Raw genomic sequence first — 1,008,368 nt, forward strand, 5'->3', positions numbered from 1 at the left:
GGCTACAGAGACTTCTACTTGTGATGAAGGCATATTTGAGAACTACAGGGTTTATTTTTTTTCTGTGAGGTACTTCTGCTTTTCTGCATAAGAAATATTATTTGGAGTTGCTGCTGTTGTAATCTGAAGCTTTTTCTTGTCAGTAAAAGATGAAAGCAAAACCAGAAGGTCCAGTGAATATAATGTGTGTCTGTTTTTAGTGCCAGCTCTAATATGCAACCTCATTACTGAAACAATGTGTCCCCACGATACAGCATTATTTATTTTGTGGATTGTGCAACCAGTTTGGGGGCCATTTAAAACTCTGTTTCTGTTGGCCCTTCTGGTCATAGCTGTACAAGAGTTCCAAAACATTAGGTTGTCCTTGGAGATTTTTAAGTACGTGGGCATACAGTATTTTGTAGACAAGGAAAGACGCGGCATTCTACCTTGGGCATAACTCCATACTAACACAGCCACTTGCCTCCTCACTCACAGCTTGTTTGTATCCAGTCAACTGAAATAGATGCATTTTTTTCTTCTACTGGAGATAAAGAAAATGCCTAGAGGCATATATATGTGTGTGTGTATATATATGTATATATGAAGACATAACCAATAATGGTAACAGCAGGGTCCAGAAATCTAGCACTGCAGATATTCAAGATTCAGCCTTGTTCTGGTCTCATTTTATCAGGATGATGACCTAACTATCTTTGTCCATCTTATTGCTTCAAGAAAGTGTTTCTGCTCTCTCTCATAATAAAGCTTTTTTTTTAATTAAAATTTAAGATTAAGTGATAACCCTGCTCTGCATAGAAGAATGTGCCAGAAACCTCCATGTTCTTTTTCAACCTGAATTAATCTGTGGTTCTGACTCATACTGTTATTATTAAAACATTTGTATTGAAACTTTCTCTCTGTATGAGCAAAGTACTCCTAAACCTAGAATCTCAACACACAAAAGAAAAGATGTTTTGAGGAACCCTATTATTCAAGTATCTACAGAATTAACATTCTGGAAAGTTTAAAGAAAAAGAAAAAACATAGATGATCTGTTTTTAATGTGGGGATGAGGGAAAGAGGAAAGGAAAAACTGAAATTGTTTGCTTTCTGCAGCTTAAGGCTGTAAAAAAAAAAAACCAAAACCACCCACCCACCATTTTTATCTTCTGGACTTGCATAATATTCTATGTTAAACCTCTGTTCTAAAGATGTTCAGCTTCAGGGGCCTTATCTGACATGATAAACAGATGTTAGTACAAGTGTTTCTCCCTCTTTGAAGGTGAATCTGTGCTGAGGTGGACAGGTGGGCTGAACAGCCACCAGACATTAGAATTGTTTCCTGTGAAAATATTCTTGTCACTTTAGTGTTCAATATTACTAGAAAACAGTGTTTTTCAGTTCTGGGAGAAGAACGTATTTGGAGTTTTGCCATTATTTCACCAGCTGATGACTTATCTGCAGATTAATAAGTGGAAGGCACTAGAGAACTATGAGGAAAACTGGAATGTTTGTTTTACCTACAAAACTTACAGACCTGCTGCATAAAAAATTCTGTATCGTAACATGGGAGTGAGCTAAAACCCCAGTTTATGCAGGATTGAGCAACATGGTCACCACAGATGTGGTTTTGCAATCCTGACGCTCCCACCTGCTACAATGGCATGTTGACCAGCATTTTACAGAAAGTCTTCTGGACTTTATACAAACAGGCCACACGCTGAACTCATGAGGCTGGCAAGTATTTTTTTTAAAGTTTTAACAACCTTACAAAACACAGTACTGCTGTGTCAGAGAAAATACACTGTTGTAACTCAATTTTGTGCCAGTTCCTCCACCTGCTTCTGAGTTCACAGATGTTGCCTAGACAATGTGGAGGACACTAACAAAAATGCAGCACTGGATCCTGTGAGAGATTGCTGCTATATTTTATAACTGTTAAGGAAGGGAGTGAAAGAGGGCAAGGATCATGGTAAGTATCTCCCTTTGTAGGGTTATTTCTGATTTGCCTAGATCGGATTTCAGGGACCAAGGGGACTTCAACTTGCCAGACGTCAACTGGAATTACCACACGGCTGACATGAGCAGGCCCAGGAGGTTCCTAAAGCACCTCAGTGATAACTTCTTGGTGCAGGTGCTAAGGGAGCCAAGTAGGAAAGGTGCCCTCCTAGACCTGTTGCTGGAGAATGTCTTTTGGGGACGTGGCAATTGGCGGCCATCTTGGTCATAATGACCATGAAGCGGTTGAGTTTAAAATTTTTGGTGACAGGAAGAAAACTGCCACCATAACTTCAGCTCTGGATATGGGGAGAGCAGACTTCAGGCTGCTCAGGGAACCAGTTAGCAAGGTTCCCTGTGAAACCGCTTTTGAAGGCATCTATCAGTGCTGGTCAGTCTTTAAGCACTGCCTCCTAAAAGCAGAGGATAAGGCAATTCCAAAATAGCGGAAGTCAAGCAGGTGGGGCAGAAGGCCAGCTTGGCTGACCAAGGATCTTTTGGAGCTTAGGCATAAAAAGAAAGTGTATGGCTGCTGGAAGCAGGGTCAGGCAACATGGAAGGAATACAGGGACGTTGTTCATGTTTGTAGGGAGAAAATTCGTGTAGCCAAAGCCCAATTACAGTTGAAGCTGGCCAGGTCTGTGGGACACAATAAAAAGTTTTGTTTTTTTTTTTAAATATGTGAATAGAAAAAAGGAGGACCAGAGAAAACATAGGTGCGCTACTTGATGGGGATGGTCACCTCACAGACAAGGACACAGGCAAAGCAGAGATGTTTAATGCCTTCTTTGCCTCTGTTTTCAACGCTGATGATGGGCTTTGGGACCCTGGGTGCCCTGAGCTGGAGGACCGTGATGGTGGGAATTATAAACTCCCAAATGACCCTACATGTGTGTGGGATTTGTTGCTCCACCTGGATCCATAAAAGTCCACGGGTCCAGATGGGATTCATCCCAGGGTGCTTAGAGAGCTGGCTGACATCACTGCGCAACCTATTATTTTTCAATGATCTTGGGAATCTGGAAAGGTCCCAGTTGACTGGAAGCTGGCAAAGGTTGTACCAATTTTCAAGAAGGACAAGAAAGAGGACCCTGGCAACTACAGGCCTGTCAGTCTCACATCAGTGCCTGGTAAAATTATGGAGAAGATTATCCTTTAAGTTATTGAAGCGCACCTGGGGAACAATGCAGTCATTGGTCCCAGCCAACATGGGTTCACAAGGACCTGCTTGACTAACATGATTTCCTTTTTTGATAAGATCTCCCATCTAGTCGATCAAGGGAAACCAGCTGATGTGATCTTTTTGGATTTCAGTAAAGCTTTTGAAACAGCTTCCCACAGGATCCTACTGGACAAAATGTCCAGCATACAGTTAAAAACATCACACGATGGGTGAACAATTGGCTGATGGGTGGGCTCAAAGGGTTGTGGTAAATGGGTCCACATCAGGCTGACGGCCGGTCACTAGTGGGGTCCCCCAAGGCTCCATTTTAGGACCAGTTCTCTTCAATGTTTTTATAAACCATTTGGATGTAAGACTAGAAAGTGTTTTGAGCAAATTTGCTGATGATACTAAACTGGGAGGAGTTGTTGACTCTGTTGAGGGTGGAAAGGCCTTGCAGAGAGATCTGGACAGATTGGAGTGCTGGGCAATCACCAACCACATGAAGTTTAACAAGAGCAAGTGCTGGGTCCTGTGCCTGGGACAGGGCAACCCTGGCTATGCATACAGACTGGGTGACGAGACGCTGGAGAACAGCCCCACAGAGAGGAATCTGGGGGTTTTGGTTGATAGCAAGCTGAATATGAGCCAACAGTGTGCTCTGGCTGCCAGGAGGGCCAACCGTACCCTGTGGTGCATCAAGCACGGCATTGCTAGTCAGTCAAGGGAGGTGACTGTCCTGCTCTACTCTGCGCTGGTGCAGCCTCACGTCGAGTACCGTGTGCAGTTCTGGGCACCACAGTACAAAAAGAATGTGAAACTATTGCGGAGCGTCCAGAGAAGGGCTACAAAGATGGCGAAGGGCCTAGAGGGGAAGATGTATGAGGAGCGGCTGAGGTCACTAGGCCTGTTCAGCTTGGAAAAGAGAAGGCTGAGGGGAGACCTCATCACGGTCTACAACTTCCTCATGAGGGTGAGTGGAGGAGCAGGCACCGACCTATTCTTTTTAGTGACCAGTGATAGGACCTGAGGGAATGGTGTCAAGCTGCGACAAGGGAGGTTCAGGCTGGATATCAGAAGATGTTCTTCACTGATGGTGGTCACGCACTGGAACAGGCTCCCCATGAATGTAGTCACGGCACCAAGCCTGTCGGAGTTTAAGAAGCGTTTGGACTGTGCTCTTAGTCGCATGACCTGAATTTTTGGGTAGACCTATATGGTGCCAGGAGTTGGACTCGATGACTCTTATGGGTGTCTTCCAACTTGTCATATTCTATGATCCTATGATTTTGTGCATCATCTGTCCACAGGATCAACTGACATAAAGTTGCCCTGAAATAAGGATCATAGAGGCAGCAGCTGAATTATCAAGGAAATAATTTGAGAGTGAAATAAGGCGCAGTTTATTTGCACAACTACAGCAGGTAATGGCATGGAAAATTCCTGGAGCTCAGGTGAGGCATGGGAAATGTCCCCCACGCAGGCAGGTTCTCCTAACAGTGTTGGCTGATCACAGACGGACACCTGGCCGCGTTCACGCCGGTACCGGGGCACAGCTCGCAGCAACCCACGGCCGGCTGCTCTAAGGTGCTGCAGGTACCCGCAGGCCTCCCCCTGCGCCTGAGGCGGGCTCACAAGACCGATCCCCTCTGACGGAGCCGCCCGCCGCCACACGGCGCCTGAGCCGCGCCAGCGAGGCTCCTCCCCGCCGCTCCTCCCCGCTCTCGCGAGAGCGCCGCGGGCGGTCCCGGCTCTGCCGCGAGTGGCCGCGCCGCGGCTCTCCGGGCCGTGGCTCTCCGGGCCGTGGCATGGCGGCGCCAGGGTGCGAGGAGGCGCGGGCGGGTGGCCTGGCGCCGGGGGCTGGCCCCTCGCCCAGCGGCGTGGCGCGGCGGCGGGGCCGGACGTTGCTGGTGCGGCACCTGCCCGCCGAGCTGACGGCGGCGGAGAAGGAGGAGCTGCTGCGGCACTTCGGGGCGGCGGCCGTGCGCGTCCTGGCTGACCACGGGCGGCTGGTGAGGGCGAGGGGCCCCGGGGTTGGGGGCGGCCAGGGAGGAGCGGGGGGAGCCCCGGGGCCGCGGAGTCTGGGCTTTGAAGCGAGGCCTGCGTCGCTGCTCTGGTTTTTGCCCTGTGAGGGTAAAGGCGGCGGGCAGGCGGTTACGCGGCTGTGTCCCTTCAGCTCTTCTTTGGTGTTTTTATTTGCCACACTGCAGCAGTGTAGGTGTATTTATCAAGCCAGGCTGTTTGCTAGGACCCTGGTACGCTCGCCAGATGAGCGATCTCTGCGGCTCCCATCCCTGCCACGCTTCCGTTTGTAGGGTATTAAAAATACTGACCTTATTATGATGATTTTCCTGATACGTGCTATTACAACAGTGTTAACGTTCATATTTTCTTTATACTGACTCTTGTATTGGCAAGATGAACAAATGTGTTTAAAACAGATGTAAGTTTAAGCTGAACTTAAGGTTTGATCTAATATGGAAAGTGAAAGTTTGTTTTATACTTAAAAAGCAAGGGAAAGCATTAGGTGGAAACTATCCAGAGCACAACAATAGTTACGACTTCAGTAGCAGGAAAAGCAATGCTTCTAGGAGTTGCTTTGATGAAAGTAATTTATTAAGAGCTGCTGAAATAAACTTCCTCTTTTGAAAAGAAGATAAAACATCTTAAATTGTAAGCGAGTAGATACTGATAAAGATGACTTTTGCTCACTAGAGCAACAGCAACAAAAATACTATTTTTTCCTAAAAAAATGCTATAAATTAGTTAAAAAATATAAAAAATGCTATAAATTATAAAAATACTCCTACAAATTTATAGCATGACCTAAAAAATACTATTTTCTGGTATTTTTCAGACTGTGGGGTCCCCGTCTTAATTTTTAAACACAGAAAGTGCCTGTCCTACATTCTTAGCAAAGCATTCCCTAGTTCTTTGCAGCACAGTGGACCTGGATATCTAGTAACTGGAAGTTTTCTAACCTTTTTGATTTGAATTCAATATGACACTTTTTTTGTTTGCTTTCCAGAAACACACTGCTTTTGCTACATTTCCCAGTGAAAATGCTGCTGTAAAGGTTTGTATAGAGTTTGTTATTAAATGTTTTAGAAAAGTACTTTTTTGAATTACCAGTTCTGTTGCACAGTGTTGTACATATGATCTAGTACTCAGTCTCAGGAAAAAAGATGCAGAGTAATGTCAAGTATTAGAATTGTATTTCAGCAGATGCCCAAAGGATTTGCAAAAATGAACACTCAAATAGAGTCATGGGAAAGATGGGTTGGAAGGGGCTTCTGAAAGTCATCTTTTGGGTCCAACCCATCACTTACAGCAAGGCAAACTTAAATGAGTTGATGTTGATGGTACCTTATCCAGGCTGCATGTGTGTTTTTATATTAACTATAAAACAAACATAAGTTGCTTGTGTTCTGCACACTCATATGTGTGAGAAAATTCAGACATAGTTAATGTACGCAATTCAAGATTGCCTTGAATGCCAAGCTTCAATAAGAAAAAGAAAAGCAATGCGTTCATGGAGGATATGTAGGCAAAAAAGGTAATACTGATAATGCCTTTTAAATATGACTGGTAAACAGCCCATGTCCTGAATTTTTCCCTCCTATATTCTAGGTAGTTTTTTTTAGGTCATGCTATAAATTAGTATTGAAAAAAGGTACAAAAGACTATGAGGTGAACAACAGTGAATTTAGGTTGCTTTGTGTCAGTTGTTAGCAGCCTATCAGGACTTGCAGAAGGCTAGAGCTTCACAGTGTAAAGAACAGTTAGGTATCTTGATTTTCAAATTCCCAGGTATTACTGGTGGACTACAGCATGTGTGTAGTTCATGAGAGAGGGATTTGTTTCTTGAAATGGTAGAGATTTACTAGACTGTAATAAGTTGTTAAGGCTGCAGTCTCACTACTGTGTTCAGATGGCCTAAGTGTTCTAGCTGTGCAGTGTCATCTTTCTCTGTTCTGCTGGCAAGAAAGAGGCTGCCAAAAGCAGCACTGTGAAGGTGGGAACTACGTGTCTCTACCACTACCTGTGTCTCTAGTAAGACAGGCTTAGCTTTAAAGCAGTTAGGAGTCTGTCCTATGGCTGGGTTGCCAACCAAAGGAAGAATGGTTATGCTTTGAAACAATTCTGACATTTTTCCTTCTCGTTTTCTTTTTTCCATTATAATTACTTGAAGGCTTTGTCAAGACTGCATCAGCTGAAACTTTTAGGTCACACTTTAGTGGTTGAATTCGCAAAGGAACAAGACAGCGCGCAGGTTCTTTGCCAGCCTTTACCCTCAGAGAAATGCAAAAGGTATGTGGATAATAATTCAGTTTCTATGTTTGTGGTCAAGGAAAGGAAGTTCTGTATTCATAACATCTTCATAGTACTGTTAAGTCAAAGGATAAACCGTAGCCTTTTAAAAATGTTATAGAGAGGTTCAGAGCTATTCCTCCCATTAGTATTGTTTCATTCAGTATCATTATGTAATAATTCCCATCCTTATTCTTATAGATTGGTGTCTTTCACCAGTACCTGGTCCTGTGAGTTTTCATTCACAGAGCAAGACTCCCGTCTGCATAAGCTGACCTCTGTGATACACAGGTTCCCTGTGTTTAAAAGAGCCTCTTATACGTCTTTCTTTGTGTCAGGATTATAGTTTTATTTTATTATTAAACAGTACATACAGTGTTTTCCTCTTGTTTCTTTCTAATCTAATCGAGGGTTAGGCAGAATTGACACCTGCAGGTATGATTGTATAAGGCTATACTATTGTAGCCATTGGCTTCTCAGTTGGGTTGCATGTATCTAGCTCAAAGCATGAGCAGAGCAAACATAAAACTGTCTCAGACTCTCTTCAGATATTTAAAGAATATGTAAATAAATAATAATAATAAAAACCCAACAATGAATCCCAATGCTAGTGTGACTGAGTACTGCAATAGTATACAGGTAAACCTGAAAGCCTAACCATGCAATTTATTTATTTTTAATTAAGTACTTGACAAGCAATTGAAATCCAAACTATTTAAGTGATAGTGATAAAAGCTATGTGATTATGCCTAGTTAAGATCAACTTTGGGGTTTTGAAAGTTACTCAATCCACTCTAAATATAAACAAGTCAATAATTTAGTATTTTTGATCTTATAGTCTCTGAACGGAGAGTAACATTATCTTTTTTTCTTGTGAGTAGATTTAAGTGAGAAGTGTTTAAACATAGAAGACTCACTTAAATCTGCGTGGGTATTTGTTCTTGTGGGCCTTAAAAGTCTGGCTACCATAGTTGATCTGGTAACGCTGTTGATAAAAAAAAAAATACTGCACTAATCTGTTTCTTGTGTTTTTGAATTTTTGAAATGAAACATTCATATTTTATGGAAGGCAGTTAACTTTTGTCCTGTTTTAGTTAACGTTAAATTATTTTTTTAGTTCAGAAGAGCTGGTGAAAGAGGAAGAGAAGAAAGAACCAAACTGTCTTAAAATAGACAATGGAATTGCACCCAGCCATGGGTTTGTACTTTCTTTACTTTTCTGTTATGGTTTATGTTGAAATAAATGTTAAACACAGTTGAACAAGAGACTGTAGTAGTCTTGTTTTATAGTACGCTGCTGTTTTACATGCAGAGATGTAGGAATTTTCATAAAGATGAAATTCATAGATTGTCAGGTTTAGAACCCTCACAGTTGAGTAGTGACAGGTGCTTTGAGACATGAAGCTCTGGATTACATAAAAACCTGCTAGCGCAGTTTGTCTCTTTCTCAGGAGGAGTTTAAGGGGTGGCTGGGCTGTCCAAATGTTAATAGCAGAATGCTTTTGACTTTTTTTTTTTTGACACTTTGCGTTCTTTGTTTTTGCATACATGAAGAGTAAATTTGTTTGTGGGCTGGTAAATCCAGCACTTGGAACTTTGGGTTTACAGTGTTTGAAGATGTTGATTGTTTCCTGTGCTTGTTAGGCTTCGTCCATGTGTTGATAGATTTATTTTACCCAAGCCCAGTAAGTCTGTCATGCGTTAGGGGACTGACTACTCCTTGATGGTAAAGATTTAATGTAAGTGGCCCAACCAGCCAAAATGATATGTATCACTGTTCTAGGGGAAATGGTAATATTTTGGTGACGTTTCAGGTGTAATGAATAGTTAAATCTCGAGTTAATTACTAATTGTTATCAGTTATTTTGTGGTACTGGAGGTAAGATTCTTTGTTTTTATTCTTTTTCCTCAGTCTCACCTTTCCCATCAATTCTTGCCTCAAGTATCTGTATCCACCACCTTCAAGTACAATTCTAGCAAATATAGCAAATGCCTTGGCAAGTGTGCCCAAATTTTATGTCCAGGTAAGTAAAAACAGGCAAAAAAAAAAGTATGAAAACAAAAACATCTCGTTTTCCCCTTCTTAATTATCCACAGAAATAGTTTTTGTCGTGGTAAATGCAAGTTGGTTTCTTGTGATAGTGTTAACCAGTTTTAATTCTTTGCCATGTTGAGATAGTAAGTTACTTCAGATCAATGAAGTCTTAATTCACTGACACTAAAGACTTAACTGGATGTGATCATCCTAATTAGATTTGACTTGAGCACTTCTAATTTCAAACTGAGAAGAGGATTTACGTACTACTTTGATAAGCCTTTTTAGGCCGTTGCTTGCATTTATTATTAGTGTTGCACCTCAAGTTCAGGTTTTCTTATTTTTTAGTAAGATATGTAGTTGTGCTCTTAGTAAAACTATGCTGATTTACACCTACCAGAAGCTATCAGCTGTGATATCTAGCAAGGAATTCATATTTAATTCCCTAATGAAAATATTACTTATCTTGAATTATTTCAGGTACTTCATCTTATGAATAAAATGAATCTTCCTCCACCTTTCGGACCAATTACTGCTCGCCCTCCCATGGTAACTTGTTTAATACACATTTTAAGTAGTGTAAAAAGGCTTCATAGTATAAAATGTAAGCATCATGGGAAGAGATCTAAAGTTCAAACTTCTAAAAGTTGAAGTGTCTAGCAAATATCAAATACGGCTGCATTTCATTGGGTAAGCTGGGTATGTCAGTCTTCTAAATAAACCTTTTTAGTTATACTCAAATACACATGTATGACAGTAGTACTGGAGTATTTCAAATCACCGAGTTTAAAGACAGGGAGGTAGTAGCATCATATTAAAGATGCATTGCTAGAAAATTGCTAGCCTATTGCCTTAAAAAGATAGTTACATTCTTTTATCTGTGTGTTTCTTAGCAGTTCTAATTAGATTTGGATTGTTAATGAGATTGTACAGAGCTTTTTGATTGATTTGCTGTCTCTGGGATGTTTTTTGAAAGAGGTGGGGTAAGGGCAACTGGCAGAGGCTTAGAGGGAGCTGTTCCTGTAGAACTCTAAAGGGAAATAAAACTACTGTCTCTGTGGTTTTGGTTCTCCTAAACTACCCTGATAGTGTAGTTTAACTGATTGTCAGTAGAAGATTGAGCAAGTGAGGACTTAATGTAGTCGTTGGTGTTACTGCCTTTGGGTATCATGAAGCTGTGCTTCACTAGATTTTGTGGTTTGTCTTAACAGAACAGCTTGTTCTTAATAACAAAGGTATGGATCTGGCTTGTATAGAAAACTAAAAATTATCAAATTAATTCATACTGATGTTTCAGAGGGAAAAAAAAAACACAACTTTGCCTGGTATTGGGCTGGGTTAAGCTCTGTGAATTTAGCAGTCATGCAAAAATGAGTAGTAAGGTGAGAAGTCAGTCCTTAGAATATGTAGCACAGTTTCTAAAGGGTGCACAGTATTTTAAGGCTTATATACAACAGTGCTTTATGGAATTGATGGTACATAAAAGTAGTTGTTAACTGTAGTATGATTGTTGAAGGTGGGACTGGAGGTGATTTTGTACATAGACAATTTGTTACAATATGAGGTTTCCGTAATCTTAATGGGAAAACAGATTCCTTTCTATTTCTATGAGCAGTGAGAATTTCATGAAATGCTGTAACTTTCATAGTTGGTGGAAACAAAGTTCAGTGCAGAACCTGAGGTGGTTTGGGAAGTTAAGGCTCCTTGTGTATGCTTTGGCCATACTCCTCTCAGAAAAGTCCTTCTAAACAAGTGCAAAATAAAAACCCATGGATGTCATTTCTACTTTTATGTTTAACTCTTCAAATTAAAATTATAAAAATATTCACTGTTGCATCTCAGAGAGCAGCAAGCTTTTTTTCTTTATAGTGTGGAAGTTTTCATTACTAAAGTAGTTTATCAAAATACTGTCTAGGTCCCTGCAAATGTACTTTAAAAAGTTGTTTCTAGCCATCTTGTAATTTACTGCTTTGATCCTTTTTATTATGCACAAGGAAAACAAGATAGTCACTTTTTTAAATAAAAATTTTGCCTAAAGATTTTTTCCTTTCTCCCCATATTTAGTATGAAGAGTATTTACCAGTGCCTGTGCCACCTCCCCCAATCCCACCTCTGCCTCCTGAAGAGCCTCCTCTGCCTGAAGAGGAAGAAGAGCAAGTATCTAGTGAGGATGAATCAGAATATGAAAGTGATAACGAGGAGGAAAAAGAGAGGTGTGCGTTTTAGTCATTTGCAGGCTTTTGTGTGTTTTTTTTAAGTGGTGTTTTTACTTGTATAGATCTCAGTTCTGCCAGTGGTGAAATCTGTGAACATTCTCAAGGAAGCTCCAGAGCAACTTGAAAACAGGAGGACAATGCTGTTCTGAACCACAGTAAGACAAAACATGGTCATGTGGTGTACAAATTACCATGTTTCTTTGTACAAATAAGAAAAACAAAACTCATCATGAAGAGAGAATGCAAGTATAAGGAAGTAATAATTGATTTGCTTTCTAGTTTCTTCAGTTCTACGCATTTTTAGTGAGTTAACTACTCAGCTTCAATTGTTTGTGCACTCTTGACTTCCAAAATGTTCTTTGTATATCAGTGTGTATTGCTATAAGTAATAATAATGTGTGTGCTCAGGATTCTCTTACAGCTTTAGAGCTGAATTGGTGTAAATCAGAACTGTTTTTTAAGTTTTGTAGTAATAGTAAATGAAGAAACAATCTTCTTTTCCTGCCATTTAAACTGACGTGAAAAGTAAATGAGGAAGTAACTAGCTATATGCAGAAAATACATGCAATTGGAAAAAACAGAAGGTCCTGTTATGTGAAAATAGCATTATAACAAAGGTTCAGCTTGGAGTTTTTTTGTATTTTTACTGCTTTGATGTCCAACATAAATGTATACTTTGGGAAGAAAGGGATGTCACTGAATTTGATTGTTCCCTTATGTGATACTCCTTTACTCCAGGTATATCAAATTACTGTTTGTTATAGTTTTAGTGTGGTTTAGATCTTAAAGCAGCTTGACATATAACTTGTGTTCTGAAAAGTTGCATTTCCAGGGTTTTAAGGAAGGGAGAGGGGTTATATATGTGCATACACATTCTCAAACCATGCTTCTTTTTTTTCTTTTAATTTATCATAGAATGACCAAATTGATGGAATTAGCAACCCTTCAGCCTAAAAGACCAATAAACACAAAGAGGCGTGGTGTTAGAAAAAAGCAAAGAATTAAAGATCTACTCAATGTTCCAGTGTGTGCTCCCCACAGGTTTGTATTATTTCTGCGGTGCTTCCTCTTTTTAAGAAAACTATTCTTACTAAATGTTTTTCTCTGCATTCTGTTTGCTTTAGTGTTGTTTTGATAAAAGTGTTCTTCACTGGTATGTAATTAGTCCAAACTGTCATGTAGTTTGAACTAAAGTCTGCTCAACAACTTCAGTGTGTAATGCTTGCCTAGTTGAAGCTCTTTATCCTGCTATCAAACTAACAAGAATCCCTTTTTCATTTAAAAAAAAAAAAAAGTCATATCACAGCATTGACAGAAGTGATCTGGATTTATTGCCTGGGGTAACTCTCTTAAAAAATAACAAAAACTGCTTTGGCCTAAGTCATTTTCATTTTTGAAATTGCAATACTCTGAAACAGTAGATACTGGTGAAGTATTTCTATCCAGTGATGATCTATTGAGAATGCATTTTTTCTCAACAGCCTTCCTCTTCCTCCTTGTGCTTTGGTATATTTTTGAAAAAATTGGTATATTTTTACACTACGTGAGAGCAGCAGCCATGACAGTTATTTTTCTTATTGAGGTTCCATACAGCTTTTTGGGAAGTGTCTGCATATATTGTAATGTGGTATGTTTTTTTAATGTTGTTGTTGTTTTCAGTGCTAGTCAAACCTAATGTATTTGCAGTGTTTTAATTAAATTGAATTGTATTAAATGAAATTTATGAAATGAAGAACTTGTTTTTTTTGTGGTAAACAATAGGATGAACTCTGTCTGGAATAAATCTTATTGATTATGCATTTGTCAGTCACTGAATCTTTAATTAATGGTTTTTGTTTTAAACAGTAATTTGCACCCTACGCTGTCACCTTCAGATGTCTTTGAGCAGCCACAGCATGTAGGTCATAAAAAAATTGAGTTCCATATTACTACTGACATCCCATCTGTTCTTCAGATAAACTCGGGAAGAGAAGAAAAAAGTGGTAAGAGTGTATACTTCAAATTTATTTAATATTAACTTGATGTGGTTTCAGTGAAAAAGCTGTTAGGAAAAGAAAAAAAAACTGTTTTCCAGAGAAAGCTGTTAGAAGTTCACCATGTTTATTTATGGTGAACTGCTCTTTTATAAAAATTTAGGTTACTTTTAGCAAATATGGTACAAATGCATTCACACTATTATATAGTGTAATTGAATAGATCAAGCTAATTTTAGATTTTCCTTTTCCAGCTCTTAGACTAGTATACATGTGTTTGCCAGCTTCTTCTCTGTGACACAGTGATAATCTGCTATAACGTTTTTGGGCCTTGCTAACAGTGAGGTGTGATGGTTTCTGGAAGGGTTGTGGTCAGTCTGTTTTTCAGTATTTTACAATAATATACATTTTTTTTTTTTAATGAAAATTAAGTAAACCGTTCATACAGGCTTGAACAGTGGGCCTACTTTTAATTTAACTGGCATGTGCTGCAGCTCTTCTTGGTAATACAGTTGATTTCATTGAACTATATAGATCAAACATATTTGTCAAGCCAGGAAATAAGACACCTTTCCTTAAGGATGTGTTCGTATTTAGTTACAAAGTCAACTATGTTCAAATGTTACTAAAAGGAATATACTTTTTTTTGTTTGCTGTTGTTCCTCTTGTGAATAGTTACACGAGCCACTTGTTTAATGTGTTCAAATTATAGACTTTTGTGCTGCTACGGAAGAAATCAATAACACAGGATTTGGAAGGATTTTCCCAGCTCCTAGCTCAAATGATAAAATGGAAACTGAAGAAGAAGATGAGGAAATACCATCAGAGTTTATTTCTAGAAGGGAACTAGAGAAAAACAGGCTTTCTAGAGAAGGTACAATGATGAGAATAAATTATTTAATAGTAGCTCTTTTGCTTTGTTGTAATAAAAAGTTTTAAGTATTTCTTCTTTTAGTTTATTGCATGCAATTTAAAAATTTGTTTTATACTGAGCAAAAATATATAATAATTACATGACCTAAAATATTTAGACTGTCTTTCTGTCTTCTTCAAGAAATGGAAAAATTTTCTGTCTTCAAAAACTATGAGCCAGGTGATCCAAATTGCAGAATATATGTGAAGAATTTAGCTAAACAAGTTCAAGAAAAGGTTGGTAAACAACAAAATTTGAATATTTATCAAAAAGGCTTTTTAGCAGCTTTCTTCTTATGCCTGTCCTTTAATTGCAGGATCTTAAGTTCATTTTTGGAAGATACGTTGACTTCCAGTCAGAACTGGAACGAAATATGTAAGTGACTTTGATACTTGGTTAAAAGTAAACCTTTTACATTAAGTTTATAATATTGGTGAAAATTATTATTTGAAAACTGGTCATTTTTACTTTTTTTCTACTCTTTCTGCTTCTGTGTTTTTATGGGGGAAAAATGATTCTCATCTGAAAATCTTCATCAGAAGTACAGAAATAAAAAATATTTTTTGCACGATTTCTGAAGACCTCTTTATTTTGCCTTTATATTTTGCTTACTAAATTTACTGTTTATTGGCTGAGCAATGCAGAATGAATACAGCACAGATAATAGTGTGTATGTGGTCAATTTGCATACCTTGTATTTACTGCAGTTGCACACTAACTTACAATCCTGCAACCTAATGCCACTAAATAGTTTCTCCCAGGCAAAATACCGATGGTCTCCAATGACTTAATTCCTGCATGTAGGCACTGCTTCTATTTTTGCCATTCCTACTTTAAGCATGAGCGTTATATCTGTACTGTGAAATATCAAAGTGTGTTTAAACACAAGTATATCCTAATTCTCAATTTTGCCTCTAGGTTTGATATACGTTTGATGAAAGAAGGCCGTATGAAGGGACAGGCTTTCATTGGACTTCCTAATGAAAAAGCAGCTGCTAAAGCTTTAAAAGAAGCAAACGGATATGTCTTATTCGAAAAACCCATGGTGGTTGTATCTTTTTCTTCAAATATTTACGTTATATTCTCTGGAATTTCTGTCAGTCTTTAGTTTTGCCTTTATAGAGGGTTCTGCTTTGTTAGAAATCTATGGCAAGAGAAGATACCTTAAGAAAACCAGACAGCATAACCTACCGTACTATTGTTAATTTTATTATAACTTATATATAGACACCCCTTCTGAAATAGGAAAGTAAGTGTGCTTTATGTAAGACTTAAATTGACTTTTCTGCTCTTTGATCCTGCAAACACAATCAAAAAGATAATTTAGCTTGTATAACCATTGCATTTAAATTAGGTAGGTTTTTCGACTTGTTTAAGCATACATTCGCAGAATTGGGAGGTCAAGTGTGTTTTGTTTTTTTTTTTTAGTATAATGTTCAAACTCCTTTTGTCAAGGATTTACATTCACAAATATGTATTCTATTTCAATTATAATGTAAAACCAAGAATATTTAGGAATGCCTGTGTTAGAGTCAGTGCTCTTTATTTAGATTTCTTCTCCAGCTGGAACTGTTAGTTACTTTGCAGGCAACTATTAGTTACCTTTTTTGATTGGATTGTCTTTTTTTTTTTTTGTCTTGAAGTATTAAATCTTTCCTGTCCCTTTTTTTTACCTTAAGTGTTTTAAGTCCTAATCTTTGACTAGTATACACTATTTTTACCATATTTAATGCCATAGTAGAACCGAATCACAGAAAAACAAAAGGATGGTTTTTAAACTACCCTTTGCTGAAGTTATGCTCCCATTTTGCTCCTTGATTGACTCCTCTGTTTATCATTGGAACGTGTGGTCCTTAACAGAATCTCAGCAATTTGCTCGTTCAGCTAGACCAAAGCAGGATTCCAATGAAGGGAAAAGAAAAAAATAGAACGCTGCAGAAGGTATGGATTCTCTGCCTAAAAAAAAAAAAAATAGAAAAAAGTTGTGGTGGTGGTGGTGTTTTGTTTATTTATTTATTTATTTAATGTCTGCTTTGGGAATAGTAATGGTGAAATAGAAATATTCCGTACAAATTTTCTTTTCTTAAATGTGTTCTACTAGAAAAACAGGCTGCAGGATGCATAGTTGTTTTAAGATAAAAGTGTTGCTTTATCAAATTCTGTTTAGAATCCCGGAGATTTGCCAATTCCATAATCTTGAGATCCTAGGGTGGTTGTCAGTTTTTCTGATCCTTAATCAGGGGGCTCGGGACCTGGGGAGAAAAAGTTTTAGAATCTGACCACTTACCTTACAGTAATATTCTGAGGTTTTGCCTTTGGAAAGGGTTGCTCCTTCGCCCCCTCCCAGACGCACACACACACACGTTGTAAAGGACCTTTGGTAACTTTGGAAAATGAGATCTTAGTAATTTTGCAGCATCCTTCAAGCTTGTCTCATTTGGGAGAGGACAGTTCCTTACAGAGTGCACAGGTGCTGATTTTTGGCATTTCTGTCTAAATAGATGAGAAAGTAACTTCTAGTAGAAAGCAATTGCTTTATTTCCTACCATACAACTTCATTTCTGCTTACTCTTAAGTATTTTCTTTATACTAGAGTAACTCAAGCAAAATCAGCTGTAATTTAACTGTGAGGATTTTCATGGCCCCAAAAATTTTAGTGAACGGTCAAATTAGCATTTGAAGTAATGGCTGGAAGACAGAAGCACTCTGTGCTCAGCCTGCACTCTTTGATAGCACCACTAGCTCAAATTTAAAGGGCGTTTATCTGAATTACATATAGTTTGGCATCGCTCTGGTTATCTATCCCTATATCTTAATACAGTTGAACTTGAAGCTCAGGTTGAGTGCTTCTGAAACATTTTGCTTACTCAAGCATATTTTTTAATCTGGATGTTTTGATTATTATTTTGGAAGAAAAGTGAAGTTTGAAAGCAAAGATGTAAACAACTGATTTTTATTTTTTAAAAACTGTTTTGATTCCCTGGTACTATTGTTATGAGGGTACTATTCCTATTCATAACAGCTACTTCAGTTGTAGGTTTCTTGTTCTGTGAGTTGTCTAAAATGTTTCATCAGATTCCAGTAGAGCTTTTTTACCTCATTTCTAAAGTGCTGTTAGGTCTTACCAGTTCCTATTCTGAGTTACTGGTTTGTGGTTTGCAAAATCTGTATCTTTTATCAAATTAAAGATGACTTTAATTTTACAGGCATTCTTTTGTATTTGTTGTTGAAAGTAGGCAAATGAGCTGTGACTAAATTATTCTGCATTATATTTTCTCTAGTGTGTGATAAGAATAATATTAAGGTTTCTTTAAATGCAAAAAAAAAAAAAAAAAGTATTTTAGCTAGTGGAAAGCCTTAGAAGTAAAGTCTGAATGGTTTTATTTAAGGCATTCCATACCTTTCCAGGCAGTTTACTCTGTTAAATTTGATTCTGACTTGACTAAATGTGCTAAATAATACTTGAATTGCTTACAGAAAATAAACAGGTGCTTACTTGGTTATTAATCATGTTGATGATCAACTCTAGATTTTTTTAGAATGAGCGTACATTTATGCAAGACTTACTTGTACATCTGAAAGTCTAGATCGGTTACCTTACTGTCACTGATTTAATATATCGTGGATAGGACTTCTTCCTTGCCTTGCCCATTTATACGTAAAGATCAGAGTGCACCACAGACTAATGCAGATCCCTTGGAATCCTAAAGGTTTAAGCACAGATTATTTCATTTGCTTCCATGCTAATGATGAGGCTGAACCTTATTTATACACAAATGTGTTCTCCTGTCCCTGCTGAAATACTTTGATGGATGCTGCTGATTTGTGATGCAAAATTCCGTGATAAAATTTGAGTCTGTAAGCAAGAAGGACATAAGAATCTCACTTAAAAAATACACATGTATAAATAAATTTATGCAAACATCTGGGAGATGTCAAATTTGATCTGTCCTGCATCTCAGTATCTGTTTTTCTTTTTTTTTGTAAGACTAAATTATCATAAGTTTAAACTTTGATTATATTTGAACAGGAAGAAACTGATTAACTCATGAAATTTATTGCAAATACTTTATTATTTTGCAAATACTTTGTTATTTTCTCTATAAAGTTTTTTTTCACTTGTAGGGAAAATACATATGGTTTGTAAAAATACTGTGACTCATTGCTAACTGAAATGTCTTTTTCAAATGGACTGACAAAACCTTCCTTCAGTTGGTATTAGGGGTGGTTGTGTTTTCTGTAGCTAAAATACAGCTTATTGGGATAAGGGTTATATAGAAGAAACCGATGTTGAGAGGTCACCAGCTTCTTTGTAGAGAAGTGACCTGAAAGCCTGCATTGAATGGAAACATGATTGGGTTTTGGACCTGATGGAAAAAGTGAGTCTGTAAAACTGAAAGACTTGAAGGAGAATTAATGAGACAGAACGGTCTGGTATTGTCCTAGTGGTTATCAAAAGATGTGCTTACTTTTGAATATAGAGTTCGTGTTGGTGGACTCATCAGCACTCATTAAATATCATAAGGGATCAAAAGCATATTTTATTAAACGAGGCGTTTTTGTTTATGATAGGTAGCATAAACTTGTGTGTGCAATACTGAGAATCAAGTAAAATTAAACAACATTCTGCTGTTCTTCTTTAGAAACATTCCTGCGTAAATACTGCAATAATACTGTCATGCAGAGTGTATCCTTTCTTGTTGTATCCTTTTTTGTGCAATGTTTCCCATAGCACTCAACTACCTCTTTAAGTTTTCACCTAGAGTAGGTGTGGGGAGGAGTTTATACATTTTAGAATTTGAACTAATCTGGCAATTTTAAAAGTAAAGGGCACTTTTTCGGGGGGGGAAAAATCAGAGTCGTCTCTGTTGGGTGAATAGATGCAATGAAGCTTCATAATCTTAAAAGGTGGTCTCCACCTTTTGCTTCAAAGGTTAGACAACTTAATTTGTGATACAATTCCTTAGTTTGTATGGGCTCGGAGTGTTACATTGATGTGTGTGGAGCTGTGCTGAGCTCACATTGAGGATGTCTTGCTTTTCTTTAAATAAATATTGTATGTCACAAAGCCATTCTTACTGTTATTAAAGGGTAGGCAAGTGTCTTAGACCATTTGATTTCTGTTGTCTTGGTATATGAGAAACTGTCTATTGATTTTAGTTTGTACTTTTTCTTTTTTGAGTAGAGGACAAAATCTAATAGTATCTCATAATGAAGTAATAGAGTTTGGCATTGAAATAGTAATCACTACTACTTCGTTTTTATTTTTTCTATGCACTGAGGTAGTGTATAGAACTTAAATTCTATATGAGTTATATAGCACACTGACTTATTTTTCTTGTGGATTTCGTATTATGTTATTGTTTAATTTACTGTAATATAAAATTAATACAGCCTGTATCTATTAAGTCAGATTTTTTTCAGATAACAATTTTAGAATATTAAGCATCTTTCAATTTAGTTGTCAAAAGAAAGCATATCACTACTATTATCTGGTTGTTCATACTTCTAACATGCCTTTGTGATGTTCCAGGTCCTTTTTGTGTTCCATCTCTTTCAAGTATTACCAAGCTTGGCGAAGAAGCAGTGTAATCAGCGGGACTCTGAACTGTGCGTAGTGCATTTCTAAAGTATTTAATGCAGAGTATAAATTTTCTCATCTTAAAGATTCCAAATGTGTTGAAACTGTCATGAGACTTATCCAGTAAATGTATGTACGTTTGCTTTCGAAATCTCTAATAAATTATTTCCTTTCTCTTAATTTTGCATTTGTTTGTGGGGTTTGGGAATGGGAAGAAGGAAGACTTTTTTTTTTGAAAAGGTAAAGAATCCAATTGTAATTAATTGTACAACTTGTTCTAGATGATTCACAATGTGTTCATAGGCATGAGGGCGAATGTTCTCTTTGTAAAGTCTGATGTTCAGTTGTTGGTGGTTCAGGGCATAAAAGGTAAGTACATCTCAGGCTGATCTCATTTTAGTGTAAACCTTATCAAACTGGACTGGTGCACTGGCATGAATTCATTCTGTGTAACTAGCTATTTTGATTTTTCCTTAATAATTCATTGTTTATTCACATTTTGAAAGATGCTACTAGTGCGACTGAAGTCGTTGAAACAAGCACAACAGTTCAAACACTGTTAAACCAGCATAGGTGCCCTGATGAGCCATGTTTATAATAAAAATCAATGTTGTGAAGGGCACAAAGTAAGATTTGCTGCATACTGAGAAGGCTAGTGCAGCTTTCCAAAATCACATGGGAAACGTTGCAATGACACTCGTCAAGAAGGTCCATTAGATTTAAAGATAAAATTATTCTATAAAATATGGATTCACAACTGATGGTGTGATAACGTGCTAGTGTAAAGATGTTTTGTCTTATCCCAGTTGCAGACAGCCTAAATTGATTGCTGGACCAAAAATTATTTTATCATAGCTGTTTTTCTGTATGATCTCGATTAACAGATACTCAAAAATGCCTTTACTTGAATTCTTCTCAGCTTATTGCTGCATTCCTGTGTGGTGGCTATACGTGTTTGTTAGTTTCTTACCTGTTTTTGGAGTAGTAGGCCAGGAAAAATAAAACTACTTCTCTATATGTGAGTGTCACAGGACAACAGCGTTCTTTGCATGTTGGATGATAGAATGTCAACAGCCTGTTTCATGGATTTTATAACTACACCTACTGATTATCTGTGTAGTTAAACCTGAGTGGCATGCAAGCAATCTACGCAAGAGAAAGAGGGAAATGCTACTTGCTGTGTAGGCAAGGCACAATATTGGTACCAATTAATCTTATCTGTTGATGAACCACAGGTGGGAAAGCTGGTGACCTCTTACATTCTCTGTCATGTCAGATGTGTTCTTTGCCAGGCGCTACCCCTGGCCAGCCACCAAGAGTTGACCCCAGTTGGCATTGGGGCATGCTCTAGGATTGCAGCTCCCTGCCCGTGGGATGATGTGAGGTGTGTCAGTCACATCAGTGCCGCAGAACAAAGCGAGGCACGTTTCAGATGCTTCATAAATCTGATACTCTTGATGTCCTCCTGAGGAGGCTGCTGTTTGGATTGTCACGGGGCTGAGCTCAGGTCCCTTGGTGTAAGCGGGTTATGTGAGCGTGCTCTGCCAGCACTGGGGAGCGTTTGCCACGTCTGAGACCTTCAGCAGGGTTTACGCTGTTAAGAGGAGAGAAAAAAGGGGCTTCAAATAAAATAAAAGTTGATTTTTCTGTGGCCTTCCCCTCACAAACAAAGCTAAGCAGGGTTCCTGGGGGCATTACGCCATTAAGTACTGGCACGGGCGAGGCCTCGCAGGGGCGGTGCGGCCCGAAGCCTCCGTGCGGTTTCCTTCACGGTGAGGTCGGCGGGGCCCGGCCTGGTGGGCGGTGCCGAGCCGTGCCGAGCCGAGCCGAGCCGTGCCGAGCCGAGCCGTGCTGGGGGGAGCGCCACCGGCCCGGTCCCGGCCGCGGCCCCTGCGTGTGCTCCGGGGCCGGCTCCAGGAGCTCCAGTGAAGCCCAAAACGCGCCGTTTTTTCACAGCACGAAGCAAACCCCGCGCCACACGGCCCAGGAATAAATAAGCAGTTACGGCGGAATACTTAGTGAGAGGCTGCGCGGAGCAGAGCTTCTGGCTGGAGGCGAGAGGAGGACAGCCTGGAAGCCCACGCTTGGTATCGATAGGATATTCTAAAAATGCTGAACAAACTGTGCTTAGGCTGTGGACATTAGTGTTCATACCAATCTGTAATTCATGTAAGTGTAACATTGCAATAGCTTTTGTAATGTTTTCATAGGCTTGTTTTAAGCTGTATAAAAATTGTGGCTGCTCTTGGACTGTAATTCTGTAAGAAATTTTAGATACTGATAAATTATAATTTTGGATTGTGTCATATGAGTTTTTTTTATTAAATACATGACTCCAGGCATGAAAGAAGGCATGAAAGATAGTGATTAATTTAGTAATGCATGCTCTTTTGCCGCCTTTTTTTTTTTTCCTTGTAAGAAAAAAATACTATTATTAGCACTTGTGGTATTTTGTAAATACCAGCAGAGTTTTGTACCACTGACTTTTAACCCGATAGAAAACAAGTTGGCAGGCCACGGTAGAGTTGTTCAGGAGCAACAGTCCCCTCCCATTTTCTCCGACTTGCGTCAGGTGCATCTCTGCCTGGCTCTCTCTTCCTCCCAAGGGGAATGCAGACCTCTTCCTTTTTTTTTTTTTTTTCCTTCCACATTTCAAAAGCGTTTTGAGGCTAGAACCTTCAGAGTCTGATGGGGCTTTCAACACCTCCATTCCCATGTCGTTGCTTGTCTTGACACCAGAACTAACCCTAAACCTTATTCCAAAGAAACCAGATGCTATATTCAGTCTCCTCCTCAAGCACTAGGCCCTGGGCTATTTGGGTCAAAATACATTCCTACTGCTCTGTGTAATTTAGTTGTTGCTTTCTCAATTTTATTATTTACTTTAAGAAAACAAGGACGTGGATCTGCTTCTGTACCAGTAAAATTCTATGGCTATCATTGATTATAACATAAGCACACAACAGGAAAACGTTGCATTAAACATTCAGTGGTTCAGGTTTGGGGTTGTTATGGTCGCTTCTGTATTTGAGGAATCCTCAAGGTTTGTGTTTGTGTTTGAATGGTGGACATCATGTCTATCATGACCTCCAAAATACCTGAATTTTCTTGGCAATTCTTGATAAGGAACATACGACTTTTCAAAGTCCTTTTCTAAATATGCACAAGTCATAGTAATGGGAGTGTGAAAAAAAGATGCCTTGCAAGGATAAATAGCAACAGAGTATTATACATTAAAATGAAAAATGAAACATCAATTTCAGTCTATATAAACCACTCAATACTTTGGTATTTGTGATTAGTTTCGTTTTTATACTAATAAAAATGCTACTTTGCACACTAGAGATAGCCTATATTAAACATCTGATTTTTATTTTAGAAAAATTAAGTTATCATTAGTACATGAAATTGATGTGGCTTAGATAAAACTAATTCTCAAACAAAATGATAATCAAGTGAAGTTAAATAAATACGATGCCAGAGATTAACATTTAAAAGTAAATGCCTGTTTTGTAACGTGTACTTTACCCTCTTGCAGGAGAAGAGATAAGCAGTAAGAAGAGCACAACTGATCACAGAGCACACCATGGGTATCTGTTTTCTTCTGTTAATTGTAGGGGTTTGCTGGGCACAGTACAACCCCAACACTCAGGCTGGGAGGACATCTATTGTACATCTCTTTGAATGGCGCTGGGCCGATATTGCTCTTGAGTGTGAACGCTATTTAGGTCCTAATGGATTTGGAGGAGTTCAGGTATGTCTGTTCCTATCAGTAGGTAGTAAAATTGCTTCATAGATGGTAATTTGTTTTTCAAATGAAAACGTTCAATTTACCAAAGGACAGGTACTGCAAAAGAAAAATAGAAATTGGTAGTGCAAGTAGTAAATGCTGGCAAATATATTCCTCAGCCATCATCATGTTAGAGTGAATTTATTTCATCACTCCAAAGCACGTTTTGCTCTATATGCTATTATGTTTAAATGAATTAGAGTTGCTTATCACTGGCTAAATCTTTTTTTTTTCTATACTGCTGTGAATAACCTAAACTTATCAGCTTGATATTTAAATCAAGAGAAGTGCTTAAGAACTAGATAAACATAAAATTAAACTATGACTAAGAAAAATGAGCTCTCAAGAAAAGTACCAAAGTGCTGAAGATTTCAAATAAATAAACTAAAAGGCTACTAATTCTGTTCACCCAAGCTGGCAAGCTTCTCTCTGCATGTCAGAGTGTCCGAGTATGCCATTAAAAGACCCAGCTTTGCATCATTTCAGACTCTTTGATCTGTGAGGCATGCAGTCCAAAAGATGATTACGAAATTATGTCCATGGACATAATTTTTATAGTATGCTTCTAACTGCTGAACATCTGCGCCTAAGTCTTTTAATTGCAGGTCACTACCGTTTAAGAACAGGATACTGGGGGTCTGTATGGGTTAGGTATTGTGAGTTGCTTCCATTAAAGGGACCTTATTTTATATTTTCATGTTCTTTTTCTAACAATACTGAGCAAACATAAATAAACCCTTATTGGTATCCTGTTACCAAGAGACACTATCTTATTCACAGATCTCACCTCCAAATGAAAATGTTATTGTTGCTGACCCCTGGCAACCGTGGTGGGAAAGATACCAGCCAGTCAGCTACAAGCTCTGCACACGATCTGGAAATGAAACTGAATTTAGAGACATGGTGACCAGATGCAACAGTGTTGGAGTAAGTGCTTAGAAAACCTTGTGGTGTTTGTAGCGCTAGGATATAGACATCAGCTAATTTAGAAGGGAAGACAAGGTAGCATTGGAGTAAAGATGTTTTTCTTCTATCTGTCGAGTTGTGTGTTGTACCACAACTGCCATATGTTAATAAAAAGAAGTATCTTAAATGAAATGTTGGGGGAAGCAAGCAAGCAGAAATAGGATGATATGGCAGGAGGTAAGAGAAAGAGAACATTATTCAGTTAGTAGCGCTATGGAAAGTAACCTTCTTCAACTGAAATGTGAGCATTATTCTCTAGGTACATATTTATGTGGATGCGGTAATCAACCATATGTGCGGAGGTAGTGCTGGTGCTGGCAACCATTCTACTTGTGGAAGCTATTTCAATGCAAAGACTGAAGACTTTCCAGCTGTGCCATATTCTGCCTGGGACTTTAATGATGGTAAATGTAAATCTGAAAGTGGAGACATAGAGAATTACCATGATGCATCTCAGGTAAACCTAAAACTATAAACGCATTTTTTTATGTCCATCTGTTTCAGGGCTGTTATTTCTTTGCTCCCCTTTACTGTCAGACATTATATAGAAAATAAAACTCATGGAAAACTATCCTAATTGATAATAGAGGTTAGCGTTACTATCATGAATTCCACTTCTTTATCTAGAGCAAAGGGATAGCTCTACTTGAGCTAATGGCTCACCTTTAGATTTAAGTAATGTGCTTAGGTATTTTATAAGGACAGTTTTAAAGATCATTAAATCTATTTAGGGATTCTTATTTGTGTTTTCTATGCTTTAAAAAAATATGGATTATTACTTACCCCTTGCTATAATTTGGAAGCTTTCTTTGGTCTCAGTTTCAGAAGAGAGACATTAGTATTTACTAAAGAAAAACAGTAAGGCTAAAATATCAAAAACCAACGTTCTTTTCAGAGATTTCCCTTGCTACCTTGTGTACCTCCCTTGACCTCCTTGTGTGCAGATAAGGGGAGTCTGTGTGTTCCTCTGTATCTGATTATATGGTCAGGACTTTAAAACTACTACAGAACTGAAATTATTTTATAAAGATAAATACCTGTTTTGCTTGAGCAATGTCTTACGCCTTTCAAATGTATTTAATCTTGCCTTAACCTAAGTTTAGGGGAGAGGAGTTTTAGGGAAATGGCAGAGGAGGGGGAGACATAAATGTCTCTGGAATCTTGAGCAGCTCTAAAGAGTCATCTCTATTGCAGGTTCTTTAGTACAGGTTGCAACATAGGCTGATGTACCTTGCTGTTTCCACGCAGATGTGTGCATAGCCGTGGAAACCCAACATAAGATTTATTAAACATATATTGAGTATACTGAAACACTTTTCTAAAATACTCTTTTTGTGAAAATCCATGACCATCATTTTGTATTTACAAGAAACTAAGGTAAAAAAAGAGACAGAAGATAAGAGTTTAATGTTTAGTAAGACTATAAAACTCGATATATTTTAAAGATTTTGAAATATCATTTCCAGAAATCTTACCTGCATCACAAAAGAAATAAGTGTACTTGAAATAATAATAAATCTGCACGTTAATACACTGGACTAAAAGTAACGTATGATATTTTTGCCTTATACTTGCATTAAAAAGCTGATTATAGATTTAATATATGGCTCTCTGGTACATTCCTTCATCACTTGCATCTGTGTATGCTGGGCAAACGTCCGCTTTGTAATGCTCCTTCTATGTAGAGGACTGTCCATGATGTCAGTCTGGATGACTGTCCAAGGTGTAAGATATGCATGGTGAATGATGAACAGTGAAGGTTTCCTTTTGTCATTGTAACACAGAGAAATTCAACGAAACATGCAGAACATTAGATTTGGGTTGCGAGGTGAAAAATGTTTCATTTCGGAATTTTAATATAGGTCCGAAACTGCCGTTTGGTTAATCTTCTTGATCTGGCCCTGGAGAAGGACTATGTGCGCTCCAAAGTTGCGGAGTACCTGAACTACCTCATTGATATTGGCGTAGCAGGGTTCCGGATTGATGCTGCCAAGCATATGTGGCCAGAGGATGTGAAGGCAATTTTAGACAAGCTGAAAGATCTAAATACTAAGTGGTTTTCTCCAGGAGCTAAGCCTTTCATTTATCAGGAGGTAATCTCTTTTCTTAATTGTAGTTTGCATACATATTTTTTTGCAGACAGAGTGTAGACTCAGTCCTGCACCTAAAGCAGTGCTTTGCTTGAGCTGGGCCTTAGCAACTTTCAATCTTGATCTATAGAAAGCGATGTCAAGATTTAATAACCATAATTTGAAATATTTAATCTGCCTGCAGAAGGTCATTGACATGAAAAGTGCCTCAATTGTTTTGCACCTTCTGGAGCTAATTAACCTGGAAATCTTATTGAGATGTAATTTACTACATTGAATTAAATATAAAAATTCTGACAATCTCAAAAAGATAAGATTTCAGTCTCAGAATTTTAAATTATGAGTACATAAATTGCAACAGAGTATTATAAATGGTGATTACATCTGAAATGGCAACTGATTGCATAATGGTCTGAAACTGTTTTCCCATGGCAGAGACAGTGTTAATTTCAAATTCCCAATTTGTGTATGATATTTGAGAAAGAAACCCGAGTAAGAAAACCAAAAAACAGATTCCGGTCAGCAAAAGCTAAAGTTTCCAGATACATTATATTAAAAATGTGTTACGAAAAGATCTAAGGCAAATAGATAGTTGTCCTTTACCTACATCATTAAAACAAGTAATGAGGTTGTCCATGTGCTAGAAGCAGAGGTACAGGTGCTTACATTTTCGATAAAGCTCTTACTACCCAAGCTATAATTATGCAGTAGTAATCAGACACAGTAAATAGATTGAGGATGGAGATAGAAAAAAAGGTAAGAGTGAGGTAGAGATAAAATGAACAAAATAGCAATCAATGCAATTTAAAAAAAAAAATAAAATATATAATATCCTCAGCAAAAGTAGCAACTCTTCCTTGACCCTTTCTGTTCTAATTGTAAGGAATGTTCATTAATGTACTAGGTAATTGACTTGGGCGGCGAGCCGATCACAGGCAGTCAGTATTTTGGAAATGGCCGAGTGACCGAATTCAAATACGGTGCAAAACTGGGGACAGTGATCCGCAAGTGGAATGGAGAAAAGATGTCCTACTTAAAGTAAGGGTGACCATCCTGCAGCTTGCCTAGGATACGCTGGATGTGCAGCTTGGCGGGGTAGATTCAACTCTTTGTGTTTTTGGCCAGGAACTGGGGAGAAGGCTGGGGCTTTGTGCCTTCTGACAGAGCCCTGGTCTTTGTGGATAACCATGACAACCAGCGGGGGCACGGGGCTGGTGGAGCTTCCATTCTAACCTTCTGGGACGCCAGGTAAGGAATGCTGGGCTGTCTGGGTGATGCCTCTTCCTCTTGCTGATTTGTTTGTCTGTTTGTTCCCCGGCACGCTTTCTCTTGCCACGTCTCATTATGCTTTTGGCCCATCAGGCTTTATAAAATGGCCGTTGGTTTCATGTTGGCTCATCCGTATGGGTTCACACGTGTGATGTCAAGTTATCGTTGGACAAGAAATTTTGTAAATGGGCAGGTAAGTTTGTAACGCTGAAGATTCACGTTTGCTGAACTTCTCAAGTGATTTCTCTGTCCCGTGTTGGATTGGGTGGGTGGAAATTAGATGCGTCATCCTTCCCGCTTTTTGCTCTGCGTTTTCCAGTAAGGACTTTCAAATGTCTCTTTTCAATAAAAGGATGCCAACGACTGGATCGGACCACCTAGCAACTCGGATGGATCAACAAAGTCTGTTACAATCAATGCGGACACCACCTGTGGCAACAGCTGGGTTTGTGAACATCGCTGGCGGCAAATAAAGTAGGAGACTCTGGAGCAAAACGCAGTAAAAGCAGTGACTTTTGCATCATGAGCCTCTTGGCTGTGGAGCTCTTGCAACTCCAGTGACAGCCATTCCTTGCATTTTCAGGAACATGGTTATCTTCCGTAACGTGGTAGATGGCCAGCCTTTCTCAAACTGGTGGGACAACGGCAGCAATCAAGTAGCTTTTGGCCGTGGCAATAAAGGCTTCATCGTCTTTAATAACGACGACTGGTAAGTCGGTGGGAGAGACCGTATCCGCGAGGAGAAGCATAGCTCCCCAACCGGAACACTGAAAGGGCTCAGGTGTTGGGAAGGGGGATGTCCTTGAGCTAGAGCACAGTCAGGTGAATAGGGATTATCGAAAGCAAGGCTAAGGTGTCTGAGTGGAGTGTCTGAAGATGTACAGATTGTCCGTTAGCATCTTGAGCGTCCCATTCCTGCGGTCTCCCTCACGTATCATGTCATCTCCAGTACACCCACATATGAGTTCACATTAGAAGAGGCTGAGGCTGTGGACAGAGCAGTGCCCAAGGACGTAAGCCGTAGGAGCTGAAGTTTTGGTAGTTCTCAGGAGAGGAGGCACTCTCTCACTTCCCTCATCCAAACTTGCCAATCCAATCCAAGCCAGTTCAACCCTAATGGATTGAACGATCATCACAATTAGGATTACCTTTAGCAGCATGTGTCCTGTTGTGAAGCTCTTTTATGCTTTGATTTTGTCCTGTCCTTTTCTTCCAATGAGAACAACTCCTACAGCCTGAGCTAGATTCGCGCAGTGGCACCCCAGTTCTGGAGGGCCAAAAGAGAGCGCAGGGAGAGAAGCAGGGTCAGGCTCAGAACTCCCTTGCATTACATTGCCCTTTCAAGTCATGCAATAGCATCAGCTTCAGAATTCCTTTACCCAGTTTGAAATACCTGTTTTGAAATCAACTGAGAAGCAGCGTTCACTGATTTTCATACAGGTACATGAACACCAATTTGCAAACTGGTCTGCCTGCTGGTTCCTACTGTGATGTTATTTCTGGACAAAAGGAGGGCAACGCATGTACTGGAAAGCAGGTGTATGTTTCCGGGGATGGAATGGCTAACTTCCAGATCAGTAACAGCGACGAAGATCCATTTGTTGCAATTCACGTTGACGCCAAGTTATAACTTCAATCAGAATTTGTTTCTCTCCTGTCGGTCTGTACGTATGCTGTTTCCCCCATTTGCGATTCCCTGGTGTTCAAGAATGAGTGATTCTCCATACCCAGTGAATAATAAACGGCAATCAAACTGAAGAGTGATGTCTTTTCTCCTAACGAACGGGATCGTAGTAGCATTATCACGTCATAACCAGGGGCAATACCATTGGTAGCTCTTAAGGCTACCAAGAGAGCACTGCATTTCCCAGATCACAGAAACACAGAAGAAAATAAAAAATAAGACAAAAGAAGCCAGCACCTGAGGAAGTTAAAATGCTCTATTTCCAAGGCTGATAGGTGCACGCATAGCCGTAACCTGGAGCAGGCACATTGTGGCGGGCAGCTGCAAGCAGTGCCTCTGCTTGCTGGCAGTAGGTCCCTTCTCTGGGGCAAAGCCAACGTGGAGCCCAGGTCAGCAGATGAAGCTGGGCTGTGCCAATCCATTACTCCAGCCTTTGACATCATTCAAGCCAGTGAGTGGCGTGGTTCACACTCAGTTTATGTCGTTTAGCAAACAAAAGCTCAGTTCTCCCACCGTTATCCCCTGTGGCTTGCTGCAAACTATTATCCATGCTGGCTGTTCCAAAGGTAAATGTGGAATGCAAGTCTTTCTCAGGCACACTCAACTTGGAATTTGTGAACCAGTCTGAAGGCACAAATCATACTTGTATGTGTTTATATAATATTTAATTCCAGTGGTAAGTGTAGAGCTGGTCTTCAATTTCTACATCACATAAAATAAATGCTACAGTCCAACATGAGGGCAAATTTGGTTTCAGACATGATCACAAGCAAAGAGATATCCATCTGACAGATGATGGATGCCAAGTTGGGGGGATGTGTCTATCTGCCAGAGGGTAGGAAGGCCCTGCAGCAGGACCTGGACAGGTTGGCTTGACGGGCAGAGGCCAATGGGATAACGTTCAACATGGCTAAGTGCTGGGTCCTGCACTTTGGCCACAACAACCCCATGCAGCGCCACAGGCTTGGGGCCGAGTGGCTGGAAAGCTGTGCAGAGGAAGAGGATCTGGGGGTGTTGGTCAATGCTCACCTGAACATGAGCCAGCGGTGTGCCCAGGTGGCCCAGAAGGCCAACGGCATCCTGTCTTGTATCAGGAATAGTGTAACCAGCAGGACCAGGGAGGTGATCGCTCCCTGTACTCTGCTCTGGCAAGGCCGCACCTCGAGTACTGTGTTCAGTTTTGGGCCCCTTAGTACAAGAAGGACATCGAGGCCCTGGACCTCGTCCAGAGAAGGGCTACAAAGTTGGTGAAGTGTCTGGAACACAAGTCTTATGAGGAGTGGCTGAGAGAACTGGGGTTGTTTAGTCTGGAGAAGAGGACGTTCAGGGCAGGCCTTACTGCTCTCTAAAACGACCCGAGAGGAAGGTGTGGGGAGCTGGGGGCCGGCCTCCTCTCGCACATTACCAGCGACAAGAGGGAATGACTTCAAGTTGCACAAGGGGTGGTTCAGGTTGGAAATTAGGAGAAATTTCTTCTCAGAAAGAGTAGTCAGGCACTGGAATGGGTTTCCAGGGAAGTGGTGGAGTCACCGTCCCTGGGGGTGTTCAAGAAAAGATTGGAAACACCGAGTTTGTGAGTGTTAGACCTGAATGTCAACATGGGCCGGAACCAAAACTAAACAACAATCAACCAACCAAAACAAACAAACAAAAAAACTGTACAACAACGTAATGCAGCATGGAGACAAGCATACGCTGTGCTCCAGTCTCTGTCCGGATATCCATTGCAAACCTGTCTTTTGCCCCTGGGATCAGGCCAGGGAGCACTCCTGCCCCTTTGAAAGAGGCTGGCTCCCCATTCCACTTGCTGCTTGACTGCCGGGAGCCTGTTGCTTGCAGTGAGGGATAGCACAAGGCAACACAGAAGGCAGTGAAAGATTTTGGTCAAGCCACATCTGCACAGACAGCGAATGACTTAGCGTTGTTTGCTTGGAAGAAAACAGTTGTCTTACTCATAAGATATGTCATGAGCAAATTATTGATGGTCACCATTTCCAGAGAACACTTCCTAGCAAATGGATAAGCTTAATTAAGAGTGCTCTTTTGCAACACTCGTTTTGATCAGAATAGCCTTGGGATAGCTTGCAGTTTCCGCGCTCTAAATTAGAGATCTCTGTCTGAGATGGTTTTCTTCTGCTGTTCTTTTGTTGTTCTTTTTTTTATGTGTTTTTTCTTTTCTTTTTTCTTTTTTTTTTTTCCCTCTGATCAGCTCCAAAACCGTGAAGGTTATAGACTGATTTTAAAGTGCACCTTGTCAATAAACGGAGCTTTAAACTTTGCACTGTGGTGGAGAGAGGAGATCTGCTGGCTGTAAAAATTTAAGGAAGGCTGAGTACCTCCATTTTTTAGTGTCCTGATCAAGGATGAAGTGACACAAACTTGTCCTTACATGCCAAGCCTCTTCAGTGTTGTGTCACAAGAAGAAAGAGATCTCAGTGGAAGGGAATCTGAGACGGAGCAGAGCTACTTCAACACGGAGACAATATTATGCTATGCTTTAGCTACCATCAAGAGCACTAAGCGATGCTTGGCTATGCGCAGAATCACACAGAATCATCTAGGCTGGAAGAGACCTCCAAGATCACCTAGTCCAACCTCTGACCTAACACTAACAAGTCCTCCACTAAACCATATCACTAAGCTCTACATCTAAATGTCTTTTAAAGACGTCCAGGGATGGTGACTCAACCACTTCCCTGGGCAGCCCGTTCCAATGCCTAACAACCCTTTCAGTAAAGAAGTTCTTCCTAACATCCAACCTAAACCTCCCTTGGTGCAACTTTAACCCATTCCCCCTCGTCCTGTCACCAGGCACGTGGGAGAATAGACCAACCCCCACCTTGCTACAGCCTCCTTTAAGGTACCTGTAGAGAGCGATAAGGTCGCCCCTGAGCCTCCTCTTCTCCAAGCTGAACAACCCCATCTCCCTCAGCTGCTCCTCACAAGACTTGTTCTCCAGACCCCTCAGCAGCTTCGTTGCCTTTCTCTGGACTCGCTCGAGCACCTCGATGTCCTTCTTGTAGCGAGGGGCCCAAAACTGAACACAGTACTCGAGGTGCGGCCTCACCAGAGCCGAGTACAGGGGGACAATCACTTCCCTACACCTGCTGGCCACACTGCTTCTTATGCAAGCCAGGATGCTGTTGGCCTTCTTGGCCACCCGAGCACACTGCTGGCTCATATTCAGCCAACTATCAACCAGTACTCCCAGGTCCTTCTCTGCCAGGCAGCTTTCCAACCACTCATCTCCCAGCCTGTAGTGCTGCTTGGGGTTCTTGTGCCCCAGGTGCAGGACCCGGCACTTGGCCTTGTTGAGCTTCATACAGCTAGCCTCAGCCCATTGGTCCAGCCTATCCAGATCCTCCTGCAGAGACTTCCTACCCTTGAGCAGATTGACACACGCACCTAACTTGGTGTCGTCTGCAGACTTACTGAGGGTGCACTCGATCTCCTCATCCAGATCATCGATAAAGATATTAAAGGGAACTGGCCCCAGTACTGAGCCCTGGGAGACTCCACTAGTAACCGGCCTCAAACTGGATTTAACTCTATTCACCACAACTCTTTGGGCCCGGCTACCCAGCCAGTTTCTAACCCAACGAAGCATACGCCAGTCCAAGCCAAGAACAGCCAGTTTCTTGGGGAGAATGCTGTGGGAAACGGTGTCAAAAGCCTTACTGAAGTCAAGGTAGACCACATCCACAGCCTTTCCCTCATCCACCCAGCATGTCACTTTGTCATAGGAGATCAGGTTAGTCAAGCGGGACCTGCCTTTCATAAAACCATGCTAACAGGGCCTGATCACCTGGTGGCCCTGCAAGGTGATGCAGCTCACTTCACACTTACAGGTGGAACAGCAAGCATGAATGTTAATATGCAGCAAGCCACAGGGGATAACGGTGGGAGAACTGAGCTTTTGTTTGCTAAACGACATAAACTGAGTGTGAACCACGCCACTCACTGGCTTGAATGATGTCAAAGGCTGGAGTAATGGATTGGCACAGCCCAGCTTCATCTGCTGACCTGGGCTCCACGTTGGCTTTGCCCCAGAGAAGGGACCTACTGCCAGCAAGCAGAGGCACTGCTTGCAGCTGCCCGCCACAATGTGCCTGCTCCAGGTTACGGCTATGCGTGCACCTATCAGCCTTGGAAATAGAGCATTTTAACTTCCTCAGGTGCTGGCTTCTTTTGTCTTATTTTTTATTTTCTTCTGTGTTTCTGTGATCTGGGAAATGCAGTGCTCTCTTGGTAGCCTTAAGAGCTACCAATGGTATTGCCCCTGGTTATGACGTGATAATGCTACTACGATCCCGTTCGTTAGGAGAAAAGACATCACTCTTCAGTTTGATTGCCGTTTATTATTCACTGGGTATGGAGAATCACTCATTCTTGAACACCAGGGAATCGCAAATGGGGGAAACAGCATACGTACAGACCGACAGGAGAGAAACAAATTCTGATTGAAGTTATAACTTGGCATTAACGTGAATTGCAACAAATGGATCTTCGTCGCTGTTACTGATCTGGAAGTTAGCCATTCCATCCCCGGAAACATACACCTGCTTTCCAGTACATTTGTTGCCCTCCTTTTGTCCAGAAATAACATCACAGTAGGTACCAGCAGGCAGACCAGTTTGCAAATTGGTGTTCATGTACCTGTGTGAAAATCAGTGAACGCTGCTTCTCCATTGATTTCAAAACAGGTATTTCAAACTGGGTAAAGGAATTCTGAAGCTGATGCTATTGCATGACTTGGAAGGGCAATGTAATGCAAGGGAGTTCTGAGCCTGACCCTGCTTCTTTCCCTGCGCTCTCTTTTGGCCCTCCAGAACTGGGGTGCCACTGCGCGAACCTAGCTCAGGCTGTAGGAGTTGTTCTCATTGGAAGAAAAGGACTGGATAAAATCAAAGCATAAAAGAGCTTCACAACAGGACACGTGCTGCTAAAGGTAATCCTAATTGTGATGATCGTTCAATCCATTAGGGTTGAACTGGCTTGGACTGGCTTGGATTGGATTGGCAAGTTTGGATGAGGGAAATGAGAGAGTGCCTCCTCTCCTGAGAACTACCAAAACTTCAGCTCCTACACCTTACGTCCTTGGGCACTGCTCTGTCCACAGCCTCAGCCTCTTCTAATGTGAACTCATATGTGGGTGTACTGGAGATGACATGATACGTGAGGGAGACCGCAGGAATGGGACGCTCAAGATGCTAACGGACAATCTGTACATCTTCAGACACTCCACTCAGACACCTTAGCCTTGCTTTCGATAGTCTCTATTCACCTGACTGTGCTCTAGCTCAAGGACATCCCCCTTCCCAACACCTGAGCCCTTTCAGTGTTCTGGTTGGGGAGCTATGCTTCTCCTCGCGGATACGGTCTCTCCCACCGACTTACCAGTCGTCGTTATTAAAGACAATGAAGCCTTTATTGCCACGGCCAAAGGCTACTTGATTGCTGCCGTTGTCCCACCAGTTTGAGAAAGGCTGGCCGTCTACCACGTTACGGAAGATAACCATGTTCCTGAAAATGCAAGGAATGGCTGTCACTGGAGTTGCAAGAGCTCCACAGCCAAGAGGCTCATGATGCAAAAGTCACTGCTTTTACTGCGTTTTGCTCCAGAGTCTCCTACTTTATTTGCCGCCAGCGATGTTCACAAACCCAGCCGTTGCCACAGGTGGTGTCCGCATTGATTGTAACAGACTTTGTTGATCCATCCGAGTTGCTAGGTGGTCCGATCCAGTCGTTGGCATCCTTTTATTGAAAAGAGACATTTGAAAGTTCTTACTGGAAAACGCAGAGCAAAAAGCGGGAAGGATGGCGCATCTAATTTCCACCCACCCGATCCAACACAAGACAGAGAAATCACTTGAGAAGTTTAGCAAACGTGAATCTTCAGCGTTACAAACTTACCTGCCCGTTTACAAAATTTCTTGTCCAACGATAACTTGACATCACACGTGTGAACCCATACGGATGAGCCAACATGAAACCAACGGCCATTTTATAAAGCCTGATGGGCCAAAAGCATAATGAGACGTGGCAAGAGAAAGCGTGCCGGGGAACAAACAGACAAACAAATCAGCAAGAGGAAGAGGCATCACCCAGACAACCCAGCATTCCTTACCTGGCGTCCCAGAAGGTTAGAATGGAAGCTCCACCAGCCCCGTGCCCCCGCTGGTTGTCATGGTTATCCACAAAGACCAGGGCTCTGTCAGAAGGCACAAAGCCCCAGCCTTCTCCCCAGTTCCTGGCCAAAAACACAAAGACTTGAATCTACCCCGCCAAGCTGCACATCCAGCGTATCCTAGGCAAGCTGCAGGATGGTCACCCTTACTTTAAGTAGGACATCTTTTCTCCATTCCACTTGCGGATCACTGTCCCCAGTTTTGCACCGTATTTGAATTCGGTCACTCGGCCATTTCCAAAATACTGACTGCCTGTGATCGGCTCGCCGCCCAAGTCAATTACCTAGTACAGGAAGCAGAAGGTAATCAAAAAATCTGCAGCATACCGCCGGCAACATCACCTCATGCTTTAGATCGAGAGAAATTCAATGGCTAGCACATTCATTTCTGCCAGGCAGATCAACCAAAAGTTGGTACAATACATGATATAACCATGTGGAAAGATGGGGCTGTAGAGTTGCCCTAAGTTGCCGCCTACCACCTCCTGGTGAGTTGACCATTAGAAATCCCGACATAGATTTCAAGGCGTCTTGCATTTCTGAAGGGCAGGTATCACTCGCCCACTGGACTGCAGAGCTCAGCCTTTCCTGGTGTGTAGGAACAGGCCCATGGCATCACTGCCACCTCTCAGGAGGAGGAAGGTAAAAAGGACACAAACACAAACTTAGTCAGAAAGAGAGGCAGAAAGGAAAATCATGGCGATTACCTCTTGGTAAATGAACGGTTTTGTTCCTGAAGGAAACCATTGAGTATTCAGAGTGTTCAGCTTGTCCAGAAATGCTTTGATGTCCCCAGGCCACATATGCTTGGCAGCATCAATCCGGAAGCCTGCTACACCAATACTAATGAGGTGATTCATGTACTCTGCAACTTTTGAGCGTACATAGTCCTTGTCCAGGGCCAGATCAAGAAGACCAGTCAAGCGGCAGTCACGGACCTGTGTAAGGAAAATGAGCAAGGTAAAGGAAAAGGTTAAAGGAGAACGGAAAAGGGAAAGCAAAAGCAGAACCAAAAGAGAAAGGAGAAAGAAAAAGACAAAAGAAAGGGAAGAGAAAGGAAAAAAAAAGAAAAAGAATATGAAAAACAAAAAGAGAAAGAAAAAAAAAAAGGAAAAGGAAAAAGAAAAAAAGAAAAAAAGGCCAAAGGAGAAAGGAAAAGCAAAAGCGAAAGCAAAAAGAAAAGGAAGGGGAAAGGAAAAGGAAAAGGACAAAGAAACAGAAAAGGAGAAAGGAGGAGGAGGAAGGTAATGAAGAGCACTGTGGTCTCACTCCATGCAGCAGCTTATAAAGCAACAGTCAGTAAAATATCACCTCCACATCTTGATGTCATTAGCGTTCATTGTGGGAATAGGCACTGAGTATCATTGCAAAGCAGATGAAGGCTGAGCTGTGACCTTGCGAAAGAACTGCCACACATTCCATGTACAAAAAGACTACCGCGTGCAGCCAGGGTAGCATTTTGCACTGCTGCCAGTTTTGCAGGCGGCACCTTACCAGGCTCAGCTGAGTTTACCAGCCGTAAGGAAGAGCTCACTGGTGCAGCTGAGTGCTTTGGGCTCCATCAGTTCAGGCGCACACTCTTGCGCATGCCCACATGAAACGTGTGGGGCAGGTTTGTGATTTCTCAGTGCCTACAATACTGTGCACCACAAGTACCTTCCCTGAAGAGAAGCCTATGACGCTCACCACTGTATTCACTGGTCAGGTGGCGAAGCGCTGAATCTGTGGTAAACTACTCCGTTTGTGTGGCCTTACGGTAATCTTTACACAACAGGTTAAAAAAGAATTCACAGTTTTCCCATAGAAATTTACCTGGTACATGTCTCCATAATTCTGGATTTCTCCATTTGAGGTGTGACATTTGCCATCATTGAAATCCCAGCCAGAATACGGCACTTCTGGAAAACTTTCGCTCCCAGCATTGAAATAGCTTCCACAGGTTGAGTGGGTTCCTGAGCCACCCGCAGCCCCACACATGTGGTTGACAACAGCATCCACATAAATATAAACCTGGAAAAGTAGTGATTGCACTTCAGTATGCTTTGTAGCACTGGGAAGCGACAGTCAGAGCTTTATCGCATCACTGTTAATTCGACCTTTTTCCCCTTTCACTTTCATTTTCCCCTTTCACATTCTCCATTTATGCCTCCTTTGAGGACAGGAGCAGTGACTTCCTTCAGCTGCAACCGCACTGCTCGCTGTATCAGTTACATGTTTTAAAGGCACTTACTCCAACGTTGTTGCATCTGGTCACCATGTCCCTGAATTCATTTTCGTTTCCTGATCGAGTGCAGATCTTGTAGCTGATGGGCTGGTATCTTTCCCACCAGGGTCTGTTTGGATTAGTAATGACGATATTTTCATTTGGAGGAGAAACCTGCAGGTGAGATGGTGGACCTCAGTAAGAAATCAGTAGTTTTTATTTCAAGTTCTATGTGCAAAATGTGCACCAAGATTAGTCCTGGATTTCCATGAGAGACAGGCTTTGAGCCAGACCCGGTCTCTCTCGCTCTCTCTCCCTCCCTGCAGCACAAGCTTGGGTCAGCGAGATGTCAGTCTTGTAGACTGGTGACAAGGAAGTTAGATTTTGTTCCCATGGGCTGCTCACGTCCAGCCTGGGCCTGCTGTCCAAGGACACGCGCATGGCAGGGCTGAAGCCACAGGAACTACTTTTGTCTGGAATAGAGACATCCTTTGGACAGCCAAAACTCCACGCTGAGACACTTGCCTCGGTAAAAAGGGAAGAGGAAAACTTAGCCTTCCAAGGGAAGCCCATCAGGGGAAAGCATGCACCTTAGCAGCTGGTCTGCTGGAGAGACACTCTACCCAGGCCGGCAGGATCTCTGGTTGCGCCTAACAGCATTTACTACTTCCATCCCCACGTTCCACACCAAAGTTACTCGGAGCTGGCTGTCTCCGATTCTGGTCTTCTGCGGTTCATTACTCAAATGCTACAAAGCAGTTTTACTACCTACGGGCAGGAAACAACGTACCTGAACTCCTCCAAATCCATTAGGAGCTAAGTAGCGTTCACACTCAAGAGCAATATCGGCCCAGCGCCATTCAAAGAGATGTACAATAGATGTCCTCCCAGCCTTAGTGTTGGGGTTGTACTGCGCCCCGCAAAGCCCTACGGCCGCGAGGAGAAGGAGAACTTGCATGGTGCCTTCAGCATAAGGCTGTGGTCTCTCCACTGGCCATTTATACTCCTGCAAGATGACTAAGTTCCTATTGCAGCTGACAGATTTCTCAGAGATAAACTCTATCAGTTATTGTTTGGCTAGCGAGCTGGGTATCACTCTTCCATTTTGTTTTTTTCCCAAATTTCCCCACAGCTGAAGATAAAATACCTTTTGATAATGTTTATGCCTTATCATAAATCAAGCAGTCTGTGCGCAGCGCACCCAAATTTGGGACTTTATTCTTTCCAGTCATATAAACAAAGATAATGTATCAGAAGTTAGCCCAGGCGTGACACGTGGACCCTCAAGGGGAGCTCTGGAACGTAAAAGGAAAGGAAAGGAATTAAAAGACAAGTGGAACTCTAATAGCTCTCAGAGAACGAATGAATGCATCAGCATTCAGAGGCATCTAGCGCTCACGATTAATCCCAGCTCACACCTGGCTACCACACCAGCCACTCTCAGTCAATAGCAGATGCATCACACAGCACGTTGTGAGACTTGAACAGCTGAATCACTTACCATTAGCTTAAGACAAGCCTAGAGGGAATGGTGTTTTAAAATTTGACCTCAGATGCATTGGGTTGATCTTGCCACTAATGACAAACAATCAGTTTGTTCTCACTATCCTCTTAATCACAATTTGTAATCACCTCACTGGTTGCATGTTGTTGAAGAGTAGACAAGGTCATGTGTGGAGCTGGTGCATATTTTTTGGTAGAATGATTTGAGTCCTTTTACTTACGATGTTAGAATCCTTTTTCCCTCTTGCTCCCATTTAGAAATATTTGTCTTCTACTGTGCCAGTACTGAAGGTACAAACCAATGAAGCAAAGTTCCCACGAATCAATGTGCCATTGCTATTAGTTAAAATAAAGGCAATATACTAATTCATTTTTTGTAGTGGAAAACGACCTCTAGTAAGGTCTATGACACGAAAATGAACAGGTGGGCAAATAGGACGTGCTTTTGCATTTCATCCTTGAACACAAATTCTGGGAAAGACAAGAATGTATCTGACGCATATGGAATGTCATGGCTAGTTTAGAAAGAACATACTCGAGGCAGTTCAGGTACAAAGTGTAATGACATTTTCTCTTGGAGTGGGTATGCCTGTTTGTGGACTTCTTGCTTTTCTCACGGTTATTCACTAAGTGTCAGGGATTTTCTGGTTTTTGAATTCTCACAGAGTGTTGTTTTATCATGGGCCTGACTCCAGCTTATTCATGGAGTATTGTACTAAGAACTTGATGTTATATATTAGTTCCAAATGAGATCCTCATATCATGTCACAAGCAAAAGCTGGAAGGTTTTTGAAAGTGGAAAGTGCAGGAAAAGCCAGCAGAGGCTTAGGCAACAGATCCATTTGGCTTTCCAATTCAGTTTTATGACAGACATCAAAAATCCATCTGCACTATCTCTTTACATCTAATTTTGCATTTCTCTCCTTGACTCAGATAAATCAGTGGTCATTTAAAGGAAGGTGAAAGCCTATGGAGGCGCTCCACAGGAAAGTACTTGAAACTCATCACTTTAACTCAGGTAGAGCAACAGTTACTCTGCATGATTGTGTGATGAAAAACTGTAATATTTGCTAGCAGGCACTGTGAAATAACACTAAAAGAACATAAGGCCAATTTCCAATTACCAGTGTGATTCAGCTGTTCAATTCTTACAACGTGTTGCGCTCAGCTGCACCAGTGAGCTCTTCCTTATGGCTGGTAAACTCAGCTGAGCCTGATAAGGTGCCCCCTGTAAAACTGGCAGCAGTGCAAGATGCTACCCTGGCTGCACGCGGTAGTCATTTTGTACATGGAATGTGTGGCAGTTCTTTCACAAGGTCACAGCTCAGCCTTCATCTGCTTTGCAACAATACTCAGTGCCAATTCCCACACTGAACTCTGATGACATCAAGATGTGGAGGTGATATTTTATTGACAGCTGCTTTATAAGCTGCTGCATGGAGTGAGACCACAGTGCTATTCATTACTTTCTCCTTCCTTCTTCTTCCTTCTTCATTCCTCCTTCCTCCTTCTCCTTCCTCCTTTTCCTTTTCCTTTTCCTTTTCCTTTTCCTTTTCCTTTTCTTTTTCCTTTTCCTTTTCCTTTTCCTTTTCCTTTTCCTTTTCCTTTTCCTTTTCCTTTTCCTTTTCCTTTTCCTTTTCCTTTTCCTTTTCCTTTTCCTTTTCCTTTTCCTTTTCCTTTTCCTTTTCCTTTTCCTTTCTTTTTCCTTTCTCCATTTCCTTTACCTTGCTCCTTTTTCCTTACACAGGTCTGCGAATATCGCTTAAGTGGTCTTCTTGATCTAGCCCTGGACAAAGACTATGTACGCTCAAAAGTTGCAGAGTACATGAATCACCTCATTAGTATTGGTGTAGCAGGCTTCCGGATTGATGCTGCCAAGCATATGTGGCCTGAGGACATCAAAGCATTTCTGGACAAGCTGAACACTCTGAATACTCAATGGTTTCCTTCAGGAACAAAACCGTTCATTTACCAAGAGGTAATCGCCATGATTTTCCTTTCTGCCTCTCTTTCTGACTAAGTTTGTGTTTGTGTCCTTTTTACCTTCCTCCTCCTGAGAGGTGGCAGTGATGCCATGGGCCTGTTCCTACACACCAGGAAAGGCTGAGCTCTGCAGTCCAGTGGGCGAGTGATAACTGCCCTTCAGAAATGCAAGACGCCTTGAAATCTATGTCGGGATTTCTAATGGTCAACTCACCAGGAGGTGGTAGGCGGCAACTTAGGGCAACTCTACAGCCCCATCTTTCCACATGGTTATATCATGTATTGTACCAACTTTTGGTTGATCTGCCTGGCAGAAATGAGTGTCCTGGGCAATGCATTTCTCTCGATCTAAAGCATGAGGTGATGTTGCCGGCGGTATGCTGCAGATTTTTTGTCTCTGTGGGACCGGAACAGATGATTACCTTCTGCTTCCTGTACTAGGTAATTGACTTGGGGCGGCGAGCCGATCACAGGCAGTCAGTACTTTGGAAATGGCCAAGTGACCGAATTCAAATACGGTGCAAAACTGGGGACAGTGATCCGCAAGTGGAATGGAGAAAAGATGTCCTACTTAAAGTAAGGGTGACCATCCTGCAGCTTGCCTAGGATACGCTGGATGTGCAGCTTGGCGGGGTAGATTCAAGTCTTTGTGTTTTTGGCCAGGAACTGGGGAGAAGGCTGGGGCTTTGTGCCTTCTGACAGAGCCCTGGTCTTTGTGGATAACCATGACAACCAGCGGGGGCATGGGGCTGGTGGAGCTTCCATTCTAACCTTCTGGGACGCCAGGTAAGGAATGCTGGGCTGTCTGGGTGATGCCTCTTCCTCTTGCTGATTTGTTTGTCTGTTTGTTCCCCGGCACGCTTTCTCTTGCCACGTCTCATTATGCTTTTGGCCCATCAGGCTTTATAAAATGGCCGTTGGTTTCATGTTGGCTCATCCGTATGGGTTCACACGTGTGATGTCACGTTATCGTTGGACAAGAAATTTTGTAAACGGGCAGGTAAGTTTGTAACGCTGAAGATTCACGTTTGCTGAACTTCTCAAGTGATTTCTCTGTCCCGTGTTGGATCGCGTGGGTGGAAATTAGATGCATCATCCTTCCCGCTTTTTGCTCTGTGTTTTCCAGTAAGAACTTTCAAATGTCTCTTTTCAATAAAAGGATGCCAACGACTGGATCGGACCACCTAGCAACTCGGATGGATCAACAAAGTCTGTTACAATCAATGCGGACACCACCTGTGGCAATGGCTGGGTTTGTGAACATCGCTGGCGGCAAATAAAGTAGGAGACTCTGGAGCAAAACGCAGTAAAAGCAGTGACTTTTGCATCATGAGCCTCTTGGCTGTGGAGCTCTTGCAACTCCAGTGACAGCCATTCCTTGCATTTTCAGGAACATGGTTATCTTCCGTAACGTGGTAGACGGCCAGCCTTTCTCAAACTGGTGGGACAACGGCAGCAATCAAGTAGCTTTTGGCCGTGGCAATAAAGGCTTCATCGTCTTTAATAACGACGACTGGTAAGTCGGTGGGAGAGACCGTATCCCTGAGGAGAAGCATAGCTCCCCAACCGGAACACTGAAAGGGCTCAGGTGTTGGCAAGGGGGATGTCCTTGAGCTAGAGCACAGTCAGGTGAATAGAGATTATCGAAAGCAAGGCTAAGGTGTCTGAGTGGAGTGTCTGAAGATGTACAGATTGTCCGTTAGCATCTTGAGCGTCCCATTCCTGCGGTCTCCCTCACGTATCATGTCATCTCCAGTACACCCACGTATGAGTTCACATTAGAAGAGGCTGAGGCTGTGGACAGAGCAGTGCCCAAGGACGTAAGCCGTAGGAGCTGAAGTTTTGGTAGTTCTCAGGAGAGGAGGCACTCTCTCATTTCCCTCATCCAAACTTGCCAATCCAATCCAAGCCAGTCCAAGCCAGTTCAACCCTAATGGATTGAACGATCATCACAATTAGGATTACCTTTAGCAGCATGTGTCCTGTTGTGAAGCTCTTTTATGCTTTGATTTTGTCCTGTCCTTTTCTTCCAATGAAAACAACTCCTACAGCCTGAGCTAGATTCGCGCAGTGGCACCCCAGTTCTGGAGGGCCAGTTATCCCCAGTGGCTTGCTGCAAACTATTATCCATGCTGGGTGTTCCAAAGGTAAATGTGGAATGCATGTCTTTCTCAGGCATACTCAACTTGGAATTTGTGAACCAGTCTGAAGGCACAAATCATATTTGTATGTGTTTATATATAATATTTAATTCCAGTAGTACGTGCAGTGCTGAGGCCGAGTCTTCAATTTGTACATCACATAAAATAAATGCTACAGTCCAACATGAGGGCAAATTTGGTTTCAGACATGATCACAAGCAAAGACATATCCATCTGACAGATGATGGATGCCAAGTTGGGGGGATGTGTCTATTTGCCAGAGGGTAGGAAGGCCCTGCAGCAGGACCTGGACAGGTTGGCTTGACGGGCAGAGGCCAATGGGATAACGTTCAACATGGCTAAGTGCTGGGTCCTGCACTTTGGCCACAACAACCCCATGCAGCGCCACAGGCTTGGGGCCGAGTGGCTGGAAAGCTGTGCAGAGGAAGAGGATCTGGGGGTGTTGGTCAATGCTCACCTGAACATGAGCCAGCGGTGTGCCCAGGTGGCCCAGAAGGCCGACGGCATCCTGTCTTGTATCAGGAATAGTGTAACCAGCAGGACCAGGGAGGTGATCGCTCCCTGTACTCTGCTCTGGCAAGGCCACATCTTGAGTACTGTGTTCAGTTTTGGGCCCCTTAGTACAAGAAGGACATCTGCATGCCTTTGTTGCCTGTTATTTATGGACACCTCAGGAGGATGTATGTCATTTCAATCATTTTCCACAAAAGCTGTGGTGGTTAGAACTTGCAGTCTTTATGGCTAGAATTTTACATTTGGGGTTAGGTAATGTCTGTCTCATAGTTAGGAGAGAAACACCCAGTTTGTGAGTGTTAGACCTGAATGTCAACATGGACCAGAACCAAAACTAAACAACAATCAACCAACCAACCAAACCCAAAATCAACCAACCAAAACAAACAAACAAAAAAACTTTACAACAACGTAATGCAGCATGGAGACAAGCATACGCTGTGCTCCAGTCTCTGTCCGGATATCCATTGCAAACCTGTCTTTTGCCCCTGGGATCAGGCCAGGGAGCACTCCTGCCCCTTTGAAAGAGGCTGGCTCCCCATTCCACTTGCTGCTTGACTGCCGGGAGCCTGTTGCTTGCAGTGAGGGATAGCACAAGGCAACACAGAAGGCAGTGAAAGATTTTGGTCAAGCCACATCTGCACAGACAGCGAATGACTTAGCGTTGTTTGCTTGGAAGAAAACAGTTGTCTTACTCATGAGATATGTCATGAACAAATTATTGATGGTCACCATTTCCAGAGAACACTTCCTAGCAAATGGATAAGCTTAATTAAGAGTGCTCTTTTGCAACACTCGTTTTGATCAGAATAGCCTTGGGATAGCTTGCAGTTTCCGCGCTCTAAATTAGAGATCTCTGTCTGAGATGGTTTTCTTCTGCTGTTCTTTTGTTGTTGTTCTTTTTTTATGTGTTTTTTCTTTTCTTTTTTCTTTTTTTTTTTTTTTTTTCCATCTGATCAGCTCCAAAACCGTGAAGGTTATAGACTGATTTTAAAGTGCACCTTGTCAATAAACGGAGCTTTAAACTTTGCACTGTGGTAGAGCACTAAGCGATGCTTGGCTATGCGCAGAATCACACAGAATCACACAGAATCATCTAGGCTGGAAGAGACCTCCAAGATCACCTAGTCCAACCTCTGACCTAACACTAACAAGTCCTCCACTAAACCATATCACTAAGCTCTACATCTAAACGTCTTTTAAAGACCTCCAGGGATGGTGACTCAACCACTTCCCTGGGCAGCCCATTCCAATGCCTAACAACCCTTTCAGTAAAGAAGTTCTTCCTAACATCCAACCTAAACCTCCCTTGGTGCAACTTTAGCCCATTCCCCCTCATCCTGTCACCAGGCACGTGGGAGAACAGACCAACCCCCACCTCTCTACAGCCTCCTTTAAGGTACCTATAGAGAGCGATAAGGTCGCCCCTGAGCCTCCTCTTCTCCAAGCTGAACAACCCCATCTCCCTCAGCTGCTCCTCACAAGACTTGTTCTCCAGACCCCTCAGCAGCTTCGTTGCCTTTCTCTGGACTCGCTCGAGCACCTCGATGTCCTTCTTGTAGCGAGGGGCCCAAAACTGAACACAGTACTCGAGGTGCGGCCTCACCAGAGCCGAGTACAGGGGGGCAATCACTTCCCTACACCTGCTGGCCACACTGCTTCTTATGCAAGCCAGGATGCTGTTGGCCTTCTTGGCCCCCCAAGCACACTTCTGCCTCATATTAAGCTGACTATCAACCAGTACTCCCAGGTCCTTCTCTGCCAGGCAGCTTTCCAACCACTCATCTCCCAGCCTGTAGTGCTGCTTGGGGTTCTTGTGCCCCAGGTGCAGGACCCGGCACTTGGCCTTGTTGAGCTTCATACAGCTAGCCTCAGCCCATTGGTCCAGCCTATCCAGATCCTCCTGCAGAGACTTCCTACCCTTGAGCAGATTGACACACGCACCTAACTTGGTGTCGTCTGCAGACTTACTGAGGGTGCACTCGATCTCCTCATCCAGATCATCGATAAAGATATTAAAGAGGACTGGCCCCAGTACTGAGCCCTGGGAGACTCCACTAGTAACCGGCCTCAAACTGGATTTAACTCTATTCACCACAACTCTTTGGGCCCGGCTACCCAGCCAGTTTCTAACCCAACGAAGCATACGCCAGTCCAAGCCAAGAACAGCCAGTTTCTTGGGGAGAATGCTGTGGGAAACGGTGTCAAAAGCCTTACTGAAGTCAAGGTAGACCACATCCACAGCCTTTCCCTCATCCACCCAGCATGTCACTTTGTCATAGGAGATCAGGTTAGTCAAGCGGGACCTGCCTTTCATAAAACCATGCTAACAGGGCCTGATCACCTGGTGACCCTGCAAGGTGATGCAGCTCACTTCACATTTACAGGTGGAATAGCAAGCATGAATGTTAATTCGCAGCAAGCCACTGGGGATAACGGTGGGAGAATTGAGCTTTTGTTTGCTAAACGACATAAACTGAGTGTGAACCACGCCACTCACTGGCTTGAATGATGTCAAAGGCTGGAGTAATGGATTGGCACAGCCCAGCTTCATCTGCTGACCTGGGCTCCACGTTGGCTTTGCCCCAGAGAAGGGACCTACTGCCAGCAAGCAGAGGCACTGCTTGCAGCTGCCTGCCACAATGTGCCTGCTCCAGGTTATGGCTATGCGTGCACCTATCAGCCTTGGAAATAGAGCATTTTAACTTCCTCAGGTGCTGGCTTCTTTTGTCTTATTTTTTATTTTCTTCTGTGTTTCTGTGATCTGGGAAATGCAGTGCTCTCTTGGTAGCCTTAAGAGCTACCAATGGTATTGCCCCTGGTTATGACGTGATAATGCTACTACGATCCCGTTCGTTAGCAGAAAAGACATCACTCTTCAGTTTGATTGCCGTTTATTATTCACTGGGTATGGAGAATCACTCATTCTTGAACACCAGGGAATCGCAAATGGGGGAAACAGCATACATACAGACCGACAGGAGAGAAACAAATTCTGATTGAAGTTATAACTTGGCATCAACGTGAATTGCAACAAATGGATCTTCGTCGCTGTTACTGATCTGGAAGTTAGCCATTCCATCCCCGGAAACATACACCTGCTTTCCAGTACATGCGTTGCCCTCCTTTTGTCCAGAAATAACATCACAGTAGGTACCAGCAGGCAGACCAGTTTGCAAATTGGTGTTCATGTACCTGTGTGAAAATCAGTGAACGCTGCTTCTCCGTTGATTTCAAAACAGGTATTTCAAACTGGGTAAAGGAATTCTGAAGCTGATGCTATTGCATGACTTGGAAGGGCAATGTAATGCAAGGGAGTTCTGAGCCTGACCCTGCTTCTCTCCCTGCGCTCTCTTTTGGCCCTCCAGAACTGGGGTGCCACTGCGCGAATCTAGCTCAGGCTGTAGGAGTTGTTTTCATTGGAAGAAAAGGACAGGACAAAATCAAAGCATAAAAGAGCTTCACAACAGGACACATGCTGCTAAAGGTAATCCTAATTGTGATGATCGTTCAATCCATTAGGGTTGAACTGGCTTGGACTGGCTTGGATTGGATTGGCAAGTTTGGATGAGGGAAATGAGAGAGTGCCTCCTCTCCTGAGAACTACCAAAACTTCAGCTCCTACGGCTTACGTCCTTGGGCACTGCTCTGTCCACAGCCTCAGCCTCTTCTAATGTGAACTCATACGTGGGTGTACTGGAGATGACATGATATGTGAGGGAGACCGCAGGAATGGGACGCTCAAGATGCTAACGGACAATCTGTACATCTTCAGACACTCCACTCAGACACCTTAGCCTTGCTTTCGATAGTCTCTATTCACCTGACTGTGCTCTAGCTCAAGGACATCCCCCTTCCCAACACCTGAGCCCTTTCAGTGTTCCGGTTGGGGAGCTATGCTTCTCCTCAGGGATACGGTCTCTCCCACCGACTTACCAGTCGTCGTTATTAAAGACGATGAAGCCTTTATTGCCACGGCCAAAAGCTACTTGATTGCTGTCGTTGTCCCACCAGTTTGAGAAAGGCTGGCCGTCTACCACGTTACGGAAGATAACCATGTTCCTGAAAATGCAAGGAATGGCTGTCACTGGAGTTGCAAGAGCTCCACAGCCAAGAGGCTCATGATGCAAAAGTCACTGCTTTTACTGCGTTTTGCTCCAGAGTCTCCTACTTTATTTGCCGCCAGCGATGTTCACAAACCCAGTCGTTGCCACAGGTGGTGTCCGCATTGATTGTAACAGACTTTGTTGATCCATCCGAGTTGCTAGGTGGTCCGATCCAGTCGTTGGCATCCTTTTATTGAAAAGAGACATTTGAAAGTTCTTACTGGAAAACGCAGAGCAAAAAGCGGGAAGGATGACGCATCTAATTTCCACCCACCCAATCCAACACGTGACAGAGAAATCACTTGAGAAGTTTAGCAAACGTGAATCTTCAGCGTTACAAACTTACCTGCCCGTTTACAAAATTTCTTGTCCAACGATAACTTGACATCACACGTGTGAACCCATACGGATGAGCCAACATGAAACCAACGGCCATTTTATAAAGCCTGATGGGCCAAAAGCATAATGAGACGTGGCAAGAGAAAGCGTGCCGGGGAACAAACAGACAAACAAATCAGCAAGAGGAAGAGGCATCACCCAGACAGCCCAGCATTCCTTACCTGGCGTCCCAGAAGGTTAGAATGGAAGCTCCACCAGCCCCATGCCCCCGCTGGTTGTCATGGTTATCCACAAAGACCAGGGCTCTGTCAGAAGGCACAAAGCCCCAGCCTTCTCCCCAGTTCCTGGCCAAAAACACAAAGACTTGAATCTACCCCGCCAAGCTGCACATCCAGCGTATCCTAGGCAAGCTGCAGGATGGTCACCCTTACTTTAAGTAGGACATCTTTTCTCCATTCCACTTGCGGATCACTGTCCCCAGTTTTGCACCGTATTTGAATTCGGTCACTCGGCCATTATCAAAGTACTGACTGCCTGTGATCGGCTCGCCGCCCAAGTCAATTACCTAGTACAGGAAGCAGAAGGTAATCATCTGTTCCGGTCCCACAGAGACAAAAAATCTGCAGCATACCGCCGGCAACATCACCTCATGCTTTAGATCGAGAGAAATGCATTGCCCAGGACACTCATTTCTGCCAGGCAGATCAACCAAAAGTTGGTACAATACATGATATAACCATGTGGAAAGATGGGGCTGTAGAGTTGCCCTAAGTTGCCGCCTACCACCTCCTGGTGAGTTGACCATTAGAAATCCCGACATAGATTTCAAGGCGTCTTGCATTTCTGAAGGGCAGTTACCACTCGCGCACTGGACTGCAGAGCTCAGCCTTTCCTGGTGTGTAGGAACAGGCCCATGGCATCACTGCCACCTCTCAGGAGGAGGAAGGTAAAAAGGACACAAACACAAACTTAGTCAGAAAGAGAGGCAGAAAGGAAAATCATGGCGATTACCTCTTGGTAAATGAACGGTTTTGTTCCTGAAGGAAACCATTGAGTATTCAGAGTGTTCAGCTTGTCCAGAAATGCTTTGATGTCCTCAGGCCACATATGCTTGGCAGCATCAATCCGGAAGCCTGCTACACCAATACTAATGAGGTGATTCATGTACTCTGCAACTTTTGAGCGTACATAGTCCTTGTCCAGGGCCAGATCAAGAAGACCACTCAAGCGGCAGTCACGAACCTGTGAAAGGAAAAAGGAGCAAGGTAAAGGAAACGGAGAAAGGAAAAACGTAAAGGAAAATGAAAAGTAGATAGGAAAGAGTCAAAGTATGAGGGACAAATGAAAAGGAAAAGAATGAAAGAAATGGGAAAGGAGAAAGGAGAAAAGAGAAATGAGAAGGGAGAAAGACAAAAGGAGAAGGGATAAAGGAACAAGGAGGAAGAAGAAGGTATTGGATAGCACTGTGGTCTCACTCCATGCAGCAGCTTATAAAGCAGCAGTCAGTAAAATATCACCTCCCATTCTTGATGTCATCAGTGTTCAGGATGGGAATCTGCACAACGTATCATTGCAAAGCATTTGAAGGCTGAGCTGTGACCTTGCGAAAGAACTGCCACACATTCCATGTACAAAAAGACTACCGCGTGCAGCCAAGGTAGCATCTTGTACTGCTGCGAGTTTTGCAGGCGGCACCTTATCAGGCTCAGCTGAGTTTACCAGCCGTAAGGAAGAGCTCACTGGTGCAGCTGAGTGCCTTGGGCCCCATCAGTTCAGGCGCACACTCCTGCGCATGCCCACATGAAACATGTGGGGCAGGTTTGTGATTTCTCAGTGCCTACAATACTGTGCACCACAAGTACCTTCCCTGAAGAGAAGCCTATGACGCTCACCACTGTATTCACTGGTCAGGTGGCGAAGCGCTGAATCTGTGGTAAACTACTCCCTTTGTGTGGCCTTACGGTAATCTTTACACAACAGGTTAAAAAAGAATTCACAGTTTTCCCATAAAAATTTACCTGGTACATGTCTCCATAATTCTGGATTTCTCCATTTGAGGTGTGACATTTGCCATCATTGAAATCCCAGCTAGAGTACGGCACTTCTGGAAAACTTTCGCTCCCAGCATCGAAATAGCTTCCACAGGTTGAGTGGGTTCCTGAGCCACCCGCAGCCCCACACATGTGGTTGACAACAGCATCCACATAAATATAAACCTGGAAAAGTAGTGATTGCACTTCAGTATGCTTTGTAGCACTGGGAAGCGACAGTCAGAGCTTTACCGCATCACTGTTAATTCGACCTTTTTCCCCTTTCACTTTCATTTTCCCCTTTCACTTCATTCTCCATTTATGCCTCCTTTGAGGACAGGAGCAGTGACTTGCCTCAGCTGCAACCGCACTGCTCGCTGTATCAGTTACATGTTTTAAAGGCACTTACTCCAACGTTGTTGCATCTGGTCACCATGTCCCTGAATTCATTTTCGTTTCCTGATCGAGTGCAGATCTTGTAGCTGATGGGCTGGTATCTTTCCCACCAGGGTCTGTTTGGGTTAGTAACGACAATATTTTCATTTGGAGGAGAAACCTGCAGGTGAGATGGTGGACCTCAGTAAGAAATCAGTAGTTTTTATTTCAAGTTCTATGTGCAAAATGTGCACCAAGATTAGTCCTGGATTTCCATGAGAGACAGGCTTTGAGCCAGACCCGGTCTCTCTCGCTCTCTCTCCCTCCCTGCAGCACAAGCTTGGGTCAGCGAGATGTCAGTCTTGTAGACTGGTGACAAGGAAGTTCGCTTTTGTTCCCATGGGCTGCCCACGTCCAGCCTGGGCCTGGTGTCCAAGGACACGCGCATGGCAGGGCTGAAGCCACAGGAACTACTTTTGTCTGGAATAGAGACATCCTTTGGAAAGCCAAAACTCCACGCTGAGACACTTGCCTCGGTAAAAAGGGAAGAGGAAAACTTAGCCTTCCAAGGGAAGCCCATCAGGGGAAAGCATGCACCTTTGCAGCTGGTCTGCTGGAGAGACACTCTACCCAGGCCGGCAGGATCTCTGGTTGCGCCTAACAGCATTTACTACTTCCATCCCCACGTTCCACACCAAAGTTACTCGGAGCTGGCTGTCTCCGATTCTGGTCTTCTGCGGTTCATTACTCAAATGCTACAAAGCAGTTTTACTACCTACGGGCAGGAAACAACGTACCTGAACTCCTCCAAATCCATTAGGAGCTAAGTAGCGTTCACACTCAAGAGCAATATCGGCCCAGCGCCATTCAAAGAGATGTACAATAGATGTCCTCCCAGCCTTAGTGTTGGGGTTGTACTGTGCCCCGCAAAGCCCTACGGCCGCGAGGAGAAGGAGAACTTGCATGGTGCCTTCAGCATAAGGCTGTGGTCTCTCCACTGGCCATTTATACTCCTGCAAGGTGACTAAGTTCCTATTGCAGCTGACAGATTTCTCAGAGATAAACTCTATCAGTTATTGTTTGGCTAGCGAGCTGGGTATCACTCTTCCGTTTTGTTTTTTCCTGAATTGCCCCACAGCTGAAGATGAACTACCTTTTCATAATGTTTATGCCTTATCATAAACCAAGCAGTCTGTGCGCAGCGCACCCAAATTTGGGACTTTATTCTTTCCAGTCATATAAACAAAGATAATGCATCAGAAGTTAGCCCAGGCGTGACACGTGGACCCTCAAGTGGAGCTCTGGAACGTAAAAGGAAAGGAAAGGAATTAAAAGACAAGTGGAACTCTAATAGCTCTCAGAGAACGAATGAATGCATCAGCATTCAGAGGCATCTAGCGCTCACGATTAATCCCAGCTCACACCTGGCTACCACACCAGCCACTCTCAGTCAATAGCAGATGCATCACACAGCACGTTGTGAGACTTGAACAGCTGAATCACCCTGGTAATTGGAAATTGGCCTTATGTTTTTTTAGTGTTATTTCACAGTGCCTGCTAGCAGATATTACAGTTTTTCATCACACAATCATGCAGAGTAACTGTTGCTCTACCTGAGTTAAAGTGATGGGTTTCAAGTACTTTCCTGTGGAGCGCCTCCATAGGCTTTCACCTTCCTTTAAATGACCACTGATTTATCTGAGTCAAGGAGAGAAATGCAAAATTAGATGTAAAGAGATAGTGCAGATGGATTTTTGATGTCTGTCATAAAACTGAATTGGAAAGCCAAATGGATCTGTTGCCTAAGCCTCTGCTGGCTTTTCCTGCACTTTCCACTTTCAAAAACCTTCCAGCTTTTGCTTGTGACATGATATGAGGATCTCATTTGGAACTAATATATAACATCAAGTTCTTAGTACAACACTCCATGAGTAAGCTGGAGTCAGGCCCATGATAAAACAACACTCTGTGAGAATTCAAAAACCAGAAAATCCCTGACACTTAGTGAATAACCGTGAGAAAAGCAAGAAGTCCACAAACAGGCATACCCACTCCAAGAGAAAATGTCATTACACTTTGTACCTGAACTGCCTCGAGTATGTTCTTTCTAAACTAGCCATGACATTCCATATGCGTCAGATACATTCTTGTCTTTCCCAGAATTTGTGTTCAAGGATGAAATGCAAAAGCACGTCCCATTTGCCCACCTGTTCATTTTCATGTCATAGACCTTACTAGAGGTCTTTTTCCACTACAAAAAATGAATTAGTATATTGCCTTTATTTTAACTAATAGCAATGGCACATTGATTGGTGGGAATCTTTGCTTCATTGGTTTGTACCTTCAGTACACAGGCACAGTAGAAGACAAATATTTCTAAATGGGAGCAAGAGGGAAAAAGGATTCTAACATCGTAAGTAAAAGGACTCAATTCATTCTACCAAAAAATATGCACCAGCTCCACACATGACCTTGTCTACTCTTCAACAACAAGCAACCAGTGAGGTGATTACAAATTGTGATTAAGAGGATAGTGAGAACAAACTGATTGTTTGTCATTAGTGGCAAGATCAACCCAATGCATCTGAGGTCAAATTTTAAAACACCATTCCCTCTAGGCTTGTCTTAAGCTAATGGTAAGTGATTCAGCTGTTCAAGTCTCACAACGTGCTGTGTGATGCATCTGCTATTGACTGAGAGTGGCTGGTGTGGTAGCCAGGTGTGAGCTGGGATTAATCGTGAGCGCTAGATGCCTCTGAATGCTGATGCATTCATTCGTTCTCTGAGAGCTATTAGAGTTCCACTTGTCTTTTAATTCCTTTCCTTTCCTTTTACGTTCCAGAGCTCCCCTTGAGGGTCCACGTGTCACGCCTGGGCTAACTTCTGATACATTATCTTTGTTTATATGACTGGAAAGAATAAAGTCCCAAATTTGGGTGCGCTGCGCACAGACTGCTTGATTTATGATAAGGCATAAACATTATGAAAAGGTATTTCATCTTCAGCTGTGGGGCAATTTGGGAAAAAACAAAACGGAAGAGTGATACCCAGCTCGCTAGCCAAACAATAACTGATAGAGTTTATCTCTGAGAAATCTGTCAGCTGCAATAGGAACTTAGTCATCTTGCAGGAGTATAAATGGCCAGTGGAGAGACCACAGCCTTATGCTGAAGGCACCATGCAAGTTCTCCTTCTCCTCGCGGCCGTAGGGCTTTGCGGGGCGCAGTACAACCCCAACACTAAGGCTGGGAGGACATCTATTGTACATCTCTTTGAATGGCGCTGGGCCGATATTGCTCTTGAGTGTGAACGCTACTTAGCTCCTAATGGATTTGGAGGAGTTCAGGTACGTTGTTTCCTGCCCGTAGGTAGTAAAAACTGCTTTGTAGCATTTGAGTAATGAACCGCAGAAGGCCAGAATCGGAGACAGCCAGCTCCGAGTAACTTTGGTGTGGAACGTGGGGATGGAAGTAGTAAATGCTGTTAGGTGCAACCAGAGATCCTGCCGGCCTGGGTAGAGTGTCTCTCCAGCAGACCAGCTGCAAAGGTGCATGCTTTCCCCTGATGGGCTTCCCTTGGAAGGCTAAGTTTTCCTCTTCCCTTTTTACCGAGGCAAGTGTCTCAGCGTGGAGTTTTGGCTGTCCAAAGGATGTCTCTATTCCAGACAAAAGTAGTTCCTGTGGCTTCAGCCCTGCCATGCGCGTGTCCTTGGACAGCAGGCCCAGGCTGGACGTGAGCAGCCCATGGGAACAAAATCTAACTTCCTTGTCACCAGTCTACAAGACTGACATCTCGCTGACCCAAGCTTGTGCTGCAGGGAGGGAGAGAGAGCGCGAGAGACCGGGTCTGGCTCAAAGCCTGTCTCTCATGGAAATCCAGGACTAATCTTGGTGCACATTTTGCACATAGAACTTGAAATAAAAACTACTGATTTCTTACTGAGGTCCACCATCTCACCTGCAGGTTTCTCCTCCAAATGAAAATATTGTCGTTACTAACCCAAACAGACCCTGGTGGGAAAGATACCAGCCCATCAGCTACAAGATCTGCACTCGATCAGGAAACGAAAATGAATTCAGGGACATGGTGACCAGATGCAACAACGTTGGAGTAAGTGCCTTTAAAACATGTAACTGATACAGCGAGCAGTGTGGTTGCAGCTGAAGGAAGTCACTGCTCCTGTCCTCAAAGGAGGCATAAATGGAGAATGTGAAAGGGGAAAATGAAAGTGAAAGGGGAAAAAGGTCGAATTAACAGTGATGCGATAAAGCTCTGACTGTCGCTTCCCAGTGCTACAAAGCATACTGAAGTGCAATCACTACTTTTCCAGGTTTATATTTATGTGGATGCTGTTGTCAACCACATGTGTGGGGCTGCGGGTGGCTCAGGAACCCATTCTACCTGTGGAAGTTATTTCGATGCTGGGAGCGAAAGTTTTCCAGAAGTGCCGTACTCTAGCTGGGATTTCAATGATGGCAAATGTCACACCTCAAATGGAGAAATCCAGAATTATGGAGACATGTACCAGGTAAATTTCTATGGGAAAACTGTGAATTCTTTTTTAACCTGTTGTGTAAAGATTACCGTAAGGCCACACAAACGGAGTAGTTTACCACAGATTCAGCGCTTCGCCACCTGACCAGTGAATACAGTGGTGAGCGTCATAGGCTTCTCTTCAGGGAAGGTACTTGTGGTGCACAGTATTGTAGGCACTGAGAAATCACAAACCTGCCCCACACGTTTCATGTGGGCATGCGCAAGAGTGTGCGCCTGAACTGATGGAGCCCAAAGCACTCAGCTGCACCAGTGAGCTCTTCCTTACGGCTGGTAAACTCAGCTGAGCCTGATAAGGTGCCGCCTGCAAAACTCGCAGCAGTACAAGATGCTACCCTGGCTGCACGCGGTAGTCTTTTTGTACATGGAATGTGTGGCAGTTCTTTCGCAAGGTCACAGCTCAGCCTTCAAATGCTTTGCAACGATACTCAGTGCCTATTCCCACACTGAACGCTGATGACATCAAGATGGGGAGGTGATATATTATTCAGAGCTGCTCTGTAAGCTGCTGCATGGAGTGAGACCACAGTGCTATCCAATACCTTCTTCTTTCTCCTTTCTCCTTTCCCATTTGTCCCTTTCCTTTCTCCTTTTGTCTTTTCCCTTTCTGTTTTCTCCTTTCTCCTTTCTCCTTTTTCCTTTCCCATTTTTTTCATCCTTTTTCAGTTCCTTATTTCCATTTCCTTTGTCCTTTGTCCTTCATCCTTTGTATAATTTCTTTGTCCTTTTCTTTTTCCTTTGTTTGCTCCTTTTACCTTTGTCCTTTGTCCTTCTTCTTTACCTTGCTCCTTTGTCCTTTCTCCTTTTCGTTTACCTTACACGTTTCTCCTTACACAGGTCCGTGACTGCCGCTTGAGTGGTCTTCTTGATCTGGCCCTGGACAAGGACTATGTACGCTCAAAAGTTGCAGAGTACATGAATCACCTCATTAGTATTGGTGTAGCAGGCTTCCGGATTGATGCTGCCAAGCATATGTGGCCTGGGGACATCAAAGCATTTCTGGACAAGCTGAACACTCTGAATACTCAATGGTTTCCTTCAGGAACAAAACCGTTCATTTACCAAGAGGTAATCGCCATGATTTTCCTTTCTGCCTCTCTTTCTGACTAAGTTTGTGTTTGTGTCCTTTTTACCTTCCTCCTCCTGAGAGGTGGCAGTGATGCCATGGGCCTGTTCCTACACACCAGGAAAGGCTGAGCTCTGCAGTCCAGTGGGCGAGTGATAACTGCCCTTCAGAAATGCAAGACGCCTTGAAATCTATGTCGGGATTTCTAATGGTCAACTCACCAGGAGGTGGTAGGCGGCAACTTAGGGCAACTCTACAGCCCCATCTTTCCACATGGTTATATCATGTATTGTACCAACTTTTGGTTGATCTGCCTGGCAGAAATGAGTGTCCTGGGCAATGCATTTCTCTCGATCTAAAGCATGAGGTGATGTTGCCGGCGGTATGCTGCAGATTTTTTGTCTCTGTGGGACTGGAACAGATGATTACCTTCTGCTTCCTGTACTAGGTAATTGACTTGGGCGGCGAGCCGATCACAGGCAGTCAGTACTTTGATAATGGCCGAGTGACCGAATTCAAATACGGTGCAAAACTGGGGACAGTGATCCGCAAGTGGAATGGAGAAAAGATGTCCTACTTAAAGTAAGGGTGACCATCCTGCAGCTTGCCTAGGATACGCTGGATGTGCAGCTTGGCGGGGTAGATTCAAGTCTTTGTGTTTTTGGCCAGGAACTGGGGAGAAGGCTGGGGCTTTGTGCCTTCTGACAGAGCCCTGGTCTTTGTGGATAACCATGACAACCAGCGGGGGCACGGGGCTGGTGGAGCTTCCATTCTAACCTTCTGGGACGCCAGGTAAGGAATGCTGGGCTGTCTGGGTGATGCCTCTTCCTCTTGCTGATTTGTTTGTCTGTTTGTTCCCCGGCACGCTTTCTCTTGCCACATCTCATTATGCTTTTGGCCCATCAGGCTTTATAAAATGGCCGTTGGTTTCATGTTGGCTCATCCGTATGGGTTCACACGTGTGATGTCAAGTTATCGTTGGACAAGAAATTTTGTAAACGGGCAGGTAAGTTTGTAACGCTGAAGATTCACGTTTGCTAAACTTCTCAAGTGATTTCTCTGTCACGTGTTGGATTGGGTGGGTGGAAATTAGATGCGTCATCCTTCCCGCTTTTTGCTCTGCGTTTTCCAGTAAGAACTTTCAAATGTCTCTTTTCAATAAAAGGATGCCAACGACTGGATCGGACCACCTAGCAACTCGGATGGATCAACAAAGTCTGTTACAATCAATGCGGACACCACCTGTGGCAACGACTGGGTTTGTGAACATCGCTGGCGGCAAATAAAGTAGGAGACTCTGGAGCAAAACGCAGTAAAAGCAGTGACTTTTGCATCATGAGCCTCTTGGCTGTGGAGCTCTTGCAACTCCAGTGACAGCCATTCCTTGCATTTTCAGGAACATGGTTATCTTCCGTAATGTGGTAGACGGCCAGCCTTTCTCAAACTGGTGGGACAACGACAGCAATCAAGTAGCTTTTGGCCGTGGCAATAAAGGCTTCATCGTCTTTAATAACGACGACTGGTAAGTCGGTGGGAGAGACCGTATCCGCGAGGAGAAGCATAGCTCCCCAACCGGAACACTGAAAGGGCTCAGGTGTTGGGAAGGGGGATGTCCTTGAGCTAGAGCACAGTCAGGTGAATAGAGACTATCGAAAGCAAGGCTAAGGTGTCTGAGTGGAGTGTCTGAAGATGTACAGATTGTCCGTTAGCATCTTGAGCGTCCCATTCCTGCGGTCTCCCTCACATATCATGTCATCTCCAGTACACCCACGTATGAGTTCACATTAGAAGAGGCTGAGGCTGTGGACAGAGCAGTGCCCAAGGACGTAAGCCGTAGGAGCTGAAGTTTTGGTAGTTCTCAGGAGAGGAGGCACTCTCTCATTTCCCTCATCCAAACTTGCCAATCCAATCCAAGCCAGTCCAAGCCAGTTCAACCCTAATGGATTGAACGATCATCACAATTAGGATTACCTTTAGCAGCATGTGTCCTGTTGTGAAGCTCTTTTATGCTTTGATTTTGTCCTGTCCTTTTCTTCCAATGAAAACAACTCCTACAGCCTGAGCTAGATTCGCGCAGTGGCACCCCAGTTCTGGAGGGCCAAAAGAGAGCGCAGGGAGAGAAGCAGGGTCAGGCTCAGAACTCCCTTGCATTACATTGCCCTTCCAAGTCATGCAATAGCATCAGCTTCAGAATTCCTTTACCCAGTTTGAAATACCTGTTTTGAAATCAACGGAGAAGCAGCGTTCACTGATTTTCACACAGGTACATGAATACCAATTTGCAAACTGGTCTGCCTGCTGGTACCTACTGTGATGTTATTTCTGGACAAAAGGAGGGCAACGCATGTACTGGAAAGCAGGTGTATGTTTCCGGGGATGGAATGGCTAACTTCCAGATCAGTAACAGCGACGAAGATCCATTTGTTGCAATTCACGTTGATGCCAAGTTATAACTTCAATCAGAATTTGTTTCTCTCCTGTCGGTCTGTATGTATGCTGTTTCCCCCATTTGCGATTCCCTGGTGTTCAAGAATGAGTGATTCTCCATACCCAGTGAATAATAAACGGCAATCAAACTGAAGAGTGATGTCTTTTCTGCTAACGAACGGGATCGTAGTAGCATTATCACGTCATAACCAGGGGCAATACCACTGGTAGCTCTTAAGGCTACCAAGAGAGCACTGCATTTCCCAGATCACAGAAACACAGAAGAAAATAAAAAATAAGACAAAAGAAGCCAGCACCTGAGGAAGTTAAAATGCTCTATTTCCAAGGCTGATAGGTGCACGCATAGCCATAACCTGGAGCAGGCACATTGTGGCAGGCAGCTGCAAGCAGTGCCTCTGCTTGCTGGCAGTAGGTCCCTTCTCTGGGGCAAAGCCAACGTGGAGCCCAGGTCAGCAGATGAAGCTGGGCTGTGCCAATCCATTACTCCAGCCTTTGACATCATTCAAGCCAGTGAGTGGCGTGGTTCACACTCAGTTTATGTCGTTTAGCAAACAAAAGCTCAATTCTCCCACCGTTATCCCCAGTGGCTTGCTGCGAATTAACATTCATGCTTGCTATTCCACCTGTAAATGTGAAGTGAGCTGCATCACCTTGCAGGGTCACCAGGTGATCAGGCCCTGTTAGCATGGTTTTATGAAAGGCAGGTCCCGCTTGACTAACCTGATCTCCTATGACAAAGTGACATGCTGGGTGGATGAGGGAAAGGCTGTGGATGTGGTCTACCTTGACTTCAGTAAGGCTTTTGACACCGTTTCCCACAGCATTCTCCCCAAGAAACTGGCTGTTCTTGGCTTGGACTGGCGTATGCTTCGTTGGGTTAGAAACTGGCTGGGTAGCCGGGCCCAAAGAGTTGTGGTGAATAGAGTTAAATCCAGTTTGAGGCCGGTTACTAGTGGAGTCTCCCAGGGCTCAGTACTGGGGCCAGTCCTCTTTAATATCTTTATCGATGATCTGGATGAGGAGATCGAGTGCACCCTCAGTAAGTCTGCAGACGACACCAAGTTAGGTGCGTGTGTCAATCTGCTCAAGGGTAGGAAGTCTCTGCAGGAGGATCTGGATAGGCTGGACCAATGGGCTGAGGCTAGCTGTATGAAGCTCAACAAGGCCAAGTGCCGGGTCCTGCACCTGGGGCACAAGAACCCCAAGCAGCACTACAGGCTGGGAGATGAGTGGTTGGAAAGCTGCCTGGCAGAGAAGGACCTGGGAGTACTGGTTGATAGTCAGCTTAATATGAGGCAGAAGTGTGCTTGGGGGGCCAAGAAGGCCAACAGCATCCTGGCTTGCATAAGAAGCAGTGTGGCCAGCAGGTGTAGGGAAGTGATTGCCCCCCTGTACTCGGCTCTGGTGAGGCCGCACCTCGAGTACTGTGTTCAGTTTTGGGCCCCTCGCTACAAGAAGGACATCGAGGTGCTCGAGCGAGTCCAGAGAAAGGCAACGAAGCTGCTGAGGGGTCTGGAGAACAAGTCTTGTGAGGAGCAGCTGAGGGAGATGGGGTTGTTCAGCTTGGAGAAGAGGAGGCTCAGGGGCGACCTTATCGCTCTCTATAGGTACCTTAAAGGAGGCTGTAGAGAGGTGGGGGTTGGTCTGTTCTCCCACGTGCCTGGTGACAGGATGAGGGGGAATGGGCTAAAGTTGCACCAAGGGAGGTTTAGGTTGGATGTTAGGAAGAACTTCTTTACTGAAAGGGTTGTTAGGCATTGGAATGGGCTGCCCAGGGAAGTGGTTGAGTCACCATCCCTGGAGGTCTTTAAAAGACGTTTAGATGTAGAGCTTAGTGATATGGTTTAGTGGAGGACTTGTTAGTGTTAGGTCAGAGGTTGGACTAGGTGATCTTGGAGGTCTCTTCCAGCCTAGATGATTCTGTGTGATTCTGTGTGATTCTGCGCATAGCCAAGCATCGCTTAGTGCTCTACCACAGTGCAAAGTTTAAAGCTCCGTTTATTGACAAGGTGCACTTTAAAATCAGTCTATAACCTTCACGGTTTTGGAGCTGATCAGATGGAAAAAAAAAAAAAAAAAGAAAAAAGAAAAGAAAAAACACATAAAAAAAGAACAACAACAAAAGAACAGCAGAAGAAAACCATCTCAGACAGAGATCTCTAATTTAGAGCGCGGAAACTGCAAGCTATCCCAAGGCTATTCTGATCAAAACGAGTGTTGCAAAAGAGCACTCTTAATTAAGCTTATCCATTTGCTAGGAAGTGTTCTCTGGAAATGGTGACCATCAATAATTTGTTCATGACATATCTCATGAGTAAGACAACTGTTTTCTTCCAAGCAAACAACGCTAAGTCATTCGCTGTCTGTGCAGATGTGGCTTGACCAAAATCTTTCACTGCCTTCTGTGTTGCCTTGTGCTATCCCTCACTGCAAGCAACAGGCTCCCGGCAGTCAAGCAGCAAGTGGAATGGGGAGCCAGCCTCTTTCAAAGGGGCAGGAGTGCTCCCTGGCCTGATCCCAGGGGCAAAAGACAGGTTTGCAATGGATATCCGGACAGAGACTGGAGCACAGCGTATGCTTGTCTCCATGCTGCATTACGTTGTTGTAAAGTTTTTTTGTTTGTTTGTTTTGGTTGGTTGATTTTGGGTTTGGTTGGTTGGTTGATTGTTGTTTAGTTTTGGTTCTGGTCCATGTTGACATTCAGGTCTAACACTCACAAACTGGGTGTTTCTCTCCTAACTATGAGACAGACATTACCTAACCCCAAATGTAAAATTCTAGCCATAAAGACTGCAAGTTCTAACCACCACAGCTTTTGTGGAAAATGATTGAAATGACATACATCCTCCTGAGGTGTCCATAAATAACAGGCAACAAAGGCATGCAGATGTCCTTCTTGTACTAAGGGGCCCAAAACTGAACACAGTACTCAAGATGTGGCCTTGCCAGAGCAGAGTACAGGGAGCGATCACCTCCCTGGTCCTGCTGGTTACACTATTCCTGATACAAGACAGGATGCCGTCGGCCTTCTGGGCCACCTGGGCACACCGCTGGCTCATGTTCAGGTGAGCATTGACCAACACCCCCAGATCCTCTTCCTCTGCACAGCTTTCCAGCCACTCGGCCCCAAGCCTGTGGCGCTGCATGGGGTTGTTGTGGCCAAAGTGCAGGACCCAGCACTTAGCCATGTTGAACGTTATCCCATTGGCCTCTGCCCGTCAAGCCAACCTGTCCAGGTCCTGCTGCAGGGCCTTCCTACCCTCTGGCAGATAGACACATCCCCCCAACTTGGCATCCATCATCTGTCAGATGGATATGTCTTTGCTTGTGATCATGTCTGAAACCAAATTTGCCCTCATGTTGGACTGTAGCATTTATTTTATGTGATGTAGAAATTGAAGACCAGCTCTACACTTACCACTGGAATTAAATATTATATAAACACATACAAATATGATTTGTGCCTTCAGACTGGTTCACAAATTCCAAGTTGAGTATGCCTGAGAAAGACATGCATTCCACATTTACCTTTGGAACAGCCAGCATGGATAATAGTTTGCAGCAAAACTTAATGATACCACTTCATATAAATCAGAAGAAATAATAATGAAGAAAACAGTGCTAACTAATTCTGAAAAAGTTGAAGATCCTTCAAAAGCAGTGAACAGTTTGTCCGGCAGATTTTGAATTCACTTAAGAAGACAGTGACAAGATTTATTTTCTTTGATGTGGTATATAGTTCTACAATGAAAAAGACAGCTAAGGCTGACTCTTCAATTGCTACATCACATAAAACAAATGCTGCACTCAAATATCATGGAAATTTGGATTCAGGAATGATCACAGGCGTCTCTGTATTCTGCATGCCTTTGTTGCCTGTTATTTATGGACACCTCAGGCGGATGTATGTCATTTCAATCATTTTCCACAAAAGCTATGGTGGTTAGAGCTTGCAGTCTTTATGGCCTCACTTTTACATTTCTGGTTATGAACTGTTTGTCTAATAGCTAGCATAGAATCATGCAGTTTGTGAGTGATAGGCTTCAAGTCAACATGGGCCTGAAGCAAAACTAAAAAAAAAACAAGCAACAAACAAAACAACAGAAATTAAAAAATAATAAAAAAAAATAAATAAAGAGGTGGAACAGCCTGTGGAACAGCCAGCACGGCCGTTAGTTTGCAGCAAGCCACTGGGGATAATGGTGGGAGAACTGAGCTTTTGTTTGCTAAAGGACATAAACTGAGTGTGAACCATGCCACTCACTGGCTTGAATGATGTCAAAGGCTGGAGTAATGGATTGGCACAGCCCAGCTTCATCTGCTGACCTGGGCTCCACGTTGGCTTTGCCCCAGAGAAGGGATCTACTGCCAGCAAGCAGAGGCACTGCTTGCAGCTGCCCGCCACAATGTGCCTGCTCCAGGTTACGGCTATGCATGCCCCTATCAGCCTTGGAAATAGAGCATTTTAACTTCCTCAGGTGCTGGCTTCTATTGTCTTATTTTTTATTTTCTTCTGTGTTTCTGTGATCTGGGAAATGCAGTGCTCTCTTGGTAGCCTTAAGAGCTACCAATGGTATTGCCCCTGGTTATGATGTGATAATGCTACTACGATCCCGTTCGTTAGGAGAAAAGACATCACTCTTCAGTTTGATTGCCGTTTATTATTCACTGGGTATGGAGAATCACTCATTCTTGAACACCAGGGAATCGCAAATGGGGGAAACAGCATACGTACAGACCAACAGGAGAGAAACAAATTCTGATTGAAGTTATAACTTGGCGTCAACGTGAATTGCAACAAATGGATCTTCGTCGCTGTTACTGATCTGGAAGTTAGCCATTCCATCCCCGGAAACATACACCTGCTTTCCAGTACATGCGTTGCCCTCCTTTTGTCCAGAAATAACATCACAGTAGGTACCAGCAGGCAGACCAGTTTGCAAATTGGTGTTCATGTACCTGTATGAAAATCAGTGAACGCTGCTTCTCCGTTGATTTCAAAACAGGTATTTCAAACTGGGTAAAGGAATTCTGAAGCTGATGCTATTGCATGACTTGAAAGGGCAATGTAATGCAAGGGAGTTCTGAGCCTGACCCTGCTTCTCTCCCTGCGCTCTCTTTTGGCCCTCCAGAACTGGGGTGCCACTGCGCGAATCTAGCTCAGGCTGTAGGAGTTGTTTTCATTGGAAGAAAAGGACAGGACAAAATCAAAGCATAAAAGAGCTTCACAACAGGACACATGCTGCTAAAGGTAATCCTAATTGTGATGATCGTTCAATCCATTAGGGTTGAACTGGCTTGGACTGGCTTGGATTGGATTGGCAAGTTTGGATGAGGGAAATGAGAGAGTGCCTCCTCTCCTGAGAACTACCAAAACTTCAGCTCCTACGGCTTACGTCCTTGGGCACTGCTCTGTCCACAGCCTCAGCCTCTTCTAATGTGAACTCATATGTGGGTGTACTGGAGATGACATGATATGTGAGGGAGACCGCAGGAATGGGACGCTCAAGATGCTAACGGACAATCTGTACATCTTCAGACACTCCACTCAGACACCTTAGCCTTGCTTTCGATAGTCTCTATTCACCTGACTGTGCTCTAGCTCAAGGACATCCCCCTTCCCAACACCTGAGCCCTTTCAGTGTTCCAGTTGGGGAGCTATGCTTCTCCTCGCGGATACGGTCTCTCCCACCGACTTACCAGTCGTCGTTATTAAAGACGATGAAGCCTTTATTGCCACGGCCAAAAGCTACTTGATTGCTGTCGTTGTCCCACCAGTTTGAGAAAGGCTGGCCGTCTACCACGTTACGGAAGATAACCATGTTCCTGAAAATGCAAGGAATGGCTGTCACTGGAGTTGCAAGAGCTCCACAGCCAAGAGGCTCATGATGCAAAAGTCACTGCTTTTACTGCGTTTTGCTCCAGAGTCTCCTACTTTATTTGCCGCCAGCGATGTTCACAAACCCAGTCGTTGCCACAGGTGGTGTCCGCATTGATTGTAACAGACTTTGTTGATCCATCCGAGTTGCTAGGTGGTCCGATCCAGTCGTTGGCATCCTTTTATTGAAAAGAGACATTTGAAAGTTCTTACTGGAAAACGCAGAGCAAAAAGCGGGAAGGATGACGCATCTAATTTCCACCCACCCAATCCAACACGTGACAGAGAAATCACTTGAGAAGTTTAGCAAACGTGAATCTTCAGCGTTACAAACTTACCTGCCCGTTTACAAAATTTCTTGTCCAACGATAACTTGACATCACACGTGTGAACCCATACGGATGAGCCAACATGAAACCAACGGCCATTTTATAAAGCCTGATGGGCCAAAAGCATAATGAGACGTGGCAAGAGAAAGCGTGCCGGGGAACAAACAGACAAACAAATCAGCAAGAGGAAGAGGCATCACCCAGACAGCCCAGCATTCCTTACCTGGCGTCCCAGAAGGTTAGAATGGAAGCTCCACCAGCCCCGTGCCCCCGCTGGTTGTCATGGTTATCCACAAAGACCAGGGCTCTGTCAGAAGGCACAAAGCCCCAGCCTTCTCCCCAGTTCCTGGCCAAAAACACAAAGACTTGAATCTACCCCGCCAAGCTGCACATCCAGCGTATCCTAGGCAAGCTGCAGGATGGTCACCCTTACTTTAAGTAGGACATCTTTTCTCCATTCCACTTGCGGATCACTGTCCCCAGTTTTGCACCGTATTTGAATTCGGTCACTCGGCCATTATCAAAGTACTGACTGCCTGTGATCGGCTCGCCGCCCAAGTCAATTACCTAGTACAGGAAGCAGAAGGTAATCATCTGTTCCGGTCCCACAGAGACAAAAAATCTGCAGCATACCGCCGGCAACATCACCTCATGCTTTAGATCGAGAGAAATGCATTGCCCAGGACACTCATTTCTGCCAGGCAGATCAACCAAAAGTTGGTACAATACATGATATAACCATGTGGAAAGATGGGGCTGTAGAGTTGCCCTAAGTTGCCGCCTACCACCTCCTGGTGAGTTGACCATTAGAAATCCCGACATAGATTTCAAGGCGTCTTGCATTTCTGAAGGGCAGTTACCACTCGCGCACTGGACTGCAGAGCTCAGCCTTTCCTGGTGTGTAGGAACAGGCCCATGGCATCACTGCCACCTCTCAGGAGGAGGAAGGTAAAAAGGACACAAACACAAACTTAGTCAGAAAGAGAGGCAGAAAGGAAAATCATGGCGATTACCTCTTGGTAAATGAACGGTTTTGTTCCTGAAGGAAACCATTGAGTATTCAGAGTGTTCAGCTTGTCCAGAAATGCTTTGATGTCCTCAGGCCACATATGCTTGGCAGCATCAATCCGGAAGCCTGCTACACCAATACTAATGAGGTGATTCATGTACTCTGCAACTTTTGAGCGTACATAGTCCTTGTCCAGGGCCAGATCAAGAAGACCACTCAAGCGGCAGTCACGAACCTGTGAAAGGAAAAAGGAGCAAGGTAAAGGAAACGGAGAAAGGAAAAACGTAAAGGAAAATGAAAAGTAGATAGGAAAGAGTCAAAGTATGAGGGACAAATGAAAAGGAAAAGAATGAAAGAAATGGGAAAGGAGAAAGGAGAAAAGAGAAATGAGAAGGGAGAAAGACAAAAGGAGAAGGGATAAAGGAACAAGGAGGAAGAAGAAGGTATTGGATAGCACTGTGGTCTCACTCCATGCAGCAGCTTATAAAGCAGCAGTCAGTAAAATATCACCTCCCATTCTTGATGTCATCAGTGTTCAGGATGGGAATCTGCACAACGTATCATTGCAAAGCATTTGAAGGCTGAGCTGTGACCTTGCGAAAGAACTGCCACACATTCCATGTACAAAAAGACTACCGCGTGCAGCCAAGGTAGCATCTTGTACTGCTGCGAGTTTTGCAGGCGGCACCTTATCAGGCTCAGCTGAGTTTACCAGCCGTAAGGAAGAGCTCACTGGTGCAGCTGAGTGCCTTGGGCCCCATCACTTCAGGCGCACACTCCTGCGCATGCCCACATGAAACATGTGGGGCAGGTTTGTGATTTCTCAGTGCCTACAATACTGTGCACCACAAGTACCTTCCCTGAAGAGAAGCCTATGACGCTCACCACTGTATTCACTGGTCAGGTGGCGAAGCGCTGAATCTGTGGTAAACTACTCCCTTTGTGTGGCCTTACGGTAATCTTTACACAACAGGTTAAAAAAGAATTCACAGTTTTCCCATAAAAATTTACCTGGTACATGTCTCCATAATTCTGGATTTCTCCATTTGAGGTGTGACATTTGCCATCATTGAAATCCCAGCTAGAGTACGGCACTTCTGGAAAACTTTCGCTCCCAGCATCGAAATAGCTTCCACAGGTTGAGTGGGTTCCTGAGCCACCCGCAGCCCCACACATGTGGTTGACAACAGCATCCACATAAATATAAACCTGGAAAAGTAGTGATTGCACTTCAGTATGCTTTGTAGCACTGGGAAGCGACAGTCAGAGCTTTACCGCATCACTGTTAATTCGACCTTTTTCCCCTTTCACTTTCATTTTCCCCTTTCACTTCATTCTCCATTTATGCCTCCTTTGAGGACAGGAGCAGTGACTTGCCTCAGCTGCAACCGCACTGCTCGCTGTATCAGTTACATGTTTTAAAGGCACTTACTCCAACGTTGTTGCATCTGGTCACCATGTCCCTGAATTCATTTTCGTTTCCTGATCGAGTGCAGATCTTGTAGCTGATGGGCTGGTATCTTTCCCACCAGGGTCTGTTTGGGTTAGTAACGACAATATTTTCATTTGGAGGAGAAACCTGCAGGTGAGATGGTGGACCTCAGTAAGAAATCAGTAGTTTTTATTTCAAGTTCTATGTGCAAAATGTGCACCAAGATTAGTCCTGGATTTCCATGAGAGACAGGCTTTGAGCCAGACCCGGTCTCTCTCGCTCTCTCTCCCTCCCTGCAGCACAAGCTTGGGTCAGCGAGATGTCAGTCTTGTAGACTGGTGACAAGGAAGTTCGCTTTTGTTCCCATGGGCTGCCCACGTCCAGCCTGGGCCTGGTGTCCAAGGACACGCGCATGGCAGGGCTGAAGCCACAGGAACTACTTTTGTCTGGAATAGAGACATCCTTTGGAAAGCCAAAACTCCACGCTGAGACACTTGCCTCGGTAAAAAGGGAAGAGGAAAACTTAGCCTTCCAAGGGAAGCCCATCAGGGGAAAGCATGCACCTTTGCAGCTGGTCTGCTGGAGAGACACTCTACCCAGGCCGGCAGGATCTCTGGTTGCGCCTAACAGCATTTACTACTTCCATCCCCACGTTCCACACCAAAGTTACTCGGAGCTGGCTGTCTCCGATTCTGGTCTTCTGCGGTTCATTACTCAAATGCTACAAAGCAGTTTTACTACCTACGGGCAGGAAACAACGTACCTGAACTCCTCCAAATCCATTAGGAGCTAAGTAGCGTTCACACTCAAGAGCAATATCGGCCCAGCGCCATTCAAAGAGATGTACAATAGATGTCCTCCCAGCCTTAGTGTTGGGGTTGTACTGTGCCCCGCAAAGCCCTACGGCCGCGAGGAGAAGGAGAACTTGCATGGTGCCTTCAGCATAAGGCTGTGGTCTCTCCACTGGCCATTTATACTCCTGCAAGGTGACTAAGTTCCTATTGCAGCTGACAGATTTCTCAGAGATAAACTCTATCAGTTATTGTTTGGCTAGCGAGCTGGGTATCACTCTTCCGTTTTGTTTTTTCCTGAATTGCCCCACAGCTGAAGATGAACTACCTTTTCATAATGTTTATGCCTTATCATAAACCAAGCAGTCTGTGCGCAGCGCACCCAAATTTGGGACTTTATTCTTTCCAGTCATATAAACAAAGATAATGCATCAGAAGTTAGCCCAGGCGTGACACGTGGACCCTCAAGTGGAGCTCTGGAACGTAAAAGGAAAGGAAAGGAATTAAAAGACAAGTGGAACTCTAATAGCTCTCAGAGAACGAATGAATGCATCAGCATTCAGAGGCATCTAGCGCTCACGATTAATCCCAGCTCACACCTGGCTACCACACCAGCCACTCTCAGTCAATAGCAGATGCATCACACAGCACGTTGTGAGACTTGAACAGCTGAATCACCCTGGTAATTGGAAATTGGCCTTATGTTTTTTTAGTGTTATTTCACAGTGCCTGCTAGCAGATATTACAGTTTTTCATCACACAATCATGCAGAGTAACTGTTGCTCTACCTGAGTTAAAGTGATGGGTTTCAAGTACTTTCCTGTGGAGCGCCTCCATAGGCTTTCACCTTCCTTTAAATGACCACTGATTTATCTGAGTCAAGGAGAGAAATGCAAAATTAGATGTAAAGAGATAGTGCAGATGGATTTTTGATGTCTGTCATAAAACTGAATTGGAAAGCCAAATGGATCTGTTGCCTAAGCCTCTGCTGGCTTTTCCTGCACTTTCCACTTTCAAAAACCTTCCAGCTTTTGCTTGTGACATGATATGAGGATCTCATTTGGAACTAATATATAACATCAAGTTCTTAGTACAACACTCCATGAGTAAGCTGGAGTCAGGCCCATGATAAAACAACACTCTGTGAGAATTCAAAAACCAGAAAATCCCTGACACTTAGTGAATAACCGTGAGAAAAGCAAGAAGTCCACAAACAGGCATACCCACTCCAAGAGAAAATGTCATTACACTTTGTACCTGAACTGCCTCGAGTATGTTCTTTCTAAACTAGCCATGACATTCCATATGCGTCAGATACATTCTTGTCTTTCCCAGAATTTGTGTTCAAGGATGAAATGCAAAAGCACGTCCCATTTGCCCACCTGTTCATTTTCATGTCATAGACCTTACTAGAGGTCTTTTTCCACTACAAAAAATGAATTAGTATATTGCCTTTATTTTAACTAATAGCAATGGCACATTGATTGGTGGGAATCTTTGCTTCATTGGTTTGTACCTTCAGTACACAGGCACAGTAGAAGACAAATATTTCTAAATGGGAGCAAGAGGGAAAAAGGATTCTAACATCGTAAGTAAAAGGACTCAATTCATTCTACCAAAAAATATGCACCAGCTCCACACATGACCTTGTCTACTCTTCAACAACAAGCAACCAGTGAGGTGATTACAAATTGTGATTAAGAGGATAGTGAGAACAAACTGATTGTTTGTCATTAGTGGCAAGATCAACCCAATGCATCTGAGGTCAAATTTTAAAACACCATTCCCTCTAGGCTTGTCTTAAGCTAATGGTAAGTGATTCAGCTGTTCAAGTCTCACAACGTGCTGTGTGATGCATCTGCTATTGACTGAGAGTGGCTGGTGTGGTAGCCAGGTGTGAGCTGGGATTAATCGTGAGCGCTAGATGCCTCTGAATGCTGATGCATTCATTCGTTCTCTGAGAGCTATTAGAGTTCCACTTGTCTTTTAATTCCTTTCCTTTCCTTTTACGTTCCAGAGCTCCCCTTGAGGGTCCACGTGTCACGCCTGGGCTAACTTCTGATACATTATCTTTGTTTATATGACTGGAAAGAATAAAGTCCCAAATTTGGGTGCGCTGCGCACAGACTGCTTGATTTATGATAAGGCATAAACATTATGAAAAGGTATTTCATCTTCAGCTGTGGGGCAATTTGGGAAAAAACAAAACGGAAGAGTGATACCCAGCTCGCTAGCCAAACAATAACTGATAGAGTTTATCTCTGAGAAATCTGTCAGCTGCAATAGGAACTTAGTCATCTTGCAGGAGTATAAATGGCCAGTGGAGAGACCACAGCCTTATGCTGAAGGCACCATGCAAGTTCTCCTTCTCCTCGCGGCCGTAGGGCTTTGCGGGGCGCAGTACAACCCCAACACTAAGGCTGGGAGGACATCTATTGTACATCTCTTTGAATGGCGCTGGGCCGATATTGCTCTTGAGTGTGAACGCTACTTAGCTCCTAATGGATTTGGAGGAGTTCAGGTACGTTGTTTCCTGCCCGTAGGTAGTAAAAACTGCTTTGTAGCATTTGAGTAATGAACCGCAGAAGGCCAGAATCGGAGACAGCCAGCTCCGAGTAACTTTGGTGTGGAACGTGGGGATGGAAGTAGTAAATGCTGTTAGGTGCAACCAGAGATCCTGCCGGCCTGGGTAGAGTGTCTCTCCAGCAGACCAGCTGCAAAGGTGCATGCTTTCCCCTGATGGGCTTCCCTTGGAAGGCTAAGTTTTCCTCTTCCCTTTTTACCGAGGCAAGTGTCTCAGCGTGGAGTTTTGGCTGTCCAAAGGATGTCTCTATTCCAGACAAAAGTAGTTCCTGTGGCTTCAGCCCTGCCATGCGCGTGTCCTTGGACAGCAGGCCCAGGCTGGACGTGAGCAGCCCATGGGAACAAAATCTAACTTCCTTGTCACCAGTCTACAAGACTGACATCTCGCTGACCCAAGCTTGTGCTGCAGGGAGGGAGAGAGAGCGCGAGAGACCGGGTCTGGCTCAAAGCCTGTCTCTCATGGAAATCCAGGACTAATCTTGGTGCACATTTTGCACATAGAACTTGAAATAAAAACTACTGATTTCTTACTGAGGTCCACCATCTCACCTGCAGGTTTCTCCTCCAAATGAAAATATTGTCGTTACTAACCCAAACAGACCCTGGTGGGAAAGATACCAGCCCATCAGCTACAAGATCTGCACTCGATCAGGAAACGAAAATGAATTCAGGGACATGGTGACCAGATGCAACAACGTTGGAGTAAGTGCCTTTAAAACATGTAACTGATACAGCGAGCAGTGTGGTTGCAGCTGAAGGAAGTCACTGCTCCTGTCCTCAAAGGAGGCATAAATGGAGAATGTGAAAGGGGAAAATGAAAGTGAAAGGGGAAAAAGGTCGAATTAACAGTGATGCGATAAAGCTCTGACTGTCGCTTCCCAGTGCTACAAAGCATACTGAAGTGCAATCACTACTTTTCCAGGTTTATATTTATGTGGATGCTGTTGTCAACCACATGTGTGGGGCTGCGGGTGGCTCAGGAACCCATTCTACCTGTGGAAGTTATTTCGATGCTGGGAGCGAAAGTTTTCCAGAAGTGCCGTACTCTAGCTGGGATTTCAATGATGGCAAATGTCACACCTCAAATGGAGAAATCCAGAATTATGGAGACATGTACCAGGTAAATTTCTATGGGAAAACTGTGAATTCTTTTTTAACCTGTTGTGTAAAGATTACCGTAAGGCCACACAAACGGAGTAGTTTACCACAGATTCAGCGCTTCGCCACCTGACCAGTGAATACAGTGGTGAGCGTCATAGGCTTCTCTTCAGGGAAGGTACTTGTGGTGCACAGTATTGTAGGCACTGAGAAATCACAAACCTGCCCCACACGTTTCATGTGGGCATGCGCAAGAGTGTGCGCCTGAACTGATGGAGCCCAAAGCACTCAGCTGCACCAGTGAGCTCTTCCTTACGGCTGGTAAACTCAGCTGAGCCTGATAAGGTGCCGCCTGCAAAACTCGCAGCAGTACAAGATGCTACCCTGGCTGCACGCGGTAGTCTTTTTGTACATGGAATGTGTGGCAGTTCTTTCGCAAGGTCACAGCTCAGCCTTCAAATGCTTTGCAACGATACTCAGTGCCTATTCCCACACTGAACGCTGATGACATCAAGATGGGGAGGTGATATATTATTCAGAGCTGCTCTGTAAGCTGCTGCATGGAGTGAGACCACAGTGCTATCCAATACCTTCTTCTTTCTCCTTTCTCCTTTCCCATTTGTCCCTTTCCTTTCTCCTTTTGTCTTTTCCCTTTCTGTTTTCTCCTTTCTCCTTTCTCCTTTTTCCTTTCCCATTTTTTTCATCCTTTTTCAGTTCCTTATTTCCATTTCCTTTGTCCTTTGTCCTTCATCCTTTGTATAATTTCTTTGTCCTTTTCTTTTTCCTTTGTTTGCTCCTTTTACCTTTGTCCTTTGTCCTTCTTCTTTACCTTGCTCCTTTGTCCTTTCTCCTTTTCGTTTACCTTACACGTTTCTCCTTACACAGGTCCGTGACTGCCGCTTGAGTGGTCTTCTTGATCTGGCCCTGGACAAGGACTATGTACGCTCAAAAGTTGCAGAGTACATGAATCACCTCATTAGTATTGGTGTAGCAGGCTTCCGGATTGATGCTGCCAAGCATATGTGGCCTGGGGACATCAAAGCATTTCTGGACAAGCTGAACACTCTGAATACTCAATGGTTTCCTTCAGGAACAAAACCGTTCATTTACCAAGAGGTAATCGCCATGATTTTCCTTTCTGCCTCTCTTTCTGACTAAGTTTGTGTTTGTGTCCTTTTTACCTTCCTCCTCCTGAGAGGTGGCAGTGATGCCATGGGCCTGTTCCTACACACCAGGAAAGGCTGAGCTCTGCAGTCCAGTGGGCGAGTGATAACTGCCCTTCAGAAATGCAAGACGCCTTGAAATCTATGTCGGGATTTCTAATGGTCAACTCACCAGGAGGTGGTAGGCGGCAACTTAGGGCAACTCTACAGCCCCATCTTTCCACATGGTTATATCATGTATTGTACCAACTTTTGGTTGATCTGCCTGGCAGAAATGAGTGTCCTGGGCAATGCATTTCTCTCGATCTAAAGCATGAGGTGATGTTGCCGGCGGTATGCTGCAGATTTTTTGTCTCTGTGGGACTGGAACAGATGATTACCTTCTGCTTCCTGTACTAGGTAATTGACTTGGGCGGCGAGCCGATCACAGGCAGTCAGTACTTTGATAATGGCCGAGTGACCGAATTCAAATACGGTGCAAAACTGGGGACAGTGATCCGCAAGTGGAATGGAGAAAAGATGTCCTACTTAAAGTAAGGGTGACCATCCTGCAGCTTGCCTAGGATACGCTGGATGTGCAGCTTGGCGGGGTAGATTCAAGTCTTTGTGTTTTTGGCCAGGAACTGGGGAGAAGGCTGGGGCTTTGTGCCTTCTGACAGAGCCCTGGTCTTTGTGGATAACCATGACAACCAGCGGGGGCACGGGGCTGGTGGAGCTTCCATTCTAACCTTCTGGGACGCCAGGTAAGGAATGCTGGGCTGTCTGGGTGATGCCTCTTCCTCTTGCTGATTTGTTTGTCTGTTTGTTCCCCGGCACGCTTTCTCTTGCCACATCTCATTATGCTTTTGGCCCATCAGGCTTTATAAAATGGCCGTTGGTTTCATGTTGGCTCATCCGTATGGGTTCACACGTGTGATGTCAAGTTATCGTTGGACAAGAAATTTTGTAAACGGGCAGGTAAGTTTGTAACGCTGAAGATTCACGTTTGCTAAACTTCTCAAGTGATTTCTCTGTCACGTGTTGGATTGGGTGGGTGGAAATTAGATGCGTCATCCTTCCCGCTTTTTGCTCTGCGTTTTCCAGTAAGAACTTTCAAATGTCTCTTTTCAATAAAAGGATGCCAACGACTGGATCGGACCACCTAGCAACTCGGATGGATCAACAAAGTCTGTTACAATCAATGCGGACACCACCTGTGGCAACGACTGGGTTTGTGAACATCGCTGGCGGCAAATAAAGTAGGAGACTCTGGAGCAAAACGCAGTAAAAGCAGTGACTTTTGCATCATGAGCCTCTTGGCTGTGGAGCTCTTGCAACTCCAGTGACAGCCATTCCTTGCATTTTCAGGAACATGGTTATCTTCCGTAATGTGGTAGACGGCCAGCCTTTCTCAAACTGGTGGGACAACGACAGCAATCAAGTAGCTTTTGGCCGTGGCAATAAAGGCTTCATCGTCTTTAATAACGACGACTGGTAAGTCGGTGGGAGAGACCGTATCCGCGAGGAGAAGCATAGCTCCCCAACCGGAACACTGAAAGGGCTCAGGTGTTGGGAAGGGGGATGTCCTTGAGCTAGAGCACAGTCAGGTGAATAGAGACTATCGAAAGCAAGGCTAAGGTGTCTGAGTGGAGTGTCTGAAGATGTACAGATTGTCCGTTAGCATCTTGAGCGTCCCATTCCTGCGGTCTCCCTCACATATCATGTCATCTCCAGTACACCCACGTATGAGTTCACATTAGAAGAGGCTGAGGCTGTGGACAGAGCAGTGCCCAAGGACGTAAGCCGTAGGAGCTGAAGTTTTGGTAGTTCTCAGGAGAGGAGGCACTCTCTCATTTCCCTCATCCAAACTTGCCAATCCAATCCAAGCCAGTCCAAGCCAGTTCAACCCTAATGGATTGAACGATCATCACAATTAGGATTACCTTTAGCAGCATGTGTCCTGTTGTGAAGCTCTTTTATGCTTTGATTTTGTCCTGTCCTTTTCTTCCAATGAAAACAACTCCTACAGCCTGAGCTAGATTCGCGCAGTGGCACCCCAGTTCTGGAGGGCCAAAAGAGAGCGCAGGGAGAGAAGCAGGGTCAGGCTCAGAACTCCCTTGCATTACATTGCCCTTCCAAGTCATGCAATAGCATCAGCTTCAGAATTCCTTTACCCAGTTTGAAATACCTGTTTTGAAATCAACGGAGAAGCAGCGTTCACTGATTTTCACACAGGTACATGAATACCAATTTGCAAACTGGTCTGCCTGCTGGTACCTACTGTGATGTTATTTCTGGACAAAAGGAGGGCAACGCATGTACTGGAAAGCAGGTGTATGTTTCCGGGGATGGAATGGCTAACTTCCAGATCAGTAACAGCGACGAAGATCCATTTGTTGCAATTCACGTTGATGCCAAGTTATAACTTCAATCAGAATTTGTTTCTCTCCTGTCGGTCTGTATGTATGCTGTTTCCCCCATTTGCGATTCCCTGGTGTTCAAGAATGAGTGATTCTCCATACCCAGTGAATAATAAACGGCAATCAAACTGAAGAGTGATGTCTTTTCTGCTAACGAACGGGATCGTAGTAGCATTATCACGTCATAACCAGGGGCAATACCACTGGTAGCTCTTAAGGCTACCAAGAGAGCACTGCATTTCCCAGATCACAGAAACACAGAAGAAAATAAAAAATAAGACAAAAGAAGCCAGCACCTGAGGAAGTTAAAATGCTCTATTTCCAAGGCTGATAGGTGCACGCATAGCCATAACCTGGAGCAGGCACATTGTGGCAGGCAGCTGCAAGCAGTGCCTCTGCTTGCTGGCAGTAGGTCCCTTCTCTGGGGCAAAGCCAACGTGGAGCCCAGGTCAGCAGATGAAGCTGGGCTGTGCCAATCCATTACTCCAGCCTTTGACATCATTCAAGCCAGTGAGTGGCGTGGTTCACACTCAGTTTATGTCGTTTAGCAAACAAAAGCTCAATTCTCCCACCGTTATCCCCAGTGGCTTGCTGCGAATTAACATTCATGCTTGCTATTCCACCTGTAAATGTGAAGTGAGCTGCATCACCTTGCAGGGTCACCAGGTGATCAGGCCCTGTTAGCATGGTTTTATGAAAGGCAGGTCCCGCTTGACTAACCTGATCTCCTATGACAAAGTGACATGCTGGGTGGATGAGGGAAAGGCTGTGGATGTGGTCTACCTTGACTTCAGTAAGGCTTTTGACACCGTTTCCCACAGCATTCTCCCCAAGAAACTGGCTGTTCTTGGCTTGGACTGGCGTATGCTTCGTTGGGTTAGAAACTGGCTGGGTAGCCGGGCCCAAAGAGTTGTGGTGAATAGAGTTAAATCCAGTTTGAGGCCGGTTACTAGTGGAGTCTCCCAGGGCTCAGTACTGGGGCCAGTCCTCTTTAATATCTTTATCGATGATCTGGATGAGGAGATCGAGTGCACCCTCAGTAAGTCTGCAGACGACACCAAGTTAGGTGCGTGTGTCAATCTGCTCAAGGGTAGGAAGTCTCTGCAGGAGGATCTGGATAGGCTGGACCAATGGGCTGAGGCTAGCTGTATGAAGCTCAACAAGGCCAAGTGCCGGGTCCTGCACCTGGGGCACAAGAACCCCAAGCAGCACTACAGGCTGGGAGATGAGTGGTTGGAAAGCTGCCTGGCAGAGAAGGACCTGGGAGTACTGGTTGATAGTCAGCTTAATATGAGGCAGAAGTGTGCTTGGGGGGCCAAGAAGGCCAACAGCATCCTGGCTTGCATAAGAAGCAGTGTGGCCAGCAGGTGTAGGGAAGTGATTGCCCCCCTGTACTCGGCTCTGGTGAGGCCGCACCTCGAGTACTGTGTTCAGTTTTGGGCCCCTCGCTACAAGAAGGACATCGAGGTGCTCGAGCGAGTCCAGAGAAAGGCAACGAAGCTGCTGAGGGGTCTGGAGAACAAGTCTTGTGAGGAGCAGCTGAGGGAGATGGGGTTGTTCAGCTTGGAGAAGAGGAGGCTCAGGGGCGACCTTATCGCTCTCTATAGGTACCTTAAAGGAGGCTGTAGAGAGGTGGGGGTTGGTCTGTTCTCCCACGTGCCTGGTGACAGGATGAGGGGGAATGGGCTAAAGTTGCACCAAGGGAGGTTTAGGTTGGATGTTAGGAAGAACTTCTTTACTGAAAGGGTTGTTAGGCATTGGAATGGGCTGCCCAGGGAAGTGGTTGAGTCACCATCCCTGGAGGTCTTTAAAAGACGTTTAGATGTAGAGCTTAGTGATATGGTTTAGTGGAGGACTTGTTAGTGTTAGGTCAGAGGTTGGACTAGGTGATCTTGGAGGTCTCTTCCAGCCTAGATGATTCTGTGTGATTCTGTGTGATTCTGCGCATAGCCAAGCATCGCTTAGTGCTCTACCACAGTGCAAAGTTTAAAGCTCCGTTTATTGACAAGGTGCACTTTAAAATCAGTCTATAACCTTCACGGTTTTGGAGCTGATCAGATGGAAAAAAAAAAAAAAAAAGAAAAAAGAAAAGAAAAAACACATAAAAAAAGAACAACAACAAAAGAACAGCAGAAGAAAACCATCTCAGACAGAGATCTCTAATTTAGAGCGCGGAAACTGCAAGCTATCCCAAGGCTATTCTGATCAAAACGAGTGTTGCAAAAGAGCACTCTTAATTAAGCTTATCCATTTGCTAGGAAGTGTTCTCTGGAAATGGTGACCATCAATAATTTGTTCATGACATATCTCATGAGTAAGACAACTGTTTTCTTCCAAGCAAACAACGCTAAGTCATTCGCTGTCTGTGCAGATGTGGCTTGACCAAAATCTTTCACTGCCTTCTGTGTTGCCTTGTGCTATCCCTCACTGCAAGCAACAGGCTCCCGGCAGTCAAGCAGCAAGTGGAATGGGGAGCCAGCCTCTTTCAAAGGGGCAGGAGTGCTCCCTGGCCTGATCCCAGGGGCAAAAGACAGGTTTGCAATGGATATCCGGACAGAGACTGGAGCACAGCGTATGCTTGTCTCCATGCTGCATTACGTTGTTGTAAAGTTTTTTTGTTTGTTTGTTTTGGTTGGTTGATTTTGGGTTTGGTTGGTTGGTTGATTGTTGTTTAGTTTTGGTTCTGGTCCATGTTGACATTCAGGTCTAACACTCACAAACTGGGTGTTTCTCTCCTAACTATGAGACAGACATTACCTAACCCCAAATGTAAAATTCTAGCCATAAAGACTGCAAGTTCTAACCACCACAGCTTTTGTGGAAAATGATTGAAATGACATACATCCTCCTGAGGTGTCCATAAATAACAGGCAACAAAGGCATGCAGATGTCCTTCTTGTACTAAGGGGCCCAAAACTGAACACAGTACTCAAGATGTGGCCTTGCCAGAGCAGAGTACAGGGAGCGATCACCTCCCTGGTCCTGCTGGTTACACTATTCCTGATACAAGACAGGATGCCGTCGGCCTTCTGGGCCACCTGGGCACACCGCTGGCTCATGTTCAGGTGAGCATTGACCAACACCCCCAGATCCTCTTCCTCTGCACAGCTTTCCAGCCACTCGGCCCCAAGCCTGTGGCGCTGCATGGGGTTGTTGTGGCCAAAGTGCAGGACCCAGCACTTAGCCATGTTGAACGTTATCCCATTGGCCTCTGCCCGTCAAGCCAACCTGTCCAGGTCCTGCTGCAGGGCCTTCCTACCCTCTGGCAGATAGACACATCCCCCCAACTTGGCATCCATCATCTGTCAGATGGATATGTCTTTGCTTGTGATCATGTCTGAAACCAAATTTGCCCTCATGTTGGACTGTAGCATTTATTTTATGTGATGTAGAAATTGAAGACCAGCTCTACACTTACCACTGGAATTAAATATTATATAAACACATACAAATATGATTTGTGCCTTCAGACTGGTTCACAAATTCCAAGTTGAGTATGCCTGAGAAAGACATGCATTCCACATTTACCTTTGGAACAGCCAGCATGGATAATAGTTTGCAGCAAAACTTAATGATACCACTTCATATAAATCAGAAGAAATAATAATGAAGAAAACAGTGCTAACTAATTCTGAAAAAGTTGAAGATCCTTCAAAAGCAGTGAACAGTTTGTCCGGCAGATTTTGAATTCACTTAAGAAGACAGTGACAAGATTTATTTTCTTTGATGTGGTATATAGTTCTACAATGAAAAAGACAGCTAAGGCTGACTCTTCAATTGCTACATCACATAAAACAAATGCTGCACTCAAATATCATGGAAATTTGGATTCAGGAATGATCACAGGCGTCTCTGTATTCTGCATGCCTTTGTTGCCTGTTATTTATGGACACCTCAGGCGGATGTATGTCATTTCAATCATTTTCCACAAAAGCTATGGTGGTTAGAGCTTGCAGTCTTTATGGCCTCACTTTTACATTTCTGGTTATGAACTGTTTGTCTAATAGCTAGCATAGAATCATGCAGTTTGTGAGTGATAGGCTTCAAGTCAACATGGGCCTGAAGCAAAACTAAAAAAAAAACAAGCAACAAACAAAACAACAGAAATTAAAAAATAATAAAAAAAAATAAATAAAGAGGTGGAACAGCCTGTGGAACAGCCAGCACGGCCGTTAGTTTGCAGCAAGCCACTGGGGATAATGGTGGGAGAACTGAGCTTTTGTTTGCTAAAGGACATAAACTGAGTGTGAACCATGCCACTCACTGGCTTGAATGATGTCAAAGGCTGGAGTAATGGATTGGCACAGCCCAGCTTCATCTGCTGACCTGGGCTCCACGTTGGCTTTGCCCCAGAGAAGGGATCTACTGCCAGCAAGCAGAGGCACTGCTTGCAGCTGCCCGCCACAATGTGCCTGCTCCAGGTTACGGCTATGCATGCCCCTATCAGCCTTGGAAATAGAGCATTTTAACTTCCTCAGGTGCTGGCTTCTATTGTCTTATTTTTTATTTTCTTCTGTGTTTCTGTGATCTGGGAAATGCAGTGCTCTCTTGGTAGCCTTAAGAGCTACCAATGGTATTGCCCCTGGTTATGATGTGATAATGCTACTACGATCCCGTTCGTTAGGAGAAAAGACATCACTCTTCAGTTTGATTGCCGTTTATTATTCACTGGGTATGGAGAATCACTCATTCTTGAACACCAGGGAATCGCAAATGGGGGAAACAGCATACGTACAGACCAACAGGAGAGAAACAAATTCTGATTGAAGTTATAACTTGGCGTCAACGTGAATTGCAACAAATGGATCTTCGTCGCTGTTACTGATCTGGAAGTTAGCCATTCCATCCCCGGAAACATACACCTGCTTTCCAGTACATGCGTTGCCCTCCTTTTGTCCAGAAATAACATCACAGTAGGTACCAGCAGGCAGACCAGTTTGCAAATTGGTGTTCATGTACCTGTATGAAAATCAGTGAACGCTGCTTCTCCGTTGATTTCAAAACAGGTATTTCAAACTGGGTAAAGGAATTCTGAAGCTGATGCTATTGCATGACTTGAAAGGGCAATGTAATGCAAGGGAGTTCTGAGCCTGACCCTGCTTCTCTCCCTGCGCTCTCTTTTGGCCCTCCAGAACTGGGGTGCCACTGCGCGAATCTAGCTCAGGCTGTAGGAGTTGTTTTCATTGGAAGAAAAGGACAGGACAAAATCAAAGCATAAAAGAGCTTCACAACAGGACACATGCTGCTAAAGGTAATCCTAATTGTGATGATCGTTCAATCCATTAGGGTTGAACTGGCTTGGACTGGCTTGGATTGGATTGGCAAGTTTGGATGAGGGAAATGAGAGAGTGCCTCCTCTCCTGAGAACTACCAAAACTTCAGCTCCTACGGCTTACGTCCTTGGGCACTGCTCTGTCCACAGCCTCAGCCTCTTCTAATGTGAACTCATATGTGGGTGTACTGGAGATGACATGATATGTGAGGGAGACCGCAGGAATGGGACGCTCAAGATGCTAACGGACAATCTGTACATCTTCAGACACTCCACTCAGACACCTTAGCCTTGCTTTCGATAGTCTCTATTCACCTGACTGTGCTCTAGCTCAAGGACATCCCCCTTCCCAACACCTGAGCCCTTTCAGTGTTCCAGTTGGGGAGCTATGCTTCTCCTCGCGGATACGGTCTCTCCCACCGACTTACCAGTCGTCGTTATTAAAGACGATGAAGCCTTTATTGCCACGGCCAAAAGCTACTTGATTGCTGTCGTTGTCCCACCAGTTTGAGAAAGGCTGGCCGTCTACCACGTTACGGAAGATAACCATGTTCCTGAAAATGCAAGGAATGGCTGTCACTGGAGTTGCAAGAGCTCCACAGCCAAGAGGCTCATGATGCAAAAGTCACTGCTTTTACTGCGTTTTGCTCCAGAGTCTCCTACTTTATTTGCCGCCAGCGATGTTCACAAACCCAGTCGTTGCCACAGGTGGTGTCCGCATTGATTGTAACAGACTTTGTTGATCCATCCGAGTTGCTAGGTGGTCCGATCCAGTCGTTGGCATCCTTTTATTGAAAAGAGACATTTGAAAGTTCTTACTGGAAAACGCAGAGCAAAAAGCGGGAAGGATGACGCATCTAATTTCCACCCACCCAATCCAACACGTGACAGAGAAATCACTTGAGAAGTTTAGCAAACGTGAATCTTCAGCGTTACAAACTTACCTGCCCGTTTACAAAATTTCTTGTCCAACGATAACTTGACATCACACGTGTGAACCCATACGGATGAGCCAACATGAAACCAACGGCCATTTTATAAAGCCTGATGGGCCAAAAGCATAATGAGACGTGGCAAGAGAAAGCGTGCCGGGGAACAAACAGACAAACAAATCAGCAAGAGGAAGAGGCATCACCCAGACAGCCCAGCATTCCTTACCTGGCGTCCCAGAAGGTTAGAATGGAAGCTCCACCAGCCCCGTGCCCCCGCTGGTTGTCATGGTTATCCACAAAGACCAGGGCTCTGTCAGAAGGCACAAAGCCCCAGCCTTCTCCCCAGTTCCTGGCCAAAAACACAAAGACTTGAATCTACCCCGCCAAGCTGCACATCCAGCGTATCCTAGGCAAGCTGCAGGATGGTCACCCTTACTTTAAGTAGGACATCTTTTCTCCATTCCACTTGCGGATCACTGTCCCCAGTTTTGCACCGTATTTGAATTCGGTCACTCGGCCATTATCAAAGTACTGACTGCCTGTGATCGGCTCGCCGCCCAAGTCAATTACCTAGTACAGGAAGCAGAAGGTAATCATCTGTTCCGGTCCCACAGAGACAAAAAATCTGCAGCATACCGCCGGCAACATCACCTCATGCTTTAGATCGAGAGAAATGCATTGCCCAGGACACTCATTTCTGCCAGGCAGATCAACCAAAAGTTGGTACAATACATGATATAACCATGTGGAAAGATGGGGCTGTAGAGTTGCCCTAAGTTGCCGCCTACCACCTCCTGGTGAGTTGACCATTAGAAATCCCGACATAGATTTCAAGGCGTCTTGCATTTCTGAAGGGCAGTTACCACTCGCGCACTGGACTGCAGAGCTCAGCCTTTCCTGGTGTGTAGGAACAGGCCCATGGCATCACTGCCACCTCTCAGGAGGAGGAAGGTAAAAAGGACACAAACACAAACTTAGTCAGAAAGAGAGGCAGAAAGGAAAATCATGGCGATTACCTCTTGGTAAATGAACGGTTTTGTTCCTGAAGGAAACCATTGAGTATTCAGAGTGTTCAGCTTGTCCAGAAATGCTTTGATGTCCTCAGGCCACATATGCTTGGCAGCATCAATCCGGAAGCCTGCTACACCAATACTAATGAGGTGATTCATGTACTCTGCAACTTTTGAGCGTACATAGTCCTTGTCCAGGGCCAGATCAAGAAGACCACTCAAGCGGCAGTCACGAACCTGTGAAAGGAAAAAGGAGCAAGGTAAAGGAAACGGAGAAAGGAAAAACGTAAAGGAAAATGAAAAGTAGATAGGAAAGAGTCAAAGTATGAGGGACAAATGAAAAGGAAAAGAATGAAAGAAATGGGAAAGGAGAAAGGAGAAAAGAGAAATGAGAAGGGAGAAAGACAAAAGGAGAAGGGATAAAGGAACAAGGAGGAAGAAGAAGGTATTGGATAGCACTGTGGTCTCACTCCATGCAGCAGCTTATAAAGCAGCAGTCAGTAAAATATCACCTCCCATTCTTGATGTCATCAGTGTTCAGGATGGGAATCTGCACAACGTATCATTGCAAAGCATTTGAAGGCTGAGCTGTGACCTTGCGAAAGAACTGCCACACATTCCATGTACAAAAAGACTACCGCGTGCAGCCAAGGTAGCATCTTGTACTGCTGCGAGTTTTGCAGGCGGCACCTTATCAGGCTCAGCTGAGTTTACCAGCCGTAAGGAAGAGCTCACTGGTGCAGCTGAGTGCCTTGGGCCCCATCACTTCAGGCGCACACTCCTGCGCATGCCCACATGAAACATGTGGGGCAGGTTTGTGATTTCTCAGTGCCTACAATACTGTGCACCACAAGTACCTTCCCTGAAGAGAAGCCTATGACGCTCACCACTGTATTCACTGGTCAGGTGGCGAAGCGCTGAATCTGTGGTAAACTACTCCCTTTGTGTGGCCTTACGGTAATCTTTACACAACAGGTTAAAAAAGAATTCACAGTTTTCCCATAAAAATTTACCTGGTACATGTCTCCATAATTCTGGATTTCTCCATTTGAGGTGTGACATTTGCCATCATTGAAATCCCAGCTAGAGTACGGCACTTCTGGAAAACTTTCGCTCCCAGCATCGAAATAGCTTCCACAGGTTGAGTGGGTTCCTGAGCCACCCGCAGCCCCACACATGTGGTTGACAACAGCATCCACATAAATATAAACCTGGAAAAGTAGTGATTGCACTTCAGTATGCTTTGTAGCACTGGGAAGCGACAGTCAGAGCTTTACCGCATCACTGTTAATTCGACCTTTTTCCCCTTTCACTTTCATTTTCCCCTTTCACTTCATTCTCCATTTATGCCTCCTTTGAGGACAGGAGCAGTGACTTGCCTCAGCTGCAACCGCACTGCTCGCTGTATCAGTTACATGTTTTAAAGGCACTTACTCCAACGTTGTTGCATCTGGTCACCATGTCCCTGAATTCATTTTCGTTTCCTGATCGAGTGCAGATCTTGTAGCTGATGGGCTGGTATCTTTCCCACCAGGGTCTGTTTGGGTTAGTAACGACAATATTTTCATTTGGAGGAGAAACCTGCAGGTGAGATGGTGGACCTCAGTAAGAAATCAGTAGTTTTTATTTCAAGTTCTATGTGCAAAATGTGCACCAAGATTAGTCCTGGATTTCCATGAGAGACAGGCTTTGAGCCAGACCCGGTCTCTCTCGCTCTCTCTCCCTCCCTGCAGCACAAGCTTGGGTCAGCGAGATGTCAGTCTTGTAGACTGGTGACAAGGAAGTTCGCTTTTGTTCCCATGGGCTGCCCACGTCCAGCCTGGGCCTGGTGTCCAAGGACACGCGCATGGCAGGGCTGAAGCCACAGGAACTACTTTTGTCTGGAATAGAGACATCCTTTGGAAAGCCAAAACTCCACGCTGAGACACTTGCCTCGGTAAAAAGGGAAGAGGAAAACTTAGCCTTCCAAGGGAAGCCCATCAGGGGAAAGCATGCACCTTTGCAGCTGGTCTGCTGGAGAGACACTCTACCCAGGCCGGCAGGATCTCTGGTTGCGCCTAACAGCATTTACTACTTCCATCCCCACGTTCCACACCAAAGTTACTCGGAGCTGGCTGTCTCCGATTCTGGTCTTCTGCGGTTCATTACTCAAATGCTACAAAGCAGTTTTACTACCTACGGGCAGGAAACAACGTACCTGAACTCCTCCAAATCCATTAGGAGCTAAGTAGCGTTCACACTCAAGAGCAATATCGGCCCAGCGCCATTCAAAGAGATGTACAATAGATGTCCTCCCAGCCTTAGTGTTGGGGTTGTACTGTGCCCCGCAAAGCCCTACGGCCGCGAGGAGAAGGAGAACTTGCATGGTGCCTTCAGCATAAGGCTGTGGTCTCTCCACTGGCCATTTATACTCCTGCAAGGTGACTAAGTTCCTATTGCAGCTGACAGATTTCTCAGAGATAAACTCTATCAGTTATTGTTTGGCTAGCGAGCTGGGTATCACTCTTCCGTTTTGTTTTTTCCTGAATTGCCCCACAGCTGAAGATGAACTACCTTTTCATAATGTTTATGCCTTATCATAAACCAAGCAGTCTGTGCGCAGCGCACCCAAATTTGGGACTTTATTCTTTCCAGTCATATAAACAAAGATAATGCATCAGAAGTTAGCCCAGGCGTGACACGTGGACCCTCAAGTGGAGCTCTGGAACGTAAAAGGAAAGGAAAGGAATTAAAAGACAAGTGGAACTCTAATAGCTCTCAGAGAACGAATGAATGCATCAGCATTCAGAGGCATCTAGCGCTCACGATTAATCCCAGCTCACACCTGGCTACCACACCAGCCACTCTCAGTCAATAGCAGATGCATCACACAGCACGTTGTGAGACTTGAACAGCTGAATCACCCTGGTAATTGGAAATTGGCCTTATGTTTTTTTAGTGTTATTTCACAGTGCCTGCTAGCAGATATTACAGTTTTTCATCACACAATCATGCAGAGTAACTGTTGCTCTACCTGAGTTAAAGTGATGGGTTTCAAGTACTTTCCTGTGGAGCGCCTCCATAGGCTTTCACCTTCCTTTAAATGACCACTGATTTATCTGAGTCAAGGAGAGAAATGCAAAATTAGATGTAAAGAGATAGTGCAGATGGATTTTTGATGTCTGTCATAAAACTGAATTGGAAAGCCAAATGGATCTGTTGCCTAAGCCTCTGCTGGCTTTTCCTGCACTTTCCACTTTCAAAAACCTTCCAGCTTTTGCTTGTGACATGATATGAGGATCTCATTTGGAACTAATATATAACATCAAGTTCTTAGTACAACACTCCATGAGTAAGCTGGAGTCAGGCCCATGATAAAACAACACTCTGTGAGAATTCAAAAACCAGAAAATCCCTGACACTTAGTGAATAACCGTGAGAAAAGCAAGAAGTCCACAAACAGGCATACCCACTCCAAGAGAAAATGTCATTACACTTTGTACCTGAACTGCCTCGAGTATGTTCTTTCTAAACTAGCCATGACATTCCATATGCGTCAGATACATTCTTGTCTTTCCCAGAATTTGTGTTCAAGGATGAAATGCAAAAGCACGTCCCATTTGCCCACCTGTTCATTTTCATGTCATAGACCTTACTAGAGGTCTTTTTCCACTACAAAAAATGAATTAGTATATTGCCTTTATTTTAACTAATAGCAATGGCACATTGATTGGTGGGAATCTTTGCTTCATTGGTTTGTACCTTCAGTACACAGGCACAGTAGAAGACAAATATTTCTAAATGGGAGCAAGAGGGAAAAAGGATTCTAACATCGTAAGTAAAAGGACTCAATTCATTCTACCAAAAAATATGCACCAGCTCCACACATGACCTTGTCTACTCTTCAACAACAAGCAACCAGTGAGGTGATTACAAATTGTGATTAAGAGGATAGTGAGAACAAACTGATTGTTTGTCATTAGTGGCAAGATCAACCCAATGCATCTGAGGTCAAATTTTAAAACACCATTCCCTCTAGGCTTGTCTTAAGCTAATGGTAAGTGATTCAGCTGTTCAAGTCTCACAACGTGCTGTGTGATGCATCTGCTATTGACTGAGAGTGGCTGGTGTGGTAGCCAGGTGTGAGCTGGGATTAATCGTGAGCGCTAGATGCCTCTGAATGCTGATGCATTCATTCGTTCTCTGAGAGCTATTAGAGTTCCACTTGTCTTTTAATTCCTTTCCTTTCCTTTTACGTTCCAGAGCTCCCCTTGAGGGTCCACGTGTCACGCCTGGGCTAACTTCTGATACATTATCTTTGTTTATATGACTGGAAAGAATAAAGTCCCAAATTTGGGTGCGCTGCGCACAGACTGCTTGATTTATGATAAGGCATAAACATTATGAAAAGGTATTTCATCTTCAGCTGTGGGGCAATTCGGGAAAAAACAAAACGGAAGAGTGATACCCAGCTCGCTAGCCAAACAATAACTGATAGAGTTTATCTCTGAGAAATCTGTCAGCTGCAATAGGAACTGAGTGTGCGCCTGAATTGATGGAGCCCAAAGCACTCAGCTGTACCAGTGAGCTCTTCCTTACGGCTGGTAAACTCAGCTGAGCCTGGTAAGGTGCCCCCTGCAAAACTGGCAGCAGTGCAAGATGCTACCCTGGCTGCACGCGGTAGTCTTTTTGTACATGGAATGTGTGGCAGTTCTTTCGCAAGGTCACAGCTCAGCCTTCAAATGCTTTGCAACAATACTCAGTGCCTATTCCCACACTGAACGCTGATGACATCAAGATGGGGAGGTGATATTTTATTCAGAGCTGCTCTGTAAGCTGCTGCATGGAGTGAGACCACAGTGCTATCCAATACCTTCTTCTTTCTCTTTTCTCCTTTCCCATTTGTCCCTTTCCTTTCTCCTTTTGTCTTTCTCCTTTCTGTTTTCTCCTTTCTCCATTCTCCTTTTTCCTTTCCCATTTTTTTCATCCTTTTTCTGTTCCTTATTTCCTTTTCCTTTGTCCTTTGTCCTTCATCCTTTGTATAATATCTTTGTCCTTTTCTTTTTCCTTTGTTTGCTCCTTTTACCTTTGTCCTTTGTCCTTCTTTACCTTGCTCCTTTGTCCTTTCTCCTTTTCCTTTACCTTACACGTTTCTCCTTACACAGGTCCGTGACTGCCGCTTGAGTGGTCTTCTTGATCTGGCCCTGGACAAGGACTATGTACGCTCAAAAGTTGCAGAGTACATGAATCACCTCATTAGTATTGGTGTAGCAGGCTTCCGGATTGATGCTGCCAAGCATATGTGGCCTGGGGACATCAAAGCATTTCTGGACAAGCTGAACACTCTGAATACTCAATGGTTTCCTTCAGGAACAAAACCGTTCATTTACCAAGAGGTAATCGCCATGATTTTCCTTTCTGCCTCTCTTTCTGACTAAGTTTGTGTTTGTGTCCTTTTTACCTTCCTCCTCCTGAGAGGTGGCAGTGATGCCATGGGCCTGTTCCTACACACCAGGAAAGGCTGAGCTCTGCAGTCCAGTGGGCGAGTGATAACTGCCCTTCAGAAATGCAAGACGCCTTGAAATCTATGTCGGGATTTCTAATGGTCAACTCACCAGGAGGTGGTAGGCGGCAACTTAGGGCAACTCTACAGCCCCATCTTTCCACATGGTTATATCATGTATTGTACCAACTTTTGGTTGATCTGCCTGGCAGAAATGAGTGTCCTGGGCAATGCATTTCTCTCGATCTAAAGCATGAGGTGATGTTGCCGGCGGTATGCTGCAGATTTTTTGTCTCTGTGGGACCGGAACAGATGATTACCTTCTGCTTCCTGTACTAGGTAATTGACTTGGGCGGCGAGCCAATCACAGGCAGTCAGTACTTTGGAAATGGCCGAGTGACCGAATTCAAATACGGAGCAAAACTGGGGACAGTGATCCGCAAGTGGAATGGAGAAAAGATGTCCTACTTAAAGTAAGGGTGACCATCCTGCAGCTTGCCTAGGATACGCTGGATGTGCAGCTTGGCGGGGTAGATTCAAGTCTTTGTGTTTTTGGCCAGGAACTGGGGAGAAGGCTGGGGCTTTGTGCCTTCTGACAGAGCCCTGGTCTTTGTGGATAACCATGACAACCAGCGGGGGCACGGGGCTGGTGGAGCTTCCATTCTAACCTTCTGGGACGCCAGGTAAGGAATGCTGGGCTGTCTGGGTGATGCCTCTTCCTCTTGCTGATTTGTTTGTCTGTTTGTTCCCCGGCACGCTTTCTCTTGCCACGTCTCATTATGCTTTTGGCCCATCAGGCTTTATAAAATGGCCGTTGGTTTCATGTTGGCTCATCCGTATGGGTTCACACGTGTGATGTCAAGTTATCGTTGGACAAGAAATTTTGTAAACGGGCAGGTAAGTTTGTAACGCTGAAGATTCACGTTTGCTAAACTTCTCAAGTGATTTCTCTGTCACGTGTTGGATCGGGTGGGTGGAAATTAGATGCGTCATCCTTCCCGCTTTTTGCTCTGCGTTTTCCAGTAAGAACTTTCAAATGTCTCTTTTCAATAAAAGGATGCCAACGACTGGATCGGACCACCTAGCAACTCGGATGGATCAACAAAGTCTGTTACAATCAATGCGGACACCACCTGTGGCAACGACTGGGTTTGTGAACATCGCTGGTGGCAAATAAAGTAGGAGACTCTGGAGCAAAACGCAGTAAAAGCAGTGACTTTTGCATCATGAGCCTCTTGGCTGTGGAGCTCTTGCAACTCCAGTGACAGCCATTCCTTGCATTTTCAGGAACATGGTTATCTTCCGTAACGTGGTAGACGGCCAGCCTTTCTCAAACTGGTGGGACAACGGCAGCAATCAAGTAGCTTTTGGCTGTGGCAATAAAGGCTTCATCGTCTTTAATAACGACGACTGGTAAGTCGGTGGGAGAGACCGTATCCGCGAGGAGAAGCATAGCTCCCCAACCGGAACACTGAAAGGGCTCAGGTGTTGGGAAGGGGGATGTCCTTGAGCTAGAGCACAGTCAGGTGAATAGAGACTATCGAAAGCAAGGCTAAGGTGTCTGAGTGGAGTGTCTGAAGATGTACAGATTGTCTGTTAGCATGTTGAGCGTCCCATTCCTGCGGTCTCCCTCACGTATCATGTCATCTCCAGTACACCCACATATGAGTTCACATTAGAAGAGGCTGAGGCTGTGGACAGAGCAGTGCCCAAGGACGTAAGCCGTAGGAGCTGAAGTTTTGGTAGTTCTCAGGAGAGGAGGCACTCTCTCATTTCCCTCATCCAAACTTGCCAATCCAATCCAAGCCAGTCCAAGCCAGTTCAACCCTAATGGATTGAACAATCATCACAATTAGGATTACCTTTAGCAGCACGTGTCCTGTTGTGAAGCTCTTTTATGCTTTGATTTTGTCCTGTCCTTTTCTTCCAATGAGAACAACTCCTACAGCCTGAGCTAGATTCGCGCAGTGGCACCCCAGTTCTGGAGGGCCAAAAGAGAGCGCAGGGAGAGAAGCAGGGTCAGGCTCAGAACTCCCTTGCATTACATTGCCCTTTCAAGTCATGCAATAGCATCAGCTTCAGAATTCCTTTACCCAGTTTGAAATACCTGTTTTGAAATCAACGGAGAAGCAGCGTTCACTGATTTTCATACAGGTACATGAACACCAATTTGCAAACTGGTCTGCCTGCTGGTACCTACTGTGATGTTATTTCTGGACAAAAGGAGGGCAACGCATGTACTGGAAAGCAGGTGTATGTTTCCGGGGATGGAATGGCTAACTTCCAGATCAGTAACAGTGACGAAGATCCATTTGTTGCAATTCACGTTGACGCCAAGTTATAACTTCAATCAGAATTTGTTTCTCTCCTGTTGGTCTGTACGTATGCTGTTTCCCCCATTTGCGATTCCCTGGTGTTCAAGAATGAGTGATTCTCCATACCCAGTGAATAATAAACGGCAATCAAACTGAAGAGTGATGTCTTTTCTCCTAACGAACGGGATCGTAGTAGCATTATCACATCATAACCAGGGGCAATACCATTGGTAGCTCTTAAGGCTACCGAAAGAGCACTGCATTTCCCAGATCACAGAAACACAGAAGAAAATAAAAAATAAGACAATAGAAGCCAGCACCTGAGGAAGTTAAAATGCTCTATTTCCAAGGCTGATAGGGGCATGCATAGCCGTAACCTGGAGCAGGCACATTGTGGCGGGCAGCTGCAAGCAGTGCCTCTGCTTGCTGGCAGTAGGTCCCTTCTCTGGGGCAAAGCCAACGTGGAGCCCAGGTCAGCAGATGAAGCTGGGCTGTGCCAATCCATTACTCCAGCCTTTGACATCATTCAAGCCAGTGAGTGGCATGGTTCACACTCAGTTTATGTCGTTTAGCAAACAAAAGCTCAGTTCTCCCACCGTTATCCCCAGTGGCTTGCTGCAAATTAACATTCATGCTTGCTATTCCACCTGTAAATGTGAAGTGAGCTGCATCCCCTTGCAGGGCCACCAGGTGATCAGGCCCTGTTAGCATGGTTTTATGAAAGGCAGGTCCCGCTTGACTAACCTGATCTCCTATGACAAAGTGACATGCTGGGTGGATGAGGGAAAGGCTGTGGATGTGGTCTACCTTGACTTCAGTAAGGCTTTTGACACTGTTTCCCACAGCATTCTCCCCAAGAAACTGGCTGTTCTTGGCTTGGACTGGCGTATGCTTCGTTGGGTTAGAAACTGGCTGGGTAGCCGGGCCCAAAGAGTTGTGGTGAATAGAGTTAAATCCAGTTTGAGGCCGGTTACTAGTGGAGTCTCCCAGGGCTCAGTACTGGGGCCAGTTCTCTTTAATATCTTTATCGATGATCTGGATGAGGAGATCGAGTGCACCCTCAGTAAGTTTGCAGACGACACCAAGTTAGGTGCGTGTGTCGATCTGCTCGAGGGAAGGAAGGCTCTGCATGAGGATCTGGATAGGCTGGACCGATGGGCGGAGGCCAGCTGTATGAAGTTCAACAAGGCCAAGTGCCGGGTCCTGCACCTGGGGCACAAGAACCCCAAGCAGCACTACAGGCTGGGAGATGAGTGGTTGGAAAGCTGCCTGGCAGAGAAGGACCTGGGAGATCCAAATTTTCCATGATTTTTGTGTGCAGCATTTATTTTATGTGATGTAGCAATTGAAGAGTGAGCCTTAGCTGTCTGTTTCATTGTAGAACTATACACAACGTCAAAGAAAATATAGCTTGTCACTGTCTTCTTAAATTAATTCAAAAGTTGGTGGCTAAGCTGTTCACTGCTTTTGAAGGATCAGGCCTGCATCCAGGGTTTGTTTTTGTTCCTTTTGTTTCAAGCTTTTTTTGGTACATATTTGCCTCCTAAAACCATGCAAAGAAGGTGAAAAAAGCAAGCATCTTCCAGAACAACAACAGGTCTTTGAGATGAGTGAGGAAACCCAGAGGTACTGTCAAGTTTATTGCTGATCTTCAGAATTAGTTAGTGCTGTTTTCTTCATTATTATTTCTTCTGCTTTATATGCAGTGGTATCATTAAGGCCTTATTTTTGTATGACAGTAATGATTAAAATTTTAAGTCATTTTATAAGAATTTATGAAGTTAAAAGTAAGGTATTTTCCCGAGCACATCAGGACATCTAATCAATTTGCTGAAGTGTAATATTTCAGAATTTTGTAGGCATTATGCAATAGTTTATTTTCTGTCACAAACAAAGCAGTGCTCACTTTCCTTGTTCAACAGTCAGTTTAATTGAGTAATGGCAAAACCTCTTATAGACTGATACTCTAAAGTTTTGTTGCAATATTGCCCGTCTCAAGCCTTGGAGAACAACAGCTCAAACCCTACACATTCTTAGATTAATTATTTTTAATGTAGCAGGTTGTAGGTAACTTGACTACTAGCAGAGATAAATATTCTTAACTTTTTACATAGTATGAGATTGTCAGACTGGTTTAAGATTGAATGGAAGAAAGATCGTGGATAGTAATCGGTTATTTTTCCTTGGTATATATAAGATTTCTCTCTCAGAGGAGTTTAAGTATTTCTGTTACACAATTTCCTTTTCAGTTCCTTCACTGCAGAAGAATACTTACATGTCCAAGGAACTGCTCAGTTGACTTCTGTGGGGAAGAAGGTGAATCTGTCCATCTCCACATATTAGAAATTGCATAATACCATATCTGAGAAATCTGGCCTTCTTTTCCTCCTTTGCCTCTGCTTGGCTCTTTGAACTGCCCTGTGTTCTATTTGTCTGGTGCAAAAGATTTTTTTTCTACTATACTTCTCCACACCTTTGCCACAGCCTTGTTTTTCCTGCTCTTCTGCCCTATCCATCATGTGCTGAATACCGCTTCACTCCTAGTCAGCTCTTCCCATGTCCTTCAGAAAGCTCAGAGGAACTGTGGCTATGTGTTAGGTTCAGGCAGCCACGAAGAGGGGGTGCTCTTTACATATTTTACTCAATTCATTAATTGCTCTTGTGTTGAATTCGGTCATAAAGAAATACATGTCCTTTGCTTTCTAAATATTGTTGCGAAGAAGTGTTTTAATTGTAGTGGGTGTTATGGGATGGGAAAGGCAGTAGAATGTTGTCAATCCTGTAAGTATAAAACACTTATTGTTCACTTAAAATTCTGGCAATTAAAACATAGAAAAAGAACAAAAAAAGGAAGCATAGCAATAAATGTCATTTCCCTGTTGTGTCCCTTTGTTTAGGCCACATGGTTTCTGAATATGTGTAGACAAAGCTCCCTGCACTGTATTGAGCAGAACAGAATGTTTTACTAGTGGTAACTAGTGAACCAGGTAAGTTATAAATTGGACATATTTTAGTGTTATCAGTAGATTATGAGAGGAAGATAAAGTATAGAAATATCCTCAGAAAAGCAGTTTCTTAATCTCATTAGAACCTTACATGAAATGTTGAGCCTAGAGCTATAAAGCCTATGCTGCTATAAATTATCTCTTGCATTTCCTAATCTGCTCACAAAAGTATTATGTTCTCAGTGAATATTTATAGTATTTCTGTTTATGCAGACTAAAACAATAGTAATCAGATTGAAGACTTCAGCATCTGCAAGCATTCACTTTAGAACAGGGAAAAATAATTCACTACTGAGCTGTGTAACTTTTCCAAACTACAGCTTTCTAGGAATGTTGGCTAAATATATTTTCAACTAAGTCAGTTTTAATAAATCACTGTCAATTCCCATATTTTATCTGACTATTAGGGAAAGCTAGGTGAAATATTCGAAGTGGCTCAAAGACAATGTGGTATAATTTGACACCCATGGCAATGTTTATACAAAAACAAAACCCAATATAATTTATTCTATGATTCTGTACATGCATAATAAGTTTATACTTCTTTTTTTTTATATTTATTTCTTACTATTGTTCTATCTTTATGTGTAGCTTTCCACAGATATAAAAGTGATCAAAATTTAATGGAAGTGATGTGCCATAGAGCAAAGTGAATGGCAACACTGTATGTGAACCTGACCAAGAATACATAAAAGTTAAACATATAGTCATATTTATGAGGCAACCACTTTCACAATCACCCAACCACAAAAGAGAAATGGGGGGTCTGATACATCACAATATTATTATATATTTGGCGTTTTGGTGTTTTTAAGCCACAGAGTTAAAATTATGTTTTTGTGAAATAAGGTGAAATAACCAGTGTATTTAGGAAAATCATGACCTTCTAGCTGTTTTTCTATGAGTGGACCAGAAGGTTAAAATTACTGAATTATTCTTGGCAATTTATTTTCCCATCTCAATGCAACAGCATAATTGGAAACTTCTGTTCAGCCTTACATGCTTCTGTGTCAGCTTATTTCTCTGAACCACTGTTATTTTTCTAGCAGAAGAAAGCTCTGTAAAGGGAAACTAGCAGTCTGTTGTCTCAATAAAGCCTGTGAAAATCTTATTTAATTTAGCATTTTGTTTTAAAGGGAAATAAATGAAAACTCAAAACACTACCTTTTAAATTGCTGATCAAGTGTATGGTTCCTTTATATGCAATTAGTATATTTAACTGTCTTAGTCTACCACTCTCACTGCACAACATTTTCTGAACAACATACAGATATTGCCTTTGTAAATGTTTTCATGCTATAGCAATTTTCACTTTGCCTTAATGTTAAATCAGAATGGTGTAAGAAGGAATGAAGTAGAAAGTAGAAATAACATTACTAAATATGTTGCCCTTCAGATGACATTTAATACAAAGGCCTTCATCATAAATAGTCTGGTGACAGTTTGAGATAGTGGTGAATTATCTCCAGTCAACCAAAGTGAAAGTGCTTGGGTTTTCACCCAGTTGTCACACCAGTTTCTCTGGGATAAATAGCCAGAACATTTCATGTATGATGCAGAAGCTGACTTACACCCTTTAAAAGAGGAGTAAAACATGACAGAGTCTATGACGCTTTTGAGTTAAAAAAATATTTGTCAGAAAAAGAAATTCCATTGTCCTCCTTAGTCCTAAACTAAGAACTGCATTGCGTTAACCATCCACCAAGACTGAGAAGTAGCCACTTTAACTAACTGCATTATACTTCCTTACTATCCCAAGAATTTTTATTTATTTATCTATCTATCTATTTATTTATTTCAGAAACAAAGAATGGGTGACATCATGTGCAATGCTACACGTATCTTATTTTTCATTCCAGTTGGGAAGAAAACCTTTGGAAGCTTTGCAATTTCTGTCTGTCTGTAATTGACAAATGGTAATAACTGGATGCTAATTTCGGCAATGTTCTGAATGTTTTGTGGAATATAAAATCAATCAGAAGACCCATGAAAAAAAGTTAACCTTAAGAATTTGGGCAAGATGACTACAGGGAACTCATTATGTTTACAATGATGAACATTCATATAGTAGACTAATTTATGTTGGTATTATTCCCTTGTAGTGTGTGAGGGAGGCAATCAGTAAAATTTTGATTCATCATCTTGACATATTACAGTACTTTGAGTAGTATATTTTAAGTATCAGAATTCGTCTGTGTTTAAAATGAACTATATGTTAAACCATTATTGTTCAAAGTCTTCTGTTTTTGAAAATTTGTGAACATATCTGTGTCTTGGGAATTGTGAAGATTAAGCTCAAGTAATTGCCGCCTGAGCTCATAGGCTAAAATCACTTGCAGAATAGCTACTGACCAAATTTAGGTAATTTAAATCCTAATCAAGTTGAATCTCACCAACCATAATGTTTTGCAACAACAAAAAGATGATGACAAGAACTTTGAGCTAGCCAGATTGAGTGCAGAAAGAGAGGAAGAGTTCCTTTTTTCCCACTTACTTCCCAGACCAAGCACTAAACCCAAACTAAACAGAAAAATACTCTTGAATAGCCTCAGTTAACCAAAAACAAACAAACAAACAAAAACACTCATACTCTCATATCTCATAGTCATTTGTTAAGAGTCATGGAGTCACAATACACTGTTAAAAGTACAACAGATGCAACTGCAACATTGGTCTGCGCGCCTAGTAATGCTTCTCACAGGGCGATAAAATTTGCAAGAACAGCATTTTCCTAAACTGAAGTTTCTTGAAAATGAAGTAGATTCACAAATATATATCCATACCTCTCTAAGGACATCTGAATACCTCTGTTGTCTTTTACTTTCCCACTTTTCAGCATTTGTAACATCCATTTTGATTGTATTTAGACATATATAATTTGCATAATCTGGTAGACAATGGCAGGGCAATATCTTACTGTGGAGCTGCAGACAGATAATAGAAGGATTAACAATACGTCAGATCCTTCCTGTTAAAATGGCATAGGCCCTAGGATGGAAAAATTGCAATAGAGGGAATGTGGATTTACATAAGCTAACCTCACTGCAACTCAAACTATTTCCCCTGACAGATAATGGATTAGAGCAGTAGCCAAGGCAATAAAAGCTAATAGCACATAAGGAAAGAATTTTAGCTTTCTCAGTCTGGGTTCAGTGCACATTTCTGCCTTTGCATAAATACTCCTTAAATCTGCCCTTTGCTAGACAGTGTAGTTAAAGGCAGACAGCTGGTATGCACAGTGGTGATAGTGACACAATAGAGTAGTCAGTGGTGAATAGACAGCACGGCAGAACAATTAGATAGCTAGTAAGACAGAATGAATACTGATGTTGATAAATGGGTGATATGACAAGACAAACACAAATAACAGACAACAAGACAGAACACAGAGACTAGGCAAACTCCTTCTGGATAATTTAGCTAGGGAGCCAAACTATATATTCACAGGTAGTAATTGTAGATGGTTGAAATAACAAAGAGACAGGACGAAGGCAAGTGGATCAGCAAGTGCTGTGTTCATGTATACCAGATGGGACTTTGATGCTGTACATGAGAAAAGAACTTATGTCTTAGAACAACTATGACAGAATTGTTATGATGCTTTAACCTGTAGCAAATTGTCTATACACTCTATGAGAATAAAAGTAATAATCTTGTCAGCAAAAATAGACTGCCACATTGTACTGTCAGGATTGTACGCTATGTAAGAGGAGTAGGATGTTAAAACTCTTGATAGGAGACTTCAGATGATACAAGACAGAAGGAGATGTGGCAGGAAAACTTGAGCTTTAGATTTGAACCTAGTTTTCCACATTTTAGAATCCATTTCAGTCTCTGTGTCTACAAATTTATTTATTTTTTTATTTGCCAGCTTTAATATATCATGATTGCCACATTCAACCCCTGTCTCAATACTGCAGATTAAGCAGTGCCCTCCAGATAAGTGCTCTGTTGCTTGCTATCTGCCAAGGCAAGTGAAGTTTATGTGGCAGTTCTGCAAATGTAGCCCCTATATATGCAAAACCAGAAGTCACAATAGCTGTAATAAATACCACTTTTCTGATTTTCTACATTGTGGGAATAGAGACTCTTGCCTTCTAACCTCTCTTCATGAGGAAAGCCAAGTATTGTTCCTGACATTCCATTGTAGCACTGTGTGAACATCATAAACTTACTGCACAACTTTTCCACGAGACTGGAGAAGGTTTGTCTCAACAAGTCTGCAGCTTATTTTCAAAGCAAATTGGAGAAGTGATGTAACTTCACTGCACAGGGCTGTGTTTTTCTAAAAGAAGAAACCATCACATCATCTAGCCCTGAATTACTACTACTATCTTCCCATTTGTCATGAATGCAAAACAATTTTTCTTTGCATGTCCGCTGACTTCAGAAAAATGTTCAATGTTTAGTGTCACAGGTAGCTTCCTGATCATTCAATCTTCACACTCAAATGTTGTATTCCGTTTATTCCACACCTTTTTAACAGTAAGCTAAAATTCACACTTTTATATTACAGTTTATTACTCTTTAATCACCTTAAATAATGCCTTGTCTTTCCCTGACATTTCCTCTCGGTAGCTGAGAAATTAGTATTATGCTGAATGTCAGTGTATGTCAGTGCTGCATAGATTAATTAAAATTAAGTCTAATGTCACAAAATGAAAGCCACTTTCATTTTTTCCCTTCTTCATTTTTATCTAGGTAGACACAAAAATCTGGTAAAGGATTTTTTTCTGATCCTGCATGAATTAGTAGTTGTTCTGCCCTTGCGTTATCTGATACTTATACTAACTTTGTTAGTTAACCTGTAGTGATCATAGGTATAACCTTGTTTCAATGCATTTGTCTACCCTGAAAAGATTAGAAAGCAAGTAGTCTGGCTAATGCAAAATCAAGTAGAATATAAGAATATACATATATAATATATAAGAATATACATATATATAATATATATATGTATATACATACACATTATATATATGCATATACAAGTAATGCATGTTTATATGTATGTATTTTCATTCATTTTGCCTACAGGACATCCCTTAGGTAGTTAAATGGAAATTATATGAAATATATAAAGTTCCCATTATGTTCTATTTCTGTCATAAGTGTTAAGAGATCTGAATCAGCAAGTAAGGGTTATTTCAGGGATAATCAATGGTCCAGCCTCTTACCTTTGCATCAAGAATTTTTATGAAGCAGAAATTGGTATGAAAAAAAAAAAAAAAAGAGGCACTGAGACCACAACGATCAGGTATAGCCTTTCTGTGGTGTATGTGGTGTATGAGTATTTCCCTTAAAATGTGTGACATTATGACTTTTATGTTCATATTGAGCTATAGTCTCAACTTTTGAGATGCCTGTATGATCTTGCACGTAGATTGACTTTTAATTCACTCTTATCCTGACAAACAGTGCAGGAGAAATGCTTGCTCTGCTTCATCCTGATGCCTTGCTGATCTGACTCCGGAAAGCTTTTGTTTCCTGTTCATGTCTGATACCAGTAACCAGTAACATTGCAGGTATAGACTTTGTTTCTACATGGCTACTCAAAATATTTACAGTTGTGGGAAGCAACTTCAGGTTTGGAAGGAAGAAAAAGAGAATGAAAGATGATTTTTCTCACCTTCTATATACTCTGTTGGTGGACTATAAGCATCTGATAATGAAGGTATGGTATCACTATGGTATCATGAGCCTAGCCATGGGCCACAGACCATGCTGCAGGATGTTTTGGAATTCAGGATTTGCAGCAGGAGACAACATCACTGCTGTAGCTCAGAGCAGCACGGTGGCTCATGCTGGTGTGCAGCCTGGAGCCAGGGAGTTGCCTTGGGAGTGCTTATTATGCCGATACTGTGGCTGGGCAATAACATGTGGGGTCCACGTGGAAGAGTCTCATAAAGAAAGCATGAGAGTTGACAGGTCTGTTTGGTATCTGATTACAAGGCAGTCACTTACTGAATGACATCATTAATTACAATAATAGTTGCCTTAAACTGAGCTCAATTTAAGGCTAAGAGAGGAATAAGGCCACGTCTATTTATATCTGCATTTATACACCTCATCCCTTCCTTCTCCTCCTAAGATAAAAACATCTGAAAATATGAACAAATTTATTGTCACAGCAACTTGTGCTGGAAAAGGATTTGTGTTATGGAAAAGTAAGAGGCAAGAACAGCCTGGATCTGCCTGGCCATCAGCCTGCACAATTAAGGACTTGGTCAGAACAGACTCAGGCAGGAATAAGGCAGTGTTGTGGAAGCCTTAGAATAGCTCCATAACACCCAGAAAATTATCACTGGTACAGGAGCCATGGGTGTTTCTATAGGACAGTCCTATACTCCTGATGTGAAACAGGAAGACGCACTGGGCTGAAAAGTGTTTCAGCTGCCCCATGAAGCCAGAGCCCCAGCATTACTCATCAAGGAAACTGCTCTTTATTTCATTTAGGCACAGCATCAGCCTTACTGCTGACTAGTCTCTCTTTCTTTGGCTGAACTTTGGATAGTTAGCGGCACAGTTTCAACAGAAGATAGAGGACACCCTTCCATTCTCTCCCATATAATCTGCAGCCTAGTAGAGCAAATACAGGAGCAGAGCACCAAAGCCCCCCGAGACTGAAATTAGGCCTTAAGCCTAACCTGTTCCCATCCACTAATTTCTCAGAAAGGGTTGCTAATCATTCATCTCATGTACCAAAGGCATGTAGCAACTCTGCTAGTAGTACATCCCGTGATCTGAAGAGGACCTCTGACTTGAATGAGTCCAAGATCAAGATGATATCATAAATAATGCAAAATAGCCTCAATAGCATGATATTAGCTATATCAATTACAATAGAATGTAGTTTATTTTTAGGGAATAATTCAGTAAGTTGAACACAATGGTGGATAGAGCTGCAGTCTAAATGCCCAAGACAACAATGAAAAATAAACGTCAACTCAATATCAAGAAATTCATCTTATGAGAATGAGACAATTATTTTGTCACAATGGTCTATTCTCATGTTTTTATTGCTTTTTGACTACTCAATTAACTATATACACAGCCTAGTGTTCTTTTTCCTACTTTCTTAACAATGCTTCAAACCACTGTGCTTTTCTATGCTTTAACGGTTGTGCAATAAAATGAATATTTTAAAGCTATATTTAGTAGATCTAATGAAAAAAAATACATGAAAAATATACAGCTTAAATCTTCTGTAATTGAAAAGCTGTCCCTGATTGAAAATAAAGATATTTTATTGGCATCTCTGCTTACCAGAAGCCTGAAAATTAATAAAATTTATATTTTATAATTATTTCTTATAAATGCACTAGTTGAAGATTTTTGTCTCAAGGCAATTCCTAGGAAACACTACTCAGTTTATCTGTGAGCAAAGTGGCCACCAGTTAGTGTTTACAGACTCATGGTAACATTGTTCAGCTGTTCAAAAAACATTTGCGCTGCTAATTGCGATTGCTTTAGAGTTTTAAGTATGTACTGCCGTAGAGAACCTTTGCAACACCTATTCAGTGTATTGCTCGATACATTTTTGAAACATAATAGGCACTTCTACCCTAAAAAACAAGCAAACAAACAAAAAGACATCCTTGTGTCTTGTCATTAGAAAACTATTTTGCTTACAACTATGTTTAATTACTACCATAATGACAGTAATAACATGAAATTAAATCTGCATAAGATTTCTAATCTACAGTATCTCAAATGTCAACTGAATTTTCTAAGTGCTACAATATACAGTGCTACAGATCTGGGGCCCCCAGCACAAGAAGGAGGACATGGACTCATTTGAGCAAGTCCACAGGAGGCCACGAGGATGATGAGAGGGCTGGGGCACCCCTCTTTTTTAAGATGATAGGCTGAGAAAGCTGGGGATGTTCAGCCCAGAGAAGAGAAGGCTCAGGGGAGACCTTTCAGCGGCCTTCCAGTACCTAAAGGGGGCTACAGGAAAGGTGGAGAGGGACTATTTGTCAGGTGGTGTAGGGATAGGCCAAGAAGTAATTGCTTTAAATTAAAACAGCGTAGATTTAGATTAGACATTAGGAAGAAATTCTTCACTCTGAGGTTGGTGAGGCACTGGAACAGGTTGCCCAGAAAGGTTGTGCATGCCCCATCACTGGAAGTGTTCAAGACCAGGCTGGATGGGGCTTTAAGCAACTTGGTCTAGTGGGGAGCGTCCCTACCCATGGCAGGGGGGTTGGAACTTGATCTTTAAGGTCCCTTCCAATATAAACCATTCAATGGTTCTAGGATTCTATGAAAAAAAAAATACTCTTTATGTTTATGATGTCTTTATCTTGTTTTTAGCTCAGATTCATACCACCCAGCTCCATGAATGTGTGGATCAGCAAAGCAGAAGACTCCCCAAACTTTTCATGTGTAGGCATGAATATGTTTTCTAAAGTGAATATCTAGAGATTCTAGTGAAGCTGTTCATGGTGCCATTGACGTCATGGTCTCGATTTTGTTATATTAAATCATTCTGCTATTTACTTGATAATCCATACGCAATAGAACGGAGACAGAGTGTATAAAACCACAATTCTGCCACTAATTGTGAATGTATTTAAAATGTGCAAAATAAATACATTCGTACCATAGCTGCTGATGTCTAATATATTACATATACAAACATATACACAAATCAAGTGTTGTATCTATATTTATAATATAGATGGGATCATCTGTATGTTCACAAAGTGCTGCATTTCTACTGAATGTAGCAGAGTTATTAGCTTTGCTGAGAATCCCATTGAATTGAAATAAATAACTTAGGTTCTTTGAGTTCAATTTTTATGCTCAACAAACTGTCACGGAGGAAGTGGTTTTGCATGGTTAATAACAGCTTCAAGACATTTGCAGTTCTCTGAATGCATTCAATTATACTTAACATCAACCTTCAAAATTATTCACCATTACCTGGACAATTTTAGTGCAGAGGAAGAGTGGTTTGTTCAGAGTTAGTATGCTTATAACACAAATTTTAACAACTGCTATATTCATACAAGCCATTCTGTATGTTGTAAAAATTGTGTCAGATATATATTAAATGCCATAGGCCTCTTTTTTCCCAGTGGTTTCCAGGTGAGCAGTTAACTAAAGTAACTCAGCAAGAGGCTGAGGACAGGATGAGGCCTCAGGAAAACCCCTGTAGCTGCGAGTCTGGACCGCAGGAAGGCAAAACAAAGACAGAGCTCACTGACCTCATACATGAGAAACTACCCTTGTCACTTAGCCATAGCTCTGAGTCTCCAGAAAATTTAAGAGAAAGACAGATACTTAGAATATTACCTGAATAAAAACATCTAGGGTTTCTCTCTTCCTCTCCTTTGGAAGAGATAGATGGTCTCTCATTGTCTGCTTCTCACCATAGACTCTGGTCTGAAAAAGCTCCAGAGTTGTGCGTATTTGGCTTTACTAGATTAATCTTATGCATGTAATGCCCCTACAACATTACTGATGACAGTCAGTCAATATCTATATTTATAGTCTTTGAAAATGTGGAGGCCTGAACTTCTTTAAAGCTAAACAGAGTGTGAGTTTGAGGGTATTTCCCTTACAGGGACCCTACTGGGTGCCTGTGGTGAGGTGCTGTCTGTGAGGCCTCCACAGCAGCCCTGCCACAGGGCAGAGACAGCAGCCAAGCTGGTGGCAAATCTGTGAAATTGTTTAAGGCAAAGGGAAAAAAAATGCTGGCCAGGCAGTAAGGAGTGAGGAAAAAAGTGTGAGAAACAGCCCTGTGACCACCAAGGTCAGAGAAGGAGGGGAAGAGGAGGTGCTGGAGCAGAGATTCCCCGGCAGCCCATGGAGAAGGCCAAGCTGGAGCAGCCATGCACACAGGCCTTCTGGCAGCCTGGGGAGGACACCATGGCAGACAGGGTGGGTATTTCCTGAAGGTCACGCCCTGCCTCACCTGTGTCCCAGCCATGCCATGTCCCTGTACCTCGATGAGCACAACACATCAGTACCCTGATGGCCGCCTCACCAAGGTCCTGCCTAGCCATAGCAGGCCCTGGCCCGCCTTGCCTGGGCCCAAGCGGCCTCGCCATGACGCCGCTCTCCCTGCGCCTGACAAAGCTCATCCTGTGTGTGGGCCTGGTGACTGTGCTGTGGTGAGGGGTGCTGCAGCAGATATACAGTAAAGTCACAGGAGAGAAAAGAAATTTGCTTTCATTGTGAGGAAATATCATATTTTAGTTGCCTCTACTAATAAACAGACTAAGTTTGCATGCAGTGGATTTTTTATTTCAAATCATCCCTATGAGAGAGGGAGTTAGGAGAATACAATAATTTACTAACTTTTTAGAAAAGAATTTACTAACTTTTTAGAGAAGGGGGGACTGAGAGAGGGAGTTAGGGGAATCTTATCAAGTAGAGATAGAGTGCTGACAGCATGAAACTAGGATGCTACTTAGTGTCTTTACTAACTATGGTGCTTGTGCAAATTAATTAAAGCAAGAAGCCTTGGGCCCCTTTACCAAGGTCAGTCTCTTAATAAGAGTGTGAGCCTATCTTTAGAAACTGGTCCTGCGGATGGACAAGATCCAAGAAGCAACTGAGTCTGCACAGAGACAAGAGGTCAGCTAGCGGTGACGAGGAAGAGTCATCAATCTTCATCCCCACGACCCCCAAAGACCACCACCAGAATACACTGCGCAAGTGCAGATGGGAGGAGTTTATAGATGGGAGGAGTTTATGGAAATAACTCCTTGGAACTAATTTTAATATGAAGCGGGGACAGGTTATGAATATGTATAGGTGTATTGTGAGACTTCATGCATATGTAACTCTTTGCTGCATATAACCATGGCAAGTTGCCGCGTCAGGTGCGCACGATTTTGGAGGGGCTACCCACCCCCCCGCCCCCGTGCTGCCCAGCACTGAATAAACATACCTACTTTACAATCTTACTGACTGGGGAGTCCGTTTTCCACACATCACCTATTCCTTGAATGCAATCCTATGATTGTTCAATTAAATAATCTTTCAAAAAGATCACACGTAATTCAGAGATAAGGCCAGATTGCTATGTCTTTCTTGGAAAAAAACGTGATGTGTCAGTGAGGTTAATGAGCCTCTAAGAAAAAAAAAAAAGGGGGGAGACTGCCTACCTAAGAGCAATCTTACATAGATGTGCTGATGTCCCTAATTAAAGGAGCTGGATCACGATCATTAGGATAATACAAGTACTAATTATAGTTTAATCTAAATTGTACTGTACTGGAAAATAACTACTAATTGGTATTAAGAAAGATTGATGAAGTCATGTAATTTTTGCTGATAGTACTATACGTAGAGAACAGATAATGACATAGTTCTACTGAGTTGCAAATATGCACCTAGTATAAAGGCTGCCTTTTGTTAATATATTGTTATCTGCAGCCTTAATTAGAGGAAACTTCAGGTCTTGAAGTCAAAACATTGCAAGGCCTTGCAGCAGACTGCAGGCCCTGGTTCAGCTGGCCTGAGCTGCAGTAACGTGCATCTTTGAGGTTCCTGCTACTGCAGCTGCTCCAGCAGTCTGAGCCGGGGGCGGGTGGGGGGGGGGGGTGTCAGTCCCTGTGATTACTAGCTCTGGCTGTCTTCTTCCTATGAGAAACTGGTACTTTATTGAAGACTTTGTGGTCCTGCGAAGCTTCCACCCTCTTGATAAAACTAATGCAATAGAAAACTGCAAGGCCAGCAATGGCAAAGCAAGCAACATAGAAGCCCATTAACTAACTCCAATGATATGATAATCTCCTCTTCTCTTCGCTTCGCTTCTCTTCTCTTCTCCCTCCCTCTTTTTTTAAGCATTGAAGTCATGTAAAGCTTCTAACACCTGCCTCTTATTTTCCCTCATTTTGGCAGGGAAGGAAACAAACAAAAAAAGTTAAAAAACTTGGCAGAATATATGTTATTATTCTGTAGTAAAACAAAACATTACAAAACTCAGTTTCTCATATCAAACACTAAACTTTCAAACTGTTATTGTATCACATTTTATATTTACGCAGCGATAGAATCTTTCCGTGTTATTATATATGTACCCAGAAATACGAGGAAAATACAGACACAACAGGTTCATTGCAGGCTTTAGCATCACCTGGAGGAGAGCTTGTATATTTTAATTTCTGTGTCACTGGCTTTTAGAAGCGTCTAAAGATTCTAAAGTATAATTATACAAAAGGACTGTTTTAAGCAGTACACCTAATTGCATGCCTTTTATTTACCAACAGAGTATACATGTTTTAATCATCATTCTGTCTCCAGCTGCTAATTTTGACTCAGTGAGTATGTACCTGCTTCAGGTCACTAATCGCACTTACAGATGGATACCATTAAAACTTTGTTTATGTTAAGTGAAAACAAGGTGCACAAGACGAGTGATCTTTTGATTTAGTTTTTAGAACAAGATCTTTGCTGATGACAGAGCAGATGGTCAACTTTCTTGAAAAAGAGAATGAAAATAACTAGATAGATTTTGGCAGATGTTCCCTACATTCATGCATAGACAAACATAATCCTCCTCTTTTATCTCCTAAATCTGGATTCTAGGTGTAAAGAACGTGCTATATCACGTGTAGTCTATTTTGAAAACTGAACCATGATAGCTCTTCATTTTCTGGTATCACTACAGTGAAAGAATGATGTCCCTTGTTTTTTGCTACAGATCTATCAGAGGATAAAATAATTTTAAAATCTCAATTTATTTTCATAACTTTGCTTTATAGTTTCATCATTTTTACAGATAAACATTTTCTTACCCATAAAAAATACTATTTTCAAAATAGGCTGTTCAATTTAGGAGTAAAAATAGGAACTATTTAGCACAGGTCCTCTCTAGCAGTGTTCACTGCTCAAGCACCAAAAACTTGATGGCAGCATGTGTGTATATACATATATATATATAAAGGTATATATGCATAATAACAGCCCTGAAGCTCATTTGTAAATACAGATTCTGTTTGTGTTTAGCTTACTTCCATTAGAAGGCTACTCATCTTTAGACTTTCCAGACTGTAGATGATACTTCCAGAAGCTTATCGTTATGTATTTATCATAAGGAAACTTATAACAGAATACTTCAATTTGGAACAATTTGACAAAAAATCAACCTGGTGAGAGTAAAGTCACTATCAGTATGATGTAGAACAGCCTGGGAACCTACCCCTTACTCACCACTATAGGGCAGCACGCAACACAGACTCTTAGTGTACGAGGTCTTTGAATAGCAATAAAAAACATTCAGAATAGACTTTTAGAGCACAATGTTATGAAGTGTATAGATGTCAAATATACTTATCTCTTTACATGCGATACTGTAAATCAAGGATTGTCTCATTTCTGAGGTTATGGCTTTTTTTCATGAGAAGGTATTCATCGAAGGTCTTTTCCAACCTAGATGATTCTATGATTCTATGATCAAAAGCAAAATATTTCTCAGACATATATAGCCTTGATAAGCTTTAATAGGAAGAAAATTCGTCAGGAATTTTTGGTCTGTCAAGAAAAGCTCTTTGTCAATAAAACTTCCTCCCTGACCATGTGGCACGTCCTTGGGCTTAGCATGAAACTGTACTGAAAGAAAAACAGGAAGTTAATGAGTTCATGTACTGAATACAGTGTTCGATGTTGATGAGATTTTAACATGTACAGATTTCTTCAGGACCTCAGACTCAGAATAGTGATAGCAACTGATTTTATACCAAGTAGAACACTTCCAGGATGAATAGAAAAGAGCAAAGCCCCAGGGAAACCAATGCTTGTTTACAAGTTCTTCAGATGTGGAAAGCCCTGGTGCTAGGCTGGATAGGTGCCACTCTCTAGGGGTCACCAGAAGAATATGAGCTTGTCTGGTATGAGACTTACTATTCTCTGTTAAAAAAAAAAAAAAAAACACTAAAAATAATAAAATAAAATATAAAATAAAATAAACTGAGCAGAAAATATGCAACTTGGCATTTTTCATAGAAAGAAATAAAAGAAATAAACCTGCCCATCTCTAAAGCTGTGCCAGAAGTCATGACCTCTCTCTTTCAGTGGGACTGAGTAACATCAGGTGCTCAACAACTCACCTGATGAGGCAGAGCTCTCTAGTTATCTGACAAATGACTTGTGCAGTGAAAAGGCTTGATTTGTCACTGAAGGTGACAAAGTCATTGTATCTTCAGTCTTCTGGACTGAGAGGCTTGTTGCATTCAATATCTGAAGTACCGAGCAGTCCTATCCATTGCCAAATGGGCTGCACACCTTGCACTCTGACAGGACATCCTCTAAGTCTAATATGTTATTAACAAGTGAGTCAAAGCAAGATCCCATTACACTAGCAATGTGTAAACACAGAAAACTGACAATAAACATTTTGGATTTCTTCTACCTTGAATTCAGTACATTTTTCTGAGCCTTTATTATTAATCTCTGAAATAAAAGTATTCTTAAGACAGTTCAGATCTATTTAGACTGTGGGCGATCCCTTTCTTTCAGGGCAAGGTGATAAAAATCATGTTGTTGAAAGATTGATAAAATAGTTGTTAACGTTCAGATACAGGCTTTATTTTATTTTATTTTACTTTATTTTACTATTTTACTTTATTTTACTTTATTTTATTTTACTTTATTTTACTTTAATTTTATTGTTCTATGCACATTTTGCAAGAGTACAATACCAGTTCCACTTTATGTACCGTGGCATTTCGGGAATTCTTGGCAACACAATAAAGAAAAAAATGGCTGCAGAAAGAAACAGATTGATGAAACTTGTCAGAACCACAAGATGGCAATACTGTTTTAAATATAAAGCTTACAGAACTAAAACAATAGTGTTATGACCATTCATAACAGATAGAATGCATAACGCTTTTTTACAACTACAGTGCAATATGGGTGTTTTCAAGGAAGATAATCACAAGTTAGTGGTGTCCACAGGCTTTGTTTTGATTCTCTTTTAACAAGTACTGTAGAACAGGTTCTTGTTCAATATCTTGGCTCAAACTCCAGTGGAACTGTGCTGCTGGATTTCAACACAAAACCTATAAAAGATAAGAATGAACAAACTGCAATCGGTGAACATATTGCACACTCATTTTCTCTTTCATGTCCCCAGTTGTGGGAGATGAGAAGTTTGAGGCCGTTAAATAGTGTCTGGCAGCTATTTTTGTTGATCAGCTCTCACGTTAATAATTACGGCCACTTTCCGGCAGCAGAAAGAGAGCAGATGCAGGAAGCTGCTGCAGCATTGCTTCATCAATATAAAATGTGTGGCATACAAAAGGTGCCAGTCAGAGCAAGCACATCAAAGAATCCTATATAGGGTACACATTGTATTCTCATTTCTAGGGCACTGCCTAGCTATGTTATTAATTACTTAATGATATTATCTGTTGGGATAAAAAAATAAAAAATAAAAAAGAGAAGAATTACACCAAAACAAATTACTTATGCAGCAGCAGCTCATAAAAGGTAGGTGGTGAGCCTTACCAGTAATGAGTGAGAGCTAAATGGTCCCATAGCCAGGCAAAAAGATTTTCCAAAAATATATGAGCTCATTGAGAAATGCACATAAATACACATATGCATGATCACACAGCACTAAAAGGAATGTTGGAAAAATTATCAGGAAACTCAATTCCATGAAGATACATACTGATGAAAAGAAAATCTAGTCTTGTCTGCGCACTGTATAATGGCCAGAGGAGTCCTACACACACGCACGCCTCTGAAATTATGAGGAAAATCCCTTTTAGCAGGCAAGCACTTCACTGTTTACGTCCCCGTCTCATACAGGACTTTGCTGGTGGGATGGCAGCTGCAGGCTGCAGAAATGATTTGCATGCTAAAGGTCTGTCATGGAACTGTAAGAAGTTTGTGTTAGTTTACCAACTGCCATGACAAATTCAGTATATCTATTTACACTCACAGATGCAAATAACTACACAAATTGCTAGTTCAGAACCTCTTTCAAAATACTTTTTTCAGTAACATGAATACAGTGATTCTGTCTACGAAGAGAAATGTTATTATATTTAACCACGGGGTATATCTTTTTCCTTGATACATACATACTATAGCATGTAACTCCCATAAACTCTAAAGGGGTATAGACTTCAGAAACAATGAAGTAGAACATACCCTGAGAAAAAAGAAAACAGTGTCTTTGGATGCTTATGAACAGCTACTGTTTATATTAATGTAAGAATGCAGTTCTTAGCTCCACATACGGCCATTTCTACTGGAACTGAGATGCTGAGCCCAGTTCTCATGGAAAAGTCTTACAGAATTTCTAGGAAATAGTAACTCCTAAGAAAATGTTTTAAACCAAACTATTTCAAACCAAAAACTTATTAGACAATGAGATACCTACTGTATAATACATAAGTAATTTAAAAATAACCAACAGCAAGTATCTATTTCTATAGGTCTCATCAATCTCATATCCTGAATTGCACAGTCTCTTGCAACTGGAAATCTTTTCAACGTGTTGACATAAAGTGGCAGATGGATCCACGGTTTCTACCCGCTGCTCACCTAAACATTTAGGCATTATGGATGTACAGCTCAGGCATGACTTTTAGGCTAGATTGTTATGAGTGGTTATCATCAGCAGATATTAACATCTACTCTCTATGACAGCAAAAACTTCACATTGACCTCAATGTAACTTCTCTGTCTCAATTCGAGTTTTCCTGAGAAAGAAGTAACATTTCCCCACTGAAGTATTAGAAATAGATTTTTCTCCTAAATGTCTATAATTTAGGTTAGGCATTCTCACATAACTGCAAGTTTGCTTGTCATATGGGGACTTCTACCTTTACAGCTGATTAGGCAAAGAGCATCTTAGCTACTTTCCAACTCAGATTTTCAATTTGTATTCAATGAAATACAACGAAGGTTATGTATGCAGTCAGCTGAAAACATCAAGCCCTTAGTATCAAGTACATGGAAAACTGTATGGCCTTTGTACTTAAAAACAACATTTCATGATTTACCTTAATAAGCCATAACTGCTACAGGTCAGCATGTAAAAAAGTCCAATGACTAAGGGGAGATTTGGAAGCTCAGAACAGGAAAGAATTTACCAGATACTTTGCAGTATTTTCTTCTGCAAAGACTATGGGCCAGACTGTGTATAGTAGTCTTCAAAAATCACAAGTAAACACACTAAAACAATATAGTAATGTGTGATACTATTTTGTAATTCTGCACTGTGACATTATCCAGCTCTCCTAAAGATCAGAACCTCTTTGCTGCAATTTTGGTAGCATATCAGTGTGGGAAGAAAGCATGAATAAATAACAAAGTGACCTGTAGACTAATATGCTCCCAAGTTCCAAAGTATATTCAAGTATATATTTTAAGATGGCATGCCATTAAAATAAAAATTTAATAAACAGAAGCAACAAAAAGCAACATACTTCATTTCACATTAAATGCATCTAGGTGACTTGTCACTCTGCCATACCTTATCAGAGGATGACATAGGGAACATGCCACAGGACCAAAAGACAACAGCTGTGCTGTAAATTGCCTTGACTGTGAGCACTGGATCTGCTGTTCCAGCGAAGAAGCATGGCCCATTTTGCCTAATGTTCTGCCTTTGAAAGTGGACAGCTTCTATAGAAAGTGCAAGAAAAAGACGTAAGGGAAAATTCTGGGATGACTGCTTTAGATGCGATTGATTGCTTACTTAGCTCAAAGAGTGGCTCATTTATGCCTCCAAGCATGAGGTTTTCTTGCCTTTTCATTCTTTAGCCTCCTTTAAATATAACACAGATGATTCCTTCCCAATATATTCAGGTTAAAGACTCCTTCCTACAGCAAAAACTCTCTCTTACAGTTTTTATTTGCCATTTAAAAGCAACAGTGCTGTCACAGAGATGAGAAGCATGTATTGTTTTTTTTTTTTGTTTGTTTGTTTTGTTTTTTGAGAGGTGGCTGAAGACACACGACCTTGACGAAGACGGTCTGCAGAGAGTGGATGGAGACCAGGAGAAGAATCAGATTGTCTTTGTTTCTGAATGTCTTTCATCCTCTGGAGGTCCCAACACACTGTCTGAAAAACTACTGAAAGTGGAATTGGTTAGTTTTCGCTTTTTGCCCATAGTTAGCCTACAAAGTAATTAATGCAGAAAAGCCCAGCATACTACAGTATCATATCTTTATGCTTACTTTGCAGTCACTTCCTCTGTAGACAAGCCCTTACTATCCAAAACTAATACTGCTAACACACTGAAGGCTTGTGAAATCAACCAACTAGCAACAAGAATCTAAGCTGTTCACAGTAAGTGGTTTTACAGCTGAAATATTATCTGTTAAATCATGCCTTCTGAACATGTTTCTATAGATTTATTCACCCTAATCATTTTAGCAACATATGGCTGAACTCATCTACATTTCTACGGTTCTCTTGTAGAATTTTTTTTTTCAGCTTTTTATGAGACTGCAAGAAGTCTGCAAGTTGTCAAACTCTTTCCTCTGCTACTCAAGTCTATGTTCTGCTTTTCAAAGATTATTCAGTTTTTGAAAGTTTTTCTAGCAAAAGAAAGGCAGCCCTGTGCACAATATAGTCAAACATGCTCTTCTGGCTGCTTTCAACACAGCTGGTGTGGTTACCATTCCCCTCAGAATTAAACCATCCCCTTCCAATGCTTGTATCAATGCCCTGTTAGTCACTCTCTATTTAACTTTGCTGGCATTGCCGTATTTGGAATCTCTCTCCAGCCTATATGCTTCTGCTGCAGAGTATTTAAAACAGTTTTAACACAAGTGTTTTAATTTCTACCTCCCTCCCCTTGGCATCACCCCCCAAATCAGAATGATACAAACTACTAGAATTAGAAAAAGGAAGAATAAATGATAATGACCAGCGAGATGCAGTGAACTGTTCTGCATCCATTGGATAGCACATCTAACTTTAACCTACAAAAATAAAACATATAGATGAGAACAGTTTTCAGTTTTTATTCTTCTTCCTCATCATTCCTGTTCCTCCCGTATTACCCGAACTAAATCCATTCTGGGGATAAAGTCCCCTATAGGGGACTCCATTACAATTTTGCCTCTCATTTGGCATTATGCTTGTGTATCTTTCTCTGGTTCTCTTGCTCTCCTTTTCAGAAAACTGGGAGTCCAACTGTGTAAGAAATGCATTTTTGAAACTCCCAGTAAAGATATAAAAATAAGCAAAAAGGGGTTCAGGCAAAGCTCTAACATCAGCAAGCTTGATGAAAGCGAAAATAGTCTGAGTTGTCATTTTTATTAAAAATTCAGTAGACAGTTATCTTGTAATTTGAACACCTTTGCAAGATAAATTATTTAGTAAGCAAACATTCTAATTTTACGAAAGAAAACAAAGCATTATAAATTTAGTTTCTCAACATGTTATTGAAGTACTGACCAGAAGAGTAAAAGACAGATGGATAAAGTGAGCAGATTTCCCAGCTCTTTGAACACCTAGTACTTACACTGAACAGCCCTACAAAGAGAAGACAGCTTCAAAAGTGTAATGCACATTTGCAAAATGCGTAGTCCAGAGAACACTTCTGACAAAGCTCTCTAGGGGCTATTTTTGTGTTTATAAGCTTTCAGCTGAATTTCTAAGTCAGAAGAGTGGAATATTACATTTAACATAAAGGTTCTCAAGAGCATGGACGCTTAAGCTCAGTCTTAACGATTGCTCCTAGAAACCGTGTGGAAATGGAGAAACCTGCTATGGTGGCTTTACCACCCAGTTTAATAAAACAAAAATTTCATTGCTTCAGATTTATGCTAGGGGAAATAGATTAAAATCTATTTGGAAAATTTAAAGCATCAAAGAGATCTGATATTAAAGCCCTCTTCCTCTTCATTTTTTAAAAGAAAAATGTTATCTCTTTTCAGGAGTTTTAGTTTAGAAATTCACATTAATCATATATTACTGCTTTGTTCCTGTTCTGTGTCAGATGATCTCTCTAAACCCTTCCTGCTTTTGTTAAATATGAACAGAGGAATCCTTACGTCAGATTTATACAATGCTTTTTGGTAATATTTGCTTTACTAGAAGAAAGGGGAGGAAGAAGACAATCCATATGAATAAGAAAGCTATTCTCTTTCTTATTCTTTTCCTAAGGCTCGGGCCTACAGCTTTATAAATAGTGGAGAAGATACAGAGTGCCAGTATAGTATTGTCTCCCACAGAAAACAGATTATTGAGAATATTTCATTTACGGAATGGCAATGTAATATACTTGCATTTGTCTGTAGTCTCATGCATAGAAAGCATGAGAAAATGCTGCTTACATCATCAAAACAAACTCTCATAAAAATTTTATAAGCCAGCAAAGCACAGATGGCTGAAGGCATATGTTAGATCACTATTATAGTTTTATTTGCGTAGGAGGACTTTTTCACCTCAGGTCCTGAAAAGTTTCTCTTAGAACTCCAAATGAGCATGCAAAACAAACTGTGTAGCATCTCTCTCTATAAAAGCACTTTCAGCTGCATGTAAGTACATGCCATCTAAAAATGAGATTGGTAGTGCTGTAGAATAACAAAAACATCCATTATTAATACCTGCTTCTTCTAGTTTCTTCTGTAGTATACTCCTGTTTCAAAGGCCAAACTACAAATCACTGGAGTCAGATTATATTTAAAAAAATAAATAAATAATAGGTTAGCGTGGCATTAGATAAGGACCATTTGTTTTAAAGATTCTTCAGCTTTACTAAAAAAATTAAATCTGTGAGTGAGTTTTTAACTGCTGTTTCACAGCGGGGGGAAAAATATTGAAAAACAAGCTCTTGCTTTACCATTTAGAATTGTTCTTGCACCTTAGCTGTTCTTATGGATTTGCTTGTGCAATTTGTGTTAAACTACAAAAATGTTAAGCCAACCGCTATTTTGTCAGCAAACAATATATGATTTATGTCGTAAATCATAAGAGGAGAAAAAGCTTTAAGCCTGTTCACAAACCAGTCAGGATTCAGGATAAATCAAATTGCAAAATATTACTTTAGGTGCCAAAACTGATCCCCTAAATCTGGGTTTTCATATCTAGATTTAACCAGTAAGTTTCAAATCACTGTTTAAAATTTCTAGGTGGCCTGAATTTAGAGAAAACGTGATTTTCTGTTTGGCTCTTTTGGTCTTCAGGGCTCTCACGTCTGACTCACATGTTGACACATATTTGCATCATACTGGTAGTCCATTGAAAACCTCTGAAATACTACTTCAGCCACGGGTCTTCTTGGGATACAGCTGAGACACACTGCAGTTCCTCACTGTTCCCATGCAACAGTCAACATCGATACACTTTGGATAAAACCTTGTAAAGGACTTTGTTTTTTTTTTAACCAATCTTTAAAGATCCTTAAAACTTCATCTTTTTAGTCTATATGAAATTTCTTCAAGTATTTTACTTCACAAAGTGCTACTAAAAAAAAAAAAGCCAACAAAACACACGCACACACACACACACAAACCAACAAAGCAGAGAAACAGTGGACCCCAAGTACATTACTATTTCTGCTGCTTCTCAGGTTAACAGTATAGGGGTACTTTCAAGGCATAATAATAATAATAAAATCTAACCAGTGCTGAAGCTTTCAGGTATTAATACTAGAAACACCACTTAAACATAGGGCTTGGAAAGCCCAGGTAGTCTGTGACTGCTTTACGCATGTACACATGCATGCACAGACACACTGCATGAAACCAATTGTCCTCTGAAGGATACTAATCACACTAAGTAGTCGCTGTTCTGCCTTTCACAGCTGTAGCAGCTGGAATTTGTCCTTCTGACTAGCATACAGAGCTATGCACACTAACACCTACCACATAGGTTAATGTTTCCTCTAACCTGACAAATTAACAGGTCAAATAAAAAATGTTTTAGATACTGACAATGCCTGAAAATAAGATGTGATTCAAGCAAAGTCACAATTCCTTTTCAGTTCTGAATTGAGATCATTCCCATACCCTGTGCTTATGGGTGTGTGTGGGGGGTGAGTGTGGGAGGGAGCCCCATGGCCATAGTATGGAAAGTGGAGAAGGAGGAGGATGGCAGAGTAGCTTAAGAAGAGTTCCTGTCATATAAATGCTCTATCTTTCCTTTCTGTTATTGACACTAATATGTCTAATGTTCTCCAAAACTCTGAAGATCACTGAAGCCCATCAGACTCTATACAGTGTGTGTGTGTGTGGTAAGGGGGAGGCATGGGGTGTGCTTGTTCGTTCTTTCAACAGCATCTTTCTTTCCAGTGATGCTCAAGACATCATCCTGCTCTGGTAACAGATGTCATGGGCATTTGAACATAGATCATCTTATCTTTAACATAAAAGTAAATGACAAAACCCCAAAAGAAATATCATCATTGCCCTGCCTGCCCACCAACTCCCAGAAACCAGAAAAACAGGACAAATTTCATACCCTGCACAGTCAGCAATTAACACGGTCCTGTGATAAACAATTTCATGTCAGTTTTTATTTCATTTTTTCCTCAAGACGCAGTACACAAGTCTCTGTGGGAAGGACAGTCTGGTGATAAATCGTGTAATACGCTGAATGAATACTCTAATGCATATACTACAGAAAGACCGAACATTTCCTACTATTGCAAATATCGCAAAATCTGGCAAGATGCAAAAAGTCATGTTTCAAAAACATTTGGAAGAAAGACCACAAGGTCTAAATGGCCAAAATATTTCCCACCAGGGCACATCCTTGCAGACTTAAAATCTTCTGCCCCCAGCTTGCTAAAAGCAGTGTTAATGCAACCCCCAGTTGGGACTGAAAAGATAACACACACATATGCCTCTCCTTACTCACTGCAATCGGCCATTAGCTGGTATTTCCATCAGACTCCTTAAATGAAAAATTATAAAGAACTCAGCAAAAATACTCCCTAGATCTTTGCAGATAATATACCCTTACCAGAAATCCATTCTTCTCACTTTAGTGCCAAGCGTCCTAGAAATCTGTTTTGCAGTTCAGCACCGTACTGCCTACAGACTCCCACTGCACAAAGTACTGTTCTGGTAATGTTGCCATCTTGTCTTACCTCCTCTTTCTTTATAAGGACAAGACAAAATATTTCTTGATATTCCTCATTTGTTTACAGAGCTGGAAGTTGCGCGTTTGTTTTCACGCACAACGTTAAGTGTTGAGCATAGTCTGCAAATAGCTTAAGCCTTATGCTAATGTATGGTATAACTGGGTAAGATTAGAACAAGGTGGCTAACGGTATAATTATTCACAAGTGTTTGTGAATGAATTTTCTTTACCTTAAGTTTGCAGTCATTCTGTCCTTGTTTCTAACTGACAGTTGGCTGATGCCCTTTCCTGGTACTTGTGCAGATAGCCCATTTCAGTGCTGTAAACTGAAATTTGTGGATGATCGCCTAATGAGTGAGTGCATGGGAAAAAAAAAACCACAACAAAAACAAACAGACAAACAAAAAAACACACAAACCACTCTTTGGCAGCTCACAGCTAAACAAAACAACATGAACTGCAGATCACACCAAAGATAAAACAATTTTAAAAGCTATTTGGATAATACATTTGAATATTGAATAAATCTGAGAAAAATTGCTATTTCTATATGAATATTTTTTGAGCAGAAATAGGCTGCATGAATTGAACAAAACGTTATTCATGAATTATCTGCTCACAAAGAAAAGGAAAGGAACTTCGTCTTCAAGCTTATCATAGGTAACTTACTGCATTTATGCATTTTCCCTAGCATCTGTCTTCTCTGAGACATCTAACTAGAATCAGATCAACACACAAAAATATGTAAAGCTGTTCTTATGCTTAAATTACTATCCTAGTAAAATGACATTCATTTTAAACTGATAATGGAAACAGAAAACTCAAAGACAAACACATTTTAAGACATGGATAGTTTTTAGCTTAATATTTAGCTGTCAGTTTGGATGACAGCCAACAGAACTCTGGCCTTTTTGGTCCTGACTTTTTACAGATAGAGGTAATTAAAACAAATGAATTAGACTAACCTACTAACAAACATAAGTAAAGCATTCTGATGACTTTTTTTTTTTTTGATAAAGGAAACAATATGCAGTACATATATTGAAAAGGAATTTAAGAAATAGTACAAAATCCATATATTTAAATAATTCCCTGAAATTTTACCTGTATGCCCAAAGCATTATTCTCCTTAATTACCATGGCTTCAGAACAGTATGAATCAATACTGTAGCGATCACCTCTACTCAGTAACTAGGTCACAAACTCATTTACTATTCCAGTAAAGAATTTGCATGGCAGACATTTTCATTCATCTATTATTTCTGTTGCATGGAAAGCACATGAAATTCCTGCTTGCATCATCAGATACAACATCTGAACTCTGATGTACTGAAATGCAGCCTGAAACAAATGAAGGAATTACAAGCTAAGATCACTTGGTGTTCAATGCACTGGTTGATGTTGTCCCCTATAGGATACGTATCAAGTATGACAAGCAAAGTAAATCAGAAGTTTCCAATTTACAAAATAATCTCTTTATGGATTTTGGGGGTAGTCTAGATTATTTGGTTTCCTTATAAATTATCATCTGTGGCAAAGGATGAAATGATTTGTCTTCCTAACTTGCGTAATTATTATTATTATTGCTAAAGTAGCAGGAGCACTACCTGATAGAATGGCAGTTCTGAGAAAAAAAAAAAAAAAGTCTGTGCTCAAAACACCAAATTTGCTCAAAACACCAAATATGGCCTCAAATGAACCTGCTTCAGCTTGTTAACTTGAAAGGGATTCTTTTATCTGGTTGTATAACAGCTGAAAAAAAAATAAATACCAGCAACAGTGAAGTTAGTAATGATATCTAGATACCTAACATATTTCAAAATACAAAGATAAATTTAGATAGTACGATTTTCTAAACTGTATCTAAACAATGCATCTTAGCCATCTCCCAAAAAGTCAGGTGTACTACTTCAGTCTTTTAGATATTTGGTCTTAGATAGTGCCAATACTTTTTACACTGAAAATCCTTTCCTAGTTACTGGGGCCTAGTTTTTAATATCCAGCTTTTAAATAAACCTTGACCTCTAGTAATTTAATAAGTTTAATTAATTTTAAAAATTCCATTGCAAAATCAGTTTGAGAATATGGTTATGTTCACAAGCAGAAAGTTACAGTTGAAACAGTATGTATATATATTCTGCTAGGGAATTTATGCTTTCAGAGACTTTTTTGTTCCAAAATTGAGTTAAAACCACAAAATGAATTGTGAAAAAGTTACAAAGATTTTAATAAAAGGCAAGTTTCTCTGTTAGTAACATTTTACATTGTAATATATTTTTCAAAATATGTATTTCTTTCCCAAGACTTAAATAGATCAGAAGCTTTTCTTTTTGCATTTTCATTCTGAAATACATGAAATATTTCATTTCCTAACACGTCCAATGTTCTTCCCTATATCATTGATATGATCTGTAAAAAAACCTATGCATCTAGACTATGTACCTAAAAACCTCTATCATTAAAAAAATTATGCCAGGCTTCAAATAAATATACCTTAAGAAATGCATAGAAATTACTCTTACCTTTTCTTCTCCATATAGCCACTGTCTTCCAGAGTTCAGCAAGTTTCTCTATTCTCTTTTGATGGGCTGGAATGTTTCTGGCAGGACTAATACTTTTATGCATATATTCTTCATGAATCTAAGGTACATTTTCAGATATAGGTAAATTAATTTTCTACCAAATATGTTTTCTGTATGCAGAAAGCTCTGAAAACCACACACTTACAACACCTGGGTTACATCAGATCCAAATTCTTTCAGAACAGAAATGAAAATCCATGGCTATGTTAGGAATCTAGCTTAACAGGGTATTTGTTGAGTCTAAAACATCCACTGCACTGGTCAGCTACCTGCAAGAGTTTGAAATAATTAAATTTGTCATATTGCAGAAAACTTTCACTGAGCAAATCCCAACTTGCAAAGATAAAAATCTCTGTCTTATCACTTTCTGCTAGTAGAAATTTGTCAATTTCCTAGCCTACAGATATGTGAAAATGAAAAAAAAAAAAAAAAAAAGGAAAACTTTTGGACCTAAGTGACTTCATCAGCATCTCATTTGCCAATCAGCTACTGAGTGCCCTTTCCCAGATGGTGCTCTTGGATTCTCAGTTTTAACTCAGCCTTCTTAGATGTTGTTTAATATATTTGTTGTATCAAATTCAGACTTAGCGAAAGTCAATACTTCTCTCTTTACTTCCCATGTCTTCAGTAGGAATACATGTAGGATAACCAAATTTCAGCTGGGACAATACCTGCAGATGTTATGTTCTGTGTCAACTTGCGAAAACATTACAAACTTTTCCAACAGCTCTTTATTTTTTAGTGGCTTGTTGATGTTTTTGTCTTCTGGAAATGCCATAAAAAAGATTTATCATTAAGAGACATAAAAGAAAATATAAACCTTATATTAGCTGCAATGTTTCAGTTTTAGATATTTCCAGAAAACAAAAATCTAAGGCATAAATTCTAAACAATGAAAGACATATTTGTCTACTTATCCAGTGACACCCAGCATAGTTACAATGAACTTACGATACACAATCAAAATTATTTATATATTTTTCAGTGAATAATACCATATAATGGATAAATGTGAACATTGTACCGTTTATTTCAGATAATTCATTGCCAAGAAGAGTCAGAATCTTACAACTGGTATACTGAGTGTTGATTCTTCACCAAGCTATTGTTAGAAGGTGTAAAATGAGTGCGCCTATATGTGCACACATAGGATGTATCAACACACATTGCCTCATGCGGAGAAAGTGCTTACCTTTCAGATGTTGCTTAGCTTCATCTCTCTGCTCAGCTTCCTTCCTCCACTGTCCTTTTCTCTCCTCTTCCAAGTTAATGTGGCAATTTTATTTGAAGCATGACTGAAAAAAAAAAAGTAAGACTGATTACTATTAGGAAGTTTCCATGAACCAAATTAAACTTTTAATAACGCCTTCATTAACAAGAAGTGTTTGATTCACTCTGGGTCCTTCCCCAGAACAATCAACTCCTTGTAGGAAGATGGGACCTCAGATGAGTATGTGGAAGGACAGTGCAGCAGAGTTGGCCGAAATTTTCTGGGAAGTACTATGATTGTGTGTTTTTTCCCATGGTGGTTCTTACAGGTGGAAACTGACTCCAAAACAAAACAAGAGCACATTAACTCTTTCAAAATCTTATAACACAGTAGCTTGTCATAATAATTCTTTAATTTTCAAGATTTTCTGAAATACTATGAGGTTTTGTACATTAGTATCTTTTATGCTACCATATCTGTAAGATTTCAGTTTCTTAAAATGTGGAAGCTATACAAAGAACTGTAAGGAAAATGATCTGAAGAAATGCAAAGATGCAATGAGTGAGTAGAGGTGAGTAGAGTGTCTACATATGTTAAAAAAATGTAAGAAATGGATTGCAAAAAAAGGAAAAATTATTTTATTTCAAAGCTGAGAAGAGTGTATTTGAGCTATCCAATTACATTTGAAGAGGTAAAAGTGCAATTGGGGCACATGATTAAATAGTAAAAACGTACTTAAAGTGAAAAACAGGCAGTTTTAGAAAAGTATGTACCCTTCTGGGAGGCAGGAAGAGTTGGAAAGGCAGAGAAAAAAAGTTAATAGTAATGCATAACGAAAAATGATTTTACAAAGTTAAGATGTTGAATGTTTTAAGTTAGCTTTAAAAGGCTGATCAAAAGTGTCTACAATGGAGATAAATGCTTTCTCTTTAACTAGCAGCCAACTTGAAAGAGACAGTGAGGACTGAGAGACAAAGGATAAGAAACTACAGATTTATTACAACCAATGTTTTGCTTCTGATTTTGAGTTAGAAGTAAAAATAAAATGTACCAGGAACCATATTTCTTCATGTGATAAAGCTGAAATTTGGAAAGGTTTCAGGTAGATGTATGTATCTGTGCATTTCAGTTAAGATACATAAGAAGAGAAAGACAATTCACTATGCTTTGTATACTCTTGAATTCACATGGACTACTTTTCAAAATATATAGTTTAAAAATATATTATTGTGTTGCTTAAAACTATTTAATTCTCTTTTCTCAGTTCTTTATTCTCAAGGTCATTTAGACTCACAGACACATATTCTGCTGCTTAAAGCTAATTTACTTTTGTTGATTATTCAGCAGTAGAAATCATGTACTTCTCCCAGTGGCATCATCACCATGAATTAATAGCACTGTTCACTGTTATTTTTATTGGAAAAATTGACTTTCAACTATTATGTCTCAGCTAGAGCAATCATACGATATCTTAGGTTATCTTATTCATGCCATATACTAAAAATAACTTGAGTGCTAACCTTAATTGGATGAATATTGTAGGATATAATAAGAGAATACAATGAAACACTATTTCTTTAGATATTTTCCAATATGGGTTTAATTAAACTCACTTTTTTAGTTGTTGTTAACTCTGATTAAGTTGTATGATTCAGTCTTAAGAAAATCTGAAGAGGAGACATTTCTCTGTCCTAGAGGCCCAATTCTGCATTCATTATTTGACACTTCTCTGGTATTCTACCAGAATTTTCAGTGTGTAGGCACAGACGGACCAGGCATTGTAAAGAACAGATAAAGACAAAACAATTTGCCTTTTCTGGGGATGCGGTAACAAGGACTAAGAACATAATGACTGTTGGAGCACAAACCAAGGCACAGCATAGGAATGGGGATGCTGGTGCTCTTGCTGCCATCAGCATATGCTCCCAGTGGTGCCTGGACCTGTCCCTGGCTCTGTCCTGCCTGCAGCCCTGGGGCAGCCCCCGCACGCCTGCTTGGCCCCAGGGCTGGCCTGCCTCAGTGTGCATCAGTGGGACAGAGCTGCCTGGACACACGTGGCCCTGGCCTCTGGGGTCAGGATGGCAAGGGTTCAACCTGACTTTTTCTCGGCTTTCATTAACTGCTGCCTAAAGGGACAAGGAAGATTATTTAGGAGGAAAACAGTGCTATAAAGGAAGTCACACCAGCCCATACGTTTATTTGTGGCACTTAAAAGGGTGGATGGGTCTGATTTCTACCCTCTGCACAGGACAAATTTGCCCTGATGACCCCTTGCCCATTAGTGGTAATGGCTTCTTTCTTGATGTCTCCTGTAGCAAAGTATTCTCGGTTCCTTGCCTCTTGCAAGAGTAACCATGACAAAAGCCAGACTAATGCAATCAACAACCAGGAAAGAAGCAAAACAAGGCAGCTTTCCTTTTCAGCAAAATAAAAACTAGCATTCATTTTTCACCTTACTCTTGGTCTCTTCTTTTTATAAAGCGATCACAAGTTTAAACACAGAGGAAAATTGCTCACAAATCCAATAAAATTTGGAATCTGCAGCTACCAGCAATACCGGGGGATTTCCACCCAATATATTTGCCAACAAATCAATAACAAGAGTAAATCCTTCTGCACTGAGGAAAATCAAATACTCACTAACAGGTACTATCACCTAAATTAATATAATCCCCCAAGTGCTCTGTATGTGTCAAAGTTAATACCAAAGGAAGCTTATGCTTCACATGTGATAAGTTGAAGGATATTTCTTAATAATGGCTTAAATAAAAGGAAATTATGTGGAGATTTTGAATTAAATGATCCTGAACTGACTTGGCTCCACTGAAGCCTCCTCCTTCTGGAGATGTTCTGTTTTCTTATCCCAGAGAACACACTGGTCCACCAGGACTGTTATGCTAAGCCTGAAATCAATTCACAATGCTTTTAATTTGGAGGCTGTCCAAAAAAAGCGATTTTTTTCTTTTGTCAGGATGTTTATCCGATGTTTACTTGTGATTAAAAGGATACCTTTATACACCTTGAATGGTCCATTCAGGATCTTTGACATTCTGCCATTGGTTTCTTTTGACTAGTCTCTGATAGGCAGTAACTGTGTCAAATACTGCTAGTGCGATGTTCTGAGGTGCCCTCATTTTCCTTGCCACCAACTAACCGAGGTGTCTGGCTTTGGTTCTGTCCTGGTTTCAGTTAGGACAGAGTTAATTTTCCTCCTACTAGCTGGTAGGGTGCTATGTTTTCTGATAACATGCTGATGTTTTAATTGTTGCAGAGCAGTGCTTACACCAGGCCAAGGACTTCTCAGCTTCTCGCTCTGTCCTGCCAGCGAGCAGGCTGGGGGTGCAGCAGGAGCTGGGAGGGGACAGACCCAGGACAGCTGACCCAAACTGGCCAAAGGGGTATTCCATACCATCTGGGGTCATGCTAAACAATATATAGGGGTGGCTGGCCGGGGTGGGGGGGCCGGCTGCTCGGGAATAGGCTGGGCATCGGTCAGCGGGTGGTGAGCAATTGCGTTGTGCATCACTTGTTTCGTACACATTATTATTAGTAATACTATTATTATTATTATTATTATATTCCTGTCTTAATAAACTGTCTTTATCTCAACTCACCGGCTTCACTTTCCTGTTTCTCTCCTCCATCCCAGAGAGGGAGGGGGGAGGGTAAGCGAACGGCTGTGTGGTGTTTAGCTGCCAGCCAGATTAAACCACAACAGTTTCTTATGGGTCACTCCTCAGACTCTTAAGTATTCATCAGCTGGTGACTCAAATAAAGAGTGGATCAGTCATGGAATATTCCACAGTAGGAAAACCAAACAAAAATCACTGAGTTTTCATCCTGAAGGAAAAAAAAGAAAAAGGTAACAGAGATCCTCCCTTCTCCGGGTCCTGCCCATCTTCCAGGGCAATGGAGCCCACAGAAAGGCAGCCAAACAAAGGCAGACGCACTGAGAGGCAAATCAGCTGGCTGGCCAGCTGCAGGAGAATTTACCTGCTCTGGGGTTGCAGGTTTACCTGGAGTGTGGTTTCCTATGAGCTGTCCTGCTATGGAGCAGCCCCAAGGGCTTTGTGGAAAGCTCAGGCCCGTAAGAGCAGACATGGAATAGTGTGGCAGGCCAAATGGCAGGACAGAGAGCACATTTAAAGTAGAAAATTAGTAAACTAAACATGCTTCTAAAGATGTTCTGAGGAAGTGGCATATATCAATGTCAAAACACACCAGTGAAAGCCTTTCTAGACAACTCTGCTTTACAATCTTCTCATGTAAGGTGAAAGTCACTTTTTTTTTTTCCTCAAATAGGAAACATTTATTGATGAAAGTGTTCTAAGTATTGCAAACAAATAATCAGGCCTTCTGATTTCCAGTTTGACTTCTTTCCCTTGAGACTTGAGCTTTATAAAGATCTTAAAAAAGAAAAAATAATGGTTGAATAAAATACTACTAGTAAACACCTCATTGCACCTCCCTTCTGATAAATCATGTAACATGATAAAGCCTTGGATTTCTTTCCCTCTGCAATATCTCCCTGAAAACCCAAGTTTTCCTGTCCCTACTTCCTACAACAGAGCATCGAAGGGAGGCCTTTTAGTATCACCCATGGTTGAATCTATGATTTCTGTATTTTGGGAACATGTTGCTCAGGACAGGGTGACACGTCCTCCAGGTCAACCAGGCTGAATTCAGAAGCCTACCAGAGAACATTCAGGATTTTGCAGAGGCATGTGAAAAACTGGCTGTGCGCTAGCTGATTTAATAAGCTAAGTGGTAGAAAGCAATGAAACATGAGACATTGCAGTTTGCCAGAAGAAGTAGCATTCTCTTCCTAATTAGGTGTTATTGTTATGATGGTAATGAGAAAAATCAGTGTTTTTTGTAATTAGCAGAAGGGAATTTGAGATGCCAGACTGATGAGTCACAAGTTCAAAGAGTGGGTGTTTGACAGATATTTGCAATATATAGCAATAACAAGCTGCCTTTCACAAAATGCTTCAAACCTTAATAATACCACTCTAAATTCATATAGGGTGGATGTGTTTACTGAGCAGTGCATTAACGATTTGAAAGGTATTTCTCAGATGAAGTAAGGAAAGCGGGTATGGAAAAGGGCTGCTCCTTTTCAGTAACATCTTTCAAAGACAGAAAAAGTGAATTCTGGTTGCAGAATACAAGACAAGTAAGATGAGGCTTTATATGTACATCAGTGAGAACAAGTAGTTTGAGACAGAAAATCTGCTATTTAAAGAAGACCAAAAAAGGATCACACTAAACTCAGCATGTTTATATGTCGGTCTCTAGCACCACAATGGAGAGAGAAAGAAAAATGGCTAGATAAGAAATGAAGACTTTGCATCTGATTTCAATTCTCCTTAGAGCATACATTCATCAACAAGCTTCATACTAACCCTGATTTACACTGCTCTTCATATTGTCAAAAACCTAATGCCTAGGTAATTGATAAAAGGCTACTAAAGAAATGCATGGAAAACCTTAATACGGGCCTATTAGCACTTCTGTGTGAAGTACATTGCAGTGTTCATACTAATTACTTTATGCAATTAACCCAAAGAAATCCTTTCAATTTATTTTATGGCCTGGTCCTGCAAGAGTTATCTATACGCCTGGTTTAAAAAATATGAGCAGTCTCCTTTGCATCATTAGGATTCACATACATAAAATTAGCCATGTGAGTAATTTTTTCTTCTTTGTAGGCTAGGCTTTTGCAGAACTAATGAGACACCAGATGTCTGGATGGCACTGAACTTTAGAAGATGAATAAAGAGTAATCGTGGAAATTATCATCTGGTAAATCACATTACAATTCCTAGGAAAATAATGGGAGTTTTTTTTTTTTAAAAAAAAAAAAAAAAAGGAAAATGAGCAAAAAAAAAAAAAAAGGAAAATGAGCACCTGACAGCAGAAACATGAGCAAAAAACAGCAAAGAGTGAAATTATGACCCTGCATATACATGGTGGAACACAGGGTGACTACAGTGGGGGGCTGCAAATTTATAAGAACGAACAATTTTGGATCATGTACCCAGTGTTAGCAGACATCAGATACAATACCTCAGAAATCATACTTGAAAAATTAATCTCATCTGGGTTGGAAATGAGCACTGTCTCATGGATTTAAAATTGGCTGACAAGCTATAAATGAAGGGTAATGATAGATGGTGAGATATTGAGATATTGAGCTTAGGGAAAAAAAAAAAAAAAAGCAATGCAAATGTTTAAGCACCAGAACATTTTGAATGATGAGAAACATTTATGAGAATTATGTAATGTAACTGAACATTGACCAAGGGTGGCATGGTAACTATCACCATGCTGGGAGAACTTAGGAGAGTGGGCTGAGAGAATAATGGGATATAGATATTAAAAACTAGAAATACTGGGTTATTAGAAAAGCAAATATGCATGAAGAAAAGTGTCCTAACTAGGAACAACTTTAAATTACGAATAGTATCGTGGAAGAAAACTTGCATGATCAATAGAGTAGTTTAAAAAAAAAATGATGCCAAGAAACTATATAGACCAAATTCGTATTTGCTGGGGCAATCCTAAGCATGAATCCAGGCTGAGTGGCAAATAGACTGAGAGCATCCCTGGTGAGAAGGATCTGGGGGCACTGGTCGATGAGAAGCTGAACATGAGCTGACAATGTGCACTTGCAGCCCAGAAAGCCAACCGTATCCTGGGCTGCATCCAAAGAAGCGTGACCAACAGGGTGAGGGAGGTGATTTTCCCCTTTGCTCTTGTGAGACACCACCTGGAGTGCTGTGTTCAGCTGTGGGGCCCCCGGCACTAGAAGGACATGGACCTGTTAGAGCGAGTCCAGAGGAGGCCATGAAGATGATCAGAGGGCTTGAGCATCTCTTCTATGAAGACAGGCTGAGGGAGTTGGGATTGTTCAGCCCAGAGAAGAGAAGGCTCTGGGGAGACCTTACAGCAGCCTTCCAGTACATAAAGGGGGCTGCAGGAAAGGTGGGGAAGGACTCTCTGTCAGGGGGTGGAGTGATAGGACCAGGGGGAATGGCTTTAAACTAAAACAGTGTAGATTTAGATATGAGGAAAAAATTATTTACTTTGAGGGTCATGAAGCAATGGAGCAGGTTGCCCAGAGAAGTTGTGGATGACCCATCCCTGGAGATGTTCAAGGCCAGGCTAGATGGGTCTGTGAGCAACCTGGTCTACTGGGGGGTGTCCCTGCCCATGGCAGGGGGGTTGGAACCAGATGGTCTTTAAGGTCCCTTCCAATCCAAACTGTTCTATGATTCTAAATCTCTTCTAAAGATGGGGAAGCTGAGACAGAGAAGCTTCATTTCCTGATATGGCATGGTATGACCACACTAATGCTACACACACAGAAAGAGACTAGGCATTAAATTTATCTCTATTCTAGAATTAGTAGTTCTTCTACTTCAGCTCTGCTACTGGCTGTTACTACTACGTGAGTAAGTGAAGAAATTAAGCTTTGTGCAGTCTACTGGCCATGTATACCCATGTGGTCATCCACCATTTTCTATCTTTCCATAGAAAAAACTGTAGTGCAAAGGAGCCCTCTGTACCCACAAAGGACAGCAGCAGGATTTAACTCAGGAAAGCAGATCAAACAGAAAATGAGCATGCATTGATTAGCCATGTCATCACATAATAAGTGCATTGACCCTTTCACTTATTCCTTAATCCACATTGATAAATAATTGCCCTTCACACCCTGTCTTCCGGTCATCATATTATTGTGTTGCCAGCTTAAAAAACACTAGTGCTGAAATAAGAAATTACTATTATTAAAGATCACATTTGATGCATACTCCATCGACGTATTCTGCTGTGTTGCAAACAAGTGCAGTAAGATAACTTCAGTTACGATCTAGCAGGGCCTTCATAACCTAAGGACTTTCCCAAACATAGCAGGTAGCTGTGATTCAAGCTTACAAGTGCTGTCAAGGTGATGGTATCTAGGAGTCACAACTACTTTTACAATTTAAAAATCTGTGGTAAAAACAAATCAATAAACTGACTGAAGCTACTTCTCAGAAAGAAGAAAGAAAGGAAGAAAGAAAAAGTACAAAGGTGAAGATTTCACAAGGTAGATTAGTAACAACTACAAAGCAGCCTATAGCTATTTTTTATCCTCAGCTGCACTTCCTGAATTCTGCTAGGTAATACTAAAGCACCCTTTATTGATTCTCACATTTTTTTTATTCCACAATAATAAGAAAAAAATCACTCAGACTTGAAATCAGAACAACAGGATCACAGGTTACAATTCCCCTCTAATACTAAATAGATTATTTTTTCTTACTACATTTCAAAAAATAAACAATTCCAATATCTAATCAGTCAGAAAAGTTACAAAAAGACAACAGTAGATTCAAAGAATTACTCTAAATGGCCAAATGTCAAATTTGGTATATCTAGCATGAAAGCTGGACGTTTTGTGTTGTTTCTGTTTGTTTGTTTTTCACACTGTATGTGCATAACTTGAAAGTCTATGTTATTATTATTATCTGGTATTTTAGCTTTAAGAGTATACTAATATTGCCAGAAGACTCATTTTTCAGGTTCTGAATCCAAATGCAAAGAGATCTAAATAACAAACATACCCCAAAAGCCTTCAAATTTTGTCTGCTTCCAGAAGGCTAGGTGTTTTACTGGAGAGAAAGAAAATCACATTTCCCATTATCCATGTATTCTTAAAACTTTCACAGCTGCACTCATTTTCAGAGAGGAAATTGGACTGTTTTTCCTCTTAAAGTCATGTATAAACACCAGCCACTCCTGAGAAGCTTTTATTCACCAACAGTTTGTACAAGCAATGCAAGTGCAATGGCCTCAAGTTGATCGTGAAACAGACCAGTCTCCAAATACACGTTATTTACTCTATTGCTGCTGTGCTACTTGACTGGGCACAACACTGGCCAGGGCTGGATGGTGTTTTCTTACCAGAGGGACACAGCCTGTGTGGGAATTCTTTGCTCTTCAGAGCCATCAGTGCCACTGACACCTCCTGTGAGTCAGAAGGAGCCAGCCCAGGTTTTGAAATGGCTGTGCAAAACCCTCATACCAACCACAGATTTTCTTATCTGAGAAACACCATGCAACACAGAAAGGCAGGTTTTCTGCCAGCTGTGAGCTGTACCTTCACCACAGCTCACTAATGAAGTATTTTTTCCTCGCAGTTTCATCCATCCTAACGCATTGTTATTATGTATTTTACATTCGTTCCTCCTATTCTTCTCTCCTTGCTGTTCTGCTCCTTCCCCTTTTTTAATGAATTTCTTTCAGTCACTCAATTAGTCTGCTACTTTGCATAAAGTCAGAAAGGCATACTTCAGTAAGTCAGCCCCACACAGATGTCCATGTTGTACACTTGGATTTTGCAAGAAGCTCTTCTGCAAGCCTTCTGAATTTGAGAAAAATTACTCTGACAGCACTATCCTGTTGTGCAAATCAATCACCTGTTGTCTTTGGAGCCTGCCTGGACTTTTGGGATTCCAAAGACAGAGACCTTGACTTATATTTACAGGGGCTACCCTGAGACCAAGGCAGATTGAGCAGCCACCAGTGTGCCATGTACCAGATCCCAGCGTGATGTGCAATAATGACCTGTCAGGGAAGCAGCCTGTGTACCACCACACTGTGAAATATCCTGGGGGACTTTCTTCATGAACTCAGAATGCCTTCAGGCAAGAATGAAGTCACACATCATTTAAATATTGTTTCATGTTTTCCTTTTAGGCTGCCTAATCCTTTTCTTTAGTCTGTTCTAATCTGTATTTCTGAAAATTATCAAAATAAAAAGAAAGCCATGAAAAGACCATTCCAACCTTGTGAGGAAAGGGCTGTATCTTAGAGGTTTCAGATTTGTTCACACACACACACACATCCCTTTTATCTCACTAGGGGTTTGAAAACGCAGCCAGAAAAAAAATGGTTTTTTGCTAACTACTATCTGATCATTTTAAACAGGAATTGATTTATTTGTTTTCTTATCTTCACAATTTGGCAGCCATTTCCAAGAAAGAAGTGTGTGTTGATGCGGGACTCAGTAGCAGCTTGCAAATAGTCCTGGAGAAGAAAGAAAATTTAATTCCATACCCATAGTGTAATAGGATGCTGCAAAACACAAGGACAGTGAAACCTACACTGGAGGTAACAATAAACCCTGAGTCCTTTACTTGCCAATGCCTTTGTTTGCTGATTTTATTTTTAATTTAAGCAAACACAGTAGCTTTGCCAGTTTAGTGCCCCCTGCCAACAACTGCTCCAGCACAATCGCAGTAGCATCCACACAGGGCTGGGTCTGCCCTGCCACTGTGTGAAGCCTGGGACTTGAAGAACTCTGAAGCCATGTGAAATCTTAGTTTGCTGAGATTATGTGATTTGTCAGGGTCACACAAGAAGGGGCAAAAGAGGTTTCCTTACTTATGATGAGATTTAGGAAGTACAGGTTAGAGCCTGCTCCTACTTAGAAATTGTTTGTGGTCACAGTAGGAAGGGATTTTCATTTTCTAAACACGATTGTAACTTATTTCATTGTAAAGCATTCTCCAGAATTAACTTTTTTTCCGTGCACCCCTAGCCCCCATTAAAAAGGAGGGCTTAAGTATACTCAGAGAAGGATCATAAATAGCTTAGAAAATCTCTCTGCCTATGAAAGTGCCATGAATGACTCATAAAGGCATGAGTCAGATGGAAAAAACATAGTTCGGGTATCTGTATAGGCCTGCATGCAGGGCCTAAAATTGTTTTAATTTCCATGAAATATAAAATAGAAGTGTAGGCATGCACTTCATTTTCTCAGCAAGCTCTCAGTGATAACAGCAATTCATAAGCTTTGTCACTTGGAGCTATACGTTGTTCCACTGACTTGAGAGCTAAAAAACCAGTGTCATAGACAAGAGCCACCTCTACCACAAAACTTTCCACTCTTTTTTCTTTCTATCATTAGAGAGAGTGCATCATTAAAAAGCTGAATTGCTAGCCTTTCTACAGAGCTGAAAAATAATGGTTACACAGGGAATCACTACTTAAGGGGAAAAAATCAAGTTACTTTGATCCAAAAATTCTGCATCTGTTTCTTGAAATGGGCTCAATGTGCCAGAAATATACAGCTTATCTAAATAAATATATTTTATTGAATAGCACAGCATAAGATCTACATATCTTGTTGAAATACTCAGTGAGTCATTCCTGCCTTGCAAGTGCATTATTACATACCCTCATCCTAAACACAACTGTAGAGAGATTTTTGCCACAGTTCACATATATCAAGAACAGCAGATGTAACAGCCTCCTTTCAGTAGCATACATTCTTTCCTGTATCTGAATCATCTCTTAGGTATATAAATGAAGATAGGATTATTTATTTCTTTGCTGGAGTAGCAGGTGAACGAACAACAACAAAAAGCCAAGAAAACAACCCAGTCAGTCTGCAGATAAAGCATGATCATTAACCAGGCTTTGTGTCTAAATAAAGAGCTGCAGAGAAATGGCCTGATTTGAGAATGCAGTGGAAAGAAAGGAATGCATGGAGTGATTTATTTTTTTTTTTATATAGCATCTTAATCCATTGATTCACTGTTAAATTTAAGTGTTGATAAGGGCTCCTCACTATTCCTGTGTATTCACATAATCAAGTGAAAGAAAGACTGTGAAGGGGGTAAAAACAGCTCAGTTCCAAACTGTATTCAGTAAAGGTGCCCTTATTCATGTATTATACACATGGGCATTTAATATGCAGTTTGCAGCTATTTAAAACCTTGTTAATGCTTCATGGAAAAAAAATTGAACCAGTCTACCGAGATTTCACCTATACAGCATGTCATTTTTCCCTTTTCTATTTTAAAACTAGTGGCATCTGCACTAATGATGAATTGTTGTCACTAAAGAGTTTATCCAATTTTTCTCAGATGCCTGACTGAAGTTACAGCCCTCACTGACACCTCTCTGTATGTTGTGATGATACAAACTGTGTCGTGTTTTCAGAGAGCGCTTCCATGTTTCTGGAAGTGTGGAAAATGTCCTGCTCTCTCAGGCTGAGTAGTGTGATTGTCAAGAATTTTAGTTTTGGACCACTATAAAACTGACAAATTTAAGTCCTTCAGATTTATATCAGTGATGTATTCACATCGTGTGTCTAAAATGAGCAACCAAATCAATCACTCACCTGCTCTTCCCTGTCCTCTTTAATCAGAAAGTTTTTTTTTTCTTTCCTCTTGCTTGTTGTAATCTACATTGCATCAAATTTCTGGTAACAAGAATACTCAGACCTGATTTGTTTACTACTGCTGCAGTAAGAAATGCATACAGATACACAGCTTAATTTATCTGAAGCATTTTCCAGGCAACAGATATTTGCTTATTGATTTTGTTTGGCAAGGTGATTAAAGCATTCACAAGTATATATCAACAAATTTCTAATCTATTTAAGATTATAAATGTCGTACCCCTTTTCAGGGAACTGCTCATCGACAGAAATAAAAACAATGGGTAATATTTAAAGCATCACAGAATTGAAGAGTACCAGGGGAACAAACTGAAATGGCTCTCATCCAGTGGCATGGACAAACTGTACCTGAGTTCTGACATGACAGAACTCTGTCTCGTCAGCATATGAATTGTGTTAATATCACAAATCCTCTGCCTCTTGGACTACCTGGGGGTACTATAATATCCACAAAAAATAAGACACTATGACCTCTATTCAATTATACGTCAGATATTCACTATTTGTTTGAGGTGCAGCAGTCTCCTGGGTTCAGGGTCTTACTCATCTCCACTTGCACCCTGCTAAAGTGTCTTAAAATATACCTGCATTTAAAATTTGTCTTGGCCCTTGCACAGGCTTTTCCTTTTAGGATAGCAATTTGAATTCAGTACAGGTCAGCAGAAAGGAGCTGAAATTAACCTCCTAAACAGAAGGAGAGGGTCACAGGTCTCTCTACGGCTGTTCCTGTCACAAGACCAGTAGCAATTAACAGACTCACGGGGCATCTCAACAGAAAGATTAGAAAGTGAATAAAAGGGTGACTGAGTATTTGTCATCTTAGGAAGACTCATTCCGATAACCTAAAAAAAATTTGTTAACACTACAACTTACATAGTTGCCAAATAAATACCTGATGCATGCATATATGAAATATTACTGGAAATGGGGACAGGTATTGCTTAGGGGAATCTGCTGTTTAGATGACAATCACAGATAACTTTACTACTTCAGCACAAAGAAGTTACTATATGTAGAACTTACCCATTTCACTGTTATTGTTGAAACATGATATGATAAATCTAAGGCATTTCACTATCTGGTTTGCAAAACTTTCTGAAGGACTACAATAAAATGTATTTCACATATTAACATGTATACATATTAAACACTCCTACATAGTCCGTCATTATTGTAGTCACAGTGCTACATTTTATTGGCTTTATTCTACAGCAATGAAGCCACTGAAAACTATTCATTCAGCAGAACTGAGGAGAGAATCATCTTCAGCTACAGACGTTGATTTTCTTTTCTTCCCCCAGAATAAGGTAATATGAGATAGCTTTTTTATATTTTATTATTTATTTATTTATTTTAATGGAAATGTTTTACAGAGTTAGGGGAAAATAACAGGGCCTGACTGAACCTTTGCTGTAACGCAGACACCATGGTTACTATAAACATGACAAAGCTGGTATGTAGCTCATGAACTTTACCATTTCAGTCACCTATGGACACAGCTCACATGCTAGAACATAGGCAATACCACACTGGAATACGGTTCAGCACCTCAGCTCAGATAACTGTGTCCTTGAGCCTATAAAGAAATTGTTAATCATATAGTATTAGATGTTTCTAATAACACAACTAAATGTAAAAGCTAAATTCTGCTTTTATTTAGTGTAAACATGAGAAGTAATAAACCAAGTTTTCAGTTCCGATATTTCTTAATTTGAAGTTCCATTTTTCTTTCAGCGAAATGGTATAGGACTATAAACAAAACATATGGTTGGTCTTTTTGCTTCTGTCACAAAAATGACTTCTGTTAATTATCAGTATTTTTGGCAGGCTCAGCAAAAAAAGTCCAGGAAGATATTTTCAAGAGCCATCAGGTTTTCACACTAAATGAATTTTAGACTGTAATCAGCACACATGGCTTGCCCCGAAAATATTTATTTTTTTTCCCACCCAAACTGCACATATTTTCATTGAATTAAATGGCACAGAGTGCAGCTGAGTTAGAATCATAAATACCACAAATGTACATGACATGGGGCTATGTGATAGTTACAACATGCAATGGGAAGCCAAGGTGGTGGGTCCCATTCCTGATTTAATCACTTAACTCTCTCATGTATTTGAAGAAGTAGTTGATCAGCACTTTATCTCAGTCTCACCATGTATAATCTGGGTATAATAGTAATACTCACACAAAATCTTTTGAAATCTTCCTGTTAAAGATGCTAAGCAATGTAACTACATTTAAAAACCTTTAATTTTCTTCTTGCTGTGCGCAGTTCGGTGCATTTCTAAAATAGCTGCATGTCAGCAGCCGCAGTTGAATTTTTCCAGGACAAGGGACCTACACACACTGTGTGTATCAAGTGAGAGAATGAACACTTTTTGTGCAGAGCCTGCTTTTGAGTCAGTATAACTAGGCATTGTCAACGGCTCTGAGGAAAGGTTTCTGGTGCCAGGCGAAGCTGGACCTTACGTGTGAGCAAACTGGGCTGAGGTCTGTATTAAAACTGCAAGATTTCCTGGTCCTGTGTGAATGACTTGCAGGAAGTTTGGCCTCTGCTCTGAGAAGCAATCTGGAGGAGAAGCCAAAGCACAGCTTGCTCTACAACCATGATTATCACTGTAACTGTGACATACCATGCTTGGAAGTGTTAGTCTGGGGTAGAAATGGTAAACACAGTCTGTCTTGTAAAGTACATACCGTTCTTGTCATGATGACAGGAGTGAATCTGTATTTGCAGGCCATTATTACCACGCTCAAAACTGAAGTCTCAGTTCATCAAAATAAAGTACACTAAGTTTTCTCACATCACAGAAAAGTTTGTTCAATCTTTGGAGTGACTTCTTTATTAAGAAATCAACTCCTATCACCCATTCATCTGTCAAGCCAACCTCTTATGCTAACTGCAAGATTTTCAGACAAACAGCTTCATTCTCTTTGGCCCATCATCCAACCAAAAATCTCCTGAAGGAACAGCTGCACAACCACCCGACAGCTCCAGAGGTTCCCCTTCAATCACTTTTATCATGATACCCAAAGAGTAGGAGGTAATATCACAGTGCTGATACTGCTGTTTAGTATGCAGTCATGTAGTCTCTGTGCACCTTTGTTCCCCTCTGTCTTGCTATCCATGTGCTGCTTTTTGTCTTCTACCCAGATTGTAAGATTTCTAAGGCATTAACTGAGAGCTAGGCAGTGCCTGTATCTCCTGGGTGCTATAATGCATGAATAATAATTATACTAACACTATCTGTTCAAGAGAAAAAGCGGGACCAGCAGTCAGAGACCCATGTAGTCAGATGAGCAAATATAGGGATACTTTAAAATGACACTGAAGTTCTGCCAGGGCAATGTTAGTGAAGTCAGAGGACTCGGGAAATTTAATGCAACTCTACTGAGTAAGACAGAAGGAAATCAGAGAATAAGACTTTGAACTGGAAACTGGGAATCTTTTTTCTCAGCTTGGCCATTTCAAGTAGAGTATTGAGAAATGGCAAAGGCAGACATCACTACTAATCCACAGGTGTTTGTGTGAAACATCACCATAATTTTAATTTGGCTGAATTGCAAAGAGAAATCAAAATACTGAAGTGAAAAGTTTGACATCGCATTATTATTTTATGTTATTGGTGACATAAAGCTACTGGGATATAAAATATCAGCTGTTTCCACTAACAGTAATCCACGAGGAGAGGAGAGCTCATCAGCAAGGTTCAAACTGAAGGACTGTCACTTAAGTTTGCATTTATTATCCCTTTTTTTATCGTGATTTTTGAGATTCTAATACTGTGAAATTTAGATATAGATAACAGATTTACAATCAAGTATTTGAAAGATGTGAGGAGAGATATATAAAATGAAAAACATTAATCTGAGTGATTTAAATTTTGAACTTTGTTTTTCCTAGGAGAAGTTCTAGAGGTTTAACCAAGAAAACTGAGGTGAAAATCAACAGAGAAAGAAAAAGAGAGACCAATCCAGAGGCTCAGTCATGGTGGCAGTGCCACAGCCTAAAAACCAGCCTTACAAATCCAGTAACCAGATTAATTCTGGGCATTTTGCTGGGATGTGAGATGAATGTTTCTAATCATCCATCTGCTGTGGCGTATTTCACCATTTAACCCTGACCAACTTCAAGAGACAGAGAATTGATTTGGTCATTTAGTTAACTGAAATGCTTAAACAAAAGTTTCTGCTCACATTGGGAGTAAGTCTTTCATGAAAAGCTTTGTCCGTCTTGAAAGAGAGCTCACAAAGCAAGTGAGACGTGATGGTGGCCATTAGAGAGTGGGAGGATGAATGCGAATTGCTGCTTGTGAAGTGCTGCTTTGCCTGTCTCAGGAGAGCAGCTGCCAAGCACACTCGAGAAAGAAATCTGAAATCAGACATCTGTATGTGCACTGCATCCACCATGTTTGCGCTGAGGAGAGAGAACCACATGAAGCAAGACAGCAAAGGTGAAATCCAGCAAGACATCCTACTTTATTGCCATGGCAACCCCACCTTGATGAAAAGTAGAAAAACAATAAAACATCTTTAGGAAAAAAATCAGTTGTATCTACCAAGGGAATTGAGGAAGATGCGCTTTAAGGAAGAGCATGACATTTCCACCATTTGGTGACTCTTTGAAACGAAGGTATGGCTGCAGCTTTTGCAAGCTGCAGAGTTAGAACATATTGTACTTGATAAATTATTTAGTTTGTTTAGCAGCTGAATTCTGAATTATAAGTGAAAGCTGTAGTTACAGTTTAGAATCTTTAATGTTGCTGTAGCCAAACAGAATATTATTGTTATGATATTCCTTGATGTCTTCTGACATCTGTCATCCTTTAGCACTTGAATCACCTTTCCTGCATTAGACTTTCCAGGACGGATGAATGTGGATGCACATGTGTCTTACGCAAGCATATGTTTGAGTCCGTATGTGTGCTCTTACAAAGAGTTTTAGGCATATATGCCTGCTGTATCTGAATTTGTTATTGATTTTCATGTGAATTGAAACAGATTACGTACAGGACACATATGGACCCCACTGAGGTCAGGGAGCCCAGCAATGAAGCATCTGCTGGTAAATGAACCAACAACTTTTGCACCACAGTAACGATAAGGAACCAATATGTAACAAAAGAGTACTCTGTGCAAGCTGCCAAAGGTGTAGAGCTAAGGCAGGTGGGAAAGGATTGTACAAGGCAGTTTTTCTGCACAGCTCCTGTGGGAGTTGAAACTGCTCTCACACTCTCATTCCACTCCCTCTCTCCAGAAGGCTCCTGAAATGTAGCAGCAGCCGCCCTGGTACAGCCTGCCTCTGCCTGTGGTGGAGCTTTCTTGTACAGCAGGGGGCTTACTGGCACAGGGAGGTGCACTATACCTCCCCCAGCCTTAGGGAATCTGATTTAGTACACTTGTGTTTGCCAAGCATAATCCTTTAATTTTCATTTGTTATTTGCAAACATTGTTTTTTGTAACTAATTTGCATGGGCAATGAATATTCTAGTTCTGTACAGTAATGAGAAAAGCAATAAGACTATCTTACCAAAGGGCACTTTTAAAACTAGATATATTACTTTCTGTTTTAAACAGCATATATCTGATATGGCTGTTACTGTTAGCATTAACTGTAGCTAAGCCATTACCGTGGCATCTGGATATCTTATTTCAGGTTATAATTCCCGTGTACAAGGTGGTAGGTATATCAAACAACAGAAAAATAATTTATTTTACAATGAGATATGAAGGTGAGAACTGACTGCAGATCACTTGATCCCCAGACCAGAACTTTACATGACCACCTTCCCCTCTCTCCATGTACGTAACTTGGCAGAGAGATCAGCCTTCCTCAGCTCTGCCTGTTCACACCACAAAGACACCCCGTGCACTTTCTCCCTTGCTCTTCAGCACCTGCCCAGGTGTGGCTGCCCCAAGGAGGAGAGAGCAGCCCAGGAGCAGCCCAGCAGGACAGGTCTGCCCCACCACATGAAACATGGATCTCTGCACTGACACTATGCACCAGCAAAAGGCAGATGTTCAAAAACGAGATTTAACATACAGTCCTATAGGCAGTCCCGCAGAAGCGGTCTGGCAGGTGTGAGAACACATTTTTGAATGCAACGCTGAATCACAGAAGAGAATCACAGAGTCATACAGAAAAAGACCTTCAAGATCACCAATTCTAACCATCAATCCGACCTACCATGTCCCATCAATAAACCATGTCTCCCTTAGTGCCACGTTCACAAGTCTCGTAAACACCTCCAGGGATGGGGACTCTACCACCTCCCCAGACAGCCCGTTCCAGTGCTTGACCACCCTCCCCATAAAAAAATACTTCCTCATGTCCAATCTAAACCTACCCAGGAGCAACTTGAGACCATTTCCTTGTGTCCTGTCACTTGTCACCTGAGAAAAGAAGTTGACACAACACATCACTGCAAACTCCATTCAGGTAGTTGTAGAGAACAATGAGGTTTCCCCCAGTCTCCTCTTCTCCAGACTAAACCCCACTCCCTCGGCCACTTCCCATGTGTTTTGCTTTCTAGTCCCTTTGCCAGCTTGGTAGCTAGTCTCTGCACTTTTTTTTTCCCCCTCCCCTAAAACTCTAAAGGGAAACTATGGCCTTTAGTCTTTACCACATTCATCAGGAACCACATCAGAATTTAACACAATACCACATTATTGCATGATGTAAAATGGAGTTATGATCACAAGAATTTGTAATAACTCAGCAGCTGGTGTGTGCCACCCTATGCTGTGAAAAGCACATACAGATTTCCTTTGAAATAACAGCAGTTCAGAAATATGCTTGCTTAGAAAAATTGCAGAGATGACATGCTCCCTGGTATCAAAGAAAAGAACATTTGGGCTTTATCAGAAACAGGTCATTCATGTGGGAAGGAAACATGTGCATTGTGGCCGAGGTCATGGAGACCTTGGAAAATTCACCAAGAAAATACAGCACAAACTAAAGATTCCATCGAACACAATTAATAACAGCTCAAACTTCCTTCACTGAGGATATAGCAGGAATAGCTGTCTCCTTGCAGTGTGTGCATCGTTCCTACTAATATTAATGAGATATGGCTTCCTGTACTTTCCATCAATATTAATGAGAGATGCACGTGCCACTAATGTTAATGGGGAATATACATGCGTGTAACTCCCATTAATGATCATTAGATATCCACAGGAGAACCCTCATTAATGCTAATGAGTGTTGCACGTATCTGTAATTCCCACCAGTATTAACCAGAGATCTATGTGCATGTATTGCCCATTAGTGTTAATGAGAGATACACATGCGTGTGGCTGAAACTGTCATTAATGTTAATGCGATGTGTGCAGGAACTGACAAAAGAAGATACTTTATCTTGATAACTGAAACTTGCCCTTTGTGTTTGGGTTCCAGTTCATCTTTAGAAAATGCATTGCTTTCCATTAATAATCTAGTTTGGGTATTGCTGTGGCCATGCATCTAAATACTCTGCAAAATTAAGACAAACTGCAGAGATCCATTTTTCAGATGATGTGAAGTCTCTATATCACAGATGAAAGCACAGCAATTTGCATGTTTATGTCAGGGTCAGTATGTAGAGTAGGTGAATACATGTTTTACTTCTATGGGATTTGATCAAAATTGTATTTCTTAATTGCACTAAATGTCACCTAAGGCTGTACTCTGATAGGTGATTAGGTAGCTGTGATCTACCTCGAACTTAGGTCCTGACAGCTACATTCTCACTGGAGTTTCTCCAGGGACCGGTGAAGTTTGTGGCAACTTCTGTTACAGTTGTCATCCCTAATCAATTAGAGACTGCATGTGGAGGGTGATGAGTGGACTTGAGTTGTATCCTTCAGTGAAATGAGTCGGTGGAACTTGCGAACTGGAAATGTGATGCATTGGCATTGTCCTTTGCTGTTTCCGAGGGACGGTGCCATTTCCCAAGCCTGCCTATTTATGGAAAAATTGTCTGTGCAGATACTGAATTTTGATGCATATATTTCACATTACACAAAAAACGATAGATAGTCAGACAGTAATAACAGAAGACCTCAAAGTGTTAAAGTTAAGAACAATGTTGAAAAAAATAAGTTTCCACTATATTCCTTCTTAAAAATTTAACAGGGCACATCACACCAAGCCTTAGGAAATCTCAGAGCTTCTTGCCTATAACAACAGTCTTATTCTCTACTGACAAGTGACTGGTACAGTCACTTTTGCCTTACAAAACAAGTATAACAAAACAGCAAGGTAGAATATCACACCTACTTTGCACCATATACATGGATTCTTAAGGAAACACCTAGGGAAGGCGTGGGTGTGTGGGAATAAGCATCTATTGTCCTTTTAATTCCCATCTGTTCTGAGACTGAAGTTACGTGTTAAGACTAGAAGACAACTGGTCAGAAAAAGAAAACTTAACAACTCAATAAGCCATATGTTTGTAAGAAAAACAAATCTGCACCACTACGTTGCTTTATGCTTAGAAAAAAATAAGGAAAACTGAAATGTGATGGCATTGTCTGTATCAGAGAGGGTTCATCTGCACAGTACAGTCATGACAATGGTATATTCTATCTGGTCTAAGAAATTCTTGCTCCTCAATTTACACCTCCCCAGCCATTTATTCCCTGGCTCACACTACAGCTCTTGGTGGTACCAGCATAGTATAGAACTGTGCTTTGAATTAGATAACTGAAGCAAGCTGTTTTAGAGGAAGCTCACAGAACTAGAGTGTTCTGCTGGGTTTATTGCTTTCCTTTTTATTGGATCTTTTGGATGATCCAATTACCAAGGAGAGCTGTATTGACATAACTGAAACTTGCTAAAGACTACTGTGCAAGGGTGGGAACAAGCATTTTGAGAAAGGTGTCTACCGCAAGAGAAAATATCTCACCAACCTGCATTCTCAGGTCCACCAATGAAAATCATACACAACTTCTGGAGATAGCAAAAACACAGCATTCTCTGGGTTTCCAAGGCCTAAGGCCACACATTGGAATATAACTTAAACCAGCAACACCCCATGGCTTCTTTTTCCTGTTAATCACTTTTTGTAGATGCCCCCATCTCGTTATACAAGCTACACCCGATCTGATTTATTCCTACCAAACAGAAAGCAAGGGGTTCCGAGTCAGATGAGCAAAATGAAAACGAAGCAATCCCAAACCTAAACAAAATAACCACAAAGTGAGTTCCTGGAACAGCATGCACTCCAATCTAGGAATAAGGAATTTAATTTGGCACTGGGCTTCATGTTAACAGTAGACTAAGAACTAACAAAAGTCTATCACAAAAACATGACTTAAGGCTCAATTTTCCTTTCTAAGCATGTAACCTTTGTTTACATATTTGCAGCTGTGGGGCTTAGCAGCATAATCAAGTGCTCCCAATTTTAATTAAGGGAGTAAAATTTGCATATGCAAACTCCCCTCTTACTGGTGTTAATGCCTCAGCAATGCCAGCAGCATTGAAAGAACTAAGAAAACAAGAAAAGGCAAAAATCAAAAAAAAAAGAAAAAAGAAAACAAACCCCAGTAACTAATCAACTTTGTTTAACCAACATAAGGGAAAGAACAGAGAGAACAATACAAAATATTTCCAGTGATACAGCCAACATGCACTGAGATTCTGGTCCAGCCTTTAAGTGTTTCCCTGGCTAATGCAGGATCCTAGTCCTGTCAGAGCATTTGAGGTAAATGACTCAAACTCAGGTTTTGTCACTGTGTGGGAAAGCCAGGCACAGGTGAAAAGCCTTGTAGTCTTGAGTAACAGCTGTTGGTAGAAGTACTTCTCTCCCACACCCTGTAGATGCTCAGGGCTTCAGAAGTAAACCTTTGCACCTTGGACATTATTAAAATGTTCCAGCTTGCTGCTCCAGCTTTGCTTTTGGGTCACTAGAAGCATGCAAATCCTCAACGGGGAGTCCTGACAAGAACTGGGCAAAGCTGAATATCTATCTTAAAAAGACATCAAATCCTGTGTGTTTAAGATAACATCACTGAGACATTCACAGATAAACCAGCAAACCAAAATATTCAAACATGCATTTAGAGACTACTGGAGATTGGAGGAAATTGTGTTTGTTTCACATTAGTTTAACTGTAGGTTCCTCTAGGAAAATTTGGACAGTGGCAATTCCCAACTGCTCATCTCCAGAAACTCCTCTTTTTTAAAGAGAGAGACAGGAGCATGGCACAACATAATACTGCTTGGAGCAATCTTACTTTCCATTCAGGCACCTGAGTGGTTTGGGAAAGCAGTCCTTAGAGCACAGAAAAGAGCACGCCATGGAGATCAGTATATCCGTATTAACATTGGAGCTGCAACATACTACAAAATACTGTACAACGTAACAGGTACCAGAGGGGCCACTATGGTCTGTTGAGTGAAATACACCCTTTTAGAATAGTTCCAATATATATTTACATGATAGACCAGAAATACAGAGCTGATCTACTGAATAAACACTGCAGTAAGCTTCAGAGCTGTTACGGTCTATTGAGTAAATAATAAAAAGTTTTAGAATGGTCCAAGCATATATTTTCATAATATGAAAGAATTGCTTCTGAGGAAACTATTTTGTCAATTCCCAGGCATGTCCATGAGTGATTTCCTTTCTTTTCCTTTTTGTTTCACCATTTAGATTATTGCATATGCCACTTGCATAATGATGTACAGTTCTTTCCAGTCCCTGGACACAAATCATAACAATCCTGTTGCAAATTCACCCCATACTAAAGCTGTTTAGCCACTGTAGTTTAAGGCAACAGCCTCAGTGACTATTTTAACAGAAGCTGAAAATGGGGAAAATCAAAAGTAGTGATGAGATACGCAAAGATATTTTCTAGCAAATTGGTAAGAGTTGAAATAGTGTCTCTCTGCCTACTGTAGACTATAGCCTTCCCTTTATTTTCTGTTCTATTTTTCAACTTTAGCCTTCTTTCCTAAACTAATAATGGAGGGAAACCTTTTCATAACACTGCATTTGATGACAAAGAGAAAAAAAAACTTGATCTATGGACATTGTTAGACTTGGTCATAACTTTATTTCATCCTGTGACTTGAAAGGGCTTACACAGAATAAAACTAATCATCAGTCTGTGAAATACACCTACTCTGTGAAATACAATAAATTAAGACCATACAAAAAATTGATTCCTACTGGCAGTTAACAAGAAATTTGTTGTCTAATTATCCAGGGTCCAACTAGTCATAATTGACATTCTGACAGCCTAGGAACAGCTAAGTTAATAGGGCTACATTTTGTTCTCAAATCTCTAAATCACGAGGTACTCATCTAGATTATACAACTACAAATGTGAGTAGAATATTTGCATGTGAAATGCTTTTATGGCCTGTCCCAAGAGCTCTGCTTCATCAAGGAGGTACCCCGATTCTTTTTTGGTCCCACAAAAAGTGGTTAGGTGGCTCCTCCGCACTGAGGAAACCGAGGACCTTGCTCACCAGGGAGGCAGATAAGAGCTCCAGCACCTGCGGTACAGAGCAGTAGAGAGACCTTTCCAGCTCCACCTTCAGTCTAATGTGAAATAGGAAGGAAGTATAGAAGCCATATTAGAGAGTATGTTATTTTGAAAAGAAACTGCAAAGAAAAACAATATGCGGTGCACTATTCTTCTTGAAGGTAGAGAATTGAAAGTATGTGAAGAGTTACGGCAGTTTAACATAAAGATCCAAGACAATGAGTTTCAGAAAGTAAAGAGGTACTGTTTTGGCTATCCATGTCAGCCAGAGTCCCCTTCTGTTAGTGGAGAAGGCCAGAAAAGCATCTCCAGAAAGAGGCTCACCTGACCTTGTCTTGGAACTCCACCAAACAGGCTATTTACACAGCTGTGTATGAAGCATGGGTACTTACGAAACCAGTTTAAAACAGACGCTTTCATTTTTAGACAGTATAAGTCTGATAAGATTAGTTCTGCATGTGATTTCAGCAGCTGAAGTTTTGAGAAACATATCAAATGTAGGGTACAAGGTACACAGACAAACAACAATTTTGCTGTTGAGGTTAGAACCGAAGATTAACATCATAGGGTTTCATTCAGCTTTTTTGATGCCTTTCAGCTAAGGATAAGAAGCAAATCCAAAGTTTTTTATAGTGCAGAATAACTGACTGTGTGAAAAGAAAAATCACAGAAACACTTGTTTTTTTTACGGAACTTTTATGGAAACTCCGAACTTTTATGGAAATTCTGTGAATTCAGAAGAAGAATGAACTTTGAATGATTTTAAATTTACAATGTGTATTTCAAGCAGCTCTAGCAAGATGGCTTCTAGCAGTTACCAGATCCATTGCACAGAGTGTTTTCTCATATGGAAGACAGTACTTCTTGTATCAAAAGAAATAATAATTTTGAAAAGAATGCTCAGATAATTTCTTAGATCAGCTAGTGCTTTCATGGTGACTTTAGATTTTTATTTTTAATCAGAAGTGAGTTATCAGTATCTCTAGGGTTTCTTCATGTGGGAGAAAGGGTAAATTCTCTTTGGTTCCATGGTAAAATAAAACAATCCAAGGTGTTTACCAGCTGTATAGTGAGGCTGTAAATTATTAATGAGCATCTGTGGGCTTTTCATTTTAGTACCCTGCTACAAAGAATACAATGATTTGCAACATTTACTAATGTGATTACCTTTCTAACAGAGAAGACTGTGTTTCTTTCCTATGAAAAGAATATATGATTTGTCAGGTGAGAGAAGATCAACATTCTTACAGAATAAGGCACGTACTCATACACTCATATATTACAGCTAAGCAAATGGATTAAGGCTGAGATGATAAAGTGGTAGCAATTCCATCTATGTGCCAAGTCCATCAAGCCAGTGTTTCTCAACCCTAAAAATCGAATTAGTCCTTCTACAGACGGCAGCTAAATTTAGCAGAACTCCTGCTTTGCTCTTGACTTAACCACGGTCCAAGGAGACTTACTGAATTCAAATGAAAATATCTACTTGGGCCCATCTGTGCTTGAAACTGGGTTTTCAAGGCTCTGACAAGGAAGAAGTAATAACAAGGCAACTTGCTGAAGAGAGCGACATGCTCGCACACAATCCCTAAGCTCTGATGCCTTCCACAGGGCAAAACCAGAAAGAAGGAACATCACACACCCTGGGCTGTTTTGGAATGATCAGACCCATAACCGGATGGTGTGACATGGTATTTGGTGCATATCTGTGTGTGGGGCAACGCACATTCTCACTCACCTGTTCCAAGCTACAGAAATGCCAAGTGAGAATTAGCACTGCCAGCAGGCTCGTCAGTGCCATGATCCAAAGCAATCTGGTGCTATGCTGGTGGGCTGCTCCTACCCTCAGCCAGTGCCACTGAACTCAGCCACGCTGGACTGAAGCACCCAAGCATGTAGGAAAATATACCTCATCATCTTTATCTGGCAACTTACATATTTAAAAAAAACAGTTCAGTATTTCACACTCATTTGTCACCTGGCTAAACACCACTTGATTTGGAAGAAACTAAATCAGACCTCTTAAGCAGAACATATGCCAATACTACCTTGATTAACTAACAGTCATTACTATACACTGTCATCAGTTTCCACGGAGATAGACCCAGTAAAGCAGCTATCCCTATTCAGCATGTCCCAATTAAGTAGAGTATACAGTAATAATATTCTACATTTATATACGCCATTCATCTCAAGCACTTTAGAGATTATACAGTGCTCAGATACCACTGTGACAAGTGTATTATAAGTGCCCCCGTGTAGCCACACTGAGCTATAGCAGCTTTTCAAGTGCATGGGAGCAGTCAATTGGTATGCTGGTATCTGAGCTACCATAGATGAAGAAACAACGCTGCAGTGTCCCTGATACAAACCCATAACATTATTTAAAAAAAAAAAAAAAAAAAGTTCTTGAGCCTCAGAATCTCCCTTGGATAGAAAGACATTTAGCTTTAGATCTAATCAGAATAAATCCATGTAATATAATGCACAGAGCTCAATCAATTTAATTTGAGAAAACAGTCAAGACACCTATTCCTATACATAAATCCACAGATCCTGAAGATTAAATATTGCAAAATCTGTTGTTTGGACTGCTAAGCTCTCTTTTCCAGTGACTGAATGATGAATTATTGTTGGATGCACTTTCCTCCCTTCAACAGCTAAATTCACTTTTATTTCCTCCTTCCATATTAGATAGTATTTCTGACTAACCACCCACTTCTACAACCCTTCATTTTTTGTTATAATTGTCCATTTTATAAATGCAGATAATATTTAATTTCCAGACATATTTTCTAAATGACAGTGGGAATGAAAATGAAGTATTGAACTTAGCTATTGCCTTTCTCTACTATGGTTTTGTACAATACTTTATAGACATGGCATATACAGCATCTTGTTTAACCCAGCTGTAACATATATACATATCCCCCTTTACTTCTTAAAGCTCCTCCCTCAAAGTTCACTTGGGATTGTACTCACACTTTAAGCTCTTGAAGTGCCAGTGGTTTAAGAACAGGCCCTGCTACTTACTGTGAATAACCCTTTCCATCTGCCCTATTAGGCAAATCTTACCATCAACTAAGAGAATTTAAACTATTTGTTTAGGCGGTCCTGTTGTCAGTTGGATGAGGATTGAGGATTTTATTTCCCTGAAAGAAAGCTAGGTGGTTTTTGTTTGTTTGTTTTGTTTGTTTTTAATGTCAAGGATGCTGACCAGTCTCTTTGCAGACCTACTGCTTTCTTTTGGAGATGTCAGTTTTCAGTTCTTCTGAACTTCTGCTCTGTTTTGCACATCCTATGAAAATACTATTGGTAACGTGCCATATTTTAAAATGCTTTTACAGAGAGAAAGTAGTTCATTCAGGTCATGTGTCCTATTCACATTCTCTTGTTACTTAAAGAAGATGAAGAGGTTTTGCTCAAATCTCTTAAAATAAAAATACTACTTTTGATAAGAACTAAGTTCAGAAAGCTGTTTAAGCCCCTGCTTAGCCCTGGCACATGCTTACCATTTGTTGCACGGGGACTTAATTCACTCTCACTTAATGTGTCATTCTGGAATAGAGACATTTCTCAGAATCGAAGTTGAAGTACTGCGAAGTTTAGCCTCCGAGGTGAATGTTTTGGAAGGTTAATAGCCTGTGGAAATAGAGGAGCCCTATGTTATGTTTAGTACTCACTTTGGCTGAAAGATGAAATAGACTCACTTCACCCAGCCGCTAAAATGCAGCCACCTGTGGGGAGTAATGTGCCAGCTCTTTAGTGCAACAGTGCAAAACCATTTAAGAGGGAAGTGAAGCGTTATGCCTCAGTCCAAAGGGAGTGTTTGCCATTGTTGTCACTGAACAGCACGACATTTTTCTCTGGGTGGAAGGCACTGTCTGTGTAATGCTGTATTTCAAAAGGATTTGGGTTTGGATACACAGGAAATGGGACCGTGTCATCAGTTAATCAATAACTCAGCTCGATGGACTGGTCTCCCTACTTAGCACTCGAAGAAACCAGCAGAGGCAAGAACGTGGACGCAGTGAATGTTACTTAATGTGAGTGTCTACCTAGAAGTGTTAATTATATTTATCAATTTTATCACTGAACCCATAAAGAGAGTCTCAAATATTTGGTACAACCAAATAGCTTTAGCAATTTTGCTACATACTGAGATCAAAGTTTAATTACTATAACAGGAGCTTGCTTCTTTTCTGGCAGAATTTACTCTCTCTCTGTAATTAAGTGAATATCTCCTATAAGTTCAGGTTTAACTTTGATCTGAATTTCAACCAAGCCAAATATATTCACTTTACAATTCACCTTTATCCTGCCAGGGTAGAATTGGAAAGACAAGGTGAAAGTCTGGGGAAAGATCTGCAAAAGACAATGCAACAAAAAGTAAACTGCAGCAGACCAACAAGCATCATTCTAATTCTCCGAGATGATTTATTTAAGGACACCTTACATTTTATAGGTTTAATGTATTAACTGTAGTATTTTTCTCCCCTTGGCTTTCCTTTCCTTAAGTGCAAGGAATTTAATTTCCCCAAATTCACATTGCTACCCATGCCTGCCCTCGCCCTCCCAACACGCAGAAGAGAAAGCACTACCTTGGTTTTTAAACCTGTAAAAATACAGATTTGTAAGATTCTGGGTTGGTCAAATCTCCTTAAATGCTTTGACAAACTTTGGCCTGAAGGTGGCAACATTGAATAATATTCTGAGGAAAAGAACCTTCGCATACAGATACCTTTAATTAAAGGTTTATATTTTTAAGCAATTTATCCTTCTCCCCCATTAGTTTTTGGCACTGTTGAGAGAGAAAGAAGATGGGGTATTGTACATTTGTTTCAAATAATCTTAAGTGCACATTATACACAATTATTTGCAAATTAAAAATAAAGCAAACAAACATATAATTTATGCATAAGGCAACCCTTCATCCCTTCAATTTAAAAAGAATTTTTAAAAATGTATGCTGCATGTTCCTTTTCATGGTATCACTATAAACAGATGCTTCTAACTCTGAATCAAAATTAGTGCAGGTTCCTTCAAACTGGACTTTGCCTTCATGCTAAGTTATTTCACCTACGCTCAGTAAATATTGTGCTTTAGGAGGTGATGCATTAACCAGACAATAGGAGGTGCCATTTGGGCAGTGCATTGCACAGTGGCACCAGCTAGGTGCCCTGCAGACCACGTGAAGCACTGTGGCTTTGGTTGACTCAAGACTGGCAGCTCAACAGTGAAGGAGCTTGGCCCAGAATGTTTTGTGGAGAACAAAAGGACAGAAGGATTTTAAATATTATTTCTAAGTTCTTCTTTAAAAAAAAAAAAAACTTTTTTTTTTCTTAAAAAGAAAAAGTTCTACAAGTTGGTATTATTAACAAGATTAAGATACTTCTTCATTCTCCTTAAACTCTCATTTGTCATTTTTCACCAATTTCCACAGTACCCAGTGACTTTGACTTCTGTAAAATTTAGTGTTTTCTGATATCCCACTGATTACTGTCCTTTTGGCTACATGAAAAAAAGGTATTATACATGGAATTGAAATATCTTACATAGTCCTCACTAGTAAGGCTACATCAGCACCGCTGTGAACATTCCCTAGTGGTAAATAGCGGTAGCTTAAAAAAGAGACCTAACTAGGGCAGCCAGCAAACAACAAAAAATAAATCCTCAAAGTTCAGAAGACAGTAACTATTGTATTAAGAGTGGTTAGGAAAGAAAACCGACTGCTGAATTTGCCCTGTCTAGAGAAAAGATGACATGATAACAGGCTTTGAGTACTTAAGAGGAATTAATAAAAAGAAGTTGGAGGCTGCTGTGGGAGGACTGTTGGCAGCATATGGAAAGCAGGTAGAAGTACAGTAATAGCTCAAAATTACTGAAGGGGAAAATGTAGACTAAATAGTATAAAATGAGTGAACAGGGAAGTAATATGGCAGAGGGTCACTGATTTCAATGCAAATGTTCATCCCTGAGGATCATGTTTGCAGAGGTAGATTACTCCAGATTTTTATATATATATATATTTATTATTTTTTTCATAAGTCTAATACATATGGGTCAGATCACTCCTCCTTGTGGCAATAACTCGAGGAGGAGAGTTTTACACAGAGAACCCTGCTGCCAGGGGACTGCCTGGTGCAAAGCAAGCCAGGAGCTTGGATGCTTACACCCTGCTTGTTCTCACTCCTTTGTAACAGCCTCCAGGTTTTACACAGGCTTTTCCAGCCTGAAAGAGCACAAGAACCCCTTGCTAATGATGGCTCCTATTGGCTCTAGAGACGAGCTGATGTAAATAAAGCATAAAAAAGAACTGCTAGATGGAGTACCATTAGTTCAGCTGGAAAAAGTGCCATTGATGAATCAATGACCTATAAAAACAACTAATTGCCATCATTTCTGACAGAAGGTTAGATTTTGACTGTGTATCCATCTCTGAACAAAACAGAACAGTAAATTATTACCCATTCAAACCAGCAAAAAGACCCTTGAGGAGGGACGAAGAGGAACATAAGACTTTTCCTGCCTCTTCTTATCCCCCCACCTGCTTACCTAATAGAACGCATAAGCAGGCAAATTCTCTGATATTGTTGTACCTCTGGAAAAGAGATGGAAACCAGCCCCCTCGGGATATAAAAGGGGTTCCTCCTACGTGACACCACAGTTGCAGTCTTAGTCTTAAAGATTAGCCATCTTTCTGGTGGGGTTTCATATGCTTTTTGAGGACAAGTTCTAAACTCCTTTTTAATGCATCTGCTCTGTGCTTTTCCATGCACTTAGTCATTAAAGTAGACTTACTACCTTTAGCATTTCTATTAAAACTACATATTCAGAAAAAGAACAGGGGCTGAGTGAGTCACTGACAAGAAAGCACAGGTATCACAGAGGGAAAAGATGATGGTTATTTCCAGGTACATTGTGTTGGAAATTGAATAGACTGGGTGAATAATCGCCGAAGTTGTAATACAAACCACAGCATTACAAGGTGACAAGACAGAAGAGAAAAACTAACATGATCCCAACCCTATATATTCAGTTCAGACTCCATGTTCTGACAAAAAATCATATCAAAAATGATAGAAAGAGTGCCAGTACATTTTGATACCTGATCATTCACTGAAGCTACCATGACTAAATGTTCATGCACAATGGTGTATGCAGCCTACTTCTGCAAGACCACCATAGCTAGGAAAGGTTTCCGGATTGCAGCTGTGGGGACAAATCAAGCGCATGAGTAAACAGGATAGTCTCAGTACAAAAATCTCATAACAACACAAGTTAAAATGAATTAAGCAGTTAAAACACATGACTGAAAATAACATATAATAGATAAACAAAACTAAACCACTATGGAAAGCTTTGTTTCAAACAGAAAGGTTGTTATCAGTGTTAAAGCCAACACAGCCTTTGGGCCTTCTCAGAACTGCTGTGATTTCATTTTGCAGGCCTAGATCTGAAAAACAAAGCAGCTAGGTACACACCTCAGATACACTGCGTTTATGCTTGGCACACTGGAGAATAGAGGCAGTTTGTGCTAGGCTCCCTCATCCCAGAGCTGGCATATGAATGGACCAGTCCCAGGCACGCTACTGTGCAGTCACAGGGATCATACCTCATGCCAACCCTCAGGGAATCACTGAGCACATTATCTCCAGTGCTCTCTTGTTTTCCAGATGGTCTGGTCTTTCCCTAAGGCAACTGTAAAGGCACCCTCTGGTTCATGAAGGATGGACCTACATAGGTATCACTGCTGGGCGCGGACTTTCCCTGTTGTGGCTATCCACTGGAACAGTCTGAAGATCACTTGATAGATAGGACTTGCTAGAGCATGACAGGGCTTTATGGTGCCATATACATGGCCCATTCCATTTGCCAGGATAGTCTTTGCAAGGTTCACAGTCCCAAAAACCCAGTGCCTCAAGCTAGAATACCTCATCAAGGTAAAGCACCTTTTAATGTATGAAAGATTTTAAAGAGCATACTTTAATAATAAATTTTAATTGAGTCAAATGCTCTGATTATTTGTGCTTTAATTATTATGCCTCTCCTTTCTTACTCTCCTGAATTGTGGCTATTTTATTTGCAATAAGGACTCTTTTGATGAAGCTGAATTAAAGCCTGGGAAACTTAATTTTGCACAGAATAAAATATTTAATGTGTTAGTTCGTATTCCGATGTGCTAGACCAAAAGTTCTCACATGTAACAAAAAGAAGACTCATTCAATCAGCAAGAACCAACCAGGTCCAACACTGGCTGCAATGATCTATGATTTTGCTGGCATCTCTTTTACTGAGGAGAATCCTAGTGAAATCACTTTGCAATGTACCTTTGGGATAGGAGCTTCATCTGCTTCATGAGATGTATTTCTAAAGCACTTGTAGCTAAAACATGGATGTTTTTGTGGGAGTTTTAAAGCCTACACAAAGAAAATGATTTGCTTGTGGGTTCTCTTGACAGTTAGTCCTGGGCCCTGGAAATAATTTTTTTTTTTTAAGTGGTGGGTCATCTCAGTTATCTGTGATGGAACTTATTGTACCATTTGCAGCACTGCCTCTGAATACATTTTCTGTGTTTCCTTCTTTTTTCCTTTCCTAAAAGAACCCACTGTAGGAAAGCAGAAAAAAATAAAATTCAGCTTGAAGAAACCTTTAATAAAATGAAGGAACACTATGGCAGAAGCAGCAGGTCATTCTGTAAGATTCATTTACTAATTTTTAATGTATGTCACAGCAGGATAGTATGAGTCTAATTGGATTTGAAAGCAGTGTGATTCTCCTGTAATAAAAGGCATATTTGCCAGGGCAGCTACAGGAAAAATTATTCCTACTGGGTCTTAGATTTAGGGGACAGCAGAATGAAAGAATGAATACACACAGTTCTAGTAAATACCCTTCTATATGACTGGAATGCCACGCAACTTCAAATCACAGCTCCAAAAAAAACAGGATTTATATTAAGTTTAAGTTGTCTCCTACCAACAACCTCATATTGATAGAATACCTGGGGGGAAGCTTTAAGGGAGATTAGCAAAATAATCCTTTCATGCTGGGAGTTGCATTTCTCCACTTAAATGGCCATTGGTAGCAACAAAAATGCCTGCGAAACTGACAGCAAAAGCAGATATCAATAGAATTCAGAATCTGAGTGTTTCCTGGAGTCAGCTTAAATTGTCTATTAATAGAGAGCTATCTCACACATACTTCCATCTTTCACAATCTTTCGGTGAAAAAGTATGATCTATATTATATCAATATTTTTAATGAAGTCGCACCAACAAAGAAAACATCATATTAATTTTACCTGCTTTTTTTTTTTTTTTGTCTTGTGAAAAATGATCTGATGGTTAGCATTAAAGTTCTTCATTTACTTCTTGTTTAATACCTTTTCAAAACACGCAAAGGAATTGTGCAAGCACTGTCTAAATCTTGTGAAGAACATAAAGGCTTTCTCACTACACTTAAAAAGCTGAACTTTTCTTCAGCCCCACCTGCAATGACAGATCAAGGAGATTTTTGTTGTTAAAAAAGACTGCCTCCAGATACATTTGCTTCTCTAACGGACAACGTATGGATAAGAGTTGAGCAGAACTGCTATGGTTAAGTATGCAAACAGAAATAATTCGACCTGGCAACCCTGCTGAACAGAAATATACATTTTGTTTAAAAGATACCATACACAACTAGCTTCAAATGAAAAACACTGGCTTGAGTTTTGTTTTTTTTTTTTCTCTATTTTGTTATTCCTTCAGAATAATACAGGAATAACTCCATTTTCCTACCTGATATTCCACCATTTTATTTCTGGTTTAGGATCCTACTTAGGGCACAAAGTCTCATGAATAAAGCAAATAATATTTGAGGTAGCCATAGGCAATATGGCTACCTCAAAACAAACAAACAAACAAACAAAAACATATTTTTTTTATAATCCTTGCTATAAAATTAGCCACAGAGCAAAGAAGGCAAAACACTGCATCACCTAGGATGAAATGCAGCACCACTCTGGATGGACCTGAGTCTTTGTGGGAAGTAATATAAAAAGACCTTGGGGACCCTGAGAGTGTGCCAACAGTCCTGATGTGCTCTGGTGTACTGAGGCTTCATCAGGTGAAACTGAGGGAAGAAAATCTTGTCTCATTTCCTTCCTGTACAGGAGATTTTAATTCTAGGCTAAAGGGCTGCACCACAGAGTTTCTACTGCCAACGAGAAGAAAATATTACTTTGCCAGTTAAGTGTAAGTCTTGAGATGCCCACAAGAATACATTTTCCAAGTAAAGAATGATCATTTGTTGGAAGTTTGTGCATTACTTTTGCACAGGTCCACTTCACTGTGTAAGATGCAACACAGTGGGAAAGCAGGCCAATTTCCTCTCTTTTTCAAATCAAAAGAGAGAGAGAAAAAAGAGCAGTAATAGCAGACCAGGGACCTGACTATGATCTAACTCTAATTCTGTATCCTGAGGTAAGTTACTTCACTGCAGCATACTTTCATTCAGGTCAATATATGAATGGAATCCGGCCAAATGGATTTGCATCAGTATAAGCCTTTGCAATTGCTATGAAAAACAGTCCCTGAGTTTCAAAGCAGTTAAACTCACACTTCATCATAGAGTTTGAGAAGGGAGGAAGATCCTGTCTCCTATGCCCCTATATGATACAAGTAAATCAATTTGCAACTGTTTTTTCCCTCCATGATGGAGACTTGTACTTACTGAAAAAAGACCCCGATGAGCAACACCACCCATTTAGAGATAAGGGAAACGAGGAATGTAGGTTCTGAGACCCAGATCCCCCGGAGTTATTCATATATATCATCGCCTAAATAGAAGTCTAGGCCTATGTTCAGAATGACACGAGACACTGGTGATGGCACTAGAAATTGCAGTCAGAGCACTGTGCTTTAACCCGACAGGCAGCTAAGCACCACACAGCTGTTTGCTCATGCCTCCCCCTCAAGTGCGATGGGGGGAGAGAATCGGGAAAAAAAAAAAGGTAGAACTTGTGAGTTGAGATGATGACAGTTTAATAGGACAGAGAAAAAGATAGAATATTATTATTTGTTATTATTATTATATCATATAACGTATATATATTATCATATCTCACCATCTATATTATTATAACTCTGTAAGCACTACTCTGCAACAACTAAAACGTCACTGTGCTATCAGCATTATTTTTCTCCTAAATCCAAAATACAGCACATACCAGCCTCTATGAAGGAAATTAATTATATCCCAGCTGAAACCATGACATTGATCTCGAAAGGTCCATGCAGTTTGCTCCTCACCTACAAGACAGTTTGTCATTTCCCCTGCATTTTCAATGATGACAGAAATTTTCTAGATAAGTATCGTGAAGATGTAAACTACCTTCTAAAAATATATGTAGCTGAAAAAATCCTACAAACACAAGTTTGTAAATTTCAGAATAACTAGTATTTTAGAAAACGGGAGAGGATCAAGAGACTGATAGGAACATATTACAGTCAGAACCACACCAAAGGCACAAAATTGCTATGCTGAACTTCAGCACTGAAGATAATGAGACAATATTTCAATCCCACATACCAAGTGTGATTTTTCAATTATCTGCAAATAAAAAGTTGTACAGAAGCATCCACAAAAAAAAAAATCAGAGAAAAGTTTGATCTTATTTGCCTTTTATTTCAAAAATGTCCACTTGATGTGTTTCTATGAACATTTTGTAAAGAATAGATCTGTATAGAACACTTTGTTTTTGAAACTTAAATTTAAGCAAAGAATCCTATTTTTTACAATTTGTACTAAGTCGTCTTACTTATTTCTGCTACCTTTTTCCTCCTAACATTACATAGTGATAAGAGATATTATCTAGTTTAAGCTTTCCACCGATTTAGCAATTTTACTGCTACAGTAGTTATTCGCAATTAAAGTTGCATAGCCTGGGAAATCGTGTTCTTTATATACAAAAAAAAATGCTTTATCAAAGCATTTGCTGTACATAAGGTTGAAGAGACATCTTTGCCACCTAAGAAACACAGAATAGATTAGCGAGGAGATTCAGAAAATTAAGAAAATGTAGGTGAAAATGTAGTACAGCATTAAAATGAGAGTCTTCAGACTCACGCAGAAGATTAAAAGATTATCATAGAATCATAACGGTTGGAAAAGACCTCCAAGACATGGTCCAAACATCCCCCTACCACCACCACCACCCACTAAACCATGTCCCTAAGCACCATGTCCAATCTTTCCTTCCCCGGAGACAGTGACTCCACCACCTCCCTGAACAACAAGATAGATTACTTCTATCTTGCAAGTGTTGGAAATGAAGGACCCAGGTAACCCAGACATCACTAACACTATTTAACTTTCTGATATATAACTATTCTAAAGTTAAGTTATTAAGGGATTCTTCTATTAAAAGCCTTATTGTAACCAGTGTAATACTTGTTTTGACATTTTCTCTGCACACCTTATTAATATTGCCCTTCATGTTTCCCATTTTCTTAACAACACTTTCAGTAACATTAAATACCTAGAAGTTCAGCTAAACAGTTTGCTTAAACAATTTGTTGAATGAAGTAACAAACCAATGAGCACAACTCTGTAAAGCTACAGCTAAACAGACAGAAGACCACTTGTAAGTTTCTGTGTGTTGGTAAGGAAATATCCTGAAAAACAATGTTTTTACCTATTTACTTCATGCCTTTCAAGGAAATAGTGTATCTACATCAACAGGAAAATGCTTTTCTCAGCACACTTTACATCCACTATGTGCATTGGTAGCACAGCTGATCAGTATGAACCTGTAGCATAGACAACATTTACAGCCTAGTAACAGAGTTCAAATGCAGGCTGTAGCATCCATGTTATCTATCTCTTCCAGAATGTTAGCTAAAACCTCTTCAAAGCCAGGGAGTAAGGAAAGGGTAACAAAGAAACTGGGAAATAAATAAAGCCTTTAAAAGTGATTTTTGCATTTTGAAGATTTCAGAGACAGTTAACGACTTTAAAATAGAACAAAAACATGAAGTCACTGCACACATTGCATACAAGCTACAGACCATCATCCAATGTGGTACTGACTGCCTTCAGCTGCAGAAGGAGGTGAGAGAGTGCAATACTGAGCAAGTGATATTTAATAGCTTGTTGGATTTGGGCTTTAAAAATTGACTCCCAGTTTTGGCTTGTCAAAGTAGATGATCTAGTTGTTTTTATTAAGCAAGGAAGTAGTTGTATAGAAGGCTTGAGGGTCAGTGAGATAACTTGCTTCTGCAAATTACATAAAGATGGGGTGTGACCCTGAAAGCATCTGTAATTCAATTTCTGAGTAGTTTCACTAACAAGTATAGCAACATCTTCTCCATCTTTCCACTTTTCAAGGACTAGTAAAGCTTAAACATTTACTCTGAACTTCCAGGTCACCTAATTCAATTCTCATAAAAGAAGCATGAAGAGCACCTAGGTATCATAAAGATGCCAATCACTAAAGTTGACTTGCATGTAAATGCTTCTTTTTTTTTTTTTTTTTTTTTTCCCCAGCACAAGGTAATAGGATTTGATTATCATAATGAGATTTACAAGGAATTGTTCCTGTCATAACTTGGGGTGGAAAAGCTGTGAAGTCTTTTTAACCTAATTTTTCATCATGCAGATTCATATAATGCAATAGTCAAAACTAATTTTCTTGCAAAATGGAAGAGAAAGAAGACTCTACTTTGTTATAACTCATGCATTAAGGTAACAGGCATTCTAGAAATAGCTAGCACATTATTTCTTCCTACGTTAGTGTGAGAAATGGAAAGACTGAATGCATGCCACTGAGTATGTGCATATGCATCTGTTTTCCACTGAATACATGCCTGGTGGTTCATATTAAAAATGCTAAGATGCATAGTCAGAAAATGACCTTTTTTTTTTTTTTTCTTCTTCTTCAGTAAGAAGAATCAATGAGTTCACCGAAGTTGCTTTATACTCATACGGACAAAATTGACCCTTATGCAAGTCTTCTTAATTCTGAAGTTCCCCTGGTAGGGAGAAACTAAATGCTAGTGATTTCCACTGATTTAAATTTCACTTAATTGGTCTGAAGGACAAAATCACAGTACTGCCTTCATCCCTCACTTTCTCTTCAAGTGCACCCTGAAAGTAACTCCAAAATACTTTTAATAGGCTGAGTTATGTGTTCTGCAGGACAATAATCTTCATCGATCAAAACTGGAAGAAAATACAGAATTATACCCTGCCATTGAAACTGTCTTGCTTCCAACTGCCAAAATACATAATGAGGGTTATCTCAAATGCCTCACTTAAAAGGGCAGAGCATGACAAGAGAGGCAGATCTGAAAGGTCCAAGAAGAGACTGGAACAAGGAACCTACATTGAAAATGTAAGCTACATAAAATCTAACACATGATAATATGCTCTGTGCCTACAATGCTGCTGAACTGAAAAGTGAAAATGAACTTTAAAAGATGCTCAGTGCAATTTAACTTGGAAACAACAAGCCATGGATAACTATTGTGAAGGACTCAGACAGAAAGGGCATGAGCTCTTTCGCAACTGAAGATGGAACAAGTGATTTTTGCTGCTCCCTGGACATCTAAAAGCAGGTGAATATCCACTAAGACACTTTGATTGTGAGCTTCATTAAGAAAATGGTATGCTGTTTGTTCAGACAGTCTTTCCATTAAAGGCACAAATAACTTTTTCATTATATACCCAGTTGTTTTATTTCATAGCTATCACATGCCTGAATTCTTGTACATACATCTTATCAGTGATCCAAAGAAAATCAGATTTTAACACCAGTGTTCAATGGTGTTTCATTGGAATCTTAAATAATAGGTATCCTTAACATCCTCAAAATATCATTTCCCATTAGCAGCAGGAAGTAGTGGTTCTGGAGTTATACCAAAGATCTGTCCCAGAGACATTTTCAGACAGGTAGCAAAATATTTGCTTTTTTAAATCCTTTCCAAGAAGTTGCAGAAAGTCAAGTACCATCAGGATTGTGGAGAACAACAGTGTGCTCTCACTGAAAATTTGTCAGGAATAAAATTCTTTTATTTTGATCTCTAGAACAAAATTTTAGGAACTTTTAGAATGTAGAAAGATGTATTTCCTAATTTTGACATTTTACATAAGCTCTTCGGCTACCATTGCAATTTCTAGGAGTTAAAAATCCAAGTCTATTTTTCCCAATAGCTAATCTAAGCTAACTGAATATCTTTTGTTCAACTTTATTCAGAGAGGAACAGTTGAAATATTTATGTGGAAAAAATTAATGTATTAAAATATGATGTTTGTATAAATTCTTCTATAAAGTACTATAAAATGTCTCCGTTTCCTAGTCTTAAGGGTACCCAGTCTTTCCATTCATCTTAAGGGTGAAAAAAATAAAATCTTTTCTCTTCTACATAGCGTCCATAACCCCCTTCATTGCAGTGAAACTTGTGCTCAATTAGTGTTGTCTCATAAACATTTATTACTAGATATGGTACGTTGTGGAAGATATTAGAGGGATTACTCTATGCCCTAAGCAGTATGTCTGGTAATACATATTACTGAATTTGCAAAATAAAACTATAGTTAGTATTCCTCAATGGAAATGATCACATATTCTTCACTGAAAGACTATTTTTTTTTTTGTGTGTGTAAGAAAGTTACTCACCTGAAACTGGCATCCCTTCAGGGCAGCAGCAGCATATTGTCACAGGTGATGCTACAGAAGTGCTAACTGCAGAAGCAGAAATGCTGAGAGGCTCTTGCTCATTGCATTAACACAGATTCCTCAACAGCAGAACTGAAACTAGAACTCTAAGCAAAAGGGAACTACAGGTGGTTCCCAACTCCAAAAAGAGTTGGATGCAGGATAAAAATTTTACCAAATTATTATTTTGATCTGGACGCTAGATTTCAGGTTTAATGTGTTTAAACGAAAAATGAAAGATTTTTTTTTTTTTAAATAAAAATATAATGACACAGTTCTTCCAGAATAGGAACCAAAATAATGCTAGGCAATACAAGCCTGACCTAATGCCCAAGGGCTGTGACAACGCATGAGGAGAAGCACTGATAACCCTCTCTGGTAAACATACATCTAACCCTGACGAAGTACCTTTAATAAGGAATTCACCCCCACGCTGAGGAAGACATTGCTTTCCAGATCTTAGTAAATTTATGTCCATTTGTTATCATATTTTTCAATACAGAGTTTAATACACCTAGAAAGCACTGACATGTGGCCAGACAGCATTTATTCTTTCACCATAAGGCACAGAACAATCTATATATACTGGGGGCAAGCTTGCAAGTTACTTTGGTAAAGGGTCTTTTGCCAAAAACCGTAGCTGCAGTTAATCAGAAAATATTAATAAACGTGGCCTAACTCGACTAAATAACAACTGAAAATGTAGGCAATTTAATTCATAATACTAGTGTGGAGAATTTCCCCTTTTGTGCCATAACCCAGTGTATAAGATGTCTGTGCACTACAGGTTTTCTAGTGTACTAGGATTTCAGAAACCCCTTTGCCCCATTATGTAAAATTCAAAAAATTCACTAGATTTAAGTAAAAAAAAAAAGAGAAAAGGCATGTCTGAGCCTCTTGGCAAGACAGTCACAAATGGTTAAAAAAATAATCTAAAGAAAACCTAGAAGTTCATTAAGGAAGATTTATTCTTCCTTTCACGCACAGATGACCCCCTAAATCTGTACTTCTTCCCTGTCTTACCTTGCAAAGTGATGTTAAGTGTTACAACAATTAAATCTGTATTCACCACCAGCAATACTGTAAAAAATTACTTGGAAAAAAAAAAAAAAAAAGAAGAGAAAAGAGAAAAGGGAAAAGGGAAAAGAGAAAAGAGAGAAAAGAGACAGCATTGTGAACTTGGGTAGATCACTTATATGCTTTTATTAACTGTGGTGTTACTGTGATCCATCTTTCCAGCCTCCTAATTTATAAGTGCCATAACTTACTACCAAATATAAATCACCTCCACATTTCCTAGATCTGTTCTGTATTTTCTCTCTCTGTCTTGTAGTCACACATAAATATCTCCATATTCATAATAAGAGAGAGACAGTACTATTGCTACAGTTTTCAGTGTCTTTTTTCAAATAGGTTTGAAGTATCTCACACAATGTTATCCACTGAACTCAATAAAAGATGACTATACTAATATAAAATTGTCTTGGATAAGGTTTCAAAATCTGAATTTAAACACAAACCAACAAACAAGCACTATTCCACAATACACAGCTTCAGTGTATCAGGAGTAATTTCTCTTTTACTGGAGGATACTCAGAATCAAAAAGAACTTTTCTGTATTAAACACCTGTTTTATTTGAAAGGGTTGCATTTGTTCTGTGATTAGTACTGAATTGCAGAGCAGGAAAAAATAAAGAACAAAGGTGGATACATTTTCAGAAGCCACGACAGCTTTAATAGAAACTTCTCAAAATTGCCCACACACGTCCTGGTCCTAACAACTGGGGCAGCAAGAGGTCTTGAATTAAATTTCCCTTTAATGTAGCCTTGTAATACAGCTTCTTTCATTCAGTCCTGACTAGCCCCTGAATCACGTGTTCCTCAAAGGCCACAGGGGAAATGAAGGGAGGACATTCCTCTCCTCCTTCCCAAACAGATAGTGGCAGGACCTTCGTAGGTGACAGAAATACCAGACACACAGATAATGCTGGGATGTTACACAAGTTAAGCAGAATGAGAAAAAAAAATAAAAATCTGCTCTCCCTTTTAGCTAGAGTCATCTCAAGAGCTTCTTGTAACAAGAGAAGACACAACATTTTCAGATGGAAATGTGATTTTCAAGTTGACAGTGCAACTCTAATTAGATGGGAGTCCAAGGAAAGAACATATCACTGGGAAATAAATAGGCTATAAAAGAAGAAAACCACCAATGTGGATAACCATGGAAATTAAGGGAGAGAACAGGAAAGAGCAAAGGCCATATGAGACATCTATTACAAAACATCAAGGTCAATACTACAAGTGGAGGCACAGAGAGGTAAATTGATAGAGATTACAGAAATGATCAAGGAAGCAAAGATCAAACATGAAGGAAATTGGCATTCTTACTCATGTGCATTCTGCCCTGACCACAAAAATGGAATTTTTTGTGTGTTAAAAATATTGTATCTGAAAAAAATTACATTGAAATATATCATAGCATTTAGTGAATGAATCAAAACTAAAATGAAGGCAGCTACAGAAAGCAATTTAAAAATATTTTAAATAAAGTTACAAACTCTTTGCTTCTTTTTTAAAAGCTATGTCCTAGATTTGCATTAAGAAAATCATTTTAGAAACACCTAACCGTGAGCAAGCAATTCTCCAAGTACAACTCCATATCTGAATATTTCTGTCATCTTTGCACAAAAGCAAATTTCTGGAAAAAAATATTTTGGAGCCAGGCATCATGATGCAGCTGGAGTGAGAGATTCCGTGGCTGCCAGTGGGCACCTGGACACCCCATGCGGACAGGCTCGGGGACAGCCCAACAGGCAAACCAGTGTTTACTGTCAGAGCTGCATTGCATGGTATTATCCCACAATAGCTTCTGACAAGATGCTCAGTGTAACTCTGTTAGTTTACTTTTGTTTTGTTCTGATTGCTTAACTAACTTTTTTGTTGCATCTTATTTTCTGTTTCTTTGACTTAACTAAGCCCAATGCAAGGAGCCTCCAGTCAGATCGTGAATAAAGGACGTGTACAAAAGACATTTACTATTCTGAACAGCTTGTACTTTGTGTCTCAGATAGGCAGGCATGTTTGTACACCATGTTCAATATATGTAACATTAACCTTCCACTTATTAACTCAGCCATTATAACAACAGTTTAGTAGTAATAACACATTGTATAAACAACAAACACAGACACACAGATACACACATGCACACTTGAATAAGATATTTTTTGACTCACTGTTTGAATGATGTCTGTGAATTTTTAGCATTTTTTTTCCCTCAATTTAAGACCTCTCTGTCTTTTTCTTTCTCTTTTCAGACTTCCAGCTTCTCCTTTTGTGTTTCAAATTGCAGTCACAGTTTTCCGGTTATTTGACCCTACAATTTAACAAGAGTTCCTGTTTGAGATAAAAATGGAACACACTAAAACTGATGACAAGTTCTGAGTCAGCCCATCTTTTTTTCCCCCTCTATCCTAAGGAGACAGTTTCATAAGAATAGCCATATCCCTATTTCTATGATTATAACAATCATTTTCTAAGGAGAATAATATTATCATATCTACAATTCACCATTTGTTGGAAACTTAAAATAAAGAAAAGCAAGTAAAAGTAATTAAAGAACATCTATTTTTAAGTCCAGACAAGTAAAAAGTCTACTCTTATAAGATTTCTATACTCAAGCTTCAGTTGCACTTGAATCCACGTGTTAGATTCTGTTAGGTTTTAGAAACAGAGCTTCTGCCTATACCTGTGTGGTCAGGTGGGAAACACAAAGCCCACTGATTTGCAGGGAGGACCACTGCGTGCTCTGACCGCTAGGATTAATGACTAAAAGAGCAGAACAATTGTTACCTGCCTTGTCCACGAACATCACAACTTAATTTGTTCACCAGTTCCACAAAAAGCTTCATAATTGTCAATTGCAGGCTTGAGGCACTATTTCTCTTTTTTGAGCAGAAACAACATCATGCCAGCTTCTTTAGTCCTCCCTACTTTCATACACTGACTACTCCCTCGTTGGAGTGCTGGCTGGAGGCATCCCTCCCTGAGCTGCCTGCCCGTGCAAGGGGTACCTCTCTCTGCCTCGGAGCCTGGCCAAGTTACAAGTCACCCAAACACTAGGCACTACAACAAGCGGCTTAAAACTTTGGTGGAACTAGCCCAAAGGTTGTCTTTCATCTCTCATTGTCTTTTGATGTATTTTTAATAACATCGTAATGCTTTTAATATATTTATATTATTCTTACAGTTATACTGAGAATATTCCACTCACTGCCAGGCACCAGAAGACACTGCCAAACACAGCAGAAAAGGGAACCAGTGTGCTTGACTTTTGAGGAAGAATATTTAGAAGAATAATACGTATTCACAGGAAATTAACTAAGCAGAAACTAAGTGGGACCATGAAAACACCCTACAAATACTTGAAGGGAATAAACACTGCATCAGGAAAAGACCTATTTATTATAAATAGTAAAGTAATGTGAACATTGGAATAATATCTGGACACTGAGTTCTATTAGCTTGTGGAGTCAGCTCCTGTATAAACATTAAAGCATCAACAATAAAGCATAATTTTAGGAAGGTAGTCTGAGTGATTATAACAGATAAACACTCAGACATTAAATAATTTTTGAGGTTTTGAATCAAGTGTCTTTGTGTCTTTTCCAAGACTAAGTTTATATTGGTCGAAGAAAAATATTTTCCATCATTTTTTTTTCTTTTTCTATTTAAATGTGAAGAACCATATGGCCATTTTGAAATATGCTGGCCAATATTTTCTCATGCAATAAAAATGCTGTTCAGCTATAGGAAACAGTACATTACTTTTAGTTCCCTTGAACCTGTCTCACTTCACCAGGAAGCATTCAGACAATGCCAGAATGGAGTACAAGTATGGAGGCCTTTGCACAGAAGGGTCAGTGAACAGTAATAACAGAATAAGCCTTTCAAATTTGCTTGCAAAATTTTTTGTTACTGGCTTTGAAGGAGAACAGTGTCTGTTTTCTACACTATAGTGTCAGACATTCATACAAAACAAATCTTCGCCCATTCCTACAGGGTAGCCAGAAGAGAGCAGTAAATCAGCACATCTCTTGCCTGGTGTGGTTAGGGCCTCTCCAGGGCAGCGTACTCTGTGGAATATTCTTCCCAGCAGCATATCCCATGGCTGCTGTGAGACGGAGAACCGTGAGATAATCTACTCCTAACAAACTTTCCCAGCCTCATGTTAAGGTTTGGTCCAGATCTATGATTAACATAATCTTTTGAGGGTATATTTACTATTATTTTTATGGTTTAGCCAGCTATTTTGAAATAGATGAGATAGCCAAAGTTATAAATGAGGTTGACAGAGCCACAAAACATCAAGGACCAAAATATGTTGCCAGTTAGAACTTTCACAAATCCTTTAAATCTGTGTTTACCAGCTCAGTTTTCCATACATTCTCTTCCTTGTCTCCTGGAGTGACTAAAGAGCAAATTGTCTTTTTTTTTCAAACCCAAAATTTCATGAATATTTTTTATTCATGAAATAAATTTGATATATACAAACCAAGTTTACATAACAATAAACTGAGTGTGGAAAAGATGCATATTCAGCACGCCCTTATATCGAATCACATTGCTTTACATGCAGCAAATGTTCTGATTTTATTGTGTTTAATATCTTAGTGTATCCAGCATGCTTAGGGGCTCTATAGCACAAAAAGAAAGTCCCTGTTGCAAAGAAATTGTCTTTTATTTGCAGGCATATTTGTATAAATACTGCAAATAAAAGCCAATGTTACTTATTTTAAAGTTGTGTCTCAACATGCTTTTATTTTTTATTTTTTTAAATTAAAAAACAATTAAACTTGTTTCTTATATTTTCAGTGTGGACCATGTGGCAATGACTGTATAAAATAACTGCAGTTCAGCTTAAATTTATGTAAGATTTTTGGCTTGTTAATAGAATGCATATTTTGATTTTGTAAAATCTTAGAAAAAAGAATTATTATTCATCCTCTTTCTAATATTTTCTAATTGCTATAATTATTCTACATAATTAAGACACATGAAAAAGCATGTTCTTTACAAGTATATAATCCTTTTCACTGTAAACAGAAAACATAACAGTAACTGCAATAACTATAATACTTTATGGTGAACCTCACTTGTTTTTCCACTGAACCCCTTTTTAATGAATCCTGAAATGACAATGTCTGCCATATAAACTGAAAATACTCCACAGAACAAAAGCATAGAAAGTATTCCTTTTGCCTTATTATATCCTCTTAGTACAGCTTCAGGGTTGCAAATACGTCACATTTCAGATTGCCTTATCCAACACAACAGATTTTACCTTCTGCTTTCCTTAAGGTATTTTACATTTTTTCCTTATTTTAACTCTGTTGTCTTTAGAAAGGATTTAAGAGTCTAACATTATCTTCCATTCCCTTTAATTAACATGTCAAATTATAAGTGAGGGTACCTCCTTAATCAGAAAATTTAGTACCTTCTGAATTTTGCTACTCGCTGCAAAGTTGCTCTATTTATAATAATGACCTGAGCTATTGACATAGCACAAAACATTTCCCACAGCCATAAATAGGGTCACTTAAACAAATTTCACACATGTGGAACTGCAATGAGTTCAATGATATTGTTCCAAGTTTACATGAGCGTAATACAGGAAAGAAAACTAAGGTCCAACAACACCACTTTCTAAAGCAATAGTAGAACAACTGTTGCTAACAGAAGTAGTTAAGCTGTTGAGGCAGGATACCCAAAATGAGCAATTTTAAAAACAATTTGGGGGATTATTTTAGTAAATGTACAAAATTCACCTGCCTGGTGCTCAAATAAAAGTCCTGGCAGGAAATGTAAGCTTTGTCTTCAACCTACATCCAGTTGTATAATTCTCCTGTTAACTCTTGGTTAACATTATGGTGTCTTAGAAGATTAATACCAGCCCTTTACAATGTTTCCATGCTTTTTGTTTTACAGATGAGCCATTTTTCTTGTCCTTCTGCTTTTCTTTTCTCTTCAGTTCTCTCATCTCCTTGCAATTTCTCTCACCATCTTGATCCTCTCTTCTTTATCAGATTCTGCCCACTAATGTTTCTCTCTCCTCTTTCATCCCCCCTTCCTCTTCCTTCCCTCAGCCTCCCCTTACTTCTTTATTCCATTCTCCCCTCCTTTGTTTTTCTGTCCGTGTCCAGTTATCATCAGTGTAATGAGGAGCTTTACATCCAGAGGCCACTCGTTGGGCATCCATAGCATTGCAATGGGAACGCAGGTGTTTGCAGGAACTGATGGAAGGGGAATACGAGCAATGACTGTCTTTAATATTGAAGCAAAATTACTGACTTTGTTTGTTTGTTTCCTCTTCTAGAACAGAAACACTGTCAATTATGAATACGAAAAGGGGTTCAGGACATCAGAGAAGATGGAGCAGGAGAAAGAAAATCCATTTCAGAACTGAGTTGGAAGGAAAGGAAGGAAACAAATGTTGTGCCCTAATGAATGTGGCAAGCTGTAAAAAATAAATACCGAACACAGACATGAGTCACTCCCTGAGCAGTAGCAAAAGGCCATATATTTTTTCACCATTTTATGGCTAAAAAGAATGCCATAATGACTGGACAGGATCTTCACTGAAACTAATAGCAAAGCCATTATAATGATTTCAGGATACCTAATACTTTGCATTCATTTCTTAAGTGCATGTAAGTCCTTTTTGGTCAGGAGTCACATATGGAGGACACAAACCATAAACTAAGTTTGTAAAAATGACTAATTGTGTAATTTTATGCATACAAAATAAAAGGAAATATTTCAACTGTCATCCGTTCCAACAGGGAAAAATGTGGAGCAAAAAGCTATTGAGAGGGAGAACAATTTATACAGAAACAAAGATAACACGTTTTTGCAGATTGGGACTCCCCATTATACACTTTCTGTGATTTTAGTTTGTTTCTATAAGCAGTTTCACGGACTGTTACAAAATGTTGCTACTAATGCTGTCATGAAATGAGATGTCTCTTGTGCTTATATTGTTTGTGTGTGTGTTATTTTAAGCAGGCATTCATGAAGTAACTTGCATTAAATTACCCAGACGTAATATTTTGCAAACAGCCAATGAAAATTATGATGAGTGTTCCTAATTAGCTGATCATCAAGCTATAATCATTTCAGGATAAATTAAGCTATGGATGTTATAGAAAAGTAATGAAGTGTTAGTGCCAGGGATTTTCTGTTGCTGGTTGCCTTTTTTTTTTTTTTTTTTTTTTTTTTAATGTGGTGCAGTCAGACGAGAAGGGCAGAAGAGATTTGGTTTGCCCTTAACCTCTGCTCACTTACAAATACAAATATCCCAAAGCTCAGAACAAAAATTCTGGTTTAAACCGAACATTTCATTTCTAAATAGGTTTCGCAGTAGTGAAGAATCATTTGTCCTTGTCAGCTTTGACCCCACTTGTCTTCATCAGGTTACTTTTTGAAAGAAGATTTCTATGATTACTTTCAACAAAAAAATGATGTACTGATTTAAATGGCCCTGAATGGCATTCTCAGAAGTTACACTGCTATCTTGAAAAAAGACTAATGAAGTAAGACCATCTCCCCTTCCATGACACTTCAGTGACTGACAACATATTATTAAAATTCATATGATACTCTGTGATGCAATTAAACTTAAGGTAGATTAATAGCCCTAACGGGGAAAAAAAAAAAAAGATTCATAATTATCTATCCAAATACTGCCTCCTTGCATGCATAACTTAAATATATATATATATACTGCAAAAACCACTAGCCAATACAAAAGGAACTAAAAATGCAAAAATTAGAATGTATTGAAAACTTCACTATATTGGAGATCTTTAAATCGATTGTAAAAGGAGCAGTGCTCAAAAGCATAATAAAATGTGGATATTCGAATAATCCTTCTTGTGTATTGATACCTGGGGCAACCTAAGAAGACCTTGCTTATATGGATTCTACTTGTCTGTGTTCTGTTTGTACATGAACCGTGGCAATTGGCAATTTCAGTTTGTTTCGCAGACATGTCCCTCAAAGCCTTGCTTAAGATTTTAGCTCTAGAGTAATTATGCTTTATAACACATTTGGGCCCTCAAGTTTGAATGAGGTCGGTATGACAGATTAGTGCATGCTGGACTCATTTCACAAATGCATTGGACTTTTTCCACTCTGGCATAATGCGTAGAAAATTTCCAGTGAGGATGAGTTCAGAATTTTAAGAGACTGCAATTAATCTTTTGTCACTCTTTTCTTAAATGCGGATCTAACATGTCTACCTTCCATCCTAATTCCAAGACTGGCTTTAACAGTCTAATTTGTCATGTAAAACAGCTGTTTCTGGATCTTCTGTTACACCAAAGTAAAGAAACTGAGGTGGGTATGCATTTTGAGACAGGCAATATTGACTTATAATAAATTGCAATCTGTTTTTTTTTAAAAATTATTTTATTTTAAAATTATTTTAATAGTATTTTATTATTTTATTTTAATATGGGTCTAAAGAGATGAAGCCAGAGTAGAAGAGTCATTGTAAAAGTTCTTTTACATACTACCCTTCCTGCCTCCTCTCTCTGGCTTTCTGAATACTGATGAATCTGCAGAGCCATATAACAATGAGAGTGTCATGTATGAAACTCAGCTTTACTTTGCTGCTCTCTTAGCTGCAGGTTCAAGTTTCTTCTGGCTAGTTTGAACAGATAACTTCGTTGCAATGTTAAATTTGTCTTATTAATTTACCTACTAATTTTAAAAGATCTTGTAAGAAAGCTAAATAGAAACAGACCACTGATCATTTTAAAATATATATATAACATGTAGGATTACAGCAATAGTAAGAGACACATCATATATCAGAACTTTCACCAACTAACCCTCATTAAAATCCCCCTGAAGAAACAAGAGTATTATCACCATTTCAGGCAGCAGTTAATCATCACCGAGTCCTTTTGGAACTCCACTGGACACACAATGATGGGAAGCAGGAGCATGAGAAGAGGAGCTGGGCCAGAAGCTGGACAGCATCCCTGCCTGAGTTTTGTAGAAGTCAGAGGGAAATGCTACAGGACACACCTTGAAGACTATGAGAATTCTGGTAGCTCAGCATACTTTGTTTTAGCTCTGACCAGCAACCAGGGAGAGCACGTCCATATCTAAATTTCACTCTAAGCTCCATTAGAAATAAACAAACAAACAACCAAAAAAAAAAAACACCCCAAAACAAAACGGCTTCTTCAATGCTTGCTCTGCTTGTTAAAATAAAACTGCCTGTGGATGCACAGAACACTCAGGGATCCAGCATGTAAGCATCATTTTTTCTCAGGGGCAAGTTATCACAGATAACGTGTTTTCAGAAACCCAGTTTGAGCTATCTTGGACATTGTTGAGAAATATGAGACAGCTGCAGCCTCTACTACTTCAAATAAAACCGTGACACTCAACGGCTCTAAAAATTCAGCTCCTCAGAGTTTCAAATAGGACAGCTAGAAAAAGAGGCTCATTGTGTTACAACTCAGTGGTATGACTTTTTTAGTTTTTTAATTTTTTTTCCTTTTGGCTTCTATTGAGCTTTAATTATGATAAAATATGTAATATAAAAATCAGTAATTTCTACCTATAGATAAGAGTTTTAAATAAAATATGAAATGCTGAAATTAAATGAACTGTATGCACATAGACTTGTTTGTCATTTTTAAATGTTTTATTCGTTTTACCATCAGTAGTCCCACTGAGTAGAAATCAAGTTTTTCAGCTGATATACTGATATGTTCTGTTGCCTACTGCACACCTCATCTGAAAACTGGAAAAATCCAACTAAGAATTAGCAATGGTCCAACCTCTATCAGCTTAACGCTGATAACTATCCAAAAGTATAATTCCTTATCCAAACTGACTAAATGTATCGGAAGCCTTAACACAGAAAACTCTACTCTTTGAATGGCAGGATTTTTTTATTTTTTTATTTATTTATTTATTTTAGCAGACTGATTTTCCTTACTGTCCTAGTTTGGTTTCAGTGAATGAGTCAAATTGTCCATCCTGGGCCCCAGACCTGGTTTAGTCATGTACAAACAGTGCAAAGTACTTGAACACTGTAACATCAGAACAAAAGTGCTTTCTGGACATTTTATGCATGTCTAATATGTCACAGATACAAGGCAGAAAAGAGCTTCACTTCAAAAACAACTTCTTCATAATGATTATACTGATGGAGAAGGATCTATTTTTAATTTTTTTTTCCATAGAAGGGTTTCCATAGGAGAAAAATAATTGATCTGAATTACTGTATTTGCAAAAACTTGGATGCTTAAGTCAATTGTATATTTGAAATATTTTCTGCTCTTACAGCAGATTAAATTGATGTAATTTTTAATTAATTAATTACATTATTTATTGACAAAACAGCCTCCACATAAGGCATTTTCTGGAGAGATTCAACAATCTTAGTAGACAACAGTTTATCAGATCTTCAGGAATAACTCTGCTGGACTCTCTGAAAAATTCTCCTGTACTTGTGCAGCCTCTCAGATTATTTAATAACAATGACACTTCATTTAGCCCAGGTTAAGGTGCTAAAATTAAGATGCTCTAGTACTTAATATTAAGGTAGACAAGATCACAAAGATCACCAAAAATGACTTGGATCAGATCCTAATCTTATTAAATTAGCCAAAACTTGCATTTTATGACAACTTCGCATTTTATGACAACTTCACATTTTACACCAACTGCAAGGGGCAGAGGATGGGCAGAGAGGGGCAAGGACCTAGTACTATACTGACTGATGAAAAGTTAACAAATCAAACGTTTGTGTCATGTTGCTGAGACGCTGTATAAGGTAGTAGAAATCCTGAAACCAGATGTACCACATCACTGTCTATTACTGCATGTTAAATATAATTTCCTAGTTTGAGCTCTGGTGTTGAAATCACACTACAAGGAATATTTTTACAGAAAGGAAGCAATCTTATGATTTAGTAAAACCCTTGCTGATCTATTTTTCTCTTTACATACTGAATTAACTATTTTCATTGCCCTAACAAAAATCAGCAAGAAAAAATATTGTTAGATTTTCTTAAATTAATCTCTGACAATTTCAGGAAAGATTGGGTAGGAAATGGTGAACAGTGACAGTTTTAAAATGCCTGTAATCCATTCCTTCCTCTTCCCAAAGTTCACCTGGACTTCTACTTGTTTAGTTACTTTTTATTCCAAAAAGTAGCCATTTATTTGAGATTTAATCTCCCGTCTAACATGTAAAATCCTGAGCTGGTGCTGGCCACAGGTCATCCTGCCCTCCTGTTCCACTGCTTTCACACACAACTGATTGGGACTCCACAGCCTCTGACTCCACCTCAGACACCATGAGCACTGAAGAGTTAACAAAATCAATAGGACTGAGTTAACCACTATCATTCTGGAAAAAGACTCCATGTTTCCACACTCGGCTTTATTTATCGGGTATTTTTCTTGGATAATATTTATATCCACTGCAGCTGGCAGAGCTCAAACCTGTCAGAGCCTTGACTACACCTCAGACCTCTCCATGCAAGAAATCAATATAACTGATTCATGAAAAGCATCGTTCATCAAACCTAGCCCTCACACACATACAACACCGCAGCTGACAAAATAACTTTGTTGTCTTATCCATTAGCTAACTGCCTCTTGCGTTATTCACCAGTACCTACCATTTTCATATGTTTTGACCAGTAACAAGATATTCTGAAGGGATCCATTTGAATGCCTTAGCTATAAAAATCATTTTGTGCTATGAATATATAGCTTAATTCTGGCAAAGAACAAGGCTATAAACAATAGCTTCAACTAATTTGAGTGAACAATACAACATAAGTAAAAATTAAAATCCGATGAAAAGAAACAGTAGCGTGCATGCACAAAGGTAATAAAAACCTAAAATAATTTCACGTTCAGTTAGTTATATTAGTCTTTGACCATTAAAATGTTAACATGATGATAATCAATCTTAAATCAATTATTGTGCAATTGCTGAGTCAATAGGAGTATAGTTAAATATTGATAAGCACCTAAAAGCTCTATCAGGACATATTGACAACTTGAGAGATGAATGCAGGCCTGTGCAAAAGGAAAGCTTGACTTGCATTGCTTTGATGGAAAGCAGGACAAGGTTGAGTTTACATTCTTATTACCACTGTTAGACATGCCGATCGATACAGGCTGCCTCTGCCCTGTCAGCATGGAGCAGTGAAGACACGTAGGTGTTATTTCCAGTCTTTTCATCTGTACAACTGTGTGGAGATGGCCAGCTAATACCCTGTGCAGCAAAGGGCAAAGGACTTAAAAATCCAAAGATTTAAAAATAAATTAAATAAATAAAAATTATAAAATGATGGCAGGGAAAAATACTTATGGCCAGATGGGATACTGCTGTTTCTACTTAGCATTCTCCAGTGGTTGCAAAGGTAGTCACAGTAGCCTGCAGCCACACTCACTGGAGTGGCTATGCTTATAAATTATGAATTAAGAGTCCTTTTATTTTGATAGATATGAGCAAAATAGCTCCAAGGTTTTACACCATCTCCACAATTACATAAAGTCAAGCCACATTTTAATTATACCCAGCTTGGTTTTGTGACGATGCTTATCAAAGGAGTCACCAGTTTTGTTCCATGAAAGTGGAACAGTCACCCCTCTGCTGTTCTTCAACTTACAAAACTTAGTTTCTACAATACTGAGGTATTTGTGTTCCAGTTCACTTAATGAAGTCATTATGGTGAAGCAAATATCCTTTATTATTCCTTCTGTACCTACATGCGGATGAATAACTGTCTAGATACTAGTATTCTTTGAATGAAACATGCTCAATTTTATCTGTAGCCAGAAGCAAAGTACACAGCCACAGAGAACTGAACTATTTGTTGTTGGATTTGGGTCAGATACGATACATTATTATAGTAAGCTACAGGTAGCACTAGCTGTTAAGGTTATGTCAGGAATGTCATTGTAACTTCCAGTTTCTTTCATGCAGATAACTTTCTGAAACATTCTCCCTCTCTAGCGATATTTTCCTACTTTGTGTCAGCCCAAAGGCAAATTGTTTTTAGCAAGCTTCAGCCAAAACCATGCAGCCATTTCACCTAACAGGAAGATTAAGTTTCACCTTGTCATAACACCCCTAGTAAATATGAAGGCCCAGTTCTGTTCCCGCAGCACCTGCTGAATGGATCTTTCAGGCTAGCCCTCCCAGATCATGCCGCACCTGGCCTCTCGTGGCTGGCACTCGCCGACACACACACTGCAGGAGGACCGGCTTCCTCTGCCTGCAGCGGACAAGGCGGTGCCCTCAAGGAGTCAGTCGTAGACACAGAACTTGAAGAGCTGGGAAGTCGCTTTGCAGAGCTCGGTTCAGGCGTTTCTGACAAGAAACCTCCTGTGACTCTGGTAATATCTCCTTAATATTTTAAATATTTTAAACTGTGCTTCTGGAAACTTGCCCTGGAGTCCTGACCCACCCTGTGGATCTTGCCAGCTGAGGAGGGGCCTTCCTAAAGCCGGGTCCCTAGCAGCCCCCAGCCCTCACCGGGGCATCACGACTGCCCAAGACCAACTGCATTTCTGGGGCTTCAACTTCCCTTTTGCCTCGGAAGCCTCAAATGCTCCCACCCATTCACCTCAGAGGCATGCAACAGCACCGCTCATGGCTTTCCTTGGTGACATGTAACACCACCACCTAACAGCAGATAGAAGGATGAACAGCCCTCTTTGACCACAGCTCTTCAGCTCACTGAGGCTTACACAACCTTTGAGAAGATGTGCAATGAAGGAAAAAACTTAACTGAGAACACACTGCTGTGGAAAATGAAATCCAAAAGTATGCTGCTCACTGTTTAGCAAAATATGTCCTAATTTATAACCTGTTTATCTTGTTGAACTTGCTTCTGATAGGGGGGGAAAATAAATAAATAAAAGCCCGTTTTTACAGTTCTATTTCCATCATTAATTTTTTTGTGGAAGCCTCAACAATGAGAAAGCCCAATTTTGTTTGGAAGGTTGGCAGTTCTGGAACGGGAACAACAGACATCCTCAGTAGGATGGAGTGATGAGCAGGCTGAGGCCAACAGGTAGCACACCATTTTAAAGACAGGGGAATTGCTTTTTGAGGCTCTTAAATTCATATGGCTACTCCGTTGCAACGCAAACTGCGAAGTGGCTACCTAATTTCAAGAATACAAATTGTAGATTGATGCAGACAGCGTGCTGCAAATCTGACAGGCAGAGCAAGCAAACGCTCATGACTGAGGAGTACCATTTTGGTTTATCTGTACAGAACGGTGAAAGACATACATATGCACAACTAAGACTCCCATATCTTATTTACATTCAGGATACAAATGGGATTATTTTCTATCTGGGATAGGTTCTCTGTCTGCAACTGCTGCCACTGATGAAAAAGTCACTGTAATGGGGAAGAATGTTACAATTTCTAATGCACAGATTTTTTTTTATATGTCAAGGACTTTTTATAACTCCATTTAAAAACCTCAACCTCTGTTAGGATACAAATCATTCTTAGAAACTATGTTTGGACATCAGCATGTTATATGATAGTTTATTATGTTGTAAGAACCATTTAAGAGAGACACTCAAATAATAAATTATAAATTAATATCTCTGCTAATGAAATCTCCAGTTTAAAGGAAAACTAACAAACAAACAAGCAATGAAAAGCTCTTTAGTGGATGAAACAGATAGGAAATCAATAGGCCCCAAAGTTCCCACTTTTCGTTCTATAACAACAAAGTTCGGGTGTCCAAGAAAGTAAAACCTAACCATGCTGTCCTTACCTAGACAATCCAGTAATTAGTAAGTAAAGACATATTGTGCCTTTAAAATCAGGTTGAATTCAACCTCTCACAGGGATAAAGGTTATATTTACAGGTCAAAGGAAAGGTTTAAGTGACCTTAAGTGTGAAGATCACAAATCATAAAGCCTGAGGGCAAGACATGGGGCAGGGGTGTCCTCTTCCCCACTGCAGTCTTTGTACTCTGGGCCTGATGGTGGTGCATGGGATACAAGGGGATGAAACACCCATACTCAGTCAGGCCTCTTCCATGTCTGTAATTTCCCAGCTGACTTCTTACAACTGGAGCCAGAGAGTGAGCCCACACTGCATCAGCGTGGGGATGACAGGTTCAGGCTCAAGTCTCCAGTTGATGTGAGATTCCCCAAAGTAGGTGTCAATGTCACCCACCATAGCACATTTTTTCTTTTGAAGACCATGGGAAGATTATGAAATCTCTGATGCATACCTTTTCAAAATGTAGGGATTAAACTGAAACATCAGCTGATGCTGCTTTATGTCTATCTAAACAGGGAGAATACCTGAGAAATTTTACTAGTGACAGATAACACATTAGAAACTCATAATATTTAAACACCCGTGAAACAAAGTCTGACATCAAAATAACTTCCACTCCCAGCCTCTCATAAAATCAATTTGACAAAGAATTTTCAATGTTGGTCTCAAACAAAAAGTGTGAAGCACCCCACAGCCATTTCTATTTCCCTATATATACTTTGACTAGGAAGGTTATGGATGCACATCTCAAAGGTAGTTGATACTTTCAAAAATCAAAAACAACAACAAACTACAGTACAGAGTTTCTGGCATTATTTAAACAGCAAACTGATTAACTACTAGTAGAGCACTGTTTATTTCAGCCAGCATACTTAATGTGCATTTAAATAGAATATATAATAAATAGAATATATATTATATTTTATTATATATTTGTATATTTTATTATATATTCTATAAATAGAATATATAATTAAAAAAACTGACAACCAAAAAGGACATATGAAACTTCTAAGTTCAAAAATTCCTAACCACTGAGTAGATCACCTTCAAATCTGACTTTGTCTCTCACTCCTCATTACCATAAGCTTCACGTATTGAACAAGAAAGTGTTTTTTTTAATGTAAGTTTTAATACATTTTTACTATTAAAATATGCCATATGTAATGTGGGATATGCAGCTTAGCCACATTACATTTAGAACAGCCTAACCTTCTAAAATATTCTGATTTTTGAGTGCTTGATATTACAGTGCTAGCACTGCATTAATGTAGCATTTTGAAGCCCATACTGTTTGTATTTATTATTAAATTTCTAGAAGCGGGTCTGTACTCCTTTAGAAGTGTGAAGAAGTATTCTATATATATCCCAATACTCCTGCTAGGCCTTTGCTTTTCAAAGACTGACTGCAAAACCAAAAGAGGCGTGATGCTTCTTTACAAGCCTGACAGGGAGTCTGTTCAATATTTATGACCTTCAGATGTAAAAATGCTCTTCATCAGCTCCTGTTTTGCATTCTATTCAGCTAAAGTCACACCACAGGTCAGCTAAAAAAGACTATCACTTGTGCTAGATAAATGAGCAGCTATCAGTATATAGGAAAGACTAAGTACCACAGCAGTCTAGGTGGATAAGGTATAGGATTTGATTTTACAGGAACAAAGTCTTTTGAAACTGACTAATATGAAGTGATTTCACTTATTTTGTTTTTCTTTGTTTGTACTGACAGTCCTTTGCACAAAATATCTACTATAGTACAGAAGAGACAATGTATTTCAGCTGTGTAATTTTTGATGACAATAATAGTTGTGAGTTTTAGTGTTGCATTCAAGACTACATCTTGGTCCATGCATCAGACACTTATGCTTCCTTTTGCTGGTGACCCTACTTCAGTAGGCCTCTGCACACATACCTCCAAAATTTGTGCATAACACTTTTTAGATGAAAACACCAAACCTGCTGTTGTCCCAGCTGCCCTGCTGCAGGTTGGGAAGCATGGCACAGCTGGGGTAGACACTGGTAACGAAGGCCTGTGGACATGTTACCTTTTCGCAGGCATGGTGCTAAACCTCATGGGATCCACTTTCTGTTGGAACAATCTTTAATGTACTACACTGGTCTGAATCCCTAGCAGGCAAAATCATAGAAAGGTCCACTCCTGAAGCAACCCAAGGTTTATAAAGATGACTTCTGGCTATTTTCCTTAATAGCACACTAATTATGTAGAAAGTGTTAACAAAGTTTTCTGCTCTTAATCAAGTAACACTTTAAGAAGCCTTTGCAAAATGGAATTTTTTGCCTGCCTATTTTGTTTGAAATTGCCTTTGCTATCTGCCCAGAAAATTAATACACGAAAGATTGGCATCACTGGGTCAGCTTTCCAGTGGTATGAAAGCTGCCCAATGCTATTCCAACTGCAAAGAGGCAGCGTAGAGTGGCTGAACACTTTAAAGCAGCTCTGGCAGAAGTGAAGAATCAGTCTCATGTTTTTTCAGCAACATTCTTAATTATATGAACGTCCGGACAAAGAAGTATAAAAAACAAAATGTGGAAATACTTTCCAGTCCATAAGAAGGCAGGAGATACTGGTCTCCACAGGTTCTGCTCAGCAAGTTTAAAAAGGTGATCCTTCTATTTTCAGTTAAATGGAACTATTTCCCACAGAGTTAGGAGATAAATTACTGTATGCATTAATTATAGAGAATGCTGGGGCCTCTCAAGAAATACATGCTTAAATACTGGGTCTGAGTGCTGGGTCTAAGTGGATGCTACCATCTTTTTTTTTTTTTTTGCCACATATATATTAGCTAATAGCACTCCTAAGGATTTCAGATCCATTCCTGAGTCTTCTCAAATCACAGGTCAAGTGAGTGGAATGATTTTACAGTTTAAGAGCCGGCCATAGGGAAATCAATGCAGCCCTTTTTCAGCACGGAACATTTGTCATAAGTTTTTTGCTAACAGTGAACAGCTCCAGTGTACATGTGCAGATTCATACAGACAAAAAGAGAGGACAGCAGAGCTCAAAATGCAGTACTATGCTAGGAAATATTTTAAATGTCCCAGGAAAACCCTGGGTTAGCAAATCTCTCTGTTAATTGAAAATGAAAATTCAGATTATTACCTCATCATCACTCTAGTTATTTTTTTTAACAAGATAAATCTGCACCAGGTCTCAGCAGAAAATGAAGTATCTGACATCTTTTTATTCATCACACATTTTTTCACAAGGCATATTCAATCATTTATTTCAAGCCTTAATCATTTAAGGCTATAAAATTGATTCAAAATAGAGGTCAGTGTACAGGTATATTCTGACTTCTCCCATGGAATGCTAATGCATTTAGCTGTACGGAATTTTCCATGGTAGATTTTGACTTGACTTTGAGCAAAGGCTAAACACAGCATTCCTGACCAAGCTAATACTAGGCATCCACAGGTAAATCACAGCCCCAGTGCATAGCTGAGGTTTGAGCTCAGAAGCTTAAAGAAAAGTTCGCTTCAGGAGGTTTATTTAGTACCAGCCAGCATAAACAGCAGTTGTTGTTTAAAATCTGCCATGGCAGTATCAGCTTTGTAGACTGAAAAAGCCCTAAGCAAAAAAAGGTTTCTAAAGGAGCCTCTGTTTATTTTCTCTAATAGCATGCTAATTATGCTGAAAATTGGTATGCTGAATGTCTCGGTGCACTCTATATTTCTCTCTCTAAAAAGCACTGTATTTCTTTCACTTCACACACACACACACACACACACACACACACATTTGCTTCTGATAAGCTTGGGGCAGTAATAAACATATCTCATCTATGGCTAACCACCCTGCACCCGTTAAACTAGTTTGGTTGCATGTTAGACTAGGCAAATCCCATTTGGTATCATGCTAGCTCTTTCCCATGTATATATATACATATATATAATATTATTTCCCATATAATATATATATATATGTTGATATGCAAGTCAGGTGACTCTACAGTACATTAGCTCCTTCATTTAAATATAGATGTTAGAATTGCTTTTCCCTGCTTTGTCTCTTTTGTCCCTCAAGACTGCTTCAGCTAGTACCTTGGGAGTTCCACAACAAGTTTTCTTTTCTTTCTTGACCTTGATACCTGTGATTTCCCTTAAATTATTCTGTGACCTGTTCTTTCCTTACCTTGGAATATCCTCATAATCCTTTTTTGTTAGTTTTAATACTACTAAACATCTAGCTACACTAAAGCATTTTGGAAGTCAGCAGCAAAAGTGCATTAAACATTCAATATTTTCCATATCATCCATTATTTGCTGCCTCTTAAGTAACAGATATATATTTCCCCAAGTCTTTCCCCTGCTTCTAGTGAAATTATTCTCTTTGATTCACGGTCAATATATTACAGCTGAGAACATTTAGACAACAGCAATCCTGAAAGAACTGTACTTTCATCTTTGAAACTTTGCTTGATTTGCAAGCATTAGATAAGATTACCTAACTTACTTTAAGAGCAGACTAAAAAATGTAGACTAAACTGTAGAAGTCCGAATGGCTGAAGCTAAGATACCAGACCCTAGGACTACTCTCAAATCTTGTAAACAAGCAGTCATTTCCATGGAGTTGTGCGCAGTTGTGTAAACAATGATTTTACTTCAGTTTATCCTCTTACTACTCTAGGTTGTGGCTTTTCCCTAGGGACATCAGTTTGCTGTAACTGGACTTTGTATAGTAGTAAGCATGTTTTCAGTGTCATTATTCATTTTCCAGCACTGTATTGCTGTTCCCCTCTTCTTTTAGCAATGACCCATAACATTACACAAACAAGAAAATTTTATCTATGACAGTGACAAAAAGACTTTACATCAAACCAGGCAATAGTAGTCAGAACAAGGACATGTACGCTACTCACGAAGGCCTTGACAAGAAGCACAGAGCCAGATTGTTTGCACTGACTTTTACCTGCTTACATTTTCACGCTTTAGCATGGCAGTTATGTATGATATGTATACTAATGCACGGTCTTTGGGAAATAAAAGTGGTCAACAACACAACTGTATTTCCTTAAGTAAGCACGCTTGGTTACGATTTTTCCTCATATGCTTATTTTTGAAAGGTAATTTCTACCTGGTTTTACTACCTTTACACAAAGAAAATGAATGACATCATGAATGACTCTGATTTTCAATGCAGACAGAAATCACCTGCATCATTTTTAGTAGGTAAGAACAGCAGCTGATAGAGAGAGGTGTTTTTGAAGCATATGCTTACACCTGCTTTATGTATTTTAATGTAGCAGTACTGGCCTGGGGAGAAGGAGAAAAGAAATTCAAACATACATACAGTAGAGATTGTTCAGAATTCTTCTTGTATATATATACGTACACACGAGGAAAGATATACAGATATCTGCAATTAGCCATCATTGCTTTCATATTCAGTAGTACAGATACATTAGTGATTATCCTAGGACAAATGGAAAGAGACTTTGGCTCCAGATTGCTAAAACACATAGAAAGGAAAAGAAAAAAATTGGCTATGCTTATTGCTTTTTTTAGAAAGTAACCTAACGGGATAGAAACCAGGAATTACAGTACTATGCTTGACTTACCTTTTTTAGTCTAACTAGTTTGTAATAAACATTTAGGCAAGACAGAAACAGTTCCCTTTGCCTCTCAGTTCACTTTGAACTCACTAGACTAGTTGTACACCACCATGCTAACATGAAAAGAGACATCATCTGGTGCAAGTACACAGAGCACACACTTGTCAGTGTTTATGATTGCAGAAGTTAAGCTGCTTTCAAGTCACATTCCAAAATGTTGAAAGTGTGCATCTTTTGATAGTCTGCCATTAGTGTATAGATATATAACCAGTATGGCTACAGCACATCATAAAATTTTATTTCCTGTAGATTTGTCTGCCACAGAACATTTACTTGCTGTCAAAAAGGTAAAAAATATGCTAACAGCCCCGGGTTTCCTCTACACACACTGAAATTGCTGAAACCATCCCCATGGCTACTGTTTTTCCCTTCTTGCAAAATCTGATGTACACTGCTTTTGAGGTGTGGGGAAAAATCTATCTTTGGAACTGGATTATTTTCATATTGGTATCTGGGGAACAGCAACTTCTGGAGGTATGATTTAATTTGGGCTCCTCGGTGACACTCAGGCAAGAGCCCGCCACATGGCACTTCACGTCCTGATTTTATTGCAAAAAATCTTCACAGGAGTGACGTTTCTGCAGTTTGTTAGATCCGTGGATTGTTCCAGCAGATAGGAGTGTAGAGTGGGACCACTGCCAGCTCAGTTGTTTCACTGCTTCCAAATGTACAGGTGCTAAAAAGTCTCTCTGGTGCCATCTCACATAGCAAGTGTTTTCCCTTCTGTGCCTTTGTTGCAGGGCTCTTGGTACAACACCAGAACTCTGCAAAGAAGTGGGTGAGCAGCAGCTTCAGCTGCCAAGAGGTAAAGTTAGAGCCTGATCCTGTGCCACCAGTGCTTGTTTCGACAGGGAAAAAGCAGTTCCTGATGCCTGCAGGAGCTTCGATGAAGTTCCCCAGTATCATCAAGTTAGCTAAAGGCTTTTTATGGCCATTTTGTTAATAACAGACTCTCTCCTACATTTGGGTTTTCCCTCCTAATGTGAAAAAGCACAGGTATGATCCCATATCACCGTGAACAAGCACAAGTCTGTTGATTTACTGCTTTTACTCTGACCGCACCCTGGAGAAGATAAAACAACTCATTTTGCCCTCACCTTCAGGCAGCCAAACTCAGGCTTGCGGCTGGGCACGACCCCTGCACTCAGCACACATTTAGCCAGCCTGCGTCAGCCTGGGGTAGGCTGGGGGCTTTCCAGCACCCGGGGCAGAGCCGCTCTTGCCTGACTCCAGGTGCTGTCAGGAGCCTGAGGAAATTCTTCCTAATGGTCACCAGCTCCGCTGGGCACACATAAACCCAGACCTGAACCAACTGCTGAGTGCTGGGCCGAGTGGAGGTGGCCCTGGGAGCTGCTGAGACCTCGTGCCCAGAAGGCCATGCCAGCCAAGTCACTTCAGCTTGACAATGTTCCCTTTTTCTGTCAATGTTTCACAGGCCCCAAACTCCTTTTCTTACATATTCCAGGTAAATATAAATGTTCATTTTTAATATCTAGGTATATTAAAAAAAACACAAACACACACACAAAATTCAACAGAGAAAGTTACTGTAGGATACATCCAGCCATATGCTGCCCACTTATAAGCTATCAGAAGGGTGACAGTGACATAACCTTGTCACACTAAGAATGGAAGATGCCCACAGCTTTCCAAAGCATGGTCCTGAGGCTAAACGTTCTGACAGGAAAGTCTCACCTGGAGCTCTATTTTAATCCACAAGTAAAAGACAGCAGTTAATGGAGTTATATGCATAAAGAAGAAACATTTTTAAATACTTACAGCTGTAGTACAACAGACTCAGCACAGGTTTAGGACAGTAGAGACGTGGTGCTGTTCTGACCCATGCCATTGCCTTGCTGCGGGCTCTTGGGTGAGGCATCGCCCGCTGGCGGTTTGTTTCCTCTCCCTCTCCCAGTCCCAACCAAGCTGCAGTCTGTGTGGGGCACGATATACCTTCGGTACGATGTTGCACAATACCTAGGATGACTCCCCCCATAGGATCTCTAAGTGCATCTGTAAAAAATGCCTAAAATATCTTTCTCCCCCTCATCCTCTCTGGTATTTTTTCCTCATAGGAAAAGCATTTGTTCCACGTGAAGACACTAAGCTTGGTAAGCATGCCTGTCCCTCAGAGCACCACTTCGGGACCTCTGCTCTCACCCACCTGGCTCGGCAGATTGCTGAACCTTTAACAGCAACAGCTTTTTTCCACTCTGTGTGGCATAAAATTCTTGGGAGAAGACCACCCCACAACATTTAGTGCTTGCCAGTGGGGGCCAAAATCTCAATGCTAAATTTTCCTTCTATCCCATACCACACAGCAAACGAGGCCTGACAGGAAAAGGTTTTACTTCTCTAGATGTTGTCACACATACAGAGGAAATCCCCAGTTCCAAAAAGCCTCAACAGACTAAGATCTCAAAATACTTCCTAACTGAAAAATCAGGAATAACTGCTTGGAAAATTTATACGGATTTTGTTGATTGTTTCAAAATAGTGCCTAATATTCAGCATTTAAAATGTTAATAGTGCCATTAGTTTATATTTTTCAATGAAAGGTACTCTAAAATTAAACCTCTTCATACAGTTTCATTTAGAAAATAACAGAATTAGATATATATATAAACGATTAAAAATAACTTCTTATAACAATTCCAAGTAGATTGTTATCTGAAGAAAAAGGATGAGTTGTAGTGAATTGGCAGCTTCTGGCATTTTTTTTTTCTAAAATATTCCAAAACAATTATAATCCAGTAATAGCAGTAACAATTCTGAACTCCATTTGTGTGTCTTTACTTTCTCCCACATCTGTGAATGCTCCCAAGATTATAGAAAGAACAGAAAGCCAATTTTCAGCATTTGAAAAAAAATGCATGTTGTGGAGATAACGGTGCATTCTCGTGCGTACGCATACAAATACCCCCCTGCCACACACACACTGTCTGAACACACAGGAACACAGTTGATTAAAAAAAATCATCCAACCAATAATTTTTAAATGAAATATGAAGAGTCTGAAATACACATTACCACAAGACTTCGATTGGAAGAGTTTTCCCCAGTATGAATTAAAATGTTCATATCTCAGTCCTGTTAGTGCTTGGAACAACTCGATTCTACCTCAAAGCTTGTTGCATTTCCCACTAAACAACTATAAATACTGAGTGCTAATGGGGGCTGAGGGTCTGAGTCAGGCTCACTTTGGCAAAAATGTGAAAATCGAGTTATTTCATTTTTTTCTGAAGAGCCCAGGCATGTTTCCCCACGGAAGCTGGCAAGGGCTTTCCAAGGAGCTCTCAATGCCTGCAGGCTTCAAACTGGAGCAAAGCTTGGGCCATAGCAGTTCTCTTTGGACTACTATTTCAGCAAAAAGCTGAGCTTTGCATCAGAATAATGTTGGTACAAACACAGCAGTGATTTGAGCCTTGTGTGTTATTTGTTGCATTATTTTATTTACAATAGCTTTAGATGTCTTCTATCAATACCGCACAATATCCACATTCAGTTTGGTGCTCTCCTCATTGTAAGTACAATAGCATGTACCTAATTCCTGCTATAACGTCTGGTTTAAACTCAGACCTCGCAAAGCTGCATTTGAGCTGAAACCAATCTCTGTATCTGGGGGTTTGCTGCTAGTCAAAATATTTCTATTTTTATTGTCATTGTATCTTTTTACAAATTCCCAAGTACACACAGAATAAATACCTCTAACTCCCTGTAGAGGTTTTGAGTACAATAGACATTTATGACAAGTAAATTGCTGAGGAAACATTTACAATGCATATAATTTTCATGTTAAATCAGACCTTCAAAATAGATTTTTTTTTTCTTTAAGAGTTTCACAATTTTTACAGCAAAAGCTTGAGGAAAGAGTGTTTCCCTTCTGAGAAATAAAGCAATAAGGTAATTGCAGGGCTGCAGTGAACCATTTGGCAAAAGCTGCTCACCATCTTTGAGATTATCCCTATGGTAGATATTACTTTTTCTCATAAACCTTAAAGCAGCCATTAAATGAATAATAAGGAATAAGCCTGGAAAAATACCTGTATTTTGCCATGAAGCCAAAAGAATATTGGTATGTTACTGCTTTATTCTCAGGAGCTAATGGAAAGACAGAATAAGAGATTAACTGAAAAAGAAAATGATCAGATCATGTTCAGTGTGAATACAAGATGAGTCTTAACCTGAACAGCAAAGAAGAACGGCAGACACTTTTAGGGAATCAATCTATTGCATTTTTTAATAATGTGATATCCTCTCATTTTTCTAGCTGGCAAGTTATGAGTCCAAAGAAAAGAAAAATTCAAAGATAGGAATAGCAGAATCATCTAACTGCATTGGTACTTCTCAAGTATTTCCCCCTGAGTTTTCATTTGATGCAAGACCAGACGGCTAGAAATCTGGATGACCATGGGCAACAGCGAGCAGGCAGAAGTACTGTCTAAATTACACAATAATGGGAGCTGCATTTCATGAAGTAGGAAATTAAAAATAAACAAACAGTTATTAGCACTGGAAAGTGTGGATTTCACACTTTCCAGCAGCGTGTAACATGTGCTGCTAGCTCCAGGAATTTGTGAGATCATACTATATAAAGTAACTGGTTGCTCTTTCCAGGCCAAAGCAGGGCAGCGAAATTTATGAGCAGACAAGCCAGAAATGCTGTCAGCACCTACCCTGTTTTTAGCCACTCTGCTGTAATATGGTAATCATAAATATTAAGATATGTATCAAATACAGATGCAAAATATTTAAGATGCCTATTCTACGGAGTTCAAATGTTTCACTGACACATGTGTTGACACACCTGAAGGCTGGAGGTAGAGCTACAGAGATCATGAATATTTATGAACACCTGCTTTTTATTATGAGAAGTGAATCCCATCACATCTTTAATTTGGATTTGCAACCCCAGTGACATTTCTAAATATGACATTGAACACACTTTCCTAAGAAATCTTTTTATAAAATAAGACTTCTGAAATATTAATCAATATATAGCCACCCCAGCTAAGAAAATAAGTATAGATCTAAATCAGTCTTTAGTGTAATAAACTCATAACTGAATTTAGCTTTCTATGTGAAGTAGCAGCTCTGGTGTCACAAAGATTGAATGATAACTCTGATCTTCACTGTGGGTTATGTGGCAAAATGGACTGACTTTTCAAAGCCTTTGAGCTGCAAGCAGTTCCATGAAACAGTTTACTCAATGCTGTGTGTTACTGAAGGCTCACTGATGAAAACACCAAAAGATTTCTCCTTCCCCATGTTCAACAGCCTGATCATAAACCACATTTCATAAATCACATTTCTGACATGCCAATGCAAGGAATTTTTTTGGCTGGTTCAGACTGTAATTTGTGCAGTGCTGTAGGATTTCTTTGAATTACTTTGTGTGCATTTGAACCACCATATTTTAATCTCAGGATTTCATACAGCGGTTATGTTGGCTCTGTGGCTGTTGCCAGCTCTCCACCAATTTTATAAATCCAGTAAATTATAGTCGTAGTTTGTGTTTCAGTCTAGGCTTGAAAACATACTATATGAAATGGGAATATGTTGTAAAGCAGGACATGGATTTACATGGCACCTGGTCTTAATCACACATTATGGTAAGTATGGGCTACTGTGAGCTACAGTTACATTTCAGAGAGCTCTCAACAGTAGCTTTGTTAGTTAGCAATGTTTTGCACTTATTTCTTAAAGTAACGTGCAAAAAAACAGTAGAAGGAAATAACTAGTGGGATTTCTAGTGGAACTGTAGAACACCAGCCTAGCCTGTGACTGCATTCACAACCTCATTAACCATTTCAAGTAGTCACATTGGCAAGAAAATTGTATGCTTTTGCACTGAGTACATAATAGCAGACATGAGCAAAGGTGCCTCTGCACATCTTGTCTTATGTGAAAAAGAAATTACTGTTGAAGTTTGGGAAGCTATTTTCAAATAAAAATGAAATTCTGCTGCTGAGGAGTCCTGTAACGACTACGTTTGCATGAATAAATGACAATGTTTATACACTGTAGTAATATGTAGAGCTTGACTCCCATCCCTCTGGATCATCATAATAATGTGATGTTACTCTTCCTGAAGATGCCAGAAAGCAGTATTTTCAAGAAAGTCAGAACAGCTAAGATTCACTACCAGTCTAATCCAGAATTAATGTGCCATAACTGTGTATAATATACAGAAGAAAAGCAACAGAATATCATTATAATGCAACAAAAGCTAATTTATGGAGTCTGTACCTAAATAACTGCTAGGATACTGGCAAGGTTTAGGTCCTTATGAATTCAAGGTTGTTTAAAAGCATAAAGGCTTTACTGACACACTATTATTTTATGCACCTGCATTGCTTATGTAATGTAGCAGTATGTTTGCAGTGTCACATTATGAGCAGCCTCATCACCCGCAAGCTAAGAAACTTTTTCAGTTTGAAACTAATCCTGCTCAAGAGAAGAAACAGTGAGAACACTTTCTTGAACAGCTGCCCATCTCTTGGGCAGCAGAGGGCTGCTTCAAAGCACCATTTGCCCCTTGACCTACAAAGCTCCTTGCCCCCCTACAAAGTTCAGCAAGCTTGAGAAGGGACTGTCCAGGTGGGGATCAGAATTGCTGTCGGATAACCTCTCTGTGCAGCACCCTCCCTCAGGGCAATAGCCCTGGGAAGGTGTGCTAATCGTGTCCATATTCCTGCTCTGCATCCAAGATATTCCCAAGGGCAAATCTAGCTCAAATTGCAGATGAAGTGTTTTCATTACACAATGGCTTTGCCATACCAGATAAAGATGTATCTTCAGCAAATATCCTACAAAGTCCACCCCTGATAAACAGCCTGGCTCCTTGCTCATGTCTGGCATTTCCTTCTGGATCCTCAGTACTTGATGATTTCAGAATCTGTGCCTCTTTCTCTCATTGGAAACCACCAACACACGTGAAAAGGAAACAATAAAAAAGGAAATGACATAAAGTAAGCCTTTCAGACATGACTGCAAACTTCTGGATATTTTTTCTGTTGATTTAGCTTTTCCTGAAGGTACGCAGTCTCCTACTTTCTGATTTACCATTGGCAAGTGGAACAAATAGAGCTCTAACAGCAGAGAGACAACTTTGAGTCCTCACTTCAAATTATACAAAATACTCTCTGATTTTGCTTCATAAAGACATTAATAGGAAGCTTGCATTGATTTCAAAGAGAATAAACTACAGTTAAGAATGAGGTTAAATTAGTAGCAAAAAAAAAATCATTTTATCTAGGACCCACAAAAAGTGAAGAGAGTATACAAATACTCTAATACAAATATCCAGAAATGGATAGGACGGTATAGGACTCAGACATGGACAAAAATGACACTTGATTCCTTCAAAAAACAGCAAGTAATGGTTCTGTGTATTGTCTTCACAAAAATCATCAGTTATCTCTAAATTTGTCTGGAGATTTTAAACGGTAAACACAGAGGTTTCTGCCTATGTGTTGACCCAGATGACTCAGATTTCCTCCGGGATTTTCTTCAAGGGACAGACTCTCCCTAACAGTCTCTGCTTAGGTTAGCAAGAGACCATTGCATCAGTGAGAAAGGTGAAAAGGCTGTAGAGTGTGTGCTTTGAGACTTTCAGAAAAAAAATACTGAAAAATAGTAACAACAGTCATAAAATGAATGCAAACTAACCCATTATTTCTGTATATTATACGTCTTAATATATTCAAAGTAGATATCCAAGCCATATTGTTTGCACTCATCAGGTTAAAAAAAAAAGTAGGATTTTTATCCTTCTTTAGATGGGATTTGTCTAACATTTCTGGATAAGCTCTGGGACAAACAGAAAGCAGAACTGTCATATTCTGATTATCATTCTTCCTTACATGCTTGGGGAGGGCGAAGACCACTATTTCCCACAACTACTGCAAAATTCTTAATGTACTAGAGATTTTAGAGCATATAAACAAGAATTAAAAATTCTATCTTTCTTAAAACACTGAACCTTTCTTTTATTAGTGCTTATTCCACAGATGGGCATGGTTTATTTTTGTGTTCTGAATTCTAGCTTGGTTTCCACAGTACAAAATTACAAATTCAGATCTGAATTTATAAATCTGCTTTGTTTTATCATCCCACTCCACTTTCAAAAATGGGAAAGCCCTTTCTTAAAATCCATATGCATGATTTTTTTACTTTCAGACAATCCTTTCTTTTTCTTTCCCTCCTTTTATTACAGTTCTTAAACCAGAAAATGTCCAAGTAATTAAATCTTTGCCAAAGTTTGTCTCTGCTATCCATCTTCCAATTAAGAGCAAACTCATGTTTCAGGTGAGTACCCTTTTACAGTGTAACTCCCATTACACACAGGGTCACTTATTCAGTGGAAAGTTGCTACAGGAGAATTGAGCTGGGTAGCCACAATACGTTTTTTCTCTCAGAAACCGGAGCAGCTCTCTCTGGTTATTATGATCTTCGTTGCTTGCCTGCTGCTTCCTAATCTTTCAGTCCCTGTGCTTGGACTCACTTACAATAAACCATTTTAATTAAAGCTCTCTATCTCAGTATTAGGTCAAAAAGAAAGATTCAAGAGGTGATGAAGGTTGTCTAAAAATACATTCATTTCATTATATTACTGGAATATGGGCTGTGAATCTATGCTAAATCCAGCTTTTACATAGCAACACTTAACTTGTCAATCCAAATCGCTTTTACACTGTAGTTAGTTTTATCTTTTTGTACAGAACAGCTTCTCCTGGTCCTACTTTGTATATTTATTTGTTTACTGTTATGCATTGAAGTATTGAAAAAATTAGTTTTTCAGAGAAAATAGTTCTGAATTCTTTAGAATATTTATCTCCTGTCTATTTGAAAGGTGTAATTCTGTAACTGTAACTTCCAGTTGTAACTTCAGATCTGATTCACTTCACATCAGCTTCATGTAATAGACTTATTTTAACTGTTCTGAGCAAAATTTTGAACAACAGGTATGCAACAAGACTCCACTACTTTAAATAATGGTCAGATGCACAAAAAATGGGAGGAAAAATATCTGTCTTGTGTTAGGTCATCATGAGTATTAGAAAGCTTTACTGCCTTATATCATTAGCAAATATCTGTGACAACTCTTCATAAAGGTGAGAAAGCCAATACTTTGCAATGTTTCAAGTAGACAATGACCTCTCAACCTATGTAGGCAAAGCAGTGACCATAATGCAGTTAGAAATAATCCAAGAATAATGTGGTTAGATTACAAAAAAATGTTATTGGGGAGTGGAGTAGCTGGCAGTAGCATATCCAGCTGTAATCTCTGCATGAAGATGGCATCACTTTGCAGCCCAGTTGTCAAGGGCAGATGTTCTGATAAGCACATTTCAATTAATCAACATGATCTTCCAGTGAGCCCAAGCAAGAAAGCTTTTCTGTCTTATTTTTTTTTGTACAAAGAAGCATACTTCTGCACTAACAAGTATTGCCGAATTAGTGTTATCTAGCTAAGAAAGGATTTGCTGTTAATAGTCTGTGGAGAATGCTGAGATGACTTGAAACAATGCAAGTCCTTTTGAATAAACACATTTCCAAAAGAAAAAAAACTACTGACAGAAAAGACCTTGGATAGATTTTTTTTTTTTTAGATGGGGAAAGAAATAAATATTTTAATGAAGAAAAATATATATTAAAAAGCTTTGCAAGAGTGCGCAAAATGCATTTGAATAATCTGCAAAGGCTATTAATTGGACTGAAAAAAGTCTATTTCTAGATTTCCTTTTTTTTTTTTTTTTTTTTCTGCCACCTCTCCGTATTGGGCACAGAAAGGCCCACTAATGTCCTTGCTTTTTCAGCCCAACTAGCACAATCTGAGTAAACCCAGCCAGGAAGCAAACAAACAAACAAACAAAACCATTTCATTTAAGCGAAGAGTTACAATCTGAGCTCTATTCTTGTGTCAAACATCACATAAGAAATATTCACAGCAATTTCTTGCCATCAAATGATAAATCATTAAATCCCTAAAGGCAGAAAAACAGTATACTAATATCCAAGACTTTATTAATCAATTTATTTAAGGGGACACAGTAAAGAGATAATCTGTATACCAGCTAAATCTGGAAATCTGTGCCAAACTCATAGGCATCTGGTACTGAAACACAAAGGATGAAAGATTGTTGCAGTTTTAATTTGCTTACTACTGGTGTTCTTCCATTTGCTACAGAAATACAGAAACATCTCTTTGGGAAACTTCTTGTATCCACAGGAGAACTCATACACACACGACCTTGTAACATATCCAGACTGACTTCCACAATTCAAAATTTTCAGTATTTTTGAGTGAACATTTGCATGCTGAGTGTCTGTGAGCAAACGACCATTTCTTTTCAGGATACTTCATCAACATGAACAAATCTTTACTGGACTAGGTAACACATCTGAACTCAAAATTACTCTTCCTGAATGGCTCTTTATAGCAAGGTTCAGTGACTAGACTTCCAAAGTTGCTCAATGTAATTCTGAGAGGGAAAAAAAAAAAAAAAAAAAAGCTTCGATTCAGGTACTTCGAATGGAAGGGACTGGTAGTTCAATCACTACGCTTACAGAAGGGGAACTGGTTTATGATCTGCACCATCCCTGCTGCCTTCACTGGGACTGCAACATTATGAATTATTCTGCTAGTGCATAGTTTTTATTGCATACCTAGTCCTGGCAGTGATCAGTATAGAGGTGATAATAATATAAAGGCTTTAAGTAAAGGCTTAAATCGTGAGTTTCAACTGAATCTGAATGGGATATGTTTAAAAGATTTTCACCTACAATAATCCTTTCATGGTGAAATTATGAGAGCAAAAGAGGTGATGAGACAAGACTGAAAGAAGCAGATGTTGAAAAGATGAACAGTCAATACTAAAGCAATCTTCCAGGATAAAGCAGCTGATGGATACAGCCCATAGCTTGCCAATGACGGCTTGGCTAACAGCACTGCTCTGTGAGAAAACCAGCTGATCTCTTTTCTTTATGACATTATTTACAGCCCCTCTCAAGCTTTATTTCTTACTTTGAAGGAATTCTTGACAGAACACAATCAAAAGCTTATTTCTGACAAAGCTTCCATGAGAGTTTGTGCCTAGGCATACCAGGAGGCGCCTCTGCCTATTTATCTGCATGTTAGCCAACAGAATACTTTTCAAACCTGGCTTTGTGTTACCAGTTGTCGGTACAGATTGAGTTTTGGAGAAAAAAACTACTGGGAGAGAGCAGGCAGACATTCAGAAAGCCCGCTTTTTTTTTTTTCTTCTTTTTTTTTTTTTTTTTCTCCCATGATTTGGTTTCTTTGCACTGTCTGAACACTGTAAAGCAAACTGTCCACAACAGTCAGACAGAGGATTGTCCTAATGTGTGAAAGTACTGTACTCTACAAAGCTGTTAGATCTCTCCTACATGAGCAATGCTTCCTCTTTCTGCAGCAAAGGAAAAAAAAAAAAAAGGCAAAAAAACTTTTCGCACAGCAGCTAGATGTGAGGTCTGCTTTGATACTAGAAAGTATACATGGCAGCAACACCACTGTGATCTTTGCAGCTCTGACTTTGTAATCTCTGCTCTTGTATTCTGCTTGGAAAAACAATGCTTTTTCAGACTGAGTCCATTTTGGCTGCATTGGAACCATAGTCTTAACCTTAATATGAATAGCACTGCTGCTTCAGAGTTTTTAGACATTCTTCTTCATCCCCAGAGCAGGATATGTTAGCTGTCATCTGCAATACTGGGCTCTTATTTCACTTAAACGTTTCCAAGAGCTGAATTTGTGACTTATGTAACTGTGATTGCTAAATCAGTGAAGTATTTCTTAACCTTCAGCTGATTCCCTCATGTTTATTTTGATAATGCTGTTGTTTATCATTTAATCCCTATTCTTAATAAGGTGGAGTCTTCTCTTAGTCCTTTGGTAGGTCATTTTGTCTCTTAACATATTGGTAGTACTGAGATTTCATGGCCAACTTAATGACAAAGAATATTATATTGTACCGTACTGCAGCATTACAGACTAGCAGGATGCCTTCTGATGTGTGAATGATCAAATGCTTACTTTAAAAGGAGCCGGAGATGGCCATCTGCAGTCATAGATATTTCCATATGCTTAGGATACGCATGTGTCCTGTGTTGCAGAGAATCAGGTGTTATTGTCTTTCTACCACTTGGCATTACAAAAAATGTATATTTCTGTGAATGATGACTGACTACAACAATTCTGGCATTGACAGAAAATGCTGCTATTGTAAGATATGCAAAATACAGCTTCCAGCAGAGACCAGCACAGCATGGTTCTTAAAAGCCTGGCCAGAAAGACTCTCCAGTTTTTCAACAGAACCTCTCTTTACTGAGCACTGTGGTTTCAGCACAACTGCACAAACCCAGACTTTAATAAGTCACAAAGACAATACCAATTTGAAGATACTTCAACAGCTACATTTTCTTTCTTTGTTGTTGTGGTAGACCCACTGGGATCACTGAAAGCATTCAGAGTCTGAACTTTCACACATTCTGCACAAACACCAAAAAAGTATAAAACACAATCTGCCTTTTACAAATAGATCATAGCCACAAGATAGATGCTGACAGTTGAATAAATTTTCTCCAGTGCATGACTACAGGCAATCCTATAGAAATAGCATCTTCCTTGTTTTCAATGGTTCAAATAAGCACACTGCACATGGGAAATTGATCAATGATGCAGCCTGGTTTTGCTTCACTGAATTTAATAAGTTACAATTGTAAAATTAATTCCTAAAAAAAAACCCTCTTTGTGTTTTGTAACCTCAATGTTCAATCACTTGCCAGCTGATCATTGTCCGTCTCCAGAAAACATCTCTGAGCCATTCATGTCTTGAACTTGATGACATGTTGAAGATGCCTGACCTCAGCAGAGGGATATTTCAGATAGCGCTGTGTGTTAGTTTATTGACTGAAAGAAGCAGATGAGAATCAATGATAAAAATGTCTCTGATAGCAAATGGACAAGAATCTGATCTGCTTCCTATTGAATTTAATGTCCTTTTTCAGTGATTTTAAATGGACAGCAACTTACACACACCAAAACCCCTGACAGTAAAAAGCAGGAGAGCCATCACATTTACCATTCACCAATGGCACACAGCTATACTCCTCTCAAAAAAAACCACTGTGATTAATGAAATATACTGAGTGGAAAGATACTTTCCAATTTTCCTGGACACCAACCAGCAGTGTTTAAAAAATACATATTTAAAGCAATGATGTTTGGTATCATGCTCTACCAGCCCATCCCTTTTACACTTTTCTTTCATTGCTGGCATTAATTTAGAGTTGTATTTTCAGCTTCAAGTAATCCATTTGTGTGCATGCTCAACATCAGCCAGTCACCATTTTTTCTTTAATCTTTTACTGTTTGCATCTTGAATGATTTGGATGACTGGGCAGTTAATCCACATTTTTACTTCATGTATATCAGCTCTTCCTGCTTTAAAAATAGCTTTTTACACTACGTTAAAATGTGATACATTATTCTGATAAACCATTATGTTCTCAGCAATTCAGCTTTACAGAAATACTTTTGTCTTCCTTAATATCCTTGATATTGTAATTCCATTTCTGAGAAGCATAAGTGCATATAAAGATACCTTACTTTTTCAGCATAACATGCAGGGAATACATCTTTAATATCTCAACTAAGTCTCACAAGTTGCCTGCAAAACTCTCCATGTATCTCAGAGAGACATTCCCCTTCCTATCAGAATACAACATACTCACCCCTCAGATAAGACTGTTCTTTTGAAGCAGAAATGCCTCTTTTACATTTGACTTCTCTCTCTTTCAGGTTTACATGCCCCTTGGAGGCAAGCTAGCAAATTACACAGGAAAATTTATGTGATAAGTCAGTCATTTCTTATGCAAATATTATGTTCTGCTTCAGGGTGTATCTGTAAGCTGCATCAGATATTTACCTCAGTTTTTGAAAGTATTTCTTCTAGAGCAAAATGCTATGTCTCGTAGAAAGGAAATTATAGTGAAGTTTGTGAAGAAACAATCTGCAGGCATTTTAAAAGGCATTATTGCTATAATTGGTGAAGAATACTCAATAAGATTTTGCTGCCTAGCAGTTGTCTACCTATTTACAATTCCTATTGGATCACTGAAAATTACAGGGATGAAAGAAACCAAGGAAGTTTGCTCCTCAGATTACATTACTTCTACCTGGTGACAATATATTTGTTTAACCCTTTCTGACTCTGTTCACATTTACTTTCCCGTCAACAGTCTCTGGTCTTCATGGTGTGAAGCAGAAGAAATTAATTCACTATCTCCTATCACTATTTCTTACTACTGCTTTTGTATTTCGTCCAATTAGCAATTGGCATATTTCCTTGACTACATGTGACGACTTGAGAAACATATTCAAAATGACTTGATTATTTTAATTGATTGAATATACTCATAATTAATGCTCAGATGTCAATGTTAGCTCTTACAAAATTTAAATGGCCTGCTTCTGAGTTCCTAAAGTTAAATGTTCCGAGCCAATTTCAGATATACTGTGCTAAATCTGCCCCACAGAGCATTAAAAAGGTCTTGAGAGCACTGTTCTAAAGGGTGCAAAAGCAAGCCCTAGCTATATGGGCTTCCTTCTTGGGAAAGTAACACATCTGAATTAAGTGGGGGATACAGAAGAAACTTTTTTAGATGTTGAAGTTCCATTATGCAGCTGTTCTGATGCAGCCATTACCATGACTGAAAATTCCAGGGATTTTTGGCTTCAAGGCAAAAATTCAAGGTTACTCTAACAGGTTTCTCTGTATTTGATAATACCTATTTTCTGCTAAGGACAAATTAGTTTAGAAATTCTTCTGCCTTGCACTGCAATTATTTTTTTCATCAGTTAGAGCAACTACCAATTTACCACACTTTGTGACCTGCATTAGCTTGGTTTAGAAGCCAATCTAACTGTAATAAGCCTTTCTGAGCAGGAAGAGCCTCAGCGTTCACTATTCAGGAGATGGAGAGAGACGATACCATCAACATTCCTTATCAGATATAAATGCACGCTGTTCTGACTCAATTCTCTGAGAGCTATGAATGGATTAGTTCCCCATAACATTTCATCTGAAAATTCTGTAAAACAAATAATGTATTGTCTCCATGAAAAAATATATATTCATTTTAGTTTCTAGTTTTCATCTGTTTTCATTATCGGTATTTCATTAAGTATGTCATATTTGACAATAACTGCACATAAATATATATATGACAGTGATGATGCCAATACTGTATATCTGAAGATAACACAAAAGCAAAGAAATGGTGAGCTACATACATAATTGCATTTGCAAAAGATAACCATTACTAACAGTTTCTTACAGAAGTCAAGAAATTAGAAATATTTATTAAGAAATAAAGCTTACCCCCCTCTTTCTGAGCAATATTGTTTACTGCATTATCTAATACAGAAATTAAATTTGACATTCCATGAAATGTTTTAGATGTACTGTCAGATTGCAAGCTAGAGTTCCCCCCCCCAAGGTTCATCAGTAAAATACCATGAATTTCATGGTTAAAACACTGAGCAGCCAAATGATGTATTTCTGTATCTACAGCATTTTTACTAAAAAAATAAATTACAATTCTGCCTTTGTGAAAACTAGACAACACCTATTTGTCTGGAGATTGACTTTGGGATAAATATCCCTAGGAACCAAGAACTCAACACTTCTATTACAAGTGCAAAACACAGTTCTTTTATCTTCCTCTCTCTAGCACAAATACAGATCTCACATGTAAAAAATAACAACAGAGAACCATACCAAAGGAAAATACTTCACTGCAAGTCTAAGGAGAAGATTAAAAAAAAACAAACAAAAAAAACAAGTAAACTGTGATAGATTTGGTTACTTCATATACTAATGGGTGATGCCCAGATTCTGAGGTAATAAGCAGATTACAAAAATTCATACTGAACAGAATGGTCTAATTCATATGCGAAGCATTGTGCCCAAAGTGTGGGCACAATGAGGTGTTCCCTGGAGGGATATAATATAGTGGTGATGTGAGTAACTGAATAAAAGAAGAAAAAACATTTAAAATAATCATCTAGAAGTCAGAAAAACTGACACTTCACACTGGAAGAAGCTACAGACAAGGTGGTAGAAAAGACCCATTTTGGACAGCTGAAAGTATCAAAGAAGTTCAGTCTGAACCAGAATATCCCAGGGGAGTCAAGATATGTCACAAGGTATATTAAGATATATGTGAAGTATATCAAGGAATTGAGCAGTAAGGAAGAAATATCCTATATTTTCTTCAGATTATGAAAACGAGCATAATTTTGGAGATTGTGGATAGAACCTTATTTTTTTCCCAGGAGAGGGCCACTTCAGTTGTTGTTCACTTTTTTATGGGTCTATACGTGTCAAGAAAAATACACTCAAAGCTTAAAAACATAGAAGATATGTTTTACAACCTACGCAATGTTTGGTAGGAAAGGTCCTGACAATGGTAGCTGCACTCAGATGCAAGGAGGCTCACCTAGCTGATGAGGTGATATGAGAAAGGCCTGTCACTGCATGGACACCTTGGTATTGAGGACCTAGTGTGTTTGCCTTGGCCATACCAGCTAAAGGTACAGACTGTACCTTCAAATGGCTGCAAAACCACAGGATGAAAAGAGCAGCTGAGCTAAACTGTACCCTTTCGCCAGAATGTTAATAAAGAGCCATTATTCCAGGCTAGCCACATTTCTCCTGAGAAAATTAGCGTACCAATACTTATCACATATATGAGAAATGCATACAAAAGCAGCATAGGTTATAATTAGTTTAGCTTTTGAAATAAAAAACGCCATAAATTAAAACACATGGGAGCATTTTGACTGTTTTCCTCTATACTGTACCTACCTGTGTTTCTGTTTTCAACTGTGACAAAGAGCTATATTCAAACATCTCCTTTAAATGTGGGAAATACTGCAGGTAAGGGGAATGGGTCAAGGTGCCTATTTCCAGATCAGTCTAACCACCAAAAGACACTCATGTAGTTTTTTCATATACAGGCTATACACCACTTCTATAAAAGATCCAGATCTTTAATTAAAAGAACAGTGCAGAAATAAAAGATCAAGAGTCATAAATTAAAGGCACAATATAAACCTTCTTAATTTCAAGTATTTGAAAATTACAATGAGCTCAGATCCAGTTCTTATGGAATTGCTCATGCTAACACATTGAAGAAAATTATTGTGTAGCTAGTATCCTAGGTAAAAGCGATCTCAAAATCAGTAGGATCTTCCCTTAAACTATGTTGTGGCTTCTACTACTTAAGGATAGGAAGATTACACAACCTGCTTTTATTTTGAGTAGCTTTTGTAAACATTAAATCTAAAGGACTCAGTCTACAGAGTCCTACAGTTTGAAAAGCTCTGGGCTGATAAAAATGCTATGGACAATATTACAGACTCCTTGCTACAGAAGATGTCACAGATGAAGAAAGAAGAGTAAACATTTTCTCCTGAGCTAGCTTTGCGTGCATACAGGAAAAGGCAAGGCCAGCCCTGGTCTTAGAGCAGCAGCTAACGTGACCTAAGCTATATCACCATATCACAAGTAGAGATGTGATACTATCTCTAAACTCTCACTTGCCCTAATAATGTCCATGGCTGTCTGGAAGTGGATTCTTTCTTCCTCTGAACAAGAACACAGTACATGAAAACCTCCTTTACTGCAGAAGTGGTATCAACCAGTCCTCAGTTTAGTTCATTCCCAGAATCAAATAAAACCTGATGTTTACGGAAACCTTTCATTCAGACAGATACTTCTACTTGGTAAAAAGCAGAAGTCTGATCTGGATTACCTGTATCATTCTTCAGGCAGTGCCACACAAGCCTGACAATACAAAAGCTGCTGCATAAACTTGCATCTACCTGATTTCAGGATGGACCTTTTTGCTCTAAATGTGTTTCTATTTGGAAGCATAGTACCTGGAAGATTCAAAAAAATTTTTTTTGACTGATGAGACCAAGATGTACTTCTGTCAGAAACTCTCCTGTACACACCCAAGCAATAGCATCTACAAATAGCAGTTAATACATTTTTGGAAGGTTGAAGATTGAAAAAATGTCAAGACATGCAAGAGTTCTCTCAACATTTACTTATATTTATTATAAGTCCCCCTAAAGTTCTCAACATGCACGGGCTGAAAGAAAAAGAACTAGCTAAAGTACCTTAAATAAATTCCTACAGGACATCTCACAGTTGTCTTGTTTTTGTAAGTGTCAAACAAGTTCTTCATTTGTGAGTAAAATGAAATGTGCAGACATGGTCATATATCATTAGAAAGCAGCAAAAAACTGGTAGAGTTATATGATAAATTAAAAAAAAATTATACAAACAATTCAAAGTGAAAAGGGGCCAATTTTTTTTGAAAAAGAATTGTTATTTCATAAATCTAACACAGTAAACCATTCCTCTATCAAAGGGTTAATATCAATATTCATTTCAACACATTTACTAATATTAAAATATTTATATCTTCTTTGCTGCTAAGACTATATTTGCAATCAGATTTGACTGAAGAATATACAGAGTGGTGAGTCTATAAAGGACATTTCATTTCAGGTAAAGAACAAGTTGACATCAGGTGTTTCCAAGACATAATATCTTCAGTTACATTTGGATGGGTTTCATTTAAGTGGTTTATAAAAGAACCACCTCTTATCTGCTGAAAATTAAACTAACAGACAATGTTAATTTTTACAGAACTGAAGATTATAAAGAAATGAAGCACTTGGGGAAAACCATACAGAAGAAAGATACCTAATGGCTTCCTCAGGGAAAGTCTATTATTTTTTGAATATATATATATATATATAAATTTTTTTTCAGCTCTTTCAAGCCACAGATACAGTGATACAAGCCTTTTACACAGCTGGAATTTCAGCATTAGACCATTAGAACTGATGAGATATTTTAACTACTGGTCTGAAGACAACCCTTTTGGGCTTATACATAAAATTTTCACATCTTAGGATTCTTCCTAAACATGACAGACAGATAGTAATGAGAATTATCTGTTTTCATGTTAACTGATTTAGTCAAATAAATTAATGATGCCATAACACGCAAACAGTGAATTGTCTGGGCAGATCCCTTTCTTAATTGTCTGTATAACAGTGAACAAAATGGAGCTTAACTTTTCATAGCAAATGTTGGCATTCATTCTATTAATGATTCTATATGTATTTTAGGTTATTTACAACTGTGTGACAGCATAGATAAGGGAAAACAATTTTTTTTTTTTAATTTAACTTTTTAATAGAATACTTTTTGAATTCTAAACTGTAACCACAGGCAGCTGCACAAGTTGCTACTTTTTTGAAGCTACAACTGTTTTCCTCTCTTCCTTACTTTTATCACAGGTAGGAATCTCCTGACTATCCAGAGCATTATCTTCAAATACCATCTTTCTGATATCTTTCAGGAATGGAGCATAGACTACTTCATAGCAATGATGAGATGAATGCTTAAAAGTGGGTGCTTAAGGCACCCAAACAAGAGGGAGAGCAATTGCTACTGATATTCAGAAAAAGATATGTACACAGATGACTAATGTTTCTTTCATTCATATGAATAGTTCCAGATTCTCACCATTATTTGCAGATCCCTCTATTGCTAGAGCAGCGATATACCACAACTGACACCCTTCTCCCTCCTCCTACCTGCTCTGTGCCTCACTGCCAGAACTGACAGCTCAATCAATCCACATCACTGGATGGCTCAGTCTTCATGTTTTACTCTTTACTTTTTCTTCTAATATCACACAAAGAAAACGGGAAGTACGGTGATTTCCTTTTTTTGTAACGTGGAAGCAAGTCCAGCAAAACCTAGCTTGAGACTGGAAATTTCCCTTACAGCAGGCTATGCAGTGCAATTATGCTGTCTTTCAGGCACAGCACACTTAACTGAGGCTCACACACATTGAACTAGCCTAGCCTAAAGCTATAAAGCATTCATACACCATTAAGTCTTTTTAGTTCTCTCTATCTATCAAAAACTTTTGATATCACTGAATTTCAATCAGTTCAGGGTAAGAATTACTATTTGCAAAGCTACTGATGATTGCTTTTCTTCATCACCACTGTATCTGAAACAATCATTTATAAAATAAAACGAGAAAAAAAAAAAAAACAATTTCTTGCATAAAAATATGAGGGTTACAAAAAACTGGTTTCCTCAAGGAGAAAAAAAAAAAAACAAACTCTGAAGGTTACAGCTCTGAAGGTTGTTTTACACTGCCTCTTCTTTTCAAATGTGATAATGTCCTTTTATAAGCACCCCAGTAAGAGTTTACAACCTTCTCCCAGGGATTGTAAATCCACTGCTTTTCTCCTCTAAATTTCTAACAGATACCATTGTTTCCTCAAATTGCACACAAGGGGGTTGAAAGAATCAAGATTATTCTCAAGTACATCAAATTCAGTTTCAAGGGCCTTTATGACACACAAAACTGTATCAAGGGATGCTTAATAGGCATAACAAATTCAATCCTGAAAGGTGAGAGAGCACTGCACTAGCAGATAAGCAATGTTAACTGCAACTACAATGGAAAACAACTGAAACAAAGATGTGTTGCCCAGGCAGTCACTGCTTAATAACCACTCATTAATATTAATGCAACAGATAATAGTTCTTTTTATTTAGGCCTCTTTAGGTAAAACATTGACTTGAGCTGAATGTCTTCTAGCAGCAGCAGAGCAGAGATGCTGTCTGACAGGACAGGCTGTTCGCTTGCTGACCCCCCTGCACAGACACCAGAACTGCAAAAACTGTTCCATTCAGCAGAGGGAATGGGATGGATCTGGGAGTAGGAGAACCCCTTCTGGAATAAATCAAGAAGTGGGAAAACCTTGAAGAACCTCTACACCAGAACATTAAGCTTCGTACTGGAACCTATAAGAAGATAATTTTTGAAACAAATCCAGCTAGTCACTACTTAACAGCATCTTGACTTTCAACTACAATTTAAGAGTAAGATAGAGAATTACATTTAGGACTGTTTAATCTGTTCAGACACATATACTTTAACTGGATTTTAGACTATTTCACACTGTCAAATGTTACTTGAGAACTAAAACTCAGCTAGAAACACTGGAATGTGAGGCCTTTTATGTAACATATTTCTAGTTTTACACATAAAAATGTACATTTCGAGTAAATTTTCTTCCTCGTTAGAAAAAAACAATAATAAAAAAAATTACTTGTTGCCCAGAGGAAAGCAGAAGAGAGCAGGCATCACTTTAGCATCTCATTGAAAGCAAACAGCAGGGAGATGTGCAAGAAGGCGAGTAGTGTGCTGTATCTACTTAGGCACACTGTGTCAATAGCCCCATTGTGTGGACACTACAGTGTGCGCAGACAAAGAAAATCTGGTGCTAGTTCAATCAAAAGTGATAAAAACAACTCTTGATAGTTTGATTAAAACCATCACCATCAACAACAGAGTGGAATCATAATATCAGTACCTAGGAAATATAAAATAAACTTCACTGCAACAAGACTAGGAAAGGACCTGTAACCTTTGACCTAATCCGCTATGCTGTTAGATACCACAGCTTCCTCTCCAATCCAGTCTGAATTCAGTTTTTCAGATTTCAACACAGTATTTCAGGTAAGAACTTAACAGTGCTTTGAACACTGACAGCATTGGTTCCATACATCCACTAGAAACGGATTGTCTGACAGACAATAAAGTCACAGTGAGCTTATTCATGGTCTTGGCACATTGATAGCTCCAGTCATCTGTGATGCCTAGATATACATTCAGATAGTCTATCCATCAACAAATTATGAATCTCCAGTTTGTAGAACTCTTTGTTGTACAGCTGAAGAGCTTGATTAAACCTTAAATATCTTTTTTTTAAGAAGTGCTATTAAACTTCATTGTATTTCTAAAATTTCACTAAACAAAATAATTTATTTTTTCATATGCAATGTCCTAATCAGGCATTTCAACTTTTTTTATTTATTTATCCCCTCCCTGGGAATTTCATCACCAAATATTATTTTTCACTTCTTTGGAGCACTACAACACAGATGCTTATGGAACTCCTCCAGTTTGCTAACTTCTATTCACCATATGCATCTCGTCATATGCTCTTGAAGCAGTTCTTCAGTTACATTATATTCCTCTGTCTGGTCCTCATTTCAGTCCATCTACTTTCCCAGGTGACAGCATATCAAAAGCTTCACTGAACTACAGAAGTGTTTCTTTCAAGCTTTTGTTGCCTGAGTACATTCCAGGCTAGCAAAAAACTTTGCTACATAGAAGCTGCTCCTCAAAGAAAGAGAAGGCACTGAAGATGAAGATGTGCTGTAAGGCACACACAACTTCAATCTTGTTTTCAATGAGAACTGAAAAATGAGAAGATAAAGATGTTTCCTACTTTTTCCTACACATTATTTTATATTCCTCATTACTTGCAATTAAAGATTAGACTGGGAGGAAATGGGCTCTGCACTAGCTTTGCACTAACTGTTGCATTTGCATTTATGCATGCAATAATAAGGAAGAACCAAGGGAAAACAATGGTTGGTTTTGAATGACTAAGGATCCTCATGGACCAAGGTAACTAGTACTGTCATTACAGCTGCTTCATCCTGGCACTTCTTCCTACAACTTTTTGTAGCTTCAGTTCTGTGTGGCTTCCTGCCACTTATATCTGTCTTTTATTTCTTCTGGCATGTTTGTAACTGTAGAAAGTACACGTGGGAAACCGAAGTTGTCTGGCAAAAGCTCTATCAATATTGTCTTATATTTCTGACTGAAGAACTGAATAAAAATAACCTAAAATAATTTTGTCTTCCTCCTGTAGGAACATTTGTACAGTGACTAAATGTATTTCTTTGTGGTTTAGCTACCTGAGTACAACCAACAACTCCAAATAGTATGCATATGCAAAAGCACTTCCTGTTACTATTCTGGAAGGGAATATTAGTGAGCCTTGCACTGGTTACTTTCAACTGTTCTAAATCAGTAGTGATGAATATCATGGGTAAAAAAAATAGAATAAAAAATCTGTTAATCTGATATCGTACTGTAAAATGAGGTCTGATTGTTTTCTGTCATAAGAAAGGATAAATAATTTAAAGCAGGAAGCCTTTTAAAATTCACTAACCAATCTTTGTGTTCAAATTCCAAGTAGTTGGCTTTTACTTGAGTGGTCAAATTGCATTATATAATTTTATTACCTTTCAAATGTACGTATCTATTTGTTCGCTAGACTCACCCAGAGTATGAGTTCCGGAAGTGTGTGTACTTCTCTCTCACACATGAATCTACCTGGAGGATGATGAACAGCTGACTTCATACCAAGTGTGAAGATGCCACATGACCATGTAAGTCTAGTAAATCTCTACCTTTTATGCAAAAGATAACTTTTGTGAAAGAAAAGATGATTTTCACTGATGAGATTTAAAGCTTTGGAAACTACAAATAATTGACTGAAGATCTCAAAGCTTATCTCTTGTTTAAAGACTGCCAATGTGTTGGTTATGACACAATAGTGCCTGATACAAGGATTAAATGTATCCATCTTGAAGCAGTTTGGAAAGGATAGCAAAATATGAAATTGAGAGTTCTAGAGTTCATAATGAAGTACAAACAATGTACTAATAAGCATGAAGTCTGCCTCACCTCAGACATTACCTGCCTTTTTGTATCCTGGAAAAGAATTTAGATTTGTCACCTTATTTTCTTTAATTGGAAAAATAAAATATAACTTACTTATAGAAGAAACAAAATATGAAGAAATAAATACATCAAGTTGTTAATATTCTTAAAACCAGAATGTTACTTACTTATAAAATCAATGGCACAGATTACGGAATTTTTACTACTACTGTACTGCAACAGAGGACACAGCAGTTGGATGAATAAAGCTCTAAGTTTAAGCACTGCAAAAAATAATGTGACTATCCCAGCCCAAGTTCCAGCCTCTAAGACTACACTGGTGGGTGTCTGCAGTGCTGAATCAACATGGGTCAGTAAGGCCTGAACTGCTTTTGAAATCAGGCCAGTGGCTCTACAGTTGGCATTTAAATTTAGATAATAAATTCTGGGTACCCTAGCTTGAAATGTTGGCAGTGCATTTTTTTCAGTCTGGTGGACTCTTAACACTGAGAAAACACATCTCACTCCTCCTCCTGTGCTCTCTAGTTCACAAATGCCTCTCTATTTGTATGTTCTCTCTCTCTCTCTCTCTTTTAGGTCTCTTCAGTTCTTACCTCACTTATTATTCAGCTGCTCATTCTCATTTTTTCTTCTCTTTCGTCTCCTTAGTTCCTTATCCGCTTATTATTCAGTTGCTTATTTCAAAGCATTTTGCAGTCTCTGCTAGTCTGCTCACATTTTCTCAGTGTTGAGCAGTCACATCAGGAAACCTTTTCTCCTCATGGCTCAAACTTATCAAAATACCTGCTTAGTTTTCAAGTGCTTGACTTCTTCCAATTTATATTCCAACAATGAACAGAAAATTTTGGATTTCTTCCCTGGAGTATGATTTGTGGCACTATTTATATACTAGAAGAACTAAGATGTTGAAGCCAAAACTTCTGGCCTCTGTTTATGAGCCCATTGCCTGTCATTCAAAGTGCCAGTCTGCACAGGATAGCATAACATCGTAATGGCTGTACAGTTGTAAACTGTAATAAACTGTTCTTTCGCCCCCTCCTGTTGTCTGAGAACGGAAATGGGATGGAACCTTGGTTAGCATCTGGCAAAGGTCATTCATTTCTGTTAATTCATCACCTGATACCAGCAGTTCCTAAACTGAGACATCCTCTTTAGAGGACAGCCTGAAAAACATGCTAGGTGTGGTGGATCCACTCCAAAAATATACCCGCATAAACCCTGTGGATAGAATGGGTGGTCTGTGAGCAACAACATGCCCTGAGATTCTCAGATCACTTTCCAACTATTTTTGTTACCTGACAAACACACCCTTTTCAGCAGAGTGACAGGCCAGGTTGTGTGCGTGTCAGTACAGAACTGGAGCTGTTAGTGCACTCAGAAAATCAGGAGACACCATGCATTATAAAGATGCACAGTAAAGTCAACTCCATTTGAATCCACTGCTCTAGGTTTTCCTTTATATTTACTGTCTTACCCCTGTGGCAAATTAACAGCATGGCTAGTACAGGTATGTTGTGCTTTGTAATATAGCTTATTACTGTGCAACAAAACTAAGCTAGTTTTATGGTAAATATGACTAATTAAAAATTAGCTTTGCCCTTTCAGAATATCTGTGAACATCCTTACTGGATAGATAAAACCTAATAATGTTTGTATCATACAGACTTCTGACCTAATTCAGGACAGATCTGTCTCCACAGTGTTACGTTATGTGGTCTATGTATACCCTCAGTCTCCCTATGGCTGGAAGAGCCAGTCTATGGAATAACATTTAGCAGTAACCTATTTCACATGGGTAATGCATCGAAGATTGAATTATTCAGCATCAATGTAAAGCTTTGAGGTCTTAAAAAAATCTTTCCATACCACCAGAGTAGAGAAATTCAAAGAAAAGCACATAATGTAATTTTCTAAGCACACTCAGTTATGATGTCATTTTATAAGCCTATATAGCTTTCCGTCTTTTGGAGAAAAGAGAGAAGTAATTTTCTCTGCGTATATACATTCATTCTTTTTTAAACAAGAATAATACAATCTTAGATGTCATGTATCAGAAGCCAATCAACTAAAGATATGGTGATTAGGATTATATAGAGCAAAGAACACACGTTACATAGTACACCTCTATACCTCACATCCTTAAAAGGGATCATTTACACAGGTGGTCTTTGAGCTGAAATACTTAGGTATTGGATAAAGGGGATATACTCAGCCAGATATTCTGAAAGCATAAGCTAGCTAGCCATTCTTTCCAAGGCTATTATTAGATTTTCAGCACTTTCTGTAGCAGCCTGCTGCTTCACTACCAGCTGGTTATCAGTTTCAAAGCTCTCCCAGATTCTTTCTGGAGTTTCTTTGGACCTCCCTCCGGAACGATTCCATTTTCTTTGGAGTTAAGGGACATCAAAAGATTAGATTGCGTCAGATTTTTAAAAGCTAGCTTTATTCATCTCAGAGAAAAAGCAGAATAAAAAGCTTTGTCTGACCATTCCAGCCTTCTGAAAAACCTTTTTGAAAATGTTGCTAAAGAAATACTACCCAAGCCTGATCATGACCTTGTTCTATATTTATCTCTAAACGTATTTTGAAGACATACAGAAATCTGGAATTAGGATATGAAGTCCCCAAATCAGAGAAATCAAACTGAGAGGAATTTCATTGTAGGGTAAGTAGTGACCCTATGTTGTGTGCTTTTAATTAACTCGGGGAAAAAAATTCTCTTTATCTGAACTAGTAGTTTCACTCCAACCTGATGTCTAACAGATTTATTAACTGTACTAGTGCTTATATAGAAACAACTTCTTTATGAACAGGTCTCATAAAGATGAAACAGGATGGAAAGTTCCCAGGCACAGAGCTGAACACTATGTAAATTTCCGGCTGGATGCAAAGTATTATAGCACAAGTAAATTGCAGCAGTGTAGACCAGTATGTTGAACACAGGTATAGGATTTGAGAGAGAGAGGTTCTTTGCTTTGCCGTATGTCTGCTTGGGAATAACATTCCGTGTGGAATACTTGTTTTGGATCTCCTCTAGGTGCAAGGCCAGAAGAATCACAGCAAGACAACAACAGCATGAAACAAGGCAGAGGATACCGGCACAGAGGCCCTGGAAAAAGACTGCTACAACAGTTTATTTCAAAGGTTACAGCACTGGGGAGTGGAAGGCATGTTACAGACTAGAAAACAAGCGTAACAAAAGATAGGATTCTTCTTTTTTTTTTTTTTCAGTTAGGCTTAACTGTTCTTTGTGTTCCTCATCACATCAAGCACTGCACTATGTTACTCATACATATTTAGGAGGTGATATGTTATAAATTTATTTGCCTAAAGTATAACCATGGACAAGATTTCTCTGGTTCCAATGGCTTGTATCAGACTTAAAGAGAAAGTAAAAGTGTTCCATTTAATTTACTCAGATAATTTTTGTACCTGTCCTTAAAATTTAGTAAGAACATAATAACCTAATTTGCATCGAGATAATTTCATTAGTTACTGGTGTTGTTTTCTTACATATTTAATATCATATTTACCAAAATTTGGAATAACAACAGTAAAAATGGCTACATGTCATCACTTTTTTGAATCATGAGAGAACTATACCTTAAATTGCATTATTGGCTACGCACCATAAACACCTAATGCAGCATTCTCACTTTAAATGTTCAGATCTCTAAAGAGACATTTTTGCATTTCCACAGGTATAAAGAAGTCATTAGTTGTTCACACTCTATGAGATCCCCTCAGTGCAATGGATTTATTTGGGCATCCCCTGTTACTGCTAAGTGGCAGAATACACATAAATTGTGCATTAACGAGAAAATAAAAATCCACAAACCCTTTCTATTTAAACATCTTAAGTATGCACAAGATTCAAAGCATGAATATATGCTTAATTTTAAATAACCATTATTTTACCTCCTCCAAGTTTCTCTGTTTCTAATTATAAGTATGCATTTAAAAATACAGGTACAGGAACATCTGCCATTCCAAATTCTCTGTTCTTTGCATTGTCACCCCTTGATAACAATTTTTAGCATAAAGCAGTTTTTGTTTCAGAAAAAGTTTTGTTTTGTTACAGAAAGGGGGTTGACTTATAAATAGCTTATCTGGTATAAGCTCCTAAGTGAAAACTAAGCAATACAAATCCATCGTGATTCTTCTGAATGCCATGAATTCAGTGAGTGAGTAAGGTCACAATCTGGCCTCCACACTTGCATTTCATTAGTAACTCTTCAAATTAATGTTATGCATGTAAAACTGAATAAACAGAAAACACTAGTGAAGGGTGACATCCCTTATATCTCTCTTTAGCACAGTGATTCTGTCCAGTGTTGTCAATTTAACACTCCCCAGTTCACATGCTGCTGCTGAACAGAAAAGTACATAATTCCTGAAGAAGAGTTTAAATTTTTATAATCTGACATGATATGTAAATACAGTCAAGGAAGACAATCTATTCCCTAAGTCACTTTCCCTAACAATAAATACTGAGCAAGAGAAAGCTGTGCTCCAATTAAATTTGTGAGAAACTGGGATTACTAATAATTACACTTTGGCTCTGACACTAGCTCCTTTTTTTTTTTTTTTTTTTTTAACCTGGTGTAAGTCACCCAATGTCACTGCTCATTTCTTACTTGGAAAAAAAAAAGGTATCAATTTTGGGTCATTATTTTATAAAAATTAACTGATATCTGCTCATAGCTATCACAAATATATGCATCATTCCCTCCTTAGTATTGAAATATACTAATATACTAATAATTGTACAAGTTAACTAAATATATTAAAGAAAAGTTCTCAAAATTAGGTCACAATTTGTCTAGATCAAACACCAAATAAACTCATTCTGTGAAGAAGAAGAGCTGCAAGTTGTAAAACCAACACCATACAGCTACCAATGCAGATTAGTACAGCATTCTTCTTTGTACCAAATTATAACTGGTTTATTCTACAATGTTGTGATTTGCTGCTAACACAGTTTTTCTAGCACAATTAAATACCATTTTTAGTACTCTTGCTGGTGACACACCTCAGTGGTATCCCACAGCTAAGTCTTCTTACAGTATCATCACATAACATCACACACTTTTTTTAATGAAAAGGAGTAAAATTAATGATGATAAAATTCTAATTATTATGTGCAATACATCAAAGAAAAAAAGTAATGTTACATGGTCCCAGAGTCCCCTATCCTCTGACATTCTAATATCCTAATATCTTCGTGACAACTATCAAGAACTTCCCAAACACCAGTCAGCTTGGAGGTGTTTTAAACAGTGACAGGAGACAGACTGGCAGAAAAAAGGCAGGCATAAACATTGCTCCTTGCCCTCAAGTGAATGGCCAAAGCGAACCTGCTCTCACACTTGCACAGTTTTTACTACTAATAAATAACTACACCTGCTCCTGCCTCCTCAGGATCGTAAGAGCTTGCTATGTGAAATCAAAATGCAGAACTGCCGTATGTGGCAAACCTGCTGCTCTGTTTCCAACAGTGGGCAGCAGCAGATTCCTACATAGGACTCAAGAAGTGGGATTAGCGTGTACTTAAAGCGTAGACAGATGGTAATTCTATTTAGCACGACCATTTTAATGCAATCTGAAGAGATGCATGCCGTCCTGTACTGTAACAATACAGAGAGGCTCACGCAGAACACTTCCTCATTCTACACACTCTGCAACTGAAAAGGATATTCGGTGTGCATGTAAAGGGTTCTCTCAGGAAAGGAAAAGCAACAACAAGTACAAACAGACATTTGAGAACTCATATCTGTCCCAGCAGGGTATGCTAATCTAATCTAGCCATACTTCTAAGAATCAGGTGATGTAAAAATACATTTCAATTTTGTCATGGACAAATTAAAAAATCTATTTTAAATCTTTCAACCCTTAAGTTCTTATTAAATCCACTTTCATGACAAAGAAGTCCTAGTTGTATTACATGAAAACAAAGGCAAGAAACTTAGGCTTCCTCAAACTTCAACGTTTGAAAAAGTGAAAATGGAGCAATAAGAGATACATGCAAGAATGCTCAAGAAGCAGCTCACACCATCTGATTTAATTGGGTTATAGAATTAAGTCGTGCCAAGAAAGAATTTCAAGCTTTGCAGTCATTTTAACAGCTATGGATAGATAGTTTAAAGGCCATCAAAGTGGAAGCTCATGATAAAATGAGTCATAGAAGTGAAGCTGCCAAAAAATGTGAAGGGCATACATAATAAGCATCAACTAAAACTGCTTGGCTATTTGGTATGTGCTGTATGATTGATCGTTGAATGCACCACTCTAAAAATGCAGAACAGAAAGGATAAATAAAGAAGTAAAATCCTCTCAAAAGCTTTTGTTCCACTGAAGCTAATTGTTACAAAAACGACATGATGCTCTGCTTTGTTCTCTCCATTACAGGGGGGGATTGCCTGATAGTTTATCCTATTTAATTGATTTTTTTCTTATGTATCTTAGGATAATGTTTTAATTTGATGAGCTTGAAAGGGAAAGTGAGGTTAATGGCCTACCAAAATATAATGGAGACACTAATAAATATTTTAGATGGGGTTGGTTAAGGAACTAGTAACATGAAATATATGGCCTGTATTTAGCACCTGTATGATGAAATATGTAACTGCAAAGGCTTCTCTCACTGACTTCAAAAACAGCATAACCTTGACTCACCATGAGAGAGTGCCACAGTGTAGGGATCCTTCTGTACAGCCTTGTGATACCTTCAAGGTGCAAAGTTTCTTTGCTTCATATTTTGTCCATGTTCATCTTTTTTTTTTAAGAAAATATAGGAGTGAAGTGTATTTGGCTGTGATCAATGTGGGACTTTCAAATTCAGTCATATTTCTTCAGCTAGCCCCGTGTCTGGCTCAGCTGACAGCAGTGGGGAAATGAAGGCTCTGACTATAGCCAGTGCATGGTGGGCTTCATGATAAATCTCTTCTCACAGCTTACCAATAGTAAGCACACACACATGCAATATACAAATGAGAAATATTTGAAATAATGTATTTATACAATAGGTGGAATTTTAATCTGCTCAAGTTACCTACAAAAATTTCTAGTGCAAGGACACTGCAAGAGACCTGGTTTAAAACCAATGCTGTGCAGAGTCCTGGAAACTTTAACCATCTGGGTTGGAAAATGCAGGCATCCAGCCCTGCCTCAGTTTTCCTCTCTTCTGGAAACAACCCAGAGTCCAAGGAGAAACTTATTTTTTTCTTTGACCTAGCCATTTTCTTTAAATATATCAAAATGAGATCTCACTCTGCCAGACAGCAAAAACTGCAAAATTCTGTCTTTATGCAACGTGCCTTTTGGTTCTCAAGAACAAATGGGGTTAACTGTTTCCAGGTTAAAACAGTGCTGGTAATACTTAATTGTAGCACAGTCAGTACAGTCAGTAACAATTGTGAGGATGTATTTATTTAACTCATGAGGATAAGCTAACCTTGCTACCAAAAGGGGTGAGAAGGGAAAGCCGTGTTCAATAAAACTGCCCGGAGTGGTGCTCAGGGATTCACATGAGGAGATTCACAAGGAAACAGCTGTTTGCCATCATCCCACAGCACATGAGGGCAAAGAGAAAGGAAAGAGCAGCAATGAAATCATACGCAGTCACATCATCTAGCTGCAGGAGGGGATGTCAGGCAGCAGCCAGCACCAGACAGGAGATGGCCCAGGGGCTGACAGATGAGGTGTCAGCGCAGGAGCAGCAATGAGACCACATTACTGATGGCTTGGTGACAGATAAGACAGCACTGGTGGGATGAGCACGATGACCATCCTTGCTTGGACAGCTCTGATTTGCAGATATGAAGGCCAGAGCTACCAAGAAGCTGCCTTGCTAGAGGACTGGGCACTTGCAGGTCCTCAAGCTGGGACCTGTGCAAGCATGTTCAGCAGACTGCAGCTGCTACTAGGGTCCTGGCCAGGAAAGAGCCACCACTGATTCCAACAGCATCTGCAGCCAGGGCCAGGCCTCACCCCAGAACATGGTCATGGGCAAGTGCTCCTCATGAGGCAGAGGCACTTCTGGATGCACATGGCACAGAGATACATCAGTCCCCTGCACACCCTAAATAGGCTTCCTCTTCTCCCTGCACACCAGCGCTTGCTGTAGCGCCCGCAGCAACTTAGCATTCGTGATTTACAGATAGTTTGCACAACAGAGAAGCTGCTCCCTTAACCACCACTTCTTACTTGTCTGTAAGTGAGGTAAGTTGCAAAGTCATTTTGGCCATCATTTCCCAGAACACCCAAGCACACCTTCAGCTTGGAAGGCATGAAGAACTCCAGCAAATCCAACCAGCTGCTCCAGCACTGTGCTGGCCACGCTCACAGTCTTTCAAGAAGGGTGCAACCAAAATGTAACATGCTCAGAGGGTCTAAAAGAGCACTGCACGCAGAGCACTGTATGGCTCAAGTGCTGCCGTTTGTAATATTTTACTGCATGTCTCCTTTTGTGTAGTAAATTACACAAGTAAAACCTTAGTGTTTGGAGGCATCACATGTAGACAATCAGGAAAAATGTCTCTATTATTCATAGGCAAAGAACACCACCCTGTTATGAACAATGGATTTCCAAATCACTGTAGCTCATATAATTTTATTTGAACTGTTAATGTAAATAAAGAGTGGAGGAAGAAAGGTATTTTGAAAAATAAAATGAATGGATCAACCACAAGGCCACAGCAACTCAGTTATTTCCCTTGATAGTTGGTGAGTTCAATGCAATTTAGATTATATTCAATAAGTAAAACTTTGGCTTGTGGTATTAATGGTCTCATAATAGCTTCCTGTGGGATATATATTACTTCCACTCTTGTTAAAAGTTCCTTTGATAACTTATTCATCACTTTGCCTTTTAAGAGTTACAACGCATTTCTTAATACATTTAGTATGTAAGTCCTTCTGGAAAAAGGTTTTTGACCTTAGGTAATTTGAACTCTCATGATTTATTTTGCCAAAACTAGAGAGGGTAACTTCAAGTGAACTGTTCAAAAAAATCTAGGAAAATACGATGGAAGAAATAAAAAGCTACCTCTGACAGAGACTATAGTCTCAGAATAATTTGGCACTCACTGATAGAATATTCTAACTTAGCTACAAGTAGGGTATAAAAATAGAGTGTGTAGATAAAGAATGCCAATAATAAGAAGATACTGAAGTAATAGAGGTAAGATGAACGCAAACGACAACACTGCAATACTCAGCATTACTGAGCATTTTACAATCAGTTATATATTTGCTTTATATTTAGTAATTTTGACATACAATTCTTTTCAGGAAATGTATGGTTTAAAAAAAATTTGCTGTCACTTCTTGCAACATTACTCAGAGAAAATGAGGGCTAGTGGAAAAGACGTCAAGATTGATTATGAAAATAAGAAACAAGCTTAAATTTACACACCACTTAACACATTTTGTACCCTAATATATCAATCTTTAAAATGGTTATAATTTTATCTATGCCATGTCACTTTGAAAATGCCTCCAAGGGCATGCACATAAATAAAACAAAAGCTCTTTAAAAACCAGGAAGACAGAGAAGGAGAGACATCAAGACAACCTGAATCCCCAAAGCACAGAGGTTCATAGATAAGATTGTGTTTTGCACTTCACAAAATGAAGGAGTGAATAAAATCAGATACTTGACGGATAAGTAAGTAAAATTTAATTTAAAGGAAAACAGAAAGAACATCCACTTTTGGGCTTCCTCTTTGAGGGATACTCATACAGAACAAACTTGAAGAAAGATGTTTGCTTCACAGCAGCTAGCTGGGAACAACATCTTTCCTACATGAAACATGAGACAGCCTACGTCCCCTACCACTCAACATGTTATTTCATATGAAAGAAAACTGTTACTTATAACAGAAAAGCTGTTACAACAGAAATGTGAATAGTGACATAGGTTACCTAGTCATAATTTTAGTGCATGTTTCAAAAAGTAACCCCCAGATATATCAAATCTCTTGAACAAGAGGAACAAAACCTTACCTAAAAAGAAAAAAAAAAAAAGAAAAAGAAAAAAGGATAAGAACTATCCACTGTATTACCATCATTTCTTTCTGCATGCCAAGATGATACTTTAAATCTTATTCACACTGCACACAACTAGTCATGGAGAGGGCAATACATAGCTGCATACCTAGGTTTTAGGAAAAAGCTCAGGGCAGCTTCTTGAAAGCACTGGCAACACCTCTGTCCTTAACATCTACCTTTCCCAGGGCTCTCTCTATGCGCTAAAATGGAGCACGAACGAACTGAACGAATAAAGCTTCTAGGAAGACCTCTGGCTTTGAGTAACCTGGTCTAGTGAGAGGTAACCCTGTCCATGGCAGAGAGACTGGAATTAGATGATCTTTAAGGCCTGTTATATATAACCCAAACCACTCTATGGTTCCATGATAAGACAAATACATAGAGCAAGCCCCTTGGATATCCCAAATGAAACAAAATCCAAATGGATAAGATCACCATCAAACTCCTGCTGTTATCAGCAATCATCTTCCAAAAACATGTTTGAATCTGCAGTCACACAGGTGACCTGGGCCCTAGGCAGGTAGGAGAAATAACCCCTGCTGCCTCTGCCGCAGAGGGCCTCGACGTAGAAATTTACTCCTAATTCACAGATAAATCTTGGGGGGCTCCTGTATTTAACAGAAGCCTCTTTCTTGTGAACAAGAATCACCTGCTGTAAATAAACTTATTTTACTTCAGTTTTCAAACATAGCATACACTACTTTTTTTCTATGAAGCCAGATGATACATTTAAATTCAGATATGTTGAAATATAAATAAAATGAGCGTGCCACAGGAACCAATGCAGAACACATCCGAAAGCTGACCTGGCAGTATCTGATGGTACTATCATTGCTTTCCACAATTAAGTGTTAAAGTACAAGATGTCTGAGTCTTGCAGACAGTGCCATAAAACTGGAGGGGGAGGGTGGAGGGGTGGAAGGAAGGCAGGCTTAAGCTCTGAAACTCTCCTTGAATATATTATCTTCCATGGACATTTTCTCTTTCTCACTCATCGAAAAAATACAAGCCTGTAACATAGGTTGGCTTGTAATAGGATTGCAAACATTATCTGATTAAACATCCATAGGGTTTGATGTCTGCAGCTAGAATTCCACTGCTCTAAAAACTAAAATTTCAGAACTTTGCTGTTCAAAGCATGGAAGGAAAGGATGGAAGAAAAAAAGATCCATAACCTAAATGCTTCGTATGTTACAGAAATACAGGCTTTCAACATCGTTGAATTTATTGGTTCCACTGAAGAGCATTTCCATGCATTTTTGTCTACATTCGATCCTGAAGGCAATGGACATCTTTAGGGATCTATACTTTGCAAATCTTTATCCCTGCTATAGTGCATAATCTGTTCATTTAATAGCTGAGAAAATCAATAATCTATTTTGCTCTACTGATCCATTAACAGCTTTGATATCTTACCAAATACAACCACGTAATATGGCATTTCTAGCTTTTTGACTCATTCTGACAAATATATCTAAAGATAGCCTATGAAAAATAACAGTTAATTACCAAACCTCATTCGATCTATGAGTTTGAGGCTGCATGAAATTACCATTTTGTGTATGGTTTATAGGAATGCTGTTATAGAACTGAACAGTGTGTGTCACAGGGTGTTTCATGTGCTGTTTATAGGAAGGATTAAGTCTACTTTTCCATCACATTAGAACATTAGACATTACCTTAAACGAGGATATAGAGAGGTGGGGATCAGTCTCTTCTCCCAAGCACTAAGTGATAAGACAGGAGGAAATGGCCTTAAGTTCCACCAGGGGAGGTTTAGGTTGGATATTAGGAAAAATTTCTTCACTGAAAGCATTGTCAACTATTGGAACAGGCTGCCCAGGGAAGTAATTGAGTCACCGTGCGTGGAGGTCTTCAAAAATTGTGTTGATGTAGTGCTTAGAGAAATGGTTTAATGGTGGACTTGTCAGTGCTAGGTTAAAGGTTGGACCAGATGATCTTGGAGGGCTTTTCCAACATAAGTGATTCTATGATTAGAAAATATTGTTCGTATGACATACAGACTTCTAAATCCCAGTAATTGATGTCACTGCATGAGTATCTAGAAACATACATTCCCAGCTCTGAACCCAGCATACATGGCTAAAAGGACTTTTCAGTACCATTCAGTGCAAATGCCTACTATAGCATATCATTTTATATAATCTCCCTCATAAGCACTAGTCTTTGCACTCCAGAAACTCTCAGATCTCCAGAAAGCATTTATTCATACCATGTGCGTGCTTATATACAATTATAAATATATATTTTTATATACGTAAAGATGTATAATGAATTGAACTTGCAACAGTGCTGATTTTGCACCCTTTTTTTTTCTCCTGAAGTAATTTCTTCTCCCTGCACTTACTTGATTGCTAGACAGGGATCTACTCCTAGCTCTTACTTTGTTGGAATATTCCTAAAAGGATTCCACCAAAAGGCAGATATTGCACAGATATGAACGTGGAGGCTGAAGTTTCTCTCCTCTCCTTGGTGGCAAAATTCACATGGTGGGAAAAGGTGCAGTCTCTTAAATCCAGACCAAGCAGTAGCAGAACTACTCAGCACACTCCACACCACAATCCCAGCAATGGTGCTCCTGCCACAAGGTACTATGCTGTTATTTGAGCAAACCCTCAAGGGATGATTTTTAACCATTTCATCTCTTTCCTTTCCAGAGTCCAAAAGGGGTTGTCAAGACCCTCAGCTGCATCCATCTTAAAACATTTCTGCTTCAGGTATTCCAACATCTTTCAAATTGTTTAACTAGAGCAGTGCATGGTATTGCAGATGAGATTTGACTTTACCTCAGCTGAAAAGTTCAGCTGTGAAAAACAGCTGCATCTTGCAACTGGCCTCTAGCCAATATCTAACTAATTAATGCTGCAAGGCCCTTCTGCTCCTCTGCCCCCCTCAGCTGAAGAGTTTGTCTTATTGATGAAATTACTGGTCTTTGCTTTTTAAATGCAAAACATTGCACTTTGTACATTATAGCTCTTTTGTTACATTCCGGGCCTAAGGAATTGTGTCATCAATATATTTTATAAGGACACCATCACTTCATTTTGTTTAGACCAAGCTATACGTAGTTGCAAGACCAAACTCCTATCACATTTTTTTTGGTGGTAGATATATTTTTTTAATCTTTGCAAATATTACACAACTTCCTAAGTAGAGGGTATCATCCCAATTCAGCCACTGAAAGGAAAGCTATGCCTTGTCTTCTGAGACACTGACACTCACTCCAACAGCCTTCAGCAACACATGACAGGGAGGAGAGATTTGATGTTTGAGTGTGCTTTTCCCTGACTCTGGAGGCCAAATGCAGAAAGATAATGCTACTGGATTCAGTCTCTCTCTTTTTTTTTTTTTTTTTTTTATTTCATAAAGAGACACTGGCTCATAGTCTGGAAATGGAAGCTTCAGAATTTGTGAGGTGGGATTAATTCTCTTTGACCAAGAAAAAATATCTCACAACACTTCAATATTGTTGTTCATGCAAATTTAAAAGCCCTTGAAAATATGACTCTTCAACTGAATATGACTTTTCAACTGCTCCATACTGCTAATACGTAAACAACACTCAACAAGTGTTAGAGTTTTTAACTCTTCTTCATAAGAGTGTGCAGATAATTTCACCATCTTAAAAAGATGCAGCAGACATTTTTCAACTGGCATTACAGTTTTTGTTTTTATACATTACAGATACTGGACCCCTTATGTTATAGCAGAACAAATGCATACCTAATTTACATGAGTATGAAGAAGTGTGCCCAGGAAGACTCTGGCAATGCAGCCTGCAGGGAAACTTCCTCCAGTTCCTTCCTTCCTCTGCTTGCTGTGTGCATGCTTATGAACAACAGGCACTACACTTTCTTGATGTAATTACAATAGTGTTGCTACTGTATTGAATTTGGTGATACTACATTAAATCACAAGGTGTAGTCAAGGAGCAGAAAGGGGGAGTGTCCACTACGGGGCATAACAGGATTCAGCACGTACCAGCTTCCCACAGTCACTGTTAAACACAGTGTAGATACTGTTCATCTGAAATCTCTCTAAAGGAATGGAAATTTGGCACCCTAACTCCATTTTATTCTGATGACTGTCTGACTTTCTTGGAGATTGGTTTTTAACATAAGAAGTTTTACTTATTCTCATTAAAATATTCAGAAAAAAATGTATGTCCTGAGAAAAAGCTGCTCATGAGCTGTAGAGGTAAATTTGTTTCTCCTTTCACTGATCTCCCATCTTTGTCTTCTGGAACAACTAGAACAGCAACTAACAGTTCCTCAGGTCATTTCAAATCTGTTTTACTTTGCCTGTCTGCTCATCTGCTCCTCTTCTCCCTATCATTCCAGGTAACTCTATAGTGGCTGTTACTTACTGGACTTTAAATTTACTTTTAATACCTCTAACACTTTTTTTTCCCCCCAAACTTACCACTTTCATCATCTATGCCTGTCTTAAGAAGGTGGTAAAGGGAAAAAGCTTCTGATCCATTATTTACCTTAAGTGGGAACATACGCAGTATCTGGAAAGACTTCAAGATATCACACTAATAAAAGTGAAGATTGAAGAGTAAGGGCTGATCTGATGCCCGCTGAAGCAAGGACACTCATTGTCCTCAGTGTACATTAGATCAAGTTTTACATGATTGACAATATTTTAGCAGTACTGAAGCTTAAAATTCATTACCTTTGAATGAAAGTGTGTGGCTTCACAGTCACTTTATGCCATAAAACCTTGGGGACATTTTGAGTCTGGTCACAAAATCTTAAGAAGGTCTGAGAATCCTAACACATTTTCTGTCAGAACTTGTGTGTTGCAGCAAACATAGAAAGGTTTCTGAGACACCAAGGAACCCACACATTACTTATGACTGAATGCTATACAGACCCGAAGTCCCTTATTAATCCTTTCAATAAAAAAAAAAGCAAATATTTTAGTTTATAGCACCTGATTAGTGACCAGAACTCTAGCTTTATATTTAACAAAATATAAAATATATTTGGATTTTAATTCAGTAATTGTAGCACTGACCTGAAATTTGAAAGAAAGCTGATGTTTGCTAATCAAAACCTACCTTTGTACACCTGTTTAGACATTCTTTTCTTCTGTAGCAACTTCCTACAGTATGAAAATGAAAATTTATTCTATTACAGACACATCTAAATGTAAAACTTTTTTCTTCCACTATTTTTTCTTCTGAAAAAACTTTTAGCCTTGCTCTTCCGGAACAAGAAGCTCAAAACCCACAGACAGTTAATTATCTACTGGGATTCTGTCTTGGTTGAGAGGAAAATCATCACCATTCTGAAAATTAGATTAAACCAGTTTCTCCACTTAAAGCTTATAACCTAATGCCATCTTAACCACAAGAGATTAATTCTTAAGTTACACACCAAAGTTTCCACACTTATACCATGAGATTGGTTTTACTGAAGTCTACCACAAATAGTATTCACATGAAGAAATCCTTGTCATTTGTCTGTAATTTAATGCTCTAAAAAGTTCAGGGTTTCTTTTATGTTTCTGGTAACCAGCCACTTATTTATTCAGAAGAATGTATAACCCAGCTGTATAAAGACAAAGACAAAAGTTATCTGGGAAGAGTGAAGATGACGAATCAGAGCATTGTTGTTTTCCTGAATGCAGCAGGAATGAAAGCCTCCTTCTAAAGAGTTATTTTAATATGATAAGAACTCCTTTCTTTTACTTTAATCCCTTGATATACTGCCCTAAAAAATGCTACTCAGCCACAGATGCTTTAAGCAATGTACTTTTCAGCATACTTAATCATTTATCAAAGCTGAGCGTAACTGTCAGGCGTGCTCAGTATTGAACCAAAGGTCCTCTGCTTTGCTGCCAGACCTGTAGCTCTTTAGACAATACGTATAACTGCAACATCTGCTTTTCTTTCTCTCTCTCTCTTTTTTTTTTTTTTTTTCCCCTCCATAACTATTCTGCTTTTTACAGAAAACAAGAATATTCTTCATTTACATGTGCCTGGTAATGCAAAAATGAAATAAAAATCTAGCAATGTATCAAAACCAATGATGGCAAGTTCTTCCCATCATTTTCAGAACTCTCACAAGACTAAAGAGACAATAGAGCCTAACACTATGGCTAAAAGAGACACGTGTTCGTTTTTTTCTGCAGATTTTGGAACTATTTAAGCACTGTACATAGCTAAACTAAATAACAGAACTAGCTGGACAAACTGAAAAATGATGGAATACTTGCAAGAAGTTCAGTTTTCAAAAGTTATTTGGAAACTCTTGGATCAAGCAAAATTTTGATGCAGTAACAAACACGTTTGTTGTCAGTTATTACACAGCAATATTTCCCTCAGCAACTTTATTTATGCAGATAGCGTCACTGGTATTTGATCAGTAGGACAACATAATCAAAAGCAATGTGACATTCTTAAGGTCACACATAGGGCCTGTTACTGCATGACTTGAGTGTCCAGAGAGAATGGTGTAGAGATGCTAAAGCCAGGAAGGAGTAACTCTGCCTTTTGAGCTGTACGTATCTTCTTAGCCAGTCGGGCATGGTTGCAATGCAGGGGATTTGTTGTCTAACAACGGGACTGAGAGAGCTACTGGAGAGCTACTGGAGAGCTACTCCTAATCCAAGTCCTTGGCTGCAGGACATTGAATCCAGTCCTCACACCCAGTGACTGTCTTTTCCCTGCCCTTCCCATGACGGACAAGCACTCCATCAGGAGAGACATTTCAGTACACAGCTGAACTGCAAGTCTTCCCCCACTTCAGTGCTCCAGCACATCTGCTACACACCCAGCAGCTCTTAGCCATGGAATAATTTCAAAGGTCACAATTCAGGAATTGTGTACCCATAATACTTACACAGTAACACACAAAGAATTGGAGATAAGTGACATGCGTAAGAGGTAAGCTAGCAAAATTCAGAAATTTGAGCAATCAGACATCTTTAGCTTAGCTAGGTGCTGGCAGCTGTAAAGAACTAGGTAGCAATGTTTGATTTGAAGCACGAATTTAGTTCTCTTACTGCCATAAGATTTTTGTGATATCACAGAAGAGACCAGCATTTCACTCCAAGTGCTGAAATCCAATATTTGAATGCATTGATGTATTTATTTCAAAGAAGTTACTATGAGAATGATACAGCCTAATTAAATTTGAAATGAAAGAGCCACGAGATCTTAAAAACTTATTGATGAGTATACTAAAGGATACTAAGGATACTAAAGTGCTGACATATACTCTGTGATTCTCCTTCTTTTATTTGGAAAATTATTAGCATAAAAAAAGATCTTCAGCTTTTATTAATTCATCTGATCTACATTCTTATTCCTTACAGGAAATGAAAATTCTTTAATTAAGACATTATAATCATCTGGACTCAGATTATTTGGGCTAAGAATCAGTAGCACCAAGCAGAGAACTGGAAGGCTTAAGTATCAGGAGCTTCTGTGGAAGCAATGGAAGGAGAATAAAATCACATAATTAAAGATACGCCTCCAAAATAAGGAAACATCAAGCATTATCTATAAGGGAAATGTACATAAGTTTGCTGGGTGGCAAATCTTAATGAAGCTCCAGATGAGGCCCACTGTTTGCTAATGACCCTAAAGTGTCTGTTGTCATCTTAGTCCACATTAAAAGGCTCACAAGTGTCTAGCAGGATATTTCCTATTCAAAACTAGTAATGCATTTAAAATGTTTCCTTCACTCTGTAATCTCCATTTTAGACAAAGTTTCTAAGAAAAAAGCCACTTTAAAGAAGTTATCATAAAGCATTTTGTCAGTGCAGAGACAATGTGGTAGGAACCAGTAGCAACAAGGAAGCTTCCCCACCTCACTCCTAATAAATTAATCAAAAAATAAGGAAGAAAAGCAAACTATCCAACTACTTTTTCGCTTCCCTTGAAATAATCGCAGTGCTGTAACTAATTCTAAAGTAATAGGAGTGAAGACTTCAAAAAGCTCACTAATATAATTGTATCACATGAAATCTAGCAATATTTTTATCTTTGAATCAGCACATTCAATGTTTCATGGACTTTCTTAAATGAATATCCACAAATAATGGCTGAGATTTCTTTTTGTCTGTGTGAAAAACAAAACTATCAGTTGGCACATATTAGTTAACTTTTTCTAATATTAATGCAGCCCTGCTAATTTGAGATTTTTTCTCATGTCCTGGTGAAATTAATTTTTATATTTTTATTTCACAAAAAAAAATGAAGTTACTATTAATGTCAATATTTGTTGGAAAGATTAATTTGACAGATCTAGCAAGCAGGTCGGTACTGCTAGTAATAGTCTAAAAATAATAATCATATGACCACTGCAGGTGATGAGGATACAAGAAAGAGTTATATGCAAAGATACTCAAGAACTCTGTGTTAGAGTTGTTTTGTTAACCATCAGCTTGCAGCTGCACAATTCACACAGCATATTCAAATATCTCCCGATATAAACACAGGGGAAATAACACAGGAAATTATTCCTCTGTAAGTTTCACCATCTCACATCCATCCCAAAGCTGAAGAACGGTTAAAAGAAAAAATAAAAAAAAATGCCAGCACCAATTGTGCCCCAAGGCAGGCTATTTCCCTGAGAAGGGTTACATTTGCCAGAAACCATTTTAGAAAAGCTGACTAGAATAAGAGACCACATGAGATGGGTCCAGAGTGACTCCAAGCTCACAACATGATAGCATGCTTAAGAAAGTCAAGTGATACATTTTCCCTTCGCTGTTTTATGATCTAGGGTGGTGCATGCAGGAGGCGGAGACCATTGTTATGATTATATTGCACTTTAAGAAAGCTGAGCAGCCAATAAGTTAGTCTTCAGGCAACATGCCCAAATTCATTAATTTAGTGATAGGTACTGGGCATTCTTAGAAATTAATCACCACTAGTGTGATACGGTGCTTAGTCCTGAAATGCAATTTGAACAACATTCTAATTACAAACAGATGAAGGACATCTTCCTCTCTTCCCCTGATGTGTTATACTGAGAGGAATTGGGTTGGGGGCTCCTCCTTCCCCTGCTGCCCTTGCAGGGGGTAACAAGGAGGGTGCCCCCCTCTCATCACAGGCACTCCAGGGCAAACTAGTGAGATCGGACCACCACAGGTTACACGCTTCCTACTCTGTTTTGTTTTTAGCATTAAATCTTCCATTGAATATATATATATATTTATTTTTTTCCTGAGATGTGTTGAATAACATCTGCAGTCTTCTCCAAGTCATCTTCACCTGCTTCCCCCCTACAGTTTTTTGTTTTCCCACTTCACATTCTAGGATCTTAACTACATTCTATTCCCTCCTAATACAGCTTACTTAGTTTTAAGAGTTTATGATATTGGTAAAACAGACCAACTCATTGGATTCCTTATAATGCTCTAAGCAGAATATTCAGATACCTTGAGGCATGTGTACTTTAAAAGTTAACTGCTAATCAACTAAAGCTCAGTAAAAACAGACTATGTAAGTCATAAAGCCTCCAAACCAGTCCTTTTAAGAGAACTTACTGAATGACAGATAACCTCTATTCGGTTATACTTGATACAGTTCACTTGAAGTTTCATGCTTTTGTTTATCTCTCAAGTTGAGTTACTGAGTATCTTAGACCTTCTCATCATTATATCTCCAAGGCTCTTGAAATCATCATCAGATAAACTGTCAGCTTTCAATAACTGGATTACTGACTTGAAGGGCACTGACCTGGATTCTGCCTCAGTCAGCAAAAGTACAAGGCAGACATCTACACCATTCTCAAAAGCAATTTTTTCCCCTCCCAAGTAGAATTTATTTTTCTTCCACACTTTAACTGTTATTTCAATGATCTCAAAATTGGTTTTGATCCTTATGTGCATATTTACCACTCTGAAATAGTTTTATGACTGGCTACATATGAATTCTTCACAATTTCATGTTGTGGGCTTTTTATTGCTAATATGTTGTGGGAATAGGATCAGACGTAACTTTTAAATTTCCAGACCTCACGATAAAATAAATTCTAAAAATAGATGTCCCACCTCACTCCTTCCTCTACGACTGCTGAATAAACTCAAGGGGTGCATTTTGAAAGATTTTTGGTCACCTATAAATTCATATCAGGTCTGTCAGTGAGGAGTACCTGAGAAAATTAGCATCTGAAAGCAACTGTGATTTTCTTTATAATTTCTCAAGACTATAAAATGAGCAGATAATGTGTAAGTAGTTTCTATTCTCACATGTTAATGCCTAACTTTATGCTTCTTCATGAGGCTATAAAACACACATTAAAGCAAGAAACAAAGCACCAGTGTATATTGTCAGGAACCTGTCAGCCATTCTGCAATTTTCTGCGTGCTGCTGCTTCCAGCTTGGTTCCTCTGAGCCCTTTTTTTTGTTTTCTCTGAAGGGTCTTTCTAATGCAATTTCTTGAAAGTAGAATAAGAAAAAGCCCTTATCTTTATAACACACCTACTTTAATCTCTTTGATGCATGGTAATCCAATATGCATGTAACCTGGGGCTGATTTCAAAAAAAGATCTGCAAATGATAAGAACAATGTAATTCAGCATGACAATTTCAAGAAGGCATTTGCAAGGCTAGTTACTAGAAGGGTGGAAACTATTCTTTCATCTTGGTATTGATAGGATGGCTCAAGCTGATTAGATACAGATTGAGTAATTCTACTTTAGTGGATCAACAGTTTCACTGTAGCTACCTTTAATTTTTCATAGCCACGTTTGTGAGTGCTTAAAAAGGTAGGCAGTAATAATGTGTTACATCAATTCAGTGACTCTATTTCCATGCACAGGTATGCATGTGGTACATAATGTATGGCTACTAAAAATTCCCTTAGAGCAAGAGATATCAAGAAGCCTGTTAATGGCAACAGCAGTGTTGCTTTTATAGAAAAAATAACTATTTCAAAGAATATCCAGGGAATTAAATGTCAACAAGAAGAGCATTAGAACAGTACTGCTCTCTCTGTATTGCTTCATTCTTAGTTACACACTGACTACTTTGCCATTGCATGAACAAGAGCACAAGTGCTAAACTAGCCTTGCTGCAAGAGCCAAACAGTCGACATTCAAGCACGTGCTGTTCTATCACCAAAGAATTGAGTGAAGAACCAGTTAAGTAATAACTGTATAAGACCTGAAATCTATACAAAGAGGAAGCAGACTGAGAAGTGCAGGACTTATGCCATTTGGGGAGAATCTTGAGAAGGTTTCAAAATCTGGCTTTGAAAAGATAAGTCATATCAATCACTATTAGAATTGTCGTATTGGTGATAAAACGAGGGGCCTTTCAAGACATCTGAGGATTTATGAGGAGATCAGGAAGGAATCTTTTTCCCCACAGTTCCGGCAGTCATGCACAACCAGTTACAGAGCTATTCTGTTGTTCACACAAAATGTGAAGCATTAATCAAAAGTGTGAGATGAGGCGTTTGCAGTGATAAACAGACTTGGCCAGAAAGCAATTCTGAAATTTTGAAAGAAGGGTAATTCTGAAAGTGATCTCTTCAGGATATTTTGACTTTTTAATTAGTTTTACAGAAATATGTGGTGATTCTTCCCAAGCAAGAGTGCAATGAAAACAGATGAAAGAAAGATTTGGGAGCTGAGAATTGGGAATTATAAGAATTAACAAAAACCTAAGTGAATCTAAAGCAGACAATGTCAGATTCCTTCACTGAACACCAAGCTGTCTTACTCCAGGTGTACAAAACATCTGTAAAATGATAGATAATCTAGGGTGAGCTCAACCACCACTCCAGTTTTAACTAGGATAAATAAGCATAAAAACTTGGACTGCAAATGTTGAAGTTGCTTACATTTGAGAGGTGTTTTGTTTTGTTTTGTTTTTAATTTCTCAGTAGCTTTAAAAGTTAATACATTTTACCCTCACAAATGCTCAAACTTGGAGACAAACATTCATATTTTAGACCTTCTACAGGTGCTAAACAAGGGAAGTCTGCCTCTAAGTAGTCTTGTGTGGTTAAACTGCAAGACTCCACTCCCACCTGAAAAAAGGTTCTGTGAAGGTCTGACTGCAGAACAAAATCTCATTTTCAGCTCACAGTTTAACAACCAACCTCCCCAAGACAGATGTAATATTTCTATTTGGCTTTTCTACCTAATGTCACTAAAATATCAGAAATTAACCATTTCCTTGCTTATCTAACTAGAGTGAGAAAAGGACACGTTTAAAATAAATTAGTACCTCAAACACATACTAGCGCAGATACCTACAAGGTTGAGAAAAATGTCAAAAAATCTATACCATAATCCTTTGTTTAGTATGGGATTTGATGCTGTAATTTTCATAGAAATATTTAAAAATACTACATTAAAAACCAAACCAAACACTTTATTTATTTTCCCTTCAGGTGCTACTGTAAAGGACTATCTTTCTTGGAAATTTAGTTACCATCTAATTCCTGAAGAAGCATTATGAGACTGGGGATGGAAAAATCTATGCCCCAACAGTGTGCAAAATAACAGACACAGCCGGAATAAAGTAATTTGTGTTTGCTTGCTTTCACTCCTCACCTAGTGGCAAACCATTGTATGCTTAGCAACACTGATAGCTTGCACTGCTTGCAGGAGCCATAGTGGGACACTGCCTATTCATTACCTACAGTTCCCATACTTCAGTAGCATATAGCAAATAAGATCTTTTGTAAAGAACACAGTCTGGTTGGCAGGAATGACTGAGCAGCTTCCCCCCCAGACTTCAATGTGGACATGCAGATATTTCTTCTCCTCTTGGCTGAGAAGTAGAATAAGAAAAATTAGAGCACGGCAATAACTTAACAAGCAACCTGTCATTTGGACAAACAGTGGTATCAAAGCAAGTTAGGAGGAGGAGACAGTGGTTTAAAACGAAACCATAGAGGAAGCATGTCCAAAACGGTAGAAAGGGAGCAACCTGACAGACTGAGTGTGACTGTCAGACATTGCAGCTGCCTTTGTATCTGTGCAGCCTTGCAAAGCATCCTGTGGAGGAATGGCAGGGACACAGGACTACTTGGCAGGGAGAACGACCAGGTGCTCCTTTTAGTCTTGCACTCTGTACTTCCCCATTTATTTTTCAGCAGGAAGATTAAGACACCCATATCTTGGTAGTCCTAACCCCCAACTGGCTTGCAGGGTTCAGGCAGGCTAAAATAACAAGTGTTATCTCTGGACTGTAATTCTTAAAGACACTATAACTAGGGTAATGCAAGTTTTTTCTTTATTGCAAGCACAGTAAAAGAAGTCTATTTCATTTGGCGAGGTGACGGGGATATGGGAGGGCTGACATTGCCAGCACTGGCTGCCACCTAGGCATGGTGTATTTGTGGGGTAGGGTACCACAACACTGATCAGCAGACAACTCGCAGCTTGTTGCCCTGTAGATAAGGTGGAGTTTTGCAGGGGCAATGAGATAAAGTAGCATGTTCAAATAAATTATTAAGCAAAGAAATGCGTTAAAAGAGATTTGAGGAAGGCAGGGGCTGTTCCAAGGACTCTTGGTGGGAGGAAAAATCAGAAGGGGGTAGAATATCTGCTGGTCCAGGTACTTCTCTCCAGATGGTGCTCCTTCCTGTCATGACCTTCTACCCCTCCCCCCCCCCCCACACCATTAACTCAGGTGTTGTACATCCTTCATGGGTGTCCCCCATCCTCGTGCACTCCTGTCCTCCCACCTCCTCACTGCCAGCTGCACACTGCCAAACGATGCTGGGCTAAACAGATCCTTTTCTGATCCAGCATGACCACCCTCCTCGAGCCCATCACCCCCCCAGGCTGCCAGCAATACTTGTACTGCTTAACCTGAGCTAGCCCCACTGCTGAGCAGCAGGAACATCTGAAGGCAGCCAGAGGCGTTCTTGATTTGGGGGCAGGGATGAAAGGAGGACAAATCTAGACAGGCTGTGCTTGGGCATGCTTTAGCCAGAGCAGCAGCCGTTGGAGAAAGAGGATGATAATGTGGTGCTTTAGAGGCCAGGGCAGGCTGCTCAGCTTCCCTCTTGGTTCCCTCCTGTATCACAACCATCCATAGCCCTGTGTCTTATGCATTGCTGTTCTCCTGTAGAGCGCCCGTGTTTTCTGAACACAATTTGAGTGTTAGACAGTTGAAAGAGGTGAGAAAGTTGTCACAGCTGCCAAGGCAGAGGGAAGGGAAAGGCAAAGGGCAAATCCCAGTGCTGAGTCCTGCTTCCTTTAGGAAGAAAGAAAGTGGAGGCAGAGAGAATAGCGTTTCTGTCAGTTACAAGTATTTACAGTCTTGAACAGGGATTTAAATGACAAAACCATCAAAGTACAGAAGCATCAGCAAATCCTATAGCTCCCTGGACTCCAGAAAGCAGCTGGTTCAGACCTTCAACCATCAATTGCTTTTTGTTTTCCCCAAAGACACTGCATTTAAAACACTGTCTCTTCATGCTTTCACTTCTGAAGACCGGTTACAGAAAGTTCACCACGGGTGAAGTATGTGCCAGGAAGAACCCACCTTGATCTTGATGCTCTACGTTGATATTGAGAGAGATTTTTGGGGTGGAGAGAAGATTAAGAACATGAAGAATTCTTAAAAGTTTTGCACTAGTACCAAAACGTGCTGTCTCCCTCTAAAACACAGGTATGGCTTGTGCAGCAGAATTACTTTAAGTTTAATGGCACAGCAATGTTCAAGCTGTCTTTAATGATATCAGCCTACAATAGCAGCAATAGACAACATTTTGCAATAGATAGCATACGTTTTCTCCTGTGCGCTATTAACCTTAGTGTCCTAACAAGAATAAAGAAAACATACTCAACAACCTCCTTGCACCAGGAGTAACACTAGAATTTAGAAGATGATTGCCTGTGTTTGTGTATGGAAGGGATTCAAAGATTCTTACCCTGATGGTAATTTATTTTGAATTAAGTTAATTTTTCCCCAAGCAGAAATTTGAAGCTGTCACAAAAATAATACACTTCTGTAAGTACTATAAGTAGAAACAAAATCTAACTTTCCTTATTCATTTAGATGTACAACAAAGGCCTAGCCATAGCTATACATGTGATTGAAATGCTTAAGAACATTTACATGCTTATTTAACTGCAACCTGAAAGGGTGGCTTCAACTTCCAGCTCAGAAAAATGATATATTGCATTGCATTGCATACTTCTTCCTGAAAGGTTTTCCTGGGTGTTTGTATGATCAGAACGATTTTTGTAACAAGTGCTGGCTGATTTAAAAAAAAAACAAAACACACAACAGATGTACAGAATTTGACATTAACTGCAGTTTAGAGATTCAACTGAAGAGATGAATGTGTGGTCTGGTTCAGAGTGGTCCCAGGCACATACTGTAACCCGTGCAATAAACAGGAATGAGCCCTTCACTTGTACAACTCTAGTTTCATTATTTTACTATTTTAATAATCAGGGACAGTTCTGGGGAAAGTTGGAGTAAGAAAGAGCAGATATAAACATTTTCAGACAACTTTAGGTTATGCCCAGGTATATACAAGAGAGGTATATATAAAATTTTAATGAAAATAGCATTAATTACTGAAGGAATAGCTGAATTACCAAGGGAGAATGAGCATGAAGAGCCTGTTTTCAGATGGTCTAGCTGGGGTAAATTACTCCCTAGAGAACGATATTGTAGTCGCAAAATCAGAACATTACCGATGTTAACATATGACAAAGGACAAATGAAGGTCTAGTTAACAATGTAATAGCTTCTTTTCAGAACAGCACAGATCAGACATTTAGTCAAATCCCCTTGTTGCTGAGAACCTTCATGAAGATTAAGTAAAAGAAGAAATAGTTCAAAACTGTTTCTATAATAATTATGTACAGTATATATAATAATATACAGTATTAACTTAAATGATATTTTAAAAGTAACTCAATAACCAGGGAGAATGAATAGGCAACGTCTGTATTCTATCCTGTCTATCTTTGCCAACTCAAGCAGTTGCATCATTGCTGTTGATTACGGGAAGAATCTGATTTTTGTACTTGTGAAAAGACACATCTGACAGAAGAAAAGGTTAGCACACAACCAAGACCTATGGTAAATACTAGTGTATCTGTATTAGAGAAGTGTTGACCTGACTCCTATGGCAATGAAAATTGTATGGCCGCACTGCCAGTTTCAGAGTTTTTAGCTCAGTAACTGAGAAACTCTGCTGTTTAATTCCATCAAAATCCAATGGACACAGGGTGGGGAACAACACAATTCTCAAAGATAATCAAGATCCTAAAAGTTTCATGAAAAATGGCGGCTAAACAGAAAAAAAAAAAAATCACCCTCAAATTAGCACTCCAGTGGACGGGAAAGCTTGTTGCAGCTACCAACAGACCAATCTACACCCTGGGAATGGCATATCTAGCACACAGGTAAGTCCAGACTAGCAATGCTAGGTCCTTTTCCTAGGAGAAAACATGGTTATTTATAGGTATAAGAGTTTAAGAATAAAGGATAGGTATCAGATGGAAAACTAGATTAATTATTGAACAGAAGAAAACTTGCCTGAAAACCATGTCCCTTGATTAGTGGTACACTGTAGAGTAATTGAGAATCCAATTCATACACTGTAAAACATAGCAAAAATACATGTTTTACATTTAAATAGTGGGGAAAACTAGCTGAAAGAATCATGAAACCCACAGCTTCATGTAAAAATGCATTGTAGACATACATTATTCAAGCTCCACGTTGCTGTGGCAAATCCTCCATGTAAAGATCATCTAATACTCCAGTCATAGCCCATAAACAGCTTTTAGACCAAAACACTTTCTCTGCTAATGTTGCCAGAAATTTTACCTGTGCTGGTTCTGAACTAGTACTCTAAAAGCTAAATTGGATTTGATTTGTTCCGTACCTTGGGTATCTTTAGTTCCCTTCATCTCAGCAAGTTTCTAGACTCTCCCTATCCAACACTTAGGTTCACTATTTTTCTGACACCACAGACTTCAATTTAGCAGCTACTCTCAGCCCCAGTCCAATTTCTATATTCTTTCTGCATTGAAACCTGTCAGCTACATCCTCCTTTTGTCTTGCCACTTCATACTGACAGCAGAAAAACAAGCTTCCTACTCTCAGATCAAGGCCAGCATGGCTGAAACCAGCTTAGTCTTGCAGTTGTTCAGAGAGTCATATTCAGTCCCTAGCTGCTGTATATCAGCCACGCACAGATCTTTAGCTGCAAAGCCTCAGCAAAGCTTGGTTGAGCAGAGAGGAACTGCAAAGCTTACCTTTGGCAAAATGTAGTGGTTTTTTTGTTTGTTTGTTTGTTTTTGTACAGAAAAGGTCACAGATGCATCCTGACAAAACATACTCAACACCAACCTAAAGTGTAAGTACCCCAGAAGAAAACAACAACAACAAAAAAGCTTTCATCAGAATCATCATTGTGAAAGAGCAGTTAAACACATCCTGGACTCAGTCTCCTTGTATTGTTCTCTAAGAGTTTTCCAAAATAATTCCTTTTAGTGTATGCTCTGTAATACTCATGTCTGTGATCAGATTTGAAAGATTCTATCTGTAAAAGCATGTTTGTAAGACACCTGCATTAGAGAAAGGTTTATCTCAGTGCTCAAATGGCATGTTAGCAAGAAGTTACGTGATCTCTTGTAGCTTCATGTCTGCACTGAACATGAAATTTCACTGACAAGAAGAAACGTTTCAGGGAAGCCAAATATTTAAGACCCTTTTCATTTTTAAAGGAAACTTTTTGCAACAATGAAGGATCATCCCTTTTTGTCCAAAAACATGCTGTATAGGCTTAAATCTGAAAAACACTCCTTGGCTCCCTTTCAAAGGTGTACTGTTGGTGGAGACATGAGAAAGTCCAAGGCAGTATCGGATAGCTCCATTGGTAGAGTATACTGGCATAGAAACAGCTTCAAAAATACTGTGACGGTCACTTGTATAGATATCTCTTCATAACTATTGTAACAGAAACACCTTCTTTGCTTTCTGATGACCTGTTCTAAATATGATAGAAAAAAAATATTCTTTTCATATATATATTCATTGGGGGATATACAATTCTATACTCTTAAACATTACTATATTGCATGCTCAAAAAATGTCTAGGGAGGCCTATATATTTACTTGTGAGCTTGTATGCAATTTGGATATATCTGCCTTGGAAGAATGCTTCTCCCCTCCCTCCCCCCCTTTTTTTTTTTTCCTCTGTTAAAGTATTTACAGTAGAAATGGACCTTTCCAATGGCTTTTACGCTTGAACACAGTTGCAGTCAGAATTGGGAATTAAGGCATCACGTTCTCATGATGCATTCAAGGTCACGTTCTCTGTACCCTTGCCTGCTCTACGCAGTCAGAGCAATAAAACAAGTAACGCTTTCACAGTGAAGTGCAGATCTCATTTCTCCTGTGCATCAGGACAGTAAGAAACCTTGCATGGTATATAAATACCAAGATTTTGGCAATATAATTAACTTCAAGTTTTGCAATTTTATTTAGTTGTCATGGCTCAGCTGGGATACACTGTTGTTGAGTTCTGTGCAATTTGAGATGACAGAATACAAGGCAGATCATGTTACTATTAGGCAAATGGAGATTTTAAGCAATGCAATCACTGATAACAAGTGGCTTACACAGGCACTAAATGCTGTAATACTAAACAGCAGACTATTTGAAGAATGACATAGCTTAACACAAAGAGAATAAACACTATTTATGGCCTAATATTTTTCATGCAAACTAGGACTGTTCTGCGAGATGCTATTTCCTAGAAAATAAAATGTTCATTCAAGGTTACATATGCTCAGTTGTGTGTGCATGTGTACATAAATACACAAGCATGACTGCATGTATCCAGACTAATGAAGCTACCTATGATTTCAAGTTATGTTTTGCTCCTTTAATGTAAGATTGCAATAAAAGACAGTGACAGATAAGGTGATGATGAGAGCTTCACAGACAGTAGTGATATGTTTCCTCTTTCCTCCGCCAAATAAAGCTATGTAGCATATTAGCTATTCTGAAGAAAACTATTCATGTCAGCATACAGTGGCAATTTTGGGAACGTCTTTAATAAGCACTGTCTTGTCATGCTGTATGTATATATATTCTGTCTCCAGGATCATTTTGTACTGGACTAGCTGCTATTTTTTCATTGTATCTTGAAATAAACTAGCACAAAACTAAGGTATACTTCTGGTAAAAAGAACAGTCTAACACTTTATAGTACAAAACTTAACTGCCAGACAGAGCCAAGACAAGTGCTAAAGTATTTATGCAATACAAAGAGTAAATATTAAAACAGAGAAAACAGCTTGAGGAATAGATTGGAGGGTACTTTGTAGAGTATGCTGTCAGAAGGGGTTGCAGACAGTTTCTTTGAAGCTAATGTACTCAAATTTCCTGGGGCTCGTGCAGCCTAAGGCTGGAGCATCATGTGAATGAGACATATTTCTGTCTAATCCTGCTGAAGACAGATAAGTCTGCCAATTGAACCTGTGCAGGCCTGACAGCCAACGGCACCAGCTTTGTAATAGCAAAAGACTGATGCTGAAACACCACAAATGGAACAGCACTCTTTGACAGCAAGAAACCAACATGTTTGACAAGAAATTGGAGGCAAGATCTTTTCCAGTCAAACAAGATGTCTGTTCATAGAAAGCATCAAATCTACCTTGCTAGAAAAGTTCAAGATTCATTTTATTACTGATGTTTTGTGCTTCTTCCTTTCAGAGGTATGTTAAAGTTTAAAGAAACATAAGTGACAGTTCTATATTCCTCAAGCTTCTCAATAAGGCAACGTCCTCTTTCATTTCTCCCTCAACAGGGAGCATTAAATACAAATCTGAGTTGTAGTTGACAAAAAAACCCTTTAATGTGTTTTATGAAATTCAATATACTTACTGTTGTCAGAGTTATCTTTCATGCTTTTTTTATTCATCAGTGTTTGCAATTAATTTAGATAGCTTCCGTTTTTCTTCACTTTTATACTCTTAATATATAACCACTCCTTTCCTACCTTTCCTCCAAAGCTCTGCATTAATGGATAGGTTTGAAATTCTAGGCTATCTAAGCAAAAGACAAAGCTCCTATCAACTTCTGTCGATACTTCATTGCAAACAAAAGATAGGGTCACCAGTGGCCAGACAGTTTGAAGGGGGGCTTTGGATGTCAGGGTGAAGTTTACTTGAAGGCAAATGAATACATTTACTTGTAGATGATTGCTTGGTGGGATGTAAAAAAAAACAAATTGTCTTGAAAGCAGAGGAAGAGAAAAAAAGGAAAGGAGTAAGGCTACTTCACAGAAGGAATGCTTAGTAATTAAAACTAAGCAAGGTTTGTCACCAAAACTGAAGATGCCTGCATATCCATTGGCTTATAAAACAGATATGGCATGGCTAGCTACAACAGATTTTAATTAAGTGCCCAAGAGGTCCTTCTAGTGCTATTCTAAGATTCTCAAAAGTAGCAAACTGACAGAAATCTATTAACTCTCAGAAATTTCACGTACCTCCGAAAAACGTAAGTCATGAAATTGAGAAAAAAATACACAAACTCGATAGGAATTAAAAATCAGCTGAACTACACTGAAAGAATTTAGAATTCATATATCCTGCTCTCTTTTGTTCCCAAGTTTCAGAACACTGTACTGAGTTCTGTTTTTTGAGGATCATTTCAGAAATTACCAGGAAACATCTATGTTCATATTCTTAGGACCATTCTACATGGATTTATATCCAATAATCCAAATAAGCAGCATCTCCTCATGATTGAGGAGTAGTCAGGAGTCACGTTCTATAACGATAAAATCCCCCAAAGCAGCCAATTTTAATTTAAACCTATCTTAAATATACTATATTGTTTGCTTCTTTGAAATATGCAAAATTGGACTACGCTTTAAATAGTAATTGTATTCCAGAACTGTTTGACAGAAGAAGAAATATGATGCTGATCTAATACATTAAAAATAGGATGAGGGAAAGTCAGTAGAATGGAAATGTGTTAATAAATGCAATTGTACCAGAAATAATTTGGTATTATCTTACTACTTCATACTTCAAGACTCATTTACAGAAGAACTTGAGAAATAAGCACTAAAAATTCAACTCTAAGCTGAATCTCACTATTTGCCACTAGCACTCATGTTTGCAGTTAGTAAAATCTACGATAGAGCTGGATCTCCAGAAAATACCTATATTTTCAGAGGACCAAAAATGATAATGGAAATATGAGAACAGATTTATTTTTTTACACTTTCTGTTACATATAAAATATGTATATTGCTGAAATATGGCTAACGTAATGCCTAATGCTCAAAACACATCAGAACAGGACAATTGAAAGAAATGTTTCACTGAAAATATATTTTTGCAATCTTAGATATCCTATTAAATATTAGAGGTTGTTCAAATGCCATTTATTAGGAGTCCAACTAATAGAGCTTGGTATCCAGATCATGCCATTCCCTGCCCAAGTTCTGCTCTCTCGCCTAACTCAAGAACTACAGCTGAGTTACATGCACAGAAAAAAAAAAAAAAAAAGCAGTTGCCATTACAAACAGTATCAAATAATCCATCTAGTGCTGTGTACCATCTCCAGCAGGGACCAGGGAGCTTTGCTTCATAAGACATATAATGCTTTTGTGGACAAACTTAACCAGTGACAGGTGACGTTTCTTCCTGACTACAGTCTTAAGTACTATGGGCCAACAGATAAAATGCATCCAAAAAAATTCTGTTTTGAAAGACCTCATAATGCCCTTGCCCTTATTCACTCTTATTATAGGATAGGGGCTTACAATAACATATAAAACCTTTGGGTATAATAAGGACCATGGATTGCATAGAAATATGGGAAAGCCAGCCTGATGTTGAAAATTACTATCTGTCAGGTTAGTTGCCTCCTTGCATAACATTTACCAAGGCAAATTGGATAGGCATTGTTCATAACATATACAGCCCAGAAATGAGAATTTACAATTTCCCCAAAGGCAATCACCTTTTGCTAAAGAAATAGCATACTTACATGGAATTTTCTGAGGACGACTAGCTATGGTATGTATGCAAGGGAAAGCGAAGTGAAAGTGACGGTAAGAAGAAGGCAGCAGGCCACACAGCACAGGTACTTTTCTGAGGACAAACTAGACAAGATAACAGGATGGAACAGGTACTAGGTACTAAAAAAATATGAATACAAAGGAAAAGAAATCAGAACACATTCACTTTGTATCACACTAATTAGTTTTGAAAGCAAAAAGCTCACTAAGAGTGCAATAAATTACAGTGCACAAGACCCTGGATTTAATTAGAATTACCTTGTATAGGTCACAGTTTTTTATTTAACGATTAAGTACTTCAATTTAATATCATTGTGCTGTTTACCAAGTCAAAAACCACTGAAGTGTGATTATACGAAGCTGTTTGTAATGTTGTTTAGTAGCAATTCTTATCTCTTTCTTCTCCCTGTAACAAATTCTTGGCTTTTAACTGGTTATAAAATACAATTACCTATTTGAATTAGAACTAGGGGGATTTATATTGCCATAGCCATTGATGTGATCTTTAATGAGCTACATTTTGTACTTGGCTAAGCAGTATTCTAGAAAAAAAATGCTTAAATGACTGAACTGATCTGGTTTCCTATATTTTTAAAAGCCTTATTATGGCCAATGAAGTTTTCACATATAACCTCTCTAATATCTTCTGCTTACTGTTCTCAAATAATTCTGGTGAATTTTGCATGGATTATTATGAAAAATTCATAGCTGTGAACACCAGTTTCTCATGGTAAGTTACAAACAAAAATCCATATTTAAAGTTTGTATACAAAGTCAAGCTCATTCACATCTTAATTTGAAAAAAATATGGAGGCACATCACTTTTACACATACCCATGGCTATATTTTAGAGAGCATTCTCAGCATACTACAGCAGATAACTTTGCGTTATAACTACTATGCTACAGACTTTCAAAAATAGTTCATCCTCTCTTGGTGGTGGATTTTTGTTTTTGTTTAAGAGGAGAATTAAAAAATTAAATACTGCAAGTCATAAGGAGAACAGTACCAGGCTAGTAATTCACTGTCTTCACCTTTTGGCAGGACTGTACTGTACCTGAGGTTTCAGATAATTACCAGAGCTGTAGATAATAGCCTGCATTAAATCTGTTTTGACTAGAGACATACAAAGCCAACATTCCATTGGAATTTTCATCCACTGAATATAGTGTGTGATTTCACAATATGTGCTCAAAATACAAATAGTTATTGAGGACGTGATACGAATGAGGAGTGATGGGGTATGTTGTAACAATAAAATATAACTTTGTTGAAGGAAATGCCACAAAATAAATTTGGAATACAAGTGGACAGTCTGCTTGTTAATGAAATGAAATCCATTTCCTAAGGACTGGTGTTGATTTTGCTGATCTCCTAAATATTGAGCACAGAGCCAGGCTTAGGGATGCATAATTAGGTGCATTTTATTATCTGCATTTCATAAAATAGTTCCGCAAAAACCCAAGTTGGGGTCTATAAGTCAAAAAAAATGAAATAAGATCTGAAAAGAGAAATCAAAAGAGCACCCAAGATGTCCTTACTGTTTTTTGAACACCAAGTGAATTTTTCTCCCTATCCATACCCTTTTTAAATTGAAAAAGGAAATATTTCATATGGTCACTTGTTTTAATATTTTCCACATTGATTCTCTTACTATGCATTTAATCTAAGATTCTTCTTTTATGTTTCTTCTTGCCTACTCTCTTAACTCTTTTTCCTTTGACTCCCTTTTCTAAAGGAAAGTTATAAGAACAAAGTGATCAAACTCTTTCTGCAAGTGATTATGCTCTGTATTTCCACTGTTGTTTCCTTTTCTGTTTCCTTTTGTTTTATTCTTAATTCTACTTTGGTGTCTATTCTATGAGAGAATCCTTCTATATTATTGTTTTTTCCTTACCAGTTCAAGTTTTTTAGCTTCTTACCACCACTGTTGCTTCATGTACGCAAACATTCAAGGTTTCTCTCCCCTACATGCCCCCCCAAAGGCAAGCCACAGAGCTCCCTCACCCATTCCCCATGCTTCCCACCACCAGAGCTGAGGGTGACAACTGGGGGTCCAAGAGCTGTTCTATAAACTACTCCTGCACAGGAAGGCAACAGCAGATGCTATTTTCTCCTCTCCAGAGGTTACTGTAACACAAACTACCGAGGAATACAGGTGTATTCCTCCTTTCCCTTGAAGAGAATTCATTATCAAGGAAAAGTCAGGTAGGAATGCCAAAGCTGGTCTTCCCACCCTCTAAATGAGAAAGCAAAGCACTTGTTAAGAGAGTAACTGTAAGGTGTCCAAATCTTCCACAATATGACTTCTACTTGTGCTGACTGGCTGGAAGAGGATTTTGGTACCTCTCTAGAAATGAGTTCATTATTACAACAGAGGAAGAAACAACATTAGAATGAAGAACATTCCAAACATCTATCCTTCAAGAGCTACTGATTTCCTGAGCCAATTAAAAATAAAAAAATAAAAAAGGGAATGAGGTTTCTCCAAGAGCTACTTGCGAATTAACATTCTTTACAAGAATTAAACTGCAGTTGCAAAAATATCTCGCTGAAACAGCCCTCTGTTTTAGTTGAGCTTCTTCTGAAATACGAAGCTACAGAAAGAAGCCCTTCTAAAGTTATTTTTTTTTAAATCAAAAATTATTATTTCTTTCATTAAGACAAAGAATCAGAGTAGGGGTTTGCCATGAAAAGTTTTTTTTGTGGGTTTTCTGTTAAGTTACGATACAGCTGCTTAATGCAGAAGCACATGTAGTAAGTACCCTAAGGTGCGCTCTAGAGACAGACTGCATCCCTGCAGTGAGAGACAAACTCTCAGCACAGGATTCCAGCCTGGAGACAAGCTGCCAGGCCTGCAGTGTCTAAAATATTTTCCAAATGTCTGATTAAATTTTCCTTATGTTCCTCTGGAAAATCCAAGTCTGAATGGTAATTCTCCTCATCTAATTAAACACCCTCTTAGGAAACGTTTTAGAGGGAACAAAATATTCAATTCCACAGTTCAAGAACATGGAAAACTTTGCTTTAGATTAAGCTGCTGGGTTCTCCAAAAATATGCACAAGTATAGGACTTAAGGACAACGATACTAATAAGTTTGTCTGCAGAAACATGCAATTTGTCAAAATTATCTATATCCAGTTTGAGAAGAACTAATTAATATTTTTCATACACATCCCTTTGTCACAATACCATGTCTATTTTAAGAGTGAATTCACAAAGTTACATTTTTGTTTGGTGAATCCATCCAATTTATGCCAAGATGGTAAAATGCAAACTTAATTTTCCTTACAAGAAATGAAGAAAACCTGTTCAGCAAGGTGGTAACAAAATATCAAGTATCTAATGACTATAATCAAATAAAGAAAACCTGCAACTCTCTTGCATTCTCGCATTTCACCAGAATGAACTCAGTACCATTCTAAGTAGAGTTGATGCATGGAAGAAGGAAAGCCCCTGAGGCTTTCTCCTTGGGTATGAGATGCAGGTTTATTTCTATCCATCAGCAATTCTGTGGAGATTGATGCTTCAGAACTCTGTCCTTATCAAAACTAATATATAAATTTCTGCAACAAAGACTTTGTTTCAACAAATCAGCATTTCTGAGAAAAAAACATTGAACTTTAAGAAATTCTTCAGTAGCTTTATTAGTTCTGGTGACTGCCTTTTCCTTCCCAGTTGTAGCTATATGAACTTAAAAAACTCGTAAATGCTAACTTTTGAATCATAATACAGAACAGAAGTGACTGGCCACACAGCAGCAGACAGTTGTTTTTCAGCGCTGTGCTAGAAAACATCTAGTAGCAGATGCTAAGGGAATGATTGTAAAATGTATAAAATGATCCCAGCCTAAAATACCTTTCTAGCTTCCAATAAGCAATGTAGGGCCTATAAAGTTGGAGGTTATAATTAGACCACAGCATTATTAGCTACCCATCCTATAACCATTTGTCACATTCTGTTTTTGAATCCATTTATACTTTTTTTTTTTTTTTTTTAACCTTTGCGACACAGTATTAGCTCCACCACTGGAGCCCTGACTTCCACAACAACAACATGCCTTGGAAGACTGTCACAAACCACAGTGAAATAGCAAACGTTAAGATCAGAAAATGTCTTTTGTTAGAAATACACAGTTCTGTCCACATTCCATCAAAAATACTAGAGAGAGAAAAGGTCAGTGACTCCTGTCTTTAAGAAGCAGCCAAGTTATTAAGTACTGAGAAAAATGTCCTTTGACGACACAGAATAGGGTGGTTTGCACCCTATGCAATTATGAACTCTTCCCCTGCATTCTGTTCCAGGCTTTTACCCTCAGCATAATAAGAACACCCATTTGAGGACACTCCCATTATTTAGTACATGCATAGGAGAAAATCTGATAAAACACCACAGAGATACCCCACCTAAGCAGGGATACTTTTAAGAAAAACAATTTACAAACCAATTTTCTAGAGTTATACTACTAGGTTACTTTGTATTCTTCGTAAAGATTAATATACTGAATATGGTTTTTGAACAGACTTTCTGTACAAAGCCATGATTTATTTCATCTCTTCTAATTTGAACCTTGACATTTAGGATCGGCCCGTACTTGCCTTGGTCTTCAAGGAAGAGAGCTCACTAGGTAACTTCGAAAGCAATTTTGTAGCAAGCCTTACAAGAACTATCTGCTTTATTTCTGCATTTATATAATGCTATTTTAGTTATGCAGTGTGGTCCATCCTTTATCTTTAAGTGGCTTGGGAGAGCTGCATAGAAGGCTGTTAACTACCTGAATCCATATACCAGTATATGTAACATAGCACTCTAAAAATATTCATCTGGACAACAGCCCTTTGACAATATTCTTTTAATCTTCTCAAGATTATTTTTGGTAAATAAAATAGTGGTATGGTAAAAAAAAAAAAAAAAAAAGAGTAACATATCAAGATTATATGAAACATGCAAGAGTTTCAAAACTATTGACCCCATCCTTTTCTTCTAGGGTGTGATTTGTTCTTCCTTACTGTAATCAATGTTGGATCAATGCAGTTTTATCCCCAAGCTTACATCATCATTATAACTCACCTTTGTTTCAGTTCACATAAATGTCCTCCAAAGATCAGTGGGAAAAAAAAAAAGAAAAATCTTTAATAAAAAGGAAACTGATATACTGCATCAACAGAAAAAAAAAACGCAGAATACTGGGAAAATCAATAGGTTTACAGACAGATGGCAGAGAGGAAGGAAGAGAGCAAAAATAACCAATGCCATGCAAATCAGAAAAGATTTAATGATTTGTTTTGAATCATCTAAGCCATTTATATTGCATTGAAGAGAGAAAAAACAACAAATTTTTGTAGCATCATTTTTGAAATCAGTACTGGAATTTCAGTCTGAATTACATCCTTACGTAGAGGTAAATATGTGTATATGTTGCATATCTATGTGTAAGACAATGTACTGCTGAAGAAACTCAATACATGTAAAATTCAGATTATTTCATTCCCCTTCTCTAAGATTTATCTGATGGTGACAGGTTAGCAGGCTTCTAGGTAACATATCAGAACTATAAAGCGTACCTTTTCACAACAGAAAGGGATCAGCTTCTTACTATGTTCTCTTCATTATAGACCCATTTACGATATTTGCATGCACCCTTCATTGTAACAAAAGACCGTGCTTGCTGTGAGCAAATGACAGCAAGTTTCTCATTCTAAAACTCAAATGTGGCTTGATACAGTTTTCTTAGGAAAACAAACAAACAAACAACAGCAACAAAAAAGACACCTGCAGACAAATGAGAAAATATTGCATTGATTGAATCCTCTAATGAATGAGTCAAGAGCTAAGCCAAAAATATTTAGACTAAGATAAATTGTCCTACGTAACCCATTTCTCAGCTGAAGTTCTAGGCACTGTTTTTAGTCCTGCAGTTGTCCAATGATGACTGTTAATAATCCAGAACCACCATTACTATCTGCTTATCTTTCCCTGAAATACTTAGATATTCAAAATGGTTGATATAACTATAACACTATAACACCAAATATACACATTGGAATCTGTATTAGGAGACAGCTTTTATTCCAGTATCATTAGAATTGCTATTACTTATCTATTATTTCAGGCTCCATTGTACAGATTATTTATTTCTATCAAGATAATTAATTGGGATATTACTTTGGTGTTTCATAGTGATTATTTCCTGATATGTTTTGTATATTCTCCATTCTGTTCTAAACACTGAAACACTTTGAACATTGTCAGTTGAACAAGAAAAAGAGGGTTGACATATTAAAGTTTCTCATGTACCTAGTAGTAGCTATTGAAAGACAAGTGATTTTTTTTAAGCATTTGACCAACTCAGCTTCTTATTTTCATTTGAGCTATTTGCAAACATTTATTTATTTATTTTTGCAAGCACTTATAACAACTCCAGAAATTTGTTTCTGTCATGATTCTGACAAGTCACCTGAAAGCATACAAAAGCCATCCTTGCGTATCTGTATAAGCAATACAAAATACAAACACATAAAGAGAGAGACTCTTTTCGGCTTTATTACCCCCTGAAAATCAGCTCAGCTAACGCAGCTGAATCATTCTCAAACACCATGGCTTGTGGCACACTGTGGGGGTCTGCAGAGTGCTATCATGCTGGCTTGCTTCACATCCACCTGCTAAGCAGCATTAATATACAGCTAGCTAAACAACCTCTTCTCCTGGAAAGTGTTAGAGGCTGGCATCATAAGTGTCTTTGATCTATAGGCAATCACAGACCTTGAAGTTGTCACGTAGTTAGTATGCTCATCATTCAGGCTAAATAAAAAGTCTGAAACAAAACAAGCTTCTTTATGAAGTGAGATAACAAAAACAATAGACACTACCATTAAAGATACTGAGCTGCATGGCAACAACAGGGCAAGAACTAACGAGGAGAGAAAAGTAGCACTTCCCAAGTGATTAATTCTACACGCAGGAGTGGGCACACAGAGAGGTTGGAACTGAAAATATCAGGGGGAAAAACAGGAACCCAAGGAGAAAACTCCAAACGTGAGAACAAATCAAAAGCATGAACCTGAAGAGAAACAAAATCCTGCCTGATGAGTGCTGTGTTGAATGGAAACTACACCAAGAAAGTTATCCACTGTATTCAAGAAGACAGAATTACGTACACATACTTGATAAAGAAACAAAATACCTGACAAATACTTCCCCCCCCCCCAGTGGCACCCATTCATAGCTATGGTCAGATACTGGTTGTCTCAGAGATTCCCAAACCTGCTTTACTCAAGCGCTGGCAATAGCCAGCCATGCGTGGTGCTGGGGCAAGAGGTGTAGGTGCTCACCATACATCTGCTGGTGGTAGCTATAGGTACCGGCCCTATAACAGATGATGGGTATACAGATCAGGTATGCTTCTCTACCCCTTCCACCCATGCATTCCAAACACACATCCTTCCTCCCTCCCTAACAGAGGACCATTACCCAGCAACACCTGACTTTAACAATGTGACCCTCAAATGCTTTTTGTTGCATTTTCCTCCTAGCATATGATTTACCTCCATCTCAGTGCTCCTACTTTGGGATCAATTCTAATCCAGGTGTGCCCTGCCCTGGTTATGAAGTACCTACAGGCCTTTGCTCTGTGCACAGCTTCTGATAGGAATGAGAAGCTAGCTCCTGATTGTCTGCAGTAGTCATGGCATACAAAAACAGAAAAGCACATTTCAACTTCCCTACCTGCTGCCTAAAAGTTATCAAATGCTAACAGCATGAAAATTGTACCAGGTTTATTTCAAATTCCTTATATTTTTCAGCCGGTTGTGAATAACAAAGCATGCATACAATATTAGTTGCACATGAATCAGTATAAGGTCCTTTCCTCCTCATATTCAGGCACAGTGGCACTTTCAACACCACCTTCACTCGAGTACAGGTTGTTTATTCTGCATTAGTCATAATCAGATAAACTGCTTAGGTTTCCCTTTAATAGGCTTCTCATAGAAATCAATTTTCTAAATATCTTTTTCTGGCTGTGGGCTGCTCAGATGCAATTACAGTTTAGCTCCTAAATTTATTTCTGTGAATTTAGTAAGGTTCTGATTTTGAAATGAATCTTATTTAGGGATTAGATAGCTTGATGATTTTGATATTTAAAGCCAAATTACATACAACTTATACATGCCTATGCTGAAGCTTTTCTTGCAACTTTCTGGAACCGAGCACTTCAACAGAAGTGAAGCACATCTAGCAGGTCTTCCACTCTGGAATTTGTTGCTTACCAACTGAAAACCTGTATGACTTTATGATACTCAAGAAGAACGGCACTTGAGCAAGTGCAGCTAACTCACATTATTTCACTTCTTCAGCAAGGAAATGTATTGCAAAACAAAGAAGTTACAACTCAACAGACAATACCACAGATCTGCAACTAGACTCATTTATAGAAAGAGTAACAGAAGTTCATTATAGTTTACTGACTCTTATATAAAAGCGGTATTCCAAAGTTTTATTCTAAGTAGCAGAATTCGAAAGCTTTCCATCATTGTGACTGCAGTATTTCAGTACTTTGTGAAATCTTCACAAAGACATCTACAGAGATTAATCCTGTTAGAATCCTTGAGGGATTTGTTTGTTTTAAACTCTTATTTTCAGGTATTCTACCACCCCCTTACCAAGGGAACAGAGAATATGGAATAGACAGTTCGGCTAATACCAGTATAGAACATAGGAGACGGTGGTCAATCAGTGAGGCTGTGAGTCAATCCTACTTCTCTGTAACAAAGTACCACCTGAAAAATAAAATATTGCAGTGTAAACTGAAAAGGAAAAAAGCAGCTTTTAAATTGCTTCCTACTTTCTCTAACTTATCATAACACTTGCTGAAAATGATTTGGATGGATATCAAAAAATAACGAAGAATTACAATAGGATCCAATCTGCCACAAAAGCTCTACTCCCACTAGCAATAACATAGTTATTATGCCTCTTGTAATAATCTTTACAAACATGGCTGCGTGTCAGTGGATCAAGTAGATTTATGCTTTTTTTAATTTTGTTTTTTCCTGTGAAATGGCCATTATGACAAGAGTAGCACTTGGATAAAAGAACTAAGCATCTTTATCCGAAGGCAGCAGAGGAATCTGAATAGACTATGGCATACTTGTATAAGTAATCACAAGTAAATTACTAATACGGTTGCACATCTGAGGGTTGGTGAAGAAATACATGCTGAGGAAATGGTTTCTTACCAGTGTGTGTAAGCAACAAGATAGAAAACAAATTTTTTGGACAGCTGAAAGATTTCAAAACATATATTATGAACCAACTTGAAAAAAACAACCTATAAAACTGGGGAAAAAGTCCTAACCTTGGTGCCATCACGTACTACATTGGATGTACATCCACTTTCTGGGGCAGTTAAGATTTTAATTGGATAGAAATAAACAAAATACAGTATTTAGAATGATGGAAAGCAAAGAAATATATACATTTTGTACAATTGGAATATATCCTGCTGTTGACTAAATTAAAAAAGTAACTTGGAAAAATGGGAATGGCTTTATTGATTTATTTTTTTCTTATGGAGAAAAGAGAATGTATAAGAGAATTATAAAAATAATTGTTTTTCACATGACTTTTTGCTATAGTTATGTTATTCCTGCTGTAGTTACATTATATCTAATACTTAAAATGCCCCTTGGGTTTAATCTAAGGCTTACTGAATGTTATTAGATCATCTCTCTTCAATTAATGTTTCTTTCCATACATTATAAGTAGCCTCAATTCTGTCAGCTGCCAAAGAGCTCAGTCATACAGGTTTCGTTTGTGGAATCTATGAGCCAGAAAGCATTATATCTAAACTACAAAAACAAGTGCCCTGAGTAAATATGATACAAGGAGACCAGCTGTGTTATATCTCTAGGTTTTTGCCAAGTATAATTCAAAATCTTATGTGGTTTTAAGCACGTGCTTTACCAATTATATGCAAACAGTGTATCTGACTACTATCTGTTTTGGCATACCCACAGCTCAGTGGAGTTTGAAGCTGAGAACAAGCTAGCAACCTAACCCCCACTTGGGAGGCAGAATTCATTCTGAAGCCTGCAAATATTTGCTATGAGCTACAGCAAGTGACATTAAACAATCTCCAATATACGAAGACTGAAGAAATGTATGAAAGAGACTTATGGAAGGCAGTCACCACAAAATGTATTATTTGATAGTACTGGAGACATGTTCTCCATGATGTGACATGGACAAACTCACTGGTGCATGAGTCTGAGTTTCTTTACTATTTCCTAGATCTCTATCTATGCAGTGCAAGCATGAATGCAACAGAAACGTTTCAAGGCAGTGACCTCAAACGTTTGTGAGAGGAGTGTCTTATTTCAGTACTGCCAGAACACCCTCACCCAAATCCGAGCATTTTCTTTGGTCTCTAATAAAGCAGCCGATAACTAATCAGCATTATTTCTGGAGAAAAAAATGCCATTTATTTTGAGGTTGATTATGAGCAGAAATGCTGCTGGATCGTTATCAGTGACCACACTGAAGAGTCAAAAGGCAGAATCATAGACTGTTAGAGCAAAGCAGGTAAGTCTGCACACATGGGAAAATAAGGGCACCTAAGCTTCAGCTGATGGAAGGAATTGCCAAACAAGGATTGCAGAAGATAAACTTGATATTGAGAGCTATGATCAAAGATCATCAGAGAATCATCACCAGTGAGAAAACTGAAAAGAAATATTAGAAAAAAATCCTAAAAAAACTAACATTGAAAAACTAAAAATCAAGATCAGCCAGAAAGGTATAATGGCAAGCAAGACCAACCACGTAGGAAAAAACCAAAAACACACTACAGCAACAACAAAAAAAACAGCAACTAGAATTTGGGACAGGGTCACACAACAGAAATTCTGCTTGTTGGTACATACTACTCACAACTGTGCTATGCTTATGAATAAAATACTGACTACCACACAGTACCATTAAGCAGCATTATCACAAAGGACAACAAAACAACTTGGAGGGTACTTCATACAGAGGTTGTTCCTTTATTATTCCTTCTTTCCTAGTTTCTTCAACATGCTGAGTTCCAGATTAGGTGAAGATTCCCATGTTGCTACGTCAGTGTTCTGCCATGCAACGTGGACTTTAAGGCAAGAGGAACTGCCTTAAAGACAAGGCTGCATAAAGATACAAGATATAAGACCCTTAATCAGTAGCATTTCATTACAATCTCTGCAGGCCCCTCATCTGTATGTGATGCTATTACCTCTGCTCTCTCTCACACACACACAAAATAAAAATAATTAAAAAAAAAATGAGACACTCATGAAGTAAATCATCTGCTTTCTCTGACAGTTACCCACCTGTGTCCTCCCACAGCAGCACACAGCTCAAACTCCACACTGAACAGGAAAGCACAGAAAGAGGAGGACATGGGAATGCCAGGTTGTTGTTCTGACTAGAGAAGGACTGGTTAAGCGGCACAGTCTAAAATAACTAGATGAGATACAAAGGAAAACAATAGTAAGCAAGATAACTGGGTCAGACAGAAAAATCAGGTTGAACAGTATGCCAGGGAGTGGTCCCATGCTACCGTGGAAATGCAAGAGTGACCATCTAACCACCTGTGGCACCACCTGAAATTTTAATCTTTCAGAGACATTCACAAAACTAGTAGTAAAGACATACATTTTGTCACTTAGTTGCTGATGCTGAGCACGTCTGCATTGTATTATTCTCTGCTGGTTTGTATTCAAACAGCCTATGTAAGTAGCTATGAATCCTACTTAAATATGCAAAGCAAATGAAGTACAGTGTAGACAGAAGTGTACGAATGAATGCATGAGTTTATTTCTGAAATTCCAGAGTATGGCATATACTTGTTCTATGAAGTTATGTTGACCATTTTTATAGGTGTGTGTACATATATATACACACACACGAGTTATATCCCACTTGATCTGCTTTTTCAACAGAAAACATTTTTATTCAGCCATTTAATGTGTCTTAGTTAACAGTTTCAGCTACAGGACCTGCAAATATAAGTAATTCCTGGAAAGGCTAAATGTTAGTTTTGATAATATAATCACATTTTTAATGCTTCCTCACATATTTCAGAAAGTATAGCAAAGGGATAGCATAGCGTGCCACCATCAATAAGTGTGCTGGCAAAAGGTTCCTTCCTCCCCTAGAAAATTTATTTTCTCATGGAAAATTAAACAAGCCTCCTCCCATGCTCCGAAGCACCATCACAAACAGCCACCCTTTAGTCAGACTTCTTTGCTGAAAAATCTCAGAAGCATTTTTGTGTAAATGATGCATTTTATTCAATTAGTATTTCATAATTCAACTAGTAAAAAAAAAAAAAAAAAAAGTAGTTAATTCCTTAATCATATTCTTGTTAGAGTTGCTTTTAAATGACCATTTTACACTTCTGAGTATCACTAAACACTACGGCAGTTGCACAGGTACTAAACAATCTACCCTGTTCCATTGATCAAAATTCAAATCAACATCACCTAACTGAGGAAGAGCATCAGACTTTGTCATAAGCAGATGCATTCCCCACTGGATTTTATGCATTAGAAAGAAATGGCAGAGAAGGTTCCAAGTAGACACAGAGGCACAGTGAGCACTGTGCTGAAACAGTCTCCAGAAATCAACAGGAATTTCTGCAATTCTGCCATGAGTGATCAACAGGTATCTTATTTAGTTGTTCCTAAGAATCCATCTGGATTCCGGTTTCAAATAAAAATTCCTATATTCCAGTAAATAAGTTTAATATTAAATGTATTTTGATATTTGGTTCTTTCCCCTAAGAATGAGATCTTGTACAAGTGGCTTTAAGAGCAATAACAGTAAGTTCGCTTTTGAGTTGCTTTGAACTTTCTGCTTTCAAATAATGAGGAGTCTGCTGCACTCCAACCCACTAACTTAGCTGTAATTATGCCACTGAAATTAAAGATTCCATTTACAAGCTTTTGGTTATGCAGAGTCTTCCATTGTTCTGATGTCTGCACTTTCCTAGAGCACCTCTTGCAGTTGTGGCTTTGACAGTACACGTGACAGGCTGCTCTGCTCTACACTCCATAGCATGTGGAGTGTGATGGATGGTGCTATGCTTTCTGCATAGGTTAAACATGACAACAGGTGGAACAAAGAACTGATGACCACTCCCAAGGAACCACAGGAAGCAGAACAAACTTTTGGCCTCTGAAAGGACAGTAACTACCAGTTGTGCAACAGCATTTTGGACCACTGTGATGTGTTGACAAACATTTAATTGGTTTCAGATATGTGTCACCTGGCTTATAAGATATCATGGTTATCTTCAGACACTGCAGGCCGCGAGAGGATAGAAGGACAAGGTGAACCTGTGTTTGCCCTCTCATTATATTCTGCAAACCACTGTGCTTTAATTTGCTTTAGAGACTACTTAGACAATATTCACATCTTATATCTCTGTCCTCTTAGACTACATAGGAAAATGTTTTCCAACTACTTAAAAACCAAACCAAATTCTTTTTCAGAATGCTAATTTAAAGTTGTCAAAAACATGTTCAAAGCCATTCTTTTCCTCTCTGATCTATAAGAACTTGATAGCTACTTGCTTCATTGGAAAATTAATTTCTAACAGTTATCTGTGCTGTCTGAAAATGTGGATACATTTGTTTAAATGCAGTATTAGTGAAGAATTAACACTGCAATACTGAGTTTATAAAGTGAAAGATGGTAAAGATTAGATAGGCAACAGCAAACTCATTAAACTAAGTGCACCTAAAAAATAAATGCCCTGCCTTAATAAAAATTATAGGAATATCATTAGAGCTTTTGAAGTTTTCTTTAAGTTTTCTTTGGACAAAACTTAATTTTCCACATGGTAGGTATTTCAACTAGATAATCAATAAGCTAATCTAAAATTTTGTACACATTGACTACCATTGAAATTAGTCAGCAAGCTGCAAGAGCTACATTATCTTTCAGCTTACAGTTTATTCCAATTAAGAATATATAAACCTCATTATGCTTCTGTTCAACAATTAAGTCATAAGAATTGTACTAAAAGAAACCCTGCCCATTTAATTTATTCATTATTTCATGTTCTTGTCTCATTGTTTAATCATCCTGAAAAATAATACAACATGTACCACAAATCAGTTCAGTGAAATGATACACATGCTATAGGTGTATATCAAATAACTTGATATGGCATTAACTAGTCTAAGAGCCCAAAAAATAATTTAACATGCTGAAGGAGAATAGCTGTAATATCAAATAGCATTTGCTACATGCACATCCATTTTCTTGGCAATATTTTGTTATATAAGTTATTGGGGAAAAAAAGTAATTTACAGTTCCACAGAACACTCTTGAAAAACTCTAAGAAGGATAAATACAGTCTGAAGAGGTATTCTGAAGTGTTAAACACTTCCAGTTTCTATGTTTTATAAAGAATGAGCTAAAATAGATTGCTTATTTCAAATAGTAATTTGGATGCTTACTACAAACTTTTGTTTCAATTTTTCTGACTCTAATTGTGCTTAAAAATAATTTTAGTAACGGAAATGCTTTGCTCAAGGTAGTCCTTGCTTTTAACAACCATTAAAAAAAAAAAAAAGCTTTAATCACAGAAGGTCAATAACTACTGTAGAAACACTGTCTTAGGGGGCATAAGTCTTCTAGGTTTTAACTGTTTTCCACTATTTCCACAGCGTCACAGCAAAGCATACACCAAGAAAAATACAACTACAGAAACTGATGTTAAAAGTTTTTATACTACTAGACTATTAGTTGTGACCAATTTCTGCTCTTTTTTTTTTTTTTTTTTTAAATAGAAAGCATAGGCAAGAAACAGATGGGAGAAAACAGACATGTCTGGGTGAACAGTCATATTAATTATAAAGAGTGCCACACAGTGCAGGGACAGAGCGATCAATCTGTACACTACGGTTTAGGAGGACTTCAGGAATATGGAGATTTTGGCATCTCCTTGGAGACCATATACTTCAGAAGTCTAGGCACTATTTCCGGTGTATGATACACTGCATTTGATTTCAGGCAACTTTGCAGGAAGAACAGCAGAAATTCACATTTATTGCAAAAATCATTCTCGAAGTTCTGTCGAAGTGGAAGTTTAGATGCTCCTGCAATACACTCTGCTTCCTGCCTCTTTACAAGACAGCATGGACAGAGCTCATCCAGAGAGCTGGGTAATACTAGGTAACAAGTTTGTTGCAATAAGGAAGATGCAGACTGACAAGTCTGCTATTTCCAAACACTGTTTTTATTCTTTGCCCTACTACTGCATAGGCACACATAGACATAGACACAGTTCAGTCTCAAACTTCCTGTGAGCATTCATGTTGGAATGACTTTAAACAGATTAGGATCAGGTTAAAGGTAGCTCATTCAGGATCTATCTGCAATGCAAAACAAGTTCAGCTGAACCTATTCAGGTAGTTCTTTGATTTGCTTTCCCTAGTACGTATCAACAAACACTGAGATGTCATTAATGCTGGCACATCTAACCAATATTTGTTACAGAGCCCCATTTCCCAACCAGACAGCTCTGCATTTCCTGTGGTCACCTAATTAATGGGTATCTATTAGACCCATCTGCAAATCTTACCAGGTAATACTTTCACAAGACTAAATTGAGCTTGCCACAGCAGAAATGATGCAGTACCTTGGGGTACAATTAGCTATATAGAGACATACTTTATCCTAAGCCTTAGGCGCAATCAATAATGAGTTTCTTTTCTAAGATGTTATGGGGTTATAAGCACAAGATGATAGGCTTAAATTACTTAAGTTTTGATGACCTTTTTCTATTTGGATCCTAACTCTCAGCAAATATGGAGTTAGACCAAGTTTTATTACGCAATAAAATACCCTACCAATTCTAAAATTAAAAAGTTTAACAGCCTAAAACATAAAGCAGTATCTTGTCTGTGTAAAAATTTAATAGCTACAATATTAATAAAACAATGAGGACCAATGAATGTATTCTGTCCTTCATTTCCCTGTACACACAGGACAGCACATCCCAATTGACTGACAAGACTTGGAGCTCCAGCTCCAGCCCAGTTGGCAGTGAAAGACTTTGCAAACCCACCGAAGGCACCGAGCCCTTTGTGCGACCTCACTACAAGTACCCAAGCAATGAGATTGCCACATACTCTACTTAAAAGTTAATTGTCACAGCTCTTCCCACAGAGGATTTTTCTTCGTTACTTTAAGAGCTTTATATTGAAGGAAAGAAAAAGAAGCAACCTATTAGCGTATTTTTATTTCATCAGCATTTCTCCCAAATGCTTTTAGGAATGCTCCCTAGACCAAAAATTTGTTTCTATAAATGCAATTCACTTCACCTATCTGTACCTACTTAAGTGTAAGCATGTAATATAGGCTAGCATTTTTGGCTCTCACAACAGCACATACACAGAAGAAAGCACATCCACAAACAACAGTTAACCTCACCTGTCCTAGCAGCTAACACATTGGATGTCAATTGCCCACAGAAAGATTCTAGACAGCTCTCAGACTAAATAAGTGTAGTCATCTAAAAGTCAGCAGAATAGATAAGACAACAGATCCAACCTTCCAGGTCTCTCCCCCAGCTGCACTTTCCCACAACCCATAGGGTCATTTCCAACTCTCCAACTACCTTTTACTTTCCTAGAAACATGCATTCAAATGGAGCATGGAAATTTTTAATAGAAGGGAATCTAACTGCACTGGTGTGCCAGCCAAACTGTTCTTCATCCTTTTAGCACTGAAGAGGTCACAAGCAAATTGTTCTTATATTTAAAACAATTTTGTTGCAACCATAAAGAAATAACATTGGAATATACAATTTATTATCCCAATGCATTAGAAGCCAAACTATTTTAAGTAAAAGCCCAAAGGTGATTCTCTTGCAAGACTATAGCGAGGGGAAAAAAAGCCCACAAAGAAAACTAATTCCAAATCTAATTTCAAAATTTACAATGTACATGCCCTTTCCAAGGTTACACAGCCATACACATGAAATCAGGGAATACAGCCTAAAGCACCATAAGAAAAATGATTGGTATGTGCAGTAAGTAAATATGCTATGAAACCAATTAGCAAATGCGTGTTATGATGCATTAGGATGCATGCAGTGTAAGAAGCAGACAAAGCTGCTAGACCTCTACAGCTGTATCTGGCTGTATTACGGTGTTATTAGCCATGGCCTCCCAGCTGCAAGAGCTTGCTTACTGTGTTTCCACTATAAAGGAAAAAACCAAGGGCTCCAATGACAGGAGGAATTAGGACCAACACAGACTTGAAAGAAATAGCAAATATGTTTGGAGCTGGGAGACAACTCCAAAGAGAGAATAACTTACACAACTGTAGGTGATATACAATTATATATTTAGTACTTCAGGAAATTTCATTCAGTTTTGTGAACCCTTATCTAGAGCTACAGACTGAGAAATATTTAGTATTGCAAATCCCTGGTCCACCCCTAAATGGGTAAATGTACGTTGGTTTACTTTTATATCCTCACTCATGTTTTAGAGCATATTAAAGTGTTCCTCCACGTTCACAAATCATTTGAGTTTCAAATCTTTCATTTTTGTTATGTTGGGGTTGTATAGGGTAAAGACAACTTTTTACTGGATACTTCAATTGCCAAAGTTGACACAGAAAAATTAATTTTGCCTTCTAATTCAGACTCTAGTAAACCCCTAAGAATTTCCCCCAACAGAGAAGGATCCTGGGTAACATACAATACTGGTTTTACTACCTTTGCAGTTATGATTATCCTTCCATGGGCCCTAGAAAAATCCCCTTTCCAAGTGGACTCCTCAGAATACAGGCAGCTGAGCATAAAATTGAGCAGCCTAGAGGTTCCTCTAATGAGGGTGAGGGATCCGTCTTGACCACTCCTATCCCCAGAATTAAAGGAACTTGATTCTGCTGCTGGCATATATTTAACTTCACTTTGCCACTGCTAGGACTGAAGGCTACATGAGGTGGTTTTATAGAGCACTTTTTAGGTAGGCTCAGAACACTGCAGTATTTATTATCAGCTGTAACACAAACCTTATGAAGCAGAGTTGATTCAGTGACGGTCATAATTCAGATTTTTTTCTTCTCTGTTGTGGCATTATTTTTTGTTTACTGAGATGTGCAGGGTAATTTCTTATACTTCCCCCGCTAAACAGCAATGATACCACAGAACTTAGTCCTCAGACTATATGAGATTTTCATTAAATAGCATTTCAGCTGAAGTTATAAACAAAATTATTTCATATACATTGGAGGATGGAAGGATTCCATACTGAAGTTATTTTATTGGTGTGTGCTTCTTTCAATATGTAAAAGTTGTCTACATAGTCTCATTGTTCCCATTTCATTTTAAAGTCACCAAAACAATTTAATTTCAGTATCTTAGTAGGGAAGAAAAATATAGGAACTTGAGATATGTTTTAGTATCTTGAACGTTTCCGTAAATACTCTCTCTGATAATAGATTATGGGATAAATTAAATATTCACAGTTCTACACAGACCAAAAACATTGTAAGAGCAGTTTATTCCCTTGGTTAATATCTAGGTGGCAGATACTAACTTAGGAGATGATCTTCAGGATTTATTTGCCAATCATAAAATCTAGCTTGTCAGTGTTAATATGGTTATGCTATGTGTACACAGTACTTGGAAGAAAATTTATACCATTCATTACCTACAACACTGTGCTTTTAAAGCTTAGTAGTTTGTAGAGTGCAGCAAAAAACACCAGCATTGTGGAAGCAAGAGATAAATGTGTATGGGCAAGGAAAAAAAGATGCTTTGAGACTAGTGTATAAGAATGAGAGCCGGGACACCTGGGTTCCCTTCCCAGGCTCCCTTTATCTTATGTGACCTTGAAAAAAGGATGTCACCTCTTCAATTGTCAGAAGTTAAAAATGAGCCTAATTCACATTCAAGTGAAAATACCTCTGAGCCTCAGTCTGAAGAAACCTGAAGTGTCAGCAAGGCAGTTCTATTACACAGGTCTTGGTGCAACTTCAAGCCCTTACCAAAGAGCTCAGAGGTCTGTCCTTGCCTGAGGGCACCTGACACCACTTCACATGCTCTTCCTGAAAGGCAGCTTCACTCTTCCTGCTGCTTTGCCAAGAAGTGGGACAAAACAGACTTGGATTAGCTGCAATCAGATGCACCAGCAAGAAAATCCCTTCAGTGGTGCTTTCTGCTGGTCAAGTCTGCACTTCCTTACACCATTAGAGTCATACAGAGGGTTTTGCACATGGACCTTCATTCTCACCTATGCCTAACATACTGAGCTACTTGCTCAGTTTGTGCAATGACAGTCATGAAAAGCCAGAGACACCCAGGAAACAACGCATGGTGACCGAGAACAGCTTCCATTACATGGAAGATTGAATCATCTGTGGTGTTGTAACACTTGGAAACTCAAAAGAAATAGTCTCTTCTGTATAGGACAAGCATTTAGACAAGGCCTAAGCACTCGTTTCCTGGGTTATTTTAATAAGTCATGAATTATAAGATATGTTGTGCTTTTGACACCCAAAATTTATCAAGTGTTTAGGTACAAGTGTTGTAAACATTGTAAAGGCTTTGTAAACTTTGCCTTTCTTGACCGATATCTAATTGGAAAAATCAATAGGTCCGGAAATGTGTACGAATTAGCAGGTGGGGACAATCAGATACTCTTTCTGCCCATGAAGGGCAGTCAGAGAGATGTGGCTTCAAGTCTGGGGTCATTGCATCCAGCTGGCTTCCTGCAGGCAGAATCGGGGCACAACGAGCTCAACAGAGTTGTTGCTTCAATCATCACATGGTGCTTGCTGAGAACAGTGGGGACCCACAGTGCAATGACTAATCCCTGCGAAAGGCTAAGCCTGGAGTGACTCAACCAGCTTTTGAGATTAAGACATTGGTATTCTTTTAAAAAAAAAAGTGCTTCTGAATTTAGCTTTTTATTTAGTGAGGTCAGTCAACTTTTGCTCAGCTGAAGGAGAGCAAAAACTCTTATCTTTGATTTTAAATCAGACAGTTTCAGAGCATTGCAGTAGATCACATCTGTCAACATTTGAAAGCTACCATACAGGGAAAAAAACAGGGATAGACCTTTCATTGAAATACTCCATTGAACTCTATTGAAATGCATTAGTCTAAGATCTTTTGTACTAGGAGAGCTTTCTGGGGCACAGAGCAGAAACATGGGTTTCTTTCTTTCTTTTTTTTTTTCTTTTTTAATGCAACAAAAGCAAAATGCTTTCTAAAGAGAAGCAGTTGATGGATATAGTTAATATTTCTAATACTATGCTTTAACCAAGATAGTCCTTGTGAATAATCTATTCACTCATCTTTATGATAAATTCGAAAGTAGCTTTGATGCAGTGCTTTTATAATTGGTAGATGTTACGCTTTTAAGGTCAGAATTGAAGAGTATAACCACCTAGTCTGATTACTTATATAACTGGCTAAAGATTTTCAGGCAGTGTTTTTCTTTATATGTAATGGAAATCTAATTAGCTTAATAATATCATTAATACCTTTAACAAGACAAAGACAACAATAGACTCCTATAACTATTTCCAGCCAAACATTTCATTTCAGTCTGCAACATTTCCTGAACATTTTACAGATGTTTGGCATCCAATAATAGCCGAGGTAGATGTAGTCCAAAAAGAAAGCAAAAAGTCGTTTGTAGCTTGCAATACACTTAGTACTTACCTCTCGGTATCCTAACAGGCATCTATTTACATTCAGACAGATGAGCATATACAATTAAGAATACAACTTGGAAGGTGGTGCTGCTAAATTCAAATATGACCTGAGGACTTACCCTCTATCCAGATGTGGTATCTGGGTCTGGTATACACCTGTCTTTCAGCAACTGTTTAACACGGTGCTTCTCTACTGTCTGGTCATTCCATCCATCAAGAATCACTGCATGGACATTTATTGCTATTCCTATTTCTCATTTTTCACGTTGTCAGTTTACTACAAATGCCATTTCCAGCACTTTGTTGCCTCCAAGAGTCCCTCTTGGGTCACAGTAGGACAGAGAACCTAGTACCTGGGAGGAATCTTTAAAACTTGAAAATAGCGAAAGAATGATCTAAATGTTTGTAAATATTAGTGTATACTAACCAACAGACAAATTATCTAGGGACTGAGTTGAATCACTTTCCTAGGAGTCTCCCTCCAGAGTTTCACATTGTAAAGACTGGTGCAGCCTGTTGAGCAATCCAAATGGTGGCAGGCTCTAAAACAGAAAATGTCCTAAAGAATGAGGCTGTAGCAGTCCTCACAGTGCAGAAAACACTGCTGGTGTTAAGCTACTATATCAGATGCAATCTTAAATGAGGGAAATTTCAAAGGAAGCTGGCACATAAAAATAATGCTGTTCTTCACTGTTAACCAAGTGCTCTCCCAGCAAAGTGATATAAAAAGCTTCCTCCAGAAATGTAAAGGAGCAACAACTGAACTTACCCTATTCGCACACATTACTAGATATAAAGCTTGAAGGAAATGGCACTTGCAACACAAAGTGAACCCAACACTTAGGCTCTTAGGCTCATGGTAGCTGTATTTTTTGGGAAGGAAGGAGGTGGGGTGGGGGCCAACAAAGGAATAGCAAACATGCTAGCCAGCGAAGCTATTAGGAAGTGGGATGATGTGGTTACATTCTATAAGTGATTGCAAAAGAGCTCTGAATAAGTCTTCCAGGGGATTTATATATATATTATATATATATGTACACACATACCTCAGCTGCCACAGCAGTTGGTATGATAGCTTACCTTTTACGGCATTATGCCTGCTGTGGCTCAGCCTAAAAAGTATTCAAGCTTATCTTTTCTTCAAAGATGATTTTTATACCATGGCTTAGAATCTTAAATAAAATGCTCTATTCACTTGAGACTTTGCATGCAAGTATACCTTCTGTGGAGGCTCTTGCATGCCACAGCTGACATTGAAACTTTTACATTTAGTCAGTGAGAAGTAAAACTTAATAAATATATACACACACCTGATGGTGATATAACAAGGTTCCATGCTGCTCACTGCCCAGAAGAAACATTTCAGGCATATAAACAAGCTGATATTTAAAGCCACTTCCAAACAACATTAATGGCATGTTATTGAAAAACATCCCAAAATGACATTGTCCTTCATGCAGTGTCCTTTTTGCAGCCCAGTAAAACAAAAAAAAAACAACTGCCAGTAAAGCTTTTAACAACACATATGCTCAGACTGTGCTCGTTTGTTAGATCCGGCTATTGATGCAACAGGTCACAATGCAATTTAGAAGCAATTAAAAGGTAATGAATGTGCTGAACTGAAACCTCTGCCTGGGAGGCTTTTTCTGTGTACAGGGGAAAGCAGATAGATTTGTGTCCTTCAGTAATTTCTGCTGGTGAAACGACAAAGCAAAATGCTTCTGAAATGGGCCTCAGATGTCTGAAGGACAGCCTGCTTCTGTGAATGCAAGCACTGCTGAAGTGCTGTGGTACACCAGCTTGAACTTCTATACAGAATCAAAGAAACTTCTTAAACTAGTAACTACCAAGTATTCTCTCCCCATAGAAAGTTTTTTTGGGAAACAGAAACCCGACACTATCCTTTGGATACAGTAGGATTAGTTTCCTATTTAACAAGGTAGAAATTAGCTGTATAGTTAATGACAGCGTATGTCACACACTGATTAAAACAATTACATTTTATTTAGCCACAGGTCTTCAGAGTAGTTTATTCACATTTGAAATATTTACTTGAAATCACATTTCATGGTTATGCTTTCATTAAAATCATTAGGCCATGTTCCTCAGAGCACTTTGTTGATAAGCCATATTGGGCCAATTAAGTGCAGAAACAGTGTACTTGTCTCACTGAACCTTTTAATTTGGGCACGTACATTTCTTACTTGTTTAGTCTTTTGAACGCTGTTACTGGAATTGATGGATTAGCTGGCTTTAAACCTATTCAGGCCAAGCCAAGAGACGTAGCAAGAAGTCAGTGTTTTGAGTGTCAAAACTCAGTTTTCTAGGGAAACAGTGAAAACTATATTCTTATTACTTTTAAATATATTAATACACATGAGCATGTACATTTTTAAAACTACAGCAGCTGTATATATTACTAAATTTAAAATAGCTATTTTCAAACTTATAAGTACTCTGTATACACAGAGAAATATCTACCTAGATAACAATGAGTCAGAAAGACTATGCTTGTGTTTAATACCACACACATTTGCATGCACATTTATTTTCACATACCTGAGTTTCCTGCCTCATCTCACGCTAATTTCTGCCTATGAACAACTAAAGAACATGAGAATCTGTGAAAGGGCACCTACTTTTACAGAACATACAAGCAGTTTATCCTCAGGTGAGCCAGAGACTATTGTAGCTATGTTTTGAATTATTGATATTTGAAAAAACTTTTGCATAGACCTAATCAGAACATTATGATATACACTATCATTTGCAAATGGTTCACAAACCCAGTTAGATTTCTTGCAGCATATTAAGCACTTGTAAAATAATTTAGGAAAAACAGCTTCAGACAGCTGAAGCCATGTTCATTTTGCTGTTTATAACACAAAATCTCAAAGACCAGGGTGCAGGTCCCAGGCTACAGGCATGACAGCAGCGGTACCATCAGTGCCAACAGTGCTAGGGTCTGCTGAAACCTTGCTGTGCCTCCCTGGCCTCAGTGGGGCTCAGCCAAGGGAGGGGACGGGTGACCATACCTCTAGCATAAGCAGCTGCTACCAGTGACCAGCTCTTCTAGCCAGAGGTATCTTTGTGTATTAATAGTGACAATTCTGGACTAGGGTTTGTCAGAGACCAGTAACAAGCAATAAAGTTATGCTGAAATATACTCCATGCTTATGCTTAAGATAAAAAGGCTCACAAATCAGCTATTTTATTTATGAACGCAGACATTTTTAAAATATTACAAGATGACAGCCTGCAAAGCTAATAATCGCTTACCTGTTTGGAGATAAAATTAAAAACTAACTGTTCTTACTTCAAATAGAATGTCAAATGACTAGAGTTCAAAGCCTATTGGTTTGGGGGCAAATGGGTGAAAAGATGGCGTATTCTTCATGCAGGAATATTTTCTGTGCTTTCAAAGGTCAAGAATGCACAAAAATTCTTTCAGTTGCATGCATTTCGTCAATTTTAAGCTAAGATATAAAACATTTACATTTAATCTTCCATTGAATACAGTATTGACACTTCAATGAGACGGTTATAAGAGAATATTTAATAGTCCATAATAAATTGAGACTTACTATGCTAGTTTTGTGTGCCCATAACATAGTCTTATCAATAAAATTAATTCTACTATTCAGTCCTGATATTTACTAAGGGATTCAGTTAAACTCCTTATCCAAAATATATTTTATACCACACACATGCAAAAAAATTCTTTATGAGCCAAGAAACATTGAGGTACCCTCATAAAAAACAGCTTGAAAAGTAATTGACTGAAGCTTCTTCCAAGTTAACATATTTTTCTGATATTAATAAAGATGGCAGGATCAGGCTTAAAGACGAAAAAATCTGTACCAAACTATTGTCATTCAGGGCTGTGGATTCTGTTTAAACTGCTATTTCCAGTATTTCCAAGGCTAGGATGAAAAAAACAGAAATCTTAAAATGCCTGGGGGTGGCTTCCCAGCTTGCATTTTGTGAGACTGTGAATTATTTCACATGACAGAGGATAACTGCACATAACCCCATTTAATGTGATATGGCACTTTTTTTTTTTTTTTAAGCAATTTATTTCAGCTGCTCATAGAAACACAGTGAAATCCTATTAAAGAAAGTATATCAGGGCTACCTGTTGTAGATGGTTTACAAATATAGGTATCCTGGCTCCACAATAAAGGTTAGCTCTGTTACTTGGTAATACTGAACAGTCAGCACAGCAGCCACCAGCTCTCTAGGACAAATTTTCGTGAGAACACAGCCTGTCTCAAAGTAAATTGCTATTTTGACAGGATATACTGTTATGTTTACAACAGAAGAGAAAAACAGAGAAGCCGGGAATAAAAGAGAGTGACAGTGACCGACTTCAGAGACGCATTTCCTGAACATGCATCCTGAATATGATAGAGCAACCATACTGTACCTCAAACATGCATACAACAGCTACACAATCTGACCAGTGTCAGGGATCAAGCATGAACTTCATCCTTCCAGTGCAGCAATCAAGACACTACAATACTCTGCATTTGCCTGATGTGCTTAGAAAAGTACTCTGCCAGAAATGGAAACAAGCAAAGTAACTGGCTAAAAATGACTGAAAAGCCTCCAACAAACTTCTGCTCACAGGTTCTACAGCAGTGACCTAACCTTGGCATAGGTTAAGTAGGTACTAGTAAGACTTTCCAAATATAAAATGAAACTGCTGAAGCAGCTCAAACTGGGGAGAGGGAACAAATGAATCAGCTGAGCCTGGAGCTGGGAAGTCGGTCAGCATGGTCAAGCAAGCTGCCAAGTTCTGCTGCGCAGTAGTGTCCATTCCTAACCTCACTAACTGACTAACAGCGCACATCTGCATCTTTGCACGCACCTCTTCCGAGTCCTGCTTTAAATCTTGAGTAGTTGGCTCACAAGTTGATTTTTTTTCTTTTTTCTTTCTTTCTTTTTTTCTTTCTTTTTTTTTTTTTTTTAAATGAAAATTGAAAATACACCACTCAACAACTCTGGAAATCAACCTGCTGATTTCTGTGGCTGCACACTGATGCGGACACGCAGTTACAAGCCTTCCAGTTTGTCTGCACTGGGCTGACCGAATTCCTGAACTGTGCAACTCCCCAGTCCCTGCTCTGTGCCCACTGTTGCTTATCCCAAGCAACAAAGGGTACTACCGTGCAAATAAGCCTAAAGGATATAAATACTTGAAGATTCCTAGGTTAGGCTATTTAGCTCCAATTTCTGTCTTGAAAAGTTTCCTTATTGTATTTGACAGAGAGTAACGATCTGGAAATGTCATTTAAGAAGTGTCACAAGTTTGGGGAGCAAACTTAACCACATCCAATTCTGTCATCCTGGCATGACACTTATTGTCAGAGCAGGCCCATTTCATATGCATTTCAATAACACATCTGTAGACTGAATCAGAATAAGTTCCTGAAAATGACCCTGGAGGCAACAGTAGCGGTAGCAATAAAAAGATGTAGACCTTTATAAATGGAAATAACAGAAGGAATAATTAGCATAGTGATCTTGTTAACTTCAGAGCACGCTAACCTCTTTCTTTAAGAGTGCAAAGAATAATTGGATTTTTACAAACCTATAGGTGCAATAAAAATAGCTCTAATTTACAAAAAGGCAAAAAGCAGGTTCTTGAAGTTTTATGAGACTCCAGTATTAAAGCTGCATAATGTGCCTCTCTTGCTGCAGACATTCAAAAGCAATCCCTTTTTCATCTGTGCCTCTGTGTATCTTACAGGTCTGATCTGAAAGCCACTGAAGTAATGAGTCTTTCCATGAGCTTCAGTAGGCTTTGAATCAGATCGCGTATTATCATTTCACAAAGCAAAATGGAGCAGTTATTCAGGACAAAGAGTAACAAATGAATGATCAAGCTACATGGAAGAGCCAAAGAGATAAATGTACAATTCTACAAACAAATATTCTATAATTTTGTGCTACCAATGAAATCACATTGGGTGAATTCTCTCTCATGTGAAAGCATTCTGCATTTTTTTTATATTTTTTTATATTTTTTTTAGAAGACAGCCATGGCCCTACTTCTAAGCTGCATATAATTCAGAGATCCTACCTGAAGAGTTAAATGTAAGGGCTAAATTAAACATGGAGTTGTGCACTTTACCTCTGATTCAATAGGGTACTTAAAATGCACTTACTCTAAGTGCATTGACTTATGTTTGAAGTTAAGAGCATGTATAACATGCTGGATCAGCAGTTGGTAATCCATTTTAATGGGGCCTCACAGATACCTTCTCCTCCCTCTGAAATGCCAGCCTCTCTTTGTACCATTCCCAAACCCTCATTTGGTCAACCTCCCTCTTCTCCCATGTCTGCAAATAGAGAAGTTAGAGATACGTGGATCTTTCTCCTGGTCTCTCCTTCCCCATACACAGCTTTCACACTTCTTCCTGTACCCTCTAGGGCCTCACCCTCCCCTTGCCTTGGTGTTCCTTGTTAGCCACATGCCTCTCGCTGCCTGGGGACGAGTGTGTTTGATCAGAGTTCAGGAGCTCCGAATTTCTCCAGTTTCACACTGACAAGGAACATTGACCCAAATGTTATGGACTTGTCTCAGCAATTATTTCAGTCAATTTACTAGACCTGAAAGAGCATAAAACTTCTAAAAGATGAAAGCAAAGTCATTATCTGAACATAACCTGGAGTTACCCAAAGAAGATTCTGTATTTCCACTGGGTATGAAGAATGCTGAAATCACAAGTAATAAGCTTTTTCCCACAGCCCCACATCTAGCAAGGTCCAGGATACAAGTAACTGGTGAAGAAACAATATATAAATCTAACGAGGCAAAAGACAATAGCATTTCAAGGTGTCTAGTCAAGCAAACCCTTGACATTAAGTTAATGGTTCCAAGAAAACCTGAGCAACTCAGAATGAAAAGGCAAAGACCAAACATTTTAATGAATAAAAACTGAGACCAAGAGAAAGAGCATTAGAGACAGGAAAGTGGTGATTAAATGTAGTGCAAACTAAGAAGAAAGATGAGTGTCATAAAAAGAGAAGGGGAAAGCTTCCACAGATAGGAGTGTAGTCAAAAGGGAACAGACTGAGTGAAGATGCCATAGGGAAGGTGTGACAGACTATCGGCTCCCTGATTAGCATTCTCATTGTGCTGTTGCCTTCTCCAATATTACATTCATACACCCTGATCAGCTCCCAGCAAGCATACCACTTATTTGTAAAGAACTGGAAAGAAAAATACCCCCCTCATCTTTCTTCTCAATAGTGCAATTTCAGTGAAGTAGCCTTTATCAGGACGGGGAGGCTCCCTTTGAGTAGTGAATGTCTGAAAACAACGTATCGCAAGCAACTAGGGCTAGAAACAGCTGTTTGATAGCACTAAAACCAAGTAAGTCTCTTCAAGACAGATGACTGGGTAACAAAATTCTACAACTGGTCAACATGCAAAGATACAAAGAATGACTCCTTCAGTTTTAAATGTTTTTACCCTCAATTTAGCTGCCTTTCCTCACATAGCTGCATTTAAAGGCACAAGGTAGCATAGTTTTTCAGATAAAAATGTGCAAATCAAAGTTAAGAAATGTTTGTTTCTTATTATTTTTAAAACAGTGGCATTTCTATGAAACACAGTGTTCAAAGTTATGCTGGTATACTTTAGTAGTACATTAATTGCCATATATTTAGGATGACCTGCATACCACTCCAGCAGCTTTACATAAGGAGTGAAATTTATTTTCTATGCTTGCCAAAATTCAGAAAAGCATTTTGCTAAGGTCAAACTTAAGGATTTACTTAAAGGTAAAAATGTAAATGCTTTCTTGAACTGGGACCCCAATACCCTCAACATGCTGTATCCCTTTCATGACTCAACAGTTCACATCTCCTCTTCTGATTTATTGTAACAGCATTAACAATAACAAATGAAGTTTTTCTGTGCTTGAGATATAAGACCAAAAGCAGTTTCTGTGCTGATATTTGATCCTGCTTCCAAAATAAATCTATACAAGATAAACTTCTTTTTCAGGCTTTTTATCTGTTTAATAAGGGTCACCATTTCCTGCTTCAGCAGTGTACATCAAACTGTACAATTCTTCAGAGAGGATTATTTCTAGCACATTACTTCTTAGAGCATGACTACTCTGTAATATCCCTTAACAATCAATTAAGCCTGAAACAAAGTCTGATATACAGTTAAATGCTTCAAATCTTTCCTCAAATCCTCCGAGTGAACAAGTACCTTAAAACTAGTTTATAGGCTGAGGACATTTGAAAAGCCATGGAAATGGTAATACTAAAATAGTTTAAGAAAATCTTCAGGCTAATGCTAACTTAAGCAGTATTGTTCTTCTAGCATTCCTATTTTTGTTCATTAAATGAATTAATAAAAATCATAGAAGCATTCAATATAACTTATATTAAGCTATTCTTAAAGCATACCTTTCATGCAAGGCTCAAGAATAATAATAAAAAAAAGCACCAGAATTTTGCATTCCTATTATATGACCCTAACATAAGGAGAAAAATTAAAAGTAGCAATGGATTGGAAAAGTCCGTAACAACCTAAGGCCTTGATGAAGACACTGAATACATGATTAGTTTTTTGTTTGTTTTTTTTTTTTCTTTTCATGTAAACAGCCCTCTTGACTTCTAGAGGGACTTTTCAGGGTGTGAAGATTTTCACATACATATATTTTCAGACAGAAGCTTGAATTCTCAGTGCCTTTCAAAATACCTGCACCCACACACCATGCAAACAGAACAGGAATTTCACTACATACCCTGCAGCTGCATGCATTCCCCATGGACTTTAACAAGTATGAATTCTGAGAGTTCAAAAGAAAAACTCTGAAATACTGTGGATATACGTAGCAGGCATTCCAACAATGTTTTGGTGTGCAGTAAAAATTCAAGACAAGGTGCATCACCTGCAGATGGCAGTATCTTATCACATTGTCCTAATGGGAAATGAATTCCCTGGGTTTTTATGCTTGATAGTGAAGAGATTTGGGGAGGGCCAGGGGAACCAAAAGCCTTATTTATAACACAGGAAAGCCAAACTTTAGAATCTTTCAAAGTTTGCTTGTTAGCAGAAAAATGTGCATTTTTTGTTGTTGTTTTTCATTTTTAAATTATATATATACACACACATACATGTCTAAATTTCTGCATTTCTGTGTCATTATGTTGTTTAACCTGATTACTCATTCTTGCAACAGGGGCACCATACCTGGCTATTCGGTCTGCAAGCAACAGCAAGCATCATGAGCAAATTATTTGCCAGCAATATAAGCTTTACTGTACACTTGGTTTTCCTTGAAAAAAATGTTCTGATGTTTAGGGGTGATAATAAAGCTGTTTCCTAGAAGACAGAGATTCATGTTAGGACATGCTGAATGCACACAAAAATTTTGTACAGCTGGTGAGCAGTATACTTTAACTCAATCTCCTTTGCAAGCGGGTTGAGATCCACAGATATAAGGTGCACACACTGAAGAGGGAAAGGTCAGAAATCTTAATTTTATATACAATTTTTAAGCACTTCCATAACTAAACACATAACAAGCTTCAGTTGCATTGAACTTTAAGCTACACTCTGAAATTTGACCCCCTAGCAGTATGAACTCCTTCAAACTCAGACTACCACAAATTCCGCCAAACTTGTTCATTTTGAAGCATTCAGGTGCTCCATTTCAAAGTATTTAACTGCTTTGCATAAATTATGAATTCAAGGGCAGGTATACAATCTGTTTGTATAAATAATATTAAAACATCCCACAAAATACTATACGAAGACCTATAAAATAGTTTGTAATTGCAAAATTCTGCAATCAGCTGAATTGCAAGCAACATGAAAAAAGTCAATGTGCTGAACTACGATGAGAAGAAACATCTTTTCAAAAAGTGTTACCCCTTCAAGAGAGAAGCTCCTCCCTCAAATAAGTGAAGAATGATAGTTGTATAAAACAAGTCAAGAACTATCACAATACACTTGTCACACTGATGGAAAGAAAATGCGTGTTAGAAGCAGCTCTAGTAATGCAAAACCTTCATAAAGAGAAAGCCAGGAACACAAAAGCTACTCAAAATTTTACACCTCCTTTCACCAGTAACACCTCCAGTTTGACACAGTTTGCACAACAAGGGAACATCAGAGCAATCTCTAATGAGAAAGACTTTTAGAAGAATCAGTAAGCATCTAGTTCTTTCACCACAAAATCAGAGAGCAGAAAATGAAATAAAGATGTAAGGTGTTTCCATGAGTTCTCTAAAACAGGTGATCATGTTTTGTGCAAAACGTACTCTTGAAGGAGATAGAAGCATATGCCTGCTATGAGATTTTGCAGAGTACCTTTGTAATTCTATTTCCATTATTTTTATAAAATGAGACACTAAGCCCACGTTAGATTCAGTAGCTCACTTTCAGTTCTTCACTTTCAACTCAAAGCCTTAAATTAGCCGCTTTTACCCTATTTTTAAGGGTAATTCAGGATTTTTCTTTTGCCTCTTTCCACTATTACTTTCCAAGCTTCCTAATAAATATATTCAGTTAAATTACTCTGCCTTGGCAATTTCCTTTTTTTTTTTTTTCCTTCAAGTAATACTTATTACTATTAGATGATGGATACATTTGAGAAACTTCTTTTGCTCTGTCCTAACTTATCCTTAGGGCAGGCAGCTATGTCCCCTAATTTTCCTCCCTCTAGAACTGCCTATAGCTGCATTTTAAAGAGCAACACTGGGCATTATAACATTTCTTACTTCAGATCTGGTAATGTTTGGGACATATCAGGTAGCTGGCAAGCAGATACAACTCTCATTTCAATAGTGACTTGTCTTCTAGGAAAAGATACCTCCTAAACTGAGTTAGCCAACTTGAAGAAAAATCCTTTGATAGAAAAGGTGGCATAGTTTTCACAAAATCAAGCTGTCAAAGGCAATGGTAAAAGCAGGAAGTTAACTTGACCAGCAGGTAGGATAAGTCAGTATTGTACAATGCAAGAAGATGTATTTTACAAGACCTCTGCCTTATCCAATGCAGTGCTTGAAATTCTTGTTAGAAAGGAGGCAAGAGTATTGGAGGGCTGACTCACAACTGAACTATGTGAATGCAGTTACAGGTAAGAGCATCTCCATGGCTCAGACTATTAATTTTAGTCTGAGAAAGAAACACAGTGGGTATCTATGTTCAGCAGATACTTTTCCTCGTGTTTCTGCTGTCCATAGCATAGTGCTAATGTTATCCATTCATTTCACAGAGGTTGCATAAACGCAGAAAGATTTCTGAAACTTTCATGACTGCTGTGCAGTAAAGAAGGTTGAGGGCACACAGTGTACAGTTAGTGTGAGAAAATGTAGCAGACTTGCTACCTCTAAGCATTTCTCAGTATCCCACTGAATAAGGCAGACATGCTGAAGATTAATGGCTAACTGCAGTTAGAGACCACGCCACAGCACAACAACAAATGTGTCTGCAACTCATTCTTTTTATTCTTAAAATGCAAGCCTTAATTCTTGCATTTCCCAACTTTTGGTTGCTTGAACTTGCTATTTAAGTGTTTTTCTAACCATTTTGTTTATAAAGTCTATAAAGTCTCTGTTGTGTTACAATGGTATGCCATACTGTTAATTGTATAGTAAATAAAGCTGACCACGTTGCCATCTCTAAAAAGCCACCCACACCAGCTCTTTCTTTTGTTATTAAAAGGAAATAAGACCATTTACCAAAATGACACTGCATTAGTTACCTGCCTTAGGCTTTTCATTATAGTTGACTTAATAGAGTGCTTACCACTGCACCAACTCCTGTTACTGCACAACACACACCACCGTAACGCTAAATTACTGAGCTTTATCATTCAAAAGGAAACAACAAGATCATCTGAGCACCCAATTTTGTGGATTTTCTCTTCTTGTTTGCTATAACCAGGACAACATTACATACCAGTCTTACTGGAACAGTTTGGAAGTATAATACACCTGTGCAATCTATATATGCATGTCTCCATCTAGTGGAGTCCCAGTGTGTAACTGGTCTCCTGAAGGGCTTCACTTGAAGTGATACAGATAGATAGATACTTTAATGCTGCAAATCCCCGTTAATTCCTCTCGAGTCTCTGCTGTCCAGTTAACAGAGGCAAGAGCATGGGAAATGGACTCCTCTGCCATGTGGCAAGCACTGCTTGCAGTGGCACCAGCCTCCACCTGCAGCAGGGTTTTTCCTGCAGACCCACATCCATGCTCCCTGATGCATTTCATTACTCAGATTCCAGCTTGGCAGCTGGGGGCCTTGCTAGAAGGTAGCTGAGGGTTGGGGAGAAGGTACCAGTGGAACCTGTACTAGCTATAGGTTGTGGGTCTTACAACAGCGAGTCTGGAGGCATGGCAAGAGTGCAGTATGTGTGCTACCTGAGCACGGGCAATCTGCAGGCACAGAAGTAGCTCTAAGGAGAACAGAGTAAATGACATCTGCTCTGAAGCACACACCCATATATGTAATGATGCCTATAAGCATGCAGGTCTCTTGTTATTACATAATTTATATGTGAAGCATATGTGTATGTATAGATTTTATACATACATTAATTGTATAAATAGAATATATTTATCACACACCTAAACATACTTGGGAGAAAAAGCACTTTCCAAGAGATAAGCAAGATTTAAAAAAGTATGAGATTAGTTTTTAAATTAAACCTGAAACATTGCCTAACACTGACCACCGTGGCCAAACTAATTTGAGCTTCTCCAAGCCTTTAATTTGTTACACAGATAGCTCAAATAGTTACTAGATTAGTTCCTTCTGTTTATCCTGTTCATTCATGCACTTTCTAATTTAGCCCATTTCTAGATCTTCTTGTAATTATGAATAAACACACCATTACTGACCACCAAATAATGCTTCAATTTCTCTCCTTGTCTCTAACTGCAGTCCCATAAGTTGCCAATAAGCTCTTGAGAACTGCTAAATGATTGCCTCTAGGAGGAATCCAGTACCTTTTAAAGTGAAGTCCACAGCTTGCACTTATTATTACTTTTGCTGAGAACCTTGCACACATTTCCTAATACATGGGGATGTTTTGAAAGATTTCTTTATTGCTGTTCTTGAAAGTTACATGACTGGCACTTCTGCTCAACCAGTACAAGCTGTGCATCAGAATCCATAGTACCTCACTTGTGCAATCACAGTTGCAGATAAATTACATTTAATGTAATAGTTTAGATTATGAAAAAAATCTCTCAACAGTAATTTGAAAAGAACCAGAATTGATTAAAAATGGATCTATACACAGAATATTTTTGTAAAGTCACATCCAGCTTAGTCAACTGCTGTGAGTGAGTACACCAGCAACTTGGAAGTACTAATGGCAGGAGCATTTATTAAACCATGCCCCTCTCCAGGGCTAGTGTTAACAGCTTTGAGTTCTATCCTTGAATTTTAAGCTTCCATAGTTACTATTAGAAGAAAAATGTGTTAAGGAGGTGTGTGGGGGTTGGTGTGTGTGTGTGTTGGGGGGAGAGGTACCTCAGCTCACTGTTTTTCTAGGAATTTTGTACAAATAGAATTAACAACAACTGTTTAACTGGAAACCTCAAAGTAAGATGGCCTGATGGCTCAGGTCTGCCTCCCTCTTCACTATGTACTCTAAGATGCACTCTGCATCAACAACACTTAGCTTCACTATGAAAGGGTTCACAGGTGTAAGTCACCTGTAAAAACTCTCCCCCAAACACACTTTTTTAAAGGCTCAACTGCCTTCCAGTTTATCACCTTGAATTGTACTTATTGTGGAACTACACAAGCATCTATACTAGCATAACTGAACCAGCCAGAGGACAGGAGTGGGACTGCTTTCTCAGTGGCTGGTAGCACCCTGATGTGTGGGCAGTCAGGTCCCTTTCCCAGTGGAGTCACCAAGCTACCACCCTTGAGGGCATTAGGGCCTGCCAAATACTCACAACTGTTGAAGCATCCCCTGGCTCTGGTATCATCTTGTCTCCACAGCCACAGCCATCTCACATGATTACACTCACTAACTGATCAACCCCTGTTTTTAAAACCAATTTGATTCCGTAGGTTCCCATTGCACCTACTGGAAAGCTGCTGGAGAACCTCTTAATTAAGTTACTTCTCAGCCAAACATTCCAGAACACCAATTTGTTTAAATTCAAATAGCTTTCTTCCTTCCCAGCACAGAAAAACAAAAGCTGAAAGAGCAATCATTTACTACAAGTACATCAGAGGTCTAACAGTTACACATTTTTAGGCTCTCTTCCATGACAAGACCCCATTCATAGTACTAGACCTTCTCTTTATCTGTTCCCATTTTAACTCATCTTCTGAAACAATTCTGGGTAAGTAGAATTGCAGACAGCCTTTTTGAGGAGAGTCACTACAGTACTTGGCACAATAGCATTAATATTTCCTTTTCTCAGTTGAGAAAAAAAACAAAAACAAAAACATCTTTTGATGCATCCTGAAGGATCACATTTATCTCTCTTATGGCTCTGTCTCATTAGTGCCTCAGAGTCATTTACAAAGTCCTCCCCTCCCTCAGTTGCTTCTAGATGATGAGCTTCACACTTAGAGCAGAAATCCCTATTGTTACTTTCAAAGGGCATGAATTTGCATTTTATACAACTGAATTACAATCTCATAGCTATTATTACAGTACTCAAGTTCATCTAGTTGTTCTTTTATAGTATTTTCATCCATCTTCGCACTGGGACACATCTACATAAGCAATACTCACCTCACTTTCCACTCAGGGGAAGGCACTGATAACTAAATTGTTCAGTCTGCAGCTAGTCCAATAAATCTTTAATTCCTTTATGAAAATGGAAGAATTAGAACAGTAGAGAGGCACAATCAGAATTTTAGGACTTGGATAGCCTTTTAAAAAAAGAAAAAACCACACAGCTAAACAAATAGTCCTATACAGAAATTACAAAGTATTAATTAGTGTTCTTTTCTGAAAGAAATGGAAAAATGTGACTTCAACTTTTAAAAGTTAACTTAAAATTAAGTGGTTGGTTGGTACGAAATTTTGCACAAATTTAGTTTTTCTACCTTCTGGACTTCAAAAGTTTGTTTTTAACAAAATGCAATGCAAGAACAACAACAACAGAATAGCTTGAAAGCTTTAAGTTTGTGTTTTGGCTTTAAAGAAATTTATGCCGCTGTCTCATTTTTCTAGGGAGACAGACCTCAAAAGTAAGCAGTACAACAGGAAATTTTTCTTCAACAGAACTAGGCATTAGAATATGTTTCACTGTTAATCCTATCATATATTTATATTTTATTTATATTTCCTATTTTCAAGCTGCATGGATGAAGTTTAATATATCCTACCTGTCTCCAAGATTCAGTTTCTGAAGGTGTCAGAAATAACAGTTCCCAGCAGAAATAGGTGACTTGTTGATTGGGAAGAATTGCATCCAAGATTTTCTAGAGGGGAAACAAGGTGAATTGAGCCTACGGGTACCCCATCTTTTCTTAGCTACTTTATAACTTGGCTGAATTTTCATAGAATATAGGACTGGAAAAGACCCACTGCTTTACAGTTGAATCCTTTGCAATTGTGGATAATCCTGAAATAGGTGCCTATTTCAGAGGGCTCTGCAGAACACCTGGGCATGCAGGACACCCTATAGTCTGATAGTAATGCATCATGGACACGTGCTGCAGCACAACTGCCATGGTGAGTAGCCCCCCAGGCTATTGCTCTAACGTGGAGGGCTGTTCTTTGCCCTGGGGAGCCCTCTGACAGCAGAGAGGGCCAGGCAGCTTCCCCGCAGGGGAACAGACTCAAGGGACAGAAAAGGACCATGCACCTAAAACACAGCAAAAAAGTACTGGAAAGGGTCCCTGTATTCTGGGCATCAGCAGAGGAAGTAAACACCCTACCAATTAATGATACAATTTCATTAGCAAGAGCACTCAATTTAAAGGGGTGGCAATGTTAGTATGATCCAATGCTAATATTTAAATAAAAATTGTTTCAGAAACTGAATTTAAGAAAGATCTCAGGGCCAACATTCAAAAGAAACAAAGGAACGCACCTCTATTGCTCTGTTGTGGAGATAATGGAGGAATTAAGTGGGAAAGAAACTGAAAGGTCAGTGTGGTGGTAGAAAATGATGGCTGGAAAATTAGAACAAAGAATGATTCAGCAGAGAATAATGGTGGTGGGCATCAAGGACCTCCATGCACCAGCCAGCTCCAACGAGCCTAGCCTTCAACAGTACAGCCACTGGAGGTAAAGTAGCGGACTCCAATCTATTTTAAACTGAAGTGGAATATATTCAACCAGAAAACAGCACATTTCATTGAGATCTTCTGCACTTGTAATTAATAGCTACTAAATACATTGACACCAAAATGTAAGTTTTTACCCTTTCTCAGGGAGTGTGCTCTATTCCTGCCATGCCTCTAGCCACACCAGGCACAGCTGTTGAAAACAGTACCACCAGCTGAATCTTCTAATTTCAGCCTGCAACTCTTAATCTGTGTATTTCACCATCAAATACAGAACCAGCCTGGCTCTCTATTCAGCCATGCTGGGATAACACTACTTGCCACCAGTTTTCCGTTGCATCTTCCCTAAGGTGCAAAGAACACGTTAGAATTTGTCTTTCCTACCAGCATACCACGGGTTGCTGAGGGACTAACAGCCAGAAGGTGACTAGCTCTCAGAGTAGGCCATTTCTGTGCTGTAAGGCTGCCCCGCAGAAGTACAGCTGCCCTGCGGAAGATTCGCTTTTAAAAAAATGAACATGTGCACATTGCTGTCATATATTAACAGCATAACAAGGAGGAATAATATCCACTTCAGATTTTTTAATATATTAAATAAATCCAGCTACTTCCTCTTCAGAGAGGAGCGCTTAGGCCTGTAGGCCTATTTAACACCTGGTTAAACACTGCTTAACCTCACTGTGCTGGCCAACTACTTCTCATATAAGCTGAATTTTGGCTAATAATATCCCAATTAAACAGCAGTCATTGTCATTCACTATCATTAGGCTAAATTGGTTTCCTGGGAGATGTCCCAGTAAACCGGCTATCCTGGTTAAACGCTTATCAGTTAAGATACACTACACAGAAAAGGAGTTGTGAAAGAAGAAATCCAATCATGTCTAACCTACCTATGCAACTGTTTTCCAAGAAATCATAAGATCATATGCACCTCAGCACAGAAACTCTGGATATTAGTTTTCAAATATATATATATATATATACTTGAAATATATATGTGTATACACACACTCTACAAGGCAGTAAGCAGCAGCCATGTAAATCCTCTTTCTTTCTAAACCCAATATAATATATAACAAAAGTCTTACATAATGTATGGCTTGCGAGGGGGAAAAAAACATGCTGTAGGAACAAAAAATAAGAAGTAGGTCTAAAGTATTCTGTGGGAACAGGCTCAAAAGGCTAGTTTAGGATGATGTGTTTAATATTAACTACAGAGAAAAATGCTTTGAAGAGTACCTCATGGAAGTCCAAATCTTCATTTCCAAATCTAGCATTTAAAAAAGTACCTATCCAGAGCTGCCCTAAGTTGTGCACCTAGGGTGAGAGACCGCTCATTTAAACTTTAGCCATTTAAAAGTGAGAGGTTTAACCCAACCCAGTTGTTTTCTTTGTTGTCTATAAAGGCACTCGTGGTCTCAAATTCATTGTCTATGATAGGAAGAATAAACAAACTTCTTCCGTTAGTGATTTCTCTCTAATTCTCATAATGTGCCCATCCACGTTAGGTAAAACACTCGTTTCCTACTATTAAACATCACCAAAGCTGCCCTGAAGGTCTGGCAAAACCAAATACATGCCTCTTGGACCGTAGTCGTCTGCTTTCAAAATAAAGAAATACCATTCTGAGATGGGCAAGTCCAATCGTCCACCTGTACTTAGCATGTGGTAAGGAACGTAAGCTTATATGGAAGACCTACATATGTACCTCACAATATCTTGGACAGGAGAATAGGCTGGAAAGTAAAACATCTTCCACTTGATCATGTCAAATAGGTACAATATTGTAAGACACCGTCCTATCTCAGGATAGCATGAAGAGATACCCGAGCAAACCATAATTAATACCAGAAGATATAACTGTGTTAGACTGTTGTCTTGCTCACGCCCATTTCAAGTTAACATATTATGCTCTTGAAAGGCTGAGGAAAACCTAGCAGAATAGGTGAGCCTTCGTAGGACAAGAGAACCATGCTGTTGTCTGCTTTCCACTGGGTGCAGTTCTAGTCTACACCATGGCTTGTGTTTCAAGTCAAAAACCAAACAGCCAGCTCAGCATGAACGCAATCTGAAACCCTAAGAACGTCAAACCATATGTTCCTTGCATGCATCTCTTGGAGCAGCTCATTTAACTGAAGCAAAGACTAATACACATGCAGTTTCTCACTGCTGTAAAAATTCAGCTAAGCATAAGATATATCAATATCTCATTAATCTTATATTGATACCTTAACCAATATCAAGGGCTGGGTGGCCTGCAATCAGTCACACAAGGCAATTCAGCCCCACCCCCCTCAGCCTCTTTTTTGTGTTCAGGCTGCCTTAAAGACCCGAAAGGATTTCCCGTCTGCACAGTTAAGTGATATTTCTGAAGGTTTCTTCAACAACCAGGAATAACGAGACAGTTTTTTTTGTTGTTGTTGTTTTTGTTTTAATACTAAAGTAAAACTAAGATTTAAAAACAATTCAGTGTACCTAGTGGTTGGAGGTTGTCTGGTCTAAGCCTTGAATTGGTTTCAGGACAGCTTCCAAACCTTTCAGGGCTGCAAAAGCCTGCTCTTCTAATTAAACCTCTAATCAAGCTTACATAGTCATTTTTTCTTTAGTGACAAGAGTCAATGAGTAATGCTATGTTTTCAAGTGCTGACTGTGTGGAAATTAGGAAAAAAAGAAAAAGCAATGCTCTGAAAGGGAAAATTAGGAGAAGCTGTGAGCTTTGTTTGAAAACCTCTGCCAAAGAGGAAAAGCATGATTTTTAAAGGCTGCTGCTGAAGTAAATGTGTGAATGCATGGTTGGCTTTCTCTCTTTAGATTATGTAAAAACATGGACAGTAATACACAGCAGGGACTCAAAAAACCTGAATGAACTGAGTTTAAGAAATTTGATGCTTCCATACAGCATAGCATTCACACCACTGCTTTATTCTGTTTCTACCTGCTTGCAGATACAAAGACCAAAAAGATATGCTCAAACATATAGGCTCAGCTGAACATTTCCACAACTGAATTGCCACTATAAGCTTTAATAACATTACTTAGTATCTTCTTTTGTGCAAGAACACAACAGTCAGCAGTAGGTACATCAAGATTGTTAATTACAGTCCTCAGAGTTCCACAGTCTTAGAATCAATTTACAGTTCATGAAGTTGTGTCACCCCCCCAAAAAAACAAACAAACAAACAAACAAAAAAAAACCTTAAATCCTGTCATTTGTCAATTGATAAAAAAGATTCCACTTTTTGGATGTATCCAGGTCCTACTTTCAAGCTGTACTCTGCTGTCAGGAATCTTAGGAATTTCTGTAAAAGGAAGTGGCTTATTTATTTATTTTTTTCCACAGAAAGTACCCACTAGAACATTTTACAGCAAGCCCCTAACATTAGGACTCCTGTAAACATATTATATGCAGATTTAGCCAAGTGTGTTAAAATAACAATTTAACTGTTTACCTGTAGGTATTTTGATAGGTTTTTCCAGAAAGTAGTTCTTGCACAAGGCTTGAAGTCTGCATCCTCAGTACTCTTCCCTGTCTGCAAGGATCCATCTCTTCTATTTCAGGTGAGACTGTGACCCTTCGTACTTAAAGGCCATGCCAGAAAGTATCAAGTTACCCTCCAGAGAGCTGCCCTATTTGTTCCCTCCTAGTGAAGCAAGTGCATGGCCCAGCAACATTACTTTGATGGCTGCATCATTCTTTTGCCATCCTATAAAACACTAAGAGGCTGTTAATGTGCAGGTTTGAATGTGTGGCTGATGCTTCCTTTTGGTTGTGTCTTGGAGCAAACCAGTGCACAAGCAATACAAAAACTTGGGTGAGAGCAGCTATTTTAAGTTGCCATGTATCACTTGCATTTTCCATTTCCTTTGCTAAGATGCAAATCACCTTAGAGGCTTTCCTCCTAGCTATTTAAGCTCATCTTAAAAAACAGCACTGCTGGATCTCCACTCTCCAAGCCACATTTTCTCACAGCTCCTTGGAAGCAGCTGGAGTGCTCACCTAAATACTTGCTGTCCTAGTCCAGGGCTCTAGAAGAGTGGCAAACTGGCCCAGTTTTTGTGGGTAGTCAGCTGGCCTTGTTCAGGAGAGGATCAGAGTAAGACCCTTTGTCAGAATATGTGAGAGCATGGACACAGCAGCTGGAGGCACACTAGACAGGAAAAACCTCTTATTTAGTTTTGGCTGCTTTGAGTCCATGCACTTCTGGCTAAATTGGTAGTTCTTTCCTCTTCAAGCTACAAGTGCTGGGGCTTGCTCAGTTGCTCAACAACATTTAGCAGCACTCTGGATTGGAGAGCAAACGGACTTACTCTGCTGTTCCAAATGTCCAGTCACCAGCAGAAACAAAAGCATTTTCCTGGTTCAAGTCTAAATGCCAAATGGCGTTTTCAAAAAAGTTCTTATTGTTGATCGCAGGAGTAAAATACATCCAAAGAAATTATGGAGTCAGGCCACCTATTAGCCAATGTAAATCTTTTTTGAGTCCATGAAGGAAGAGAAAGTGAAATGAAAATCATTTTTCTTATATGACTCAAGATAATTTCCCTTATTCTCATGGTTTATATTTCTACATATCTTTTGAAAGAGGGGGAATGCTTGATGATCTTTTTATTCATATTCATGGCTAATTAATTTGGATTGAAGGCATCACTTTCATCATTCTCACTGTTATCCGATCCCCTGAAGTGTATTAGGACTTGCTGTCCTTGCTTTGTTTCTCCTCCTTTTGCTCCCTGTGTTACGCTGTATTGTCTTTACCGTGCATATCTCACTGCCCTCTGGACAAGCATTACAGACCTCTATCTTCACTCTGCTCCACACCTTTTGATGACCACATCTTTGAACCAATTGTGTAACCAAGATGTTATTTCTTGAGATGAGGAAAATTTGTCTTAAATATTTTAGCCAACTGAATGACAGCTCAAACTCTAGCACCAAAATCACTGAGTGCCCACATGCATATGATAAAACATACCAAATTCTTTTCACCACCTAACCAAAGATTAAAATAGAAAATGGCAAAGTCTACTCCCCTGAAAGCCTACCTGGAACTTCCATTTTTACCTTTCAGTTACTTTTAAGGAGCCTAATCCTCAGTTATTGGACACCACCAAGTGTATGGAAGTTTTGATAGTGAAAAAAATAATTATTCTGAAGAAAACTGCATTTGATATGTACTACATATTAGTAGAAGAAAAAATGCTAATGCTCCCACAATTTCTTGTTGCTCAACAACTCACCATCCCAGCCAGTCATTTTCTGAAATACATCTCCAGAGAAAGGCATAGGTTACACAGTTATAAACATAAACAGTTGGAAAAAAAAAAAAGAAAAAGAAAAAAAAAGGTTTTCCTATTAAGTGGCTATATTCTTCTGTTGGATAGAATTTTCTTTTATACCAATCCCACATCCAGTTATTAACTATTCTTCCCACCCATAGGTTTGGAAAATTAAGTCATGCTACCATTGGAACTGTTACTGGTGAAAAACCTCTTTTAAGTGATAGGAGTTTATTACGATTACCCCAAATTTATGAGCTTAGGCTGTAATATCCGTTGCCTGTATGCATGGTAATGGATAAGCTTGAAATCTACACCTGCAATGCATAACTAGAGTGCAGTTCAGCACAACTGTAACATGAAACGTAGTGCAAGATCAGGCCCAGTTTTTTAAATAGATGATTAAATCGTGGTTTTTGTTTGCTCTCTCCACCTTCCTGAAAGCCCCTGTTCCATTGTAGCCCTAGCTGTAGAAAAAGCATTCCATTTGCATTGCACATCTGGGGAAAGGGCACCAAAACAAACAAACAAACAAAAAAACCAACAAAACAGGATGTTACAGGATGCTCTTAGTATGGATTACCTACGAGAAAACAGAAGTTTCATTCTGCTGCAGCCCAGTAGCACCTCACAGTGCTTTCCCTTACCCAATCCTTCTATCTGTCTGAACATTATTATTTATGCCAGTGACATATCTTAATTACTTGCTTCACAAAGATGTCTGTACTGAACAGTAATAGTATTGATTTGCAGAGGTTTATTTCAACAGTGCTATACATTAGAAGTGTATTAATGAGCACTGCTATCTCCCTATTTGTTACATTCTGTTGGTATCTGTCTAATAATTTGTGCACATTGAACATCCTATCAACATCAGAGAAGCACAGCAAACTGCTCATGCAAATTTATGTACGGACTTCTGTCTTATGTATCATCAGCAATAACTGCATAATAGATAAATGTCTGAATTTTTAAACTCATTGGAATATTTTTAATGTGAAGTGACCTTTGGTATCGATTGAAGTTCCTTCTGGTGCTAGCTTTAAAAATAACTGAAAGGATTAATGAGTTCATGTAGATTTTATGCCAAGGTAGGTATTCCTGGTTGAACAGATCTTTTCAGGCCAACAATACAATTAAAACAAATTATGGTAATCCACAGAAAATAAAAGACTGGTTTAGGATTTTTTTTTCTTTTTCTGATATGGATATGTTTTATAAGGATAGCAAGAATAAGATAGATGTTGCAGGAAAAGACGTCAGGTTAAGACAAAGCAATATGCAAGTACCAAATCCACTACAGAAATTCAGGGCAATACCAATGTACAGAAGATAATCATAAGTTCTATTCACTGTCTTAACTGCATATCTCAGCCTCATGTCACTGGGAATGAGCACTTCTTTTGTATTTTTTTTTTTTTTTAAAGAAAACGCTGACAGCAACCACCCATTTTGCTCTCATTGCACTTTTAAATTATCAAATACTGCATTTGCACATGACAGAAGTGAGCATTTTAAACCTGTTTGCTGCTTAACGTTTGCACACACATTAAGAAAAAAGGGTCACATTCCCATTTTAGCACTGATACCTGTTTTATAATTTCATTTCACTTTCACCACCTTTTCCTTTCCTCCTCCACCGAGAACAGATTGTACATTCTTATTCTACATTCCATGTGAAGTTAATACAGGCAGAATATGTGACACTTCCATGACATTTTACTACCTTTTTTCCTTAGGCAAAGTTCATCCCTGTGCAAAGGGTCAACATAAGGCTTGTTCAGCTGCTACTAATAAGAAACTTGAGTGTTCAGTCTTTATGACATTGCTCTGCACAAAAAGAACTTCAGACAAAGCAAATATTATATAGACAATTTAAATTACCTTGGCTCTAACAAGCTCAGATACACTATTATTTTACCTACGGCTTTATAGTATACACATCAGCTGAGTTGTGATAATTATCTAGGTGCACAGTTTAAATCCGCAGCAAAAATAGGGCAATAAAAAGTTATCTTGAATTCATTCACCAGATAAACATTTAAGTTGCTGGTTTAAATATACAAAGCATCATGAACAAAATTTCATCAAATCTCAGGACAGCCATTTACCCCAGAGAAAGATGTTGCAATGGGCTTTTAAAACACAAATAAACATGGTGGCCCTGTGGAATCATTTAAGCAGATTTCTTGTTCTGTGTTTATTTCACTGGTGACACAGGTAAGCCAAAAAACACCCTTGAATAGATAGGTTGCATTTAATTTCATTCAGGACACACAGCAAAAAATGTTAAGACAAACAGTACAGGAATCTGGTAGGGAAGGTGTGATTTTCCAGCTTCATTACCTAAGTAAAAATGAGAGCTCTTAGGAAAGGATTCTTTGGAAGGGAAATGTGTGCAGTATTAACTTTTACAGCAGCAGCAGCCAGAGCTTGAAATAGACATTTTAGATGCTTTAAGTGTAGACAGCAATTTATAAATCATGATTAGTGTTTCATGTGAACTGGTACGGGAAGAAAAAAAATGGGAAAAAAGCTATGTTTCTTGGACAACGAGAAACTAAACACTCCCCCCTCACTCCACGTTAGTTTTTCGCAGCTTGAAATAACATGGAACATTTCTGAGTCCTAAACACCCATTGTGAATGCTGACAACATACTTCTACATGCCCATTAAGATCCAAATTCATCCCAGATATAGCTGCAGAGTTGCGCCAGAGGTAAATGTGACCTATGCCCAATCACAGGAGTCCTGTAACAGGCGTTACATTGAGAATAATAGGATTGTCACTGTTCACTTGTACTAAAGCAGCAAAAAGTCTCTGCAAGTCAAATAGATGTTAACATAGTAAAAACATTGTCTTGTGCTCAGTAAGAGCAAAGTGGCAGTGTATGCTATTAGACCTTAATGCTACATAATGCTCAAGAATTCCAGGGGGAAACATGAGGTTTACATCAGCGTAACATATCTTGCTAAAGAGAAGGTTTAACCAGCTAAAAGAAAGTAAAAGATGATCCTATTTCACACTAATAGGATGTGATTTTCATTTCCCATTGAGAGGGTCTAATACAATACTGAGCTCATATTGCATTAAGTAACATTTCACCTTATAGTACTCATAATACAAAAGCATTCTTTTCTCTCATCCCTTCAGCACATCTGAAGAGTACCCTGCATTATGCTTAGATTAAGAACATATACTGTTGGCCATATTCTTCATGAATGCCTCATTTATACTACCATTTGTCCCCCCCCAAAACCATATCTGCAATATTAGACATATGCCAATTATACAGATAAATAGAACCACTTGAAACACAACATTCTTCCACTCAGTGGTTCAAATATGAAACCATTTCTTCTTCTAGACCCATATGAAGAAGAAATCTGAGTTTTAGCAGACTGCTACCTAAAAACTATGTGTTATTTGACACAGATTAGCTTCTCGTGGCCTAAGATGCTACCATTACATTCACTTTACTTCTATTGTGGCAGTAGTACAGGATCTTGATTAGGATCCTTCTTTCTGAAAAATCAACAAATATCCCTCAAACACTATCCTCCAGAAGGAGATGCCACGCAGAATATACAGATGCAATGAAAAGGGTGCGAAGCAACAACAGGGTACCAGATGGAGGTGTGACTGGAGCAATCTAAAGCCTTAGGGTACTTCTACACACATTCAATCACACATGTTACTATTAGGCTCCTCAGACTGCAGCTGTTGAATAACACTGACTAATACCTGGGATTTCATGTACTGGAAAGTTGTGTCTGCAGAAATACAGGAATGCTCAACATTTTTGTTTTGTCTTTGTTTTAAAGAACAAGGCTTTGATCTTTTCCCTTGAAAATATAATTTTTTTGAGCTGTCATCCTTTTTACCTTCCTATACCATTTTTTCTTTAGCACATATAATAATCCCAAAGCTACCGATACATGCCAGAACACAACATCCATGTTCTCTTCTCAGAATACTGTTCATGCCAATGTAGACAGGGTCTGTGTTTATAGTAAATAAAAGTAAATATACTGTTATAAGAATTCCCCATTAAAATAGTCTCAAATTTTAGAATCAGATTTCTATCACAAATTTATTGTGTGCTATGTATGTTCTCTGTCAGCATAAACCTGTTAAGAAAGCATTAAACCAGCCTAACCTCTGGCTACTTCGACAGAAGTATCCTCATGTTCAAATACCTCATTTGGATGAAATGGGTACTAGCGGGTGATCCTGTGACAACAGACATGGAAGCACACCTTGTATTTCCAGTGCTTTCTAGTTCAATGGCATAGGGGATTTTAACATCAAAGTAGCATTCCCTTGCAAGATATTTTTTCATTTTTTACATTTGAGATTTTCTCAAAGGTATTTTTGATCTATCAGAATATTTTGCTTTGTTTTTCTATAGAACAGTGAAAGTAATTTAAAGCAAATGAGAGCTTAACAGTGCTTTGGCTAAACAAAGGTTTGAAACTGAAACATGAAAAGATTTTGACATTCATATTGTGATCTCCACCATTTAAAAGAAGCAGGTTCCAATGTAAACTAGAATGGGAGGCTTGCCAAAAAGGAAGCAGCATTGGGAGCATCATCTGAAGATGTATGTAACATCTACGCAGAGCACAAACTACTTTGTCTTTCACACTTTGCAACTTAAATATTCCTTTACAATGAGAACTGATGGTAGCAAATATGTACCTTGCTTCTCTATGCAGCAAGGTTAAAATGGCAACCTGCCCTTTGTCAATCCATTTACAGTCAATATCATTTTTCATTTTGCATCTTAGCTGCCAGGAAAGAAGCTAATAAGCTAATTCTCACTTTTTTTTCTTTTTCTTTTTTTTCTTTATTTTTTATTTTTCCCATAAATCAAAGTTCTTGCAAGAAAGAAAAAAAAAAAGTCCTGCTGTCCTGCTAAATACGAGGTAATATCACAGCAAGAACTAGTCAGAAAAAAAAATGTAGTCACATTAGAAAAAATCAAATCAAGTTTATACTTCAGGATTTTAGTCTACATTAACCTTGTTTCTTCTTTTAGCACAATTATTCCAAAATGAAAACAGAAAGAAGACGCATCTGGGCAATAATTCATTTCAACAGTGTTTATTACAGCTTTTATAAAAATCAAAGGACTTTGTTATCTCTTCAATAACAAACAATTAGGCTAACAGAATCACATTAACTGTGGAGCTTAATTAGGAACGTACCATCAACTACTGCATAAGCTATTTATGCAATTTGTTTTCCTGTTGTACTCTGTGCAAAAAAAAAAAAAAATGTTTCTACTAATACAAAACAAAAATACACATCCCTTGGGCTCCAGAAACTTGTTTATGCATCCTGGTAGCCCCGTGGTAGCCCAACTCAGATATGCTTATGGTGACTAGTTTTAGTGGTAAAATGTTTCAAAAATGCTGCAAGCTTCAGAGAATAGTCATCTCTGTCCAGCCACTGGACAAGGGACAGAAGATAGTGTGAAAAAGAGAATACCTATTAATACAAATTATTCATCCCTCAACATTTTGTAAGGTGTCTGAACAATAACGTGGGAACAAGAAAAAAATAAAAAAAGCAAAGGAGGGCATTATAAAGAGAACAAAAGACTTCCACTCTTTTTTTTTTTTTTAAGTACTTCAATTAAAGTGTGACCGAAAGTGTCTAAGTAGTAAATTCTCCACAGGCATTCCTATAAAACTGGCACAGGGTTCTTATGGTAGTCATTATTAGAGCACAAGACTATCCAATACACAAATACTATATGACACTTCCTGGTTTTCATCATCTTTTTTGCCTACAAGTATATTTTTTTCCAAGAACGCAAGATGACTACTATTAGATTTATTTTTCTTATGCAATATGGTGCTCTACCTAAAGTGCTGAATTGTACCTGACGAGCTGAATCAAGATGAATTATATACTTAGTGTTTCAATATTTGAAGTATTAAAATGTTGTTTAACAAATAAATCTTTGTCTAAATGTTACCATAGTTCCCTTTGCTGGCATCTCAGTGTGTCTGACATGCACAATAAAGCTAATGAGTTTAGCAGCATCCTTGAACAGAATCTATAAACACTCACCTGCCAAATAGTACAAAATAGAAGGGATAATCATTTCTCATAAGAGACCATAAAATAGAAAAATGAATTCCAAGTCCAAGTGGATGCAACTCAACATTGGGATGATATTGCTTGTTCATGATGAGACCGGTCTTACTCTCATAAAGGTTTTCTTTCTGTTTATTTATTTTTCTTCACGTACCTGATGTTGGAAGTAGAAAAGGCTGCCTATCAGGACTGACTTAACTGAGTTTTGAAGTGCCATTCTCAAGATAAGGTGTTTTCAGTACAGAGTAGGGAGGAAAAAAGGTCTTGTGTCTGAGGATGCATTCAGACCTCTGCATGCTTGTATACTCGCTGTTCAGCAACACGTGAGTGAGACACCCAGAACAAGCAACTAAGCCCCATCTCCTGACAATTTATTCCTTGATACTTGCTGTTAAAGAAAATACCCTTCCCTTGCAGGGCATATGGAGAGAAAATCCTTGACAAGAACATCAGAAGGTGTCCTCAACTAGCAGTGGGCAAAGGGAGGGAGTCAGATGAGGGGCCAAGACAGCAGTGCAAACAAAGGGGGCAGACACCCAGGAGGGACAGGCCAGGGACAGGGGGAGTCTCCCTGCTGCCACAGTTGCTGCCCCATACGCTCCTGGCCCACTCCCACGCCACCAGGGATTCCATGCTGGCAGGTAAAGCAGAGCTGCTCTCCTGCTGGGCTGCAGGTTTCTCATCCAAAGCACAGATTCTGCATTTTAGAGTAGAGCTGTGTGCCGACACCCTGCTAACTTTCTTAGCCTGCCGTTAGTTCAAAGTGGTAACGCCTCAGATCAAACGTATAAAACAGAGCAACACAAGTCTAGAGCTTAAACTATTTAAAATAGTTTACCTGTAAAAGACATCTATACCTTCTGTATTTTGCTTTTATTTTTCTTCACATTACTCAGGAAAAAATGTCTGCTCAGAGCACCTTGGTGAATTTTACAGCTTTTTATTTATTTATTTCAACACTCTGTGTTGCCATCACAGGTCAAAAGGTAAAGTTTCCTTGCTGTAACTTATCTTTTTGTGAAATAAATCAGTACCTATGTGGATGTGAAAACTGGGAAATATGCTGCCAAAAGAGGCTAGAACAGCACATAGCTCTAGCTGGATGTGGGAAGGAAATCTGTTAACAACTTCAGATTTCATCAGCCCATGAAAGAACACAAGTCTCACAAATTTGCACATACAGTTACATACATAAACACACAATTGCAAACTTCTTCCTGGCAAATGTAAGACCTTTAATGATAACACGATGAGGAGTTAGAATGCAGTTCTAGTGCTTAGAACCACAAAATGAAGTTCTAACCATGAGGTTTAATTAGATGAAAACCATACAAGGCAAGCTTGCATTTCTCGAGCTACCAACTGACTCCCTCAGCGTTGTAAACATGAGCACTTGCCATGTGAAATCTGTATGGCTGCACTGATAATTATGATCCATTTTGCTTCTTACACAATTTTTACCAGATACAGATTCCTACATGATAATTATTGAAAATAACTCTAAGTAAGACACTGAGAAAGCTATATTATTAATGTTACAATAGTTTAGTAAACTCAGGTGACAAAAAAGCAATGAATATATGGATGACAACTTTGTGCATTTTAAGTGATGCTTTTACCAATAAAAAAAGAATCACTCTTCCTTTCTACGCAGTTTAATTAAGAAAGACTTTTGAAATTAAGTCTAACATAAAAACAACTGAGATACACATGTGTAGATGAACCAGCTGCCTATGGAATAAATGTGCATCTTTACTCCAGAAAAACTGGGTAATCCATTATAACAGCAAGGAGAGAAGCTAAGATCTTTTCTTTAAAGGAGGAAATGGAAGAGGTTCAAAATACTTTAAAACACAAGTATTTTGTTTTGTACGCATACAGAAATGTATACAAAGCAGGTTTTTGTTTCAAAAATGTATAGTCTCAGTAATATAAACAACTTGAAGAATGAATCAAATATTAGAATCACATTTAAGAAGTACTGCACAGAAAAGCATGACTTAAGTTACCCACTTAGGAGTGCTCAAATAAGTCTGTCGATGCATTTTTATTTTTGTTAAAGCTGATGGCACATCGAAGCAAATTAAATATTGAGGGTTTGATAATCACGTTATTGTTTCCTAATCCAAGTATTTGATGGAAGTCACTACCTGAAATTTAATTAATAAAACCCTACTCCTTAATTAACCTGAGTTCTTAAACATTTAAAGAATTGCGTAAGCACCTTGTAAAAACTGGGACTGAATAATATAGAATATGTATGATTGACAACTGAAGAAAAAGCGGAGAAAAAAATAAGACCAACACAACACTGACTGAAACAAGCATATCACAGGATAGGAATAAGTAAATGAACAAACACAACACCAGGAAAACAGAGATACACCAATTCTGTGAATAAGTATCCAGAGACTAAAAAGGATCACAGCATGAACACTAGTCAACAATTTGCAAAAATGCATATATTTCAAGGGAGATACAGCAACAGGAATAGATTGTTTGTAAGAAGAAATGAGAAATCAATCTTTTGCTCCATTATGACTATGAGCATTGTGCTGCTTCCATGCTTAGGCCAGATGCACCCACCACACCTCCATCAGTCTGGACAGGTGCTGCTAGACACTCACGTGGCTGAAAGCAGCAGCACCACACAGGTACATCAATAAAATCACACCGGGCATGGCAGTTGGACTAAATTCCTAGAAGGAATGTAGGGGGCTTTCTTAAGCCCTTGTGAGGTGCCATGACAACAGAAGCAGCAGCAGCACCTGTCTTCATACTGAGGCAGCAGAGGAAGGTCGTACATGAAGTCAGAGGGACTCTTCACGCCTCTTCCAAAGAAATACCGCATCTCACTTCTGGATAATCCCAGGTAAAGCTCTAAGCTTTATCTTTCACTAATCAGAAACCCTGCCACATATCTCCTTCCAGAACATGTAGGGAGAACTTACTAAGGCTAGTTAATTTTCTTAGCAGACATGTATTGAGAACAGTTTTACCTAGAGGCTCTCTCATTTTTCTCAAAAGCGCTTCCCACAGCCCCTCACTTCCTTAGCAAGAAGCCAGCAACCTGCTTTGAGTGAATTTCCAAACTTGGTGACCTTCTGGAAAACTAAATGTTGTTTCCCATCTATTTAATATCCTTGCCATCTGAAACCTCCTTCTACTCCAACTCTTTTCTGTCCGTAAAATCTTCTTAGATTGTTATCTGTCTACACTTGAGAAGATAAAATACAGCTATAATAGCATTTTTTTCCTTTTGCAGACAGCCTACAAAAGCTAAAGAGCTATTTTGCCAGGTCCCCAGTAAAGAAAGAGATACTGCCAAAAAAAAAAAAAATCCTTTTTTGGCAGTATACCTGTACCTTGCCTAGGATTTCTGTTGGCCTAGAAAATTAACTAGGTATATAAGGAGGATTTTTTTAGCCTGACTGAAGCAGGTACACTGGGAAAGCTTTAAAGTACAGTACCCCAGCTGCACCATTTAATTAACATGAAGTGGCACAATAATGCTGTTAATTATGAGTTATATTGTCATCTGTTCCAATGCTCAAAATATTTACCAACAGCATAATGTTGCTACCTCAGAAACTAAACCTCAAGTATTTCAGTATGAGCTATATTTGTTCCTTTATAAAGTCTGAATGTCAGATGGACTGAAACTGAATACCAGAAAGATTTCACCTCAGATTCCTTTTAGTCCACTCACAGGAAGATGACAGGTAAGGGCTCTGAATGAAGAGCCTACACATTCAGGTATCATACCTGGCACATTGCCAAGTAGAAAGGCAAAAGACAAGTTATCTAAGCTGCAATATCACTGTCACATGCTCTTTGTTGCTGTGCCAGAGATGTTTTAAAGGGAGATTTGGCTTTTTGAACACCTTTAATAGGCTTCCTCAGAGTTTTAATTAGTAAGAGATCCAAGCAGTAGCTGACAGCTGGCAGAATCTCCTGTCGTGAGTTAAACTCAACCTAATTAAGATTCTGGAAGGAAAACATATTCCTTCCAACACCCTTAATCAGTCAGGCTTGGTTGGAAATGCAATATGGAACCTTTTGCCTTGACGACAGCATAACCTTGGAAGTATGGCACTTCCAAGCAATAATAATGGAGTGATTTCCTCATATGGAAATTTACTAAATCTCCTACTATATCTTTGAAATGTATTCTCCCCCTTCCCCTTAACAAATGTTAATACAATTCTGGATTATTTGTCATACTTAAGATTTGGCATTTTATGACTGAGACATTTTGTGCTACTGGGGTCATGGACAGTGACATATAAGTTGCTCTTAAGAGGTGACAACATTCCTCCCCCCCTCTCCTTCACACTTACAAGGCTATCTAGCTACTTACGGTGCAAGGGGAAATGCAACGAGAACATTCAGGTTGAGCCAGCTATACATGGGCAAAGGGAGATCTGTCTTAATTACAAGACGAAGGCTGTAAGCTCTGGTTCGGTTGCCAGCATGAACCTCCAGGAGTCTGTTGTCTCTGCGTTCTGCTCTACTGCCTGGAGAGAACTGGTTCTCAGAGCAGAAAAATTCTGCCAAACTTTGCCTCTGAAGCAGTATAGACATAACTAGTTCAAACTTTGTCCTTCTGCAAGCTTAATCCAAACTTCTAGGCAACTACCAAATGACTATCTGCTGGTCTGAGACAGTCTTCCCTTTTTTTTTTTTTTCCTTTACTGTTGGCCATCTTTATTTATTTATACTCAAGATGCATTTTAGTTGTGAGCTCCAGCCTCGGTTTCTCCTTTACACTTACCTAAAATCATTACTGCTTACAACCGGTTCCCAAGATGACCTACTCCTGCCGTGACAGACTGCAGACAGCTGAAGATGTCTGCTGAATACTGTCTAGAAAAAAAAAAAAAACACAAACAACAACAACAACAAAAAAACCAGCACAGACAGAATCACAGAATCATCTAGATTGGAAGAGACCTCCAAGATCATTTAGTCCAAACTCCGACCCAACACTAACAAGTCCTCACCATTGCCTAAAGTAACAGCTGCATTGAGTTTGGTGCATAGAGGATTGATTCAACTCCCAGCAAGCGTAAGCAGCACAGATGTGAAGATAGATTTGAATAAAAACTCAATCAGAATTACACTTAAAGCCTCTGCTGCATTTTTTTCCCCTTCTACTGCCATTTTCTACCATGTACTCACACCTCAACGACTTAACGCTTGTATTTACTTTCTACTCATTCTACACATGGCCTGGTTCTCCACTGCAGTATACAACATACAATCATTTATCTCTCTGCAAATGCGATAAGATTGCAGCCATTCTAGTGTCTTCATATTTTATAGTCCTTTTAGACAGTTGTAAATGACTGCAGAAGGTACATAGCAGTCAGGAATCAGGCCTACAGTACTTAGAGTGATTACAATGAATATTACAATAATCCCCCTCTTTGTAAGACAAAATCCTACAAAACGTGTATACACTGAGGTTAAAGCCTCTTGGAGCAGCTGTTAAGATGCTGCTTAGACTACTCAATTACACTATTAAACTGGCAGCAACCTCACAGGTGATTTGATTATCTGTACAGAAGTTGTGCAGTACAAAGAATAAGAAGAGAATGACTGTAATAGACCTAAGGCAGCCCAGCCGGTACAGGCTGCAACCACTCTGAAAGAACCTGCAGCAGAAAACTTGTTTTTACATGTAAATGACAAATATAATTGTAGTAGATAACATCCCAGACCTACCAGGTAATTCATGAGAGACACAGGGAGCCCTTATAAAAAGTGCTGGGAGCAAGTGTTCCATATGTTGTCATTTAGTACTATGATGAAACCAGTGACAAAACTACCACTGAAATACACAACAGTATTATAAATATTAATACTTCAAATTGGTTCAATCTTATTTATCTTTAGATAAAGCTTTCATACCTCCCCTAGCAAAGACTAAGAACGAGCTGCATTGTACGGATGATATATTGCTCTTCAGGTACTCAGATGTCTGGCTACAAGGGTCATGGCCAGGAAAGCTGCATTTCCTTTAAGCTACCATATTCTATAGACAAGCAGTCTCCTTGTTTTTATACTTTCAGCATTACATGTCCCCTTTCTTAAGTCAGCTAATTTTACTTCTGCCTTTTTCACTTCAGCTCAATATCCAAGTTACAGTCCCAAATCCAATGCAGTTAACATCTTATTTTTTTGCTTTTCCACCACTGCATTTTCCTCCGCAAATAAACACCACATAATTTATTTCCATTACCAGGACACCTTCCTTGACTTAAGCTGCTGTGGCATTCACACTGACTACATAGTTACAGCACTTCTACTTCCATCCCAGCCTCTCCACTGGAGGCGATGACTGTCCTCCCAGCTTCAGCCCCTTTCCTTCCCCTTCTGCCCAGAGATTGCTCCAGTTTCCTCTGAGCAGTATCGCCTGCCAGTTTGAGCTTTCCACCACTGTTGTCCACTTAGTGTTCAAACACTTCATTTTTCAAGGACTTTTCCTGAACCTCTGGAAAATATCCTTACTAGTATATGCATCTTCTTTTAGAATTAACTAAAAGACCCAAACTTAAAAAGATGATTTAGCAAATACAAGAGGACACGTGTAAAAATGGAACAGTTATTGGACAGTTTCCTAATTAAAATCTATTTTTATACCTGTACAGCCTCATGGACTTAAACGTTATCCTTGACTTAAGAGCAAGTAAGCAAGGTCCACAGTACTAATTAATATAACACCTCTTTTCTAGAGGATACCACCTAAGGAAAAAAAAAAATGGTTAGAGACTAACAAATGGAAAAAAATAGCTAAGCTTCTATCCATGAATTTAAGCATCTTAGCCTGGAAAGTCCAATTTTATATGAATTTGAGTTCCATAACATGACTTTAACTACATTCCATGTCTCCCAATTAATATATCCTGTTCATATATCTCTTCCATCTGCTCCAGACAGAGAAAAGCTACTCCTTTTCTCATCTTCCTCCAGACTCTCCTGAGATGCTAGCATCCAAAGCTCTGCAAACTAGCAGCCAACACCAACGTTATGGTCAGAAGGCTTTTAGCTATTTTCAGAAGTCACCAAGTCACAAAATAAACTGCAATGATGCCAACATTCCCCTTGCGCAACCCAGGACCAGAGCTGCTCAGAGAAGCAGCTCCATCAACCCAAGGCCAAGCGTCACCAACCTCTCCAACCCTTCTCCTCCCCAAGCAGCCGTAGTGTGGTCATTTGTGCAGCTACCCTGGCACTAAGCTAGGGGCTGGCTTGACTGAAAGAGGAACCCAGCTGAGGCAGGAGTGTTTTGTAACCCAGTTGATTTCCATGCCCAGCTCCCCAGAAAGCCACCTGTGCAGCTAAAGAGTTAAGGAAGGCACGGAGCAACTCCATACCAGTAGATGTTTTTGTCCAAATTTATGCCCTATCTTTGACTCATTCTTAGATAAAGTTCTGCAGAAAGAGGCACAAAATGAAGATACATGCGTATTCACTATCTGGGGAAAGAGCAATAGAAACAAAGCAATACATCAGAGCAATGAAGGATGGTGGATATCCACAGCCTGATGCCGGCAGACTCGTGAGGAACCACAAGGCAACTCAGAAAATGTCATTCCTCTGGACATCAACTTAATACAGACCAACAAAGTTCCACAAGGCAAAACAAATGCAAGCCTCTGCACCCATTCCCCCTCAGTGAGGTTGTTTCTCCACTAGCTTCAAGCCTCAAGCCACCTTTCAGTAACGGAAATAAGGCAAAAGATAACATCATGAACACAATACTTTTAAAGGGTTATCAAACCAGTCAGGGACCTGCTTACTGTGGAGGTTCACCACCCAGCCTCTGAGTTACCATGCAAGAGGCACCTGGGAGCTGGGCTGTGGCATGAGGAAGGGTGAGCAGACACCCTAGGTGGCACTGTCAGGGCAGGGACCTCACCAACGGGCCACAAACCACGTACCTGCAGGACTAGCAGTAGCAAGAGTCTCCCTTGAAGCTCAGCAGTCCTCACACTGGATCAGGTCCCAGAATAACCTTAGAAACTTGGAGGAAAGTCCAGGAGACAGCCCTAGAGAGAGGCCACCTGCAGCCCGACCAGGAAAGGTAAGAGGGCCCCAGCCTGAGGTGGGCCCGTGCAGGCCCTAACAACCGTGCCCAGGCCCACCTCACCCTCACAAAACACAGCTTATTTCCGAGGTACAGCCGCACCTGTTACAAACTGCAGCCCCTGATTTCAAGAACATTTCAAAGTACAAAATTTTGCATTAACCCTGACTCCCTAGCATTCTCAACCAAGGAGCTTGTTTTTACCTTGCAGCTTTGCTTTTATTTATAGTTTAAAAAAAAAAAAAAGTCAGAACTTGGGTACCCTTTAAAGTAAACCCTAATCTAAGTCCAAAATTCTCACTGAACACCTTACTTACAAATTGCATGTTCTGAATTAACTTTCTGTACCACTACGGCTGAAGCAACTTTGCTGTGGTGGGGTAAGCAGGCCTCCCTTCTGCCCTGCTGAGCACAACAGGGATGCTAATGGGAACAGAAGCATATATGGATGAGTTTAACTTTGGTTCACAAACAAGTCAGCAGCCTGCTCAAAAGTACCCAGAGTTTTTCCATCATGTGAATCAAGAAACAAAAGAATACAGTAATTAAGAGCAAGATGTTAAGGCGATGTAAAGTACTTTAGCTCGACTTCAGTGGTGCGATGCCAATTTGGATTAGCCACGATTTAGCTCAGTGAATATTTGGTTGATGTCAACAGTTTTACATTCATATTTATATTAACTAGAAGATTGGACTTGCAATATTTAGGAATGTGATGTGAAACAAATCAAAGACAAATACGAGTCTAAAGTAAACCATTTTCTAATTTAAACTGCTCTAGTGTAGAAAATATTTCATTTTTTGAACAGTACCAAAATTTTTCTCTCCTCTGTAGATTCTGGTATGCTGAACTACAATATAATTTACTCTAAATAACTTGGTATCCTGCCAGAAAAGGTGGACAAAACCCATTGCATTAGAGGTCTCTCTGCCCTGTTACATCTGTTCTGTTTCCCTGAAACAGAATGAAAGGTGAATATATGGAGTTAAATTTTTCCTCAACCGTGAGGCAATCAGTGTATTCCTTGGAGTATGAAATTTGATTACACTTATTATCTTAGCTTGCATAGCTCTGACTGTCCTTTGTGCATATAAAATATTTCAATCTTGTTAGAGATCCTGTGCAGCATTTGACTCAATAGCTTTCTCGGGCATGAATCCTACAGGTGGGTCATGCTACCTGAAAGTCCAGTGACCTGAATGGCAAAACATCAGATTTCATCAAGAAGAGTTTACACCACAGGTCAAGGTGGAAGCACATGATAAAGGGACAATCAGGGGAAGCTTCAACTGTCATTGTTAATGCAGCACCTGTTCTAGAAGTAAAATACATTTATACTCTAACCTCAGTGGCTGTCAATGCCAGTTCTTTCAGTGACACTAATTTTAACCTCAGAAGTTGACAAATGATTTTATACTTGGCAGGAAGAGTGAAACAGTTAATGGAACCTAACTGAATAAGAAATCACAAAATACCTGGGATGAAGAACAAGTTTTTAATTGCTTATTTCTCTCCCACCCTAGTGTCTTGTCTGTGATAGATGATGTGACAGAAGAATCCTCTCTAAATTCTAAATAAATTAGGATTAGCAGAAGTGCCACTACATTTATCTTTTTCAGTAATAGTTCTTTGTTTCTTTTTGGTGTCATCCTTTGGTTTTCTAGTTTATGGCATTATTCAGTTCAAGGGCTGAGATAAAATGGCCAGAAGATTAATAGATTGGAAGGAAGGAGTGAAGGCCAAGTGCTTTGACAACAAGCAGATTAAGTACATTAAGCAGACATATTATCATCAAAATATGTCTTCTCAAAACCAAAATTTGCTAAATCAGCCAGTGCAAAAAGATGGTGTTTCTGAACATAGCATAGTTTGCTTTCATGTAATTGACACTGGAACATGCAATAATAAGGATTTTTTTTTTATTTTTTTCCCACAAAGAGCCTTAGTTGCTCATTAAAAAGGTGAGTGATAACAAAGTAAATCAGTTAAGCAGTAGCAAAGGGAACCATACCTGCTTAATACTTTTGAAAAATGATATATACACTATTTGTTTTTGCAAGGTGTTCCTGCAAAATAAAACCTTAGTGTTATGACAGCAGTTGGCCTGCAATATATAAATGCCATACATAAGACTATAGGCCAGACTTATCTGAGTAGTGCTGGTAAATACTCTCTAGGACAAAACACAATGTACTGAGTCACTGAACCACGTATTACAGGAAGGTTTCATTGTTCACTACCCAGTTAAGCCATGTTCACCATGTTTGAGAATACAGCACTGACTCAGATGGCATTGTAATTGTAAGCTCATTTATTCGGCAAATACATTGAATGCTTTAACTTTTATTTGCTGTTACACTACAAGAACACCTCAAATATAGGAATAATTATTTATCAAAAAGCATGCTGCCAAGGTTGAGAGAAATTAATTTGGAAACAAGTGGCATATTAATGAGTATGTTTCCTTTTCTGTTTGTATGCCTTCAACACAATCTCAATAAGTACTTTCGATGAAATAATTGACTTGGTCATTCAATCTGAACGTGTATTTCAAAGTTATTAAACTTGGACACATGTCCACAGAATTTTTATATTGAAAGCTCAATTAAAACTGAAATACAAAATCAGTCTTCTAGTCATAATAGGTCATGCTGGCTCATGACAGTAAGAACATAACAATGTGCACATCATATGCTGAAAAACTCACCTTGTTATTCTTAAATTTTTCTTTCTCGTTTGAATAATTGCCATTTCAGCTATCCATTTTTTTGGGTCAATTTCTGAACACCTGCTGTATTAGCAACAGTAATTTCATAAAAGCTGCAAACCTCTGTGTATGCGTATACATATGTGTATGAACATATTAATAATAAACACACAGGTGACTTGAAACATGCCAGTAAATTGGTAAGTAGTTGCAGGTAGTTTTGGTTACCTCTTTTTTTTTTGCTTACCCCTATCTTTCCTGCAATCTTTGAGAACCCTAATCAAGGTTTCTTGGAAAAATTGTGCTCAGTACTTTGGCCTAGCAACAGATTTGAAGACAAAAGATCTGAAGATTGAAGCACTACAAAAAAGCTCTGAACACACCCATACATATACATGTTAATATAAATAATGGCTGTTAATTGTGCCAATTTGTAAATTCACACAAGGCCTTGATTATATCTAAATATCAGACAATGTAGATTCTAAATTCAAGGTAAAATACTTTAAGTTTCAGCTATTTATTTTTAATGTTAAGTCTAATCTTGTATGTGTCTCCTAGAGCATACGAATTTGACAACATATTACTGATGAATCTTTTTAGTTGACTTGTCATAGGTTCTAGGCTACAACATTTGAATGTGGGATATTGAGAGTGAATACATTTGGTTCAAAACTTTATAAATATTCTTTTAAAATTTTTGTGAAAAACAAGCTAATACTGATAAGGTGGCTTCGACAGCTGAAGGATTATGAAATCAGAAGATGATTTTAACATCTAAACCAGAATCAAATGCTGTATGATTTCTCTTCATGAATTTATGTTTGCTACAAAAGAAAGAGATTTTCTCATGGACTTTGAGAAAACCTGAATAATTTTAATAAACTTCCTGAGGAGAAAAATAAACATAAAAAAAAAAAAAATAAAAATCCCCCTCTATTTTGCAGATGCAAAGCCCTTGATTTCATTTACATAAACTCCTATAAGATATGGTGAATTTTTATGAATATAAAAGATCCACAGAAATAAAATATATTGTCATGGTGACCAAGATCTATAACTCAAGTTTATAATCCCTGAAATATTTATGGTCTAGTTAGACAGATGAGGATTCATGGCAGTAAATGTAACTTGTCATAGCTGAAGAAGTGATAAATTGTCAGAACTAACAGATAAAGCAAAATACTTCAGGTCCTATTAATTCTCGGATTTCATTTTAAGCATCAATAATTTCCATGTCTAAAGCATAAATGCAATTAATTAAACCATAATTAACTAATGTTCTCTGTGATCACTCAAGATCAGCTCACCTCAGGCAGATTGTGTTCTGCCCCTAATTCTAAACTGTAAAGAAAAGAATGGGAACTTTCAAACTGGGTGGCTCTGGACATGCAGTGCTCTTTGGAGCAGACATCCTTTTAAGTGGGTAAATACAGAGGTGGAATTTGGAGTACAGCGAATACACCTATTTGAGTCACTCTTCATCAGCACTGCTGATTTACCTAGTGGTTGCAACTGCCTGTTTTCACAGCCCAGTCCTGTAGCTACATTTCAATTAACACCTTAAAAAAAACTAATTTTACTGAGACCTTTGGCCTCATATACGGAGATTATATTCATTCTACAATAGGGAAATTCTTTTACTATATCCACCAACTGAAAGACAAAATATCTGAAATATTGAACAAGGAGCAGAAATAATCCAAACCTATTAAGTAGTTCAAACAATTGGATTATTATTCTCCACTGCTTTCCTCTCTATGTAGCCACCCAGCAGTGGATTATCCAAACAAAACAATTTAACAGTTTTCCCGATGCTATTGTGGGTTTAAAAATATCAAAATAATCCTGGTAAACAAGGCTATGGTAAATAAACATGTGTTCCACTTTATTTTTAAGCATTCATGATCTGTTCTACTGTGTGATAAATTCTAATAAAGAAATACATAAATTAGGTGGAAAATGCAAAGTTACTCTAAAATGAGTTGTTTTGTGCTAGTTTTAAGACTATGCTAAGGGTATACTGATGATATTTTCTAATATAGATGTAGGAGTTTACATGTTAATCTTGAAATTCTCAGAAGTAGCCAACTGTTCTGGGAACATAATTTTCCTTGCAATTTGTTTTCCTTAGCCAATTTGTATAGTTGTACATAGATACTCATATAACTTGAAAACATACGGTTTCTCTCTTTTGTATAATTTGAGTGGAAAACATGTTTCTTTTGGATTTATATTATTCGTTTTCAACAGAAGTAACCCTTATCTGAAAAGATGTCTGACTAGGCATCACCTGCCCAGGGATACCACTGTTTTCAACTGCTAATACAGAAGAAAGCAGAAGCTTAGTTTAGGAAAACAGTGAGCTCCAGTGATGAGGTCTGTAATGGCAGTGACCCCAAGAAACAGGTCTTGACTCCAAACAAGATCCCACAGGCATGTTTGAAGACAAGCAGTTACTGTGATTGCTAGGCAGGGGGAATTCAGGATCTGTGGCAGGATTTGGGGTATGTTGTTTGCAGATATTGTTGAGTACCCTGCTTATTTTTAAATCCATATTTAAATTTTATTTTAAATATTACTATTACAATGAACATTTAACACCATGGAGTAATATTCATAAATTTACATACTGAAAAAAGTGTATATTCAGAGGTATCTTTTCCCAACTAGTTTTTAAATTGTGTTCATTACAGAAACGTCCTGTAACAATCTCTGTGAATTGCAAACTTGTTAATATAACAATTTTTCTGACTCACTATAAGGCCAGTGTTACAAACCAATTTTTGTATGTGACAGCAAATTGGATTTTTTTGGAAAATTCAAAGCAATAATATTCACATTACACACATGCACATATTTTTCCCCTTATTTTATCACTGCCAGGAAGATCTCATCTATTCAGGATCAAATCTCTTTCCTATTTAACACAAACACAGTAATTCGAACTTTACTCTTGAAAAATGTGAAAAAATAGGCACTAAAGTGGTCATTCAATTGTGTAACTTTTAACCAGGGAACTGGTATCAGTTCAATACAGTCAAATGCAGTAAAATTGCTTTTCCTTCCATCAACTCTGAATTTGGCTATTTGACTTCAAAGGGACTTTTTATAAAAGTTAAGGTGCCACTGGCACATGGGGTTGGAGGCACCAATCAGAAATATTACCGTAGAGTAAAAAAAGGCTGAAATGGTTGAGGCCTGGAGTGGAGGAGATATAGGATACATTCCTATCTCTGACACTAATTTACTTTCAGGCACTGGGCACATCACTTAAGGTCTCATGTTTCAATCGTCATCAATGAAAAGAAAGTGAAACTTTCTTTCTACCCTTACAGATCAGATGGCCATCTCTCACCTTCAAGTACAATTTCTTACCTTATGAATTTACGTTTGCATGTGTACATACACAAGGGTAGACACGTAGTCTGATTTTTTGTGTGGTCCTTTGGGGACTCAGGAGTTGGACTTGATCCTTGTGGGTCCATTCCAACTCGGTTATTCTATGATTCATTTTAAAATACATATATAAATGCTTATATAGACATGTAAACATATAGGTAATCTCCACATGAAATGCCACCTGTGGCGTGGATTCTAAGCCCTAACATTTTACAAAACAGACAATAAATAATCACAGAATTTAACTATCCCTGTGCAGGACCAAAGGGATATGGAAACAGGAGTCTGGCAGAGTGTATGGGAAAACACCTGCACTTGCATGGGTATCTATTTTTGTATGCCTACACATACCTATGATTAATCTGAATTCCAGGGAAAAAGGGAATGAAACAAAACCTGACAACACATGGATAGCTTAACACTTCTGATTTTGAAAAGGGCAGGTGAACAAATCTCTTTCACTGTTGGTGTTTCAATACAAAGACATGCAACATATGAAGCAACATAATTTACTTTGACACACCATCATTATTTGTTAAGATAAATTAATAAACAGCACCTTTGGGTGCAGCCAATTCATTCAGTTCCTGTCGCAGTTGATTACAATATCTGAGCTGTAATAAAACTGAGAGTGCATTAATCTATGATAGTTTCCTTTGTTTACCTAATGCAGAACAATTACTGCTTATTCATTCCACCGATCACAATTTTCTCATAAACAGTGAGCATTTCTACCTCTTGCTTACAGTGTTGAAATGAAAAGGGTCATTACTCACATTTTATTATTGCCCAGAGCTCTTAGTTACTGTGAAATAGAGGAGTTGTGGTGATTTAAATATGTAATGTATAGTCTAACTAATCACATTTGTTTGAAAGATCTATGATTAGCAATATTAAAACAAAATCACAATGTCTGAACATTCTATAAATTTAATCTTAGAATGTTCTACCCTCCAAAGTAATGATATTCCAATAACGTATGTATACAGCAGACAACTTCTCATCAGTTTGAGTATTATAAATAAGAGTAGCATTTGTGAGTCATCAATATTCCACTCCAGTAGCATTGCCCTTTGCAAAATGTGCTCAGGTCATCCTAATTTAATTTCTCACTTTTTGTGTGCTGTGAAAATAAAAATACTTCAAGTTGATCTTTTAAACTGTCTTTGATTACCATCCTCCAGTGCGATATTTCAGATTTCTTTTCCAATTGCTACTGTACATTATTACCCAGTATCCCTCCTTTTCTCTCATTTTACTGCTACTACATTTTGGTTTTGGTGCAGGAATACTCTCCTGTAGTAGACATATAATTACGTTAACCAGCACCTTCCACAGGGACCGACATTGTCTTTGCTTTATCCTATCTAATCTTCATTACAGGGGCACGATTCTCTTTTCTGTGGTTACTTCACATCATTTTAGCAACTTCAAGAATAGACTGTTTTTATACTTTGCCATCATTATTTGCTATGAAAGAGATGCAAATGCTTACTGCATATGGAAATCAAGTCCATAGGGTTAATTTAAGCCCCAGCAGAATTTAGCATCAATATAGCCATTGACTTCAATCAAACAAAAATTTCATTTTCTCTCCATTATTTATGCTTAAGATCCTTATTGTGTCTGCTGAACTTTTCCCTGCTTATACGGTCTTCACTATAATAGAGATCAGTGGTGTGAACGCAAGATTGGCTGGCAGGAATCCCTTAGTTCTATTACTGGTACTGATGTTCCCACTGTGTCTTTTGATAAGTTAATGAAGTTTAATTTAGTAGGAGCTGTGGGTGCTAAACATACTGCAAATCTGACCATTTTTCATAGGGAGCCCAATTATGGTTTAACTCACCTAACGTCAGGTGGTTACATCCCCTGCACCACTTAGAAATTCCAAGCAGTAGGCTCACAGTTGTACTATCAGGATTAATCTGTTAATGCAAAACAATTTGGTAAGCATCACTATCCTACAGAACCACTTACACATAAACCTTATCTCAGACCTTCTGTGGAGCCTCTGAAGCCATAATAGGTGACAAGAACAAAGATTTTTGATCAGGCAGGCAGTTGCCTTCTCTACACTTTTGAGTCTGATTATGAATAAACCATAATAAAAAAATAAAATAAAAATAATAATAATAATAAAAACTATTTTGATGAATATTTATTGGAAGCATATCAAATCATTTCAACTATCTAAACACTCTTACGGCTTTTAATTGCACAATAAGAATGTCTTGTACTCATTAATAGATTTTATCTGCAGATTACCTCTGTGATTCTTCTCTGAAGCCAAAAAGGCAAGGAACTAGGTTTGGGAAGATAAAACAATCTTGTAGCTGTTGCCCAGGCAGCCTTCAGCACATGATGAAGAGGGAGCCAGTGGTACCCTTATGAGCAGCTCTCCTGCATGTCACACACCTAGGCCAGCTCAAAAGCCTTGCATGCTCACCCTCTGTAAAAAAGACAGCATGTCCTTTTGGTGTGCTAGTGTGGTACAATACCACTGGTGGGAGCCTCAGATATAAGGAAGGATTGAACAGATGTTCCTTTTATGTATCTTCGCTAGAAAGTCAATATTTCATGGCACTGGTACTCAGACCACTCCTCTTACATTTAATTAAGAAATGCTGAAACGTGGGGAGTGATAGAAAGGTCCCGGTCCCAAGCCCAGTGAAGTCAATGGAATGACACCCAGTAAGATGGGCTTTGCATTAGGTGCTAAGTGCCACATGGCATATAGACTGTCTACACAATCACTATAATTTCAGAAAATAACAGTCACTTTGAAGACTACAGAGCTTCCTGTGTTTAAAATGAAAAAAAAAAAAAAAAAGAAAAATTTTGCTTCTAAGTCTGTTTAAGCTTCTTAACTGTATCAAAAGGAAGGAAAATGAAACTCAGAAGAGAAAAAAAGAGGCAGTCAAAAGATTTTTGAAAGAATTAAAAGATTTTGAAAGAATTAGTAAGGGATGATATGAAGGAGTGCAATAAAGCTACAAAGTTTGAAGTTTTATCTGCTCTCTGCCATTAGGTGCAATGATTATTTCCTGCTATCTGACATTGGGAAGAGATGCTTTGAGGGAAGAAAAGGCATTTTTGTAATCCTAACCATAACTCTTATTGTTATTATTAAACCTTCGCACAAGGGAAATCCGATTAGGTCTTTGAAAAGCAAAGACTATATTAAAGAGGGATTTCACTTTGCAAAAGTACAGCCTGTAAACATGAGTGACAAAAGGTAAGTAATAGAGTAAAATACAAACCAACACTGAAAAAAATATCTCATGCCATTATTCTAATTATTGCTCTCCTGGATGTAAATTGCAAGCAACTTTTAGAAGTTTTGTATGAATGTCCCAAACACACTGTCCAGTCCCAAACACACCGTTGTCAAAATCTGCAGATGGGGCTGGGCCAAGGCTGTTAATTCTATTAACAAACTCTCTCCTAATATTCAGGTAGTTAACTGTTATCTATGAATAAATGTATAAGAAATACATACAGGAAATATATTCCTATGAATCTTTTGTAGAAACAACAATAAAAGAAGGAATGCTTCTCACCAAACATAAAATGCCGGTGTCATGCCAAAGGAAGAGGAGAGGAACAGAGGCCAAACAGAAACACACAGGTCAAGATTTGGCAGGTGTGAATTGTATGGGGCAAATTTTTCAAGCTACCTTAAGTTTCATACCAAGAGGAGCTAGATTTTCAGTATTTGTCTTGACAAAAAAATTAGTCTTATAATTGAACTACAGTAAAATCTTCATTATGAAATATTATCATTCAACTATCATTAGCAGGTAAATTTATAGATTAAGTATCACTGACGTTTGAAATGGTTCTGCTAATGTTTGCACTACAAAGTATCTCAAAATAACTGTATGCAATAACTGTTAGTATTCAGAGTTTCAAAAGAAATCTCCACATGATTACGGCTAGTATTTTACTGGGAACAATTGTAAAACCAGTAATTGTATATATTTTGTATCAAGCATTGTTCTCTCCAGTACTGCTGAGAAACTGTCAGTTCCATGTTCCCTAGAATGTAATCTCGATCAAAAGATACAATAATAACATTGATTTCAAATCCAGTCGTTAGTTTTCCAATGAACTCCTAACATAGCAGCTGCTAATTTTCCTCCATGAAGCATATTTTGACCATGATCTTTTTTTTTTTTTTTTTTGTGGCTGCATCTTATGGTTATTTTTTTATTATTATTGGAAAGAACACATCTTACAGCTTCTTTCCTTCTTGTTTTCATCTAATATTTTGTATCTATTGACCTTAATAGCAGCCTTTTCCCCTTCATTTATTTAATGCTGCATTTATTTAACCTTAGCTTGAGAGAAAGAAATGCTTTTACAATCCAGACAAGAAGTCTGAATAAATTGGTACAGCAAGTGTAAAGTCCACAGGGTAATCTGTAAGTGTAGATTATGCTTTCTATTATAAAATACAACTATGAAGTACTTATACATAAAAGCTGTACTAAATTTTAACAGTACTACACAGTTGCAAATCTATATTTTAAAGTGCTGGGATGTTTTCTGCTACCAAATAAATTTTTATCTGTGAAATAGAAATACTGCTTTAGAAGCCTATAAATATGGGCTTTCCTTGCCTTGGAAGGTTATGAGATTTATCTTAATATGAATTGTATGTTAGCAGCAATGACATACTGTAACTTACCACGATTAGGTGAAGTTTGCAATATGCCAAAAAACTGCTTCCTTGTATTACATGAGTCCTCTTTGTGGGAAGATAATAATAATAATATACATATACGTATTATATATAACATATCAGAAAAAAAGAAACCTACAACATTCTAATTTTTTCCAGCACTTCAAAATAAATGTGCCCCATTCCATATTTCAGGGTGGTCCATACTATTTATGGGAAGGGGTATATGTAGCAAATGTTGTTTAAACTATTATTCACAGAGAATGCACAGGAACTTCATTTTTTTTTCATACTTATTTCACTCTTCTATCGTTGTTAAAAATGGTCTGTACGCTCAATAACATTTCTCATCCAGCAACCTCTATATGTATGTTGTAAAGATGAATGGATGAGGTGCTTAGAGTTAATGATCTGTATCATATTGCATCCATTTAGCTAAAGATATATAATCCTACACAGTTTTGTTTATATTGACTCTTACTCAATAACTACATCTTCAAAAGGCCATCATGCTATCCTGACAGGTTAGAAGATGAAAATAAATAAGACAATATACTCAACTTTCTGTTTTTTAGATAAACTCTAGAGAATATTTGATAGTTTTACTTCTTACATTTTATAGTGATTATAGAGTTATGTATTGCCAAATTACAGTCACATTGCCTTTCATCATTTCAACTTTATTTCTGCTTTGGAAACATTTGTAGTTCATATGTTTTTGCTAGCATAAACATATATTCTGTATCTGAGTGTGCACGTGTATGTATATTCTGAATAAACACATCTTATTTCAATTACTTCTATGCATTCCTATAAGATGCAACCTTTCTTGTCCATGGAATGAGAATCACCTCAAAGCAACGGCTATCACTGACAGATGAAGTAATTTTAAATAAAATAACTATAAAAAGTCTTAGATAGTATTAGGTATAGCCTTTGGACCATGAATGAGTTAACATGTTTCCTGAGCTTAGTGGTGTTCTCTGTTCTTGCTTATTGCTAGCTTTTGGGACTATCCTGTTATGTCTGAAGTCAACTGAGGAAAAGTTACTGATAACTCAAGTTCCTTAATTTTTCAACTAGGCTGGATCAACAAAACTTGACTGGATATACTACATTTAGATCAAATTAAAAATAATGCTAGAAAGTGGGGAGTGATTTTCATTTTCTGACTTGCCTATTTTTTAATTTATCTTTATCATCTGCAAAATAATCTCTAATCTCTACTTCACTAATCTTAATTAGATATTTTAAGGGCAGAGATACCTTTCTAGTGTAATCAATGTCAGGTTTAAATATAAGCTATCTATTAAAACTAATGGACCTGTTCTCCGCAACCTATGGTAAAATATTTAAATTTCTCACATAACAACTTTCAGGTGCTGAGATGCGAACACCAACATACCTCAAGGCAGTGTAGAACAAACTGACAGCAGAATCCTAAATATACATTTATGGCTCAGCTGTGCTCTCAGTAGCATCAATACCAGCACCCTTAGTGTAATGACAGGCAGAAATCTTAGTAAAATGTTGAGTTAGAAGATGCCTTGATATGTACGATACAATGCAGAAGAGAGGTATTTATGGATTTTTTTTAGTGAAAAATTGTATTATACCAGTGAATTACAATTTTTTTTAGGGAATCCACAAGCACACGAAGGACAAACTTGTTGATCTAATCTAAAGGGATTTTGAAAAGCTGTTTTATCAATGTTGACCACTGAAGATTTAAGAGCAAGTAAATTCTAGGGTGAGAGGAGAAATCCACAAATTAGTATCTAAGTGATAACAAAAGATCACTTTCCATACCATGTGGGAGGGTGTTAGCAAGGGATATCTACAAATATGTTTAAGAGAATCGGTTTCCTTCAACATATTTATTAATGATTCAGGAAGGGCCTAAGCAGTTGAACGATAAAGTTTGCTGATAGGAAACTTTATTGAGGGCACTAAAGACAATATGTGCAAAGAGCTACAAAGCATCTTATATAATAGAGTGACTGAAAGATAAAGTGGCAGATAAAATTCAGCTTTCATAAATCCAAAGATACATCCAAAGCCAAAATATTAATTGGTCACAGTCAACACAGGTTCATGACGGGAAAGTCCTGTTTAATGTAATTAATTTCCTTTATGACAAGGTTACCCACCTAGTTGACCAAGGGAAGCCATTTGATATAATCTTTACGGATTCCGCAAAGCTTTTGATACTGTTTCTCACAGTATCATGATGGACAAGATGTCCAGTACACAGATAGATTAAATACATAGTACAGTGGGTGAACAACTGGCTGATGGGTTGAACTCAAAGGGTTATTATAAATGGGGTTACGTCATGCTGGCAGCAAGTCATTAGTGAGGTTCCCAGAACTCCATGTTAGGGCCAGTTCTCTTTAATATTTTTACAAATGATTTGCATGTAGGACTTAAATGTACACTAAATAAGTTTTCAAATATCACTAAATTAGAAGGAGCTGTTGACTCCCTGGAGGGTACAGAGGCCTTCCTTGCAGAGAGATCTGGACAGATTGGAGCGCTGGGCAATCACCAACCACATAAAAATTGACAAAAGCAAGTGCTGGATGCTGCTTCTGGGACAGGCCAACCCTGGATGTTTGTACAGGCTGGGGGATGAGAGGCTGGAGAGTAGCCTCACAGAAAGGGATCTGGGGGTTCTGGCCGATGGCAGGTTGAACATGAGCCAGCAGTGTGCCCTGGCAGCCGGGAGGGCCAACTGTATCCTGGGGTGCATCAATCATGGCACTGCTAGACAGTCAAGGGAAGCGACTGTCCTGCTCTGCTCTGGTGCGGCCTCACCTTGAGTATTGTGTGCAGTTCTGGAAACCACAATATAAGAAGGACACAAAACTATTAGAGAGGGTCCAAAAGAGGGTAACAAAATGGTGAAAGGTCCAGAGGAGTGGCTGAGGTCACTTGGATTGTTCAGCTTAGAGAAGACTGAGGGGAGGCCTCAACGGCAGCCTGCAGCTTCCTCATGGGGGGAGCAGAGGGGCAGGCACAGATCTCTTCTTTCTATGAGATAAGACCTGAGGGAATGGCATGGAGCTGCATCAGGGAAGGTTCAGGCTGGATATTAGGAAAAGGTTTTTCACTGAGCGGGTGGTTAGGGACTGGAACAGGCTCCCCAAGAAAATGGTCACAGCCCCCACACCTTCTGGAATTCAAGAAGCATTTGGACAACGCTGTCAGACAGATGGTTTGATTTTGGGGTGGTTCTGTGTGGAGCTAGGAGTTGGACTCCTTGATCCTTGTGGATCCCTTCAAACTTGGGATATCCTATGAGTCTGTCATTCTAAAAAATGTACATAGAGGAAAAAGAATTTTAATCATATGCGTAGACTGATGTCTTCTAAATTAGCCAGTACTCAAAAGAAATCTCAATGTTATCGTGAGTAGCTAATGAAAGGGTTAGCTCAAAAAGGGCAAGACGATAAGAATTACTAGAAAAGAAAAAAAGTTTTTTGCTGAAAGAGTTTGGAAATGAAGAGAACACAGAACACTTCCAATGTGTATTTTGATAGAAGACAACCTGAGAAGGATATATCAATTCCTGAAACAAACAAAAGCCTTTGGACTGAAAGAAGTTTGCTCTGCTAGTGATAGGATCCACCCTACTGGCAAAGGAGACTTAGAAAAGGCAGCAGATAAAAGAGTGGCAAGGTCATTGAAAAGAGGGAATATGCACCTCTGCATGTAGTAGATCATGATTCAGCAGACTGTCAGCAGTCAACGAGTCTCATTATGGAGCCTTACTGCCAGATTACTAAGTGAAAGAATTGATACTGCCTTCTTTAAGCCCATATAGAAATGGTGGAGTGGAATCAACCCTAGGTGCTGAGAGTAATAGTTTGCCTCTACTTTCTGTTCTCTTCTACTTAAACAACAAATACAAATTCTGAATCTAAGTTAACAAATGAGCCTCCATGAGTCAAAATACTGTGCATTCTGCTATGCGACTTTCCCATGGAAGATTCCCTCTGTGTCATGTTTTCTGCTTGGCAATCTTTTTTCTTTTCTTTCCTACTCACAATTGCACAACTGTGCAAAACTCCAGTTCCTGATATTCACTTTCTTTTCTATTTTCACCAATTTCCACTTTCTTTCTGTTTTCTCATCTCCCACTTTTTCGTGCATTGGTGAAGAACCTGAGTCATCAGAAGTATCAGAGGCTATAGATATTCTGCACAAAACAGCATTACTTACTTTTTTGAATATTATGAGACTCACATGCATTGGTAAAGTTGAGCTATGTCAGAAAAGGAAACACCTGGACCCACAAAAAAAGGATAGAAAGAGACGAGTGAAAACAATAGTAAAGGAGCAGATTGCTAGCAATACTTATCTTTTCCCTGCAAAGAGGCTCTAGCACGAAACATCAGGTGCTTTTTATAATAGAAGTGGAAGCTTTGTGGAATGTTAACCCAACAACAAAGCAAATTTCACTGTGCATAGGCTCCTTATCATCCCTTTTCTGCACTGAAATGGTAGACTTTCAAGAAAGAATTATCAGTTTGATTTCCCTTTCATTCATACTTCAGTCCAGCAATACATGCAAGCTCTATATCATAGAATGGCTTGTGTTGGAAGGAACCTTAAAGATCATCTAGTTCCAACCCACCCTGCCATGGACAGGGACACCTCCCACCAGACCAGGTTGCCCAAAGCCCCGTCCAGCCTGGCGTTGAACACTACCAGGGATGGGGAATCCACAGCTTCTCTGGGAAGCCTGTTACAGTGCCTATATACAGTTTTAGACAGCTGACAGCTCCCCTCCCCCTCCCCCTTTTTTTTTGTTAACAGGAATTAAGCATTTACAAATTTTATGTGTACTTTCATTCATGAGAATGATATTTCATTTGTCTGGTTCCATTCTGAAGACAAGTCAGCTATCTGGAACTGAAATGCAAAATCACCATCCTTAAAAGGAAAATGGGGATACTGTAACCTTTTGGCTTTTGTCAGTTCTTTAAATCCTTTTTTTTTTCCAATGATGCTTTGTGATTTTGATCACAAATTTTGCTGTGTTTAGTGATGGACTGCATCATGTTAGACATTATGCTTTAGGCTTTTATTACATAACAGTTGTTCCACCCAAAGAGCAGCACAATTCTTGAGCAATGCTACACTGAAATATTTATGCTACAGCAGAATAAATTCTGCTTGGTTATATATTCTGCTAAAAAATAATGTGTGTCATGTTCAATTATGTTTGTCATTTTAAAAATATTACATATTTTTTTTGATTTGATACATTTTTTTTTGGCTGGACTTTAGAGTTTGATTTAAATCCCAGCGAGTGAATGTAGGGCAACAAAGAGATAAGGAGAGGGCGAGGCTTGCGCTGTCAGGAGCTTGGACTGTGACTTTGTTTTCTAGTAATTAGCCCTGGAGCAGTGGCTGAATATTACGTTAGAACTTCTGTCTGTTCACAGTGATATCAATCTAGAAAACAGCTGACAAGCAGCAAAGAGGAAAAACAGCTAAAATGAGAAAAATCTATATGCTGATTTCTGAGCTTATACACATAGAGCCATTAGCAATTCATATTGAAAATTTTATCATGCACAGACATCCTTAATATTACTTACATATGTTACAGATGAAGAAGAAAGAAATTTAATTTGCCCACAGCAGAAGGAGATGTCAGAAGTATAAATATATATATATTTTTTTTTTTACTTAAAATTTTGGTATAAAATGAAATGAAATATTTATGTATGTATATCTATGTTACCTCTACTTTTTTTGAATAAATATTATGCCAAGGAATATATCAATATTGCAGATTCTAGTCTATACCAGTCTATCGCTGCAACTGCTGGCTAATTTTATTTGAATGCTACTGTATCATCAGACTATGGCTCAATTACAGTTATATACATAAATATAGCTGTTGCCTGGCATTTAGAACACTCTCGCCTTATGTTCATCGACTTTTTGCTGTCAACTACTACTCTATGTCCTTGCAGCTCCCCCCCCGAATTATTATAGTCAACATCACCAATGGCTTTCTGCTGCTTCTATTTCTAATTTTAGCTTCAACTTTAACATTTTGTTGCTTTTCACTCATCTACATCAACTGAATAGAAGTCATAAGGCTTCTTCCTGCAAAGTCCTCTGGAATTAACCTTTCCGCCCTCCACAAACTAACATATACACCCCTTCTCCTCTCAAACCGGAATCGTTATCTCCTCATCTGTGGTCATGACATCTGCAACCTCATCCTTTAAAGCCTACTCTAAACACTATTCTGAAGATCATAAACTTGCTTGCTTACTGAACTAGATAACACAGTTTATATCCTCCTCAATCTTTGTTTACCACTGCATGAAATAAATGTTTCTGGTCCTTATTACAATGCCTCTCAAAGCTGATCTCCTTGCAGCTTATCGTGTTTTTTTTCTAGAGAATTCTGAATGTAGTGATACTAAAGATGCATGATCTGTGGCTTTCATGTTCTCTAAGAAGATATCTTCAATATCCTGTTGTACCTAATAGTTAATAGCTTTACAAAGGAGGAGTCTTTATTCACTTCATCTTTTTTTTTTTTTTATGTCACTCCACAAAACTTACCTGTTCCATAATACCAACAGAAATCTGATTCACCAATGAGAGAATTATGACTGCTGCTACTGGATAGCCAAGAACTGAACACATCCAGTTTCCACCATTAAGATGACTTTCTATCCCAGCTGGCTTCTCATCTATCTCAGTAGATTTTATGCCAGATTTTAGCTTGCAAATCAATGCAGAGATGTCATTTATAATGTATGTATACAACACATAACACTACCTGGTATGCGCCCTGGCTGGCTTTCAGTTATAGTGTAACTATCTATATTGTTGGTAGGATTTGTTTTGCTTTTTCATAGCCTAGATAGATGAGAGCTCTGTATATGAAAAAAATGTTATTTTTCTATTTTTAAATTTCATAAGTACTTCTTCTTATCATTTAGCTAGTAATTATTATCAACATAAATAACTACAGAAAACTTTTTTTTTCATTTACTACAGTTCCCTAGCAATTTTCCTTTTAGACAGACACCAAGGACGGAGGACCAAGCCCACTCACAGGTGTTATGGTATAAATCCAGAATTACTTTTTATTTTTATTTTGCTACCCAGAGATACCATCCCCATAAAATATAAAGAGGACATGAGAAAAAGAAACAAACAAACAAACAAAGGCAGAAGAGAATGTAAAAGTATTGAACAAATACATACTGATGATGGAATTAGAGGCAAGAATTACCTCTTGATCTGCCATACTGAGAAGTCTCTGATGGATGGGTAAAGATGTTCTTTTCCATTGAATCCCAGAGAAAGACAGAAGTTTGTCTACTGGCTAAATACAGAAGGCTAAGTGCAGGGCTAGGAAGCTGATTCAAAACCTAAGACTAATTTAGATTTCCTGAAATAACCATTATGATCAGAGGAGTACTCTCATTTTATATATTCGCCTAAATAACACTTATAAGAAAGTTAGCAATAATTTTAAAACTTTTCTTGTTAGGAGGGGATATTATGCTTGATCCTGGGGAATGGTACTTGAATGCCAAAGAGAGGGGTATCATTACAAAAAGCTAAATAGATGGATTGATAAAGAAAAGCTGAATAAGCAAAAAGGAAAATGCCTTAAAGATTAGGGGAGTGCTCTAGAGGAAAAATTTGAAAACAATTAAAGAAGATTAAAAATTACAGAAGGAAACAGCCTGGAGGAAAACATAACTGCTATAACAGATTGACTAAAAGACATGAAAGAGGAAGGGAAAAGAAATCAGAGAAAAAGAAAAATACATATAGAAACAATGAGCTTGTTATAGCTCTCTTGTTTTATGGAAGGTTTAGCTTTATTCCACAGTTTGCCGTCTCTCATTTTTATGTTGGATTTAGCCAATTTCAATAAAACATGAGACTGTTTTTCTGGCCCCTGACCAGAGGCAGCTGTGGCATTGGTACTTGTGCCCCTGCAAACAGAAAGTGCTGGTATATTGAGGTTGTGAGCACTGCTCCTTCCTAGGTACCAACATTTCCCTGCCTATAGAGGTGACTGCTGGGAGGCTTCACCATTTTAACCATCAGCTCTTAGGTAGAAACCTGTAATTGTGGAAATTGCCATGCTGTCTTTGATTTACAGCAATTTTCTCATATTTTTTTTTCTTCTATGTTCCCCCCTCCCTCTCCCCACACACTCTAAACAGGGAGATAGAACAGGTAGTGCTGGAGTTACCTCAATAAAAGAGGAAGGTGCAAACATGCTGATTCTTAATTATGCTAAACTTTTTCATAGCCTCCTAGAACATATGCCAACTCCTGTCAGGGTGGCGCAGAAGAAGCTTATACCTGTCAACAGTTTCCAGGATCTTCTGTCAGTCACAGAAGGTATAATGGGCTTCCCCAGGAAGTAAATGGATATACTCAGGCTTCGTTTCCTCACTTTAGAAGTAGACAGTAAAGGAAACATGTAATTTCAGAAGTCTCTAAAACATGTTCTATTTTTTTTTATATTGGCAGCTACGTTGCTTTGGAGAAAATAACTTCTATCAGAACCGCTTGGTTCTGATAGAAAACTTTTACCTGTAAATGAGTTTATACCTGACTTCACTATTTTTAAATGTATATGCCTCTAAGGTAGAAGACGTAAAATCTTAAATTATTATTAAAACCTGTAGCCAAAGGGAAAAAAAAATTAGTATTGGACTTCAGCACTGGAACTTTAACCTATCAGAATTACATCAGGCTCAGGTTTTCACACTGGCAAGTGACATGCTACAGCATGCTGAATGGAATTCTTTATCTAACAGTGACACCTGAGAGTGATAAATTACAAAATAATTTTCAAGTCCAACTACGGAAAAAAACTGTCTCCACTTGGGTTAGTCACAGTTCACAAGTAGGAGCAATTTTGCAATTTTAAACTTTCAGTGACATCCTCTTTTAATTTATTTTTTTTTAACCTGTCTCCTAGAGTTTTTTGTACTATATTGTTGCTAGAAGACTTACACTTTAAATGTCAAAGGCTATCAGGAATGAAAATGTTCCTGTGGGAAGGTGAATCAGCTCATGTATTAATCACTAGAGAAAGTATGACATAAGGAAAACCTTCATATATAAAGAAAACTAAATCTATGGCTATCGATAAAATAAATGCTGAGTTCCAATGTTTACTTTAAGTTGTAGCAGTACATAACAGGACTGATCATACAAGCAAAGACAAGAGCAGGAAGAAAATCTTTAGATGGGCTATTAAAAGCAAACAACAAGGTTAATAAGGCAGACTGACTTTAACTAATGACAACAAAAAATAGTGATAATTAATAAGCCAACCAGGTATCATCATACAGGGTGAAATTAAGATTTTTTTTAAATATAAGGAATATTGTTCTTACAACTTCCATTGCTTGTTTGTTGTTTAAATGGTTTAATATGCTAAAAAGACACTCACTGTTTCTCAAGGATGGGTGTAGCTGTGAAGAGAGGCTCTTAAGGAAGAATATTCAAGTTAAAAGGTACAATGTCACTGAAGTATTGTGGTAGTACTAGAGTACTAAGTATAGTTTCTAGAATTGATTAAATTTTTTTTTCCCATCATTAGCCAAAATTTACTGTTCTTCAGTTCAGCACAAACTGAAGTAGACCAATAACTATTCACACAGTTTTCACAAATGGCTAGTTTCACTTTTTTTTTCCTTTTTTTCCTCCAGAATGATGCATGATAAAGCCTGTTTTCCATAAAATTCAAATTGATTTCACATAATTTTCCCTTTGTCCTAATTTCTTTACAGGTTAATTCCCCCTTCTAGTAGTCATAACACATAATATCTAGATGGCTATGTATTGACGTGACTCATTGTAAGCATTGCACAGTACCAGTAGTTTCAGTTGTTAGTGCCCTCAACTATCTGATTTACTTTTGCTGAAGGTCCCACCACTCAAAAAAAATATCCCTGCCCTTTAGCCACCAATGCTTACACCTTTAGTTTATTAGCTTAAAAGTACAACTAAAAAAGTTTTGCAATAATGTTTAGGGCCGCACTGCAGCAGCTAGCATGGAAACAAGTATTTATTTCTGCCGGTTTTGCTACAGGGGATACAAGAGGATAAGGACAGACTGGTGAAGGCTGTACTTTTTCTAGCTGCTCCAACCAGATATACCAGAGCTTGTTTGCTAGAGCCATTAGTTATATGAGTGACCTCCCTATCCTGATTCATTTTATTCCAGTAATTCATCCCTTCTTCCACATTCTGTGTGTTTTGCATCCTTTGCACATGTTATAATACATTGGTGGACCAATTGTACAATACACTTTAGGATGGAAACAAAGTATCACCACTTCTTCGTTTGTTATCTCATTTTTACCTGGTCTTTTTTTTAAAAAAAAAAAAAAAATTATCTGAAAAGAAGGGAAGGAAAGCACTCTTTGGAGAATATCCTGTATATGACAATGCTTAAGCCAAGTACTGCAGCTTTTGCTGTCAAAAACAATTACATGTTGTAACAGAGTAAATGAGGTCAGAAATCTGGCTGCATTCTTCAGTGCCTAGATAATCCCTTCATGGAAAACTAGCCATGAAACACATTGACACACATTAGTTGGGATAAATACTATGTTTTGCAATCACACGGACAAGCACAAGGATTTGCAGTCTCAGATGAACATAACAGCATCAGAGAAGTCATTTGTGTATAAAACTTACAAGCATTCTGTAAGGCATCTGATAGCTTCTCTCCTTAACATTACAGAGGCTTAAAAAGCTGGTATACATTTTACATCCTTGCAGCACAGAAAGCAGCAGCATTCTGATTTTTAGGACTGCAAAATATTGCAGACTGTAGCACTGTAGAACCAGTCATTGGGTTCACAACGAGTTCAAGCTTTCAACCTTCAAGAGTTTTGGCCCGACATATTGTACGGGGCTGGTTACACACCTTCTGTTGATCTAACAGAAACACACAGTTAAGTGTTGGCTTTAAAATAAAGAGCAAAAATAAATAAATTTCTGGTTGATACAAGGTTTAGGTGTGACCCTGACCTCAAAAACCCCTTCCAAGCTGATTAAACATCAATTAATTCAGTGTTTGCTAAAATATTGTACTTATGGCAGGTATGAAAGTACGTAACTGGACTATTCCCAAGGCTTATATATTATGCAAGCAGCACACAACAATGATTATAAATCTCCTCTAGATGCAACAGCTAAAGATCCTCCTGGCTGCCCATTATTTGGAGGAAGGAGAAGGAAGAAAGGAAATTTTAGTCAGCAAACTTAGCTGTGGCCTGACAAATTACCTCATCCATTGCCACTAATGTAGGCTAACCAAGCTGAATTAATTTCTTTGCCACCGTGATCTCTTTTTCTAGTCCAGAGATCAAGGTCATATTACATCAGCAGAACACCGACCAGATGTGTATTACTCTTCATGAAACAACCTAATTTTTATTCTTGAGGCAGTAGCCACTAGTGGCCTATTAGCAATTATATACCATAAGGTCTTTCATACATTTCTGTTATTCACAGCTCCTACAAACTGCCTTTGCACAATGCAGTAATACGTACAGCTTAAGCAACTGACCTCTAAAGAATATTAAATAGCTGTGTGGCAGCTAAAAAGCAATTATCTCTGTGACTATTTAGATATACCTAAGTAATTTTTTACTATTTATGGTGCTGTTAATGATCCCTCTTGTTGCTTGGATATACCAAATCATGGCTAATCTATGCCCACTGCTCTGTGTTACAAATGCAAATGTGTTTGTGTTGATATAAATACTAGACAAAATGAAATTAATACCTTATTATTTTCAAGCTTATACATGCAAAGCTACTTGGAGCTGGCATTTTCTTTTCTATTATCTAATTACAAAGCCTTGAGGGATATGACAAGTGAGCTAAGTATTTGAGAAAATGGGATATACATGCTCCTAGGTTAGTCATGATTTTACCTGGCTGCAACAGCAAAGCTCACTAAGCCTACAACACTCGGATTAACAATTACTAGAGAGCACAGCAAGAACAATAAACATCTAACTACAAATGGAAAAACGACCCAGGAGACCACTGTAAATGCCATGTAACTGAACCTGTGTAGGAAACAAAGTTATTTTATGCATGTTAACAGAATAACCATGAAAGTGAAATCAATGTGCCACCACTGTGCTCCTTTTGCTGTCTCCATACCCAGCAGGACCTAACTTTGCTACCACACTGACAGAAGTGGGAAAATGAGTCCTACTTCTTAAGAACCCTCCTGTCCTTAATGTTAACATGCAATTTCTGTGATACTTTACTGGAAGTTAGTGGATCTCATTTTCTTTAAAAATTTTTAAGCATGCCTCAGGACAAAATTCCATCGAAGTAATAAAGATAATCCCATGTAGTATGAAGGTGAGAAGGACAAAAAGGAATGATGCCATTTCATATGATCAGCTACCAAAGGTAGGATCATAGAAAAGGATGTGCGTATTTAGTTTACAAAATTTTACCCAGGTTAAGAATGGTGAAATGCAGCAAATATGTAGTTTTGCTGTAATTCTGTTATTAATGATTCCTCCCAGCTTATTGATTGCAGCCCAAAACTTCCCTGAACTGAGATAAAAAGGAATAAAATTGTTCAATGTTCTGCATTCCACTATACATATATTTACCTAACTTACCAGGCAAATATTTCAACAACCTGTGCAGTACGTAGAGCTATGTATGATTCTATTTCAATTTCTTCCAAACTTCAGAAATTAGCACTAAAACTTTCTAGCTCCTAAGCAAGTTACTTCCACAATAATAGAACTTTAAAACCCTGTGGAAGGATATGTTCGAAATTGCCTGTTCAAAGAAATTTATGATTTTATTATAGCTGCATATTGACTATTCCTACAATAACCTGAAGGCAGAACCAAACAGTTTATTTATTCAAACTGCAAATGAAATTGGGCAAGAAAAGTAATTAGCAAGCAACAAAAAATAATGGAAAAGCACCATAAAAGCAGTTGTGAATTTATGTGGGTTGTCAGATAGTTAGAAAAATAACAGCTTACATTTAAAAAGATCAACTTTTAACATACAGCACACAGTATATACCATGAAGTTGATTATCAAAAAGCCCAGAAACTCTGCATGTAGCCCAATCTCTTTTCCTGCTTGTGAATGGTAATGTTAACTCAGGAATAAAAGGTGCTCCTACAGTGACACATGGGGGATAGACTCAGCACAGATGTTATTTTTTCTAAAAGAAACTAATTTTCAGAAGTAAGGATTCTGCAGAAGGTCCTTCGCTTTATCTGTTTTATATTGATAGGCTCCATTTCTTGTCCACGAAAAAGGCAGCTACTTGGAGCTACGCTATATTCTGTGGGCTAGGATCTGCTCCATTTTTCTCACCTCTCTTCTCTCCTCTTATGACTAACCCGTAGTTGCAACCCTGTGCTACCTTGGGCACAGTCATGTGTTGCACCCAGGAAGTTCAGCTGATTCCCATTTACTTTCTTAACTTTCAGGTCCTGTATCATTTCCTAACTTCTAATATCGTAGGAAGAACTTCAATCTCCTAACTAGAAAACAAAAAGTCTGAGTTCCATTTCACATTGTAATGTTGCTTCTATTCCACACCCATTTAATCCAATACGCTTCCTACTGTCAATCCTCTACCTCAACTGTTCAACCCTTTTATTCTAGTTTTTAAATCTGACCATTGCAGTTAGCAATTCACATGTGTTTGACGTATCTAATTTCCATCTCCTTTTGCCTCACGCAATGTTGCATTCAACAACTTGCCATAGTCAAAAGAAAACACTATGTATATATGGAACCAAGAATTTACTGTTAATCCAATATTTTTTATTTCTCTCTGTTTGTTTCATTTTAACAGCCTAAGAGTCAAAACTATTTAACTAATACGGAAAACTCTCATTCATAAAACAGGTAAAACAGCTTTATGAAATCTTCCTAGTATCTACACCCTTCTCTGGTGCTACGCTTGCCCCCCGGTGTTCCCTGGGTCCTGCAGGAGGCCGGCCTGCCGGGGCAGAGGTGGGGAAAGGCCTTCACCCACGTAGCTGCACAGGGCCCTGCCCGCTCCCATCTGCTGGGGCCCAGGGCTGTGCATGGTGGCTCCCAGCCATGGGCTGCGATGCCCCTACCCCCAGGGCCGCCAGCCCCTTCTCATGCCGGGCAGTCACCGAGCTGAAGCTGCATCTGGGGAGCCCACAGGCACGAGGCTGCTGGACATGGGGAAACCAGGCCCAGGCAGTGCAGGCCTGCACCAGCCCAGCCAGCTCCCAGGCCCCTGCTCTGCCAGAGTAAAAGAAGGCCCGGTATGCACCAGGAGTGGCAAAAATCACATTTCTGAACCATGCTAGGACCTTCTCAAATGACATTCTGCTTTATTAGGACTGTTTCATTTTCCCTGGCCTCACAAAGTTACTCATTTATGGCTTTACCCATGCTTCTCTCTACCCCCCAAGAAACAATCCCATCTTTCTAAATATTTTCCAACTGTTTAATGTAGCTATGAATTCTGCAATGTTGAAGGTAAAAGCAGAAAGAAACAGCTGGATTATCACTTTGGCAGTTCCTTTTTGCACGGTCACTTTGCTCTCACTGTGCAAAGAGAGTAAGTGATGGCTATTACTATTTTAATGAATAAGCCCCCAGTGAGCATATAATCACTATTCCAAAAATAAAAGGGTAAATTCTTTTGCTTATTTTGGATATTTATATTCTTTTTAACTGAATGCTCTTTTATATTCTACCATATTTTACTAGAAGGGCACATATTTATTTTTTAAAAACCGAAGCAGAATGTTCCCTAATAACATAAAATCCAAACCACAAACCCCATGCTTTTATAAATTGTAAAGTTGGACTTGTGGATCTTTCTGTCTTTGATTGTCATGAACTATACTATAGCAACCAGATGTGAATCAATGCTCACTCCTTGAAAATTTGTAATCAAGAAAAGAGAATGGAAAGAAAGATCAAAAAACGTTTGATATTATTGTATGACATCAGTAGTTGCAGTTCAGTGACTTGTCATCTGTCCATACTACCCTCTCTCCCAGAAAAAAAATGGGAGGAATCAACCTAAATATTTTACCTCAATAAGCTATTTCCATTAAAACAAAAACAAACAAACAAATGAAAAAAAAAAAAGACAAAGCTGGAAGCAGAGCAAAAATAACACACAGTGTATAGAAAACTGCAACATTCTTCCTGAGGGAAAAATAGCAGTAGCTCTTTTAAGCACATGCTTTTGCATCACAAAGTGCTCTTAGAGGAAGCAGAAAGGAAATGAATCACTGCCTTTCACTTGAAACTAAGCCAGAAGATGTGGACCAGAGAACATTTGATTCTCCCCAAACACTGATCAGCATTCAAATTACAGGACAGCACTAGATGGAGTCTGACATAATCTTCCTTGAAACGGGTACAGTATGGAAACTAGTTTCACTGTGCAGATACTGGTCCAAGTTACTTGCAGATGTAGACAAGATCAGTAATGTTCTTGCTCCCTGCCTGCATAGTTTGGGAATTCTCTTTCTATGTTTTAGGAAATTATTCAATTTATTTTGAACAGTGATACAACAAAGTTTTTATCTGTCATGTTTTATTTAGAATCAAGTTTAATATGGGCATGCTGGTAAAGACAAGTGTAACTCTCAAGAAACCAGCCCCAAATTCTCTGCAATTCAGTTATTTCCTAAGATAATAACCCATGGATTGAAAAAGTGCATCAAAAAGCAATAGCAAGCAGGCTCATGGCATATGGTTACAGGCGGCTGTGTGTAGCCTCTGAATGTTTGTCCTGGCCTCACCTCTTCCCAACAGACAAGAAAGTCAGTTGCTTATTTCTGTCCTTTGCAGGGAAAGCTCAAAGGCCCTGGCCCTGGCGCTTTTGCTACTGGGTGAGATTCAGTTCCTGCTTAAGTGAATGCTAAAATTCTTATCAATGTCAATACAGACATGATTTCACCCAACAATTTCATCATAATACTTCAGCTAGCGATTCTGAAAAAGGACCGTATGCTGGTGCTGCAGCTCCATTAGTGAATTACAGCCATCAAAATTGTTTGTAAAAACTATTATTAAAATTATTAAAGTGATTTATTAAAACTCTGTTGCTATGTTTCTTAGAATACTGATTTAGAGAGGCAATACTCCTAATAAGAAGGTGAAACAAGATTGGGGTACATAAAGACATACCTGCTCTGGATGCATTGAGTCTCAAAACACCCACAGCCCTGACAGAGCATCTCTGTGCATAGAAATGATTTACCTTTGACAGACTTTAATCAAGAATAATACCCAAGCTCTAGCAAGAAAAGCAGGCAGGTACCAGATTACCCTCTAATTAAACAGATGAGGTCAAATACTTAAAATTAATTAATACCTTAAACCCTTGGGTTTAATCTCCAGACAGGGACTCTATAAGGGAATCACTAGATACATAAATTAACTTTCAAAAGAACAACATCAGTGTATAGCAGTTCATTTGCTTTACAACATTACTTCCAGAAATTCATATTTAGCACCCATATACATATTGGCACACATTACACTGATTTGTAATTAAAAGATGATTATTAAGGTTACAGTGCTAAACTGTGAGAAATTAGGCACATTAAAGCTGAGAATGAGACCTTGCTCAGCTTCATTGCACAAACGTATTATGAATCGGTTTTCAGCAACAAGAACAAGGCAAACCTGCCACTTGTAACATCTCCCTTTCACTGTTGACTTACAGTCTTCACTTTCTCCTTCTCCCCAGCTCCCCATTCCCTGCCAATCCAATATTGCAGTCTGCTCTCTGGGCAAATGAAATCCCACTCTATCCTACAGCTCTCCTTCTCACAGACATCAAGCCTTGTTGCCACAGTAATTGTATCATACAAGTTCTTCCTCTGGTATCTGGAAACTGACACCATCATCATACGGTACCGAGGAAAGTAAATCCCTGTGTTCACGGATCTGGAGGTTCAGACCTCCATAAGTAAAGGGTCTAATGGGAAGGAAAGTCCTTCTCAAAGCTGGAACATGCTCAATGCAGACAATATTCAAGGAACTCAGTTTCCAAATCTGATTATTCCTCCTAGTCTGAGAGAACTCACATATTTTCAAACACTCCAAGCCTGGCAAAATCCAGATATTCTTTTAGAGAAATGGTGAAAGGCACATATCACAGGCACACAGGATGAATTTTAAGTCTCCATATTTAGGACTCCTCAAAGAATACTTCGCCAAAATGCCTTAAGAAGGTTAACGTGATAGCTTTACTTGTTTCCTTATAAATAAATAAATAAATAAACGAGTCTACCAACAAATGTCCCTACCAATAACAACAGTTTGGCATACTGTGCTGTCTCAGATAATGGCTCCATTCTGACATCTTAATAAGACACAGAACTGCCATCCCACCTGTATTACACTTAGGAAATTTTTCTTAAATTACATGATTTACTATCTGTTTTACATTTCCACAGAACCTCAATGGGTTGCAATACAGCTTATTACCAACATTCTGTTCAGTTTAGTAACAGAAACACTAATATCTGCCAAAGAGACTCATGCAAAGACTCAGCAGAGTGCAGCAAAAGCATCCTCTTTCAAAATGAATGCAAGCAAATTAACCACCCTTTCCTGTTTAATTCTACTCGAGTTCAACTGGGGAGAAATAAATGCATGAGAACACATTAAATGAAGTTACCACTGACGGAATTTCACTACTAGATTTTTCTTTTATAAGCAGAGAAGAAAAAAACTCAGCAGAGGAATGAAATCAATAATGCTGGGGACACCTTCTGCCCAAGCACTTAACTTTAAAGGTACCTTGTTTGTGTGTATAGATGTATATGTATATAAATATATATATATTGTTATTATTTTGCAATATTAGTGTTTCCTATTCACAGATGAAATTTATTCATTTTCTAAGGTATAGGAATTTATGTGCTTCACTCATGAAAATAAACACTATCAGCATGCACGTCCTTATCAATTCAAAAAGTAAATGGATATTTATCTAGCAGTACAGAGATGCTCTGATTGGAAGAACAGCAAGAACTTTTCAGTCAGCTTTTTTTCATCCACAGTAAAGTGTTTATTTTCATTGTCCTTTGTATGACCACCAGAAGGCATTTACTGCTGATTTTCTGTTACTTAATAACATTTAATTTTAAATTTTGCTTTTTTTTTTTTTTTTTTTTTTATATGGGCCAATACCTGAAGTGGTCAGTCAAGAGGTAGGTGCTGTCTCTGGCTGAGTATGCAGGGCAGTAAAGAAATTCATAGTCAAACCAACCTGAGATGACTTAAGAACAAACTTACTTTAAATAAACTAGCTTCAGATCAGTTTATTTTAATTGTAATGAATAAACTTGTCTAGTTTTGCTGACACACAGATTTACTTCAAGAGGCAAAAGGTTTTTACAACAAGGTTCAAGAGAGGACTTAAGTTCAGAAATATTTAAAATATGAAAACATTAACCTGCAGCCTGAGTTAGGAGTAAATTCCAGCATCACTACTCTGATTTAGCATTCTGAATCAGGCTGATAAAAACATTAAGGAGGCTCCAACTGGTAATAATGAATGCAATCAAGCTATCTCAGAGAATTATGTTTCTGAATAAATGCCAATTACATGATTAGAACATCATGGTGAACTTACTTATTTAATGTCAGTGTCACTACTTTATTATGAATACAACTAAGTTTTCATTATTTTTTATGTAACTGCTACACATACTTTATAGACAGTATGCCACTATCAAATTAAGAATCAAATAATTGCCTTGGGATAAGATACTTAAATTATAACATCTCATTTTGCTTAAAAAACTTTATATATTTGAACACTATTTTAAATATTTCGTAATGTGCAGTCTCAATAGAATATAATTTGCAAATACTGCAGTGCTTGCTTTGTTAGGCAATTAGAAAAGATTTCTAAGGGCTTCAGTTTTCTATTGCTGAGCTTGTGTGGCTTTCAAATGCAGACTGGTGGCATTGTATCCAATCAATCAATGCATCCTGACACAGTGGCCTAACAGTTTGTTTTGTTGGCAACCAGAGCTCTCAATCTGAGATCACTAATATTCAAGTGCATTTGACTGCAACAAGCTATCACAGGTATAACTTCATAATGTTTCTAAACGTGCAGTATTTTGGCATTGTCCTGTTCAGGTTTTCTCTTGCATAACTCTCAAAATACACTACAAAAGAGATTAGCCTCCTAGGGAAAAAAAAAAAATGTGGATGTTCTACTGTATTTTATTTTATTCACATTGATAAAAAAAAATAATGCTCAAGAAAGCTACTGGAAATTTTCTAAACTTCCTCTGAATGAAAGACTCAGCTAAAGAGAAATGGAATGATTAAATAGAAAGCGTTTATCTAAAAGCAGGGGATAGAACTATTTCAGTTCCTCCCTAAAAATAACAAAATTCCTTTATTAGAAAAAAATGAGAGGCAACTCTTTAAAAAGTCTACAGTTTAAATGTCAGCAGCCACCAGGGATGCCTTCAGAGAGCATGGTGCCTGAAGCAGTCTAGACAGCAATGACCCACGGGTCAGCAAATGGTAAGTATTTTAAGCAGGGATATTTGTTAAATTCAAAGCATTTGAATTTTACTTCACTTCCAAGTAAAAATGGTAATAGAAATACATCCTTTCATGTCACTTAGGTAGGAAATATATCTAGACATCTCTCTTTTATTTAATCAGGGGAATCCATAGGCTCAGGACTCTGCCACCTGCTGTCTGAAAAGAAGTCAGAAGCAGGATCTAGAGAGACAGAACTGAGGAAAATTTTGGAGATAAGACCAAACAAAACTTTCCATTATTTCATGTTTGACTAGCTCCTGCAGAAAAATCTACCTGTGCCAAATGGCACAAAAACATTTTGAAGCTGTGGAGTCCTTACCTGAGGGAATCATCATAGAACACAATTTCAAATAATATGATATTGCCTGTGCAAGCTGAGATGCAAATATTAAAACTATTTCTCCAAATAACATACAATGGGGACTTCAAGGTTTGAAGGCTTTTTAAAGAAAGCTTGTATTATGATTATTATCTGATTATTAGGCCATCCAAGTCGGAACAATATCAACAACAGAGCATAAAGGAACAATATTATGCCATGGGAGCAGTGTGAATGAATGACTGACTGCATAATATTCCCTTAAAACAGTTCTTTATAGCTAGTTCTCTACTGTACAGACAAAAACAGTACAAAATTAAACAAACAAGAAACTACCATTTGTCATGACTGACAGGAGTTTGGAGTACCCAGATGCTAAAGCAAACCATTACTGGATAAAAGATGCTGGCTACATTTCAATGTTCCAGTATTCTGGAGAGTACTTAAACAAATATATATGTTAAATGCCTATCTATTCTTAAAAGTATTTACCTAAAGTGCTCCTAAGACTAAACTAACCCATGGCAAATTAAGACAAAAATATCATTAAGCACTCATTTGTTGAAATAAATTAAGAAGAGCACATTTTGATACTGTTTCCTCAAACCATTCACAAACACAATCCCAAATATGCTTTATTTTTCTTGAAGTTTAGTGGAAGAATTGTCATTACTTTCTTAGAACACACATCATTGGAAACAACCAAGTTGTTTTCTTATACTGAGATTTTGTCTTGCAAATAGAAGTATTGCTCCATATTCCTGCCAATACATTCACTGGGGGCAAATTCCTCATTGAACCCTCATTCGCTAAGAGAAAATGCACTGAAATGCTTTTGTTTTCTATCACTGCAACAAAGAGAAAGAATCATAACAATCTTTTGAAATATGTTGTTGTTATGAAATGTTGTAAGAAACAGTGCTTGACTCAGTTTAAACAGACTAATTTGCACTTTTAAGAACCTGACAAAATAGAGTGTAATGTATAAAGAGGACAAAAGGGAAGCACCTGTCCATATATTTGTCTCATGGTAAGAAACAACTTATCTTAGGAGGTTCTGAAACATAGTACGCCACATGAACCAGTGGAGAATAAAGATGAATACTATCTGCAAGATGACTTAACATTTATTAAAAGACCTGTCTTTTTATTTTTTATATACTCTTAGTTATTAGTGCACGATGTGTTAGAGAGTAACATCATCCCTTCAAGCAGTAGATAATCAGGTAAAATAATGAGTTCATTTTCAGATTCTATAGGAAACCTTCCTAGAAAGTATGTCTAATAATTTTCTGGCATACCAGAACTCTAGGGAATAGATAGACTTTATTGCTTGCCTGTGGTCATTTCACCTGGTCAGGATTATCGAATTTAATACCTTGTCACATGGCAGGGTTGACCTTCAGTGGTTACTCAGTCACAATTAAGGCTGCCTTTGCTCGCAAATACATTAAAGTGAAATGCAAAATGCAGCACCTGTTATTTGCATTTAAACTCTTTTGGGAAGTAAGAAGAAACCTCTAACAAAAAATATTCCTGGATGCTAATGTGTTTATACAGTTAGGAGTTCATACAGTTATAAACAAACACAGCATACTTGTAAAAAAAAAAAAAAAAAAGTCAAGTTTAAAGGTATGAAAATATTGAACAGTGAGAAAATATTAAAATATATTGAAATAATTTTCAGAGAGAAAAAGAAAGTCATTAAGGTAGAATTAAAATCAGTGGGAAAAGAATAGCCTGAATAAAATAGATTTAATCATAAGGTTGATTGAGATGTCCGTGAAAGTTGATAATGAGTGGCAATAAGATTTATAAGTAAATTAGGTATCATAAAAAGGTGTTAATTTTTAATGAGATGAGCTCTCATTAGAGACTGAAAAGAAATCCAGACTTTTAAAATTTTACATTTCATTTATGAAGGTTTCAGAATTTGGTCTGTACCTGTGTCACTTTTATAAAACTTTTTTCTTTTTTTTTTCTTTTTTTTTTTTTTTTTTTGTAATTTCAAGGAGGTCTGCAGGCTCTGTAAGTTTTCAAAATAGTCAACAAAAGATAAGGCATTCCCTCTTGACTTCTGTTAATCACTGATGCCTGCATGAAGAGAATTTTACTTCTTAAAGATGTAGATACTTATTTCTGGATAATTTATTTGGACAGTAAAAGTTTTCAGACATGTACAACAATGCCGCTATTTTGCTGACCCAGATTCACAAGGAATTTGAGCATTTTTAAAAGCAAACAACCAAAAAAAGTGTTCACTGCTCCGTGTCTGAAAGGCATCTCTTTCAAGAGGGTATTCAATGTTGCGAAATGCAAATCTACTGTATACACCTTCCTGATGCCTAGACTCAGGCCTCTGAGTCTGTGAGGAATAGGAATTTAAGTACAATCTTGTTGGCACCATTTCTTTATTACAGAAGAGTGTCCTGTGCCAGGCAATGGTCTGCAAGCTGCTTCAAAAATGCTGCATCATCCATCACAGAGCTGGAAACTGTCATTTCCAGTACTATTAACCTACCACCACAGTTGGTGCTCGTACCTACCAAAAGAGTCTGAATCTCTCCTTCTGCATCCAGAACTATGGCAAATAAGAGTACACATGCTCAATAAAGTTGCTATAGCTGAAGAAGTTAAGATGGAGCTGAGCTTCAGTAAACAACTGTAAGCACGTTTTCCTGTTCCCAGCTTTTTTTACTTAATCCTTCAATTCTTAATGCACACATACAGTCAGTTATTGTGGCTCAGCCAAAGTGACATAACTGGATGTGGATGAGAAACAGTAACTCCTCCTAGTCATTTTTAGGAAATATGTCAAATATAAAAACAAAAAAAAAAAGCTATAGCTTCCTATTCTGGAAGCTGAAGACCTCATCAACAAAACATTAGTTCCCATTATGCATCCTCCAACAAACAAGTAAGAAATATACAAGAAAATCAGAAGCAGAACAAACACAACCCAAGGAATAAAAGAGATCATTGACAAAAAAAAAAATCCTGTTACATACTCTCAAATGTAGATAAGGCAATAATCATTATTATAGTGAGAAAAGAGCAAGAACATAAAATCTTGGTGGTCAGAATATGACTGTGCTGAAAGTGGGTGGCCAAAGACTAGCACTATGCATAGAAGGTGTCATAACACAACATTCGTCTGCTTCCCCCCCGACCCTAGAGCTGGACAGGCAAACAGCAGTTATCAGTGTGTATCAGTACTCACAGCAGTGCAGAATGATACATGAGAAATGATGCCTTTGGAATCCATTTGTAGCTCACCTCCTCAGTAGGGATTGAGAAGGGCCTGGACAGAGCTTTCTTCACATATTGCAGCAGGAAATAGACTGCAGGAGGAAAAAACAGAAAACATTATGTTAACATTCTGAAGAGAGATGCATAATGGGATTTACAATGTAGATAATTCATGTAACATGTAATATATATATGTAAATATACATGCTAAATCAGATAGAAAAATAACATTTGCCAATTAACTTGGGCCTATTCCTGCAACATCTGTAGTACTGTTACGGACTTGGCTTTGAAGTCACAGCATAGGTAGTGAGAATATCAATAGATCTCAGCACCCTGCACAATGGTATATCCAGCTTATTTTTCTGCAAAGATAAAAGATATTGTAAAGCAGTAACAAAACCTAGAAAAAGTTTTAAAGAGACATATTGTGAAAACACTTTATTATTATTATTCATTAAAAAAATCTTCACCATTTAAATTGGATTTAAGAAACAAATGACTGTCTTTACCAAACTGCTGACTCTCTTTTCTGATATTAACATGCTATGCTGTTTCTCTACCTATTGCAGTGCCAATACCAGTGTCTGTATTCTGGTGTTAAATGAAGACATTTCCTCAAAAAAGTAGTATCTGTGGTTATTATTATTACCAGATTAACCTAAAGCATTGCACAATTGGTTTACAGGCCTAGTTACTATTATTAGTAGACATAAAGGTATCCTGTTCAAATGTTCCATCAAATTCTACTAAAACTACTTGTTAAATTACATGCAAATGTGCATGCAGGTTTGCATGGCTGAAAATAACATGTCTGTCTTGAAGCATGCAGGTATCAGGTTTTTCCTTAAGCATATGGCCAACTGGGTGCATCCGAAACACTAGTCAAAACAGAAATACCTGGATATATGTAGCATATTAAATGTATTAAATCTTTGTAATGTGTCTATGTTAATTAAGTGTAACACTAGCCATAGATATATTGTATTCTCTGGTAGTCCTTCACAGAGGAACCACTGCAACATAATCTCCCATATGCAATAGATTTCATATCAATTTTCTTTCTTTATTTCATTTTTTTTTCCCTGATTTTTCTATATACTAAGGCATACACCAACCTCAAACAGGAAAAAATTATATTCTTAGAGTCAACCAAAGTAAAGCACAACAAACACAGTTTTATTTTTAGATTTAGAAGGGAGGTTGATATAGAGTGCACAGAAAAATATTTTCATTTTATGAATAAAATCTATGAAGGTAAATTTTACATTTTAAAACTAAGCCATCTGACTCTTAGTCTGCACGAGGCACAAATGTGCACTAGGACTATGATGAGAACAAACGCCGAACAGCAAAGGTGACCTTTATCACAGCCCTTCAAAATTCCATCACAGAAGAGCACTAGATCAAAGAGCAAAATCTAAGTCATGCCAAGTATGGCTGTTCTGTTTTCTCTCGTACTTCTACAGTAAATAGCATTGGCCTCTATATATTCATCTTATTGATCTTTTAATGATATGCACAGAAAAGTAATTCCCAAATGTTCACTCTGTCACTGTGACTAATCATTTTCTTCCTTCTCTAGATTTTACACCTTGAGGAGACAGTTGCATCAATGATGCTTTCCATTAAACTGCACCACAGATGTCGAGGTACATATTAATGGCTGGATAAACTTTATAAGTAGTAATAATTCCATTTAAATAGTAAATAAAAACAATAATCAATAAGAATCTAGAAATAGAGTATAAATTTACCTATTTTAAGTAATCTCCTGCAGCCATATACATTGCAATACTGACTTCTTAGTCTCATTTTTTTTCTTAAGTTCTTGAATGAATTTTTTTTATGCCTTCATTCTTATGGGTCATTTTAATGATCATGCAAATGTAGCTGTAAAACTGGATCTATAAGGAAACTGTCAGCTTTTCACAGTATGAAAAGCTGTAGCTTTTTTTGGATGTTGTGCTTCAGTAAAAAGTTAGGTGAAATGAAATTTGAAGTATGGTGTACTTCCTTAAAAGTAAACTATGTGGGAGGCTGTCTGAAAAGTAGCATGTTTCCAGATTATTGGAATATGCTCAGTTTTATTCTAGGATACTGAAAGAATTGGCCAAAGCAATTTCTGAGTTGTTTATAGTTATCTCTGAGGACTTGCAAAGTTGCCAGAAGATGGAAAGTGGGTGAACAAAGCGCCTATATTAAAAAAGACAGAGAAGGAGAAAAAAAAAAAAAAAAAAGAGAAATTATGGGCCAGAAAGCTAACTTCAGTTCTCCTAAAATTTCTGCAATAAATTATCCACCTATTTGTAACCATTTAGAAAATAGCCCAAAAAAAAAAAAAAAAAGACATACATATAAGTCTGTAAACACCTAAGAATTCAAACCAAATTTAATTTCCTTCTGCAACATGGTAGTGGAGCTTCTACATTTAAAAGACAGGAAATGAACCTTCTTACATCCTGATTTTATGAAAGTTTTGACAGCATCTCACTTGACATTAGCACAAACACTTTATGAGCACACTGGTAAAACAGGTAAAACAGCAAAAAATCAGGTACAAAAATTGGCTGAATAACCATTCTCTGAAACGAGTTTCTCATAGTTTGTTAACCAAAGACAAAGGAGGCTGACCTGGCAGAAATTCACCTGACTTTGGATTTGTCCAGCATTTTCATTAATAATAATAATAATGACTTAGACAAGAGTGTTCTTGCCAGAGCTGAGGATGGCATGAAATTGAGAAGGATTGCAGGTATGCAGTAGAATTCCAAATTATCTTTACAAACTGAAGATTTGTGTAAATTGGGGAAAAAAAAAAAAAAAAGAATAAGTGTGAAATATAATATATGAAGAGGAACATCAGCTGCACTAACCCAAGATGAGGAGTGACTATTTAGACCACTTCTCCTAAAAAAAAAAAAAAAAAAAAAAAAGAGAGGAATTGGAATTGATCACATGCTGATATGAATGAAAAAAAAAGCCATAAACATCATGTTGTTTAGACATAATCCAATGAATGTCTAAAAGCAGAACAGCTGAGAGACATGAATCAGTGCTTTTCTGGTCTCAAAAACATCTCTCAGTCTAGTATGAGCACAGCCCTTCAAGAAAGAAGCCTAGGCAGAAAGATGAGAATACAAATGACTGAAGAAGTAGAAAACACAACATATAAATAATAGTAAAAGAAGTAGGAACCCTGAAAGTTAAGGGTGGGAGAGGGAATGGCAATCCCAAGCCTTAGAACTTTTTTTCCCTTCCTATGTACTGTCTTTTGCACTGGAGCTCAATCATGGGTTTCCTGTGCACCTAGGTCAGTCTCTCCTGAATATCATGGAATGATCCTGATGGGTCATTCTTGCATTTGGCAGAGCTTGTCCTTAAAGACCTGCCTGCTTTTGTAAGCTCCTTAACCTTTCAGAGGTGCCTCTCATGAGATCCCACTTACTAATTCCCTGAGTAAGCCAAAGCCTGCCTGCCTGAAGTGCAGGGTCTGTACTAAGGATCTTGAGCTCCACTATTTCATGATAACTGTAACCAAGGTCACAACCAATTATTACAGCCAGTTCTCCCTAGAATAGCTATAACTGACCCTGCCTCAGAACGAAGTGAAGAATCAAGTGACCTCTCATATTTTCTGAGTTTCTGTGAGTCGGGAGTGGAGTACATGAATACATCAGGAGTATTTGAAGGCTCTTCCTATGATCACAGAAGCCTTGATTGTGGCATGTAGGCATGAACAACAGATTTATGTTGGCATTCTGTGAGGGAGCATTCTACCTGAATGACAGTGTTGTTTGCATGATCTCAAACCTGCAGCATCTGTATGCTGCTGTTCTGTTTTGAGTTATGAAGCTCAAACACTAAGAGCAACTTGCTAACCTCTGTTGCCAAGTACGGAGAGCTCAGCTTGGGTATCTGTAAGATATTCATCTTTTCCCTTTTTTTAAAGGGAACCGTGAGGTTCTACTTCAATCACATGTAGGCTAACAAAGAAATGAGAAAGTTCTTGTTTCTGATATGCCTTATAACGTCTGTACCTAGCCCAAAGAAGTACCTGATATAACTTAGTAGCAATATCTTAAATAAATAAAAAGTAAATGTTCTCTTTACTGTTATAACTCACTGTACAGGAGTCCTTAAAGTGTTTGTAAGGAGAAACAAGGACAGCAATGGTGAGTACTCATGAAATTCTCATTCACACTTTCAAGACCTAATAGCATATGCTAAAATCTTAGCTAAAAATGAAAGCTAAGCATATGCTAAAATCTAGGAGATAGGTAAAGAGTACTTTAATACTTTTGTAACGGATAATTTGATATTTTCTGGATTATATTATTCACAACTCTTTCGTTAAAAAAAAAAAATTACAGACAATCTTCTGTTCTCTGTCAGTCACTGCCAAATTAAAAGCTTGTTCGTATAGAAACTACTTTGATCTACAGCGGCACCCAAAATATAATGAACGACATTCCTCAAACTTCAGAAATAAAATTACAGAGGTAGATAAAATACAGAAAAGAGCATCTGAACATAGAGATGCATTATGATCACTTATTGAGGGAACACATGTATTTTCCAGCAGAATACTGATAGTACTCAAAGAACAGCAATCATATTAATTCTAGAAATAACTTCTGAAGCAAACTGAGGAAAAAGAAAAAAAAAAGGCATGTCAATAATTGGAATATTGTATTCACTGGGTCGAATTTTCACCAGTCGTGACAAGGCTATTACAACTATGACCTTGCTGGGTAAGTGGCATGGTACACTTTGCATACACCAATTATGAGAAACAACTTTATCAGAGATATTTAGAAACTGACACTAATGCAAATAATTATGAGAAAGTAATCAACTTTATTCTCTAAGATCTGGAATTTTTATTTTATTTGCAGAGCTACTGAAAGTGTAGCATGTAATTGGATTGTCCAATGGTGATTTCCTGAATGTACTAAGACATAGATACCCCTATTCTATGTAGTACTTATTTTTGTAACTTCTGTCAGCTTATTGTTAGATGCAACATGGTCCCCAACTAAATTTAACTCCAGGCTTGAATATGGACCCATGGCATTGTGTTCATGCCTATATTGTCAACATATTTTCTCCAGTATGCAAATAGAAGGGTAAACTTGCAGCAGCACAGGACAACTGTACTCCATAGTTTTCACAGCACAGCGCTTCCATCTCTACCATCATGTGAGTGCCTTTTCAGTCAAGTTTTTAATTAATGCATTTTTATTCTTCAACACTACTTGGCAGGGCAAGTGCTCAAGTCCCGTGAATGAGATTACCACAAGCAACTATTTTGAGCTTGTAAGAAAGGCCTAGTCTTTAAGACTGCTCCAACATGCCTAGTACATTTAACCGCCAGTCACTTCTTAAGGTTCTCATTGCAAGTATTACTGCTTACTATGAAAGATCTAGCACACTTTAAGGAGTCAAAATGTGTCACATATTTATGTTTGTGCTCTCAGGTCTAGTTAAGCTACAGTAATACAAATGATAATAATTAAAATGACATTAAATGCTTTAAAGGCTGCTCTTATTTAACAAATAACTAACATCATTTAAGTTTCGCTGTCTACAATCCCAAGACCAGATTCAGTGTAGAATTCTGAAAAATGTGTCACTGGCTTCTCTGTGTAGACAGAAACCTAGTGGCAACTGAAATACGTAATAAAAAGTAGTATCAGTTCTGTTTCAGGAGAAAAAATCACACCTGGAAAGAAAAATAACACCAGGGTTTGATGGTAGGAGTGTGATATAAAGGTATTGAAACACCATTCAAGTTCTTATTCATCAGGGCTTTTAGACTTCACAGTCTACAAATAACTAATATTCCCATCAGCAATCTTCCTGGGGTTAGTACCTTAAGAACTACAATAGAGTTATGTTTTTCAGTGAGAATTTGACACCAGAAATTGTGAAACTAAGGACAAAAGGTACCAAGAGGTATAAATGACCTTTTATCTCTGATTAGAAAGCTTAAAGAAAACTTTTCAGGTCCTAGAAGATGTTTCCTTTAGCTCCATGTAGTTTTTTCTGTAGTTTTAATTGGCTAGTTTCCTTGTGTACACACCACTGTGGTTCACTCATTAACTGGTTCACTAAAATTAACTAAAGACTAATAGAATATTTAAATATATCCTGTCATTACCCTGCACCCACATATTGAAGTTGAATAGCAAAAAGCATTTGGCTTCTTGCAGGATCATTTAAAGACCTCCAGAAAAGGATGTTATTTTAACCTACATTATTCCCTACTTTAACGTGGCCTTCCAGTCCACATGTTCCATATTTAAAATATACCACTAATCAAATAACTTATCCATGCTAAAAATAATTACAAGATCTATTTATATATAACAAAATTGAGCTTCTCTTCTTTTTAGTTTGAGAACTATAACATGGAAAATGCTTATTTTTTATTTAAAATAAAGTAAATAAAGGTGCGTGTGCACACACAAATCCCTGTTTCTTAAAATCTTTACCTCAAGGATGTGACAATTATCAAAGAATAACATGGGAAAGGGGTCCCTATTATTTGAATAGCTTTGTATTTCCAATCTTTCCATTTTTTAATTTTACCTTCATTTATTTATTTTTATGTAACATTGGCTTAGAACATCCAGGCTAACACTGTGTTCACAGAGAAAATTAGAAAATTAGAATATTATCTAATGGTCTCTTTCCCTTTAATTACCAGATAGATAATTATAATTCTAGTTTAGATCCCTTCATGTAATAATTTTCATTTCCATCTCAATAGAAATGAGCAAGGACAGTTTGTAGAGACTGGAATATATAGAATTTTATAAATCATGAATCAATTTCTAGATTACAGTTTCCTTTGACTTAGGCATATCAAAGGGCAATCTGTTCCTTAATGAAAACAATGAAAGAATGTTATATCAATAGAAAATCTATTTTTGGCATTATATACAATTTATATTAGGGGAAAAAATATCCCAAATGTTTTGCTAAGGATTCTGCTGAAAGGATTAAACAAAACAACAACACCAGTAGTTTGTGGAAAGCAGAAGACTAAGATTCATACCTGTTTGCTTATTAGGTCTTTAGCTGAAGAGATGCTGGTGAAGCTGTAAAAGGTTCTTGTCTAAACTTTATCTTGCCTTTGAGTTCTATTTCCAATTCTTCAAATAAAAGGCACTGAACACTTTTCTGGGAACACCGACATCCCATCACAACTATTAGGCGGGTTAGAAACTGCTAGACTTGCCAAAAAATTGTCTTCCATAGGGGAAAAACCTTTCCTCTCAGGAACAGCAAATCTCTTCATTTGGAATACAGGAAATACCCAAGCCATAAACCTGGCACAAAATAAACTGTGTTAGATGTATGCCCATCTGAAAGCATCAGAAATGAAAGCGCATTAAAAGGTAAGTAGATATATAAAAATCCAGTTCAGTCATATCATCTTTAGGAATATCTCTGTGTGTACAGCATCTTTAAAATCAGAACAGCTTCAATTTCTACACCTCATGCATGTGGTCTTGCAACATCAGAATCTGATCTTCAGGATCAGAATGACAACTGGTCAGGCTGTGGAACAGTGTGCAGAAAGGGATCGGTACATTACATTAAGTAGCATGTACAATATAAGAATACGTATATTTCTCATCTCAAAAACATTTTGAGATGGGAAAACATATCCCTGTTGCATACTCAGCTGTAACTCAGTCTGATCTCTCATTCACAATCAGTTCTAATATAGAACAAAAACTAAGACATTTTGAGCCTACAACTGTGTTTCAGCAAAAATACACTGAAAATCCAGGGCATGTTCTTCCCTGAAAAACAAAGCAAAACAAACAAACAAAAATCACAGGATTTTATTTTCCTTGAGGCCAGGAATTCCTCTTTTTATTTCACAATTTACATCTCCTTAGTAAGTTGTTTGGAAAATTGACTAGCTGAGCATAAAGGAAAGGGGATTTCATGCACTTCCAAAGATATAATTCAGCCTGAAAAGAGCGTTTTTCTAAGCAAACAATGGAAGCCACATTGAAAGTAGGGCATGATTTTTTTATGAATCAAACTGAATGATACCAATGTAACTGTGCAACTGTTCTTCACTCTTTCAGATGCTGTGCTTTTACTTCAGTGTTTTGGCCTTCTTTTTCACCATGTGAAACAAATGTAAGAATTATTTCCCTGATGGATGGTATCATGCATAGATTCAAAGCAACTGCCACTGACATTTTATAAGTGCAGTCTGGAAAAACGTGGTACTGACTCCAGAAGGAATGCAATAGAAAAACCCTCTACTAGTGCCCTGCGCTGAAATTCGTTGTAATCCTGGAAGCACCCAGCCCAAGGAAAGGTAGATGTAATGCACCAGCACATCTAAATAGCAATGTTTTATACCCAGTTTTCTTTTTTATAAAATAATCGCATATTGTGCAGGACATCAGTTGCATCACTCACCATGAGCTGATCAGGCCTACAGAAATCACACAATGGTGAAGACTGGTAGTTTGACATAGGATTTTGTTAACAGTATATCCCCTAAACATATGCTCCAAAGCAATGAGAACTCGATAATTTATTTTTTCATTTCCCAATGTCCTGTTAATTTTTTCAGTCTGTTCAATAATAGATAAACAGTGGAAACTATGAAAGCAGACCGTGTCTTTAACTCCTGCCTGCTTATTCACTATGTTTAGAAATCACAGGAAATTGTATTTATCTCTTCCCTATGAGCCATTATTCCCGATGTCGAAGCTATCTGCTGCAAGTACAAGACTAACATGTGTATCTGTCAACAAAATGGGTCACCTCTATACTCTTCTATATTTTCTTTAGTTGAAATCAATAAAGAAGAAATCAGAAACATCGGACACTGGAGGGCAGGAATGATGAAGTGCTTAACATTGCTCCCTGATGTCTGTATTCCTAGACACATGGCAGGTTCACAACTATCATCACTTTTCACATTTTACCTGCTTCTGCATCCAATAGCCCTTCTAACTATTTTTCATGCTAAGACTTTATCTTAGTCATGAGGTTATGAACAATACTGCTAAAACAGATTATTAGTTTAATTTTTAATGTTTTGCATAACCTTAATATGCAAATATCATAGCTTCTGATTATACCTCCCTGGACACATCAAACACACGAATTACACTGCAAGGAAAAAAAAAACTGTAAGCAAAGCAGTGTTAATGCTATTGTAACTAACGTGCACCATTTTCATTAACAGATAAATGAAGGATGGATTATAATTACTTCACTGTGAAAATAAGGATTGTAAATATTTTCTGTTTTTCTAATCATGTAAGAGACAATCCTTTATGACCTAGAAGAACAGCCAAGTTTGGTCTTTCAGCATTAACATCATATAACATATAGGGGAATGAAATATAAATCAGTAGGAATGCAAAGTAGACAAAGCAGTAGTAAAATCACAAAAACAGTAAAGGAGACAAATTTTCCCCTGCCAGAATGCATCTCCCAAATATGCCTTGACTGCAAGGTCATCAACTTCAGATATAACCTTGAAGTATTATTCATTGGTATTGATATCACTAGAGATGATTAACCTGCTAACTGATTATGACACCTAGTAAGGCATAGAGGTAAATTTCAAATTTACTAGGTGACTAAAATAGAATATTTATGGATGCTGTTCAAAAACACAGTAGAAAACCGTATACATCAAGATGCTTCACTAAAATGAGAACAGTAGAATGTATATACAGAGCACTTTCAGGCTTACTATTAATTTTGTCCTATTTTTACCATAGTAGAAAACCCTCAAGAAAGTAACAGGATAGTCCTGGCAGAGAGGTACATTCAAATTATATGCAAATTTGATATCTCTCAGGGCTCAGGATCAAAATCTCACGTTCAATCAATAACTCCAAAATCTGGACCTGGATTTCAAAATAGTCAAAATATCGGAGGGGTTTAGCAGTATGCATTTTGACTTAGAGTCATCTCAATCCAGATTGAAAACCTGGGGAACAACACATGATGTTTAAAGTGTGTGGTCTGGCGCATACAGAGCTGTGAGGTGTTGTGACTTGCTGTACACAACTTACAACACCTGGTCGTATTTTGAAACGGCCATCAGTATGGCAACGTCCATGTATACAGGATCATAACTCAAGGCAGGATTAGGTGTCAAAGTCAAAAAAAATCATGGTAATTTCAAAAGAGCTATAAGATATTCTACAAATTTCTGACAAAGTCAAAGCACAGCAAAATGAGTATGTGTATTCTTGCTACTGTTGTGAGGCAAGTTCAACCCCCCTTTAGTGAATGTGACAGCAATCATCAAACACAATTAGCGTTACATAATTATGTAAATAGCAAATAAACTTCTTAAAAGCAGGAAACAACAAAAAGCTGTTACACTGGCAGCACTGTTTAAAACACAACAACAAAAGCAGAAGGTGTCACAGCAGCAATTGATCACATTGGACTCTGGCTCTGTAACATAGGGCCACCTACATAGGACCTATGCACAGATTTCTAGATATTTTTCTCTACGAGTGAAAGAAAACAAAATTGACCACAAAAAAAAAGTCACAAGTGTACACGTAAAATGTCTTTTTCTTAATCTCTTTTTACCATGAAAGCTAGGTACTGGCACTACTACATCGGGAGTGACGGTCACTACCACATTGTAGTTTCTCCTCCTCAGAAGAAAGATTTTCATTGTTGTTTGAAAGGGACAGATTTTAAAATATTCCATGCAATGCACATGCAGCTTAGTGAACTCCCCTGCTCATGTTCTTTTCTTGAGAGAAGGGGTTATAATCAAGGAGCTAAAAAGACATAAATGACAACAGACAAGTCTCAAATTTTCAGTACAAAAAAAGTCAGAATGATGGTGACTGTCAAGCCTCTGCTTGTCTTCTGATGGCCCCCATCCATTTTCCTGAAGAATCTGAGAAAACCAAAACTCCTTCTATTAATGTCTTCAAATTGGACAATATAATAAACTCTACCTGAATAGACTGTGCTATGAACCTTCTAGAGCATATTTGGGTGGATTCTTATGCAAATTCTGACCTACATTTTTAGATATTTGTAAAATCTTGGCAAAAGAGTATAATCATCATCTCATGGAGATCCAGTGTTCTTTGTGTAAGAAATCTCTAAAGTAGAGTGTAAAATTTACCTGGTTCCCAATGATTTATAACGAAGGGTTGAGGTCCTAATTTCATACTGTTATTAATAGCTTAGCTGAAGGAGGAAGATTTAAATATCATCAAAAGAAGATTTTTGGCAAATAATTTAAGGAATGTCTGCTATTTGCTAATAGGCATTAAAACAATTAAATTAATGGTGGTAAATTAGTCATTCCATGCAATTTAAGGTCAGCCTGTGATATGTTTGTTTAAATTTAAATTTAACAAATTTCATAGCGAGGTGTTTGATAACCCATGCCTGTGAACATTCAAGAGGCATTTAGATAATGCCCTCAATAAGATGCTTTAAATTTTGGTTAGCCCTGAAGTAGTCAGGCAGTTGGACTCAATCTTTGTAGGTCTCTTCCAATTGAACTAATCTATTTTATTCTATTCTAAACTCTGTGCTTGTAGTTCTACATGACAGAATCTTAACCTTTTACAGACTCCAGGCAGTCCTTAAAAAAATGATTTAACCAAAAGTATTGAGCAAATACTTCTTTCATTAGGCACTGGTAATTGCATTTTCTTACTTTCATATATACTTGCTGTACATGAATTCTCCTGTTTTATATCCTAAGCAGTTTACAGGAAGTTAAAAACGGTATTTTGTACGGCTTACATTTTCTTTAATTTTGTATACTTTTTTCATTTTTCTTGGTATCTGGTGAGGTGTCCGGAAACAAAATGTTGCAAGTTTGATGTTCGTATAATTAGTACATCATGTACATCATCGTTGCTAGTCTCAACAGTAGAGATGCACTTGAGAGTTGTGATAAGTTTGGGCTGGTGTTGTTTTGCTTCCCTAACAAAACAGTGAAAATACGTCTTACCGCTATGGTCATTGCAGTGTATACATTATTCCAGAAAACTTGATATGATGAACTTTCAAATTCTTTTTTGGGGTAAAGACTGTCGGAACTTTCAGTTAAAGATTTTGACCCACTTACACGCCCCCACCTAACCTTATTCTCCAGCTCACTAATTACCATGGGAAAAGCATTCACAACATCCATCAACCCTTCTCCATAATAATAACAACAATAACAACAATAATTATTAGTATTTATAAAGAAGTATTGCTTAAGTTGGTTTCTTAGCAATAGCTATACCTACACAGCATGGTGGAGCACAGGAGAGCACTGTTGGTCTCCCTCTGGACATGCTACTCTGACTCACATTATAGTGTGAAAGAGCCCAGATACACAGCCATAGCTTTGAATCTGAGCTCTCAGTCCCATTTCTCTCACTTTTTTGAGGTGTCTTGTGTTTTTGAGTGTTTTTATACTTCCCGTTTAGCTTCATTGAAAAAATAATATTCTCATTAAATTTTCATATATGAGTTGGCATTATTGGAGAGATGTACCAGAAAAAAAAATGTGAAAAAATCGATAGCAATGGTAGGGTTACATTTTGAAAGATTCTTTAACATATCCTTATTGGTGGTATTCAACACCAATTGCCAGGGGAACAAAATAGAAATAAATGCTTCTGAACCATAGAGAGAACAAAGGGTAGACTTTTAAAAGTATTCAATACTTTAAAATTGTATTTAGTCTAGTGGGATTTTTCAACACTGAAACATATAATTCCCAGTTGTCCAAATGTATTTGAAAATCCTTCCAGGGGTCCAGAACTAAATACTTGGATGGCTTTAATAGCTCAGTCTCAAAACTACAAAATTCAGCATACTGGAAGAAAAAAAATGATTAGAAACATATTGCGGTGCACTTTTCATCTGACAAGAAAAGTGGTTAAAATATCTCAAAAAGATGCAGATGTCAAACATTAATCATAACCAATACATACTGCTATGGTCCAGTAACTGTTGGTACTTAATTTCAACAAAATCACAATCCTCTCTCAACCTTTTCTATGTGGCTGTGTAAACATGACAGCAACTTTAAATCTTGTTGACAGTGACTTCCATACCTGTCAGTGGGCAGTCAGCTGCAGTTCAAACAGTGCTGCAGAGAAAAGCACTTCCTAATTCCCACCCTGAGCAAAAAACTCAACAATGTACTTTGGGACACGGTTGAATGCTAAGTCAAAAATGTCACTGCTTTACAAGCAATTAATCAATTAAAAGTTATGGCTATGAAGCAGTGAACAAAGGTTAATTAGAACAAGAAAATCAACTGCATTTTGAAGCAGGACAGAGTACTTTTTCAGCTACCTTCAAAGATAATTAAATCAAATGTAAAAATCACAAGTTTAAGCAAGGAATATCTTCAGCAGTAATCCCAGATTATCACAACAGTTAGAAATATAATAGACAAAGAAGTACTTGCATATATGTTATCCATACTTGCCTACATACATAAAAATTATTACCTCAAAGCCCTGTTAACAAACTGAATTTCAACCATGATCTTCATTGTCATTACACTAGGCGGATTAATCTGAGAAGTCTGAAAAGAGTCAAAAAAGTAGAAATAAATGCTGCATAGATTCATCAGTGATCCTATCAAGTTCTGTTCCTTGAATTATTTTGAATACCTTACACTGTTTCACTGAGTACAATCACAGTTTTATTATTTCTTAGATTTTGTATTTTCCCTTTAATAAAATTCTGTTGATTCTAGTCATTCCAAATAACAACACACACAATAATGGGTATGAACGGAAGGACTAGAAGGACTTCTGTATTTCAAAAAACACAGAACTTTCCCTGTAGGCAGAGAAGATTTTGTGATATAAGATTTCATTAAAATTTTTGACTGTCTTTTAAAATGCTCTAAACAGTACATTTCTTTTTTAAGCATGAATTCTCTTTCCAAATGCTTTGTTTTATTTTTATATTTTTAATATTTATCCATGTGAATATTAAGAAAGATCAAACTGAAGTTGTACTGGGTCTGTTTGTCTTTTACTATCTCAACTGTGCTGCATTTTAATATTTGTCCATCCCCACAGATCAATTTTAGCCACTGCAAGCATAAATGCCTACAGGCTTCTCTTTTAGAGAAGTTCTGTTGAAAAATTTGGCATATTTCTAATTATATTTCAATCCTATGGAGAGAATCCCTGTATTGTAACTGCAGACTGGCATTACTGTCTGGGGTTTCTTGAACTAAATAAAGAAAGCATTAGCAATTTGATTAGTAGAACCTGATTGCTTTCCCTGAATATTACAGTATGTTAAATGAGAAGCTGCATAAAACAAATAAATGAAGCAGGTGCATGTCAGATTCTCATTTGGAAGACTGCCAGCTGATCAACTCCACCAAGGTTTTATTATCTAACCAGAAACACATTTTGTTGATGCTTAGATTTTTCCCTCAAGAATAACTTCTGCCAACACTGGCAACAGCTCAATGAACAAAATGCTGTAACTACTGAAGATTCAGGTGAATGCTCTGTAGCAAACATTGTACCAACAGGCTCTTACCCCTCTGTTTGTGCATATAGACACACGCAGACTAGTATGCAAATATATCGCAATCTTTATGCCAACTTGAAAGCCACAAAAAATGACAGATGTCAAAAAGAGGGACCATGTTTTTCCATGGCCTTTGCGATACACATTAAAACAATGATTGAACAGACAATCTTATACTCAGTAATTTGGTAAGCATATTTTCCAGCTGGATAGCTTCCTTTGGACCCTAGTAAACAGCTGGAGGGGATGCATAAAGTATTTGGTAATATTTTCTACTTGGCTTTTCTTCTCCTTTCAACAAACTTCTAAATGGCTTGCAATGGTGTACCATGACCGTAATCTCTCACATTTATGCCCAGTGAGTCATTTGCAAGAATGTCAGACAAACTGACCTTCCACACAACCATTCCATGACAAGAATGTTAACATTTTTAATTGCCATTTTAATGCTGTCTCTAGCTTTTGTAGAGCATATGTTGCAGTATTGCCTAAGTCTACACTCGCACTGAATTTCAGCCCTTGAGCAGTGCTATGTCCCCCCCATTCGTTATACGTGAAGATGCAGATCATGCTGCTAACTCAGATGTTCAAGAATTTGCTGTCTTAACAGTTGCTGTGGATTTACAGGGGCATATTTTTTAAGCACCAAAGTTCCTAGCTTCAAGAATACTTAAGTCAGTTCAGATGCTAATGCATTCCTTCCACTTGCTTTATAAAACTTTTAAACATATTTATTGCTCTTCATCCAACTCATAGTTAGCACTTGTAGCACCTAATAGTACCATTCCCTTGTGGAAAGATTCTATGAATACTGCTTAAGCATATTAACTTTGGATAGTTTTTAATATATATCATTAAGAGGAAAATTCCCCAAAACACATTCATGGCAGAAGCCTAAACTGTGCTGTGATTCAACAAGGTACATGCACTTTTGCAAACTATACGTCAAACCTGATAGTTGAACCCATGTGTTTGTTGTTGTTGTTTGTTTTTGTTTTGTTTTGAAGATTGCCTAAAAAGTTTATAAAAGGAAATCCATATGTTTTCAGAGAAATGAAAAATGCTTAGCCCTAAGCATTTTTTTATTGTAGGGGTAATAGTCATAGAAAATAATAGAAAACATAGTTGGAAGAGACTTCAAGCAATCCTCTACTCTCAGACTCTATCACAAGACAGGATTAAAAATATCTAACCTGTTTTTGAAAGATGATTGTATATCTTGTTCATAAAAGCTCCTAGCGATGGAGATTTTGCTGAATTCTATGCAACTTATACTAGACAGTATCTCCCACTGTCCTTACCTTTGGGAAGTTTTTATTAAATGCTTTATATAAACCTCACATTCTACAACAGAAGTACAACTGTCCTTGGGGTGGGTAGAAGTTTCTTGCCTTTATCTTCACAGCTTCTTTTAAGCTTTGAAGACCTATCATGTCTCAAAGTCCCCCCTTCTCTATTCTTAACACTCACAATAATCTTCAATTTATTTTTTTTTTTGCAAGTTATATTTTCCAGACTTTGGATCCTTCCTTCTGTATGTCACTTGATTCTCTGCAGTTGGTGCCTACATTTCTTGAAGTATATGTCCAAAAGTGGCAAAAGGCCTCTCCAACAGAGGCCTCATTAGTGCTGAGTGGAGCAGATGGATTACTTCCTATTTCTGAATAAACTACTGCTTTCTTATCAGGATGAGGACGCCTGTTTGCACAAAGCCAGAACATAACTGATTCATGTTCAGTTTGTGACTCACAAAGGGGAATTTGTAAACCTCCAGATTTATGACAGCAATACTGCTACCTAGCAGGTCATTCTCTTTTATACATTATTTTTTTCCCCTGAGAGTAATACTTTGAATTGTCCTTAATCAACTGTAGCTTTTCATATTAGAGCATTTCTTCAATTTGTCAAGAATGCTTTGCATTGTAATTCTGTCCTACAAAGTGCTTGGGTTCCCCTGCCATTCTGGTACTGTCTGAAAATTCAGTAAGCAATTCTCTATGCCTTCAAAGATGTTAATAATAATATTGAGCACTTAAAATATCTGTGTGATGCAAATTGTTTATATATATATATTATTTTTTTTTTTTCCACAAAGGCTATAATCGAAAGGAAGAGTTCTGATCAAATTCAGTCAGGTTTAAGAAGATACTTCACATATTCAGTAAGAATGACTTACTTTCAGGGTAGTAATAAAAATGATGAGACAAGTTCATCCTAAACTCTAAATTTGTGTGATGGTATTTTGATGTTTCCTTATTGATGCAATTATTATGTGAGAAAAAATCTAAAGGTATGGCAAATCACATAGTACTGTTTGAAAATGCCATCACAGTGAGCTATGTAAGACCTAATTCAGGTTCTGGTTCATCCATCTGAGAATAAATGTCTTCTATCATGCACCATATTTCTTCCTCCAACTTTTATTACGTAAACTGCCTTAGACACAGTGCTAATCCCAAATCCCACCTATAACAATAGATTAGGGAATTACACAGCCAATTAGCTCCTATACACAGCACGATCTGATTCTTCCTCTATGCAATTAACTAATACAGTCCATTACAAAGATACATTAACATTATTCAGGAATTTTAAAAAAGTCATCATAAGCTACTCTGATTAAAATTCTTAAAAACTAACATTTTCAAAGGCTTGGAAATTAATACAATATTGTATCTGTATATAATCATAGCTTTTAAACACAAAAACCTACTTGTGAGGAGCTCTTCAAAGATAATATTCCAAAAAGGTCCACAATCTTACTGACAGCATATGGAATGAAATGAAATGAAATAAAATAAGAACATAAGACCAGCTGTGCTGGGTCAGAACAAAGCTCCATATAGCCTATATTCGTTTTCTGACAGTAGCCAAAAATGGATTATCAGGACAGGAAAGTATGTAGTGATATTTTGTTCAAATTATTTAATCCTTTAGCAATACAGTTCTCAGGAAAATCTTGAGGCAGAGGTTGTGTCTTTTTGTCTCTCAACAGATTTTCCTCTATGAACTTGACTATCACCATCTCTTTCTATAACGATACTCTAAAGAACAAAATACAAAGCACTCACATTTAAGTATTTATTCTGCCTCACATTCCAATTGTATCTCAAGCTGAACCATTTCCTACATCCTTTGGATTCCAGTCACAAGAATAGAAAGATGGAAAGACAAAAAAGTAAATGAATTAGATTCCCAGAAATATCTTTCTTCACTTTTATGCCACCTCTATCTAGCAAAATAAAAGACACACTATCTTAAAAATCTGACAACAGAAGTTCCAAAGGGTTTTAGACAAAATCCATGTCCTAGAGATGGTATACTCTTACTCCTTAGGCCAGGCCCTTTTCTGAGTATGCATGTAAGGGCCAGCTGCATCATTTTCTTCACTGAGATCTGATTGTATACTCTGTAAGAAAGAAACACTGTGAATTGCATTTGGATGAAACTGATATTAGCAATGGAAGAGTGGTTCGTCTTATCTATCACCTGGCTCCATAGGACTGCTCTTTTCCATACAGCGTGTCCTCCTGTCATTTGCCACTACAGTCTTAACTGATGGGACAACTCAAACATCTGCAAATAGTGACAGGAGAACATAACCTATTTTAACATAACCTTACCAGAAGGTGCTTTTTTTTTTCTTTTCTTTTTTTTTCTGGTTTGCAGAATTCCATTTTCGCATTTGTGTACTGATGATCCTCACTGCCAACTATGTCACAGCTCTACAAGCAGTCTGTTTAAATCAAGAGTCACCATCAGAAATGCAAGCAACGGTGCCATACCAAAGACATCCCTGAGAAGGGAGACTTACTTTTGAGCTTGTTTATATGAGGTTTACTCTGGGCTGAGGGAAGAAATCCTATCACTTCCTCACTTCTAAAGCACTAAATTAATAAGAGAAGCTGTTACAGAGACAATATCCTGGGATGTCCCTCTGAAAGCTGCCCTAGAAAACTAATCCCAGCAGCCTGAACTGCTGAAACAGCAGAGTCAGATAGCAGAGACGTGACTTTGTCGCGTCATTTGCTATCTGGCAGTCTTTTTAAAAATACAAGAAATGCAGTCAATACTGGCTGCTAACATTTTCACAAGGTAACAGTGCTGTAGCACCTTTACATAGAAAGTATTTGCCCTGCATCCTCTCACCCCTCTATGCGTGTTGAAAGGAGTCACCTGAACATTCTGCACTTGAGACCAAGCAAGATGCTTTCATTTTACAATGAAGCCTAATTTAAAGAATATGATGGCACAAATTAAACCTTCAAAAAGAAGGGATAGAGAGGTAGACGCATGCAGCAAGTATATAACTCAAGGTGAGCCTCACCTGGTGTATGCTTCCTAGTAGAAAAAAGTGAAATAAAAGCCCTGTATTTTTTCACGTTACAGATTCATCAGTTATTGGAGTTGTGGCTCTAACCAGGTTCAGCACACAACACACAGACAGGTCTCCCCTCAAAAAAAACAGACAGCACGCTCTTGCCATTCAAGAGCTCCTCATGGATGCAGGTACCACATCTGCAAAACCAGTGGTCTGCCAGCATTTTTATATATATTTTTTTTTTCATCAGACGAAAGATAAGATGAGGCAGGACATAGAGAGAGAACTCATGAGGAAGTTAGGAAAAGATCTGTAACAAAGGATAACTAGCTGTGGGTCTCGGATTTCCCTGTTATAATCTTCATATGACTTCAGGGCCGTGACCACACCTGAGAATTACATTCCTCATTTTTCTGCACTCAGAAGAGGGAAAGAAAACATAGGGAAAGAAAATCTCTACTATACATTAGAATTATTATAAAATGACTTTAAAAAGCTTAACACTATATCAGGACAGATAATTGCTAAGAGGTTTTCTGAAACCAGACTTCTCAAACTTCTGGGAAGAAAAATCCTACTGAGAGCTAATTTCATTTGGTTTAAGAAATACAGGTTGGTAGTTCTGGAACAGAAGATTTCATTTTTTTCCCACAGTCTCCAGCCACCATACACCAATTACATTTTGCAGTATTGGTTTTGATGCTACTCAGCACAGGAACACTGTTTTTCTAGGAAAGTCCTGAGCATAAGATACTCAAAGAATCAGAAGCACAAACATTGAGGACTCTGAGGAGTGACTCCCTACCTAATTTTGATTTGAAGAGAAGGTATGTAAGGTTCAGCTCAGTTTGTTTAAAATAACTCTCTTGGGTCAAGACAAAGACTAGCAAATCTTCTCATGCTCTAAAATAGTTGAATAGAAAGGGGTCTTTAAAAAATACACAAACAAACAAACAAATATTTTTACTTGGTGGAATATACAGAAGCATTTAGAAAAAAAATAAAAATCTCCTACCAGTACAGTACACCGAATCAACTCAAGCTGTCTAAAGAACATTAATGGTGAGTGCAGCTCCCTACTGACCCAGGACATTAGCACACCCTCCGCTCAATGGAGATGTATTTGGGCAAAGCCTAGTAGACCTACGAGGTATTATATAGATGAGATATTCTAAACTCCTGAATAATGAAATATGTTACAGTGAAATACAGTTGATGTCACAAGAGCTGTACCCATTTGTCCAAATGACACACCATTTCTTTTCCTGATGTTACAACTGACTGAATAAGAAAACTGCCAACATAAAATAGTAAACCATTCAGTAGGATATCTAAACTAAAGGGCGGTCTGTATCACATGCTATTGCATTTTACACATTCAAAGAGAATACAAAAAAAAAAAAACAAAAGTCAACTCATTATACAAGCAAGATACTGTTACTGAGTAACATCTGTGTGCTGCCACAAATTTGACTGCTTCCAAATGCTTAAGGCAATGGAAGTGAACACTAAGGGTGACTGCAAACCATATGATGCATCATAGTAAACTACTATGGAATGACATGCTATTGCAATCAGAGTAGCAGGTAATGTGGATATGAAGTGCATACTGAAACACAAGTCACATGCTTTTGATGTGACTCCTGACAGGCCAGGCTAAGCAAAACCAATATATAATTCTGACCTTCCTGAAATCTAAAGGATCCATGATTCATTTCCAACAAAAAACATTACTGTTTGGCTTAAGGACACACAAACTTTTACATGGACAAAAATTAAAAGAATAATTTAAAGGATAAAAAAATCAAAGAGCTAAGAGACAAAAGTGGAAAAAGCATACAAAAATGAGATAAACTCTAGTTATCTATTACAAAAATACAGTAATGATTAAAAAAAGTCTTTTCACTGACATTTTCCTTTAATATTCGTCCTAACAGTTTCCTGATTATGGCTCTACATTAGTATGTTAATACATGGGTTGCAACTTTGTAATGGCTGTTGTACTTTATCTGTGTTTCAGTGTTATTTCAAACATTTTTTATGCAAATGAAAAGTAAACATTTTCCACGTGGCTCTGAGGGGCAATGAAATCAAGCCAGCCCTGATACGCACCACAAGTCATTGACTGCAAGCAGGCTTGAGTCTTCAGAAGTTGGCCTGGTTTTCAGATGCCGAACTAGAATTAGGCACCATCTCCTCCCGCCACCCCCCCTCCCCCCCCGTTCACTCCCTTCCATCCTCCCAAAACAGAAGAAAGCATAACCTGCATTTTTCAGTTGTTCCATGTGGTGTATGTCACATTGACTTTGTCACCTGAAACATCGGATTCTGTTAGAACATTGGTTTTGTGCTGTCTCTTAAAGGATACTTCTGTCTGCTGAATTAAAAACATATTTGCCTACATGAAGAAGAGCAAAACTCGGGCAGCCCAGCATCTCCTCTTACCTTTTCTATTTGCAATAGTGACCATATAGACAAAAACTATTTTGCATAACCAAACTCATTATGCTTAGGAAGGAAGGAACCAGGTAGGCTCCATTTCATTTAAAGATTTCAAATTCAGGCACTTAGAAAGGGTGTTTTGCAAATATGGCTTATTGCCTTATTTCCACAGTGCATTCATGATGCATGGTTTCATTCGGGATTTTAACCAGAGCCTGAGAAGAGTAGGCAAAAGTGTGTTGTAGTGAGCTAAGACAAGAGATCTATTGAAGGCAACCTTTAAGCATACATTTATTAGGTAATAAAAATTTCAGTGGAGGGGAAAAAAATCTTTATATAGATTACAAGAAAATCCATTACCCAGGAAACAAACAGGTTTATGAAGATGAGGAGGACTACTATGATAATCATGGGAGAAGAGCTTGCCAATACAGATAACTGGCAAACAGGACAGAGTGGTTATGTTCTTACATGAATTGAACAGGAAAGATGTTCCTAAGCTTTATAAATCAGCTGAAGTAGATTGGAAATGGGATAAAATTCTAAACGTGGGGCTGCCTACTCTTTATCTTGCAAAGTAGATATATTAACCCATGAATCCAAAGAGAGCAATACAAATCTCTGACTGCTCTGTAGTTCTCATTTTCTCTGAGATGCTAAGATATTTTCACATATGAGGGAGTTGCACATAAAAACTGTGAGCACCATAAATGTAAGAGCCTGGCCAGGTTGCAGACTTAGTTTATTTAATCCATGAGCAAAGAAATGACAAGCCACACTCCTCCTCCTCCTTTAGCTGGACCATAGGCAAGGCAGAATGAAAGTAGTCACGTGTACAACTGAGAGAATGAAAAGGTAATAGGGCATTCACTGTATTAGAGACAGACATCCCTATCCTAAAAAATTAAAATCTGATATACATTTTAACATCAAACTGAAATCTCCCAAGTCACTCCTGTCCCAGTTCTCACAGATGCTACATCATGTAAGCCATTTCATAAGCTTCTGTAAGCTTTTCTTAAAATAGAGAACTCTGCCATGTTTGTTTATCTAGATGTTAAAACTTCTAAGTTACATAAATCCTGCCATGATTACTTATTTGCCCTGTGCAATCTTGGGAATGAGAGATGTTAATTGCAGTGACTGAGACAAGCAGTGCAGCTATTTTAAAAACTACATTCCACAGACTGGGCTGTGCCACAGAAAATTGCTTGATGATAAAATAACTGGATAAATATATATACAAACACGTTATCATGATTCTAGCCTACAATTTTGGAAACTCGAGTTAGTGGCTTTCCAACAAATATCTGCTTACTTAGAATAGATTCCCTTCTACAGTTTGGAGAGAGGTGGCTTGTGAGGTCCAAATGGTTGGGAAATGCCAGTGACTATGAACGTACAGACATCTTTTAAACATTCCCCAAATATTCCTTTTCTGTGTATTCAAACATAAAACTCTCCGTCTCAGGGATGTCAATACTTAGAAGACTAGACTTGAAGTACAGACAAGAACTCTGGCCTATGATATGGGCAAAACTGCTGCTTTTATGTTGCTGTGAATGCCCTGGGTGCACTTGGACCAGAGCATCCAATTCTGCATTGAAAGAAAATCCTCCAGCCTCGGGATGAATCCTGCCGGCATCTTCAGAAGAAAATCTCTGGTACATCTCATGGTTTCAAATGTTTTTCAGGACACACTGTTCACAGGTGATTGGTCTCTGACCTTCAGTTGGCTCATCTATTTTATACAGATTATGCAACACTGGTAAAAGCCATCTCTGCAGTGTCACCAGGTCATTCAGAGACTGGTCAAACCATCATATGGATATTTCGTGGAAGATCCTGGGAACATTCTTGAATTCAAGACCTATTAGGACTCTGAACGATCCTGGTATCATTCTAGAAAGTGTAGGCATTATCACTGAATAGCCAGGATTTCCACAGTGAACATGAGGGTCCCTCACCATGCTGACTGTATGTGAAAATCAGAAGTCTAACCTCTCTCAAGAAAAATTGCTTTTCTTAATAGGTGGAAAAACATATTATGCTACAGATATCATGACAAAGTCCCTTCAGATAATTTATACAGGCACATTCTATGTACTTTCTTGATACAGATTCAATGTATTGTTTCATATGGTTCCAGATACAAGCAACTATGCACAGATACTTACTATCTCAAAGACAAATATGTTCTCATCTTTAGACATATGATACCTGCATTACTTCATGATCTTCTCATTCCAAATTCATGCTACTATACTGAAATATTTCCTTTCAGAATTTCAATAAGGTACTCATAGTAGCCATTATCTGTTTCATCACAAGACACACCCCAGAATATTTCAGCCTACTATTTTCTGGTGTACCCACAACAAATTATAAAAGTGGCAACTAAAATTCTAGAAATATTAAATATATGTCTGTTTCTGTGGTTCAGACCTAAATTTGTCTGTAACAATATTGACATGTAATCAGTGAATTACTAAGACTGCTACCTTTACACTAATAAGTAGCTCTGAAGACTGCAGCTGAAGAACTCACATGCTGAAAATTAAACTCAGTACAAATGAAGTTTGTCCCAAAATTTTGAGTGAGAGTAACCAGAAGATCTTTAAAGTATGACAAACTACATGCAAAATTAACATTTCATATTGTATCAGCTTTTCATAACTTATTGATTTATTTGAAACTTTTAAGTCTAAGACAATAACAATATCAGGTCAACTGCTAGAATGAAAACCAGGGACCAGGGTACAGCAGAGCAAGATTAACATACCCACAAATGAATAACAGGGGAAGGCTCTTGGCAAAGCTATTCATGCAAAATGTTTCAGGCTCTATGACCAAAGTTTTCTCATTAGAAAAGAAGGAAATAAAGAGTGTCCTAAGAATTAATTGGCCCTACCAGAATCCCATAGTTCATCCTTTTCTTGTGTTCCTTGCTTCACTTGTGCACAGATGACTTCATGCTCTGGCTGAGAACCAAGCAAAAGAGGTACGTTCCCTTCTTCAATTTTCACTCATTGTACCACACTCACATTGGCGTACACTTGAAGGAGGATCTGAATAGCCAAATGCAATAGGATCTAACTTTCTGACACTGAACCTTATCCGTGTTGTGCATCCATCCCTAACAAAGAAGCCAAGAAAACATCCTTAATTTCCAAAGAGAACTGGCTTTTGTAAATATATTTTCCTTGTGATGTCTAGCGTGCATGTTTATGACCAAATACATGTTACTATTAATTTCCATATTTAAGTTGTTCCCCATCTTCTTATAGAAGAGTATGCTTTTGTTGCTTAGAGCAAAAACCATAAAAATATATAATGCTTTTTTAAGTGAAGAGTGGTAGTGGCACACTGGAAATCAATTACCAGATACAAACCATCCAGGAAGCAGACGCTAGGCAGAATGTACAATTATAGAAGTAGCGAGGTCAACAACTTTTCCTGAATAGGAATGTGCAACCCCAAGCATTTTGAAATCATTCTGAAGCAATAATGCCATTTAACAATTGAGACAAACTCACCCAGCCCAACCAGACTGGGTTGATAACGTCAACAATGAAAAGAAGCAAATTCGGAGCTGCTACACCAAGAATTCAAAACCTTTAGTCTTTTCTACCAATACTATCAGCAAGTCTATGAATATTAGATAAAAAATTCTATTTTGCAAATATAAATTGACCCTTCCTAAGCATGAACTTACTACAAACAACATACCCAAATGTAAAGAAAGAATAACATACATAAACACATTGTTTGCATTTTTATATAACTCCATATAGCAATAAAAAGGAAAAAGCACATCATCTACTGAAACTGAATGTCCACCTTCCATCTATTCATATTGGTTCTTATTCTCCATTGTGGGAACTCCATCGTGTTTTATAAAGAGGCATCATACCTCTGGAGTTTTTATGATTAGTAATGGGTTTGCTTATAGGAGGCAGGACAGAGAAATGAAAAGCAAGGAGCAGGGACTAAATCTGTGTTAGAAGATCTGCTCCTCTGTGAGACATTCTTTTCTTAGGCTTTGGTCAGTACAGATATGGTAGTTTGTTGCCAAAACCCTGAGCATACTATGAGTGCTTCTTTCCAGACTTTTGTTACAGCGTAGTTCTGCCAAGCATGCAAAATAAAAACACAACAGCAACAACAAAAACCTATAAGAACAATACAAATCAGACAATACCCTCTAGGTTTCTTTTTGTTTCTATGCATAACAAGAAACTTTTGGTTTCTGAGAATATATGGAATTCTTTCTTTTTTTTGTTTCTACCCAACATATTTATACAGAAATATATTCATCATAACACCAGAAAACTGATGTACTTTTACAATCATGTTCTAGCATTCAAAAACATCTAAATTCAGCAACATTAGTGAGAACAGGAGACTTGCAAACACCTTCACACCTGGAAGTTTTGATTAAAATCACTGTCCCTCCGGAAGGTACAGAAGGTTTAGCTGACTCAATTAATAGTTTATTCAAATGGGAAAAAAGTAAGTCAAAGAACAAGTCTGACAAGGTTGTTTTTCTAATTTCTAATCATTCAGTTAAAAAAAGGAGGTACAGAGGATCAGATCTGCTAGCCCAGACAAGAACAATTCAGCATTTTAACTGTGTAATATAACTCCTGCACAGCAAATCAATCTTTGCAGAAATTTGTTAAGTTTTATTATATTTAATTCTATGTATGTATGTATCTAAACTTTTGTAACTAATGAAACAAAGCACAAAGTAATTCCTTAAGTCCATCTTAATTTTCTTTCAAATTCTAATAAAAAGGTAATTACAGAAGACTTTCACCAACAGCAAACTGCAGAACTGCAGAAAATTAAAACACATACATAAAGGCAGAATTGCTTAAGGAGATTAAAAACAGAAGTAGTGCAGTCTTTTATGCAAGGAAAAAAAAAGGAAAAAAAAAAAGCTGTGTCATTTAAATATAACAATCAATTGTAAATTTATGTATCTGGGAGGTTTTAACCAATGAAAACCAAAAATTGCTACAGAAAAGGAATGGTTTAAGACAAAGGTCAAACACACTGTTAAAAATCAAACAAATACAACATTACTGCTGTAAAACATGATTGGATTTGTTGATTTGAACAAGTCCTCCTTAAACAGCTTTATATATAAAGCTGCTTTTAATAGACAATTAGCAGACAATTGTGCACTCAAAAATTAATACAAGCTTCTGTATGTAAGACAAATGCGTGAATGCTGTAACACAATATTTAAACTTTAATTCCCCAAAGCAAGACAATGACGTGAAGATTGAATGCATTATGTTGAAAGTACTGATGCATACAACAGAGATTTATAATACTCTTGAACTGTATGAAAACAGTTATTTCCTCAAAGAGCAGAACTAACCCTTTATTTTCTTTCAAGTGAAAATCCCACCTTATAAAATCAGAGCATCTTCAACTCCATAGACAGCATATTTGAGCTCACGGATACACTCTCATACCACTTAGCAGCAACTTATTTTTAATCTTTGCTATAAAGACAATTTTTAAAACAAAAATTAGTGCCTTAATTTAGATTACTAAATGAAGCCAAACATAGCAATAGCTAGATTTTTAAGGTGCTGAGTACTCAAAAGAAGAGATTAAGATGGAAGAAGCTGGGCTGACCTGCACAGGTCAGACACCTGCATGTTCCTACTACTTTGTCACAGAGCCCTCTCACCATGAGAGCAGTCCACACACATACAGAGGCACATTGCAGCTTGATAATGACAGAAGAAGCGTTAAGCAGCATCTCCTGTGCTGCTTTGTGCGGTGACTCCCAATTCATCACCCACTTGCTTCAGCAGCTGTAGAGCAAGGTGAGCTCAGCTGTTGGAAACCAGCAAGCTCCACAGCATCAGCGGCTGCTTGCGGTGCCGGCAGGTGCCACTCGCACCGAAAGGCTGCGGTGCGGCAGGGGGGAGCCCGCCGCCCCCGGGAGCTGCCCCTGCGCTGGGGAAGGATTTAGCCCTGACCCTCTTCGCACCTTCACTGACCTTGCACACACCGATGACAACAATCAGCAGATTAAAACTGTCAGACGCCCTGCTTCTATCCTCCAAAGATACTCGGTCTAAGTATAATTCATGGTCAATGTTTATACAAGAAGCATTGACAAATCTCAGTAATTATTAGATCAGTAGCTAGACATAGGATATAAAAGACTCTATGCATTTAAACAGCGCCCTGACATCACAGCGATTAGGTTAGCGATTCATGTCAGTTTAGGCTTTTAGAAGATTCCCACAACACATCAGAAGTGAGGGGGTGTTGTTTTTTGTTTCTTTATTTTAAAATAAAATCTTTTCATGTAAAAATGCTTTCACCTACCAGAATTGCTGCTGGATTTTACCTTTTTTTTTTTTTTTGGTTGAAGACTGAACATGTGCTGTACACTGTGCAGAAAAAAACTTTGAGTTTAATCAAGAAAACTAATATTTTGAAGACATTATTTAATTCTGTGAATTTTTTGAATTTCTAGTACATGACAGCAGAACCAAGCAATACTCATTCTTTCCATGAACCTCTAAGAAAAAACAAAACAAACAAACAAAAACAAACATGCTATATCCATTGTTTCTGATGATTTTAGCAAGACAAAAGTGGCTTAAGTCTTGATTCTCTGTTTCAAATACGTGGGTGTATGTTGCTGAACATCTTGTAAAAACAGCTACTAACCACGAACACAATGTAATTATGCCCACAAACAATTTTAAAAGACATATAAGAAAGCACATTCAAAGGCCCACTAGACAAACTCCACCATTTTGCAATTCACTACAAGAACCCAAGAAACCTTCCAACTCTGATGACAAAGATAACCCAAACTGATATATATTTGCATTTAAATTTAACAAAGTTGTTTGCTAGGTATGTGGCTGTCATGTAGACATATTCATTTCAGCTCCAAGCTCATGCAAGACAGACTGACAAAGCTCAGAAGGCTGCCAAATTTTGTGCAGATTGTGAACACTATCACCAGAATTGACGGTTTTAATTAGAATAGTACAAAATACAACCACTATTAAAAAGTTGAAATCACCAACATTTTCTAAAGATTTTTAGGGTATTCAACAGGATCATAGAATGGTTTGGGTTGGAAGTGGCCTTAAAGCCCATCTAATTCCAACCCCCTGCCATGGACAGGGGTTGTGTCCCTACCCCTCCCACCAGACCAGGTTGCTCACAGCCCCGTCCAACCTGGCCTTGAACACTTCCAGGGATGGGACATTAACAGCTTCTCTGGGCAGCCTGTGCCAGCGTCTAACCATTCATACTTGATATTGCCTGGCTTTTGTATCCCTATACACAAAGATGGCACAAGCTCCATCTGTATGTTCTGCCCAAGTTTCCTGCTGCTAAAGCACTTTAACTCCCCAAACAGACTTAAGACAGTGTAAAGCAGGAAACCACACAGTAGGTGCCTCTGGTTGTGCTCTGAGCTGCAATGCAGTAGCTCCTTGCAAACACACAGGAGGGCGTATACCAACCCTTTGGAGCAAGTCTGCCAGGTCAGGTCGTAAAGCTTGTTTTGGAGAGGTAGCAATGGAGTCAGCTTTCACTTGTATTCAGACAGCAGGCAGCACCAAGCAGCAAGCCAAGATCTTTCTACAATTCTCCACTCAAAGAAAGGCTCGGAAGAGTTTATTCTTTGTCTCCCTCTCTCTGCTTCCCTAAGAGATCCATTCCCTATTGAGGACCCTCTCCTTCATTCTGTGTGCAACAGCTTCCCTTTGGGCAAAGAGGCAGCATGAGGTGTTCTGCAGCAATGCTTTCACCTCATGTTGCCTAAATGCAATGATGTGAGAACTATGCTGGTCTAACAGCAGCCTGTCAATTAAAATGGCTGTATCATTCTCCTTTCTTCTATCTCCTGCTCCTGGCTGTGTATTCCTGCCCCCTTCCCTGTGCTGACACTCATTTTACCTCTCTTCGTGTCAGTGAGCACGCAGAAAACCACTTGACAGGTTAGTGAACTAAATGGACTCAACAAGAGGCCTGATGTGCGCCAGAAATGGTGCAAAGGAGAGGATGTGTATGGGAGGAGGGGATACACCCTGAGGCTGAAAGCCTCTCTGGTTAGTCAAGCACCCAACAGGGACTAGTGCTATTTAAAATCCATTGAGGTTATGCATTAAAGTGCAAAGATTTAAATCTAAATGGTATTGCTTTGAATCACACACTCATTTCAGAGCTAACGGAACCTGCTTTTGGTTTATTTTTGCACTCGTTTATGACTTCAGGTTAGGCTGCAGACTTGCTTCTCACTTTACGCAGCTTTCCATTTTTTTTACACGGAATTACTTGGAGTAACTGAGAGCTACTTCCGATCTGTCCCTGCAAAAGCCACAGAAGAACAGGATGCCTTGAGTGCTTCATGGCAGTAACTATGCTTCACAAATGGGTTTAAATACAATCAATATAAAGAACTGCAGATCCTCACTGGAGCTTTTCCTTAGCTCTACAGAATTTGTACTTTACAAACATTAATTGAACTAGAAAAATTATATAAGTTTAATATAGGCTGCTTCTCCACTGACTAATTTTGTGAAGTAATTTATGTCTGCTCCAAATGGGTTCAGAATACTACCGTCCTCATGGGGTACTGATTTATGAAGTGTTAGCACACAGGTGAATATATGTACTGCAAGAAGTTGCAGATTCAGACCCTTTCTTTCCCTTTGCTACTATTCAATTATGAGTGAAGTGGAGGCAAAGAGTTTAAATAAACCTAGTCAAGTATACATTGCCAAAGAGCCCTAGGGAATTCAAGAACTTAGTAAAACTTTCCCTGTACTTGGGCTTTGTTACTTTTTAAATTTGAGTACATCCCAAATCATGTAACCTTGTAGACACTCATTTTAACTCTACTCTTTTCATTATTAGATCATTTCCTTTCAATATTGCAATTTTGCCTTTTTTTTTTTTTCCTTCCTACGAAGGAAATGCTTGCTAACACCCTTCTGAAGCCACGTTCACAGTCTAGGGTTATGCTATCACCCTTAGTGTAAGCAATATTTCCCTTTCTTGTTTTTCACCCTTGAATGGATAACATAGCTTAGAATAGAATTCGGTAAGAAATAAAGCTGTTAAACAGACTAAAGACAACTTTTGGATTGCTTAGTTACTGTTAGTCTCCAAATTAATGAAACTGCTGCCTTATCCTTTTGAAATAATAGGATATGCACCAGTGCTCTGCTATGCTAATAAGCAAATTTTACAGTCATTTGTCCTATAAATAACCAGTAATGGATATTTCAAACTTTCAGTAAGATCTTCATATATATCAAAATAATCCAATGTGAAAACCTTTAAAAGAGAACATTTTTTAATAAAAAATAAATAAAAAATTGAACATGACAACACAGGCAATATGATTGCATGCTTTATTCTTGCAAGATAAAAGGTTTGCAATTTAGATGATTTGTCTTTAAAATGTTATGGTGAAAAATAAACCTAAATCACATTTTCTTTTAAAGGAATAAATTAATTGTTACCATCAGTATAAAAAATTGTATCAATCAATCCAGATTCTCTATTCCATGGCATTATCTAGGATATAAAGCTGTTTTCATGTTAGCTTGTGATTTTATATTCCAACAAATGCTATTTGGGAAATAAGATTGAAAGATGAAGCATGGAAGAAAATGACATTTTGCGTACCATCTAATTACTAATTATCTGCCAGTGGAACTAATCAAATTGTATAAATTTAGACTGCAGATTCATCAGCCAATTACCTTAGTGAACATGCTATGCCCGTCATCAATGATTCAACCAACAGTCCAAGTATTAAACAACTTACTATGGATATTACAGGTTTCTATTTTATTCAGGCAAACACATCCCTAAGCACAATAATTAAAAGCTGCTGTAAATTATAATATTACTAAAATATTACTATTGTTGTAAACATATTTTAAAAAGTCTCCAGTATTAACCTTGTTACTTAAGCTACATAAGAGGAGCGATTTACAATACTGAATTAAAGCAAATTGAAATTGATATACTATATTCTACAAAATCACACTTTTCATAACCTATACTTACTATGCGGTTGTGCATCAAGTGATGAAATACAACTAGAAACTGGCTTCTAAGTAACTATTCAGGCATTCATTTAGGTACTTAATTTAGATTAAGAAGAAATGATTTGGAAATCCAGTATATTGGCTCTTATCTGTGCATTATTTTTTCTTATATATGAAAAGTCTTGATTAAAGGTAATTACATTTTCACACAACAAAAACTTTAACTAACTCTTCAGAAATTCACTTGAAGAAAAAAAAAATCTGTTAGCAAATGTCCTTCAGAAATAAATCTTAAAAGAAGAAAATTAATGCATTTTCTTTCTATTCATAAAACTACTCAATTATATAAATATATGTAATATATACAATATAATACTTCTTTTGCTGAAAAAGCCACTAACTGAATTACATGTGGATAACTCACAAATTTCTTATTTTATATGGTATCAGGTAGTATACTAAAAGATATATTGGCTTGTGTTTAGTCTTTATTTTAAACAATTTTTTATGTGCCCAGAATTCATTTGAAGATTACTGCTTCCTTAACAGCTTGTTACACCCAAACTGTTTGCTACAAGCATCTTAATCAGGCAGTGGTCATCCAGTTCCCAAATGCACCTGGAAATAACAGTATCTCCAGTAAGCAAGAAAACCTCTATTAAAGCTTAGTCTAATTTTCCCAAAATAAGGAATACGACCAAGGTATCATATTAAAAACAAACAAACAAACAAAAGCAACAAAAAAAAGTTTTTCCATGGAAAGGCTCACATCAATAACTAACTTCTTCTTTCTTCTTTTATGAAAAAAATATACATTGCTTCTGGTAACAAGTGGTTATCAGAAGCGGTTGTAGATGTGCCTGCCTAGCACACAGTATTGCTCCTGAACTGAAGGTTTCAGACAACCTGTGTTTTCCATACAGCTTAGAGAGAAGGCTTGATGCTGCTAAGACATCAGACAAAATTAACTTGTCTTTCTCTTTACCCGAAAGAAGAACTGAGCTATTGGCCCTGCAGTCTGAATGGGAATGGCATACACATTAAAAGTGAGCTTAGGGAATTCCTTTTCTATTATTACCATGAACATAATATCTCCACATCTCTCTTCTGACAATATTGTCAGTAATAGTTTGTCTAGCTATAATTCCCCCTTTGGGAGCCAAGTACACAAAGAAGACGGCTTTACAATTTAATTAAAGGCAACAACAGAGAAAATATAATAAAGTGAGTTTAAGATTTCACGAGAGTCAGACACAAAGGTAGAGATTATTGAGCATCTCATTGATAATGCACTGAAACAGTTTTATACATTTTGGACACAAAATACTCTAGAGCAGCATTCCCAGAGGTTCATGCTGAAATGCTAAGCTTGGAGGCCATGCGGGTGTCTTCACACTTTTGTACTGTATATATAGAGGAAAAGGAGACAAACATAATGCCTTTACATCTAAAAAGGTGCATAACATTCGTTCTGTTGGTAGATAAGCATTAGTGATATGACAAAAACTTAATATATAAGAAGTTTCAAGAACTTATATCTGCTGAGGATTTTTGAATTTTGGCTGCAATGCCAGGCAAAAGACAAGATTTTTGGTGATAACGAGAGGTGCTTGGTCTTTAACATTTATACGCTTTCTGCTTAACTACAGCTGAGGGACACAAGGATATGCCTACTGTTCTTTTAAAAATAACTCAGGAAACCATTTTTCTGAGACAGGTCCAATCTCTAAGAGCAAGGCTCAGCAACAATACACAAAAAGAGAGAACAGACTTTAAGGATAATCGACAATTTAGGCTAAGGCATTTTACAGGTGAAGGTAGCTCTGTCCTGAAACACAGTTATCACAGTAAAGACATTTTAAATAAAACAAATGAGTGCAGGGTAGAGGAGAGGCTGTACTGTGGGCTTTCTGAAAGGTAAGCAGGTGGTGTGCTCATTTCCCAGGCAGTTACCTTTCCTAGTTCCTCGTCCACACAGGTACAGACCCAACAGCCACAACTTGATTGAGAACTCTAGCACAATAAATTTAATCTGTAAAGGGTTGGCTGATTTTCAGTTATTCCTCTTCTATCTCCTGATGATCTATTGCTACCTTTGAGCCAAATCTTTATATAAATCTGTTGGTCTTGGAGACAAAAATAAATTGTAACAACAACAAACAAACACAAAAGCAAAGCAAAGCAAAGCAAAACAAAACTCTTTTTTTTTCTCCTTTTAGAGGGAAGAAGTTCAAAGTCTCCTTCCAATGTGGATGATCTTACTATACAGCTCTTCCCGACAGGTGAGTGAAGACTCAGAGTGGGGCCCTCCACTTCCTGTGGTTAAGAACCAGTTCCCTGGGCTGCTGGAGGCTTGTTTCTGCTCTACTGTTTACCAGATGCTTTTGTGAGAAGCCCCTCTGACACACTTGCTGCCATTGCTGAGCTACATGGTGCTGCACGGGAGGTAGCAAACAGGACACAGGACTGCCCAGTCCCAAACCCCGACAGCAAACCCAGTCCTAAACTTGACTGTGTGGATTTGGAGGCATACATCCATGGGATTTGCAGAGCCAATATTTGGAGGCAAGACATCCATTTCAAGACTGAGCATTTCTACAACAGCTATGTTTTACACTGTTAATAGCAAAATGACAAACAAAGCTACTGTATTTCCCTGCCTTTTATTTCTCATTACAGGTTGCTGCCTTTTTTCTGTATAAGATGCACTCTCACACCAAAAAGTTCGTCAGACATTACCTCAATCACTACCACTATGCCACTGATCACCATGATAACAACTTTAGAGGAAAGCAGCTTCAGGATATAAATTGTGCCTTCCTTTCTGATTTATTTTTTTTTATAATCTGTGGGAATTGTCTGAGATTCCATAAATACGGTAATTAATTAAAAATTATATTATTATATAATTATTTGCCAAATTCAGTATTTTTCACACACCTGTTCTCTTCCAGCTGTGAGATGCAGCAGTTGGCAGCAAATGAAAGTAGAGAAAGGCAAAAAGCCCTCCTGAGTAATAGGAAGAATGTCCATTAGATAAAGGGAAAAAACAAGATGACAAAGGGGAAATAACAGACTAGAAAGTTCAAAAATCCAAATTAGTGTTAACGGTTCAATTTATCTTGCATAATATTACAGTAATTGGATTGTGTCTATCATGCTGCTGTTGTGACACAGTTGGTTTGCTCTCTTTGTTCCTGACAGCTTCCCACAGAGACCACTGTTAGACGGAGATCACTTTTTCAAACTCCAGCATCTCTCTTCTCCTTGCTACCACAGCTGAAACACATACAGGAGGCTACACTTGCAACAACATTCAGAAGTCATATATATCTGTGTGACTTGGATTGCTGCTCTTCACAACAAGACAGCAACATTATGTATACAAGATGAAGACGTTCTCATATACTAATACTTTAAGACTAACTTAATGTGGCTTTTAAGAATATCAATGCAAATTTCCTTTCTTCGTCATTCAGTCATCAGTACTGAAAGGTAAAGGAGTAATTTTCGTCAGCCACAGAAGACTGAATATAGGTCATGGTGAGTTCAAAGACAAATAATTTAAGAATCAGAGCCTCAGTGGAATGCATCAGAGGTAACACCAAGTAAATCACTGTGTCAGTATGACTGATTAAATATTAGCAAAGAATGTGAATTGATCTTAAAAGAGAAAAAAATAAGTTTTGTATTTTATTATGCTATAAATATCTTTCCTGCTGTGCTACCATTACATTTTCCTTTTTATTGTATTGACCTATGATAAAAATAAAATGCTTGCCTCAATAAGGTTAAGCAAATTTTAATTTAAAATCCATAAAGGTGAATCTCAAGTAGAAACAATGCACAGCTAGCCAACATTGTGTAATACTAATTCAAAATACTATAGTCTTTTCACATAAATGGAACAGAATAAACCCTGCAATACATCCTAAATATCAAAAATAAGCACTGAATTTCATGTGATTTATGTTCAGGCAAAATGGTCATATTTCAAGTGTAACACTGCAATCCCCCTCTATCTCATTGTCTCGATATTATGGTTCAATGAAACAAAAAAGTTATTAAGGACAAACTGGATATAGCAACTAGGAAATGTTGATAAACAATTAAAAAAAAAATCTTCCCTGAACACAGATGATGCATAAAAATGTGGTTGATATTTCTGGGTTGTTGTATATTTTTCAAAATTATAAGAAATCCCTTATGGGTTTTAAACCTCAGTAAGGAGGGTCTTTTAATGTTCCTACTTCAAATTGTAAACATATTTGGTTTTATTAGAAACATCATCTTCTGATAGTGGGGGAAAAGAGAAAGCATTCCAAGTTATAACTAAAAGAACATGACGAGTCACTGAAGAAACTGATTAAAGGGAGAAACTGCAATGACAAATATTCAAAACTTCTTTCAGAATTTCTTCTGATATTTGCAAAATAAGATTTTTTTAAACACTGCAGTTGCATGTAAAAGATGTAGACACCTTCTATATTTTCAGAATTTTAAAGGCATATCTTAGATGATTAGGGTTGAAAGCCCAGACCTGCAGTTAGTATGGGGCCCAAAGGGGGCTAAGGATGGTCCCCACTGAGCAATGTTTGGTCTAGGGAAGAGCAGTGGTGCCTTGCCTAAAACTCTTGCCTAAAACTCAGACTGGGGTTTGAGCAAAGCCAGTGCCAGCACTGCAGTGAGTCTCCATTTCAGAGTCTCCAGATTTCTTACCATGTATATGCAGTACCCATCCTGGAACAGACTTGTTCAAACCAATGACTGTATGTTAGGATACTGCAAACATTACTTCACAAGAAGTAGCAGAAAAAGGAAGGCAACACAGCTGCAAAGCATCAAAGTCTGTGGAGAATATTCCAGAAATGATTTCAGATATGTTTCAGATATACTGGGAATGCCGTTGCAGAAGAGAGGGCAAGAGTAAGAAAAAGAATGGTGGATGTCAGACAAACAAACAAACAAACAAACAATGAATGGGACTAATCGACATGTCTGTACAAATAAAAGGACATGTCTGCACCACTAGAGAGCAGAGTGGTTTGCACTCATATCAGAGATGTGAAGGAAGGGAGAGAGGAAAAATAGTGAGAGTAGTAAATGGAGATAGGACTGTTATCAACAAGGTAAAGGAAGAGCAATTCCAGAAGATATTACTGGGACACATTCAGACAATTATTACAGTGATTCAGAGTAGAATGCTTTTCCTCATCTTGCACAATTGATCATAGTAAAAATCCCCCCTCCCCCCCCCCCCCCTTTTTTTTTTCTTGAAAGAAGAGACAGGTTGGCTATTTATAAATGATGAGCTGTCCCCTATAAACAAATTGCTTTTTCTTATACAAGCATCTTCATTACCTAGCTAAACAAATAAGTCAAGAGAGATATTATCAGAAAACACCCTTTGTGAATTTCAATAGCTTAGAAAATAAGATATTTAGACAGGCTCCTCCTACAAAAGAGATACTTAAAGATCCACAAATAGCAACCTCATCAGCTATAGAAAGGAGCAGCTTTATTGTCCAAATAAGCATAAACAAGGACTCCTTTCATTCAGCAGCACTGGAGCTGGTAAAGGCATCAAAATTCCTCTCACTCTATGGCCATCTCATGAGGTTTCTCCAGCCTCAGGGCTGCAGAAACTAACTCTGTGCCTGAAGGTAGTGATGCACATTAAAAACATGAGATGAACAGTAAGAGAAATGGAAAGCTTACCTAAGATGCTATTAAAACTATTCTGTAACTCTGCAACTCTGTTATTGGTTTATTTATACGAGCTGACCTGACTGGTTACAGCAAGTCAAATACCCTCTGGACATTCATCAATATGCTCAAGCTGAACTATTAACCTGAGTTATTTGACAATCTCTTGACAAACCAAACTTCTAAAGTTTGTCCAATATACAGTGTTATAGCAATAATTGATCCACAAATTTCACTAAAACTTCACTCAGCGTCAACATACAGACACACTGTGAACACTTGTGGAAAGGCAAGATTACTGCAATGCTAGCTTTTATATTTTCCAATGATTGTACAACACATCGCTATCAGTGAGATAAATCTGAGTGACATTTAGAATCAGATATACAATCAAATTTGATTTTCATGTAAATTATGTTTACCTTTCTCAGTACGTGGTACTTAAAGAAGTAGTTCTAATAAGTACTGAGGTACTTCTAAGTAGCATTTTTCACATACTGCTGACTTAGGTCACATACAAAGACTATGTAGTCCTTGAAATATTTATATTACACTTAAATAAATCATATAACACTGACCTTGGAATGGTATAAAACTCATGTAATCTCTTCTATCAAGTAAAAGATACATTTAGCGATAATATTTGCATAGCGATTATTTCTTTTTGGATAACTATGTATCCTGAGATCTAGGTTTAATTGTACACATTACTTAACTAGCTCCCATAAATGGTATGCAGATATCCTTCTATTTATACTCTTATGTTTATTTCCTCTGTGCTGTGCTTAATCTCTGCTTCGTGTTTTTCTTCTAACTATCCTTTAAAACATAGCAATGCCTGATAGCTTTGTGTCCTGGCAAAAAACAAAACAAAACCAGACAAACAAAAGCCCAAACCACACACATACACACACACACCAATCCTAAATGTATACAAAGGAATATTTTTATTTAACCATAAAATGATGCCAGAAGCCCAACAGGGACTGAACACCATGTTGGAACAAAAATAGTCCAGAGATACACTTTCAAAGTTGAGCACCTGCTGTAAAATAACCATCTGTGTTTAACTGTAATTTAATTATAGGTTCATTCCTTTTGTGTACACTGGAAGAATCTCATAGGTCTTCCCCAGTTGGTCTGCAATCAACTTCTGGCATTTTGCAAAAGCAACAGACATGTTCTCTTAATAACACCTGCTAACTTGTTTCATTCCTGTTTCAGTAAAGGGCTTTGGGGATTTTACAATGGTGTTGTGGCAAAAATAAAAGGCAAAATAAAAATTACTATTAAATCTGAGCTTTAAAAAAGCATTAATTAATCACCTGCCCTAGGAAGCCAATATTATTGGTTATCAGATATACCATTTCCCTCTCCACAAAAGTAACTGATGAACCACACAGCTGAAGATCTTTTATTATTATTTTTGAAGGGAAAAAAAAGAATCTGTATTCTCCAAAGATCTCCAAGCTACCACAGCAAAGGCAATCTATATTAATTGAAAACTGTAGAGTTCTGAACAATACCTCAAAGCAAATTGAAGTACATAGACATTAACACTTGCTGAAACTAATCCTCTCTACTAGAGTTTTATTAGAATTAGATTAAAAAAAAAGAAAAAAAGACTGACTTCTCATGGGCAGAGACCCCAAATTTAATTTTGGGGTGATTACTGTTTAACTGTGACCAAGTCATTAGGCCAAATTATGCAAATATTAATGCCCAAAGTTAACTACCTAATAGAAGAAGCTTGATTTCAGAAGATTTTTTTTTTTAAGTCTATTTAATTGACTTTTAAATAATTAATTATAAGATAATGGATTGAAATGTTTTCAGTTTTCAGTGTATCCCTATATATCATGTAAAACACAAATAAATTGTTACCTAAGTCCCATTGATAAAACTTGGTGGTAAGCAGTGCTGAAGCCCCTTAGAAGTCTTGTAATAGCCTAGTATTACAAAGCAGTAACCTCAGGGACGTGTGGAATCACACCTGTGTTCTTGGACTCATACATGGCCAAATCACAGTATTTAAACAAGTTTCCCTGAAAGTTCAGCCACTAGCTGCCCCATTACCAAGCAGTTACATCGACAGAGAATGGAATAGATAGGACTAATGGTGCGGGTTCACATTTTCTGTGAACAATAGCTCACAAATCAGGATTAGCATGGTACAGAAAACTCTATTCTGCCTAAGAGGTATTCTATAAACACACAAGCAATAGAGATCAGTGAGCCTGGAGCTGGGAATGCCATTTTTGTAATTTTTATGTTTATGCATTGTATGATGTGTCAACATGTCTGCTGGTGCAAGGTGGTGAGTGATTGACTTTGCTTGTTTTTTGTTTGTTTGTTTGTTTTTGTTGTTTGTTTTTTTCTTCCCCTTCACTTATGAGCTTGTCTTTACCTTGTCCATATTCACCCTGCTGATCCTCCCTCCTATCCTTCTGGGGGGTGGAGGTCAGTGAGTGACAGGGAGGGTGCTTAGCTGTTGGCTGGGGTCAAACCACCACAGAGCTTCTGTATTTGTACCTTGCAGTTGTCCAAGTGATTGCCAGCTCAGTGCAACAAAGCATTTTTCTATACATCTTCTGGAAGAGGAATATTTTGAAGAGAAACTTAGAAAAGAGAATGCTGTCTTGGCAAAACTTACGAACAGTTTTGATGTATGCAGCAGCATCTAAGACAAGCCTAAGGCAAGTGCAAGAGAGCAGTGCACAAAAACAAAAGGAACAGGAGTACCATTTGCCAAAGCTCAAAACAAAAAAAGTTGGAGTGAAAAACAGCGGCTCTAAAGCAGATGAAGGGAAGGGTACTTAGAGTACCAGCAGCATTGTCATCTCTTTTGTGCCTGATTTTTATGCATCTGTCTGAAGAGACCAAAATACTTACCACTTCGAGAAAGATTACTGACAACCAGACCGTGGCATGCACCTCTCAACAAACTCTCTCTGAATATGGACGCTGACTTGCAACTGCGCTGCAGTACCAAAGCTTCCCTCATGTTCTGTGGTATCTCTACCACAGATTAGGACAAATTCTTAAATCCAGGACACAGAGTTTAAAAACAGAGAAAGAAAATTATTTCAAATGTGCAAGAAGTGATGCTGCCCATAGAAAGAAGGGTCTGGTCCCTCCTGTTGAGAACCAGAAGATATGGCATTTGAGACACTCATGCTCTGAAAGTACTGAGAGGACAAAGACTCATTAAACACGGAGAGGAGATCGATGGCACCCAGCTTCAAGGGCTGCCATACATGCTTGCCAGTTCTGCTAACAGATGTAGGACTATAAGAACCAAAGAGCTGCAATTCTAGAAATGGTTGCAGGTTGTGTGGTCAGGGTCAAGGGAGGACAAGCTTAGGTGGTGGAAGAAAGAAGAAAACACTAAAGTGGGGTAGATATGGGTACAGGGTCACTGACTCCATTCATGTAGGGAGGAGCAATGTAGTAGAGAAAGGGAGGATTCGGTTTTTGGTCATCTGAAATGTGGTTTCTGGGTTGGCTAGTCTTTGCACAGACTCTCATTTAACCGGTCTGTATTTTATCTTCTAAGTTGTTAGTTCAGTATTCAGAATGTACTAAACTGAAATCAGAATCCCACCCACAGAGAAAACACAGGAAATGAAAGGGATCTCTTGGATCACCAATTTCATTCCCATGTTATCACAGGCAGCTGCTTTCATCACTCCAAAAAAGAGCCATTTCATTTTTGCTGCATGTGTTAATAGCATGTACAGCAAGCCTAGCAAGCAGAATCACAGGGTGGGAAAAGTCTGGACATTCAGAACTGTCAAGGGATGTGTCATATTAGACATTTTACAGGTTGGAACATGAGTAAAATATATCTGACAGCCTTGCTGGCTGCTGATGACACCTCTGGCATTTACTACTTTCTGCAAGGCTATAAGCTCCCAAGGGACCATTAGAATAAACAGAAAATCTTTTTCTGAAAGAACCCTGAAGACACAGAGGAGGAGTTTGAAGGTTTGTTGTTGTTGTTTTAAAACTTCTAACCACACTTTTCTTCCCCCCTCTGGATTGTCTGACAACATAATTAGGGGGTTTTGTTTGTTTCCCCCTCATTGTCCTCCTAAAATGTATCATCCAAAAATGGACTGCAGCAAAGACCATGAATATAACTGAACTACCTGAAAACTATAGAAGGTGTTCACAGCTTCAAATTTCATTTATTTCTCCCATTATTTTGTTCATCCAACTCCTTGACTTAAAGATGTCTGTGGCGAGTTCTGCCTTTCCCATTAGCATAATTGACAAATACAGATCTACTCAAAATATTTTTTAAAACAGTCTGATCTCTTGCTCTGGTAACAAAGCTTCTTTAGCACCAAATAAAAGCAAGGAACTGGCAAGAGAAAAAGAAATGATTACATTGCTCTGAGAAGTAGTAAGCACCCCACCAAAAGCCTGCTGCAGTCTCTGAGCCCATGAAAGATGTGTCAATACATTATAGACAATAAAGGATTGGCCCTGAGCTGTGTTGGAATACTAGTCTAAGTGTATTAACACTCTTGTCACACTTCTATTCATTATTGTGCCATTATTATGTTTACACTTTCTACTTCTTTTTGCGGAAAGGAAAACCAAAATGTCACTAGAACTTCTGAAAAGTCATGTCAGCATTATGATAAGAGGAATTGGGTACTAAAAATGTGCAAAGTACAGTCTTCAAAATTATCTGGGGAGACATCTACCAGATATTTGTAAGGTGTAATCAAGATGAAGGAAGTACTGAGAACCCCAAACCCATCACTCTTAAATCAAGTGAGCAAGGTTCTATCATGCAGCATTGAAGGATTACTTCACTTTGGCCAGTTCTTTGCCTATAAGCATATACTCACAAATATAACCAAGGTAAGAGCATTATTATCAATTCTATTTGCTCTATTTCATATCACCTTTCTCTCTTCAGAAGAAAGGAACAGTCCAATGTAATAATTGTTACAGCAGAGTAGATAAATAGATATCCTAGCTTGTCATTTCTAGGTGGAATCCTGCTCAAAACTGTGTTGTCAGTAACAGGCCCTACTGATATTTTAGGTTACAGTCAAATTCTGCCATATGACATGCTACAAGTTCCCACCGAAAAAGGGAAACCAGAATGCCACATGGAGGGTTTCAATTCTGGTCTGTTTAAAACAGACTTGCAAAAGCCAATATCCAGACTGAATGCATATAAAAGCTCGTGGGGGAAAGTACATTATGTTATATACTGTTCAAAAGTTTATACCACTCAGAAAATCTGCATATTTTTTTTTTTAATACTATTGATACCTAAAAATAATTTGGGGAATTCTGTGAGTGCCTCAGAAATACTGCTAGGAAACTGATTACACTTTTTTCTGTAATGTGTAAAGAGATGTGAAATAAGAATTAATGTTTGGAGCAATGGATTTTTCAGATATACGTGACTAATGGTGATGTACGTAGTAGTACTTTGCCAGAGAAAAAAAGAAATGAGCTTGAGTGACTGTTAAGCTTATCGGTGAAAAAAGGTACCAGTGTTAAAACATAAATTATGTGATAAAACTGAGTGTAAAATTACAGAATGTGATAACAGTACACAAGAATTTCTTTAGTACTTCAGAATAGTATAAAAATATTGCATATAGATTTGTGATAATTGTGAGGTATGCATGAAAGAATAAAGATTTATTGCTGCTTAGGAAAGCATTACAAATCCCTCAGCCAAACATTTCAGTTACCTGGCAGTAGTTTATATATTTTCATTTTAAATTATAAAATATATACAGAGAAAGGCATCAGAAATTTGGCTTCTGATTGGCTTTGCATTTGACTGGCACATTTATATGGGCCACATATAAATGGAAGTTGAGTTGTGGGAGAACTCCACTCTTCTTGTGGAAGAACCACAACTCAACTGTGGGGAAAAGGAAAACAAAAACAAAAATTTCTCTGACTGTAATAGATGTGCTGTTTTCTGATAACTTATTTCTTCTCTAAACTTCAACTCCATTTAAATCCATCCATTTAAATTTATTTTTAACCACCACCATATACCATCTTTTACCATTTTACTTGCTGGAATGTCTTGAAGTTTTAATTTAATTCAAAACCCAATATATGCATGCAGTGGCTTTGCCACTTGCAGTAACCACCATCTGAGCCAAGAGTGGGATATAGCGGAGAAGAAAAAGCCAAAACCTGCCCTAAAGCATTAAATACAACACCATGTAGCTGTAGCTGATTGGCACTGAAGGGGATATGAACACACAACAATTTGCAACACCCATCTGTGCAGAGGCCTGAGGAGGATCTCAATTCCCTCCATTCTTTATTTTAAAAACCTGTTCATATGCGAGAGCCATCACTAGTGTGCCATGGCATCCTCTCACTCCCAGAGAAGCGTGCACACAGGGAACAGGTTGGTAGAAGCGACACTTGAAGTCATGATTTCAGCCTGCCAGCGTATGGCTCAAACCGGCAGAATCCTGTGTGTCCCCTGTAGGTCTAAGCAGCACTTCTAGAGGCAACAGAACTGGGTACGGCTTTTACTCTGGGTGATTTCAGAAGAGCTATTGAAAACTGAATGTTTATTGTTTATATCATACCGACATTCATTATACTGGTGTTCTCACAGGGTTTTCCTGCTACAGGGTTTTCCCCAGAATGTCTACTGGCAGAGATCTCTGATCTGTCATTTTCCCTCTAGACAGGGAATAGTCTAAAGTTGCCTGCAGAAAGCAATTTTACTTATTATATACCTATAGAAGTTCAATCTTATATGTAATCATCAGGTATTCAAATTTCACAATGAATTTCCCCACTGTAAACAATATTAATCTCTGTTTTAATGCTAGTTCCTGTTTAATTATGTGTGGCTTAAAATAACTTCTGAAACCACTTTCTGTTTATAAAAACATAGTGTTGCATACCACTACACTCCAAGCGGAACACTTGCATCAGTTTTCACTAATTATTCATGGCTTGCTTACCCAGTGACTTCCAGCAGATACTTCAAAAACAGCTACAGAAAATCATTGAATCAAATCACTGGATGAAACTGCATATAATTGTTACACGCTCTGTCCTAACAGTTCCTAATCTGCTCTTCATCACAGATCAGAAAGGATATGAGAAGGATGAGGTATCATATCTAGGTTCTTCACTATATGAAGAACGGGAGAATTTAAATAGATCACAAAGCTTAGCTGTTAAAGAATGAAAGAATACTTCAAATGCATAGATCTGTCCTTTGACTGTCTTTCACTTTCATATCATTTCATTCTAAATTATAAATTCATTATAATCTTAAGCTACATTTTTTCTCATTCATCACTGCAGCATCTCCTGCTTCTTCACTATTCTTTGTGTCACATGAAACATTTGTTTTTCTCATCTTAGTCTTTGCTGCTCATTTTCTGTTACATTAGTCAGGGCCTTTCCGTACATTTTCCCAGTTGTAAAGTCAAGAGTCAATACCAACTAAAATTTACTTATACCTAAATTGTGCAGAGAAGAACCCATAAACTCCTTAAGAAATGTGATTCACATGCCATATGTGCAATCCCACCTACAGCTAGAGAGGTTCCTCCTCGAATGGTAGCAGACATGGGGAGTGTGCCAGGCAAGGTAAATGGGGATAAGACCCTAATGAAAGGAACAAGCACCTTGACTAAGACTCCTGCACTTTACAAGACAAACAAAGAAAATAACTAACAGACAAAAAACAACAACAAAGAAACAAGCAGATGAATGTGACGTTGCATAAGGACATTTCTCCCTTTTTATTTTCCTTTTTTTTTTTTTTTTTTCCCCTCCAACAGATGTGTATGAACAGCTCCAGAGTTGTTTGGTAGCAATTCCATACTCATAAGCTGCTGTACATATGATACATTTAGTCCAGCTGCTAGACTAAGTAGAAAACAGGTGTTTTATTGTGGGTAAGCCTGACTGAATGATCTAGTAAAGAAGTTTTAAAGCATAATTAAAGATTTAACATACTTTCACCTTAGCATTCTTCTCTGAATAATCACCATTTCTAAAAAAAGAAAACCTGAACAAAAAACCTTGCAAGAGTTTATGAAAGGTGTAATTGCAGCAACATTATCTGCAAACCAGGAAAAATGATGTGCAACTCTTGACAGTTTTACTGTATTAGTACCATTTTTTTTATTTTTATTATTTTTTTCTCCCAGCTGAGCAATGCAGGACTGAGCTATGGATCCGCAGGTCTGAAACCTGCTGCTGATCCAAGGTGGCGCTTGCAGAAAGAGCCACAAACTTACAAAATTGGGTACTCACACTTTAGGAAACGCCACACCAATGGCTGCCCCTGCAGTCTTCCTTTGTGTCCGATTGCTCACACTTTCCCATCCAGTCTCTAAATTATACAATTCCATACCTTATATTCCACAGACGTGTGTATTTCACACTGTGACTCAGGTCATATCTTACAGCAGGCTAATTTTGTTCTGAAGATATTACAAGCCTCTCTCTATTACAGAATATGGTGAAAGATCAGTTAAAGGTCTGCTACTACAGGTTAAAGGAAAAGCATAAAATCAGTGTCCAAATGACAGTAGGGAGCAATTCCACAGGAGTAAGAAATCTGGAGAACATCAAAGAAGGAGCCAGGAAAACACCCATTGCTCCTCGGAGGTGTCTAAAAATTTTTCTTCCCTACTCCTTAGGTTCCTCCTCAGGAGGATTTTTTCTCAGCTGAGAGAAAAAGATCTCAAATAGGGCCAAGATAAGGTGCAGGTGAAAATGCATTCACATCTTCAAAAATTACACAGAAAATACGAAAGTGAAATTATACTCTCAGGCTTACAGCACCTCAGTAGAGCCCTGGAAAACATAATTACACAATTTTACATAGCAGAGATGATACTTACAACCATTTTCCCTAGCTAATTACTAATTACTGTCTCCTCAATTTCTGGATGCCCAGCAAACGCTACCTGGGCTACATGTGCAGTCATTCTAGATGCAGCACTGAACTTCATAATGTAATTTTTAATTTTTCTGTCAATTGAAGGGCTAGAGGTCTCTTTAGCTGTAATAAAATATTGCTCGTAATCACTTCCTCCTCCTTCCTTATCAACTCCCTGAAAGGAAATTTCTTTGTAAACCTCTTAAATGTTCAGTCATTTGTAATTCTCTCTTTTTGCCTTTAAGAAAGAACTTTGTTTTCTGCTGCTTACAATATTCCCTTAATTTCCTTACAGCCAGGATTGATTAAACACATAATAACTAAACCTTCTCTCAAAAGGCAATTTGCAATGGCTATGCTACCATGCATTTTGGATTATATTTTAAAATAACTGTTTCCTCAAGGGTATTACCTAACCTCTAACACCACTAAACATTTAAAGGTTTGCATTTAAGAATCCAATTTCATATAAAAAATAACTCTGTTTATTACAACCCAGCCTTTAAATTTCAGTCAAAACTGCTGAAACTCTGCCTTTTACATATATTCCTAACTCTCTGATCCTTGATCCTGAAGTTATTTCATCCGTGGCTTTGATAAAACTATCATATTGAATAAGCATGAATCTGACCTCCCAAAGTCTTTTTTTTTTTTTTAAGATTATTCTTAAGCTATTTCAACAGATTTTTTTCAGGCTCTTCACTGACTACAGATGGAATTCTCATTAATGTCAACTATTCACATACCTTCCATAGATATACTCTGTCACTTATTGCACATTACTCTCACTTCCAATGACAGCCTTAGTTTAATTAGTTTTATTTACATTTCACCTGAATGCTCAAACTTATTTTTACATTGAAAAACAGATTTTAAAAGCTGACAAAATAGAAGGAAAATAAATAAATCTCTGTAACCACACAGATGACTAAGTAACTTATGTCAAGATTTTAAAAATACATATTTTTATTATGTGTAATATTGTAACACATTATGAATGTATTATTGAATTGTTTGGCATTTTCACAATTTTTGGTGAATTTTAATTACTACAGCAATTAAGAAGAACCTAGGAAGTACTTATAATGAGCTGAAGTCATATGCTCCAGTGTCACCCTGGAGTTTTAAGGCACCTGCCATATGTTCTCTTTAATAATTGCTACTTTTGCCTTCTGAATACAGTAAGAGAATTTACCAACTTGAAGAAGCTTCTGAGATATATGCACTTGTGACTGGAAAGGTGGAAAGAATGTCAAAATGTTCTCTCAGTCTTAAGCAGTCTGAGTTAATACCTAAGGACAAGGCCTTAAATTGACACATTTCCATGAAAAAGAAGACACCAGATGAAAAATCATCCCTTTTAAAATGTATATGAAAAATTATGAAAATTACTCTGAGTTTAGCAGTCACTGGGACTGCCAGGTAAAGTCTAAGTTGAACTCCACCTATAATGCATTTCTGCGTATTTTAATTTTCTTTATAACATTAGTTTGTTTATAGCCATTTTCATTATTAACATTTTCCAAGTCCCACAGTATTAATTCATTAAATAGTAGTTTGCTATGCTTGTCAGCTTCATGTCCCTATACATTATATAATATATATGATATATATATGATATTATATATCATATATAGTGCAATACATTATATAGTGAAATTTTTTCCTTTAGTGAGCAGAATCTCTACTAATTTTATATTGATGTTTAAAATCTCAAGCTCTAACAAGTGAATGGAGAAATACAATTTACAAACTAGACCTTTAAAAAAAGAATCACATTTTATATATGTTGAAATGCTTCAATTAAAAAAAAAAAAGTCAATAAGTTGCAAATAAATGGAAATCTATCATGGTTATTAGGAAAGTAGCTGAAGACTAAAAACTATTCTATGCAAGTCATATCCAGCACATGAAAGAAATATATGGTTTTATTTAATTAAATATGTAATTTATTACGTGCCATCATCAAAAACTAAAGTCTTAGAGAAATTAGTTCAAAAGTAATTGCTAATATAGCAATTTATTTTTAATTTGCTTCTCAGTGAATGTGGCAAACAACGTTTTTAATTGATCGTATCTTAATATTTTGGAATTGAAAATAGCATCAATTATTCATTTAGAGCCACAATGAAACATTTCAGCAAAACTACATGCATTTTCTTATGCTCATAGTGGGTGAAATCTAGATTGTACCAAAGTAAATGGAAAGTTTGCTATTCACCTTGGTGGAGCTGCAATCTCATGCTAACAGTTAACAAAAAAAGACATCAGTCATAAGATATTAAAAAATAGAAGTCAAATTCATGACTATTTTTTCTCATCAGAGGCCTCATCACAGATTCCAGTTAAAAAAATAAAATAAAATAAAATAAAATAAAATAAAATAAAATAAAATAAAATAAAATAAAATAGGCCTAAATGATTTTAAATCTTGCTCTTCTTCAGGAGCTTCCCTAAGTAAAGAACATTCAGTGTGCATTAGTAGCATTGGAAAAACAGCAGGCTCAGTTGTCCTTTTTAAGTACAAAACAGGGGTTAGCAACAGATCACCCATGGATCTATATACCTAATCTACATTTTTATGTACACCTATTTATCTTTGTGTCTCTCTATGCATACATACATGAAGGCAACAACAAAAGAAAAGTTTGTATTTCTTTGTAGAAAGTTTAAAGCTTTCATCAATTAAAATTGCCTTCTGAAAATATTTGAATATTAAATAGGACATTTCCTGCAAAGCACAGGTGCCTCTATCCCACCCAAGCCAAAACCTCACAGAAACTGCATTTCTAACATCTTCATATTGTGATGTGTTGTAAAATATTCTTTTAGCTTGATGTCATGAAAGACAGTCTAATTCCCAAGGCTTTGACACCTGCACTCTTAGCAAACCTTTGCCCAATGTTTTTATTAACTCAATTTAATGGAACCTTTTTTATGGTGACCTTAAGAATTTAATAACTCCTCAATGCAAGGACAATACCACCTGCAGGCTCCTCTGGGATTAAACTGTGGTAGTTCAATATGTCTGCAGGAACACATAAAAGAAAAGCAGGAAAAAAAATCCAGGAACTACACAAATCAGTCACTCATTGCCGAGGCTGGGTATTATGCCAGGTTATGATGCCTGCTCCAGGACATGTGACATAAAACTCTGCATCTGATATATGCTGGAGCCTACTTATTGCTGCTTAATACCATTAATCGGGCTTTGATCATGTCAGATATGCTAGCAATTTTCAATTCCAGAGTGTCTTCGTTTCTGACAGACACTCTGCATATCTTACAGATACGATCAATACTTTATTAGTCAACAACCTGACAAGAGGCACATAAATTAATCCTTTTCTGTCAACCCAGCAGTTTGTACTCTAGCAAAACCTCACCCTTGCAGTATGCACAAGACTTACCTTAATCCAATTAGGGTAAAAATGAACTTTTTTTTTCCTATGGCACTCTCCATCTATGTTAATTCAAACCTCTGAAGACAGCTGCTCTGCGGAAATAATTTTAAGCTTGACCTTTTATGGGTAAGGTTAAAATCAGTATAGATACAGATATATGCAAGGAAAGTCAATGAGTTCTCTCTCTCACTTCTCCTTTAACCTCCACTAGTACCGGAAAAATAATGCCAAATAGCACAGCTGATTTCAAAGTGACAGGGATACATTTATTATAGCTGCATAAAGGACTCTGTCAGTTTAGCTTTACACTTAGTACAGCATGTACCTTTGTTTTGCTGAGGGGTAAATTAATAATATGGAGTGACAGCCCTGTCTGTAGTATTGTAGAATTTGACAAGCAAAGGACGTTGACAGCCTACAATATGCAAAACAATTCATTTCTATTCTTTGCGATAGTTATCTGATACAACGACAACTGTTAAGGAAACAAGACTTGATTGGTAACATTATTTCTCCAGTAGAAAATGGAGGCCAGAGAAAAGGATTAAAGTGCATTTGAACCTTTTTCTGTGACAACATAGATGGGAGCAGAATCAAAACCCTGTGGTAATTACTCAACGTATGCTGGGGTGCCTTTAAGAAGGTAGTACTTAATGATTTCTTTCTCTTACTTGGACCTTCTCATGAGAGTAAGATTAACCTAACACACATATGGACCACAAATACCTTTCTTTCACCTACACTTACTTCCTCCACATCTCCTCTGTCCATACCTAACTTCCCTGGGCTATTTCCACGTAGCTAAACCCCACTCTATCCTTTGCCTAGACAGGGGAAGGAGGGCACCTAGAAGATGGTTGCACCTAGAGCCTTGCACTCTTGTTGCAGGGATCCTCTGCTGCTCACTCAGCTCCAGCTCTTGACTGAAGCCAGGAACAAGAAGACAGAAGAATGACTGCCGCAAACCGCAGCAACAGCCTTCTCCAGGGAATGCCTGTGGATATTCGGTTTGGGCCACTTCTCTTTATTGTACCATCGCACAGCTAAATGAAACTGAGAGCCTTGGCTTTGCACAGTTCCAGACCGCTCCCAGCTGTGTGCAGGACTGCTTGTGTAGGTGCTGTGATGAGGAGCAGACATGTAACCAGGCTGCCCTGTACGCTCTGGCCCTGTGCAGATTAGGGGGGGTATTCATACAAAAGGCTAGTGTATGATAATGTTACCTAATAGCTAAGGAAATAAGACCTGAAACTTTTAATATGTGAAGTGCAACCAGTATTAGCTTCTTTTGCAGTCTGGATTGTATACATACATTATCCTAGGAATGGATAGAAGACCCCCATCAAAAAAAAAAAAAAAAGAAAAAGAAGGTCTGAAATCTTTACAAGGCAAAGAAGATGAAGCAAAGATAGTATTTCTACATCTAGGAAGTGGATGACTTTTAACGTCATTTATGAGGCACTGCAATAGATACTGTAATCATCTTAAAATTAGTCCAACAGATTTCTGAACTGCAACTTTTAGCCTTAGTCACATTGAATTTTAGGATCTAAGCCTTATTTAAACCTTCAGCCATTTTATTCAGACTAAAACTTTAATCCTCATGTTTATTCCACTTTGTTTATTTATTTAGTCATTACTATCTGAAACAAGCAGCTACATTAAATCAGGAAATCCTTATTTTCCAGCATAATAAGAAAGGATCTAAGAATTTTCCCAAAGTATCAAAAAGTAAAAATCTCAACTCTGAAAAAGACTGAGGAAATAAGTCAGTAAGCTGAAAGTTTAAACATTTCTGAGGAGTTACGGATGCACAACATATATTACTTATGTGCCATCACAGTATCTTACTAGATGCAGTTCCAAACCCTTAAAACCTGTCATAGCATGCTTGTGCTGTGAGAGGATAAGTATAGGCATTCTGGGTTTGAGCAGAATATTTCTTCAGCTAGTAAGTCTTTAGCCTTTCTTCATTAAAGGTATATCAACAAGCATAACTATGTCAAATGCTGTCTCAAAGCACCTTCTATAAATGAAGGTGTGTCAAATTCAGTTCTCAAAATCTACGTGGAAATGACTAACATCCCGCTGGCACTAAGTGTCACACCATGAAGGACAGGAAGAACAGAAGAGATGAGATGAAAAGACATCTCTTTAAAGAAACATTTCCTAAAGGTAAAATTTTCTCTCTCTTTGTACTGTACTTCTCCCTAGTCCCAATAAACTTTTTGTCAAGTTGCTCTCAAATATATATATATATATAAGAAAAAAGGCAAGTTTATTGTCAAAATATAATTCTAATTATGCTCAGTGCTAAAAAGTTTGGCCATATACAGAAAAGGTATAAGTTATAAGAAGCAAGATTATTGTTTGAGGATGCTGTAGGCTGCTTTAAAGGTGAAAAAAGGCAGCATAACCAAAAGCTTGAATCAGAACTGAACAGAAGAAACGAGTCATTTGACTCCCTGTTTAAATGCCCAAACAGTTTTCACAAATACTTTCCAATGAGCACACTATAACCAGCATATAGAAGTTTGTGTTTCATTTCACAAATTCTTTGCACTGTAATAGAAAACTTAATCATACTCTATCCTCCTCCAAACGGGGTGCACATTCAGAGTCAAATTTTTGAATGCAGAGTCAATTTTTTAAATGTGTTGTTTCACATTTATGTGAGACCAGTTTAAATATTCCCCTCTTATATTAAGTATAACCCTTCTGACCTGTCTTGTAGGTGGCTGAGATTCTCCTCCTTCCCAAGACAACTTCCTTCCATTGTCATATGCAAGCTTTGTGAATGGATGGGATGTCTGAGTCAATCTGCCCAGTGATAAATTCTGGAGAAAAAAAAATAAATATATATATAGAATTTTTATTTCTTTGTGGTGCACTCATAGGAAGAAATGGTTAATTTAGAGGCAATGTTTATCCTTTCTGAAAACTGAAGAAGTCCCTGTTGCTTTCCATTCAGCCCAATCACCACATTCATTACCTTTTTTCCTTCTGCTGCAACACACAGCAAAGGAGTAGCACTTTCCTGAGATGAGAGATTGCCATGCAGTGCCCTTAGTACGAGGAGAACTGGAACGTCTTCAGGTAACTGAGGCACCTGAGAGATCCAACAGTGGTTGGGTTTCAACTGGACACTTATGGAGGCTAGATATTGACAACTACATTAAGGTTCCTAATTCATCTGAACTGAACTGCTGTAGCTTCTAAAGAACACACAAACATCAGCACAAGACGTGGAAAGTAAAACAAGCTCATTCTCCTGAAGCTGCCATATCTGAAGTGAGAGATTCTATTTTTACAACTTTTCAGGGGGTAGACGGTATGAACCCTGAAAGTAGCAGAAGAAAGCACTTAATGAGTGAAACATCGGCATAAGACGACTCTTATTATTGCAGTAGTTTCCTGTTTATTGTATGAAGAAAGGCCTTGACTGTAATTCTTTATTACGTTCATATGACAGAGGAACTTAATTTCTCAGCACCAAAATACTGTGCTGTTTCATAGCAGGAAACTCACTGAAATATTTGTTCCAGTGCCAAAGAAAAGTGGTGGGGTTTTTTGTTTTCTTTTTTTTTTTTTTCCCTATAAGATACCTTCCTCTTTCTATCATTTAGTGTTCCTCTGCCTAGATTTGAGAGTGTTTTTTAACTGGCATTTGACACTTTGAGAAATACTATCATACACTGAGAATCTCAAGTACTTTAACATCAAGAGAAAGTTTCAATAACATATAAACTAAAATACCCTGCAAATGAATTGTACCAATCATAGGGAATTAAATACATTGGCGGCAAACAGTAGTCATTAAATATATTTCAGATACTGGCTATTTCTGAACTAATAAATGGAATGACAAGGGAGACCTCTTGGTAATACATCACTAAATGTATTGCAGCAAATAGTTTCATAGTTGTATTTTTTAAAACACTATTTACAATGGTAGAATTATTGCATTTCTTAAAGATTTCAGCAGTCTTAGGTGTCACACAAGGGTACTTTTTCTATATTTTATTTGAAAAGCTTAGGCATTCCAAATCTTAGAAAAGGACAGGCCATAGTTACTCTTTTACACTTGAGAGCTACTAAATGCATCTCTTTACAGATGAAAAAGAAGTAAAGCAGAACCATGTCTACATCTCCTTGGAGATAGCCTGGCACAATAGACCAGGTCTCAGAAAGGGCAGCTAACATGTTATTGCAGTCTTCAAAACAAAACAATGATTTATTTGTTTATTTATTTATTTTTAACATTATAAGCTTTGTCTTAGGTTTTCATCAAGAATAAAAAAAAATTAAAAACTTAACCTTTTTTCCCTAATGACATCTTGAACTTTTACTGGAAATTTCTGATTTTGCATTGTGCCCAGTTAAAAAGAGAAACATGCAGAAATATGTTTAACATTTTATTTCATTTCTGTTCGTAGCTTCTATAACAAGGTTACTGGAAGAAGCATTCTAAGCCTATGCCTCTGACATACAATAATGAAGTATTTTGTTTGTATGCCACTTGAACCTGAGAAACTATAGAAGAAAAACCACAGTTCAGACAACTCATCTCTCCTTTCTTATTTGTAGCTTCGTCTGATTAAATGTTCATGAAACTTCTGACTCCTCCAGTAGATAGGCACCAGATAGGTGTCAAGATTAGGTAAATTTTCCTAAGATCAGCATGCTGACTTTTACAGAGACTGATAAACATGTTCAAGAGGGATGACAGTCTTAATTCCTCTTTTCTTTTACCCCATTGCAAAGAAGCACTGTTTGAGCTGTTCTCCTTTATCCTCTTTGCTTCTGTTCTTTAAAAGTAGACTAATAGAAAAAATATATTGAAGAAGAAAGTAAACCAAAAAATTGTAAAGGAGGGGGAGGCATAGGAAAGAAAATTAACAACCACTGGGCCCAATAAAAATGAATTATTTAACGTGGAAAAGCTTAGTTCATTTCTCAACACCTACCTTTAAAAATAAATTGTTATGGCCCATCAGTCTTCTAGCCTACTTCGAAAAGGCTGACTATTGTGAGTAAAACATTCCAAACTTATTTCACCACCAAGTAACTCTATTAATAATCAAAAATACTTGCACCAGTGAACTTATAGTTGCAATAGACTTAGGAGTCTACAAAGTGAAAATATGCAATTTATTGGTTAATAATAAATATATTTTATCAGGCCATTTTTGTTTATACAATTTCAGTTACCCAGGCAAGGGATAAACAAAAACATGCTGGTTTGCAAAGCTCACCAAAGCCCATTCGTCACACTGAAAGCAACACTCAGACACCAGATAAAGTGTGCTCCTTCACATTGTATAAAGAACAAAAAAGCCCCAAACCTGCATGCTGATATCTGTCCCTCTTTTGCAGTTTAACTAAATAAAATATTAAGAAATAAGTAAGTAAAACCTGGTAGCTTTGAAAAAAAAAAAAAAAAAAAAACAATATCAAGTAATTTAGCAACAAGCAATTAAACCACCTTTCAGTCTTATTAAAAACCCTAAAGGTTTTCCCTACCGTACTCAGTAATGGTATTAAAAAATCTTCAGGGAAAGAAAAAAAAAAAAAAAAAAGGGAGCAAGAACAATCTTTTCCTTTCGGGATTTACAACTGAGAGCATACTCTGTACATTACTTCACAATGCACCTGCCAGGTGTCAGAGCCCTAGAAAGGTGACGGGGTCTTGCCTTTCTCAACTTTGAAGTTTTTCTCTAACAAGTCTCAACAAAGGCTCTGGATGCAGCCATGTCACTGAAAGAGAGCTCCCTCTCTTTCATTCTGTTTTCAAAAACTATTCCCCCTTTAAAATGATAACCTGAAACGTGCTTGGTACATTAGAAATTGCTAGGCTTTGTACTAGAATATTCTGTAACAAAAAACAGTTTGGTGTTGGTACACTGAGGCAGAGCTTGCAGCACAGGACTATTCACATACAGAGACAAGAAACAGTTCTGTAATGACTCAGGACTCTCATAAATGAATCTGAGCCTGTGAACTGTTGTGGTTCACTTGGGATCTAGTTTTGACCCCAAGCCAAAACTTTAAAATAACTCTTGCTCAGTGTGGGTTCAAGTTTCTGCTTATGAATGAGCACTGTCTTAGTCCCTGCCTGTAAATGGCAGACAAAATTCTGTCCATATTCACCCAGAGTGGGGTAGAAAATAAACACTGAATATTGAGTTGTTATACAGGAGTCTATGAGTGTTGAAAGCCCAAACTGGGTTTGAAGAGTGGAGGGCTCTACCTCACCTAACTTCTGAGAGCTGTGCTGACCATTTACTAACAGTTGACAGGAAAACTATCTACCTCTGTTAGAACTCTAACTCTGAATAACATGAATCATCTGTGGGGGAAAATAAAGCAAAATTTGTTGGGTTGTATGAACCCTACCTTGCTCACCTAAATACAGCTGAGATTTTGGGACCGCAGCACTTAGATACATCAAGACAGTAATGTACGGTTTGAACAGAGGATTCCTCCCACCCCAACCCAGGAATCTGTAACTCTGAATCCCATAGTTATCAGGATTCTTAAAAATGAAAATCAAGTGACAAACTAACAATAAATATTGTAAATTTAAGCCAAAAACAAACAAACAAGCCACTTGGTAGACACTCATTGTAAATAAGTGAAAGAAGATTTAGAATGAGCCAGAATGGGGGACGAAGAAAGAAGCAGCACTGGTCTTCTCAATCTGTACTGAGAGTTTAAGTCCCAAAAGGGCATAAAACCGGCAAGATCGAATCATTTTTCTCTTTCCCTTGCACTCATTCTTTCCTTTCTAGTGCAGAGGTTTATACTTTATCCTCTACTGAGGCTAACAAAATTTCAGTTTCTGGGTACTTCTAATGAATTTAACATGACATCATCACACCAGAACTCCAGTATTTTCTGCTGTGGTATGCACTTTTCCCAGGAGGTATTCTCAAGGATAGGTCAAAACCACAAGATTTCATCAAGTTCTCTCAGCAGAAATGTCAGCATATTATTACTGACCAAGAAAATTTATAGCTAAATAAATATCTCAAGGGTAATTTTTTGTTCTATTAACCAAGAGAATATTATTTCCAACAAGAAGGCTGATATGACAGAATATAGTTACAGAATTACAAAGTGAATGATATGAAGACTGAAAGATGTTCAAAAAAGTGACCCAACTATCAGTATTCTTGACATGCCAGAGAAAACTCCAGAGCTAGCATATGATACATAAACATGTTTTAAAAAAACATATTTCATATGGCTCATATTTTTATGTACAATGGTAAGCCAATTAGCATTGAATAAAATGAGGAATACGTTTATTACTTTCATCTATTCCTTCCTAGGAAGGATATCATATTTTCAATGAAAAAGGAAGAAATCTACCCAGTTTAGAGCATTCTGCAACAAGCTGTGAACAGGAAGACGTCTCTTAGGAAAGAAAAGTAAGAAATATTTTATGATAGAAGTCATATAATATGTAAGCTTATATTGCTTCTTTACACGTGTACAACATGCTAATATACATCTTTCAGAAAAAAAAGTTGAATATTGTTATACTTATATGACAAGCTTATCATAAAGTTTTCCCACACTGTTTTACATACCCCATTGATACACAAGAAAACTAGTATTCCTTTGATCATGTTACTTGTCATCTGTCTCTTTAACTGAGACCTGTGCAATGACAGCTCAAACATGACAACCCAATTTCTCAGATGCTTCTACAAAGACTGCAGCAAAAGAGCAACACAAGAAAAGAGGAATCATTGTGCAAAAATCTGAACCCAGATTTTAGGCTTCAAATGAGCGGAGAAGCTGGAAGGCACATCTGAAGGACTGCTGAAAGTAGCTTCTAAGTGTGATCAGGTTGCTCAAGGCCTTGCCCAGGCAAGTTTTGCAAATCTCCAAGGATGGAGATTCCACATTCTCTCTGGGCAAGCTGTTCCAGTGTGTGAAATAATTGGTTTCTTGTCTCATACTTCAAAGAAGCGTTCTAATTTCCAACTATTTTCCTTTATTTATAATTATGTATTTGATTTTTTTTCCAGCACTAATGAAAAAAGGAAATGAAAGAGATGCTGATAACTGTAATCATGACACTATAGATGTGTAAATCTCTTAAGAATAAAGCAGACATCAGAAAACCTGAGTTTATTAACTTAATTTCAACATCCTGTTACTGCAGTGCCCTATATCATTCTTTACCATGCTATTTACTTGTAGATGTCAGATAATATGCTGAATAGAATACAGTTAATGGTTTGACAGATAGATGCTGGAAAGAAACAGATAGCTGACTGCAAAGATTAAAAACAATAACAACAACAGCAAACTACCATTATCTGAAATTTTATCTGATAAAGAGTTCAGCATCATAATAATTTATCTGACACTGACCTGTACATGTACAAGTCTACTAGGAGATACTAATCACAAGAATATGGTCAGCACACAACTTTAAATGTTCCATCTATAATCACATGCCCAGTATGCTGAATCAGTTTCTATTTTATACTTGGGGTTTTCTTAGAACCTACTTTCCCTCAGTGCATTCTTTTTTTCAACTCAGAAAACATAAGGACACTAAAGAAATGGGACAGTGTTTTAAGACCCTAGAAAAGGGGCAGTGCCGAAGGCAGGAGGCTGACAGTGATGCAGTTACTTCGGAAATACAGCAAGTCCCTCATCTCCTGCAGAGCAAAGTATCTTTAAGAGGATGCGGCTATATTTATCTGCTGGTTGCTACAGAGAAGTATAAGAAAATGGCCTTGTCTTATTCCCTTAGGAGACACTTGCATAGGAAAATCAGTAACTCAGTAGCCCTTAAAATTAAAGGAAGACAGCTAAGTATCATCCTTCATTTTCTGAAAGTGAGAAAATATCTAATTTTTTTTCCTGAGTTGTCCAAAACTATTCACCATTTCCTATACTTTCTTTAGGTTTTGCTTCATTTGCTTTTGGTTTCATTTTATTTTTGAAATGGTAGGTTTTTCAATGAATGTGTAGGAGAAGGTAAAATAATGCCAGCCTTGATCAGACTAGCAAAGCATCTATCCTAATATCAAATATTTCAGAATGTATGTTCCGATATACTGCTCCTTTAAGCAATTCCAGATTACATCTTTACGCCATCAGATGCTGCAACGTAACAGCTTCCTGATATCCCCTACATTAGAGATGTTCATCTTTGCTCTTTTCACAGCCATCTCTCATGCTTAGCTGTGTAACTCTCTCTCACCATCATGTCATAGCACTTTTTTTTTTTTTACATGTTCACCTTTACTTAGCTTTTAACAGCTTCTGTGTTGAGATTTGTAATGCTATTTGACGGCCAAAAACTGCATAAAGATTCTCAGTATTTTCCCTTGTCTCTTCCTCAACAATTTAATATTTGTACTTTATATATTTGTACTTTAATATTTGTAGTAGGCTTTAGATAATACTTTGACAATAACTCTTTCACATTTGGCCATGGGTCACAAACATTTGCACAGAACTGCTTTTAAACCAGAAAGGGCTTTCCAGAATGGAGGAATGGCTGTAGGGTTGGATTTCCTGGTTTTCTGGAAAAGTTCTATGTTTGGAGTGTTGCAAACCAGTTGTTTCTCCCTCTCCTTGCCCTCCTCCACGCCTAAGATGAAATAAGAGTACACATCTTCATTCTCTAGTGATTGTAGCAGAATTGTTGTCTCCATGTTTGCTAAATGGTTCAGTGCTGTGGCTTTCTTTGGACAGTAAATGAACAATTATACCTTTAAAGCTAGTAGATACATAAAATGTACCTTGATTTTTCTTACTATAAAACATCAGGTGTAGAATTACCCAAGGGGAGAGTGGCTAAGAAACTGTTGCTTTCTTCCCTTCTCCCTTCTGTGTTAGCTTGCACAGATTAAAAGCCAAGTGACCACACTGTATGTCTGGAAACTGAAATAATGTGCAGGTCTGCTTCTAGCCTCCCCAATTACTGTTGAATTTTCAGTCAAGAACCATGACTGATTTTGTAACTCAAACATCATTTTATTTTCTTTAGTTATTATTAAACTGTGGTTATTTATTTCTATTTTTATTTATTTTTTGCTATTTGCAAGCCATTTTTCAGTAAAATCAAAAGAACAAACTAAATATATTGCAGGTAATCCAGTACAAAAAAGCACAACATCAATTTAATGAGAACTCTGTTATTCATTTGGCAAATGAGACAGTGGAGTGGCACTGACATATGTAGAACAGGGACTAGTTGGAGATTAAAATACATTGATTAATGAGTGGCAAAGAGCAGCTTAATGCAACTCGCTGATAAAACTGTCACTGATCTTGCTCTCTATCTGGGATTCCAAGAGAAAATGATGGGAAAGCCATTCTGTGCCATTAATGACAACTGAGTAAAATGTGCCAATGAGAGCTAATAATACACCTGCATGACACAGACCATTAAGCAGCCAGTTACAACAGTCTCAAATAACACAAACAAATGAAAATGACATTTATGGTCAAACCCTTGTCTTATTAAGCTGTTAAATGCTTTTCAAAATAATTAATACGACCTGGAACTGATCGTTCAAAAATTTAAACAACTGCCCTGTCTGCTTTCTCCTAGTTAATAATTATTTCAGCCAGCACTGATAAGATGTGAAACAATGAGAAGCAGAACAGTATGGAAGGAAATGCTTTCTGCAGTAATTCAGAAAATCTGAAAGTCTGCAGAAACAAACAGAAAGGACTTCCACCATCATGAAAAGCTGCTGCCAGAACACTCTTCTAGGTATGTAAATAAAGTATGTTTTGATGTTAAAAGCAAAAATGAATAGCACCAGAAACTATAGGAATGAGAAATATAAGCAGCATCCTATTTATCCTTTCTTTTCCAACTGCACGGGAAAGGTGCAAGAATATTTTCTGATCTCCTGAATGTGATTTTAAAAAAATAATATTGGAAATAACAAATATGTCATAGCTGTTCCTTCTGCATATGAGGAGCTGTTGCGAGACCTAGCTAAAAGGATTTGGATACCACTCCCATGGTACTGGTCATCTTTCCTGTATCTTTACGAGGATCTGCACTGCATTCAGCTTCAGATCACAAGGAAGAAAAAGACAACGCATTCTCGAACAACTCCTTGAAGGCATGTGAAGACTACTTATATATGCAAAACCAAATGAGAGCTGTTTGCACTGAATGTATTATGTCCTCACATATTATGTCTTCTAAAACCTCTCAGACGGAGAGTGTTGACAGGACCACAGATGGACAGCAAACCCTCCTTGAGGTTATGGTCCTCCTTCTGTCTCCTGAAGGCTGCACTGTCAGCATCCTTGGGCCCATGCAAAGGAGGACACTGTTCTCATTCCTCTATGAAGTGAAAGATTATCTGATCCTGCTGCTCTCGTTCTAGAGTTGGGAAAATCAGGTTAATTACTCTAGCTAGCTAAATATCAGAATCAAGATGCCTGGAGATCAGCATCCAGAGAAAAGAAGGTAACACACAGCTGACACAACCATGATGTGGATCTAATAATACTTGGACCCAGGGTGGGGGTGAGGGGCTCACAGAGGGTCACAAACAATTATTGAGAACCAAAGCTAATCAATACTTTCAAAAAAGGCAAACCCTTGATCGAAATAAATTATGTTCTCTCGAGCATCTTAAAGATCACTGCAATTACTATGTTTAATCTCTCCCAAAATATGTTTTAGGTTTCTTTTTGCATAACTCTGTTCATACCAATTAATATTCAGAATCTTCTTCCAGCAAACAAGATTTATACATAAATCTTATACATACATAAATGTATGGGTAACTAAATGCCCAATTTAAATAGTTCCAACACAGCAATTTAGTACCATAGTTTTTCAAACATTGTGTTAAAAACGTTTCTTAGTCATCTTTGTTGTGAGAAATAATGATAAAACATTTTTATTAGAGAAGCCTAGACTTTATTTCAAGCCAAATCAGTTCAGACACTGTAATGAAATCTTATTCCACTAAGTAAAAGGATAAATTTATGAGCGTTTAAAATGCACTTTACTGGTTACTTTTTCATTAGGAAAAAAAGTGTTAAAATCGTAACTACAGATTTCTGCATTAATTTCCAAATAAGAGTCTTATTTTTCATTGAAACCATCTAGGTTGGTGAATATCTTGATTCTAAGACAGAGTCCAGACGTTTTGGCTATAGTGGTGCAAATAAAGTGTAACTCCACTCATTTGAAAGAAGCTGTACTACAATGAAGCAAGCAAGTAGAGGACAAAGCTTGTGCACAATTCCTAAAAACAACGAGATACAATTCAAATCTATTTTACTGTGCAGATTGCTACACAACATAATCTACTATCTTCCCACTTTTCCCATTTACAAGCCTATTAAAGTAACCTGTTAAGTGAGAGGTACTTTAATTGACTTTTCTTGTTTTCTTCTATTGCAATGTCATCTACTTGGTTTAGTTCAAGTGCATCTTTATCATTCTACCCAAATTCAGTTGCCTTCCTCTTTTCCCTTGGCTTAAATCTTTTTTTTTTTTTCCTTTTTTTTCTTTTTTAGCCTTTGTCAGTCTGGTTGTAGAGTCTCTTGGGCAAAGACCAGCTGTTAATATGCACAGCATCTCCCTCTCTGTAATCAGTAGTTCTGAAAGGTTGTTACTAATGTTCTCAGAGGACTACTACAAATCATGAATAAGTAGGAAGCCTCCACCATTTCAGGAAAGCTCTGCAGCTTGGATATTAGATCACCTCTTTTTATTTTCTGCTCTTTGCACATCAATTCATACACTAGTGACAAAATTATACCTTGGTCGTGTATTTGCCATTTAACCCAAAATGATGATGTTGAACTGTCCTCCCATTTGACTCAAATGGGCCTGCCTTTTTTCTTAATGTTGTGCCCAAATCACTACATTCTGCAACAAAAAGTAAAACCATCTCACTTACCTACTTGTTCCCTTCAGGGACACATCTCATTAAAAACCCTTCTGGTGCAATATACTCTTTCACAATCCCTCCAAGCAGATGTAAAAACAATCTGATACCATAGCTTTTGCACTGTCTCGGAAATCAGTACCAGGATTCCTAATATTATTTAAAGCATATCTTCATGGGAGCAAATCCCTTTAATGTGCCAAGTATTTTATGAATTATTAATTAGCCCATTATGCTTTTGTCTGCAATGGGAACATAAAACAAGAAAAAAGTACAGTGAAATGTGAAACTTCAAGTGGTTCTGCCTGGCAAGCCAAAAGTTAAGAACTGCATTCATTTTTACAATAAAAGCTCTCAATTTACCAACATATTTAGTTATAGTTTTACCTGAATCATTAAAGAGTATATGAGTATACATGTACATATATACATCTATGGGGGTTCAAAAGTTTATGGTACGACAGCAATGTGTAGACCGGAGAGCGGACTCAAATGGGAAGAAAACAAAGATGATAGACACATTTGGATAAAGCAGAACCATAGTGTCTAAAAATCTCTGCACAATGTTATGAATGGCTTACCGCAATGATCTATTAAATCTGTGTTATCTAATGAAATATAGCACTTATCTGAACATTTTATCATAAGCTTGTATTGGTTAAAAGGGTTTGGCTAAACGTCTAATATTGCTGATGGTATTCCCACAACATATTTCACTTTACAGATTTGCAGAGATAATAGCATGGATAAATTTTAGGTATTTCAGACTTTGGAAAGCACACATTGAGAAGGAAAAGACAGATTATTAAACAGAAAAGGCCAGGAGGGTAACTCAGTTTATAATAGAAATAGTGAGAGTAGGAAATAATTGTGCCATAATTAAAGAAAATAAAACATGTCATCATATTTCTAGGTGGAAAGAGCTGGAAACCAATCACATTTGGCATTAATAGTTCCAGTGCTCTTGTGCAGTATAAATCTAACAAACTAGAAATAAAGGCTATACTTTTAGAAGGAAAACATTTAGATGTTCACACTGAGACTTTGCAAGTCTTTACGTCGCTTCAACCTTCTCATCAGTTTTTAAAATTTAAATAGAGTTTTAATACTCATAAAAATGCATTTATAAGCAGTTCAGTGTTCACCGGATTATATTTGTTTATAAGGTCTACCCATTATGTTTCTATACAACTGAGAAAAATCACCATCCCTGTCCTTGGTGGCAATGAATAAAATGTACTGTAAGAACAGAATATATTTTGTACACTTAATAACCTGTCATTATCAGTGAACTGTTCAACCAATTAAAAAGGTCTTTTAAAAACTGTCAGCAAAAACAAACACTTGTTCACCCAGCTATATTTTGGTTCCACTGGAATTCTAAACACAGTTTGAATTGCAAATGTATCAAGAAGGCCAAGACCAAAATCACATTTGATTAAATCTAAACACATTGTGAAGCGGATGTTCTTCACGTGACCAGGTTCTTGGCTTATCTGTTCTGCATCTTGAGACTCTTACTCAGGTTTATTTTGGACAAAACTTCAGCTAGCATCAGTGAAATATTAGGAAATGCTAGATTAGCCTAGTATTTAGTCCCTCTCAGAATGCAAAAAAAGTAAGCAATTCAGAAAAAAACATTGAGGACAGCATATTTATCAATGGCAGATTACAATTTTAGAAATGGTATTGTTGTCTAAATGCTACTGAAATGTGTGGTCTTAATGAGTTTATATAAAGATGTTTTTATACTCATATGCACTGCTATTTAAATATTTCTAAAAAACCCAGAGCAGAAAAGTGATTGATAGCAATGTAATCATGGTAAACTATACTTTAGTGTTATTAACTTCCTATACTAATTTACTAGTTACACTAGGACTGATTCAATTTGATTTGAGGCCTAACAGTTGAACAGTTAATGAACATTGCCTTATGTCTTTGGCCTAGTGTCAGCTTTGGCATGAAAAAGCACATTAAAATGTGCTTTTCACTTTTTTTTTTTTTGTATATAGTAAATATAAATAATTCACTCTCTGTGTCACATAGCTCAGTCTGTATTATATGGATGCCCATAACTGCATAAAAATGAGTTAAGTTACATATTTTTATAAGAACTACCAGAAATTTCGTCTGCTTATATCATGCAGTGTAACAGCCTATTTCAACTTTTCCAACTAATTCCAAACTGAAGAAAAAAAAACCACACATTTAAACTCTGATGTCTCTCACTTTTAGTTACCTATAGAACCACAAGTCCATTTTTCTTGTCCGAGCTCACATAGATGCAAAGCTTCTGTAACAGAGTAAGAGGGCACCTTGTGTCTTCAAAAGCAAGGCAGCAAAAAAGGTAAGTACGAATGAAAGATGACCTCATAATTAAAAATTTGGAACAAAAATGGAATCATTCTTCTGTGCTGAGCTTGGCCACAAATCTCCACTATAATTCTAAAACAATCAATTAAGGTCCAAATTTTATCATTGTCCATTAAAACGTTACCTCACCCCTTGTGCAACAATACTTGAGCCTTAAATAAAAGACTTCTGTAGGTGAAAATGCAAAAGAGTGCAATTTGCTCTCTCTTCAACTCAGATTGGAATAGAATCATTACCTGAATAACAGGCTTGCCTGTCTTGCCCGTTTAGATGATGATAGGATAATCTGTTAATATTTGCATGTGTGATACTCACTACAACAAAATTCCAGTCTCTGGTGAAAGAATGCACAGCCTCTTGCAATAGATATCAAAATAATAGTAAGGGTTTGTGGTGAAAAATTTTCAAATACGGAAAATACAACATAAAAACCTACACAAACAATTCCTAGCCATCCTGCCTAAACATAACATTTCCACTTCTAATCAACTCTATTGCCCAGCCCAAGTACAGGATATATAGAGTTTCGAATCAGTGTAAATCAATGATTATATTCAGTAGTTTTCATACAGAAATGTACTTGTTAACAAAGACAATATTATTTGTAAAATATTAGGTTGAACTGATTTTACCAAGACCCCAGTGATCACCGTTTCCTGGACATAGGTGTACAGGGAACATTTAGGATCTTCTTTATTTGCAGCAGGAAATGAGTACTGAAAATCTTTGACTTTCTAGTGCGACTTTTTACTTAAGCAAACCAAGAGAGCCTCTTTCCTAGAAAGGAGAGGTATTTGCTCATATGTACAAATATGTTTACTTCTTTAAAGTACTCCCCAAATACTAAGCATTACTCTTAATTTGCAAAATTAAAAGCTGGGTACATGGCAATATTTCCCAAGCAGATGGTACAGCACTTGGAGATTCATTTCCCCCTATACAGTAAAATGCACGTACCAGTATGATAAGAGTCAATACATCTCAAAAAATAATATGAAGGGTACCATTACCTGAAAATGTCCAATTGTGCCATAACTTGAAGAAGTATTTTGTTACAAATCTCTTCCTGACTCATAAGCTCTCATCGAGCTGATCACCTGTTGCATAGGAAACCTCCACGCATTTGAGCTACTGCCTCAAGCTACCCCCTTTCTCATCTCATGACTTTCTTCTCATTTCTCATGACTTTCTGAAAGTGCCTAGAAATTGTCCTACACAGTACTCAGTTACATGAGCTACTTTGGTTCTGTAATTCCAGTTATGCCATAGCCTAGCCTACGCACAGTCCCATGTATGCTGTCCATTTAATCCTCATCTTATCTGCAGGTTTTGGTCTCCAAACTCCTAATTTAAAGCACTCACTAATCAATTGTAGTTTTTCTGCTAACTAAATTTCACAGTAGTTTTTTATTCCTTTAGCATATGAAAGTGATGTGGTCCCAAAGTAATAGGTATCTCTGTATGCTTCTCAAAGCTGGTGAAGCAGTGGTTGTTGTTTTCCAAAAGACAGCATCAGAAGCATGCAAACCTGGCTCAGCAAATTGTTTTTTCATTTGCACATGAAATGTGCTCAGAAATATTCTGTTTTTCTTAGTTCCGCATCAGTAGTTTTCTTTACAGAGCGTGCTTGACAGGAATTTTACTTTGGGAATTCTGGTACTTTTAGTGTCTGCATAATTACTTACAGATAAAATTCAACATTATTATTTTCATTTTAATATTTGTTTTTGATATTCCAACAATAAAGCATGTAGCATTTAACTTTAATCTTCATTGAATAGACAGCCAGGCTGGATAGGTTTGAATAGGAACTTTTTCCTGTTCGACCAACACCCCCCTGCTCCTTCCCCTACCTCCTCCAGCACCAAGATGTTTTTCTGATGAGGAATTTTAAAACCTTTAGTCTGAAGTCAAAAGAAGGTCATCATGCTTAAAACACTAAGGAGGAAATTTCTGACATTATTAGTTTCCAAGAAGCCCATAATAGAGAACTAAACAGCTTGCGCAGAATGATACGCTGTAAGGATGACATAACCTAGGCCAAGTTAAATATAGAAGCAAGTTATTTCTTCTCTTAAGCACCAAACAAGGGAAAATCACCACTTAATCATTGGCTATTTACCTTAAAATCATGGCTCAGCAGGGAGAGTCACAACTTTTCTACTATAAATGTAACTTTGGAACAGAACGGGCATGAGTTGTCTCCTCCTCTCCCTATAATGTTGGAATAAATAAATACTTACTGAATTTTTATAAATTTACCAAAAAAAAATAAATTCCTCAAGGAAATAGACTAAATAAAACAAAAACAAAACAAAGATTTTTGAGCAATTTGATAAAAAGATTTCCTTTACATTTCTCATGAAATAGATCTCACAGCTGAAAAAAAAAAAAAAACACCAAACTTTTGCCATCTAGTCCACTTGCTCTATCCCATGCATTAAAGAATTTCTGTATATCTCTATCCTTACTTGAGGACTACATAGCTATTACTTACATATTTTGTATGTATTTGCACTTATTAGGTCAACATATACCTTATACTTAGCAATTTTTGTCATTCTAAAACCATAATCACATGCTGCTGTCAAGTGCATCTTATGATCTGTTTTCTCACTACGCAGCCTTTGCACACACACATAGGTCACAGAACATTAGGGACTGCTCCTGCTTGGCAGGGTTGGGGAGAGAGCATGCAACAAATGCAGAAGAGTCCTAAGCAGGTGACAGCAGGCATGGTTACATTCACATAGATTTTCAAGTAGCTCTGTAAAAATTAAGTAAGTGGAGTTTAAAACATTCCCAGCTGCTTCTGTGTAGGTGTGGCAGCATTTCTTATTTCAAAACAAGGGTTCAACATTTATTGCTGTTTTTTTTTTTTTTTAATGAGGCACCGGATTTTCAAAAGAAGTGAGAATGCCAAAATGTTATAGTCAAAACCCCAAAAGATTTCAACTTATAAATCCTGCCACAACACATCAACATTGTTGCCTTGATTGTGTCCATATTCCCCTAGTGGGGGAATCCAGTACTTTTTAAAGGATGCAACCAACTAAGATGAAGCTACGAAGTGACTGTGAAACAGGAACAAATAAAATTAAATACACTGCTTTTCAGATCAGTTTTTGAGCTTTTTTACAGGAATGTATTAGAAATTAATCAACCAGAGCTAATTCCAGGTTTGTGTTAAGATAAAGATTTTCACTTGTGTTCAGAGCACATATGCTCAGCCGCAACCATAAAAATCCTCTGAGATCCATAGCTCTGTTCCTCTACATACACGTAGGCAGAATCAGTCTGCTAAAGAGAAGAGTTAGGAATTCAAAAAGTCCTCAAACCACTTTGCTATCCACCAGCCTTTTTATACAAGAAGTACTAGGATGCAATGTCATCAATAACCTACCTTCTATTTCATGTACTGAGAATACTATCAACTTTAATTTGCTATCACTTGAATTCTAAGATCTTTATTCCATGGAATTCAATGAGAATTGCTTTAACATGATCTATTACTGATGAAGGCTTATGTAATAACCCAAACAATTGCTGATAAGCAATTATGCTTTAGAAAAAACTGTCTTTATCTACTCCAGTGCCCCAAAACATAACAAAAATTTCATTTTAAAACAACTAATCAAGAGCTGAGACTGGGAATGGACTATTAGGTCCTGAGTAGCAAAGACAGAAAAGGAAGTCCATGAGTCACAGCAGTAATTCCTAAAAAGAAGTAAACAAGAAAACTGCCTTTTTTTTTTTTTATTTTCATTAATTTTGATATTTATTGACTTGAAAAGCTACAAAGACTGGTGAAACTGAGCACATAAATACCTTAATGCCTGCATCTCCATCTCCCACCGGAGTACTGCCTTGAAACACCACTGTTTTTCCCCAAGTCAAGAGTAGACAACTGCAAATTATGACTATAAAGAAATTTGGCTTTGATGATTAGATCAAGACCAAAACAAGACTAAGAATTATTATGAGAATTCACAAAAAGAACAAATGAACAAAATATCCTGGTATTTCAACATAGGGCCTTATTTTTCCAGACAATTATCTATCCTATAGGGATTAATAAACTAGGATTTAATTAGCATAAGTAACTTGAGCATAAAGTGATGACAACATATTAAATGATATTTTATATTTCTGTAAAATTTCCCTTTATGAATTCAAGATCCAGGCATATTTTCATGAAGCAGTTTTAGACCTCCAGATTGTTCATCACGCATTATCCACCAGGAAACTCTCTTTTCTAGTTAATGAAAATGTGTCAGCTTATTGGCTTTCAAGCATAATACGAAGATCATGTTTTTCTTAAGGTATAACTGAAATGTGTGGGAGAAATACGTAGCTTAGTTTAGTTGGAAACTGCTCATTGGGTCCTAACTTGATTTTAAGAACCTAACAGTACCCCAAGTTTGCAAAAATCTACAATATACATCTATGAAAATTCAAACCAAATTTCTGAAGTAGAACTTTTATGAGAACATTATGACTACACTTTCAATCACATAACTCCACCTTCATTGCTCCTTCCATTACTTCAGAATTTAAATCTGCATTTAGAATTTTAAAGTGGATGGAGATGCACACAGTATAGAAACCTATACTTGATGACTGAGCCAAACTCTAAGGAGAATTTGAATTCTCAGAGTACCCAAAGAATTATTTATTTATTTAGGATAATAAAATATATCAGTTAGAAATAACAATGTAATTAGTGTAGAAGGGGAAAAAAGCTGAATACTATAGGAACTGTATTGAATAGTATTATAATTTATGGAACTGATGGATGAAATCATACTTATTTTTAAAACTAAACCAGAGAGCAGTAAGAATTACAAAACAGAGTAAGTTAAATTCATTCAGCTTTCTAAAGAACCCTAAAACCTCGTTTCCTTTTTCTTTTCTTCTTAAGAAAAGCTGTGCAAACAAAAAGTTACATTGAAAGTCTGCAGTTTGGTCTTTCCAAGTTTTGAAATCTTGCATAGAGATTAAAAATCACTTTTGTTCTGAAGGACTTACAAAACTTCTTTTCATCAGAGTAATCAGCCCATAGCATAGTTGTAACTTTTAGTATCTCTGCTTCTGTAGCTTTGAAATGATCTAGAGATAGATCATAAAAGGACTGTTGAATACCATTCAAGAACTGTTAAAAGCAAGGCTTCTCATCTTTCAGAGAAAACAAGCACTTGGAAAAAATATCATGGATATAACCAAGTATTAGGCAACCTTCACACGTTATTGCTTATCAGTTGGAAGTCATCACCTCTCACGAATACATAGTAACTCTTAGTCTAATGCTAATAAGATACGAAATGTGCCAAATTAAAATTCTTTAGAACATTTTTTCCAAAGCACATCTGCATATCTCAGATGACCATGTCTCAAATGACTATCAGAAAAATCTTGGAGTGAGCTAACCTCGCTTTTCTCTATATCCAACCAGGTATTCAACAGACATTGAACAAGGAAAAGCTTCCAATGTTCTACTTATTTTCTATATACCCTCATTAAAAAAGAAAAAAAAAATTCCCAGGAACACCAGAAAAAAAAAAAAGGATAAAAAAGTATCAGACAGCTGCAAATAAATTTTCTTGAACACGAAACAGTCATTGACAATAATAAATGTCTTCCCTGAAAACAAACAGTGGCCAGAAATGTACAGAGAATGTTTGATTAATTCACCCATTCATGGAAGGCTAGAATATGCTAAATGAACACCTATTTGAGAATGATATAGCAATAAGCTGCATTGAAAAAAAAAAAAAAAAAAAAGTATTTCTATTCCTGTGGCACTTTTTCTTCAAAAACCGTGTATGATTTGTTTCTCCTTTTTCAGTTCACAGACAGATGTCAAATATTTTTAACTTTTATTGATCTTCATCCAAAATGACTGAGTTTAAATAAAGGTCAACTAAAAAAAAAAAATCAATGAAATGAAACAAGCATTGGCACCCAAGGAATAACAAAGAGAAACACTGACTGATGAAATTTGAAAAATTAGCATCTCACTAGATTTATTTTGATTTCTAATCAATTTACTAACAATACTAAGGAATTTTAATATAATTTACAGAGAAACATTATTCAGTGTAGGTTTCAGAGAGATGACTAGACTGATTTTACAAAACCATCTTTCCAATAGAAATGAAAAATATTCCTAACTTGCACTTTAAAACCACTATTCGTACGGACCTTTAATAATCCTTCATGAAATACAAATGACATTTTTATGTAAGGATAAGAGAGCATATTTTTAAAATTAATTTCTAAAGTTACTATATAATACTATTATAAAAGTAAATTTAATATGCTTGAGTACTTGGAGAGAAAAACAACATTTGGGTTTTAGACTGTTAACAAGCCTCTTGCTCCATCAGCTCTTATTTGCAAGTCTTACATGAATCAAAACAATCAGATTTCCAAAAAAGTGATGGGATCACACTTCCTGAAATTTGACTTAATGTTCTGAGCATCTCCTACACCTTTGATAAACTCTGGAAAGAGCTTTTACAAATTGATAATTTCAATTTAATGCCAGCCTAAGAACTGTCACACTAAATTTACATTACATTTGTGGGTATGCTGTTGCAGCTGTAGCATACCAAACACCAATGTTGCAAACACTGCAGGATCAAGTTCCTTCAGGACAGTCAGAAAATACTATGCCTCTCCAAATCCATCACATTTGCAAGCATAGTTTTCTTATCTTTCTCAGTTTGAACCAGACTTAATGTTGACACCAACACACCTTTTCAAAATCAATACTATTAGTTCTAATTGTGCTGCCACAGGATCAGTCTCAGATTACTATTTCTAAGAAGTGTCCATCTTACCGCTATAAAACAACTAATACATATATGCTCTATAGTACAAATTTATTCTTTTTGTACCGTGAATTCAGGTAGGACAGAGTTGATAAGCACCAGATATAATAAAAGATTCTGATAAAACAATGGATTAAATTTCCATACGTAGCTAGAATCCAGGCCCCTGAACATGGTGCCAAGGCTCCCAGTGGAGACTGATGGAAGGGTATGGCAGAATTCTCTTTTGACTGCTGAGTTACCTTACCATTGTGTATGGTTGGATAATCACCAGATAAAGACGGGGTGAGCTGAACCATCATTTATCAGCAGTCCTAGCTATCAGGGGAGGTCCCAGTCGACTGGCAGCTAGTAAACGTGACAAGAAGGGCCGGAGGGTAGACCCGGAGAACTATAGGCCTGTTAGTCTGACCTCCGTGCCAGGGAAGCTCATGGAGCAGATTATCTTGAGTGTCATCATGCAGCACTTGCAGGGTACCAAGGCGATCAGGCCCAGTCAGCATGGGTTTATGAAAGGCAGGTCCTGCTTGGCTAACCTGATCTCCTTCTATGACAAAGTGACACGCTTAGTGGATGATGGAAAGGCTGTGGATGTGGTCTACCTTGACCTCAGTAAGGCTTTTGACACCATTTCCCACAACATTCTCCTCGAGAAACTGGCTGCTCGTGGCTTGGACTGGCATACACTTCGTTGGGTTAAAAACTGGCTTGATAGCCGGGCCCAAAGAGTTGTGGTGAATGGAGTCAAATCTGGTTGGAGGCTGGTTACTGGTGGAGTCCCCCAGGGCTCAGTACTGGGGCCAGTCCTCTTTAATGTCTTTATCGATGACCTGGATGAGGGGATCGAGTGCACCCTCAGTAAGTTTGCAGATGACACCAAGTTAGGTGCGTGTGTCGATCTGCTCGAGGGAAGGAAGGCTCTGCAGGAGGATCTGGATAGGCTGGAGCGATGGGCTGAGGTCAACTGCATGAAGTTCAACAAGGCCAAGTGCCGGGTCCTGCACCTGGGGCGCAACAACCCCAAGCAGCGCTACAGGCTGGGAGATGAGTGGTTGGAAAGCTGCCTGGCAGAGAAGGACCTGGGAGTACTGGTTGATAGGCAGCTGAATATGAGCCAGCAGTGTGCTCAGGTGGCCAAGAAGGCCAACAGCATCCTGGCTTGCATAAGAAGCAGTGTGGCCAGCAGGTCTAGGGAAGTGATTGTCCCCCTGTACTCGGCTCTGGTGAGGCCGCACCTCGAGTATGTGTTCAGTTTTGAGCCCCTCGCTACAAGAAGGACATTGAGGTGCTCGAGCGAGTCCAGAGAAGGGCAACGAAGCTGGTGAGGGGTCTGGAGAACAAGTCTTATGAGGAGCGGCTGAGGGAGCTGGGGTTGTTCAGCCTGGAGAAGAGGAGGCTCAGGGGCGACCTTATCGCTCTCTATAGGTACCTTAAAGGAGGCTGTAGCAAGGTGGGGGTTGGTCTGTTCTCCTACGTGCCTGGTGACAGGACGAGGGGGAATGGGCTAAAGTCGCCCCAGGGGAGGTTTAGGTTGGATATTAGGAAGAACTTCTTTACTGAAAGGGTTGTTAGGCATTGGAATGGGCTGCCCAGGGAAGTGGTTGAGTCACCATCCCTGGAGGTCTTTAAGAGACGTTTAGATGTAGAGCTTAGTGATATGGTTTAGTATAGGACTTGTTTGTGTTAGGTCAGAGGTTGGACTAGGTGATCTTGGAGGTCTCTTCCAACCTAGACCATTCCGTGATTCTGTGAACCATCCCACCTCTGAAGTATGAGGTAATGCCTGTCAACATTAGCTCTGCAAGCCTATGTTTCCTCAAAAAAAAATGTTCCTTTTGAAAGATGGAAGGAAGAACCATTTCAGCTGACAGTATAACTATTAAGTTAAAACACCCATAGAGGAAATAGCAGAACCAGGAATCACTTCCTCTGTTTTTCTAAGATACAAAAGCAAATATTCTCCCATTTTCTAGTATATTTGCATGAGTGTGACTCAAAGTTATTCTGTTGAACCCAAAACCAAGATGACAAGCCAATATAAAACCATATTCATATACTGAAATACATTCAATTTGACATGCAGGGTTAGTTTGTTCTTGTAGTTTTGCTTGGGTGATTATAGAAAAATAGGAGAAAGACTCAATACATGTATGCCTTTTTTCTCCACAAATCCTCTGCCATAGCAAGTGTGAAAAATATCTATTGAATCTCTCCTGCATTAGCCACAAAACATATTGAATCTCCTTTGCAGGTGAGTGGTCCTAAAGGACCACATCCAAATGGAGCATGTTATAGTCAGTTCCTTAATATTGCATCAGAGTTAAGCCTGGTTTTAAGGGATGCTAGTTTTGGTTTCTCACTGGCACAGGTTCTCACACTCAGACTGTTAGACTGGACAATTTCTCTGTCATTATCTACGTGTCCTCCCTAAAGCCAACGTCAACCTTTCTCTCCAACCCAGTACAAGACTGGTGTGGCCCAGTAGGTATGACTTTTTCTGTTGCCAGTGGAAGGCCATAGGTTTGCTTTGCCCTGGCAGAGCAGGGCCCCAGGAGCTCCCTGGGCTGGCGTTGGCTGGAGCTGCTCAGTGCTGGTTCTGTGGTTTCACCTGGCACGGCTCAGCTGGCCACGGTGCGACCACGCTGCTGGCACCTGCAGGAGCTGCCCTGGCAGCCACATTAAAGCTGTTTACATAGCTGGCAATTGCAAACTGCATTGCTTACCAAGTATTTGGGAATATGGAATTAAATTGTCACTCGAATGATTGACCTATGATTTTACCTTTAATTGAATACACCCTAATTTCCTTCATGTGAACTTAAAATACAGCTTACTTCCAAATGACTCAAAAGCCCTGTTCTGTTAATTAAGAGCTACGGACCAACACGATCTATTAACTGAGGACTGGACAATTAGCTTTACGTTATTATAGGAACGGAACCGTGTTAAATGAGCAAGAAGAGTATGTACTTTGTGGTGCCTTGACACACCAATCTATTTCAGTGATCCTGGTGTAATAGCGCTTGCAGAGAATTTACTGTAGATTTATGTTGGTGTTAATTAAGATCAGAATTTGGACTTTCAGGTTTAATCTACTTTGTTTTGTATACATATTTCATTATAACTGAGCAAAAAACTATTATTCAAATATTTCTATTATATAGCAGTGATTAAAATGCTTGGCGTTTAGTTACAGATTTTAGTATGTTGCATTCTGCTGAAAATATTAAATGATGATTTTATATTTTATTCATGCTCACACTTGAGAAAAACTGTATGTCCAAAAAAGAGAAGGACAGTTTAGAGAGGGGCAATTTCTCACTCTAATTTAGCCTGGGTACTTGGTTTCATTTCCCTGAGCCTGATCCTATGCCTACTAACACAAACTGATCATCCTTGAAAGTAGAACTAATGAGATCTTTTCTATGTTTAAAAACGTTACACAAATATTTCACTTTTTTTTTTTCCTTCCCCTTGGAAGCTAAAAATCAAATTGTTGTCATGACTGCTAAGTGAATTGAAGCTTAGATAACAAAATAAAGTTTTAGCTACCTAAGATTTAGTGTTTTAAAAGCAATTTTGGCACGTTAGAATTTGAATTAGTGAATTGCAATATCTAGTTTTTAAAATCATATCTTATTAATGTTGTTGTAGAATTTTTCTGCTACCACTAAGATCTTTCTGGTATAGGATAAATTCAAATTCACTTTCCAGCTACAGTCCATCAATCTGAAAAAGCCAGGATATTTATGAAAGTAGCCCATCATCTGAGAAAGCATAGGCATGGCATGTTTCATTTCAAACTACTGCAAGGTTCTATCAAGTATTCCTGACTTAAAATATAGTGGCTTAAATAAAGATAAGGATAGCATAAACAATTCTTCTATCCATTTGCAGCCTCTAAGAAATGTAGTTGTTACTTCCTGGACAGATCTTTAGCTGGTTTTTATCGTAACTACTGAGTACATCACAAAAATCAGGACCTTGGTCCTGCCTACATCTAATATCACAGTCTGGGGAGACTGCTCAGAGGCGCACAGTGGCAGCACTGCAACTCAGTATTCCTAGCAGGTACCAGCTCCCAGATTCTCAGTTGTCGACAAAGAAAGAAGAAAGGATAACCAGTACCCAAGATTAAACTAAACACCACTACTGGCAACACACACAAACCAGCAGATCTTGAAAAATTATGAGATCCAGCATCTTCAAGCCCTATCTTTCTTAAAGATGCGTTGCTGCCTTGGATGTGCACTTACTATTGTCTCTTCCCACAATATCACCTTAGTACAGAGCACTTCTCTGGGCCCATCGCCTCTGCTGGCGGTGCCCTGCCACGCACTGCCAAACAGCAGGAGTTTCCTCCCAGCTAGTGGGTGACTGAGGGAATTGTTAGTGCTTAGGAAAGGTTATGCCTCCAATTCTTTTGGTCCGTACTCTGTTCTCTACAGCACTTTCTCAGACTATTCTGTACCATGAAATGCTGAGCAGCATAAAAAGTATCCTAAACAGTACATAATCATTCTTGCAGTGTTGTATTGCTGAACTGAGCAGAGTCCAAACAGTCTGTGCACATTAGTCAAGCAATGTTGCTGAAACTGGAAAAAAGGGATTTTATTTCTTCTTAGAAAAATATGTGTGGACAGCTCAGAAAGTTAACTCGCAGTACAGATACAGTTAGAAATGACACCACCACAAGTATTCACATTTGCCTGTACAGGGAAAAGGTTTAGACTAAACTCATTCAGTTGTAAACGTGGAAACTCTCTTTTCTGTCAGGATACTAGTAGAGCCAAGTATATGTTATTTCCAAAAGCTCCAAGCACAAATAAGGTCCCTTGACTTAGAATGATCCTTTTTTACACGATGTGGCAGACAAAGGTCCTGCCTCTTTTGCAAGTCACACCCTTGCAGGTATTGCAGTGAACAGTCATTGCCCATTCATCACCTGGTCATTAGCATGACCTATCAGAAAGACTTGGCACCTGTGAATCATCTCTTAATTAAGAATCATTTCTTCATTTTCTTTAATGTATCTCTTGCAGTCAGCAATCAGCCCCAAAATAGACACCTTCTCTCAATCCTGTTTTCCAATATGACAGTGTTGCTGTTAATTTCCCTTTTCTCTCTCAATCTGCCTTCAAGAACTCCCTGCTGCTTTCCCTCATAAGCACGTACATTTTTCATCAATAGCTGACTCGCATGCTTGTTTTCTCAGTCTCCGGACCACACAGGTCAGCCTCAGTTCAACTCTGACACCTTCTGTTCTGTACAAAACTCATTAGAATGCTCAGCTAACTTTGACATAAGTGCGCATATCCTTGCACACCCAATAGCAAATGAAAAGGATCAAAATGCCCCTCCTCATTCCTAACGATACAATGGTCAGTGTATTTCCCAATCTTCTAATTAGTGCTACTGAGGTTTCAGAAACATGTAGCAGCACAGACAGTCCAAGGAGTCATTTGTTGTTTGTCATCCCTGCCACAGCACAGTATTTCTTTGTGCCAGTCCAATGGTTTGTGCTCCACACTGCAAAACTGGAGACTTAAAGGGTTTTCAACAGCCCCTTTTTTCTGTCCAGTGTTTTTTGTGTGGTTGGTTGGTTGTTGTTTAATTTCAAAACCATAGCTGTTCCTTGCCCCTCTTCTCAGTATGGTTCCACAGCCGATGGGGTATCACAGAGATGTGAACAAGCAGAGAGAAACAGGGGAAGGACAGAAAGGAAGATGCTCAGTTCCGTGTTGCTGCCCAGTGTTTCCAGCTACAGCCCAGGGCATGAGCAGCATGCAGCCAACCTTGACTATAGGAACAAGACATTATACTTCACACACAGAATATTAAAAAAAAGCCATCTGGATATTGGCTTATACATTTTAGGGTACTTCTGATGTTTTAAAGTATACCAGGTGGTAAAAGGCCTACCAAGGTCATGCCTGCAGAACAGCAACTTCCCACCACACATCCCTAACACTCAGTTACGGTCCTCCCTCACCAGCTGAGGACTTCCACACCCTAGGAAACTCTTGGGACAATGGATCAGTTTTGAGACCCTACTCATGCATTAACTGACAAGGTTACATAGCACAATATGAAATTAAAGTCCATCTGCACATCTCTATCAAAGCCAAGAGGACTCCTGTGTCACAAGTGATTATTTAAATGCCTCAACTCTAACAGGTGAAGCACTGTGAACGTGATTTCCCCTTTAAAATCAGGCTTGTTTTGCATATTAACTGAAGTGGTAAAAATCAAATAGAAAACCAAAAACTAACAAAATAATACTGGACTCAAAACTTAAAACTATTGTAAATAAATGGGGGGGGGGGGGGGGGGGGGGTTGCTTTATTTTGTTTTTCCCAAGGAGATGAAAAGGAAAATTAAATCTAGGCAAATGTGACCAGCTTCCAACAACAACAACAAAAATATATTGTTCCCTCTTCTGTTACTGTGTATTAAGGATATGTATGACTTTATGGAATTACTCCAGCAAGCTGTGAATGATGATGCATGAAATGAAAAATCCCAGTCCAGTGCACAGAAAGAATACAGAGAACAGTAGGCTGTCAACAATACAGCTTGTAGAGCTGGATGGTTATACACCACATCTTTGTTGAATGCAACTATTTTGAATTCAGTGACAAGGCACATGTAAATAGAGGAGCACCTCCAGGTACCTCCTGGACAAATAGATTCCAATTCTGCAAGACAGCACTGAATAATTACCAAAAAAAAAAAAAAAAGGAAAGAAAGTTTTGAATTAATCTAATTGAGTAATATTTTCTGTTTCAGTTGCAGGCAGTTCTACATACAGTCAATTGGAAGCTTTCCAAAATGATGTATGGCATTTTTCCATTATAATATTGATCAGAACAAAATATGTATTTATCACCTATATTCCACACATCTCTATTTCACTCATCTATTTGATTGGAAGAACAGGCAAATTCCAGATGGAGACAAATGAATCAACTCTCTTTGCAAACCTCCAGCCACTGACTACAGTCTCTTACATGATACAAAGACCAATATTGTACAAAAATTCAGTTCATAAAGAAGATTAAAATAGAACATGTTACAGACAAACTAAAAATAAATAAATAAATCTTTGGATGAACTATGGGAACAGAAGCTTCAAATCCCAAGAAACTACCACACATTCACTCCTGCAAGTCAAATTTTCAAGAAAATTATATATGACTAAACACTTGCAAAAAACAAGACAGGTTGTTTTGCATGCGTTCAATTAAACCAAAAAGACAAACAAAGAGAAATCCACCAATGCCTACAGAAGATGACAGACTGCAAAGCAAAGACACCAAACAAGGCACAACAGATTTGTCTTCCCTTTGACTTCTTTGATGTACAATGTATTCTAGAGTTACAGCTGATTCCCTGCTACCATGGGAATTCATGCCTTCTGTACAGCTGGTCTGTATGTAAGCTACTGAGAAGGATAACATGAAGACTCTGTATATCCATGCTATAGGTACATCTGAGAGCGCTGGAGTTTGAATCTCCATGTGTTTACGTGCAGGTTTACAGGAACCTTTTCCTACACACAGGAAAGCTCAGACTACACACTGTTTCCCTTTAGAAGGAAAATCAACTCTCTTGCATGCGAGCATTCACAAATAAGACAGTCTTCCGTAAGTCTTGAAACAATATAAGCTAAGTACAATCATAGACACTATGAAGGTGCAATGCACACAAATGTTACTACAGATCCAGCTCTCTTGCATACAGGAGCATAAAGCTAATCAGTAGCACATTCAGCGAACAAACCTCTGCTGGTAACATGTAACAAGACACAGATAAATAGCACTGCTTGAAATGCCAGGCAGATCATTTTCACTAAAACAAATGTTTCCCATTATTTCCATGCAGTATGCAAAAAAACATTTGAAGTAGTTTCATAAATAAATAAATAAATAAATAGAATTCTTAGCCTACATTAGAAGAAGAGCACAGATAAGAGTAATGAAAAAGGGGTCTAACTTCTAAAATTGTTTGTTTCTTTATTATGTATAATAAACACTTTTTGAAATTGCCACACCATTTTTGCTGTGCTTGCAGATCAGATAATGTATCATCACTCAGGTAATTTGCTAGCAAAGTTCAAAGACACAAGACTCAGTTTCTACTAGTCTGGTTTGAACTTTGTGCAATGAAGAAAAAAACAGAAACAAATGAACAACAAAAAACCCAAGCATCTCATTATCAGTTACAGGTCCCATTTAAGACAAAACCTGGATGAAAAACAAGCCCAAAGTCATTGAAAAGCCACATATTTAATCAAACAAGTTCTGGGCTGGAATCTAAGAATATTGTTAAGCAGAATTTTTGTTACCTAAAATGCATCAGTATGTTACTCGTAAATAAATCTTACTATATCAAATCTGATCCCATTAAAAATATTTATATAGTATTTTAATAATGCCCCTTTCTTTCTTGGTTAAGATTGATGAGGAAGTACTGTATGATGGTTATGAATATTACTCTGCATCTCCCTTCAGGCTGCTTTGATATTATCCACTAGTCTGTTTTGACAGACCTGTTGAAGATGTTAGAATAGGACCTGAAGTTGAAACACTTGATGCTTTTTTTTTTTCCTTCAAAAAGCTGCAACAGAGGCAGCTTTTGCTAAAAGTCTTACCAAAAGAGAGAAATGGATACCGCCTACAAATTTTTCTAGTCACTTAGATTTCAATTAAGTATTATATTACTAAACACATACAAGATAAGCACAGGAGAGAAATACATGGTTTCCTACTCTCCCATTCACTCTACTGGGACTTAAAGAGACCTATCTAGGGCCAAAGTGAACAAGACTTGAAGTACATGCTTAAAACATTTTGTGCACTTGGTAGAATGACCTTTTATAAAAATGTAGAAATACAAGTGACAACAGTCTACTGCTCCTTCCACCAACTCCTCCACCCTTGAGAGAGGATTATGTTTGATTTCAGCTTAGCATTGAGAAAGTAAAAGGGCAAGTCTTGGATACCCATTCAATGTGTAATTAGTATTAGAAAATTTAATTGAAGCAGGGTAACTGAAGCATTAAAAAACTGCTAGCAAAGATTTATTATTTTTTTAATCACTTCACCAAAAGTAACTGTAATTCATAATTTAGGCCTTAGTTGATACTTATTTCTGCATAACGATTCAAATGTGTTCTCTGAAAGCACTCTCTCTGAAGAAGTTATACTTAATTGCTTTCTTTCCCAAACTAGCATTGCCTGGTGCCACTGACACAGACTGGGTTAGACTGATCATTTATCCAAGCCATGTAGCAGAGAAAGTAAAGCTACAAACTATAACCAAGCTGAATGGCCAATCCTGCCTACAATTTTATTAAAACATCATGATGAAAGTTGCATGAATTCCCTCCCTTCAATATTGAGAAGTCTTATGTTCAGCAAAGAAATGCAATTCTCCTGAGTAAAGTTTACAGAAAAAAAAGCAAATGTGGTACATGGAGGCTAGGATTTTCCTCTAGCATGCTGTAGTCCAGCAAAAAATCAATCCAGAGCTTCAACTTTGATCTGTTTTTGTTGCATCTTCCAACTTTCTAATCCATCACAGAAAAGTATTATTTGTGTTTTTTTGTTTTGTTTTGAGCTTAATGTGGTTCATATTATATAAGTTTTCACTAGTGAGCTTTTAGAGAGTTTTAGTGTTAGTACCTTTAATTGTAATTTGTGAAATTTCAGAGTTACTGACAGAAAGCCATTTTTCATCTTAACAGAATCCTCAGGATTTTGGTTAATTTTTTTATCAATCAATATAGTTTTTTCGTATTTTATATTCAACATATAAAATTGAAAAAAAAGAAATACTGTTCCAACAGTCTTGCAAGAGAATACAATTTTAGTAAACCTAAACATTAAAATGGAAAATCGTGTGAGAGAGTAAAATTTTACAATTTTCATAGCTATTTATTTTTCAAGAAGGAAAAGGTACCAACTAGAAAGTTTAGAAATACCATATATGAAAAGTTTTAATTTAATACTTTTAAACTAATACAGCATTTATACTGCAATAGAAATGTGCCACCAAAAAAAAAAAAGACTTAAATGAACAAATAAATATAGGTAAAATATGTCTAGCAATGAGAAATCAGCAAGTCTGATTTCAAGTACTCTCCCAGATCTGGATGTTAGCCAAATACCAAACTGAATGGTGCGCTACCTTTCATAATGCTCCTCCTGACATAGCCTGGCATGTATAAACATTTTTTTCTAAGAAGCTTCATTTCTAAAAGATGCATGGATAGCTGAGATTTCTGATATTTTGACATTGTTAATACATAGGTAATCGCTATGATAAAACCCTAAAGACATCAAAGAATTTAGAGCAGCATAACTTGAAGACCTAGCAGGCTTGCCTTTCCAAAGAGAAATCCTGGGCATGGTAAAGTCAGCATGACAAGCATCCAGAAGATCTGAATTTCACCCTTACTGCTTGAAAGTTTTGCAATACTGAGCATCCAAAGCATGATATTTTTTATTTTCAAAATTAAATCAGTCACTACAATCAATTTAAGAAAAACATAGGTTTTTGTTGTTGTTGTTTGTTTGTTTGGATTTGTTATTTTTCACGACACTTATCTTCGGACTTTTTCCAGACTTTTACTGAGACACCAGTCTTTCCACTGTCTTGTTACAGTTGTGGATCAAGTCTTCTGAGACCTAAGTATTATTGTAGTGCAACTAAAATGCATGACCTATGAATACCATAATATCACCAAAATATGTAGGAACTGTTTAGAGTAACTCTGCAATACCTAACAAGTGATACAAATTCATTTTCAGCATAAAAGAATTCAGAACACAACTGCAGCTCTCAGAAGTTAAGATGTTAAACAGAAGTGGAGTGCAGAAAATATTCTGGAAATATTTATCACTATCTCTAAGGTAAAGAGAATAGGACAGTGAAATTAAGTCATAAGAACAGGTCACAGCCAATAGATTGAGAAGAATTCTACAAGAGGGAGTCAAATGGAAAGATCAAGCTGTTGTTTAGTAAACACAGAATAACCAACGAGGGAAATATATTAAATTTGAAATGTCACCATTTTCAGTGTCTGAATCACCTCCCAATCCCACAAATACAATCTCCTCAAAAAGGCTAAATAAATTAGAAATCTGAACTAATAAAATCTTCTATGGTATATTGATGTATTCATTTATTTTCACCTAACTGAAAATTTTGAACCACAGTTTACCACAGATAAACTGAATGATGCTGAACATCACAGAATATTCAGAGATGATTATTCAAGTTTCTAAAGGATGCTTTTTAACTTCTAAGGTAGATTCCATATAGATCTCTTAAATTGTAGACAGGTTAGAAGTGTACCAACTGAGCATATTTCCCAGACCACTACAAATTTCATACTTGAACTATATATAACTAGCATCAATACAAAGTCTTATTTTGTATTATTGACATTTGGTGTGCATAAGCATCGAAAAAATGCCCAGTTTAACATAGTTTCCTTTTTAGATATTTATTCTTCCACGTCTCAGCAAGCTGTATATCCACTGTTGGCTCTCTTAATAGCAGTGGCTGGATTACACCCTGCAGGTTTATCATCTCCATCTATCATTTGTTCTCCCAGGAAACAAAATACTATATTGTCGCACTGATACAAGAAAGAATCATACCTCCGTGTCAGTTTACAGCTTGTCTTTGAAGGCAACACCACATTAACAAGTCAACAACACTCAGCACATGTACAACTGTAAATGAGAAAAACAACTGTTAGTGTGCAGCCTTTTTCCTACAGAAAGGGATCTTTCAGCTTTTAACTTCCCACTCAGCAGAGATAATAAGACCTTAAAATAACTCTACTAAAGCTATCTACAAAAGCAGTTCCTGACCAGCTTCAGGAGTCATTTTAGTACAAGAAAGGATAAATTATTTGAAAGAGAACTAGTCTGCCTCATTCCAAAACAATGCACAAGAAATAACAAGTTGTCATTATGGGTGTATATACATTGAAACGCATAAATTTCTCTGTAAGTTCCCCTTTGCCCAATTTGAACTTTCATATGTTACACAAAAAGATTGACAAAAATATAATAAAAATAAAAAACACAAGTTGCTTATTTTGGAAATAAAGTTTGAAGAAGAAGAAAATCTTGCACCAAACCTCAGTAGATGAGATGAGTAGCCTCAGGTGAGATGGCTACCTGTTATTAGTAATTAACCTAACAGTGTATATTGTTGCATAACATAATGTACACACACACACAGAATGATTAATCTCTATGCACATCCCTATATATTTTAACTTTAAACCCAACATTTCATTAAGCATAGAAGACAGTGAGAATGATCGTTCCAAAGTCTTAGAAAAACAAAGGCAAAGGTTGACCAAACACTATCACTGAACTGTCAGTGCCAGGCTTGGATATGTCCACAGATCTCACTGAGGAGCTGGTCAGCTACACACTGCACTACCATGCACAGAAGAGAGCAAAGCAGCACAGAATTTACCTTGTTCTCATCCAGACGAGAAACATTTGATAACTGATGGAAAAATTACAGACGATCAACCACAACTTAGTAGTTTTACAGTCAGAAGGGCAGGTTTATGCTGTATTCATAAAAGGTCTGGCATGCCCTGGCTCCAGCTCAAGTTATGCAAATCCCGGAAGATGGATCTGCAGAGGTTTTGTGCAAATTTCACTGGAATTCAAGTTTGTGTAATTCCAAGCTCTGCTCACTGAGCTCTGTTTTCTGCTTGTTGGAACTGGCTGAGTGGTTCATAGCAAAGAATTTCTTCACAGGCATGGTTACTTAATTTCCTTGGGTACTTAGAATTTATACATAAATTTTTACCATAGGCACACATGTTTACTTATATACCACATACATGCATGCAAAGGCAAAACTGTGAGCATTTAATATTGTCAATATTTACAGGAACCCAGGTAATTCACAGGAAACTAGGTTTTTTTTTTTGCTACTGATGAAAAAGGCATGCCAAAGTTTGTGCTCCAAGCATTGATCTTCTTAGAATTACTGCCATGAACACTTGCATACAGGAATTTAAAATACCAGAATTCTGTCAACCATGCGACTGAAAAAATAGATTTCCATCAACAGCTGAACTTAATTTTTACATTGATTTCAGCTACATAACATGACATAATATTCACACTGCTTTAGCTAACATATCTATTCACACTTGTGGTCAATCCAGTGACACTGTCAGTCCACACAAACCAGCTGTGACTGAGCTGCACCATGTCCAAAACCTTCCCAACCTACTGGCAATGGGGTAACTTGTAAATTGCAAGCCCAAGAGCCCTTGCAACAGGTGGCAAAATTCGCTCCCTTGGTAGCCTGATGTGCTAATTCCAATTTCAGACAAGTCTGGGGAGAAAATCACTGAGTAGCATCCATGTTGAAAGTATTCCCTCCAGCAAGAAGTTGGTGTTACCGTCTGTGATGAAAACACAGGTGAAGCCATAGGGATGAGTAAAGTTGAGAACAAAGAGTAGACAGAAAAGTTTTTGGTTTGGGTTTTCTGGTTTTGCTTTCTGTGTTTAAACAGGACTATTAACTCTAATATGTCTGATGCTTCGATCTTCCTTTTGCTCTTCCCTGAACAAACAATAAAAATGCACTTCCTTAGAAGAACGTACTCTCACTGGAGCTAGAGTATATTTTGTCCCTTTTGGGCCTTGGCTGAGGAGCAGAAGTTTGTGAGCTGACATCTTAACAGTGCAACTTCACACTAAATAAACTACTTGTCAAAAGAATGCTGAAAATTAATGCAGCAGGTAACCAATAAACTTGGGAAATGCTTCAGCTGGAGATTAAATATGCCAGTTGCAACTCCCTGTGAGCCACTGGCAGAATATTTGAGCCCTGCGAAGTTTTGAAGTCAGCAGGAAACAGGAATCCACCTAGCACATACACAGCACATTACCCTGACTATTAGCACAACAGCAGGGATAAAAAGAACAACAAAACACTCAAAATCTGCCTCAGTGTCCCTCCAGCAGGTTGACTACTACATTAGGTTACTACCCATTTTGGAGTAGTGCTTGTACAAAAGAGACTTGATCTGTAGCTCCCAGGGCCACAGATATGTATTTGTTTTGAAGCAATGGCTGAAAATAAAGATCCTTAGAATCTTACTTTGATAGTTCTAGTGTCTGCTCTTTTTGCTGTTGTAGTGGGTTTTTTTTGTTTGTTTTTGTGTTTGTTTGTTTGTTTGTTTTTCCCCACCTTCCAGGGCATTTTAGAGTGGTTGTGTTCCTGCAAAATGTTTGAGATTTGCAAAGTGTTAGGAAAAAAAAAATCTTCAACTTGCACAATATTTTTAGTTCCACAACAATAGTTCCAACGATAATATTGAACTATATGTTCCATAACATGTTTGAGTATAGCAACTTAATTAAGAAACTAATCTTGCTTCAGTCATTCAGATATGTACTAAAACTGGAACGACAAATCATCTAACCAGGAATGAATAGCTGGAGAAGAAAAAAAAAAAAAAGAAGAGCCGTTTTACATATAAAAGACATCCCAGGCAACAGGGGCAATTCTCTGTAGAACATAGTGACTGTTGGCAATTTCACCTAGAATGGTTCTTTGAACATCAGTCCACAATGTGATTGTAATATAGGATTTTCTAGTTAATATGGTTCATTTTTTCCTCCTTAATTCTTCCATAGGTATGTTTCCAACTGACTTTTAGATAGAATCTGACTGCCTCAAGGGAGAGTTTTCTCACTTACACAGCTCTTCATTTCTGCCATATTTTTAGCTTTTCTGTAAAGATTATGTCTGCAAATATCATGTCCTTTATACTGCACAATGAACAACTTCTGAAAGGAAAATGGCGAAATGGAAACATATTTCATACAGATCCAAATTTAACAAGGTATTTTAGGGAAAGAAGTCTTTATTTATTTATTTATTTATTTATTTTTAAGGAATACTCAATTTACAATTTTTCTTTGGGAATACAGGGAAAACAGCAAAAGGCTATCCTGGCAACTTCAAATTACATCATAGTTAGGGCAAGAAGAGTTCTTCAAGAATCCAGGAACGTTCCCTACCCTTTGATTACGAAACCTCATTATGCTATAGTAGGAAAATGAATTTATATTAGGAGGCTGTAATAGTCTGAGAGCCATGGAATTTGGTTCAGTTAATGATGGCCTTTATAAAGACATAAAACCAAGTTCCACTAAATAAAGAGTCTGGAATTGTGATCCAAGGTGAAAACAATATGGTCTTACAACAAGATTTGCATGTAAATCTCATTATAAAACCCACTAGTATTAATTATCTTTTTTGTTGTTGTTGTTAATTTTATTTTCCTTTTTAACATAAATACTGCAAACAGTCTTCAAAAATTAACTGCAGTCAAGATACGAAGCATTTTTCACTTGTAAAGATTCTCAGCTATTAATTCTGTTTATTTTTATTTGTTTGCATAGAAATGCTACCTCAAACTGATTTTAGCAGAGTTTAAGTTAAAACGTATTAGAAAAAAAAAAAAAGACTACAGAAAATTTGTGTATTTGCCTATATAAAAAAGTATTACGTTTTATCATTGTTTTGAATCAACATTAATGAAAGGCAGGATATTTGACAGAGAAATTCTACTCTATTATAAACACTGCTCCAAATTTTTAACAACTCTTTGCAGATCTTGGTAGCTATATGCACTGTATATTTTGTTTTCAATGGACTAGTATTTGTGTTTCATTGACATAGCTGAAAAGGTCTTTCCTTTATTTCCCTTTAAACTGTCAATGTAGTCCACACACTTGATCTGAAAAAAAGTCTCTATTTTACCCTGAGCAAGAAGCTGCTGGGACAGAATACATAGACAGGAAGGCAGGAAGTTTTGAAAAGGTTTTCCTTTTCAAAGGAAAACTATCAAACACATACTGAAATGACATTTCACCAAAAGACACTAAAAATTGTTTTCAACTAGTATCAATTTGTTTAAACACATCACCAGAATGCAGGTTTAAAGTTACAGTTATGTAGTACAAGTGCTCACAAGAAACATTTTCAATTCCTTGTGTTTCTGGCTAAGTTACATGTCACATCCATTTACAAAATGTAAGTCTTCCATCTTGTCACACAAAGCAGGACAGAATGACCTTTTAAAATCAGCTTTCCCAAAACAAAAAGAACATAGCAGTGACCTTGCATTATTTAACCTATTTTGCCATTCACTGGATAAAAATTAGCACTCCAGGGTATCAATTCTGAGAGTCTAAAGTGCTAATGCTTGCCATTGCCAATCGAGAAAAAGGAACTCCTTATAGTCTACCTTCATTAGGAAATCCTAACAGATCTTCTGTTTCTGAAATAAGACACATTAATTCCTGCAGAGGTACATACAGTATTTCACAAAATAGCCTCACAAGGATGCATAGTACATAATACAAAGAAGGTCCATCAACTTAAAACAAAATTCATTCACAGTAAATTTTTGTGTGTCTGATCACTAGAGAGTGCACATTTTTTTTCCTTTTGCTACATAAAAGGATGAGGGAACTTTGACCTGCTGCTATTCAAATCATTCCATGTTTCCTAAAGCATCCAGACATCACAGCAAGAGTAAAGAAATTTCATACAGTATCCCAAGATTAAGAATGAGAGGGATTTTCAAAACCAAAGATTTCTAATGCATGTTCTGTTTTCCAGTTTCACAACTGTGAGCCTGTGCAGCTGAAAAGAGCAAAACTGGCGCACTACATCACAAAAAGGCACCCTGCTCTCCAACAGCCACTGAAAACACAAACGTTACACATTCCTTGAAAGAGACTTCCTGCTAGATGTGGGAGAGGGGAGGGAAAAAAAGAGTTTTAGTAAATATGTAACAATTTCACATCTTTGAGATTTCAGTTATTCCCTTCAGGTTGAATGAAACCATTGAACAGATCCAGAAATTATCAGGAAGCAACAGAGACATGCACCGCATCACAACTGCAATCCCCTACTCTCCCTCAGAAACAAAACCAAAACCCAATACGCAAAGCTTATCCTACTCAGAGCTTTCTAAACAAAAGGAAGTGCATCAGAGAGACCACAGGGTTCAGTATGGGCCCACAGCCATTTTCATATGCATGTGGCTCAGCAGCTGTGCTTAGTGCTAAGTGACCATCACCCTGTGATATTCTAGCTGCAGGCATACATTTAATGACCGCTACTAATACAGTATACAACAGTACTACCTTTAAATGGTCTTTTTTTTTTTCACTGTAACAAAATGACTCCGCTCTTTCTCATGACACTATCAATTAATACATTTCAAGTGAAATTACAGATTTTAAAGTATCATTGATTTAATACAAGCTGAAATACAATCCACATCTCATGTATCAAAAATGACATATAAGAACAGCAACAGTGCCATACAATAAGCAATGAATGGATATTAACTATTTTCAGCTGAGAACAGACTCAACCTTCCTCTAAAAGAATACTAGGAGGTGCTCCTTCCGGTTAATAAACCATATATTAACTGAACAATACTAGCAGCCAAGTAATTCATGTTACCAACTTGATGGCATCCCTTAAAGCAGACAAACTAATATTCCAGCTACCTCTAAGCACAGCAGTACCAACCAACAGTAGTAACAACAGCTATTCAGGTTCCCACAGTGTTTGTATCACTGTGGAGTTTTATCACCTTTTCCCATTATTCTCGGGAATAGCAACTATTAGGACCAAACTCCAAAACAGATTAATACGCTGAGATATTAATCAACAGCAGTAAGAGTGTAGATCATGTCAACTTCCTGCTTAATTGAAAAAAGTTTTTTAAAATTTCTTACATAAGATATCTATGTATGAATGGTGAGAGGAAGAAAATGTAGAAACTCAAAGAAAAATGAAGAGTAAGGTAATTAAACATAAAAGGAAAAGCAATTGCCATGCTTACTTTTAAAAGTGCTTGTTTTTTTTACTTTTTTTCCCCTTATACTTTAGAAAATTATTCTAAAATGCCTGAATTAAATTAAAAAAACCCTTATATTTCAATAAATTTGAGGATTGGGGATTTAAAATTCATTAGTTTAAACTGGAAAGATATTAAAGTTTAACTGGAAAGATATTTTTTTTCTTACCACTGACATAAATGTCATGGCATAAACACTGACATCCATTCTTATCATGCCATAAATTCATGCTGTCCTCATATAAGAATAAGGCTACATTTATAATTTCATTTTCTGTTGGGGCTTTTTTTTATTTTTTAATCCATTTTTAACCGAGTGGTACCTGTTTCTATTCTAGAAAGTCCATAAGACTTTGGTTTGGTTCAAGACAATAAAGAAACACAGCAGTTGGCATTATTTTAATTAAACTTTAAGATGTGGATTTAGGTCAGGAAATAAATGTTTCAGTTAATCTTACAGTGATACCAATTAAGTTTGCTGGTATTCTACCTTTTCGGTGTGATTAATCCACACTATATCAGGTGGCAGAGTAAGTTGCAATAAAAGCAATGTCAGAATTAAAAGTACAAATTGAAATGCTTCTTGCTAATCTATTTACTTGAATACAAAATCAAATAATCTCTATGAACATCAGAAAAAAATGCACATACAACAGTAAGTACAACTCCAGTTTTAATGATGTCACTTCTTTCTTCTAACTCAAAAAAAAAAAAAAAGAAATTAATTGGCTTAAATTCAAGCATCTCTAAATGAATTAAAAACCTCACAGCAGTCAAAATTTTGTAAAATTGTTCAAAAGTCCATGGAACAAAAAGTTAAATAGAATACTAAGTAGGATAAGATGTAATGAAGCCTGTTGACTTTTTTGAGCTAGAGCACATTGCATTGTTCTTTCACTGAATATGTAGATTCCCTAAGGAACTGAGTGTCTGGTCAAAGAGACTGATTTGATCAACTACTATAGAAAACCATGAGCTGCACTCACAGTTGTTTCACTTCCCAAATTCCATCTCATGGAACATATATTTGAATGGAACACTTGGCAGAAATCTTCCAAGAGTATCCCATAATAGAATCATAGAATATCCCAAGTTGGAAGGGACCCACGAGGATCACTGAGTCCAAAACCTGGCTCCACACTGGACCACCCAAAATATCAGACCATGTGCCTGACAGCACTGTCCAAATGCTTCTTGAATTCCATCAGGCTTGGAGCCATGACCTCCCCTGGGGAGCCTGTTCCAGTGCCCAAACACCCTCTTGGTGAAGAAACTTCTGATATCCAGTCTGAACTTACCCTGATACAGCTTCATGCCATTCCCTTAGGTGCTGCAGAGACAGGTGTTCTCTTTTTGCGTCTCTGAAATACCTATTCAGCAGTGCTGTAAAATACTAAACAGCAAATGGGTTTCCTTTTAGTAAATGGTCATTTAGAGTTTACTCTAGTCTTTTACATATGTGGACTTCAAAGTTCCCTTGAACTGCAGAACAGAGAAGAAAAAACTTATCAGTGGTGGTGTGATTTCATGCTAAGATGATGCCCCTGATCCTATAAGCAAGAACATCCACTCCCCACTTACCTCATTGCATGAGAAGAGATAATTTTTCCAGAAAGTTAACGAATATGAATAAAATCCACTTTCCATCCATTAATACCATTCACAGCTGCCTCACATTACTAAATTAATGTTTACACAGAATCAAAATCTGTTGTGATTAAATACCCTTGGCATTCATGCTCTACTTTAAGCTAGAAATATTTCCATTGGATAATAAACGCACTGGCACAGTGTGTAAAGAAAACTGAAATGGGGGCAGGATGGGGGAATTGGGAACAAACATAATAATTTCAACATCATCTTTTAACAGAATGGATTTTGAAACTAAACGGGTGACTTTTAAGTTGTCCTAGTGTTACTGTGAGTATTTGCATAATATCAGGTGGACGCTTTCTAGGGATGCAGAAAAACCTCCTTGACCTTTAGCAAAATTTTAAATTCTGCAGACATGCTCACTCTGTAGTGTTCTATGGCTCATATGATACTTAAGCAGATATAACTGAAAAGGCATAATTTTATCTGCTGAATTTAATTTGAGCCTCTAGTACTATAAACAGGAAAAAATCCTGATCCAGTATTATTTAATATGAGTAAATCTCAGGTTTATTTAGACATACTTAGGAGGCTTAGCATTGTTATTAGTAGTCTAAAAACTAATTTCCAATACCAATTTACTTTAACACCCAGGAGCCTTGCAGTCTGCAGTGCATTTATTCCTGCAGCTAACTCTCATTAAAGTTACTGCCCCTTTGAAAGCACACACTCAAAGAGAGTTAAAAATGCACACACAAATGATCCCCTTCACAATATATCACCTTCAACAGATTGAAAAACTCTGGAACAAGTTTTGCAAGAAAAAAGAATTAAAAACTGGTTGAAACTGGAAAACAAGATCTAACACAGCATGATTTTGCCAGATATGGATCACACTTGTCTAACCTGATAGCTTTTCTTCAATAGATTTTCAATATAACATAAGTGAAGTACAAAGAAAAGCTTATCTAACAGGATTTCAGATCAGCATTACAGATGGTGTCACATTAGAGGTAGTAGTAAAGACAGAAAATGAGGATTAGCAGCAGAATTTAAAACATGTAAGAAATTAAGGACTATAAAGGAGATAGAAAATGACAGCAGTGAAAGGGAACACACCGAGTAAGAGACAGGGATTTCAAAACTCTTCGAGGATTATTCTTGTGAAGTATTTTATTTAGTACTCTCATCAATGATGTGGACATAAATAGGAGCAAGCAAATGACACAGTACCTTTAATAAACAGGAAGATGAAGTTATCAGTCAGAGAGATGGAAATCTTTAAGACAGCAGTAGAAGCAGCAAAATTCAGTAGTATAAAAGGCAGGTCATTTATCTGACTAACTTGGAATTCACATATGGAAAGCATCTGAAGAAATGATGTAGAGGAAAGAAAAGTTGATACTGAAAGACTGTGACCTATCAAAGTGGTATAGCTGCAAGAGAACCTAATATGACCCTAAGATACGTCAAGCAAGAAAAATGAAAAAATTGTAAAAGGCATTCTCTGGATCCATGTTCATCATGTTCATTGACTGTCTTGAGGAAAGAGTTATTTAAACCAGAATTGGTAAAGAAAAGGACTGAGAGATTGAACAGGAAAACAAAAGAGCTGACAAGGTTTTGTTTTGTTTTCCTTGTGGGGATGGAGAGGGTAAGCAGGGGGACAGGATGTTTTTTAAACCAATCTAGAAGTACTACAACTAGAGCCAAAGGATACACTATTCTAAAGAGTTTTGATGCTAAAGGTCTGTGTTGACAAAATAAATAAACACACAGGTATGAGCTGTTTATGAGTAAATTTAGGCTAGAAATAAGAAAAATCCTAACCATTAAAACAAAGATGTCTTCCACATTTTTCCTGACCGCTTTGAACATAAAACTCATTAAATTAATGAAAGGAATTACGTGAGGTGGAATTTGCAGGATTAGGGGACTAAGCTTGATGACGTAAAAGGTTCCTTCCAGTTCCACATATCCATCACCTTATAACACATCAGGTGAAACTAACAACTCCTTTTTACTCCTAGAAACCAGAAGCAGCATATATAACGGATTTACATTTAAAACCTGTCTTCTGGAATAGAGGTCAATCATTCTGAGGTCCAAAAGAGTGACCTCAGGGGAAAAACTTGCAATGACACATATGTAAAACACTGTTCAGACACAACCCTTTTGAATCAGTTCCATATTTTCAGCGTATCAGTTCCTCATTATTTTGAGACTATTTGTAGACAACTATGTCAAGAAATAGTCATGGCAAATGCAAAATATAACTTTTCCTGATGAGTGGCTGACCTAAAACTACATTGTCTTTAACATACTGAGCATTCCTTGTTCACAACTCATTATCTACAATATATTCCAAAATGTCAAGTAAATGCAGTAAAAACAATGAATTAGTGGTCTTGCCCTACACAAAGGAAGATGCTGGAGATAGATTTGCAACACTGTGTATAAATATTATCACTTAGCAGTAATCCCTGGAGTATAAATTAATGCTTTTAAAATGGATATGTCACCTGTTTATTTAAGGGAAAAATAGATACCAAAAAGAAATTATCTTCTCCCATCCTTGTTTCCTACCACTATTTCATTCTTTAAATCTTAGCCTTCTCTTCTGCTATTTACACGTCCTGTTTTTTATAGCTCTCTTTCTTCTATTCCACTTTGCCTTTATGCATGCAGTGTTGGACAGCATGAGGAAGCCCTTAGCCCCCTGAAAGCTCTTCCCCTTCTACTGGTACTTATCTAGACCCACTGTAGTGTTACTTCTGCTGTTACCATATACACAAACACATATATACATCACTTCAGTCACTAATAAGTTGCCCTCTCTTGGTTTTGTGACGATTGCAGACCTTGCAGCTCTCTGCAATGTAACAGTTTCCATCAGAATTTCTAAAACCATTATAGGCAGGCCCACCTTCTCTCACCATCATGAAGCCCCAGTTCTTTCTTAACAAACATTTGGCCTTTCAGCTGATGGACTTCAGGGATACATTGTGATGCTTATGTCTATGACAACTTTTCTCTAAAAATGTAGAGGGAGAAAGTGTCAACAACCTCTTAATGATCAGTGTAGCCACTTACCCTTTGTATTGAACGAAATAGGATGGAAAGGGAAAGAGAATTTGAGAAAGTCCGCACTTACTTCCACGGCCTCATTCTTTGTATCATTGCCAGGAAAAAAGCCAGGGGTTTTCTCTCTCTTACTCTATTCTGGATCAAGTCACAAAGCTCCTCATTTACCCAAGTCACCTATTCTGATGTGTTACCACAGATCTTTGCCTTCCAACTCTTCTGAGGCCCTTTGAAGAGTCCCTCTCTGCAATACAGAGTTCTCCTAAAGTATGTGTGGCTGGTAAGGCCTGCTTTATATAGGAGATAAAATGAATTAAAATTCTGAGGGCTGCTATGCCACTTGCATTTGTTTCAGCCTGTGCTCATGCTATGCTCCAAAGAAACTGATAAAAGCAAAAGAGCAGGTACATTCTGTACCGTTATTCTGTCAAAACTGCATTAGAGATGAGAAATAAATCTCAAGGTGCATTACCTTGCTAAGCATGAAAAGAAAATCACCTCTTTCCAAAGTCCAGTTACTCTCTCATTTCTAAAGCTGTCTTATATTGTAGAATTGCCCAATTTTTAAGTCATCAGTGCAAGAAACTTTAGTTTTGAGTTGGAAAGAGATTTTTTTTTTGTACCCACCCCCACCCCCCATGAGCATTACACACAGTGCACACAGTGTAGTATCCCATGACTTGCCGGGGATTTGGATTTTAGGAGTTTATGAAATCTGACCAGCAATCTGTTAAAACATATCAGCAAAACAAAACAACAATCAAGAAAAAGAAAACACAACAACACTCTTATTCCATATAAGAATGAGCCAACTACAGGAAGGCTCATTTGGAAGTATGTCAGGGAATCCTCGTACTACCTCTGTTCTTCAGAACAAAACAGCTAGAAAGTAGCAAGAAAATGACAGGCAGACCATGAAGACACAGTCAACCAAGGATCAGGCATTTTTCAGAAGCACAGTAAAAATTATACTATTAGTATTTTCTGACTCTTTTCTGTCAGTTTAAAATACATTATCAACATACTGCTAGTGAACAGTACACCACTTTAGCAAGGAAGAACAGGTACTTAGAGATCAAGAAGCCACCTCTTTAATGCAGATCTGTACATTGCATTCATCAGATGAAACCAATGTGCCTTGTAGAGGGCAAAGAACCACCACCACCTTTGTTTTGTTGTAAATAGCTTGTATACAAAATGCACCCCAAGCTATGTATTTCAGAGGAGTGAAAGAGAGGCAGAAGTGCTTTTTCACTCCCCCTGCCCGCCCCCCCCACATTCTCCATTTTCACTTCTCTCGGTCTCACATGTTTTCTAACATCTCTTGCATCCTACAAATTTCACCCACACATCCATTGGTATTACTGTGTTACAGGACTACACATTTCAATTGTGGTCAATGACATCAGTATAAGATCAGCATAACGAAGATTATGCTTTGTTACCTCAGCAGTTCCTGGCAAGCTCTGTTCCTAACTTCAGCTAGTACAAAAGCACAGGGATCTTATTTCAGAAACATCAGTGGCAGGAATACCAGTGGCAGCATATGATAGAGAGAGGAAAAGCACAAAACCCATCTATGCAGCTTTGCATTTCAGCCCTCATTGATGCTCATGTTCCAGATACACATCAAAATCCTAACTGATTTTAAGCAGTATCTTAACTACTAAAACTGATTTAGTAAACAAAAAAACTTAAAATCATTTACTGTGATTTAAATTGCTAAAATGACTTCTATTGGCTTTCCAAGAGCATTTGATGTAAAAGCTCCCTGAGAAATGAAAAGTGCTGAGACTTTAATTTGGAAATTTTGCTTCTCTTGGGCTGCCAGGCACTACCCTCAATTTCAGCTGCTGGCAATAAACAACCTCAATGTGAGAGCTATTAAGAGACAATCATTCAGAATAAGTCTCATGGGTGACAGAGACTTTGTTGCCAAGATTCACTTTATAACTGAACAGACATATATGGAGAAAATACAACTCAGCCACATGGAATAATAAGACAGAAATAAAATCATTGATAACAAAACCTAATGTTCTGTTTTACGTGTGTGTGATTTTATTGTATGTCATGACTTTTGCAAGTAACCTATTAGAGACTTTATTATAACATGAAGACATGTTACTGAAACTAAATATCATTCCCAAACAGTTTTAAGCCCTACTCTCACATTGTTTTAACATGAAAATCACAGAATCATAGAATAGAAGGGGTCTTTCCACCACCACTTCCCATCCCCAATCTTTTCGTTCCTGTTTCTTGTCTAAAAATCCGAAGAAATTTTATAACATAAAAATTAAACTGATTTAGATATAGTAATAATCTAATGCTTTTTATCTTGTACATATGCAGAAATACTAGAAGTCAAACACTTTTAAGCCATCCCCCCTACTCCCTTCAATACTCCCACAACAACTCTTTAAAACTGTGCTGCTGATTTTCAGAGTAATGCTGTGGCTCTTTCATGGAATAGCCCGAGGCTGCAAATGCTCCAAGTCCTCAAACATTATCCTTCAAAGTTTTTAGAAGTTTCTCAATTCTTTGTTTAGCCATCACACGGATTCTCACACACAAGTTTCGCATAACCAAGCATTTGAAAGAATTAACAATCCATCTGCCTTTATAAATAATTCATTACCGAAAATACAACATCTATCATGCTGATTCTATTTCATTGTTAAGCTAGAGGTGTGCATTCTGTTAGTGGGCATTGAAGGCCAGTTTCTCAATGAGTGCACAAACATTACTTGATTGACTTCAATAAAGACATTTAACACTGAATTTATCCCCATTTCAGTATAATTGTAGGCAAAACCAATTAAAAAAATTAGGAGGGTTCCACCTGATTAAGTTCTTGCACTTTCATTTGAATGACTCGAGATGAATAAGAAAAGTAATAGAAGTTTAAAGAAAGTCAGGAAACAGGTGCTTTTGAATCTAGGCATTACTGGCTATTAAGAGCAAATCAGGTATCATCTGTATTCTAGCAATGGCTTTCTGTCTGTACAAACAAAATTTTATTTGGATAGAGTAGTTCTTATTTCTCTAAATTCACAGCAAAATATAATGTTCGACTTTCAGAAAGAATTAATTATATGGCAAATCAACTGCTGATGAGAACAACACTTTTCAAAATAAATGTTTGATTTTCAGAGTGTTCATGCTCTGAAAGCATAATTAGGGAACAGACATTAAATACTTAGATTTAGAGATCTGCTGTGAAAGCAAGCTTGATTTGTAGCTGGACAAAGAAAAAAAAATACCAAAAAGGGCCTCACATGTAGAATTAAGTGAGCAAATAGAAAAGCTGCATTTTTATTTTATTTTGTTTTTCCTTCTATTGCATATTCTGTTTCCGAATTATGTATGGGTCATTGTGCCACTGTGGTGGACTGATTCTGGTGTCTGGTGGTCTGCACCAACAGAAAATTCCCCAGCTTCAATACGTTTAAAGCCAGAATACCATTAGTGATGCAGGTTTGGAGAAGGACCTGTAATACTGAAGATTAACAAGCACTTCTGATGTTGCTCCTACATTTCTATATAGCGGAAGAATTAAACTTAAAATATGGATCCATTTTACGACAGCCATTCAGAACTCTCATGGTATCAGTAAAACCCTAAAGAATTACATCAGTTCCAGGCTCCTGCTCCAAAAACCTGCCAAGAACAAAGAACAACTGTGACAGACACAAATATTATGGTTTTCCCCCCTACAAGGGGATGAGGATAAAATGTTTTTAATTGGGTGCATTCCCTTCTCTTAAAAAGGTTTGAAGACACACAATAGAAGAAAGAAAAGATGTCAGTAAAATTTCTCCCATTGTGCTTTGAATGCAGCCAGACGTAACTGGCCAGAGACAGCAGCTGAAGGACAGGCTTGTGCAGAACTGTGTGACACCGTCCAGGCGCTCTGCCTGAGACATCTGATTCTGGTCCTGAAGGAGATCCACTGAGCATCCATAGCACTTACAGTAAGTGGCTGTCTCTAGTCCTAAGTGTCCTGTCTGTAAACTTACCCATGGAATGTATGTTTGCAATTGCCTCTTTATTCTACAACCACCACCTTTTCATGTAAATTAACTTTCCACAATCAAAGCCCTACTCAGCGAAATTAAAGACATGAGAAATGCGTCTCATTAGATGAACAATAAACAGGACAGATTCTTATCTCAGTTATTCTGGAATAATTCAGCAATAATTTCCCTAACTTTCATGATATTAGTGTCATTCATTAGTTTCTCATGGATGTACTCCAGCATAAACAGGATCAGAATCAGGGTCATTCCAGTTTATGACATGCCTTGTACAGGGCTGAAGTAACAATGCTTATTCAATCTCTGTGACTTGAAACTAAATTTTAAGATACCTATATACCTACTACAGTACTGCTCAGATTTGTAGGACTGGGAAAGAAATTTATTTTTCAAAGATGTTCATCTTGAGCAGAAGGAATGTTTTAGTTTTCACAATACTTAAGCTTTCAGTTGTGATTAAGTAGACTAGCATGAAAACTAAATGAAAATTTGAGGAATTTTACTTACTTGAGTTTAATAACGTAATAATTTAAGATCAGATAATTATTTTCACATTAAAAAACAAACAACAACAACAAACAGCCAATCTTTTGGATTAGACTACCTTCCCTTTTAAAAATTAAGGAAAAAGCACTCCAACTTGTGATTGCTTTAATGTATTACTCCACCATATAGAATGAAACTAGCTTTTCAGACCAAAGATGACATTAAAAAAGCAAAGTTATCAAGCCATATCAGTAACTTATCTCAATTTCTAAATATTTGGGCCCTTTGTCATTCTTCTGTGCTTGCAGCTGAACATAAAGACTATAAAGTCTTTTTTTCTTTTTCTGCTTTACTATTTTGGAGAAAACTTATTTATATTGCTAAGTGTTTGGATAATCACTGTGATTGTCATTATATGATAGAGTCCAGGAGTTATGCAATAATCATAGCACTGATTCAAGAAAAATCAACACTGAAAGAAAGAAAACATTCCTAGTGCCATGGGATGAAAGAAAAATTTGAAAATATTGTGAGAGGCAGAGCTTGTAAATATAAACAAGTTGAAGAAATATACACATATAAAATTACACATATACATGTACTTAAATAAATCATTACGGGGGAGGTGGGGTGGGGTGGAGGGGACACTACAGAGATGGACATATAGAAATGTGCATCTGAATTCATAACATAACTTACCTGAATTGGTAAGAGCGGGCACCTGAATGCTAGCATTTTACCTATCAACCATCAGTGTACTGTAAGTAGGAGACAAAATTGTTGAGCATAATCTTTTCCAATGAAGAGCTTAAGATCTAGCAGCACCATATTTACAGGCATGAACCAGAACTTCTTGAATAAAGAACATTAATGTCCTGTTCGATTTAGTATTGGTAGTTGAACATTTTTAATAAGAAAACCTGTCTATTTAGCAGTGGTACTTAATAGCTAATTTTTTCTAAAATTTTTATTCAAATCTCAATATCTTAACTACTGCTAATAATAATTTCAATAGGTCTAATTAATTTTTAGACCTATTATTATCTAATAATTAAAGAACAAAAAGTAATTTAAAACATGCAATGTAACAAAGCTTGACACATACAGCTGAACACTTTGAAATGAAACAAAATAGCTAACACCTATATAAAACCTCAGACTCAACTCTCCCTAGATCTTCCAATAGATATTTGTTTGTCCAGGGGATTAAATAATTTTATGAAGTAATTTTATGACCCCAATCTTTGACTGTTTTCCATAACCTTTTACTGTTACCATCCCTGCACTTCACTTTCCTCATGGATGGAACAGCTGTTTAGAATTTAGATACATCAAGTTTTGATGAGAACAATTCGTCTTAATTTTTGGTCAATTACACACAGTGAAAGTCACGATCTCCAGCATTTGAATATACTGACCTGGCAATATGAAAGTAATCAGAAGATGACAAAGGGAAAGCTCATCTATTCCATAAACATGGTACTAAAAGACAGGTAAATTACAGATTTTCATGTGCCATCCACTCTGGCCTTTATCACCGTGTGCTCAGAACGCATTTGCAAACTGTCCCATGGGAGGAACTGTAGGTACTTAATATTGGCCAAATACAGGTCAAGCAGGAGACAGTCTTTAAGCAAGTTCCTCAACTACCTCCATTAGCAGGATCTTCTCCCAGTAAAAGCCCCTGGGCAAAGCAGTTTGCATGCATAGGTCAAACCTTTCTCAACTGTTTGGAGTGAGTGTGGCTTCTAATCTGCATACAGCCTCTTGTCTTGTGAGAGTCCATCACGGCTAAGTGCTGCATGATGCCCTACACAGAAACAAAAGTTCATGCTGCCAATCTAAGTCACTGCCACAGTAAGGACATATTTTTCTTATAAAAGCAAAGGAAAAAGAAAAAGCACACTACACTCGAATAACCTCTATTTGTAGGCATTGTCATAGTTTTAGTTAAACCAAAATCACCCATTAGCAGTAGCACAGAGTACTTACTCAACACAAACCACGCAGCAGTTTTAACCAGTCTCCCTGGCCCATCAACTTACAGTTCACAAATCCTGATCTTTTGCCGCATATTTCTGCTTGTCTACTTGTACGTCTGGAAGCTATTTCTTGATCTTTCTAACTGACCAATATCAAAGCTGTGGCTTGATTTGTTGTTGTAGATGCTATATTTAAAGAAAATTCTCATATCCTTATTACTGCAGATAAGAAAATGGGAAACAGTCCTTCTGAGAGCCTCTGTCAGGTTTCATACTCATCACAAGCCAGCTGGTGCTTAAAATTAATTACAATTGGTTACCTTGGCAACACTAAATCATGCTTGAAGGTTTCAATATCATTTATCCTTACAAGTTTCCACAGCAATTTCAGTTGCAAGGGTAAAAGACTGGGGACCAAAGTTCAGCCAAAAAATTAAATCTGAACTGCCACTGCATCAGCACCCCTTTCTCTCTCTACCTTGCGTAAGAGCATTCATAGCTTGTTGCATTGTCCTTTAAAAACATTTGAACTTTGGATACCAACCCTTAAAAGGCTATTCAGCAAATGCCTGCTGTTCCCATTAGACACCTACTGTTCAAGTCATAGATTCTTAGATCTCTGCTAAATTGATATTGATTTTATATGTTCAATTAAAAGCATACGATGACTGGGTTGAAAGGAAAGACAGAGGAGCTTGTATGTTATTTTTAAGTAAGGTAGAAAACAACAAAGCTACTTTCAAATACATCAGTCTCTCCTGAGCAGTCAAAATTTCCCCAGTGATTTAGGATAAAAAAGCATCAGGAGAACACTTAGTCTTACTCAGTTCCTTACATTTGGAATAGAACCTTCATTTTAACAGTAAGATGGGCTTTTCAGTATATAGATTTTCCTGAAGAGTGAGGGGTGGAAGGTTATAAGCTCTGTACCTAAGTGCTTGGACATTCCCTTTCCTACCTTAGTAGCTTTGAACGATTTTTAAGTTAAAGCTGGTAATTCCTCTGCAACTGCCAAATTTGTGGCTTTTCTACTTGCTACAGAACCAGTTTCAGACTCTCCTCTTCCAAATTCCACGTTGTAAAAATGTCTAATAGTTATTTGTTCATGACTGTTATTAACGTAAAGAGATGTCTGTTTTCAATTAACTATTTATGTCCCTGTAAAACACAAGTTGATACAGTCACCTCACTTAATTGGGTTATATAATTCCCGTACCATGAAATTTGCCCCCTTAGCTGAACTACAAGAAAACAGCAGCCTTTTCTGGGTAGAAAACTTTTTTCTCCTACAGCCAAGGCACTGCTAATGTCCCAACCCTACAAATGCTTTTTGCACGGTTGCTACTTGCTTTACACCTTTTGTCACAAGAGGAATTACACTAGATTAACATGCCCTCTTTCCTTACAGGTCTACGTGACAAGACTGGGAAACATAGCTCAGAGTTTGAGCAAGTCATGAGTCTTGAAGGTTCAGATACCGTGCAGGAGAGCACATGGCTAAGGCTCAAAGTAAGAAGAAAATCAGTGGCTAAAGCTGTCAATAACAGACCTGTCAAGTCTCACTTATTTGTTTCCTTGTCATTACCTCCTCCACACTGCCACCTGCTAAAGGATTTGCAGTGAAATACCTAGTCTTCGCTTCCTGATCCATATGCTAACATCCATGCTGGACACTAAGAGTGGGAGATATTATATTTGTGTTCTGCAGAGAAAGCACCTTAGCAGGGCCTCATATGCTCTGAAAAAAAAGTAGGGACTCTCCACCAAAACATCTAAATCTGCTGTATGGCCCAACACAAATGCACATTCTCATTTTATAATTCACACTGTAAATAACCTACCCAGACGCCCTCATAATAATGAGATCCAATATGCAGATGGATGCAGGCACTGACACTCCAGAAAACTGAGAGAGAATTTCACTAAGTCGCTCCCCTAACAATTTTAGGGTCTATAGTGAGGATAGAAGAAAGTAAATTGACAACTTCTGAGCTGAAGAATACAATGACTTCCATCAGGAAAAATACCAGCATAAAGTAGCGTAAAATAATGTCTGTTTAGAAGGTGAAGGATGAGGTGTAGTTAACCCTACCCTCAACAGAAGCATACATACAGGCAGAGTTCTGGAATCTATCACAAAAGCAAGTAAAAGGCATTTCTTGCAAGCTGCTATTTAAAACACATCCCCTCTTTCATTGTAAGATGTGAAAAATATGCTCTTTTGCATTTTTTCAGATCCACAGAAAATTGGAACCATAGAGACCATGAAGTCTGTATTAGACCAAAATGTAGACACAACACACTAAGTTCCTCTTTCTTTTAACATATTACATATGTTTTACCATATTACATGTTACATATGTTTTCAGGTATGTCACAACTAATATCATGATACTTAAAATCAAACTCTTTGAATATACAAATATATATATATATATATATATATGCACGTTGAAGTATAGCTGCAGGCTAACTGAACACTGACCTTTCCCTGCTCTTATGGTGCTGCTTTCACTGGCACAAAACATATAGAAAGAAGTAGCCTGATCAACACCAAGTTGTGAGAACATGTCAAACACAGGGATAGAAAGGCCTCTATTGTCCGGCAGGCAGAGAAAGAGATGGAACTAAAGGGCATATAATTAACACACAACATTCCCCCTGAACAGGGATGAAAACACAGGAGCACCAGCAGGTGAAGTAGATGCACCTTTACTTGAAGTTATTAATTCATACAGCAGCATGTTACTGCTTCATTAACTCCACAGATCTGGGGCTGACATGCACAGCCCTGCTTTGCCCTTTGGATGCTACTGCACTCCAATGCAGTCTTTCATTACAATTAATATTAATTAAGGACTAATCAACAAGAATAATGACTAAAGAACCGAATCACTATCATAATACACGATACTTATGATAGTGAAAGTTTCTGGGGTAGTCACAGTCTATCAGAGTCTGTGGAACTTTTTTAGCTCAGTTCAAATGGAAGCCTTTAGCTAAAAATTATTTAAAGCTCACTTTTCCTCATTTCATTTTGCCCCCACACATCTTTCCTTGGCTACACACAGCTTTCAAGAAACATTTTGAATTTTACCCTTACAACACTTGCACCACTGCATTGCTCACAAATAGAAAGAAAGAAAGAAACAGTGTTTAAAACCTGATCAATTTTTCATACGGTTCTTATGTATCTCATAATCCACCAGCTATACTATTTCAGTTAGAGATTTCTTTAGATGAGAACCACCAATCAAGTTGAAATGTCCACTAAGGTGGACGACATCTTTAAATTTCTCTCTGCTAACAAATTATTAAAATTGCAGCTTGGGCTCAGATCTTCTGTGTGACAGGCTAATATAGTACCTCCACTGGTTTACCTGGCTCTCTGTTTATTTGTTCTTAATCTTAGGCTGCATGTATGGGTATCTGCCCTCTGTGCACATTGCTCATCAGATAACTCCAGTTGCTATGGTGATTGCTTAAAAAAAAAAAAAAAAAAGCTGAATTGTGGAGGAGATGAATAAATGACCGATATCTAAAATGGGAAAATGGTACTTAAGTTTCAAGTTCTGATGGGACTGTTTGTGAAGGAGTGTATTCTCATTTATGAAAAAGGCAGCTCTTTTCTTCTATTAATTCTTCCAGATTAGTACCTATGTTGGAAGGGATTATAAAAAAGGGTCAAGGTGAAACAGTGGGGAAGAAAAATCTTTAATATTAATTCTGTACTTACCTAAGCATGTTTTTTTTGTTCCAGGATTTATCAAAGTGGGACAAAATTACTCTCATGTAGCAAAAAGCGATACAAATCACAAGGAAATTAAATAAGATGCCCAAGGCCAAAAAGGGTCATTGCTTCCTGATACCTGAACTCAATCACTCTACATTACTGTTTCAGATAAAGATTTAATATATTAAACTCCTTAACTTGACAAAAAGGTGCATGTACACAGACACACTTCAGTATATTAGGTAATGAATATTTATACACTCACACAATTTACAAAGGAAGTACAGAATCAAAATCCAATATCTGATCAAATCCAGCATTTAAGGCTTTACAATCCCTCAGTTTAAAGCTTAAATTGTCACAGAGATGTTTCCCTCAGTGAAACTAAAGAATACAACCTGCACTGGAATACTTAGATTACCTAGATAGTGCTTCATCAACTGCCATGCCTCTTTGTATCTCCATCTGCCCTACTACTGCCTAGGAGGTAGATGATTACAATCCTCTGATAACCTCTTAGGAAGAATTTAGAGTCCCACAGTGTTCAAAATAAATTAGTGAAACTTCAGAACAGCACGTTTCTACTCCATGAAAGAGGAAAAAGAAGCTTAAGTTGGGACTAAGCCCAAGGTCACCAACATAAAAGGCAGCATCAGCAACCCCTCAGGGAATCCTGTGGCTTCAAAGAGTTTCCAACAGTTAAAACAATCACTTAAAAGCTTATGACTCAAGCTAGCTGGCTTGCCGCAAGTCGAATAATTAATGTGTTATTAAAATCAACCACAGAAATAGATATCAGGAGCAGCATCTACTTCTAATATTCTATTATTTTTTTACACAAACATTCACTGTTGCTACATGAACTTAGAGGCGCACATATCATTAGATGTGTATGATGTTACTTCAGTGAATTATGTGAGGACAACAGACACATTTGAAGACAGCTCCACGGGCACGTATGGGAATCTAATGCCTAAGCAAAACTTCATTACTGGCATCATTCCTATCTAGTTCTGTTTAGCAGAGGAGGTAACTGCCTCTCACACTAGCACTTTATACATTGCCTGTCATAGCTTTAATTTTGGTGGATTTAGTCACCGTGCTAATATTCTTTTCATTTTAAGAGGTTCATCCACTGAGATGCATCAATGCTGGCAGCATGTGATAAACACTCCACTGACTGAAAGTTGTACCAAAAGTTCAAAACACTTAACTTGTATGCTTCAAAACAGCTGGAGTTTTTAGTAAAATTTTATTCCTTATTCACAAATTTATTGGAAAGTGTTTGCTTTTCAGCAGAAGGTGAACTTGCAATAGCTTTCACTACACCATTCTGTTTCTTTAATTAGTGTTGGGTTCTTGGTCTCTCTAGATACATAGCCTTTGTTCTGATTCCCAATTGAAAGAACAGGTTGTAAGCTATATAATACATAAATTATCTGACAAATAGCCATCATCTTCTCATTTTTATAAGGATAACACAGTACGGATTTAACCAGGGCATTCATACAAAATTATGCTATTCATGAGAATATTCAAACACAAAAATGTTCTCACATACTAAGAAACACCAGGGAGATACCTCTTTCAGCTAACCAAAGGGCAATCTAAACTTTAATGAAATGGAAGAGTCTAATCTGAAAAATATTTAGACAAAGTTTCTGTTGAACTGTGCAATTATTGTCACTGTCCTCATTATTTATTTTTAAAATCTAGCAAAAAAAGCATGGGTTAACTACTTTATCTGATAGGAAGAAATAACTCTTATTTTCTTTCTCTGGTTTCAAAAGGCAGAAACAGGGCAGCAGTGCAGGCAGAAGAAAGAAAAACTATTTGGCAAGAGGCAGGTGATTGTAAAGCCCATTACAATTCAGAGAACAGAAACTGCTTCAGCTACATTTTAAGTAGATGCCTTCAGGTACCTTGTGTAATTTATGGATAGCTGCAGGTCTAGAAGCATCTATGACAGCCACAGAATTCCATTCCTCTAATGAAGTTAACTGAAGGTATTTAAAAATGTCATTTCTTAATCTAAAACTGAATAAAAGCCATAATTTCTCTTATGGGTATTTACACATTTGAGATGAAGTGACTGCACAATAGGAATCCTAAAAGTAATTACTTCCCATACATTTATATTCCAGCTCAAAGAGCTAGTACCTGCTGGTTTCCTTTCCTATAGAGAATTACTTGAAGGTTTTTGCATTCTCTCCTAGGGGTGAAATACAATAGGAATCTACAGAGAACATCAATTTTCTTCACTTTTGTAATGTTTACAACTTCCCTGTAGTATTTATCAAGAAATATACAACTCCCCATAGTTAGAGCTGTGCAGGCTAACAGTAGGCATTCATGGGGTTGACGGAACTATTGATCATACAAACATTAAAATTATGTCTCCTGTAGTAAACGCCAATAAAACAGAGGTACATTAATCAGGAAATCAATATGCTTGTCAATAGAAAGGCTGACTTTGACAATGTAATGCAGCAGGCAGACCTACTGATGGTGGACCAAAACACAAGTAACCCAGGTAGTGACCTTTCTGTTTGACTTCTGGCTGTGATGAAATACTGAATGAATAACCGGAACATACAGAATGAAAGGAGGGAGTAAAGGAGTTGGCTGTTTAAATCATTCTGTAGAAACAAACTTTAAATTATTGCTACAGTGACCTTTAGTTGTTCACTTTAAAACAAACAAAACAACCTCAACAAACCATCAACCCACTCTCCTCAAATCATAATAATTAAAAACACCCTAAATAATAATAATTAAAAACACCCTTAAAAAAAAGTAACAGCAAAAACCAACACTGAAACTCCAACCTTCGGGTTTATGTTTTTTATTAAGTCTAATGGACAGTAACAGTAGAATAGACTTCTAAAATTATTTGATGCTTTGAGGAAAAAAAAATCCAAATCATTCGTATTATTTTCCCTTAAAACATTAATGTTATCCTTTTATGAAACAGGTTCATTATTCATGCCTTCAAAGACTTAAGTAACTCTTTTAGGTATAAGCTGTACTTCAGGTGTGATCTGTCTACTAGATTTGTAATAAAGAAACACATTCTCCTGGATAAGAACAGCATATTATTTTGTCATCTTCTTTGTATGGGTTAACTGAAACTACCTATTTGAATCCCCAAGGACAAAGTTAGACCTTAACAGATGCTACAGCTTATCTGAGCCCTCCACTCTGAATATTTATGTTCAGACTCAGCACTAGGCTGCAAGCTTTGGGACAATTCAGTCTTTTTTTTTTTTTTCATTTGTTAAAGAACACCAACTTACTGACCAAACACTTAAAAATATATGTGAAAAGCAGAATTCTAAATGAGTTAATTGAGAAAGCTATTTTCTGAGTTGTACCTAAATACTTTACACAATATTTGATGAAAATACACATTAATTTGTATTCATTATTTAATATGTATTAACAATATATATTAAACAGGAAAAAAAAAGACAACAGGCAGCAGGTTATAAAGGCTAATTTTATAATTTAAAAAAATCAAAAATATTTTTGGTATTTGAGCTGATGTTGCAAATGTAACTATAAAATAAAAAACATGCAAAAACAATTTTACATGGTTCAAACTTTTTTTTTTTTTTTTTTTAGAATTTCAGAATATTTGTTTGAGAGGATAGTTGTGACTTACAGGAAATGTTTTGAAACACTGTAATTCTCTATGACATAAGAAAAACAATTCCACCTGTTAAAACAAAATATTTGTGATAAATACAGAGATACAGACCTTTCTTGTTTTAAGCAGTGGCTCTGGCTATCTCCTAAATCTGTTTTATATGTAAATCTTCTAACCATTTTCACAAAATGAGCAGTCATAAAAGATTTCTGACATCCTGTAACTCTCATTTCACTTCCATATCTCAACTAATATGTTATAAACCAATACACTTTTCAAGCATGCCTCATGCCAAAACAGAAAAAGCTATTCTTGGAGCCAGACACAATATTTTTAGTCTCATGAAATTTACTCCAAAAACAAAGATGACAAAAATCTCTCTCTCCATCACCATCTTGAGAATAAAAAGCTGTGGATTCATTTTAGGATTACTTTTATATGTATCTTGAAATAAAAATTGATCTGACACTATCCAAAATATACAGGAATTCTACAACATAAACCTGCATGTTGTTAATAAATGATATATGGTGGTGAAGTTTAAATTCTTAAAATAATAGTGCAACTTCTTTAAATGTTGTTCTCCTAAAATAACTTCTGAAACGAAGTAAATTTTCTCTTCTCCTCAATTACAAAAACAAACAAAAAAACACAGTTTTGTCTCTTTGTCTCTCACAACTCTCATTTTCTTTCTTTTCCTATTTTTTTTATTTTTTTTATTATTTTTTTTTACTGTTACTGCTCTGGTGCTAAAACATTAACAAAGCCATACCTGGCACAAGCCTAGGCAGCTATTTTTAGGGCAATTTTGTTTGAGTATTTATGAGCTTATATAAAACATCCTTAAGTATCAGAATTCTGATGCTTGTACCTTGTGATGCTCCATGTTCTTTTAGAGTGAAATCTGGAAAGGATTCAGACAACCCCCCTCAAATAACTCCAAAGTCAAATGCTTGATTCAGACATAAACAATGACTTTGTAAAAGAAAAAGTTCGGAACATTTGCTCATCTAGGTGCAAACAGACATCATCACAAAAGAGATTGACCTTGTAGCCTGATCTCATTTGTTGCTTATGCTGGTTATTATCCTAGTGTTGCTGGAATAGAAAAACATTCCATGGCACTAGAAACAGATCTCTTAACAAAGATTAATGTTAACTACTGTGATAACCTCTCTCCTATTTTATTTACATTTTTGTGCTGGTATGTGGGATCATGAAGCCAAGCAGTTTCTATCCACTCCAGTGTTTTATTGTTAGACAATCTCCACCACTTTTACTTTTGGTCAACTCCCTTCATTTTCAAAATAATTCCACTCATGCCTGAAAAATGTTAATTTTTGTTGAAGATATTTATGGAGCAGCAGTCACCATGCAAGCTAAGTGCTATAAATTTATTTTTATACTTACCACATTATTTCCCTCTCAGACACATATACTGACCCAGTTACAGTGCAAAATTAATATATACTATATATAAAGTATATATAAAGTATATAAATATACTTAATAACTGAAAATAGTTCTAGTTTTGGAAACCAAGTTAGAGAGACTTATGTTGGAGAACTAAGGTTATTAGCTTTTTTCCCATGACAGGTAATTTAAGTGCATTTATCACTCACCTCTCACCATAGAAAAAATGCAACACAATCTACTTCAGCAGGAAGGCAACTAGAATGTAACCAGTTTATCAGAGCTTCAATATGTTTGGTGCATGATAGCAGTAGACTCTAAAACCTGCTGGCAAACTGGAAAACTTTGAAGAAGCTTGCCTTCATCCAAGTCTCTCACAGTGTCCTTACAGCTTGCTATAAGCACTTTTTCTTTAGAAAAATTTGTGTTCACTAAAACTGCTAGTCACAGAAGTCCCTGTACAAAACGCATGAAGCCATAATGATCTTAAGCTTTTGCCACATGAGCTTAACTAAAATTAATTTCTTTGATTTGGCTATCCAAAATCATTTGCATTGCTCTTCATAGGAGCAGTACAGAGCAAAATGTAGAACTTCAGATGGAACCTATGACTGTAACATTTAACTGAAGAGATTGTTTTATAAATTAACTAGGGTTACCACAGTTGATTCCCTCTTAAAAGTTACATACAAAAATATTAGGTATGCCTTTGTTACTAACAACAGTGGATAATTGTACATCATAAGAAAAATAAACCACTCAGAACAACATTCCAGCAAATTTGAGGTTAATGTCAAAATACATACAAAAATGCAAAAATGACATCCTCCCAGCGTAATTGCATATTTAGGAAAGTTTGCCAAGAACATTAATTAAATTGCATGGAAACACATCAGATAGCAGAAAATGAATCTAAATAAGAGAAAATGGTCAGAGAGGTCAGTTTTCCAGGGCTAAAAAGGAAAATACCTGAGGCGATTTAGGAAGGAGAGAATCGTCTTACGTGAAGTTGTGAAGACGACAGATATTTATGAGGGGATGAGGAAACACTTTAGATTACAGGTTCTGGAAAGGATATATGGCCAAGAAAAGAAAGCCAGGTAACTACACAATTTGAAGATCAATTTTTGTTTTCATTTTGTGCTACTCAAGCAAGTTCACAAAGAGGAAGAGGAGAAACAGAATTTCATCCCAGGCCATCAAAATATAAATTTCCTTCTTGTCCCAATTATCATCTTCCCTTCTTTCACTTCTTAGTTATAACTAGCCATTAAAAAATCTGACAAACTGATTTAATGATAACATACATAAATTAATATAACATATTACTGAAATTGGATTATGATGTATCAATAAAAATGTCTTAATATATATATATATAATTTACCTGGTATTTTTATTTTTTGAGCATTTGCTCTGAATAGGAGACAACAAACTGCCACTTACAGCTATGCTTCCTTTAAAGGAGCACAACAAAATGTATTTGCTCAAAAAACAGAAGTCTTTGAAAATTAGAACTGTAAAGTAACTAGGATTTTTCCACATTCAAATTTTAAGGTATCTGTAAGCTTCTTATTCAGACATATTTTTGCACCAACATAATCATATTAACTAGAAAACACATGAAAATGAATGTTAACTTCCAGCTATTTCTGATCTCTCATTCAAAAAGGTGCCAGCTCCACAGTCATAATACCAGCTGCAAAGCAGTAGCAATTTGTAGATACTATCCAAAGAGAAACAAAAATGTTTTGGAAACATTCAGAAGTCCCCTACTACAAATTAGACTTTGTCATATCACACGCTCACTGACAGGTAAATCTAGTAATTACCTGTAGAGCATCTAAAGACTGAAGAATGAAATCTTAAATGTCAAAATTGTTATTTTTATCTATTTCTCCAAATAACTGTAAACCTATCAGTGTACACCACAAAAATATTCAAGCTGCTTTAATAACTAGCTGTCAACTGTAGTTACTGTGTCTGTCCTCTCACTAATAACAGAAAGATCTGGGGCATTCCATTCAAATTCATGTGTAGTTGTTTTTTTTTTCTTTCAGTGACAGTTAGAATTGATTCATGAAAAGTAATCAGTTTTTTTTTTATTTGTTTTCTTTTTGTTTTTACTTGAATGTCATTGAGTATTTAGGCTGAAATTTACAAGTGTATGCCTTCTCACAGTATTTGCATGAAAACGTGTCCTGAACAGGAAAAATATTATGCAAATATATAAAAATATTATCCCTATTTTTAACTCCACTAGAAGACAGGGGCTTTACTAGAAAGTGAGTCATTTAGAGGCTAACTTAAAACTTAGAGATGACAGTGACACACACATGGATCTTAACTGAGATAGATCTGCTATGCTTGGCACTGTAGAAATACATAGAAAAGACCTGCTGGATGAGGGAGGGAAATTATCTCAAATTTTCATTTTGTATATATATTAAAAAAAAAATAAATTAAAGGAAATATCAGGGGACACAAAGACCACCAGGCTGGCAGAGAACAATACTAATCAGGGTATTCTTCCTACAGCAATGCAAGATTCCTAGGGCCTTAGAAATGAATGAGAAAAAAAAGAAAAAAAAACTTTCATGGCACATACGAATCATGAGTTTCTTCAGGGTATTATTGGACTGATGAAACTGTTTGTGTGGATTGTCTTATTTATTGCAGCACACATGGCTACTGATAGGACTTTAGTGCCCTTCTGTATGAATCCTGTTAAGGTTTTTGCTAGGAGAATAGGTTAAAAAAAAAAAGAGTTGCTATTGCTACTCTTGCTATTTTCCATTGTAAGATTCTCCAAAAATATAATTTTGCAAAGAGAAATTGATGCAAAAGGTGAAGGGAAGTGACTGATCCACTGTCACAGAATCACAGAATTGTCTAGGTTGGAAGAGACCTCCAAGATCACCTAGTCCAACCTCTGACCTAACACTAACAAGTCCTCCACTAAACCATATCACTAAGTTCAACATCTAAACGTCTCTTAAAGACCTCCAGGGATGGTGACTCAACCACTTCCCTGGGCAGCCCATTCCAATGCCTAACAACCCTTTCAGTAAAGAGGTTCTTCCTAGTATCCAACCTAAACCTCCCCCGGCGCAACTTTAGCCCATTCCCCCTCGTCCTGTCACCAGGCACGTGGGAGAATAGACCAACCCCCACCTCGCTACAGCCTCCTTTAAGGTACCTGTAGAGAGAGTTAAGGTCACCCCTGAGCCTCCTCTTCTCCAGGCTGAACAATCCCAGCTCCCTCAGCCGCTCCTCACAAGACTTGTTCTCCAGACCCCTCACCAGCTTCGTTGCCCTTCTCTGGACTCGCTCGAGCACCTCGATGTCCTTCTTGTAGCGAGGGGCCCAAAACTGAACACAGTACTCGAGGTGCGGCCTCACCAGAGACGAGTACAGGGGGACAATCACCTCCTTAGACCTGCTGGCCACACTGCTTCTTATGCAAGCCAGGATGCTGTTGGCCTTCTTGGCCACCTGGGCACACTGCTGGCTCATATTCAGCCGACTATCAACCAGTACTCCCAGGTCCTTCTCTGCCAGGCAGCTTTCCAACCACTCATCTCCCAGCCTGTAGCGCTGCTTGGGGTTGTTACGCCCCAGGTGCAGGACCCGGCACTTGGCCTTGTTGAACTTCATGCAGTTGACCTCAGCCCATCGGTCCAGCCTATCCAGATCCTCCTGCAGAGCCTTCCTTCCCTCGAGCAGATCGACACACGCACCTAACTTGGTGTCATCTGCAAACTTACTGAGGGTGCACTCAATCCCCTCATCCAGATCATCAATAAAGATATTAAAGAGGACTGGCCCCAGTAGTGAGCCCTGGGGGACTCCACCAGTAACCGGCCTCCAACTGGATTTGGCTCCATTCACCACAACTCTTTGGGCCCGGCCATCCAGCCAGTTTTCAACCCAATGAAGCGTATGCCAGTCCAAGCCACGAGCAGCCAGTTTCTTGAGGAGAATGTTGTGGGAAATGGTGTCAAAAGCCTTACTGAGGTCAAGGTAGACCACATCCACAGCCTTTCCATCATCCACTAAGCGTGTCACTTTGTCATAGAAGGAGATCAGTTTCGTCAAGCAGGACCTGCCTTTCATAAACCCATGCTGACTGGGCCTGATCGCCTGGTTGCCCTGCAAGTGCCACGTGATGACACTCAAGATAATCTGCTCCATGAGCTTCCCTGGCACGGAGGTCAAACTAACAGGCCTATAGTTCCCCGGGTCTACCCTCCGGCCCTTCTTGTAGATGGGCATCACTTTTGCTAGCTGCCAGTCAACTGGGACCTCCCCCGATAGCCAGGACTGCTGATAAATGATGGAAAGCGGCTTGGCCAGCTCCTCCGCCAGTTCGCTCAGTACCCTCAGGTGGATCCCATCCGGCCCCATCGACTTGCGTACATCCAAGTGTCGTAGAAGGTCGCCAACCCTTTCCTCAAGGATAGCGAGGGCCACATCCTGCTCCCCATCCCCTTCCACCAGCTCAGGGTACTGGGTATCCAGAGAACAACTGGTTTTGCCGCTAAAGACTGAGACAAAGAAGGCATTAAACACCTCAGCCTTTTCCTCACCTTTTGTAACTAAGTTTCCCCCCACATCCAGTAAAGGATGGAGATTCTCCTTAGTCCTCCTTTTTGTGTTGATGTATTTGTAAAAACGTTTTTTGTTATTTTTAACGGCAGTAACCAGATTGAGCTCCAGATGAGCTTTGGCCTTTCTAATTTTGTCCCTGCACAGCCTCGCAACACCCTTATAGTCCTCCTGAGTGGCCCACTCTCTTTTCCAAAGATTATAGACCCTCTTTTTTCTCCTAAGCTTGAGCCACAACTCTCTGTTCAGCCAGGCCGGTCTAGTTCCGCGTCGGCTCGTCTTTGGGCACATGGGGACAGACCGCTCCTGAGCCATTAAGATTTCCTTCTTGAAGAGTGCCCAGCCTTCCTGGACTCCTCTGCCCTTCAGAACCACCTCCCAAGGGACTCTGCCAACCAGTGTCCTGAACAGCTCAAAGTCAGCCCTCCGGAAATCCAAGACAGCGGTTTTACTGGTCCCCTTCCTGACTTCGCCAAGAATAGAGAGTCATACCACATTGGAGGCTCTGCCGGACAGGTGCAATGTGTATTTTGGAAAACACTTGGCTTTCATTGCACACCATAAGATATTATTTAAACAAAGAATCTCATCATCATAAAGAATGTTTTTGGAGTTATCTTGACTAAAGCTATTTTGCACTAAAACTAATCTTTTCCAAAATGTCTCGAATTCCTTACATAACAGATAAGAGCTGAGCTCTACAACTCATACCTCTTCATAAACTGAACTGAAATCTTATTTTCAGAAATATGGATTGAAGGCAAATGCAAGGCCTATGCATGATCATTCCAGTTTTATTTGCTGCCCTGAATCTTTAAGCTTCCGCTAAATATCTTTAAGAGAAGTGAGAAAACTAGAAATGAAAGAAATTTTATTCTCTCTCTAGTGATGAAAGAAAACATAACACCAAGATGTTGTTAAAAAAAAAAAAAAGAACAGATATTGGCTCAAACAGAATCTAAAGTGAATGGAATTTAATCAATTTCATATACTGAAAATAAACACTCTTTGGCTGATTAGAGAGCAAAGCAGTTATCTGCAAATGACTACCTTAATTTATGCTGAATTTTGCCTCATTGCCATTCTGCACTTTATCCGTATCCTGAGAGGAAAAAAGAAAACAAAAGTGGCAAATAGAAGATAAAAGAGATCAGAAAGAAGAAAAAGTGTCATTTCTTTATGTCCTCTCTTTAATACAGAGAGGCTTTTCTCCCCAGCTTTTTTTTCAAAACCACAGAACTTATTTTGCAGAATTAGCTGAAATAAAGCTGCTGAAATACGACTGGTCAAAGAGGGCTTATTTGGTTAAAAGCTTGAAAATCCTCTATGATAACCAGCCAGTTTCATAACTTGCATATATTTTCATCAATGTAGTAATCAAAAATCAAATTTCTGTTCAAATTGCATTCCCTCAAAAACCAGGAACAAGTCCTACTCTTTTTGTACACTAATACCTTGGCAGTGAAAAATTTTACCATTTTTATTAGTAATGTCCTTACACTTTGGACCTAAGTTCCTGTAAGTTCAGCTCCAAATTAACTGAACATTCAGATGTGAAATTCAGATTTAATTCCTTGTGCACCTGGTCTTCAATGATATTTACCCAAATACTACCTGACCCTTTTTTCTCCCACAGCTACATTCACCTGATGATTCAAATAGAGAAACTAGGTGAATCTGTGAATATATCTGCAGAGATTAGGTTCATGAATGCTTGCACTTTCACATCAAAATATATTAACATATTTTATGAACAATGAAAAACTGGGAATAATGTACAATGGCTGTTTATTTTAAATGGTCACAGAATTTGATAACATTTAAAATATTATGTAGTCCCTCGTGATTCCTGTAGTCATATTGATATGTTAAATTACATACACTAAGTACACTAACAAAAGGTTCTTTTAAAAGAAGAAAAAAAAAAGGAAAGAAATCAGTAAGTGTCACTAAACTACCACGTCTATTAAGATGAGGTGTAAAAATGATAGGTTGGGATGGGTTGATAGGTTCATGAGACAGATGAAGTCTATTTTTAAAAGAGGTAAAGGACCTTATCTACATTTTAAAGCAAAAATAGTATCAATTGCATACATACATTTCAGAAAGATCCCCATATAATGTAAATTAAACATAAAACATAACAAGTATATCGGTATCCCTGAAATCAGAAAAACATATATTGACAAATAATATACTCCAATATTGTCTGCATATATATACCCTATTCAAAGCTGTTCTGTTTGTTCAAATATGAGAATAAAATATTGTGGAACTCTATGAAGAAGAATGGATATAAGAAATGAATTTCATCAATCACTACCATTTTGCTCTGCAGACAGCAAGGTGAAAGGAAACTGAGAATTCCTGTAAACTCTGCTAAAAACAGCTTTCTCCAGATGTTTTTCCAAAAGAATAATTCTCATCATTACAAAAATGATTTGTATCTAATGCAGATATGGTAAACCTCCCAGTCAAACACAAAAAGTTGCTTATTAGAGAGTCAACAAAAATGGGTATTTAGGCCACGCAGAGTACTCTTACTAAGAAACAAATGAAGTTACAGGGAAGAGTCCCTGAACAGCTTTCCAAGCAAATTAAAATAAGTTACATTCAGGATCAAAGACTCAGTTTGCAAAGGTATCTAGTTTTTTTTCTTGGTTACTTTATATGACCAGTATCTGGTCATATATTTTATTATGATAGGTAGGAAGATGAATCCAAATTTCATCTATGATTTTGTATGAAATCAGAAAGTGAAAGTATTAAAAGAATCAATACTTCTTATCACTGAGATAGAAATATGGCAGTACCTGGTTTCTCAGTTTTCCCAGAAGAATGGCAGTCAGAACAACACAGTAATCCCCAGGAACCCTGGCTTGAAATCTATTAATCTCTATTCTACAGAGGTTATTTCTGAAGTAAAATGAAAGATGATCTCAGCACTAAGTTTTCTTCTTTGATGACTGGGATAGTGCAAGGCCTAGCAGAATTTAACCTAAAATCAAGCATCGCCTCCTGTAATCATATCCTTCTAATTCACACTCATTTAAAAGCTTATGCAGAGAGTTTTAAGTTTCAAGTTGGAAATGAAACACTACTTTCTGGCCTATCATACTGCAGAACACCCAACAACCACATTGGTCTACACACTCCTAACAGTAAGCCAACCTATATCCTACCAAAGCCACCATACCCTTGATAAAGATTGGCAGATTAGATAACTGATTGACAACTTCACTCTTCTGTTTCTCAGAAAACTACTGTATGGTTCTTCTGATAACTTTATTCTCATACTTGTATTACTTACTAACAAACCAGTGATAAACACATGCATTTGGAATTAGACAATGTTCTCCTCTTCCATTTTAATGCCAGACAAATGAGAGCATAGGTTTCAGTTCCTAATGAGAGGACAAAGGGACAGTTGGTTACTGTGAATATTTTCTGTAAAAAGGTCACTGGCACCCCGTTTTCCTAAGCTGTGTTTATCTTCTAGTTATTACATTCCTGAAAAACACATGAGGTATTGACAAAGGGCTTTACTTCTGACATCCTGCAGAATTGTTCCAGAAGCCTTTTTACATACACAGTCTATAATAAGTCACAATCTAAAGCTTATAGTTTCCTTATTAATTCTTTCCAGACTTTTCAATAAAAAACTCACTAAACTTGTATCTTACTCTTTCAAACACAGAGACAAACGATGTTGGCCAGCTTTATATTGCATCTTCTGGCAGTACTTTGTAGGACAGTGTTAGTAAGAGTTTTGCATCTGTTAACATTGTTCTCACCGACAAAGAGGACCTGGTGGGGAATGTGAAATTCAAGGGCAGCCTTGGCAACAGTGACCATGAAATGGTGGAATTCAAGATCCTTAGTGCAGTGAGGAGGGCGCACCAGCAAGCTCACTTTCCTGGACTTCAGGAGAGCAGACTTTGGCCTCTTCAGGTATCTGCTTCGTAGAGTACAATGGGATAAAGCCATGGAAGCAAGAGGAGCCCAAGAAAGCTGGTTAGTACTCAAGGATCACCTCCTCCAAGCTCAAGAGAGATGCATCCCAACAGAGAGGAAACCAGGCAAAAATGCAAGGAGGCCTGAATGGATGAACAAGGAGCCCCTGGACAAACTCAAACACAAAAAGGAAGCCTACAGAGGGTGGAAGCAAGGACAGGTAGCCTGGAAGGAATACAGAGAAATTGTCTGAGCTTCCAGGGATCAGGTTAGAAAGGCTAAGCTCCCCCCCGGTTGATACACTGGAGGGAAGGAAAGCCATCCATAAGGACCTTGACAGGCTTGAAATTTGGGCCCATGCAAACCTCACGAAGTTCAACAAGGCTAAGTGCAAGGTCCTGTCTCTGGGCTGGGGCAATCCCAAGCACAAATACAGAGAATTTCGGGTGGGATCAACTTATTTGATCAGTTGATCATTTCTGTGATAACATGCTTGCAAAAAAGCTACCCACAGATGCAGTTATCAATGAAAGACCTACTTTTCTGAGTATTTTTTGGTGATCCAGGTATCAAATTAGCAACACTGTTGCAGATTTAATGTTGCTGTTGCCAACGATTTTATAACTGCATTTTAAAAGGGCAATTATTCCACAGCTGTTGATTGATACTAAACTAACACCATCTTTGTGCAGTTTAAATACCGCAAGTGCTGCACCTGTTTCCAATTGCATTATTAATGGCACTGTCTATTACAGTTATCTTTTCATTTGCGTTAGTACAACTTAAGAAGGGAATTCCTTCTTAATGGTATTTTTATCTTTTACTTTTTAACTTTTGTATTTCATCTTTTAAATTGCATTCTTCTAAATTATTTTACTTCATATATTATGAATTCAAAGTATTACAATAAAAGACACTCTTGCTTGTGTATATTATTTGCCTTCCTTCTCCAACATGTATCTTCTCAACACTTTACAGGCCCTCTACACTCAGAAACAGGTTATTAGCAACAGACACCTCTACAGATAACAGATCCTGTTAAAGTGCAGTAGTTTTGGTGTGTGTTTTTTTTATTATTTGTTTTGTTTTTTTCATTGCATACCACAGAATTATGCACCAGGACAGATTGGACAGAACATAGTTGGCTTGAATTATAACTACAAATAGTAAAATCCACATTAAAGAATTAGCTCAGATTATTAGAACAGACACAGAACAGGAGAGCAACCAAACGCTTCCTGTCTACCACTGTAAGGTACAACTGCACAGTGAATGGTATTTTGTTTTCCTTTCAAGTCAGCAATTCTCATTAACAGAAAAGATATAGGATAGGGCAGGCAGTGATTTAAGATGGTAAGACTACTATGGTGGTTTTGCATAACCATGATTTATTGACTCTTCTGTTCTTTTTCAGATTCCAATTGTTATTGTTTTATAGATACCAAAAGGATCACACAGATGCTGTGGGATTATTATTTTTTTAGGGAAAGGGAAAGGGAAAAAGGGAAAGGGAAAAAGGGAAAGGGAAAAAGGGAAAGGGAAAAAGGGAAAGGGAAAAAGGGAAAGGGAAAAAGAGAGAGAGGGAGGGAGAGGGAGGGAGGGAGGGAGGGAGGGAGGGAGAGGGAGGAGGGAGGGGGAGAGGGAGAGAGGGAGAGAAAAAAAGGAAAAAGAAAAAAAGAAAAGAAAAAAAGAAAAAAGGAAGAAAGGAAGAAAGGGAAAAAGGGAAAAAGGGAAAAAGGCAAAAAGGAAAAAAGGGAAAAAAAGGGAAAAAAAGGGAAAAAAAGGGAAAAAAGGGAAAAAAGGGAAAAAAGGGAAAAAAGGGAAAAAAGGGAAAAAAAGGGAAAAAAAGGGAAAAAAAGGGAAAAAAAGGGAAAAAAGGGAAAAAAAGGGAAAAAAAGGGGAAAAAAAGGGGAAAAAAAGGGGAAAAAAAGGGAAAAAAAAGGGAAAAAAAAGGGAAAAAAAAGGGAAAAAGGGAAAAGAAAAAGCCTCATCACTCCCCAGCAATATAAAATTAAAAAAAATATAATAATCAGTGGAAAAAGACTTGAATGAATTGTGAAGTTGCTGTCACAGAAAATGGAATGCCTCAAGTAAGAATAGTCATCAAGGTAGAAATTCTTTAACAGTTTGTGTTAGTTTATAGTTTATAGAAATATATTAAAGAGATGTCTCATTTCTTATGCATTTCATTCAGATTACTACTTCGGTGCAAAATGATATTGCCTGTGTTCCATAGTCTTAACAATTATAGATGTTTCAGCATTATCAAAGCAGTAACGTTATACTTATTAACTTACGTAGAATTTAATGAAATTAAGGCGCTCTGTAAGTTTGATTAAATAATGGTAGTACAACTAATTAAATACATTTTTATCTATTAACAAGTGACTCAAATCATTACATTAATTTCTCGTAATATTCCAAAATGTTACCTAATCAAGCCTGTAGGTACGACTAATTTGCTCAAACAAATAGCATTGTACATACCCCCCATTTAACTTAATATGTTAATTAAGTTGTTCTTATTATCTTAATCTTCAACTATGAAAATGGATATGTCAATCTCCCAGTTGTTCAAGTAAAATCCCTATAATCTTGTGACTTTGCCTCTTAATAGCTAGGTATATTTAAAACCTCCAGAGTAGCCAAGTTAATTCCGCTGTATAATAGTCACTGTTGTAAAATTTGACTTTTACTGCATTCCAATTCTCAGAACCAATTAGCACACTTTATGACTCTATTTGGAACAACTCCAAGTTTACAACCATATCACTGTACTTCATTATTACTTTATTTAAACAGTCTGACTTAGACCCTTGCTACTGTAAGGTGGTCTGCTATCAAGTTCTGGAAATATTGCATATATTAAACAGATGTCAACACTACAGATTTTTAATTAGCTGCTCTCACTTTGTAACATTTACTCAAGCTCCTGAGTACTGGAACCATTTGGTGCCAGAGAGATATGATGTCCTTCAAATTGAACAAGAGGGGCAAAGTGGTCATGGGAATGAAAACAATAAAAGGTCACAGTCAAGTCTGAATGTGGAATAGCTACAAGACACTTCAGGTAATAGCTTGACAGTGTAAATGTGGCACACAATAGAAAAGTCTAAGAAAGTCCTCTAGGGTTTGCTCTTGGTTTTCAAGCACTCAGAAACACTGAGATTTTGGTAAGTACCTTGATCTTGTGACTTGCAATCTGCTACTGCGGCAAATAAATAAATAAATAGAATGCTTTTATCAAGGTCCAAGGAAATAGAAGAGCAGATTAAACATGCAGTGAAAGAGTACTGCATGTCACCTACCCAACACACCATTGTTTTTCATAGTGTTTCCTCACATGAATGCTAAAGAGAAGAGAAAGACAGGTAATCCAGAGGCTAAGATGTGTTGCCATTTATTTAGAGGATACTTTACCATAACTTTACTATTTGCTGCTCTGGTTTAGCTAGCAGCCAGAAACCCTGTGGGATGGGTATCCACCTGACAACTTTCTGAACTCACATAAAGCCTTCCTGACTACTTCATGAATCTCTTCCTACTTTCAACTTTCTGAAAGGGTTCAGCATCACTGGTAAAACAACTCGGGGACTCAGCAAGACGCCTCTGATAAACAAATAACATTGTTCTATGTTTTGGCTTTGGTAGTGCAAAAAAAAAAGCTCTCAAGTATAGCTTCTGTTGCAATATTTAAGAGTAGTTTATTATAATTTCTAGGAAATGAAGTGCTAAATTTGCCCCTTGTAAAAAAAAAAAAATAATTCTCTTCAGCTACATCAACATGAAAGATACAAAATATTGCATCAAGAAGTTGAAAAGAAACATTTCGTTTTTTTTCCATATTTTTCCCTACCAACTGTACAACTCAGTTGCATTTTGAGGAGAAAATACACTGACATCCAGAAAGGATCCAAAGGTAGAAAAATCGCACTTCTCTAACAGAAAAGCTTATGGGTAACTAAGGGAAATTAAGCTAGATATTTTTGTGTAGTGAGATAAATGTTTGGATAATGAATGAGAAAGGTACTAGAAGCCTGATTCTTGACCCATTGTTAAGAAAGCCAAGAAGAAAACATTTGTGAGCTGGGGATTATACTGTCAAAATTATATATTTTATTTATAAATAGATTGGGTACTATTTCCTGTTGACTGTCAGAAATGGCTATGCGTGTGTGTGTGTGGGGGGGGGGGGTGTCATTTTTTGTTTGTTTCCATTTTTTTTTTGCTGTTGTTGGTTTTGATTTCACTGTGGAGGACTTTACTTCCAGACACTATTAGAATCCACAGAAAATACCAAACATATCTTCCATCTCCACAGAGTACCTGCTAACAACAATCCCTGATTTTGTTTCATGATTTCTTCTCTTCCTTAGTAAAACAAAAGTAACAGCAACAATAACAGACTATTATTTAACTTCCAGCAGTCTAACTATCATCTTAGTTAAGGAGGAATGAGTTGTCACCTTACTGATCCCAAATCCCAAGAGATAGGAAAAAACAATGATCTGCAAAGCAGGAACATCCCACATAAACTAAGATCCCCCTTCTTCCTGTAGTCTCATACTTTGAAGCAGCCAAAAATGGAAAGGACCCTACTGAAGAGTCTACAACCTTTTAAAGACCGAGTGCTGTAGGCAGCATGTAAGCTTAACAAAAGTCCCAACTCCTCATAACGGCCATGTGTTCTTTAAGGCACCATTCAGCCCCAGAGTTAGAAGGGTATGTGCTGTATCCTTCTGCAGGATACAGAAAGATACATGCTGTATCAACTGTGCAGCACCTGAATGAGAATCCATCTACTCTGACCACTAAACAAGAGCCGTAAGAAAGGTCAGAACTGAAGAGAGGACAGGCAATAGCATCACTGAAAAGAGGCTATATCCTGGTGGCCTCCTAAAAGCAAGTGCCAGGATGAAAACAGCTGCCTCCTCTAAGGTGATTAGTTCCTTTCCCTGAAGAGGAAGAAAACTGTAGCTGAGAAGATAAATGAACTCACAACAGGTAAATTTCACCTGTATAAGGGTCTGTGAAGTTCATAAATGTGAATTTTCATGTGGATAACATATGGATTTTCAAATTATCTCTGCCCTCACTCCCTTTTTTTTTTCACATAAAAATTCAAGACCATGTAAATTCTGCTTCAGGTTTCATTTTGAAAGGCCTGCACAGTCCTACTGAATATATTTCAAAGAACTAGTACAATACTGCTAAGCTTTTAAACACATCATGATCCTCAAAATCTAAAACTTCACACTTTTTTTTAAATCTATTTTCTAAACTAAATAAATCTAACATGAATGTGCCAGGTTCTTGCATGCTTCTTTTTGCCTCCTACTTCCTCCTAACAAGTAAATTTCCAACTAAGGAATACATTTTCATCAAACCTGAATATTACTGAAGTTTTCAAGAGAATATAAAAAAATATGTATCAAAAAATCAAAAAGTTTTCAGAGCTTCCTTCTCACCTTTGACACACACTTTAAATGCATCAGTTCCAAACTAACTTTGTACCTTGGGAGTTTAATGCATTAGAAGTCCAAATTCATAGATCTGTGTAAGAAGGAGAAAAAAAAAATTAGGTCAACTGAGATTTTTTGGCTGAAAAGTACGTAATGTAAAATTGGCAAGACACCCACGGGGAAAGCTATGTGGAGATTCAGGAAGTTGGCCAGCACAGGAAAGTATGTGTACTTCCTAGAGATGGCAAAAGGGTCAGGTAGCATATAAAGTGGGTATAAAAAAGATCAAACGGTAAAAAGCAATTAACCCCTTGGCACTGGGAACTGGGATTTCCTGACACCAACTGCTAATGCTGGTCTTAAGGGGTTATAGGATCAAATAATAATAAGCCAAGTCCTGAAATAAAAGCTATCATTTCAGGTAGTGAGGGAAGGCATTTCAAGAACATTCTGGGATGCCAGACTAGTATGGTACAAGGGGAAGAGCACAGAGGAGAAATACTCTGAAAGATAAATGGTAAAAATAGTTTTCCAGATTTGGACTCAAACAGATTTCTTTCAACCAATCTTTTCTTCTAACTTGAACACACTGTTTTGCCCTATATCTGTGACGTGTCTTCATTCAGCTCCTCTCTGATACAGAGAGAAATTTACCTTCTATTTTCTGAGCAAGTTCTCTCTCATTTTGTAACCAATTTCTGAACGGTTTCCATATTAGCTGTACGTGGTTTACTTAATTGCCTTAAACATTACGCTTCTCTTACTTTCCTTCCACACAGAAGGTAAAAGAAAGAAAAAGAAAAAAGTTAAGTGACAACACAGTTCCTTAACATCAACAGAAACACTGGATAGCCTATCTCAGAATTGACACAATTGCAAGAGCCATAAGCCTACGCTTATGGTAGAGGGGTTGTTTCTTTGTTTTCAAAAAGGCCATCTGTTCCAGGACATCTCAGTATCTACACTTATTCATTCATAGTCTATTGTTTACTTATTTGCTAATTTATAGCTCTAAATGACTGGAAAATAATAGAAAATTTGTATAGAGTAATTACTGTTTTTTCATACTGGATGATCATTTATAATATGGAAACTCTTTATGAATATCTTTCGGATAAAGCTGACAGTTTTTCTGTAGTCCAAACTAAACACCCAGAATCTGTCATATAAATGCTCATATTATCACGTGCCTTCAACTGGTGTAAATATTCCTAGCCCTTTCTGAAATTAATGAAACTTCATTAATTTCCAGTAGTTGAAAATCCAACATGGTTTGATTCAAAAACATTTATCAGTATAAATTCATCTCTTACCACATTGAAAACATAAGGAAAAAAACTTTCATACAAACCTCGGTTTGATTTTTTTTTCAGAACGGTTTAGGTAACTACAGGACACACGATCAATTTAAATCTGACATATAATCTGCCTAGAAACAGTATGACAAACTTAGTATGTCCATTCATATGTCACTGTATTGGTGATAAGATGATAAAAAGGGCTCTGGTTTGGCATTATGCACGGCAGCAATGATCTTATGCTTACATTGAGGTTCACATATGCAGACCATAACAATTTATTAGAATTGAATATCTGAAACTTTGACAAGAGATAATCATAGGATCACCCAAACAGCCTTGTCCCCACCACTGTTTCTTAAGGTCAAAAAGGATTTCAGCAGACCCATCTCTTCTCAATAGTTGACATGTATCAATTTAAAATACTTAGCAGCTAGAAGCACCTGAAGGTGGCTGCAGTGGGATTCCTGCGATATGCACACAATATTCTTATATTTACTATAGCTTCATTCCTTCCTTTTCCACTCATCCATGCATTACTCCACCTCTCCAAAATTTAAGGATTACAGAATTGTTCTCCTTTCAAAGCACACAGAGACGAAGACAAGCCCTGGGTAAGGAAAATTCATGCTAATGACATCCTCCAGACCCTCATAATATCTTGCAGTGACTTATATACCTTACCTTTTGTAAAGGAACATATAAAATAAATAATAGGAAGAAAATTAGGGCTGAGCTGGGGAAGTCTATCTCTCTGTATAGGACAACATAAATTATGCTTAAAATAATTCCTGGCAGATGTTTGCATAGCCTACTTTAAATAACCTCTTCCTAGGACAGGTGTTCCACCACAAAACAGTCTACTGTTAAAGTGTCCTGACCCAGCTTCTACACTGAAATACTCCTTACAGCAATCTGAAAGCAGTTCCTACTTTTCCAATGCACCCTGAATATGAAGAAAAAAAATATTTCCTTCCTCTTTCAGAAACTTATTAAAGAAAATGTTCTTACTAGGTTTTGTTTCAAATATCATTTTCCAACTCATGGTCATGCAGCTGACCGTTTGCAAGTATAGCAAACATCATATTTAAATCACATAACTCCCTCAAGTCATCGAATATATTTGGGAATTCTAGCCTACTGAGTGACTGTAGTCCTTCCCAATCTCATATTATCTGCATATGGAATAAAACAAAGAAACTGCTTATCATATTAAGAACGTTAAGTCAGACCAGACTTAAAAGCACAACATCTAGAAGACCTGCATGGAAGGAATATTAATCCCATTGTTTTCTCCACTCAGGTTAAGTCATCCAAATAGTCAGTGTTCAAATAACAATGAATCATTTTTAACTTATTATGGTTTGTTGAAACCGATACTCTGTCACTACAAAACAGCAGTTCTTTATCTAACCTATGTTGCAGAGGTAGCAAGCCACATTTTTTTTTATCCTTATTGAAAGCTAACATGCAATCTTTTATCCCATTGAGGATAACCTGTGCCAAAAACTTGCAGAGGCTCATTTAGCAATTTTGCTTTTGATATCAGAGGTAATTAGCTAGATCTGTCAGAGAAAATCTCCTACCTGACATTTGAGGACATGCAGAAAATTATGAGAAACAAGCTTGGAATTTTAAAAAATACATTAGCAGAAGAAACACCAGTATCAAACAAGGAAGCTAACTTGAGGTATCAATACAACATTTTAAAGTAAATACTTAGAAGACTCAATCTGCAGAATCAAGACAAGCAAACAACCCCCTGATGCTATCTTGAAATTGATTTGCCAAATGAACAGATACTATTTCATTCCAGTGCATAGAAGAAATAGGACTAGTAATGTGATTTTGAAAGCAATAGATAACATTTTCATGAACTGAAGAAGTTCCACTTTGAGAGAAGTGAATTTTTCCCAGTTATTCCCATTTAAAACCTATTTTATGACCTGATTGCTCCTCTAATTACACTTTGGGAATTCAGAGCTGTTTCTTCTTCTGCCAGCACTGTTCTTCAACTTAGTTCTTTTCCCTCCCTAATATATTTACATAAAGTAATCACATCCCTTCTTAACCTTTGCCTTTCAGGACTAAATAAGCCAAGCTCCCTTATTCCCTGTCCTTTCCCCCATATAGTCTGCAGCTACTCTATTTCCAATTAATCTTTCTTAGACATGATTGACCAGAATAGTTAACAGTAATCCAGATTACTTCTCACAAAGGCCTTTATTAAGAAGATGGATACTTCAGGTAAAGATACGTAGTGGTTCTCTAACATATTGATCCTGAAACGGATCCCTGAGGAACAACACTTGTCCCCAGTTTCCTGTCCCAAAGGAAGTACTGAACTAGCATTTTTACATTTTTTTGAAGCACTTTAGGAAAAGATTCTCTCAGTGCAACATGATATCCAATTCGTTACTGTACTCCAGAAAGGTGTTTTTTTTTCCCCCATACTTCTATAATGAACTCTAAAATAAATTGTTTGATAAAAACAAACAAACAAATGTGCTTGATAAAATATTAAAGAGTATCAGGATTATTATCAGGATTCTGCCACTCTTCACAGTATTTGTTCTCCAAACCATATTTGATAAGTTAAGAGAGTTAGAAAAACCTGACTTCCAAGGGCCTGAGAATATAGTCTGATTCCTTTCAATAAAATACCAAGTTAAGCCATACAGAATCATAGAATGGCTTGGGTTGGAAAGGACCTCAAAGATTTTCCAGCCCCCTGCCATGGGCAGGGACACGAATAAGCTTCCACCTTTGGGCTGCCTCCAATTAACCCATCTGTTCTGAATTTCTAACACCTTCCAAGGAAGCAAGGGAAGATGACAAAAGGAGATCATGCAGTAAAGGATCAAATAAAGCTTAAAATATGTAAAGACTGATTTTACAAATCTGTAGAACTTATCTGAAGCTCCTCCAACGCTTCCGCTAAGACTAATTTCTTTAATATTTATGTTTTTCAGTTGTATTATGTAACCACACTGATATTATTACATAATACAAAACATATTTTCAGTGAATATTTTAGTCTCTGACTACTTTGCAGTAGTTAATTATATCAACAAAACCCTGATCCCATTAATTAAAAAGAAGGTACGTGTTCTTCAACTGTTCCCTTAGGAGTACACTGTGACCAGCATGATATTGATCTTAAACTCCATGGACCAAAAGTTCCTGAACATACATACAAAGTGAACATAAAGCTGCTATATCATTCCTGACATGAAGCATTTTGGATGCAAGTTTGTCAGGATGGTCATTTTTTCTGTTTTCAGTTTTTTGAGCCAATGGATTTGTACTTGAAAACTGTAGCTTCGGTGCCAGCAGTACCCACTAGACATTTAACAATAAAAAGACAAGCTGGGATGAACTTTTTCCTCCAAGTTTTGTTCTCTGTATCTTCGCTTTTCTCTCATCTGATTACCCTTAGGAGTTTAGTCATTATAACAGTATCATATTTACATTTCAACAGCCATTTCCTTCTCTTCCTTCAGAATTATCGCAACAGCTATTGGAGCATTCATGTTACCATTGAGCAAGCAAGGTTTCTTCCCTTTAGAAGGTATTACTTCGAAGTCAAAGCTGCCTGGCATTAGCAGCAGACTAATAACATTTATGAAACTCATCACATCTCAGCTAAGGGGCAACAATCTCCACCTGTATGGTGGTGACTGCATAAAAGGGCTGATCCAAATTCTCAGTTCAGCATGAACATGTGCTTGCAGAAAATATTTTTAAAAAATGGAAGGGGGTACAGACATGATTGTCTTTCCATGCTTAGTCTTTCATTGACTTTTTCACCCTTTAAAAATTCTTACAGAAATAGAGGATTGTCCGGCTGAAGTTCTCATTCTTATAGTCTGCTATACCCATGATCTCCCCTTACTTTCAGCTTCACTCCCCACAACACCTGAAACTATTCACATCCAATCATTCTCTTCTCTAGCATATTTAATATATACATCATATGCTGAAGTGATTCCTACTGTGTATATTAAAGCACATATATTCCAAGCAACATGATGAAATGATGAATTGAGAAAAAAAAAAAACTAAATTCAGTCACACACAAATTCAATGGCATGATGACTGAGTTGTTCCTGTCATTTAGACTGCAAGGCTAATTTTTGCTTGATAAATTACTTTTTCTTTAAATTTTCTCTGCTTTTGAAATGATTTCTGCAAACTATCAGAGGGCACTGATGCTACCAGATTAGGAGATTTGTAATCCTAATTACTTCTACCATAGTTAGAAACAAGGCCTTCTCAAAAGAATGTTTCAAACAGAAGTGCTCTGAACTATCCTTCAAAGGAGGGCCCTCTTCCTTCCCCAACAAGTATGGCCATAGATACTTAAGACAGGTACTCCAAGTGGAAGATATATATGCCATCAACTGATACTTCTGAAAGACTTATTCTTCATAATTTACAGCTAAAAATAAGTGGGGTAAGACCTCATTACAAGGTTAAGCAACAGCAGTCCACAAATGGTTATGAGATCTTGGCTGGGCAGAAAAAAAATCTTTGAAAAGATAAACACAGAAAAGCAACAGCTAAGCTAAGTCAGAGCTTGCTTTCTTACAACCTGGCTTTAAAAAAAATAAAAAATAATAATAATTCCTAATAACTGATTTTGTTATTGCTAGTTAACAAACAAGATGGACTGAGAAAGACTTAGAAAGGTCCCAGCTTTAGAAACGAAGTCCATTCCTCAATCAGTGAAAGTATTTACCACTGTGAATCGCTCATGTCTGTGTTTTTTTTTTTTTTTTTTTTTTGGGGGGTGGGGGGATTGGTTGTTTTTTACATATAGTGTATGCATTTTTTTCATCAGTGATAAGTTCTATATTCTGAAATATTTCTCTTTCCCTGCCAAGAGAACTTAATTCCCTGTCTTTTAGCAGTCTACAACTCCTTCATCAGCTCAGAGTTGTGGATAACTGGAAGTCAAGCTGTCCTTGCAGAATATTTGTAATGTGTAATCTGAAATATGTAATCATAAAATAAGGAAAATATATTACCAGTTTCTAATGTGAGGTTGATGGATTATCAATTCTTAAATTTTATAGTAGAATGAATAAATCTAATTGAACAATATAATTTGGCAGAGATCAGTTAGGAAACATTGTATGAATATACATTACATTATTCTAATTTTATATAATTTTTTTTCCAAATTATGTTGGAATTTCTACAGAGAATTCAGAAGAGAGCATCTATACGTATCTGTTTCAAAATATATTCTGATTATATACATATTCTGTAAAGAGGATTTCACCCCCCCTATAGTTATCTCAATGCAAAATGACAGTTACAATTATAGAGAAATTACAGCAGGATACTGTCTGAAAACCAGCCAAATGCTTGTTTAAAACTGTTCGAATGCTTTGTAACTATGGTATCTTTCAGCTGGGGCTTTTTCAATCACACAGAACAATGGCTCATATAAATGTAAAACAGGTGTGAGAAACAGGCAGCATGGTTTCCCCAGTCTAACGCTATTAACCATCTGACCCAATATTGGCAGGATGCATCTCAGAAACATCACCACTCTCTCTGACAGAGCCCAAGGACCAGAGAATGTATTATGAAAGATAAAAAAACAAAACAGGAGGTATATAATAAAGTCCTCCATGCTCCTAGGGAAAGAAATCTATTGCACTAAAACTTTTAAAGCTTTTTTTTCCCCATGTTTTAAGCAGCCTGCTTTTTACATAAAGGAACTAGGAGGACAAAGTACTCACACACACACACACACACACAAACTTAAAAAGCTGTTTGAAAAGCTTTACAATTTCTACAGAGAGGCTTCCTACAGCCCTTTCAGAAGGCAAAGAGTACTTTTAAGTGACAAATTTTTATTCTTTTCAACTAGTAGATAAAATCCAGGTCTGATGGAGAACACCCCCTGCATGCACTAGGTTTGCAAAGGAAGTTAAGATAAATTTATCTCACTGATACCATCTTTAAGTAATGGACAGGAAAATATGTCACACAATCTTATCACAATAAAACAAAGCCTGCAGACTGAGGACAGCATCAGACAGAAATATACTTTAGGGATGATCGTTAACACAAATTAGTTCAATAACACAGTACTCATGCAAGCTTCTTACACATGAAAAAAGACTTATTCAGATACTCATAAGGTCAATGGGATTAGAAACTGAAAAATTATCAGTTTCCTTTACTGCTCCCCACAAGAACGACGAAACAGCTTGAGAGAGTATCGTTTTGTAATATACCCATATTTGCAGCTGGAGAAAGCAAACCAAAAAAAAAAAAACAATGAAAAATTATTGCATGAAGTATTTGGGGAAAAACAGTAACCTGATCTCTGCCACTGATACGCGTTTGATTTAACACAATTGTGAGGCAGAGCAGGAAATCACAGAAGGTGACAGATTAAGAGGTTTTTAATTGGTTTAAAATTCAATAATATTTTCCTAAGAAACCAAAAATAGATTTCATCTGCTAGTCCCAGTGGCAATTATCCAAATTTGAAATCAAAGATTATTAACATATGAAAATACATCATGTCAATGAATAACTGTGCTGCTTAAAATATTATTTCCAGCCTGTATTTCCACCTTATGTAAAGCAAGTTACCCACTATCTGATTAATCTTTAAGACCCAATTCTAGTTTTAGCTCTAAGAAAGACATTTCTGAAGACATTTTCTTAAGGTAAGTATGAAGTATGACATTAATCTAACAAGACATGGAATTATTATAGGCATGCTGGAAATTAAACTCAATTTCCAAATGTATCAAAAATGCATGCAGGTTAAAACTTTCACAAAGTTCACCTTGGAGAAGGCTCAGAATCAGTTACTCAGCTGATCTGGGAATATGAAATAAATCTCTGGTCAATTAACAGAATCCTTTCCTGTAAAATCTAGATATAAGCAACATATTCTAGATAGAATATTAAATGCAAACACTTCTCTCTTAAAACATAGGTATCACTTTTATAGAAGCACTTAGTTGCGTAAGATCTTACAGAATCAAGAATGGCCAAGGTTGGAAGGGACCTCTGGAGATCATCTAGTCCAACCTCCCTGCCAAGCAGAGTCACCTAGAGCACGTTGCACAGGATAGCATCCAGGAGGGTTTGGGATATCTCTAGAGAAGGAGATTCCACAGCCTTCCTGGGCAACCTGTTCCAGTGCTCTGTCACCTGCTCAGTAAAGATTTTTTTCCTCATATTTTGATGGAACTTCCCGTGTTTCAGTTTGTGCCTATTACTTCTCGTCCTGTTTCTGGGCACCAACAAAAAGACTCTGTTCCCATGGTCTTGACACTCTCACCTAAGATTTTTATGTACATTGATAAGATCCCCTCCCAGCCTTCTCTTCTCTAGGCTAAACAGGCCCAGCTCTCTCAGCCTTTCCTCAAAAGACATATGCTTCAGTCCCCTAATCATCTTCATAGCCCTCTGCTGGACTCTTTCCAGGAGCTCCATGTCTCTCTTGGTGGTGTCTCTCTTGGATGTCTTTCTTAATATTCTTACTGTTATTTAGAGTCATTGAGAATGAATCCTACACATTAAAGTGGAAAGTATCATCAAAGAATTTATTTTGATCCATAATAAGCATATACAACAAAGAATTGGGAAGGTGATGGGAATCATCCTTCACACAACAATTTGTTTGTTTTTGTTACTCTGTCTCTAGCCTGGATCAGTTTGGGGAATTCTTAAATCTTGTAAATAGCAGTTCATCATCCATGTAGTAGTAAATTTATTCTGCTTTCATGGAGGATCATGCAATAGCAGCTGTCACTACATGAAAATTGCATTACTATGCAACAAACCATCCTATAAAGTGCCCACTAGCTAAAGTTCACTCAGCCTTTAGAATGAGGATGAGTGACCTGGCTTGTTTGGAAACTTGTATGAACAGACTTCAGACCTTGCTGAATGAAGTGTCTTTCAAATTTAGCAAAACCAAATGCAACAACAACGAAACCCTCGTAGATTTTAAATCTCATCTTTCCAGAATGTTCTCATCTATATGATACCACGAGAGAACAAAGTGACTGACAATCTTAAAAAGAAAAAAACAAAAAACAAACAACAACAACAAAAACACCAGAAATACTATCAGTGTTAGCGTGTGCACAGTCTTGTATGTTAACAAAATGTTTTGTATCTGTGTAGGTATAACATACTCAACAGTGTATCAAAAGGAAAAAATCTCATAATGAGTACTTTGTTGGGTCTGTATTTATTTTAACGGTTATTAAGCATAACAGTGGATGCTAAAACTAAACTTTACATACCCAGAAAAATAACTGACTTTTCCATCCATTTCGCTAGGAATAGATGTAGGCACATGTCCACACATACACAATTCCATGGAAAATGGTGATCTCAAGTATGATGTGTATTGAATTAAGAGACGTAAGTTTCCAATTCCCCATCCTGTACTTAAATATACTGTTTTCTTTACTGGGAAGCCACTTTCAAAATTGAATATAGAATCCTTGAATAGTGCTTGCTTTCATGCAGCTCTTCAAAACCTTCTATCTCAATGGCAAGTGAACCACTCTGAGAAAGTATTTTCAGGAAGTGGTATCAAGTGGGCCAAAATACCCATTGACCCAGAAAAGAAGAAAATGTTTTCATTTCAAGAAAACAAGGAAACAGTCACTTCAAACGACGTTATTTATATTCTCCAATAGTCTTAGAGTGAATAGGATTCAGCTAATCTGTAAAACCCTCACACCATTATAATTTAGGCTATGAAACAGCTTCATTGTCAGATGAAGAATCTGCAATACCAGAGCAGCACTGTATTTGCAGCTTTTATACAACAGTCAAGAGTTTTCTGAAATGCACTCAGGAATGTAACCTCCACAAAAATTCTCAAGGTAAAGACATTGATTATATTCTTTGTACAGATCACAACATGGAAACACTTCCAGAAAGTGAATGATAGAAATTAAAAAACAATATATTTAAGAATATCTTTATAATTCTGTAGTATAAGAGATTATTCGATTTAGTACAACTTAAAAGACTTAGGTAGGACAGAAAATCAAGGCCTGGTCAATAATTTACATTCTACATTACCAAAATGCAATAAAAAAATTTAATGGCTCAAAACAAGCAAACAAACAAATAAAAATCCAACACTCTCCCTTACCATTAATCAGCAGAACTGAAAAGCCATTATACACAAATGGAAAGAGACATCATCTTTCTCGCAGACAAGTGTGCTATTAAAAAAATTTATTTTTATTTTTTATAAATTGACCCCATCCCTTATGTCATATTTCATAAATCTATATTAGAGACCACAAGTACTTACTGACAGATAATCTTGTAACTTAATCCTTCCTCCACTCCTCAGAGGAGTATTGAACATATTGCTATGTTAACATGTTAACAGATTCAAATGTTTTCTAATTTCCAACCTAGGTATGAATACTTGAAAGTAAATTTCTTCACCATTATACTGCAAACTAGACTTCTTGCTAAACACACAGACACAAAAACCCTTTACTCCTTCCTACCTCTTACTACTAATCTATTTACAGAAAGCAATCATATTAGCATGCAAACACTTCTTCCACCCTAAATAAGCCAGATGTTCAACTATTCTCATAAAATCCCTTTCCTTTAATATGCTGAACTTCTACCTGCTTCACCTGCCCAGTTATTTCAATTGGAACAAGTCTTCTTGAACACAGATAATCAGGCCGTACAGAACATCCCAGTAAAGGTCTCACAGTCATTGCACAATTAAATAAATACATCTGCCACTTTACTAAAATTGACTGATGTGACAGAAACACATACTTGCATTGTTTGATTTTTTTTGGTGTGTTTGTTTTTGTTTGTTTGTTTGTCTCCTCCTGAGTAATCACAAACATCTTTGCTTAACAGTGGATGAGATTTTGCAGCACTACTTTGGCATGGAAGGCAACCCAGTCAGAGAATATGCATGCCATATTTCACAGCCAGACACCTGGATGGAATCAAAAATGCATCAGTAATGCTGTGTCAAGTGCACGCTATAAATGAGAAGCATATAAGATGATTGGTACAAAGAATATTTGATCTGCAAGGATATACAGAAAATCTCAAATGCAAACACAGGTAATAAAAAATGCACAGACCAAAACAAGGCTTTGAATTCTTCACACTAGCATGCACTACAACCTGTGAGCATCTGGCCCATGCACAGAATACTCTGGGTAAACATAGACATTTCCTACCAAATTTTTTGTCTTCTTTTGTTACAATAACATTCTGAAATCTTCAGCTCCAATACTGATCTAAAGGAGCTCCAATGGGACATAAAATTATTTTAAAATCCTACAATATTTCACCACACCATTTGTTTTTAAAGAATAATGCCATGATGTTTCTTTTAGTTTTGTTGGATGCTAGAAAAACCTTGTATATTTGGTTACAGAGTGAGGCACCTACTTTCAATGATGGAAATGATATACAGGTGTTTTTTTATTATTATTATTATTTAGAAAGACAAAATACAGTCTAAAACAATTCTGGAATAAAAGAAAATATAAGAACATTAAATGTATGAAATTTTTATTGGCATTCACAACATATCCATCTCACATCAGCATGCACTCTACATTTTGTATTCTCTCTCCATTTGTGTTTACTCTAAGTATTTATTATATGTAGTCAAGGCTTATCAGTCCATATAGTTGAGGCACATTTGTTACTGCTGTCATATTGATATCTGAAGAAATGGCACCATTACTACCTGGGATATGTTTAGCAAGAAGCAATACTAAATAAGTAGAACTGAGATTCTCATTGCTATTCCGGTATGAGAAATGATTGCTCCAATATACTGGCCAGCTCTCAACTGGAAAAAAGAAAAAGTGATGGCATAGACAAAGTGTTTCAGAAAAAGATGTATGATTTCTGTGAGCAGCACTGTGTGCTGAGAGTGAATGACATATGAAAAGAAATATTTAAAACTTATACACGGGACTGGAGCAATCCAATTTAACAACTTAAAATACATCACAAAATACATTCACTCCCTCTATTCACAAAACAGCCACAGTGCTTTAAGTTGTGTTATCTCAGCATTATTACAGCTGTATTGTGGTTAAACCACAGAACCAGCACAAGCTGTAAAATGGAGTAACAACGTCAAAGTACAGCAAATACTTACTTGTGCAACACCACAGGATGCAGCTTTTCAGCGTGCATTCTCCTGGTATTTAAGAGCACCAGTTGTTCTATGCTGGAACTGTTTGACAAAACTGAAGAGAATTCACCATCAAATTCTCCACAAATTAGACAGCAATTTCAACTTTCCATACAACTCTCAATATTACTTTAATACTAAAACAGTGATATCTCACACACTGTCTTCTGACACACTCTAATGAAAATTTTAGATCTAATTAAAACACAGAAATCAGTCCTTGCTTAAAATGGTAACAATGCTAACACTGACTCTGAAGTAACCCAGAAAAGGCTCAGCAATACAATTAAGGGGGGTGGGGAACAAGAGAAAAAGGCAAGCCCAGGTAGCACCAAGGCTCGCTTTACCCTTTTATGCAAAGCACATAATTTCAGCGTAAGCTGTTGAGGAAACCAAGAATTCCAGCTTTGTACTCACAGTTGCTTTCCCAACTTACAACTCACACTGTATTTCTCACCATTGTTTGCTCTTACATGCTGCATTAGTGCTAATATGGCATAGACCTATCTCAAGTCTAAGGATGACAATCAATATATTTTGGAATACTCATTCATAATGTAACATAAAACTTGAAACTGACTCTCTTTCTTCACAAGTCAGAACATATACACAACAAGTGAAAGCACATTGAGAAGTGTTTTTTTTTTCTTTTATTAAAATACCAATACAGTTTTAGAAATAACTGAAATGAACCATACTGAATATATATAATCTAAGGCTCTTGGAGGCTTAAATCTAAATTTATAAAAACAAGTTATTTGGCTGCGTGGCTTTAAAATATTATTTCCAATAGGCATCCACAATACATATTCAGACTAAAGCTTTGCAATGGATATCATCTGCATTTCCAATTTAAGACAACTCACTTACAAGGAACTAAAAAACAGAATCTGTAGCTACTAGTAAGCATTTATTCTTCTTCAATAATAAATGAAAGGAAAATACTAATCAACACATTTGATTGATGTAGATAAAGCTTAACATAGCAGAGAGAGAGCGTTAATTTAGAAAGCACAACTTGCACATAATCTATCTTCTGGTCAAATGTGCCTCCCTCAGAAGTTCTTAAAAACACTTGTTTGTTGTTGGTTTTTTAAAGCTTTGTATCACTATATGTAACATTATAAATTACATTACCTAGCTGTGGAAATGATGTATAGAAAAAATATTGTAATTGTCTGCTTTTAGTGTTGATAAAGAAATAAAGGGATGAAGTTGTGGTCAAAACATTATCTAAATGGAGGATATGACATATGATAGCCATAAGTGATTTTTGTGCCCGTTGTGGTTTGACCTTGGCAAAGCAGCAATAAATATTTATTTAAAAAAAACTAAATCTTTCATCCTATCAAAGGAATAAGAAGGTTCTTGTGCATTGTCCAAAGAAATTTTCCTCAGTAGGGTGACAGAAAGATTTGTGTAAGTAGGAATTCTAAGGTGAAATCATTGGTCACTGTAAATTTTTAAACTTCAATGAGACTTTTATCACATGTATGTCTTACAGCTGTATTTTTAGTAAGGTAATTTCTTTGTTTTGGCCTTCAGAATTTAAACAAACACAGAAGTAGTCCCATCAAGTGTAGTGGGAGGGTGTGCAAAGGACATAGCTAGGGCATAGAAGAGTATTACTGTACTCTGGTACCAGAATTCAAAGCTGCCATATATAGATTTTTTGTCTCTTGCTTGTGTTATTATGGAGATACCACTGGCATGTATCTTAAATAACATAATGATGGAAGTCAACACTAACTCAAACATGGGTTTGCATATAAAAGCCATGCCAAGCACAAATGAAAGCTGATTCTGTGCCCATGTACACAGTATGACATAACGTGATTCAGAGTTCTCTTCAAATTTGAAGACAGAGGGACTGGACAAAAATATCTACCTAGACCACTCTTGGCCCCCTTTCTCCTGGCCCTCGTTCCTATTTTTCAGCCATGCTTAAAAGTTCCTAGAAAAAAAATAAGTATGTTTTTAACTTACACCAAAAAGACATCCCTAATTTATTTCAACTATTTTAATATTTCTTTTCTTTATAATTTCTTCTAAAATATCTAGTCAGTGAACTTGTGAATGATCCTTAACATCACTTTTTATTTCATGAGCAAAAAGAAAATCGTCAGTTGTTTCAGTTTCCTGTTCTCTTGACTAGTTACATGTCCTCTTTGAACATGTCAGAGCATTCATTCACTTTTTTTCCACTTTTGTCTGGAACTCCTGACAGCACTTACAATAAAAAATGTTATTATTAATACCTTGAGATGTACCAATGCTTTGCGTGTAGATGGTATAAAAGGAAGAGGGAGATTAGACCAGAATCATAATATTGCTAGTGGAAATTCCATCTCAAGGAGTCATCCTGTAATTCATCTTCCTCCCATCTCATATAGGTATTATTTGAAAAATACTGTTAGGCTAATTTCTGAGCAATATACACCATGGTTTCTTCTGTAAATCATTTTGATGGAATTTATTCACAGAAATGCTACTTTCCTCTGAACAAGTGAAGTGTTTTTTTTATATTTTTAAGAGATTAAATTACTGAAGAAAAATAATGCAAATCAAAGCAAATAAACTATTACATTTTAAGTCAGGTATACAGATTAATGTACAAGTTTAATGCAATATATTTGGAAAAATGTTTGCAACATAAGGCTCCATAGGGGCCCACAAGAGCTTTAGTCAAGCTGTCAAGTCTAATCCAATATCTACTATTTACAGACAACTCCTGTTCAGACAAACTGCTGAGTCCATATTTGGGTCCAAATTTTGCTTTTGAGTTATCTATAATCTAGATTGATATCTGTCTGTAGGGAAAATACAGATGCTTTATAGTTTTTCTTAAGTCAGGAGCTATTGACCATTATACAGCCCACAGCATATGAATTCAGAATTTTCATTGCATATATTTTCTTCACAACATAACACTCTAACAATGGTTCACTAAAAATGACTTGAGTTTACCCTCTTCATATTCTGTCCACATCTCTTCCATCTTTGACTAACACAGATTTATAAAACAACATAAAAATATAGGTTTCATTTTAAAGAAGATATATACCCCCGCTGAAGAAAATATTCCAGGAAATATATTTAGTTTCTGGTGTGTTTGTTTGTTTGTTGCCTTTTTTTGTTGTTGTTTTCATTTTCTGTACTTGTTTAGGTAACATCTACTTAATTTTTTAGGAGCAGAATTTGAAAACAGAATTACCTACATACATTTCTTTATGTGCTCAATACTTTCTGTATAAAAAGGTGCATCTCAAAAGTCCTAATTCATCAAATAGATTTTAAAATCCGATCAAATCAAACACTAAGCAGTTTGACTCATTAGGGCCATATAGCAGTACATGAAATGCTTAAAAATGAAGGAAAAGATGAGGGCAGTGACAGGACAATATTATTCTTGTACACATATGTATATATGAAACAGAAAAGAAAATGCTTTATGCAATGTTTCCAAATAGCATCCTCTGCAGATTAGCCAAACTGACTGATAAAACAAAAACAACCCAAAAGGCTGTTTTTTCAGAAGTGATTTTTTTTATTTCAGATTGGAAGAAAACATGTTTTAAATACATATTTTAGTCTTCAAAACATACTTATGCTATTGTGATCTAGGGGAAAAAAAAGTCTGCCTAAGAGAAAAAGAAAATGTGGTAGTCAGGTGTAAAAATGATACTGAAAATAGTGTTTTAAAAAGCAGTATTCTTTGTTCTCTTCCATGGGTTACCAGAAAACTCACTAAGATCAATGGTAGTTCTTCAGAGGGGCCTAGGATGTTTACAGGTGATGGCAATTTAAGCAGCTTGATAAAGGTAACAGCAGGGAACGATACCCGGAACCACTCAGCTGCAACATATTATCTACAAAAAATGTGCCTTTAATATACAGTAAAGGATTAATATCAGTATCTTACAACGTAGTGCAAATAAGAATATTAATGCCAATGTAAATGCAGTTTCAGAAATTTCTGACATTTGGAAAACAACTGCTTGACACTTGGACCCCCAGGTCAGTTTTATAATTTTTAAGAGGTGCCCAGAGCTGATATGTGGTTTCTTACAATGTATTTGCTATCGTGAAGCAAAGATTAAAAGAATTTTTGCAGAAAGTACAGTTGAAATAAGCGTCAAAATACTCTTGTGCTGCAGAATCCAAATGGGTCACATGTGAATTACCTGCTTTAAAACAAAATCACACAGTAATGATCTATAATTTGCAAGGAAGGACATTACGACAAGCAATCAGGTATATTCTGCAAGAGCAGCCCTTGACCTTTGGGCTCTTCCATCACTTACCAGATGGGCTGGGGCTCCACATTGGAGCGATAGCGCTGGAATTGGGCTAGTAGTGAAGAAAAGGTCAGAGTGATTACAGGAAGATATATGCGTGATTGACCCATATTAGCAGAAAGCACTCATAACTAACAGAATAACGCTCTTCAGCACCCAGCAGGAGCACAAGCAAAAAATAAATCAGTTTTTTCAGTGGTTTCTCTTTTTATCCTTTTTCTCTAAAGGCTACACAAAACAATCACATTTGAAATTAGATGACTTTTAATTATAATAGTTTGTTTTACCGACATAGATATACTCTCTCACTTGGCTGAATATTTTTAGAACTTTTCATTCATTATTTTATTACTATTGTTCCCTTAAGATTGTCATATTGAATTCTAGTCTCTGAAGTAATGAATATTGTAATTAAATCTTGGTTAAAGGTAGTTCACGGCCAAATGCTGCTCATTTCTTCCAAGCATCTGGTTTCCAATTCAACTTCTAGTTTGCTGGCTTTGATGATTCTCTGACCCTGATAAAGGAACTTTTTAATAGAGCTCTTAGAAGCTATTTACATGAGAATATAAGTGGAGAATAGAACTTAAAAACACTAGTCAGGTATTAAAGTTCTCATGGCTTTTACCACAGAGCCATTTTATTTCACACATCATACTTTCCTCTCCTTCAGGATAATCGCAAGGGTACAGAAGCGAAAACAGGTGGAGTTAACTAAAAAGAATCTGTTTATTGCCCCCAAAGGGACCACAAATTGCATTAACAGTTCGATCGTGTCCTTCCTAATCCCATGGAACTCAGTGGCAGTTCTATGTAAAGCACAAGTGAGCCCTACCTACTATATATTCATGAAGTTAGAATGTGAATACCTAAATTTAGTGACAGCTTTTTATGGAGATGCTGAGGAACAATAACTTTGTTGTATTGTATATTGTAACCTGAACTTATGTCACACTATGACTAACTCTTTCAAGTGCCATGCCATTTAATTCTTTGTTTTACATCTTGGTCAAAAACACATCAGAACAACAGCAGAAGGAACTAGAAGGGACACGGATTGTTCTGTAACACAGGGGTGCAAGGGGGCAAGAGCAGATCTCTAGTCAGACACAGAGAGGAACAGGCCTATGAGAGCTTTGTTGTAGGCGAGCGTGGAGAACCAGTGACGTCAAGTAAATGGAGCATGTGACTAGAGGAATTTGAGATGAATGAATGAAGAGAGGAGCTGCAGGAAAGGAGGATATAATGAGGTTCATAAAAAATGAAAGAGCAGATGAGATAGACTTACTGTGTTGGGGGACACAGGCTAAGCAAACAGGCCAAGGTAACTGTCCTCATATCAAATGTAGTCCTTTCCAAAGCCTGGACAGAACTCATAGTTTCATCTTTCCCCTGTCAGAAAAGCTCCACAGAAAATTGGACAAAGACTTGAATATCCCACCCTGTTTTGCCAGGAGCCTAATCAGAGGGACACAGTATAATCTACTTCTCTACTGTGGCAGAACTGATCGTTGAGGCTGGAGACAATGACACAACAAACTCTAAACAGGCCCTAACTGTCTTAAATGTAACAGTCAACATTATTGGATACTTCTGACTTTTGTAGCTCCTGATTTATAAGGTATGGTTATCACCAGCTTCTTGAATGAAAGAGGGACTGGAAAAATGCATCAAAATTAACAAAAAACTTAATCTTTCTATCGATGAACACTTCAAAAATTAATTCTGTCCTGACAGTAAAGCTTGAGTAAATAAACTCAGAGCATATATAGATCAGTAAGACAGAAGCTAATCAGTGTCATGTTGTAAGTGAGCAACTCTTTGGACTAAGCAAAACAGCAATGTAAGGAAAAAAATAGTATCAGACCATAGCCTGACAGGTGAGGTTGTAAACTCTCCGTAACTGAAAATATCTAAGAAAAGGCTAGACCATTTTATTTATTTATTTATTAAGAATACACAGTAAAGTTGATTTAATTTTGGGGGCCAAGGCAGAAATTAGAGGAGATATTCCTATGATTTTATTACTCAAGACTGTACATACAAATAGGTTGAAATACACGATCAGTCTTCTGTCTTTTGCTACCTTCTGAGTGATCAACATCATTAGAAAAAATTTATGTCCCACATTTATTCTTTAATTGGAACGCATCATTATTTAGGAAACAGAAACTAGTAAGTTGACAGTCACCCTGCTTACACAGAGACAAATATAGATGAATATTTTAAAAATACTGTTTCCCCCAAGCAATTTTAAAATGCAACCTGCATATTTAGGTAGAATATTTGCTGTCTTACCAACAAGAAAATAGCATGTAAGATATAGCACGCACAGAGCAAAGTCTCCCAAGGTTAAGCAAAACATTTGCAAACAATAAGGCCTTACATGTTTCAATAAATGCAACTGTAAACTTTTAGAATAAAACATTATGTAGTCCTGCCAAAATCTCAGATAAAAATACTACGGACATTAATCTTCATATTAAAAATACCTTTCAAGTAACAATAAGAATACCAACAATACCCTCTCTTGTTTTCCCAGACTATACATTGATTTTTCTCTCACTGGCCACTGCCTTATTCATGCCTTGCAAAGAATGACATGGCACTGTAATATTACCAATGTAAGGCTTATCTTTCTCTAATGAAAGCATATCTCCAAAGGTGAACAAATCAACAGGTTAAATCATCATGTTCTGTTTTCCAGCTAAAAGTATATATATATTTCCATCCTTTCTTAAACAGCAAAACACTGCAACAACCTAAAACAAACATTAGACAAGTAATGGAAAACAAGGCCTTCCACCTGCATGTTCCTTCCTACTGCTGAGAGCACTTACAGAAACAGAGCCCGAAACCAACAGAAACATACCCGGAACTTAAATACAACTTTCCTATACAATGAAAGGCTTACAATGTACACTGTTCCTTACAAGTAAAGCTACTCCAAAATGAAATGGAATTGCCTCCTATGCACTGATGTTTGCAGTGCTGTCAGAAAGAATCTGAGGTATTTGTTTGGTTTTGCTTTATGTGAATCAGCCTTTTGAAATGCATTTTAAAGGTGTATGTTTTGCTTAACACAAGTGTCGTGTAAATACAAACTAAACAGATGGACTTCACTCATTCTTTTCTCAGCATCAACTTTGCTATTCTCGTCTTCATAAGACTTCTGAATTGTCTTTGGAACAATGATATGGAGAAGTATGAGTTATATAAATTATACCATTAAAAACAAACAAACAAACAAAAAGCAGTTTTTAGAGAAGATATTCAACCAGGAGTTTTGTGTTTCAAACACATTAAGGTGCAGAAGTTGTGGTTTCCAGCCTTGGAGATGTTACAGCACTCCAAGGTGTCAATGGGACACTTGCTACAAGCCCACAGATACTTACTTACATAATAGGATTAGCTAAATAGCAAATCAAGCTGTGTGCATCTGGCATGTGGCACTGTACCAACACTTCTGTTGTGTTTCATTACAGGCAGAGGTATCTACCTTGTGTATAGACATTATACCTTTTCAATACTTCCTTGGTACTCTTTTCTCTTACAAGCATATTGATCTTTGTAATAACTTCAGTATTTTGCTAGGGACTAGAGAGAGTAAGCGACTAAAAGTAGAGCTCTATGGAGATATAAATAGCCAGTATTATTTGAAAGAAAACATGTAACTAAATATTATGGAAAAGTCTATAGCAGCTGATGGCTTGTAGCAGTTTTTGGCAAAGGTCAGAACCAACTATAGGCAATGAAATACATGTAAATTTTTGAAGAGATTTACTATATGGATAGAATAAAGGCAGAAGTATGTAGGACCTTAATCAATATGCACAACTAATGCAAGGAATCATTTCATTTCTACGTTTTACTTATTTGTCTTCTTGAGATTATAAATTAAAATTTTATGTTGCCTAACATGTCCAAACATTTTAAATAAAAGATCCCGAGTCACAGTGAAGTAAGCAAATACTACCCTTATAGGCTTAATATATATCCACTACCATACAAGTAAATGAACAAACCTTGGATTGCTCAGATTTATTTGATTTTGGTCACAGAGTAGATACAGCACCAACTTCTAGGGTATATGTCATATGGTCATATTTAAAAACTCTTGAGAAAGAAAATTAATCCGCTGTAGCTACAAATAATTATAAACCCAGACTACTACCTTTTTTTTTTTTTTTTTCTTTTCCAAACTCCAGAAGGGGTAGAAGTTTTCACCCTAATTTTGCATTGGTGCACTCACACTTTCAGATTAAACAGTTTACTAAGAGATCAGAATAGGAAGATGAAAGATTCCCTTGTTTCATTCACGATTTTCTTTTTGAACTCTTTCCAATAGAACCCAAATGATTTTCATGTCTTCTTGACAAAAGTATGACTTCCTTACATATCATATATGAATTTCTGTATAACAGTATAAAGGAGAATTTCCTTTGATAGCAAGGATGAAATTAAATTGGAACACTAAAACTACACAGAAATATGGAAGTTGGGTGAACTGTTGACTTTTGAGTCCATGCCCCAATTCAAAACATCTAGCCTTAGCCCAAATTACAGTGACAAGGTAAATATATATCACACGTATTATAAGGACCTGAAGCAGTTATGCTTTCAAAGAACATTAAGAAAAATATGGTGCCTCCTGATACAACTTTTGGCTGTCTTTTTTAAAGAATAATGAGAAAAACTCTATCCAGTCCTAGACCAAGTGAATATTCAATTAGCTTGACAGCTGAACAATGATATAATTATGAAATCAGCCAACCTGTAAAAGCTCACAGCCCCTTCCATGCAATAAACAAAAGAAATGATTTTTAGTTCAGTGCGTAAAACGTTCTTAACAGCATCATAAGAAAGTGACCTCATAAACCAAATAATCATAAAAATGACACTCAGAAAAAATCTTACTATATCTCTGATTTTTTTCCATGTTTCTTTTAACACTTGAACACAATCTATTCCATCGGTTCCATCTTAGGGAGGGGCAGTTTCTTTTATCTTCTTGTTTTACACATAAAATATAAAATGCTCAAGAATGCTGAGAATGACATCCTGACTGTTTTTTCTAATGTTCTTACGCATTGTCTCTCACAAGACTAAATTCAACACAAAGGATGGTCGCTTCTCTCCCTCATTGATAATTAGACTCCACTTAGCTATTCAGAGCTTCAAAATACTTTTTTGTCCTCCCTTAGTATTTTATATAGCAGAATTATTGCAAATAGCAATGTAAATGCAAAAATATGAACAAGATTTGAGGCATTCAAAACCAAAACAGCAGTATAAAGGTAATTTAGAAAAAAGTCTATTTGAAATGACAGCAGGTGTTGTCATTTGATCTACAAGCCTCTTGTAGATCAATATGACCTAAACCAAATATACCCTAAGTTCCCTAAACACCTGGGGGATATTTCCCAGGTGTTTACAAAAACAGAAGTTTCTCCAAAGTTTTTTAAGTGCTGGAACCCAGACTCCACCACTGCCTTAAAACGCATTAAAGTATCAACATTTTTTCCCTGATGATACAGTATTCTGTTATACTCCCTTCCTGCCTTCACCAAGATCAGGAAAAAAATGCTTGGGGAAGTGGATGTATCCATTAGACAGGAAATTAGAGCAAAAGGGAGAGCGTGAAAAAGAAATTGAATACACAGTTAATTCAAGTCAGTGAGATTTTGGTGGTGGAACAGATGAGCTGCTGGAAGATAGTCACACTGGGTAGAGCCAAGCCTGAAAGATTTTATGCATTGTGCCCATGGAAGCATGTACACATAAAGCATTGTACCTATGGAAATCTCTCTTGAATCAGAAAAATGCTGAGTTAACTGATTCTCTGAGAAGTAACACAACCCTTTCCACCTGGCTGAAACAATAGGCAAGGGAAACCTTAAACAAAAATGATCACACTCAGTTTCAATTCCCACTTCGTTTCATACCTCAGGATTGCTTGACCAACATGCTTTATGCTTCTTTCCTGTGTTTTTTTGTTGTTGGTGGTGGTGGTGTTTTTTTTTATTCTAGATCTTCATGCTGAGGAACAGCAATGTTTATTTCCTTTGAGACTCCTGTAGGAGAAAAAGTAGAGGAATTAAAATTTATTTCCTATTCTTACTCTTATTTTTTTGGTTTTATTATTTACAAACAAGTTTGATTCTAGACAAGTTTGATTCTTTCTTCACACAAAATTTTTTAATTTTTTTTTAATAAGAGTTGAAGTTTTTTATGCAAACATGCTTACAAATGTATGTTTCATTATATTCTTCCACTGAGAAATGGTACATTCAAGAAAAGAAGAATGTTTATAAATTTTCAGTTACAGGAGACATGTATGGAACAAGAAAAAATACATAACTTGTCAAACTGGAATTTGGCCACGATTTTTCCCAAAAACATATGTGCAATGGGAAGAGGAGAACATTCTACATTGCAAGTGGTCAGTTTTAGTTTGGCAATTCACATAAGCCATGCTCCTTTTAAAACGGATGGTGAAGACATCATATTTTCTAAGATTTAAAAATGCAAAAGTATATCTTCCATGAGATCATTCTTATTTGGATTTTGAAACCTGCACATGTACGTATGTATGTAAAATTTTTGAATTTGTTCTTCCATGGAAATAGTAGGGAAATCACACTGGGGAGTTTGATTCATATTTCAATTTGCTGTCAGCCTTTGCAGAATGATACAATGCCTTATTCTGTGAACTCCATCTTCATTATAATATCACACTTGGGAGTCAAATGTTTTAATCATTACTGAGAATGTAGCAATTCAACTGGTCATAATGAGATTAATAAAGCAAGAAGGTCCTTCAGATAGAACCTTATGTCATGTTAGGCCTTATTAGAAGAAGAAAGTATTAAGCCAATACGTAATATATTCTGGAGGGATCATCAATAACTGTCATATGGTTGTTCATTAATTGTGATCCACTCCTTTGAAAAACTTTTCTTCTAGAAAAACAGAGCCCAGTTTTAGGATGCTGTAAATTCACACTACCCTACAGCAAATTTCAGGATGACAAAAATTTCAGGAAGGTTCCTGTAATTAAGGTGTTTGGTGCTGGGCAGGGAGGGTGAATGAAGTTGGCCACTCTTGACCTAATGGCATAATATGCTTTGCAGGTCTGCAGACAGGTAACATATTCCTCTGCTAACACTGATTCCTGAAGCTATAAGCCCAGCTTTCTCTTCTGCTGAGAAGAATGCTATCTTTACATTAATTCATCCTCTAGAAAACATTTTCTGTGTGCCAGGGTCCTGCTTAGCATATTTATCACGCAATCACAAGCCCAGGAGTAAAAATATGCTTCAGTCTGACAAATTTATAGCTACCTGGCAATATGCTCAACTTTAACGTAGCCTCTAGAATTAAAATTGCAGCTGAGCAAATCTCTTAACAAACCAACCTCTCTCCTATCCCACATTCTGACTAACTCCATGATTTGCAACAATTTTTACCTTTGCAGTTAGAGAGCAGCAGGTGGTGCCATGGGTCTGGCCACAAATGCCTGACTGACAGGGCATGGCGAGGTCCACCTGCTCCCTCAGCACAGAGAAGCCAGAGGTGGTGGCCAGCTCCGGCCATGAGCCCAGCCCAGGAGGCAGTACCACGGTGATAAGGCAGGTCCAAGGCCAAGCCAGGAATTCAGCCTGCAGGTCAGGCTTGGGCTGTGGTGCAGTGACTGCTGTGCAAGTCCACAGAGATGAGGCAGGACCGAGGCCAAGTTGGGAAGCCATCCTGAGGCTGGGTCCGGCCCCAGGCCTGGCTGAGCTGGAGAGCATTGCGTGTCTGGCACGCCTCAGGCAGGTGCTGGGCGCAAACATGGCTGCTGGCCGTGAGGCAGAGGGAGCGGGGAGCGCCCAGGTGGGAGAATCATGGCTATTAAGGCCTAGTGGTGCTCGCAGGGCTCTGAGGTGTGCGTCCTAAAGAAAAATACAGAGGAGAGGAGAGAGTTGGAAGAAAACTCTTACATAATAATGAAGTTTATGAAGGGAGACTGAAATGAAAATCTCAATTTAGTCTTATCAGTCCAAGTCAACTGTATGACAGAACTTTCCAGAACACCTGCCAGCCAGAGAGGTACCAAATTACAAGGTAATTTAGAAAAACACACCTACTTGGAAAAGACTAATTTTTAAGCATGTGTTTTTAAATAACACTCTGAAATTTATTTTTCATAAATATGACTACAGTCTTCGTCACATTTGAACACAAATCCATTTAGCAGCACAAAAATTATGAGACTTGATTCCCCTAATAGCACAGACCTAAAAACATCCATGTATTCTTCAAACAGTAAATCAATTCTTGCTTTGACCTTGTGAATCGCTTAGTTTTCTTTTGAGTCTAAATTTTGATGCTCAATGAAAAGTAGTAGATGTTTCCACTGTAAGCTGTCACCATCACCTTTTAAATGGTTAAAAGGTGTATGCAACATATTTCTTCTAAGGAACGGGATGTTCAGGGAAGAGACAGAACTGCTACCTGAGGAAGGACACCAAGGGATAAATGTGGCCAGTTCTTAACAAGATTAGTCAGAAACTATACAGAAGTGTCTGTCCACAGTAGCACAGAATAGCAATTAAGCGTATAATGTGTACCTTGCATGTCATTAAAGTATCAGGCACTTCTGTTAAGAGCATTCTGTAAGCCCTAAGAACCCCTATGTGCATATTTAACTCATCTGGGAATTGTATATCTAAGTAGTTACTTAAAGTTAATCCCCCATAAGCCAGAATGGCAAAACATTCAATTTCAAGACCTAGGGAAAGTTTTTAATGTACACACAGGCTAAAGAATGACTTGGGTTACACTCTGCTGTCCTAACAGAACCTTTCCCCTTCTAAACATGCAAGGTAAGTATGTTCACCCTGCTAGTCTAGGCTGCTAGTGTTTCCTGTAAGTTTAAGCCAATATTTAGAGAAGAATGAAAAATGAATTATATCAAGGGGTATCTACAATACTGGACTGTTAGAACTAGAGCTTTTGCAGAACTGCCTAAAGAGGACATGAAAGGGCAGGGAAGGATAGGAGATCCCTTCCCTGTGAAGACAAGTCTTGGCTACAACTTAGGTTTGTCTTTATTTATTTTACTCTTTCTGCTTCCTTTTCACTGGGCTGAGGGCTGGCATGCATCAACCCCCAGGGCCGTGATGCACCAAGAACCCAGGGGCTGCCAGCCTTTTCCCAGCCCTAGAACTTGCAGAGCTGAAGTTACAAACAGGGAGGCCATGGGCACGATGCTGCCGGACACATAGAAACCAGCCCCAAACAGCTCAGGCCCACGCCAGCCCAGACAGCTCCCAGGGCCTTGCTCTCCCAGGACAATGCAAAGCAATGGCCTTCCACTAACAATGGCAGAAAAGCTGAGCTGATGAAAATCTCCCTTTTCATATTCAATAAACCACAGAATATCACTCAGGAGTGCAACAACGATGTTGCAAACTCTACTATACTCAAGGACCCTGGATTGGAAACAAGCAACACTATCTTCCCAGCATGCTTGCTTTTACCTGCCTTGTCTTGCCTCATGACAACCTGCAGAGGTCTATGTGTGGCTCACATTACTTTATCAACATGTATGGCCCTTACCTCACCTGGCAAGTGATTGATTTTTACAGCCAATGCAATTTTCACAATCAACAAAAATACTATGATTATAGAAAAAACTACAGGTTGTGAAGTTAATATAAAAATTCCTGCAGCTGTTGCAAACCACACTGTTACTGCTAAGGGTGCAGAACATTTTACAGGGTTAATTTCTGAGTTTCAAAGTTAGTTCTAACAGGACAGGGATAGAGTTACTTACACTGTGAGAGCAGTACATATTGATCTATTTAAAAACCACTTTTTTCCCCCCTTCTTTGTGATACCATTTTCATCTTCTGCTCATTTCTCAAAATTATCCCTGCTTATTGGACTCATTCTGCTAGTTCTAATAAAGGCATGGTTGGTACAGCTACCCAATCTACATTTACTTTAACCAAGCAGTTAATGTCAGTATTTGTGAGATCCTGTGTGTTCAGACACTGCAACACTTTTGGCTGCACATTTCAACATCTTTCTCCTTGATCTACTCCTCCACATTTTATTTTGATAGTGACCTGAGTAGCAATGAGCACTAAAGGTTTTGCTTTAAAAACTCCTAATGTTTTATTAACAGGATCATAAGGGCTTGTATCTTTATACTCTTCTGAGAAGTTGTCATTTGGGTCAAAGCATCCACCGTGAGGCTCAGCCCCTTGATAGGAGGATGCTTTAGAAAGGGCTGTGATGGTGCCTTGCTTTGCTCCTGTTGCTGCTTTGAACCCTTCAACTTCACCCTTACAAACTCAATTGTCTGCATCTTCTCTTTCTAGGTATTTCCTGCATCAATACTTAGATTCTCATTACTTTACATAAAAGCCTGCCCAAATTAAGAAAGAAAGAAAAAAAATTTAAAGGTGATCAGAGAGAGTTTCCCCAGAGGCTTCCCCAAATACCAAAGCCAAACCAGTGCAGGTTCTAACTCCTCTACAGAGCAGGAGATGGATTTTAAACCTTCAAGCATTATTGGTCCCTCTAAAAATTTGAACTTGTAAGAAGTTAGAGGGGATGGACATTTGTTATGTTTTAACCAGCTGGGCAGCCGAGCTCCACCACAACCACTCTCTCACTCCCCCTCCTCAAAGGGAAAGAGGGAGAAAATACAATGAAAAGGGCTCAAGGGTTGAGATAAGGATAGGGGGATCACTCAACAATTATTGTCACAGGCAAAACAGACTCAGCATAGAGAGATAAGTATTCCCCTCGCACGCTGCAAGGGATTCTTTGAAGGGGCTTTTCTGTAAGCAAAACTGAAAAGGGACCAAAAGCAATGCATGCTGTACAACTGCAGTTACCTAAATATATGTAGAAATAATAAAAAAAAAAAAAGTAGCATTTGTCTAATTTGAGTATATTTCAGCCATTCTCTCCTGTATTCTCATACCACACCTTGGCAGCCTCACTCTGTCAGCAAGATTTCTCTGAGAGATAGGATCCACTGGCACTATTGTAATAAAAATGCAAAAAACTATGACTCATGATGTTCTGGGTATGACTACAGAACTCCTTTCCTACTTTGTTTGCCATGATCCTGTTTAAGTCACTAAAATAAAATGAACAAAGTGTGGTGCACTTAACTAACAACTTACATATGTTACTCTTGCAAAATTTTCATGCTATTATTCTGACAAGCAAAAGAAAAGTAGATCAAAAGCAGAAATACATTTTAACAGATTCACCTGATATATGATTCTGTAAATACCATTAATTTGCTAGTCTAGTAAGCATTTGGACTTGCATAAGTATAGTAAAAAAAATGTTTTTCATATCCTATTTCTTGGGATAAAATAATATTTTAACAATTCTACATTCAGTTTTGAATATGGAAAATATCTGTAGTGAACAAAGTATGTTGAACAAAGATGTCTGGGGAAAGACCATGTTGATTCTTTCATATGCAAAAAATGAGTATTATTAAGGAAAAACTGCTACTAGCATATGCAATTATTGCATACCTACCATAACATGAATACATTTAGGTTTTATTAACAAGGGTAAAGTAATATAATTTGATGCTTATACTTCAACTTCTTATGTTAATATGTTGTCATATGTTAATATGTTAGCAACAAAATTTAAAAGGACTTTAAAATATGCTAAATTTGGAGTTTGAGCACATAAGGAAAACTGTACACTTAAATTAAATTTACTCCATTTTACCAACAGAGTTTATTGGCTCTAGTAATATTGCCAGTAAAGCACATGCTTATGATAACCAGAACTTTATCTTCTGCTTAATCATTAGTACATGAGTATTAACATGTCAACATACTACATTTAAGTATTTCTAAGAACCTAAATTGCACCTAAAATAACATAAAAATTATCTTGAGATTGTAGCATATTTAGTATTATTCTGATCTTTGAAACAATAATATTCTGTTAAATTTTAAACATTATAGCTGAAACAAGCAAAAACAAACAATTGCCACTTATCTGTATATTATCACCAGGCAAAGTATGATTACAGGTACCTCTGAACCAAAGTTTCAGTCAGGTTTCTGACAAAGTAAATTCCATGACGCTAACATCCCAGGGTGATAAGATATTGTATTTATAGGAGTTTTATCTGCCTTTAATTAATAAGTGATTGAATGGCTATCTGGAGTTAGAAATATTTTCAGTACTAAACTTCCCTGTTGTCAATAAAAAATGACTATAGGTCAATAATTTTCCCTGAACAGTTTTTAGGATAGCATTTTTCTTTCCTCATATTCAAAAACTACTGAACTCAACTTCTTCATTATATTAATTCTAGTGAGCCAGATTCTCAGCAGATGTTAAGATAGTCTGGACCTGTTCAAATTAAGGCAAGAATCAGGTAGCAAATCTCTGAATCAAGTATATGTAAAATTCTGGACCAGCACAGCCAATGCAGGATTCATGTTTTAGAGTCTAGGTTGTTCCAGAAATGTAAATGCTCCTGTGATTCAAAGTCAATGAGCTGAGTCCAAATAATTACAAAACAAGCTATGACCAAAAACCTAGCTCTGATGCATGTCTACATCACACGATGGAAAAAAAAAAAAGTTTAACTGAGCTGCTGCCAGTCACAATACACATGCATCAACATGCCAAAATGCCCATTCTAATATAGCTACACTGTTCTAGGATCTAGGTTTGTCTCCAAATATAGTGTCTGTGCTGTGCCATTTACAGACCTGTGCTTGCATGATATTTTGTCCTACAGCCAGAGCAGAGGTTTGGTGATTGCCGCAAGCAGTTATGACACAACAAAAGTCAGTGTCATATTAATCCTTATAAGTCCTATTATGGAATGCAAGTAATTACTAGTTTCCAGGCATTGTTATTAACTGGTATTGATTTGGAATTGCAGCCTTTTATTTTTTTTATCCCCTATTTAAACATCATCCAAGAAACACTGATTTTGAGAAAACACCTGAGTCAGAAGAACAGGCAGTTCTATTAAAGAGATTCTATTCTCCTTTTTGATTTTTCCCCTTTTCATATCTCCTCTCTTATATGAAATTCATCTGTCAAAAAAATAAAACCAAACCCACCACCTATAAATTTCGTCAATGATCTGCATTTCCCACAGGCAGTTCTGACACTTTTCTAGGCAACACCATACCTTAACACACAATTTTCACTAGAATATCATTCACATCAGTATAACAAAGAGATTTTTTTAGATTAATTTTTCCCTGAATCATATGTCATAATCAGGGAAAATAATTTAAAAAAGATATTAGGAGGACTTAAAAGTTTCCTCTTTGTACCTATGAGAAATCTTTCTCCCAAGGTTTCCTGTTATATTTTATTACATAAATTACTTTATTATAAATTATGTTTTATTTGAAAAATATTGTATTTATATTATTATAATATAATTTATAATGTATTTTAAGAACTATTAAATAACTTTTATCAGTACAGGTTTCAGATTTGGACACAAATTCTAAAGGGAATGACAACTGTCTGCCTAAATCCTTTCCTTTCCTTTCCTTTCCTTTCCTTTCCTTTCCTTTCCTTTCCTTTCCTTTCCACTGAATCTGTACCTATTCAGTCTGAATTAGTTTACCGAGACGTAGTCCACTGAACCACTGAATCCAGCGGGGGCTGCAAGACTGTTCTATTCGGTTACTTCTGAAAACTAATTTTCGGCTGAGTTACACCTACATGGGATTTTATTTCAATAAAAGGTCAGCTCCTGGACTTCAGCAGACAAAGAGGAATTTGGGAAGTAGAAGCATGGTCAAAGTCCACCTTAAATTAGACGCTTCAATACAAACTGGTATGGGAATCTGGATTTGTTTCAGAGATGAGTGATTAAGTTTGTGTTCATAGAAATTACAATGAACATACACAGTCCAGAAGCCATCTGCTGGGAGAGTCTCATAAAAGATTAAAAAATTGAGTACACTGGAAAAAATCCTATGGGAATATCTTGCACAATTGGAAGCATAATACATTCACAAGTGTGCAAAGCAACATGCAAAATGGAAAAAAAAAAAAAAGGAAGGTATGATCTCTCTCTTAAATCCTTTCAGTTTTTTTTTTTTTTAATGCATTTGTCAGTTTGCATTGTTCTGTTTTGTAAAGAACCAGCACTTTTACTTATCAGATGAACTAATTGGTTTGTTTTGTAATCAGTAGAAACCAGAAGTGTAAGACCAAAACAAACCTTAGTAATCATCTAGGATTCCTCTTTATCAAGGTGTGTAAATCTGTCCCATTTCATTGGCCAAATAAATTTCAGCACCACCATTCCTCAAGTAGTGTTTTGTCAGCTCTTTATTGTAATCAGACTATGCTCAAAATATTTTATCAGAACTGGAGAAATCTAAGATGTATGTAAAATAAACAATCATAAAGAAACAAACATGTTCCAGAAATGGTCAAGTAAATTGAATATTTTCAAGAAAAAAAAATGATTATTAGTTTACAAAGTGAAATAACTGTTTTGCATTCACAAGAATGCTTGAACTTGAGAAAATACAGGCACTTTTGTACAAACTGGTTTACAGTAGCCCTCTATACATTTCAAACAGAATACCTTTTATGAAACTTTGCTTGCATTATTGCTTCTACTCCAAATGGAGTAGAATAACTATTTGAATTATTTTGATTAACTATGCTTCTGACTGACGTATACTTCCTTCAAGGCAGAAGATCATCTTGTTTCGTCAAAAGTGTTTATAAGTAACATAGTCAGACCATAAAAATAATGAAATTCTGCTAAGCTTTGCATGCTGCTGACCAGCTAAATAATACTCTTCCTTTTGTTATTTCAGAAGAACAGCTTTAAAATACAGGGTTGTTAGATAAAGAAATCTTAAATACCCAAAACCCTTCTTCAAAATTTTGTGAACTACAGAATACAGTTTACTTTGTCTGAAAAATACACATTTTGAATGATGGATGACATCAAGGAGCTTTTCAAAGCATCGCTCAAAGACTATGTCAGTCTGTAGAAATGGAAGTAGACCAAATTGTTTAACTTAGGTTCTAGTCAGGCTATCAGGTCAAGCTTTCTCTTGTTAGGTGCTGTAGGATGGTTACTAAGCAAGTCAGTTAAGAGTTCTGACCTCTGAAACAAATTTCCAAGGTTTATTCTTACTCTGTATTAGGCATGAGGGACAATTTTAATTAAAAACAAACAGAAAAAAAAACAAAACCAGAGACTGAATAGCCTCAAGATCTTCAGCACACACTGAGCCAAAAAGCTGGCCTAGGCTATCAAAGATATGCGGTTCTAGCTCCTACGCTGCCTTGCTTCAAAGTAGTTGAGATATACCTGCACAAGCTTCCCACAGATAGCAAAGCAGGCATACCCCGATAAAACCAAGCCTACACATCCATAACAATAGAAAATCTGAGAGCATGAATACTGTCTGTGGAATCACATTTCAACTATGGTTAAAAAAAATGATATGGTTCAAGACTTTGCTCTAATCTCTATTAATTTCCAATAGAAATTTGTGTGCTAGCTCAGCTAATCCAGCCTTTATTAGAGATCTTTCCCTGGGCCACCCTTTTGCTAAAGGAGCTGTTTGGAATCTGTTGCTGCAGAACCTACCAGGCAATGTACTGTGCTACTAAGTGTACCATACCACCTCCCTGTGAAAACGCATCTGGGCCTCATAGTAGTGCACCCTTTTCTGGAGAATCCTTCTGCCCTCAGGCCCTGCCAGTTTCTCACTGTCTTTCTAATCTTGTATCATTTTGCTGCTGCTCCTTGAGGTACTTCCAGAACAAGATGATTTTTCATCAGAAGATCCAGATTAAAAACAGTGAGGTTCTCCCATAAGAGCATTTGTATTTAGCAATACTACGGGATTTGCTCATATACTCTATATTCCAGCCAGTAAGGCATTTTGATCCAAAAACTCAAAAAGCCTAGGTTCACCCTTGACTGTATTTTGAAACACAGAACAAGTAGAAAGTAATAGATAACAAGAGCCAAACGTAATGAAGCCTGAGGAAAAAAAAAAAAAATCAACCATATTAGAGTTTTGCAGTTTGGCATGACAGGTAAGTATTTCTTTTCTTCAAAGATCCCAGTAAATCACAACAATGGTGCTGATGGCATGGTATAATTGTCTCAGATATGCTGCAGTGAGTGTTATTTATGGTTGTTTATAAAATACGCTGTCAGAATGGCAGACTGCCTAGGACCTTAGCATTATTTATGGATTCTCCTCTCTTCACATGCCCTTTGGTGCATCAAATTAAAAACAAAAAACCAAAAAGTTTAAACTCTATGGTCTTGAAACAATAATACTTTTTTTTTCAGAAAACAAGATTATATTACATGTCTTATTCTTATGCTATTCTGTGAATGCCTATTATGAGAAATATTTGAAGGTTTAGCAAAACATTACCCAATTTCTCCCTCAAAGCCCAAATCCTGCATTGAATGATGACACCATTTTTTTTTTTATGCCATTAGAATTATACTTAAGTCAGAAATCTGGACTTCTGTTTGGAGCTTTCACAGATGCCTATGGAAATACATCAGACTGTTCCTACACGATTTTAAAAAATATGGTCTTAAATACCCAAATCCTGTAAGAAAACATCTATCTAAAATGTTTTTAGGTGTCATTTTCTTCTTATGTAAAGCAAATATACTGTTTGCTAAATATGCCTATGAATCTTGTAAGAGAAAACTTTCCGCAAGCAGAATTTTCAAGTTCATTAAACACCAACCACACATTAGCTTCTTAAATTGTGTTCTTCAAGCAGTGCCCTTTAGCAACAGAACATGGACTGTATAGATGACGTGCAAGATAGGTAGAGCAGTTTAGTTTGAGGTGCTAAGTAGTAGACACAAACATCCAGACGAGACTGGCATAGATCATTATTTTTTAAATGTTCTGACCCTAAGAGAACTACAGTAATGCCAGCCACTTGAATCAAAATCTAAACAGTGGTAAAGCAAGCAAGCTGATTTATTCATACATCTTTTCAAACATTTTTGAGGCTTTGTAGATTCCACATATTGCTTAACAAGGTGCAGTTTGTCAACAGGCAGGTATAATAAATAAAAGAATGAAGAATACAGTTACTTTATTTATTGCGATCCAAGCAGATAGGCACAGGGATCCATAATGTTATACCTTTAGTCACCAAGTATTGAAACATGATATGAAATGTGAAACTACATGACATGACAATGTAATTTTCTAATTTTTGTCACATAAGTGCTTATTCTGAGAAAATAAAAAATAGAGTACAGGTCGCATTCACGTTTAACCCTCAAGATCCTAAAAATAAACACATCTAATAAGGAGGTTTCTCATCCAAAAGCACCTGTCCTTCTCTTAGGAAACCAAACTAAATCACAAGCTGCAGTTGCTCAAGTTTGTTTTCAAACTTCTTCCTGGTTCACAAAAGAAATGAAGATTAATGAATTAAGACTCCAATAATGATTCCAGTGTGCTAGATCCCATTAGCCACTGATGATACCTTTTTATCATACCCGTCCTTACCTAAGACTGTTACTTGCAATCTTTTGATAATTTTCAGACAGCCTGAGCTTCAGGAATAGTTTCAAAACCCCCAGACAACTCCAAGTTTCTCTTTTATGTGCAGTATTGGAGGAGGGAGCTCACAGGTAAGATGCTTAATTTTCTTACGCCATTGAATCCAGTTGGAGTCATACATCTTCCTATATATATGCCTTGTATCTTAACATTAACTAAACTGCTTCAATACATTGTCCTGCCAAAATTATTAAAGAGAAACTGACAGATGTCAGACAACATCTGACAGATGAAAGATTACCTTCACACATCCCTATGTGTCTTTATCCAAACAAAGAAGAATGCCACACAAGGAAGGCTAGAAAGTATGATTTTATTCATGGGAAAAAATAAAGATTTTAAATCCAAAAGTTTTCACAGAAAACTTCATTTTTTTAAATGAAAAGAATCAATATGATTTGCATCAAAAGCATCTACATTATTTAAATATGAACTAAAAAAAAAAAAAGTTCCAATGCTTTCATTTCATTCTTTATTTGCAGTTTGAAATTTCTCAGTTTAGCTGGAAAAGTGAATTACATAGCTGCAATGTGATCTTACTGAAACATCTTGGCCTTTGGCAGTTTACCAAGAGTATTTCCCAAAATGTAATGAACTGCTTGCTGAGTTTCTGCACTTGGTTTTAATTTTACTATTTCTAGCTGTTTTTTCAAATACTACACGGTGAACATACATATGCTTTAACTGTTTCCTACCATAAAATTAACTGGTCCCAGAATTCTCAAGTTGAGCTAACAAGACAGACAACTATGTACAGGGCAAACCACTACTTTCCAGAAACTTTGCTGTCTTCAGATTTACTAGTTTACATCATAAAGGATCAAGTACTCCCAGGATGTTAGACAGAAATTCAAAGCATAGGTTTTGTTACAGAACAAAACACCTGTAACTTCAATGAGTAATGAGTAGTTTCTACTTGAAATTGAAAGGAGCTCATCACCTAAAGTTTCTGTCCTGTTGCTATAGAAGTTGCAGGTATATTGAGCATACAAGTCTCTGCAGAACAAGATGTTTCCTCATCATGGGACTGTACAAATGAATTCCCTCCAAAAGAGAATCTAGATTAAGCAAGTCGTTAACTATATAAAATTGATCAAGTTTTTGTTACAGACTGCAGCAAAACCATGGCATACATTATTAAGAAATCTCCGTATCACAGTCACATTAAACTCAGTGTTTTTGCAGCTGGCACTGCCAGATGTTATCCTCTTTGCATCATTTCTTGATGATCACCAAAAGGTACATGGAGAGGAAGGGAGGGAAGGGCAAGCACCAAACAATACAACCTGGGAAAGGCAAATCCTTAGGAGTAACCCTGAGTAGTTCATTACTGCTTGTAGGAACAGTAGAAGATTATAAATTCTAACAACCCATCAGATCTCCTTAACACCATCCCCTTTAACAGCCTACTAGGAGAACTGACATTTAAAATGATTGAGTTAGATCAAAAGGCTCAAAGATCACTCAACGCACATCACTTAAGCTCAAGCTACAGAAATCAGATGCTGACACCAGTAGTCATCTAAAAATTCAGATCCAAAGTGTGCCGGTCTATACAAGAAATGCAAAAAATAGGATACTGACAAACGTACAAACATTTCTGACTTTTCTTTAAACATAGACTATATATTTACAGATTACAAAAGAAGAATCAAGCATATTAATTAATCAAGCAATCCTACCATTTATTTACTGAAGGGTCATACTGCATGAGGTCCAGTTGTGAAAGGACAGACTTTTAAAGATGCAGTCACTTCAGTCACTGTTCTTTGAAGCCTCTGCTCTCATAATAAGAGCAATGAGAAAGTCCAGTAAAATGTTACTTTTGCATTCTGCACAGTGGTCTTTGCAAAGGCTTTTCTAAAGAGAATTGAAAAAACAAGAAATTCCAACCTAAGAATTAAAGGCTTGTATGGAGGTACAGGTGGAGAACTGACAGCAGACAAAAGTAAAATTCAGTATTTTTATATGAATAGGAATCTATGATCTTGAAATTAGAAAGAAAAATTTCCACATGGGGAGCAAATAAGAAAGAAAAAATAAATCAAATTCTCAAATTTCAAAATCTTTGAAAAAGATTTGCCTTTGGGATGGCAAAAACGATTTCTTCATTTCAGAAATCAAATTCTCCATTCATTAAACCATTAGGAAGTAGGGTAGAGTTGAATTCAAAGGAGAAGTCTATACAGCATATCTCATCCACCTTGACAGTGATTAGTGAAGCAGCTAGAGCTAACTACAGCATTGTTAGCTAAGCCCACGCAGAAAGAAGACACACACAGCAGCGGGAAAAAAGCAAACAACCAGTTCTACTGTTGGTTTTGTGATTCAATCAAGAACATGCAATACTTTGCAATCAATCTGAACTTTAGGGAATTGTATAGTCTCACCCAGATGAGAGATATTTTTTATGAAAAAAAGAATCATGCCATTCTAGCTTGTTGTGTAAGATTCAGAAATTGTCCAGTGTCTTTGCCTAACCCCCCGTCCTCTCTATGCACTGATTGTACACCATCTAGTAATCATGTGGGTTTTTTGCTCCTGGCTTGCTTTCAAGTGCAACGACAGATGCCATGAGCTTCCTATTAGCACAATACAGACAGTAGCAGCACTAGTAAATCAAAATGATGGATTACTCCAGGAAATGAGCCGATTCTGATTGCAGCATTGGGCTACATAGAATGGTGAAGACTCTTGCATGCTTATGGGAGCATATCCCAGTGTCTTCATTCTTCCTTTGAAAAAGAACTGTATATATAAATACACACCCACACTACGTATATACATTCACACATATATACATATGGGTATTATATATTTGGGAAGCATGGTAATGAATTAGATGTTTTTTATTAGTACTTTGCACTGTTATTCTGTGCACTGTTCTAACTGCAGCAGGCTTCTGCCTTTGTATATAGCTGTAAAACTGTTGGTTTAAGTTAGTTTAATCCACAGGCAGTGAAAAATGCCATGGAATATTTAATATTATATGAAATGAACATCAAAGTGCAAAATGAGCACTTTACGGGCAAAACAGTGATACTTATACATATTCTGTTGAAGTATGGTTTATGTACACAATTTTAAAGTGGACAAAATTACAGAATCCTTCAGAAAGAGATATCTTATTTCTCAGTAATGGTTTAATCAGTGTTGACTTTCAGAGATACAAGGTCATACAGCAATTGTGAATTGTTTTTAAGTGCCAAGAAACCTAGAGAAAAAAAATCTTTGCAGCATTTTAGCAAATACAGCTTGAACGTGTATTCTGTTTAGAAAGCTGTATCCATTTTTTTCAATTTCCTTCTAAACTTCCTAATTTGAAGTTAAAATAGATATTTACAGAAGTATCTTCCAACCTTCTCATGCCAGATTTTCCTTTCCTTTAAAAAAATATGCAGGGATGATGGTGATATCGTGTGTAAATAAGTAACACATAGCAAGGAAAGTAAAAATAGAACTACCTGAAAGTTGGTGTTTTCTCATTCTCTCTCACAAAGCACATGAACAGTATCGTCAGACTGGAGTAAATATCAGCTTAATACAGAGTAGAGGAAATATTTCACTGGATTAATCAATGACACTGTATTTTAGCTAGAACAAAGGAATAGTTTAACAGCCTGATGAAAAAGGTAAAAGACTCCCAATGAAGTCAATGGATTTTAGATGGCTATCTCAAATGAAGAAATCAAAGAAGGAAAAAATACTTTCCTCTTTTTTCATAATAATTCACTTAGAGTTTGAACCAGCACATCAGAGAATGACAAACCACAGGAAAGATTTTCATCACCTACCTTAGATTTTTGTCATCTAACTCATGATTATGTTAGACAATATGGTCAATGAAGACACAACAATGACAGAACAGAAGAACAACATGGGAAGTATACATCCCTGTCTCTGGCAAAGAGGAAGACTCTGGGACAAGTCTTTATTATCTCTTGTGATAATAGTAGGATTTTGTGAGAGCTATTTCCACAGAAACTGTTCTTATTTTCTTCGCAGGTTTTGGCAAGCACCTGCTTCTCACTCTGCCCTTTTTGAGACTAGACATGCTCTGAAATCAATAGTTATAGCAACACAACACAAGAATAACATAGTATACCACAGATAAGAAGTGCCACTAGATACTCCTGCTTACAAGGACAGAAGATAGAGTACTTGAGCCTAGAATGTATATCAAAATTGAATTTGATCAGAATCTCACCTGAGATAAACAACTTAAAAGGCTTTAAAAGACAACACTGTCTTTCATTAATCATAAAAGGAATATATAAGTGTTAAATTAACTGTAAAATAATATTTTTTTCTTCAATACCATGCCAATTTCACATGAGATGGGAAACAGTAAGAAATCATACGCAACTATGTGAGGTCCAACTCCCCCCCCAACCCCCCCAATATTATGAAGAAATCAAACTAACAAAAAATTAAGCCTAATTTCCCAATGTATACGTCCTGCATTGTTTCTTTCATTTGTAAATGAAATGATGCAGACTGAACCACTTAACAGAATGGAAAGGTGCTGATGCCAACCTACACTGTACATTAGTATGGGTGGTACAAAGAGCCTACTGAGTTGCAAAACAGAATCCTCTGTTTCTTCTGAGGAAAGGTTATACTATATTAAAATCATGACTTTTGTGATTAATGCTCTAGTTTCCATAGAAAAACATGGATCCACTCATCTTCAGTGCATCTTAAAATGCTTTTATACTGGTATCTCCTACGATGCAGATATCTTTAAGATCAAAACAAAATATAGCATAATTTAAATCAGATCCCACTGTGTACAAGATGGAGCCTTACACTGAAGGTGGCACGAACTGTTTCTAAACTATCCAAACTTACTGACTAAATCATAAACCCCTTAATGAAGTGCAGGACTTAGAGGAACTCATCCTGCATGGTTCCTTCACTTCAGAAACATGTTCCTTGAATGCCAGCTTAAAGAGGCCTTTTTTGAACAGTTTCAACAGCAACCGATTTTAAAAAGTTAACCTGGAATGTGAGCCAGGCGCTTTATTTTCTTCATCTATTTTCTCCACAGTAGTAGATCCAGTTCTTCACTGACTCATGCTTTCCACTATATTTACACGTAAAGAAACTGCATGTACTGCATATCACTAAACCAGAAAAAAGATAAGGAGCTCCAAAATTGCCCAATCATAAGCGCCATTACAAAGTACCAAAACATGGTGGTTTGAACCCTACTGTATAGCTGTTTTGCCTGTCAGTTAGACAACAAAGAAAGACTTAAATGGGAACCGCATGTGGTTCACAAAGATGCCTATCAACTGCAAGAAGTTGAGTTCCAAAATGCGGGTTTTCTTTGTTTGTTTGATTGGTTGGGATTTTTTTCATCTATTAAAGACTTGCTGGCCCACAGATTTCAAAGGATGAAATAGAAAACCTTTTCACCTTTAACAAGAATGAAATTTCCTGTCACACTAAGAACAGTTATGAAAATTAGATATTGTTGAAAGCAGCCAGTACTTTCCATCATGAAACCACATTAGAGTAAACCTCACCATCAAAAAGGGAATAATTGAGATTTCAGCATTATACAATGAAAACGCTTTTGGGTGAAAAGAGTGCAATTTTGATCCTAATAGTCTGATTCTTTTTTTGTTCCAATAGCAGATTTTTCTTCATACTAAACAATTAAAAATATTAGCTACTTACAATGAGTCAGTCCAACTTATACCTTGTATCAATGCCATGTAACTAATTAGAAAAAACAACCGTAATATATCTTAACAACAGAAGCTGTTAATTCCTCTATTTTGAAGATATTTCTTTCAAATAATATATTTATCTGTCTCTTCATGTTTATAAAATGGTTTTGTAAATACAGTTTTCAAAATGAAAACTTTTGGTCCGATTTTTAAAGATACGCAAACTTTGTAAAAATTGATTGGTTTAGAAACATCATGAATCCTACTAACTTGACATAGCACTCCAGTGCACTTGTATTATATCAGTTCACTGATTCCCAAAATACGTGGGCCATAATGTAAACACACTAACAAGCTGCTGAAGACTGAAGTGCCACAAACTCCTGTAAGTTTTCTTCAGGTTTCTGATAATAAACATGGAAGGAATTTTATCAAGGGAAGACGACATATGAGATACTTTAAACCCAGTTAAAACTTCTGTTTTAGAAATCAAGTCTTCTTGATGTAGGAGAGTTTTAACAGTTCTATTGACATAGTCTTATAGGAATGCTTACCTAGAAATTACCTTACAGCACAAGGAAAGGTTTGTTTACTTACATTTAATGGTACCCAAGAGAAAAATTTCACAAGGAAAAATCCACTATCCTAGAAGACTCCAATTGTTATCATGGCAGATTATAACATTCTAGCTGTAACTACCAGTTAGAAAGAAAAAAAAATATATCTTACTGATATATTAAGAGAAAACCTTACTCTATCGACAAATCTGGGAGGTTTGATGTTACACAAGACACTTTTTAAACTGTCTTGGAGGTGAATTTTAGACAGTTTCTTTCCTTACAGACAGTGAGGACAGATGGCTTAAATCTGCATCATTTCATTGAGTTATTGAAAAAAGTGAAAATTTATTCAAAGGATCCAGATTTGTGTCTTCCTTTTCCTGTAAAATATAAGTGAGAGGAATGGAAATATGCTCAAGAGATAATTTGAGTTAGATTTAATTGCAAACTGGAATATTCCAGAAAGAAAACAGCTCTGAGAATTCCTATAGGATCTGCATATCATTTTACTTTTCATAAACCTCAGATAAGCACCAAAAGAAAATCTTAACTCATGAGATATGGCCACACTTGAGGGTGGGTTTGAATGGGGGGTGTGGAGGGAAGGGAATGTTTAAAGAAAGGTTCTAGAATTTCTCCAATCTTCAGAAAGACTAAAAAGCAGTTGAACTGCTAACAAACTTCAGAGTCAGCTGAACGTTCATCCACATGAGAGCTCCCATGACAATGAACTTGATCCAGCTAAATCCATGGTAATACCCAAGGAAACTTATTTCCTTTCCTTCCGAAAGGACAGATGTTATGATAAAGACAGAGTGCTTGTATAAATATGCCCCTGCAAAGATTGGTCTTCCTCATTATGATAGCATAGCTTCACTAGATGCTCCTTGCTTCACACTGGTCTTGTGTCTGGAGAAAGAGAGGACAATGCCACCACTAGTCATCCATTCTGTTTGGACAACAGACAGCTTCTGCAAACTAAACCCTTTTCTTACCCCAGAGACAAGAAGAACAATAGTACACAACATTTTCCCAAATAAATTACTTCTAACACAAAAGGAGCACAGCATGGAAGAATAAACCTTTTACCTCTCCTACTCCTTCAGGTGACTAGCTATTCTAGGAGACTACAAAAAGGTACAAACAGAAGTTCACTGGACTTTATTAACTGTATACTGTAACATCATTGTTATATTTTGCAGATTTCCTCAGGAATGTAAATAGTAGAATATTCTTTCAAGTTTTTTCCAAATAGGAGTATAAATGGCAATATGATCCTCTAGCACGGTCTTTTGCACAATATAGGTCCCACCATACCCATGAATTAACTTCGGTGATATATCATCTTCTGAAAAAAAAAAAATGCAATTTTAATTCTAAAATCACCAGTGGTAGGAAAAATAATAGTAATAATAAATAAATAAATAAACACAGAGCATTGCCTAGCAATTTCTGTGATGGCTAATCACCCTCCATAAAAATGTCAATTTGAAGTAAAGCAAAAAATGTTTAACACTAAATCCCAAGCTTTTTTATTTTTGTGTGTGCCCAGCTGCTAAGATTTTGATATATTTTCTTTGGGATTACTTACATACTCTTGAAGTTGATTCTTACTCTTTCTGATGACACACATAGTGGAATCCTTTTTTAAGTTTCACCATGAGGCCTGTTTTCCATCACTGTCATGGCTTTATGAACCCGTCTCAATTTATTGGTATCTTTTTGGAGTTCTTGACTCCAAAACTGGACACATTATTCTATTTTGATTATAAAAGTGACAAATGCAGTGGAAATAACATCTCTAATTTAAATTTTCTGTTTCAACACCTGAAAATAGTATTATCTTTTGGCCATAACATCACCCCAGCAGTATATGTTCAGCTGACTACTGATCAGCACCATTATAATTTTGTATTCATTAGTCATCATTGCCTCATTGCCCCACATACCTCTGTCACTGCATCATCACTTCTACTGTTTTTTTATGTTTTCTTCCTGATCACTGGAAACACGTTCCAAACAACAGTCTAAAAACCTACTTCTAACCCAAGTAGTAGTAAAGCTACTAACTTACTTATGAATTCACTTTGCAATTTAAGGTGCACAGTATGACTCAGCATCTTCCTGCTTTCTCAACCATAATCTTAAAAAGTGCTTATAGGAATCTATCACAAATATCAATGGCTTTATTAGCCAATCTAAATCACATTAAAAATTAGATCTTGCCAAGCTGGCTTGACATATCTTCCATAAAGCCTTGTTGGGAGTCATTAATTATACTTCCTTCTTTCAGTTCTTTATTATTAAAGCTTTTTCTCAATCATTTGAGTATTTTGCATGGACTGGAGTAAAAACTCTGAAATTGAATCATTGTTATTTACTTTTGATCTCTTAAAATATTTTTTTTTTCTGAAAAAAAAAAAAAAGGCAAACGAAGTCAACTTTTAAGGTCTTTGGAGATACTCTTTAGAAAGAAATCTTTGAAAATTAGGCGGTATTTTTGAATGCCTTTCCATTTTTTCTGTTGTCATGTTCATCTAGATATTTGCCATAAAATGCCTTTATGTATCCTTTCTACACATATTTTCATTCCATTTATTGTTAACTGCATCATCAGACAATCATAAGTGCGATAAAGATGTTTAACTTAATACATTCTCTGCTGACTTTTAGTAATTGCACACATCTATTGCATTTAAATATAATAGATTAGTTACACTTTTTCAAGTGCATTAATTTGATGCAATGACATTATTTGACTGTAGCCATTTAAACAAAGTCTTCCAGCCATAAATATTTTCTTTATGTTCTTTTATTTCCCATCTGGCTTTCTGCAATTCTTAACTGTTACTTTGTGTTTTCTCCATCTATTTCTGTAGTTTTCCTTTTGCTAAGGTTAATTTTGTATATGTTATAGAGTTGCATCTAACTTCTCTCTAAAATAGAACTGCTTGTAATCATAACTAAGAGGGGGTTCTTCCATCTTTAATATGATATTATGCTTTTCTATATCAATCATTGAATATCTTACACAACTCCCATTTTTTAAATCTATTTCCTTCATTTAATTTTGTCTTTTAATTAATTTGATCACATTTCTTTTAAGTGAGCAGAATTGCATTGAACTCCTAGAGAGCTGCGAGTGAGTCTTCATTTTCACTATGGATGAAGTTCAAATTAACATTTTTTGATTAACAATATTCAGCATGCAATTGAGTCAGGAATCGCCTTCTAGGATTTCAAAATTACTTTCAAATGATTTGAATGTAGGTTCTAGCAGGGAAACAATATAAAAATTTCCATGATCTCCACAGTGAAGTACATTTCTCTCTTGCTACATATAAACAAGCTTTTACAGAACTGTCATTCTGTTCTTGAGTCTGATCATTATAAAGCAGACACCCACTGTTACCATTTTGCGCTTTAGCTCTTGCAAGATTTATCCATTATCACTGGAAGCCTCCCAAGCTATTAGTAATTCAAATGGCTAAAACTGTAGTTTGCATAAAGCATCATTCTTTTCCCCTTCTGCCACTTAAGTCTTCCCCAATATGCTAGATATTGTACCTAGAGTCATGCCACAGGCCTTCAGTGTTACCATAGCGGTATTATATTTGTTAGTTTTCCTATTCAGTTATTGAGCCACTTTTACAATATCTTCTAAATATAGCCTCGCATGACAATGACATAATAGCTTTACATTACCATGAAACTATGTTTAGTTCACAACTTCATGGCCCTCACCGCTCGCTCTATACTTGTTTATAAGAAAAAAAAGAAAACGTCAGAATCATTGGGATGGGCTTGAAAATTCTACTTTGTGAGCCTACTGCAACATTGCTTTCTATATCTTTCTATTTTGCTAAAAGTATGCAGCCCTCCCACTGAGATTTAATTTACATCCCTTGTCCTTCTGCCCCCAGAAAGTATTTCCCAGACCACTGATAAAGTCACCTCTTCTGAATGCATGATTAGACTGGAGATGAGCTTAACTATATTGGACATAATTTTTCTTTTAATAAGCTTTGATTTTATGCAACTGAATATCTTTACTCTTGGGAATAATTTCTTTGTTAGACCTTTATGCATATTTGTTTATTGTAAGGATTTGATTCAGTCTTAGATTTTTTTTTCCCTTGAACAATTTTGCATACTATATTTTGGAATCTTCTCATGTCAGTGGGAATACTTTATGGAACAGAATTTTTTAGGTGCTTAAAAAAAAGGAAAAAAGAAAACAGAGCATCTTCTCCCAACACAACTACAGCTTTTCCAACTTGTATCTGGAAGCTATTCCTCTCCAAAGAGCTTCCAGATGTCATTTTCCAAACATGCTAGTAACACACAGAAATTAAAATAAATAAATAAAAGTCACAGATCACTATTGATTTATAACACATTTATTGATGAATGTGTAGTAAAGCTTTCTAATAGCTTTCTGCCAGTCACTTTCAAGCACAACTTTCTCATTACGTGTTTGCTGAAACTATATGATGGAGTTCTGCTGGTGACATTTGAGTGATAGTGACTTTGATTTCAAAGGAAATGTTTCAGGTTCATTTCATTACCTTTGAAAAGTAAAAGCAAATTTGCCTTATAAAAAGCAATTACTTCTTAGCTGACCAGTGCAAAATAGCAATATAAAAAAAGATTTCTCATTCCACTATTCAAATCCTAAACTAGCAAACTAGTGTTTGATTTTACTTTAAACCAATTTTACCTTGTTTGAATTGCAAAACCATTTAATCTTCATAAAGTAGGTTATTATAATGGAGATCATATTTTATTGGTACAGTACACCAGCTCAGGACAAACAGTTTTTTGTTTTGTTTTGTTTTGTTTTTTTAAGGAAGGAGTGCTTCAAATTGGAAGAATACCTGTACTCTTTAGGTATGTAACAGTTAAAAACTTTTTACAAATACCTACAATAAAAATATTCAAACTAAAATAAAAAATACATATATTTATGCTGTATACATCACATGCAAAACAACACATCAGATGTTATGTAAAATACAAGCTCTTACTTGGTTAACTCTTCTCTTTCCACAACAATCTTTGTAAGAATATCCATAATAAATAGAACATGAATATTTGACTTTTATTTTTCTTGATTGGTTTCTACAATGAACTATATAAATTCTTCTTTTGTTCCCAGACTTCCTAGCCATATTTCACAAATATTTATATGGCAATGGAGCTATAACATTTAAAGCAGGTTCAAGGTAAAATGCTATAACTACAACCATTTCAGTTAAATATAGTATGATTAATTTTCTTATATTCTATGTTTAAACATAAATGGAGAATATTGTATTTTCTAGTACTTATTAGTTGTTTTTATCAAGGCAATTAGTGAATTTCCTGGGAGTTGTCAACATGAGTTTACTGAGCATCATCATAGTATTCCACAGCAACTTCTATTTTAAAGCCACTTTGGAAAATAAATAGATCAATATGCAATTATAAGCATCAGCAACAGGCGTATCATTCAGCAAGAGTCTAAGCAATTATTTAGAGTAATGGAAAGAAAAATCACAAGAACTTGCCTTATTTTCTGATCATATTTTTAAAAGTGACTGAAATAAAATCCCTACTTATCTCTGTAATACAGCATGTCTAGATGTATAAATTATAGGTAAGAAACACAATTCCAGAGCTTTTTAAGGTCCTCTGATCTAAATAACCTAAAATCAAAATGCATAAAGTGAAAACAAAATGAAGTGGAGAAACCGTGAAATCAATGGTAATGTAAAGTAGAAATCCAAGTAAAAGCTTTAGAAATGCAGTAACATGAGATATCTTGAGCTAAAAGCAGAGCACTTATTCTCTGCATTTTAATGTGAGATGTATACAGATGCACGTTAGCAACTGGAAGAATCTTTACTATGATTTTAAAATGTAGTTCCAACATACATGCTACCTTTAAAAGTAACACAGAATATTTAGCTTTGACTTTTGAAAGAAACGGGCATTTAAATTAAGCAAACATTCCATTGTTAAAGACTGTACAAAGTTGGAGATTAAGCACTTGTGGAAAAGGTTAAGAAGAGTCCATATTTAAGTGCAAAGAATGAAAATATTTGAGACAGCCCTCTGAACTGCATAAAGCCTCAGTCTCCTGTACACATCAGGCATACAGAGAGGCCATATTAGGGTTAAGATGATGATCTGATGACAGATATGGTTAGGTATTATCTTAAACTTTAAATGATGCAATTCGTCTTTGCTACTAGGCTGCAGTAATTTCCTGGCCATAGAAAAATGTTCTTATTAAGAAAAGTTCAGATTATTTTAACATAACCCAATTTATCTTTTCCCTTGCATATATATGCAAACTTAAACGATTTGGGGACAAATAGAACTACTTACTTTAGAAGGCAAATAGATCTTTTTTTTTTTTCCAGGAGAAGGAGAAAACAAATGTTTTTACTGTTTTGTTCCTCATAAGACCCAAATTCATTTTTTCTTTTTCTTTTTTTTCAACTCTAAAGAAAAAGCATATTTCTGAATAAAGTTCTATTAGAAAAAAAAAAAAGAGAGATGACAACATTGATGACACCAGTTCCCTTAAGTTACAATATGCAATATGTATATCCCTTATATGTGTATATATATCCCTTAAGTTACAATATGCAATATGAAACATGAAATTGCAATTGAAGTCCTTTGCAATTGAATTCTCTGAAGTAATAGAGCAAGAATGATAAAATTCATCCAGATTTGTCTGGATCCAAGAGCAAGCAAGCAGACCTAAGTTTGAGGAGGAAGAAATTGTCAATGCTATGTTCTTCTAGTAAAGGACTTGTAGTAAAGGACTTCTGAAAAATTACCATAGCTCATGTACATAAAATCACCACAAAAAATTACATTGAATTGACAAAAGGTGTGTAACTCATTTGTACGTACTATATCCTAAACTTAGTTGAAATAGAAAATTTGAATTTTAGGTTAGAAAGTGAAAGGAAAAACATATTTCACCAATATTTTGTAAACAAAGACAACTTTTGAATGTCAGCTAATAAATTGGCAGTGCACATTCCAGATTCTGAAGTAAAAGCATCAGCAAGAGTGCAATATAAAAAGTTTTAAAATCTTTGAATTTAAAACAGCATTACAAGTCAACAAATTAGTTTCTTTGCTACAGAGATGCAGACAATCCACTTCCACTGAATGATATATATTACAGAGTCAAGCAGAGATGAAGTAAGACTGTCCCTGAACCAAGACACATGTCAAATGAAATTGTACATCATCTTTGTGAAGACAAAAGACAAATTATGATTTTCAGGTATAAACATTTAACAAGGGGAACCAGATATTTCTGAAAGAGTGCTGTGTAAATGTTGTGGTTTAACCCGGCTGGCAGCTAAACACCACACAGCCGTTCGCTCACCCTCCCCCCTCCCTCTCTGGGATGGGGGGAGAGAAACGGGAAAGTGAAGCCTGTGAGTTGAGATAAAGACGGTTTATTAAGACAGGAAAATAATAATAACAATAATAATAATAATAGTGATAATGGTAATAGTATTAACAATAATAATGTGTAAGAAAACAAGTGATGCACAATGCAATTGCTCACCACCCGCTGACCGATGCCCAGCCTATTCCCGAGCAGCCGGCCCCCCCACCCCGGCCAGCCACCCCTATATATTGTTTAGCATGACGTCAGATGGTATGGAATACCCCTTTGGCCAGTTTGGGTCAGCTGTCCTGGGTCTGTCCCCTCCCAGCTCCTGCTGCACCCCCAGCCTGCTCGCTGGCAGGACAGAGCAAGAAGCCGAAAAGTCCTTGGCCTGGTGTAAACACTGCTCTGCAACAATTAAAACATCAGCATGTTATCAGCGCTCTTCTCATCCTAATCCAAAACATAGCACCCTACCAGCTACTATGAGCTACTTAACTCTGTCCTAACTGGAACCAGGACAGATATCCACCCCTTATTCCATACCATTTATGTCATGCTCAGGTTACACTCTGTCCAATACATTCTAATTAATCACCATTTTCATCTATGATATATAGCAATCATGGTAGTGATGACATACATTATTATATAATAATTAACATACTACAATTCAACTCATGGGCTATTCTCACCCAGTATCAAATCCCCTTGAGGTACACACCGGACCTCCCCATTCTTTTGCATTACCCACCAAGTGCATCCAGGTCCCTGAGCAAAAGCAATTCCACGAATAGGTTTGCCTTTTCCTGAGGCAGGAGTAGCCCAGACTGTTTTACCCAGCATGTTTCTTACGTGCACTACAGGAACTTTATCCCCTTCTACAGTGCGTAACAGGTTTGATTGGGCAGGTCCAGCTCGGTTGGCAGATCCCCTGGTATTGACTAACCAGGTGGCCTTTGCCAAATGTGTATCCCAATTTTTGAATGTCCCAGCACCCATTGCTTTCAGTGTAGTCTTCAACAGTCCATTGTATCGTTCAACTTTTCCAGAGGCTGGTGCATGATAGGGGATGTGATACACCCACTCAATACCATGTTCTTTGGCCCAAGTGTCTATAAGGTTGTTTCGGAAATGAGTCCCGTTGTCTGACTCAATTCTCTCTGGGGTGCCATGTCGCCATAAGACTTGCTTTTCAAGGCCCAGGATAGTGTTCCGGGCGGTGGCATGGGGCACAGGATATGTTTCCAGCCATCCGGTGGTTGCTTCCACCATTGTAAGTACGTGGCGCTTGCCGTTGCGGGTTTGAGGGAGTGTGATGTAATCAATCTGCCAGGCCTCTCCATATTTATATTTCAGCCATCGTCCTCCATACCAAAGAGGTTTTGACCGTTTGGCTTGCTTGATTGCAGCACATGTTTCACAGTCATGAATAACCTGTGCTATAGTGTCCATGGTCAGGTCCACCCCTCGATCACGAGCCCATCTGTAGGTTGCATCTCTACCTTGATGGCCTGAGGTGTCATGGGCCCATCGGGCTATAAATAATTCACCTTTATGTTGCCAGTCCAGGTCCACCTGAGCCACTTCAATCTTAGCAGCCTGATCCACCTGCTGGTTGTTTTGGTGTTCTTCAGTAGCCCGATTCTTGGGCACATGAGCATCTACATGGCGTACCTTTACAACCAGGTTCTCTACCCGGGCAGCAATATCTTGCCACAATGCCGCAGCCCAGATGGGCTTGCCCCTGCGCTGCCAGTTGTTCTGCTTCCATTGCTGTAACCACCCCCACAGGGCATTTGCTACCATCCATGAATCAGTATAGAGATAGAGAACTGGCCACTTTTCTCGTTCAGCAATATCTAAAGCCAGCTGAATGGCTTTTACTTCTGCAAACTGACTCGATTCACCTTCTCCCTCCGCAGCTTCTGCAACTCGTCGTGTAGGACTCCATACAGCAGCTTTCCATCTCCGATGCTTTCCCACAATACGACAGGACCCGTCAGTGAACAAGGCATATTTCTTCTCATTTTCCGGTAGCTTGTTGTACAGGGGGGCTTCTTCAGCACGAACCACCTCCTCCTCTGGTGATATCCCAAAGTATTTGCCTTCTGGCCAGTCCATAATCACCTCCAAGATTCCTGGGCGACTGGGGTTTCCTATTCGAGCCCGCTGAGTAATCAGTGCAACCCACTTGCTCCATGTAGCATCAGTTGCATGATGCGTAGAGGGGACCCTTCCTTTGAACATCCAGCCTAGTACCGGCAGTCGGGGTGCCAGGAGGAGCTGCGCTTCAGTACCGACCACTTCCGAAGCAGATCGAACTCCTTCATATGCTGCCAATATCTCCTTTTCAGTTGGAGTATAGCGGGCTTCAGATCCTCTGTATCCCCGACTCCAAAACCCCAGGGGTCGACCTCGAGTTTCCCCAGGTTCTTTCTGCCAGAGGCTCCAGGTGGGACCATTCTCTCCGGCTGCGGTGTAGAGCACATTCTTTACATCTGGTCCTGTTCGGACTGGCCCGAGGGCTACTGCATGAACTATTTCCTGCTTAATTTGTTCAAAGGCTTGTCGTTGCTCAGGGCCCCATTCAAAAGCATTCTTCTTACGGGTTACTTGGTAGAGCGGGTTTACAATCAGACTGTAATTTGGAATATGCATTCTCCAAAACCCCACGACACCTAGGAAAGTTTGTGTTTCTTTTTTGCTAGTTGGTGGAGACATAGCTGTTATTTTGTTGATCACATCCATTGGGATTTGACGGCGTCCATCTTGCCATTTTATTCCTAAAAACTGGATCTCTCGTGCAGGTCCTTTAACTTTATTCTGTTTTATGGCAAAACCGGCCTTCAGAAGGATTTGGACTATTTTCTTCCCTTTCTCGAAAACTTCTTCTGCAGTGTCACCCCACACAATGATGTCATCGATGTACTGCAGGTGTTCAGGAGCTTCCCCCTGCTCCAGCGCAGACTGGATCAGTCCATGGCAAATGGTAGGGCTGTGTTTCCACCCCTGGGGCAGCCGATTCCAAGTATATTGGACTCCCCTCCAAGTGAAAGCAAACTGTGGCCTGCACTGTGCTGCTAGAGGGATGGAGAAAAATGCATTAGCGATATCAATTGTGGCATACCACTTGGCTGCCTTTGATTCCAGTTCATACTGGAGTTCTAGCATGTCCGGCACTGCAGCACTCAGTGGTGGCGTGACTTCGTTCAGGCCACGATAGTCCACTGTTAGTCTCCACTCACCATTAGACTTTCGCACTGGCCATATGGGACTATTAAAAGGTGAATGAGTCTTGCTGATCACTCCTTGGCTCTCCAGTTGACGAATTAGCTTATGGATGGGACTCAGGGAGTCTCGGTTGGTGCGATATTGCCGCCGGTGCACAGTTGTGGTAGCGATCGGCACTTGCTGTTCTTCAACCCTCAGCAACCCCACAACAGAAGGGTCCTCTGAGAGACCAGGCAAGGTAGACAACTGTTTAATGTCCTCTGTCTCCAAAGCAGCTATGCCAAAAGCCCAGCGGAACCCTTTTGGGTCCTTGAAATATCCTCTTCTAAGATAGTCTATGCCAAGGATGCACGGAGCATCTGGGCCAGTCACAATACGGTGCTTTTGCCACTCATTACCGGTTAGACTCACTTCAGCCTCCAATACAGTTAACTGCTGGGATCCCCCCGTCACACCATAAATACAGATGGGCTCTGGCCCTTTATAGCTTGATGGCATTAGAGTACATTGTGCACCGGTGTCTACCAAAGCCTTATACTTCTGTGCGTCTGACGTGCCAGGCCATCGAATCCACACAGTCCAATAAACTCGATTGTCCCTTTCCTCCCCCTGGCTGGAGGCAGGGCCCCTCTAGTCCTGGTCAGAATCTTCATTTCTGTGTTTAAAGGACTGCCTGCTGGAAGTTGGAGCAGCAAACCTTTCAGAGAACTCCTTTTTCCCAATTGTTTTCCTTTGCAATTCACGTACCCGTGCCTCTAGGGTCGCAGTAGATTTTCCATCCCATTTTCTCATGTCCTCTCCATGGTCACGTAGGTAAAACCACAGGGTGGCGCGGTGTGTGTGCCCACCATATTGTCTTCCTTGCATAGATGAACGTTTACCCCTAATAGCTGAGACACTGGTTTGTACAGGTGGGGAGGAAAATAAACTCTCTTTAAGTTGGTGGATCTCTTCAGAAAGTTTCTCCAAGGTATTCTCTTTTAGCTGGTGGACACTAGTTCGTTCAGGTGAAGGGGAAGATAATCTTTCTTCAAGTTGGTGGATCTTTTCAGAAAGTTTCTCCAAAGCATTCTCTTTTAGCTGGTGGACACTGGTTCGTTCAGGTGAAGGGGAAGATAATCTTTCTTCAAGTTGGTGGATCTTTTCAGAAAGTTTCTCCAAAGCATTCTCTTTTAGCTGGTGGACACTGGTTCGTTCAGGTGAAGGGGAAGATAATCTTTCTTCAAGTTGGTGGATCTTTTCAGAAAGTTTCTCTAAAGCATTCTCTTTTAGCTGGTGGACACTGGTTCGTTCAGGTGGAGGGGAAGATAAATTCTCTTTAAGTTGGTGGACCTCTTCAGAGAGTTTCTCCACAGCTGAGACACAGGCCTTTAGGGAAGAGGAGAGATTTCCTTCGTACTGCCGGAGTATTTTAGTCACTTCATTCACTGTGGGATTCTCCTCCGTTTTCCAGGCTAGTATTGCCAATGAGCTGGCATATGATGATGGGGCACTCCGTACAAACTTCCGCCACATGGGTGGTGTACACTGGACTGCATCTGGATCTGTGGATGTTTGTGCGTCATCTAGGTCCTTATAAATTACTTCCCGTACGGCCAATTCCCTCAGGTACTGAATTCCCTTCTCCATGGTGGTCCATTTGCTTGGTAAACATACAAGTTCTTCCTTGAAGAGATACCTTTCCTTCACAGCTGACAGGAGACGCCTCCAGAGGCTGCGAGATTGTGCTCCATCTCCAATTGCTTTGTCAATGCATGCGTCCCTAGCAAGGGATCCCAGCCGCCTGGCTTCCTTGCCCTCCAATTCCACATAATTGGCTCCCGTGTCCCAGCACCGGAGCAGCCAGGTGACAAGCTGCTCGCCTATACAGCGACCAAAATCTTTTCGCACATCTCGTAGCTCACGCTGGTATAGAGTCCGGGTAATTACTGTTGATTTTCCGACATCCTCATCCTCATCTTCAGTCTCCTGCACCTTTGATGGCTGGTATGGAGTCCGGGTAGTTACTGTTGATTTTTCGCCATCCTCATCCTCATCTTCAGTCTCCTGCACCTTTGATGGCCCAGCCTCGTCTTCACTTCGCCCAGACTTAGCAGAAGACTGTCTGCGTTTTAAACGACCTGAGCCTCTATACCATTTTTTCACCTTGTCTACAGGGGCAACTTGCACTGCTACAGCTCGTTTCTCTGACCCAGCCACAGGGTCTGCCACAGGGGTTGGAATACCCTCTGCGGGGTCAACTTGCACTGCTACAGCTCGTTTCTCTGACCCAGACACAGGGTCTGCCACAGGGCTTGGAATACACTCTGCGGGGTCAACTTGCACTGCTACAGCTCGTTTCTCTGACCCAGACACAGGGTCTGCCACAGGGGTTGGGATACCCTCTGCGGGGTCAACTTGCACTGCTACAGCTCGTTTCTCTGACCCAGCCACAGGAGTGGGAGCAGCTGCACGAGCTGGGGCAGCTGCAGGAGCTGGAGCGGCTGCAGGGGCTGGAGCTGGAGCGGCTGCAGGAGCTGGAGCTGGAGCGGCTGCAGGAGCCGGAACGGCTGCAGGAGCTGGAGCTGGAGCAGCTGCAGGAGCTGGAGCGGCTGCAGGAGCTGGAGCGGCTGCAGGAGCTGGAGCTGGAGTAGCTGCAGGAGCTGGAGCTGGAGCGGCTGCAGGAGCTGGAGCGGCTGCAGGAGCTGGAACTGGAACGGCTGCAGGAGCTGGAGCTGGAGTAGCTGCAGGAGCTGGAACTGGAGCGGCTGCAGGAGCTGGAGCGGCTGCAGGAGCTGGAGCTGGAGTAGCTGCAGGAGCTGGAGCTGGAGCGGCTGCAGGAGCTGGAGCGGCTGCAGGAGCTGGAGCGGCTGCAGGAGCTGGAGCTGGAGTAGCTGCAGGAGCTGGAGCTGGAGCGGCTGCAGGAGCTGGAGCTGGAGTAGCTGCAGGAGCTGGAACTGGAGCGGCTGCAGGAGCTGGAGCGGCTGCAGGAGCTGGAGCTGGAGTAGCTGCAGGAGCTGGAACTGGAGCGGCTGCAGGAGCTGCAGCTGGAGTAGCTGCAGGAGCTGGAACTGGAGCGGCTGCAGGAGCTGCAGCTGGAGTAGCTGCAGGAGCTGGAGCTAGGTTGCTAATAACATCAATTGCAGCTCGATAGGCACAAGCCAGACCCCAGCACGCCACAGTGATTTGTGTCACTTTGGAACTGCCAGAGTCATGACACCTTTTTTTCAAGCATTCTGCCAGCTTTTTAGGATTTTGCAGTTGTTCAGGGGTGAATGTCCAAAACACTGGAGGTGACCACTGCTCTAGAAACCTGCCCATATCCTCCCACACTCCCTGCCACTCGCAACTATCCCGCCTCAAGACAGATCTCCGGATGAGATTCCTAAGTAGTTGTTTAACCCTCCACAAAATCTGAAGCGCATTCAGGAGACATAACAACAAGAGCAGGCTGGTCTGAGTATCCCAAGGATATTCAACATCTCGGAGAACCACCGTAACTAACTCGGGGGATAAGAGGGTGGTGGTGAAGGAGAAAGGGAGAGTGAACAGGTAGGGAAACATGTCTTCCCCTGTCCCCTTCACAGATTGGCTCCCTAACGAAAACAGGCAATAGGTGTAATTGCTAATAGTTTCCGAGATATGGGTTCCAAAGTATAGAGTCGACGTCAGTGCTGAGTACAAATACCAGGTTAAAGTCGTGACCAGATATTTCATCATTTCATAAGCCATTGTTACACCGCACAGTACCATAACAATCTTAAACCAGGGCCCGGAAAGGATAAACAGTGCAACAGGGAGCACATACAGAAAGTAACGCACCATAAAACTCAATTTGGAATACAGGTACAGCAGACTGGAGATTAAGGCAATCAACATCGTGACTAGCAACTATTAAGCAGGTCCAATACTTATACCAATTTTAGTTTAACACACTCTGGTCAGATTTGTCGATATCTCAACCCTTCGGGCCCCACGTTGGGCGCCAAAAAGACTGTTGTGGTTTAACCCGGCTGGCAGCTAAACACCACACAGCCGTTCGCTCACCCTCCCCCCTCCCTCTCTGGGATGGGGGGAGAGAAACGGGAAAGTGAAGCCTGTGAGTTGAGATAAAGACGGTTTATTAAGACAGGAAAATAATAATAACAATAATAATAATAATAGTGATAATGGTAATAGTATTAACAATAATAATGTGTAAGAAAACAAGTGATGCACAATGCAATTGCTCACCACCCGCTGACCGATGCCCAGCCTATTCCCGAGCAGCCGGCCCCCCCACCCCGGCCAGCCACCCCTATATATTGTTTAGCATGACGTCAGATGGTATGGAATACCCCTTTGGCCAGTTTGGGTCAGCTGTCCTGGGTCTGTCCCCTCCCAGCTCCTGCTGCACCCCCAGCCTGCTCGCTGGCAGGACAGAGCAAGAAGCCGAAAAGTCCTTGGCCTGGTGTAAACACTGCTCTGCAACAATTAAAACATCAGCATGTTATCAGCGCTCTTCTCATCCTAATCCAAAACATAGCACCCTACCAGCTACTATGAGCTACTTAACTCTGTCCTAACTGGAACCAGGACAGTAAATCACCAGTTTAAAACAAAATTTGTCCTGTGAGATGCAAAACAATTAAAACCACTCCTCAATTTTAAAAATGTATCAAAGAAATGCTTAACATAGAAGACTGGCTATCCAGAAATTGAGGAATATGCTTCAAACAGGAAAGAAATTTCATTACTGAATGAATTTAACCTCTCCATTAAAAAATCATTTTTTCCACTATTCTTTCCTTTTCAATAACTTTCGTATTTCAAATTGATTACACTATATTTTGCAGCACTTGTAAAAAAAAATAGGATTTTTTTCATTATAAAGTTTTGATGTGATGCCCTCTTCTTTGGCAGAATGTAAGACTTTTACTAGAACAAAAAAATTGAAGACTTTGTTTTCCTATATCAAAAGCTACTTTAATTTGCACTAGGTACCAGCTTCATTATTTCTAAAGAAAAATAGAAAATAAATTTTAAGCAGGCTGTATATCTTCCTATATGCTGTTGCTTTAGTAGTGCTATGCAAATTAATAATTTTTTTCGTAAACTTTTTTCCTAATGCCATCACTGTTGTCATTCCAAGCCCTAACTTTTGAAAAAAAAAAATAAAAAATACACATCACAAAGATGGGCTAGGAAAATAACACAAATTGTAAATGATTTCAGAAACAGGGAATTCAGAAATAACATGAACTCTTCCTCCATATAGTCAGTTTCTTTTAGAAATGAAGTTCGATGACAGAGATTTGTTATCAAACAAAAAGAAAAGAATTTTAAATGATGTTTTTTGATTTCTTATCAATAAATAGCATTAAAAACAACTCCTCTTTCTCAAAAATATGTGATTTTCAACCATGTTAATCATTACATTTCTAGAAGCATAGATGTTATTGTTAGGGTGGAAGAAAGTTTTTGTTTTGTTTTGTTTTGCTGCTGTTGTTGTTTTCCTTCCAATAGAAAGAAAGAAAAAAAAAAGTACATTTCAATATACAGATCAGGGGAGCTACAAGTGTTTTTTCTTTCCAGACACACTGTACAAAGTCCTCTGTAAGAGAAGTCTCATAACTTTTATGTATCAACAGAAAATAAAATCTGTAAAACAATAAAGGACTTCATATGTCAACCTACTAACAGGAGTTTGGTAAACTAACATTGGTCCAAAATGTTGTTTGAAATACAAATACCTTCACAGTAAAATTTGGTTAGGTTTGCATATATGAGCACAAGGCACATAGCTCCAAGTATCACTCTCTTGTGTGGAGGAGGATACAAACACCTGATCAAGTTTAAACCCAAAGATTCTGATGATGAAAAATTCTTTGATGTGTTACCAAAAGCATGTCTTTGCAACAGCGCATCTGGAATTCAGCCTGAATTAGACCACGTTTTCCTTAGCTCTGAGAAAGAGAAAAAGAAAAAAAAAAAAGCTGTTTTTCATAATGTTTAAACATACACTAAATCAAAATGGTTACAGAGATTCCAGGAATCTCAGCATTGTAATGTAGCCACACAATTAAATCAGCACCACAGCAGATGTAATAACCTGCTGCAGCTTGAGTAGAATCAGATGGCTGCTCATTAAAATTTAGAGTTGAAAGTTCAGAGAAAGAACTTGGAGAAGTCAAGCTGTCCTCAGGTCCGAAATGCTTTTTGATGAGACATAGAGGTGATCAAGTCAAATTCAATCAAAGGAAAAATGAATAATCAAATTAAAAAGGGAAAAGGAAAAGAAAGCACATCAGAATGGTAAAGATTAAGGTAAAGCAAGCCATGGAGATTTTTTATTATTATTTAATTTATTTCTTCTGAAAAGGAGTTAGATTGACATCAGCAGAAACAAAAGCCTTTTGTTCCCAGAGCAAGCTTAGTACAGTCAGCGCCAGAAAGCAAAAATGTGTCACAGAGCAGCTACACAGCTAAACCTGAACCTAGCAGGGTAACCTTCCTACAGAGATAAAAGACAAATTCATTTTCTGTGTTCATCTTCACCTTGTTCTCTCCTGCAAGAACATCAGTTAGCATAATAGCAGATAATGATTGATGTGGACTAGTTTATAGATATCTGTATTGCAGAAGAAAAAGTCCAGCAGCTTACTTAGACAAGTCATTCAATAATCAAACCACATCTAGCACCTCACAAAGCAAAAAAAAAAAAAAAAAAAAAAAAAGGGGTTTGTTTGTCATATTACCAAACAGTGAGAGAACTGTGGATCCAGCCAGCAACTAAAATCCACTAAATCCTACACACGTATTTTCCAATGGTACTACCTGCCAACTTCAGTCTTGCACCCAGATTAAGAAAAATCCAAATAATCATGTCCTTTAATGGCACAAAGAACTTGTCTCCTCTGCAATGTAGAAATACCTCCAAACTAAAGCCCCTCTGACGAGTGACTTTACCACACAGAGACCTCAACTTTCTCAGTGCTCCTGAACCCCCAGACCTGCACACTCATTTTGCCAAGAGTCAGCCCAGGCACTGCCACTGTTCTTCTCCTGATGATTTGAGAGGGTTGTGATCAGTGGTGCAGAGTTTAGTTGGAGGCCTGTTACTAGCGGCGTTCTCCAGGGGTCAGTACTGGGTCCAGTCTTGTTCAACATCGTCATCGATGGCCTGGACAAAGGGATAGAGCCCACCCACAGCAAGTTTGCTGATAATACAAAGCTGGGAGGAGTGACTGACACACCCAAAGGCTGCGCTGCCATTTAGCAAAACCTGGACAGGCTGGAGAGTTGGGCAGAGAGGAACCTGATGACGTTCAGTTGTCCTGGTGGGCAACAGGTTGGCCATGAGCCAGCAGTGTGCTCTTGTGGCCAAGAAGGTCAACGGCATCCTGGGGTGCATTAAACAGAGTGTGGCCAGCAAGTCGAGGGTGGTGGTCCTCCCCCTCTACTCTGCCCTGGTAAGGCCACATCTGGAATACTGTGTCCAGTTCTGGGCTCCCCAGTTCAAAAAAGATACGGATCTTCTAGAGAGAGTCCAGAGGAGGGCCACAAAGATGATTAAGGGCTTGGAGCTTCTCCTGTATGAGGAAAGGCTGAGAGACCTGTGTCTATTCAGCCTGGAGAAGACTGAGGGGTGGTCTGATCCATGTTTATAAACATATAAAGTGCAGGAGGTAAATGGATGGGGTCAGGTGCAATGGCCCAAAACTGGAACACAGGAAGTTCCACACAAAGACGCGTAAGAACTTCATTACAGTGAGCGTTAACAGAGCACTGAAACATGCTCCCAGACAGGTTGTGGAGTCTCTTTCTCCAGAGATATTCAAGACCTCCCTAGATGCTTTCTTGCTCAACCTATTTTAGCGGGGGGGGGGGGGGGGGGGCAGGGCTGGTGTTGGATTTGATGATCTCCAGAGGTCCTCCCAACCCCTACAATTCTACAATTCTGTGATTCTGGACAGATTTTATGTAGATTCACACACTGACACATAGTGGGAGACCACTTCGTGAAACCCAGCCTTGTATCTGTAATCACCCTTACTAAGGACAAAAAAAAAATCTGAAGTGCAATGTCAATACCTGTGGCTTCAAGGCTCAGAAACATGAAGAGGTGTTTTCATTGTTGTCTGAAACAAAACACGAGATCAACTGCACACAACCAACCTGCTCCTACAATGCCAGCAAAATGATGCAACTCACTCCTGCGAAACTCTCTCTCCCCTTCAGTGTGTTGAATAATACTTGTGCCAAGTATTACACTGGAGCGCCCACTGCCAGCCTAATAGTCTTCCCCAGCAATCATTTGGTAGCATTATGCTGCTTCATGTGGTCATCCTCCCCAGTGGCCTACTGGGAAAATGAAAATGCGTTTTCTTTTTTTTTTTTCCTTTGTTGTTTATATTTATACAGAATTTTAATGAAATTTGAGAAGAATTTATGCTTCAGGTGCCATGGCTCTATGTAGGAGCTACAAGCACTGACAGAATTAACGTTCCAGCTATTAGCAGTCAGACAGAAGAGCACTGGTTGCGGTTTGTTAGCAGTCATACTGCAGCTGGCAGAAGCACGAGAATTGCTAAGACCCTTTCACATTCTGAATGATGGAAGCAGGGTTTAAAATCAAACTGCCACTTGTCAGAAAAAACAAAGACTTTGATATGCATTATATAAACATACAGAGCCTAACTCCAACGTCAGAGAACAGCTTTAACCTCTTACATAATAAGCTCTTTAGTATTTTGCAACATCAAACTCATAGTTACAAAAATATGGTAGATTACTGAGTTATTGGCAGACATCACACACTTATAATTTGTCCTTCCAGTGCAGAAGATTAAAATATTCATTACACGAGCTACATTATTCCTCAACTATACCCCAGGAAACAGATCATTCAAAATAAGAAGGGACAAACAGGATTAGACTCACAATGAGGATAAAACATTTTTAAAGCTCTATAAAAGAAACTGAAGGAACTACAAGAGAGGTGGAGCTTTCTAAAGTAATGGTTGCTCAAAGTATCAACAGTGCCAAAGAAAAACCTCTCTAAAACGCGCTGGCTCCACGAACAGGCTACATTTGCACATAGTTAACTCTGATAATCCTTTTCTGAGGAAGCACGTGTGAAACCCTAGGCAGCAGAACTCTTCCAAGCAGCTGAAAGCATGAACAATTCAGACTGTCAGCAGTGGTATGATTCACATTACAGCAGTGGTATGATTACACATTTGTACATGAGATGTACAAATATGTAAACTGAATTTATTGTAATTGATTTTAATCACAGACTGAAATAAGCACAGATAGACAAAACAACCCTTTTCCTCTCCTTCAGTTCTTAATCACAGCTGGAAAATCCACATGTATACGCCTAACATCAGACATTGTTTTGCCTGATTCCAACAGCACAACCATGCTTTTTTCACTCCTGACAGGAGCAGAGCTCAGAGCACACATGCCCAACAACCTCTACACCTGCACTTGGGCACTGGGGTGGAGGGCACAGGCAGGTTTGTTTCAGCAATTGGAGCTGAGCTATTGAGTGGTTACCATCATATCCACTGAGACACAGTGACTATTCACAAGAAAAAAGTTCCTGGTTTCAACTATCACCTAAGATATTTTAAGGAACACCATTTTAGTTTTTGATCTGATATGAACTATGAGGTTTGCCATGGTCCAATGAAGGATTACTGTTTTTCAGCTGCGAAAAGACCAGCAACAACTCAGACAGCTTTCTACTCAACTGCAAGAGCAGATTTGACAGTACTCAGTTCTGCAATCATTGATTCATATATTAGGATTTCCCCAGGAATCCACTTTCAAAGGTGCTTACTTACTGAACAAAAAAGTATTTTTTTTATTTTATTCTATTCGTGTTATTCAGTGTGATGCCACAGGTCTCTAAAGTAGATCTAAAAGCCTGCTTTGAATACCTCATTATTCATTACTACAGAAGCTTTTTTTTTTTTTTTTTGGTGAAGCTTTCCTTTGGAAGTCAGTACATTTGAACAAACTAACAGCCACCAACAAATTTACCATCATGATGCAAAGTAGTAGCATCTCCAACGGAGAACTGAGGCACAGAGAGCACACATCTACCCTGTTACCACAGAGTGACAGCAGTGTGACAAAGGCATCCAAGGAATTTAAGCAAGCCAAATGACAGCTGTGAATTCACTCTGCACTATTTATCCTGTTTTGGATAAATAGTCTTAGTTAGCTAGGTATGCACTGCATTTTAGTTGGCCTTGTAATTTGTTATTCCCTCAAATGTAAAGCGTATAAAGTCAATTGCGAATTCTGCTTTGAAGATGTTACTTTTTCTGAATATTTAGCATTGTATAGCATATTGTGACTGATGCAACTGATATGACATAACACCACAGTATGTGGTGTTTCTGCAAAATAGGTCCCTGAGTCCATTAAGAAGTTTAATGTCCTACCCCCCTCTTGTAGAAACCCTATGAGTAGGGACACAAAAAAAGGTTACTGAGAGAGAACCTAGTAAGGAAGTCATCTAATTCACAAGCACTTGGCTATCCAATTGTATGTATTGTCTTTAGCAGATTTCTATTAGCAGGTTAAATTATTCATGCATCTCTGTATGACAGAGCGGAGGTTTTTCCAAGGTGACTTTTGACTGCAGTGCCTTGCCTTTTCACTCTACACCTTCTGCAACAAATAGAGATACTATCCTACAGCAATCCCCCTTCGCCAGCGTAAAGCACTTATGTCCTTATCACATATCTTCCTAATAAACAGGAAAATATATATCTGGAGTGGTTGAAATTACGTGATCCTCTAAGTTATAGAACATACCATAATATCAATACACAAATAAAATGAACTGAGGATTTCCATACTCCATATTCATTTAGCTGTGATGTTACTTGGTATACACAAGGACTGTTTGTGTGTACACACACACCCTCATGCACACACCTGACTTAACGCACGTCACTGAAAAGAGCTACCCAAGCCATATATCTGCACAGTTAAGACCTCTTTCGAAGGAAACTATAATTGGCCTCCTACTAGAATTCCTATAAATTGTAAATTCCACATACACATTTTAACATCTGTATAAGGTATATAGCAGTTTTTTGAAAGTTGTTAGTGCTGTGAAATATACAGTGTTGTAATAGCACATAGTATAGCACAAAAGGGGGAAAAGAAGCGTGGTTTCAATCCATGTTTCTTTACACAACTCAGTAGCTCCTGAATGCCTGTCAGTTTGCAAGGCATCCAATGCAACAAAAATACACACAGAGAGGATCCACATGGAACAATGTCCCAGACAAGCTCTGATGGAAAGATGTTCTTTCAAATCATATAATACAAGCATACTATTATTATTTTTTTAAACATATGTTTTCCTCTAACAGTTTCTCTTTTAGAAGCCAAGTCCAGAATATAAAAAACATTCAGGTCACTCAAGTTGATAAGGGAATGTTTCTTATATTATTATAAAATGAAAGCAATGACTAACTGTATCAGCTTCAGTATGTACTCTTTAAAATTGGTTGTATTGATTACAGAGAAAAACTTCCTTCAACCATCTGCATTTCCTTGTATTGAGTAAGAAAACACATTTGGCATATATTTGGGATGCATAACTGCATTTATTACAGCCTTGCATTTTATTATGCACTTGATTTGTAAAAGTCTCAAAATTATGAAAAACACTCTGATGTATTCTCCTGTTCTGAAAAGATGCAAATTACACATATATGCAGACTACTGCTACAGTAGATTTTATTTTTATAATGACAATACAGTGATAAAAGTTAAATTATCTCCCGTTCTTGTATGCTTTCTTATTTCTAAAATCATTTTTATCCCAGGGTTTTCTGAGTAATGGTTTAAAAAGACTCTTTAAATATTAAACATACCAAAATATTGATGGATTAAATGAGATTTAGTTTCGTAATCATAATGCACAGTGCTTAGTGCACAATGTTTTCTTTGACTGTGCTTAGTACTGGCTTTCAAGAGGATACCTTGCATTTTAAAATAGACTCAGTTTCATTACCATAGATGGTTTTTCCTTTTGAAAACATTCATTCACTCAGATATATTTTTTTTAATTTCCCATATAGTAAACCCCTGGTGGGATAATCTCAAACCAATCCATATGGGGAAGGCAGTTCTACAGATCAACTAATCCTACCATTATTTGATTTGATCTAAGAACAACTTAATTGAAACAACATAAAGTTGTGAGGAGTGGTTTTTATGCACATCCTAGTTAATGTAAATGACAGTTTAAAGTAATGAAAATTTTGTATGACCAACCAATGAACCCATTCTCATATTAAGTAAACTCCTGTGTTTGAGTTTTTTGTTTGTTTTTAATATACACACACAGAGTGCACTCTGCTTGGTCACAGATAATAATAGTTTTGTATCTGAGGAAGCAAACTGTTTACAACAACTGTGTTGCATGCAGTGTAATACACACATACACATAGTATAAAGAGTGCTGTTAAAAAAAAATAGAGACATGCCACAATCCAGGCAAAGTATCTGAGGTAATGGAAATATGTTTAAGTGGGTTTAAATTTCAGTATGTGCATCCAAGACTGTTATTCTGGTTTATAAAAAATAAAAATAATGACACTGCAGTGATTCATCTAGAAAAAAAAGAAGTATGAACATCAAGATTTTATTGCCTCTGTAATTAAAGCAAGTCTAGCATTTAGCTAGCATTAAAGGGACTTAAGACAGAGAAATTAATAGGTTATTGAAATATATTCAAAATGATGAAAGAAGTCTAATTCAGAGGTGGTCCTGTATTCTAAATGTACAAATATCTTACTGAATCTACTTCATGTTTTCCTTCTTCTGAACAAAATGTGGGCGAAAAAGACATTTCCTACCCACACAAAGAACAGATTTTGGTGCTAGGCTTTATGCGGTCAAAGCTCCAAAATTCTCTTTGTGGGCTAGAAGATATTTTCTTGCAGAAAGCATGCCTTGCAGTGAAAAGAGACAAAAGTCTTGAGGATTTCCTAATGAGCTTTTTCTTAAATGCTTCAAGGTTGAAGAAATTGCACACCCATTTCATTATTTCAAAAAGGGGAGAAAACCTGTACTTTTAAAGGAGGGGAACTCTATGCCCTGAAATATCTTCCAGTCAAAAATCTGGTCACTGTTAGCTCCTCTGAAAAAGGATGAATCACTTCACTAACAAAAGAATAACAAAATCCATCACAATTCACTTATTTTTGAACACTTTTGTTGATAGTTTCTGAAAACACTCATCAACTAATTTTTTCTTCATGAACGTCTACAGAATGAGAATTTCAGAGTTCTATTTACAAATACTCACGACTAAAAATACTTGCATAGCCTATAACATTTGCCTACTCAGGAAGGAAATAGAAACAAGATCCCAACAAGGTATCCAAGCAACTACAGCTAACATGATACGGACAACAAATACGAATTCTTCCTTGAATAGCTAGAAATAAAATTCCAGAGTTAAAATTTCATAACATTGAACTGACATGTTCCACTTGCAAAGCAAACAAAACCAATACTATGCTCTGTGTATTGCAAGGACTAACATAATCCACTAACTTGTTTTCAAGAAATTATCCTCTCATTCCTAACTAGTGGTTTATTTATTTTTTTATTTTTTATTTTAATATATTTGCGAATGTCAAGGTAACACGGGTAAGTTGTTTAGCAAGTTAGAGGATTTGCTTGCTGCTCCTGAGATTAGTGAGTTTTTGTTCTTGAGATGGTGATAAGTCATTCTAGTATGCCACAAGTCAGTGCATTCCACGCATGGAAATTATGAATCTAACCTTCATATATCTAGTGGCTGATTTTTTGCACAATAGGTATATTGTTATATGCTTAATATCATTTCCATGAGAATATTTCCTTAACTAATAAAAGCAGTTTGCCATACATTTTAGTTTGCTTATTCCTACATCTTCTAGATCAAACCCTGTTATTGATGTAAATCACCATAATTTGTGCTCAAATGTGAACACAAATTATTGTACATATTGTATGTGTTTCAAACATACTGTATCTCATTCTAATTACTGAAATAAAACTGTTGTGATTTCTTAATGCTGTCCCTACATTTTGTAACCAGCATATTACACAGTAGTAAGCTTTGATAGACCTCCATTAAATCTAACATGCACCCTATCTTTGGATGCTCCCACTATATTGAAAGAAACACACAGCCAAGATGGCCCTACTGACATCTGGCTGACACATCTGATTGCTCGTGGGCTGAAGAAATTGTGCAGATTGAACAGAAACAGCATTTGGCACTGAATCTGCCAGGCCATCTCACATGAAGTATGACTCATACAGACTGTTTCTTGGACAGTTAATATACAAGTTTACGAAGGGCTCCAGAAAAGTAAATACTATTTTGGACTGGTTTCTTTTATTTGATCCCTGATTATTATTGCTCTCTTCCCAACAGTGGAAAGCCACATTAGAAATTATCGGTTGATTCTTGCTCAAGCCAAAGCAACTGAAGACTGACCAAATTAAGTGCCTCCCAGGTCTCCTTTTTGGTGACAATATAAGATCTTTTACAGAGAAATAACTGGTAAAACATGAATAATAGCATACATTTCTGACTGACAGGTGACAGTAACGTTTTGTCAGTTTTAACTTTAGAGTGAGAGTTGCAAATGTCAGTTACTCCTTAAATTCCATGAAAGTAGGAAAGAAAATATTTTAATATACTTCTCAGTGTTTTAACCTAATAAAGCATCACAATTTGTAATGTTGATCTGTGTAGATTTTCCAATTCACACATTCAGAATGGGTTAATTTTTCAAATCACATTGTACTTGTTATGAAAAGATAAAAGAAATTCCTAAAAAATACAACTCAGATCTGTGCTCAAAAAGGGCAGATAACTGCAAGTTGCTTTGGCGAGACCTACTAGCCTTGTTGCAAAAATAAAATAGTGCTTACCTGGAATGGTTCAGAATTAGTTCTTACATACGCTATGTTACTTTTGCTTCTTTGAAACAAAACATTTGTTTATACTTTGTCTTCATTATCTACTAGTTATGTCTATTAAAATCAGAGCTAAACAATAGCAAGAGAATAGTTGTTCCTTATTGGAATAACTGAGGATACCATCTCATCAACAACATACTGTTCATACCAGGGAAAGAATTCTTCATTTTATTTAGATACCATGACATTTAAAACAACTGGATTTTAATTTTGCTATCTAGATTAACAATAAGACTAGTTTCTATTTAATACATACATTAGATCATGAAAATGTATTGTTTTTAAAGTTTCATATATTCTTTAACTGAAATCATAATCCACTGTCTGTGACATCACAGCTGGTTACTGTGAAGATCCTGACAGTGCTGCAAATAGAGGATTATTACACCAGGTGAGGAAAAAAAAATGTGCAAATAGATAAGCCATAATAAGGGGTAAAAATCCTTTTATTAGAGAAACAGCTGCAGAAAAAAAAATAACTAGAAAATATGCTACAGGTGATAGATACAGACAGATTTTTTTAATCAGACTTTTCTACAAGGTTCTTTCAAACAAAAGAGTATATATGGGTTGTGTTAAAATAACGGGGTCTAGGGTTAGTACAGTAGGGTCAAAACATTCACTGCCTGGAAATAAAAAAAAATCCTTCAGTTCATTGTGCAGTGTTCTGATATTGCATAGCAAGAAATTACTTTTCAAGATCAAAGTCAAATTTATTAGATTTAAGGTGATGTTTAACACTGAGGGAGAAAAATGTAATCATATCCAATTCAGACTAAATCAGGAGTTTGGCTAAAAATACACTTGGACGGATTTTTCTGTTAAATTATCCTTCTAGTTTATTTCTCTATCTTCATTCACCAGTTCATATAACTAAGTGTATATAATCACAAAGGAAATCTAAAAAGGTCTAATTTTAATCTTGCTCTATTTGAGTTAATTCCCAGAAAACCTCAAAAAAAAAAAAAGCTTTTTAATGTCTTTGGGTGGAGCAGAGGTATAGTTCACCTTCACCGACTCATGACTATATAGTCCAATGATGATACACCAACATAGGGCGATTGTAAGGGTAGTAGTTCATGTTCACTGTCAGTTCTGAGTGGATAATTATTACACAAAAGAACCTGAACTTGCCCAAGGGCACTGTAACAGATAAACAAATAAGGTAACTGCATCCATATAATGTGCCATTTCCCCTAGGGATAGAGAGTGATTGATTGATTGATTAATTGTAGTTATTAAACCAGAATATCCACCCTCTGCCTTGTCACATCTCATTTACAATCTAGTTGTTGTTATCAGCAGAGTCATATAAATTCTTGTTTAAGATGCATGTTTTTGTTGGAGATCTGAGGATAAAAGCTAGAAGATAAAGCACAGCAGCAGAATCCTAAGCTAAACAAATGGAAGAAATTTTAGATGTCATCAGCTATACTCATAATATCAATACCAAACTAAAAGGATGATCACTGCTATTGAAATCAGTGGCAACAGAGTCAAATCACTGCTTTTGGGGAACGTTATAACCCAAAGATAGATCAAACTATATTTCTTCAAGTTTTGTGTGGCAACACATTACACATCTTTCATCCTCAATAAAAAGATGTTATCTCCCTTCAATGTGATCAGCAGAGACCTTTACGCATTTTTCCCTTTTGGAAGGTATTAGGCTGAAAAGATCAGTACCAAAACTATATTAAGGAGAAGCTGAAGAATGAACTCATCTCTGCTCTTATTTTATTTCTCCAGCTGCCATTTTCCCAATTTCTTCTTTCTCCTTGGTTTCTTAAAATCTATTGCAATCCACTCTGTCTCATCCCACTTTTGATAAAAATCCTTATTTAAAGGTTTTCTCAATTAAGCCCAGAAGCAAAAATCTTTTTCAGCAAACAATGGTACCATACATAAATAATTATGAGAGATAATTGTTCAGATAAAACATTCCTTTAGGTCTATGGCTACGCTCTTTACTGGATTTGTATGCTTTTGTGTTCACAAATACTCTTAGCACTCAGATAAACATGGTTTTTGTTGAGGACAAGAGTACATTCTTCACACAGATCACCTTAAGTTACAGAAACTCTGGATAAAAGCAGTGAGAAATATTTCCTTGAATTGTTAAGATTATTCAGGACTTGATTGCTACTAGTGAACACTATAGACTCCCAACTTGGATCCTGACACTCCACAACGAAACCAGCCTAGTACAGCTTCACCAGCAGAGTATAGTAGCCTTCATTAAGAAAGAAAATACACTATCTTTAAGATTTTTTTCCCATTCAATCTCAAAAAATAAAAGCAAACAATATAAAATGCTTCAGACTATTTTCCATAGACTTCAAGCAATACTATGAGCAATGTGCCTCTAGAGAGATTAGGATGCTTATACTAATTGTGTTTAACATTTTTTAACGTTTTATAGATAAGCCAAGGGGTAACTGAATCATCTCATGACATTACAGTATTTATGGTATATTCCCCAAAGTATAAACATTTCAGTTTGGTAAGTACTTTACTTGTATTGCCTCAGGCAGCAACGAGTTTATCTTTTCCATAGTTAAAATTGTTATTTCTCAGGATCATGGAATGCTCACGTTGCCTTTCAAGAAACTAAAATCAATATGCTTTTGCAAGGTAACTGGTCTAGGGCAAAGAATGTCTGCATATTTGTTTGAGAGCAGAGGGAGTGAGAGTAGCTTTCCATAGTGCCTGAACTGGGGTCAAATGCCAGGTTAGCAAGGCAGGGGGTGATGGGTGCTGAGCTGTATTCAGCTATAAGTTCAATTCACCTTTGCAAACAGAAATACATTAGGGGTACAGAGCTCCACCAAGGAACATAATACTAACCAAGAAAAAAAGATTAAAACAGAATTAAACAAAGAAGACAACAAATGCTTTCCTTAGGACTTGCTTTAGAGGAAAGAAATATTGTCCAGGCACAGTTATAAGATGGAAACAAGCCAAGAATTCACTCACTCTTTGTCTGTCATTTCAAGGGGCCCTCCTATTTGGGGAATCAAATTAGAAAGACTGGAAGCTTAGAACTGCTAAAACAATAAGGCCCATTGCTATATTAACATGTCAAACAATTTTTATGCAAAGCCCTTTTGCTTGATTTTACAAACCAGAGAAGGGATTTGGTATTGAGCACACAAAAGGGCAGATGATTAGGGTCTATAATGGATAACAGCTCCTCTTTGATTTGTTTCCTCAGGAGACATTATAGCTGGAAGAGAACAAGAAATAGAAATGGTATCACAGATGGGGAACTGTATCTCTCAAAGTCACTGGTCCAGGTTGATTTGGAGTAGATTATTTTGTTATATTGAGCCTCTGGCCAGAATTCAGATCCTGACCAAAACAGCATATCCAACATCCCAACCTCTTAGCGACTTCTGGAAAAAGACACAGTAATGGAAATAAAATGACCAAATAAAATCGTGACAAGAACAATGGAGAAGTTAAATATCTGGATATGAAGATAATAGCTGGGGAATGTTTAATCTGTACATTAAGGGCAAACGCTTAAGTTAACAGTGAGAAACTAGAACTTAACTTGACAGAAATCTGAAGCAAATTGCACTTCCTGTAAAAATTGAACCAGAAGTAAAAGGATTTTTTGTTTTGTTTTCCCCACTTGACTATTGATGCAAAAAGAAAATGAATCTGAAGAGTTTTGTGTCCAGTACGAAGCTGGAGAGTCTGTTACGAAATTTTGATAGGGTCCTTAACTCATTCCTGGTTCAACTGACACCTTATCTACTGACAGAGGAACGACAAGCCAACAGCAGAGCTGAGCAGTCAGGCTCAAGCCTGCGCTGCTGCCAGTACTCCACATTGCCTCCAAGATGTAGTCAAGCATTACAGCACGCTGTCTTACTGTGGAAGCAGCACACACACATTCAGGGCATGCCTTGGGATCTTGAATATTCTTCAAGGTCACACTGTATCTGTGTTCTGAAGGAACTTCTGGAAAAATGAGCCATGAAAACAAAGGGATGCTTAACCAAACAATTCACCTGTAAATAGCTCACATCAGTCTGGTCAAAATAAAGCTGAGACACATGCATCTGTTTTTTTGTTTTTTGTTTGTTTTTTGTTTTTAATTATTTATTTATTAAACAAAACCAAAACCAAAACCCACTCCTTGAAAAGACAAAACAACCAACGTAACCTTCATTTGAACCTTAGTCACTGTTACCTGGTGAGGAAAGTTGAGAAGTTACTTAGACTTGTTTCTTTACCCTTGTAGGTGCATTCTCAAAATGACATTGAAAGACGACAGGTATGCCAAAGGTCCTCCAGGAGTGTACAAAGAAAATTACAAACCTAACCTGTTTTACTCCATTTGGATTTTATATAGAAATCTAACATGCACTCAAATGCCTCTAAAACTGCCTCCAAGTCAGTACAGGTCCAGGTAGTGTGAAAGTCACATTTTCTTGACGCAAGCTAACAAATAGGTAAGAAAAATCACGTATAACAAATAAAAATGTTACTTCTACTTGGAGCATCAATATAATACTCGTTCTTCAGCAAGTTGCCTCTGAAATTGGTTGTCTTTTGCTGTCTGTTATGCCTTGTAATAACTGAAGGATGTACTGTTTACTGCACATCTTTCATCCAAACTAAATGAATTTCAATTTGATTCCAAGCTTACGATTCCAAAGCTTATGATGCAGAATAAGTACTAATACAATGATTATGATTCCTATGAACAGGTAGGAATGGCTGGAGAAAGACACCAGGTTTCTCACTGAAAAAGACGTGTTTGGCTGGGTTGGCAGAGCACGATGGAAACAAATCCCACTCCCACATCCCTCTCAAAGCCTCCCACTCCCTTTTTACCTTGTCACTACCGCTTGTTAAGGACAACAATAACAGCAAATAAGTTTCCATAACTAACTTCCCTTCTTGCCTGAATTATAGAAAACCTGCTGATCCTTAAGACACAACTACAAACGGTATTACCCACCCACAAGTTTCTGCAAATACTGGGGGCAGAAGGGAACACAGCTAGAAAATATGGAATGGATATGCCCTAATTTATCAATATGACATAGAGCTACAGAAAGTTCTAGACACCCTACTCAGAATTGTTTTGTTAAGGAGCAAACGCAGGAAAGATTTTCAGAGCTCTTCCTCATATAGATACCTTCTCTTTGAAAAGCACTTTTCCTACGTTAACATTTATTTAAACGCATCTGGACACACTGATATCAATTACATGGTGTACATTTCAAATGAATGGCACAGCCAGAGCATACATAGCTAATCAACACCACCATTTTTAGAAAGAATTTGGTAAACTACTGCTTTCTTTTAACAATCTATTTTTACTTGCATGGTCCATGGCTTCTAAAATATTAATAAAAGACCCAATTGATATTAAAATGGAACATTTTTAGCTTTCTAAAATTTTCATTGTCAACAATAATGTTTTGTCTTTTTTTCCCCTAACTCTATACCTAATCTCATCATTTAAGTAAATGCCTAATTATATATGCTAGTATTTTTTCCATTTAGATGCATAGAGTTTAGTATGATTTTTGTTTGCAAGGGGTGCCTGGAAATAACCTCTTTTTGTTGTTGTTGTTTTTTGTTTGTTTTTGGAGGAAAGGATGGTCTTTGTTAACTGTTCATGAGAGTACAGCAGTTACTACCTATAAGACATTTTGTTCTCACTAAACCAAAATATCCATCTTCAGATGCATCACAGATAAACTACTACTGGTGGTCTATTTAAGTCTGATTTTTAAAAGGAACAGGAAAAGGAAAAAACTGCAAAATCATGGCAGCTTGCACTTTTATGGTACTTATAAGATGATCTTATCTTCACTGCAATATAGCCATTATATGGATTAGGTTCGAAGTGGGGCAGCAAAGTCTGTTTCAGAACTGCATTATCTAAAGTACTATATTTTTCTCCTTTCACAACTGGTGACAAAAACTTTTCAAATTATTTCTTCTCTACATATGCACCTAGATAATGTGTCATTTATCTGCATTTTCTGAATATTCCAAGGAAATGGTTAGTGCAGTTTATTATATGCTGGTTTATTCTACCTTGAATATTTTAATAAACACACTGTCTAAACCAGATCTGTGTGGGACACATTAACATTTAATCACGCAGCAGCCCAGTAAGTCTTTCTATCTTAACGTAAGTAGAGAGAAGCAGGGATTAAGGTGTAAGCAGCTGTGGTCTATATATTAACAGTATCACTAAAACACAAATCAGAGCTATCATACACAGGTTCAAATTGTATCACAGATAGAAAAAGACTCAAAACAAAACTGTAAAAAACTCAATGAAACAAATTATTCTAAATAGCATATGACACAGCATTGATTTTTAATGTGTTTATATTATTTTTAAACTGTTTAATAATAGCTAAGAATATGGATATTTACAGAACTTTAACAGAATTAAATTTTTATGGATATATAATAAAAATGTGGGACAAAACACAAATCGCTTAAATTTCCCAGCATTCAGTGAATGATCAGGTTCATGGTATGACCTACTAGTCCTGGCCATTTCATATTCTATAATGTTGAGAGAAAAAATGAATCTGAGACGTAGGAATAGATACTCACAGCACCTCAGTCAAGTCTTAAAAACTGTAAGACAGACATTTCAGCACACAGGTTCTAAACATACCCTTTCACATTCCAGTTTTGATATGCCTTATACTCTGAAAATGTGGAAACACAAAACAAAGCTCTTCATGGTAAGGCTAAGATGAAGAGGTGGAAGGATGAACAATAAAGTGAAACAATTCAGCACGTGCAGAATTTGGTTTCTGGTTTCTTTTTGAATTAACCTCTACAGTATTCTGGTGGGTTACTAGAGCCCCACTACCCATTTGTGATCATAACTTAGAGAAACACTGCAAAAAGACTGCAAAAATGATATTGCTACCTAAGAAGAGAATTGATGATTTGAAGAAGCATGGCCAGAAAGAAATTTCCATCTAAAGAACGTACTTTGCTCCCTCTTCATAGAAACACACTTGAAAAAAGTATGTAATGTATAGTTGGGATGTGAGTGATTTTTTATGAGGAAAAGTACTTATAGACAGAATGCATTTTTTGCATGTCTCATTCATAGACAGAATTCTTAAACTTTGGGAGCTGATGTTTGTTTTTCAGGATGCCCACTTGAAACCATGCTTAAGCTGTTACAAATCAAATATTATCAGATGGCCTCTGAGTCACGACATGCAGTGGGATGGCACAGAATTTGTATAATTATGTTAAAAAAAAAAAAAAAAGCCCACACCATTATAACAAAATGTAGGCAAACTGCCTGAAAAAGGAAGCCAAAACCAGAATGGATTGAGAAACGAGAACTTTTTCCATACAACATCTGCTCAAGTGATTTTAATACATCTTGTACAGATAAATACTTCATTTTTCACTATAACCAATTCAACACTTTACAGGAACACTGAAATATTTCTAAATAATTGCTGAAACAGATTTGATGGTAAAGTGAAGAGTGAAGGAGATGAACAATTAAAATAGTCTTTTAGAGGGAGTCAGGCACAGCTAATCAAGCGGTAAGATAATGATACATTCACTTTCTATTGCATACCATCCACATGACTGTAATATTTTCACCTGAACCGAGGCACTCTTTCACTCTAATAGATTGGTTATATTGTTTTATATTGTTTATTTTCTGGCTGGTTGTAAAAGAAAATATCCATCCCCTTCAGCCTCTTCAAATTGTTTCAGGGCAATTAAGTTCCTGAAAACCCAGAAACAAGACAAGAATTTAACGCATTAATAGAGATTGAATAAGCACTGATTTTACTCATGGCTGATATCAATAAGACTTCAGGAGCTGGAGAATATCAGCCTGTATTTAAAACCTTGTTCTCACACAGACATGAATTAAAGAAACATTTGTAACAGAAACTCTCACGCAATCTGTGATGTTTTCTTTGCTGATAGATTGGCCATTTTTATTTTGAAACAGAGACAAGTGTTTTCAGTGCTGAGCCTTCCACACCACAGGTATGGAGAGGGTGCAAAAGAATCAAGGGAGTCTATTCTTTCGTATTCTAAACTAAGTTTTGTAGCCTAAAAATAAACCAAGGGAAAAGGACAATAACTTGCCATATAAATTTACTGCTCATTAGCTGGAGTTTCTGCAGACCTTTATGCTTTATTCCCTAAAGAATACTGGCTCACATATACAGCCCAAAATATCTGCAGTCTCAGCCTCAAAAAAAGATGGTGAAGTCACCTAATCATATGTGGAAAGAATAAACGTCCTTGCCATACAGTGCAATACTAAAAAAGAACAGAATGCCATAAAAATGAATTCTGCAACTACTAACTGCTAAGCACCATCTCCTGTCATTAAATCTAAACCTAGTTTGTTACAAGGGCCTATGCCAAGCACAAAAGCACCCAGTGCAGCACAATGAACAGAGCTGCCTGCAGTTGATGTGAGAAACCTGGCAAAAGGCTATGATCATGTGGGTCCTCAACTGCACTTTACTGATGTTTGAGGAGAGGCTTCATTTGCAGCTTACAGCCTGAAGTCCCTCCCTGAAGGCAGCCTATCTCTGAAAAACGAAGCAAAACTTATGCTTTTCTTTAAAAGCACTGCTGATGAGGAGAAAAACGTTTATCAAGCGCACTGCTGGTCAATACCTGTATAGTTAAAATGATCAAATAGATGAGTGTGGAAAATTAAAAGGTGGGTTTTTGTTTCTTTGTTTGCTTGCTTTTCTCTGCTGAAGGATTTACTCCTGCATCTCTTATGAGGAAAAAGTTGTGGCTACCTAGTAATATCCTGCCCTGGCTGGAGATAATTGTATTGCAGTCATACCACTGTGCAACAAAGAGAAATTTAGAGCATATGGACTACAAGAAGGGAAAGTGGTCAGGGCATTTATCTGTGCATATGATCATTTCAACCTCTACTATAACATATTTTTCACAAAGCACTCATTGGAAGAGGGACAGTGCCCCAGCTGTTCCTCTTCAGAGGGAGTGCAAGGAGAGACAACCCCTATATTTTGAGACTCTCACTACTGGCTACTATCGTGGTCCCTCCTGATTGTACTTAGTAGGACCAAACAGACTCTTGAACCTTTGCTTCAAAAACACCGGGGACAGAGCAGGGTTTGTAAATGAGTTTTCACATAAGTAATACCAAGAGGTCAGGAGGGTGTTGGGGATTGCTGAGGCTAAGTAAAAAGGAGGCTTCTCTTTCTCTTTCTCCATTTCACAGTTGAATTAAATTTGCTGATTATTTATGATACATTTGAAGGGAATGAACAGTGTAAAGAACAAAGAACTACAGTCTCAAACTCAGTTTTAGATAACCATGTCACTCGACTCTAGCAATGAAACTCCGATTTCTTTCAATTTGCATTGTACGTGGCCAACATGAACAATCAAAAGTCAAAATAGCCAGCTCCTCAAAACTCTTTCTCCACAGATATTGAAAAGTCTTTCACATAAATTTGAGCAATATGGAGATGACCTGGCAATGCTTGAGCAATAATGCACCATATTTATAGGCAATTCTTGAACAATGAGATCCCAGAGATACTGTTATTATCTTTACTTTCCAATAACTTAGCTCCATTATTCATCTGCTGTGAGTGGATCATTTCCATGAATTCATTTGCATCACAAATCTAAACCTTTTCTAGTTAAAGCTTTCATATCATTTTTGTATGGTTCTGAAATTAATGCAATAATTCCTAATACAAAATAAAACAATTTTGCCTAGTGTTTTGAATTACAAAAGCAATATATTCAGCCTACAAGTTTCAAATGAAGGTAGGTTACAATAAACTGATAAGCATTTTGAAAATCTCTTCTTAAAGACATTTAAAGACACTTCACAATCAGATCTACTGGTTCCTGTTTGCAAACAACAGCAGTGGCACAATTTTCATGCTGTATTAGATCCTTTCTTTGTAAGTGTCTGCAGACTATTCCTTACACTACCGCTGTTACCCTTTGATAGGGCCTTCTCCAAAAAGAATGGTATTCAATAACTTCAGTGTAACCATCTTAACAGAATTGCACAATAGTTGTTATTTCTGTTTGGTAAGAAATGGGAAAACAACATAGCCAAGAACAAAATAATTAGTAACAAATTACTAAGCACTTGTTCTTGTATTTCACAGCACATACCTTGCATAAACAGGGACATAGAAGCAAATAACCAACGTTGGCACAAGAAATTGAAGACCTGACCTACAGTGTACTTACTAAAGAAAGAGTAAACCTGGTCCTTCCTTCTTCTGTACTTTGACCAAGGAGAGGAAAAAAGTATCAGTTTCTCCACTATAAGTGCAAGACCAAACCCTCTGTGTGCTCACCTGTTCCAAAACACAGCTGTATCAGGTTGCCCCAAACTGCCTTTGCTCCCCTCATTTGGGGTCTTTTCCTGAGTCCTAAATTCTTACAGCACAGATAAAAGAGAAATAGCTTGTACAACCTGATACCTCAATTAGCCATGCAGCCATTGACAAAAGCTCTTTCAAAGCCCCAAGAATTAAAGGGAAGCATCACCAGTCTCTTATAAGTATCCCAAATAAAACCAGTTAACATTGAACTCACACCTCTGCCCAGAAGGTTATTTGTTACAGCACTGAGGCTGCTGTGACAGAAGTGACTGACATTTCCATTCCAACCTACATGAAGGCAAAGCCACTGCTTAAAACATAAACCCCAAACCCAAAACTCCACCAACAAGCCAGGTGCGCTGTCATGTAAACCCACAACAAGAAAGGCAAAGGCCAGGCTTGCAAAGAAAGAAAACAAAGAGGGCAGGGAAAGGAGCTCACGCTTCTGAATTCCCTCGTCATTTATCTTCCAGCTCTGGTTTGTGAAAACAGCCCCTCAGAACCGGGAGAATGCAAACAACTGCAGATAGCATCTTCGAAGGTTAGGCTCTGCAGCAAGACTCACAGGAGGGTAGAAATCAGAACTGAGCAGGTGAACGCTGCTGGGTTGTGACACACTGATGCAACCAAAAAAACAAAACAAAACAAAACAAAACAAAAAAACAGATAAAACATCAGAACTCTTCAGAAAATTCCAATACATGCAGTTGTTTTTCATCAAACTTACCTTGCAGCTATTGCATCTTAAATATTGTGGTACTAACAACCTGAGAGTGAAAATGATTACCAGCACACTGAAACTAACTTCATCGATTTTCCCTGTCTAAGCAAAGTGCAATGCAAAAAGGGTAATCAAACAAACAACCTTAACTGTGAAAACAAAATTGGATTTTTTAAATACTGTCATTTTTATTAATCTGAGGTGATATTACTTAGCTGAAGATTGCTCTTTCATTTACAATAAATGTTTTTTCAAGTTAGCATTCCCTATTTAACTGAACAAAGAGTTATTTAAAAAAAAACAAAAACAACTACCAAAAAAAACCCCACCACTGCTGTATTTCAGACAAAAGCTGTTTTTTACCATGAAGTCATAAAACACTGTGAAAGGAGTTTACAATGGGAGCATTGACATCCCCTTAACCGCAGCGGCAGCAGCTAAGGCAAATGTAATAGGGAAAAAATTTCAAAGATAAGAATCAAAGCGTTTTATCAAGGTTGTTCATCCTCTTACAATCTCTACTTCTACAAACCTTTTAATGTAGAAAGTCACCTGCTGGACAGAAATAGTGGTATGAATCTGTATATAAAAGCATTTTTCAGTTACAGTCTGTGCCTGAAATGCCAACAGGATTTCTTCTGCGGATTTTCTTTTTAATGATTTTTGGCTTAAATGATGGGTCTAAAGTAGGCTGAACCTTTTTTTTCCCCTTTTTCTTTTTTTCTATTTTTTCTTAAACATACTAAAATGTGTTCAGTGTAATAATAAAAGTATGTTCTGTTCTCAAAAACACATTCAAAGTGACACCACTGAAATGGCATGTCTTACCATAGTTTTACACCACTGAGGCTTGAATCAGAATCTGATTCTTGAGTCCTTGAATGTTGCTGTTAGCCTGACCTTGGAAATATTGAGAATAAGCAAGATCTGGGCAGACATACATTTTCAAAAAGTGCAAACATTTTCAAGAAGAAAGGGAAAAAGTATATTTTAATGCACCGCCAAGCTGAAAGCATAACTTTGAGAATTCAGAACTGAGAAGATCAAAAATATGACTATTTTCTCTCTCCAATCCTCTTGAGTTTGCTGATCCATAGCTCAGTGTCATAACAGCACGTGCTCTCCCAGAGGCCCAACCAGTGTCACTCATGGCTCGGCTCTGGCCAGCACCGGGACCCTTTGGAGCTGTCTGGAGCTGGCTCCTCTCTGACATGGGGCAACTGCTGGGCTGTGCTCAAAGCGGCCACCCCTGCAGCCCCCTGCTACCAAACCCTTGCCATGTAAACCCAATAACACTCCTCCCATAAATTATAAAACATTTTTTTGGAAGCTCTTCACCCTCAGAGTGAGAAGCCTACAAGGCATATGCAAGGGGAAAGAATCTTCGTTTGAATGAAGAGCCTTTTTTTTTTTTTTTTTAACCTCAAACTACCAGCTACTATGTTGAGCATGGAAGAATTTCTCTATTAAGACAATACTAAGATGTGCATTTTCAGTACTCTATGCTAGGGAATAGTTTTACCAATACTTTCCATGTTCCCATTGGGAAAAATTAAAATTATAAATTAATGTTAAGCAGATTTTTCACAGATTGAAATAACACAATTGTAATATTGCAAAATGCTCTTCTTGACTTAATGCAACATTTCACTTCATCTATCAGTGGAGGTACAGTGTTTCAAGGAAGCTGTCCTATGTTTGCATCACCTGCTCGTTCCCAGTCTCAGCTGATATCCGTTGGCTCTTCCATCACTTGCATCATGACAAAATTTTCTGTGACTTGTGAGAGCCCAGCATGTGCTTCTCAGATATTAAGTATTCTGTTCATGATGTGGTTCTCATGGTTGCTTTTTAATCTGGTTTAAATCTTGGTGCATAGAGCAACAAGGACCCCGGTGGGACTTGGTGAGAAGTGTGTCTGGATGTCATCACATCAAATAGCAGTTGACTGGCAGAAATTCCAGGATCTGAGCGTAGTTACAGGCAGAGTGCCCAGGCCATGACAAATCCAAAGCAAAGGCCAAATTTTCCAAAACTCTACTTCTGCCTACCACTATCTATCCTAAAAACAGCCCATTCTCCAAAGAACTTGCATTTCCTACTCAGTGTTTGCTGAAGCTTCCTCTGATGCTGAATATTCATTGTAGCATCTGATCCTTTCTGAGGACACAGTAATACATAATGAAGAAGGCTTTAATTAAGATTTCCCCCAGCAATGAGCAAGCCAGGGACCAGCTGCACCACTCTTGGCTTTCCAGGCTCTTTGCTGTGAGGAAGACATGCCAGCCATGTCAAATTTAGGCCAAAGTAGAAAGGAGAGGCTTTAAGGAACAAGAATGGTTCTGTAAGTGCGTTGTGAATTTCTTAAACATGTTTCTTCCTCATTCTGTACCAAAAAAAAAAGCTTTGTAGAATTTGCTGACTATATATTTTCTATGGCAATTTCAAAATTACAGAGAATTTATTTTCTTCTCCCTCTGTTTTTTTTTTGTTTGTTTGTTTTGTTTTTTTCTCCATTCATTGGGACTCCTTTTGACAGGAAAACCAGTTCTGCAAACTGAGAGACCTGACATACTTCCACAAACTTGTAGCATTTGTCATAAAGCAACACAACGCCTATTACGAATAATAAAAGCAAATAACAAATCACAACCTGAAAATAATGAAGTGGCCCTAAAATTAATAGGAACATAGAGTGAAACACAGACTACGTTACACCCCCAAAATCACTAGCAGAACAGGTATTGTAAAAACAATTTTGATTGCTTCTTTACAGGAAAAGAAAAACCTGGCTGCACATAAGAAGGCAAATTTGAGCTCCTTCTGGACTGACCTGCAGCTCGGTGACAGAATGCTGTAAGTGGTATGAGACCCCCAGCAGAAAAAGATCAGCTCTGTGCTGTTTTTTTTTGCCCCCCCCAATAGCAATCAACATAAAATTGTTGGTACAAAGTTAGTTGTTCAAGATGACAGCTGATGTAACTATATTTCCAGAAACACTTTTTTTGAACAGAAACAACAGCAATGAAGCAAACAGCAGAGAGCCCAGGCTCTAAATTTACACCTGCAGTTTTGTCCTTACAATCACCCATGACTGCCAAAAATACTGCGTGCAGCAAAGCTCATATGCATGAACTCACTGAGAAAGACATAGACCATCAACTTGCTGTTTTCAAACACAACACATTTTACCATGGATATTTTGCAGATGCACTTCACAAGATCAGAGCACAACCATATGCAAGAATTTAGTATCACACTCCATAGAGAAACCATTTATAGTGAAAAAATTAATCCTGTTTACAAATGTCTGAAGATCATAAGAACTGCCATATATTGTTTGAACAAAGGTCTACTGTTAAGAAATGCTATAGGAAATGAGGAAAATGAGAATAGTATATCCTTTCAGATAGAACTTTAGAGAATTCCTGGGGCAGAGATTATAGTAGCTGAAGACTGCATGTTCTTTAAAATGCACAAACAGGCATATTCATTACAGCACAAACCAATGAAAAACCATTTGAGCCTATTCACATTTCAGATCTCTGTCATACCATCAGACAGGGAATTCCAAAATTTAATTATGCATTTATGAAATAGATATTTCTTCTGCTGGGTTTTAAACCTGCTGATTATTTTATTTAGTACACCTTCATCCTTGCTTTACATTTACAAATAAAAAATGCTTCCTTGTCTACAGCACTTATCATTTATTAGACCCTGACCACAACCCCAGTCCTCTCTTTTCCAAGGAGATGGTATACAGCCATTTAATTAGCCCTCAACAAGAAATTCTTCCATGTTTTTAGTTATTATTCTTGCTCTTTGTAGTTCTAGTTACTTTGGGGACTTTTAACAGTTTTGCTTGTAATATTCAAGATAACAGTGTCAGCTAGATTTCAGAAGGGTTGTACTCATTCATTCTTTCTCTCATTTTTTTCCCCGGATGTTTTGTAAAACTGTTTTCCTCTTCAACTAGTGTTGAGACAACAGTTTTATTGGACTAATTACAACTACCATAAAATCTCCCTCCTGAATAGTAACTACTAGGTAAAAAATGTATCTTTAATTACATGTGTTCCCTTGCATTTACCAAAATTGAATTTCATCTGTCATTTAGTTTCACAAAACCATGTTTTACCTCTTTAGACCTGGCTTTACTTTTGAGTATTCAAATACATTTAATCAATCAGCAGTCTGTACCTCATGATTAATCATCACCTTCCAAAGTTCTTTACAAGTATGCTGAATAGATCTGTATACAAGCAGCCAGATTGAAAACCCTTCATTTGAAATTCAGGTTCCCAAAGTTTCAGTGTCACCCTTACAGTGAAGATATAAATCTCAATTAGGGATGTTTCAACCCGGATTGCAAGTCTCTTACTTTATAAGAACATCATTCCACATTGGAGAGCTGGTGAAACACAGGAAATCTTTCCAAAACAACTCACTCGAGCAGAGTTTGAACTGCTGACGGAATGTTATTCATGGTGTGAATTTTCACACGAAAGCTTTGCAAACATTAAATTTTGGACATTTAGCAGATTTTCTTTGTTTTACAGAAGAAAATAATTCTTTGCTGAAGAAATGAACTCAGAAGTTGACAAATGTCCTTGAAAACCTCACACATCCTAATGGCAGCAATCACAAAAGATGAAATGCAGGGACAACTGTAGAGCTCAAATCACAGATTTTAGACATCTAAAATATACACTAAGCAGATACCATAGGCTCTCTGTCCCTATGCTTGCAAAAGGAGTTAAAACATTCTGAAGTTAAGCAAAAAATATATAACTATTCTTTGAACAATAAAGGTACGGGTTATAAAAAATACAAATTATATTTTATTTATATTAACTAATCTGACCAACTTCAACTAAGACTAAACTAGCTGACAGGTTTATCAGCATGTGTAACAATCACTGACAGAGAATTTATTCAAATTCAGAATAATATCTATTCTACAAATTTTTAGAGAGGGAGAGGAGAGTGGAAAAAGAGATGGAGGAAAGAAGAGAGCTGCAGGTCCAGAAACAGTTTTCAAAGTGAAATCCCTCCGGTCAGTCTCTGTGCACTGTAACAGACTGTAATAACATACAGTCACCTCACAAAGATTTGACTTGACATTGTATGTTCCTTTCCTGAAACAACTGGGTATAATCATATTCTGCTCCCAAAAATACAAAACGTGCTGATAATGCAGGTAAAAATCAGAAGTGGATGCTTCTAAGCCTATGCCCATTTAGGAATCCTCTCTTGACAGCAAGTCCTACCCAGAATAAATGTTCTTTACTTTTAATACCAATTAATTCTCATCTTATACTCTTTATTATATTGTCTCTGCAGTAGTTACGTGGGCTTGCTCAATGCCCTAATGTTTCCTTACTCACAGACATTTAAAGCAAGCTTTTTGAAACGTGTGAGCTTGCCAAGCTGAGTAGTTCTTCTGTTTAACTAATGTGTGTGCTCACCTGGCATTTCTATCTAAGCTCCTACGGCTCTGCTTAAGAGTTAAAAACTGTAATAAAATTGAAATATGTTAATATAAAAATGAAGAATGGGATTTGTCTTACCATATTAAGAAGATTAAGCAATGGCTAGATAGTCCCAGACCATCTAGGGTTTAACTTCTACTTGTCAGAGCTGCTTCCTCATCTCTATAAAGACACTAGATTATAGCCTTTTCCCAAGGTCAGGGTACTCTGCTTCTGCAAGTGAAAAACATGAAAGAGATTTAGTAGGCAGCAACATACATCTATGCATTTTATCTTTCTGCAGTATAAAAACAGCTAGGTGATGCTTGAAGCAGAGTTTAAGAGGAATTCAAATGAATTATAAATGATGATAAAGTCTAACTTGATTCAAAACTGATGGGGTTGCATCATTTAACATTGTCAGTAGTGTGTGTTGCCATTTTTTAAACAGCATTTTTTTTTGTAGGAACATATGCCATACACCATCTATTAGCAAGATATCAGCATACGTCAGACCTTTCAGTTGGAAGATCATAAGCATATTTTACATTATAATAAGCTTTTAAAGTTGTAGTCAGTTTATAGTAGTCAGTGTGAACAACCATCTCTAATTGTCGTGGCCCACACAGATGCCCACATGCCATGTGTATGCACACACACAAATTTCCGCTTGTATCATCTCTCCATAGGTAATATTAAATGGGAAAAGAACAGTAAAGGTAAGGAATCTTTTTTCTGACAGTACTTCAATGACAGATAATGGACCGACAGGTATATAGAGAACACTTAAATAGGTAATGTAGTAGTTTGGTAGTATATACATAGTATATGTATATATGTGGTAGTATATAGTTCCTTTTTACATAAGGAACTGGCAACATACTAAATGAGGGAAATTCTCAGATCATTTTAGAGTATATCTAAAGAAATTAATAATAATAACATAATAACAATGTTATCATTCACATCATTTGTCCTATGGCGTTCTGAAGGCAAGGTCAATGTTATGACTGGCTGTACTGCTCTGCTCCACGCATCACCTTGCATGTGACTGGAACATTAAGTAAAACTTTCAGCTTGCAAACAGAGACCACATCTTAAATGTTAGTATTGACCAAACCCTTCTGATCCATTTATTAAAAGAGGACAAATCTTTTTAAGCAATAGAGAATCTAAAGTGCTTAGCAGATAATGAATACAATTAGAAAAATATGTTCCTTGATCTTTTTTGTTAGAAAAATTAAGTATTCAAAGTTTTAAGAGAAATTTTGTAGGCACATTTCCCACAATGAAGAATTTCAGTTCCTCTTGATGTCTATTTTCCTCTTTCCTCACAAGTACTCAAAGCTAGATTTGGAAAAGAAAAAAAAAGGGGGGGGGGGGGGAGCAAACCCACTCAGCAGATGATATAAAAAATGTCCCCATGAACAAACTGCACCAAATATGTAAGACTGTTTTCAGATGATCCAAGGCAGCCTGTGTTTATTATGGAAGCATAACACTTACACAACAAAGAGTTAAGCTATAATTTAACATGAACTTAGTATTATCACATCAACCTAGAAAGCAGATTCTGGCAGCAAAAGTTGCGTTTTCTGTCTTGGTTTGCCTCTGCTTAACTCTCTAGGAATTATCAGTACCCTAGCCCTGTGCTTCCAGCTCCCCACACCTCAGCACTGCAGGAGCATGGAAGCATTCTTCATTCCTGCCCAAGGTCCTAAATGCAAGTTTATAACTCTGAGATTCCCTGGGCTTTATTTTTTTCTAGATTTTGGTTTATTTATAACATGCATATCTCTGGACGTTCTCATAAAATTCTACTGAGGATTTTTGTGAGAGCCTTTATTGCTCTGGCAATATAGAAAAAAAATCCAACTTTCTCAAATCCTCATTCTGGAAAATTCTTTACTAATTGTATTTGAAACATTAACCTTCATAAGTTATTCCGGCATGTACCTGTAAGCAAATGTATGATATTTACAGAACAAGGAACCCAGAGTGCAGGACCTGTACAGATATTCTTTGATTTGTACTAGTGCAGCTAGAACAAAAATGCTACTTGACAATTAAATTTTGTCCTAATAGAAGTGGACTTCTTCAAATAGACTGCAGAAAATTGGAAGAAGTTTGGTATGATGAGATTTCTCCGATGAATGTCACAATACAATGTTGTACATATCAAAGGACAGAGTTTTAAGTGCTTTCCAGCTATTTGCTATTTCTTGCTCCTTCTGTGTTGGATGCAGTTTTGCTCATCATCCCTTGCTTGAGACCTATGTTTGCCCCCAGTTCAGAATATCTCCATAATATGTCTGTTTGGATCATGTACTTATCATAGTGTAAGGTTCCTTGGAATCAAATTCCCACAAAAATTGTCATCCAAACCCTTGTGTATTGTTTAGGTTGACACAGGCTATTTAAATGGTAATAGCTGCAAATTCTCACATATGGCGTTTCCCCCAGATATGCTATCACTCCCTCTCTCTGAAACCATCACCAGTGGTTATCTCAAGTTGAAGGTTAGACAAGAATATTAAAATCTTTAAATTGGATTAAGTGGTTTGATCGAAGTTTGACAGTTTCATGAATATCAGCGTATCTGCAAAACAGGACTTGAAATGTCAAAAATAAAGCCAGGTGCACACTTTTGACTATTTAGGGATCTTAAATGCTACTGGTTTGAACTTTGGCTTCAGTGCTGAAAAATGAATAATGTATTGATCAACCTGACAATGATAAGGAAAAGTTATGGATTCAACTAGACCTGAAATGGAATTTTGCTGAAATGAATTGCATCTACAGACCCAATCTAGACCATTTTATATAATTTATCCCTTAAAACACATTTCGAAACAAAACTGTAATATTAAGAATAGGCATAAGTGAAAGCATTCAACTTTTGCAGTTAATACTAGATAGAACAAGTCTCATGAATTTGTATATTTAAATAAATTTATTTACGAACAGCTCTAGCCATTTTATATATGCCCTAAAACAAGGGGGGGGGGGGAGGGATGGGGGGATAACCGTGCATTAAACCTTTCACTAAACTCCCGTCACATTTACATCTCAGTTGAATGAGAGCATCTCCAAAGATAGCAGAATCATGGACAGATTGTGACCCACCATGCTGGAAAATTGATTCACCCACGGTGACTCAGAAAAACCTTCACCTACTGCAGAACTGTGACCTGCAACCTTTAGGTATTTTAGTGATTTCCACCCATAGAGACTGAAAAGCCAGCTGGATTTAGTTTCCATAATTTCACAGCAATAGAAGCTATTTTTAAAAGCCACATACACACAGGCTTATTAAGAAAGAGACATGTACATAAAGGGAACTCTAAAGACTAGAGTCAAAAAAGTGAAGACACTATCGAAAGCAACCAGTCAGATGGGGACCTAACTCAAATTCTTGAAACCCATTAGCCTGTGGTTGTGCAAGCACTGTATTTGCCAATGCAGAGAGCTTATCTCCTCCTGCATGTAGCTTGCACAGCATCAAACTTTTTCCTCGTTTGTGGTTGACACCTGGTTTGCCTGGCAAAGGTTTAATGGTTAATGTTGATTCAGCTGGCACACTTAACGAGGGAATTTGTTATGAATACTATTTTAAGTCTTAAAGTACCATTGGGTACGTAACACCTGAAACCATCTCATTTACAAAACACTGATGCTTGCTGAAACCCACGTCACTTGGAAAAAAAAAAAAAAAAAAACACTTTTGAATAGATTGGTAAATACAGATTAAAAATCGCATCAACATCTACAGTTCTTTCTACCAAGTTCTCCTGAGCAAAACAATACAGCTCTACTGATTCACAGTATTTCCTCAGCTGTATCAGCTGAGAGTCTGACCACATCTGCTGGCATTTTACTTTATAGTCAAATATGATTAAGTACAACAATTATGGCAATCAATATTTCTACTACGTAGACACTTTATATAAAATATACACTCCCCATGAGATCATGTAATTTCATGGAAATTCAATAGCATTTGTGTTCCTATGTCATCTGAGATAGGGACTTTTTTGAAGAAAGCACATGATGAACTAAGATTTAGAATTTGAGATTGTCAGTCATTGGAGCAAGTCACGGGGTGATATTTGCATTTTCTTTACCCGCAAATCATGGTGGCATAGATTACCCACACTTCAAAGTCATGACTAACATTGCATTAAAATGCCTGGCTGGGTGCGCTGGTTCATGGGACAAACTTATTATAATATTGTAGAAGGACTCTTGAAAATAGAAGACTGAAAGGAAAAAGAATTAACATGCGTAAACAGGACACAATTCACCAAAGTTTAAGGCCTCAGTATATGCAGCAAACCATTTGTTTTACCAAGAGAAATTAGCTGGTGACCTGCTTAAAAATACTTAGCTACATGTATTTTTTTCACAGCCCCATACAACTGTGTCAATATTTCTGATCTCATTCATGCCACAGTAGATCATATAAAAGCAACACAATAAAGCTTTAAAACCAGTAGCTTAAAATTCCAAATCCCTTGTACATTTTTGAGCCAAATAACTTTGGTAGAAGTGTGTGCTTGCTGGGTGAATTTTGATGACTTCTTCCAATTTTAATACAATTGCATTTCAATTACCATATTTGCAAAACAAAGAATACAAACCAGGAAAGCATAAAAAGAAATGGATGATGACATTTGCAAATGTACTGTGCCTTCAACGCATGTTTGATTTTTTTCTACTCAGCGTCAGAAATGTGTTCTGAAACCTCAATGCAGTAAGCATTATGTGTTCGTTTGAGGAGTTTCATTTGCATTTAATTTGCCTTCAATTACTGAATAAGTTATTAATTTGGAGGCTTATAATCATTTCTCATGAAATACTACTATGATCTAAACATGATAGGTCTCCATATTTTCACATTTTTCACTCAACAGTATCCTGCTTTCATTACATGTTTGAAAGTGGATATTCTTAGCAAAAAGCAATTTTCTTCTTTTTTTTTTTAAAAAAAAAAGCGCTCTATTGTTCTGAATTTCCCTTTAAACTGTTTTTAGTGTAGAAGATTGCAGTTATTTTTTCATTACCAGAGATTAATAAATCTTACTAATATCGCATGTCAGATCTTCTTCAGTGTTTGAGGTCTTCAGTTTTTTCCAGCTGCCTGAGGCTCACTGAGTCCTGTGAAGGCTTCATTTGAAGCCTAGCAATTAGAAGCGTAACTCTAACAAACTTTGGTACAATCTGTACCATAGTGAAGGCCACCATGCCAGAACCTAAAGGGAAGAAACTTCTTTCAGTCAAGTTTATCACCACTGATTTGATCGTTTACTTGATAAAGTGTCCTGGAATTCTTCACCATTTTAATATACAAGAAAGATAAAAAAAGATGATAATGAAATAAATTAATTTACTACACTTGAAGATAGAAGAAAAACTGATAAAGCAGAAATGGAGTTGTTCTAAGGAGTAATGAAGTTATAAAGCTTGCTTTAAGAAAAAAATAAGACCTTACTCGTCCACAGAGAAGAATTCTGCTCATCCTCAGATCTGTATGAACACACTGTAATCTCTGGCCAAAGCCTTGGCATTCAAGATTACAAAGAAGTGTGCAGACCCTGAGAACAACCACAGTAACCGGAGGGATCCTAACTTTCACCACTACACTTTATTTATTTAACTACCTCAATGTAAATGGTAAAAGCCATTTTAGGATAGGAGCAGAGAGACAAACTTAGGTTAGGTAAAACATATTTTTCTTGCAACCAAGCCGAAAAGCTCTAATAGTTGAAAAATCACAGGGATAAATAATAGGAAAATAGAGCAAGCAACTACTTCTCTGGATTAGATATAGCAGAAGAAGAGGGAATTTAATTGTACAGGGCAGAGGCAGAAAAAGGGAACATGTGGAATAAATACAAGTGTAATGCATATCAGGAACCTACAGACAAATAGAGAAGAATATGGTCAAAACAAAATTAGCCTACTATACTCAGAATACAGCGAAGGCAGAAGTGAAGTTGAGAAGATCCTTGCTCACATTTCACAAACATTTCTCCTACCAAGGTTAGGGGGCTTCTCAAATTCAAAGCCTACTGAATCTTTTATTCCAATCATGGTCACTGCAGTATTGTTGATCATATTCAAAGGTAAATAAGGTTATTTCAACAAATGCACAACACAAATAACCAAGATCTTTCATCCAGTTTAAATGGGGGTCAAGCATCTCTTTCCGTTTCTGCAAGTCATTTGAAAACCTTTATTAGAGCACTTACTTAATGGACTACCGTGAGACACAGTTCTTTCAGAGATTGCTATGGGGAGGTCTACCCACATATTGGGTAATTAGGGACCTTCTTTGGGGAGACTGAAGAATTTAATTAAATATGTTAAAGCTGCAAATGTTTCTAAAGAATCAAACAGTTTTGTGTATGCTCTACCACAAAGCCAACTGCAGCAGTGCTAGCTCCTAATGACAGGAAAAGAAACACAGCTGGCATTCATGCTGGTTACTTCTTAAAATATTGCCCACTGGGATTCCTGTTCAGTTAAGAGATTTGTGGGCTCACAAACTTCAACAATTAGTAGAGAAGAATTAGCTCATGCCATTTAGGTTTCAAAGGAGGCTGGCTAACAGCTGGCTGATTTCAATGGATCATTTAATTCCATTTTTTAGGGACAGAAAGAGATAAAAATTCAGTGTACTCAGAAAATGCTCAAACATAGTAGGAAATACTTCTGATAGCAAATCCATCAGTATGAGTGAACTGGTTAAGGATTCATTAAAAGGAAATTCTAAATTGCTGGCCATCTGTTAGCAGTGAGTAAGGAATACACACTGAAGCAATTTCTGATGCAGTATCATTTGACTTAAACCCTTTACACAACAAGAATCAATTCCAATCACTTTGATTCCTTAATTTTTATTTAAAACAAAACAAAACAAGATAAAATCCATTATTTTTGAAATACCACTGAAGGATGCAGAAAGAAAATACTACATAACAATTTTAAGAATCTACTTTTAAGAAAGGGAATGATCACATTCATTACATTGTTCTGTTCCTACACCTAACTTTGGTGAGGCTCCTTTGTACGTTCAGAGAACCACCAATGCTGTCATATGCCCATTCAGTTGTACAACTGCTGGTTTCACAATTTCCTAATTCAGGGACTAAAGAATGTTGAAAGCTTAGGACAATTTTTTCCTGATTAAAATTCAATTCCTACAAGAAATAGAACCTTATATTATCAGAATATACAAGAAATGCAAGTGGAAAATTAAAATCACCGGTTCTAGGAGCTTTGTTTCTTCTTTTCAACAACCCTTTAGATATAATTTCCTTGTCATGAAGGCTGTTACGAAACAGCCTTTTTTTCCTGTTCTTTGCTATGGGAGGACTGATCACTGCAGTGAATTTGCATGAAGAAATGGTCAGAAAGTTCAGAGATTGAACAAGAGACTGCTATGAATCTTGTTGTAGATAACGGCAGAACCAGACTTTTCCATTCAGTTCCAAATAGCATTTCATATCTGCAACATGCAAACAGATCTTAATAATTCCCCAGCTACACTCTCTATGGAAGCTAGGACAATTGCCCTTGCTGACTGCTCAAGACAGCATCTTCACAGCTGAGAAGAAAACCCATGCCCATACACACAATGAATAGGGCACCGCTCTTACAGCGTCACTCCACACAAGAATCTCGCTCTGCTTTCCATGACAAACAATACCTGATAAGTCTCATTAGCAGTATCATATAACCCTAGTATAGAAGTAGAATCTATTTTCTACAGGCATTACTATGGTAGTGATACCCTTGATTAGGAGATATCTTAAAAGCATGTTTGTCTCACATAATGGCAACAATAACCCAGACTGACAACATAATGACAAGAGAATTCCCATTAAAGTTTTAGCTTTCTTTCACTGACCACGATATTTAAATAAAGTACTTATGAGCAATTAATAGACCGAAATAAATGGAATAATCATAATGTACAAGAGCAAGTATTATTGATTGCTGATCAAATGTGGTTACTGAGAATTGCTACTTTATCTAAAGCATTACCTGCAAAGCCACTCTTACAGTGTGCCATAGATACTTTAGCCTCTGCGTTGTATGTGTAGAGAAGGATATGAAAGGATAAACACTGACATGAACAACTGTAAGATTACTGGATTGAAGGAGTTAAGACCACTGATTCACAAACTCATAATTGCCATCCCATTTGCTAGCTCTGTGGCTTGGGTTCTAGCTTTTGTTTGTTTTTAGTGTGAAAGTTTCCCGTGCTAGAAAAGTTTGCTTTAAATAGATTAACATGGTGGTTTAACTTCCATAGCCTCATTCGCCTCTCTAATGATATCAATCTTGCATCAATCTTTCTCCACAGAACTTAGCAGCATTACACTCGTAAATGAAACAGATCTTTTGATTTCTCTGGAGTTACCACAGCTCGTAAGAATGGGGACAAAGCTACTGGAAGCTTAATCAGTCAGCTGAGTTATACTGTTAAAAAAAAAAAATACAATGAGGATTCAGTTTCTATGAGAGGATGGAAATACAGAATATTTTGGAAAAGGACTAAAAATGAAATCAATACCACTTGTCATCATTACTTTGATTTCTGATGATCATTTTAGGCTGGTAGAAATATTTTTGTTTTCTGTTTGCTCAAGATCCTTTCTTACCATCTGACTTTTTTCCAGATTACTTTACATAATAAGATATGTTTCCTAACTTATTTAAAATCTGATCAAGAATTGTTTTCAGTGATTTTGTTTTCAATCAAATTTTAAACAAACCAAAAAATCCCTCTTTTGTACTGTAACACATCGGGTTATTCTAGTAAAACCCAGTATGTTTATTCTTCTCTGTTGCCCATTGTAAGATTTCCCCTAAGGAGGAGATTTTGACACATTCTGTAAGACCCAAAGCATGACTACATTTGTTCTTTAAAGAAAAGCAAGTAGATAATGTACATCACTGAACTCAAACGTTGCTTGAAGACCCCAGTCAGCCCCTAGAATTCTTATTTCAGCATTACAGCCACTTTTCCAAATATATCTGGATTTTTGAGCACTTATAGTATACAGAACCAACATTTATTGCTCAAATAGGCAGTACATTTTCCTATCCAGTGCTTTCTGGGAACAAACACAAATCTATTTGTTCTCTCAGAATAAAAACTACATTGTAGAAACTCTCCTATTGCCGCTTTACACTTGAAGCTCATTTATAACAGTAGTAGAGCTAAGCTCTTTCAAAAGCAAATTAGTCCCTACACATGTTGATATTAAACAACAGTTACTTGTGATAATAAATCGAATATTCTATTTGATTGGTACATAGGTGAAATGTGCTTGTAGTTGTAAATAACTAATTGATCTAGACACCAAAGGTGGTTAGACTTCCTTTAATCTAGTCTAATAAACAGCACTGACAGCATAACTATCCTGAAAAACAGGCCTCTAATTCACTTTGGGTAAGATTTCATTGTCAAAACTGAAATTTAAAGACTGAATAGGAAAAAGATGCAATAAGGTTACCAGAGACGTACTAAGAAAGAGCATTCTCTTCAGTTAGTATGTGCAAATCTAGGGCATTCTCCCCATTGAGGATTTGCCTTAATTACAGTAACAGCAGCAAGCTCTAGTGTAAATTGTAAAATCCTACTACATACTAGCCAAGCTTGTAGAGCCTGCGATTTCTCATGCTGCACCTAACAGTGAGCAAGCAACAGCTTACAGAGTAGCTCTGCCACACTGCAGCTGGTGCAGGAGCCTGCGCTGGTACAGTCGCTCCTGCTGGCTGCCCACAGGCACCAGCTGGGTGCCAGCTCTGGGCTCGTGATAAAAACAAAAATCCAAGGCTTTTTTCCAAAGAATGTTCAGAGAGATTTTTAAATCTTCAGACACAAAAGGAAGGCGAAGTTTCCATTATACTAAACTTTCACTAAAATATGGCTACTTCTTTTGGTGAAAGATAAGGGGAAACTTCTGAAAAATCTTTCTTCGCTGGCAGGTGGGAAAAAAGTTGAGTGGGAAAGCATGACTTGTATAAAAAAAGGAACTTAGAAGCTTCCTGTCTTTTTCACTGAAAAAGCCGTCAATATCCATTACCATCTGGCATGGCAGAAATGCATATTTCCTCAAACGGTAATGACTGTGTTGTAACGATGTGAAGTAAATCATTCTGAAACTGGAGCCATGTAAGGCCACTCTGGTAGGGAATAGTTCTGATATGGAAAGTAACCATTGCACTGATACAGCAACTGATACCATTGCAGTAAATTCCCTCCAACTACTTCAAAAGATTTCTAACTCAGATCAAGGGTTAGTCAGCAGAACATCTACACCAATTAAAAATAACCATATTCATGGATACAGCTATAAATATTGTTTACGTACAAACCACAGAAATACTAGAGCCTGGGCAGCACTGAGGACTGCCTGCCTTTTAGAAAAACATAAAATCGACATAATGCGTAGAAGGTAGAAAAGAGCAAAATTAACTGATACTGCCAATCTGTGTTGTATACATTCATGTAGATGGGACAGAGTCTGGGTTATGTGGCTTAACACCAGGTTTTTCCTTTTCTGACACCAAAGAGAAAGAAGTGTAAGAAGACTTTTTAAATTACCACAAAGATTCTGGAAAAGGGGCAGAAGAGCCAATCTATTATGAAGCAGGGATCGTTTCCAGCTCTGCCAGCTAACAGCAGCAGCACGACAGAGCAGGCCCAGGCCCAGGCCCGGGCACCGGCTGTCCCCGCACCTCACAGGCCCCTGTCGTGAGCCACAAGAAATCGCTTCCACCCCTACCAGGGCTGCAGGACTGACAAATACCAGGAAGGAACTATATGGGAGTACCTGACTTCAGTCAGGATTTATTGGACATATTCTCAACTGCTGTAAAGGGATTCAGCTCCTACTTTGGGCCATATATGATAGCTATAAACCATTTGGTAAAATAGGTAATTTGACTGCGTATCTGGAACAGCAGAAGTATAAATCTGTCACAACAGCATTCAGAGGAAAAGTTATCTGAAGTCTGAAGTGCTTCCCATAAACCAGCACTCAAAGTTTCCCCTTAAAAAAAAAAAAAAAAAAGTAAAGTATTGTCTATAGCTGGACAAAATACAATCACACGTCATTATGTAAAGGACTACATGCAAGCGTTTCCCATCAACACTGGGGTATTCAAATCTTTTAAAGTTATACCCTAATTTATATTGAGATATTTATACTGAGATAAACTCAGTTCACTAAATCAGATCTAAATCATCTTTATCTCAGTTTTGTGATAACAGAAAAATACCTCAGGGAAGATCTAAAACATCATATTTTGTTTCAAAGAAATTTTGCAGCTGTATATCTAGACAAGCTACATTCATCTTCCAAAATGCACAGCTGCAATATTGGTAGAAGCCAGTATATTTAAATCGGTGTCATGGTTAGGACAGGATAGAAGTTTTGAACGTGTAAGTCAAACATTAATACACACTGGTTTTTAGAGATTATCTTTTTGGAGGCAGCAGGTGTATAATGCTCCTGAAAATGAAATGGCCTTTGACAGGTATGCTAAATTCTGCTTAGATAGGCTTCAGTGGGAACTGGCCCTCCTTCATAATTCAGATTTTCACTGTCACATTTTAATGCAAGAGACAGTGTCTCCCTTCATATGATTTTCCTAATTTTAAATGGCAGAGAAGTAGGTCTTAGCTTTTGTTCTTTACAATTAACAGTAACATACTCCTGTATTTTGAGGAAAGCAAAACAAATAAATAAAAATAAAACCAAAAAAATACAACCATGAAATTACACAGTTAAAAACAAAACACACACACACACACACACACAAAAAGGTTATTTGCGCCAAAAAAAAAAATCAATCTTTTATATTTTAATGGAGGATGACATGGTTATTTGTCCTTCTTTTAGTGGTAAATACTATTTTATGCTATTTTAGGCTAATCTTCCATAGGCTAATCCTAAATTTCTATGGATTGTCTCTTAGACCTAACCAGTGTGCTACCTCCCTCATCTGGAGTCATAGGGCTGTCTCCAACCAAGTTCTTATGCAAGCACAATGGAATTATTAAACCAAAGGAGATTAGTGGGTGTCTCAAGTACAGAATTTCTTTAATAAATATCCAAGCAAGTCATGAAGATTTTTAGATTTTATGGCAATATTTCAGCTGAGAAATGAACATAATGAATGATCCTTTTAACGAACATAAATTACCATGAAATTAATTTCTAAATAACAGCAAAAAGTACATATTTTAATTATCAGGTTTAAAGACAAAATTTAAAATCAATTTTCTGACATTTGTAAAAATAAACAAATAAAATACCTAATGGCAATAAAATATTTCCCGCTAGTGGGTTAAGAAGCCTTCAGTATCCAAGCAATCTTTACAAGACAATGACTACAGAGTTCAAAAGACTAACTACCTCACTTAAGTAACCATTTATGAATTCTAAACTAATGTATTTTGAACAGGTAAAAACAACAAAAAAAATCTGTAACTGTAGAAACTTTACTAATTACTTGAGCAGTTATCATCCGAACCATACCACATTTTGGTTTTGCCATGCCAAAATGTTTTGTAGGATCAACCCAGATGTTCCTCTCAAGCAAGTTTTTGTGTCTTTAATTAATTTATTTATTTTTAACTGTGTTACACAAATAATTACAAATGCCTATAAGACAGAGTGCATTGCATATTTATTCTGACAAACGCTACACAGATCTTTATAACAGAAAATGAACAGTTGGTACAACTGAAGGGATTTGGGTAACCAAGACTTGCCATTATTTGAGGAAATGGGTTAAATAAAACACCAAGGCTACTAACTTCTATTCCTGTGAAAATTCTGGTCACCAGTGGCCATTCCTTTTGTGGTTTTCTTAAAAATATCTCTGACAAAATTAAGAGTTTTAAGGAGCATGGTTCATCATGCTCTTTCAGTTTGGAAGACTTCTCAACAGTTATCAAAATGGCCCATCACCTAAGCATCTTATTATGGAGAAAATTACAGTATAAGTAGACAAAATACTGCAAAAATATTTGGATTTTTATGAAAGTTTACTTCAACCGTGCTTGCCCTTTCCTGTAACTTTGAATATTTTTTCTTACAACTACAAAGATACAGACATGCACCAGAATAGTTAAACCACTGTAGCTTTGTCACAAGCAAAAATTTCCCTTCTGATTCAAGTCTGAACATTTTGGAGTCCCCAAACATGATGTGATCAGCCAAGTGAGAAAGGGACATCTTAAGGGCATACAAAATTGACAGCTGCTTAGACACAATTAAGTGCCTATATATTTTGGATGAATGGTCAGTCCAACCACTGTAAAATTTTCTAGATCCAATTCACAGCCATTAATAAAATATTATGAACACTGCTTGGCACAGTCTATTAATTTTAACATAGCACTTGCTTTGTATATTTACAGTGAGTGTATTAAGTGAGATATTTTATTGTCCCCAGTTCAAAAAGTCTTTGTGGACTTCACGTGAAATGCCAAACCTTTAGCAGCAAATAATGACTGAGCTAAATATATATAGAGAGATCCCCGAAGAACAAAATATTTTTGACCAATTTAAACATCAAAATTTTGGAGGCATTTTACAGCAACCGGTCATTTTTGATTCCTCAGTATTTGGATGCTTGATTCAAAGTAGTCTGATTTTCCAGAGACTGTATTATGTACAACTATTTGTAAGGCAAGCTCCTTTACAATGTTATAAATGCAATATCTCAGAATGAAGGTATCTGATTCCTCTAAATCTTTTCCTAAAATCCTGGTAGTGGGCCCTTGCTTCTTTCATTCAATCAGCAGCAAAGAAATAAAAAAATAAACAGAAAGAGCAAACATGAAACAATCAAGCTGATTCAGAGATTTAATTATCTTCTATTTGACAACTTGCAATCACCGACCACAAAAAGAAAACCAAAACCAGTAGCACTCTAACAATTGTTGCATTATTTTGATCAGCTCACTTAACACATTACAAAATAAAAACATTACTGCTTCCAACAGACGGAGACAGCTTGTCTCGTCCCTGACTGTAATTGTTGGGCTGGTTGATCTAATTCTGACATCAATTTCACAAGTGATTCTCTGCTCAGGGTTTGCCAGCAAAAATAATTTGAACATAAAATCTGAAGGCTGGTAGCTCAGCCAATACTCTGTTTCCCACCCCTACTATATATATAACTGCACGTTAAATTTCATCTTTAACAATGATCACTTAAATTAAATAACATACGGGTGTTTAAAGTTGTTCTGCTTTTCTGGAATTTGATGAAAAGGGTGTAACACTTGACAAACGCTTGAAGTTAAAAGAGAACACATCTTTGATGTCAAGTGTGCCTAAAGGATTCCAAGTAAGAGTAATATGAAGACGGGCTCACCACCACTCAATCTATTCCCAACAGTTACCTGCTGGCCTAAGTGCCTCTGTACCATTATAAAAATCTGTCAAGCATTCAAAACCAATTACACACAGGATGTCAAATGCTGTCATGCCAGCTGTCCTTTCAGTCCACAGCAGCTCTGGTTGCCCATTTCCCGTTAAAAACACATTGTGCTACACTGTTGTTTTTCTCAGCTGTGATTCACTGCAGTATGCTAATCTGACATCTATGTACCTTAATACTTTCATATATGGAAATGACTATTTATACATAACAACAGTATTCTAAAATTTACATGATTACAAGTATAATGAAGAATTAAGATCTATTTCAGGAGATACTAACGCCAAGCTACCATTTTAAAGGGAAAAAAATAAGTATTTAAGACATTAATGAGTGTTGCTTTTTTCTATGAATTTTATGCGACTTTGAAACAGGAAGGAAAGTTTTCAAATATCTTTCCTGTCTTGTCTTCTACAAAGAACACAGACTTGCGTGCATTCATTTACAATGACATGCCATAAAAACGCATGGCACATTTATTTAAAGATGTGAATCCAAAAAGAAAGGATGCGTTTGGCTACAGGCAGCCTTCCTGATCATATGTTGAGTCACGTACTACTCTCAATGTTAAAAACTGTTTCAATATCCAGAAATTTAGAGAAACAAGTTGCTCAGCTAGATATTGATAACTATTTGATTCAAGTTTAGTGAATAATTTGGGTAACACTGAACTAAGCAATAGAACATCCTCCTGCTAAGACTTACCTTCTTACTTTCTTGTGATAACTAATTATAATTTTATCATTTGTTAAGATAACTTTCCCCCTTTCCATATGAATTTTGGCATCATCTTCATTGAAAGAAATTCTATTTATATCCTTACGATTTAAGTCTTCCAGAGAAGTAAGCACTTGTTCCAGCAAAGCTTTTGAATGGTTTGGAAAATTCATAGAAGCTGACATTATGGCCTTTCCTTGAAACCAAAGCTTTAATGAAAATGTTTTGTTTTCCACAACATTTTTAGCAGAAAAGTTTTAGAAATCTTTTAAAACTTTTGAAGAGAGAAAAATCAAGGCTTCTGATTTGAGAGCATCTGTTCTAACACAATTCTATTGCAAGAAAACATTTGAAATGCTTTATTTTCAGTCCAGTGTGAAAAAAAGAATCAAATCAAAGCTGTTGTGTGGAAAAACTGACATATCCCAAAAAGCTAAAAGAAGTTTGCTGATAGTGTCAGGGACACTCTTCAATAAAAGCTCCAGAGGAATTAAACATGAGTTATTTGTCAAGAGCATTTGTGTACACATACATTGTCCAACTCTGCCTTCACTGGAGACAACAGCAAAGTATCCCTTTTGAAAACATGGTGATATGAGAGTGAATAGCAAAGCACATCAATTACAAAGGTACATCTACTGACAACAGTATTCTTCTAGTATTTATCAAGTTCACACTTGCTTTGCAAAACCTCTTTAAAATAATTCTTAAAATACTTTTGAAGACCCCAATCTTCCCACATAGCTGCTTTTACTGTTCCTGCTAAAGTTCAGTCTCTTGCTAGCAGCCATATATAGCTGTGAAATAGAGGTTAAGTCAGACAGCACAGTGAAAAAACAATGCTGGGATTTTAGAATAGTATGGCTCCACATGTGCTAACAAGCAGTACATAATGACATTCTGTCACTGATACACACACATTATTACAGCTAAGGAAAGTATAAATATATTTGACTTGTTTCAAAACAGAGAAAAAGTGCTAGCTGATTTTATTATTATTTTCCTACACATGGAGTAATTGTGTCTCACAATGTACCAAACTACCAGTAGCATTGAAAGATGAGGGCATTCCTCCAAAAGACCAGTAATTTTTCACAAATATTTGTTATAAATAAAAGCTAAAAGTTCATGTCAATAGTTAAACATGGTTGAAAGTACGGTCTCAAGAACAGTGCAATCAACGTTAAGCAACAACAAAAGAGAAGATGAAATCCCCGGTTTATTTTTATATGCATTTACTAGTTATAGCCTTCTCAAAACTGTTTTAACCCTCAAATGAGCTGACTGTGAAAGGGACCCTTCCTACAAAGCCCTCTGCTATTTATCAGCTTAACAGTAACATTCTCTGTTTGGTCTCTGAGCATAATTTTTCAAAGCAAGAACCATCTTTCTGTATAGAATCCAAGACTTTGGGCTTCACTCCTCAATTAAGTTCTTAAGTGGTACAAAACAGAAAAATGCTATTAAATATACTACGAATATTAACAATAAATTAAGAGTATTAACAACAACAGAAAATGGGTCACAAATATATTGTTTACAAAAGAAAATTTAATTCATTCTCAATCTAAAACATATGGATAATGCTGTAATAAAATCAATCATATTTATACTGAATATATATCATAGTTTCCAAGGTTACACAAGTCTGCAATTCTGGAGAGGTTTTGTGTTCATTTAGAAATACTGGAAATTTTGCACTAGTGGTTGAAAACAACCATATTAACATGATGATAGCCTGATGCAGAGACCTGTCCATGCACAATATATTGAATAAGAAAAAAAAAAAATGAGGTAGCAGTCTTGTTGTGCATCATCCCTCAGAGAGTAAGCAGACTGTGGCTTGAATAAACTTGATGCGGTACGATTCATGTGACCATCCATTAGAAACCTGACACTTGAAGACAATTATGTTACTCAATCTGAAAAGGGAATGCGTTGTGATAGCTTTTGGATGTTTCTTGATGCCTGGAAGCCGCTCCCTATAGTGCCCACCTGAAGAGCGTATTGTAGAAAAAACAGCAGCAAAAAACAGTAATAATAAATGTTTACTTAAAGAAAATGTCCCTTCAGTGACCCCACCATGGAAACTTAGAAAATGTCACCATCCATCAGAATCACAATTACAACATAAACCTGTGTCTCTGAAAAAGGTCAGAAATCAAAATGAAACACACAAAAAAAAATCTTACCAAGAAACAGCAGAAATACCCATACCTTATGTATCCTTGACCTGTACATATGCATAAAAGCCCTAGAACGAAGGGATAGAGAAATGTCACCTATTCCTTTCGTGGTCCAGTTTGAAGGCTGGGGAGAACCTTTGTTAAACAACACCATCACAAACTTTGTAGGCACCAGAGCTTATTTGAAAGCTTTCTATTGTTTCTAAAAAATAAAGCTTGAAATGCCAGGTCCTAAGCTAGTAAAATTCAGCACTTTCCCCAAATACTTCATAGAATCTATGTCTACTTATGCTGCTTAAAAATTGAGCTGCTTCTGTTTGCAGACAACACAACAGTTTACGCCCATGTTTATCATACTGCTATACTATAGTCACACCACAACACGCATCTCTAGCAAGAAGTAGTTACACTTTTCAAATCATGTAGAAAAGCCATTGCTTCTGGTGCACATAATGTATTGAATGGGCATAGGCTTAGTCAACAGAAAATTGTAAATGCTGGGAATATTCTAATTTATAGTGCAGCTCATGGACTCACAACAGCAGAAAACCTGCTTAGCTCAGCCACAGTGGGATATATCACTTGCCTATTAAAGATTAATCTGAAACTCTTCAAACATCATACACCGTCCTCGCCTACTCTAGACCCCAAATGATGTAGCCCTAGCCTGAGTAAAGGAATCAATTACTTGAAGCAGCTTTGTAACAGTATGCTTTCTCTCTCTCTTGTGCTTATGGTATCAACTGCAGGCATGTCTCCCAAAAGCTCTGGCAAGTTGACCTGGCACTGCAGCAAACCAAAGCAAAGGTTTGATAGCTGCATAGAGTCACTTGCAGACTTCCTGTTTCCTTTTTGATCCATGTCCTAATCTATTTTCTCTCTGAAGCTGTAAATATCTGGAAATGAAAACTGGACAGGGAGCCAGATCTCGTAGGTGTCTTGCTCCTGCTTTCATTTACTGCTAACTCTGCTGTTTGAACAAGGTAATAAATAGCTCCTTGTATAATAGCTGTGCAGACCTGTGTCTAATGAAAATGCTGTCTTCTACCATGTGCTCAGACATACACAAAAAAAAAAAGTCTTCAACCAGCTTATCACAGTAACCACCCTTCTTTAAAAGGGATAATGGAATTAGAAGGAAGGTTTAAGAACAGCTGAATTTAACAGACTGAATTTTACTCAGGTAGAAGAGGTACGAGCCAAAGGTCACCTCTAAGAACCTGAAGATTTCTTCTCCACAGAAAACATCTTTGTCTGTAAGAAAGCTTGAGCTCTGAGCTCTATGATTCTACGATTCTATGATTCTGAGAATCCAGAATGTGTGTCGTACTGCCATATAAAGATGCGCAATCCTTTGCTTGGCAGAAGGCAAAGAAATCTCATTTAAAAACATATCAGCAATCCTATAGTGAAAAGATAAAATCAGGACTTGCAGTATTTGTCCTAAATTCACAACACAATACATCCCACTGGTGGATGCTGAACACCAAGTTTTGCAAAGCAAGAATCACATGCAGAAGCTCCTTAAAATAATCCTGGTATTGGAAATTAAAAAAATAAATAAATAATAATAATAATAAAAAAAAACACCTGGGAGGATACCATCTTCTGAACTCAAGCATGTGACAAGTTTTACAAGTGAGATACCACATCAGAGAGAGCTAATGATGTTCTGTTCCTACCTGATAGTATTTAGTGAAGAGACCCACCCCTTCACATGGGCCACCAGCTATCTGCAAGTCAACGTTAAAATAATGGTGACGGACCATGACAGAAAATACAATACACAAGGGCTAGCTGTTCTGTTTTCTTGGCATTTGTATATATGAAGAAGGTTACGACAGCCGGTACAATGCCCCTGCAGATTGGATGGGACAGGACAGCAAGAGAGGCTGGTGGCATGGAGCAGCAGGGGTGGTGTGCCCCCCTGCCTGCAGCTTTGGGAAGATCGCCACCCACACTGGGAGGGGTAGCCAGATGTGAAGTCCTCTGAAAGAAAATGCAGGATAGATTGGCGGACCTAAAGGCTCTACAGCTAACTCTGCAGCAGTAGACTGCAGGACGGAGAAGGACACTGTGCTTTTTTTTGGAAAAATAGGTTATACACTTTCAGACAGGCATATAACTGGTTGTGTCTGTGTCTTACACAGCCAACTACCAAAGCAGAATAAGGCATCCTTCACCAAGTAGTGAAGGGAAGGTCTGGACACATAGTTAGCTTCCTATGTCACTTAATAAGTATTTATTAGTTTATTTAATATTTAGCACAAGTTATGTTCTCCTGTTTGATTCCATGTCACTTTCTGCATCTTCCCTTCGCATCGTGACTGAGCCAACATGCTAAAACGTTGCCAGGAAGAAGTAAATAATTTGTTCTCTGTATCCCTGGGGAGAAGGCCAAAAAGTGACAGTATCAAACTACAACTACACATTTAAATAAGAAACCATGATTACTCTGGGGGACATTATTGATAATTAACCAGCATATCAAGCCAGGCTGTAGGAAGGGGAGGCAAAATCTCCATTTTAACCTATCCCTAGAAATGTACAGGCAGTCATAAAAGCAAATACATGGACTGGAGGTTTGTCCAGCCCTACACCACATAGCTAAAAGATCACATATATACAGAGAGAAATACATAAGACTGATTTTACCTATTTTACAAAGTACTGTATATTGAAATGCATTAAATGGCCAATTACCTGGTCTAAGTTTGTTGAGTAAGTCTTAGAAACATATATCTTCAGTTTCTGTCTTCAGGGATAATCCATCTACTGTGGAATAATATGCAGCCATTCACAGATGGATAAAATTCAATCATGGCAAATGGTCCTTATTTTTGAGCTACACATCACTGGGTACTAAACCAAAAACTTTTTTTTGAAGGCAACTGTAACATTTACAGTTTTGGTTTTTCTAAAGAATTTTCTTAACATGATAAAAAGCAAACTAGATGTTCACAATCTGATAGACTATACCTGTACTCTTCAAAATTGCCAGTCTATAGAATTCCATGACACTTAATATATTAAAAGGCTATGATGAGTCAGTTTTCAATTCAGATGCATGTTCTGAAAAGATATGGGCTGTAATTTAAGCCAAGAAAAAAAACTAGACTGTTAATCCCTGTTACCATCTGTATTTATAGGTTTGTAACAGAATAGTGACTGATCCCATTCCTTTGAGACCATTTGCCAATTCTGTCAGCATTCAGTGCAGTGTGATATTATTCTCCAGATAATGCAGCTTTGTTGCTTAGCAGCAGGTTCTGCTTGTGTACCTGACAGTTCTTGGCTAATTTAGATATAAGTCAAAAAAAAATCCTACTATTGTTATTATTCAATACTGGAACAACACTGGAAAAAAGGAGAGGGAAATACTTTGAGCTTTGATTTACACTGAAGAAAATAATCCAGCATTATTAAAGTTTGAAAATTTACATTCTACACAAAACTTCCTTTAGCAACATGGTAGTTTTCATGGAGAAAGAAACAAACAGTGGTATTTCAGCATTCACTGGGAGTGAGATATCGAGGCAAAGCTGAAATAGTCAACATGCACTTTTTTTTGCTAAACCTCATCCATGGATAACGAAGTTCACACTGCTGCAAAGTATTCTACTAGGCTTGAAGCAGAAAGTACAAAATTCAGACCTTCAGCTACATGCATACAGGCTTACGGGTGCTATCAACAGACTGACTGCCCAAACTTTTCAATGTGACAATGTCTGATTTATATTATCTCAAGGAAATAAAGTACTTCTGTTAATTCCTTATGCCTACATTTGCCTACGCAAGCAGTAGCCTCTTCTACAGAAGCCTTTTTCCCTACAATGTTCAGCTGCAGCAGCACCCTTAGTGACAAAGGTGGCATAGTATACCTGAGACTGATGTAAAGCCTTAGACTTAGGTTTCAATTTAGATAAGACACAGTAGAATCTTGTGAATCCCTGGGAAGGGACCCACAAGAATCATCAAGTCCAACTCCTGGCTCCACACAGGACCACCCAAGAATCAGACCGTATGCCTGACAGCATTGTCCAAATGCCTCTTTAACTCCAGCAGGCTTGGAGCTGTGACTGCTGCCCTGGGGAACCTGTTACAGTGCCCGACTACCCTCTCAGTGAAGAACCTTTTCCTAGTAACACAGATATATATATATTGGAGGAACGGCCAAGTTATGAAGATTTTCTGGTGAAAGAGAGATTAATGAACCATGATGGTCTGCTACCAAAGTTCTGTCTGAAATCCACAAAAGGGCCATACAAAAAATTCTCAACTGTTTACAGAAAGGTGAGAGTTAGATACAAAAAAAACCTAGTCCTGTTGCTACATGTATGTCAGAAACCACTGCCCTCAAGACATCTTTGACTTAGTTTTTCAATGGATGGTCCAGTATTTTTCTTCCTGCTGTTTGGGAGCCTTGCTATTCACCCCAGTGCATTGTAAGAGACAAACATGGATGGACAGGACAAAAAGTGGGAACAGAGGTGGTAAAAGAAAAGCTCCAAGGAAACTAACAGCAGTAACATAAGCCCTTGCTCATTTTTATCACTTGCCATACATTTGATGTTTCTCAGTGCTACTGAATGCAACAACAACAACAAAATAATAGAGTCAATGCCAAAGATAAAGCAAAGTAAACTCTAGAGAGCAGTGGGACTGCTCCGAGGCTCCTTACCACAAATCAGAGGCGATAATCTACTGGCTACCTTGGATTTGAAAAATGACAAAAGGTCACATCACTAGCATGTCAAACTATCTTTTAATGTTTTGGGGACACCTGAGTGTGCAAAAATAAACGTGGTGGATAAGTAAATGTACTTCTGTGAATGTTAAGAGCATGAGGACAGAATATATAAAAAAAAGTGTTGAGTAGATTGGCCATGTACGTCAAATTAAAAGCAAGGAATATTTGAATTATTTTCAACAGTCACAGCAACCAGAATCTTGAGATGAAATAGCTACTACTTACTTTAACAGCAATAGACTGGGGGGAGGTGTGGGGAGCATTTTAAATTATTTGCATTACAGTCAAATCTAGAGACTGAAAGCAAAACAGTATTGGAAACTGAACAAGCACATACCAGGATTGGTCCTGCCTTAAAATTTTTATGGTCTAAGCTGAATAGCAATAGGAAGGAAGACCGGAGCATAAAAAAGTAAAGGAACTACCCTGGGGCCACAGCACACAGCACTTACAAAGCCATCTGTTGAAATCTTGTCTCTTGAGATCTTGACCATCATATGCAACAACATTGGAAATTACTGTTTCTTTTCTTTTTGAGAGGCTATTAAAGGACCGAGATGACATTAACAGCTTATCTAAAGGGTATTGCTAAAAGAAACATTCAGAAAACAATAGTGCAGTAGGACATTCAAAATGAAAATGATTTTCAACATGAGAGAAAAAGAAAAGATTTAAAACAAATTTAAGCCATCTCTATTTATAGATCTAATTCATTTTGTGATCTTGATACTAAAGTTACATAAATGATATAATTTTTCAGCTGAACAGGTCACGGTAATAAATACAAACTGAAACTATTAAAACTTCAGCCACCTCAGACTGTCATGCTGCCTCACTGTTAGAGTAAAATATTTCTCAATTTAAGAAACTCACTCCACTTCCTTGCTGTATGCATGAGACAAAACTGATTCTGAAATGGAAAGGAAAGTGTCATTCTTTCTTCCTCTAGCTATTTTAGAAAACCCTAGTTTTTCCTATTGAAGCTATTTCCTGCCATGACTGCAGAATGGATGGTGCCAGAAGCAGATAGCAAAGCATACACATTATCCACTCTATTTCTAAATTTATTGTCCGTAAGTATCTAGTGAATAATAGCACAGTGTTTGAAAACCTTTTCTAGACACAACGTAGGTATTTCTCTCTGCAAAACTAGACAAAGAAGCTTACACTGGGTACAGATAAAGCCACTTAGGTTGCTGACTTTTTCTAAATAGAATCATTCACTACAGTTCAGATTATTTAACATAGTTTAATAATAATATATGAGCACACACAGAAGAAACATACATCGAAATGGGAAAAGAAAATACCAGGGGGGGGGACACACAGAAGTCTAGTAGATCTAGTAAAATTGGACCATCATCAGATGCTGAAGCTCTTAAAACTAAAAAGAAAGCAGGAAGTACAAGAATGGAAACTAGTGACTGTAAAGATCAGAACTCTTAACTAACTATTCTCAAATTAAATATGCATGACATAGCTCAGACTTACACTTTGATGTTTGACAGAACTTGTTACTTCCCATGCTTTTGTTCTGCCAGCAGTACTTGAAAAGCAGATCAAGAAATACATAGGATGCTTATTTTACCTTTTGGAAAGTATATTTTCTTTCTGACATAACGAAATAAGAAATAAACAATTTTCAAGCTAAATTTTCCATGGAGTCCTTCACTTGCAAAAACGACCACTATAAATGGACTGTTGAATGTTGAAGTAAGTATGTTGAAGTTGAATATATCAATCTTTTATAAATTTATGTGGAAATAGCTAATAAATTATGGATTTCACACCTCTTATTTACACTGGACAGTCAATCTGTGTCCTATTTCATTTTCATCCTATAGAATGGGCCGACAGGCTCAGCTACATAGTATGTACTCTCCCAGCTTGGTAACAGAAGTGGGGGTACTTTCAAGAAAGATGCTTGGAAATTTGGCATTTTGGACTAGAAGAAATATGTTATTGAATAATGGAATTAAGGCAGCCAAGTGGGTTCTACCCTCTGCAGAACATAAGATGGAATGAGGATAAAGTCCTAATAAGAGTCATGAGAAACAGAACCCCCTGTAGAATCATTCTCTTAACAATTAACCTCTATTCCTGCTGGTGTTTTTTTCAGGCTGCCATGACATGTTACAATTTCTTTGTAGTCCTAATAGAGAGTAACAGTTGTCTTGCAGACTTTAACAATAAGCTCCTTTCATTAATGATTACAATGGTGCAGGAAAATATCTGAGAGGTCCTTGCCTGAGTATTCAAGAACTACCAATTTCACTGTTACTTGGATGGAGCTGAAATGGAAATTTAAGCCAATTTTTAGACCTTCTACACCCAAGGCCAGGCATGTTCTCTGACATAATCCCAAGCCCTTCTCAAAGAGACACCCAGATCTCTTCTTCCACAGAAAGGAAAGGAAGCACTCACAAGGATGTGCTGTAGACCATGGTATGACATACCTATGGGTCTGTCTCCATTAAGTCTTGCTGGCAGCTGTGCTTATCTTCAAGGTGCACAGAAAACAATCTTTGCTCAAGCACATGAAATTCAGGAATATAAAACTGCAAAACTGAATTTGTGATATTCTTTTCCTAGGTTAACCATACCTATATGAAGAGCTTCAGTGCAATCACAACCAAATCAATCATGTTTTCAGTACCTCAAAGCAAAGCTGTTTGCCACGTATTTGCTTCCTAATAACACAAGGATATTTTATAGCATGAATAGCTGTGTTACTTTCAATAAAGTGACAAGTGAAGAAAAGAAGCTTAGCACAGCAGCAGATAAAATATACTTCCCTTTTCTCTTGTAAAACAGAAGTCAGCACCTCTGGCTTTGCATACTGCAAATTAATGAAATGGAGCAAACAGTCCTCTATAAATCACATTTTCAGATTAAAGGATTTACCATTAAATATTCTATGAAAATAAAATTGTGTAAAGCTTTTGGTGTTATGAAGTAAACACCTGAATCCAAAGTAATGGAAAGAAAAATATTTCACTGATTAAAAGTTCTTGGACTAATCTACGTGATGTAGCTGCATATTTTCTTCCTTTTTTTTTTTTTTAAGAGGATATGGTTACACTATATTCCTTTGTTCTGCCAGTAGCAGATAAAAAGCAGACATGAAACAAGGCAGAATTCTTTTCTTTCCCTGTTAATCACTTCATACCTGTTTATTCTTGACTTCTTGCAAAATGCTTAAGGCCTAAATCATAACCAGTTTAACCTGAAATGGACAGTTTGTTTCAAATATGCTGGAGCAGTTTTGCAAATGATGAAAACACTTCAGTCCAGATCTTCAAAGGCCACTAATGAGATCAGTGGAAAGTGTGCCCTTTGAGAAGACAGGCCATCATTTTTAAAAATAATTGGAGGTCAACTGAGAGTTGTAAGCAGGGTTATGTTTCAGAAATAGTTAATTGTAGCTGCCATTTATGTGGCAACGGAAGGGTCAATTTCCACTTTGCTAAATGAGAAAATATTTAAAAGACAGGCTTAGACAGACAATGGAGACCATGAACTTGAGATATTTTCCTCACTTTTTAGGAGAGTGGCTACGAAGAAACACATACCATACTATTTTGTGTATTTTGAGGTAAAATTAGCTTCAGGATATGAAGATACTACTCAAAGATATAGACAAGCTCTGTAGACTTGTTTCTAGAGATCTGACTTAGTATCCTGACGTTTCATTACCAGCAAAAGTGAACTAGTACATCTCTGTTACTCTTTGGCAGGGATGATAAAACTCAGATGAATGTTGGATTTAGGAATGCCACATGTAGCAAAGCAATTTAAAATATGAAAAAATGGAGGTCAGTGAAATAGCAACCTGAAATGAAATTTACTTAGAGAAATCACCACACAAAAACCACTGTGGAAAATGATATGATGTCATGACTTAAGTCTACCTCATCTTCCTAAGCAGGAGAGAGGTCCCACCCTGTGAATGAGGCTGTTTTTTGACTCTTGCTAAAAGGAGAAAACGTAGATTATTCTAAAAAGCATCTCCCCAACACTAAGAAATATCCACCTTTTCAGAAAGGCACAGATATAACCTGCATTATAGAAACACCTTAATAAGTGCTTAAGGTTACATCTAGGAGTATCTTATAAAATTATGGATCAGAGCCACGTATTTTCAAAGGTTGATGGACAATCTTGGCAAATGAAGGAATGGGTTAAATATACCTTTTATTGAAGAACCATGTAATCAACTGATTTAATGGGATGAGTCAAAATATAAGACCTGAAACTACACAAAATTGCTTTATTAATTTTCTATGTATTTTAGCAATCTTGCAACATACAGAAGAAACTATCTCAATCTCATTAACCAACAGAATCTGTTCCTTCTCAGCTCTAATCAATGTCCTCATATCCAAACAGAAATTTTTATCTGCTTTTGCTTTATCCCTAATTCATAATCTTTTCACATACGGCTTCCAATAACTGCGATAGGCAAATAATTTCAAAGAAAATGAAATACAATCATTATCTACAGAAATATCAAGTTTAGTTATTTCTAACAACAGGTTTCATCAGGGCTGCCCTTGTCAACAAAAAAGGTCCCTGGCTAGCATCAGAACTTCAGAACTTAATATTCTACTATCCAGACAGTATTAAGTGGCACCCAGGAACAGCAGGAAAATAACTTATTTTAACTGACATTGACGGATTGAAATTAAAATATAAACGAATTAGGTACATTACAGATAAGCATTTTCATAATTGCCATTACTAGATGTCAGGATTTCAATGCAAATGAGTTTAATATTATTTTGTGACTTCTATTGACAAACAGATGGTCTTCTCCAACAAGAAAGCACACCAAAGAGAGAAAAGAATGAACCAGCACTAATTCTGACAGTATACTTTAAAGAGAAATTAACCCCTCCTTCAGTCTAAATTTAAATAATCATTTATAGTCTGAAATCAGTAACAATATCTGGTTTCCATACTAGAATAGCCCACATAAGTCCACAGAGGCCTTCAGCAGCTCATCATGACCATCTGCAATATAGGAGCCTGAACATATTTTGTTCTTTAAATTGAATTGTACCCTTTGGTGGTAGCTCCCCAGGTCCTATAATTACCCAGGAGTGCAAATAGTACTTTATAAAAACAAAACAAAACCAAAAAAGCACGCGCACACAAACTATTTAAGTGCACATGTGAAGTGAGGGGAGAATTACATAACAGCTTTATAGGAGATTAGACTAACATCTGCACCAAGAAAGCTCCTAGGACAGAGGCTAAATGCCCAGCTCTACTGTCCTTTAAACCGCCTGCTTGCTTCCCACCGTTTCTATGGAGGTTGTCACTGGGGAGAGCCGGCAGCAGCACAGCTCACTGCTACCAGCCACGGCTTCCTGCTAACCCTGCGCAGCTGCAGCCCTCTCCGGGGGTAAGGCAGGAAACCAGCCGTGTATACTCCAGAAGCCTGCAGCAGGAACAATTACAGAATCACAGAATCATCTAGGCTGGAAGAGACCTCCAAGATCACCGAGTCCAACCTCTGACCTAACACTAACAAGTCCTACACTAAACCATATCACTAAGGGCTACATCTAAACGCCTTTTAAAGACCTCCAGGGATGGCGACTCAACCACTTCCCTGGGCAGCCCATTCCAATGCCTAACAACCCTTTCAGTAAAGAAGTTCTTCCTAACATCCAACCTAAACCTCCCCTGGCGCAACTTTAGCCCATTCCCCCTCGTCCTGTCACCAGGCACGTAGGAGAACAGACCAACCCCCACCTCTCTACAGCCTCCTTTAAGGTACCTATAGAGAGCAATAAGGTCGCCCCTGAGCCTCCTCTTCTCCAGGCTGAACAAGCCCAGCTCCCCCAGCCGCTCCTCGTAAGACTTGTTCTCCAGACCCCTCACCAGCTTCGTTGCCTTTCTCTGGACTCGCTCGAGCACCTCGATGTCCTTCTTGTAGCGAGGGGCCCAAAACTGAACACAGTACTCGAGGTGCGGCCTCACCAGAGCCGAGTACAGGGGGACAATCACTTCCCTACACCTGCTGGCCACACTGCTTCTTATGCAAGCCAGGATGCTGTTGGCCTTCTTGGCCACCTGAGCACACTGCTGGCTCATATTCAGTCCCACCTAACTTGTTGTCATTTAGGGTCTATGCAGAAGGCCCAGTCACTAAGTCAGGACTGCTGGGGAAAGGGGTACCTGTAACATAACTCAGGCAAAGCCCAGGGGCCTGGGCCTGACACTGAATGAGTGGGTCTGGAGTGGGAAGCCCAGGTAAGGTTGCTTAACACAACTAAGGCTCATAGAGGCCAGCCCTTTTGAGGTCCCGATATTCGATGGCTCTCATGGCATAGGCATTCAACATGACAAGTCAGACCCAGGCTGCTCAGACACCTTTGTGCTGAGATAACAACATGGTAGGATTCCATTCAGGTTTGTGTTAAATTATGGTAGGCTTCATCAGCAGCTAACAAGAGTTTCTTTGGGCTGCAGACATATTAACAAAACTTATATGAAACAACCACACAATTAACACACAGTACTAAATGTACAGTGCATGAATATTTCCTAGCTATGGTTCCTTCATGACTGAAAGCATACTGCAGAAAAGTTATCCAACCTGGTCTCGCTGTATCTCATCCTGAACTGGACTAAACAGACTCTTACTCCCATTAAGCATTTAGTGTGGTTCACATATGAACCATTTTGATACTTAACAGTGTATTTGTCTGAATTCAAAACAATTTTGAGAAATAATGATTGAACTATTATAGAAGGAAAATCCAAGCCATTTTAATATTATCTTTGTCTGCTAAGAAGACCAATAATATTTATAATTGTCACTTTACAAGAACCATGAAACTTTCTACTGCCTATTAGCAACTCATCTAAGCAAAATCCCAGATATTTAAGCAGTTACATAAACGATTTATTCATTAAAATAATCTATAAACAAAAAACACTCAGTAACAACTTGCATGAAGCTGACCTTATAACACTAGAAGAAATGTATCCTTTCCTCAGTTCATTTTAATGTGACAATAACCACAATGCTTCATTATGATGAACGATTTAACACAAAAAAGCAAAATGCATATGAACCAACCAAATAACAGCAGTCTTCAAAACTGAATTGCTGTGTTATATATAAATAGCTGTTTTTTGTGTGTTTTGTTGTTGTTGTTGGGTTTTGAATGCTGTTAAATGTTCTCAGATGGATCAATACAGCTAACATGAAACTCAAGCATTTCACGTCAGACTTGTGAAATTAAGTGAATTGGGTGATACAGCATGAGCTACACTGGTACTGAGCAAGGAACACAGTTTTGTTCTAATCCACAGTATTCAAGACAATGCGACTTAGGACATCACTGGGAGGTCACTAATAAGTAAACAACAGTAAGTACAGCCAGATATGCTTATCATAAAAATCAAATACCATTGCTAGATATTAATCTGCTGTTGTTGTTTAGAATAATTTATCAAAGTTAAAGTTGCCAAGCAAAACAAATAATAAATGCTGCTCAGAAGTAAGGAAATCATGCACAATGCTTTACAAATACCACTACAGGGGTCACATTTACTTGGTTCCTTTGGTTCATTCTTGTGTCACGCTAATCACCTAGCATGTCCCCATACCAGGGGGTTGTTTTCTTCTTAATTAATACCCAACTACATCTTTATCATTTCCACTTCTGCTCACGGATATATACTTATTTAGGGCTATTTACAGAGCAAGAATCACAGGATCAGCGTGTGCAGGTCAAGCACAGAATGTCCAAGTTGTTGCATTGCTTCCTTAATTATCTCTGGCAACAGCAGCGTTTGTCAACTGTTATCTGGGCATTATGCTGCTTACAACTGAATGTTACAGGCAGTAAATGAAGTTAAAATAAAAAGTTATGATTTTGGTTTACAAATATATATATATATGTTAATCTTATCTCTCATTCCTTTTTTAATTGTAACATTTTCCATTGAAAAAATGCCAGGCATGGAAGCACATACAATTTAACCACAATTTTTAATCCCTTCCACTGCCCAGCCTAACTCTTCTTTCCTCTGAGTTTAAACATTTAATTTATTAAAAGCAGAGAGGTTAGAATATTCTCATGTATTTGCAGACAGAAGCAAACTTTTTGTTTTAAAGTACCTTCTGTTTGTGATGGAAAGAGTCTGTAAACATAAAACTGACAGATGATGAGCAGTCAGAAAAATAGCCATACTTTTTTCACCTGCCTTAAGTTGTATGAAATTTCATGTCCTATCATCAGTAGATATCACATATGAAAAAAGAGACCACCTTTAATAGCAACAACTACATTACAGATGCAGCTGAAGGCACTTTGACATCACCTGAATTTTTCTATTATTTTTCTTTTAAAGAGCTTCAGCTGCTACCTTTAGCTTTGTCTCTACGGAATTTCAAAATACCTACAATCTTTATCAGCGGAGCCCTTTGCAGTTAGATTTGATGAAGATTTCATTCATCTAAGAAAGCTCAGGTAGGTTGATACAGATTTAAATCCAGAATTGTATTTCTCCATTTGGTTGAGTTAGTTAGTATCAACTTTATTATGAGAAAAAATTCTAACATTGCTCATTTATGCAAAGAGGAGACAAATTATTTTATTTTTAATAATCCATTTATGCCCTTTTTCAAGGTACACAATTAAACATATTTCAAACAGTACACCTGCTGTCAACTCCGAGCTTTAAAGTCTAAGCTATTCTGCTATTTCTACTTAAGTTTCTATTGACTGAATAGAGAAGAAGTTCCCAGAAATTCTTTTGTATAGCCCCAGGTCCTTCAGAATTCTGTTGTTGCTGTTAGAAGAGAGTGGCTTTTTCCTTGTAAAATCAGTGGTATTTAATGGAATGTGTCCTTCAAGTTTATTTTCAAGTGATTTTTTTTTTTTAATGTATGTATTTGAGTGTTGTCCTAAAGTAGGACATTGAACTGACAGAAAATTGCCACTACTTCAAGAAGAGCTGTGACTGACAGAATTAGGCATAGAGATGTCAATGAAAGCAAACAGGAAAATAAAGACAGTTAATAACAAAATGTTTTAAGCACTGATAGAAGTCCTGGTTCAGTACCTAGAGGTGTAAATTTAAACTTGTCTCTGAGCAATTGTGCCCACAATATTAACAAATTGAGAAAAGATAAACATCAGCCAGAATGCTTTAAATATAATATGCACATCTATATGTATAGCTACTTTGTTCATAAACACAGACAGCAATACTCCTGTTTCCCACAAAAGGTGATCACCCATGCTAAAATAGAGTACGAAAGAAGTATTGTATGATATCCAACAAGAAATGCATACCTATGCAATGTTTCAGCTGTGAAACACTGCCCATATGAAAACCTCCAGAATCCAGCATTTAGCTTGCAAGCATGTCCCAGTACAGACCATCTCTTCATTACATGGAGAGTCACAGATATTGAAAAGGGACTCGTGCCCATTCTATGACCTTGAAGTTGTGCTCTTTCTTAAAGCAGCAACAACAAAAACCACAAACCACACACATAGTCTGCACTTAGCATTCTTCTTTTGTGCAAAGACAATGCAATATGAAATGGTCTCCTGTTTTGAACGGAGCTAAAACAAAAGGAGAACACAAGTACAAGCCAGCACCTTTTGTAAGTTCCTACTGAAACAAAATCTCCATAAAACAATACAGGAAATTTTGTGCTAGGAGCAATAACATGACCATACAGAGAACTAGCAAAGAAAAATAAGATAACAGGAAATAACTAATACAAATATATAAAAGGAGACAGCACAAAGACAGACCCTCAAAGCTCAAATATTTAATTGGATTATATGCTGGCCACAATAAAGAGCAGAACTCCCTTAAACTGACATTTTTGTTGTCATGCACTTAAAAGCACAGGCAAATGCCTTTCTTATGGAACTTCCAAAGTAGTTAGCAGTTTCACAGAAAGCTTTCAACAGTGACTTTTTAATAATTGTTTTTTTTCTATCAGAACCTGCTTTCTCGTCACACTAACTGTATGAATCCCTTCAGGCAGTTCTGGGGACACAGTGTGTAGGACATGGCACCAGAGCACAGCAGCAGCTTTTATTCTAAGAGTCACGCTCATTTCTAGAGATACGAATTACACTTTGGGGTATTGAATTTCTTAAGCAAATATTTTTAACCAGTGTGCACTATATTTCTGCTAATAACTTGCCCTCTCTATCTGTCTTGGACTAGAATCAAAGGAAAGCGTGCTTAGCAATATGTTTTTTGTTTTGTTTTTTTTCCAAATTGAGGTAATGTATATATTCGGTATTTAGTCTGAAAAAACATAAAACACATTTTTTTCCCTTTTCTCCACCCACTTCTTAAGTTAAAAAACACACAGAACCAGTGGAATCAAATATTTCTTTCTTATTCTATGGTAACAAAACATGAGATTTAGAAAGGAGGTCATAGAAAATCAGAGGGTCTTGAAATTAAGTGGAAAATAGAGTCTGTGAATTAAGAATAGTTTTTGCTTGGAGAGGAAATGAAGCAGTTAAATAGCATTTCAGAAAGAAAACAATACCACAGAAATCCTACTAAAATATAAAGATTGTGTGCTTACTTCTGGACCCCTCATTTCTCTTTGAAAGTGTACCCCAGTGAGCTACTACAGCTGAAAGGCAGCAGTAACCATTGCAGAAGTTTTATGTGCCTACTTATTTTGCTATTGTATAAAAATACCCATTAGTTACTAGTATGTCCCATTTTATACGGTGTATACTTTCCATTCATGAGATGAGAGACTGCAAATAATGTCACATAGCTACACCATGTATAGAATGCTTGATGCATTGATATTAATATCCTTCTAATTTCCAAAAATAAGTGTCTAAGCATCAATGAAAAGGTGAGCGTCTATCATGGCAGCAGTTAGGGCTTTATATTTCCCCAAGAAGCCCTTTATTTCATAGCTAACTTCTCTGACACTATAGCAGATTTGACTTTTATTCTATCTTCAATTGCAGCCAACTGTGCTTAGACTACAAGCATTTCATGGAGCTGTCACAGGCCATGTCTGCATTGCCAAGCAGTGCCATGCAGTAGGAGCAGATCTGTAGACTGAAATCATTGCTGCTAAGTAACCAGTGCCCACACAGTACACATCTCAGGCTGGCTCTAACTTGGTGCTGACAGTGAATGGCTACTAGTGGCACATCCCTTCAGTGATCTTCTCGCATAGTTTCATCTGGAAGATATCCCTTCTGTAATGCTCCAGAGCCGCCCTGCAACACGAACCACAGGAAGGCAGTGGGGCATACTCAAGAAGCTCACTGCAAAAGGGCAGTACTGATGGGAACTGCAATGCTAACACAGATCCACCCAGAGAACACAAGACACCCCCCAACCGCAAAATGATCTGATCACTCCTCAGCCTTACAAAGTTAATCGACAAGGTTTTTGATGGTCTGAGTTGCCTCAGATGTCATCTAGAAGAAGCATAAGGAACGCATTTAGCTAGGGAAAATAGAGGCTAACTAAAGCAAGAGAGAAACACTTGTTCTATTTTTACTGCCAACTGTCACCACAAATGGTCACTTTCTGCATCGTGATTACATCTGTAAGGTGTGGTTGTTGTTTCTCTGTTATGTCAGGAAAGTTATTTTATTGATGAGGAAAGGAGAATTACTACTCATTACAATAACTTCTCCGGAACGTAGAATGGCAATGCAGGTGATAGCAAGATCTTAGATCCATCTCGGCTTTTACCACTTTTAAAGATACTTCAGAAAAGAACACAAAGTACTTATAACAAAATCTGTGCTAAAGAATGAGCAGTGGCAATCAGATAAAGCAACTCCTTTAATAAGCAATGGTTCAATATGAGTGAGAAGTGCAGAGGGGAGGAAATCATGAGAAGAAGCCTAAGCACCAAGCTGACAGTGGGAAAAATGGTCACTGAAGTTCACTTCTGCAGCTCCCTGCTTTATTTCAAATGCTTTAAAAGAGAGCCAGTGGCATTCAGAATCAAGTTCAAGCCGTTAAACTCCTACATCTACTTGACACTGGTTATAAACTTACTCTGAACATCAGAGTATTCGTTTGATCCCACGGGTAAAGGATAACATGAATATGGAAGTAGGGCTCAATGACCGACCACTGTCCATTCGCATGCACATGGATGCAAAGATCCAGACATCCCTGCACACAGCACAGTGCAGCACTTGCAAATGCAAACCTGGTGTTTGACCATAGCAGGAGGTCTTGCAATCTGCAAGTATTTTCTCATTTGTCACCTCTTCAGTAGCTGTAAGTTATGCAGGACCTGACATTGATGTGTCAATCAAGTTCACCCTGTGAAACCAGTCCTAAATATAGCAAGAGTCACAACAATTCATCAAGGGAGAGTCCAGGGCAAGTTCTACCTCATGTTTGTTCCCAAACCTAAATGCTACCTATATGATAATCATTCACCTGGTAACATTCATACTCCATCAAAGTTGATGTTGAAGCCCTGTGGAAATGACAGAGATGGATAACTGCACCACAGTTGCACTCCAAATAGATTTCTCTGATCTGCCTGGCTTAGCTGAGACACGTGTACAATGGAGGAGCATACATGGGTAATATTTTTTAAATACAAAGAAAACTCAAATATAATTCTCAGAATCTGTCACAAACTGAAGACAGAGTTTCAGGGTTGTGCGGCTCTGAAAAATTGTTCTGAGTACTTTAAAAATGTTCTGTTCAGACATGATAGCCTGAAATAGCAAAATAAAAAAATAATCTTGAAAGAACACATATACTTTATTACCAAATAGCATGCACTTGTGAAGATGTAACTAAAAGCTGTACTCCGAAAAAAAGACAAAAAATTGGGTGTCTAGGTGACCTCTTAAGCTGTAGTTTGATAAGGAAATGTAAATTCTTGCTTTAAATCTGACAGAATACTCAAACTGTATTCTAATTGGCATAAATTAAGATTTTATATGTATAAATACCCACAGGGAAAAAGTCTTCAAAATAATAAGAGAAAACAGCTGGAATTTGTGTGGCACTTTAAGTACACATTTACTTAATGCTTTACTTGTTTAAGAGTTGACTCTCAGCCCTTTAGAAGTTCAGGTCATATTTCCACTTGACTTTTATGAAAACTGAACCAGCACTTCAAATATCAAAGAAAAAAACCTGAGGTACAAACAATGAATAATCACATTTGTAAAGTTAATGAAGCATAAACTGAAGGTTTTTTGCACTCAAAACAGTAAGGAGCTGTATTGCAAAATCTCAGGTGGAACAAAGCACCACTTCTGCTTAATATATTAATGAAATCAGACATTTAGGACAGGACTCAGTGAAAAGCACAAATTCGTTCAGAGTTCATGCTGCAAATGTTCAATAAATGAGCGATTAATATTTTAAGCAATCATTCCATCTCCTTTCAGGGAGGGAACGGAACAGTTTCACTATAAATGCTATAACAGAACATCATCATTAATTAAATATTTTTTGTCTTCTAATAAACTGAATACCAAAATCTTTATCTCAATTTCATGAAAGAATAAGAAGATTTTGTTATATATATATATATATACACACATTTATAACATGGTAAAATACTGACTTGAATAGTGTAACTCATGTTATTTCTACTCTCTCTCCTTTTTTTTTTTTTTTTTAAGCAGCTGTTCCATGAATTTACTTCATTTTGCTGAAGGTATTTCAGGAGGCAATTTTCTGTTCAGACAAAGAAAACCAAATGTAGTATTCTATACCTCTGCCACATCCTGCTATCACAAACTTTAATCCTCAAAAAGTTCCTATGAATGTGGGTGGGAATCCTTTTAACACAGAAGTTCCACGCACCACTTGGTATATGTTAGGAAGGTGCCAATGCCTTCTCAATTATATAATCCCATGATGAAACATTCACTTTAATGATCCCCAAGAGCAATATTCCTCATTTAGGTAATTCTCTTCTCTCTGGAATCACTTTCTTTTATTGTCTGAACCTTTCCCGTTTATGTCCTGTAGTATATATCAGCATTTTAAGGTTGAAAGTAAGCAATGAATCTCTTCACTTTTGAGGCAATCTACCCACATTACAAGAGACACACACACACACACCATTCTCTTTCTTTTTCTTTGGTTATCTCTTCTCTTATTCTTCAAAATTACTACTTTAAAAAATTTAAGAGTCTAACAGCAGTATTTGATTTTAATAAGTAAAAACTTACAAGTCAAATAACTATTGTGAAGACTCAGAATTCTCAGAAGAAGAAGAGGTTCATTATCAGGAAAAAAATATTAATAGGTCTGGCAGTAAATATTGACTTTTTTTGACTGTTTTACTGAAGAGCACAGACAGCCACACTAGATGGGAGGCAAAGCCCACTTAACCCTGTATTTCATCTCTACCATGTCAAACAGCAAATGCCCAGCACAATAATAGGGCAAGTCTACTCTGACATTTCTCCAGAACCCTACCATTCTCCTACTGCAGTGTCTTTTAAAAACAGGTGTAACTTTTCTTGCTTAGAAAAACAGAGAGAAAATTCCAAAGATTTTAAATGATCGCTAGCTTGTGCAAAAAAATAAATATAAGTCTTTGCATATTATAAGGGTTTTATGTCACTTCATCAGAAACAGTAAGAATCCAATGCTACCCTCCATTTTTCCTAGCTCACAAACAGAAAACCAGTCATTATCTCGGTACGTGACAGGCACAAAGTACATCTGTTCAAGCTTTACAGTCCTGAAACAGTTTTTCAAATCCTGACCAAACCAGCAACACTGAAAACCTGCTCCTATACAGAGTACCTGAACCATCAGATGACATGCTCAGATACACAATACAGAGGCTACAGCAAAGGTGGTGTGGGTTTGTGGTTTTTTTTTTAAGCCTGTGCTACTTGCAACATTTCTCACAAATTCTAGTGAAAACTGATGAAACCTTAAATCTTTGCAAGAATATAAGGAATTTGACAAGAAATAGCATGCTTTCATAGGTTTTCTACAAAGCTTCTTTAACATCTGAACATTTCTTAATGACTTGGGAAACTAATTGCAATTTCCAACACACAAATCTAGGATTTTCCCATGTTCTACTTCAAGGATGTGAAGTGATCAGAAATAATCAGGCATTTCGGACAATGAGGTGTAGGCATCTACTTTGCTCTTTACTGAACTTCTTAAATCTCACCAGGCACCTTTGTTCATTTTTTTGTTTTACCCTTCTCCCTCAAACTTAAAAATAAAACCTTAATTTTCTATGTCAGCTTTACAGTGATTATGACATTCCAATACTTTCTTTTTAATTACAGTACTAGCTTTAAGTCTCTATTCAGCCATTAAGAGATGAAATATCCTGTTTAAATAACAATGTAAGACTACCAAAACAGCTAAGAAATTTCAGAAATATCTATATTGCAGTAAGCCATCAGAAAGCTGATTTATCAAGTGTTTTCTCTCCGATCTGCTGTGCAGCCTGCACGTACCTTCCACGAGTTAGCTCAGAAGCTCTCCAACTACAGCAGCACCAACTCTGCAAACAGTTTTGCAGACTCCTTGCTACAGCCGAACTACAGACAAAGCTTCAAGCTGTTTTATTCAACTGATAACTGATCGCAGTACATATTGTTATAAAACAAATTAATTACTGTCCCAACAACTTTACGTAACAGAGTGCAATATAATCACCAAAGGGAAAATATAGATGCATGCATGAAGCATCCAATTAAAAAACAAACAAAAAAAAAAACTTGCCAAAGGACAAGAGCAGCACAATAGACTGCAAATATGCAGGACAGCCTCCTAAACATGTGGGATGAGTAACAGGACAAAAGGAAGGAAAGAAAGGCAGGACAGGGAGCAGAGGAGACTCCTAACACCTTTTGGAGAGGGACAGCAGCATAAAACCAGAAGATATTAGCAATGACTATCCAGGAGGAAAGACAACAAGACCACTCTGATGCCTTCTCTCAACCACTTGTCCAACCCATCACCTTAACCCCAGCAGCTATGAACCACCAGAGACCATAGCCATCACCGCTAACTATATGGCAGCTCCCTACAGGTACCTCCATTCTACAGTATACTCACAGCTAGCTTAGAAAGTAGTTGTTAAAACAGTTTTGTGCACATCGTCATTAATATGAGGAAATGATTATTAGCAAGATGTGCTAGTAAGGAATTTAAAATTGCCCTGATTTGTCAGTCTTCTGAACAGCCCCAACACAACAATTTCTAATTCCCTAACATCAATACATGTGGTGTGTGCATTTTTATACGCACTGATATACATAACTACAGTTATCCCACATATTCAGTTGCAAAACCAGCTTTGTGCTCCTCAAAATCCTGAACAAGTGGATATACCGTGTAACCATGTGAAAACCAGGAAGCACAGACATATGTCAGAGACACCAGCAGTAAACAGGAACTCAAAAAAAAAAAAAAAAAAAAAGGAGCAAAGGAGCTCACTGAATTAAGTGCATCTCTTTCTGGGTATGAACTTTGCAGAACTAATCTTTAGGTGAGTATAATAATGAGTTTTCTTCAACTCATTATTATAATAAGCCTCAGCTAGAATAAGCTCTCTCATGCTTCTCTCATGAGCAGAAAGGTGCAGAGTAAGCAGCTCTCAAGCCCTTGACCACAGGAGTCTCTTGTTCACAACTGATGAAAGCATGTCACTGACATTCACATTTCACTCTCACTCTACCCCTCGCACTACAGTTCTACTGAAGGTCACAAGACCAGCAATAGTGTGGCAAATTCTTGCTTGCTTTCTAAGCTATTTCATAACTTAATATTTAAATATCAAGAACATCCCAAAGTAATTAATTACTATTGGAGGGATTATTTGTATGCATCATCATATTTACACATCACAAAAAAAGAAATTTGCTAAAGGAAGTCTTATGCAGTGTATTTTGCAACATTACAGCCAGTAGAATTAATTAGATCTTGTTTTAAATCCTCAGAGTCTTTTCCTTCACACCTTCTTGAAAAAAATTTATGCTATTTTTTGTTTTGTTTTCCACTGGGATGAGGGTAATGCTTCAGCACTTCACAATCATTTTGTAGAGCATAAACTAGCAATAGGCGTCAGACAATGATCTGAATATTTATGATGTGATGTATAGAGAGTAATTTACAGCATTTACATTGCAAATATTTGAAAATAGAAGACAAAACAGAAATGATGCCATCTAATTAGACAGGTCTTACAATTAATTCAAACTTTGCTAAGTAGTCTGGGAGTCCTCTTTCAAGGTACCTTGATCAGGTTAATTGGATTCTGAAGAAGCTGACAGAAACCCCTCGGTAAAACCACTGTTTGAAAGTTTACAAGTTGAGACATTGTAGGACTGGTGAGCAAAACAACCAGTGAAAGATATTCTGCAGAGACTGGGACCAGTTCAAAACATTCTGCCTTAGCAAAACTCTTGTTTTTCTTAATAATATGAGTGTAAGTTCAAGTTTGTTTAACAATATCGCTGCTGTTTCGGTGCTTTTGGTACATGCTTCAAGACTATTAGTAGAAGCACCCCATAAATATTTCAGCCCTGTATTACCTCAGCTTACTTAAGATTTGTGTATACAAAACCAGAAGAGCTTCGATTAATTGAGAAGTTGTGCCCACACTAACTCATTCTTGTTAAGGAATTTCTGTGAATTTCTAATTTGAAGGCCTTTAGTTATTGAGATGCTTCTTTAAATTAGCTCAGTTGGTGTTGTAAAATTACCAGTTTTCAAGTATGCCAGGCCTACGAACACACCCCCAGGCTACCCAGCAAGGGTAGACAAGGCTAGATCTGTAAGACAGACATTCCTCCTTAGCTTTTCCTCCAGACAGGGGTTTTCTCTAGCACCCTGGGTGCTGGCCCCGTGCACCTTGTCCCTGTAGCAACGCTGCAGCCACAGCCGAGGGGGGCACTCAGCCACCAGGACAAAACCCCACGGATAAAAGATGCTGCCTTCCTCCAGCGTTTCAAGGATACTTGCAAGGGTCTAGACCTTCTTTCCCTAATCTTTCAAGCTCTGACCTCACAAAAAGTAGGTATTGGTCTATTTCTCTTTGAAGGTGGAAGAGGGGATGCCAAGTTACTTACTTGCATGCCTTTGACAAATTTACTCAACACTTTTCTCAAGCTGCCTACAATTATATATGATTTGCTTCACCTGCAAGAATTGAAGCTCCCTCTCAAATCACATGGCACGTACTCCTACTCACCTCGCTTTCTATACAGAGCTGCTCTCAACACGCAATTCATGAATTGTCTTTTTGTTTTCATTTTGCATCATCTTTACAGAATCTATTAATAATAGTTTACCAGGGAAAATGAATTGCACTATCTGAAAACTGAGTATGGACACTTGAAAAGTGCAAGACACCAATTCTTCATAAAAAAGTGTATCCTCACGACATGCTGTCACCATAAAGATAAAATAAATAACAAGAAGTTTACTAAAACTTAAATAGGCTTCCTAAAATCATCTGATGTTAATGCTTTTTTTTTTTTTGAAAAGCATATATTTATAAACATTTAAAAATGCTCAGATATTCTATTTTCCTTTCATTGTGTTAGTCACGGTTAAACACAGTATTAAATAATTACATGGTTTGGGCAAAAAATATTAAAAGAATTTGATTTAATCACCAGTGCATATATAAATATTCTAATTTTACTGTTTTGTTTAGCGTATATGCAGTATTAAAGTTATAAATTAATTATGCAGTGGTTCTTCCTTTGTGTGTTAACTACCTTCACAAGTAATCAGCCAAGAAAACAGAAAAAACATTATCCAAAAAATTCATTTCACCACACTATTCTTTGATCTCTTTTAATATGTGTTGCACATTCATTAACTCTTCATTATATTTTCATGATTATGTTCTGTTTGTAGCTGAAAACAAATCCAGCTTCCTTCGGGCAAACATTTGCAATCTAAAAAGTCAATTTCTGTAAATATAATCAATCTTATGCATGAAATTTTAATTCCCCTCTCCACCCCAAAAAAGTAAAAACCCACAATCCACTGCCTGACAAACTAATATAAATTTCACCATACTTCACTGTTAGTTGCTATTTCATTTTAAGTGACTACAGCAAATAATTAAGGGTTACCACCATTTGTAGCACAATACCTAAGCTCCTTTTTATCTCTTGGGCAGACTGGACCAAATTCTTCAAGTAAAGAAGAATGTGGTGAAATTGCCTCTGTATCTCCATGAAACTGTCAGCACAGCTCAAATTACATTTATGTAAGACTCCTCTTTATTTTGAGATACATTTTTTTATCCTTATAATTAAAAAACAAACAAACAAAAAACACTAGAACTTGTCAGCATCTTGAGATATAAAGCAATGTGTGTGGTTGTACTCCTCCCCATACCCCTTCCCCCCAGTCCTATCCATAGCTTTTTATTTTGGAAAGGTTACTTACACTACTGCATGCTGTTTTTGCAAATTAAATAAGTATACTCATGATAACTAGAGAAACAGTACCATAATATTGTCATAAGTACGTATACAAATGCAATTAAGAATATTCTTAAGGGATGTTTAAAATATCTCAAGTAAAGACAAAAATCAGAAAATGATTGAAATTGACTTTAAATGTCAGGAGTTTTGGAAACACTTTTTCTGGGGTAAGATTCTAGCTACCTGCACATTACTAGCTTCTTATAAATGTTCCTTATTTCCTTGCAAGAGCACTTGTAAGCTTTCCACAAGTCTTCAGTTACAGGGCATTTGGGGAGATCAGGTGCAAAGTTTTAGGGCTTTCATATGAAGCTTGATCAACAGATTTTTGCCTATGCAAAATTCAGCTATTGGAGAGGTTTCATGTTGCATACACATTTATTTTCAGCAGTTGCACAAAATAAGAACAAGGGTTTTAAGAAGATTAATTGTCAAAATCAAGTTTAGACCATGTGAGAATTCACTCCTCCTTCAAAAAAACAAAGAACACAGACCTTATCAACAACTGCACAGAAGACCCAGCCATCCAAACCACCATACACTCTTGTGAGATGGGGAAGATGCTACAACTTATCCGAATTAATATTTAGCTACATATATGGTAAAACATCCTAATTATCGGGGATGTAGATGAGAACCTAAAAATATCCTAACTATCGAGGATGTAGATGAGAACCTTATGAGAAGCAGGTGTAAAAAGGAAGATATCACTCAAGGCCAACGGATGAGGGAAGAACGAACAACTCGTTAAGGAAGGATGAACGACTTGTTGGCAGGAAACAAGACAAAGATAAGCAAAAAAGGCCTAAATACTGTCCAACAGAAGGTCAAAGTCCAGAAAGGTAAAAAGTTTAACCTCTTCTTCGTTGCCTTCATCCTGAAAGATCCCTGCCTGCGACCACCAGGCTACATTGCACAGGCGCAACCGGGAGGAGCTAAGGGCGGGGAGTATGGAAATGAGTACTTGGAAGAGGTAGGCCTTTTTGGAGAAAATAATGAATATGTATTAGAGCTCATACAATATGTAACAGTATTCATGTATAAAATTGTGAGAGACGACTGGGCAGGTGCGCACTTTCTGAGGGAAGCTATTCCCAGTGTGCCTGGTGCACTGCAATAAAGTATACCTACTTTACAACCCTATGGTTGTGAAGTCTTTTCCGCACGTCACTTGCATGAGCTTTACTCTTGACTTGAGCAAACGTGCTAAAATTACAGGTTTCCTGGGGTATTTTTTTTTTTTTGCATGGAGGATGCAGGGAGGAAAGGGAATCAACATGTCCAAGGAGTACACCTATCAAGGAGATGGCATTTGTCACAAAGTTTTCATATTTGACTGTTGCTGTTAGAAACAAATGAGAGGTCAGCCTTTCCACACAGCAAGTTTAAGTCCAACAAATAACAACAGAAAAATCTCTCTGCCTTTCTTGCATGCCTTGCACTGCTAGAGTTAGAAACTGAGCTAGATGGCAGCCAGAGTGGGCTGCTGTAGAAAATCTGCGATTCACATTCCACGTAGCTGTACCACAGCCACCTGCCAGAGCTCATCGCACGCCTCTCCGTGGGTCAGTACAGAAGCTGCTAACAGGACTTGGGTGTAGTGTGCTTAACAGGACAGGCAGTGATATCCTAAACTACTGAACAACTTGAAGGAACGTTCTGCTAATGTATTCTGTTAGAACTATATTTCACATATGATTGACAATTATTAGCCGTTACCTACCCCAAACATTGCTTTATCTAAATGTAATGATTCTGAAGATAATTGGACAACGCATAGATCCTGTAATCCATACTATTCACCTCATTAGTGTTTAATCCTTCCCCCAATCCTCTGATTTAATTGCGAATGTTTGGTTCAGTGAAGCTAATATCCTTTTTGTCATTGTTGTTCAGTTAAAATCAACACAACTCTGCAAAAGATATAGATTACCAATAAAGGTTTATCCTTTTATAATTACGTTAAAGCCCATAGCAGGCAAACAAAAGTCATTACTATGCAGGCTAAACAAAATGACAAAGGATTTTCTGATGCTCTTATATTCAACAAATCAATGCAAGTTGTCTTCATAAACACATTACAACAGTTTATAATTTTAAAGAATTTTGGAGCAGCATTTAGAGGTTTCTGGTGTTCAGAATATTGCTTAAGTTGTAAATGTGAACAGCTTTTGAAAGCCTTACAGCTCAATACATTTTTCAGCCTTTTCAAAAGCCATTGTTTTCAAAGATACCAAGCCAAAATTAAAATCTTAACTTCTGAACCTATGACATCTTTTGAATTTCTATTTATGATGTTAATAAACCCTGTAATGGTTCTGCAGATACAATACGTTATACTTTCACTTCTTAATCTGATTTGTGATACTCTGAACATGTCAAATCACAGAATTAACTCGACTGGTCAAGTAATCCATTATAAAAGCTCCTATGATTAGGTGAACTCTACTGGGAATAAGAGATTGCTCTAGTAGTAAAATTAATCACTTGAAGATAATTTTTTCAAGCTGTTATTGCCATTTAACTATGTAACTCCATTCTATTAAGCCCTGGAATGAATGCAAAGCAGAAAAAAAAAAAAAAAACACTTTATATGTATTTATTATATGCTCCCTTTTAGTGCCAGCATGAAAATGAAAAGTACATTAATATACAGGACATAATGAAATTATTATTATTATTATTAATTTCAAGCCACTACTCAAAAACATTTACAAATGAAAGCAAATAGTATTATGGATCCTGATTTTTCCACTTAGATTATTGATAGTTTCCTGAGAGTAGCTATTCCTATGACAAAGATATTAAAAAAAACACCTGTGAATACTATGGCCTGAATACGGTACAAATTTCTGAATACAGTTTGTTCATTTTGCTTCTTAAATCCACAGGCACTGTTACAGGACACTCAGGAAGTACACCACTTGCAATAGAGTAAGAACATGCTTAAATACTCGGCAATCAAGCAGTTTCTTTGTTTTCTAGATGCTGTCAAGAAAAACAGCATAAAGTATTACTCTTGGCATTGATGCTTCAGTAATCCCCTTTAATACGATGCTGTAAAGCATGTGTGCTGGGCCCAGTAGGACATACTTCTGCTGAAAACGATAGGTATGCTTATTTTCTTAGCCTACACTCAAAACTCAGCACAGCCACAGAATTTTATATCCAAGATGATATGCTACCTCAATTCTCTGCTCACTTTTCACAAGACAAATACCAGCACATGGTTCAAGAGATGAGAATTTGCTTTCATAACTTGTGTGATTAAAAAAAAAAAAAAAAAAAAAAGCACATGCTACCATGGGAGAGGAGAGAGAAATAAAATCAAAACGGTTTTGTGAAAGAAAATTCAAAGTGAAGCTGGTGCTAAAAAAAAAAAAACTAACACCACTGCTGTCTTAAACATATGGTCAAAGAGCATTGTATAAAAAAATGGGCAGGCTCCCCTATTCAGATGTAAAGTAAACAACTGAAAAGAGCTGCAGCTTGGGGGTGGAAATCACGCTTCCATAACAAGCTGGTGGTGTAGTATTTCTTGGCCCGTTAGAGGTTATTTAAACTGCTTCTGATAGGTGATGTGATTTGAGTACACAAGTCCAGTAAAACTGAGATCACACAACATTTTGCCTGTAGGAAGCTAGACATATTTTATAGCTGGGTTGGTATCTGAACTCCAGAATCAACCCTCAGACGGCAAGTGATGTTTGCAGATTATTCCGAGTGTGTAATATATTATAGGTTTTCTGACATGACTCCCACACTAACTCCAGAGGACTTTCTGACCGAGTGGGGACACAGGTTCTAATTCTACTCAGTCATACTGAGTTGAGGAAATTCACACGCACAAGCAATATAATGACTGCAAAGAAACTATTCACACATACACAGTGTCTCAGGCACTGTGTGCAGTTATAACAGTTACAGTTGAGAGACATAAAGCCACTACACACAAAGTATTTTAACATTTTGCTAGGTAGCAAGTTTTTGTTTGTTTCCCCCATTGTTATAGTAGATGTAACACCAAAAGCACAGATTTTGCTGTACAGAGCTACCAAGGGAACCAACAAAATACAGCTGGCATATTTGGTTGACACCACAATTCAAGAGGGGTTAGATAAGGCAGTAATAAACTGAAATAAGCAGTTGAATCTTCATTTTTGTGTTTATATCATTATAGAAAGTCCTCTTGCAACATAGCCAGGCAAGTATATTCTGAAGCATCTGAGCTTCCAGACCAAATGTGGTTATTTTTCTTTAATTTATTAAATTGAATCTACTCCTATTTAGTTGAATATTCTTGCTAAACAAAGGGGTTTCCACTTAACCATTGCTGATATTTACTTGAACTTAGCTAATCATATTTGCAACACAGAATAATTAAGCATCATTCAAAATAAAAGATAATTTTTCACTAGATTTGTGAAAAAAATCTTAATAGCAAAATGCAAAGTTACATTCAGAAAGGTACTTTGATAACATGCATATGTATCAGCAATTATGCAATCAGAACGGTTATATTTTGCAAAATTTGAATTCCTTAATCATCTCAGCTTAACCATTTTCAAGCACCTATGCTTTAAATGCTCTTTTTGAGCAAAAGGCGAAGAGCACTAAGTCAGCTCCAGTACCCAGAACTCAGGACCTCACATCTCATCATTTGCATCATCTGACTTCTCCCAAATGTTTATAGTACTTGTGAAATACAAGAATGGTTTTGTTTCAGGGTTCTGGTAACAGAGGGGCATCAAGGGAAATTCTTTTGACAAAATACTGCAGCCACAGCCATGTCTCATATCGAGAGTTAAGTGAAAGTGGTGTGGAAGATAATATATGAGAGTGACTAACCACACATTCCCCAGGACACCCTCTCTGTGTGTTCTTTAAAATGTTACTTAACCCCCATAGCCCTGAGACACAATAGCTTTTCTGACCTGTACATTTGGAGTGTATTTTATGGAGTTTGACTGTTCACTGGAGAAAGCTTACAGTTTAGGTTAGTCATATTGGCTGAGCTTCTTTTAAGGCAACTCGTTATGTTTTAGGTGACAGATGATGGCAAAGAACTTATTTAATTAAAATATGAAAGAGCCTTGGGTGTATGCTACCAGATCTAATTATGGCTGATTAAACTGACATCTTGATTTTGCATCTGTTTGGTTGAGAAGACAACGTGAATTACGAAGTACTGAGCTTGTATGTTTCAAATATGACTCCAGAGATTTAGTACACACCAGCAAAAGTCAAACATTTTACAAAAGTACAATGAAATCCAGTCATTGGGTTTTATAATGGGGTCTTCTGTAAGTATTTTTTTCTGAACCAGTCAGAAAACTTAATTCTTCCTATAGAGCAATATAACAAAAGCATCTCCCTTTGAAATATTTTTATGAAAATGAACACTCTTGGTAGAGATAAAAATATAAGAAATATTTCAGAGCAATTATTTCATTCTTCTAATTAAATCAGTGCATTATTTCATTTACTGTTTGACTACAATGTATCACATGACACCCCCTACTTTTAATTCTTACTTCTATTTTTTGGGCTACATGCTGATCTCTGTGCTCCAAGGAACAGCCAGACAGCCCTGATGATGATCCATACACCACTCAATACCAGCCCAGAGAAAGTTCTACAATAACCTTATGGACTGGATTACAATATTTCTTATTCCCCTCTAACAATGAAGGACAGATAATGAAGGAGAACAAGTTGGACTCTTCCAGTCATTGCTTAGAGTTAAGAGAATAACAAATTTTGTGTAGGTCATTAATGGATAGCTGAAGTATTACATAAGTGGAAAAGGCTTCTCTAAAAATTATATAACCACCCTGTAAACAGGGTTACCCTACCATAGCCCCTCACATTTGTGGATTCAGTCATGTTTTTACCCTTTTCTTAAATTCCACATTAGAAAGCAGTCAGGTTTCTAAATAATTTTTTTAACAGCAGTCAACAACAAAAAATAAAGCAACTTTTTAGAAGTCTTTATATTATACTTACGCTATGATTAACTGATTTTATTCAGTTTTATTTGTACACATCTCTGAACAGTATTATTACATTTCAAGACATACAATTCTTAGAGTAAAAAAAATATATATATATATATATATAACCTGCTTCTTTGTTCTTTGAAGAATTCATAATTACTATCTTAAAAGTTGTAGTTTTCTTTTTAATTTAAGCAGTTGATTGTATTGGGATTTCACTAAAGGCAATGGTTACTACAAGCATCTTTCTGTTAGTGTGTCCAAGAGATGCTTAGTCACCTTAGGTATGAGAATATGCCTATAAAGATAACACGTGTAAACAATTGTTTCTGTTGTGGCAACACTTAATAGTCGTTGTAAACGAAGGCTACTCTGATATATTTGCACTTAGCGGACAGACAGAAGATAACCATACTAGGAAGGGAAGAGACCAGAATGTTATTTTTTATATGTAAAATAGCCTAACTCTAAAGAAATTCATGTAATTTTAAACCAATATTTGATCTCAGTGTGCTTCATTTTTCAAAGTCAGTGGTCTTCCTCCTTGCTGAGATTGCTGTAATAGGGAGACTCCAAGTTTGATCCTTCATTTCTTCATGAGACAGCATGTACAATTACCCAAAGCCTGCAGCCCACTATGCCCTTCCCTTAGAGAGGTCACCAAGAACCACCAAGAATCCAGCAAAAACATGCTTGAGCAATCCGTGGTGAGCAGCACTCATTACAGACCTCAGTCTGAAGCTAGGGACAAAATGTTTCTTAGAAACAAAAATAAAACCTGCTAGGACATCTCTAGAATCATGGACAAAAATGATTTTAACACCACTCTGGTCATTCATACTTTGAAATATATTTTGGTTTGTTATTATTATGAAGTTCTTTAATAAAATTCAACCTACATACCAGCTATCATGAAATTAAAACTATTTTCTTCCTACACTGAAGAATTTCCTATGTCTTCTATATTTCATCCTGAGGGTAGTTCATGGTAAACACTAAGAACATGGATGACGCCTGCCAGCCATCTAATTTGCTTTCTTTACAACTGTAACCCTCACATTTTTTCTCCAATTTCAGCATCACTTTAATGTATCTTTGTATTTTCCAAATAAAGAAAGGCCAGAACAGCACACTTTATTAGAGACAGACTTGTGAAAAACACTGTGGTCCACAACACTTCTCATCATAACATCACATCGGAATTTCACAGTAGTCCCAAGAACCACATTGCTTCTGTGACAACGTGCAAGCGCCGCTTTTGCCAACATCTCTAACTGTGCTCACAAGTATACCTGTCACAACCACCTCACAGATATCTTCCAAATCCTAATGAAACGCATCCGACACAACTGTTCCATACCATCAACAGTACACAAAACCTTGGTGTGCTGGAACTAACGTTTTCGTCACGACAGATCCATGTCCAGCCACTCAGAGGGTGCAGAGCTGCACAGCCTTCAGAAAAATTCAAGCAGCCTCTGACGTGTGGTCCCAGATAAGATGTGGGTGAATCTCAAAACACTAGATTGGGCTTATGAGGCATTCAACAACACAGCAATACATAGGAAGATTCCCCAGTACGTGATTAAATTTGTTATTTGCTAGTTAGTTTTCTTCCAGTTTATTGTTCATTAGAATGCTTTGACACTGAACCACCTGCTTCTCAAGGGTGCAATAGTTACTCCTTGTTACTTTGCAAGTTGAAGCTGACATTTTGTTTTGCCTTGCATCTTAATTTCATTGTCGTTCAGACCTTTAGAAATGGATGATGCTATACTGTAATCTATTCTCATAGTGAAATTTAAATACTATGTACTTCCTTCAAATCACTCTGATAGTTCCCTTGGAGCTCCTTGTCAATGTGGATTATCAGTCATATTTCGTTTCCTATTAGATCCTATTCCTCAACACCATTCTCTAATATATTGGTTGGTTGTTGGTCCTGCCTCATTGTAACAGGACAGTTTTTAAAAGTTATCTCTAAAATTAAAATCTGCGTTAATTCCTCACTTTTTTCTTTTATTACAGTGGAAATGGTCTTGCAGTGGCTATTTATTTCTACACACCTATTTCAACTGAGCTTTCTTGTTCGTCAGTTAATGAGGTCAAACAAAGGGTTTACTGAAGATGTTCTGTATCAACACAAGCACTCAAAAAATTAATAGAACCATAGTGAATAACGTAAGAAACAAAAATCAATAAATTAGCTTCAAGCTACAAATCAGGTTTCTTCATTTGGTTTGCCTGAAAGCTGTAGACACTCCAATTACAAAAGGTGACAGAGTAGTTTCAGTAGTCAAAGCTCATAATGTATCATAACATAGCTCATTAGACAATGTTTTCATTTTGCTTTAACAATTATAATACAGCTACATACACTTTAGGGTAAAAAGCTTGTAAATTGCTAGTAAGTGAGAAACACAAAGTTGTTGCAGTCAGTGGCTTTTAAGTTGGACGGTAACTCAACAGTATGGCTTATCCATTATCAATAATAACGCAGCAAGAACATTGTGCAGGAAAACAAAGAAATGGCCATTAATTTGCAAGAGATTTTGTAACTTCCTCCTGCAGGCTTCATTTCATGCTCTGCCTGAATTGCCAAATGCTCATCTCTACAACCTTCACTTTAGGCAGCAAAATACCTTCCAAAGGCTGTGCACATGTAAATTAAAGCACAAGAACACTAACAACTTCTTAACTGTGGAAAAAAAGGGCAAGGAGGGATGGAAGAGGGTAAAGCACAGTTATACAGTCAGCCTTTACAGCTCACCTCAGGAATTAAATCTCAAGACAGCTGTGGGGTCAACACTAAATATTTCGGCTGCACTCAGCCTGAGCTGCTGCGTGGCTCTCTGCAAGCTCAGACACAACCGTGTCTCCACTTGCCGTGGAGGACAAGTGCACAGATAGAGCATGCTTCTTGTTCCACCACATTGCAGTGCTTGGCCTCGTGCTAACACACGTACCATTCATGCTTAGCCCTAGATGAAAACTACACTCAGAAGATTTTGCAAAGGATTATAAAGCACTTGAGGAGACTGACCCCACTATTCCCAAGCTGAGCTACCCTTGGAGGACACTGAAAAAAAAAACAAACCACAAAACAGAAACATTCATAGGTATGGATTATCAATACAAATTATTTTCCTGTGGGTAACAGTCTGCAGCAGTTAGTAATGCTAGTAATGCAGTTATTAGCATTACTATTATGTACTGTTCTTAGCAAAGTTTTTTGTAAAAAAAAAAAATCAGGCTTGAAGGAAATAACAAGGTATCATCTGTATGAAACTGGAAATTGTAAACAAAGTAATGAAGGAATCCATTTCCATGTTGAACTTTGTTTAGAACTTAATTCTATCAATTTTCATAGTGAAGATAACATGATATAAAAACACCTCTCCTAATAAATATTTATCATGTGTTTAAAAAAAAAAAAAACAGAATACCTGCAGATCATGCTCAGCCCAACCTTTACAAATTCGCATACTGCATTCCAATATTCCTTTTCCACATTTCCTCCAAAAATAAAACTGAGCAAGAAGAAAAATGAAGCAAATTAATTTGCAAAACATTTGAGCAGGTATTTTGTTGCTTCACTGGATAGAGATTAGGTCATCTCATTACTTTCATCTCTATGACAGCATGTCATGTCCACAAACAGTTCTACTGCATTAGCACAAGGAGGCATTACAGAATAGCTGGAAAAGTCTCTACACAAAACAAAAGAGGTGGTTTAGTCATCTTTTTCTAGAAAGAGCTGACCAAAGATAGACTTCTTGGCTGTGTTAAATATTTGTCAGATGAGTAAAGGAACTTTCTTTCCTAAAAAGTTGAATACTTGGTTGATTTGCTAACTCAATGGATATGATGCAAAACACCGAGCCTCATTTCCCCAAAATCTCATTAATTCCCCTAATTTATATGCGGTTTTAAAATCAAAATAGAAGCTCATAAAATCATAAAATGGAACCTACAATAGCACACAAATTGGAATAGAGAAGAAAAAATCTGCCTGCCTGTCATTTACTGATCACATTCAAGACAGCAAAATTGTTTCCTTAGGATTCATATTCTCATGGCAAATAACTGCACTGTCATTTCCAGTGCTATAGCACATAATACTGAATACATTGCAAAGCAGACAGTAGTTGATCATCTACTCAGCAAAAACACCTGACAAGAAAAGAAAACACAAGAAGCTACTGATTTCTCAAGTCACCAGCATTTTTCAGTAGTGCTCCTACTACGTACAATTTTACCTTTTCAGAAACATGGTATAAACTAAAAGATTTTTCTCACACATTTTCCCTGTATTCTGGCATCCCAAATCTAAAGGAATCTTAAACGTGCTATTGAAGGCTTTTCATCAGAAGAATGCACATCTGATAAGATACCTGGCAGCACTTTCACTTCAGTACCTGGGGAGGGAGGGAGGAAGGCAGTAAAATCTACAACAGTTTTGGGGAGGAGTGGAAGGACATCGGGCTTTTAGGCACTTTATCCAACAAGGTCTCTTAATAATCTGAGCAGAATTAGACTCTCCTGACCCCAGGTATATAAGACAGTTTTTTTCTTTTACCCAAGCACACAATACACTTTATCTCTGAGTAGATATAATACTGTTATAAATGAAAATTGCAGCTAGGTATTCAATTTGGTCTTTTCAATGTTTCTCTTGTATGAGACACAATGCTGAAAGTATATCAGTACTTGCTAAATGAGCTCATGAAAGCCAAATACACACTACAGGGTTAAAAAAAAAAAGATAAATAAGATAAATAATGCCAATACAAAATATTTAGAACCAGATTGTTGATAACCTCATTCAGACTGAGTGATATCTTAATTCACACACACACTCCCTTTATCTGTAATGTTTGACACAACTTAGTCTACAGAAATCCCACTCCAATATTATGCTAATGCTTGCCAATTACTAAGTGGCTACTAATGTCAGCCTACTTCAGAGCATTGACTGAAAACTTACAAAAACATTGGCAAAGTAACAGTTACAAAGACTACTGCTCCACAGAGCAAGGCAGAACAATCTGCATTGCTGGCCCAAAGCAGCTGCTTTTTTAGATTGAGATAAAAATGCCTGTTCTATATCGGACAAATTTTTGGCTCGCACAAAACGAAACCTACAGCATGATCTAACTGTTGCTGAAATGATGCCAAAATGCATTTATTACCATGGACAACCCTAGGACATCCAGTCTGAACAGTTACCAGCTTAACTCAGGGAGGCCAAACAGTAATATTTAGAATGTTTGCAACACACAAGAAATGTTAAGAGTTTTGTTGCTATCTTCCTTGAATTTAATTACAACAACTTTGTAGTTCTCAGTATTCACCTCAGATTCACAGCCTCCAGAGGCATGTGATTATATCAGATTTTTTTTGCTTTGATGAAATGAGCTTTAGAATGATCCAGTTTTCATATAGACTTTGAAAGCGACACAGGAAATTACAGACAAAATAGAACCCCCCACCCCCATAATACTCCCCAAACTTAGTGTTAGAGGCATTCAGTTCACAGGGATACTGGAGGGCTGGGTGAACACTACTTTGGTATTTGTTAGTGCCTGTCTTAGCAATTCTCCATTTGTGAAACTAATTTGTTTTGAATTATTTCGGAGAACGAGCTTTCATAAATTCTGTTGATCCTTTAGGATATTTAATTAACTACTAATAAGGGATGTTACAAGCAATCAGACAAATACATTTCTTCATCAATTTATCACTTGGCTTAACACAGCCTCTTTCACATATTTGCATGGTTTTGCATGCTTCATCTTTTACTCAAGCCCTGCACCAAGGTGTACTTCTGAAATCTGATGTTTTAGCTTCAGATTTTCCATCTTTCCTGGAATAAGCTCATAAAGAGAGGAAAAACAGAAAAAAGAACAGCAGCAAAAGTGCTGGGAACTTGGCAACTGACTGACTCCGATTCCCAAATTCATTTGTAAACAACCATAATGCAAAGCAGACATTAATTTATTGGTGCACTGTAAGCTTCTGGCCAATTTATCAGCCCTGGCACTGTGCTGCTCAGAAAGCACTTGGAAGAAAGGCATCAGAAAGGTCACTGCCCGAGCTGCAGCTCATTTCCACTGCACAGTCTGAGGCCCTGCACAAACACCGGCTCTGACCAATGTGCATCAGATGCCTTGAAAAGCATTCCCAATGTCCATCTTTCCCAGTCAAAGATGGCAAACAATGAGTAGTAATATAGCCTTGAAAAGCCCTATAACCAGACTGTTAATTCAACTAATTCACTATGTTTGATTAGACTGTAAATTGTTTTCTGCTGCTTCTGTAGACCTGAAACATCACTGTTGCTGTCATGGGGCAGGAGAAAGCCCACTCATTCGAATCAGTGGTGGCAGTACTTATGGTCACCTTCCTGCTTTTTGCCAGTTTTGTAGACACAGTGCTTCCTTAATTAGCTTGTGAAAAACATGATCAAAATATGCCCCTCAGGGACAATGGCCATCTTTGCAATTTCAAACCAGACACAGAGGGGGAGGAGGTACTGTGCTACAATGCAGCGGGAAGGGATTGATGCTTCTGTAACCACGTTCCCTACAGTTGCTGCTTGGCAGCCCTAGCCGTCCAGCTCCAGCACTCAGCAGCATCCTGGCAATACAGGCCAACCAGACCCCTTGTACCTAACCTGAGGGACTAGGGTGCTTCAATGTAGTTTCTTCAGTCCTTCAAATACCAAAATTTGCCTAAGCTTAGCAATAAAATTCTTAATATGATACTATTAATGTAGCCTGGTGATTATATAAGACAGTGAACTGTCTCAAAAATACTGAAAGATGTATACAGGCATGAGGAAAAAGACACCAACCAGACTGCTGTAAGTCTTCCTGACCTGAAGATGCCCAGACTGTTTGCTTCACTTTCTTCTGTTCTCCTTGTCCTTTGCTGTACTGCTGCAATCAAATGACTTGCTAGATTCTTTCTTCCACAAATCTATTGTAATGGGTACATTTTTATGATTATAAAAGCTGTAAACCTAGCATCCTCTTAACCCAGCAAGTCTTTTTCTCAGGACAGGGACAAGTGCCCATTTTCCAGCTCTGGAAAAAACTTGCTTCTCTTTTGAAAAAAAAAAAAAACAAAAAACCTTTTCCACAACCCTCAGAAGTTGCATGGCTAACAAGAAGCTATTTTTGCTCAATCAAGTAGCACAACAGGGTCCCACGGGGGAGAAAAGAAAACCGGGGAAATTCAAACGGCATTTGCATCTGCCTCAAGCAGGCATGCAAATAGGATCTGTAGGAAGCTCTGTGCTGGCTTATTGCCTCACCCTCTCAAGAGGAGAAAGAAGCGGGATGGGAGGCTGCACCAGGGAGCCTCTCAGGGCATCCCGTCCACAGCCCCAGCCCAATGTTATCAGCTGGCACTGCTCATCAAGAATTTAAGAACAGAAAAGTAGAAAGATAAATACAGTTTTTTCAACTGGTGAATATGATCATGACTTCTCCACAGACAATTCAGATCCAAGGCTTTAGAATATACTCTCTTTCTAGCCTATGGTGTTGCTTTGGACCTGGCTCAATAAGAGGCAAAGAACACATTACTGTTTCGCAGTTCAGAAGAAAAAGTTTTGATATTCCCAAATCTCTTTCTACAACAGTCATGGATAGCAAATGAAAACATGTTGTTCATATTTATAAGTATATTTAATTGAAGTTAATTTTCTTTTTAGAATAGCTGTCTTTTTAGAACAGGACAAAAAAGAAATGCAAACATTTTTGACCTGGGATTTAATTTTATATATTTAAGCACAATTTGCTGGCTCACAACATTGGTTGGGCTAGAGCAAATATTGCATTTTAAAACTTTATGGAACTAATTTATAGTGTAGTGCAGGCACAGACTTGATCTCCTCCTGGCAGCAAAATTTTATGTTTCCATTTCAGCAATACTGCCTAACACAATAATATCAGGCCAGCAAATCTTAAATATAAGTTAAGCTAACATGATCCATTATCTTATAAAGCAAGAGTACCCTGTGGAGTCATGCTGAATATGCCAAGTGATTTTTCAAAATTTAATCATCCTAAATGTCAGATAAAGGTGCTTTTGCTGTCACTCTTTAAAACCAGGAAAAAAATCTGAGTGTGCCTTCAAGTTATACAGAAAACTGTTCAAAAATAGCTATGTTAAAATATCAACGTGCTGTTTGCTAAATGTAAGGAAGGAAATATTGAAGTGTTTTATTGCAAAATAAAGAATTGCATCTTTCCAATAAAGATCACCAGTTTTCATATCAATATAGTTATTACTATTTCCTTCCAAGATCAATTTGTCTTTTGATGTTGCCTCTACAAGAGATGTATGACAGCAGTGACATTCTGATAAAAAAAAATTAGCATGCTTTGAACCAAGCGTTTGTTGTCTTTAACTGTTGAGTTGATCAAATAAACAAGTTGGAAGCTTTCATAAGCGTGCTCTTTACTAAGCCCACTCATGAAACAGGGTTGATATGAAGACTGCTCACTAGACTGATGTACAAAGATAGATGATATCTCAGGATCTAGATCCACGTGGCTAAGTAGTAAACATGAATTAAATTATACTGGTAAAATTGGATGTTTGTAAAATAAATTATAATAAATATTCCAAACATCTCCAAAAAAAAAAGGCAAAATTTTTGTGTTTTTTTTTAATTACTTAAAGTTTCATCTTTTGAAAGACTGAATGTTGCTATACAAAATTAAGTGAAATACCAGAATTTCATAACTGTTGACACTATAACATCACAAAGAAAGAAAAACAAATTTTATAGCTAGGTAGATGATTAAGTTAACAATTTCTTTGGATTATGAAGAACAAGCACAGAGTGTGAGAGCTATGGATAGTGTCTATGGATCTAAATCCACCCATTCTCTTTCCTGTTTATACCAATGTCTTAGATAACATACTTTGCTGCATTTAAAGGTTGGACTAAATGATCTTAGAGGTCTTTTCCAACCTGAATGATTCTATGATTCACTGTGCATACACTGCCACATAAATTTATTTTATTTTTTAAAGGTATTAGGCCTAGCAACATGTAAGACTGAATTTTAGGATGATGTCAAGCTTGCAATGAGCTTGGAGCTGTAAACAGATCTATTAAAATTTGTAATCTTAACTAGCAATTTGCACACCTGTGTGCACACACACACACACATACAAAACGTTCATACCAAAACACAGTCATATGCAGGCGGCGCTCACGTAAATAAGGCTGTGATAGAAAACTTGCATTCAGGAGCAGTGGTGTCAAGAACAAGGCAAAAATATATTTCTGGAAATTATCAGTATTAAATCTTATTAAATTAAATCATAAGAAGAGAGAAATGCCTCTTTGTACTTTCAGAACACCAAAATCAAACCAAAGTCTGACTCTCCAGTCTGAAGCCAACACACCTGTCACAATGTAAAAAGGAGACTGGCCTAGTAGCTGTAAAAAACTTTCTTGGTTCTCATAAGTAATGAATCTGACCCATATCACCAAACCTGGAGTACAAATGTAGTGGAAATATTATGCTCATGCTTCCTGTGAATGGATTTCCCATCTTCATTTCTCTTATCAGTTAAAAAACAAAGCCAAAAAAAAAAAAAAAACTTTATCTAATTACCACTCCTGTTTTAATGTTGTTCACGATCTCTGCAATCCACTGACATCAAATACAGACAACATACTACCAGCAAGGCTGTGGCTGATACCATGGAAGTCTACCCTGAGTCAGTAAAACGTACTTTTCTCCCTTGTGCAGTTTTCTGTATTGTGTGTTGCAGCCCAGGCTTTCTAGGAATTTTATAGCAAATCACTGGCTTTTTTATTATTATTATTATTTGCCTCAAATGACATGAATGATTCTCATGACAAGGCCTAAAGTAGGGTTGTAAACATGTGAAGACTAACATCTTGACAATGAAACTCAACCACAAGACAAGAGGCCTCCAGTGAGCAACTAACTAAACCACTCCCATAATTCATAATCTCTGTATTCAATGACTATGAGAAAGACATAAAAAGCAGCTTTAGAAACTTGGTGTTATACACTCTGGACAATCTTTTACTCATCCTGAAAAATGAGACTCTAAGCTGTCAAATGAACAGCTGCAGGAGTAGCCATTTAATCATATTTACTCTTCCCCATAACTATACCTAAGCAGCAGCGGAGCCTTTGGAAAGCTTTCTGGTACTGCATTATTGCTTCAATAGCCCTAGGCAACTGCTGACAGAAAGAGCATAGCCTAGCATAAAAAGCCGTCGAGATGTATGGTTTCCACTCTATATATTGCAGATACTGTCCATTTCATCAAACTACTTATTAATGTGGTCTGTATGCAAAAAGTACCATCCAAAAATGACTCCACTCTTTGTCATGCTACATATACACTTTAACTGTTAATTCAAACTTGCTTGTCTGAGCTATCAGATGTACTAACTGGTGAGGTGAGACATCCCCAACGAGCCCGCAGCATCCACAGCAACTGTCAGGGCACCCGCCTGCCATGCCAGGGCAGAGCCACAGCGCGCGGGCAGCACCTGCTGCAGGAGCAGAGCCCCAGCACCTGCCGGCCGCCCCAAGACACTCGGATGTGGGGACAGCAAAAGGAAAGGTGGGCATCTGCTTGGGTGGTCCATGTTCTACAGAACAGCCCGCCTCTTCCTAGGAGGAGGGCTCGTCAAGTTACATCACTAACTGAAGGAACTGAATTTGTTTCCTGAAGCAGACGGCATGAATGCCATTCTCTTCGCTAAACGGCTGGCAGCATGGCCTGGGACAGCACTTTGGAGATACAAGTAACAGAGCATAAGCACCTCAGCCTTCTGAAGAAAGGCTAGTAATCCATGAAAAATACTACACCAACCTGAAGATACTTTATGCTCTTATTTTATCTTTTTTTTTTTTCCCTCTTTTTCAAAGATTGCTAGAATATTCTCCAACAGACCTAAAGCCATTCCCTTTGGCCAACACACTTTCTTACATACACTCTACATTGAAAGCACTATAGCATTAAGTAAATTATTTCCACATCTTAATGAAGCATGGGATAGTTATTTCTCTTTTCTTCAGCAAAGATATGTAGAAGTATAATTGTCATGTTGCAAAAATCACTGCCTTTTTGATAATTCACATAGGAAATATGAAAGTCCAGAGGATGAAAAAAAAATTAAAAATATATCAAACAATAGACACTCAGAGCCTGTCAATTGTCAGCATAAGCATTTTATTCTGCATGGGAAAGAAAAGAGTTCATGCTTGACTGCATTTTCTACTAAACCTACAAATTACTTGTCAGTTTATCTTTTTTAAAATGACATTCTTAATTTTCTTTATTGCAGTTACATCACTTGTAATGGGGATTTACTTGTCCTAATCACTTACGTCCATACAGTTTATTGTCTCCATCAATAGTATTTTTGTTCTATTTAAGTTCCTCTCATATTTTCTTGTTTAAGGCCAAAGAAATCAGAAACATAAAATGAAACGCAAGTATTATGCCACCGTATCTCCATCTCAGTTGTTTTCCACTTAGGATTTCCAATATCATGATTCTTTTTAGTGGCTTGTCCATATCACAGTAAGTGCATGCTACTCATTTGATTTTGGTGACGAAACTTATCCATGAGTTTCTCATTCTGGTTAGATTACTGGAAGGTAATGCACTGTGCAACAAAAGCTGCAGAAGTTCAGTGTGTTCATAAGGTAGCAAGACTATGGAATTACTATTTGTGAGGAAAATACTCCTACCAGTCACAAACAAAATTGTTCCCAGCTGACAAGCAACAGGTTTAAAAACATAAAAAAAACAGATGAACAGTTTGAATTTAGGTACAAACAATGGAACAAATTAGCAAGTTGCTTTTTTTTTTTTTTTTTTTCCCAAACTGATATATACAGAAGATAGAAAAAAAAAGGAAACGTTTCTGGAAAAAAAAAAATTCATCCTATCAAACACTACCTGAGTTTTACCTCCCTTTTGCCTTAAGTTTCGCAATACAAGTCAATGAGCTGAGTAACAAGAAAATGGTAAGATAACATTGAACAGAACTAAAAATGCAAATTACTGGCAAAAATCTTTTCCTGCAAAAAAGAGGTGTAGGCAAAGAGCGCAGTTATGCGCCTTTTCAGTATTGGCAACCTGGAGGGCTGATAATATAGAACAGTGACAATCTCCACAAAGACCTACTTAACTCACGTGACCAGCATAAAGGAAGATAGGAACTAATTCCTGTGAGATCTTAGGGTTAAGTATCACAAGGTTTTTGTCAAAGATGCAGTGCACTGGCAGTCATTTGAAATTAATGTGCAACAGGTTATCTGGGTCAGCTGTGGCTGGCTCAGACGAGAACATCTGGGACCTGTTTAAATTCTGCAGCATGAATCTGTCAGTCATTTATTTAGACCCAACCAAGTAAAAAGAAAGAACTGTCTCTAAAGAAGGAGCACAAGAACTGCAGGAGAAAAATCAAGGGAGGAATGTAATAGAAAAGTGATTAAAAACATGGAAACAATCTCACAGATTTGTTCTTTTTTGAGGATAAAAGAAGAAATAAAGGATGATTACTTTTCAGATTCATTAAGAAGCATGGCAGAAACTAACAGTGATGTTGGAATCATTTTCTTTTTAACCAGAAATTCAAAGCAAGGTAAAAAGTTAAAGGACTACTAAGAACTTGCTCCACATACATGGAAAGACCAGCATATACATTAAGTATTTCCTTCACCCTAAAACATCAAACAAACTTGCCTTTTGAAAAGGCTAAAGAGAGAGACTTAAGAAGATGATAAAAATAAATAAAATAAAAATGTGTACTGCATGTACCAGAAAGAATAAGTCGTGCCTCATTTTGATTATCTGTAATGTAAGGAAGATATAGAACTAGGAAAAGGAGAAAAAGTCATTTGAAAGCCTCTAAGGTTCTCAAAAGCAACTAACATATGAGATTTTGCTTAGATTAACACAGATTTCCTTAAACCATGGTATAAAACTTAATTGCCATAAGTTTCATTTCTTTTATCTCAGCAAAGGACCTATTCATATGACAAGTCAATCAGCTTCCTTGATTGATGCAATCTGCAGCTTAAAGCCAGGGAGAATTAGAGCAAGTGGAATCATTCCCTCTGGGCTAGGTGATCACATTCTCAACTACTTCATCAAGAAACTTCCGATACCGCAGGGCTTTCCAGCTTATAAACTATTCACCAGTCTCAGCCAGGTTACCCTTTCTCTCTTACAGCTTTCATCAGTGGAGTGAAGTCTGTTATGCCAGGATGTAGCTTCACCTGGCACAGATTCCTACAATATTGCAACAAGTGTTTATACAACCAAGATAATGCACTATGGATCTTTAAGTATGTACTACTGCTTTTTCTGCAAATAAGAATGGAAATGAAAGTTATTTTTTCCCCTTAAATCCAGGTAACCAGGTAACAAATCAAGTCAAACAAACAACTGCAAGTACTAGAAAATGTATTACCACATATTTATAGAAAAGGAACTATTGTGTGCATGTTTCGGGGAAGTCTGGAACATATTTACTTTAGAAGTTATTGTGTGTGTTTGCTCAGTTCTTAGTGTGTTTTTTTTCAGGCTCCACCTTATGACAACATATAACATAAAATATTTTTTCTTGTTCTTTTGTTATGGAATCCTCATACATCTTTCATAACTAAATTACTGACTGGTGGTCTCCAATGAGGTTAATGCTCCAAGAATAATCTTTGAGCTTCTGAGACTATATATATATATATATATATATATTTTTAAACACCAATGCTGTTGATCAAATTATTCCATACACTTTCCTGAATTTTCTCTACAGTCCCCAAGGCAACATTTTCTTCAGTGAGGCCTTTGGATCAGAGAACCACTGGATGAGAAGAGGCTGGGACTGCCTGTGTGCAGTTTCTGACCAGCTGCACTCAGCCTCAAGTCCCTTCAGCTCTTACACGATCTACAGAAAGAGCAGAAAGTTTAGGCCCAAATACTATATGTTAATCTCTCTCCCTCTCCAATTGTTTTTAATCCCCTCCTCCCCCTTTTGGTTTTTAAATTTAAGTTTGTAATTGCACTTATAGGAACCAAGTGACAGCCCTTCCTTTAAAAGGCAGCTGTTTCTACAATTTTGAATTATTCACACCCCCTTCTTTTTCTTAATAAATATTTAAATAAATATGCATGTATTTCATCTAAAAAGAACAGTTACTTCAATTATCCTTTCAACATTCTTTGGTTGAAATGTGGAAATATGTTTTCATGTTTGTCCAATTCTATAATATTTCTCCACGTTACTAGTAAATACAGCAGATAATATCTGGTGTATTTTGAAGAACAAGCCGGAGTCAATGATCACAGACACACTGGCCACAGAGCTGAAAGCTCTTCTTGAAAAATTATCTTACGTGATCTGTGCTGTTGAAACCTACGACCATCTTTTTTGAACGTTTAAAGCATGCACCTTAACCTCTTGTATTTAAATATTTTTAAATACATTTTAGTTGAATTTCAGCCCCTGATTCCCCAGAAAGTGCTTTTGATATCTTTCAGGAGCAAGAAGTAAAGTAATGGCCTAAAACAATACAAAGAAAATTTCAAGTGTGAGAGGCAGCTCAAAACCCAAATGAGAAATAGAAGCTGAACATAGCACTCCGGGAAGCAAGCTTCAGTGAAAATTATTGTAACAGCGACCATAATGGTCAAGAAAGGAGGTATAAACAAGGGTTTGGATAGAGTTTAAATGCTCTCCTTCAGGTATTCTGTACTGATGCTGAGGGACATGTCAGAAAGACAGGTTCTCCAAACTTAACGTGTTATTAGGGAATTGCAATGAAGTTTTACCTTTAGTTCTGCTCTACTAGAGATATTTCACTCATAGAACTGCTAAATATTATTGCCTTTATACAAGTACTTTGGAAAAATTGCAAAATCCTATTCACACTGGATACTAGTCTATGCTAGACCAAAATCTAACTTCCTCAGAAAATATGCTTTCTTCATAATAAAGAATTATTTAGGTGTTACATATAGAATGACTCATTCTTATATTTGTTTTGGTAAACTGGGAGATACACGATTTTACATCTTATGGAAGGTAAAATGTGACATTCTTTTTTTGGCAATAAATTTATTTTCAGAGCCACTTGCTCCATTGTTCAGCAAATAATCTGGGTACAGTTTGCAGTATTATCATCTGGCCTGTTAAGCAGATGTAATATTAAGCACTGCAGGAGGCTGCCAAATTGGCAATCATAAAGTGTAAATCTCATAATGGAAATTAATTCTCTGGAAGTCTATTAATTTGTATTAAATGCCAGTGTGCATATATTGTATCATAGTACAAAGACACATGTAACGCAGAGAACAAACGCATATAACCCCTTCTTCCCTCTCAAATCTTTCCAGGGTGGGATGTAAACACAAAAGAACACTGGAGAAGACACTGAAGATGACAATTTTTATATCAGCTTAGTGTCCTTTTCTCTAGTTTTGCCATAGCAACTAAGCTAAATCTTTCTCACTTGGCGTCATTAGCTCCATGATTTGGCTGTGGAGAAAAAGAAATTGTGATCTGGGGGCTTTCCAACAGCATCCAATTCACCTTAAAGTCAGAGCCTCTAGAGAAATTCCTGGTTTGGGGTCAGTATAACCATCTCTGGCATTCAGTAGGCATACTCCTTTCAGGCATCAAATACAGGCTGGCTTACCTCCAAATTTCTCTACATTTCAGTTCCCTGGCAGGCTCTCTATGCTTTTACAATCAGCAGTCTACCTAGACGACAGGAAAGGATTAAGCTTGTCCTCCCGCCAGGCTAGCAGGCCTGCGCACCTCGGAACAAGCTCCGGCGCCTGGTGGGGATGAGGGTGTTGAAAGCAGCGTGGTTCCTGCGCAGGAGGCAGTGGCAGATCTCAGCGGCTGGGTTCCCTCGAGATGCAAGCACACCTCTGCTCTCAAGGCACAGCAGCGCAGAGCCTTATGCTTGGGCCACTCAGCAGCACCACTCTGAATTTAACCCCAGTGACTAAACTAACGGCTGCTATCCAATTTTACTCATTTTCTGCCCTAGATTGGAACTGAAAGCCAGGGGAGCTTTGTTTTAACTTCTAGCTAAATTCCAATACTTTCAAATAAACTCTGTCCACAAACAAGTATTTAAGCATACTATGCCAAACATACAGATCAAAACAATTCCCCCTGAGAACAGCTGTTCTTCATTCACTCAGCAAAAAAAAAAAAAAGAGCAAGATTATTTGTTAAAGGATGATTAAAAAGCAACATCATTTTAACTAAAATATATAGAAACCTCATATTTAATTTGAAATAGTTATGGTTTCTGACAACATCAATAACACTAAGTGCAGCTTTAAACTATTCAATAATAATTATGCTGGTTTTAGAGAACAGTATTTGGGAAAGAGAAGCTACATTCTAAACAATAAGATTACCCCATTTGCACAAATAACGTCTGCATTTCTGCCATCATAGAAATAACGTCATGCACCATTGTGTATAAACCATAAAAGCAGGATGATGAAGTAGCCCTAATAGCACCAGATAAAACAAACTTGTTAGCCATCTATTAGCAATTTTATCTTAAATGACCCATCTCACTTTCAGACTTCTCTCCATATTTCCATTAATGGCTATCATATTCACTAAAGACAGAGCCGCAACTTCTTGCAAGGGCCAGGATTATCTAAAAATGCCACGTGTTTATATGAAGCATGTCTTCTTCTCAAATGAAAAAAATGTAGAAAAGCTAGCAATTTTATATACTTTATACACTTCCAAGATAAAATTTCACAAATGTTCACTTTCAAATTCCATTTTAATGTCAAATTTAATTTGATAAAAATAAAAGGTTAAAATTCTTTTCAGTTAAGTAGGTCTAAATTTTTTCTTCAAGTGGTATCACTCAAAGAGCCTCAGAAAAAAAGTGTGATCGATCCATTTTTCTTAATTTCTTCTTACTTTCCTTTTGTTTCAGCTGTCAAGCAAAAAAATCCATTATTTGCCTGGTTCTGTTCTGCTATACTGAATATTTTTATGGTGCTTTCAGAAGCCAAATACAGGACAGAATACTGATCACTACGTGCAACACACTGAATAGTTTGCATGTTTAACTTAGTGGGACCTCAGACTGCTCCCTAGTTCACAGAAGTCACTGACCAATAGTCAGACTGCTCTGTACACTGAGCATTTCTATTAGCAATCCTTCTCAAATGCACAAACTGCCTAATTGTGAGTGCAGCTGTATTCAGAATGCAGCGTACTATAGATCAGATTATCAAGAATTTTCATTGGAAGTTGTTTGCATTATTCCTGGTGTTTAAACTGTTTGGCAAGTTCTGCCTCATTTTGTCCATGAACATTGAGATTCTGCAGATAGCAATGAGTACTTATGCCTTACACCTAAAATATTTTGACATCTGATTTGATCCACCTGTCATGGCCAGATGATATTAATGATGGGCTCAGTAATATGATAAGTGATATGATAAGTAACACTGCCAAGCGCTTTTTCTCCTTTCCACACATTTGACTTCTTAGCTTATGTATTGCTCTAGATTGCTTGGTTTTAAAAAGATCTGACGCAGACCTCTCATTTCATCTTGCATATTTTCAACAGAAGACATTAATGTTCTTTCTTGTCATTTTAGGTCAATAGCTGATTAGTACTACCTCACCTTAGAGGAGAAAAAGGATAGGAAGGAATTTGGAACATGGCTTCTATGCCTAGCATGTACTGATGCTACTTCAGGACAAGACAATGAATCTTCATGTTGTAATCTACTACCATCAGTTTGTAAACTAGCTTCTTCTCATCCTGAATTTTATAGCGGTATATATAAATCTTTTGCTTATTAAATGTCTAAAACCCAACATCCTTTAAATTTGAACATTAATATTTAGAACACAACTACACAGCAAGATATGATTTAAATCAACAGTATTTCAGAGCAAGATATTTCATTTTTAAAGAGTCAAGCCACATCATGGTAACAGCAAGTGCAGCTCCAACATCCCTATGAAAATCTTGGAGAGGGATTTGCTCACAACAAGTGTGATTTCACTTTTTGCTGCCTTTTCTTTACTGTCCTTATTTTCTGTCTAGCTTTAACCAATTCCTTCAGCTCAGCTACAGAAATGTGTTTTATTTACATCTTACATATATAGTGACACTCAACTCTTGTTTCAGCTCTTCCTCAGCTAAGATGATTAATTGGATAAAATTCATATATTCAGTTATTTATTAAAGTTTTTTAAGGAGAAAGCCTAAAACTTTCTCAGACATGATTTCTAGCATCTAATTCAACTTTTTCCGTCACAAACATAGTAGCCATTAATCATCACACAAAGCATGTTCTTGCTTTCTCTAGGCAAAATGATTCTGTAGCACCATCTAGTGAGATGACATCACTATCTGTGACGGAATTTACAACTCCCAATCAATATTGATTGCCATTTCCAGCTTTGGAAAAAGATACTAGATTTTCATTTAAATATAAAACAAGCAGTTTATGATATAGTGATGCAGACTCTCATAAGAACCATTTTTTCAGGACCTATTTTCTGTGCTCAGAATGGAATAGGTCCAATACCCATAGAAAAAGGGGAAAGATATCTTGACTCTCTCTTTACCCCCACTTTGAGGTATGTGTTTAGAAGATGACGTAGTTCATCTAGTTCTCTAGTTCTTCAGTAGTTTACTGAAGGAGCTGTGATCTCATCGCATTGTATGCAGAAACAATTATATCATGGAGGAAACAGAGGAGCTGGTCTTGGACTCCTTGCCACAAGAGGCACTCACCATGTTGCCTTGCTTGGCCAGTCTAAAAACCTACACATGCAAAGGAATTTGGAAGGTTGGTATTGTTTCCTGTGTTGTCACACAATCACAGCATTGAGAATAAATTCAAGAAAAAAATCAGTTTAAGGTTGTCATTGCAAATTTTACTTATGCAGCTTCATGCAGTTTTACAATTAAAGTGAAAAAAAAGTCACCTATGGGAAACTTAAGCTTGCTTATGAAATAAGGACATACTGTACTCAGTTTCTACTTCATTCTTCTTGAAAGTTTTTGGCATTACTCATTGAATGACATAGCTAAATTCTCAATTTCAGGCCTTCAGCTATACAAATACAGTCCGCACAACCTATCAGTACTGTATTGATTCATTACTATTAAGATCCAGTCAATACAAGGATCAACAGAGCATGATGCTGCCTAAGTATATAATAAAGTCTAAACTTTACATACTATTAGGAATCTTTTCTAGGAAACTGAATGAAATATTCCTTATTGAAGAAAGGAAGGAGTACACGAGCTGGTACTTTGGAAGCAGCTAAAATATCTTTCTCCAATTTTTCTTTCATTTAATTAAGAACAAGATACTCCTAGAAGGAGACGTGCCTCACATTTAATATTCTTCTCCCTCCCTCCAATAATTTATGTCATTCTTTCCATTTATATCTCATTATATAGCATCATTCTCTGTTACAGCTATATAAATGTACCTGGACCTAGACAAGTGTATTAAGCATTGCTTCCAGTATGAAGGGTTTGGCTATATTTCAGTACAATACTGGCTCATGTTTTCATGTTCTTGAAACACTGGTCCATCCATTTACTTGAAATATTTGAAAAGAATGAGAACATTTGCATCTCTTTCTTCTGCTATTACAGAGTTTTAAAGTAAATGTAATGCTTAACTATTAGTCAAGCTAGTCTCCACTACCACTGTGATGCTGAATGAGACAATAAAACACAAACTGATTGTTACCTTGACATTAGATAACTGTTAACCCCACTGCTATTGTTCCACCCCTCCCTGAAAATAGGGAGCATGACAGTGAAGAATCATGAAACATTAAATATACATATATTGTCCTGGTTTTGTCTGGGATAGAGTTAACTTTCTTCATAGTGGCAGGTATGGTGCTGTGTTTTGGACTGAGAATGAGAATAATGCTGAACAGCACACTGATGTTTTAGTTGTTGCAGAGCAGTGCTCACATAGTCAAGGACTCTCCAGCTGCTTGTGCTGCTCTGCCAGGGAGGAGGCTGTGGGTGTGCCAGGAGCTCAAGGGGACACAGCCAGCACAGCTGACCCGAAGTGACCAAAGGGATTTTCCATGAGAGGTGACACCATGCTCAGCAAGCAGTACAACTGGGGTTGTTGGGACTGCTGTTGCTCAGGGGCGGGCAGGGCATCAGTCAGCAGGTGGTGAGCAATTGTATTGTGTTGTGCATCTTTTTCTTTTTTTTTTCATTATTCTTGTTTTTTTCTTTTCTTATTAAACTGTCCTTAACTTAACATCCTCCCCCCCCCCCCCATCCCGATGTGTGGGGGGAAATATGAGGGGGAGTGGGGAAAGCAAATGGCCATGGGGTTCTTGGCTGCCTGCCGGGCTAAACCACAACAAAAAGTCAGAGAAACTCTACATGAAAGTATATAAAAGTATTTCCTAGGTGATTTTTAGTGTTGCAAAACTTAAAAGTTTGCTGAAACTTTCAGACTTCCTCTGAAAGGAGGTTGCTGGGTGCTGGGAGAGTAGGAAGGAAATAGCCTGCAGAAAGCGTCCAGGATAACACATTAGATAATGTCTCCTGGTGCCACTCCTGGAGACAGCATTCTACACCACATGAGTTCACTGGTCTGATCCAGGAACAAATTTTATGTTCTTAAAAATATATCATGATAATCAAAGGAATTAGTTCCTGTGAAGTAGGTGAACTAAAAGACTAGTACAGTGGTATCCATCTTCTGTACTTTTTGTTAAGTACATGGAATCCATTCAGTTAGACTCCCAGCCCTTACTGAAGCAAAACACATCTTTTAGTTCATGAGTTTGTGCATACATATTACAGGTAAAGTAACACGAAATTACTGAAATTGTGTTAACACAGTAAAACAAAAAAGCATAAAAGATGTTCCTATATTTAACGTTCTAAAAGTTACTCTAGTGGGGAAAGCAGACATTTAATCTATAGATCCACACTAAACAGCGAGAGGGTCATATTTTCATATATCTTCCTGAAAATAATAGCCAGAACACTATAAAATGAATGTAGAGATTATGCTAGAAGTTAGCATTATTTATGTATGGTACTAAGCTGTAGTATAAAACAGCTGCCATATTTCCTCTGGAAAAATCCCCAAACATTTTCAGTAAACTAATGTTAGATAGAAATGTGTACATCTTCTAAAAGAAACATGAATTTTTTCAAAAACTGCATTTACCAGTTCACACAGTAAATTGTTTGGAAATGACCCTGGGTTGCAAGTGGTTTATTACAAGCTCAGATTTGTATCGGCTACTGAAATGAAGCTGATGTTTTTGTAAATGGCTCATAATTTTTTTTTAATGGAAAGACCTGAAGCTTTGAAAGTGAGAAACTGATAGCTGCTGATAGTCTTGAGCCTTACACTCAAGAATACACTACAATATAATCTAATCAGGTCAAACTTTCCCTGTTTATCCAAGCTTTTGTTTTAGTTGGCTGTTGGCTTTTTTTTTTTTTTCCATGATAAGTAAGAAAAGCCCCAGATATCTATTGAAAATTCCACACATCTGTGTTAGCTTCAGATTTCAGCTAAGGCTGGAATGACCAGGCACAGAAAACAAATGTTTTTGCCAAACTCTGTTCTTGCTTTCAGACAGCCTAACTATCACTAGGCTGGGCTTCAGATTATTCCCTTTATTAACATTGTTGAACTTTTAAGTAGTAGAAATGTAGGGAATGGAAACAACGTTTTAAAGCAAATTCAGAATGTCCAAAGAGATCAAATTCAGTGTATTTACCATAAACTTTGTGGCTGAAGTTTTCATAATTTTAATTTACAAGCATTTAATTAGGTTTACAAAGCAATCTCGAAGAAAATAAGCATCTTTCAATAGTACAATAAGAACTGAGTAGGCAAAGAACCAGCTAAGGGTATATCAGTGTTATACATATGCCTGGAGACAAGTACAGGCCAACTTATGGTTCCTCAACTATGTTGGTTACTGCATGGTTGCTGAAACATATCCTGAAGATAAATCAGTAAGCATTATAATTCATGTACCTTATATTTGGTAAATTAATAACAAAAAAAAATATCTACAGAAGAAAAAAAAATATTTCAGGCTTTAACAACTGCATCTTGACCATTCCAAGCATTTGAAGTTACAGCAACAGAGCACAGCAGCAGAGGCAGTGGACGGTCAGGCACACTTACAGCACAGTCCCATCACTGCTGAATCAGCAGTACTGGGTGCCATTTTTTGGGTGCTGGATTCTGTCAAGTGTGCTAAGCAGTTCCTTCCACCATTCTCAATGACACAACCCCACCAATTTTTCTAAAAGACGGGCATTATTTTGGGCATTCTCCTCCGGTACCTTCAGTTATCTTACCTGACACTAATTCAAATTATTTTGTGCTGAAGGAGCCGGATGATTTTTTTAAGCAAACTTTGGTACTTAATTATGTTAAGAACTTGTGCCTCAAGCTTCTTAAATGGCTTCTAACCGTTCAAATTGACTTGGAAGAGGCTTACTTTCCATTATCGCTCTTTGAATCACCATAAATGTATCTGCTGCAGGGCTGGGTGTGGGTGGTAGGTCACTTGTTCTCCTCCCCAGAAGTCCTCATGAGTATCTGCTCAAAGCACTGCCCAGTTCACACTAGGAGCTCGGCTTAAAGCTCAGCTGTTCCCGAGCATGAAACTTTTTCAGTATTACACATCTACTGCTAATAATTCATTAAGTGTCAAAAGCAAACAGAAGCAATAACCAAAGCTGCCTCAGAGTGTGATCAGATAACTAGCTCTGAAGGTATTTGAAATGCAAGTGACTGTGTCTTGTATTGATAAAACAATTATCACCTTCTCCCTGTAATAACTCATGAGAAAAATTGATCATTTTAGAAAGTTCAGCATATTTTGCTCCAAGTCAGAAAATAAATTCATGGATTGACAGAATAAGGCAGTCTGGTCAGATACATCACCAAATGCCAGAGGGAAGTTCAACCTCAGATACAATGTGCATAAATCACATGGGTTAAAATCCTAGAACCATAGAATGGTTTGGGTTGGAAGGGACCTTAAAGACCATCTAATTCCAACCCCTCTGCCATGGGCAGGGACACCAGATCACATTGCTGACAGCCCCATTCAGCCTGGCCTTGAACACTTCCAGGGATGGGGCATCCACAGCTTCCCTAGACAACCTGTTCCAGTGTCTCATCACCCTCTGAGTAAATAATTTCTTCCTAATATCCAACCTGAATCTCCTCTCTTTTAGTTTAAAGGCATTACTCCTTGTCCTATCACTACACACCCTGACAGAGTCCCTCCCCAGCTTTCCTATAGCCTCCTTTAGGCACTGGCAGGCCACTGTATGGTCTCCCTGGAGCCTTCTCTTCTTCAGGCTGAACAACCCCAGCTCCTCTCAGCCTGTCTTAAAAAGGAGAGGTGCCCCAGCCCTCTGAGCATCCTCATGGCCTTCCCTAGACTTACTCTAATGGGTCCATGTCCTTCTTGTGCTGGAGGCCCAGAGTTGAATGCAGCACTCCAGGTAGGAATTGTGACAATTATCTCCCTAGCGCAGGGCCTAGAGGTAATTGCCATGCCCACAGAGGTAACTGTGATTTTCCAGCTTGCACACATGAGCAACTTGCATCTGAACGGACAAGTTCTGTGAGAACAGCAGAATGTAATTAGCTGCTTCTACAGCTGTCTGCATCACCTTCACAGATAAAGGGTGCTCCATAAGGCCTATGCAGTTTGAATCCATTACATGAATTCCAATACATGATTCCCTTTGCTTATTAACTGCCACCTAGACCAAAGAAATACCTGTTACCTCCACCTTGCTTCCTGAGAAGCACAATGATTCCATCACTCATTCCATCCTGCAAGGTAACAGAAGAGACCTCCAATTCCTGACCACTGCCCACAGAGTAATATTGCTTTACAAACTAAACTATATTTTCAAAAAATAAAAAATAAAAAAATCTCAGCTACCTGATGATATATTTGGATCTTACCATCAGGTCCAAGACAGTGCCTAGCAACAAAGTGCTCAGAGTGTAATAATCACTACCAGTATTTTATAATAATTTCAGAAGAGTGAGCAAGAATCAAATGGATCTGATGCTTCAGTGTAGTGTCAAAACACTGTGGCACAGCAGTCAGGGACTTGGTTATATTTAAGTCCCATGCCATACATGATTTCTGTGCTAAGTCTCTAGTGTAGGTTATCTTAAGTACTTGAATAACATTACATTCACTTCAAATGATCAGAAACACACAAACCACCTCATTTGGCAGCCCTGCTCTTCCAAATTATTCTGCAAACATTCTTTCCCTGATCAGCATCATCTTCTTTTAAATGAACTCATTGTGATGCAGGATATATTGCCTACATTGTTAGTAACATATAGTATTGGGAAAATAATTGCTGTTTAAATGGCATTCTAGTACTGCAATTGAAATAAATTATATGAATAAAATGTCAATTAAATGTTCGTAATAAGAGACTTTATGTAATTTGCTTCCCAACAGATCAGAAATCAACAGTCACAGTGGTAACACAAAATAAGTTTGGAAAAAGAAAATGACCATAAAATCTAAGTAATCTGAAACACTTCACACAGGGAAAACCACAATGTGATTAGGAGAAGCACAGAGCAGAGAAAAAGTCTCTCTAGAACTCAGGCACAAAGTTCAGACCCTACAACGTGGGCCACAGGAATCCATGCTAAGTGAAGCCCTATGGACTCTCTCATCTACATGGAGCCACCTTTTTTTTTTTTTTTTAAACCTTGTAATTGTTTTGTCTTAGTGAGTCCCAAAGGGGTCCAACGAAACTGTATTACTCTCTGTAATTCAAGCTGTTTTGTTTCCTAAATTATCAGTATTATTTTTAAGCTCCATCCTGTGATTCTCCTCTGTTTAACCTTGCTGCCAAATTAAGACATAAATCTGCCCCCAAAAGAAACCAGGTGGAAAGAAGGAAGTTTAGTTACAAAATGAAAAAAGTGATTGAATTCAAGACATATACTCTCAAGAGCAAAATACAATGAGAGGGAATGTGAGGACAGTCTTCAAATATGTGAAGTTTCCAGCACAAAGGAGCAGAGCAATGTGTTCTCTGACCCATGGTGGACAGTAAAAGAAGTATTGCACTTAAAATTCACCCATGTAGAGCCCAGCTAGACATGAAGAAAAACGTTCCACAGGAATAACTTAGCAATAGAACAGATTAGTGAAATGATTTAAGACGGATGTCTGTAGCTGGCTACATCGACCTTGTCCTCTAAACAGTGATTTCCTTTACCATTTAAAATAAAATCCAAGTTCAGTCTACTTGCAGTGGTGACATGATCCACAGGACTGCACTAAATTCTGGGCTGAAAACAAAACTTACACAACTCCAGCAAAATACAGTGGCGGTAAATTCATCTCTGAGATGATTCAGACTGAGATTTCTTACACCTATCCTAAGCCTAAAGAATAAACTCTTCTTCAGCTAAGGACATCATAAGCACTGCTGCCCACTTCTGCACACAGCACCTTTTTGATATATCTCACAGAACCAAAGGACATGAGTCTCAGCTGAGATAGAGTTAATTTTCTTCATAGTGGCTGGTATGTTGCTGTGCTTTGAATTTAGGGAAAAAGATAATATTGATAACACACTGATGTTTTAGTTGTTGCAGAGCAGTGCTTACACAGATCCAAGGACATTTCAGCCTCTGACACCGCTGTGCCAGCAAGGAGGCTGGGGGTGTCCCAGGAGCTGGGAGGGGACACAGCCAGGACAGCTGGCCCAGGCTGGCCAAAGGGGTGCCCCATACCGTGTGATGCTATGGCGAACAACAAAAACTGGGGAAGTTCTCCAGGGGTTGGGGGGGTGGCTGCTGCTCAGGACTGGCTGGGTAGTCAGACGCATCACTTGTTTTCTGTTTATATTATTGTTATTTTTCCTTCCTTTTCTGTCCTATTAAACTGTCTTTATCTGAAGCCACGAGTTTTACCAGGTTAGCTGCCCAGCCCACATACTCTCTTTTTTCAAAGGCAACTCCATTCTGATGCTTAGTTTTCCTTGGCAAAGGTTAGGGCTAAACTCAGAGCTTCTATCAGGGCCACACTTAGCAGTGCTCTTCAGTTTAATTCCAGGATCATTTGACCATGCAGACAAAAGCTTTGCCAAATAAAAGCAGATGAAAGTTTGAACAAAAGTGAACGACATGCTCTGTACTGATCACTAGTGACAGAGAGATAGAGAAAGGGAGATAAACCAAAGACCAGCACTCTCACATTGCTGAAGCATCCTGAAAGTAGAACTTCACAAAAGAGACAGGTTACATGGACAGAAGCTGTTGTTTACAGATTGCTTTACAAATTCCAAATGGCAATGGGTAAATGAGCTATCAGCTCCTGTGACACTGCTAAGTTAAACCAAATGCCGCTGCTTAGAACACTGCACACAGTGTCTCCTGCATTTTGCTCTTGATCTTTCTTCTAACATGGCTGTCCTAAAGAAAAGTTTTCAACCATCAGTAAAAAAGAACAACAAAAGCCAGCAAAACCAATGAAAAGAAAACAAAACAGTAAGTCATCCATTAACTAAAGCCACATTCTCATGATTGGATGTTGGATGCACCATGCAGAAATCAGTTGTTATTATTAGTGTATAACCTAAGTATCATCTATTACTTTAGAGCTGAGCAAGTTTGCTGCATTAATTGGAAAAAAAAATACAGTGTGAAATGTCATTATTTACTTGTTATGCTCAATTTGCTTATGATTTGCTCAAGTATAATTTGTTCCTGTTATACACTTCTGTACTATTTAAATCATTCCCCTGTGGAGTCTTAAAACTGAGATCCTGATGCACTGAATACCTCCAAACCCTGTGGTTTTGTACACTGAATTCTTCTTGACTTAGCTGCCTAATGACTTCAGAATATGTATAAAAAGCTCTGCAGTAACTACTTCTCCACACAAATATTTTGATTGCTATTTAAAAAAGGGAGGGATTTGTTTTTCTGTGTTCATAATTACTGCACCACTTGACTTATTTTTCAAGCATCTACTTAACAAGGCCAAACTTAATTGAATTGCTCATTAGAAGATAGCTGAACTGCAAAATACAAGCATTTTTATTCTTTCATATCATACTGTTCATATACACACCTTTACATCTTGTAAACCATACCTGTTTTCACAAAACGTTTTATGCTGCAACTGCATGAATACCACAAATTGCTGCTCTTCTAAATAAAGACAAAGATTTTTCATGATTGTCTCATGGTAATGCATAGGATTCAGATTTTCATCAAAGGAAAACCACCTGCCCTATAAAGAATCAGACAGCTTCAAGGTTTCCCCAGACTACGCTTAAGTTATATATATATACTATTACTATTACTGAAGATGAGGTGAGAGGAGATAAATAAAAATACTTTAAGTACTTCTACAAATGTAAATGTTTCTTTATTTCAAAACTAAAAACCTAATTCAAATTAACAGTTCAGGGTTTGGTCTCATTTATATCAACTTTGGTATTCATGTAAGATTAGATAGAATGTAAGCCAATCCAAATAAAAACAATTATAATGATATGAGCCTATCCAGACGTGAGCCCAAAAGTGTTCACTTAAATCTTTCAGCCAGCATCCTTCACAGTGCTTAGAATTTGCTAGAAGAGGAAGGAAGCACAACAGTAAGAAAGCTAAGCTATGAAGCAACCACATCCCATGGCAAACCAAAGCAACTCATTTGTTTTGTAAACAGCAGGCAGAAGTCCTTTACTGACAGTGAGATGTGGCAGTGAGATGTGCTTACGTGTCGACCTTCAACTCCTTCAGCACATATGACCGAGGTCATGACAAATGGCTATTTCCTTACAGCAGCCATAGTTTTAGAGATAACTAAATTTATTGGAGGGATTTATCTTGTACTTAGGCATTTGCTGCATGCATGTTCTAGTAGCTAATCTATTCCCATTATATGGTGATTTGGTTATCAAGCATTTAAAAGAATGCAAGAGATTTCTGTGTAATGATTTTCCAGCTTCCTATTGTTTATGCGCACGTCTGCCATGCAAACACTAGGGAAATCTCTGCTGTCCTCTGATCACGATCATCATGATTTACGGATACTTGACAAAATTCAGACATCAAATTGATTCTGACTGAATAGCCATTCCTAAAATTCTTAACTATGAACCATTTTTTTTTAAAAAAACTGTAAGTAACATGCTGCACAAGACCATGCTAAATATACTCTTCCCCAAACTTTAACATTTATATTGACAGTGCTCTCTTCTAACCCAGTTTAGCTTTTTGCATACAGTGGATGTAGTACACTATTAGTTGGAGCCTGCTAGTCTTACTGCTCTGCATTTAGAGCATTTGAATGTGCAACAGTTTGTGTGCATGTGATTCCATGTGAGGTTGGTAAGCCAGAATTATTCAAATATATCCATTCCTGAAAACGTCTGCAGAATTGTAAGAAATGTTTAGCTGTCTACGAAATGCATATTTACAGGACTACTAGCATCCCCATTTTCAAAGGAGGAACAGAACCATATACTGTCAATTTAAACAAACTGATCTAAAGCTTACTTCTCTCAAGGCTTTTTTGTTGTTGTTGTTTAGTTGTGTTTTCTTTTTTTTTTTGTGGATGATGTTATTTGTGTGGGGTTTTTTTGTTTGTTTTTTAAAAAGCAATGTAATAGATGTAATAGTTTTCTGTTGGGTTTCAATACGTAGTCAAATATCTATCAAGGGGACACAATAAGTTAGGTAAATAGAGGAGCAGAAGTTGCATATTTTAAATGTTTTCTCTATAACAGGTAATAAATATTGTAGCAGTACATTTGAATTACACAGCTCTTCTTAACGTAAAAAAATTGAATGACAATACGGAAGTTTTATTTTAGTTTTAAGGCCTTCTGTAAATCCAAGTAAGATGACACACCAAAGCAGACTTGTCTTCTGTTTTACAAGTACTATGTGTTTAATGTAATATTGGTAATGGCCCTGTTAATACAAGCAGGGTTACTCAGATACCAGAGTAAGAGATGTCAAGAATCAAAACAGTCTCGTGAGTTATGACACTAATGACTAGTTAAAGGCCTCCATAAACTATGCTAACCTAATTGTATTGTAATGACAATAAAAAAGGCAAGGTAGTAAGGAGTTTGAAACCACAAAGTAACACATGCCTTACACTTTGCAGAAAGGGTGACCTCCACTCACTCTGTAGATGGGTGCTCAGTTCTCCCATTACACTTCTTTGAGTCCAGTTATTTAATTGGAGTCAAGAGAATTAAACAAACAAAGGATGTGACACTTGGATTAGGTCAAACAGACTTCCAAGTTCCAGCATCTAGGACAGGTGTTTTTGTGCCTGTGAAGAGCATTTTGGAACCACCCTCTTCACATTATCCTCTTCCACAACCCTCTGACAGAAAAAGCCTCTGCACAGCTCAACCAACTCATGGTACCACTGTTAGAAAAAATGCATCAACTTTTCAGCTTGACCACAAGAAGCTACTCCAAACAAAGAAGTTCACTAAGAAGACCTCTTCTTTGCTACAGTAAGTGGTACTAATTTTCATATAGATGTGAATACTTGTCCTAGAAAGCTGACAGTATCTGCAACAACTGTATTACATGATTTGTGGCTTTCTGAAATAACGGTTTATTTGTGCATTGTGTATTCCATCCCCATAGGGATGGAATTATCTTACAAGCCAACTTGACCACATTACTACAAGATTTGCCTTACATCAAAATGCTAAACAGGAGCATTTATACTACACCAGCTGCACAAACCTGAATAATCATTTTCAGATGCTAAAGCACAACCCATAAATAATCGAATTAATCTCCCACCACCCCCCCAAAATTCTTCAAAATTATGATTAAAACTAAATTCACTTCTGGACATGGCTATTTTTTTCCAGTTAAATTACTGAGATATGACTAGAATATCTTCATTAAAAAAAAGGTTTAGAGTTGTCAACCAATAGCTGAACGGAATGTTTAAAGAATGACTAAAAAGGTTTTGTTTCAGGGCATTACTTCCTATAAAATTATTAAATATTCTTATGAGTGCAACACTAATGCACTGTGCTAAAACACACTGATTTGAAAAAAAAAAAAAGAGGAAAAAAAAGAGTGCATGCACGCATACATTGCTGGCTTTTAACATCCAGAGAGGAAGTTTACAGCTAAAAACCTAATTCTTAGGCTACAGCCTAAATCATAGGACTATCAGTCAAGCTGAGTACTGCAGAATAATGATTGGTAAGTTTCTAGAAGATGACCTTTCAGCAAGGATGTCTCTTTTAATGGAAGAGGATGGAAACAATTAGATGGGGGAGAAAAAGAAAAAAGGAATTAGAATGATCTCAGCGGCTGATCTCATTCTGGATCAACCAATTCTTTGCTGAAATGAAAACATTATGAAACCGTACTTCTAAGATCTGAAGTACATATCTAACGACAAAAGCAAAGTAAATAATAAAAGAGAGTGAAACCTCAAAGGACATAAGAGCTTGACATTAAGGTTTGTTCTTACTTTGTCAAAAGTCAATGCCTAAGATAACAAAACTTCCAATCATGATCTATCTTAATCTGTTTTCCACTCTCCATACATACCTTTGCTAGGTTATCTATGGTTACAGAATAGATACATTTTAAATTTACTTTACATTGCAATTTGCCTCCAATTCAAATAATATTTCTAACATTATTATTCCCCTTGGCATACTACTTGAGTTATGTCTGTAGTACAAGTGAGGTGCCCACAGGATTCCCCATTTTCAGTATTCGATTACAACAAGTATCCTGTGCTGGAACACGATACAAGCAAGCATGGAAAAAAAAATAAATATATATCACACCTGTCATGTTTTAATGAAACAGCAGGACAGCATTTTCAGCCAGGAAAGCTATTCTGATTTACATAGCCAAGAATATAATCACGTTTCTAGCCCTATTTCTCATAGAAATTCCAACAGAAGGAAAACAATGAAGTATGCTGAGTGAACCAAAAGTGAGCTCCCCTTTCGAGGAAAAAAGTATTTTTGCAAAGGTCCCTTACTAGTGCTAGTGGCATACTTTGGAGAAAAATCATTTTTTCAGGGCTACTTACAAGGCCAGCTCAGCTCTAATGAATCTCAAGACAAGAACTCATTAAAGCAGCAGAAATCACAGTGTCTTCTGTAGAGATTCTTATGGATCTTGGTCCTGCAATCAATTAACCAAGAACAATTCTATTAAAGGTTTGCTTGAGTAGATTCAGAGATAATGGTTACTTACAGTCCCCTTCAACTCTGAGACCAAAATCATATTATTAATCCTGTGATAATATATGATTTTAGGATGAAAATTATCTATTTTTTTAAACAAACACTAACGTGTCTAGTCTAGGTTTATCATTTTGTCCCTGTAGTCAAGAAGGTACCTCTAGAGAAAAAATACTCCACCCTAAAACAGAGCTTTTATAGGGGACAAACTGCATTACGAAGGTGCTTGTCCTCCCTACTGAATAAAGAATGAGCCTAGGGTAGTGGCTCTATTTTTAATGAACAAGAAATTTTTTTTTATATCAGAGTTTTCACTTTGTTAGAAAGCTGACTTCAGAGTTGCACTTGCCAACGGTGATTACCTTCCTCAAACCTATTGTAAAAGACAGCAAAAAGGAACAATTTCTATGCTTAGATCATTATGAGAAAGTTAATTTCAAATATACAAATATAGCTACTTCCCGTGAAGTTTAATTTCAATAAACTCTAGCTATGGTGAGACTGAATAACCGCCACTAGGATAATTATTCATTCTTACTTTAGGAGAATTAAAAATGAACAGAACTGGTCTGTAACCTCAGTAAAAAATGCTGCTTCTCTTAAATTCTTAAGTGAAAACTTCAACCTCTTCAGGTCTCAAGAAAGTTGGGGGAATCATTTTCTGACAGAGACAAACAAGTAACAGGTAAAAAGTCTGGGATGACAAAGATATGAAAAACCTTCTCCTCTCTGGAGAACCATTTCTGTAGTTTTTGAAGAATAAGTGAAATGCAGGAATAGATGCTACTGGTACAATGCCTGAATAATAATAATAATTGTAACTGACACTTCCATAGACTACAGTGACTTTCATCAGAGAATTGCAAAAACACTTTGAGTGTATTTCTAGAATGGCAGAATCTTGCAAGGTATTGAGTGCTTCAAGGAATAGAAATTGAAGGTGTACAGCACAGCACAAGAGGTACTCAGCAGCTTGGAGAATCAAGTCCTTTAGCCTTATTACAACCCTACAAGCAAAATAATAGTGAAGTAAACAGACTTTCAACAGCAAGAGCACAGTAGAAATTCAGAGACAGATAGTGAAACATTCAAAAGGATGTGTTGTAATGGCATAGACCTGACACTGACTTGCATGAACATATTTTTCCTGTATCACTACTGCCATCAAAACTAAACAAAATGCACTGTCCTGAACTCCTCATCACAAGTACTCAAGAAATTGGCTATTCAGGAGTGTCCAGGCAAGCTCATCTAGTGTAATACAAAGAAATGTCTAAAGCCAGTTGAAACATTGTCTTTTTAAAAACTTGATAAGCCTCCTAGGCCTAAAAATAAGAATGGTTTGTCAGTGTGAGATAGCATCTCCATGGTCAGATTCTCTAGGTACGTAACTGGAGAAGTTGAAGTCCTGTTATTTATATATATATATACACATTTATTTTCAAAGTGCTGAAAAAAACAGATCAAACGGCATAATAATAGTTAATTAACTTTGTATATTTACAGAATTAATAAGAATCCAAACAATTTAGTCTGTAATTGCCTAAAATACCGCCTAGTGTCATACCAACACCACTGTCATAAGCAGGACATGCAACAGTTTATGACTTGTGAAAAAGGCAACCATATCCAACTATTCTTTGTCACCACCTGTACTGCATTAGATAAAAAATAAAAGGGAAAGGTATGTGGTAGCCAGATGTAATCATTCAATCAGTCAACCAGAGGGGAAACAAGTCACAGCAGTCCTGGAGCCACACAGGAATACGAATTTGAAACAAGAGCAGGCACACAGTGGAGAGAAGATACTACATGGTGTTACCCCTGGATCTGTTCTCAATCCCACAGCTGGGCCAGCCCCATATGCCTCCCTCAGTGTTCTGGCCATTCCTGCCCCCCCTCCTATGCACTTTCACTGCTCAGGGACCACAGGGCCTTGTTCTCCGGTGGCTGGTGTCCTCTCCTGCTCTTTGACTGCCACCTGTCTTTCTTTTCTGTATTTAAAAAGTTATATAATAAAAGCATACGATGAAGAGGAGTTAAATGCTTGGCTTGGCTCACCCTCATGAAAGTTATTTCTGTTATGGGGCACACTGCTTTCTCTCCCCCTCCCCAGATCCTGGCAAATTCAAAATGACTTGACATTTTCCACTGTGATCCTGCATGAGCAAACGGTAGCTTCTGAAGAGGAAAACAGAAAGGAGCAAGATAGCTTTTTGGATGCAAAAAGCTGTGCTGTAGCACCTGTGAAACCCAGCAGCAAACAAGGGGCAGTCAGCTACATGACACCACTGACCAGCACAGCAAGCGCACCCACACTGCAGGGCCAGCTGCTGCTGAGGAAACAGCAGGAGACAAAACTGAATCTGACATGAATAATGCTGCAGTGGCGACTGTGGGGACCTCTGAGCCCAAGAAGTCCATGCTGGTCCATCAGGTATTTGGCGTTGTGGTTCCAGGGACCCCCAAAAACAGCACAAGTGCAGGTTGAGCACAGGCTAGAATGCAGCTCGTTAGTCATTATTTCTGCTTTACTAGTTTTAGTCACTATTTTTCCTTCTGTCAGATCTAATTAAGAGGCAGTTTTGCCTTGATAGTGTGACAGCACCGGCATCTTCTGTGTTTGTAGGGACCAGATTGCAGCAGCATGGCTGTCCTTCCTGCCTAGAAGGGATCTGCCTCCACTCACGTTCAAACTTTAACATCTCTGCTGAAAGAGCCGTCAACAGTTTTTGCAGCTTGCAACATGGACAATTCTCTGTGAAGCAAGCTGAAGCCATTAACTCATTTCACACAGGCCAGAGAAGCCATCACATACAAATGACTTTTGATCTATGGCAAATTGGGCAGCATTCAGTCAAACGACCTAAAGGTTAAAGTCTCTGTATCCTATTATCTCTTCTGAAGTCAAAGCATCCCACTTGTTAGGAGCTAACTCAGTTGTACGTGGACCTCACACACAGTATTTTCTGTTCAGTAGAAATAGTACAACAATACTTAAGTGGAATTTTAAAGCAGATTGTTTGCTAGTTTACATGTTTCTGAAAACAGGACATTTATGGGTGTTTGAAAAGAAAGTGTCAGGATACTCTAGCTGAGACCCCAAAATATTTCCCTTTATCAAGGAAATAGACAAAATAGGTTTACTCTGGCGAAACAAACAAACAAAAAAAAAGCATGCCAGGGTGTTCTTGATCTGACCAATATGCTGTGCACCTGGGGTTCCCTCTTACCTTAAAAAATGCTGAGGAGCACGGCACCCCAGAACCAGAAGAGCACCCCTTTACCAGTTATTCAGCTCCAGAGTTACAGCACAGCGGTTGCACTTGAACACACTCATACATACAAAGATAACTCAGCTGAATTAAATACAGCTTTACCAGGATAAAATCAGTATGCAAAACATACACATTCCTGTTTGATTCAGTCTGCATGTATAATCTGACTTAAATTCTCAAATATTAAAAAGAAAAAAAAATAAAAACCAAAAAACATAACTAAAAAGAAGCCACTCTAACAAAGCTTCTTAAAATTCATTATTGGTTTAAAAAGTTGATGAGCAGTGAACTTACCAAATGGGCCAGAAATACTTCAGTGAGAACTATGAGAAACATTCACATGGAAGCACGAAGTCATAACAAACTTTATCTGCTCAGAGTTTTGCAAGATGCTTACCTGTGGAGAACCTGCAAAAATGTCCTGACTTTTCATTTCACTATAAACTCGCAACTCTTGAGCCTTGGTAAGTTCTCTACAGTTGCAAAACTTTTGGGGAAGAATATACCAAACCAATTCACACCTGCAAATACACTCTGGAATGAAAAGATACTCAGTGCAACCCGTGCCTGGTTACCCAGACCCCTGAAATATTAGCCTTCTTGATTTCACGCTTCCAGCGTAAAATCTTGGAAAGTGTTATTTGATTCTCTTCTATTCCAATGATCATAATTCAAATTTTAGTTTTATTGAAACAATCCCAAGCAAAACACCGTGTTCTTTTTTTTTTTTTTTTCCCCCCCAGTTCCTAGCTACAATCTGCATTCTACTAAGTGGTACCCATAAACTGACTATAATAAAAGCAGTATCTGGGTATAGTACAGGGAAAACACTCTTGTTTAAGTACAGGAGGAACACCACAGAGGATGTCAGCCTGGTTTCCTCATACCTAATTACATTTCAAAAAAAAAAAAAAGTAGGGAAAAATTCATAGCATTTTATCAAGCACTTTCATTTCTTTATAGGCCTAAGAGACGAAATACATTGTAAATAGAGTTATGCCCTAGCTCCCTGAGGAACAAAGTAATAAATAAAATTAGAAAACAAGACTGGAAAGGCCTCTTACAATCTAGCTTTTAAAAGAACATTAGTGTCATCATCCAGAACTTTCCAGTCATGCGATACCATGAAATAACACACAAATTTAAGATTACACAGAAAGTGAACAGCCAAAGCTACCTTGCTCTGTTATTTTCTTTAATGAATAACACTATCACAGCCAGAAAAAAAATACGACAGCAGCTGACAGTGTGGGTGGCTGTATAGAAAAACATGAAGACGAGAACTCTAAGTTAATTTAAAGTTTTGTTTTCTTTTCTTTTCTCCCCTAATGTCCCATGAAACACAACCATATACTGCATTTAATTAAAAGCTGGTGATCAAAGTTCGTCAACATCGTATCTCCCTACCACCTAACAAAGATATTTGTTAGGCAGGGGTCCCCAAAGAGATCAAAAACCTGTCCTTGTGCCTTTGTTTTATTGTTAGTCTGCAAAAGTTCTGATCATTTTTTAATCAAAACCAATTAGGGTAATACAGCTCATTGCTTGCTGAGTGCATCTGTGGGTGCATTTACTAACACTTAATGAAAAATGAATAAAAATACAGAGTGAGTTCAACTGTGAAACAAGGTACATCCTGTATGCTGCAGGCAATCACCGAGGTCTCCTGACCTCCACCCAGCACGGATACGTAGTGTGAATTTACTGGTTGCTGCAGTGCACTGCGTGGCATTATGCAGTTGTCGTACTGCTGCAGCAAGGCATCACGCAATGTAACCTCTGCGCAGGTATCAGAATCCCATTCCCACTAGAATACTTACCTCAAAACACTGCACTGACCCCAGAGTATTACTGGTTATTTCTCCACGGGTCCTGGTTTTCCTTACAGATTTGGAGGAGTAATAAGGACAAGAAATGGGCTTAAGGCTTCAGTGATGACAGTGAACTGGTTCACAGTGGAAGTCCCCTTTCAATCTGTATTACTTCTTCACTGGAATTCAGTTGTTAACCCTGTCTCTGGAATCTTCATGCCTCCATCTAGCGTAGCTTCTTCCATAACCCAGGATGGTGCAATGCCAACAATTAGTACTTCTAACCTTAACAATAACACATGGAGAGGTGTTTTTGCTCATACCTTCATTTCCCCCCCCCCCCCTAAAAAACATTTAATGTCCATACAGAAACAAAAAACCAAAATGAACAACCATCTAGGAAATGCATGTACAGTCTCATCTTTCTTTCTCAGCAAGATGTGTTGTAACAGTTAAAATTTAGTCGTCAGATAATCACATACTGTTGTGCCCTACAACTCACCTGCCTCACTTCTTGAGATGCCAGCACCAAGGTACAATGAAGAATAAGTTTTATGTGGACAAATAAAGGTACTCCCACAACAGGGCATGTGCATGCGTGTGAATGTATAAACTCATACACACACCAGCTGCATTTGAAGCTGCTGTCTTCTGAACCACAGTCAGGAAAGTTGAGCCTCAGCAAGAATTATTTCATGTTTAAGGTAATGGATACATTATTTTTTAATCTAGCTGACTTTTGAACAATTCATGAAACGCTTATCAAAATTTGATATGCGCTTCATGAATCTTGGAATTTAACACTTTTTTGTAATTTAATACGCTTTACTTTTTTTTTTTTTTGTAATGGTAGGCAATAAATACTGACTCTTTTGGAATAATCTAGTGTCGTGTCCATGGAACACAAGTATCTTATAGCTGTTTCAAGATTAAGGTCCACAAGTGACAGGAGTGAAAAATGCAGAGAGAGCAGGCATTCAAAAGGGGAAACCTTTGTCCTAAAGGATCATACTACATGCAAACAATCACTTTTCATTATCATCATCACTGCTTACAGTGCAAACTTAGATAGTTATGGAAAGACCTTCTGCTTGCTAACAAGAACAAAAAATGGCCACAAATAGTTGCCATCAAGGTTCTTGTCTATCAGCTGCCATAGACAAGCAAGTTCCACTTCTCAACAAAGGAACCTGACCTGTCCTGCCCTCTCCACCCCTATGTTCTACCCCAAGCACAGCCTGTACTACAGCACGGGTGCTTCCGATCCGCTTTCAGACTGTGCTATCCAGGTTGCAACGTGACCTGTGTGAAAAACGTAACTTGAATATTTTCCAATTATTTTTGCTTAAGTTGGATTCTTAGAACTTCTGCACACTATAAAATGTATTTCAAAATGAAAGACTGCGTTTGCACCCAGTGTCTTATTTCTGACAACATGCAACACCTTGGTTGCATTCACACACAAAGAGTGTCTGAGATAACTATAGCAATTCCTTACTTAGAAAAGTAGTATTAGAAAAAAACACCTTCAGAACACTTACCCACCAATTCAGCTTAGCAGCTACATTTTCACCATATAATTTCACCATTAAATGGACAGCCAGTGGCCCACAAAACTATACATAAGACTTTCAGAACACTTATTTAGAAACTATGAAATAACATTATGTGCAACATCATACTTCTTGTGCTAAACATTGCTTTTTAAAAACTGTACAAGCTACAATACTCAAGGACAAAGCAAGAATCTGACAGAACTCCACAGGTGGATCTAATATTTTGAACACTCCATTCTATTTTGAACTTTGCTTTTCTTCTTCAAATTAAGTCGTCTGTTTATAAACAAGATCTAAATCCCTCCCGGGGTTAATCAAATAACCACAATATACAAACTCCAAAAGAGAAAGCACCTTCAAAGCTGATATTTGCTCAAAACCTGGAGCAGTTGCCATGGAAATCATATTCTTTTGATCCATAAATATCATCAAAATAGCATGAGTATTTGAACCAGGTCCAGCTAGTTTGAAATAGGAAAATAAGAGGGAAATAAAAATGATAGAAGGAAAAAATGTGATAAAATCTCTCCAAAAGTTACATCTACCTCCTCTTTTCAAACTTACTTCATAATGAAGTCTTCATAATAAAATTTCTACCAAAACATCATTGTCATCATCGTTCAATCAAAATTTAAAATGCTGAAGAGGCAGAAGATTCAAATGATGAGACAAAATTAAGGGTAAGATTGTTAAATATTGCAAAAACTATAACAACAATGTGCATGTTGCGCAGTTAGTACCTACATCCTGTACATAGTCAAGAAAATACTATTGTACTTGAATGTGTCTGTGTTATGGCTTGGGGGAGGGGGGTGTGTGGATGTTTTTCCCATTAAAGATGACAATTTTTCTAAAACTCTGAGAACATTTGTCCCTGTTCAACAATTGTGTGGACACATGACTTGGTATAACAGAATCAACAGATGTACAAATTTGGGTCACAATCCTGCAATGCAACATATATGGTAGTATATGTATGGAAACAGATTTATTTTCAAATGTTTGCAGATATATTTTTATACCTATCCTGGTTTATCTTCACCTTTTTCAAAACTGCCAAAATGTATGTACAAGTATACAAGGGCATTATGTCTTTTTTTTTTTTTTTCGACTGCAAGGCCATACGTGCAAATATGTTGTAAATAAAATCTGCTTAGTGTATTAGTGACGGTTCCCTGATGGCTTTTTGTATTTTGACATTTCTTTTCAAAAAGAAATATGGAAATAAAATATTTTCAATGGCATGTGCCTCTCAGACTTCCTCGAGGCATGTGTTATCTTACTGCTACATATTCCTTGGAATGTGCTTTTTTAATAAAAAGTTTCTGAACAAACACTGTATCTTTTGTTCAGCAGAGGAAAAACAAATTATTCCCATTCCATTTGTGTTTTGTGACTCTTGTGTAGAAAATTAGACTACTGCTTGCTTTCTAAAGAAAGGTAGGCCCAAAAGCAGGTCTTTAAGCAAGCTGATTTGTTGTGGCAAGGAACATTATAGGTGGGCGTAAATTAGTCAGAAAATAGTTGCGGATGGTAAAGAAGTGCAGTTTTTAAGAACTCATACAATATTCTCAAAAATGATGTCTAAGGAGAAACGTAGCTAGAGAAAAGAAGCTATAAGTTAAAGGTGGTCTTTGTCTGCAGCTCTCAAACACTTCCCAGCACTCACCATCACGATATATGGCTATGGCAGGCTTGAAGCAAAGCGTTTAAGAGACACCGTATAATTGGCCTCCACAAAGTCTCCCTCCTCCAAGACCTGGCAACCCTGGTATGTTTCCACCCTTCCAGCCCTGACCACCTCTTCTGCTAACGGCCACACTAGCAACAGGAGAAAAACTTCTGACTGCCCTCGACACAAGTTGCCACATCAAGAAGTTTTGGTCCTTGGGAAATACTGAACAGAAACTAGCCTATTTTTCTTTCTGGGAGAGGAACTGAAAATTCCATCCATTCCTTCTAACAGCCTGCAGACAACTGCAACTTACCCAAGCTAACAGAGACATCCATCCCTGAATTTCTTTCTGAATGCTTACCCATACGACTGATCGCCACCTTCCTCTCTGCACCTTTCAGGCATGGGTCACTGCTGTATCTTCCCTCCCACCTGCTTTACATATAATCCTGATAATATTTCTCCCTAGTAGCTTTGGACTTCACTCTTCCCTTTCTACCTGTCTATCAAATCACTTGTTCAAGACTGCACCATTAATGAGTGAACCCTGATTCCCTGTGGCTTTCTTTGGAATCAGTTGTCATCTGCCAGTCCAAACTGTCCTGACAAAAATCTTTTAGCAATTAAATATGAGTTATCGTCTTTGCTCATTTGTCTTCAGAAACTGTGCTACAATGTTGTTTACTGCTTCCAGTACAATGATATTTGAGCTTTATTGTGTATAGAAGCATTGTTTTTAAAAGATCTTTTGAGACAGATACAGATCATATCTAAAGTGTTCCCGGGACATTAATTACAGCCCTGCTTCATTCCTGCTTCACTATGCACTTATCCACTCAGTATTTTACTTCGAGATCCTAGATGTTAAACTCTCTAGGAAAAGCTGCTGCTTCCCTCCACTTCACAATGTGTCAAACCTCCCTTTACGTGATACACAGGTAAGAAACAACTGCATCCATCTTTGCAAAGTGGATATACTCCGAAAAACTACATGGGAAAAGGTGTTTGACTGTTAAATGCTCACCTTCATGTTTCACGATGTAAAATCCAGGAAACAGTTTGCTGCCATCAAGGTAAGCAGGAACAGAGCCGTGTCCCCAGGAAGCGGTGCTGGGGGTGCCAAACACAGCGAGCTGCCTGGCTCCGTACACGGGATCACAACAGGATCACTGTCGCTGCCAAGGACCTCAGTCCATCACCCAGCCCAGACTCCTGGCCAAAGCACGACAGGTCATAGGGTCCTCCCATGGCCAAAATGCATGCCTTGATGACAGAAGAACCCCCACCATAGCATCTTCAACAGAAACAGAAGCATACAAACTACTGCATGGTTCTGAGGTTGTCTTGTATTTATGGATTTATTTATGTAGATGGGGAGTATTTGAGGCTAAATTCTTCTTTAATTTCCACCCCCAGCAACCCTGATGGTTATCCCATTGTTGAATTTCCTTTCTGTAACTGTAATACTGATAATGAAATAAGACTCTTTCATTTGAATAGTTCTAATACCTCAGCTAGGATTATGAGAATAGATTACATCACAAAACATTTCAACAAGCACCAGCATACCAAAGCAATGAATCCATACACTACATGATCTGGCATCACCCCTCTCCAAAACTGTATTCAGATTATGGGCCTAAAAAAATATGGACTGCATTAATGGCATTGGTCCTGAGAAAACACTCAAGGTACCTGCCTTTCAATCTTATGGAAGGGGACATCCTCCTGATTTGATACTAAATGCAGACACCTATAATTTAATTAATTTTTAAGTCTGTGTGATCTTTATAATAGCAAATTCTGTTCTGCCAGAAATAGTTCAGCTGGACAGTATCAGTTTGAAGCAGCATTTTGAAACAGACCTTTCAGTCCTATCATTCAGTACTTTGGCCGCATTGCTTAATTTTTTTTCCATCTTTCATACTGCTAAGTAGAAAACATGAATTAAAAAAAAGGGGGAGGGGGGGAGGGAAATCAGCTCACACAAATGAATCATACAATCATAGAAATGTTTGCTAAAAGGGACACCAAAAGCTCCTTTAGTCCAATTTCCCACTTTAGGCCAGAATATCACTGCTGCTACATCAAATTACTCAGGGTTTTACAAAACAAAGTCTTGAAAACCTGCAAGAACACAAACTCCAGAACTTCTGGGTAGCCTCCTCCAGTGCTGCACTACTACTATTTTTTTTTTCCTCCCCCTAAATTTTTGCCTAAACTTCTCAAGCCACATTTTATAGTCTTCACTCAACCCCAAAAAGATTGCACCTGGAATGCCGCACCTAGTTTTTGGGTTGCCCAGTTCAATGAATTCAAATGGATGTTCAGAAGCTTGAGGTACACTGGAGGACTACCAATGTGGACAGGAGCCTACAGCACAGGATCTACAGGGACAAGTTGAGGGACCTGAGCTCGCTCATTTGGGTTGAGAAGAGGCTATGGAGCAATCCAGAAGTGTCTCCAAGATTTGATGGAAAGCAAGAACAACAGAGCTAAGCTCTTCCAGACAACATAACAAGATCCAATGGTCTCCACAAACCAATATTTTTATGATGCTATAGCTCTAAAGAGAATTATGGCCCCCGTATTACTAAGGCACTGCTTGTTACAGGTTACCAACCCTTTGAGCTGGTTACAGTCAGTTTCTAACCTACCATTTATCCAGTCTGTACTTCCCAAGTTTCTATATGAGAACAGTGCAGAAAATGTCAAAGCATTCCCAAGGTCGAGCCATCTTACATCTTCACTGATCTCCCATCATCCACATTGCCAGGCATTTTGAAGTAAAATGCAGTTCAAGTTGGCTAAACATGGCTTTCCTTTGATAAATCAATACTGATTACTTCTGATAGCATACTTGTTCTTTATGTGCTTGCAACTGGGACTCCAGAAGTTTACCATGATCTTTCCAGGGACTGACATAAGTTTGATCACGTTACAGCTCCCCAGGTCATCCTTTTAATGTTTAAGATGGGTCTAATGTTAGCTCTTCTCCAGTTGTCAGGGACCTACTTGACTAACTGATTTTTCAGCCTTGCAATCACATTGGCAATCCTTCACCATCAAGTGAACCTCATGCAGCGCATGGATTTGAACAAAAGGAGCAGGAAAGTACATTACCTTCAGAAGTGAACCTACCTTATTATACCTTGCTCTAGGACAGGTTTAGAGGAATATTCTACTCTCAAAAAGTACCAAGATGTGAAGGTGATTTAAGTTAACACTGTAGTTTGCTACTCTAAGCATAAATAAGCACAAGGAGAATCTTATTTTATTTCAAAGCTAGAAAATTTCTTATATAAAGTATAAAGTATATAATACTTATATAAAGTATTTATACATGCACCCAAATTCCTTGTGCTTCATCAACCTTACTTTAATATGCCTACTTATAGACATTGCTTTACATTATGCAAATCTTAGAAAGACCCTAGAAAATCTTAAATATCTTAAATACCTCACTTGCAAGATCTCCAAGTGGAGAAAAATATCAATCACACCAACTGCTGATTTTTATTTTTTTTAAATACATGCATGAAACAGTTAGGTTTGTTTACTTTACCAGGGTTCCAGGAGGACTCTTGTTAAAATAAGCAGTTTAAACTTGTTTAGTAAATCTGTTCTGATTGTCTGAGCTTTGCTAAATGATTTATCATATTGGCAATAAACATTTGCAGCACAAGCTATAATGGTTTCAGGGGAGTTTATAGTGGGATATGCTGAGAATACATATGAGAAACACCACCAACAGACAAGAAAAAAAATCCATTATCTTAAGTTGCTAAGCCAACCAGAAGCACTTTTTTTTTTCCTGTGTCGACATCATTCATTTATTTTTTTTTCCTAGAAAATAAGCAAGTGCATCACAGATATTTTCTTTAACCAACAAAAATATCTAAAAGCAAGCAAATGAAATTATTTGGATGCAGGTCTCTCCACATCACATCTGTTATTCCTCAGTATGGATACAAGCTTCAAATTTGGGATGATATTTCATGCTGTACTCATGGAAAAGTGAGTCACAGATGGAGCTTCCCTGCATGAACTCTCTATTCCCCTTTGATTTTTGGTCAGCATTTTCAGCATAAAGGGGAATGGATGAACTTTGTGGGCTCTGAAGTTCTGCAGACTGTGCACCTTTGTGTGTGAACAAGAGAGGCAGAGGGGAATATGCTAGGGACTACAAGGATCCATAAAACTACTTCATCATATATAGTGCCAGAGAAAAATAATTCATATTTCATCGTTCCTCTGAGCGTTCCAAAAGGAATGTGAAAGGGTGGTCCTATATTCAATGTGTCATTCTTATCTAATGTTCTTTTATGCTATGTTTGCGTAGACTGTTTTTTGTTTGATTTGGTTTATATGAACATAAATGACTTCAAAAGGAAATAGAAGAGTTTGTTCCCCAGTAGTGGGCTGTGTATGGTGCTACTGAAACCAAAAGGAAATTACCAGTGCTTTGATAAATTACTGCAAACAGATTTATTGTTCTACATCTCAGTTGAGACATTGGATTAATTCCTGGAAGAAGTGGTGTTGGATTGTTTTTTTGTCTTCTTTTCCTCCCTCTTGCCTTCTTTCCTCCCTTCCAGCCAGGGGAAATCCCCTGCAATAACAAGTTGTCCAGAAAGGTATAGTAACCTTCTGCTCCAGTGACCCTAAATATTTATTTTAAGGAAAAATTAGATCTTCTAGATCACAGGGTCACACCAGAAACTAATTCCATCTCTATCCAGACATCAAAAGATTATCCTCCCATAATACATGAAGTCAAAGTTCAAATGAGGGCTAATCGATGCATCTTAAACACTAATAATCTGCAAGCAATTCATAGATCAGAAGCAAAAACCAGAATCAATACAAAAGTTCAGTTAAAATAATAAGTACATTTGAAAATATATTATACTTTCAGAGAAGATTTATTAATGGGAAAAGGGGGGGGGAAATCATCATACAGATTATCCACTATGAATTATTTGAATTATGAATTGTTTGCTTAACTGTGCAAATTCTCAGAAGCACAATAGCTGGGATTCAAGCCTCAACCACTTGCAGTTTATTAATACACATGGACACCCATTTCTCTTGAATGTATCATTATTTTTATTATTTTTTTTAATATACATGAGCTACTGGCCTTGCTCACTTTTTAAGATGATGACAATACTCTTGCATACCTAAAAAGTACAGAAGCACTGCCATGCTGTCTATGCATGTGAAATCCACACCATCTGCATGAAGAATAACTGCCCAATTACCACCCAGAAGGATATGGAGAGGAAAGGGCAGAGGGGAAAGATGAAGTCTCAATCCTTTGAACTGCAGTTCACATTCTGAGATACAATCCCACACCTCCTGCAGAAGATTTGTATTCTAGGTCCTATTGGATTAAAAAAGTTCTCTTCACGTCAGGTGAAGAGATTTGATTCCCATAAAACAGCATCATGGAGAAAAGTCCAGTGACATATTTTAAGAAGTCAAACCCTATTATTTCAGTTAGCACTGTTAAAAACAGACTTTGATCTTACAGACCTAGTTTAATTTTTCTTATCGCCAGCGTTGGCGAACATCAGGAACGGTATGCAAGCAAGCGCGTGGGAGTGCTGAGCCAAACCTCATCTCTTCTTGTAAGTGTACCAGTAGCCATAAATTGTACAAAGTATACTTGCATTGGCATGCTGTGGGTTTATGGGAAGGAGAATTGGTAATAGAACCTAATTTTGCATGTTATTTACTCATCTAGTGAAGACTCCGCTCTTTTGCTTAATTTTGGAGAAAGAGCCACTGGGGGCTTACACAACCACTTGCCCTTTGTGTATCGAGATGGTATACTGCAGATATATTACAAGAAATAAACCCAGAAGGGAGAAACTATTTATTTTGTTGTCTTTACAGACAAACTTTGTATTCCCTAATAGTTGTATTTTGAAATGCAGACGTCTAAGTAAGAGAATCACAGAATATCCTGAGTTGGAAGGGACCCACAAAGATCATCGAGCCCAACTCCCTGCACCACACAGGTCAACCCAAAAATTCAGACCATGTGACTAAGTGCACAGTCCAAACGCTTCTTAAATTTCAACAGGCTTGGTGCAGTGACTACTTCCCTGGGGAGACCTTTCCAGTGTGTGACAACCTCTCGGCGAAGAACCTCTTCCCAATGTCTATCTAGCCTGAACCTCTCCTGCCACAGCTTGACACCATTCCTGCGGGTCCTATCACTGGTCACTAAAGAGAACAGATCGGCGGATAATGTAAATTGGCTTAAGTGAAAGGGGATGTTAGGGAAGATACCATCACGAAGGATACCTTTCTGACTTCCGGGATCAGTCGACGGGCTGAGCCTCTCTTCCCCCCGCATTGGGATGTCGTGGGGTAAGATTTGAATGCTTGGTTGTACCAGGTGTCTCCGTGCACCACTCTTTTCTAGAGTCTCTCAGATATGATCTTTGGCACAACTGACAAAGATACCACTTACTAACATAAATTAAGAGAGTTTACAAAGACTTCATGTATATGATATAATCACGTTTCTGAATTTCTGGACATCATTTCTCTGTAATTCATCTACTAGAAAATGTTTACCTGTCCTAACAGACACTACAGATCCAATATTCATTCCAAGTTGAATAATCTAGATAGCAAATCTGCATTTATTCATAAATAAAGCATGAATTATTCCTCAAGTGACAAGAGACTTAGTCTCTCAGATTTGCTTGAAACCACGTTCTAGTGTCCGGAAAAAAAAAAAAAGAAAAAAAAAGCTTTTTTGAGCCCCTATTTAGTCTAAAGTCTAAATCTTTTTCTTTCTTAGATATATCTGAATTGTAGAAGATAGAATTCTGAACATAGTATAATTTTTCCCCCAAATAGATACAAACTTGACATAACAACAGTTTTGTTACAGCTTTCTACAAACACATCATAGAACTCAGAACTCCTATAATTAATCCTAGCTGGATTAAAGACAAAATTATGTAGGTTCTTACTTCAGTGTGATTTAGAACTTTAGCACCCATCCTGCTTTAAGAATCAAGACCTAGTCTTCCAGCTTTATGGATAGAAAGGCAGCTGTATGAGTCATTATGTGCCCTATATACCTCTGATCCAGGAAGTCCATTGAAATTGGTCTGTTAACAATACAGCCAAATGGGTTTTCAGACCCAAGCCCAGAATAACTCTTCTGGCAATATGCCATTAAAAATTTCAAATATGGAATTCACGCAGAAGCACAGGCTACAGTCTCTTAAGTGTCAGCTTCTAGGTCAAAAGCAATAGAGTCCACATTTAAAAGTGGTGAAAATGCAGTCCCTCTGTTTTTTTCCTTATTTCTGAACACTTCGCATTTCACTTGACATCTTGGACGAACAGTTTGCATTTCCGACCCTCTCTCATAAATCTTGCAACTGATTTACTTGAACAGTCAGGGTATTTCGGCTGTGCTTCCTTAGAAAGTTTTTAAAATTTTAACACAGTTATGATATCTTTTAGAAATCAGAACAATCAAAAGAAAACCAATTTCAGTGATGTTTTTGTGTTTTTTTTTTTTTTATTAGAGGATAATGAATTTTCTAGTACTCCTCAACTTTTGCATTCTAGTGGAGGAAACAATTGTTTTTTGTTTTGTTTCTTTTACTTGTTTTTTACTTGTTTAGTTGGTCTTTTTACATCAGTTTTTGAATGCTAGAGATCTTCATAGGGACTACTTTGTTTCCAAAAGCTTCCAGAAGTACTTACTTTTGGAAGTCTAAGCGGACCATCTGAAAAATCTGAGTGATAAAATGAATTTTGACACAATCCCTTACTGCTTTTGAAACTACTACCACTTTATACAAAGTACTGCAATTCTAATGTTTGGCCTGAAAAATGGTTATTTCAAATGTCCCTTTCAGTAAATTACAGCATGGATGAACAAACAGTTAAGTAATATCACAAAAATTAAAAATTCCTAAGGCTATTAACATTCAGCCAGAGAGAATCCAACATGGGAATTTTTAGTTAGCCTAGTTGAAAATGTAATTAGCTGAATCAAAACAAAATAATCATTGCCATTCACACAAACTGTAGATACATAAGCCAGTTTTGTTTCAAATTTGCCAAGATGTTTCAACATTTTCCTCTCACCCCCAAACACTTTATTATTACTATTATTGTTAGAGTGCAGACCCAGATGCTTCAGACTGGGTATAAGAAAATTGGTCAGCCTAAAAGCTGTAACAACAACAAAATTTTTACTTTTGGCGAATGGCAAATACATTTTAATCATGCTCAGGAATGTAACCAATATATCCACCACCTTCATGGGTTCCTCTCAGACGCTTTTTCATATCTTTGCCCCAAGCTCATCTCACTTTACTGCAGGCACTTGACTGAAATGACTAAGCAGGAGGTTACTCTAGGCTTGACTCACAAAGAGCAGAGGAAGAATCAACATCCCAGCTGAAGTCAAAGCACAGGCAGAATGAACTGCTTCCTGCAGCTGCTGCTGCTTCAGGAAATGGAACGTAAAAGGTATGCATATATGCTGCCCTATATTTTCTAACATCACTCATCCATCGCTCAGTATTAGAAATCCTGTGACACTGATGTGCTTTTGTTAGGTTCCATTTCAAATAGAACTGATTTTAAATAATTCCTGCCTCTGAGATCTTAAGAGACGAATTCCTTTGAATATCTGGATGCTTTTTAGAGACATGAATATAGCTTATGGTAGTATAACTTCAGAAGTTTATTTTGGAAATAATGACTGCTCTATTAATAAAATAGAACAAAGACGAAAGTTCAGTTTTGCCTGTTCTCTTGGAATAAGTTTTAGAGACTGGTCCTGCAAATGCTTCTGCCTTTATCCACACAGATGGAATAAAGTTTTGCAAGCTATACCAGACTTGTGTCCCACGTTGAAAATGGGTTGCACTGAACTTTTCAGGGTTACCGAGTAGTATTTGCTACCTTAAAACTGAAGTTAAACAAAATTTTAACTTGCATAGAATTTCTAGCACCTCTACATATAGCCATTGTTGAACTGATTTAAATGTTTAATATTTTTACTCAAAGTTATGCAGTGTTAGTTTCTAGTAGTACATAAAAAAAAAATAAAAAAAAATGACCAAGCTACAGATTGAGAATGAGCAGAAATCCTTCCCTGGGTGTATTTAATTGATCAAATAGTTTCTTTCCAAACCATAATCCAAGTTCTGCAGATCTTACTGCAGAATTCACCTAAAGCACAGGCCCGGAATATACGGTGCTCTAGAATACATTTATGGGTTCATTTTTGTTAGAGATTTTTTTTCCACCAATGTTTAACTGCAGGAAAAAAAGCTTGATGTTTATAGATCGTGGTAATTTTGTTTTAATTAGACTTTCTGCAGATTCTGTCTGCATCCACACTGATTCATTTTCAATATTTGTATCTTATTTTTTCCCAAAACTTAAATACATTCTAAACTGCACAAGTGACGACTTAATTCTTTTTGTTAGCTCATTTGTAATGAAAAAATATTGCTCCATTCCATGCAATTAAATTAGGATCAGTAACCTCCCAGGTTAATAACTGGGAGAGGACAGAAAAAATAGCTTCTGGTTAAAATAAACGTTTGTAATTGTTTCCACTTCCAATCATGATCTAGAAGCATACATAGTAGACTGGCTACAGATAATTTTTTCAATCAAATGCTTTTAATCATCTGAAGGCGAAATCTTTATCAACTGCTAATTCAAATAAGATAAAACTGTATCTGAGATCACAAAAAATAGAGGACATTCTGAACAGATAAATATGAACAGAAACACTGCAACCAAGTTAGAAAAACATCTTGTATTTAGGGGCAAAAGGGGAAATGAAAACATAACCACAGAAAGGTCTTCCCAAAAGCACATTATCAGAGCCTATGCAGGCTACCAGTAGCCATGTAGCTGTCTTTTGCAAGACCACTGCAGCCCCATCACAGGGATTTAGGGTCTCTCGGAGCCCTAGAAAGGCTAGAAAGATGCAAGAGCTTCCAAAGAGCCACCAACCTGCTTCCAAACAGAAGATTAATGGTGTATATGAAAAATGAAGATGTTGCACTACCACACAACAGGGAAAAGAGCACTCACAAATGACAGAACACTAATTCACTGTGAACAGGCAAGATATTACTGTGAGCGTAGGAAGCAAGTTTTTCTGTTCCCGAAACAGCAGTCATGGCCTGGTTAAAAAAAAAAAAAAAAAAGTGAAAAAATAGCTAACAGCAGCTGGAAGAAACAACAAAGTTGCCTACAAGTAATGTTTCTTCTTCAGAAGGCTCTCCTATTCTCCTAGCCTCTCTTAATCCAAAGTTGCCTGATGCACACCTAAAGCCTCAAATTGCTTTAAGTAATTATGCAATAAGAAAAACTTAAGCCACTTGTAATTGCAAATATTTTTACAAAATCCAAGTTGCACAGTTGCATTTAATATGCATCTACTGAAATAAGCTAAATTACTAAGTCTTGTATAACATCAAAAGTTGCCATTACTAAAGATGGGAGTCTAATAATGTCTTATGATCCTTCCTCAGCTACTACACGATCATTATTAGCACGAAGTTTTCAATTTCTTTAAAAGATGTGTTTATGAAATAATGTCATAATTAAAAAAAATTAAAACTAGTGAATGTCTATATCCAGAAATCCCAACATGTAATGAATTATAACATTAAATTGGTTGTTATAATTCCTGTTTAAATTAATGCTTACACTTATTACTCAGCTCTCAGGCATTTATGCACTAACCCTTCATAGTAGTTTCATCAGCTATTTCCAGGCTCAGAGATGGTCATGAATAGTTCAGTCTGAGCATACAAAAGGACACTTTTAAAAAAACAAACAAAAAACACAAAACACAGTAACATTGATTATTATTTTTCCAATTAGTTTTTTATTTTTTTACAATTAGATGTTTTTCTTGTTAATACTATCTTAGTAATAAATAACTCATATTTGCTTCTGTCTGTGTGATACTCTTATCTTAAACCTCCTTCAGTTTCTGTGCATATATGCAGACACACACAAAGTACAGCAAAGCTCTCTGAGATCCTTGCCACCTAAAAAGCATCAGGCCTGCCACTGGCAGCCAATGACGTCTGATCCTACTACCAAACATGCCACCTATTGTCCAAGCCCCAAAGTAAGTGTTAAGCAACCACCTGCACCAGAGTTACTTCAAAAAGAAGCGCTCTAGCACTTCAGCGTAGACTCAGATGGTCTAGACAAATGAAGAACAAACTATGAGCTACCTGTCTGTAAAATATAATGAATTCATAAGTGTGGTGTGGATGCCTCCAGCCTGAGTTACTGCCAAATCTAGGGCAGTAATGTGGATGTGAAGATCATGAGTCATTCTTATTAGCACTCCTAGAGACGTCCTAAGGAAAAAGCTTCCAAGAAAAGTAAGTTACAGGTGAAATTCACTGGGCCTTGTTAAATAAATACTTTTACTTTGAAATAGCATTACATTTCCTTGCCCAAATGAAAAACTTCTTACTGCAATTTTAGACTTATTACCAGGCAGCCCTGCAGTAGGTGGCATATAACTGAGCACGTTATTGATGAATGCAGTTGGAGTGTCTTACTGAGTAGTATGTTCTAGGCACATACACAAAACCTCAGATGCAATGCTTTGTTTAGTCTGACTGCACAGGAACGTGGCAATTGATTATTAGAAAGTTATATACTCTGGATGAATAGTATATTGAAGAATACAGCCAAGCAATTACTGAAAACTGGAGAAGAAATAAATGTTCTAAGTTATTAAATTTACAAGAGAATGTCTATGTATTTAATTAGCATTTGACAAGAGTGCTTAAGCAAGGAAGTTATAGCTTTTCAAAATATCAATTAGTATTTTTAGTAATAAATTGTTATCTTATTATCTTGCTATAGTACTTTTGTTAAATACCATTTAAAAGATTGCCATCTTTATAACCAGGATAACAGTGGCAGCTCATTTGGAGGAAGAGCAGCCTACTTCTACACCCACATTTAAGAGCCAGTCATTTCTTTAATTGTAGTTCATCATCTACTGCAACTGCAATCACAACTTATCTTTTTCAGAATGAATTCCTTGATACATGCACTTTTCATCTTCACACAAACTGACGCAGAGAATGCTACTTACATGAAATCAAGTTACAGGTACATAGACAATATTTGCTGCTTCTTTGATTACTAATATTTCTTGAATTCTCGGGATGGAAAATGGCAGGATGTAAGGCATGCCCGAGTGCTAGGATTATGCCCAGCACTTATTGTTCCTTAGTCTTTTTAACAGAGAGCTCCGTTAGCTGACTTATTAAACTGAATGGCCTAAGTTTGAATACCGTGTCATCATTCTATTAAATATGCTTATAACCTGAGCTCTCCTATTGGACTAGCATGTACAAATAAACAGGATGCAAAGGTGAGGGAAAAACTCAAAAAGAAAACCCTAAGTATTTCGACATAAATCCATACTGCTTGCTAGTAATAATTTTGCTTCTAGACCTTCAAATATTCACTTTTTCTTTGTGTATTTCATAGGATTTCTCAATGATTTCTAGTTTATCAATGATCCCAGTGGTATATGTACAGTAACTTGAAGTACTTGAAGTATTTCCACAGATAGCAACTACCATTGAATCCTCAACTACATTTTTCAGGAAATGAGTCTGAAGGAAACATAAGATAATATACGTGTCTTTGGACTTGAGTAGGTAAAACAATCCTCAGTGAAAGTCAACAAACATCAATTTGGTGATCTAGCAATTCCTTTGGCAATGTTGCTTTAAAAAGTTGCAACTGTAAAAGTGGGTGAAAATAGTTCCAAACACATCTGAGGTCATTTCCACAGAGATAACCATTACTTCCCCAACACCCTTGTAAAAGAAAAACATTCATGGCACTAAAGAATAAGTAATCTTGGAAGGACATTTTTAGCTACACCACTAATTCCAGCACAAAAGTGAAGTAGACCTTAATTAAGAGCAGTCTAGAATAACTCAGCAGTTCCTAAACTGTGTCTGCTTTTCCCATTATCAGTCCTGTTTTCTGCTGTATCCCCATTTAACAATAGGATTGAGGAGGAGGTTAGTTTTGCCTGAGGTAAGGGGCGAGGAGGACTGAGAAAAGTATCGAGAACACCGTTTCCTCACTAACAAAGTCACAAGTTCGATCCCCTCTCCACTGCAGTTAGACACAGTCTTGCACAATGTGAGAGAGGAGGTGGTGTCATTTACACATTTGCAGAACGTTGCTTTGGAAATGGAAAAAGCTGGCAATTCTTTGACTGAAAAACAGACCCAGACTTGAGCACTGAATACAGAATAACATCACTACATTGTCTCATTTGCTTCCAACTGAGCAATTTAGTTTAGACTGCAGACATGGTTAGCAGGCATACTAATTATGAGGAGATGGAATGCAACAACTCACTGACAATCCTGAATGAACAGAAAAATGCCTTCAGGATGGCAGAGTGCAGTGGGGCTTCTTACAAGCCCCAAAAAACAGCAATAGTCAGATCTAATAGCTAAATAGTCAAATCTAATAGCTTGGTGAAGAACATGAAAACAGACGAGAGATAAACATAGGGAGTGATTAAGATCCACCTGCTAATTACAGTGCTGTATTTACTTTATCTGTTTTAAATAGCTTGCCTTTTAATTTCCATATTTTATTTTTCTTGCAATGCAGAAAAAAATGGAAAGAGGTGGAAGAATGCAAGCTGCTGTTTCCAAACCATACATTTCATCTTCTATGGTATCTCCTTTAGTGGTTTTCTCCTTGTTCCTTACATGGATTCCTTTCATGTTCTCTTATACCTTTAAACACTTCACTGTGCTCTGTAGCTCTTCTATATGCATTCTATCTTCTCTATCCTTCTATCTGTAAGGAACCAGAATCAACTCTGCCAGTTGTGCTCAGCAGCCTTTTTTAGTTCTTTGCCTTGAGACCCATCCAGCACTATGAGTAGCAGACCAACCACAAGAGCATTCAGGTTTCAGAAGCTTCAGAGGCTTCTGTGGGAAATTGATGATTGATGAAATCGATGGCTAGTCACGAGATCACTATCAAACACCTGCATTCTAACTCATCTCAGGGTTGCTAGATGCATTCCTGACGGCTGTCTATCTAGCAGCAATGTCTCCAGCTCAGAATCTACTGTCAGTCCATCTGTTCCCAGCACTCTGGCCTGCATCCTGAGTCTCCTTTCTCTGCATCTGAAGTGCGTGGTCCTTCTCCAGGAGCATACAGTTCAATTCTTTGGGAAAAACAGCTATGAGCAAGTAGCCATAGATGAGCTGCACAAAGAACTTCTAATCCCTAAAATAATAATGCTTTTGATAAAAACAATTTCCTGAATGTAGTTTCCTTTCCTCTGGTCCTTCATGCCCTTGGCAATTCATGCAGACCATTTGTATTCAGAAAGCCAGGTCTCTGAAACTCCTGGACTAACTCACCTTGAGCTGATGGAAGTCACTGAGAAGCGTGAGGGATTGACCTCCTGCTCTTTCATCATCTTTGAGGCTCTCCCATCACGCACTGCCCCAGTCACTCTGCTCGCACCACAGGCCCTGCCAGGTGACCTTGTTGCCAGGGTAACCTCTTCTCTCTTCTCTGACAAATTCCGTTTTCCTCAGGAAGAGCTGGGTTACTGTCTCAGATGTTTTTATTAAAATAGGAGACCATCTGCATGTAATGACCTCTCTCATTTGGGTTTTGTTCTCATTTCATCCCAACCCGAAGTGAACAGACACCAAAGACGGTAAAAGCTCACACATCCAAAATAAAGTCAGCAGTTTAGCAGGGTTGGATACAGTTCACTGGGAAGAATGCATTAATTCTTCATGCATCAGAGAATTCACATTGCCAGAGGACCGCTCTGGTAAATGGAGAGGGCAATAAACCTCTTCCCAAGATATGCCGTGTTGTAAACTGATTAAGTAGCATAGAACTAATTACAGCATATTATGCTTCCTAGGTTGTTCAGAGCAGGAACATCTAAAGGAGTAACATTCACTAATTGATGATTGTTTCAGGCTACCAGGTTTAAAATAATCCAAAGGAATAGAAAATAAGGGCCTACAAATGCATCTCACACCCATTAGCTTTAAGGTGTCCGTAACAGCACCTTTCTTCCCTTTCTGCTACGCCACCTCCATACACGCCCAGCTATGTCATAGAAATTTCTCTCACATGGGCATTGCTACCCTGAAAGGTCTAACAACTAAGTCGCTTCTGTTTTAGCCTACCTCTGTAGCCAATGAAGAGATGGTAACACCAGAGAAACATAGCAAACTGCTTCCTGAAGACATATATTTCTTTCTGTTAAAAAGACATAAAAGCTGGTAGACAGACTAGACTCCAAAGTTTCAGATGCTAAACTTCGGTGAGATCACACTTAAATTGTTAGAAAACAAGCAAGTACAACTTCAGGACAGACCTCACCTGGACAAGAAAAGATCATGGCAAAAAAAGACAAATGCTTGACAAAAGACAAAATGCTTTTTTTTGTCAAATGCTTTGACAAAAGAAGAAAGTTGTTCTTGCAGACCACCCAACATGGAACATAAAAATATTCCAAAACTACAAAAGGAGACTTAGGTTATATATCAAGTCAAAACAGCTAAGTAATCAAACGGATTTTCCAGTGGGATTACAGCATGCACAGACTTGGAGGTTTTTAGGTGTCTTACATATAACTGACCCTACCTTGCTGCAGAATTGTATCATTAGGGAGGTTTCACCTTCCATTCTTTGATTCTGAGGAGTCCCCCCACCCTCCCTGCAACTGCAAACACTTCTCATTTGAACACGTACGCCAAGTGCTTATTTCAAGTGGATCAACATGCCTAACTGAAGTTCCAGATGTGAACAGGCAAGGGACTTGCTGATCATTTGTCATTCTGAAAATCAACGCTTTGTAAACACAAAGTGAAATTCTACTGTTTTCTACTAAATGAAACTCCACAAATGTTGTTAAGAGTAATCCCCAAAAGTCTTTTCTACAATACCATACTTTCCAAATAAGAACATACATGTCGAAGGGAATGAAGTAGCAATAAAGCCTACAGCAGTAGAGAAATCCAAATGCCTTTATTAGATTTAATAACTTTTGTGTATCAACAAATGAAAACTAAACAGAAAGTGTCATTTTAATTGATTGTTGAAACACTTCTGGTATTGATATTTAAAAATATATATAGCTTATATTTTATTAGTATTTGGTCAGTTGTCATCTGTTGAAGTGAAGACATATAGACAGTCCTAAAGCACCATACTTTGACCTTTTCAAAGTTTTCAAATTTTAGTTGTTGGACATTCCTTTTATTTCCTCCGTAACCTTAATATTCTACGAGCAATAGGGAAACGGAATGGCTGCCTACTCCAAACAAATGCGCTGTAAAGGTTAAAGTAGTGTGAGAGATTGCTCCTGTTCTTTTGCTGTCATTTGCAAACAATACTGGAAGCTATGACTGTAAGGTGCTACTCAGATGAGAAGAACTAATGGTAATAAGGAGTGGCAGAACTTCCATTCTTTTTCATAACATGAGCTTTAAATGTAAAGTTTGTTCTTAGCAACCTATTAATGCATGTGATAGGTTATGAGTAGTCCAGTCAATGCCCATGCTGTGCTTGAATACGTAGTTTAAAATTTTTTTTCAAGTGCTAAATATTTAGGTAAACATCAGTTCCTGTAAGTGTAATACAACGTTATCACAGTATCACCAAGTGAATGTTGCTGTGTGGTCTTACAAACCGGCATATATTTCAGTATGAAACTGAATCAGGACCTAAACATTCTCTTTATATTTCTTACACACCTATTAACTTTTCTTTGATTGCATTAGTGGGAAAAGGGGGATTAAGTTCCCACTGAAATCTTAAAACGTGCTTTGAATTGTTAAAAGCTTGAAACAGGGCTAAACAATAAATTCCTTTCTTGTGCTGTTACATATTCCTACAGAGGAAGAAAGAGCTGTAATCCATTACAAATTCAAAAAAAAAGAAGACCTAAAGAGTTCTAACAACATTAAAAATACTTATTGACACAAAAGAAATCAGCTGCTGTTAATGACTACTTCTAATTATACATAGATATATATATATATATCCCACGGTATTTATTTATTATAAAGAAAAATAAATGAGATATCAGCTCTCACTTTCCACTAAATGGAAAAGAACCATAAACAAAAAGTTAATTTTTCAGTTTGAAAATACACATGAAGATGGGGCAGCGTGGCCCGCAATTGGTCACAAATATTGAGTTTCATTGAGCACAAGCCAGGAACTTCTCCGAGTCTGCTGTCACGTACCTCTTGCATACCGTTACAGACAGAGCCACGCGGCAGGCGACACACGTCATTTCAGCAGAGCCAAGAGTTCCCTGCTAGGCCAATGGTGTTTCAGCAGTGCAGTGGTGCAAACTGCAGTTTCATTACACTAATCTAACCTCACGGCCAATATTCAAGTCTCATTACTAATGCAAAGAAGTCCTATGCAAAAATTTCCTAACTGGCACTCCACCCTCTGGTGCTGTGTTGGGGGGGACATCCCCTCCTGCTCCGGCAGGGCCACAGGAAGGTTTCCCATTACACGTTTTTCTTCCCACGCTCTGCTTCTGTCCCACTGGATTCGGGGAGCACAGGCGGTGGCTGCCACACACAACCCCCTGGGGCTGGCCGCCCTTTCCCAGCTCCAAGGCCAAGGAGGCCACGGGCACAGCAAAGCAAGCCCAAAGCAGCCGAGGCCAGCAAAATCCCAGGCAGTTATTGGAGCCCTGCCAGCCACAGCAACACAGGGCAAAGGAAATGGCAAATGTCCCCTTTAGTCCTATCATCAATTGACAAAGACAAAAGTCCCATTCATTGAATTAAGACACAACTTCCCTTTTCCTCCCATGGAAACTCACTTTGTAGTTAAATGTTCAGAGGCTGTTTGCATTTGTTGTTTGCATGCAGGTATATACACTTCAGCTTGAACACAAATACGTAATTGAGCATAACGTGAAGCTCTAATAAAGCACTGTTTCCCTCCAAATTTTTCAAAGCTAACAGAGAAATCCTTCTAGAAAAATAAATAACGAAGTGATATAATTTTGCTCAGGGTTCTAAGATCTTTCCTTGACTGATTGCATCCTAAGGGTGAGTACAGTAAACAAAAAAAATAGCAACTAAGAGGGACTTACAGGTTTGCTTTGTACTCTCAGTAGAATTGAAGTTACTTGCAGCTAGCCCAAAACCTTCTTTGCAGATAACCTGAAACCTGCTGAAGCTGAGATGCTGTGCTCTACCCTACGCAAAGTTTTTAGCAAACCATTTCTGTGACCCTTCAGACTAACTGGAAAGCTGATGAGCCTTGAAACTACCTCCTTATTTTTCCCTGTGGATCTTTTTATCTATCTAAGAAATATACCTAAATTAAGAAAGGCTTGGCTGTAGCTCTTGGCAAACAGAGGATAACTGGGATGAAAAGTAACATGGGGATTTCATCCTGGTTTCAAGCTCATTTTAGACCTTGGCTCCTAAATCTCTTCTTTAATTTATTTACTGTACAAGGCTCCTCAAGATTATTTTGAGCTGCAAGTTAAACTGTCAGACAGCCCGCCCTGGAATTCAAGGTGAAATGACTGAAAATGCAATATGCAGGGTCTACAGAGGAAGGTGCTGCTGCAGCATATATACTCTAACATTTACCGTTTGCTACTTTCACCAGTTGAACTTTGAATAGCAGTTTAATCACAACAGCCTGAACCACAGACTAAGTGTCCAAATATTTTGTCAGCATCTTGTATTCTGTGCAGAACCCCCAGTGCTGCAACAAAGGTATTATACTTTCATTTAGTAAAATTAAATCTGACTTAGATGTATATACAACAGAGCAGCAATCAGTTTTGTCAGCTGAAGGCAGGAATACCCCACAAGTTTCTTCAGCTTTTTCAGCTAAGTTGCATGTGTTAAGAATGTTTATTGCTGCTCACACCTAATAAGTCTTGCATAACTTCCCCTGGGGGACTTGGGATCATTGCTATCATCCAGAGGTTCAGACACAATCTAAAATATCTAAAAAAAAAAGTCATTTACTTGCAGCACAAATATGTTTTTAGTTTCCAAATTAATGTTATGTAGTCAAAAACTGAACAAGATACACATGCTGAGCATTAATAATCCTTACAGAAATTTACCATCAACATTCCATTTTAATATAAACTAGCATTCAATTAGAATATTTAGCAAAATGGTCATTTATTTCCAGAGGGTAAATACAAGCGGAAACCTGCCCACCTCACGTTGTTCAACAGCCTTAATATCACAGAATCACAGAATAGCTGATGTTGGAAGTGACCTCTAGAGGTCAACTGGTCCAACCTCCTGCTTAAGCCAGGCCGCCTAGAGGAGGTTGCCCAGAACCATGCCTGGATGGCTTTTCACTGTCTCCAAGGAGGGACACTCCGCAATATCTCCAGGCAACTTGTTCCATTGCTTGGTCTGGTCCCCTTCACAGTAAAAGTGCTTCCTGATGTTCAGACAGAATGCCTTGCATCTCAGTTTGTGCCCATTGCCTCTTGTCCTCTCGCAGGGCACTGCTGAAAAGAGCCTGGCTCCACCTTCTTTGCATCCCCTCCCCTTCAGGTATTTAGAGACATTTGTAATATCCCCCCCAAGCCTCCTCTTCTCAAAGTTGGAGTCCTAGCCCTCAGATTTTCCATGTAAGAAAGATTTTCTAGTCCCTTCATCATTTCCATAGCCCTTTACTGGACTCTCTTCAGTAGCTCCACCTCTCTCTTGCCCTGGGGAGCCCAGAACTGGACACAGCACTCCAGGTGTGGCCTCACAAGGGCTGAGTAGAAGGAAATGATCACCTTCCTTGACCTGCTGGCAATACTTTACCTAATGTAGCCCAGGATACCACTAGTCATCTTTGTGGCAAGGGCACATTGCTGACCCATGTTCAGCTTGGTGTACCTGGACCACCCCGGTTCTTTCCTGCAGGGTCAGGTGCTGTCCAACTGGGCAGCCCCCAGCATGTACTGGGGCCTGGGGTTGTTTCAGGTGCAGGACTTCGCCCTTCTTGTTGAACTTCCCATAGCTCCTACTAGGTCATTTGTCCAGACTGCATATAAGACATACTAAACTTCATTCACATTTTTTTCCTTAGATGCTAGTAGCAAACGTTTTCATTCTCATCATTAGTTAGAGAAAGCTAGCAATCTGGTAAAGGAAGACTGACATGCACTGTCCAAACTGAAAATTGAAAGAAAATATAAACAGTAACATAAACACCAGGAGGTCTGTCACTCACTCGGGAGGAGAAACACAGCCTCCCAAAAGCTTTTCTAATCAAAGAAACATATACTGATGTGCACACAGTTAATCAAAACACACTCATTTGTTTTCTGCTCCAGATAACAAGCCCATCATGGATATTCTTGGCTTTGCAAACTAATTTGTATAATTTACATATATATGAAGTGAACAGCAGGAGTTTCTACTGCAGCAAGCCCCACTTTGGACCATATTTTGCCCTCAGTTACCCGCATTTGGCCACCAATACAGAGGTCCGTCATCCTCATTCACAGATCTCACAGTGGAATTTCAACAGCGTTATGCAATTACTACACAATGCTTCTACAGCACTGGTATCAGCTTTCCTACGGTATTTTTTAAATGTAGAGCTACAGACTGAATACACTAAGATAATGTAGGGAGTAGGAGTACATGACATGGATTGTGCTGCTGTTATCTGCTAAAACCTCTGCTAAAATTCATAACCTTTGAGACAAAGCAAAAACAACACAGGAGTTTGTTCACAAACAAGGTTGTATTTTACTTCTGAAGCAGTGATTTTCAAGTAAAAAATAAATAAATAAATCACAAGATGGACTTGTGCGTGATACCACATACCCCAAGTGATATCTGGATTGACAGGAAAGTACAAAGATAGATCTATAATGTAAAATAGTAGCCAGGACCTACTCTATACTGTGATTTGAGAGGCCAGATATGAAGAAGGAACCAGAGAGAGTTGTTACACAATGACTATTTATAAAAACAGATTTTGGACGTTCTTTCAGTCTGTAGGTAATTCTTGCTAACAAAGTTCACTCCCTGACTTGCACTTTACTTGTGAGACCGTAAGTGCTAGTTACCATCAAAGCAAGTTCTCAGTTGCTTTATGAATGTTTTGAGAGTGTTCTACTGTACTTGGACAGTAAACGGTATGTGCAATAACAACTTCCTGTTCTGCTTCTGAACTGGTGTTGAACATCTTTCATGTAATGCTGTGTTTCATCTATTCTTTGAGCAATATTGATGCTTCCATTCTACTTCTATCCAGTTTGATATATAGAAGCATGTATGTGGGCTACACATATCTGTGAACATGGAAGAAATCTGATATGTCAGACTTCTTGCGCAGCTTCACAAATATTTTTGCAGTTCTACACTTCTCAGAAGCATAGGACTCAGAATGTGCTTTGCACAAAAATTGCAGACCAACGTTCTGGAATGCAAGGGATATACTGCACACAAGCAGATCACTGGACCAGCACACTCAGTAATGTATGCTTGCCAAAGCCACCCATTTCTGTGCTGCGTGCCCTGTAGGGCTGTTCTGCACACACGTGTGTGAAGGACAGCTGGGATGCCATGATGTCTGCCTGTCCACTCAGGCTTCCAGCTCAAAGTTACAGGAAACGTCCTCTTCTGCAAAGGAATCTGACCTTGCTTTAAAGGATCTGTCTATATACTGCAAGACTACTTTTCAAGACTATAGCTTATTTTGTAATTTTTGTCTCAACAGCTCTCTCAAAATTCCTATGCCAAGACTTAAAAATGCAGATACCTTTAAATGTTTCAACAGATAGCAGAAGAATAGTATGACTGTCTTTCTTTAAATATGCCTATTATTATACACTAGCCGTATCTGTTTCACAGCAGTATGTATAAGATACTTAAAAACAGACTTGGATTAAAAAGCTAAAATGGCAGTTCTTTATTACTATCCTTCATATTTGTCACCATGTCTTTCATCCTTTTGTATTCTGATAATCCAAATCTTTAAATCCTTCTATAACTCATTTGGGGTTTGGGTTTAAGATAGATTTAGTTCAACAGAAATGCTAACTTTCATCTGTCAAATCTATGCTCTCATTTATATATGAAATAAAAAATATTTTAGAATGTATGCAATTATAAAAAGTGTTTTAATGAATGATGAAAAGTACAGCATTGTGTAAACAGATTTCACAATACACGAAGAGACAATACAAAACTGTTGCTCCACTAATAAATCTTTCAAATATGTCTTAAATGAGAACTAATAAAGTTAAACTACACTAAGTATGCCTCAAAAAAAAGAAATGAGAAACATGGAAAAATCATCTCTATTATAAACTAGAAAATAATTGGGTGATTAACCGCCTGAAATAATGCAGTTAAACCGTTGGTTGTGGTGCCAAAAGACTACATATGTGCAAAGAGTTAATGCTGTGAACAGCCTGGCCTTATCTGAACAAGGAGCTCTGCTAAGCTTTAGCTTAAGTTTAAGTATGTTTATTTCTTCAGCATTCTGCAAATAAAAGTGAATTTTTGAAGTAAAACAACAACCTAAAGAGAAGAGGGAACAATCCAAAGGGAGCTAAAAAATTATTGTTAGTCCGTATTATTTAATTAATAAGAAAAGCCTCATTGCTTATACAGGTGAAAGTGTTACGCAGACACCCGAGTCCCTTCATCCTCAGCATGCCACTGAGCTCTGCAGCTGCTCATTGTTTACCGTGGCAAAGAGGAGGCCCAGGGGAGACCTCATTGCTCTCTACAACTTCCTGAAAAGAAGTTGTGGGGAGCTGGGGGTCAGCCTCTTCTCGCAGATAACTAGCAATGGGGCTAGAGGGAACGGCCTCAAGTTGCGCCAGGGAAGGCTCAGGTTGGAAATTAGGAGAAATTTCTTCTCAGAAAGAGTAGTCAGGCACTGAAACAGGTTGCCTAGGGAGGTGGTGGAGTCACTGTCCCTTGGAGTGTTCAAAGAAAGATTGGACTTGGTGTTTAGGGACATGGTTTAGTGGGTGATACTGCTGGTAGTGGGGTAGTTGGATGATCTTGGAGGTCTTTTCCAACCTTAATGATTCTATCATTCCCCACCAGCTAAGGCAGAACCAGCAGGCAACACCTCTTCCTGCTCACACCAGCCTGCACAGAGGATGCTTTCACGGTTTCTTATGAAGTTCTGCTTCCCACTTCCCTCCCACTGGATCCCTCCCACAGTGCAGTGGGTGCCCACGAGCCGACCCCCAGCCTCAGCCAGCCACGATGCCCTGATAACACAGGGCCACCAGCCCATTCCCAGCCCTGGAAGTCGCCGAGCTGAAGCTGCAGCCGGGGAGCCCACGGGCACGAGGCCGCTGGACACAGGGAAACCAGGCCCAGGCTGCGCAGGCCCGCACCAGCCCAGCCAGCTCCCGGGGCCTGACACTACCACATGGCTGTGTATGTATGGGCCTCTACTAGAGACAGGGAAGACAGCTCCCCCATGCACCCAAACCCCAAATATTTAGCCTGTCCTCAGTCTCATCTCCGGAGCTAGGAGCCAGTTTTGCTGAACTTTTAATTCTTGGCTTCTGTCTAGAAACCCCTGACAGCAATGCCACGCAGCTTTAATTGCAAAGCTGAAAAAATCAGAAAAACAGTCATTTATGTGTAGTCTCTACTGCACATGATGGAAATCTTCTGGTATAAGAAGTCTAATTTTTCAATGTTTTGAAAGGAAAAGCTCCCATATTACAAAGATCTGCAGGAAAGCAAAGCCAGAAAATGGAGTTGCTTATTTTCAGCTCTTGAAATGGATACTGCAACAAAAAGTGCCTGTTTACAAAGGTTTATGGTCTATAATAGTGGAACAAGTTACCAAATTTTATTAGTAGTTTCTTTTAAACAGGACTCTCCTTGTGCATCCAGGGCACCTGCTAGCAACTAAACTAGCTTTTCCAAAGGCACATTGCACATTTTCAGATCACCAGTGGTATCTGAGCACTTAAATATCTTTTGTGAATCTGAAAGACTTACACAGTATTGAAAACTAAAACATCCTGGTCTCTGTGCTCACATAACCACTACAATAGTGCTGTGGAGAATGTGTGTGCAGCTGCATGCACACCCATGCAGAAGCAGACCCCAAACCTTAGACCTTAGTTTTGGTTTTGTAATAAGGCAGCCTGCAAGATAAACATTTTGCAAGGATCTTCCCAAAGAGCCTATGGAAATACTCCAAGGCTTCAAAATGAAATTTAGTACAAGAGATTGGGTCTTTTTACTAAAAAAAAAAAAAAAAAAAAAAAAAAGTCACTGACAAAATGACAACAGAGCTATCAGCATGTAGGCAATAATTCTGCTGCTGACTAAAATTGAAATAGGTCAAGAAAGAATAGAGAATAAGGGCAATGAATAAGTCTTATTCATATCTGGATAAAACAAAGCATTACTTACCACAGCTGGAAATAGACTTTGATGTAAGATTACAAGAAGCACAAGAAGAAGTTGAAGCTTTCAAAGTTACCCTGCAGTTAGTAGTAATGAAAGGTGAAATGAGAACCACCTTGATGGGTTTCTACTCCACTGCAGAATGGGTACTACTGATTTATCTCATTGAAAAATTGTGCTTAATTAGACCAATACAAACGCCTGTTTCTAATAAGAAAGGATTCACTGATTTACTTTCTGTATTTTATTTTTTCCACTAATTATGAAGTGCCACAACTCTCTGAGGCAAAACAAGAAAATCCAACTTATCTAGAAAATGAAGCAAAAGAACAACGAGAAATGACATGGCAAAACTCAGAGGACATGAAGATATGATATAACCCTGTAACCAATAGAGCAGCAACACTATTGTAAATGCCTGTACTTACATACTGAACAGTTATATGTGCAGAGAAATGCTTGTATTTCTTATGACCATTGTCTAGGTAAAGTTTAACACAATACCATATTACTACAAGCCACCTTCTGGTGCAGCATTTGTGAAGCAAACGATTCCCTGATGCACAAAAACCTTCAGAGCCTCCCTGGTTTTTTTCCCTGCAGATGTATTAGGTAACTGTGGGGAGTTGTGCAACTCTTCACAATCTTTTTCTTAGTCTCTTTCTCGAGCACAATAGCAAAAGTGACACTGCCTAAACACGACTATTTGAAAAGCACGGTCACAACTGAAAATGAGCTGAGGCCTATAACCAACACACAAATCTTATTTGGTAGTTAAATTCAGGTAGAGTGTTGATAACCAGTCAAATACCAAGTTAGACAGAGGTTGCATCTTCCATCTCTCTTTTCCTGTATCTTAAGATTTACTGTTTATCTTTAAATCCTGAAAACAACAGATGACGAGTCAATTATTTTGTGTTGCTGAGGATATATCCAAAAAGTGTTTGAAAAATGCATCTCACCAAGTGTGGTGAATACCTGAGCCCACAGCCTTGACCCAGACTAACTTCATGTCTCAGGGTTTTTGCACAGTGTCTTGAACATATTAGTAGCTTTCCAGAAGTGGACATATCTTCAGTTTGTACCACTCAGGAGAGTTCAAGGTATGCACATGCTGAACATAAACTGATCTCCGCAACGTGAACACTTTTATTGATTTAACAACAGTCATAAAAATATGTTTGCATAAGAAGTTATAATACATGAGTCAATGTGTAGTGAATGAAAGTAACTTATTTCAAGTTAGCTGTTCACGAGAAGTTCACCTGGTCTTTGGGATGGTCAAAGACACTCCACTCAAAACTCAGTGACACTAAAGCTCGTAGATCCAGTATACTGATACCATGATAATGTGACTTGGAACAGACCCAGAGCAAAGTACAAGGTCCTACGACAACTAACCAGGCATTCAGACTTCACCTACAAGAGGCATCTTTTTACTTTACCACCAACAGAGTAAAATATTCTAACTCCAGAGCATTGCAGTGTCTGCAGATTAGCTACAGACAACCATAAGGCATCACTACTGGACTGATTTTTCCCAAACTGCCCAGTTAGACTCCCCATGATCTTGGAAATGAAAGTCAGTTGCTCTATCAGAATCATTTCCTGCAGGCTGCCTTTTTAGGCCCTTTTATTAATAATGGCATGTAGCTCTTCATGACATATTGGCTCCCAGAAAACCCACTTCGGTTTACTTTGTCACCATGAGTTATGAAATAAATTCCCAGGTCCTATCAACTCGGTTGGTTTCAGCTTACAATTTTAGGTTTACTGCTCTGTCACAGTAAGGCGGCATTTTATCCCAAAAGCACTAATAAGCCATTTTTCCAGGAGATTACCTACCGAATTTCAGTTTGCCAGAGTTGTGCTTATTTTTTTCTGCATTATTACCATTATAGAATAAGCCTCTGTGGAAGATTTAAAAATAGAGATCCCAGTAAGGAAACAAACAAAAAGTCTTATTGACATGTATTTGAGGGAAAAAAATACAGAACAGAAGCCAACTGCAGGTTAGGTATCTAAATGCCTCTGAGGAAATGATACATAATCAAGAAGCATTGGCCAAGACCAAGATTAGCCTGGAAACCACCTATGAAAAGGCCAGGCAGCAAAACCCCTGTTGGGTCTGGAGGACTGAAGATGCCGAAGAGTGTAAAGCCATGCTTCTGACAACAAACTAGTAGACACTGCCAAAAAAAAAAAAAAAAAGGGCAAAAAAAACACCCACACAAAACAGACAACCCAGAATTTACATAGAAGGTGCATGAAGCATTTCAGTGGGATCATCATAAGTTGCTAGCATATTATACATACATACACAATGGATTCCTGACTGTTTTTTCCTCTCTTCTTTGCTACCACGAGCCTACAACATATGTCTTCCACTCTGTCAAATGCCATGTAATACCTTTTAACTTACACCCACTGTCTGATCTTTCCTACTGCCATCTCCTTTCTGCCAGCAGAACAGTATGGTTTGATCATGTCTCTTGGAACCCATTAATGCCACTTTCTCATTTCCCAGAGAGTATTTCTGCAGAATGACAGTGAGGTACTCCTTCCCTTCAAATGCTGCATGCTTTTGCCTATGGTGTGCTCAAAGCCACTTCCTGCACTGCAAATCAAACACCAAATTTAAGAACTGCATGCAGCATTTTAGCATTACGGAACAGAGAAATAGCCTAAGCATATGTTGATTTGGTTCAGACTGAACCTTGACATGCAGATTTTCAGCTTAGATAATGAAATTTTGATAAGAAAGGCTGAAAACACTTAATTCATTTTTCACAAGTAGAGTTGCAGCGGATAGTTTGTAGCTGCAAACCCTCTGTTTGAATTTAACAGGTTAAAAATATTCACCTAATTGAGCAATCAGCTGAGCATTAGATGCGTTAATAGCAACACTGAAGATCAAACTGACAAAGCTGACAGCACCCTGTTGCACCCAGGCACAGTAGCATCTAAAATACAATGAGAAGATAAGCATGCATTTTACACAGAACTACTCTAGAGCAGCAGGGAGATTGCAAACTGTAATTCAAAACTTGGCAAACACCAGAATTAAGGCTACCTGCAAACCTAGAAACATAGTTAAGAGCCAATTTAAACAAAATAACAACAACAAAAAGAAGTTAATTTAGTCACCGCAGTCTTAATTTACCTTCAGGACTGGTCAGTTCACTGGAGTTTAGCAAGTATAATTATAATTACAGAAGAAGGAAACCATTACACAGACTGGTATGTCAGACTTACCTACCAGCTACTGAATTAAAGACCAATTGAATAGTATAGGCTTTAAAAAAAGTTGAAAGAAATAAGGCACAAGTAAGGCAATGTTACATGAAACATATCTAAAACTAGCTTGTGATCCAGCATTGCTGCCTTAAGAGTCTCCCCTCTATGCTATGCCATGGCATATTTAGATATCTATCATACATTATATATATATATATAGTATAAATATTTAGCATATTTAGTGTTTGGCCTCCCTTGAGGGAAGAGGAAGAACAGCAGAAAGTCATCTAAAGATTTCAAAAGTAATATTGTTTATAAGGCACCCAATCTCATCACCTTTTTAAAAAATAGAGCCATGCTAAGTTATAATGTCAGTTATTTGAACATTTAGTTAGGTTTATTCTGTATTACAAGATGTGTTATGTGGAATTTAGTATCAGTGTTACCTTCCATAGCAATATAGCCTGTTATTAATTTAAAATTTCCAAGAAAACCAAGCAACAGAATGGGCTAATTAAAAAATTGAAAAAGAAAAAAAACTCACTAAATTTATGTGGCATACTTGTAAGAAAAGTGAATTACATGTAGAAGCATGTTCATTCTAGACCTTTATGGACAAATCTACAAGTTTATATTCTACTCCTTAACTTGATTTTTTTTTTAAGGCACAATTACCTTTCAGGAAGAAGAAATCTGATTTGGAGTATATAATCATGTAATAAAAGAATTTTTGCAGTAACATAGCTACATGATCATTTTAAAACTCTATCAATGTTAACAATAAGGAACAGTAATCGCTGTTAACAGTCTTGAGATACGGCCCATCTTCCTTTACAATAAGCAGATATATGGAAGCAGGCCTTTGGCAAGTGTTTTTGTTGTTGTTGAGCCAGAAAAGAAACATCTATTGTGAAGTTCTGTATGAAAATTTGTAAGTCTGCCTTGGTGACACATGCTCTGCAGGTTTCACTGTTGTCAACCCTTGTATCACTGACCCTAAAGGTATGATGAAAAGCCCACTCAAATAGAGAAACCATATTATGAAATGGACATACAAAAGAATTCAGTTTGTGCAGTTGTATTCTCACTAAAGAAAAAGATGACATATATTCCTGAGGCAATTACACTAAAGCTGACTGTTGGAATTACACTTCTCCAAACGGTAGAAATACTATCTGAAATACATCTGTACATGAAAAGAGCCATTCTAACCATGATTTCATCATGCAAACTTTCACCACCTTCCTGAAGCCAAGGCAAAAAAAGAATCAACATAAAAAAAGTCTCCATCGGCTGCCATTACGGGATTATTGAAGCTTTTAAACATGATGTTGTGGGAAATGCATCATACATTCAGAAAGGCAGGGGGAAGAGGAGGCAGGTAGAGAAAAGCACTGATAACTAAACCAGCTATTAGCTGGATTATCTGACAGGTGTTTGTTCTTACCCAGCTGGGTATTATTTAGTCCTGACTCAGTGAGCCTGAAATGCTTTAGGGACACCTCAGGGAGTCAAGCTCCCTACTGTTAAAATGACAGTGACTCAGTAATGGGTTCCTTATGTACACTCCAGGATACTTTGCGTTTGCCTGCATGATTACACCTTAATACCTTAAAAAAAAAAAAAAAGAACCCATTAGAACAGAAAAGAATAATCTCCATGAGTTCCTTTATAACTATGCAGGATCCGTTTTGCAAGTATTACTGACATCATGCCCTTTTATTGCAAATGCGTTAGGCTCAAAAGCTTTCAAGTTTACATCTACACAATAAATGGAAGATATGAATAATCCAAGTAACCAAAGACACTCATTGCTATTTGGGCTACCAGTTTCACTGGTGGCCAAGAAGTGCATTTGAATCTTTTACAGTACTGAGAAACAAGTACAATACACACAGCAACATCAAGGAACCATGACTGAATATTATCCAGAAATTATGTGCAAGATTGCAAGGAGTATAGGTCTAATCTTTACTAAGGTTTTTTAGGTAGATTGAGGGTCTTCACACAATGAACCCATAGGAGGAAGGAGAGAAAAATCACAACTAAAGAACTAATATCTGTTTATAATGTAAGTTACTTCAAGAGAAACTGATTCCCCCCTTCTCCATCCACCCCAAAATATAAATGAGTTCGCATTTATCACTCCACCTCCAGTCCATATTGAAGTAATCTCAAACCAAAAAAATTCAGACTCCTCACAATTACGGTAGACTTAAATCTTAGAATGTTGCTAATTTCTGAGTAATGATTCCCCTTTAACACATTTTTCATGTAATTCAAAATGTTTTAAGATGCATGCCCCCTGTATGAAACTCAATATGTCAACAAACATTCCCCACCACTTCCATAAAAAGTAGGTGGGGAGGAGGGTGAGAAGAGATGTCTGATTCTTCAGATGGATGCTGAAACCCAGCCACATAGTATCTAGCAAAGATCAGAGTAACTGGCAGCTTGGCCCATCACATCACTTTACACGCTTCAAACACCTCAGCTCACCCACCGAAGGCCAAAGTTGGCATCGGTTTTACTTTCCATAAATGTTTCTGTTTCAGAGGAAAGATGAAAATAATATAGATAATACCTCATATATTAGCAACAAAGCTACTACAGCTATTAACAAAAGAACAAACTATGGGTTTGATTTAAAGTATAAATGGGGAGACAACACTTGACATCAAAGCAATGCAATTAAGTGTTGGGCAACAACAAACCAGATAAGAGGTGAAAGCGCAAACCATTGTTTAAGGTTAGAATAACAATGATTCTAATAATAAGAAATAAATAAAAAATTGTGGTTATGATGAGATAGATGGTTGTGCTTGATTGATTTATTTATTTTTAAAGTGTACCCATTCAAAGAATTTGCATCTACCTGAGTTATTTGGTTTCCTAAGGATTCTTCACATGCATGTTGTCTTGTAAAGCCAGGCCAGATGCTGAAGCTATTTCATTTCTAAACAAGGCATCTATTTTTACTTTTCTGCAAATGACTATCAAGAAGGATATCTGGAAAAGAATTTGTTTTTCATTTTGAGAGCAAGCCTCAGCAAACACACATGTAAAACTGACAGACAGCTTATGACTTTCTTGACTCCAATAATTACTGGAATTGGAATCCAAATCTGACTTTGCAGAGAATATAAAAAAGCTATAACAAAATGCCAGCAGAAAAAGGCTTAGCTTGCTGCAGACATATGCGGATTACCTATCTGTGAGAGATAAACAGTGTAACAGAGACTGTATTGAACCTGGTGAAACAAAGGATTCTGAAGAAAGTTATCATAACCTCACTACCTATTTTCACATGCTTTAAAGCATGTAACTTCTATACACAAAAGTCAGGTAACGTCAGCACTATGAGGTTTGTGCATATACTGTAATTAAAAAAGTTTAGAGAGCTTTTTGAAATGCAGTTCTTAACGAGCAGAATAAAAGCAATCAATATTCTTACAGTATTTCAAGGAATATTATGTGTAAGTTTTTAGTGGATGGCTCACATATCCTGAGACGTGGTATTGCAGCATTGATTCTGATTGTATACTAATTTCACACAAATAAAACAATGAGTCACGTTCTCAGCTCAAGTAAATTGGTGTAGCTCCACTAAAATTAGTAGACTTAAATCAGTTTATATGAAGTGATTGTCTGCTTCTTCATCAACTTTGTGAAGTTGTTTTTGCAAGCAGTATTTTTTTTTTATTTTTTATTTTTTTATCTTGGCAGGTGTGAAGTTAACTGGGGCCCACTGTAGATTAACACCCAACAACAGCAACAAGCAACTAGGCATTAAAGACTTGCAGGAACAAAATAATAGCAATGCTTATTGTTGCGCAAGCAGCAATGAATTCAGCTGGGCAGCTAATTGCATTTAAATAACTGACTGGTTAACTAACCAAAAAATCGTGATCAAATTCCCTTTTATTCATGTCAGTGCAAATTAATAGGAATTTCACTGCACTCAGTGGTGATACACTGACGTATTGACAGGACTATCAGGCGCTGACGAATACCTTTGTGTAATTACAGTCTACAGAATAATGCAGCAGCAAACTGCTTATATGTTCTTGATACACCTGAATAAAATGCAAAGTAATCTGTTGCATCACAGTTATGTAGCATAATTCCCAAATTCCACTTTCTTTATGTCCTACCCATGATTGGGTAAAGCATTATTACAACCTTGAATTGTCTAGTATAGTTCAATTGATTAAGACAGGGCAATGTGATCTATAATACTTTTGTACTATTGACCTTCGGTGTGGGTAATCGTTTTTGCTATCAAAAATTGACTACCTAGCCATTGACTGCGACAAAGTAACATGATCTTTAACCCAGAATAAAGAATCCTCTACAATCAAAAAACACTGATAATATAGCACATTTGGAGGATGAGGGGCTTAAATATTAACACATACTTGTTTTGTACTGCAAATCAAGTTTGATGGACATAAACTAGGAGCACAATTAATAACCAGAATGAGCAAACAACTGATGCAGGTGTATTTCTAAGCCTGGACACTAAGACTGTTCTCTATGTACTTGCATGAATATACTGCCAATGTAAGAAACTAATCAACAAAGCATCATGCACATGACTGCAAGAAAATATTACCAAATTATTCAGAATTCTGCCAGTGATGGTCTCATTATTTATTGCCATTTCAACAGTTAAGATAAACAGGTCATTAAAGTTAGTGGGTATGTCATTTATTCACTGCATATGACTAAAGTGTTCTTTGTAAAAGCACTACTTCAGACACAATTTGTCTCTAATAACATAGCCTGTGAGGATTATCTCTACAGTGGCATTAAGTTAGTAATGTCACTGCGTTCACTGAATACTAGTCATTGCCTAACTACAAATAATATAAACGTCATCTCTTTTAACAGGATTCTTTGAAGATGTACTGTAGAATTTAAAAGGAATGAGAAAATACGATAAAATAGTATTCCAAGGACATTGAAAGATAACTTTAAAGTTACAAGAATACACTTTCATAAATATCGCAAGATCTCACAGTATACAATATGGTATTTCTCTTTTTTGGCTACAGATTTGAAAGGCTGCAGTAGTTGCTCTGGGGTGGAGGGGAAGAGCTCTATCCATTAACATCTTCCTGGAATAGCATAGAACAGACCCTCGAATGACAAAGATTTACTCCACACAAAAGACAAGAACAGTCAAACTCACAAAGTAGAAGGCTTAAGATAAATTATATGTGTGTACGGTGTACGTGTGTGTGTATATATATATATATATATATTTGGCCTGGTTCCAAACAAACATTTTGCTTTGTGTTATTTAGCACTAATTCTTATTCAATATACCCTGAGAGGAGAATAACCACCTCTAGTGCATTCTAAAAAAACAATAAAAATTGACAGTGAAAAGTATTTCTTCAATTTCCAAAGTAGCCCTCAGCTTAAAAAAAAAAAAAAAAGTTTAAAAAAAAAAGAGTAAATTTTGCAAGGAATGTATTGTACCAATCACCTTCTTGCACATCATGCTTGAAGTGCAGGGCACATGTTTTCAACCAGGAGATGAGTAGGTATCTTCCCTCTTGGTCTGTACAAGTCTTACACTGAGGGATAAGAAGAAATTAATAATACAAAAAAGTTTGGATAGACTTAGAAAACTCATACTCTCTTGGTGGCAATGATACTTTCAATTGAAATGCACACAGTTTCTGACCATGATGTCACCTCGCTTTCTCTTTACAGATGACAATCCGAGATGCAGATTGTCCACTGTAAAATAAATTATGAAAAGCTGACCAAAAAAAATAATTGTGTTATATATGGGACGCATGGGGCATTGTTGGAGGGAAGTTGTGAGGAAAAAAAGGTATTACTGTTTCCAACATGGAAAAGTTTTATTTGCTTTTCCATTTTCTGTTAATAGAGACTGTTTCAAAAGCTAAGCAATTCTAGCTCTTCCTTATGGAAGTAGTTTATGACCATCTTTCTAATAGTATCCCTTACCTGTAAAACAGTTCAGAAAGTGACATCACAAGAGCAAGTCAACAATACTCCCTTCTCTTCCTCCCTTTTAAGGCACAATACATTATTTCCCCCACATCAGTTACACTCCACATTTTAAAATACGTAAAGAAATCAACTGGCCTATGATTCCATTGAGAAATCCCACCACAGAATATCTAGTAGCAGAATATCTATTATAAATCTTATACTCTATATCAATACTAGTGAAAATACAATAAAGAAAAAGAATGATCATTCCCTCAGTTACAACAATCTTGTTTAGTGATTATCTGCTGTAACAATGTAAAATTAGGAAAGCATTATGAGCCAAGTTTTATATTCCATACAGATTAGACATGAGGCAGATTGACTCCTTCTACAATAGTGTAGATTTTTAGCATAATGTAGTAACATTAACTTAATAAAATCAAACATCAAAAAGTCTAAAAAAACTAAACCTGAAAAGTCTTTACTGCACTGATTGCAGGTTAAAGGTTAATTTTTATTGCCTCTCCTGTAAGAAGATACTACTTCCCCAAAAGATATTCATTTCCTGAGTTCAAAGAAGGAGACAGATTTCGAATAGCATTTGAAGTTTGAGTAAAAGGTAACAACAGTAACTCAAGCAGCATCATTACAATGACAAAGTCATCAGCACTAGAAAAAAATTAACAGGTGACAGTCACACTCAGCCAGAAGGATATAATAGGTATGGTGAATATTGGCAGACGGAAGAACTTCTGTAATCAGTGACACTGGACTGAAGCAACAGCAGTGGAAAACAGATACTTCCACATGAAAAGAGTGGAAATTGGAAAGCAAGCACACTGGATGAAACAGGAAAGGTCACGATAAACAAAAGAGTTTTAGCTGAAAGAATCCAAAACAAGATAGCTAAAAACTGAAATTTAAACAAGAGCATTGATAACACCTTATCAAAAACTAATTTGAAGAAAAAAGAAGCCAGGAAAAATAAGGTCACCTCAGAAACAATGGCCTACAATACATCCAGTTGATTCGGTCAGAGAAATTAACCTTTCAAAAGAATTAGCACTGGAAAAAAAAAAAAAAGGTAGTTTATATCAACAAGGAACCATATTAAATTTGTAATGAATAATAAAACCATCTTTCATGCAATAATTTTACACTCTCATCGAGGATTTTTTTCCTCACAACAGACTACTCAGATTTCACGGAAGAGTAAGGATAGTATAAAAATCAAACCAGTGAGGTGTACCCTACTCAGTAGCTGACTCACATACTGTCACTTTGACATGTAGGGTTAAACAAGATAAGGCCAAAGGAAATCACTTTCAACATCAGATGCCACGAGCATCAAACATCGGTGCATCTTTACATTAGAGAAGCAGGACAAACTGACCATAAACTAAGAATAAACGTTAGAAGATATATCATAGGTATGTTCAGATCTGAAATACCGCATGACCAGTTCTACCTTTCAAGACTTCTAATGCCATCTTTCCTGAATTTTTTTAAACTGAATTGTCCTGATTTTTTTTAAACAGAAAAAAAATTCAACATTTCAGCCATAAAAAAGAGCATAATAAGCTGTACGTAAGATGCCCAAGAAACTGAGAATTAACATCCTCTTAATCAATACAGAAGTTGTACACACACTTCATATGCACATGCACACAGATTGTAGACAGGGCTCTACTGAAAGAGCACCATCAATAGTACTAACATGACTGACTATGCCACTCTTGCCCATCCTGAGAATTTGCATCGGTGCAATGCAAATCAAGTTGTGGCACTAACCTCTGTTGGTTTCACAGTATCTCACTGTGGGGGAGTTTCACAAATGCCATCATGACTACCACATATAAAGATGCAAAATAAAATTGTATAGTTGAAGGGTCCTGCGACACCTCAACTATACTTATAAACAAGTCCAAGTATTTTCTAAATGCAAATAATTCTGAAAAGCAGCACCGTAGCTTTTAACACACTGTAAACATCATTGTATGCCAATCAAAGGAAGTCACAGGTCTGAGTCTGGATCATGTCATATTAGACAATTATGGGCTTTTTACTCATTACTTGTTCAAGAAAGGAATATCTCCTCCAGAGAAGCTCAGTTTTGATATTTTTGAAGCTCTTATTTCAATTATGTTAAAATGAAATTAAAAAGAAGTAAGAATTATAAGTTCATGCAAGTGGGAATAGAGTTTATTCTTAAACACTTAAAGAAAAGCTCTGGTTACAGAAATTTTTATGTGAAGTTTATGCACTGGGTAGTCAGTGCAGAAACGTAAAGTGACGTAGCAGGAACACACATTACAGGATAGCCAAAATCTTGCTTGCTGGCAAGTGTGAAATTATTGCCCTTTTCGCACAAAGGTCTTCCTGAGTATCTCTATACATGCCAAATATAGAATACATATTGTGACTAAACGAAACCAAACGTTGAGTTGCATGTTTGCTATTTTCAAAGGTAAGCAGTGCATGCACCAGTAACATGCATGTCAAGATAGAGAAGATGGAGAAAGTGACTACAGCAGAAAGCCTTCTAAATGCAGTGGTGGAGGGCTGTAATAGTGACAACAAATATATATCTTTTGAAAACAAAAGGACACAGCCCTACCATACATGAACTTCCATAACTACATTTTGATTTTAGTGTTGTATTAGCCTGACATTGTATTTGGCTAGAATGAATTTGTACTGTTTTCATCCTGAAGACTGAAGCTTTCCAAGCCTCACTAAAGCTGGGAAATTTGAGTACTTCATCTCTGTGCAAGTAACAAACCTGAGCAGTGCAGGCAGTAGCTCACCTGACACCCTTTAAAAGTAGCACATAAAGTAGCATATGCACTTATACAACTGCAGTTTCAAAGCCATGATTTATGTACTTTACAAGTGAAATTAATGATATCATCTCCCGCTATGCACTGGCGTATTAAACACTCTGCAGTAGTATTTCATGACACGCAGCATATATGACAGAGGCTAGAAGTATATTACACACATGAACGTAACTGCTTGTAAATCACTTCACCACGGCACAGCTTTATGTCATTCCAGCTAGAAATAACCTACACAACACGACCACCACTTCAGAGGAAAATAATTCACAAATGATAAAAATATTGCAGGATTCTACAATATTTTACTTCACCAATTATCAGGTTCTTATGAAAAGCTAGCATACAACCTAGTTAATTGCAAAGAAAGGGCCCCTATGGGTTCAAGCTAACCTAACGGGACTCAGGTCTTGCAAATGGCTACCAGGGACCCGTTAGCAGATGGTATGATTTGCAAGAAGAACCTGCATTAAAAGACCAGAGTAGCTGCGAATTGTAACAGTTGGGGAGATAACATCCAGGACATTCTCCTCCAAAAATAAGGATATGAAAAGCACTAGAAAACACAACAAACAGAACAGTTTCAACTTCCCCCTTTCTGCTCAAGCCAAAGGTACTCACAGTGCACGGCCGGGCCGTGGGACATCAGGGCACACATTGCCAGGAACTGTGCCAGATGGGTTGATACTATAGGCTACAAAGCTACAGCCTAGTGTTTAACAGTACCTTGTAGAAGCCAAAAGATTGTGTCCTCTCTTCAGAGCCCCCACATGAAAAGTACTTCCATATCCATAAAGAATATTGAGAAAAAACAAGAGACTTCAGAGAAGTCTGAATTACTGGAAAACTAAAGTTCATTCTATACAGAAAATGAAACTTCAACTTACCATAGCATTACTCTATCACAGCACACAGGCAACTGAATGAGGCTCTTTGGTCTTGGGAGCAGACTCATGAGAATTTCTAAGACTAGAAAGTTGAAGCTAGCAATTTTGGTGAAGAGACCTGCGTTCGCTCATTCTCCAATAGCTGTGGAGAACTATCCTCTGCTAATACTAGAAGCAGCTCCCTGAAGGACTAAAATAAAAGAAAATGAAATTCATTGCCCCCACTGTGCCCCAGCTGCAGGCAGTTTAGCAGTAGGATTAATTGGACCTGGGTGTGACAGGGCCCTGCTGCATTCAGGCATCAGAGCATGAAGGCAGCCAGGTTCCCTTTCTGCTTCAGTCAAGGACTAACTCGCCAAAGTCTGTGTTATGGCAGAGTGCCCTCCCCATGCCTGGGACACAAAACAAAAATCACCAGTTAGATTGCATCTCAAGGTGCGTATCAGCTACCCACGAGTAAAGGCAAAACCCATGCCTGCACATACAAAAGGAATCTCAGCCATTTTGGAGAAGTGGAAAAAGAAAAAAAAAAAAAAAGTCTAATTGTTTTTACTCAGAAACAATGCACGAAAACAGATTACTTAGAGTATTTCAAGATACAACACTTTATTGTTTTGTTACTGTCAGAACCACAGAATGCATTTCTTCAGTAAATAGCTTCTGGGACTGCAGGCTGGTTTGTTTTCTACAGCAGTACCACCGAGATTTAAAAAGGAAAGAAGACAAAATTACCACGCTTCATTTCAAATTTGAGAGGATCTTATAAATTTTCTGACTCATTTAAATCTTCTATAGAAATGAACTTCAAAAACATTTCATAACAGGATACTTGGAGCTATCAAATGGAGAAAATTGTTAATTCCCATCCTAGTGTATGCAGAGAGAATTGCTTAGCAGAGAGGACTGCAGTTACTACAGTGTCAGAAACTCCAAGAATGGGGGGAGAGGGGATTAATCTCCAGGAACAAAAAGTTTTCAATATTCTTCCAGATCTCCACATAAACTTCTTCAGACCAAAATGAGGTGGACTACGCTTGTCATTTCACTGATGCTTTGTCTGCTGTGCTGCCCCAGTAAAAGGTCCTTGGAGGGAGAAAGGAGGAGCTAATTTTTAGCTAGTTTTTGATACTGCAGTGCATCTTATACTCATCTTACCCAGTTCTACTGCTGGCCCAGGTGAAAAAAAATAAAATAAAATTGATCTGAAACCCAGCTGGAGAGGAGACTGAAGTTTTAAAAGGCTTTTACTGCTTGATCCCTTGCTGCTACCACTGCTTCAAAGCTTGGGAAAACCTAGGGAGAATCTAATAAAACAGAATCAACCCTCTTGAGATGAATGTCTTATGTTTTCTTTTACCAATTGTCCTTTGAAATAACTTGATGTATGGCATCAGTGGCATAACAGATACGTGGCAGGTGAGAGTGAAAGGCAAAAGAACTATTTGCTGTCCTACGCACATAACATGTGACAAAGGGATGAATATCCCTGTAACAATGCAGCTATAACCATTTGAGCACTGTTAAACGTTGTTGAACATATTTTACAGTTATGTAAGCATCTCTTTTATGACGCATTGCTAAATGCTTGTTTAATAAAAAAGTGAATTAAAAGTTAATAATGAAACATTTTCTTTCTAATTTCCCATTCATTTCAAGTTTAAGGATACTCATATGTATAGCTAATTCATTTTCAATGCATAAATGTGACAGCACATTTAATGCTGAAGAAAAATAAAAGGATCACTTAATAACCAATATTTACATGACACAATTCACATTTAGTGTTGTAGCCCTAAATCATTACAGGTTTAAGGTCAGATCCCAGGAAATGGGTATCAGGGATAGATTCATCATAGAGCCTATTCAATTCACAATCCAGTATCAAGCCCACAGAGATTATTCTGAAAACCTTTCCAAACCCCTCAAGTATTTTCTTCTGAAATAGGAGACATTTTCCTGAAAATTTCATACAGTCTATGTTACTATTGTAAGAAAACTTATGCATCTAGTTAAATAAGCAAAGCAGAGGTGAATTTATTGACTGGATGTCAAAGATGTTTAAAAAATCATTTTTGAATGTCAAATGGTCTTTCATTTCTCCACCTTGAGATTCCTGTCTCTATTCTTTCTCTATATTTCATGTCTACTTGTTCTTTCAACCCCCTTGGAGTGCAGCCAGGCTCTACAGCCTACAGTATGAATATGCCTGCTATATTCCTGTTTGATCTTCTTCCCTTGATGTGTCAGTTTCTTTGTGGCCTGCCTACTTGTCAAACCATTTTCACTCTTCAAAACTTTTTATGAATTTTTAAAAAGCAGTGCAGATCTCAGGACATTTGATGAATTTTTCAAGAGCTAATCACACTCAAATATCACAAACATTGCTGTTTATGTATTTAACGACAAACATTTATTTACAAATTTCTGCACTTAAACCAGCCAGATAGCAACAAAATGTATTGAAAATACACTGAGTGACAGGTAAACGAGAGAATACATTCCTCTTTTAGCTTTAATAGGAGTAGCTGATTGTTAAAAAGGGAAAAACAGAGAGAAGCGGCAATTAACAGTATCAACATACAAGTAAAACGGTGAAGGATAAAATCTCAACTAATACAAAAGAACATAAAAGAGATGCAAAAGAAGAAATTATGAGCCATCTTCACTTAAAATACATAATTTAGAAAATCATGTAGTGGTCCAATTGCTTAAAACAGGAGGTGGCTTTGTCTTTATATATATATATAACTAAAGGTTTCTTATCAGCCTTACTAATGTGGTGCACTTCATATAGGTAATGTAGCTAATCCATCCATATGCATCCATAATGCTTGGACCAATAGATAAATTTCCATTTACTAATAGCTATAAGACATTATTGACACCATTTCTGAAAGTTATTACACTTTTCAGATGGTCAAAATTACACGTGTTACAAGTGGGATCCTCATACAACAGAGTTGGATGTTGATCATCAAAAATAGTGTTCCCTGTGTCCAGTGGGTAATTCCCTGGAATGTTATAATAAAGAATTTCTAATCTCTAGGCAGGAAACAATTTAAAATATTATACAAGTGAGATTAAAAATGATGTTGTTGCACTTTTAAATCAGAGTCAGAACCACCATCAGACAAGATGTATCGAATACTCTAAGCTAAAATAACTCTCTTTGCCCTTTCCCAGTGAAGGCTGCATAAAGTATACCTAACTGAAATGCTCAACATAAAAAAGTATAGCGAAGACCTGCTTAAGGCAGTATTTTTAGTGCTTTAAGAGTGCTAAAAGAAGAGTAAGTAAACATGAAAAACACACATACAGTAAGTTGCACTAAAGCAGTTTTTCATATAGAGAATAGCCCAGCCAGGAAATTCCTTGACACTAAGATATCAGCTCTGGGTGATACCCCCTGTCACGTGCTAACCTGAGTTTAATGCTCACTCTCAGACTAGCTCTCACAATTTTGCTATGTATTAATCTGTCTAGTCCACTGTACAAACCACTCTGATACCTTTATGTCTAGGGATCAGATTTTCAAAGGTATTTAAGTGACTGGTTTCCATGGAATAGATATAAAAGCAGGTGTAAAGAATTTTTTCCAACAAAACAACCAACTAACATCTACTTTCATATCCCGTCAGAGGCAATGGCCTCAGACTTATATTTCAGAACAAAATGAAGATTGATTAATTCAAATAATTACTAGTTCAACTGTCACAAACCACAACTTGAGCAGACAGCTCACGACAGGCAAGCAGTTCTTTCAAACACAAAGAATCATCATAAGTAAACAACCATGAGTTTTGCTTTAGTTATACTTTTACTACTAATAGTAATAATTTTAAAAAGTGGTTTACACCATATTTAAAACAAGTGAAATGTGTCAGGAATCCAGAGAAGATACATGGAAGACAGAGGATATGGCAAACTGTTAATGCATTCACCATTACTGAATCATCCCTTCGTGACTCCAGGGATTTTACTTCCTTGCTTATGAGTTTAAACTGAGTTACTTTTAACAGGATTTATATAGTCAACAATAAACTCGATTCAAATTGTTCTGTTTTGTATTTAGGAGGAGGGTGTTCAATTACATTTACATTGGCTTAAAGCACTCAGAAACTGCTGAAGGAATAGAGCAGACATGCTGGCCATCAATATGATAAAGAAGCAGATGTAATGTGAGTTATCAATGGAAAGAGTCACAATAGAAGGTGAAGGACACAGGAATTGTGGGAGCAACTAAGAATATGATTACTTCTGCCTAGTATTGTGAACTAGCCTTCTCCAGTTTTCCAACTTTTAAAGCATTCATTAATTTTTGTGAAGAAAAGATAAAGCTTCCACATAAGTATCAAATACTTATCAAGTATTTTATCAAGAAATGGAAAGAGTTGGCATTTGAATGAAAGACAAATCTGAAATTTCTTCATCTAACTCGGCTTAAAAATTAACTGAATTTTAGCTCATATTAAAAAAAAAATGAAAACAAGAAAACTAATGCTTTTTGTTTGTTTGTTTTTTAAAAAATTATCTCTTTAAAATCTCTTAAATGATAATGAATAACCTAGATCCTAAGAATTAGGAAATTAATTTTAGCTACCTGAATTCCAGGACATTCATTAGCCTTGCTTATTGGCAAATAATTTTACTGGAATTCTATAGTAGTGTTTCATACCATCAGTAAAATTATATTTAATATCTATCTCCCTTTCTGTTTCACCCATCACCATAGGTTCTGTGTGTCAACTACACAATTAAACCTCATAGTATCCTTTAAAAAGCTTAATATTTCCTTGCCATGGTGCTCTTGGCAGAGACAACATATTGCAGTGGAAGGTTTGCTACCTTTAAAATGATAACGACAAGAAATCAAGCATTTCAAATGCCTCAGAGATGCATGGGATGTGTAAATAGGGACTACACATATTTAAGCCATTTTCTCAAAGGGGATCATTTTCGTTGTCAGTCTTACAGGAACAATGATGGCAGGTCATTAAGGGATAAAAACGTCATGAAAGAATTGAATCCTGCACCGACTGACAAAAATGTCAAGACTGAATTTCATTCGTTTTGGTAGTAGCTCTCCTTACAATGAAAGATTTTTCTCCCTCTCTCATGCCTTGTGCTATGTAAACATCAGTGTACATATACACACTTGTAAGCAATTTGCAAAAGGAATTGTTCTTACATTTAAAAAAAGATAGCATTAATTCCCTCTGAATTATTTGCATTAGTTATTTATTCCAGAGCACAATATTCTGGTATTGATCAAGTAGGATGAGATCAATTAACTGTCATCATATCTCTGAAAGTTGTAATCTACAATAAAGCTGATTTCAAGCCATGGATGTCAATACAACACAGCTACGTACTGTTTAGACATAATCAGCTAAACTGAAAAATCATGCAGATGGTAGGTTATGTCTTGTCACATTGTATTTTTAGAATATTTAATTTTATTTCATAAATCAACATGTTTTGCTGTTACTGTTATTATTTGTATTGCTATCATACAAATATGAGGAGCATTATACAAACAGGTACTATTTACCTTTCTGCCACCTACACGCAGCCAGACACAAAACATGTAGACTTCTAGCTACTAGTTGATTTCCAAGTTTTGCACTGAATAGGCATAGGAGCCTACACACTGTAGTAAATCAGGGCCAGAGTATCTTCATACACAGCTGTGATCAAATACACAGGAATAAAATTGTTATATTGCCACTAGACTATAACAGAAAGAATATTGTCCTTTCTGTTTTGGTCATTACTGCTTTTACAGAGGAGGCAAAGCATTTACTAATTGGATGGAGAGACTGCAGAGAGACAGCCTAGAAGGCTGACGTATGCAACTAAAGGAGGAAACGAAGTGAGGTAAAAGACACTTACCCACACAAAAAAAAGTAGAACCCAGGAAAAGTAACCATTATAATAAATGAATGCTTCATTGCCTTGTTAAAAGAAAACTGAACGTTTTGGAAATTTGTTATTTTTTTTTTTTTGTAAATATATTATTTTCCCTAGATACATATGCACATACCTATAAACAAAGAAGAGAGAAAGGGGACATTTCCATAGGCTTGTATAAAGAATTCAATATTACTATATTACTGAATTTTGGGTGCAAAGGTAGATAAGAATAAAAACCCAGCACACATGAATATTGCTTTTTTCCTACTTCCAACCATCTTTTTGTTATCTTTTTTTTCCAGCCATGAACTGTGGAAAACAAGCCTATATACCTATATATATATATACACTCTCATATATCATGCACATAAATTAAATCTTAATGTAGCATATCAAAACAACCCACTGTGAATAAGCTGTAGAATGTAGTTTTAAATTATTACAGCATTCTGCTCTGTCTGAGCTGAGTACTGGACACCTTGCTAACAAAATAAAAAATGTGTATTTTGTTGCAAGGAAAACATAGAAACATTTCCATTTGCTTTCACAATGATTTTATAATGGGAAGAAAAGTAATAGTTGTATACCATTATGGTGTAGATATTAAAGATACAAGTTTCAAAAATGTTACATAAACATTAAAGTTAGTTTATAAACTGTAGACAAAATGCTATGTTGAGACCTGGATAGGGATTCGTTTGGAAAACAGAAAACACAATTATTATTATTATTGTACTTGGGCAAACAGAATGAAAGAGGAAAAGCTTGTATGGAAAGAAACTCTGTGGGGATTTTAAATTTTTTTATTTTGTTAATCCAGAATGCATACTGGATGAATCTGTGCTTATATGAATATTAATGAAAGGTTTCTAAAGATATAACCAAAATGAATCATTTTGATTCAAATAATACTAAATGTAGTTTTTTTTTCAATATTGATAGACTGGTCTCCCTAGATTATAGTTATTTACCAGTTCTGTGCAGATTTCTCAGAAGTTTCAAATTACTGTTGGAAGTTTGTTCTGTCCTAGCCATCAGAAAAAATGACTTTACCTTCTTGTTAGTTATGATACCACAAAATCTGGAGAATATCCCATATGTTGTGAAGCAAACTGTTCACTTATGAAACCAGGAAAAATAAATAAATTTTAAAAATCCACCTCTACAGGAAGAAATAATCCAGGTATTAACAGTTCTGCTTCCTACACGGGATCTCTGGATATTTGCAGTCATGAAGGGTCACTTGAATAAATGTGGCCAGGACCTTGCTGAGCATTCAGACAGTTTCTGCAGAAATGTGTATTTCTTGTTATTCTCCTGGTTTCTGCAGAAATCATCAGTGTACCATAATACGTAATAGCCATCATTAAGCTGATTTAGAGAAGCTGCAACCAGTATGTTGCTCTACGAGTTAATCTTAACAAAAGTACTGATGAGGCCTCAGTGAAGTTACCCGAAAGTAAAATCTCATGGTTTAGGAATTAAGAATAAAGAAACAGGAGAGGACGTCCCACAGGTCATTGACTCAAGCTTCCTGCTATCACAGGCTGCATACTAATAGTCCCTTTCAGACAGTGACCAATTCCTATAGCTCCCTTGTTCTGTAGCTGGGCTTCTTTCTCCTGCCACACTGACTGGACTGCTGTTCCAGGCCTTCCAGGCTCTAGACTCCTGGACTTCTAAGAGTCATCTTCTAACTTCCAATAAAAATATCTAAAACACAGTTTAAAAACATTGGTTTCTAACTTGAAGATAGGTGACCAGAACTAGATTCAGGCTTCTTAGTGCCTTCTTAAGAACAGATGGTTTCTTTAATGAAACACACTTTTGTTAAGACATCTTCTCAGAATGAGAATGGAGAGGCTATTTTAACTACCACATGAATCTTAGTAGTTGATTAAAAAAGTCAGAAGCTATTTCCTTGGCTGATTCTGAGAAACAGGCAGGCTAGAGGTCAATCAGTGGACAACGAGTTTCCACTTTGCTTCATTGTAGTCTTTGCAATGGATTTTTTTCTCCTTTACCTTCCATCTCTGGCTACTTGCTGTACTGATTAAAAGTGCATTCTTCAGAGTCTCACCAGAACTGTCTCTACTTCTGTAGTAAGCTTTGAAATCTTAATTTTAACAGTAGTAGGCTATTTTAAGTGCAGATTAAAAACATCTTTCTGAGTATCTTTAACCTTCTTAATTTTCCAACTAAATAAGATCTTTTTTAAATCACAGAATTGTAGGGGTTGGAAGGGACCTCCAGAGATCATCGGGTCCAACCCCCCTGCCAAAGCAGGTTCCCTAGAGCAGGTTGCACAGGTAGGTGACAGAAAATAATGTAAATAATGTAATTGCAATCATTCAATGATAGCCCTGTCTCTGACGTATTATTATTCCTTCCTTATCTCTTTCTAAACATTCCACACTATTAAAGATTACTATTTATCATGCTAATTTAATCGTAAAAGCCCCCTTATCTAGGGGGTAACAGTCGAGAACGCTTTGTTTTGAATCAGCTATGAATCTGCAGAAGGAATTTGGCTACTACTCTCCTCACATGTATACCTCCCCTCAAAAAAAAACAAAAAAATCCCCACAAAAAATCAATAGTCTTACATAGGATCAGAAACGGAATATCAAATCAAGTTACCAACTAGAATACATCTTAATGCCACTTAAGTCTACTACGATAGAATTCTACAGCAAACCTGTTGACTCACTGTCTTCTTTGGATATTTTCGTATTACTGTCATTAAACAGGCGATAAAAATAAAAGTAGCATTTGTTATTGTTGTTTGTTTTCTTTTGCAATGACCATCAAACAGACCTTCTCTTACAATACATAATCATGTCAATACACGTTTTTATTGTATGAATGGTATATAAATCATGCATTACTGCTTTAGCTAACATAGGCAATGACCTGAGTTTTATTGTGTGCTTTTTTACTGATGTTATGAAAATTCATATTATTCAAGTCATCTATTTCATAAGGTATCAAAAATTACAGAAATTAAAGTAAGGTCCTTGCTTAGGTCATGGTGTGCTTAGATCAAAACAATTTTACCTTCACGTAAATTCTGTCCATCACAAATAATGCTAAAGCAAATAAGCACTTTTTTTTTCCCCCTCAAGAAGACCATTTATAAATATTTTTATAAGGAAGTGAGGGAACTTGTTCCCCAAGAGAACTGTTGAATGAGATTCTAGTCACAGAGGTCAGGCTCCAGTTCACTGGTCAGTAGCTCAACATACTTTATTTGCAACTCAGCAGCCATTTGGAAACAACAACAAAAAATGTTATTTACTTAGAGATAGGGTTAAACTGTGGCTCTAGTTAAAAAAACCAACAACAACAAAAAATAAAGCTGTCTGAAAATCTGAAACATTACTCACACCAAAACAATCTCTTTATAATAGATTCTTTTTGTCCAACTATTTCCAAAGGAAAAAAAAAAAAAATTGAATGAATTTGTTCTAAATACAGTTTGTTTTTCTTCTCTTCCTTCAAATGAAAAATGTGTATTTGGAAATAACAGCTGCTTTTGGGGTGTCTGCACAGGCGGGTGAGTGATTTTATACTTCAAGGACTTAACTTTTTATTTTTTCTATAACGTTAAAAAAAAAACGCATTTTATCTTGGAGGCACCCATCTCTCTATTTGTTCCTCTTGAAAAAAAAAATATATTAACTATCGTCATAGTAATACAAGAATATATCTTATACAGATTTCAATAGTGCAACTATTTATATAGTAATATTAAATGCAAATATTTTCAAAGATAATCCAATTCAAAGAAAAGTCTGCAACACTAGGTGTAAAGGTCACAAATTTATAAACTCTACTGAAAAAAAAATCATATTTCGAACTTTGAAAAACTTCGTTTCATAGCTAATGAAAGAGATCACTTGAATAATATGAATTTTTAAAAAGTTTTATTGTAAAAAAAACTATTGATATCTAATGTGCTTTCAGAATAAAGGTTTTGAAGACCTGGGATAAAAAAATCAATTTTTTCATATAAAATGAAAGTTGATGTGCATTTCTAAGTTCAGAGCTCCCAGTACAACCTCAGATCTCTCTGAAAGGCATATTTTTTATACCTTAGTCATACAATAAGATGCTGAACACAACAGGTTGGGGGAAACTACAAGCAATCATGTAAAGAGAGACATTATCACTACACAGATACATGGAGCAGGTAAAAAAAAATGCGGAAATTTTAAGGTTGCCTCTTTGGTTTTGGCATTTCCAACTTCGGAGTACTTGATTGCATGTCTTCAATGGTGTTTATACTAACTACATAGATTTAAATGGTTCTGGTCTCTGACTCTTTAAATGGTATTACTTCTTTGTGCTGAATAACACAGATGGCACCCGATGCCTCATCCTCAATGCTTTTTTCTGAAAGTATTTAATAAGCCTAAAATTCCTGGCTTGATCTCGTTTCCACTTAAGAAAATGGAAACATTCATTTTGACTTAAGTGGTAGAAAAATGAGATCCAACTAAAAATCAGGAAATACGTTTGTACATTTCCCGAAACATGATTCAGCTGATAATTACTTTGCTAAATTACTTTAATTGTTCTCTACTATACCTTGTTTATTTATTTCCCCAACACTGTTAGAAGAAGGGGAAAAAAAAAATCCAACTTAGGCAATTTAGAGAACATCTCTCATCTGCATCTTGTAAAGTTACTTTTGTCTGCTTCTTTTTCTAAGTATTTTTATTGCCCATGCCAAATATATGCTTCCAATTATTAGAATTATGTAATTGTAATTCAAAAGATACAGATCTCCTATAATTAACTGTCTAAAGGAAAACAAAACAAAACAACAACAAAAAAAAAATTGGCCAAGTCTAAGCTAATAGTATAAATCAAAACAAAGCTTAATTTTATTTTTTTCTGCCTCTCTAAAAACTGTAGTAGTTTTTTTCCCCTACTCAATATTTTGATAATCAATATTTCCTGCACATTGTCATGGACTGAATCTGTATTAAAATACTAAAAAATAAAAATAAAAAAAAAATAGTATTACCATATGAACAGTACGATTACCTACAATTAAAAAAAAAATCAAATATGATCCACTATCTGTGAGACTTGGAAACAGATTATTATCTATCACAGCAATAATTATTACAGTTTCTTCTATTTCAGTATTTCACATTTTTCCTTGTCAGGTCCAGTCCAAAGTCAATGCAATTCACTGCTGAATTACTAGAGGGTTAAATATTTCTTATTTTTATGTTCTGGGATTTTATTTCACTGACAGATGGATTTTGTATTCTTCATAAATGACAGATAATAAAAAGTGGACCCATCTATTTTTATTGCAGAGAAATAGTTATATGCCAAACTCTTTGGTACTAATATTTACGTATAGCTAATGTGCAATTAGTACAGAGGAGATCATGTGTTTGGATTTTAAGAAGGAACAGCACAGTCACTCATGTTTAATGCATGATTTTAGAGATTAATTCCTTTTCCAAAGCCCAAAATGACTATCACATTAAATTCTTTTCATGCTTCAAAGGAAGAAGGACTATGAATTTTAGGTGAGAAGTACAGCAACACGGTACAACCTATACTTTTCCCATAGTCAAATTAACACAGCGTGAGCCACACACGTTGGTGTCTGATCTCTAAACAATAGGAAACAATAAGCATTTAAATTATGCACACCAATAATCTATAGTTTAATTATCCATAGCTAATTAAGTTAGAGACTTAAACAGATAGATTATCCTATGCGAGATCCATATCTATTTTGCGAACACTGCAACAAAGTGTGTTATGTGTGAAGCCGATACGGCGCAGTAGTTGCCAGGAACACTTTACAGAACTCAGATTCTGTATTAAGGTTACATGTCATACCTAAAATTAAAGTACATTTTGCCCACTAAAGTTCACACGGGAAGGAAATGCGAGAAATCAGCTACATAGTCCCTTCCTCATTTCAAAACATATTGTTACTTTATTATCTGCTTTAAACTACTGCACTGACATTCTTCCCTCTGAGCAGGCCACCAATTGTATGGACTGAGCTACAATTTGTCTGCTGTTTCTGTTTTGGACAAGTGGGAAGAAGTGGGCTCTTTGTCTTGTCTTAACAAGGTACCTTCAACGTAAACCCCTATGAAGCCAGATGAGGAGTGGGATCAGCCTAAGGTGGGCATCTCAGCATGTGTCCCAGTGGGATGGGGAAGAGACCTCTGCTCCCTGGCAGAGGAGCCGCTGGTCCTCCCTCGGATAGTGCTTGGAGACCTTGGAAAGCACAGTCATATACAAATACAATATTCCTAGAAGAAAGGAAACCCTATAAAACAGTTTTTCTGACTACATGGTCCCTTTTTCTCTCCTCCCCTGTAAGCCAAATACTCCCCCTCATTTACCTTGGATAAATTTCCAATCAGCAAAATGGGAGTTAGCTTAAAATGTATTTAAATGCTTTCTTATTCCTAAGGGAAAGAGCTTTCCTAAGAACATTGCTAAGGAAACTGTAGCCATTTTCATGCAAAAGGCAGGCTGCTTGGTAAGGCAGAAACCAGCACAACAAAAAACTTCTATTTTATTTTCTCTTCTTTTGCATCAACAGCATAAGTAGTACAAACACCTGAATGTTAGGCAATAAGACATAAAACTAGATAAATTTAATTTAAAGTTAAAATGAATATATTTTTTTGAAATTTTATGTAGCAGAGGGATACCACTATAAAAGATTTGATTGTTCCAAATAACGAAAGGGTGACACTGTTGCCACTGTAACATTCACAATATAAATAGGTTAAAAAACAGATCCCACTTAATATATTCAGAGGACATTTCCAGTGCACTCTGCCAATGCATTCAAAAGATGCCTGTAGCTATTTGAGGGTGCAGATTATGCATTAGCTTCCCAATACTAGAACATGGGTTGGCCAAAACAGTGAGATAATCCCTTGTGCCTTAACCTCAGGTTTGTAAAGGTTATAGAGATGCTCAGTATAGATATAGTAGGTCTCCTTGATTTTAACAAGAATTTCGGTGAGCAACATTTTGGAATATTAGTCTATCTGGATTACTTCAAGACTGATTAATAATCTTTTAATTATTAATAATCTTTTAGTATCCATTTGTAAAACTTTTTTTTTTTAACATTTTCATTAAATGGAAAAAGTATTCATTTGATCTATCAGTTTCATTTATTGACACTGAAAAACATGCCATAATTACAGAATCTTCTGAAGACAGAGATTGCCTCTACTATGTCTAATTTGGTCAGTATTACAAGCATTAACGTGAGATTAAAGGGAGAAAAGTGGGCAGCACAAAGAAAATAATCTCTCCTGTTTTTCTATACTCATCATTAATAATGAAGAGATTGATACATGTTAAAGGAATCAGAAACGTTTCTGAGGCTCTTTAGGTGTAGATTTGTGTTTCTGTTTTGCTGCATTCAAATAGACCATCATGGCCACAATCTAGTCTCAGTTACACTCACGCATCTATACATGATACCCAATGACAAAGCATGATATTTTTTTACCATCTGTAGAATTCATATGAAGTCACAGAGCAATAGTTTGTGCTGGTTACAATTCCCAAAACATGGTAAAAATCCTCTCTTCCACTGGGCAAAATAAAAGAATATTTTGCCTTGGAAAAAGAACAAGAAGTCAGCATTTACCGTGGCTTCAAAGTACGAAAGGAGCTGTTAAGGTGCGATTTTTTTCATTATTGGATGTTGAAAGTGCTTTCCAATTAATTGCCAAAGAACACATTTTGAACATGAGCACACTGCTCAGTGCTTTACTCTCTGTAAGCCTGGAACTCTAAGGTATGCTTGCTAAGGCTTCCTGCTGATTTGTTGCAGAAACATTTCCTGTAAATTCAAGCTTTATGTTAATTTGTGATGAAAAATAACAGGATGATTAGGGGCTATTAACAGATCTTGGGATAAAGCTCATAATGACATGAAGCAAGATCAACATTTGCTGAAATGCTGTTTTTTACCCTAACAAGTCGATCTTGCACTTGAATTCAGAGAGTTTTTTGTTTGTTTTTGGTGTTTGTTTTTTTTTAAGTAGCTATCAAATTAGAAAGACAAAAGGTTATCAAAATACAGCATACTTGTGTTTTCTTTGAATATCAAGAACTGTGAGTGAAGTTTATAAAAGCTTGGTGCTTCTCAGTAGCCATATTAGTGCTATTTCCCTTTATTTTATTTTTATTATGGACTTATATGGAGTTAGTTTTATTATGGACTTCTTACCGCACTTTTTGTTATCCTCTTTAGAAAATAGCAGTCTTCACACTGTCATTCGCTCACCTGCACTCAAGCAGGTGCGTGGCCATCAAAGTCCATGTGAGCCCTCCAAGCAAGGGGAACAAAATTCAATGTTAATACAGTTTTGAGGCATTTTTCTGATTTTCAGGTTACACTTTTTTTATAAAACAAATCATGACTCCCAGAAAATGGGCATGCCTGCTTTGTATAGACACTGGCAGGACTTCAGGAGATTTGCTCCTCTGTAAACTACCTGTGTTTGCATTTTAAATTTCACATTACAAACTATGCAGAAGAAACACTAAGGAAAAAGAATTAAGATATGACACACATTAAATATTGTCTTCAATACCTGATTTGAATCAATGCTCTAACATTTTCTGTAGCCTTCTAACTCAAATATTATGCAGCGGGGCAAATTCTGTTCTCCTTTCTGCTGAGAATAATATCATTTTGGAGATGTAAAATAAAAACATGTTTTGACTTATTTGAGGTTCTTATTTGCAAATTGCATATCACTATTCCAGCTGCAACTTCTGGAAACTCTTTGCTGGGTTTTCAGTGTTTTCTTTAACCAAAATACATCAACAGTCATGTTTTAGTTAAGACCAATATCGTGTTTTTGAAGTGAATCATTTTTTTTTTTTTTTGAGTAAGCCAATATTACTGTTTCTTGGCATTGCTTAAAATGTTTGATTTAGCCTCATGGATCTTCCCAGTTGGGATAAGGTTACTGTGGACTTTCTGGTTTTTATGTATTATGAAGAATGGAAGGGAATTTTAGGACAAAGTCCAATTTGCATATTAATTATAAATACCTCATTTCAGCAGGGATCTCATTTTTATAATACTTTCCCTGAAAAAAAAAATTTAATCCCAAATGGCAATTTTATCTTTCTCTTCTGTATGGTTGGTCCATATACTGGAGCCTGTTTTCATCAGCCCTCAACTGACAGATTGGAAATACCAATACTATGGAGAACCGATACAGCGATGAGCTGTAAAGTTTGCCCTCAGTGTAAAACTCATTTCATGAGTCACTCTGTGCATAGTATGCACTGCAGTTTTGCACTGCTCTGTGACCAACCTACAGCAGAAAGCTATACAGTAGAGATGAACAACCTTGTATTATGCCCTCTCTAACACTAGGCTGATTTTCCATTCCAGCTGCAATTCATGCTGATGACTCCTCCGTTGCTGCTGGGTTTTCCTGCATTCTAATCAGGTCACGTGGCAAACCTTTATCAAGCAAAATCTCCTGCATTTGCATGTGATAAAGCCACGCCATTTCTGGTAATCAGCAAAGTGCATGTACTGCTTTTTAATACAATCTCAAGCTTGTTCTATCATTCCTTCAAGGTGAAAAATCTATTTTTGACTCTACCCCTCCTTCATTGGTCTTTAGGTCTCATTTTGATCAAGATTTATGCTCTTTTTCACAATCACCGTGTGTTAAAACATTTGCCAATGAACAACTGTTAAAAAAATGTATATGAAAATATGCAAACCAATGAACAAGCACCACCCTTTAAACATTTTAGAAATTATATCCACAGTTAAATTATTCCTATTCAATATTACTGTCATTATACTTCTTTTAGACATCTACAGGCATGGTTAGACCAGATATTGGTCCACACATATGCAATTATCAATGACAATTAAGAGAAAATAAAATCCTCTAAGTTACAGTTTGAAGCCTACTATTAATTGTAAGCAATATTTTCCAAAAGAAGTATCAGGAAAAATACTAGTTATATAGATAAATATTCCAGAATGACTATAAAGAATAAAAATATATTGTGTGGTGCAAATGGGAGCACTGTGGAAAGATGGGAAGGACTCTCAGGAATCTTCTTCATCTTCGGTCCCAACTTTAAAGGTACTGTCTTATAATTAATAGACAGAAATAAGCACATACTCACTGGTTTTGTACATAAACTCATAGCAATTTAGTCTGTTTAGTATTCTTGTCAAGGAAGAGTGACATTAAGTAAAAACAAAGAAATTTCTCTTATCCAGGTAATACTTTGAAGACCCACAGGCCCAAAGACCAACGCCTTTGTCACACAACTACATACACATTTATGTATCTCATCAACTAAGTCCCAAACAGAGCTCTGAGAGAGAAAACAGTTAAAAGAGAGCCATGAAAAAAGGAAGAAACATTTGGTACTGTGCTGTATTAAATGAGGGTCTATGAAGTTTAAATAAATCTTATCCCATTGAGCAGCCAGAGGGCTTGAGAAAGGATTTGACAGCAAAAGAGAAGATGCAACATTTTGCCACAAAGTAATAATAGGTTGGCATTTTTATAAAAAATAACCATTAGCTGGAGATATTACTATAATGGGGAAATAGAGCTAGTGGTGAAATAGGTCTTCATGGTGTGATTCTTAACTTCTGAATCCAGCCAGGCTGGAACGTAGGGCAAGGAGGTAATGTTCCAGGCCTGTAATGAGGGAAGAACCAAACAAACGTGGAAACCTTCTCCTCCTCAAAGTAACCTCTTTTTTTTTTTCTTCATATTTTCAGTCATAGTAGCATAGACTTCTTGCTTTTGTTTTGGCTCCTGAAAAGTATTTCATTTTCAATGCGAAATTGCATATTTATCAACATGATGTTGTAACCATCTTGGAACTAGCCATATCTATAGGGTTTACCACCAAGTTAGCATCATTATCTGTCAAATCTCCAACTGAGGCTGCAAGATCAGAAAATCCCATTTAAAAGAATTTTCACAAAAACACATAGTACTTTAAGAAATTTGCTCATTATAAACTATTTAAAAAGATAACAAAAGTTGTTCGAGTATTGCACTGTCCTGAATTAGTTTGAGATACAGAGGAAGTCTAACGTTGTTTGGTCATAATGGATTTAGTAAGAAGTGCTCAATCTCATTTCACCAAGAAGCCCAATTCATAAATAACCTTAATTTCCATTGATACCAGCAAACTGAATGTAGTGCCAACAGAGGAAGCTGGAGGCTAGCTGAATGAAGCATTCAAGCATTGTGAAGGACTGCTGTAACAATTTCAACAGATGTTCTGCTATCCAGCTGAAGCATTCACAGACTTAGAACTATTAGATAAAATAAACACATTTTTTAAAATGTAACATCTAGTAAAGACATTCTAGAAACAAAACAGAAGGATCCTGAGATTAATGTTACCAATGTAGTTACAGCGGTTAATAACTGTGCAATTGGTGATAGACAACCAGTACAAGCTGGTTGTCAATATGAATTATCAATATAGTTTTTCTATCCTGGATCAAGAGAAGAGAAGCCAAAGAAGTTACATTTTTGTTCTTTACTGAGCAAAGAGCTAGAAAAGACAATTCATAGTTAAATATCTGATTTAATAGGTTATTATGATTTATTATAGGGTTCTTCAAAGAAACATTGGAGTAAATCTATTAGTGAAATTTAGTTCTTTGGAGAAATTTAGACCTTTATTAAGTATATTTCATAGACTATTGAAAGTTGTTATTTGGTGGTAATAGAAGAGTCTCTAGGAACTCCAAAGCCACATTAAACAATATATAGTTCTATAAAACATAGTCATATCATAAGCAATCCCTCCCCACGGGAACTTGTGAGCTATAAAGTGAAACAAAAAAAGTAGAAAAAATAATTGTGTTTCTGTAGTATGGAAATGTAGACAAAAAAGGAAAACTGGGACACAGGAATTAAATGATCTGCTCATGGTTAGAGATGGAGTCAATAGCAAACCCAGCTAATAAATCCAAGTTCTATATTGCTATTACTGCAAGCACCCATCTTTCCCACTCAAATCTCGTGACATCTACCTTTTCTATCAAATTCATTTTAAAAAAAGGAATAGTCAAATATTACAGCCTGAAGGCTTTCCCTATCCTTTGATATTTCTATTCTTTATTATTATTGCCTAACAGCAAGGAAAATCTAGCGTTTAATTTAAATCAAAATTTTTCAGAATTCAGAAGAACTTCAATACTTCAATATGCATTTATTTTAAATAGAACAACCTCTGAATCAAAACAACAGACTAATCACTACTATCTGTAAAAAAAATAAAAATAAAATTGTTATTTTGTATCTGTTTTTTATTTTGGGGAGGGGAGGGGAGGGCAGATCCAGAACAGGCTATTTTGTTTCCCACTCAAAACTGAATAGCATATTACTGAATAGCAATATGTTGTTTTGGAAATTTAAATCATTCTCCACAAAGGTATGTTACCCATGTTTATCCTGTACCAGAATTATAACATTGGTTCTTAAAGATGTTTCCATTTTAAGTGTAAAATAAATTAAATGGCTACTCACAGCAATATAAGGCAATGAAAAGGAAATAACTAAGTGGCCTCCATTATATGGGAATCAATTCAATTTACATAGAGTAAGAATGAGGGCATGGATATCTTGATGAACTTGTATATTTGTTCCAACAATAAAATACCATAGATCAAAGACATTTAAAAAATATTACTAAGAGAAAATGTCTCTGTTCCTTTTTGTCTTTTTTTTTTTCTTCAATTATCTGTGAAACTATAAATTGAATTAGCACATATCTCAGAGAGAGACAAATTTGGGGGCTTATATAGATGCATGAACACAACTAATTTTGACAACATAAATAAAAACAGGATGGGATTGCACTACTGCCTTCTTGTTTAACAAAGTATTGTGGCAGTACAAACTAAAAAATTTTGATAATTTTAACAATCAAACAAAACCAAACAATAACAACAAAATAAGCCAATGGATACCGTTTCTTCAACTTAGTATTAAACTTTTGTCCTGAAAGTATCTGGAAAGGACCTTCTGTCCCAACTCTTTCTCCTCTGCAGCCTCCGGGAGAAGAAAAGCAACTTAAGCTACAGAAAGAGTCAATCATTTGTTTTCCTGTAGACATTATTCTAAACTGTTTCCTTTGCTCTAAAGACTCAAGAAAATGTACCATAGCATCAAACATTAATTATCAGACTGCACCTTTGTCTTGTAATGTACAGCTACAGGGACTGATCAAACACCTGCAAAATGCGTGGGATGTGTCTTTGAAAAAACCTCCACAGATTATAAGGGCCCTTTATTTGTGTAAAACAAGATGACCCAACTATATTAGTTATTAAACAAATAGGTAAATTGTAGTTAAAAACTTGCTTTCTGAAGAATGGATATGACTGTAAAATTACTGTGAATTGTGTGTTTCCTGAACACATAATAATAATGTATTAAGTAATAAGCAAAAATAACAAACAGACTAGGTTGTACATATAGAAGGATAAGGGAAGAAACTCCATCTCATCAAAAGCACATCTTTGGGTAAAAATATGCATTACAACAACAAAAATAATCCTAAACCACGTGTCTTTATTCAGTCCATCCTGCATGTCTTATGGACTAGCTTGAACAAGGGAAACAATTTTGCCTTCCAAACGCTTCATGTACAAAATCAACTTTTCGTTTTTCACCTCAATGAGGTATTTTATTTCCAACCACCAGCTTTGCTATCTGTAGAGCATAGACCCTCCAAGAGTACTCTAAAATCTGAATAAATAGATACTCATTTTCTGAATGATTACTTTGGAGGCCAGAGATAACAGAAAAAAAGGACAAGAGAGACACTTTCCAAGTTATTCAGCAGAAAAGCCTAATCAGTCTTGTCTAACAGCTTAAACAACACTATTTTTTTTTTATTTATTTATAAGAAAACAAATAGAAGTGTCCACATAGTCCCCAACATACTGCACAGTGCCAATACCTTTTGCATGATATAGTTATCAGGAAAGACAGTGGTATCCCTAGCAAATTGTTCATTTGTTCCAATAGAGCTAATATTTAGCTTCAGAAAAGTACAAAAAATACATATTCAAAAAATCCATAACAGTGATCTGAGAATAAAATAAGAAAGCAAGCTAGCCTGAATTGTATTCCATTCCCATAGTACCAAGAGAGAAGAATTTTACCAATCCTGCTAGCATCAGATTAATTTGCACAATGCTGAATTTACAGCAATCTGAGAAAATAAGTATGATAGCAAGGAAGATACTATTCTTACCTTCAGTGTACTTGACAGGGAGTAGAGAAAGAAATTTCCTGGACAATAACATCACAGAAGCGGGGAAATTAGTATTTAAATATTCATATATCCTTTACTGTGTGTTTTTTTTTTAAAGTATTTAGGTTACTAAATGTTGATTTAATACCATAAGTCACTCCGTATCTTAAATACAAAACCTGTGGTCAGAGAACACATTTACCAATGAAAAGTCAATTTTGTTACATTGCCAATAACATATTAGCTAACTGGGTAATGGATTTATTAGCAAATACTTAAATATCTAAACTGAATGAAAGTTTATGAAAGACTGCATAAATGAATACTGAAATTTCCCATAGTATACACTTGCAGATTTCTGCATATTTAACTAGTAATCTTTTATTTCAGAAGTGCCAATAAATTAGAGGAAATTTTGTTTCATATTAATTTATATGATGAAGCAGTACATATAAAGCCCATCAATTACAGTGATAGAAGTAATTAGGCTCTCAGTTCCTATGAATTAACTTTGCATCATATTCTTGGTAATAAGTGGCATGCATGATTATCTCTGATTGTATCCATCTGCTTAATTTTTAATGAATGTCATAGTACGTATGCAGATTTTAATTGACAATAAAAACATGTAGATTTATTAGCTGTTTTCAACTTTATTAGTTAAACTTGTTGTGCTGTGCTAATAAGCCTAATGCATGCTAATAGCGATTTCTTAGCTAATCATTGAACATACTCACTGTTACATTCTTAGGGAGAATAAACCAGAGCCATGACAGTTAAACTGTTAAATGTGGAGCAAAACAGCTGCATTCTGACTCTGCATCATGTAAATGACAATCTCTAATAAAGTCATAACACAGCAGGTAACATACCCTGGTGTGGACAAAGTAAGTGCTAAAAGTCTGCCAGAAAAGTTTTTAGAGCTACAGTAACTCATTCACCAGTGGTTCTGGTTTGTTTTGTGTTTTTTTTTTCTTTCTTTGTGTGTGTGTGTGTGTGTATGTGTAATCCAAATATCATTTATCATTTCATTTGCTACTTTTATTCAAAATCTTTTAACCTTGAGCATAAAGGAGAATCTGAGTCCATGAAGGGGGAGATTTTACAAAAGCTAGCATATGTCATAACAGTTATGATTTAAATACTAAGTTTAAATCATAAAATGTAATTTTTATATTCAAAATGAGGTTAGGTACAATAAGATAAGATTAGGTCCACTTTGTTCCAATGGGCAGACCATCAAATATCTTTTCTTAGAATTAGATATCCTTAGTATAGAGAATCTTAAACCAAGGAAGACATATTTTAACAGAGATATGCACCACAGATACAAAGCTAAGTCATTCTGGTACTACCCTGTTTAGAAAGATGCATAATTCATTGTGCTGACATCACAGTTAAATACCCCTACCACAGAAATTAAGAAATTCAAACAACATAAACTAGAATTATCAACAGTGAATCTAGAAGAGTACTGAAAAAAAAAAAAAAGGTAAAAATTGTTTTTCAAGTGCTTTATTATTTAGTTTGTCAGCAGGGGCCCTCAAATAGGTTAAGCAATTCTGTCTGTGCTTGAAAGCGTTAACACTGAGCTTAGTCTTCTGGTGTGATGCTGCCATTTTCTTCCTCCAAAACCCACTGCAAGCACCTCTGCATGGAGTCCTGGAGCAAGAAAGGGCAACTGCACTGTTCTGCGTGCTTGGGAGTGCCACCTGGCAATGCATCAGGAACATAATTACACCACTTTCCATATTGCAACAGAATTGTCCCGAGTCTTTGGATATAGATAGCCAGCCTGTGTGTCTCATGTTGTAATCGCAAGGCGAGACCTGTCAGGAAAAGTATATATCAGGATGTCTGTAATTTGAGAGGGCTAGCTAATTCTCAATGGTATAAAGGAATTAGAAGGGTGTCTAGCAGCTCCCACGAATCAAAAGAGGATTTTACTACTAATAACCACATAATTTTATTTCATACATATCAATTATTTGAATGTTTTTATTAGTGTATAGGACTCTTGGTAATATAGCACTCATGAGAAGGAATAAACAGAGACGGAGCAAATAATTTAAAAATATCAATATTAATGTCAACTTTGATATGCATGAAAACTTTGGTATCCATTTCATTTTGAATACTAAATATTAGAAAACGTTACACAAAACACTTCCAAAAAACAAGCCTCCCTCCTTTTTCTCATTTTTAAAAAGGTAATTCGGCACCCTCCCACTCCTCACCCCCTCTTATTACCTACAAAATGCCATAGTAATTGTTTAATCTATATGGTAAACCAATGGAGTGTTTTCCTGCAAGAACTGGTGAGTGAGACCTAGGATCTCATTGAAAACGTGCCAGTAATTCAGTTATGATTGGTATTGAAGAAATGGTATTAGAGTAATACCATTAGTCATAACATAGCCTTAGTTTTTGTTCGGTTGGTTTTTGGTTTTGTCTTGTTTATTATTATTATTATTTATTGAAAACATATCATTAAAGCACAAAGAAAAAAGGACGGATAAGGTCTATTTCCCGAGAAAATAATGGGAAAGATATTAACATAGTACTGTTTTTATTTCTGTATGTGCACATGTGGACTGACATTCCTTTAATAGTGTCACGTTCACTCTGATGTTTTCTTTGCCATCTTTCATTTGCAAGCCTTTTGGCACCTAAAACACCCTGGGCAATAAACAACTTTTTAACATTTGTCATCTAGAAAAACGTATTGCACTCAAGCAATAGAGGACCAGAGGCCACAGCCACATGAGCGTCACACTTCATTTAACATCTCTTACACCACTCTTACTTCTCCCCCGTCCTCCTCCTTACTTTCCTTTTCTCTAGTAGGCACAATGGTAGTCTTCAGTGAAGGTTTATCCAACCCTTCAGGGGAGTGTTTTCAGCCTCTCTCGCTATGTCATTCTCCAAATTGATGTTTGAATCAACTCATTCTTTTAAGATTCATGAATTTAATTAATGTCACATCGTGTTCCCCATTTCACTGGACTTACAACATTAATTTATTGGTTTTGGTCATAGCTCTTTCCCATTCTTAGCAGTAAGAAAAAACTCTTTATTTGTTTTCCCTTATTTCACATTAAAGAAATGAGTGGAAAACTCAAATTTAACATACTGCCAGATGCATATTTTAGAACAATTTATTATTGAATAAGGTTCTTCAAGATACACTACAGAAATAGGCATCTAATCAGTTGTCTTAAAGATATACTGCAGCTATCATCGTTAATTGTTTTCTAGGTAAAGTAGGCCTACTAAAAGGGCAATGGAATTTTACAAAATTCTTTTTTTTTTTTTCATTGATTACCTAGATATCTTCCTGAGACACACCAGGAAAAAAAAATTCATCTTTTCCTCTTCAATTTGATTACTCTTTTTTTTTTTTTTTCTTTTTCTAGAAGGTATGGGTAAGTAGAGACCTCTGCATACAGTTGACCAAAGAGCACAGTTTTATCGGGTGGAGGGATTCCAGAGTACTCATCTCATCTTGAAATGCTTCCACTGTTGCACGCCCAAAGATTACATACAGCTCACATGTAGGCCACTGCAGCCTCTCTACTGCTCTTGGAAACACAGCTGTATGGACACATCACAGGGGAGATGCTGGGGCTGATACATCAGATCATTTTGAAGACCTAAGGTCTTGCCAAGGGAAGTGTACAGAGCAGATACATGGCCTCAGTGCTTGATTCATCCATCTGTGGGTACTAATTCAGTACTGCTCATGGACACAGTGCTGCTGAACTTGTTTACAGTTTGCAGTGAGGATACAGAAAGATCTTTAGGACCCAGTGCCACAGCACTCTCAGTTTCTCCATAATAAAGTAAAAAATTCAGAAAGTCAAATTATAAAGTAATATAAGCAGGCAAAGGTACCCTTCAAGTTATCAAAGAAATTAAGTTTTATCTCTGCAGTGATAATGCAACAGAATTTTTTTTGGTGAAAGAAAAATGGAAATACAGCTATTACATAAAACACATGTTATTTAAGTAAATGGAAAATATGAGGTAGGAGCCCAGCGGGAGATATATTGGAATTTAATCATAGATTACAAAAACAACTTTAGAATTTCCCAGAAAAGGTCTTAGAGAAAATATATAAATGAATCTCATCAAATTAATCTCTTCGTTGTTCCTAATCTCCTGTGCTGTCATAAGATTACCAATGCTTGATCTCATATCAGATATTAAATTTCACCCCTACACAATGGCTTGTTTGAGAAAGGGGTTGTTTAGTTGATACTTTCTAGTTTGAGATTTGCTCTCCTAGCCCATTATTAAGTAGCCACAGGAGCTCCCATGAAGAAGGAACTGATTCAAATACTGTCACAGCTGGAAGACAAGGGTTACACTAAATAATAATTCACCTTAGGAACACGAACACCTTAACTCACATAGGTGTTACATTCTGTGTGGAAAAGGTCCAGGAAACAGGTTTCACACATTTATTGTGAACCTTTCAGATTACAAACATGAAGCAAGATGGGCAGGAGCAGCACCTTTATGGTCCCTGAACTGAAACCTCCCATTTATTTGAATAAATCTGGCTAGGGAAGACCAGATCTGAAGTTCTGTAATGATCTGGAAGATTTTATGAATAACGTAAAATAAGAGCTAAACTCCCAGATCTATACTGTCTTGTATCTTGGAGAAGCCTGCTTTTAACATGCTTTTTATTTCTCAGTTTCTGGAAGCTGCTTGTGTTTACATCAACCCCTCTACTCTTCCTCCTTAATCTCTCTCTCTCTCTTAATTGTATGAATAATTTTTCTTTAGAAGTTTTGTTTAGAAGGAGCATATTATTCCCTTCTCCATTTTGGATTAAACATAAATCTTCAGCCTAACAGGACAGGATGAAGGCACCACATGCGATATCTCTGTTGCACAACTGGTCTATTCAGCTGCACAGTGAGAACAGAAATTCATTGCAAATAAATAACTGGGTTTTAGATCAAATCTTGCTTTGGCCTGTAGCTGAAAACATACATAGTGCTAACAGGTGGGCAATGACCATCTACAACAAAACTAAATCTAATACATGTACAATGTGTATTTACACACTGTAATTTATGGTATTTAGTTTATTTTAGTAACTGTCTAAGTAATGTGAAATACCCAGGTGTTTTTTATAAAAAAGTACTCAGTGGCTTTCAGAATCACTTAAGTACCATAAATTGGTGCTTTTGGAAAGTCTCACCTTTCAAAGATTCTAAGATCAGTCATCCAAAATATCAGGTGGAAATAGCATAAGTAGGTTCACAGCAGTTCAGTGATTCTTAAATGAATTTCAGCTCAAGATCTGTAAATGTATGATTAAGTCAGACTTCTGTTTACCTACACATCATATTTTTACAGATCCTTGAACAGATTGGTAGTATAATCACTAGTTTTTCTCTGCTAAAGTAGGCAAGATTGGCTCATTGTGTTCAACTTTTGTTTCAACTTTACACTTTTTTAACACAGGTTTGTAACTTGCAGTTTGCAGAACTTCAAAGACTGCCAGTTAACCATGAATCTTCAGCAAGTAAAGAGCTGAGAAATCTCCCAACTTTCTTCCACAGTTACAGTCTGACATTTCCCCAAAACAGGAAGCAGAGTGGGTTCTTATATACAGTAATGTCCAAATTGTTAGGAGATGAAAGCATTGTCAATAATTAACTATTAAGATTACACAATGGGATATCAACACTTTGAAAAAAAAAATCCAGTTCTGGACCCAAATGATCTGACCCTGTATGCAGTATTTCCCAGCATCGTTTAACTGAAAACATAACCAGCAGAGCTGCTTCATAGGACAACTTTTTAAAGTATCACAACATTGATAAAAGAATCGGATCTGAAAGTGATGAGAATCTGGGATTCTCAACATAGACACTACTAAAGATTTGCTGTAACGAAATCCCTTGTATAAAATGATTTCATAAGAAAAGCATTAACAATTGCAAAACACTACGCACACAAAAAAAAAAAAAAAAAAAAGAGAGAGAGAAACCCAGTGAGACAGTTTGGAAATTCTCCTTGTCTTTCAGGACTATTGCTAGCATATGATCATAGACATCACTCCTTTGCTTCCATTTCAGACCTGAACTTTGAAGTCCTGGGCAAAGAAAATACTTCTATGAAGTAGTAAATAATAAGTATACTGTTAGGGAAATAGTTTTAGGTATCAATATGAAAATCATTTGAAAATAGAGGAAATTAAGAAACACAATATCTAAGCATAATATATATGTATATATATATATATATTTAACAATAACCATGTAAGCAGTATGAGATATCCAGATGAACTTCTTTAAGTATATCTAGTACAAGAAAGCATCAGAGAATAGGAGGAAGGAGGAGGAAGGGAAGGATACTATGATTCTATGATTCTTCTAGGATAGTTTCTATGATTCTTTCTATGATTCTATGATATTTTAAAAGCATCTTGCTATGGATCCTCAAAGCAACCTGACTTTAAATGCAAAAACCATCAGCCTCATAGCAAATAGCTATTCAGTCAACTGGAGTGAAGGTGTTTACTGATTGCATCTCTCCTTTGTGCATTTGTTACAGAAAACTGTGGGTTTTAATCACAGGAGTACAATAGGCAGCTAGGTTTAGGTGGATCCCTGAGCTAACAGTGATTACATGCCTTCAGTAAAGAACTGCAGAGCTCAGATTAGAGCAGAGACTTTGTACTCCGATATGCTTTCAATCCACTGATGAGAACAGACATTCACAGACTCCATCACTCATTTTGAAGAGACATTTGACTATTCTCATTGCTGCACTGTTTATTCTGAATGCAGAAGAGTGAACCAGCACAGACTATGGCTCAACAAAACTAATTTGACTTTCTTTTGCATTGCAGTATGGGATTCACTTCCTCTGTATAAACATGGTGTGACTACAGCCTTTCTTTAAGTAAAACATTATTAAACTTAACACGGTGAAAAACAGTCAGCATTTCAGAGAAATTAGAAGCTGGTTAATATCGTGGAAAGCAAATAAGGCAAAATAAGGTATGATATACAAGGTCTGACACTGGATGGTAAAGTTGTATAAGCCTGTTCAAATGGAAAGAACAACACATGTTAGTATTGGTTGTTTCTACCTTTTCCTTTTTTAAATTATTTTTATTTTTAATTCTTCCTCGCATGAGGCTGTTAAGAAACTAAATAACTGAGAATATAGTCCAAGGAAAATTATACAACAGTTCTTTCCCCTAACTCCACATAGTAATACACTTTCCAGAGATGAAAATATACTAGCAACAAATTATTCTCTTGTGATTCGACTTCAGATGAGAACTAATATTTTGTAACAAAGTAAATACTGGCTAAGAGTCAGAAAACAGTAGAATCGGGCTTGTTGAAGTTTGCAGATGCCTGGTAATGCATCTGGGAAGCAATAATTTTATCTACTTTCATATATTGCTTTGTCCCAGACTAACTATACTGTAACCACTTACACAGAAGAGTTGAATGTTATTACGGGCAACTTATTAAAAGCTCTGTTCAACATGCAACAAAAATAAAAATATTGGGGGACCAGGCAAAAGAATGCACATCTTCTTCTAGGTTGTGCCTATATTATGTATGCAACTAAGAACAGTAAGAGCCAATAAAATAAAAAGGTGTCAACAGTTGAAGCAGACATGGGAATCCTAGCTGATGAAATTTAGTTAATCAAATTCATAGCTTTAAGGAATATGGAGAGGGAATGCACAGATGCCTAATTGTATACTTTCTTTTGTTCTTGATCTATTTATTTTGGTTGGTCACCCATACCTCAGGTATGATTTTGGTATGCCAAGAAACATCACCAGTAAGGAAGTGGAGTTTTCCTTACTGTAATTTAGGTGGTAGGTAAATAGTTAACAGGAACAATATCATTTGGATTATATATCTTAAAGAAGGGGAACTCCTGGACCAATTATTTAGCACCATTAGTGAATTTACTGTACAAATAACACAGCAACGTGCAATAAAATAAAAGAATGAGCCTCTGAAAGTACAAAGCACAAAGAAAACAAACCCTGAAGAACTACTACAGCACTTCATTATCTATTGAATAAATCTTTATCTCCTTTACTGTCCTAAAACATCATCACAGTTGATTCTGCTACTGTAAACTGGAAAGATATTTTCTATGTGTACAGATAATGGAGATAAGCCATGTATCTTGATAAGGATGATTACATGTTCCTAAACAGAGATACTATGATCTGAAATACATTCAATACTTTATTAGACAGATATTGCTTACCTGTGTGTTCTTTTATCATAGAATCACAGGATCTTTCAGGTTGGAAAAGACCTCTAAGATTACCTAGTCTAACTTTTAGCCTAGTACTAATGTCCACCACTAAACCATGCTACCAAGTTCTAAATCTACACATTCTTGAAGATTTCTTAGGATGGTGACTCAACTACTTCCCTGGGCAACCTATTCCAATGCCACACAACTCTTTCAGTAAAGAAATTTCTCCTAATATCCAACCTAAACCTCCCCTGGCACAACTTGAGGCCATTTCCCCTCGTCTTATCCCAAGTGATCTTTACCCCTTGCTCTTTATCCCTTTAATCTTGCTCTTTATCCCTTTTTCAGAAAATTTTCTCTCATATTCCAATACCTGGTTAGACCCAGATTTACTGATACCGATTCTTCAGTCTCATCATTTGTGCTTCAAGACCATAAGGAATTAAAACTCAATTGTTTTCATTTATTTTCAGAGTTATTTCCACTTTCTATGTATTAACTATATCCAAATGTATGTCATTGTAGCTAGCTTCTGAATCTTTTTTATTCAGACTTCTTGCATTAGACGAAATTTTGTTCTGCTATAATCACCCACAAAGTCTCAATCCAAAATAATGAAAGCAAAATTTATTACTCTGCAAATCACTAGACTAAAATAATTTAGTTCTCCTATTTCATTTAGAATTGAATTCATGAGTATACTATTTTTCTTCAATAGCAAGTTAACTAGGCAATGATCCTTGACATCAGAAAACACTTCAAAAAGGAATTTTCCCTTTAAATAATCCCTCTAAATACAAGCTACCGCAACCATGGAAATGTAACAAATGTGCTCTACAGACATTTCTATGTACTAAAAGAAGACAGAAAACCTTTATTTATGTGAAAATCGTATGATCATTCATTTCCATTATTTGTGTAGAAAATTCATATAGGAATACCAAATTTGTTTTCCCTTGAAGAGAAAATATCCCAATGTTTCATTTTTTTTTCTGTTCAGTTGCATTAAAAATATACATAAAACAAATTCTGAAAATGTCATCGAGTTTTTATAGATTAAACATATTTTTTGTTTCCAAGTCAAACATATCTTTAAAAATATTTATTTCATGAGAATAATAAGCATTAGGAATAAGTCCACAACAAAGACTGTAGAACTGTGATAAAATTGAGCTACTTTAAGCTGCAGTTTTTCCTTAAACATAATATTCACTGACCACACTTTCCTTCGAATATGTGGACCATCATGAGGAGAGAGCTCTAAGTTCCTTCCTAAAATTGTTTGAAACAGTGCATCACATCCTGTAAGGACCATTTCAGTCCAGGAAGTCAAAATAATTCTAAAATTGTAGCTCTATTTATGAAGCTGTAACTATAATTTCAGAGGATTTCTCACATGAAAATTACCAACGAGTATAAGAACTTCTGGCAGCTTCTAACTGATCTCTGGTACATAAATAAAATATAGTAATTAGTTGAAATTATAGAATTTACCTTAGGAATCAACACTAACATGTTGCATTCATCAGGTTTATGATTATATTATTTTCAATTTATGAAGTTTCCATTTCAAAAAACAGTGTTTTAGAAAATAATTTCATCAGGAGGGAGGAGCGTGGAGATTTTTGCACTTCATTTCTGATGTTTAGAGGTCTCAAAATAGACACAACTATGACATCCCTTACAAATTTTGGTATTTCAGAAGTCCAGATACAGCGAACCGCCTAAGTTCACGTTATGTTTAGAAGTCCTACCCTGGCCTGAGTATGGCAAGGGCAAAACTTAGATTCCGCTTATGTCTTTTTTCTTCACTCTTGACACCTGCAACCTAGAAATCAGGGTGAGATAAAATTTCCCTGCCTCTTTATTGTTAATTGAATTCATACACTAAACTCATACATTATGTTAACAAAGCCATCTTAGTGTTTGTTTTCACGTCCAGATCAATACAGAGAACCTTATCCGAGTATTACTGAAACAGTATCCTGCAAAATAATAATATGCTTTCTTATTTAAATCTGTCAGACTTGTGTGCTTCAAAGATAGACATGGGGGTCAAGGTCTTTATTTCAGTTGCTCAGTTGTCAAGGAAAGGACTTTAGTTTTGTTATAGAGCTCGTAGATGTTATTCTCTGGAAGACTACAAGTTACAAGAAATATTACAGCAAATACTTCATATTGTTATTAAACAATCTCCCAACCACCAACAACCAAGTCCTTGTGCACATAATTCTTTTTTCTGGCCTCAAAGAAAGGGTGCATCATGGTCCAAAGTCTAAAAATGAAACCCAAAGTCAGGCCCAGACCTGGCATCTAGTTTTCAGAATTTCAGTTGGTCTTGATTCTAAATGATTATTAGTTTTAGATAGCTGCAGTTGTTCAATCTAATTTTGCCTCAGTGCTGTTAGAGGATAGTGAGGAAGAAACAGTAGAGCTTCCACCACTGGGACCACAATGTGAAAAACCTATTCTGACCCAGATCAGCCAAAGCTACATCATAAATTACAACAAAGGACAGTAGTAGACTGCAGGAGGGGGAGGCGCTCACCTTCAGAATCTCTCTAAAGCAAAAAGAAATTGATGTGGCATTGTCCCTGGGTACTAGGAGGCTAAATCATACGAGACACTTTGGTCACCCTCTTTCTTCAGGCTGTTCATCCTCTCCAGTCTAGTCCTTCTCGTGAACTTTATGAGGAAAAGGGGTCTAAATCTGAGCATATAGTCCTGAAAAACAGAATTTCTTTTGTATGGTGAGAAACTTGAGAAAGAAAAAAAAAAGAAAAAAAACAACCAAGCAGAATAAACAACAATCCTATACCACACTCACTCCCCCATCCCCTCCCACCCCTCCCCTGCATCGCACCTCCAAAACACAAACAAACAAAAAACAGCAAAGAAACACAGGTCCCGGCAGTGGTAGTTGTTTCAAAAAATAAGGCATGTAACCAATGTTAAATTATTAAGTAAGAAGCAATGATGAGATCACCCACATACAGTATTAGATTTAGAATACCAGTCAGCCATCATGTAAGAATAGCTTTTGATAACTAATAACCCCTATGTGAAAGGCTCCTTATCCAATTACAATTTTGTTTTGCCTTCTCTCCTTTCATGCATCCTTTCCTAGTTTAGAAAGCAACTTTCATAGGAAACAGGAAATATTCCAGTGAGTTTCACATATCTAATGAATGCTAATAAGTTATTTTTCTACCCTACTGGATACCTGGAACTAGGCATCAATCTGAGAGCAAAATAACAGACAGAAGTTCATTATATTCAAAGATATTAGCATTGAAATGTTAGTCTGCAGTTACAGAGAACTGTGCTGTAATAGTTATTCAAAATTTACATTATTTCTGTGCAGATATAAACTTTTCCTTCCTAAATCTCTACAGTCAGAAAAGGCAGACAAAGTTTCCAAAGCCATGGGGCGAAAAAACAAACTCTGCTGAAGTTAATTGAAAACTCCCATTGTTGTTCTTGAGGAGACCACTTGTGAGCACTCAGCACAATAATACACACCTTCAGTACTTGTAGTGAGGAGCTGAGATAGATGGCAGCTTTCTGCCTCCCATTACCTTTGGCTAAAACAATTTATTTCTCCACACCAGCTGCAAAGGGCTGTGAAACTGAAGTCTGCTGCTGATACTGAGCAGTCCCTAGTTCTGCCAGCAGACCTACTGCAGGCTGTCAGCATCACCACATGTGTAATCAAATTCCCCGTGTTTCAGGTACCACCAGTTTTCAGACGTATCACTGGGATGTTTTTATTCAGGAAAAAAAATGCATATACATCTGCATATACTTAATTTTTATGTGGGAAAGAAGGATATCTAGCACTTCACATATCCTTTCCCCCACATAACTGAGTAATACAATTTCTTAGCTGATTTTTAATCTGAAACTGAATGCTTGAAAGTTATATGAAAATTCCAGCTAATATGTTACAGATTGGCAAACAATCTGTACCTATTTCTGAATACAGGATTTAAACAGTGGTTAAATCAAATCTCCCCATTATTCAATTGGGTTTTCAAGAATGCATATAGAGGAAAAAAATGTGTGATCATGGCTAAGAAATGCAATACAATTATGAGATTTTATTGACAGAATATACAATTCTAAGGAGATGAGGTACATTTACATTCACGTCTACTCCCATTTGCGCAATATATTTCAACATAAATATTGATTCAAAAGGAAGATTAGTGAGGCTCATAAAGGATTAAACTACCTTCTAGTGAAAATTTGTAATAAGCAAGCCATTTCTGTAAGTGGTGCAAGCCAGGTCAGCACAGCTGAAATCGGTGGGGCTATAATGGCCACACAAGAAGATGACCCAGACCAAAGCTCTTTAGATAACTTTAGAAGAAAGAATAGTAAAGCCTCTGTATTTTTATTCCTTTTTCTCTCAGAAATTCCCATATCAACTGTCATTACCATAACGTGGAAAAGCTATATTGCCAGAGTACCAAAAGACAATATCAGTAAAACAATGTCCCATCAAGATCGATATTATTATGATTAAAGACTCCAAACACAATGAAATAACAGTATAAAAACCTTAAGTCATTAAAGTCAGAAGCAACACACTAAGGTACATGCAAATTATAGTTTAATCTACACAATTGTCTGTGTAAGCTTGCAAAATACATTTTTGCTTGATTGCTCAGAGTTAAAAGCAGAAATGCAACCTCTGGGACTCTGTTTAGGAGATTTGTCTTGAAAATTATGCAATAGAATCAGTCAATATATACACATAAATTATACCACTGACATTTATAAAAATGACACTTGAAAGTTTTTCTTCTAAGTAAAACAGGGGAAAGAGCAACAACTGTATCATCATTTGGATACTAAACAGAAACTTAAACTTTTACACTCTGTATAATAAAACCATTCTTATGAAATGTTAGGAAAACAATTTGTGCATGCTTTAGTGGGAAATAAAGTAGCATTCCCTCATCTGATGTTCAGCTGGTGAAAATCACCACAATGCCATCGAAGGCAACAGAACTAGGAGGGGCTATGTAAGCCCCATCTCTGACCCCAAGTGTCTGGACAGTGAAGCTGTTAAAATCTGAACCAGGGCACAAGGGAGGATATCAACATACGTGTTAGTGTAAAGCCAGCATTGAGGTTTTCAGGTTTCACAACCCAGCAGTGTGTTGCCACCCATGTTAACATCAGCTGCAGGGAAACTTGGTACATGGATTTCTACACACACCTTTGTAAAGATCCACTATTCAATTTCCTTTTCATCTTTCCCTTCATTTCCCTTTTTTCCCTTTCTCTTCGTTTTCCCTTTCCTTTCACGGGAGCTTGACCTCGGTCATTCAGCTTCACACACAAGCATGTTCACATATGCCACTCTGTCATTTGCCCCTCAGCACTGCCAGACAGCCTCTGGATGAAGCATGTTTAAGTGCCACAGCTGTTTGCTAAGCAACACGTCCCAGTACCAGAGCCTAGAAGTGGAAATTTTTTTCTTCTACAAAGAAACTAGGTGCAATGAAAAAAAAAAATGGATATGAAGGATGTTAGAAACCACATGTTTTACAATACTCTTACATCAATTTGATATAATTTTAATATCTCATAGGGTTTTATCTTGTTGCTTACCACAGTGTCTGAATACTTCTCACAAAACAAACAAACAAAAATCCACTGCTACAGGAAAATTCACAGACTTTCTGACATTTTCTCCTTCTCTGAGGACATAGGTTCTTACAAGCATGTTTTTATTAGAAGGGCAATGGGCATAAGAATAGAAGAGGATATTCCCACAACAAGAACCACTTGAGGCACTGCAATACTGGAATTCACTGCCCTGTCTGACGTCCCTGAAGCACTCCAGGTGCTTCCTGTCACCCCTGCAGGGTCTGCCAAGCTGAACACGGGCTGCAGCACAGCCCCTGGTTCTATTCGGGGCAAGAAATTCCCTACCCAGTTGTGTCTATCTTTTATGTTCTACTATTAAGGTGATGTAGTATATAAAAAGTTCAAATTCTTTCTCTATGAACAAATATAAAAGAAACCCTCATAACAAAAATAAATACAGGAGAGGAAGCAGTACAAATGGGTTCAATTTTTAGTTATGTAAATTATTATTTCACTGTTTGTAAATAATTCATTTTATTAAGTTATCATTAAAGTCACTTGGCAAAAAAATTGTATGAACTAAATTAAAACTGTCTGTTGTTCAAGAATTTATCACAATGCTTTCTACAGTTTCTGATGTGATACGCACCCTGGGCAGATGGTGTATTTTCTGCTCCTCAGTAAGGCATTGATGTGATGGATGCCGTAGGAAGACAATGTGCACATTATCATACAAAACCCCTAATCACCTGTGAAAATACCACCATAAGGTCTGCCATTCCCCACTACCACTTCGGGACATCTGAATATTTGAAGATATTTGAGTGGTCGGCAGTACAAATGGCAAGTTCTGAAGAGAGTAATCAGCCACCCCAAATTTCAAATAATTTCCAAACTCTTGCTTTTACTTTCTAAAGAGCAGGAAAAAACAAACAAACAAACAATTTTTACTGTCTCTTTTAATTTCTTTCCTTTCTTTCCTCTCTTCTTCTTTTTTTTTTTCCTTAAACATATTTTTGATATTTTTGCTGTTGTAATTATGATTTTTGTGAGGGTAACTGCAGCTGAAGTTGGAAAAATAAATGATGGACCAAAGTACATCAATGGGTTTTTAGATGCTGTGAACACATATTCCCTCTTATAGCCATAGAGAACGCACAGCACTGCAGAGTTTCTTTTATTGAGTAGTCTGGGAATTTTTCGATGTAGAAGAATAAACAGTAATCTAAATCGGAATTTCAGCCAGTTCATCTTATCTATTTAGTCTCCATGCTATATACAGCTGAAACAAAAAAAAAAAAATCTGGTTTATGACCCTATAGAACTTCATGGATAAACATATACCTAGAGTCAATACTTTTTTAATATACTTTTTCATCCTCACAAAAACAAACAACACTAGCAGAGATCAAAATAGATCTGTGCATCATTTAGATATCCATGTCTTCTGTTTCAGTATGCCATACTTAGCACTTTATTGCCTGTCATTTTTCCAAGTTCTATACAGTTGTCTTTCAAAAAGCATATAAATCACTCAGGAAGTTCTCTGTAACTTCTGCTTACTTAGGAGACCTATCATCAATCATAATTAATGACTCAATATGAGCAGTACTGTGCCTGCTGACTACATACTAGTCTTTTCAGTGTCATAGGCAAAGACTAGCTAATATGGATATTGAAAGCCAAGAGAGAAATTTAAGAGGGAAACCTTACAAACTTTGAGAATACATGTGACTTATTCTAATGCTGTTTAGCATTAGTGATTATGACCTATGGACTATAAAAGGATGATTTATCAATATTTTAATGAATGTAGTACATATTATTATTATTTATTGTTAACCTGGATTTGACTACTGATTTGTATTTGTATAAGCTACATAAAAGTTAATACAGTTTAATAGAAAGTTGAGAAGTCTAGGAGTGTAAAGATGAAGTATATTTTATTTTCCATAATAAGAAGTCCCTGTTGCCCAGGATGAGAATAGAAGAACTACTACTAACATAAATGAGAAGCCAGTTACCCAAATTAGCAAAAGTGAACAGATTTCACATACAACATGGATTAATATTCTTTATTTACAGCACACTACCACATTGGAATGCACTGAAGAATGAAGGATGGCAAATCTACTAAAAATAAATAAATAAAAATAAATAAATAAAAAAGTCCCACAGTGGTAAATTGTTTTACTTGTGTTTCTTTCAAACACGATGTATTTTTTTTGAAAGATGATGGCTGTATTCCAAAATAATCATCTCTGCACTACAAATAAAGTTAGGCAGATAACATTTTTTACCTTTGAAAAAATCCAATAGACAAGATAACCATATATTTTTCTGAAAGTACGTTTTTCTCAAAAAGAGCACAAAAAGTTTGATTCCAGCAACCTAAACTTGAGTTTTTTGCTCTAATCCCTTCTTCCAAAAGATACTGCTATTGCTTTAAGACCCCCTTATAAAACCACTGTAAATAATAGGCAATGGCATTTAGCTAAAACTAGTGGAAGTTTCTAACTCAGACCTCCCTGGATGCAGGGCCCATTCTCTATCTGCACGGTGTCACCAGTACCAGATGTGGGTTGTGAGGTGCAGAAGCATCAATGGGGTTTTGGGCAGCACAGGGGAGGCTCAGCCCAGCTTTCTGCTTTGTCCAGACTGCTACTTTCATCAGGAAGAGGAAGGGGAAGGGGAAGGGGAAGGGGAAGGGGAAGGGGAAGGGGAAGGGGAAGGGGAAGGGGAAGGGGAAGGGGAAGGGGAAGGGGAAGGGGAAGGGGAAGGGGAAGGGGAAGGGGAAGGGGAAGGGGAAGGGGAAGGGGAAGGGGAAGGGGAAGGGGAAGGGGAAGAGGAAGAGGAAGAGGAAGAGGAAGAGGAAGAGGAAGAGGAAGAGGAAGAGGAAGCAGAAGAGGAATATCAGCTCTGGAACAGCAGCAAGGGAATCCAGGATGCCAAGGGATGAAAGAGGCACAGAGGTAGTGCAGGGAGAAGGCAGTAGCAGAGACGCTTCAGTACAAAATGACTTGTTTCAACCTCTGATGTCTTTTAAAAGCTGATTATCGAAACATTTTCCCCAGAAAATAAAGCTAATTACACACCAGTGCAACCTCACCCTCTATCCCAGTGCAAGAAGTGAAACAGAAACTTCACTTTTCAATAGCACGAGATCTAGAACTATTTTTGAGCCTATTTTCAAATTAGAGTTATTCATATTGCTGAAATAACTGGTAAAGGAAACTGTAAGGAACAACCACCTCTTCCAATGTGAATTTCCTCTCAATCTGCCATAACTTCTTCATTTTTTTTTATGAAGAAATGCCATTCCAAACAGGAAAAGACTGCAGGTCATGCAATAAAGCTCCAGCCTATAATTAAGAGTTCTGAACAGGGGACAGAAAAACACCCCTCTGCCTAATCTGTACTGATGATATACATATCCCAGTGTGCAGAATGCTTTCACAGTCCTGTGATCTTGAATCCATATTTAAAAATATGTTTGTTTGTTGTGTTTTTGTTTTAAACTGAACTTCAGCTTTTTTCTAGTTGGGTAGGAAGAACAATTTTCATCCACAAGCAGACATTCACTGAAGGTATACTATGGTCACAATTCATTTTGGAAAAAATCAGAACTGGCGGGCTGCACATCTATAATACACTTGACCAGCAGTGTGTTTCTTAAATTGCTTAGCTACCCCAGCTCAACCTAGTTCTTCAGGCATATTATATTAGTAGTCTCCAGTCTATCACCTTACTGTGGTACCACCATTAAACGTTCTTTATTGCCCATTTTTGTTCGTTTCAGCAGAGCAATCATAAACATAGCAAACAATGAACTCCAAGTACTGTTAGAAAGAACAAATAAAGCACATTTATATTATTACACAATCAAAACTTCATGCTAACCGCACATCATTGCAGCATTAAAATACACACGATAAATACACCATAACTTTATCTTAGACAAAATACTACACAGCACTGTGAAATGCTGCACTTGGTAAGGTGACAGCATACAAAGTATTATTTTAAAACAACGAATAACAGTATATTTAAAGATCAAACTTCTGTTTGGAAACTGAAACACAAAAAGTTACCTGTTTATATAAAAGAATTTTCTCTCTGCCTTGATCCACGACCATCACAGTCATTGTCAACCTTTCCCTGTGTTTCTTACAACTTGGGATCAACCCCTTATCTGTCATATTTGGTTGCTCCATCTGAAGCTGCTGATTGCTGCTATGTGTTATTGCTTTTAAGCCTGTAGAACCAGTGTTGCTGAGAGCTCCCTCTTCTGTCTGTGTATCTGTTTGTGATTTGTATAATTATTTTTCCTAAATCCTTGTTAATTACACATGCACTTTTTCAGTAAAGAGAATAGAATGATAAGGAGGTGACTGAGACCACAGTACAATGTAGCTCCATAGCTAAACAGGGAAGTGATGATTGTTGATAATAATTAATAAAAACAAAATTATACAGATTGAATATTTTGTCCAAAAGTGACTTTGAAGAAGCTGGAAGCTAAAAACTAAAAATAAACTGTAAACTAAGTACATTGTATATGGAAGCTAGATGACAATCAGGCAGAGTCAGTTTCCAAAGCTCAATAGCACTTTTAAAAATGTGTTTTCAGTCTTACCAAGGCTGAAACAAATATACAAAGAATTTATTTTACCTTTCAGGTTCAGCTTGGCATGCTAGTCTTGTCTTAGGCCAACATACAGGTCCCCGCTGGTTTTGTGGGTGGCGTTGTTTGTTTGCTTCTTATTATAAATAGCTATGGATATAAGTGTATATGCATATGCATTAGCCATATCCAAATTCATTTGTCCTAAATTAGTGGACAACAAAACTAAAATCAAACAAAACCCAATAGTCCATAGTGCAAAAGGGGAGACTCAAAAGAGCAGCCTGCAGAATTTTCAGTCTGGAGCCAAGTTCACAACCAGGGGAATAATAAAGCAAACAGAAAACAGACCAAAGATCCTCAGAGCGGCATCCTCAGTTGTAGTAAACAAGCTCTGCTAAATTACTCCATTCATTGAGCTGGTCTGTATTTTGGCATGCTGCTGTCTGTTACTAAACCACTACAGTGAGCTTCAACAGAAGACAATGGACAACAGGCAACAAAACAAGAAAATAATTTAAGAGCAATTACAAAGAATCTTACATATGACAGTTCTTCTCTCACTTTTAAGACCAGTTCACCCATCCTTAGCAAGAGATCTCACAAGTGACAAAAAACATAGCCAAAATCTTGCCAGGCACTAACTAGCTTTATCTTTGATTGCACTGTTTACAAATCTGTAATAACATTTCTTCCATCTGTTCTGCAGTTTCCATCTATACGCTCAATTTTCAAAATGAAATAAATTGCTTACAAATTTGTTCCAAAAATTTCTTCCACAGAGGTCTTCCAGCATATTGGATATAAGGGACAATAGTCTAAAGTTTGGGCAAAAATACATTTACAAGTAAAGTGAAGGGTAAGTTTGTGTTTAAAAAAAAATTACTTAAAAAGAACTGATAGGGTTCTCAAAGCAAAATTCTAAAGAAATACCTATCAATTACAATTCAGTTATTAGTCTGTCTCCTCAAGGCAATGTACAATTATTTAACTAAGCTGTCTTGTTTAAAACATGTATGCAAAAAACTAGTCAGTTTTCAAAAGCTGAGTTAAGTGTAATTCAGCACATCAACTCTGACACTTCTGTGGTAAAATTCAGTAGTTTCTGAAACTAAAACAAAAACAAATGTTCCCTGTTTCTCTAGGTAGGACTCTGAAAAGCAATTGGAAGCTGGTTTCAAGAGGCCCAGACCCTCTCTGAATAAGCTTAGAGTTCTCTCTCTGTTCTGTGTAGGCAACGAGTGTCTCACTCAACACAGTCCAGGTGTGAGCAACACTGAAATAGCCACAAATAAAACTGTTCATACATAAAGCCTAAATTATATGCGGACAATTCATATCCAACAAATGACTATCACAGAATTATAACTCTCATTTTCTGATGTAAAAAGGAAATGAGACAACAATCAAATCTCCTTAGAAAACAACTAATGTTGGTCCTGAAACAAACGGTATTCCTCCAACTGAATAACATTTAATGTTTGCTCACTGGGCAGCAAGTTCTGTTTTCCCTGTTCAATTAGCCAAGCATTCACAATGGAACCAGATTTAAATTATACTTCTATTAAAACTCTTTTTAATGTTGCGTATGTGCTTCTCTATTTCTTTGAAGGATATGTGAAGGAGTCATAGGTAAGAATTCACTTGTGTTGTTATAACTTCTAGCTTTGCTGTTTTTATTATTATTGCTCAAGATTCTTGCTCCTTCAGTCACATCTAAAATACCAGCAACTTTGTTATGCATTCCTACTATTACTACAAAGCAAGAACCTAATACTTGAGAAGGCACAGTAACTGAACAAATACTGCAGACGTTGCTGGAATTAAATAACATGGCACTTATGAATATAGCCCATGTTTCTTTCTTCATTTACAAGATGCAGTGAGTCAGAAAAGCAGCACCCGAGTATGATTAAAAAGAAAAGGTTTTTGACAGCCTGCTTTACAGTGACTAGTGAACATTGACTCACCATCACCACCCCGGCACAGCATCATTTCTACTTGATATTTGCCATTCCATAATTAGAACAAATGACATACTTGGGACATAGCAAAATGTTTTTAGTTAATTTTCTGCTTAAACCCATTTACAGAGTCTTTACTGTTCCTGCCTCAAAAGGTAAGGTACACAATCATGAGCTGTGCCGCCTCCATTTTAGAGACATCCCTATTATTATAAAAGTAAATGCCACCCACTTGCTAACATTGGAGACTAATTAACTCTACAATTGCTGCTTAAAGAAGAGGGTAAAAACCATCACTGACTGTTCCAGTAGCTATTCTACAAAGTTAAGAGGATTAGACAATGCTGTGCCTTCACCAGTCCCAAAACAGTTCCTTTCTCTTTTTTTTTGTTATTGTTGTTTTCTTTTGTTGTTGTTTATTTTAAATTCCAGCCTGTTTTGCCTATTTTGCCTATAACTGTTATTTATGTACTGTTTTTTCTAAAATTGAAAATGGTCCCTATAGTACCTCTGGTTACGAATCCATCTGCTGAAAAAATGTTTTTGAAATGCGTTTTGTTCCTCTCATTCAGTTTTTGAAGTTTTGACTTTTAAAAGCAAGTAGTACTTGAAGTTGTTGAAAGCAGCTCAGCTAGTGAGTTCTGAATTCAATAGCCATGCTGAAAAGTATGACAGCTACATAGATTCATTAACTATATGGCACTGAAATCTTCACATCCCACTTATTTGGGTCCAATTTATTTAAAGAAAAAATGATTTTACTGTTTATACATCCATTTCAACACAAAGAAAAAAGGTGCTAAATAAATATGCAAGTCATCCAATGAAATAAGACAACAACAAAAAAGTAATGGCCAAGGCTGAGGGAATACCTGGAGGGAAAAACCTTACTTACAACAGCATCAATATGAATTTTGCACTTCAATTAACTGCTGTCAGGATTAATAGCTTAACCAAGATGCAAGAAAATAACAAATCTGGTTGTAAATCAGCAATATCATGTGGAACTTCCTAGTTTACATGTACTGCTCTCTGTGCCCAGCAAACACTGGGCAAATTACCTTCTCTCAATTCTGGTGAACAAAAAGCAGCAGGGAGGGCATAAATACAAATGTTTTAGAAGCTAAGTTCTGTAAGCATTTTAAAAAAGATTTTAGAGATTTTTTAATATTTTGCTGATCAGTTTTCCCATGTTTAATAACTGAAAGCTTCCTGTTAAATGCACAAAGTGGCTGCAGTGCAGAAAGGGGAATTTTTAATATAAGGTTCTGGTATGCACATCAAATACAGTGGCTGAAGTCACACATGAATCACCGAAAAGTGTCAAGCTCCCTACAAGACCTTGGGATATAAAGAGGAAGAACTTAGCAGTTGTTGACATGGCATTTTTTAAAAATGGAAGCCTCTGATGGCTTCTTTTTTATTTGCATCTAGCCGAGTAGTTAGACAGATGGGTCACAGCCTTGAAATAGGGCATACCTGCTAGAGACAAACTGCTAAATCTGACGCTCTGTTGCAGTTACTACCAGTCTTATACAGCTATACAGCCCTCCCAGCTGTGACATGGAACCTAGCTCAGGAGAACAACCTGTCCGTGTCCCCATCTTTGCAGGTACTCCCCAGGAAGGCTGGCTGGTGCCTCCTCAGTGCATCCAGGGAGTCAATGCTTCCTAGTTAGAAATCACACTTATTTGCCTCTGACCCACTTAGAATCCTAGAACCATGGAATGGCTTGGGCTGCAAGGAACCTTAAAGCCCACTCAGATCCAACCCCCCTGCCATGGGCAGGGACACCTCCCACCAGACCAGGTTGCTCACAGCCCCATCCCACCTGGCCTTGAACACTTCCAGGGATGGTGCATCCACAGCTCCTCTGGGCAGCCTGTGCCAGTGCCTCACCACCCTCATCATGAAGAATTTCTTCCTAATATCTAATCTAAACCTACCGTCTTTTAGTTTTAAAGCCATTTCCCCTTGTCCTATCACTACACTCCACAACAGAGTCCCTCCCCAGCTTTCCTGTAGGCCCCTTTTATGTACTGGAAAGCTGCTGTAAGGTATCCCCAGAGCCTTCTCTTCTCTAGACTTGATCATAATTAAAAAGCCATGCCAAAGAGATCAACCCACCACACAGACCACTGATTAAAAATCAAAGTGGAATCATATATGCATTTCCTATTGTGGTAAATTGTGTTGTTAACCGGTACGTTACTTCGTACATGTTATGGGTCTAGGTTTGACGTCCTTCCATGGATTATATAAATCGGTATATATACACAAACAAATGGCAACATTAACCATAGTGAACACTGCAACATTTGCATTTGAAAAATTAAAGAATAACTGTTCCATAAGATATTAAAAAGTAAAAGTAACCCTTACTATAGTACTAAAGTCTAATTTTAGTCATCATCTAGTGAAAAGTTTTTTTATGTTAAAAAATATTCAATTTCTACAAGATTTTGATGGCAATTAAGGACAATTTACTTTCAATTGATAAAATTTCCTGATTTAGAATTGTTCATGGCCAGAATTTTATTTTGTTGTATTCCTTGAAAATATACTACAGAGCCTCTTTTCTCTTGAAACTGGTTGTGAATTAGTCCTGCCCAGCTATTTATTAATTAGACAAGAAAACAAATGTTTTTTGTGTTTTTTGTTTGTTTGTTTGTTTGTTTCCATTAGGATAAAATTGAAAAATTGCAAGAATAAAAATATTCATTTAACTAACAATTAGAATAACTTGATTTGTTCTGTCAACTTTGGCTTTTAATAGCTAATATACATCCTTGAGCTAAGTGATAGATGCTATTCTTTCTATATGTGATTATCCAAAGGGACGTTATTAATACTAATTAACAAACAGGGATAAATGCTAGCGATTAACCCTTATAATTAGTCCCAGTAAGGAGAAGTAATTTATTTAATGTTTCACTGACGTATATAAGGAATCAATAACAGATACTTTACTTATGTAGGAACTCAGTGTTCTAGAGATCTTTAGGGACTGCTTGGGCTATAAATAAAATCAAGACTGCAATATCTTTGGGGCAGTAATTTCATTATATATTTATACAGCACCAAATATAAAAAAGACTCCATCTAGATAAGGTCTGTGGATATTACAAAAGACATAAATACATGAAAACTGAAAAATGGAAAACAAGCTATATTATCTAAGTAATTCACTTAAAATAATGTGTTTACTTAGTATTAACTGTGAGTATGAGATTTGTTTGTGGTTGCTTTTATTTCTTTTTTTTCATGGAATATTTGTAACATCTATTAATATAAATTTTATTTATAATTAAGGAACTTTCTTTCAACCCTCCCCCCAAAATGTGGTCCCATTTTCCTTTCGTTGAACACATGTAAATTCTGTTAATGCTTATGGGAGTTTAGTCTGTACAAGGCAAGGCAAAATCCTCTTATGTTGAAAGTTTAATTAAAGTTCTTTAAAGAGTTTGATGTATGCTATAATGTGCTAATTTTTTTGATACCTAACAACTTATAAATTTGGAGGGGACTAACAAATTGTCATTCTGACTAGAAAATAAAAACAGAGTCTGCATGTAAGTTCACAAATAGAGCTACAAATTTATGACATAGGGGCAATACAATCACAATCAATTTCTAGAGAGCTTTCTGCATTTCAGCAGTGCAACACTCATAGGTTATCCAAACCATCAGATTTGCCTTCTTTCTATCTAACAGACAAGCTGTGTTCAGACAAGCCTACATCACTTATGAACAGTAATACTGGAGACGAACACCTTTAATTTATTCCTGTAGAATATTGTATCCTGGTAAGTGTCACATACCAGTGTTCCTAGCAACAGTGTGTGCTGTGAGTGTTGTAGCAACCAATGACAAAAATAAAATGACAGTGGAAATAAGTATGTGGGACTGAATGACATCCAGAGAGTAATTGAGAAGGGACAGCTTGGTGATTGGGTAGGAGCTGAAACGTGCTTTGTGGGTTTGTTTTTGTGAAGATAGTGTCTACAGATAAACATGCTAGAAATTAGTTTGAAAAGCAATTCACGTGACCTGCTTCCTACCTTCTGCCATTGCCTCATTTTAGGTCTGCCATGTGGTTAGAAGACATTAGATTTTTTCTGGAGTCCATAATCTTCTCCTTGCTGCTTTCATCCAAAGGACTTTAAAGAGTCTTCCCAAGGATCTGATCAGATGTCCATCTGCCACACAATCTATGGTCAGGTGTCCCCAGACCACGTTAGAGACGTGGCAGAGCATGTATTGGTAGACAAGGTGCACAGTCCTTTATGCAGGAGAGAGTCATGGCCAGTCTTTAGCAGTACATTACAAATTACAATGCACTTCACATAATTCATGGGATGCACTGCTATTGGAATAGTTTTATAAACCAAAACAATCTGGTCAGATAGTTGCTAGGCTAGGAATGGAGACAAAGCTGACCTGAGAGTGAAAGATCTGATACCTGCACTCACCCAGTGGTAACAAACTAGATGGGGCATTCTGAAAACTGCAATGTGTGGGAGAAAATGCAAAGGGAGGATTAACTGTTCATAGGCGACATGATAAAGCCTCTTACTGGAATAAAGTAATACATTCTGCATAACTCCTAGAAGACTTTAAAGAGTGGCTGATAGGGATCAGAGAGCAGAGGAGAAAAGATGGTCATGTCCTAACAGCAACAAAGTACAATGGAAGGCTCAAGGAAACTAGAATTAGGACTATCCTATGGCAACACATAGGATCTGATCAAATCTCATTCAACTGTAGATTTGCTCATTGTAGATGTTAATATTACAGATCCTGAAGTTGCTGATTATAAAATCATACAGTAGGTGACCACGTAACTTTCTTTTCACTTAGAAATCCAATGATAAACTGGTATAGCCATTTACTCTCACTGAGGGGTTTTCCTTGCCCACTTCCCTTACAAAGAAAAGGGTAAAGAGTTAAAAGGATTCCCTCATCAGCTGAGCTGATGAGCAATTTGCAGCTAGTCCACAGCACTCTAACCAAATCTTTGAAATAAAATTTGCACAGATCACGAAGGGCATTTGATTTGTTTGTTAAATTGCTTGTATCTACAGTTGGAAATTTTTACCTGTGGTTTTACTCCAGAAAACATTTCCCTAAAACTGACATTGCAGAAAATTCGGATGTTGAGATAGGCAGGAACAGCACAGCTTTTAAAGTGTGAATCATATGGATTTATATGTAATTGTTATTTGATCAAGTGATGCTAGATTGAACTCTCATGTGACTGTTCCAATGGGAAGCCTTTTTTCACTCACTTGTACTACATCATCTTTTCGCAAGTTGAGTCCCCAGTTATTTATTTTCAGCCATTTTTGAATCTGTAGTTAATCTAAAAGCAAATTTATCTTTTAATTTTGTTTCTGTGTGAGAGCAAATCTGGGAAGCTAAATGTTGGCCACATTTCTAACTGCTAAATCTAATAACATTTTCAAACGTAGACACAAGGAAAAAGGAATAGGAAACCATCAGGACATGTCCCATAACAACGATGTAAAGGAGAGAGAAGAAAACACACAAACACACAAACAGTGACGGACTGGTGGGAGATGTGGTGGTCGAGAGCTGCCTTGGGCAGAGTGACCACGAAATGGTAGAGTTCTCTATTCTTGGCGAAGTCAGGAAGGGGACCAGTAAAACCACTGTCTTGGACTTCCGGAGGGCTGACTTTGAGCTGTTCAGGGCACTGGTTGGCAGAGTCCCTTGGGAAGTGGTTCTGAAGGGCAGAGGAGTCCAGGAAGGTTGGGCACTCTTCAAGAAGGAAATCTTAATGGCTCAGGAGCGGTCTGTCCCCACGTGCCCAAAGACGAGCCGACGCGGAAGAAGACCAGCCTGGCTGAACAGAGAGTTGTGGCTCGAGCTTAGGAGAAAAAGGAGGGTTGATAATCTTTGGAAAAGAGGGCGGGCCACTCAGGAGGACTATAAGGATGTTGTGGGGCTGTGCGGGGACAAAATTAGAAAGGCCAAAGCTCATCTGGAGCTCAATCTGGCTACTGCCATTAAAGATAACAAAAAACGTTTTTACAAATACATCAACACAAAAAGGAGGACTAAAAGGAGGACTAAGGAGAATCTCCATCCTTTACTGGATGCGGGGGGAAACTTAGTTACAAAAGATGAGGAAAAGGCTGAGGTGCTCAATGCCTTCTTTGCCTCAGTCTTTAGCGGCAAGACCGGTTGTTCTCTGGATACCCAGTACCCTGAGCTGGTGGAAGGGGATGGGGAGCAGGATGTGGCCCTCGCTATCCACGAGGAAATGGTTGGCGACCTGCTACAGCACTTGGATGTACGCAAGTCGATGGGGCTGGATGGGATCCACCCGAGGGTACTGAGAGAACTGGCGGAGGAGCTGGCCAAGCCGCTTTCCATCATTTATCAGCAGTCCTGGCTATCAGGGGAGGTCCCAGTCGACTGGCGGCTAGCAAACGTGATGCCCATCTACAAGAGGGGCCGGAGGGTAGACCCGGGGAACTATAGGCCTGTTAGTTTGACCTCCGTGCCAGGGAAGCTCATGGAGCAGATTATCTTGAGGGTCATCACGTGGCACTTGCAGGGCAACCAGGCGATCAGGCCCTGTTAGCATGGGTTTATGAAAGGTAGGTCCTGCTTGACAAACCTGATCTCTTTCTATGACAAAGTGACGCGCTTGGTGGAGGAGGGAAAGGCTGTGGATGTGGTCTACCTTGACTTCAGTAAGGCTTTTGACACTGTTTCCCACAACATTCTCCTCAAGAAACTGGCTGCTCATGGCTTGGACTGGCGTACGCTTCGTTGGGTTGAAAACTGGCTGGATGGCCGGGCCCAAAGAGTTGTGGTGAATGGAGTCAAACCCAGTTGGAGGCCGGTTACTAGTGGAGTCCCCCAGGGCTCAGTGCTGGGGCCGGTCCTCTTTAATATCTTTATTAATGATCTGGATGAGGGGATCGAGTGCACCCTCAGTAAGTTTGCAGATGACACCAAGTTAGGTGCGTGTGTCGATCTGCTTGAGGGAAGGAAGGCTCTGCAGGAGGATCTGGATAGGCTGGATGGATGGGCTGAGGCCAACTGCATGAAGCTCAACAAGGCCAAGTGCCGGGTCCTGCATCTGGGGCGTAACAACCCCAAGCAGCGCTACAGGCTGGGAGATGAGTGGTTGGAAAGCTGCCTGGCAGAGAAGGACCTGGGAGTATTGGTTGATAGGCAGCTGAGTATGAGCCAGCAGTCTGCTCAGGTGGCCAAGAAGGCCAACAGCATCCTGGCTTGCATAAGAAGCAGTGTGGCCAGCAGGTCTAGGGAGGTGATTGTCCCCCTGTACTCGGCTCTGGTGAGGCCGCACCCAGAGTACTGTGTTCAGTTTTGGGCCCCTCACTACAAGAAGGACATGGAGGTGCTCGAGAGAGTCCAGAGAAGGGCAATGAAGCTGGTGAGGGGTCTGGAGAACAAGTCTTACGAGGAGCGGCTGAGGGAGCTGGGGTTGTTTAGCCTTGAGAAGAGGAGGCTCAGGGGAGACCTCATCGCTCTCTATAGGTACCTTAAAGGAGGCTGTAGAGAGGTGGGGGTTGGTCTATTCTCCCACGTGCCTGGTGACAGGACGAGGGGGAATGGGCTAAAGTTGCGCCAGGGGAGGTTTAGGTTGGATGTTAGGAAGAAATTCTTTACTGAAAGGGTTGTTAGGCATTGGAATGGGCTGCCCAGGGAAGTTTTTGAGTCACCATCCCTGGAGGTCTTTAAAAGACGTTTAGATGTTGAACTTAGTGATATGGTTTAGTGTAGGACTTGTTAGTGTTAGGGCTGAGGTTGGACTAGGTGATCTTGGAGGTCTCTTCCAACCTAGACGATTCTGTGATTCTGTGATTCTGTGAAAGATAAAGTATTTGGGCTGCAGAAAACAGATCCACACTTATCACCTCATGGTGTATGTGTCCTCTCTCTTCACACAGGAAGGGAAAATAAAAGGGATAATTGAAGATTACAATAGCTGTGATAGCATGAAAGAAATTGCTAAAAGAATGTTAGTTGGAGAATTAATAAAATGTCTTTCATATCTAAACAGTGATGCTTACACAATTAACTCAGTAACTATTGCAGCCACAAAACCATCTGCAAAACGAGGCCTTAATTGTACACATTAAATGCATCCCTATGCTGTATTTTGATAAATTCTGCAGGCAGTCTGAACTCTACTACACAGAGGGTTCACTCAGCTTTTACCACCTGAAATACTCTCAGTACCTAGACCTCCAGGCTCTATATGGACTACTGCCATCTCATTCTCCAGACGACAGGTAAGAAGCAAAACACTCCTCTTTCTCCACCATGCATATCATTTCCACTAACAGGGACAGGGTCTTCTTTCAAAGTTTGATTTACAGGTGCTATAAGGCCATTGTGCTGACTGCGTGTCAGTCTCCAAGGAAACTAGTAGCATATGTATTCTGGAAGCATCCATAGAAGAAAAGAAGTGTTATTAAAAGTATTCTCAGCATAACCTCTGCTATGAGTAGAAGCAAAGTTCAAGGTCTTCTGTTGAATAGTTGAATGATGCTGTGTTCAAATAAAAGGCTCCCAAGGAAAAAATAGCAGGTCAAGCTGGGCATCTGGCTGTTGTACAGTCTGCAGTTCTGAGAGAGTCAGAAATTGAAAAAAATAATCTATTTAAAGCTTTAGAAAGGCTTAATATTCTTTTATAATGCAGCCTAATTTTAGATTGGAAACTCTTCAATATACTTAAGTGTTAGCACTTCCTGTAATACACCCACTTTTTGCTATTATACTTCTCAACCTAATTCATATCAGCTTGCACATCTGTGTTTTAAAGTTGCTTCTCAACCTCTGTCTAGAATTTTTCTCATTTATATGACTGAAGAGAAGCACAGGATATCACGTCTCAACCAAGAGGACTGCTATTCTCTCTGCTCCCAGGAGCCATGCAGACAGATGTCCTATGGCTGGGACAGATATTCTGTGCAGTGGAGAGGTTCTGCTGGTGGACAAAACATCACATTAAACTGGTGCACTTCCATGATCATTGACAATTGTCTGTGGCATTTTCAGAGTATGCGCAATAAGAGCAGAGTCCTACTTGAATTTTAAATGAGAACATAAATTCCCCTTCTTCAGACCAAGTTCCCCCTGTAATTTCTATCTCAATAAGATATGCTTTCCTTTTTTGTTTTAAGTAAGGATATTGTTTATTCAATCCTAGAAGAAGATTTATTCAGGAACAGTTGAACTAATCCCAATCTAAAGTTTAAGATAGTAAAGCACTTTGGGAACATGTGAAATCAAAGGTATTACATAATATATGAGATTCTCATTATTGTTGCTGTAGTACTGACTGTTAGGAACATAGCTGCTCAATATTGAAACTCATTTTCTCTTTTAGTGACACAGTTCAGTATAACCAAACACAAACAAATGGAACAAAAGACTAAATCAAACAAAGCAAATAAAAAGAGCAAAAGAGCACTACCAATAATATATAGTTTAATTCCCAGCTTGAATCCAGGTGGAGTATGACAATTCCAGCCATTTTCATATAATAGTTGAATTTTACTTTAAGAAGGAGTTTTGGTCACATTCAGCCATGACCCTGTCTGCCTAAGCCATGAACAGACATACATAACTACAAGAAAACATTTCAAGACTGAAGAAGGAAGATAGATAATTTCAGGCACAAGTAAAGTTCAAATGTGATATTCAGTAAATTGATGGAATTGGCAAGGAGAAGAAAAGGGTGAAAAAAAATTACAGAGGAAGAGCAATTTATGTAATTAAAAAGTAACTACTTGGTTATTTATTGTTTCTACTTTTTTAATCAGGAAAATAACATGTTGGAGGTAAGCTCCCATTTGCCCCCATTCTATTGCTCATCTTCACTTTTCATATCTAGATCCCTAGAATGTGTATAAACAACTTCAGTCATTCTAATGGACAGAAAAAAATGAAGTATATTGCAGTTATATAGCAACACAATCAACCTGTAATTTTCTGCAGCAGTTCTATCAAACCCAGAAGTGAAACAACTGTAACATATATTACAACATGTACAACAACATATATTACATGTATATTGTGTAATAGCACAAAAGTTGTATCTGATTTCCAGGAGAGGGAAAAAAAAAATTCTTTTATCAAATAACAGTTAGGTATACATCTTAAATATGGCTTATATTTTCTTATGAGAACCACCAATAGGGCAATAGTATATTGACAAGACAGTCTTTCCAATACTTGTTCCCAAATCACCTACACCATGGGACATCAGCAGTACATATCATCACATTACTCTCTCGTTAAAAAATATGATTTAGTGTGACACTGTGCAACATGAGAATGTTTTCAAATCCTTATGTTACCTTTTTGCATTTCTTATTGAATTTGTCCTGCATATGCCATATCTGTAGACCTTTGTTACTTGATGTTAAAATGTTTTAGGTAAGCACAGATATATTTTCCTATTGATTTCCACATCCCACAAGAAAAACAGATTAAATTTGCAAGACTCCACCAAATGCTAACACTGCACATGACAGTAAATGCCTCAAAGCATGCATCCAATGTAGACGGCAAAGACAAACTGCCAGAGATGTAGCAGAAAAAATCAGAAGCCTTTTCATCATTTTTTCTATTTTCCTCAAAAAACATGTTTGGCAACAGAAGAGACAGTTGATGAGAGTTTGATATTCATATACATAACAGAATAGTATTTTCCTTGATAGAAAACACAAGTCTATCTTAGCACTAAAAAACACAGACAGGGAATTTGACAGGCCTGCTTAGAATCACGTCCAAGTAGTGAAAGCAAAGAAGATCAGATGTTCATAAGGGCTTATCTGGTGGAGTAGCAAATACAGTTGCGTATTCTTCCTCTGAAAGTTGATCAATCCATCAAATAACAAAGGAATTAAAAACCAAAGTGCAAATTTACCAAATTCAAATTATAACATCTCTAGTGAGGGAGACAAACAGGGAGCAGAAATTAATTTTCTCCACCTGGCAAGGATGCAGATTTAGGTCAATATCAGAGAAACTGCCTGTAACAGTATGATGTAAAGAAGTATTAGTAGTATTATGCTCATTATAAGGAATTTACCAAAGTGAACAATACAAGCAATCTACAGAACCCAACAACAGTTAATTTTCAAAGAAACCATACAAAGGGTATATCAAATTACCCCTCTTAAGACCCATTAACATTTAAAAACGCTTGATGGTTTTACACAGAGAAGCTCAAGAGATAAGCTTTCCTAATTGTAGTCACGAAAATAAAACGAGAACAGATTTCTTCTGCTATCATGTTGGAAACTAGCCTGTGCAATACAATACTTGAGGGATAATTAGTGTTCTGTCAGGCATCTGACCACATCATATCTAGCAAAGAATCTTTCTTTCAAGTGCAACAGAAAATCCTGTTTGTATTCAAATCTGAAAGATTTGAGAAAAACCCAAATCACTTTGTAGGTGCCATTAACTTCTGCTTAAGCCGTTTGGTTGATCATTTTAGCCTTCCTCTGTGCAGCAGCCAGTTACAAGAAAATAAATTTCTGTTGCAATATTGGTTCAAACAACAAAGCCTTAACACCACACTGATGCTGAAACCCTAACAGCAGAGGCAATCTTATTAGATAACTTAATCAAATGCCTAAAAATATTTTTAAAACTTTCAGAAAAAGAAGATACAACAACAAAATAGATTGACCAATCTACCTTGATTAATCATATCATTTCATTTTATTTTTTTATTGTAGAGATGAAATGAAGAAAGAAAATAGACTTCACAGCTACAATAGTAATTGTGCACAACAGTCATAAAACTGATATTATAAGGGTATGGATAATTTGAGAATAATGTGAAATTACTTCAAAGTTAGCCTTGTTTTTGTCTGTTATTTGGAGAAGCTTTGTACTGGATTCTGAGAAAGGAGCATATGCAAACGTGCATATTACTAATATAAACTCATTCTCTACTCGCTAGATAAAGAGTAGCATTACTTTCTCCTCAACCATGAGGAGACATTACTGTCTCCTCAACCATGCAGACTGAACACTTTTAAAGTACATATATTACCCAAATAATGAGTGTTTTCTTTTTTATCTTAACTGTACAAATTATTAAACAATATGTCTAGTACTTAATCAAAAGGGACATGAAAGATAAATCCTAGGAAAAAATAGGGTGGTTGGTAGGAACATCTGCTAGGCTGTATATAGATGCTTAGTTTTATTGACACTTCCCACAACTTTTACTCAAAACCTGACACGTTAATTATTTAGCTTAAGATTATCACAATTTTGAATATATCTATGTTCCTTTAGTGTCTATTTACATAGATTATGCATACTAACCAAAATAGTTTACTATGTAAGTGATAATACCAGCTTCCAGAAAGTAGGTGTTACTCTACTGAGCATCTTTCATTTACTACCAAGATTATCAAATGTTGGAAGGATGATCATGGAATTTTTTAAATCCTGAAATCATCTGTTAAATGCTCAAAGCAATCATAATTGTACCATTGCCTGCTACAAATATTAATATATGGAATTCCTTCTCTCTGACCTCACGAAGGGCAGAAAGGTGCACCGGGCAGCCCCCACAAGCAGAGAACATGATTCCTGCTGCACCAAGTCAAATCTCATTCAAGTAGGATCAGAGACATCCTTTCACTGGGAAATACACTCTCAGAAAATATTATTACTTCTCTTCTTTTTGGACCCCCTCAAAACTGTGTGTGAAATAGCCTTTCTACTTCTGTTCAGATTGAATGATTTTGTGCTGAACAACTTCTGCAAACCTAACGGACATGTAACAGAAACGAAGGCCAAAACAAATCAGCTGCCACACTTCCTTTTGTTTCCAACCTGTAACCTTCCCTCTTTCCAATTCAAACTAAAGCACCACCCTCGGTGAGAGCAAAACGTCTGATCTTGCCAGCTACACTACTCTAATTCTGTTCGAGATAGCTGGTTTTTCATTTTTTCCCCGGTGAATGGGTGTTTTGGTGATCAGCAAAGTTAGTGAACACCACACTGTAAGGAGAGGCATGATCTTCCATGCAGCTCAGAAAATACCCTTCACCAGACACTTGTAGGATGTTTAGTTATTTGCATGTATCACCAGGTTTAACAATATAACAAATTTGACAAGCAAAGAAAAGAAAGGCTGATATCATCAAATAATTTATATTTTTCAACTGAAACAGGATCATGATTCATGTCTTACCAATGGGAAACCAATATCCTAACTGTTCAAGAAGCTGAGCTGCGATTCATAGTATTTAAAACTAGATTTACCGTAGTATTTTTAACTATGGTCTGCATTTCAGTAACTTGAAATGGCATCATATATATATATGTGTGTGTGTGAGTGTGTGTGTGTGTCTACCTCTGTTGTGTTGTTTTCTAAGCTGAAATTTTAAAACATTTCAGTCATCAGTTGAAATCCATTGTTGCCTGACAGAAAACATCATATGACAAAGGAAAATTCCTATTTGAAAAGGCAAAGTAGTTAAATTTACAGTGGTACTATAGTACTGTGTCTTTGATGTAACACTGAAGTGCAATGTTAAAATCTTTCAGATTAACTGAGATGAAAGTTTACATTTCCCCATAAGCTTTTAAAGAAATTAAGAAGAGGAGAAACGTAAGCATGTGTGATGCTTTAGGATTCAAAAAAGTTGCTTCTTCTAGATCACCTCTTATAAGTAAATTATGGTAGGCAAGTCTCAACTTTTAACTGTACTTCAATTTCAGTATTTTTTATAAAATTATTTCCAATTTGTACTTACTATGTGTTTATATTCTTTCTTATTGCTCAAACACATTTTTACTGCCCCTTTGTTATCTACAAGAAAAAGACAGAAGAATAAAAAATATCGCTACAAAAATTTCAGCGACCTCTCAGTTTACAAACATGCACATCCTCAATTTTACACTTCATTAATGTTCCAAGTGGCTTTAATAGGCACTTTTGATGGGTGTGCAGATATTTCATGGTAAACTGTATTCCTTGACCTACACGTTTGCAGCTGTGGACCAAGAAAAATCTGACATAGACTAAGTATGAAAGAGTTTTTGAGTTTTTGTTCCAAGATCACAAGCACCTGTCATGAGACAGAGAGCTAGTGCTAATCCTATCCAAGGAGTCAAGGCTTTATGACTTTTTTTTCTTTTTAGCATCTGCAGTGTCTTCCCCATTTGTGCAGCAAATAGACAATTTTATTTTCTTTCCTTAGAAAGAAATAAAGTTCAATGGTGGAGGAGACAGCTGTGTGACACCTGAGAGACTGGGGTTAACCTGGCAAGTGGAATAGCTCCAAGGGTATCAGTGTCCGGTGGGCAGAGTGCTTGGCGAGGACTCGGGAGAATGATAAAAATCACAGAACACAGGACTCCCACATTACGGGTACGTACCTCAATTACTCCCTCTGGCTAGCCATGGTCCCTTCCCCTCTGAGGATTTTATGCTGCTGCTACACATTTAAGAGTTAAGTAATGCAATAATTCTTCATGCCAATGGTGAGCTTCACTAGTGACAAAAGCTACAAAAACCTAGCTAGAAATGAAGTAAATTCAGCTAGAAATACCCTATACTTTTGATGACGTGATTTATCCATTGTATTGGTATCAAAACCTCCTACATTACATTTCATTTAGTTGCAAGGTATTTGAAGGGGCATTTCCTGCCTGTGATTAAGTCTACCTGAATAATTACATATATTTTTTGCAAATGAAGAAACTGAGACAAAAGCTTTACCTATCTAAAATAAACATAAGAGATGCAAGATTTATTGACTCAACTCCTGCATACCAACATTTTGTCATTTTTACCAATTTGCACCTCACAAATTATACCCTCATATAAAAAGATGTATTTAAGATACCATACGACTATTTCCTCTTTAGCATCAAATATAACATACCCTTTCTGCATCATGCATGAAGCACACCTGTCATTTTATTCAAATTAGCACATCATCATCCAAATTGGATCGATCTGAGCAATCCATCTGTCACTAAAAATTTAGGGGTATATTATCATCATCATATATAAGGAGTTATGCACACAAATTCCTGCATATCAAAATGATTCAATACCCATAAGGATATTAAAATATTAAGAATTGCAGTCAGTGTGGAAGTCTTATGTACATAATGTTCCACACTGAATTCAAAGTCCTTTAGCACAAAGCTCGAGAAGTAGCAAAGAAGATACATGTCATAGAGCAGCCAAACAAATTAAAAGTCTTTTTTTTTTTCAGCATGAAACTGTAACTGCCATTCCCATATCCCAAATTTGCTAAATCAGACAGTTAGTATGCAGAAAACATAGTTACTTAGGGTAATAATTATAAAAACATGAAATACCTCTTTTAAGAGATCAAACTCTTGCTGCAGACAAGTCTTTTAAAACACTTAAAACTTATAAGTGCAACTGCCACAGCACAAAATCAACCAAACAACAACAACAAACACCTAAAATTCTCCATATAAAAAGGGACTTACTCATAGTTATTTTTACACCTGTATTTATCAGAACATGGATATTTTCAACATATTATTTCAGTCTAATAAAGCAGCAAATTTTTTTTGCTGGTATGGCAGAGAGACCACATCTTTTTATAGCTATGTGCTTATTTAAACCCAGGAGATAGAAAAATGAAGGCAAAAGAAAGTACTCCACAGCTACAGTATATATTCAAAATGTCTGTCTTCTGCTCAAAGCAATGCATCTCTCTGTAATGGCATTGATATACAGAGGGGAAACTTTGGTTTAAGTGGAGAAACACACAGGGGAAATGACATTTTCCAGATGCAAACAGGTAGCTAGTCGGGAAACATTTTTTTCTGTAAGGAAGAAGAAAAATGAAATTGCTTGAAAATATTTTGGGTCTGACCTTTCTGACAAAAGGTAGCCAAATTAAGCCCAGGCTTGTTACAGGTGACCTAAGGTAAGTAGTAGTGTCCAATGCACCTTTTTTTTTTTTTTTTTTTTTATGATGCTGTTATCTGGATGTCTCTGGCACTGCAGGCCCTGGCTGCTGACATACAAGCATCCAGCACCCTTTTGGATGCTGCAGATTAGACTTGCCACCTCCCAGTTTTTGATTTAAAATTGTTGGAAATAGCATCTGACGAAATGTTCTTAAATTGAGTAGTCAAAGACTTCTGACCCTGTCCAAGAAATAATTTTTTGCAGGCTTCATTTGGATTAAAAGCAGTATAAACCTCTCCACATTTCTGTATTGTTATTCAGTGTTTTGAATTTAGGATGTTACAAATTTCTGTAAAATGGGAGGTGGTGAATAAGTGCAGGGCTACTTGTTTCTTCCTCAGAATGCCTTAGTCACTGACTGCTCAAGTTTGGGGTTTTAAACTTCAGCACATTAAGCATCAGTATGACACGGCTTCTGGTTCCCTGCCGAAGTATATTCCCTGCTTCCCAGAAAATCATTAGATGCTATTGTAGCTCACTCTATTATTGTAGGATTTTGCTGTCAACTGGATAGAAAAAAAGGAAATGAAAGCTCACAGCCACCTATTGTTTCTCTAATTTCCATCAGTTGATCCCTGATACCAAATAGTTCTCACAATGAATCAGATATCTGCAGTGCAGGTACATTTTCCAAATTTAGGCCCAGGTTTTGATACTTGTAATGAAATGCATAACTTCTCCTCTGTTGTAATAAACGCTTAATGGATACCTACTTTCTAAGGCCCCTGTTGTTAGGGATGATTACAACATAAGGAACAAAGAATAGATGGTATGGACTGGCAGACTGAGGACTCATTTTTTTTGAAAACCTTTAATAGTCCTTCAGCAGGTCCATACCTTACAATGAAGGACAAACTCTGATACAAGTAGTTGTAAAAGGCACAGCAGCACAGCTTTCTACATGCAGTAGCAGTGACAGTAACGCCAGGGAGTCCTGGATGGCTGTGCTGCAGGTACTTGCTTGTATTACAATGTTCTTGGTGTTGCTGCTAGTGCATAGGGTGCCAGAAGCAGTGCTAGTGCAGCCAAATCCATGGAGGAAAGAGCAAGAACAAGGATTTAGGGCCGGGCAATCAGAAAGCAAGGTATGGACAAACGCAGAAATCAAAGCAGAAGCAAGTCACAAGATTTTTAATGGAATTAAACACGTTGCATTATGCATATACTGGCTATCTAGCCTGTTGCCCTTTATGCCCCGTACTCCAGGAGCAAATCAAGCCATTGCTTTGATCACAAGCCCCAGCAGGTCTGTGACACAGCCTTCAGGTATCCTAATGTTGATTCATTGTGAATGTGCTCCATTTACTGCCTGGACATACCCTTAGACAGAGAGTGAGCGATGGGATCACGTTGGCCTTCCTCATGCTAGACCGTATTTTACTCTAAAAGTAATCTCAGTGAAATCAGAGCAATATGCATGAGATTGAGAGTGTCAGCTATGATAGATGGAAACTTGACGAGAAGAGAAGTAATCAGTGCCACAGCAGGCATGCCCACAGCACACTAGTACAAATGGTAGAATTTAGTGCACGTACACGTCCTTTATAAAGTTTTGAAATATATTAACAATTCATTAAAAGGTTTTGCAAGCTCTTTTGGAAGCATAATGAGCAGATAAAGCAAGACTACACAATCAGCAATAAAAACAAATCTTAGGGACATCTAAAAAACATTTTTAAAGGCAAAGGTTAAAAGCACGGATTCAGTTACTTTATATTGAGACTATAATAGAAATGAAATAGTTTAAAGTTAAAATTGTAAAACTATTTCTAAGTACACAAATAAAAATGTCTGATGTGTGGATTTTAGCAGCACCGAGAACTATGTTTTTGGCATGTGAGGAAGACAGAGAAGAGAATTTTGGAAAAGGGATGAAAGGTAGCCATGCACATCAAAGACTTTGTGTCCTGTGATTAAAAGAAGCTTTAAAGCTAGCAGACAAATGTGACTGGTTAGAGTAATCACAGATCAAACTTTTCTTACACCTGCACTTTTATTAAGACTTTCTACAGCACAGCAATATCGTCCTAAAGCCTCATGTTTCATGTCCTGAGATCTCTGCTATAAAGCCCTAGGAAGAGCTTTAATGATAGGCAGTCTTCTCAAAAGAAAGAAAAGAAATATATTTTACAGTCTTCATAAAGTCATTGTGGTACTGTTTTTCTCATTACAAACAGAAAATTTAATTATCGACCAAACTACACCAAAAGTCAGATAAAAGGTGCCTGGTCAGCCAGAAATCCAAAGAGCACATCAGTATTAGGCATTCTTAAAAAAAAAAAAAAAAAAAAAAAAAAAAGGAGGGTGGGGATGTGATATTTATATGACATTATAAACAGCATACATTCTAGCAAATACAATCACTTTCCTGTTTCTCTGCCATCTTATCTCTCCTGACACACTGCATTTGTCCAGACTATTTGGTTCCATGAAGCGAGGAATCAGCTGCATTATACATGTACATGCAATGACTTCCCTCTGATTTTCAGCAATACATCTCGAGGCTTCAGCCCACAGTCCGTATCATGCATGCTTAACTGCCAGGTTGTTGACTTCACAGGATCACTCAGTGGCTACAGCTGAGCAGCTACATCAGACTGACAGATTGTGTCCATATTATAATTCCTATAACATAAGAATATAGTGACTTCTCCTCATGATGAGGAGAAGGTAGTCTAGAAAACTATTGTTTTTAACAGAGCCCTCTGAGCATTAATTAAAAGAGTCTTCGGACTTTTAGTTAGTTAGTTAGCTTGGTCTTTACTGAATAGTTCATCTAAGGAGTTCCTGTCAAATGTAGAAAATATGCTTTCAAAAAAAAAATCACAAACCTTTTAATCAAACAGTGCAAGTTAGCTCTGTTTTGCATGTTATACTTTTCTGTATGCACAGCTGATCATCTGGGTCTTATATTGGAATTTGTAGCATTGGTATGAGACAAAGGCAATGTCTAATGAAGTCATTAGTGACTTGAATCTCTCTGGAGAAAATGGTCATTGCTTTCTGCAAAGCATAAGGCTTAAGTAAGGCCTTAAGCAATGTAAGGTATTTGAAGTGTCTTTTTTCTCCTCTGCACATGAAATTTATCTGGTTCCAAATACAGACTAAAAATTTGGAAGAAACTGAATGCATTCTGGAAGAATTAGAAAAAACCATTAACAGCCAGATGCATTGCTTATATAGGCTGACAGAACCCCCTTGAAGTCAGGAGAGTTTATCCCTTATGCAGTATGTTTCAGATATTTAGCCAAATGATTCTCTCAGAAGATCATCAAAGGAATTGTGTGCAAGACTAGCGTCTCTGCAGTGCCTGTGGTTTGATCCTCTTTTGGCTCCTCAGCCTGCCAGACTGCCAGAGCTTTGGATAAGAGATTTTGGAGACCTCAAGTACTCTCTCCTCCTTTGTACGACAGTAAATGCCTGCTATTTGCAGCCAGAATTCACTCATTTCCATTTCATGCTACACTATTATTCATAAATCACTTGCCACAAGAAACACACAGTATGATGTGTAGACAGCATTTTTTCATTCTTCCCCTCAAACCTATTGTAATGGTGACTTGTGTCAAAAAATATAGGAAAAGTGATAAATAACACACCCCTGTTGTGTTTCTCACGGTACTTTTAGACAAAAATTAAAAATGCAATTCTAGAGAAACAAAAATGGTAAACATCTGATGAGGTTATTTTATCAAGGGAGGTAAAGTCTCAAAACTCCTCTCCTTTGATGCCCTTGAGTAAAGCCAGTACTTGGAAACGACATGTTTGAAGATTATTGTTTAATAATTTCCTTTCAACACGATATTATTGTTTTCAACAAGTAGTCCCACCAGAGTTTTGCTTTTTCCTTCTGTTCATAATGTTGTATTTTTTTCCAAAAGTCCTTTTTTTTTTTTTTTTTTTTTTTACCTTTTTTCTTTTCTTTCAGACAGTATTTTCCCTCTGTCAATTGCATTTTCACCCAATGAAAATGTTAAAAATCAAGTTTAGATTTGAGGCCCTTGAGAGCAGGAAAAAAATTATATCACAGGAAACCTGACAATATAGAAGAAGATAATAAAACTTGATCTATCCGTTCTTATTCTCTCCAAATTCTATAAGTTAGACTGAAGCATGACATGAATTGAAGTGGAACAATTAAATTCTCCTATTTAAACCCCCAAAGAACAGACACTAGCTCTATTGCAGTAACTTCAGCAGATTAATAGTACAATAATATTTCCTTCCCATTTCTTGGTATCGCAAGGAACACCCGTTTGCCAGCTCAGTAGATCTAGACCTGTAGTGCCATTTCACTACTGGCTGATGTTCAGTAGTTTAGCAAAGAAGTTGAACATAACAGATCTACTTCAATACTTAAACCTGCCATACGTTTTGTGTCTCTTCAGCTGTGCCATTTGATCCATCATCTTGAATTTAAAACCTGCAGACCACTTTCAGTACAACAGTCAAGAAACTAATGAAAATCTAAAAAGCTACATGTAACACTGCTGCTGGTTTATATGATCTAGTAGGACTAAAACTCTGGCTCATACAGGTCTGTAAATTTTCAAAAATAAATTGGTTAGAGATGATGGAAAAGCAAGAGTGGAATCAGCAATAGTGCTACAAAGCAGCACTATCACTTTTACTTACTACCACAGAAACCAGATGAACAGCACTCCAGCTGACCTCAAGTTCCCCTCTATGCACACTTAGCATGATTTTGAAAAACAAATGAACTTTCTAAATCACCAGTGTTTAGAATCTTACCAATTTGGCTAAACATTATGCAAACACTGCAGACCTACAGTATCATATATCAATAGGAGGTTAATCTCTACTGAGAAGTGTATGTTTAGCTGTATACACACATACACAATTACAGCAAGTATAATTCGTGTAATTCAGGCACTAAATTATGTTGCATAGTGAACAGGGAGACTAATTGGTCCTGCACACCTGTTCCACATAGTAAGAAGTTTTCATTCCATGCTAGAGAAAACAAAGTGGAAAAAAGTCATACCAGACAGTTCTACTGAAATTATTCAGTGAAAAGGATGATTCAGAAAACTTGACTGCAATATTTTGGGTGCAGTGAAATCAGCTCTAACAGCAGTCAACACTCAGAAAAACACCTGAGGAGGTTTCTCGTATCTATATACTTTTTCTGTCAACCCTTCAGTGTAGGCCTCCATAGCTACCCTAGTAAATACATGTGACTTCCTAAAGAGCAGGCTGCTCACTTTCACCTGCTTGATCAGAATACAGCAAAGAGGAGAGAGTGGGGAAGAGGTGTCACTTGAAAAGATTGCCTGGAAGCTCTGGAGCACTAGGATGCCGCCCTACCTACCCTCCTGCAGCCACAGGTGCTGAAGGCTTGTCCTTCTGCTGACTTTCATCAACTGTAGCAGAGAGGAAGTATCTTAACCCTTATCAGAAAATCTTCTCTGTCCCCTTCTGCAAATGAAGGTGTGTACTTTCATAGAAGCACCCTGCAACTGCAACAGTAAAGACAGGAGATGTGAGATGGCAAGAAGGACATGGGCAGATGAAAGTTTGCTTTTACAAACATAGCAAGGTTTATTGCTTATTGGCAACTTTTCCCTTGCCTGTAATGTTTATTAGCAGTCTGTATTGAACCAAAAAAAAAAGGTCATTTGATATCTTGAATATTAAATATCATCTACAAGCAGAACAATGCATTCTGGTTAAAAATTAGTGACCAGATTACTTAACTACTGTTGCTCTCAGCCTTTGTACCTATGGAAAAAATCAGTTCTCAACACTTTGTCGGTAGTCCTATATTTTTAAAACCAAATCACCAGGTGAGGTCATTGATAGTAGAGAGAAGTTGAGGTATTTTTGCAGTCCTTACTGAGCTCCTGACCTAAGGCAGACTGGTACAAAAATGAGGGCTGCTCCATGTTGCCTACTCCCCTTTCACAGTCAGTTTCACAGGCTTTTCCTTTTCTTCTCTGTGCTTCTTACTTCATGGCCTTTTCTAAGCAGAAGGTAAACTAAGTAATGTTTGAGTTAGATGTTTGAATCCACTTTGTTAAATTTACTTGGAAATCAGACAAAACAAGTTTGACCCCCTTTAGTCACTCCAGTTGAACTATTATTTCAGAGTGCACAAGCATAAGAGTAAAGAATATTTACTTAAAATGAAATAATCACTTTGCAGTTTTCTCCTTCTGGTAATACAGAGTCTATAGCTGGATAGACTAATGCTCATTTAACAAAACAAAAAAAAGTAAACATAAAAATAACTGTTCTATTCATTTGTGAAAGACAGTATATAGCAAGCTGCAGATGAGAATTCTTACCCACCAAGAAATATTCACCTCTTTTCTGACACAAGGATCACGTTCATCAGCTTTCAGTCAAGGCAGCTTTTACTCCAGCCACAAGTCCTGTGTCAAGCTCCAAACAGAACTGCTCTCCCTGAGGAAAATACTCATACAGCTGATGTGCTTCCTCCCTTGTCAACTCTTTCCCGCTGCCTTGCAGTAAGATGCAAGCCCTTTTACCAGTCCGGGACGTTCAGCAAAGTAAAGCCACACAGGTGACTTAGTGTTAGTGCAGTTGACACATGGTAACTGAAAAGATTAAGTTACCAGCATTTTGTTGGATGCCCACAATTTTAATGGTGAACAATCAGGCAAATGACAGTAAACAGGGAGCCAACCATGCAGCTGGGGCTGAATCCCCAAATGGTGGCAGGGAGGGGACAGAGGGCTCTTCCTCACAGTAATCTCAGCTCCCAAACCAAATAAGGGCACTACTGATGTTGAACTCAATCCTGTGTAGGGGCACCACATACAGCTCCCTACCTCAGGCTGCTGTTCTCTGTCAGAAGAAAGATAATGAAGCCCTAGGTTAATAACTTGGGGTTCGTTTAATGTTGCTGTAGTAGCTGGAGTATAGCAGGAAAACTTGAAGCATTGCCTTCCCTGCTCTGCCAGCTCCCAGGATGACAGCCCAGAAGGATTATGCTTGATTACTTCAGGTCTTTGTCATCCAGCAAATGGAAAGGATGGAAATTAAAGCTGCACTCCAATTAGGTATAAAAGTAATTTAGAGTTATTAAATTATTGCCGACCACACAGTTCTTGTGAAGATACTTCTGAAGAGTGTGTCTTACTAAATCTCTTAAAATATATTGATTTTGCCAGCTTTAACCCACATGGCAGCTCTTCCATTCAGTAGCCAAACTATTTCTTGTAGAGATTAACCCAGTGATCCCACACTTGAAAGGGAATGCTGCAGGACTTCATTCATATTCTAGCACCAGCATTCTGTTGGGAAAGACTAATTAATCCACACTAATAGCAAATTCATGGAACCTGAAGCCTGAATGAAATGCTGAAGGATGGTTCTGCTAAGGTACTGAGCCAAAACAGTAAATTTTATATGTGCTATAAGTGTTATGTTATCCTATAGGATCAACAAAACCATGGGAAATAAATGAGTAAATCATTAGCGGGATATAGTCATAGTGGCTGCTAAATGTGCAGCTTTTGGCATAGCGTTTGTGATTTAATGTTGATCTGTGTGCAGGATGCAACAGCTAGCAAGGATTTTATTTTTCTTCTGTACAGTAAATGATTTTGATGAAAAAAAAATCTTTAATACACCCTTGAAAGTCAAAATATACTTTTTAAAAGCTTCTAAATTGCAAGAGCCATTTCAAGAGAACACAGCTGTCATATAAGCTTCTACTTGTGATGCACAATTTTACAAAGAAGTACCCAAGTTCTGACCAAATATAATAGTAAATTTGTTCTTTGAACTCATGTAGCAGTGAATAACTGTTTGGAACTATACATTATGCACTATTTGTGAAAAATAATTTAAAATATGTGCATGAATGCTTAAAAATTGCTAATATCGCAGATTTGTGCCTCAAAGTTGGAGGGAATTACAGAGGTCCTTCTTTTTGCACAAATGAGTAGTCTTAGCAAATGAAACATTCTAACTGAAAAGTTAATTATTCTTAATTGTGGGACCTAAAGCAACATAAAATATCTACTTGATTAATTTAATCTTTTAGAAAATTGATTCTGACTGCTTTTATTTGCCCACCACACACTTTTTTTTTTTTTGTCCTTGACAGTACTTTTAAGACTTAAATAATCCTTTCTAACATTATGTTGAGAATTGAGTGAGACTCACAGTGCTGAAATGAGAGCTTTTAGTTTTCAGCCCTGCCATCCGGAATCGACTGCACTTCAGATTTTCCCTATACCACATTTCCACTTTGCTAACATAAAGCAGAGAATTAGACCCAAGAGTCATATTCAGACCATCTGTTTTAGAGAGCCAGTTTACATGCAGTTCAGAGTATGGCTGGGGAGCCTAATTTCCCAAAATAGTACTGGAAAGATAGATTTGTCCAGGACACAGTTTGGAGCACCCAGGACCAGATATTTTAAGTGAGACACAGAGTACCCCTAGGAGTTAAGCAGGCAGCCAACTTGTGCACTTACTGGCACAGATCTTCTTAAACTGCATTTCTCAAAGACAAACTCCTAACAGCCCACAGCAGCAAGAAATTTTGGAAAGCTAGAGCTCACGCACAGGCACTCAAAGGGCATCTGTCCTGAATAGTTTCCCCAGTCTGGGCTCATGGGCAGGTAGGAAAATAACGTCAAATGTTTTTCCGTGTGGAAAAAGACCATCTGCAATTTTATTCTGCAGTGGCCAATCAAATATTTTAATATAATTCATTAGAATTAAGCAATACTGTGTTTCTCTAAAATTGTCCACAGGGGAACCAGGATGAACACGACTGCACTCCTTGCTTCTTGTCAAGAGCTGCTGCAAATAACTAGGTCAGAGCCTGTGCCACAGAACCAGCTTGCAGAAGGCACCTTGCCAGGAAATCAGGTTTTAAAATTCCTGTTAAATTACATGAAAGTTTCAAATGAGTGACAAATACTTGTCAGAGAATAGGCTACCGAAAACTCACCTCACTTCTCTTCAAATATTCACTCACATTTGCTTCCCTGTTTGGAAGAGTTTTAGTTTAAGATCTGCAAGGTCAGTCTGAGAAGGAAACTCTGTTTAAAACTCAGGAGATGAAAATGGATGTGACTGAAGCCAGAATTGTTTGCCAAATCAGTGATTTTCACACAGCTCTGAACAAGCGCATGCAGCTTGTCCAATGGCACATATAGTTGTCCTTACTTGAGTGGAAATCATTCGACTGTCTGAAACAACAGTACAAAACAGATGAAACAACTCTCTGTGAATAAGTTCATTTGGACATTCTTCCTTTCACGAGGTCAGACTGCAGAGCTCTTTCCAACTCATCCCTGCATTTAGAAAACTACTACAAATGCTTAGAGGCAGCAGCTAAGATGTCAGACTGGAAGAACTGTATGGGGCCCAGAACCACAGAGGGATGATGAGGAACAGCAATGTGAAATGGGAATTCATAGTTCAGGAACCAAAGAAAACAGTGCCTAGGAAATGGTACCGTGCACTTACTATAAACATGACAAGATTTGACCTTACTCTGGAAAATAACTGAAATTAATGCATTCTTCTAGTTGATTAAAGCGAGGCTAGGAAGCTGAAGCTGCTGACAAGGTTGTAGCAAAAGAGCTCATCAAAATCTCATCCTCTATACAATGCCCCAGATCAGCCTGGCCAAGTTTGTAAAATTATGGAATAATAAATAAATGCCTCAATAAATAGATAATTGCCTCATTTCTGTTCTGAGACAGTGCATATAACCCTCAGCTACACTGACTTTAAAACAACAATTAAATAATGCTTCTAGAACCCCTGAAAATAAACAAATATTTTTATCTCTTCTCCAAAGCAGGAAATTGAAGTAATGAGATTAAATATTTTTTTCTGAAGCTACAATTCAAGCCACTTGCAAATAGGATTAGATCTTAAGATCTTAGACCAGCCCTCTGTTCACTAGAATTTATGAACTCTTTATTAAGCTTTTGGGAATACTGTCTTATAATAAGAAAAAAAATCACAGTACTTTGACTAAATCTATATATTAGAATGTAAACGTAGCAGTAAGAACAATCAATGCAGCTTACTGATTAGGAAAGGATTATACGTTGATAAAAAAAAAATCAGATTAGATGGCAGCACACACTGTGGACCTAAGAGATGTGTAATGAAAATGAGGGTGTATGGGCAGGTGCACAGATTATGCTGCACAGCATCAAATACATTTGGTTCCACTGGTGCAGGCTAGGTATCTATGGTACCCTTAGAACAGTATAAAAGTGTTTTTTCCCTTTCCAGTTTTTGATTTGTAGCTCTGATTCACTGTAATCCAGAAATTAATATTAGTTACAGGGAGAAAATAAGAGGAAGAGAGAGATGCTTATCAGGGTGTTCTAAGGCTTAATTAATATTTGCAAAGCTCTTTGAACTTCTCTGATGAAAGAAGCTACAGAGGACAAACTGTTATTATGTTTTACTATTATTATTAATTAGTTTTCCACTGAATTCATTGTGTCAATGTATGAATCGCTGAACCCACATGCTTCATCAATTGTTGTACTGTGCTCTTTACAAGTGCTCTTTACAAGCTTCATTGTGGTGATTGAGAATATGGGGAAAATAAAACAGAGGATAAATAAGTCTATTTACAAGTTATAGGCAAAAGTTTGAAACCAGCATTTTATCTGCTGATCAGGAAAAAATTGTTACCATAGCAATGACTACATCCCATTGTACTAAACACTTCCTTAGATACTGATAAAACTGTCCCTTCAAACACCAAGCTTCTGTATGCTTGTTCATAGTTTACAAGAAATAATGTTTCTGTCAGAGGTTTACTTATGTATTACAGTTTTTAGTCTCTAGACTCACCATGAAACACTCCCATGGTCCAGCACAATTAAATGCTGCTTGTTGGGTGGTTCAGCAGCACGACTTCAAGCTCAGGTCAGTAGAAAGCCAGAAGCAGCACTGTGGGCAGGGTGAGAGGGCATCCCCTCCCATCCCACTGCCCATTCACTGCATGATTGTAAACTGCTAATCATCCCTGCCAGCAGTGGATGTCTGCCTCTTTTTGGAAGGGGATCTATGGAAGCAGTAAAAATGTTTACTGCTAATCACCAGCTAAACCCCAATAATAAAATGAATTTGTGAGAAAGGCCCAGAGCTAGAATTCATCTGCAATTCAGTCAACTTCAACTTCTCATTTAAATGTCAGGGGTACTTGTTTGGGTGCCCACATACCTCATTTTTAATGCTTCTCCACACCCTCCCTCTTTTCTTTAAAGACAGAGGTACCAATTTAAAATATTCATTTAAATAATTCTCACACATTATTTCTCTTTTTCATTCAAAATATAAGCCAATCTCACCACATTTAAGCTCATTCTGAAATCTGGGAAATAAATATTTTTTATCTTGCTAAATACTTGCTTTGACTTCTAATTGGAAATATGAAATTAATATGATTCTTTATCATTGCAGAGGAATGTCCAAGTGTTTTTTGACACATCTATTACTGTTTTGTAATGCTGCAGAGTTAAAGTGCTGATTGTCAGCTCATGTAAATCAACACAGCTCCAGTGAAACTCCATCTTCCCCCACCTAAGAAAAAGGTTTGCAAATGTTTCAACTGTGTCTGATTCACTAGCAAGAGAAAGCTTTTACCTATCATGCATAAGGAATAGTCAAAAGCTGAATTCCCATTTAGAGAAATCCTTGTTACACATTTTAGGAAATACGCAGTGATTTATTTCCTCAGTCAAGGATACTGAGGAACATAAACTCTAAAGAAAAGTGTGCATTTTCAAGGGTCACCACAGCAGCCTCTCTTCTGCCAATCATTCACTTCTATCAGTTGCTACTCCTGCAGTCATTCCTTTATACAAGGCAGTTATCTTGTTAGACACTAAGCTTTCCTCCATCACACAGATTTGTTTACAGCTCGTGCTTCCCCCCCCCTCCCCTATTTATGCCAGAAACAAACTGCATTGTTTCTCTCTTTGCAAGTACGCCATTTAGTTTTCACTCAGCCTTTAACAAGGTTATATTCCCATTAGGGATAAGTATGTTTTGCCACCAACAGATTTGACCGCTGGAACATATTCATTTTTTAATTTAATGCTGTTTTAAAAAAGAAAGGGTGAGCTAAAAACGTTATTATGAAAATTAGACTAGCATTTGGAAAGGAGAAGACAAGCTCTTTCATGGCAAACAAAGAGATGTGTAATAACACATCCCAATAGTCAGCCAAGTGCTTTGATTTTTTTTTAAGCAGTCATTTTCTTTTATTTATAAATTCTGGATTATAATGAAAAATGGCAATTGAGTAGGTTACACATTTTTAAAAAGAGCTGGCAAGAGGAATGGCAGTGAGGGTATTGGAAACCACTGCGAAATGAAACAAGCACTGTGGAGAATAGATAATCTTTTATGCTTTGGAATTTTGTATAAGACTTGGAAATTAAGGGAACATTTGTAACTGCAGGCTAGAGATGTGCATGTTGATCTTCAAGCTAGTCAGTCCACAGAGCTCAAGTGCAGAGTCCTACAGAAAGACTTGCTCATGTCCTGCAGTTAACTGCTTTCTTTAGCAAAATGTGACACCTGACTTGGTGGGTCTTTCAGTGGGGCTGGTTAGCTTAGCCACAGTAATATGCTGATACAGCGCTCCCTCATTTGAGAGCTTACTTTTCTGATTTTACCTCAGAAATGCTTATGGGCTTCTGCACTGCATTGTGGACATGTTAAGAAGCTTAAGGCTATCATGTGCCTTGTTCAGATTGATTTCATAACTCACTTTGCCTTCCTTGATTTTCAAAGAAAGTCCATTAGGACTGAACTAATTTGTTTCTTTCCACTGACTACTGAAGATGCTAAATCATTATCTAAAATACTTCTCAGTTCTATTACATAGCATGCTTTATGACTGTAATAATTGCAAGATTTAGTTCTTTAATCTTCAACACATCATCTCAATGAATTCACTTTATTAGATATGTTGATGGACTGAACTGCTTTTGTACAAAAAAAAAAAAAAACACACCCTGAAAGCTACCTGAATATACCTGAAATAGCAAATCTCACTACATAATTAAAAGTAGCAAAATAATAGCTACATCCTTCAGGATACTTCCTATTAGACTGTTTCTGTTCTCTACCTTAACTCACGTAATATACTCTTGTACTTTGTGTCCTTACTTTGTCAGAGATATGAAGTGCATGTCTAGCTTTATAGAGGAGTAATATTTACTGTGGTTGATTTACCCAGTGCTTAGTTGTTTTGCTGAAATTATAACACGAGATAAAACCTTAGAGACTGATGCTCCCAACAACGCAAGTAGCAGACAAAGGACTCCTGAGGATTAGGCTAGCTGTCTGCTTTGTGTGTGCTGTCTTGGACAGTGGTCAACAAATGATGCCAAAGGAAGATTTTAAGAACAAGGCAGAGCTAGAGGTTACTTTCCTAGAACATTTCCATGGTTTCAAAATTTGCATCTCAGAGACTGCCTCAGGCAGAAGTGCTTTCAAGAACTAGATGGCTTTCTATCTCCATTATAGCACATGTATTTTGTGTGCTGGTGCTGTTTGGTATATTACCACTGAAATTGCTGCAAGTTAAAAAATAAAATAAAAAATAACCCAAAACCAAAACAACAAAACCATGTGTATCTATATACACTGTTATCTTGAATACTGCCATTTTTGCAATTACTAACAAAATGCTCAGATGGCTCAAGTATAAACATTTCACTGTCCCCCACTGATCCTTGAGGTTTGAATGCCCTGAATCATATCCAAGCTTATCACTAAAATCAAACACAAACGAAAACCTAAAGCCGCCAATTTTTTTTTGCTTTCCAATAAGCATTTATATCACTTTCATATTTAGGCACTCAGAATTCCTAACTCACTTTCTTTGCTGTGTCAATTTTCTTAGTTATTTGTATTACAACAGATATTGGCTTGCTTGGCCAAACAAATTCCCCCCCCCACACACACAGTTTTTATTTATTTTAAGTAATTAAAATTCATACCCCCCCTTTTTTTAATCTCTCTAATGGGCTTTTTATCTAACTGAATAACAACTTTCCCATTATTCTGTAGAAAAAAAAAATAACTTCATGAAAATTATCATATTCCCTAAAGTAGGTCTTACATTGACAGGTTTACCCTTATTTCATTGGGTCTCCAAACACATTATTCCTTTAAAGATGCTAAGCTTATCGTTTCATAGGCCATTTACCTTTATAGTTATGGACATTTTAGGACTACTGAAGTATTAAAGATACCAAATCTTAAGCTTTATGCCCTGTAAGTGTACAGATAAAGAAATAAGCTGAATGAATGTGTGTCCATACATCTCTCTCTCTCGATACTATATAAGGCACGTATTGCAGTGTGAAGTGGTATAAAGATTTTATTGGCACAAGCTTGGAACAACCTCATTAATTCTTAGTGGTAAAGCCCAAAATTGAGTTACGTCTATCACACCATGAAGGTCTACATAGTGCCAGTGAAGAGTATTATAGGAAAGTTTTGCAGAATTGGGTACATTTCATTGATACTGTTTTACTTCCTGGTAATCCTTGGCCCTTGAAACTGACACCTGAGAAATCACAAAAACAACACATTTCATATAACCAGTCTAGATGTGCAGAGGTCCCTCTACGTTGCAAAGTTTGACTGTTTTACTTTTTTAATAATATTTTTTATGCACAAGCAAAGTGCTAGCATCTAACTAAAGAATAGGTAAGTATATTTTATGTCTAGATCAGCAAAATTTCATAGTACTGGTGCAAAGCAGATTCATGAACCTTGCATGATCTATATGTTGCACACCAAGGAAAACCCAAGAGATGTTTCAACACTGCAGTCACCTCTGTGTCTAAAGCTTAGCAGATGTATCAGAGCTGCCAGTTGAGATGACCCTGGCAATGTAGCCAAGGCAGCACAAAGGATGGTCACATCATAGGGTGACTTTCATTACATGTTCTTGTGGCAATGCAACTTGATCCAGATAAGCAATTTTAAAGCCAACTGTGAAACATCTACAAAAGTTCAGGGCACCACTTCAAACCAGCTGTCACTCTTGGGAGTTTAGATGGTAATGGAAGCCAAAACTCTACAACCACAACCACCTCCCTAATGCGCAGTCTCTCCCATGACAGCAACCCTGTGATAGTGACCTACGTTTCTGTCTTCAGAAAGGCACATTATACAGGAAATTATACTGACTGTGAAAACATAACAGAAGCTACAGGACACCTAGTTGCAAGCCTTCCTGGTAAAAACCACAGCACACCTGTATCACATTTTCTACACAGAGGAGTCAAAAATCCAACTGTAAGTTCATAGTAAGGTCAGCAGTTTTAAAGCCTTCAAACTGGCATGGGTCAAACTATCTCACCATTTGCTTTGTCATCCATTACGCTTTCTAGAAGTGGTTATCATCTAAAGTACTACAGCGAACGTTCCCTTGAGAGGCATTCTCTGGAGCAGAGGGCAGGCTGCTCTCCATCAAAGCCCATAGCTATGAAATATACTACTACTGCAGAGCACAATGAGCCAGAGTTTTCACTCAAATCCCTGGGTAAAATTAATCTTTTTAAACAGAAATTCGTCTATTAAATCACAAGCCTGATAGCCCTGCAAAGTTTTCCTGTAGAAACAAATTATATTAATCCTATTTGAAGGAGCATCTTAAGATTTAAAAAAGAGAGAGAAAGAATAAAATCTGCATTTTACTTACATCATTTTCAGTATAGATACAGCTCACAGCAATATCTATAGTTAATATTACAAAGCACTTCTTAATGTAGTTATCTTTCAGTTTCTATCATTATACTACACTTTACATATATGAGATGAAATTCCCCCTCCAAATGTCATTTTAAAAATAGTTTTTGAAAGGTTATTTATCCATTTCTGAGAAACAAGCATTTTTCAAATATAAAAAATAAATACATTATGCAAAGATTTAACAAGTTCATGATTTGCAAAAGGATCTTGCAAAGTTCATCACTAACTTGATTTTTAGAAGACTGCATTAGAGGTAGGGAATGCTTTCCACAAACAAGAACTGATTGGTCTGCAAGGTTTTGAATTATTATCTGTACATTCTCTTAAAAGGGGATGAGTAAAACCCCTAAAAATTTAATCTGTACAGAGCAACCTCTCTCCTATGATAAATATGTCTAACTATAATTTATTCATCTTTTTGTTTAGCACAAACAGAATTATGAACCTGGTAAGCAGCTCCTGTATAATAATATAGGAGAAATAAGGCTTTTAAATCTCTTATACAGAGAGAACCTTCACATGAATAAGAAATGTAACTTATTTAGATTATATTTGCAGTTGAGCTTGTTAAAAACAGATCAGAAGTTTTTCCTGATTCAGAGAAAACCAGGTAATGAAAATAGATACTGACGCTTTTCACTTACCTAGCAATACAATTTACCTCTCCAAACGCTTTAAGCTATTTTCATTATTAACAAACTAGCACCATGTTACTGCAAATGTACAGGTGCTCTATGATTTTTTTTTCCAGCTTCAGATACAGAGCTGGTATTAAACTATTGCTTATTTAGAAGATAGAAGGAAAAGACAAAAATCGATGCTGAATCTGAATATTTCCATTTATTTCCAGGTTTTACAACTACAGGTTTGAGGTTTGATTAAAGTCAGTTACTAGTTTGGTATAAAAAATGCATAGCGACTGTAACCACAGAATTAAGCCCCTATTATCTTTATCTTATTATCCTTTGTAACGTCTTTCCTTTATTTTGTAGCTGAGAGAAAAATTAAATACAGTGATACAAAACACAGCCCTACTGCACATAGCAGAATGGAGTTTAAGGGCACTTCTGAGAGTTGCAAACATTTCTGGGGCCTCTTAGCCTGGGTCATCTAGCCTGGGGAAGGATTTGTGTGGCAGACACGGCCACCACCGAGCCTACCCCAAGTCATCATCTCCCTCAAAGAGGAAGAAAAAAGAGTCGTAACCTACTGTAATTCCTGGATTGCTCAGGCACAGAGGGGCAAGAGAGGATTCTGTTCTCCATAAACATCTTATTTACTGTCCTGGGAAAAAGGTTTTCCCCTCAGAACTTGATTTAAAAGTGTATCAGGAGATTTTAAAGAGAAAGAGCTGCAAAGAACTCACTGCTGTTACAAGCTTTATTGTGAGCTATATTGCAGTGTTACAGCTCAATAATGGTTTGAGAAACTATGCTGGTTTGAGGCATAAATTTCCCATAGTAGTCTCCTGTTCGGTGCTTAGGTCAGGATCATGAAGTCAGACATTCAATAAAGTTATTATAAAAGTATTAGCCTTCCTGGGACCCAAAAAGAAGAGAAAAGCAAAACTAAACTACAAGTTATTTTCCTGGCTTAGTAAATGAAAGACAGGCTTTTGATTTTACTGAATTCTAGCTCAGCAAGGTATCCCATATTTAATCTACTCCAGCCTTGGCATTACATGTCATTTTGTCACCGCTTCTATAAAAGTGGCATCAGACACATTTGCTAGCACAGGTATATGCAAAGATATGCCATTTATCTTTAAACACAATAGCATTGATTTACCCCTTCAAGAGCAGGCAGCATAGACTGTAACTCTGAGGAAATTATAGTCTCACTCTGGGGAAAGTTTGATGATATTTCTCCCACTGTCACTTTCAAAATACCACCAAAGGGAAAGAAGTTCCTCGTCCAAGCTAGATCTATACAGGAGCCCCTCCTTTGGGTTGCAGGGCTGACCTGTGAGGTGAGGGGTACTTGGCGCACCTGGCGTCCCACTTCCCGGTGGATGGGAAGGTCACTCTCTGCTCTGCCATGTACACAGGCTCCAAGCCAGCCCCTTGCTAACACACTCCCTGGCTCACACTGTGTGCAGCTGGGCTGGTGCAGAGATGTCTTCTGATGTTGTTTCAGAAAGGAGAGATGTCTGGAGCCAGTGAGAGATAAGGGCCTTCCTGCACCACTTGGGAAGCCAGGGGCAGAGTCAAGGGAAAACCAGGAGACACATAACCATGTCACTGTGATTCTGCTCCTGAGACATTTCAGAGGGTCTGTCTGACTGGTTGCTCAGCACTTTCACTTAAAGTTATGGTTGTATGGGTTTATCTATTGCTAGATGGGGACTGAGAACCAAAAGATCCATTTCTGGTTCAGCCAATTAGTTCTCTGAACTTGGCAGGAAACTTTATTTCCTTTTGCATTGGTTTCTTCCCCTACTTTTTTGTCCCTCTGGTCTCTTCAGACTGTTAACCTGTTCCTGTAAGCTGAATGTATTTTAACATATGACACTATATGTAAATGGCCTACTATAAGGTTAATAAATTAATAGATAACCAAGCAATTAATAGTAATATATCATAATTACTAAAATAAGTTTAAGACTGAAAATGTGTCTATTTTAGAACCCACTGTAATATCAGTTTTCATACTAGTTTCATTCAGTGTTAATAAAGATATGTCCACAGCCCTTGAATGGCATCTTTTACTGTTTCTGAACATTGAGAATGGCTGTTCTGTCCTGAAACATACAAGCTACACATAAGGGTAAATACATAGTCCAGTGCTTGGGGATTTCGCTCTGTGATTTCCATTTACATTAGTAAATACAAATATGTGTTGTATATTTCTCCCAGATTGTTTATGCTGAAATTTGGTGGAATAAGAGAGTTACAAGGAATATAGCACTAGAAGAGTATTCTTCCATGAAGAATATTTTCCAATATCTAATGCAAATGAATGTCGCACATGAAAGATCTTATCCTACAAGTAACCTGCAGTGTATTACAAAAAAATCACTTTGCATGCATTTCCCAGCATTAAACCAGTAATATCAAAGGTACTCAAGAAGGAAAGAAAGTAGGACTGTTTGCTGCTTTGGACCCAACATCTCTGTGCCACGCAAGATCCACATTCTATTAACTTTGCAACCAGACCAAAAACTTTGCAGAAATTGCACTAAGACTGACATAACTGAGCTAGTTTTAAACTAGCTAGTTCAGGTACCAATAGCAGTGTATCCATGACAACGCAGAATTCAGTAAGGATAAATTTATCCTGTATGACCTAATATCACAGTAGAAGAATCCAGGTTCCTTAGCAGTTTTGGTACCCACATACATGACTGCACTCCAGCCCAAGCTAACACTGTGGAGGAAATCTCCTTAGCATGTTCTAGATATCCATGCTTCACAAGCTGCCTTTTTGTTGGGAAAGACAATAAACAGCATCAGTAGAAATGAATGTACTACTTAACTAACTGCATAGTACTTAAAAAGCCTGAATACTTCAAAGATAAGGTCAACATTTTAACACAGCCAGTGGTGATAATGCTATCTGAATTTCGTGCAAGTACAATGAGTGGTGGCTGTAGTGCTTCGTCACCAATGGGGATCTCAACAGCACAATGCTTCCTGCCCCTGTGTGTTGTGGTGTTCGATTTGGTGCCAGCATGTTCGTATTTAGTGCTGAGGGAAATAAAACTCAGACTTACGTAGAGTTACAAAGTTCTGGTTGGGATGGATGCCACTATCTCCAAGACAGGAGCTGCCCCCAGTTATATCAGTCACCTTCCTCTGTGCATCTGGTTAGTACCATGCTGTGTATATTAACACCACAGGATGTGGTGTTTTGCTTCTCCAGAGCACATCCTTGGAAAAGATTCTCACCACAGTCTCCCATCAGCACTTGGCAGAGTCACGTTCAAAGTCATCCAGATACATCTGAATCTGACATGCTTTTTCCTTCTAATGACTCCCCTTGATAGGGACCCTTGGGGAATAATTCTTTTTTTTTTTTCTTTCCAGTAGAATTCTTCCATTCATCGTACTACTATAATTTCTAACAGTTAGTTCCTTTTTCATCAAATTTTAAAAGTGGTGGGATTATTTTCACCACAAGCTGAAATAAAATGCTAGGTGAACTATGGCTGGATCTCAATTCAATTCTGGAAATGTTAACAGTAAGTTAATAAATTCCCCAAATGACCCCAGCTCCATCCACCAGCAACAGTTTCACCGTGTCTGCTGCATGTCACCTCCTCCACATGCTGTCCTGACATCAGAGACACTCAGCGGCCATTAGAATTGCATTTAAAATAAAATGCTCACTTTGCCAGCTGTGAACAACACTCTCTGTCCAGCATCTCTCCTAATCCACCTTGCTCAACTCTCAATTCTCCACTAGGATCAAGGATAGTATAAAGCCAGCTGTACAGATAACACTGCTGCAGCCAGCATGAATTCCCACAAGTCTTAAAGCTAAATTTCCATTTAACAGTTTAACAGCAAAAATCTAGGATTACAAGGATAGAGCTAATAAGCAGCTCCAAAGCACTGTCTGGAAAAGAACCAACGTAAGATTAAAAGTGAGCTCAGTGATTAAATAGAAATATATATAATAAAACAAACGCAGAGTTGAGCTATTGAACCTGCAGCAGATAGGCAGAGCAGCTCTTCTCTGAACAGATTTTTTCTCACTGGTCATCTATGTTCTGCTTCCCCCAAGGAGAAAAATAAAAACTACTACGACCTTAGACCAACTGATAATTCCCATTTAAATGGTGTTTTAAAATCAAACCCTGTAGGTGTCTGTTCTATTGGGAAATGACGGGCATGCAAAAGGCTTAACAGTTTTTGTTGGCATCAATGTAAGAAAACAACTACAGTACTGATATGGACGTCCTTGATTTTGTTCCTTTGTCACCAATTTATACTTTATAAGGATTATTTCAACTTTTTCAAAACCTATATCAGAAGATCAGTTTCCATGCATGCAAAGAGTAACTTTGATGCTTTAACACCAGCTTCTTGCTAAAAATCAGGCATCTCCCTGATCATTCAGTGCGCTCTCTTTTCAGCAAATGTTTGAAATGCTAAGCTGGTTTTTCTTTTTTTCTTTTCTTTTTTTTCAATCCTCAAACAAACTGGGATGTAGGACTGCAGTTATGCTGTAACAATTCTGCACTTATTGCACAGAGATCACTTCTATTCAGAAGCTCATTAATAAATTCCAGAGTTCATTGGCTAGCTCATACAACCGGCTGTACAAAACAGGTAATACTAAGCCCATTTTGCAGATTGGAAATTGAGGTACAGAGAACTACTGTCTTGTGTAGTAGGAGAATAAGAAAAGAGTAAAACATGGGTTTTAAAGACCTTAAGCCTTATTCTTTGGGTTTTATTATTTTTTTTTTTATAACCATTTATTTTCTTTCTTCCTAGTATTTTGCTGCTCCAACAGAGGGTATGGTCCCATCTTACTACACACATAATAAGTAACAGCTTTTTCAGCTGATGAGGTTGGCAATAGTAGATATGGGAAAGTTAATATTTTACTCCTAGTCAAGTAAAATAGGCTCAGGGAGTGTCAGCAATTTGCCCACAATCAGTCACTGTGAAATTTTGAAATTGTGTGCATCTTCTAAGTCCTGTTTTGCTACCAAGAGCAAAAGACCACCCTTTTCATTTTACATGGACATTTGTTCCAGAGGAGAATCTACCATCTCTGACATCAAAAGTCATCATTTCATTCAAATAAAAAGGAATACCTTCCAAAATAATAAAATCATTTTTCTAGCATTATTTAATAAAATCATTTTTCTAGAATTATTTTTCTTTCAACTTGAGCACAAAATGAACAATGATTCTCACATTTGTTCAATGCATCAGTTGTGGTTTTTTTTTTTAAGATATACAATTAAATGTGCCTGCTATAAACATAAATAGACCTTCCAGGATACTGTACCCTTGCAGGCAACGATCTTAAAGCACACCAGCTTTTCTATCATCATGAAACACCTAGGAAAGTGTGATGTTTACAGCTGCTTCTGTACTTCAAACCTTGACTTTTTGCACCTCCTACACATAACACACTTTGTGAGACTTTTCACATGATGTGAAGGTGATTGCTCAACACTTGGCTTACAGCACTAGACATAACCCCTTAACAAATCATGGGATTGACACATGGGTTAATTATCCTAGAATGCCAATGAAACCAAGCCAATGAAACAAAGAAGGTTTCAATTTTGTTTTTACTCTCAGATATAATTCTGCTAAAGAAATATATATATTTTTTTTCAGAGTGTTAAGGAGTTGTGGTCCCAGTACTAAAATCTCTGAAGATTTCAGTACTAAAATCACCAAACTGGCTATCTTGAGCTTTAGTACCATAAATGTTTACAAACTGGATTGATTATTCTCTCCAATGGGCTTTATTGATCACTTGGAATCCAAGTCCACACTAATGTATACATGGTTAGCAATGAAGACTTCCTGTACTGCTAAGGACTGCCTACTCGAAGCATTCTACATTTTAAGCAGAAAAAAAAAAAAAAAAAGAAAAGAAAAGAAAAGAAAAGAAAAGAAAAGAAAAGAAAAGAAAAAGAAAAAGACAAATGTAAGGCAATGTACAAGGGTGGATAAAAATCCTCAAGTGAAGCAGACCCTGCTATGCCTGCTAGTGACACTGATGGTGTCACACAGCGACTCTTTATGACATTTCAGTTAATTTCTAATAATAAATGAAGGTCTAAATTCTGTGCATACACCTAGTGCAACTTCATTGACTGCAGAATCATGTACCAGAATTGCACTTATGGTACAAAGTATAAACCCAGAATTCAGTTCTAAATGTTTGCAATTATTTTTGTGTGTGTTTTGCTGATAGCCTATTACTCTAAACCAAGAGCAGATTGCTGTCAAGTGACATCCTGAAAATCAGCAAGCATTTTGTATTTGGCAGTCAAGGCCAGGGAGGCAGATTGATGAATAGTGTAGAACACTGTTATAAAAGAGCTTGATTCATATCAGGAGGAGTTTATTTGATGGGAAGTGTTGTGTTTATATCACACTAACAAGTATGCAGATAGAGTAAATAGCGTTAGCATCTTCATCATTTGGTCTTAGTCATTCCAATAAACAATGCCATTTTGTGGTCGACAGAACTCTTTACTGCAGTATCTAAAATGAGTATATAAACATTTATACATACAGCCACACTGCTTTCCTTTCTAAGGGGAATTTGCTTTACTCCCATTTTTTACTTGTCATGAACTTGCCCATGGTCACTGAAAATGGTCACTGTGGGAGATCCTGGAAAAGAGCCCAGTTTCATTGTACCTAAATCACCTCACCACAACATTTGGCCCTCAAAAACTACCAAGTACAGCAATATTAAAAAAAAAAAAAAAAAAAAAAACTTTACAAAATTTTCCCAACACAAGCTGATAAGCCACCGACTGATTTTGTCTTAGTTCTGGTCCTCTTTAATTTTATCATTTAAATGACTGAGTCTTTCCTTTTGATAAGAAAAAAGAAACATGAGCTGAGTGTTTCCCGCTATTTGGACAGTATGCATTATCTGTGACTAAATAAAAGATACACCAAAACTAAGACTAGAATTATTGAAGCGTAAAAAATATAGGAACTCATTTTCTTTGGAAATACAAGAATAGTTTGGTGCCTAACTATATTAGGTCCCTTTGAAAAAAAATCTCAGACAAATACTGAGATAGCTTTCCTCTCCAGGTATGTATCTACCTTGAAACAAAGGTACAAGTTTTATGGTACTTCTCTGGAGTTCCAGAAAGGTTATATCTTGCAGATCTGAAAGCATTCTTCAATTCCCATTATTTTTGCAAACTTTTTTTCTCCTTACTCCTAGTGCAAATAAAAGTAGTGACATATAGCAATACTGGAAATTAATATTAAAAAAAAAAAAAATTGTCAGAAGCATAAGTGCTAGGATAACCCCTCGTAAGGTTTGAAATTTCATTTTACAGAGTTTGGGGACCTTCTTTCCAGAAATTTCTTTCAAGAGTCATGTCTGTAAGCTGACAATGGAAAGAAAGACTAAACTCTGAAGAACTCAGATAAATCCAGGTGAACTTGCAATAGTTAAAATGCTCCTACTTATTGATTAGTAATAAAAAAGCAAATGAGAAGATGCAGAGAGTGGGACAGCAGAGGAACTGTGAGCCAGGAGAATGTTAATAATGGACAACCAACTTTCAAAGGGGTTAGTATAAACCACTTCTAAAGAAAGGAGAAAAGATGCTGCCAGCATTAATAGGATTCAGCTCTCCAGTAGGATTAGTACCCATCTGCAAGAGAATTTTCCTCTCCCTCAGTTTTTTGATGGAGAGCCAAACAAGTTAGCTGAGATCTCCAGTGGAGTTGAACACAGAACTCAGAGGCTTACGTTTGTGCTTCATCAGTCATGTAAGATTTCAGTAATTGATTACATTGGCACAATGTTTGAAAGAAACCCTGCAGAGCTGGCATTGGCCTTGGTGGCAACTGTGAGCTGAGGGGTGTCTCCAGCCCCTGCTGCACCCCAAGCTCAACACTTCATTTGGTTGGAGAAATGACAGGTCAGGAAATTTGCCTGGTCAGAGTCCACATCTCAGTCTCACATTACAGATTCAAAGACAGTAATCTGGATAGACTCATAAATCACTCCCCTACTGCAAATAATTATTCTATTGACAATTTTGTATGAACAAAGAAATAATATACCAAATTTTGCACGCAAACTGTGGTTCTTACCTTGGACAGCCTATTTGGTTTAGATTGCAAAAAGTTCCTTTTGGCACTCTTTGTAGAGCTGCTGCCTACCAATTGTCCTGTTTGAGTCTCAGCTGTTGTCATTTGAAGGACTGCATTTAGTAACCAGACTGGGGGCTTCGTTATTTGTTTATCTGCTCTAGAGCCTACCAGTTGGCAGACCTAAAGGCAGCACATTGCACAGCTCCTGCTTGATATTATCCTATAAAATAAAACTATGGACATTCATAGCTCCAAGCAAGCTAATATGTTGCACACTGAATGAAAAGAAAACATGAGAATGCTCCCAAAAAGATGAAATCTATCTGAACTATTTTTTCCATGGAGAAAATAAATACATATATTAGCCTTGCATGACAAGTTTCTAGTTCAGGTTACCAAAAAAAAAAAAAAAAAAAAGAAATAAAAATGCATATATACTACCAAAATATTAATTGTTTCAACAAAGGATCTAGAAGAGCAATAATTTCAAAAACAAGTTAATTATATGCTGACACCTTCAAACTGCAGTTGGGGATGGAAAATGGTCATTACACAAATTATTTTAAGTATACCCCTACTAAAGGCACACCAGCTGACTGCCCTATGGCACCCAGAGCAAAATATTCCATAGGGTTAACAGATAGTGTCTCTGGAAATGAACAAAGAAACACAAGGTAAGGGAGCCATTCTCCTTTCCACCTTTATTTGCTATTTAATTACAGATAGTTTTTCCCCTACTGTATTTTTTATGTTGCTGAAATAGAGCAGGAATTTATTTTCATCGATTTAAGTACAGGTTGCTTTTTAAAACCAAATGGTTCTTAAATACAAATGGTAACAAAAAGTAGAAGAATTGCAGTTTCTAGGAAAAATGAATAGTTAAACGTCGAAAATTAGGATTGGCAGCAATGTATTGAAACTCTGGGCCAATGTTTTCCCACATATAAGATTACAGAGAACAAATAAATCAATTTTCTAAAATGTATAAAGTAGTAAAACTTACCCTGTCTTAAGAAGTTTGTAGCCATCTCAGAAACTAGGAGATAAAACTTCAGAAGATCTGCAAAGGATTGCAAAAGAGTAATACATATCAACACCAACATCATTGTAAAATATTTCATGATAGGAAGAGGCAAAATGATATTATAGTTGTATGATGCTATAACTGTGTATGTGACAGCCTAAAACACTAATGGAATGTTGCCTATTTAGAAATGTCCTAAAGGACATACAGAGAGAATGAATGCTCTGTTAATAATGAGAGATTTCAAAGATGATTTCTGGCAAAGCGAATTTAACATGGCCCAAAGCAGTAGAATTAACAAGAGCAATGGAAATAGCAGTGAAAAAAAATACTAGATCTGCTCTTACAATGCAAATAGTCAAACTCACTTAAACAAAATGGAAAGCTAGGTGGAATGGGTCTAAACAGGTCATTTTCTTTAACATTATATATTAAAATGCTCCCATGATTTAAGTATCTCAGGATTAGATGCTTAGCAAACAAAAAAAAAAAAAAAAAAAAAAAGGGGGCAAAGATCAAAAGCAGCCACTATCTCTGTATCTTAAAAGATCTGTAAAAGAGAGTCTACTAAAGAATACACGGAAGATGTGGGCAATTGCCCTCTCTATCACAGCAAGCAAAAAGACAGCAAAACGTTATACTGGCACGTCAGCTTATTTTAGCAGTTAACGTATATATCAGCTACACAAAGCCAAAATTATAACATTAAAACCCTATTCTTCCATACGTTTAGTAATTCAGGGACCAAGACAAAGTATTGGTTGCAAGAACAAGGCCTTATCGTACTTGAATTAAGCTGTAGCTAATATGAAGTATTTCTGATCTTGGCTATATTATTCTGTTAAGACCTAGCAATTGACAGTCATTCTGGAGTACTCATCACTTCACACTTGGCTTTCTTTAAAGAAAGTTTGGAGACCTTAGAGGATATAACAACTAGGTGTTATAACTGAGACTGGAATCCAGAGTCAAATGACATATGAGACATCTTATGCTCCAGGAGATACAAGGTATAAGAAGCCAGACCACGTAAAAGCAAGTGAACATGTTTTCACTATCATCACTATTTAGGAACATCACATACCCTACAGGACTTAACAAGCAATGTTAAGAATGCCTGTAGGAATTGTAAACCATAGTGAAATTAACACGTCCTATGAATAGGCATTAGGTGACCCTTTACATGTTAGTAAGCTAGACATCTTACAAGAATGCCAGAAAAATGAGATTAAAAAAAATAAAATAAAAACAACATAAAAATGTGCTGCTACAAATACTTGCAACTAGTCTGTATCACTGTATTAGCCTGCCATATGGAATACTGTCTCAAGTTTTTCACAGACAGTGAAAATTTGTTAAAAGATACCCTGCAAGCTGGAGTCCAAACTGACAACTGTTTTGCCATTTTGACCTATGATACTAAATCTCTGTCAATGCAGAGAACAGATTTCAAACACTGGAGGTAACAGGACTTTGTTCAACACCAAATGCATAATTCCATTGCTACTGGCAAAAACAAAGCTGAGCTAAAGGGCATCAAATGAGCAGATTCATTCTTCAGATAAACAAAACCTGGTTCTTCGGATCTTGCTAAAACCATAGGCATGTTAGGCATGCTGCTCATGCTGTTAGTACAGGAGTTTCATCAACAGCATCAGCTCTTGAAGGATGATAACTGGCAGCTAGTTTCTAGTCCCACTCTTCAGTGGTCAGCCCTAACATTGCTTGAAGCCTTTATAACCCCCTGGACACTGAGACAGAATACATCTTGAGCAGTTTCAAGGATGACACCAGCCAGGGGGAGCACTCAGCATGGCAAAAGACAGGCAGGGCTGCCATTCTCAGGGACGTTGATAAAAAGAGTGATGCTCTGACAGGAATAACAGCAAGGGCAAATGTAAAGTCCCGCAACAAGGACTGGATAACTCCATGCAACGGGATAGTCTGGAAAAAGCTGGAGTAGAAAGCTACTTGTAGAAAAGGACCTGGGGGATTTGGCAGACTACAAATTGAACATGAGCTGGCAGTATGTCATTGTGGCAGGAAAGAACAACCACATACTAAAATATATATAAATATATATAAACAGGACTGTAGGCAGGTGATCAAAGGAAGCTGCTATTTACTTCTGTTTAGTGCTCATGAAACTGCATCTGGAGAACTGTGTTCAGTTTTGGGCTCCTCACTACAAAGATGATGCTGTTATACAGGAATGAGCCCAGCAGAGGGCCATCAAGATGATTAGGGGCTGGAAGATGCGACACAGTGAGGACAAGGTGAGACAACTGGGTTTGTTCTGCCTTAAGAAGAGGACAGGGATAGATTTCATTTTTGTCTTCAACTAACCAATGAGAGGATGAAGAAAAGATGGAACCAGACTGATCACAGAAGTGTACAATACTAAAATGAGAAACAATGCACAGAAGTTACAACAGAGGAAGTTTTGATTAGGTATTATTTGGTTAGAAAGCATTTTCACATTGAGCATGATCAAAGACTGGAACAGGTCTCTCCAAAAGGCACTGCAGTTTCCATCCAGGAGATACCCAAAGCCTGGCTGGACAGACACAGCCTGGAGCTGCCTGCCTTGGGCAGGATGTTGGACTAGAGATGTCTGAAGGTCCCTTCCCACTTTCATGGTCCTGTGGTGATGGGTGAGACACAGAGCTTTTCAGGAATGTGAAAAACACTCCTCACACAGTTCTCAACACCTGTTTGTGCATTTTTATGTAAGCATAAATTAATTATTCGTGGTAACATTTCATCAGAGATTTTTCCAGATCACTAAAGCAGACACTATGCCCATTCAGCCACAGTTACAGGCAGAAAGACAATTACATTTGGAATAAAATTCCCTCCCTACCCTTCTGAAAGCCTTTTACCACTGTGACAGACTATAAATCACTTACAGAACTCTTCAAAACAAGGGCACACTGACCACACCAGATGTACGGCTACAGTGCTGAGCCCAGTGACACAAGGATGTGTAACAGTCTATAAGGCAGGCTCTTCTGCAGATGTCTTGGTCAATTGTCCCATCTAGAATCTGCCTCTGTGGAGTGCCCTAGTGAGTTCTGTGCTACTCATGAAACAAGTCAACCAGGTACAAGAGCACCCTTCTCAGAAAAGGGTATCAGAGGATATTTTCTGTTCCTGCATGTGACAGTACGTACCACAGAGCTGACCTAAAGACTATAAATTGTAAGCAGTATTTTCAAATCTGTCTGATCTTACCAAAATCACTGGAAACTCTATTAAAGATAATTGAAATTCCTTGACAGTACAATGTGGAAGGAAAGACAATACAGTTTAGCAGCTATTTGTTTCACTGGGGTTTCCTCTAGATTGGGCTGATGCATCTTCTGCACATAATAATCTGTTCATAGCAAGCCATGGCTGTTATGGGGATTCATCTAAGTGACAGCACTCTCTGCATGGAGCTTCCCTGCTTCTATATGACTTTTTGGAGCCTATTTTGACCTCCTGGTTTCCAGGTTCTCTTTAAAGGGGAAGGAAGGATTCCTCAGCACTAGGTGGGACAAGATCAGGTGGAAGTATAGTAACCAAAACCAATTTGGTTTATTATAGGGTCTCTGTTACCATAGGCTTTAGAAAGCAGGGGACCACTCATTCCTCCAGACGGAACAGTGTATTTTGTGAACTCCTGACACTAGAAAACCCAGGTCACAAAGGGATCAAAACATAATGAGAAGTAAATTTTGAATTATAGTTTAATCTGTATAGCTTGGGCTTTAGGAATAAATGAAGGTTTACAGTTCAGTCACTTGTAGCCACATCTGGGCAGCCATCCAGATATACAGATGGAATTTGGATTCTGAAGCACAAATCTTAAATTCTTATGTTATATGTAACATAAATGTTTTTTTTACAAGCTAGTTCCTTATGACTTACCTGATTTTTAAGCTACACGATCTACAAATTATGTATTTGCATTAAATAGAGCAGATGCTTTTTAACTGCTCTCCTTATACTGACTCCATAAAAACAATGATGCACAGTAAGAATTCTCTTTCAAGATATGATGATCTTGCTCCAGGCACTCAAAAGAGCACCTTAGACTATATCCAGCAGCCAACAGTTGTCTTCCCTGAAATCCCCACTATTGATCTTAAATCTGTGGAAAGCAAGCTCTTTATCAATTCTACCCCACAGTTCCTAATGCATTCCTATAGAGACTGATGCTTTGTGAGTGTTCAGATCTGGACATACAGCAAGAAAAAAAAATCAACATTTCAGAAGCAGCCAAAATAATGTTTTGATAACATTTGTTCACTTAAATATTTTTCATTTATTCTTCTACTGTTTCTTCTATGCACAGCCATGTGTAATAAGCAATTACATTTATGAAATTGCATTATGTTGTGTTAGGATTTGTGCTATACGTAACCCAAGGCATTTATCACCAAAAAGTCAAATCAATTAAAATATGTGATGGCTGGAAGATAATAAGACCTAGTCATACAACTATCTGACATTTAAACTGTTATACTCGATTTTCAAGGTAATATGAAAAATAATAGATTCTATGCTTGCCTTTTTTTCCCCTCCTTTTAGGGCAAAACTCTAGAAAACCAATTGTGAAAAATATGACAGTGGTGAATTACATTCAACCGAGTCTAATCTGGAAGTGGCTAACTCACACTGGTTATGCAGTGATTCTATGATGTTTCCTTGAAATGTGCCCTAATTAAATACATTTAATATCTTTCCTGTTTATTATATTAACCAACACTGCTATCACAATATCTATGCTGAATTTTGTAATCTGACAAATCTGGTGTGAAGTCAAAGCAGGGAGAAGGAAGGTCAAAAAGAATTCACTTACATAAAATTGACATTTTAGTTCCTGATACTGAAGTGGCACTAAAAATCCCAGCATTTTGCCTGAAAAATTATGTTTGCACATTATCCCAGTCATTTGAAAAATACAAATTCTAAGTAAATTCTACTGCTCTAAAAATCAAGTAAGATAAGCATCAAGAGGCTCTAAGGATTATTTGAATATTTCTCGATGTTTTCATAAGTCTGCTAGGAATAACGCATTTCCACTATATCTTCCTACCTTAGCAAAACAGAAATCAGTAGCTGGCGCATTTGTTTATATTTTTGGTAGATGACATGCCCCCTCCTCCTTAACGGAGATTTTCCAGGAATACCATAGCCTTTTACACAATGAAAGATGTGAAATACTTTTGTAATAGCCAAGGAACCCATCATAACATTCAGCCAACAAGTATGTAAGGTCACGTCTACCAGTCACACAGGGCTCGAAAATGTTACTCACAGCATTCTTCCTAAACAAACCTTTTCTTTGCTTTTACTCAGCTTCAGAGCCCTATCCCGAGAAATATATATCAAGAATTTCAGCAGTCCTCCACCTTCCAGCTCTTCATGCAAGTCTCTTTTTTATCCCTGTAACTGGAAGATGTCCCTTCACCATCTTCCCTACATAGGCAGAGTAACTTCATAATTCATTCAACATCAGTACTGAACTGCCACAGAGGATCGGGAAAAAATGAATACTGTGTTCTCGTTTTTAAAAACTGGGCAGATAATCCATGGAACTATAGGATTATATGTGATATAAGACACATGACAATACTGGGACAGCTGACCTGGAAGACTAAAACCTGCAACATCCAGTCTCACAAAGGAAAGGCTGATAACATCAAAACAGCCTGAACAGTCAGGGACGAGTGACATGGCAGCTCACTAACCTGGCACTGTCACAGCCACTGCTGACTAGAAACTATGCAATCTGGCCAGCCTTCTTGCCAGATCTGGTTTCCACCAAATGTTTTGATGTAATCTCTGCAATCTTGAGAAATGTTTAGATATCATAGAATCTTCATTTTCCAGGGAAAGGCCACATAACGGAAGTGAAACCTGCAAGTCCAGGAATGCAGAATAAGAAAAAATTAAATTCATTTTACCCTGCTTAGAATTCTCCGGTCACAAAAATCAGCACAAGAAAGGGACAGAAGTACCACAGTGGATAGCTCAATGAAAATATTTCTCCACAGTATAAAGAAAATATAAAACTAGGAAACATTAGTAAGATCAAAGAACGAACAGAATATAATATCAAAACCTAAGAACATCTTTTAATACATCAGTGATTCAAGGTAGCACCTGAAACACTGTTCTGGTCACTTTATATAAGAAAGGTTATTGCAAAACTTATGAGGTACAGAGAATAATCAAAGGTTTGGAAAGACTTTCATACACTCATTAAGCACTTGAAATAATTTACTATAGAAAGTAAAGGAAGGGAAAGGAACAATGTTAAATACTGAGTTTCAAAGAGAATACAGATTGAATTCTGTCTTTCAGGCCTCACTAAAACCACTCATTAAATGAAATTAAACAGTGGTAAATTCTGGTAAAAGCTGGCAAATAGCAGACGAGTAAAGAGCAACCCAAGCAAATACCATCAGAAGTTTGTTATCTTTGTACTTCCATCCTCTTCAGATGGAAAGTTTTGAGACTGCTATGAGAAGCACCATTTGGATCTGGGCCTCAAATCTAAAATTAAATCTAATCTTAAACAAACAAACAAGCAACGAAAAATCACTGACAACAGCCACTGGATAGAGGCATTTGGGAGTTAAAACTAAGTTTTCCAAAATCTCTAATGCTACTTCTTATTTGATTTATGCCATCCTTTAGTCTTTACACGAGCTGTGGTTTCCAAAAGCTTGATTCAATGAAAAATCCCAACCAACCAGTCAGGTAACAAAAATTGCTTGGTTTCTTGAATGCAAGGTAAATGGAAAAAATCACACGTAATCTTAAATACTCATCCAAATCCAATAAGTTATAAAAATAGAAAAGCTGATAAGAAACTAAACTGGCATTGGCCAGCAAGAGGAAGCCAAGGCTGAATACTGACATCCACTACTACTGAAAAGTATAGTAAAAGCAGCCTTTTCAAAAATTCAGTCTGAAAGTTTTCTATTTTACAGCTTACAGATTATAGAAGATGCTCCAAAGACCATTTAAACAGTATTTTCACAGGAACTCAGCATGTATGAAAGCAGTAAAATAAGTAGTAAGATTTGTAAAATAACTTTGTGACTGGGGACAACGTAAGTCTTGAACTTTGACCTTCCATTTATATACTGGAATTGTGGGTCATTGCTTCTGAAAATTTGTTCCTATTCATTGTGCTGAATATTTGATACTTTTAATTTGAGAGTTTGTCCTTCCTTTTTATTTTTCTTAACTTACATTGGCATCTCATAACATGACCGTAGTCTCTACAACCAATATTCTATTTTATTAAAAATATTTAAATATACTATGACCTCTCTTCCTTTTTCTGTGCTTGCATACCTTTGGAAGCTGATGGCAGTTCAAAGAGGTTAACGAGTTAGAAACATACCTGTGTAATACCTTACACATGTAGGTAGCAATAGTCAGCACCTGTACGTGTTCAGTTATGGCTGTGGGCAGGTGACAGGGCTGTTGCCCATACCCTAGCCTGAGGTGCACCCAGCCAAACCAGACATGAGAAGATACCGGATGTGTCATGATAAATCACTAGACATGACAGATGAAAGGATGAGAAGCTGACAAAACTTACAGATAGCACCACGGGGACAGCAGAATTTCTCTGGTGACTTCAGGGGAGTTATGTGTGAAATGGCCAAACTTCACAGTAACTGAAAGTGAGAGCTGGGTACACTTAGGGGAGGTAAACCTGACAAGGTAAGGAGCACCATGTCAGTAATGCTATACGAGATCAAAATTAACTAGATAATGGTATCAGAAGCACCAAACTTGGGTACAGATGTAGCAAACTAAGACTGTTGGGGTAGGTTGTTTATTTTGGTGGAGACCAGGGCAAAGAAGGGGTGGGACAAGGGTAGCAAAAAATGTGCCAAGAAACAGAAGTGATAAGGTATGCCAATGATATTATCAATTCTGCCCAGGGGGGAGCTGGTGCACCACAAATAATAATGCAAACTGTTGTTGTGACTTTACCTTGTGGCCAGACCTGCTCCCATGGCCAGAAGGATCAGGAAGGGAGATGCTTTTCCTTTGTGGACAGGGAAACATCTGAGACGGAGCAGCTGAGCATCCAAGTATCATGGTACTGGTGTCCATTACAGGCCTGACAGCATCAGGATCATCCATCCTGGGCATTTCCTGGCATGCCCAGCTCACTGGACTTTTCTGTAGAGAACTGATGATTTTTACCAAAAAAAATGAAATACCTGTAAAATGAAAAATAGTGAATTATATACAAAATACTCTGATTCAGGTAAAAAAAAAAAAATCTGATGTTGAACCGTGTAGTCTGTGCAAATCATATTTTCCTTAAGCAAAAATTCTCTTCTGAAGAGCAGTAACTATGGTACATGAAGGAAAACACATCAGGGGAAATATTTCTCAGCTAGTGAACTCAGTCTACAGGTGAGGTGATAACAGAGACACAAAGCACAAATTGTCCCATAAGGATACAGCACTGGCATTTCCCAAACTTTTTTCTGCCTTTTTCCTAATGGATAGAGGGAAAAGGGAGACCAGAGACGGTTGGGGTGTAGGTGGGTGTGTGTGGAAAGAGTGAAACAGAACACCCATACCCATCACTGGAAATAAATCCCATTTATATGATGACCACACAGAAGCTTCAAGCAATAAAGCAGCAGCCAGTGCTATGTGTTACCTCCTTGTGCTTACAAACAGCTCTTGGTAAAGGATTTGAGAAAATAAACCATCTAATAGCACTGCAGTTATTGGCTGATGCCGCTACAACACACAGCAGGGTGGGCTGACCCTGGCTGGCTGCTAGGTGCTCACCCAGTCACTCTCTCTCTCACCCTCCTTATCAGGACAAGGAGAAAATAAGGTGAAAAAGAAAATTAGGTGAAAAAGCTCATGACTCAAAGACAGGGACATCACTCGACAATTACAATCACGTGCTGAACCGACTCGACTTGGGAAAATTAATTTAATATACTGCCAATGAACATAGATTTTGATGGTAGGAAACAAAGACAAAGATTAAACCAACAACTCCCCACCTCATTTCCCCAGGCTCAACTTCAGTCCTTCATGTTCAGCTCCTCTACCTAGCCCTGCCTCCCCAGGCAACACAGGGAGGGTAGGGGATAGGAGGTTATAATCAGTCCATAACAGTTTCTTTCTTCCTCCTCACACTTTTTTCCCCTGCTCCAATGTGGGTTCTCCACAGTCCACTGCTCCTGTCAGGAGAACTTGCTCCTGCATGGACTCTCCACAGGCTGTGGGGAAATCTCTCCTCCCCTCCTTCTCTGACCTTGGTGGTCACAGGGCTGTTTAACACACTTCTTGCCTCACTCCTCACTGCTTGTCCAGTATTTTTTGCCCTTTTCCTTATACACAATTTCACAGAGGCACTCCGAGCTGGGTTGCTGGGCTCAGCTGTGCTCTGTGGCGGGGCTGCTGTGGCAGGGCCACTGTGGAACCTTCCGGAAGCAGCCATGCCTTCCGAGACTGCCCCTGCGGCACCTGCTGCCAGCACCTTGACACCTACGCCCAATGTGTGTGCTACTTTCTTTTGCAGGCACTGCATGTCCATGAGACATAAATAAAAAGAGCGATTTACACCAGAAGAGTAAAATCTGTTGGTTTTACAGTAAGCAATAAAATCCCCCTGACATGAGACAGTAGTACTGGTCTGTCTGCTCCAACGCACATGGCCACAGAAGGATCAAGAGTAAAACACTATCACAAGGTTAAGTGAAGTTCTATTAGCATAAAAACTCCTTACCTCATAAACTGTCACACATTAAACTGCTTGCTCTTGAACTGCTTGGTAGCTACTGCCTTTAAGATGAAGGATTTCTGATTTTGTTTCTAAGTAATGAAGTACCAACTGCTACCACCATCCTGTCAGTCTTTTTTACATGACCGGCACTGCCCTCCTTGACACCATTCAATTAACCCATCATCAAAGTATGCAATCAGAGCAGACACACAGCAATACACATTATAAATGGCTCTCATGTATGCTCACTCAGCTGTTGTAGAAGAGGCAGACCTCACGTACTAAGGGCTCACATAAGGACTTTATTTTTTATTCTTTTCCCTGTGCTTAAAACCCTCCTTGTAATAACATTCATTATGCCCTCTCAGCTCCAGCAATTCCTTTTCAATCAAAACAAGTGACCATAAGGAAAGCATATTACAGTTTTATACAACAGACAGCAGACACCTTTTGTTGCTATTGCTTCAAGGAAAACCCTGAAAATGATCCATCAGTTAACGTGAATAAAAATTATTTTATACACCCCTTTCTTACCATATAATGAGTGTTTACAGACCACTTTCTTCATATAGCATCATGCAGCTTACTCACAGATTTCTGAATATTAATGACATTGGATTTATCCACTGTGAAGGTACAATTTACAGTAATAAAACATTTGAACCTACTGATTTTGACATTCACTTTCTTTCTAACTTGTAACCGTGAAAGGAAAAACTCTGTTCTAATTAGATGTCTGTCAGCTCTACCAGTTATCAAAATTATTTGCCAGGTACAGACAGTTCAAAGAGGAATCTGGACACAGTCCTAGCTGGCATGAAGGACATTTGTGGGTCCTTCTTCCTTGCTCCTGGAGAGTGATATTAGTGATGAAACCCCTCAGGCACAACACCCTGTGGGTGTTTGGAGCTAACAAAACTACTCTTTAAGAGGGAGCATTAGCATTAATAATCTAATTACAAAAAACATCCATACTCTGAAACTGGAGAAACATTAACGTGTTATTCCTATAGAAAAGACCCTACCTTCTCTTTCACTCAAATATAACACCCTCCCTGTGCAGCAGCAAATACTCTAGTATTTAGAAAGCTCCACTGACATCCAGACAACACAGAAACTAATGAATTATATTACTGATATCTTTTTTATTTTTATTATATATTATGAATACTGTTCCATGCAACAGACTAAGACAACCCTCCCTGCCACAAGCTTTCTCGCTTTTCTATGCTACCATCTAAACAATATTACATTCATCATTCCCTACCTTTAGAAAGTATTTAGACAGAACAACAGAGAGGACAAACAAATTTACAATGAATTTAAGTGCACTAAAATCAAATGATGCTGATCTTTGACTCTGAAAAGCTATATGCACTATGTTCTTGTAAAGATATCATCTACATTTAAATTTCTTAAAAAACAGGATATAACCATTTCTTGTCCTTAATTTAACAATGTACATCTGCATTTTAAAAGTTAATTTATCCTACCAATCTTCTATGAAACAAATCACTGTTCCTAACTGAATTTTACAGAAAGGGAAGTAAGGCAAAAAGGAAGAGAGAAGAGGTTCATACACCACGATTGCATGGCTGATGGGAGCCCACCCTAACAACTATTATGTCAGATGATATCAAAGAAAATTTATACAATTGCCCCTGAAATTGATATTCCATGATTGGGGTATAAATCTCTTTAAAAAAAAAATCACAGAAAGCTTGATGGTACACAAGAAATTTCTGAAAGTCACAGCTTCTCTTCATTCTTGTCCCTTCTATTTCACAAAATTCGACACAAGCAATGCTGAAAACTCTGTTCCCAAAGGGCATTATCAGTGTTGCAGAAGCCTGTAGGCTGCTGAAATGATTTAGCTAAAAAACTCTCAGGAGAGTCCCCAGAAGTCTTTTCCCAAAGGAATTAGGCTCAACAATAAAGTTTAAAAAATAAAAATACAGTCTCCCATGCACTCAGCTGAGACTTCACTAATTAATGCATCTTCCAGTGACCTGTAGGAGCCACTGCAGATAGGAATAGTGGAGGAGAGTTTCATTTACACAGCTCATCAATGTTTTAACATATAACCCATGTCCAGACTTAAGAGCAATTTTATCATAGTTAATCCTACATTCGAAACCACCATTGATTAGCTCAGGAGATTAAATTTATGCAACAGCAAATCAAGATTCTTTTTTTTCACTTCCATCTGTTTTCATGTGCATTATATAACTTAATTAGGTTGACTTCTAATACAATCAGTTTCATAAACTACACAGTAAGACTGCTACATTTTATCTCTCTACACATCACATTCAAAATTGAGAATGTTTAAATTAGTAATACAGTAAATCTTAAATTTTTCTTAGATAAGCTGGACTAAATTTTTTAATGTGTTAGAATCCCAGGATTCTAAAGAGCTCATAATTTTTATTTCTTCGTAATGTATAACTATGTATGTATTTATTCAAATGATGTGTTACTGTTTCTTCTCCATAATAATATAAATCAGATAATGTAATTGGCTATCATTCCTAATAATAGAGCTTAATTGTACCACTTAATTTTAGTACATGATTTTCAGTTCTAACAAGGCTTTGCCCAATCTACAGAGTTTTTGCAATATAATTTCTATTAGATGATTACAGAAAATGTTCACAGATAGAAGCAGAAGGAATTGAAGGATTTTCAAGGATATAGAGCACCTAAAATAGACAAGAGAGATCATTGATTAACAAATTATTTTTTTATTTCCTATTATGGCTTCCAAAAAATAAATCAGCTGATGTAAGTTTAGACATTTGATGGGAAGCTATCAGCATCGGGGGGGGGGGGGGGGGGGGGGAGTCAGGAAACAAATAACCTTGAAAGAAAATATATATTTCTTTTAAACAAACAAACAACAACAAAACCAACAACCAAGCACCATATAAGAATCACTGGAGAAAGAAAACAAAGATAGCCAAGGGCAAAGAAGTTTTGGACCAATAGAGCCTGACAGATGCACATAGCTAGAATGATTTTTATAATTCTCAAGAGAGAGCAGTGAGTGTTACCTCACTCTGGAACTGTCAATGGACACGGTTTTAGTATTAATAATCTTACTTATACCAAAGAGGTTTTAAGCAGTTACATTTATCAATCCATTCTATCCAGAAAATTTGTTATCTTAGATCAGATAGGATACTTCTGACATTAGGAAAAATACAAATTCATTTTCTGTCTGAAACACTCTATGAAAACACTCGTAGTTTTAATCTTAGAATATCAATTAAACTTTTCTTTCAAATTGTAAAAGAACCATTTATTAAAAGTGAAAAAGGTTTGCTTTAGTGAAAGAGAGATGGTCATAGATTGTGGCAAAGGGTTTTCCTAAGAAATAGTCAAATAAGATAATTTTGTTAGAGGAGAAAAAAGCTTCTGGGTACACAGACATATAATGAGCAAAACTGATTTGATACTCTGATTTTTTTTAAAGTAAAACATTGATGAAACTCTATGTAACCTGTAACACACTTCCAACAAACATCATTTTCTTTTGATATATTTTAATTCTGTCAGGTCAACACTTCCTGGCAGAGAGCAGTCCTATGTATTGGGAATTCCATGTGCCATTATGCCCTACATTCAATATAACATCATTGTGTAAATAATTATAATGTATTTATAATCATGCCTCATCAGTGTCCTCTGATTAGTCTATAAACATTTCCCAGCTGTAGCAAACAAGAAGAACTTTCAGCATATTACACAATTTGATGCAAGGAGGCTGAAAACAAAAGTCACATGCAGAGTTTTTACAAAGGCTTCTCAAATAATATTGCTGATGATCGCTGTAATATTCCAGTTTAACGGAATCATAGTTTTTTTTTTACATGTAAGCTCACAGGATATTAGGAAACTGACAACATGCAATGCAATACAATCTAAAGCCCTATAACATCCCTACTTTCTGAACTGGTTTTGTATACCAAAAGGCTATGCAAATGCCTAAACATATCTGGAAAACACACAAGTTTTACAGAACTCTCAAGGAGAACGTCAGGTCGTTAGGAACATTATTAATGTGGTAAGATGGACTCAGAAGTAATATGTTGATGTCACTATGATGAGGACATCCTGAGCGAGCCTGCAGGAAAAAAAGAACATGACTACCAAAATAACCTGAAACTATAGCTTTAGCTGTTTAAATGGATGATTTGCTTGAAAAACAAACAAACAAAAACCATAACAGTGAATGTATTAAACCTCATTTCAGGTTAAATCATGGAAACAAAACAATAATTCTTCAAACAGATATTTTTCTAAACATTTTCTAGGGGAAAGAAATACCCAAAGCAACAAAATGGGATAAATTCCATGCAACAAAACCAGAGAGAACCCCAAAAGTAATCCCAGAACTTTGACTTGTTTTTTTTTTAAGGGCCCCTGAAAACAATAAGGCTGAAATCATAGATCACAGTTGAAACAAACTTTGTATTTTATCCATAACATTTTCAAATCTTTGTTAATTAAATTATTAGAAGAAAAAAGAAGAAATTACAAAAAATGCATATCAGCGCTGCAACGTTACTTTTTAGATGTAGGATGCTGGAGTCTTTAATCATATTACCCTGAAATCCTTGAAAACTTTACTAGTTCCTTGCATCAAGTGACCAACATGAGAAAATAAACCAAGGAAATGAATGCCAATTAACACTGTCTATAATGCAGAACAATCATTAATCTCAGCTGACATTAGCCAGAAATTCACATATTCACCAAAAGTGGAACAAGTCCCCAGCCACGGTAGGGAACCTACAGACACTGCTGGTATTTTTAGCTTCAAGGATTTTAATTAGAAATTGGTGTCTTTACCATAAATACATAGAAGCATCACACCAGAACTGAATTCTTGCTTAAAAATAAACACATTTTAGATATTAGCATTCATCCTCAAAGTTTAATTGTCCCACTTTTAATTTGCATTCAAATTCTCAAATGTCTAGGAAAAGGTGAAGTTATCTACAGTTGAGGTTATGATTTTCAATACATTTCCATGTCGTTCCTAGGAAAAAATCTTCCAATGGCTTACATTTAAACTGCATTTTGCTCCTCAGCCTCATCTACTAGAACTGCATTAACTAAAAACAGCACAGAATTTGCTCCTTTGTCTTTTCTATAGACTGAATAGATGTAAATGTAATAAAATACTACCAAATCATTTTGAAGAGATCATTTTTTACAGCTTCAACATACAAATGTACTTACAGTCTATTACAGCATTAAAGATTAAAAAAATAAAAAATCTATATATACATAACAGCCAATATCACAAGTGCAAATTCATCCATAAAGCACATTTTTTATCTTTGTATGGTATTCTATTTTCTATTCTTTAAGCATTTTCACGGTGACCGTAGATCATTGATAAAAATGAACATCAATTCACAAAAGCCAGGTTCTTAATGAAAGAAGGGCTCCTGCTATTTCCCTAAATGACTGATAAATTTTTCGTGTAGGTCTGCCAAGGTTTAAAAAGAAATACTAAAATGTGTATTGTTACATACAAAATTTACGCATCAGTGCTGAGATGTGGGATTAGCCTGCTCTGAAATTTAGGAAAGACACATTCTTCCTTTATAAAAATCAAAGAATAACAGTTGTTAGGAGGTTTTAGACCACCTTTATATACATATATTTAGATATTAATATTATTATATTTTATTTTATATTTAGACCACTTTGTTCAAAAAAAAAAAAACAAGTTTAAGATAATGGATTGGATTGTCAACAATAGCTTGTTAAAAAGACTGAGTTGGTAAGCTCTGCTAACTATTTTGTCACAGAATCTCATAGAATGGTGTGGGTAGGAAGAGACATTAAAAACCACCTAGTTCCACCACCTCCGTCATGGGCAGGGACACCTCCCACCAGACCAGGCTGCTCACGGCATCATACAGCCTGGCCTTGAACACCTCCAGGGATGGGGCATCCACAGCTCCTCTGGGCAGCCTGTGCCAGTGCCTCACCACCCTCATCATGAAGAATTTCTTCCTTATATCTAATCTAAATCTACCCTCTTTTAGTTTGAAGCCACTGCCCCTTGTCCTATTACTACATGCCCTAATTTATGAGGCATCACTAGCAACAGTATGGCCAGAAGACTGCTTTCAGAAAGCTCAACTTTTGGTTTCATCAGCCCTGTAACGCCTGGTGTCAGCTGTGATTATGACCCACTTAAGGCACAACCCTCTTCCCCATATACACCCACTAGACTACCTGGCATGTATGTTAAATCACCTGTTAAAATAATATAAAGCATCTGAGTTCACATTTCAATTTTCACACTTGACTGAAAATTTGATGAAAATTTTAGTTATAGTTATAACCTTGTAAATAGGATACTGGTGATACTATAGGTGATACAAAGTTTGGGAGATATGGACATGCCATTGCTTTTCCTCATTCTAGACTCCTAACTTTTAGGTGGATAGCAGTAGGATTATCCTATTTTAAGTTTCACGTAATACAATTCCTCCTTTATTAATAACATTTCTTCTTCCCATGAAAGATTCATTGAAGCATATTGCCTGACCCCGTCTTCAGATCAATTCTGAAATTTTAAGATTGGGATTACCCTTATAACTTTCCTTTGAAATGGGATTGTGCTATGGCAGATTTTACCCCAAAATAACTACAAGATCTAAAAATGCCTAAAATATTTAGCAAGATGATGCTTAAGACGGAGTTAAAACTACATCCATCTGGTAACTGCCAAATTCTAATGCTTGAAATATGCCAGTGCATTAAACATCTTGCAGAAAAATGCACTATATTTTCCCTAAATATATACTTTTATTAAATATATATTTCCATTTCATTAGGAAAAAAACTAATAAAATATTTCAAAAGTTTTTCTAAATGAGGCACTTACAAAATATTGAAGAAATACAATCATAGGTCAAAATAAAATAAATAAATAAATAAAAAAGGAAAGATACAGGATTGCTCCCTGTACTAACAGTACTAAAATTCCAAGGAACTATTTCTTCTCCTTCTTCCCCTCCTTCTTGAGGCTGGGGGGCCAAGCATACCTGAGGCAGGCATGCTCTTTGCTTTCCTTGTTCTATAATCTGAGTGGCTGTGCATAAATGATACAGCCACCAGAAACATGCTCTGTTTTGATATAACTGATGACAATAATATTTTCTGATCCATGTCATCACAGGGGCTGGGAGCATTTGTGCACAAATCTCCCCCTCTTGCAGAAGGCAAAGAGGATTGTACCTGCCATAAGAGGGTGAAGGCTGAGAACAGATTAAAAAAGGGGAGAATGAATGAGGCTGGGAATACCTGCTCAACAATTTTCAGGACCAAAAGGAGTATTTTAAAAACAGCATTTAGAATGAAGCTATGAGAATTTTTGTGTAACCATACACAACAAACTCAAGAATTGCAAGCCACCAGTAAGTGATTTTCTTTGTGCAACCTCACTATAGGGATTATTACTATCAGGCTAGCTAATGCAAGACTGCAGTTAAAAATACCTGCTCTCTGGAGAACCAGCAAAACTATTTTGGCCCTTTTCCCTAGTTTGATGCAGTTTGTGTGTTTTTGTTGCTGTCTTATTTATTTATTTATTTCCAGTCAAACCTCTAAATATCATTCACAATTTATCACTGTTTTTCAGTCCATACCACCTGTACATATCTCTGTCTCTTACATGTAGTAAGCTGTCTTCAGTACTGACAAACTAATGCTATGGTGTATCAGTATGACCCAAAAGAACATCTAAAGACAAAACCTTTGAATATTAAAACCATCATGTGTAAAAAAATCAAGTGTTCACCAGCACAGCATCCCAGAACCAAAGTCAGAGCCAAATTTTAAGTCTGGATATTGGTCTTTTGCGCTATGCAGTTTGTAATACAAATTTACATAAGTCACCTGTATAAAAATTCCCTGTCTTGACATGGATTTATTGCAACAGTGTTCTGAGTAAGCTAGAAGCCTTGGCCTTTTCCTCATCTGACAAGGTTGACACAGGTTGCATGGTCATGCTGATGCTTTACTGTAGCATAGCTGATATCCCTGTGTTAGAGCAGTGAAACTATGGACACAAACTCCACCAAAGGTGGAGACTGACTTCGCAAGTAGGGAAACAAAACCAACTCCAAACAACTCTCCTCCTGCATCAAAGAGTAAAGATTTGGGCATTTTATTGGGAAGTTCACAAAAGAGAGTTGCTAAGCAAGTTACTGTGTTGCATACAAAGTTTTCAACCTAATCAGACCAGCATAATGCAGAAGGAGGAGCATACTGTGCATTGCTTTAAAACCTCCTGTAGGCTCCTGCTAATCATGCCAGACTAATGCTCATAACTTAAATTATTCATTGGGGAAGAATAAAAGTTTAATCAATAAAACCAGGGTCAAGTCACCCATACTAGAGGTTCAGAAAAAGATGCCTTGAAAGTCAGCTGTAAAATATTATGTGTTTTGAATGAAACCTTAATATCTTCTCATGTTCCTATATTCATTAATAATAATAAACCACAACCTCATCTGACCTTTGCCTTCACAGATTTGAAAGAGAGTTTATGAAAATCCTTAGCATTATTGGAGTTCTTTACCACTACTTCAGTACTTAAGGTACCTTCAAGAATACTTAAGGTTACAAAGATAGCTCTTGATCTTCCTGCAGAGCTATTTGTAAAACATCAACCTTACGAGAAAAGCTTCAAAAGAGAATAAAGTATGCATGAAGCTGGTCCCCACTGTTTACTTTTTGTCTTCTGTATTGATGATACAATATACTGATGTACTTAGATGATACATCTCCAATTTGCAATATGTATTGATACGACATCCTTTCATCATTGACAGGGCCATAGGCAAGTGTTAAGTTATGCTATGTGGCTGTAATTACAGTGCAGACTGATCGCTCCCCAAGTCTGCAGGAAAAGCTGGCAGTTAAAGTCACTGCATACAGCAATCATAACTGCACTGACAGGCTGCTGTCAAGCAGGCAGGGGCAGTCTGGAGATAGATAGCAGAAATGCCGAATCTAAGACAAATGCTCTTGGAATATGTAATAAATCATATTAGCCATCTGATGCTTCTCCTTGGTGTATTGATTGTGATTAAAATAAACTAATTAGAATTGTAATCATGATACACTGAAACAGGAAGCAAAGATGTGAGCTATGCAACAAGATTATGAAGTATGTTTTAACCAGTCAATCCAGACCACTAACCTACTAACAAATTACTGGAACTAGAACAGTCTGCATCAGGGTACAGAAGTGTCAAACAGCAGCACGGATATATAGCCCTTATCTGAGGGACTGTATGTAGACGCTGTATTAAAATCTCCACATGGGCTGCAGTTTCTGGGAGCTACAGCAGCCATTTTGAGATGAAGAAAGCAGATTCCACCCACTACCCTGCCAGATCTCTACTGCCAGGCCACAGGCAGGAGGCATGGGCACAGTCATGGCCCCCCCCATCTCCCACAGGCCAGGAGCCAAAGAGGAGGGTGGCCCATAACCAGCCACACGTGCAGAGGTGCAGGGCAGTCCTCTGCAGCAGGTGAAACCTGCGAGAGTCACACGGTGCCTTACAACAGAGGTTTTGCTTCTCTTTCTTAACTGGCCATATGTAGGTATGTACACACAATCAAGTTATCCAGGATTTAAAAAGCGCCACATCTGTAGTCAGATATGCAGGAGCTTGTCCTTTCTTATCTTAAAAAAAAAAAAAAAAAAAAAAAGATTAATTTAAATCTTACTGTTTTGTGTCTTCATATATCCACTACAACCTAAAACATTTATCACTTTTCCATGCCGCTCTGTGCAGAAAGCAATGAAGAATAGACATATTGAATCACTATACATAGTCAGCTAACCAAATATACTTGCACGTACTGGGAATACCATGGGAAATTTAGACATTCAGAACTCCTGAGATAACTCCTAAGAACTGCTAACCCTTTTGAATTTCTAGCACTCAGATATTTTCAGTCCCCTGACATGAATATTCAAGATACACAAAATACAAAGATGTCCCAGTGGTAGTTTGAACAGAACCAGAGAATAAGAAGCAGGTGCTGTGCAGCAGTCATGAGAATTTTTGCATTTAAAAGAATTTGTATTTTGATGCAACCCGGCAACACAGTATTACATCTTCATCTTCTTTTCATGCCGATTTTACACTGACTTAACTCTATTAACTTACCCCTTACCTTTAAATGGCTTACTTCAGACTCACATTAAAGTAGATGAGACAGAAATCAGTCCTTCCTTTGGCTGGTTCCTAATACATTGTTGATGCTGTCACCAACAGCTTAGAATAAATATTTTATTATTTTATTTAACATGACACTTCATTTTATCTACTAAAGGTAGAATATGAAAAATACCATGATTAACACTCAGATTTGCCAAAATGTTTCAGCAGATCAGTAGTAAATTTAATCTGTGGTAAATGTACATGCAGGGAAATGGTAATATCAATGTTAATCCATTCACACAGTTTTAGTTATGCAATTGTACAAAAATTCATTTATGCAGATTTTTCTGCAACTGAAATTGCCTGTTTTTAAAAGGTCACAGAATTTCATCTCCCGTCTCTCTAATTTAGCATCACTGCACCAAAGAAGGCAACGTGACTTTATATGATTTCACATTCTTGGTCAAAATACTCTAACTCATCTGCCTTTGGGAGGAAAGATTCTACCTGCCATCCAAGTTTAGACACGCTGAAAAGATGCTGATTAGTTGAGTGATTAATATTAATAGTCACTCATCTAGGTAGCTAAATTAGAACTAAGTGACCAAGTGAAGTCACCTGTATTTGAACTGCTTGGGCCCAACTTTAACTGCAGCATGAACTGCAACAGAATGGAAGACAGCTGCAACTAAAGAAACTGGTAATAGTGTGAAATTAAGATAGTAGCATTTCAAATAACTTGATTTAGGATTATATGTGAACTTTAGGAGTTTGATTACGGATCTTGAGACTGCATAACAAGAGGAAGGAGTATGAGTAATCGTACCTGATTAGAGCACAGAAAGTGCCTGACAACCTTGAAGAAAAAATACCTTAGCGGTGCTTTCTATCCACTCCTGATCACAACCTTCCTGGGAATACAGCCTGGCAAGCTCGTGGTTGCATCTTCACCCTTGTCTGTCTCTCTCCCCGAGTCCTTGTAGTACAGCATGTTTATGCGCCCCATGCTAAAAGGCTAGATTGCCTTCATGTGCCAGAGAAAATAAAGGTGTTTCCTACGTAAATGTGATTTAGCCCTCAGAACACTGGTACTGGTGCCAATCTTAATGTTTGTGATGGTTAGTGATAGTTCAGCTGGAATGAGAAAGGTGAGTGGCAAGTCTGGTGAGGTTGATTAACTCCATGGAAAATGAGTCTATATGAGATAAACGTGATTTTATCTATATTACAGTTTGCTCATTTAGTATCAAGATCATAAAATGAACTGCTCTGCACGTCGTGGGAAGCACCTCCTTAGAAATACTCTTCATGATTTTATAATGGTATAGCTAGACATATAACACAAAAATCAGTTTATTATGTATACCTTATTAGAAACATGTAATTAATTTAAGACATATACATTGACCTTAATCTATTAGACACAGAATACAGGAAACTGTGAAGAGTTAAGAAGAAATGAGAAAAAAAAAATGTATATTTGCCTATTTAGAATTTAAAGGTATATATTTTACTGGCATGCTTTCCTATTGTAATTGTAGTCTATTTGTAAACAGAATCTAAGGTTGCAAAGTTGAGGTCAGTGAAGCTATGCTTGCTTTCACCTACCAAACAGGTCAAGATAAACACAAAGGCAGAACTCCACTACTAATTTAACTTAAACATTCAAGCTCCAAGGTTTAGAGTTTGGGTTTGTTGGTTTCACCCCCCAACCCCAAACATAACATAATTCCATAGACAAGCGTTCAACTTATTATTTTCAATGAGCAGATCAAGTGTTGAGAAAACAAAACAAAACCTTCACAAGTCCAAAATCTGCCAATCTATTTTGGAAACAGGTAAACCAAAATATAGAAGGTACGTTCTTTAATGTAACAAACAATAATTTTGGTTTTCTTTAAGTCACATTATTTCACAGAAGCAGAAAGCTGAGAAACTTCCTAGCTTCTTTCCTTCCCTCTCTTTCCTTCATATGGGCATAACCTTTTCTGGCAGTAATGAGAATGACAACATTATGTGTTTCTAATAAAAGAAAGAATCTTTTTCAGATTGTACACCAGCTGCTGAGCAATTCTACAAAGTTTCATTTCAGAATGCATGTGCTTTCTTGAACGCAGTCTGCAGTCTTTTTTGCATAAGTGTCCTTTAAACAGGACCAAACTGCAGTTTCAAAGAGTCATCAGTAAGATTTCTACCAACTCTACGGTGTCTCCAGTTCCTTACTGAAGTGGACTAGAACCGAGGTATTAGAGTCTCATTAAATTCAATATGCTCAGTGTAATGTTTTCAATTACAGTGTAACTTTACTTTTAAGCTTTATTTGTTAACTTGAAAGGAGAATATTCCTCATTTATTACTTATGGTGAGGAGAACAGTATTGCTTTGGAAAAACTTGTGTCAGTGAAGCTCAGCAATTCTGTTTGGAGACTGAAAGAAAGACTGGCCATTACAAGAGGCAGAACTAGTATGCCAAAATCAAGACCAAACCAAAGAAACCACACCACCACCAAAAAAAAAAAAAGTACACACACACACAAAAGCAACAATAAGAAAACCAATGTCCTTAAAAGCACAAGTATTATATAAGTTAACTGTCTTTTAAAACACAAAGTTCTTTGCAGATGGTTTATTCTTGAGTGTAGAAACAAAGATATCAGGTGTCAGATATCAACTGCATATTGATATACATGTACAGCCAAAATAGTTTTCATTTCTCAATTCCTAATGATCTGTATTTCCATTTGTTGCATTTTAAACCCAGTGTGTAATTTTCTGTTTGTTTTGGTGTGTGTTAAGTGCTGATATTAATAAGGTGGAGGGTGAATGGATTTCTTCTCAACCCCATCAACTATTCTTTCTTGCTCTTTTCCCCCTTTTTAATTCTTCTGCTCACTTTATTTCCCTCAACATTTAATAAGCTATTAAGACGAAATTTCAAATAAATCAGTGATGTTACCCTCACCATTTTTTTCCTCATCACATAGAAAACAGCTGTGTTCAAGATAAGTAAAGACCATCAGTGCAGGAAAAAAAATAAAAGACACCAGCTGGCAATACCATGCTCTAAGATTGCTCTTAAGTCTCAAGAGTTTTTATTGCCAGCTACACATTCCAAATAAATGCAGGTATTGCCAGCTTCAGAATCACTGTGAACCATATCAGCTGGCTCCAGAAAAACTCTGCTTCAAAGACTGTAGGTAGGGGAGGAAGAGCAAACATTAAAGAAAGTAACAATACAAACACCAGCACAGCAATGAGAAGTTTTCATTTTAAGGATCCTACTAGAGTATGTTTCAATACATTGGAACTAAAAATCTATGTCATATGCATGAGCTCTCAAATCACATGTTCCAAATACATCTACAGTACCCAGACCATATTTATTCAATCATCAGCATTTGCTTTGAAGAAAATACATAGCCACTGTGAGAAGACTTTCCTCACTGTAATTGTTAACTTCTGTATTATTATATAGAGAAAATTCAACAAAGGAATCCTGGATCACGACAAAGACTTTCTCTCCTCCATCTCAGCAATTATTAGACTTTCTAGCAGAGAAACTGAGTCAATGATCATACATCGGATGGGCAAAATTCCATCCCTGCCTGTAACTCAACTTCCTTCCTCCCTACAAAAATATGCATAGTGGAAAAATCTCAGATGATTACATCCACAACTACTGCATTGGTAGGCTTTTTGTCTAGAGGTTTTCTACTATTTCTTGGTGTACAGGCTAATGATTACTGCAAATTTCTTTTTCAATAGAAAATTGGCAAGTTACAAGAGTATTTATCAACAGAATGTACCAGGATCCTGGTAAATACTGGTGGAAATAAAATATATAGGGAAAAGAACCATTTTAGTTGGTTAGTGGCTAATTGTATCATCCAGATATTAAATTGTAGAGGGTTATTTTCAACAGATTATTAATATACCTTCATAAAAGTCCATTCACAGCTTAAAAAAAAAAAAGGCATCACAGAAGGTTGCTGACAAATGCTCTTTATGTATGCAATGTTTCTATTTCATCGGTGTAGATTTTTTACCTAATCTTTCTTTTAAAACATTTTAATGACCTTTCAGAAAAAGTATAGGACTGAATAGAGTTTGCATGTAGAAAATGGGCAAAGTGGGTTCAACTTATGGGAAAATAATTAGAATATACATGACACTCGGGTCATCTTCAGTAAATCTCCAAGGCCTTATAATAATGATAGCTTGCAAGTATAGGTAATTGCAGGTGTAAATTTGCATCAGCAATATGTATGCATGATTTATGGTATTTAAGTGTCGTGCAGTTTATGTGTAAATGACAAACTGTATTCAGAAATAGTTACAGATGCATGATGAAAATGACAAGCATAAAGATAAGCTTGTGTTTGTGAAGAAGTGGCATTTGTTGGCAGCAATACTTCACTTGAAAAAACTTGCTGTGTATAATAGATAATGCAGAAGAATACTGAATGCTAAGTAGGCTTAATCATTAAAGTAACTAAATACTTATACCCAAATATTCAATGTGGTGTACTTTTTTTTTTTTAAAAAAAAAAAGGAAAATTTATTTCAGAACCAAATTTACAGTTTCTTACGCTGTTCCCCTCGATTCAATAGCATTCATCTGAATGCAGTTATATTAACAGCTTTCTTAATGTTTTATAACACAATATTTCTGTAAAAAAGGAAAAGAAAAGAAAACCTAGTTTTGTCCCTGGTGGGTGTTTTCAAAGGCAGGTGACCAAGTTTCTTTTTTTTTTTTTTTTTAACAGTTGGGTATCCAGTTGGTCTCTATAGCTCAAAATGTGAACAACAAGAAAATAAAGTCACTTCTACCAACAGCACAGCTATTTTAGTAAATACATGTCTGAAGATAAGCCTTGAAGACTAAAATGAGCTTGTAAATTCATAAACACAGGGTAACAAATTAGTCTGCCTTTTGTAGACTAATTTGCATGTTCACTGGATAAGTAACACTGTTAAAAAGCATGTATTTAAATACTGCACTGTGATATTTTCTACATGAAAAGCTATGGTAGAGCCAGTCATCTGATACTCTTAATTGCTTTCTTTTTAGAGGTTCTATTTGTGTTTGTTTTGTTTGTTTGTTTGCTTGTTTTTGTCATCGTTTTTGTTTTTCTTTCCTTTTCTGTTCTTAATGAAGAGCCCTTTCCTTCTATCAGCAGATCCGGAATATATTACTTGTGACTGCAAAGCCATTCCCCCACCTCACCCGCCCAAGATGGCAGGGTGAGAAAAAAAAAAAAGAAATTAATAGCACTACTTTTACCACTTTACACTGGTTATCTGAAAACAATTAAAAGGAACATGATTTTTTTTTCAAGTGATCTCAAAAATGCATCATTCTGTATTTTTTTTGAGAGTGGAGAGATATGTAAGCTTGCTGCAAATAAAAAGAACTGGCATTTTCACTCAGCCATGGAAATGTTGCATGAACAACCAGAAACATACATTCTGAAAAAAGTAACGCATTATGTATAGTATGTTGCAATATGTCCACAAATAATATACCATAACATAAGTTACTATGGTAACTATTTGGATTTGAGATAATTTTTTTCCACTAAATAAAAAGTACTCACATAAAATATCTATTCTTGGTATTACCAGCTAAGCCTGATCCAATCCTGACTGCTTTTTTAGGTTTTCCTCCATTCTCAAAAATGGCATTAGGATATAACACTTTTGACTGAGCAGGCTTTTCTTAGGTCACTTACTCTATATATACAGGTAACATTTAGCAAAGAAAGCGGGATTTAGGAATCATGAAAGCAAATTCGTTACCTGGAAAAAGCTCAAGTTGCGCAAAGTTTGCTGAATAAAACACTTCCTCAGGAACAGGTCTTGCTTCCAGCCATAGTATATACAGAATAATCCTGTAAAACTGTTAAATATTTGCTAGCATGAAAAGCAAGATAGTTCCTTCTGGTTGAGGCAACATTAAATTCTTAATAAGAATGCAAAATATAAATAGTCATGTAAACTATTGCCTCAGCTAAAGAAGCAAGCAAAGAAATAGCTGTTTTGTTTAGCACTCAGAGAGAAAAGGCAACAACAAAATGTAAATATAAATAAATTACTCTTTCTTGTATTAACTTACATTCTGTATTAACTTTTCTTTTTGTATTTTTAACAAAACATTTTTGTATGGGTCTACATAACTGAAATTTGTTTTTTAAAAATCATCCACAGCAAGGAAGGGAATCTACTAAAATGACTTTTAAGAATCATTACTATTCAAAAATTCTTCTTTCAAGGTGATAGTCAACTGTGCTTAAGAACTTCTCTTAGAACACTAATTCACTAATGTTGCCTTGGTTACACAGTGTCACAAATGCTAGAAAGTTCTGAAGCTACTTGCAGAGGGTAGAAATAATGTGGCTATAATAAAATAATATTGTAAGGAAATCACTAAAGAAATTGGTCAAAGTCAGTAAATAGTACCTGCTCCACACTTTAATGTATTTGCATATAGCAGGTACACACACACAGACATATAAATATACACACACACACATATATATCAGGTACACATAAAATAAAATGAGATTAAAGACTGGCAAACAATCCACACCACTCAGCAAGTATTTTCTTACCTTACTCTTAAGCAATTTTATTAAAAAAAAAAAAAACTATGTTCAAAACTAGAAAAAAAAATAAAATTAACACATTTCTCTGTTCTCTGATGAATACCTTGAGTTTCACCTGTATCTTTTTAAGCTGACTAAACAAAACCAAAAAAGACGTTTAAAGTATTCTAGTGGGTTTAGAGTTCCCATATATTCTTAGCCCTTTTAATCTATCTTTTTAAAAATAAAGCAAACAGCTAAACAAGGGCTGAATTTCTATAAAGCCTGCTGGTGATTTTTGCATCACGTTTCTTTTCAGCTGTGTTTCTGCGAGGGCCCTGGAACACTCAGTCAAGAAGCCACAATCATTTGGTGCATTAAGACATTTTTCAAGGCAAAACTGACCAGGACTCAGGCACATGAAAATGGTAATTCACAGCTCCACAATCCATAACCTTGATGGTTTAGGGCATAAGTGGCATGTCAAGCCACCCCTCAGCACAATGCAGATTTTCGTCCCTACAAGATTTGAAATATTTCTGCAATGGATATTGATCAGTGAAATAGTCTGCATTGTCTTATACAGAATATACAAAACACTTTTTGATATTTCAATTGATCATTAATATGCCCAATAGAGGGCAGTTATTCCTACTTTTTTTTTTTTTGGAGAATTATCAGAGGGTGTGATACCTCATTTGCTGGATAATAAATGTTCCGTCATAGTAATAACTGCAGGGAAGGGTATGTTTCTGAAATACTTTTCTAGCTGGAGAAATGGATTAGAGAGATTATCATTTCATCAAAGTGGCAGAACAGTTGAGAGGAAATATGGAAGGAAATTTTTGTATAATTTCTGTAGAGTTGCTATTTGTCAAACCCCACTGGCATCAATCATACAATATCTTTTCTTCTGATGCAATCACATCAAAAAAAAAAGTGATGTTTCTCTTTAATATGCATGTGTTAGAGTCAAAGAGGAGACATAGTATAGCAAGAAGTTGATGTTCTTTTAAATTTACTATCATCTTGATAAGAAAGGTGCAGACACTCCAATTCTAATTTCAGCTTATAAGCAAGTAGCAGGTGAGTCTTTGCCAGTATTAAAGAGATTTCTTTATCTTTATAATTTTTTTATAGCAGATTTTAAAGCTAAGCGTATTGTAGTTTCTAGCAAGGTCCATGGTATAAATAAGGAACACATCAATTCTCAGACATGAAAATTCACATATAGATGACTTGAGTAGTCTGACAATCTTGAAGCATAATGGTGATTAACATGATTGGACTGCATCCAGTCAACAACCACGTTAATTGGTTTTGGAGAAGGCACTCATATTGATGCACACAACACTGGTGAGGTCAACTAAAAGGACAAGAAATAGCCAATTAAAGGATTTGCTGCAATTAAAAAATAAATAAAAATGCTGAATTAGAACAGGGAAACATAGAAGCCAGATCACACAGATTTTTGATAAGTGTCTTTCGTTATGTTTTATTATATTCTGTTTCTCCTTAAACTCCCCACTCCACCCCCCACCAAGTTTCAAACAGAGAACTTCAATTTCTTTAGAAATTCACATCCAAAAAACATAGCTAGTTGTAGGATGATTTCCATATGTTCTTCAAATGAGATCTGAGAAACATTCAGAAGCTTAAACTGGTGGAAATGTTGCTTAGTGCCAATGACGTTGTGTCTATTAGGACACACAATGTTTGTGCTTAGGATATAGCATAAGTATAGTTGAGAAGATTATAATAAGAGAGGGGAAAATTGCAAAGAACAGATAATGCATATAAATTTAAATATGTCACCTCTTCACTAAAAGTTCTGAAAATCAACATATATAACAGCTTACCTGAACAATCACAGCTCTCACATGCATTTTGGATTGTCTGTGCATAAATTTATATCTGTACTTCTGAAAACAGGACACCAGAGAACTAAGGCTGCAGTTCCATTAAAGTAGTCCTAACAAAAAAAAATAAAAAATAAAAAAAAAATTACAGCATAGAGGCACAATCACTTCTAAATAGTGTTTGTCAGAATTTTCCATGAGGTGTCGTAGGTCTTGAATTTCTCGTTAAAAGGCTACAACATGATTGTGTTTTGTTTAGTGCTTCTGCATAATTTCAAAGTATTACCTAGCAATTAATGTATGTAGATTGTATTGTAGTGACACTTCTCTGCAGTGAATTCCATGTTCCCCTGCTGATGTGTTTATTAGTGTCTATAATTAAGCAGTTATTCTCTCCCCACTCCCCTGAAGTATCTAGGTGTCTCCGTAGACAGTGTTTGGATCTGCATTGTCCCCTTACAAAGGACATTTCATATTCTGAAGATGCAATCTTCCATTTGTCTCCCTGACTTGAAATAAAAACCTGAAAGAATATAGCACAGACTGACCACACTGCGGTGAGTTGTCCCCAGGCAACACTGTGGGATACTCACTGTCCCACCTCCTCAGCAGCATTCCAGTGGAGCTGTCATGTCTTACATGCAATATTACAAGCTGTAGGTGTTTAAAATCAAGGATAATGCCTGATGCACAAGCAGAAAATATTCCCACCCCTAATCTATGCATTGCCTTCAATGCCAGACCTGTGGCAGTTATGAAATAGGGCTAGCCTGGAATGTGATATGTTTTTGCCTGTGGATGAAGTCAAGCGAATGTTTAATTTGGTTAAAGGTGAACTTAATAAAATTTAGGTAGTTAACAACAAAGTTCTCTCCATTGTATTTGATCTCCAGCTGCTGTTACCCAAAGATGCCAGAGATTGAAGTCCTCAAACTTTCAGAAGCCTCTTCTGTGTGTTATAAGTACACGCTTTCTCATCCAACAACCAATTTGAATGAACTCCTAAGGGAACAATAATTCCTCTTCCATGCGTTGCACGAGAACTGAGTATTTTAAGTGATGATATCATAGTAACTTGATAGTATGGTTGACCATATTACTACAGAATATACATATATTTTTAACAATTTGACTCCCCCCCCCAAAAAAAAAAAAAAAAAAGACCTAAATCCTAAATCAGAGATTACATTGTATAACATTTTGTAACATTCTTGGGATAGTTCTATAGTTTTACAACACTACACTCATCCATGCAAAGTTATTGAGTTGCTATGTGCTCACTCGGTTTCTTTGATCTGTGAGACAGGAATGGAAAAGAGGGAGCCTTTATCCAAGCATGGAGAATGCAACCTCATCTCCTTTGTCAGACTTTCTTTGGTGCCCAGCAGTCCCAACCCAGATGAGGGAGACCGCAGTTATTGAAGTAACTGCTACTTTGGGGCTTTCACTGTGACCTTCACTGTGAAATCAGTTACAATGTATTAGTGTATTATCGTCGTTTCTATGCCGGGGTAATGCACTTTCACAGTTCCAGTTTCCTTGTCTGCATTATTTTTGTTGTCAAATTGCCTTAAGATTTTAAGCTATAAAACTCATAAACCATAATCTGAAATCAAAAAAAAAAAAAAAATAGGAAAAGAAGATATTAGAAAAAAGTATGTGAAGATCAAACTTTTTATGTAGCTTTGAGATAACTCTTCATAGCTTTCAAAAGTATATATATCAATTATTTTTCATAGCTCAGCAGCATTACATATTTACTTGCTTCTCTCTAAGTTCCTTTGATGCCATAGCAATGTACACAAATGTCTAGAGAAACAGGTAGTTTTGTTCTTAATAAACCAATGCTTTTTTTCATTTGCATTAGCGCCCATTTGGAAAAATACATTTCTGTCTCCATTAACCAGCTGTTTGTACTAATAAGATAAGTTTTACAGATGGGGAATGCACTGCTCCAGGCATATATAGAAGGTGTTTCAGCAGGTGTATGGCTTTTCCAAAATATATTTTCTGATTTATTTTTCTTATGCCTTACATCTGCCAATGCTATCCATAAAACTCACACTGATTTCAGAGTGCATTCAGTTTAAGAGTTTCAGGTTGCTGTGCTGACTTAGCATCTTTGGATCCCAGTTACTTCAAAAGTGCAAGAGACTTCCACACCATTGTTGCAACAATATTTTATTAGATCACCTGAAGCTGAGCTGTCAACAGCTTGGAGTGAGAGGAGTGGGGAGCACAGCCAGGCACTCTTAGCACATGCAAACATAGCTCCTGTCAATGAAATCCTCTGCCATCATAGTTATAGCTTAGGCTATTTTTTCCAGGCAATAGAAAAACTCCCTTGGGAGAATGGTCATGCAAAACCTGCCAGGCCTTCCCCTGGCTTCCTGTACTACAGGTATGAGCTGCCTGCCTCAAGAACAGTGTATCAGCACTGATCTACCAGAGCAGATTCAAACACTGATCTCTTTTTCCAGCACGATACCTATGAAACATGACTACAGTGCAGAAAGAAACATTTACTGTTGCTACATATCATTTAGTCTATCACTGGTCCACTGAGGCATGCAAACACTTTAGAGTTCTTTGCCAAGACAGCAAAATTGCAATAAATGTAATACTGCCAATAGCCTGCATGCTTGAAAAGGGGAAAAGAGCAAAGCTTGAAGTTTTACAATGCATTTGCTGGAAAACAGAGCATGTGTTCCAGTGGCCAGCCCCTGCCTGTTGGGAGAGGTCTTGTCCCTCCTGGCAGAAAAGGACACAGATAAGGGGCTCCTTGCTTCTCTGTCAGGGAGGCAGAACTTCTAGCTTCCTAGTGCAAAGTCTCTGTTTGCCATGGAAATCGTTTCCTTCTTCCTTCTGTGAAATTTCTGTTCTTCAGCAGGATATCTGCAGGCAGCACATTATTCAGCAGAGTTGCTCACTCCTTAAACTGCTACTTTTAAGGCTCAGTCCTTCCTCCAGAACCTGCTATGACAATGGCTGTCTCAAAAAGATAAGGTCTTGTTGAATTAAAGTATTTTTAATGAAGAGCCACTTTTTAGAAAAAAAAATAAAAAAATCTGCTTCTCCAAATTTGCCCCTCGGAAGATTACTGTAGACTTTTGCTAAAGGAACATCACAGCCCCTGAGGCTGCAATTACTCAGTCATTGATAGACCTCATATGAACAGTTATCCCATTTCACCATTTACTCGTCTTCCTCCCTTAACGGTGTTGATTGAACAATGCATATGGCAGCATTTCCAAGTTACGATCTGATATTGTTACAAATAATCAAAGCAAAGACAACTTTTCTTCTATTACATTATTTTTAAAGTCAGATAATTTCAAGATTCAGAATATAAAGCAGCTAAGAAGATACTAAGTTCTCTAAGAAGCAAGGGACATTTATTTAAATTGGATCTAATGTCAACAAAGTAGTAATATGATATATAATCGTGGCCTCTTCTAAAATCCTGTAGTTCTGATACTTTGCTTTCTCTCTGTGAAGACATTTCCAAGCCTTTTTAAAAGTTATAGACTCCACTCCTTTAATTAGAGACATAAGTTTATGGTTTATGGGACAAGGCACAATGAATCCATGCAGAATGAATGTTGAGTTCATATTCAATGACAGAAAAAGTAAAATCTGAAGTGAATAGTCCCTCAATTAGTGCCCTGTAATTAGCTAGAAATTTACTATATTTTTATGGCTAGCAACCACTCAGCAAGTCCTGAACACCAACTGAGAGAATAAAAGGAAAGCAAATTTGCCCAAAGGGATTATCAGGACCTCACCCTCTAACAGAAACTATGAATAGGATTAAAGGATTAGTTAAGCAAACTAACAACGGTGCCAAAATGGTTGAACCACCTTTCTATAAGGAAAGGTGGGATAAATTGGCTAGAAATATCACTGCCCTAAGCCCAAGGGCTGAAACCCTTCTCTCTGCCAGAAGTGAGACCCAAGGAGGACGTCTAGGGAAGGATAGCTACAAATGTTCCAGTCGTGTTTTCATGCACAAATAAAATACCTGAATGATCAGTTGAGACTGTTTTAATAAGACAGTGACTGACTGTAATCTCTTGCGACATATATACACAGAGAACTACTAAATGGTTAACCACCTGCTTCTCTCTTCTAGGGCATATCAGGTCATGGACATAACACCATAAAAGTATGTGTGAAGAATACTTTGACCTCGTTACGTGATCAAACACACAGACTTCTGAAAAGAGATCATAATGCACAGCTTCTTCCTCTGTACAGCTAGGGAAGCATATACATTGTTGTGAAACTGAATATTCCCTGGAGTGTCTATAGACCGAGGAAAAGGTAAAAGAGCTTGGTATTAGGGCAACTCAAAAAGAAAGTCCACAAAATAACAAGAACATCTGAAATATCATCAGAAAAAACAAACCATCTCCTTCACAAAAATATAAAGGTGGTAGTACACAGATCACTGCAGAACACACCATGAATTTAGTAATTTTTGTGATATGCTTTCCTTTATGCATTAAAAGACAAATAATTCTCTGTGTAGTTCCACCCATCCGGATAGTTGCACAACATAAAATGACCCTAAAATACCATACTAAAAAGATCAGCCCTGACATACAATACTAAAAACAGCATTCCAGCAGAAAGCCATGCTCTAAAAAAAAATATATATATATACACATATATACACCATAATACCAATACCAAAGCATTCTTCACACCAGTTAATGCACTAAACCACCAAACACAGCTAATTATCAAAGGTGCCCTTGTTGTGCCAACTAATCGCACTGTGACCCCAATGCCCTTTGATTCTGTCAGTGGTAGTTCAAAGCCTGTCAGCATGTTTTCTATCTGGCTGATGATGACAGAATTAAATCATTCCCAACATGCTTAAAACAGAGACATTCCTCTGATTTCACCTTCTGGCAGCCCAAATAGTACCTTGCTCATCTTCCCCAGGGAAATCTTCAGATCGCAGTTGCCCTTTGTGTTTCTTTCCTATTCCTTCTCTTCCTGCCACAGTTTAATGACAAGGATGCTGAAAGATAGTAATGTCACAGGACTTTTGCAGAATTAAAACCTAGTCTCTTGAAAAAGAACAATGCATGCAGTCAGATCTCCTGACTCTCATTCCACAACAAAGTTGGAAAGCCACTAACTTTATGGAAATATCAAACAAAACAGTTGCAAAGCTCTTGTTCGGTTACTAAAGCTGAGCAGATTTAAGAGATGAAATATTCTTTGTTTCCCCACACATAAATATCCACATCTTACAGTACAAGATCCAGCCATCTTGCATAGAATCTCAAGCTATTAAAGTAGTGATGAAAGATCCTTAGACTAAATCATCCTCTTTATTTTATTTTATTTAGAGATCATGCTGGTCTATTTTTAATTTCGCTGAATATTAATAAGAGAAGAATTACAAAAGTATACTATATATAAAAGTATATAGTATACTCTAAAAGTACACCAGGCTAATGACTGCCAGAGGATTTATGCTACTACCCATCTCTGTAATATCTTAACACTTGTCATCTAAAAGTGACAACTATGTGAAATCTAAACTAGGCTGCATGAATGAGCTTCCTTCTACTAAAATCTATGATGGCTAATCACAAAATGAACAGTGTAACGGTAAAACCTTTTGGCAGGCTGTAGCATGGACTTTTCTTAGGGTCAGCTGAATATCTCCATAACTCAAAGGAAGCACACATACAAAATACAGAACTCCAAAAGCATATACCAATGTGCATCTAAAGCAAAGCATCCTTATTTCATGCTGGTAAGCAGTGGCTTAATTCCTCCTTTAAAATTACTTACAGTTTCTAAAAGCTGTCTAGGACACTTCACAGACTCCAAACCCACGTACAGGGAATTGCTGTCAGATCTGACTAATAACAGACTTATTGTCCTGCCCTCTGCCCACCTCTTCTCTTCAAACACCCTCCACTTTCAGCTTTTCTTTTCTAAGCAGAGACAAGAAAATTATACTTTTTAAAATAAAAACAATATAATGATTATTGTGTTAGATAATTGGAAGTTTTGCTCTGCCTTGATTAGTTTATTTGATTTTTTCATATTTAATTGTAAAAATAGAACAATATATATTTATATTTCAGCTCTATTTTATTATTTTTTTATGAGAAGTTACTTCCTTGTTATATAAGGGAACCTCCCTAGTCTTACTGCCAAAAGCCAACATAATTACTCAGAAAACAAATATATTCAGAGTCCTAGGAGACAGCGTAGTGCTTATTACTCCACCTTGCTTTTGAAAAATACAGAGAACACTGATCACTGCAATCTGTAGCAATAAAATTTGTCATCATATAACGTATTTAACAGGTATTTCCAGCCCCATGTTATAAACACAATACATATTGGAATTTGTCAGACAAGTAATAAGCTGTTAAATAGCATATTTTATCTAAAAATCTTATATCAAGAAAATCTATTTTTTTTCTTAAGAATAGTTCTGAATGAATACATAGCTCTTTTGAATTCAGTACCGAAAGAAAAAAAAAAAATCGCTCAGAAGATATCTATGAAGTAGGTCAAAATGTGGACAGCTTCCTATTTCCACTCAGAGTAGCTTAAAGCTATTATGAAAATCTCAAAGATTTTCTTACTACAAACAAATATCCTGGAATTATCAGGTAAAGAAAAACATTCCTAGCTGGTAAGCAATGGCTTGTGCATCTCCCAGTTTTATTGCCTTTTACCATCCAGAATGTCAATTCTATTAATAGATGTATCACTGCAAAAACTGTATACCCTTAACTCAAACTTTGAATGACAAAAGATTCTGTATGACTACAATTCATCTCTCAGAATTATTTCAAGATATGCAATTATTACAGTTTATCCTATTGTTTCTTCTTGAACTTAAAGATTGGAACTATGCAACTAAAGGAAAATAGCTTTGTTGTGAACTGGAAATACGTCTTTTCCACAGTTATTTGCATAACACAAGGGACTCGTCCTATTTATTATAACCATAAAAGCAAACCTTTGTCCATCCCATTTTTAGGAGTTTTTCAATTTCATTGAAAGAAGGCAAAAAAAATGAAAATTCAGGGTTTATGAGGTTATGTCTTATTTGGATGTACTGCCATAAAACCAAAAGAAAGCGTGTACGGAAGACACTTGGATTTACTTTTGTCAAATGCTGAGAATTTATTGCTCCCACAGGAGGTCTCATCAGTTTCATGGAGTTACCCTACAAAATAGTTTTCAGACGCTGTTCACCTGAACAGCTGTTTCCAGGAGCATTTCAGTCTTCTCTGGAATGGAATGATTAACCCCATTCTGAAGCATGTCTGAGGCTGTCATCTTTTTAGAAGTATTACTTGTTCTCTGATGCACATAGCCCAGGAGTTGCAACTCTTGTACATTTCAAAATAGTTTTATTTATTAATTTATCGTGCTGGCCAAAGACACAAAAGCTAAGTTCATGCGCTTGTTTGTTTGTATTCATTAGATGAGTCAGTAGAAAGCCCTTTCTGATAGTTTTTTCTGTTTTCCAGTGTTCTTGTAGAGTCTTTGCCCTGTAGAGTCCTAAAGGACAATTAATGCCCTCATATCACAATGGTGATATCACAATGTATATCACAATGGTGATATACAGACACAAATATACCAATCCCTAATACTTAGAACTTTTCTTCCTCAGCTGCAGACTGACAGATCTCAGAAGTACTGACTGATAATCTTGTCAACAAAAAAAGAGTATCTTCTACTTTCAGCTCTCACTAGTGTCAGTTCAATTTTTAAAATTTTTAAATGCAAATATAAAGTAACCCCAAAAAGTCCTTTTTTTTTTTTTTTTTTTTTTAAGGACAGACAAATCACAGACAAAGAAAGTCTATGGTAAAAAAAATAAAAATAAAAATCAAAGTAACCATTTGTTTCCACAGAAAATATGCTATACTTAATGCATGTCTTGTAAGAGACAGTATGCTTCTTAATGGAAATACCATGAGCAAATTATGGTATGTTAGGCATAGAAAGCTTTTATAGTATCCAGAAAATGAATGCCATTAATTGTACTGCAGAGGCTCAAAGAAAGCTAAAAAATGAGTAATAATTCTAAATAGCAATCAGAGCTACATGTGTTTAGGAATACAAAAAAAAAAAGTGAAAACATATGTCTAGCTGAATATCTTCTAGCAAGAATAACAGAAAAAGTACAAGAAAATTATTTTCTTCCAACTTCAAACCAGGAAAGTAGAAGCCACCTCAACCCCAAAGAAATCTACACCCTGCATCCATATGCAATCCCTTCAGTTCTCCAAGGCTGTGATGATACAGTTTACATAGTCATTTGAGATGAGGTGAGCTTCACTACTTGTTGATTGTAAGACATGATAGTACCCCAGCAAAGCATGCAGTACAAAGATCAGTTTCAAGAAATGAAGGTCTGGTTTGCTTTTGGTCTTGGGTGAGCTGGACTAGAAGGCAGCAAAAATGTTAAGGGGTGGTGGTGGGGAAGCTTTCTCCATATTTTTAAAATATTTTTGCTTTGATAAAGCTGTACTTTTATACTTTGAGAGACTGATTCTTAAGTGTTTGGCACATGCAATCCTTGCCAGATTTTTGTTACAGTTTGGTATTCAATTGTTCCTATTTATGGAACTTTCAAACAGATTTTCAGATTTCAAAATAGCTCACATATTTGTTCATCTGTGAAAGCTGTTCAAAATTCTGACCCAAATAAGCAACAAAATTATGAATGAGAGGTGTTATTTGTGTTGTTTGAAATACAACAGGGGGAGATAAGCTGCAAGTTACACACATTTTCTGCTCCCTGACTATTTACTGAAATTTAATTTTAGCTGAAAGTTTCAGATCAGATTTCATTATTTTTAGTGAGGAAAGACATAACACTATTCTACTTAGTTCCAAGCATATTCCTTGGAGATAAGTTCTAATGGGACTGCTGATTCAACACACTCATCCCATTCATTTAATTTATACTGAAAACATATCTCCACTTTTAGAATGAAATATGTGACTACGCTTTACTTGGCATTTTCAGGCGATAGATCAGACCACAAACATGTGATGAGTTTATGGCATACTAGCTAATAAAGTAATATTACAAGTACAGAAATACTCTGTATTTTCAATTTTGAAATACTTCATGAAATAAAGTAAAAACACACAGGCTGGAACACTCAAGAGTTTGGAAAAACATCAGATTTCAGTCAGCAATACTTAAAGGGAACATACTAAAAAGAACAGAATACAGTCTTGATGTTAATTTTCTTGCGCTACACAATAAATGAAATCAGATTCTGATTTTTGAGTGAGTCTCCCCCAAAAACAAACAAAAAAATCAATTTTCATTGGTTACTTGGTTAATAAGTATGAGAATAATTCTATGACAAAGTCAAGTAAAGGTTCTGATGGGATTTTATAGATTCTGTTGCATGCGAAGTAAGGCCTTAAATTCTGGAAATATTATATCAACTGTTAAACTTGCAAATGGTCCAAATAAAGTTGGAAAGAGTGATTTGGAGTTTATTCCTGCCTCTAACAGAGCCAGTGCCAAAAGTTAAAGTTTTCCTCTATGAAAGAAAGATTTGGAAGAATATGAAAGACTTACTAAAAAAAAAAAAGAATCTAAATTTATATCTAATGAGGAATGAATTGGCTCTGACAGAGAGAGAATTTTGAAGTGGTAGAGAAAAGTATTTCATCTGTCAAATGGTTTGGCTGGAAACATTATTTCAACCATTTACAGTTTACTTCCTTTTTCAGTGGTCGCCTATGCCTGCTAAACTCTTTCATTGTATGGTATTTTCTCCTAGTAACACTCATCACTGCAGAATTTAAAAAGCATTTGTTACAAAGCAAGAGAAAAAAGTCCTGGGCACTTTTCTTACTGTTTTGATTAGTTCACTAATCATTATATTTGCTTTGACATTTTACTTCTATAGCACAAGCAGGGATTAACTCCAAAAAAGTCTTTCAAGGTCTTTGCTGTAAGTCTATCATTATCCAGATCCAACGTTGGATGTATTTTAGCTTTTTCTTGAAAGCCCTACCATTACCTCTGACTCCACATACTGATTGCTGAAGATCATTGTTACTACAAGTCACCACCCTCCATTGGCCAAATATCTGAGCAGAACCCATAACCTGGTAACCTTGCCTCCACTCTAGACCTTCCCCCAAACCCTCAGTGTACTATGCATATAAACATAAACCATAAACTATATCCTGACTGCCTGAGTGAAATTTCTGTTTGCCAGCCTAAAACCCAACATGCCAATTAAATTTACAAAATAGGATGTAGGATTACTGAAAGCCATACATGCTTCTGCCAGACTTTTTTGCACATAGGTGAATTTCACCTGCCTTTCATGTCTTTTTTCCCTCATCCTTGATCTTAGCTATAGCCCGTCTAGCCTACTTACATCTCAGCTTGTAACCAACCAGCATATTCAAAAAGCTGCTGCTAAAATTATCCCTTTCATGCTGCTCAGACCCTGCCAGACATTCATATTCAAATCAAACCCTTCATCCTCTGCTTCAAGTTCACGGTTCTTTTAAATCCAAGGCCCAGAAAAACACAACACATACCTACAGCTTAGCTCTCAATTTGCTCTGTTCATTTTAAAACTTGCCTTCTCCCTGTTATACTCTTCTCACTTTCATGTCTGTTTTATTTTCTATACCGTCCCTTAGGTTTAGTACTCTCTCTACGTTGTCTGGAAATAAAACTCATCAGTTCCTAAATTTAGGTCCTTCCATAAAACACACTTATCTGAAGGAATGGAGGTGTGGTAAGTTTAGGCACCACCTCTCTTTGAGACTACAACAAAATCCAGAGTGGGTCCCAGTCGAAATGTCTCACAGACTTCATCACGCTTCTGAACATTTTAACTTCATAGAAGGGATTCTTACCATCAATCTGGACAACAGTCAGTTACACACTCAAACTCCAAGTCATCTTACTTAAAACAAAAAATAGAGAAAATCAAGCAACTTCAATCAAAGATGGTTCTCAAACTATTAATTTTCTAAGATACTGGACATCTTTTGCAAACCTAGTCTTGTTGTAATTAAAGGATAGTTGCTCTTTGTCTTACACTGTGTGTTCTTTGTTTTATTTTCATTCCTAGCTGACTAAACGAGCTCCTCGCTCTGGCAATCCAAAGAGAAAGCTGCCAAAAAGTAAAATAGCAGTCCTAGTCTTGGGCCTAATTTTGTACTGCTCTGATTTCATCTCTTATATCTCTGAATTCAATTAGTTTGCATCTATTTTCATTTAATCTATTTAATCTTGCAGCACTCAGCTGAGGCTGGAACAAGGCAGTCTGCCATTACCCTGCAACCACCACTTGCTCACCCACACTTTTTATAGCCAAGGGAGTACATCCTTTCCATTTCATACCCATCAACAGCGCAGGCACCAAGATAGAGAAGGAAAAGAGAAAACAATCAATTAAAAAAAAAATCAGTTTTATGAAACTCCCCACCTGCTAATGTTTATTCTTGGGCACAGAGTCGTGTGTCACTCAGGCTCTCACTGGTGGCTTCCTAGGGTTATCACAGCAGCACTGAGAGTCCATAGGTGGTACCCATCATGATTTTCATGCTCAAAGCTGGAAGGTTATCTGTTCCTTGACTATTTTTCACTTTAATTATCAGGTCTCAATTAACACCCTGCCACTCCTTTCTGTTTGCTCTGCTTTGCTTCATTTCCTGCAAACGAATTTTAAAAAATAAAGAGGAGAGAGAGGGAATACAACTCTCAGAACCTTAGTTTATCCAATAACACGATTTTGTATCTGAAAGGAGATTTTCCTCTTTTAATTCTTTTTCTAATTAGTTTCTGTGACTTGCATTCAGCATTTCCCACAATTTGCCTATCAATGACATAAAAAGATTATCTTTTTCATGTTGCTAGAAGAGAGTAAGATACCTCAGAGTTAAATCCAATCCCTGAATTGATGCTAAGCCTCCATCTCATTTCCCCCACCCCTATTTCCTCCTTTCAGTCCCTGATTCCCCAATTCCTGTGTTACACTGTTGTTACTGAATGCCCAAGGTGAATAGTTAGCTCCAGATACTGAAAGGAATTTAATACTTAAGTAAAATTATCACATATTATTATGTTTCTACCACAGAAAAAGAGAAAATCTTTAAAGTATTTCTTAAGTTTAAATCTTTAAAGTATTAACAAGTGTTTTATCTAAGCATCAAACATCTTTTGAAGAATGATAGGTAAAGCACAGCAGAATCTCTGCTGGCTTCAGCTTGCAGAATTTCTCTTTACTTAATGTGTCATTTTTTTCTGCATAGAACGAAGGCTTACAAACTCGCAGAACCACAGGCACTGGGGCAATTTAATTCACTAAGTTTCTACAGTGGGAATCAGTTTTCAGAAGTGTACAAATCCCTGGGAATTGTTTCATAATTCGTAGCTTTACAGATAATAGGCCGGATGCAGCAGACAGTTTGAAGATAGCTGTCACACAGCAAAAACTCCATTTAAAAATACCAGAAAAAAAAGATACAAGTGTGTTCAAATATAGTAGACTAAATAAATAAACAAGTTTTCTCTACGGATAAGAAAAAGGTCTCTGTCTATTCTCTCTCTGTAGAAATACAGACTAGACCTGTCAAGCCAGCTGGCTGCCAGGATAGCAAGCCCTGCTCCTGTAAAAGGTGGGGATTACACCCAGGTACCGGCGAGAACACCCTGGTTCACTTCACACCTGCATGGTCTGTTGCCCGAATAAGGTCTAAAATTTGGTCCAGAGTAACTCACCCTACACAACAGAGGACATGATGCTACTGCAAACGGGCAGAAATAGTACCACCAGGGTAGGAAACTAACAGACACAGGATAGAAGATGGCCCAGGAGAGGAGGTTTGGTTTGGAAGGTTTTTTTGTGTGTGTGCGCGTGTGTGTGTGTTTTTAAGGCTCTATTTGTAGCACTGACACAGCAAAAAGATCATTCAGCTCTCCTTTTTCAGCTCAGCAATTCTTTCCCCAGCACGTTTAAAGACTTTATTGGATGTAAATAATCAATTCAATAACCAAAAGCACAGGCAGAAATTTCCACCCATGAAACGCACACCTTCCTTGAATATGTTTTCAGAATCTGTGTATACATATTTGACCAAAATTTGTAGACCTGAACTTAGCAGTCCTTAGTCTTTCGGCTACATTTAGTCAGACTGACTGACAATGAAGAAAGCCAGCAGGCACCAGTGTTTCACAGGCCAGGGCACAGCTGAGAGAATAGCCTTTGGGCTGAAACACCAACCCAAGGTTTCTCCCAGCACATGACTCCAGTGAAACCCCTTCCTCACATCTGCCAGCTCCTCCTGCCTGCCCCTGTCCATCTCCTCCAGGCCCCAGAGCAGCCAGGCACCCCGCAAGGGTCATTGCAGGAAACCCCTGAGGAGACAAACGGCACGTAGAAGAGAGGCTGCATCCTGGACCTTGCAAAGGCAAAACCTGCCTTTGTAAGTCATTCTGGTTTCAGGGTGTCTCAGACTCCAGGTACAGGCACAGGGGTTAAGACTAAAACCAGTTTGACAGCCCAAGTTTTCTGTGCAACACAGACATCTCCCCTGAGACTCACGGTTCATTGCGTGCATCATTTCCTCATCTCATCACTTCTATTCACTCAGAGCTGATTTTTGATACGATTATCATTTTTTGACATGTTTTTATATACAATTTCATTTGCACAACATCTTATGAGAGTTCTTGCCATTTAAGTAAAAGGTACTAATCACATTTCTTTCAACAAGTCAAATTTTTATGGAAATGAATGAAGTGAATAATTACTACACCATTCCCTTTAGAAATACCTTAGGGTGGGTTAGGTGGCCAAAGCGGGAGAGTGGCACTCATTTTAAAGGTGTGATTCATTCATAGAGGAAGGCAGCAGGAGGGCATCATTTGCAACTGTAATCTTCAGGGAAATTTTGGTGGAAGAACCATTAGCATAACAATACTTTCCATGCTCACTAACTACAAGAAATAGCAACAGGGAGACTGTCCTACAGCATTACAGTGACACAGTAGAAAGAGCAGGAAATAACTGCAAAAGCCAAATGAGAACACAGCTTTTCTGCTTCCTTCATGAGTGGACACTACACCAGAGTATGATATGAAATTATAGTCACTATTTACTGAATTCTGTCTCCTCAATGAAAATTAACTAAAACCAACCACTGTTTTGAAAATCTTGTTTCACATTTCATCCATATCTACCTATTAAGAATAAAAGAAGACAATTTATTCATTTGTAATGGAAAGTCGGTTAGTCTCAGTTTAAAAAATAAAAATAAATAATCTGAAAATACAAAATTCTGGAATGGCATCTCACCTTTCCTAGTTCAGGATTCATGGTCTGAAAAGCAATACATCCATGGAGAGAGCACAGTGTATTTTCCACATCAATTAAGCATTGCAGGCTGGGATATGGATTAAGCATTCATAAACCAGGCCAATAGTTTTCATCCCACGTATATGTTACATACATCAGCTAGCTTCCCACTATCCATAGTCATAAACATGGAGCGGGTGGTATGTCCAAGCTTTGCTGGGCATGATAATGTAATTTATATTTCAGCAGATGAAAAGCCTGTCTGCTTCTGGACACCAGAAACACGCTGCACTGATGAGAGAGGTAGTATCAGAGAATCAGGAACAGCAACCCCACAGGTTGCAGCAATTGTACTATACATGGGTGTCTTTCTGAGTAGTGTCTTGAAGCATGAGGAAGCAAGAACCAGGCTCCACGAGTCACTGTATTGTAAACTGAAAAACTCCTACTCCACTTGACCACCGGACTTTCCCTCCTTTGGAACATCTCTCTAAATTAGACCGTCTCTTCTGATATAATGCTTGAGATGCCTTTTAATCAGAACAGAAAGCAGGAGGCAAAGTGCGTGTTTGAACTTCACTGTAACTTTTTGCCACACACTAAGTTAAATGTGCTAGTAGGTCACTTGATATTGTATCATCACTTGTATTAGAAGCCCTTCTTCAGTAGTTTATGACCTTTCCATGGTGAATAGTTCAGGTAAAATAAAGTTAATATAGTTCATTATCAGTAATAACACTCAGGGAGGAAAAAAAAAATCACCAACATCACTGCCAACAAAACACAACCGCACAACTGTTTTGTCCATCTTGGATTCCTTGTTTTAACTTTAACTAGCACCAGGTTTCTGGGGGGTTGGAACAGAAAATTTGGCATTGGCTGAGTAGGTAGAAGGTAGAAGGTCTCCTGCCTTGAAACCACCTCTTGCCATCTCCATAAAAGTGCACCCAACTGCAGTCACATCACAAGCTTCCCAAAGCAATGCTGTTTGCACAGAGCTGCTGCAACTCTGTGCTCCAGCAAAAGCAAGGCTCCTTCTGTCCTCACCTCTTGGTGCTGGTACGGGCACCTGGGATACTGCCCTGCACTCCTCTGGCACATTACTGATTCACAGTGAGGTAATAAGAGAAAGAGGAAGCAAACTGCCTGGAATAAGAGGATAAAGGTAACGGAGCAGAAACAAGATAGGAAATATGAGGCTTTATAACGTTGTTGTAACTGCCTGTTCATAGCATTTTTGGCCCCCTGATTGTCTCACCTAAAATTTAGATGTAAGTTAGCAGAGCTCCATAACCTCCCGCATGTTTCAGGATGTTCGTGTTTCCTTCCCTCTAGGGAGCACTGTTCTCTTTCTGAGAGGAAAACATAACCTCGAGCCAGTGTGACAGAAACTTGGGAACTCAGCTCTGTCTTAGCCAAATCCCCAGCTGAGATTAGAACCAAGTTTGAACCTCAAAACAAGGGTAAATCTGAATTTGTATCCTCAGCTTATGCTGGAGCTCAGTGCAGGCAGTCAGAAATCAATGCACTAAAGCAAAAAGCTTCAGTAAACTTTTTTTCTTTTTTACTATTATTGTTATTATTTCTTTTCTCTTTCTTCCTCTGAGCGATGCTTCTCAATCAGTACTATACCAGTGTTACAGGAGGCTGTATATCCTGATGAACAACCCTGAGGACCCTCATTAACCCAAGGAATTCATTTTAGATCTTGTCCATTATGCAAATGAGAGATAATTTGTTCTCTTTCTCCATGTAGCATTATTGATTTATGCAACTCCAGGTTAGTCTGAACAACATACTTTTTAATTAGCAAAAATTGAGTTTGCAGAGTTTTAAAAAAAGAAAACTGTGCCACAGTTTTTAATAAATAAAAAAGCAGATGCAACTGCACCTAGAGCTGTGATATATTAATTATAGTGACCACGTAAGTTCTATCCCATGTGAATTACTGAAGTAAATTGGATGGAATGAATGACAATGTATTTATTGTCCCAGGACTTACTACATAAGCAAAATATACTTGTGATACCCTAAAAAAGGATTGTTCACTGGGGATTTTATTTAATGCTAGAGTTTTTAAATACCTCAAACTGTAGCCTTTCTAAAATCCATAGCGACAAGTCCTTCCAAACAGATTATTTTCCACCAGTCCGTTCACACACCTCGGACCCAGCCGTGACACAGCTGCCACAGGGGAAAGCAGCGCAGCCTCCAGCTGCCCTGCAGAGACAGGGGCTGCTCGGGGGCCCCATGCAGACCTCGGCACCTGCTGCTGTACTTCTTGGCACTCCTCCCACTTCCTTCAGATAACGTGAACAATAAGGTAAGGAACATGTTAAAAATCACATATATTTAAAAAAAAAAAAAAAAAAAAAAAACAGTTTTCCTTGCAGTTCATGAAAAAGCTTGCAGCAAGCCAAGAGCAAAAATAAAAATAAATCAGTTGAGATGCTATTAAGCACAGTGACGGTAAACCTGCAGCACAGATGCTGCAGTTTGAACATGGTGCTTTGTCAATGGCACACGTACAAGAGTTGGAACTTGTCTTTGCTGCCTCCAAAGAGCAGGATACGGACAGGAGGAAGAAACCAAAAAACATGAAAAGGTGGAGGAAGGAAGAATTCTTGGACATAAAATAGTTGGGGGATTCATAAAGGCTGAACATTAGCAGGAAATTAGAATATTTTTCCTCCACTGAACACAGAAAATGCAGGGGAGCTGCAAACAAACACAGTGGGCAGTGGGGATATTGCTCCTGCGTTCATACCAGCTGGTTCCTGTCTCCCTTGTTAGAGGCAGGAGAGGCAGTCTTCAACCAAAGACAACTGCCTGCCTCCTTTGATCTGGTTTTGTCTGCAAACTTTTAATGCTATTTCAGCCTGTCAAGAAAATCATTCAAGTCTCTGCAGATCATCCATTCAGTGCAGCAAATGGAAAAGCCTGTATGCACAGTAACTCCTATGAGGCTGTTGCAGTGGTCATCACCATTACCTTGATGAAGGTAACTAACGTACTAATCCATCAAAATTCATAAATCCAAGGTGTGTCCAATTTCTGCTTGCCAAAAAATTCCTTAAATAGTCATGCAAGTGGCAATTGTGGGCATGGAAGTTCAACCTTTGCATTTGCACCTACAGATTCTGGTTATCTTGAAAAATAACTTTTTTTCCAGATGGGATTTCAAACTCATTCGTAACCTCCGTATCACATCACACACTTCAGTAAATGTGGGTGGCTTCCTTTTCAAGTACGTTGATTGATATGGTTACCAGGTTCATGAAACTGGTTTGAAAATTATTACATACTTGCAGAGAGAGAAACAATTGTCATCAGCAAGCCTCCATTTCTGACCAAAAATTGAAAGTCTGGTAAAGATAAGTTTCTTTGCTTTGCAACAGAAGTCAGACTTCCAAGTCTTTTTAATAGCAAGTGCAAAGATGCCCTATTTTCTAGAGAGACAAATAACATTCTAGGTTTTAATTCCTAGAATTCAATTGTGGGGGGGACCCACAAAACCTGCATACTCTCTGTAAACATAAATATTTCATTTTTGACCCCTCAACAGCAAGAATGGAAACCTTGAATTGGCAAAGATAAAGCAACTACACTTTGCATAATTAAGTTTCTAAGAAAATTATATAGTTGTTTCTTGTTGATTTATTTTAAACAATATTGCTTAACTTAATCATTGCAGAAAGTATTCAACACTCATCTATAACTACAGAGAATTGTCATGTGGGTATATCAACCATCTTCTAGGAAAAAGTTTTTAATTAACCCCAAGTTAAGTTAAACAGATGAAATAAAAAAAGCAAGCTAAAACCACATAAATCATTTAAGGCCTGATCACATTTCCCATTATGAGCTCACCTATTCTCCACGTGGTGCCACTTGTTCTGGAGTCATTCTATGCTTTTTGACATCGGCATTCCAGCCCATTAGCAAATAAATATGGTTGGAGACATCCAGGTCACTGAATGTAAATTCAGCCGTTGATAATGCATTGCTCTAACAGAATGTTACATAAATACTGCTGCACGTACACTTGTGTAAGTTCTTCATTTTTTAATGTGCTGGCCAGATTCTCACCACTAAAAATCTGAGTTTCAGTACTTTTTTTTTTTGTAGAAAATATATCTCAAAAGACTAATAGTTATCTAAAATTAAAATAACTAAAAATTAATCAGTTTCAAAAGCAAATTATTTTGACTTCTCAAAGACTACTTCTTTCTTCAAATGCAAAAGAGGTTTTTTTTATGGACAATTTCAGAATCTTGATGCAGCTACGACAATCACATACAGTAGCTTAAATAAAAAAAAATGCGAACACCTCATGTAGAGCTATATGAAATAAGAAATACTCTGTATTGAAACAAGGAAGGCATAGTGCATATGCTCCAAGTATAATATCATGCTGAGCCCACATTACAGTCATGTTGCAAGGCTCCTTTACTGCCTACTAGTTTTTCTGCGTAACTTCCTGGGAGACATGGAAGGGCACTACAATGGATACTTGTGGGAATGCTACATTTTTGTGGCAATGCAACTGTGGTTTAACTAATTTTTTCACAACAAGGTAAGCAATAGAAAAGCCCTGAAGGCTTACGAAATACCCATCCTTGGAGATATTCAGAATTTGAATGGCCATAGCCCTAAGCAACCTCATCTAAGATGAAACTGCTCTGAGGCAGGGGAACTTGCCAGGTGACGCCCAGAGATCCTTCCACACTAATTTATGCTGTGATTCTATGGACTTTGGGTGTCATAATGTAAGGGGGGGAAAAAAAAAAGAAAAAAAAAGTTGATTGAAGGATTAGTATTTGTCTGTAGCTTTGGAAAATTATATTTTAAACCAAGCAACTCTGCCTGTGATCAGCCCCCATAACTAGGTGCTCCTCTTGGACAGGGCTGGCTCAAGGTCAAAGCTGCTTCACCTGTATGCAGAAGGGCTCCCACCACCAACAGGAGCTTTGCTTTTTGCATGCTGTTTCAAGTTTAAACATATCTTCGGCTATGATTTTTCACCACAGGAACACAAAAACGTTATTATTCCCCTTCAATGCATAGGTTGCTTTTTAACTCATTAGAGCTCTGAAATGTTTTCCAGATCATCTTCCATATAATGTCAGTGGGAGTTCACTCAACCCACCAGTTTAACAGTTCCTTTTAGAGGGGGTTCATGTGTTAAGTGGTTGCTGTTGGATCAGTTAGTTAATGAGCATGTCAGCCCAGAAGGATGACATCCAAGATGCTGCTACCTACCCATCTGGAAATTATTTGGACAAGTGGAACAGCCTTAGACACGCACATCCAAGCCACATTGGGCACAGAGAGGTACGTATTGCTTGGGCTGATCTCCAGCAGTGATCTCAGAAAGCACCAGCCAGAGAAGAGGAAAAGGGCCAAATGCATGAAGCAGTTCCCTTCGGCGGCATGCCCAGAAATATTTTACTGATGTTTCATGCACTAAGATGCTGGCAGGTTTACAAATGGCAGATACTGAAGAACACACCATTGTGATACAACGTGAAAGCAAAGAGCTGAACTAATAGGCTCCCAAGCACCATCTGATTACTTTGGCTATCAGAGTTATCACTATGGTTCGCAAGCTCTAAGAATGCCAATCTCAGCTTCTCAAAATATGTATGTTAAACTATTTTAATAGCAATAATAATAAAAACATGGAAACCAAACCCTTCCTGTAATTAATTAAGCAATGAAGACAGTCTTAGGTGAAGATTGCTTAGCTCTTGAGCACTTATCAATGATATCAGGAATACTGCTTACCTATGATGGAAGTATAATGTTCTCTAACATGTAAATCTCCTAATACAAGATTGTTACTGGTGACAGCTATTCAATCACAACAAGAAATTGCTTCTGTTTAAAGAAGGCAGCTGAAAGTTCAAAAATAGTTATAAGGTATGTCAAACGCAACCAATGCATTAACCAGCCACTTGCCTTACTCTCTTGAGGACTATGAAATATTCAGTTTTACTGCAAGAAAAAGATTAGCAATACAATCTTTTCATCTGCCTGTGCTTTCTGTCTGGGATTTAATCCTGCATATAGATACACAATACTATTCCCAACCAAGCTATCTGTTTTGCATCACAAAATGAACTGTTCCCTATTTGAAGGGACTGTCAGTTATCTGTGTTTTGTTAAGCATAAGGCAATACGTACTATTTCAAATTCCAAACTGCTAACAGTCACTTCTTAGAGATCTGAATAAAGTGACTTGAATTATTTAGAATACTGAGTAGATTGGATTATCTCATTGTTCCATTTCTACAATTAAAATCAAGATAAGAAATGAGCTTTCAATTAAGTAGATGCTCCTGTTTGACCCTGAGACTCAAGTAGACTCAACCCTTACTTCTTTAAGGAATAAAATATGATACTCCAAAATAAGGGACGTGAAAAATAGGGTAATCTGAAAAGCACTTTAGGAATCAGTGATGAGACAATACAAGCAGATTGTTTAAGCAGAATATAAAACTTGGTGGAAGCAGAGTTTTATTGGTGCAATCCTGCCAGGGAATACATCTCTCAGAAAAGACTAACTGAATGCTCACAACTGCTGCTTACTTAGCCCAGAATTAATATAAGTGTTTTCAGAAAGCAATTCAGTAGGCAGAGAGATAAACTGCTTATTTTTAATCAGGTGTTTACTCTTTTCATTCAGAAGTTAAGAAGCGTAAGATATCCCTGTATTCTTCTTCAGCATAATACTTCTTTATTTCATGTTGCATTTCTCATTTCCCATAATCATTGTGGCTAATTCACAGCACTACAGCTACTTAGCACGTGCTCCAAAAACAAGTAATCATTTATGACTTTTTTCCCCCCCAACCTTTGTATCTTATTCTTTAAAAGCACAATATATTCTTGGCTGTTTTTGTTTTTTGTTTTTTTTTGGTTTGGTTTTGGTTTTCAGAGAAAGAAAAGTGTCCTAGGGTCATCTGCACCATCATAAACATCTTACAGAGTTAATAATTCAATATAAAGAGGTTAAACAAGCTGGATTAAGCCCCGTCTATACTTGCCTAGAGATGCACAATAACAAGGCCTTAAGAGCACCAGAAAGTATGACTTCAAATTCTGTCACTGAGATTCTCTTTAAAATGACCAATACTGTAAAAAAGAAAGCTGTGTACAACTTTTTTTACTGCCTTTAGACAATTACACTGCAGTCAAGACCAGTTTTATCTTGCCATTTGCTGTTGCTCATGGGCAACTCTGTCTGGTATTCTAATTTAGTGGAACTAGTGGAAACATCGAACTATACAAAAGTTGTCAGACTTGATCATGAAAACAACCATTGGACCTGGATCTTAAAACATATTTAAACATAGTTTAAAAAAACAAATCTCTAAAAGCATGAACAGCTTTATTCTGTAACATCAGTAACTTCATTCAGTAATAAAGATGATTTTGGTAGCAAATGAGCTTCCTCGAAGGATAACAAGAGTGGCTTTGGAATAAATTCCCAGAACAACCAAGGGCCACAGGCTGGTTCTCTTCTCAAAGCCACTTTTTTGAGCATGCCCATAAATAATGTATACATTTACACACATAAACAATGTCTTACCACAGGAAAGCATCGCAGTGTTTATACAAACTTCTCATCAGGGAGAAAATGATAGAGAACAAACTATATGCAACAGATTAGTCACACTGCTAAGTGCTCTGCTGGGGAATGCTCTGGACCACTGGTGGAAGAATTAGATAGAATAGTCCAGGTGGAACACTTATCTAATAAAACAGTTTCATGATTTTTATAGCATACCTTTCCTGAATACAGGAAAATATCCCTTGTAGGGAAGAAGAAAAAAAAAAAAGGATAAACAATGTAAGTAAATATAGTACAATAATAGCCAAGTGAAGTAAATCTCAGCCATCCGGGAGCTGAGGAGGAAGCTGAGTGGCAATGAATACCAAATTTCCCTAACATACCCCAATTACAGCAATAAAAATAAACTCTGCCAGTCCAGAAGACTGCAGTGTGTCCTACGTGATTACTTCTAATACACAAGGGTGACAGTCAGGAAACTATCCCCATGTCAACTTCTCAGTTCCACAGTTCCATCTGATAGTGAAAATAATCTCTAGTATGGATTGGAGCATTCACTCTCTAACTTCAGTTTGTCACTTAGGCAGAGACCATGTCTGAAGAACTCTGTGAGAGAGATCAGTGCCCACGGTTACTGCAAGGCTTAATCCCAGAGAAAGAATGGATTTACTACCAGAAAAGCCATTAGCTTTTCAGTGAGTTTCTTCATAGGAGCTTGCCTGAGTAAAAGACTGGGGACTCCTGCAGCACGTGCACAAACATGAAATCTGCAGATTCTCTTCCTGCCAGACCCAAACCGGCACTGGAAAATCAGTTTTAAAGGTAACTCCTTTTGAGCCAAGGAAACCAGTTCACTGCTAAAGACAAAAGCCTGGCAGAAGGAAACACGGGAGACCAAACCCAGAAACCAGCTTCTGGGAAATCTGCAGCTCTCCTGAGGGCACAGAGAGCAAAGCCAGTGCTCAGCACAGCTCGGGACATCACTGCCTAGCAAGCAAGCGACCACTGAGCGAGCCATCATAGCTGAAAGGAAATCCAGAGGGCTAACACACCAGCCCCAGGGTGTCAGCAGCCACCTTCCAGAGCCACCAAAGGGACAGTAGATATGAAAAGGCTGGTCAGCCAATTTGTAGTGCATTTTGAAGAATGAGACCTGGTGACTGGGAGCACGTGCTCAGCTACTGGATATGCCCATTGCTGTCCAGACAGCAGGACGGCTGCTCTTGTAAAAAATAATCCTGAAGAAGAGAAGAATATTTCTTCCTGTTCTGGAAGAATTGCCTTGCAAGGCACTTGCAGAGGGAAGTAGCTCCCTGAAACTCATTTTCACTTGAGCTTTCACCACCTCTATATATCTAGTTCCACCCAGGATGTTTGCTTGCCTTCTTTTTCTCTCAATGCAAATGTCGATGTATGCTGTCTCCCAGAGAGGTAGGGTCTGCAAAAACCATTAGCTTTTGTCCAGTTGATTAGCCAAAGTAGGATCTATTATTTAGTATTTTCACACCACCTTGTTTTCTTCTTTTTCAAAAGAAGTTCGGAATGATACATTTAGATCGCAGCTCTTAGCATATTTCAAAACTCTCATTTGAAACTGTATGCAAATAAAATTTCAGTGTCTGGAGTGCCCAATCTGACTAAGTATTCTATTTTAACAATTTTAAAAGTCGGTGCTCTGTGCTTTACCACATATTAAGTAAATCTGTCTGCTATATATCCCTTATAAAAATTTAAGCTCATGCTCTTGAAAAATACAAGTGCTAAGAAAAGAGGGGACACCTACAGGATAAAAAATGATTAGAGCTATAAGAGTTCAGGCGATCCTTATTCTCCCTTGCCTTTTTCAATTATGCCAGGCTTGGGAGGGAGGGATTCAACTATTCTTGCAGCGGTCCACTCTGCATATAAGGCAGACACAGCAAGCCATTAATATTGAGAGGAAAAGAATTTATATCTACAACACATAGTCTGATACACTTGGAAAAGAAATGATTTTTGCTTAGTATTTAACCTCCGGTGCAACTATGCATTGCTTACAATAAAAATGCCCCAGCCTTATTCTCAGGGCTGTACAAGCATAAAAAGTCTTGGCAAGTCCATAGCCAAGTGTTTGCTTGAATGTTTACTGTAAAAATCAATGTAATATTTATAAAAAATACATATCTAATAGCCAAGTTTTCCCCTTACCCTAATTTACAGAGTGCAGTTTCCCAGGCAACAGACTAGTCCGGAGAGTTTGTAGGCCTCCTAAATTTTTTTTTCCACTGAAAATTTGAGCTATTGTAAACTGAACTTACATCAGCTGACAAAGACTTGCTGTTTGTAGCCACCTGGCATGCACTGCTCAGTAGTAATCTCTATACTCTGTGTTGTACACTTTGTATGTTCAAGGCCAGTATACTTATTAAGTTTAATTTTCCAAGTCACTAGCAACTTCTACTGGTTAAAAAAAAAAAAAAAAAAGGAAGGAAGGAAGAGATAAAAATAGGCACACAAGTTTGTGTGCCCCCTTTACTCCCTCCATCCCCACCACTTTCCTAAGCAGACGCAGAAAGGCAGAACTTCTCACGAAACCCAGATTTGACATCTCTTAAGAAACTTTTGGACTGAACTGAAACATTCCTTCTCCCTTAAGATCAAAGTTTACCCATAATACTAGTAAAACAAAAAAGATGTCAAAGTTGGTACTTCTGGCATTGATGAGAATCTTCATACAACTTAAGATTTCCAAAGTGTTGCAAATATACAGAAGAAGCCATTTAGGTCCTCTAGAATCATTACATTTAATTAGAATCAATAATGTCAAAAACAGAAACATACCAATTAACATACCAATTCTGTTAATTGTGCCTTCATTGCTGCAAAATATTATTGGGGAGAAAACAACCTGTGAACTGCAAACAAATGCACAGATGTCTCTCTCTGCTTCTGAGTTGTCCTTTGTAGAGAGGCTGAGATGATAAACCAGGTCTGCAGTGAGGAGTGTCACTGCTACATGCCCTTTCCTCAGCTGAGCTAAATGAGCATCGTAGGTGAAGGTAAGGAACAATGTAAAAGACTATCTTTGAAAAAATATTTGTAATCTCTTAGGACTGTGAGGCACTGTAAGAATCCCCATGCCAGTGAACTACCATTTGGCTGCTGCCTGTCTCCAGGTACTACATGTATGGAAGACAAGTTGACAAACTGAAGACAATTTCCCGAGTTCAAAGAGTTCAGCTGAAGACTAAATGTGGATTTCTCTTACAGATCAACTCATGCATGCAATCTTTGACATAGAACTTCTCTATGGAAAATTGTCATGGATATCATGACTGAATACTCGCTTTTAGGTTGTAAGTCGTACATACAAAGTAACTTATTTTGTGTTAACCCATATTGTCTATTTAAAAGTAATGATTTACATTAAAACAACACACAAACTCAGGAAAAGACAATATGAAACAGGTCAAAACTTACTTTCTTATCTGTTCAGTTTGCCATCATAAAAATAAGGGGGTTTATCTTTACTATTATTTTTATTTTCTGTGGATCACTGTGAATATAACCTAAGATCTGATACTTACAACACCATCCCAATGTAAAATCTTTAAGACCCCTGAAGGTAAAATCTGAGGATAAACTTTGTGCATCTCATGATAAATCCATACAGTATCACTGGGTAAGGTATGAGCACTACTTTTTTTTTTTTTTAAACAATTCTGATTATATTGTATGAACTGGACTGATATCCAGCTAATAAAACCAGAAGAAATAAAATAAAGAATGCAAGGATAATAAGAGAAATGAAAGTTTTTCCTTCTTACCAGCTTCCCCTCAAAATTAAAGCCAGTCACTTGCATTAGGTATACTGAAGGATGCTTGTTTAGAATAAGTGTTGTCACTTTTATTCTAAGGGACACTGCTACTTTCTGAAAGTGGCTGCTGTTTAAACTAAGATGAAATGCAGTCTGAGAGAGACTTTTAGGCAATAAAAAGCCAATAAAGTATTTCCCTCACTCCTTTTATATTAAACAGTGGCTTCTCCTGGTGTAATGGACAACTCAAAACAATGGTTGCCAAAGAGTTAAAAGCACAAGAGCAATTAACAGTTCAAATCAGAAGTGTTAGCACACAAAGGTAGAAGACGTGTGAACTTCTGCTGTGCATCTCCAGTTTCTACTGCTACAGAATTTTTGTTTTCCCACTTCCTCCTTTTTGCCACTTTCAGGTTTACACTGCTGAGAATTACAGGGAAATAAGATGAAAAATTTAGCATATGATCACACTACACTGTTTCTAATCAATGCATTTGTATGCATCATGTCCACCTATGTTTCCAAATAGCCATTTTAATTTTAGGAACATGTATTTATTTAGATTACCAGTAACTAAATTTATTTTAAATTCAGCTACAGTGTAGATTCAAATTTATTTTTGAGAGGCATTTTACAGAAGAGAACCACAAAGATTTAAAAATTTGTAGAAGAACTCTCAAGTCTAGTAGTGTCCTCCACTGGATTGCCAAGTGGCCTAGGAGTAGAAAGCAATAATGAAATAAAAGGGGAAGGAATTCTATCTATAAGTGCAATTGCATTTAACATCTATTACTCTTTACAACACTAGGAGCTACTGAGAAATTTCTCCTTCAAGCAGATGGCAGAAAAAAGCGTGTAAAAGCGAGGCATTGGGGTACTAGTACGTGAATGGAGAGAGGCAACCCTGAAAGACCAGAGGCTAATTAAGGAAAAAATGCAAATCAAGAAACAAACAGTTTATGCAGTCAGAAGAGCTCTGTGTGACAATAGTCACCTAATCTGGAAACCTTATAGAATGGCTCAATGGGAAAGATGAAGCAAATCCATGACATGAGCAGCTCGACTTGCCAAGTACGTAATAGCTCTCAATATCACAAAAATCAGAGTCAAATTATTCTTTCCTTCCTTCCAGCAGTGATCATCCCATGGGAAGGAGTCTTTGTGGAAATCAGCTCTCCCTCAAGGAGGAGGTTAACATCCTTGTTAATTATGATGGGCTCTCTTTTAAGCCCAACTCAGATCTTTCTGCAGGATGAGAGATCATGCTAACAGCGACTATGTTGACATGACGCTGAACTGTTCATGTCCTGGGAAAAAAACAACACTAACATAGCAAACAGTTGTGACTGCTCAGTACTCCCAGAGGAACTTCATAGGCACCAGTGTCCTGAGAACTTGGCAGACAAGGCAGGCAATCTGCTGTTTATACTGCATGGCACATGTATGAAACACTTCTACACTGGTGACGAAGCTCGCAAGCAAAGTCCCCCTGCTGGTAAGCAAACAACTAGCAGCTGTCAGACACATCAAAACCTTTAAGTGTCTGTGGCACCTTCCTGGGTGAGTGTACCAATGCACCTTAGAAACCCTAAAGATTTTGAATAAGAAAATATGATCATCCATTTATATTAAGCAGCATTCCTAAAGCTAATTTATGATAACTAAAAATTACCAACCGTGACAACACCACTTAGCTTTCTTCACATAAAACAGTATTCTGAAATGGTAATCTTAATTTTGCATTTGCAGTTCATTTCCTCTCAGTTGGTTAAACTGTTCATATCACTTGTTTCACACATTCCATGGATGATTCAAGACACTCCTCTAATCTGGTACACATTATCAAACAGCTCTAGAGATTCCTTCACGCTGCCCCCAGGCTCCTTTTGCCCCTCCAAACATCCCTGGGCTCCCTGGTCTTTGTCTCACTCTTCCAAAATGTTCAGGCTCCAGCCTGCTAATAGCCTCGTCTGCCCAGATCCTAACAGGCGCTCCTGGCTCACCTCACACGCGCTCTCCCTGTTGCTCATGAGAATCAGTGAGTCACTGCTAGGAAACACAGGCTCTTCTTCCAGCACAGGCTGCTCCTGAAAACAAGAATCTGCAAACTGAAAATAATACCATCTCTCTTTCACAGGATGGAGTTGTATTTTCTGGACAGCCCCACTGCTTTTTTCTCAGCTCTCTTAGGGTTTCAACTGTGTCACTCCTTCTCCCTCACCCCTGACAACTATAAATGCAATTAAACCTAATTTTCAACTAGCTGCAAGCAAAATTTCTTTTTTGTGGTATTGATATATAACTTATATAGTTGGGACAAAACAAAGAAAACAAACAATCAAACAACCAAAACCCCAATCTCCTCTGTTCTACGAAATCCATAGATTCTTATGCCACTGCATAGGTTAGAAATATTACTTATATTCTTAATGTTTTGGTAGAAATAACTGCCTCTCCAGTGACAACTTCTCAAGTTTCAGGATGATGCAATATGAGAAGACAGAGATGTAATCTTCCACATTTATAACAGAAATACTCCTCGCAGACCCTTAACTAGTGCAGTGGTACTGAGTGCCATGGCAATATACCCTGATAGCAAAACTTGTATTACCTGAAGTAAAAGACTCCCCACGCACCAAAAATAACTATAAAAATGATCCATAACAGGAAAGAAAGAAAGAAAAAAAAGAAGATACAAACTAAATTCTTCTCAGAGTAGTCTTATCTATTTAATCATGAGTCTTTGGCTTCCTGGATCAGTTTTGTCTTGGTTATATCTGCCTTCTTTTTCTTTTATCTCTCTCCATCCCTGGCCTTCATCAGGGCTTCTCTACAAGCCTACATCCTTATGATATCAAATTCATAAGCAGGTTGCTAAAAACCGAAGGACTTTGGCTTTTATTTTTATGTGTGTTACATAAATACAAATTTATATATGTGTATATACACACACACGATACTCCCTAAAGTATGCTTCTAATTGTGTGCTGAGACAAGTTCCTGCATGCCTTCGTAAGGAACTGAGAGAGCATAAAACTGAATATAGACAACTGATGCTTCCTACACGAAATTGTTCACCTCAAAAGGACGTTGCTTGTTTTCAAGGAACAAAGGGCGGTAAGAAAATGTCCAGATGAAAGCAAATGGAAAGAGGCCTTCAGATGATAATTATAGGCCTGACACACACTTCTTTGAGTTGATACACAGGAGACACTCCTCGGGTGCCCCAGCGCCACCCTTGGGCGCGACACCTCAGGATCCGGCCTGTGAGCAGCAGCCAGCCAAGAGCAAGGCCACGCTCACAGCCAGGGCGGCCGCCACGCTCCGCAGGCCCCAGCGGCTCTCCACCGGGCCAGGATGGGCGCGCAGCCTGACCAGACACCATCAGCAAGCGGCACGACAAGCCGCTGCTGAGGGCATCCAGCCGATCAGTGAATGTTATTGAGCCTTCAGTGCTGCACACAACAGAAAACGTTCTGCCCAAGAAAATCGCTGCTAGTGACAATGACACTGAGACGGGCATGTCTTCCCGGCCGCAACACAGATGGTTCTCTGCGACAGTAAAGGAAGTTTATCGTCGTGCTTTGCATCTCAGAAGGCAGATTTCACACAGCTCACAAAGCCCTTTACCAGCATTAGAAGTGATTCATATTCCATGGCTAGCTAGATCAAAAATGCCACAGAAGGTTAATCCTTGTTTCCAGGAGAAGGCCAAGAGATGTGCACAAAGGGATTAGGCAGTAATCACAGAAGATTTCCAAAATAATATAATTTAACAGACTCAGGTATTGAGGCATGCTAGGGACAAACCCAGGACCAGTTTAAAAAATAAGTGGAACATGAGGAGACTCGCAGATAATGCAGTACTCAGCAACCAGGGAAAATGCTGCAAACTCTTACCTCCCAGCTCAGCCTCGGCAGGGACCGAATCAGACCTGCTCATTTTTAATGCTAGGAATTACATAATGACAACCTGGTTTTACTTCAGTTACTGACGCATGGATTACATGGCTGATCAAGAAAGTGAAAGCATTTTTCCTAAGCCAACATCCTTAAGAGACTGAGCACAAAGGTCCCACCCAGGGACAGCACAGAAGAATTAATATGATTGACTCAAACAGGAATTTGAACATCTCCTTCCTGCTCACAATGTAGCAGTAAGACAGAGCTGACAGTGTACCAGGAAAATGTAATTAAATGTATAACATTTTTTCTCAGAAATACCCCTTCATTAAATATTAAAACCAACACACTTTCTAAAACAAGGTCAATTTTAGTATATCTCACGGTTGAAATAGCTACTTGTTAAAAGTAACGAAATGCATCAGACAAATTTGTTCATGATTATTAAATAAATACAAAGACAACATCTTTCATTTGGGAAATGTCTGACCCCTTATTGCCAGATGATAGGGGAATACCGGGGGCAAATATGCACCTCTTCCCCACCACTGCTGCCAGGTGCCTGCTTCTGATCTCTGCTGCAGAGAGCAAGCTTTGATCTGAGCAAACAAGTTGGTTGGAAGATGCCTCTAGAGGTCCTGTAGTCTAACCTCTAACTTGAAGGAGGATGAAAAAAAAAAAAAAAAAGAAAAGAAAAACAGACATGGCCAGACATGCCTAAACAAGCTCCCAAAACTTCCAGGGATGAAGAATTATCCCACAACCTCCCCAAACCACCTCTCCTAGTGCTGTACTACCCTCGTTGTGAGGAAGTTTTTCCTAATATCCGACTTGAACCTCCCAAGTTGTCCCTTGTGCTCACTGTCCCATGTTTTACTAGCTATGACTAGCAAGATTAACTTCGCTCCATCTCCCTAGCTCTCTTTGCCCTTAGTTTAAGTCAAACTCCTTTCGCCAGAGAGGCAGGAGCAATGACTGTATTCTGTGTTAGGCTGTACCCTAACATACATGTCAGCAACAAAGGTGGAACTACGGTCCTCTTACCTGCCCAATAAAACTGCAGCTGTTAAGCATTATATTGAACAGTAAAATAAATCTTTGATAACTATATAGCTGTACTAGAATGTAAAAACTGTTTCTGGATGTCTGGTTCTTTCAAATAACATGCTTAGTTTTAGGTTTACGTGCAAGTAAGCTAAGAACAGGGCTGCTCTCATGCTTATAGTTACAGTGGCTTGCTGGACCAGATCCCAGATGCCCCCCTTTATTATCTCCGTATCTTAAAATTATGATTATCAATTCAGACTACTCAGTTTCTCCATGCTATTGTATTTCCTTCTATGCTGAATAATTTTTCCTATTAATTTTAGCAGATGTTTTAATTTATTCTTTATAATATATTTTATTAATGCCTATCACACTGCCATCTAGGCAGATGGCCAACTTCAAAACCAAACTTTTATAGAGGAATTAAAAGAGCAGTCAAGCAAATGGGCTCTTCACAGCTGGGAAGCTGTTACTGTACAGTATATTTATAGTATATAAAAGATACTTGTGAAGAGAACAGATGGTAACTTAAGAATTTACCTGAAACTGGATTTTGTCCTGAATTTCAGTAGGTCCTTTTGAGTTTGACATTTTAGTAGTTTTATTCTTTCAATCTCTTCATTTTGTCTTCTAACATTGCACATTCAGGTTTTCTGAAAAGACATGCATTTATATACTCTTCAAAATCTTTTTAAAAGGTTAAGCAATAGAAGTCTAAACTGTTAACGAACCCAGGAGGTCAGCAAATTTCTTCTAGTCAAAGTTATGAGCAGCTGCAGTCTCTCCCACAGATGTGATACAACACTTTATAAACACATGGATTCCTACATATACAAGTGTGACAAACATATCAGCTCATCACCTATGTGTTTCATAAGCTATTTGAAAGTAAACTCTTAATTTAAAAAACGTACAAGTTATACTAGCTGAGAAACTTTGGAAACTGAGAGCAGCTTTTTGAGCAGTTCCCTTATCATCAGTACTCAAGTCCCAGTTTATTCTTCATTTCTGAAGTGACTAGTGGGATTCTGCAGAAACTCAAAGCTGTTTGGGATTTGCGTCATGACTTTTACACGTACATAGTAAGTACAAGCTCTTTACACTAAATGATGTACCTTACACTTGCCATATCCAAGTTCAACAGCTAAACTCAAAGGAGAGATTTCCCACATCCAGATGAGCACGAGTCCTTCATCTCCCATAGATTTACAAGCAAATGGATGTTGGTACTTAATCCTGTCTGCTTCACAGGAATTAAATTTATTTAAAGTCTGGTGACCACTCACTCTATGCTGTAATGTCTCTTCACTTGGCACAACATCACTTGTAGATTGCCAGATTACCTATAAGAGCATTTTAAGGGCCATATTGTGGATATTTGACGTTGACATAAAGATTCATTGCACGTTATGTCTAGTAAAGTGTGTTACATTCTAGAATATAAAACACAAAAATTAGTGCAAAGGTCAAAATCAACTTTAACAAAAAAGGCTAAATGATTTTATAAAAAATATTTCAGTTACATAGAAGATTTCTAGTCTACCATCTTTGGTTGATTCAGTAGTTAAACTTTATGGCTCAATATCCTAAATGAGTCTACCTCAGGCTTTTACACGAGCATAAATACAGATCAGTGTATTGGAGATCACATAATGTTTGTTTGTTCTGTTTTGTGTACAGTCACAATCCTTCGTATTAATGAACTAAAATATTCATTATAAATGTGCTCCAGAGGGACGCGTGGGCCTTTGCTCTGGAGCCACAGAGTCTGATTAAATGTAAGAAGAACGTACATTGTATTTATCCCCTAATTTGCAGTTGGCTACAAATACAGTAAGTTTCTCCTAACAGGCTACCTCTTTACTCTTATAATTCAGCCCCTTTTTGTTTGATGATCTACAAATCTGTTCAACTCATTGTACACCTCAGTCAGCTAACTTGCACAAGAAACCTACCTTCTATGTACAGATAATTGCTCCAATATAAGCTTTCATTGGACCTTTTTTTTTTTTTTTGGCATAAAACCTAATAATATGTTAGGATTTAAGGAAAAAGCTATTAGTATTGTTGTTACATAACTGAATTTTCCTTTTTTAGTGACAAGTTATGTTTTTCCTGTAGTGGAGAGCCAGAGACAGGTTGCGTGCCAGACACGGCAAGTCTTCCATGACATCGACCTCCTCCCACAAGCTTGACAAGGAGCATATGCATCTCTGAGTCCATATCCTCCCCATACACCACATCTTCTTTCCAGCTCCCTCCTTAAATATGTATACTAATAGGTTTAACTATAAAATATATCAGGGAGGTACTCTAGGTTTTGTTGTTTTGTTCTCTGCAAGTCTTCTTGAATCTCAGATATATCAGACAGCCTTGGTATAGGTCACCCGTGCTTCTTATTCTCCTTTTTTTTTTTTTTTTTTATTATTACAGGCCATTCTAGAAATACCTTATTTTTGCTAATTATTTCAACACTGCTGCTAAGGTAGCTACTAAATGTTATTAGGCTTTTTTTTTTTTAATATACATCAGCTGAAGTACAGTCTCTAATTATAAAACATCTTATATATGTGAGCATGAGAGAGAATGCAAAGCAACAGGAAATACATAACCCATTTTCAGTCCCTTCCCAAAAAATAAGTTTTATTTTACAGCACAACTGGGATCACAATAGAGCTGAGACATGGACCTGATTTTTCCTTGAACTTTAGTGTTATTTAAATGCTAAATTAATTTCAGATTTTACCTTCATCTCAAAGATTAGCTTTCTAAGTCCTGATGTTTTCAGAATTAATCAATCCTATTTTACTAAACAGGAAATTGCTATCTAGAAAAACTAGGAAAGCATTTCTCAACCCTTCTCCCCTGCCTTGGCTCACTTAATAAGGTGGTTTTAGTTTGTGTTTTTGTTTGTTTTAAAGCATGAATGAAAACAGTGTCTTCCTAGCATTGATGATTTTTCTGCTTTTAACAAAACCAAAAACAAAGCCAACACCTGGTGTCTCCACATTTTTCCACTGAAATCACTGTGGGCCACATTCAGCAAAGGGCTTAAGGACTTAAAAGGCAGGTGCTTCAGGGCAGCTCTTCTCAGCACCAACCGTGAGCAGCAGGTCCTGCTGGGGGCTGTGCAGGGCGGTAGCTGAGCAGGTGTCCACGCAGTGTTCGCAGCAGCCGGGATGCTGAGCAGGAAGCCACCGAAAGCCTACAGCTCTTACCTCCAGCCCAGAGCTGCAAGCTCTGCCCACGACGGCAGTGCGCACAGACACACTGCCACCTCCCAGCCAAACCATGAGAGCTCAGCAAAGCCCAGGGGTTTCAAATTGGAGAGCAACCGGGGCCTGCCTTCCAACCTGGAGCCCTGAAAACCCTCACGCCCTCAAAACTCTGGCCCAGCAGAGGCTGCTCAGGTCTTTGCTGGCACTGGTCCCAAGGGTGAGGTCTGATCGCCTGTACTCCCCCTGACAACTTCCTTCACCAGGGGAGTTCCTTAATATCTAGACTATCTGCAGCAGAAAGCATTGCTCTAAGTGAGCAATGGTCATAGAATCTATTGCAGGGAAAAAAAAAAAAAAGAGCAATTGCAAACACTGGAAAACTTAATGAGGGCATTTTTCTTAGCATCAAAATATTCTGGAGGCTTCCAAATAAACTCATAATTCAGAAGCCTTTGAGAGACAGCAATGCATCAATAATAGATTTTGAGTAGGTTATATCCTTGAAAGACGGTAGATGGTATAGAGGGCAAAATGAAGTTGTTGGTGGCCTAATACATTGCAAGCGGTTTGTCACCTACAGCACTGCTTTCTTTAAAGATATCTAACACATACACACACACAGGCAAAGATCTCTCAAGTGAATTTATTGACTAAAACCAGTTCCACAGAACCAATTAGTATCTTACACAGGCTGCCCTGCAAGGCTTATGAGGCCATCCATCACTTGTCCATTTAACTATTTAGCATTTGTTCCAGCAATTTGTCACACTGTCAGAACGGTAGCATTTCAGAATAGGACTTTTTGGTTGAAAGAAATCCAACTCAGATAGTGCAGATATTTCTTTTTTAATAAGACTTACACAAGATTTATGTTTCTATTATTTTTAACCTTAAGCATCATGTCTGGAGGGTGAGGTTAATTCTTTGTATTTCAAAGGTTCTACATTTAAATCAATTGTTTTATATGAGAATTTAAAAATATCATGCGAAATGGAATTACTTTAAACTTCATCAGCAATTCACAGTTCTGACATCATAGAGCACCGTATCTCACAGCTGCAGATATTTTTTTTTATCATTTTTTCCCATCTAGTCATTTACTTTTACATTCATTTCCAGTGACTTTCTTAATTTCACAGCACCAAATGAATCAGAAAAAATTACCTTTCCATTAAATGAAAGGCAAAGTATCTACATAATATTAGCATGCTTACTCCTAAGGTATTTTAGATTTTTCAGACTCTATACAGGGAAAGAAAAAGGATTACTGCAGAGCTTCAATTACCCACCCACAGATATTTATAAATATAAATTAGCATAAATGCAGACAAAATAAAATGCAAAGAAGTAGTTCAAACTTGGCTGTCTCTTACAGAGTATTTGATTAACAGTGTAACACGGGAACTGGGAACTGTTTCCGAAGAGTGGTACTCTGTTTAAAACACAGCCAGAGAATTTTGATTGAACAACATGCAGGAATTAGGCTAACACAATTTCTACATTAAATGGAAACAGCTACACCACGTATGTCAGGCAGCCCGTTAACGCGTTGTCAGAGGCCTCTCGCAATGTAATGCCCACAGCTGTATGTCCATGCACCTGCTATGCTGCCACTTCACAGGCTCCACTGAAACGAAGGGAAGTTATTCAATAACCTTTAGATTTGTTTATTGTTTCAGAAGCAGGACTTGATTTTTAATGGCGAGAGCATGCAGATCAGAGGTCTGCTTTCCTGATACCCTGTAGGGTTTCCTGATTTAGATTTCATATAAAGTGGATGCAGCAAAGATGCCTGGGAATCAAATGCCATCTCTGCATCTGAATGCTCTTAAGCAGCTCCCATGGCATTTCTCCCCGGCTCTCCATGTGCGTCTGTCACTAAGCTCACTCCCAGAGATAAAACAGCAAATGTGAACTCCTGTGGGAAAGAGCATCGAGTAAAAACCTTTCTTGAAGCCCCGGGAATGCTACAGCTCAGTCAATCATGAGCCTTTCAATCAGCACGCCCATCTCACCTTGTACACAGAAGGGTTTGCAGTGTACGAGTGTTATGTAGGGAAAACCAAATGTTCGGTACACACAGAACAAAGTGACTATCTCTGTTTAAAAGGCTTAGCAAATTTCACTGTATAACACTCAGATTGTTACTGCTCAAAAAACAGACAACCCACAAACAAACAAAAAACAGTGCTCCCTCTGCTTTGCTGGGAAATCGTAATGTTAAATACCTGATAATTGTGAAGTAAATGTTTTTTCTACCCATTTGTGTCTTCGATTAATAGATCCAGTCATTTATAGTGGTGTCTGTTAAATACTACCGTTGTATTTGTCTGTCTGTAGAGGATGCACCTACTCAGTCCTAGGTCACTAGGCAAGAATTATTATTTCCAGCTGCAGTGAGAATACCACAGCAACACTTCCAAGACTGCAGAAACAAATGGGTGGAGGGAGAGAACCATCACAGGAGCCATGTGCCAGACAGTCACAGTCATCAGGCCCAGTTACAGCAAAAGATGCGCACAGCCATGGAGATGCAGACCCCAGCAAGAACCTCCACCGACAGGTCCCGGGTCTGTGTAAATTGCTACTTATTTATCTATGAAAAAGTATTTGCTTATTTGCTTTTTTGAATATACATACAACATTAAAAGCAGGAAATAAACACAACAAACTGTTCCAGCACAGCAAAAGAATACCTTGGTTACGAAACCTTAGCAGTGTCAGACACGCCTGGAGGGGGAACACCCCACAGCCCGTCAGTTTGGCTAACCTCTGTCTTTAGGAAGACCTCGAAAATCTCTCGGTACTGGGACTGCCAAAGAGAAGCAGCAACAAATACCATGCTCTGCCTTGGGCCTAGAGACGGGGGCAATTCCTCCTGCCAGGAACCTATCAAAGTTGAAAATGAACCAGAAGACAGGATATTAAAACATTTGTATTCTTTCCCTCTCCTCTCACCATAAATAAATAAATAAAAATCTGCAGCTTCTGATTTGCTTTTGTAAAGGAAGTTCCAGGTCAGCTCCCAGAAGCTGCAGAGAAGCTTTTGGGGTTTAATAGTCCAGAGTTAATTGCCATTCATTTGGCAGGTTTGGTACAGAAGGCAGGTCAGAATTAATTTCTCGCTTAGCCAACGCTGAAATTCACATTTAAAGTATAAAAAGCTATAGCTGCTACTGAAGTCTCATTCAGAGTAAGATGATCACAGCAAGAACTTGTCCTGAATATAAAAAGCATTTGGGAACATACACCATCTCAAACAGAAAAATGGAAGTTGAAAGAGAAAAATAAGAAATAACCCAAATTCATAATGAAGGGTCAAACACACCTCTGCCTGCCTGTGTGTAGCCACTGCCTGCGGCAAGGGAATTGAGCTCCAAACCGCAGCGTCTCCATCAGTCAGTCTTTTGGGCAGCTCAGTGCATGGCTGATTGGAGTCACATAATCAGGTCAAAAAGGTTTCACAATGGCCCTGAATACGGTTGCTATCAGAAAGGGGGCTCAGAGTTGTGAAGATCAATTACTACGTAAGTAACATTCAGTGAGATACATTAACGCTTTCATCAGGATGGGGAGAGGAAGGTAGGGCTGAGGAAGCAGAAGCAGGGTTTTGAAATGAGTACAGCATTGCTTTCCTTTATAAAGCATTCTGGAGAAACAAAGTGTTTGAAATAAGACAGCATCTGTAAGTAATTGCATGAAGTATTAACATTTCCTGAAAGGAGAACATGGAAGTATGAAAGTTTACATAAACCAAAGATACTGAACACAAAAATGCCTTTTCTTAGGATGGCCTTCTGCAACACAAATGTTCCTCCGCACTTCACTTTTACTAAGCCACCTGCCTGATGCCATCTGTTGTTTCTTGTCCCACCGTTAGATTTATAAAGTCACTAGGATGAAGGCCACTTTTGTCATTGTTTGTATCACATTGGATTGAAAGAAAAGAGATGCATGCCCACAGTGGACACGTTAATTAGGCACTTCCATCCTAAAATGCAATTTTGAAAATCTGCCTCAATCTAAAGATACGTAAAACATAGAAATGTTCCTTTGACTTTCAAGTTCTCCAGGAGCTTCACATTACCTAATCCGTGTTGGGATTAGGTATTTTGGCATTGTTTTGCCTGTCTCTCCAAGATGCCCCACTTAATAACATTCTTGGATTGCACCTGCTACAAGTCAGGCATATAAAAGTTGCCCTTTGGTGAATTCAGGCAATGATTTGTATTTTTCTTCCATTCCAATATGGAAAAAGCAAGCAGAAAAACTAATTCTGAAACCCACAGACATCCTTCATTTTAACAGGTCCCCAGATTTAGGCTCAGAGAAATGCCTAAAAAGCACTAACACACAAGAGCAATGTTACTTCTTGCATGCATCAAGAATAAGCTGAAAATGTTCTCCTATGCCATGGATATTTGGATGGATGCTCTTACAAAGAAGATGCCAGAGGACATATTACTATTCTTCTATTCTCCTCCCCTATTTTTTTTCATACTCACTGTATACCAAAATACATACAGCTCATTGACTTTTTGAGCTGAGATGGAAGGAAAAATTCTGAGTGAAACCATAAAAGCCACACAATTATTATCATAGGCAATAACAGAAGCAGCCCACTGTAGTTCATGCAGTTTCCAAGAGCTCGTTTAAGCCATACCATCCTGCTTAGTCTGGAAGAAAAACCAAATGAAAACATGGCTACAATAGTTGTGTTCACCCAGGAAGCAAAAAATACTGCTGAAGGCATTCTTAGACTGGTTTAGTTGCACCCATACTCAGCACTGTACTAGTATAAATATTTCTATACTGTAATAGAAAAAAAATATTTATGAAGACTTTGTACTGGCATCACTTCAGAACAAATCAAAATCAGACAGATCCTTCTGACTAAGGCTAGGCTGCTATTGAGTTTTCCAAGCTTTAACACTGTTGTTTATAACAGAGAATGGGGCAATTTGCAAAATAGTATTTAAATATGTAATATATTCTAGCAGGAATAAAAACAACATCCACGCATATCCAGTAAACATGGTTTAGAGACCTTTCTGAGAACTCCCAAACATGCATACCCAGAGTTCAAGTATGATTCTGACCTCTAACATCACTTTACAAATTTGAATTACAACCCTAAAGAAATAAGTGGCATTATTCCAAAATCATAACAGTTTATCAGATAAGCAGATGGTTACCCAAAACAACACGGAATGAAGAATTTACTGAAGATGTGTATTGGGCTTCAAGAAAAACCTGCAAAAAGTACAGAGACATATTAAATTCTTCTGGTTTTAAAGCGGTTCTCCTTTCTACAGCTACTCTGGAAGATAAAATGGATGAAGCTGTGTGATGGGACAGCTATATCTTTTATATCAGGAAGATTATTTTTCTCTGTTCTGTTTCTCACCAGGTAGCTCGAGAGAGGTGGTCAAATACAGCATCCAATATAACATAAGATTAGTTAGAATTTCAAAATTGTGTCGAAGTAGTTGAAAGTGCTCGGACTTTTATTCAACAGTCCTTTAGCCAAAAATCAAGTGTTTTTGAAGGTTTTTTTTCTGTTGTTTTGTTTTGTTTTTTTAAGAAGGGGAAAAAAAAAAGATTAATCATCTTTCTTGTTTAAACTCTGGAGACAGACGAATTTCCAATGTGTTCCCAATGGGAGACTTTTAAATTTTAAAAGAAAACAACCATCAAAAGTTTTTCTATCTTCCTCATACATTGTCATGGAAGATAAGTTATGAGGGGGAAAAAAAAAATAGTTTCATATTTTTTGGGTCACTTTTTAGCCGTAACAGTAGCACTAAGTTTTTTCTGTAGCTAATGCAGAGTCTGATCTGTCATTGGTTTATCCACAGAAAATGTTATCTACAAAGGGGTTCTGGTAAGGCTACTTTGAAGGAAGAAGAAATTGAAAAGAAATTGTACAGCAAATGAGTAAGTAAAACTATTTTCTCTCTCCTGCATTTTCTGACTTCCTTCCCAACCTATCATCTTTAATTAAACTCACTGCAAGTTTGGAAGCCTAGTAAATCCAGGAAGTTGCTTGTAAAGTGGCATATCAAAGCTCTAAACACCTCCTGTTCCATGGCTCTGGATTTAATAATTTTCCTTTAATAGCCTGTGTAGCTAGAAGCATTTTTGCCAGTATGACTGATTTAGTACTAGCCTCAGAATCTCCCTTCGAGCCTCACTCAAAGCTTGTGATTAGCTGATGCTGGTAGCAATATAAGCAGTCTCCATGGATTCTTGAAATAAAACATTTTACAAGTCTCATCTTCACATTTGGTTGCTATCCAATCTTCTCTTACACAGAACATAACAAATTTACAAGGGATTTTGCCCAGTTAAGGATTACTGGATTTGTCCAAAAAAAATTTTAAAAATACAAGACTCATTAGCTATAAAGAACCCCATGGATTAGGCATGGATACACTGAGCATTGCAAATGTCTGGCGCACTTTGTTCCTTTTTAGACAGGCTGTAGGAATAAGTTTTGTTTCTGAGAGCAAAACAAACTGAAACAGTAGATTCTTTATGAATTGCATGTGTGTTATTTGTTGATATATTTGTTAAACCTGTGGAGAGGTTATGAGTATTTCAAAATAGGACTGTCATCTTGCTGTATGTTTGTACAGTAACTAGTTCAAAGAAAAACTGATCAATGACTGATGACACTAATGCACAAATCTCTGTATTGTTTTCTGTTTCCTTAACTGCATAAGAAACTACGGTAAAGGATAGAATGGTTCCATGCATAGCCCCATTGTTTGGCTTTGTTCGTTATGTTGGGGGGGGGGGGGGGGGTTTGTGTTTTTTGTTTGTTTTTGTTGTTGTTGTTTTTTGTAAAATTAAGAACAATTAGATAACTGGAATGAAGAAATGTTAAAAAAAATTAAAAATCCTCTGGAAAGCTAATTGAATAAAGTGCTACGTACAAATTAGGTTATTTTTCTACCCCTGACAAGACCTTCAGTCTTAAATTTAGTTTCCACTAATTAAAATTCCCCTAAACTGTACACATATGCTGCAAAACATGCCACAGAATGAATCTATTCAATAGCCTCTGTACCCAGACTCTAGAAGGAGTTTTGCAGGCTTCTTGACAGGAAAGAGACAATAATCCAATAGCTTCATCTCTTTGAACTATATAACTAGGGATTTGGGAAAAAGCCCATATTGGAGCTTAAAAATAAAGTACTAGGACTGTAAGTTGAAAATACATTTACTGTCAGTACTGCTCTCCAGCCAATGCTTTTTCCCCAAATACAGCAAATTAGCAGTACCTTTATGCATCTCCCTGGCACGTCCTGCTTGGAAAAGATTCTCAAAGCAAGGAGCCCTTTGGTCTCATGGCACAGGTCTGCTTATCCACTGCACTCATTCTTTTTTGCCTTACTTGCAGCTGCACTTGGAAGCCAGGGCTTGCGACGAGGAATCGCCAGCAGTGAGGAAGGACAGGAAATCACGCACCAGCTCCACGTGCACTCACAGCTTATGCACAGAGAGGAAAAGGAAAGACCTGGCCACAGCAGCTCCATTTATCATCGCAGCATCTGCCAGTTCACGGTGACATGCTAGGCTACATCATTAGCCTGCTTTGCGCACTGTAACAGGGAAGAGCTATCTGTCACAGGCCAGCTTTAGGTAATGCTGCCAACGTGACCCGCATTTTCGTGCATACAGAGAGGAAAAGAGGAAAGCTGATGCTACTTCCCTTGCTCTCAAAAAGTTCTGCAGTGTGTGAATAAGTACCGGCCATCCTATCAAATAACCCTGCCGTTCCTCACACTGAGCCGGGCTGTCTTTCAGCTATGGAAAGCCTGTGGGCACGCGTGGTGCAGAAGGATCGCAGCAATGAGACTGTCCTCCTCCACCTTCTGGAACAGGAGCAGCAGAACAGGATTTCCTTTCCATGTTTCTGTGGCACTTGCACTTCCCTAGAAGGGAAGACTGCATAGTGTGTCCACAACTTGACATAAGGCCCATAGTGAAAGGATCCAGCATGAAGATGTATTTCTTAAAAGAAAAAAATATATATACTTTTTTCTCCTACAGATGAAATCTCTGTTTTAAGAAAGAGGTCACAGGCATCAAGTGAGCACAGAAAAAAATAGGAACTTAGATTTCTACATTTAAATACGTTTTTCTACCCTAAAACACATTTGCATTCTCAACCTCCTTTGAATAATTTTAACAAATATTAAATTATACATTAACTAGCAATGTTGAATTGCAGCAACAGTGACTAAATTGCTAACTCACTTTGGTATCTAGGGGCACAGATAGGAAATTAGCCAGGGGACACAAGATCAACTTCAGCATGTACAAAACAGCCATAATATCTCCTAGCCTAATAAAACACACCTCTTATTTCAAAGATTTTCCTCCTCCTATAACATATCAGAGCAATCCCTACAGGGAGGAGAGCTGTTGGCACCCGTGGACACTCACTGCTGGTTTTCTCCTGCTCCTTCTCACAAGCACGAACATGGAGCGTACCAGGACATGGCTTGGGTCTGTCACACACCTCCTCAAACCCCTGCTAGCTCCAGGAGCTGCAGGGTACGTGACCCAACAGCCATTTCATTTTGGCAGCAAATGATGAAGGGCTATACCAACAATACTCCAGCTTTAAAAACTTCTTACTACATGCTGAAATGCCTTCCCCCATGCAATAATTTAAAAGATGTTTTAATCCTCGTCAAGTGCCAATAAGCACACTAAGAGGTTCTTCTTATCTAGGTGGCGAGTGGTCCTAGCTATGTATCTGTTTCTTCACCCTCTTCATATTTTTCTTTTACGTTTTCTCTTCCTTTCTTTTCCTCACCAGTCAAACTTTCCCTCCATTCATTGCTAAAATTTACCTTTCCTCACCAAACCCACAGATGAAATTCAGCCAGCTTGTTGCAAGTCTTTTTTTTTTTTTTTTTTTTTTTTAAAAAAAAAAAAAGGCCTGGGTAAGAGCCTGAAATGTAATTTCTACAAATACTCACCTGGACTAAACCTTCACATTCCACGTGTGTTTATATGAGCATACATAGATCATGTCATATGCAGTTAGTAATTTGACAAATCATTTTTTCCTGCATTATCATAGGGACATTTCACAAATGAAAGAAACCTGGAAAGAACTTACTGGATCATAAAAGATTTTTTAAATGACAAACTTAAGCAGCAGGTTTTTTAAGAATAACAAAATTTGTCCACCAAAGCCTAAAAAGCAAAGCTGCTTTCCTATGTAGACCTCAGATTTTAGGAACCAGCTAACTGATAAAATGCACATGGTTGGCTACCAGCTTCCTCCTCAACATCCCGAAAGTCTAAACATGTTTGGCATTACATTGTTTTTCCAGGATTTGCAAAATACAGACAGAAAACAAAAACTTCTTTAAAAGAGAGAACAAAAAAAAAAATCTTAGTCACCTCCTATACTGTTTAAAAAGGTATTTTTACCTATTAGCATCTAATCCAAACTTCTTCGAGGCACCTCTTCCTTGCCAGCATCCTTTCTTGCCATTAATTTCCTTTGACTGCATTTGAGAATCTATGCCAAGCACACATACCAATTCATGCGTGAAAGTTTTAAAACAGCTTTCCATTGATTTTTAGCCATTCCTCCTTATTACAGAAGTCATCACACACAGCCAGAAGTCAAAGAAACAGACGAGGGTAGATTCATATTGAGAACTACACAAGTAAGACATCAGGTTTTCTATTAAGCTGCAGTGCAAGTGGGAGCAAGCGGGTGTTCTCCAGTATGTAATTCCCCCCTGTACCCACCTACGCAGTCAAAGAAAGGTTCATGGCCAGAAGGGAGATCCAGACATAAGCACAAACAAACAAAATACTCTTTGGCTGCAGGTACAAAGAAACAGTTACTCTCTCTTCATCAGTAAACTCTCCTAAGAAGGAAGACTCCAAAAAAAAAAATAAACCATGAAAGTAGAAGCCTGATGTTGACTCAGGTGACCAGTTCCTGTGCTTTCTCTGCCCCTTCTTTCTGATAAAATTCTATAGGAACTTAAAATTCAGTTCATTGAATAATGAGAAATATTTCCTCACCACCAACCCACTAGGACTTCCTTTCCTTTTGGCAGCTGACCTTCCTATATTACTTCTCTAGACAGCGTTCAACTTGTAACCTCAGGCTTGGTGCTAAAGTTCCAGGGAAGTCTGGGCTTGGCCCTCAGCTAGAGTGAACGGGTCTCTGTCAGAATGAGTATTCAGACATGAAATACTGATCAAAAACAATTCCTGAAATTATTTAATAAACTTTTAGTCCTTTTTGAAAACTGCTTTTTTTCCCAAAAATATTGTACATTAAAATATGGAGCTGTGGGCTTCCAAGGCCCATAAACTGCTCCTGTGTCATAGAGCCAAGCATCATTCAGCCACCAGCTACCTCTGTCTTCTCTCCCCCATCTGTGCCCAAGAGTCCAAGGCTCAGCTTGCTTGAAATTCATGACAAAAAAGGACTGTAAATACTTCCAAAGATAATACTACTAACTTCCAACTTCAGGACTGCTATTTTTCTCTTCCCACATCAGATTACTTTTCTCCCAAATAAAATCTTCAACATTTTAGCTGCTTTACTCACGACTCGACCTGACTAGTTCCTCAGAGCAATGGTTTTCAAGTTGTAGTCTGCAAAGCACTCAAGGTTGGTGGATGTCTGTAAGGGTAACTTGAAAAGAAAGCATTAAAAATTCAAGCTGATTGTCTGTGGGGCTTTAACTTGCTATACCGAGATCTCTATCTTCAGTGGAAAAGGTTGAGAGGTTTACAGAAGAAAAAAAGGTTGAAAACTACAACCCTACAGAGCAAAGTACAAGAATGTCGAAGTGACTTGACAGTTTTAGACCCAGATCTGAATATACCTTTCTAGCTACAAACACAATGAGCTTCTCTCTCATTTTTCCTTTGTAAGCTAAACAAACAGCTATTCTACAGCAAAGGAATGACTACTGTTCATATACAAACCACCACTGCCAATAATTATTTGGGTTAGGGAGTCCTGACTTGCTTAGCAAATGTGTCAGCATTCCTTTGGTTTTGCACCATCTTGATGCCTTTGTCTAGAAGCAGAAATAACACGAGAAAAGCTGAAATCCACTCTTTCCTCTTTTTCTGAAGATAGACGAATTCTTACATGCTACAAGCACGGTCTCCAGCAGACCATTTTCTCCAATTGCTCTGCAAATATTATGTCAAAAGGGAAAGATCACTTCACTCACCCCCACAAATCCCACATGCCACAGTAAATCTCTGGCTCTTTCTGTCCTGGGAAACAAGACACTTACAGCTCAGACAAGCACTATTTCTCTCCAGATAACTAGACCCCAACTGCATATTTCTGCATATTATATGAAGCACAGGGGTGAGTAAAAGGGAAGAGGGAAAAAGATTTTATTGCACATGAAAAATGAAAATCTCCTTCCTCTCATTAGCAACTATCCTCTGCCCATTTTACTGCTGTTTACCACCTCCTTCTGATGTCAGGGATGCTGGATCATGATGAGCCACCACTGCTCAAACCCGGCCCCACTGTCACCTTGATTTGGGCAGCATGATCTCTGCACCTGGCCCCACATTTCAGACACAAGGGGCACCAGTCAGGCAACATTTAGGGACCTGTGTGCAGCTGCAGAGATTGAAGTGTCAGGTATGGACTCTAATAAACACAAAGATGAGAATGGAAACTTACCCTACTGACAGAAAATGGAAGATTTTGTAATAATTTAAAGAAAAAGCAAGAAGCTTATAAAGAATTAGAATCTAAACATTCCATATATATTTGAAATAAATATTACAGAGGTTTATAGAAAACAATTCACAGATATCCCCCTGATAACATTACTGTTCTCTGCAATGCAAATAGCATTTGTTTTTTGATGATGCAGAACTGTGCAGCAGCACAGTCAGTGGAGAAAACGTTCTGCTGGAATGATGTTTTGCGTCACTATACTCAATAATAGAACCCTAAATTGCAGTAAATATTGAAGTGAGTTTTCAGCATATAGGGAAGTGAGCCTGCATCAAGAACCGTAAGGCATTTCTCTAATAAGAAGATATAAAAGATTTAAAAGATGTTTCAGTTTCCACGCACACACTTGCTTACCTGGAAATAGTGAAGCATTTAGCTTTTTATTACCTTTTTAAGGCTGTTTTTAGTGCTAATTCTATACATAAAATAGCAAAAATGTGCTTTCTGAAGCATTTGGCAGCTCACCCCCCTTTCATATAGCAAGAAAACAATAACAGCTGCCGCTAGGGAACTGCGCTGTATAGATTGAGCCTCGCAGTGATCTGGCGCTGTCACCTCCCTGGGTCATCACCTTCCTTCCAGTGACGGGCACATCGGATCCGACACAGCTCTGCCCAGCTCACCAGTCGCCTCCCTCCCGGAGCAAGCCCAGGACCGCGCGCTCTGTCCGACAGCAGGGCTCCACGGGAACGGTTAAGCATTTTCATGAGGAGAGGACAGAGAGGTGAGAGAAAACGTCAGTCATAACTGGAAATATTGCAGTCCCAGCTGCACTGGTGCTCAAAGAAGGAATATCATTTATGTGAATTCTGCATAAATTCTATTATTTCCACATTGCAATTTTGTGGGAGGAATAACACCTCTGACCATTGTATTCACTGAGTTTACTCATTGCTCCAGTGACCCAAATTTCCAATATTTAACAAACTGAAAAATAAAAATGGATTTCTCAAAAACAAGGCAACAGGCAGAGAAGAAACATATGTGGTGTATTCTCAATTCATTTAGAAAAACCTACTTCACTCTAGGCATATTAGCGCCTCATCTTTACATTTTTCAACGTTCAACAGAAACTGCAAGAGATCTGTGCAACCCACTCTCTCCTGGAGCACGGCCTGTTTTGTCCCCTGTACACCTCAGCAGCCAGCCAGGGGGAGCCAAAGGAGCCTTCCCCTGGCCGCAGGGGGCAGCGACAGAGCTTTTCTGGGGACAACTTTTCAGCCAAATAAAAAGCAGAGGAGAGATGTAGAGAAGACAGCTCTTCCCTGCAGGGACAAAAAGTGCTCCGCAGAATGGGATGCTACCACCAAAATGACATCTGCAAAATTTCTCTCCTTCTGTGACTCCGCAATTGTTCTGCCAAAAGGAAATCCTGTAAACCAGTGACGGAAGGGAAAGAATTTGCTACTTAAGCCCTCTTAGGCCTTTCAAATGTTAATGTTATCAATCAGAAAAGACCAGAAACATCTCTCTGCACACGAGACAATTTAATTCTTCCACGGTACAGCAATCAGCGCTATGAGCACTAATCTGCAATGACAATGGCATTTGTTCTTCCCCACCATTGTATTCATTTTCTTTCAGAAGCTTGGCGTTTGGTGAAGTGGTTTGAAGACTAACTCTGACCACGCTGTGAAATACCTTTATTTTTTTTAATCAACATTATCAAAATTAGGAATTACACACTCAGGAAAGAGGAGGAAACACATTTATTGTTACATTTGTTGCATATGTTTCCATATGCTGTTGCCTGTCTGTGTTATTTTGAGCTTTATCTATTTAAAGAAGTTGTATGATATATAGAAGACAGCAGGTAGAGTGATTGACTGAAAGTCAGATGTTGAACTGCCACAAAGCTGTGGAAAGGATAAAAATATTTCTCTACCTCAATCCTTTCCATAGAAAAAAAAAATCCTGGATTATGCACCCTGTATCATTTTTATACTAAAAGGTTTCAAAGTGAACAGGTATAAAGGATAGTATTTAAAATAAACACTTTCACATCTTCGTTTTCCTTTTCTTAAAAAAAACAACAGTATAATATTGAAGAAAAAGTCTGCTCATTCTCAGTCAGGTTTACTAAATCAGTCATGAAGGCAGCTGATCTAAAATGCATCAGCTGTCACCTGCTCAGTCTCAGTTTGACAGTTCAATACCTCCTCATCTTCTGAGAGTGGCAGTGCTGAGACCTGAGTAAACCGCGTCTGTATGCAAACTGTCACAGAGTTCTTGGCATATCATTAGGCCTGACCTCCATGGCTGCAGTGACAACAGGGAACATCACAGGCAATTGTCATCGGAGTTAAAATTAATGTACAGGTCTCCAAATTCAGCGATGGGAAAGGTAAGCCCCACAAGCAGCCACCAGCTAACGAACTACATAATAACAGTGAGATAATCTCACCCCTTTGGAGAACACAAACTATGTCACGGATTCAAGGCACATCTCACTTCGCATCCATAGGGGTACTTCTCCCTCAGCTTTTATCTGGACCAAACATGGCATATGACTTCCAGTATGTCCCAGTTACCAGCTTTGGGTAGGAAAACAAAGCCCCATTCAGGGCCACGAAAGGACAAGCTCAGACACGGTCCCCAGCAGGGGCAGTCAGGGTCCCAGTCGGGGTGGTTAGGGAAGCATCACCTGCCGTTCCAGCAGCCCCTTTGCATGGACCTGCACAGTACTGCTTGCTCCAAGACACCCCCTGGCAGGAGCCCGCACAGCCACAACCACAGTGGGAAGCCACAAGCTTCCCGCTGCAAGCCAGCAGTGTGTTCCCACTGCCCCCGGCCTAACTTGCCTTGGTAGGCACCTTCAGAGATGCTTAACACATAGGAAAATGTGTCCTGAATAAACAGAAGATGGACTATAAGAGGCAAAAATTCTTATTCAGGACTCTTCTGAATTTTCATGGTATTGCCTGCAATGATAACCACATTTGTGAGTGCTAGCAAAGTTTGGTTAGTTCGTGTTACCTGAAAATTTGAATGCCATGGTGGTATTTGACCCCGTTGCCAAACATCGCCACTACCCCATGGATTACTTTTATTAATAAAGCACATAAACACCCTGTAGCTCAACCTATACAAGGTTCCTCAATTTTTACTTTTTTATGGTGAACTGCAGTATGAAATACATTTCCTCTAGGCTTAGAAATTGAGGAGAACAGGATCAAAAACAGCCCGTACTCATTAGGATGTCCCCACATAATTCATTCATAGTCCCACTTCATACTGCCATTCATGAATTACGAGGTCATCCCTAACCAAAAAAATATTTCATCTCATGTCACTCGCTGTCATATTCCTCTATACTAGACTTCTCCAGCGGTCAATCAATAGTAAAAGCAGACACAAAGTCCAGCAGTTGAGTAGATATTTGAGTTTTTCTAAATCTCCCATTCCCTTACAAGTTCAGTCAATTTCTATTGAAGTCAACAGTGGAAACAGCCCTTCAAACCACTTGTATAGTCTGTAGACTATACATTGTATAGTCTGTAGAGAATAATAACAACATTTCCAATAGAAGTTATTTCTTCAAGCCCTTTCAGAAGTTACTACCAATTTCCAAGAATACCTTTCCCCACCACACCCCATTTCATAAGCCCGTACCACTCCTCACAGTCGTTACTGAATTTCTGACCACATTTCCCCAGGCTTGATACCTGGGTATTGACACACCACCACACAGGAGGCTATAGAAATTGGGTAGCAAACAAAGAAAGACAATCACGACAGTAAAAAAAAAAATATTTTTTAAAAAGAAAGTTAACATTTAAATGCATAAGTCTCAAGAGTTGGGTTAGGATATGGCAGGTTATTCTTTTAATTTTGGTTTGATTTGTTACAAAGGCGGTTTTGAAAATGTAAACTGACTAGAAGCACATGTTGGTAACTGTCTGTATGTGGAAAATATATTTTTTATCCCCTTCCTAAGAGAAATAACTGACAAGGTGAATGCTCTTGGAGCACTACAGTATCCATTTCTGATTGAGTTACAGCCCTTCGGCAGTTAGCTGTTTTCAAATTATGTAACCATAAACTTATGCGTCTTCTCCCTTTTCTTGGTGTTTTTTTTTTTTTCCCTCCAAACAAGAAACATGCTTTCTGACAATGACTGACTGACGAGACAATTGACTGATCCTAGAGAGCATTAAACAGACATCGAATAATGACCGCAAAGAAACAAACTTGCAGGACCTACCAGCTTCCAACTTTCTCCTGTCTCTGCTTAAATTAAGTCTCAATGTTTGGGAGGGGGAGAAGAGAAACTATCATAAATCTTATTTAACATCAGCATGAGAAGACTCAAACACATTTTACATGCCACAAATAGTTAATAAAAGATGAATGATTTATTAATAGCTGGTTTACTAAGAAGCAAATCAATGGCTTGTTTAACAGGCTGCTTAGAGGCACAGGAGATCTAAATGTTCTTAACACCCTTTACTGGTACTGTTGAGCACTATTTACCACACGCAGTACTCCTGTATGTCTGTAATGTATGTGTACCTGTTAATCATTTATAATCCTTTCATCAAGCATTTATAAGGGGAGTTAATAGAAGCTGGCTGCAGAAGCTCCCAGCACTGGGGCTCCCCAGCGCTGCAGCCACCGGGGGTGTCTCAGTCCTGGCAGGTGCTTCAGGATCCAGCCAAAGCACGGCCAACGACAAACCCCAGTGATTAATGCTTAGAGCACAAATTCATCTGTGGTGTGATACCAACCAGCCATGTAGTTCAGAGAAGGAAAAGGGAAGAGACAAGAGACAGGAATCCAGGGATAAGCAGACATACCCAGGCACCGAACTGCGACAAATGAGAATCGAACGCTTCTTGGGCTCCAGCAAGCTGCTAGCAGAACAAGCCACAAACCTGGCACCTAATCGTGTGTCACGCCAAGTATGTTCTTTCCCTTTGGGGGTTACACTATATTTTCTTTTCCTGTTAGAAAAGCTTATAGAAGAGAGTGTTCATTACCTTCTGCTGTTATTTATACGTTTTTATCCTGGTTCCCCTCCTGAATCCCTCTGAAAACCTGTTATTTGTCCCTCGGTTTCTCAGGCGTTTGGGATATAAAACAATTTTCTGATTTCAATTTTCAAATCTTCAGTTTTTCACTCTTATTTCAGCTTGTCTTTTCAGAACTACGGTGCTCAACAATGAGCACGGTATTTTACATGTATACATACCATCAACTTACATATATCACACAAATACATCCCAATTTGTTGGCCCCCCTTTGTCTGAAGACGGGCACAGCATTTAATAACAACATACAGTATCCTGTTGCTTTGGTTTTGTTTTTTGTGGGTTTTTTGTTATATATATATATATATTTTTTTTTTTTTTTTTTTTTTTTTTTTTTTTTTACAGAATTGAAAATCATCTCAGGCTCCACTAAAATTTTTAGTCTCTTCCGCAATGCTCATTACATTTTATCTGCTCTTCTGGTTCCTACTGATGCTTTCTCTGCTAGGTCTCTCAGCGTTTATTCAGTCTCCTTTAAAGGAACAAAGAATTTTGTGATGTTGAAGTGTTACTATTTTACAGTCCCCTTCTTAAAGGTAACTGAAAACATCAGACCTAGAACACAACTTCACCCTTTGCTTTCTGTAATGGGTACAAAAGACACACGTAACCACTGTACTGGGAGAGCATATCCTGTAAGTTTCATCACTAGAATAAAGAGAAAAATTCACAGCCATTAACTCATATCAGGACTGAAGTGCCGTCCCTCCTCTTCACCGCACCACGCTGGATCACTTGTGGTGAATGTACAGATAGTCTTCATCCTTGTGAGTATTTACCAGGTCTAAGCTTAGGACACTAAAGGAATACTGTTCTAAGTATGCCTCAACTTCACTCAATTTTCAGACATGAACAGCTTTGGAAGGCATCTCACGAGCTATACAATGGAAAGATAATTGCAGGGTAGTGAAATGAAGTTAAATGCAGCAACTTAAAGGTAGTACAATGAAGTTAAATGCAGTAACTTAAAGATACAGAGTGAGGAATTATTGTTCTTATGCTTCATCTGATTACAGAATTACCACTTGAGGCAGCTGTAAAAATGTGACAGTTATATCATCTCCATGGAGCTCAAACACACAGAAATCCAAAAAGTGTTCAGCTAAGCTCCTGACATATGCCAGTTTCTACTGCAAGGCCTGCGTAATGTTTTCAGTGTTGCAAGATCTTCAGCAGAAACAATCCCATACTACGCATAAGAAGTGTACATACAGAGTTATCAGTACTTCAAAATGACAGTGCAAGTGGTGCAGTTTTCTTTATTACACCCAGCACCTTCTGAAGTCATTAAGTCGCATCTCCCAGCACTTTACACCAGCTCTTTCTGAAGGGCTGGGTGATGGAGCTGCTAGGGGAACACCCTGGCCCTTGCGCTGCCTCAGACCCCCAGAGCCCAGCTGCAGTTCTTCTCAGGAGCTGGGCCACAGCACGTCCCAGTTTTAATTCTTCTTCCTCCATGTTCCAAACCAGATTTTTCAGGCTACGTAATTCTACTGACGCTGCTTAAAACTCCTTTTTCACATCAATACTTTATTTTATGTTTGTCTTTCCTGGCATTCATTAGTAGCCAGGCAGCCATTAATCACTATTTTCTTTTTGTGAATCCATCCTATTTCAGTTCAAAGATTCCACTCAAAATTTTAAGAACAGTCAATAAATAAATTGCAGCATGAATATTTATGTACTTAAACCAGTTAAAAATATACATATTAAAAAATACCTTTTGGAGATAGCTTTCAGTCCTGTAAAAGTATTTGACAGTGGAAACCATTTTATGTCAGGCAAGAATAGGTCTTAAGAAAAAAAGAGAGTAAACTACACAATACCAAAATAAAATTCTTCAAGAGCAACACTCCTTTCACTGAGAACTCTACAGGGAAACTTTTGATCCCACTGTGAATAACACAGCATGCCCTCAGCTGAATGCAAACATTTATATTGTTATTACTGCCAATAACAAAATTTAACCCTAGAACTGTTAATAAATGGTTCTATTTCATTGTAATTATGTGCTGTCATTTTCTGTTTTGTTTTAGATTTTTCATAAGAGAAGTAGCAGGGAGTCTGTCTGCAGTTATTTCTTTACAGATTTTCTCAATGAATCTAGATTTCAGCCTTCACAAAAACAATTGTTTTGAATGCCAATTGCTTTCGCACCCAAACAATTCTTAAACAATTGTATATGTTAATTCCAGACATGTACCCAGTTGTAAAATTTTGATCTGATTCAGATTTGGAAAACAGATTATTAAATAATTAATACCTACCATCAAATCAAAAGACCCTCAGAGCACTTGGCGATGGAAAATATCGTAGGCCCTTACCCAACGCAAGCGAGGGGTGCCTGGAAGCGGGGCTCTGGTAACCACGTGGCAGCGGGCGCTGCTCCACCAGAGCCCTGTAAGCGATGCACCGAGAACAGCGACAGCTTTCGTGTCTCCTGTCACCTATAGCTCCATGCACACACAACAGCCCAGCCTTTTTCACAAGGACATGGCACCATCAATGCTATACCAGGAGATCAGAAGGGAGTGGTCACCCATCTGTGTGCTCCCAGCCCACGAGAAAAACCAGCACAGCAAAACTTCACTGTAAGTAGCTCTTGCAGTAACGGGAGTATTTAATGCCGGCACTAACTGGAAAAACTGCAACGCTAGGGTGAGTTGCATCCCTTTGTCCAGATCCAACTTCCCCCAGATTTCATGCAATAAATGAATACTATTCCTCCAATGTTGTTGTTCATCTATCACCATGTCGGTGATTATCACACCATTACAAAACAAACAGAAAAACCTAATTTCAAGGAAGATTTATGGTGAGTGAAACACATTCAGACTTGACTAAGGTGAAAGTAACCAAATAACTCTGACATTTGCTCAAACAAAAATATTTTTTTACAGCAATACAATCAAAATACAGGCTTAAAGCATCAGTGCTGAAGTATTTGAACATAATTGCCAGCATAGGAAGGAATAAACGCTGCTTAATAAAACCAGAATGAGATACATTAGCTAGATAAAAAAGACTATCATTCTGACTATCCAACTGTCATTATAGGTTAGTTCTTGATAGTGTGACCTTCAGTACTGTCCAACCTAATTCTACATGCCTGCAATGTCTTAAATGCTCTGCAATTTAAAAGCAATAAGCTTAAAATAACCTGCAGGTTAAGAATACTGGGCTGGAAAAAAAAATCACAGTAAAGAAATCTGAAGGCTACTGTTGAATCAGGCAGGGTCACTGTCCCTTAAAGAGAGGAAAACTGCAACAACAGAAGTATTTTATTCCTTTTTCTAAGATTTCTGGCTTTCTTTTCCTGCTTTGATACCTAACTAAAATGAACTATTTCATAAAATACCAGCAGGATGATAAAAGGGTGCCAAAATATATAGAAATGCCTGAAAAAGGAATCTGTGCTCTACAGTGCTGAGGGCATCCACCCCACAGCCATAGCTCAGCATCTCTTTATTTTAGCTCATGTTCCTACAAAGATTGTTTGTTCCTTCAGCCCTCCGTGCATCCTCACCACGTTCCAGTAAGAGCGTAGATAAGGTCATCTGTGTGCTGATAGGGTTTTTTTTAAATAGCTTTTGGTAACTTCTTCTAAAAGAAATAGACTCACCCACAAGCAAGTAGCATGACAGAACCAGGGAGATGCCCCAGGCACACAGGAGTGCCACCGTGCCACTGCCCACTCTGCGATCAGATCCATCTCACAGGCCTCACGTTAGCTCTCAGACAAATTATGCTCACATCATAACGTGATGCCACTTCAGACCAAGTTGCACCAGAATTAATACGTGTCATCAGCCATAAAAACCTCATTTCCCAAACTACAGAATTATAGTGATGGTGCTCACACTTATAGCATGAAATGTTTTTAAAGTGGCCTGAGATTCCCGTTTGCTATGACGAGATCTTTGTTAAAAAAAAAAAAAGTTATCTCAGCTGTCTACTTGTACTTTTGCCTTTCTTCCTGATAAAAGTGAAGTCCAAGGGAGAGCAGAGTGAAACAAGGCACTCTCCATATAGTAAAAAGCCCCTTCTGAAAGCGAGAGCATATGCTTTTAGTCAATGGCATGACTACACTTGTTTGAAGGCAGTGAGAAGACCACAAATGATTCCTTGCAGGTAGTATCTCCACTCAGTGCAGCAAAAATAAAGGTGTCAATGGATGAAGTAAGCCCCTAAAATAAGAGCCACTCATCTTTATTTAAACTATGACAAGCATACAGATTGTAAGAATAGCAAAATAAGCTTTACGAAACTTAACTAACTAAATCAGATCTTAACCACTGCGTAGGTTGTCCAAGTGCATTGCACCATGCACCGCCCATTCATTTCTATTAGAATTCATCTCCAGCCTCTCTTTAGCTTAATAATTTTTCATTTATTTGTCTTAACTGAAAAGTATCATCTCATTTGTGATCCAGAATCTTGTATGGACTAAGCAACGTCAAAATTCCCTTCTCACAGAGAATAAAACCAACATTGCATTATCTCTGTGATCAGTTAACCTGTGTATGACTATGCTGTAAGAAGTCATAAATTACCCTTGAGCAGGAAATCTCTTTGGGATGAGAAACAAGGAACAAGACTTGAACCCAAGTTTTTCCTGTAATGCATTTTACAAGTTCTATACAGCATGAGATAAAATGCGGAAAAGATGAGTGGGAGAAGCATGTAAGTGAGCTGGAGAACTATGTTATTTGTGTTTCTTCTGCACCATTCAAATGCCAACCTGTAACAGGCACACAGAGCAATGAAGAAACAGAAAAAGCTGTGGGCTGTAAGAGGCCCAGAATGGCTTCAGCAAGCACATTTATGTGGCTCTAAGCAAAATAGCACCATTGCAAGCTAACATATAAAAACTGTACAAAAAGAGAACACTTCTCCGTTGTCCTCTGTTGTGTGGACATCTGAGAGCTGTCCTAGATCTTCCTCTAAGCTTTGAAAATTCATTGCTATTCATGCAAAAATATAGAACTTGCTTTAGCTGCACATACGCCTTCCCTGACTGCAGTGAGGTTGAATAGGTATAAGATGCTCCATCTAGAACACTATCATTGTGAAAATAAAAAAAATCACTCACATTTTTAAAGACTGAATTTACTTAATAGCGTTTACTTAATAGACTGTCAGAGAGCTTTGAAGGGCGATGATCCATGAACTAAAACTTAATGTATTATATGATAATGAATCCAAAGACGGACTATTGAGCAGATAATTACACATTCATAATGGGCAGTAATGGGGATTATGGTCCATATTATGGCCTATTATGCCTGTTCTGAAATTTATATAACAGATTTTTCAACAAAGACATATCACAGAATACAAGAGGGCCCAAGCTACGCTCTGCTCCCACACGGAAGCAAGACAACACAGGGGATGCACGCAATGCTATCAGTGCCCTCGCAGCAGTCCTTTTTCCAGCATCCACAATATATCTTTCAGAGGTCGTGAATGTGAGCAGTTACAATCAAAAGGCAGCAGTACTTCAGAGACCATTACTCCCAAATCTTCACACAAGTAACAAGATGGTGACACATCACACAACATGCCTTGCTCAAATATGACCCTACTTTGAGAAAACACCTTGGGAAACCAGATGCTGTGTCCTCGAGACTTCATCACTTGGAAACACCACAAGTAAATTTGCAGAGTGTTTCAGGAGGTCACAACATTTAATAAAGTCAGCCTTGCCTTTCCCCCCTTAATATAGTAATAAAGCAATGCAACATTTCAAACACATGAAATATTACTCCACCCTCATTGGAGAATTGACCTCAATATTTAGCTTCCACAATTCATTTAAGCCACACTCTATTTCACTCCAGAAAGGGAAAAGTTAGACAAGTGCAAGAAAATCTAGACTTTTCCTATATTATGTATCATTTCTTGAAACTGTCTTGCTTTATTTGTCTGGTTTGCTCCCTATGAATTTAAGGAAACAATAGGAAATTCATAGAAAAGATCAAATGTACAACAAACCAGGTTTGGTTTGGGCTGTTTGTTTTTTTTGTTTGTTTGTTTCCTTGTGTGTTTTTTTTTTTTTTTTTTGAACTTTAGAAACCAGCCACAGGAAAAACAGCACAGAAAAATCATTTATGAAAAATACTCATATGAAACAAGGTTAGCTTGTAGGACAAACAGGTAAATGATATAAGACAGTTGCTGCACGTGTTTTACTCACACGATACATTCATTAGTGAGAAGGTAAAGGTAGTCTGATTTTAAAACCTGAATTATTTTGCATTTCTGTTTGCGAGGAGAGGATCAACAGCAGCTTTCTACCATCTTAGAATTAATCACACTGCTATATAAATCCTCTATATTTTAAGAACTCTGTAAGTGTGATTTCAGAAAAGTTAAATAATGTATGAAATTGAAAAATGTCATTCTTTTAATATCTTTCTCCTCGTAAAAAAATTGCAATTACAACTATAAAAAACGATTGTAACCTTCTTTTAAAGCGTTATAGAACTTGTCATTGTTTAGTTAACCAATTCAGATTCAGCAAACGTGACCTACGATATCCTGAGGGAAAGACCTATTGTAGCAGTAAGCAATACATCTCTACACACTTGTAATTCAAAGGCACTGAGGCAAAAACTGTCAAAACATTACTAAAGTCGACAAGGATGTATGGTTCATTAGTCTAGGAACTGATGTGTTATGGACCTGTTTGTGATCAGCCTGGTAATTTAAATCAAGTTGCAAGTTTATGTAAAACTACTAGGACTCTATTATTAAATTTCAGATCATGCCTTCAAACACAGGCACCTGTAATTGTAGACATTTATCACAAGACCCTAACTAGTCCCCTATCTTGTCAACTTAATCAATAATCAATTCATAAAATATCATTACTTTAATTGAAAATCTCTAGCTGTTTCCCTTGTATTGACTTTGAGGGCCAAACTGCAATGTAACAGCAGTAAGCTAGTCTTTGTTCGTTAACATGGAATTAAACCACAAATTATTCAATATTTAGAAGCAGCTACATGTTGCAGAAAAGAGCCATCTGCAGCTGCAGATACAGTGGACTCGCACCACACCACCGGCAGCCCATCCAGGCACACGTGGCACAGGCCACCTTCTCATCAGGTCTCTTCATCCACCCCAGCTTTGCATCCCTCAGAGGGACATTTCAAACATGCACTCACTGTCCACATACTCCTACTGCTCTACTGCCCACTCTATTGAAACAGGACAGACTGGTTTTGTGCAGTTAGCTTAAGGAGAGGAGGCATTACAGAGCTGGACATGTGGTCACCGCCTCAGTATTTCATTCACTGCAACAGGCCACCGCAAAATGGGTCAAGATCGACTCCGAAAAAGAAAGCAGGGGTGATGACATGCTGCAGAACTGTAAGCAACAGTACTAAACATGAACAGATACACTGGATATCCAGGACAAAATCGCAGTTGTTGTACAGTTAGTTGCTTAATTATCATGTTATATTTAGTTTTTCTGCATGTCAAGTAGCATATTACTAATACTGCCTCCTGCATTTCCAATTTCAATAATTTCAAAGTCTGGTGTATCAAGTCAGCACACACTAGTGAAACAAGCCATTGCTTACATTCTGCAGCCCCCAGAAGACAAAAAGGAAGCACTAAGCACTGAATCCTTAAAATTCATGACTTCCTGATTATGAGGACTATAATACACTAGAACTCACCTTATTATTAATTTATTAACCTCAAATTTCTGTCTTTATATATCTTTTTATTCGTTTATGAAAATTACTGCAAGATGGGAATGAAGATTAACTTGAAAACACATGTTATCAGTGTACAAGATATCCCAAATTCTATCACAGAATCACAGAATCATCTAGGCTGGAAGAGACCTCCAAGATCACCTAGTCCAACCTCTGACCTAACACCAACAAGTCCTCCACTAAACCATATCGCTAAGCTCAACATCTAAACGTCTTTTAAAGACCTCCAGGGATGGTGACTCAACCACCTCCCTGGGCAGCCCATTCCAATGCCTAACAACCCTCTCAGTAAAGAAGTTCTTCCTAACATCCAACCTAAACCTCCCCTGGCGCAACTTTAGCCCATTCCCCCTCATCGTGTCACCAAACGTGAGGGAGAACAGACCAACCCCTACCTCACTACAGCCACCTTTAAGGTACCTATAGAGAGTGATAAGGTCATCCCTGAGCCTCCTCTTTTGCAGGCTGAACAATCCCAGCTCCCTCAGCCGCTCCTCATAAGACTTGTTCTCCAGACCCCTCACCAGCTTCGTTGCCCTTCTCTGGACTCTCTCGAGCACGTCCATGTCCTTCCTGTAGCGAGGGGCCCAAAACTGAACACAGTACTCGAGGTGCGGCCTCACCAGAGCCGAGTACAGGGGGACGATCACTTCCCTAGACCTGCTGGCCACACTGCTTCTTATGCAAGCCAGGATGCTGTTGGCCTTCTTGGCCATCCGAGCACACTGCTGGCTCATATTCAGCCGACTATCAACCAGTACTCCCAGGTCCTTCTCTGCCAGGCAGCTTTCCAACCACTCATCTCCCAGCCTGTAGCGCTGCTTGGGGTTGTTGTGCCCCAGATGCAGGACCCAGCACTTGGCCTTGTTGAACTTCATACAGTTGGCCTCAGCCCATCGGTCCAGCCTATCCAGATCCTCCTGCAGAGCCTTCCTGCCCTCGAGCAGATCAACACACGCACCTAACTTGGTGTCATCTGCAAACTTACTGAGGGTGCACTCGATCCCCTCATCCAGATCATCGATAAAGATATTAAAGAGAACTGGCCCCAGTACTGAGCCCTGGGGGACTCCACTAGTAACCGGCCTCCAACCAGATTTGGCTCCATTCACCACAACTCTCTGGGCCCGGCTATCCAGCCAGTTTCTAACCCAACGAAGCGTATGCCAGTCCAAGCCACGAGCAGCCAGTTTCTCGAGAAGAATGCTGTGGGAAACGGTGTCAAAAGCCTTACTGAAGTCAAGGTAGACCACATCCACAGCCTTTCCCTCATCCACCAGGCACGTCACCTTGTCATAGAAGGAGATCAGGTTTGTCAAGCAGGACCTGCCTTTCTCCATGTAACATCGAAATACCATTAGATAAAGAAAATAAATCCACAAAAACACAAGGAAGACCAAAAGCACCTGCCTACTCAATAGCAAAATACTGCACTTATGCCTTATTCATAACATGAAAAGTTCAGGGACCAACGTTGCTTTTCCAGCCTCAAGATCCATCAGCCAAGACTCAGATGCTTGCTGCTATCTAAAAGGTTGTCAAGTTGCCCTAAAGATGCCCTGGGAGCAAATGACACATTGCCTGGAACATCGCACTGTGCTGAGGGATGAGACCCTCTCCTAACTGCACCACTTCACAGTACTACTGCACCAACTGCAAGAAGGGGGGTTTCCCTGCAGGCCGTGATCAGAAATCATTGATGCAGAAGGACTTGCAGAAGACTCTGGAGAAGATGAGAAAGTAAAACACCTGCTCTCTCCAAAGGGCTTCCACCTATTAACAGCCCTTACAGATCTCTTTCTACCAAATGAAGTTATTATACACAAACACCAATAGCACAACAAGTTTTTTCCTTCAGAGATGCTCCTTTGAATGCCAGTTACTGTTGAAAACAGAGACATGCATGCACAGAGCAGGAGACTAACAAGGATTTGTTTTGAGAGGTATCATCTTTTCAGAAGGCAATCAAAAAAAATTTGTTTTCTTTAAAGCTGTTCTTTACTCTGGCCCGTGTGTCCATATTGGTCTTTGGCGTCAATCCCTAGAAAAAGTGTATAACTAAACACACAAAATAATAATAGAAGTTCATAGCAGGCCTAACCCCGTTCCATAACACACTGACAAGGCTACTATGGATACAAGCTCAAGCAAAATGTGTACCTGTACTGATGAAGCACAGCAGTAGAGAGAAAGGTATTCAATGACACAGCTCCAGAAATATACATATGCATATATATATTTACAAGAATTTCCATATCCCCTAATGGCTAGAAGTTTGTCACTTGGAAATTCATGAGAAAATTTCTTGTAACCTGTAGGTACCAGTTTTTATATCAGATTTTGATTTGAATTCAGGATTAAGATGAAATCAGCTTTCGAAGCAAAACAGCTTAGGCTTCTTCTCTCTCAAAACCAGAAGACACAATGAAGAGAAGCTTGTCTTAGTTTCACCAGGAGAACTGTGTGATATCCTGCATACACTTTTGATTTTTTCAAAACAAGAGTCAGTGTCACAGTTATAGTAATGCAGCATACTTGTTGAATTTTACTTGGTAATTGGTTGTGAAGTAAAAATTTCATATGTAACATACAATCTAAATTTTCACATGAATACTTGTAGGCAAAGACTGAAGGAGTTACTATATTATTACCCATGTCACATTGTAAGGTATCTTAATAATTAAACAACATCACTTTCCTGATAGAGAAAAGTCCTGGCTGAAATTTAAACGTAGTTACTCCAAACAGAAATATGCATGAGTAAACATTTGCTGCAATTAACTGAAGACCACAAAATCACCAGTAAAGATTTTCTTTTAATGTACTTTTCCTATGCAGCTTATATAAAATCTGCAAGTTTTCACATTGACCAATATCAAAACAGAACACAGAAGTGAAATCTTAAGAAGAAGCAATGCATAACTTTGGTTTAAAACCATAGGTTTCCACTTCTTTCCCGCAGGTCTGTTCTCCTCTTTTCCCCTCTACCCTCATACACCAACACATTTAAAAGGCAGAGATGAGTGTTTTCCACAAAACCTGATTTTAAGCTAGACAGGATCTTTTTGCTCAGAATCCCTTTCAGTGTTCTTATTACTGCCTGCTAATTATTTGCATTATCTAATTGTCTCTTTTACAAGAACCTCAGGATAGTCTATACATATGCCAATTAAAATTGCTTACCTGCCTGCTGTATGTAATCGTAAAAAGGCTTACAAGTCTCATTTTTCCTCACCAGCAAGCAGACTCATGCTAGAAATAAATAACACATCCAGATTAGTATAATTTACTGACTCAGTGAAGTCACCAAAATTTTCATTCAAAAAATGCATGGAAAAATTGCCCTTAGTCATACCAGGAAGACAGGTACAGGGAGGAAGAAAACAAAAGAAACAGTTCGTGCCCCACTACACCAGCTGGAACACTGACATTGAAAGAGACCTTACTTAAGTCTCTCCTATGCCCAGTTTATCTCAGATGCCATTTTCCTCTTTTCTAATCCTCATGCTGCCTAGGGTGTTTTATAGCTTAAATAATTGTGGGACGAGGGTGTTTGTGGGAAACTGAATGATAACGTCTAGCCTTCTGAGCGAATGCCACAATCAAACTATTTATAGGAAGGGGTCCTTGACGAGCCTCACTTATCCTTTCTGTGCTTACGTAGGATCCAGCCCATGGTGAGCAGCAGCAGGACCATGCTCAGCCTGGCAGTTCTCAGGTGCCCTGTTCTTACCCATGCAGAAACCACTCAGAGCACAGGAAAGCACAGTTTCAGACCTCAAACGAATATTAGCGTTGGAAACTAAGGAATATCCTAGTCTGGGGATAAGCCCAGCTGAGGAAGAAGGAATCTAGTTTTTGATTTAGATACTTAAGCTGACAGGCACCTGAGTCCCTTTAGGAATGAAGGTTTATGCCTTTACCATAAGGATTGACTTATGCTATTTCCACTTGATGGATATTGCTAATACAGCATATAGCAGTGAGCAGTCACACAGTGAAATAGCACTTGAACTGGACAAAAGGAGCTGTGCATTTTAAGTCTCTTTTCAAGGACATACTTTGCATCAGAGATTCTTATTTACAGCGCTCTGAGACATACAGGAAAATGATGCTTGTTGCAGGCTGTCGACTAATGCTGCCAGGCCTCCCCAGAGCCCCAGCACGTAGTCGGCCAGAGGGGTTACCACAGGAAGAAAACGCAACGAGAGCTTCAAGTGTTCACACCAAGCTGTTGTGTGCAGCTCCTACTTGTTTCTACAGGGAAAAGGTCGGGGCACCACTTCTCACCTGCCTCGTGCCACACTCCTGATTCCAGGAGCGAACTGCAGCCCGCAGCGCAGGACAGCGTGACCAGCGGCAGCCCTCACCCCGCGGCTGAGGGAAGCAGCCCGGCCTGCATGGCCTGCGGCCACTGTGCCCTGCCTTGCCCTGGGTGTGCCGGTGCCTGCTTCCATATCAGGCCCTAGGCAGCTTTACCTTCCTATTAACCCCACACAACACGCAGCTGTTAGGCTCAAAGCCTCGTTATAGGCAAAGAGGAAAGCACAGCACTGTCGTGAAGCTGAGAAAGGACTACAGTATAATTGGAAGGCCTCAAAGGCTTCAGTCCAGTTTAGTTGTCACAAAACAAACAAAGATAAAGAATGCTACTACACAAGTATTGACATGCATTGCCCTGTGTACTACAGGCACACTTCCTAGCACCTCGCCCTCCCCTGGTGTCACGCTTGCCCTTCTGCTGTCCCTTGGCCTCAACATGCCGATGGCCGCAGTCACACACGGCCAGTGCCACCTGCATCCCAGCTCCATCACTGGGAGAACCGTGATCTCCCTAGGAAGTACTTAAGGACATTTACATGCTTTCTAACATTGTTTTAAACCTTGCTCTTTCTGTAGTGCTTCAAAATTATTGTATGTGGTGCATTTTGCATATGAGGTATTTGCTCTGTGCTAACTTTTCTGCCCAGCTCTCAAGTCTGTTTCTTTAACTGGCCATCAGCAAGTTGTTCCTAGCTGGGGGTCTCCAGGGCCCACTTGTGTCCCGCCTCTCACCATCCCACACCTGCGCTCCTCTGTGGGACATCCTGTATCCCCGCTTCTGAGGCCTCTGACTCTTCTGTATGCTAATGCCATAACATTAGACTCGTGAATACCTCATTCCACACATAATTACTACTCATCACTGTAAAAACACTGTTGCAGTATGATACAGACATAAGCAAAATAAAAATTAGGCCATTAGAAAAATTGTTGTTACAGCAAATCCAAGTATAAAAAGAAGGCTCAAAACCAGTCATGGCAAACTGAATCAAAGCAAGCAAAACAAGCCCCACTCAGAGGCCTTGCAAACTCATTACAAAGTCTTTGGCCTCGCTCACTGTATGCCTGAAAGTGCTGCAGAACCCCATGCTCCCTGCCTTCTTCCTACACTGCCCTTCCGAGCAGCCCTGCCTGCTGAATTCAGTCCCAAATTCCCGGTGCAGCTCGTTGCCCCAGAACTACTCAAGCAGGATCAGTGTGGGCATGCTCTATTTTAGTGGTGAGGGGCAGGCACTCACAAGCCATACATTAGCTCCAGCAATTAACAAATAGAGTCTCACCCACGCAATACAGCCCTGGGCTGGGGCATCCATGGAGGGAAGGGCAGAAGCTGACAGCTGCTGCAGCCAGGTGCCAGAAAAAAAAAAAAAAATCAGGGCTACAGGCTTGTAGCACAACTGGTGAGGATGCAGAGAAATGTAGCCAGGCGACAGCTTGCAGTGAGCACTGAGTTACTAGGTTTCTGCAGGGGCTGCAATCAGCCTCTAATTCAAGAAGTAATGCAATACACCAAAGGACGAAGACAGCTTGAAATACAAATGGAGTTACAACAAGAAAACAAGACTTATTTTTTATTTGGTCAGGGCTTTCTGAAGGGGAAGAGGAGGGAGATGGAAGAGCTTAAGAATCCAATTTGGATGTAACCCTGTAGTCCGATAAATGCAGCTCTGCCATAGCTATAGACGGGGCCACAGGTGTTGTATTACCCAGCTGCAGGCCTGGGGCTTGTCAGGCTCTGCCTGGATTTAAACATGGTGGCAGCTCAGTTCTAGCTGCACAGCTTTAACAGCCCTACCTAATGACCAGATCACTTCCCTGAAACATCTTAGCATTCCACGACTGCATAACACCTGCTGTTAAAACAGTTTTGATGCATTTCTGTAAGTAACAGATGATGATAGCTAGTAGCTATCTTATGCAGGATGAACAGCTGTGGCCAGAGAACAGGTAAGTACAAACATGACAAAAGCCTTGAAAATCTGAGCACAGGACGATTCCAGAGGCCTTAGGTCCACAAATAACTTGCCCAGGGCCAGCTCATTTGAGCTACTGCTCAAATAAATGCAACCACAACAGCTCACTTAGTTTGAGGAGGAATAAATACCCAACCTGTGTAGAACACTACGTATGTAGTAAACTCAGATGTAGCACAGAATCGCAGACCAACAAGGAGGAAGAAATTAACATCATGCTCCTTGTGGCAGAAGATCCAAGATGCAGATGATTCCCTGCTGCCCACCCATTTTCCATTGTATGCTCTGCTTCCGAATCACCTCGGTGCTCCCATACCTCAGATGCACCCTAATCATGACACCTGCATGCACTGCTGCCACTGCTCCAGAGGTAATTTTCATTAGTTCTTTCCTTATTATTTTATTCCTTACTAATTAATTTATAAGTTCAAAGCAGAACAGGAGAATTTGGGGTTAGCAAGTGACTTTGCTCTAATGAACCCCTCTCATCTTAGCTTCTGCCTCCCCCTGTTCCCAGGCTGCAGCCAGCGTGCTCGGAAAGCTGCAGTGGCCAGGAGGGAGCCCCCCACACAACTACTTGCATGGCCCCACCACGGCCGCACCAGTGAGTGCCCCAGCTGCTCGCAGACAGTACAGTAACTCTGGAGAACGCATTTCTGCTCTCACAAACGATCTTCACATAAATCTGCTCAATATTAGTCTTGATTTGAATGGAGTGCTTATTTTCTTCAAGGATATACCCACTACACAACATACATACTAAATATTTGTGCAACAGTCCAAGAGGACGAACCTGTGTTCAGAGATGAGATTTTTCTGTGCTAGACGCTTAAGCACATATTGTCCCCAAATTATTCTTCAGACTAAATCTTACAGGAAATATATATAGATGAGACCTTAACTTTTTTTTCCTCCCAAAGTTTCACACATGCAAGCATGGGCAAAAGTTTAAATACATATAAGAATTTGAAGACAGACGTACGTTTCTGAGCCACTTCTAAGAGCTATATAAGTTTCAATTTACAAATAAAGCAAAAAGAATCATTACTTATTGTTGAATGTTTTAGAATATGATTTATATTACATAGGGAGGGAAAAAAATGTCCTGATCAGTGGGTTCACTTGTGAAAGGTGTCTTGGTCAATAACTGCAAATGACAGTGTTCGAAGGGGGTGGGGGGGGGGGTGGGGGGCGGAACTGCCCCACAACCATTATGTTTAATAACCTAGTTTGTTGAAATGACTATTTGATACCTTAGGATTTTTGTCATGATAGCAATATTTCTGAAAACCAGTTGTGTACATGCAGTTAGCTACACTTCACGGTGTTTCACATGGATTTATTTATTTAATCTGCTTTGTCAGGAAAAAAATAAATAAAGGAATGTGTTTGTAACTAACCTATGCAGCCTTATGGGGTGTTAGAGTTTCAGATGTTTCCAATGTAAATTCCAAACTTTCTTGCTTTTTACTGAGAACAAGTGTTTAATGCTTACGATTGCACTGTAGTATTTGCAAGGGTAATGAGCTATTCAGTGTCTACTCTGACGGAGCTATTTGTACCTAGTTAATGCCTTTGAATGTAATTGACAAATTAATATCTTTTTCCCATTAGCTGTATTAAATAAGGGAACTGCTGTTCCAGAATTGTAACCTTTTTATTTATTATAACAAACTTCTCAAACTTATTGGATGAAAACTTAGCCCAACTAATACATCAAAGTGAAAGAAAGAAAACTTCTGCTCTATTTGTGATCTTAAATTTCTGCACATTTCCTAAGCTAGACAGTGACAATTAATTTTATTAATTCTGCTGTTTGTATTGTTCTCAGTATTGCAGTACTCAGTTTATCACTGGTAAAGGTTAATTTTAAAAAGTTTGTATCATTTAAAACAATACCAGTGTGAAATATTTCTGTTTATCTTGTAGATTCCAGTATTGATTTCCTTTATTAAGTTCGAAACACCTTTTTTTACATTAAAGCTTTTCCATGAAAAACTCATAAAAGCTTTTAAACTGCTAAACATCACTCTGGCACCCTATGAAGCTGTTACATGCAATGCCTGAGGTAACAGAGAAGATATGTTTTCTCTCCATCTTTTAATGCTTCAGTATCTCAGTAAGCAACAGGGGGCAAAGATGAGGTCCTCCCTCTGTCTCAGATATTTGCACCGTCTTGGACACAGATTAGAATTTCTGCTATTTCTTTTGGACACATTTGCATGTGGCTGTTTTGGCTGGCCACCTACTCCAGCTGGTGGATGACAAAATGAGATTTTCTGCATCTCTTCAGAGATTAGCTGTCCCTAACCTTTATACGATTCAAGACAGCTTCCTCATATCCAAGGCACAACAGAATTATGAGACTAATGTCTTAGCAGTGCAATACCAATAATCCTATTGGTATTTCACTACTGCAGAGCTTGGTGCATTAGGAATACATTTAAGATTAATTTGTATTTAATAGTACTGAAATAAAACAAATCCTATCCTGTGTTTCTAGTAGAGAAATTAACTTGAGTTTCCCCCAGCTCCACAACAAAATACGTCTCAAAACACTTTTGGTCTTTACGAGGACTTTAGAGCCAAGAACTTCATCACCTGAATACAACATTTATACCTTTGGCTATTTACTGCCACTAACTAACTAGTCTAGCTAGCCAGCTAGTCAATGTGACAATACCTTTGATGAATTTAAACATGCCATTTTGGAAACAATTCACCGTAATACACCCAAACAAATTGTATTCATCACTGATAGCTTAAACCAAATAAATAAAGCATTTATAATGGGAAAAGTTTCATAGAGAAGAAGAAGGAACCTACAGTTCACAAAAACACAAGAAAATAATTTTAAACTAAATATCAAATTACTGAAAACACATATGAATGAATAACTGGATAACTGCTCTAGCTTCACTAGCATTTGTTTCTTTTCAGTGATTATTTTTGTTAACAAAACAGCATTAATTCCAAGCTGTCTAGTTCAAATACAAGCCTCCAAATTCAAATGAGTGCTACGACAGCTTTTTCTTATGTAAAAGCAGAATCTCTTAAGTCAATTGTGACTTAAAGGGACATTTTTTCCTCTTATAATTACTGGCCTGCACAGAAGGAGAAAAAGGGGAAGAAAATGGATAAATAGGAAAGACTTGTGAATTAATTAGCATGAACTTACTCTTGATCCTTCAATAAGTTTAAGATTCTTTCTCTCTAAATCTGCATACACATAGGAGACGCTTTTGGGAAAAACGAATAAAAACAAACAACAACAACAGAAGCATACTATAGTTAATACAGACGTCGTATAGCCACCAGGCACATTATAAACTGTTATCAGTTGCGACTCAGAGGAAGGAAATGTTTTACTAAACCACAGAGTATCAGCATGATAGAAGTAGTATTTAAGAACAAAGGACCACATTTCTTTTATCTACAGTTTAGTCTCTTGCTTAGGTACACTCACAGAAGGTCAAAAGTGCCAATTCTGCACCTGACCGTTGTTGATAAGAAAGTTCTAGCTTGCTGTGCAACAGTCTACAGCAACTGGAAGAATCCTGTGCCCTAGGTAAGTGAATTTTCCCATTAATAAAATATAATTCCTTAACCTGGAAACGTTCATCTTCCATTCCTACAGCTCAGCAAATGCAATATGACGGAGCTACTGGAGTAATCCTTATGAATTCCAAGTCAAGCGTACAGACAGAGGAACGCAAATATACCTTCGCCTCTGTAGAGAAAACACACAGAAAAGACTTCAGTCATGTGTTTCCTAAACCCTCTGTCCTAAGAAAGGGCTGTGCTGGATGTCTCAGCTTTATAAGCCAAACTAGTTTACATCTTGTTTTTCAGAGTCACCGTTATAGTCTCTCATGGCACCAGGAAGACCAGCTGGAATAGCTGACACGAACAAGATGAAGCAAGTCCAACGTGCAGCATGATCTCAAACATCTCCTGTCCTACAGATGTTGCTGTGTTAAGTGATAGCTGAGCATCTCTGCTTTAAAATGCTTGAACCAGCACAAGTGCCACTTCATTCCTGCATGATGTTTTCATTCAGCAAGACAGGTGCTCTTGCCGCAGAGTATCCCAAAAAAGAACATCTAAAATATGTATTCACCAACATCTGTCTTGCTTTGACTTAAATGCATACTTGAGTAGCTTCTTTAAGCATGAGCAAAAAGTTTTTCACTTACTTTGACCTCCTAAGGAGGCTTTTTGTGCTGTATGCCACAAAACACTTACAGGAAACTAACCTCAGCTACACAAAATCTAGGCATTAGAACTTGAGTTTAGAAAGACAAAACAGAAAAACTTTCAAATTATCTCTAAAAATATAGAACAACTTAAGGCAATATATTTTGCAACAAGATATTCAAAGCTTTTAAAAAAGGAAATATCACCAATATACTGAATATTTTTCAGTTGTACATTTACTTATAAAGCCCATGTTTTATTTTAGCGTATGAAATACATGCTTAAAGAGAAAAGCAGCTCCAGCCCAGCCTTACTTCACACCTTCAGTCTGGCAAAAATATGGCAGATGATGGTAAAGTAACATCGTTTCATGGGTGATGCCGAGTCAGTTGACCAAAAAAATCCAAGCAACCTAAAATTCTAAGATATCAAAAATATTTCTTTTCTCCAGGCTAAATAGATTTCTCTGAAGCAAATGAGAATTAATTTGGAAATATTTCTCAACTTCCATGGTTCTTTTAATTGTTTTATCAATGCAAGTACTGGAAATGGTTGAAGAGCTACTAATTTCTAGCACTGAATGCATTTTTATTTTGCTGTTTATTCATTATCCTAACCAACGGCTTGCCAAAGATGTGTTGTATCTGAGTATCAGTGTGAGGCAACTGTTGAGGTAACAGCCATTCTAAGTGCTGAAAAAAAAATGGTATCAATTTTTCAATGAGAACACCATTACTCCCATAACTTACCTTGAAGCTCTACAAAAATACTTATGTTTAATTCCAGGGCATCACATACACAGAAGCATTTTTTCTTGTTCTATCGCACCACAAACACAATGGAAATATAGTTATAAAGCAGAAAAAGAATGAAGATTATGAAAAACCTTATATTAAATTTAGTTGGAAAATGTTTTATGATTTACAATAGTCTTTCTCTATCCATCAGTGTGGTATTCAGGAAGATTTTTAGTGGTAGGATATTGCAATGCAGAATGAAAATGCTAAACTGCTGACGTTACCAAGCTCTGCATAAAGAATTGTATGTGTAAGGACCCTGCTCTCTCAAGATACTTGCTGGAAGATACAGCTTTGTTTCTACATTTTGGTTACTCATCCTACTTTACAGCATGAATGAGACCTAATTTATCAGTGACTGTGCTGCATCTCTAGTAGCAAACAAACAAACAAGACTTCTCAAAGTGCAACAATAAAGTCCTTACAAGAACTTGAACAGGCATAACTGACCTCATAAATGATAGTCTCAATTATGAAAGAGAGTAAAACATCCAGAGTAAAAAGTATAGCTCTGGATGTTTCCCCAAAATACTATTGATAACAGCATTCCACCAGCCTAGCTTAGCTGCACTTCAGAATTACATCCAAAAGGGATTGTATAATAAACGTAATGACCCTGAATGATTTTGGAACAATTGTAAAAAATCTGCCAACTGAATTTGCAGACATTATTATATTAAAATTGATTACAGAAATTATGTGTAATAACTAATCTATTTCCATGATAACAGAAATAAAACAGATATTCAGAAACCAGAAATGTGGCCAGACAATAACAAGTGGTATTCAATGAGGAAAAAGGTGCGTTTAAACATTTAATGGCAAACCAGGTATACAATGCAAAGGAAATCATATAAGACAAATACACTGAAAGGTGTTTAGAAGCAATAATGGATAGAAAACAAGTTCATAATGAAGTGACAGTAATGAGACATTAAATTGTATGTGACTTTTCCATATCATGTTGAAGTATACATATCTAGAACTAGCCTGAAATCCACATACCTGAAAATATGATGACCTCCCTACCTGCACCCCCCCCCAAAAAAAAAAAAAATGCATGTATTCTTAAAGATTGTTTTATAGAATGTGTTTCCATTATTTATGCAGGGGAAAAAAAGAAAAGTAGATTAAGCATTAGGAATGACAAGCTGTTAGCTAGATCTGTTAATCTACTCAATCTTTCAAAAAAAATCAGTAGGAATTTCACAAATTAGACGATTTTAAAGTAGATTAGGCAGAGCACTAAAATCCTCACATAATTGTAAAACCCTATTTTGGAAGGAGAAGAAGAAAACTTTAGTCTTTATCCCTCTCTAAATTTTAAATTATTAAGGTAATGCTATCAATGCTACAAGAAAAAAAAAAAAAGCAGCTATCTAAACAAGTTCTTCCCTCTACATAATCAATTTTTTTGAATTTTCCTTCTAAGACAAAAATAGCAAGTATTGGTACATGGCTTATAGATTAATTAATCTTTAATACTGCTGTAGATGTTTGAATATTTCAGGACATTTCATTAATGACTACAACAATAAAATGATTTCTTACAGATCAATCTTGAACATCTTTTCCTATTACTTGATCCTTCAGTCTCCAATTCAAATGGAAAATAGACACTACAAAAAATGTTTTCTCACTAAAATTCTTTTCTCAGCATGCTCATTTGCATTATCATCAGCTCCCCAAGTCATCTGGTTATCATGGAAGAGACCGACAATGCCTTTTGCAATCCACACAAGTTAATATTTGTTGTGGCTTTCACTTTGATGGCTCACTTTATCTGTTTTCATTGCCAGGCATAAGCAGCACTGCTTTGGGAATCAGAGCATTGTGGTGAGCCTTGTTCACATGCGCCATTAGGCTTGCCACCGGCAGAGCAGGCACATGAAGACAACTCTTGGGGTCTGCCTTTGTGCCAGGTATTGGCCCAGCTGGTGCCAGAGATGAGACCTGGCTGGCACTGGTACACCTGGGTCCGATGGCCCCAGATAGCTTAGCAGACAGCACAAGGCTCTGTGCCTCCCAGTGACCACCCACTTCAAATATTTTGTCCACACCTGGCCATGTCATTTCAGTTTCCATGCTGCTGTTTCACATACTGCTAATTGGTTTACCCACCACCTAGGCTCAGTACCTGATGTAGCAATTACATCCACCAATTTTTCTCATGAATATAGAGATTTCTAATACAGGAGGGGAAAAAAAAAGTTGGATTTAACTGATTGTTGTTTATTATTGAGAGTCACAGGACTTAATTCTTTCTAATGTCTAGAGAAGAGCTTCAGTTCAGAAATTCTAATGTTATATTTATAGACTGCTTCGGAACCAGGACTGGGTGGATAATTTACACGTGTCAATAATCTGTCAATACTAGAGACATCCCTCTCTAAGATACAGCATAGACAAAACTTTGCTAACAGTCCCTAGAAGTATAATTCACTCCAATTTTTTTGATGAAGTGTTAAGTCACAAGCCTGGAATATGACAACATCAAGTCTATCCTAAGTTCTGCTACTTTGCCTCTTTTTATTTTGTTTCTTTTTTACTTTTAAGTTGTTAATACAGGGACTGTTGTTCGTGTGTCCACGCAGTACCTATTAAATAGGTCTCTCACAGCACATGGAATTTACAGGCATAAATATTATATATACATATCTTAATGAAAAATGTACATAGCTGAATCAACACATTATGCACAACAAATAAAGTGACAGCTCTTTCCCCAAAGATCTTAATTTTTTCAAGAACCAAAAAAAGAAAAAAAGATATTCAGGAGGAATTAGCTTAAAAAACAGAGTAACTTGAAACACTGAAGATAATTTCAGCTGCCTACAGCTAATATTTTACTTTCTGAGTGCTTTCTACAACATTAGGTTGTAGGGTTTTCTTTTGGTTTTGTTTTTAAATGGAAGCCACCCAGAGTTTTCTATTGACTCCAGTGCACTTTGAATCAAGCCCATAAGAAGCCCTTGATATTTTCGATCTCACATACACCACACACTTTCTCTCTCTCAACATTTTAAATCCAAAAGCAATACACTCAGGATTATACTACGACATGACATTTCTCTGAAAATCAAATGCAAGTTCTTCTCCAAAATAAACCAGCCCTGTACTATAAATTAAAAGGTTCCATCCTAGGTTTTCTCTAGAAGTCTTGATAGCAACGGGCCATCAAGATGTTATTTAAAAGAGGAGCTCTTTTGCTGTGCTTCCTTCCCTCCTGCCTCCAGGATGTTTTTTGGAAATGCTCAGACAGCAGAATTTGAGCCCTCTTATCTGCTCCGGAAAGCTCCTGGGTGACAGAGGGGTGAGTCCTCACATTACACGACTGACAGTCAGTTTCTCTGGAATCTGACCATCTAAACACCTTTTGGGCGTGAGCCATTGGATAATTTGGCGGCGAGTGGTTTACCACTCATTTGTTTTCCTAATGGCAACTGAGCTGGCATTAGGAACACGTTTGCTAGCCAAAAAATGGAAGAGGTTCTGGGGAACATGGGCTTTACAAGAGAAAGGACTTTTAAAGGTCTCATATAAAGGCATAATAAATGAGACTTATTAGATATTATCTATAATATGCTACCATATATAGTGTGCCAATACCCTCTAGTGGAAGCACTTGCCTGTGTTTATGTCACCTGAATTAACTGGTGTACAGAGTCCTAGAAATCTAAAAGCAGCCTTATGACGGATTTTCCTGCCTTGTGTGGCAAATGACTGCAATTTTGGAGCAAAGGTCTCCTTAATTTGTGTTCTGCACCCTACTCTGTGTGAGGCTAATTATTGTTGTCCCTGTGACAGCTTCTGCCCCTCCCAACACACGCAATGATTAAAATCTTTGTGGAGTTTTCTGAAATAGTGTATGCACTCACATGGGATAATAAATAGGCATAACTGAAGGCAGCTTGACACTTCTGTATTTATGCTTTTCTGTTCACTAGCCTAACAATATCTTCTGTTATCATAAAGTGACTTATAGAACTATGTCAAGCTCAGAACGTGTTGAAGAGGCAGCTTGCACAAGCCAGACTGGGGGTGAGACAGAAGTTTCCATTATCAGCAGAGAGGGAGAGTTAAAATTGATTGCCATACATACACAGCTTTCTGAATCGGTAACGTTTCCTTCAGCTGCAAGACAAAAAGTTCTTGCGAATAAATGGATATCCTACAGCTTATCTGTAATCATTTGCTATCAACCAGCAGAGGCCAAAACACCACCCATCTTACTGGCTTGCAAGCAGGTACTTGTCAGCCGATGTCGTAAAGTAGGGATTTTTAAGTAGCATTTCCTGGAACTATTGCATATATTTCTAAATTTAGCAAATGTGTCTGCATAATGGCAAGAGACTGCACTGAGCTTAAGGAATCTATGGTCTTCAGCTTGAAATTCAAATGCAAGGCTATAGAAGGGCAGCTAGACTACATGTATGTGTGTGTTAAGGGGCAGAAGGAAAGACCTTCAGTATGCAAAAAAATTTCAAACTTGAAAATGAATTCTCCACTCAAAAAATTTGCAAGTTATTTACACAAAAACATTGCTAAAATAATAAAATGGTCCCACTGTACTATGTATTTTTCAAAAGCATGGTTAGAAACAGCCATGCTCACAAATAACACACCATCTAAGTGACATCCAAACCTGTACTAGCATTTTCTTGCACAATGCACTGATGTAAGTGTTTTATACTACTCTAATAGGTTTTTATAAAGCACCTCAATTCCTTAAATAGACCCTATGCTTACATCTTATAAAACCAATGTAGCACACAGAACATCACAGAAGTGTTATTTATATTGCATCGGGTTCTCTACAGTGAATAAAAACCAGTGGCCTTTTTCTGATTACTGTGTAGCCTAACTAGACAGAGCTCAGATAAAGGTTGTGTTATCATGGAAAAAAAAAGAGTCACAAAGCACTGAACAGTAACGTTAAATACAATACCGCATACTCTGGAGCTCCCCAGACCTGAGTGAATAAGCTGTAATTTGAAATTGCTCGTGTCATTCTGCTCTAAGGGGCTAACACCCTCCACAGGCAAGCAAGGATATTTGGTGACTCAACCTAATACAGGACCAGATAATTTTCTATTTCAGGGTCAAGCCAGAGAGGACCTGAGTATGTCTCGGAGGGAGAGCCAAGTAAAAAGAGTAAGGTAAGGGCTCAGCTTCTGCTGTGCTTTAGAACAAGTGGGAAAAGACTGCACTTCATATTCATTAACAAGTGGCTTTTTACCCTTTGATCACCATTTTACTATTAAATACATGTGGTTTCTGCACAAAGTTCTAATTAATCACTACTACTAAGGCAAAATTAAAAACATTTATAATTTTTAAAATCTTGTTTATCTGGGTTGGTGTTTTGTTTTCTTGATTATAATTGCTTTGCCGATCGGATATGTGGCCAAAACCAACGGAGGAGATAGTATAAGTAAAGAAGCAGCAAACAAATCTTCACAGCACAAACAACTGCCTGCACCACAAGACAACAACAAAAAAAAAAAAGAGAGCATTACGAGAACTGACTGCAATCAATGTCGAGATTTAATCTGGTATTTCGATGATCAAAACCAATTTGTAAAAAAATTACCCATAATTAAAGGGCCAAATTCCCAAAAGAATGTTTTCATTTTATCCCCTTGGAAACAAGCAGTGTTCAGAACTATCCTCCACAGTAATAATCTCCTGTCAAATGAATAGCAGAATGACATTTCAGTAGGCTTCACAGCATGAAAACAGGTAAAGACACACGAACAGGGATGAAATAGCATAGGATATTTAGCTTATCTATTACAGTTAAACAGCACTGTTATTTCAGTACACATTCTCTATAAATTCAGCACTCTTAACTTTCTGTGAGTGGGTATTTAAATTTTCAAGAAAAGGCACCGTCAGCTAAGTTGTTATACACACAATGGAATGAAGAAAAACATATTTCTATCAGATTTATTTTCTCGACTGAAAGAGTATATCAATAACAATATACTAGGAGCTAGCTTAAATCCAAAGGAAGGATCCTACTTGATTTAAGACTAGGTCAGTCTCTCCACATCTATTATAAGCAGACTGTAAATAACTGTTTTTCACACAAGTTTTTCTCTTGCCAGAAATTTCTCTCTACCAAGCTTCCTTTAAGGAAGCAGAGAAATGAACCTATTACAAACATGTTAAGTTGCGCTATCGTAAATACCTAAGAGAAACTAGTACAGGCGCACATCCACTGCAGGAAGAGGAAGAGGACAAGCAGTCACTAAGTACTAAGCTTCTCCCCTCCTGGGTTGCCAGTTCCAGTGAGACCCAAGATCAAGAGCTGCTACCAAGCCTGATAGCTACTTCACAGCCCATTTGTAGCCCCAGTCAGTTTTCACTAGGCAAGCAGCCACGGCACAGAAGCACTACTAACAGATTTACTTGGCAAGATCTGGATCAGAGTTTGGCCAGAAACAAGAGGCTTAAATCCTTAGAGCTTCTTCCCACACTGCTGTGAGCTTTGTCCCTGGCTCCTGCCAGCAGCCCCACAGCACCCAGAGAAACCTGGGAGAGCTGCAGCTGAAAGGAGTTGCCTTGTTCCCCCAGACAGGCCAGAGTTAGGACAGCACCCAGCAACTCTCAACCCTGCATTCCAGCTACAAGCACACTGCTTTGCAGCCATGAATATGGGCACAGGAAAAAATCTTTTCCTTCCTACATCCTGGCAGCACACCAAAAATCAATACCAGTTGCCTAAGTAAAATCTCAGCCTGACAGGGCCTCCCTGCTGGCTACGCAGCAATACTAATGGTCTTGTAGTGGTCTTTAGACAACACAGGGATGTCAATATAATTTTGTTCCACTTTTCTTGCTTGCCAGGTCCCATCTGCAACCAATTCATAACCTTGGTTACTCATACCTTTGCACAAATGGACCGACTCTCCACCTACACATTTAGCTGTCCCTTTCCTCACTCCAGTGCTTCTCTGATCACTGTGACAGCCTTTGCAGTATGTCCCTCCAAATCTGCTTTGCCTTTAATATTTCACTAAAATGCCAATGAAAACTGCTTTCACCTCCCAGGAGCACAAAATCTTCTTTTCTTCTTCAAGCGCAGTAGACAAAGCCTATTCCCATCAGACTAAACAAATAAGCAATGGAGTCAGAAAATCAGGGATGTATTGAAGACTTCTCAATCTTAACCTCAGAGTGTTTCAGAGATATTAGTTAACTCCTTAGGGAAAGTATTCGACATTATTATTCTACTTTATAGGAAAAAGTTATATATGCATTTAGCCAAAGACACAGAAAAATACAGCATGCACCTTTTGGTGAGCAACAACGTAAACCATTCTGAAGCCTTATATGTAAAATATTTACACTTCCAAAGCAGGCAGCTGTTTCTAGAGAAACACAAACATATACAAACAGAAACACTGCCAAGCATAAACAGATTATGTATATAGATGGACGCTAAACACACCTGCAAGGAAGGATGAGCACCTTTTGGTTGGCACAGCGGTCCTGTGCTCCAGGGGTGCCAGAGGTTTGGGAGCCAGTGTGCTGGGCACAAAACTCATCAGCGAGCTCCCTGTAGGCCATAGGCCTGCTAAGAAACAGCCAACTCCTGTAAAATCCCCTTTGTTAAAGTGGGTGAGCATGCATGAGGAAACAAGAAGCTGAGCGTCGATCCTAGGCCTCAGACTCGCCTGTGCCACGCTGGCAGTGCCTGGGTTCAGCTGCAGGCCGCGGGAGGGCCCACCACCACGTCACCAGCCTCTCTCCCCGCAGCCACCGCTGGCCAACTGAGCATAACTGGAAGTGGTAACAAAGGTTGTGGTAAACAAAAGCATCACATTTGCATCACACCTTGAACAATCATTGTCTTCAGACAAAGAAAACCCCACAACAGATAACAGGTCCCGAACATAGAGTCCAGTGGGTCTGTCACTGCCATCACTGCCAGCACATCCCCACAGTTCGCTCTCCCTCCATTTGTTTGAGACATAAACACAAGCTTTCAAACAAAATACTTTCTCTGGTGCAATAACAATAAATCACAATAGAGTCAGCGCATACCTTCAAAATATTCAGGAACACACACGATTGTGTACGTTACACCTCAGCTCCAGACGAAAGAAGGCTTTTAATTTTGCTAACAAAAACTATGCTGAACAAACTTCAGTCCACCTTACACACTTTCACAAAACATAAAGGCACTCTGGCTTCCTGCTGCTTTTGACACCTTTAGAAGCTATCACATGCAACTTGGAAATCCACCAGATGCAGCAACCAGCCCCACAGCAGGGCCCTGGGCGGAGTGGTTGGTGTAACAGTCACCTGGGACACCAGCAGAGTTTATGTGGAGGAAAGCAGTCAGACCCTTCAACTTCTGCCCAGGGTAATGGCTACCACGGAGGGGAGAGGAGTGGTAGGTTAGATGAGGAATAAATTTCAGCAAGAATCCAGCTTTGTTTTTTCAAAGCACAACACAGTAAGCAAAGCAAAGAACATGCTATTGGATAATGCTTTCTTAGCCAAGATTATGCTCTAAACAGCATCATCCCTTTCACTCAAACAAAACAGCTGTATTGCAACACAGAGAAACATGAATACACGCTGCATGAACCAGCCCTCAAATGAGCCATTTCCTCTGTCTGGGCTGACAGTCAGAACAGTTCCTCAGTAATTCCCTTTGTAGTGCCAGTATTTGAAACTCAATCACAAAGCTGTTCATCGTCCACCAAGCTGGTTAAAAGCAAGGACTTAATTCTGTTGCCCACACATGCATAAATAGTGCCAAGCGAGATGCTCAAAGGCAGTCGAGACAGGCAAGGGACTCAAAGATGAGGGACACAGAAAACCCTCACCCTCTGAGGCAGGAGCCAAGAAGGAATTTTATTGCAACTGAAATGATACAGGGAAACTCAATTCAGACTCAGTTGTTCAGTGAGTAATTACACAACTAAACTGCAAGGAAATGATAGGCTTTTATTTATAGACATTTTATTTTCTACATAGCTACTTTGTGTCAAAAAAATGGAAAAAAATGGAAAAAAAATCAGTTAAAAAAAGTGGGAAAAAATCAGTTTGTTATCTAATAGAATTCAAGATCATAAGCTAAATTGATCCAACTTTATTTCAGCTCAGTGAAACTACGGGAGTAGTCCTATGAGCAGGATGAAGGTCTAAGTGTAGCAAGCACGTGTACCCAGAGTCGCAGCTAAGCAAGTTTTTATATAAACTGACAACAAGTAAAACTTGTAATAATCCTCAGAATGCGAGGGTTACACACAAAGCATGACCTAAAATGCACGCCCTGGAAACTTTTTTTAAACGTTTTTTAAAACTATTTTTTTTAATTACTTTATGTAAAATTGTTTAAACTTAATTGTCAAGTTATCAGAGTGAACAACTTTGCTGGACATAACTTCAGTCACAGGACTACCTAGCAATTTACCACTGGAAGTCTGGAGTAATCAAGGCTAGACCATCTCATTCACAAGATGAACCGATTGTCTCTCTAGAAAACTTATCTAACTGCTTTTTAATCAGGATTTCCAAGGAACTCACCTACATAAAATTCAAGAAGAGTAAATCTATTTCTTCAATCTTTTCCTATGCAATGAAGAACAGTTTGTCATTTCCCAAGTCAGTACAACCCCCTAACACAGGGGAGCAGAGTTTGCCAGACATTCTACTTAAAAATGCAGAATATCCCAGCCAACTTCCCACTACAATATTTCCCTATGCCCTTTCTGCTCACACCTTGGTGACCCATAACCTTTGCATCATTCTCAATTCAAAGTTCAAGAACACAGTTTTTGGTAGGCAACCATAAGTATATGCAAGATTGATAAGAATTCAAGACACAAAAGTTTGGGAGCAATGGGTTCAGTTCCTCACCCCCATTCCTTCAACCTTGTCTTTTCGCTTTTCCACTTTACGTCTCCATCCAGATCTCCAGCTATTCCACGTGCACAGATTCTTGAGGCTCACAGGCTCAATGAATTCTTACGTGTGTCCCAAAATGAGTGAATCGACACTTACGTGTATTTCAGAATTCATTCAAAAGAAGTGTAGCTGCACATGATGGAAACCTGATGCAAGCCCGGATACATTTAATGCCCTTAAGATTTGGCCCGTGTATTCTGCATCTATTACTAACTATTGTTTTGGACCATATGAGTTACACGAATAAATAAATACATTCTGATTATTGACATTGGTTTCAAGGAGATTACCCTGATTTCACCATGCAATAAAAATCAGTCTGGCATAAAGTGAGCAGATTGAAAAGACGTGTATCACCTCAGTAAAAGCCATTTTTATCTGTACTCCTTAAATTTGAATCATCCTGAATATTCATTCAAGAATTAATATATTGCTTGCAGATAGTGAGGATTTGGCCATGGTACCCAGAAGTCTGCAGCTGCTGCTCATACACAGTATAAAAGTGTGGTTCAAATTATTTCCATAAACATGGCTGCTTAAACAGCTTTATCATCTTTTTTGTTTCCTACAAGGCATTTTTGACAATATGTATGTTAACAATTTCAGAATACTATTGCTACATAAAGATATGGAGTTTAAAAAAGCATTTTAAGAAATCAAGGAAAGTGAAAATTAGCATGTAAACGTCTTATGTGAAATAGAAGCACAGAGAAAGATTAACACCTTGCAGGGAAGAAGTGGGAGGCAAATGCACTATAAAATATGAAAAGACATTCAAGAAGATAGCAAAAGGAGCTAGAAATATCAGGAAACATGAACAGAAGCCAGGAAAAAAAATGGGGCAGATGATAGTCTTTGAGGATTCTTATTGCATGGATGGAAATGATAGATACACACCACTCAAATGGAATTCAAGATTAAAATATATGTTTGTTTTGTTAGGATGCATCATCTTATTCTGCTACTTTACATTATTCATGGGGAGCATATCTTTCAATTTAAAGTCCCTGCTAATAGCATTCATTTTGGGCCTCCTATCAAAACTGACCATAACGCTATTTATATACACAACTGCTTTTAAGCATGTCAGCATATAATTAAATCATTTTGACTTTTGTTTCCAGTACAAAGGTTATTTATCTTCAAATAAGACACTTCAGAGTGATTAGTAGACATCCCATCATATTAGCGCAGGACAATATGATTCAAAAAACTGTTTATTCCATTTAAACTTGATATCATAAAATGCACTGAACTGTGAATTGTCACCAAGATGAATGCAAAATATTTCACATTTGGACAATTTTGAGCCAACATTAGTTCTCTTCCTCAGAGGAAATAACTAGGCCAAATCACTGGCAGGTGAAAGTTTTAAAAAATAATAATAAAAAACCTTAATTCACTACTTTGCTTACAAAAGTAAAGTATTTGCAAAGATTGAGAACTGTTACTTCACAGGATAACAAAACAAGTATGATTCACACTGAAAAAAGGGACATTTCTTAGTGAAAATAGCATTAAATTCTCACTGGGACAAATTTGCTCAAAACTTGTTATCTTGCCAAGGGCAAAAGTGTCACATTGAATTCACGTGGTAAGCGCTAGAATTGCAGCCTCTGTCAGAGTATGGCAAATTCTCCTCAAAAACCTGTGTGCAAAACACTTAAACCAGTTTTAGTACCTTTCACGGATCTAAAGAAAAAATAAAAAAATACAATTTGCAAATATTCTGTGATAATATGGCTAGCTTTGTTACTGGAAAAGCCCACTTCTGTGGAACACTTATGAATAGAAGGTGAAGAGCATTTTGAAGCTCTCCTAGTATTTAACTTAGCACCAACATGTAAAGAACATGCTCTTCAAACTGTACTGGTTTACGAAATAGGAATGCTGACAAAGTGCTTATACCATCCATTTGTGTTATAGGCTATTCTTCAGGAATCAGCTGTGTTTTGTTAAAGCCTGGCTCCTGAAATTAAAAGTAATTGTGAAGCTCAGGCAGAATCACAGAATCAGAAGAAATCAAGTATAGTCAAATATAGTACTGAGCTCAGAACCACCCAAAGCACAAGCCTGCCAGCACAGGAAAAAGTTTTTCCGTGCTGGATCAATGCATGCAGCAGGTATAAGGTTTAATACAGTAGAGCAGCACTGGCTGCCTCTCTCAGAGGCAACAATATGCAATAATCCCAAACTGAAGCTTTTAAAAAAGAAAAATCCTGCTTCTCCACTACAGAAACTCAGAAATACAGGATGGACAATCACAGCCCTGAGGGGTTTCACTGACGAGAATGCAGATTTCAAGTTTGCAGTTTAAAATGACCTGAATATTGCATGAAAAAGAAACAACATAGTTCACATTAGTTACAGTTCAGGAAGACAGGAAGAGGCACGTACCTCTTGTAAAGAGAAATTTAACCTTTTGTGGAGTCCACCTACCACTAGTACAAACTCCTTAGCCAGGCACATGGTGTAAGCAAGGCCAAAACCCCCTAACAGCCCAGTATTGAGCAGACAGAGGAGTCACACATGCAGCTGCAAGCTCTGTGCTCCTAAGCATATTACTGAGGTGTCCTTGCTTAACATCTCAACATCTGTTACACAGCTTTCAACTGCTCCTGGTATAAGGCATGAGACAGAAATCTAGCAAAAGGGAATTTCCCTGGTTTAGTCATTTATTTGTTTTGTTTGTTTTTAAACAACTCCTGCAATGGTGAAAGTCAGACTATTGCAAAGACACACATACACCATCTTCACAGTAAAATTAGTTTTCAAAATTTAGTAGCCTTGATCTATAATAACAAACATTAATATTATGGTACTATTTCTTAGTATACTGTATTCTTAAATTGTTTTAATTTTAGATTTATTTTTATCACCTTAGGAAGCCTTTACTATTTATATTATGCCTTTATAATTCTTCACAAAGGAATTTTTATTTTACAGCGTAATCATGTGTAGAAGGCTTTATTCTCTAGTGTGTTTAGTTTTAAGCTATGGCAGATCCAACTACAATATCCTGAGTATGAAACTTTCAGTCTTTCAACTGAAAGAGTTAGCAACTTCAATTCTCTGGTTTCAGTCAAAACAGGAAGGAAGAACAACAACATTTTATAACAACTTGATCCCTGTCTTTTTTTATTATTATTACTATTATTTCAAAATTATTCTATTGAAGAGACAGCACACTCAGACAACTATGACTTTTAAGTTTTAAAAATAATCCAAATTGAAAAGCAAATGCAGGTTTTTCTCTTAACTTTGCTCCATATACAAACACACAGACTCATTCAATAAAAGCAGGATAAGATGTACTGAAGAAGTAAGCAAAACAAAAAAAGTAGCCAACACCTATGAGAAAAATGGAAAATGAAACAAAGTTTTAGCTTCAAAAATGTCACAGATATATCTTCTCACTTGAATTCTGACAGAAGTAAATAAAGTGGAACTGTAGCTATCTGGCCCACAACCAAAATAACGATGTCAGCAGGATCAAATGCTACATTTATCCCAGAAGCAGTTTGGATGTTCTGGTGGGATCACGCTTAGAGCTTACCCTCAAGAAGACTGTGCATGCCAGATGAAAGAGGGCCTCACATAAAGAGCCCCCACAACAGCAAAGTAGAGATGTTAGAGATGTCTCATAAGAACTAAAAGAAAAAAAAAAAGACACGAGAATGCGAACTTGACCTGATAATCTGTTTAGTTTATGTAGGCACCATAATCCTGGGTGAGGGATCACATGGAGAACCGCAGTCCCTGCCAGAACCTTGTCTTGACTGCTTCTGAGGGAAATTATCCCCTTATTTTAACATTGCAAGGAAGACTCACATTTTCTCTTAGCAAGCACTGTCTTGCTCTTTTCCTGGCTGTTGGCCACCACTGAAGCTAAAGTTAGCCACTGCAGAAGTAGAAATAACATCTTGCAAAGGATCATTAAAGGTTATTTCCTAAGTTTTCCTATTAAAAGATACTTTACTATTTCAGGAGTGACTATGTGGTGCCTGACAACCAAAAAAAAAAAAAAAAAGGCAGTGAAATGGGAATGAAAAAAACAACAAACGGTTCACTTTCTAGGGTATTTGGAAATCAGACTTCTGTTTTATTTGAACAAAGAACTTTAGGTTCATCAGCCTTGCTCTGGGTACATGGGTATCTGTGACTAAGAACCACAGAAAGGTTTGGGTTGGAAGAGACTTTCAAGTCAAAGCCCCTGCCAAGGGCAGGGACATCTCTAAATCAGGCTGCCCAAAGCCCCATCCAACCTGGCCTATTACAGGGAACAACACAAACAAGTGATTCAACTTCTTGTCTTTTATTTCAGTCTTCTGATAATAAATAAATAAATAGTTTTTCCATTTCTTCTTTCCTCCATACTTAATCCATAACAATGTAAAGCCAGTGACAGGAGGGTGGGCTAGAACTACACAAAGCTGCTCTTCTGCAGGATCTTGGCAACGACAAGACTTAACATTAACTGCAAGAAATCTCCAAGGCAAGACTTAACGCCTCCCCAGTAACATTTGTACTACGTAAGGGGAAGCCATAATTTCAGATTTCTTCAATCACTTTTGTCACTTTTAGAAAAAATAAGGTCCTTTCTGCACTTCAAGGATATATATTCTCCTTTACTTAATTAACAGGTTATGGTTGATGATGATTTTTTTTTCTGCTGGTCTTTTTACCCCTCTGGAATTTGCATTTCCCAAATTTATCTAGTTCTATCAGAAAAAAAGATCTGCATTTTTTTCCCCAAATTACAAATACATACCAAAAAGCTCACATTTCAAGAAAAGTCTTAAGTCATTAGTCTTAGGCTTCACTTTATATTTAACTCTGATGCCTCAAAACAAACAAAAAAGCTATTTTAAGAGTTTTGAGTCTCCTTGTTCCATGCCATCTAGATCTTCAACATGGCTTGAAAATGCTTTCTTCCCTTTCTGTAAAGACAATTATACTTTCATTTCCCCAAGAAACGAGGCTCCATTATACACAAATGCAAAATCACAAAAAAAATGTTTTGCATTTGCATATGCTTAGGCAGCAGCATCCTACCAAACCCAGGTCTCCCAAACCACACACCATTGCATCAGGCACAGTCTGTCCTGACTGTTTACATGTTTGTTCTAGACGTCTGTAAGTATAACCTGGAATGGCTATGTAGTTACAGCAACACATGAACCATGTTTACCACCTTTAATACACCAAAGAGAACTTATAGAAACAATCTTAAGGGGGGAAAAGAAACACACCTATATCAAAATTTTAGTTCCCTTTGAAATCTCTACATGAGCACTGACTTGAATTCCGTAAGTAAATTAAGGTATTTTCCAATTTCACAGATTATAAAGTTCTTGTCGATTGATAATAAACACTAGTTAAAACAAAGCATTTCAAGAGTCCAGGATTATCCTGGTCAGAACACAACTGAGGTACAGTCACCTGAATTGCTGTTCTTTCATTTGAGTTCTATATTCATCAGTTCCTGTAGATTCCCAGTTTGTATCACTCTCACAATAGATCACAACTCCAAAATACACTGCAGCAAATCATGCAGTAGAGCAAAAACACAGACTGTTTCAGGAAATGTGGGCTGGGCTAGCCTGTCCTTGTAGACTACAAGAGAAAAATGAAAGCATAGAAATAAGCAAAACACCTTGTTGCCCTTAACAAGTGATTTTTTTTTTGAGATATTTTGACAGATGATTCTCAAAAATATTTATAGCCCAGCTTGAAGGAACCAATGTAGATATCATCTCATCAAAGAACAGTCTTTTACTAGTAAGAGCTCATAAACCAGAACAATGGGATGGACAGGAGGAGAGAAGAAGGGCTATTATCCCTACAGGTATTAGGAGTTGTAAGATCCCTACGGGGACACACAGAGACTAAGTGACGTGCTATAAGGCATGAAAAGTATTTGACAGAGATAAGAACCAAGTCTTTATTCCCCCCCTCTGTTCTCCCCCTCCAGTCTTAGCCACAAGATCATCCTTCTTTTCAAAATAACAATGTTGGGCATCGTTTTACGAGTTCCTAATTCCAGATGCACAGACAGACTTGAAGAAGTTGAAAAATTAATTTTGAATAGACTTGCTGTATCAGCATGTTTGATACCCCACCAAGATCTGAATACACTCACGTATTTGCAAAATGAGACCCAGATAGTGCTTACAGACAGATACATATCATAGCATTATATTGCAGTGAGAAGCCTTGTGGTAAGTTAGATGTGAAAGGAGACCCCAAATCCACATATGGTAATAGAAAAAGGAATACATAGACATCAGAACCTCAGAGGAGGAGGAGGATATACACATAAGAGATTCTGTTGCTGTTTTCCTCCTTTAAAAATAAATAAAAACAAAAATCTCCCATTCCCCCCAGTCAGCTTTTACAAGATCACTTACACGTAAATCATTTTAGTCAATTAAGAAATCCCAGGCTGTTTGCCTGACATTCCCAACATCTCTGCTCTTCGCAGGTGCGGGTCTAACTCAAACCAGAGCCAATTTCAAGTTCCTTTCTAGTTTAACTCTACCAAGCAGCACAGCTGTGGCAATGGGCTCATTATGTATATTACCTACTGGTTTCACACTTGAATCCATTTTAAAGTCCTCCATGTGCCTCCCTATTAGCTTAATAATGAAGAGCGTATCAAAGAGTATGTTGCTAGGTTGACTGAAAAATTCAAAGCACACCCAGTGAGACAGAGCTGCTGAAACCATCAAATAACAGAGGTCACTGAATTCAGTTCTCATTGTGATATTGTTAGTTATTATGTTCATGACCAAAACCTGAGCTTCTGAAGCAGAAGAGGCTGAGTTTTTGTGTCTTTGGCATTAGCAGATTTGCCATTGAATGTGAGAATCTAAAAATTAATCCAGTCAATTAGCTGGCTGAACATTATATGTCTCAGCTGTTCTGTACTTCACCCCAAAATCTGATAAGCTCTTATCGTACATTAATTTAAACAACTTGCCTATGAGTATGGGAGGGGAGTATCTAGTGATTAGAGCACAGTTCCTGGACTACTGTGGTTGTAGCTACAAAACAAAATTTCATTATAGTATGTGCTTGACATACAAAGAAACTCAATTTCACTAGCACCTTTAACAAGGGACAAAGCAGTCCAGACATCCATCAAAATTTGAAAAAATTGGAGTTCTTATCTGGAACCAAATTAATATTTCTATACCAAAGTGCAAACATGGCCATATGGATGCAGCAGTTCATGACTAGTCTTTGCTGCTGATCTTCAGTACTACTCTTATGCCCATTATCTAGATAATTCCGGCATCAAGGCTTGATTTCCTGGTGTAGATCTGCCCTCACATTCTAGTTTCATTCATCTTGCAGCAGAGATACTGGCTTATAAGAAACAAAAGTAGCTCATAGACTCGAGAACATGAGAGAGCAGTGGGACAGCACTGAGCAAAGGAGATTGGGCAGTCTAAGTTATTTCAACAAACCCTATTTATCTAAATGATCGAAGAACTGCTTATTATTTCATTGTTTATTGACTCTGGAAAATAAAAACAAACAAAAAACCAGCACAAATTGAGAATAGTATAATTGTATAAACAGAATAGAAAGTACACAGTAGGAATTTTGTTTTGTGAAAGGCCCCAGATGCCAAGATGAGCATGCCAAACTGAAAGAGGAACTGCTGAAAGATGTCATTTTAGAGAAGTAAGTGGTCAAAGAGATGTAATAAAGCTATGGGAGTTTAGATAGGTTGTCAATGAAAGGTTTGGAAGCTGGGGTCGAACAGCCAGAAGGCTACTCCAGCATAATGGTTCCCCTGAGCTATTCTAACAGATACACAACTGACACTAAAAAGGACCCATGTGAGGTTCTGCAAAAATAAACAACAAAACCAGGCTGCCTTTCTAGGCACCTCATGTTTTGTCATGCTGGTGGTGTCTGTAAGAACTTATTGCTTAAGAGTTGTGAGTTAATTCATCTTCCAGAAGATGAATACCTAATCAAATGGTCTTCCAGCTTCCATTCTCCCACTCACTAGTCTTGGCTCAGCATCAGCCAAGTCTGTCCCCTTGGCATACGAAAAGAAACTTAAGTGAACTCCGCACCACGGTCATCGCTGCAAGAGAGGGGTATGGCTCAAGATGAATAGTGATTTTGTTTTTAAAAGAAACAGATGAGAGTCAATACAACAGCATTTGCCTAAAGAGTATCCTAATATAACAGAAATGCACAGATAATTCTGTACTTCATTTGAGAGAGCTTATATTGTCAAGTGTGTTTTTTTTTTCTCTTCAGGATAATGAAATATCTTACTACCAACATCCTGAAAGTACAAACTGAAGCGTTATCTTTGGAACCATGCATGTGTTATTTTTGTCATTCATGAACTTTGCACCAAACAATTTAGTCAATGGCTTCTACGTACCTTGTAAGTCACCATACAGTGTGCAGGCACAGAAAGAACTTTGTTTTAGGAGTCTCACAGCTTAGACTTACTTTAAAAAAAAAAAGAAAAAAAAAGTCTGCAGCATCTCACCAGAACCATTGAGCTGCATACAGATTAAGTTATTTGTGTAGCATATGGAAATGGTTGGCATCTATTTATCATGGACACTCAGTCTCCAAAGCTTTGCGAAGAGAATAGAAAACAAGTAGAGGGAATTACAGATTGAAGTAAGCAAGCCACTGACATGGAACACTAGAAGAAATGCACAGCATTAGTTTAATATGGTTTCAGGAAACATATCGCCCAAGGAAAATAGTGTATCTCAGAAATTGCCACAGGACTCTCATCTCTCACTTATGCAATTAGCATAGATTGGTGAGAGTAAGAAAAAAAGACACTGATAAACAAACTTCATCTCTTACCATAAGAATTGTGGCATCTATCTCCCAGCTGTAATATCATCGCACTTAGGAATTCTTGAAGAACAGGAATGCCTCAGCTTCTTTTGGGAAAAATAAAGTTGGCAATGAGCTGAAAGATTTCAATGTATAACATACAGTAGTGGGGAAACTTCTGAGATGAAATTTATTTTCACTACAGCTGATGACCTCTTCCTTCTCAGTACTTGCTATACACACAGAGCTCTGTTCTTATCAGGTCTTCCTCTAGTAGAAGATTCAAGAAGGAACTGACAAGATTTCTCTGCAAATACGTAAAAACTATTTCCAAGATGAAACAGTCAGCTCAGAGAAGTGACTGCCAATGACACCTTCTTTTTTTTCCACAGAATCACAGAATAACCTCGGTTGGAAGAGACCTCCAAGATCACCGAGTCCAACCTCTGACCTAACACTAACAAGTCCTACACTAAACCATATCATTAAGTTCAACATCTAAACGTCTCTTAAAGACCTCCAGGGATGGTGACTCAACCACTTCCCTGGGCACCCCATTCCAGTGCCTAACAACCCTTTCAGTAAAGAAGTTCTTCCCAATATACAACCTAAACCTCCCCTGGCGCAACTTTAGCCCATTCCCCCTCGTCCTGTCACCAGGCACGTGGGAGAATAGACCAACCCCTACCTCACTACAGCCTCCTTTAAGGTACCTATAGAGAGCGATAAGGTCGCCCCTGAGCCTCCTCTTCTCCAGGCTGAACAATCCCAACTCCCTCAGCCGCTCCTCACAAGACTTGTTCTCCAGACCCCTCACCAGCTTTGTCACCCTTCTCTGGACTCTCTCGAGCACCTCCATGTCCTTCTTGTAGCGAGGGGCCCAAAACTGAACACAGTACTCGAGGTGCGGCCTCACCAGACCGAAGTACAGGGGGACAATCACTTCCCTAGACCTGCTGGCCACACTGCTTCTTATACAAGCCAGGATGCTGTTGGCCTTCTTGGCCACTTGAGCACACTGCTGGCTCATACTCAGCCGACTATCAACCAGTACTCCCAGGTCCTTCTCTGCCAGGCAGCTTTCCAACCACTCATCTCCCAGCCTGTAGCTCTGCCTGGGGTTGTTGTGCCCCAGGTGCAGGACCCGGCACTTGGCCTTGTTGAACTTCATGCAGTTGACCTCAGCCCATCCATCCAGCCTATCCAGATCCTCCTGCAGAGCCTTCCTGCCCTTAAGCAGATTGACACACGCACCTAACTTGGTGTCATCTGCAAACTTACTGAGGGTGCACTCGATCCCCTCATCCAGATCATCAATAAAGATATTAAAGAGGACTGGCCCCAGTACTGAGCCCTGGGGGACTCCACTAGTGACCGGCCTCCAACTGGATTTGACTCCATTCACCACAACTCTTTGGGCCCGGCTACCCAGCCAGTTTCTAACCCAACGAAGCGTACGCCAGTCCAAGTCAAAAAACAGACAGTTTCTTGAGGAGAATGTTGTGGGAAAGGGTGTCAAAAGCTTTACTGAAGTCAAGGTAGACCACATCCACAGCCTTTCCATCATCCACTAAGCGTGTCACTTGGTCACAGAAGGAGATCAGGTTCGTCAAGCAGGACCTACCTTTCATAAACCCATGCTGACTGGGCCTGATCGCCTGGTTGCCCTGCAAGTGCCGCGTGATGACATTCAAGATAATCTGCTCCATGAGCTTCCCTGGCACTGAGGTCAAACTAACAGGGTCTACTCTTCGGCCCTTCTTGTAGATGGGCGTCACGTTTACTAGCCTCCAGTTGACTGGGACCTCCCCTGATAGCCAGGACTGCTGATAAATGATGGAAAGCGGCTTGGCCAGCTCCTCCGCCAGTTCTCTCAGTACCCTCGGGTGGATCCCATCCAGCCCCATCGACTTGCGTACATCCAAGTGCTGTAGCAGGTCGCCAACCATTTCATCGTGGATAGTGAGGGCCACATCCTGCTCCCCATCCCCTTCCACCAGCTCAGGGTACTGGGTATCCAGAGAACAACCGGTCTTGCTGCTAAAGACTGAGGAAAAGAAGGCATTAAGCACCTCAGCCTTTTCCTCATCTTTTGTAACTAAGTTTCCCCCCGCATCCAGTAAAGGATGGAGATTCTCCTTAGTCCTCCTTTTTGTGTTGATGTATTTGTAAAAACATTTTTTGTTATCTTTAATGGCAGTAGCCAGATTGAGCTCCAGATGAGCTTTGGCCTTTCTAATTTTGTCCCTGCACAGCCTCACAACATCCTTATAGTCCTCCTGAGTGGCCCGCCCTCTTTTCCAAAGATTATCAACCCTCTTTTTTCTCCTAAGCTCGAGCCACAACTCTCTGTTCAGCCAGGCTGGTCTTCTTCCGCGCTGGCTCATCTTTGGGCACATGGGGATAGACCGCTCCTGAGCCATTAAGATTTCCTTCTTGAAGAGTGCCCAGCCTTCCTGGACTCCTCTGCCCTTCAGAACCACCTCCCAAGGGACTCTGCCAACCAGTGTCCTGAGCAGCTCAAAGTCAGCCCTCCGGAAGTCCAAGACAGCGGTTTTACTGGTCCCCTTCCTGACTTCGCCAAGAATAGAGAACTCTACCATTTCGTGGTCACTCTGCCCAAGACAGCTCCCAACCACCACATCTCCCACCAGTCTGTCACTGTGAACAGAAGGTCTAGCGGGGCACCTCCCCTGGTAGGCTCTCTAACCAGCTGCATCAGGAAGCTACCTTCCACGTTCTCCAGAAACCTCCTAGACTGCTTTCTCTGGGCTGTGTTGTGCTCCCAGGATATGTCTGGGAAGTTGAAGTCCCCCACGAGAACAAGCGCTGACCATTTCGCAACTTCTGCCAGCTGCCTGCAGAACTCCTCATCCTGGTTCAGTGGTCTATAACAGACCCCCACCAGGATGCTTGCCTTGTTGGCCTTCCCAGTGATCCTAACCCATAGGGATTCAACCTTATCATTCCCAGCCTCAAGTTCCACAACATCTAAACACTCTCTAATATAGAGAGCCACACCACCACCCCTTCTGTGCTGCCTGTCCCTTCTGAAGAGCCTATAGCCAGACATTGCAGCACTCCAGTCATGAGAGCGGTCCCACCACGTTTCCGTGATGGCAACCAAGTCATAGCCTTCCTGCTGCACGATGGCTTCCAGCTCCTCTTGTTTGTTACCCATGCTGCGTGCATTAGTGTAGATGCACTTCAGTTGAGCCATTGCCTTCTCTCCCGGCCTTGCCATTGCTCCCCCTGGCACAGCTCCAACAAGCCTTATTTCAGCCCTGTCCCCCTTCTTACCTAGTTAAAGCCCTCACAACAAGCCCTGCCAGCTCCTGGGCTAGGATCCGTTTTCCCCTTAGAGATAGGGACCCGTCTGCAGCCATCAGGCCGGGTGCCGAGTAAAGCGCCCCATGGTCAAAAAAAAAACAAAATTTATATGTTGGCACCAGCCTCTAAGCCACGTGTTAATCAGGTGGGCTTTCCGTGTCCTCTCTGTACCCCTCCCTGCCACTGTAGGGATAGACGAAAACACCACCTGTACTCCCGCTCCATCCACTAACCGTCCCAGTCCCCCAAAGTCCAGTTTGATAGCATTCAGGCTTCTCTCTTCAATATTACCACTGCCAGCCTGGACTATCAAAAGAGGGTAGTAGTCAGAGGGGCGAACCAGGTTGGGAAGCTTTCTGGCAACATCCCTGACCCTGGCCCCAGGGAGGCAGCAGACTTCTCTACGGGTAGGGTCAGATCGACAAATAGGGCCCTCTGTTCCCCTGAGAAAGGAGTTGCCTACAACGATCACCCTTCTATCTTTCTTGGTGGAGGCAGTCTTGAGGCATGGAGTCAACTTCCTCGCCCTAGGCATCCTCCTGGGTATACTTTCTACCTCATCCTCACCCACCAGTATCTCAAGCTCCAGGGCCTCAAATCTGTTGTGTAAGGGCACCTGGGAAGGTGGGGCCGGTGGGGGGGGGGGGGGGGGGCATCGCCTGCGAGGCCGAGCAGGGACCTGTCTCCATTCCTCCTCAACTCCTAGGTCCCCTCCCTCTGCCCGACAACAATAGGGCAGGGGGTCCACCCCCATTTGGGGTGTCTTACCCCGGTACCTCTCCTTCAGGCCCTGCAGGGAGTCGCTCCACCAGTCTATCTCCCACTCACACTCCCTGATAGCCCTCAACCTCTCCACCTCCTCCTTGAGTTCTGCCACCAGGCGGACTAGGTCATCTAGAGAGAGCACTCTGCCTGGTGTAGACCATTGCAGCCTAGCTAGCAGTCAACAGCCGTTAGAGGAGTTGTTCGTATGGGCTGGGGGGAAACTCTGCCCTCTCTGCCCTCCCTACTTGCCCTGCCTGCACGAACTGCCACGCCATGCCCTTGACGTGCCACGCGCTGACTGCACGCCCCGCCCTTCTGACACGCCGCACCCTGTTCGCCACGCTCCTGGTCGCTCGCGCTCCCTAGTAGGCTGACCTACACCTCGTCAGCCTCCCTCGCGAGGGCTGCCGGGTCCTGGCGGCTACCTCGAGCGGCCTCGATGCTGGAAAAAAAGCCCTGCCTGTCCCGATCCCCCGCTCCGCTGCAGAACGCATCTGCCCCGGAGCCGATCACCTCGGCAAGTTCTTTTATTTAGTATTTTAAAATACTTGGCTGTGGAAAGAAGATTTACTGGAGTGCACTCAAAAGATTCAGAACGTGGAAGAGGACAAAGTAATAATTAAAACTATTCTATGCCTTGTTCCATCCCCCTGCTCTATTCCTGCATTTTAGTTGATGTTGCTGGTGGTTCCAGCCACCCAAACTGTTGATTGTCTCCAGAATCCATGCACAACCCAAGCCATCAACAAAAAGGGATGAACAGATGTCCTATTTGCCCATACAATAACCTGGGGGAAAATATTAACAGTAGCATAAATATTGTGCCAAAGAGTGAATTTCAGCGTCAGGCAGTATTTCCCAGGTAGAGGCAAAGGGGCAAAGAGAAGAGAGACTTATCATAGTCTATGACCTTGAATTTCGGATCTTAAAACTACAGAAGAATCCCATTTCTACATCATATAATATCAGCTGGAAAAATATAAATGTGAAAACTTTTGTGGATAAGAGAAAAATCAAGACCAATATACATAACACAAAATTCTAAAGGATATGAAAATATCATTAAGTACATAAGTACACAAGTTCCAATCATGTTACCCAATGAGTGGTTAGCAGATTCATGTTTTCATTTCTTATATAGTAAAAATATAAATTGCATCATCTCCTTAAAAACAGCAATGTTTAATGCTCAATTCCCGTAGTCATGACGAAGCCTGTAAATATTTTTATATACTTTAATAGCATCTGATTATAATTTTGTGCTAATTGCTTTAATCAGCCCAACTTGAAGTGTTATAGTATTTTTCCATAATTAAGCAATACCACATGACAAGCAGTGCTTTTTAGAGCTATTATAGTACTTTCTAATGCTATAATAAACAAAGATCATGCATCTTAATTATAACCAATAAAAATTCCACACACATTTAATTATATGCTACAGTGAAATTCCCATAACTTTAAAAAAAATAAGCTCTGTCATGATTAAGATGTTGCTAATATGAGCTCACTAATGGGCTGTGCCCACTATTAATGTCATTGCAAATAGTTTACATCAGGAATCTGTATCTCCAATTTAAATGTTAATGGACTGAGTCTTTTTCATTCATAGTGTAAGAAAATAATAAAGCCACTCAAGTCAAAGAGGTTATGTAAAACTGCTACCTAGACTATTACTGGCTCAATCTCCAAGCCTGCAGTATGGAGTATATAAAATTCTCATATATTTTACCCCTATGTCCTGTTAATGTAAAGGAAAACAAACAAAAAATGATACCACAGGTACATTCTGCATTGGAACTGTAAAAAAAATTAAACATCTTTCATGAATTAGGTTGATAAAAGATCACTGGTGTCTTCTGTAAATCATGGAATAACATTATGCCAAAAAAAAAAAAAATGTTCCAGGTTAGCAAGCAAAATATGGCCAGATCCTAACAAGGTAATGCTATACTACTACCCATCTCTACTGCAGTTCCCAAAACAATAGCTCTTTCTCTAAGGTGCCTACATTGAGGAAGAGCAGTGACATACAAGCAGCATTCAGTCTGAAGGTCATTAGTGGATACCTCCACTGACAAAATGCTGAGAAGTCCAAACAGATAAGACTTTTTTTTTTTTTTGGCTTTTAAAAGATGAGTTGCAATGTTATTGCATAAATAATGCCATTACTAAAGTCTGTTATCCCCTCCCAGTGTTTATGACACGATACCTAACCAAATAACCTTTGTAAACAGAACAACTTCAGGGCATTTAAGTCTACTCTACAAATTTTCAGACAAATCAGAGAGTATTTTTTCACATTTTGTAATATACCTAGATAAGGTCATGGCATCAAATCAGATGACAAAAATAAACATATAGGAATATATGTATTTAAGAAAACTGTAAAAATTATTTGAGGCATATTACTGATTGCAATATCTAAATATTCTTGCAGTGCACAAAACCTGAAAGATTCCTAAAGTCACAATACAGAACAGCTTATAACAAACCCATGATGTGACTAACATGTGACTCACATGAAAATACAAAGACATCCCCACCCCAGTACTGTCATAGACCATGTTATGACCACTGTTGTTACAAAGACATACCTCGGATATGAAGCCTCAGCTTCCAAGAAGTTCCTGCAGTCTCAATCAGGATTTAGACCGTGCCTATGGAACATATGTGTAATTCTTCCCACACTCCCCTTTCATAATTTCATTCCTCCTCTAATTGTCTCTTTATTTCTTACTACCTGCTTTGGTACAAGTCTTCTGTATTAAGTGGCAAATAACATGCATCCATTAGGCTTACTGGTGTGCTGTCCTGCACAAATCCTTATACTGGGAATCCTTACTTGCCACAAAGAGATTACAGAATATTGTCTTCACTTTTTTTTTTTCCCCCTATTGCCCTTTTTCCTCGCTTAAATTCTGCCCTATATTTCTTTCCAACGAATTAGTTTTTAACACAGAGTTTTGCAATATCACTTTATTAGAACTGCAAGAGCTTAGAAAAATCCGTACGAAATTCACTATTCTTTTATTTGAGACTGAAGACTATTCTTTTATTTAAGACTCCTCAAGACTAAAGAAAGCATTATTAAAGTCCCAGGAGAAATACCTAAGTCCCATAGAGCAAAGTTCTGGACTTGAATTTCAATGTTGCATAAGGAGACACAGTCAATCTCTCTCCTGTTTGGGTTACATGTTTAAACAGCCCAATTGGAAGCTGCAATAATTTAGCGACTTCTCTGCTGATCAATGTTAGTGCCCCAAGGAGTTTGCAGTGTTTTAAAAATCTTAGACTACTACTTTCTGGGCCACTTCTTAGAGTGGACCCTGTTCTCATGGTTGACACTTTTCAAACTCTCAACAAAAACCCGGTATGTTCCCTTGTGTGACCATCCTACTGTGTTATGCATCAAAGTGGGACAGTTCTAAGCAGAAAAGATGTAATAAATTCTACTATGCTTGGTTATGCCTGTGAAATTGTAATATTTACGACTTTTCCCTGACTGCAGAAGCTTTAATTTATAATCCCCATATACCCCTCTTTCTTAGAAGCTCCTTCAAGTTTTCCAGGTCATTTTGAAAGGCAAGGCTGGCCTTTGCGGTTTTCCGCTCTTTACATTTCATAACAGTAAACATTGAGTTTCCTGCAAAAAGGTACCAGAAAAAGGAACATTAAGGTGCAGGACAGCCAAGTGCTTGATATCTTTATTTTAACTGGCAAGATTAAAAAAAAAAAAAACTGAAGGTTCTGCAAGTCCCTGAAACAACTAAAACAACTAGCACAGCATAGTTGCCTGAAGATTAATGGATTCCTCCCTAATCCCCTTTATAACAGATGGACCACCATGGACTATCAGTGATCCATGAACCACAGCTGGCCCATCTCATTGTAGACAATCAGGGATTAATACTGTCAAATTGCCAGTCTCTTAAGAGACTGGGACTTACTACAAAAGAATGAGCTTTCACCATGATATTATTTGTGTTACTACCCTGATCTCAAGGTTTTCTGGAAAAAGAGCTTTTTCCACTTTACCACATTCAACCACTGTTTTATTACTGTTTATACTCCAAGTATACATGTATCAAAGTAGCTTTGGTGATACAGCTTTACCACTCTGAGAAAAAAAAGTAGATTAACAATAGGTGTTAAATGCATTCACTGGACGCTGCACTGGTCCAAACATCACATGATAAAGAATCCAAGGAATGTTAACAGAAATCAGAAAATACTAGTAAATAAATTTAAGTTTAATCTCGCTGTTCCCACTCTTCCAACAATGGTTGAGCACATCACCCTCCATTTAAGACATTCAACTCAGAAACCCTCTGAACTTAAGATGAGCTCACATTAGACACCTCTAGGTTTGCATACAGTTTTCGGAGGGCCTCTTAAGCAGTTCAGAAGTTCCTGTTCTTAGCCAAGAGCCTGTTGGGGATGGGGGGGAGAGGGAAGGGAGGAATAAAACACAGCTTCCACTTCCTCACTGCCTCCTTAATAACAACATTGTCCCCAGTGTGATCAAGCATCCTAATGCTCCTGCTCCAAGGTGATCTCTCTCTACTATTCCCAGTACCCAGCCCCAGACACCAGAGGACATCCAAAATCTACTTGCAAGTAAATCGAGATTTGAAAAATAATCCATCGGGATAAGAGCACCAAAAGAAAAAACAGGACTGTGTCACATAATTGAATATATGGCATTCCTGGAACACGTTACTGGCTTAAGAACAGATTAAAATTTGATAACAGTCCAAGACAGGTCTTACTTGACTTCCTTCTTATTTTAAAGACTTACTGTGCATTACACTTGTTATTTAAGTTTCTTACCAGTGTCAGTGAGGGAGTTGTCAATCAGATGCTGAGTTAACGTTCCCAATTACAGAAGAAAAAGGAAATATCTTTATACATTTTGTGGAAGGGATATTATTCAGACTTACTCCAGAATGACAGTTACAGACCTAGCTTTGGAAACAAGCTTATTAGGAATCTAGCATGCCCAGGTTCAAACACCACTTTTTGACTGCTAAGTACTGTTTAAATCACACGTCCGTCAGTCCTACCCTGGAAATTCTTTGGCACAGCTTTCCCCAACTACCTTTGTTTCATCTAGGAGTGAGCTTCAGGAGACATAGCTCCTCTCCCATTCTCTTCTAAACAGTCTAAAGATTTGCAACAGCATGTTCTGACCCAGGGAGTGTTCTTTCTTACCGGTGTAAGTATATAAGCATATTTCCTAAAAATCCTAGATTTTATTATTTATCTAAGCTAATAACAATAGTTTTCAATTCACATCAGTAAGAAATACTTATGTTCTCCAGAATTTGCATCATCGTTGTATAGCACCATAATTTACTTTTATAGCACCATGAATAAAAATACGAATCAAATCCACTAAGTAATTCATCACATTTCCAGATTTTCATTAGACTAGAACATTGGTCCAAACTTTCCAGCTGCATTTTAACTGGAGCGTTACATGACAACTTGCTGTAAATTTTCGACTCTTTAGACATCTGCATGGAATGTACTTCCAAGTCCAATGCAATCCCAATGCTTTCTGAAAGTTATAGTTTGCTTATAAGCATTGTTAGATACTAACCACAAACACTTCACAGTAAGTAGAATTATTACAGTGAAGTCTATTCAAGTAATTTATTCCTACTGAAGCCAAGAGAATTCAACACACACCCTGTTGACACAATGAACACCAAAACGTCATGAACAAGTATCTTAAACTTTAGCAAGCAGTACATTTACAGATCATTTGGTAGCCATCAAAGACACCTTTTTTTTGCAGCATTCCTCTTTTCCTGATCTCAAAACTTCAGCCTCTGGTGAAAAAGAGACCAGCCTTACTCTACTTTACCTTTTCATCATTCAGCGGATTATGGCTTACGCGCTTCCAGGCTTCCACAAGGCCTGTTTTTGTGCCACTTACTCATACAAGCAGTAACACTTTTCAGTATGAATGCCAGAGCCAGGAACCCATAAAAGGAGACAGCTAAAAAGGGAAAGATGAATAGAAGCTACTATGGTAGTATTTTAATGTGACCTAGAAACCGGGAATTGAAACAGTTGCTGACAGCAAGAACTCAAGATCTTGCAGTCAGAGGTTTCATAATTGGCTCTGTGCACCAGGCCAAGAGTGACTGGTTATTTTGTAGGATAGAAGTGGTTACAAGAAATTGTTGAAGAGAGGAAAAGTTGGAAACACAAGGGAAGAGCCATTTTAGTAATCTCTAAACCAAGATTATTTTTTAAGATATATTTCATAGTCAGAAAATATTTCAACAATCCATTAGGATCCGGCTATGAGAGCTTATTCTATACTAAGGAAGAACAAGAACAGGGTATTTGAACATACTTTATCTTTCTTAACTGTACATAAAACATGGCTGGACTCATTCATTCAGTACTTACATATACTGATATACAAATAGATAATCCCTGCTCTTCACTTTTTAGGAGATTTACCGGGATTAGAATAGCCTCTCTGTCTTCTGATGACTTTTCAACAGTTAGGGTACCACAGATTCAGACAGGGAAAGCAAGATTCAAGGCCAATAACTTGAAATTTTAGAAGAGATGCAATATAAATAAAATTGGTAATTCAATTTTTAATTTTATTTTTCCCTTTATCTTGAAAATATGAAGGTTTAGAAGTATTTTAAAGGTTATGTATTGGAAGTTTTTAGGTAGCACCAAGGCTTTATTTTCCAGTCATCCAAAAAGAATTTAGAACACAGAAGTGTCCAAAGCTTGATAAATTTAATGACTGCAATAACAATGAAACTATTCAATTAATTTGCCACGTCTGAAAACACTGATATCCCATATTCTGTGAGAGGGAGGGAAAGAAAAAACAAAATAAAACAACAACAACACTGTCCCACTAATTTACCTTAAACAGGTCTCACAAAAACACAGGGAGGAGGTAAGCATAGATAAGCACCTTTTGATGCCTTTTCCCTGCCCAATATCAGCTAGTAGGACTTCACCAGTAGCCACTCCAGAAACACAGCAGCTTCATATTCTGAGTTTGATTTCAAAGACCAGTTCTGCTTCAAATGCAATTTAAGATGGCCAGTTGAAAAAGTGTTTGAATATGCCAAAGTTCAGAGAAAGAACAGTAAACTTATTGCTAATAGCTCAGGACAGTATGTTGGATAAGGGAATGATTTTATAACACAGAAGTTTTGGATTGGATATATCTTTTGTCAGAAGTAAAGATTACCAAATGCAGTTTCAACACACTGAGGAGAGCAAACACAGGCAATGTTTAGCTATCAGGACTAAATTCTTGATAGATATATAGAGACAGAAACCTCTGGAAATCTGAAAAATGAATACATTGAATGAGTGGTATTCAGCTGTCAGACAATGCACAAATATTCAGTGAAGAGATTTTGATCTGCAGAATTCGCTAAGTTATTAACCACCTAAGCAGTCATTTATGATCGGTCTATCAAAACAATTCATGATGGCAATAAACAGACTTAAAGTCCACCCTTGTTTTAGGTAGAAATTTCATTGCAAGTGTCTGAGACAGTCTCTAAAACATATATACCATTTATCTGTACTGTATTGTAGATCCACTGTCCTCTGCTAATAGAATCTGCACAATTCAGGTGACAATTGAGTGGATTGTTCTTTTGGTTATTAAGAGAGTTTTCATTTCATAAGTTGATCATTTCCTGGATAAGTCATCTTTTGAGTTCAAGAGGTTATTTTCAGTCTACTAGCATCTTTCATTACTTTACTCTGGAATTATTTAAAAAAATCAAAATAAAAAACAAGAAACAAAAAAGCCAGCAGCACAAGACGTTTTCTTCTCACTTGGTTTTGCCTCCCAATCAATCACCCACTAGTCGAAGAACTAGGGTCAGTTGTTTTCTATCGCTATGGAAGAGTTCAATTTCGTAGTACTAAAACTCACCACTTCACAGCAACAGTTTTGATGACACACCAGGGTAAAGCCTGTATAATATAAAGCAGAGGATACCAGGAATGAATACTCTTCTGAGGTCAAGGGAATTGAATTGCATAGAAAAATAAGACCTCAAAAGCAGCATAATAAAGGTATTCAAGATGATGGAAGTGCTCAATAAAATAGAGCTTTAGATATTTTTACACCACTGAAATCAAAAATGTAAAGGATCACTTACAACTCAAAAAAGCAGGAATAGTAAAACATGAGAACTATTAAGCTAGGTAGTTAAGATATAATGCAGTATTTGTTTCAGTTATTTTCACAAGAAATAAGCATAAACAGTGCAAATATCTAGAAAAAGAAAAGACTCCAGAAGATGAATTCCTGAATGGCTCAGACAGCCAATATTACAGTTCTTCAAGGTAGAATTTTGTGTGTTAAAAAAAAAAAAAAAGTACTAAAGCTTTACTGAAGTCACTACAGCTACAGAGATCCGTCAGGGAGGATATGGCCCTCCTCTAGCAACAGGGTTGTGCCACCTCCATCAGACAGCACATTGCTTTGGAATGCTTAAATCTGTTATTTTTTCTGGTATCACAATTGCTGCTTATCACTTTAATAAATGGAGTTTTGTGTTGTAGAAAGGGCTGAGAAAGATCTGATGCTAAGGTACAATGAGACAGAAAGAGCCAAATGTAGAGAGTTCCAATTTCAAGAGAGTACCCTTTCAAGGCATTTTCCCCCAGGGCCACTGTAACAGAATGCTGTATTTAAATCAGCAGGTCATGCACCAGAAGATGGTTTAACTGCTAATTAACACTAGATGATATACTGAAAATTCCATGCTAATTAATTCTCTGTAGATTTAAGTGCCCTTCCTTCTATGTCATTTTCAATGAACATATTAACATGAGGAATAGAATGGCATTAATTACTAATTCATATGACAAACATGTGAAGCTATATTAAACAGTTGATGGAGGTTAACTAAAAAGGAACACGTGGGTCAAAGTTGTCAACTACAGGCCATGGTATCGTAAAGATACCACACATTAAAAACAAGAGGGTATATATTACCCATTCAATCATCCTGTCAGTTTGATGTTGTTCTGTTTATATTAGATTTCCTTGCAAGATGATCATTATTCAGAAAATAGGATTCAGCTGTTCAGAATACAATAGTGAAAACCCCTAAAAATGAGAGCAAGTAAATTGAAAGGAAAATGGCAGTGATTGCAGTTTTGATAAATTAACCGCTAACTATCCATACATCAAAACAGTCTGAAAATAGCAAAGAAACTGGGTAGGCACAAGTTTCAGAGGGAGCTAAAGAATCAATATCCTAAATGCCGATCCTGTACCATTTCTCCTTTAGAATAAGAGAAGCATTTTAACTCACATATGTACATCATCACCTAGAGCTACTGGTTTAATATGTCCTAATTTTGAGGTCTGAAACTAACTCAGTTGAAGTGAAATCCAGTCACTAGAAACAAAGATCAAGAAAATAAATGCCAGACAATGCCTATGATCCTAAAGGACCTCAAGCTCCAAGTAAAACCATAGGTCAGCCCAATTTGGCATTTCAAAAAGCATACAGTAAAAGCGGTTATAACGCTAAAGTTACATTTTGTATTTCACATAAGAATACACCTACTTGCATGGCCATTTCTGTAGTTTACAAAGTTGTGATTGTCCCATCCAGTACTTTTCAATAAACGTACTGTTAAATTATCATGAGAGAAATGTTACCTGTCAAGGTCTATCCAATAATTGTTTTATTACAGTTTATGCTCCTTGTTCGTATAATCATGTGTATTCTCACACACACACATTTAGATTATTTTATATGAGAGATCACTGAAGTCTCCTGAAAAGCCAAGTTTCAACTTCGATTTCGATGTCAGAGCTATTATAGTCTTATTACTGTAGACCATATTAGACTGCCAGAAGGGACAAGGAGTTTTACCAAAAAGGTGACCATAGCTTTCACAAATGACACCCAAAATGGGATGTAAGATAGTTCACAGATAACAGTGCTAGAGCAACAGGAAGATCTTGATCATGTCAGCTGTCTCTAATACCTTTCCCATTTAGCAAGGAAACCCTTTAGTTTTTCTATGCCTCCAGTTAACATTAGTTCTACTGAGGTGGTCATTACCTCAGCCATGAGAAGACAAGAAGACATAGCTATTCTTTGCTTCAGTCAACAGTATTTGCACCACCACTGACAGTTTCCTACTGCAAGCCAAATGAATCCCCCAGTTTAACTTGGGTGTATTTTTTTTTTTTAATATTCAGTTGATCTCTCAAAGTTCTGTTACCTATTTATTTATTATGCCCATGTATTATGTTTAGTCTCCTAATTAAAATTCTAAATATTTAATAATCATTTAAATTGACAGAATAGCTTTCAAAGCATTTATGAAAAGGAGCTTCTAGAAGAATGTCCTTTGTTTCAGTACTGTCAGCTGTGTATATAAATAGTCTTTTTCTATTAAAAAAAAAGAAAAGAAAAATCATCTCTTCAGCAAACAATGTCTTTGAATTAAGACCAGAAAGAAGACTAGCATGCAAATCATTTAAAAGTCAAAATCATACCTCCATGATACATATTTTTCTATTGGAATTGAGAATTTCTGCTTAATATAGTAATAAAATCATTTGGGACACATCTACATTAGGAATTATGTTCATCTGTAGCTACGAGGTATAGGAAATAACAGTGTTAAGGGATTCTTGTTTATTTTTAATAGCATAGTAAATCAGAGAATTTGGAGCAGGAATGCTAGTAAACAAGGCTTTTCCTTTGGACAGCTAAGGTTAAACTCTTATTTTCTCACTGTCTCTTCGGAAAACAGTTGTTTCCTCATTTAGTCACCCTACAGAATTCACACTAGTAAATGGAACTTGCCCATACATACAGATGGTTCATTATCCAAAATGATGTCCTATCTTTCATGAGAGATAGGGGTACAGACACACCCCTTACAATACACCCTTTCTGCCTGGCACAGAGCAGTCTGAAAATCTTACAGTCCATTAAAAATACAGATTTAGTAATTTAACTCAGCAATGCTACATAGATACTATATAGAAGCTTGAAAAACAATACATACAGAATTTTTAACCTTGCCAGAGAAAATGGCAGAACACGTGCTAAAAAGAGCTTGAAGCAGGTCCAGAAGAAGCAGAAGTGAGAAGACTTGAAGATGTCTTCTTCAAGCATGTCATCTTCAAGCAGTGATCAAAGTAAACATCCAAAACTGAAAAAAAAAAAATTTTTCCCAAAGACATCAGTACATACCCACCAAATCCAGTACTAGTTAGCCCTTACAGCCAAATAAAGAACACCACAGTCTAGTAAGATACTGAACACATGGAGGATGAGAAAGGAAATGGGTGGGAAGGAAAGCAGGAGACAATTCGGATTCAGCTGAGCCTAATTTAAACTAACCATTCACCTCCAATTCAGTTCTAGCCGCTGTACCTGGACTCACTTAAGAAGTGCTTATTACCTTAATTAAATTTCACATTTTCTGTCCAAGGTATCTGTAGTAAAAGGGAAAAACACATTGAAGGTAGTATCTAGCTGTCCGTAAGCCCCTGCAGTCAGAAGAATAACATTTGTAGAGATGGCTTATCTTAGCAGAGTAGACCTCTAAAGTACTGACAGACTTTGAACAAAGCTTTTAAGTTTGTAATGATAACTGCTGCACCAGTGAGTGAGTTCCCAGATAGATTTAGTCAGCAAGTTTTTTAACATAGTTATGTAATGACAGACAGGTGGGACTTGCTATTAGCAGAACATTACTATAATTCACAGGCAGCTACATGCCTCACTTGTTTGTCTCAAATGCATTGTGTTTCCTGCAGGTGAGTTACAGGTTATGTTTGTTAAAGACTGACAATGTTCTTAGAATGGATAAGTGAAATATATTGTTCCCAGGTGTACCTTCTACATGCCTCCCCTTCCTTCATCACACCTTTCTCCTTTGGGGGCCCCATGCAAGAGACCCAAGCTCTACTCAAAGACTTTCGCGTAAACTCTATGTTCATAGATGCAAAAGGGATTTCAGCTCAGCTTCCTCACTCCCAGTGCAGCCTCCATCACCTCTGCTGCTACTGTCAGAGACACAGGTATTGCTTATCCACTCAGTGCATATAAGACAGAGAGAACAGTCATCATAAACGGATGAGGCTTGCAGACTGACTTCCTCATTACTAGTGTGCATTTTACTAATGAGGAGACAACAATAGGACATCCTAGACCCCCTTCCCACAGGTGCTAAGCAGAGAAGCTCAGTCACCATTACAATCCTTAGGCTTTTCTAACAGTCAGGTTGTGCCATTTTTCAGGCTTGAGTAACTCTAGTAGGATCTATGGTTTCTTGAACATAGTTTTGTTTTTGAAAAGTACCTACCAAGATACTTACGGGAAATTTGTGTTTTGTTTTCTGATGTTGTTTGTGTTTTGTGTGTTTGTTTTTCAAAAACAATAGAAAGAATTTATTTCAGTGAGGCACGTTTAAACCCAAAGGAGCCCATTTATAATCCAAAATTAGGGAAGTCAAGAGGTATAAATTCTGTTACAGATTTTTCATACATCTTGTATGAATGCATGTTTGCCACTTCAAAACAAAAACGATGGGGTTTCAGTTTTGTTAGGAAATGTTTCATTATGGGATGGAGGGAGAAATTCAACACCCATACTGAATACAAGGATGCAAGCTATGGATAGATTCAGAAAAACATAATACTTTGTAACTGATTGCACAGGGGAACCACCTGAGCCCATTTGGGCCCCAACTGCTGTGCCTGAGAGGAGGACTACAGGCCATTTTACATGATCTTTGTCAAATAGACAGCTTCTGAAATAAAAAATGCAGGACTTCTCAGTATCTTCTCATCATTTTGCATGCAATTAGGCAGTCATGAGCTACATGTGCTTTTGAAGGCTCCCAGCCTTTACAGCTAACATAAACTGAGTTTGCTTAGATTGGTGTAAAATGCAAGATACAGCCTCACACTTCTTAAACTTGAACTCCTCACAGGATCAGAGATCTCACAAACGCACACAAATCAACATCTACAAGCATCTTTCGTACCAGTTAAGGAGTGGGGGGTTAGCCTTGAATAGGTAACACTGCTCCAATAGGGTTTTGCATGCAAATTCATCTGTATGAGATCTAATCTTGATCTTCTCTTCACCCTAATCTTTTTTTTTTCCCTCCTTCAAGTAATGCAGTCTTTGAGAACACATCTATATGGAAATCAGTTCTGAAGATTGTTGTAATAAATACCTGCCAAGTATATAATACTAGTAGAATTTACATTTCTTAAATATGAAGAATAGGATTAAGATATGGAAAATTAAAAACTATTTCATATCTTACACTTTTACACTGGTAAGCAGAGTACCAGTATGCTTTCTTTATTTAATAAAAAACTATCATCCAAACTTCAAATAAGCAAGTTGGTTCAGCCACAGCACACCATGATTAATATGTCCAATACCTTTCTAACAGTACTGTTCACTACAAAACAAGCACCCAGGGAAACTAGGCCTCCCACGAAACATTTGTGCATGTCTTTTTATTTAAACATGCATTTTACATAGTCTGTTTCTCAAGTATTTACCATTATCTTCCTAGACCAAATTAAAGAAGCTCTCAAGTTTCTGTCAGTGCTTTAGCCTGTCAACACTACATGAGGTTATAATAGTTGTTCAGATCATGGAAATTCATTGAGAAGTTCTATACTTGAGACATTTAATGGTAAAATGAATTAATGAATTTCTGGACTTGACAGCTAACAAAGACTGTATTTAGATAAACGTGAATGAATATTGTCTAAAACATGCAAGCACGTATTGACTACTTAGTTAGATCTTGAAAGCTGAAGTTACTCAGTCTAGTCTGACCAGGGTAATGTTATTATATAAAATGAAGTCCAAACAGCTCAATTAGAGTTACAATCAGTGCCTTCATTTTGCCAAAATCAAAGCCAACAGCTAAGACAGTGTATATTCAAATCAAGGAACATGAACTTCCTTACAAAATCAGATAACTTTACATTTCTGTCTGAACTTTAAGGTATAGGAAAAACATTTAAACACCCCCATAAGCAGCACCTCAGGGTACAGTTGGGTTTGAGGGCAGGTAGCACCAATATGGCCAGGCCTTCTACACCCATCCTTCTACCACACTCACTGTGCAACGCATGGGCTTGCTCTGCTTCCCCGAGAACTGGGGTGCCCAGACCCCCTTCCAGCCCATGCTTGTAGCCCCACTGCTTCCCAGGCTAAACCAAGGTGGGGGGCAAACTAAACACTCCGGCTTTCCTTTCCAGGAAGAAAAAGGCTTTTCCAAAATGCACTGCTCCTCTAAATTACCTCCTGCAATTAGTAATAGCTAGATTTTCCCTCTCTCATCACCTTCCTGCTCTTGCTCTGGTCCCTGCTGTTTTGAGCAGCTGATCTCCAACGCACAGGTGGGGCCCATGCTGCTATAGGCACCGTGTGGGGCAGGGTTTGCTCTGCTGCCTTTCCAATGTCATTCTGGGAGCTTGAGGAGACAGACAGGGCCTTGTGACTCCTCAACTCTTAAAAAATCAAAACATTATAGAAAAATCAAAGCTATCCGTGTAACACGGGGTGAAGCTTTTGTGCTCTTTAACTGAGCAGACCTCTCAGTGTGAGCAGCAGGAGTTTTGCTCACCTGAGGGCTAAAGAATTTGACTTGGAATATATAAAACTTAAGGTGCCTGATGAAAAAAGGTATTTATGAATTTACTAATTTATATTGCCAAATTAGAAAGCTCTTATACACTAGCAATTATTTCAGGCTATTTGACTTCTTTTCCTTTCATTTTTGCCCTGGAGTGTGAAGACATTTTCCAGTGAAGGTTAGCATGGAAATAAGCACTATAATCTCACTGGTCTCTATTTTTGCATAAAAACCGAGAGCATAGCTGTCAATAAACTGTTAATTCAGGCCAAATTTCCAGGCAGCCCACCGCAGCCACCCCCCTGTGGTAGTTTCTCTGGGCACAGCTGCACCCTGGCAGAAGCTGGCTCCTCTGTGCAGTGTTTGATCTCGTCTGTTGAGTTTCCCTCCATCTCTACTATAGCTTCTTAAACTTTGATTCCTGCAGGAATCAAATTTAATCTGTTTCAGTATATTTTATGCTCCACTGATTTATTCAAAGCTGAATAAAAGCATTGCGGTACTTACGTTTCCTATTTTATTTTTGGAACTGTATTATTAGTAGCCCCATTCAGTAACTAGAATAACTCGAGTCAAGCAGATTAAAAACCCAAGCTACACCTGTGGTATTCAGCTTGCACTTTAATCTTATCCACTACATTAAAAAAGGTCTGGATAAAAATGAGACAGATTAACCTATCACTCGTCTTACAGAAGCGTCTTTATGGTAAAAGAAGATCCAGTTCTACAGCAAGTCTGGTAAATTTTGCCCTTCTTTTGCTGGAAAATATCACCTCTGTACCAAAGTATTCCATTTCACTGCACAAAACGAAAAAGCCCTTTTGAGCTCTACATGCAAAAATGTATCTTTAATACATACCCAAAAGAAAGGAAAAACACTGTATATCTTACATTTCATTGATACCACAAGGGAAATGGAAATGCTTTTTTCTCATTGTTTAATTTGTGTTCTCTAACATACAGAATTATTATTCAATACTCCTTTTTCAGTGAGATTCCTCCACTTCTATTTCTAGTCCCACTCTGCTGTTCCCTAAGTTTTCTGGTTTTAATATAAAATAAAACTGAATAAAGGATGAAGATGAAAGTAATAAATAATATATATAAGAACAGCCTTAATATAACATGCATATTTGTATATATACATATATGAGATCATCAGCTAGTAAATATTTTATTTTGCTTTGTATAGGATAGAATATATCTAGATGAGCTCAGACAGATTGAACAATAAAACGAACCTGACAAAATGGGTTTTAAGTCAGGAAACAGAACAGTAAAGCAATTTCCTGAGTTATTTAAATGCTTTCATTGGAGAAATGTCATTACATACTTGAATTACACTGGAATATAATTATATAAACACCACAAATAACAATGTTTTACCAAGAAAAACAGAAGTTAAGAGAGGGGAATTATTTCCTGCCATTTTTCTTCATTTTAAGAAATGTTCTGCTTGTTATAAGAAATAAATCAAAAGAAAGCTTTCAAATTTACTTTACTAGTCCATGTCCTTAACACTTATGCACATACTTATCTTTAAGTATATGATATGTAAATAGCCCCATATATTTAGTCCCCCACAGGTTTAAGATGGGCTTATGCAGCCCGTACACAAAAGCCCTCCCCTTGATTTACTTTGGTGACCTTAATCAGAATTTCAGCTCCAAAATTTAGCATCACCAAGGATGTTTATGAACAGACTGTTCATGAGCAATTAATTTTAATCTTTTCATAGGTAAAGTCAGAGGACTTGTATTCTTCTTAGCTTTGGTATTACATATGTTAACAAATCTTCACAAATATCTCCTCAGTGTGTCTAACTGAAGTGAAAGATTGCAGAACAATATCGTCCAAAACCAGAAAGGATATTGAATGATCTGAGAAATTTGTGTTTACTTCAGAAAGTTAAAGTTGACCAAATTTCAGCAGCCTCAGACGGTCAGATGAGAAAAGAATTGTAAAATGTGCACAGTTGAATGTTCAATATCACTTAGAAATTCTCAATTAAATTTGTTATAGTAGAGCACAAACTTACATGTTATTTAGCATCCATCTAAACCCACTGATTTTAGGGATCGCCACAAAAAGATGGAGTGGGATTAGAGCCTTTTCCAGCCCCAAAATTTGCATCAAAATTTAAAAGCCAGCTGTGATTTTATCTAGTTGCTTTCTCATCAACCCAAACAACCCCAATTCATACCATACACACATTATAAGCCAATGCCACTTTCCTTCAAATAGCAACAGCTCTATTGCTCTAGCAGGACTTTAAGCCATACTCTATCATATTGCAAATTTAAAAGGAGGCCTGTATGAACATAATTTCAGTTTAGATACGTGTACTTCTTCATGAATTGTTCCATAAAACAGTATGTTATGACCAAACAACTTACCTCCTCAAAGCAATTTCTGTTTTAAACTTAGCTTTCAGGGAAGGTTAATTCCAAGTAAAAGATGAGGAACCTTCTCCCCAAAAGCATACAGCACCAAACTGAAGAATATCCATGCCTCCTCTCCCCACTTCCATAGTCCTTACTAGTAACATTTATATCCAGAAAGTGAGTTGGAGATAAGAAAGACTAAATCTCAGTGTATTCCTTTTTACACCAGCCCCTGCTACAAATTCCCACATAAATCAGTCATTTAGGCTTCTTTGCCCCCCCTCCACCCCCGAGGCAGCAAACACGATTTCCCACAGTGTTCATCTGGATCTACAACTAGTCAGCAGGTCTAAGAATTCACATTCTCAACTTCCTCTGTGCCTCAGTTTCCCCATTTGCAAAAAAGAGATAATAGTAATGCCCATCTATTTTAAATGGATATTATCTTTCAACTATGTTTGAATAATTCTCCTGTTTTATCAAATGACTGTTTTAAATAGACCGCTCATTAAAGCTAGTTCAAAAGAATACAGCTAGCAAAGTGCATTGGATAATTTATTTGTATTATTATAAGTATTAACTTTTAACCTGTAATATTCAGACTAACAGACAGCAGCTACACAAAATACATTATTTTAAATATTTATGAAGATTTTATCCAAAATTTTTCAGTCTAACATTTTTAAATTATCAACTGTGCTTTACGGAACTGGTCTTGTTTTATTCATTAGCTCAAATTTACTTATAAGCAAAAAAATAGTGCTTTTTCAAAATAAGCCATAAGTTGAAAATTCTACCTATTAGGAATTACTTATTGTTTACTAAATATATTTTCTTACACTTACAAGATCTGTCGGTGCCACAGTACCATGCCCAGTAGTTCTGTGTCTTATGTTCCAACCTCTGTCTGAAGCTGATGTTTATCTTGCATCTGAGACTCCTGTTTATAAAATTCTAGAAGCTGACAGTGACAGTCCACACATTAAACATCATACCAGCTTTATGGATCTTTTTTTGGAAAATAACATAGAAAAAAAGTGTAGGTTTGTGCTTCAAATTTTTTTTAAAAAGTCATTTATTCACAAAAGTTATCCCGAGTATTCAAAATGCAGTTAATCTAGCAAAAGTCTTCGAAAGCTTTATTCCTTCTTATACAGAGATGAAACACTGACATTCAAAGAAATGAAAAGAAAGTCAAGTTAGACTACCATAATCCCTCAGGATAGAGAGAATTTCTGTTGAAGATAAATAAATCAAATACAAGGGGAAGTGAGGTGAAGTATAATACCATTTGGGGAAAAAAACTAAGGCAATAATATTATTTTCCAAGCATTGGCATATACTCTTGGCCATCAACAGAAAGATCTTTTCCTTCGTAGTACATTTACTTATATCCCAGTACAAAAGTTATGCATGCATAGCATAGAACAGAAAAAAATAATGTGTTTCTATTATGAAGAGAATCTATATTTACTATTGTAAGGGATTCAGATTGTGCCTATTTTAAAATACAGCCTGTCCTTAAATAAACCAGTCCACTCGATCATTAAATGTAAAATCAGTTAAAGACAATTTTTGGAAATTCAAAATGTGGAGTTTTGAGTTAATTTGTGTAGCAGCAACAACACTTGTTGCTGGAGCACATCCCATCTGCAATCTGACTCATGTAAGAGACAACATGCTCTTGCAGGGTCCCTGCGCACTCTGTAAAAAAGACGTTCGCTTGACCAGCTTGCAGGAGGTCAACTCAAATTACACAGAAGGACTCAGAAGAAAGAATTTACACACCTGATGCACTTTTAAAATTGTTATTAATTCCCTATCCTGTTTGTCTCTCAAGAGTATCCTGTCAGAAAGTGTTTTTGTAAGCTGGTTCCTCACAATCAAATATTCCAGGCATTGAAGACAAAATTTAAAGAAATCATGGAAGTACAAAGAAACTAAAGTAATTTTTGTGCTTGAGCGTGCTGGAGTATGGATATTTGGATTCAAAAGGAAAATCTTTCTTCTTCCTAAACATTCTGTTAAAGTAATATAACAGGTTTCCATAGTAATAGGATTGGAAGGTACACAATTCTTTGACAGTGGAGACTCTTCAGTAAATGGCAGAGGAACACTAAGGAAAATTATTATTTAAATCAGTTAATAACAGTGTTTTTAATTTCTAATTCTCACATGGCCCTGATTTAATACAGTCCGTCCATAAGTTCTCCAGAGGTTTTTATGCTAGCTACATGGAGGCAACTGCAAGTGGAACTATGTGACAGCCAAGGGGGGGATGGGGAAAGCCAAATGAAGACAGGAAAAACGTGGAGAAAAATCATGTTGTACTCAATTTGTTCAACTTGCAAAGGCCACAACAACTCACATGCTTGAGCACTGCAGAGTTGGTTATAGATAACCATACTCATCTTTCCAGTTTTTGTTCAAACTGAAGTCAAGGTTGTAAACATCCAGGTTTCCTGAGTATTTTCTGGCAGGAGAAAAGGAGAAGAAAGCTAAAGTCACTCCAGCAGCATGTCTGCATATAGCTCCATAAATATATTTCAACCACTTAGAGAAAGCTCCTCCTAATCTGCTGTTCTTGTATATGCACACCCCACCAACCTTCCAGGTATAAACTAGGTTCATTTGTTTGTTCAGTCTAGCAACATTTAGGGCTATAACGTTATTACTTTTCTGTCAAGGGAACAAGCTTAGAGATACCAGTGCCTTGTATTTCAGACAAAACAAATCATAGAATGATTCAGGTTGGAAAAGACCTCTAAGATCATCTAGTCCAACCTTTACCCTAGTACAAAAGTCCACCACTAAACCATGCCACTAAGTTCTAAATGACTGCATATTTTACTTGTCAGCAAAATGAGAGGGATTTTTTTCTTTAAAAAAAAAAATAAATGAAATCCAACTATTTTCTTATCTTCCTGCTTTCTATAGTTCACAGAATGAGAGATGACGAACCCAATTAAATGAGACAAAGTGAAAAAGAGAAGGATGGAAAGCAAGACATTTTTTAATTTTTTTTTTGTATACATTCTGATTTTTGTCAGTATATTCTGACGACCAGCTATATAATCAAACTACCAAAAAATGGCAGACATATAGCGTACTAATGTGCTGGCAGATTTACAGAAATTCCATTTCAGGTAGAGGATCTAAGAAGAACATTTTTGCAAGTGTCTAAGCTATATCTTTGTAAATTTTCTCTCGGCTATATTCAGGAATTTCAGAAAGATCGCATAGAGTGCCATGCATAAATGCCTATGCACTTCAGAGATATGGTATGTAATACGTGTACCAAAAAGGGTCATCCCTAGCTGACAACACATATTGCTCATGGTGTTAATAAAAAATAAGGTAGAGTAATACATCCACTTCTCTTCCAACCATGGTTGAAAACATTATCCATACCTTTTTCTAAAGCTCTTGGTTTCAAGGATGTCCTTCTCTAGTTGTGGGCACCCAGGCAAAGAAGTTGCGATCATGTATTGCTTTTAGCATGAAGATTAGGGAAAACAGTAAAATAAATGCTTCTCTAAGCATCTTTTGGGCACTTCTTACTCTAAAAATCAAGTAGAACATTTTCAGACAACAGATACAGCTCACACTGCTGTCAGGTGCAATAATTTACAGCACGTGCAGTTAAGTATTACGGGGTTGTCATTAGTTGTGGATATAACATGTAGACAATGTAGTTATTAGAGACAACATCTTGTAGAGATTGTTAGGAGGCAGGTTACATCTACATTGCTAACAAAAAGATGGTGAGGGACCCTACAAAGAGAAGTTCCTATGACAATAAGCAAACAATGGAATGGATAGAAAAGCACATAGGAGTTTGTAATACCAACTTAGCAAACTCTTCAAAACTTGCATTCATTCAAAACACGATGGTAATTTCATTAATATGTTTGAAGCAAGTGAAAGAACCGGTCTCCCCACCTGTACGCCCTAATCCAGAGAAGTGCTGGCTGTTCACGATGACCTTCTCAAGCAAATGTGAATACTAGTAAAAATATAAACATGACGTCACAGGCTGGCCTGAGACCATACCCTTTGAACAGACATAACAACCTACTAAAGTATTTCCCTGTTAGCTTGACTTTTCCTTTAGTCCAGCTTGTTTCCTTCACAAACGTCTTTGCCTTGAGCTGGAAGAACTAGTGCAGGGCACTGCTGGAGTCTGATGATTCTGCTCATGCAATAACAAGGGTGCAACAGCTCTAAATCCTCCCTAAAATTAATTCAATTCCTAGGCTAAAATTACTAGTTGATACCAAAATTTCATGTTTTAAGAGTAGTTTCTGTCACATCTGCCAGTTCAGAGTAACTCAATGTGATAATTTCAAATACCTGCTTTTGTAAAAATGGTCTTATGTTGCAGCTGTCTTTCCTCCTCTTAGCTGCAAAGCTCCTTCTGACCTTCTCTATCTCTACTTGTCTCTGTCTCCAGAATTGCTCCTTTACTGCTCAGCTGCCTCTTGTTGTGTTTATCCGTCCCCGAGGAAAGAGTTAAAGGAGAAAAGAGGAAAACATCTACAATTAAATTGCTCTTTAACTTGTCCCTGCCCCTTGGCAGCTGCAGGTTGTAATTCAGCTGTTTACTACTCTCCCTCATCTCTTTAGAAAGAATAAATAATGTAGGGTCTTGCATTCATATTTGCAGTAGAAAAGCAATGCTGGGAGTTACAAATTGCTGCTGAGAAGATAACCACATTCAAGGGGCTAAAGATTATTAAGACAAATCTCTCAAAGGGGTCTCTAAGAAACACTCTAAAGAAAAAAAGAAAAAAAACTATTAAGTCTGTAATGGCTTGAAGAAACTCTTAATTCCAATATGGTAGGTTTAGAAGAGACTTGCGTGTCTGTCTATAGGCATAAATAGAAAACAAACTTATCTTTCAAACCGTAAGAAGAGATTTGGGGCATACCTATAAGGAATTTTTCTCCAGTAAACATCTTGCATAATTTAACTATCAGCTTGTGACCTACTTATGTAGGACTGTTTTTGTTATCCTGACTTTTATTAGCTCAAGGTTGTGTGAGTCAGTAGCAAGCACTTGCCCATTAGTGTACTTTGCATGTCTTATTCTCTGGACAATCAAACGAAAGCAAAGCAACTCAGCAAAGTTGAAAGCACAACCGTCTTCAGGTCTCGTGACTCAGAATTCCAGTGGTGAGCTCTGGAGTCACAGACTTTCAGACTGGCTCAAGTGGGAAGGCATCCCTAGAGATTATCTAAGTTCAACCCCATTGTCAGAGCAGGGTCAGCTAAAGCAGGTTGCTCAGAGCCATGTCCAGTTAGGTTTTGAATATCCCCGAGGATGGAGACTTCACAGCCTCTCTGGGCAACCTGTTCCTTAGTTTCATCATCCTGACAGCAAAGTTTTTTCCCTATGTTTAAAAGGGATTTCCTGTTTTTTTCAGTTTGTGCCTTTTGCCTCTTGTCCTGTTGTCACTGGTCATTACTGAAAAGAGCCTGGCTCCATCTTTTTTACATCCTCCCTTCAGTATTTATAAACACTGATGAGATACCCCCGGAGCCTTCTCTTCTCCAGGGTACACGATGTCAGCTGTCTCAGCCTGTCCTCATGACAGAGGCTCCAGTCTCTTGATGGCACCTCTCTGGACTCATTCCAGTAAGTCCATATACCTCTTGTCCTGTAGAGCCCCGAATGGGACACAACAACCAGACATGTTCACCAGTGGTGAATCGGAGGGGAGAGGATCACTTCCCTCAACCTGCTGGCAATGCTTTTGTTCACCAGGGCTCCAAAGTCCTTCACTGCAGAGCTGCTGTCCCGCTGGTTGGACCTCAGCATGTACTGCCACATAGGATTACTCCTCCCCAGGTGCAGCACTTTGCATTTCCCTTTGTTGAACATCTTGGGATTTCTGTCAGCCCATTTATCTCAAGGTCTCTCTGAATGACAGCACAACCACCTGGTATATCCAGCACTCCTCCCAGTCTTGCTTCATCTGCAAAGCTGCTGAGGACACAATCTGTCCCATCGTCCATTCAGGACATTAAAGAAGATGTTAATCAGTATTGGACCCCCAAGGCCAGTCTTACCAGTAAAGATTGAGGCCAAGAAGGCAAAGTAGGCTCTGTCTCTGAAGGGCAGAGGACAGGAATGTGGCCTTTAGTAGGGGAAGAATTTGACTTAAAAAGTGAAAGCTTTGTTTGGCATGTTCAAATAACTCCTCGTGTCTGGGAAGTTCTCTCTACTGATGTGTTTAAACAGCATTGATACAAAATCCCTTCCTATGTTCAGAGAAAGCAAGATGCCTATTATAGGCATAGGACAGCTCAGAATGATTTCTCCAGCTCTAGTGCAAACAGCCAGAATCAGTGAGGGGGTCCCTCCACAACTCATTGATTGCAGGTTTTTCTAATCAATTTACACATATGATATAATCTTCGTATTGCAAAAACGTAAAAAGTTAGAGGAATATTTTCCTGTATCATAACTGAAAAAAAGTAATTAAAGAGCAACTAGAACCATTTGCACCCCACATAAATTGATGCTTGATTGGATGTGGACAAAAAGTGAAAAGGAAAAAAAAATCTCCTATCAATGAGCTTGGACAGTGAAAACTAAATCGAGCAAATAATGACAAATACTCAAGATTAAAAAAAAAAAAATTATCTCTAAATCCCATACGATGTTATTACAAACAAAATTGAAACAATGAAGCCCAAAATAAATGCAGCTTGGATTCCTGTGGATTTGTATCATGATTTAAGCTCTGATTTGAGCTTTTTCTCTGGTATGGGAATTTGTAACCTCTCTCACAAAACATGAGCTCTCTACTGTTTTTCCCTCAGTCAAAATGCTTATGGGGTCTTATTTTTACAATACTACCAAGAACTCAATTATCTCTGATACTTCTGCCCTTCTGTCAAATTTGGTTGACATTGGCCAGTGGGTTCAAAAGTTATTAGATGAGACATTTAGACAGACACAGAGACCAAATAAATGCAGAAATATTATTGCCATAAATAAACCAGACTAAAAATATTTTTACAATAATCTTTTACCTTTTTATGTTCAATTTCATGCATAGGGAAATCTGTGACACCTAGATCCTTATAATATGGAAAACCTAAGGAACGAGTCAGACAGCTGTTAAGGACTTTTTCAGAGGAAAAAATAACAAGATTTCATAGCAGCTAAAATTGTTGTGGCAATAGTACTCTGACCCTTGTAAATCTTTACAAAATAACACCAAATGCTAGCCATGCTAATAAAAACTCAGCTTCTCGCTAAAATAAACAGGACATGAAGGTATCAGACTGAGCTCACAAGATCAAATAAGAAATACAGGGATCAGTCCAGTAGTATCTGAAGCGGTCTCCACTTTCAAGACACTGGTAATCTGTCTGATTCACTTTATTTTTTCTACCTATTTAGGTCAGATAGAATGTCTAATTTTGGATTGAATTTAGAAGTGCAGATAAACTGCCATATTTTTATTTATCCTTCTACAATTTCTACATCTACATGACCTGGAAGCACTGTACCCAGATTTTACATTTTGCAAAAGAAAGTACACGAAGTAAGATTATTGTAATGAATTTTATGTGGGTTTTTTGTTTGTGTTTGAGTTTGTTGGGGTTTTTGGTTTGTTTTTCTTAATGCATGTGTTAGTCTTTTATTAGAAAAATGGATTACCATGATTTTTTTAAAGATGCAAAGATTACTTCTGTAACACAGGCAATGTCTTTCCATATATTCATTTATGAGAAGAATCACAAATGAAAAGATTAACCTGACCACTGAGGACACATTTAACATAAGCCTACCTCAGGCTCATCATTACCCGTATGGCATTGCTGACCTTGAAAAGCTTTCATGTTAACCAGAAAAGGTGGTACAGATCTGGGATACAGAACTCAACAAATGCACTGCCACCTAGACTATGTTCATCTCTTTGTGACATAATAATCATCACATCTCTGTTTTAAAACAACATTTTTTGCTTTGTTCTTAATAGTTTTTTCATTAGCCTTAACTGGAACAAATAAACAGAACATTTATATGAATTCCAGGAGTTCTGTGACGAGAACAGCTGAGATAAAAATATCGCCGTACGTGACCTTTCTTGACAGAGAAAGTCAAAGACAGAAAGGCGCTTTCCAGCGCCCATTTTTGAAGAGAAGTTAGTCTAGCAGAAACAGACTGCAAAAGGAGGCCCAATGAAACAATCACGAAGGGATGGTTTGAGTCCCATCGCGACTGGGCAGGGAGGCAGCTTTTCAGCACAGGGCACCTCTGCTGCCATGGAGCCAAATCTATGTGGTGCAGGAGTTGGTCACTTAAGAAATCAGCACCCCTAAGAGGGAAGCAGCCCTCTGACAGGAGAGCTGAAAACTCTTATAGCTGACTCTTTCACAAATTTCTGGGTACAGGTCAAAGTCTGAATTTTCATTAAGCTGCCTCAGTAAGTACTAAAGCATTCTTAGCAGCAGGATAGATAAGTTTACTAGGTTTCCCTAGTATCAAAGACAGAAGCTTGATGTTTTTTATTATTTTGTGTGTTAAAAGTGGTTTCAGTGCCATGACAGTGGGTAGCATTAAAAATCAGTCAATCAATAAATAAAATTCTTACTGCAACACCCGTAAAAAATAAAATAAAATAAAATAAAATAAAATAAAATAAAATAAAATAAAATAAAATAAAATAAAATAAAATAAAATAAAATAAAATAAAATAAAATAAAATAAAATAAAATAAAATAAAATAAAATAAAAAAATGTACTTAACTCAGGATCAGGCTTCACTTGCATTGAAACACTGGATCATAAGGTATCCTCCATGGCTTGTGCTTCCGAAAGCCTACCTTCAAGAGAACATAATCATTACCAAGATAAATAGGAAAGGCAAAATAAAATAAATATAGATTGCACAGAATGATATTTTTAGTCCGATGAATAAGCAAACTCAGCATATTCAAACATAACTTGTCAGTAGCTAACATTTCTCTGTGATCTTCACAGTTCATATTTCTTGTACAACAACAATCATAAGACATCTAATTTTTTTTATTTAAAGGACATTATTCGTGTGCATTCATTAATAAGAAGTTGCTTGAATTTATTTCACTCCCGTTAAAATGGGAGGTATATTTTCAAATCAGAAGTAAGATTTGTACTTTTTCCCTTGAAACTCTCCATTTAGCTGTGTCCATAACAGTTTAGGATGGCTGAGATGAGATGCTGCAGTTAATTCTGCAATTCAAATAGTGAAAAGCAGAAATATTTGATAATTCTTTCTCTAACCTCACTGTGGCAAGACAAACAAAACATATTCTCCTGGGAGATGGGGGAGGGCAGAAATGTTATCAGAAATGATAACATTGAAGTTTTTTTTATATTTTTGTCAGTCTATCTGTGAAATACACACAAAAGACAGAAAAGGCAAAAATGGCAGCACATGTAGTAATCTCCCAGGGTACCTTTATCAGGGAGCTGCCTGAGCTAGGCTCTTCTCAGCAGCCTGTAGTTACCCTCAGTTCATGCTGGTCAGGTCTTTTACCAGGAGAGTTTTTCTTTTAGTATTTATGTAGTGCAGCAGGCAACTGTTTACCTCAGAGGCATAAGAGTAAATCCGGATGTGTTTGATCCATAGTGCCACAGTGGCTCTGTTGCCTATGGAAACAAAGGCTTCTTTTCAGGGAGTTCACACAAGAGACCCTGTGATGCTAGAGAGAGCCATCAATTTCAGCCACTGTGTTATTTGTAGGTATTTTGCTGATATGTATATATATACATATACACATACATACACACACACACATAGATATCAAAATCTTACCACTGTAATATTCCAGTAGGATCAGATGAGACAGTTCCAGAGTCTCAAGTTAATTATAAGTTACTTTATTTAAACAACTGAATTCCCTTTTAAACAAATTAATATTTGAAATCTAATAAATGTTCAAGCTATAACCATCTGTTTTGTTCCTCCACCTTTCGCAGTGTAGGTTGTTACATGCTTTGTGGACAGCAGCTTGGCAAATCTGTTTCATGCTTACTCACAATTTCCGCTTTTGAAGATGACCCTGAGCATGGAGTTTTGAGATGCTGCAAAGAATGGGTAACATACCAGAAGCACCCTTCTTAAAGGTTTCCTTTGAAAATCTCTTATTTGTGAATATGTTGTAACTTCCTAAGTGCCATTCACGTGTAGACCTCTGCACATTTTACAGATAATTGATCAAGTATGGTACATTTCAACAAATCTCAGTGCACAGCATTTGTTATAGTGCTTCTCCCAGTGAGAGACAGAGATGATGCAGAAGGAATACGGTCAGATCCAGGACTCAATTATAAAATACATGATATTTTACTCTAAGTACAATATAATATAGGGTAGATCTTCACCTGCAGACTTCTGCAGCTCCAGTGTTGGAAAGAATATGGTTCAATACCTCCTCCCTCTTTAATATCATCATTGAAGAATGCATTTATAAAACATATACTTTATGTGACTTTGCTTAAAGACCTCTTGTACAAATCTTCAGATTTCAAATTGAGAAGGTAAGTAGCAGTTAAGAGCTCCTTATTAAATCTGCTTTTACTTACAAATCATCAATTTGTATAACATGTTTATAACTTCTGCATTTTGGCATATGCATGCTTACATTACTAGATATGTAAATGAATCAACAGTTCTTAACACTTTCACCTAAAATGAGTATCCTCAATTTTACATTTCTATAGAAGCACTACTTTATAAACAGTGCTAATATTTTATACTAAACTGAAAGAAAACCATTTTAATTCATTTAAACCATATTATTCTCCATTAAGAATCTAGGGTCAAAGAAGCCTTGAAAATGTCATCTGTATAAATATTCATATACACATGAATGGAAAACTTCAGAAGCAGATCTGACAGTGGAGACAAAGAATAGCTTCTCCACTTTGCAGTGGATGACTAAGATCATTTGAATGATTTATTGATAAGCCAATGTACAGAAGAAGTACAAAGAGGACAGGCTGGACTTGTTACTAAAAAAATGATTACAAGAATGCCTTGCTTATGAATTCAAAAAATATGAGTACTATGGGAAGGCTTGTTTTGCTAAAAGTCCCATATAATAAGAAAAAGATACTGATGATACAGCTAGTTAGTGATCTGAAATTTCCACGACCTTTTCCACTGTTTTTGTTGGGTGATTTTTACTTGCTTCTTTTGCATTTGCTTTCTTTAGAAAAGGAAGGATGTCGAAATTCAAACAAGATGTTCATGACCAAGCTTTCCATTGAGCCTGAATTACAACACTATTTGGAACAATTCAGTTGCTGGTAAATTCAAGACAAACTTTAATGTCATAACTGGGTTGTACGCAAATTAGATGTCAATTCTGCCACCTTTCCTATATAAAGTAGTACTTACCTGAGTAATCCTATTGAAAATAGGGGGATGACTTCTGCACTAAGTACTACTTAATGCACGGGTGGCAGACTGTGGACAGAGAAAGCAAGACTTGTTAAACCTATTGCTTCTTGGGGAAGGCCAAAGGGAACTTCTGGGTAGCAGCTAAACTAATCTCCAGAAATACCAGCAATTTTAAATCATAAAGTTATAAGCACTCCAGAAGTTACATGAATGGTCAAAAACTATCAATGATCAATGACAGCTGCTCAGGATGTCATAGAACCAGCTTCAAGAAATACATCCAAAACTTATACCCCAGCTCTTCCGAGACATTTTCAGGCTTTCTTCTTTCTACATCTGCAACTATGTCCGTCTTTAGACCTGCAATGCAGCTGGGGTGCTGGTCAGTGTGCAATGCACAAAGACATACTGCTGTGAAGAAGAGTAAGCATAGTGTGGTGCTTAGCTTTTCTTAGCTTGGTATAATTTGATATATCCTTTTTGCTTCATGACCCAACAAGGCCTGGGGTCAGCACCAGAATCTTCTTGACGTACAGAGTTGCATATACTAGACAAAAATGCTTCTTTAATCCTTTCGCCTTCTACGTAAACAATAAAGCAAACCAAGTATTCATGCTGATTAACAGCAGGCAAGATTTAGGCCTTCTAGTAGATATACTCAGCAAAGGAAGGAAGTAAATACCACCCTATTTTCTCATAAAATATAGCTCCTCAATTGCTAGTCTACTTAAATTAGTTTAGTATTTTTCTCACTATGTGGACAATAGAGAAAAAGAATGTTGCTTTCTAAAGGGGCAAACTATGTGTTATAATTTACTGCAACAATCACATCTATTCTTAATGTTTTTATTCAAATTCTGTTCAGAATAGCTGACAAAGCAGTAATTATATACCAAATACATCATCCTAAAACATAAGAAATAGGAGACAACAATTATAAATAAAGGGTAAAAGTCAGATGACTGTGTTCAAACAGACAGAATAACTAAAATTCTGGATTGCAATCTTAAAAGATTTAGAATAAATGAAGATTTTTAAAAGGAAGTGCAGCTTTAACTTCAAAAGCTAATTTTTTTTTTTATGTCATGTTCTTTTTTTAATTTCAGCCTCTAACAAGAGGGGGTTGAACAAGAGAAAAAATTCAGATGCTAAAGCAGACATTTGACAAGTTTGGTAATACATGAAAAGAACTTAAAGTATTATATTCAGCTTAAAAGATTAAAAGATAGAAAAATAAAAGTGTTCTTCTTAATTAGGGAAGCCATATGTTGTATGAAATAAATCCTTGTAGTAGGATAGCTTGTAATTACAACCTTATTTTTAAACAGACCCTGTTAATTCTGTTATATTCTGTATTTCTTATTTATTTACCAAAATATTAAGATCACAGAGTTGTTATGAAAAAACGCACTTCACTGTTGAAAGAATATCACAGAAATAATTTTGCTATCCCTCCTCCTACAAACAGGATATAATAAACATGGCTTTACATGTTAAAGATTATTTTTTTTCTCTAAATTGAAAACTTAGAAAATAAGAAAATAAAAATAATAATAAAAAAAGAACTCCCTCGCTGAGTTTGTCTTGCTAAGTGTCCTGCCTGTATGGATACAACAGTTAAGGGTATTCAGATGAAAATAAAGCAGAAGTATTACCTACACATTCTAAAACCAGAAGGCATGTAATCCAAGCACCTGTTTCACCTTAGTCCAAGGACTCCTCTGATTTTTTTTCTTTTCAGCTTGTAGTGGACCTTATTTTTTTTAGTAAATGAATGGTATGAAGTAATGACTTTTTCTTTCAGAACTAATTTCTTTTCTGTAAAATTTTCCCATGCTTCTCCTTTCTAAATGGGAATATCTTTAATGCAACTTTCACCTAGAGACTCCAAAAGATCACAGCCATCCATATTACTTCTATTAGGAAAGATAGTAATGAGGTATTTTCACATAAAGAGCTATTTGTTTCATAGATACAGGTGTGTTTTTATAACTATATAATTTGAAAGCATAAATTACATATTTTTCAGGTGCCAGATTTCCAACACAACCAAGATCAGTCAGTCTATATAAAAACATGAATCATCTCATACACATGTTAGAAGTGTAGTTCACTTGAAAACAAAACTTCTTGCTGAGAACAAACTGAAGGCAACATTTTGGCTGGGCTGTACTTTCAGTCCTGAGGGACTCAAGTCCCCTTTCTAACTGTGCTAAGCACCTCATGGGTTATGATTTTAAGTTTCCATGGTCACTAGTGCTGGCACTTTCCTGTATTCACTGCCACTAATACTACAGGCATGCATACTGTGCAGCTCACTTCCCTTCAACCATTAACATCAAGCAACTGAAACAGTTTTATGCCAGTGCTTCTGTTCTGATTGCTGAGCCAAAAGGACAGGAAATCATTATAGTCAAAACATTTCTAAGAAAGGTCACTTTAATACAAAATTACATCAATCACCTTGAAGAAAAAAAAACATACATTTCAATTGATGTCATTCATTCATGGACTAATATCAACTTGAGCTTGAAAAAGTTAGGCTGGTTCTGGAGAAAAATCATTAAAAATTAACCATGTCCTTCAAGAGAGATTTAAGTCCTGCACGAGAAGGTAACGTATGACTTGTATTTCATATGATAATCCAAATGGCTGCTTGAAAACTTTTTTTCTGAAGACATTATTGTGAAAGTGGTTTTAATGTAAGAGAATCATCTAGGGAAGATGACTGTGAGTGAAACGTTCCTTACTCTTTACCCTGGTCTGGATATATTCACCATAGAATCCAGGGCTTTAATTCACATGTGACATTATACGAGTCCAACAAGTGAGAATTGTTATACCTCTAATTCATAATACATTCACATATTCAGGACTGTTAGACACACTAGAGGAGGTACCTAACTTTGTACAAAATTTCATGGATGGGTTTTGACATGGCCACATTTTAAGAATGTCTTTTAGAATTGTAGACAGTTATATGTCTAAAACTTTTTACTGGTAAAGGCTAACTGAATTTGTATGTATAACTGAGGTCCCAGTTTTCTGCCACTAATACTCATGTATGACAGCTAAAGTCAATAATTAAACTTCCAGTGACTTCAGTGGCCCATGCCCATATATCTTAATTCAGCCTATAAACCCACTTTTATGTATGTCAGAGTACATAAATATGCGCTTAGATTTAAATATGCATTTAAATGGCACTGAAGGACTTAACCATGTGTTAAATGATTTGCTGAAAAAGGATGGGTGAATAATCTGGAGACAGTGATACTGTGGGATTGGATTCTACATGCACACAAAGTTTCTGGTTAAATGCTACAATATTTAATATTTTACGCAGGTGTAATTTACAGACGTACAAAAACATGGACAAACAATATAATTGTACATAATTTTCAAAAAGAGTGTAGATCTCCAATCTCAGCAGTTTCTCCCAATTTATCGCAACAAGGTCTATATTCTGCAACATTAAAAATTATCTAGTATCTGCAGGGTATTAGCTGGTGGGATTAGTCAACTGCACAAGTTTAATTCAAATGAAGGCTTATTTGAGGTTAAAGGCTATCCTTACAAATTTGTATGTACACTGCCATTAGAAAAAAAAAAATAATCTTCAGTTGTTTTAATTTTGGTCTATCTGTAACATAACCATATAAGGATTTGTAAATTCAAGATATGTATTGAAGCTGCTTAATTTCAAATCAGCTAGAACACTGTGTTTTGAAATGGCTGGTACAAAACTGAATGTCATTTATTTGTTGTTCTGCTTAGGAGAGACTACAAATGAATGATCAGTGAAGGAGCAGAGAGATGCTCCAATGAGAAATGCGATGAAAATGGAGCTGAGAATGTCAAGAAAGAACTGAGAGTGAAAAAGAGAAGCACAGAGGGAGAATTAAGAATTCTCAGACAATAACATTTAAGGGACGAGAATTTTCCATAGGCCACTGACTTGTGCCATCATCACCTTTTGAGGGCTAGGATACTCAGGCAGTGATAATCTGGCATAGCACTAGCTTCAGGAGAAGGTTGACTCAAGAAAAATTTACTTCATCAAAACCATAGTTCAGAAGCTGTAACTAATTTCCTAAGATACCATTTTGCAACCTCTGCAAAACCCCACACTCTATCCTTTTGCATCCTCTTGTCAAGTGTATCCAATCTGATACACATGAATAAACCAGGGATTTCTGTCCCTTTTAAAAACAACCAATCCTTTCTAACTTGCAGCCCTCCCCAGAAGTAGCACCTGAGCCACTAAGTTCACGAACTCACAGTGTGATTTCCGCGCTTGGATTGTTCTGAAAGATATGGAGCTATCCTGAAGTGCTGCAAACACGCTATGGCTCCGTGGCCCTAGAGAAGGCATTGCCCTATAGCTCCAATGGTGGAATCTGAATTGCTCTCCATCCGGTTTTCCAAACCAAGGTTTCTAAAGGTGACAGTAGTAATCAGTCCTAAATACTTTATATGCCATACAGAAATTTAGGAGAATATGTCCAGCAGGCAAGGTTTTTTTAAAAAGTCTCTGGCAACACTTTGATCAGAGAATGAATTGTCTGGAATACTGTGAACCCTTTACTTATTAAAAATGAAACTGGGGTGTTGTATCAATGAAGTATATTTTATTGTGTTCTGTCAATGAGACATATGCTATTATATTATCAAGGTACAGATTCAGACTATAAAATCAGCTTTCCATTTCTCTTAATGAGAGACTGTCCCAAAAGTAAATTGCATTTTCACCACTGTATTTTTAATAATAATAGGACATTTTGGTTCTTTTTGTTAAAGAGAAAGCTAATGTAGTATTTATTAAGTCTGTGCACTGAGCAGTTAAGGAATGCCAAAATGCTACAAGATCTTTAGTCAAAAGATAGAATGATAGTAAAAAAGAAAAAAAAATAAGAAAAGGAAGTAATACTTCAGATAACAGAAAAAGAGAAGTGTTGTATAATTGTAATATTGGAAGAGGGGAAAGATAAAGATACAGAAAGACGACTAGCATTTTCAGAAATTAAGATGGGTTAAGACTTTTTTTTTTTTTAAAGACATGGCTTTGAGACTTCAGCTATGTTTTCAGGAGAGGAAAGAAAAAAAATTTGTAACTCTCCAAAGAGGCAGGGAATGTAGACACTGAAAAATCACCACAGCATTTAGGAAGAAATGGGATCTTATTTTATGACCATAGAACTATGGACTGTCTCTTTTATTATTTAAGGGGTCTTGCTTTTCTGTTCTGTTAAGAAGACTTCAAGGTCAAAATGTCTGTGTGTTTAATGCCACTTTAGATGCCAATGAAGGGAGATTACAAGAAAAATGAGAACCCTGGGGCTTGCCAGGCCTTTCTGGGATAAATGCACCTGGTAAAGGCAAGGTTATATAAATGAAGAGAATCGATCATCTGATATTGCTGTGGTGGATTTATTTACATTTAAAGAAAAAAAAAAGAATAATATAAAGAAGTGAAAGTTTGAAGATAGTCTGTACTGAAAAAGAATTTAACAGCAAAGAAAATTAATCTGTATAAGTGACTAATTCTTCCCTCATATCAAGGGGTGAGATGGGGCAATTTTTAGAACAGAGGAAGGCATAGTTTTGATAGAGAACTTCAAGTGAGGGTAAACCTTTTTCAAATTGGCATAGTCTGTTCCCTGGAAACATAAAGACCTGCGGAAGAGAACTTGGTTGGAATCCAAGAATGTAGAAGAAATCCATCTGAAAACCATAGTTTTAAATCTATTAGTACCGGAAAAATTTACCATAGTGTACAATCCAAGGAAGTATTTTGAGCATATTTCCAGTGTTTGCCATCAAGGCAGACACAGATGTGGAGAGATGCTTCCCTGCCCATGGAACTGCAGCATTTTATAATGATCAGAAGTCTTGTCCAGAAAGGTACAGTAAGAGCCACCTCTCTTGCCTTATTGTAGAAAAGCCAAATGGATCTCCCAGGTCTCCACAAGGTCCAATTTTCCTCAAGGATAAAGGCTTTTTTTCCCCCATCTCAATCCTATTAAACTGTTGGAGATGAAGCCTCACGTCTAATTGGTCATTGTCCTATCTTTTTATAACCAGAAGCCCAACATACTGCATAGACAATTTATTCTGTTAGGTATAAATGCTGCATTAAACTCAGCAACTACAGTTCAGTAAAGAGAGTACAGATGTTAAGCCATTTAATTTCCTTTTCTCAATACCCTGATGGAAGTAAAAGATGGTTCCCTGGGAAGTTCAAGGTCCAGCGGGCATACTTTCCATCCATTTAGTATCCGTCATGTTCAGATTTGGAGCAACGTCCCCCTCTGGTACACTGAGCTAACTGAGGCTGACATCAACTACATCAAAGAGGGAATTATTCCTCTAGAATTTATAGCAAATTTCACTGTCACTTGAAAAGATTATGCCTTTCCTTAGGAACTATAGCCTGCTATAGTGGGGGTTATACATTTAGCAATGCAAAGAAAGAGCTGGTGCAGGTGTCAGGAAACAGTTTGTACACAGCTTCAAGGAGTAAGAGGTGTCAGGGAAGGAAGAGGAGCCTTTGGGGGGGGGGGTGTTAAATGAGGAAAGAGACTAAGATCAGTAAGAAAGACAGACATAGTGCAGACAGAGGGGCTGAACAGAAGATTAAGGGATCAGAGTTTGACTGCTGGTTCAGTGGGAACAAATGGCTTTAGTTACAAAACTTTTCTCTGCTAAGAGAAAACCCGCCACACTAATGGAAATTTAGACTTTTACAAGCACATGCAAAAAAAAAATGAAACAAAGCTAATTTCTCATAAGCTACTGTGGTATCCATCTTCCACTACAGGAACACAGTAGCTCTCTTGTCCATAAAACCTCCCTTGAAATCTTTTCACCCTGGTGCATCTTTCATGGAGGAAGTATGGGCAGAGTATTTTCTGCCAGAATACTGTCCACCAAAAGTCCACAAAAAGACTTTAAAAACCACAGGATTTTGGTTTGAACTTCAAACCAAGTTCTCTGATTTAGCCTTAGGGATATCTGATATGATTCATTATATAAAGGCAGACATGGAACATGTTTGTTCTACAAATTTCTGCAATAAGGAGGAAGGTACCCTTCGCTGAAATCTGCTGTCTTACTATCAGTTCCGGGGATACAGCAGAGACAATAGTTCCCTGTCCTGTCTATGGTTTGCTCCTGGCTATATCTTCATTTATATCAATACTCTTATTGTGAATGTCACAAGAGGCAGAACTGTCAACTGGAATAAGACTCTTAGCAAATTTTCTCCCACCTACTTTCATTTTCAGGTTCATCAGATATGGCATTTACTTCTGTCATTACCCAGCTGTACATATGAAACAGGAAAAAAACACATTCCCATTAATTACAGAGGCAAAATGAGAATATTTAAACTGAAGGAGGCTGGGTACTTCTACTGTACTCTTTTTTCAACTCCAAACACAGCTGAAACCAGTTTGCAGTGCTTTTGAATTACGTTGAAAAGGCAAATTTATTAGCAGAGTATTATTGTAGCTTAACATTATTCCCTCTGAAAAATCAATATTCCCATATATGGCTTCCTATAGCATCCACAGAGGAGACAGACAGTCCTGCAAGGTAAGCTAGACACATGCAGTACCATTTGCAAAGTCAAGACCCTGCTCTATTAATGCATTCCACCAAGGTGAAGCTGCTCTTGTATGAGAGCTAGGACAAGGCCTACAAATTGCTGGAATCCTTCCCAAACCTCAGCTGCACAGAAAACATTTAATGCCATAGATGCAAAAACTGGCTATGGTAATATATCTGTTGGCACCAGGAACAGAAATGCCCGTGACTTTTTTTTTTTTGATTTCTTTTTTTGATGGTTGAAAGCTCAAATCCGTATGCACCTTCAAGAAACTGACAAGTGCTGCATTTGAGAAAGAGCAAAAAAATCTGAACTTACATTGATGCATAGCGATAAAATATCTGATTTTAGAGACAAAGCCACTTGTTGTTGATTTCTCTGACACCCTGAGCTTCTATAAAGCTATTTTGCTAAGTGAGATGTTGCTTTCTATTCTTTGTAGTTGCTTCCCTTTGAAAACCTTAAAGGAAAATAAGTCAATTGAATTTCACAGCACTGCAATTAGATATTGGATTATTGGCACTCAAGGGTTGTTACACACCTGATATTTAGAAAACATCTTTCCATGTGACTAAATTCAAGCAGTAAGACTACGACCTAGAAATAATCCAGATCCTATGACATGGAAACCTATGCCTAACCTTTTGGAAGGTTTAGATATGAACAAGATAGAAGTTCTGGATTTTATCATCTTCATTTTGGTATAGAGAGACCTTGCACACAGTTCTCTATAAGAGAAGAAAAAAAAATAAAAGAGGAAAAGTCAATGAGTCATGAGGGCATGATTTAGTTTGGAAGGGGTCACGTAAGATTAGTACCCTGGGTTGCCCAAAGCTAAAATTTAACTATCATTAACTGTGAGCATCAGATTTGAAAAGGATGAATGGGTGAGAGAGCTCAGGAGGGGGGTTTCTTTCATTTTCCCTGCTTTTGGGAAGAGGGATATGTGAGAAGAATATAAAATGTACTGATTCATACCTATCTATTAGTCATACCTCTGTTGTGCTGGTTGCTTATTCTGTAGCCATTCTCTGTTGTGTAAATAAGGTGCATTGCCTCAGGGCTTAATATAGTATGTCTTTATACCTTTATTTTCTAGTTTTCTTTCTAACTTCTGATCATTTTGCACTTTCTTTCACACATTTTATAATTCTCGGCTGAAACAAAATTCTTTAGCAAGAATTTTAACACAAAAAGTTTGTACCACTCACTAGTACTTTTTAACAAAATATTACTGAATTTTTCAACAGTGGATGACCATGACCTAAATAAAAATGTTTCTTTTATGAGTTTTTAGAGAAAAAAAAAAAAAACTTTCACCTAATGTAACCATACAAGAAATGGTGATATTATCTTCTTTAAAATACATTATGAGGAAAAAATAAAAAATAAACTGTTGTTTTTATGGTTTTGTTTTTGTTTGGTTTTGTTCTTGTTATAAAGCAAGCCTTACACCTGGACCAACATGAAACAATATGTTTTTAAACAACAAATTTTTAACAATTTTTTCCCTTCTGAAAAACAACAACAAAAAAAAAATAAGGAAAATACATTGGCTTGGCTACAATTTTTGAAGTAAAAATCTATTTTGCACTAGGCTAAAGGATATGCCATGATATAATCTAACCACTCTTCAAAGAAAATATTGGGGAGGGGTATATAGGACAGAATTCAGAACTGTCTTGCCAGGGATTTCTAATCTCTCTGCATATATTATTTAAGGCCTTGCAAAAGACTGGTCTGCAGTGCTGAATAATTATTTTGCATGTACTAGTTCAAATATTCCATCTTCTGTTTGCTTGTGGATTTGTGGGTTTTTTGTGTGTTTTTTTTTTTATTATTATTATTTAATAGCACTTTTAAGTAAAAAGGAAAGTTTTATGCATTTATGTAACCTAAAGCACAGAAATCATCATAACACTGGTATTTTAACCTCAATACCTGTTCATCCTTGATGAATGTAGAAATCACAAAATTTACATAATCAAACTTGCAGTCACAAACTCATTAGTGATATGTGATTTGACAAGGAAGAGCTTTAACAGTGTTAAGTGATTGTTTCTACATTAACCTTTATGTTTCAAGTCAAGGGTACAAAAAATGTAGCTGATGCATTTTTAAACTTATTAGTTGTGATTGGTGCAGAGACGTAATGGTGGTGTACTTTACCTCATGCTGACACTGAGGTTTCCTAACTAGTATGCTCTGTCCTTTCAGCCCTGACATGAAAGTAGGTAAACAAAAGAGTTAACACAGCAATTTCCTTTTGGAATTTTTTCTGATAAAAACATGGGGGAAAGACACTCCTTTTTTCCCTGACTTGAATGAAAGCTCAAAATTTCTCTTGTATAAATGTTGTCAAATAAATATTTATCCAAAGCAAAACAGACTAAATTCAGAGTGGTTATTCAAGGGAAATATGCCCTAGCCGCATTTGCAGATTAGTCCAAGTACAATTTTACCAGCTTTCTTTAGGGCTCTAGCTCAGTGAACATTCATCCACACAAGAGCTTCCCAATGACCAGGCAGACCAGTTTCATGTGCCATGTTTATGGAATGAAGCATTTAGAAACATATTGATAATAGCATAATTACGTGCTTGGTTCTACCTAATTTAAAGGAAAAATTAAGACAACACTAATCTGAAAGTACGCTCCCTGGGTGGGAGATCTATGTTTAAATCCTCCTCTCTCCTATGAGCACTGCACAGTTGAATTCTCCTGGAGATTTCAAGCAAGAGTAACCATCTAAACATCTATAGTATTCAATACAGACCCTGACTGTGACTAATTCTAACTTCAGGTGAAGCAGATCTGAAGCCAACAAAGCTTCCAACATTATCCCTTAGGGAGGGGGACATCACATATTTGGCCAGACCATTACTGCATCAGCAGCACTGAAGTCAATGGGAGTTTTTCCACTAACTTCGATAGACACCAGATCAATCAAATAGACTCTATGAAAGCCTAAATCTCAAGCTTCAAGAAACCATCCTCTCTCTTCATCTAGTTACTTTTTGCTTTCACTCTTTGCCAGGCAGCAAGCTGCTGTTTCCAGATTCTCTTTATGTAGAAGACATCTCTGTTGAGGTCGATTGTCTTCTTTGATGTGTTTGATTAATTATCGTTACAGAAATTGCCTGCACATTCATCCCTCATGTCTTGGACAGATTACGTCCATTGTATATAAGCCTAGTCATCCTTTACTGCAGTTCCCATTCTTGAGGGGGAGGGGAATTGTCATTTTCAGTTTAGTTTTCTCAGCCTTATTCATAGAGTTTTTTCCAAATCAATTCCTCTCCCTCATGGCAAGAACACCCGATCTTTGGGTCTAGCCTAAAGAACATTCTTTGATATATTAATTGTCTTGGGTAGAGGTATCAAAATCCTTGCCTGTTTTGCATCCTGAGTTTAAAGAGAAAAGGTTTGCCTATTCTTTTAATTCTCTTAACATTAATTCACGTCTGTGTCAAACATGAATCATTGACAGATTAAAGTAAATCTGTCACAGTGAGATTACCACGAACACAAAAAGTTGCTCAGCATGTGCCATTTTCCTTTGCTGTGGGCTCAGATGAAAGTATAGAAATCATGAAGATCGGTATGACTTGATACAAAACATAGGACCTCTTATTTATCCAGTGCAAATTAACAGGGAAAAAAAGAAGTCAGATTTAATATTTTCTGTAATTCACAGTTTAAATTCCTGAGTATTCTATATTAAAATAATAATAATAATCTTATGTCTTTGCCAAGGTTTATGAGTTTTAGTTTGAGAGGGTTGTATGTACAGGATAGGAAGGCTTAAGGAAGGTTTCTATGACACTTTAAACAGAACTGAAATGCACCAATAGAATACTGGGATATTTCCCAGTACATATTTTAACTTAATGAAAGTGAGTGGCAATGCTTTGCATTTATCTGGCAGAATACGTGAATAAAATTTGAATAAAAGAAAAATGAAACTGGTATTAAGTAATATTTAACCAGGCATTAAATAGAAATTCTAAGTTTAAGTCTTGCAGCAGAAAAGTTACAAAATAAATATTGAACCAAGAAAAGAGAACGATGATGAAACACCTTAACATTATTTTTATTTAATAAATACCTAGGTTTCCTTTTAAGTCTTTGCAGACCGTATGGTCTCCTCTTAGTGCCTTTATTAAGAATTCTTGGCTAAAATTATTGAAATTATCAAAATTATTCCCCATAGTTACAATGAGTTTGGAATTAATTTGATCAGCTGGGATTTCAGAGTAACCAAACTAGTCAATAAAGTTCTGAAAATGACACTTTACTGCACTGGAGCAGCCACATATTATAGACCCTTTACTCATCTATACTCAAACTGTTTGCCTCTTGACAAAATCACTTTCATGGAGAGGAATCATCAATAGAGATAGAGCAAGAAACCTCTCTGACAAGCAGTAATTTCCATTATCAGCTGATCCTATTTCATACTGCCAGTGACATGTCAGGTCATTTTGACACATACTGTAAACTACCAGTCCAGGGATAATAGCTGTTAATGCTGGACCTATGAGTCAGGATGATAAGGTTTTTGGTGTCACTCATTTACATCTGCATTTCACTCTGTGGTACCTTGTTTCCACAGAGAAAACATTACTGGATACATTTGACCTTCTTCCATTCCTAATGGACAGAAATCAGAGACATTATAATCCAATCTGGCTGTAATCCATAAACAATGAGGAGAAAAAAATCCATTACAATTACAACCTATACAAGGCAGTTTTCACTGCTCTGAATTTGCAAAGCAAATGATATGATAAGGAAGAAAAAAACAGTTCGTACCATCATCAGAATATGCACTGGTAAGAAGTGTGCTGTTAGACAAAGAATCATCCGTGCATCTGTGACTTTGAACTTTGTCATTTACATGACTAAGTTTTCTTGCAGTTTAGTATGTTAGCAAAATGCCTGAGCCTTTGAAAGTAAGCATATCAGAACACAGAAGCACACTGAAGGGGAAGATGAAAGTTTTCCATAAAATGTTTTGCCACATGCAAGGAGATACTGGGTAACCCCATACTGTGACTTGGTACATTGCATGAAGGAATTTGAAAATATCCCCAGGCCATCTGCAGAAAACAACAGAAAAGTATGATTATAAGAATTCATTCTAGACCTCCCATTTTGGATCAAATTCTCCCTCAGCATAACAACTGATTCTTTAACACCAACATTGACTACATGAGAAGCTTGAGTCAGTTTTCTGGTCACTACATGATGTTGTTCCATTCTGCACAGAGACAGCTAATGAAGAATGACCAGTCATATCCCTGTACTTGTGCTTCACTTTTATCCTTTAAAATTTTTCCTAATTGGTTTCGGTACAAGACAAGATGGGTCCTGGGAAGGAATGACCTTATGTCACAAGAGACTGACGGCTCATTATGGAGGATTCCCTGTGCTGCCAAAAAATAAATCTATGTAGACTAATCTGCTTTTTTTGATTAACTATGGGAAAGAGGAAATTCAATTTAACACCTAATTTTGAAAAACTACTTTCTTTTAAAAAATGTATTTTCCCCTATTTTATTTGCATTCAGGGATGAAGAACAGTTTTAATTTATTAGAAATATGCAGTTAGAATTAGAAAGGGCAGGTTTGTTTTGTTTTTGTTTTTTTTTTCCCTAACGGTTATGAGGCATAATGTATTGTACTACTGACACCACTTAAGACTAAGGCGATTGAAAGAACTACTAACAGCACAAAAAGATGAACCATAATCATTGGCTGTAAATACTGGCATTTTCCCTATTGCCCTTAGAGACTCCTCTAGCATTGTTTTTTGATGTTGTTATTGTTGAGTTTTGTTGGTTTTGTATTTTTGTGGTGGTGGTGGTTTTTTTGGGGGGAGGGATTTTTTTTCATCTTTATTCTCTCAAATTTATATATATTTTTACTTATCTAAGTATAGAGGTCAACTCTCAGCATGGCATCTCACAAAATACTGAAGCTTTGTGAAAAGTGTTAGGCAGAGAGCAAAGGTCCTATTTTATTTTATTTTTTCTAATGTAACTCAGTGACAGATCTCTCACTGACTTCAAATGATCAAGCTCCATTTCCTTACTTGTTAGTCCACCTGAGTCCTAGACTGATCCAAGCAATAAAGGAACCATATAGTTCCCTGAATAATACAAGCACACAAGTTTGGTATTTCCAACAACATGTTTAGGCCCCATTTCTTGGACAAATAAGACCCAAATGCTTAAACAAATATTCATAGGCTGCGTTCATCCCACCATTGTGTCAATTTTTTTGCTTATTCTTCCATTAGTTGTTTGCAACATAAGTTTCTGCAGGACTTATTTCTCTAGACAAAAATTTGAACTTATTGCAACCCATGTTTTTAGGGCTTGGAATTCTGAATTTGTGAAAATGAGTTCTAATAAAAAAATATGCTGAGCTACACTACTAGAATTAGGAAACAAATATATCAAGTGACCTTGATGCTTAATAAAAGAAAGGTGTAAAGATTGGTTTCTAAATGCCAAATATTGGTGATATTCATTACTGCTTCGTATTTTATTGCCCATTTCAACTCACATCAGTATAAGATTCAGTACTTAAAGTATTGTACAATCCGAGCAAAGGCTATACATAGGAAGATGAAAGTATTACTGTACTCAGTATTTTTTCTTGTACAAAATTTGATCAAATAAAATATTCCTATTTTGATTTTTTTCCTTAATAACTTAATATATTCTGAATTACTCCATTGCTTCAACACTGAAATATTTATAGACTTTCAGAGAGGAAGAACAACCTACTACATAGGGCATCAAACTGCTATGTCTGCAAACTTGATTTTTTTTTTTATAGCATTTTTCTACCCCAAGCTTGGAGAAAGGATGGACCTTTGAGGCAATTTCCCTAAAAGAATATGTTTCAGTGAGACAGCAGGGAAAAGGTAGGTATTCTCTGGATAACATTGTCTTACGCTACAGTGAAAAAATAAGAACTACTGTATATGTGCAAATGTGTAAACACAAAGGAACATTCTTCTAGGTAAATTCAAATCACTACTGCCTGAAAACACAGAAGACATAAAAGGTCAAAGAATGGTGACAAAGCCTGCATACATATTTATTAGACAATTTCTTGCTTACTTTGTCTTATTTAAGATCAAATCAAATACTGAATACTAACTTTAAATAAAAATGAAATATCACAAGTGATGACAAATGCAGAAGCATTATCATATGACCCAATAACACCTATCATCATTTTAACTATTCAAATAGCTCAGTTATAATCTGGATGTAAAAATACAATCTTCGCCTCAGGTGACCACAAAAGCCCTGGTTAATTCACAAGAATGAGCCCTTGTTCCTGGTCAACTGTTCCATCTACCTGGGGTCAGCTGGGGTTGTATAGCATAAGAAGGGTACTGGTTGGTGAAGAGTAACCAGGCTATGCTGAGCATGCTTCAGAAATCTCTGCTTCCTTGGCTGAAGAAAGAGCACTGCAAGTCTGACTGACAGCAAGCCCCTACCAACAAGGGCTATTTCTTTCACGGTATTTAAGAAGTGAAAAGTTTTGAAGGAAAGTAGAGGATAGCAAATTCATAGAAATTAATAATTTAAAACCTAGGATGCTGGGAATTCTCTTCTTCAACTGCTGAATGTTATAGCTCTCTGTATACTCAGAGCAATTCTTTTTAAATTCAGATTACATATTTCCACTAGGGTCCAGATTCTGAAGTGCTTATTCAGAAATTGGTTTAGGTAAAAGTCCTACTGAAACTGCTGGGAATTTTATTTCGATTGAGACTGCATAAATATTGAGTGCGGCTTTCTGGATTTCACCCCCTAGAGTAATAAACAGTGTAAACTAGAAAGAACTACTGTAGACTCTAGTAAGCAAGCAGGCTCTTAAGTAATTAATATTATTCTTAAGAAAATACTTATCATTGTGCTTCCTAGGAAAATTACTGTCAGGAATAAAAAACAATATATTTTTAATTTCTAGATACCTTGAAATTGAAATCTTAACTCATAAGACTGTCTTCTTGTTGTATCAGCATCTGTCCATTAAATAGGTAAGCAATCCAATTTAGTATATTTCTCTGCTCCTGTAATTCATGTATATTTGTGTATTGACCATAGTACTAGAAATTTCAGATTAAAATGCAATTTCACTAATGATTAATGTACAGAACCCAGTCTGTTTCTCTAGAAATAACGTACAACAAAACAAAAACACACCACGCAAAACTCAGCATTGACTGAGACAGGACCCAAACCCAAGAGTTGTTGATCCCTACTGTATGTTGTTTTTCACAACAATCAACAATCAGACAGATGTATATTTGTACATAAACCAACACCCCCCCCCCCCCCCGGATTTGTGCTTGTGAAATATGACCTCCTGCTACTCAGACATATTCCATACTAACTGTGAAAACATGAGAAAGGCCAGGTTATACATATCTTATTCAAATGGACAGTAACTGCAAACACCATGTCTAGGTTTATTAGTATGAAATATTGATCAAGGCTACAAAATATTTTGGCCCTCTGCATATCCTACTATCCACACATTAAGATGTGTTATAATATATTCACATAAAACATCGTAGCTCTGGCAAGAGTAGGCAATAAGTGGAAGGGTGATTATCCTCAATATACAAAGGTATGAAACTCAGGAACATACGTCATACATGCTTCAATAAAACATGGTGAGGTCAACAGTTTATAGAATGAGCTCTTGAACGTAACTATTTCTTTTTAATGTTCAAAATAGCCATCATAAGTTTTTCCCTTCAATTTTTTCCGTATAAGTTACTACCTTGTCTCTCATTCTATCTCTATATATAGCAAACTGAAATTAACATAAAAAGAGAAGCTTGTTTCCATTTATTTCCACAACAGAATGTTGACATTCATTTCAAATTATTTGAATTTCCTATTTGCTTATCAGCTATGGAAATATTGTTGAAATTTACATATATTATTATATAATTATAAATATATATAATATAATATATAAATATATTATATATTTTAAACCAGTTCACCACTTTAAATTTAGTCATGGAGTAGCATGCTATCTTCATACTAGCTATATAAAAATACATCATATAAATTCTTCTTTTCATGCAGTCCACTAATCATTGCTTTAGGATTCCCAAAGTTAGTTCTTCTCAATGAATAATTTTAACTTCAAGGAAAATCACTTGGTGGGAACCAGGCAATATCACAGATAATGAATTTCCTTTGCTTTCATTAGATTCTCAGGAATCCTTTTTTCCTATTGAAAGATTTGCCCCAAGAGGAGTGCAAAAGAAAAACAGGAACAAGAAACTCAAAGTTCCATTTGGAACCTTTTAGTTCACCGATGATAATCTTCTCACCTCTTCCATTACAATATATAGTCTATATACTCTCTATTCTGTTTTGTATCTATCCAGTTCATGAGAGCAGCACTCTGCCCATATCAAAAAGGATTTTATTCTTGCAGAGACCTGGGGCTGCTTTGGGCCTAGACACCTCTGATGAAAACTGTTTTCAAATTGAGCAACTCTGCTTGCCATAAGCAAAAATAAACTGGCACTTTCACATCCTTTTTTATTAAATATTATATCACAGAAGATTTTCCAAAGATATTGTAGGGTTTTGTTGGTTCCTCTCCTCCTCCACATAACTTATCATAAAATTTATCAAAATTAAAGTACATCTCAGCATAAGGCCAGAAATATAAATGTTCTTAAGTCAACTATTAGAGTGTCTTTTCTCAGCAGTGGCTTGACTGTCCACAATCACCAATCAGCCCAAGTAAGAGCGAAAAAAAAAAAAAGATCCTCTGAAAAGCTTGGTATGAATGTTTGAGAAGTTCATAAACTTGTCATACAGAATTAAATTATTAGAAAGTGTAAGCAGTCAAATACAATCTACAATACAATCTTACAAGGAAAAAAAAACCATAATTCCCAGATCATTATAAGAGACAGCCTCTTTCACTTTTATCTTGAAGATTTTAGAATATAGATGAATGTATTTCTTCTCAATAACACAGTTAAATTTGGGATCAAACTTCAACAAAATGCAAAATGTTCCAAAATATTATGAAGTTTTCAAAGTCACTGATGTGTTAACATATGACTTTGTGGCATGCTACCACATATATTTTAAAGATTATTTCATAGCCATAAGAAGTTGTTTTCTTACTCTGTGGAAAGGTTTAGTTTTAAAAGTCTCTCTGTAAGTAATATAAAGCCCTAAGTAATAGAAAGCTGTCTTAAAAAGTCAGGGTGCCCAAATATGTTTTTCTTATTTCAGCAATAAAACAAATCTAGTTTCGATAATTTTCATTAAGAGTAAGTAAATACTTTCCAGCAGAAAAGTTCTTCTACAGTTTAAGTTGCTCACCTCTAGCAAATACATATTTTTATACCTGTTTATTCATTCACTGACATGCTTACCAAATCAACGCTGAGCTTACCTATGTATGCATATTTGAGACCAAAGCCACTGTAAGTACCTTTTATTTAATAATACTTTGTTGGGGAGAACTAAGAACATTCTTCTCAGGTCTTTATGAAGGATTTATGTAGTAAAATACTACCCAAATTACTTCTACTACTCTTCAAATATGACTAAAACTTACTCTAAAAATATTATGCAAAAATTCTTCCCAGTGTTCAGATCCTCTCAGCAAAGAAACGGGAAGAGCCAACACCAATACATTCATGTGTTCACAATCAGCTGCGACCTATTTGTAGTCCAGAAAGTGCTTTTATGCCACCATTTTTTGAACCATCTATTTGTGGTATAGGCCAGAGACCACCAGAAGGCCTTCTTTTTCCAGCCATCCTTATCTGCTCCTACCCAGCTCCATTTGCTCTAGGCTACCATCAGGATTTGCTATTAACTTTGTGACATGAAAGAAGAGAGATTATCATTAGCTTCTGTAAGTGAAGAAATACTAGCAGACTTGATTACTAGGCTGTTTTGACGTAGTATTTACTGAGTGTTAAAATATTGTTCACGGAATGAAACAGAGACGGCAATAAACTGCAACAAGTATTTGTTGCTTGGACATTCTTGTTATTTTTCAACAACACGCCTGTTTGTATTATCTTGAAAATAATGCAAATATTTGAAGGAAATTTAGCAGGAAAAAATACAGAACAAAGATATCTGATTCTAACTAAATCTAAACATCCCTAAAATCATGCCACATAGCCATATTTAAGCTACAGTTCTTCTTGAAGAAACTGCAGTCTTTTGATTTAGTTTAACTCCATTAGGCCTCTTCTGGTTCATTAAGCAGCAAAAGACTAATCACAGGCTGTCTAGATTTGAACTAAAGCTTCCCAAAATATGGAGGTTGTTTCAAAAACAGAACATAAACCCACTTAATCAGAGATGTCTTTTAGGTTACTTAGCATTAGCCTCCCCTACACATTCTTCAATTACTCGCATCAGCATCCTTGTTCATTTGAACTGAACAAAAGCTTAAGGGCGTGAATGTTTGTGACAGGACCCCAGCTTAGTGCAAACTTTCAATTAGACCCACCTGGACTTTCTGCCTTTATAGTGGATGACCAAAACACTTTAAAATTCAGAATAGACGGATGTTTTTAGAATATAACTTTTTTAAATAGAGAAAAGCCAAAGCATCTGAATTAGACAGAATAAAGAAAGGGCAAAGTGACTGGACAGGACAAAATAGAAGCAGAAGGGGAGGGTGAACAGTTCTGTCCACTGCAGTTTCATGGCTCTGGGGTAGTTTCAGGTGCTCAGAGCTTCCTACTGCTAGAAGCTGCACAGACCTTCAGCACATCCCCACAGGAGATGCAGGTGCAGCTCCTCACCGCCACCTCCCCACTGATAACTGCGGGCTGAGAGCTTCCCCTGGCCAAGGCTGTTCCCTCCTCTGCAGGGCCTCACCTCAGTCACCCACGTCTCCTGAAATTAAGGCCACATCAAGGATTCGAAAACATACTCTGCCCATCACAGATGCTCTCATTTGGTTTACACTTGATAAAGACAAACGTTGGAAGTGAAGCACATGGCCAAATGTCTGATTCTGCAGAAATGTTTGCAGAAAAAGAGAGGACAGTACAATGGTACCCCAGAGGTACTTCCAAAAACTTACTGCAAAATCAAAATGATACTAAAATCTTCCACGGAAATATAGTTTTTTCCTTATATTGTTCCATTTACAGTACACACGCATATGCTTTCCAGAAAGAGACTAATCATTTTATCCTTCAAATAAAGCTAGTCTTTGCCACCTAATTGCAATACTAAATTATAAATTACCTTTAGGTTGTGTGTCTATAATATCTGGTCTGAAATACTTGGTCTTGTTACCAGACTAGACAGGTGGATAATTTTTTTGTGCTGTATATTTTCAAGCATTAATAGTATCATTTGCATGCTAAAGAAATGAAATTTTGATTTTACAGAGGCCACTAAGGATTAATTTAATGATTTGGGTAGAGTTTAGATTGCTTCCCAGGAGAAGTGAAGGTTAAAAGTTACATCTTGTTAAATATTTAAAATCTTTAACCTTTTCATCGTAGAGCCAACTGATTTGAAGTCCACCATTCTGTTACTTACATAGCAAAGTTTTAGCTTGCTTTAAATTTATACTTCTGATCTATAAATCCTGAGGTTTTGTACATGATTGATTTCTTTATGTAGTGATTTATGATAACATTTTAATCCTTCATTTGAAGGATTTTCAATATCCTTACTAAATTCACTACTATGTTGTTCCCAATAAGAAGAGAGACGACTTCTCTCTCCAATAATATATTTTCCCTTGAAGTTCAAGATACAGCCCAAGTCATAACCAGTGTGGTTGTTGAATAGCCTATTCCAGCCGCTCACAGGAAGGAAAAAAAAAAAAAAAAAGTAACTTCTTATTGGTAAATGTGTTCTTGGAGTTTCAGTATACATTGATTAGTTGACATCTGGTATTCCCCTCACACACTGTCAAACACAGAGCCAGTCCATATGCATGAAGTTTTTGGCAGCAAAAACACACTTTGTAGAGCATCAGATTTCTTTTTCTATCAGATGAATTCTCCTTTCACTATAAATGATACATAACAAGAAATCTGTCAAATATACAACTAAACTGAGTCATCTTTGTAAATATCTCCAGAGGACATCTTTAGATAGATTTATAAGGAATGTACAAGTTCCACGTATAAGCAAGAAATTATCTTCCTGAATATATGCAATGATCTCATAAAACAAGCAAGGAGAATATTTGGTTGTTCAACAAAAACATTAAAAGGACAATAGCTCAAAGAGAAAAGCTGCCTGCTGCAGCTGATCTGCACCACAGAAAGAGCTTACTTGTAATGCCTAGTATGGATGCTCATGTACTCCAGGTGCACAGATCGAGTGTTTGCTCAGTCAGTCTTAGCTCTTTCAAGTAATATTTTTCCTGACCCTGAGTCTCTCAGACACAGACAGTTCTTCCAGACTTCGAGGCTTTCAGGACTTCTTATTTAAATGCTGTTTTGATATTAAACTGAAATCTAAAATTTACTCTTCTATTTTTTAATCTTTGTGCAGATTTCAAGTTAATTCTCTTCTGACAACCTGCATCTCTGAAGTGCTTTAGAGTTACACCTATTGAAATCAGTGGGTGACTACATAAGGGCACCATGCTGAAAAATAATGAGCTATTTGTAAAGGAAAGTACCTCTTCAGCAATAACAACACAATCTGTCCCTTAGAACATATTACCTTAGGTATTTTAAAATATATTAAGGTATCCCCATGAGATTGCCAAAATCAAGCAAACTTGGTACAGTGCAAAGGTAAGGCTTGGTTCTTTTTCAGATGCCTTAGAATATCCAGCTGTATGCATATCTACCTCTTCAAAATATGTATACAAATATATATTTCTGCTCTTACTATCCCCAAAGTGACTCAAAAATATACTGCCATATGAAATTATAAGAGATTAAGAATAATATGAACATGTATAATGTTATATGTATTAAAATAAATCTAGTGTACTGATCTTAAATATTGATCAACAACACAAAACTAATATTTAAAATACAGATTGTTATTGAATACTGTGGAACAGTGAGTCCCTGTAAATTCCCAACTACTGAGTTCCATAAATATCTGCACACAGCAACAGGCAAAGATAAGGGTGGGGAACCATCCTTCTATGGCTGAAACACATGATGAACCACGCCTCTGGCGTAAGCTTAGCAGCAACAATCACGATAACTTTGAATTATCTTTAATTACCAGAGGTGAAGATGATTGAGTTTTAACATTTTGATTCTTACTAAGACTTCAATTTTAGTTCTGGAAATGTATTCTGGAAGTGACTTTTAAGAAAAAAGGCTTGAATAAAAGTTTTGCTTATCAATGAAGTTCTGGAAATAGTCACAGTAATTAAGAGAAATTCATTTAAAATACTCTAAGGCACTTTGGTAAATATATACTGTTAGCATACTACGTTTCCTCCAGCATTATTTTCCTGTTCTTGATCTTGTTATTAAAATGCATACTCCTAGTTTTTTTTTGTTGTTTGTTTTTTTTTTTTAAATCAAGATAATTCTTCTTTAAAAGGAAAAATACATACAACCATTCTGATTGCCAGAATTTGAGTCAGTGACAATATGCTTTATGTTATGCCTTGACAGAGTCCAAGAGCCAGAAGCTACAAGAAACAGAATCACAAGTTGAGTCATGAAAAACAGCTGAAGTAAGTGGTTTAAGAATCTTTTAGTTTCCAAAAAATTAAGCCTGCTTCTAATTTCCTGGCTGAAGTCATCATGATTGGTAGCTGGATGGCAGAACTGGTTGTAAAGCCATGGTGATTTGTAGATAGATAGCAGATCTGGCTTGATCTTAAATACAGCAGGAAGGAAATAAGTTTAGGAAAATTAATGGTAACTTATGGCTACTAAAATCAAATTATTTATTTATTTATTTATTTTAGGGAATAGAGACATGAGGCAAGCTTCTAAAACTGTCTTTCCAACACTGCCTTACTGAGAACTTGTGGACATAGAGTTACCTTTAAACAGCTGGAGAAATATGCCTGTTACTCTCTTTAGCAGAAGCAACTGCAAACCTGGTCATTTTAATTAATCCCAATTATGCAATCCCTTTAAAAAAATCACTTTAAAGAATTAAGAAATATAAACAAACTAGATCTGATTGCCTCCGTACTTATAGTAATGAAAACTAGTCTAGTAGTAGTTTTGTTAAATTATTATTTAGGTGGATTGTATAAAGTAGATTATGACAGACGAAAACCTGGCAGTCAAAATTACTATCTGATTGATAATACCGGGAAAAAAAGACCCTCCCCCAATAAGAAAAACATCTTCATGTGCACAAAAGTATTATGCCATTGTGTAGAGACTGCCAGAAATGCCTCTGCAAGCCTATAAACATTGCAATGCTTGCTCTAATCTAACCATGCTTATGAGTACTTTGATTTTTTTAGTGTTGTTTGTGGTCAGCAACTGATAGAGCTCCACTCAACTATTCCTAAAAGGCAAACAGTACTCCATGAGCTGGAAGTATGACCAGTTCCAGGAGGTAAGGGGTCAGCTTTATTCCAAATCATCCTTACCTGCTTTCAGAAGTGAAGTAAAACCATCCTAACTGCTGGTAACTAATACCTGAGATATCAGGGTGTGGATAAGCCTCCAGCAGCAATCTAGACTCAGGATCAGTGGGGGGAAAAACCTCTCCCTTTCTTCCCTCTAAAGTGTTTTCCACAGAAACTGAAACTTTTCTATCTTAAACTTTGTCTCTCTGGATGTACAGTAACTCCCTCCTAATTTTAATTCACCCAGCTCCAGATCTACTGAAGAGACGACCCTAAATTTAATCAACTTCTGATCACTTTCAGTATTTAGGGAACATAAAAGGAATCAAGAAATCAAATCAAGTTGAGCATTGCTCAACTTCTCTACAGGCAGAAGCAGGTAGGAGAAACTGTATGCCTCATGACAAGGATGTACACAGTTACATTAGAATTACAGAGAGCTCAGCCAGACATGACAACTAGTAATAACGTTAGCAACTGAGAATGGAAAGTGTAAGCTATCCTCTTTGTAACACTGCGTCTATACTCACCATTTGCATTTTATTTCATTTACAAAACAATTCTTTGCAGACTTGCTTTTAAATGACTGTATACTGTGGGTATTTGTTAAAATGTGCTTAAAACAATCGTTTGTGATGAATACAATTCTGCCTCCGTGAGAACACAGAAGAATGTATGTTGTGAATGAATAAAAATACTAAGCAGTATTTAGAAAATTCAAATTAAATGTTCATTTGAAAAGCAAGTGAGAACAAAGTGTCATAAAGATCAAGACCTGATGCTTTTATGAAATAATCCTTCAATAAAAATGTGGATTTACTGCTCCGATTTCATCAGGACCTCCATACCAGACAACAGCTGTGCATTTAACATCACTTGTTTGTGTAAAGATTTCATCAGGCTTCTGAATACACTTGGCAGACTTATTGTCCAGTGATGCATTCTTTCAACAGAAATTGATTGTCAAGTATAGCAGAGATCTTCCCAGAGATCACAGACCATCATGTTTTGCCTCTCTTCGTGCAGATTACCTACAACTTGAACATTTTCAGCCAGTCCTTACCTAGCAGCTACAATCAAGGCTAGACAAGTCTCTCTCCCTAAATCTTTCTTCTCCCTTATGAAGTCAAAAAAAAAAAAAAAATTGTATCCTCTTTCCCTGCTCAGTTCAACCTCCCTGTTATCACAGTACCATGTCTCATGTTACTCTGTCCACAGCTCTTCACCAAGTGCTTCACCTGGATGAGCTCCCTGGTTTGGTGGCCCACAGTGAGCCATCACTCCAGCAGTGCTCACGTTGCTCTTCCCTTTAGCTGTCACCCAAAGATCACTTTCAGCATGCCTATTGTCTTTTGCCCTCTTTGGTCTGTCTTACAACATGTGCACATGTTTGATGCGCACAGCAATAGAGAACAGCTCTTTCCTCACAGGCTTTTTTTTTTTTTTAAACAGGGTTTATCTTTGTTGAACAAGCTCTCCAGTATGTCTGTCACAAATTACTCCATAAAACTAAATCTTCTGTACTTTCTATAGGTATAACAAAGACACAAAATGCAATTTGACTAACCTACTATTGTTCTCTGTCACTCCTTTAAGCTTGTTATAAAAAAAAAAATCTGATTTGTAGTTCTGGACCAGGGGCTCCTACTTGCCAAATCTTATCATCCTCGCTCCATAGATGCTAGATTAAAGCAATGCTCTGAAGACAGGATGCTCATGAACAGGGGTGTAATTTCCACACGGAACCAAGGGATGGTGCTCCAGCAGAAAAGCAAACAAAAATAAGGATTTACAGTGAAGCATTACCACTTTACCTGGTTATTCACCATCTGCTACTTCTTTCTGCTTTATCACACCTAACATATAAATGAAAGCAAAATGCAATAACACACAGAAAGGAGAGAAAATTAGAAGGATCTCAATGGTCACAACCCCTACTCTCACATGCCGTATAGAATTCCATTAAGATTACACTACCGTATTATTTATATCCCCTTTGCATTTAGTTAATCACTGTAGGAATATGGGGTTCACAATAATTTTCAGATTTGTGAGATTCCTTTCTATATTAATAGGGGGGGTGGGGGTGAGAAATTTTATATACAGGCAAATCATGCTAAGTCTGTATACATATTTATCTCATAATAAATAGGTAGATATCTTCATATATAAGGTACGTCAAAGGATTTATTGGCACTAGGCATTAAAGACAAAACTGTACACCACAAGCAAGTTTGGCCTTCTACTGCATTATACTTCTGCATTGCCTGCAAAGGCATGAGTGATAAGTTCTGTACCCAAATTGTGATTGAAAATTGCAATGGTTCAATGTGTGGCTGAAATATTTGCACATAGTTTAGAGACTCCATAGATGGTGCCAAGACTTAAGGCAGCCTTTTGATAGAAACTCAGGGACAGAAAACCCCCTTTTGAGAGACCGCAAGCAGAAACTCCTCTTCCTTTTAGAAACTGTGAAGTTCAAGACAGGAGTACCACCCCCACACATATTTCCAGATCTCAAAGCATCAAAATAAGCTCATGCGTTAGCCTCCAAGTCTTGCAACAGAAAAACTTTAAAGTAAAATTCTTGTCTTTCATTAACTTGAATCAAAGAAAATTTCAAAGAGCCACAGCTTATTTAAATTTAGCTTCTGCCACACAATTCTCTAAGTCCATTAATGCCATGGGAGAGAATCCATGGGATATGCGGGGGGGGGAGGGGGCAAAACAAGCAGCACTTAAAATGAAGGTGCAGATAAAAAAAAAATGTAGTAAACGAACCCTAGAAGTCTGCACACAGGCAGGGGAAATGGAAAAAACAGGAAACTCACTGTACGTCTATTTCCATTCCAGTCAGATTTTATTTTTCTTTTCTTTCTCTCCTTTTTTTTTTTAAATAGGGTGAGCATTACCTTATATATTGCTTTTTCATCACAGAGGAAGCTAGCCTGGGGCTGACAGAGCCATTACTTATGCAGAAGGCAGAGGAGAGCAGGCAGCAACCCCCAGCCCTGCCTGCCCTGGCTGCCCGCAGCCCCCCAGAGCCTTCATCCTTGCCTCGGCGTCTCCATGCTGTGCGGGAGCAACTTGGGGAGTTTTCAAATTCTGTTTCTTGTGGAATTCTAATTGCTTGGCAACCAGGAGAGAACACGATCACCATCATCCTTTATGTGATCGTTTAGGTAATAATCATATTAAAAGCAAGCGAAAGGATTATTTAACAAACCCCTCCCTGCAGTAACCGCTCTGTGGCCACACCACACAAAGTCCACGTTAGTTTTCTGTTTCTTGTCCTGCTTGGATTAAAAACTACAGCCACTAAATCAGGTGATGAAAATCTGAGTAAAACAACGTTGCCTATTTAAGCCAATTAAGCCAACCCAGTTTTCACCAGCTGAGGATACAGCCTCAATAATTTTATTCCCTGTAAGTATCAGTCAAGTAACTCATTTATATCCACATACTTATCACCCACTTTGTATTCCATGACCTCAGGCTGTTTTATGACATCCAGTTTCTGATATTATTCTGGTACCATCACTAATGATGGAAAGTATGATCACTGTTTCCCTGTCTGCTTAAAAGCCCATTTACACAGGTAGTCCTCCTGAGTAGAAAAATCATTTATCTGGTAAAACTATTAATTTCTCTTCATCTTGCTCTACCTGTGAAAGACATGGTGCGAATCATATGTACAGGCAGAGTATTTCAGCACTATTACAGCTGGTGTTGCACTGCTTTAACCACACCCCTCCTGCGGTAGAGTTGTTTCCCAGCACGCTGTTATAAAATGAAGCAACATCATGTTACTGAAAGAAGTTTCTGTAAAACACGAACCATTTGGTATATCAGTGATCTGAAGAACATGGCAGTTTGTGCATGCTACATCCTGCTGTGTCTTGCTCTTTATCACTTCTTTAAAATTATAATTACTGCCCAACAAAACAGAAATTTGCAGGAGCCTACGGTCTGTATAATCTCTTCATTTGAAGTACTTTATGCAGGACTTCACGGTGCTTTGTATTTGATGTTATCTGAGTCAGGTGTTTGTGTCAGTAGTTTTGCCTTTTACTCAGTTCCCCTTGATGGGGCAGGTGGCAGGGGGCTTGTGACTATCTGTTCCTATCACAGGCCATTAGTTAGATCCTGAAACTGAGACAGGACAATCTTTACAAGAAATCTTGGTATTTTACAATAAGTGGATTTCTCTAGTTTAGAGGCGCAGAGCAGCATCTAGAAGAAGAACAGAACTGGGAAGCTGTCATTCCTTTAGGTTTCATAGACAAACTACTTCCTTGATTTCCTACAGCACCAACTCCTCAGGGTGACTCGTCTTCCTGTCACCAGCCCGTTCCACTATCTCACCTTACCTATCTGAAAAAACACAGCATGACCCACCTGCTTTCAGCAGCATCCCTGGTGTCCCCAGTACAGAGTCAGTCATCTTTCAGTACATGATGCACGCTGGCACAAGCCCTGAGATTCACAAGAAAAGGATGCCACAGAAGGAGATGAGTCTCAAAGGTGTGCCTCAACGACAGCGAGAACTGAAGAGCCCACATGCAGAGGGTCACACTGCAGCTGAGAAAAGAAACCTGAATGCTCTATGACTCACTAAATGGAGGAACTTGACAAAAAAAAATGGAAGCGGGGCTTAAAAGGGTTACATTCAGGAAGAATTTTGTGTTGGGTCTTATATCTAAGATACCTGTTCCTCATGGCCAACAACATATCAGAGGTAAAGTATTAGATGGGCAAGTTACATTTCCGGTCTCTGAATCTGACACTTACTTTCCCCCTTCAGTCTTCTTATTCTGTGCTGGGTTATTTTTTTGCCTTTAATTCCTTTGGATTTCCATCTAACATTGCCCAGTCTCTCAGTTTTAGTATATTCAGTTTTTCCGGGCAAAGTTTTAATGATAGAATCTGGTGATTTTGTGAGAAGCTCGGCTTTTGGTTTACAGGAAAAAGGAAAAATCCTCATGACTACAGTGAGTAACTGAAAACACATCCCCTAAGAAGCTCAAAAGCTCCATTAGAAGGAACAGAAGTTTTCCAAAGCATCCTTTAAATTACTGGCTCAATTTTGAGGCCCTTATTCATTTTTGAATGTTTGCCAATGGCTATATTTTGCCTGTATAGTTTTCTGGCTCATTTCTACCTCACCAACTCCATTCCAAAAAGGAAATGAAAAGCAGTGAAACTCAAGTTGTTTGTATTTTCTTTCCTATACTATCCTCTTGTCAATTATCCAAATTTCACTGCTTCAAATATACATTCGTGATAGTTTTGCACACTCCCCAGTGCTATGAAAATAATTTAACGTAACATAAATCACAAATAATCTTATTTTGATCAGAAACAGACAAGATCCTGTCCTCTCCCCATTTTCTTTCAAAAGAAAAAAAAAAGGGGGGGGGCAGGGACAGACCTGACAATCAGAAGTGTTCAAGAAGAAGTGTTCTGATGTTTCTGTGGGGGGAGCACTGTCACAGGGATACTCATTTCACTAGAGAGTAGAGGGTACCTTCAGCTCAGAACTGCCACAATGGCTGGATTTCCTGTCACCTTTCATTTTATGATCTTTAGAGAATATAGGTTTTTAAGTGTTATAATAACCAGATTTCATGTATTAAAAAATGGATATTTTTTTTTTTAATTCCCCTATATAAAAGGAGACAGGATAAGTTACTGATACCACTTGTTAAAGCCAAGGGACTCCCTCTCTGTATATAAGAAACATTAATAGCCCTTTTCAAAATTATACTTTCACAGCAGAGTATACAATAAGTTTATGAATGAGGATGCTTTTTTGTTTTAAGCAGTTACTGTCAACTGCGAAGTTCCTGAAATTACAGATGACAACAATTATGCATTTTTATACCTAACATTTCATATTGTTTATATGTTGTTTTGGCAGTCATAAAGCATGTGTGCAAGTTCCATAATCTTTCTAAGTACTGACCATTGAAGTCATGATTGCGGTACTCAAAAGTCCATTCACATGGGCACTGAGTGCACAATCCTGCAAACTCTCTCCTTCGATATATTTGGGGAGACTGGTGTTTCTTTCTCTCCACCTTTGGGGAAGATGACTAGAGCTTCCAGAAGACACAAGCTCAAGTTAATACAAATGACATCACCTTGTAATGAGCTGGGGGGTCAGCCCTGTAACATCACCCTGCACCCTGCTACTTCACAGCACTAATGGATTCCACATAATAATTGTGGAGTCTTGGGGTTAAAAACTACTTATCAGTTTTCTTTCAGCTCATTCCCTCCTTACGCCTGGATCCGCTTTTGTGTGGAATGGGATCATTTGCATTGGAGTTCATTCCCCTTTGTTTTATTACCTACGTCTATAGCACCTGGGTCATTCTTGGTGCCATACAAATAAGAAATAATAACACATAATATTCTTTTTCTTTGGTGGAAGACATGATTCATCCCTCTCATCCCAGATGCAATGATGTGTCCCTGAACAGCTGAAATCATGAGATTTTTAGTTAGATAAGCTCTATCAGAGAAAACCAATTAGTTTAAGATATATTTGTGGGAAGAATGCTTTTAATCACAGCTTTTTAGAAGCATAAACTATGGTATTATAATAGACAGAAACAAAGCAATATTGATTGTGTGGTCTGATGTAAAAAAACATTAATCTATTAGAGAATCTGAAAGCCATTTTACATTGTTACATATTATACCCCTATATTCATGTTGTTTTGCACATTTAAAAGTTCCTTTCACAGCATCTGTCGATAGGTATTCTTCCATCAGTAAGTAGGATGATGTTTTAATAACTCAGATTGTCTACACTATGCATAGAATTTACATATATTTTTCTTTCATAATTCAATAACAGTTTGGTGTGATCCATGGGTTTTCAGTATCAGTAAAACAAAGAACAAGAGAAAATGAAAGAAAACTGAGCAAAACACATTCACATGGTGAAAATTACAGCAACTGATTCAGTGGAGTTCAGCGATTCTGCTGTACAGACACAATAAGAAAAACAATCAGGACAGGAGTAGTTGTATATGATCTACGATGCATAGCTCTTTTGAAGATATATTTTACTGGCCCATCTTCATAAATTCTGTCACAAATAATAGTGTCTTTGCTGAAATTTTCTCCAAACCCTGACTACGGTTAGTTAAAAATTAGCTTCTATTCTATAGCACCTACTGAAGTCTGGTTCTGTAATCAACTGATGCATGAAGATATCAGACCTATGCCATTTTACCTTTTTCTAAACATTTAATTTAGGTGTGACCACTTCAGTATTTGTTACAAAAGTAATGAAAGAGATAAAAGGAACCTGAAGAAGTCATCCCATTCATGCTCTGAAACTGATATAAGGTCAAGCATAGCTACGCTGTTCTGCGAGGTATTTGTCTAACCTATTATTAAAATACTACAGTAAAGGGTATTTCACAGCCTCCACAGGTAGCCTTTTATGGTTCTTACATATCCATATAATTAATACATTTATACTTAATCTAAATAAGTTTTTCTTAAAGTTAAGGCAATTATTCCATTTTTCATAGCCTTTTAATTCTTAGAAATTAATCGACCTCTTCCTCCATCCTCTATCTTGGTTAAACAAATACAATATCTTAACACTGAGTTTTCAAGCATTTTATTAATCTTGCATATATTCAGTGCTGTTATCCTTATTTAGTAACAACCCTAAAATAATAACATTGCTATAATGTGTTTTGAACTTGCAGAAACAACATTTTTATAATATCTCATGAAAAAATGTATGGTTCATTCAAAAACCTACAAATAGTTGATGTTTGAGACAATACGTTCCAATGAAAAACAAAGCAACAGAAGAAAATAACTGACTTGCTCTATTGCCAGCATTAAAACCGTCCAAGCAATCCTAAGGTACAGATTACTTACTAGAACTAAGTATTATTTGTGACAAATGCTTTAAAAATCTGGGCTTGCATCAGGTAATTTTCTCAGATTCACATGTTGTTAAAACTCTTCATAATGACAGTCCCATGTCCTAGCTCCGGTAGTCCTAGATCCTATAGTACTTTCTAAAGGAAATTACCTTTTCCACCTTACCAGGTTCTTAAAAGAAACAATATTGCTTAAAAAGCTTTGTAGAAATGCCCTCAGATCCAAATTATTTAGTCATTTCCTACATCAAAATTGAAGGTGTTTGCTGAAGGTGTTTGACTAAAACAACAGCAGTGTTCTGGACAGTTTTCATTTACAAACCTCAACTCCAGCTGATGAAGTTTTACCCAGACAAAAGCCAGCACTACTACAAACTTTTGGTCTATTATACCATATCACGTCATGCATACATTTAGATACCCTCTTTCTTGTGGGTCCACATCTGTTTATGAAGAGCAAAACAGAAATGAAAATTTTAGAGCAATTGGCCTAGCTTCTATACACAGAAAAAATCTGGAACTTTTATTAAAAAGTACTTATAAGCACAAGGACAATAACAAGGAGTTCAACAGCAGCTAGCATGTATGTCAAGAACAATTATCAAATCAGTTCAGTTTCCTTTCAAGACATGCTAAAAAGGAGTAGGTGTCATATACCTTGTTTTTAGCAAAGCTTTTGATGCAGTTTTGCATTACTTTCTCATAGGGAAGCTTTAGACATGCGGTGCAAGTGAAAGTACCATTAGGTGGATGCAAAATTAACTAGATCAATGAGACCAAGTAGAGAGCTACTGCAGATAATATTAACAAGCAGGATCAGAGTTTGATAAAATCCTGACAAATTTTATGATTTTAAAAATAAGACACAATTCTAAAGTGACAAATACAAGTTGCTGCACTTCGGTGAGAAAAACGAGCTGCAAGAGTGGAAGCACCTGCCCAGAGAGCCGTGTTGCAGGGACGGGTCTCAGAGCTGCTGCACGCTCATAAACCAAAAGGGAGCCACCACCACCACATGTGCTGCTTTGGGCTGTAGTGGGATAAGCAAAGCATGCAAGACACACAGCCTGGGATTCCTCCCACCTAATCTGACATAATTAATAATTGGTTGCCTGCACTACTCACACAGGTTCTCAACATTTTGAAGACTCTGAAGAGATCATATAATGACAAGCCCTTTCTTTTATACCTCTGCAGCTGGCAGTTCCAATGGGGCAATTCTCTCTTCAGAGTCAAGGAAGAGAAACCAAGTGCTGCTGTTGCTTGGAAATGTATCACTTGTACGAGCAACTGAAAACCTTGCAGTAGTTATTCATTTGCCCTGCTTTTTATCATCACTAAAAAGTCTGGAGTAATAAAAAAAAATGATCAGTGCGCTAATAAAATGAAATTACTGTGTGTTATTTGTCTAAGCAGATCATAAAATGTGATCAAGGGGATTAGGCCCCGATATGGAGCAATTTAAGTCAAAAATGGATGCCTTGTTTGGCATTAGAATTAACTGAGCAAGGTAAGAAGGAAAGCTCATGGCTAGTATAAGTTTATGGGGGAAAAAAAGGTTAAAATTCAAGTCTTTCTTGGAAAGATTATGTAGCTCCTTTGACCTATTGTGTAAAGTGAACTTATTTAAGTGAAAAAGCACTGAAAAATTTAGTTTAGGTTAGACTCTTAGCTCATTTTTTCTTCCCCTCATTTGCTGTATTTCAGTCATCTTCCTTTTAAATCTGATCTTTTCAAGCGGGTCAGATAGAGTATATCCATTGCACTGAAGTTCTTGTGGGCTGATCCTAAGTGACCCTAAATCAACAAGTCTGAGTCACTGCCTGTACAATCCTTTTAAATCTATATTTCAGTGCCAGCTTCACTGAAGCTGGTACAGAAAGTTAGAAACTGGAACTCCAATCTCTGTGGGTTGCATTTCTTTTCTCACCTACGCTATGGGGCTTCCCCTGAGGAAGAAAGACAGATCCCTTCCTTGGTGTGCTTGGGAGGGAAAGCTTGTGGGTTGGATGAGGTTTGCCCATGGCCACCAAAGGCTGCTGATGAACTGTGCTGTGTCTGCTGAAAAATAAGAGCTCTGAGTCAGCTTTCCTGTTTATGCTCATCTAGTCACCCAATTTATTGTTGTGTGACTTGAATTTGGCTGTTAGCTAAGGCAAGGAGGAAGAACAGTTCTAGACATGAAGCTCAAATACATGTGGTCCACACAGAAGTGAAGGCAATACAATCTTTTTTATTCCAATATTTTGTATTTTGTATTCTGTATTCCACTGAGCTGGAATAACCAGTGTTTCACTACATGCCAATGAACACAAAAAAAGCCCTTGCCCCAAGCACCATGGGCTGTTGGAATAAGATACCTGAAGTTTGCTACTGTCCAGTCATCCTATCTCAGCTTAAAGCTTACTTGGGTTTAAGAATATATTTCCAAGAACCAATTGGCTCCTTGCTGAATATTCCCAACACACACAAAAAAAAATTCTTCAATAACATCTTAGTTTTTCCAGATGTGCAGATGAAATTGTATAGCATTAGATGAATATTGTATAGTATGACTGCCATCTTTTTTCACACCAAGTGATGCCTTATTCTTTAAACAAACACTGCTGATACCATGAATTCAACAGTCTTCAACATTGGTAAAGCAGCAGAATTTAGCTCTTAGTTAAGACACTTTCGAAAACATGCCAGACCAAAAATCAATCCTAGCATAGACAGTGGTTGAATACAATCCCAGTCACAGATACTCTGCTCCTCAGGAGTCACAGACTATCAGGTCAAATAATTATTTAGCCAAATTATATGAGTGACTTGGTCTACAATAAAAGCAATACTCAGCAGCTCCGCAGTTATTTTCAGCTGCTGAAAAATCTGTCTGTCGGTGGCAGTTGTCTTACTCTGCCTCATTTGAAAGACGACCTTGGACAGTAAAAATAATTAAAAACTATACTGCATTATTTCCTCTGGAAAGCTCTGGAGTTTTAATGTTTGTTGATGTTATACATCTAATTGAATAAAATTCGGTGACAGAAAAGATGCAATATTTTGTAAACTGTGTTGACATTTTGCAGTTGGTAGGGAGGATACCTTCAATAAAACAGGATTTGAGCACTAGAATCAATAGAATAAAGAATGTGAGCAGAATGAAAATTCTGCATTGCAGAGAAGTACCTCTCATTTCTATTGAAAGTAGAAGAGGTATCATTATTCTGAACATGATATTGTTATTCCACAATTTCATCCACCCTAGTCTCCTCAAGGTGGCCTTTGACTTGCTTTGAGTTTGTGCAGGTAAAAAGATTTCCCTGCAAGGACCAAATAAGTGTCATAAAAGAGCTCACAAATGCAGAGTAGAAACATTTGGCAGATAAGAACAGAATACTGAAATGAAGTAAAAGATCTGTCCGAAAAAAGTTTTAGTATTTAACAAAGATACAGAATCAATTTCTTGAAGCAAAAAGGGAATTTTTTTTTTTTTTTTTTTTTGCTATGACAGACAATCTTGCTGTTCCACTAGTGCAGCTGGATACCAGGGCAAAAATACCACCTCAACATTTCCAGAGTCCCTGGGACAAATGGATGAGTTGTCATACTTGTGATATGGTCATATATATGCAGTGACAGTGGAGAAAGTATGACAATCCTGTAGCTCCACATGTACTTCCTGATGCCCATTCCATAAGCAGCAACAAGAGCAGGAACTTCTGCCCTCTTCGCTGGAGGAGGGCAAGGTGCCACTGGGGTAACAGCTGGTTGAAGCTGGTTGAAAGAGGGCTACTAAATTTTACAAGTTAAGTGTGTCAGCATGTTTTGCTAAACCATAGCCTATGTGCATATTAAACTTCACATGCTTAAAACTTTGATTCAACTTACATAGTACAAATTTAGTCTGCATCTAACTGAACTGGATGAAGATCAACACCAAGTCAAGACTACTTGTAATCATGCAGGCGTCAGAAAGTATTTCCACAGACTTCATTTCTAGACAGATTACTGGCATAACTGTGAGGAAAAAAAAAAGATGTGAGGTGGTTTAATAAAAAAAATGGGGGAAGACTGACAAATGGCAAAATTCAGGGTACAGTTTTTAAACAAGCAGTTTAAACTTAACTTTTAGTTGTCCAGAGACAACCTGCATCTTCTCACCTTTCAACACCACAGTCCTTTGGTTGTTCACATCCAGTTCCCTCCATGTGCATTAATGCCTGCAGAAATGGGTCTGGCCTATCCTTCATCATGTTGTATTCCTCCACCCACCCTTTGGGCCTCTTCAGAACAGTCTCACCTTCTCCACAGACCACTAATGACTACTCCCAAGTGCCACAAAGCCCTTAAGACTGTATTAACTCACTAGGAGGTGTAATACCTCTTCCCACAATGGAAATACTCAAAGCTCATGTAACGCAAGTTCCTTTCCAGACCCCCCTCCCCATGAAATTTACCATGGCAATAGTACTTCAGTCAGATATTAAGTGTGCACGTGACCTGTACTGACAGAGCAGCCGTGACAGTGACCTTGTCGTGATAATGGTCTCAAGCAAATGAATTTAGGAGTTAAATGGTGTTCTTACAGTTTCACATACTACTGTATTTACAGTTACTAACAACGGTTTTAAAACATAAGATCTATGCACTTTCCGTTTGAGTGGAATCCAGCTAGTACCAAAATTACAGTATTAAGCTTTCATTGTTGAAACTGCACTGTCTTTAAAACTCTCACATGAAGAACCCCTGAAAGCATTCCACTGAAACACGAGCCAAGCCCCAGAGCCACACGCTCTCCACTTCTGTTATCTTTCCAGCGGACATCAATGAGGAAATGGCAAGTTTCATACCAGTCATTTATAAAATACACACCACTTAGTAATACTTGACTGAGTCAGGTTCTATCAGTAAGTTTCGTGCAACTCCACATAGACTTCACTGAAATAGTTGTTCTTGGATTTCTGGTAGTTCAGCTGAGAGCTAAATTTGACCAAATTCTCAGCAGGACTCTCAGCAGAATTGGACCCTTTTTGCTAGATGTAGGATCAAAAATGAATGTGTTAGAACATAATTCTGTAGGTTCAGAATCTCTATTTTCCCACTAAAATTAATCAAATATTGTATTATCTGCCCTGTATCCACTATAAATCACAAATCCTTCAGGCTTATCAAAAAGATTGGATAGATTCAAATCCATTCAGTGTCAGATAACATGCTTACCATATCCTTGTTCTCCAAGGATCTGTCAAATGATTCTTCGAGAATATTTTCTGAAGCCAAATTTACCTCAGGGATTACAGTTTTCTGTCAACACATTATGTAATTTGTTTTCAGAACCGTCCTATTCAAGGGCAGAACCAGAGCATATGTTGTAGCATACCTCCCCCATGTACTGCTTCTACTGCTCCTTCCAGTTGGTGGCTTTCACAGAGACTAATTTAGCAAGTATATAGTAAAAATCTGGATAAAATAAGATTTTACTGGATTTGGGCCAAATGACTAGATATAGCACTGTTTTGTCCATATTCAGTAACTAACATATACTTGACAATCAGATATTTATTTACTCCTGTCTAGAACTTCAGGAGGCCAAACCTTTAAAATAATTTGGATTTGAAATTTCCAACCTGAACCTCCCCTGGTGCAACCTGAGGCCATACCCTCTTGTCCTGCCACTAGTTACCTGTGAGAAGAGGCTGACCCCCATCTCCCCACACCTTCCTCTCAGGTAGTTGTAGAGAGCAATAAGGTCCCCTGGGCCTCCTCTTCTCCAGACTAAACAACCCCAGTTCCCTCGGCCGCTCCTCACAGGACTTGTGTTCCAGAACCTTCACCAGCTTCATAGCCCTCCTCTGGACATGCTCCAGGGCCTCGATGTCCTTCTTGTAGTGAGGGGCCCAAAGCTGAATACAGTACATATTCCCATGCATCTCTTTACAGTCAGACAGGGCTGCAGCAATCCTATCTGAGATTGGGGAAAAACTGGTGAAATTCCCATTAAGCAGGCACACCAATACCAGACTACTCTGCAATGCATTGAAGTATTGATAAAATAACAAAAATCTATGGAATTTCAGTTCTCATTGTAACAAGTCATGACATATTGCAACTTGATACATTGAAAGTTTTCTATTTGTTCTCTTAAATCTGTGTCTTGTTATGCTACAACTGCATACTGCTATCAAGATCAAATATCAGAAAGTATTTTGGCAAATTTAATAAAGTCCTGGTGGCACCAGCTATCCTCTAACTGAGAGCCACCCTCTCCCTAAAGTCATTTCAATCGGTTTTGAACAGAGCCAGGTCCTCTCAATTTCCAGTCACTCTGACACCTTTTTCTCTGGGCTGGTATCCTAGTTGCACCGAGTCAGAAAACTGCTGTGAAAATAATTCCACATCTGCTGCTGTAACCATTGCTCTTTGCTCAGTAAGAACTCTCTCTCTACTCAGAAATAGATTTCAAAGCAACATATCTGGCAAGGCTATATAATTCATTTAGTGTCTGAGCTCTAATGAGTAACGTAATAGAGAAAGTCTGCGTATGAAACAGCAAGATCTAACTAGCTGATACCTAATCCTGCAAAAGCATAGGTCTTCCCTTCTAGCCCTCATCTATCATCCCAGACATACCTGGGCATTTCTCTTTTGGGGCTCTCTCTTTCACAGCAGGATCTAGATCATCCACCAACCAATCCCTCCTTCCTGGGCTCCAAGGATTATCTCCAGCTCTAATAGTCCATAGCAGATGTTTAATTCCATGAGATTGGTCCATCATATTTATCACCCACAATATCCTGTAGCAAACATTAATTTATTTACGTTCATATTATATACTACTGATTTTATTTTTTTGAAACTCCCTCTTGATAGTGGCCTGTGGCTTTGCAGCAACCAGTAGCTCGAATAGGCAAGCAGAGTTTACACAGTAGGGTCTCTGTCCACCTAACAGCCCAGCACCAACATCTGGGACAAAGCTTGTGTCTCTATATACTGCAATACATACTGTATGCTTTCCTGTTGGCTATGACCATCTGTGTTGACCAGTCCTTTCTTAACAATAATTACATTATCCACATTTTAAATTACCATCAAGTTCTAGTTTATGTCCTTGCCATCAGTTTGTTTGCTATGTATTTGCACATCCCCACACCATATTTCATGGTGCAATACCTTGGCCATGCAGTCACACAACCAGACCATACATGTCCTGACCTGTCACACGTACTGTGATTGTCACCAAAATGATCATTACTGAAGTTTTTACCTGCCTCCACTACAAGCTTATTTTGCAAGCCTATTAACATGATATCACCAGTTTCTTATTCCAATCTGTGCAACAAGCTAATTATCTCTAACTTTCTATGGCTAGTTTCAGAAACAACATTCCTGTCAGAATACAGAAACTTTTTTCATTAGAAAAACCTTGCTTTGGTATTTCTTCAAAAGTGATCACTCTATGCCCTGTTCGTTTCAGCTCCTCACTGTGGAAGCCTTAGGGGAGTACCTGTAGGCGTTACACCCATACACCCATAGGCAAACTTTGGTAACAGTTTAGGGGAATTTTTTTGTTCAGGACAGGGGGTTGTTTGCTGGTTTTAGAGGTTGTTTTTTGGTGATGGTGGTCGTCTTTTTTTTTTTTTTTTTTTTTTTTTTTTACATTTTTGGCTAATACAGTTAGGCACTGTATTTAATACTTAAATATCTCATTCGAAAATTGCAATAGCAAAACACAACTAGCTACCACTGAGTGAATTTGCCTTGAACTTTCCCTTAAGTCCTGGCCATAAATATTAGTTTGGAAGACTGCAGTGAGCATAGGATCTGCTTTCAGTCCCTGCCCTTTAAGACTTTCTAAACTGAAATTTGTTTTGAGCATTCCTTAGTCCCACTATAAGAACTTGTTTATAAACCACTGAACATTTGTAATTACTGGGATTTTATTCAGGTTTTTCTGTGAAGCAATCCTTCCTTTGAGATAACAGAACACTCAAAGAAATTCATTCTCTGCAGCTCAATAGGTGCAGCAGAGCGATCCTCTCTCTGATTTGCTTTAGCTTTGCATTTTGAACCACACAGTGTGAAGCAGGCTTAATTACCAGCTTGACAAGCCCTCTTCTCGCATTTCTTTTACAAAAGGAAATAGGTTGGAGGACAGTTGTCCTTGCAGTCCCACTAGGAAAAAGAGAGCAGTCTCTTGGTTCACTTTTTGAAAAGTGATGTTTGGTTAAGAGTAACTTTTTAGTTTCACTCACCCCTGACCCCTAACCCCAGAAATCTGGGCTTTATTTTGCATAAAAAGAAAAATCACCTTCAAATATAGTGTGTTTTATTTAGTTCATTAAAGAAATTAAAGTCAGTCGTGCTGTAAATTTTAGTAAAAATTACACCTTTCAGTTATTAACTCAGCAACTTAAATTATTTCCACCAAGCTCTCAACTTCTACCTTAATAAACGTAGAAGAGTTTTCAAAAATCTTAACTAAGTCACAGTCAATATAGTCCTTGGACACCTTCTGCTTCAGATCCTCCACAATCCATTGACGCTCCTGTTGCTTCTGCACATTCCCAGTTTGATTCCCTCATATACACACCCACACTACCACTCCTTACAAATTCCTTACTTCCAGCCCTGCTTGGGGTGGCTGTCATGGTTAGGTGCTGTTAATGAAGCCCAAATCTGAATGGGTGTAAGATGCCTTTATTTCCTTCACTCAGATTCCGCTCGGGGCAATTCTGATCAGGGTGAATTCATGAATAATGACTTGAGTTATCACAACATTTATGTATCACACGGGAAAAACTGAATACAGCAGAAACATGCTAACTATTTTCGTATCAAACTCTAAGATGAAGATACTTAACGTTTTGCACTAATCTGTTGCTCTGAATTTTTCCTTCTTTTGTTGTGACCAGTAATGCCACCTTGCCTTAATATCACATTATTACTCCTCTTCTATCCTTGTATTCATTATAGATTTTAAGGTAATTTTTAAGACTTAACATGGGATTTTTGTTTTTGAATTAGCACTATTACTAGTATTTCTTTTATTTATACGTAATTCCAAAATTCTTTACAGAGCCTTCCCTTTTTAGCTTTTCATTGTCTGACTTAGAGGGACTATGGCTCTCTGAGTCTTATTCTGTAGTTTGGGTTAGAAAGGAGTTAATTCATTTCTTACTTTTTAAATGTAATCATTAAATCAATTTACACTACAAGCATTCCATCATTTGAGACTAATACATTCTCTTTGTTTTTGCCAATTTTCTCTCATCTCTTACTTTGCTTACCTTTGCATATTTAAATCTGCAGAGTCATGTATGGACTGCTGCCATATTCATCAGTCTCAGAATTCCCAAGGCCCCTGATGGTGTTAGTTCTTTATTCCATACAGGTTCTTTTTCAGCGATATACTGAAGATAATTATCAATGCTGCTAGGAGATTCAAGGCAATTCCACTGAAGAGGCACAAACATGATGTCCTAAAAACACCACGGCTATGTAAATATATAAATAGCTATATAAATATTCTGAGACTGACTTGTGCATATTCCACAGCCTAAAGAATTTATAATTTTCACTTCTCCTCTGTCAGCATGAATTTTTCAACAGTGGGGTTATGAAAGGGTCTTTAAAACCAGAAAAGAGTAGCAGACCATTTACATTTGAAATGATCTGAAACAGTCAATGCTAAAGAAACATGAAAAGTGGTAGTGTCAGAAAACCTTACAGGTGAAAATGGGGGAAAAAGTAGTAGGACTGCATATCTGAAAGAACACAGTAAAGAAGAGACCACTGCTACTTTGGACTTTATACAGAAATAAAGCATCATAAAGCACAGAGTTAATAGACAGTCCATTCCTTGATGACTAATGAGACTAGATAGACCAAAGTCAAAAAAAAAAAAAGTGCTTTAACAAAAACAAAACAGAAAACAAAAACACCAAACCTCTAAATTACTAGTTGGGAACTTCTTAAAATAATTTAATAGCAAGTCTCTGAATAGCACAGTTAAGCACTGTTCATGGCAGAAGTACATCAGCGTGTTTCGGGGTTGTAATCCTAAGTGACTATCAACATATGGTGTTGTTCTTTCATTCTTTTTTCGTATCTCTTCTTAAGGGCTCTGTTTCCTGTTTCAAACCCAGTTCATTATTTTGAAATTCAAAGCTTATTAATAGGAGCCTAATGACTATGCTCAGATAATAAGATTTTTGTTGTATGTATAAACATACATTGTTGTATGTATAGACACCTAGAATACAGAAAAAGTTTCAGTGACTTGAATGTGACTTTTCCATACAATTTGATCTGTACACATTGGATCAAATTAAGAATATGATAAAAATTGGCAAAATAGCCTGAGACAGTTACAAAAAGTACTAGGTCATCTAGACCCCCTGTGTAAAACTAGACAGAATGAAGAGAAACAGAGATAGCAGGAGAGGGAAGAGAAACTGATTGACTTCTTAACACCCTCTTTTCATCTCTAATATTTTTAATTCAGCAGTTCCCACAGAAACAATCTCAAAATGGGTGTCCTGTTTCTGGTCAGTTAGTTATCTGACTGTATTTATTTCAACTGAAGCAAACTACTTGGAGTGAAACTGGAATCAGAGTGGGATTTCTAGAGTTATGAATTTAACGACTATTTCTCCCCTCTTGTCAATTTCAAGATTTATGACTTGGGCTTTAAAAAAGCTCAGAAATAGTGTACTGAAAGCAAATGAAAGCATTCTCATTAACAACAAACTTAAGCTACTCAAGATTTTTTTTATTAAGTTTTCTTAACAGTATTTGTCTTCTGTCTGTAGCTCTAATTTGCTAAAGCATGGTAGAAACAGGTTAATTCAGAATGACTGGAAGCAGTTCAAATCCCTTTCACTGAAGGAAGATTCAGGGAAGAAATGTAGAAATTCATATCCTTGTGGTATGGAATTTATGTTTTATTTAATAGGGGTACTTGCTTATAAGTGTGTACATACAAAAAAACCTTGAAAAATTCCCAAAAGCTTTTGTCATATTTGAGTAGAAAATTGAAGAACATTCTGTGATTGTATATGTATACCACAAAGTCTTTCTGAATGCAATTGCTCGTCATGCTTCCAAGGCATGGATCCAGTAAAAGATAAGTAATCAGAAATAGTAGCTATCAACAACTTTCTAGAAGCCCCATCTTGAGATTCTCTGGGAGTTACGTGACAGTGCCAGAAATTCTAATGGTCTGGCAAAAACAACTAATTAGTAGAGGAGCATTGCAGTAGTTCATAGTGCTAGAGCTTAATTTGGCCAAAAATATAGTGCATAAAGGGAAGAATTCAAAATGGATCTTCTGAGTAGGAGTAAGCAGCAACTTTTTATCATTACACTGGATTTCAAAACACATAGGTGTAAAAATATATATCTTATGATAAGGATTCTTGACTAGTAATATTATATAGAAGAAATCTATATTTTTATGCCATACCTTGAAAAGAAATATTTTGAATGTTTTTTAAATATATTGCCTTGATTTTTCGTTCCTAAAATCAAACATGCTACCAATGTACTTGTATACTTTCAAAAGTTTTACTTTGACAAAACCACTCCGATTATTAATAGCATGGTCTACACCTAATGTTCACCAAGATCTTATATTCATTGCTTTAGAGAGAATTTTAAATACAGATTATGTGGTTCCTGCCTTGTAATAGTTTCTGCGTAATGCCCTTGTACTGCAGGGAATTTCATTAGCATGTGCCCTGATCTTGTCCTCCAAAGCCTCATTGCTTTAGACAAGCATGGATTTAATTGAGAGAAAACCAAGCTGTGACTGTGGCTCAGGTGTGAAGGCTGTTTCCCTTGGCAAATTAAATCCAATGTAATGACTGAGCTTTCTTTTTCTTACTCTCCACTTATGAGAGATTTAATACTGCATATTAATTATTATGCTGGGCTTTCTTACTATGATGTTGTTTTTCCCATCATTTTGTGAAAGATTGATGCAGAGATAAAATTGACTGTTTAATGTACTGTGAGGATGATTAACATCCGGAGGATGGATCACAAGGTTATTATATGTCACTGATTTCTACTTGACTTCTACTTTAAACAAAGAAACTCAGCCAAATGATAACCCCTGCTGATACCATGTTATGTTTGGCTGAGCCCCAGAGCCCTCACCCATGAGGTTTCCACAGAAAGGCCTATCTCTGATCCTCCAGATTTGTGGGGAGCTGTTAAAGTACCATGAGCACCTACATTCATTTCAAACAACTAATGCCCATTTGTCAGCAGTACTGACCCAAATACTCTGAGCTAATAACCTCAATCAAAATGCAATTTATGATACCTCCAACCCCATAATAAAATATACACATACGAAACAGCTGTCTAACTTTGAAAAACTGGGAAAGGATGTAGCCCACTGGAGTTATTGCCCCAGTGCACTGGATACGAGATGTCTGAAAAAGAGGGCCACTTCCTGTATGGAAAGTATTTCAGTAGCATGAAACTGAACTGCCAGGCCCAGCGTGCCAAGATACACATTACATTTACTAAATGTGAACAAAGGAGCTAAACATCTCTAATATATGATAGGATGAGTATATTTCCATACATGCACACATGTACAGATGCACTAAACATGAATCTAAAAGGTGAAGTGCTTTATTTCTCAATTCCAATCATATGGAGTGAAGCAATATAATCTTTCTGCTGAGAATGTAAGCAGTGGCTATACCTGCATGCAAATCCTGTTTATCACTATTGTCATCAAGTTTATGGGCACATAAATTTCTTTCCATAATACTTTTTCATCACAGATCAATAAGCAGCCAGTAGCAAATCACCCAAAAAGAAATGAATATATATAATTAACTTGCTATATTACATTCTGGAAATCATTCTAAAGAGTTTGCTATACAGCATGCAAACTCTCAGTTCTAAGGAATTTAGTAAGCAGCACAGGAATTTAAGGAAGATCCGCTGTAGTAAATCTACGGAGCCTTTCATCTTTATGGATTGAATCCAAACTCATTATTTGTTTTACATTGTAAGATCTTTGGGTCTTGGACCGTATCATTAAGCATGTTAGAGTCCAGCAGATAGGGCCAGCTATTTAGGTTATTAAAAATGAAATGGAATTATAATCTTATAGGATATAACCCAGTATAGAGAATTTACCTAAGTTATAAGAAAAACAAAGCTCATTAGCAACTCTATCATCTTGGAGTCATTGCATTTAGACAATAAGGCATTTTTACCACTCTTGGTCAGCGATTCCCAGTCTGCAGGAAATAACAATACTGTTGGCTGGAAATAGAGACTTCTGTTCTGACCTGTGTGACCCCTTACCTTTCAACCATTCAGAAACAGCCAGAGGTGGTATTAAAATCTTACAGCTTATTTCACAGCCTTTGTGAAGAAGGCTAGTCCTATAAAAAGAGGTGGGACAGAAAAGTGCTGAGGCCTAGGAAAGAATGAGACTAGCAACTAGGAAAAGGCCTAGACTGAGTAGCTTCAAGCCAAGCCCTCATAAATCTGTTTCGGTCTTCACCTCAACCGCTCAAAGAATAACTTGTGCTGGGCAAAGATGCGCTGCTATAGGTGGAAGCTAAATGTGCCCAACCTGTTCTAATGCAAGGCTTCAAAGGCCTTTGTTTTGTAGGGATGACTTAAGATGTAATGTAAAGATTAAAAGGTTACATATTTCCAGAAACCTGTATTAAAATAGAAGTCTTCCAATGGAAACAGAAAGAAGCTGAAAATGAATCGAGTGACTAAAATACCAAATGAAATACTATGTCTTCTCTCCTGAACCCAATGCTAAGAGGTAAATATAAACTATATATCCTTAAATGCTTGAATTGATAACAAAACTGATCACACACAGAAAAAGGCTGTTATAAACTGCATTCTTTCACTACCCATCTCTTCCAAACTCTTCCAATGCTCCTCACTTTTTCCCCATGTGTATCCTATTCTTGCTATTTTGGGACTTGGTCCTTTAGAAAAAATAAGAATTGATCATGTGGTTTAGAAGTCATTCAGCATTTGATTTGCCTCAATTTTCTCCATTCAAAAAAACAAGTGTTTGCAAACATCAGGTGACAGATTCCTGAAAACTCTTATAAATCCTTAAGGCTCTGATCTCAATGAATAAGCTCCCCAATGAATAGATCTGTTCCGCAAAAGAAAAAGACACTAGAAAACAGTTCATTAGTGGACAGCCTAAGTTTCTGATGACTTTAAAAAAAAAAAAAACACAACTAAGCCTCTATTGGCCATGTGGTAGCAGCAGCCATATTTGTCTATTCTTTCTTCATAAGAATCAACTTGGAATACTCAGCTAACACCAACTGGCATAGGCTATTGCTTTCAAAAGGAATGAGACTACTTGCCTTAGCTGACAATCTAGCCTTAAGCATAAGGCAGACTTGCTATAGACACTTTATAGGACAACAGCATTTTTGCACACTACATTACTGGTGCTCCTCCTCTTGGGTTAATCCCCGAACTATGCAAAAAGCTGTTTGTAGTCCTACTAACAAGAACAGTACAGAAGTTGGCTAGAGTGACCTCAGCTGTGCACCTCCGTAAATCAGAATTCTCTGGTTTCATTGAAAATCTGCCTTGACAGTACATTTGGCAGCATTTTAAGCTTTGTGAGAATATTATTTATATACATACAAATAAAAATACTTCCATACACATATACAAAATTGAACAGTATCAATATGTACAATAAGTAAGCAATATTCTTTTGATGTTCTTCATCCTTAAATTACTCCTGTGTTCTCCAACTTCTTAGCACTTTAACAAGGTATGCTGCCTGGGAATAACAGCAATTGTAAAGCAAGAGATCAGACACTTCCTCTCTGAGATTTTCTGAAAAGCCCAAAATGACAGAACTGAAGGACAACAGAGAGGAAAGTAAAGACAAGGAAAGTGAGAAAGCCTGTTGAATCAATAATAGACTATTTCACTCAGAAGTACCCTGAAGAGACTGCTCTTGGGTCATGAGCCTGGGCAGGTTTTTGGACACCCTCCTCTTTGGAGGATTTAGCCTCTTGGCTTTCCTTGTTCAGTGTAAAAGTCATCTAGCTGCCAAGACTGTAAGATGGTATCTCAATCAATATCTGCTTTAAATATTTCTGGCAGCCACTCTCCTCTGGTTGACAACAATCTAATTTTTTGTGCTGATTTCAGCCAGAATTTTCTGGCTATTGAGTGTTTCATAAGGAAAAATACCTGTGGAAAGTAAGTATTCTGATTAGGCTTTAAAAAAAAAAAAGATTTAAGACATTTTCATAGCATCAAGAAATTAGTTAGCTGAGAACAACCTGCTTCTTTTTTCACTGTTATCAGTAAGAATAGCTTTTCAAAGTCAAATTTAATTTATATATGAAACTTAGTAAACTGTTTTACAATAAATATGAATAGCATCTTTTAAAGAATTAGAATTATTATTAGTCACCCAAAACAGATATCAGCCCTTGTACAGTTCGAATTTACGAAGGGAAATTCAGACCTGCAGAATGCATGATTTAGGCTGTTCTTAACTGGCTAAGAATCCACCATATTGTTTCACAGAGCAGAACACCACCTCCTCACTTACAAAAAGCAACACGAGTTCTCTAACAGCTCCACATGCTGTCCAGGACTACAAGTTTACTTCCCATCTGAAAGAGATGGGTGACAACCAAAGTTCCTGAACTTGTTCCCAGAAGAATGTCCAGATGAGTAGAGCCAGTGGCCTTGCATTAATCCCTAGGAAAACATCCTACTTTTTTTTTTTTTTTTTAAGTATTTACTTCATAAAATGCTTCATTTGTACTTATTTTTATTTCTACTCTTATCTCTAGGTAGCTAGAGAGCTTTAGACCATGATTTAGTAAAGCATTTAAATGGGTAAATGACTCCTAACGCATGTATCCAGTGAGAAGGCTTAAATGTGCTTCAAGTTACATATATATTTTCCAATAGCTGAATGTTTTCTTTCTTTTTTTTTTTTCAGTGCTCTTTATAGTTTGAGTCTCTGTTTTGCAATATTTTCATCAAGTAATTGTATAGCAGGCAAAGCAGACTAGCTTAATTAATCAGCATGTTCTATGATAATAGCTAATTTGGGATGTGTAGATGTTTACAGCTATACTCATTTTCAATCTATTCTCTTTATTCTGTCAATTATTTCTGTGTACAGTTTTCTTGACAGAGCATTTCTGATCTACAGGAAAATAATGTCAACAAATAATAACCACAGAAAAAACATGGTTAAGTGGCTAAAGTGGGGCCACTCTAAGCAATTGTAATTTTAATATAGCCAGTAGCACTTCAAAAAAATGTTAGTATTTGCAGCTTTGTGTGCTTCCATCCTGTCCTGTCCAAGGAAAGCAACCTGCTCTGGGGAGTCTGGGACCAGCCATTTATTTTAGCCCACAGTCAGCCACCTTTCCAAAAACACTCTTTCTGAAGAATTACACCATCAGTTTAAAACTTGTGTCACAAAAGTTTGAGTACAAGTCATGTTTGGATCCTTAGGAAAGAACGAACTACAGCAGGAGTCCTAAACAGTGCCAGTAAACAGGAAGCCGTGCAAGGTCTATGTTTTGAGGGCTTAATGCGCTTCATTACCACCAAAAATTGAATATGAGTTGCTTCACACTTTTGGGGAGCTGTAGGAACAACCCAAACTCCCAGGCAAGTGGGATTTCTCTCTCTCTCTTTTTTTTTTTTTATTACAGGCATGACTTTATCACACTTTTATCCTGTCTGTTGCTCCCAAATGACTTCTTATTGCTTGAGTTTGTAAGTTTATACAACCTCAGGGATGCTGGCTAAAAACAAGTTGTTACACCAAATGTTTTGATGATGTGCTTGTGGCTCCAGAATCATCAACTTAACTGACCTAGTGAAAAGAGTTACAATTTCACTGTACTGACCAAAAAAAAAAAATTGGAATACAAGACTACATTGACTAGATTCACTGCCCAGTCAATCCCTCCCAGGTCCAGAATCACAATTAGCCTGCAGCCTCTCCACCACAGAGGAGAAGCCGACATCTCCACCAGGAAACAACAGCACCGGTACAGAAGCAGGTGGCTCCTGCTTGACCAAGACAGACACAATTCTGCACCTGCCCCTGGGCAGAGGCACCTCCCTTGGCAGTGCTGCAGCAGAGCCTTGAAGAGGCTTGTAAAGCCACGCTCCCATCAGAGAGCTGCTCCTCCGCAATGCAGCTGCTCTCCAAGGGTGCAAACTGGTGCCAAACTGCCTAAGGCCAGATTCATAGCTAAGATGCAGTTTACATTTGTTTGAATCACTTTGTTTTCCATTACACTCTTGTTACATTTTTCTCCAGACAGAAGCCCACTGATTTTAGTAAAAGATGCCTTGTTAAATACTGTTTAACACTATGATTGCACCCATAGGAGCTATTTTGCCTATTTTAAAGTGGTGCTAGAAAGCTTTTTAAAAAAGTCTTTCTTCACTTAATAGCTTACAGGTGAAATAGTCAGCCCAGGTTCCTGAAATACCTATAGGGAAATAGTGAACATGCCTTTATAAACACTTTTTTACAAATGAGTTGTTATGCGGGTATAGTCATGTTTCCACTACTGAAGTGTGTAAGTGACAGAAGTTCAAGAGCCTTCAGAACAGCGAAGCTCTTTGAGGAACCAGTATGAGCAAGCCCGTTTCACAAGCCCCCCGGAACTCAATAGCATGCTGTGCAGATCTGCACGTGTGGACGTGACAAGGATTCAGATCTAGAGAAAACATGTTGCACAGCAAGGCACCAGATACACCCTAATACCATCTGACAACACCTATTGTTATTCCCTATTTCACTGGAGTCCTTGTCTCCTGCACAAAAGCACTTTGTGTGCCTACTAACCTTGAGTATAAGAGAAATATCCCCTGTTGCCACAGGTGTCTGCAGAATTCCACATTCCTCAAACCTGCTCCCCAGGACAGGGATAACTGCAGCTGCATGTACATTTTCTTCCTCCTCTCTCCATTTTCTCCCTACTCCATTCCCCTGAAGCAGTGAAAACAAGTCAGGACACACTGTACAAGGATTTGTCAATGTCCTCTGAAATTGTCAACTAGAAACAATTTGATGCAGAATTTTTATATATGAAACAATGGCCTTTTTTTTTTTTTTTTTTTAAGTGACTAAAATAATACTACGACAAGGCTGTAAGTCAAACACAACCTGCTCTAAAAGTCATAGAAGATGTTTCTCCAAACTAGCTGTAACCACCTAGGAAAAAAGTTAGGAATGGTATGGAAATGCTATGAAATGCAAAAGTAAATCCAAGAAGTTTCCATGGTGGTATCCCTCAAAAAGATATCCTGAATTACTGTGCAAAGAACAATACAGTACTATAGTAACATTTCGGTGGGGCACATCAAAATTATATGTAAAGGCAGTGGCAGAGAAAACGTATGTTTTACATTTGAAATCAATCACCGTAACAAGCAAGGCAAGCCCTGGGATTAGATCCTCTCATTTCCAAGGCTGATTATGAATGAAATCATGGGTTTGTTTCTTGCCTGTCAGAAACACTTCTGCTTCTGTTTTGATTGGTATTTAGGTTTCCTTCACTTCTTGTTTTCTCTTTTTGAAAAGACACCGCATGGATTTACTGATTATTCTGTGCTAGGTCAATGAAAGCCTGAAGCTGCGCTGCACTCCAGGAATTGCACTGCCTTCTGCAAGCGCCCTGGGTTATGTCAACATTAAACCCATAACAGCATGTGAATCTCTTATCTTTGTGTAACACCCAATCCACACTACCCTTTTTAGTTTTTCTTCATATTTTGCTGCCTGAAAACTAAGACATAGCTTCTTGCTAACCTGCTTCTACAAAAAAAAAAAAAAAAAAAAAAAACAGGAACCATTTACACATAGTCCCCAGCAATGATAGCCTATGAAAACTTTCAAATAGTGACCTACTCGCAAAGGAAGATTAGCCCAAGACCCAGACAAGACCCAGAAATGCATCAACTTGCAGGCAAGAGCATAAAACTGTATGGAGTTTCCTGGAAAAGGTCATTTTCCGTAACTTACAGCAAAACTAAGGTATTCAAACAGCAGAAGTTACTTTATAAAAAAGGTCATTGTTAACCTCTGCCATATTCACTGGTGTAAAAGAGTGTTAATAACACTGACCAGCATTTGCAAAGTACCTGAGGTTCCGAGAAAAAACGCTTTCCAAGTGCTAAGCAGAGCCAGGAATGCTGCTAAGTAACCAAGTCACCCCCTTTTACCACACTTACAGGCAGACTGCACTGGCTACATTCAGGCTGACTCTCCAACAACATAACAGAAACAGAGAAGTATTGCATACCATATAAGCAGTATGTGATGGTTTACATCTGAATTGTCAATCAGCATAATAAAAGCCTACAGAATGAAATTAAAAGTTTTGAAAGATTATAACTAAAGTCTTGAAAGTACAGGTTGAAAGTGTGTTATGGTTTCTAATGAGTTAAAACTCCATTTTAGCAAAACCACAGATTACTTATAACAACGAGCAAAGTGTATCATTAATAGCCACAATTGCACACACGGGTTGGACTCTTTCAGCCAGAGGATCACTGAGTGTTTTACAATCTGTATTTATGGAACGAACCCGCTGTCTGCATAAGTGGGTCTTCATTCTGGAAAATGTTGAAGAAATAATTGATTATAGAGCTCATCCTTATTCTCGCATCGATGACTTGTGCTTGACAACTGCTAAGCTATTAGCTTGTCTGCATTGCCCCAGTGCGGGCATTTGTTCTTAGGAACTCTTTGTGATATCCCAGAATTTTTGTGGTTACAATTGAAGTAACAAATTAAGTTAAATATAATAAATTGGGCAAAGGCAGACCACACACTGAAGAGAAACCTTGTACCCTGCAGTGACCTCCCAATCTGCTGAAGCTGAAAGGGAGTTCTGAGAAGTTTTTAAATCAACTTCACCAGAAATTAAACCAGGGACTGGATTTTTTTTTTTAAATGCTCTCAGGTGCAATCTACTTCTAACTGATTATCGCTTAAACTTTGCTGAAGTTCAACAAAATGGAAAGGTGTGGAACAGCCACTGTCTTAGTAAAATCTGTTCTGCTGACGGGGAGAAAAGTTCCTCTGAACATTTAATCAACTGAACTATTTGTTGTGAGACAGATGCTTCAAACAAAATATGAATGCTACAGAAAGCTCCAAAGATTTGTAATAGTGTGTTAACAGATTAATAATAGTTTTCTTCCTCCCCAAATGTATTTATGCTTCTAACATACACAGCATAATAGCAAAGTGTGATAACCAATTGTTAACGAATTCAGCAAGGAACACAAATCTGCACAGCAAGAGCTCACTCCCAGCACTTTCAGATCTAACAGATGCAAGACCAGGCTTTGGTAGGAGCCTAAGGGTCTGTTTTCAAGGGCTTGGCACCCTCAGCTGTGGGCAGTTTTTCAGTGTGCCACGGTTGCATTTAGACACTTCTGTGAGGGCTAGATCAGCACAAGTATCTCCCACCCAGCTGCCCCGACAGTGCTGCACATGCCACTGAGCTCTCTCTGGAATATGATCACTTTGTTTTACAGCCTAAACTAGAGATGAGAAATTTTTTGAAGAAAGTCTGGCTCACATTGTGGACATTGACTTTTCCTTTTAAAAATCTGGTCCATGGAGCATTCTTTGGATTACTGACGAGAATCTTCTTTCTCATCTAAATCCAGCCAGACCAAGAGGATGACCTGCTGTGCACAGTTACATGGAAGCTGAAAGCTTATTGCTCTGAACTGTATACTGGCCGAGCAGCCTAACTGTAAATGAACATGAGTAGTAGGTTCTCCTCTTCAGTTTATTAGTAAAATTCTCATGTCTCCCCTCCTTCTAGAAGAGGTTACATGGTGCTACAGTGACACCTGACAAGCCTTTACAAACTGAAGACTAACCGGTATCAGGTCCTAACACACTAGTTGTCGCAGAAACGATGTTGAGAGAGGTTCATACAAAAACATTTATTAGTAGGGTCCATAGCTAATAGCATACATTGACTCTAATGGTCAAAAGGTCTTAGGAAAAAAAAAAATGAAAGAAAAGGGCAACTAAAAAACTTCTCTACCATAGCCAGATGGGAAGAGAAGACAAGCATCCTACCCTGGGCATCGTCATGAGTGTAGCAGGTTGCCCACCCCCCCACAGTAACCACCCTGTTTTCATCAGGACCTTCTCAAACTCCCAACAGGTTGTTCCTGCTTACAATGCTGCTTGCACTGACTGGAGCGCATGTTAACCTGGACAGCTGCTGCACAGGCTAATGTTTTAATTTTTGTTTTTAGTCTTCACACGTGTCATCTGGGCCCTGTGCTGTAAATCAAATCCTACAGCCAACTGCCAGAAGCAGGGGATTGGGAGGTGAAGGTCAAAGAGACAAGCCTTTTGCTGACTGTGATCACTCACTTCCCATGAAACCAGACAGCCACCAGCAATGGAGTTTGCAGGTACAAAGCCAGCAAAAAGGCAGCACAAGAACAAGGGGAAAACTCTGCCACAGCAGCTCGGGGAAAGGTACAAAGTAGGCTGCAGGTGCAAGGCAGGCTGCAGCAGTGCACCAGGGGCCTTGGCAGGACAAAGGCTAAGGCACCTAATGCACAGTGCAGCATCACTGATGTTTGGTCACTGAGATGGACTGTTCTTTTAGAACAGAAGACTCACTAGAAAAGGCCTTTAAAAAGTATGAATGGAAACAGAAACACAAGTACAATGTCCTGCCCAAAATTTCACCGTCATTCAAGTACAGAGCTAGAAAGGGAATCGAAGCAACACTATCAGCTGAGCATCCCAGCTGAGATAGAGTATGCCTTCCAGGTCTTTTCAGATCTGTGTCACTTACATAGCAGTGACTCTATACAAATACTTTCCACACTCACAATATACTCTGCCTGCACTCCAAAATGAGCAGGAGCCTGGGGGCTGCAGTCAGTGCAGCACCAGTCTGAGCTAAAAAGATAGATGTGGCATCAGGCAGCCCAAATGCCTAGCTTCCAATTGGCTCACAGCATGAAGAGACCTCCTGCGCCTCCACTTGCACAGGAGCAGACTGAACTGACCTGTCTGAGAAAGACTGTGTCAACAGATCTACCATATCCCGAGGAGCAAGTGCAAACATTTGTTCTGATGCTACAGAAATTGCATACAGCAAGGGAGAAAGAATTGCCTATAACATTTATTTTGTGCTTTTCGTACATTCCATGAAAAGTTTCACAGCCTTCCAAGAGACTGAGAGGTAGAGGTATATCTGTCTCAAGGTGGTATAATTCATACACTTCCATCCCTCAGCACCACACCACACATAGACACTCAGAAGTTTTCAGATAGTAGGAGTCATTACATATAACATTTAACAGCATGATATTTTCAGCTACATGAAGTTATGTTTTCTTCTTGGAAACAATACTGGAAGGCAGCAAAATTCCCAATTAGCCAATAAAACAATGAATACCTTACCAAGAAGATATCTACAGATGCTAGATGTAAAGACCTTTCAAGACCTGATATTTTGTCAGGTCATTTCCTAATATGTTCTGTGAAATGGTATCTACCAAAGCCCTCACATATAGCAAATGGACTGTGAATAAGAAGCTATTAACAGTTACCAGACTCCACGAGGAAACAAGTACTATAAGTACTAGTGTAGTATGGGTGTTCTGCTGTCTAAGCTCATAAAGATTACCTATGCCAATTCAAACACCTTTGTTAGATCTTCACAAAATCCTCAACATAAGTCATTCATGGAAACCCCACAGGGCAAATAAACTCCACACAGCAGGAAACAACTGAGCAATTACATCATCACTAAAACTGGAAGCTGCAAGCTGTGTAAGGGGAACACATTGCATTTTAGACACGAACGTGACATTTTTACATGACGGCCTGCCCAGTGTGGATAGCCCACTATACTTCAAACTGCACAGAGAACCATACATTTAATTCTGTAAGGTATAGACACTTAAAATGTCATTCAGAACAAAGATTAGGTGAAATAGACCCTATTTTCATCCCCTCTTTGCACCAGACACTATGGAAAAGGCAGCAATAAATTGCTATTGTTGTAGTATGAGAAAAAATATATATAACTATATATACTAATGCTTTCTGCATCAAAAACTGTCACATTTTGAATAGCTGTGCATAATACTGGGATCTGTATTAAGTTATAAACTCTCTCATTCTCAGAGAATGCTTCGTTCAATTATTTGCTGTAAGTACACAGAAGCCTCAGATAAGCCCATTGGGTAAATCAACATAGAAAAAGGACACTGACCCCCTTGAGCATACATGTAGTACACATATTTGGAGAAGACTGGGCAAGTCAGGTACTGCTTGCAAAACAATTTAAAAAAAAGAAACGGGCATCTCTTTCCCATTTTCATGGAAACAACCTTGTTTGATATGCAGGAAAGCCAGCTTGTCAAAATAAAAAAGAAGGGGTCTATACTCCCCAGCTTACACAGACAGCTCCCATTCAAAAGGGTTCACAGGTGCTCGGCTGTGTTTGTACTGCACTTGGCTACAACTGAGCTCAAGCCAATAACTACTGCTCCTCAGCAATATTGCAGTAAAAAAAAAAAATCTCTGCCATGTTACAGGATATGTCATGATGTACTTTCTTCACTCCTCCACTCATCTCTCCTGAGAGTGGTAAAACTCAGATTAAACAGTATTCACTCCCACTCTCCTGTTAAGGATGTTTTAAGCTTTAACTTTTCGACAGGCTGCTCCTGTTCCTCCTTCCCTGCTGCTCTCTGTGTAGGTGTGAAAGGCTCTTTGTGGACAAGCACTCCTCTCGCTTATGAGTCTGCTCCCTCACAGGCGGCTGGGCCCACCGCATGCCAGCCTCTTGGAGGGGTTTCTGAATTCAGCCTGCTAAATGGGACAGACAAAGCTAATCCTTCTGTCCACTGAGACACAGACGTGTTCAGAGCTTGTGCCTGTGACTAGATTAAATCCTACAGGCAAGGACACTTGGATCAACCCAGAGGCAGGCGCTCACAGTGGAGAGGCAGCTGCTTCTTACCCTCAGGAAGGAGGGCTCAGGGCAGAAGCAGTTCTCTTCCTAGGCGTGTCCTCAGAGCCCTTTCCTGGATTTCTGGGCTAGTGGTTTCTTTCTGCCCTCCTTGCCGCATGGCCACACCCATCACACCCCTCTAGAAAATGGGGTCAAGGCAGAGGCGGTTCCACAAACTGTTCCCCAGCAGATGCTGCATGGCCCAGAATGTGCCTTACCGAGGGAAGCCACCTGAGCTGGGCAGCCCGTGTGGTTCAGCAATTTCTGTGGTGATGAGGCCTCAGTGTTTCCTGGGCTGAGATGAGGGCGGATCTCATTCTTCCTCAGCAAAGCTGGCTGAGTGCACAGCCCCGCATGCCACCTCAGTATCTCGGGACACAGGGCAATTCCACAGCCACCTCTCCCCCCTCAGCTAGCCCCAGCACTTCTCCTATATCTGCTAGGTTCATTAAAGTCACTAAAACACTAAGGGCAGAGAAGTGACATATTTTCAGCTTAAGACAACCAAATCTTCCTTCCCACACTGAGACAAGACAGGAGGGAGAGGCAGGCCAGGCCCCTGGAAGGAAGGGGAAGCAGGCACAACATGGCAGCAGCATAAATCTCAAGGGCCCTTCCTCAAGGGCATACACCAGAAGCATGCCTCCACAACATCATCAAAACAACAGATCCTAGACTTCTGAAGGTTTAACAAAAAAAAAAAAGAAAAAAAAAACCACGGCACAGACTCCTGCATTATTTTGGAAAAATATCCTTGATCTTTGTTTTAAGTCCTCTTCATTAAAACATATATATCACATTGTTGTGTGGAGGGAGGATGTGAGGAAAATCAAGGCCTGTACTTGAATACTACCAGCACTGCTGGGGAGGTAACAACTAATAAGGCAAATAATGCACTTCAGACAGTCAAGCTATTCACCCCCCAGAAGACAGGAGTCAGCTCACCAGACAGAGGCTCCAGAAGGATTGGTCCAGCTCTGGCCCCATCTGAGGGGGCTCAGTCAGGAGTGCCCCAAAACTAGTTGTATGGGTTGATATTTCCTGACCTAGGTTTCTCAGTCTTTTCAAAAAGTCTGTCATGATCTATTTGTGAAGTAACAAGGCTGGTATACCAAGAGGCCTGTTACACTAAGGGTGATGAAAGCCCAGGTTTCCACTGCTGATAAATCAGCTATGATCAGCAGAGATTTTTTTCATCCTATTGTAATGTTTTCAAATTACTTTAACACAATGACTAGCATGAAAATTTTCTTAAATTACCATAACTATTACTATAAAAACACTGAAAGATATCACTCCTTTACTATCGCTTTCCCTAAATAAAATTGGAAGCTACAAGCAATAGTGTTATAGAAAAAAAAAAAAAAGAGAAAACAAACAACTGTAAATTGACAAAAATATGAATATTTGAAAAGAAATTACTAAATCCCACTTTCATTTCTGTACTGATAAATACTTATTTCTTCTGGCAATGTAAGTGCTTAACAAATATAGTCAATGCCTTGGGTCTGCAAGAACCATATCTGCAGTACAGAGAAACACATTTTGATCCCCTTTCCCCCCATACAAAGCTGCAACAATGACTGACTTCTTTGGTGTTATTCTACATTTACCCTAATGCAACTAAGTCTAGACCCTGGCCCTTGAATTGTTCATTGTGGTATCAAGAATCAAATGCGGCCCTTATTACTCTTGAGAATGGTCATGTGTTAGTAAGTGGGTACTTGAAATCATGCAAAGTGCCTCTTCAGTAATGCTATTTGTGAAGCTACATTGTGTTTTTTCCATAATGGATAGCTTCAACCCTGGTTCAGCACTGGGGAAGAGTTCTTAGAGAATGCAACAAAGGCGATTCATGTAGCTGCGCTACCGGAAGAAATAGAATCATTTTGAAGAGAAACAGCCAGATGGACAAGAAGAGCCAGCAACAATTACACAGTGACCAGCAATTTTATGAGATACCCAAAACAAAAATCTCTACACACAAAAAAAAAAAAGACAAAAAAACCCAAACTTATGTTGACAACGCTTTTAAGAAACTTTTCAGAAGATACTCTTTGTTCTAGGACCACAATGTTTTTCAGGGACATTACATCTTCTAGGCTCCTCATCCCCTTCATTTTTAATTAGCTTTTTTGTTTAGCTGTGCTTGGTTCCATTTCCTCCATAATAGCTCTCTCTTTATTGCTGTCCTCATACTGAAAATGTTAGCAAGCAATCAGTGCTCTTGGAACAGGGACCTGGATTACACAGAAATAGAGAAACAGGTTTGTGGGCAAGGTTTGCCCTGCCTTTGGGCAATAAACTGATCTGAGTGGGGGATTTAGTCAAAAGTAATCAAACATCACACGAGGGTGTACCTAGATATCTCCCTACAGATCAAAGCAGAGCTTGTTCAGACAAATTATGACAAAATTACTTGAACATTTACTTCTTTAAGAGTAAACATAACTCTAGAAGTTGGACAGAGTCACCACAGCCACAAGGTTAGATTTCATTCTTAGTTGCGCTGTTGAAATCCCATTCATTTTTTAATGTGACTCCTGGCTTCTATCCCTGTATCTTAGTCCAGAACCTGATCTCTAACTTCCTCTGATAGAAAATATTTTTTGCACTCTTCTCCTTTCCCTTATTCTCCAAAAGAGTTAAACTTCTCAGAAGTTTGATCCTGGGAATTTTGGTTTAATTTCTTCAAGTTCCCTGAAATATTCAGTAATTCTGTAGTTTTATACCCTCAGTTACAATTGTCTACTCTTTCCCAAATGGATTCTCAGCCACTAGCTAGCATTCTGCAGTAAGAAGAGTAAGGCAATATGGCAGACGTAGACTTTAATCAACATCCAGCAGCCATTTTTGCTGTTCTAATTGCACTTGAGCACAGAGTTGGTGTAAGCTAGATTTTGTGCTCTCCATCTCTCCATTTTCAGATTACTCAGTTCTGTTGTCACTTCTGGTAAGAAGCATACCAGAGGGAATGAAGAACCAGGATTTTTTTTTATTTTTTTTAAACACCACTGACAAAGTAGGTGGTGCACCATTCCCAGAGGCTGCTTGGTTTCATGAACACCTGCAGGCATTTCTTTCTCCAGGAGCTGCTGCTGGGATGGTGTTCTTCCATCATGTTTCCTACCATAGCAATTTGTCAACACAATAGCAGAAAAAAAAAACCACTGCATCCAGAAAGCCCAGTGCAAAGACTTGTTTCATGGTGTCCACGCTCTACAGGTTTTTCCTCCCTTATGTGTTAGCAAGGAAAGGTGCAGTTTCTCTTTTATGCTGCTGAATTAATATACAGTTATTTTGTAAAAGATTTAACAGTAGTAACTTTGCCAAAATTATCTTGCAATTATGCAACTTAAGTTACAATGACAGATAACCATTTCTGTTACTGCAAAATTAACAACATGGGCATCAAAGGGCTGTCTTCCTGAGCCTGTTTACTCTCATCTACTGATCTAGAATTCTTATCAAAAGCATGATAAATTATTAAGATGTATGACAACAAAGATTCCTCCTTGAATGATACTACAAAGACATTGTTCTAATGCTAAAATTCTGCTCGTTACCAAAGAAGCTGAAGGAGGTAGGAAGATGGAGGGTCCTGTGTAAGATTCATTTAAGGAGGATGTGTATTTAGGGTCCTTTAAGTAAAGAGAAGCCAGTCAAGGGAGAATGTTGATTCTAAAGCTTTTCAACCCCAACGCCATCCCCATCTTCCATTCAGACAGTGACTGTGGAATGGGCTGAAGGAAAAGGTTAATGGTCCAATATCCTGTTAGCAAAACAGAGTCACTGTCATTTGTTTTATCATAATAGCCCTTGGCAGGCTATCCTTCACAGTAATACAACAAACACTGTAAATGCCTTTTTAGCTAAGCAGTTTGGAGAACTGTACAAAAATAAACCACAGGTAGTTTCAACTCAAAAGTTAAAGCAACAGTAATTATTACTTAATTCGTACTCATTTGCAGCTCCTGTTGTGGCACAACAGAGGAAATAGCTAGTGGAGATTCATTGCTTAAGCACAGGTGACAAAAGCTATCAGCTGCTTAGTTGTCAACTAAAGTAATCAACAAATTTTCACTAAAGGGATGTATTTTCTTAGTAGAATAGAGCTGATAATCCCTTGAGATGCAAAGACAGTGATTGACAATGAATACTAATTGACTAATAAAAAGATCTGCAGATTGAGAGTAAACACGTTTGAGATCACTAGCACTAGTATGTACTGTACCTCAATCAGCAAGGTTTCAGCCCACAATGTTTTCTTAACTTTCACTTTATACTTAAAACTTCAGTCTTCTACAATACAGTGCATATATTATCATTTTTTCAACAACATGTTCAAATCACTTACGTTGAGGAGATATACCTTGTTGCTGTGTGTAGGAAAGAGAGGGTTTTCGTGGAGAGGTATCAAGGACAGGAGACATCACATTGCTCAGTTACAAGAGCTAGTAGCTTGGAGTAGAAGTGATTCCTCCACACACACAGACTGCACTCAGATCTTGGGCAAGTCACAGCTGCAGTCTCTGTTCCTGTCTGTAGCATTAATTTGATAAGCCTTCAAGACCCCTGTTCCAGATCAAGAGGTTAGTAACATTCAACTCTACCTTTCCTGCTGATTTAGTTGGGATAGGACTCAGCTATCAATGCATGTTGCATCCATAAGTAGGAAAGGAAGTCAAATCTATAGAGTTAGACAGTTCACCTGATAGGTAGTAACTGAATGCACAAACCTAGACCAAATTCCTCCACACCGCACATTCTCCAAATGCTACACTAATGCAGAAGAGGAGCTATGCTGAATGCAGAAGCAAAGACTTTGCCCTCCAGAGTATGACCAAATCCACTCAGATGCAAAATAGCAAGGAGAATAATGTGTTTGTTGGGATAAAAATTTCAGAGGACTGTAATGACTCAAACCTGGCCTAGTCCTTGCCCAAAATTACATGATTATCCTTCTAGCTGATTTCCAGTTTAAGATCAAGTTCACCTCCCCTTTTGACAGAAAGGTGCCACCATACCCACTAATAAGAGTGCAGAGCCACAGCCAAGCCTGGCTGCTTTCTAGTAGAGGTCAGAAGGAAATGCTTGCCTCCTCTTTCAGCCCCTCTCTGCTTTCACCTGCAACCATATGGATGCATCCCTCACTTGCTGGAAGGATGCCCCAGGTCCTTATCTCAGGAAGATCAGAAGCCTCTCTCTAAATCAATCTAAGCATTCAGTTTATTCATTTTTCTTTTCTTGACTTTTAATTAAACATGCATGATGTTTCCAGTCCTCATTTATTTGTGATTCTCCATTACCGTCTCCTTCATATACTCTTGAAGAATACCCAACAAAAATATTTTACTGCTGATCAAAGTGATGAAATACAGCAAATTCCCTTTGTCAGTCATCTTATCAATGTATGACAAAAGCTTGTTCTACTATCAATGCCCTAATGTTGATTTTATACTATTTATGCTCCTCTCACCTTCAGGTATTGCCATTTCACTCTTTCAAAAGGTTTTACAGAGAACTGTAAGCTATTCCAGGGCCAGACAAAGAAGACTGTACTAGTTAAGTTGCTAAAAACTATATTTTTCTAAAATGACTGAATTTAACTGATTAAGTGCCTGTTTTGTGCTGTAGTTAAATAGCCAGGTGACATTCTGAATATCAAAGTTAAAAAAAAAAAAAAAAAAAGACTTCTAAATTTCATTCCTGAAAATATATTTCATTCCTGAAAATATTTCCTGACCCCTACCTCTAAAAGAAAGAGCTGTAGGAATGTTTGGGCTGCTTGAGAACAGGCCCCACAAGCATGATCTTGCAAGGTGATGAGTCATTAATTCTGACTGAAATTAATGGGATTTCAAGTTCTCAGCAAGTTTCCAGTTACAGCCCCAAGCTCAGAACCAAACACTTTGGTGAGATGTTTTCAGTGAACATCCACTGTGCAGAGCAGCCATAGAGAACAGGAAGATTGAGGAGTTTACAGAAAAGGCCTGGAAAACTGGAGAAAAATAATTTGAACATAAATCTTTAAACACCTAAAAAAACAAACTCGCAGCCAATGCATATGTTGAATAAATGAGCCATTTTTCTTACTCAAATAATCACAGCAGCATGCATTTGGGTGCCTGTTTGAAGAGATTAGAGCAGTGATAATATTAGAATCAGTAAACAACTAGTGTATGTATATTAGTATTCTGCATCTTATTTCTTAACCCTTTGGAATAGCAATTAGTCTTCAGTTTAATTGACCAAATAAAGCTGGTAGAAAATTTAAAATGTCTTTTGCAAATGACAAAACTGAGGCACTTTATTGATCATAAAGGTTTTTAATGCAAACTGAGGACTGCTGAGGTAGCAGAGCTGTCTACAATAGGTTACAGTGTACAGCGATAAACTTCCCATCTCCTATCAAGCCTTCAATGTGCTGTTCACTATGCAGTCTTTATCTTCACATGCTGACACACGTAATCTAACATTCTCACTTTGCCACAGTAGGAGCAATTGCTTGACAATTTGATTATGGTTTCCTGTCAGCTCATACACAGAATATTCTTTGAGCTTTCAAGAATTGCAAAATATTTTGATTTTACAATGATAATAATCTTCTGGGGAAAACATCATTTAAAATATTGATTTCCGATTGCAAACCTACTACAGATCTGCATACAGAAACCGCTCTGAACATCTAGAAGCTGATATGCTACATTCTAGGAGAGAGGCAGAAATGACAGTAATGTGCAAATAACAGGGGGGAGGGATGGTGAATGAAAGCAGTTACTACCTGACAGCTGTTCTGTGCCCTGTGTGCAGTCAGTTGATAGTCCCAGTCCGGACCGCAGGAGACTGGCACCCTCCCCACAAAATTCCAGCTCAACCATTTGAGCACAGAGGCCAACTCCAGAAAGGATGACTATACCTTCATCTCTAAAAGTGACTTCAGCAAATACCAGGCAAATTTCATGGGCACAGGGAATGGAAGACTTGCCTGGGTGCTGCCTTTTTGTTTCCAGTAACGAGACAAATTGAGCACTCCACAACAATTGCTGTCAGTCTAGTGCATTTGGTTTGTTTTTCAGGACAACATGTTATATAGCTCTTTATACGCGGGTTACAGACGGAGAGCTATTGCCTAACCCAGAGGTAGAGGTCAAAACTGAACTGACACCACCCCTGCATTCCTTCTGTTTTGGCTTGGTATTAAATGGCTCCCTTCAATTTGTTCCATTTTACATTAATTGTCAACCCCCCACAGCGAGCCAAGGCGGTATCTCATAGCACGCAGGAAAGTCTGTTAAACTGTTTGGTTCTGGCCGTGTCCTAGGAGCTTAGAGTGCTCACACTGATCTCTTTTGGTATGAGCCAGAGCAGCCAGGTAGACTAGCAAAATGGCAAGAGAAGCTGCAACACACTTTGTGAACCAACTCTGTGCAGTTATGTTTGCTGCCTTCAAGTAAGATTAAAAAAAACTAATAATAATAAAAGTTTCAATGAATGTCAAGTGATATACGAATATTCATTCTGAGTAACAGATTGTGTGACCAGTTTAGAGACCACTGTTTTTCACCACATAGTCTCAACTTCTACCTCCCATTGGAGCAAATTGAATATAAACATCTAAATACTTGTATTTATGTGGCTACTGAGCATTTGTGAAAACATGATCCTAAATGCCAAATTGCCTTGTCACAAAGTCAAAGTAGACCTTTAACTCGCTTAAAAAGTTTTTTGTTGTTGCTGTTTTTGTTTAAATTGTTATTTCAATCAAAGCACCAAAATACATTCTCTTCATTCTTCTTGTCATTGTCCCTGAGGTATAACAGTTACACGAAAGAACAAGGGAATTACTACAAAGGGAGTGATGCACGACAGGACAGTGTTGGATGTCTAGAATCACACTGAAAAGTGAAGACATTAAAATGGAGGAGCTATCACTGAAAATAATCATATTACTGAAACTGCATGACTAACAATAATTTATATGCACCCAGGAACATATGTGCTCCCCCAGAACACAATCAATCACTTCACCTGGAATTCAGCCACTCAGCACTATAATATTCATACATACAAGCTGTTAGCTACCATTAATCAAAAAGCTTTTAACTAATTACTTAAACTTTTAAACAACAGTTTTGTGAATTTACCACTAAATCACCAAATTACCATTTTATCTCACTTTATCAGTAGGTATTCAGCTAATATCCCGCATTCTGCCAAATGGTAGATACAGTCTAGATGTGTCGTGAGAGACAAATATGTCACATTAGACAGCCAGTACTACAAAGACCTCTACAAGTCAGAAGAGCTGTGACATGCTGCAAAAAGGAGAAGCCCCAGTAGAGACCGAGCCACATGAACCTCAGCAGACAGAGCTCAGCTCACTCCCTACATCTAAAGGGATCACAAGAATTCTCCAAATACAAAACACCTAAAAGAATGTTAGTGTCTTCACTTGCACTGCTGTATATCGCAATCTAGTGAAGTCTGTTAATTTTTGAACAGGAGGAAGAGCTTAGGAAGCTATTTGCTTTATATTACGCTGGAGAGTAACACTGAGGAAGTGTATCGTTTCTGTATACCAACAACTGCAGAGAAGAAAATCTTCTTTCGGCCTTGTTAGATGAAACTGTCTAACCTGCTGCACTATAATTTAAAGAGGAAAGATGAGTCGTAACCAGTTGATTCATTGGCTGCACTATAGCCAGGCTTGCCAAGTATGTGTTAAAATATCATCACTATTTCAAGATAGATTTTTGGTAAGAAAGAAAACGAGACGGCCTGCATGAGAAAAACTACTACAGAAGAATACTTTGACAAAAGGAATTTCAGATAAAATAAACATAATATTTGCAATTAATTTACATGTAATTATGTCTACATTTGTAAATAAAGCTGCATACAAATGGAATGGAAAAACAGAAAGCAACACTCAGCAAAATGCAGCTCAGATTTTTGAATATGAAAATTCCCATCTTTAAAGTGATCAAAAATGTAAACTGAAATGCTTTTCTAGTTAATTTCTAAATGGCCTAAGGGGCTTCTTTTTCTGTCTTCTAACTTTTTCTGTCTTTTTTGATGAGCAATATAGTATTTTTCAGCAATCACCAAACTGTTCTTTTCAGAAGTGACCCAATGTCTGAGGCTGCACTGACCAGCTGTGTGCATAAGAGGCTGTGGTGAAACGTTCCTTTAGTATTTTTCTTCCATTATTCTGTTTTCAATACTACGAAGGCACCCTTCCCAGAAACTGCAGAGAAGCCATGACTCAAGTGGCCATCAAAACTGTATCACAAGTCCCTTGAGGTCAGATCTAATGAATGTGCAAAGTACGTAGAGCGTTAGCAAAGAACTGCCTCTGATCTCTTTGGTTGAATCCCTGAAGCACACGATTAGTTTTAAAAATGAAGAAAATAAATTTTTATAATTGCAGCAGGTGCGAAATATAGATGGCTCTTTATTTATGCTAATAATTAAAAATAAAAGTCAGGCCTACCACATCCCTGATCATTTAAGTCACTTTAATGATACATGAAATATAAAAGACGACTTCACTAAAGGTCTCTAAAGAGAAAAGGGCAACACCACTAAATAAGAAAGGATTATCACGCTGGGGCAAACTTGAAAGGAGATGGCATTCATACAAAATGCAATATACTTTGACAGTAATTTTCTGTATTTCTCCTGCCATTATTGAAGATGTGTGTTTGAATAAGAGCTTCACTCTTTGAAAAGCAAGCTGTTCACTCTCTTTGGTCTGCAGTTAAGTTGTAGTTCTGTTAATGACTTCACCATTCATTATCCAAAATGATTATGATGTCATCAATTCATCAGTTAGAGCCCTACTGGGTCAAGCAAGAAGGAATTGCCTTGAGAAAAAGCATTTCTATCAGAACTTTTGGGGGAGGTTTATTTTATTTAAATGTTGAGGGAAAAAAAAAAGTGAAAAAATGTAAAAGCACTTCCTCAAAAGTACATGCTTGTACACGAATGCTACAGAGATATTTTAAATGCCCATTTTTCTTTCTCTCTGCCTTAATGTTCTTGAACACCCTGTTTTAAGTCAGGACAAATTCCTTCCTACCTCTTTATTCAGAGTGGTCAAATATGATTACAAATGTCTTTATAGGGTTTTAATTCTGAAATTTTAATGAAATATTTGACCTGCAGCATTCCCCATAAATCAATTTGTTCTTTCTAAAAAGCTCTGTCCCCATACAGTGGAAGTTATCTAGCTTATTTCTCATGCCATACCAACAGTACATGCCAGTATTGTTCTGCCTGGAACAGCTGTCCTCATTGCCAGTGTTGTGGCATCGAAAAACTCTTCAAACTGTCTGCAAATACGCAAGTCACATTTCAGTGCCTTCTCAGTCAGTTCACTGTACAGAGAAGCCAATTGTCGGCTTCTAGACGTGGTTGTACTGAATGCTTCCCATGTGAAGTGTTAACTGACATTGTGGAGAAAAAAAACGCAGATCTAATTTAATTTGTCATCATTGAAATTCTTGAACTGATTTCAAATATGCAGTCTTAAAAGGGAAAAATAGTTGACCCCATTAACTGCACTGTCTTTGGATTCCATATATCCCCAACAGAGCAGATGAGATTTTACCTTAAACTCCTATCCAAAATAAGAGACTATGCACATACAAACAACTGAAAGGAATGAGTTCAGTCATGTAGTCTTTAAATGTGAATGGCAGATGCACAGCCATTTCAGAAGCCTTATTCTACCCCCAAAATTAATATGCTAAAGGCAGGTAATTAAGAAACACATTTCCAGAGACTGCTTCTGAAGGATCATGGGTGATTATAAATACATGCTAGCTCCTGTATTTTTACTTTCAGGGACCTCAGATGACTCCAGGAGAACTTTAAGGATAAAACATTAATCTAATCACACTCATTTGTGAGCCCTTCCCAGAAAAAGTCACTGTTTGTCATTGATGGCAGCGTAGGAAGATAGATTTCTATGTCCACTCAAGCTCTAACCTGAAACTATTGCATATATACAGTGGATGTCAGCGTAGCTTGGAAAAATTATCTTATTTTCATCATCATATTTTCATCTGATTTACCGATTTGTGATACACTTGGAAGAGAAGTTCATGGGGATCAGTATGCTCCTGCCTTGTATAAGCCTCAGAGGAAAGCAAAGGCAGAAGTGTCCATCTTTCCCTTGGTCAACACAGTCCAAAACCAGACATGTCCCTCTTCCGGAGTCTGCACACTCCCCACCACCTCCTGGCCCTCTCAGTACAACTGGCCTGCTGCCATCAGTACCAGCTCCGTAGCCCTCTGCTAGCTGCAGCTTCTGGCCTTAGCGAGACCAGTGCTCTGCATTCAATTCCATTCACCCTGCTTTTAGACTAAATCCTCTTGGTGCAGTCCTCTGAACTGAGTTTCTCTTGATTGTTTTCCCCTCGCTGTTCACATTCACAAGCCCTGCAGAAGATGTAGAACAGCCCTTTCAGGGAGTACTTTTAGCAACTGCACTGGCTCATGGTGTGCATATGCAAAAACCAGAAGCAGTAACACGTCTTTGTTTTAATGTTGTTGTTATTCTTTTCATAGCTTTTATAAATGACTTCCATCTATTGGCAACCATTTAAGTCCCAAAAAAAGCAGCTCTCAAACCATAGCACTGTTGACTTTGCTTTACCAGTGTGCTCTCATACTTCTGTTCTTACAAAGTAAAATTAGTACAAGTGGCAGCATGTTTTTACAAGGCATAGCAATGAAGTTGTCATATCAGAAAAGCTGGTTTGTCTCACAAAAAAAAACCACAGAGAATACAAGTCACAGAAGGCTTTTGCCAAGAAGCCATCTGCTTTAACAATCAGACCATTTCCTGCTCACTATCTTATGCTATCGCAGGGGTAAGGACTGCAAAGAATTTCTCCCCCTTGCCAAGCAGTCTCCTTGCACAAGAGCCTGAGCTGCAGACAGCTTAGGTATGACTCTTACAACATTCATGTTTTGCAGACTGTATTAAAAACTAGAAAGTGTCAGAGCACTGGTGAGGAGGAATTTTTCCCTTGGCACTAAAGAGAAGGTTGTGGTGTTTTCACCCTGATGGACATCTAAACTCCACCACAACCACCCCCCTCCACAAAGGAGGGCGGGGGGGGAGTTATCAACAGATGGAGAAGGATGTCTGATCACCTACTGAATACATCTTGCCTGCAGAAACCCTTAGTGTAAAGCCAGTAATACCAGCAGTCTTGTACATTTATCAGAATAGCTAATATTGCTCACTGGAGTTGGTCTCCGTTTATCTGCAGTAAGACAGCCAAGCCAGAGCTGCATTTAAAGTAAGGATGTGCTGTGGTCGTACTGCTACTTCCCTGTGGAAGGGTTCCTGATGCAGAAAGAGCTAAACAACACGTCTGTCCCACCCTGCCACTTCCGCTAGTGCCAATATCAGCCCTGCTGCCATTAGATCACCCTTTCCCACACAGGAAGCACAGAAGGGACATGCACACTCTTTCCCTTGGATGCAAAAGCTCAGGAGTAACCCATATTCTCAGGACTTATTCTCAATCACTTTGGCCCATAACAAATAGAGGCCCAGGTCTCTCATGGTTAAAATGAAATACACACAGTGGGGAAAAATTAAAGCTGTTGAGCCATTAGATGACTCATAATTATGTGCATAAATGTTCAGATTTCAATCGTGAAAGGTGTGAGTGTTACTAATTAATATTAGATGTTGCCAGTAAAGATTAAGATTAGTTATCAGAACACAGGTTGACCTCTTGCAACTCCACATCATTGCAAATCAGATCCTTTTTTCATTACAGTTAATTGTTCATAAACCGCATCCTATTTCTGATGAATATAGCAGGCAGAACAGGTATTTCTTACAGCAATTTCCCTACAGGTTTGAGAAGCCTGGAGTGGGAAAGAAAGAATTTAAACAACTAGCTGCTGACAAGTTGGTTTATACCATAATTACTACCATAAATTACTTTTACCTGAATATTCTGCTCTGTACTCGAGCTGTGAAACTGTTGTTTTTAACACTGTTTGGACTGAACATCTGAACTACGTAGCATATAATTTACGTACTACGTGTTATAACTCTTGCTCTAGTTTTCTATAGGACATCTGCAGATTTAGGGAAAATACTTCATACCTTTTCCCCAAGTGACAATTTTGGGCTGCTGATCATACAGTCCACAGAAGCAGATCATATAGAACAGTCTCTGGAGCCAAGAGAAAGGTATCCTCCACTACACTCTGCTGCTAATGTAAAAGTAGCCGCTGTATTATTCTCCTGCTTGCCGTTTGTTTCTATTTTCTGCAGAAGGCAGTAGGCATATAGTATAATGTTTAATTCAGCACAGCAGCTAGTGGATGGATGGTCATTTCCTTCCTTCCTCATCTTCTTAGGGATATGATCTGCTCTGGATCCCATCAGACATGGGAGTGAGGGTTGTGCAGACCCCCACAACGGCACACACCCACCCTTCAGAGCCTCTGTGGCAGTGACTGGGGCAGCAACAGACATTCCCTTTTATCTGGCTCATGGTACCAGCACGCAGTGAAGGAGTGCTGTTCAGAAAAACAGCAAGGGCAGCAAACCAGGAGAAGCCAGTACAATCCATGGATGCCTCTACCCATCAGTACACCAGTACCTGGGAACTACTGCGACCTCATGCTGTGTATACAGCAACAAAGGAGGTGATCCCAGCCCAAGAAACACTGCTGGTGCCCACACAGACACAGCAAAACCCCAGAGAAAGCCGAGGGCTCTACTTCCCCAGCTGTCCTCATGTCTCAATGTTATTTCCAGAGCAACCCTCTCCAGACTGACTTACCTACTTCCCATTTTTCCATGCCTCTGTCACCAAGTTTTGTTCAGTTCAAGTTATGGTGATATGCAGAGTACTTACAAAGATGTAAGCTATGAAAATCAGTTAATTTGCATTGCCCATTTCAAACCTGACAGCCATGCTTGAATGACCTGTCTGCTCAAGCCTTCTCACACAACTGTTGTTTTGCTGCAGCATTCAGTTCATTCTGAAGCTGGGGAAATAGGATTCATTCCATGAAAAAAATGGTTTTTTGTGTTTTTTTTTTTTTTACATACCAGAACATTTTAAAGTGCAATAGGAGAAAACTGCATTAAACACTTCAATATATTTACTAAATAATTAATCTAACAAAAGCCAAGTAAAAACATACCACTTTTTTTTATTAATTACCTGAAAATAAGTCTCCTGTTAGCTTTCTGTAAGACTCACTATCGTTTAGAAATCCTCATTCTTAAGTAAGATAAATTGCTTTGTAATTAACATAACTTGTAATTCATCATGTATGCAAACTAACATGTATATTAATGACACTGTTTCTACGAATACTCCTTGTAAGAGCCCACCCATTGTATGCTATACAAGAAACCATGCTGGGCTTTATGCTATGCAAAATAGTCCCCATGGCTGAAGTAGGTCCTGAGGTTCAGAAAATTTATGATTATGCTTGGCTCAGAGGGAATACAGTAGCTCCTCCTCACACGATAGCTTTGAAATGCTGTTTCTGGCTATCCTCCCTAACTACTTGTCTCAGAAATACAATACCAAAGCAAAACTTCCTATACCCTTGGATACAGAAAAAAGGGAATGGCTTTTACAGGCAGCTGTTCAGCATGCTTCACTGTACAGAAGTCAGCTACAGCCTCCTCAGAGGCTCCTCAGACTCCTGTACTGGGGAAAAGACTTGGCTCTTCAGCTACAGCACGCTCAAAGAATTTACCTTGGGGAGGCAGGCAAGGTCTTTCCAGGGTAGTGAGACAATACTTACCAGTATACATGACCAGGCCAAGAGTTTTCTTCCTACTACACAGTTACCTGTAAAAGGAAGTACTAAACCAAATGGGAAAGCCTTCCATCTACACGCTCTTGAGCAATTCCTCTTATTCCTACCATAGCCTTATAAACCTAGATTCTCCCTGTAGCTCTATCCTGGTCCTGTTTACTATACCTTCTCAGATAGCTTCCTACCCAATATTGCCGTTAAAAGAAGCAATATTAAAATAAACATGCAAACAAACTCTTCTATTCTTTCGTAATGAAAATCCATGTTCCAGAATACACTCCACCAGTCTTTGAAGATACTACTTTCTCAGTTTTTGTCTTGTAAAGTCTCAGATTTGGAAGAAAGTATAGTATAAACTAAATAAGTTTCTGTAACACAGATATTTATCTACCATCATCCATGCCCTTGTTGGAGAGGAATCCCCAGGCTGGCGATGGAAGAGCAATGTTGCATTTGCAGCATTACTTACCTGAACTGTATGAAATCTGCACTATGCCCTGCAATACTCTTAGGAACAGTTATTTGGTAAGAATACCGTATTACTGTGTCAGTTACTAGATGTCAGTCAGTAGAAAGACATAATATTACATGCCTCAGCAAACTGAAATTCAAGAATTAGGTATCTATTTGTACATGAAAGCACCCAGACAATAGATCACCTGATTCTCCTGTTAGATGCCATTTACGGCAGAACTTTTCTACTAGAATTTTTATTTATATTTTTCTTGGTTCTTCATTTTTCCTCCTATCATTACCAAACCCTTTTCCAGCTCAAAAGCACAGGCAGGACTTTCTGATAGAGAGACAGCTGCTAATGACAGCAGAGACATCTGGTACTGCTCATACCAACCTCACTCCCTACAGACTGGCATGGCAGAAGGTTCAGATTATTTAGGACAAGTGGACATCAGCATCCTCTCTGCAGGGGTTTCTTACTTTGGCACTAGCAACCTGGAACCCAGCTCTGCACCCACGTTACTACACCATTAGTTCATCCAGCTATTAGAGAGGCACAAGAGTTGATGCTATGTCTAAGATGACAGGCTCTGCTACCTCTGCAGCAGATGCAACTAAGTCCTGCTCTCTCAACACCAACATCACTGCCCTGATTTCTACCAGAGCTGGGCATTGCTTTCACAACCACAAAAATACTTCAGATAAATAAACTAACTATCCTGTCTACATTGTTTTAAATAGCATACACTTTGCCCTGACCAATGCCTTCACAGTGTATGCAAATATTAGTTGATCTAAAATACAAAATTAACCAAATACTACCTGAAGACCAAACTCCTCAGTAGTTAAAGAAGGGGTGAAGAAGCAAGACTGACATGAGTTTTAGAATACCAGTTTTGAAGTGCCAGTTAGCAAGAGATAGCTTTCCTACAAATTTATTGTTGACTCTATTGATGCATAACTCATGCCTGTAAGGGTATAAGCTCGGATACCTCCAGGTTCAGGCCTAGAAATTATCTATTCAGTCCTCCCCCTCCTCCTCCCTTTATGGGAATTGCTACAGAAATGATCTAATAGAAGTCTTTGTTTTAAAAAGCTTTTTTTCTCATTAGGGCCTGCTCTTAATTCTATAAATCACTGAGCTGCACACGCAATTGTGCCCTGCCATACAACTCCAAATACAGAAATAGACAAATGAAGCTGTTACCAACCAATACTATTTGACATTTTTAACCCATACATTCTAAGAACTTTTTAATTACATATTTACTATGACTTCTGATTAAACCAAAATTGCTTTCGGTGGCATGTAATAAATCACACCACAGAATTACTCACATTGTTCCAAAATATAGTGAAATTATTTGCCACATTTGTGATTGAAGCCCATCTTCCATCAAGAAAATAATAAATTAAAAGGAAGTACTTCTAGATAATCTGATAACTCCAGATTTTCCTATTTCTTGTTGTACCCTATCTCTCTTGCCCTCCAAGGAAAGATTTCTTCATCTTCTGTAGGCAAAAGACGACTTAACAGCAGTTATGTTCAGCATCGCCTGCTAGTGAAGGTGGTCACGTCTGCTGCTTTGTACCATAGCCCAAGTACACCTAGAAAGATGTGGTTTGTGGTCAACTTTCATCCACATGAAAGTATTACAAAAAATAAAATTCAGAAATAATTCTGCTACAAAGTACAGATACTTCACAGCCAAATACTTTGAAAAACAGTGAAGCATAAAGTAGTCAGTAACTTATTTTGCTCATCTATCCAAGCCTTGTTTCTGGTAAGACTAACTTTCAGACTTTTCTCACTTGCCCAAGCTCCTAATTCTCTCTTATTATCAATAATCATTTCAATGAATCTGCAGCCAACTTCTAGAAATACTTAGATATGAAGAAAAATTGCTCAGAGTCTTTTATGGGAAAATACGGAATTAATGACCACAGCATTGAAAACTCCTTTTATACTGATCTGAAAGAAGTCTCTTTTGATCCTTTTATCATCTGGAATACACAAACAGCTGTATTAAATACAGCTGCAATCACTTTTGCCCTCATGGGTCTGTAGCCTTATATTTCATTGCAACAAAAAATACAGCCATCGACATCTAAAGAATAGGAACTACAGATACATGGAAAGAGGTGTAGTTTTCTTCAGCACTCTATATGTGCAACAACTCTTTCTTCCTCCTGTGAGTGTCATATCTGTGTCTCAGAACTTCATAATATAACACTACTGAGCTGTTGTGCAATTCTTCAGTAGATACAGTTGAGTTCTGACTAGGAAGAGGTTTTATTTAGTGACTTAGAGAAGATTACAAAATGAACAATACAGACTGATAGGGGACAAAGGTGTGCATACTCAGCATTAAATTATGCTTTAGAAGCCCCCTTCACACTAAATATTTGGGATTTATCTACCTCTAAGACTGTCTAGTTAGCATGGAAGACAGAAAAGCTGGGAAACAATTACTGTACACCCACCATAGAGAATATCGGCCACAAAATTTCTGACAGTCCAGTGCAAAATGGAGCAGCCACAACACAACCAAGCTATAACTTGCTGGCTTGTTGTGGAGTAGAGGAGGGGACTGGCAGTGCTTATTAACACTTCACAAATGCTGCTGTTCACACTACTGCTACAAGAGAAACAGCTGTCTCTCTATATCACAACATATATCCTTCAGTCTGCTACTACAGCTGAGCTCCTTCCCACTCCTGAGGTTATGGGTAAATTTCTGGGGAAGAAAAGGAGCCATCAACAATTCAAATTTTCTTCCTCAGCCAAAGCCAGAGTAAATTCCCTCGATTGCTTACTTCTTCTCCTTAGAGAAGGTCAGGTGTATCACTGCTCTTCGCTGCCACATTGTCATTAAGATACAAAGCCATTAGATAAAAGCCAGAAAGAGCAGAGCAGCATGCACCTACCCTGAAACTTCACAGGGCAGCTATGCCTAGGTAACTATATTGGAGGTCAAAACCCCAGAAATAAGTATCTTTAATTTGCCTTCACCAAATACATTAAGGTAGTCTAAATATCTCAAATATTCCAAAGCAGCATATCCTAAAGCTGCATATGTTACAAGCTTGAAAAACTTGTTTGAAAAATATTAAGTTTGGGAAAGAAGTAACAAAATACCAGACAAGACAGTCTGAAAACCTGGCAAGCAGAACTTTTAAACTCTCCTGCTCTTTCAAACGTTGGTTTAATGCTTTTTCATGAGAATCATGCCTCAAAGGAATTTTAATTTGATACTTCTCCTTTACTCCCACTACCTATTTTCAAGCTGAATGGCAGGAAACAATCAATGCCTTGATGAATAAACTGTCAATCAAAGCATATCCCTACAATTGGTTACTGTGATCTTCCTTAGCCAGAAGAGCACTGTGCAAAAATATGCCCATTATTAACCTTATCTGCAGTGTCAAGAATCTGACGATTAATCCATTTTCCATCTATCCTTAGCACCACTGATAAAATTCACTTCTCATAATAGTGATCGCTTCTGCTTTAGTCCCTCATCCTGTTACTTAAGACATGCTTACAAAAACATTTTTCAGATGATCTTTCTCTACTGATCCATTTCTAGCATGGTAAGTGTTAATCATACTGATCCACTTTGCAATATACACTATTCAATTAAGCAGTACATAACACTAATGGTGATTACTAGAGACCAAAACAAAGGGCAACCAGAAGTCACTTGTCAATGCTCAAGTCTAGCGACCCCTTCATTCCTTGCCAGGGCATGTGAAGGAACAGATTAATCAAACACAATGGCCATATGTTTACAATTCTTTTATTCTATTTTTAAGCAGACTTCCACAGACAGAACAGCACTGACAAGTTGATGCCTGATTTTCTCAGCACCCAAGGCTCAGAAAATCTAGTTTGTAATCAAACTAGCAAACAGATGTAGCTCTACCAGTCACCACAGCTCAAGGATGGCATAAGCAATATGCAACTATTACTCCCACGATGTATTTCCGTGTGCTAGAAAGCCATTTGACTAAAACACACTCATTTATGGTTGCTGGACTCAGAGTGAGACAGAAAGGCAGATGGATGACCAAGACATCAGAGAACTACTCTAAGAGCATCAGTATCTGTCCTATATTTTCATGCGAAAAGTCACTAATGCAAGATATTCTTAAGACCTTTGACTGAAATACCTCTAACATTTCAGTAAGATTTATAACTTGAAAATGATTCTTCCCTGCACCCCCCAACTTCATTAATGGGGAGATGGGGCAGAATAAACACACTGATGAGCAGAACATTATATTAATGGATTGATAGAGACAGTTTGGTGGATGACGATACAACTGAACTTATTCATTTTTAATCTTAATGTATTAACCTGTGGTACAGAAGGCCAAAGTCAGCAATGCATTTAAGGAAGTCTTTAAATCAAAGCCAACAGCCACACTACTGGCTACTACCATCAGATCATTAAGATGCTTAGAATTGAGCGCAAGCTTAATATATTGCTGGGTTGGGACCATAATATTGGCAGAGCAGAATAGCAGAAAATCCAGAATATTTAACTCAAATTTTACAAATATGTTCTATCACTGCAGGATAGAGTTGTTCAAAAAAAGAGTTCCCACATCCCTCTGGAGTGAAGCTTGTGGGTTTAAGTTTCCGAATTTCACTTGCAGTGAGTGCCATTTGAGTAGGATGGTCAGACAGCATGCTTTACAGGAATACACCCCAGCTTCAACAGCTGCCACTGTGTCCAGGAGATTATCTAGAACAAGGGTTTTGGGCCAGGTCTGGCATGACCATTGTTAAAACCTCAACCTGCAGCTGACTGGCTCTCCTGTTTTTGCCTCTTTCTCTTTCCACTCTGTGTGTCTTTTCTATCTTTTTTTAAAAAACAGGAATTTTTGTTCCAGGCATGCTGCTAGGGACCCTTCCTGATGGAATGAATGCATTCATTGATGCCTGGTGCATTTTAAACCCTGGAATAGCCAGATGGTGAAAAGTCTGCCTCTCTGCAAATGCCATTATAGCAATGAAATCAATGTCCCTGCAGACAGGACCCATCGCTTGGGATATGAAAGCAGGAGAGAGAATAAGCTAATTGGGCCAGTTTTCCTAAGGGTCAACTGCTTATGCTGCTAGAAATCCAGCACACCATGCAGAGTGCACAAGCTGGAAATCAGCAGGTACACAAATAAGTGAGCCTATTCACAATCCTACTACTGAACTGCCAAAGGATTGCCTCAAAAGCCATATTACACAGGGGCCCAAACAACAGGTGGTTTTGTGGAGCTTCAGGATTACCCACTTAATCTTCTTAAAGAATGAAATAGAACAGCCAGAGAGGGCTCTTACAGAGGAAGATCACAAAGTTCATCAGCTGAGATGTGATTATAAGAGAGCTAATCTGTTTAGCCACAAAGAAGATGATACTATTTGTTCTTTGGAAAGCTCCTCAGCCTCCTCTGAGAATCTCTTTTCTCCCCTTTTCTGTACTTGTCCGTCCTTGTCCCCTATTTACTCCCTTCTGTCCACATGCACAGACTAACACACTAGCTTAAATATTTCACATTAACCAAGGAAGATGAAGTGCATAGTAGGAATATTTTCTACATACTAGTGGCACTTCAATGTAGTACAATAAAACCTTAAAAATCTAGGGAAGGATCACTGCAAAATCATTGCTTCCACTTGTAATTCTCACATCCATTTGCATCTATGTTCACTGTGCTGCTGCATTCAGTTTTCAATAGAGATCAGCTCCAGGGTTTGCACAGCAGGCAATGTCATGAAACTGCTGAGATACCATACATCTGCATGGCTAACCCAAAATCAGGCAGTCCACAGAAAACACTTATATTGTGGCAAAACAAAGGACTGTTAACATGTCATCTCCTAGCCCAGGGTTCTCCAGAAGCTTTGATCTCCTGCCAAGGTACAATTCTTCAAATGTCTAGCTGCTCATTTAAGTAAGAGCTTTCAGACGGTGCAGTAAAATGTTCCTCCACAGAATTTCAATTCCTGTGTCTTATTATAAGCAATCTTTAGCTATAAACAGAAATAGCACCAAAGGCAATAGCACCAATAGGTCAAATAAAATTGGAAGCTTTCTTGACAGAGTGATCACTACACTTCGCTTTCTTTTCTCCAGCCTCAATCAAAAGCTACACTATCAGGGAACTTCTTCTAAGATTAGCAGAACAAAAGGAATAATAATTGCAGGGTTTGTTATCTGCACGCTTATTGGTGGGGTTTGGATTAAAATCACAAGTTCTTTTCACTTACCACTCAGTGAAGAGTTTTCTGTAACTCTTCCAGCTGTTTAGGCATTGAGGCCGCATCTGGAAGTTAAAACTGTTTATGATCCCAGGAACCAGCTAAACCTACCACTGTTTCAAATACTTTGCTTCCTAAAGCCTGTTCTTAAAAGCTCTTACCAATCAATGACTGACTAGAGGATTCCCTGATATCACTTAGGATTTGGTCTGATTGGCCACTGTAAAATCTTTACCACCTGCAGACTGATAAGGATGGGGTGACTCAGCTGCCAGACCTTGGATTTCATTTTGTCATCTCATGGGCTAAAGAAGAGCCCTTTACTACCTGGTATTATTTCCAAGCGAAAGTACTCATATTAAGCCCCTACTCTGGGGAACATCCTAAAAGTTCATTTTTGCTATGTTCTTATTTTCTGTTATTTTTATGCTTGCACTCACTGAACCAGTATCAAGAAGATCTGTAAGACAGCTGTAAAAATCATGGGATATACTGATAAGTCTGTATGTGTTAAAGAAAGAAAACGGTACAGAGTCTAAAGAGGAATTCTAAATTGGTATAACTTGCATAATAAAACTTTAGCTTCAATTCATTTTGACTCGATTTTCAGCCATCTGTGAGTTTGGTTTAGGTTTAAAGTTGCAGAACTCTCAGCTACTGTTTGCTACTTTACACTAGTCACCTTATATTAACTCTAAAACTGTTAATAATGTCTAACCACTGGGACCAATTTAAATCAATCTACGGACTCACTCAGCTGCTTTCCTAGGATCTATGAACTTCTTTGATAACATCTGTCCCAGCTCCCTGTGTAAGGTAGACAGCATGGGTTACCTACACACGTAACACAGCCAGAGAAGGGCAGAAGTAGGCAGCCTCTGGGTTGCAGAATGGTGAAAGGGCATCGCATCAGTCCTGGGGCGCTCTGTGCGCAATCAGATTTTGCATGCACGTCTATGCAGCAGATTAAGAAATTAACTGATGGAGGTTTTCATTTACACTTCTAGAGAGAAGACTAGTGGTAAAGCTACCTGTTTAAAAACTAAGAGAAATTTTTAGAAGGCCAACCTTTATAGCCATTCTTATCATCAGAGAAGGACTCTGTAAAGAGAGTCCTATTATATCTGTATCTTCCACAAAATGCAATACAAGACAATTTAAATCAGTTCCCCAGTTTCATGGTCCTACTTCTTAGCTGATACTATTTGTTGCACAGATCTAGCAGTACCGTCACTGAGCCACTACAAAAAATGACTAGTTTTTCAGGTTTCCTTGTTTTTCCTGTTCTAAGGAGATTTACAAGCAGTACTACACACATTCTCTTTGATCTTAGTTCAAGAAAGAACTCGCATGTTCTGAAGCCCACCTCCTTTCAGGGAAGCACTTAAGTATATGCTTTTTGTTTAAGTGCTCTCCTAAGGATATATCCTTGAGTCAGGACTTGAACTGAGATCCACAGCATGTGGTTTTCAATCATATATTTCTTCTACACACATTTATTTGTGGCTGAGTTGAAGTAATTTGACATTAACTCCCTGAGAAAAATCTGAGTACTAGCCCATCCCCCTAAAGACACTGGGAAACTCAAACGAATTCTAAATAAGAGAATATTGTTTATGTAGAGCACTCTACATGCTGGTTATTATTTCTGAGATTAAATTAAAACCATAAAAAATTTTGTCATGCATTCCTATAGTCTCTTCAGGCAGGGCTTTATGATCAACTCTGATGGTGTTTTACTTGCATAGAAAAAATGCAAGTAAACTTGCCTAACTAGGCAGCCAGATTTATCCTAAAATGCATTTATTTTCAGTGAGCTGTTAAATAAAAAAGGCATGAGAAACTCTATCTGTAGTCTTTATTGAAAACAAAAATCAGTACATGTCTAAAAATGTTCAGTGTTACAGGAATTGTTAGAAGGGAACCAAAATCTGAATCCCAAACTACTTGTCTTTAATATACACTGTACTCTAGATTGCCTGTCAAGTTGGGGAACACTGCAGATATGAATGCAGCCAGTGCATATGCTGGCTTTCTAAATAAAACCTGTCAGCTTCATATTCAAGGGTCTGTTTTCCATGTCTGTCTTCTCAAGCTAACCTCTCTCAGAACTCTACTGTAAATTAAACAACTAAGTTCCCAGGAGTGTGGCTGCTGCTCAAGAGCAGAGGGAACACTACAGATTTTTGATGGCTTCCACTCTCTTGGGCACGAACCTATGTAGGCTTCTGGCATGAGCTGTGGGGGACTTTGCTCTTCTGCCCCGTGGTGATGTGCTCTGCACCGTTCCCCTCCATCTATTCACATCTGAGCTATTTCAGACCCTGTTACTGAACTCAAACTGTTTCTGAAAGGGTCTGTACTATAAATTATCTCTTGTGGCTGAAATTGTGGTCTCCTTGAAACCAATGATAAAAACCAATGAATTTTCAGAATTTTTGCTACTCAGCTAAGAAGGGTCAGTTTGCATTCATGAGTTACGTTGTTGTTGTTTTAACCAATTTATTGAAAACCCTTTTCTGTAGAGACTTATAAAGGAAGTTATTGATTAATTAAAGTAGCTAGGTACTACCAAAATAATAGTTTCTTTTATTTCAGAAAATATTTGAGTTCCTGCTGTTCCCAGATTGCCACCCACACTAGCTGATAGTCTCGGTATTTCTCTGAACTCCTCTAACTCCAGTGTCTCCCATCTCACAGAAGAAACCATTTCAGAAATCACTGAGGACAAGCTTTGCCTTTCTGTCCCGCGTGTACCTACACACCAGGTCCAGTCTGTGCCTGGAGCTGCAGCTGCAACAATAATTCAGCCTGGAAATAATAACTGTGAAAGTGAACAGAGCCAAGGGTCATTTCTAACTCACAGGTGTGAGACCCGTGAGCTTGGTGCCAATAAAAGACCTAGCTTTTAGTGTCACGTGCCATCCTCTGCCAGTTGATAGTTGTGTACTCATTCAGTGTATTAGCGTTATAATCTCGTGGGCAGCTGGAGGTTCTACATAGAGGGCTCTGAACACAAGACAGAAATCATGAATGGGACCTCACTCAACAGGAGCCCAGACAGCACAGCGCAAGGTGATACATTGATGGTAATCTGCATTGCTAAGCCAGTAAATGGCTTGCAGCAGTTAGAGGGTTTTCAGAGTATTTATCTTAAGACCTTGATGTAATGAATTGCAATACTGAAAGTTAATAAGCTTATATACCGGGATCATGATTTCTAGACCTTTCTAATAAAAGGAGGTTCAATCGCCAATCTGATCACTGGCAAACAGAGATAAGTTGCTTTAAATATGACAGTACCTCTGGATGAACCTTCCGGATCATTCCCACCACAGAGACACTGCGGAAACAAGGCCTAAATTCATACCTTGAGAAGCCAAACGGTTAAATTACAGTATTACCCTCTTAAATGAAATACTTTGTTAAAGGAATAAAACAGGATAGAATCAATTTTTATTGCTCTATCATGCCTCTAAACCGATTGCAGCTGTAATAAAATTAGGGATTCCATTTCATTTAAAGCAAGGAAAGTAATTTTACTTACTTTTTTCAGTCACACCCCCACACAAGCACACACATACACAGAGCTATCAGCTGCTGCACTTGTTAGTTCGCTGATTAAATACTTTGTCACTTAACTCTGAACTAATTAAAGAGGATTGAAGCTGCCTGTGCATCAGCCAACATGGCATTCACTTTAACTGAAATTCCTATGCTTTACTCATCCCTTGCCTGCAGAACTGGGGGAGGGCCTCCTTTCTTGTTTTGCAGGCAGCATTTTTACTCACAGATCTATCTTCAGCTGCTGTGATTTTTCTGGTCAATTGTCCTGGTTTCAGTTAGGACAGAGTTAATTTTCCTCCTACTAGCTGGTAGGGTGCTATGTTCTCTGATAACATGCTGATGTTTTAATTGTTGCAGAGCAGTGCTTACACCAGGCCAAGGACTTTTCGGCTTCTCGCTCTGTCCTGCCAGCGAGCAGGCTGGGGGTGCAGCAGGAGCTGGGAGGGGACAGAGCCAGGACAGCTGACCCAAACTGGCCAAAGGGGTATTCCATACCATCTGGGGTCATGCTAAACAATATATAGGGGTGGCTGGCCGGCTGCTCGGGGATAGGCTGGGCATCGGTCAGCGGGTGGTGAGCAATTGCATTGTGCATCACTTGTTTCGTACATGTTATTATTATTATTATTATTATGTTCCTGTCTTAATAAACTGTCTTTATCTCAACTCACAGGCTTCACTTTCCTGTTTCTCTCCCCCATCCCAGAGAGGGAGGGGGGAGGGTGAGCGAACAGCTGTGTGGTGTTTAGCTGCCGGCCGGGTTAAACCACAACGTCAATAACTTTTGATAGCTGTGCTAAACCAATAATGTTTCCTTGTGTCTGCAGTCCTATCAGCTGAGTGGCCCACACGTGCTCAGTGCGTGCGCGGTGGCAGCACAGCAGCGGGAGGCAGCTAACAGTTTGGTGCTGCAGGTCCAGCTAGTACAGCATACACGCTGGTGATGGTGGAAGGCATACAGACCCTGGTGTCCTAACTGCTGAAAATGTTTGTCGAGATCATTGCAAACTGTTAGAACTCGTTCAAGGTCTCAGCTCCTCAATATCGACTAATTTGTGAAAATCTTAGCTATGTTTTTAAGTTTTTTTTTGTTGTTGTTACATTTCAATTTTGAGACAAATCTTGAAGCCTCAATGTCTAGGATCTAATTAAAAAGTTTTCCAAATCTTAACATTTGAAAAGTCAATTTGCTAGCCAATGTCAGGATTGCTGACAGCTTGACTCATCTACTTGAAAATTTGTCACCGAAGTGGAATTACAGCCCAGCAAAAACAATATAGCCTCTTAATTCCAGCTTTAATTACCCTAAGCACATGCATTTCCCCCCTTCCCTCCAAATGAAATATGCTATTGATAAATGAAGTACAGATCAGTTAGCTACGTAGGTATGTGTCTGTGTTTGTAGTTTATGGAGCTGATAAACTAATCTAGACTGACACTTAGACTATACATATTTCACAATCACGTTTTTTGGAATATAATCAAACAGATGGTGCGTGAACATCATAAAATATATTCTCAGGTTCCCAGAAGGAGTTAACATTTCTTTTAGAATGGCAGCTCATGATATAATCAAAACTAAGGTTGTGTCACCCTTTTCCCTATAAACTATGATTTTCAAGGGTTTATGATGTAACTATAAAAAGTCACTCAAGCTAGAAAAATTGCCTGAAACCAAGATCTCAGCTCCTGTTGTGAAATGCCATGCCATCCCATCAGTTAAAGTTCTCATTTTTCAGATTTTTCCCATGTATTCAAGTAAACTGGGAAGGGGCAGGGGGAGAGAAAAAAGGAGAAGGTCCTAAAAATAAATAAGTTCTTTAAATAAGGTAAATACTCTGAATTTTTATGTCAATTTTTAAACAAGTATAGGACATGCCAAACAGGCTTTACTACAATTGTACATGTTAAAAGCCAGCAAAAGATGGAAAGCTCAAAATGAAGAACAATACTTTTTCTAAGCCAAAGTAGTTTTGAAGCATTTGAATTAGAGAGACTTTAGAGTACAGAAATTCAGCTTTTAAAATATCTACATGGACTGCACATCCCAACATTTGTTTTCCCTCTGTCATCTCCCATTTTCAAATGCCCCTAGGCCATTTTAAAATGGTGGTAAAGTCCCCTAAGAGTGCATCAATACCAACCTTAGCCAGTGCCATGTCAGGCTGAAGCAGCAACACCTCGCTCCCACTACATGACGGGTCGACTCCACTTTTCTTTCACCTCCCTTTCACAGGTAAAAGCAGAAGCAGAATAAGGCCTGGAGAAGGAAGTAGGAGTTCTTCCTTGAGCTTTTAAATCTACAGTCACAATGACAAAATTTTATTTGGGATTTTATTTTGGCTAGGTTCAGGTCTGTGCATACACACAAATGCACGCATGCCTTTTGCTACAATACTTTGTTTTAAATTTGTCAAGCCTGCTCTGCTGAGCAGCTCTTGTTGCCTGTCTCAGTGTTTCATTCTGTTCTGTCAGCCCTGTGGCATACACCATTATCCTGAGATTTTCAGGGCCCTACGCAAAGTAAGATGCACAGGGCCATAAACACCTCAAAACTTGCTCTCCTTCATTCCACAAGCTAAGCTGTGTGTTACTTCTTTTTTTGGAGCACTGCAGGTTAGACAGCAGATGAGATGAGAGGGAAAACAAAAACATGCAGCATTTCAGAACTGCCTTCCTTGTCATTGCACTCTGCTGTCTCTCCAGTTTCCATCTCCCTGATGGTTTTTGTCATTTTTCCTTTTGTTGTTGTTGTTGTCTGAGTCTGCCAAATGGGTTTCTCTCTAAAATTCCTGACACCCATGTGAGAAGATCCCAATGCACACTATAATATGTGGCTTGGTAGAAAGGCACATGGCACAACCACGCTGGCAGCGCACCAGTTCCTGGCGAGCACACCACACACAGCCCCCAAAGCTGCTCCTGGGCACTGCTGCGAGCGCCAGCCCAGGCCAGCCCGCACAACAGGATGGCACAGAGGGCCAAGGCAGCCTAGGGAAATGAGCAGATTCTCCCAACTGCAGAACAGAATTACCTGCAGTGGGAGGCCAGCGACACGTCACCAGCTCTGCTGAGATGCAGCTCAGCGCTGCCATGCAGGCTACAGCTTACTCACTTTGCTTTGCGGGGCTAAAACACAGGCTTGCCCCAAACAGCCTCTCTGCACATACCTGTCAGGAACACAAGTCATATAAAAGCAATAGTAGCATACAGGCCAGAACTGGCTGACCCAGAAACAGGCAAAACCAAGGAAAAACAATGATCGGTCTCCAGCCCTTTGCCTCCTGCTGTCCTAAGAGGCCAGGGGCTCACACAGCTAAATTAGTGCCACAAAAGTAATCACAGTGACTGGCTGTGAACTGGTGAATGCACTGCACACCCCATAGCAGCCTGGGGGCTTGGTCATGGTCCCCAGTTTGTGGCTGTCTGCTCTGACTTCTGAGACCTGTACATCAGGATGATCCTTGGCTCTTCCCTTACAGCAAGTTCTGGCCAGGCTGCACCAAAGCAGAGGTCAAAAATGGGCTTCAAAGGACACGTTTAATCCAAGATAAAAGTTGTATGCACACGAGACTAGACACAGCTGTTGCAAAACAGGATTAATTAGGTATTACTTTAGATGACGAATCCTGGCCCATTCCCATGTGAACAGTTGGCAAATGTACTGTTCCCATCAGGCTGGCTTTGGGGGGGCTAGGGGTGGGGTTGGTTTTTTTGTTTGTTTTTGTTGTTGTTTTTTTATGTTGTTTTGTTTTGTTTTTTAATAAAGATACTTATCGTATAATCACAGTTTATCAAGACTTTTTCATTAGTTTACTCAGATTTTTACTTGTTGTCCACATGAGCTATACTGGGTGCCTCATGTCCCTCTGAACAGTATGTATATTGAAAGTAAAACAATGGTACTAGGGGAAAAAAAGGCAGCTAAAATACAATTTAAAACCTGTTGAAAGTGTAGCCTTAATTTGCACTCTTGGTGATCATTTAAGTGATTAAAGACTTTTGTCCACAGCACCCGTGTTTTATCAGATGGTTGATTGCTCCATGATCATGATTTCTTTTGTTTTCCTCACACAGCATATGTTCCATGCCTTGTAAACCGCATACCTGTACGAAGCATCCTATCTTGTTTAGATTAAAGAGATTTGTACATACTGTGCTCTTTTTCTGAACAGATTTGCCTGGAACAATTTCAGGCTGACATTAACAAGGCAATATGCAATAAAAAGATGTGCTATACTACTTAAAATCATCTTTGAGCTTAGTTGTGTACAAATCTGGGTGGTTTTGGTTTGCGTGTTTGGTTTTTCCTCACTTAATGTAGTGAGACCCACACCTAGCAATGATGTTAGTGATGGTCAGTGATTCTTTTTATACACAAACTTTGATCAACTTTTACCTTGATCTGTCCCATGGCAGAGATAGTGAAATTTTTAGCCTTGGCATACTGAGGGAAAAACTTGGTTCAACAGTTACTAAATTATAATGTAGTAAAGTTACAGCAGTTCTTGGTGTTTTCTCGTATATATAGCTGTAATATAGAATAAGATACTAAATGCTTATAGTTAAATGCTTATAAACTACTAAAATATTCACTTTGTATGTTCAGCACTTATCTAGTGACATCAGGAGAAAGTATTTGTACCATTGACAAAAGAATTTGTTCTTATATATAACACTCCAGAAAAATAAGTAAATAAATAAATAAAATCGGAATAAGACTGGCTTTGATGACAAACCCTTTGGGGCAAAGACTGTCTTCTCACACAGTACTTACACTCTGAACCCCAGTCGTGACTCCAACTTTTAAGAACTGGCACAAAAAGTAAAAACACAACACTCATACGTCTTAAACTAAACCACCTTGTTCGAAGAAGGCATGTACTCTATCAACACAAGAATAAACTAAAATGTGTTGCAAATAGGAGTGATATCTTCTGGCGAAAGTTTTTATTTAATCTCTCTAACCATATTGCCCATCACAACCATTTTGTGACATCCTTTGGTGTCTTTGCTGACACCTTGCATATGGACTACATATTGCCTGGATGCCTTAGAAGACATGAAACTCTGCGATACCTGTTTTCACTGGCTTACCATGCACGTCATTTAATATTTTTAAAATCCTTACTTTGACAATTGCAATTTGTCACTGAGTAAAATATGGGAATGTAACTTATTTTAAAAGACTATATTTAACACACACAGAAATTGCGTTCAAATGCAGTTAAGGTTGTGACAAGCCATGAAATGTGTAAAATTACAAATAATGCAATTTAGGCTTCTTAGAGGAATTAAAGGTTTCAAAGCTCATGATACCTTTGCCTCCCTCCCATGTAACGCAGCAGTTTAGAGCTTGTGGCAGGCTGAACAGCTGGTAGTTTGCTATGCCATTGGTAAAGAAAAAATATTTCTTTTTATTCTCTTTCCATGGAAAATTATCTTCTATTTTATTATAATGCAATGCAAGTATCAAGTTTATTCTTAGCAGCACGTCTCTTCAGTCATGTTGTGAAAGTAATTGTAACAAAGGGAATATAAAATGTATTAGTAGTAATAATAACAGCTTACATCTATGCAGATCATTCCATCCAGAAGGGTTCCTAGTCACTCTTGCAAACCACTGGCAGCATCTTGTTTGCAGACCCTGAAGGCAGATCACAGCGCCAGTATTTGGTCTGACCACATGTGCAGAGCCCAGACAGAAGAATCTGGTGGCTCAGCACAGGGGAAGAAGTCAGCATGCTGAAAGTCACATCATTTCTGTGAATTTGAGATATTAAATTTGTTTTTACTTTTACCTCTGCAAAATGCTTTGTGTATCATCATACCTGTCTCCCACAGGCTCCCGAAAAAAAAAATAAAAATAAAAACCTCTATACTCTTATACTCTATGCCCTAAGAAAATGCAGTATTATGTGACAATTTAGCTTATTTACAGAAATTATTACATCTTGCTAAAAATTTGTGCAGTCACAAATGGATCTGTGTAACTATCTGCTTAGAAATCTTGAGAGGAAAAAACATAAATGAATAAATCCTTATGCAATCATAGTTTTCTGTCCCCTCCAAATGATGGTACCTTCAACAGGCTACAACACTGATTTTATAGCAAGTTCTTATTAAACTTATTTGGATGTTGGGGGGAGGAGTCTGGTAAATGTCCTCTGTAAGTAGGACTTCAGGTTTTAGACCACTCTGCCCTATCCAGTCAGGAGCGCCCTTCAGTCAGAAGCTGGAAAGTATATAAGAAGGGCAGAGAACTGAGATGTAAAATTGCCTGTGGATGACAGAGGACAGAAGGGGCCATCAGATCAAATACAGACAAAATGTTCAGAACTGGCCAAGAGGATTCCCCTGGAGCAGAACAGGGAGGACAGAGATAAACCATACTTCTGAGGATACAAGGAACAGAAAGAAGAGAGAAGAGCAAAAACGTAAACAAAGGAGTTCTAAGATAAGGAATGCAAGTGAAGAACAGGCAAATGCACCCTCAAGACTCAGCCTCCTGTGCAAGCAGTGGCATTTTGGGGAAGGGGGCTAAGTCTGCACTGACAAAAATATGTATCTTCCTCACTTTTGTTTTTTTATTATTTACTTAATTTTCTGGCTAGAAATAAATGGCTTGGCCACAATACATTGTCAGAAGAAGTAACATCTGTTATGGAAAAGCAAATTGGCAAGGACTACATTAAAGTGGGATTTGAATTATGGTTGTTTTCCTCAAAATTAAGACTAATTCCAATTTTATTTTTTTTTTATAATTAATAAATTCATATAAAATCAGGCCACACTGTTTTTATTCCTGGACTCAGATTTCAGCTATAAACAGTTATATCTGAAAATACATTCTGATGAGAATCAAGCCTGAATTGCAGTCCCCAGAGTTCTTCTCCAAACTGGAGAGGGCTCAAAGTTGGGGCTTTATTTGCCTTCAGTCTACAATTTTTTTTCACCTGGAAAAATTCTGTGGAGTTGTTTCTGATTTATCCTTACACCCTTATGAAGAAAACCCTTGTAAAAAATTTAGTCCCGGATACCCGCTTGGTATCTTGTTCTAAACTTACTTGTTGCGTTGACCTAGAGTTCATTGTCTTATTTCTCTTCCTGATTTTCATCAGCGGTATATCAGCCACAAATATGATAAATACACAGGCATATGCTGTATTTTTATTTATTGTATCATGGAAAAGTACTTTATGCTGTGATAAAAACAAGCATATGTATATCAGTAAGAATTAAAATGTTGGATTGTTTACAGTCACTGTATTTTGAAGAAACACTTCTTATTTCTGCTTGTGTGGACCTACACATATTATAATAATGACCACATCAGAAAGTGATTCCAGTTGTATATATTCCTGATATCACCATCTTCGTTAAAACAGTGCAGTGCAAACAACGTACATGTCAATGCTAATGATCTTTTTTATGCATTCTACTATTATATAGGAATGTTATGTTTACATTTAATCCAGACTTGTTTAAAACAATTTACAAGACCCAGGTAGGAATATGTGCTTGTGTCTGCAGAAGTTTCTAATCTGAGCCAGGATTCCGGTAAAAGCAGCAACTCTGGCGGTGATGCTCCAGAGTTTGGTTTGTGCTACCAAAACTCTACAATGAAATTACAGTCACAGCATACTTGCATACTGGGGAGAAATAATTTATTGGTACATAGTATAAAAGCTACTTTTGTCCTTCCCCTAATTGTTCTCTTGGCTTCCTCTTCTTCCCATTTTGTAAACTCCAAATAATAAACTGTCACAATGAATCTCTTTTTTCACTAAATTAAAATTGGTTTGAATTTAGCTCCTGTTGTGCTTACCCAGGGGAGCTGCCATCTTCCAGTCCCTTTAGACTCCTCGAGTGAGATTTTTGCCCAAGGGAGTCCTACCACTTGCTAAAATATAATTCAGATTTATTTTTTTTTGTCATAAGGAAGCAAGTCAATGCTGCCTGTGGTAAACCGAAGTACAGAAATGCCAGTTGGTGCACTCTCCACTTTGCAAGAGGCTTTCCCCACCATGATTTGCTGGCAATTTAATAGGAAATATATAAAACATGTCAACCAAAACCTTTTGTTAATGAAAGAAAAACAAGATTCCCCAGGTCATATCAATATTTACCATGGGAATCTCAAGTCTGGGTAGGGAACATGCGACACCAGTCTCGCATGTGATGATAGAGCTGGCCAAACCTGCCCATACAGAACACAGCGAGGACAAACCCGGATGGAAATCCCCGCAGAGAGGGACAAGAGGGGCTGGAGCTGGGTAAGCTGAGGCTGCCATCTGAGGAAGTCTCTCTCATTTCAGCTGCACTCCAGTGCGGGTGCCACCAGCACGTGGCCCAGGTCAGGGACAGGGAATTGACTGAATAACATTGCCTCTGCCCCTGCGCCAGCTCCGGTCTGCATGCACCAGCCTCACTCTGCTAGCGGTGGTTTGCCAGTGCTACATTAAATTCTCAGAAAACGTGGCTAGACTGCAGCTTCAGGTTCAGTACGTGATCACTTTAAAATGTATTTTAACATGGTCTAGCAGTACAACTTTAATTCTTGTTCCAATTTCACATCTTTTTGGCTGAAAGATTCTTCCTTTCGAAAATACAGCATTGTCAATACACTATTTCCCTGCTGGAATAACTCAATTTTGCTTAAAGGTCTTTTATCATTCAGTCAGGACAACTGAATAATAATTGCTTCAAAGGAACACTTCAAAACAGTTATTATTTTAAATAAAATTTTAAATAATTATTTTATTTTTGCTTGCTGATTCTAACTGGGAAATTTGGTTTTGCGATGTGAGACTGCATCTGACTGACGGAGCAGTCAGCACTCCTGCTTTGACATTTCTGATCTAAAACTTTTTGGAAGTTTTTCTCCCATGGAAAGATCAACTTTCACTCTAAATTGAATCTAAGGTAGCACCAAATTATAGCTATCTTCCCATATACGGATTTCAGGCTGGGGTGGGAGCAGGGACAGGGAATAGTAAATTGCTGTCATGAATGAAATCAGGAACTGTTAGTGCTTTTCTGATTTTTGCATTTTCCTACCGTCTGTGACCCATCTGTGACTTCACCTGAGCAGACTGTCTTTTTTAATGAGAACTATGTATGCAGTGTATCCCACAGTTTTAGTCTAACGCAGCTTTTATACTCAGCATTTAAAGGCACGAGTTTCCATTTTGCATCTAATTAGTTTAGGGAAATAAAGTGTAAGAGTTCGCAGCGCTCTCCAAGGCCGGAGAAGACACTTGCCCAGCCTGGCTATGAACCCTCTCCCGTTCAGCGCACGCCTGACAGCGCGGTTGGGCGAGCTGTGCCAGCAGTACGAGAGCTGGCAAGCCGCCCCCTCCGCTCGCGAAGCGCGCTGCGGTTCACTGACTCACAAGGCAGAGGGGAGGCCGTGTAAACATCTCCTGAAAACTGTGCCACTGAGCCACCAGGAAATTCAGCTTGTTCCAGGAACAGGATCCGAAACCAGAAGGTAACCTTGGAGCCCCGCCACAGCTTTGCTGTTTCCTCACGAACGCAGCCAGAGCATCGGGGAGGCAGGGCAAGGCCAGGCAGTTGGCACAGGGAGGCACGCAGCCCCTTTTCCCTTCAAGCATCAGAAAGACATAGGAAGAGGGAATGCGGTACCACTCAAACAGGCCCTCTGAGGGCTTACATGGCCTGCCCGGAGCACAGCGCAACGTTTGTATAAATGCCCCCAGGGCAGGGGATGCGGGCCCAGTGCAGGAGAGCAGCTGCCCCAGCCCCTGGCCATGCCCCTCGGCCACCATCTCAAGGTAGAGACCTTGGCTGGCTCCGGTGCCAACAGCAGCACTATGAACAACAGCCATGACAAGAGGCCTCAGCTCTAGCAGGGAAGCTTCTGCTCCTGCCCCCCAGGAAAAGGGTCAGAGAGAGAAAGACCAGTGACTTACCAGGGTCCCTCAGGGGCAGCCACAGCGCCTGTGCCGCCCAGTACGCCAGCTTCTGGGGGCACAGACAGCCCAGGTCCCTGTGTAATGACTGTTGAAGAGCCTGGGGCATTTTTTTCAAGTGTGGGAGTGTTAAACATAACAGTATCTGGGAGGAATTTCAATTTGAATAAACTAAATTACTGCTGGATTTACAATGAGATGCAGCATTATTTTCCCTTTCCGTGCCAAACTGTACTGAAGTATTTCCAAGCTACTGTGGCCCAGACCAGAAGCAGGTGAAACGTTTCCCGCCTAAGAATGAAAAGTGTCTTTTTATTTTATTTTAGACTTAGAGATATGATTCCTATTCACTCTATTTTGTATACAATTAAAGAAATAATACATAAGACTGAAGTGCTGTTATGGTATGCTCAATTACTTCTAACAGTACTCCTGTGGGGGTGACTGTTAGCTCAGCTCCAGGATGAGCACATCCATTGTATTCTGAAAGGAACCAGAGAGAGGTTATTCTCCAACTGGAAACTTGCATCTGTGTTACTCAGGACTTTTATGGTTTCATTTATTGTTTCTTTTCTGGTAGATTTCCTACTCTAACCCTTGGCATTCAATGGATTAACATCAAGCAGGTAACCTAAAGGGTATGCTTATATTTATTTTAAAAGATGGTAACCTACTTATTGTCTGCACGAAATTGCTAGATATTATGTTTTGAAACATGCTTACAATCTGTGTGCTTGATTTCTCTTTGCAAAACAAAACAGGTAAAAGCTTTAGAGATGGAAAATGCTTTCCAGCAAACTTGTGCTTGTGACTTCCAAGCAGTTAGTTTGTTTTGCTCGTAATTATTTTTTGCTGTTGTTGTTTAGGTTGTATGGGAAGCTACTACATTGAATGAGCCATTTCAGATATTTTATGCATTGGACCAAAGTCTGATTATCTAAAAAAAAAAAAGTGCTTCACTTCATATAATCATACAGATGGAATAATAATAAAGGGAACCTGAAACTTAAATATTTGTTAAGTCTTGTGGATTTCTCCTGTGAATACCCCTATGAAAGAAAAAAATATTTTATGCAGGAATACTAAATTGCAAACCATCCTATTCTGTGATGGAAAGCAAGAGAATGTGACTGGCTGAGTTGTGCTTCTCATTGACTTCTGTATCACTGATTCCTTTTGGCACTTTCTGTCTAGAACACAATTAAGTTGTTCAATCTTCATCATCACACTACCTGCCAAGCTTTGCACTGCCTGAATTGTGCTGCTCTGTTTGGAAAGAATTAAAAATTATGTACTACGAAGTGTGAAAGTGTTTGATGTTCAGGTATCGGAATGAGTGGCTGTTCTCATATTCATCCATCAAAGTATCAAAAACACATTATTGTTGCATGTGCTGTATATAAAAGAATTCACAAAAACTGTGGGAGAGCCAAAATAAAAAGTGTAGTTCATGAAATTTGCCTTTAAAGCCTGCACTCGTTTGAGAAATTTTTCATTACCATAGCATCACCCACCTGATTGTCTCATAATCATCAGATTGTTATCAAGACATTACCATATGGGAGGTGGAGCAATCCTAGCTCCTTTACTTTATAAAATCTTGCAGATATCAAAGTCAACAGGAGATTGTGGCCATGGCTCTTCTAAAAATTACTCAAAATCAGGTTACTTGCATTCACAGCAGATGAAGTCATTGCTCACCAGCAGAGGTACACGGACAGTAACAAACAGACTCTCTAACAAAAAACAGATCATCTAGTGATATAAAACACTGCCTGGGAATTACAGCATTTGCTACTGTCTTGATCCTATTGCATGAGTTGTGAGATGAGGAGTATTCTGCAAATCAATTTTAAGAAAAGAGCAGTATGCTTGAAAAATAACCAAGGAGAATTGTGGACAGTCATAAATAGGAAGTCTCTAAGCAACCTATACTGCGAGCACGCCTTTGGCGAGAAGGGCAGCTGTCAGAGTTTTACTCCCACAGATAATTACACAGAGGTGCAATTTGATGCAACAAAAATGGGCTTTTAATTGTTCATGATTAGAGGGGGAACCCAAGCAGTAGTGTAAATAAAAAAGAGCCAAAAGAGTGTGAGCATTGCACTGAAGAGGCATCAGTGTTACAAGGCAGATAGAGAATTGTGAGATGAAAGTTTGCTACTCTTCTCCACGTATAACCACTGATCTAATGAAAGACATTATCTTCCTGAAAACCTTTCCCATTTAAGTCCTTAGATCATCATCACCACAATAACAAAACCATTATGCTTTTATATATACACACATTATAAATATCTGTATCAATACACAAATAGTTTAGGACATTTATTCAGGTTTTTAGCATAGGCTCATCCATCATCAAGGAGGGGCAGGACAGAAAGAAGAATTTGTTTAGATCATTTATTATGAATAATCATCTATCCTTCTAAATTATGATTTATGACCAGTTTGGGAAAATGTTTGTTTAAATTTGAGCTGTAGCAGCTACCTCTCATCCAGGACTGATAAAACTACCAAATTCCTATATTTATCCACAGTTGAAACTACAGGAACAGCACCTTAAATGCAACTATCTGGTGTTCAAACCCAAGGAATGAAGGAAGCTTAAGGACTACTTAAACTGCAGACAGGTCCCACTTCTCAATTTCTGGATACCTACATGACCCCAAAAAGCCAAAGGCTCATGGAAGAGAAGTGGGGGAATTCATACAGATGCTCCAGAGGAGAACATGAGCAACTGATCACCAGCAGGACCCCTCCTCTCTATCCCAACTTCCCACAACACACCAGAGAGCAATAGGAAGCAAGAGAGGACTTCTCTTCACTCCCAAATATACTTACAGAGAGGAGGGATAACAGTAAGAGAAGAGAAAGCCAATTTTTTTACTCCCTCCCCCCAGTCTTTTAGGAGCACTCCTCCCTTGTACTCAGCTCTTCAGTCTCGTTAGCTGGAAAGTGCCAAGGCCTGTCCTACAGTCAGCATTCCAGTGTCCTTTAAGACAAACCCCCTTTAGAGCAGTTGAACAGCTGAGTTCACTTCACAAAAAACAAAACAAATGCCCCATTTGGAAGATTACTTTCAAGGGTTCCCCAAACACAGATGGTAAAATTTAACATGAGTACTGAGGTGTGTTTGTATGGCAATGAAGAAAAAGCATAGTTGCTCATAGAGAGCTAGCTTTTGCAAAGCAAAGTCATTTTTTTTCCTCTCCTTTTCTATCTCCCCAAGCATTTTTTTTTTTTTTGAGAGAGAGAGAGGATAACTGGAATTGTTTGCACTCACTTTGCAAAAGTTCAGTCTGCATTAAAGTAACAAGGAGCAAAGCCACTAAATCCCAATGACAGCATTTGGCAGGAACAGCAGTGAGAACAGGGACCAGAACAGCAACAAACGCCCTCCCAGACAGCTCACGGGCAGAAGTCCGGCTTCCCAAGGCAAGGTGAGCACAGTGCTCTACCTTGGATCCTCCTTCCCGACCCGGCCCAGCAGGGCACAGGACTTTTGGAAGGATAAAGTTATGCCCAGCCTGTGGCACTCAGGTACAGGATTTGGGAACAGCGCTGAGCGAGGGCAGCTGCTGACTCAGTGTTTGTCAGTGCAGCAGGTCACTCCTGCACAGGAGCCAGCAGTGACCATGGGCTGCAGAACGACGATCTGACAGAGGAAGAACAAAGGTCATTAAAACACTTGCAGCTAAAAAAAAATAATAAAAATTCAGCTTGGCAAGCTTGGAAACTGCTGTCGTCAGTAGAAATTCATAAAATAAATCTTATTGTAAAATATATCTTCCTGGGGTTTTCTTTTTATAGCAAGCTTTATTTTTTGAAAATTGATATTCAGTCTTACGAGATATTTACAGCTCTTATGAGCACAGCGATTCCTGCTTTCCTTACTGTTTTGATGTTAGAATTTGATGAACACCTTCGGATGCGTCGATCTTTATCATCAGCCCCAGCTACATTAAAAACTCAAAGGGAAAAGATGTTGGCTCACCTGTTTGCTGGAGTCATTCATTAAAATATGTAGAGAACTGGGCTGCGCACAAACTCAAATCACGCTAAGTAGGAGGCTGGAGATATTTACCATTGCTAAAACAAAATAATCTCAAAATCAGAGACTCATTTTTATAATTTATTTATTTTAAAACAGCTGAGGTGATTCTGTTCTTCAGACACAGAGCTCTGTGCCCATGAAGCCAATTAGCATAGTCACTATTTGTTCATTACTCAAACCTATGTCCTACAATTTACACTACCCATATGCTAGGCTAATTTTGTGTGGAACAGGATGCCAGAGAAAGGTGCCAGATCACTAATACATAAAAATCACAGATACTGCAGTGGCTCAGCTGACAGGCAGGAGTGGTTCCAGGACGTAGCTCTGGACCATTTTGTCACAAAATTTGCCCTGCCCATATGAATCCTTTAAATCATTTTTTCCCAGACTAAAATTGGATTTTAGCAATGTGAGGGGGCAGAAGGGGAAGGATTTTCCATGATAACTGATTTTGGTGGTGACTGCACAGAATTGTATGAGTGGTATTGCAGAGATTAAAAGAGATCACTCTCTAACAGTCTGACAGGGTGTGTATGTGTGTGTAAACATGCTTTTATCACAGCAATAAGTCTTAGAAAACAGAAATCTCTACTTTGTGCCACCGACCCAATTTACATAAAATAAGATAGCCATGTAACTAAACCTAAAAAACAAGGTGCTGCAGATGTGCAGTTCAGGTTAGGTCTGAAAAGGGAAGTCCAGGTCTTCCCAAGATCTTAGGAGGAAAACATCTTCATATTTTAAGACCCTTTGACACTGTCATGCACAGGAGAGTGTCACCAGCAGGAATTAGGACACGGAGGTTTTCATGGCTGATACAGAAGGCAACAGCAAGACCTTTCTGTGTCTGGAGGAAAGAATCTGTTGCCCCTGTCTAACCCCTTCAAGGCTTGCAGGAGCTCTCACCAAGGGAAGGGGATGTGGGCACCAGCAGAGTGGCCCAGCCTGGATGAGAGCTCAGCCTCCCCCCGGCAGCACACAGCCTGCCGCAGGACAGAACAGGGCACTGGGAGACTTCCCGGGGCTCCTCTCTTACCCAGCCCAGGGTCTGAGGCTGTAGCTGCTCCCTGCCCTCCTGCCCTTTCAGGTGAGCTCCGATCCCTCCCCACCCACTTTCCGCACACCTCTTACTGCAGACGTGCCAGTACAGTCCAGGGAAAAGCTCATTTCTGTCTACTACAGCAAAGATATCCAGCAAAATTTAAACTCTCAAGCTAAGTAGAATATAGAGAGAAATTTATGTAAATAAAAGCTGGATTGGTTTTTATTTTTTCTTTTCCTACTGAGGAAGACAAAGTAGTGGCACAGGGGCTACGTGAACTTCACATCATGCATTACTGCTCATTACAGAGTACAATCCAGCAGGGAACACCAATCAAGCAGACCATGTGAGAGGCAGAAGCACCATTAGCACCCGAACAACAGCTCACAAGGGTGAGCCTCGGGACTCTGCCAGGGCTGGAATTCAGGTGCGCAGCCTCCTTCATCTTCATTATCACATAGCACAACCACACACCGTTGTAAAAGGAAGATCCTCCTGCCGAGACAGACCGCAGATGCAAACATAACTGTCTACAGAAATTAGCAAGGCAAATAGATCAGCAGAGTCTTACACAGGCCTGTGACCGCTATTATATTTGGCTGCAGCAGCTTTCCTGGTGGATAGCAAACACTAAGTGAAGGGAAGAAAAAAATCTATTGCACCTTCCCTGTCAGTGAGCCATGTGCAATCTAGCCAGTAAATAGCTGAGCTAATTCACAGCTGTCACATTTTAAAATGCCACTGAAGTGCAGAAGAGAATGCAGAAATCCAGAGCCGTGCATTGTCCCTGATGTGCAAGAATACTACTACCAACCTCTGGTCCTCTTCTGCCAAATGTCACTGGGCTAATATGGCTGATAAGAGTAATTCAGAAGGCCAACTGTCATAGCAGATGAAATGCATGTTTTCTTCCAAGCCTTGTAATGCAAATCAGTATGTCCTGTTGAAAAATGACAATTTCAGGTTTCCTTCTTGTACTCGAATGAAAAAGGTGCTGGTTCTCAAGACTTGCAGAGTCATACTCTATGCACAGGCCAGCAAGGGCAGATAGCTACACTATGAGCCTTGCTAATTTACCTTGCCAACACTCTTCACGCCAGATGTAGAGCATGTGGGGAGAGGTTGCGTTGTGCTGAGCCTGTCAACCAAGGTGCCCACCGCAGGTCTGATACACAGTCATGTCCACTGGGAAGCAGCTGAAAGCACAAACCCCTTACACATATGTTGCTGAACAGCCTGCCGGAGAAAAATGAAAACCACCTGCTTGTTGCTAATTGGAATGCAATAAAAATCTACTCGGAAAAAAAAAAAAAGTATATTTTTGCTTCTTGTAACCTTGTCAAAAAGCAAATGTCATCTGCTTTTCCCCGCACACGAAAATGTTGGTTGTGTCTTGTCCCTCGTATGGCAATCTCTCAGAAAGCATATTTAACGATATAGGAGTTTAAACCTTTGCTGAAACCTTTTAAAAACGTCACATACGGCTCTTCAAAGTTCCAATCCCAGAGCCTTCCTAAGGATAATGGAGGAGAAGTTAAATCAACTTTATTCTGGGATTACCTTGCCCCTTCTCCGCTTGGTCAGAAGTAATTTATTAGAAGATTACCTCCATTAAAAACAATTCTCCATCTTCCTTGGAAGCATTTCCTTCCAAAGAGAAAAGAGATTATGCTAGACTTTGAGAAGCTGGTTAATCAAAAGGACACCTGAATTAATTTCTCTAATGTTCATTGCAAAGTGCTGGCATCACAGACAGTCTGTGCAGGTGTACAGACAACCATCCTGTCCATTATTCCTCTATTTATTACAGATACAAATTCACCTTCCACCAAAGCTTTGCACATCACGCTGCTGTTAATAATGTCTCTGAAGTTTCAGTGGTAGGTGAGCTGTCTCATAAACAGCAACTGCTTTCAGTTTGTGTATTAAAGTGATTTACAGTATAGCGGCTGGAGTTCTCTCCTGCATAGCTATATAGGATAGTAAATATTACGATATAGGAAAGTGTTAATGAATTCATAAAGTATGCTAGCAGACAGGGTCAATGATGTATTTATTATCTTAAAAAACAGATCAATCTGGCCTTGCTAGAGCAGAATAAAAGGTGGTTCTTCCAGTAGTAACACAGGAAATCTGTTAGCCTATGATATAGAGTACAAAAAGAGTTTAAATACCAAGTTTTCTGTGCCAAGGAAACCGTTTCACAGAATGTATAATTTAGTCCCTTAAAAGGGTGGAGATATCTTTCCTATCTATTTAAATTATATCTATTTCATACTCAAGAGCAATAAAACACTAAGTCCTTGGCCTGAAGGGAAGCAAAACAAGGAAATGCTTGCAGTCTTCCCTAATATATTATTAAGCACATACGTAGTGGTCATCTATTTCTAGGTACTTCATGCACTCTACCGCTGTTCTGCAGTCTGCTTTCTAGATCGCACTGCCTCTGCTAGCTGGGGAGGATCAGCGTGCCCATGCAGAAAGGAGCTGCTCTGCCCAACGGGAGCAGGCTCCCAGCCACCTGCCAAGCCCCACAGGTTCCCAACACATTCTGGCTCCAGTAAGATCTCTGAGACAATCAGAAACTTTGCATCAGCCACGAAAGCAAAATGTAGAATACTTTGAAGGTAAACAGACTGAATTTAGATGCATTGCCTTTTTTAAAAAATCAGACAATATTTAAAGGATGATAGAATTCTAAATTCAAATTTCCCACACATGTGCACTGAAATCAGTGCATCATTGCATCCAAATAGAAAATTCCCTATTTTCTTATATTCCTTTTTACTATTCTGCAGTATGAGCTGTATCAGCGCAGCATCTCTCTGGCATTTCAGATGCATGTTCTACCTGCCCTCCTCTCTCCCCACCCTCCAAATACACTGTCATTTACAAAAGGAAGGATTTTGATTAATGAGTTCTTCCTGCCAAAAAGATAGCCTTGCAAGCAGCAGAATGAAAATAAGTTAGATTGTATGAAGCCCATAAATACAATCCTTCTGCACAAAAATATCCAATTAGTAGCAAGACCTACTTGCTTATGAGTCACTAATGAATACTTCTATATGCTGAATATTCATATCTTTTTGTTTATGACACCGCCTCCAAGCTTGACCCCCTGTCATCATATCAGAAGGATCAAAGCTTTAAAAGAGGTATTAGCAATTTCTTCAATAGCTTTTTTTAAACAGCATGGAAAAACTATTGAACCATGACTGTTCGGTCAGAGACAAATATTGAAATTCCAACACATCATTTCTTTGGTCCTTCAGTGGCTGAACACATGAATGCCATGTGTTTAACCATATATGACATTCCTTTAGAAAAGTGCACAAATTGTTGGTTATTTAGGTCCTGGCCATGCAGTGAACTCTTTGTGGGCAGCTTCCCTGCACCCACGTGGAGATTTGTGGGTACAGACAGCAGAAAAGCCAGGTTCTTTCTTGTAATCGAAAATAATTTGCTTTTAATTCACTTCTAAAAGGCAGTTTGATTCCATACAGATTAAAGATAAACTTAATTAGCACATACATTATTTTTCTACTCTTACTAACCTTATAACTGCTTTTTAAATTATGTACAATCTACTCTGTTTTTTTAAAGTGAGGCAGTTACCAGAGTTGGGCAAATTGCAATTTTTTTTTTTAACTTCTGGTGGCTGATACCATTTGGCTTCTGGACATCGCTACCAACAATACCACTGAGTACCACGCTAGCATCAAACAAGGGGTCTGTGGACTTTTGCAAGCAGGGAAGCAGTTTGGAAGCAGTTTCTTTCTGCTTCTTAGCCTTCCCCTGCATAGTCAGGATGAACTTTCCCCTGCCCATGAAGGCTGCAGTACCAGATGAACTCAGCTGCCTTGCCCTCCTGCCTGGAGTGCTCCACTATAACCCCTGTGGTTATAAGCTGCCACAAGAACAGACTGACTCTGACATGCAGCACCCTTGCTCTTCTCTGCCATTTCCCTGGGGCGAGAAGTACAGGCCATGGAAGAGAGGGTTGAAAGGAGAAGGGGCAATGTCTGTGCCAGTGCCAAGCAGAACAACCAGATAATGACCCAAGAAAGAGCCATAGTGAAACAGGACTGTGCCATACATACCCTAACATCAGCACCCACTTCTGTTATTGCTTGATACTGGATATGCTTAAAATCACCATATCACTATGGGATTAGCACACTCCCAGGTTTAGCAGAGCAGGGCTGGTCATGGTCACTAGCTTCGTCCCAGTGCTGCACACAATTCTTGTCCCATCCAGAAAGTTTCCAGGTTTCCAGATTTAAGTCCAGCACTTCAGCAGCTGTGACATAGCAGCGTGGCCATTCCTGGAGACATACACCACTGTTCACCTTCCCCTCAGCTGAATCAGAGGATTTTAGTGCAATCTGGTTCAACTGAAAGCACAGCAGTAAGATTCAGATGCTTTCAGCTGGCCTCACTGCCTAATAAATGAATGCTGTCAAAAGGAATCCAGTTCTTGTTATTTTGAGGCTTGCATAGGGTCATTGTATGACGATTGTTCCTTGGGGTGGGGGAAGCAATTTTTGTGGTAGATTGCTCCTTTTAGATATGAGAAGCTGTGTAAGGCAAAGGATGTTAAAAAAAATAAAAATAAATAAAATGTGCAGAAAAGACATTTTTTTTTAGGCTGGAGGAAATACTTTACAGTGAGAGAACTAAACAGTTCAATCTGTTTATCTTATCAAGAAGAAGATTGAGTGGTGAGTAGATTACAACAGATAAGCACCTCATGGGGAGAAAATACCAGGCACTAAAGGGATCTTTAATCTAGCAGGAAAAAAATATAACAAGAAGCAAGGGCTGAAAGCTGAAGGCAGATTAATTCAATCTGAAAATTAAGAACATATTTTTAACTACATTTTTGGTGAGTTATTGCACCAAATATATTGAACTGGGAGATACTGAATGGTCTGAGAGAAACAGCAGATTTGCCAGGCCAATACTTTCTGGCCCTACACTATGAATTTTGGAGTAGGGTGGGAGACTGGGAAGCATTCTGGTTTTAGAAAATGCAGTTCATACTTCCCATCAAAATAGAACAACTTCACTTTCCTATGCTTGATTCCTTTCTTCCACTGGTCTGAGAAAAAAAGATATTGTTATGTTTACTAATTAAGAATGTTTCAATAGCTAAATCATTCAAGTATTTTCATGCACATCTGTATTATGACTCCTAATGAAGTAGCATTTAGATAATATTTTAGTAAGTATTGGGAAGTACAATTTTCTTCACATACTTTATTGGGGACTATTCTGTATCTACACACGTTTCACAGTAACAGCAGAAGGAAGGTGGAGAACTAAAGCTGGAACTAGACAATGGATGGTTGTAAAGATCCATGGGACAACTCAAGGGCAAGAAGAGAGTGGAAACTTTATGAGGTTGGTGGCATGTTTTGGAGAAGCATGTTACATGGCTGTCACAGAAGCAATGGTAACAGAAGAACTAGGCAGAGATTAATTTCCTCAGATAGTTCTGACAAGTTTTCTCCTTCACCCTGACCTCAACTAGTTCCCACTAAGCAGATTGCCCGTACAGGGTAGAAGCAGCAGAGCAGTGGCATTTTTTCCCCTCCAAGTGAGGTGTATTAAGGGGAAAGGCCACTATCTGAATTGTTCTTTAACTTGGGTTTCATTCAGAAAGACACCAAACCCTTGTCATCACAGCATAGGACCAAGTATAATTGCTCCCCTCTCCTACGTTGACATTTTGTGTTGGGTACCCTCACTTCCCGAGGGCAGGGCTACTCTGTCCTCTGCCATGTGCCCCTTGTGCCCTGGAGCAGAGACCTCAGGCGTTCATCTCTGGAAGTGGCTGAGATGCCCCACTTGGCCCCCACCGCATCCTGTAGGGATCCAGCCACCTTGCCCTGCCAACATGCCACCATGCCTGGGACGGGCAGGGTGTCTCACACCGCACCACAAAGCATCACAAACACCTCATCCAGGTCCTCATCTCCACTGGGATAACAGAGTGATGGCTTGGGGATCTCCTATGTATCTCACCGGTCATCTCCTGATCAGGCACCTCAGCAAGACTGATGGAGAAAGCATTTTTCTGATGTGAAAGCAACTATCTTTGTGCATTTTCAGTTTCAGATCTCTATATTTACTGGAAAACCAGCACTGAAAAATAAAGCCTATATAGAAACTGACTGTAGCACTCCCTGTTATGCTATGGGTAAAAAGCTATGAAGCTACCAGTATTTACCTTGGGTTTTATTCTACTATTTACTGTAGATTTCAGTTAAAGCAATTGCTCTGAAAACCCGTGTGCCAATTAGTATGTTCTCAATATACTGTACATTTCTTTAAAATGCACATGTGCGACAAAGAATTCAGAGAATATCATAGGGAACTGCTACTTTTTAATTAGAAATTTCATTTAACTAAACAAAATATAATAAACTCAATTATCTTCATTTTTTACAAAATAAACTGATAGACACTGGTACTATTACATTCCTGTAAACGAGGGTAGGATTTTACCAAGCACAGCATAAAAAGTCTTAATATTTACTGAGGAAACAAGGAAAGGGCCCACAATGTGGTCGTCCATCACTACTCCATCAAACAAAACAGATACTTAGGATATTATCTGCAGTTTTGCCCAGTTAACCTGATGGGTGAAGGAGCTCAGTGCTTCAGAACAAAACACAGCAGTCTCTCAACTCTCCATTAAGATTTCTGATACTTCTCAAGAAGGAAATTGCATACACCAACAATACAGTTTAGGTAGCTAGCCTAGGCAACAGCCAGGAAGCCAGGAATCACCAGAAGACATTTGAACAACACTGGAAATTGTTCATGGTGAGAAGTGAAATTGTAAGACTTACTGTGAGATTTAATATTTCAGAGAAGACAAACATTTTAGATGCTGTATAATGGTGTGTGCAGTGTGAACAACTCTCAAGTGTTCTGGTTTTTAATATCTATAGTAAATGCCCTTTACTAATCAGCTTAAATAGTGATTTGAACGTCCTGTGGAATAAGAAGTCCTTTGAGGTCAGGCAGGACCAAGGACTTGCTCTGATAGACTACATCAACTGAAAGACAGCAACAGGAAGAGAAGCTTCTCTACCCTGATCACACATCAAAAAGTTCATCTGCAAAACAAGATTTAAAGAAAACAGGAAATCGGAAGTGTAGGCAAGTAAGCAGCTATGGGATGAGCACAGGTTTGACTAAACAGAAGTCCTGTGCATCGGTGAGGCTGAGGCAGAGCACTGGGCGTTCAGATCGTTCAGAACAGCAGGAGCAGGCTGAAGCAGAGCAGCCCATTTTCATGGCCACTGTTACAGAAATGAAGAGCTTTACTAAACTGTGTACCGGAGACAACTCAAATTGTCTGCAATAATATCATCTCACATACTTGACACAGAAACCATGAGATATTTAAGGAAAGCACAACGACGCAGAGTGCTGCGGCAGATGTGGGCTCACAGGCAGTGAAACTCTCAGACCCTAGTACAGCGTTAGGCAGAGAACTGGACAATGCTTCTGTTAGACTGTCTTGGACCCAGATGACAAGATGGGGGAAAAGGTCGCACCAATGAGAAATTAACCACAGGAAAATCATTACCAGCTTTCAGATATGTAAAACATAGGTAAAAGTCTGGAATAAACGATTTTGAGGATTACTCAATTTAATTCCATCTGTAGCTCTGCCTGTCATCTGATTTCCATAGGTTAGAAAATATCAGAGAAAATTGAGCTAAAAGCTAGAACTGCAGAAAACCTGCCTTCAGCTTACTAGATATGAAGAGGAACTGCAGGAAGTAGACAGCCATTGTCCAGCGGGGAGAAGCTTCCAGGGACTTGAGCACGGTTCAGAAATTCTTTTCAGGGTAACACCTGACATAAAAGATGGGGATTAATCACAGTCGCAGAAAGTAGCATGACAAAAGATCGTGAACCTGCAAGGGGAGAATTTTCAGCTGGCTGATTTTTACCAGCAAAAGCAGTTGCGTGGTGAGCTGGGCTCCCAGCTGAGCAGAAGCAGTGCTGCTGCAGCCCAGAGGCAGGGTCGGCGTTACGGGAACCGGCACTGAGGCAGCCCGCAGGGAGGACGCAGGCTGGAGGCCCTGGGCAGCCCTCTGCAGCCATACCTGCTCCGATGCACTGTCTGCTGGAGCACCGAGGCTCCCAGGGAGGAGAGGGAAAGCAGGACATAAGCAGGCTATTGCTCAAGTTGTCATGGAGTTATTCTCTTAACTATCACTAAGGTGACTTCCTTATCACTGCCTATGCAGCTATTTCTTATCAGACCCCTATTCTGAACAGTTTTCTCCATCTCCTCTCAACTTTAATTTCATTTGGCTAAAAAAAATAATAATCATAATTTGAAGCAGCGATATTCGTTTCAAGAACAGTTGCTCCTTGCCCATCTATACTTTTAATGTGTTACTGATGAGTAAGGCTGAGTCAGATTTACAGTTAAGATATTTGGTCATGCAATTAATGATGAAATTATCTGAAGCATGTGTTAGTAGTGCAATTTTGTTCCTATGGAAGCTGACAGGAGTTCTACTTTTGACTTCAGTGGCAGCAGAGCCAGCCTAACAGTGAGCAATTCAGGTTTTTACCATAAAGCCTTTTTAATGCCATGAATAGCATGCTGTATCCTTGGTAGCATATCTTTGAGGCTATCTGTTGGCATGGCTTAATTATCCAGTATCAGTTTTCAATTACAAGTATATGAATTCTGACAAGGTTGTTAGAAGTCTAACAACTCTTCACCAAAAATGTATGAGCATTCTCTGGTGTCCTTAGGCACAATTTTTTCCTTCATCACAAGAAAATCTGACCTCTTTACTGGCATTAACAGTGACATTGTAGTTCCTAAACTATCATGTAATCATGTGATATATTTCCCTGGAAAAATAGATTCTGCTTGCTGAGGCATTGTCTGACAGTTCAACACTCAAGAATCAGAATGCTAAAGATATTTTAAGTCAAATAAAGCTTATGGTAATAAAGTACAGTCTGGTATATACAGAGAGGAGTCACTGTCTTAAGCGTGAAAATAGAAGTAGAAAAAGGACTATAATTTTCTCTTAGTCTTATCATGTATCTTATTACATCTTCCCTGAAAACACAGTGACAGCGAGACTGGTTTAGAGTAAGCCTTTTCCCTGACTGCAGTCCTGAAGTTCACAGCAAGTCCTGGTGTTTCCAAAGCCAGCACTCTTCTCTGCTTAACTACAATGAGAAAAATGGTACTGGTAGGAGCAGACTACAAAGAAAATCATTCTTCTAGAGAAAAGTTTCCTGATTTTATTATTATTTTCAGCATGTTTCTATTTTAAAACTCCCAAATGAGAAACTTATAAAATACACAGTGAAAATTGTCAGACCATTAACTACACTCAAATGCAGTACCATTATATCAAGACTTGCAGATGCTCCTATAATCAGCAAAGTAACATGATTCAGATTAAACAAGGAAGAAGAGATTCTTTGAAATCTTTTGCTCCTGTTTCCAAATATTTAGCAAATGCAGTTTTAATGCTGCAAATTATGTTTCTTTATGTTGTTATTTGCCTGAATTGGATGCTGTGACAGCAGTCTGCATTTCATAAGGCATGGTTTCCAACCAGCAAAATCTATTCTCTACAGGAAATATGCTCCACTTATTCCAAATGTTCTGAGGACATCAAACATGTTTGTATAAACATGCTGGATCATAATTGAGAGACTTGCTAGTACTCAGAATTAGACAGCACTTTACAGCTTCAAGGTGCTGTACAAACATTTAGCTGATTTATTAATTAAATTTTCTAACTAGGGACATAACCTAGATTTAGTTGGAAGAAAGCTGTGGATGTAAGGAAGTTGGGTAAACAGGTTTATCAGGTTTACGTAAAAAACATACCAAGTTTTCACAGAAGAACTTCCCTACAAAACAAATAGGTAACACTTCTCAAAAGATATTCCAATACTAAAATCATTGCGCGAGTGTTATCTGAGCTTTACTGCATTTTCCTCCTGGAATCAGCTCTCTGCTTCTCTAGCACAGACGTGAGCTGACTCGAGCCACAGCAGTTTCTAATATAATATATTTTAAATTCAAAATTCAAGTTCAGAGGACAAACCATTGACTTAAGTGTACCGGACTGCACCATTAACATGGGAAAACTGCAGTTGTGTACATACATAGACAGCATCTGTCCTCTTCAAAGTGCTAATCAAAAGCTCAGATGTCCACCTGAGTTCTCCTCCTCAGTGACCGAAATGAGATTCCCATAATCTCTGATGCCCTGAGAAGCTTCTAATCCCCGCTGGGCAGCTGTACTGAAAGGTCAGCTCAGGCCACCAGGTTGAGGTTTCCAGAGGTATTTGGCATTGGTCTCACCAGTTTCTCCCAAAGCAGCAGAGAAGCTTACCACTGAATTCAGTAGAACCCAGATGAATTTTAGAAAATTTCTACCTGTCAGTCATGTCCTTCCCTACTCTACAGACTAGAACACTGTGAACCAGTAGCCTCAGTATTACAGGTCTGGCTTCTGGTTTTTATTACCACACTAGGGGATATTTTCAAAGACTCAGTTAGGAGTTATGACCTAGATTTACAGAGATATTTAGATTTGTATTTCCTGCTTAATGCTGCTTAATGTTCAGCGACATCAAGAACCTCATTGCCCATCTCCAGCAGGGTTCTTGGTACAAGCTGTTTCCTTTACAACTGAATTTTGCCCAAACTCCAGAACTGCTCTGAGTCAAACACAGTACAGCTACAGTCATCTGTCCTCTATGGGTTTATGTTCTGAGTAGAGGTCTCTCATCTGATATAGGAGTGTCTCTGCACCTTATTATTCTTTCATTGGCACATAGTAAATTGAGCCTTGGCAATAGCAATACTATAGGGAAATAAAGATAATTAAGAAACATAAAGCATGTCAGTCTTCTTGAACCCAGTTGGAATCTTGGTTTTGTGTCTCTCTCTTGTAGGATTATGAGCCTAGTTTTAAGTCTGTATTCTCATAATTTTACATAATTGACCATTTGCAATCTTCTATAATCTAAAATGTCTAATAACTATGCACAGAAAGTGAGCCTTTTCCATAATATTTATAAATATTTCATATGAACTGGAGTTAATACAATTTATTTATAATGCATGGGAGTCTGCAGTGGGTTTATAAAAATAATGGGTGTTAACATGCAGTCATGATTTAATAATCAGAAACTAATTTCTAAAATACATACGGAGAGTGGCTGCTTCCAGTAATCGGTAATAGAATTGAGAGGTGCAGATATAGATGGATGACTGAAGTATGGTTAATATACCATACAGGGTAGAGCAAAGATGGCATTAACAAGAACTTCATCCTCTCTCTTCTCTTATTCTTTTCAGTATCTGCCAGGACAAAACTAGAATAGCTTCTCCAGAAACTCTTAGGCAACTGGATGCATTCCCTCCTCCTGCTGACAGCCACTGTGGTTGTGGATGATATCACATGTATTACGTCACCGTGGTGCAGTAACACCAACCAAAGATTCTCACCTTCTCCAGAAGCTGCCCAGGGACCATCAAGCTACATAAACCATTAGCCATCTATGAACTAATTGATTCAAAATTGTTAAAAGGGAAGAAAAGATCTTTATCTGCTCCACAATAAATGCCTCTCTCCCTCTCTCACCTGATACACCGATGTTGCTTAAGTGATTCCCATAACATTTTAGAGATCAGCATTACAGATGGAAGAGAAGAAATCTATGTGCAGGAGAAACCAGAAGAAGTTATCAGATTGACTTAAGAGCATTAACACAACTGAAATGGACCTTCTGGTTTTCATTCGCTGTGAAAAAAAGGATGCAGAAATAAGGAAGTGGATGCACCTGATGATGATAGGAAGACCACAGCTGCAGTGAGACAGCCATGCAAAAGTTATCCTGCAGAGCACCATAGCAAGGGAAGAGACCTCCCACGTTAATGTCACTTTTGACGCACATCTCGATTCCCTTCCCATACTCTTTTAGCAACCTGAATATGCAAGGTGATGGAGCAGCAATTATTCATGCTGCTAGATGCTAATTACTGTATTTGGGGAAGGGGGAAAGAACCTTAACATCAACAATTATCCCATGAGACCATTATTTCAGTCATGCATATGCTTCCACCCTGCAGTTCCAGCCAAACATTGCTTATTATTCATTACAAGACTAGCCACACTGTCTATGACGGTCCACTGACAAAATGACTTCAGATTTCTTCACAATTTTTGCACAGCTCAGCATCAATAAACTGTGAAATGTATTAGAAAACAATGTTTTTAATGGCTTTATTTTAAAATACGTTTCAGGTCATTCATGTCGAGAAATGCTTATCTTTTGAACTCTCAGATTGCTGGGCTGAGCAAAACAGGGTCTTAAAAAAAAAAAAAACTATTTCAAATCCCCATTTTAATAGAACTTTATATACATATATATATATGTATGTAAGAATCTGAATGGAGTAAGCAGTTATTTCAGGGCAGCTGGACCAAGTTTCTCAGAAGTAAACGGGTGTTCAGGCAATGACTTGTGACATGCCAGGACTCTAAATACTTCAATTCCCTATTGAAAAGGACGTCGTATTTTCTGTTTGGTAAGATATCTTGCTTATTTATTTACAAGAGAATGTAATTACAAAGACAAAAGAACTCTTAAGAACTAATATAAAATTATTCCCCTAAGTAGAGTTACCTACAAGATTCAGCATCTGAAGTTATAAGCTGTACTGCCTCAACTCTCATAAAGTATTTACCGCATTCTTCCCTCTGGCTCCTGGTTTCCCCAGAACCATTTTGCCTGGTGCTGGTGCCCACTGTTTGTTGTTCCAACAGGGTCACTTTAGCTTCCAATCAGAGCAATGTGGTTTTATTTCTTGTAAAAATTTCATTTAGATCCATGCCACTAAATATCTACAAATCTAAAATAATATATTTATGATGCTATAAATAATATATATAAAATAGTTGTAATATATATTAGTTAAGCCCAGAATGTTTCTCATTCTGGATATTATCTGTGGTTACAGCTATCAGGTGAATACTATAAAAAATGAGAACAAATATTTTAGTTTATGTTCTTACATATGTTGACCAAGCTGTTTGTGCTCTACTGCTTCAACAACCAACTGTCTGTTCCTCACATCATTTTAATTACCATTTTTCTATTTACTTAGAGAGGCATGGCAAACTGGACAGTCAGGAGGATACACATGGTCAATATTTATTACAGTTATAGCTGATGTCAATTCTGGTCTGAGTTAGATGCTGGCCAGGACTGGAAAGCAGTGGCCAGACTACCCAGCATGACAGATCCTAAACGTCAAAATGGGTTCTCCAAGGTTTCAGTCACTGTAAACTTAGCCCCAGTTTGTCAGCAAACAAGGCTGTGGATATCAGAGAGTGAGATAGGGTAGATGGCCTAAGTGGCCATCACATTACAGGCAATCTTCAGAAGATCCAAATCTGGGCTGTGCAGATGTTAAAAATAGTTATAGGCTTAGCATCAGCTACAAATGGATGCTAGATGCATCCCCTTGGCATTTAACTTCTGATTTCAGAAGCTTTTCTCTCTGAACTTTTCTGTGTTTGCGCATTAGTCTAAATATTAATAATATTTTAATTCTGTTAAAATATTTGCCTTTTGCAGATCCTTTGACCTTTCTCTTTTACCAGCAGACTGTGTCCATTACCCATCATTCCGCTATTAATAAACCCATTTCAGCTCGATCCAGTTTCGCTTTTATGGAATTACAAGTGAAACCTCCAGGTTCATGCCTTTTGTCCTCAATAAATGCTTTTTTGGAGCATGGTTTAGTGAGTACCCATCATCTCAGATCCTGAAATCAGTTCTTGAACCCCTCACAATGTCCGAACTCAGAGGATGGAAGGGCTTACATGCACCTCTCCACTTAGCCACAGAAACCTTACTCTTAAAAACCCTGGATCATTAACTTACTCTTAAACCTTACTCTTAAATATTGCTCTTAAAAACCCTGGAGAATTACAGATCTCTTAAAATAAGCAAAAGAAATCTCATGAGAGGCACTGCCCTGCTGTCCCATCTCACAAGCCAACACAAGTCCACGTTTAGATGGGTCAGACCTCCTCCTGCCTTCCCCATCCGCAAGATCTTATTCATGCCAATGGCCAAACTCCTCCCTGCAAACAGAAGCCACCTGCACATGCAATCTTTTGTTTCTTGGCCTTCTCTGCTCAATTGATCTTGCTGAGGAAGAAAACCCTGTCCAAGCATGCTGAACTTCTCTCGCTCCAACTCCAGCAACAGCTGTTGGAGACATAACAGCACCTTCCAACACCAGGAACAGCCCCACCAGCTCTCCTTGGGCTTTCATACAAAATTCACGCTGGCCCTAATGAACCGATGCATCTGTATGGTATGATTTCACTTAGGGATTTTTTTTCCCTTTGCCTTTTTTTTTTTTTAAACGGAAACCAAAACAAGTGCAAAAAAGCAGAGCTCCTCAAGGCAGTTGAGCAACTACAGCACTTCAGGTAATCAGAGTTCAGGCTGAAATGCCAGTGATCTACACGGATAACCTAGCACACTTTTCAGACAAGAGAATACCACAATAATGGTGTATATGAGAATACATCTACAAATATTGCTGATCAAACTTCAGCTCAATAGATGTTTTACTTATCAGACTAAACATATAAACTTTAGCATCAGCTTAAAGTCTTTAATCATTTAATTCACTTGTTCATCCATTCATCTTTTCTCTAATCTGATCTATCAGTCTGGTTCTCCAACATAAAAACTATTATTGCAGCAAATATCACCATTTTAATTTGTAACCAGTGTCCTAGACTCATCCCATAAAATATTATTTTAATCCCTTAAAAGGAAAAGAGGATTTTGTCATGAATAAATTGGACAGTCTTGCACATAAATATAGTGATAAATGTCTTGCAATGCAGGTGAAATGTAAAATATAAACAAATGTTGACTATAGGAATGTGAAAATACTGATATTTATGTTTAGTTAGTAGACAAGTCTGCTAAAGAAAGAAAACAGTCAGGGTCATCTTGGCCCTGACAACCTCTCTCTTCTAGCAGAAGGCTGAAGGATACACGTAAGTGTAAGTGAGAGGGGGAGGAAATAACACCAGCACCTTTCTCAAAATGAGTTGAGAAGAGCTGTCTGGGCTACAGAGACAGTGCCCAGGGGACTGCTCACTTGGAGCCTACCCATAAGCTTAAAGGCTCCTGGTTAGGTTCTCTTTTTAATGAATTTTCCCTAATTTAGATCTCTCCTGTGGAATGAATCCTTTCAGTGCCTGCCTCATCTCCTCGCACTTAGGGAAGCATTTGCTTAGACTAAATGCCTACTTTTTTGTGCCTAAAGTGCCGTGAATGCAATATGTACATTCTGTTCTCCACAACTTGGACTTTTTTTTTTTTTTTGGCAGAAAGGCCAGCTGTATGACAGAAAAAAAATCTGTAAGGACACCTTTAAAAAACCTAAGCCATTCACATTATGCAAAACAGTGCAAAAAGTCACAAGTGCACAATAGACACCGTGATCATAATTCACATTAGTACACTGACTGCTTCAAACCTTCAGAGCTGAAAACAAACAAACAAAAATCCCATGTCACATAAAGCAATAGGTTCTGTCCATTCTAACAACTGTTTTAAATCCAAATTTTCTCCCAAACTTGCTTTCTGCTTACAATGGAGGCATTTATAACAGTTATTCATACATATGCCTCACACCAGAACTTCTGAGGTTAAAGTAGATGCTTTTGGATTAATAGGCAACAGCTTGACCTACAGCTGCACTTTGCTCTAATCTTTATCATGTGTCTAAAATGCTAATCTGCAGTGTACCACCCAAAGGGTCAGTGGGAGTTTCTTGCCTCAGACCCGGTTCTGGAGGCCCAAGACAGTTTTCCTTCTCTCTTCAGCTTTGGGGCCCGCTCTGGGTCTGCAGGACCCCGCTGCAGAATCGCTGGGCAGCCAAGGCTCCAGCAGACAGCGTGAATATGAAGGAGAAAGTAAGGCTGAATGCGCACGCTTGCTATTTACGAGCTGAGTCAAGACATTCTCTTTAGCACTAAAATATTCCTAGTATTAGAATAATGATTTTCTCTGTAAAAGGAACAATACTGAAAAATAATGTTGTTGGTAGTGATTTGAATATACATTGAGAGACCGTTCTTTACTATAACATCAAGCTGAAGATCTTTATGGGCTATGCAGTTAATCATCTAACAGGACTGATTCATCTGTTTTTCACAATCATGACACATCCTTCAAATTGAGCATGATGCGTAGCTTTGTTTTTTCAAGTAAACAGATGAACTATTGTTTGCATTAACTTATAGAGTAGCATTGCTCCCAATGGAAAGTCAAGATCTTTTCTTTGAGAAAAAAAAGCTGTTAAAGTGATTAAATGTTAAGCATGCACATGGACATAGAACATTTATAATGAGACGAAATAGCACAGTACCTTTTAATTTATTCCCACCCAAACACCATAGTAAATAAAAGCACAAATGCATTTTGAAAAAAACGTGTACGAGTTTATAGCTAAATTTTAGACATGAGGAAAAAAATAAAATTACCAATGAAAATTCTTTCCAATATTCTGTTGTGTTCAGTATCAATTTGTCTATCGACATCCAAATCATTATTTCCTATAAAACCAAGCTGATGCAAACTTCAGAAATAAATGAACCTATCTCATCTACCAATCCGTGTAGAAAACCATACCTCATGTTTTAAACTACAAAGATGTGTATATTGTTTACATATTTCTGCTATGAATTGTAATTCAATCTCCTAAAATCCATTTTGATGGGCAGATCCTATGCTATAAGCTACTAAAGCAATGGAACTGACCACACTCTTAGTAAGAGAATCAGCTTTTCCATAAGTGAAATGCCCTTGACCAAACTTCATTACAAGTTGTTAACCTGGAGCTGTGGAATTCTGCTCTAACAATTATAGAATGCTCTTAGTTTCTGTTTTGCAGTAAAACAGCAAGACAACCAATTTAATATCAAATCCAGTCAAACAATTAATGTTTAGATCATTTTAAACTTGAAAATATAATTAGTGATCTTTTTCATTACCTAAAACAGTTGGTTAGTGCTGCCCTTTACTGGTTCGCAATGGTATACCACAAATCAAAACTAATGGTTACCTGACAAAATGTGGTTCAGCCACAAGGAAACTAAATGAGTATCCTTTACCTCTCTCTGCAGGAGTTCCACACTCCTATCAAATGAATACCCAAAAATACCACTTCATAATCCAGTATTTCCAAGCTACAAATGCTTTTATATACTTATTTCTTGTTTTCTTTTGGAGCGCTAAGATAATTTCGAATACTATCATCTGCCAAATTCTCTTGAGTTTTTATCTCATGTCAGAGTGTGATTGTAATTCATTCCTGAATGCTAAATTATGCTCTTCCTCCGTGAAAGAAATTCATCAACAATAGAACAATGAAAATCATCCCTGGAGTGTTTATATTCAATATAAAAATACTGCTCTGATTAAAATTGTTACTAATAAGTAATGTCCATATTTATGCATAAACGCATGGGTGATTTGATAAAAAAATAAAATGCTAGTTTGCCAGACATAACTTTTGACCTGCTGAGTGAACAGAATACAGTTGGTTCTTTAAAATGGCAAATACAATTGTCATTGTATCCAAACATGAAGCCCGATTTGGAAACTGAATTCAGGAGTGGATGATTGCTTCAGCTAGCTATCACTGCCACAGCCTGTGACATACTATGAAAGCTACACATCTTTAAAAAGCTATTTTTGAAAAGGAAAGATGTTTAGGTTTGTATTAACAACTAGAGGATATCTGACAACAGACAATGAATTATTGTGAATTACCGTATGTATTACATTTACCAAATACAACCTTGGATGCATAAGTCTAATCAGAGCAGTAACAGGTTCTGTATGCAAATGTAAGAAGCAGTCCCTGACTCAAAGACCTGGCAACTCTATCTGTTAAAAAAAACAACAAGCACATGAAATATTTTCAAAGTACAGTGTTAAAAGATGGAACTCTTATTTCAAAAACAGGTTCAATATTTTTGAACAAATAATCCATTCCTTTTTATAAGATATTATGATTAATATTAAGTTTGAAAAATGCATGAAGCTTGCGTTGGTGCTGACTGCTTCTATAGAACATTTCCTAAAAGCCTGTTTATAATTGAAACAAACAAACAAACTAAAACAACTTTACTGTGCACATTCCTAATCAATTGTATTGACAGCTGTACCCTATGGTCATGCGCATAGGTGAGGAGGCTCACCCAGGACTGGGCTCAGGTGCAGTGGTGGGAGCCTCTGTGAAGCTCTGTGCCCCTGTGGATTTCCAGGAATAAAAGAGTGCCTAAGCAGAAGGTGAACTGAGCAGAGAGAAATTCAGAATACTGGAAAAAGCGAAGCTTTTCCTCCAAAGCACTTCGGACAATACTGTTTGGGGAGTTTGCCACTGTACAAATGGCAGAGTCTGAAACCATCTCTGGCAGGGTACTGCACTTTCAGGGCTTGGAGCCCTGAACAGCAACTGGACTTTTACGATCCTTTTCTTCTACAGAATGCATAACGATAGCATGAAAATGCTTCAGACAATTCTGCTTCATCCTTTCTCTTATTTTATGCAGGAATATTAAGGCTTACCTTTTCTGGAAGGTTTGGACAATTTCTGAGGACACTCACATCATCCACACTGCTAACCACAACCAATGAAGTGAATAGTTAAACCTTCACCAAAGATGAGATTTATACAAATTTTTCATCACTAGCTTGATTAATGTTAATGAAGGCAAATATAAAAACTATCGAGTGCTTAAAAAGCAGACAGTAAAAGTCTTCCTTTTTCAGTGTCTCCTTTGGTGTTAGCATTTCCCTGGCTTTCCCCTCGTCGGCTCAGCCTGCCCTGGAAAGATGACTATTTCCAGTGACATTTTGTGAGCCACTGTTACATACAGCTTCACTGAAGATACAGACAAACTACATTGTGTCTTGTACCTGAAAGAAACGTTAAAATACGATCCAATATGCTATTGTGGGTTTGTTTGCACAACTACAGCTTTCGGAACAACCGGCTGTTGCCTGCTGTGCTAACATGGTAGCCAAGAGCAGTAATACCATAACTGAGAGCAGGGACACCGCCATCCTCCAGGTGGGCCAGCCATCACGAGCAATACAACCCCAAGGCTTTGTCAGTAGGTTTTTCAGCTACTGCTGGCTCCTAGGAAATGATGAAACCTAAAAATACTGGGCTCTGAAGGAACTAATCGATGAGGGAAGGGCATATCTAGGTCTGCTACCCTGCACCACTATGATATCCTTTTTCTACACCACGGGGAGTCACTCCCTGTCAAACTGTACAGGAGGAGTGACTTTGACCCCAAGGAGGTTGGTTCCTTCTTTCCGCTGTGGAGATGAGAATATATTCTCTTTTATCTCGTTTTCCTTTCCTTCTGCTGCTGGGATTTTCCACATTCTTGTCTATATTTTGATTTAGATACAGCTGAAAAGATTTTGGTATTAGCCACTTCCCTTTTTTAATAATTATCAATTATTCGTGTTTTGAAAAAGCAAAGTGTGAAGTATTTGTTATTTTCAAAGGAAAACATTTATTTTAATGGCATATCTGTTCACAAAACAAATCATCAGTGATTGAAAATAGAATGTAAGCTACCACTTTCTGAAAGTCATTTACAGCACAGAAAGACCACTTTGGCAGACACATTTATGTCTATACAAGATTAGATTTTGCATTTATTATGGGCATGTGGCATATTATTAATTATTAACACCAAAAATAAATGTTTATGTTTGCAGAAAAACAAGCTGCTAAATTCTGAGAAAATATTGTCAAGGATTTACACATTGTGTCACGTGTGTTGTGTAAATGGGAACAGCAGAGTTTCAGTATTTATTATTAGAACAAAACATTTTTCATCCTGCAAAAGGAAATCCAGGCTGTAATTTACCTGCATCTCTAAATCAACAGGTCTGATACTTAAGAATAACCCCTTGTATATCAAATACTTGACTTTGCTTTTTCTCACCAAAAGCATAGCTCGTGGCACTCCTTTGCCCTCATTCCCTACTGAACTGCAAGCAAATTACAAAGATGCTTCTTCCAGAAGACCTGAAATGCTTCCTTTTCTATCCTAGACCCAAGGAATGAGTAATGGGGCTCCACACCCTGCCAGCAGGAAAACAATGATATTCCACTGAAAAAAATCGTGCTTATTAGATAGTCTCTCTCCTAGATTTCATGCATACCCAATTTCAGGATTTCAGACCAAGATGTCCTGTTCAGAGAAGCTCTTGAGTCTTGAAACATGATTGGGAAAGATCACCTTTCCCTCGAAGGAGAAAAAGTAATTATCAAAGCATATGGAAATAAAGGAAGGAGTAGGATGTCAGACTCGCATATCTGTTTATGTAGTGCGCATCAGTGCAACATCATACTCCCAGCTGGCCACACAGATTGCCTTACTCGTGGGCTGGAGGGCTTTGCAGAGCGCTGCATGCCTCGACCAGCCTTTTCCATTACAACATTGCAGTGCTGCTAGTCAGGTTTAGCTCTGGGTACAGCCCTGTGATGGAAGCCCTGGTCTAGACAAAGCACTTGTAGCTGCCAGCATTTTTCTGTTCTGCCATCCATCCCGCTCAGAGAAAACCTTTTGCAGACCGTATTGTGATGGAGGTTTCAGAGCAAGGGGTGACACTGTTTTCAGTAGCCTCTCCGTCCCCTGCTCTCAAGCTGTGTTGAAGCTCAAGCGGTGCCAAAACTCTTCTTAGGGGATGTCTGTGTTTCTGCTGCTTCCCCAGACAGACTCAGGATTTGTCTCCCTGCCTGCACAAGTGCAGAAACCTCTTGATTTTGTCATTTATCTCAATACAGTTTTCCAATCGTTCTTCTGGAAGCGACGCTGCTGGAGGCACTGAAGGTGCAAGCCCAGATCAACATTCAAATCCTTGCCAAGCAATTGACTTTACAGGAGGTTAAACAACTGTGGGCAAAGCAGCAATAAAGTGGACGGACCAGCTCTGCCTTTGGGAGAGTTGCTCTGCTATTTCTACCTCAGCCTCAGCACAGCAGTGGTGGCAGGGAAGGGGCAGGTCCAAGCCAGCACTCCTCTTTCCCTTGTCTCATGCACTCTTGCCTGCTGCTTTGCAAAATCCCCTTCAGCTGTCTGAAAAGAGGTCAGAAACGTGCATGCAATGCACTGGAGGAGCAGACCAGCACGGGGAGCAGGCACAGCGGCACCAGGACGCTCTCCAAGGAGCGGGACCTTCCCTGCTGCTGCTCAGCCCCAGGCAGCTGCACCCACTCCCCACTGCCCTGCTCCCTGCTTCCCGCACGGCCCCATCAACCCCCTTGCTCTGGGCCAGGACTCACATCGTGCTATATCTGCAGGTGTCACTTCAGGCCTCAGATGCTGCCAGACAAAGGCTGCTTGCAGGCAGCGAAGCTCCCCGTGCCTCTGTTCACACTTACGGGGACACCTACCACTGCAGGCAAAGGCAGCGACTGCTGCTGCCCAGTGCAGCACGCCCGCGTTGTGGGGAAATGCATTAATAAAATAATTCTGCTGTATCATTAGAGGTCAACACAGCCTATAGCAGGTAATAAAAGATTCATAATGGCACATGAGGGGATGCACTGAATGTCCAAAACTCAGCTTGAAATCATGCAGAACTTGATTAGGTTTAGGGCTCGGTTTCAAACTCGCCGTTCAGCTGTTGTTTCACAGAAAAGTTTGCAATCAGCGATAACACCTCTGTACTAGCAATTTATGCTGCTTCTAGTAGAAATTATGCCTTGTAGCAAGCAGTATCCTAACATGCACAGAAGCTTCCACACTCGGGCTGGGTAATCAAAAATTAATCCATTTCCCTGATTCCGTTAGGGGCCAATACCAGCTATTACCGAGAAGATGGAAGAAATACTGCTGGAAGCACTTTGAAGATAACGTGTTCCTAGTGCTGTAACTTTCCATCCTTTAGTGTTTAAGGACTGGCTAAACCTTAATTTTAGCCAATTTCTACCCCAGTAAAGCCGGTAGTGGGACCTGCAGTAGTTTATACTTTGGTATATATTCAAACTTTGGTTAACCTTCTGTTTTTGTCTAACCATCAAACCTCCTCTTGGAATCCTGCTAAAATCCAGTCCCAAGTTGCTGTAGCAGTGGGTCCCTCACTCCATTTAGATATGAACAGTCATCACTCACTACCAAAGGGGCTTTTAGAAATTCAGTGCCAGGATTCATGCAAATATTTTTGATTATAAAGGCATCATCCTTTCTACATCTGACTCCAGCTTATGACGCTAACAAGTACAAAAACAACAGAGAAAAATCTCCTTGCTGCCGAATTTCATCTGCTT

General features: G+C 38.1%; 12 protein-coding genes and 2 long non-coding RNA genes across 27 annotated transcripts; 8 read left to right on the plus strand and 6 right to left on the minus strand.

The window, feature by feature from the left end:
- Positions 1 to 4,831: 4,831 nt before the first annotated feature.
- On the plus strand, positions 4,832 to 20,348 carry RNPC3 (RNA binding region (RNP1, RRM) containing 3). 2 transcript variants are annotated; one of them, XM_083845975.1, is made up of 15 exons: positions 4,832 to 5,154; positions 6,171 to 6,218; positions 7,335 to 7,453; positions 8,571 to 8,651; positions 9,366 to 9,477; positions 9,969 to 10,037; positions 11,553 to 11,701; positions 12,620 to 12,745; positions 13,550 to 13,686; positions 14,390 to 14,551; positions 14,732 to 14,826; positions 14,907 to 14,965; positions 15,509 to 15,641; positions 16,459 to 16,531; positions 20,124 to 20,348. In XM_083845975.1, the coding sequence occupies exons 1-14, from the start codon at positions 4,951 to 4,953 to the stop codon at positions 16,516 to 16,518; spliced, it is 1,554 nt and encodes a 517-aa protein (XP_083702101.1). In that variant the 5' UTR covers positions 4,832 to 4,950; the 3' UTR covers positions 16,519 to 16,531; positions 20,124 to 20,348. The 2 variants fall into 2 exon arrangements, with proteins under 2 accessions (XP_083702101.1, XP_083702100.1); XM_083845974.1 differs by having other exon boundaries at positions 4,844 to 5,154; positions 19,234 to 20,348.
- A 1,648-nt stretch (positions 20,349 to 21,996) lies between these two features.
- Positions 21,997 to 30,044, plus strand: LOC310903216 (pancreatic alpha-amylase-like). Its single transcript, XM_083845976.1, has 11 exons — positions 21,997 to 22,340; positions 23,710 to 23,925; positions 24,742 to 24,888; positions 25,187 to 25,384; positions 26,790 to 27,020; positions 27,922 to 28,055; positions 28,143 to 28,265; positions 28,380 to 28,479; positions 28,639 to 28,760; positions 28,870 to 28,995; positions 29,727 to 30,044. The coding sequence occupies exons 2-11, from the start codon at positions 23,758 to 23,760 to the stop codon at positions 29,914 to 29,916; spliced, it is 1,539 nt and encodes a 512-aa protein (XP_083702102.1). The 5' UTR covers positions 21,997 to 22,340; positions 23,710 to 23,757; the 3' UTR covers positions 29,917 to 30,044.
- Positions 30,045 to 34,308: 4,264 nt separating this feature from the next.
- Positions 34,309 to 39,333, minus strand: LOC310903217 (pancreatic alpha-amylase). The gene is made up of 10 exons (XM_083845977.1): positions 39,151 to 39,333; positions 38,388 to 38,534; positions 37,970 to 38,167; positions 36,865 to 37,095; positions 36,308 to 36,441; positions 36,098 to 36,220; positions 35,884 to 35,983; positions 35,603 to 35,724; positions 35,368 to 35,493; positions 34,309 to 34,626 (listed from the first exon to the last, which is right to left on the minus strand). Exons 1-10 carry the CDS (start codon positions 39,316 to 39,318, stop codon positions 34,437 to 34,439), a joined length of 1,539 nt encoding a protein of 512 aa, XP_083702103.1. The 5' UTR covers positions 39,319 to 39,333; the 3' UTR covers positions 34,309 to 34,436.
- A 1,499-nt stretch (positions 39,334 to 40,832) lies between these two features.
- On the plus strand, positions 40,833 to 43,366 carry LOC310903203 (pancreatic alpha-amylase-like; the record flags this gene model as incomplete). The annotated part of the gene is made up of 7 exons (XM_083845958.1): positions 40,833 to 40,853; positions 41,611 to 41,841; positions 42,292 to 42,422; positions 42,510 to 42,632; positions 42,747 to 42,846; positions 43,006 to 43,127; positions 43,237 to 43,366. 7 exons carry the CDS (start codon positions 40,833 to 40,835, stop codon positions 43,364 to 43,366), a joined length of 858 nt encoding a protein of 285 aa, XP_083702084.1.
- A 4,032-nt stretch (positions 43,367 to 47,398) lies between these two features.
- Positions 47,399 to 52,378, minus strand: LOC310903222 (pancreatic alpha-amylase-like). Its single transcript, XM_083845983.1, has 10 exons — positions 52,169 to 52,378; positions 51,406 to 51,552; positions 50,985 to 51,182; positions 49,978 to 50,208; positions 49,398 to 49,531; positions 49,188 to 49,310; positions 48,974 to 49,073; positions 48,693 to 48,814; positions 48,458 to 48,583; positions 47,399 to 47,716 (listed from the first exon to the last, which is right to left on the minus strand). The coding sequence occupies exons 1-10, from the start codon at positions 52,334 to 52,336 to the stop codon at positions 47,527 to 47,529; spliced, it is 1,539 nt and encodes a 512-aa protein (XP_083702109.1). The 5' UTR covers positions 52,337 to 52,378; the 3' UTR covers positions 47,399 to 47,526.
- Positions 52,379 to 54,534: 2,156 nt separating this feature from the next.
- Positions 54,535 to 59,572, plus strand: LOC310903221 (pancreatic alpha-amylase-like). Its single transcript, XM_083845982.1, has 10 exons — positions 54,535 to 54,717; positions 55,335 to 55,481; positions 55,702 to 55,899; positions 56,763 to 56,993; positions 57,440 to 57,573; positions 57,661 to 57,783; positions 57,898 to 57,997; positions 58,157 to 58,278; positions 58,388 to 58,513; positions 59,255 to 59,572. Exons 1-10 carry the CDS (start codon positions 54,550 to 54,552, stop codon positions 59,442 to 59,444), a joined length of 1,539 nt encoding a protein of 512 aa, XP_083702108.1. The 5' UTR covers positions 54,535 to 54,549; the 3' UTR covers positions 59,445 to 59,572.
- A 4,480-nt stretch (positions 59,573 to 64,052) lies between these two features.
- On the minus strand, positions 64,053 to 69,082 carry LOC310903218 (pancreatic alpha-amylase-like). Its single transcript, XM_083845978.1, has 10 exons — positions 68,851 to 69,082; positions 68,088 to 68,234; positions 67,667 to 67,864; positions 66,660 to 66,890; positions 66,080 to 66,213; positions 65,870 to 65,992; positions 65,656 to 65,755; positions 65,375 to 65,496; positions 65,140 to 65,265; positions 64,053 to 64,398 (listed from the first exon to the last, which is right to left on the minus strand). The coding sequence occupies exons 1-10, from the start codon at positions 69,016 to 69,018 to the stop codon at positions 64,209 to 64,211; spliced, it is 1,539 nt and encodes a 512-aa protein (XP_083702104.1). The 5' UTR covers positions 69,019 to 69,082; the 3' UTR covers positions 64,053 to 64,208.
- A 2,134-nt stretch (positions 69,083 to 71,216) lies between these two features.
- Positions 71,217 to 76,254, plus strand: LOC310903220 (pancreatic alpha-amylase-like). The gene is made up of 10 exons (XM_083845981.1): positions 71,217 to 71,399; positions 72,017 to 72,163; positions 72,384 to 72,581; positions 73,445 to 73,675; positions 74,122 to 74,255; positions 74,343 to 74,465; positions 74,580 to 74,679; positions 74,839 to 74,960; positions 75,070 to 75,195; positions 75,937 to 76,254. Exons 1-10 carry the CDS (start codon positions 71,232 to 71,234, stop codon positions 76,124 to 76,126), a joined length of 1,539 nt encoding a protein of 512 aa, XP_083702107.1. The 5' UTR covers positions 71,217 to 71,231; the 3' UTR covers positions 76,127 to 76,254.
- A 4,473-nt stretch (positions 76,255 to 80,727) lies between these two features.
- On the minus strand, positions 80,728 to 93,607 carry LOC310903219 (pancreatic alpha-amylase-like). Of its 2 annotated transcripts, none has more exons than XM_083845979.1 (10): positions 85,533 to 85,770; positions 84,770 to 84,916; positions 84,349 to 84,546; positions 83,342 to 83,572; positions 82,762 to 82,895; positions 82,552 to 82,674; positions 82,338 to 82,437; positions 82,057 to 82,178; positions 81,822 to 81,947; positions 80,728 to 81,080 (listed from the first exon to the last, which is right to left on the minus strand). In XM_083845979.1, the coding sequence occupies exons 1-10, from the start codon at positions 85,698 to 85,700 to the stop codon at positions 80,891 to 80,893; spliced, it is 1,539 nt and encodes a 512-aa protein (XP_083702105.1). In that variant the 5' UTR covers positions 85,701 to 85,770; the 3' UTR covers positions 80,728 to 80,890. The 2 variants fall into 2 exon arrangements, with proteins under 2 accessions (XP_083702105.1, XP_083702106.1); XM_083845980.1 differs by lacking the exon at positions 85,533 to 85,770 and adding an exon at positions 93,408 to 93,607 and having other exon boundaries at positions 80,736 to 81,080.
- LOC310903750 (pancreatic alpha-amylase-like) lies at positions 87,202 to 91,317 on the plus strand (the record flags this gene model as incomplete). Its single annotated transcript, XM_083847599.1, has 8 exons — positions 87,202 to 87,240; positions 88,480 to 88,710; positions 89,157 to 89,290; positions 89,378 to 89,500; positions 89,615 to 89,714; positions 89,874 to 89,995; positions 90,105 to 90,230; positions 90,972 to 91,317. 8 exons carry the CDS (start codon positions 87,202 to 87,204, stop codon positions 91,159 to 91,161), a joined length of 1,065 nt encoding a protein of 354 aa, XP_083703725.1. The 3' UTR covers positions 91,162 to 91,317.
- Positions 93,608 to 108,678: 15,071 nt separating the features above from the next.
- Positions 108,679 to 598,782, minus strand: LOC310903460 (uncharacterized protein). Of its 12 annotated transcripts, none has more exons than XM_083846778.1 (13): positions 475,774 to 476,238; positions 474,250 to 474,378; positions 411,221 to 411,295; positions 380,161 to 380,274; positions 335,103 to 335,376; positions 328,011 to 328,131; positions 163,600 to 163,739; positions 120,929 to 121,031; positions 119,887 to 120,005; positions 119,677 to 119,794; positions 112,075 to 112,188; positions 111,587 to 111,738; positions 108,679 to 109,157 (listed from the first exon to the last, which is right to left on the minus strand). In XM_083846778.1, the coding sequence occupies exons 10-13, from the start codon at positions 119,777 to 119,779 to the stop codon at positions 109,146 to 109,148; spliced, it is 381 nt and encodes a 126-aa protein (XP_083702904.1). In that variant the 5' UTR covers positions 119,780 to 119,794; positions 119,887 to 120,005; positions 120,929 to 121,031; positions 163,600 to 163,739; positions 328,011 to 328,131; positions 335,103 to 335,376; positions 380,161 to 380,274; positions 411,221 to 411,295; positions 474,250 to 474,378; positions 475,774 to 476,238; the 3' UTR covers positions 108,679 to 109,145. The 12 variants fall into 12 exon arrangements, 3 of the variants coding, with proteins under 3 accessions (XP_083702904.1, XP_083702903.1, XP_083702905.1); XM_083846777.1 differs by having other exon boundaries at positions 119,882 to 120,005; XR_014587545.1 differs by lacking the exons at positions 163,600 to 163,739; positions 328,011 to 328,131; positions 335,103 to 335,376; ... (2 more) ...; positions 474,250 to 474,378; positions 475,774 to 476,238 and adding exons at positions 117,385 to 117,501; positions 118,259 to 118,495; positions 273,077 to 273,151; ... (2 more) ...; positions 534,446 to 534,580; positions 597,650 to 598,782 and having other exon boundaries at positions 111,587 to 112,185; positions 119,882 to 120,005.
- On the plus strand, positions 207,962 to 210,490 carry LOC310903274. Its single transcript, XR_014587414.1, has 2 exons — positions 207,962 to 208,203; positions 208,576 to 210,490. It is a non-coding gene; the product is annotated as an uncharacterized lncRNA (long non-coding RNA).
- LOC310903483 (uncharacterized protein) lies at positions 499,490 to 503,295 on the minus strand. Its single transcript, XM_083846839.1, has 2 exons — positions 502,802 to 503,295; positions 499,490 to 502,636 (listed from the first exon to the last, which is right to left on the minus strand). Exons 1-2 carry the CDS (start codon positions 503,283 to 503,285, stop codon positions 500,232 to 500,234), a joined length of 2,889 nt encoding a protein of 962 aa, XP_083702965.1. The 5' UTR covers positions 503,286 to 503,295; the 3' UTR covers positions 499,490 to 500,231.
- Positions 564,777 to 572,903, plus strand: LOC310903470. Its single transcript, XR_014587577.1, has 2 exons — positions 564,777 to 564,966; positions 567,466 to 572,903. It is a non-coding gene; the product is annotated as an uncharacterized lncRNA (long non-coding RNA).
- Positions 598,783 to 1,008,368: the final 409,586 nt, after the last annotated feature.

The sequence above is a fragment of the Anser anser genome (genome assembly GCF_964211835.1).
Source record: "Anser anser genome assembly, chromosome: 8".
Lineage (NCBI taxonomy): Eukaryota > Metazoa > Chordata > Aves > Anseriformes > Anatidae > Anser > Anser anser.

Excerpts from the sequence above, each read along its gene's own strand:
- LOC310903221 (XM_083845982.1), top strand. The coding sequence starts at position 54,550 with ATGCAAGTTCTCCTTCTCCTCGCGGCCGTAGGGCTTTGCGGGGCGCAG. Across the intron at positions 57,574-57,660 it reads GAAAAGATGTCCTACTTAAA|GAACTGGGGAGAAGGCTGGG; the intron begins GTAAGGGTGACC and ends GTTTTTGGCCAG. Across the intron at positions 58,279-58,387 it reads CATCGCTGGCGGCAAATAAA|GAACATGGTTATCTTCCGTA; the intron begins GTAGGAGACTCT and ends TTGCATTTTCAG.
- LOC310903218 (XM_083845978.1), bottom strand. The coding sequence starts at position 69,018 with ATGCAAGTTCTCCTTCTCCTCGCGGCCGTAGGGCTTTGCGGGGCACAG. Across the intron at positions 66,891-67,666 it reads ATTATGGAGACATGTACCAG|GTTCGTGACTGCCGCTTGAG; the intron begins GTAAATTTTTAT and ends TTCCTTTCACAG. Across the intron at positions 65,497-65,655 it reads GAAATTTTGTAAACGGGCAG|GATGCCAACGACTGGATCGG; the intron begins GTAAGTTTGTAA and ends TTTCAATAAAAG.
- LOC310903216 (XM_083845976.1), top strand. The coding sequence starts at position 23,758 with ATGGGTATCTGTTTTCTTCTGTTAATTGTAGGGGTTTGCTGGGCACAG. Across the intron at positions 27,021-27,921 it reads AGCCTTTCATTTATCAGGAG|GTAATTGACTTGGGCGGCGA; the intron begins GTAATCTCTTTT and ends TTAATGTACTAG. Across the intron at positions 28,266-28,379 it reads CTAACCTTCTGGGACGCCAG|GCTTTATAAAATGGCCGTTG; the intron begins GTAAGGAATGCT and ends TTGGCCCATCAG.
- RNPC3 (XM_083845975.1), top strand. The coding sequence starts at position 4,951 with ATGGCGGCGCCAGGGTGCGAGGAGGCGCGGGCGGGTGGCCTGGCGCCG. Across the intron at positions 12,746-13,549 it reads CCAGTGTGTGCTCCCCACAG|TAATTTGCACCCTACGCTGT; the intron begins GTTTGTATTATT and ends TGTTTTAAACAG. Across the intron at positions 15,642-16,458 it reads TCGAAAAACCCATGGTGGTT|CAATTTGCTCGTTCAGCTAG; the intron begins GTATCTTTTTCT and ends ACAGAATCTCAG.
- LOC310903222 (XM_083845983.1), bottom strand. The coding sequence starts at position 52,336 with ATGCAAGTTCTCCTTCTCCTCGCGGCCGTAGGGCTTTGCGGGGCACAG. Across the intron at positions 50,209-50,984 it reads ATTATGGAGACATGTACCAG|GTTCGTGACTGCCGCTTGAG; the intron begins GTAAATTTTTAT and ends TTCCTTTCACAG. Across the intron at positions 48,815-48,973 it reads GAAATTTTGTAAACGGGCAG|GATGCCAACGACTGGATCGG; the intron begins GTAAGTTTGTAA and ends TTTCAATAAAAG.
- LOC310903220 (XM_083845981.1), top strand. The coding sequence starts at position 71,232 with ATGCAAGTTCTCCTTCTCCTCGCGGCCGTAGGGCTTTGCGGGGCGCAG. Across the intron at positions 74,256-74,342 it reads GAAAAGATGTCCTACTTAAA|GAACTGGGGAGAAGGCTGGG; the intron begins GTAAGGGTGACC and ends GTTTTTGGCCAG. Across the intron at positions 74,466-74,579 it reads CTAACCTTCTGGGACGCCAG|GCTTTATAAAATGGCCGTTG; the intron begins GTAAGGAATGCT and ends TTGGCCCATCAG.
- LOC310903217 (XM_083845977.1), bottom strand. The coding sequence starts at position 39,318 with ATGCAAGTTCTCCTTCTCCTCGCGGCCGTAGGGCTTTGCGGGGCGCAG. Across the intron at positions 38,535-39,150 it reads ATGGATTTGGAGGAGTTCAG|GTTTCTCCTCCAAATGAAAA; the intron begins GTACGTTGTTTC and ends TCTCACCTGCAG. Across the intron at positions 38,168-38,387 it reads CCAGATGCAACAACGTTGGA|GTTTATATTTATGTGGATGC; the intron begins GTAAGTGCCTTT and ends CTACTTTTCCAG.
- LOC310903219 (XM_083845979.1), bottom strand. The coding sequence starts at position 85,700 with ATGCAAGTTCTCCTTCTCCTCGCGGCCGTAGGGCTTTGCGGGGCACAG. Across the intron at positions 84,917-85,532 it reads ATGGATTTGGAGGAGTTCAG|GTTTCTCCTCCAAATGAAAA; the intron begins GTACGTTGTTTC and ends TCTCACCTGCAG. Across the intron at positions 82,896-83,341 it reads AACCGTTCATTTACCAAGAG|GTAATTGACTTGGGCGGCGA; the intron begins GTAATCGCCATG and ends TTCCTGTACTAG.
- LOC310903460 (XM_083846779.1), bottom strand. The coding sequence starts at position 119,779 with ATGCATAAAAGTATTAGTCCTGCCAGAAACATTCCAGCCCATCAAAAG. Across the intron at positions 112,189-119,676 it reads GGCTATATGGAGAAGAAAAG|TAGTTTTTCAGACAGTGTGT; the intron begins GTAAGAGTAATT and ends TTCCACTTTCAG. Across the intron at positions 111,739-112,074 it reads TGCAGACCGTCTTCGTCAAG|AAGCTGTCCACTTTCAAAGG; the intron begins GTCGTGTGTCTT and ends CACTTTCTATAG.
- LOC310903483 (XM_083846839.1), bottom strand. The coding sequence starts at position 503,285 with ATGCCATCAAGCTATAAAGGGCCAGAGCCCATCTGTATTTATGGTGTG. Across the intron at positions 502,637-502,801 it reads GCCAGTGCGAAAGTCTAATG|CAGCACAGTGCAGGCCACAG; the intron begins GTGAGTGGAGAC and ends CCATCCCTCTAG.